General features: G+C 41.2%; 5 protein-coding genes, 8 long non-coding RNA genes and 1 pseudogene across 32 annotated transcripts; 8 read left to right on the top strand and 6 right to left on the bottom strand.

Moving 5' to 3' along the window:
* Nucleotides 1-138091: 138091 nt before the first annotated feature.
* ANXA2 (annexin A2) lies at nucleotides 138092-186273 on the bottom strand. Of its 3 annotated transcripts, none has more exons than XM_055278297.2 (13): nucleotides 186151-186273; nucleotides 173131-173189; nucleotides 169459-169558; nucleotides 154673-154767; nucleotides 151054-151167; nucleotides 147241-147331; nucleotides 146037-146116; nucleotides 144292-144351; nucleotides 143245-143338; nucleotides 142588-142683; nucleotides 142057-142115; nucleotides 139834-139956; nucleotides 138092-138449 (listed from the first exon to the last, which is right to left on the bottom strand). In XM_055278297.2, the coding sequence occupies exons 2-13, from the start codon at nucleotides 173176-173178 to the stop codon at nucleotides 138390-138392; spliced, it is 1020 nt and encodes a 339-aa protein (XP_055134272.1). In that variant the 5' UTR covers nucleotides 173179-173189; nucleotides 186151-186273; the 3' UTR covers nucleotides 138092-138389. The 3 variants fall into 3 exon arrangements, with proteins under 3 accessions (XP_055134272.1, XP_055134273.1, XP_055134274.1); XM_055278298.2 differs by lacking the exon at nucleotides 186151-186273 and adding an exon at nucleotides 185492-185576; XM_055278299.2 differs by lacking the exon at nucleotides 186151-186273 and adding an exon at nucleotides 180025-180184.
* On the bottom strand, nucleotides 175823-176446 carry LOC129482441 (large ribosomal subunit protein uL22-like). The gene has a single exon (XM_055278301.2). The coding sequence runs from the start codon at nucleotides 176391-176393 to the stop codon at nucleotides 175839-175841; it is 555 nt and encodes a 184-aa protein (XP_055134276.1). The 5' UTR covers nucleotides 176394-176446; the 3' UTR covers nucleotides 175823-175838.
* On the top strand, nucleotides 178315-178625 carry LOC134736620 (large ribosomal subunit protein eL42-like; annotated as a pseudogene).
* LOC134736624 (uncharacterized) lies at nucleotides 185206-210704 on the top strand. Of its 2 annotated transcripts, XR_010120732.1 has the most exons (4): nucleotides 185206-185534; nucleotides 198273-198352; nucleotides 202718-202818; nucleotides 210597-210704. It is a non-coding gene; the product is annotated as an uncharacterized lncRNA (long non-coding RNA). The 2 variants fall into 2 exon arrangements; XR_010120733.1 differs by lacking the exons at nucleotides 198273-198352; nucleotides 202718-202818; nucleotides 210597-210704 and adding exons at nucleotides 188005-188149; nucleotides 190217-190259.
* Nucleotides 210705-213763: 3059 nt separating this feature from the next.
* ICE2 (interactor of little elongation complex ELL subunit 2) lies at nucleotides 213764-276543 on the bottom strand. 6 transcript variants are annotated; one of them, XM_055278284.2, is made up of 16 exons: nucleotides 276397-276543; nucleotides 275328-275462; nucleotides 273464-273568; nucleotides 259006-259267; nucleotides 257550-257669; nucleotides 247514-247651; nucleotides 246210-246326; nucleotides 245887-246046; nucleotides 244483-244664; nucleotides 239722-240715; nucleotides 238842-239017; nucleotides 233280-233409; nucleotides 226910-226994; nucleotides 222691-222741; nucleotides 219135-219393; nucleotides 213764-214461 (listed from the first exon to the last, which is right to left on the bottom strand). In XM_055278284.2, the coding sequence occupies exons 2-16, from the start codon at nucleotides 275366-275368 to the stop codon at nucleotides 214333-214335; spliced, it is 2949 nt and encodes a 982-aa protein (XP_055134259.1). In that variant the 5' UTR covers nucleotides 275369-275462; nucleotides 276397-276543; the 3' UTR covers nucleotides 213764-214332. The 6 variants fall into 6 exon arrangements, with proteins under 6 accessions (XP_055134259.1, XP_055134260.1, XP_055134263.1 ...); XM_055278285.2 differs by having other exon boundaries at nucleotides 276469-276542; XM_055278288.2 differs by lacking the exon at nucleotides 276397-276543 and adding an exon at nucleotides 275964-276393.
* A 9137-nt stretch (nucleotides 276544-285680) lies between these two features.
* RORA (RAR related orphan receptor A) lies at nucleotides 285681-1025938 on the bottom strand. Of its 9 annotated transcripts, none has more exons than XM_063639003.1 (12): nucleotides 1025681-1025938; nucleotides 476277-476306; nucleotides 328620-328705; nucleotides 311909-312050; nucleotides 308565-308960; nucleotides 302838-302959; nucleotides 300961-301093; nucleotides 300171-300278; nucleotides 298371-298481; nucleotides 297305-297417; nucleotides 294810-294970; nucleotides 285681-294587 (listed from the first exon to the last, which is right to left on the bottom strand). In XM_063639003.1, the coding sequence occupies exons 1-12, from the start codon at nucleotides 1025844-1025846 to the stop codon at nucleotides 294416-294418; spliced, it is 1740 nt and encodes a 579-aa protein (XP_063495073.1). In that variant the 5' UTR covers nucleotides 1025847-1025938; the 3' UTR covers nucleotides 285681-294415. The 9 variants fall into 9 exon arrangements, with proteins under 9 accessions (XP_063495073.1, XP_055134270.2, XP_063495075.1 ...); XM_055278295.2 differs by lacking the exon at nucleotides 1025681-1025938 and adding an exon at nucleotides 639509-641088; XM_063639005.1 differs by lacking the exon at nucleotides 1025681-1025938 and adding an exon at nucleotides 491972-492074.
* LOC129482443 (uncharacterized) lies at nucleotides 285891-381245 on the top strand. Of its 4 annotated transcripts, none has more exons than XR_008657703.2 (5): nucleotides 285891-285990; nucleotides 307741-307866; nucleotides 345590-345773; nucleotides 348491-348856; nucleotides 380853-381245. It is a non-coding gene; the product is annotated as an uncharacterized lncRNA (long non-coding RNA). The 4 variants fall into 4 exon arrangements; XR_008657704.2 differs by lacking the exon at nucleotides 380853-381245 and adding an exon at nucleotides 359758-360846; XR_010120727.1 differs by lacking the exon at nucleotides 380853-381245 and adding an exon at nucleotides 350149-351318.
* On the top strand, nucleotides 426206-434982 carry LOC134736623 (uncharacterized). Its single transcript, XR_010120731.1, has 4 exons — nucleotides 426206-429432; nucleotides 429610-429730; nucleotides 432324-432398; nucleotides 433078-434982. It is a non-coding gene; the product is annotated as an uncharacterized lncRNA (long non-coding RNA).
* Nucleotides 446550-473862, bottom strand: LOC134736622 (uncharacterized). Its single transcript, XR_010120730.1, has 3 exons — nucleotides 471542-473862; nucleotides 447549-450630; nucleotides 446550-447027 (listed from the first exon to the last, which is right to left on the bottom strand). It is a non-coding gene; the product is annotated as an uncharacterized lncRNA (long non-coding RNA).
* Nucleotides 479100-484875, top strand: LOC134736621 (uncharacterized). Its single transcript, XR_010120729.1, has 2 exons — nucleotides 479100-479598; nucleotides 484354-484875. It is a non-coding gene; the product is annotated as an uncharacterized lncRNA (long non-coding RNA).
* LOC129482444 (uncharacterized) lies at nucleotides 560947-563472 on the top strand. Its single transcript, XR_008657705.2, has 3 exons — nucleotides 560947-561924; nucleotides 562583-562802; nucleotides 563022-563472. It is a non-coding gene; the product is annotated as an uncharacterized lncRNA (long non-coding RNA).
* Nucleotides 741233-774257, bottom strand: LOC129482445 (uncharacterized). The gene is made up of 2 exons (XR_008657706.2): nucleotides 766214-774257; nucleotides 741233-766173 (listed from the first exon to the last, which is right to left on the bottom strand). It is a non-coding gene; the product is annotated as an uncharacterized lncRNA (long non-coding RNA).
* On the top strand, nucleotides 790491-794835 carry LOC129482446 (uncharacterized). Its single transcript, XR_008657707.2, has 2 exons — nucleotides 790491-791513; nucleotides 792484-794835. It is a non-coding gene; the product is annotated as an uncharacterized lncRNA (long non-coding RNA).
* Nucleotides 1020895-1027195, top strand: LOC134736619 (serine/arginine repetitive matrix protein 1-like). Its single transcript, XM_063639008.1, has 2 exons — nucleotides 1020895-1025240; nucleotides 1025864-1027195. Exons 1-2 carry the CDS (start codon nucleotides 1024868-1024870, stop codon nucleotides 1026109-1026111), a joined length of 621 nt encoding a protein of 206 aa, XP_063495078.1. The 5' UTR covers nucleotides 1020895-1024867; the 3' UTR covers nucleotides 1026112-1027195.
* Nucleotides 1027196-1118929: the final 91734 nt, after the last annotated feature.

Here is a 1118929-nt window from a genome sequence, read left to right as displayed (position 1 = left end):
AGGGCCAAGCATGGTTCTGAATGTTTTACATGTGTTTCATAAGAATCTCATGATATAGGTATTATGGCTACGCCTTCCCCTCTTTTCATTGTGTAAACTGAGACTTAAGAGGAGCTAAGTAGCTTAACCAAGCTCCACCCAAACAGCTACATTGTGGAGCTGGGATTTGAACCAAGGCAAATCTGACCCCAAAGCTCACAAGCTTAACCTCTACACCCTGCAAGAACCCAGAAAAGTCCTACTATCCAGAAAGAAGCAGTAGAGTTTGATCACCAAAGACCTGATTCTCCAATTATTATATGAGCTTCTCATCTCTGCTCTATATTGTTCATGAGCCAAGAAGAAAAAAACAAAATGAAACAAGGGACAGAGTTGAGGAATTGGAGCAAAGGGTATGGCTAAGCTACTTCCACTGCAAAAGACAAGATATGCCAAGAATTCAGATTAGTTCATGAAAAGATCAAAACATGATTTTTTTTTTTTTTGAGAAGATGAAGATGAACTGTGTTGGCTAGCCACGAGGCTGAAGAATAATTAGAAACACCCCTCCACGGCTCATTGATGAGTCCAGGGGGCGCTGGCTTCATGCTAGATTCAGTGCAGCGCCAGGAGTCTCTTGGCGAGCCAGCCCCAAGCCGACACACAAAAGGCCTGTTGCTCCCAAGCAAGGAGTGTTGTCAGCAATGTGACAACCACAGCAGTGACATCATTGACCAAGGATCTAGAGAATTCTTTAGAATTCCAAAAGCTCCACTATAAAGACACGCACACAGGTATGTTTACTGCAGCACTATTTACAATAATAAAGACTTGGAACCAACCCAAATGCTCATCAATGATAGACTGGATAAAGAAAATGTGGCACATATACAACATGGAATACTATGCAACCATAAAAAGAACGAGTTCCTGTCCTTTGCAGGAACATGGATGAAGCTAGAAGCTGTCATTCTCAGCAAACTAACACAGGAACAGAAAACCAAACACCACGTGTTCTTACTCATAAGAGGGAGTTGAGCAATGAGAACACATGGACACAGGGAGGGGAACATCAAACACCGGGGCCTGTCGGGGGTGGAGGGCAAGGGGAGGGAGAGCATTAAGACAAATACCTAATGCAAGTGGGGCTTAAAACCTAGATGACGGGTTGATAGGTACAATAAACCACCATGGCACATGTATACCTGTGTAACAAACCTGCAGGTTCTGTATATTTATCCTAGAACTTAAAGTAAAATTAAAAGAAAAAAGAATTCCAAAAGCTCCTAGCCACTGTAGAATTTAATCTTTACAACCAGCTATGTAGCACACATTAGCACCTGTGTCACAGAGGAGTAAATTGAGATGCAGAGAAGCTGAGTGACTACTCAAAGCTTCTCGGCTAATTAGGAGCAGAGTTGAGACACAGGTCTTCTGATGCCCAGGCACTCTCCTCCCCTTGGCACAGACATAACTCATTCACTAGACTGACCATAGAGCCTCAGGGTTAGAGTGAGCAGGCTCCGATCTGAGCTCATGTCCTGGCTCCAATTTTGAATGGCTGCCAGAGGACTCTTACTTACCCTTTCTAAGCCTCTGTTTTCCAAGCTGTAAAATGGGAATCAAAATAGCATATGCCTCATAGGGCTTTTGTGGTGATTAACTGAAATGAGATGAGTTAATGTATAGAAAGAGTAATAGCAAGCATTCACAAATGGTAGTTTTTATTATTAATCATTCACTCACTGAACAAACTTTGATTAGACAGTTATTCCATGCCAAGCCTGTGGGTTTGGACCTGATGATATTAACAAACCCTGCCCTGAGGTTACTCAAAGTCCTTCTTGGGCGACCAATACAAAGAGAGACTTATAAGGCAAGGGGGGGGGGAGTATAATGATATGGTAAGTTAAGATGCAGGATAGTATAACAGGCACATAGAATGGCTTTCTCTAGAGCAGCAGCCCCCAAACTTTTTGGCACTGGGGACTAATTTCATGGAAGACAATTTTCCCACGGACCCGCGGGCTGGGGGATGGTTTTGGGATGATTCAAGCACATTACATTTATTGTGCACTTTATTTCTATTATTACGTTGTAATATGTAATGAAATAATTATAAAACTCGCCATAATGTAGAATCAGTGGGAGCCCTGAGCTTGTTTTCCTCAACTAGATGGTCCCATCTGGGGGTGATGGGAGACAATGATAGATCATCAGGCGCTAGATTATCATAAGGAAGCACAACCTAGATCCTTCACATGCGCAGTTCATGATAGGGTTCACACTCCTATGAGAATCTGATGCTTCCACTGATCTGACAGGAGGTGGAGCTAAGGTGCTCATGCTCACTCACCTCCTGCTGTGCAGCCCAGTTCCTAACAGGCCATGGACTGGTACTGGTCTGTGGCCTGGGGGTTGGGGACCCCTGATCTAGAGCAGCGGATGCTCTAAGAGAGTTTATAAAACAAAATCTTTTAGTAACAAAGAAGATACTACAAATGTAAACATTGTTCCAAATTCAGTTTCAATGTCACAAAACTTTATTAAAAAAAAAACAAAACCCTGAGATTTAGAGTTGAAGACCCTTCGTTGAAATCTCAATTCCATAAACTACCAACTACATGACTTTGAATTAAATAACCTAACTTCTGTGGACCTCAATGTACTCATCTCTAAAACCGGGATACAGTAGCAACACACCTCATGTACTTGTCAGGAAGATGAAATGATGTAACATATGTGAAAGGGCTTTGTAAATGAGGAGAAATTTCATTAGAATTATTACTAATTACAAGGAAAGGGGAGAATGATGAAGAAATAGAGGAAAAGTAAGAGAAGGAGGAAGGAGAAAGAGGAGCAAGTGCCCAGCATCTGCTGAGAGGACTGGGCAGCCATGCAGGCAGAAGTTCTGTCTCTCTCCCACAGTCTCAGGTGTACACAAGGAGGATGTTTGTAGCTGAATAAGGCAGACAAGGATTTTGCCAAAATTTTACATTTACCCGATTAGCCCCCTCCCATGTGGTCAGCTTGCTCTTGATTCTCAGGCTCTATGGCTCTTCTGAGACTTGGGCATCTTTACTTGGGGAAAGCACGCTACCTGTCTGTGAGCGTGGGACTAGAGGCTGCCATCTGCCTCCAGCTTGGAGTCTTTGTGTCCCCCTGTGATTCACTCCCTAGTTGCAGAGAATGCCACTACAAGACTTCGGGTCGTTGGTGGGCAATCCTTCCCAGCTATGTGCAGAAATGTTTCCCTTTACCGCAATCTCTCAGAGGCCCAGCCAACACTGAATTGGGCCTCCAGGGGGGACTCTCAGTTTGCCAGTGGACAAGGACAGTGCATTGCATCTGCAGGCGGCTTGGCATGGAGAAAAATGCAGTATCATAACAGAGCCTGTAGGGGGCGAGTGGGAGAGTAACAAGCAGGGCACAGGGTGTGCAGAGGAGGTGGAGGTGGAAAATGAAGGACCCCAGGTGTCAACCAAGGAACTTCTAGTCTTTATCATGGGGAGTGTGGAGACCCAAGGGGGTGTAAACAGAGGAGACATGTGGTGCGTCTAAAGAGGTCACCCTCGCCATAGAGTAGTAGAGAACAGAGCAGAAACTGGGGGCACGCATGGCAGAGAGGTCATTATCTAAAAGGCTCATATGGAGGGCATGGACTCCATCCCAGTGTGCCTGATGAAAAAGGCGGATTCAAGAGCTACTTAAAGGCAAAATCAACGAGACTCGAAGACTGATTTGACACAGGGGAGTGAAGCAAAGAGCGAAAGCAACAGTGATTCTACTGTGGGTGGCTGGATTAATGAACTATGGTTTTACTAAACAATAGTCCATTTCAGTAAAAATAATATCTCTTTAGATTGAAAATGAGGCTTATTTTTATTATATAAATCTCATTTTATATGCATTTGAATTTGGTCTAGCTCATGGGTTAGGTAATACCTCTTAACAGATGATGGTCGAGGCTCAGAGAGACTAATGCCTGCCTAAGTTCACACAGACAGCTACAACAGAGAAGAGTTAGTGTTAGTCCATTAACCCAGCCTTGACAAACAGGTCCCAAATTGTATGCCAACTCTGATGAATCGGTAATAACCACCTGAAGCACAAAGTTTAGACTCTGGTATTGAGTCTGGCCTTGGAAAGCTACAAACTGTAACAAATTGGCAATATCTGCCCTGACACCTGGAAAGAAGAATGGCAATACAACAGCTTTTTGCCAGCCCTGCACCAGAAATAGTGATTCATTAGAAATTGATAGAACAAGAAGACAGATTTGATTGGATCTAGCATATGGCTCCTAAAAATATCACTGGATGAAACTTTGTGTCAATTAACAAAATAAATAGCAAGATCGTGAAGTGACCAAAACATGCCTAAGTGCCCTTGACCTCAGTCTTCATTTCACTACTTCCAAATGGGAGGTTCCATTTCTTCCAGATGACTACAGTCCTGTTGCAGTTCTTCAAGTGTCAAAGTGCCCCACCCACCACCATGCCTTCCCTAAATTTTCAGGTAATGCAACATTATATTTTTGCCCCATTGGAAACCCTTTTCCTGGAAAGCAGTAAAGAAGAGAAAAAAGAACAAGACTGGGTTTGAGAACTTCTATTCTTTATCTATAAAAGAGAGACTAATACCCCAATCTCAGTTGTCATGTAGCAAGCATTCTATAAATACTTTAAATATTTTATTTTTATTTATACAATAAACTGAAGAATCGAAGGGAGGGGATATTTTAGACAAGATTTGGACAGGATCTTAAAGTCCTGCCTCTTCCTGCCTCAAATGACAAATATTTCCATAATCTGATTTCTGCATGATTTATTTAAGACAAAAAGAATCCACATCTATTTTTACTGATATTTAATATTCAATGTCAAAGATAAAAATAAAAATTGCTCATAAGTTCAACTGTCATACCCTAAGGCAACTCAATCAACTCAACAAAATTGATGATAAAAGTTCTTCTAAGCTGAAATTTGTGAGTTTACGAGCTGGAATTTTTGTTCTCTCAAAGAAGCAAATCCTTCTCTTGAGCAACGTGCAGAAGTAGGAGACTGAGTCTAACAATGGCTTAGAGTGCACACTTTGGAATCAAACAGGCGTGAGTTTGAATTCCAGCTCTGCCATTTACTAGCTATGTGGACTTGAGAAAGAGACTTATTTGCTCCCAGCCTCAGTTGTGTGTAAATTGAGCACACTAATACCTAATTCAGAGGGTTTGATCAAGCTAAAATGAAATAATGTGTATAAAACCCTTAGCAAAGTGCCTGGCACATAGTAAATGTACTTCTTATTATGTAGATAGATTACAAGTTGCACTTCTTATTATGTAGACAAAGCAATATGAAAATAACATTGAAACGTTTGAACACATTGTCTATATGGTCTTGCCTCCCCAAAGCGGTTGCCTAATTATAACAGTCTGTCTTCCCAGGATGGAGAATATCAACTACAGACTTCTCAGGAATAAATTCCATCTAGCCAATCTATATGTTTCATAATACATATAATAAACCTTAAAGTGTTGGGCAGAAATTTGGACTGTGTTGGTGCAAACATCTTGGTATCATGTAATCAGCATTAAGGGTGCTTCATAATTATTTTAAAAATTGCTTTATAGGACCCACATTTTCTGTATAACACAGTAAATTTAAGTTCTCATTTGACACTGAAAAACCCACTCAGTCACAGGGTTAAGAAACTAATGAAATTACTATTTTTCAAGTCCTTAGTACATATTTAGCATGATTCTAGGCATGGCATGGGCAGAAGAAAAGTATAAAATATGGCTCCTACATATAACTTATGGTTTTACTAAGGAGATGATTGGGTAAAGACAGTCCATTCAAATGCCATAATCAACAGTGCATAGTCAATGGCCAGCCACCAAGCAGCTGGGAGAGAGAACACTGAGCTAATATTTGGAAAAAACCAGGTTTGCCAGTCAATTATCAGAAGTACCCAGTTGGTAAGGAGTCCTGCAGAGAAGAGAAGTTGTTTTCTGACAGCCTTGAGCAGTTGATCATGCCTAAAGAGAACATTATCAATGTCCGCTAGGCTCTTTATCTTTACTGGCGCCATTTTTACAGACTTTTTTTTTTAATGGGAGGAAATATTTATTCTCATATAGAACCCCATTATAAAAACTTTCAGAAACCCCTTTCCTCCCACTACTGCAGTCACCACACAAAAAAAGAAAAAAATTGCAGACCTGGGATTCCTTTTAATTAATGTTGATTTTTACTGCTCAGTAGTACCATATGTGGAATTCTTGTTACAACTTGGACCAACTTTTTCTTGAGAGTCTATTGCTCAACTCCTAAGTAGGCAGCGTTTTCCCTTACCCTACTCCATTCAGCTCTCACAAAATCCATGACACAACTTTCTCCCTCAGAACAAAAGGGCTTCCAGAATGTTTCACACGCTCTTCTTTGTGGGTTTGAAATTACACACAGCAGTGCCAAAGGTAAGGCATTTCTAGAGTTGTTTTTTGTTTTTTTTTTTTTACCTTTTCTATTTTTTTATTACAGTTCTGGGTGTTTTGTTGTTTTCGTTGTTTTTCTCTTTTTACCCCCGCACCCCCCCCCAGCTCCCTCTGCCTCTTGTGGTATATATTTGTGGCCTACAGCAATTACTTTAGACTTTTTAGACACGTCCAGATAGAGATAGATGACACAAGTGATCTACTTATCTTCCTTTCCCATCACCAATAAAAGTGACAGCCCGCCTAATTAGGCCTAATAAAGCAGCCACAGAAAGAGTGGCGCAGCAGCGATCTAAAGCGAGATGGCATTGACCCGAAGATACAGGTGCTGCCTTAAGGCGTTGCTGCTATTACTTTCTCTCCAATACATTACATCTCTGCTCATGCCATATTCAAATGCAAGTAGCATGTTTTTCTCCTCAATTCTTAGATCAAGAACAAAAAAAAAATCCCATCTAATCAAAAAAGGCACTGACAATTTTTCAGCCCCACATTAAAAGCAAAGAGTCATTCAGAACAGTGCACTCCATATTCTATTTTATAATATCACTTTAAGCTATTGCTTTGAATCTCAGACATTTCTTTGTTAAGAAGGAAAATCAAAAATTCATCAGAAGAAGTTCTTTCTTCCCCCCTCTCTTTTTTTTTTCTTCCAGGGCTAGCATGGGGTTTGGAGCTGGAACCAACATTTGTAGAAGTTAGGGGTCCTTAAGCAATTATTAGCGATGAGAGCTTGACACGCTTGAGAGTTGTCAACAACTGACTTTAAACAAAGTGGAAGGAAAGAGAAATAAATGGTGCTCTCAGCAAAATTAATATACAGCCCTGCAAATTAATGATGTCATGTATTTTTTAAACAAGAGAAAAAAATCTGAACTTTGCATGAAATAGCATTTTAAGTACATCTTTGCAAAAATTATCAGATTGTCAAAGGGCATGAAAGCGAATTGAGTCCGCAACTATTCATAGTATTTCCACATATGCTAAATACAAAATTTATCTTACTTTATTTGCCTGTTCTGTAGCAATTATTTAAAGCTATTAGAAAGGGGGACATGTCCTTGATCTGAAGTGCCAGTGACTGCTCCACAGCATTTATTATAAGAAACATAACCTTCCCAGCCTTGCCTGCATACACACACACACACACACACACACACACACACACAAATATGCATTCTTCCCTCCTTACTACTGGCCAAATACTACTTAGCCCTGTGCATCCTATCTCACATTTTTAAAACTTATTTCTGCAAATAATCCCTCCATTCACATTGTTTTAATTGCTACCTGTATCCAATTAAGTTTCTAAAATATTACTTTTAACCCTCTTCTTCTGTGTCCAAAATGAAACCTATTATCTTCTTCTCACCCTTGCCCAATCTGGACCCTCTTAAAACATTCCTCCTCTGCAATGTTACCCCATGACCAACAGTAGTTACAGTTCCCTTACTGAGAACCATTAATCCATCCCAACTTCCTCTCTCTCTCTCTGCTGGTCTTTCCAGGATGAGAATAATTTGCATAATAGTCATAGCTATCATCTATGGAAAACCTCCCTGGTGCTACACATGATGATACGTATGTCACATACAGTAGTTAAGTGCCATAACAATATGGAATAGGCCATTTTTGGGTCCACATGTTTTAACCAGTAAGGGAACTTTAAGATTTGTGCAAGGCTACACAGCCAGTAAGTAGCAGAATTGGAAATCTGTGCTGACTATTCTAACAAATCTGTAAATAATAAAAATTTTAAAAGAGCAGGGCTTTGGAATTAGCAAACAAGTTGTCTTATTTCATCATGTGCATCCTCACAATTATAATTATGTCCCCTAATCACTTCTCCTTGAATAATGGAATAAGTCGTTCGCTGAGTTTTCCCTCTCTGGTACCCACCCTAATCCATTATGTCACAAGAGCAATCCCCATTTCCTTCCACACAAAATTTCCAGCTCTGCCCTCTATCATCTAGGTCGTACTGGGAGACTTACCTACCTTCCCTGAGTCACAGTTTCTTCTTACTGCCACTTACTGTCTGACTTCACTTTTCTGAGTCTCAGGGTTGCCCTTGGAAAAATGGAGGTGATGACACCTGCCTCTTAAAAGGCTATTGAGAAGATTCAGTGAGATAATGTTTCTGAAATTCATAGCAGTGCCTGTCACATAGTAAGTGTTCAACAATATAAACTACTGTTATTAACAGCTGAATAACAGTTCGAGATAAAGGAGCCAGCACACAATGGGGATGGACTTCAGTTTCACATAAAATAGAAATGGCAACAACATTGGGGTTATCACTCCCATTGCTTTATTTGTGCCGTCTTACGTAAGACCGATAGGAAAATTTCCATTTCTTATCGTGAGAGCTGGTTTATCTCACGTTCTAACTGTAGGAAATTCTATCTACGATATTTCCAAATTTACCAGAATTCGTATCCATAATGATAGCTTCGTGCCTTAGAAAATTCTCATGTGCCTGATTCCAAATAGAATTTCCTACAGTATATCTTGTTGTAATCTTATTATTATTTGTGAATTGGCCATACATTTTGGTATAAAAATAATGAGAACCCCATTCCCTGATCATTCAACATAACTCAGTTCACCACCTTATGGAGCAAACACAAGCCCAAATGGTTTAAACTTTCAGCGTTAGTTGATAACTATTCTAATATGAATTGGTTCTTCATCAGCTCTCATTTCTTTCTACTAAAAGATTCTGAGGAAGATGGAAAGCGAAGATTGGGTATACAGAATACAATAACTTTGTTTTACTTGGGGTGATGTTGTTTCAGGTGGTCCATTCCCAAAATATATCCATGAACCCCAGATTAGACACTGGTGGCCACTCAGTCCTTCTTAATAGCAATGAATGGAAATGGGTTTTACCAAGAGATTTCAACATTTTCTTGCTTCCACATAAAGACCTTTTGGTGTATTTTCTAACATTTCACAACTAGATTAAAACATAACAAGTAAGGGGTCTGTTGTCTCTCCTAAGTCCTTCTCCATTAAAAAACAATATATGTATAAAAAAAAAAAAGAAATGTCAGGCTACACAACAAAGGGACCCCTTACATGAATGCACAAAGCTGTGCATGTTGCCTTCTCTCATACACTCATGGTAGCTAATGCTCTGCACACAAGAGGGGCTCTATAAAAGTGATCCGGTGGACCAGGCATGGTGGCTCATGCCTGTAATCCCAGCACTTTGGAAAGCTGAGGTAGGAGGATCACCTGAGGTCAGAAGTTTGAGACCAGCCTGGTCAACATGGCAATTACCCTGTCTCTACTAAAAATACAAAAATTAGCTAGGTGTAGTGGCACATGCCTGTAATCCCAGCTACTCAGGAAGCTGAGACAGGAGAGAATTGCTTGAATCCGGGAAGCAGAAGTTGCAGTAAGCCAAGATTGTGCCACTGCACTCCAACCTGGGCAACAGAGTGAGACTCTGTTTCAAAAAAAACAAAAAGTGGTCAAATGACAAAAATAGTAGATTGTATAACAAAAGCAGCACACACTAAAATGATAATTCTCATATTCACAAAAGCAGAGGCAGGCCTTCTCTTGTGACTATTAGAAGTCCTGTATGGATAGATGCTAGGTCAATATCAGAACTGTTTTCCCATCTGTTTTGCCACCCACTCCCTGCTATTGGTTTAGCGTGTTTTCAATACCTCAGTGATTCAAAGGTCCAATGTTTCCTTCCCAGGTACATTTCCAGCCTCCATAGTAAAGTTTTTAAGCTCACATGTCTCATGAGGAGTTTAATAAATTCATTGTTTTGTTTAGTCTGATGATGTTAGCCAGAAGCAACTAGGGAGCTGTATTAGTATTTGCTTTATTTCAAAATTAGTGGGCATGCTTTGCATATTGAAAATCCCTATGTGATAATTCTTAGGAAGAGCCCTTCTGGCCACTCAGAGGCTTATCTGTAAATGGGTGGGTGTCCTCCTATACCCTTGGCTACTAGAGCAATGGCCTGACCCACAGTTATGTTAAATACATGACCGATCTTTTTGAAAGACTGTGTACAGTAAATAGTACTGCCTTTCTTTTCTCCATCATTCACTGTAATCTGTTGTAATTGGCAACTGGCTTTTGCATTTCCCGCCCTTGGCTTTCTGCTGTCTTTTGAATGCATCTATTTAAGTAACTGATCAGCAAACTAAATGCAAAGAAATACTCTTGCTCAAAACACTTATGGACATTGCTGACTCAGCACGGCCCAGTATTAACTGGTAATAAACTAAAGCTCTTAACCCTCAACAAAATTAAATACAGTTAATGTGCTTTTCTCTATAGGCCTGTATCTGTACTTCCAAGGAAGGAACACCTAAACACACACACACACACACACACACACACAGAGAGAGAGAGAGAGAGAGAAAGAGAGAGAGAAATTACATTTATCATCATCCTTTTTCAGTTAAAGAGAGAAATTACATTTATCATCATCCCTTTTCAGTTAAAGAGAAATAATGAAAGCTATTAGATGAAAACAAAACAAAAACAACCTCACCTGTAAAGCAGCACAAGATATTCCATGGTAAGGCTGAGTCTTTCCCATTGATGAAGGCCACGTGTTCAGAAATCCCAAGTTCCAGAGCTGTCAGTGAGCTCCAGAGCAAAATCAGAAATAGGCAGTCGTGGGGTTTAATCACGAAACCATCGAGGGGTTTCACATTGAGAACATCTCACATATCACAAAAGCAGGTTCCATCCAGCCTGTCCTGCCTCCCTCCTTCCAACACTGACATCACTTCTTGCCAGAGGGGAAAAAAATTGCTTTTTAAATATTGACTTTCTCAGTCACTGCCAAGGCCAACCAGTCGGCCGTGAACCACATTTGTTGCTGCCATCTTATACAGATCTTGAGCACTGCTGCTTGCCAAGAAGCATCTCCAGGGCAATGGCAAAGCCGCAATAACTATCCCAAGCTGAGATTCCAGCCATCGAGCCAGGAATGCGAGGGATAATTCCCGTACTTCAGTTTAGGAGTCACCATTCAACCTCCTAGTGACACCCCTAATGACCCTCTACCCTCTGCATTCTGGGTCCTTTTCACTGCAAGGCTCCTAATCTAACCTTCCTATCGAGCTAATAATAATCACTAGCGTTTATTTAACAGTTACTACAGTATGTGCCAAGCACTGTTCTAAATTATTTTAAATGCATTACTACTACCACCACTACTAATAGTAATAGCTAACACTTGTAGAGTATGTAGTATTTGTCAGGCACTGTTTCAAGAATTTTACATATTCAACCCTCACAACACCCCTAGGAGGTAGGTACCATTATTATACCTGTTTTATAGAAGAGGAAACTGCAGCAGAGTGCTTACCTGAGGATACATCTAGTATGTGGAGGAGTTGAACTTCCAACACAAGCTGCCCGACTCTAGAGGCTGCTGTCTACACATCCTCTCTATAGGAGAGGCACGCCTGTAACAAGCAATCATAATTCCAGGTTCCTTTAGAGAGGGATCTCAGAAGAAGTTTCTGAGGTCTGGGCCAGATCTGGTCTCCACTTCCGGGAGAAAGTGACTATTAAGTTTTGAAGAACCAGGAGGAATAAGCAAGGGAGCAAAGAAAAAGTTTCCTAACACGTCTGTGCAGACACAGACCCAGTGGGGAGATGGGTGAGGGTGTGTACAGAAGGGTTTACTCAGAAGATTCCAGGGAGTTCTATAAAGTTAGAGCAAAGGATGCAGAGGGAAAGGACTGAGAGAAAACAGTGAAGGGATCCTGAAGCCAGTCCACGAGGGGCCTTGATTGTTCTAAAGAGTTAGATTGTGCCCTGAGAGTAAAGGCGAGCCTTTAAAGGACATGAAGCCAAGAGACTATCTGTCATACATGCATTTCCTTTCCAGAAGTACCCCTCAGCAGCCCTGTAATCATCCCACTACACACAAAAAAAAGTGAGGAAGCTATGAGCATAATCTAGATGGCAAATTATGACAGTCTAAACTAACACAATGGCAATCATTATAAGCATAGGAGAAAATACCCAGCGCTGATCATTTTGATATTAATAAAGAATGCTTGTCTAGAAATGGGATCCTCAAAATTATTTCCCCTAGAGGACTTGACTATAGCCAACCTATTCTCCACAGACATCCTAGGTGTAGCACCATACCTTGTAATCAAACATGAATGAACTCACCCTTTCAAGTTGAATTCAAGTATACTAGAACTCATTTTCATTGCATAATAAACGATTTAATTAGTCAAAATATTAAAAGCCCGGGTCTAATTAAAAAAAAATCTTTCCCTTCATCATCCTCCTCCTTTTTTATATTAAGCCATTTTACCATAGTAACTTAAAGAATATCTCTACTATGTCTCCTCTTGGGCCATGGTGCCTAAAGTAATGTCCGTAACCCACCAGGAACCCACAGGTTAGCTGGCCTCTTGTAACATATGTGCAGATAAGTGACACCACATCTGGCTCACAATAGATGCTCAAAAAGCTTTATGTTAAAAAAACTCAATGAGTCTGTGAAACCTATGATTTGAACTTGGGCACAAACAATTTTCATTTAATATTTCACAAATGTATGTCTTATCACATTCTCATGAAACTCTCTGCCATTTTGCTTTTTTTCTCTGGCAAGGTCTTTTATGGGATATCTTGCTATAAAAGCAGCGGTGTAGGTGATTCTATGGATTGTCATCCATTGACCAAAACAGTTTGAGAATCACTGCCAAGGGGCTTATGGAGATTTCACAGAAACCAATCCTAGTTAGCTTTATAATCACAAGGAGCGGAACTGGGAGTCATCTAAAACAGTAGCTAACTAAAAATATTCTATGGCTCACTAGGATTTTAGAGCTGGAGGGAACCAGCACCCAAAAGAGAAGTGATTACCTGAAAGTCACATAACCAATCAGTGCCAAGTTCAGACCAGGACGTATGACTCTTAATTCCTAGATCTGTATTCTTTTCACTATCCCATGCTGCTGCTTGCTCATTTAGTTTTCAAATATTACAAAAATATACTTGAAGTTTAATGGTCTACAAGCCAACCATGAGCATGTAATGTTAAGATGGAAAACAAGCTTCAGAAATCCTAGTGTTTAGTCCTAATGTGCCACTTGCTAGCTGGGCAGTTGCTTAATTTCTTTGAATCTCAGCTTTCTTGTTGGTCAATGGCAGTAAACTCACCAGTCCTCCTTCTCAATGTCCATGAAGATCAGTAGTTCCTTCTCCACGATTGCTCCCCCTCTTCTTAGAAGCCTATTTATGGCACCTTGGTCTCAAGGGCCTGTTTCCACCTCAACCTACTACCTGGTTTCCTCTTCTTTTATAACCAAAAAGAATCACACTCACAGCCACCACACACTCTGGATCAGAAGTGGCCCCACCAGTTGTTAGCTGTGTGACTTGTGTCAAGTCACTGAACCCCTCCAAGCCTTGATTTCCTCATGTGTAAAATGGAGCTATTATTAGTTCCCATTTCCAGATTGCTGCAAGACTTAAACGAGATATTTGAAGTAAAGCACCATAAGTATTCATTCAACAAATATTTATTCAGCACCTGTTATTCACCAGTGAACCCAAAGCAATTCAAGCTCTCGTTCTCCACAAGGCCTGGGTATTTCACCTCTGAGAGTTTTCCTGCATCTCCTTAATTCACTTTGGAGGCTCACAATAAAGCCTGTTACTTTGAGGTCAACAGGGATGTCTCTTTCCCTTAAAACTTGCAGAAGCAAAGCATGATAACATTGGTGAAACTACTACAAAAACTTTAAAAACACAATTAGAACGGGATTTTTATGAGTACTTCCAAGCATAAGGAAAGATTTGGCAAGTGAAGCCCAACATTGCCTTTCCTTCCTAGAGAAGTTGTAAACTGAAGAATTGGAATCTTCCTCAGGTGTCTCACTAAGAAACCCAGGTGCTATCCCAGTCAATTATTTGTACTTCCTTGAGAACAAATTTGAATTTTCATTCTGTTGGGAATGAAGTCTGTCTCAGTGGAATTTCCTTAACACTCTTTCGATCTGTCTTTTCACACTTACCTTTCCCCATTCTGTGCTGTTTTTATACATATCTCATCACTCCCGGGAGGCTAAAAGCCCCTGGAAGGCAAGATTAGTGGGTGGTTACCCATGCCATCATATTTCTCGCCCAGAAACCCAGCCTTGTGCCTGACAGAGTAGACCCTCAATAAGGTTTATTGCAAACTGTTGAAATAGACACTGGGAGCAACCCAAGGGGCTAAGCCCTCCAGAGAGTGGTGCATTTTGGTGGCCATTCCTTCCGCAATACTCCCTACATTTTTCTTTTAAGTCCACCAGTGTGCTTTATAAATAAATAGAAAATGCTAACCTTAGCATATTCAAAAGAACGTTTAAGCATGCAGCAATTAGGTTATCTCTTGGTTATTTATTTCTTCGGCTTGTTATTAGCTGTGTGCGGAATATTATTCTAATTATGTCAGCCCAATCAGCAGTATTGCATGTCCAGGCTCATTTCCATTAGTTTGAGCTTTGTCTTTCACACTGTGATACTAATTCAATGAGACATCAAACATTTAAATCGACCCGGGATGCCGAGGTCAGGCAGTTTTGCCCTTCCACTCTATTAGCACTCGGGTGTAATTGTGTTTGTCACTCCCCACATGACGAATAGTATCAGGGTGACTATTGAAGCACAAATGAGCAATGCACTAATATATTATTTTGTTCTATAATATCAATATGTGTTTATTCAGTGCTCATGTTAGCCAACTTGAAACAGTCATTTTAATACAGTCGTATAAAGTGCTCTATTCTCACCGAAGCATTTCTTTAGAACATTTGCTGGACTTGCAATGCAATTGGGCCAAAGGGAGGAAAATAAAAATGGTTGCTGGAGGTAAAAGGAACCATGAAGTTCTTAAAAATCAGAGCTTCCAGTCACACCAGCAACAACTTAGAAACCACAAAAACAAAAGGTAGAATGCAACTAACAGCTTGTCTGTGTGCTTTGCAAAACTCTTCAACTCTCTGGTGAACAGTTTAAAAATCAAGGTGCAACCTATATTATTTAAACAAATATAAATCTACCTTGCAGTTAGCTGAAGTTTCTCCTTCTGACTGTTTTTGACAGCAAATAAATTGGTAAGCAGAGACAATAAAAGACTTTGGGTGTTTTTCCCTTAGTTTGTTTGCTTGATTTTGTTTCCACAATAGCGTAGATACACGACAATAAATTTTACCCGAGATTTCAACAAACCCCATCTCTGCTACTGTCATATGATTTACCCTTGTTATAAGACTTAAATTTGAATATTAGTATAATAGAGTGTTACCCGTAGTCTTTTAGTTTCTTATTTCACATTTTAACATCTAAAAAATCACTCCAAGAACTGATTCAGTGAGAAGCCTAAGCTAAGATGGTTTACTCTGTTAAGTAGGCGCTGTCGGTTCTAATAGGAGTTCTATTTCTAGGTCTCATTGCCTTCTCACAATTTCCATAGCACAGGCTTTGTGATTCCCATGGTGCAAATGAAAAACTCACCCTGGAGAAGTGGATGTCCTAGCTCAAGATCCCACAGCTCATCAGTAATAAAGCCAGAATCAGAGTCTGGGTTTCTAGATTCCTGCATGGTCATGACCTGCTCCAAAACCTCAAACTACCTGCCCACATCTTTAAACCGCTGGCCTGGAGTTTGGGTCACTCCTATTGTGGTATCATCCCTTATCCAGTCTCTACTTCAATCTTGGCTCCCAGAACATTCCATATAGCCTGTGCTTGGCAATCTGCCCAGGTTGTCTTATCTATCTTCTCCAAATCATAAACTCAACTAATGCTTGCATGTGCAAAGATATGCATTGGAAGAAAGTAGGAGGATAAATCATCCCTAACCGCTGCCGACAGGTTCAACGAATTAAACCAATGTATGTTAATTGAAAAATCATTCTTTATAAATATAGATAAACTTAAAAAGACACGATTAAGTACTTTTTAATAGCTTTTTAAAAAATCGCCTTTACTTTAAGTGACATTTAGATGTATTTTTTGTTCTATTGATTTTACTATTTTAACTGCAGATACATCTTTTAATTTACTCCAAGGGAATTAACTGAGAATCTTCCATTTTCTGTTTGGGTCTCATTTTAAATGCCAGAACTACCCCTAATGTAGGTATCATCAAAACTTAAAACTCCACAGTTTAAGAAACAAAGTTCTGACAACTGGTTCCACTGTGGGGGGATATGGAACTCTTTATTCTGATATTATGATTAGACCAAGAAACTGGAAGCACACTCCAAAATAAGAATTTGCTGCTGTGACTAGTCAATGGCATTTATGTTCAGGGAAGAGAAAGAGATATAATATACTTTGGCAATTTATTTGCAACATTTTATATTTAACATTATTATATCTGCATTTTGAAAGCAGCACATCAGACTTTTGTTCTCAGAGATCCAAGCTAAGCAGAATTGCAAGTAGAAATAAGCGACCAACTCCAAGGCTGAGGACCAGCCCCTGTGATGTGGATGTAACCCTTTGAGGGCACAGCATTCTGGAAAGGTGACAGGCATGATGTAGGGAAGCCAGAGATCACCTCCAATCCTCCTTTTAGCTCTTGGTGGGATATTCAGCTGGATCTGAATATTGACACTAGGAAGATGAATGAACAAGAGAGAAGTACACACATTTCATTCATGTTGCATGTCCATGGGGATCTGGATAAGAGAGTAGAGTCTGAATAAGTGGCCAAAGCAAGATGGTTCTATACTTTTAGACAAAGAGCAATAAATTTGAGAAAAAAGATGACAAGACAAAAAAAAACCTGGCTAAGGATAGTAAATTTTCTAGGGGGATCACTAGGAGATATAGCGGGGGTGAAATAGGTGGAAGATAGGGTTGCGTCAGGTAGTATGTTAATTCAGGTCCGTTGCAGCCTCCAATTACCAGTCTGTGGGTGATAGGAGTATTTTCTCACCCTGGTATAGTGAGGACTCCCCTCCTAGAGGGATCTTTATCCCTTGCTGCATGCAGGAAGAGACAGCTCAGCTCACCCTTTCTGAAACAACAATTTCTCCAATGTTTTCAACTTGAAATAATCAATATACTAATCTGGCATATTTGGGATGGCATGTCCTTCACTCCTTCAGTGGTAAATAAACCACTGGATGAAATCAGGGCTGGCAACCTTCTGAAAGGGGTGTACTGAAGAGCCGACTCCTCTCCTCTCCTTCCGGCATGCTGTTCCCTTTCCGACCACATCTTTGCGAAGCAGAAGAGGCCTATATCCACCTGCCAATTGTCACGTGGGAAGGGCCACTGACCCTCATGGGCACGGTGGCCCAGCCACCCAAGTGTGTGTTGAAGAGCCATGGCTTATGCACCACCTCAGGCAGTGACCAGACAGGCTCACTCTCACCAACTCTGCAACCATCGATCAAAGAAGTGGGATTCATCAGGTATCCTCCAAGATAATTCTGATGACATAGAAAGTATTGATAGAGTAAAATAATGAGACCAAAAGAAAGAGAAAAGTCTAACAGACCAGAAACCAGAGAAATTAATGATTATGTCTTTCCCTTTCTTCCCCTCCTATTAGGAAAAAAAAAAATTTAAAAACCAGACAGGGGAAATAGTGAGCAAATTTTCTAATTGGGAGTGGAGGTGAGGAGGTGGGGGAGACATGGAATCATCATAGCAGACTAGGAAAGAAAGGGAAGAAAAAGAGAAACCACACTTAATGTAATGTGCAGAAGTAGCCATTTATTTACACACCCTTTCCATGTATAAAAGATGTGTTTCGGCCTCTGGCTGAATGTACATAATAATTAGCGCTAATGAATATAAATGATACTCACAACTCAACCTGTTTACAAAGTCCCCCCATGTCATTCAGGGAAGAATTGAGTTTGGAAATGAGATGTATGTTGTGTTCTTGGGCTTGACGATGACCTAGAGGTTACTGAAGCTAAGGACAATGAATCAATTAGCAATTAACAAGGCAAGAAAGAGTCAAACCCACAGAATTCAGTACCTCCAGCGGTAGGCACTGTTACAGAGGAAGACACTCTTCCCATAGAGTAACATGTTTAGCTCGGCACAACCAGCAGCTGTTGAGGATGGGAGTTCAGGGAACAAATTTAAAATCATGAGAGGTCTACCGAAAGAAAAAAAAAAAAAAAAAAGAAAGTAAAGTAAGATGAAAAGAATTATGCTTTCTTAGCTTAGGGGGACATTACCCTATAGGAAAAGGAATAAACTACAAGGCTGTTTGGTGTTCATATGCCAAGCTGAAGAAGTATCACCCATATTGAGGTCATATCCCTCTTCAGAGAGGGCGTGGAAGCTCTGCACCCTGCCGCCCCAGCCCCCATGCATCTCTTCCATTTGGCTGCCCCTGAGTTGTTGCCTTTATAAGAAACTAGCAATAGTAAGTAAAGTGCATTTCTGGAGTTTTCTGAATTGTTCTAGTGAGTTATCAAACTTGAGAAGGGGGACCTGAGAAGTCTCAAAAGTGCAGTGGCTCGGCAGAAGTGTGGTAGCCTGGACACCTCATTTTCAGCTGACATCTGACATGGGGCAGCCTTCTGGGACTAAGCCCTTAACCTGTGGGGTCTGCATTAACTCCAGGAGTTAGTGTCAAAAATGAACTGAATTCCTGAACACCCAGTTGGTGTCAGACAGTTGGAGAAATATCAAGGGGCCATGTAGTACAAAGGAAAGCATCTTTATATAAGCTCAATAAATGTACCGAGAATTTTACAAGACAAAAATGAGCTGCATTAGAAATGAAAAGATGATAACTGGTATGCTCTGTTTAATAAGATAAGAAAGAAAAAGTGCAACATGTTAGTAAGATCTCTGTTTTTAGTTCTATGAAATAAAATGTGAGGGTTTCAAAAGGCAAGCCTCAGATATTTGGAAAATTCACTTACAGGATACCTCATTATCCTATGGGCCCAGGATCCGATGCCTGGTGTTCTGACATTCTTGGAAAACATTATTCCCTTACCATTAGATACAGCTCCTGCCTTTGAAGATACTGCAGTCTAGTATATTTTACAAGCACCAGAGTTCTAAAAGAGCAGCGACTTTCTCCATCTGCAGAGGCAAAAACTGAGCCGAGGCAAGGAAAGTGACCTTCTCAAGGTCTCACAATAATCGGGGGCAGAGATAGGCTCCACCGACAGCCCCTGATTCTAGGCCTCCTGTTGTTTCTGGGGAATTAACCCCAGTCCCAGAGAAGAATAATAAATTTGGCCCCTGCAAACTGCCTGCCTGCCTAGGTCATCCTGAATAGAGGAGAAAAGCCAAGTTCCTTGGCAATAAGGACCTAGGGAATTTGGGAGTGTGCCTAATAAGAGGAAGCTGAACTTACTTTGCTTGCTAGATCCCACAGCCTTCTTCTCTTTCACTAAAACCATGCTTGCCTCATCCAGGAAGCCCACCAGGCTAGTTTCACCTACTTCTGACCACTCACAGCATCCCAATTCTTCCATTGACTAGCCAGGTGATATTTCCCTGATAACTCTAGCCTCAGTCTCCTCATCGGAAAAAATCGAGATACTAAGACCTACTTCCTTGGATAGTAGTGAACATTCAATGAGATCATGTGTATAAAGGGGCCACCCACAACATCTGGCAAATAATAAGTACTTAAAGGAAGGTCTTAGCACATTATTACAACAGTAACCTTGAGGCCTTGAGCAAATAAATCTCAGCGAGCCAAGTTGCTGGGTGCCTCTCTGTGGTCACTTTAGTATATATTATATTTAATTTTGTGACATTGGTGCCGCTGCAGCCTTACCCACCATGAGCTCCTGGAGTTCAGGGCTTATGCATACACATGCATACATGTGCTCCCTTCTTTTGCCTCCCTTCTCTTGCTAGATTGGAATCTTCTTCAGAACAGGGACATCTATGGTCTCTCAGGAGTGTGGTTGGCACAGACCAGCTCCCCTGCAGCTGACTATGTCTGAGCTGATAAATAGTAACTAACACTTTGAAGGTTGTTAGAATCGTTTAAAGGCAATTTCACATGTAGAATTTCATTTGATCCCTGCAATTACCCTGGAAGGTGAGCAGGACACTTATTTTTATCCCCATCTTAGAGGAGAAAACAGTGGCTCAGGGAGGTAAAATGACTTGCCTCTCACCTCAAGTGGAGCTGATCCATTTTTGGAATCAACAGCATCCTTGTCTGGTTCATCAGCTTTCAACAGAGGATATCAACCCTTCCCCCAGATGACCATTAAAACATGAACATTGCTGTACGGTGTCCACTCAATGAAGACTCACTAAACATATTTTTCTATGATTTTAGCATCTACGGCTTTTGTGTCTCCCTAAAGCAACTTGTTTTAAACTTATTGAAAGTGAACATCTATCCAACACAGGTCAGTAAGCTATGGTCAAATCTGGCCCATAACTTGTTTTTGTATGGTCCACAAGCTAAGAATTTTAAAGAGCTGTGAAAAACAAAATAAAGCAAAACAAGCAAAAAAGAAAATGCAGTGGAGATGGATATGGCCTGCAAAGCCTAAGTTATCTATGGGCTGGGTGCAGTGGCTCATGCCTATAATCCTAGCACTTTGGGAGGCTAAGGCGGGTGGATTGCCTGAGCTAAGGAGTTCGAGACAAGCCTGGGCAACATGGTGAAACCCCATCTCTATTATACAAAAGAAATTAGCCAGGTGTGGTAGCAGGCACCTGTAATCCCAGCTACTGGGGAGGCTGAGGCAGGAGAATTGCTTGAACTCCAGAGGCAGAGCTGAGATCGCACCACTGCACTCCAGCACTCTAGCCAGGGCGACAGAGCAAGACTCCATCTCTACAAAAAAAAAAAAAATTATCTATGATCTGGTCTATTAAAGAAAAGGTTTACTGGTGCCCAAATTAGATTGTGGTTTCCTTTTGCATCGTCAGCTCAGAAGCTGACAGCCCAATATGTGACCCTTCTTCAGCAACTGGATAGGACTTCATGCAATATATTTCAGGAACCCCACTCTGAGCTCCATTTTGCTTTCAAAATAAATATTTGGCTGGGTGCAGTGGCTCACGCCTGTAATCCCAACACTTTGTGAGGCTGAAGCAGGTGGATCATTTGAGGTCAGCAGTTCCAGACTAGCTTGGCCTACATGGTGAGACCCCATCTCTACTAAAAATGCAAAAATTTGCTGGGCTTGGTGGTGTATGCCTGTAATCCCAGCTACTTAGGAAGCTGAGGTAGGAGAATCGCTTGAACCTGGGAGGCAGAGGTTGCAATGAGCTGAGATCGTACCATCGCACTCCTGCCTGGGCAACAGAGGGACACTGTCTCAGAAAAAAAAAAATAAAAAAGAAAGAAATATTTGATGTGACTCTTTTGATGCTGAAGAAATTGGGACTACCACTGATGACCCTAAAATACAAACCATTAAATACTTTGGTTCCTTTATTACCAAGCAGTATGTGTAACTGACATCCACACTTTATCCTTTACCCAAAAGTCCTTGAACCTTTCCCTTTCATGATTCTTTCTTAAGGTTGCCTCAAAATGTCCTAACTAACGTTTTCTTTAATTTTTAAACTTATTTTTAGTGTTTTGTCTTGCATGGCAATAGTTTATCTTTCACCATAATAATCATTTTTGAAAATTATTGAACCTTTTTGGGAACAAGAATTTGTGAACCATGCATTAAATAACTTCCTTAATGTTATCTAGGTACACAAAGCTGGCTTGAAGCCAGTTCACCTTATTCCACATCCAAGGCTTTCCCCCTCTACTATGCCTAAAAGTCAAAATTCATGTTTCTAAATGGAAACAGTTGTAGGTGAAACCCTGTGACTTTGCAACACTCCCCAGCTGTATCTCATTCTCCCAGAAGAACCATCCTGAGGCAGCCACCAGGGCTGTCTCTCGTATTACCATAGGAGGCACACACACAGATCAGGAATATTCGTGATTGTTTTGAATCCAGCTACCTACCATTCCAAAGGAAGAGGTGTGGGCCAAAAATCCTGTCCCAATAATATAGAAGGAATCACTGGGAATCATGTGGGACCAAATGGCAGGGTTTGGGTCCTGCCCTCCCCAACCACTAGCTATGTAACTTTGAACCAGTTGTCTAGTCTCTCTGAATCTGTTTCTGCATCTGTAGAAGGGGGCCCATACCTGACTTAACATCCTCCTGGGGTTGTCAGGAACTGCACAGGCAAGAGTGAATGATAAAGCACCTAGCGACTTCTGGAAGCCGTGTACAACTCTATGATGATTATAGTGGCAGCTCTTCTACAAACCGGGCTAAGAGGCTCTGAGTTGGAGTCATCAGTCCCCTCCCCACCCCCACCATCAACTCAGCAGCTCTAAGAATTTGGGCAAATGGATTTTTGGAGGAAAGCGATTGAGTTTTGCTTTTTCCGTCACTTAATCCCATAAGCTACGTGGCCCTCCAGAGGCTAGAAGGACCCCTTATTTACAGAGGAAACAAGACAATGCATGCACCCCCAACACGCTTTAAACGACACTCTACACTTCCATGGAGAATCTTCAACTTATAAAATAAATGGCAAAAGAACCCTAACCCATGCTGCCAATTAGACGAGACAGAGGAGTCTGGAATACAAAGTGATAGTGACCCCAGTCTGGCTCCAGGGAATGGCTAGGCTAACCTTACACATTACCCATTTCAAATTTTCATGATTCTGTCATGCATATATTATACAACCCCACACAGAATAAACATATTATTTTCGTGTTTTATTTTCCCTCCCCAAGCTGAGTAATTAAGCCCCTGTGTATTGCGTCTATTCACTTGAGAACATGCTTTTCATTTGACAGATCAAAAGATTAAGCATATATTTTTCCTCTTGTTTCAAACCAGCCACTGCCCCTGAGAAACACTGGATTCCTTCCTTCCTTGAAAATACTGTTCTTTCAAGTGGTTTTCACCTTGAGACTAAGGAACACCTTTCACCCTCAGTCTTGATCATAGCATAGGCTGGTCCAGGAGAGATGTGGATTGAAACCAGCAGGGCCAACATTTTTTGCAAGTAGAAGAGGCCACACGAATCCATTTCAAGACTGCTCATGAGATTAGAGGGAAACCTTCTAGTTACCAGCAAAGGCTTTTCCAAGACCTCTACCGGCTCCATGCACTCTTGCGTTTTTTGGAAGCCTTACCTTACCCACATTATATCAAATATCCTACATCCCACTTTACAGGAGATGCATATAAAATCATATGAGTTGAAATGAGTTGCAGGTGGTTGGTAAACATGTTTTATTTTGTAAAAGCTTAAACATTTATTAATATGAATTTTATAATTTCAGATTTTTCATTAGTAATTTCCTTCCAGGATCCCGACATTTTATTAAGCTCTTGCAAATTCCAAGCCCCAGGCTCTGTGTTTATGGATCCAGTGGTTAAATGGCCCTGTTGCCAACTATCGCCCCTTAGACTCTAAGAGAAAAGTTACACTGAGAGTGTCTGGCATTCTTACCTGGGGCAGTTCCTGTCCCTTCCACACCACAGTTCTGTGAGCAGTAAGGTATTACCAGGGCCGAGTTAGCCACGAGAACCAGCAGATTGCTGTCAGCAGGTGGGGTTTAGAGGTTCAGGAAGTAGCTGGATTTGAAAAGGAAGTAGAAAATCTACTCAAGGCAGTGAGACAGAGCACGGACCTCCTCTTAGGGCCTGTGGGGCCCCCTGCAAGCCTGGAAATAAAGGAAAATCTTGAGTTCCTGCAAGGGAAATTCTAGAAACAAAGCTATCTCCGAGAAGTAGATTCTCAACTTGCTAATCAAGAAGATAATAGCCTCAAACAACAGCCAAGGAAACTGGAATCACCGGATGTTTACTTCTATAGAAACTAAAGATAATATCTTAACAGATGTCTCTGAGTTGTTTTCAGGAACCTGGATTCCAACTCAACAGACTCACCATAGGCCTCAGAGAAGGGGGAACTGGAGACTGACCTCTGACCACGGTTCTTTATTTTAAATATTTTCCTGAGGGGCCTGGAGAAAGTCATACCCATCAGCCAAAGCTAACACTATTTCCTGCTAACCCCAGTTAAGGAAGCTTCTCTTCCTTAATCAACTGCAAATCAGAAAATCTTTGAATTTGCCTATGTTCTGTAAGCCCCAACTTACAGAACATCCTGCCCTCTTAGGCCAAAATCAATGTGTAATCTCTATGTATTGATTTACAATTTTGCCTGTAACTTCTGCTTTTCCAAAATTTACTTCTGTCTTTAAAAACCATTACCTGTAAGCCATCAGGGAGGTCAGGATTTCAGTGTTAGCCACCTGTTTCTCCTTGCTTGGTAGTCTGAAAAATTAACAACTTCCTTTCTCCTGCAGCACGCTTGGTATAGACATCTGGTCTCACTGCACCAGGCAAGCAGACTCCAGTTCGATTCGATAGCAGCAGTGAATGGGGAATGCTAGCATCTCTCATAGTCTGAGGTTATGGTCCCATTTGGAGAAAGCAGCAAACTACAGGAAGGGACAGAAATGTAACAGAGAGATCCTTGATAAGCTTCCCACACAGCCTAGGCTGGCTGACTGGCTGTGCTCCATGCAAGGAAGCCCACATGAGGCCTGAAAAAGAGTGAACACTGGGGCAGCTTCCAAGATGGACGAATAGGAAGAACTCCGGTCTGCAGCTCCCCTCAAGATTTACACAGAAGACGGGTGATTTCTGCATTTCCAACTGAGGTACCTGGTTCATCTCACTGGAACTGGTTGGACAGTGGGTATAGCTCATGGAGGTTGAGCCGAAGCAGGGCAGGGCGTCTCCTCACCCAGGAAGCAGAAGGGGTTGGGGGATTTCCCTTTCCTAGCCAAGGGAAGCCATGACAGACTATCTGGAGAAATGGTACACTCCTGACCAAACACTGCACTATTCCCACAGTCTTAGCAACCGGCAGACCAGGAGATACCCTCCCGTGACTGGCTCGGCGGGTCCCACACCCACGGAGCCTTGCTCACTGCTAGCTCAGCAGTGTGAGATCGACCTGTGATGCTGCAGCTGGATGGGGGATGGGATGTCCACCATTGCTGAGGCTCGAGTAGCTCACAGTATAAACAAAGAGGCCTGGAAGCATGAAATGGGCGGAGCCCACCGCAGCTCAGCAAGGCCTACTGCCTCTATAGATTACACCTCTTCCGGCAGGGCATAGTAGAACAAAAGGCAGCAGACAGCTTCTGCAGACTTAAACGTCCCTGTCTGACAGCTCTGAAGAGAGCAGTGGTTCTCTCAGCATGGCATTCAAACTCCAAGAACAGACTGCCTCCTGAAGTGGGTCCCTGACCCTCATGTAGAGGGACTGGGAAACACCTCCCAGTAGGGGCCAACAGACACATCAAACAGGTGGATGCTTCTCTGGGAGGAAGCTTCCAGTAGAAGGATCAGGTAGCAATATTTGCTGTTCTGCAGCCTCTGCTGCTGATACCCAGGCAAACAGGGTCTGGGCTGGACCTCTAGCAAACTCCAACAGACCTGCAGCTGAGGGGTCTGACTGTTAGAAGGAAAACTAACCAACAGAAAGGAATAGCATCAACATCAACAAAAAGGACATCCACACAAAAACCCCATCTGTAAGTCACAAACATCAAAGACCAAAGATAGATAAAACCACAAAATGGGGAGAAACCAGAGCAGAAAAGCTGAAGATTCCAAAAAACACAGAACCTCTTCTCCTCCAAAGGATTGCAGCTCCTCGCCAGCAAGGAACAAAACTGGATGGAGAATGAGTTCGACGAGTTGACAGAAGTAGGCTTCAGAAGGTCGGTAATAGCAAACTTCTCCAAGCTAATGGAGCATGTTCTGACCTATCACAAGGAAGCTAAAAACCTTGAAAAAAGATTAGACAAATGGCTAACTAGGATAAATAGTGTAGAAAAGACCTTAAAAGACCTGATGGAGCTGAAAACCATGGCACAAGAACTTTGTGACCTATGCACAAGCTTCAATAACTGATTTGATCAAGTGGAAGAAAGGATATCAGTGATTGAAGATCAAACAAATGAAATAAAGTGAGAAGACAAGATTAGAGAAGAAAGAGTGAAAGGAAATGAACAAAGCCTCCAAGAAACATGGGACTATGTGAAAAGACCAAATATACATTTGATTGGTGTACCTGAAAGTGACGGACAGAATGCAACCAAGTTAGGAAACACTCTTCAGGATATTATCCAGGAGAACGTCCCCAACCTACCAAGGCAGCCCAACATTCAAATTCAGGAAATACAGAGAACACCACAAAGACCCTCCTCAAGAAGAGCAACCCCAAGACACATAATTGTCAGATTCACCAAGGTTAAAATGAAGGAAAAAAATATTAAGGGCAGCCAGAGAGAAAGATCAGGTTACCCACAAAGGGAAGCCCGTCAGACTAACAGCAGATCTCTCAGCAGAAACCCTACAAGCCAGAAGAGAGTGGGGACCAATATTCAACATTCTTAAAGAATTTTCAACCCAGAATATCATATCCAGCCAAATTAAGCTTCGTAAGTGAAGAAGAAATGAAATCCTTTACAGACAAGAAAATGCTGAGAGATTTTGTCATCACCAGGCCTGCCTTACAAGAGTTCCTGAAGGAAGCACTGAACATGGAAAGGAACAACCGGTACCAGCTATGGCAAAAATATGCCAAATGGTAAAGACCGTCAATGCTATGAAGAAACTGCATCAATTAACGGGCAAAATAACCAGCTAACATCATAATGACAGGATCAAATTCACACATAACAATATTAACCTTAAATGTAAATGGGCTAAATATCCCAATTAAAAGACACAGACTGGCATATTGGATAGAGTCAAGACCCATCTGTGTGGTGTATTCAGGAGATCCATTTCACACGCAAAGACACACATAGGCTCAAAATAAAGGGATGGAGAAAGACCTACCAAGCAAATGGAAAGCAAAAATAAAAGCAGGGGTTGCAATCCTAGTCTCTGATAAAACAGACTTTAAACCAACAAAGATCAAAAGAGAAAAAGAAGCCCACTACATAATGGTAAAGGGATCAATTCAACAAGAGCTAACTATCCAAAATATACATGCACCCAATACAGGAGCACCCAGATTTATAAAGCAAGTCCTTAGAAACCTACAAAGAGACTTAGACTCCCAAACAATAATAATGGGAGACTTTAACACCCCACTGTCACTATTAAACAGATAAATGAGACAGAAGGTTAGCAAGGATATCCAGGACTTGAACTCAGCTCTGGACCAAGTGGACCTAATAGACATCTACAGAACTCTCCACCCCAAATCAACAGAATATACATTCTCTCAGCACCACATCGTATTTATTCTAAAATAGACCACATAATTGGCAGTAAAACACTCCTCAGCAAAAGAACAGAAATCACAACAAACTGTCTCTCAGACCACAGCACAATCAAATTAGAACTCAGGATTAAGAAACTCACTCAAAACTGCACAACTACATGGAAACCGAATGACTTGCTCCTGAATGACTGCTGGGTAAATAACAAAATGAAGGCAGAAATAAAGATGTTCTTTGAAACCAATGAGAACAAAGACACAGCGTACCAGAATCTCTGGGACACATTTAAAGCAGTGTGTAGAGATAAATTTATAGCACTAAATACCCAAAGAGAGAGGCAGGAAAGATCTAAAATTGACACCCTAACATCACAATTAAAAGAAGTAGAGAAGAGCAAACAAATTCAAAAGCTAGCAGAAGCCAAGAAATAACTAAGATCAGAGCAGAACTAAAGGAGATAGAGACACAAAACACCCTTCAAAAAAAAAAAAAAAATCAATGAATCCAGAAGCTGTTTTTTTTTTTTAAAAGATCAACAAAATAGACTAGCAAGACTAATAAGTTAGAAAAGAGAAGAATCAAATAGACGCAATACAAAATGATAAAGGGGGTATCACCACCAATCCCACAGAATACAAACTACCATCAGAGAATACAATAAACATCTCTATGCAAATAAACTAGAAAAACATAGAAAAAATGGATAAATTCCTGGACACATACACCCTCCCAAGACTAAACCGGGAAGAAGTTGAATCTCTGAATAGACCAAAAACAGGTTCTGAAATTGAGGCAATAATTAATAGCCTAACAACCAAAAAAAAGTCCAGGACCAGATGGATTCACAGCTGAATTCTACCAGAGGTAGAAAGAGAAGCTGGTATCATTCCTTCTGAAATTATTTCAATCAATAGAAAAAGAGGGAATCCTTCCTAACTCATTTTATGAGGCTAGCATCATCCTGATACCAAAGCCTGGTCAAGACACAACAAAAAAAGAATTTTAGACCAATATCCCTGATGAACATCAATGCAAAAATCCTCAATAAAATACTGGCAGACCAAATCTAGCAGCACATCAGAAAGCTTATCTACCACGATCAAGTTGGCTTCACCTCTGGGATGCAAGGCTTGTTCAACATATGTAAACCAGCAAACATAATCCATCACATAAACAGAACCAATGACAAAAACCACATGATTATCTCAATAGATGCAGAAAAGGCCTTCAACAAAATTCAACAGCCCTTCATGCTAAAAACTCTCAATAAACTAGATATTGATGGAATGTATCTCAAAATAATAAGAACTATTTATGACAAACCCACAGCCACCATCATACTGAATGGGCAAAAACTGGATGCATTCCCTTTGAAAACCAGCACAAGACAGGGATGCCCTCCCTCACCACTCCTATTCAACATAGTGTTGGAAGTTCTGGCCAGGGCAATCAGGCAAGAGAAAGAAATAAAGGGTATTCAAGTAGGAAAAGAGGAAGTCAAATTGTCTGTTTGCAGATGACATGATTGTATGTTTAGAAAACCCCATCGTCTCAGCCCAAAATCTCCTGAAGCTGATAAGCAACTTCAGCTAAGTCTCAGGATACAAAATCAATGTGCAAAAATCACAAGTATTCCTATACACCAATAATAGACAGAGAGCCAAATCATGAGTTAACTCCCATTCACAATTACTACAAAGAAAATAAAATACCTAGGAATCCAACTTACAAGGGATGTGAAGGACCTCTTCAAGCAGAACTACAAACCACTGCTCAATGAAATAAAAGAGGACAAAAACAAATAGAAGAACATTCCATGCTCATGGATAGGAAGAATCAATATCATGAAAATGGCCATACTGCCCAAAGTAATTTATAGATTCAATGCTATCCCCTTCAAGCCACCAATGACTTTCTTCACAGAATTGGAAAAAACTACTTTAAAGTTCATATGGGACCCAAAAAGAGCCTGCATGGCCAAGACAATCCTAAGCAAAAAGAGCAAACCTGGAGGTATCACACTACTTGACTTCAAACTATACTACAAGGCTACAGTAACCAAAACAGAATGGTACTAATACCAAAACAGATATATAGACCAATGGAATAGAACAGAAGCCTCAGAAATAACACCACACATCTACAACCATCTGATCTTTGACAAACCTGACAAAAACAAGCAATACGGAAAGGATTCCCTATTTAATAAATGGTGCTGGGAAAACTGGCTAACCATATGTAGAAAGCTGAAACTGGATCCCTTCCTTACACCTTACACAAAAATTAACTCAAGATGGATTAAAGACTTATGTGTTAGACCTAACACCATAAAAACCCTAGAAGAAAACCTAGGCAATACCATTCAGGACATAGACATGGGCAAAGACTTCATGACTAAAACACCAAAAGCAATGGCAACAAAAGCCAAAATTGACAAATGGAACCTAATTAAACTAAAGAGCCTCAGTACAGCAAAAGAAACTATCATCAGAGTGAACAGGCAACCTACAGAATGAGAGAAAATTTTTGTAATCTACCCATCTGAAAAAGGGCTAATATCCAGAACCTACAAAGAACTTAAACAAATTTACGAGAAAAAAAAAAACCCATGAAAAAGTGGGGAAAAGATATGAACAGACACTTCTCAAAAGAAGACATTTATGCAGCCAATGGACACATGAAAAAATGCTCATCATCACTGGTCAGAGAAATGCAAATCAAAACCACAATAAGATACCATCTCACACCAGTTAGAATGGCAATCATTAAAAAGTTTGCAAACACCAGATGCTGGTGAGGAGATGGAGAAATAGGAACACTTTTACACTGTTGGTGGGAGTGTAAATTAGTTCAACCATTGTGGAAGACAGTGTGGTAATTCCTCAAGGATCTAGAACTAGAAATACCATTTAACCCAGCAATCCCATTACTGGGCGTATACCCAAAGGATTATAAATCATTCTACAATAAAGACACATGCACACATATGTTTATTGTGGCACTATTTACAATAGCAAAGACTTGGAACCAACCCAAATGTCCATCAGTGATAGACTGGATTCAGAAAATGTGGAACATATACACCATGGAATACTATGCAGCCATAAAAGAGGATGAGTTCATGTCTTTTGCAGGGACATGGATGAAGCTGGAAACCATCATTCTATGCAAACTATCACAAGGACAGAAAACCAAATGCTGCATGTTCTTACTCACAGGTGGGAGTTGAACAGTGAGAACACATGGACACAGGGTGGGGAACATCACACACCAGGGCTAGTTGTGGGGTGGGGGGCTGGGGGAGGGATAGCATTAAGAGAAATACCTAATGTAAATGACAAGTTGATGGGTGCAGGAAGCCAACATGGCACATGTATACCTATGTAACAAACCTGCACTTTGTGCACATGTACCCTAGAACTTAAAGTATAGAAAAAAAAAAGAGTGAACACTGAGGCCAACCTGGAAACAGCATTAACATTGAATATGCTCCCCAACCCACACATGGATCAACTGGCAGGGAGAGGAAGCCTAGGTTTTGCACAAATTTTCTGACCAATCACTGGTTAGTCATATACAGACCCATAGGCACCCTCTAGGAGGCCAGACTTAAAAATAAAAAGGATTGAAAGAAATCAAAGCATAGGTATCACTGGCAGCATGCACACCACAAGGAGAGAGATTCCACAGAATAAGTCCAGGAAAGGTGGTTTCTGGTTTTTTGTTTTTTGGGTTTTGTTGTTGTTGCTGTTTTCTCTAAAGACAGTTTTCCACTCCAACATATAAAGAGCACAGAAACCACCACTCCGTCCTCACAAGAGAAAAGCCAGACACTCTGAATATCAAAACTCTTTTGATCCATCACAGAATTGAGCAAATAGGGCAAACCACCATCCCCAAATACAGGGAACCACAGATGACCAGAAACAGAGGTCACAGGAAATAGTAACTGGGAAGAACACTTGGATGGTAACAGATGGTAACAGACGAATTGCTGGAGGTGGAGCAAGGTCTGGCTTGAGAGTTAAAAACTCCTGGGGGCCCACTCATAGGGAGACTCCAACACTTTCATGAGTTTCACCTCCAGAAGTCCTATCAGATTCTCACACTGAAGATGGGAGAACAATGTCTGGCATCCAGCAGGGAGATAAGGAAAGTAACCATTTTGAAATAAACCTGGGGTTGGAGGAGTAACCATTATAATATGTTAACTGAGCATTCCATTCTCTGTAATAAAGTCCTGCCCTCAAGAGAAATTTCTTTACAAGACTCTTATCTGACCTAGGAGAATGGCAATTAGACAACTTGAGCCCTTTCTGTCCTGTTTCACATCAGGGGACCAAAAAAAAGACTAAGACACTCTCCTGAAGAGACTCAGACCCACTTTAAAAAACCCTGAAGTTTAATCATATTATAGAATGCTTCAACTCCCCAATACTTATCGCCACATCAACAGGGCTCTAGTATAGTGACAGTGGATTACAACTGAGAGAGCTGCAAGATACAGACTCCATCTAAGAAAGAGTAGATAAACGTAAAACCTCGCCTTAATAGCCTATTTACCTCAGTTCCCATTAACTGATACGTCATTTCTGGCTTTCAACAAAAAAATTATAAGGCATGCTAATGACTGGAAAAAACAGTCTGAAAAGACAAAGCAAGTGTCAGAACCATAGTCAGGTACGACAGGTATTAGAATTATCAGATGGGAATTTAAAATAATTGATTAATACACCAAGAGCTCTAATGAAAAAAGCAGACAACATGCAAGAACAGATGGGTAATAATAAGCAGAGAGATGGGAACACTAAGAAAGAATCAAAAGAAGTACTAGAAATCAAAAACACTAAACCAGAAATGAAGGATGCCTTTGATGGACTCATCCTTGCTTGGTGCCCGGACCCATAGACTGGGTCAGGCTGAGAAAGAAGCAGTAAGCTTAAAGATATTTCCATAGAAATTTCCCAAACTGAAAACCAAAGAGAAAAAAGAATAGGGGGAGAAATGAACAGAACACCCAAGAACTGTGGAAAAATTGAAAAAGGTGTAAATATGCATAATGAGAATGCTAGAAGGAAAAGGAAGACAGAAAAGGATTTGATATATTTGAATAATAATGGCTGAGACTATTCTGAAATTAATGACAGACATGAAACCACAGATCCAAGAAGCCCAAAGAATGCCAATGATATTTAATATCAAAAAATTTACAAACCACATATAACCAAACACAAACAGAAAATCTTGAAAGCCAGAGGAAAAGCATTACCTTACCTATAGAGGAACAAGGAGAATAATTACAATGAACTTTAGAAACCATGTAAACAAGAAAAGAGTGAAATATTTAAACTGTTGGAAAAAACCCCACCAATCTAGAATTCCATACCCAGTGAAATAATCCATTGAAGCTGAAGAAGAAATCAAGACTTTCTCAGAACAAAAACAGAGGGAATTTGTTGCCAGTAGACCTGCAAGAAGTGTTAAAAGGAATTATTTAGAAAGAAGGCAAATTAGATAGATCAGAAGTTTGAATCTACATAAAGCAAGAGAAAGAACATTAGAAAAGGAAAAAATGAAGGTAAAATAGAATGTGTTTTTCTTATTCTTAACTGGCCTGTCTGTTCAAATAATAGCAACAATGTATTTAATGATTATAGGCTATGGATAAGTAAAATGAATGACATTAATGGTATAAGAGATGGGAGGAAGAAATTGGGAATATTTTGTTATATGGCACTTACACTACTTGTGAAATGGTATAGTATTATTTGAAAGCAGAGTTAGATTATGTAAATATACATCACAAACGCTAGAGCAACCACTAAGAAATGTTAAGACTTATAATCAATATGCTAAAAAAGGAGAGCAATGGAATAATAAAATGCTCAATTAAAACCAAGGCAATAAGATAAAAAAGCAAAGAACAAATATAAAGCAATTACAAAAATGGTAGATACTAACCCAACCATATCAATAATTTTAAACATGAATGGTCTAAATAAACCAGTTAAAAGACAGAGACTGTCAATGTGGCTGAAAAACAAGACCCAACTATATGCTATCTATGAGAAATCCACTGTAAATATAAAGACACAGATAGGGTAAAAGTAAAGAGTAAAAGTAAAGGGATGGAAAGAGATATGCCATGCTAGCACTAATCAAAAGAAGCTATAGTAGCTATATTAATTTCAGACAAAGCAGACTTCAGAGCAAGAAAATTATCAGGATGAAGGGTATTTCATAATGTCAAAGGAATCAATTCTGCAACAAGATATAAGATGCTTATATGCACCTAACAAGAAAATGTCAAAATAGTCGAGACAAAAACTGATTAAACTGCAGGGAAAAATAGGCAAACCCATTATTATAATTGAAGACTTCATCACACCTGTCTCAATAATTGACAGATCCAGCACGTAGAAAATTAGTAAAGACAGAGTGAACAGAATAGCACCATCAATATGAATTGACATTTAGAGGATAGTTTATCTAACAACAGAATATATAGTCTCAAGTTAACCTAGAGCATACAAAAAGATGACCACATTTTGGATCATAAAATACACCTGTTTCAAAGCTGGCCTTTGGGATTGGATCCACTCTAGGACAAGACCAAGGATCACATCCTTCTCAGGCAGCCAGTGTGACAATTCTACAGAGCATTTTAAACAAAGCAAACTAAATTCATCATTAAATAAGGTATAGGAAAACTCCAATTAAACAAAGTGCTTCAGAAATAGGTTGTCCTTAGATGTCCAAGACTACAGGATTAAATAAATGATGGGACATCCACATAGTGCAATACACATGAGTTATTAAAAATCATGTTCAAGAATGTAATTAACATTAGAAATGCTGTTATGTAAAATCTTATATGAAAAACAGATCACAAAAAGATCAATTTTTTAACATATAATACAGACTAGAAAAAGACATCAAAAGGCTATCAAAGATTATTTTTGTATAATTTTTTCTTCTTTTCTAAATTTTCTCAACTTTGTACAATAAACATTTATTACTTTGATGTGGGAAAAATATTGTGATTGGAAATTGATTAACCTGTTTAATTATATTTTTTAATGAATGAAAAAGTAAGTAAAATACTTTTGGATGGTTTCAGTATTTTAGTGCATACTACGAACTAAAACACAACACAAACCCAGTGGTCTGATTACATTTAGTGAAATCAGTCAACCAATCAACAAATCCAGAATAGCACCCCTGGCATATTTAAGCCTATTAAAAAAAAAAAAAAAAAAAAAAAAAACACGATGTAAACTCAAGAGAAATGAAAAAAATTGCATCTTTTCTTCTTACATAAGCATCTCATGGGGCCTACAGCTTATAAAGCAAAATACCATTATCATCACCGTAGAACCACGAATGCAGGTATAGGGGGTTTAAAATCCACTGATTCAGGTGTCATAGCTTGGAACAGAATTTAGTGACTAAACTCCTGGATTACATATCTTGCATATATGGTATTTTTTTCAAAAGTTAAGTGCAACACAAATTCCAAAGAGCTGAGCTCTTTGGATTCCTGTTATAATCCTGTTGTAGTAATTTTTGGAGGGCCATTTCAAACATGCAAGTTTTACTTAAGTTCTTACACTGATTTTTAGATTTTAAAGATTATTCATTTATTGGTTTTAGTAGGTAAAATACTCAGGTGGTTCAAACATCAAAAAGCACTAAAATGCATACTCCGAAAAGCCTCCCTGCCATCCATATACCCATCTACACAGTTCCCATCCTTCTCCAACAAACAACCACTATTGTTAGTTTCTGGTTTATCCTTCCAGAGACTTTAAAAATATATACACAAGCACAGTATATGATTTTCTTCCTCTATTTTATCCAAAATATTATGCTATTATTCACCTTCCTTTTATTACTTAACAATATAACATACCTTAGAGATCTTTTAAAATCCTAATATAAACGACATTCTCATTCTTTTTTACAGTTGCACAGTATTCTTTTGTAGGAACGTATCATAATTAAGCAGTACCCTATGGATAGATGTCCAAGTTTTCCAATCTTCCTACAGACAACTCTGCAATAAGTTATCTATTACATAAATTATACAAATGCATAGGTATATCTTTAAGGTAAATTGCTAGATGTTGAAGTGCTGAGTAAAAGGGAATATTTATAACTGTCATTCCATTGCCAAATTGCCCTCCAGAGGATTTTCACCAATTTATACTCCCACCAGCAATTTATGAAAGTGATCATTTCTCTACATCCTTTCCCAGGACGTGTTAGCAAACTTTTAGCCTTTGCCAAACTGGTAAAAAAATGATTACGACAGTGTAGTTTTAATTTAACTGTCTCTTCTATTATGTGCAAGGTGGAGCATGTTTGCATGTATTTAAGGTTTATTTGTGACTCCTTTTGGTCAACTTTCTAATAAGTATTTTCTTATTGAAATTTAGGATCTCTTTATATTCTAAAGAAGTTATTGGCAATAGGAGCTTAAAATATTTTTCCCAATTTATCAACTTTCTTTTGATATTGCCTTTTTTTAGGGGGGAGTGGGAGGAGACAGAGTCTTGCTCTGTGACCTAGGCTGGAGTACAATGGCACAATCTCGGCTCACTGTAACTTCTGCCTCCCAGATTCAAGCGATTATTGTGCCTCAGCCTCTTAAGTAGCTGGGACTGTAGGTGCATGCTACCACACCTGGCTAATTTTTGTATTTTTAATAAAGGCAGGGTTTCACCATGTTGGCCAGGCTGGTCTTGAACTCCTGACTTCAGGTAATCTGCCCATGTCAGCCTCCCAAAGTGCCAGAATCACATACCTGGCTGTGTTTGATGATTTTTACTATGTAGAAAAAACATACAGATATGCATATAATATAAACACACATACTTGAATCTATTCATCTTTTAAGACTTCTAGATTTTAAGTCATAGTTTACAAACCCTTTCTTATTTTGAGATTTAAAAGTATTCTTTCATGCTTTCTTCTTTAACTCAATGTATTCATTTATTTATATTAAAATTTTTCTCCATTTGGATTTTTCTTTGTATACAGTGTGAAGTATGGATTCAACTTAATTTTTTCCAGGCTGCCCTTTGTCTCACATCACCAGTTTTTAAATAGTTTGTTTTTCCCACTGATTTGCACTGCCACCCTTTCATATATCAAAATTGTGCGTATTTTAGATTTCTAGACTTTTTGTTCTTTCATTGCTCTGACCACATGTACTAACAATATACCAACTTAATAACTAATGCTGTATAACATACAATAGCTGCAACATCTATTTCTCCTAATTTTTGTTCTTCTTCAAAGATCTTTCTAGCTCTTAGAGAAAAAATTGTTCCTATATGTTGCATGTAACTACATACAACTAATTTTGCCTGGTTTTGAAGAGAAATAAAAAATCTTTCTGGTATATTTGAGGTCCTGTCTTAAATGTATAAATTAACTTAGAGAAGACTGACATCTTTACGATGTTGATCATTTTTGTCAAGAACAGGATAGGCCTTTTCCCATTTTTTTCAATTATTTTAAGTTATTCAGGAATGTTTTCAAGTTTTCTTTATATATGGACTTTAACATTTATTAAATTTATTCCCATGTATTTTATCTTTTGGTTGCTACTGCAGATAGTTTTTCCTTTCTTTTATCTTCTGTTTTCCTTTTACCCTTTTATCTGATTCCAGATCAGTGGGAAAAATGAACTGTTCAAAAACTGGTGATGAGAAAACAGGGCAGCCTGGAAAAAATTAAGTTGAATCTATACTTCACATTGTACCAAAGAAAAATCCAAATGGAGAAAAAAAAATTTTTTTTTTTTTTTTTTTTTTTTTTTGAGACAGTCTCGTTCTGTTACCAGGCTGGAGTGCAGTGGCGTGATCTCGGCTCAACGCAACCTCCGCCTCCCAGGTTCGAGTGATTCTCCTGCCTCAGCTCCCCAAGTAGCTGGGGCTACAGGCACACGCCACCACACCTGGCTAATTTTTGTATTTTTAGTAGAGATGGGGTTTCACCATGTTGGCCAGGATGGTCTCAATCTCTTGACCTTGTGATCCGCCCACCTCAGCCTCCCAAAGTGCTGGGATTACAGGCGTGAGCCACCATGCCTGGCCCTAAATGGAGAAAATTTTAAAGGCTGTTTAAGTAGTAATTAGACTCCCAGATCCAGGATGGCACAACCCCTACTCCAACACAGAATTGAAAGGTTTGTTTGTTTTTTTGTCTCATGAAGGTAAAGCAAAGAGTATGTCAACTAAAAACTACTAGGTACAGATGACGGTGGAGGTACCATTAACAAATAGGGAGAACATGTGAAACTGGGTCTCTTCCCCTAGCCTTGCCCCACTTAGCTTAGAGAACTCTAGCAGCCAGGCAGTCTTACCTACGCAGAAAACTGAAAGATTCTTTCATGGAGGTCTTATCAGTCCAAGAGCAAAAACCAATGCACACTGTATTGAGGGGTTCCTCACTGAAGTCTCAGCCTAATTACTCTAAAATAAAACACTCAACAAGTCCCATTCATGTGCTCCCATATTCCAAACAGATTTTTAGTCTCTTAGTCTGCTCAAGTTGTCATAACAAAATACTACAGATTGGGTGGCTTAAACAGAGATTTATTTTCTCACAGCTCTGGAAGCTGGGAAGTTCATGATCAAAGTGCCAGGAAATTCAGTTTCTGGCTTGCAGATGGTCGCCATCTCACCATGGGTACACATGGCCTTTCCTTGGTGCTTGTGGGTAGTGAGGGGGAGAGAGAGTGACAGCATGCATGAGCTCTGATATCTCTTCTTATAAGGATGATCCCCCTCCCCTTGACCTTATTTAACCTTAACTACTTCCTTTTAGGCTCCAACTCCAAACACAGTCACATTATGGGGTTAGGGCTTCAACATGTGAATTTGGGGTTGATAGCAGCTTTCAGTCCCTCTGACATTGTCAAACCAAACTGTTGTCTACAGGATTTCAACATATGGACAGTGATTAACAAGCATCAGCTCTCCCCTTCTTATTTGACTGTTGCGCCTCTGGGTGTGCCCACTGACTTTCCATGCCAAGGTATAACTAAATGGGAAAGTACTTCCTGTTTCAGAATCAAGATATTTAGATCCATTGGATCTACAGTAGATAGGATCTGGTGTTACCTTCTGTGGACACTACTACACCTTTCTAAGTCTGTTAGAGTCTTGTAAAACTGGTAGAGATGGAGAACTGAAGAATCCTGACTTTTTCTTTTCATTGACTTTAAATATGTTCCATTATAAGGCCATGTTTGAAAATATCTATTGACTGGCATATGAAAATGTACATATCTGTAATAATTGTGCTTTTTTGACATATAAACTCTTCACCCCCTAATAATCCTTAAGCAAACACAGGTGGGATTTGCATCACCAGCAGAGGCTGATAGCAGCTTCTTATTGGAATGGGTGACCATTGCAAATGAGCATTGCAAAACAGCCCAGACTGGGACATCCACATACCACTCTGTCACCAAGATATCCCTTCCAAGCACCGTCACCTCTACTTCTGTGACCTCTTTGCCTCCCTCCCATCTGCCTATAGGGCCTTGAAGGAAACTCTTATCCGTCATCAAACCCAGCTCTGAACAGTGAGTTTATGTGAGATATGTTGTCCCTTTGTTTGCTCCTGACAAGCGTAAAGAAACACTTTCACTGCTGATAATAATGGTTAATTTATCACATCCAGCCGAGGCTGACCTCTGGGCGTCCCAGCCCCTCCATCACCTTCACACCTGCTCAAGCTAATTGTTAGAGCCAAGTGTAAATGAAAATCAACTGGGCTAATAATGAATGGAGCCCATTACTTCCAACAGCACATTGCTTTACGAAGGTTTATCAAGAAACATTATAACCAGTTCCCCCCACCCCCCATGCCCCACGCTCTCCCATCCCCCGTCACAGTTCCCTGTTTTATAGATGAGAAAAAAGTGAGCAAACAAGCAGGGACCAGCCTATGAAAACAGGCACAAGCACAGAGACTGGAAACACATTTGACTTTAGCTTCCTGAGCTCTACACAACAGCTATTCCTGTGTGTTACCAAAATTCACTCAACGTATCAGAAGAGTGAGGTTTACAATATTTATCCCAATGTTGTTGTCATCTGTTTATATAAGTAAATGAGATCATTACTGGATGTGAAGACCGTAATTAATATGCTAATCTCATTCCTCCACCAAAACCATTTTTTAAGGTGGCCATCTTCATGTCTTCCCCAGTCACTGTCACCTACCCTAGAACTGCCTTGCCATTCTCATCTGAAAGCACAGACCCAGTTCCCAAATGACTGATATGACATAACCAGAACTCCTGTTAAAGACAACTGAGTGTCTTCAAGGGGCAGCTATTAGATTGTCAGGAATTATCAGCTGTAGTTAGAAGATACAGCCCTAAGGGGGTTTGAGAAATCCCTTCCCATCACCAAACTGGGGGTTTAATATGTTTGGGAACATTTTTAAATTTTTGTATTGTAATATATTTGTTCATTTTTAATGTATTTACAGTATAAGCAGTTCACATCCCCATCTCAAGCCATAAATCAAAAGGATTATTGATCCCCCAGCACATTCAGTGATAACAGGAAATACCAGCAACTCCATGCATCTGAGCATACAATTTATATGGACTTACAGCAAGTGATCCCCTGGACTTAAAAACATGTAAGACCTCCAGATCACCAGTTTGAACTTAATTTGGACCAAATATTGAGTCATTCTGTGTTAGATTTGAATCAATTGTTCATAGGATGCAAATAACCAGTTTACAATATGAACAAGCGCGACTGATTACCCCAAATTTTGACTTCCTTGCCTGACTATCCAGAAAATTACTCTCAAACCCAGTAGAGGATTCTATAGCCTTGCATTGACAAGGCCTTTCTTAACTACCTTAATCTGGGCATCTTGCTTACCCAGGTTTTCTAATACTTCCTAGAGACACACACTAATCGGTGACTTCTGCAGTATCTGCCGAAAAGCCTTAGATTTTGAGGGCACCAATCCAAACGTACGCTGCACAGCATCTGCTTGTAATGTGGAAAGGCCAGTTAGGTGAGCACAAAGCCTCTGAATAGCAGTATCAACTTGCTTCAGAGGAACAACATATGAATTAGTATTCTACAAGAAAGGGGGTTAGGATTTATGGTTGCAGTAGTCCTTTTTCATACTGCTGTAAAGAACTTCCCAAGGTTGAGTAATTTATAAAGGAGAGGTTTAAGTGACTCACAGTTCAGCAGGGCTGGGGAAGTCCTCAGAAAACTTACAATCATGGAGGGAGGCGAAGGGGAAGCAAAGCACCTTCTTCAAAAGCTGGCAGGAAGAAGTGCCGAGTGAAGAGGGGAAGAGCTCCTTATAAAACCATCAGATCTCGTGAGAACTCACTGTCACGAGAACAGCATGGGGAAACTGTCTCCATGATTCAATTACCTCCACCTGGTCTCTCCCTTGACAAGTGGGGATTATGGGGGTTGTGGGTATTACAACTCAAGATGTGATTTCGGTGGGGACACGAAGCCTAACCATATCAATGGTCAAATAAGACTGGAAAAAATATTGGGTTTAATTACATTCAATAGAAGCCCTTTCTTTCAAGGCAGGGATTCTTAGAACTAATACATATGTCAGTCTACTTTTCATTGACATGAATATAAAATCCTCATTTCACAGAACACCTGTGAATATATTGAATAACATTAGTATTCAATAGAACAGGATCAGGAAACTTCCTCTAGAAGGCGCTTTCCAAATAAAGACCAAATACACTGCTGCAGGAGAGAAGAATAAATTCATTTACATATACTTCTGTGGTAAGAGATAAAATCTTAAATCTTTGCTGGCTTCACTTCTATGAAAGAATTCAATGATTTGGGATTTTGTGTTAGTTAGCTCTTGTTGCAATAAGTCTACATAACAAACAATTTCCATATCTCAGACATTTATAACATTAACTACTCATTCACAGGTCTGAAGCCTGGCTGGGACAGTTTGGCTTTAAGTAGTAGGTCAAATTCAGGTGTGTTCCATGTGTTTTTCATTCAGGAATCCAGGCTAAAAAGCTGTGGCTACCTCAGTGTGCTTTTCTCGTGGTGTAGAACAGGTGCACAAAATTGCTGGCAGACATTTACCAAACCTCCTAAGCCTCAGCCTAGAACTGATCACCTATCACTTTACCACATTCCATTGGTCAAAGAAAGTCATATGGCCACACCCAAAACTAGTGGGGCAGGGTGGTATATTCTACCCTCAGAGAAGACAGGCAAGGGCAGGGAAAGAAGGAAGAATGGTAAGTAAATAATAATATTCACCACATTGACCATGAATTCAAGATTTAACCATGTGTGGGAATTCAATCGTATTTTTATTTCCTTTAAACACAAATCTCCTGGTCAATAATTCAAACGTGCACATTATTAGACTTAACAATAGGAATATAGAGTCCACTTCTTTTCTTTCTTTTTGTTCTTCCTTGCTTTGAAAAAGTCAGCATTCAATGTGTATGCGTGCTAATCCAGGGAAGTCAGAAGACTATGGCATCTTCCATCCAGATTCCTGGGTGGATGTCCTGAACACCAACACCACAGTCAAATATTTATTTTATACCAGTGTATGCTTTTTTAATACAGTGTAACAAGTTACCACAAATTTAGCATCTTAGAACAATACACATTTATTGTCTCCTGGTTTCTGTGAGTCAGGAATCCAGACACAGCTTTGGCTGAGTCCTGTGCAAGGCTGCAGTCAAGATCAGCCAGGACTGACTTCTCATCTGAAAGCTCATCTGGGGAAAGATTCACTTCCAGGCTCACTGGGGTGTTGGCAAAATTCATCTTCTTGCAGGCATAGGACTCATGGCATCTTGTGTCTTCAAAGCCAGCAAGGAGAGAAAAACTGTAGAGCAATTCTGCTAGCAAGGCAGAGTCTTCTAAAATGAAATATAATCACAAGAGTAGTATTGCATCACTGTCTCCATACTCTGTGGCCTAGAAATAAGTCAGAGGTCCTGCCCACACCCAAGGGGAGTGAATATACAAAAGCATAAACATCAAGGGGCAGGGATCATGGAGACCACCTTAAAGTTTGTCCACCACAACTAGAAACCTAAAAATTATGTTTATGTCTATTAAGAACACATGGGCACAGGGAGGGGACATCACACACCAGGGCCTGTCAGGGGGTTGGGGGGCAAGGGGTGGGATAGCATTAGGAGAAGTACCTAACATAGATGACACGTTGATAGGTACAGCAAACCACCATGGCACATGTATACCTGTGTAACAAACCTGCACATTCTGCACATGTATCCCAGAACTTAAAGTATAATTTATATATATATATATATATATATATATATATAAATATTCACATTCTAGAATTGCATTCACACTTACGAGAACTCACATTTACTGGCTAATTCTATATTCCATGCTATTTTAAGATCTTTTCAGGAAGGAAACTTCTCCCATCAGTTGGCCAGTGCTGTTCCATCAGTGAGTATTCAGTGTCACTAACCAACAGAATGGCCAAGAAATCATTCCGGTCAGAAAAGGCCCAAGTACCAATTATTGGACAGTCGTGATTTATATTTGTGCCTGATGTGACCAACATAAGTCACACTGGTTATGCATGGAAATGCAACCATCAGCTGACAAGAACTGAAACTTATGACTCATGCTGTGTCAACTCTGAGCCAAAGCAGTCAGTCAACGCAAAGGGAGTAAACATCAGTCAAACAGATGATTTGGCAGCCTAACTATTTAACAACTGATGATGACTGGAATTTTCACTTTTCAATCAGTCACATAGACATGGTCTCAGGAAGAGAAATAACTGAAGTTTAGAGTAGTTTTCTTTTGCTTTTTCATAAAAGTCATTCATCCCAAAACATTTGCTGAATGCCTGCTGTGTTCTAGGTACTCAGTTAGTGCTTGGAATACAGAGATGAAAGACTGAAGTAGTGTTGGAAATGAAAAATCATTGTTTAAATTCTTTCTCTTTTAATACGATTATCTATGCTGCTAAGCAATTTTCTCAGTGATCATCAGCCATCAGCCATCAAAACCCGGGATCTTCCCCACAGCTCCTCTTTTAACTCTAATATTTTACCAAAAATTGCTCTGCTGTGGCAAAACCTCAATACATATACATTGCCTCGGTTCCAAAGAGTAATTGGAATGGGCTTACTGCTTTCTAGTGGATTTATAGAAAAAGCCATCTGATAAAAATGTATTTACTATGATGCCCATTATAACATCTGAGGTTAAGAATACTTTGTATTCTACAAACATTTGAAAGCCAGAAGTCACTTAAAACAAACGCAGGTTTAATACAAATTCACAAAGTTACACGTAAACAGAGAATGCCACAGAGAGAGAGATAACCTTGGATAACTTGGCTCTTTCCTTCCCTATTCTCTTTCTGGAGGTAATCATATACATTCCCATGGCTTTTATATACTAAAGCTTTTAGACAGCAAGTAGATGACAAACCCACTTTAATAATCATTTATCATAAGCTTAGTATTGGGGTTAAAAATAAACTCTTGACAAATACCAAGGACTCCTTTATTCTTAAGTCTCTTTTATTGTCAAGGACTCCTTTATTCTAATGCAGTGGCTCCTGAAAAACTTTCCTTTTCAAGGGTACTTTTTCAAACACAATCAATAATCTACAATCAACTTTGTAATCTCTTTAGAAGCCAGGACCTTCTCAGCTTTGGAGTTTTGATGATAAAATGCACAGCTGGATTTCTACAAGCCCAAGATTTTAAAATTGTATTTGTTGATTATTAATCAGATTATTAATAATCTGGTGTTTGAGACATACTGTGAAGTCAACAGTTATAAAAATTATTAATTTTAGAAATTCAGAGTTATAATGGGTCTAAAAATATAGTTAGAATGAATGAATAAGGCCTAGCATTTGATGGCATAAAAGGGTGACTGTAGTCAATAACAATTCAATTGTACATTTTAAAATAACTGGAAGAGTATAGCTGGATTGTTTGTAACACAAAGGATAAATGCTTGACAGGATGGATACTTTGTCTTCCATGATGCGATTATTACACACTGCAGAACGTCTCATGTAACCCATAAATACGTACACCTACTATGTACCCACAAAAATTAAAAATTAAAAAAAGAAATTCAGAGTTGAAATGAGGTTTTGTTTTGTTTTGTTTTGTTTTGTTTTGGTTTTGTTTTGTTTTGTTTTGTTTTGTTTTGGCTGAGACAGAATCTCACTCTGTTGTCCAGGCTGGAGTGCAGTGGCATTATCTTGGCTCACTGCAACCTCCGCCTCCTGGGCTCAAGGGATTCTCCTTCCTTAGCCTCCCTAGTAGTTGGGATTATGTGTGTACATCACAATGCCCAGCTAATTTTTGTATTTGTAGTAGAGATGGAGTTTCACCAGGTTGGCCAGGATGGTCTCAAACTCCTGACCTCAAGTGATCTTCCAGCCTCAGCCTCCCAAAGTGCTGGGATTACAGGCATGGGCCACTGCACCTGGCCTGAATTGAGTTGTGGCCTGAAAACCAGACGTGTTTCACATCTGGTCTAGCCCCTCTCCAGAGCTCAATTCTCCACAGCAACATCTGTAGCAATAGTTTGTCCAGCTCTTACTCAAACAGCCCCAGCCAAATTACCCCAGCTTTCCAGTGGGGAGCTCACACCTTCCGAGAGTTTATTTCATCTTCTGACATCACCTTAGCATATATTCCTTATTTTAGTCAGTGTTTTTGTCATGTAGCTTTAATCCACGATCTTGGCTATGCCCTTTGGAAACAAATCTTTGAAAAAAACTAATGCCGGCCGGGCGCGGTGGCTCACGCTTGTAATCCCAGCACTTTGGGAGGCCGAGGCGGGCCGATCACGAGGTCAGGAGATCGAGAACACGATGAAACCCTGTCTCTACTAAAAATACAAAAAATTAGCCGGGTGTGGTGGCGGGCGCCTGTAGTCCCAGCTACTCAGAGAGGCTGAGGCAGGAGAATGGCGTGAACCCGGGAGGCGGAGCTTGCGGTGAGCTGAGATTGCGCCACTGCACTCCAGCCTGGGCGACAGAGTGAGACTCCGTCTCAAAAAAAAAAAAAAAAGACAAAAACTAATGCCTTCATACAATGGTTCTCCAAATATTGGAAATCCTCTGCCATGTCCTGAATACTCTCTTCCAAAAATGCCTTGAGTCATTCCTCATTGAACATTGTAAAATCAAATTTAGCCCAAAGCTGCCTTCTTACGTATTTTAAGTTCAGCCTAAAGGTTTCTCTGTACATAGTGAACTATAACCTAAATGGGGGTGTAAACAGACTGTAACCTACTCTTTTGCAATCACCAAGTTTAAGCCAATCAGGGAGGCCAACTGTTCACAAAAACAAACTCCGAGCTGTCACCAATCTAGCTGTTTCTCTACCTCACTTCCATTTTACGTACATCACTTTTCCTTCTTTCTTTTTTTCTTTTTTTTTTTTGAGACAGTTTTGTCCTGTCACCCAGGCTGGAGTGCGGTGGTGTGATCTCAGCTCATTGCAACCTCTACCTCCTGTGTAAAGCGATTCTCCTGCCTCAGCCTCCCTGAGTACCTGAGTAGCTGGGACTACAGGCATATGCCACCACGCCCAGCTAATTTTTTGTATTTTAGTAGAGATGGGATTTTACCATGTTGCCCAGGCCAGTCTCGAGCTCCCTAGGCAATCCACCCACCTCAGCCTCCCAAAGTGTTAGGATTACAGGCGTGAGCCACCACCCCTAGCCTTTCTTTTCCTGTCTATAAATCTTCTTCCACAACATGGTTGTGCTGGAGTCTCTGAGCCTACTCTGGCTAGGAGGCTGCCTGATTCACGAATCGTTCTTTGCTCAATTAAACTCTGTTAAATTTAATTCGACTAAGGTTTTTCTTTTTTAACAACATGATTTTGGTTTTACTATCATGCTGGTTTCTAATCTCGTATCTGTAGATTTTATCCATGATTTTGTAACACAATCATTCTTTTGATCGACAAAGGGTAAATTACTACAGCAACTGCACCTAGAATTAAGGATAACTTACTTTCTGCATTATTTTATGCCATACTCTGAAAAGCAATACAAAGTTCCCAGGTGAATACATTGCTCTGGAAATGTAATCAATCACAGGATTTGGTGGATTAAAGGCTGAGAACCATTGCTTTAAATAATCCCCAGTTTGTTTATATTCGTTGAAAAGTATAATAGCCAGAATTGAATGCAAAAACCAAGAGGTGGGTTAGCCAAGGCAATCCAGACTTGTTTACTAAGTCAAAACTTTCTTCTCTTCCCACTCCTACCTGCCCTTCAGGGTTCAGCTAAAGCTTTGCCTCATATATGAAACCCTTCAACTGGAAGAACAAAATTTTTAATTCCCAAAGTGTTCCCATTGGATGCAGACCTAGGGTGGACTCTGAGATCCTCCACTTCCAGCCATGTGTCCTTGGGCAGCCTTCCTGATCCTCCCTGAACTCAGCTTCCTGAGGTGTAAAATAGGCGTTGTTTGACCTCACCAGATAGCTTGGAATTTCTAGCACCATACTTTGTGATGTTATTTCATTGCCTTTCTTCTATTCCACTCTAAACTGTGCTCAGAACATTGAGCTGCTAAGCTTCAAATACAGGGCATACCCAGAATTATCAGACCAGGAAAGAAGATAGAGTGCTAAGAAATTGAAATTAATAAAAGTCAACACAGAATCATTGCATTGGCCATCAATGGAAATCATCCTAGAATGCTACCCACAATTAGAGATGACTTGTAACATAAGATTAAGGTGCCACTCAAAAAATGTTCTCTGCAATGGGTCAATCTAAACAAGAACTCTTGCCAGATGATCTATAAACTAACCACAACAAATTGCCTTACATAAATGTAACAACACTTCTGCTAATCTGCACAAGTCTAGAAAAAGAGGAGTTTACAGTAATTTGATTGTCCATAAGACTGTTACTCTAGGTCTAGGTAATCAGTGCTGACTCCTACCACAGACACTAAAGAAGGGGGATTCATCAAGTTATCACTCAATAATATTAAACTCCTCCACTGGAACGTGGGACTCACTGGGAACCTTTGAACCTATGACATAATCTCCTGAGTGTACAAACATAAAGGAGAGTGTGTCTGGTGTGGAGAATTGACACCAGTCACATTCTCCCATTGCCAATTAATACATCATCACTCCAGCTTATGCACTGCTCCCTTGGGGGATTTCTGCATGTCAGTTGATTTCTCAGCCTAATCCCCCCTGGGGAAATAAACTGAGTTCTCTTCTTAAGCTGAGCAATACAAGCTGCACTATGAAGAAGATTCTCATGCTGGTGCTGACTCTAACATGACCTGGGTTCCTCTAACAGCAACACATACATATTCGTGCCTCGTCAAACATGTGAGGGTTAGAGACTCTACAGCCCCTTTTCCCTCATAAGATCTTCCTCTGCCCGACTTACCAGCCCTGCTCCCTCCAAGAAAGAAGGAGTTGCAGCTCTGGTCAGATTGAAAGACATTCATAAGGCCACAAACAGGAAAGCACAGGATAGCTGTTGTTAGAGGCCCAATCGATGCTGTCTTTCCTCCATGGTCTGGATCTCAGCTGTGGCCTTCTCCTCTTCACCTCTTCTGAGATAGGAATATAGCTGGGACTACAGGCACAGTTGCCTTCCTCTCTTCTCCCACAGGCTCAGCTGAACATACTGTTTTCAATATTCAATTTGGTGGTAAGATAGAAGGTTTCCAGTGGAATAAGATGTACCATTGGACCCCAAGCCTAAGCCACATTCTTCTTTCTAATTTTTGCCATAGAGCTCTAGCAAAAGCCCCACCCACTTAAGCTCTACAAATGCCAACTGGTTTTCTTTATTAGTCTAATTTTCTCAAATAGAATGCAAGCACCCGGAAAGTATGATTGATATTCTAGATTCTTCCTGTACCGTTTTCTCCCCTAGCACCTAGTACTAAATATTTGCGAAGTGAGGTTATTTGCCCTTCACTTGGTATGGATTTACTATTTACATCTTAAGCCTCTGAGCTTTTCTTATTAACCCAAACCAATCAACATAGTTGTATTCTTTGTGCCGACACAATTATAAATATTAAGATCTTCTAAGATTTTCTTAAAATCAAAATAAATGAGAAATTTAAATTTCTGGAGAAAGGGCATAGCTCCCCTAAAATTTATTTGAAAATTCTAGTCTGAAAAACATTGACTACTACACAGAGTAACTCGCAGAGACAATGAGTAGTACAGACAATGGAAAAGGGGTGTCAGATGTCCACACGCTCAAAACACATGCACTATTTGACCTTGAAGGACCAAAGTGTGTTAACTTTAATGATGTAGAGATAGCCAGCTTGGGGAGGGGGCCAGAAGAGGCAAGAAAGGAGCCCTGAGTCAGACTTCTTGCCGTAGCTTCCTGAAGCTTCCTAGTTCTCACCTCAGTCACTAGCCTTGCCTCCCTGATGCAGCAGAGGGTGTGGGTGAGAGAGCAGGTGCTGCAGCGTGGCTTTCTGTGTTCGAATCCCAGCCCTGTCACTGCCAGCTGTGGCTTTGGGAAACTTACTTGGCATCTTTAAGCCTCCCTTTCCTCATCTGCAGTATCAGGATTGCAACATTTTGTCTATGTACCTGAATAGCCATGCCTGGCACCTACTTAGCACACAGCGAATCATCCTGGGGTCTTGATTCTTGCTTCCCATCCTGTTCTTGAGCCATTCTTCAGTCTTCCCTCCCAGCCAAAAGGGAAGAAGATTCATCCTCTTACTTCGGCTGATCCTTTCATCTCTGCCCTGGACTATGCCACTCCTGCCTTGCCTTAGAGACTTGCTCAGCTGAATGCTGCCTCCCTTTCTAGTGGACACACCCAATCAGCATCCTAATGCCCTCTTAAACCTTAAAACCTCCTCCCTCAACCCCAAGTCCCTATCCAACTACTTCTCTACATCCATCCTCTTCTTCAGAAAAAGTCAGCTATTTTTCAAAGGCCAGCTCCTAAAAGGTGATCTATACCTCTTACCCTTTCATTCACTTCATGACCCCTGCAGTTGAGAGTCTGACCACACCCTAACAAGGCTGATAATGCTTCCTCCATGCTAAATCCAATAGACAAGCATCACTGAAACTTATATGCTTAACAGCAACATTAGACCACATTGTGCTCTCTTTCCTTCTTGAAATATTCTGCTCCCTAGGGTTTCAGGACACCACATTCCCCTTATTTTTCCCCTGCCTCTTTGGCGAGTCTTTTTTAGGTTGTTTGTGTGTTTTTTTTAGACAGTCTCTCTCTGTCGCCCAGATTGAAATATAATGGCATGATCTCAGCTCACTGCACCTCTGCCTCCCAGGTTCAAGAGATCCTCATGCCTCAGCCTCCTGAATAGCTGGTATTATAGGCGTGCGCCACCACACCTGGCTAATTTTTGTGTTTTTAGTAGAGACGGGGTTTCACCATGTTGTTCAGGCTAGTCTTGAACTCCTAGACTCAAGCAATCCACCTACCACAGCCTCCCAAAATGCTGGGATTACAGGCGTGAACCACCATCCTGGGCTCTGAGTCTTTTTTGAGAATGACTTCTTTCTGCTGGTCACCCAAGTATTGGTATTTTTCAGGGCTCAAATTTTGGCCCTCATCTCTTCTATCACTTTACATGCTGCCTTCACTCTCCTGGATGCTGATGATTCCAGCCCAGGCTTCTCTCCCAAACTCCAGACCACCAGCACCCCACCCCACTCTAGCCAAATGCCTACTATATATTTCCATTCCAACTTCCTGTAAACATCTCAATTCAATAACACAAAACTAAATGTGTAAGAGCCCTCCTCAAATCTCCTACTCCCGCTGTCTTCCCTATGCTCACATCTGGTACAACAGAAGTGTGTTTTTGCACAAAATTGGATAATATGGACTTTTGAACCCTAAGCACACACAAATACACATTCATCAAAGTCTTTGGCAGGCTTACTCAAAAGTATTTGAAGTGTTTTTTCAAGGGCCTAGAAAAGGAAAAAAAATCTCTTTCTCCCTTTCCCTTTGCCCAAAAGCAGGCATTCAGCTCCTTGTCAGTGAGACCCACCTTTTTTTGTTGTTTTGTTTTGGTTTTTTGAGACAGGGTCTCCCTCGCCCAGGCTGGAGTGCTCACTGTACCTTGACCTCCCAGACTCAGCTGATTCTCCCACCTCAGCCTCCTGAGTACTAGGACTACAGCCACATGCCACCATACCCAGCTAAACTTTTTTTATTATTTGTAGAGATAAGGTCTCACTATGTTGCCGAGGCTGGCCTCAAACTCTTAGACTCAAACAATTCTTTTGCCTCAGCCTCTCAAAGTGCTAGGATTACAGGTGTGAGTCACCATACAGAGACCCACTTTTTCCATCATGGCTAACTCAAGGTTCATCCCCTCATATCACTTCTTCCCAGAAGCTTTCTTCATATTACTTCTTCCCAGAAGCCTTCCCTAAGTCCTTGAAAGCAAGTTAAATGTCTCTTCTCCATGCCCTCAAAGTTTCCTGTTTCAACCCTTGCACTGAATACTTAATACCACCACCATCAGGGCTGGGTTGAAAGCAGGGCTTTCTCCTCTACCAGGATCTGAGCTCCTTAGAACTCTGCTTTAGTTACCTTGGTAATCTCAGTGTATGACACAAAATAAATGCTCAATAATGTTGGTGGAATGAAAATGGCAAATATTGCTAATAAACATCAACCAGGTGGGAGAGTAAATGGCTTGAATTAGAAACCCACCATTTTAGCCCAGATTCTAACCCTGACTTCATCATGTGACCCTGGGCAAGTTCCTTCACTTCTTGAGTCTAGATTTTTGTATCTTTCAAGGAAATCAGAGCAGCAATATCATCTTCTTCATAAGACTATTGAGACATTTAAATGAGATGAGGTTCATCAAATGTCTTAGCATGTAAAAGGTTTTATAACACTATTCTGCAAATCTATTGGGAATGGATAGAAGATAATGGAGCTGGGGAGAGGGAAGGCAGAGGAAATTTGCAAAGTTTTACTCAAGTGCTATAAATTCAAGTTTGGATGTATCCCCATTTTGAAAATGGAAATAGTGTCAAGACAACATAAATAATCTAAAGAGGACAGTTTGCTAATAATATGACCAGGGATTAGTGGGATGCAGGTGGGGTCAGCTGTGTCATTAGCAGACGTATGGAATACTGGTATCTTTTCAAACGTGTGGAGACTGGGCTCTCTCACAGGTTGGGAAGAAGGGTACTATCATTTGCTTTCCCCTTGAAAAACATCATGATGCTATAAGTAATCCAAATGGAACTAAAATGGTTAAAGTCACAAAGCAGCTCAGCATTCATTAGCAATTCAGGCTAAGGCAACGCACAAGCACTAATATTAACTATGGATCTTAGCCTTTGGAGTTGGAGAGCTGAACCCAGCTTCCTACAGACCAAACACTTATGCTAATAGAAGAGAAACTTTCTGAAAAAAAGGCAGCCAAATCTAAGAGACCTGTCAACACCAGGGTCATCAGCGTAGAGCTAACCTGGAAAGAGCTGAAATCAAAGGCTGTCTCTGCCTCCTCTACACACCCTGTTCAGTGGGAGCCCATGGTGGCCACAGCTCCTTTAACAATATTTATAATGAAGGAACAACGCTGGAGATGTCAACCCTGATTATTCATAAAGCTTCCTCCTGCTCAGATCCACCCTGGGGCTAACAGTAAAAGTACCTGATTCCTAATTCTCAAACACAAAATCATACAGAGCTTGAAAGAGGAGCTGACTAATAAAGTTTGCATATCCCTAAGAAAAAGAGCATACACGGAAGAAGAAAAGGAATGGCAAGATTAAACAAAAACAGTAAGCTTGGATGGGAAATGATAAAAATTTTAAAAAGGCAAGAATGTAAATCTATTTTTTTTCTTTTTTTTTTTTTAAATGTCCTTGTTCATTTACATTTCAGTATAAGCCATTCGGAGGGAACAGCTGTTTTATCTCCTGACTAGAACACAGAGGTGCTTTGAACATTTACTGTGGGAGCGTAATGTTGCTAAACTCTGTTCTGGAGAGTGCTCTAGTGGCTTTAAACTGTGAGGAGAGGCAGAGGGAGGGCTTCATCTCTGGTTCTATTAGACAAAAAGGTCACCAAAGCTAAGGCTTTGAGAACTCACTGAGGCAGGTTGTGTGGGAGTAATGGTTCCAACCAGCTCCAAAGTCGAAGCCTGGGCTCTGTGACCCCCTTATTCCATGGCCAATTTATTCATTGGAGCTTTTCTTCTTAGTTTTCTCACTTGGGAAACAAGAATTATACTACTACTTTCCTTCTAGGATTGCTGAGAAGATTTAATTAAGTAAGGAAAATAAAGTCCAGGGCCTGGATTAAGTGAGCACTTACAAATGTCACTTATTTGGTGTTATTGTCAACACTGACAAAATTTGTCAAATAGAAATCAAACTTTTTTTAATTTGGTGATTGTAATCGAAGAATGGCTTGAAATTATGGTGTTTACTAATGTTGTTTGTCAAATATCCCAACTCTTCTTTCCTCCCTGGCAATGCTAGGCTAGGACGATACTTCCTAATCCCTTGTGTTTGGGTGGAGTCGTGTGACTAGCTCTGGCCAACAGTTGTGAGAGAAAGTACCCCTGTGTCCCTCCTAGGCCAGAGCATTTAATTGTCAGTGCAAGACCCTCCCAGGGCTCTCTTCCCATTGCCATGATACCTGCAAATGTTCAAAATGGTGACTGTTCCCAACCTGGGCTCTGAGGTTAAGAGAAAGAGAACAAAGAACCTCCTTCCCCCCTGCAATGGACTTGAAGAATTGGAGAGAAATAAGCCATTGTTGTTTTAAGTCACCGAGGTATGATATGGGAGTTTGTTGCTGGAGTATAGCCTCGCCGATGCTGACTGGAGCAGTGCTGTTCTAATTTTGGTTGTTTTAGAATTAAAGAAATGTTGACAAGCATGTACCATAAACTAATCCCTATGCTACATGTTTTCATATGTATTATCTACTTTAGTTTTTTACAAAAAAAAAATGTTTTAAAGGCCCTGAGATGGAAATCATCTCCATTTTACAGACACATATAAAGGAGACAAGAATGATTAATGAGTGCGTGTTTGTCTGCCTCCCTCCTCCTAATCTCCTTTTCTTACTCTCCTAGATGTTCTGGCTTTGCCAGCGTATTCTCCCATCTTCTAATTCAGAATCGTGCACACACACTCACTCACACAAATGATGTTTAAGAATAGGTGGTGGCCGTAATCTCAGCACTTTGGGAGACAGACGCAGTTGGATCACCTGAGGTCAGGAGTTCGAGACCAGCCTGGACAACATGGTGAAACCCCATGTGTACTAAAAATACAAAAAAGTAGCCAAGCTTGGTGGTGGGTGCATGTAATTCAAAAATACAAAAAAGTAGCCAAGTTTATAGTGGTGGGTGCATGTAATTCCAGCTACGCAGGAAGCTGAGGCAGGAGAATTGCTTGAACCCAGGAGGCGGAGGTTGCAGTGAGCCAAGATCATGCCACCGAACTCCAGCCTGGGTAACAGAGTAAGACTCCATCTCAAAACAAACAAACAAACAACAAAAAAAACAGAATGGGTGAAGATGCTTGTACAACAATGTGCAATGCCATTTCACGTATTTAATATACTTAATGCTAGTAAATTGCATACTTAAAAATTGTTAAAATGGTAAATTTTTATATATATATTTTGCCATAATAAAAAATATAAGATGAATGGGTAGACAGAGAGATGGACGGATGAGTAAATATGTGACAAGGATACACGGCAATATGTTAATTATAAAAAAACCAGATAGTGGACATCTGGGTGTTCACTGCACAATTTTTTCAATTTGTTCTATTTTTGAAACTACTTATAATAACATATTAGAAAAAAAGGAATGGGTAGAGAAGAGCAAGACTAGAGGGGCAAAATTAAATGTGGAAGAATATAGATGCTGAAAGCTAGATCCATCTACATAATAAAATGCAGGGAGAAAACGAGGGGACACTGTAAACTGGTTGTGAGGGGAGTTGGGTGCTGGGGTGAAGGTTGGGGGGTGAAGGTTAAGGAGTGAGATGCTCCAGAGCAGCTTCAATGTGGAGAAGACAGAAAAGAGGGAGACAGGAGTTAAGGAAGTGCTAGGGGCTTTGAATTGTATCCCTTTTAATATTCACTGAGTCGTGCAAGCAAATACTGGAGTCCTTTTTAGTTACTTTTGGATCCTGGACTATTCTTTATATGTAACTCCATAGTGGAGCCAAAACCATAGAGAGTACTGATTTTCTGAGGGTTTCACAGTGAAACTAATATAGAAAGATTGGATAGTGTGCCAAAAAGAATTCCCAGCCAGGTGAGGTGGCTCCTGCCTGTAAGCCCAGCACTTTGGGAAGCTGAGGCAGGAGGATCACTTGAGCCAAGGAGTTTGAGAAAGCCCAGGCAACACAGTGAGATCTCTTCAAAAAAAAATTTTTAATTAGCCAGGTGTGGTCATTCACACCTGTGGTCCTAGCTACTCAGGAGGCTGAGGCAAGAGGAATGGTTGAGCCCAGGAGTTCTTGCAGCACTGCACTCCAGCCTAAGAGACAGAGCAAGACCCTGCCTGAAAAAAAAAAAAAAGAAGAAGAAGAAGAAGAAGAAGAAGAAGAAGAAGAAGAAGAAGAAGAAGAAGAAGAAGAAGAAGAAGAAGAAGAAGAAGAAGAAGAAGAAGAAGAAGGGGAAGGGGAAGGGGAAGGGTGGAAAGCGGGGAAGGCGAAGAAGAATGGGAAGGGGAAAAGAAGAAAGGAGGGAGGAGGAAAAAGGAAGAAGGAAGAAGAAGAAGAAGAAATTCCCACTATGAAACAACAGATGTCTCATCTCTGGGTTGGCTGCCCTGCAATCTTCCCCATACTTGCTGCCCTGCAATCTTCCCCATACTCCCTCATTAATATTTTTTTCTTTTAGAATCCCACAATATCTGAGCAGTGCTTTCCAGAGCACACAGCAGTCAATTGGATTGTATCCTAATTTCTGAAATGAAGAAAGTACAGCTCAGTGAATATAAGCAACTTGCACAAGGGCCTGCAGTAAGTGGCAGAGCTAAAGCCTATGGTCTTTTCACCACCCCATGCTACTTCGTCTGTCAATCCCTCTCTCCCAGGAAAACTGTTGGCTATCATATAAGGCCTGAATGAAGTCAAAATCTTTCACAAAACCTTCATGGAGTACCTTAGCCTTAAACAAATCTTTTTCTCCCTTCCCAAATTATATAGGTCTGTACAGACAGTACAATGTCATTTATATTGTCCTAGATATTTCACTATTATTTTGTTGGTTCAAATTTTACTCTCTGAGAAGATTACAGGCTCATTACATAGAAATTCGTGTTTTTTCTTTATTGCTGCAAAATCCACTTAAGCTCCAAGCATAGATGAGGTACTCAACAAAGGCTGGACAATTGATTCTAATTTCTTCTGGGTTGTCACCAAAGTCAAGCATCTAAAAAGTTTGACTCATGAGGACTGTTGCTTTGAGATCAGCCTTAGGACAAGTCTTAACTTGTGGCTTTGATATTTAGTGCTCCAGAAAATCATAATAGGGAGTTAACCAAAAAGAGGAAGACAGTACAGACTATAGCTTATGTACTTCATTGATCAAAACTTACCAAAGCTATTTCCATTACTGATTCACCAACTTTCAGACATCCGCTAAATAGAGCTGATTCTTGTCTGTAAGTAAAGAGTTGTGAAAAAATATGAACAATCAAATATTTAAAAGAATTGGGTAGACACATTACCCTAAACTTATTGAGGAAAGTATGTTTATGAGACTAAAGAAAGTTAAAGGAATATTGGTCATTGATGAATATCAAATTACATTTCATAACTAAACTACTCTTATTTTTTAAACATGTAAACATTGTTAAGTTCACATAACTGAGCAAAATATGAAATTTGAGTGTTTGAGTTTGTTTTTTCGAGGCAACATGTCACTCACTTAGAAACAAACATTCAATTTGTGGTTTCTCATTAGGTTGCTAATCAATTGCCTTGGTAAAGATCTTTTAAAATTATCCCTTTCATAATGTTTCATATGCATCTGTTTTATTAGCCAATTCATCTGAAGGAACAATAATAACAAATGTTTATAGAGCATTCAGTAAGTGGTTCATATTGAAGATCCTTCAAGCTCAAATAATCCTAAAAACACCACTGTGAAGTACACACTATCATTGTCCTCTTTTTACAAGGACAAACTTGAGGTACCTTGCCAAGGTCACACGGCTAATAAGTAGTGGAGGCAGGAGTTGAACTTGGGCATTATAACCCCAGAGCCCAGTTTCGGAATCATTATATGTGCTTTACTCCCACCCATGGATGGGAAGAATTTAACTTGCTGGCATTATTTTCTTTTTCTACTGATTATAAAAAGTTTTTTCCAACTTTCAAAGCAGAGTCCAACTTAGAACTTACATCTGAACTTCATCACCTTTCATTCACTGCCCTCGCCTCTCACGTTCACTGGACTTATTTAATACATTCCAAACAAAATCATGGTGCTAGCCTTAGTGATCCAGGTTCTAAAATCAATTAAGAGTAGCATGAATTCTATAAGAAGATGACTGCAAGTTCATGAAATGTGTTCATTATTTTTCAATGTTATTTGTGGTAGCAAATAAATGGGGAGAAAGAAGATTCCTAAATGACCAGCAATAAAAGAAAAGTTAACTAAAATATTACGCCTCTATATGCTGAAATATTACATAGATATTAAAAGCTATGTTTGCCAACAATATGTCAAAATATGAAAAAATGTTTGTTATAGTAGCTAATTTGAAAACCAGAATGCAAAATCACATAATCTCAGCTATTTAAAAGGAATCCTTTTGGAAGAAATGGGAGAAAGTACACCAAGATATTGAGTTAACCATGTACCATGGAACATAGTTTAGAAAACTATGTTTTCTAACTTATATACTATGATTTCATATATATATAACTAACATACTATGATTCAGATATGCAAAATGATTAAATTGTCTTTATTTTCCATAAAGGGATCTCATAAGTCATTTCCATTAATAACTGGGGCAGCAAAAGGGGCAACTTTCCATGTAAAAGTAATTTGGCCCTTTTATTTTTTAAGCAAATATTTTTATTTTTATCCTTTTATTTCAATAGGTTTTTAGGGAACAGGTGGTGTTTGGTTACAGGGATAGGTTTTTTAGTGGTGATTTCTGAGATTTTGGTGCCCCATCACCCAGACAGTATACATTGTACCCAATGTGTTGTCTTTTATCCTTCACCCTGCTCCCACCCTTCCCTTTGAGTCCCCAAAGTCCATTGTATCATTCTTATGCCTTTAAGTCCTCATAGCTTAGCTCGCACCTATAAGTGAGAACATATGATGTTTGGTTTTCCATTCCTAAGTTACTTCACTTAGTATAATGGTCTCCAATTCCATCCAGGTTGCTGTGAATGCATTATTTCATTCCCTTTCATGGCTGAGTAGTATTTCATGGTATATATACAACACATTTTCTTTATCCACTCACTGACTGATGGCATTTGGGCTGGTTCCATATTTTTGCAATTGTGAACTGTGCTGCTATAAACATGCACGTGCAAGTGTCTTTCTCATATAATGACTCCTTTTCCTCTGGGTAGATACACAAGAGTAGGATTGCTGGATCAAATGGTAGACCTACTTATAGTTATTTAAGGAATCTCCACACTGTTTGTAATAGTGGTTGCACTAATTTACATTTACACCAGCAGTGTAAAACTGTTCCCTTTTTACTGCATCCATGCCAACATCTATTTTTTTTTATTATTTTTTGATTATGGCCTTTCTTGCAGGAGTAAGGTGCTATTGCATTGTGGTTTTGATTTGCATTTCCCTGATCATTAGTGACGTTGAGCATTTTTTTCATACGTTTGTTGGCAATTTTGTGTATCTTCTTTTGATAATTGTCTATTCATGTCCTTAGCCCACTTTTTGATGGAATTGTTTTTTTCTTGCTGATTTGTTTGAGTTCCTTGTAGATTCTGGATATTAGACGTTTGCCAGTTGCATAGTTTGCAAAGATTTTCTCCCATTCTGTGGGTTGTCTGTTTGCTCTGCTGGTTATTTATTTTGCTGTGCAGAAGCTTTTTAGTTTAAGTCCCATCTATTTATCTTTGTTTTTGTTGCATTTGCTTTTGGGTTCTTGGTCATGAAATCTTTGCCTAAGCCAATATTTAGAAGGGTTTTCTGGTGTTATCTTCTAGAATTTTTATGATTTCAGGTCTTAAATTTAAGTCTTTGATCCATCTTGAATTGATTTTTGTATAAGGTAAGAGATGAAGATCCAGTTTCATTCTCCAATATGTGGCTTGCCAATTATTCCAGCACCATTTGTTGAATAGGGTATACTTTCCCCTCCCCACTTTATGTTTTTGTTTGCTTTTTCGACGATCACTTGGCTATAAGTATTTGGCTTTACTGCTAGGTTCTGTAGTCTGTTCTCTTGGTCTATGTGCCTAGTTTTAGGCCAGTACCATGCTGTTTTGGTGACTACGACCTTATAGTATAGCTTGAAGTCAGGAAATGTGATGCCTCCAGATTTATTTTTTTGTTGTTTTGCTTGTTTTGGTTTTTTTTTTTTTTTTTTTTTTGGCTTAGTCTTGCTTTGGCTATGTGGGCTCTTTTTTTGTTCTATATGAATTTTAGGATTTTTTTTCTAGTTCTATTAAGAATGATGATGGTATTTTGACGGGAATTGCATGGAATTTGCAGATTGCTTTTGGCAGTATGGTGTTTTTCACAATATTGATTCTACCCATCCATGAGCATGGGATGTGTTTCCATTTGTTTGTGTCATCTATGGTTTCTTTAGCAGTGTTTTGTAGTTTTCCTTGTAAAGGTCTTTCACCTCCTTGATTAGGTATATTCCGAAGTATTTTATTTTTTGCAGCTTGGCTGGGCATGGCGGCTCAGCTGCTGTTGTAAAAGGGGTTGAGTTCTTGATCTGATTCTCAGCTCGGTTGCTGTTGGTGTATAGCAGTGCTACCGATTTGTCTACATTGATTTTGTACCCTGAAACTTTACTGAATTCATTTATCAGTTTTAGTAGCTTTTTGGATGAATCTTTAGGGTTTTCTAGGTAAACAATCAATCAGTGAACAGCAAAAGTTTGACTTCCTCTTTACTGATTTGGATGCTGTTTATTTCTGTCTCTTGTCTGATTGCTCTGGCTAGGACTTCCTGTACCAAATTGAATAGAAGTGGTGAAAGTGGGCCTCCTTGTCCTAGTCCAGTTCTCAGGGGGAATGCTTTCAACTTTTTCCCATTCAGTATAATGTTGGCTATGAGTTTGTTATATATGGCTTTTATTACCTTAAGGTATGTTTCTTCTGTGCCAATTTTGCTGAGGGTTTTAATCATAGAGGGATGCTGGATTTTGTCAAATGCATTTTCTGCGTCTATTGAGATGATCATATGATGTTTGCTTTTAATTCTGTTTATGTGGTCTATCATATTTATTGACTCGCAAATGTTAAACCATCTCTGCATCCCTGGTATGAAACCATCTCTCCATCCCTGGTATGAGCATGGTGGATTATCTTTTTGATATGCTGTTGGATTCATTTAGCTAGTATTTTGTTAAGGATTTTTGCAGCTATGATCATCAGGGATATTGGTCTATAGTTTTCCTTTTTTGTTATGCCCATTCCTGGTTTTGGTATTAGGGTAATACTGGCTTCATAGAATGATTTAGGGAGGATTCCCTCTTTCTCTATCTTTTGGAATAGTGCCAACGGGATTGGTACCAATCCTTCTTTGAATGTCTGATAGAATTCAGCTGTGAATCCATCTGGTCCTGGACATTTTTGGAGGCAATTTTTTAATTACCATTTCAATTTCGCTGCTTGTTGTTTGTTCAGGGTTTCTATTTCTTCCTGCTTTAATTTAGGATGGTTGTGTATTTCCAGGAGTTTATCCATCTCCTCTAGGTTTTCAAGCTTGTGCACATAAAGTTGTTCATAGTAGCCTTGAATAATCTTTCATGTTCCTGTGGTATCAGTTGTAATAGCTCCTGCTTCGCTTCTAATTAAGCTTATTTGGATCTCCTCTCTTCTTTTCTTGATTAATCTCGCTAATGGTCTATCAATTTTATCTTTTCAAAGAACCAGCTTTTACTTCATCTTTTATAAATTTTTTTGTTTCAATTTCATTTAAATATGCTCTGATCTTTGTTATTTTTTTTTCTTCTGCTGGGCTTGGGTTTGGTTTCTTCTCATTTCTCTAGTTCCTTGAAGTGTGACCTTAGATTGTCTATTTGTGCTCTCTCTCAGACTTTTTGACGTAGGCATTTAATGCTATGAACTTTCCTCTTGGCACCACTTTTGCTGAATCCAAGAGGTTTTGATAGGTTGTGTCACTATTATAGTTCAGTTCAAAACTTTTTAAAATTTCCATCTTGATTTCATTGTTGACCCAATAATAACCCAGGAGCAGATTATTTAATTTCCATGAATTTTCATGGTTTTGAGGGTTACTTTTGGAGTTGATTTCCAATTTTATTCCACTGTGGTCTGAGAGAGTACTTCATATAATTTTGGTTTTCTTTTTCTTTCACATTTATTTCACATTTCAATAAATTATGAAATTTATTGAGACTTGTTTTGTGGCCTATCATATGGTCTATCTTGGAGAATGTTTCATGTGCTGATTAATAGAATGTATATTGTACAGTTGTTGGGTAGAACGTTCTGTAAATATCTGTTAAGTCCATTTGCTCTAGGATGTAGTTTAAGTCCATTTTTTCTTTGTTGACTTTCTGTCTTGATGACCTAATGCTATCAGTGGAGTATTGAAGTCCCTCACTATTATTATGCTGCCATCTATCTCATTTCTTAGGTCTAGTAATAATTGTTTTATAAATTTGGGACCTCCAGTATTAAGTGCATATATATTTAAGATTGTGATATTTTCCTGTTTGACTAGTCCTTTCAACATTATATAATGTCCCTCTTTGTCTTTTTTAACTGTTGTTGCTTTAAAGTCTGTTTCGTCTGATATAAGAATAGCTATTCCTACTCGCTTTTGGTGTTCGTTTGCATGGGATATTTTTTCTACCCCTTTGCCATAAGTTTATATGAGTCCTTATGCGTTGGGTGAGTCTCTTGAACACAGCACTTACTTGGTTGGTGAATTCTTATCCATTCTGCCATTCTGTACCTTCTAAGTGGAGCACTTAGGCCATTAACATTAAGCATTAGTTTTGAGATGTAAGGTACTATTCTATTCATCATGCTAGTTGTTGCCTGAATACCTTGGTGTTTTTTTTTTCCCCACTGTGTTATTGTTTTATAGGTCCTGTGAGAGTTATGCTTTAAGGAGGTTCTGTTTTGGTGTATTTTGAAGTTTTGTTTCATGATTCCTGCTCCTTTTAGCAGTTCTGGTAGTGCTGACTTAGTAGTGGCAAATTCTCTCAGCATTTGTTTGTCTGAAAAATGCTATATCTCTCCCTCATTTATAAAGCTCAGTTTTGCTGGATACAAAATTCTTGGCTGATAATTGTTTTGTTTAAGGAGGCTAAAGATATGACCTCAATTCCTTCTAGTTTGTAGGATTTCTTCTGAGAAACCTGCTGTTAATCTGATAGCTTTTCCTTTATAGGTTACTTGATACTGCCTCATGACTCTTCAGATTGTTTCCTTTGTCTTTCCTTTAGATAACCTAATGACTCTGTGCCTAAGCGAAGATCTTTTTCCAATGTATGTCCCGGGTATTCTTTGAGCTTCTTCGATTTGGATGTCTAGATCTCTAGAGAGGCCAGGGAAGTTTTCCTCAATTATTCCTTCAAATAAGTTTTCCAAACTTTTAGATTTCCCTTCTTTCTCAGGAACACCAATTATTCTTATGTTTGGTCATTTAATATGATCCCAAATTTCTTGGAGGCTTTGTTCTTTTTTTTTTTTTGAGATGGAGTTTCACTTTTGTTGCCCAGGCTGGAGTGCAATGGTGTGATCTCAGCTCACCACAACCTCCACCTACTGGGTTCAAGTGATTCTCCTGCCTCAGCCTACAAAGTAGCTGGGATTACAGGCATGCACTGCCACTCCCAGCTAATTTTGTATTTTCAGTAGAGACGGGGTTTCTCCATGTTGGTCAGGCTGGTCTTAAACTCCCGACTTCAGGTAATCTGCCCACCTCAGCCTCCCAAAGTGCTGGGATTACAGGTGTGAGCCACTGTGCCCAGCCTTCATTTTTTTTTTTTTTTTTTTTTTTTGAGACGGAGTCTGGCTGTGTCACCCAGGCTGGAGTGCAATGGCATGGTCTCTGCTTACTGCAACCTCCGCCTCCCAGGTCCAGGTGATTCTCCTGCCTCAGCCCCCTGAGTAGCTGAGATTACAGGCGCGTGCCACCATGCCTGGCTAATTTTTGTATTTTTAGTAGAGACAGGGTTTCACCATGTTGGTCAGGCTGGTCTCGAATTCCTGACATCGTGATCCACCTGCCTCAGCCTCCCAAAGTGGTGGCACTACAGGCGTGAGCCACTGCGCCCAGCCCTGGCCTTCATTTTTAAATTCTTTTTTCTTTGTCTGTCAGATTGGTTAATTTGAAAGCCTTGTCTTAGAGCTCTGAAGTTCTTTGTTCTGCTTGCTTGATTCTATTGTTGGAATTTGCCAGTGTATTTTGCATTTCCCCAACAGAGTCCTTCATCTCCAAAAGTTGTGATTGTTTTTTATTTATACTCTCTATTTCTCCGGAGATTTTTCCATCCATATCCTGTATCATTTTTAAATTTCTTTAAGTTGATATTTACCTTTCTCTGGTGCCTCCTTGAGTAGCTTAATAATCGACCTTATGAATTCTTTTTCTGGCAATTCAGAGATTTCTTCTTTGGTTGTATCCATTGCTGGTGAACTAGTCTGATCTTCTGGGGATGTTAATGCACCTTGTTTTATCATATTATCAGAATTGTTTTTCTGGTTTCTTTCATTTGGGTAGACTATGTCAGAGGAAAGATCTGGGGCTCAAGGCTGCTGTTCAGATTCTTTTCTCCCACAGAGTGCTCCCTTGATGTGGTGCTCTCTCTCTTCCCCTAGGGATGGGGCTTTCTGAGAGCCGGACTGCAGTGATTATTATTTCTTTTCTGGGTCTAGCTTCCCAGTGGAGCTACCAGGCTCTGGGATGGTACTGGGGAGTATCTGCAAGGAGCCCAGTGATGTGATCCATCTTCAAGTCTCTCAGTCATGGATACTAGCACCTGCTCCAGCTCCAGTGGAGGTAGCAGAATAGTGAAGTGGACTCTGTGAGGGTCCTTGGTTGAAGTTTTGTTTAGCGTGCTAGTTTTCTTGGATGCTGGTTGTGTTGGTAGTAAAGGTGTCACATAGACAGAATTAGGACCTCTGGTGATAGCCAGGATGTTACAGGTGGTGGAGTTAGCTGCTGCTTTCTCCTTTCTTGGGACACGGTTGTTCTTTTATGGGTTGCTGTAATGGTTTGTGTTAGCTGGCCTCCAGCTAGGAGGTGGCACTTTCAAGAGAGCATCAGCTGTGGTAGTATAGGGAGGATACAAGCTTGCTCTAGGGTCACCTGGATATGTATTCATGTTTCCCAGGCAGTGGGCAGGGTCATAGAGCTTTCAAGAGATTATGTCTTTTTTCTTCAGCTACCAAGGCAATAGAGAAAGATCATCAGGTGGGGATAGGGTTACGGGGATCTGAGCTCAGGCTTTTCTTGGGCAGGGCTTGCAGTGGCCACTGTGGGGATGGGGGTGTGGTTCTCAGGCCAATGGAGTTATGCTCCCATGGGGATTATGGCTGCCTCTGCTGCATCATACAGGTTGCCAGGGAAGCGATGGAAAGCCAGCAGTGACAGGCCTCACTCAACTCCTACACAGACAGAAAGGCCAGTCTCACTCCCACTGTGTTCTCCAACAGCACTGAGTTTATATCCAGGCAGCTGGTGTGCAGGGCTGAGATCTTGACCCAGGCTTCAAGCCTCCTCATTGAGAAAGCAAGCACGGCTTTCAAGCTTCGCCCCTCCCCAGCACTGCTTCTGCGCTTGTATCTGCACTTCCCATTCACCCCCCAACTTCCAGATTCTGCCCTGGAAAATTCACACTCGGTCAAAATTATTACAAAGTTCGGCTAGGAGTTTCCTTCTCCCTGTGGTCTTTCCCCAGTTCCACTGACCACCCTCCCCAAGGGTCCCAGTGAGACAAAGTCAGAAATGGATTCCCTGGGCTTCCTTAGGGATTGGGAGTGCCAAAGGCCTGAGAGCCCCTAGCAAACCACTGGTCTAAGTCCAAGAGTCCAAAAGCTGAAGAATTTGGAGTCTGATGTTCAAGGTCAGGGAGCATTCACCATAGGAGAAAAATGAAGGCCAGAAGACTCAACAAGTCTGCTCTTTCCATCTTCTTCTGCCTGCTTTATTCCAGCTGTGCTGGCAGCTGATTAAATGGTACCCACCCAGATTGAGAGTAGGTCTGCATCGCCCAGTCCATGGACTCAACTGTTAATCTCCTTTGGCAACACCCTCAAAGACACACCCAGGAACAATACTTTGCATCCTTCAATCCAATCAAGTTGACACTCAATACTAACCATCACAAAAATCAAAGACTTTCCTAGATACTGCATGCTCCCCTGTGAAGAAGTAAATGCCATTAATTAGATGGATGGGAAATCACAAGACAATTAAGATCTTAGCAACAATACTGATTTAACATTTTAAAAACACCATTCCCATTACATGTTTATTATTTCATACAATTCTCACACTGAAGAACATTTTCCCATCTTGGTGGGGAAGAATTGGCTTTAAGAGGCACCTTGCCAATAATCACATGGCTAATAATTAATGGCAAAGACAGGATTACAACCCCTGTTCTAACTCCAAAGCTGGAACCCTTCAACACTGATAGAACTCTGTTTTGATTAACCATGGTATTAGTAAAATAGAACCAGAAAAAGAATATTAAAATTCAGACTTAAGACTCAGTCCAGGCCAGGCACAGTGGCTCACACCTGTATTCCCAGCACTTTGGGAGGCTGAGGCGGGCAGATCACTTGATGTCAGAGTTCGAGACCAGCCTGGCCAACATGGTGAAACCCCGTCTCAACTAAAAATACACAAATTAGCCAGGCATGGTGGCAGGCATCTGTAATCCCAGCTACTTGGGAGGCTAGGGCAGGAGAATTGCTTGAGCCCAGGAGGCAGAGGTTACAGTCAGCCAAGATCACACCACCACACTCCAGCCTGGGCGACAGAGCGAGACTCCATCCTCAACCCTCGATGTACAGGCCCCACTGCAGACCAATCAAATAAAATTCTCTGGGAGTGGAACCCAGGTACTGGTGCAGCCTAAAAGTTCTGCAAGTGATTCTAACTAATGTCCACCCAAGGTTAAGAGCCATACCAGTGCTTTATTTTCTCCTCAGCCTTTTCCAGCACTTCTGACAAAAAGCACAACTATCTGGTTTTGCAAGCTTGTGCTCTATTTATGTGTCACTGCCAGTGTGAAAAAGGTAAAACAGTTAAAGACAGGCAGTTTGCAGAGGAGATAAAAGCCAAAGGCCCTAAAATTCAGAGTTAAATCGAGGTGATAAATTATGCAATACTATAAAGGCGCCTTAAATTGCTAGTGTTCAAATTCATTAAGCTTTCTGAAGATTACATGGACTCTTTTAGAAAATACCAACTGGTAATCTGTTGTACCTGACCATATCAATAAATAGGTGCCTTTTGGATTATATCTCTACACACAAATCATTTGAGGTAGAAGACAACAAATTACTTCAAATTGCACGATATTTTTAATGTAACAAACCACTTAACCCATTTTTTGCCTGATTTTAATGCATCCCATTCCTACCCCTCCAAAATTGGTACATGTATGCAGATACGATCAGAGTCATTTTAATAAATGTCTGGCATTGATCAAAGGAAATATCTGGTGACTTTTTTTAATTAACTAAAGTCTGTAGCTTAAGATTCACAACTTGTGTTGTATAGTTTTATGTGTTTTGACAAACGCATAATATCATGTAACCACCATTACAGTATCACATAGAATAGTTGCACCCCTCTAAAATTCCTCGCTGTTTTACCTATGTATCCCCGCTCCTCTGACATTTTCCCCTCAAACCCTTTGGCAAAACTGATATTTTTACTGTCTCTGCAATTTTATCTTTGCTAGAATGTCATGTAGTTGGAATCATACAGTTTGTTGCCTTTCCACACTGTTTTGCTTCACTTAGGAATATGCACTTAAGATTATTCCATGTCTTTTCATAGCTTGATAGCTCATTTCTTCTCTTGTTCCTCAACATATAATTCCGGAATGCTCCTATTTCCTTTCAGTACTTTAAAGACCTCATTCCATTAACTCCTGACTTCCATTATTCATGCTGAAAAGTTAGCTGTATGTCTTATTGTTGTTTGTTGAAAGAATTTCTTTCTGTAGTTGCTTTTAAGATTTTTCTCTTTGCATGTGGTTTCTACAGTTGTATTAAGAGGGGCCTAGATGTAATTTCATTTAAATTTATTCTATTTGGGGATTCATAAACCTTTTTAATTTTAGCTGATTTCATATCTTTTCTCATTTTTGGAACCTTGGTTGGTAGCTCTTCAAACATTGGTTCTACCCCATTGTCTCCCTCTTTTCATTCATAAGCTTTAATATATTTCACTTTGTTCCATATGTCTCTTACATTTATGCTTTATTTTATACATTTTTTCTCCATGTTTTTGTCTGAATATTTTCTATTGACCTGTCTTCCAGTTCATTGCTCATCTCTTTCACAGTCTAATGTGCTGTTAAATCCATATATGAAGCTTTTAATTTCACTTATTATATTTTTATTTTTATTTTTATAATTTCCACTTAATTACGTTTTATAAATACTCATTTTCTGGTAAAATTTTCCATTTTTACATCTGTTATTTAACATACTAATCACAGTAATTTTTAAATAAACTTTTTAATTTTAAAAGTTTTAGATTTACAGAAAAATTACAAAGATAGTACAAAAAGCCTCCATATACCTCACACTATAATTAACTTCCAACATGGCCTTGGGGTATAGAAACATTTCTTAAACAAGATTCAACAAGCAGAAATTATTAAGAAAAAGTGATCCATAAATTTGACTACACTAAAATTTAAATTTTGCACAGCAAAAAAATACCAGGAGATAAAAACATAAGATAAACATAAGGAGAAAACATTTTCAAATATAACTAAGAAGGAATTAATAAATTATCTTTCTTTAAAACTTCCTCAAGAATGCTTATACACTATACTGCTCAGGTGATGGGTGCACAAAAATCTCAGCAATCACCACGAAAGAACTTGTTTATGTGACCAGACACCACTTGTTCCCAAAAACCTACGGAAATAAAAAATTCAAAACATAATAAAAAAATACTTATACACTTTTGGTAGGAATGTAAATTAGTTCAACCACTGTAGAAAACAGTTTGAAGAATTCTCAGAGAACTTAAAACAGAACTACCATTCAACCCATCAATCTCATTACTAGGTATATACCCAAAAGAAAAGCCATTCTACCAAAAACACGTATGTGTGTGTATGTTTATGATAGCACTATTCACAACAGCAAAGACATGGAACCAACCTAGGTACCCATCAATGATGGACTGGATAAAGAAAATGTGGTATATATACAGCATGGAATACTAAACAGTCACAAAAAAGAAAAAATCATATCCTTTACAACAACACGGATGCAGGTTAGAGGCCACTGTCCTAAGTGAATTAATGCAGGAAAAGAAAATAAAATATCATATGTTCTCACTTCTAAGTGAGAGCTAAACACTGGATGCTCATGGACATAAAGATGGCAACAAGAGACACTTGGGACTACTAGGTGGGAAAGGATGGGAGAGGGGCAAGAGTTGCAAAACTAACTATTGGTACTATACTCACTACTTGGGTGACAGGATTAATCATACCCCAAATATCAGCATCATGCAACATACCCATGTAACAAATGTACACATGTACCCCCAAATCTAAAATAAAAGTGACAATTATAAATTAAATTAAATAAATCTCCCTTAAATTAATAATAAAAATTAATTCAGTTCACAGTTGAGGGGAATAGAATGGTCAAGAAACAAAACGATGCTTAACTTCAGTAGTAATCAAAAAATGTAAATTTTTAAAACTTATCAAATAGACAAAAATTTAAAGCCCAGCAATATCACACATTGGCAGAGATGTAGAACAATAGGAGCTCTGATATAATGCTCATTTTTATCTTTTAACAAAAAGGCTTTGGAGAGTAATTTAGCAAAATTCTATAAAATTGGAGCTGTGTATATTCTAAGGCCCAAGAATCTCTAGGTGTCTGCTCTACTGAAAATCTTGCATGTAAGCACAAGAGACATGTACAAGAGTGTTTTATAGCAATTATTTATAATAGTTAAATATTAGAAACAACCTCAAGATGCCTCAATAGGAGGATCACTGAATCCTGTTATTTAAGTGGAATATTGATCCCACCATATGTAAATCAACAGACAAATCTCAAAAACCAAATAGTGACTGGAAAAAAGCATGCTGTTTTTTGTGTTTAAAACACACAAAAATGTTACAAATATAACATGTTATTTCTTTTAAAAAAGTGAAAAGAAATGGAGAAGAAAAATATATGAAGTACATATCACAAAAAGTATCCAAATCGTGTGTGCTTGAAATGCTTCATTATTTTTTAACATATGTGTTTAGGTACAGTCTTTGCAGAGATCTGAAACTACTATGGGTCAGACAAGGAAGCCTTCCTTCCAGGTTCACAGTCAATGGGCTGGTGCCCAGGCTAGTGGGGTAGTTCTGCCATGTGCAACTCAGTGTTTCCATCTCTAACACCCACCACTACATCTACAGAATATGCAATGTAGAGCAGGAAAATGTCTAGGAGGGAGGGCATTATGCCTTTTAAGGGCACAACCTGAAATTGCCACACATTTCTTCCTCTCACTTCCCATTGGCCAGAACTTTGCCATTTGACCATATCTTGTAAGAGAATGTGAGAGATGTTGTCTCTGGCTGGGAAACCACATGCCCAGCTAAACTCTCCAGTTCAATTATTAAAGGAAGAAGAGAAGAATGAATACAGCTGGACCACTAGCTTCCTCCACCACAGGGTGGAACCACGGAATAGGTGCAGCACTGGCATTTATAGAGAGGTAACTTGTCCTTTTGCCTTAATCTCAGGATGCAGCCCCACAGCGTCCTTACTTGTCTTTCTTCTCATAGCTTGCTTGTCCTTAGTCTTCTTACTCAGCTCTCCCTCATTCCAAAAGCACCTTTCACAACCAAGACACTCTGAGGGACTGGCGGTTGAAAGATGGCATGACATGGACCCCGGTATCAAGAGAAAATCACTATTATGATAACCATGTTCAGGACAAAAATGGCAGCATAAGTGGCTTAATCTAAGCATTGGGACGTCCCGTGAGCCAGCCATGGGAGTCTGTGAAGGCTGCCCTGTGATGTCCTTCCAGGCTTCACAGAGAAAGTGGCCCCGGAACTGAGGCTAGGAAACTGAATAGGGGGCTGTCAGGGAGATGAATGAGGTTCTGACCAAAAGGAATAAAATATGAAAAGGTAAGAGAATGAGAAGCGTAACACGTTCAGAAAAACAAAGAAGTTCAATGTGGATGTAAATTAACAAGGCAGTGAACTGGAGACAAAGCTAGCCAAGTTAGGTGGAGGTCAGATCATGGAGAGTTTTTCATTCATGCAGAGGAGCTCAGACTTTCTCCTGCATATGTGGAGGAAACCATTAACAAATTTAGAACGAGGAAGGGACAAAATTAGATTTGTTGGAAAGATCACTCTCATTGCAATGTGGAGAATGAAGCAGAATAGAGACAAAGGCAGAGGAGACCATTCTAGGGATGCAGAAAGACAAGTTCAATTTGTGACTTGTCTGGTTTGAGGTCCCTATGGGACACCCAGTGGGGATAGCAGTAAATACGGTATTGGACATCCAGGCCTGGAGCTCGGGAAATAAGTTCTGGCTTCCACAGTGTGCCATTCCTTCAGTTCGTAGTTTCTGGCACAGATAAAGTGTTTTTAAGCCCTAACACTCTCTGCTTCCTCAGTTCATGGTGGCTGGTCTGCCACTCCATGACAGTCAGAATCCTGGTATTGGGGCCTGTCTACCACTCTAGTTAACCGGACCTACATTATACAGCATTGATGACAGCATAGTGCTGGGAATTCAAATCTAGTTAAACACCTTACTAATGGAGCAAAGTTAGCCAAAGGGAGACCTCTGGAGTGCATACCAATCTCTGCATTTGGCCCTGTCATGTTTAGCAATTTTATTAGACAACATGAAGACAGACGAGCCATCTTTAACCAATTTCCTGGTGATGCAAAGATAGAAGAAGCAAGTTTGTGGATGCCAGAATAAGAACTCAGAGAGAACTAACTATGCTAAAATCAACAAGATAAAATATAATGGGAAAACATGAAAACGCCTGTCAAATTTATTCAAATAAATGAATTGCAAAGTAAACTCATGAGGAAATCCAACTAAAGATATTTGGTGCCCAGAAAACCTAATTCTTATAAAAGTCCCTGGAAAACTTTATCGTGAGCATGAGGACCACCATTTCCAAGAGGTTGATAAGCAAAACAGACCTGAATTCATTTTCCAGTGTGATGGCTACCACATTAAATAAAGTAGGTGGCATAATCTTCCCTCCAAGTTACTATTCTGTTCTTCAGGGACTTCCACATGCACTCACCCTGTATTCTCTGGACACCCAGCTACATTTCCCTCTGCAAATATATTTCTAGACATGGCATTTCAAAGTACATGTTGATCTATCTATTTTTATAGCTACTAAACAAGACTAAATGCAGCTTCCTTATTTCCGATCATCCTTATTCTTAATAGTTCTCCCCTGAGTAATGTTCACACAGCACCACTGTGCTTATCCCTCAGATTTCTATCACCATTGTAATTGATTATTTTAATAATTTTCAATGGTTGTAAGCTCCATGTCTGATGGCTTCACCACTCCATCTCCAGTGCCTCATACAGAGCTGGCCCTTAGTGCAGACAGAATAAATATTTATAGAAGGAGTAAACAAATGAATGAAAAAATAAACCATAGACACCCAGCAAGAATGATAACCCATTTTAGTAATGCAAGATCATTTCAAAGATCTTTCTTGTGCAACTGTTACATGATGGGAAAGTAGATTCTTTTAGCCACTGTTTCACTAATGAATCATAATAATTGCTAGTGTCCTTATCATTAGTTGTTTCTAGTCAGATAACCTATATACCTGTAGTCATCTGCAGCAAAGGGCTTGCCTGGTAGAGAAAAGTAGCAAAAAAAAAATGAAATAATATTGTCACATTTATTCCTACATCATCAAGTTTCCTAGTACCAAATAGATATTCTAGGTGAGAAAACATTTAGTCTTTTCTCTCCTTTACCTTCTCTCACATCCATTTTCATTTTTTAGCTGGAAACAAATTATATTATTAAAATCCCAAGCAAAGTCTCGATGCATAAGACATGAAAAAATGACGATTTGCTATAAAAGGACTGATTTGGCTATGAATAGGAGAAAGATGGAAAGAGAGAGGGTTAGGAGGTAATTCAGAGAATGCCAACAGAATATGGGTGAAGCTAATTGCGTCAATTCTCTTTGAAGCAGCACCTGCCCATTTTATTACAATTCCACAGGCAGCTAGTGATTTGGCTCTGCCCTTACACTCAACTACAGCAAATCAAAAATTCTCTCTGCTGAAGTTTCGTTGAGGATTCCATATCATGTAAGTGCAGGCCATTTCATTTTTGCAGTGGCCTAATTAAGGTGTTTCAGTTCACATTTGTACTGTAAACCATACCATAAAAAGCTACCATTAAAAAATTTTGCAAGCAATCAATTCCACTGCTTTAATAGGGGAAAAAAATGTCATTTTGAAATTACTGTCATGCAGGATTATTGAACTAGTTGTCAGCAACCCACTTCAAAATTCATTTAGGAGAGACCAATCTAGACGTTTGCCCATGTAAGAACTTGCTGAATTTCTTAATTTTCAAAATGCCAAAAATTTAGCCCTCACCCCTAATCAACAGATCAAACAAATGGTTTCAGAAGATAACCAATTCCACTACTACCAACAGATGTAGGCAGTGGGAAAGGAATCATCCCACCCTTAAGAGGATGCTCCTGCTAATTGAACATTCAAAGCTTCGTGTCACAAAGGGAGAGCTTCTTTGCTCTCACTGTACAATTAGCTTAGCATACCTTTAATGTTTTGTTGCTTAACACATCTGGAAGGTAAGATCACCCTATTCCACAAAGTTTCTAAAAAATGCATCTCACTTCCAGATAATTCTAATTCTTAATTTGTGGGAAAAGAGAACTTTCAATGTAGTTGCAATAAACAATTTATTTCTGATTTCAAAAACTCTCCCTCCTCCACTCCCTTTGAACTTGTCTAAAATAAGGTTTGGTTTTTTTGTTTGTTTGTTTGTTTTTCTTTGTTGTTGTTGTTGTTGTTGTTTTTAAACTTTCTGGCCAGGCATGGTGGCTGACACCTGTAATCCCAGCACTTTAGGAAGCTGAGGCAAGAGGATCACTTGAGGCTAGGAGTTTGAGACCAGTTGGGCAACAAAGCGAGACCCCCATCTCTACAACAAATATTTTAAAATTGCGTAAAACTTTTCTTATGTTGTGAAGTAGGAACAGTGTTCCAGAACTGACATCAGGTAAAGCAAGTACATCTTCCTCCACTGTGTGAGGGCTGTGGGGCAAAATTTTCAACTGCTTCACTGGAACCATAGATTTGTATAATCAAAGCCACTCAAGAGATACAAAGAAGAGCCTGATTTTCCTACAAAAACATCTCAGGCAGTAATGCAAAATTAGGAAATTCTGCTAAGATCCCAGTGACAGCTCAGAAATAAAGTACCACATTCACAACCCAAAATGGGAGACTTGTTTCCTTAAGGAAACACATCACATGAACATTGTAAATAGTCTAACAAATATTTCAGATGAGCTTTCCAGAACTTTGACCTGCTGATTAAGAGGTTCGCACAGTTATATTTAAGTTTTATGTCCACTCTACGTAAACGACCATTCTGAAGGCAAAAAACAACAGCAACAAAAAAAACATGGTGGCAAACACAAAATTAGTTGGTTGCTAGCTTTAAAAATTGTTTTTTTGGCCAGGGCATGGCTGGCTCACGCCTGTAATCCCAACACTTTGGGAGGCCAAGGCAGATGGATCACCTGAGGTCAGGAGTTTGAGACTGGCCTGGCCAACACAGTGAAACCCTGTCTCTCTAAAAATACAAAAATTAGCTGGGCCAGAATGCTTGAACCTGGGAGGCAGAGCTTTCAGTAAGTCAAGATCGCACACTGCACTCCAGCCCGGGCGACAGAGCAAGACTCCATCTCAAAAAAAAAAAAAAACATTAATTTTCCCAGTTGGGAGGCTGAGGTAGGAGGATAGCTTAAGCCCGGAAGCTCAAGGCTGCAGTGAGCCATGATCAAGCCACTGTACTTTAGCCTGGACAACAGAGATAGACCCTGGTTCAAAAAAACAACAAAAAAATGCTTATTGTGCCTTGTGAAAGGCATATGTACACTTAAGGGACTTTCTCAACTGTTCCTCACCTCCTCTGATTCCCTAACGTCAACAACCCACGAAATAAAATGCTTAAGTTATCACATATTAGAATCCTTCCAATTCATTCTTCAACCCTTTATTGATCATAAGGTGCTTGTTACTACTGAAGATTGCATACATCTTCATAACTATAGTTTCCAATCTGTAACTGCATCTAAATGGAACATAAAATATATGGGGATTGAAGAGAACAGTACAAATTTAGATTTCTTTTGATATGCATTATGGCCAAGATATGTGAACGATATCCTTTGACATTTTAAATCCCAGTTTTCTAGAAGCCAAATGTGTACTTATAGCTGGAACAAAGAAAGCGAATAAAAAGAATCATTTCACACCACAACTATTATTATAAACGATAAACTGACTAGTCAGGAGGCAATCCACACTTTAACCACTTTTGGAAACAGATGATTCTAAATGTGACTAATTTTCCTCAACATTTAACAGCAACATCAGATATTAAACATGTTACAGAAACCATTAGGTTCAGTCCGACCCCTGTTCCTATCAGTGTTGTCTATTGGGGAAATCATATCCTGTTAACATACTTACATTAATTGAGGAAGGAAGCTTGAAGGAAAGAAAAGAACTGGCTATCACTAAACACTGGTATCTACTTGCTGGCCCCATTGCCCTTTTGACCAAGAAAGTTGGTGGATCAAGTTGAGGTTTTTTAAAATAAGTTCTCTTAGCTAGAATCCTTGATCCATTCCCAGAAGCTGTAGTACATTTCTACTTCAAAGGAAAAATCCTACTTGTAAATGTCTTAGACTATTGAATAATAAGAAAGCTTGGAGCAGCTATCCAACTCCCAATCCGGGTGTTGTCTGAACCCACAACAAATAGCCAAGGAAGAACACAGAATTACACAAAGAACTTCTCCTGATGGCTTGCTCAGGCAAGGTTCAAGGTACAAGACTAGACAAGTACTGACTTTATCAACATTCTCACCTAGACAGTTGGGTGAAAATCCTTTCCCCAAAGCCCTTTGTTCTGATGTGTGACTTAGATGCTACAAGAATGTGAAGTGTTTACAAATGCTTTTTCTGAAACCTTTGCTCCAAAGACATGATGATCATTAATATGTCCTGTCCTGTCTTCTTGAAAAATGCATCACCAGTGCTTAAATATGAATATTGTGCTTGTACCTCAAAATGACAACTCAAGAAATGCAACGGGACTATGGTGTCACCTGCCAATCCCAACAAGTCATCCTTCTATAACTGGCAGCAAATCTGAAGTTGTATGGGTCTGCAGCAACCTCAAGTCTTGCCTCCTCAGAAGAAAGAATTTATCTGAGGGGCATAAGGCAGAAGGAGAGACCGAAGCAAGTTTTAGAGCAGGAATGAAAGTTTATTAAAGAGAGTTAGAGGAGCAGGAACAAAAGGAAATAAAGTACACCTAGAAGAGGGCCAAACAAGTGCATGCTTTAACATTTTGACTTGGGGTTTTATTATGTTGGCGTACTTCTGAGGTCTTACATCTATGTCTTTTCCGCTGATTGTTCCCTTGGTGTAGGCCGTCCGCATGCGCAGTGGCCTACCAGCACTTGGGAGGTGAGCACGTACAGTGTGTCTACTGGAGTTGTACGAATGCTCACTTAAGGCGTTCTTCCCTTACCGGTTGAATGTCCCTGGGAGGTCATATACCAGTTAAACTCTGCCATTTTGCCTCTGAATGTGCATGCTTGAGCCCCCTAGCCCAGCTCCTGAGATCTTATCAGCAGGCTACTGATCACCAGATTCAGATGTTTCTATCTATCGGGAGACTGCCGTTCCCTGGCACCAGCTGCGACCAATTATTATTTTAGAGAGACAGTATGACAACTGCCTGACCATCACTTGATGGTTTCTTGACATTCCTGGTGGGGTGGAGAGGAGCCCTTTCCTGCCCTGCTCATGCCTGACTAGTGACCTACTATAACACTTCAAGATAGGCAGAAAGCTGGGCAAAGTTCTAAAAAGGTTGATTAGAGTAAGGGAGAAGATGGGGAGCCTGATACACTAAAAATCTTAGGACCCTTTAGTCTGAGAAGATGGAGAATGAAAGGAGAAACAACCAAAGAAAGACTTTTTAAAATCATAAGAGTAGAGGTAACATAAACATAAGTTTGTTCACAAAATGCTAGAATAGGGAGCGTGTAGAGACATGAATAGAGGGGCAATTTCAACATTACAAATGAATATATTTAGAATAAGAAACTGCTTTCCATTGTAAATTGATGCAACCAATTTACTCAATCTCCCCATTGCATGTCTCTGTCACTTTAGGTGTAACCCCTTCTTCTCTCGAAACGTGGCTAAAATTACAAGCACAGTCATAGGAACTAAAACCATGTCAAGGATTGTTGTGGTATTTTTCTGTTGTTCTTGCCAACAAAATGACTCAAACTCTGTAAAATATTTGAAGAGATTTATCTGAGCCATATATAAGTTACCAATGGCCCGTGACACAGCCCTCAGGAGATCCTTAGAACATTGCCCAAGGTGGTAAGGCTACAAGTTGGTTTTATACAATTTAAGGGGACATAAAACATCAATCAATACATGTAAAATGTACATTGGTCTGGAAAGGTGGGACAACTGGAAGTGGTGGATGGGGGCAGTGGGGGGAGGCTTCCAGGTCTTAGGTGGATTCAAAGATTTTCTGATTAGCAATTGGTCGAGTTATTGTCTAAAGACTTAGAATCAATACAAAGGAATCTCTGGGTTAAGATAAGGGGTTGTGGAGGCCAAGGTTTTACCATGCAGATCAGCTTCCAGGTAGCAGGCTTTAGAGAATAGATTGTAAATGTTTCTTATCAGACGTAAAAAGTCGGTTCTATCTGTCTTAAGACCTCTGTGCTGATGTCAATGCTGGTCAACTGTGAGACATGTCTGACACCCACCCCCTTCCTATCATGGCCTGAACTAATTTTTCAGGTTAACTTTGGAATGCCCTTGGCTGAAAGAGGGGTCCATTCAGATAGTTGAGACACTTAGAATGTTATTCTTGGTTTATATTCTTTAATTTGAATGTCTCCTGAGTCACAAGCACTCATTCTGCTACCTAGAGCATGCTGTCTCTTTCAGTCCTTCCTGGTGAATATCTTTCCTCATGAAACAAGGAGGCAAGTTCTGCAAAGAACTCAGTTTGCAAGTTTCGGTGACTACAGGCATATTATTATAAAACATGTTGAGAAGGAAGAGCAGGCATTGGAAGGCTCCTCTCAAAACTTGGGAGGACTTGTAAGATATTCAGCAGATGATATCAGGGGCAATTATCTTAGAATTGTGGCAAGCCCTTTGAGCACCATAGATATGTACCATCCACTCCCTTAGTATGAAGTACTCCAAGTAAATCACATACATTTGTACCCACATTTTCTCCCTGTTGCAACTTGGGAAGGAACCTAAGGAATTTCCAGGATCCGGAAATGATTAAACACATTCTCTGGTGATTTTTGTGATTTGGTATAGGTTATAAGCAATTACAGATTGGACTACATATCCCTACTGCAACATGGAAACTGATGCACCCAAAGTGGTAAAGATAGGTAACAAAAGGGACACCAAAATGCCACTTATTTTAAATCAAGAGTCTTACAAAGACTAGGAACGCACCTACTACATATTGTATATTGTTCAGTGGTAAGAACAATAGAAGAGAAGAAATCACAACATTTAATCACAGAAAATCCACTCATTTATTAATTCAGTCATTTATTTGAATTATAAATTCAAGCACCCACTGGAGGCTTAGCACCCAGAAAGTGAATCATTAGTATTTCTTACCTAAGGTAAAAAAGTGTCGAGGACAGTGTAGCCTTAAGGTGGTGCTGAAGTCAAATCTAGGAAAGTCAGGTAGTCCAGCTAGGACACCATCAATCAGGACACCCACAGAACCAAGCTGGAGGAGGTGGGGGCGGCACCGAGGAATCAGGAAAGCCAAGTGCCAGGTGAGACAGGAGCAGATGAACCTGAGGTTGTCTGGATCTACTCCCCAAGACCGACCAGGCAGAGGGATGGAAGAGACATTCAGTGTTTGAACCAGGTGGTTTTCAAAACTTTTCAGTCTGAGTCCCTGTTGTTTAGCAAAAGAACAAATTACCTGCCTCAACTCCTCCTGATTGCTATGGCTAGGAAGAAACCCCACAAATACATAAATAAATGAGAAATCTGGTTTTTTAAAAATATTTTTTAACATATTATTAATTATACCTGAACCAAAATTATGGACACTAGCATTTTTAGGGTACAACCCATGAAGCATAAAGAGACACCATGAATGTTCACGGCAATGAATATTTATTGAAAACCCAGATTGACCAGAAACTGCCAGGTATTAAAATGACAATGAGGCCGGGCACGGTGGCTCATGCCTGTAATCCCAGCACTTTGGGAGGCCGAGGCGGGCGCATCACAAGGTCAGGAGGTTGAGACCATCCTGGCTAACACGGTGAAACCCCGTCTCTACTAAAAATACAAAAAAAAATTAGCCAGGCATGGTGGCAGGTGCCTGTAGTCCCAGCTACTCAGGAGGCTGAGGCAGGAGAATGGCGTGAACCAGAGAGGCGGAGCTTGCAGTGATCCTAGGTCGCACCACCGCACTCCAGCCTGGGAGACAGAGGAGACTCCGTCTCAAAAAAAAAAAAAAAAAAAAAAAAAATGACAATGAAAAATGAGACAAACATGGTTTCTACCTCCAGGGAATTTAGATTCTAACAATTTACAGAACACACTGGATAGCAGCCCCTCTAACCAATACAGACTATCAAGGCACATCGGACAACAGTGTGCACTAGACCTCCATTGATGAGCGTACCTGTGGCACCAAAGGATTCCTTGAGCCTGCAGGAATTTATAAATCCAGCTACCTTGCATGAGATTCACTGGCTTTGAGCTGTAATCAGGTTGTTAGAATATATAATAAGGACAATGAGATCATCTCCACCAGCCATTTGAAGAAATGCCCTTTAAACACTTCAGAGCTGAAAAAAATCAACCAGATTTCATAAAATTGAGTGCTGTAGTATTATCACATTGATATGGACTGAAATACATCTGAATTTTTGATCATTGTTATACAGTCTGGACTAGTTTACCTCAGCTTAATTGACCTGTTGAAAAGACACCAAATAGAGCTTAGATGCCTTAGCCTGACATTCAGCCCCTCACAACATGGTGAAACCCCACCTCTACTAAAAATACAAAAATTAGCCAGGCCTGGGGGCAGATGCCTGTAATCCTAGCTACTTGGGTGGCTGAGCCAGGCAAATCCCTTGAACCCGGGAGGCAGAGGTTGCAGTGAGCCAGGATCACGCCATTACACTCCAGCCTGGGTGACAAGAATGAAACTCAGTCTCAAAAAAAAAAAAAAAATAGAGAGAATTATAGGCCCCCACCTAATAGGGTTTTTTGTAATGATCAAGCAAGCTAACACCTGTAAAGTTCTAACAGAGTAAGTGATCATAGGTACTCATCATTATTATTATCCCCATCATCATCATCATCATTAATTCCTGCTACCAAATTATAAGATCCCTAAAGACCAGAATGTATCCCACTCACATGTTAATTTCCCTACAGTGCCTAGCTCAGTAACCTTCTGCTTAGATGTGTATGTCCTGGCAAATCTTTAACAACCAGCTCTCTGGGGATGGAGAAAACCCTGATTTATAGTGATTGCTGGTTTCTATGGTGTAAATACTCCCATCACGGCCACTGTCAAGCACTCAAGCTGATATTACTGAAAGTGGCATTAGGAAGAGATGCATATAATCAGTTCTTGGGAGTTGTAAAAACCACTTCCGCCCACACTGGATGCACTTGGTAAATAATGATGGAATTGAAAATGGGACCAAACCTTAAGTAATTTTTTACCATGGCCAGCAAAGAGCCAGGTGCATGGCCACTATGAGTAGTAGGATCTGTTCCCCATCACCTGCACTATGAGTAAAATAATCAGGCTTCTCTCCCAACAAAGAATTTTACCTCGTCATCTCTCAGATTTCACTATTGCCAAAAAAATTCTAAGTGTAGCTTTAACAGAAAACTTTGTCACTTCAGGATACATGTAAACTATGTATCAATTAAAAAAAAATGAGAGTCAGCCAGGTGCCATGGTTCATGCCTGTAATCCCAGCATTTTGGGAGACAGAGGTGGGTGGATCGCTTGAGCGTAGGAATCCAGGAAGAGCCTGGGCAATGTGGCAAAACCCAATCTCTACCAAAATAATAATAATAATACAAAAATTTGCCAGGCATGGTGGTGCATAACTGTAGCCCAGCTACTCAGGAGGCAAAGGTGGAAGGATCGCTTGAGCCTGGAAGGTTGAAGCTGCAGTGAGTCATGATTGTGCCACTGTCCTCTGGCCTGGGCAACAGAACAAGACCCTATCTCAAAAAAAGAAAGAAAAAAGAGTCACAGTATTTATCATTACCAATAAAATGTATACTGTCGATTTATAAGCCAATAATACTAAGAAACTAATAAATGAAATAAATGTTAATCACTTAAGAGAAGAAATCGCAAAGCATTAGAACACTTACTGCATTCTCAATTAGCGTAACCTGTTATCTTGAAGAAGCATTTCTTTCACATAGGCCCATAGCCTGGTCGGCCCTGATTGGTCCAGCACTGACTACCTCCTCAGCCAAGTCCTGCTTCAGGCCCCTCCCAAGATGAGCTGCCCTCAGCCATTTCAGCCACCCAAGGCAAGAGATAGCTGGGGTGGTTCTCTCCCCTGCCTCTCTCACTGAGCTCTTCCTGTCCCTTTCCGTCAGTATCCAGAAGCAGAACTTATATACTTCTAAACTCTTTTCAACTGAGTGAAATTAAGCCTCTCAACTAAAATCTTTATTTTATCTTTCTTTTCTCTCAAAATCAGCCTCAACTCTAGATGCCTTCATCTGAGAGGGTGTTTTTTCTCATCTCCATTTCAAACTGCTGCCTTTCATTGTACATGTCTCTCAGCCTTCAATCCCTCCATGTCTCTCAAATCTGTGAGTGTGGAATGAGTGTATCTTCTTAATAAAAATGTCTCTTTTGACATGAGCTGTACTTGTCACAAAAAACTTCTCTCAGTGAATGCCTAATTTACTCAACTCTTTCCTCCTAAAAAAAAATCTCCATACTTTGGGGAGAAATAGTCACTGCATGCCATATGTCTCTCATAGCTCTAACCATAACCTCTAGACACCTCTGTCTGAACACCTATCCCGTCTCAGTAGCAGTCAGAATGGCCATACCTCTGTTAAGAAAACACATAGCTTTTCTAGATATCATAAACAAACAACTAAGACTGCAAAAAACAAATCTGCCAACTTAAGCAAGTACAATACAATGTTCACATAGCTGGGTTTGGATCAGAAGCATTCAATGAGTGTTGTCTTCAGTGTCCTTATTATTCTAACACCAGGTGCTAATCATCAGTAGACCAGTCTACAAATCACTAAATCTCATCAAGGAAACTTCTACACTTACTTTCCTTGGCAGAAGTGAATCCATTCTTTAATATATGTGTGGACACAAATTAATTCTTCTCCTTCTAGATAATTCCTACCTGGGAGAGCTCTATCATAACATACATCATACAGATGGTCTAAAAATAATGTCTTCTATTTAGCAGTTATTAAGAGCATTATTTAAATTGATTAATCCTGAAGTCTGCACCAAAATAGGAAGAATCATGGAACAATCTGATGAAGAGGGTTTGACGAGGGAAAACCCAGGCTTTACCATATAATTTGGGAGGCCCTATTTATGAAAACACAACAACAATGAATACAAAATTAACTACAAAAGGGCATGGTTTTTTAAAAAGAGATGTGTGCAAGAGAGGAGTCCTGAAATTTAAGTTTCATACATTTCACAGTAAATCTGCCTTCCACCTTGGAGGTTTTCCAAAGAAGTGCTTTCTACATGGGCAGCCCACTTAATCCTCACACTGGTCTTCTAAGAAAGGTACGAGTTCCAGCTTCATTTTGTGATTGAGAAGACTGAGACTGAGAAAGGTTGAGCAACTTGCCCAAGGTCACACCACCTTGAAGAGTAAAGCCAGGACCCAACTCCTGCACCCCCTGTATTGTGTATTGGCCAATACACACTGCTGCCTGCTGAGATCAAGAGAATATTTATGTCTTACTTCTATCATTTCTCTCCTAAATTTCCTAAGAAAAAGAGGCAAAAGTAAGTGTGTTTATTTTAAAGTGAACATAAATTTGGGCCTTGAAGTTGCACAGAGAATACTCCATCATTAGGTCTTATGTTTTCATCCCCAATTGCTCACATCCAATCCTCCCAAACAAAATGAGCTTCTTCATCAGTCATGACCAAATGGGTTTTGACTGGATGAAAGTTATTGCTGCTGGTTGATTTTGGGTTCTCCAAATCACAAAGTTCAGATCATTTCGAATGTCAAATTGGCACTTAACAAGCAACAGCTGAGAATCTGACTTGATTTTTATTTTGGAGTAAAATCCTTTCCAAGCTTAAGTATTATTCTATAATTCCTCACATTACCTAGAAGTGTCATCAAATAGAAAATAAAGATATTTTTCACATCCTTAAGTAACTCAAAAAAATTGGGGATGATCCTTCTAATATGGAAGGCTCAGGAATAAAGTTGCTCATTTTCAAAGAAGGCATTAACTTCCATAGGACCCAAAGGCCATTAGGTGTAGTGAAATAGGTAATTTGACAAATAAATCCCTAAGAGGCACAAAGAGTTAATGTACCTAACAAATTCACCACCAATGTCATTCAAAACTTTGAAATTAAAGCCACAAAGGACTGCATAAACATGAATTAAGCTAATCAAGAGTATTAATCAAATAAACACACAGTACTTCACTTACACACACGCACACACACACACACACACACATACATGGACTACAATGGTAGTACTGCTGTATACCAACTAAGAAGAGATAGCTCCAAGACTAGTTTGTTGACTAACACCCATAGTTTCAAAGCAGTTTGAAAACAGCTAATTTGTTTAACAAATTAAGATCCATTTGTTAGCAGTCAGTAATTAGGAAACATAGAAATTGAAAGACAGAAGCCTTGTCTTGCTATGGGCTGGCTGGCACTTACACTTGGAAAAATTGTCCAGGAAAATCAAGAACTCTACTACCTTAGCCACTTCTTTTCTATACACACTTTTCTAGCTCTGGTCTAGACACTAGCTCCATGGAACACTAGCACACCAAGAAGTTTGAAGGGACTAATGAGGGACGAACCCAAAGTCAAGCTCGTGTAAGATTGTTTGAACTGGATAGGCCCCAAATGCAATAGAATCTCAGAGCTATGTCACTCATCAAGGAGCTGGATCAGGTATGGAGTTGGGTGTATTTGGGGACCCATACAAAGGTATTATTTATTTCTACAATCCAGAAGACCTTCTTGGAGGTCACTGAAACTCTGAGCATCACTTTTTTCCCTTGAAATGTTTATTGAACACCTACTTTGTGCCAGGCACTGAGATAGGAGTTCTACGTAGACTGTCTCTAATCTATGACTGATTTGTTCATCTTTTTGTTCTCAGGACCTAGTACAGGACCTGGCACATAGTAGGTGGCTCAGTAATAGAAGTCATTATCATCATCATCATCATCATCATCATCACTTTTGTTACCGGTATATAGGTTCATTGGTGACACAGAGATGAACATTTTCAGAGATGTGATCCTGTAAGATTTGTGGAACCCATAAGTCCTGGTCTTGGAAGCCGTCAGCCACCAAAGTGACGGTTTGCAGGGGAGTAGGAGAGAATGCTGCTTCAACAGGGCTTCCTCTCGCACAATTCACCACACACATGATAAGTTCTCATGAGGCTAGAAGGGGTTAACCCATTAGCGGTTAGGAAAATCATTTTTGTATTCGTCATCAGAAATCTACGGGGTGAACTTTTCAAAGAGGCTTGCGTATTTCGCACAAATTGCTTCTAAATCAAACTACAAAAAGAGACTTAATGAGATTGTTTTAACCATGACATCTTTGAGCGACTCTGTGCAAGGTAATACTTTAGGCAACTCATATTCATCAACATGCTTAAAGCTGATCTAGTCCTTTTGTGGCATTATTGACTTCATGTCCCATTTTAGACATCAAGAAACTAAGTCTCAGACACCCAGGAGGACAGGGAGCCTAGGGTGACACCTGCCAAGCCTTACAAGAAGTCTTCCTTCAAGAAAAGCAGAGAGCTAGGAAAAGTCTAGAGAAGGGCATTGGAGAGAGGGAGGAGACAGGGAGTTTTCTGGCCTAAATCTTAGGACCTTCAGTCTGGGAAGATGGAGAATAAAAGGCAGAACTATCAAAGGCTGTGAAATCATGATGAGTAGGGAGAGCATAAGAGAGCATAAACATGAAATCATGATGAGTAGGGAGAGCACAAGAGAGCATAAATCATGATGAGTAGGGAGAGCATAAAAGAGCATAAACATGAGTTTGTTCACAAAACAATAGATTAGACATGAGAAATGTGAGAAGTGAAGAGGACTAAAGGACTGGATGCAGTTGCCTAAGAGAATAAAAAGAAAAAGATGAAATAATAAAAAGAAAAAGATGAAACCCAAAGTCGAGATATAGAGATAGGCCAAGAAGAAGGCATTCCTACTGATTCCCTACTAAGTTTCTAGCTTCATGCTAAGATCTTTCTCATATATGATTTCACTTGATCTTATAACAGCCCCTTGGGGAGGGTATTAAGTTTTACATAACTGCTCTAATGCTTGGCAATTTAAATTCAGTGATTGTGACTGTGTTCTATGTGTTGAATAGCTAGATTGTTTTCAAGTTTTCATGACGTCTTCAAATTCATAGTCACAGTTGCTCAGTTGTTGTGTTTACCTGTTTCTCTATTCCCATTTCACTCCGTTGTTAAATTGGGAGTAACTGTGCCATTTGAACAAGTGTGTTCACTCAGTCTCTTTCTTCTCCTTTCTAATGAACCCTCCATTAGTCTCCTCATCTTGCAGAAATCTAGGATTTCCCTCACAAAAAAAGCTCAAACCATTAAACAAAGAAAGTCATTTCCATGGGCCCAACAACAAAGCACAATATGGATGAAACCAAAAGGGGACTTTGAAAGCTAGAATAATAAGCTGCAGGTATTAAATAAGATGTAAATTAGCCATGATAAACATAAACGTCTTTACTTTGTGTATTAGTCCATGTTCACGCTGCTGATAAAGACATACCCAAGACTGGGAAGAAAAAGAGGGTTAATTGGACTTACAGTTCCACACAGCTGGGGAGACCTCAGAATCATGGCAGGAGGTGAAAGGCACTTCTTACATGGTGGCAGCAAGAGAAAATGAGAGTGAAACAAAGGCAGAAAGCCCTGATAAACCCATCAGATCTCATGAGACTTATTCACTGTCACAAGAATAGCACTGGAAAGACTGGCCCCCATGATTCAATTACCTCCCCCTAGGTCCTTCCCACAACACGTGGGAATTCTGGGAAATACAATTCAGTTGAGATTTGAATGAGGACACAGCCAAGCCATATCATTTTCCCCTGGCCCCTCCAAATCTCATGTCTTCACATTTCAAAACCAATCATGCCTTCCCAACCATCCCCCAAAGTCTTAACTCATTTCAAAATTAAGCCAAGAGTTCACAGTCCAAAGTCTCATCTGAGACAAGGCAAGTCCCTTCTGCCTATGAGCCTGTAAAATCAAAAACAAGCTAGTTACTTCCTAGATACAATAGGGGTACAGGTATTGGGTAAATGTAGCCATTCAAAATGGGGGAAATTGCCCAAAACAAAGGGGTTATCTGGCCTACACAAGTCTGAAATCCAGCGGGGCAGTCAAATTTCAAAGCTCCAAAATGATCTCCTTTGACTGCAAGTCTCATATCCAGGTCACGCTGATGCAAGAGATGGGTTCCCATGGTCTTAGGCAGCTCTGCCCCTGTGTCTTTGCAGGTATAGCCTCCCTCCTGGCTGCTTTCATGGGCTGGTGTTGAGTGTCTGTGACTTTTCCAGGTGCATAGTGCAAGCTGTTGATGGATCTACCATTCCAGGGTCTGGAGGATGGTGGCCCTCTTCTCACAGCTTCACTAGGCAGTGCCCCAGCAGGGGCACTGTGTGGGGGCTCCGACCCCACATTCCCCTTCCACACTGCCCTAGCAGAGGTTCTCTATGAGGGCCCCACCCTTGCAGCAAACTTTTGCCTGGGCATCCAGGCGTTTCCATACATCTTCTGAAATCTAGACAGAGGTTCCCAAACCTCAGTTCTTGACTTCTGTGCACCCACAGGCTCAACACCACATGGAAGCTGCCAAGGCTTGGGGCTTCCACCCACTGAAGCCACAGCCAGAGCTGTACGTTAGCCCCTTTCAGCCAAGGCTGGAGCAACTGGGACATAGGGCACCAAGTCCATAGGCTTCACACAGCATGGGTACCCTGGGCCCAGCCCACGGAACCACTTTTTCCTCCTGGGACTCTGGGCCTGTGATGGGAGGGGCTGCAGTGAAGGTCTCTCACAGGAACTGGAGACATTTTCCCCATGGTCTTGGGGATTAACATTAGTAGTTCCTTGCTACTTATGCAAACTTCTGCAGCTGCCTTGAATTCCTCCGTTAAAAATGGGTTTTTCTTTTCTACTGCATCATCAGGTTCCAATTTTCTGAACTTTTATGCTCTGTTTCCCTTTTAAAATTGGAATGCTTTTAACAGTACCCAAGTCAGCTCTTGAATGCTTTGCTGCTTAGAAATTTCTTCCACTAGATACCCTAAACTATCTCTCTCAAGTTCAAAGTACCACAAATCTCTAGGGAAGGGGCAAAACACCACCAGCCTCTGCTAAAACATAACAAGAGTCACCTTTGCTCCAGTTCCCAACGAGTTCCTCATCTCCATCTGAGACCACCTCAGCCTGGACCTTATTGTTCATATCACTATCAGCATTCTTGTCAAAGCCATTCAACAAATCTCTAGGAGGTTCCAAACTTTCCCACATTTTCCTGTCTTCTTCTGAGTCCTCCAAACTCTTCCAACCTCTGCCTGTTACCAGTTCCAAAGTTGCTCCACATTTTCGGGTATCTTTTCAGCAACATCCTACTGCTGGCACCAATGTACTGTATTAGTCCAGTTTCACACTGCTGATAAAGACATACCCGAGACTGGGCAGAAAAAGAGGTTTAATTGGACTTACAGTTCCACAGTCCTCCCTAGGGAGGACTCAGAACCATGGCGGGAGGTGAAAGGCACTTCTTACAGGTGGTGGCAAGAGAAAATGAGAGCGAAGCAAAAGCAGAAACCCCTGATAAACCCATCAGATCTCATGAGACTTATTCACTACCAAGAGAATAGCACTGGAAAGACTGGCCCGCATGATTTGATTACCTCCCTCTAGGCCCCTCCCACAACCTGTGGGAATTCTGGGAGATACAATTCAGTTGAGATTTGAATGGCAACACAGCCAAACCATATTGCTTTGGTAGAAAACAATTATAGAAGTATACATTTATCCTATTAAAAAAGAAACAGAGGACTGGGCGCAGTGGCTCATGCCTGTAATCCCAGCACTTTGGTAGGCTGAGGGGGGCAGATCACCTGATGTTGGGAGTTTGAGACTAGCCTAGCCAATGTGGTGTAACCCCATCTCCACTAAAAATACAAAAATTAGCCAAGGTTAGTGGCACGTGCCTGTAGTCCCAGCTATTTGGAAGGCTAAGCCAGGAGAAGTGCTTGAACCTGGGAGACAGAGGTTGCAGTGAGCCAAGATCATGCCACTGCACTCCGGTCTGGGTGACAGAGGGAGACTCCTTCTCAAAATAAATAAATAAAATAAAAAATTGGCAGAAATTGGCCGGGCACAGTGGCTCACGCCTGTAACCTCAGCACTTTGGGAGGCCAAGGCAGGCAGATCTTGAGGTCAGGAGATCAAGGCCATCCTGGCCAGCATGGTGAAACCCCATCTCTACTAAAAATACAAAAATTAGCTGGGCATGGTGGTGAGTGCTTGTTATCCCATCTACTTGGGAGGTGGAGGCAGGAGAATCACTGGAACCTGGGAGGCAGAGGTTGCAGTGAACCAAGGTTGCGTCACTGCACTCCAGCCTGGCAACAGAGCGAGACTCCGCCTCAACGAAAAAAGAGATTTAGTCAACAATAAACCCAGTATTACTCACCAGTGCAATGTAGATAATGTGACTTAGATCTCAATAACAGCTACTATGCTTTACACAAATCAGAACCCACTCCACACTCACTGTTACTTTCACTTCTAGGAGCTGTGGCTAGAAGAACAAGCTATAACTTGTTTGAAGCAAGTGACCACAATAGTGAAGAGACTCAAGCCCTGTCATGTGAGGAATGATTCAAGTTAATGAGAATATTTAGCTTAAAACATTGGGAGAGGTACTGAAGGCCAAGGAGAGACAATAGTAGTATGCAATCACGCAAAAGACTTCCATGTGGAAGACACCTTCAACGGCAGACCAAATTCTCATCTTTATGGAATAATTTACTTATTTACTTTATATTTTTTCAGACAGGGTCTTACTCTGTTATCCAGGCCAAGTGCAGTGGTGTGATCACGGCTCACTATAGCCTCAACCTCCCTGGCTCAAGTGATCCTCCCACCTCAGCCTCCCAAGTAGCTGAGCTACAGGTGAGTACCACCACACCCAGCTGATTTTTTATTTTTAGTAGAGACGAGGTCTTGCTACTTTGCCCAGGCTGGTCTCAAACTCCCAGACTCAAGGAATCTTCCCATCGCAGCCTCCCAAACTGCTAGGATTGCAGGTGTGAGCCATCAAACCCAGTCAATTTCTTTCTTGGTCCCTCATAATGGAAAAAGTGATGAGCCCTTGTGGCCAAGTGCATTCTCCCAGTTTTGTGGAAAAACTTCAGGTGAGGTGCTGACTTCCCTGGATTCTCTCAAAACTTGATACCTGACAAATTCTAGAACTCAGCAAAAGGGAAGCCTCCGGATCCCCGTGGGTTCTAACTACTTCAAGCTGCTATTTCTCTCATCATTGTAATTACTAAAAATGCGTGTATGTCAAAAAGGCCTCCAATAATTTGCTAGTAAACAGCCTCATGTACTCTAAAAGGACTTAGTCCAAAAAATCCTACCAGCAGCAAGAAGAGCTTAGGGAAAGTGAATAAACTGAAACTCTTAAAAACAGTAGTCGAATATTTTGAATATTTATGGCAAGATCTGTAATCATATCAAGCTTTCAAAAACCACTTCCAGTGCCTATCTTTGTGCTTCTTCCTCTTTTTCTGTGCTCTTTGGTTCAAGGTAGCAATTGGATATATTCTCAAGGATGTATTTTCTATAGGAAAGGAGGAAGAAGGAAAGGAGAAGGAAATAGGGAATGGGAAGGCAGGAGAAGATGAGGAAGTAGAGTGGAATATGGAGGGGAAGGAGGGAGAAAAGAGAAGAAAGATACAATCACAGACAGATACAACAAGCATGGGGTTGCACTTCCTTAAACACAATAAGGGGCTAATGGAATGATTACAGTTAAGCAGCTGGAATGTGGGAGTCAGTTCTACATGAAGCAGCTCAGAAGGCAAGCGAAGGGCAAATGTCAATCATCACCAAACACTGCTTCCTAATTCTTTCCTCAAAAAAATACAAAGAGAGTAAGAGAAATTAACATCAAAAGTTAACATCAGGCCAGGCGCAGTGGCTCACACCTTGTAGTCTCAGCACTTTGGGAGGTCAAGGTGGGAGGATCACTTGAGTCCAGGGAGACCAGCCTGGGCAACACGGCGAAACCTCGTCTCTACAAAAAAATAGAAAAAATTAGCCAGGTGTGATGGGGCATGCCTATAATCCCAGCTACTTGGGAGGCTGAGGTGGGAGGATCACTTGAACCCGGGAGGCAGAGGTTGCAGTGAGCTGAGACAGTGCCACTGCACTCTAGCCTGAGTGATAGACCGAGACCCTGTCTCAGAAAAAAAAAAAAGTTAACATCAAAAAGCCTCCTAGACCAACTTGTTCCCATTCGACTACTCCAGCATGTCAGCATGTCAGCTACCATTTGTGCACAGGGAAATGAGCCAGCCTGGCCTGTAGATTTGTCCTAGGAGGGCCGGATTCCCATTTGCTAAATGATGTTTCTAGAAGAAACCCTGGCTCTTGAGCAGCAGCAAAGGGTACATGGAAATTCAGTACAAGCACCGATCCTCTCAAAGCAGTTTTTCCAAGTTCCCTTACATAAAGCAGGTTTTTTTCTCCACTTAAACAACAACAATTTGTTTTACTTTGATAGGTCCTCTTGAATAATGGTTTCATCATTAAACATCTGGCTGCTTCTTAGCAGATTAGGCCTCCAATGAGGAAAGTGTGTTTATAATTCTAATTTGAAACACAGCACATTAATATGCTGATTCTCAAAATGTTTGCCTTAACCTGTTTGGAGAAATTATGACTACAAATATCTTGTATACAACACCTCTAACTACCAGCTTGTACAAACAACATAAGAGCTGGAGCCGCCTCATCCAGACGATTGGAACCACTTCAGAGGCGATCATGATTAGTGCTTTGGCTGGAAGCCATATTTTACACATAAACTCAGCATCTGCCTCCGAGATGCCGTCCCAGGCTAACAGACCCACCTTCACTGTTACTAATAAGCACATTCACGAGAGCCAGATGGTCTGACGGGAAGAGCTCTGCCTTTTCCTGAGCTAGGCACACTGGAGGGAGGGAGCCTGAGCCGGCTCCAAGTCATATTTCCTCGGGCTCTAGGTTCCTGCAATACTGCGTGCAAACAGGCGCCACTAAAAAAGAATGTAAATGAGGGTGCTATTCATTATTTACGGCTGGCACCTTGCCATCCCCTCCTCCTCTGGGCGATGCCTGCCTGTAGGAACAGGAAAAGCATCTGATGAGAGCAGGGCCATCCTGGAGGAGTCAAGCCATTGCGAAGCAGTTTCTTACAATTCGCCGAGGATCCTGCAGGCTCAGCATTTCTGGCCCACGGAAGAGCTGAGCTTTTCACTTTCTTCCTAACAAAGCACTAGAGTTCCTTGGCCTCATGTCTGTACCAAAGGTGTTCATTTACAATCTAACCTGAAAAAGCTGGCTAGCTGCTCTAATCCCATTCATTGCTGAGGTCCTTGGCCCCATGCCTGGGTTTGAGCAGAGGCAAAGAAGAAAGAAAAAGAGGGGTTGGGGGGAATGATGGTCTATATGGAGGAGACTTACAAGAAAGTTCTAGACTAAACTGGCCAGAAGTTGCACCCAAAGAATAGCTCACTTCTTTGGGTGAGTGCCAACAGATCTTATGCTATATAATGATATGTTTCACAAGTTTATATCATCTCTCCCTAACTGATCTTAAGCTACACAAGGGCATAAACCATACATCATACTTACTCTGAATTTCTCCAAGTGCCAATCTAACACAGTGTCCAGAAGATCATCACTAAACCCTAAACATGGTTTTTAAGTCTTTAAGTATAATTTTTTATTAACTCTAAAATGCGTAACTTAGCATTTTGAATTGAATCCAAGTTAGCTGAGCACAAATAGCAAAAACTAACCATTCTTACTTCTGGGGTTGACGCAGTGCAGCTCTGTGTCCAGCGTCAAAACATCAGGCTCCTTTTCAGTCTCATCTGAGAGACATTTCCTTTCAATATTGTAATCCCTATTGTTTAAAAAAACTTAAGATTTGATCATTAGATATTGTATTTATGTATCAAATAACACATGTACCCCATAGATATAATTATATCTCTATGCCATCTTCTCAAATATGGAAAACTTTTTCTTGCCTAATACAAAACATGCTGGCCACTAGGATTGGTTTGAACCCTTTGATTGCAAGTGACAAAACTCCAACTCCAGCTTTGTCAGAAAAGGGGGAATGGATTTGTTGGTTTCTGAATTCAAACTATGAAAAGGACAGAGATGAAGCTAGACTCAGGGTGAGCTGAGGCCATTCTCCCTGCAATCCTCTTTCTCTTCTTTGTATCTGTCTAAATATTTGCTTCAACTTCTCTGAACAATTGACCTCACACGCTGGAAATATGGCTACAGGTGGTCTAGGCTTATATCTTTCTAGCCACATGGACAAGAGTTCATAACAAAACAAAACAAAACAAAAACCCTGCTCTTCTCCAGCAGTTTCAGTAAGGAGGGATCCTAATTGGCCTTATGTGAGTCATGTGCCCAGTCCTGGGCTAGTCATGTGACCAGGGGAGAATAAATGATGATTGGCTCAGACTCAGTCATGTGTCTATCTCTGTGGCCCAGGAAAGAGAACCATGAAGCATGCTTCAGTATTGGCTGAAATCTAAATAAAGCTATTTCCAAAAGATAAGATGTGCTGTTACCAGGAGAAGGCAAGAAGGGGGCCTGGGTAAATTAAACATATATTCTCCACATTACTTTTGGGGGAAAAAAAGCTATGCAAGGCCATAGGAATTTTTATTATTTCAGATATTCACAGCAACAAACTAGTTTACTTCTACCAGCTCGGAAGAGTGAAGGCGAAAATTTGTCTTCTGAAAGTAATATCTTATTTTTTTTTTTTTTTTTTTTTGAGACGGAGTCTCGCTCTGTCACCCAGGCTGGAGTGCAGTGGCGCGATCTCCGCTCACTGCAAGCTCCGCCACCTCCCCGGTTCACGCCATTCTCCTGCCTCAGCCTCCCGAGTAGCTGGCACTACAAGCGCCCGCCACCACACCTGGCAAATTTTTTGTATTTTTAGTAGAGACAGGGTTTCACCGTGTTAGCCAGGATGGTCACGATCTCCTGACCTCGTGATCTGCCCGCTTTGGCCTCCCAAAGTGTTGGGATTACAGGTGTGAGCTACCGTGCTTGACCCTGAAAGTATTTGTAATCTTTCCCCAAACAACTTTTTGGAAGTTGAGAAAGTTTGCCGTCCCAGTTAATGATATCTCATTTCTATTGTATTTTGATTGTTGTGTTTGTTTTTACCTTAACTGAAATTATATATGCAAACAGTTTAAAAAGCCATATAGTTCCACAAGGGCTATTTATAATGGAAAACGGTTGTTCTCCCGTAACCTTCCCTCCACTCCAGTAAAGACTTTTAGCTATTTATTTTGGTATTTACCTCTTGTAGTGAATTCTTACAATTTTATGTTGCCTCAGCATTCATTTTGCTTTCTATTTTTTTGGGGGGGTTGTTTTTATATTTCTATTTTTTATTTTTGAGATGGAGTCTCACTCTGTCACCCAGGTGGGAGTGCAATGGCACGATCTTGGCTCACTGCAACCTCTGCCTCCCGGGTTCAAGTGATTCTCCTGCCTCAGCCTCCCAAGTAGATGGGATTACAGGTGTGAGCCACCATGCCCAACTTTCAGCATCCTTTTGAATATAAGTTGGACATTCTCACACCAGAGGCAGGGCTTAGACACCTTTGACACAGTTTCCTGTTCTCTACCTCTTCCCAGTTCCTCAATGTGGTTGATCCAAATACCTCCCTTATACCACCACCTCCTGGTGACCAGCTCCCTATGGGACAGCCAAATACAACATACTTGACTTGCTCCACTGACCCTCCCACCCCACATGACTGCAAAAATATGCCACAGTGACCAGTTTTCAGTCATAATGTGACCCCAGGGAATTTGTGCTGGTTGCTCTGAACACACCAATTAGAACTCCCCAAGAGAAACCAACCCGGGTAACACCTTGAACCCCGGTAACAGCTTTGGCCCACAGATCTCTTGCTCTTTCTCTTTTGCTCCCCACCTGCTAGTTGAGCTTGAGTGTCCTGGATGCCTCCCCACTTTTCCCACTACCCATTGGCCCCACTAGGCATGCTTCCATCTTCTCTCTGGGATCTGCAAGTAATGAACTGCCTGTTATTTCATGTGTTTTGTTCTGCTCCCTATTCTGTGTCTCATGTAACTGACACACCTGAGCTTCCCTCCCAGTTAGGGCTCTTCTAGAGAATGGCTATCTTGGTAGGAATAAACTGGACATAGGTCAAAAAGCCACCAGGTTGTTTACACTGGTGTCTGCCAGTGTAAAGAAATTTTCTATGAGAGGGACATCTGGTCATGGGTCAGACACTTGGGCATTAGGTCATTGCCAGGATAAAGAAGTATCCCTTAAAAGGAACATTGCAATCATCCATGACCAAATCCCTAGAGCCCCATCAGGACAGGGCTAGAGTTTATTCCCACTCTCATGAGAGAGACCTCAGGACCAAATTAGAAAAAATAATAAAAATACAACACCTTCATATTTCTAATAGCAAGTAAAAATTGCTCTTTTGAGTTTTCATTTTTAGGCATTACCTATTGGTTTCCCTACTGAAAATATGCATTTAGCTCTCTCACTGCCCCTATTTCCCAACACACACACACAGACCATACATGGGCATACATCCCATGCCTCTATTCCCCCAACATTTTTATCATAATTTTGGCTTTATCATTATTCAATGTTTACATTATGATTATATGAATGATATATTTGGATTAGCAATGCAATATATCAGAATAATTTTTTATTTCTCGTGTTTTTGTTTTCTCTAGAGTTCATACTTATCTGGTTTTCTTGTTTTGCTTTTTTTCTGGTTTGCTTTGTTTTTTATGAACTCTTGCTATATCATCTTCAGACTCTTTCCTGATTTCCTAATTTTCCTTTCAATATACTCAGATATTACCAGTTCTCTATTTTGGAATTATCTCTTTCTGAACTCTCTGACCTGCTCCAAACTTCTGGCTGCTCTCTTGGTCTATTACACAGATTCATCTAGAAGTCTCCCTTTACCATCATCCTGAAAATTGTCTTCACATCCCTATTATAATAAATTCCCTTTTTCTGAGATGCTATGTCTTCATAATTGTGTTGGTCAGCATTCTCTAGAGGAAAAGAACTAATAGGATATATATGTATATCCTATAATATAGGGGAGTTTATTAAGTATTAACTCACATGATTGCAAGGTCCCACAATAGGCTGTCTGTAAGCTGAGAAGCAAAGGAAGCCAGTCTGAGTCCCAAAACTGAAGAACTTGGAGTCTGATGTTGGAGGGCAGGAAGGGTTCAGCACAGGAGAAAGATATAGGCTGGGAGGCTAGGCCAGTCTAGTCTTTTCACATTTTTCTGCCTGCTTTGTATTCTAGCTGTGCTGGCAGCTAATCAGATGGTACCCACTCAGATTAAGGGTGGATCTGCCTTTCCCAGCCCACTGACTCAAATGTTAATCCCCTTTGGCAACACCCTCACAGACACACCCAGGATTAATACTTTGCATCCTTCAATCCAATCAAGTTGACACTCAGTATTAACTATCACAATAACCATTTATTTGCTTCTTTGTTTTGATAGAACACTTCTTTCGATTTTTTATGAGAAAAAGCTATATGAGAGGTAAAATATTTGAGGCCATACATGTCTGAAAAAGGTTATTCAACCCTTACACTTAGTTGATATTTTGGCTGGGTATCAAATTCTAGGTTGGAGAGCACATACAATGTCCAAAGTGACTCAGATTTCTGATTCTTTGAATACAACCTTCCCTTTGGCTCTCTGGAAGCTTCTAGGACCTCTCCTTTGTCCTCACTGTTCATAAATATTATCATCAGGTGAAGTATTAGTCTATTCTCACATCGCTATAAAGAAATACCTGAGACTGGGTAATTTATAAAGAAAAGAGGTTTAATTGGCTCATGGTTCCACAGGCTGTACAGAAGTATGGCAACATCTGTTTCTGGGGAGGCCTCAGGAAACTTACAGTCATGGCAGAAGGCAAAGGGGAAGCAGGCCCATCTTACATGGTGAGAGCAGGAGAAACAGAAGGGGGAGGTACCACACACTTTTAAACAACCAGATCTCATGATAATTCTATCACAAGAACAGAACCAGGGGGATGGTGCTAAATCATGAGAAAATGCCCCCACGATTCAGTTATCTCCCACTAGGTTATGCCTCCAACATTGGAGATTACATTTCCACATGATATTTGGGTAAGGACACAGATCCAAACCATATCAGGTAAGTTGATATGGATCTATTTTCATCCATTTTGCTAGGCACTTGGTGGTTGTTTTCATTCTGAAAACTCATGTCCTTCAAGTCTAAGAAATGTTCTTGAATTATTTATCTGATAATTTTCTCAATTCTCTATTTCAGGAATTTGTGTTATTCAGGTGTTAGACTTTTTAATCTGACCTAATTTTCTTGTATTTTTATCCTAGTTTACATTTCTTTGCCATCTGATTCTATCTAGTTTCTAGAAGATTCCCTCAATCTTATTTTCCAAATTTTATATGGAGCTTCTGATTTGTGTCACTTTTTCCCAAGACCCTTCTAGTTTTTGTTCTTCTGATTTTTTTTTTTTTTGAGACGGAGTCTCGCTCTGTTGCCCAGGCTGGAGTGCAGTGGCGTGATCTTGGCTCACTGCAAGCTCCACCTCCTGGGTTCATGCCATTCTCCTGCCTCAGCCTCCTGAGTCACTGGAACTACAGGCGCCTGCCACCATGCCTGGCTAATTTTTTAGTATTTTTAGTAGAGACGGGGTTTCACCATGTTAGCCAGGATGGTCTCGATCTCCTGACCTCATGATCTGCCTGCCTCAGCCTCCCAAAGTGCGGGATTACAGGTGTGAGCCTCCGCGCCCAGCCTTCTGATTATTTCTTTATTATAGCATTCTATTCTTGCTTTGTGGATGCAAAATCATCTCTTATCTTACTTTAATTTTTTTCTTCTCTCTGAATTGTCTTTATTTTCTCAAATTTATTTTTTTTGTTTCTTTTCTTAGGTGTTTGTATTTCCTTTCAGAGTGAAGATATCCTCAAATGTCTAGTGATCCTTAACTGTCTGTTCACATTTAAGACTACAGCACTAAAAATCTGATTGGAAGTTCTGATATATGAGTTGGGTTGCCAACTCTGGGTCTCACCCAAGGTAATCTGGCTGGATTGTTTCATAGGACAACCCCCAGTGTTAACACAGGGTCTTTTCTTCTGGACTATCAGATTTATCAGATACTAAATTCTTAATCTCATACCTGGGAAGTAGAAACTGGCTGCCAGCATTTTGGAAGTCAATTGGGAGAAGAGCACATTCTCAAATTCAGGTAATGCCCCTCTTTTCAATATGATATCCCCATCCTCTTACCTTCATGGGGCCCCTTAGTTCAGAGAATAAACCGCAAAATTCTGTTACACTGAGGGAGGGGTACTTATCCAGCCATTGCAAGTGGGGGAAGGAACAGAGGATATAACTCTATGCTCTCCAATACAGTAACCACTAGCCACTGTAGCTATGTACTTTACATAAATTTACATAAATTAAGTAAAACTTAAAATTCAGTTCCTCAGTTGCACTAAGGAAATAGTCACATTTCAAGTGCTCAAAACCACATGTGGCTGGTAGCTATTGTATTGGACAGTGCAGAAATAGAGTGTCTTCGTCATTGCCAAAAGTTCTATTCAACAATGCAGGTCGAATTACTTCTCAAACAGTCTTTTCAACCAATGCTTATGTTTCAGTCCTACATTCACTGCCACTTCCAGAAATATCTGGTATCACCAATTCATGAGCCCACTGGAGGTTTTGAGGTGCAAGTCTGGATGATGTATTCGCTTTTCCTGCCAGAATGGAAACTCCACAAAAACAGTGATCTTGGTTTTGTTCATTGATGAAATCCAAGGACTTAGAAGAGCGCCTGGCACAGAGTAGGTACTCCATAAATGTTTGCGGAATGTTGAATGAATGGCTTATTTGAGAACCAAATGAAATCTACAGCTTAAGGGATTCCATCCATAAGGGGTCTGTAGTGAATATCTGTCATTCATGTCAGCTGCCCATATCTGAACCCTTTTACTATTCCTGGGGAGCTCCACGCCTGGGGAGTCAGAGCCTTCTCCACCATAGGAGGAGATACTCACTTTCTCAGCTTCCCTTGCAGCCAGGGTGCAGGAACAGGTCAAGCTTTATACCTGGCCTAGATCCAGAATTAGAAGCTAGTGACCCAAAGAACTAGGGATGGCCCAGGATCCATCTGGCTGAAGCATCAGCATTGCTGTGTTTTCATTGATCAGTTCTGCAGCCAAACTGGAGGAACCATTTCTGGCTGCATAGATGGCTCCAAGTCCATTCTCTAATCCTACCCAATATCCTTTTAACTGATTCCTTTTTGGGGTTCAAAGAAGCAAAGTTAGTTTCTGTGACTAGCAAATAAGAACTCAGATTGATAAGGAATTCAGACAACCCATGTTAGGAACCTCTGATTTAGACACAGAATAGTATAAGAAACATATAACCCAACATTTTAAACAAAGAAAACTAATTTTCTAAAATTTACCTAATGGTTTTCTAGGAAATTTTGGCAAAAGTTCTATAAGATTATTTTAACAGAACTTTTCCTCAACATTAATGCTGGGAGTTAGTATAGACTCACAAGCTAATAGTGTAAAGGCTTTTTTTATGCCAGGAAACCCTTAAAAGAGTTTGCCTTGTAAGTTGGAGGTATTCTTGGCCATTTTCTTCATTTAGAAAAAACATGGACAAATTTCAATGTCCCAAATTAGAAAAATAAAATTGTGAATAGATATCATCAATGCTTATTAAATAAGAGAAGGAAACCATCACTGGAAGTTATCCACAGAACTTGGTTATGAGGGAAGCTTACTTTATCTACATGTGGGTTTCAACTGCTCAACTTCTGAGCCAAGAGAACGGCCTGAAAATAAACAGTAATCACTTTATTACTATAATAATGTTATTCCCTTCAGTAAAAAATAAAATAAACTACTTTTATCAAAAATTTATTTTGACTAATTTCTGTTCTTGGGGTTCTGAATGTTCTATCTTCTCTCTTATATTTAAAAAAACAACTTGGAGAAAAGGGACATATGCATAGCCTGAAAATATCTCCCCTAAATATTTACTAGTTACTATAGTGATTTTAATATATGTCCACAAATTCTCTGATACTCCTCACTTCAGGAAGTGGAGTTTAATTCCCTTCTGCTTGAGTGTAGGCTGGTCTTAGAGACTCAAATCTAATGAATAAAGTACAGAGAGGGAAAAAATGTAATTTTATAGTGGAGGTATCAGGCAGACACCATCTTAACCAAGTGATCAAGGGTAACGTCACAGCGATCAGTCGTTTTATTTTGTATCCCCTCGCATGATATTATAAGGGAACTTCACATCTGTGGTCTTCTTTCCAAACCAGTATAATTATGGGAAAACACCAGACAAACCCAAATTGAGAGACATTCTACAAAATACCCAAACAATATCCTTTAAAGGGACTAAGGTCATGAAAAACAATGAGACTGAGAAACTGTCACCAATTGGAGGAGCCTACAGAGACAAAAGAACTATGTCTACGCAGCATGGTATTCTGGTTTGAATTCTGGAAAGAAAAAGGACGTTGGTATAAAAATTGGTGAAATCAGAATAAAGTCTATAGTTAAAATAGTGTTGCACCAATGGGAATTGCTTAGTTTTGGTAAGTGTACCATGGTTATGTAAGATGTTGTTAACGTTAGTGAAAGGTGGCCGGGCATGGTGGCTCACGCCTGTAATCCCAGCACTTTGGGAGGCGAAGGTGGGAGGATCACCTGAGGTCGGGAGTTCGAGACCAGCCTGACCAACATGGAGAAACCCCGTCTCTACTAAAAATACAAAATTAGCCAGGCATGGTGGTACATGTTTGTAATCCCAGCTACTCAGTAGGCTGAGGCAAGAAAATCACTTGAACCCAGGAGGCAGAAGTTGCAGTGAGCCGAGATTGCACCATTGCACTCCAGCCTGGGCATCAAGAGCGAAACCCTGTCTCAAAAAAAAAATAAATAGTGAAAGTTGAGTGAAGGGTATACAGAAATTCCCCATAATATCTTTGCAACTCTTCTGTGAGTATAAAATTATTTCAAAATAAATAGGTATTCTAAAGAACCAGTTTATTAAATAAGGCTTGGATAATAGAGGGAATACCTAAAATACTGGTTTATGGAGAGGTATTTCAAAGAACATGATTAAATTCATGTCTTATTTAAATTTATAACCTGCATTTGAACAGGGCTTAGCAGTGCTAGGCTACTCAGAAGGTCCATCTCTGTCTCTCTCATTGTAGCATCGTAAACTTGTGATCTTTCACAACCATTCCAGCAGCATTAGGCTTTCTGCTGTTAAAGACCTATATACTCCAAGCTCCAGAAGAAGATTGACAAAGAACTCACATTCGAAGGCAGCTTAGCTCCCCAAGATCTAGCCTCACAGCAATCTATAATTACAACTCAATGGCTCCTTTGGGATCAGAATATCAATTTCTTTTTTTTGTTTGGTTTTTTTTTTTTTTTTTTTTTTTTTTTGAGACGGAGTCTCGCTCTCTCACCCAGGCTGGAGTGCAGTGGCGCGATCTCGGCTCGCTGCAAGCTCCGCCTCCCAGGTTCACACCATTCTCCTGCCTGAGCCTCTCCGAGTAGCTGGGACTACAGGTGCCCGCCACCACACCCGGCTAATTTTTTTGTACTTTTAGTAGAGACGGGGTTTCACCGTGGTCTCGATCTCCTGACCTCGTGATCCACCTGCCTCGGCCTCCCAAAGTGCTGGGATTACAAGCGTGAGCCACCGCGCCTGGCCCAGAATATCAATTTCTAAAGGATAGTTGGGACCCACTTTGCTCTGCAGGTTCTACCTGCTTCAGCCATAATTCTAACTGGGTCTTCCAAGAATCCTTAAGTGGTATAAGACATTACCATTGTATCACTCCTGTCATTATTATTATTAAAATACATCTTTTGATGCAAAGCCTACAGGCCCATTCTACAGGCTACAGTTGGGGTGGAAAGAGTGCTTTCTTTGGCTTTATTGCCCAGAACAATTTATAGACAAAGGCTGTCACAACATGCTGTTTGTGGTTCTACCTTCATTCAATAAGTATCTATGGAGCAACTGTGCTTGGCCATTCATTGTCCTAGGTGCTAGTGATACCAAGATAACAAAAAAGATACAACCCCTGGTACAACTACTTTGGGAAACATTTAGAAATGCCTCATAAAGGGGAATCTGCTGATACATTCCACCTGGATGTCTCACTTCCAGCTTTATCTGTTCTACTGCCAATCTTGCATGTGTGGCAGAAGTTATGGGTAAGAATGTTCATAGGAGCCTTGTTTATAATTGCAAAACCTAGAAACAAGTCATCAACAATAGATTCAGTAAATAAAATATAATGTATTCACAAAATGGGATTTATACAACCATGAAAAAATGAATGAACCATAGCAACACATATCAACAGATCTCATAAACATAATAATGACAAGAAGGAAGCAAGTCAGAAATGAATACAAACAGAACAATTCCATTTATATAAAGTTCAGAACCAGACCAAATTAAACAATTTATTGCCATGGGATATACACTTAGGTGGCATTTTTTAAACTATAAAGAAAAGCAGGTTAATAATTAACATGAAATTCAGGATAATAGTTATTACCTATAGGAGGTAGAGAGGCAGAAGAGATCAGAAAAGAACACAGGGAATATCTGGGGAATTAACAAAGTCCTATGTCTAAGACCTGGCTATTGAACACATATGCGCTTGATTTTGAGGTCATGGTTTTTTAAACTGCACACATACATTTAAACAATCTCTTGTATATGTCTATATTCATTAAAATATGTTTAACATAGGTTTAAAGTGTGCTAAAGTGAAAATCAAAATACAAATATTGCAATAATAATAATGGAATGTGGGAGCCTTTCCTCCAAGCACTTGTTAAAAATAGGTGCAATACATATACACCATGGAATACCATGCAGCCATAAAAAAGGATGAGTTCATGTCCTTTGCAGGGACATGGATGAAGCTGGAAACCATCATTCTAGGCAAACTATCCCAAGAACGGAAAACCAAACACCGCATGTTCTCACTCATAGGTGGGAGATGAACAATGAGAACACATGGACGCAGGGCAGGGAACATCACACACCGGGGCCTATCAGGCAGAGGGGGGCTGGGGGAGGGATAGCATTAGGAGAAATACCTAATGTAAATGATGAGTTGATGGGTGCAGAAACCAACATGGCACATGTATACCTATGTAACAAACCTGTACATTGTGCACATGTACCCTAGAACTTAATAAAAATAGGTTCAATAAGGCTGGGTGCAGTGGCTCACACCTGTAATCACAGCACTTTGAGAGGCCAAGGCGGGCAGATCACCTGAGGTCGGGAGTTCGAGACCAGCCTGACCAACATGGAGAAACTCCATCGCTACTAAATACACAAAATTAGCCGGGCATGGTGGCACATGCCTGTATCCCAGCTACTTAGGATGCTGAGGCAGGAGAATCACTTGAACCCGGGAGGCAGAGATTGTGGTGAGCCGAGATCGCCCCATTGCACTCCAGCCTGGGCAAGAAGAGCGAAACTCTGTCTCAAAAAAAAAAAAAAAAAAATAGGTGCAATATAGTGTCGCCAGTGCTATAACATTTTTATATACAAAGTCAAAAGGAGGGAGCAGTCAGGGAAGAATCCAAAAAGGAGGTGACCCTTAAGCTGAGAATAGTTATCCAGACAAAGCACAGTAAAAAGAAAATGAGGAAATGGTTTGCACAAAGGCCCAGAAAGTTAAGGGAATATATCAAATTTGGAGAAATTAAAATAATGTTTTCTAACTTGTTTCCAGCTAGAGGTAGGCAAGGGAAGATTAGTAAAAATATTGTATTCCTTCCTAAAAGAAGACTTTGGACTTGATTCTGGGAAGGGATAAAGTTGATCCATCATAGCAATGTTTGATCTATTCTAGGAGTTTGGGGCAGGACTGATGATCCAGAGTGAGACCAGAGACAGACAGAACTGACAAGAGACCACTGCAATCCACATAAGAAATGCGGTAGCTTGAACAAGGGCAGAGACTGTGGGGACAAGGAAGGAAAAGAGTCTAGAGAGACTTGAGGTACAATCAACAATATTTAGTGAGTGGTTGGATGTGGAGGTGAGGAGGAGGAAGGGGTCAAGGATGATTTTCAAGAATCTGGTTTGGATCAATAGTCTTCATTCAGAGGGAGGAGCAGGGATGTTGGTTAAGAGGGTTTTTCCTCCATCCTGAAGAAGTAGGAGAGAGATAATGAGTCCAAGTTCATATCTAATGACTCAGTTGGCATTGAAGCTGTACAGATGTTTCTAGCTTTCTGATGCTCATTGGCCTATACCCAGAGTGGAGAGAAGGAAAATTAAAGGAGAAAACACTAGCTGGTTTGGCTCTGTATGTACACTGTGGAAAGAGACAGAATCCCACAGCAACAGTGCAGTTCTTAGGTTGTTTCTGGTGTTAGGTATTGATGTCATCCTTGATCACTGGGGTCAACCAGAGCATGGGGCAGCAAACCACAGAAGAGATAGCACAAGCCTCATCTTTACCAGGAGAGAAGTGCTGCTCTCACTGGATACAACAAAGCAATTGCTTTTCTCATGAAGTTGTCAAATTATATTGACCAAATTATGGTCTTGATTTCAGGTTTGGTTGGTTTGTTTGTTTTTTTGAGACAGAGTTTCGCTCTGTCCCCCAGGCTGGAGTGCAGTGGCACGATCTCGGCTCACTGCAAGCTCCGCCTCCCGAGTTCATGCCATTCTCCTGCCTCAGCCTCCGGAGTAGCTGGGACTACAGGAGCCCACCCCCACACCCAGGTAATTTTTTGTATTTTTTAGTAGAGACGGGGTTTCACCGTGTTAGCCAGGATGGTCTCGATCTCCTGACCTCATGATCTGCCCACCTCGGCCTCCCAAAGTGCTGGGATTACAGGCTTGAGCCACCACACCCAGCCTCAGGTATCTTTAATAAATGCAAAAGTATGGAGAATTCATAGGCATTTGGAGCGAGTAAATCCTTCAGTTAATCTTTGATGGATGATTTCAATTTGGGACTTGCAATGTAGCTATTATCATTCAACCTCACCCCCCTTCAAAAAGTAAAGCATCTCATCCCTATTATAAGGACTCAGAATGGTTTCCATGCCCTGTGGGTTGTTTTCTGGTGGGAAGATGGGCAGGGAGGGGGAGGGCTACAGCACCGGCTGCATGGGGACAGCAAGGTCAGAAGGGAGGGAGCAAGCAGGTGCTAACATGGTACCTAAGGCTCAAGGATCCTGAGCCAGCATTTCCCCCGCTAGCATCAGGACAAAGCAGCTGGAATTAGACACGCCTATCTTCCTGTCACTTTTTGATGTTTAACATATTAGCTATATGAAAATAATTTGGGGGTTAATAGAGTTTAGATGTATGTCCTGTTCAAATCACATATTAAAATGTAATCCTCAGTGTGGGAGGTGGGGCCTGGTGGGAGGTGATTGGATCATGGGGGCGGATTTCTCATGAATGGCTTAACACCATGAATTGGTTTAGCACTGTCCTTGTAATAGTGACTGAGTTCTCATGAGATTTGGTCATTTAAATCCATGTGGCACCTCGCCCCTCCCTCTCTTTTGCTCCTGCTTTCACCATGTGTATTAGTCCATTCTTGCATTACTATAAAGAACTGCCTGAGACTAGGTAATGTATAAAGAAAAGAGGTTTAATTGGCTCACGGTTCTGCAGGCTGTACAGGAGGCATGGCTAGGGAGGTCTTAGGAAACTTACAATCACGGCAGAAGGTGAAGAGGAAAGAGGCATGTCGTACATGGCCAGAGCAGGAGGAAAAGAGAGATGGGAGAGGTACTACACAATTTTAAACAACCAGATCTCATGAGAACTCACTCACTGGCATGAGAACAGCAAGGGGGAAGTCCGTCCCCATGATCTAATCACCTCCCACCAGGCCCCTGCTCCAACACTGGGGCCTACAATTTGACACGAAATTTGTGCAGGGACACAAATCCAAACCATAACACCATGTGAGATGTATCTGCTCCTGCTTTGCCTTCCACCTTGAGTAAAAGCTCCCTGAGGCCTCCCAGAAGCAGATGTCACCATGCTTTCTGTATAGCCTGCACAACTGTGAGCCAATTAAACCTCTTTTCTTATAGATTACCCAGTCTCAGGTATTTCTTTATAGCAATATGGGAATGGACTAATACAGGGTGTGAAAAAAAAGATATTGAGTCCTTGGGTAAAGAAACGTTTGCATTTACTCTAAATATTGGGAACTAATAAAAGAAACTGAGAAGTTAAGAAGCTATAGTGAGCAGATCAAAGTAAAATGATTTTCCCCGATCCCCATCCAACCATAGATTCAATAAAATCTTTGAAGAATAGGGGTGCAGAAAGATTGAGGATGTTGGGGAGGAAGGAGGTTCTAACGATAAGGCCCATGACTTCTTTACACACTTGCATACACACACAGTTGCACACATATTCATTTCCCCTCGTTATCAGGACACGTGGCCATCTATCTACAAGAGAATTTTCTTTTTACCAGGCACCCCACTCCCTCAAAAAAAACCTGCATCGAAACATCTCCCACTTCTGCCAGTTGTGGAAAGACTATTTTTTTGTTGTTGTTTGTTTGAGTTCTTGAATGTACTACAGTGCAGGTGTACTTCAGGAGAAAGGAACATGTCAGCATTTATGGGGCAGGGGGAGGAGAGGGTATTAAACAAGCATGGAACAATAAACCAGATAAATTTCACCCACCACCTAGTTGTGCCTGGGGCCAGCCCAGAACACAGTAATGCTGTTACCAAAGAACTCTGCATAAGTCATGTCCTTTAATGATTGCAGTAAACCACTGTTAACTGCATTATTCCTATTTTACAGACCAGGAAACAAGCTCAAGTGTGGTTAAGTCCAGAACTTGGCCATGATCAGCAAGTAAGAGGAAGAAGCAGGACCCAAACCCAGATAGCCTGTCAACTGGCCACCAAGCATAATTATCGTGCCTGCTTGGTTTCACACCCTCAGAGGTCAAGATGTTCATACCCACAGAGAACAGGAGAGAGAACACCAGGTGCATCCAGATAAATCAAGACAATGGGGAACAGAAGATACTTCCAGTGCTCTAGGAAATAAATATTTTCACCTAACCTAAACACTGAGTCGCAATGCAGAAGAATGTTGGGAGTGGGGGATTAACTCAGAGGAAAACTTCCAAGCCATCAGTAGTCAAATTTTAGGAGCCAGACTCTCCTGGAAACAGGGCATATTTGAGAAGCCATCTGTTCTCAGAACTAAAGAGCATACAGGGACAGAAATAGGTCAAGAGTCAACTAGATTTACTGGAATCAATACTAAGCTTTGGAGCTGAAAGATATCAGTCAATAGAATCAATGACCTTCCCTGTCATTAGTCCATTTTTTACACTGCTGATAAAGACATACCAGAGACTGGGCATCACAAAAGAGAGAGGTTTATTGGATTTACAGTTCCACGTGACTGGGGAGGCCCCACAATCATGGTGGAAGGTGAAAGGCACATCTCACATGGTGGCAGACAAGAGAAGAGAATGAGAGCCAAGCAAAATGGGTTTCCCCTGATAGAACCATTTGATCTCATGAGACTTATTCATTACCATGAGAACAGTATGGGGGAAACCCCCCCCATGATTCAATTTTCTCCCACCAGGTCCCTCCCACAATACATGGGAATTATGGGCATACAATTCAAGATGAGATTTGGGTGGGGACACAGCTAAACTATATCATTCCCCAAACCTGCTTTCTTCCATGATTGGGAGTAGAAAGAATGTTCAGCTAGGATCTAGAAGATTGGGTTCAATTCTTGTTCAATTGTTTTCTGGCTGTGTGTTTTTAAGCCTGTAGCTAAACCTCTCTGAGACACAAATGTGGCAATTAAAAATCAAAAGTTTTTTAAAGTACTAGACATCAGAACACTGGTCCAAATCACTATAGTCAAGTCACAGCTAAGCCTTTTGCCAAATGGGAATCACAATGGTCACCTTCCAGGGATGCTGCAAATGGGCAAACACATGCAGAGGTGCCAGGTTAACTATGAAGGCTACTTAAAATGATCACACTTGCCTCCACCAAAAAGAGAGGGAATCTAACCAGGAGGTCCTTCAAAATTCCTCTTGGTTAAGCTTTGGTCAATGATCCTTTGGTGAAAAGAGCTAATAAACTGCTTGCTAGGTGACAAGAAGGGCCAGCTGCATGGGGCACAATCTCTGTGGTCACAGAGGGCCCTGCTCTCTCTATCTTCAGATTCATACTAATGTTTGAGCAAGGAGTCCCACATTTTTCATCTTGCACTGAGTCCTGCAAATCATGTAGCAGGACCCGGTGCATGGCACTGTGCTTAGCATCTAGAACACAGCAATAAAACAGACTGGCATCCTTGAGGAGCTCCAAGCAAGTAGATTACTTTGGGAGCAAATCCTACAAAGCAAACAGGACACTTACAGAAATAAATTAACTTGCATATTTTATTCCTCAGTCCAATCTTACACTGAAAGCTCCAAAGACTAAAGCAGTTACTTATCCTTAGGACAATCCCTGGCTTGTTTGCACATGAAACACGTCTGAATACCTACAGACTCACCCAGCCCCACCCTTCTGAGCTGAGAAGACATTTTCCAGGACTCCTGCATCACCCTGGGGCACATCCACCCACCTACGACGTAGGTAAATGAGTACCTAGAGCAGTGGTCCTCAAAGCACAGTCTCTAGACCAGCAGCACAGCATCACCTGGGAGCTTGTTAGAACTGCAAACTCGGGGCCGGGCACGGTGGCTCACGCCTGTAATCCCAGCACTTTGGGAGGCCAAGCAGAAGGATCACTTGAGGCCAGGAGTTTGAAACCAGCCTGGGCAAGAGTGAGACCCCATCTTTTCAAAAAATACAGAAAATTTAGTCAGGCCTGGTGGCTCGCGTCTGTAGTTTTAGCTGCTTGGGAGGCTGAAGCAGGAGACATCACTTGAGCTCAGGAGCTCTAGGTTGCAGAGAGACATGATCGCACCACTACACTCCAGCCTGGATGACAGAGCGAGACCCTGTCTTAAAACAAATGCAAACTGTATTAGTTCGTTTTCACACTGCTGATAAAGACATACCCAAAACTGGGAACAAAAAGAGGTTTAATTGGTCTTACGTTCCCCATGGCTGGGGAGGCCTCAGAATCATGGCAGGAGATGAAAGGCACGTCTTACATGGCAGCGGCAAGCAAAAATGAGGATGAAGCAAAAGCAGAAACCCCTAATAAACCCATCAGATCTCATGAAACTTATTCACTATCAGAAGAATAGCATGGGAAAGACCGGCCCCATGATCCAATTACCTCCCCTTAGGTCCCTCCCATAACACATGAGAATTCTGGGAGATATGATTCAAGTTGAGATTTCAGTGGGGACACAGCCAAACCATATCACAAACTCTCAAGCCCCACCCAAGACCTGCCGAATCAGAAATCCTGGAAATGGGCCCAGCAATCCAGGTTTTAAGCAGTGCTCCAAGGGGCTTCCTCTGCATGCTAAGGTTTGAGAACCACAGGCCTAGGTTATCAAATCTAATCACTTTGAAATTTATTATCTTTTCTTCCTTTTTTTTTTAAATGCTATGAAGGGTGTGTTGAGGGGAAATTAGCAAGGCTGGGCCTTCCCAACAACGTCCTCCACAACACAGTCACTGGCAATTCCCAAAGACCAGCGTCTCTTTGTGTGTTTCCTGCAAAATTCAGTATAACTCACACACTTTGTTTTTGCCTGTCCATTCAAGACACAATGTAACCCCACAGTCCCTTGTGAACACACATCCCATTTGCACATGTCAAGTATCTGATTCATTTAGACTTATCCCAATTGCTTAATGTGCGCAACAGAAGCCTCCTGGTATTCTTGCTCTAAACAGCTGAGTTAATACCCTCGGACAAAGGGGGCCTGGTGTTTGGGTGAGCTCCCATGGGTCTGACAGCCACAAAGAGAAGCTTGTTGAATGCACACATAAAAAGAGAAGAGATAGGAGGCAGATACTCTGATCTTTATGACCCTCTGATTATTCTATCAGTTAGTTAAAACATAAATCCATCCCCTGACCTAACAAAATACTATTTTACTTCCTTTTACCCCATATTTTATCTTTTATAGGCAATAAAACATAAAAACCTTACAAAGGTTATGTTCTCATCAATTTTTGCACTAAATGACAATAAATTAAGCGTAGGTTACTGCAGCAGCAACATAGATGTCAGCTCAGAACTTCCTTGAAAGACAACCTCCCACCATTAGAGTTGAAAGCTACTAATCAAAGATTTCTTGATTAAAATTAACACCCGATTTTAAAATGGCAATGCTGTTCTATTTCTTTAAGTAGTTAGGGATTCTCTAGCCCTTTCTCTTGTTTCTTAAAATCTGTTTTAGAAGTCCACAAATAAAAAAGAATGTAAAAGAGTGAAAAATTTATTTGTTGGGCGCACATAAGAAATACTTTGTGGAATCACTTTGAGTTTAACGTCTTTCAGCTTTTATTATAATAAACAGCCTCCCAAACCTTCACAGCACTAAACAGGTACCAGATGTATAAACTCAAAATTTATTTTTTATTTATATGAAAGTCATTCAACCAATATTTGTCAAGAGGTTACACTAAATTAAGGTTAATTAAACAAGTTGGTAAACATAAAGCATCTAGAACAATACCTGGCAAATAGCAAAATCCCAGCAAGTATTAGTTATCCCTTGTGCATTATTATTGTCATTGCTGTTATTATGATATGTGCTATTATGTGCTATGTATTAGAAATACAATGACAAGCAAAACACATATGGCTCTCCCACTCTCCTGAAGTTCAAGTGCAAGTGGCAAAGACAGACATCAATCAAATAATCACACAAATAAATGTAAGTTACAAATTGTTACAATGAAGACATAACCCATTTCAGGGAGGGGGCACTAAAAACTCAGAGTAGTTTCATATCGTTTTGATTTTGAAACCTCTTGGATATTAGGGAGGCTGAGGTGGGAGGATCCCTTGAGCCCAGGAATTTGAGGCTGCACTGAGCTATGATCATCCCACTGCAGTACTGCCCAGGTGACAGAGCAAGGCCCTGTCTGGAAAGAAGAAAGGAAGGAAAGGAGGGGAGGGGAGGGGAGGGGAGGGAGAAAGAAAGAAAGAGAGAAATCTCTTAGATAGTAATTTGGACCAAATCATGACTCTTCCTCCATTGCTTTTCAAGATCTTTCTATATTACTATGAAAATTCCAAATGGAAAACAGCCAAAAAGATATGCAAATGAATATTCATATTTCATTACTTTATCACTCAACACCAGAAATGTTTTCCACAAATTTGTAGATTAAAACTTACATTTTTTATACTGTTAACATTTTCAAATACAGAAACTGGGGTATCCCAAGAAACAAGCCTGTAGTCAGATAGATATATTCAATGAAACTTTCATGAATTTTTCAGAACTTTATGAATAAATCCCAAATTAAAGCTAGGGTTTACCTCTTAGTTTGCAATCCACTTGCTTGAATCTTATGACTATTTCCAGATTGTAAGTTACTTTGTTAAAAAATATTTTTTATTCCCTTCGCTTGTTTTTTAAGTGACAAGATAGGTTTTCTGGTGATTTCACTTAGAGTCAAAAGCAGGAAAGAAAATACGTGATCACAGAATGTGGAGGGCCTATTTTTTAATAGACCCTATTTGACAAGAGAACTGGGAAGATTCAGAAAGGCCCAGGGATATGTTGACTGGCAGAGTCACACCACAGATGGTAGAGCCGGAAGGAAACCCTCAGACCATCCCCTCAACTTCTGTAGCACATGGTGGAAGGGCCAGGATCGGGGTCCAGGGGTCTGCTTCTGGATCCCAGCTCCACTGAATCGTGTCTGAACTTGGGGCAGGTAGCTTTACCTTTTTCAGGCTCCTGCTCTATGAAGTGGGTAGCCACCTCATTAGGCAGCAGTGAGGATGAGGTGACAGAATGCATGCCAGTGCTTCTCAGCAGAAACTGAAACAGCGAGCACTAGTTAGCATCAGTGCAAGCCTTTCAAAACCCTGCCTCCTGATGAGATAAGATCCAAAATGACAACTACAAAAACACAAACAAACTGAGACCTGGAATGCCAGTTTCCACTGTCCATGAACTGAGGCAGAAGAACAGACCTCCTCTGTGCTTCCCATGAGCTGACCATTACCTGTTCCAGCCGGGCTGATTTCTCTCCCCTAGGGTCACCTGGAGAAGTCAGCCCTACTGGAACAGGTAGTGGTCAGCTCATGGGAAGCGCATTTCCTCTGAGCCTTTAGAGGCCTCTATGCCCTGACCTCTCAACTCATTCTACCCTGACCCACACCTCATAGGGTTATTTATTACTAGACTAGAAATTGTAGCTAAACCAATAGCTCAATTACAACTTTGCAATCAATTTCTGTGTGCCTAGGAGTTTAATTCCATAGGCTAGTCATACGAAGGAAAAAAGACAGTCATCCAAAACTCTTTCATTCATCCATTTAAAACATTTATTAAGAACATGCTGTGTGCCAAGCTCCAGGCTAAACCTTAAATATAAGGGTGCATAAGATAGTCTTTGTCGTTAAGGTGTTCACCATCCTGGGGGAGGAAAGCACTTAATAGATAATGATAACATAGTATAATGACAAAGTTATACACAAAATGTTAAAATGTTTTTACTTTTAGGAATTTGGTCTGGAAAGTAAAATATTGAGAACTTAAAGAAAAACATACCATTCATCAATAATAACTATTTTCTCTTCTTTATTAGCTAATTAATACATCAGTTGTAATAGAACCATAAAATGAAGATAAGCAAAAAGAAAAATATTATCTATATTATTTAATTTATATTATAAATAGCTACTGTTAACACTTGGCTGCATGGCCTTCTGCACCTTTAAATATATATCTGTTTCTAAACAAGATATAAGACCATTTTATGCATAGTATGATAACATGAGTTTTTCACTTATCATTTGATATGGTTTTTCTGTGTCCCAACCCATTATCCTAGGTGAAGTAACTCAGAAACAGAAAGTCAAACACCAGGGTCTTACTTATAAATGGGAGCTAACAGCAGGTACACATGGACACACAGAGTGGAATAAGAGACATTGGAGATTACAAAAGGTGGGAGGATAGGAGCAGGGGAACGGTTGAAAATTACCTCTTGGGTACAACACTCATCATTTGGGTGATGCGTACAGTAAAAGCCCAGACTTTATTACTGTGTAATATATGCATGTAAGAAATCCACACTTGTACCCTCTAAATATATAAAAAATTGAAAAAAATAATTTGTCTGTATGGGGAAAGTGATATGGAGAGGGTCTCTCTCTGTTGCCCTGTTGCCCAGGCTACAGTGCAGTGATACGATCGTAGCTCACAGCAGTCTCAACCTCCTGGACTCAAGCAATCCTCCCATCTCAGCCTCCAGAATAGGTAGGACTACAGGCACCAGCCACCATGCCCAGCTAATTTTAATTTTTCTTTTCTTTTTTTGAAACAGGGTCTCACTATGCTTCCCAGACTGGTCTTGAATTCCCGGCCTGAAGCGATCCACCTGCCTTGTCTTCCAAAAGTGCTGGAAGGACTTCGGGCAGAGCAAGGTGGCAGAGAGAAGGCTCCACTGACCAACCATCCACTCAGCAAGCCCACCAATTTAACATCTACACCAGCAGCATTGGCATGAGTCACTGCACCTGGCTGGGATTACAAGTGTGAGTCACTGCACCTGGCCAATTTATCATTTTAAATGATTGCACGGTATTCTATTGTTACCAGAATTTCTTTAGCTACTCTCTACTGTTGGATATTTTGACTGCTTCCAATCTTTTGGCTATCATAAATATTATAATATTCTTTTCACAAAGCTCTTCAACCTAGTCCATTTATTTTTCCAGAATAATTTCCTAGACGTGGAATTGTTGGATCAAAGGGTGTGCATCTTTAAGACTTTGATATCTATTACAAAATTGCCCTCCAGAAAGGGTGTACCATTAAATACCACCATTTCTCCATATAATCACCCTCACTGCATAGCAGCACTCTTTTTCCTCTTTGCATTTAGTATTTTTACATTTCAATGGGCCTACTGTAGCTAAAAATATCGTTTATGATAGCATCTTTTTTAGAAGTAATGACACTTGCTGAAATTAGGCAGTTTTGAGCTGTGCCATAATCCTAGTTTGGGTGTGGGGCATCAGTGCTTCTCAGACTCTACCATGCATTGAGGATCTTGTTAAATTGCAGATTGATTCATAAGGTCTGGGTTAGAGATTTAGTTGCCGCATTTCTAACAAGCTCCAGGGAACACCAATGCTGCTGGTCCAAGAACTACACTTTGGGGAGCTTGAGCAATTCACTGAACTGCAAAGGGCCTCTGTTTACCCATCTGTGAAATGAAAAGCTTGGAGTAGCCGGTCTTTAAGTGCCTTCTTTTTCCACCCCACCCCCCGCCCCCGCGACAGAGTCTCTCTGTCGCCCAGGCTGGAGTGCAATGGCGTGATCTCGGCTCACTGCAACTTCCACCCCGCTGGCTTCAAGAAATTCTCCTGCCTCAGCCTTCGGAGTAGCTGGGGATTACAGGCCACCACGCCCGGCTAATTTTTGTATTTTTTAGTAGAGATGGGGTTTCTCCACATTGGTCAAGCTGGTCTTGAACTCCTGACCTTGGGTGATCCACCCGCTTCAGCCTCCCAAAGTGCTGGGATTACAGGCATGAGCCACTGCGCCCAATCTAAGTTCCTTATCCTCAACAGTGAAAGAAGTTGTCCCTTCAGCAAATATAACTAGGTGTATCCTGAATTTCTTTTCACTAGGACAATTGTGAATACCTTCTTCCCTTCACCCCGCAGGACTGCATGCAGGTCCACAATGAGGAAACAAAGTGTGAGGCCAACCAAGCAGCCGACATTCAAGCAGCCACATCTCAAGGAAAAAAACACCCCTGAAAGAGAGCACTCTGCTCCAACTGCCATTTCTCCTGGTAGTGCATGATTATAACGATGTACATCATTTTCTCTTCCCAAAAGGAATAGATTTAACAAGGACCTAAGGCTAATTCGCCCATTAAGGGAACAAAGAGTGAAATGAGGGAGGAGAATTGACAGAAATATTGCATCTGTAAATACCTTGCCAAAGAGCCTGCAGAAGTCAACTCTCGGCACAGGGAGTTTCAGTGTCCTCGACAGAATTTGACTTGTCCTGGCTTCTGTTCGTTTCTCCCGCATGCTTTTCTGCAACACTGAAAGGTAGGCAGAAGGACAATATTAAAAGATGAGCAGAAGCAGCTCAGAATGCCTGAGCTGACTCCAGTGGCCGCCTAAAATAATGGGGAATCTATAGACATCTTCTCTTGTTTACCAGTGGTGTGCAAATGCTGCCATGCTAGTTCTGTAAGAACATGAAACATGCATTATTCACCCTGATAGAAGAAAAACTGTAAATGCTCTCTAGTTCAGTTAGGGTATCAGATAAGACCATGAGTGGCTGTTGGATTCAATTCTCTATTTTTGCAAGACTGTGCTGGAATTATTTATTTTTAGTAACAATGCATTCTCCCCACCTTCAAACATTTTTCTCCTCTTTCTTTCCTTTTACTGGAAGAGAGTTTCATTTGTTCACAAAACTCTTTTTCTCACTTTAATTTCCTTTAAATTCAGTCTGTTTTGACTCCTAAGGAAACTTTTATTTTTAAAAAAGGACCAAGCTCCTTTGCTTTTCTCTTAGATGGATGATACCCTGCCCTGCTCTCCAGCGGCCCCCACAAAAGTTAGGAGGTTTTGTTTCTTCCATTAGGCCAGAATTAGTCATTCTGATCAACTCCAACTTCAATCAAGGACATTGGCCAATCTGTCAGAACCTGAAATAAAATAAAAATAAATCCGCTAGCAGTGTCTTCCACTTCTAATGTTTATCCTGCTGGGTGCCCCCCTTCCTTTCTGCAATGGAAGAACCCCCTTCCATTTTGCAAGCCCGTGTGTGCCCCCTCGTTTGGAGCCATTTGCAATCTCTTGCACTACTGTTTCAAGGTGGAGCCCCAGCCAGGATGCGTTTCTCTAAAGAGCTTCTACCCTAATTCCTCCCCCTCATTTCGAAGCTTGTCAGGGGGACCCAAGCAATAAGAAGGTCAATAGGAAAACAAATCCCACCTTATTAAGTCTTGTTTGATCTTAAAACCACATCATCCGAGATTTCAGCGACATTCTGCTGGCTCCGCACAAAGAGGAACGGAGTTTTCTTATGAAAATAAATTAGACAAGCACACAGAAGAAAAAGAAAATGGATGTGCAACTGTTAAAATATTTGAGAGCCTTACATGTGGCCAGCGAGCTCAGCAAAGGACGCTGGTTTCTTTTTCTCTCTTCTTTAGTCTTTTATTCCCTACTCTCTATTCTCCTTGCAGCAAAACAAATATTTTTCCTTCAACAAATATTTTTAAGGTGCTACTTTTCAATTAAAGATGTTTTATTTCTTTTGTGTGATGGGGTTTTAGTTTTTCGCACTGAAATGATAACAACACTGAAGATGGCAAAGGGAAGCCCTAGGAATAGCCTTGCTGCAATCCATCAGCTGCGATAATATCAAGATGAATATATTGTCAGGAATCTGTATGTAGCATTTCATTTATCCTACCCGCTCTCCTAAGAGCGGCTCCCCCGGGGATTACATTATTATTCAAGCTTCCTGGACTCACTCCAAATGCATATTGCAACTACAATTCAAAGGGAAACTTATAAAAGGTGATAGGAAATAGACCTTCTACAGAACATTTTTTTTAAATTAACCTTTTCAGAGTTTAATTCCATCCTATATACCTATAAATAGACCAGCTTTCAGGAACTAAAAACTAATCCTATAGTAATAACACAAAGCTCGATTTCTCATTCCATACAATCATTAATATTGCTTTAAAAATAACGAGAAATCTCTTCAACTTCTTAAGCTTTGTAATTCATTTCTGTACACCAATTCAAGAAACCTCATTAGTTTAGGTGGCCTTTTTGCAATACCATCCAAGGCATGCAAATATTTGGAATTTTTACCTTAGGTCAGGGTTTAAGAAAAAAAAAAAATGATTTCTCATTTCCAGAAAGGATTTATGAATGTAGAAAAATGCTTTTGTGACAGTGACATGTTTGTGTTACCTCATTCACAAATAAAATAAGTTATATAGAATATATGAAGTAAAAATCAAAAGGAAAAAAGAGAAAGGATTTTATATAAATGGTGGAAAATTTTTAAGTAAAAAAAAATCTCATTACATCCTTAACATTTCTAAATCTTGTTACATCCTTAACATTTTTTTCTATAACCCAGTTTCAATACTCCAATCAAATGTAAGATGGAAGAGCTTTGATTTGAGAGAAAAAAAATCCTTTGAACACTGATCGACATGTGATTTGTGCAATTATTTAACCTGGATTTAACTCCCTCTACTCTATGCTCAAATCACTTGACTGACTGAGATGCTGTTTCCATTGAGCTGGGTTTACAATTATCTTTAAACAAGCGAAACTTCAAAAGCTGCTCAATGGGTATTTTCCGTTCTTCATTAGAACTCGTAAATGTATAACCTGCATATAAACAAGTCACTCTACCTAATTAAATGGAATCTCTTCCTCTCTATTAAAAATTTAGAAGTGCTGCCTGGGTATAAACATGTCATCTCAGAAGGTAGGAGGCGAGACCCTCTTAATGTCCGTGAATAACCAGCTGAATCTCCTTTAAGCAAAGCCACGTTAATAATAGCACAGACACACATAAATTATTCTAATGATTTTATTATCAGTAAAGATTGGTTAAACGGAAAGGGTGTTCATTGTTGGCAATTATGCCCTCAAGTTTCATCTGACTACTAGAGAAATGCAGTCCAGAGCTTTAATTTACTTCAGAGACCATCACATAGCTTCTTGCCCACTTTCTTTTTCAAACATCTGATCCTAGAAGAGGTAATGGAGCATTTTCTCTGATGGCCGTGTCTAGATCGGAAAATGTTTTTTGTTTTTCTTTTTTATCACATTTCTAGACTTAGAACTCTTAGGAAAATGATCCATAAAAGCTCCAGTTTGGAAATTGAAATATTCTTAAAGCGTTTTGAGTTAGTGGTTGTTTCGTTTGGTTATTAAAGGAAGAAAAGCTTCTTAAAGTCCTTGTCCCTTTTTTGAAAACTGATGGAGAAATTATAAAGCACCTCCAGCTAATCAAAATAGTTTACCTAGAGCTCAGGATTCACTGCTATAGCTCCCAACCTTCCTTTTTTAAAAAAGACAAACTCTTTTCATAAAGTTTGAAACAATATTTGTGGCATTAAGCTTTATATCATAAGACCAGGCAGAAATTGCAGCATATAAATGTTTGAAAAGGAGATGTAGACTTTTGAGCTGTGAGGTGCTTTGTTGGAGCGTCCTCTTGTGGTCAAATGTCATCAATACAACTGTACAGTCATTTTTTTTTTTTTTTAAAGGGCACGTTTGACAAACCCACAGTGGTGCAATTTTGACACAAGTTGCAATTCAGGATTGAAAGTTTGGTATCTTGTTGGATTTTGTATCCTCTCCTATTCTCCAGAAACACCTTAAAATGCATTCACTCAAGCAAACAGGAATTAATGAGAGCCCTTAAATATACGAGAACTCTTAAAATACCCAAAAATTATGCACAAATGCAAGGCAATGCTCCTTACTGATTTGGGAACAGAGAAAGTCTACCTCATGAGGTGGCACCTCTCCCCAGGTGTCTTTCAACTGGCCATGGGAGGGACAGTTTTTTCCCTGGCATCAGCACCACTCTCAGAGGCCAACAGCATGAGATGTAGTGGCTGCAGGCTGGGTGGATCATGTCACCCATCACTGCCCCTGTGATGTTGAGTGCACCCATCTGCCAGGAGAAGGTATATCTCCAGTGGAGCAAGACTCCCAGAGGCCTCAGTTCTTGGATGGAAGTGAGTATGGCTTTTCTCTGATACCTACTCCAATAGGGAATTCAAAGTGAGGGGAAAATATTAAAGGGAGTTATTCAAGTATTTCCATAATTTGTTAACTGTAAAGTATATATCATATTTATGGCTTCAAAATAATCTACTTAGAAGCCTCACTAAAGATAAAGATCTTTGTGAAAATTCCTACCTTTGATCAGAAATCTGGGTTAAAACGGATTGAGAAATGAGGGCTTCTCTTTGATACCTCAAATTTTTAGGTCTTGAAGGGACTCTGTGCATTACAGATTTCAAACTTCTCATTTTACAGATTAGAAAGAAAACAAAGGGGCTGGGCGCAGTGGCTTATGCCTGTAATCCCAGCACTTTGGGAGGTCAAGGTGAGCAGATCACTTGAGGCCAGGAGTTCAAGACCAACCTGGCCAACATGGTGAAACCCCTACTCTACTAAAAATACAAAAATTAGCCAGGTTTGGTGGTGGGTGCCTGCAATCCCAGCTACTCAGGAGGCTGAGGCAGGAGAGTTGCTTGGACCCAGGAGGTGGAGGTGGCAGTGAGCCAAGATCACACCACTGCACTCCAGCCTGGCTGACAGAGTGAGAGAAAGAAGGAAAGGAAAGAAAGGAAGGAAAGGAAGAAAAGGAAGGGAAGGAAGGGAAGGAAGGGAAGGAAGGAAGGAAGGAAGGAAGGAAGGAAGGAAGGAAGGAAGGAAGAAAGGAGGGAGGGAGGGAAGGAGGGGGAAGGAAGAGGGGGGAGGGAGGGATGGGGGATGGGGGGGAGAGAGAGAGAGGAAAAGAAAAGAGAAAGAAAGAAAAGAAGGCACAATGAGGGATAGGAACCTGCCCAAGTTCTCCTGGTAGAAAGCAGCAAACTTGGGGTGGGAAGGCAGTGTCTCAGCTGTAGTTAACATGGCCCACCCTCCTTGAATCCATCTTGCCAAAGAGCTTTCTGGCATCCAATTCCTCACACTAGCCTGAAGTTCCCAATTTGCCTCAATTGCCCCTACACTTCACCTAAAACTTCTGTCCTGTCACTGATTTGTCCATCCTGGCTCTTTCCTTATAATGATAAATAAACGATCACCATGTTCTTTAAGATAAGACTAACTGCATTTGAAAATCACATAATATAAAGCATCCTCTCTGGAAATTTCTGGAATTCTCATTCCTTGTTTGTTTATGTACCTGGATTTAATTCCCTCTACTCTATGCTCAAATCACTTGATTGACTGAGATGCTGTCACTCTTGTCACTCAAGAGTCTTAATACAAAATAGAGTATGGAAAGAAACTAATAATGTGCATTTTTATTATAAATGCTAATTTTAGCACATCTCAATTACTGATTTTATAGATCATCAGGAAGTAGCTTTTAGTCATTTATGAAAATAAAAGCCCATAGAATTATTCATCGTAGGTAAAAAAAAAAAAAAAAACTGAAGAAAGGTCTTTGATCAGCTGCCCTAAGGTTTTCAGCTAATATATGACACAGAAATGTGTAAGGGTTCTGGGAGATTAATGGACCGCCAAGATCTGAGATGGTTATGGTTGTCGCAGACATCCCCACAAGATGGCGCTCTTCTCTATTTTCCATTCATCTTAATTTTAAAAAGTGATTTTTACAGTCTCAGAATAAAATAGAATCACGAAATATGTAGATGGTTTCATATATTATCCTGTTTAATGTTGCAACATAGATGGCAGTTATAAAAATCAGGGCCTCTCTCCCCCATCCTGTCAGGAGGGGATCCCTGCCTGGATCCCCAAGGGTAGGGTAAGGGGTGTTGATGGTGCTCTTAGGAAATGCCAGGACTTGGGAGAAAGGGAGTGTGTGGGGTGGGGATGTGTGTTGCAAGATTCTGTTTTTCCTAAAAGGTGAATTTAGTCTTAAAAGTATGTTAATAAGATTTCTCATATATTAAGAGTTTTCTATCATCAAGGCTAAAGCAGAGGCTTCCCAATCATAGCCCTTCCTCCACAAATTCCCCTCCTGAAGGGACTTTGCTGTCTATATCCCTTTCCTCCCACAGCAGTTCCTCTCCTGGGCTATTGAAATAACAATGGTTTCATAATTCTCCTTAAAAGGCAGCAGACAGCAACTGATTTGGCAGGAAAATGGGTAAAAAGAAAATAATATATTGAAGTTATTTTAAAACCTCATGGATTTGGGCTAGAGTTCTCAATGCTTGCCTCCACCATACTCTGGTTCCAAAAGCTAGACTGAAATATTTTGCTAATAAAGAAATTGATGCTGGCTTTTCAACAAATGAGGCTGGAACAATTGGATGTCCATATGCAAAAAGAGTAGCCTAGAGACAGACCTTATACCTTACATAAAATTAATTCAGAATGGGCCAGGTGCAGAGGCTCATGCCTGTAATCCCAGCACTTTCGGAGGCCAAGGCAGGCGGATAACTTGAGGTCAGGAGTTTGAGACCAGCCTGGCCAACAGCGTCTCTACCAAAAAATACAAAAATTGGCCAGGCGTGGTGGTCCACGCCTGTAACCCCAGCTACTTGATTGAGACAGGAGCTGACACAGGAGAATTGCTTGAACCCAGGAGGTAGAAGTTGCAGTGAGCCAAGACTGCGCCACTGCAGTCCAGCCTGGGTGACAGAGTGAAACCCTACCTCGAAAAAGAAAAAAAAAAAAAAAGTCAATTCAGAATGAATGGCCTAAACGTAAACTGCAAAACCATGAAAACTTCTTGAAGACAATGTAGGAGAAAATCTACATGACCTTAGGTTTGGTGATGAGTTTTAAAATACAATACCAGTAGCAATCTCCATGAAAGAAAAAATTGGTAAGCTGGACTTTACTGAAATTTAAAACTTCTGCTCTGTGAAAGCCACCATTAGGAGAATGAAAGGACAAGCCACAGGCTGGAAGAAAATATTTGCAGAACACGTATCTGACAAAGGACTCGTATTTAAAATCTGAAAGAATCCTTAAAACTCAACAATTGAAAAACAAATAACAGAATAAAGAAGGTGCAAAAGATCTGAAAAGACACCTCAATAAAGAAGATATATATGGCACAGAAGTATACAAAAAGGCGTTCAACATCATTTGTCATTAGAAAATTGCAAATGAAAATAATGAAACACTACTGGGGCCGGGCGTGGTGGCTCATGCCTATAATCCCAAAACTTTGGGAGGCCAAGGCGTGTGGATCACCTGAGGTCAGGAGTTCGAGACCAGCCTGGCCAACAGGGGAAACCCTGTCTCTACAAAGAATACAAAAATTAGCTGGGTGTGGGGGTGCATGCCTGTAATCCCAGCTACTCCAGAGGCTGAGGCAGGAGAATCGCTTGAACCCAGGAGGCGGAGGTTACAGTGAGCTGAGATCGCACCATTGTACTCCAGCCTGGGTGACAGAGCGAGACCCTGTCTCAAAAAACAAAAGAAAAGAAACACTACTACACAACTATTAGATCCTACACAACTATTAGAGTGGCCACACCCAAAAAATCTGACAATACCAACTGCCGGGAAGGATGTAGAGTAACAGAAACTCCCATTCTTTGCCAGTGGGAATGCAAAATGGTATAGCCACTTTGGAAGACAGTTTGACACTTTCTTACAAAACAAAACAGTCTTTTATCATGTGACCCAGCAATTGTGCTCCTAGGTATTTGTCCAAATGAGCTAAAACTTATGTCCCCACAAAAATTTGCACAGCAATGTTTATAACAGCTTTATTCATAATCATCAAAAACTGAAAGCAGCCAACATGTCCTTTAATAGGTGAATGGAATAGCAAACTGTAGTGCATTTATACAATGAAATATCATCTAGCAACAAAAAAAATAAGATACCAAATCACTAAAAGACACAGATGGCCAGGTGTGGTGGCTCACGCCTGTAATCCCAACACATTGAACGACCAAGGCAGGAGGATCACTTGAGGTCAGGAGTATGAGACCAGCCTCGCCAACATGGTGAAACCCCGAATCTACTAAAAATACAAAAATTAGCTGGGCGTGGTGGCGCGCACCTGTAATCCCAGCTACTCTGGAGGCTGAGGCAAGAGAATCACTTGAACCAGGAAGGTGGAGGTTGCAGTGAGTCAAGATCTCACCATTGCACTCCAGCTTGAGTGACAGAGTGAGACTCTACCTCACCAATATTCAACATTCTTAAACAAAAGAATTTTCAACCCAGAATCTCATATCCAACCAAACTAAGCTTCATAAGTGAAGGAGAAATAAAATCCTTTACAGATAAGAAAATGCTGAGAGATTTTGTCACCACCAGGCCTGCCTTACAAGAGCTCCTGAAGGAAGCACTAAACACAGAAAGGAAATACTGGTACCAGCCACTGCAAAAACATGCCAAATCATAAAGACCATCAACACTATGAAGAAACTGCATCAATTAACAGGCAAAATAACCAGCTAACATCGTAATGACAGGATCAAATTCAAACATAACATATTAACCTTAAATGTAAATGGGCTAAATGCTCCAATTAAAAGACACAGACTGGCAAATTGGATAAAGAGTCAAGACCCATCTGTGTGCTGTATTCAGGAGACCCATCTCACAATGCAAAGACACACATAGGCTCAAAATAAAGGGATGGAGGAAGATCTACCAAGCAAATGGAAAGCAACAAAAAAGCAGGAGTTGCAATCCTAGGCTCTGATAAAACAGACTTTAAACAAACAAGGATCAAAAGAGACAAAGAAGGCCACTACACAGTGGTAAAGGGATCAATTCAACAAGAAGAGCTAACTATCCTAAATATATATGCACCCAATACAGGAGCACCTAGATTTATAAAGCAAGTACTTAGAGACCTACAAAGAGACTTAGACTCCCACACAATGATAGGAGACTTTAACACCCCACTGTCAATATTAGACAGATAAACGAGACAGAAGGTTAACAAGGATATCCAAGACTTGAACTCAGCTCTGCACCAAGCAGACCTAATAGACATCTACAGAACTCTCCACCCCAAATCAACAAAATATACATTATTCTCAGCACCACATCGCACTTATTCCAAAACTGACCACATAGTTGGAAGTAAAGCACTCCTCAGCAAATGTAAAAGAACAGAATTATAACAAACTTTCTCTCAGACCACAGTGCAATCAAACTAGAACTCAGGATGAAGAAACTCATTCAAAACTGCTCAACTACCTGGAAACTGAACAACCTGCTCCTGAATGACTGCTGGGTACATAATGAAATGAAAGCAGAAATAAAGATGTTCTTTGAAACCAATGAGAACAAAGACACAACGTACCAGAATCTCGGGGACACATTTAAAGCAGTGTGTAGAGGGAAATTTATAGCACTAAATGCCCACAAGAGAAAGCAGGAAAGATCTAAAATTGACACCCTAACATAACGATTAAAAGAACTGGAGAAGTAAGAGCAAACACATTCAAAAGCTAGCAGAAGGCAAGAAATAACTAAGATCAGAGCAGAACTGAAGGAGATAGAGACACAAAAAAACACTTCAAAAAATCAGTGAATCTGAGAGCTGGTTTTTGGAAAAGATCAACAAAATTGACAGACTGCTAGCAAGACTAATAAAGAAGAAAAGAGAGAAGAATCAAATAGATGCAATAAAAAACGAAAAAGGGGATATCACCACCGATCCCACAGAAATACAAACTACCATCAGAGAATACTATAAACAACTCTATGCAAATAAACTAGAAAATCTAGAAGAAATGGATAAATTTCTAGATACATACACCCTCCCAAGACTAAACCAGGAAGAAGCTGAATCTCTGAATAGACCAACAACAGGCTCTGAAATTGAGGCAATAATTAATAGCCTAACAACCAAAAAAAAAGTCCAGGACCAGATGGATTCACAGCCAAATTCTACCAGAGGTAAAAAGAGGAGCTGGTACCATTCCTTCTGAAACTATTCCAATCATCATTTTATGAGGCCAGCATCATCCTGATCCCAAAGCCTGGCAGACAAAAAAAGAGAATTTTAGACCAATATCCCTGATAAACATTCATGCAAAAGTCATCAATAAAATACTGGCAAACCAAATCCAACAGCACATCAAAACGCTTATCCACCACGATTAAGTTGGCTTCATCCCTGGGATGCAAGGCTGGCTTAACATACGCAAATCAATAAACGTAATCCATCACATAAACAGACCCAAAGACAAAAACTACACAATTATCTCAATAGATGCAGGAAAGGCCTTCGACAAAAGTGAACAGCCCTTCATGCTGAAAACTCTCAATAAACTAGGAATTGATGGAACGTATCTCAAAATAATAAGAGCTATTTATGACAAACCCATAGCCAATATCATACTGCATGGGCAAAAACTGGAAGCATTTACTTTGAAAACTGGCACAAGACAGGGATGCCCTCTCTCACCACTCCTATTCAACATAGTGTTGGAAGTTCTGGCCAGGGCAATCAGGCAAGAGAAAGAAATAAAGGGTATTCAAGTAAGAAAAGAGGAAGTCAAATTGTCCCTGTTTGCAGATGACATGATTGTATATTTAGAAAACCCCATCGTCTCAGCCCAAAATCTCCTGAAGCTGATAAGCAACTTCAGCAAAGTCTCAGGATACTAAATCAATATGCAAAAGTCACAAGCATTCCTATACACCAATAACAGACAAACAGAGACCCAAATCATGAGTGAACTCCCACTCACAATTGCTACAAAGAGAATAAAATACCTAGCAACCCAACTTACAAGGGATGTGAAGGACCTCTTCAAGGAAAAACTACAAACTGCTGCTCAACGAAATAAAAGAGGACACAAACAAATGGAAGAACATTCCATGCTCATCGATAGGAAGAATCAATATTCTAAGAATGGCCATACTGCCCAAGGTAATTTATAGATTCAATGCCATGCCCATCAAGCTACCAATGACTTTCTTCACAGAATTGGAAAAAACTACTTTAAAGTTCATATTGAACCAAAAAAGAGCCCGCATTGCCAAGACAATCCCAAACAAAAAGAACAAGGCTGGAGGCATCACACTACCTGACTTCAAACTATACTACAAGGCTACAGTAAGCAAAACAGCATGGTACTGGTACCAAAACAGAGATATAGACCAATGGAACAGAACAGAGGCCTCAGAAATAGCACCACACATCTACAACCATCTGATGTTTGACAAACCTGACAAAAACAAGCAATGGAGAAAGGATTCCCTATTTAATAAATGGTGCTGGGAAAACTGGCTAGCCATATGTAGAAAGCTGAAACTGGATCCCTTCCTTATACCTTATACAAAAATCAATTCAAGATGGATTAAAGACTTAAATTTTAGACCTAATACCATAAAAGCCCTAGAAGAAAACCTAGGCAATACCATTCAGGACATAAGCATGGGCAAGGACTTCATGACTGAAACACCAAAAGTAATGGCAACAAAAGCCAAAATTGACAGATGAGATATAATTAAACTAAAGAGCTCCTGCACAGCAAAAGAAACTACACCAGAGTGAACAGGCAACCCACAGAATGGGAGAAGATTTTTGAAATCTACTCATCTGACAAAGGGCTAATGTCCAGAATCTACAGAGAACTTAAACAAATTTACAAGAAAAAAAAACAAACAAACCCATTAAAAAGTGGGCAAAGGATATGAACAGACACTTCTCAAAAGAAGCCATTTATGCAGCCAGCAGACACATGAAAAAAAGCTCATCATCACTGGTCATCAGAGAGATGCAAATCAAAACCACAATGAGATACCATCTCACACCAGTTAGAATGGTGATCATTAAAAAGTCAGAAAACAACAGATGCTGGAGAGGATGTGGAGAAATAGAAATGCTTTTACACTGTTGGTGGGAGTGTAAACTTGTTCCACCATTGTGGAAGACAGTGTGGTGATTCTTCAAAGGATCTAGAACTAGAAATACCATTTGACCCAGTGATCCCATTACTGGGTATATATCCAAAGGATTATAAATCGTGCTACTATAAAGACACATGCACACATATATTTATTGCAGCACTATTCACAATAGCAAAGACTTGGAACCAACTCAAATGTCCATCAGTGATAGACTGGATTAAGAAAATATGGCACATATACACCATATACTATGCAGCCAATACTATGCAGCCATAAAAAAGGATGAGTTCATGTCCTTTGCAGGGAAATGGGTGCAGCTGGAAACCATCATTCTGAGCAAAACTATCACAAGGACAGAAAACCAAACACTGCATGTTCTCACTCATAGGTGGGAATTGAACAATGAGAACACTTGGACACAGGGCGGGGAACATCACACCCTGGAGCCTGTCATGGAGTTGGGGGCAGGGGGAGGGTTAGAATTAGGAGAAATACCTAACGTAAATGACGAGTTAATGGCTGCAGCAAACCAACATGGCACATGTATACCTATGTAACAAACCTGCATGTTGTGCACATGTACCCTAGAACTTAAAAAAAAAAAAAAAAGAAAAAGAAAGAAAGAAAGAAATATGCAAGATAAGCCTGGGGCATCTTGCAGTGTCAGGAAAGTATAGAAGTTCTCATTCTCTCTCTCTCTCTCTCTCTCTCTCTGCCTCTCTCTCTCTCTAAGCCTGGGGCACTTTGCAGTGTTGGGAAAGTAAGGAAGTTCTCATTCTCTTTATTTCTCCCTCTCTGGCTCTCTCTTTCTCTCTCACACACACACACACACACACACACTCCTAAATTGATGTGTCAAAGAGACACAGGAACCAGCTTAAAGAACTCCCAATGGCCAAAGCTGGAACAATTTGAGCAGCAAAAAAAAGTAGTATTGGATCATAACCCAAAGTATAAAATAAATATCCAAAGTATCCAAAGTCCATAATGACATAATAAATAACTGAATAAATAAATAAGAAAAAGAGAAATCTCTTGCTCAGAATTCCAATAATTTGTGTAGCTACTTCACCTCCAAAGAGGTGGATCAGAACCCCCTTCTCCTTAAGTGTGGGCCGTACAGTGGCTTCCTTCCAAAAGGTACAGCATGGAAGAGGGGCAGGGTTCCCCTGCAGTGGAGACACCTGACAAACACTGCCTCAGCCAGATGACCAATATTAACTTCACTAATGACAAGTCATGTCAATAGGATGCCCCTTGATATAAGAGGATGAAAATGGCATTTTACCTCCGTGGTTTTCTTCCAAAAAACATATTACCCCAAGCTAATCATGAGATAAATGTCAGACAATTTTCAATTGAGAGAAATTCTACAAAACACATCAGTAATCTTCAAAATGTCAATGTCATTACAAACAAGGCAAGCCTGAGAAACTGTCACAGACACAAGGAGCCTAAAAGACGTGACATCTAAATGTAGTGTGATGTCCTGGATATGATCCTGGATCAGGAGAAGGACACAAGGGAAAAACCAAGGACATTAGAATAAACTACGGGCTTCAGTTAATAATAATGCATCAATGCTGGGGTATTAATTGTGACAACTGTATTGTACTAATATACCATGTTAACAGGGGAAACTAGGTATAGGGAATATAGGCATTCTGTGCTATCTTCACAATAATTTCGTAAATCTGAAACTTTTCTAAAATTCAAAGTTTAGTTTAAAAGATGATGCCGGGCATGGTGGTTCTTACCTGTAATGCCAAGACTCTAGGATGCTGAGACAGGAGGATCGCTCTAGCCCAGGGGTTTGAGGTCGCAATGACATGTGATTGCGTTGTTGCACTCCAGCCTAGGTAACAGAGCGAGACCCTGTCTCTAACATTTTCCAATTTGTGCACACACAAACCTAATGGGTAAATTTTCTTCCATTTTTATTAAAATCCTGGTGCATCCACTCTTGCAGAGATGTTGAAGTAGGTTTGGATCCCGCCTCTTGCTAGCCATGTGACCCTGGGAAAGTCACTGAGCCTCAGGCCTCACACTAGTCAAATGGGAATTCAACATCATAATATATCAAGCACCAGTGCCTGGCGCCTCAGAACATGTAACCTCAGAACGTTGCTTTTATTAGCTAGCTCATGTGGATTGAACAATAAAACAAATGTCTGGGTAGTAAATCAATTTAAATAGAAAAACTCAGAATGTACAAAATTCCTACACTGAGTCCTTCATCGTGGATGAGAGAATAAAAAATTCTTACTCTTAACCCATCAAGCTCCAACATCAGCTCCAGAAAAATATTCAAACCATTATTTACTCCAATTCCAAACAATATCTTTCAATGAACAGAAAATCCTTCTAGTGGAAGACATTTGGAAGTTTCTTCTCAATCTGCTCAATCTGACTTCTTGGCTTTCCACACAATTGGGGTCTTTAGAGCCTGGCTCTAAGTTTGCCCTGAGGCCAGCCCTTGGAGAAGGCACTTCTCTTACCTTCTCTCCATCCTTGCCCTTGTGCCTTTTTTTTTTCTTTGAGACACAGCCTCTCTCTGTCACCCAGGCTGGAGTGCAGTGGCATGATCTTGGCTCACTGCAACCTCCACCTCCCAGGTTCAAGGGATTCTCATGCCTCAGCCTCCTAAGTAGCTGGAATTAGAGGCACCCGCCACCATGCCCAGCTGATTTTTGTATTTTTAGTAGAGACATGTTTCACCATGTTGGCCAGGCTGGTCTTGAACTTTTGACCTCAAGTGATCCACCAGCCTAGGCTTCCCAAAGTGCTGGGATTACAGGCGTGAGCCACTGTGCCCAGCCTCTTCTGCCTTTTTCACTCTGGCTTTTTTTTTTTTTTTTTTTTTTTTGAGACAGAGTCTTGCTCTGTCACCCAGGCTGAAGTGCAATGGCGCCATCTTGGCTCACTGCATCCGCTTCCTAGGTTCAAACAATCCTCTTGCCTCAGCCTCCCGAGTAGCTAGGATTACAGGCACGCACCACCACACTCAGCTAATTTTTGTATTCTTTTAGTAGAGACAGGGTTTCACTATGTTGGCCAGACTGGTCTCAAACTCCTGACCTCGTGACCCACCTGCCTTGGCCTCGCAAAGTGCTGGGATTACAGGCATGAGCCACCACTCCCGGCCTCACTCTGCCTTTCCTATGGCTCCTTCACACCTCCTCTTCCCGAATCCCCTCTATATCTCTCTCTTCTGATACAGATGGATCAGGCATTCCCTGTTTCATCTCTGCTCCAGATTCAGGTTCTGAGGAGGAGAAAATGAAGAGGACTTAATCACAATCAAACTCTATCCCCTGAGAAGATTAATGTCCACTAGCAAGCCTTCTTCTTCTTACATGTTGTTAAGCTAAGAGGGTGTGTGTGCCCATCTGTGCCTTGAGGCCAGATTCCAGGAAAAGAGGAAAGCAGAGGTACAAGGAGGGAGAAAAACCCATCACTGTACATGTCACATCCTAAAAATATTTTATGCATAAATTGAGGCATAATACCTGCACACCTATGATTAAAATTTCCCATTAGCAAAACTGCTGGTTTATATAATAAATGTAAAATGGATCATTATTCTGTAATGTCCCCAGAAGTGACTGGCAGGGACTGTCACAGAAACAAGTGTGAGAAGAACTGCCTGGACCTGTTGGGTGAACATGTCCACGTGGAAGAAAAACTATACAGCCCAGGCTTCCTGACCTTCCTGGTATCTTCTAATATTGTGGGGCCAAAACTCCCCTGAATGTAGTTGGCTCATTGTTTCCTACAGTTTTTGCTACCATTATTTAATTAGAGTCATAGTTACATGGTTCCAGGAAGTGAACTTTTATCCTCTCCCTCAAGGAACTGGCCTGTGTTAGGTAACCAAATTAATTGACTTTCAGGAACAAGAGGCATTGGACATCGTGAATATTATTTCTCAACCATCATCAGACTACATACAGTCATCAACTTGATAAGGTCCAAAATTGATGGAAACAAAAAAACCTGCCTCACTGCCAAGAAAATAAATGATGTTGCTGTATAGAGAACTCATTAACACTTCCCTTCACATCGCCTAAGGTCTAAACACTCTGTACACTTCCCCGAGGGCTCGCAGAGTCAGGTCTTGCTGTTCACTGACAGAGAGAAAGGCGGCAGGAGGCACATCTGAGGCTATTAGACAAGAGAATCAAGGAGGTCGAATCCCCAAATGGAAATAGGCCCGAGAAGGAGATGAGCCGCACAGCATCCCTGGAATGAGTGTCCAGTGTCCTGCGGGATTCTGCCAAGGCCAAGCAGCGCGTAGCAGGAAGAGTCTTTCCTAGGTCCACGGGGCCCAGTCTCTAATCATACACTACAATATGACATATATTATAGATCTGGTAATATATTACACGTATTTATTTGATTTAGTAAATGCTTCCTTTATACTAAGAACTATACCAGTGACATTACATGTATTGCCTCATTTAATCCTCACAACAACCCTATAGGGTACATACTATTATTCCCAGGGGAGCAAAGCCATAAGGAACACTAAGTGGGGAGACCCTAGGGAAAAGATTCAGCTTAAGAGAACTCCCAGGCTTCCACTGGGGTTCAAGGGTAACAGCCTTTGTTGCAGGTGAATCCAACCCAGAGACAATCATCCCGACTGTCCTATGGCCTCTCACTGGGGACTTATAGCCCCACAGCTGGTCCCAGACACCTTCGACCCAGCAGGCTAACCACTGAGCACCTTTAACCCTGTAGACTTTATTTGGTGGAGATAGGAATTGATCGATTTATTTATCTCTGAGGGAGAGTCTCTCAAAACTTCTAGTATCGAACCCAGAATTGCATTGTAAAATACGTCAAAAGTACATTAATGACCCACCTTATCTGGCTCTTCCAGTTAAACGCTTACTTATATTCAGCCTCTGGTTATGCTACACACTCTCATACCCTGTTCAACAGTCCCTGCCCCACGTTCCCTTCTTTAAGAGCCATAGTCTCTGTTGAAGAAATGATAAATGACTACAAAATCAAGTATGCTAAAGGATTGACGGATCACCCCTTCTAATTATTTTTTTTTTTTCCTGAAGACAAATCTTAATGCCAAGACCAATGTCAAGGGTGGAGTTTCTGAGTTTCTGGCAGAGAGATGGTTGGATGGGGGAAGAGAGGACAAGGTTGTTATCTGGTCTTTGGACTTACGTAGCACATTCTTTGTGCCAAACGAACAACTTGTGTCATCATCTCTGAATTCATCAGTGGCAGGCAGGTTATTTACAATAAGGTGAGGCAGGCAAGGGGTGGCAGCAAATGTTCTAAGTAGGAGCAAAGAGTCACCAGCAATGATGGAAAGACAGCAGAGGTCCTTGGATAAAGTGATGGGATAGTCCAAGCACCGGGGCAGGGCCCACCCTTTAAGAAGTTGCTGCCCCTATTGTACAAACACTCCTCCAGGAGGGAAGTGAGTGGAGCAGGACAGGGAATGGCAGGAGGGGTTCTGGGGTATGGGGAGAAGGGTGATGCAAGAACAGGAATTCCAAGTAGCTGGGAGATTAGGTCAGCTTCCGGGGCATAGCAGTCTCAGCCCCTACATGGCCAGGGTTATGAGAGGGGGAAAAAGCACGAGCCCCAGGCACAGCGCACCCCTTCCCTGAGGGGTAAGGAGGCCAACAGAGTCTCGGGAGCAGCAGGAGGCACAGGTGAGTCAACATTCCATGCCCAGGCCGGGATGAAACGAGGGAGGGCCACGACTGAATTTCTACGTGGAGATTTGGAGGCCTTGGCCAAAGGAAGAAATAACACACAGGCTAGGAAGAAGGCTAACATACCTTACCTTACTCTGTATCTGTCACTATGAGAAGCCAGGTGTCAATTACATGGAAACCTCATATTACAACAGAAATGGCTGCCCCTCCTCCCATGATAGTGCACACCTGTAGTCCCAGAGACTCAGGAGGCTGAGTGGGGAGGATCATTTGGGACCAGGAGTTTGAGGCTGTAGTGCCCTGTGATCATGCCTGTGAATAGCCACTGCACTCCCTCCTGGGCAATACAGCACGACTGTGTCTCTAAGGAAGAAGAAAAACAGAACTGGCAATTATGTCACTGAAGAGCTGAAAAGTTTTGATTCTACTATCTTTTTCTTTGCTTCATCTTTGCTCTGAAATCATTTTGTGATTTCTTTGTTTTCACAGCAGCTCAAAATACAATATCTGGGTGCAAACTTCATTTTCCTTTCGTTGTTTATGACTCTGATGGGAACCTGTGTTCCCTACTGATACATAAAATTTCGTTAACTTAGGCTCTTCAAAGCACAAAGTTAGCTCTAAATTATGGGGCCCTGAGGTGTCTGAAATACTTACTATGATTTGTCTGGGAAAGATATTGTAGATATAAAAAGTCAAAAAGAAAACAAAGTCAGGGGGTACACATAAAAAAATTCCCTTCCAGCTTCCCATCATGGGATGTGGGCTGTTCTGGTAATTGGAGAAGAAATGGTATCAAATCAGACTGAGATTGGAAAATAGGCTTTGACATTGAGCAGGACCTCATTCCCCATTCCCATGCCCAGTCAAGAAGACTTTTCCAGGGGTACCCAATACTGCTGTGGTCAGTTTTTGATCTCCTGCAAACACTCCTGCGGTCAGACACTCCAGGTGATATGTGGGGGCTGGGCACCATTTCTCATCACCTGGGAACTTCCTCTTTCCATCTCTGGAAACCCAGCTCTCCCAGGGAAAGGCTGTTTGCTTCTCCCTTTCACCCCAGAGCCCACTCCTTTGAGATAATCCAGGTATACACCCTGGATTGAACTAGACATTGAAAAACCAAAAGCCACCTTAACTCTCCAATGGGTCGAGGAAGTCCTGACTGTGGCTGCCTAAAGCCCAACTCCTCTTTGAGAAGGGGGAGGAAAAACTGCCTCTTGTTCTTTCTGATGAGCTTTCTGTCAAGGAAACAAGAGCTGATAATCAAATGGGCATTCTGGCCAATTATATTAATAGCAATCCGTTCCAACTGGGGTTTCAGGTAATTTCTGTTTTCTTCTTCGCACTTTTCTGGATTTTCCAACTTCTGCAATGATTATATAATCCTCTTGTAAGAAAACCATACCAAAAAAACAACAAAAACAAAATCCAGCTTTATGGATTGCCTCCTCATGCCTGTAATCCCAGCACTTTGGGAGGCCAAGGTGGGTGGATCACTTGAACTCTGGAGTTCCACACCAGTCTGGGCAACATGGCAAAACTCCATCTCTACAAAGAAATACAAAAATTATTTAGGTGTGGTGGCATGCACCTGTAGTCCCAGCTACTCAGGGGACTGAGGCAGGGACAGCTTGAGCCTAGGAGGTCAAGGCTACAGTGAGCCATGTCCACACCACTGCACTCCAGCTTGGGTGACAAGGCAGGGATTTGTCAAAAAAAAAAAAAAGAAAAAATAAGAACAAAACAAAAAAGGATTGCTGCCCCTAGAAACCTTCCAGGTGCTTCTCTTGGATGCAATCAGCTACTCTCAACCCCCAAGTGCCTGTGGTTTTCCCAATCACAGCCCTTGTCATTGTGCTTGGCTGGCTTTGCCTTGTTCTTACTCTCTCTTATCTCCCTATCCCTAGTGCTTTGTTCAGGGACCAGCACATAGGAGGTAAGTCTATTGAATAAATGAAGTCAATGAATGAATACATGGATGACTGAGGACCAATATTACCTGCAGAACTCTAGACTTTAACAAATCTTCATAATCATATATCAGCTCATGTCTATTTAGACAAAGGCAATTCATTGAGACCAAGATGGTTCTCCAAAATCCAAGACTCCATGGTAAAATTTGAAATCTGGCAATCTCAGAGTAACAAAGACTTGTTTCAAACATTTCTCTGTTCCTAATCCAAACTCCTTATTATTTCTTGGATTAATCTTTAGACATTTACTTGAAAGCATAATTGCCTTGGGCTATATATTAGTTCATTCTCACACTGCTATAAAGATACTACCCGAGACTGGGTAATTTATAAAGAAAAGAGGTTTAATTAACTCACTGTTCTACATGGCTGCGTAGGCCTCAGGAAACTACAATCATGGCAGAAGGTGAAGGGAAAGCATGGACCCTCTTCACGTGGCGGTAGGCGAGAGACGTGCAAGCAGGGGAAATGCCAGACAGTTGTAAAACCATCAGATCTCATGAGAACTCACTATCACAGGAACGGCATGGGGGAAACCCACCCTTGTGATCCAATCACCTCCCTCCCTCCACACGTGGCGATTACAATTGGAGATGAGACCTGGCTGAGGACACAGAGCCAAACTGTATCAGGCTGTAATGGATTACAGCTGAGAAAGTTCCAACGTGTCCTCACCTGCTGTTTAAAAACATCAGCCACCCTCACAGCCAGGTTCCGCTGGCATTACATGTTTTTTCTGGCTTGTTTCTTATTAGTAGACCCCTGATGGTTCAACTACAGGTCAGCAAGGGGGTCAGGGGTGCGTTGGAGGAGGGCCATGATCATCCCTAAATATTTAGCTCATTTCCTTCACTGATTTTAGGGGCACAAGAAAGCCCTCTTGTACCCCAACCATTCATTTCCTAACTCTTCTCATTCCTGTAACAGGAGGACAAAACTTCCATTCCAAGATAGAAGATAGGGTGGGTCCTACAGACTCATCCCAGGGAAAAGGACATGGGCAAACAGCCATACCAAGGGGTAGCTGGGAGATGCCCTTCCCAGAGCAGTAAGGCCACCAGAGTCCTAGGAGCAGCAGGAGGCACAGCTGTCCTACAGACCCTGTAAGGAGACCAGGAAGACTTAAGTCTACCTTTGACTCCCTCCCAATTTTGCCCAGAGCTTGCTTAGCTTTTGCACCGAATGCAGGCTATTTAAAGCTGGAATTGTTGAGTTTGGATTTCTATCAGGGATTTCTATCTGGTTGCCTCTCCTCTAACACTCTACTGCGAGGAACAAGACCAAGAGGCCTGATTAGGGACACAGAGCTGGGAACAGCACAAACGCAAAAGAGGACTGGCAAAGGGGGAAAGTGTTTTTGTTTCAGGAAACCTGCTGACATAGGGAATGCTTCTGTTTTTCTGCAGAAATGCTGCCTTCAGTGGACAAAATTCAGCCACAATCAAGCTAATTGAGTGCACAAATGTAATATTTTTCCAGGGCACCTCCAATTTAATGCTTGATGAAATTGTGTCTTTCGCATATATTTACAAAAGCTTTTCTTCATCCAGAAATGTCTGTTAAAATTGCTTATAGATGCTGAGATAGCAAATCACTCTTCTAATGTAATGAGATAAGTCATCTCTATAAACTTTGCTTGCTCAAATGTACTCGCATAAAAGAAATCAGGCTACAAGCTTTTTTCAATAAATAGAATGAACAACTAGAACTTGATGGCTGTAGCATGTTCTGCCTCATTGCTAAGGGATGTTTAAAATTGCTTGCACTCTCTCTCCTCACTCTCGCAGCAGAGTTTTCATTTTGGTAGTTGATGGAAAAAGGAGGTCAAATAAACCGATGTGGGTAAGAAGCCAGAGCCGTTTGTCAAAACACAGGGAAAGGACTGGAGACGGGAGTCATTTAAAAACTAAAAATTGATTTAAAAGATTTCTGTCCTCAAATCATTTGTCTTGCTAAATGTAGCCATTTTGTGAGCCTGGTTTTCCCTGCCGTAGCTATCTTTACTAATAGTTTATACCATGGGAACTTCACATACTGGGGAAGATTCATATATACAGCCATTTGTGCATAGCCCAGTAAAACTGGTCTGAAGATCAAGAGTCCATGAAGAAGTCAAGACCTTTCGGGGTTCACCCATTTGTTTCTAAATAAGATTTGCCTTCTAACTTTTTAATTGGAAAAGCAACTCTGTAGCAAAAGGCGGAAAAGACGATCTCACACACACCTAGGTCACAATACAGGGCTGTCATGTATGGCTGCACAGGTTGTGCACTGCACAACACCAAGGGAGATAACATTCACATAGACTACAACAGGATGAGTGTTCTCGGGGGTTGTGCAACATGATGGCCCTGCCCAGCCCCACCAAAGCAGGGAGAAAAAAAATCACGTTCTTGATCACAGTGTTATAATACAATAAGTTTTCATAGCTACATTGCATCAATTACCTTTTATTCCTCAAAGAATAAAATCAAAGTTCTTGTTACCAACTCACAGCGTGCCAGGTACCCTTTTCCTTCTCTTTGCGAAGTAAAATTTCTGGGGAGAATAGTAAAACCTCCAGATGGTTCTCTTTATTCATGAAACAGTTTGGACAGCTTGACTGAGGAGGACAGGCTGAAATCCAGAAGAAAATGGGACCAAATTTCAAGTGCCCTGGCTGTGAGTTTTGGAAAACACTGGACTGCCATTGCTTTGTATAGAGGAAAGACAGTAGACAGTGTTTGAAACAGTTCTCCAAGCGCCTTTCCTATGTTGGCCTGCCCTTTGGACTTTCCCACATACCTGCTGGCCACACCAGTGGCCAGATTGTCCTGGGCACAGGGGAAGCATAAGTTTCCCCACATTCACCCGTGGCCTTGTCTTCTCCACACCACTGCTCCCTTTGCAGCCTGAAACACATGTATGATTGACAGGTAACAATGCCTAAATGTTCACTGATCTGAAACATTGCTCCTGACAGCCTCTGCCCAGCCCTATCAATTCTGAGTTCAATATAATTTGGGGTTAATGAGAAAGGTCCTGCTTCTTAGGCAGTTCCTTGAACTCTGCCCCAAGCACACAGAACAGTATATTCTGTGATTTGGGGCATCCACTTTAATATGTATAGGCAGGACGCATTTGATAAAATACCTGATTTTTGCATAACCTGCTTTTTAAGGACTATCTCAGGGGCCTTTCAGGTACGTTATGGGCCACTAGTGACCCAAGAGCCATGCTCCATCCAAATTTCCATCCAAAGTTTGCCAAAGGGCCAAAATAGCAGCCAATCAGCTCACAGATGTATTTGGTTTGGTCAATGCCATGTTGTTGCGACTGTTGTTTGAATTGAATTTGAATGCCTCAAGCAACGCAGGCATTCCCCATTTTCCCCAGATTCCCCACTTCTGTCCAACCTGCCCATTTCATACATTCATTTCCATTACCTACCTAGTCCCTGCAGATGACTGAGTGGGCCCTGCATCAGCCAGGTGCCAAAAATGAGTAGTTGACACACCCTCCACTAAGGAGAAGGGTTAGGGGGAGTAGTCAACTTCCCCTCACTCCCAGCCCTCCACCCTGCTTAGGGGGAGCACTTGCATAAAAAGGAATCTGCAGAACCCAGTACTGGCAGCCTGGGGACAGCACCTTCACATTTATGAACACAGATAGGTACATACATATATATACATGTGTATGCAGTCTATCCATGACAATGTACTGGAAACCAGGCGACTCCAGGGAAGGCCACTGGCTAGTGAGAGACATAACTTTGACTGTGCAGAAAAAACTCTCTCAACTTTTTGACATGTGTACCATTGTATCAGCGACCTGTCATTCATTCCCAGACCCCTAAGAACCTGCATGGAGTGCTTTCTCCCAGCTGTAAAACCTCACCTTAGATTTTAGGATGCAGCTCAAATGGTTCCTTTTCTCTATCATCTTTCTCAATCCTCCCAGTCAAAAGAAATCCCTTCTCCGTGCTCCCCGTCGGCTTGTGTTGGATCTCCTTTGCCAGAATGCTGTAGCCTGCCCCACTCTGCCCCACTGCTCTCCCCAGTTTGTGGCTGCCCCTGATGCTTATTTTCACCTAACTAACCTGTAGAAAGATAAGCAGATGAGGGGTCCCTCTGGGATCCTTTTTCTCCCCGATAGGTCCTCTCATGCCCTGGGCAGGTACTGCTGCCCAACAGAACTTTCTGTCATAATGGAAAAGTTCCCTACCTGCGCTGTCCAGATATACTAGCTGCTGACCACATGTGAACGCTGAGCATTCGAAATGTGGATTGTGTGACTCAGGAACTGATTTTTTTTTGTTTTATTTCATTTAAATTTAACTTAAATAGCGACACCTGGATAGGGGCAACCATGCTGCACAGCTCAGTCCCAGAGCTTTCTTCCTAGAGGGACAGCCTCACCAGCTGAACCCCAAGCACGTTTAATTTTCAAACAATTCAATTGAAAGCAGGGCCACAAAGTACGTGTTTCTAAAGTACAAATTCAGTTTATTCATCTGTTTATGACACAATACACAGGAGGCAAAGTGTTTCACATCATAGACTTCACTTCCAACTCCTTGGAATGTTCATTTCTTTGGCTTACAGGAGAGACTAGACAGGAAGGCCAGGCAATGCTTAGGCAACTAAAATGAGGTTGGGGGCAATGCTAACGTCACCCTCACAGGGACGGCCACAGGGACTGTTATTCGCAAGCTGGTTTTCTAGACCTGTTAGCTGGAAGCATGGCGAGCACCATTTCTGGACGCTCAGGCCGTGTCGGGCTTCAGTCGTCTCCACCACACAGGTACAGCAGCGCTTTCTGGTAGTCGCCCTTAGTGTCTTGCTACAAATGGCCCAGGAGAAAAAAGAAACACGGTATCAGAAAAAAGCCCAGACTCCTCAATAACACAGAAGTAGCCTCAACGCACAACAAAGCCTCTCCCAAGACAAAGAGAAGACTCTGCAGGAGACCTGCCCTGACACAAAGGCCTGGAAGGCCACACCCAAACCATTGCCAGGGAAGCCTCGGGAGTGTGGTCGGAGGAGGTGCTGGGGAAGACATTCAAGTCTCCTTAGGACTGTGGGGTGGAGGGAGTGCAAGGTGCTGAGGATTGACACAGGTTAGTGACCAGGGCTGTTCTTACTGCAGCAAGGTCCTACAAGCACCCCAACTTTCCTCTCTCATCCTCGCCTTTCCACAGAGAACAGGGTACTTTCCTAGCTCACTCTGCTATTTCCTGCATTATTAAGGTCAAGTGGAAATAAGCTGGCGAGGTGAGGAACAAGTACTAAGAGTCTAACTGGTCCTTTGACTTTAAACATGTGCCCTAATAAACCTGGCTACAAAAGACCCAGCTCTAGCTTCATCCTTGGTAACCATGGGTATGCCTTTGGACATCTGAGGAACTTTTAGAAAGGGGAATTGAAAGGGCTGTCTGAAATCTACACAGTGGTACCACTGTGAATGCGATCACTTCCTTACATGCAAATGCGACATCATGCCAAAACAGAGGCTAAACTGATTGGAGAGACGGGAGTTCTGAGTAACTGAAAGTTGTCAGGCCTATCCCAGAGGATCTTTCAAGGAATAAATGCATAATAAAAGTAAAATGTGGCCGGGCGCGGTGGCTCACGCCTGTAATCCCAGCACTTTGGGAGGCCGAGACGGGCGGATCATGAGGTCAGGAGATCGAGACCATCCTGGCTAACACAGTGAAACCCCGTCTCTACTAAAAATACAAAAAAATTAGCCGGGCATGGTGGTGGGCGACTGTAGTCCCAGTTACTCGGGAGGCTGAGGCAGGAGAATGGCATGAACCCAGAAGTCTGCCGTTGCAGTGAGCCGAGACTGTGGCCACTGCACTCCAGCCTGGGCAAGAGAGCAAGACTCCATCTCAAAAAAAAAAAAAAAAAAAAGTAAAATGTAACTGATCTTCCAAGTCTCTTCGGGATGTCAGCAAGCCTTGCAGGATCATTGTCATGAACACCGATGATCATTGTAGAGTAACAGATGTGAAAAATATAAAACATCTGCCTGATTCTACAAAGTCCAGGACAAATCACAAATGGTGCTTTCAAAATAAATCCCTGACAGTTGATGACTAGCATCTCTTCCCCAGAGTTAGAAAACAGAAAATCACCATTGTGTCATCATTGTGCCAGGCCACCTGCCGGCGCCCGGGGTGCTCTGGACGGCAGGGCAGGCTGACGCTGCACCTCGGGCTTACCTGGATGTAATAGTACAGGGACTTGCCGTACTTTCTCTTGAATTCAGACCTAATTTTCAACATGTCCACTTCACTGCGGGAGACCATGATTCTGATCAGGACCTTATCTCGAGTCCCCTTGCCCTGAAAATCAAGTTGATATTTGTTACATTCGCTGAGAATGTTATCACTAAAGAAAGAGTCTACAGGTTGAGCATCCCTGATCTGAAAATCTGAAATCTAAAATGCTCCAAAATCCAAAACTTTTTCAGTGCCGATGATGCCGACAATGAAAAATTCCACACATAGCACTTAACACAAACTGTTTCATGCATAAAATTACCAAAAAGCGTTGTATAAAATTACCTTTAGGCTATGTGTATAAGGTCTATATAAAACATAAATGAATCTCAAGTTTAGACTTGGGTCCCATCCCTAAAATATTTCATTATATATATGCAAATATTCCAAAATCAAAAATAAATCTGAAATGTAAAACATTACTGGTCCCAAGCATTTTGGATAAGGGATATTAGGGCACAGTGTACACTGCCTGAGTGATAAGTACACCAAAATCTCAAAAATCACCACGAAAGAACTTATTCATGTAACCGAACACTACTTGTTCTCCAAAAACCTGTAAGAAAGGAAAGGCAGAGAGAGAGAAAGAAAGAGAGAAAGAAAGAAAGAAAAAGGGAAGGAAGGAAGGAAGGAAGGAGAGAGAAAGAGAGAGAAAGAGAGACAGAAGGAAGGGAAAGGGAAAGGAAGGAAAGGGAGGGAGGCGAAGGCAGGGAGGGAGGGGAAGGCAGGGAGGGAGGGGAAGGCAGGGAGGGAGGGGAAGGCAGGGAGGCAGGGGAAGGCAAGGAGGGAGGGGAAGGCAAGGAGGGAGGGGAAGGCAAGGAGGGGAAGGCAGGGCGGGAGGGGAAGGCAGGGAGGCAGGGGAAGGCAGGGAGGGAGGGGAAGGCAGGGAGGGAGGGGAAGGCAGGGAGGGAGGGGAAGGCAGGGAGGCAGGGGAAGGCAGGGAGGGAGGGGAAGGCAGGGAGGGAGGGGAAGGCAGGGAGGGAGGGGAAGGCAGGGAGGGAGGGGAAGGCAGGGAGGCAGGGGAAGGCAGGGAGGCAGGGGAAGGCAGGGAGGGAGGGGAAGGCAGGGAGGGAGGGGAAGGCAGGGAGGGAGGGGAAGGCAGGGAGGGAGGGGAAGGCAGGGAGGGAGAGGAAGGCAGGGAGGAAGGGAGAGAAAAAGAAAGAAAAAAAAACAAAAGACAAGAAAAGAAAAGAAAGAAGAGCATCTGGGAATTCCAAACACACCAGGTTGTAGTCAGCACAGACTCCCACTCTATGCCATCATTCAATAAATATATACTGAGCACCTCCTACTGCAAGGCTCCGTTCAAGCCGTCTGAGTCTCCATATGTAACAAGAGATTCCTGACTCTTGCAGGCTTAGAGGGGACATGCCAACACATTTCTATCATCGCTCTGTGCCATTTCTAATGATATGTGCAATAAAGACCACTGAGTTTACTTCCAGAGCATCAGACCAAAGGTCCCAAGGGGTGCTATTTCATATGGAACTCAAAGACAGATGGCAGAGGCAGCGCAGACAAGGGAGATGTTCCAGAAGAAAATGCAAAAGCCTAGATGCCAGAAAACACATGGCATATTTGAGGTGTAGAAAATGGGATGGATCTACGGGAAGAGGTGGTTCGTTTAGGGGAGAGTTGTGGGGCTGTCTTTGGGGTCTGATAGACCCAGGTTCAAATCTGTCTGTGTAACTTCAAGCAGGCTGAGGTATTCTGAGCTCCATCTCTGCATTTATAAAGAAGATAATCATATAAGCCTCAGAGGTTGTTTTGCAATGATTTAAGGTAAGATAGTAGCACATGTCTACTGTATAGTGGGTGCTTAATAATCGCTCTTTCCTCGCTTGTCTTGACTCTGGCAGTAACAGGAAGAAATCACTGAGAAACCTGAGCAGGGATCAGACATGACTACCATGTCACATTTTCTCTCTCCCATGGCACTTTACTTTCTGCCTGTACGCAAATACATGTTCAAGCAGCTGAGAGAGAGAAGACAGATTTATGGTTCTCTCAGCTGTCAAATACAACCACAACTGACTAGTGTGTTCCTGCATCCAGACAGTGGGGTCCCCTTCCTCCATCCATGAGTCAGGGAGACTCAATTTGGGGCCCAAAAGAAGAAAAGCTGAGTGTGGAAACACAGCTCTCTCAGCCAGCTGCCCTTACCTTCATAGAGTCGTACAGCCGATCAGCAAAATACAGGGGCTTGTTCTGAATGCACTGGACTGTGGAGAGAAGAAAGGGAGTCAGGGCTGCAGCTGCTCTGGTCTCTCCTCTACCAGTGAGAGAGGATGCCCTGGCCCTGGGCCACAAACCAGAAGTGACCTAATGCAAGGGAAAAGGGCTGCAAAATAGGACAGGCTAAGGGAAATGTAGAAATCCTCTGCAATACTAAGTTCCACCACGGTTTTAAACCAGGGGTCTCTGAGACCTGCAGAACCCAAGTGCATATGTGAGTTTCCACAACACACCCCTCTCTCCTCCTGTTCTCTTACTCCTCCCTGGCAACAATCTCTTACCAAGTTAGGCCTTTCTTCAGTTTTATATTCTTAAATCTATACAATTAAGACTATAAAACTATCCAAAGCATGCATAGAAGTCACACCTCCCAAACACATTTGGATTAAGAGGATGGCCATTTGTCACTTCTGCTCTGGTAGCTGATGTCTACCAGGAATGAGGGCCACATTCACTTACCCAGGTTCAGGAAAGCGTTTTCCAGGTCTCCTTTAACCTCTTTCCTGATGCTCTCCAGCATGTCATAAGGGCTGTAACTCTTGTACCTATCAAATACTGAGGAAAAACAACAAAGAGTTATCAGATCAGAGCCACTAGTCAAAGTTGTCAATGATCACCCACCTAGTTTTACGCACCATAATTTTTTTAAAAATTGAGGATGATCATAGCATTCTAGGATCTTAGAGGTTGCCATGGTGACCAGAGCCAACATTGGCCAAGTTTGTCATGGAGCAGCCATACCACCTGTCCTGAATGGCACTGCCCAGGCCACATATTTGGACCATCCCTATCTCCCCTGAGTGGAACCCATTCCATCTGAAAACCACAGGAAACAGTACAAACCATGCACCAAAGTCCACTACTTCAACAAATAATGGCGAGACAAAATGATCATCAAATAAGAAGGAGCTGCAGAATAAAGCACCAAATGCAGAAACTATTTGCAAGGGAAAAGAATCCAGAATGGGAGAGAAAGGTGAGGAAAAATGGGTGAGCCTATGAGAGTGCCAAGCGGAGACAGAACCTCATTCTGGCAGACTCCATCCCAACATGGACATCCACCCAGCCGCCCCAGCCAGAGCCCCAAGGCTGAGACTCCCTCAGCACAGTGCCCACCTTTCTGCAGGTGGGGCACACTCCGCTCGGTCATGATGCTGATCCACTTGGGAACATCAGTTCCTTTCCTCTTCACTCCAGCGTCATAGAGATCCTACAAGTACAACCAACCAGGAAAAGTTAACTACACAATCCAGTGTAAGGTCATAAAAAATGTCATGCAAAAAAAAAAAACAAAAAAAGCTACATATTCAAAATGCCAAACGAGGAAAGATGATTATACTGCAGACATGGGCAGAGACCTACTATTTAGGTCAAAAGTCTTAATCACAAGCAGTCTTCCTTAGGCACAGATGGATACCATATGAGACTGCAGATAATTCGTGAGGTCTGCTGTACAATCTCCTTCCTTGAATAAGAAAGGAGGGACCAAGAGATTGTATTCATATAAAGAAGGACAAGTAAATGTTCATTTACACATCTGGCCCTCCTCCCTTTGGGCACATTTAGGGGCAGTTAAGCTAGCAGATGTTTACTGGACAGCTACAGACCAGGCTCTCATTCCCAAGCTTCTCAGAGACTCATGGATTGATGGAGCTGGAAAAGGAGCCCATCTCGTCTCATTTTCAGTTTCTGGAAAATTTAGGGGCTACAAGTAGCCCTAACAATGGCAGGGAGGGCAAGAGGAAGAAAGGCTTATGCAAGGGTAGATATTTATTCCGTGATCTTCCACCATCTAGGAATTGCAAAACCTAACTTCTATTACTTTATTTAAAACCCTTCTCTACTACCTGCTAGAAGTGCCATGTGGAATATATTGAATTTTAAAACTAACATTAATTTAATTAATTTTTTTCTGCAGCTTTTATGACTTACTTTGAGATAATCATTGACCCTCTGAGTAAGGAATATAGTTCACTGCAGTCTGAATAAGCTTAACAAATAGTTCTCAGAGACAATGCAGCTAGAACTGGCAAAAGTCTTATTCAGCCAGAAAAGGACAGGTCTCTGCTGGCCTCCCTTTCTCACACAGAGTTAAATTACTATACAGACTATCCGGAGACTTACCAGAAAACAAAAACTCAAACCAAAAAGCTCAGCACTTACCCGGGCATCTTGGTCAATCAGTTCATAATCAATGACAGAGCCATCCTCTGCTCTTCTACCCTATGGGGGAAAAAAAAGAACTTCAAATCCATTTCTTTGTGTATTTTAAAACTGAAAATGTTTTCTCCCCAGTCCATGTAAGCCATTATTTAATTTCCTAAATAAGTATCCACCTAAGATTTTTCTTACTTTGAAACCTAGATGGGGCCAGGCGCGGTGGCTCACGCCTGTAATCCTAGCACTTTGGGAGGCCAAGACGGGCACATCACGAGGTCAGGAGATCGAGACCATCCTGGCTAACAAGGTGAAACCCCGTCTCTACTAAATTAGCCAGGCATGGTGGCACATGCCTGTAGTCCCAGCTACTCGGGAGGCTGAGGCAGGAGAATCACTTGAACCAAGTTGCTGTGATCTGAGATCACGCCACTGCACTCCAGCCCTGGTGACAGAGTGAGACTCTATCTCAAAAAAAAAAAAAAAAAAAAGAAAAAGAAAAAGAAACCTAGACCAGCCAAGACATGGTAAAATCATTGAGCAAGGAAGTGGGGGCTGTGCCTTGCCATCAACAACCCCTCCTTGGTACCCAGTCCTGGCCTACACACCTTATAGAATCCCTGTCCCCATCCCCCACAAAAAGCTATTTAGCTCTTTCCCACAGACAGCTTGCGATGCAGATGGAGGAATATATGGAAAAAAATGTAAAGCAGCCTGGGAACCTACGACACTAGGAAGATACAAAATGCGGGAGGAGGAAGAACTCTCAGACGGCAGAGTCAGCAAAGAGTGTGAACGATGGGCCTGGGCTTAAGCTGAAACTTCAAGGGTCAGTCAGATGCAGCTAGCCAAGCAGAGAGGGAGAGCCAGCTGGCACACGAGGGATGGCACAGCACACTCCCAGGTAAGTAAGAAGCTGCCCTGTCAGAGCAGAGCTGAGCAGGAAAGATGAGCAAAGAAGATGCAGGGAGGATTTAGAGGACCTTTCACAGCAGTTAGGAGTTTAAATTTGATGCAGCAGAAATGGGGTTTGAACAGGGGAGTAAAATGGTGAAAGTGTATTTCACAGAGATCCGTGGATGGCAGTACACGGGGCAGGTGGTAGCGAAGAGAGGAGAGCCAGGGAGAATGGCATAGGAGTTGTTGCAGTAATGGAGATGTGAGTGGGCTGGATGCACTATCTGTCATTTGTCATCAGGGTTCCCAGGGTCTCTCATCCCTCCCCTGGCACATAAGCATTAAGCTGCACACTGGCCAGAACTAGGGATTCACAGGGGAGGTGCCCCTTCCTCCATGTTAATGTGTTAATATTAGCAATCAGCTCCACAAAGACAACTCCACTCCAGACAAAAGACTATATGGGCAAATTCTTCCATGAGAAGTGAACGCAGGAAAAAGAAACCAGAAGGTCACTTCCCACTGGGTCCTGCATGACCACAGATAGAGGCAAAGTGACCTTCCCTAAGTCACGCGGCCAACGCTCTGGCACATAAATCCAGGCCAGGACTTGAGAGCTGCCCATCCCTCCTCTGGCTCCCAAAGTCCACTTGTCCATGAGGTTTTGCAGGATAAGAAATCCTATTATACAAAATTGACAACTCTGCAGTGACAGTGCAAACCCACTTTCGAAAATGCAGCTGAATTTCTGATGCAGGCACAGGGGATTTAGTTAATTCACTCCAAGTATAAAATGAGGTATGTGACTTGCCTTGGGAGGAAGCAAGGGCAAAGAAAGAAACTGGGAAACCAACCTTTGCCAGGGCAACCATCAGCTTGCGGAAGTCACCAGATGTGTCCGAAATAATGTCCTTCTCCAGATCAGTCTTGTACACTTGGAGGAAAATACATCTGGTTTTATGCTTTCTGCCTGTGTAGCCAACCACCCACCCCAATCTCCCCATTTCCCACTAAGACTCTGAAAAGCAGAACAGCTATGTTAGCTGGACACATCCATTCTCCTTAACCCCAAACAGAGGAAGAATTCACTAGAATGATTTTCACCCTCATAAAATCAGAGCCGGGGGGCAGCAGGGCTAGATCAAATCAGGGATCCTCAGGCTCACCTTTGATCGGTGACCTCTTGTGTAGTTTAAATACTGGCTCCCAGCCCTCCTGACTGTGAATACTCATTCCGAACATCAAAAAAAATTGGAGGTCTACACAGGCACACACACACACAATTGTGCTTTACTGTCCACTGAGAAAATGCACAATGGCAAAAACTACTAAGAATTAAATAATGCTTTTGAATGAAATTATATTTCAATATTCAAAATAGCATCTATATTGAAATACAGTAGCTAGAGAATAACTGTAATGTTCCTAATACAAAAAAAAGATAAATGTGTGAGGTGATGGATACTCCAATTACCCTGGCTTGATAATTACATATTATATATAATACATGTACCAAAATATCACATGTACCCCCAAAATATGTGCAACTATATCAACTTTAAAAAGTGAAAGAAAAAAGAAATGCAGTAGCGATGTAAGTTGCATTGTTTATTCCCCTCATAGCCTTCTATACTGCTTAATGTGCGCCAGTTCACAGGGGTTTCTTGCTGTAATTCTTAAACTATCCACAGTCCAGAGTTGGCAACCTCTTGAGCAAAGACTGAACAGCACCCAATAAATGGAATCCATACATAATACTTGCTACTTCTCCTCATCTGATCTTTTTTAAAAATGAGTTTTGTTTTCTCTCCTTTCCCCCCTGTCTACCCTTCTTCTAACACAGAAGTTCTAGGGGAATGTAATAATCAAAATGCAGGCAATGAGGAGGTGAAGGAGAGAAACTTGGACCACAGCCAACCTCGCCTGCATGGTCAAAGTGGCAGGCGCTTCTGCACGTCACTAATCCAGGCATCTTAGCCTGAACACTAACCCCAGTGGCCATGACAGAGTCACATAAATTGGGCTGAGAGGATGAATCACAGAAATCAAGCTACTCACTTTCCTTGTAGACTCTGTTAATTTCCTGCAGCTCCTGGTTGGTTCTGGAGCAGATGATCTCAATGAGAGAGTCCTCGTCGGTTCCCAGCCCCTGTGAACCAGGAAGCACGAACATCAGCAGGGAAAGGCTTCCCCGCCATTAGCCTACTTCTCTGATCTCCATCAGGTAAATTGCAAACATGGATTGGGTCTGTTAGCATCCTGCTTCCTACATTCCTACTGAAGAATCTATACTCTATCCCTTAGCACAAAGTAATGGTATTTTCTATTCCTTTAAAAAATGCTTCACCAGAGCACAAGATGGTGGGATTGCCATGTTTGAGTTCAACTGTTAATATGTTTTTTTAAAAAAGTGGTGAATAGGGGCCGGGCACAGTGGCTCACGCCTGTAATCCCAGCACTTTGGGAGGCCGAGGCAGGCGGATCAAGAGGTCAGGAGATCAAGACCATCCTGGCTAACACAGTGAAACCCCGTCTCTACTAAAAATACAAAAAATTAGCTGGGTGTGGTAGCAGGCACCTGTAGTCCCAGCTACACTGGGAGGCTGAGGCAGGAGAATGGCGTGAACCCGGGAGGTGGAGCTTGCAGTGAGCCGAGATCACGCCACTGCACTCCAGACTGGACGACAGAGTAAGACTTCATCTCAAAAAAAAAAAAAAAAGTAGTGAATAGGAAGAGGCAGCAATAGAATATGCCAAAATGTTAAAAAGTGGCAATTGCCTTTTGCTGTGGGTATATAAAGTAACTTTTTCTTATTATTATTTTTCACTTTCTACAATAACCACCTACTATTTTGACAGATGAGAATTTTCTTTGTTAAACAATTCTTCTCACTAAAATAAAGGAACACAGAAATTTTATGTTGTCACTTGCGGCCAGCATTGTTAGAGTAAGTCTTTTTACCAGGCAAAGGTATAGTTAAGAAAAAATTTTTAGCTTCACCTCTTTGAAATGCAAAATTGGGTTAATGTTAAAAATTTCATTCTTGTCCTTCCATTTTTGCTTGGCAATTATGCACTCTTCAGGCACTTTAGGGAAGCAAAAAGAAATAATGAAGTGCCAAATAAACCTAGACACCAACACTTTATTAAGGAATAAGAAATTGATGGGTGATGTATTCAAATTTAATATATACACTTTTGAGCATGTCAGATAGCTTGAAAGGACTCAATGAAACATGTATTTCAAAGCTGGCTTCATGATCAAAGTCAAGATTTAATAATCAGGATTCTTTAATACTTGTCTTTCCGAATATGGAAATACCACTTTGAACTAAGTAGAATTACAACTGTTTAAAATGTGAATCAATTATAAGGTGTTAATACAATAAGAAACTTACTTACCCACATGAAAAGTGTGTCAGCTATTAATTAAACTTATTAGAGGTTATATGCCCCTGAAAAAGTAGTTTGTATAATATAAGCTAAGTAAGCCTCGGGTTAATGGTTAATTTTGAATTTTATTCTTCATCTAATCTTTGAGCCAATGGCTCTTCTTTCTGAGTTTTTAATCATGATTTGTAGAGGTTCCAGCAAAGCCAAAAATTCTCCCCTTGTTAGCAAAAGGTCCATACAGCATTCTACACAAATGTTATTAAATGACTACCGAGTATCTTTGAATATTTTGAGAGGCAGTTGTTCAATCTCAAGGATGACAGAAATATAGTCTAAAAATAACACACATTGGGAGAAATGTTATATCTTGACACTGTAGAATTGCAAGACAGGCAGAATAATATAAGGTGTGTTTCCTTCCATCACTGATATACCAGTGGTAATATCTGAGAATTCCAATAGTGTTTTTATGTCTACATTCAAAGGTGACCTTGGCAATTTCCAAAGCCCGGCCCAAACTCTCCAGACTGTCCACAATTCCTATCACAAGGGCAAATTCTACTGTAACATATGGCAGATACTGCCACTGGCACTGCCAGAAGTCAAAACAGATTTTTTTTTTTTAAGCATAGTTCAGTTAATGTCACTTCAAGCTTTATGGATTTTGGAAGGGTACTCAACTGTGATAGCTAATGGAAGAGCTGGCACAGGGTCAAAGCTTCAGCAGTTAAAGCACCTTCCATTGGTCCCAATTACATAGATTATGACAGTGACTGACAGCTCAAAAAGGTCTGTTTCAAGTCACTAATACCTAGTAATAGATACCAGTAAAGCCACACGAATCACAACTAAATAGATTCTTGATGAAAACAAGATAAACTGATCTGAAGTGTTGATGGTCAGAAGAAACCTAGAAGAGGCTGACTCATCCCTGCCTCCAAAGGTCCACAGACTCGGTTTTCAGGAGCGCTATTTTTATCAACCAGGATCATGAAATGTTGTTGACATTTTATCATTCTTAATGACGTCTTTTCTGCAGGACAGCCTACTTAGGAAACTCAGGCAAGTCCGCTAAAATACACTGAGCACAGCTTGGGCTAAGCTGAAGAACTGAAGGAAGAAAGAGACTTAACAACAAATCTTAGAGCAGCCCTGAGCTATCAAGTTCCAGGCTTTGGAGATGCCCAGTGTCCGAAGCAGCCTCACTCTTGTGTTCTCTGGGGAAAGGATGACAACTGAACTGTGACATTAACTCTGGTGACAGGCTTACAGCTCAGACTGTTCATAATTCAGGAACAATGGCATCAGAGAAAACACAGTCAGACTCAGAATAAAAAATCAGACATATGGCTTCCCCAACTACAGCGCAGACTTTACCCATGTATGTCAGCAGAGGGCAGTGTCGGACTGTTCAAATGCTGCAGACCCACACTACAAAAAGGGTCCAAACGTGTTGCAGTAACATACATTTATGTGTGTGCATCTATTGCATTTATATAAAACTTGATGTTGGCCAGGCGCGGTGGCTCACGCCTGTAATCCCAGCACTTTGGAAGGCCAAGGTGGGCAGATCACCTGAGGTCGGGAGTTTGAGACCAGCCTGACCAACATAGAGAAATCCCGTCTCTACTAAAAATACAAAATTAGCTGGGCGTGGTGGCGCATGCCTGTAATCCCAGCTACTCGGGATGCTGAGGCAGGAGAATCGCTTGAACCCGGGAGGCAGAGGTTGCAGTGAGCCGAGATCACGCCATTGCACTCCAGCCTGGGCAACAAGAGCGAAACTCCGTCTCAAAAAACAAAACAGAAGAAAACAAAAAACTTGATGTTTTAGGTATGCACAAAGTTCAGGAGGTTTCCAATCTAGAATTTTTACTTAATTTAACCTAAAATTCCAGGTTCAAAAGAACTTTACAAAAGAAAAACATAAAAGATAACGTGCAATGAGACTTCACAGTTACCTTCTCACAGGTACGAATCAGGTACGATTCATCATCCGAAATTACCCCTTATATGCACTATGATGTTCTGATACTGCCCGAATTTGAAACAAATGGTACTGACAGAGAGAATATGGGAGGAAGAAACACCCACGAAACGATGGGCAGAATTTGCAAGCTTCACTTAACAAAAGCTATGAGTTTTTTTTTCTTGCCTTAATATCACAACATATCTTTTTAAAGGAGGAAGTGTAATCAAGGAAGTAGTTTTCCCAAATGGTATTCCAATTGTCCAGGTGCTGAGTAGTAGCAGCTGGTAACTGACTTCTCAGCATCATGAAATTTCTTTACAGTCTTAAAACAAGTAATTGAAATATTTTTGGTACAAATCCTGAGACGTATAACTTCAGTTCATTTTTAAAAAATGGTTCCAAATGAGAATTCAACAAAACTGAAAATCACCAAATTACACTCAGAAAGCTGTAATTCACAAAATTAATAGCAGATTTGACAGAGATGACATCTCACACGCATTTACCTTCATGGAAGCTTTTAGCTCAGAAGCGTCATACTGAGCAGGTGTCTTCAATAGGCCCAAAATCACCGTCTCCAGGTGGCCAGATAAGGCTGACTTCAGTGCTGATGCAAGTTCCTTCAAGAAAACAGGCAATCATAAGGAAAATATTTATTTTACTTTAAAACTGGTGAGTAAAACAAAAGTAAAAGGGATCTTTTTGTGAAGCAGGTTGTGAGTCTTTGACCACTCCAGAGTCTTGGGTCAAACGCCGTCCATTGCATTCCCTTCAACAGACCCAGATCTCAGAAACATAAACATCAGGCTTTGATTCAATGAAATTCCTTAAAATCCAAGCTAATTTTGCCGTCTTCCCTGGTCAATAAAAGGAAACTGGAGTCATACGTGATTCCTCAGAAAGCTGTGAGAGTGCAGGCCCTTTGCAATATGCTTGAAAGTGGTAACACCCCGTGGAAGGCAGGACGCTTTCCGAGATCAAGGCCCCCGCTAAGAAGCAGGTGTTTGAGCAGAAAGTCTCCTGGCAAGGAGATCTTGTGGCCTGCTGATATACTGTAAAAGACGTGGGGGCAGCCATTACGGGGGCAGCCATTCCAGCGGCAGCTCCTCAAAGTCACCAGAAGGAGCCAGACGCCCCAACACAGTTGGAAGTGAGGTCATGAAACTTTCCTATGCAAAACACTTCATCTAATACTGAGAAAACATCTCTTTGTCCACACCGAACTGGGACGGTGTTTAATGGAAATGATAGGAAACTAACACCCCCGAATTGGCCCCCTTGAATTCTCTACTGCATATAATTTCTTAAGGGTTCCACTGTCACCATGAACACAAAACCTTAAGTCAGAGGTCTGGTCAGCACCCATGTATGTAGACAGACACCCCAACTCAATGTGGCTTTTAGCGATGCTTCCTCGGGCTAAACTTCCTACAAATCATGGCTGATGACTGAAGCCTCCTACTGAAATAATGTTCTTTTCGCTTTTTCCTTTCTCTTCTCTCTCTTCTTTCTTTCTTTCCTTGCTTTCTAAGAGCACCCATGGCATCTACAAAGCTGAGCCCCCAGAGGTACTTGTAGGCTACGAGAGGTGATTTGCAGCCTGCTTCAGAGACAACCATCTTGAATCATTCGCAGATGTCAAAAGTGTTAGAACTGACATGGATCTTAGAAGCCACCTGGCCCGAGCCTTTTGCCACCCATTTTCTCCTGCTTCCCAATGTCCTGGGAACACACGGCACTTAGGAGGGGACTGTAAAAGCAATAGCTCCCAATTGTAACACCAGTCTCCCAGTTTGGAACTTTGAGGTTAGGTAACTCCAAACTTAGCCTACCCTTGACACTCCCCTCTACCCATTCTCTATTCAAACCTCAAATAGCATTTGGGCACCTACTGACTTCTTCCACTTCTATTCTAAACTCCTTATGGGCGTTCAACTTCCTGTTTCTCACAATGTACAGCACAGAGCTTTGCATTTAACAAAAACTAAACAAAAACTCCAGAAATGTATGATAAATAAAACATAACCATTCCCTGTAAGGAGAAGCCTCGCATCTGGTGTCTGCTAGAACATGAAAGAATCGTAAAAGCAGCTGTCTCTCCCAGCTCCTCTCCACTCTGCTGGCCAGGCCCAGGTTCTTCAAGCTCATCACCTGGGCAGCCGCAGCCCGTATCCCTAAAGAACTCTGCAGCACAAATCTTCCTTATTTCACAAACTTTCTTCTTTATTTCACAAACAGCCAATTGTTTCACTTGAAACTATCTCAAGTAGTTTACATATCTTTTATAAAAGATACATAATTCTCTTTGGCCTAAGGCTGAGAGTCAAGAATTAGTAGGATGGTGAGCTGTCCCCAGCACACAGCAAAACCTGTGAGATCTTGGGACCTCATCATAATTCTGGTAATATCTTCCCTCCAAGAGGGTACTTGGGAGCTTTGTTCTCCATATATCTAATCTAAAACCAAGATCTAGGTTTTGGGTGTGGTGGCTTATGACTGTAATCCCAGCAGTTTGGGAGGCTGAGGTGAATCATTTGAGTCCACGTGGCAGAAGTTGCAGTAAGCCGAATCACACCACTGCAATCAAGCCTGGGTGACAGAGCAAGACCCTGTCTCAAAAAAAAAAAAAAAAAAAGATCCAGGCTTCTATGTTTGGTGTACACATCCAAATGTATTCCAAGAGCATACTCTGTAAGTGACAGCTGAAAGATCAAATTTTTTGCATGCTGTCCAGAGATGAGCCTTCTGCTCCAATGGGAACTTGGCTCTACCAGCTCACAGACCCCTTTGAGAAGCTGGAGAAATAAAACACTCCCCTCTATGCCTCACTACAGAAGATTAATATATGTCTAGTGAAAGAAGAATTTTAATGCACATGAGATGAAAGAAGCCAAATGCTTTCCTATTTATGTCCTTTCCAACTGTTTAGAGTGCGGGGGATGGAAGTGTAGCAAGGCTTGACCTGCAACTCCCAGGACCCTGCTGGTCATGTCAATCCCAAGGGCAGAAATGTCTCTTCTAGAATCCTTCCAGCTCACCTCCACTGTGGCTACGAGTGAAAGCCATAAGTCAAATGGGAGCTGCAGGAAGCCACACTTACTGCACTGTCCAAGAATAAATCAAAAGCTTTTAATAGCAAGAAGTTAAAAATAAAGCAGCACATCCTTAAAAATAAAATTTCCTAAAACTGACAAAATAAAGGACGAACACGCATTGGTTGTTTCTTAACCACTAGTGGACAAGCAAAGGGAAAAAGCACACAAAGACCCTTTAAATAGTAGGAGCATAGCACGTTGAAGATAGCTTTGCAGACCAAATGAACTACCAACTAAGCCCACTCGTTGCAAAACGCTTAAGAATTCAAGTGTATATTTTTAAAATGAGAGGAGCTTGTTAGGATCAATATTCAGTGGCAGCTAGTGTCCTAAAATTAAATTAGAAACATCTTATCAAGAACCAGCAGAAGTCATAAAGATGAAATGAGTTGCTACATGTACAAAACTGAGCACAGTGCCTGGCCCAAAGTGAGCACTCAATAAATGGTGCCTGTTGTTGTTATTGTTGTTGTTCCCTCTTCCTAACTTTCTGTTCCCAGAAGTTCTCCCTCCAGGTAGCCTGGGTTGGAGGAGGGTACTGTCCTTATACAGGAGCTCCCAAGCACTCTAAGGCGAGCATGACCATTGGCGCTCTGCCTCCTCTCAGATCAACGGTGGCATTAGATTCTCATAGAGGTGCGAACTCTACTGTGAACTGCACATGCGAGGGATCTATGTTGTACACTCCTTATGAGAACCTAATGCCTGATGACCTGAGGTGGAACAGTTTCATCCCAAAACCATCCCTCCTAACCCCATCCATGGAAAAATTGTCTTCCACGAAACCGGTCCCTGGTGCCAAAAAGGTTGGGGACAGCCGCTCTAAAGGCCACGTGTGTTTGTGTGCACACACACATGCACACAGACATGTGCAGTGACTCTTACAAGGATTTAAGAAGAAAATCTTAGATATCCAAGGGTCCCAGCAGTCATTTGCTCATGAGAGCCACAATTCATGAAAAGAAAAAGCAATGTCTGAGGAAATAAAAATTCAACAAGAAATGCCCTCCATCCCTGGAATTGCCTGTACCTTTTTGGTCCTTCTCTGGTAGGCGAAGGCAATATCCTGTCTCTGTGCATTGCTGCGGTTGGTCAAAATGTTGACAATGGTGACCTCATCCACACCTATGGAAATACAAGTTGTTAATCATTACTCAACCATATACTCTAGTATTTTGGGCTCACGTAGGAGGTGTCAAGCAGAGTTTTTCAAACTGAAATTTATATACTGTTTTCCAAACTGAAATACCAAGACACCAAGATTTGTTCTATCCGTTTTGTCAGCATCCTCTACCTAATGTGTACACTCTCTTTCCTTTTTTTCTTGAGAGCCTCAAACCTCAAGTTTAAATGGACCTTTTAAATATTTGTAGTTTAAAAACTATTTTATTCATAAATTGGTTTCTGGAATCAACAGTAGGAGGTGCATATGTGGGGCTTTGGCAGTCAGATGGAACAACAGAGATTTAGTAGGATTTTAAATGAAGGTCCCCAAATTGCCATTTAACTCAGGATTTAATAGACAGTAACTGCAAACTGAATTAATAGAGGTAATTATTTATATTTATTGCAGGATTATGGCTATATAAGCAGCTATGTATAATTTCTATAATTATAAAAACTGTCATGACAAATGAGTCAGATTTAATATGGCACTTGTATTTTAATAGCATAATTGATTAATACAATCATACTTATTGAAGACAAAATTGTTTTGTAAGGAAAATAAACGTTCCACTGCCTTTAATCTTCAATAGGCAATTTTAATAATCAATTTTATAACTTTATTAAAAAGAGTAAGTGTTTTAATCTAAATTAAATCTAAATTGGGAGTTTTGAAGTGCCACCAAAATATTTTAGTACCTATTTTAATTGGAACATGTGTATTTACAAAGATAAGCAATGCCTTCTGGTGTCTGAAAGTTTCCAATTTTATATCAGAAATACTCCTAACAGGCCATTTAACTCAAGAAAGCACAGTTTGTAAATTCAGAATGTGAAAAGTCTCTCTCCTGACTGACTATTAACTTTGTTTAATAAAAGAAACAGTCTTTACCATAACTGGATAGGTAATTCTTGGGTGAGAGAGTAGAGTTGCTAAACCTACAAGGTCACTTGCAAACTACAAATGGCTTGGCCTGAAGAAAATCAGAGGAGTCCTGAAGAAACAGAAAGGTCAAAACTGTAATGCTTGAGACAGACAAACAGCAGATTGACAGAGGAAATATTCTGAATTCTCAAGTGTGTTAGATCGAAAAGTATAAAGTTAGAATTTCTGGGTATAAAAATAAATAACTTTTTAAAATGTATATGCTCATTTCAAAGCAAGTCCATACCAATACGCTTGCTATCTTAACTGTAGCATCTATAACTTTAGCTCTGATTTTTAGAGTAGCCAAGGTAAACACAGAAATCCAATTGCTGGATATGAGATTCAGCTTCAAAGATGCTTATTTCAGCATTGTATACAATATTGAAAAGTAAAGTAGGAAAAACACCTATGTCCAATAAGAGGCTGATTAAATGTTCTTTTTTCCATATAATGGGATACTATGCAGTCATTTAAAATGATGGCATAGAAGTATTAATTAATGTTGGAAAATATCCACAATATAGGTACTGTTAAGTTGAAAAAAAAAAAGTTGCAAAGCAGTATGCTCTGTATACTCTCATTTTTGTCAAATGTGTATGCATGTATAAGAAAATACCTAGAAGTCTCTATATCAAAATTTTAATAGTGATCATCTGAGTGATGGGATTATGTATAATTTAAAATTTTCTTTCTTTTGATTATCTGTACTTTCAAAGTTCACCATAATGACCATAAATGGGTTTTTTTAAACACCCAGTGAGTGGCAGGCAGTCATTGCTCTAGAATCAACTAGTGACTTCACTTCAAGAGAGTCCCTGTATAGCTCTAAATACTTCAGTTAGAAGAAAATACAGTATGCATAGTAATTAGGAATTACATCTATGTAATTCTCTTCAGTTTCCAAACATCGCAAGACAAGCTATCTTATTTAATCCTCATAACAACCAAGTGGAGATAGCTATTTCTTTTTCTGTTTCGTAAGTGGAGGCTCTAAAGCTCAGAGGGACTGCAGTCCATCCCTGTATGTGTTATGTGTGTAAACATTTGTCCTCCTGGGGTCTCAGCTTCTATATCTGCACAAGTAAGGGGGCTTGAACAATGACCCCCCACTTCTGCTTCCACAAAACACTAATGGATATAATTAAGCTTTAACTTATATTTTGTTTCAATTAGGAAGGGGTAGAAGAGATTGATTCAAAGACTCTAAAATATCCACAAAGTGGACGTGTGCCTGGGCTGCTGTGCATGCATGCCTACCCACACACGTGCGTTCGCTTGCTCATTTGCTCTCTTGCTCTGTCTCTCAAAATTCTATGGCTCTAGCTTTATATCAGGAAAACCACTTGTTTATTAATGTGTTTTGCCTTGTACTTAATTTTATTACCCACAACTGAAAATGCTGAAGAACCACCACAAAATACAATTCTATCCTCTAATCTCAGTTCTAATACTTCCAGAAGTCAACCTAGGGGCCGCTGGTCTGAATGCATACCAAGAACACTGACCCATAAAAAAGTATTCTCTCTTAAAAACAAATTGCAAAGTCTGTGTTTGGGTCAGAATGTGGTTCTTGGCCTACCTACATTAAAATCACATGAAGCACTTATTAAAACACGGTTCCTTGGGCCCCACCTGAGAACTACTAAGTAAGCTCTCTAGAACTTGGGACCCAGGAAACGGCACTTCAACAAGCTCTCTAGTAATTCCTTATTTGAGAATCACCAACAGAAATGGATGACCACGGGTGGGACATGGAAACGTCTTTAGAAATCTACCGATCTAAGAGACTTCTATGTCACTTCTACCAACTGCTTTTGTGAAGTACAGGGTCGACTACAATTTTAGGGAAAGAAGTGCTTACTTTTGTCGAAACAACCCAGGTAAGAAGTAATATCCACAAACTGCGAAGCAGTCCCTCACTCTTAGTCAACGACACAGCTTTTTGCCCTTCTTTCCATAGCAGCTAAGTGTCCAGCCAGCAGAGATAGAATTTAATCCAATTATTGGAAATCCCCATAAAAAGCCTGGGTGGTTAACCTGAATCTTACCTAGGAGGCAGCAACAACCATAGTCTGAAGGAATCGAAATGTATTTTACCTAAATTATTTACCAAGCAAACGGCCAGCTGAGATGCAGTATCTAACGTGCTGGGACTTTACAAGTGAACAGCCATAATGCACTGCACAAGTACTAATGCCACTAACTACAAAGAAATAAAATGGAGGCTATTTCTGCAAGTAGAAGACTCCCCTCCCACCGCCCTTGCCCAAGAACCTCACCTGCATCAGCTATTTCTCCCATACCATTGTCTGCATGTTTCAAATTGAACTGGAAAGACGAAAAAATCATGGAGCCAGGATCAACTGCCTAGTCAAAGCCACTTAAGTCATGTCCTATATTGTAATACCAAATACACGCATCTGCAAATGGGATTGAACCATCTTATCTTTAGAACACTGCTGCTTCCTCTTGCCCTGCTATTGTAATTGGTGAGGCCATTTATTCCTGTGAAAAATTGTTCAGTATAGGTTGAGGCTGCAAGGGTCATCCGGTTACTCACCATTTCTACCCAGGATGCAACTGAAGGACTCGGACGGAACCTCAAATACCTATGTCAGCACAATCATCATCAACAATGCACAACCAGTGCCAGGACACCAGAAAAGCTCTAAATTGAATATAGTGCCAGAGGCCCAGGAGATGGGGCTCTGCCTCCCTTGATTTATACTCTCTGACCTCTCGTGTTCCAGTGCTTAAGGAAATGTTTGCTGGGCGGAAGGGCCCAGAGTCTAAAGAAACTGTGTGGGTGGGGCGAGGGCATAAAGAAGAAACAGAAAACCTGAATAACACTTTCTTTTCCATCCTCTTCCTCGTGTGTCTGATATGAGTGATCACAAAGTCATCTAAGCAAAGGTTCTCCCCAAGGAAGAGTGATGTGGATAGGGTGATCCCACAGAATGTGGGTGAGAACATGAATTCTGTGATCCAGGCAGATTTTTTACAATTTTTTTTCAAAACTAACAGAAGTTACAGTTTTCCAACATTGGTGAGGAACCAAGACACAAATGTATGTGGCTCCTGATGAGAAACAGCACAAGGAAATCTTTAAGCATTTACTCGTTGAACGAAAATAGCCAACTAATCTAATTAGCTAACTACAACAATATTTTCAACACTCGGATCATGGGCACCCCAGAGGTCAGTCACTGTTCCAAATGCCAGTCAATTCGAAGCAACAGCTTTGCCAAGGGAATGCCTCAGAGAGGCGCTGCTGACAGCAAGGTGCCAGTAGAAACCTGGGGGTCCTGGGTCCCATAAATCATTCACCGTATTTTTCAAGCATAGAGAACATTTGCAGTTTAAAATGATGGCTGGATCCAAAACCACAAAATCAGCCTCCTGGAGTTTCCTCCTCCTCTCTGTGGGTGGAAACCCCAAGTCAGCTCCAGCGCCTGGCATTCCATGGAAAATGTGTCTTTATTGTCCATGGCAAGGCACCAACAGCCGTTCTGAACAGGATGCTGACTCACATCTGCCAAGACACACTGACTGCACAAAGAAAATGGATTTCATTTGTGTTTGATGAAGGTCGCAGGAGAGTGGGGACTGACTTGGAAAACAAAGGAAAACTGTCCAGATCCTCTCCTTACCTAGATTATGGGGAAGACCACGACTTGACTAAGATTACTGAGCATACCAGTATCAAAGCTGAGAAGAAATCATCTTTACAAAAAGAAGGTCAGACGCATGCCACAAAGAGAGGACAATGCCACACAGCTATGGGTGTGTACACGTGGACGCAGTTCATTTATTATAATAATAGTAACCTTTTACCGGGCACGGTGGCTCATGCCTATAATCCCAGCCCTTTGGGAGGCCAAGGTGGGTGGACCACGAGGTCAGGAGTTTGAGATCAGCCTGACTAACATGGAGAAACCCCGTCTCTACTAAAAATACAAAATTAGCCAGGCTTGGTGGCACATGCCTGTAATCCCAGCTACTTGGGAGGCTGAGGCTGGAGAATCACTTGAAACTGGGAGGTGGAGGTTGAGGTGAGCCAAGATCGAGCCATTGCACTCCAGCCTGGGCAACAAGAGCGAAACTCCATCTCAAAATAATAATAATAATAATAATAATAGTAAGTTTTTACTGAGTATCTACTATGTGCCACGCATTTTTATCAGATGCCCATATTCTATCACGTACTTCTCACCACACCTATCTGAGGTGGGTGCCATTGTCATCCGGGTTGTACTAATGAGGAAACCAATGCTCATAGAAGGCAGGGACTCACTCAAGGTCACACAAGCAAGACACTTGCAGGGCTGAGATTCAAACCAGGACTAAAGACCCTGGCTCACTGCACTGGGCAACTCTGCCTCCTGTGATAGAAAATTGTGCAAAACTTGAAAATATAGCAAGAGGAAGACGGCATATCCTCCAGGTATGTGCTGGAGCACTATCTCACAGGCCCAAAGACTCTTGCTCAAGGGACCTGCTCTTACCTGACGTGCCTCTTACTACTGAGTTGGGCATACACTCTGTGGGGTTACATCTTAACTTGTAGATTTTGGTCCAGTAGAAAGGATAACCCCAAAGGTTGTGGCTTCACTGCCCTATAGGACATTAATGGTCTTGTATCCAGTTCAACAATCTTTCTTTTTTTTTTTTTAAACAGGGTCTTACTCTGTTGACCAGGCTGGAGTACAGTTGTACAACCATGGCTCACTGTAGCCTCGACCTCCTGGGCCCAAATGATCCTCCTGCCTCAGCCTCTTGAGTAGCTGCAAGCACAGGCACTCACCACCAACGCCCAGCTAATTTTTAAGAATGTTTTTTAGAGATAAGGTCTCCCTTTGTTGCCCAGGCCCTCACAAAATGCTGGGATTACAGACAAGAGCCACCACACCCAGCCTGGCCCAACAATCTTATTCCAACATTCTTTTCTCAACACTTACCAACATCCAGTATCTCAAATTCCTCTGAACCAGCCTTACCTCAATGCGTTAAATGTTTAATATGTTTATCCTATGAGTCAAGTTTGTACCTTTTTAAAATTATACTTTGATACTTTTTCATACCACACTCCACCATCTAGCTCCTACAAAGGATATGGGACAATAATGTGTCAATATGTGTAGATAACTGGGCTGGATTTTTACATACAAATGCACTTATATTTGGTAATCTGTAGGTAATGATTTGCCACCTGGTAATAATGCATGGCCACTAAAGGGATAACCCAGCTGAGGTTTTTTTCAACAGAAAGAGCTAGAAGACTCCCTTCTGAGGAGAGACATGAATAACTCAGCAGAAGGAAGAAGTCCTTCCCAACAAGCCTATTAGGCCAGCCAGTCATCCATCTACTGAAGAGATTTTAGGGAGAGAAAAGCTCCCCTCTAGCCATAGGACTACCCAAAAGCACCTTTAGCCACGGTGCTGGCTGGCCCGGAACCCCTGTTGTCAAAGTTGCCCCTCTGGGTCATCCAGCACAAGTGAGCACTGTGTCTCCAGAGCATCTCTCATCAAGACAGGACACCCAGCTGGCTGACAGATGCCAGGGGAGGCCTCCGGATAAGTAGCAGCCACAATGTAGTGCTCTGGAAACTCCATGGGACTCAGACCTGTGAGATCCTGGGGCACATTACTTCCCTTCCCAGGCCTAGGTATCTCACCCCTATAGAACAGAGATCATGATAATACTTATTTTACCAGGATGCAGAAAAGACTGGCTGAGTTAATGACTAGAAACACATATACTGCCTTCATTCAGCTTCTCTGTCACAAGCCTGGCCCCTGCCTGCATTTGAATTTCTGCCTGTGAAATATGGGGCAAAGAAAGATAGAGAACATTTTTGCCATTGGCACACATGTATGAGTAGTCCAGTTACATGACAAACTCTGGCAGCTGCCAAGAGATGGGAGAGAAAGTAGGCATTGCACAGGGTGAAAGGAGGCAGGGGAGTTTGGTGCCTCTCCCAAGTCTGGCACAGCTGGGGCACACAGTCTCAACTCGGGGAAAGAGTAGTTTAGCTAAGTGCCTAAGAAGTGGTTTTGGTCCAAAAGTCAAATTTCTTCTATTTCCATTCTGCTTTGATCTCACTTCAGCTGAGTTCCTTAGAAAGGATTTAAGGTGGCCGGGCGCGGTGGCTCACGCTTGTAATCCCAGCACTTTGGGAGGCTGAGGCGGGCAGATCACGAGGTCAGGAGATCGAGACCATGGTGAAACCCCATCTCTACTAAAAATAGAAAAAAAAAAAAAAATTAGCCGGGCGTGGTGGCGGGCGCCTGTAGTCCCAGCTCCTCGGAGAGGCTGAGGCAGGAGGATGGCATGAACGCGGGAGGCGGAGCTTGCAGTGAGCCGAGATTGTGCCACTGCACTCCAGCCTGGGTGACAGAGCGAGACTCCGTCTCACAAAAAAAAAAAAAAAAGAAAAGAAAGGATTTAAGGTATCATCGACTTGGTAATCTCACCAGCTGCTTTAATAATCTAGAACCTTGTCTGCCTTCCATGTAGAATTATATTTCTGAAATAAGCTACAAGACCAGCAGGAAAACACAAAGTACACCACTGCTCAAGATTCAAATCAAATCAAATTGTCAGTGAAGGAACATGCATAAAATGCAAACACTGTATTGTGCCCCGCTACTCTGTCAGCCTCATGGGACAGAAAATTAAAAAATGTGAACAGATGCGAGAGAAACCAACGCAGCCACCCTTAACTCACTTGATAGTAAAGAACTTTCTTGGCGTTGGTGACACCAGATTAGAATCTGGTTACTGCCATTGTCCCTGGGTGAAACTGGTATTTGGATTTCCTCAGGGAAAAGAAGTAACTGTTTTTTAAAAAAAGAAAGAGCTGAAGAGAGGCAGGTGATGAAAGCTGATGCCTACAATTAGAAAAGCACCAGGGACTCCTTTTCCAGCGTTTGATAGCTATGTGGCTCAGGTCTGGCACCTACATAGCTACATAGACAAATATCACTACAAAGAAAATCTGTGCTGGCGGAGTCACAGGGTGGCTGTGACTCAGCACTGGCCTCTTTGTTCCCAGCACTGCTGTAAGATGAGAAGTCAGTCTAAAGTAAACTTGAACACAGAGAGAAAGGCCTCAGCAACTGGGAAGGGTCCGTTCCCTCCCGTTCCCTTCCAGGAGGGTGAGAAGGCCCTGGGCTACATGAGTCACAGAAGAGCTCACACTCAGACCTGCTCTTGTTGGTTTAGCTCCTCACTTGCAGCCCTCTGTTAGAGGAGAGAGGCTACTTTTCCCAGCCTGTCTGCCTCCTGGCACCCTCAAGAGAATATATTTCTGATTGTTCTGCTCAGCCAAATGAATATACCTGGTCTGCAGGTGAAATCAAAAATATCCATCCTGGCTTGTTCTGCAGTGGCATGGGATGTTAGTCTTTTGGCCACAGAAATCTCAAGCAGTTCTATTTTAAAAGTATAAGAAAAAAATAAGTGCAAAACTTCGTGCAGTTATGCTTCTATACTTGAGCTTCTGAGAAAGGGGGAAAAAATCACCCACTTTTGCATCCCTTCCGGAGAACACAAATACTGCTAAAATCAAAACTGGCAATAATAATAGGGTAATTCATTACCCTCCCCTTCCAGAGAGAGACCAAAGCTGTACCAGTTTATTGGCACTTACACTAACTCTAGGGTTGTGCTGCTGCTAATTACAATCTATTTTCTGGAGTCTAGATTCATCCTTTTCTAATTTAGCTGACTTCCCTTTCTAGTTATTTGGACCCATATGGTAAACCATTCACAGCTGTGTTGTACACGCCATAGTATATATTTAACCCAAGGCCAATCTAAACCAAGAGACTCCTACAGATTAAGTCTCAGCAACCTCTTGTTAATTAAGCAGTATTACTACTTTTGCATGACTTTACTCAGTTTCTAACTAGACATAAATTAAGGTAAGTCGTTGCATAGTCTACCTCAAGCCGGAGCATACATAAAACAATCCTGCATTTGGTTTAGGCAGCACAGGCAAAAAATACTGAGATCCCTTCAAACTAGAAACAAAGCAGACTTATTTTGATTTTAGCAGTATTGTGCTTCTCCCCCCTTCTCATAAGCACAATAAACGAGTATGTAGAGTATGATGAGAACACAGACCAAGAAATAACTGGTTCTGCCTTCTCAGAGAAAGCTTGTTGATGCTGTGCACTGGCCCAGGCTGAGAGGTGAGTGGGAACTGTGCGGATGTTTGAGGTGGGGAGGAAGGAGGCTACACGCTCCTCAAAGAACAAAGGCAGAGGCATGCTCTGTAGAGGGCCGTGGACAGAGCCAGAGATGAGGCTAGAAAGATACTCTGTAAAGGCTGAAGCAGGGAGGTCCCTTAGAAGACAGATGCCATAGGCCAGGCGCAGTGGCTCACACCTGTAATCCCAGCACTTTGGGAGGCCGAGGCAAGTGGATCACCTGAGGTCAGGAGCTCAAGACCAGCCTGACCAACATGGAGAAACCCCATCTCTACTAAAAATGCAAAAAAAAATTAGCCGGGCATGGTGGCACATGCCTGTAATCCCAGCTACTCGGGAGGCTGAGGTTGCAGTGAGCCGACATTGTACACTGCACTCCAGCCTGGGCAAGAAGAGCAAAACTCAGTCTCAAAAAAAAAAAAAAAAAAAAAAAAAAAAAAGAAGATGACGACAGATGCCATAACAGCTCACAGGAGAGGGGTGACAAGAGTTAGGGGAAGGGGTGAATAAGAGCTGCCTCCCAAGCACTGGAAAGTGAGCCAGGACAGGTATTTTCGGTTTTGTCTGCACACCTGGAGGTATATTCATTCAGTTGAGCATAGCAATTAGGAATATATTCTCTCGAGGGTGCCAGGAGGCAGACTGGCTGGGAAAAGTAGCCTCTCTCCTCTAACAGAGGGCTGCAGGTGAGGAGCTAAACCAAGAAGAGCAGGTGTGACTGACAGTTCATCTGTGAAAACAGCCTTTGTGACTCCTGCAGCCATGACCTGGCCATGGCAGGCAGTGCCCCTGAACAGGTCTCTGACCAGCTCTACCCTCCTCACCATCATCCCACTCCAGGCCTGCTCCTATGCACCATCCGTGTACTCAACAGCAGCTGATTAAGCCTCCTCCAAGGTGGCCTGCTCCCAGCTCTTCTTCCTGAGAGCACACAGGCCACAGGGAAATCAATGGAACATTACATGGAGTGGGTAACGTCCCGGCACACTCACACACACGTGTGTACACATGGCTACTCCTGTCTAGGAGAGAAAGAGGCCCAGACAGTCATCGTCACGTGGTCCTTTGGCTTTCATTTCTATCAATACTTGAGGTTTATACCATGTCCTTTGATGTCAAGGAAACACCAACTACTCAGTATTGTGTCTTCCCGATGAAGGGTTTGAGGTAGGAGTGGGGCCAAGGTGTGGTGTAAGCTTCTTAATTACACTTAAGGTAAAAGGCATTCTATAAAAAGGTAAGATCTTAATTAGCTCACTTTTAAGTGGTTTTAGTTATCCAGTATCTAATAATATCAAGGAGAAGGAGAAAGGCACAAAAGGGTTGTTATCCTTTCCAACTAATGACTTCATTTTTGTTTTTAATTAAGTTTACTGCCTTCTACTATGAAAGTAATACAGGTCATCATAGAAAATTTGCAAAATACAGAAATACAGAATATACTGAAAGCCCAAGAAAGGAAAAGGATCAATTGCCCACAATTCCATCTACAGGCATACCTCAGAGATACTACTGGTTCGGTTCCTGACCATGAGAATAAAGCAAATACAGCAATAATGCAAGTCACACGATTTGGTTTCCCAATGCATATAAAAGTGTGATTATATTATATTAAGTGTGTAATAGCATTATGTCCAAAAAATACATATCTAAATTTTAAAAATACTTTTATTTCTAAAAAATGCTGGCACAGAGACAAAGTGAATAGCATTGCCACAAACCTTCAATTTGTAAAAACCACAATATCTACAAAGTGCAGTAAAGGAAGGACCATGAAGTGAAGTACATCTGTTTCCATTGCTAATGCCTTTTTTCTTTTTTGATTAAAAGAAATCATAGGCCAGCCCTATGATTTCACACCTGTAATCCCAGCACTTTGGGAGGCCAAGACAGGTGGGTCACATGAGGCCAGGGGTTTGAGACGAGCCTGGCCAACATGGTGAAACCCTGTCTCTACTAAAAATACAAAAATTAGCCAGTTGTGGTGGTGCATGCCTGTGGTCCCAGCTAGTCAAGAGGCCGAAACAGGAAAATTGCTTGAACCCAGGAGGGTTCTGCCAGGAGGCAGAGGTTGCAGTGAGTCAAGATCATGCCACTGCACTCCAGCCTGGTGACACAGCAAGACTCTGTCTTAAAATATATATATATAAATAAGTAAATAAATAAGTAGGCCAGGCGCAGTGGCTCACACCTGTAATCCCAGCACTTTGGGAGGCCAAGGCGGGTGGATCACGAGGTCAGGAGTTCAAGACCAGCCTGCCCAAGATGGTGAAACCCCGTCTCTACTAAAAATACAAAAATTATCCAGGCATGGTGGCACACACCTGTAATTCCAGCTACTCGGGAGGCTGAGGCAGAGAACTGCTTGAACCCAGGAGGCAGAGGTTGCAGTGAGCCAAGATCACACCACTGCACTCTAGCCTGGGTGACAGAGCGAAACTCGATCTCAAAAAAATAAATGAATAAAAATAAAATAAATAAAAAGTGGACCTAAGTGAAACTCACTGAACATTAAGTCTGGGGAAAAATAAAACGAGATGGAGAATCTAAAGCTAGACCACAAATATGAGACTTAGCAGAAGTCAGTAAGACCACAGATGAACAATGTTTTTCATATCTGAAAATAATTCAAGGCAATGAGAAAAATCCTTTCCTCACAGGTGGGTGCTACAACATCATGGCGCCTAAGAACACAGGCCTAGAGGTGGACAGAGCTGTGTTCAAATCCCAGTTTGATCCAAGGCCAAAAGACCTCAGGCATACTAATCCTGACTTGTATCACCCAAAACCTGGGGATGACGGAACACTTACATCAGAGGTTACTTTGAAGTTCATCTAAGATTAATATTCCTGAAGTGCTTGGTGCAATATCTGCCCACAATGAGCATTTCATAAATAGTTGCAATGATGATAATGTCAGCTGCTTTTGATCAAACTGGAATGTCGGAATCTAAATCTTAGCCCTCCAGACGTTTCTGTCTAAAAACTACAGTATTTTTCTACTAACTCCAAAAGGGCCTGAGGTATTTTTATTACCATGAGAGTTTCAGCTGTGACCAGAGTTCATTTGCGCAATCTTTACATTCCAGTGCACTAAGTGCTTTCTCATGCAGGGACAAAAGAAGTCTTTGTCCCATGCTTGTGAAAAGCACCATCTTTGCTGGATGAGTTAACTGCTAAACTTAGGGTTGCTGCAATGACATGTTGGGAAACCACATGAATCTAGGCACATCCAAATCGTGAAATAGGATGGGTTTTAGGAAAGCAAACCACATGGATGTGTATGTGCATGTCTGTATACGTGTGTGTGTGTGTTTTAAGGTAACATATTTTGAGCACCATCTATATGCCAGGCATCGTGCTAAATGCTTCATACTTTACAACAATCCCATGAGGTGGGAACTTTGAATAGCGCCCCTTTATAGGCAAGGAAACTCAGTCTTAGCAAAGTTCCGTGTTTTCCCCAAGTCGGGTGGCTAATGAGTGAGTTGTGGAGCCAGCATTTGAACCTGGGCTCACACACGCTCTCATCCACTGTGCTCCACTGACTGGAACTGGCTGTAGTGAAATAAGCCCTGCAGATTGTAGTTTAATTTTCTGATTAGTAACTTTTGGCAAGAATGGTCATTTAAAAGCACCACAAAAAAAAAAAAAAGATTGGGCCAGGAGCGGTGGCTCACACCTGTAATCCCAGCACTTTGGGAGGCCAAGGTGGGCAGATCACCTGGGGTGAGGGAATTCGAGACCAGGCTGACCAACATGGAGAAACCCTGTCTCTACTAAAAACACAAAATTAGCTGGGCATGGTGGTGTGTGCCTGTAATCCCAGCTACTAGGGAGGCTGAGGCAGGAGAATCGCTTGAAGCCGGGAGGTGGAGGTTGCAGTGAGCCGAGATGATGCCCTTGCACTCCAGCCTGGGCAACAAGAGTGAAACTCCATCTCAAAAAAAAAAAAAAGATTTTTTTTAAAGGTCTAATTTGGATGCTTCATTATTCTGCCCTCAGTTGTGCAGACAGTCATCTGGGGGGTGGTCCACAGCAACTGCAGAACATAAGGCTTCCCTGAGGCAGATGATGCAAATAAATCCTCACATCTTGTTAGAACCATAGAACGTTAAGTGGATTTTTCTACTCTCCTTCCTGTCTCTGGAAGCAACGTCACCAGATTCTACACGGTTTTAGGAAAGGTGACCATGTAATGTATCCTCCAAAATAAGACAGTTCTGAGAGTGAAAGGTGCATTATTAGTAAATATGTAGGCATAAACCAGGACATCATCCTAGTTATAGGTTCCCAGGTCATCCTGGTTGAGGTTTCTCAGTCTTTCAACGAACCGTATGTGAACTATGTAAGTGCGTCAGTAAGTTAAAACGCTGTACTTAGAAGAGAAAAATGTGACATGGCTCTTCACCAGGGGCACAAACCAGCAGCTGCTTTAATTATGCTGGGTCATGTCTGCATCCCAATCTGGCCTCAGGGTGAAAGGAAGTGCTTTATCCAAGGGGGGAAAAGTGGAGAATCACAAAAGTCACCACAAGAACTGCAATATTTTTCAGGGATTCAGAGGATGGGACAACCCCAAGGATTGCTTAATTAATATAAGCCCAGAAAGTCTGAAAATCCTATTTTGTAGACCCAGAAAACAATATAATGACCATAAGAAGCTCTTGCTCAACCCTAACCAATTAGCACTTTATTTGCTTTATTTCAAGAGGAAGGCTTTTATGCCTCCTGGTCTTCTCTTACTCATCCTAGAACTTGAGGAAATACATTCATTCTGAAAACTCTTCTAATTCCAGCTCCAGGCCTAAGGAGCAGCAGAACTTGCAGGGGTTTAAAAAAAAAAAAAAAAAAAAAAGTCTGAATTTTTCACTCTCTAGATCAATCTAAGAGCAATGCTGTAAGATTTTCCCAGCATTTTTCCAGCAAATGTAATTAAATTAAAGGGGATTTGGAACAAGAAATGCCCTTACGGACCACCATGACCAACTTCTTCCTTGCAGAAGAGGGACTGAAGCCTCAAAGTTAAGAGCTGCACCCAAAAGCATACCCCTAGGACCAAATCTGGCTCCCAGACTGATTCCTTTTAACCACTACTTGGTTAAAATACTATCTCATGTTGTAGATCTCTCCAAAGAGAAGAAAGGGGGGGTGGGGGAGGAAAGAAAGGAAGGGAGGGAGGAAAGGAAAGAAAGAAGCGAAGGGAGGGAGGAGGGAGGGAGGGAGGGAGGGAGGAAGGAAGGAAGGAAGAGCAGGAAGGAGGGAGAAGAGAAAGAGGGAGAGAAGGAAGAAAGGGAGAAGGGAGGGAAGGAGAAAAGGAAAAAGAAAGAAAGAAAGGAGGGAGGGAAGGAAGGAAAGGAGGCATGGGTTAAGCTAGGTCTGGATCCACTCCATTAAAGCTCGATGACAATTTCAAATCGCCAATGTATGGAGATTTGAGTGAGAATAAAGAGACAACCAAAAATGTCTCAGTAAGACCCTGACAAGAAGAGGGCAAATGTATCACCTACCTTTGGTCTTGATGGCTGTTTCAATGTTCAAAGCATCCCGCTCAGCATCAAAGTTAGTGTAGGCTTTGACTGACCCATATGCACTTGGGGGTGTAGAGTGCTGAGGTTAAAAGACAAACATACTCAAATGACACACATTTAAAATCCTCTTCTTATATTTCAAGAAAAATATGTTTTCCTACTGTTTCTTTTAACAATTCAAATCATTCTCATACTAGGTAACTAGGTAAGTATTAACACGCCATCACACTTCACGCAAGCAATTTCATTTTTTCTAATAAGAATTCTTCAAAGGCTCAGCTAGTTTAGAATATGCTGTCTCAATTTCAACTTTTCATCTTACTTTTAGTGAGAGCTCAAAAGTAGACAATGCAAAGCTGGAGACCTGGAGCCAGCATTTATTCAGGAAGGCTCTGAAGACCATTAAACTGGGCTGGCAACAATTCGAAATAAGCTGAAAATGTGGAAATGCCTCAATGACAAGGGTGTTTAGCCAAGTTTCTGGTACAGGCACATGAATTTCTACTGGGCCGGTGTTGCTGAGCTTCCAATTCAGATAAATGAGGGAAGCAGCTTCTCCCACCTCTTTACTTTGGTCACCACTGTGGCACCAAGGTGGTCTGGCCAGACGGCCCACATCCTCCTTGTGTTTCCTCCCCTCTCTCCTCTGTATCCTTCCCTCTGCCTTTGTTAACACCATCCCTTCTGCCTACCACCCTCCACTCTTCCTAAGATTTCTTATTGCCTTTTAAACCACACCCTCTTCCTTTCCCAATGCTTTTCTTTTCTTTTCTTTTTCTTTTCTTAGGTAGGGTCTCACTCTGTTGCCCATGCTGGAGTGCAGTCGTGTGATCACGGCTCAGTGCAACCTCAACCTCCTGGGCTCAGGTGATCCTCCCACATCAGCCTCCTGAGTATCTGGGATTACAGGCACCTGCCACCACACCGGGCTAATTTTTTCATATTTTTTGTAGAGACGGGATTTCGCCATGTTGCCCAGGCTGCTCTTGAACTCCTGGGCTCTAGTGATCCTCCCATCTTGGCCTCCCAAAGTGCTGGGATTACAGGCATGAGCCACCATGCCCGGCCTTTCAGTGCTTTTCAAAGCTCATTATCCTTCCCGATCTGACAGATGGGAATCTCCCATTCCAGATTGAGGTAAGGAAAATGGTGTGCTTCTACATCAGTTCTCCTTTCAAGGTATTAACTTCCCTCCTTCTTTGAAATGCTCTTATAGTTTTCCCTCTCCCTGCTACCCAGTCCCAAAGCTAAGGGCAGACAAAGAGGATGGACATTGTGGTTGTGGTTGCCTGATGGCTGGTGGAGGCAGCATCACTGCCCACCCTCAACATCAAGGCTCCCATCCTGCAACCCACCCCAACCACCCCAGCACATAATGCCCATATAATGTGATGACTTGGCCTTGGCGCAGTTTCTGTGAAGAGTGAAAAGGCCAAGATCCCTGAGCTACTTCTCCACCCGCAGGCATCACATTATAAACCACCCAGCACCCACGCCACTCCATTTTATTAGCACTGAGACTGTATAGGTGAGCAACTAAGATGCCTTCCTCCTAGATGACTCCCAGGACAGGCCAGAAATCTGAGTTCAGTATTTGACAAATGTTTCCAAATGCACTTGTGAGGACTATCTTGGCCAAATATTAAATACAGTTCATATTTATAACCTGACATGCAATGCATTATCAAAGTATGTTCCACCTAATTTCACCACTTAAACTTTCCAGTAAGATGAACTTGATGACACAGAGCACACATTCAGGCAAAAGGCAAAGTGCTATTTTGAAATACTCAGTGTATTTGCTATGGAAGCTATAAAATGTGGATGAAATCTAAGGAAAAACATTTTCCCATTTATTAAGAGTGCCATCAGTTATTTACAAGGCAGGCAGTCCAGGCATTGAGCCATATCACGTATGACTGCATTTACCAGGAGATATGTCGTCTTGTTCCAAAAACAACAGTGAGTGAGGAAAAGTTTTGTGTCATTTTATAGTGTCTCTAGAAATGAAATTAAATACAGAATTGAACCTATTACCTATAAAATCCACTTGTCTGAAATGAAATTAGTGAGGCAAAGTTGAGTTATCTTTTCTTCCCTTAAAATACTGGGGAACATGTGACATTTTCTATTTCTGCCCCACCTCTCCACACATAGAAATATACTAAAGTAGAGTAACTTCAGAGGCTACACGAAAAGCCCTCTTATAAAACCTGATAGCAAAAACAATCTAAGTCCATTAGAGAAACAAATTATTTAGCACCTGAATTTGTCTGACCTCAACATGTAGTTTGTACTGTTGCCAAAAACAGCATGCACAAGTTTCAAGAAGAAAAAAGATTTTTTAAAAACTCTAAAGGCTTTATACTCCACACAACCTGCGCTTTCACAGGCTCCATTAATTTGAACATTTTGATGGCAAGTGCCATGAACAATACAGAGGATCTTGTACCATGTGACCCAAGTCACTGTCAACCCTCTGTTGAGTGATTCATTACATTTTAATTTCAATCAAAGCATATTTTGAAAGATCTGTAGGATATGGCTACAAACCAGTATCAGTGCTGAGTTTGTGTAAAAGCCATTTCTGCCAAGATGACCTGGAAGATGTATAGTATCATTAGTTATTTTACATATTCATAATTTATATTCCACTTGATTCTAAAAGTATTTGAAATAATTTTAATTTCACATACAGCTTAAATTTTTTAATTGTAAAAAAAAAAAGAAACAAACGCAACAGAATTTCTAGGTTCACATATTTCCTACGAAAGAAAATTCAATTTAGTTCTGAACTCCCTAATAGCCAAAGCAAAAAAGGAAACAGATGAATTATAATAATTTCATTATATTCTTGGTTTTTTAAAAGAAATATCCTAGCTTTTTTAGAGAAAATATTTTCCAGGTGTGAAATTTTTTAAAGTATAGGTCCTCGAGCCTACACGGTGGCTCATGCCTGTAATCCCAGCACTTTGGGAGGCCAAGGCAGGCAGATCACGAAGTCAAGAGATCAAAACCAACCTGGCCAACATGGTGAAACCCGGTCTCAACTAAAAATACAAAAATTAGCTGGGTGTGGTAGTGTGCGCCTGTAGTACCAGCTACTCAGGAGGCTGAGGCAGGAGAATCTCTTGAACCCAGGAGGCAGAGGTTGCAGTGAGCCAAGATCACAGCCTGGCAACAGAGTGAGACTCCGTCTCAAAAAATAAATAAATGAATAAATAAAATAGAAGTATAAGTCTTCATCTGGAATAACTTCCTGGACACTGTAAGAAATCCAAAAGATGCAGAATTATTTTTGATATGGCTGTGGCTTATGCCAACCAGTGATAAAATCCCAGGACATGACATTAAAAGTCATGTATCATCATAACAATTATTACCAGTGACATGCTAAGTATGGCAGAATAAAATTCCAGCCATTCCAGTGTCACTAATTCTGTCCAATTTTAATGTGAGGCCAAGAAAAGTTTCCAGTGCCATGATATTTCCTTCAAATTGAACTACTAGGAACAGCTGAAGTATTGAGGAAGAGGAGAACCAAATGATGACTGTCTGAATTGTCCCCATCTTCCTTAGAGGTACAAGGATAGAGAGTAACATGGTTATCCAGAGAGATGTCCAACTTGCAAGTGAAAGTGATATACTTACATCACCCTCCAAGCTGAGCTTGCACAGGATTTCGTGAACAGTGGACATTTTGAAGGAAGCTGGAAAAAAAGTACAACAAAAAGGCTTTACGAAGAGGCTTTCCTTTACTCTGAAGCACAGCGATTCATTATGCTAATTTCTACTCCTTGGACCATTTCATCTAAGGATATTAGAGTAATTTTTGCAAATAGATTCAATTCCCATCTTATGACTGAAAAAACTAAAGCTCAGACATGGTCTGTCTTGGGTTGGGATGGACTACTAAACTAGCCAGTCTTTCTCTTACTCTATGTAAATAGAACCTGGGGAGACTGATTTGTGAATGCAAAAACAAAATGTTCCCCATGGCTAATGCAACCTGTTCAGACAGGATAAAACTGAGCCTTCAACTTCTCATAAAAGGTGATGGGCTTGCCAAACCAGCCACTACTTCTGTATTTCTCACAAGTAATTAAACATACTGAGAAGGACCTGAAAGCTATGATGTGAATTGAAATTAGTAGCATTTTCATGTTGCCCTAATTCTTAATTGGAACCTTTATTATTACCCATAATTACTTTCTTAGTCTAATGAAACTTGGAAGATATTAAAGTATTTATGAGAAAGACGATGGACAGATTTTCTGACCTTAACTCATTCCATAAAGGACTGAATCTGTTGTATTTAAGATTCTAAATGGCTGAAATGAAGTCATCTTCCAGTTAATATACTTAATGGGGCAGCAAAACAATAGCCTGATGAATTAGCTTTCCAGCTTTGCAATCATACAGTTCTCGGAATTGATACACCCAATCCCTGCCAATAAGGAGTGCTCAGTTGGTGGTAAATTTATCTCAACAGAGACAAGACAGGTCATCAACATAATCACCCCAAAAATAAAGAAAATAGAGTAGAGCTGCATCCTGAAATAGACAGGAACGACATTTAAATTGCAGTGACACCTGCTTTGGTCTCTTTTTGCTTAATATTCTTTGATCAAAGAAACTGCACACACGCAAATTCAGCTTTCTATTCTCTTCAGTTTGCTTAGTCTAAATATTTTCATAAAACTGGTTTGGTGAGAGTATTTGACATAGATATTTGCTAACTTATAGGAACATTTTGGACTAAGCAGATCCCAGGCCTGGTGTGTGGAGAAAGTGGGGAAATGTAAGAGGAGAGGATTCGCCTTTAGTTTTGGTGAAGGATGTATTTTTGCAAGATTCTCACCCTGGGCTCTCCCCCAGACCACTACTCTCTTCTTGATACTCACAGAAGCTTTTTATGCACAGCGAAAAGTCAGTCAAAGACCTTCCACTTCCCCCACACTCACAACTCTCAGACAGCCTCCCCACCCCAATTTGTCCCACCGATGGGGTATAATTCTGGTTTGTAAAAAGTATTGCTCTAGGAATAAACTGTGGTACATTCAGACATGGAATATTATTCAGCACTGAAAAGAAATGAGCCATCAAGCCATGAAAAGACACAGAGGAACCTAAATCGCACATTGCTAAGTGAAAGAAGCCAACTGAAAAGGTAACATAGTGTATAGTTCCAACTGCATACCATTCTGGAAAAGGCAAAATTATGGGGACAGCAAAAAGATCAGGGATTCACGGGAGGAGGAAATGAATAGGTAGAGCAAAGAGGATTATTAAGGCAGTGAAATGATTCTATATGATACTGTAATGGTGGATGCATGCCATGTATTTGTCAAAATCCATGTACAACACTAACAGTGAATGCTAATGTAAACTACGGACTGAGTGATAATGATGTGTCAATGTAGGTTTATCAGTTCTAACAAATGTACCACCCTGATACAGGATGTCAACAGTGGAGGCTATGCATATGTGGCAACAGGGGAACATGAGCATTCTTTGTATTTTCCATTCAACTTTGCCATGAACCTAAAACTTTCCTAAAAATGAAGACAATCGGCTGGGTGCAGTGGCTCACATCTGTAATCCTAGCACTTTGGGAGGCTAAGGCAGGCGGATCACGAGGTCAGGATACAGAGACCAGCCTGGCCAAGATGGTGAAACCCCATCTCTACTAAAAGTACAAAAATTAGCTGGGCGTGGTGGCGGGCGCCTGTAATCCCAGCTACTTGGGAGGCTGAGACAGGAGAATAGCTTGAAACCAGAAGGCAGAGGTTGCAGTGAGCTGAGATCACACCACTGCACTCCAGCCTGGGCAACAAGAACAAAACTCCATCTCAAAAAAAAAAAAAAAAAAAAAAAAAAAAACAATTTTAAAAAGTCTTGCTCTGTAGCAGAACCATCCAAAACAGTAGCCACTAGCCTCATGTGGCTACAAAGCATCTGAAATGTGGTCAGTGCAAACTGAGATGTGCTGTAAGTATAACGGACATACTGAATTTTGAAGACATAGTATGAAAAAAATATATAAAATCTCTCATTTATAATTTCTTTCTTGGTAAAGGCAGGGTCTTGCTATGTTGCCCAGGCTGGTCTCGAACTCCTAGGCTCAAGTGATTCAAGTGCTGAGATTACGGGCATAAACCACTGTGTTCAGCCCAATAATTTAAGTATTGATCATATATTGCAACTATGATATGTTTAATATAGCTTATTTCCATTTAATTTCACCCATTTATTTTGCCTTTCTTAATGTGGCTACTAGAAAATTTTCAATATATGCAGCTCATATTCTATTTCTTTTTTTTTTTTTCCTTTTTATTACATTTATTTTAATGCTGAATTTACTCCCATGCCATAAGTTTTTGTTTCTTCAGTTTCTTCTGGGATATCTTTTTCTTCTGGGCAACCTCCTCTTCTGGTTTAGGAACAATGTGTTCCTTTTCCGTAAGGATCATCTCAATGTGGCAGGGAGAGCTCATGTATGGGTTAATCCGACCATGAGCTCTGTAGGTCCGGCGGCGCATCTTAGGTGCTTTGTTCACTTGGATATGCTCAATGACCAGAGAATCTACGTCTAAACCCTTAAGTTCAGCATTACTCTCTGCGTTTTTAAGCATGTGCAGCAAAAATTCAGCACTCTTTTTGGGCCACTGACCTTGTGTCCAGCCCCACTGCTTGGCCTGCGCACACCTGCCAACTCCACCATTGTAACGTCGGAATGGTACGCACTGTTTCTGTAAAGTGACATCTTTCAGATACTTCGTGGCTTTTCGTATATGCATACCCTTGATGGCCTGAGCAGTTTCACGAGTGTTCTTAAAGTGAACACGAAGATTGGAACCTCTTGATTTGCATGATTTCGTGGGGTTCTCCGGGTCAAGTGAATAGCGAACCATTTTCACAGATTACCTCAGGCTGCTTAGGGAAAGAGTCTCATATTCTATTTCTATTGAGCAGTACTGGTCTAGGGGATCCCAGAGAGCCATAACCCAATCTTAATCCCAAAACCTTTGTAACAGCCACAAGTTTGAATCTTCTTGATTTTTTTTTCTTTTTTTTTTTAATGTTTCAGTAGAGACAGGGTCCCACTATGTTGCCCAGGCTAGTCTTGAATTCCTGGGCTCAAGCAATCCCTCCGCCTTAGCCTACCAAAGCACTGGGATTACAGGGGTGACCCACCACGCCTAGCCCTTTTTTTTTTTTTTTTTTTCCTCAGACAGAGTTTCTCTCTCTGTTACCCAGGCTGGAGTGCAGTGGTGCAATCATAGCTCACTGCAGCCTTGATCTCCAGGGCTCAAGAGATCCTCCTGCCTCAGCATCCCAAGTAGCTGGGCCTACAGGCGTGTGCCACTACACCTGGCTTTTTTTTTTTTTCAGTAGAGATAATGTCGCATTATGTTGCCCAGGCTAATAGTCTTCTTGACAGAGCAAGAGATCTCCAGCCTCAACATGTACCAAGAAACACTAGAGGGTCTCATCAGTATCCCTCAGCCAGAGAATTACCGAAGCAGAGGTGAAATTCCTAGGACGGACATCAGACCACCCAAGCCCCGGCCTCAACTACCGCCCCTGGACTCAGTCAGAACTGGACCAGGTCTGCAGCAGGGGATAAACTGTTGTCATCTGCCGTGCAGAATTCTAGTCTCTATCATAAACAGGCAAGAAATAAAAAATGCCAAAAGTAAAACAAAAGCAAAAACAGGGGACCAGCAAGTCAGAGTTGCAAACAGAGTTGTTTCCACTTAGAGAGTATAGATTTAAATTCCACTCGTTTATTAAATCAGGTACCTCACATCGGTTCTGATGTTTAGAAAATCTCAACTAGAGGCACGGTAACTTTTCACTGTGTTGTTCTTTCAAGTTGTCGTTCAAGCTCTGAGCTTTGTAGACTGCTGCCTACCCGTGTCCCACATGGGACTCCCCAGTACTGTGCAGATCAAAGACAATCTGATAGGCTTCTTTACACTCTCCATTCATGTTAATTCTTCTCCCACAGCCACAACACCTTGAGGAGACTGTTAAAAGCCCCACAAATCTTCCTTTCGGTTTCACCATTCATAACTGTGCTGCTCTTTCATCAAATCAGTCCTGCATGCCACCACCAACTAAATCTCTCTATTTAATCTTGTCAAAATCATTCGACATCATTCAAAATCATCCTCTAGCAGAGCCCAGCCTTCAAAGATGAGCATCAGAATCCAGCCTCAGTTCCCTCTGTTTACTCCCCAGCTAAAGTAGACTAGGGCCAAAGTGTGACTTGCCTCTCCACAGTCACCACTACTTCAGTATCTGCTCCAACAGGGTCACCACGACCCCTACTCCACAGAACTCTATCTTGCCTTTCACTGCCAGGGCACTTTTTGATACCACTTCATTCATCCATTCGGCAGAATGTTTTAAGTGCCCTACACGTGCCAAGTATTCAAATGGTGAATGCATAGGTACAGGTCAAAGCAGTAGAGAGTATATGGTTGACCTCATCTTCCCTACATAGTCCCAGTCCCCCTACAGATTTAAGATTATCTTTACATAATGTAGGTGCTAAATCAACTTGAAAACAATGAGTTGCTATTTTGCATAACATTTATATTATTTATAACCATTCTGCAGGAAAACAAAAAAACCACAAACATCACAATAACCACAAAGTCACACTTACCACAAAGCAGTATCTACGAAATTTAACATTATCCCATGCAGGTGCCTTTTGTATCCATATAAATATTTCCTACTTCATGTGAGTTTAATGGTAAACATTTTCACCCTAGAAATAAAATATGGCCTCTTTCCTCCCATGCCGATAGCATGCCAGAAAACATGGTGAACATCCCTAAAACCCACTGGGCTTTCTGTAAGAAGTGTGGCAAGCACCAACCCCACAAAATGGCACAATACCAGGGCTCCCTGTATGCCCAGGGAGAGCGGCGTTAGACAAGAAGCAGAGTGACTATGGTGGGCAGACCAAGCCAATTTCCTGGAAAATGGCTCAAACTCCAAAGGAGGTTGTGCTGAGGCTTGAGTGTGCTGATCCCATCTGCAGATCTAAGAAAATGCTGGCTGTTAAGATACACAAACATTTTCCACTGGGAGGAGATAACAAAAGAAAGGGCCAAGTGATCCAGTTCTAGGCGCCATCTTTTGTTTTATTATGAGGACAATAAAATCTTGAAGTTATGTCCAAAAAACAAAACAAAATAAAAAGAAATAAAATACAGTGCTTGCTTCTTCACTCCATCAAATCCCCTAGCAATGCAAAGTCACTTTGCATATGATCTATTATTCGCTAGAAGGAACAGTTGGCTTTGCGATTCACTGTTTGTTAAAACATTACTTTAATATAGCATCTTTGACTAATGAGAATGTGTCAGTGTGCTGCTATCCTTGAAAGCAGGAAAAGGAAGTCTTGGCAGTGCTACTGTAGGTTACAAACACTGGTAATACGCAAGGAATTAATCAACGAAAACCCATACCAAGCATACGCTGAGCTTGCACTATATTAAAGGATACAAAAGACACTTATAAAACTGTGAAATGCAGACTTCCACCCTGCAGGACCTTTGAGCTCTCTTCCCTTCGTGCCTCTGTGACACACTGAGAGTCTAGTCCAGGGTCACCCAGTGAATTAAGTGGCTGAGGCAGGGCTGAAACCCAGATCCCCAGACTCCTGGGCCAATGCCCTTTCAACCTCACCACAATGGTTCTTTATTCTAAGTGATTAAGACACAGAGAGAAAGATCATAGTCATCAGAGTGGGATTAGTTAAGGGCTTAACAGGGAGGCGCTGACTGCCTAGGCTGAGAAGGGTGAATCACCACTGGAGGTTCCAGCCGAGAAGCAAGGGGGAAGGCCTGGGGAGAGGGGAAGAGGAATAATGCCCCAGGGTGGCAGAAGAACAAGAGTACAGGCTGGAAAATGAGCCATGTCCAGTGGGGTGCCCTGTGGGGAACCTAAAATGTAAGTCTCTGAATGGTGCAAAGTTAACCTTGCCTATGGAAATATTGGGGAACCCATGAGCCAAAATGATTGGGACTCAGTACTCACATTTATCTATTCACCAAAACATTTGCTCTAGAGGCAGAATTTTCTTACTGAAAACAACTACTCTGACTTTAGTGTACTTATTGTTTTGAATGAAAATAAAAAATGAAGCCCACATGCTATATGAGACAATTTCAACTCTACTCACTCCTCATCACCGTGTAAAATTCATAAATCCATTAAAAACAGAACCACTACTCCTTTTCTGGCAGACTTCTCAAAATAACATGAAAATGGCAGTTTGCACCACTCTTTCCAACACTTCAACCTCACCCAGCTGGTTGGTTTCAACTCGCCAACGAGAAAAAAAAAAAAATCAGCAAATGCAATCTGTTGATGAGTACATCTACACATCAGTGCCTTCCATTCCCAGGGAGGGCAGGGTCACTAGACAACATCATTAAAATGACCCTTTATCAGAGAACGTTTTTCTGTTTCAGGAAATAAACTAGAGGTACAGGGAGACTTACCGATAAGAGCCATACCCACCTCAAACTGGTTTAAAATCATTCACCACTTGGGTAGGAAAACAGGTCACTTGGCCCCACCCTAATGAAAAGAACAGTTTCTTCTGCCTTGAAAAGGCTGATAAATGAGACTGTGAATGCCTGGCTAAAAAAGCTCCCAGTGCAAGGCTGATCATTAATGAAATCCGTGCAGTTATTGAGAAACAAGTCATTTACATTTTACATAAGGACTGTATTATTTAGCTTGGTGCAAAAATAACTGCCATTACTTTCAATGGCAAAAACCACAATTAACTTTTGTACCCACCTAATAATTTAAGGGTTTGTCCTTTAAAAAAAAACTATATAGATTTCATTTTATTTTATTGTCTTACTACAAAAGTGTAGTTACAAACAAAAAAAGGACAAGTGAAGCAGTTTTAACTTCACTCTCAAAAAGAAAAGTAAAAGTTTACAAAAGGTTAAAACAAACAAACAAAAGAAAACTTACAAGTCAACACTTCAAATAGTAAAAACACATTCTACTGAACTGAATTAAGAACCAGTTCCAAAAAGCCCAAATGTTAATCTGAACAAACAAAAACATACTGCAATAGGGCTGGTCTGCACAGGCAAATCTAAGTCTAATCCAGAAGTTTTGTGGACACACCCACTTCACAGTTTAAACGTAGAGTGTTGATGCGTTACCACAAAACAGATTCTTAGCAACCATGATGAATCAGTCAGGGACTGGATGATTCAAATGAAAATTTTAAAGCAAAAATGGGTAGGGGTGGGAGTGTGGAGAGTTGGGTTTCTCCATCGAAGTTCTTACTGTACACAGTCCTGGACACACAGTCTACAGGCCACACTGGAATTTTAAACTTAAAAAAAAAAAAAAAGCATGTACTGGGTGAGGAGAGGGCTTCCCACTGTACTCCATCCTCCACCCACCTACTGCATCTTTATTTAAAAGAACCCTTTTGAAAGCAGACACTCTTCTCCTTGGTTTCGCGGTCTTGATTAATGACTGAGTCACAGGGCCAACTGGAATTCGGCCCAGTGGCCTTGATCAAACTGGGCAGGAGGGACACACAGCACTTGCTCCAGCTTGTCTCTTCTGTGATCTGATCTGAATCAATATTTGTTTGCTCCCTACTGACTTGTTGCAGCTTCATGCTCTCACAGCCTCTCTCTGCTGGTCTCCTGATCTGGGGTTGGAGTGGGAGGAAAGAGACCGGCAGGAAGAATGATGTCACTTGGCATGAAGCACTTTCAGGGTTGGGAAATTCAGGCCTTCAAGTCTACAACTCAATTTCAGTGTTTTATGGCCCACATATTTTCAACAGGGCCTGGCCGCCTACAGAAAAAAGGCTAACACCAGCATTCAAGATCTTCCACACTGTGGACTTACCTACCTTTCCTTAAATACCTTCTAGACACACACACATGCATACACGCATCCTGCACAGAAGAGTTAACTGGGCTTTTAACTCTTCTCCAAACATGCTCAGCACTTTCTAAGTTCTCTCTACCAGGAACCTCAATCTTAATTAGCTGACATCTGAATGAGTCTTTAGGATACAGGAAATCATAAATGCCGCCTTTCTCACACACCCCTCCTTGCCCTGTGCTTCTGCAGCTTTTTATGTGTCTGTGCAACATTAGAGTTGCATGTGTAAAGTCTGTCTTCCATATTATCCACCCACAGGGTTTCCAACCTACTCCTTCCTGTTTCCTCATAGGTCTGAGCACAGTGCCTGGCACACGATAGGCATTCAATTTCATCTTGGGATGGTTTATACACACTGGGTCTTTCTATATTAGAAAGTCTTTTTTTCTTCCTTTCCAACACACTGTCCTTCCTCAATTTTCTCTCTCCTTCAGACTGGACATTTCAAATGCAGTTCCAGTTCCGTGCATTCAGAGCTGGAGGCTTAAATCACCAACTTCTGCGAATCTTAGCAAAGCCCAGCAGGTCGCTTCGGGGCAGCCTCTTACCAACATACAGCCATGCCCCCCACCTCTGTACTGTCAGGGATACTTGAGTCTTAGCTCTGTCCATAGGACCACATGGGAATGTAACCTACAACTCCTGGCAAGAAGGCAGCAAAGAGGCAGGATGTATGATCGGCCTTAGGACTCTGATTTCCTCTGAGCTGTAAGTGTACAGCCTGGGTGTGGCAGGGAGACAAAGGACATGGACAAAGGGCTCCATATCACAGTCACTCCCTAGAATAAGAAATTTCTGGGCCGGGCGCGGTGGCTCACACCTGTAATCCCAGCACTTTGGGAGGCCAAGGTGGGCGGATCACCTGAGGTCAGGAGTTCGAGACCAGCCTCAACATGGAGAAACCCCGTCTCTACTAAAAATACAGAAAATTAGCGGGGCGTGGTGCTGCATGCCTGTAATCCCAGCTACTCGGGAGGCTGAGGCAGGAGAATTGCTTGAACCTGGGAGGCGGAGGTTGCGGTGAGCCGAGATCATGCCATTACACTCCAGCCTGGGCAACAAGAGCGAAACTCCATCTCAAAAAAAAACAAAAAAAGAAATTTCTACACCACACCTGGGGTAAAACTCAGGCCACTTGGGTGCTACCGACTTGTCTTCTAACAAGGTTGAGCTCAGCTGGATTAAAGCTGCAGGGTGGGCCAGGCACAGTGGCTCAAGCCTGTAATCCCAGCAGTTCGGGAAGCCGAAAGACGGGAGGATCACTTGAGCTCAACAGTTCCAGACCAGCCTGGCCAACATGATGAAACCCTGTCTCTACTAAAAATACAAAAATTAGCCCAGCATGGTGGTAGGCGCCTGTAATCCCAGCTACTCAGGAGGGTGAGGCTGGAGAATCACTTGAACCTGGGAGGCGGAGGCGGAGGCTACAGTGAGGAGAGATCATGCGACTACACTCCAGGCTGGGTGACAGAGTCAGGCTCCATCTCAAAAAAAAAAAGAAAAAGAAACAAAGCTTCAGGGTGTACCCTAGAAGGGAGATTTGGAAGTAATCTGGTGAAACCACCCAGAAGGACAAATATGGGCATCTCCTGACCCCTACTGCTGACCTGTCCCTCGAGAAAGTAGATGAGGACTGCCTCTGGCAACAGCAGAAGAAAAAAGATACCAAGCAGTGAATGGGTGGAAAGAATTTTTTTAAAGGACTGGAATTTCCTCTGGTATGGCCTACAACTAGAATAGGGTGTGGCACCAAGGAAAGTGAAGAGGGTTCTCATGTGAAAAAAAGGGGAACATTCCGTTTCTATTTAATTCTCATAATCGAATCCGGAAGGCAGCTTAAGACACCACAACTTTAAGCAAAACTTCCCCGAGGTAGGTAAAATATGAAGTTTAGGTCTGTGGAACAGCTGGATTAAAGGGGAAATGAACCCCCGCCAAGTTTAGAAACTAGTATTAATTTGGGAAAATATGAAGTTTAAAATCCAACAATTCACTTATTTTGTCTCTTTTCTTTCTCTCTCCACCCGATTTAAGGTCTAAGGAGCAGGGATTTTCTTCCTGGGGCGGGGGGGGGGGGTCTGTTTTGTTCACTGCTGTATCCCTAGTGCCCATAACTATGAGTGGAACACAGTAGGTGATTAATATTTTGTGGAATAAATGGTTGTTTAAAGCAGCCCACTAGAGCCTGAGACTCCTTTTGTGACAATCCCGCTCTCCTTTAATGAAAAATGTCTCCGCAGGCTCCAGGCTCTGCACAAGCAAAGAGTGAGAACAAAAGCTCCAGACAATGCATTAGTGCCAGATTCTAGGCCCAATGGTGTAGGAAGAGCCTACAGCCCTCAAAATCAATAGCAATTATAGAAGCATATCTAGTTTGCCAGGAAAACTACTTAAATCAGAAATTAGCCAGGAAACTAACGGCCATGACTGCAAGCCTAATGTCAATCAATACCATAGTTTAATAGCTCAAAGACACAAGATGTTAAATATTGAGACTCCAGTGCAAGACTGAGCTCCTAATCAAAGTCAGTGAGTCAGCAATATTTCCTGGGCATTTACCACAGGCAGTCTACTTGGCACTGCGGGAAATTACAAAATCTAGACGGTCTCCAAATCACAAATCTCCAATTGTAAAAATGCACATAGATGGTCACATCCTTCCACTGCAGATGCAATGGACACTTTTGGAGAAACCCTTGACCTTTAGATAATCGACAGACTTGGAAGAAGGGAAGAAATTACTAAGCAGGACTGTGTTAACACTCTTGGCCCTTGCCCATCAAGGGCACCTCTGCTGCCCCAGTCTTACCAAAACTCTTCCTTCATATTGCCTGAATATTACCGCTTTGAGTTCTATAAATTATAGATCTGTTTAGGTGAACGAGGTTTTTTTAATTATTATTATTTTACGTATTTATTTTTTGAGACTGGGTCTTGCTATGTTGCTCACATTGGCCTTGGACTCAAGAGATCCACTAGCTTGAGCAGCTGGGACTACAGGCCCACGACCACGCCCAGCATTGTTGTTTTTTAAATAACAGGACTCCTCTGGGTTGCTGAGGCTCTTAGGACCACCAACCATTCCTAACTTAATGAATATCGATTCAATCTGCTAGTCTCTAGCTGGATGCAGGTCCGCTGAAACGGGAAGGAGGAAGGAATGCAGCGTAACTGGACAGGCCTGGATGTCTGTTGTAATGCGTCACAGAAGAGCCAGAAGAGCGTCTCTAAGGAGGTGGAAGGTGGAAAAAAGAAAGTGGAACAGGAGCAAAGACATAATTTTCCAATTAAAATAATTTACTCAGTGTCAACCTTAAAGCTAAAAAAAGTTCCAGAAAAATATTTCAGTGATTTAGTCTTCCTACACACACATTGCCCCTCACTACCCTCCACCTCCTCACCACCAACCCTTAATTTAGGCAGTGCATGTTAAATAGGTCTTTCAGGGCTAGCCTGGGAATGTCAGCACCTTCTGCAACACTGTTTCAGTGGGAAAGTGCATTCTGCATTCCAAGTCACCAAGTTCCAGACAGGCACAGTAGCACACACGTGTGAACAGAAACCATCAGTACAGTCTGGGGCCCAGGCCTTTGCACACCAACAGCTTAAGTTTCGTGGTAATGGCCCAGTGTGCACCCATGAGGCCACTGCTCTTTTACACACGCACTCAGAACACCCACAGCTTTAAAACGGCAATCTTACTACAAAAATGACACTTTGCATTTGCACAGCACTTTGTTTTTTGTGTACTTTACACATTTATTACCTAATGACTGTGTTTTTTGAAATCTCCAATAACTCTGGGTGGTGGTAAGAATAGGCATCCTTAATTAAGCCACTTTCCCAGATAAGGAAACTGGTGTTCCCCTCCTTCTTCTCAACAGCCAGCTGATGGAACCCAAGCCCTCCACACCAGCACTGGGGCCAGCTGCACAGAGCGGCCAAAAGGGAGCGGCCCGGGGACCACGCCCTTCTCTGTACCCTCAGTTCCTGACTCATTGTCACATCATGGCGAGTAACAGGACAACCCTCCCCACAGAATCATGGGGGACACTACCTTCCTGATGCCAGTGTGTTCAACCAAGCGGGAAACTCTCCAGGTAGAGTGAAATCCGAAGTTGCTATGCTACAAGATAACCTAGACCAAGCGGAATAACTGACGTTTTTATGTTTTCTTTTATGGGGCCTGGGGGGTGCCTACTCCACTCCCCCCTCTCATCTTCCCCCGCTACTTCCCTCGTGCTGGTCGGTTCAACTCCACAAGCGCGCGTTTGTTTCGAGTACAGTAACTTAGAGCAGATGAGGGCACTTTCTAGAGGGCGGTGGAAAGCCCACTTGCTACTGCTGCGCCGGGGACCTGCGGCTCCCTGGGCGGCCACGCCCTGCCTCGGCGGCGCCCGGCGCTTCTGGAATGCAGGGCCTCCCTCCGCCCCCCTCCCCACGCCGCCTCGCCCCGCTCCCGCGAGGGCTTCTTCAGGAAGCCCGACCCCCCACCACCTCTGCCCTGCACCCTCCCGGCCCGAGCGCCGGCGGCCCCTCACCCCTGCCCCAAACACCTTGTCCCTGAGCCCCCTCCCCAAAGACTCTCCAGTGCGGGCTGTCCCTTCAGCCCCCTGCCCCCGACGGCCTCCGGGGCCAGTTGCCGGGGCCTCCCTGCCAGGCCGCACCCCGCTAGCTGGCGGCCCATAGCGGACGGGCAGGGCGCGCCCCGCTTACCTGGGCCGTTCGCCGAGAGCTGAGAGCGTCCCCAAATGCTGAGCAGAGCCGGCTGGCCTGGGTGGGGCTTTTATACCCTCCACATCCTCCCTCGGCGAGGCGAGGCCCGCCCCGCCCCGCCCCGCCTCCTCCTTACACGGCCCGCTCCCACCCCGAGTCAGGGGTGACTCACCCCGGCCCGCCGGCCCGCAGGGACCGCGCCCTGGAACGCTCCCGAGCCGCGCCACGCGGGAACGACCCCCGCGCCCCTGGCCCTGCCCTCCGAGAAAGCCCGGCCGAGGCTGCCCCGAGGCCCATAGGGACCCCGTTTCTTCCTCCTTTCCTCATTTTACTTCTTAAATGCCACGTCGAGCTCTCAGCCTCGGCTTGGGTTAATAAATTAACAAGACTTTAGTAGTAGACTCTGGGCTTGGTTAAGTGGTTTTTTTTTTTTTTTGGCTTTAATGCAATGGAGGAAAGAATTGTTCCAAGAAACATAAATCTGGACTCCCCTGAGCTAGGGCTGTTGGCATCCAGCGCCCCATTACCGTCTGCAAACATGTCAGCTTAACCTCTGGCCGCCAGTTCCCGAGGGGCGCGCGGGGAGGGAGGGAGATTCGCCCTGTGCTGCAAAGCCTGGCCCGCCCCGGCCTCCGAGCGCCGGGAAGCCCCAGGCCTGGGCTGGGAGGCCAAAGCCGGGAGCCAGGATCCCACCTCAGTCCCGCCCAGGGAGGCGCCCCTGTCCCTAGCACGGCTGTGCTCGGCTTCTCTCCGCGCCTGGGGCATCTCTGCGCGGCCTCGTGGCAGGCAGTCCTGAGCCGGGTGGGGCCCCTAGCTTTGAACCCGGAGTTTCAACAAAGAACTTTCCTCTCGTCCTTCGTTCACGTGTGTGTGTGTGTGTGTGTGTGTGTGTGTTTCTTGCAGCATAGCTTTGAACCCGGAGTTTCAACAAAGAACTTTCGTCTCGTCCTTCTTTCATGACTGCTGGGATGTGTGTGTGTGTGTGTGTGTGTGTGTGTGTGTGTGTGTTTCTTGCAGCCGTTTAGCCAACTCCCTTGCTCGATGTTGCTGTTACTCGCTTTTCTTGAGAGAGAGAGAGAGAGTTTCTTGCAGCCGTTTAGCCAATTGTCTTGCTCGGTTTTGCTGTTTCTCGCTTTTCTTCCGTGTGTGTGTGTGTGTGTGTGTGTGTGTGTGTGTGTTTCTTGCAGCCGTTTAGCCAACTCCCTTGCTCGGTTTTGCTGTTTCTCGCTTTTCTAACGTGTGTGTGTGTGTGTGTGTGTGTGTGTGTGTGTGTGTGTGTGTGTGTTTCTTGCAGCCGTTTAGCCAACTCCCTTGCTCGGTTTTGCTGCTTCTCGCTTTTCTTCCAAGAGTCACGTTGGCAACGTGCAGGCAAAACCTATTTGTTGTATGTGAGACGACGCAAATACTGTATTCGAACCTCAAACTAACAGGAAAGCGATGCTGAGAATCCCGAGGACCTCTTGCTGCGTTTTTTAAATCCCTCCTTGCACACTACTTCCTGCAGCTCGTTTTCCTGGTTTTGATGATTCTGTGTTTCAATCTCCCATTTATCTTAACATCCATTTTTACTTTCCAGTTGAGCCTCAATTCACTCCCGGGAATCAGAGAATGATAGCAAGGCCAACAGACACTCAGTGCTCTGCTCACTCGCATAGAGTGAGACTGGCAAAGTCGGCCACAACTGGAGTCTCTTAACCCGCCCAAAGCTTTCTGTTACCCAGCGCTTTCACGAGGAATTATACACGATGCTTTCACGAGGAATTATACATGATTGGCCCCACCACAGGGCCAAATAGAAAATAAAGCAACACTTTGGGTACAATTGCTGATTTACATTTATACTCTTCAATTTAGCCTGAAAGCTTCAAAGTCAGAAACAATGTTTATCTGCCTACTTGGTGTGAACGTTTTGGAAGGTTAGAGGAACATTTTGGAAGGTTAGAAGGAAGGCAGACAGTAATATTGGGCACGATTCAGCCTCCCTTCTGTATATCTCAAGGTAGGTTCCACAGTCTCTTACTCCTAATTGTGCTGTGATGGGCCCTTCACAGAAGATAAAATTTAATTCAAATCATATGGAATATATAAAAGCCATCAAATGTCCAAAAGAATTTTCTGCTCATCTTGGGCATGCCACAAATTCTAACTTCCATAGATTTGTACAATCACCAGGCTTTGCTTCATGCTAAAGAAATGTACACTGTCGTTATCATAAAAATGAAGCTATTAGAAGTCATAGTTTGCTATTTCTGAGGAATGTGAGGCCAGTTCTTCCAGTATAAAAGATCTTTTATTAGTCAGAAGACTCTATTTCCCCCCCTGGTTGAGGAGAATGTTTACATCAGCCCTCAGATTGTTTGCTGTTGTCCATATTGTTCTCTAAGTGCTTGACTTTGTTCTGTTCACACTTCATCTGCTGCACTCAACATCTCTGCTAGCACCTAGCTAGCAGTGATAGGCACTCACTAAATGTGATAGAATGATAGAATACAATTATTCACTGAATAATAGAATGTTAAAGCAGGGAGGGGCCCTAGAGATTAAATTGCCCTATCCTTGACTTTTACTATTATTATTCTTATATCTTTTAGTTGAGCTCTCACACTGTCACCCAGGCTGGAATGCACTGCATGACTAGGGCTCACTGCAGCCTTGACTGCGGAGACTCAAGAAATCCTCTCCTCTCAGCCTCTTGAGTAGCTGGGACCACAGGCCCACGCCACCAAGCCTGGCTAATTTTTCTATTATTGTAGAGACGACAAGGTCTTGCTATGCTGCTCAGGCTGGTCCCCAACTTCTGGGCTCAAGTGATCCTCCTACCTTACCCTCCCAAAGTTCTAGGATTACAGGCGCGAATTACTATACCCGGCTGTTGATTTTTATATATGAAGAAATTGGAGTCCAAATAAAATCTCCTGCCCAGTCCAGGGATTAAATAATGCACCCAAGGCCCTCGTATCAGTTACTTTTGCAGTATAATAAATTATCCCCATAAACTTAGTGGTTAAACATAATCATTTACTTGCTTGTGATTCTGCAATTTAAGCAAGACCCAGTGGGGACAGCTTGGTGCCCCTCCACAGCATGTTGGGTTGGGTAGTTTAGTTGGGGTTGGAAGATTGAAAGCAGCTTTATTCATTTGTCTGGCACCTGAGCTGGGATTGCTAGAATGACAAAGAGCAGCCTGGGCCTTTCTCTTCCTTGGTCTTACATCCTCCTGGTTCTCCTCTTTTGCTACACCACGGTAGTCATGGCAGGCAGCCTTCTAGAAGCAAAAGCTGAAGCTGCCAGGCCTCTTGGCTCACAGGCTGTGCAAAAACAAGCAACAGGCTGGATTTGCCCTGTGGGCTGTAGTTTGCTGATCCTTGTTTTAATCCATTGCCCTACTCAAGTTTTTGGTTTTGCCCTCTGATATCTAGGCTCATACCTTTGAGATGTATTTCCTTTTCTTAAGAATAGCCCAGGCCAGGCGTGGTGGCTCATGCCTGTAATCCCAGCACTTTGGGAGGCCGAGGAGGGCGGGTCACTATGTCAGGAGATCGAGACCAGCCTGACCAACATGGTGAAACCCCGTCTCTACTAAAAATACAAAAAATCAAGCCAGGCGTGGTGGCGGGCGCCTGTAGTCCCAGCTACTCAGGAGGCTGAGGCAGGAGAATGGCTTGAACCCAGGAGGTGGAGGTTGCAGTGAGCCGAGATCGCGCCACTGCACTCCAGCCTGGGTGACAGAGCGAGACTCAGTCTCAAAAAAAACAAACAAACAAACAAACAAAAGAATGGCCCATATTTGTAGCTGAGCAGCTCTCTCAGTCTGCTTCATTCATGCCAGGAGAAACTGAAAGGTCTAGAAACCTCTTTTCATTTTGGACTTTTTCTGGTTTAAGCTGGCAGTTCTTTCATTAATACAAGTATCTTAAAGACCATGTGGATTTTCTCTATCTTATTAAGGTTCACACCATGCTCCAAGATTTATATACAATTTTCTCAAAAACTTTATTTATGTAAATCTTGCTGAGGTTTAATTCTATGTTCCAAGATTCACATTCATTTTTTTTATTTTAAACAGATCTCTCTCTACTTTACATGTCAGGCTGCAGTGGGACAATGCACTTAAGATTCTTAGAAGCCCTGAGATGGTTTTCGAAGTACCACATTAAATCTTTCTTGGAGTCTTTAAAAAGAAGTTTTTGCTGGGCGTGGTGGCTCACACTTGTAATACCAGCACTTCGGGAGGTCAAGGCGGGTGGATCACAAGGTCAAGAGATCGAGACCATCCTGGCCAACATGGTGAAGCCCCGTCTCTACTAAAAATACAAAAATTAGTCGGGGGTGGTAGAGCGTGCCTATAATCTCAGCTACTCAGGAGGCTAAGGCAGGAGAATCGCTTGAACCTGGGAGTCAGAGGTTGCAGTGAGCCAGTATTATGCCACTGCATTCCAGCCTGGCAACAGAGTGAGACTCCGTCTCAAAAAAAAAAAAAAAAAAAAAAAAAGATTAAAAAATGTATACAGAATGTCTGGTATATTGTAGGTGCTGAAAAAATCCATGGTTATTTCTTTGGCTTTTTTAGTCTTTGCAGCAGCTGGCCTTGCTGAACTCATAGTAAAACCTCAATAAATCCTTGTTAAATTCACGTGTCGTGACCCAAACCACACAGAGTACTCTTGGTATGGACAAACCACAATGCCTATTTTGTTTGGAGGCATTGCCAGGGAAAAATCTGCAGTGACTTCAATGTCTCTTTCTCAGCTGTAACAGACATTTTTGGCCTCAGTTCATTCTCTGTGAGACAGCCAGAATTCTCTTTCTGAGACATAATTCTGATTATATGACCCCTCTCCATAAACTCTTCCCAGCAGGGCTCTGACCTACCTGGGCAGCCTCATTCCCCCACATCTTCACTCTTCACCGCTCCACGTGCCACTGCTGGACAGGCCAGGCTCATTCATGCTCTGTACCTTCCTGCATCCTGTTTTCCTGCTGGAATGCCCTTTCCTGCTTTCCTCAGTGGTGAACTTTGCCTCATGCATCAAGCCTCCGAGTAAATATTATTTTCCACTGCAGAGCAAAGGCTTTCCCAAGCCCTTCAGGCAGATTTGGCTACTTCTCTTGGCATTTTAAAAATATACCTCTCCTCTTGCAATTGTCACCTCGCATTGTTATTTTTTAATTTGTTGGTCTCAGCAACTAGGCAGGAGCTTCTTGGGGACAGGCATTTGGTTGTTTCCTCTTTGCACTGACATTATCTTACCCAGTACCTGTTACTATCAGATTTTTCTCCATAAATGCATTACCTTGCCTTTGTTCATACTTAAACTCACCTGGCAAAAATTAAAATGTATAGTATTCAGTGTGGTGAAAATGGGCAAAATGGGAATTCTCAGACATCATCGGTGGGAGGGCAATTTGTCAGTATTTATCAATATTTAAAATACTCATGCCCTTTGATGCAATGATGTTGCTTCAAGAAAGCTATCTTGAAGAGAGAGCTCTACATGACCATAACAATATATGTATAAGGACATTTATATCAGCATTTTAAGATTGAAACACCCTAAGTGGCCATCAATGAGGCTAAATTAAATTAATTTTAGAGTATCCATTCAGTGGAATGAAACTGCTGAAAGGAATGGAGTAGATCAATATGTTCTGAAATGGGCAGATTTCCAAAATATAGTGCTAAATGAAAGAACAAGCAGAATGTAAGTGCAAAACTGTGTCTTGCTGGAATGCTAAGTTACAATACGATATATAAAACATTATGAAAACTGATTTGGCTACATATGCCCACTCTGTCAAGATCATTCCTATGTTAACCCACTGGAATATTGGGATGCTTCCTGGGGTGTAAGCATGTTATTCTTAATTCAGCACATTTTACTGCATTTATACATTGGCATGTCAGAGAATGAATATTTTAAACCCTATCAGCCTCTGTTGTTTCTTCCAGCAGCATTTTTCCATCTAATTTTGTAGAAAATACAAATATTTAGCTGCTAAGTGCCTGTTATCAATAGAAAAAAAAAACCCTAATTCTGCAATACAATATGTATTTCTTAGCCATAGAGTCTATTCAAAATAGGACAATATTTTTCATGAAATAAAATATTTTGAGTGAACATGAAAACACACAAAAACATGGCGTCATTTTGAATGTTTTTATCTTCATTACGTGTCTGTTGAATGTATTTTGGGTGTTTTGAATTTTTTTAACTTTGAATTAGTCTTCAAAGTTAAAAAATCAAATTAGTCTTCAAAGTTAAAAAATTCAAAACACTCAAAATACATTCAATAGACAATAAAGATAAAAACATTCAAAACGCAGCTATGTTTTTGTGTGTTTTCATATTCACTCAAAATATTTTATTTCATGAAAAACACTGTCCTAACTGCTTGGGAGACTGAGGCATGAGAATCGCTTGAACCCGGGAGGCGGAGGTTGCAGTGAGCCGAGATTGTGCCACTACACTCCAGCCTGGGCAACAAGAGCGAAAAACTCCATCTCAAAAAAAAAAAAATAAATAAAGTCTCCTTTTTTTCCAGCCCTGGCCCCGGACCCTACAGCCGCCAAAATGTTGATGCCTAAGAAGAACTGGATTGCCATTTATGAACTCCTTTTTAAGGTGGGAGTCATGGTGGCCAAGAAGGATGTCCACATGCCTAAGCAGCCAGAGTTGGCAGACAAGAATGTGCATAACCTTCATGTCATGAAGGCCATGCAGTCTCTCAAGTCCCGAGGCTACGTGAAGGAACAGTTTGCCTGGAGACATTTCTACTGGTACCTTACCAGTGAGGGTATCCACCATCTCCATGATTACCTTTATCTGCCCCCGGAGATTACGCCTGCCACCCTATGCCACAGCCATCCAGAGACTGGCAGGCCTCGGCCTAAAGGTCTGGAGGGTGAGTGACCTGCAAGACTCACAAGAGGGGAAACCAACAGAGATACCTACAGATGGAATGCTGTGCTCCCTGGTGCTGACAAGAAAGCTGAGACTGGTGAGCAGCTGAATTCCAGGCTGGGTGAGCAGCCGAATTCCAGTTTAGAGGCAGATTTGGTCGTGGACGTGGTCAGCCACCTCAGTAAAATTGGAGAGGATTATTTTGCATTGAATAAACTTACAGCCAAAAAAAAAAAAGTCAAATAGAATAATATGACTAAATTGATTCTATTTACATTAATACTTACGTGTATTCACACATTTATGTGTATATTCATATATGTCTGCATAGGTAGGTGCATGTAAGCACATATGTAAATATATGGAAGTATGTACACCAAAGTGAAATTGGTCAGCTTTGGGAAAAGTATTTGTTCAGGAGAGTGTTCACCTTTACTACATATGCTTGTTTGCATTGTTTGATTTTTGTTAACAGTTAATACAGACACCTTCTATAGTTTTAAAAAGGGTTGAAAAAAAAAAAGACATAGGCTGAGCGCGGTGGCTCATGCTTGTAATCCCAGCACTTTGGGAGGCCGAGGTGGGCGGATCACGAGGTCAGGAGATCGAGACCACGGTGAAACCCCGTCTCTACTAAAAATACAAAAAATTAGCCGGGCATGGTGGCGGGCACCTGTAGTCCCAGCTACTCAAGAGGCTGAGGCAGGAGAATGGTGTGAACCCGGGAGGTGGAGGTTGCAGTGAGCCAAGATTGTGCCACTGCACTCCAGCCTGGGCGACAGAGCGAGACTCCGTCTCAAAAAAAAAGAAAAAAAAAAAGACATATAGCCAGTGAAAAGAAGGGCTGCCTTCTTACACTTAAGATTATGACAGGTCATGCCAGGCTTTGGGGAAAACTTGAATCTTTTTTATGATATTTTTCATGTATATTTAAGAAAACAATAATTTAAAAATAATTTTTCATGTATATTTAAGAAACAATAAAAAAAAAGAGGAAAAGATGGACATCATAGCGCTCTCTGCTGACAAAGAAAACACTCACTATTGTAACATCTCATGTGATTTTTTTTTTTTTTTTTTTTTTTTTTTTTGAGACGGAGTCTTGCTCTATCACCCAGGCTGGAGTGCAGTGGCCCGATCTCGGCTCACTGCAAGCTCCGCCTCCCGGGTTCACGCCATTCTCCTGCCTCAGCCTCTCCGAGTAGCTGGGACTACAGGCGCCCGCCACCACGCCCGGCTAATTTTTTTTGTATTTTTAGTAGAGACGGGGTTTCACTGTGGTCTCGATCTCCTGACCTCGTGATCCACCCGCCTCGGCCTCCCAAAGTGCTGGGATTACAAGCGTGAGCCACCACGCCCGGCACATCTCATGTGATTTTGTTTCTTCTAGTTATAATCTATGGGAATGCAACTTAGCCAGAGCCAATGCTTATATATTTCATACAATGCATGAAGATAAAAAGCTTGCTAAGCAAATTAATATAATAAATAAGACAACTTGTGGCATGAAGTTTATGGGAAGGGTAGAGCACATTTCTTTGTTCATATAACCTTTGTATTGTTTGTATTACATCTTTTATCTCTTGGTACTATGACTGTTTATGTTTCAGGTTGCACCATCAAACTAGGAGCTCCTTGTTCATCTTTGTAACCCCAGCATGGGGCTCATAACATGCTTTCCATGTTGAGAGACCTGACATTGTTGGGGTGGACTCTATTACTGGGTACTCTGATAATCATCATAGAACTCAGGAGGCATGGGCTCTGGTCCTAGCTCCTACATAAATTGGGTGTACTTGCACATGTCACTTAAGCTCTCTGGTCCTGTTCCTCACCTGGAAAATAAGGGTCTTTGGCTAAAAAATTATCAAATTCTGTTTTAGCTCAAAAACTTGATCCTTAATATGCAAATGTAATAATTTAAGCACATTAATGATATACATGCACATCTATATTGCTAAACAGAGACAAGATTTATCTGTTCACTGAAAAGCCCCAATAGGATTTCTAAATGGAAGTACTTTGAATAATAAAATTATACCTTTTTACAAGTAGATCAATAGATCATTTTTACCAAATATGATTGGCCTTCTTTCTCTGAATTCCTTTTTTGTTCAAATTAGGAGGGGTATCCCTATGTAATTGAATACTTGCATATAAAGTTGTTGCTTTCATTCAGACTCTTTGGATTGTGGGGCCCCAGCATGTATTTAGCTCCTAAATTATTTAAATATATAGCTGCAATTGAGAAATATCACTTTAAAGTAAAACAAAGCTGTGTCGAATATCATTAAGATAATGATAACAGGCAACTGTTAAATGTCCGTGTGTTGCAAAGGAACTTAGGTTTCTAATAAAGTGAACCTGTGATAACATACTTAGGTAACTAAATATGGGTATATACACTAAGGACACACTTAAAGCTATCACTAGCAATAGAGTACAAATATTCCTCCCCACTCTTCAGGGAGTGTTGGCAAGCAGCAAGCAGAATGGAACCCAGTTTTGTAACCCAAGAGGCCAGAGCTGGTACAGGGATGCTTTGGGAGAACATGAGAAGTTGGAGTACAGCTAAGCTAGATACCAAGGGAGAAGCCAAGGGCACTATGATCCGTTAAAAAGTCTAAAATACAAGAGCAGAATTTAAGCAGAGGGGGAAGCCAAGCTCTGTGGCTGGAAGAACACAAATGCAAGTAGGAGGGAAGCAAGGAGGGAGGCGACAGGCTGCGGCTGGGGTGGCATCCATTGCCTCTGTGACCGTGATGCTGGGAGATAGGGTGAGGTTGGAATGAATCGCTGGCATGGATACTAAATCATCTCTGCCATTTCTTCAAATAATGCAAAAAAAGAGAAGAATAGGAAGGAAAAGGAGGAAAGGAAGAAGACAGTGAAAGAGAACATTGTGAGGGAGGATACTGTGACACTGTGATACAGAGAGAAGTGAAGGGAGAGGTTTATACTCCTGACTACAGCATAATGACAATTTCTTTCACATCTAAATTTTAGTTTTTACCTTCTGAGCCAGTTAATATAAAAATACATACATAAATAAATTTTAGTTTCTTAGCATCTGGAGAACAGAATATTTTGTCCCAGATCATCTGTAAGTTCCTTGCTAGCTCTTACATTTTTAAGACCCTGCTAAAACAGTCTCAAATTCTCTAAGACTCAGTTAAAACAATCACTGAGAGATTCATAAACCAACTTTATTACTCAGGTAGTAGAATTTTAGTTCAACTACTTAACACTTTGGCATCTGGTTTTCCTGGGGTTTTTGGTAAGAAGGCCTGATTGCTTTCTAATAGGGTGGGTCTCAGAATTGTGTTAGAAGCAAAAGGCAAACAGATGGGTAAGCTGCTCTAATCAGCTCAAGTTGGGAAAACAAACAAACAAAAAGCCAAAAAAAACTCTTTTCTCTTAAAGTGAGAGGTTGGTCTTCCCCAAATTCCAATGCTCCACTCCCTGATTTGGAGATGAATCAGATGACTTCACTGGTCTTCCCCTTCTCTGATTTCTATGATTCATCAGCTAAAGCAACTAGGGTGGGGGAAAAGAACCCTTCTAGTATTCAGGTTATGTTGCAGCTTAAAAGGAAGGAATCTAAGGAAAAGCTGTTAGAATTGTAAAATAATGAAGAAAGCAAATTTATAATACTCCTAACTCAGACATATTTTTAAAGAAGACTCCCTATTCTGGTAATTATCAATTACATGGACTTTGCTGTTTATCAATTGTTTTATAAATATTTTTGTATGAAATCAGTAAAAAAGAAAAAAGAATGCATCGTACAGACAAAAACCTAGTTTCAGGCTGGACGTGGTGGCTCACGCCTGTAATCCCAACACTTTGGAAGGCCAAGGTGGAAGTCCAAGGAGAATTGCTTGAGGCCAGGAATTTGAGCCCAGCCTGGGAAAAAAGGCAAGATCCCATTGTTACCAAAAAAAAAAAAAAAATTAGTTGGGTATGGTGGTGCACATCTGTAGTCCCAGCTACTCAGGAGGCTGAAGCAGGAGGATAGCTTGAGCCTATGAGTTTGAGGCTGCAGTGAACTATGATTCCCACCACTGCACTCCCCCATGGGTGACAGAGAAAGACCCTGTCTCTAAGAAAAAAAAAAAAGATAAAAAGAAATCTAATTGGTTTTGACCATCTGAAAAAGCTGCAAGTATCTACCTGATTATAATAATCAAGGAACCCCCAAGAGTCATTCCGTTTAACAAACATTGAGTATCCACTAAATGCCAAGCCAGGCAGGGCTGCACAGCACATACATAACAGGAAGAAACATCAAACTCCTCCTTAAGGACTAGTGGAAGTTAATATGTAATGATAATTTGACAAATGTATCTGATATGAAATCTAAGTGCTGGGAGAATACAATAAGAGAATGACTAAGTCTGTCAAGGAACGGTTAACCATTAGAGAAAGGAAGTAAGCCATTCCATCTTGGCCAGTGCATTAAAGTTGCTCATAGTTAGTTGAAGCCATTACACAAACATGAAAGAGGAAATGTAACATAAACCAATGTATTCTCTATCAGCAGGAAGTGGCAATGTAGAGAGGTGTGACTGTTTATTTTTAAACAAACCATCCAGTATAAAAACAGATGAAGAGAATTAGTCATTAGAGAAGGTATATATTTGATTAATGCCACCATTGTGAAGATAGTTTTGGAAACCCTCTGCTTAAGTATTTCCCTCAAAGCTGAAGGCAAACTCTGGTCACTTGAGAGGAGTTTTGAGGAAGAGCTAGCAGTCATTCTGGACCAGGGCTGGTGATTAAGAGAGGAAAAGATAGTAGCAGAAGAGGATACTGATTTGATCAGGCCCTCATTTGATAACATTGTTCAGTGAACTCAGCAAGATTTATTTTCTGGTTGTAAAAATATTTAATCATTCTGATATGAGGGCTGAAGTGGATATCTATCAGTCCAATCAAGCTTTTAGACTTCCTGAGATACTAAATATTGAAAATCATGTAATATTATTTAAAAGTAATAATTTGGTGTGGGTAAAAATGTTGAAAAACATAGTGAACTGAAATGGAATATTCAATGATAACATGAATAATGTACTTATACAGCAAAAAAGAGTTTAAAAATCCAGTATTCCCACGAGCAAGGGAATAGCTAAGTGTGATGTGGTTTCCAATGAATGACATCAGCCCTACGTAACTCTCCACAGAAATAGGCTAATATCTGACATCCCCTTCCTCTTCCAGAACCTGTGGTATTCTTGTGGGCATTCTGGATACCCGGAACAAGCTGAAACATGAACCCAGACAATGAAAGAGTTAAGAAGGTACAGAGTTAGTGGCTGCAGGGTTGGACCTGAGAGACCTGCCACCCACCCAAGCCAGTCCTCAAAGATGTTGACCTCTCTCCTAGGGCTGAAGTTACTCTTCCTTCATAAACAGAAATCATATCTTGGAATAGTTAACACTGCTTCTGTTAGTCTACTGATAAATTATGTATATTATAAAATTATCTGCCCTGTTTTGTTAAAAAAAATGAAGCCCTTATACTCTTAATATCTAACAGAAAAGGAATGGCAGAGAGGTAGGGGAGAATGGCCTGGGACCCACATGGGCTGACAGTACAGGTCTCCATATTACCATTGTGTTTTAACTGTTTTTTTTTTGGTGTTTTTGGTTTGAGATGGAGTCTCGCTCCGTTGCCCAGGTTGGAGTGCAGTGGCGTGATCTCAGCTCACTGCAAACTCCGCCTCCCTGGTTCAAGCAATTCTCCTGCCTCAGCCTCCCAAGTTGCTGGGATTACAAGTGCCCCCCACCATGCCTGGCTAATTTTTGTATTTTTAGTAGAGATGAGGTTTCACCATGTTGGCTATGGCTGGTCTCAAACTCCTAACCTTAAGTGATCCATCTGCCTCGGCCTCCCAAGGTGTTGGGATAACAGGTGTGAGCCACTGCGCTGGGTTTGTTTTAACTGTTTAAGCCCAATTATCTCTTTCAAGGCTGTGGCATCTTTTTTTTTTTTTTTTTTTTTTTTTTTTAAGACAGAGTTTCGCTCTTGTTGCCCAGGCTGGGGTACAATGGCGTGATCTCAGCTCACCACAACCTCCGCTTCCTGGATTCAAGCGATTCTCCTGCCTCATCCTCCTAAGTAGCCCACCACCATGCCCAGCTAATTTTGTATTTTTAGTAGAGACGGAGTTTCTCCATGTTGGTCAAGCTGGTCTCGAACTCCCAACCTCAGGTGATCTGCCCACCTCAGCCTCCCAAAGTGCTGGGATTACAGGTGTGAGCCACCAAGCCTGGCCTTTTATTTTTTTATTTTTTGAGACACAGTCGCACTCTGTCGCCCAGGCTGGAGTGCAGTGGCACCATCTTAGCTCACTGCAACCTCTGTCTCCCGGATTCAAGCAATTCTCCTGCCTCAGCCTCCTGAGTAGCTGGGATTACAGGCACGTGCCACCATGCCCAGCTAATTTTTTGTATTTTTTGTAGAGATGGGTTTCACCTTCTCTACAGGCTGGTCTTGAACTCCTGGCCTTAAGTGATCTGCCCACCTCGGCCTCCCAAAGTGCTGGGATTACAGGCATGAGCCACCAACCCCGACCCAACATCTCTTTTTTTTTAATTTTAATTTTTATTAGAGATGGGGGTCTCAATATGTTGCCTAAACTGGTCTCGAACTTCTGGGCTCAAATGATCCTTCAGGAATAATTAAAATTTTTTTGTGTGTGTGAAGCCAGGGTCTCCCTGTTGCTCAGGCTGGTCTTGAACTTTTGCTCAAGTGATCCTCCTGCCTCAGTCTCCCAACACGTTGGGATTATAAGCGTGAACCACTCCTGGCCAGAGCCACTGTACCTGGTTCAACTTTTAAAAGGTTAGAAGAAAGACCAGCTAGGTAAAAAGTAGCATTTAAAGAGTTATCTGGCCGGGCATGGTGGCTCATACCTATAATCTCAGCACTTTGGGAGGGCTAGGCAGGCGGATCACGAGGTCAGGAGATCAAGACCATCCTGGTTAACACAGTGAAACCCTGTCTTTACCAAAAAAATACAAATAAATCAGCCGGTCGTGGTGACAGGTGCCTGTAGTCCCAGCTACTCGGGAGGCTGAAGCAGGAGAGTGGTGTGAACCTGGGAGGCAGCGCTTGCAGTGAGCCGAGATCGTGCCACTGCACTCCAGCCTGGGCGACAGAGCGAGATTCTGTCTCAAAAACAAATAAAGAAAGGGTTAACCATTATTTTTTAAGTGACTTTCTTGGAAGGTTACCAAACTTTTTTCCACATTCAAGGTTCACTTCCAAATGACGTAATTCAAATGTAATTCTCCAAAGAAAATTTTTGAAAGGAACCCCTAACCCATTTAGCTTTGGAGCCTAGAAGAAGGAGAGGCAGCTGCCCCACTGTGTGTGAGGGTCTGTAGTTCTTACCCCCTTATTACTTATTTGTTCAACTCCAGTAGATTTAAAATCTGCACCTTCCGTCTCCTTGGCTTGGCTGCATTCTCACCATATGGCAGGCATATTCAGTACCCAGAAACAAGAGTGAACAGCTTGCCAAGTAGGACTGATCACTGTAAACTTAGGGGTGTTTTTGTTTTTGTTTTTTGGAGACAGGGTCTCATGCTGTCACCCAGACTGGAGTGCAGTGGTGCAGTCATGGCTTACCTCCGACTCGACATCCTGGGCTCAAGTGATCCTCCCACGTCAGCCTCCTGAGTAGCCAGGATGACAGGCACATGTCACCATACCCGGATAACTTTTTAAAATTTTTTGCAGAGACGAGGTATTTTCATGTTGTCTAGGCTGCTCTCGAATTCCTAGGGTCAAGCAATTCTACTGTCTTGGCGTCCCAAAGTGCTGGGATTACAGATGTGAGCCATTGCACCTGGCCAACCTTAGGCTTAGATTCAAAAACAGGGTCTCCTGACCTCCATGTCCTCAGACTTCCCTAGTTTCCATCCTGCCCCCACAATCTATCCTATCTATTGTAGTCACACTTCCCATTCTAGAAGTTTAACCATGTTGCCTATCCCAACACCCACCCCCCCATTAAAAAGCTTTTGATTATTTCCCATCTCAAGATAACTTACACAGTTCCACAGTCTTTTTTTTTTGAGATGGAGTCTCACTCTGTCCCCCAGGCTGGAGGGCAGCGGCAATCTTGGCTCACTGCAACCTCTGCCTCCCAGGTTGAACTGATTCTCCTGCCTCAGCCTCCTGAGTAGTTGAGATTACAGGCGTGTGCCACTACAATACTTCACGTTTATACAGTGGCTTGCATTTTTAAAAGAACTTTTATGTTCATTATTTATTAGATGGGTACTACAGCCAGTAGGATATGCTAGAAAGGCATTAATATCCAGGTTTTTTTTTTTTTTTTTGAGACGGAGTCTTTGTCACCCAAGCTGGAGTGCAGTGGCACGATTTCTGCTCACTGCAAGCTCCGCCTCCTGGATTCACGCCATTCTCCTGCCTCAGCTTCCCCAGCAGCTGGGACTACAGGCGTCCACCACCACGCCTGGCTAATTTTTTTGTATTTTTAGTAGAGATGGGGTTTCACCGTGTTAGCCAGGATGGTCTCAATCTTCTGATCTCGTGATCCGCCCGCCTCAGCCTCCCAAAGTGCTGGGATTACAGGCATGAGCCACCGCGCCTGGCCAATATCCAGGTTTGACCGATGAAAATACCAGGACTTGAAGAGGGAAGAGATAGCGCCTTAGCAAATGGCAGAGTTGAAACTCTGTTTCAGTGCTCTTTCCACTTTCTTCCCCCAACTGCTTCTTCCAACAAACTCCAACCCTGAGCTGGCTACTTCTAAGACTCAACCTCTCATACTTTTCTTCCTCTGAAAGTTGCAGCTGACAGTCTTAACATTCTGAAGACTTCTTCACTGCTGGATGTGAATTAACTCTAGCACTGGGCTCCTGGGAGGAAGAAGCCTTGGCTGACAGCCTTGTATGCAAAATGACATTTAGGCCTTAGGCACTTAGTCAGTTACAGAGTCGTGCTCCTTAAGAGTAAAAGTTTTCAGACACTAGAGTGTAATATCAAAAAAGCCAAACTGAATTAGGAACAGACCTGCCACTTTATTAGCCTCCCAACATGAACACATAGACAGAGGTATGCAAGCCTGCTGCACTGTTACTTCACACGCTCCCCCACCCCCCTTTCTGAACTCAGAAGAAACTCATTGCGCAATTCTGTGAGACTACAGATTGGTGCTGGACAGAAACTATTTCCAGCTGCCCATTGTGGCACTTGGGAGTTATAATTTGCATCACTTTTGATGGGGCAGAGGGGAGACATTATACTTGCAAAAAGTGTTCAATTATTTATTTTTCACAATAGTAAAACTGTTGTTTGGGTATTGTTGGGACCCATGACTAGATATTGGTTAAAAATAAGACACCAATTCCCTAAAATACAGACCAGACATAAAATACATTCTATTTCTTAGTTGAATAGAGATGTTAACTCTCTCATTCAATTAAACAGATGGATCTTAATCACTTGATCATTTATTCTGGATCCCTTTCTGACTTTCAGCTGAAAACTTCAGGGACAAATGTAAATAATGTCTCATGAAGGATTATGTTGTCAGTGAGACTGCTCCCAGACATGATATTCTCATTATTTATTTGGAGTTCCATCTAAGAGGTTAAACCAAAAAAGCTTTAATTTTTTTTTTTTTCAGTTTCAGCGGCTTAAGTTGGACAGATGTCTGCTGAAAAACCAGTTTGCAAAACTATGTATGACTCATGTTTACCTGGCGTTGGAGAACATTATCTATGGATGGTGAGGCATAGGAAAGATGAGGCGTAGGAAAGAGTGGGCATATTTTCAGCACACCAGTGATTGGGCACAGGTCTCTCCCTGTGAGGAGAGATAAGCTTTTTGTTGTTGTTGTTGCTGCAGGAAGAAGAACAGACTACATACTCAGGTGGAGACAAGTTTTGGCTGAAAGATAGAATGGTTTTGTTTGTTTTTTGAGACAGGGCCTTGTTCTATTGCCCAGGTTAGAGTACAATAGCGCGATCACAGCTCACTGCAGCCTTGACCTCCCTGGCTCAAGCAATCCTCTCACCTCAGCCTCCCCAATAGCTGAGACTACAGGTGTGTGCCACCATGTCCAGCTAATTTTTTAATTTTTATTTTTGTAGAGACAGGGTCTCACTGTGTTGCCCTGACTGTCGTCAAACTCCTGGGCTCAAGCAATTCTCCTGCCTCGGCCTCCCAAAGTGTTGAGATTACAGTCATGAGCCACGCTTGGCAAGATAGAATATTTTTCGGAAGTTTCTTTTTTTTTTTTTTTTTTTGAGATGGAATCTCGCTCTGTTGCCAGGCTGGAGTGCAGTGGCGTAATCCCGGCTCACTGCAACCTCTGCCTCCTGGGTTCAAGTGATTCTCCTGCCTCAGCCTCCTGAGTAGCTGAGATTACAGGCAGACGCCACCACGCCCGGCTAATTTTTGTAGTTTTAGTAGAGACGGGGTTTCACCATGTTGGCCAGGATTGTCTCGATCTCTTGACCTTGTCATCCACTAGCCTTGGCCTCCCAAAGTGCTGGGATTACAGGTGTGAGCCACCACGCCTGGCCAGAGGTTTCAAGATATGATATATTCCAAATTGTTTCATCTAACGTGAATTTTTACTTCTTTTATTGCCCTTAAATGCAATAGAGTAGTATTAAATGAGTTAGTTTGCATACATCGTAAGAATGTATCCAAAATATGGAGATTTAGTCTTTAAGGGAAATATACCTATAAACTGATATAATACAAAGATACAAATCAAAGGTATAATAGTAACTGGTGTGGCTTTTGATAAACACATGTTTCTTTGATTTGTTTATTTCCTTGTGCAAGGCTACCCATAGCATTGTCCTTGTGATGGGGGGGTTCTAAAATTGAGGTGGGGACAACCTAGCTACATGTTGGTTTTGGGGGAACGCTTAGGTAATAGCACAATACATCTTCATTGAGCTTCTAGGATTTTCCTAGCCATATGTTCAGTCTTAGGTCAGGTACACAGTTGTAGAAAGAAACAAGCAGTCCCTGTGAGGAGCTTACAATCTGTTTAGGTATGCATACAAAATGCATAGAGAATAATGTGAGATACATTTCACAGTCAGAATTTGTGGTATTTTAATAAGTACCGTTGGAATTTGGAGGAGATAAGACTTTTGGGGGATTGCATTCTAAGAGCAGTTTCACGCCCTAGACCTGAAAAACAGGAATCCTTGATTTTCCCCCTACTGCAACACTGTCTTTATGCCTCTCTGAACCATTTGTTAGAGGACAACTCTCTCATCCTTTATTAGTTAGGATGTTTCTGGTCACAAGTAACAAAAAGCCTACTCAAGCTGAGCAAATAATAAAAGAGGTGTATTGGCTAAAAGTCCAGGGGTAGGGTGAGCTTTAGGTATGGCTCCATCAGGACTCAGACTCTGATTCCCTGTGTAAATTTATTGCTTCTTCCTTCAGAGTACAGATCTCATCTTCAGGGTGGCATCCATCCTTTTTATTATATGGTGAGCAGCAGTACCCGCGCTATGGTGCATTTTCATTCTCGCCCAGAGAGAGAGTGCTTCATCTCCTAAACATCTAATGAGTCCTGAGATTTGTGCTGATTGGACACAAACCTTAAATCATTCCCTAGGTCTAAGATATTTACCATGTACTGACTGGTTTAGATATGGGTTACTATACAAATCACAAAACTAGGGGAGATTAGACCTACTGGGGTTCACTCCTGGAGCTGAAAGTGGGGTCAATTTCATCTAAATTTCACAGTAGCTACATGACAGGGGATGGAATAATGAAATAATGGGCCTTTTGCTGGAGTGGTGGTGAGGGACTGGGAGATTCTCTCCAAGTTGTACCTTTATACCTAGAATCTTGATCTTATTCTCCATCTCCTTTCCCCCAGGGCCCCTGGTTGGTTCCCCATCAATTATTATTCTTTCAATTTGTACCTCTGTATTGCAGCAACAGGTACACTTCCTTTAATCTGCAAACATAAACAAGTTCTCATCATTCTGAAAACAAAACTCCTTCTCCTGGATTTTCCTACCGGTTATTGCCCTACCTTCATTCTTCCATTCAACAGACTTCTCAACATGGCTTTTCCTCCGCACCTTTCCTTGTGTCTCATTCAATTCTCAGCCTGCAGTGATTGCTTCTCTCACACCATGAAATGTTCTGGTCAGTGTTGAATCCAATAGCCTTCTTTCCTTAGTCTTCATCCTCCTTAACCTCCTTATAGTACCTGACATTGTGGACAATACCATTTTTTAAAACTTTTCAATCTGATGTAATCTTGAGTTTATATAATTGTTGCAGAAATATGACATATAGCTCCTCTATGCCTTTCATCAAGACTCCTGTTAACATTTCACTGCCCAGATCCTCCAATTGGAGAATAAGCTGCAGAAATAATGCCCCATTACCAATTTATACTTTGGTTTTTATTTCCTAAGTATGGGACATGCACTGATATAACTGCATCACAATCAGGAAATTAACACTAACACATCACTACCAACTAATCCACAAACTGCATTCAAGTTTTGCTAGTTGTTCCAATAATGTCCTTTATTGGACCAGGATCCAAACCAGGATCATGAGTCACATTCAGTTAGTTTTCTTTAATCTTCAGTAGTGCTACAGTGTGAAAGAAGGGGAATTTTTTGCAGATAACTGACCATTTACTTTACAGACTGTCACTCAGTTTAGATTTCTATAATATTTCCTCACGATTTATGTGTATTTGGAAGGAGTATACCACAGAAGTGATGCTGTGCTCTTCTTGGTGCATACCAGGAAACACACTGTTGATTTGTTTCATTACTGGTGACATTAATTTGTATCACTTGATTAAGATGGTTTCAGCCAGGTTTCTTTCTGGCATTAATTAACAGGTATTTTATACATGTTAAATAAGTAATTTGTGGGGAGATTCTTTGAGGCTGTGTAGCTGTTCCTATTTATCATCAAATTTTCACTCACCATATTGAGCATCCATTGATGATTCCTAATTAAATAATTATTACTCTAATGACTTCAAATTGGTGATTTTTCTAATTCCATCATTCCATTTATTGGTTGGCATTCTATCATAGAACAGAATGTTTCCTTCTTCCCTGTTTATTCATTTGTATCAGTATGGGATCATAGATTCTTATTTCTCTCAAAGGATTACAATGTTGCTATAATCATTTGATGCTCAAATTTTCCTGAATCTGGGAGCTCCTTTAAGCTACAGCCAATGTATTTCTGATATGGCTCCTCATTTTGTGAGCACTTTCTTTTATTCCTTATTTATTTATTTATAAAAATAAAAATAAAATAAAATTAAAAATGTATGCATATGTACCCACACAGCGGTAACTGTTTCTTCATCTCTCTCACTGTGTATATTAAATACCATGAGTTCACTCTGATACTTCCAATTCCAATCGAATATCACAGGGTTTATTCTTGCCTTCCCCTTTCCCATTATCTGTTTTTTTTTTTTTTTTTTTTGACAAGGATTCTCATTCTGTAGCCCAGGCTGGAGTGCAATGGCTGAACTCAACTCACCGCAACCTCCACCTCCTGGGTTCAAGTGATTCTCCTGCCTCAGACTCCCGAGTAGCTGGGATTACAGGCGCCTGCCACCATGCCCAGATAATTTTTGTATTTTTAGTAGAGACAGGTTTTCACCAGGTTAGCCAGGCTGGTCTCGAACTCCTGACCTCAGGTGATCCACCCGCCTCGGCCTCCCAAAGTGCTGGGATTACAGGCGTGAGCCACCACGACTGGCCCCCATTATTCATAATGTATTTCTTTATTTGCTTAATGAACCTGATATGTAACCTAAGTCCAGGCCCTTGGCACTAACAAAGGGGAAGAGGAGTGTCTTAGTCTATTTTGTGCTGCTATAACAGAATACCACAGACAGGGTGATTTATAAATAACAGAAATGTAATTCTCACAGTTCAGAAGCCCAGGAAGTACAAGATCCAGGCACTTGCGTCTCGTATGTGCCTTACTGTGTCCTCACATGGTGGAAGTCAGAAGGGCAAGAGCGGATGAATGTTAAATCCTCACATGACAGTAGATCAGAAGAGGGTGAACCCACTCCCATACACCCTTTTCATAATGGCCTAATCCATCTATGACCTAGCCACCTTCCCAAAAGCCACACCTCCCAACACTGTTGCATTGGAGATTAAGTTTCCAACACATGAATTTTGAAAGGGAACACATTAAAACCACAGCAAGGAGAAAATAAAAAAAGAAGGCCAGGTTGGTCTCAGACAGGCAAGCCCCACCTTTCCTGGAGTCTCAGCACAAAGATGAGCCCTCAACATAACATGCCTATCTATTCCTCTCCCCTAAGTTGCAGACCCACATTTTCAGTGTTCTGTAGGACATCCCCTTAATTGTTCTGCTGACGTTTGGTTGAAAACACAATTTGTCTTTTCACCCCCTCCCTATTCTAATATTTTCATTTAAGTCAGTGGCAACACTTAGCAAAAACCTCAGTTGTCTTTGAAACATCTTACTGCATAATTCTGTACATACATGCTATTTCATGGGCCATATTTTCGCTTACTCAGCTATCACACCCCTACCTCCAACGTTACCAGCTGGAGAACATGCACACATCAATAATCCAGATGCTCATTAACTTTTGATGGAATTATATTCAGATTAAGTCATCGTGAGTTTAGGCTGAGCACAGTGGCACATGCTAATAATTGCATCACTTTGGGAGGCTGAGGTGGATCACTTGAGGTCAGGAGTTCAAGACCAGCCTGAGTAACATACCAGGTCCTCATGTCAACAAAAATAATAAACAAACAAACAATAAGTTGAAAATGTATTTTTTTTTTTTGAGACGGAGTCTCGCTCTGTCGCCCAGGCTGGAGTGCAGTGGCGTGATCTCGGCTCACTGCGAGCTCTGCCTCCCGGGTTCACGCCATTCTCCTGCCTCAGCCTCCCGAGTAGCTGGGACTACAGGCGCCTGCCACCACGCCCGGCTAATTTTTTGTATTTTTAGTAGAGATGGGGTTTCACCGTGGTCTCGATCTCCTGGCCTCGTGATCCGCCCGCCTCGGCCTCCCAAAGTGCTGGGATTACAAGCGTGAGCCACCGTGCCCGGCCTGAAAATGCATTTAACATACCTAACCTACCAATAAAAAAACAGAATGGCTGTATTTCTACTTGAAGTATGATTTCTACTGAATGCATATTGCTTTGGCATCATTGTAAAGCCCAAAAATCGTAAGTTGAACCATTGTAAGTCAAGACCATCTTTACATATTGATTAAATGTTTGCTGCTTGCCAAGCTTGATTCTAGATACAGGGGAAAAATAAGATATGGTTTTTAAGTCAAGTTTTAGCTCATTTATGAGATCTTTTTTGATGCCCACAGGTAGAACAACTCCTATCTCTTCATGTAACTCTTATCCGTTACAGAAACTAATCACAATATTTACATTTTTGTACCCATTTAGATGTCTGTCTCCTTCTGTGAAACTGTAAACACTGAAAAATGTGTTTTAATTTACCTTTGTATTCCCAACACCTAGCACAATGTCTGTTACCCAGTTGTGACTCAATGTTACAAGTAAACATTTATTTTGAGGATAGGGTAAAATCAGATATCTGCTGCCTCTTAAATAGCTTTCCAATCTATACCTTTTTAATCCACCTGCTATATGTACAGTTAACACCTCCTTGCCATTGGTCTTTCTCCTCTCTAAACAATTCTGTATATTGTAATTCATCATTTTGCTTAAAAGCCTTTAATGCCTCTTCAGTGCTTTCCGAATCAAGCTAGGCATAACATTCAAATCTCCTACTATTGAGCTCCAACATACCTCCTCAACTTCATCTCCCATTTATCATATTTCACCCCCATGCTTTTCACATGACCAACTTTGCTATTTCCTAAATCCAGCCCCTCTCATGATTTTCCCTCATGCTGCAATGCTCCGCTTCCTTTTTGTCCACATTTTTACTTGTCTTTCAAACAGCTTAAAGGTCATTCCTACTAAACCTTTCTCTGATTTCCAAGTGTCCCTTTTCCTTACTCCTTTGCCCTATTGTGTCAGTTGAACATTTTCACTTATATTATAGCTAATTATGCATATCTACCTCCCCAACTAGATTAGGAAATACTCTTAAGGCAGAAACCAATCTTAAATTTATCTTTTAAATCCCAAGAGATTAGTACAATGCATTACTTCCAATAGATACTAAAAAAATGCATTACCAATTCAACAGAGGACAGGCTAGGTTTTGATAGGTGATAATAAATCCAAGTAGACACAGAATCATGTACAACAGCATGCAGGCAGGGACAAGAATAGCTAATTTATGCAATGTTAAAGCCTGGCTAGAGCAGATGTTGCATTAATGGCAGTGCTTGGAAGAGACCGGATACTCATGTTATCAATGTGGCTTTGCCCTACTGGCGTATGTCTCTTAGGATTATGTGTATATACTCTCCAGTGCTGTATATTATTATTATTTTCTGAGATGGAGTCTTGCTCTGTCGCCCAGGCTGGAGTGCAGTGGCACTATCTCGGCTCACTGCAAGCTCCGCTTCCCAGGTTCACGCCATTCTCCTGCCTCAGCCTCCCGAGTAGCTGGGACTACAGGCGCCCACCACCACACCCGGCTAAGTTTCTGTATTTTCAGGAGAGACGGGGTTTCACTGTGTTAGCCAGGATGGTCTCGATCTCCTGATGTCGTGATCCACCCACCTCGGCCTCCCAAAGTGCTGGGATTACAGGTGTGAGCCACCGCACCTGGCCTCCAGTGCTGTATATTTTTAAATAGCAAAATCTAGGATAGGGAGAATAGAAAATATTCCTTCTCCCCACACCCACAAGAAACAGATTTTGAAGAAAAGGGAAGAAAGTCAACCCACTAATCACAGAATCTTTATAAGGGTTCTTCACTTTCAAAACAGCAATAAATTTATACTCAGGCTTTCCTCCTACTTTCTTAAAGAATCAACCAGGCTATAGCTCATATACTGAAAGCAAACACATCTGCCAAGGCAAACTCTTGACTGTTTAAATCTGTTTGATGAAGTAATCTAGAGATCCACCATCTTAGAAACACAGGTCTGGTTCTTGACTTTCAGTAATTTTTGTGTGGCAGGGCAGATCCAAATCCCAGATAGATGCCTTGTAAATGTCTCTGCCATTATATACCTTGATGAGTAGTCTGGACATGAGTGAAGGGGACATGGCAATAGTAGATGGATAAATGAAATGGATCCCCTTTATTTCTACATCTCAACAAGAAATTCAGTAAATCTTAATATCAAACACGTTAAGGTTTGATTAAAAACTACTACATACCAAAAAACAAAACAAAACAAAAAACTACTATATACCTATAATGCACAGAAAACATCTTAACATCTTTACAACCTGTTCATTAGGAACTACAGATGCAGTATGTTACTGAAAAGTTAAAAAGTGTTCTTTCCTCTCCCCCCCCAAACCTGTTCATAGCATATGTGATTTAAAAATATGTGTTCACAAATTCTTTCCAAACTTCTCCCTTCAAGGGTGGAGCTTAAGTGTGGGCTTAGCAACTTACTAATCCTTCAGATGACTGCAGCCCTAGCCAAGAGCCTGACTGCAACTTCATGAGAGACCCGGACTTTTGACTTACAAACTGTGAGATAATGTTGTTTTAAGTAGCTAAGTTTTGGGATAATTCATTATTCAGCAAATTGGTTATAACCAATATAGCACACAAACCTAGAATCCGAAAGTAGAAATGACTAAAAAAAAATGAACATTTTAAATTAACTTTCTTCCCACTCTAACCACACTATTTTCTCAATGGGTTAACACCATCATTTACTCAGTATCTCAAATGAGAAACCCAGAAGCCATACTTTACTCTCCTTACCAACAACAAAACTGAGTTGTCATTTTTTTTTTTCTCTATACATCACTTGAGTCTACTATTCCTGCTGCTTTAATTCTGGGCCACTGCCATTTTTCAGTTCCTATAACACAGGCTCCCAACATTTCTTCTTTCACTTCCCAGCTCTATCACATTCTCTAGACTAATGCCAACAAGAGCCCTTTTCAAATACATATCTGATCATGTCAGTTAATTAACCTTCACTACTGGTTCCCACATTGCACAGGACAAAGTTCAAATGTCGTAGCAGTGTTTCTGTCCTTATCCTGTAGTTTTCTCTCTCATCTCCCATGTTCACAGCCTACAGTCTCTCCAACTTTCACCTTTTCATAGGCTGCTTCGTTTCACTTAGTTTCTTTGTGGAAGACCTTTAATTTTTCCCTTATAAATCCTACTATTTTTAAAAGACTCAGCTCAAGTTCTATCTCATAAAACCTTAACTACCAAGATCTGTTTGGATGACTTTCTTTGTCAAAGCACTTACCACATGAAGCAGTATAGTGTCTTCCACTAGAATGTGATCTCCTGAAAAAAAAAAACAAAAAACAAACTATCTTTGATACCTACACATTCATGCATCTAACTAGTATCTGCCAAGCAACTACATGACAGGCACTGTGTTAGGTGTTTATTACTTAATGCTGAACAAAACAAATATGCCCCTGTCCTTGCAGAGCTTGTAATCTGTAAGAAAAGAGAGTAAGTCAAAGAAACAAATAAATATGGTGAGATCTGAAGAAACAATGCTATGAGAGTAACTGTGGGGACCTACTTTGGAGTGCATGGCACATAGTTGCACTCACTTACTGAATTAAACTGTTTTCAAAGAGATGTATATAAATTACACCTTCACTGCTGAGGTGTAAGTGGGCCAGGGTGATCACATCCTTGCTAGCCCTAAGTCTGATTTAAAAAAAAAAAACTTGCTCATTTTTTGAGATAGGGTCTTGATCTCTCACCCAGGATGGAGTGCAGTGGCACCATCATAACTCATTGCAGCCTCGAACTCCTAGACTCAAGTGATCCTCCCACCTCAGCTTCCCAAGTAGCTGGGATTACATCCTGCTAAACATATTGTCAGTTACTTCTTGGCTTATAAATTCTCAGTACTAAAAATCAAGAAAAAGAACATAAAGCATATCAAATGTATGTTAAAAAAGGAGGCTTCACTAAGCACAAGCACAAAACTAGCTTTATATATGATCAGTGTTATTCAAATATATGGGTAAGATAACACATTTTACGATGTAAAAAGTAGTATTTAAAAATTAAAAGGCAAGTCTTTCTGGTATTCAGAAGTCTGAAGCAACCACTGTCCAGCTCTTTAAAAAGAGCACATTCCATTCTGGTGCACACAAATGTGCATTAAAAATAAAATAAAAAAGTATAAGAGTACATTTCAAGGGAATCCCTGCCTCTCCCTTGGCTCGCTGCCAAATGATTCACAACCAAAACATTTCTGGGATATGTGACTTAAGGAATAAAAAAACTCAGTGTTTTAAAAAAGGGAATGGCAGGATGAGGAAACGATTTATCAAGATACAATTTTACTAATAATTACTTCTTAAATAACTTGATGTTTTATAACAAAAAAATCAAAATGAAACAAAACTTGGTAGTTGAAGATAAGTATTTTCAACTGTTACAATATTTGAGGAGATTTTTTCAGTCTAATTTCTCAGAAATTAGGCCAAAAGAATAGCTATTCTTTAACACAGAATAGTTAAAAAAATTTCAATGTGAAGCAATTATCTAGGATTACAAAACTTGTATTTTACAAATGACATACATAATTTCTGAAAATTTTAGTGTAAGGGTTCTAAAGATTAAACAAGCCTGTCCTTTTTTTTTTTTTTTGAGACAGGGTCACACTCTGATACTTAAGCTGAGTACTGTGGTGCGATCACGACCCACTGTAGCCTCAACTTCTTGGGCTCAAGCAATTCTTCTGCCTCAGCCTTTTGAGTAGCTGGGACTACAGGCACACACCACCACACCCGGCTTTTTTATTTGTAGAGATGAGGTCTATGTTGCCCAGGCTGCTCTCGAACCCCTGGACTCAAGAGATTCTCCCGCCTCGGGCTCACAATGTGCTGGGATTACAGGTGTGAGCCACCGCGCCCAGCCCTGTCTGTAGTTTCTTAAGTCCAAATTTGCTACAGCAACATCAGTTGATTATGCCCTTTTCCAAATTCATCATCTGTAGGCCCGGAAAATTTAAATCAATCAGTATAGATGAGGATAAAAATAGCTTATGCTGGCCAGGCACGCTGGCTTACCCCTGTAATCCCAGCACTTTGGGAGGCCGAGGCAGGCGGATCACAAGGTCAGGAGTTTGAGACCAGCCTGGCCAATATGGTAAAACTCTGTCTCTACTAAAAATACAAAAAAATATTAGCCAAGCGTGGTGGCAGGCGCCTGTAGTCCCAGCTACTTAGGAGGATGAGGCAGGAGAATCACTTTAATCCAGGAGATGGAGGTTGTGGTGAGCTGAGATCATGCCACTGCACTCCAGCCTGGGCAACAAAGCGAGACTCCATCTCAAAAAAAAAAAAAAAAAAAAAAAAAAAAAAAAAAAAAAAAAAATTCATGCTTTACCACATTAACCTTGTCATTTGGAGCAACGACACTGACTTTTTTTCTGGAAAACATACCTATCTCTTTGCTTTCAGCAGTGTATTTCAACACTCAGCTCGAATCTAGAGATAGAGGCATCTGTCATCAAACATGTTATACCACCAAATTTTTTCTTTTATTAAACAAACTGATGGTTGCCAAACAAGAAGATAGTAATCTGACTTTTCAGAGGCAGGGAGTTTTTATTTTTGGCTTCTGTAATGGAATTTCACCAAGTTTTTAAAGGTATTAACTTTATTAACCTATAACATTCATCATTTTAAAGGAGTATATAAAAACTGTCAAAAGGGGTCAGAAACAAGGTTTGCGATGCTCATAATCATCTTCAGCAGTGGCAATATTTAACTTTTTGAGTCAGTCTCAACAGACTGGCAATATAACTAACACAATACATAATGATAAGTGTTGTTCTTGATAAAAAAGCAAACTATTTTTCTATTTACAATTTTTAGAAAAGGTTTAATGTAAAAATATTTTTCTTCTTTATATATTTCCCTGCCATGATAATGTTAAAACATATCAAGATCCTCCTCAAACTTTAAGGGTGAAAAGCATACCATTCCATTTTAGTTGAAATATTCCTTCACATAGCCAACACATTTTTTCAAGGCACTCTAGCTACTACAGGAAAAATGTTCCTCTTGCCTACTGATTATTTCCCCTCAAACTTTTCTAAATTAAACATTGTTATAACTGTTTTTTTTTTAATTTAATTTTCCATGGTACAGTTCTCAAGTTATTTTTCTTTTATGTGGAGCCACTCCTTCAGTTTCAACTTGCTGAGCAGGCAAGCAGCTGCTTTTGGTTTCCATGGAAACTGGATTCCTGTGGCTGCGTGTAGGCATTCTCGTTCCACCAATCTAACAGATGAAGCAGAGAACAGAATAGCTTAATGTATCTACAACATACCTATATACAGTCAACTCTGTAGTACTTATACATGTATTAACCACCTTGCAAATGAGCTCTTATATATTTTTAATCTCCAGCTAGCTGGCTGTTTCTAAACAAGTTTTAATCTGACACATTTTTAAGTACTAAACTTTCAAATAACCATCAGAGAAGTTGATAGATCTGAGTAGATGGGGAACAAAGTGAATGGGGAAACTATTCTCTGTGTTAAATTTATTAGAGGTTGAAAAGATAAATTAGAAATCAAGGGAATGACAGGCCTTATGTGTGATATGTTTGAAATAATTAAACTGAAGGACAAGAAAAAGGAAGAAGTGAGTAATAGGGAGGGAGGGAAACAAAATACAAGAAGGTCAGAGGTGGTAAACAGAGAAGAAATTACATGGACAAACAAGAAAGACAATAAGAAGGGTAGGGAAGATAAGGACAGAAAATGAGGAAAGTGATGAAGATTAAGAAAGAGGGAAGTAAAAAAAAAAAGAATAAAAGTGTAAAGAAGTTTCAAGACAAGAACTCAAGTACCAGGGATATCCTGAAGGGCTGAAAGAGGACAGCAAGAAAGAAATAAGAAAAAGGGAAGAAAAAACTGGAAGGGGGAATACAGAGGATGGGCAAAGGGGAAGAGGGGGATTAGAGTGGGGGAAGAAACTGCTGTGGTTCTACCTTCAAGTCTACCCTTCCTTACCCTCACTTTCTAGCTCACACAGTCAAAGAGAGGTGGTCTTTTTTTTTCTTTTGAGACAGACTCTCGCTCTGTCGCCCAGGCTGGAGGACAGTTGGCACGATCTCTGCTCACTGCAACCTCCATCTCCTGGGTTCAAGCGATTCTCCTGACTCAGACTCCCGAGCAGGTGGGATTACAGGTGTGTGTCACCATGCCTGGCTAACTTTTGTATTGTTAGTAGAGATGGGGTTTCACCATGTTTAGGCTGGTCTAGAATTCCTGACCTCAAGTGATCTGCCCGCCTCAGCCTCCCGAAGTGCTGGGATTATGGGCATGAGCCACTGCGCCCAGCCAAGGTGGTCTATTCTTAAGACACAATCCCTTGCTATGTAGTCATGTTAAAGATGTGATCTATAAAAAGAGTAACGGAAAAGGCGAATCTCACAGAGAAGGACCAAAGCTGTATAGCCCGAAACTATTTCCACAGAACCTGCCCATATCTGCCTTTATTTTCCCTGGCCACCTTGTTCTCTTCTATTTCTTCATACCCCGTCCAGTGAATTTCAGGCCTGGGACTGAAGGGTGATAGTGTAACTCCAAGCACTCTCTCTCATAATGCTAGCCCAACAGTATTTCTATACTATTGGCATTTGCTCCAAGGGGTTACAGACTCACTGAAAAGGCTCAGACTCTGGCTTCCTTTATTTACTATCTACTGTCCCTTTACAAAGCATTTTTTTAAATTTACATTTACATGACCAGAAAGGACAAATTGAGTACAGATTTGTCTGTGTGAATCTGATAAACTTTTGTAATATACTGGTTAGAAAAGTGCTGCGACTTTTGGATGATCTATACCACTCCTCACTCAGCTGGTATTTCCTATAAAGGTATACTGACCACACTAATTCTATCTGTTAAAATCTTTGAGAAAAGCAAGCATTTTGAAAACCTCCACTGCAAGACTGTGTGTGTTTGAATGTGTAAAATAAATGTTTATTACAGAAGATGTAGAAAGAAAAAAGCTATAAGTGTGAAGCTGTTGCAAGAAGACTGGAAGCAGAAGTCAAAAGTAGCCCAGGAAGCAAATGGGACCCTTAAATATAATCTCTACTTGATGCAGTAGGGAGGCAGATGCAGGCTTTACTGGCATGTCTCTCAGGGTTAGTACCAAAGGCACTATACAAGGATGAGATCGGAGTTCAAGTGGACTTGTGACTATGGGATCACATTAGAGGCAAAAACGTTTGAACAAATTTTTACACCATGAAAATATGCAGATGATTTCTATTTCATATAGGTCTTACTTCCCTGGTTTCCTGAAAGCTGTCATCTTACCATTGCTGCTAAAACTAGAATCCATATTTGCACTTAGATTGGTTGGGACTAGAAGGCCCATTCCCATGGCCCAGCTAGGAGGTAGGGAGGAAGATGGGGTAATTCCTATCAAATACAGGGCTAGATTGTGGGGAGGTGAGTAGATCACCAAAAACTTTCCACTGGCTTTCAAAAATATATCAAACCAAGTATTAGTTATCTAAATGTCCACTGTACCTAATGCCGGGCTCTACAACAACCTGGGCCTGGATAATCTCGTTAAGTATTTGTTCCTGGACTGAACGCATGAAGCACACTCCGTGATACACATGTAATTGAACTGTTGTAATTATGCGGCCAAATTGTGAACATACGGAATTTCTCCCTTTCCAAATACAGTCACATTTTGGTCAAAATGAACTACATATACAACAGTGGTCCCAAAAGATTATAATGGAGCTGAAAAATTTCTATCATTTAGTGATGTCGCAGCTGTTAGAACATAACAGTGCAATGTATTACCTTGTCTACGTTTAGATATGCAAATACCAGTGTATTACAACTGCATACAGTATTCAGTACAGCAACATGCTGTACAGGTCTGTAGACTACCTAACAGCAATAGGCTATACCATACGGCCTACGTGTGTAGTAGACTATACCCTCTAGGTTTGTGTAAGTAAGCTTATGATATTTAAACAAAGACAAAATTGCCTAGTGCTGCATTTCTCAGAATGTATCCCTGTCGTTAAGTGATACATGACTACAAATTGTGTTATTGTACTAAAGCACATTTTAGACATTATTTAAAAAAAAATCAAATCATTAAAGTATTTCTAAAGCATAAAGCATTCAACACTATTTTAGTGTCAGTCTATATCAATAAGGAAAGTATATTACTCATTTTTTTAGAAACACCTTGCACACACATAATACATTTTTCCTTTCTCCAAGGTATTAAACTGTTCATTTTCACTAAAAAGGAATAAACCACCCCCACACAGAATTACATGTTATAGGTGAGAGACTATAATCAGTGTTTCTAAATTAAAAGGAAATCATTCTCCTAGAAAAACACAGATCCTTCAAAAATAGTTCTTCAATTATTTTTAAGTTACTTAAGAAAATTTTCCCTTAGGTTATAAAAGTCACTACTTCTAGTAAACTGGAAACAGACAACCAAAACTTAAGATAAAATAGTTTAAAATGCTAACAAGTAACTTTCTCCATTCTTTCACTTGTCCCAACTTAACATTTATATTTTCTTGGCCAAAGCTAAGTAGGAATGTACAAGGAGTTCTCATTTCTAAAAGGATACTCCCAAACAGTAACTTAGGGTGGAGAACTGAAAGACATAAATAAACAACCCTGTTTACTTTAAATTATTTAAAAATCCTCAGTATTTGCATTCCAGCTGTTTCTCATAAGGATTTGAGGACATTTACAGATTAATTCAGTATAATACAGACAGTGAAAAGGAAGAATACACAAGTGATAGATGCTCTGGGGCAACCATAATGAGAAGATAATGACTCAGACAATAATTCTGACTCAAAGACTTTTGGCAGTAAGTAAGGAAAATATACTGGATTGCATCCTGAACACATTCAGAATCATTTGTAGACAGCAAAACTTTTTTCTTTTCTTTTCTTTTTTTGAGACAGAGTCTCGTTCTGTCGCCCAGGCTGTAGTGCAGTAGAGTGATCTTGGGTCACTGCAACCTCTGCCTCCCAGGTTCAAGCGATTCTCCTGCCTCAGCCTCTCCAGTAGCTGGAATTGATTACAGGTGTGCACCATGATGCCCAGCTAATTTTTGGTAGAGATGGGGTTTCACCATGTTGGCCAGGCTGGTCTCAAACTGCTGATCTCAAATGATCCACCTGCCTTGGCCTCCCAAAGTCCTGGGATTATAGGTGTGAGCCACCGCGCCCAGCCGAGTGCAAAACTTTTCTAACAACTAAACTCGAATTGGAATTTCCTACACAATATACAGAATGAGTGACATAGCAGAGAATATCTCTAGCTACGGGTTTATAAGCTTCAGATAATGTCATTCAACTGTTACTTTTGGCAAGGATTCTATAAAGAGAGTAATATTAATTGTAATTCAGTAAATATTGAGTTACATAATACTTAGAAAATCACAATTTAGTCCTTAATACTTTAGTTATATTTTAAATTAGGCACTCTGTTCACAAATTACTATTACTTCTTTTTCCTCATCCTAATTAACAATGTATAATTATATCATAATTTTATTACATGTACTCTTCTGCAAATTGCCTAAAATACTTAATGAAATGAAACCCAGTATATATAAATAAAAATTACATAACCCCCACAACTTTGCTTTTCATAGGAATGTAAGGATTTAACTACGTGGATGCCTTACCCATACATCCACTGTGCAAGCTAAGAGAGTTTTCTTTAGTTGACTTATAAATCTTGCAAAAATAAAAAGTTCCACTACCACGAAGACTGGACTCACTATGGCATACAACTTTATCCTTCCTATGGATATGCTTTTAGAATGGTGCTGTGATTAATATGACAATGAGAACATCAGGTTGAAATATGGTAAAGTCAGTGAAATAGACAAATAATAACCTAATGAACCTTTAATTTCAAAAAAGATCTTACCTTTTGTTGTGTTGTGGTATCCAGTGATTTAGGTGGAAAAGTACAAGGTATTCTTCCATGATGGATATGATATGGTAATAACAGGCTGGGATCTAATGGGACCCAGGGAACTGAGAGACTGGAAGGTACACCAGGAAGGCCGCAATGTGTTTTATACAAATTGTATGCTGTCCTAGTAACTTTTCCATCAGACGCCTTATAAATCAGGAGTGAAGAATCTTCTGCTGCATGAGATAACAAGTAGGAACCCTCCTGCAAGCTAAATCCACACAATGAAACTCAACCCACTGGCTCACTGTGTCAATTTCAACATCACTTTCTTAATCATAATCTATTAGTAAAATTGAAAATTATGAGAAGATCACACCACCTTTAAAAATACTTTTATGACAAAATAAGATTTAAGAAATCTTTAAAGCTATTTTTATGCTTTTTAGGCAACTAATTTTAATTCTTATTCCAAAGTTCAGAAGTTGATCATTTTATTTTTATAGGAATTTGAAGTTTTCATTTAATGGGAAACAAACAGTATGCCTAATTCTCTAATCCATAGATTAGATATTTATAGGTATCTATACTGAAAAGCATTCCAACAGCATTTTCATTCATTTAACACTGCAACTATTTTGTACCTAATAATAGGTGCTTAGATACAAAAGTAAAGGTGATGTTTGCTACATTGAGTAGTTTAAAATAAAGTGGAAGAAACAGTCAATGGAACAATCATAGTACAACATGAGGTGCTATGAGGATAATAGAAACAATAGCAGCTAGCAGGTATTAAATGTTTATTATGAGCTAACTACTGTATTATGGCTTCAAATCTATTTTCTATTAGATCTTCCACAATAAACCTTCAAGGCATATTAATTTAGGGTGATAAATAAACAAATTAGAGATGCTAAGCAATATGCCCCAAAGTTCTGAGTGTAGGCTTAGATATAAACCTAGGCATTTGAACTCCACAGGCCATACCCTTAATTACGATCCTCTACTGTAGCAATAACCAACTATGCCGAACATCAAATCCACATTTTTCCTTTCTCTTTAGAAAGTTTTAAAAAATTCAATGTATCATCATAAAGAACTAAAGGGATATGAATAAATATATTGTGCTTTCTTGGGATTACACAGTCCTCTGGATCAAAGATGTTAAGGAGAACATCCGTTCTTTACAATATATTATTAAAAAATAAAGATTTATCATACTTTAGCTATACAGATTTGCCTATAAACCTAGTAAGTTACATTTTCATCAATTTTTAAACTGAAAATAGGTGTTGACAATTGCTCTTATCCTCTGGAAATTTTTTTTCCCAATCACTTTCATATTTCCATATAAAGAAATGAATAATTATTTGATAGTAGGAATAAATAACATTTCAAAGATTGAGCTTTAATCAATAAAAATCATTTATCTTAACTACCTCCACTAAAAATGAAGAAAGCTTTGATTTACAGAAGAATGCATTAATATTTAATTCATGGAGAATGAGAGATACTCTAAGGAGGAGTATCTTACAAGTGCTGTATATGTCCAATGCACATAGATGAATATAAACTATGGTAGGCGGAATAATGGCCTCCTAGAAATGTTTATGTTCCAAATCTGGAACCTATGAATATGCTACACAGCCAAAGGGAATTAAGGTAGCAGATGGAATTAAGGTTGCTAATCAACTGATTTTAAAATGGTCAAATTTTACTAATCACCAGAGCCCTCAAATACGGAAGAAGAAGGCAGAAGAGACTCAGGGAGATGCGACTGTAGAAGTCCAGAGAGATGTGACTTAACTTGGCTTTGCAACTTTGAAGATGGAGGAAGGCAGCTACAAGCCAAGGGATGCAGGTGGCCTCTAGAAGCTACAAAAGGCAAGGACTAGATCCTTCCCAGAGCCTACAGAAAGGAATGTAGCTTTGCCAATGCCCTGATTTTAACTCAGTGAACCCTGTTAGACCTCTGACTTGAGAACTGTAAAATAATAAATTTGTGTTGTTTTATAATATTAATTTTGTGGTAATTTGTTACAGCCACAATATAAAGCTAACACACAAACTAAATAAAATATTGATAATAAAATTTCAAAAAACATCTGGCAAATTTCATGCATAAGCTTTGTATATAACATGAAGAACAGAATATATATAAAATAAAAATCCTGTCACATAATCACAGAATATCAGAAGTGAAAAGTACCTAGGAAGTTAGTGCACTTGACACCATCATTTTACAAATAAGGAAAATGACATCAAGTTGGATAACAGAATTCTGCAGAACTAGAGCTTTGAGATTTTGACTGTAAGTTCAGATTCAAGTTGTTTTCAAGTTTAACATTTGGTAAGGGCATAAGAGAAGGAATGCAAACATTCACATAACAAAACAGTTTGGCAAATCATCAGGGGGAAAATCCATATCCTAAGACTTGCCATGGACCTAAATGACTGTTCATTTAGCTCTATGTTTTTTTTTTTTTTTTTTTTTGAGAGGAAGTCTCACTCTGTCGCCCAGGCTGGAGTGCAGTGGCACATCTCGGCTCTGCAATCTCTGCCTCCTGGGTTCAAGCAATTCTCCTGCCTCAGCCTCCTGAGTAGCTGGGATTACAGGTGTAGGCCACAAAACCCAGCTAATTTTTTTGTATTTTTAGTAGAGACAGGGTTTCACCATGCTGGCTAGGATGGTCTCCATCTCCTGACCTCATGAGCCAGGATGGTCTCCATCTCCTGACCTCATGATCCGCCTGCCTCGGCCTCCCAAAGTGCTGGGATTACAGGCGTGAGCCACTGCGCCCGGCCTCTATGTTCTTTTTTTTTTTTTTTTTATCTTGAAAGTTAAAATAATATAGCTACGGTGGGCTGAATAATGGTCCCCCACCATGATGTCCTTATGCTAATCACCAGAACCTGTGACTGTATTACATTTAATGGTTTTGCAGGTGTGATTAAATTAAGGATTTTGAGATGAGGGGATTATTCCAAATTATGTGAGGAGGCCCAAAGTAATCAACAGGAACCTTATAAAAGGGAGGCAGAGGAAGACATTACCACAAAAGGGGAGAAGGCAATGTGATGTGGACGCAGAGATCCAAGTGACATGCCCTGAGAATGGAGGAAAGAACCACAAGTCAAGGAATACAGGTGGTCGCTAGAAACTGACAAAGGTAAAGAAATGATTCTTTCCTCAGTCTCCAGAAAGGACCAGCCCTGCTGACACCTTGACTTTTACCCAGTGAAACTGATTTTGGATTTCTGAACTCCAGAACTAAAAAGAGAATCTATCTTTTTGTTTTAAGCCATCAAGTTAGTGGCAATGTGTTACAGCTGCAATAGAGAAATAATGTAATAATAGACTTACAGGAAAATGTAATTGCAAGCTCATTAAAGCCAGACCCTAAATTATTTTATATTTTTACAATATAAATTTTTACATTTGACATAATAATTTTTGCATTTCTAGGTTATTTTGTCTCTATTCCTAACAGTACATTTTCAAAGTTTCTAAGAATTTTCATCTAAGAAAATCAAATGTATCAAAGCAAAATGCCTAAAAAATACTTACCTACTTAATTTCTTCAGAATGTGTTGGAGGATGTTAAATAAATTGGAAATCCTAATAAACAAAAGAAATTCATGTAAAATTAAACTGCAAACAACTTATTTTTAGCAATTATAGCTCCTCAGGCAGAGAAATGCCCTCAATAACAACAACAAAAACAGTAGATGAGATAATGTAATACAAAAAATACTGAAACTTATTTCTATTTGGATTAAATTATGATATTTACTTAATGTTTGGCATTTCTTTTTTTCTTTTTCTTTTTTTTTTTTTTTTGAGATGGAGCCCTGCTCTGTTGCCTGGGCTGGAGTGAGTGCAGTGGCACAATCTCTGCTCGCTGCAACCTCCACCTCCCAGATTCAAGTAATTCTCTTGCCTCAGCCTCTTAAATAGCTGGGACTATAGGCATGCGCCACCACACCCAGCTGACTTTTTTGTATTTTTAGTAGAGACGAGGTTTCACCATGTTGGCCAGGCTGGTCTTGAATTCCTGACCTGAGGTGATCCACCCGCCTTGGCCTCCCAAAGTGCTGGGATTACAGGCATGAGCCATGGCGTTGGGCCAATTTTTGCCATTTCATGATTTCCTTTCATTATCATAATGTATTTAGCTTTTTGTGAGAGCAGTTGTAAAGAGATCACTATTTTATGTTCAAATTATATACTCAAACAAAACAAAACAAAACAAAACAAAACAAAAAAAAACGCTGGCCGGGTGCGGTGGCTCACGCCTGTAATCCCAGCACTCTGGGAGGCCGAGGCAGTTAGATCACAAGGTCAGGAGATCGAGACCATCCTGGCTAGCACGGTGAAACCCCATCTCTACTAAAAATACAAAAAATTAGCCAGGCGTGGTGGCAGGCGCCTGTAGTCCCAGCTACTCGGGAGGCTGAGGCAGGAGAATGGCGTGAGCCTGGGAGGCGGAGCAGTAAGCCGAGATGGCGCTACTGCACTCCGGCCTGGGCAACAGACCAAGAATCTGCCTCAGAAAACCAAAACCAAAACCAAAACCAAAAACAAACAAACAAAATGCTATGAGGTCTTTCGTAAAGCTAATATGCCGAAGAGTTTGTCTTTTAGAGATGGTGGTGAATTAGCTTCCAAAAAAATTGATAGGTACGTTAAACCTGTAATGACAGAGAGGCCACTCACTCGGGACAGGACAGCTAAAAGGAAATAAAACACAGGTTTTTTTTTTTTTTATTTTTTTTGAGACAGAGTCTCGCTCTGTCACCCAGGCTGGAGTGCAGTGGCGCGATCTTGGCTCACTGCAATCTCTGCCTCCCGGGTTCAAGCCATTCTCCTGCCTCAGCCTGAAGAGCAGCTGGGACTACAGGTGCCTGCCACCACGCCCGGCTAAGTTTTTGTATTTTTAGTAGAGATGGGGTTTCACCATGTTAGCCAGGATGGTCTCATCTCCTGACCTCGTGATCCGCCCACCATGGCCTCCCAAAGTGCTGGGATTACAGGCGTGAGCCACCGTGCCCGGCCAAATACAGGTATTTTGAAAATTTCTTTAGTAGTTCTTCTAGACATAAAGTCCGTCTGTGCATCCTTCCTTTCTTCCTTTTCTTCTTTCTTTTTTTCTCTCTCCCTCCCTCCCTCTCTTTATTTTTATTTTTTTGAGACGAGTCTTGCTCTTTTTGCCCAGGTTGGAGTGCAGTGGCGTGATCTCGGCTCACTGCAACCTCCGCCTCCTGGGTTCAAGCAATTCTCCTGCCTCAGCCACCCGAGTAGCTGGAATTGCAGGTGCCCACCACCACACCTGGCTAATTTTTGTATTTTTAGTAGAGATGGGGTTTCACCATGTTGGCCAGGCTGGTCTCGAACTCCTGACCTCAAGTGATCCGCCTGCCACAGCCTCCCAAAGTGCAGGGATTACAGGCATGAGCCACTGTGCCTGATCTCCTCCTTTTTTTAAAAAAATGTTTTTCATTGAGAAAAGCGAGGAAGGTGGAGAGTATGGTGTGGAAAAGCTTTTCTATTTACACACGTAAAAAAAAAGTTACTGTTCAAGAGAAGCAGTCCTTGTAACAGTAGACATACTGAAGTACAAGCAGAGAGTTCAAATTTGGATCTGGGACCCTTAAAAAACTATGTCAAGCCTGTGAAAGCTGGAACTATGCAGCTAGTAGAAGTCAGAACCATTTCTTATCCTAAGTAGGAATCAAACATATTAACTACCAAGGCTGCAACTAGCTTAGCTGTGTGCTCTAGGGCACACCACTCTAATATTTCCTTATATAAAAAATGGAGATAATACCACCACCAGCCTTTCCTAGAAAGTTGTGAGAAGAAAATGGGATAATGATATTCATAAGTTATTTTGCTTTGCATTTAGACATTTAGAGTTCTGAGTACGATAAATTCATTTCAGTCACATGTATAATGATGCTTGCTAGAAGGGCAAACTTTGAGAAGTTAGACTGTCAAGAGTTTTTGACTGTACTATCCTTTCCCTTTCCTGTAATGGAGTAAAAGGTTTGCTTCCCATGCATGTTGGCCCCTTTGGCTCTAGCCTCCCTTAAGTAGAAAGGCTGGTACCACTGGCATTAGATTTAATTTGGAGATGGAGATAATATAAACGGATCATAAATTGGGTCTGGGCTCCACCAATGGATGAATGAATAAAATGTGATTACACACACACACACACGAGGGAATATATTCGGCCACAAAAGAAATGAAATTGTTATTTGCATCGTGGATAGAACTGGAAGTCATTATGTTAAATATACCAGGCACAGAAAGACAAATATTGCATGCTCTCAATCATACGTAGAAGCTAAAAAAGTGGATCTCATGGAGATACAGAATAGCGGTTACAAGAGGCTGGGAAGGAAATGGATGGGAGAAATGAGAAGCTGTTTAAGGGGTTAGACAGAAGGAATAACTTCTAGTATTCAATACCATCGTAGGGAAATTACAGTTCATAATGATTTACTGTATATGTCCAAATAGCTAGAAGGGAAGAATTATAATGTTCCTAACACAAAGATAAATGTTTGAGGTGAAGGATATTCCATTTATCTTGATTTGGTCATTACACATTGTATATGGATATTAAAATATCACATGTAGGAGCCAGGTGCGGTGGCTCATGCCTGTAATCTCAGCACTTGAGAGTCTGAGGCGGGTGGATCACAAGGTCAGGAGATGAGACCATCCTGGCTAACATGGTGAAACCCCATCTCTACTAAAAATACAAAAACTCAGCTAGGCGTGGTGGTGGGCGCCTGTAGTCCCAGCTACTCGGGAGGCCAAGGCAGGAGAATGGCATGAACCCGAGAGGCAGAGCTTGCAGTGAGCCGAGATCGCGCCACTGCATTCCAGCCTGGGCGACAGAGCGAGACTCCACCTCAAAAAACAAAACAAAACAAAACAAAAATCACATGTAGGGCCGGGCGCAGTGGCTCACGCCTGTAATCCCAGCACTTTGGGAGGCCGAGGCAGGTGGATCACCTGAGGTCGGGAGTTTGAGACCAGCCTAACCAATATGGAGAAGCCCCGTCTCTATTAAAAATACAAAATTAGCCAGGCGTGGTGACGCATGCCTGTAATCCCAGCTACTCAGGAGGCTGAGGCAGGAGAATCGCTTGAACCCAGGAGGTGGAGGCTGCAGTGAGCTGAGATCACACCACTGCACTCTAGCCTTGGCAAAAAGAGCGAAACTCTGTCTCAAAAAAAAAAAAAAAAATCACATGTACCCCAAAATATGTATAACTGTCATCTACCAATAAACAAACAAAAACAAAACAAAACAGTACATACTGCTGGCCAGGCATGGTGGTTCATGCCTGTAATCCCAGCATTTTGGGAGGCTGAGGCAGGCAGATTGCTTGAGTCCAGGAGTTTGAGATCAGCCCAGGCAACACAGTGAAACCCCGTCTCCACAAAAAACACAAAAATGAGCTGGGCATGCTGGTGCACGCCTGTAGTCCCTACTGGAGAGGCTGAGGTGGGAGGATCCCTTGAACCAGGGAGGCAGAGGTTGCAGTGAGCCGAGATCACACCACTGCACTCCAGCCTGGGTGACAGAACAAGACTCTGTCTCAAAAACACAAAGAACAAAAAACAAGACAAAACAAAACTGAGTCCAGTGAGACCTCTATACATAAAGAGACTAAAAGTCTTGAAAATAATTTAAGCTTAAACAATAAAGAAAAATTAATGATCACATTAACAAATTTTTCAATTCTCGCCACAAAGTAAACTTTCTTACTTGAGTGCTGAAAGCTTTTCTTTTAATTCTTCTGAGGTAATTTCTTCCAGCAGAAAAAGCTTTGAAGTAAATGCATCGACATGCCCTAAAATGAAATATCAAACTTAAACAAGCAATTGCAGTATTTAGAAAACAAAAAACCAAGTTATCCTGTCTCCTTAAAGATTACAAATTTTAATAACTGTGAAGAAATTTTACATTTTAAAAGGAGAAATACACATTTTATTATGTCTTAAGTAAAGCTATATTTTAAAATGACATAATTCAGATTATAAAACATTTAGATTCATTCTAAAATATTTGCTGAATATGTTTACACATGTCCACACATATGAAATCATTTCAAAGCCTACAATTTATGAACAACAACTATTAAAACACTGGTGTTTCTAATTCCTATTAAAGCTACATTTAATTAGCTGGGCGTAGTGGCAGGCTCCTGTAGTCCCAGCTACTCGGAAGGCTGAGACAGGAGAATGGCGTGAACCTGGGAGGCGGAGCTTGCAGCAGTGAGCTGAGACTGCACCATTGTACTCCAGCCTGGGCCACAGAGCCAGAATCCGTCTCAAAAAAAAAAAAAAAAAAAAAAAGTTACATTTGTATGGCGTTTATGAGGAGAATTACCTATGTATTATCAAAATAAGCAGATAAAATCAAATGTACAGGGGCTTTCTAAGACACACTTGGTTCTTAAGATAAAAATTAGATTATGAAAATCTGGCTTAATATTTTTTAATCAGACTGGGTGCGGTGGCTCACGACTGAAATCCCAGCACTTTGGGAGGCCAAGGTGGGCAGATCACCTGAGGTCAGGAGTTCGAGACCAGCCTGGCCAACATGGTGAAACCTCGTCTCTACTAAAAATATAAAAAAATTAGCCAGGCATGGTGGTGGGCGCCTGTAATCCCGGCTACTTGGGAGGCTGAGGCAGGACAATTGTTTGAACCCAGGAGATGGAGGTTGCAGTGAGCCGATACAGTGCTACAGCACTCCAGCCTGGGTGACAGAGTAAGACTCCATCTCAAAAAAAAGAAAGGTTATTAAAGCACACCGTAAGTTTTCCCACAGTTAAAAAAAAAAAAATCAAAGCAGTCAGTTCCAAGTTTTACTTTTTTTTTTTGAGACAAAGTTTCGCTCTTGCTGCCCAGGCGGGAGTGCAGTGGCATGATCTTGGCTCCCTGCAACTTCTGCCTCCTTGGTTCAAGCGATTATCCTGCCTCAGCCTGCTGAATAGATGGGATTACAGGTTCCCTCCACCAGGCCTGGCTAATTTTTTGTATTTTTAGTAGAGACTGGGGTTCATCATGTTGGCGAGGCTGGTTTCGAACTCCTGACGTCAGGTGATCCACCTGCCTCAGCCTCCCAAAGTGCTGAGATTACAGGCGTGAGCCACTGAGCCCGGCTGAAGTCTTACCATTTTTTTTTTTTTTTTTTTTTTTAAAGACAGAGTCTTGCTCTGTCTCCTGGGCTGGAGTGCAGCAGCGAGATCCTGGCTCACTGTAACCTCCACCTCCGGGGTTCAAGCTATTCTTGTGCCTTAGCCTTCTGAGTAGCTAGGACTACAGTTGTGCGCCACCACTCCCAGCTATCTTTTTTTTTTTGGCATTTTTGGTAGAGATGGAGTTTCATCATGTTGGCCAGGCTGGTCTCGAACTACTGGCCTCAAGCAATCCACCTGCCTTGGACTCCCAAAGTGCTAAGATTACAGGTGTGAGTAACGGCGCCCAGACCTGACTCTCACTTTTTTTTTTACAAACACGTTATGAATCTAGAATTCCAAAAAACAAAACAGCAAATTCTCAATATGATGCTTTTGTTTTAAAAAGTAATGCATATGTTCTAAAACAAAACAGGTTGAGAGCTAACACCAAGGTCCTGAAATATACCAAGGAAGAGTGACATAAAAGATAGTCCCGGGTTAAATGTTATATAAGCAAGTCAACACAAAAATCATATGTATTGTACCATAGTTAAAAACATCAAATAGCGTGATGAGAATATAACACGTATCAATGTTGAAGACAAATTGTTTTTATTTTTTTAACTCCTAATATTTAAGTATCAAAACAAATTACCTGGAAAGCTGATGTCAATCACTGGGACAATTAAAAATGCACATAATTTAATGTTTCATTTTCTTACCAGGCCCCCTTTCACTTCATTTGCTTTATGCTCATACAAATAATTAGAAACATTTTTACCAGATGGCTTCCTTGTAAGACACCAAATTCATTTGTTCCCATACCTACTTATTATATGTAACACTCATTACACAGTGGCATTTCTAATAACAAAGACACATTGTAATGATTTAAAAACCACAGAAAGGAAATACTAAGCATAATAACTTTTAGATGTTTACTAATTATGTCTTTGAGAAGACTAATAGTTCTTACCTTTTGAAAGAAACTCATTTAAAAAAGTATTATAGTATATGTCAAATATGGTCTGTCAAAAATAACTATACAGAGAATACCATACTAAGTGCTCTGAGGATCTACTTCCTCAAGGAGTTCACAATTCTCAACATTGGAGCTTTCTAACCTGTGGGCCTCAAATAAGATATATATGTGCTTAAGATACGCATCACCTCAGCCCTTCAGGCAGCTAAGCAATGCTTGGGATGGCAAAAGCTTCCTGGCTATTGCCCTTCAGCCACAAGCAATCTCTCTTATATATCACAGCGTGCTGTACAAATATTTATGTGCATCAAGGTTGGAAAGCACTGATTTATAGAGGACAAATAAAATCTATACATAATAAAAATAAAGCTTATATATACAAGCATTCATTCATATATATATGCACATAAACATATACATGCATACATGCATTCATATGTGTATAGGTACTCCTTGCTTTCCATGCAGTGTGAGGACCATAAAAATGCCCATCCGGGGACTGTTGTGGGGTGGGGGGAGGGGGGAGGGACAGCATTAGGAGATACACCTAATGCTAAATGACGAGTTAATGGGTGCAGGAAATCAACATGGCACATGGATACATATGTAACAAACCTGCACATTGTGCACATGTACCCTAAAACCTAAAGTATAAAAAAAAAAACAAAAAAAAACGCCCATATGGGCTGAAACCCTACAATTGTAACAATCAATAGGGAAAATTACAACTGTTTAGTTACCTTTAAAATTTTTATCAAAACACTATAAATTCTCTGTCAATGAACAGAACAGTAAAATATTTTAGTACACTGTAATTCAAAAAATTAAAGTGTTTTCTTTATGAAACGTTAATGAAGAGTAGTTTGAACAGTGCTTGTTACCTTCTTGCACAACTTGTGATAGGAAGGATGCATCTTTTCTTTTTCTTTTTTTTCTTTTTTTTGGACACAGGGTCTCTGGCCAGGCTGGAGTGCAGTGGTGCAATCTTGGCTCACTGCAACCTCTGCCTCCCAGGCTCATGCGATTCTCCTGCCTCAGTCTCCTGAGTAGCTGGGACTACAGACGCATGCGACTACTGCCCAGCTAATTTTTTACATTTTAAGTAGAGACAGGGTTTCACCATGTTGGCCAGGCTGGTCTTGAACTCCTGACCTCAAATGATCCACCCACCTCGGCCTCCCAAAGTGCTGGGATTACAAGCTTGAGGCACTGCACCTGGCTGGATGCATCTTTTCTATGCCATGGTGAACTGTCATATTCCTAAGGATCAGCTTCCGACACTGCATCCTTGATGCCTTCAATGTCATGAAATTATCTTCAGGATTTGTTTAGTGTAAAATCTTATGCCAGTGTCACTTGTTCATCCTTTATGTGTCACAACGCTTTCACTAAGTTTGTCTGGCAGCAAATCTAGAGTCACTGGAACAATAGCAGTGCCAACATTCCCACTCTCTGTTATTTCCTCTGTAATTCCATTTATGTTCCATGCAAATTTCACTTCTGGCAGTATCACCTTTTGTTTATTTGCTTTGCTTTAATATTTGTTGGCCAATTCTTTTAATTATCTACTTTGGTAAAATATCACATGGGTTTATCACTGGGAGACAAAGAGTCAACACAACTGCATATTCTGCTTTCTGTGCATGAACTCAATGGGTACACAATAACCAATTATAAACAGACTTTGAAAGAAGTGACATGACTGGTCACTGATCATGATGTGCCTGTTACTTATGTAGTGATCTGTGGACTGAAGAGCCAGCAGTGAAGCTTATACTTTATACAATTACTCACTGTTAATACACGGTCATAACTAAAACTTGTGCTTATTGAAACTGTGTGCTAAGTGAAGACTGCTTATATATCAACTATACAGAATTGATAAATATTATACGGTTGGAGGGTGGATACAGAAGTTGCGATGAGACTATGTGGGAAACTGCTTTAAAGGAGTAAATCTTGAAGTTTTTATGGGAAAAGATAAAAAGAGTACCGCAACTAGGGAAAGTGGGGAACATGTTTATAGCAAAGCAGAGCAAACAAACAAATCACAAGTGTGTTGATTCTACTGGAAAAAGAGACTATAAGCTATAGAATTGATTCTCAAAGTGTGGTCCTTAAACTAGCAGCATCAGTACCACCTGAGAAAGTCTTAGGTCCCAATACAGACCTAGTGAATCAGACACTCCAGGGTGGGGCCAGCAATCTCCACTTTTAAAAGCACTTCAAGTGATTTTCTTGAACATCTTCCTTAAATTAAAAGAGTATTATAACATTTTTAAAAACTCAAAAACTCAGATGTTATCTCCCCCACACCTACACCCACCAAAAAACCCCAAACAAACCAAAATCCCACAATCATACAATTAATATATGCTTTTCACCAAACACTTGTCACAGAAGCCAAAAATACTATCCCAGTACATTGAAATGAAAGGCTCACAAGAGGATAGGATTCACAGAGAATAATCAGCAGTTAGGATTACTTAGGATTTTACAAAATAATTAAAATGAAGTAATCCATACAGTTGATGTTAAACTGTACATTTAAAAACTGAAACCTTAATTTTTTTTTTTGTCATGAATCTCCCTTCTCTGTCAGTACTTTAAACAAAATTTCACTCATAAGTTCTTAACTGGGCCTTTCCTAAAATGGATGTGGCTGGCAAACTGCATCCAAGTAGCTAACGTTGAGATAGTTGGTGTGAGGTCTTTGGAGGAACATTGAAATTTTGGTTACAGAATGAAAATTACTACAAAAACTTCGAGTATGTGTATGAAGGAGGAGGAGGGAGGCAGTACATCACCAATTAGTGCATTTAGCTACTTCCTTTTTTGAGTTAAGCAGAAAGAATCAATTATCTACTTCATACTCTCATAAAACATGAAAACAAAATACTGATTAACCAAAACAGGAAAAACATTTTAAGTGAATAACCCTTCTTTGATTAAGAAACACACCCTCATAGGATTTATTACATACAAGCAATCAAGCTACACACTATAACACAAAATTTTATTAGACTCAACACAGAATTTTATCAGACTCTGACCTTAAGCTGTTTATTGTCTAACAGGAAGAAGGGATAGGTGTTAAGAGAGAACAATAAAGTACAAAGTAACAAGTCACAGAGAAGTAAAAGACTGCACTGAGAGATCAACGAAAGCAAAAGACTACACAGAGGAGCAGTCTGAGATGATTAGGAGGGATTGAGATTTATGGGATGCATTGAGATGTTCGATATTGGACATTCTAGTGGGAGGAAATACTACCAATAATGACTAGCAAGTAATCTATTATGTGAGGATGTTAACTGTACATGAACTGAGCCAATGCAAATTGAACTTCAGCCTAATCCCCATACCCCAGCAAAACAAAACAAAACAAAGGAAAAAGTCATTTCATCAAAATATTTGAGGTTTTAAAAGTAGTGTCATTATAAGAAAATTTCAAAATAAATGTATAGATCAATAAATAGTTAACCAATTAACAGTACTCTTATAAGAACCTAGAAAACAAATGTGTATTTTTGATTATACTATTAAATGTTTCTAAAATAGCTCAGCGTGGTAGGTCATCCCTGTAATACCAGAGCTTTTGGAGGCTAAGGTAGGAGGATTGCTTGAGGCCAGAAGTTCAAGACCAGTCTGGGCAATATAATGAGACCCCATCTCAAGAAAAAACAAAAAAATTAGCTGGGCATGGTAGCACATGCCTGCAGCCCCAGCTACTTGGAAGGCTGCAGTGGGAGGATCACTTGAGGCCAGGAGTTTGAGGTTACAGTGAGCTATGATCACATGACTACACTCCAGCCTGGGCAACAGAATGAGACCCTGTCTAAAAATAATAAATACATAAATAAAAACTAAAGTAAAAAAGTGCAGAATAGAAGTATTCACAATTGAATTTACAAGCATGTAATTACAAGGAAATTAAAAAGGAGAATAAAGACTTTTGTATAACTTACCAACATAAAATGAGCTGTTGGAATGCAATAAACTTTCAGTCCATAAGCGACAAAGTTCACTTTCAGTCAGAGCTTCAACTCCATAACAAGCTTGATACTCTACTTTTGGTAGTACATAAACTGGAAATTGCTGCAATGCAAGATTATACTTTTTCAAAGCTCTATTAATTTACTATTAATAGTAAATACATTTGCCTATACAGCTTTGCCACTTTCAAAATGCCTTCAGGTAATCATATTTCATCCTTTCAATTACAGCAGGATTCACACTGTAAGATGGATACATTCAGGCCTGATGAATAGAAGAATGTTTGGTGCTAAAAGGTGGATGGATAAAAGAGATCTCTCCTCACCATTCCCATTTGTGACCAAAATCAACATACCTCCCCACATAGGCAAGGTTTGATTTCGGTCAGGGAATGTGACTGACAGCAGAATCCTTGCAACAAAGCCTATCATACATAGTTGCCCAAAGGCTCAAAGCCAGATGCTGGGAAGCACTGACTTTTTTATATACTAGTCATTCTCAAGAGGATAAAAAAGGTAGAAATTTTTTGCTCCTTTAAAGCATGAGTCGCATTGTCTTAGGCTCAAATACTCTGAGCAGCTTGTTTCATTCTACAAATGAAAGAGCACTAATGCCTACATTAACACCTGTTTGTCATTATCTTCAATTTAATGGCTTTATTTCAGACATGAAGTATCTGACAAATTATCCATCCAAATTCACTGGTCAGGACACTACATAAGTAAAATGACTGTACCTATTACTGGCCTAAGGGAGCATAAGCAAAGAAATACATGTTGTTCACTGTGCTTATGCTATCTCACATCTTCAAAGAAAACTCTACTCTTAACAGGAGTCTATTTCCAGTTGCAGAAAGAGAAACACATGATTTAAGGTACTTAACTTGCACAGATAAGGCTAATTAGTACTTCTGAAATTATACTAATGTGTCACCATTTATAGATTTGAAAATATTTCATCAGTATTTCTTAATTCTTGATTTTTACAAAGTGGCAAAGAGTGGGCTTGGTACAATGGTGGTGGTAAGAACAATTCAAATCCACTAATATTTTTGCTATCCACAGTAAGTGCTGTTTCATGTGACTGCCCTTGAACTACGTGCATGTGAGAAATCTGGTGATCTTGTTAAAATGTAGAATCTGGGGTGGAGCCCAAGGTTTTGCATTAATAACAAGCTATTGTTCCAGGGACCATACTTTCAGTAGGTAAGGCTTCCAGTGTGTCTTCTCAATTAAAAACAAAATTAAATGTGATTAGGATAATTTTACCATTAAAAGCATTTTACTATATAATTTTGCAAATGGTTATCTGCATATGATTTAGTGTCTCATAACTTTAGAGCAAAGAGGAGGTTGAGATAAAGAAATTTGCTCAGGCTGGGTGCAGTGGCTCATGCCTATAATCCCAGCATTTTGGGAGGCTGAGGTGGGAAGATTACTTAAGGCCACGGGTTCAGGATTAGCCTGGACAAAATAGCAAGACCCTGCCTCTACAAAAAATTTAAAAAAAAAATTAGCTGGGCATGTGGCACATGCTTACAGTTCTAGTTATGAGGCTGAGGTGGGAGGATCATTTGAGCCCATAAGTTCAAGGAAGCAGTAAGCTATGATCGTGCTACTGCACTCCTGCCTGGGCAACACAGCAAGAGTCTTGTCTCTTTTAAAAAAAGAACGAATGAAATTTGCTCAAGGACACATAGGTAGTTTACAGCAGAACTGAAAAAAGTTGACTGAGAAAAAGGATCACATTTCTGGATCAGAAATGGGTAACAGAGTTAATTCCATATATTAAAAAAAATTTTAAATATGTATTATTTCTAAAAAGCAAATACTTTGGGAGATTTTCTTTGATAAAACTACTCTATCTATAAAACCAAGTCCTAAAACCAGTTTAATTTCTGTATGTATTCTACTGCCATCTCCAGGAAGCCAAGGGAAAAAAAGGCCTGAACATTTCATCTTTCCTTAGTATCCCAAAATTGAAGTAAAAATTTAAGGATAATCAAAATTTTCATAGTATAAAGTTTACTATTTTTTTCCTTTGATAAGTGGCTCCGCAAGTAAAAGCTTTTCTTGGTTCTGTTCCAATTTTTCACATAAAGCACTTAGGATACTTGGTTAATTGAGACAGACAGTAATAGATATTATGAAATCATCCAAAGTTCCTGGGTGTGGATTTCATAATCATGTATTGAACTCAGTAAATTCTGTTTTATATCTTGTGGTCCAAATTAGCCTCTTTATTATTATTGTTTTTTTGAGATGGAGTTTCACTCTTGTTGTCTAGGCTGGAGTACAATGACGCAATCTCAGCTCACTGCAACTTCCGCCTCCTGGGTTCAAGCAATTCTCCTGCCTCAGCCTCCCGAGCAGCCGGGTTTATAGGTGCACCACCAAACCCAGCTAAGTTTTTAATTTTTTTAGTAGAGATGGGGTTTCGCCACGTGGGCCAGGCTGGTCTCGAACTCCTGACCTCAGGTGATCTACCTGCCTCGGCCTCCAAAAGAGTTGGGATTACAGGCGTGAGCCACCGTGCCTGGCCTAGCCTCTTTATTTTGTCCCATCACTTGAGACTGGCTGATGTCTTATGTTCTCCTTTAAAGTGCAACTCTTATTAAGCAGAGTTTTGGTAAGGAAACATAAATGATACTGGAAACTAAAATGACAACTAAAATAATTAAGAACTGAGGAAAAATGAAGAGATGAGGTTCTTGGACAGCAGAGGTTGAAGACACTTCTAAGTATTTCAAAGCCCTATCTAAGCAAGTTGGTTTTTAGGTAGGAAATACTAATGGGGGATGTACTTTTAGTGAATTAGTTTAAATGTACCACTTACAACATTTTCAAACTGGTGCCTCAACCTCCCTAAAGTTCCCTTACTCAACAATACCACCCCCTCGCCATTTTCCTCATTTACTCAGTGCCTATTTACTGAATTTCCATAGGATAAAATATTTTGGAGAAACAGAGATGAATAGGACATGATTCCAAGGGGCATACATTTTACTAAGAGATTTAAACCATAAACTACTACATATAATAATGGGGGCAATATAAGCATTCACTGAAAATTTTAAAATTTTATTCTGAGTTTGACACAATCAGAGATATAAGGCTTCTATTTAGACAGTCTTTAGGGTGTAACTATTTTGACATATTTTGATGAAGAATGAATTTTCTCCTATAAGGTTATGTCTTGAAATTTACAAATTTCACCTTAGTCAAGTGAATTACAATGTCCTTACCAAGCTGTCTTGTTCAAGAATTAAACTGGTATCCAAAATTTCCCTAGGCTATTCTTACTTAAGAGATACCGGCCATCAACAATTTCTAAGTGCTGTAAGCTGAAAAAGAAATACAAAGTGGTATGGGTTCACATAATAGGAAGTGAAAGAAATGAGGTTAGCCTCAAAATAAATCAGAGAGATAGCAAGAATTAAAGAAATAAAACCTTGAAAATACAATCTATAGGACTGATACTATATGTATTCAAGATGTTCAAGCTTATGGCTATTAAGTTTATTAGTTAACACAGATGAGGCAGGAAAAATTAGCAAATAAAGTCAAATCTTTTAATTCACAGGATGTTATAGCATTTATCTAGGAGGAGACTATCAAACCTATAGAATTTTGTCATTCCTTGAGCTTCTCTTGTAAAGAGCACTAAAACCAAACAGTTTTCAATTAAAACCATTTGGTTTCTAAAATTTCAAGTTTGAATCAATGATAAAAACTAAATTATGTGAATTAGAAGTTTAATAATTTAGGAATTTACAATCTTCCTTCTATTTAACAAAAGATAAAAACATTATCAAGCACAAGTTCCACCAAGTCCACTGGATTTGGGTGGACAAAGTGTACATCCTGGATCTGGATGGGTTGGCCTTAGAGTTTATCATAGTAATCAAACCCTCATGCTGCTGTCATTAGCAGTGTGGAAAAGTTGGCACTTTTTTATTTATTTATTTATTTTTGAGACAGAGTCTCACTCTGTTGCCCAGGCTGGAGTGCAGTGGTGCAATCTAGGCTCACTGCAAGCTCCGCCTCCCAGGTTCACGCCATTCTCCAGCCTCAGCCTCCCGAGTAGCTGGGACTACAGGCGCCTGCCACCATGCCCGGCTAATTTTTTGTATTCTTAGTAGAGACGAGGTTTCATGATGTTAGCCAGGATGGTCTTGATCTCCTGACCTCGTGATCTGCCCACCTCGGCCTCCCAAAGTGCTGGAATTACAGGCATGAGGCACCACACCAGGCCCAGTTATTCTTTAGTATGATACAGTAGTCAGGAAGTAATCCATAAGGATCAATAGTAGAACATCACTAGTCTGGATTCACCTGATCCCTACCTCAAAACACACTGACATTTGAAGTGGTCAGTGATGATTCTTATTGGGCAGTGGGTTAGATAACAACAGACAGAGACACCAAAACTTGTTTTTTTTAAATGTGTACTGTGACAAATATAAACAACAGAAAAAGTCCTCAAGAAAAATGAAACACACTTCAATATTACATACTCCATGATAATATAGAAGATTCCCTTTATTTACCAGAATTCAGTAGTCATACACACAAAAAAATGTAAACTAATCTGAAAGAGAATTTCAAATATGAAAAATTATTAAAAGAATTATTCAAATTGCAGCAATACATTTTTTTCCCTGAGGAAAATATTTATATCAAACCCAAAAGAAACAGGGAGAAAAAGAAAGGAAGAGATTTGGTCTTCTAACAATCCTGAAAAGACCTTACATATGTGTGAAAGGCCATCTTTCAAAAGTTCTGCTTGGACTTCCAAAGTAAGTCAAGAAGAGCCCCAAAGTAAGACAGAAAAGAGTTCGAGTTCACATGTAATAATGGAAATCCAAATTTCCAGAGAAAACAGGAATATGTGTGCCAATCTAGATGTAATCTATGATGATGCAGTTTTTTATAAAGTTTATACAGATGGAGTATCCCTTATCTGAAATGCTTGGAACCAGAAGTGTTTCAGATTTTGGATTTTTTTTCTGGATTTTCGAATATTTACATATACATAATGAGATATCTTGGGGACAGGACTCAAGTCTAAACACAAAACTCTTTTATGTTTCATATCCACCATATACATAGAGCCTGAGGGTAATTTTATACAGTATTTTATATACTTTTACACATGAAACAAAGTTTTGACTGGAGTTTGGACTGTGACCCATCATACGAGGTCACGTGTGGAATTTTCCACTTGTGATACCATGCCGGAGCTCAAAAGCTTTCGAACTTTGGAGCATTTTGAATTTTGGATTAGGGCTGCTCAATCTGTATATTCCAAGCATGAATGTTACTGGCATTTATGGCTACTATATACAAACACTTTTCCCTTATTAAAATCGATCTCAGCATTTTAGTAAAAAAAAACAAACAAAAAAACAAAACAAAACTGAACTTGAAGATACTACTATGAGTGCTCAACAATTTAAACTTCATAGTAATGGCACGTTAAGTATCTGTTGATTATTCTGTGATCACATTCTAACTCCGCAAATAACAACTTACTCTTCTGATTTTCTTCCGTTTTTTAGAACGTGGTCTCGTCTCTATCCTCTGGACACTGCAGCGTACGAGTAACAACAGGTCTTGCAGGCTAAATAACTTATAAACAAAATTTCCTTCCTGAGGAGCTAGGTATTCCGATGTATCTTCAACATAGTCCTGAAGTTCATATGGCAATCCTTTAAAAATAGTATTTCTCATTTTAAAAATACATTAGCTCTTTACCCATCATAAGCAAGGATACAACAATTCAATTAACTATTTTTAAACTTCTATCATCTTTAATTTTCTACTTCTCTGCCTAATGGACCCTCACCCTATTACCATTTCTGTTTACTTTTACTGGAACTGCAGTTAAGAGCTGAAATCCTAGCTTTAAGGTTCTTCTCCTTTTAACCCTCACTAACTCTAGGCAAAGTATAAATTTGTGAGACAGCATACCATGTGAGAAAAATAAAAAGTTTAAAAAGTAATATTATTCCTAATCTAGGCAGAGCTGAGGAGCAGATTTATTTCACAAAAACAAAAAGTATAAAACTGCAGTCCAACACCAAGTATAAATACATTTTAAAATCAATCAATGTTTATGATTATTCTGGATGCACTTACCCTTCATCAATTTGACAAATCACATTACCTATAGCTTAGCAGTCACTGTACATGTTAGATAAACACAAGTTGCAAGACCCATACGCCTTTGTATACATATCTAGAGAGGATTATTTTGGAAGCTGAAATACTGATCAATAGTTGAAAAAATGAAATATCAGTGACTATATGACACTTACAAAACAGGTTATAACAAAGTAAAGGAACGAGAGAGAAAAACCTAAGGAAAAAGAACAAGCAAAACAATGTAAGCTCTTTGTAAATATTTACTTACGTCCTTTTGGCTTCTGAAATGCAGAAGGCCATCCAGATTTCGGCCAACTACAGGAGTCTGAAGGACCAGACAATTGCTCAGAAACAGAAGGCTGTTTAGAATTTTCTAAATTCATTAAGGGCAATTCGGGTACTTTTCTGGAAATTGGCTTTAAGAGCTCATCCTGCATTTTTAAAATCTCTCCAACTGGATCAAATTTTTTATATACTCGTTTGATAGGTTTTTTTAAAACACATGACTCTTCAGGACTACAGGCATTATTAGTCTGGTTTCCTACAGAAGCCTGTCCTGAGGAAAAATTTGGACTAGCTGGTCTAGAACTTAAGTTAGAATCCACAACAGCTGTCTTTCCATCACTATTATTTTTACACTCTGTATCAATGATTAAACACTCCTCATCCGTATCACTGCTGCAGAGAACTGTATCTTCAGTTTTTGCTGCTTCCGATCCAATAGTCTTTTCCTTTGAGTTGTCTAGGTTTTCCAGAACATTAGGTCTTTCACCATCAGCATGTACCATATCTATAGTCATATCATTTTTATTAGAAGTTTCAATTTCCTGAGAATTTTCTAACTGTAAGGCATCAGATGTTTTCAAGTCACTATCTTGTATCAAAGGCTTGTCAGAATTTGATACCTTTTCACATGATTCAAATCCCTGATCATCTTTATTTTTGTGCTCCTCAGGGCCACCATCCATACCAGTGACCAGCTGTTTCTCTTTCTGCAATTGTTCCATCAGAATCTGAGATAAACTTCTAGAATTAGCAGAAATGTCTGGTGCACTTGGTGCCACAGTTGTAGTTCCTGCTTTGGGGGCTGTAGGAACATCTGTCATGTTAGGTACTGTGGAAGTACTTGCTGGACTTGGTGACTTTGATGCTTTGGTGGTGGTTACTCCAAAAGTTTCAAGTTCTGTGACATCATCATCAAAATCCAGATACAAGTTTTCAAGACTCTCAATTTTTCGGCACTCATTGACTTCACAGGACATCTTAAGTAAATAAGTTGGTAAAGTATTAGTAAAAATTTCAAGCCACCCTACCTATCTCTTAATGTCCCTATCCCTGTCATACATACTTCCTGCTCTTTTAAAGTAGAAAGAAAAGTCTAATGGTTGTAAAGGTTCTTGTTTAAGATGACAACAAACTACTACCAGCTATTATTAACCTTATTTTCCCACTGAAATGTTCATGATAACAGGCAAATTTGCCAAGTTATAATAGCACAAGAAATGGAATATTTACGGACTACCACATCTCAAGAGGAATTTCAACGAATCAAAAAACAGACAAGACCACAAAGAAGAAATGTAGGGCCAAACGGGAGGCAGATTTTCATTTATGTCTACTCCATAGACTCCTGCAGAGACACTTGGTCTTAGCTGACCAGGAGGAAAGTCCCTCTGCCACTGTGAGGACACTGCTTCTAATGCATCCAGAGAAGTGTCGCCAGCTTCTGGTGCACCCTTAATATCAACCAGTGACTTTCTTTCCACAACTACCCAGGGAAAACAACTCTCAGCAATAAAAGATGGGGCAGAAACTGACAGAAGGTGGTTTATTCTATTCTGAGACATGAAGTCATAAATGTTGTTTTTCATGTACTGTTTTGGTAATGGAAAAACTACACACAGCTTTAACTTATTCAGGACTACACTGTCCCCTCTACAAGGAGACAAGCACCAGAAGGTCTCTCTTCAATCTGACAGAGCACTTTAAATACCATAGAAATTTGGTAACGGGTTATGTACATCCACTTGCCTTACAGTGCAGGATTTAAGAGAAAGGTTCTAACAGTCACCAGTAGTGAGTAAGAAAGATCAACTCATGTAAGTTACTTAACCTCTCTGAACCTCAACGGCCTCATCTCTAAAACAGGTACAGCAGGGGCATCTTCTTGGATTTGTTCTAAAGATTAAGTGAGAAATTATATATAGAAAATCTCTTGGCATAGTGCCTGTCACATAATAAGTAGCCTCTCAGTAAATGGTAGCTAGTGAATGGTAATTCCTACTAGAAGACTACCAAATTTAGTAAAAAAGTAAAATTAAACTATATGCTGCTTATGTGAGGCATTCCTACACAAAAAGGTTAAAAACAAAACAACTACAGATGCCATCAAGACATAAAAAGAAGAATAGCAATGAAAGTGTTAGACAAAGCAGAATTCAAAGCAAAAAGCGTTATATAGAAAAGGGAGAAATGCTAGTTTGAAAAAAGAGAAAATCCATGATAGATAGATAGTGGTCATAAATTTTTATTACACAAACTGAAAAATAAAAGAAAAATTTGACACAAACACAATTATACTAGGTCAATGAGATACTGTCTCTATGTAAAAAATAAAAAGGAATACAGAAGGTATGAATAATATTAAACAATGAAAATGTATATGAAAGATTGAAAATACATATGTAAACAGACTACAAAGATATACTTTTTCCCTTCCCAAGAATCCAAAGGGCATTTCAAAAAATGAACTATAATATACAAAGAAAATCTCAATATAGACCAAAGCAGAATCTGATAAAGTCTTATTCTATGTTCAGAAAGAAATAAAATTAGATATCATTAAGAAAAATGTAAACAAACAATAAACTCAAGCACTTGAAAATTTAAAAACATTCCAAATTGTTGGGACTACAGAAATCAAAATAATTCCAGAATACTTAGCAACATAAATTAGACTAATAGACATTAAGAAGTAAAATAATTTGAGGCAAAAAAAGCATTATCATCCTCTCATTTTTATTTACTTTTGCTAGGTGTTTGGAGACACCTGCACAATCCAGAAAAAGCATTTTACTCCAAGTTCAGGGCCTGAAAACGCAGGCTGTAATTTCAGAGAAAGCTCATTTACTTCTGGTTCACCGACTCCTGAGGTGCAGCCCCTTTGGGGTCCAGGCCCTTGGCGGAAAACTGAAGTTTTTCTTTTATCCCCCTAGTCCTATAATGCTGCCAAAAGCACAGTTCATTTTCTTAGTTGCCTCTTCAGAACTGGCAAATATAATCCACGGCAAAAATGACCCTAAGTAATAGGCTTACCTTCTGGGAATCCTGTCTTCTTCAGTATCTCAGCCCTGTAATTCCTCACTATTTTGTTAGCTTTTTGATGCTTCTAAGAAAGACATTTTAATATTTGTCCAGCTTATTTAGATGTCATCAATAAAAGGAGGGTCCAAATTACCTGGTCTACCATTACTGAAAGAAGCCACCATCAATTTTCATCCCTCTTAACCTACCTCATGTTTCTTCTTGTTTCTGCCTGACCTTCACCTCAATATAAGTTTTAGGCAGATTTTTAAAAGTAAAATGTGTAAGAAGAAAACATAAGTTAAAAATGCTTTATGACATGTGTATCATAAAAATATTAAAAGGCAAATGGCAAAGAGACAAACATAAATATAAAAACCAAAAGGCCAATATCCTTAAAATCGTATGAGCTCTTAAGTACAAGAAAAACATTTTTATATTTTATTTTAAAATTTTGTTTGCTTCCTCATTTTACTCAAGTCTCTTGTTCACATTTCCTATCCTCAGAAAAGCCTTCTTAATCGTGAATATAAAATGACCCCTTCCCCACTCATCTCTCTATTTCCCCTTAACCTACTTTATTTTTCTCCGTAGCATTTACCACTACCTGCTATTTTACTGTATCTGAGCCCTCTGCTGCTTATTTAAGGTCTGAGGGAAAACAGGTTTTGTTTTTATTCACTGCTGCTTCCTCCCTGCATAGAATAGTATCTGCTCAATAAAAACTTATGGAATGAATGAATCAAGTTCTCTATAAACAATGTATTTAAAAATCATGGAAAAAATATTTTAAAATACAGAAAAATAAAAGCTAATATTTACAGAGTGCCAAGTGTTACTCTAAATGCTTTATATGTACAAATTCATCTAAACCTAAACAATCCCATGAGTTAGGTAATATCATGACGCCCATTTTACAGATAAGCAAACTAGACACAGAGATATTATGTAATCTGCCCGAGGTCACATAGCTACTAAGTATACTGAAGATTAACAATCTGGCCAAATACTTTCCGTACCAATCAAATTAAGCTCATCTGTTCCTTTTCACACTTAAAAACTCTTAGATATGGGTCAGGTAGAGTGGCTCACGCCTGTAATCCCAGCACTTTGGGTGGCTGAGACAGGTGGATCACCTGAAGTCAGGAGTTTGAGACCAGCCAGGCCAACATGGCGAAATCTCGTCTCTACTAAAAATACAAAAAATTAGCTGGGTATGGTGATGCACACCTGTAATCTCAGCTACTTGGGAGTCTGAGGCAGGAGCATCGCTTGAACCCAGGAGGCGGAGGTTGCAGTGAGCAGAGATCGCACCACTGCACTCCAGCCTGGGTGACAGAGCGAGGTTCCATGTCAAAAAAATAAAACTCTTGAATATGAATGAGACCAATTAAACAAAACCTCATATTAACCACCACCATCAAGGAGTTTTCACTACATACATAACTAAAAACTGTGCTCAGCCTTTAACATAAAATATCAAACTTAACCCTCATAATAACCTTGTCAAGTAGGTACTACTTCCTTTCATGTATGAAAAGAGAAAACTTAGGCTGAGGGAGGTTAAGTTAGTTGCCTAAAGTCTAGCTAGACTCGAAATTCAGTTTAAGTTTGAATCTAAAGCCTGTATTTTTAACCACTAGGTTTAGGGATTTGGAATAAAACTTTATGCTTCAAAAGGATAAACAAGTACATTCCCCTTAGGGGAAAAAAAAGCATTACATACGTCCATTTCAGATATAAACTCTTCAGGTTTGTCCATAAAGACTGCAGAGACTGGAACAGATGTGTTTTTGGACATCATAAATTTTAATGGAACTTCATGAAAGATTTGATTTCTCTCTCTCATGGTCATTTTCTTTTGGGGAAGTGGTGAATTAATATATATTACTTTAACCGGTTTTGAACCTTAAAACAGAAACCAAAGAAAAGAGGTGATTAGTATCTAATAGTGATATATTTTTTAAAAACAGGATGTATGACATAAGGATCACCAAACAAAGAGACACAGGAGAATGGCAGCACATGTCCCATATATTTGCTACCCTTAGACTAGCAGATATTGAAGTCCTTTAGAAATCTAAGGGCAAGAAAATCCAACTGGCAGGAGAAAAATGTCTTCCTAGCAATGTTTAAAGAGGATTTTCTGGTTTTTACTATTATATTCTTACTGTCATTATTACTCAGTTTCTTATAGGAACTTGCAAAAAGTGATGAAATATTTACCACATAGAATATATTACATTTAACTCTAATTTGTAGTTTTGTTTCAGCAGACATAGTCTTTCATTTATTATATTTATGCTGTGATATATATTAATTCTGAAAGATATTTAAAAAATTAAATATCAAAACAGTATGGACATAATTTCTTATATACAGGAATTAATATGCAAATATTAATTTTATTGTCAAAACAAAGACTACCCTATTGCTTATATGTATAGACTTACTATTATTCCAAATTCCAGTAACGAACAAGTAAATAAGTCATAAAAACTCACCCATTTGAGATTGTCTACTAAAGTACAACGTTCCTTTCATTTCAGTGAAAGACAGAACAACTTGAACATTTTATGTATCTCTTGGCCACCCTATGCCATCATTTTGTCTCTAACTCTCACCCTTAAACACGACTACAGGTGCTATAGACCTAATTAATCCATTTAGTAGTGCTGAGCCTATAGTAGCTTTATACATAAAAAAGTTTTACTGCATGTGTCAAACTTATATCCTCCTTAAATCAGTACTTTGATATCTGACAACTGACCACCTATATTTAGACAGCTGAAATGAAATGGTTCCAACCTCTTTTTTCTTTTTTTTAAAATTTACTTTAAGTTTGGGGATACATGTGGAGAATGTGCAGGTTTGTTACATAGCTATACATGTGCCATGGTTGTCTGCTGCACCTATCAACCTGTCATCTAGGTTTTAAGCCCTGCACGAATTAGGTATTTGTCCTAATGCTCTCTCTCGCCTTGCCCCCCACCCCACGACAGGCCCCGGTGTGTGTTGTTTCACTCTCTGGGTCCATGTGTTCTCATTGTTCAACTCCTATTTATGAGTGAGAACATGCGGTCCAACCTCTCTTTTTTGAGAGCATTACTTGACATAGCAAATCACAAACCTGCAACAGGTATTACTTGAATACACACTGGAATTTCCCACTGTTCCTTGTACGCTGGTCCATGATTATTTAATAAGGTAAATAATGATTGACTAGTTAGAGCTATCTGAGGGTGATATCTGGAAACAAGCTTCTCTGCATTTGGATCTTTACTAATATCCTGAAAAACAACAAGTAATTTGTTACTTGGTTATACTTATTGAAAATTTCTTCAATAAAGAACAAAAAAAGTCAGAAAGGGGACTTTAGGACAATCAGGTTAGATATATTTTGTGAGATATAAAAGATTATTTAGGAAGATCCAATGTTGCCTTGGTACTTACATAATGCATAGCTTCAGCTGTTTGTTCCGACGTTTCGATGGTAGCTATGTCGTCTTTTGAGAGCTGCAACTTTATAGGCATTGAGGGAAATACTGTTTTCACATATTTTACACTGCCCTAAATATGAAAAAAAAAATCATTTTATTGCAAAAATCGCAATGTATTTTTTTCTAAGAAAAGTATCTTTCATCATATGAAACTCTTAACTTGAACTTTATCATTCTACTAAATGTAAACATCAGATTTAGAAACTTTATGCCAAGATATTGATGTTTTTGCTTAACAACCGCTACCTGTGCTTTTTTTTTTGAGACTAAGTCTCACTCTGTTGCCCAGGCTGGAGTGCAGTTGTATGATCTCAGATCACTGCAACCTCTGCCTCCTGGGTTCAAGCAATTCTCTCACCTCAGCCTCACGAATAGCTGGGATAACAGGTGTGTGCCAGCACGCCCAGCTAATTTTTGTATTTTTAGTAGAAACGGGGTTTCGTCATGTTGGCCAGGCTGGTCTCAAACTCCTGACCTCAAGTGATCCGCCTGCCTCGGCCTCCCAAAGTGCTGGGATTATAGGCGTGAGCCATCATACCAGACCAGTTTCATAGAATTTTTCCTGCCACTTTAAAGTCTATCCTCTCCTTTTAGGAGATACAAATCATAACGGGATGGTAGAAACTCCAAAATATCCTCTCCACACACTCGTTTCCAATATGTTTGTGAATAAAATCCCATTAAAAAAAGGGGCTTTCTGCCTGTATTCAGGGGCATTCAGATGGGTGGTAAGAAAAGAAAATCAAGGAACAAAGTAGTGACATTTTTAAAAACATCAAGTGTTAGTATCCATAGAATAAAAAGAAAGGGAAACAGATTGGTATTACATATTTTAAAAGTTATCTAATTATTGCTTAAAATTTAAATATAATGTCTATATAAAATATACATGAGCCAGGTGCAGTGGCTCACTCCTGTAATCCCAGCACTTTGGGAGGCTGAGGCACGTGGATCACCTGAGGTCAGGAGTTCGAGACCAGCCTGGCCAACATGGTGAAATCCCCATTTCTACTAAATATACAAAAATTAGCCGGGCTTGGTGGCAGGCGCCTGTAATTCCAGCTACTCGGGAGGCTAAGGCAGGAGAATCACTTGAAACTGGGAGGTGGAGGCTGCAGTGAGCCGAGATCATGCCATTACACGCCAGGCGACAAGAGAGAGACTCTGTCTCAAAAAAAAAAAATATATATATACACACACACACACACAATATTTCAGACAAAAAAAAAGCTTATATCCTCTGATAATAAACCTTACCAATGCAAGAAGAGTTTTTTCTAACTTTAGTCCCATCTCTACTCTGAATGGGAAGAATCCCATTAAGCTGGTGACCTCATGGAGAGTATAGAATTCTGAATACTTTTTCACTTGTTCAATGCAAGCTCTTAAAATTTTCTGAGAAATAGAAATTAAGAAAAATTCATTTGTATTGTATTTCTCTAATAATGCAAAAAGAAAATTTTTAGTTACATGTGACTGTAATTATTCATTGCAAAAATGAGCCCGATTTCATTAATCAAGCTACTAATACACACATTGTATATTCTTTATTTTCATATTTTTAACCCAGTTACTTAAAATATTGACGTTTAATACTAAAATTAGCAGTGTCATTAAAATTTAAAATTAGAGAAGACACATAATATCATATTTTCCATGTTAAGAAACTGTTAAAGGCACATGAAAATTTCAACACACTTTTCTGCAATAAAAGCAGTTACATGAATAATTAGAAATTAAGTAGTATACTCTAAAAACATTCCCAAGCACAATGAATTAATGAAGTAGTTATCTTACAGGTCATTCTAATCTATAATCTAAAAAAATCAATGAGAAATGTTATAACTAATCCAAATGATGGAGTACTTAGTATTTTCTTTCCTCCAAACTGTTTTCAAAATATTAATGACTTATCAAGAAATGTAATCAGTAAGTAAATAAAATTCACAGCTTTTTGTGAGAATAATATGTGCCACTTCTGATAATATAGAAACAATTTAGAGATGCACAGCTGTTGGGGGTGGGGAGAGTTGTTTGATTAAAACACACACACACATTATCTTCTAAGATACATATTTTTTCTTCTTCTGTCAACGAACCTTATCTGAAATGTCTTAGAAAATATTTTAGGTCACAAAAGCTCTTGACATCTTTATATATTATCTTTATCATATATATCTACAACCCCTCTCCCTTCACATATTTGTAAAATGTGTCACCTTACAAATCAATAACTTTACCCCAGTATATCTTTTCATCTGCAGTTTCAGAACCTCTTCCCCCTTTTTCTAATCCCTACTGCCTGCTATCTTTCACATTTTCTCTCTTCATCTATGCTTTTCATGGAAGATCTTTATATTTAATTCATGGTATCATTTGTAACTAACACAGATGTGGACTAATATGGAAAAGTTTTAAAAAATCTGAGTCAACTGCAAACTCATATCTGCAAAATATCTTTGCTCCTTATTTGTACTATTAGTTAACTTTCACTTGTAACATTCCCTTCCTATGGTAGTTATTACAAGAATTTGAATATGCAAAGGAAGGCGATAAATAAGAACTATGTGAAATAGAGACTATTCTTGTTAGATATTCATTGGCATATCATTTCTGGTAAAACTGTGGTGGATGTTATGGTGTTTTAACTGAATTTACTTAATTCAGTAACTACAGCAAGAGAGTCAAAGGAAAATCTAAGACAGTTTTACACCTGTACTCTGATACATTATACAATTATCGAAAGTATTTTACAACTGGTAGGTATTCAATTAACTAAAGGATTATTTAGCTTATGTAGTAAAAAAAATGTTTTATACTAATAATTTATCTTTCTTTGAAAAATAACTAACTGAACACAGGAGATTAAAAGATTCAGGCTGTTCCCCATCTCTTACCCACTGAGTGCTATTAGTGTTTAATACTCAAAATATCTTGAGAATTAAATACACCAAAAGCACATGCATTTATACAATACAGATCTATCATTATAAAAAATGCTCCCTAAATTTTATTTTGGGCTGGAAAGGAAAAATATTTCTGGGCTTGGTGAAAAGCAAGGAAAATATGCAAAAACCATAAATCAACACATAGAGGAGAAACTAGAGCAGTGAGCAGTAAGAAAACCTATGAAAGGTGAGGTGGCTTGAGGGCAAATTCTTCAACCAGTTCTAAGATCAGGTGGGAAGCCAAACATAAGACTTCTACATTTAAGCAGGGATTTGAACAGATATATGTACACTTATGTGCAAAACAGCATTATTCATAACAGCCAAAAGGTGGAAGCAACTCCAGTGTTCATCAATGGATGAACAGATATACTAAATGTAATATACACACGTGCACACACACAAACACACAATGGGATATTAATCAGCCTTAAAAAGGAAAGAAATTTTGACACATGCTACTACTTGGACAAATCTTGAGGACATTATGCTAAGTGAAATAAGCCAGTCACAAAAAGACAGATACTGTATGCTTCCTCTCATATGGGGAACCTAGAATAGTGAAACTCATACGGACAGAAACAGAATGTGGTTGCCAGGAACTGAGGGGAAGCGGAAACAGGGAGCTACTGTTTAATGGGTACTCAGTTTCAGTTTGGGAAGATGAAAAGTTCTGGAGATGGATGGTGGTGATACTTGTGTAACAATGCAAATGTATTTAACGTTATTGAACTGTACACTTAAATGGTGAAAACGGTAAATTTTGTTATGTATACTTTAGCAAAATTTAATAGAGAGAGAGAGAGAAATGGAGGATAGACTGAGGTCTAGCCTTAGAAAAATTTGGAAATCCTAGGAAGAGAAACGAGAAAATGAAGGAGAAGCAATCATTGAAAATGGTTGAGAATTCTCCAGAACTGATGAAGGCTATAAATCCACAGACACAATAAACACAATCAGCCAGCAGGATTTTATTAAAAAGCATATTTTTATGAAACTCTAAAACACCAAAATTAAAGTACAGTAAGAAAAGACAGAAGCCCTAAAAGAAATGACAATTAGACAATGCATTTTTCAACAATAACATGAAAAAGTAGGATTGTATCTTTAAATGTTGTGGAAAAAAGGTAACTGCCAACTTTGAATTGTGTACGAAATAAAATGATCTTACTAAAATGAGAACAAGAGAGATAAAAGATTTCCAAATAAACAAAAATGGAGATTGTTCACCATTAAGAGACCCTCATCAAAGGCACATCTAGATAGAATACACAGGATTTCAAGAAGAATGAAAGAATCTCAGAAGGTAGGTTTGAGAAGAAGAAACGGTGGGCCAAAATCTAGCAAACCTGTAGATAAATTAAAACAAACATAGTCCATATAAAATAATAATGTGGGTAGGTTTAAAAAAGAAACAGCATTACAACAAAAATAGCATACAAGTCAGAAGGGATGTAATGAGAGTCAAAATGCTCTATGATTTATGTATTATTTGGGAGGCTAGTTGATATTGAATAATGGAAGTATTGACTATAAAAATTCAAGAGTAACCACTAAGAGAACAGAAAGTAGACATGTAAATTCCAAAACAACAGAGAAAGGGAAACTAGGAAAAATGTCAATCTCCTCAAGAGGAGTTTAAAAAAAAAAAACAACAGAAAAAGTAAAAGAAGCACAAACAAATCAATATATACTGTCATCACAATGGGTGTAAATCACTAAACTTTCTAATTAAAAGAGATTATCAGATTTTATTTTTAAAAGAAAGGAAAGCAATCTAGCTGAACAGTGTTTTAATCCCACCTAGATTTTTGTAGAAATGGGCAAGCTGATTCCAAAATTTACTAAGAATGTAAAGAACCCATGATCTCAGGACTATAAAACTACAGTTATCAAAACATATGGTTTTGGCATCAAGACAGACATACAGATTAATGGAACAAAATAGTCAAAAAATTGATCCAGGCTGGGTGCGGTGGCTCACACCTGTAATCCCAGCACTTTGAGAGGCCAAGGAGGCAGGTGGATCACCTGAGGTCAGGAGTTCCAGGACAGCCTGGCCAACATGGTGAACTCCATCTCCGCTAAAAATACAAAAAAATTAGCTGGGTGTGGTGGCAGGCACCTGTAATCTCAGCTACTCGGGAGGCCGAGGCAGGAGAGTCACTGGAACCTGCGAGGGAGAGGTTGCAGTGAGCAGAGATCACGCCATTGTACTGCAGCCTATGTGACAGAGGGAGACTCCGTCTCCAAAAAAAAATTGATCCACATGACGGTGACGAGGTAATTCAGTAAGGGAAAAAAATACCCCTCTCAACCAAACTCTGCTAAAGCAGAGTTTCTCAACATTGGCATTACTGACATTTTGGACCACATAATTCTTTGTAGTGTCAGGCTGTCCAGTACACTGTAGGATATTTAGTAGCACCTCTGGCTCTACCCACTAGATGCCATCAGCACTGCTACCAAGCTCTAGACATTGCTAAATTTCCATTAGGAGGCAAAGTCACTCTCAGTTGAAAATGACTATGCTAGAACAACTAGATATTCATACGGAAAAAAATGAACTTTGATCCTTGCCTTGTATCTTACACAAAAATTAACTTGAAATCAACATAGACTTATTTTCATGTGATAAGTTAAAACTATAAGCCCTTTAGATTAGGGTTTCTCAATGCAAGCACCCCTGACACTTCCAGCTGGATAATTCCTTGTTGTGGGGGACGTCACTCACATGCATTTAGTATGTTTAGCAGCATCCTTGGCCTCTACACAGTAGATACTAGTAGCATTCCACCAGTTGTAACAACCAAAAATGTCTCACCGTTAAAGTCCTAGGGATGGGTGGGGTGGGGAGCCGGGTCAGGAAGGAGTAAAACTGACCCCAGTCTGAGAATCACTTGGGATAGGCAAGTATTTCTGTGCTAGAACATATGAAATCACTAACCACAAAAATTTTTGATAGATTAGACCATTAAAATTCTGTTCTTTGAAACACTATTTAAAAAATTTAAAAATACATCATAAACTGGAAGAAAACTATATATAATGTAGTTGTATTCAGACTATATAAAGAAACTTTATGGCTTAATAAAAATAAAAGCAAATAAAAAATAAGCAGAATACTTCAACAGACATTTCACAAAAGAAATGCTCTTAAAATGAGTAATTTCTATATATAAATTATACCTTAATAAAATTGTTTTAAAAATTAAATGTGGATTTAAAAGGGAGGCTTTAGTATTTAATGGCTATATGATGCTCTAACAATAAAAACACAGTACAATCTTTTAAAAAGTGTGGGGAAGAATGAGAAAAGCATAAGAAAAATACTTTCAATTGTTTTCAGTAATCGTATTGATCACTAGTATTAATATTGTTATTTTGAGGCTGTTGCGAGTGTAATGTGGGATAAAGCAAATGAGACATATGAGGTATTTTCCTTTAAATATCTATTTCCTAGTTCTATCCACTGAATTATTCTCAAAACAATGATCAACCCAGGAGCATCCGTAGTTCCCAGATTGTAGTCTTGAAATATCATTTCACACTAAAAGAAACAAGGGCTCTAGAAAATGGCTGATTCCAGGGCCAGGGCAGGAAATGAACAAAATGAGCCTCAAAGACTACCAGACTGACTGAAAAGCCAGTAGGAAGAGCCTCTCAGTGAGTTAATACTATTTGAGGCTTACAAAGGATAATAATCGTAGTGGACAGAAACACATATATATTTAACTCCATGAATTAATAATAACATTTTAAAAAAAGAAAACACACCAACATTGGAGAATAAGAAGGAACTAATTTTTTTAAAAGTGGTATTTAAAAGGAAAGAATCTAGTATTTATTCTGCTACATGGTAAGCTACATGAACTGGGAAACCAAATAGTAAGTAAGGGAAAGCATATCTTTTAAAAAGTATTCCAACGAATAAATGATGCAATCAGAATACTACCACTGTGCAAACCACAGTGAATGAATCCATCTAAGCAGTGAGTATTAATAGCTGGGGTGGTGAGGAAAAAGTTAGAGGACACAAAATTTCAGTCAGGAGGAAAAAGTTCAAGAGATCAATTGTAAAACATGGTGATGATAGTTAATTACAGTGTATTGTGTTCTTGAAAACTGCTAAGAGTAGATTTTAAGTGTTCTCACAACAAAAAAATAGGTTTGTGAGGTAATGCATATGTCAATTAGCCCAGTTTGGCCTTTCCACAATGTATACATATTTTAAAAACATATAGTACAAAATAAATACAATTTTAACTTGTCAATATAAAAAGATAAAATTCAAAACAGAAAAAGAAGAAAAACTGCAACATACATAGCCCATAAAGTTTTTGCATTTGGAATATACAAAGAAATCTTACATATCAATTAGAAAAAATGAACAGTCATTCTGCAAGAAAAAGTGAGCAGGAAGCATATGAAAACATGTGCTCTCTCTTGCCCCCCCATATATCTATATCTCTCTATATATCTATATAGAGAGATATATATATCTGAGATGTGGAGCAACAGAACTCTTAAACACTGCTGGTTAGAATGTAAATTGATATAACCTGGTATAGCCACTTTGGAAAACCATTTGCAAATCTACTCAAGTTGAAGATATGCATACTCTATGACCCAATAATTCCACTTCTAGGTATACAAACAGTCCCCAACTTATGAAGGTTCCACTAAATGATTTTTCAACTTTACGATGGTGCCAAACCATTGCAATTTTGTTGCAACGTACAGCATTCAATAAATTACAAGACACTCAATACTTTATTGTAAAATAGGCTTTGTGTTAGATGATTATGCCTAATTGTAGGTAAATATAAGTATTGTGAGCATATTTAGAGTAGGCTAAAATACACTACGATATTTGGTAGGTTAGGTGTATGCATCTTTAATTCACTACAGGTTTACTGAGATGTAACTCTATCGTGAGTCAAGAAGCATCTGTATATCCAACAGAAACGTGTGCATATGTGTACCAAAATAAATGTATGAGAATTTTCTTAAGAGTACTGCTTAGAATAGCTCCAAACTGGAAACAACCCAAGTTCTGATCAACAGGATAAATTGTAGTTTATTCATATAATGGAAAAATGGACAGAAATGAAAGTGAATGAACTACAACTCACACAACCTAAGAATCTAAAAAGCACAATACTGAATGAAAGAAGGAAGGCCCAAAAGGATTCTGTTCACATAAAATTCAAAATCAGGCAAAAAGGGCCAAGCACGGTGGCTCACGCCTGTAATTCAGCACTTTGGGAGGCCGAGGCAGGTAGATCGCCTGAGGTCAGGAGCTCGAGACCAGCCTGGCCAACACGGTGAAACCCTGTTTCTACTAAAAATACAAAAATTAGCTGGGCGTGGTGGCAGGAGCCTGTAATCCCAGCTACTTGGAAGGCGGAAGCAGAACAGCTTGAACCCTGGAGGCAGAGGTTGCGGTGGGCTGAGATCGTGCCATTGCACTCTAGCCTAGGTGACAAGAGCGAAGCTCCATCTCTTAAAAAAAGAAAAAAAAATCCCCAAAAAATCAGGCAAAAGAGAAGTAGAACTGCCACCCTCCATACACATATAAAAGGCACAGAACTTATCACCACCAAAGCTGGGACACTGATTATTTATTCAAGTAAGGAGAATGTTATTTATTACACAGGAGGACTACACAGGGGGCTTCTGAATTACTGGCATTGTTTTATTTCTTGACCCGGGTAAGAGTTACATAGATGTTTACTATATAATTATCTGTCAAGCTGCACCTACTTTTTCTTTTGTTCTATATACTTTTCCATATGTACGTGACATTGCATATATAAAATTTTAAAACTAAAAGATCTCAGAAAAACATTAGTGAATCTTTGGGATGGGGATGTAAAATACAACTTAGAGAAAATGTGCTGCCACATCAATATGGAAAAAAACATGACAATGTTTATCATTTATCATTAGCTACCAAGTAATGTACTTTGTTAATAAAGTACAGTTTTTTATTCACCTAAGAAATATTTACATTGAGCACCTGAGCACTTAAGCGTGCCAGACACTATTCTAGTCATTGGAAGACATGAGTGAACAAAACAGCACTTACAAAAAGGCACTGTTTTACAAAAACAGTGAGGGGAAGGACAATAAGCAAAAATAAAACGTGGTAAAGGGAAAAGTGAGGGTCATACTACATTCCATAGGGTAATCAGGGACATCCTCATTGATAGGTGACATCTGAACAGACAGAGACCTAAAAGAATCAAGACACTACTACACGCAGAAATTCGGGGAACAGACTGAGAGAAAAATAGAAACCCCAAATGCCAAAGGACTTAAGGCAGGACTATGCTTGAAGTATTGAAGAAATGTAAAGGCCAGTCCACAGGTGGGAGCAGAATAACTGATAGGGCAATTTGTAGAAAGTGAGGATGGGGGATGGGAGGGAGGGGAGAGATCATGCAGGCCACTGTAGAACTTTGTAAAGACTCTTCCTAAGAAAGATGGGCTGTAATCCCAGCACTCTGAGAGGCTGACGCAGGAGAACTGTTTGAGGTCAGGAGTTTGAGACTAGCCTGGTTAACATAGTAGGCCCTGTATCTAAAAAAAATTAGGTGCAGTGGCATATGCCCATGTCCTTGCTATTCAGGAGGCTGAGGTGGGGAAGATCACTTGAACCCAGGAATTCAAGGCTGCAGTGAGCTAGGATTGTGCCACTGCACTCCAGCCTGGACTATGACTTATGTATTAAAAACATCATTCTGGACTTTTAAAAGGCACTATTAAAACAAGAATAGCTGCCAGCTCCTTTTCCACATAGAAAATTATGACATTCCCTTTGGATATATTTAGGTTCACAGAAAATAAAAATCAAATTTGTTTATTTAGAAGAACCATTCTTCTGGTTCATATTAACAACAAAATTCTTCCTTACAGTGTTTTTTTTTTTCCTTCCTTTTTCTGAGACAGGGTCACGTTCTGTCATCCAAGCTGGAGTGCAGCGGCACAATCAAGGCTCACTGCAGCCTCCACCTCCTGGGCTTAAGTGATCTTCCCACCTAAGCCTCCCAAGTAGCTGTGACTAGGACTACAGGCACATGCCACCATGCCAGCTAATTCTTTTTGTATAGATGGGATTTTATTATGTTGCCCAGGTTAGTTTAAAATTACTGGGCTCAATCTTTCTGCCTTGGCCTCCCAAAGTGCTGAAAAAATAGGTGTGAGCCACCATGCCCAGCCTTTTTTTTTTTTAAAATAGTGAAAGTGTAATACTCCTGCTGTCCTTCAACTTAGAGTGCCTAGTTTTGTTTTTTTAAACTATGGTAAAATTTACCATCTTATCCCTTTTTAAGTGTAGAGTTCAATAGTGTTAAATATATTAACACTATTGTTTACAGTGACCAGATTTAACGGCTTAAATTTAGACTGATATTTAAAAACTCTACTACAAATATATGTGTGTGTATATATATATAGTTATTATTTAAGTAGTATACTTTATTTATTCTTTTTTTTTTTTTTGAGACAGGGTCTCGCTCTGTCACCTAGGCTGGAGTGCAATGGCATAATCTTAGCTCACTGCAAACCTCCACCTCCCGGGTTCAAGCGATTTTCCTGCCTCAGCCTCCTGAGTAGCTGGGATTACAAGCGCCCACCACCACGACTGGCTAATTTTGTTATTTTTAGTAGAGATAGGGTTTCACTATGCTGACCAGGCTGGTCTCAAACTCCTGACAGGTGATCCACCCACCTCGGACTCCCAAAGTGCTGGTATTAGAGGAGTGAGCCACCACACCTGGCCTGTTTAAGTAGTATACTTTAATTTTCTGGTAGGCTCAATGAATGATGGTAGGGTACAAGCTGGGATGATACACAGGTCTTACTAATAAATTTGCATGAATGAGTGAAGTATCCAAACATGAACTCAGAGTTGAAATTTATCATTTTGTGGCTGGTTACCACAAACATAATGAGCACAAGTTCATTTGACTGAGTTTTAAAGGGCCATTCAGACTTTTAGGGACCAGGATAACTCCTTAAACACTATTCTCTCACAAGCGAAATCAGTGGGTCAGTTCAAACTATTATGTGAGTAAAATGTAATGATACAATACGGTAGTTGGATCGTTAAAGAATATAAATATACATAAAAATATACCATAATACACAATTTTGAGATGTTAGTTTTTCTACTATTTTAGTTTTTCTACTATTTTAATGCATGATGAAGAAAAGACCTGTGGTTTTTAAATTGGTAACACTGACAGTTCCGAATGCTTTTGGTGGAATCATCACACATTTCAGAATGCTGCTATTGCCTATCACTTGGCAGTTTACACAAATGTTAGTTGTTCTTTTACCTCTGTGAAGAGACGGGCATCATCAGAAAGCATATTATAATCCTGCGCACATTTCTTTGCAGAATTCTGCAAAAACTTTAGGAACTCAGTAACTTCTTCGTTCACATGTTTTTTCATATCCTGATTTTTAAAAAAGTAGACATGTCTTGGGATAAAAAGTTTCATTAAAAAACAATCACATTCTTAATCATTGCTATAATAATTTGGACTTAAAGAATAATTAAAGTATCAAATCCAAAGCAGAAATCAAAGAAGTCAGTAAAAATTATTATACAGTAACGATAAACTGCTATTAAAAACTCCACAAAATAGAAAAGCAAGTGACTAAGACTATACAATACATGCTCAGGAATTGAGAAGTTGATTTTATAAAATGCCGTAAAAAAAATTTTTTTTTTATTTTTTGAGAGAGTCTCACTTTGTTGCCCAGGCTGGAGTGCAGTGGCACGATTTCGGCTCACTGCAACCTCTGCCTCCCGAGTAGCTGGGGCTGGCTCTATATAGGCGCCCGCCACCTCACCTGCCTAATTTTTTGTATTTTTAGTAGAGATGGGGTTTCGCCATGTTGGCCAGGCTGGTCTTGAACTCCTGATCTCAGGTGATCTACCTGCCTCAGCTTCCCAAAGTGTTGGGATTTACAGGCATGAGCCACCGCGCCTGGCCTCAATTTTTTTTAAAAAGACATACATCCGAATAGAAAAATGAGCAAATAATATAAATAGGCAAGTTACCAAAGAAAAAATAAAAATGGCTTATACACATATGGAAAATGCTTATTGTCATTAGTAATCATAAATTAAATTAATGTAAAGCAAGAGATCATTTTTCCCATTTTAAATTAAAGGCAAAAAAGGTAATGTCCAATATTAGTGAAGATAGTTTTTTCTTTTTTTAAATTTGATTTTGATTTTCTTTTACCTTACCCCTGTAGGATTAGAGAAGACAGTTTTTTCAAAACCTGTCATACAACAGAGGTACAAACAAACTGGTTTAAACTTTTTGCAGAACAATGTATGCATGTGTAACTGCAGATCAAAGCTTTGAAAACATGCATAGGTTTTGATCTGGCAGTTTTATTTTTAAGAATTTATCTTATGGAAACTATCATTGATATGAACAAAGATTTTGCTACAAAGATGTTCAGCACAGCATCATTTATATAATTGAGAATTTGGAAATGTCTTCATTGAAGTAATTAAGCAATAATTTAAAATCGGTATGATCTACCTAAAATTCTACTGCTAGTACTTAAGATGAACTGGAGCGAGACATGCTCAGAAGTAGAGCAAAATGCTTTAACTATAATGGAACCAACAAAAGAATTAAAGCACCATGGCTCTGTCAATCGATCTCCTTAAATTTTCCATTTTAAAAAAGATGATGGGACCTAAAAACATAAACGTAAAATATTTCCTAATTTTTATTTTTTCCTGAAACTGAAGAACAGAATACATACCAAGTACTGCAAGTAGTCATTTTTATTTATTCCAACAGCTTTGGAATTTGCAGGAATCTTTGCGTATTTAACCAACAAGTCCACATAACTCCTCTGCTCTCTCTGTGAGAAACGAGAGAAACGAGGATAAGGAACTCTTGGTTTTGGAAGAAGAACCATTCCAATTGTGGTTTTAACTTTTTCCTTTGCTTGAGTTGCTGAACTAACTGCCGGCTCATTTTCTACAGAACTTGCTGAGGCATTCAAATTTTCTCCTATACGTCTGGAAAACAAAATATAATTTACAAATATGTGCTTTTCACATGAAGATTACTATCATGGAACTTCATGATTCTCAATCACCAGGGAGAATATAGCATGATTAACAGAGTAAACTCTGGATTATTATCTAACTCTGCCACCTGCATTTTGATGTTTAGCCATTTAATGTAGATTAAGTATTCTGTGGGATAGGATCACAATGCAAACTTACCTTCAATTATGTGATGGAGAGGAAGAGGCATACTTATTCAATTTAGAAGTTTTTTTCCCATTAATAAAGAGGGGAAAATCATTCTTGCCAATTACATATGCAGGTACTTTATGTTTACATTTTACTACAATTTGAGTTTTTAATACTTAAATTCATTACGAAGATTTATCAGTTATTATGGTGAATAAAAGCTACTAAGAACAGAATGTAAAGGAATCACAAATTTGAGATTAACAAAATTCATTGAGATTCTAAATGTTCTGATTTCCTCTGCTTATCTCAAAAATTAAGAAAATTCTAACATTATGCACCATATTTTTTGAAAGCAGTATTGGTTTTGGAAAAGTTGTACAATCCTCTATCACTCTGGTACATGGCTGAGTTCATGGAAATGACTTTATGCTTTTCATGGATGCCAAAGAAAAATCCTGGGGTATCTTTAATGAAATGTACCAGAAGAGAAAGTAGTGAGTAGCTTCAGAACCTGTTACCATATTTGTTTATGGAATGTGTGAAGGTTGTTAGAATCACAATGGGGTCACCAATGTTTAAAAATCCCTAATATTATGGAATACTATGCAGCCATAAAAAGGAATTAGATCATGTCCTTTGCAGGGGCACGAATGGAGCTGGAGGCCATTATCCTCAGCAAACTAACGCATGAACAGAAAACCAAACACCACATGTTCTCACTTATAAGTGGCAGCTGAGAAATGAGAACACATGGACACAGGGAAGGGAATACTCATGGGCGTGTTGTGGGGTGGGGTTGGGGTAGGAGGACATTAGGAAAAATAGCTAATGCATGCTGGGCTTAATACCTAGGTGATGGGTTGGTAAGTACAGCAAACAACCATGGCACACGTTTACCTACGTAACAAACCTGCGCATCCTGCACATGCACCCTGGAACTTAAAAAAAACAAAAAACAAAAAACACAAAAACCCTGATAATTAGAGCTAGTGAAGGCCATGAAGACAGAGTTCTCATGTTTGAATTCCTGCTAACAAAATACTTCTGCAAGGGTATTTGTTCAGGAACTGCTGGTCCTTGGATTGGTGTCACCTTGGTTATTCATCTTTCAGAGATCAAGTATAACTATTTCAAAACAATCAGACAATCCTGATTTTTTCCTTTAAAAATCTTTGTCCTCCTTTACCTCCCTGAATACGCACATAGTTTACTATGGCATACACACTCCCACTGCAATGCTTTACTCCCAAATAAATTTCTTTTATTTTAGAGAGTTTCTCTGTTACTTAGATTCACAAATGCTACCCCTGCTTTTAAGAAGTCACCTTATCCAAATTAAGGTATATGAACACAACTTCCTTATCTTATTCATAATCCATCTCTATTTTTGCTATTCAGTTATTGTAATCTACATTTTAAATAAGAGGCTTTAGAAGTGCATCAAAAACTGTACTTCCTTGGCCTGTACAACTGTAACTTCTACACCGTAACTGTTCCTATAACCTGGCTCCAAATTACACAATAATCCACAGAGGAAGGGAAACTAGAGAAAGATGGACATCTGCTGACTCATTCTTCATTCCTCCATTTGTTAATATTTATTAACTACCATGTGCCAGCCTATGCCAGGTACTGGAAATACAACACTAAGTACAGTACCATCTCCAATCTCCAGGACATTATAACCAAGTGCATTAGACAAGTCAAAGAAGAAGAAAGAAAAGTAGATATGTACATCAACACAATTGGACTATGGAGAACTTGGGTTTCCAAAGTGAACATACCAAATAGGTGACTAAAGAGAATCCTAAGAACATAATGATCAGGGATTAAGGGAAAGAAAGAGAAGAGAAAATATCCATAGCAGTGGTTCTCAATCATGACAGTTTTAATGTCCCCAGGGCACTCTGGAAGCCTGTAGGTGTATTTGGATTGTCACAAAAGAGGGGGGATTAAAGGCATTCAGAAGGGGGGGAATACCAAATGCCTGCAATATGCAGTACTATCCTGCACATTTTAACAGTCCCCTTCAGGCTTTCTCTTACCAGGTACAAATAGGTCTAGTCTGTTATTATCTCTTACCAGGTATAAATAAGTCTAGTCTGTTATTATTTATCCTAATGGTACATTTTATTTTTCCTATGATTATTTTATGGTATGCTTTATTTTCTCTTAAATACTTTAAATGAACTAAAATAAATGAACTATTCATTTTAACTGATGCATCTCACTACCTCATTATATCTCATAATGCAGTAGTCTCTATGAATTTAAATATTAAAAAATAAATTATTTCACACTTATAGGTATAGGATATACTTGTTTTTAAAAATTATATCTATTAATTTCATTTTAAGCTAGTAAAGGAGGTATCTTATTTCTTATAAATACCTGTCATAAAAAGTGGGTGGGTATCAGTCTGATACGGCTGAGAACTACTAATTTAGATCTGCGTCTGGACAAAGGGTGAGTTACATTCCATCCAAAACTACTACTGATTAGTTTTAAATTAGCTTTATAATACTAGAATAAATATGGCAAAAATTCCAAAAGATGACAACAGTATTTTAGAAAATACGTAGGTCCCCAAATAAAGCAAAAATATTTAAGACCACTCTCTCAGAGCTAAACAATGGATAAAAAACTACTCAAAGAGCTGATAAGGGAATGGGAGGAGAATTTTGGAAATTAAAATTAGGATGCTTAGGTTGGCTCTGAAAATAACACAGGTAAAAAAAGACATAGCTACTAAAGTTTCTCCAATAATTGTATAAAAATAAGCATATTTTAGGTTAACAAAATGAACATTAACTGCTGATCTTGGGAGAAATGTTTTACAGCAAACTGACTTCTCACTAGAAAACGTCTTGAGAGCTATTCAAACCTAACAGTATTGTGTCTGCACTCTTAACAATACTGCTTCACAGCTGTCTCTCTGAATATGAGAACATGTCTGTCCTTGTGCCACAAACTGGCAAATTTAATTAAGCTGCTGCAGCAACAAGATGCTGACTCAGATATGCCAGACTAGGAATGTCAAGACATTCTAGCAGTTTAAATTGGCTACATTCAGCAAAGAATGAAATGGTAGCACATCAAGATCATTTCCTTGTGCAGTGCTGTCAAAATCTTCATCAGGGTGTAAACCAAAAGCATCTGACAGGGTTTCTCTATTCACGTATACAGCATTATATTTTATTTTGGTTGATGGTTTGAAGTTTTGCCCCTGCATTTTGTCAACTACCCATTCTCCTTTCTCAAAGTTGTTAAGGAAAAAAAAAAAAAAACAAACAGGGCAGAATCCAAAACTTTAAGTTTCCTATACTTTAAATACTGGTTTGGTAGCTTGTTTAAAAGTAGCATTTGGAAATGGTGGTTCTAGTCTCCATTTCAAGTCTACTACTATCTTCTGAGTTTGATTTATTTTCCTAAATTAAATGTGTTAAAGCTTTATATATATATATATTTCCATTTAAAGCTATTCCCCCCTTGTTTGCTTAAAACTCAGTTATGAATATCTGCAAACAGAAACTTTAATTTAAAAAAAAAGGTAATTGTTTACAGTGGCTATTTATACATGAATGGCTCATGGTGCATTTTAATATCTTTTATTTTCTTGGGGGACTTTCCAAATATTCTATAATTTTTTTCATGCTTCAAAGAAAAGTAACACAATATTAACTTTTTATATAATTCATTTGTAAAAACACTATTCAAGTTGTTCTTTCATTTTACAAACACTTGTGGAGCACAGAGAGCAAAAGGAAAATTTTTTTTATCTTGAAATTAATAGAATAAAAGGCCTTGTTTTTCAACAGGAAAATAGTTGTAAACAATAAAGCCTGAAATAATTGTAATAATTATTACAGTAATTAAGATTTATTACAGTAATTACTATAACAATGACTGTAATAATTCTTAATAAAACAAGGTTAGGAAAAAAGACTAGAAACATCATATCAATAACTTGTGTATTTTTTCTATAGTACAAGGTAAATTATACTAATAGATTATTTTGTGCTCTATAGAAATCTAAAGAAAATAAGGATATTCTAAGAAAAAAATATTTTAGGAGTTAGGTATGCCCAACTTCCAGCAAAATGCCTTTTTCCTTGTACAAAGCCAGGCTATAACACACACCTGGGATATGCTGAACAGAAGCGGACCTGAAAAGAACCGTAAAAATAAACTGGGCACACTGGTGTGCACCTATACTCCCATCTATTCAGGTGGCTGAGGCAGGAGGATCACCTGAGCCCAGGAATTTGAGTCTAGCCTGGGCAACATGGCAAGACACTAAAGTTAAAAATAAAATGAGAAGCAGTGGCAAGACGAAGATTAATACTAGAAATTTTTAGTGTAAAAAGAGAAAGGCTGAGACAAAAGTTCAAATAAGTTGTTTTTTTTTTTTTTTTTAATTTGCGATAAGGTCTCAAATTTTGAGATGGGGTCTTGCTCTGTTGTCCAGAAGTGCAGTGGTGTGTTCATGGCTCACTGTAGCCTTGACCTCCCAGGGTCAACTGGTCCCCCTACCTCAGTTTCCCAAGCATCTGGGACCACACGTGCATGCCACCACACCAGCTAATTTTTAAATTATGTGTAGAGACAAGGTCTTGCTATGTTGCCTGGGCTGGTCTTGAACTCCTGGGCTCAAGTGATCCTCTCACCCCTAGACTCCCAAAGTGTTGTTATTATAGGCATGAGCTACTGTGCCCAGCCGAGATTATTTGAGTGTGTATGTAGTGTGTAAGAGAGAGAGAGAGACAGAGACAGACAGGGTCTCACTCTGTTGCCCAGGTTGGAGTGCAGTGGCATGATCCTGGCTCACTGCAGCCTCAACCTCCCTGGACTCAGGTGATCCTCACCTCAGCCTCCCCAGTAGCTGAGACTGCAGGCACACAACCACCACACCTGGCTATTTTTTGTATTTTTGTAGAGACAGGGTCTCACCATGTTGCTCAGGTTTGTCTTCAACTCCTGGGCTCAAGTGATCCAGCTGCTCTGGCCTCCTAAAGGGCTGGTATTACAGGTGTGAGCCACCTACGCCTGAACTGAGATGATCCTTTTTTTTAAAGATAGACATATGTTCTCTAAATCCCAGGACAATACGATTTATAAGCATTTTTTGATCCAAAAAAACAATGGCAATTCTTTAATTGGTAGTAAGTTTTAACAAATTAGTTATCCTCAAAAAACTGTACAAGTTGAATAACAAATAGTTTTTAAAAATATCCATAGATGTACATACATAAGGGAGTCTATTGCTTTAACTTTGTACATTTGACATCAGCACAGACATTATAATTATGCACTTTGGCAAGAGGAAAGTTGCTTCTAAAACTGCCTCTTTAAAACGTTTATTTTGAAAAATTTGTCTCTTTTTTTTGTAGACAGGATCTCACTCTGATGCCCAGGCAGGAATATAGTGGCACAATCACAACTCACTGGTCTCAAACTCCTGGGCTCAAGTGATCCTCGTGCCTCAGCCTCCTAAGTAAGACAATAGGTATGTGCCACTACACACAACAAATTATTTTTGGAGAGACGGGGTCTCAATTTGTTTCTCAGGCTGGTCTCAAACTCAGGCCTCAAGTCATCTTCCTGCCTTACCCTTGCAAAATGCTGGGATTACAGGTGTGAGCCACTGAGCCTGGACTAAAATTGTCTCTTTAATACAACTTCTGCTTGTTTTTATGTAAACTTATGCATTCATTTGATGGAATCAAAAAAGCACTTTTTTCTTTAATGCTTTTTAATCGCAATCTGGCAATATCTATCAAAATAAATATATATATGTACCCTCCACCGACAGGAGTTTATCCTACTTATACAAGCACATGTAAAAAGGATGCTGTTTTTTTTTTTTTTTTTTTGAGACGGAGTCTCGCTCTGTCGCCCAGGCTGGAGTGCAGTGGCGCGATCTCGGCTCACTGCAAGCTCCGCCTCCCGGGTTCACGCCATTCTCCTGCCTCAGCCTCTCCGAGTAGCTGGGACTACAGGCGCCCGCCACTATGCCCAGCTAATTTTTTTGTATTTTTAGTAGAGACGGGGTTTCACCGTGGTCTCGATCTCCTGACCTCGTGATCTGCCCGCCTTGGCCTCCCAAAGTGCTGGGATTACAAGCGTGAGCCACCGCACCTGGCCAATGCTCACTGCTTCTAACAGTAAAGGAATGGAAACAAGCTAAATATCAACAGAGGTCAATTTAAAAATTATATACACCCAACTATAGAATACAATACAGCTATAGGCTGTGCTTGGTGGCTCATGCCTGTAATCCCAGCAAGTGGAGTAGGATGTGCAGTAAATGGAAAGTTTTTAGTCCTGTTTTTAAATCCATTCTGCCAATCCATCCTTTGATTGGGGAGTTTAATTAATTTACATTTAAGTTGATAGGGAAGGACTTACTATTACTATGTTTTCTGTATGTCTTACAGCTTTTTTGTTCCTCATTTCTTCCCAGTGAGCATATACAAGTCTTTAAAGAAGTCTAAGTATAAATGAGAGAAGAGGTAAGAAAGTAATCAGGAGAGAGTGGAGCCAAGATGGCCGAGTAAGAACAGCTCTGGTCTACAGCTCCCTGCCTGAGCGACACAGAAGACGGGTGATTTCTGCATTTCTGTTTGAGGTACCCGTTTCATCTCACTAGGGAGTGCCAAACAGTGGGTGCAGGACAGTCGGTGAAGCGCACTGTGCGCGAGCCGAAGCAGGGCGAGGCATTGCCTCACTCGGGAAGCACAAGGGGTCAGGGAGTTCCCTTTCCTAGTCAAAGAAAGGGGTAACAGACGGCACCTGGAAAATCGGGTCAGTCCCACCCTCATACTGCGCTTTTCCAACGGGCCTGGAAAACGGCACACTAGGAGATTGTGTCCCGCACCTGGCTCGGAGGGTCCTATGCCCACGGAGTCTCGCTGATTGCCAGCACAGCAGTCTGAGATCAAGCTGCAAGGCGGCAGCGAGGCTGGGGGAGGGGCGCCCGCCATTGCCCAGGCTTGCTTAGGTAAACAAAGCAGCCAGGAAGCTCGAACTGGATGGAGCCCACCACAGCTCAAGAAGGCCTGCCTGCCTCTGTAGGCTCCACTTCTGGGGGCAGGGCACAGACAAACAAAAATTCAGCAGGAATCTCTGCAGACTTAAATGTCCCTGTCTGACTGACAGCTTTGAAGAGAGTAGTGGTTCTCCCAGCACGCAGCTGGAGATCTGAGAACGGACAGACTGCCTCCTAAAGTGGGTCCCTCACCCCCGAGCAGCCTAACTGCGAGGCACCCCCCAGTAGGGACAGACTGACACCTCACTCGGCCGGGTACTCCTCTGAGACAAAACTTCCAGAGGAACTATCAGACAGCTGAATTTGTGGTCTCACGAAAATCCGCTGTTCTGCAGCCACTGCTGCTGACACCCAGCCAAACAGGGTTTGGAGTGGACCTCTAGTAAACTCCAACAGACCTGCAGCTGAGGGTCTTGTCTGGTAGAAGGAAAACTAACAAACAGAAAGGACATCCACACCAAAAACCCATCTGTACATCACCATCATCAAAGACCAAAAGTAGATAAAACCACAAAGATGGGGAAAAAACAGAGCAGAAAAACTGGAAACTCTAAAAAGCAGAGCACCTCTCCTCCTCCAAAGGAACACAGTTCCTCACCAGCAACAGAACAAAGCTGGATGGAGGATGACTTTGATGAGTTGAAAGAAGAAGGATTCAGACGATCAAACTACTCTGAGCTACGGGAGGAAATTCAAAACAATAGCAAAGAAGTTAAAAACTTTGAAAAAAAATTAGAAGAATGGATAACTAGAACAACCAATGGAGAGAAGGGCTTAAAGGAGCTGATGGAGCTGAAAGCGAAGTATCAAGAACTACGCGAAGATTGCAGAAGCCTCGGTAGCAGATGCGATCAACTGGAAGAAAGGGTATCGCTGATGGAAGACGAAATGAATGAAATGAAGCGAGAAGGGAAGTTTAGAGAAAAAAGAATAAAAAGAAATGAACAAAGCCTCCAAGAAATTTGGGACTATGTGAAAAGACCAAACCTACGTCTGACTGGTGTACCTGAAAATGACGGGGAGAATGGAACCAGGTTGGAAAACACTCTGCAAGATATTATCCAAGAGAACTTCCCCAATCTAGCAAGGCAGGCCAACATTCAGATTCGGGAAATACAGAGAACACCACAAAGATACTCCTCGAGAAGAGCAACTCCAAGACACATAATTGTCAGATTCACCAAAGTTGAAATGAAGGAAAAAATGTTAAGGGCAGCCAGAGAGAAAGGTCGGGTTACCCACAAAGGGAAGCCCATCAGACTAACAGCTGATCTCTCAGCAGAAACTCTACAAGCCAGAAGAGAGTGGGGGCCGATATTCAACATTCTTAAAGAAAAGAATTTTCAACCCAGAATTTCATATCCAGCCAAACTAAGCTTCATAAGTGAAAGAGAAATAAAATACTTTACAGACAAGCAAACGCTGAGTGATTTCATCACCACCAGGCCTGCCCTAAAAGAGCTCCTGAAGGAAGCACTAAACATGAAAAGGAACAACCGGTACCAGCCCCTGCAAAAACATGCCAAATTGTAAAGACCATTGAAGCTAGGAAGAAACTGCATCAACTAATGAGCAAAATAACCAACTAACATCATAATGACAGGATCAGATTCACACATAACAATATTAACTTTAAATGTAAATGGGCTAAATGCTCCAATCAAAAGACACAGACTGGCAAACTGGATAAGGAGTCAGGACCCATCAGTGTGCTGTATTCAGGAAACCCATCTCACGTGCAGAGACACACATAGACTCAAAATAAAGGGATGGAGGAAGATCTATCAAGCAAATGGAAAATAAAAAAAGGCAGGGGTTGCAATCCTAGTCTCTGATAAAATAGACTTTAAACCAACAAAGATCAAAAGAGACAAAGAAGGCCATTACATAATGGTAAAGGGATCAATTCAACAAGAAGAGCTAACTATCCTAAATATATATGCACCCAACACAGGAGCACCCAGATTCATAAAGCAAGTCCTGAGTGACCTACAAAGGGACACAATATCCCACACAATAATAATGGGAGATTTTAACACCCCACTGTCAACATTAGACAGATCAATGAGACAGAAAGTTAACAAGGATATCCAGGAATTGAATTCAGCTCTGCACAAAGTGGACCTAATAGATATCTACAGAACTCTCCAGCCCAAATCAACAGAATATACATTTTTTTCAGCACCACACCACACCTATTCCAAAATTGACCACATAGTTGGAAGTAAAGCTCTCCTCAGCAAATGGAAAAGAACAGAAATTATAACAAACTGTCTCTCAGACCACAGTGCAATCAAACTAGAACTCAGGATCAAGAAACTCACTCAACACCGCTCAACTACATGGAAACTGAACAACCTGCTCCTGAATGACTATTGGGTACATAATGAAATGAAGGCAGAAATAAAGATGTTCTTTGAAACCAACGAGAACAAAGACACAACATACCAGAATCTCTGGGACACGTTCAAAGCAGTGTGTAGAGGGAAATTTATAGCACTAAATGCCCATAAGAGAAAGCAGGAAGGATCCAAAATTGACACCCTAACATCACAATTAAAAGAACTAGAAAAGCAAGAGCAAACACATTCAAAAGCTAGAAGAAGGCTAGAAATAACTAAAATCAGAGCAGAACTGAAGGAAATAGAGACACAAAAAAACCCTTCAAAAAATTAATGAATCCACGAGCTGGTTTTTTGAAAAGATCAACAAAATTGATAGACTGCTAGCAAGACTAATAAAGAAGAAAAGAGAGAAGAATCAAATAGATGCAATAAAAAATGAAAAAGGGGATATCACCACCGATCCCACAGAAATACAATCTACCATCAGAGAATACTACAAACACCTCTATGCAAATAAACTAGAAAATCTAGAAGAAATGGATAAATTCCTCGACAAATACACCCTCCCAAGACTAAACCAGGAAGAAGTTGAATCTCTGAATAGACCAATAACAGGTTCTGAAATTGTGGCAATAATCAATAGCTTACCAACCAAAAAGAGTCCAGGACCTGATGGATTCACAGCTGAATTCTACCAGAGGTACAAGGAGGAACTGGTACCATTCCTTCTGAAACTATTCCAATCAATAGAAAAAGAGGGAATCCTCCCTAACACATTTTATGAAGCCAGCATCGTCCTGATACCAAAGCCTGGCAGAGACATAACCAAAAAAGAGAATTTCAGACCAATATCCTTGATAAACATTAATGCAAAAATCCTCAATAAAATACTGGCAAACCGAATCCCGCAGCACATCAAAAAGCTTATACACCATGATCAAGTGGGCTTCATCCCTGGGATGCAAGGCTGGTTCAACATACACAAATCAATAAATGTAATCCAGCATATAAACAGAACCAAAGACAAAAACCACATGATCATCTCAATAGATGCAGAAAAGGCCTTTGACAAAATTCAACAACCCTTCATGCTAAAAACTCTCAATAAATTAGTTATTGATGGGACGTATCTCAAAATAATAAGAGCTATCTATGACAAACCCACAGCCAATATCATACTGAATGGGCAAAAACTGGAAGCATTCCCTTTGAAAACTGGCACAAGACAGGGATGCCCTCTCTCACCACTCCTATTCAACATAGTGCTGGAAGTCCTGGCCAGGGCAATGAGGCAGGAGAAGGAAATAAAGGGTATTCAATTAGGAAAAGAGGAAGTCAAATTGTCCCTGTTTGCAGATGACATGATTGTATATCTAGAAAACCCCATTGTCTCAGCCCAAAATCTCCTTAAGCTGATTAGCAACTTCAGCAAAGTCTCAGGATACAAAATCAACGTACAACAATCACAAGCATTCTTGTACACCAATAACAGACAAACAGAGAGACAAATCATGAGTGAACTCCCATTCACAATTGCTTCAAAGAGAATAAAATACCTAGGAATCCAACTTACAAGGGATGTGAAGGACCTCTTCAAGGAGAACTACAAACCACTGCTCAATGAAATAAAAGAGGATACAAACAAATGGAAGAACATTCCATGCTCACGGGTTGGAAGAATCAATATTGTGAAAATGGCCATACTGCCCAAGGTAATTTATAGATTCAATGCCATCCCCATCAAGCTACCAATGACTTTCTTCACAGAATTGGAAAAAACTACTTTAAAGTTCATATGGAACCAAAAAAGAGCCCGCATCGCCAAGTCAATCCTAAGCCAAAAGAACAAAGCTGGAGGCATCACGCTACCTGACTTCAAACTATACTACAAGGCTACAGTAACCAAAACAGCATGGTACTGGTACCACAACAGAGACATAGATCAATGGAACAGAACAGAGTCCTCAGAAATGATGCCACATATCTACAACTATATGATCTTTGACAAACCTGACAAAAACAAGCAATGGGGAAAGGATTCCCTATTTAATAAATGGTGCTGGGAAAACTGGCTAGCCATATGTAGAAAGCTGAAACTGGATCCCTTCCTTACACCTTATACAAAAATTAATTCAAGATGGATTAAAGACTTAAATGTTAGACCTAAAACCATTAAAATCCTACAAGAAAACCTAGGCAATACCATTCAGGACACAGGCGTGGGCAAGGACTTCATGTCTAAAACACCAAAAGCAATGGCAACAAAAGCCAAAATTGACAAATGGGATCTAATTAAACTAAAGAGCTTCTGCACAGCAAAAGAAACTACCATCAGAGTGAACAGGCAACCTACAGAGTGGGAGAAAATTTTGCAACCTACTCATCTGACAAAGGGCTAATATCCAGAATCTACAATGAACTCAAACAAATTTACAAGAAAAAAATAAACAACCCCATCAAAAAGTGGGCAAAGGACATGAACAGACACTTCTCAAAAGAAGACATTTATGCAGCCAAAAAACACATGAAAAAATGCTCATCATTACTGGCCATCAGAGAAATGCAAATCAAAACCACAGTGAGATACCATCTCACACCAGTTAGAATGGCCATCATTAAAAAGTCAGGAAACAACAGGTGCTGGAGAGGATGTGGAGAAATAGGAACACTTTTACACTGTTGGTGGGACTGTAAACTAGTTCAACCATTGTGGAAGTCAGTGTGGCGATTCCTCAGGGATCTAGAACTAGAAATACCATTTGACCCAGCCATCCCATTACTGGGTATATACCCAAAGGACTATAAATCATGCTGCTATAAAGACACATGCACACGTATGTTATTGCGGCACTGTTCACAATAGTAAAGAATTGGAACCAACCCAAATGTCCAACAATGATAGACTGGATTAAGAAAATGTGGCACATATACACCATGGAATACTATGCAGCCATAAAAAATGATGAGTTCATATCCTTTGTAGGGACATGGATGAAACTGGAAAACATCATTCTCAGTAAACTATCGCAAGGACAAAAAACCAAACACCACATGTTCTCAGTCATAGGTGGGAATTGAACAATGAGAACTCATAGACACAGGAAGGGGAACATCACACACTGGGGACTGTTGTGGGGTGGGGGGAGGGGGAGGGACAGCATTAGGAGATATACCTAATGCTAAATGACGAGTTAATGGGTGCAGCAAAACAACATGGCACATGGATACATATGTAACAAACCTGCACATTGTGCACATGTACCCTAAAACCTAAAGTATAATAATAAAAAATAAAAACTAAAAAAAAAAAAAAAAAAAAGAAAGTAATCAGGAGAAAATGTGGAGTCCACGGATTATTTAAAACAGGAAAACTTAAGCATGTTCAAATACTGATTAAGTTGGCCAGGCAGAGTGGCTCCTGGCTGTAACCCCAGCACTTTGGGAGGCCAAGTTGGAGAATCACTTGAAGCCAGGAGTTCAAGATCAGCCTGGGCAACATAGCAAGACCATGTCTCTCAAAAAACAAAAGAAAAACCAAAAAGTAATCAAGATGACTGAAAATGGGAGAGAACAAAGATAGAGGAGTAAGAGGGGACAATGGACAGAAAAGATAACTGAGAAAGCAGGAAAAGATGGGGGAGATACACTTCCTCCACTGTAAAAGGAGAAATGAAGAAAGTAAATGTTGAGCTTCCCTGGGGGAGTTTCCTAATTCCTCATTTGGTGTATTTATACATTTTTCTAGTAAACTCAATTACTTGGTTTCCGGATTCATCAACAACAGAGTAGAAATATTCGATCAAAAAGGAAAGAAGAGCTACTACAGGCAAGTTGGCAGTTAAGAAGTAAAAAGTATCACTTAATAGTCATTAAGTATCAGAGAGGAAAAAAACCTTTAGCAATTTGGCAATATCTATTAAAATACAAACTGTACATATTGTCTGACCAAACAATTCAATTTCCGTGAGTATATCTTACAGAAATAACTATAAAAATTCACCAATATCTTGTTTTTAATTACCAAAAAAAAAAAGAAAAAAGGAAACAATGTTTTGCAACACAGGACTAGCTAAATGAATTAAAAGTACATCTATAAGCTATATAGTGAAGTAATATGCAACCATTAAGATTGAACTAAATGTTGGGGCATGAAAAGATACTCAAAATATCACTTTAAATGATAGATAACTGCAAAACAGTTTTATAGTATATTTTTAGCATAATCCCATTTTGTATTATATACCTGTATATGTATGTGTGTGTGTACATGTTATAAATAGTATACTATTTAGTACTATACTAAACAATTATTAGTATAATATTGGTACTATACTAAAACATTTATTGGTATAAATGTTTCTATAGTATTATACTATATTGGTATAGTATTATAAAAATATTGGGATAGTTTAGCATAGTATTATAAACTATAAAATTGTTTTGCAGTTCATGTGTGGGGAAAGGACTGAAGGTCTGAAAAGATAATACCAGTGTTAAAAGTTGTTTTATTTTAAACATTTCTATAATTTGAATGTTTAATACTAGAGATACACATAAAACTTCAACTATCAGAAAAACGACAATCAAATATGGAAATAAATAACCAAATAAACATATTACCTGTTGGATAAAACACATAGTTCTTTTAAACTTGGAGCAATGGAATGATCTTTATAATTTTCTCGAGAGAAAAATGTCTTCAGGCCATTTTTTGGGGAAATATCCCTGTGAAACAAAGTAATGTATTTACATTTGACAATTCAAAATCTCATGCTAGACTAAGACACATAATGGCACAATTGTAACTTATAATTTCATACCTTCTTACCCCCTCATCCCCAATCTCTTCTTACTATGTTTAATTTCATATACCAGATCTGTGGGCTTAGAAGTGTTACTTCTTGGATAGCTTTAAACCCAGGCCCATTATGAAATTCTCCAGCCCCAATAATCAGCTTTGCATTTTCTTTAGTACACAATTAAATAAATGTCACAGAGACTGGAGAATTAAAGATAGAAAAGAATGAAGTATAATCAAGCGTCTGTCAAAGGCTGGCCTCACTTCTGGCTCTAGGACATAACATTAAGATATTTGGTTGCTGAAAATACTTCTCAACTTATTTTTGTTTCATGCACTACTGTGCTGAGCCAAAAGACACTACAAAGACTAAATATTCTACCTATTTTGTTTACTTTGGCAAATGGGATAACTGGTTTGCTAAAACCACCTCAAAGGTGATATGATTTTTCATAACACTATAATTAATTTAGAGACTAACATATTATATTCAATGCTTTCCGTATAGTTAGGCATCCAAAAATGCTGTTTGAACGAGGGAATTAAAAATTTGAAAACACTGAATCCATTAATCTAGGGAGGACAAAGGTCAGTAAAATTCTGTGGAAAAGGGTAATTCCAAGGGCTACAATATTATGCAAAGGTTCTAAAACCACAACTAGTTTCACAATGCCGGTGGTATATAAAAGCATCTGTGCTATATCTGAATGCATACTTTATAGCACTGGCAAGGAATGCAAATGTGCAAACCTCTTATCTAATCAAATGGCAACTTCTGGGTGTCCTAGTGCCCAGATAAGAAATTCTAGCATATTTGCTCCATACTCTTTTCCTTTTTTAACTGTTCTTAAAGGCATTTATCCAAAAAACTATATTAAGGTATTAATGGTAAAATTAGAATGTCTTATTTGCTATGTACCAGTATAGTTTCTTATCACCTTGTCGTGGTATTGTATCTGTGACATCTCAATAAATTCTTAAGTTTCTGCACATCATATAAAAACAAAGTCAAGGGTCTCAGGGATTGTGAGCTCCCTGGGGATGGGAGTGTTGTAAGCAATAAACAAATACTCACTGAACATACTGACTTAATATTCTGAGTCAGGTACTATTTTAATACTCTGTAACCATTTATAATATTTGATCCTCCTTGGCTGGCTTAGTAAATGTGTGTTAAAACGAACTAAAGCAGCACATGTATTAACTAGATGTCTACAAAACTACTATATTATTTAACCAGGCTCTCTATTTGCAAAGTTCTCATATACTTTTAAAATACAGTCTATGCATTTATATCATTTGATATAGATTTCAATATAACAAAAAGCATGTCTATTCTTAAAGAGGGTCTTTTTTATTACTTGTATGGAAATGGGCAAGGTTCTTGGACTCAAGAAAATTCCGGTATCTCTCCTTCACAGGAGACCAACAATAAGTACCTGACCGAATTATACCTAAAAATAATTTGAGTGCTGAACTGTGTTGTTCCACTACAGGAGTGGAAGTGCAGTCAGCCATAACTCTAGCGTTCAGTATGTGAAGATGAGGATAGGGTAAATTCTGAGACCCTAAACTTGTATTTTCTGTTTCCTTCAAATCTCTCTATGCCAGAAATCTATTTTCTTATGTCAACCATCAGCCCCACCACACTCCTCTTCAGTGGATTACAAAGTGGCTACAACTCACCAATTCAGTCCTGATTCACTTATGACCATCTTGGAGCTCATCTTCCTAGATTTCTGCTTCACTCTAGCTCACAGTTCACAGCTGCCTGGCTGCGAAGGTTCCAATAGAGGCAGGATCCCTCCAGAACTTACTCAGCTGAGGAAAAACAAAAGGCCAAGATCAAAAGCAAGTGATTGGCTAGGCCACGTGCTGTTAGGTGAGGAAGAATCTCTCCCTAAACAGCTACCGTCAACAGACTGTGGCACCTAAAACAGAATACAGCAGACCCAAGGTTCTTCGTAGCAGAGCAGCAATGACGATACAGGACGAGCCCTTTTCCATTTAATCTACGCCGGGAGTGTTACTCTTAGGACACTCACTATGGAAATAAGAGCTGAAACAGAATGGTGTTCTCATTGCTTACATACTAGGCCACCTGATGGCATGGAACGGTAAGTCAACTCAGTTTTCCATTCCCTTACTGCCAAAATAAATCTTGCTTTTGTTTTCCCGACCATGCTTTGTTATGGGGCAGATTCTGGCAGGCACTGCATGACAAAAGCTACCTCGGTATCAGGAATCTTAGGCCTTTCACAGAGAACCTCACATTTGAGGAGACTGAGGTCAACTTAAGTGACATTTCACAAGATCACTTACAGACATCATCAGGACTACAAATCAGGCTTGATCTCTCATGTTCAGTACTTCTCCTGTGACCCCAGGCAGACTGATAAAGTGACATGCGAGAACCTAATCAAATTTAGGAGTCGGTCTCTTGGCACCGGACGGGCCCGACCGGCTCCCACTTAATCTACTTGTCACACTTCGAACGAGTGTGGAGCTGGGGGGAAGAGTCGATGAAGGCAAAAGAAACGGCTGAGGGAAAGGGGACGCAAGGAGAGGGGAAACAAGGTTCTAGAAATGCAGTAAAAGGGCAAGCAAAGCAGGAGTAGGAGCCGCACAGAGCCAAGAGCAAAGGGTCCTGGCCCGGCCGCCATGTTCCCTCCTCCCGCCCCTGCATGAGCACGCCCGCTGGCCCGGCAGCGCCCTCCCGTCCGCGTCTCGGCTGCAACACAGCCTTTCCGCCCACCTCATGGTCCGCGGCGGCTCTTGCCCAGGCCGCAGCCACACACCACACACCACGCTCCACCCCACTCCTCACATTGTCGCGCGCGCCCGGGAAAGACCATATTTAAAGGATGTGGCCGCGCCGACTCGGCCCTGCGTGATGACGTCACAAACGACATAGTGGGTGGGGTCTTGCGTCTTGACGGCTGCTCCCATTCTTTCCTCCCGCCACGCGCGCTCCCTGTGGTTCTGGCAGCGAAGGGCGAGACTGGGCTCGCCAGGCGGAGGTGGTTGGAGACTGCGTGTTTTCCTAGAAAGTCCTCGACCTTCGTCGGGGAGTGGAGGGGAGTGATAAATTGGAAGGAGGACAAGCGACAAGTGCAGTACTGGAAAGACCCAAACATACTTGGTTGTGACCTCAGGCAAGTTTCCTGACTTCCCTAACCCAAACTCCTCATATGTAAAATGGAGATGAGATTGTTACTGCTGCTTCATACAGTTTTTTGGAAAGGATTAAATGAAACAAAGGAAGAAGCTGTGCTCTGCACAGTACCTGGCACATAGTAGGGCCTCATTAAGTGCTCCTTCACCTCCGCTCCACTCCCCATCCAGTTTTAGCTGTGAGTTTCCACCAGAGGCCGTTCTGGTTCAAACACTAGTTTTGTTCTCATCCATTACGGAAAGATTTATTGACCATAAACAGAGTACTTTGTGCTTGGTGCTGGGTACACATGGACTAAGACTGAATACTGATTTTTGCAGTGCTTTGGATCTCTGGCAATCTAAGACATTTACATTAAATACGATAGAAAGTAATAAGCTACATAAGAAAGGTGTATAGAAAAGATTGAGGTTAGAGGGAGAGGAATAGCTAGTGTGAGGGGCAAAACGCAGCTTTGAATAGTTTTGAGTACTTATATGTCGGTTACTGCACCGAGCACCTGCCATGTGGGCTCATTTGAAGAATGTGGGTATGTGGAATGAAGAGAAAGGGCGTTCTAGGCAGACCAGCACAAGTGTCAAAAGACAAAAATTTGACACATCTAAAGATCTCAGTTGGCCTTATTGCGATTCTAGAATCAGGCAACACTTCCTTCCATAAAATGGAATGAGTGTCCCAATGAGTGGAACAGAGGAGGTTGGCTTTACAGACAGAAAAAAGGGCTGTAGAAAGCAGAAACAAAGAACAAAAAGCAGATTGATCATTTCAAAGTTACTTTCCTGGTAAGGTGGAGACAGACAGAACAATAGAAAGATAACTGGTTAACATCAGGTTACTTCAAGTTACTTTTTGCCGTAGGGACTAAAACAGAGGAAATTCATTATCTTGTTGATTGAAAATTGAAACTGGCCTGTTATCTCTGTCTCCTGATTTCTTGGAGGGCCAGATAACTCAGTTTCGGTGTGGTGAGCATGAGTGATTCCATTTTTATTTTAGTCTGGTCTCTTGGGGTCTAGTGCAGAAGTTCAAAACAATGGCCTCCTGTAATTTTTGTTTAATACAAGGAACTGCATAAACCCATTGCATAAACAGAATCTAGTGTGTGCTATTAGGGAAGCATGTTCTACATTTTATTTTAAGACAGAGTCTTCCAGACTGGAGTGCAGTGGTGCGATCTCAGCTCACTGCAACTTCTGCCTCCCGGGTTCAAGCGATTCTCCTGCGTCAGTCTCCCTAGCAGCTGGGACTACAAGTGCACGCCACCACACTTGGCTAATTTTTGTATATTTTTTTTAGTAGAGATGGGGTTTGCCAGGGTGGTCTTTAACTCCTGACCTCAAGTGATCTGCCCACCTTGGCCTCCCTAAGTGCTGGGATTACAGGTGTGAGCCACTACACCTGGCTGACATTTTAGAATGATTTAGAGTATTGTTAGAAATTATGTTAATATAAAAAATATGCTACAGGAAACCGTAGGTAGTTTATTTTGCCTGGAATGCAAGGTCTCTGAAGAGTAGTAGAGGAAAAGGGGTTGGAAAAACTGGTTGAAGCTAGAACACAGAAGATTTTATAAGTCAGACTAAGGAAGTTTGACTTTATTGTATAGGAAATAAAATGCTAGGAAACAAGCAAAAAAGCTTACATAATGACACAATCAGAACTGGCTGGCTGTGCTTCAGGAAAGTTCACCTGGCAACCTATGGAATTAATTGAAGGGAGGAGGCCAGTTGGGAGACAGTGTTTGTGAATGCTTAAAAAAATGAACCAGTACAATGCCTGGCACTGTGCAGATAGCATTTCTTTTTTTCTTTTTCTTTTTCTTTTTTATTTTTTTTGAGGTGAAGTCTCCCTCTGTCGCCCAGGCTGGAGTGTAGTGCTGCGATCTCGGCTCACTGCAACCTCTGCCTCTCGGGTTCAAGCGATTCTCCTGCCTCAGCCTCCTGAGTAGCTGGGATAACAGGTGCCCGCCACCACGCCCGGCTAATTTTTGTATTTTTAGTAGAGACAGGGTTTCACCATGTTGGTTAGGCTGGTCTCGAACTCCTGATCTCGTGATCCGCCCACCTCGGCCTCCCAAAGTGCTGGGATTACAGGCGTGAGCCACCATGCCTGGCTGCAGATAGTATTTCTTATTAGGTAAGTGATGTGGATGGCTTGTGTAGGACAAAGGCGGTGTAAAAGTTCATGTGTTGGGTACTGTCTTGCAAAGCATGCAGTCAGGGACAGTTGGGGACACCTGACCTGGCCTGAAGGAACTGCTCTAATTGTTCAAGAGCTTATGCTGCTGGGAGGTACTTGCCCATGGTAGTGTGATATGGTAGCATCACCATACAGCTCTGTGTTGAGATTTCAGATCATCACCAAACACTATGCTCTGAACTGGTATATCTGAGTTTCTGTGGTTGCAAGATAGCACACAGAATCAGAATTTTTAGAATCAGAACACCATTTGGAGATTATCTAGTCCAACCCTCTTGTTTTCCTTACAAGGAAATGGGCTCGTTTCAAGATTGTCAAGTGACTTTTTCTACATCACATGATCAGTGATAAAACTGATACTAAAACTCAGGTCTCATAATTCTTGCCAAGGTATGCATTGTGCATCTTCCCAAAATTCCTGTGTTATATGAATATGTAATTCATATGTCATAGGAGCCTAATGGCGTCCTATAATTTTTGTTTACTACAAGGAATCCTAATGGTATTTGGAGGTGGCATCTTTAGGAGGTAAGCAGGTTTAGATTAAGACACAAGGGTGCAGCCCCAATGATGGAGTTCATGCCCTTGTCAGAAAAAGAGAAACCACAGCTCACTCTCTCCCCCAAGTGAAGACACAGCAAAAAGGTAGCCATCTGCAAGCTAGAAACAGAGTTCTCACCAGGAATCAAACTGCGCTGGATCTGGACTTCCAAGCCTCCAGAACTGTAAGAAAATAAATGTCTGTTGTTTAAGCCTCCCAGGCTATGGAATTGTCATAGCAGCCCCAGCGGAGTAACATAAAATACAATAAGTGTATGCATCCTTTCTTTTCTGTTTTGTAAACCACAAGAAGCTTAGTGGCAAGAACACGGACTTCTGGATTCCAATAGATATCTATCTCAGGTTTGCGTCTCAGTTTTTCTGTCTACTGGCAGTGTGATCCTAGGCATGTCGTGTGTCCTCTGAGTCTCAGTTTCTTCATCTGGTTAATGGAGGCAGTGATACCTCACCTACAGAATTGTGAGCACTAGAAGTAATATGTATAAAAAGTGCATTGCAAAGAGCAAATGTTCAACAAATACTAGCTATTAGTATATAATTTTTCTGAAAGAAAAATCAAAGATGAACAAAACACAGTGGAGATGGCACTGTACAACCACTTACAATGCAAAGAAGAAATGGTGGGCTGGGCACAGTACCTCACACCTGTAATCCAAGCACTTTGGGAGGCCGAGGTGGGTGGATCACCTGAGGTTGGATGTTCGAGACCAGCCTGACCAACATGGAGAAACCCCGTCTCTACTAAAAATACAAAATTAGTCTGACGTGGTGGCGCATGCCTGTAATCCTAGCTACTTTGGAGGCTGAGGCAGGAGAATTGCTTGAACCCGGGAGGTGTAGGTTGCACTGAGCCGAGATCGTGCCATTGCGCTCCAGCCTGGACAACAAGAGCGAAATCAGTCACAAAAAAAAAAAAAAAAGGAAATGATATACATATATATATATAGAAGATTCCATGGGACCACAAATGAGTAAGAAATTCATTCTGATGGAGATAATTTAGAGATTACTTCAGAGGAGTTTAATTTATTTTGGGTCTTGAAGGATGAGTAGGAGTTCACTAGGTAGAAAAGGGGCTGTGGGTTTTAAGGTATGGGAAAAAAAAAGCACAGAAGTGTGAACAGCTCCACGTATTCTGGGGAAGAGGAAAAGCTGTTGTATCGCTGTGTTGGGGAAATGAAGGTTGTTGGACCGGAAATGGTGAAGCAGACTAGAGATGGTCTTCATTGCCGTGCTAGAGATTTTGGACTTTATTCTCTGCATTATGGGGAATCTGTGTGTGTATATGTTTGTGTATGTGTGTTTTAAATAGCTTGAGTTATAAGCTACATACCACAAAATTCATTCATTTTAATTGTACCATTAGGTGACTTTCAGTAAATGTGTGAAGTTTCACAACCATCAACATGATAAAGTTTTGGAACATTTCCATTAACCCCCAAATCCTGTGTGCCCATTTGTAATCAGTCCCTCTTTCCAGCCCCAGGCAACCATTAATCTACTTTCTGTCTCTATAGGTTTGCCTTTTCTGGACATTTCATTTAATGAAATCATACAATACGTTGTCTTTTGTGTCTGGATTCTTAGCATAATGTTTTAAGGATCATCCATGTTGTAGCATGTATTAGTATTCCTTTCTGTTGTGCAATAGTAACTCATTTATGGATATGCCCATTTTGTTTATCCCTTCAACATTTGATGAACATTTAGATGGTTTCTACTTTTTGGCTTTTCTGAATAATGTTGCTGAGGGCAACATTTATGTGTACAACATTTATGTGAACATTTTATATGTACAAGTCTTTGTGTGAACTTTGCACTTTTATTTCCCTGGAGTAGATAACTAGGAGTGGAATTGTTGTATGGTAAATTTATGTTTTACTTTTTTTTCTATGTTGCTGACGCTGGTTTCAAACTCCTGGCCTCAGGTGATCCTCCCCTTGGCCTCCCAAAGTGCTGGGATTACAGGTGTGATCATCATGCCCAGCCTATGTTTAACTTTTAGAAAACTGTCAGATTGTTTCCCACAGCAATTGCACCATTTTATTCTGTGGATTTTTAAGCAGAAGAAAGATGTGGTTTTCCATTTCTGGTAAACTGGGGAACAAACAAACCCAGAAGTTGAATGAGAAGCCAATTTAATTTTGAAAGAGTTTATAACAGTATGTACTTCTTTGAGTTTACAAAATGTTTAATTGGACCAGAATTTCAAAAAGAACTGTAAAAACTGCAAACATTGACTAAGCAAAGTTATCATAGTTGTTACTAGGTTACTAGGTGTTCATTTCTTCTTGGGGACCAAGTCAAGACAGAAATGTGCAAGATCATCTTTTTTTTTTTTTTTTAATCAGTAATAAGTCATTTTTCTACCCCTCAGCTTATGAGCTTCCTTTGCTTGATTTGGGGTGAACTTTGCCTTGGAATACTTTACAGCTTGGTAACTGCTTCACTCAGGGAATTGCCTCATGAATTTACAATCATCCATAAGGTATTTTCAAAATGAGAATCCAGAAATAGCCCTCTAGCAAAAAGGTTTCAATCTAGTAATTGATTCAGAAACTTTTGGGGAAAATATTGTTGCTAATCGCAGTTTGTTCAAATCAGGCCTTTCAGCAATAAATGGTGTTTCAAGTGGAGAGGGAATCATCATTAATGCCAAAAACCAGCAAAGTACTCTGGCCCAGGATATGCTATGTAAGAACAGAATGGCTAAAGTGTTCGATTTTTTTCTACTTAGAAGATAATATTTTCTAAAATATATTTAGATATGTTCTGTATTATGTGGCCCTTGGGCTGAAAAAAACCCCAGAAATCATTGTTCACTTGAAAGATGGTCTTTTATAGTGTGTAAGTGTTCTACAGAGAGAAGTTGGTAACAGAGATAATTCCAAGTAGAATAATTTAAAAATTGTATTTGTCTTTAGAATGCAGTGTGTGTTTTATCAGAGGGTAGAGAGAGAATGGTAGAAGGGGTGGATATGGGGCTTGTTAGGAAGTCATTATAATAGATTTTGGGCGAGGCTAATATTAAAGTTAATTTTTGTCCTTCAAGCAAAGAACAATTGATAGATGATATAGCTGCTTCTCCACAAAAGGGAAGTTATCCTGGAATTAAAAATATTGTTTGAGAAGTCTATCAAGTGGGTAAATAACAAATGGATTACTGAGAGATGACTATATTATACTGGAGTAGACATTTCCCCTCCCAAGGAGAAAAAAATCTAGAATCAAATTAAATACAGGAAGACTGGTTTCTCTCTTTCCAACATGAGAGATAAATGACATTAGAAAAAAGCCAAGAGTTTTCTTTAGCTCACCACTGGTGGCACAGTGAAAGGAGACAGCTCCTGTTAATCTCCTAGAGTGAGGCTTCTGCCACCAGTGGGAGTCCAGGCTTGCTTCAAAAGCTGGGGGCGGGGAGTAGAAGCAGTAGGGGAGCGATCAGTGTGATTCTGCTGGAATCTAGGGGGGTTCTCTTGACCAAACATTCCCTTCTTATCCTCAAGTTCCCGAAATCCCTTAAGCATGGAAATATCATTTTTCTTCCTGTCTCTGATGACTTACATGACATTAATAACCTCTTTTAGACCATGGTTTTGAACACCACTGGGCCCTATCTTCAATTTCTTGCAAAAGAGGAAGCCAAGGTGCTTAACTGCATCTCAGCACAGCAGCAGCTATCTTTCCTACCACCATGCATGGGGCTCGGTGTTTTCACAGACCTGTTAGGAGAAACTGAGGCCTCTGCACCTGCCCATTTGGTACAAATGCACGTTAGATGTGAAGTCTGCTTTTGAGGGGCTAGACTTGCCCCTTACTTCCTCTTGCCTCTCATGAAGAAAAGTTTAGTAGTAATAGTAGCAACTAAGACATTCTTGAGGTCATGTCTTACTGACCATTCTATGGTTATTACTTTTGCTTTCTTTCCTAGACTTTTTAATAACCTGACATTTGTTATCCTTTCTGCTTTTCCTGTGAGATCATCAGGAACAGAATTTTAAGAAGTCTCTTCTATATTCCCGTTTACCCTTTTTGAAACTGAGCAAGCTAATCCAGGATAAAGAGGTGGCTGTAAATCATTATTTTTAGCAAAAGGAGTTTAGGCATGAGTTTGGGCAGAGATCTAGAGGTGACAGATTTCATATTTTAAACTCTGTTTTCATTAACTCTCAATTTCTGCAGACACTGGAAAGTGTAGTGTTTATAATTATGTAGAACTTGATGGTCTACAAAGATTTCACATGCATAATATTATTTTTTTCTGAGGTAGTTGAAAATAAAAGCAGGATTAGGGATTGTTTACTACTTGCAGCAACTTTGGGGAATAATTCAGATATTTATTGAATGCTACTGAGTGCAGGGGATGCTTAGGCATTATGGTATGTGGAGGAAAATGCCAGCTCAGTTGCCTTTATTCTGACTTCAGAGTATTTTATAATTTGAATGTCCTTGATATTACGTTGAAAATAATTGATGACAAGGTTTTTGCACCATTAAAATGGTGTAATACTTAGCTGATGCTAAATTTATGGTTCACCCGTAAGTAATTTACCCAAAAGAAAGGGTGGGAGTGGGGCCATGACACTGCAGGTAGTCAGAGACTCTAGTAAAAGTCTTTGGCAACATTTCTACAATTCAATTTTAATGATTTCTAAAGCAAAAATGACAAAATCTATGCATTCAGGATTTCTCTCCTTCTGCACTCAGGGAAGATAGGACTAATCAGTCATGGCACCCTTTTCCTTTGAGACAGGAAGCAACTTCAGAATTCTCAGTTCTGCATTTCCAAGAGTGTCAATCAGTGGGTGTTATCTCACAAGTTAATACCTTTTTCTTTGCCTTCTCTGATCAAAAGGGTTGCTTGATCCTTTTAAACATTATTTTCCCTGCAAAATGGCAGCAAATAATTTTTTTTTTTTTTTTGAGGCAGAGTCTTGCTTTGTCACCAGGCTGGAGTACAGTGGCGCAATCTTGGCTCACTGCAACCTCTGCCTCCCAGGTCCAAGCGATTCTCCTGTCTCAGCCTCCTGAGTAGCTGGGACTACAGGTGCGTGCCACCAGCCTGGCTAAATTTTGTATTTTTAGTAGAGACAGGGTTTCACCATGTTGGTCAGGCTGGTCTCGAACTCTCGACCTCGTGATTTGCCCATCTTGGCCTCCCAAAGTGCTGGGATTACAGGTGTGAGCCACTACGCCCAGCCAATAATTTTTTAAAAAGTGCCTGGCCAGTAATTTTTTAAAAAGTGCTACACTGGCCAGGCGCAGTGGCTCATGCCTGTAATCCCAGCACTTTTGGAAGGCCGAGGTGGGCGGATCATGAAGTCAGGAGTTTGAGACCAGCCTGACCAACATGTTGAAACCCCGTCTCTACTAAAAGTACAAAACTTAGCCGGGTGTGGTGGCACGTGTCTGTAGTCCCAGCTACTCGGGAGGCTGAGGCAGGAGAATCGCTTGGACCTGGGAGGCAGGGGTTGCAGTGAGCCAAGATCGCACCACTGCACTCCAGCCCGGTAACAGGGTGAGACTCCATCTCCAAAAAAAAAAAAAAAAAGCCGGGCGCGGTGGCTCACGCCTGTAATCCCAGCACTTTGGAAGGCTGAGGCTGGTGGATCACCTGAGGTCAGGAGTTCAAGACCAGCCTCAACATGGAGAAACCCCGTCTCTACTAAAAATACAAAATTAGCCGGGCGTGGTGGTGCATGTCTGTAATCCCAGCTACTTGGGAGGCTGAGGCAGGAGAATTGCTTGAACCTGGGAGGGGGAGGTTGCGGTGAGCGGAGATCTCGCGCCATTGGGCTCCAGCCTGTGCAACAAGAGCGAAACTCCGTCTCAAAAAAAAAAAAGTGCTGTAGTATACACCAGTGCTTCTCACACTTTAATGTGCATACGGATCACCTGGGATCCTATAAAAATGGAGATTGATTTAGTAGGTCTGGATGGTGCTGGGATTCTGCAGTTCCAACAAAGTCGCAGGAGATGCCGTGCTGCTAGTCTGGACCACACTTACCGAGTCTCTCCTAGACCCTTCACTAGAGACAAGATGTAAGCTAGGAAACTATGTACAGTCCAATTCAATAACCCAGAAAAAAGAAAAACAAGGCAAGTTTTCCATTAGAAGCTGAAGTTTTATTATAGGATAACAGTACATAAAGCACATCTAAAATTGATGTGTTCAATGCACTTTTAATAAAGGTAATGTAATATTAAAGGTACAGTTTCTAAGTACAATATAACAACATTCATATTAGAATGAAAATTGGAGTATTTAAAAGACAACATTAAATCTCTCTTTTTTGTACAGCTTGTATTTACAAAATGAATCAAAATATTTTTTTTTTAAATTCAGGACTTGATAAAATAAACAGCTGGAAATAAGCAGACTACTGTAAGAGTGAATTGAAAAGAAAACCCAAGGTAAGTGAAAAGTTGGATGATCCTCTAATAAAGATCATTAGCAAAGTTTTAGTTCAATACTAGTTTTAGGATTCCCATAAATGGCTTGCATTTTTAGTGTGGCAGAAAAGGAGTTTTTACATACTGTACACAAAACAGACAGCATATATTTATAGGTACAGTATTACTGTTTCCAAACTTGCATGTATATTTACAGAAGGCTGAGTTTGTTTACTCAAACAGAGGTTTGTGAAATTTGTGTGCTTAATCCTCAAGACCTACACACAATTAGAATCAGCATTTCATGTGGTCTTTTTAAATGTGGCTTTAATACTTGGTTGTGGAGGAGAATGTTAACCGTAAGGCTTGGCTTACTTTATAAATTTAACAAAACAACCCAGGAAAAATGTTTTAATTGGGGCACACTTGTTATCATTTAACAATTGTCAAATGCTGACATGTGCTAGCCATTGTGCAGACGCAAAGAGATACAATCTCTACCCTCAGGAAGCTTAGGATGCTAAATGGTGCTTTAAAAAAAAGGTTTCAATCTCTTTACAAGCAAGGCAGTTAAGGAATGATGTGATTTATATTAAAAGAGATATCTCCCTCAACTGTAGCCAATCCACTTTAAAAGGTTAACTACTAGCATTAGCTCTCATTAACCACACAATTGCATTTATAATTAAGGTAACAGCAACTCTTCCACAAAAATGGAAAATGTCTAGAATTGTGGGTAAATATTGCAGTGCATGGAAGCCAATAATCATGGCTTGAGAATTTATCACCTTCAATTACAAAAAGTGCAGTAAACAGAAACATTTGCTCTACATTTATAAATTGCTCAAAAATCTTTGCTAAAGATCTTACAAATTCAGTAATATTACAGAACAATTCTAATCAATATTTAATAAGGTTAACTACATCCTTAGTTAGATATTTGATAAACTTTGCTTTTCAATAATGCCAATAGATCTTGGGAGAATGGGTAGAAAGGCTTAATTAAGCTACTTATTAAATAACTTTAAAAATGAAGGTCCTTCACTCAGTTCATGGAACTGGTTGAGGTCGTACTGAAACAGAACATCCCGTGTCGAATTTGCTTTATGGCCCATGTTATGGCAGAGGACGTCTCCATCCTTCTCATGACTCAGGTAGGAGGGGAAAGGTTTATTCTGCCATCAAGCCATCTAGGATATTTTATATCAATGCCTATTATCTATAATAGGAGCTAAGAATACAACTGTGTTAGATGCCAATAATATAATTCCTTAATAAGAAAAAAAAGTATATTACTCCATTAAACAAGTTTCTTTAGGATCTTGAAGGCCTGGCAAATTATTTTTCAGCTTAGGAGATATGCTATAAAGCCAAGTAGCAAACATAAAGTAAATGCTAATAAGTTTCCATATAGCCATATTTATAAACAAATTCACCCTATAGATGTCAAATATCCATACTAAGGAAGTAATTTTATCCTAATTAAATACACTCTAGAATAATTTATATAATGATATTATGGATTTAAAGAGAAAAGCATGTCCCAAATCCAGCACTCTGATACAGCTGCCAGTTGGGCATAGGTAGATATATATATATATGTATATATATACAAATATATAGTTATACTCAGTGAAATTAACAAGACCCAAAGGTGGTATTGTCTAGGAATAAAAGGGATAATTTTTGTTGTTCACAAAAGTAACTTGTCTAGCACCACACATCAGAAAAACACAAAAATAGCACACTCTAGTTCTAAACAGCTATGTCTAAAATAGATTATATAGTAAAACCGGTATTATACAGCATATTGTGGATTTGATAAACAGATAAATATTTGCACTGAGTAGGCTGTTTATAATATAACATTTTCTTATCTATACAGAATGAAAGCCAAAAAGTTAACTGTATAGAGATGTGCAGAACAACATTAAATATTATGACTCAAAAGCAGGGACAGGTAAATTTGAAAGAAGAGTAAGAGAGAAAATGTTTACAGGCCATTACAAGTTCTTAAGTTAATAGTAAATAAGGAATCAATTGCTCAAGTTGAAGAAAGCAGTAAACAAGAGATTGCATTTACATGCAGATGTCTAAAATTTGTATTTTTTAAGTCTATGCACAAAAGTCATTTGTTTTATTGCTTGACATTCAGTTATGGCTAGATTATTTAACCTATTTTTTTTGTACTTTGGAAACAAGAATATTGTTAAAGGTGCCATAAAAATGGACAACATTGAAAACGGTTTGCAAATAAACCACCTAACACTGCAGTTCTTTATACATATTAAAAGCCTTGTCTGGGGTTTGTCATATGTTAAATATTATTTAAACTGGGAAAATATGTTGTAGCTTGAAGCCTCCCATTGGCCCAAACATCCAATACAAAAACACATCTCCACAAAAGGAGCAGGCAGACAATACAGGTACATTTATAGAAGCAGCCAGCTAATGTCCTAATGTTTAAAAATTTACCACTGTTTAATATGAGATTTCAAACTGTGTGGATAACAAGAGAATTTTGGATTCAGGAAGATGTATACAGTACATATGGATTTTTTTTTGTGAAAGCATTTTCACTATATTGCTCAAGAATTATCTGCATTTACATATGCAATCTGTTCAATGATAATCAAGTTCCTAGAAATAGTATTCATCCACATTAAAGTAATAATGATGAAAAAGGAATCACGTGAACACTGGAGAGAATTTAGTTGTTCTTAGAGAACAACATAATGGCATGTGCAGCATGTCAAAGCTAATAGCAAGCTATCTTTCATTAGTTCTTAGAAGGATGCAAGTAAAAGTGTGGTACTGCTAATGTGGCAAAGTACACTAAATGTAAACAGCAAACACAGATTTCCTAGGCATCTATTTAAAATATTCATACTCACTTTCTCAATATAAGACTCCATGTTATGTTGCATCACTGAAAAAAGGTTGTTTCTATTTGGATTGAATATTCTGTCATTCATTTATAAATAAATGACTGAATGTATTTATTGCTCTAAGTTCTGAGGGTTTGGTTGAACATGGAGATCCCCTCCTGCCCATCTAGGATGGCTACTTGGTATGAAGTCAGGCTTCTGGATTCTTTTAAAAATTATTCTGAGAGCCTGACAACACTGATCTCACCTACACAAACAGACAGACAGACCCAGAAGTGAAAGCAACTGCACTGTGGAGACATTGCTAGTCAGTCTTCTCATCTCTTAAAAATAAATAGCAATAGGAAGTTCTCTATAATAAAATCTGATGGAATGTCTTTACTAACATTATGTTTAGGGATAGAATGAAGACCTGTATCATAGACTATTACCAATAGATCAAGATTTGCTGTTGCAATTGCATTTCTGGGCACATTATTTGATCTATAATATAAAGTTGTTTTCATGGGGTTCTATATCATAACTTTATAAGAAGTGGCAATCACATGTTATGTAAAAATGTCAACGTGTGTGTGTATACACACATATACGAATACACACAGGAGAGATTTCTACCATTTTCCATATTCTTTATTATCCAAAACAACATGGTAAAGGTATCCTTTTCATCTTATAGACATGGGAAGTTTTCCCAGATTATGTTCCTCTATCATAGTAAGAAAATATATAAATCTTCTTGTGAATGTATATCCCAAGGTGGAAGAATCAGAGCCAACAATTCAACTTCTCTGACTTTATGGAAAGTAATATGTGGAATATGATAACAAAACTGTATTTCAAAAATATAACATGTAACACTAAATGTTGGCTCGAGTTGCTGCTGTCTATATAGGCAGGTTTTGTTTTGTCTTTAAACATTAGCTCTTGTAATGCATCAGATATAAACTACACATGTAGAAGTAAGAATTGTTTTCCATGAAGGAATTTTTGGTTTGCTTCTAGAGGAGAGCACATGAAAACAATAGTTAATTGCTGGTATTTTAAAAACATATTTTATCTTTTACCTATATCACTGTACTGATAGGCAGGTCTCTCCTCTTATTACTGGTTTTTAAAATTTTCATCCTTAATATGTAGAATTTGAAATAGTTTTTAACATATGATGCTATATATATATATATTTATCATGAATATTTTAATTATTAGAGAAATGGTAACTGGAATATGCAAGGACTATACTTTGATGCTCTTTGCTGGTACATTATTAATTTATCTTTTGAACACACTGGCATAACTTTGCTTTGGAAGTTATTCAGTGTTTTGAAACACAAGACTGAAGAGCACGTCAAGTTCTGAACTCAACAAAATGAGACGAGAGTAAAGAGTTTACACACACGCAGTTCTATATAGTTCACTTGTGCCTTGGAGGGATAGTATTATTATCATTATTATTAATAATAAAAAACAATTTGTCCCAGTAGTACTGGCCACCCTGTTTTAAGAGTTTTAGGAGATCCCTGAGCACATTGTTTCTGACTCTTAACCCCAACTCCAAAATGATAGGGCTTCTATCGTTGATACCAAGATGGATTGTCATTCACAGTAAGTCAATTATAAGGTGCTTATTTACCCTTGTTTTTCACCAATCAGCACAAAGAACTGTCAGAAAATAACTTTTTATTATTATCTTAAAATAATAGCATTGGAAGGACATATGATTTAAACAATCAATGTTTGAAACAGTGGCTTTAGGATTATTATCTGGCTGCCCCTCAACAATAACAAGTGATTCGATCGACATTCCTTAGCCAAAAACAAAAGGCAAAACAAAAAAACCAAAAAACAAAAAAACCCCAAAAAACTGTACAAATATGTATTTTTCCCTGAGGGATCAAGGTACACCCGCAAGTGCTCTATGTACATATTGCACTAGAGAGGAATGAAGAACATGTGCAAAAAAGCAACAATGAGAGAAGCTTACATACTACTTAAACCTTTTCATGAAAGATACTACTAGGTTGTTTTGCATTTTGGAATGTCGGAACACAACAACTAGCTATTCCTTAGTCTAAAACTAAAAACACACATTTCTACTATGGCACATTCAATGAAATAAAAAGTTTTCCAAAGACAGATAGACAAATTCCATCAAGAAAATAATACAAAGTTTGTTTGTTTGTATTTTTTTTTTTAGAAAATTACATTACTTTCTTTCTTTGTTTCACATTACAAAATCTTTTTTTCTTTACACAAATCACATTTTATTGCAGGAATATTTCAAGTGCCATCAAATATTTATAGAAGGGTTAAAAAAATAGAAGTCTCTCTAAAGTGGTCCAGACAAGGCTTTGTATAGAATAAATCTTTTTTTCCCCATCTTCTAGTTTTGATTTAAGTATTTTGAATACATTTTCTTTTCCATTGACACTTAGTAGCCTAGAAGCGGTCCGACGCACACACATCATACACATGCAAATCACACACACACACACACACACACTCCTTCCTCACCTGACCCTCAGCCCACCCCCATACGCTCACAGATAACTGGGTATCCACACTATAAAGAACAACCAAACTTAGAAACAGTGTCTTAAGTCATGTTTTTCTTAAGTTAGAAAGGGTGAATTAGGATGCTGAAGACTTTTAAAAAAATCCATAGCTTTAATACACGTTAAGATGCTGAACACTTTAAAAAAAATCCATAGCTTTAACACATTTGCAAACTGTCCAAAAAGCACTTTCATCTATACTTTTGTTTGCACTGTGACCAAGGCCAGGTTTTTCACAATATAATAACCATTTGGACACCATTGGAACAGAAGGTATTCAGGCTTTGTACAAAAGCCTTATTTGCCTTATGTAAAAAAAATTGTATAAAGGCATTGTAGCAGCGGGGCTGACAGTGATGTGGTTCCAATCCTTAAAAGACTATTGGAGATTGAAGTTTAGGAAACTTTAATTATAAGAACTATTAAGGATAATTGTTCTGATATCACCCAAGTATTTTATGTCATCACATAGGTGTTTTTATAATAATGAAGAAAGGAAAATGCAAAGTTTTTCGCATTCTTTTCTGAGCCCCATATGTTTTTTTAAACTGAATTTATTGTTTAACATCAGATCCCAACTTAGATCCAAATAGTAGTCAGTTGTTTCCTTGTTTCACGGAGCATGTCTCTGTCCACAATTCCATTCTCCTATGTCAATCAGTGGACTTGGCTCTTAAGCTCCACCCCTGCTTTTCTTTCAGAAACACCTGGGAAGAAGCATCATATTACCTATCTTGGTTTACTGTAAAAGCAATGTCACCATGGCATGACTATTACTGTGGTTAGAGCATGATTGTTTGTAGGTACATGCAGAATCCTTTCTGGGAAAAGGAATTTCTTTTTAAGTTCATCATTATGTTCTCTCTCACCCTTAGAGAAATTCAATTAGCTTTTATTATTTCACAGATCGACACTGGAATTAGGTTTAGTTGCTCTTTAATGCGCTAGCACCTGAGGCTGGTCATATTCAGAAAGCTTTGGTTAAAAAGAAGTTAATATACTTTAATAAAACCATCCCCAAATTTAGTGAATCTGAATGACAAAAAAAAAAAACCAAAACCAAAAAACCAAAACACAAAACTCAAACAAAAACAAAACACCATTTCCCCATAGAGGAGAAACAATAGGAAAAAAATGGATGAATAAATAACTGAACTAAGCTTGGTACTCTTTTCAGAGTATAAATACTATTGATCTTTAAAGGAACTATGCTTACTTAAAGATTTGATTTAACCCTTCTTGCCCCAATATAAATACTATCTGCTGACAGCATCTCTCTATAAACACATAAAATTTTACATGCCTGTAAGAAATTTAAAGGAATATTACTCTTCTATTTATGGTTAAACCCTTACTATGTTTTTGGAAAAAAAATTGGATGTTATTTAGGCTTCATACACACATCTATGTGAATAATACCTTCCCCTTTTCCAAGTCCCTCAGGAAACAAGTCAGAAAAGTCAGTGGAGTTAGAAACAGAGTGAAGTGCTCTGGGAAGCCCATGCTGGTAACCCAGCATGACGTGAAGAGCTGCAATTCCTGTAGAAGATTCCGCAGGGACCCCAATGGCAGAGGAGACTATTTCTCGGACATAAAGGGCTGCGTGGAAACTCCTACATTAACACCCATCAGAGATGTTCCCTTTTCTGTACAAAATGGTCTTTGACCAGTAGTTTGAATCCCACCCCTAGTGCGACTAAAATCATCGTCTAAATGCCTACATTCCCAAAAGGTCACTTGTTTTTAAAATATGCACACCTGTTTAACAGACTATTCCTTTCCCCTTCCCTCACTAGGGATTATTAAAATAACCATGAAATTAAACAAAAACAACTCAGTGTTTCTCACCTGAACACACAAGCCAAATAATCTTCTAAATATTTAATAAAATAAATTACAGTCTACAGTTTCCTAGTGAAGATAAATACAAGAGTAAATGTTTGCAGCTAGCATCAACTTCACTTTAAAGGCTTAAAGTATTTAATATCTAAATAAGAGAAACTGGTTCAACATTGTATGCTTCCCTCACCCTCCTATCCATCGTTTTTCAAATATGGAGAGCAACATTCTTGAATTATAGCATCTATTGACAACAAATCTAGAATTAGTTCACTCTGAGATAAACTCATAGGGTTCCTAGATTATATCAAGAACATAAACATTCACAAAGTAAATGCTTCATATCCTCACATGGGGAGTGTGCATTTGCTCAAGATATAATCTTTGGGTCCTTCTTATAATAAAGGCTAGATTCCAATAAATATTCTGGTTATTGATTTGTTCTCAAAACATAAGAATTCCAAGTTGAGACCAAGTCCATATTTAACTACTGAATTGTGTAAAATGAGCTTCTCCTCCCTCTCACCTCCATGAGGTGGCATTTTAAAAAGCTTTAAAAAAAAATGATCATAATGGTATACGTCCACCGCGCCAATCAATCATTCAACTTTGTATGAAGCATAAACACATCTATCATTAAACTTAACCAAAAAGGAAAGTATAATTTAGGGAGAGTTCCGTTTCTAATTCTAAATTCACATGTTAAAAAAAAAAAAAATCCAACGTGGTGGTTTCTAGATATGACCAGCCAGTCTTTTAAAAGTAATTTTGTAAACAGCAGCATAAATACCTCCCAACGTACCTTCCAAGCCTTCTCAGTTAAACTTGTGTTTCTGGTGCACATGCGACACGACAGTGAACACGCTAGCATTTAATTTAAAGAAAAAGGTGCAAAATGAAAGTGCCTTATCAATTCAACAGGAAAAGCTACACCAGTAACTACATTTTATATTACTTAAAACAATATATAAACAATATCTCTTTTAGCTATATATAGTCTTCATGCCCATTTACCCTGTAATATATTATAATGCTATTGTTGCTACTGCTATGGACCCTTTTCATGCCATCCTGCGGACTGGCAATAATCGGTGAAAAAATAAAAACTTCCTTCATGAAACAAAGAGCTAGTTGTGCAAAATAATGCCGCAACCTCCGCTATGCACATCAGTCACCGATTATTGCTGGACTCGCTGTTGTTACTGACAGATTGGTGACTCTGTAGAAAGTCTGTGGGCAGTGAGCTACAAGAAAAGGAAATCCTCCGACTTTAGTACCCTCCTTCTGTTGTAAACAGAGGTCAACGATCAAGAAGTCAAGACAGAAAAAGGGTCCATATCTGTAGGCATAATGGAAATCATATGCATGAGAAAAACAAGTTCAACTTTTATTTGTTTTCATTGTTTCCCCTCCTTTGCCTGACCCCGATCACCAAAAGATGTGCAGTGTGTGGCGCTCCAGGTCTGTGCAGGGCCATATAAAGTGTCTCGGTTAATTTTTTTGTTTGTTTTTCATGTTTGTACTTCAGACATTCTAGAAGTGCTTAGGTGATAACATTTACCCATCAATTTGCATTGCTGGCTCAAATTCTGAAGTGAACAACTCCTTGTATAATGGAGGAAAATGAAGTCGCACAATGTCTGGGTATATTGCTTTAAATGCCATTAGCTTTTCTGTATGTCGTCCACATAAGGCTCTTAATGTAGACACCTTGCATATTAACTGTAAGTGAAAGAAAGGACACACCATCAGGCAAGAACAGGCATAAGCATCAAAGATCAGGGAATCTGAATGATCTCTATGACATTGTTTACAATGGTGAAACACACTTAAAGCAACTTAAACATCCAGTAGCAGAGGATTGGTAAAAATAAATGATGGCTGGGCGCGGTGGCTCACGCCTGTAATTCTAGCACTTTGGGAGGCTGAGGCGATTGGATTGCCTGAGCTCAGGAGTTCGAGACCAGCCTGGGCAACACGGTGAAACCCTGTCTCTACTAAAAAAAAAAAAAAAAAAAAAAATTAGCCAGGCATGGCGGTGTGCGCCTGTAATCCCAGCTACTGGGGAGGCTGAGGCAGGAGAATTGCTAGAACCCAGGAGGTAGAAGTTTCAGTGAGCTGTGATTGCACCACTGCGCTCCAGCTTGGGTGACAGAGTGAGACTCTGTCTCTTAAAAAAATAAATAAATAAATGATGATATAGTCATGTCATAGAATGCCAAGTATACATTAAATATGATTTTCAAGATGAATAATAACTAGAAAAGCTGTTCATAAGCAAAAGTTGTCACAGCTTGTCAGCAGCAGACTCATACAGAACCCAAGGCTCTTGATTTCTCCTTCTACTCCAAGATGCCCTCTGCTCTACTTCCTGGAATCCTGCCTTCTACCACTGTGCAAAAAGATGTCTGGTGATAGAGAAGCGGGTGAGGGCAGTGGTGGGTGGGTAGTGAAGGCACTGCAACTGGAGGTGATGGCATCCTCTACACATTTTATGCAGAACTGGCACTAGTCAACTCCGATAACTACATGTTTCTTTTCGATAAGGAGTTTTGCCTGTAATAAAGCAATGCTGGGTCTAAGCAAAATAATAGAGGCAGAAGGCCTGGATGGAGGTCCCAGCATTGACCATTTACCAGCTGAGGGTAATGACACAATTTGCAAAATTATTTTTAGATTCCAAAGCACCTCACAAAGGCAAACTGCTTATTATTTTAACCCAGAATAACCTTCTCTAGGAAATGTTTTCACTAGATCTTGTCCACATGTTAAGTGCTGTTTATAATCAGAGATCCTAATGGTACTCTTGCATTTGGGCAAAGAGATGGAGAGTGAAGCTCCCGACAGGGCTCCTCCTTTCTACTTCCCATTCCTGCCCCGTTTGCTCATTTAACAGGTGCAAAATCAAAAAGCAAAACAGCAATTAACCCCCAGTTACCCCTTTCTGACCTAACAGGTGCGAAATCAAAAGCAAAAACAGCAATTAACCCCCAGTTACCCCTTTCTGATCTAACATCGCTATAAAGGAGAAAAAAAACAAGCAAACAAATAAACAAGAAAACAAAACCAAAAACTTCTCACATCATCTCACACAATAAAATACATAAAATAAGAAAGAACACGGCTGATTGTTCTAAGACCAAATATATATTACTAGCAATAGCACTGAAGGATATTAGCACATTTAAAAAATTGGCATTATAATCATTTTTATGGTGAAAGATAATGATTGGTAAAAATGAAACCTTATGCTTTGAATACAGAGTAGTGATGGGAAATTAACAAAAATGCAAAAGTCATTTACTGTTGATGACTAATGAATTTAATGGAAGTAGAAATAATATTAGTATATATGGTCATCCTGATTAAGTCTTTTAGTCCTTTATAACTTCTTCCTAAATTCAAAGATTATAGGCTGGGCACGGTGGCTTACTCCTATAATCTCAGCTCTATGGGAGGTGGAGGAGGGAGGATTGCTTGAGGCCAGAAGTTCGAGACCAGCCTGGGCAACATAGCGAGATACCCATCTCTACAAAAAAATAATAAATAAATTAGCCAAGTGTGGTAGCACATATACCTGTAGTCTCAGCTATTCAGGAGGCTGAGACAGGAGGATCTTTTGAGCCCAGAAGTTCAGGGTTGCATAGAGCTATGATTGTGCCACTTCACTCCAGCCTGGGAGACAGAGTGAGACCCTGTCTCTAAAAAATACATAAATTCAAAGATTATTTTTCCAGTTTACATCAGTGCAGAATATTAACTCTGCTTTATGCCCAACTTTGATGGAAGAGAATTTCTAGAATGTAACTTTTTTTCCTACATTGCCTTATTGTTGCAGGACACTTTGTAATCAACTATAGTAAGTATAATTTAGACTGAATAATGAGTTGTGGCTCAACAGAATTTTTTTGAAATGGAAATTTATTTCTTTTTAGTAGCCTGTTGCTTTCTCATACTTTTGGGAATTGGTCATATGACTTACATGACCATACTGGCAGCATGATTTGTGCCAGGGGATAGTTCAGGCCATGCCAACTAGAAGCCTTTGGCACTCACCTTTGTTAGTATTCCATCTTCTCGGTGATTCTTCTGTAGGACGTGTTGAAGAGCTAGCTGAATTTTCTGTTGCAATTTTTCAATTTTTACCTTTTCTTGCAGCCATGAGCGATCTAAATAAAAAAAAATGATATTCTTTAGCATTCCTCTGACATGGTGTCAGGATCCTCCTTCTCTGGATTCTTTTGTTACAGATAATTATATCACAATGAATATTTAGAGACTCAGAGGCCAGTTTCACTCCTCTTTCAAAATTTCTCCTAATGGAGTGAAAAGTGATCTAAGGAAGTTATAAAACAGGGTGTTAAACCTTTCCATTTTTACCAATACTTAAAGGAAGGATCCTCCCCTTCCAAAGGATAAACAATTAAATATGAGGCCATACTCATATGAGTGCAAATGAAACCACCATGGCCCCTCGAGACGTTCTAATAATTATACTTTGGAATGAAATGTTCATTATCAATCCTGCTAGCTTTTGTGAAAAATATGAAAGTTTTCTTGTAATCTTTGTCAACTAAAATTGTCAGTAGAATTCCAAGTGACTTAAGGGTTGTTAATTTAGGATAAAGTCTTTATGTCTAAGTCTTCCAAATAGAAGGTAGTAACTTAGCAAAAGTGATTATCTCCAAACATGCAGTACTGGTTGAAAACACAGATTAAATTCAGATAATCTAGTGGATGACATCTAAATGGATTTTAACTAAAAATAGGATGTCTTAAAAATCACGTTATCCTGGAGACTGGTGTTAAGAAAGGCAACCCTATTCTACCACAGCATTTCTCTTGGTATCAGGAGGTTAATTCTGGACTGGATTTTGTTCAATTCTCATTTCTTTACATTTTATCTGAAAGGCATGAGGTTTTCTCAAAAGAACATATGTTTGTGTTGGATGGATGGAGAAGAGAGGGTGTTATTTGAAGACTTAAAATCCAATTTAATAAGGGTAGAGACCTCTCTTAGTAGCTCCCAAATATTTTATAGCTATTAAACGTATGGGCCTCATAAAAATTCTTTATCTTAGACAATTCTAAAACCATTTGTATTTTTATTTGGTTGTCTTACCTGCTGACATCAGTACGAATGCAGAAAATAATGCAATTTCATCTTCAGTCAGGTGCATAGAACATAAACTCTTCCCAAATTCAAACACAAAGCTAATAAAATCTTCACAACCTGCCAAAATGAAAATAAAGACAGTTTAGAATTTTGGTTATTGTCTTAGGAGAACAACCTAGGTCTTAGGTTTTCCTAAGGTTCTCCTAAGTTCAATAGGAGGTCTTAGGAGAAAAACACGGGGAAGGTGAAGAGAGATCTAGTGGTTGAAGATCAGAAGGAATAATAGTAACATTTCTACAGTATAATAGTTTAAAATCTTAAAAGAAAAATCTGTTTAGCCATCACCACCACTTCCATCACATCACCATTGCCACCATCATCCTCATTCAAAATAATGAGACTGAACTTGTGTTGTGTGATTACTGTGGCAAGTATTGCTCTAAGATATTTCTTTGCCTTTCTTCTTATTTTAAAACAGCTCTATGAAGGAGGGATTATTATTATCCCAATTTTAGAGGTAAGGAAACTGAGACTTGGAGAGGAAAGTAATGCACCTATGGTCACACAGGTAGAAAGTACAGCCTAAGAAGAAGCAAAGCTAGGCTGTCTGATTTCAGAGCCTATACTTTTAACCTATACAGTCTAATAGCCATATTCTAACTGATATGTTAAATTAACTCATTTTTGTTTTCAACTCTATTTCATCTGAAACATCCTTAAAAATGTTAACAAATGACACATTCTGGTGGTAAAACTATTGTAACTATTTACCAACCTGAAAACACAGAATATGAAAGTCCCCTAAAATAATAATCCATTTTCTAAAAGACTGGTTAAGCTTGGTGTCTATTCCTTCAGATTTGCATGTTTTACATATAAATGTATATATTTAAATGGCAATGTGCTACATGACAGTTCATTATATGTATCTTCTGTCATATAACTTTTTAAAAAAATCACTCATTTTAGATACTTATCCATTCTTCTTAATAACTATGTTCATTTTATTTATAGAAATCCAAAATTTATTATTAATTATTTTGAGACAGAGTCTCAATCTGTCACCCAGGCTGGGGCGCAGTGGCACGATCTCAGCTCACTTAAACCTCCACCTCCTGGTTTCAAGTGATTCTGCTGCCTCAGCCTCCTGAGTAGCTGGGACTACAGGCGTGCGCCACCATGCCCAGCTAATTTTTGTATTTTTAGTAGAGATGGGGCTTTGCCATGTTGGCCAGACTGGTCTCAAACTCCTGACCTCAGGTGATCCTCCTGCCTCGGCCTCCCAAAGTGCTGGGATTACAGGCATGAGTCACTGCGCCTGGCCCAAAATTATTTATTATAAATTATATGTCATGGTTTCACTTAACTATAACTTTTATTTCTTTGATATCTGCATTTCAGTCTCATTAATGGTTACTGTTTGAGGGGGATGGAAGGGCAAAGCTTTTGCCCTTTGCTTAATTTTATGTATCAACTCACATCCTAAAGGTTATCTGAATAATACATCACCAGCAAATCTGGTTTCTTAAAATCTGGAAGGGAACTGGAAGGACAGGTCATATAAATCCCTTTGATTACCAACTAGATAAAATGAAACTCTACATCTTTACATGTAATGTAGACAAAAAACTTTTGAGCTATATGACTTTTCTACAGTGACTAACTAGAAAGTAAAATAGGTATAAAACCCCTTAATGTTTGTTTCTAAATAAACAGTTTTCATTTTGTCCAAGCAGAGCTTTCACTCAACCCGCATCTTTTCCTATAGCCCCGATTTGAATAAAAGGCACCTTGATATCCCCTTACCTAAGGATTTGAAGACGTCAGGGCTGGCATACTTCCCATCAAAGTACACGGTGTTGTTCTGAGAGTCAAAGGCACGGCACATTCTGATAAACACCACCTCTAGAGAACCTAAGCAGAGGCAGAAATGGTTTGGGTCATTTGGGTCATCGGATGTTAGTGAGTTTGTTTCTGAGGTGCTCATGTAGAGACTCCTGAGACAGCATGGTGGGTGTCATGTGCAGTTTAGCTAGCGGGTTCTCAGTTAGCTAGCTCAGTTTTGGATAGACATCAGCTGTCTATCCAAAAGGGCAGAGTTTTCTATGTAATTAAAAGACTGTTGTGCTGAATCTAAGCCCTGTTTAACGGAAGTGAGGGTTGATTTATAAATTACTTCCTTAGCACTCTTCTACCTCGCAATGCAGAGTCTCAGAGTTGCTAGGAAAACATTGATTCATATGTACTAAAACCAAGAATCAAAAACAAGTATATCTTTCTGAGTTCTACTTCCTTCTTCCTAACATCATAAACTTGGAGGACTTGGAGTGTAGAAACAAAACACAGGTGATGGGAAAATTTGGGAATGCAGGTGACCTTCAGATTAATCTTTTCACCCAGAAGAGATGCAAAGTGGGGGGAATGTTTCCTGAATATACCTCAAAACCTTTGAAAAGAACTCCATTTCTGCTAAGAAAAACCTGAGCTATTGTCATTGGAGAAAAACTGTTCCCGACACCTTCCTTACCAAGCATTTCTTTAATAAGTGGGTGAAAGGTTAGGAAGAGATCTCAAAATTCACTTGTAAAGCACATACCTGCTTTTAGAAGCACAATTTGATCATTTTGACACAGTTCCATAAATCCATCAATGCGTTTGGCAAACTCCACCACATACTGTATAGCTTCTGTAATTTTGATGGCACACAATTGCCACATCACCTCCCGCTGCTGTTAAAGAGGGAAACACATTAACATCCTCCAGGAAGATGTTAGGTTTTGTAGCAGAAGCTGCAGAGTTATGAAAGCAAAGCATGCCACTGCTTTAGCCCTGGGCCACGAAGAGTGGCAAAGTAGGATCTTCTTTTTTTTTTTTTTTTTTGAGATGGAGTCTCGCTCTGTCACCCAGGCTGGAGTGCAGTGAAACGATCTCAGCTCACTGCAACCTCTTCCTCCTGGGTTCAAGTGATTCTCCTGCCTCAGCCTCCTGAGTAGCTGGGATTAGAGGCACCTGCTACCACACCCAGCTAATTTCTGTATTTTTAATAGAGACAGAGTTTCACCATGTTGGCCAGGCTGGTCTTGAACTCCTGACCTCAAGTGATCTGTCTGCCTGGGCCTCCCAAAGTGCTGGGATTACAGGCATGAGCCACCATGCCCGGCCTGGATCTTTTAAGTAATTATTTTGCCTTGGGAAATTTAACACCACTTTACTTGGGGGAAGGGAGAAAGGAGGAATCAACTGAATTTATTGTGCACCTACTATGAGCTAGGTGCTTTATGACATCCTTGTTTTAATTCACTTTCATAAGAATATTTTTTCTGGCTGGGCACGGTGGCTCACGCCTGTAAACCCAGCACTTTGGGAGGCCGAGGCAGGGGGATCACTTGAGGTCAGGAGTTCAAGACCAGCCTGGCTAACATGGTGAAACCCTGTTCCTACCAAAAACACAAAAATTAGCCAGGCGTGGTGGTACACACCGGTAGTCCCAGAGTTAGACTCTGTCTCAAAACAAAACAAAACAAAAAACTAGTGGATATGGGACCTAGGATTCAAATCCAAGCATCTCTGACTCTAAAATCCCATTTCATATACTTTGTTGCTTCTTACTGTTTTCTTGCTTCTTCTTTGTAGCTTTGGCTGCTGGCATTACCTGCTACCTCGAAGGCAAACAAAGCAATGTGTTGCTATTCCCCAACATGTCCTGTTAAATTCCTTTTATATTCACACTCTCCAATTCAGTTACAGAATGATGTGGATCTGTTTTGTTGCTAACTTGTTTCTCCAATCTTAGTTTCAGACTGTTTCTGATATGATAGGGTGGAAGAACACTGAATTAGGAGCCAGGAGTCAAGATCTGGTCCTGATGTTTCACTCTCCAGACATGCCAACGGATGTTAGTTTTCCTCAAATGTAAAATGGATTCACCTAGATAATCTTGTTGATCTGGGTGTTTTATAGAAAAAGGCAAGTAGGGTACTATTTGTCAGCCTCATATTGCTATGTTCAGACTGGAGTTATGATGACAGCTTCTAAACTTTTTTTGTATATACTCCCTAATACAACCTCCAGAAACATGAGGCTTCGTTGTCGACTTCCAGAAACATGAGGCTGAGATTATTTTACATGAACTTCCAGACCTTAAAATCTTCGATTGTGATATTGAGACAATTCTCAATTCATTTAGGCTTTTGGAAGCTGCTTAATCTATTCTCCTGTTGACAAATGGAAGGAGGTATGTGTATACCTAGAAAGCACAATAGAAATTATTTGCTATTGCTGAAATTTTGCATGCAGGCATCTCAGTAAAATGGCAAAGCTTCAATACATTAGCAGCTTCGGAAAAAAGATATTTAAACAGAAACCTGATGACATTCATTCTTTGGTCTGTGTGAACTCTTGACCAACTTTCCTATACCAACACCCTTCCCAATATTGCCTCAATCCTAGGAGGAGAAATTCCTCAGATCATACCTTGTTTTGATAGTTCTCAATTTCTTCCTGCAAAAAGGTCTGCCACGTTATCTGCTGGAGCTCTTCTCTCAAGTATTGGCATGTTTCCAGATGCGATTTAGATATATTCTGTGCAAGGTGTTCTAAGGAGAAAATGGGAGATCACAAACATGAAAAGCCAAGTTCTTTGAATAATTAGTGATTTAATATTTGCTTTAAGAAATAACAAGTAGAAAACAATGTGCTGTGCGGGTTTTGACTGTCTGTACACATTTAAACAAGTAATTTGGAACTGTTTTGTATTTGGGAATGTGAAGGAGGATAGGGACTTTGCAAAGCCAACATTTGAAGATAACACTTGGTGACTTCAAAGACCCTCCTGACTTTGCCCTTGTTCTGTGCCTTTATACCACTGTCTAGGAATGAAAAAATATTGACCTAGATAGACATAGGAAATGATTGACGTGGTATTTCTTCTTGGCATTTTTATGAAGACACATCTGCCACACAACATTGACCTGGGAAGGATTATTCTTATTCTTGAAAAACTAGAAAATGATATTCTTTTATGGTGACAACTAGGTATTTCTTTTGTTTTTCCTGCAAATTGCAGAACAAGCATTACTGAGGGCGTACCATGTGGCTATGCATAGTGTAGTTGTGAAGCCACAGACTCTGGAGCTAGACCATTGGAGTCTGTATCTCAGCTCTGCTACTTACTAGCTGTGTGATCTTGGTCGGGTATGTTATTTAACCTCTTTGTGCTTGGTTTCCTCATTTGTAAAATGAGGGAAATGGTACCTATTTCATAGGGCTGCTATGAGAATTAAAAGAGTTGAGCCCTTAGAATGGGGAGGATTACTTTGAATGTGCTACAGAATATTAGTTATTATTATACTTGAGCGTAAGGAGTTTGAAGTTATTAAAGACCTAGAGGCCAAAGAAGTTTTCTCTAGGAACTTGTAACCTGGTGAACACGTATGAACACACTGGAAGGACAATTCAAGTCTAGATAATAAGGTATGAAGTTGAATTACAGAAGAAGAGAAAGAAAAAAGTAATTGAAGCTGTCAGAAAAGGAAGAGATTGGCTGGGTGTGGTGGCTCACGCCTGTAATCCCAGCACTTAGGGAGGATGAGCTGGGCAGACCACTTGAGGTTAGGAGTTCAAGACCAGCCTGGCCAACATGGTGAAACCCTGTCTCTATTAAAAATACAAAAAAATTTGGCGTGGTGTTGGCTGCCTGTGATCCCAGCTACTTGAGAGGCTGAGGCAGGTGGATCACCTGAGGTCAAGAGTTCGAGACCAGCCTGGCCAACATGATGAAACCCTGTCTCTACTGAAAATACAAAAATTAGCTGGGCGTGGTGGCGGGTGCTTGTAATCCCAGCTACTTGGGAGGCTGAAGCAGGAGAATCGCTTGAAACTGAAAGCTAGAGGTTGCAGTGAACCGAGATCACACCACTGCACTCCAGCCTGGGCAACAGAGTGAGACTCCCTCTTAAAAAAAAAAAAAAGAAAATTATATCTGGGGAAATGGAACAAGCAGTTTTGGGGTTGGTGGATTGAAGCACAGAGAAGCTCAGGCAGGAGGACCACATAGAAGGCTGCTAGAATCTAGATGCCAGGAACTAACAATTTGGAGCAGCTTGGTAATAATTGTTCTGGAAGGGAAGGATGATTAAAGAATTATTTTTTAAAAGAATTGACAAAATCCCATGAATATAAAACCATATCAAAAAATGATCCCTCTCCCTAGGGTTTTGAGTATAGAATAGGCAAGTCATTTTAAAAGAACGGTGCTGAATGCAAACTTGGCAACACTAGGGAGAGTATCTATTTGTTTGGAAATTTGTTACTGCTTTTGTCAAACAGAAGCAGACTTGTTTGTGTGAAAACAGAGCAGGTTCACCTAAATGGAGCTGGAAACCAGAATCTCCTTAGAGACACTGAAACATAATAAACCTGAATGGCCCTACTTGGCAACACATAGACACTAAAACAGCATGAATAAATAACATAAAAAATAAAACACAAATACAAGAACAAATGTAAAGGAAAGAATGAGAAACTGAGAGTGAGAGGGAGAAGCCAGTAAATTACGTGTCTTAGAATCAGTGACACTGGAGAATAGGTGAGTAAAGACAAAAATAATGGGGAGTAAGAAACAAGAAAATACATAAATAAGGTAGTGAACTACCTCTTTTGGAAAGAACTCTCACTATATAAGATCGTTTCTAGAATGTAAACCAATTTTTGCTGATAAAAAAATGATGAAGATGAAGAGTCTTCACAGGGAAGTAGGGGGGGATGCTGTGGAGTGAAGGATGAGAAGAGGCTCATAGCATTTCCTTCCAGGTTATGTTTCATTTCTAGTTAATAAGATACTTAGCATCTTGTGGTTTCACTTTGTCTTAAGAAACTGTGGCCACTTATCCCTATTTAAAACAGCCAATAAAAAGTGAGACAACAAATCATGCAATGTACATGACATACCAGTAGAGGGCAGTGGTTGCATTCACACCATCTGCTCACCAACAGCCTTTCATTCCAATTCATAGTCGATTTGGCAAGTGTAAGATTTTAGACACTTTGCTATTTTTAAATCTCCATTTCAGCACAGGCGAGTATGGTCAGGCTGAATAAAATTCGAGAATTTAAGCGTGGTCTCTCAGATAAAGTTTGGAATAGTGAAATACCTTGGGCTAGGAGTTAGGAGACCTGGTTTCTGTCTGAGCTCAGCAGATAATCTATAGTCTACCTCACTTTGTGACTGGGGCAAGTCATGTGATTGCTTCAGCAATACAGCCAGTGCCTTGATACTTCAGATGGGAAGTCCTCGCTTCTGAGTTAGTCACAGATTTTCATAGTGGGAAGGAACTTTAGACAGCATCTGGTCCAAACTGTCCTTGTTTAACAAATAATAATGACATTAATAATTATGATAGCAGTTAACATATATAGCACTTACTATATGCCAGTCCCACATAATTTGTGTCTATCCTGAATATGTATGTTTTCTCAATCCTTATAACAACCCCAAGAGAAAGGTACTAGTATTATCTCCATTTTACAGATGAGGAAACTGAACCACAGTGAAGTGACTTCTTCAAGGTGTCACAGCTGGCAAGTGGCAGAGCTATGATTCAGACACAGACCTTTATATTCTAGGAGTACAGAAACTACAGCTCGCAGATGTTACGTGATGTATATTGGGTTGTATAACTTATATTAATGCTAGGACCACAACCCATATAAGCGGATTTCTTGTCTCATGCTTTGCCCAATATATCAGTTGTCTCTCCTGCGCAAAGCTTTAGATATCAATTATAGTAACAGACATAATTTGCACTTAAAACCTAGGTTGTTTATCTGAAATGTATAATTCAGGTACTAATTGTACACCAAGGGCAAAATTTCCTAGCCAAGGATGAAGACATATTTTTCACTAAAAGTAATAGGTTGTGCATACTACACTTGAAAGAGAGAATTAGACTTAGGATGTGTTGGTTTATAATTTATTTTCCTATTATACAATTGGTTTCATTTGTTTAAAATCTGATGACAAAGTTTAGCCTGAAATGAAGTCAAGAATCTTAGTTAAAGAGATAGCAGGCTTTAAGCCCCAAAAGAAATACCAGGGAAAATTTAAGTAGCTTTGGAGAAGCAGCAACAAGATTTGGGCCACTTTCATGATACCCTTAGCTCCCTGGAACACTTTGCATGTATAAATGGAATAAGAGAATTAGAACCCAATTATATACTTTCCAGGTAAATGCTAGTTTAGTTTTGGGTTTGAGAATTCTCCTAGTGATTTATCTCATTTAATTTATCCTGGAAAATGCCACAACACCTGTGAAAAATCCCTAATTTAAAAGCACATAGAGCAAGCATGAGGGGGCAGTGCTCCCAGACTGCACTGGAAAGTGAGACCATGGAAGAGGAAGCTGACTTGTCCGGGAGCCTCAGGGAATCGGCTCAGCCATTTCTGGCCCCACTTCGGTATCAGTGCATTTTTTAGCCAAAGTGCCATGTTCAAGGGCAACGCTTTGCCTAAGGCCTATGGATTTATTTCAGGATTGAACATTTGACAAGCAAACAGGACAGAGTCACTAGTATTTATGGTAAGGTGGAGGCAAACCTAAAATGAATCAGGTCATTTTTCATGGTATCATGTCAGCTTTCAATCAAATCCTTATTCATATCTGAAAATTGTACTCTCATTACAGTTCTGCTTAAGGCTCAACCAACCAAGATTTCATGACCAAAATGGAAGGTTTTTGTTCTAGTTCAAGAAAAAAAAAAAAAAAAAAAAAAAAAAACCAAACCTACCTCTGCTCAGCTTGGCTTCTAGTTCAGAGGTTTCTCTGTTAATCAAAAGAGCTGCAATACACCTTTTAATGCTGTTCAGTGGTTAAAGACCAGGCTTAAAATGTCCCTGCTCTTGAGGATTTAAATTTAGACCCATAAAGAGATGCTTGTGTAAAAACCGTAAAGAACATTCAATTTGTTCTATTTGGAGAAAGATTTTACTGGAAATATAAATTTTCACTCACTTAAAAGATGTTTTATGGGGTACAGAGGTAGAGAGACCATCTAAAGAACACAGCCATTATTTCTGTGAACTGAGGATCTCTGTGCTCAAGTCTGAACCTGCTGTTTCTTTTCCATCTGAAGTCTTCATTCTCTCCTCGTATTAACTTAGTCATCTCCACAGCAACTAATTGAAATATCCCAAAGGATTATAACCTTGTGTGAGGAACCACCAGGAGGAGCAGATCAAATTCAAAAACTACAAAGGTTCTTATCAAAGTTTTCTAATAATAGTGCTGTACTTAAAAATCGATTAAATAGAACAGCCGATGTTAACACAACTTCCTTGAAATGGAAAATTGCCCATTGTCTGTGTTATCAACATTTCTAGGTCACATCTCCCAAGAAGCAGTAATGTTCCAGCAATAAGAAAAGGACAGTTTTTTGTCTTTTGCATGGTGAGCCTTATGTGAATTACATCAATTTTGTCACCAATATCCATCATCAGAACATTTTGGTAAGTAAAGAAGCTAATTTCTGTTGAACGTTTATACCGTATATTAGAGTTGCAAAACTTAGATGCCTACAGGGGCTGTGCATATGATATAAATGGCAGGAGTGGGGTAGGCCCATTGAAAGGTGTAAGCCCCTGGCTGTTGCCAGTTGGCTGTTGACATTCACAAATGTTGGCCCAGTGTAAATAGATCATTTTTTCCCCTCCCACAAGAAGCTAAAAAAGCTGAACTTTTGGGTATAATTATCCAAATTTAAATATTAGCAACTGATTCAAAAATTTTAAAACTCTGCACTGGTCAAAAAAATATGTCTGTGGGCCAAGTTCAGTTTGTGGACTGCCATTTTTTTTTTTTTTTGTCACCTTAGGTATAAAGCAATCCTTGGAATATAACTAAAGTAAATCACTAATGAAGTTAATGTAGCCATTTCCTGAGCTTACAGTTTTCTGCACAATTCAAAGACTGCTTCTGTTGGTTTTTGTCCCATTTCTAATGCTGAGAGGTCAATGCATGTATTGGATAAACCATGGGAAACAGCAGAGGGTCAAAAGCAAGGGGGCAGGGCAGAAAATTAAGTGGCCCAAATGGTAGAGGTGAATTGCATCATTTAGCAGAACTCATTAGAGGAAAGTCAGACATACCCCTTTTTACTTCAAAGGGCATGAATAGAGCATCCCAGGAGAAGCATGCATGCCATTACCTAATTCTGCCATGGATACAGTTGGGGACGTCTCACCATTGGTGAACGAACAGTAGGGAAAGAAGCCTGATGCTGGTGTGTAGTCACATATTGGTTCTGGTTTGATTCCATTGATATCAAGACCTGACTGGTCTGGGGAAGGCTGTATGTCCAGGTAGAAGCTGCTGACAGCGGAGTCTGCCTTACTCCCCTCAGGGGTGTGCCCGTCAATGTAGTTACTGAGGTCGTCGTGAAGTTCCGTCAGCCCGTTGGCCGAGATGTTGTAGGTGGGCGTCAGCGGCTCAGCCTCTCCAGGCTGCTGCTGGTGGTCACGCTGCTGCTGCTGCATCCGGTGTTTCTGCACTTCTGCATACAAGCTGTCTCTCTGCTTTTTTGACATTCGGCCAAATTTTACAGCTGGAAGAAAAAAGCCAAACCGTACTATATACAATGCGCTTTTCTTCAATATTCTCTCCTGCGAGCTTTTGGGATTTCCTTTGAAGTCTCAGACAATCTCAATCCAAAACTGCATGACCACAAAATAAGGACATATTCAGAGGTGAAAACAGTTCCAACCCATACAGACTCACTCCAGCTCCCCAACAGCAAACACACATCCCAGAGAAACTCATGTTTCAGAAAGAGGCCTGGTGCAGGTAGGAGAGGCCCAGACAGGTGCCACTTGTGTTTCCCTGCTGTCACATCCCCCCTATTTCCACTGGGCCCCACTGATAACTTAATGGGCTTGTTCACTCTTCCCCCATGCAGATGGCTTAGGCTACCTCTTTCCCACGTTCAGACCAAGGCACAGGTAAGCAAAGACTCAAGGGTTCATCAAGGAATAAGCAGTCAAACCTCAGCATTCATTCAGTTCACTGTCCTGTACGCTCCGACAGTTCCCCCTGATCAAATGGCCAGTTCTGCAGCTTCACTGTGAGGTCTGAATGAACTGGACGAGGCCTCTGTAATTCTTTGAATTACATCAGAGTACCTGACCTAAGAAGCCCCCTCCTCCACTCATGGATCACGGCAGCCCCTGTGGAACCCTGAGACCCATCTTTATTTTTATTTATTTAGTTAGTTATTTTGAGACAGAGTCTTGCTCTCTGTCACCCAGGCTGAAGTGCAGTGATGTGAACATGGCTCACTGTAGCCTCAACCTCCTAAGGTTCAAGTGATCCTCCCGCCTCGGTCTCCTAAGTAGCTGGGACTACGTTTGCACACCACCACACCCAGCTAATTTTTTCACTTTATGTAGAGATGGAGTTTCGCTATGTTGCCCTGGCTTAAGGTCTGGAACTCCAGGGCTCAAGCAATCCTCCAGCCTCATCCTCCCAAACTGCTGAGCCACCACACCCAGTCGGACCCATCTTTAAACACTTTCTGCTGTTCCCATTTAGCCTCAAGTAATCACAGCATCAGGATTTGGAAAGGACAAATATGGCATTATAATATAAGATCCTTATATAATCCTTGTTGGGCAGATTTCTGTTTGTAATGCTTCTCTTTAGGATGTGTCCCCATATTTAAAGTGGAGCAATCACTATAGTAACTTTCCAGTTCATTCAGAATATCAAATGAATTCTTGTAAAACACCAAGATAACTGAAAACAAAAACAAACAACCCTATGATTTCCTGGTCTGAATTCTTCCGTGAACTCATTTATTTTTCAGCTAGACTCAGCCTTTGCTGGAGGGACTTAGTTCTCCTAATTTATTGTGGTTAAATTTATAGCTGATGGGGTGGATGCACTCATCCACTTGACTATGATCGTAGTTATAAGAGTCTAGGGCAGGAGGCAGGATAGATGGACATGAAGTTGGGAACCAAGGCCCCCACAGTGGCCAGGTGGTGAATTCTTTTATTGCCAAAGAGGACGCCCTGTCCTTGTTCACAGAGGAAACAAGTGAGCTGGAATACTGGTCACTTTCCAGTTTCCACAACTCAGATAACAAAGTTGGGTGGGGCTTCTCACGCAGCAACCAGGCTGATGTGGGCTCTGAATTTCAGAACCATAATTTCATAATCTCCAGACTTCTTTCTATGCCTACAACAACTTGTGCTATTTCTTATTTGCAAAATTTTCAGAAGGCATACTGAAGGTGCTTAAATGTTTTGAAAAAAATTTTCTAGGACACCCAAGGGGCCTAATACCCACAGGTGAAACTTTCTGCTGTGACTCCGCAATTATGATTTAACTTTTGTATTAACAGCAGTAATTATATCCTGTAAGTGAAATAAAGGGACCAGCTCTTGAGAAAATGCACACACAACTTGTGATTTAAACTTACAAATTGATGAGATATACCTAACTTTGTCAGTTTAGTACCATCGGAAGATGAAATCTGCAGATTTGCATGTCACAGGAATTTCTGAGAATATGGTGGAAGTTCTGTGATTTGTATCTTCCAATGTCAAAAGCTTCACTTTTGTAGTGGTGCATAGAGTGCCTCTTAGAATACGCAGGAACAAAAGTGAACTCGTGCCTATGTAGATCTACAGGCGCTAAGAACATCAGATTATGGGGAAGGCAGGCTGTTGGAAAGCCTGCTCCACATTCTGAAGTATTTTTCCACAGGCTGAATTCCATTGGAGGAGACATTTTCCTTCAAAGGGATCTCTTAAGAGAGCCAGCTGGTATATTTGGAAAAATCCTTAAAATGGACCCGCTGTGCTTTCTGCCCAGTTTCCACGTATCAGCATAACTGTCTTGAAATCTGGTGTTGATTATTCAGTGCACTTACGATAAGTTTTCCAGGAAGATCTTGAAATGTTTTGTACTTGAATGGTAGACAGTCTCTATTCCTTAAAGTAGCTTCATTTAATGAAAAGAACACTTGTCATTGAGCCATGCTTTGCACTATTTTCACACATTCTGTATGTACAAATATTTGGCTTTGGCATGTGATTCAAAATATCCAGTTAGCATAAAAGCAGCTTCATCCCAACCTCCAATAGACTTACTAGTGTAAAGCAAGTAACAGTTGTGGTTCATGTTTCCTGCGGGGGAAAATGCCTAGAGGAGGCATCTTTATTAAGGCCTTCAGGTAACACTTACCGTCAATCAATTGACCTACCTATAATGGCTGAAATATCAAAAATCTGAAGGTGTTCTGACCACAAGACACTTCTCCTCCACACCACCCCCACCCATCAGCCAGCCGGCTGACTCTGAGGACGAGGAAGAGGAGGAAACAGCTGCTGTGAGTTCCATGTAGCTGCCAGAGGAGCATGGGGGGCGGGGCATAAGGTGGAATAATGAGGAGGGGGCAGGCGGGGCAGATATTGGCAGATCTGAGTCCAGGTTTCAGAAGGCACTTTCACAACCCCGTGCAACTGTACAACTCAAGCTGTGAGAGCTCACCATCTCGAGACATCCCTACGGCAAGGCATTTCTGTAATCGACAGTGTTGGCAGCGGTTTCTACTGGTTCGATCAATCAAACAGTTCTTCTGACGAGGACAGGAGTAGGTGGCATTGCTTTGCTGACTTCTCCTGAAAAATCCCTGTGATACGGTTAAAAAATATAAAACAGGTTAGTGTCAGAATGAGTGGTATGATACTAAAGGCAAGATGCTAAGCACTGAGCGGCATTAATATTTAATGGAGAATTAAACTTGTAGCAGAATCATGCAGGAGACCATTAATGAAATTAAAGTCACTTCTTTTTCCTTGAGTAAAATTGATCCCCAGGGCCTAATCCTCCATCCCTTATACCTGCAAAACTTTCTTCAACTTCAACAGACAGTTGCCCATGTAAAAGGCACAGGACCAGGTCCTTGTTCTTGGCTTCTGATGATCAAAAGCAATGTGCCTGATGGAATGATACAACGGGACTTACCTTTAGCCTTTATCTCCAACAGATTTTTTTTGTACAATAAATACAAAACACTTCCCTGGAATATCCAAGTTAAGGAAAACGCAGCCACACCATAACCTAGGGCACTGCGAACCTGGTGAACCATGGTAATCTTCACTAGCCGACTTCAACACGTGGCCCTTTAGGCGTTTCTCACTGCCGAAGTCCGAATCTACTATTGCAAGCATTAGATAACACTTGGATGGATTATTTCAGCAGATCAATCAGATGGGGAATATTCCCTCATCCCTGACAGTTTAGAAATACATGTTCAGAACCATGGCCTTTAAAGATTGAACAAATCCAGTCCGATGCTCATCAAGTTCCTCTGGTGTCAAGTGCTATTTGGGAAATGAGAGGGGATACAAAGATCTATAAGGAGCTACTGACCTCAGTAACTTTATTTTTGTTTGTTTTTGCTAACTTCCTGAGCTGTATTCTTAGCTGATTAATTTTCAATGTTTATTCTTAGAGTGTCAAGTTTTCCTTTTAGTGATGTTTTAACAGCAACCCAAAAGCTTTACTATGTAGTATTTTCATTCTCATTCAGTGAAAAACATGTTCTCATTTTCAATAGATTTCTTCTTTAATCCAGATATGATTTAGAGGCATATTTCTTAATTTCCAAACACATGGGGGCTTTTTTTCGGGGGAGGGGGCAGCATCTTGCTCTGTCACCCAGGCCAGACTCCTGGGCTCAAGCCATCCTCCTGCCTCAGCCTCCTGAATAACTGGGACTATAGGTGCACACCACCATGCCTGGCTAATTATATATACATAAATATATATATATAGATATAATTTTTTTTGTCGAGATGGGGGTCTCACTGTGTTGTCCAGGCCTGTCTTGAACTCCTGGCCTTAAGTAATTCTCCCGCCTTGGAGTCCCAAAGTGTTGGGATTACAGGCATGAGCCACCTTATTATCTTTTTATTGCTGATTTATCTTTCAGTGGTTTTGCAAGCTAGGGATGTATGCAGAAAAAAAATAAGGTAAGTAGAGTCATTTCCATGAAGCAAAGCCATGAAGGGTACAAAAGAGAATTATTACCTTCAAAGCTTTAGTTGTGAATATAGATGACCCCAATGAGGGTGACACTAGTGGGGAGAGGTAAAATCCTAAAGAATTAACAGAGTGGTAGGTAAACTGATAAGGGTGCTCTCTCACCAAATGATTTTTCTGGAGGTCAATTTGGCAGTTGTATCAAAAATTTTTAAAAAGCCTACCCACTGAGCTAGCCTTTTAAGGAATATACGTTAAAGAAATATGAAGAATGGTTATATTAAGAACACAAGGGTGTTCTTCACAGTACTATCTATAATATATAGAATGTAGAAAGATCCTAACTGTCCAACATTACTGAATTAAAAGAGTCATATTGTATACTCATACAATGGAATTCACCCACTACAAATGGTATTTCAGAAATATAATTACTGATATAAAAGGTGATAAAAATATACCATTGAATGTTTAAAAAAGGAACTAAAGAGCTAAACATAGTATAATCCAAGTTTTGGGGAAAAAAAGGACACCCATATATTTACTATAAAAGAAGATTTGGAAAATTATGCCCCAAATTGTTGGCAATAGTTGATGGGGCCAATCAGATTTTAATTTTCTTTTTGTTTATCTGTGCTTTTTTTTTTTTTTTTCCTACAATAGGCAGATGGGAAGGTATGTGGGCAGCTTGAGAAGAAGTGCACCTGCCTTCCTTTGTAATGGCTGGGGGCCTTTGTCGACTAAGTTGATGTATATGACCTCAGTTTCCAGTTCTTTGGAAAATCCAACCTGGGATGGGACAGGGCAGGACCCTGACTTCTCACTCCTCTTGCTTTCAGCCAAGCTGCTTGCTAACCTTGACATGGGCAAGGCTGGGGGCCTCATGTCTCAGACTGTCTCTCTGTTGTACTTTAACTCTACCCTCGATCAAGTGCCGCCTCCTCTGTAAAGCAATCTCTCTCTTCTGAAAAATATCTAAAGCTATGTTTTTTATTTTATTTTATTGTTTGTGTGTGTGTGTTTCCCCTGTGAAAAGGAAGTGAGAAGAAGTAAAGCTTTCTTTGGGGCTTACTAGAGAGAATTCAAGAAAATATAAATGGTCACAGAGGCAGATAATCCTTAGAGATACCAAGAGGTCAGCTGTCTAGGTATTCATTTTCCTCTGAGACACATAATCTCTGTCCAAGCTGAAAGGTGTTTATCTCTTCCTTGAGACTCTCCCACCGTTCATACCCTTGTGTAAAGGCATCACTGTGGATGCTTAAAATCAGGAATGTATTTGCTTTTCCTTTAGCTGAAGTTGAGTTTTGTTTGCTTCACATTAAGCCTGTTACAGTTTCTTGTATGATCACCGAATATCGGGAATGTCTGATCTCTTTTTTTTTTTTCTTTAAGTGGCGCTAGTACTTGAGGGCTGCCATGCTATTTCCTAGATATCTCTTCTGAAAACCAAATCCCAGCATCTGTCACCTTTCTTTCTAGGCTCTTTTCCACCTTGCATATTTCTTCTCAGAATCCTCCCCAACTTCTTCACTACTTCTTTTTTTCTTTTTTAAAACTGAGGCAGGGTTTCGCTATGTTGCCCAGGCTGGTCTCGAACTCCTGGGCTCAAGTGGTCCTCCCACCTTGGCCCCCCAAGTAGCTGGGATTCCAAGTGCGAGCCCATGTATCTGGCATTATCTCTTCATTTCTTTCAAAAGTCTGAAATCCCTAACTAGACACAGCTCTTGAATAATGGTTGGGTCATTAGTGAAAAGGATGCCACTTTTTAGTTTGCACACACACACACATTAAGTTAACTTCCACCCACCATTAATAAAGTCCAAGACTGTTAACATAGAAGCCATATATTAATCATCAGTTAGCTCTGCTTTAAGGGCATGAGGATGATGATGGCAGATTATCAGTCTTACTGAGTACTTGTATTAACCATATCTTTTTATTCTGTATTTTGGATGCAGACATCTTAGGGCTTTGCAGACACTGGAGGGACTGCCCTTGCAGGGCTGGATAACTCCTACATACAGCAAACAACCTGCTGTCAGCCACCTCTCACACAAAACCAAGCAGGGTAGAGCCCACACCCAGGACACTTTCATCAGGCCCTTACGCTTCTCGCCATGATTTCCCTGCGCTGGTCACCCTAGGGCTAGGTACCAGACAATTAGGGACAGCCCCTACTTCCTAGCGCTGTCTATAATGATTCAGACTAGCCACTTATCCTAATCCTGCTCATCCTGCTGCGCCTTCCTTCCTGTGGAAAACACCGTGGAGGCTTTTGGCAGTGTTTCCCCACATCCCTCTCCCCTTCACTGACCCTGGTGCTTCCCTGTGTGTCCCCTGTATGGCGTGGCATGGGCCCTGTCTCTAGGGATTTGTGAGTCCAGCACTCCCTCCTTAATCGCCGTTTTGCTTTCCTTGTTTCAGTTACTTTTGTCAACTGCAGTAAAAGCATATTAAGGTATTTTGAGAGAGATAAAGAAGCGAAGCAAAGAGAGAGAGAGACCACATTCACATAACTATTTATTACAGTATATTTTAATAATTGTTCTATATTATTATTGTTGTTAATCTCTCATTGTGCCTAATTTATAAGTTCAACTTTATCACAGGTCTGGATGTATGGGAGAAAACAGTATCTAAGCACATGGCATTCCCATGAGGCTAAGGGGGGACTACTGTGTAACAAACTTCTTCCTGCATGGCAGTCATTTCCAGATCTGTGTGTCATATGGTACCTGATTAAAACAAATCCCAAATACCATTAAAACAGCACTGACTTCGTACTAGGCACTCTATGCTTTATGCGGATTGTGACATTTACTTCTGACAAGGGCAATATTGGGCAAATCCTATCATTTCCCTGGTTTTAAGGCTGAAAAAACGGAGGCTTAGAGAGGTGTAGTGACTTGCTCAGAGTCCCAGCTCTAGCATGGGGTAAAGCCAGGATATGACTTCACATAGTTTAACCCAGAACTTACACCGTCATCTTGTTTTGTTTTTCTGCTTCTCTTGTGTGTCAAAAGAATTCCTCCTTAGTTGTTCTCATACAGGGCAACCATTAAATTAGGCAGTGTAAAAAACAAGTTACGCAGAATAAAGTAGCAAGAGCAGTCTACTGTGAAATTAGTGTTTTCCCTCACTTTAGCACCTTTAGCTGACCCAGCTTCCTACCACCCAGACATTTTACAAAATCTCTCTCTGCAGTTGCCTCCTGATCTGGATTAAGAGTCACATAAGAAAATCAGTCTCATGAGTCCATCATTTTTCCTCATTTCTGACCAGAAGTATTCTGCCCCATTTGCTTCACCTTATTTCTAAATCACTCTAGCTCATTTAAACAAACAAACTTACTGCAAGGGTACAGAATAACTATCATTAAAGATGTCTGCGTAATTATGCCATAAGTTGCAAGGCAAACTCATGAAGCATTCCATATGTTCTTTGAGCAGTGGCACTGTGGCTCGAACCAATGTCCAGCTTCCACACTATCTGCTTGGAAGAGGATTACCCTTATTTGGAAGTCACAGTTTTGAGGATTTGGGGAAAGCAGGCACGCAAGCAGACACACCTTATTCTTTACAGCATCATTTATACCTCAACTAAGTCAGCTGAGCAAATGCCTGCTGAAAAGTTCTGGGAGTGGCATAGCTAAGAACCAGAAAGGCGATCTTTTGGATTAAGTCAACAGAGTCATACCCACAAGGAGAACTATCAAATATCAGATGCGAGAGGTGAAGTGGGGTTATAAGGTGAGAGCTGAGAAGGGAGAAACGGTAAGTAAACCTCCATGACTCAGACGAATACTGAACTTTGCATTTCAGGAAGAATGAGGGTTTGGGTTGCTTCTTTTTCTTTTTAAAAACCTCTTCAGTATTCCTTGGGGGGCGGGGTTCTCGAGGATTAAGGGTTTGGAAAATTAAACAGATAAAATACTAAGAGTTAAATAACACATAAGAGGAAGAAGGATTAGAAAGAGGAAGAAGAAGAAAAGTAGAAAGTGTGGTAGGTACCTTCCTACCTCAAGGTAGAAGTAGTGTGTTTCTAAGTACAGAGATAGATTTTGTCTGATTGGGGAGAAATCCTGCAAGACGATTAAGAAGTGAGTGAGCTGAGAGATGAATTCCAGGGACTGGAGGTCATACAGAGAGCAGGGGAAGCACAAAGCTAGGGCATGGAGTTTTGGGTGGAACTGAGGAGGCATAAAAAAGTGCTGAAGTTGTGAGCTGCGAAAGGTATCAAGTACATAATTAGGCAATTTTGTTATTTCTAAAAGATGAGCTAACAAATTACTTGGCCGTCATAAAAGTTCACTTTTTATGGATGTTAAAATACATGGAGATGTTCATTTACAAACATGGTGGGCTTGAGCCAGAGAGCCACCATGATACATTTCAGGTAGTGTTATGTTTAGTGTGACTGTGGCGCACTACCACCACCTAGTGGCAGCAGATTACCATGCAGCTATGGCAAGTAGAAAATTAGAATAAAACAAACAGGCCTTTGGCGCTGAAAGACTTTGAAGAGATTATCGGGTACAGCAGTTCATATACAGGTGATGCATCAGAAACACCCAAAGAGCTTTTAAAAGATACACCTTAGATATATCAAACCAGAACTTTTGGTGATGTGGTCCAGGCATACATAGTAGTTTGAACAATAAGAAACTGCGATTTTTATAGGTCAAAAAAGAAAAAAAATTGTCTTTTTTTTTTTTTTTTTTTTTTGAGATGATGGAGTCTCGCTCTGTCACCCAGGCTGGAGTGCAGTGGCGCGATCTCGGCTCACTGTAAGCTCTGCCTCCCGGGTTCACACCATTCTCCTGCCTCAGCCTCCCGAGTAGCTGGGACTACAGGCGTGCGTGCGCCACCATGCCGAGCTAATTTTTGTATTTTTAGTAGAGACAGGGTTTCACCATGTTGGCTAGGATGGTCTAGATCTCTTGACCCCGTGATTCGCCTGCCTCAGACTCCCAGAGTGCTGGGATTTACAGGCGTGAGTCACCGCTCCTGGCCAAAATTGTCATTTTTATAGTAAATATTTTTTAAAAGCTCCCCGAAGACTTTGACCGCCTCTTGTTAAGAACCAGAGACTGATTCTAGTTTTCTGATTTGCCAAAAACAAAAATGAAGCTTAGAATGTTAAATGACTTGTCCAAGGTCCCATGGCTGGGACTCAATCTCTTGTCCTGATTTTAAGTCCAGTGCCCTCTCACTTATGTGTATCTTCCTCATTGTGGGACAAACAAAAAAAGTCACACATTCTTGATTTCCTGACGCAGAGTGCCTGCATATCTACCTTTTGTTTCAATTCCTACTGTCTCAAAGACATCTCTCCAGTGTTTCCTCCCTTATTTCACCTAGCTTTTCAAAATGCCTTGCGCTGACTTTTATTTCTGATATGTGTCTTACCTTCTCTGGAAATTCTATTCCCTAATACTTTTTCTTAAAAAAAAATATGACTGCACACTATGAATTTTTCACTGACCCCATTAGATGGGAGCTCGGCAAACTGGGACAGAGGCCATGGTGTTCAGGAGAAGGCTCATACCAGGTTGCAAGAGCTGAGTGCTAAAATTTCAGGAATTTTGTTGTTAAGGCTAGTTATTAAATCTGTTATTACACATTGACGCATTCCTGACATTAAAAATTAACTACTTTTTAATGATTATTTTACTATTATCAATGTTCTTCAGGTTATCTACATCAATTATCCTTATATCTGAAGGTGGAAATACTATACCATGCTGTGCTGCTGTGCATCCCTTCCCTACTCTGCATTCTGTGAAAGAGCTGGTCGGGTGGCTTGAAAATGTCCATTGGTGGGATTATTTACACCACAGAAATTGGCAAATGTTACAGATCAGGGTTTGATTTATTATTTTGCTTTATTGTCTAGATTTAAAAAGTGATGGCCCAATGCAGTGGCTCATGCCTGTAATCCCAATACTTTGAGAGGCTGAGACAGGAGGATCACTTGAGGCCAGGTGTTTGAGACCAGCCTGGGCAACATAGACCCTGTTTCTACAGGAAATAAAACAATTAGCCAGGTGGAATGGCATGTGCTTGTAGTCCCCTCACTTGGAAAGGTGAGGTGGGAAGATTGTTGGAGCCCAGGAGTTTGAGGGTGCAGTGAGCTGATTGTACCACTGCATTCCGGCCTGGGCAACAGAGTGAGACCCTGTGTCTTAAAAAAAAAAAAAAAAAAAAAAAAGACCAGGTGTGGTGGCTCACACCTGTAATCCCAGCACTTTGGGAGGCCGAGGTGGGCAGATCATGAGGTCAGGAGTTCGAGACCAGCCTGACCAATATGGTGAAACCCTGTCTCTACTAAAAACACAAAAATTAGCCCGGCTTGGTGGCAGGTGCCTGTAATCCCAGCTACTCAGGAGGCTGAGGCAGGAGAATTGCTTGAACCCAGGAGGCGGAGGTTGCAGTGAGCTGAGATCGCACCACTGCACTCCAGCCTAGGCAACAGGGCGAGACTCTGTCTCAAAAAAACAAACAAACAAAAAAAAAAAAACAAAAAAAAACTGATGAAAATTATAATAATGCAGATTAAACTTAACAGTACTTCATATCCAGTGATCCCATTGTGAATAACATAAAAAGTGGAAGAAATGTTCTTCTAGTATTTAAAAACTATTAACTGAGTCAGCAAGGAAGTTGTTCATGTCATCGTTGGCGAATGAATGAAGTTCCAAAATGTCTTTGTTGTTTCACTCTCTTCTTATTCATTAATGTAAACAAAATATCAACCAACATTCATGTTGGAACTAGTCTTTCCTCAATTGTAACCGTGGGGATAGATGTAGGAGTTCAGCAAAAATCATGAGAGCATTCAGTGAGAATCATTTGTCTATATGAAACTTAAAGAATATTGTATATTGTTTGAAAATTATGTAAAATTATATCAATGAGATAGATACCAAAGTTATCTACGTACAGATAAACACTTTTTGCTTTCCAGAGAGCCATTTGTTCACAGCTTACCAGCATGTGGCTGGCCTGAGCCTCATTCTTGCTGTGTTACCAGCTCTCCATCACTTTGTTTCAATGCATCCCCCTGACTTTGGATAGGCATTCACCCAAAGTTGTGGTTTGGCCTTCTAGAGCCCCCATTGACTTTCTGGAACAGAATATATATATTTAGAGACAGGGTCTCTGTCACTCAGGCTGGAGTGCAATGGCGCGATCATGGCTCACTGCAGCCTCGACTTCCTGGACTCAAGTGATACTCCCACTTCAGGCTTCTCAGTAGCTGGGACCACAGGTGTATGTCATCATGCCTGGCTAATTTTCAAATTTTTTGTAGAGGAGACAGGGTCTCGCTTTGTTGCCCAGACTGGTCTTGAACTCTTGGCTTTAAGTGATCCTTCTACCTAGGCCTCCCACAGTGCCGGGATTACAGGCATGAGCCATTGCACCTGACCTAGAAGAGAATATATATCTTGACCCACAGCCTGTCTCCCAGCTGTCTTCTCCAGTGTTTTCTTGCTCAGTGACAGGCATCATCTTTCTCTCAGTTACTCAAGGCAGAAAGATGGGCTTCACTTAATCTCTGCCTCCTTCCCACCCATATCCAGGCATCACCAACTTAGGCTGCTTCTTGGCACCTTCCTATTTCTCAGATCCATCTACTCGTCTCCATCTTTACTGCAGTTTTCTTAAGTTTCCATGTCTTTCACTTCTTGAGTTTGTTATTATTATACAACCTCCCAATTGGGACCCCTGCTTCCATTCTCATTCTCTCCAATCCATTTCACACAGTTACTAAAGATATCTTTCTAAAACATCAAACTGATCAAGTAACTTCTCTGCTTATAAGCCCTTAATGGCTCCCTGCTGATGACCAGGCAATGACCACATGTCTGGGCAGCTCTTCTCAAAGTCATACAAGGACCAAGCCTAAACTGCTATGTTCACGGTTCCCCAAAGAAACTCTCTCCTTCCCTTCAGGAATCACTGAGAAGACATTCAGTTGCTCTGGGAACCTTCTCTGACCTTGGTCCTCTCAAAGCTGGTTGAGGGGCCCCTCCCATGTGTACCTTTAAGAGTCCTGTATTTGTCCCCCTCCTGGCCCTTGTTGTATTATTAATGTCTACCTTTTCCAGGGCCTGACTGCCTTGTTTCTTTATTTCCAGTAGCTAACCCAATACTTAGAGAAGTCAACAAATACTTGCTGAATGAACAACCAGAGGAAGAAATGGTGGCAGTGATAAAAACAGTGGTGACGATATGCTGAGCAGCTACTCCCTACTAGGCACCATGTTGGACACTTTGCCATCATTATTTGCAATCCACAACAACCTACAATTGGCAAAGTAGGGATATGTATATCTGCTTTACAAATGAGAAAGTTAAAGTTAAGAGAGGTTAAGCCGTGTGCCCAAAGTCACAGAGCAGGTAAGGGGAGGGCCCAGGATTTGAATTCCTGAATCCTAGGTGTATCTTATTCCAAAGGCCATAGACTTCTTAATACACCACCTAAAAAGCACCAAGACAAACATGTAGGGCCGCCTGAATAACAACAACAACAACAAAAGATGAACAAACAACAAAACAAACACGCAAAAAAACACGTTTCATTTCTGTAGTCCGAGTTCCCTACAATGGTTCAGATGAGGGAGATGGCATTTTATAGGGTATCAAATACCAGGTTTCCATACAGGTAGGAAAGCACTCATTTGTCAGATATATTTTAAAAGCCTGGAAATATGCCTGGCACTTCCTACTGGAGTTTTTAATAGTTTTGCCTAAGTTCATGGGCTGGCTGGACGCTGCACTGTGGGTGTGGCTGGGAAGGTGAACGGGGGTCTGATTCTGAGTTGTCCCCTCCTGCATGGGGCTCCTTCTCAGTGAAACACAGGCTGAAATGCTGATCTGATGTTTGGTCTTTTGACAATTTTCACTTAATGAATTGATTCCTACAGTTCATTAACATACCCACTTCCACTTCTGTATACACATATGTCTTAATTAGCTGCTCATTGGCTGTTTAATTACAAGAAAACAGCTGACAGCTGCCTTGCTGAATTCTAATGGCAGACGCTTTGGAACGGCTACACACTTGCTTTTGACAACGAAGATTTATTCATAACTCTGTGATTTATTGTGAATGCTCATATGCCTGCCCAAATTATTGTATTTTCCAGTACAACTAAAAATTTGGAATTTGGGGGACTGCTGAAGTGGGTGTATGTCTACCTTTCATTTTATGTCTGAGACTAAGAAAAGCGGAGAATCTTCTATGTAAAAGCATGTACTGTGTTGCAATTTTATTTATCTTGGCAACTTTCTGTTGAGAATGCTCAGAAGCATGGGGGTGAGAAGGAAGAAATATCTTTGGATCAGTGTGGGCCAAAAGTTAACTATCTGGCTAGAGGGGGAAAAAAAGGATAACTTCATTTTATTGAGGGGGTAAACATAAAGAGCATGCATGGATTAAAATCAAGCAGATGAAATTATAAAATTAAAGTTGGGTGCGGGGCAGAAATAAGACTCCTCAAAGAAGCATATGAGGAAAAAAAGTTGTTCTTTCGAAAGGGCAGGCAGCCTCATTCATGAAAGTTAGCTGGTCCAGCCCTATACTCATACATCTTGCAGCAGTAAATCACAGAAATTGAGATTTCCTGAGCTACGTTTTTGTTCAATAGTGACTGGCCTCGCTGTGGAATTGTAGGCGCAAGTGGTCTCTGATTAAAGCTGCCCACGTGTCATATTTGATAAGTGTCGATATCTGCTTTTGACCGTGCTTTGCCATACTCAGATCAATCCAAGTGAAGACATTCAGCAATGGTTATTCCCAAGCACGCATGAGGGACCTGCCCCAAGCCAGGTGCTGTGTCCCGGCATTTTCTGTGCGCTGAGGAAGGGCAGCAGTTACTGAGATGTGATTAAGATCTCAACAAACAAATAAACAATGTGAATCATCTTGATGCAAATTGGGTTTTAACACAGCCCTACCACTTGCGCATTTCATCACAGGACTGGAAGATTTAGCTAAACAAAAATTTTCGCTTACCGCCTGTGTGTAACAGAACCAAAACTCAGGCATCGTAAGGATGTAATAACAGCTTGTCCTCCCCCAAGTGGAATTTTCATTTTAAATGTCCAGCTCTAATACTGGGGCCACGTATTAAAAAGCGTTAAAATAAAAATGTTGAGCATGAATGTATCAATGGTGAAAAGTGGACAGAATTAGTTCACGACTAGCGACATTTCACAACTGAGATAAAAATATTAGAATCCTCTAAAAGACAATTTGGGCCTAAAAGGAACATTCATAAAAGCTTCTTTTTACCTAAACATAAAAAGCTCCAGAAATGGCTTTAACTACTTCAGTGGGGGAAGGTATCACTTATACACTCTAGATATTTTTGAAAAGGCTTTTTTATTGTTTAAGAAAATATGTTTGTTAACGCAGAGACATTATCTCAAATTATCTTTAGTGGGTAGAAGAGGAAGCTTTGAATAAGACATCATCTTAAATGTATTGATTGATGAGTGTATATTGGACAAATGAATGCCACTTTGTTCTTAGTCTTATCAAGAGGAAAAGGTTTTAAATGTAATCAGAAACCAATTCACTAACCCCAATACTGGATCGTGCATTATCATTAAAAAACTTGCAGTTAAAATTGTATAGCCAAAATATCTAAAAGGATATGGGTTAAAAAATGTATGTGTATGTGTGTCTTGAGATCACATGTTCATCCTCATCATCTGAGCAGCCACTGTATCTCATGATGAAATTAATTAGGAACAGAAGTTGAATGGCAAACAAGATGATTTCTCAAAAGTAAACTTAACCAATGATTATTTTCCTCCTAACACTTCATATTTTTATTCACTTTGAAGATTGAACTTTAACATCTACAGCCTCTAGTGTTACCATGGCCTTTTCCTCTGCTGGCATGGGGCACGACCTGCCCCTCCTCCCTGGCAGGCCTGCCCCAGCTCACGTTATGCCCCCTCATCATGCTCACCCAAGGCTGAAACTAAATTCTTTTCCAAGAGCTCAGAAATGTCTGTATGAACAGAACTAAAAACTTTGCAGGCCTGGATTCTGACATATGTTCTTCTGAAATGCAATATTCAGGCTGAAGCAGTGCCAATACATTGTTCCCTGATTCTTTCAAGAGAACAAGTAAAATACATTTATAATAAAAACCTTGGCATAATGGAGTCTTTAAAATTTTGAGGATGGTGTGCCTGTCTACCCTTATCTATCTTCCACTAGCCACAGAAAGTGACCCTTTGCTTCAGTCAAACTGAGTTATGTGCTGTCCCCTAAATACAACCAAGACTGCCCTATTTCTGGGCTTTTGCCTCTGCCATTCCTTGTTCTCCTTCTTCCTCAGCACAGAATGCCCTCCCAGCCACCTTGACTGGGAAAATCCTTCCTCAGCTCCAGCCCACGGTTGGTTCCTCCTCAGTGAAACCTTGCTAGGCCAACTGTCCTCTAGACCACCTAGGTATGCTGTCTAGTGGAGATGTGCTTCTTTTTTCTTTTTTTGAGACAGGGGTCTTGCTCTATTGCCAGGCTGGAATGCAGTGGCGCCATCATAGCTCACCAGGAGCCTTGAACTCCTGGGCTCAAGCAATCCTCCTGCTTCAGCCTTCCGAGTAGTTGGGACTTCAGGCAAACACCACCATGCCTGGCCAGTATTTTTTAATTTTTTTGTAGAGACGGAGTCTTGCTGTGTTGCTCAGGCTGGTCTTGAACTCTTGTGCTCACATCTTCCTCTCACCTCAGCCTCCCAAACTGCTGGGACTACAGGTGTGAGCCACTGTGCCCAGCCTATATGTGCTTCTTATGTATATCATAGATTGTGGCCTTACTCTATATTAGTTCTTGCATTGCTATTTAGCTTTCCCTACACAGGCCTCATCTCTACAACTAGACCATAAACTGCTTGAGGGAAAGATGTGGTCTTCTATGTCTTTGGATCCCTTACAGTGCTTACATAGTGTTTGGTCCCAAGGGAGTGCTCATAGTATTCTTTTCTATTGGCGGATTCTACATAACACATTGCAAATGGTCACAACAATCAAGACTATATCCATAGATGTCCCAGAAATAATAATATCTGACTATACAGAGCAGCATTACCAAGCCACCAAGAAGTCTGCCTAGTAATGACAATGATAACAACAGCTAACACTTAGTAAGTGCTTGTGATGCATCTGGCATTCTTCCAGGTACTTTCCTTAAATGCATGTGACAACCCTATGAAGTTATTACAATTACAGTCCTCATTTTACAGATGGGGGAACTGAGGCACAGAGCAGTGGTATAGGTGCTCAAGCTGGTAAACAAACAGCAGAGCTGGGATTTCAACTCAGGCAGTGTGGTTCCAGAGTCAGAGCAGAAGCATGGCACCTGCTGTCTCTCTACAGACAGCAAAGGGGTTGGGGAGAGGATGAGCTAGGAATGGCCAGAAATGACAGGAAGTGCTACTAAAGCTTCTATCATTTTTGCTGTTCATGTGCAATGCTTAGCAACTATGTGCCAAAATAATTATTTCAGCAATTAAACAGGTCCTCTAGTTTCTTATGGTGTCAGCTTGTTAATTTAAAAATGCAATTTAAAATACATTCATAAAATGATTAGCTCAGATGATGACTGATCACCTTTTTTCTCTCATTAGATATGTATTTGATATGTCTAATGTGAAATTTTTCTTATGTTTAATTACACTATCACAGCAAAGTTATTTACAATTGATCATGATAGAACCACCTTTACCTGGTTAGAACATGATAAATAATTAACATAAAATGGCAAAAATAGAAGTCTTTTGACTTCTATTTTTCTAACTAGGAATAAAAGTGTTAGTTATAGCAGAGAGAAATTATAATGGAAAACAAAGAAAGAGTATATGTATCAAATATAAGCATATAACATTGTTCAAGTCCCTGGGTAGGCATAGGCCCAATCTGTTAATAAAATTATGTTTTATTTATTTTGTGGTTTTCATTGGATAAAGTCAACAGAGAAGGGGAACAGAGCCACAGATAACTGAGAACCACTTTGGCACTGAGGAGGTATGCAGACAAGATCTGGAAGGGAATCTAGAAAAATGACAACTTTGGAATAATAGATACCTTTTGTTTTCTTATTGCTTTTATTTTTGTCATGATAAATATTAAGAGTAAAAAGAAAATTCACATTGTTTGTGCCGTGGTACTCAATCAACTTAGGTTTTACTCAATAGCATGTTGTTAATTAATCTTCCAAATTGTTGGGGTATTTCACAGAAAGTAGCCCCTACCCCCACCTTGTCCTTTCCCCAGACTCCATTCCTAGATAATCACTTCTGTCAATTCCTAGATAATCACTTGCCTTACTGACAGATTCAGAGGAAGCCATCAGTTTTTTGGGCAGAATGAAGGGACAAATAGTGAACTGGCATCCGGGATGCTGCCTAGAACCCTGTCCATTTAAGAAGACACCCAGGTGATATGCAATGCACAAAAAGCACTGGAACTCCCAGCAGGCAAGCACTGCAGTCTATAAACCCTCTATTGAGAAAGGCCATGGCATGTCTACTAGGGACACAGATTTGGGAGGCAGAACACAAGACAGGGTGAGGGTGAAAGGCAATGGCTACCTGGCCACGTCAGCCAAACCAGCTCCAAAAATCAATGCGATGACAGTGGCCACAGGCAGATCACTTTCACCTTATAACCTGGGATGGCATAGACCAGACAGATTATTTCATTTTGTTTTGTTTTTCATTATTTTTATTTACTTTTTTGGAGAGAGGGTCTCACTCCATTGCCCAGGCTGGAGTCCAGTGGTGTGATCATAGCTCACTGTAACCTTGAACTCCTGGACTCAAGTGATAAACCTGCATCAGTCTTCCCTGAGTAGCTGGGACTACAGGTACACACCACTATACCCGGCCTCTCATTTTGCTTAATTAATTTATTTAATTAGTCAACTAATTTTGAGGGAGGGCAGATTTTGGAAGTAAGGGGCATAGATGGTTCTGTAGTATGCAGAAATCTCAAGCTTTGCTAAGATGGGATCAACATGAAGCATCTGTACATGTACAAATTAGCAAATGTTACCATGACTAACAGTAAAATGAAGAATTAGGGAAATTATGAGGTTAATTTCCTTGAAGTCTCTTAGTAGTCATTTGTGTCTGTAGGTGATTTTGTATTTTACAACATTGTATTTTCTAATTTCACGAGAGGAAAGGTAACCAAATTCGTGGATTTTATTTTTTGCCTCAGCCTCAAAAAGCCTTAGGGCTGATTCAGGCCTGGTTGTAGCAATCGGCTGTCTCAGAGGCCTCCTGCATGTTTAAATAGCTTCTCTCCTGTTTATTTTGCACTGTTTTATCCTGTAAGCTGTCTCGAGGCCCTTCCAATATAAGCACGAGGATTTAGATCTTAATAAATTGAGATTTGAATAATAGAGGTAATCTGGGCTTGGGGGGTCTTGAATTATTGGGATAAACATCTCTATTTCCCATCTGCACATTATGCATGTGCTGTATACATTGCCCCATGATCAAGGTCAGAAATAATAAAATAGTCATAGCAGAAATAATACTGATAATATTTAGAGTTAAATAGCACTTTTCCGTTTGTAAGGACTTTTTTATGTACAGATTCTCCTTCTATTCTTGGAATAGTCCTAAACAGGAAGATCAGGTGTCATACCCGCTTTAAAAATGAAGCAACTGAGTGACAAAGAGATTAAGACACATTCAAAACAATATGGACGAGTGGAGGCAGTAGGACTGGAACTCAGGTCTTCCTGATAGCTTTCCCACAATTTTGCCAGATGTGTTAACATATGTGTGCTAAAAATAAGACTCAATGACATTCCAATTAAACTTACTGGAGATATCTTTTTACAAGCTTATGACAAGGACATTGTAGAAGTCTGGAGTTAGTTAGCTCTTTTTTAAAAAAGATTGCCACAGAGATTGCTCATGAGTTCAACTCTGGGGTTGAAAGTGATAAACAAGCAATGCTCAAATACCTTTTTGTAGTCTCCTATTATTTTGAAGGAAGGAGTAAAAATATATATAACTTCCTTAATTTTAATTTAACACCAAAATATTTCTTCTATCCTGTCATTTCTTATCATTCAAAATTCTAAGGAGTTGAATTTTAAGACATAAGTGGAGACATAAAAATCACGAAGATACATTCTAACATTAATAGAAACAACAACAATTAAAAAGGCTTACCTTGCAGCCTTCACATGTAATGACACCATAATGGATTCCTGATGATTTGTCTCCACAGATCTTGCATGGAATAATTTCAATTTGAGCTGCAACAGAAGCACGCAACCAGTTAATTACATTTTCTTTTAAACACCTTATAAAAGCGTTCCCTGATCAGCATTTGTATAGTGAAAACTAATAACCTGCTAAACATTATACTGCATTAACTATTCATTGCTGAACTGTGAGGGTCCCCCTAGAGCCCTGGACTAAATTATGGCTGCTTGTTATATAATAGCTTTCGGGTTATTAAAATGGGTCATTTGAGAAGGTGTTTAAGAACCCACAAGAAGACTGGAATCAGCATTTCAATGAAAGCTTTCAAGAACTGGAGAGTTCCGCAGTTTAGGCCTCAGAGCAAAGCAGATACTGAAATGTTTCCTCCAATCTCATTTTCTATCATTATTTTTAAAAGATCATAAATCTGTCTTGGCTGAGCATTATAGCTTGACTGCTAGAGAAAAATACACTCTAAAAAGTCAGGTCTAGTTAGGAAAATGATTCAATTCAAAATATTAATAAGTTACATATGATGGTAAGAATTCCTTATCTTTTTAAAAATTAACGCAGTTGCCATGTGTTAAAAATTAGTCCATTTGTGTACAATCAGAACCTTTCAACCATAGAGTTAATATCCTGTTTGAATTTAATAATGATGAACCCTGACAAATAGGATGTGTTGCTTCTGAGTTCTTTACATTGGAAATTTAGTTCCTGGTACAGAGGGCATGTGTTTCTACCCAACTGATTACTTAAAGATGCCTCATGCTGGAAGACCCGCAAATAACATGTATCACACCAAAGTTCTCAAATAAGGCAAAGCACATTTCTAAGCAAATACATATATATCTCAAAGTTAAAAAGAGCATAATTAAGGATAAAAAATAAGGAATAATTAGGCAAAAGAAAATCCTTAGATCAATTAATTATTAAATAGAATTTGTATGTGAAATAAAGACCAATGTTGAGCTGTATAGACAGGATGGGAACAGTCACCAAGTTTACCTGGAATGTGTCATTACGCTAAATTCATTTTCCATGGTTTTCGCTACTGGGTATCATATTAGATTACCTACTGAGTTACACACACAAACACAACTGCAAGTGCCCAAGTCTATTTCATTTCTGTATAGCCCTTACCTAGCCCCAGACCTTACACAGAGTAATTTCTTTGTCCAAAGAATATGTCACATAGTGTAAGTACCACACATAGACACACAGCCCACTCTTTCTTCTAATGTAATCCCATATCCTGGGATGATTTCACAACCACTTACTTTGGATTTAAGGTGATGTTGCATTCAATATTTAGAGCACACATGAAACTATTGGATTTAACCTCATTATAAACCATGTGTACTGCTAACTCCCTTTCTCAGGGCCTAAAACAAGTTAGATGGTGACTTTTAGGGAGTGCAAGCTATTCTAAAAGCTATCCATCATTTTTTTCGTGCTTGCACACTGAGTTTCTTTGCTGTCCAAATTTAGAGATTGTTCCAAATCTCACATCCAGTGTATCTTCTATACTCTGGAGGCTTTCTAATACCTCAATAATGGTGACTTTGGACACTAATAGGTATAGTTTGAGTTAAGCAACTTAAGCAAGTTAATATGTTTAAGGTTGCATTCAACAAAAGTTGTCATTTGCAAGTCTGCCTCATGTTAACACTTGGCTTGATTTCTTCAAGAAAAATTCTTTATGAAATATGAAGTCTAATAATGTCTCCTACTGCACAGTCCTTCCAACATGTTTGTTTAATATAGTCAAGGCAAAGGTTTGTGCCACAGATCTGCAACTCTAGAGAAAGCAAGTTACGCCTAACATTTTTCAGAGACGTGCAAAAGCCAAGTGGAAGTAGAGAAATGCTGAAAGGTGCTATCAGCTGAGAGTTATTGCCTGCTTTTCCCTACATGAATTGAGTAGGCTAGAATGAGAACCAGCCTCCCTACCCTGATTCCTAGGAATATAATAATTAGGCAACATAAAGTCCTTGAACCACCTATTAAACAGAATTTATACATGAAATGAAGAAGACCTACTTGGAGCTGCTTCTGTCCGTGTCTCACCTCAACGTGTAATGACAGAAATTAGGGATGAACAGACCTCTTTAGGTCCTAGCATTTAAGTCAGCATCAAAACTACCTGACGCTAAACTTGGGCCTTTCAAGAGTTATCTTCATTCCATCTTAACAATGAGGGAGATCAAGCATGTCTATTTAGTCCTTTACAAGAATTTATGAAGGCCCTGGGCAGGGCCTATTGAGAACACTGAGTAGAACTGCATCTGGACAAACTGAAAATGATATGCAGTATTCCTGTCCAGTTGGCCTGGACTCACAGTGGATTACTAATTAGAAGTGAAGTAACGATGTTTAAGGCTGTGACCAAGATGCCTGCCTGGCATGGAGGTCTGCTCATGATGGGGGTGGCCTTGGGAGTACCATACTGGCCCCAGCACTTCCACCCTTGGAATGGCTCATGTCCTGGTAGGGGTGAGGGTAGGAGTGCGGGTGGGGAGCAGTTGTAGTACAGACCCCAGAGTTTGGTGCCACTGTGACACAGGACTGATGGCCTGAGTCAGGCTTCAGCTCGCAGGGGTTTTCAGATCTGGAGGATATTTGAGCGGAGACAGTCACGAGATCTGTGGAGGCCAAGACACTTAGGATAAATGGACTCAGTGTAGATTCACTTGTATTTCCAAACAGGGGGGCCATTCACTTAGATCTTTGTCCCCATGGTGTCTGTGCTTAGTTCCAGTGGGCTAAAGAAAGAATCAGATTTAATTGAAACAGGCTTCACCGGGAATCTCACGGTAAGGTGGTAGAAGGGTTTCTGGATAGCAAGTTGAGGTATTCTGATTGGCTAAACTATTCTCCTAGGCTCCCTCCTGCTTGGTTCTCTTATCTCAGATGACAATTTCAGTTGCAAAGGCACTTTAGGAAATGGCTAAAATCCTCCTACTCCAAAAGCAAACCCTCTGAATGTGATCTGATCACACGTGTTGATATTCCCAGAACGCGGGCATTTGCAGATTAGAGCAGGGCACTTGCTCAGCCCTTCATTTAACCCAGCGATGCACAAAAGCCCTCCCCATCCCCCATTTTACTCAATTTCCAGAATTTAAATGAATCCATGAGAAAAAACCGCAGTCAATGCCTTGCAAAATTTTCAAAAGGAGGCAGTTTAGTTTTGTGAATTTGAGTTTTCAGTCCAACAAGGAGGAGGAAGACAAAAATCCCTTTGCCCTTTGCCTTTCATCATGTAGGCTTTTCAGTTTCCCACCAGGTAGTGTGGTTATCTTCTCAAAACAATCTCCTTTTAACACAAATTATGAATCTTGGCCCATATATATATACTGCACACATTAACTCAGCCAGCATTTCAAAGGATGAGTTCTGTCAGACAGCACTACTGTCAACGTTCACAAGTATATTGATTAAATTAGCCCACATACATATTCATCCCAGCAAAGAAGTTTATTGTGTAGTGGAATATCTGGAGCAAGATGCGCACATATAATCATGAATTGGCTTCACAATGAACAATCTTGCTATGAAAAATTCTAATTTGCCCACATTTTCAGCTCTATTGCCTAAATAATTTGCTCTCTCATGCACCCTGTGTAATTCAAGCAGGCTCTCCACACCTGCAGAGGCAAATGCCGTTTCAAGGAGCTGACAACAAGTGGCAGCGGGCATCAGGAAATCCTGAATGCAAGGGTGCTAATTAACCAAGTGGTCCTTGGGGCTAGGCTGTCATTTAGCACTGCACTTCTAGAAGAAGTTTGCTTTGAATTTTTAATTAGGAAAAGGAAAAAGAACTTGGGCACTAGCATTCTTAAGATGACATTTATTCCTCAGGACCTATCTTAGGAGATATCATTGTCCAGAGAACAATGCCCATTCTCCCAAAGAATTAAAAAAAATTATATGACAGGCACCCAGTACTTCATTCTGTGGGTGGGTAGTGATCTCTCAATAATAATCTAATCTATAATGTCTACCTGTATTTGTGCTAATAATGTGTCATGCATTATATCTCACTCACTTATCCAATACCCTATGCGGTAGGCATCACTACTTAATTGTTACTGTCATCATTGTCATCGTCATCATTGCACTCTTGTTAAGCAATCAATCACTAACCGGGGCTCAAAAGACATCCCCTAAGTCGTTTGTTTAAACTTAACACAGTACTCAGGAATTGATGTCAACATCTCTTGCTGGGAGTTATCCGCTTAGTTTATAACTAAAAATAACCATCAACCTTCTAGGCCATTGATCTCAGTTTCACAAAATTCTGGTTAGAATTTTAACCCTAAAATGACCAATGCCAACGTTTGACAGTTCTTAAGGCCGGGCAGATTACTTAACCTCTCTGAGCCTCAAGTTTCATACTTGAAGATTCAAGGATGTGATACATAAATCACGTACCATATATATGATATCTGTATAAGCATTTTATATATGTATTCTCTATATATGCCCATCACATAGTTTGTAGAAATAGTTGGCACTCAATAAATAGTAGTTATTATTATTGTTGTTGTTGATAAGAAATCCTGCCTTATAGTGAAATGAAATTCTTTCCTCCAGACTTTAAGCTCTTTCCGAGGTGGGGATAGAGAAAAGCTGCTTATCCTCCAAATAATATGACAGGCAGTTCCTACCAGCTACCACAGCAATCCTTCACAACATTGCTGCTTAACTGTTTGCCACAACACAGTGGTATGTTGCAATAAGTTGCAGGAGTGTCACAGGGAATTGGTTACTAATACAAGTTTTACAAAATTAAAGTTTTTTGTTGGTTCACATAAAAACTAAACTAATATAGACCCAAGGTTACCCCAATAATATCGTTCATGCTAGCTCAATTGCACAACCAAATATTTTCTTGAATTGGACTGAATGGGGTGGGGTTACTGCTGGCTTGCCAGGAAACGGCCAATGGCCGAACCTTGGGTACACCTATGAGAACATGTCTGTCATGCTTATGAATGTCAACCAATTTTGTGTGTCTTGCAAAAATGGTCAAAAACTAGTGCTTTAAAAAGCCTATCTTTTACACAGATCTGTTGATGGTGTTCTTTTCTGGAGTGCAGAGAATATGGAGGACTTTTCACTTGCTATGTTACATATTTCTCTAATGTTTGAATTTTTTACAACCAGCATGTATTACTTTTCTAAGCAGAAAAACCAATAAAGATTAAAAAGAAAAACCCTAAGGCATTTGATTTTATTTTCAGTAAAATGGCTTGAGTCCTTTATGGATTAGTCACTTTATTTTATCCCCTGTTTAAAACTGCCAGGGTATTAAAGGCTTCTGCAGCTGCCTGAATGGCGGCCTGGCTTGTGTGTCAAGGTTAGCCGGGGGAGAGCTGCAGAGTCTTCACCTTATTCCCTGGAGGGACTTCAGGAGCGCCAGGCTTCTAGAATTTTGTGGCCCCCTTGTTTCAGGGCTTCTAAAGATGGTCATGCAGGTTGTGCTCTGCCCAGTGCGGCCTAGCTGAGGGGTCAAAAGTAGAGGCTGAAATGCACCTGGCTGTGAGCCTTGCTGCAGAGCGACTGCAACAGCCTGGAGAGAGGAAACCTTTCTTCAATCTGTCTACCCAGACAAGCTCCCTTTTTTCAAACCCTCCTTCCAGGGGTAGTGCCCCTTCTTTATAGTGCTAGGAGTGGACAGTTCAGCGAGCAACATGCTTTCTCCCCACTGCCATGGGAGGCCCCAGGACACCATAAGGGTTTGCAGAGAGCTCTCATTACATCTCCAGGTGGAAGGGGAACAGACCATCGACCTGGACCTGTGGCTTGGAATAGAGTATGGGTGTGTTCCATAGCACAGGCATGTTCAATGGCCATCAGGGATGAGGAGAGCCGAGTTATAGCTGCATCCTATGCAAACTAACGATGAACTTGTTTGGCCACCTGGTCCGCTAAGTATATTTGAAATATAACACTAATATGTTTCCCTAGTATATTATTTTCTTCTCTTGATTTTGGATTCTTTCACGACAGTATTTCGTCCTTGCTGAACATCACCAAAACAATTAGATCTCCAATTAGAAAGCTCTACTCCTTCAGTAAGCAGTCTCGCAGTCATTTTTGGCAACAATAGTAATGCCTGAGTTTTTGCAGAATTCTATATAGTTTTCAAAGTTTTTATCCTTGTTAGCTTGCTTTGATTTTGGTGCTTTCAACATCCCTAAAGGAGGCAGATAGGTATTATCATCCCCATTTTACAGATACAGAAAATGAGCCTCAAGAGGGTTAAATGGCTTCTTCTCTATGTCCAGATTTCCCAGGGTTTTGATGTAGAAATAGCCACAAAAAAGATAGACTTGGTGTCTCTTTCCTATTCAGGATTATTTGATGTGTTTAGATTTATGCCATCACTGATCTGGGGCTCTTAGGAGGACATGACACCAAAAAGAAAGCACTGGGAGTGAATTCAGCTAAGAGGTGGAGTTGGCCCTTCCAGGTCTCCCTCTGAGACTGAATTCCCTGGGTGGCCTCAAGCAAGTCACTTACTTACACCTCCACTTCCTCCATCCATAAAATGGGAATAATTCTTACCTCCCAGGCAGGTGGTGGTAAATGAGTGCTCACAAAACTCTTTGAAGATGAAAAACCTATATAAATGAGAAGCTTCAGGAAGCTTGCCATATCATTCTTGGCAAAGATTGCGACGCTGTGTCCTATTACCCATATCCAGCTATGCCACAAGGAGAATAAAAATTACACAGTACCATAATTCTCATCTGCTAGCTAGACTTACTTAAATTTTTTTTAATCACTGGTTTCCAAGATGCTTTCCCGAGGGACTGATGGGTCCAGATGTTACTATCTTATTCACAACTTAGAAGAAAAAGAGCACTTAGATGGAGAAGTCGCCTCTCTATGCAAAGTCCTTGAACTAGCTTTATCTAGGGCTTGTACAGTCTTGCCGGGGCATCATGGAAATGGCACGATTCCCACTTATTAACATAATAAACATATATGTCACCCTCTGACATCCCAGCCTTATTAAGTTGACATCTGACTCAAATGACTCTATCAAATTATAGCCATTAAAAAAAATGTTCTGCACCTTACTAAATAAGCCACTTCTCAAAAACTTCAACTGGATTGTAATTTCTCCGGAAAACTTAATGGCTTTAAAAAAACCATTTTTCAATAAAAAGTGTTAAGTATACCTACCAAATGCACACACACACACACACACACACACACCTCAAACCATCAAGAGATCAAACATTTGTGAACTAAATTTAAAATAAGACAAAATTGAAGTTTTGGAACTTTGACGATTTTTCTTCAGTCTTTCAAAGACTTAGGTGTGTAAGAGTTAAAATACTGGGCCAGAATGCCCTCCATCTGAATTCAGAGAAAGCTGAGCTGTGTGTGCAGGAAATCTCTGAAGAATAAGGAAGCCAGGCACATCTTCTCATATGGCTTTCTGTGAATATGCAGGTGGTTCTGACAATGGGAACTGAATATTAATCCTTTGTAATATGTTTCCATCCCTACTAGATTAAGCTTTCTAGAGAAACTGACTCACATTCCCTGATGCATATGTATCTCTGCTAAAAGCCAAATCCAAATGAGCACTTTTATCCCTAGACAGGGAAATTCTGTCAAATCAGAGAGGAAACAGATTTTTCATATAGAAGAACAGTGGGTGGCTTTGATTTTTAGATCCAGTTCTCTCTAGAATTCTCCTATCACATAGTAATGCACAAACTGTTTAACTTTAAGGCAACTGACTCTTTACCTTTTTTGGTATCTACCTGGTAACTAATTTAAACCTTGAGTGAAAGACCTGAACAGCAAGAGAATAAGCTTCCTAATACTTCATCCTACTCATCTAGTGGGTCATATACTAAGTAAGTTCTCACCCAATAAATGATGCCACCATGATCAGCAATACAATCCTTTTTTTTCTTTTTGTTTTTCCTCTCTTTTGCCTTTGTAAACAACAGAACGTATTTGTTGTTAAGGATTTGTGGGGTTATGTGATATCAAGGGCTAAGATAAAGGTAACTGGCTATTTAACCAATGGTTCTCAGTTGGCATAAGGTCCCTCTAAGATTCTAGAATTAACTACATTTTAAAATATAAAGTCCTTGAAGATTTTCTAGGACCCTGGGATCAGTAACATTTAACAAAAGTCCTCTTTCTCTAGAGAATCTCTCGGGGTCGATTAAATGTCATTTCTTATCAGCAGGAAAGAGAACCCATTTATTTTGCTAAGTGATTAGACAGTGCTCAAGGGAAATTCCTAATAACGTTGTTTCCAACAATGGTGTCCCTTACATAATTCTGGATAATACTAGACAAAAAAAGTCATCTGACTCACAGAACTGCATACATCTTTTCTTGCGATCAACCTCACTCTAGATACCAATTCCTTTTTTTCTCCTTAACAGGAACAATTACGCTACATTTAGGTGAAATCTTCCTTACAGCTGAGAGCACTGGGGTCAACTCTTTGCTTTCATTGCTCAAGGTCTGTTTTTCACAACAGAAAAGAACATCTTTAAAACCAAACCAAATCTGGTGATCTAGTTTCTGCTCAACCAAAAACATCAGAATTACACTTACTGCGTTTTATGAAACAATCTTACTTTACCCAATTACCCCCAACATTCTCACACCTAAGCCTATGAGAAAACCACTCCACTTTCCAGCTGTCTTAACTTCACACCAAATTTCACATAACCCCACAAATTCTTAACAACCATTGATTACTAATTCCACCTGCACAATTTCCATGACCCCCCCCATAACTGTGCGGTCACAAAACCCAGCTGCATGAAGTAAGATGTGCAGAAATGGGTCAAAATAACAATCCAGATTAAGTCATAAAGGCTTACCAGGCAAAGGAACCCATCATTTCTTTCCATGAGCTCTGATGGCATTCTGAAGATCTGCTACTGCTCATTGCATAGATGTCACTCAAGAAATATTCCCCAACTAAATAAACTGGATTCATAGTAAAAGATTGGAAATAACTTATTAACCACTTTAACATTGTAAGATCTTGAAGAATTAGTGACCAACTCCTAGAAATTCAACTAGTTCCTTCACCTCCAATTTCCAGGACATGGTCATTAACATCTAAACAAAAAATATGGCAAGTTCTAAGCCTTTCAAATACATCACAAATGTATTTCTGAATTGTGGCTCAATGGTATGTCAAAAAATTCTCTTTTGTAATGTTTTTCTAAGACAACCAGTTCAGCCAGGCATACTAATGACCAAACAACCCGAGGACTTGTTTCTGACTTTCTCTAAATGCATGGTCTTTAAACTTGCTGATTAAAGAAACCTTTCCATTCTTAATTACAACATATAAGCTCAACCTGGATATGGAGAATGGATAGCAATATTTGTGGATAGCTGAAGCACAGTTATTTCTGTGCCTATTCCCAAAGGGGAAGCAGCAGGAGCTGGTGGCTATTTCTTAGTAGGAAAGGGAAATACAGAAAGAGGCAGCAGAGCCTTGGGGATTTAAGTAGTTGTGAGACATAAGGAGAAGAAATGCTCTGGACCAAGCTAAGAGATGGTCAGATTTATTTTAAGAAGGCCTGACATCTGAGCATCAATGCACACACTATAACACCTCATAAATGTCATTTTTTTCCCAAGAAAACGAAATGTATAGCCTGTGTGTTTATCTTGAAGCCACTTATTCTTATGTAAGTCATGCACTAGAGGCAAAGTAAGAACACAACAGCCATGTAAAGTTATCAAAATGAGGCCCGCACCACTGTCCTTCCTATTCCATTTTCAGTTTCTGCTCCTCTAGTCCAAGGTGCTTCTTTTGCCTGCAGAAACAAACATTTCAGATGACATTCTATGACTGTCCTGAAAATACTGCTATCAGTTATCCACTGTTTGGCAGTGTGTGTTTCTGTCATTTAAGATAGCTTGAGTGAGTGAGTGTGACATTATCACTGCAGTAAGTGAATCTTTCTAATTTGCAGTAAAAGTATACCATTCACACACTTTGGTACTTCAATACGGCAAGGTTTTGAAATCCATTTCACAAGTGGTGGCAGCACATTTCACATCGGATGGAAACGCACTCTGATTGCTAACAGCTGCTGTGGGCACAGCTTACTGTCACAGCCAGAGCTCAGAATAGCAGGTCCTTTTTAATGCCAATAGCTGCTACCATCTTAAATGGTAACACAGGCACACACACACCACACATACACACATACATATACCACACGTGCACACCGTATGCTCACATGTACCACACATACGTACACTACACTCACATATACCATGCTCACACACACCACAGATGCACACCTCACACCAGGGCACACATGCACACCTCATACACACACAGCACAAGGCACACCTCACACACACACGGCACACATGCACACCTCACACACACACACGACACACATGCACATCTTATACATGGCACACAGGCACACCTCACACACGGCACACATGCACACCAACACATACACACGGCACACATGCACACCTCACACACGGCACACAGGCACACCTCACACACATGGCACACAGGCACACCTCACACACGGCACACATGCATACCTCACACATGGCACACCTGCACACCTCACACATGGCACACAGGCACACCTCACACACACACACGGCATGCAGGCGCACCTCACACACACGGCACACAGGCACATCTCACCCACAGCACACATGCACACCTCACACACGGCACACAGGCACACCTCACACACACACGGCACACAGGCACATCTCACGGCACACATGCACGCCTCACACACACGGCACACATGCACACCTCACACACACACGGCACACATGCACGCCTCACACACACACGGCACACATGCACACCTCACACACGGCACACAAGCACACCTCACACACGGCACACAGGCACACCTCACACACACACGACACGCAGGCACACCTCACACACACACGGCACACAGGCACACCTCACACACACGGCACACAGGCACACCTCACACACGGCACACACGCACACCTCACACACGGCACACACGCACACCCCACACACACGGCACACATGCACACCTCACACACACGGCACACATGCACACCTCACATACGGCGCACATGCACACCTCACACACATGGCACACAGGCACACCTCACACACACGGCACACATGCACACCTCACACACGGCACACACGCACACCCCACACACACGGCACACATGCACACCTCACACACACGGCACACATGCACACCTCACACACACGGCACACAGGCACACCTCACACACGGCACACACGCACACCCCACACACACGGCACACATGCACACCTCACACACACGGCACACATGCACACCCCACACACACGGCACACAGGCACACCTCACACACACGGCACACATGCACACCTCACACACGGCACACACGCACACCCCACACACGGCACACATGCACACCTCACACACACGGCACACATGCACACCTCACATACGGCGCACATGCACACCTCACACACATGGCACACAGGCACACCTCACACACACGGCACACATGCACACCTCACACATGGCACACACGCACACCCCACACACAGGGCACACATGCACACCTCACACACACACGGCACACATGCACACCTCACATACGGCGCACATGCACACCCCACACACACGGCACACAGGCACACCTCACACACACGGCACACAGGCACACCTCACACACAAGTCTATTCAGCTGCAAGTCCTACCTCCACTTGCTGAGAACCTGCGTGACTAGGCACCAAGGACACAGCACACACACACCCCCACCCCACATACATACAGTCCACACACACACACAACACATATACACCACACGCACCACAGATGCACACCATACATGCCACACACACACTGCACGCGCACCCTACACACACACCCCACATGCTTACACATACACTGCACCCCCCACCCCCAACATATGGGCCTACGCATGAGTCCATCCAGCTGCAAGTCCTGCCACCACTTGCTGAGAACCTGCGTGACAGGGCACCAAGGACACAAAAAGGATGCATAGAACCCACCAGCGCACCTCATCTTGTTACATTAGCTTCACTGCATAGGAATTAAGGATGAAAGTGAAAATTTTTTTTTTTTTTTTTTAAGGAGAAAGAGAGTTGATTATGACCTTGAAGACAAAGTGTAGAGATTTGATTTGCAAAATTTAGAGTCTGGGGTTGAATCTCTACCCTGACATTTGTTAGCTATGAGAACTTGGACACTTTCTTAATCTCTCTGTGCCTCAGTTTCCTCACCTTTAAAACGAGCCCTATCTCATTATTACAGGGTACACAAGTAAAGTGCCTGTAGCATCAGTGCCCACCACATAGTAAGTGCTCCATAAATGTTAGCTATAATCATCATCACTGTCTTTTTTTTTTTCTTTAGACAGGGTCTCACTCTGTCACCCAGGCTGGAGTGCAGTGGTGCGATCACAGCTCACTGCAACCTCCACTTCCTGGCCTGAAGCAATCCTACCACCTCAGCCTCCTGAGTAGCTGGGACTACAGGCACACAGCGCCCGCCACACCTGGCTTTTTTTTTTTTTTTTTCCAGTAGAGATGGGGTTTCACTATGTCGCCCAGGCTGGTCTTGAACTCCTGGACTCAAGTGATCTACCTGCCTTGGCCTCCCACAGTGCTGGGATCACTGTCTATCTTTTAAGGATGATGGTATTTGGCAGGGGCTGCAGCTGGAGTTGAGGGACCTATCAGAAGAATGAAGGATAGGTCACTGTATTCCTTTTGTATAACGACATGGAGTTTAGCAGCTTTATTTCTAACACAGAGGCCTAATGTGAGAACACTAACTAGGGCACGATAGAAAGAAACCAGTGTTTCTTTCTAGGGAAAGCCCACAGTGAGGCTGGCATCTTGGAGAGGTGATAAGTGGAGGAAGTGGGAGAGAGGCCTCACACACTGGTAAAGTGGGGAAAAGACTGAACTACAGGGTTTGGAGGCTCTCAAAACAGCCCGTGCAGTGAGCAGAATTCACCACATGCCTGTAACACTTTGTGACCCTCTTTCTCCAGAGCTCAGCTTCCTCATCTGTTCTTAGGCATAGTGCTGCACTACGTAATCTTCCAGAGCCAGTCCTGCCGTATTACACCATGATGTGAAGAGTGAGCTGAATTCTCATTTCCCCAACAGGGACCTCTTTTTATGGCAAAACCCAGCAGGTTTCATCTCGTCAGGGAAAAGGGATAGAAAGTGGAAGAGAATTCTACCTGGTAACTAATTTTTCATTTTCATTGGTTTAGGAAAGGAAATACAATGAACTGTTCTCTTCGAGATCCAAAATAAAAGTTCTGGCAGCTAGAACACCGTTTTTATACACCGAACCCCTCGCGCTCTCCCTGCTTTTTTTTTGTTGTTGTGCTTAATGTTAGAAAATAACATTACTACTATGAAACGAAGAGAATTTTTTTTTCAAAACCATGTCTTGCCATTACAGATGAGACAAGGCAACACTATGCTAATATGCTGTTGATGTAAAAATAAAAGTTTTTTTCCCTTGAATGTAAACGTGCTAGGACAGTTAGATTGTTATTTTTTTTCCCCTGTCTTTGAAGGCCACTAATTGTGCCCTTTTGCTTTAAATCAATAGAGGCAAAGCCCACAGCAGATAGTGTCAGTAATGCAAATCCATTTCCTATTGTAATTCACTTTTCAGAACAAAACCTTTTCCATCAGCAAAGCATTTTAGAACCTCAAGCTACACTGCTCCCACCTGCAACTGTCTAAGGTATTGGAGGTCAAGGACAAAGTCCAAGGCCAAGTCAAGGACCCTCAGGACACAGAGGAGTAATTTCTGAGGCAGCCCCCGGTGGTAACATAAAAGCGTAATATTCATCAGACAAGTGCCTTCGCTGTGAGATGTTGGGGAACCAAGCCCAGTGGGGTGGCTGGCGTCAGCTCAGTGTTCCAGAAAAGCCAAACTGTTCACCACGACTTGCCCTGATTTTGCCTTCACTGATATTCAAAGAGGCCTGAAGCAGTTATTGAAAGCAATTCCAAGAAATCGAGTTAAAAAAAAGAAAATTAAAGTTTAGAAAAAAATCATTTGAATAAGTGTGTAGACTTACAAATAAATTCTGAATGGAACAGAATTTTTGGGGGGTTCATAACCCTTGGTATATTTGTTTTAAAAAATCAGCCGCACCTCAAACACACCCACCAACGATGAGACGAATGGCTAGCACTTATGAGGAATTATTATTCATTTAAAATACCCTTTAAACTATGTCACAAAGATAAATTTGTTTAGTCCTTAACTGTCCCCACCCTTCAAAATAAACCATCATATTTCTATTGAAGCCAGTTTCTTGTTCTTGGAATCAGCTTTTTGAGCTGTCAGTTAGGCTAGATGAGCTAATTAGTATGGAACTTAACACTGTCAGTAGCAAAACAGGTGCTCTATCAGAGAAATATCAGTCCATTTTAGGAATGTTTTTGAGAGTGAATTGTGGTATCTATGAGAGAAAAATCCAGCCTTTTCCCTCTTCTGGTCTGCTACAGTAAATGGTGTGACACAAGGATGTTTCACTGCCCAATTAGCACGGTCCATTTTAAAGTGAATCTATTATTTTCCTTTCCTTCCTCATTCTTAACTTTTAGACACTGCAAATTAACCTCAAAGAATGTCTTCTTTGGGCATAATTTTACAAATATTCTTTAAGATCCTTTATCACATTTCAAAGCAGTTTGCAAAAACAAAATGTCCTCAGTGGGGCAGGTGCGATCTCAGGAATAGTGATAGAATTCATTTTAAAGAAGTCTGTGTGATTTTTCTACTGTATCATTTCAGGGTCTTTCCTTAAAGAGGCTTTAAGGAAGAACTTAAAATGGAGAAAGCCAACTTTTGAACGTCGTGATCACGTTGCCTTCAGTCTCTTCTACGTCAGGGAGTCAAGGGGCTGTGGAACCATCCGTTCCATCTGCTACATGGTTTCTCACCCTTCTCCTAACCTGACAAATACTATGTGGCATCTCCATCATGGTTGACATTGCTAGGCCCTACCTTATTCAACTCTAACTGAAAAATGGGGAGCAAGAAAGGATTATGTAAGAAAAAATGAAAAACTTTGAGGGCCAACTAACAGATTTCCTAAACTAATGATGTATTTTAATATTCCAGGGATTTGCTTTAGGACAAATTGTTATTTGGATGGATGCTTGTCTATTGAGAGAGTAATTGTAAAACTAAAGGAAATTGGTCACAAATACTTTAGCAATGGCTATAAATGACCAGTGGGCCAAGGATTTTGAGATCGTGAGAGACTTCTCCAGGAATGTTGTCATTCATTTCACTCCAGTGTGGCTCTTTTCCTCCATCTGCAGTAAGCCAAAACAGATCCCAGGAGAAAATATAGAGACAGGAAAATAGGTAGCAGTTCTGTATAGTCTTCAGTAACAGCTCATAAACCTTAAAAAAAATGGGATTTTGGGGCCGGGCGCGGTGGCTCACGCCTGTAATCCTAGCACTTTGGGAGGCCGAGGCGGGCGGATCACGAGGTCAGGAGATCGAGACCATCCTGGCTAACACAGTGAAACCCCGTCTCTACTAAAAATACAAAAAATTAGCCGGGCGAGGTGGCGGGCGCCTGTAGTCCCAGCTACTCAGGAGGCTGAGGCAGGAGAATGGCGTGAACCCGGGGGGCGGAGCCTGCAGTGAGCTGAGATCACGCCACTGCACTCCAGCCTGGGCGACAGCGAGACTCCGTATCAAAAAAAAAAAAAAAAGGGATTTTAATAAAGCCCATTTTTATATTTTTAAACATAAAATGGAATAAAACGATGATAGTTCCAAAGGACTTCCTGTGGGGAAAGCTTCAATGTCACAACTAAAATTTACATCAAATTTCCCAGCGCACCCTTGTCTTCAACCCGAGGTTGTGTAACGGAGGTTTGCTGAGCCTGGAAACAGGGAATTCTGTGTGACTGCAGTAAAAGCACCAAGCGGCCTCGTGACCAAACTGTCCTGCCTCTTACTGATTTCTGAACTGGTGGCTGAAGTCAGAATTGTCCGTGATTACTATGAGATTATGACAATGAAAGTCACCATTCTGTGTTCTTTTGAGCAGGATTTTCCCTTGTGTTGTCCCTCCATTCAGCTTCCCACAGTCACTGCTTGCGCAGAATTTTGTTAGTCAGGGGAGTAGCAATTCTGACACAACCGAAAGTGTGTACGATCAACAGTGGGGTAATCTGGATATCTGACACATACTGTGGGTGTGGAGATGCTCCTATGTTGTGGTGGATGATAGCCTTCGAATGTTCTTTGTTGTCTTCATTGTCATCCACTCTATTAATTTTCTAGAAGAAAGCTAGTGGCCAATATTTTCTTCCAACAAATTCACTGGCTCCAGCCTTGACACCAAAATGAGGATTGAGCGTCAAAGTTCTTATGTTGTCATTGCCTCAAACTACTTGGAGCAACTTCTTATGCAGCTGCTCTTAGTGCCAATGAGATAAGACACAGTTGTACTTTATAGTCCCTCTCCTCCTTTTTTTTTTTTTTTAAGATAGGGTCTCTCTCTGTCACCCAGGCTGGAGTGCAGTGGTGTGATCTCGGCTCACTGCAACCTCCACCTCCCCCAGTGTTCAAAGGATTCTCCTCCCTCAGCCTCCCGAGTAGCTGGGATTACAGGCGCCCACCACCATGCCTGGGTAATTTTTGTATTTTTAGTAGAGACGGGTTTCTCCATGTTGGCCAGGCTGATCTTGATCTCTTGACCTCAGGTGATCCACCCACTTTGGCCTCCCAAAGTGCTGGGATTACAGGTGTATGCCACCATGACTGGCCCGTTTTTTTTTTTTTTTTTTTTTAAGGAAAATGGCCTGGTTTGGTTGCTTCACTTACCTTTTTCAGCATATTAACTATTGTTTGTTTTCAAATATCAAGCTCACTTTTCTAGGAGAACTATGGCCACTATGGAGAATATGAAAACATTGCTAAAGGAGGTGAAAGCGATTTCAGAAGAGTCATATATTAGCTTTTGGCAGTGACAGCGTTATGGGCACGGACATTCAGCCTTTCCAGTTGACTGCTTTGAAGGGGCAATGTTCACGTGGAAGTATACCTCCTAGTACGTTTGCTAAAATAAAATCAGTTTCATTACCTAATAACATAAATGACTTTGGGAGAAAACTCTGAGTCTCATGTTTTATTTCTCCTGATAATGCTGTTCAATTAGGGCAGACTTTGTTGAAATTCTGATTTCATTACCCATCACTGCTGCATGAAAATACGCGTTCTGAAGTCACGCTCTGAAAGAAACTAAGTTGTTTGCTACAAGTACCCCTACACAGAAATTAGAAAATTATATGACAAGAAGTTTACTTCAGCCTGCAGTTGGGACATAGGTTATTACTGAAAGTAGTCGTCGGCATGGTTTCTGGTTTCACAGTAAAAGAAGACGACTTGAAAGGACTCAGTGGTTTTGATGCTCTTCTGAAATGAAAACACTCAGTGAGTGCATAGCACTGGGTTGTCATTAATGTCAGCCAAGCGAAAACACTGTCTCCACGAACACTGCAGTCATTTCCCCGCCGAGACCATGACTTTCCACTCCCTGGCATTTTGGGCACTGTGCTAGTACTTTTCCAAAAGAGACTCTTAAGGCAATTCATTCTAGATAATCAAACACACACAACAGTCTTAAATGAATAGGTGGGCTGAATTTGCTAAAGTCAGCCAACAATTTCCAGGGGAGAATGTGTTATTTTCTGAGAAATACTGTAAGGCAATGATGAAACCCTCAAGTGCTGGGAGGCAGTAAGTATAACTACTACACTTCACGGTAAATAGCATTAGTTTATTTATTTATTTATTTGAGACAGAGTCTCACTCTGTCCCCCAGGCTGGAGTGCAGTGGCGCAATCTCGGCTCACTGCAACCTCCACCTCCCGGGTTCACGCCATTCTCCTGCCTCAGCCTCTGGAGTAGCTGGGACTACAGGCGCCCGCCACCATGCCTGGTTAATTTTTTGTATTTTTAGTAGAGACAGGGTTTCACCGTGGTCTCGATCTCCTGACCTCATGATCTGCCCGCCTCGGCCTCCCAAAGTGCTGGGATTACAGGCATGAACCACTGCGCCTGGCCAATAGCATTAGTTTAAAATCATGTTGTGGATAAAAATGTAATCAAGTAGCTTTACATTGCTCCTATTAAACTTGATACACACAGTTTAACATGGTCTTGTGGAAGAAAACAGGAAAAATCTCTGGCATTCTCGATATGTTCTATGATATGTAGCAGCTCTTATGTTCTGTGTCTGTTGCCTATTTTGTAAACAGGCAGCAAAACACCATACTTTATCCCAAAGTTACGAGAAACAAGGAATTAAGCATGTTGTGTTGGATGGAGTTAATGATATAATGTTAAAAAAACCCCCACAGTTTCCATCTACTCTCTTGCTCTCTGCAATCAAGCTGGGCACGAGAGAAGAAAATAAAGCGATTTTCTTAGGTAGCGAGCGAGTGTTGGAAAGTGGCATTTACTATATCACCAGGGCATATTTGTTGTTGTTATTTTTCCTCCCCCATTCATTGCCCATGAATTAATTTAAGAAACAAGGCATCAGGGAATAGGCTAAATATAAAACAGTATTTGCTATGTTTTTTGGTGTCAAGCACTATAAAACCAAGGTACTAAACTTTGAATGAGAAAATATTCTGCAGTTTCTCAGGATCTCATATGTTTGTCATACTTCCTACAGTGGTAGTATACTATTTTTAATATCACTTTTATATTGCCGTGATTTTTAAACACCAAGGTAAATTCCCACAGAAAGATTGCCTGGGGATAGGTATGTGTGTGTGGGAGGGAGGATCTGGCGATACTCATATGGTAATCTTTTTACTTCATCCATTTTCTCCGCTTTCAAATTACAAATTCAAACTGTAATGTCACTCTCCACGCCCTCCCATCTCCTTCCCAATCAACAAAAAAAATAAAATTCATATTTTACTATGTGTATTGTGAAACAGCCTACAGTAGGACACCAGTGTTTTTTAAAGTCCTACTTTTTATAAAGTGTCTGATTTCCTTCTGGGCATCAACTGAATTGTAAGGACAACATAGCTCATTTTATGAAACAAAAGTGATACTCGAAAACTAAGTGGCTGAAGATGTAATTGTCTATATGTGAGCTGCTTCTGACCTTGAAAAAAGTGTAGAAGAGGGGCCGGGCGCGGTGGCTCACGCCTGTAATCCCAGCACTTTGAAAGACCGTGGTGGGTGGATCATGAGGTCAGGAGTTCAAGACCAGCCTGGCCAAGATGGTGAAACCCCATCTCTACTAAAAATACAAAAATTAGCCGGGTGTGATGGCACACGCCTATAATCCCAGCTACTTGGGAGGCTGAGGCAGAGAATTTCTTGAACCTGGGGGATGGAGTTTGCAGTAAACTGACATCGTGCCACTGCACTCCAGCCTGGGCAGCAGAGCGAGACTCCGTCTCAAAAAAAAAAAGGAACATTTAAGACTTGAAATTTAGATGGAAATTTTAAAGTTTTAAGTTGTTCATATTCTACCCCAAACACATTCATCTCAAAAAATAATATTTAAAGCCACAGAATTTATAATTTATGCATCAATAGTTTCTCCTTTAAGTGGTCACCAAAAAGATATCAAACTTTTTTTGCTATAAGATCATATTTAAAAAATATCAATGAAAGTGTTACCAGTTTTCAATCCTCCTCACTTGGATATTAAAGGGATTAAAGTTATTGTCAGTACACACGGATCAGCTTTCAATGGAAAAAAATTAATGTTTTTTGACGTTGTTTCTTTTCCTTAAGGCTCAAGGACACTAGGAAAAAGACGTAAATAGAAGTATATATTATCATCTAGATGGTGACTCTCCAAGGGGATGATGAGGGAACAGAAGTAATGCTACCCTAATTCTGAAATAATAAAAGCTCAAGCAATGAATGGCTGAATTCACACCTCAAAATTTCATGGAAGACAGGCATACAAAAATAAGCTTTCAAAATTGAATGAACTCATTACCACAATTAAAGAAAACAAAAAGAAACATTTTGCATAACTGCTGGTTTTGCTGCTCCTTCTGCTAATTGAGTTTGTCTGGAAGAATCACTGTGTGGACCACTGATGCTTCAGTGCACTTAACCAACACCTTTAGAAGAAAACAGGATAGCTACAAAGTAAGTGGTATCTTTTTATGTTTCAGATTTCCATAAGGCGATTTCACAGCATTCCAGAGTGAAATCAATTAAGAAATAACTATAGCTATATAGGGAATATGCAACACATTAATATATTTATGGAGACTATATCTAGGCACATTTATTTTCAGCATTTGAAAATTACTGGTGAGAGTGAGTAACGTCCCTTCCCTGTTGTTTTGATAATCTCATGTCTTTTAAGCAAAAGGAAATGTATACTGCATAATAGCTTTACCACTCTGACCTCAATATGGAGTAAAATGACAGATAACAAGCAGAAGCCGGTCAGTTTCACAAGTAAGTGATTCTGATGCTTTGGCTTATCCTGGTCCCTGCTCAGTTCCCACATCTGGCTGACTTAGTTAAAACCTGCCATTTCTAAAGTTTAAGAAATTAAACATAGTTTGGGAGTACAAAGAGCCATCTTTGCTCTGATCTCATTAACAACCTCATCAGAGTTCATTTCCCTCACTAACTGTCCTCAGGAACGAAAGTTAAAAGACCTTGAATAATTTTTCCTACCGCCCCACAATGATACTGTACTACTGTCTTCTTTCCTGGTCTGAAACTCCTCTGGAAAGAGATGCACAGCCTCTAGTAAATCATAGTTTTTGTTTTGTTTAGTGTACTCTAAAGAGCTACATGGAATCTTTTAAATCATTCAATGCCAGGTCCATAAAGACCTCTGTGATTAACAAATCAAACCCCTTTCTTTTCAGTCAAGGCACCTGAGGCTGAGAGGTAAAGTGACTGTCCCAAGGTTACCAAGCTGGGGCAAGACCAAGGTGATACTGCCACCATCTGTTCATTCTCCTGCCACCTTTTCAACTAGGGTTTATCCCAACCTCCTCATTTCACAGAGAAAAACAGAACCAGCGTGAACAGAAACAATTCACTTGGGAAGAGTGAGCCGAGGCTCTTTTATCAGCGTAGCTGGTTGCACTTCGGTAGCCACAGGGGACCTGACTTTGAGGACACAAAACACAGGATCCTTCGTGGTTCACAGTGGTGGCGTTAGGGAGAGGCAATGAGCCTTGCACCATAGGTAGAACACGATGCAGCTGCAGGTGCAGAGAGTTATCAGGGACAGAAGGGCCCAGAAGACTGGGAAAATGATAGTGGTGTCAAACAGGAAAATTACACTGAAATTACACCATGTCTATTTTACATTTTCCTCAGTCTCCGTCCGAGCCACAAGTGCACTGCAGTCATTTCAGAGATACAGAAGCTTATCTTGCTTTTTGAAAAGTTTTTCTTAATATTTGTCCTAGGGTTCACAAGAAATGAAAAACCCAAGGCATCCCTCGCCCTCTCCCTGCAAGTCACCTGCTATGAATACCTGCATTCATTCTTCAAAGCATTTATCACTCCCTGGAATGCCACATATTTATTACCTGTCTCCACACATTACGAATAAGATGTATAGAGCAGGAACCTGTCATTCTTCTCCATCCTATCTTCCCAGTGCCTGCCTCAGTGCCTGACACACAGCAGGTGCTCCAAAGGAATAAATAAATTAGGAAATCCTACCACCTCCTTCTACCATGTAATATCTACTACCCTGGAGTGGAATGAAAGGGTTAAAATACCCAATGACAGCCTCAGGTCTTTCCTTCTTTCCTGTAGGGTGTGGAAACTCTACAGGAAGAACCAACACAAATTAAAGTGTCTGTCTAAAAAATCAATTGGGGCAGGCATCTTCTTCTGAACTACATTTACTAGAGCCTGCCACCCACAGATGTCAAAGGAATTCACAGGATTAAAAGAAAAGGCTGGTGGTGAGAAAGTTAATAACTACTCTTGTGACATCTAGGGCTGGGCTACAAGTGGTCAGCACATGGACCTCTCCATATATGTTGTTAGATGTCAAGGAGTGGCTTTACAGATAGACAGCCTTGGACCCCAATGCTAAATCTTCCACTTATTAGCATGGTCATGGGCAAGTTATTTAACCTCTCCAAACCTCTATTTCCTAATCTCTACCACAGAGATAACAGTACCTACTTCACAGGGCTGTTACGAGGCTCAAATGCAAGAATATATGTAAGCAACTAGCTCAAGCCTGGCATACAATGGTAACTGCTATTACTATTGTTATATGAGCTATTGATATTTTTATCTGATCCCAGATAATACTCAATAATCAAAGTTAATCTCCATCTGCTTTTCTGAACCAGGAATTACTGCTTTATCCTGGGATTACTATAAGGTCAAGATGGCAAGTGAGTTTCAGCTCATATTCTGAGTCACATGGATTTCAAGTGAATGCTTGGGGGCTGGTTGAGATGCACTGTGCTGTGATTGATTGTGACATGTGCCAAGGGTGTGGAGCCAGGCTCGTTGGTTGGTTCTAATATTAGAATTGGTAAGCCTCTTGTAGTAGTATCACAGAGACTAACAGCTATTTTAATATTATATAATAAAGCATAGAGAAATCAAAAGAATGGGCTAAGAGTCAGATGGTCTAAGTTCTAATTTTAGCTCTGCAACTAACTGGTGAGAAGATCAGAATACGCCACCCCAAATTATGATGCTTTGGCATGAAGATTATTTTGAGCTGAAAGCAACTGAGAAACAGCAGAAAAAGCTCTCTACCCTACCCCTATCTGCCTATAGGCAAGGCATACATTTCCCCTTGTAAAGGTGCCCTCTGCCCCAACCCCATACCAGGAAGAGGAGACAACCCTTATCACTACAGATGGGCACTGACTTAAACCTGCTAAAACAAACCTTATTGAAGTAACCCTCGTCTTCCATTAGTTCCCACATATATTTACCTTCCCACAATTTATGGCCCCTAGAAGCCTCAAACCATTTTCCTTTATCTTGTCACTTCTCCATAAGTTTATTGCCCTTTGTTAAAATGGTATACAACCCTCCAGATCTGATGACCTTCTTGGGGGTATTCACTTAATTTCCGTGAGGCCCCCTCATATACATATAAAATAATCCCTTTTCTCCTGTTAACCTGTGTTTTGTAAGTTTATTTGGTGGGGCCCCAGACACTGAATATAAGCGGGTAGAGGAAGAAGTTGGGTTTTTTCCTCTCTAACACTGAGTAAGTGATTTTAATCCAGTCACTTCTCTTTCTCTGTAAAGTTATTTCCAATTGAAGTACTGTGATTTGCTGATAATTGATTTTTTTAAATGTAAGTAAAGTAAAATACATATAGCTATGACAGGGCCTGGGGTACAGGATGGGTATTTGTTGTGATTATTTGAAAGAAAAATAAAAGCACAAGGCTATTAGATGGAAGTGTAACAGTTAAATATTTTCTGTCCTCATTCAAAAAGATTGACTCTTTCTATCAATGAGAAATATATTCACAATGAGATAAAATTGCAATATTTTTGGCACTAAAAAAAAAATCAGCAAATGCTTAGTAATTCTCCAAGAAAGACAAGACTGTTGTGAATATGGGGGCTCTTTAATAACCAAGGCACCATTTAAAAATAGCTAGAATCAATTACAGGGCTAATGACCCATTGAAAGGCTTATTTAAATACCAAAGCCAGCACTGAACAATCATGGAAAATATGACTTAAAAGGGCTTTAGAGAGCAGAAACCAGGAACTGCAGTTGAAACAAAAAAACACATTATCCTAGAACTCTAGCTACTTTGGTGAGAAACATTCAGGATGTGAAAAATCTCAGGGGAGTTCTCAGGCTGGGTAAGAGAAGCCACTAGGATCAACAGAAAGACAAGAAGATGACACATACGGTCACCTGTTTGGAAAAGAAGGACTGCTATTTAGCATTCACCCAAAGAGAAGAGAGAAGAGCCCTTCAAAAACCATTCTCCCCCAATCATCAAGGCTTTCTTTCCCCCTGCTTTTCTGATGTACTCACCCATTTTTAATGTACCATAGGATAAAATTAAAATTTCCACAGAGAGGAAAAAATATATTTTAATAAGTCTCTGTGGCCACTTTAGAGCTGCATTATCTCCAAGAGCTTGCTGTGTCTTGGTCCTCTGTGCCCTGCATCCATGCCATCATAAGCCAAAGAAGAGGTGATAATCTTCAGCGTGCCCTACTTGCCAGGCAAAAGTGATGCCACTGCAGTTCTTAGCTTCTCTCTGTACCAAAATGGCCTTTCTGTACGTCAGTATCCTGGGAGCACACCAGGTGGCCAGAGCTGAAACAGTGTCATTACTTCATTCATGCCCATTTATTAAATGCATTACTCTTACCCTTATTTACTATGGCCTAGACATGCCTTGTAGTTGCCTTGCTAAGTTAAAAGTGTCATAAAATCAAAAGGTTCCAAAGCCCTTGAGAGCTCAAGGTGGGGAGGTAGGAGAGGGAGTGAGGCACTCTCGACATATATTGGTTTCAAGGAGCAAATATAAATTTTAGTATAAATTGCTGTTCACAATAACGCTTTTTAAACCAGCAATTATTTATACTGTACTACTCGAGAAACCCTATAATTATTCTGAAAGCACTTGCCAACGTCTACCCTGTTTCATAATTGCCAACACAGCCTTGTTCAAAAGAATTAGTGGCGATGTTAAAATTCTGTTTGGTACTAGGTTACTGTTTGAAACAATTAGTGATTGCACGATGTTGGGATATTCAAGCAGAATGGGGCCAATAAAGTACCTTAGGAATGAAATGGTCTTGTATTCATATTCACAGGTGGGAAGAAAAGGAAGGTGGTGGCTGAAAGGAAAAAAAAATTGCTTGAATTTTTGTTTTCCTTTTTTTTTTTACTACTTTCCCAAGAAATACTGTCATCTGTTGAGCAAAATGATTTTAAGAAAATGTTCTTTCAAATGCTGGAAATGGTAGTGATTTGAAGGAAAAAAGATAACCCACTTCTCCCACTTCCCCACTCCTTCTTGCCTGGAAAATATGTTTCTATTTCCGGCCTTTACTCCTGATATTTGTAAGTGAATCTGGGTAGTGATTGTGGAATCTCGGCTTACACATCTCAAAACACCCATCTGTGCAGGTCACTTGACTTTGCTGACCTATTTTCTGCTGTTTCTTTCTGTTACACAAACCTCCCCCACTTGAAAGAGCAATAGTCCCTCTACTTTCCAATGAAGCACAGACAGCAGAGAGATTTCTCACTCTCTGTAAATGCAAAAGCTTTTGGAATGTCTGGCATTTCAGGTGAGTGTTTTAGGAAAAAAAGGATCTCATCCTGGGTGTCTCTCTCATCTTTATTTCATGCTTTCTCTTCTTATAAAACCACAACTGTGGACAAGGGGATCTGTGTTCCCCATAGCCAAGTGAAAATACATTCTAAATCTACCCTCAAAATTGAGGGTGCTGTGCAAAGTTTCATAAATAGAAACAGGGAGGAGAAAAATCTGGCATGATAACTTCTGAATTTAAGCCATTTATTCTCACCTCCACCCCATTTCTATCCCGCCTCTTCTCTTTTATGAACACGTGCTGTAAAAGCAGAGAACTAAGGCAGTTACCTAAATAAATTTTGTATTACTTGTCTAAATATTTTAGGGAAGTGTTTTTCCTATTCTGAGTGTCCAGGCTATTTTCTTAGTTCTCATGTTCACTCTGCAGGTGAAGATATTGTCACTGACTGGGGAATGTGCTTGTGGACCATAACCCAAAGGTGGCATCTTTTGTGATAAAACAGGTATAACCCTGTTTCATGAGTCTATTGGCCACGAAAGAGATCCTCTATGCCTGGAAGTTCATGGCTTCCCCTTTCTCTTCATCATTTCTGGTTCTGCGGGAGGCTCCATCTTTGATTCAAACCTCACTTCTTCCTAAAAGCCTTTGTAAATGAAGAAACCTTCCAAATTACAATGGATGTTTCCCTTCACCATTCATGTATCCACTTTCTACTTCCTTATCTGCGTTTTGTGAATATGGTGGCTTGCCATTTTGCCTCCAGGAACACTTGTTTGTTCACCCCAATCCAATGATAAAGGACAAAGAAAAGATTTATCAGAGCATGTATTTATGCATAGCACATCCCCAAATGCTTGAACAGCAATAAGTACCCAAAAAAGTACTGTTTAGGTAGCCAACTCCTGCTGTCTAATTTAATCCCACTGAAACTGGATGTGTCTTTTTCTCCTTTTGTTCTAAAGAAACTTGTTCTACTACTATTTGCTGGCAGAAATAATTTCCTGCCACCTGTAGTACTCTCTGCTTCTGTGAAGGCTGAACTTCAAGTTGCTGTGAAAGAATTTGCATTATCCCTCTATAGTCATACCTAAAATTAACCCACTGTCTTAAGTTAAATAAGATATAGAATGCTCACAACTGTTATGGTTATCGGAGAACTAGAGAGTGAGGCTTTCTGGCACTACAAGAGGATGTAGAAGATGACACATGTGGTTTGGCCTTTATTTGGAAGCAGCAAAAATCACAGAGGTGGTGGTTACAAGACAAAAAAGGCCAGGGGAGTGAACACAAAGTTTTGGCTGAGTTACTTTGTACCATTATGTAATGAGATACAAGCTCGGCCTTGCTTGAGTTCAAATAGCCATAATGAACTGTTATAAACTCTGGGATGGAAGGCATTATAAACATAGGAAATTCTGTACTTTCTGTACTTGGTCCTCCAGTTGGTCAAGTCTACTTGTATTCATAAGGAACACATTCCCTTGGGCTACAAGAGAATCATTCTGCAAACTGGAAACAGAAGTTACTTTCTGGATAGTTCTCTCGAAGAACATAATGAAGTAAACCCGAACTTCAGAAATCTCTGTGATCATGTATTTTAGAACATCACCAGAGCAAACCGCAATGAATCTCAGCTGATTAGAGCTTTAGTAAGTAATTGGGATAGCTGAATATCCAAATAGCTGGAGTTTTATCCAAGTAAACACATGAAAACAAAGAGGGCAGTTATCATAAATATTTTTAAAGGAATATTTCCAAATTATGATCTATTTCTTTTCTTTTTAGAGAATTTTGAATAGAATTTACTTTCTTGATGATAAACAGTCATCAGAAATTTTATTTTAAAATTTATTAGAAATTTGGAGAGCAGGATGTTTGGCCTCTGAATGGGAACCTTAGTAGTGCCAATGATGAAAGAGAGAATTAAATATGGGTGATGTTGAGAAAAGCAAGATTTTTGTCTAGAAGTATGCCCAGTGCCACACCGTGGGAAACGGAGGCAAACACAAGGGTGGGCCACATCTCCATGGTCTCTGGATGGAGGACAGGTCAGGCCTTTGGATTCACTTACACAGACGCCAGTAAGAACAAAAGCATCACCTGAGGACAGGATACACTGATGGAGTATTTGGAGAATCCCGAAAAGTTCATCCCTGGAACGAAAATGATAGCCTATCTCAAAAAAGCTACTAATGAGCATTAGTTAGTTGGCCACTGCCTTGTTTATTACAAAACAGGAACATCTCATGACTTTTTTATGTGTACCATTAATTTAATAGATCTCATACACCAGAATTCAGATCATTAATGCCTGACAGAATATTTTTGTTGGGCATCCTGTTAACTAAGACTGGATTGTGGTTAAATGTGTATGTTCGATGTTTCTTTGAATTTTAATAGTAATTTCGATTCAGTAAATGCTATCACTGTTTCTCCCTTCTAAAGATGTGGTTGGACTTCATCGGTAATGTTCAACTTTTCATAAAGATGGTGAATACCACCTTAAAACCTATTTGAGATTGGTTTTATGTTTAGATTTATATAACTGGTTATGTGAATATATTTACATACTGGGGAATTTCCTTCACTGTCTCAGAACCAAGCAAGAGTCACCTGTGTTTTGTGTTCTGTTGCCTCTTAAAGGCAAGGTCTGAAGATAAGGTAGCAATGTCTACTTTATATTTTTGGCTTTGACTGTGCCAATCTAATTAGAATTCCCTATATCTAAAACGGTTCCCTTTACTTATAGAAAGGCATTTTAGTGTAGGCTTTAGAAAAGTGTGCAATATTTGGCCGGGCGCGGTGGCTCACGCCTGTAATCCCAGCACTTTGGGAGGCCGAGACGGGCGGATCACGAGGTCAGGAGATAGAGACCATCCTGGCTAACATGGTGAAACCCCGTCTCTACTAAAAAAATAAAAAAAATTAGCCGGGCGCCGTGGCAGGCGCCTGTAGTCCCAGCTACTCAGGAGGCTGAGGCAGGAGAACGGCGTGAACCCGGGAGGCGGGGCTTGCAGTGAGCCGAGGTCGCGCCACTGCACTCCAGCCTGGGCGACAGAGCGAGACTCCGTTTCAAAAAAAAAAAAAAGAAAAGTGTGCAATATTTAGAGTGATATTATACACTAAAGTGTAATAGTTGAGAAGAGTTAAATATTTTTTATTTGATATTACACTTTGGCTTGTAGTGTAATATCAAATATACTTTATAAATAGTAAAATCTTATAAATAACAAAATCTAATAAAAATCAAATAAAGAATATTTACTATTAAACACCAAAGTGTAATACCAAAAAAGAGTATTTTACTCTTCTCAAAAAAATTTATTAGACACTTATGAAAAAAGTATAAAATTATTGTATATGCTGTAATGCTCTGAAGGCCAAGATTTATATGACATTTTGCCCCAACACTAAATCGCCCTGGTTGTTATCCTTTTTATGTTTTTTCTTCCTCCTTCATCCGTTGTTTTCCTTCCTTCTGTAGTCATATGCTAGATCTTATGAGGCCCTCCCTCTACTTGTAATTAATATTTTGTCTTAGAATTAGCTATGTCTTGGAACCCAACCAGATAACTAAGCTTGTGTAAAAATTATAAATAGGATGTACTGGGTCTAAAGAGATTTCCTCTGAAATCAAGTGCATTCACTGTAGTGCTTGAACTTTGGGACTCTGTTTTGGCAACCTAAAGGCCTATTTGCTTACTTCCTAACTTCTCAGATGGTTTGTGACAGAGAAGGTTGCCAGAGGGCAGATTCATCACAGGTGAGGTATTGCTGTAGTAGGAAGGCAAAAAAGGTAATTGAAAGACCCTGTTCTTCAAATTACCAAGAGAAAGATGTCGTGCAAGGAAAAGGACAATGACCTTTCTGTTATTTGCATTACGGCTTGATAATTATCACAAGTACATTCAGTTTGAGAGTTTCTCGATCTCTTCTCAATGCCTTCAAATAGATATGTTGTTAAGACATGGCAAATTGATTCTTTACCTAAGCAAGGACAATTTCACGTTCCAAAAATATTTCAAAGCCAAATACACATAACTTTATAAATTTGGCCACTGTTTTTTTTCCCCTTGACTGTTTTATTCTTGACTGCAATAGCCAAGAGTTAATATAGTTGCGTTTTCTTAAGGAAGCAACGTTAAGTTCTAACAATAAATCTGTGAAAATGAATTTGTGATTTTAGTTCATTTTTGGATGATTTCAACCTATCATTGTAGCCCATACCTGGCAAAGCAAAAAGTTTATCACAGCAACTCCTTATTTTGCTCCCTATGAGATTGTATTAAATTTAGATCTCTCCAGAACATTTGACTCCCTTCTTAAGGAGATTTATGTTGAAAATTATCATATAGCCACAAAACGCGGCCCATTTTATATTAAAATGTGAGTGTATTTCTAAAATTTTTTCTTTTGTTTTGTTTGTGTTCTCAAGAGTGCTTTCTAAAACAAATTCATGTGACACAAACAGGGCCACCTTGCCCTAGTTACACCCTTACTATTTCATTAACACAGGAACTGGGCTACCATTCTGTTTTTGTTATGCTTATGCTGAATAACTGTACACAGCCAGCTGCCATGACTTGTCTGTAATTCCAGCACTTTGGGAAGCCAAGGTGAGAGGATCACTTGAGCTCAGGAGTTCAAGACCAGCCTGGACAACATAGTGAGACCTTGCCTCAAAAAAAAAAAAAAAAAAAATTAGCTGAGTGTGGTGTGCCAGTCTGTGCCTGCCTGTAGTCTCGGCTACTGGTGGGGAAGAGGGGCCTGAGGTGGGAGGATCACTTCAGCCTGGGTCACGGCTGCAGTAAGCTGTGGCAACAGAGCAAAACCCTGGGTGACACAGCAAGATGTGTCTCAATAAAAATAAGTATATAACTGTATTCAAATGGCTTTCTTCTTCTAATGTGGCTGCCTGGGCAATTTGTCCATTTTTCCCCAGCAGCAGCTGCTAATGTTTAAGTGTAATTTTAGGCTAAATTTTTTTTTAATTAAAAAAATTAAAAGTTACACCAGCTTATTGAAGCAAATATAGAAAATACAGAAAAGTATATGGAATAAAAAATAAAACATATTGTCTTCACTGCAGAGACAATCAAGTCTTTAAAAATGTACATGTCTGTATATACACATCTGTTCTCACACATGAGCACACTCACATGTTGGCAGTGATGTTTTAAAATGTAAGTGTTTTTATACATGGGAAGTTTTAACTTGTGTTTTTTTAAATATAGAGAATGCAAAATAATAATAAATAACGAGGCGTAATTGTAATTGTGATGACAAGAAAGTAATAAAAAAATGTTAAACGCTTTAACTCTGAAACTAACGTAAGAAGTTTATCCTGTGTTGTAGATCCAGGAACACTTGAGGAAGATGTTTTAACCACAACATGGCTCTCAAGGTTTTTGGACCCGCTTCCATAATGTAATAGATTCTGAATTGCAAAATACCAATACATTTTTTTAAAAGGTCAAGAAATACAGAAGGAAAGTACATCTCAATCTAAAACTATATCCATTGAGAAAAGAAAAATAGCTCAGAACCATTTGAGCTATATGAGTGATGCAAAATTTATCATGCCCTGAGAGACATAATATGGGACTTCAGTCACACTCCCCCCATGCCGGGGTGGTGGGGGGGTACTATTTAAAGCCATTTTGTTCCTGACTAGATGCTGCCTCCATTATCTTCATGTTACTGGAATCTGTGATACAAAGAAACAATAGCTTATGGGTTTAACAAAAAAATATTTTTTTCTTTTTTTTGAGATGGAGTTTTGCTCTTGATGCCCAGGCTGGAGTACAGTGGCGTGATCTCGGCTCACAGCAACCTCTGCCTCCCAGGTTCAAGCGATTCACCTGCCTCAGCCTCCTGAGTAGCTGGGATTACAGGCCTGCACCACCATGTCTGGCTAATTTTGTATTTTTAGTTTCACCATGTTGGTCAGGCTGGTCTCGAACTCCCAACCTCAGATGATCTGCCTGCCTTGGCCTCCCAAAGTGCTGGGATTATAGCCATGAGCCACTGCGCCCTGCCAGTTTACAAAAATTTTGTTGAGACAGAGTCTCACTCTGTCACCCAGGCTGGAGTGCAATGGCACGATCATAGCTAACTGCAGCCTCGACCTCCTGGGCTCACACAATCCTCTTGCCTCAGCTTCCTGAGTAACTGGGATGACAGGCATGTGCCAATATGCCCAGCTAGTTTTTACATTTTTTTTTTGAGGCGGGAAGAGGGGGAGTTGTTTTTGTTTTGAGACAGAGTCTTGCTCTGTCGCCCAGGCTGGAGTGCAGTGGCTCTATCTCGGCTCACTGCAACCTCTGCCTCCCGGGTTCAGGCGATTCTCCTGCCTCAGCGTCCCAAGTAGCTGGGACTATAGGCCCATGCTACCATGCCCGGCTAACTTTTTGTATTTTTTTTTTTTTTTTAGTAGAGATGGGGTTTCACCGTGTTAGCCAGGATGGTCTCGATCTCCTGACCTCGTGATCCACCCACCTTGGCCTCCCAAAGTGCTGGGATTACAGGTGTGAGCCACCGTGCCTGGCTTTAAATTTTTTGTAGACATGGGGGTCTTGCTATGTTGCCCAGGCTGCTCTCAAACTCCTGGGCTTAAGTAATTGTCCTGCCTCAGACTCCCAAAGTGCTGAGATTATAGGTATGAGCCACCATGCCTGGTCAATAGCTTATGTTATTTAAATATAAATTCTTGGTAAACAATTTAGAAACTGCCTCTTATTTCTTCCTTTAAAAATTCACTTGTAACTGCTGTTAATCCAAGTGTACAAGGCAACTTGAATCTATACTCCCAGGTGGCTATCCTCAAGTTTGGGCTCAAATAAATGCTATACTTAATCACATTTTCTGAATCTTGTTATTTAAGGCTGACAACGTATAAGTTGAAATTCTCCCCAAAGTGAACATGGAGTCAGTCTACCAAAGTAAAACCAAACTAAGGTGAATATTTAAATATTCAGACAAACATCCCTGCTGTTGAAACAAATCACAAATATTTGCTTAGCATCCACTAAGTGCAAGATGCTGATGGTGCAAATACCAGGTGTGCCAGACAACTGCTCAGCCTTTTATACCTCTTGGCCTAACTAGACACACCTGCAGTTTTCCACATGGAATTCCTCTTCTTGCACTTTGGCTTAAGTGTGCATCTATTCTAATGGTAGAAAATATTAAACAGACTTTTGATTTAGAAGGTATCTCACTTCACTTCAAAGCAAAGTCTACCTTGTGAATTTAATTAGGGAACCTTCATGAGATTTTAGCCCTTATGCATATTTCCAACTATTTTAGTCATCAAGAACACTTACTGTTCCAATTCTGCCACTGATGTGGTCAATCTTAGGGAAATTTCTTTGAGCCTCAGTTTCTTCATTTGTAGCATGGGGACCTTACCCACCTAAAACCAAACTGAGATAGCACAGTGCTTGGGGGACAGGAGACTCTCAGTAAACAGCAGCTTTTATTGTTGGGCCCCAGAGAGTCTCTTAGGAAACGGGCTCCCCAGAGGTTCAAACCATGGCTTTTCCTGTGTGGCTACATCACAGACATTGTTTATCAGAGGACACATCTTCTAGTTCACTGTGGTTCATTCTTGGTGGTCACTGGAAGTTTGCTCCATTACAGCAAGTACACACACAGGTAGCGATGGCCTACATATTTATTTTCAAGCAATGTTTTCCAGCAGACATGGCATTCAGTATTGTATGAAACATCCCCATTCTATTCCACAGACCTGCCTGCGGCTTTCACTTTGCCCTCTATTGTACAGCCTTTCATGGGCTGCTTGACTTGAGCACACTTCTCACTACATGCTTCTTTTTATTAGGATATGAGTTTTATATCCAGATAATGAATCCAAAGTCTGAGAAAGATGCATGCTTACAACTGGTATACAGCACGGCTGTGGAGACACGGTTGAGAAGCTCTGGGATGAGACACCTAAATTCAAATCCCAGCTCACATTTCTGTGTGAACTTATGTAAAAATTTTAACCTTTTTGATTCTCAGTTCCCCTCATCTGTAGAATGGTTATCCCCATTCTGGGTTATCCCCAGAGTTGTTGAAAGTTAAAAGTGATCATGCTTGTTCAGTGTTTAGCCCAGTGTTTGGCATAGAGAAAACATGCAATAAATGGCATCTTATGATGCAATTGTTACTGATTTTATCTTAACATAATGCTCTTTACATTTGGCCCACCAAATAAGATCATCTTTTGGAACGATTTTTTACTGCCAGTGATAGCAATTTGGTGAGAATGATCCACCCTCTCATTTAGTTGCTTTTACCTTCACTTAAGAGAGAGCTGGCTAGGGATAGGGGTAAATTGAGGGTGACAAAAGACTATTTTCTTGTGTTCTAAGTCTGCTGGGCTGTATTAAATCTGATGTTTTGGTCTCATCAGGACAATCCTCTAACCAGGAAAGGTGGGGGCCTGGGAAGACTACAGCTTGCTAGAGCAAGTCATCCTTGACATGTTGAACTTTCAACAAGTTTATCACTCAAATATATTTGGGGGATAGGGAATCTGAGAAAATCCTAGATTAAAAGTATTTTATCAGCGCAAAACAGTGATTATTCTAAGATAATTATATGACAGCATAAAAGTATTGATATTTAAATAACTTAATACCCCAATGACACCCAAACTAAAACCCTGCAACCAGTACAATAATAGCATTATTATACATTTTTACTTCACTTTGTGGGACTTTAAATTTAATGCCAGAACCAACAGCTTACAAACTGCTGTGGACAAGCAGTGACCCCCTTGTGAGCTTGGTAAATGTTATCTATTGTATTCTACCAATATCTCAGCAAAAAGACAGAGTGTTCCTGAAACAGTCTCTAAAGTCGTCCATCAGAGCCTTGAAGAACAACACTGTCTTCTTTTCATGTGGGCTGATTTTAAGGGACAATAGAGGTTTAACAGAGGACAACACAATTGGATTGAGATAAAACTGCTATATTCCCAAGAATTCTCCTATAAAGGTAAATTCCACAGATAAGACATTTACTTTTCTTCTTTTTACATTTTTTGGTTTTAATTTTTAAAGTTGCTTTTTCTTGCAACTAGAAGTGCAAGTACTATTGCTATTCAGTGTTGGTTTCAGATAGTGCTAGAGGTGGCAAAAATAATTCTGCAAATGCGACTCACAGTGTGCACATTATATGTAATCTATTTTCATGTATTCATTAGCAGAGACATTTGGAATGCCTTGTTGCTGAATAATGAAATAAATTGCATTTGTCCAATATCTTCCCATCTATATCACATTTATATCCGGACTTGAGCCTACACCAATGTTATTCAACAGCCAACTCTGTCTCATTCATAATGGATTTTTCTCCAAATGCATCTGTTTCGTGTTAAAATTAATGATAAAGGTAGTTTTTAATGGAATAGGCAGCAGGCAACAGCAGCTTCTGAAAGTATAACCTAATGGGGATAACTTAATTATTAGCCATATCACCCTCAGAGAACCAGGATTAAAATAAAACTCAATTCGGTACAAACATATATAGATACCACCCCTGTTTTTTTTTTAAATTAGCTAATTATGATGTGGCCTGAATTGATAAAGTCAACACATCCTCTCAAAGAACCACTTAAACACTTAAGGAAAATGAATAGTCCTTGGATTCAAGGCCAGGTATTTGACAGATTTTTAAATGTCACTCACCTCCTGGCTTGAACAGAAGTGAATTCTGATACAAGTTTCTTGCCCACCTACACTCTTGATGCTAGTAAACTGTTAAGTAAGCATTTGGGTAATATAATGCAAAGTTAATAACAGAGGCCTATAATTAACATACACTCATATGTGCATTCTAAAAATAGGGTATCAAGGAAAGTCTTCCTATTAGGTGATGTGATCAAGGATTAATTGGTTAATGTCTATGTAGCCCACCTATATATAAATAAGCTTATGATTATTATAATTATGGACAGCAGAGTTCAAAATCCACTTCAAGTTCAAAGAATAGTAATTTATACATCTAAGTATAGACGCAAATATTTAACTCTGTAAAAATACTTATTTTAATGCTATTCCAAATGTTTAATAAGTATTACTCATCACTCAAGTTTTACTTTTTCTCTCTTAGTAAAAAATCATAGATGATGCAAAAAATCATTCCCGTTTGCCATTAATAACATTTTAATGTTATTTTAATTTTTTTTGAAAACTTGGTCATAGGAAGGGAAGAGGGAAAGTTTGGTGTTAATGCAGAAACTGCCTTGTTAATCACAGTGCATATTGATGGATGGATAAGCAGAAGGTGATTTAAATTTATTGAAAGCTAGGTTTATATGAAAGATAGAGCAATAAAGTTGGCTTCCCAATAAAGTTGGGTTCCTAGTCTTCAAGTCTTATATATTACTTGAGGTTGGGGAGATGACTAGATGAATACATGGTAGCAACTTATAAAGATCATAATAACAGAATATACCAAACCAGATTTTTTTAAGGGAATTCGGGAAGATTATTTGACATTTGATTTGGGCCACAGAGAATGAATATCACCCTTCCCTAGGCAGTGAAAGTTGCAATGGGAGTGAAGAAAAGCCAAGGAGAGGTCCCAGCATGAACATGCGTGATGTGTTCAAAGAGAGGCTCACTGTGTCTCAAGGGCAGGGTGGAGTGCAGCAAATGGCTCAATATAAGCATGGAAAATGGGTAGCGAGGTTGGCGGGACCTAATCCTAAAGGGGCTTGAATACTCTGTTAAGGAGTTTGGACTTATTTTCTAGGTGACTTAAGCCTTCAGAACAGAAAGGAGTCTGTTTAGATTACGTGTGAGAGCTCATCTGTCCAATGTTCAACCACACAATCTCAATAATGATAAAGATACTAAGAAAGATGAACTAGCCACAACCATTAATCTGCTTCCAGACGAGCTAGCCTATGAGTTTAAAAAATATGTTTCTAGCCATTAATAACCAGGGAATTTCACATTAAAGTTCAGATTTATAGATTCTCTTAAGAAAAAAAAAAAAAGACCTGGTGATGACAGACATTCCAAATGGCGACAGAGCCAAGGGAGGTGCTCCCTTTCCAAAGCATATGTGCCGTCCAGCGGCCCAAGTGCCTCCTCTACCTGCCACACTCACACCGCCTGCCTAGGGGCCCTAAAATGTTTGGGTTTGCACCTTTTCTTTTAGAGAGATACCCTCTTATTATTATTATTATTTATTTTTTTTTTTTCTGAGACTGAGTCTTGGTCTGTTACCCAGGCTGGCGTGCAGTGGTGTGATCTCAGCTCACTGCAACCTCCATCTCCCAGGTTCAAGTGATTCTCCTGCCTCAGCCTCCCGAATAGCTGGGACTACAGGCATGCACCACCACACCCAACTAATTTTTGTATTTTTAGTGGAGACAGGGTTTCACCATGTTGGCCAGGCTGGTCTCGAACCCTTGGCCTTAAGTGATCCGCCTGCCTTGGCCTCTTAAATTGCAGGGATTACAGGTGTGAGCCACCAGGCCCAGCCGATACACTCTTTTATTGGCAAGAATAATTCTACCATTGCATGAGTTCATACATACTGATTATCTCCAGCTTCTTTTGGTAATGCATTACTTTCCCTTTTTTTCTTTCTCATGCCAATGAAGTTTTCCATTTATTCCTTCCCTTGAAATTGAAGTTATATGGTGTTAAATAAAATGTGTTTGGGTTGAAAATGAAAACGAAGATGTCATATGTAAGGGGCCTTTGATGAACAGAAGGTAGAAAGCATGCTCTGTGGCAGGGTTTCTCAGCCTTGGCACTACTGACATTTTGTGTGAGATAATTCTTTGTTGTGGGGTCTGTCATGGGCACTGTAGAATGTTTAGCAGCATCCCTGGCCTCTACCCACTAGATGCTAATAGCACTCTCGAATTGTATTAATCAAAAAATCTCTCTAGACACTGATAAATGTTCCCTGGGGGTAAAATTGCCCCCAGTTGAGAACCACTGTTTTATGGAGAGAATGGTTTCCAGGAAAATAAGCTCTGGATAGGACAGTGGTGCTCTGCTGGAAAATGGATAGGACAATGCTTATGTCTCCTGCTGTTACCTCTGCCCCTCTGCACCTTTCTGTTCTGCCAGAGACAAGGGTTGCCCCACCCACAGAAAGGTGGAACAGCCAGGCATCCTGAGGGTAGTGATGCCAAAAGAAGCCCAAGGTCCTCTCCTACCTGGGAGAACCTTCAGCACCTCCCTGAGGCAGCATGGCAGTGAAGGCTTTCTCTGCTCTCTACTGCTGGTGTAGTTAAGGGAAAGAAGAAAGAAATTTGCATGATCTACTCTCAAGACCCAAACCTCCCTGTTTGCATACCCCGGCCCAGTGTGGTGTCAGAATGCTTCTGAGGAAGGAAGAAGCCTCTTTTCTCTGACAAGGCACTGGGGAAGTCTAGTCTAGATCTCACTGGGGAAAGCAGGACTTGCTGCTGCTAACACCTGGGAGGCAGGAAGCAGGCCAGGCACAGATCCTGGAACACATCAGACCCAAGGTCCAGGACCTCCTGTCCTTCGGCTCGAAAGGCCTGAGAGCTTCTTTCACTGTTCCTGTAATATACATTTATCTTGAATCTAAGCATTGTTGTTGTATTATCAAACTGTCAGGATGGTTTTATATGTTTTCCTCGTACTGGTAAAAAAGATTAGTTGCTTTGTAAGGAAGGAACAGGGAGTTGTTGAATGACAAAGTGAAGTAGGTAAAAGTGGACTGAGTAGTGTTGATATTTTTCATATGGATTTCAGTTTAGATGGTTTTGCACTAAAAAAAAAAAAAAAAAAAAATCTCAAGATTATGGCATTTCCTGGAGTGTAAAATAGGCTGACAATACAATTTACAAAAGGCCTTTTTGTGGTTAGTGTCTTTTCACACCTCTATCTTCTGGCATTTAGAATCTAATCATTTCTTTGTGGTAAGAGGTATTATATATAGAAAATTGGTTGAATTAAATTAATCAACGAAAGTGGCTTGTTCATTTTGCACTCCTTCTCAAAAGAAACCACTGAGGTGGGAGGACTGCTTGAACCTAAGAGTTCGAGACTAGCCTAGGCCACATGGAGAGACTCCATCTCTTTAAAAAATTAAAAAAAAAAAAAAAAATTGGCCACGTGTGGTGTCACATGCCTGTAGCCCCAGCTACTGGCGAGGCTGAGGCAGAAGGATCACTTGAGCCTAGGAGTTCCAGGTTACAGTGAGCTATGATGGCAACACTGCATTCCAGCCTGTGAGACCCTGTCTCTTTAAAAAGAAAAAGAAAAGAAAAAACCCAAAGGATTCATTTTTACAAAATTCAAGTCTTCTGAATGATGCTTAGTAAATATGTAGTAGATGCTCAATACAGGCTAGCTAATGACAACAGTGATTTTGGTCCTCACCATAATGTGGCGGAAGGGTGGTGGTTAAAAGGGGAAAGAGGGCAACAGCAAAGAAAAATGACAATTAGTCTCCTCATTCAGTAAATAATGAGTAAATGAAATAGCAGTCACTCCCTTACAGTAACAACAGCTCAAAAGGGTGAATGGCTTGAACAGGGGAGGATGAACAATACACGGGTAAAAGAGGGATGCAGACAAGGAAGGTTTTCAGTAAGTTAAACCTACTGGTGACAAAGAACGTACAGAGAGCAGGGCCAGGCAGCTGAAGCATTCTTTTATTCACAAATCAATGGAAGCTATTCAAGCCAATATGGTTTGATTTAGCAGATATTAACTGCAGCTAAAGTGATGCAAATACGTCAGCAAAAGGAGAGCAAGATAAACATGAGAAACCCACACTCGTTAAAAAGGGAGATGAGAACAGAGACTGACATTTAAAGATCAGATTAAAAGGATAGGAAAAAAGAGAGAAAAGTAAGACAATGTGAGCATGAGATCCTTCAACAGAAGGGAGGTGAAGGGGACAGATCCAACAATCCCCCTGCTTACTTGACTCAAAGACAAGAGAGAAGATAGCCAATCACAGGCCGTCAGTAACACAAACACAGCCCGGGCACTTCATAAATATTTGTTGAGTAACTAAACGTGCATGAAAAATGCCTTCCTTTCTGGATGTGAAGATAAACTGAGATTTTATACGGTACCATATTAACAAGTTTTTGTCTTCAGGAGAATGCTTAAAACCATGGACAGTATTAATTTTGTTTGGTGCGGGTGTGTGTGTTTGTTTTTGAGACGAGGTCTTGCTCTGTCACCCAGGCTGGAGGGTAGTGGTATGATCATAGCTCACGGCAGACTTGACTTCCCCAGGCTCAGGTTATCTTCCTACCTCAGTCTCCTGAGTAGCTGGGACTATAATGCGTGCCACCATACACAGTTAATTATTATTATTATTTTGCGTTTTTTGTAGAGACAGTGTTTCACCATGTTGCCCATGATGGTCTTGAACTCCTGGGCTCAGGAAATCTGCCCACCTTGGCCTCCCAAAGTGCTGCGATTACAAGCGTGAGCTACCGCACCTGGCCCATGGACAGTTTTAATGATGATTTTAAAACAGCTATTCATTTGGATAAATTTCCATGAGCCTCATCTTGTACCCCTGACACAGGTGCCGTCATAGATTCAATTAGAGGGTCACGGTACGGTAGTTGGAGCACTAGACTGAGAGTCAAGAGACTAAGGTTCCAAAATTGGCTTTGCTGCTAAGTGTGTGATGCTGGGCCAGGCACTTAACCTTTCCAAGTTTCTGTTTTCTCTGGGGTAACAGGAGTGGCTTGGACCAGATAACTCTCAGGCCTCTCTCATGATCCTACATGTGCAATGAAGTACATTACCGTATTAATCAGCTTTTTCGCCCTGTCTGTATCCTGCCTTGTATGCCCAGTGTTGAATGGCAGATAAAAGTTCTTTTTTTTTTCCTCTCCTCATTTTGCCTGCTAGTGGCTTGTCAACAGTAGTTTCTATAATCAATTCTGGAAATGTTTACCCATCTGTATTATCTGAAGGCTGTTATTTACTGTTCTTGCTATTTTTTTTTCCCGGGGGGTGTAGTAATTTCGATGTGCCTCCCACAGGAGACCACAGCAAACAACAAGGATACATTTTCACAATACTCAGCATGAAGGGACACTGTTTTGTTGATGTCCCTGACACAGTTTGAATTCATCGTAATGGTATATTTGAAGTGGTTTCCTGTGTTTTTTTTTTTTGTGTGTGTGTGCCTGTAAAGATTAAATTAAAGCTCCAGTGCATATGAGTCCTACTGTGTGCTGTTAGTCTTAACTAGAATTAGTTTTTTCTCTTTTCTGTGAAAACACAAATAATTGTGCAGGCCAATTAAACCTTTTGATAGAAATGAATAGCCTAGTTTTTAAAAGAGTTAAAGAGGCCTAAGACATCACTTCCAGCACTTTTTGGTATGATAATGTTACATCTGAGCTCTCTGTGGCACTCTTAGATGAAGCATGAACTATGTAAAGATCATGAAGAGGCATGAGGGGTCCCTGATTTTAGTCCCTGCCACTAACTTATCCTGGCATGGTGTTTAATCGCCCAACTACCCGATTACAAAGTTAGCAGATTGGACTAGATGACTGCTAAGGTCTCTTGCAGGTCTAATAGTCTATAAAATGCCCAGCTAGCTATGGGACTGTTGTATTTAGCTATGTCACCTTCTACGATGAAAATTTTCTTCCCTGCTGGGAAGTTATCAAAATTCACTTTTTAGAATGTTATGCCAACATATAAATTGACCTCACTGCATTTCTGTTACCTCATTAAAAAAGTAATAATCCATGAAAAAGTACAAGGTGTGAGGGTGATTTATGTAAACAGAATAATACCTTACCTTAAACATACCAGAACATACTGCAGAGCACATAGGAGTAGCTCATGAATCCCAGCACTCCCAGATGAGGAGAGGGAGCCCTGATATTTAAATTCCATGCATGAGATTCCATAAGTCTATGGAAAAAATACTAGGTATACCCTCATCCATTGCTCACTAGCCATGCTTTGAATTTGGGAGCCTTACAATTACATAGCAAAGTTGAGTAGCTTTAAATGTAGAAAGCAGGTCAGTGAGTGGCTTTAATGTGGATTCATCTGTTGGAGAAGATGTGGTCCTGCATTTCACATGGCCAGCAAAGGGCAAAGAGGGGAGAATCACTCAGAAATGTGTATGTTGGGGTTAAGAACCCCATAAGAAACCTACCAGAAAATGGGCATCATCCCTCATATTTGCAAAGCCTTTCACAACTTTACTAAACACTTGAATGCTCTGGGCATAGTGAACCATAAGAAACAGAGGGGTTATAATCCACAGGGTTTAATAAGTGCATGGCTATTATAGACAACTGGATCATCCTGCTTTTACCATTGGTAGCAAGAAAAAAAAGAGTGGCTTTTTAGCAAGAAAAAAAAAAGAGTGGCTTTTACCATTGGTAGCAAGAAAAAAAAAAGAGTGGCTTTTTACTCCCTCCTACCATTTAAAAACAAATCTATACATAATATAGATAACAAAACTATATTTATGAAGAAGCACTTATTGATGGGCCAACCACCTGAAATGTATTACCTCATTTAACAACCTCAAAATAATCCAATGTGGTTGATGCTGTTTTCATCCTCGGTAGGAGATGAGAGCTGAGTGAGTTAAGCCACTGGTTCTGCGGCAAGGAAGTCAGATCACCACTATTCTGGATCAATTTGTCAAGTTTCAAGTGTTTACCTTGAATACAAAAACAACCTGAGAGGCAGCTGGCAACGAATACTTCTTCACAGTTTGGGCATGAGTCCTGACTAACGTGTACTAAATTACCAAGCATATCTTTAAATAAACGTGTACCACAGCAACTCTAATTCAAACAACAATCTTTAATGTAATAATTACACTGGCTGTGACACGAGCTCAGCCGAGAGTGTATTTTTATTTTAACAAGCCTGAGTTAAGTACATGAGTGTGGGCTGAGCTTTTTGCTCGATAGTCAATACTTGAAAGCTGGCTCCAACCTTTAATTTAAGCATTCGCTTGTAGCACCAACAGGGCTGCAGGGTTTCTGGTATCAAAGACACAATCCTCCGTCCTTTCATGGCCCTACTTCTGTAAGCAGCATGATTGAACTGCGGCACCACAGAAACTTGTTTTCCCTCCTTCTGGCAGCGTTAAGCCAAAACACTACTGCCCCATTCATCTTAGCGACATCATAATGAAGTCCCTGAATGAATTTATATCAAGCAAAGTGCAGAAATCCATTGAAGACTTGTGGCAAATGCCTTTCATACATCTCTCAACACCATACAAGAGGCAGAGCGGTCGCACAGAAACCCAAATCATACCACAGAAGAGACCTTTGCCGCATCCAAAAAGCTTTTTTATCCCTTGAAATAATTAAGGGAAAGGAAGATACTGAGAATATCTGATTGTTTCTCGTGTTTCTTCATGTGCCTTAAAAATATCTGGCAGCCTCCCTCTGTGGCCTCCCGGCATCTTCAGTAGAAAGAACAACTCCCGTAGAATGAGGGTGAGAGCCTGTCATAGTTCAGACCCCACCGGTCTCTACATGCCTTGTCTCCTGCAGTCCCCGACTTGCCTTGCTCACTGTCTAGCTTTCAAGGATTTTCACAAACTACCATTTGTTGGCAATAACCTTCCTTTGCTTCAAAGCTCAGCTAAGCCTTCACTTCTTCCAAAAAGCTGTTCCTAACCCCTCGGTCTGATTTGTGCTCCTCCTCTGTGCTCCTATCATCTCCTGCATTCCTCTACTCTGGCATTTACACTATGTCATGATTTTATTTCCACCTTGGGCCCTCCCTGGCCTGTGAGCTCCTTGAAGGCAGGGACCACTTCTTTTCATCTTTCTGGTTCCAGCACTTTTTATAGTGCCTGGCACACATCAGATGCTCAATCCATTTCTACGTGTATTTTGTCTACTTCCATTCTACTGCAGTGTTCAGAAAAAGCCCCTAACCTCAATTTGCATGATGACCTAATCTCGGAATCTGGAGCAATGTGTGTTTCTGAGACTCCGGTGGTGCTGGGGCTGTTGGGTCAGAACAAAGCAGGGTTAGCCCAGCCCTGCGAGTCTGGCAGACTCAGCCCCCATTTGGAGCTATGTGCTAGCCCTGTGATCCTAGACAGGTTGCTCTGCGTCTCTGAGTCTCCGCTTCCTCCTCTGTAAAAAGGAGGATGAAAGGCTAATGTAAGTATTAAATGTGGTAATCCATTTCACGGTGCTTGGCACACAGGAAGCGCTTTATAAATGATAGGCTTAGAACATACATTACTGGTTACAAATAGCAGGGCTTGGATGATGCAGAATTAGAAGCCTCTTATGTTATATGATGAGAAATTTCATGCAAGTTCTCTTCCATCAGCCCCCATCTCACCAGGCCACATAACTCATATGCTTGGGCACTGGCAAAGGCCCCTGTTAAAATGCAATGTGTACCAGATAAGGCTGGATCAACTCATTACCCTAACTTCAAACTTGGAATACGTGATGTGTACCATTTACCACGTGTACAAGAGGATGAGAGGATGGGGATGTTAATAACAACACTTCTTCAGTGCCTGCCATATGCTAAGTGCTTGTCACATGTGAGACATTGCATTAAGTACCTTCCATGTGTTACTTCCTTCTTTCCAAAAATCCCTATGACATAGATATTATTATCATCTTTATTTGATAGATGATAAAACTGAAGTTTAGTGAGGTTACATGACTTGCCCAAGATCCATCAACTAACACGTGGCATTTCTGGGACTTAAGCCTTATATTTGGAAAAATTTCCAGATCCATGCTTGCTCTTATGCCTGTGCCAACTTTCTGAGAGTCTTTCTTATTTCTGTATCTTGTGTCACCCGGAAGAGCCAGGAGAGAATGGGACACAAGATCAAAATACTGAGTCAGGGGCAGGAGAAGAGGAGGAGGTCTGAAGATTGTACTACTCGATTTTTTATGTGGTGATTAGGCAACTCTGCCCTCAGCTAAACCAGAAGGCCACTGAGAGCCCTAAGAGAGGAGATGATAAAGTTTGAAAACATAACTCCGTTTGTCTAATGCCAGCCTTAACCTAGGGCCAGAACCTTCAGCAAAGAGCTAGAATGTACACAGACAGCATTAACTCTTAGAAGACCTTCCTATTCCTATAGCAACGCCACCACATCTTCTGATTCACTTTTTCCTTCTCACTTGACTAGCAGGTCATTCAAAAGCCAATGGCTATAAAGCAAGAAAACAATCCTGTGAAGGTTGATACTTGGCCTTCATGATATGGAGTTACGGCTTTGTACATGTACTTGAAGTATAAATGCCTTCGGTTTCTCTACTGTAAGGTCGTAGGTCCAGTTTACCTTTGTGAAGTGGTGGTACAAAGGAACGGAGAATAAACAAAATGTTTGGTAAATGACAGAGTGAAAAATTCCAAAGTCGAGTCTAGAGAATATTTTCAGTACTGAGAGTATATTATTTACAAAAAAAAAATTCTAGAATCCTCCTGCCCTTTGGTAAGCTTTTTATTGAAGTGCAACATGCAAACAGAAACAGACACAAATAATAAATGTAAGCTCTAAGAATTTTCACAGGCAATACTCCCAGATCAAGAAAAAAAAATGTCCCTTTGGTTTTTTAAAATAGTTTTCCACGCCTGGGTCAAAATCACCAAATAATGCAAAACTTAGCTTATAAAATTTATTGTTTAAAGTTCAGTTAGCCAGAAAATGCTAAAAATTTAATGAAATACAGTGCCTAAACATGAGCCATTTTACTTCAAAGAGAATAATTATTTTACACTTGTATTTCCCAAATTGGAAAGTTAGAAGTTTTGTTTTCTTTTTAACCATGAATGGGCATGTAGTTATTTCTCTCACCCTTTAAACAGCCAGGGTTTCCTCAGCTGCACCTTCCCAACACCCGCTCCAAGAATAGAGGGTGGCTTGCCTTGCTTTCCTTCCTCTTCACTCCCATCCTTCCCCCACATCACCACTGTGAGTTGTTCTGAAATAGGGCCATCTCATTCTCCTCAGCCCTCCTAATTTTGGGCAGATCCACAGAAGACAGGAGGTGCTTTTTCTCATGGGCAGGGTGGCTGCGGGTCATTGCACAACCTCTGTTTATACAGGGAGTATGCTTCAGCCTATCCCTTTAACTGGCTAATAAAACTATGCTGGGAGCAATGTATCCCAATATTCTGAGACTGATTTGGCTCTGGGGGCACCAACTTCTCTCTTAGTTATAACAGTCAGAAGCAAGACCCTGGAAATGCAGAATGTGCCAAAACACATTTGCTCCCCCTCAATTGACAGCCTTTTCATAGGAAACCAAATGGAATGCAAGACCTGCATGCCCCCTATTTGATAATAACAAAGAGGCAGATGGCCCAGCCACAAAGGGCAATGTGAATGTCTATATGTTAGATGCCAACAAAGTGATTATAAAATTAAGGACAAGTATTTGGGCATTGCTTTCTAACTGCATGTTATTTTTCACAAGAAATTTCAGGGAAGGTTGGGCTTTCACATATTTAATTAGTATAATGGAACTGATTCTGCCAAGTGTATCTGTTAGTCGAGGGCTTAGCCTCCTTGTCACACTCAGGTGCTGACAGCTATCTGGGCAGAACTCTTACCCCTTGGAGAAGGTCTGAGGGGGAGTGAATGGTGTATGTATTAAGGTGCCCGTCACTTGCATGGTGGCAGGGCCTGCAAGGGCTTTCCATCTCTACACACAGTAATAAAATTCTCCAAGGTGCCTACATTCATGACAAAAGTTTCACATCTTTCAGGGGCTGGGATAGCTCTGGAAGCGGTACTAATTGTATAAAAGCTTTTTCCTCCACACCAGACCAAACCAAAAAGAAAAACAGCCATTATTTACTAGTACTATTTTTGCTAATATAGGTTGCAGATGATTAAAGATAAACTGTAAAGCCTCTGTAAACCACAAATTTTATGCCCAGATCTTTGCTATATTAATAAAAAAACAACAAAATCTCTGAAAATAGAATATCAGCAAAGATTCTGTTCTTCCACTGTTATGAAAGATGAAGACATTATAAAGAAAACGAGGATTAGAAAATTTGCTCTTGAATTCATGTTTGAAAGTGCTTTGTTTAATATAATTTATGGCTCACCTGATTAATCCATCTGAATTTAAAGCCCCTTCTATTGTTACCCTGTGCTTTGTCATACAATTTTCAGACTCTGTCTCCTACAGTAAATTGTAGAACAAGAGCTTTCAAACTTTTTGGTCTCTGTATACTTTTATGCTTCTAAAAACTGCAGAGAGGCCCAGTGTGGTGGCTCACGCCTGTAATCCCAGTACTTTGGGAGGCTGAGACAGGCGGATCACCTGAGGTCAGGAGTTCGAGACCAGCCTGGCCAACATGGTGAAACCCTGTTTCTACTAAAAATACAAAAATTAGCTGGGTGTGGTAGTGCGTGTCTGTAATGTCAGTTACTCAGGAGGCTGAGGCAGGAGACTCGCTTGAACCCGGGAGGTGGAGGTTGCAGCAAGCCAAGATCGCGCCATTGCACTCCAGCCTGGGTGACAGAGTAAGACTCTGTTTCCAAAAAAAAAAAAAAAAAAAAAGAGCTGCAAACTGCTTTTGTTTTCGTAGGTTATACATCAGTCATGACCATATTAGAAGTTAAAACTGGGAACATTTACACTATTTACTTATAATTCAACTTAAAATAATAGTAATAAACACATTACATATTAACATATAAAAATAAGTATATTTTATAAGACAACAAGTTAGCATGAAGAATACCATTATTTTACATTTTTGCAAATCTTTTTATATCTGGCTATTAAAAGAAGACAAGTAGATTTTCATAGCTGCTTCTGCATTCAATCTGTTGTGTTATGCTCTTATGGTTGATGTATGTGAAGAAAATCTGGCCTCACAAAGATATGTAGCTAGAAAAAGGAGAGGTATTATAATAGCCTTTTCAGATAATTTTGGATATTCTTCTGTGGTACTACACTAAAACTCAACAAGTGGTAGTTTCTTAAAGATTAGTTAGAATATGGAACCTGAAGCCACATCACTGACTTTTTGTACTTTGTTAAATTAAAATACACTGGTATATTTTGCACTTTGAGTGGATCATTTACCTACGTATATTTTTATAATATCATCCATGGGTCACTTGGAAACTACTGGTTCACTGGGTTTTGTATATCTTCCAGATTTTGACACATTATTAGATGTGGTTATATCAAGGAATTATGTTGATTAATATCACTACCCATATCATCAGAAAAGTTGTTAAGTATTGGAAAGCTGTCAGATTCATGGGGTTGGATACAAGTTTTCCAAAATTCAGATTTTTGCCTGAATGGGTAGTAAATACTGTGAAATGTTTTTCAGGAGTTAACAGACTCAAAGTTCATTTTTGAGAAAATAGATGAAACATATCCACATCTGAATAATTATAGTCTGTTATTCTATTAAGTAAAGTGGCCTTCCATTCAAAAAACAGCTAGTTCAGCTCTTAACTCAAACAATGACACAAGTACTTTTACCCGGAGACAGACATGGTACTTAGTAGTATAAAGTAGACGTGCTTTATGCAAACTTCCAATTTTGTCATAAAGAACATTAAAAAGGTGTGGACTCAAGGGTCAAAATTTAATAAAGTTAATAAATTTTTCTGCTTCATCAAGGACATTCTTAAATGAAACTTTTTTTTTTTTTGAGATGGAGTCTCGCTCTGTCGCCCAGGCTGGAGTGCAGTGGCACAATCTCGGCTCACTGCAAGCTCCACCTCCCAGGTTCACGCCATTCTCCTGCCTCAGCCTCCCAAGTAGCTGGGACTACAGGCGCCCGTGACCACACCCGGCTAATTTTTTGTATTTTCAGTAGAGATGGGGTTTCACCATGTTAGTCAGGATGGTCTCGATCTCCTGACCTTGTGATCGATCCACCCGCCTCGGCCTCCCAAAGTGCTGGGATTACAGGCGTGAGCCACTGCGCCCAGCTTTTTTTTTTTTTTTTTTTTTTTTTTTAACAGCAACTGCACAGTAATGAAGAATACCATGACTGCTGGTACAGCTTGGCATTACTGTCCTGCTTCCTGCTAAGGTGCCGGCAGTTTTACCCACCAATGCTTTGCACCATTAATACAAATGGTCACCGTAGTAAAAAGGGGAAACAATGCCTCAGTATTGTTATGGAACTGGTTTTTATCTCTTGGAGCCTCTGAGAGGGCCTTGGGGCCCTGCAGGGGGTCCCTGGATCACACATTGAAGACCACTACTATAGAGGATAGTATCTATAAATCCAAACACTCTCTAATCTGCTAAATGCTTATGTCCTTGTGGGATTCACGTAAAGAAGATTTAAAAGGTTTATTTCTGTCTCCACTCTCCTGCCCTTCCTGCTTAAAAAAAAATTCCATTGTGGTAGTTCAACATAAATTGTGTGTATAGAACAAAGAAATTACAGTACTCTTGATTTCATCAGCATTTTCTCCTAACAAAGAAAGCTAGCTATTCTAACATGCTATTGAGAAAACTATTGAACCACCATGAGTTATAGGAAATATGACATGCTCAGTCCCCCCTCCATCTCACCTAAGTCCCAACTCTCTCCCAAACCTTTCACTTTGGGGGTATTTTGGATGAGCTCTTAGTAGTGTCCTCCGAAATAATTGGTTGTCCTAATTCAGCCCCATGCAAATTAATGCTCCCCTAAAGAGGCCTTATTATAATTTTCAACCCTCGATGTCTACATAATCCCCTATAGTTCTTTAACTTCTTGCTTCCTAACTTCTGTTTACCGATGCACTACTTTTGTCAGCTCAGTATAGCATCAATTAGTAACACAGTTGTGTTTATTAGGTCTCCCTAGAGCCTTGAGAAAGCTGCTTTGTATTTATTAATGACTACACACAGCACTATTTTTCAATAGCATTTAAAAATGAGTAAATTACTGAAGATGAACTGTAAAAGAACTTTAAATTTCAAAGGCAAGCAAAAAAAGCACATTATTTAAAACCACTCATAATACTTGCATGGTTAATTTTATTTTCAATGTAATATCAAGAGAGAGGGAAGAAAGTCAAACCCAGACTCTTCTTCCTGTTCTACTTTTGGCATTTTGGAGTACACATGATTTGAGCTGGAGAACTGAAGCATAGATCTGGTGATTAATTAAGAGCTGGTTTAACAGGTCTAAATTTCATTATCACACACACCTGTTAAGTAATGCACACCTGATTCAGCAGAAATCCACCCACAAGGTTAATCTCAAAAAATTAAGCAATCAACAGGAAAGAAAAAAGAGGCATACTGCACTAACTTAGGTCCAGTTTTATGTTCTCAAGCATAATTCCAATCCACCAACTTGAAATGTATCCACTTTGTTTTCTCTTATTTTGTGAATAATTCCCTGTACTATATTAGGTGAAGTTAGAGTTGCCCACACTGGTATAGAATTCACCACTCAAGGAAACCAGAGAGACCAGTCACTCCTGTGATGAATCTTTCTGAACCAAACTTAAAGTGATGGGAGCAATTATGGCGTTCATTTGCCCTGCCTTTATATTCCTGGTCATTTATGAAATGAAGACGCTGATCTGCAAAAATCACTATGCATTCATGAAAGGAGCTCTGGGAGCTCCCCCTGAGGATCTGGCTATGAGGCAGAAACATACCTCAGTGCACTTCCTTTGTCTTGTGCTTCCTCTTTGATGTGCAAGTCACTGGTGGAGTAAGCTGTGATCACTTTGATGTTGAACTTCTAGACTTTATTGTTACTAGCATGCCTACAAGGAGAGCTGTCAGTCATTTCTTACATCTGAACAACCATGTTTCTTTACAGCACCTCTTTTACAAGCATCAATCCTTAAATACATGTTTTCACATTCCTGCTTATTACCACACTATCTTTGTTGGGGGAGGGCTGTGCTCAAATATAACTACAGCACCCACATTTTCTGTAAACACCCTGAGGCATCATCAGATGGCTGGTAACCAACCTTCTTCAACAAGAGAAGCCCGAGTGCAAAACATATTTCTAGCAAACGAAAACATTCTGAAAACGCTCGATCCATCTTAACAGTCGAAATGAGTAGTTTAGCCAATATTTCCCCTAAGCAGCCACTGAAATTGCATAGAAACTTCCAAGCCACTTCAAAAGGGATTCTGAACGCAACAGCAGCAGGGGGCTTAGAAAGACTGCCAAAACTCTGAGACATCTTAGCTCATCTTAAACAACTTTGTTTCTCTGCAATGGTGGAAACAAAAGGCTTCTGTTTTACAAGATTTTGCTTGTGGTAGAAACATTGCTTTTGAAATGGATTTCTATCAAATCAATTGTTTTGTTAAACAATATCATTTTCAAAAGTTGCTTGCTATTATGGATGCAACTTAAGTTAGAGGAGGATGATTTTTCATAATCTTGTGTCTAGGGCAAACGTGGCTGTGAATGCACTGTATGTACAATTTCTTAGATATATACAAAATAAGCAGTATGCAAATCTTTAAAGATCTCTGTTGAAAAAGATATGGCTCTAATTTCATTTACCAGCTCCCATCAGATTTTCTTTTCAAACTCCTTTATCACTTCTGAAACTGCTGAATATTATCAAACCCCACTGGGAAATTCCACACAAGGAAATAAACTTAAGGTGCTTACATCACACCATGCTGGTTTACAATGAACTGCTGTCTTTTTGAATAAATGTTTCAATGAAATCCAAGTTCTTAAAGATGCCAGGTCTCAAATCAGGAAGTTAAATGATATTTTTTCATGCTGGAGCTTAGTTCTGTTTTTCTTTTTTATAAAATAAGATGGCATCACAAGAGATACATTGTTTCTGCTTGCTAATAAACTGCAGATGATACATTGGGAGAGACTCAGTTTCTTTGGGTTCCTGGCCTGGAATATTTGGTAAAGAATAAAATTACTGTGGTATGCAATGGTTAAGGCTATTCCATGGTTTCCATTTTTAAACAACTGCCCCCGCCCCTTGGTTTTAAATCAACCATCAAAAACGGAAAAAGCTTTGGGCTATAATTTGATAAATAAGGTATGACTGTAATTTACTAGAACTAAGTCTGGGCATATTTATTATTAATATTAATGAAAACTTGCTTGTTCTTAAATTTATTTAAATAGCATAAAGTAATTACCTCTTTCTACCTTAAATTTTCACTTCCAAAAGGAACTGATTAGCTGATGGAAGGACGTATAGCAATTAAGGGTAGAGACAGGGAATAAGGAAATTAGGAGGCATTTGTTTGCCTCTCCCAAGTCTCAAACAAGAAACTAGACCATGTTTCTGTTTTAACAGAAACACTTTCATAGAACGGTAGAGATGGAAAAGATCTTGGTGGCTACCAAGTCCAACCCTTTAACTTTAAAAACAGGGAAAGTGAACAATTGAGGTTTAACCTGACAATTATTGCATCGCAGATCTGGGACAATAACCCATATCTTCATCTTCCCCCACCCTATGTAGGGGGGTTTCCACTACTCAACATTGTTTCGCTACACTGCGGACAGGGTGACTCATGTACAAAGTGAGGGTGTTGGGCTTCAGAGGTTTCTCAACCAGAATTATCTGAGTATCTTTAAAAATGTAGCAATACTTGAGCTCCACACCGTGGGACCAATAAAGTCAGAAATCTGTAAGAGCACAGCCTAGGCTTATATATCTTTTAAAAACTCTCTAGATAGATTAATATGCAGACCAGGTTGGAAGCAGATGGCCTATGAGGTCTATTACAAAATGTTCACCATCAGTTGGGAAAATTTTTTGATTCAGTTCCCTGATGTTGACCCATGAGGCCATAAGCATTTCTAAACCATTATACTGTTTTTACATTGGCCTAGCTGTTGTCATTACCTACATTTATCTAGTTCATTGATATGTTTACTTAAGTATTACCTACCTCTCCCACCAGAACGTACACTCACAGAGACCAGAGACTGACATGATCACTGCTGTCCCCTTGGCCACCAGCATCACATCTGCCACAATAATGAGATATTACGCCACCATTTTCAAAAGAAAAAGGGGGCTGGTGTCGCAGTGTGGAAGCAGGCAGGTGGTCCTTCTCCACACCAGCCAGAGGAAGTCTACTTTGATCTATCCTACCAGACTAGAATCTAAGCTGCACGAAGGCAGCATTTGGTCTCCCCTGTTTGGACGTCACCTCCAGAGCCTGGACACTCGCAGATACACACCAGATGCTCAGTGCCTGAGAAAGGCCATGTGCTAAACAGGAAGCACTGATCAGCTTCCAGGGCACTGAAACCTTTACTTTGTGGCTAAATAAAGCAACCTTGAAAAGACATCACTGTTTCCACTGAGTTGGCCTTGACTTCTGCAGTAAGACTCATAGCCTGCTCCTGCTAAGTGGTCACAGTATTGGCAAGACCCCGCCCAGGCACACACTGAAGGCTAAAATGCACTGTGTCTATGTCACATGCAGAGGCTGGGGCTTCTGGACAAGGCTTTATGCCGAAAAGGAGTATAGTATTTGAAAAGTCTCACAGCAGCCTCCAGCACCAAAACAGCCTCAGGGTTCTCTCCTGTTTGGGCCACTTGGGGTAAGAGATTTGAGGGAACAGTCTGCCCACTTTCTTCTGCATGCTGGTTGATAGCATGGCCAAAGTTAACAGAAAAATATTTCAGGTGTGTTAATAACAATGCCAGAAATTGCTCACATCTGGCACCTCTTCCATGCTGAAGGGAGTGAACTAAAGAGAAGTGAATGGTTACCTTAATATAATTTACCTTTCTGAGATTCCCTTTCCTATGAGTAAGAGGAAAGGGTTAGCCCCGAGCAGTGGTTCCCAAACCCGTCTTATCCTCACGAGAGGATCTTTTACAAAAGAAGATTCCTTGGCCTCCCCCTAGGCTTTTGGAAGCAGGATCTGTGCAGGTGTTGCTGGAGAACGGCATTCATTTTTTAAATGCTTCCCAGATGACTGTGAAGATCAATGACATTTGGGAACCACCAAAGGACTGGAGGACTCTGCGGTCCACCCGGCTCTGACAGGCTAGAACAGAGCTTCACAAAGTGAGGCCTAAGGACCAGCTGCATCAGAAACATCTGGGATGCTGTGTAAATACAAACCTTCGTAGGCCTCACCCCAGACTGACAGAATCAAACTCTGTGAGACCCAGGGATCTGCCTTCTTAAGACTCTCTGGAGTATGGGTTGTACTCTACAGTTTCAGAACCACTGTTTCAGGCAGGATTTTAGAACTTATGGCTTATGTGGAAGCAAATCATGTTCATCCGTAAGTATAGGGTTTGATTTTATCCAGTTACATTAACATTTCACTGCATTGTTTGGCATGTCACAAAAATCTCCTTTGTTTTAAATGGCATGTAGCTTATAGCAAATGCAAATGTGTAAGTCCAACAGTCATAAAGCAGCCTTCTCTGACTAAGTGTGGCTGCCAACTTCTCAGTGCATTTTTTAAACGCTGATTCATGGCTTAAGACACTTGATTGGGAGGAAGGTGTCTCAGCTCCTATTATAAAAGCACAAAGGTGGTACCTGAATTACCTGGCACACAATAGGCACTTAAGTATTTGATGAAACAAATTTATTTACTTATTTTCACCCAGTGTTCTACAGAAGATTTGAAGTGAGATAAACAAATAAAAAGAAGGAGAAAAAAACCTTTCCAACAACTGAAAAATGAAAATAACATTCTGTGAAAAAGAGAATACTTCTCATGTGGTGAAAGAATCACACTTCTGGGTGGCGCAGTTTGTAAAACGGTTGGCTTCCATAACTGATCTGAAACTTAACCACAAGTCTTCACTTCTGAACCACTACCTTATTTCTATATAGAAAGGTTTAAACAGCAGGTTTTCCTTGCTTTTTATTTTTTCTTCTTTTTCATGAAATGCTGCAATTTCATCTTTCTAATAGGAACACATAAGCACTGTTATCCTTTACAAGCCTGATGATTATTTGTCATTATTATTACCCTGGTTATTCTAGCTCAGATCAGCTTTGACTTCTTCAGCAATGCAAAATTCATATAAATGTGCATTCTTATACCTCTGTGTAGCACCAGGAATAAATAACATTTAAGCAAATAGGAAGATCTATATTCATTCCTCAGATTCCAACACAGAAATAAGATTGTTTTGCCATTGTTTAACACTTGTTGTAACACCAAAATCCAAATCCACAATCCACTTGTATTATCTATTTATCCTAAAAATTATGCAAATGAATGCTTGTCGCTACCTCATGCAGAGTTTCTGACATATCCTCTATCTTATTTTTTAGGCAAACTGTATATACTTAAGTGAACCACATGATCTAACCATAAATCTTCAGAAACCAAGGGGTTAATAGTTTCTCATCCATGTTTAAAATTGTTTTATTACCACCCACGAGCTACTGTAGTTTACTTTATTTCTAAATGTTTATCATTTTTGAAAAAGAAAAGCTCTAGATTTAAAAAGGGGAAATGCTGAATTTAGCTCATCAAATGACAACCTCTTTTTAAAAAATATTCAAGGGTTGGGAAATAGAATGGAGTTTGAAACTTAAAAAAATACAAGGATTACTAAAAATGTCATAACAATTGTTTACTCACAAACCAAATTTCACTTAAATTTAATATTGGGCCAAATAGCAAATAAATCAGCTTTAAGTTAAAAATTTTTTTTCCTTTACTTCCTGCCAAGCAAACTTTTAAAATTCAGTATCTCTTCCAGTTACATTTCTGATAACCATGAAAAACAACGAGTTAAACTTTTGAATCTGGTGTAGAATGTCTCATTCCAATTAAGAAAATAACTACAACCTTTGACCTTCCCACTAGCCTGATGGGAAATTCACTGGCACCATTATGGGTTTAGCCTTCCATGGGCAAGTAACCACTAGAGGGCAGCCTTATCTCATATCTGACATGCGGCAGAAAAATACCTCAAATGCTTCTAATGTTCCTTTAATTATTTTTGTAGTATCTTTGACTTTCCCGGATACTTAATAATCAGCTTCAAATGGAACTAAAAGTGTTCCTACACAGTTCAAAAGTCCACTTTCACAAACAATGATATCACAAAGACTGGTGGTGAGAAGTGCTAGAGATACAGCTAGCTGATGTTATCTTTAAAATTTTAAAACAAAAGTTTTTCATCTTTAAGTCATGGCTGCCTCCTTACTATGTGCTGGGTTAAGTGCCAAGTCAATTATATCACAACTGGCACTTGGGGTCCATTTTTGGCATCAAAATTTCAAGTGGTTCTAGGCAAACTGAAGTGTGTTTGAGAAAGAAACTGACCAAGGAAGGCAGAACCACACTTACAGCAAAAAGGACTGGAGAGGGACAGCAGAGATTACGTATTAGAGGGGTGTGTGTGTGTGTGCGTGCGCGTGCGTGTGTGTATGTTACACTACTAGTCTTCAAATGACTGACAGTCTTTCATTTGAAAGATGTATTAAATGTGTTCTGCACAGCCCCAAATGAAAGGATCAGAATTAAGGGATTAAAAGTACAAAGGAGAGAGTTATGCTTGATATAAGAAGACTTTTCTAATTCAAGATGGAATAACCTACCTTTAAAGATAGTGAGTTCCCCATCGGTTGGAGGTGTTCAAGCATAACCAGATAACTAGTTGGCAGAAATATTGTGGGCAGGGTCCAAATCCCAGTGGGACATTCATCTGAGTGACTTTAAAGGTTTTGTCTGAGACTGAAATAATCCGTATTTGCTTGCAGACAAACACACCTTAATCCAGCAGTCATTAAGGCTATTCCCCACTAAGTGAGAAATGAGCTTTTTCAGATCTACTTGTAAACTTTTAGACTTCACGTGAGTTTCTAAAAGACAAACGATTTCTCAAGAATAGATCTATAATCATGCCCCTAAGCTGTCATGAAAACAAACAGGACAGCACTCACAAGCACGAGAATTCGTAAGCTTTATACTACACAAAGTCATATTAAAATTAGAAGACGCATTTGTGAATGTTCCCTTTGCCTAAGGATAAGTGGAACATATAGATATATCTCTCAATTCTATCATAATGGCGATTGGTTATACAGGTTAGCTGTACTTCATGGTATTCTGTATTCTTGAGGAAATTAATGCTTACATTTCACTCATATCCTCTTACAACAAGCAGACTTAATGAAAATCATGGATGAAGAGAGCTAATGATAAGCAAATAAGAATAACCCCATTTGTACCAAATTGATTTTATTAAATAGTAATTTAAAGATATTAGGCTCAGCAAAGCATTACATAATTGGATCTATTTTTTTCCCATATAAATGCCAGAGTTATAATTTCCACTAACTAGAGACAAAGTTATATCCAGGACGTTTTTCACAGCTTCCTCCAGGGGAGGCATGAAGATAGAAATTAGGAGTTGTAGTTCTTGTTTCACCACATTATCAGATGGAAAAGCTAGGCTATAACGCAACCTCTGTGGGCCTCAGTTTCTTCAGCTAAAAAATATGGGACTATCAGTGACTCTCTATGGAGGATTAAATGATGTAAGAGTGTTTGTAAACCATAAAGCACAAAATAAATATAGATTAGCACCATCTCCCTATTTGTTTATGAAATGCCTAGTAAACTTCAGAAGCAGTAACATTTTAAAAAATGAAATAACTGGAAAACCTAGGGAAGAAACTTGACATTATTGTTTATTGACAATAATAATCCTTGACAGGAGCAAAGATTTTTAAAGTTACCATATTATTTCCTGAAAATATGATGAGGGCTAACAAATTTCATTCCAAAAAGAAAATCCAGAAACAAAAGATTTCAGCTGCTTCCTTGCATTTTGCCCATTGGATGGTGTATGCTATTATCCATCTATTTAGACCTCCTATCTCTTGACATAGCACTCTTGACAATTAACAGAAAAATCATGTTCTATCATGTCACACAAAATACTGACGGATAGTAAAAGCTCTGACTACGACTCTCTCGGTTCATGAGTCAAAAGGTTGGGATGGAAGGGAGTTATCTTCAGTAGAATAGCTAGATGGGGGAGACAGAACTTGTAAATCATTCCTCAGAGGGTCTGTATGTGGTCTTTGAGATACTATCAAATGTCAGTTCACACCTGACTTGTCACTGGTGGATGGCTCCAAAAAAACTATTTTTTAAGTAGAGAAACATAAAAATGGTGTAGCTGCTGACTCTGAATGTCTAATTATGGTTTTAAAATTATTAAATATGAAATATATAAAGGCAGCCTTGATTTCTTACTAATAAATGCTGTAAATAGTAAAAATGTATGCAGAAAACATTTCCATGACAGAGTATTCTTAGGAAATTTGTTCCACATAAGGGGTTTTGTTGATCCCTATAATAATTTAAGAGATTTTTAAAACTGAACCCTACATCTACCTCTGCAAATCTATGCATCCATCCGTCCACCCATCCATCCATCTATCCATCCAGTAACTTCTTTTCCTCAGTAAATGGCCATTTATGAATATTATTTTCCTAGGTACCCCAGAGCAAATAACAAAGTGGCTGGGTGCTATTGCAGGTGGTTTGCAATTATCACCTTGCTGATCTCATCCATTTTTATTGTGTTTCACTTGAGTGGGAGGGAAAGATAGGAGGAAAAGGACACTAATGAGAATTATTAATATATTTACAAGTATATCTACTACATATTAAAGAGCTAAGGTTTAGATGACATATATTTTTAGATGACATGTATATTTTTAAATGACTATTTCTGTTTAGAAATTATATTATTTCATGACTGGGCAGCACTAAATAAATTATATGGTTCTCAATTCAAATCGTGGGCAAAACGGTTTACTTGTGCATGATGTTGCTTTGTATCTCAAGTAATGTGATTGAAATATATAAAATCAAGAGGCTGCCCATGAAAATCGTGCTTTTAAAATACTCTCTACTTCATGGAGGGTCCAGGCTTCTCCCTCCTCCCATGGATAAATGGATTCAGAAATCCTCTTTGTCTTTAAAAGAAGTGATCCTTTCTTGCCAGATAAGCACTCTGCTCAGTAGTGGCAACCATTTGGGTTTTCTCTTTTCAAGCTCCAGCCATCACCTTCTCCCAATCCTTCCCATCACAGGTAACAAAAACGGTACAAAAATCCCAGTGAAGGGATACCAGGCAATGGGTCCTTACAATGAGATCAGAGATCGAATTCCAATTTCATTTGGTAAAAAGAAAGGCCAAGTTCTTCAAAACTACTGAATCGTATTTATTAGAGTTGGACATACTACCAACACATACAGTATTTTCAAAGTGGTGAGGAGTCTTGCATCTGCACATGAATCAGGTCGGAGGAAGAATCTATGGGCCAGAAATTCCCTTTGAGCCTCCCTGTGCTCTTATAACTCCATTTACATGAACACAGGCTGAGCACTCATATGAAGCAAAGGGGTATATAATCTACTGAAACTGATGAACGTCTTACATTTCCTTTCAGTACTCCGCTGCCGCGTGACATTTGGCCAATGCACTTTTACGATGAGCAGAACAAGTGCTGGCCCGATTATAAATGTTATGGCTGGCTCTCTCCCTTTGCCCAAGAAGCAATCCAAATGGTATTGGAATTTTGTTGTTAATTAAACAAAAGCAAAATTGAAGGATGGGACTAGAGTTGCTCAAATGAAGATTTATTACATTTGAGCATGAAACTAAGCCTAAACTTATTTGACAACTAATGCAGAGGAAGGATTTTCTTCTCTGGTGAGTTCAAAAGGCCTGATTTACTGATGTTTAAAAAACATCAGTAAATCAGCCAACAAAGGGAATCTTTCTTTTATGGTGGCTTGTTCTCTCCTCCCTTGTCCACACGCATCCACATATCAAAAAGCTATATTGTAAATAGTATTTCTGTTTTGCACGAAAAATCTAGTTATACAAACCCTCTTACACATGGAACCAATTTAACTATTAAAACTGAGAGACAATAGGGAAGTATTTAATAAGATTCTAAGCCAGTTTTTCTCTCTTAAATCTGATATGGAAACATTTACAGCATTCCTCACTTTCCCACAAACTATTTTCTTTTTCAGCTTAAGTTTGCACCAAAGCAAGATAATCCCATTAAAATTCAGGATATTATGATATTGGGAGTGAAATATTCTAATTGTCCAGATGGATTCTCTCTCCCTCTTCCTCTACCTCTCTCTCTCTCTCTCTCTCTCAGGCAGCTGAGTTTATAGAAAAATTGCATTGCCAGTACTTCTGAGACACTTTTTTCAAAGCACAATACTATGAATCTATTATTTTGTGGCAGACAGAGGTCACTCCAAGACAAATGTGTGGGGGTAGCATGTGTGATTCTCATTATTCTATTAGCAAGGGATAGTATGGAACTTCACTTTGTAGAATTACAAAAGCAAAAGCCTATGTACTAGGAAACATCAACTTTAAATCAAAATATTAAAACGTACTTTCCTTATTGTTTGGTGGGTGGTTACTGTTCATTAGGGGAGAAAGCAGTTTAAAATGTCTCAGCCTCTCACCTTTCCTCCAATCAACACAAATTACATTAGACAAAGTGGATAAAGACTGGCATTGACATCTTCCAGATGGCAAAATCTATTTTATAATTTAAAGACAAAAAATGCTTTAACTGCAGAGGGCATTTAAGACGTTTCACACTTACAGGGCTAATGAAATGCAGGAATAGCATAGAAGTTTTTTTGGGGGTGGGGGAGAATAGATTTTTTAACATAAGAAGTCAGTAAGAAATCTTAATAATTTTTCCTCCCAAATAATTTTAAGTGCTTAAGAGCGCGGATCACGGGAGGCTTCCTCTCTTTTACTTACATGAATTGCATATTCTAAAAATGATTAAATCCCATTTCCCTCAAGCCACAGGGGAAAAGAGAAAATTTGCTGTGGGCACATTATATAGAAAGATTTCATCTCACGCAGCTCATCTTAACGTCCAGTACGTTTCGGTCTGTTAATAATTAATAAAAGAGATGCCACCCAATCTCTAGTGAAGAAAGGCAAAGCTCGGTGATCCGAAAGTAAACCCAGCGCAGATACCGAACTGGTGTCCTTCATTCCAGATTGCAACAAAACCCCAAACTAGCAAACGTTTAACGAGCGCTTGGCGCCCGCACGGGTGGGTAGGACCCGCAGGACAGTCTCGGTCTGCACAATTGCTGCGCATTAGGGAAGCCGCGTCCTCCGCAAACAGATGGGGCTCTAAATCCCCAAGCCTGGCGGCCGGGCCTGCGAAGCCGCTCGGGCAGATTATCCACGGCGAGGAACCTGCGGGCGCACAAGCGGGCGGCGTGCTGCGGGCTGAGTTTCTCCAGAGCTGTTTACAACCGTCCCAAGAGCGAGTCTCGGTTTCTCCGGCAGCACGGGCGACTTCCTGCACACCTCCAAACTTTAGCTTTCCAATCAGAAAGTTCCCTGGCTTGCCACGGTTTCTCTCCTCCTCACCTGAGAGGACCTAGAGCCAGTCCTCCCTCCAACCAGATCCCCCTCCCCTCCCGCCCCCGGCCCGGCTACCGAGTCTTGCTGAGGGCGGAAGGCCGGGCCGGCAGGATTGGCTGCGACTAACCCGCGCCCGTCGGCCCTCACCACGGTCTAACCTCCGCCCCTGCCCGAGGATCCCGTGGGCTGCCGAGTTCCTCCCCACCTCCATCCACCAGCCAAAGTGTCAAGCGGGGGTGCGCCGCGGCTCCCTGGGCCGCCGAGAGCCTCTTGGCACGCTCGAGGCGCCCGTCTCGCTCCGGCCCGCGCGCTTTCGGAAGTGGCCGCGGCGGGACACAGCGCGGGACACGGCGCGGGACACGGCGCTGACCTGCGGCACTTGCCCGGCCGGCGGCCGCTGAGGCGCTCGGGGCCGCAGGGGGAGGGCGCAAGGCCTGGGGCACTGACCAGTCCCCGGGGATGACATCGCGACAACGCGCACGCACGGCCCTGCCCCGCCGCGGCGCCTCCCCGACCTAGGCCGGAGCTGTCCCGGGTGCGGGCCCTGGGGACCGGCCGCGGGCGTCCCCGGCTTCCTCTGAACTCCGCAGACCCTCCCCTTCCTTCCCGAAGCGCGGCGACTCCCAGCAAACTTTGTTTTGGGAGACCCGCCGGGTGCCAAGCGGACCCAGGAGACTGACAGGAGCCGGAGGGGGCAGCAGAGGGGTATCCACCCCCTGCGCCTTTGCCCCCCAATCGGAGGCAGGCCGATCCCGTGGCCGGGCTCAGGTGGCGCCGCGGCGGTGGCCCAGAAGGCCCTGGCGGGGCCCCCGCGCCGAGTCCCGGGCAGTACGTGCGTTCGGGCAGGCGCGCCCACCCCTCCCCCTGCGCGCCCTCCTCCCCGCCCCCCGGAGCCGCCAGCCCACCCGGCCCCGGCGGGGCGCCCGGGCTCACCTTTCATCGCTGCGATCACAAAATACATCATTTAAGCCGCGGTGCGGAGAGCGCAGGGAGAGCGGATGGTCCGACCCCGGAGCCCCCTCTGCCGCCGCCGCGCCGCCGCCGCCCGAGCCACAGCAGCAGCTGCCGCAGCTGCCCGCCCGCCGAGAGCCATCCCGAGCCATAAGAGGCTCCATGTGACCGGCTGACATCACGGCCGCCGCTCTGTTTACACCGCGCCCCTCCGCTTCCTCCCGGGGCGGGAGGCGGGAGGCGGGAGGCAGGCGCGCCCCAGCGCCGCGCCCCGCCCCGCCCCCGCGGGCAGGTGAGCAGCAGCGGCGGCTCTGTTGGCCCACCCCGGCCGGGCCTGCCCTCCCGCGCCCCAGGCCCTCGCCCGGGCGCCCGCCTTCCCCTCGCCTTCGGGATCACCTGTGGCCGCCGGTCGCTTTTCTGCACGCAGCGCCCCGCGGAACGCGCCTCTGACCACTTTCTCCCCCCAGTCGGTGGGGCAAGAAGAGCGCAACCCGACGCCACTCTCCCGCTGGCTTCCCGGAGCCCTCGGGGGCGATACATGCGCCAGCTCGTTGGTTGAAAAGACAGGTTTGGTCTGGGGAGCTACGGTCACCCTCATTTCCTAGAGCGCCCCAGCTCTAATCGGAAGGTACGGCCCCCTTCTGGACCGTGGAGAACGAAGCCACTGGGACCGTCCGGGGAGTGCAGTAAGCTCCTCCGAAGTCTTTCTGGAGAGACTCGGCCTGGGCGGGGGAACTCCGCCCACCCAACCCTTGGCAACCCTTGGATATTGGCAGTTATACCAATAACCAAGGTCCTGGTCTACACCTGTCCCCCCGACCCCCTTCCCCGCGTCCAAGACCACTGATACCTGCAAGGAAAGCCGGAAACTGTATGTGAATCACCTAAATGAACTCCAGTTGCCAGCTGATTTGAGCCGCTAAATTCCCAGGCTCTTCCATCTCTCTCCAGAGAACCCATCTACAAGTAGGAAAAGCTATCGTTTTCATACCCTAAAAATGAAACACTGTGGTATTTCTGACAGAAAATAAAGACCTCTAAAGGTGAACTTTGTACATTTTAATATGCAACTAAGACTTAATTCCCTCTAAACTTTGAAGCTTAATTCTTTTTACTGTCTTTATGGAACTGTAAATCATGACGTTATTATTTTACAGATCAATCTCTTTACGATGAATTTCAGATGCTACATACCCAGAGTCTGCATTGTTTAAAACTTTGGTCAGGGTGTCTGTAGTGCCGAGCGTAACAGAAAAAAATTCTGAAAAGCCAAGTTTGCGTACCTATTGCGGTTCCTTCACGAAATTTCATGCTGCTTGCTTTTCTGCTGGTCTGTTGCCACGCACAACTTAAAATATCAGATGGCTATTAGCTGTTGCATTCATGATGATTAAGCAAGGATAATTCTAGCATATTTTTTTCTCCATGTAAGTGAGTTGCTCTTGCCCCTGAGTTGGGCCACAATTTAAAACACAAGCAAATAATCAGCACTGTAGAAAACAAGGATTCATATATTCCCTCCCCAGCCCCCTTTCAAGGCAAAATTGAGTCTTCCAAACATTTATACAGCGCTCTGATTTAGAAGGTCAATAAAGTTCGTTGTCCTTCAGTCAAACAATGGCTTTATAAAAGTTTGATTTCAGATAAATTCATTCTAATACAGTTTATTTTTCTTAAAGATTTTTCCCCCCCAAAAAAAACTACAAGGAAAAGAAATTATAAAAATGTGAACCCAAGACCTACCCATGTTAACTCAGCTGTCCAGCCATAGCGAAGTGGAAAAGAGTTTCAGATGAATCAACCATACCCACTGTAATGTTTACAATTATGAAATTAAGTCGCACCATGTTCCTATGATGCAACTATATCTCCCAATGAGGCAACGCCCCTCAGTTACACTGACACCATCATTCAAATGTGGTTCTTGATTTCCCTTGTGCTAACGACTAATGCCAAGCTATCCTATAAGCAGGTCCCAGGTACAATTTTCTTTCTTTTGTATCGTTAAAGGATGCAAAACCATCGGAGACTGCATCCTCCTAAGTATGTTCTTCCCTCCTCAATGCAAGTGAACCCAGATATACAACTCGGAGAATTCACAGTGCTACTTTAAAACAGTATCCTGCTTTAGAAAACAATGTTTTCAAAATAACCAAATCTATTAGCTCTAGCGTGCCTGTCAGACATCTGACTCCAAGGTGAATAATCTGACATCACTAGTAATCAGTATTTATTTCCAGATCATTTCAAATGAAATCAGTCATTGGGAACAACATGTAACATGACATCTGCTCCTGCAGTTGTAAGTAGAATCATTCATTCTATAGATATGTCCCCAATAGAAATATAATCTTAAGTACTTATCTGAAATATTTACACATTTATTCAACAAAGACATTTCCAGAATAATGTAATACTGACCTTGCCCTTTAGAGATGTATTTCATTCACTTCCTACAACTAATGAGCAACAGAATTTCAGATATGAAGTCCTAACCTTCCAACGTAGCTAGATGCTATTTGTAATACATGCCTCTATTAAATGTCTTCAGCTTTTAACCCAGGTTATATTACTGTTCTTTATATTAACACAAAGCTCTTTGAGAGTAAAAACTAGAGGCTGTTTTTTTTAACCAGTCAAAATGCACATTTTCTATGACACTATAAGGCCCCAACCAAACAAATCAGTCAGGAGTAAAAGGGAACATCTCCCATATTGAAGGGACATCTCCCTTCAATAATACCAAATTGGAGCCATAAATGATACATTTTAGCACAAACTTTTACCCACTGTATATTAAAATACAATCATGTAAAAGCCGGGCATGGTGGCTCATGCCTGTAATCCCAGCACTTTGAGAGGTCAAGGCGGGTGGATCACTTGAGGTCAGGAGTTCAAGACCAGCCTGGGCAACATGGTGAAACCCCATCTCTACAAAAATACAAAAATTAGCCAGGCGTGGTGGTGCATGCCTGTAATCCCAGCCACTACTCGTGAGGCTGAGGCATGAGAATTGCTTGAACCCAGGAAGTTGAGGTTGCAGTGAGCCGAGATTACACCACTGCACTCCAGCCTGGGTGACAGAGCAATAATCTGTCTCAAGGAAAAAAAAAAATACAATCATGTAGAAATACAATAAAATATTAAAATGCAATAAATATGTAGGATTAATCGTTTGGATTTTATTAAATGATTATGAGTGCCGACTGTGAGGGAGAACACAGTGCTAAGAAACATATTCTTTCTTTTTCTTTTTACCAAGTGTTCTGAAAAAAAAAAAAAAGTAAAGTAATATTGCTTACATGAAGATAATTAAACAGAATGGGACTTCTTTACCAGGAATAGGAGTTTGTTATATATTAATTTGCAGCTCAAAGGTTTCTGTTGGCTAATCTCAGAAAAAGAAGGCACACAACATACTTATAAACACATGTAACTCATCTCAGAGTCTCCCAGGATGGTCACAGCCCTACGTGGTGTTCCTGTGTGCTGGGTTCCACACTGAATCTGTCACTTAGCAAGAAAGTAGAGAGACACTTCTAATGCCAGGTTGTTCCCAAAAACACCTAGGGGAAAAGACGGGTGCATTTTTGCAGGAGTCTAGACTGTAGTATCATTAGTAAATTGATGCCAATCTTCCTATGTTACAGTTTAAATAAATGATACTTGACTTTATGAGAGTATATTTTGTTTTTCACCACACAAGTTCTGATATCATAATTTGCCACCCCAAATCACAGATATAATGCTACTGGGGAGAATGACAAACCAGTGGACTGGCAAATTTATCCCGAATCTGCAAGTGGCTCCTAGGACAAAGGTGATTTCAAAGTTTGCGGATGCATGTGAGGCACAGCATTTTGGTTTTGTCTCACCCAGGCCCTGCGTCTCTCTCTCCAGTGTGTGTCTGCTTGCTAATTCAATTAATTTTGTTATAGCTGAACAAGAAAGGGATCAGTGAAAGGTTAATGTGGTCCTAGGCAGCTTGATTCAATGGAATCCTTAGCCACCACTGCACTGTGACCTTTAGGAGTTGAGCCATTCTGGTTGACATAGAGCCAGGGGACCAAGTTTCCTATAAATACAATAGGGTCAGACCCAGAGAATTCTAAAGCAAGGATACTTGGGAAGCTATGGACATGTCACAAACTAACCTAGAAGAGATCACAGCCTTGCTTAAATTTGAGTCCAGAAGGAGCCAGTTTCTCATAAAGGAACACTTACAAATGGAGTAATACTGGTGAGACCCAGAAGCCAACAGCAAGACAAGGAGCTCTGCTATTTATGAGTATAAAGGGGGACGGGACAAGTGGATTAATGTGGTTTATCAGCCTTATTCATGATTTTAAAACAAATATAGATGTAGATTGAAATATGCATGTATGTATACATATGCATAGTCCATGAAATATGGTGAAATAGACTACATTTGGGTGGCAAGAGACACCTACAATTTTACACACTCACACACACACACACACACACATATTTCTCATAATCAGCCACACTTACTGAGTAGGTATTATACTGACACTGTGATGGATAATCAAACAAGAATAAGACAGTAGCCCTGATTTTGAGAAGGTCACAAATCAGCTGACCTGTGCTCTGAAAACTGTAGAGTTCCATGAGTCGGTCCAAACGTTCCTAAAGGTGTACCATGTCTGGTTGCCCATTGAAAAGATGTTTGCGCAGCACTCTGCCACTCACTAACAGTTGATAGATGACTGCAAATCATGAGTGTGGCTATTAGTGTAATGGGATGTTGGAGGTGAAAGATTTGACTGAATGGAGACAATGGTGCAGGGCTTCTGGGATTTCTGGAACCATATATTTCATACACCTATTAGGAAATTCAGAGGACTGGCTTATGTTTTGTAATCATCACAATAAGGAAAAGGGTAAAGTTCATAGACATACAGAGCTGAGCAACCTCCACAGAATAGGTAGGTGGCAGGTGCCTCACTACACACACACCAGTCAAGGCAGGAAGGGAAGAAATGCAAACCAAGGCCAAGAGGGACCTCCATTCCTTTATGTCCCCATGCTGTGTCCTCACCCCATTCCTATACCTGGCAGTGGTACAGGATATATATATATATCACACACACACACACACACATACATATTACATATATATATATATATATATGCGTAAGTGAACACAAGAAATACAAGTGAACTCAGAATCTGGAATCCTGGGTCCAGGATAGTTTCACACTTGTCATTAGCTTTCTACATCACATTGGGCAAGCCATTTTACCTTTCAGGACACCAGGCCCCTCAACTGTAGCCTGATGGAGTAGGAACTGACTGCAGCGGGCCCCTACTACTCGAACATCCTGTGACTGCTTTCAGAATCATTCCCCATCCACTTTTCAGGAACACTTTCTTCCCTTTCTCTGTGCTGTGCCGTGTCTGCTTACTTCTCCAAGAAGCCTTCTTTGTTTGCTTGAACTCCATGGTATGGTGGAATGGGCTTTGGCATTAGATAAAGTTGGGCTCAAAACCAACCTTTATTTTTAAGATTTTATCTTTAAGCAAGATGAATAAACTCTAGAGATCTGGCCGGACATGATGGCTCACACCTGTAATCCCAGCACTTTGGGAGGCCAAGGTGGGCAGATCACCTGAGGTCAGGGGATTGAGACCAGCCTGGCCAACATGGCGAAACCCCATCTCTACTAAAAATACAAAAATTAGCCGGCTGTAGTGGCAGGTGCCTGTAATCTCAGCTACTCAGGAGGCCGAGGTAGAATCACTTGAATCTGGGAGGCGGAGGCTGTAGTGAGCTGAGATCGTGCCACTGCACTCCAGCCTGGGCGACAGAGCAAGACTCTGTCTTAAAAAAGTAAAGAAAATAAAAGATCACAGTTGTGAAAGTACAGAGATGGAAAATGCATTTCTCACTCAAGGAAACTAATAATGAGCATTTACCATAGATAAAATACACACAAGAAGGGGAGAAAGCCCAAAATGTAGGTTGTAGCTATTTCTTCTGCCTTCCCTCACAGCGCCTAGGACAAAGCTCTGCAAACTATACATTTTCAGAGAATGATTTTTGAAAAAATAATTGGAGGTAGAAGAAGGGAATTGTGCTTCAGAAAATAAATATCTTTGCAGCTTGCCTATTTCATAGTCTTATTGTAAGGATTAATCGTTGGTTTGATAGTCATAAAGTTAAATTACACTTAATAAAACACAGAGAGCAAAAGAGTTCCACATCACAGCACACCAAGGAAGAATAAAACTGGAAATGGATGTTATTTCATCAGAGTGAAAAGCTAAGCAGAGCATTTTAGGATGAACAAGATAAATGGAATGTTATTTGATTTTGTATCTCATCCATTTCAGTTCTGAAAATTATCTGAGACAGTTCTATTAATATAGATGCTTCATATATAGGCCATATTTTATTTTTTAAAGAACTATCTTAAAAATGTATTTTCAAATAATGGAGAAAAGATAACTGGTTACAGATGGTTTTCCCTATTTTTGTCATGCATGATCAAGGACTGCAGAGTAACGTGGGCTTCATTGGGAAATCCAAATCTCGCAGCTAGGAGCGTTCCAGGAGCAAATGCTGGCATTATTTTGCTTTCACAGGGAAAATATGTTCCTGTTCAGTCAAGCAAAGTAATCAATTATTCTGCATTATGAAATACTCATTTTATAACTATTGACATTTCAGACAGTTGTGCCACATGTCAATAGTGGTTTTGATGCTCACATTTAAGCTCCAGCTTATAGGATGGGATTCATCTGGGCTGACAGTGTCCGATCAGAAGTCTATTCTCTGCTCTCAGAAGTCCATCTATTATTTATGTCCAGTCCTACACCGTGGAAGTCTGTTGTGAGCGCTAAAACAAGAATAGATTTGGGTGTTTTTTGTTTTAATAAAAAAGGTTAAAATTTTCTCAGTATGTTAGATCCACATTTTAAAAAATCACTCTTCTCTTAAAATCTCTTCCTACATTTTGTAAGATGGAGGTAGATTAAATTAGGCATTCCAGTCAGAAGTTCCAAAATTCCTGTTAGATTTTTAGTATCTAGTGAAGCCCTGTGTCCTCAAAAATAATTTTGTGAAATCAAAATGGCTTTCCAATCATTATATAATACTGTTACTGTTGCTGCTACTACCTCCTCTACTGGTTAACCATTCCCTGGAACTTCCTGTGTGGCAAGCATTGATTTTATGCTCTTTTTAAAAATCATTTCATTTATCAAAAAACATTCTGTACTTTTATTACATTCATTTTACAGATGAGGAAACTAGAGCACAGAGAAATTAAGTGACTTGTCCAGGAGGACAGGGCCAATAACTGGTGGAACCATAAGAAAAAATCCATGTACGCTGCTTCTAGCATGTGCACTCCTAAACATTATGCTGCAACTCTCAAAAATTGAATTAATTTGTCCTTCAATTCAGCACTACTTAGTATTTCGAAAATAGCAAGCTGACTTCTCCAGAAATCAAGAAGTACTACCCTAATAACATCCAGGCATGTATGCAAGAAATTCTTTTATCACTGGCTTCTATAATTGAGCAAGGTTAGCATGTGTCATTATGAATTATTGCACAATTTAGTAAATTATTTAATTACTACTAATGAGGAAACATACTGTACATGGTTGTAATTATCCTGTTGGAAAACAATGTTGCCATTTGTACATTTAAGAAACACTTGCTACATACCAAATTAACTCTTGAGGGAAGTTTATTTTGTATTTTGGAATAATCAAACAACTCTAAATGTTGTTAATGGATGTTAGATAGGATTACAAGGAAACTAAAAAATACACAAATCAAAGCTGACATTCTTAAAAGACTCCAAACCAAAAACATCTGTTAAAAAGGTAAAAAATAATGATTTCATAGTTCATGATATTCTACAGAAAAAGCACAAGATATATTTACGTTTTTACTTTTCCAAATTGTTTCACTGCTGCTCTTTTCATAGTTTTTGCAACATATATAATATAGCAATTTGTTCACCTACTTTAATCACCCAACAAATGGCTTTGATAGCACAATAATCTTAAGCGGAGCCATTTATTTTCAATGTACTTTGAGTAAACTGTTGTCTACGTTTATTAAGTGACTGCAGTGATACATAGTCTTGTTATTTATAAAAGAACACAGTACATACATAGCCTTGGGATGTTTTGACAACACATCTTAAATAAAATATAGGTAAAATAATTTTCAAAATATAATACAAGTGAGAAAGAATGACTTGTTTGTGTTAGCTACAGTATACATTATTGAGAAACTACTGATATGCATTACTGAATTTGTTGTAAAGCCTTAAGTACTTAATAGTCTTGGAAAGCCAAACTCGCCCATTATTTCAAAGGTTAGGTACATGTTATGTGGTGAAACTGACTTTCATAAACCAGAATGTAACGATGATTTGATTTACAACATCTTTGCTCCTTGAAATATAACAGAGGTAATGTAGCAAAGCCATTATAAACAAAGAAGAATAAAAAAGGGAAATATCAGAGTTCAAGACACTCAAAAAGGGCATATGGTAAGTCTCTCTGCTTCCAAGGACACGAACAGTTAACTGTCTGTTTCTGACAGTTGCCTATCATTAAATAATCATATACGAGCAAGATAAGTGATATTATCATATTTGCTCTGTTGTCTTGTTTGTTATATTATCCCAAGGTCAACTGCCATTAAACTGGGTAATCCAAATCAAACAAAAGTTTTGTCCTCGTATGAATAATGCATATACTGGAATCATATTATGATTTGCAGATTTCAGCACTTGTCAAAAAACCAGTAAGAAACTGTTTTCTGTCACCATGTTAGATTTAGGCAAAACAAAACAAGAGAAAAGAAAACATGTTTTATATGTTCAGAGAGATCACTGCTCAATTCGTAGTATAACATAAATTACTACATAGTGGTTATTTTACACTAACAGTATTTTATCAACTAGAACTACTGTAAAACATAGAGGGTGCTCTCTATTTTAATGGTATTTTCTGATGTCACCGTGTCAAACTAGAAGAATTGCACTTTGATTCGTCTTTCAGATCTCAATTTTTTAATCTTATTAAAATACAATTTACATATTGGAAAACTCACCCTTTTTAGGATACACTTCTTTGAGTTTTGACTAAGGCATTTAATTGTGTAACCACAATTAAATTAAAAGACACAGAACAGTTCTATCCCCTCTCCCCCAATATTCCTCTGTGCCCCTTTATAGCCAACCCTCCACCCCAAATCCTGGCAACCAGAGATGTTTTCTGTCCCTACAGCTTTGCCTTTGAAGAATATTATTTCAGTGGAATAGTATATTATGCAGCCTGTTGACTGGTTTCTTCCACTTAGCATAAAGCATTTGAGATTCATCCCATGTTGTTGAGTACAATAATTTGCTCTGTTTTATTGTTGAGTAATATTCCATTCCACAGTTTGTTTATTCATTCCTCAATTGAAGGACAGTTGGGTTGTTTCCATTTTATGGCAATCAAAAATAAAGCTGGTATAAATATTCATGGTATGAACCTAAATTTACATTTGTGGTGTGAACCTAAATTTACATTTATATTGGTAAATACCTAGGAATGGGACTGTTAGATCATATGGGATGGATATATACATTTAATTATAAGAAATGCTTGATGGTTTCCAGAGTAGCTGTGCCATTTTGCATTCCTGTCAGCAATGTATGAGAGTTCCAGTTGCTCCATATCCTCTCCAGCACATGGTGTTGTTGAATATTTATCCATTCATTGTTGATTTTAGTTCTTCAAAGTAGTTAAGTTCTATAAAGTTCCTAGGAACACTGAATTTTAAAAGACAAAATTATTCATCCTAGAGGAAATACAGGGTTAAGTTTCTGTGAGTCTGTGCTCATAACTTTTTTGTCAACTGATCAATACATAACTTTGTTTTATGTGTGTTTCTGTTTAAAGACATCTTATTTGGTATGTATTGTTGATTCAGTAACATTGCACTGGCAGCCAACAGCAGTATAACTCATGGCTAGAGACAGCTTATGTAACACATTGTATTTTCTCCATTAAGACGTATCACAATCTTCTCGCGCTTGAACACTAGACAGCACTTCAGCAAGCACTGTGATTGGGGACCATTTTAAACAGTGAGACTTACCAACAAAAAGCACAAACAGGGCGGGGCATGGTGGCTCATGCCTGTAATCCCAGCACTTTGGGAGGCTGAGGTGGGTGGATCACCTGAGGTCGGGAGTTTGAGACCAGCCTGGCCAACATGGTGAAAACCCCGTCTCTACTGAAAATACAAAAACAATTAGCCGGGCATTGTGGTGCGTGCCTGTAATCTACTCAGGAGGCTGAGGCAGGAGAATCGCTCGACCCTGGGAGGCGTAGGTTGGAGAGAGCCGAGATCGCACCACTGCACTCCAGCCTGGGTGACAGAGCGAGACTGTCTCAGAAAAAAAAAAAAAAAAAAAAGCACGAACATTAGAAAAATATGGCATTGAATAGACTTTAAAAAGGACACCTGTTTATAATATGACAGCTGAAACAAGAGGGCAGAACATCACCTCAATGGACCTCAGTGGGGAACCTGTTCTAGGACGCTGTGTGCACATACTTGTCTGCCAATGACCGCATACCCAGTGTTGATTTTGGGGTTATAAATAAATTTTAGTGAGTATGCAAATTTGTAAACACAAAATCCTCCAGTAATGCAAATGGACTGACCTTGTTTATCTGCTTATTTTTGCCATTCTATGGTCTAAGTTTAAATGTCACTGCCCTACAGAGATCTTGTTCTTCTCTTTTTGTAAACCTGATTCGTCACCCTCTTTTCAAATCATTTATTATCTTTTCTGCCTTCTTTAGACTCTACACACTAGAGTCAGGAAACATATCTGTCTTATTCACCATTGTATTCCTTATATCATTAAGGCTTACCATAGTGCCTGGCATACATAGATGTTGAGTAAATATTTGTTGAATCAGTGAATACTTCTTTGAAAGTAGCATGTATGGAAGAAAAAGCACTGGAATTGGAGTTGGAAAATCTGGTTTTCCATTCTAGTTCCAACAGTGGCTTTGTGATTGGTGACAAGTTACTTATATTCTTTGAGCTTCAATTTCCTCACCTGTACAACTGAAAAACTAACACCTATCTTTAGAGATGTTTTTAAGATCTTAAAAGTCAGGCAATAAACATGAAAACCATTAGTATCTGGCACACTGTTGATACCCAATAATCACTGGATTGGAGTGGTTTATGACCTACCACTAGGCATTTATAACTGTATGAGCAATATAAAATATACTAGCAAACAGTGGGAACAGTAAGTTTATTTGGACATACAGATAGTGCTAACTCTCCATGTATTTGGCATTATATACTCAGAGCACCCAAATAATTAAGAGAATTTTTCACTTTGGAAGTGGATCTTCTGTTATTCTGTCAACCTAGCTATGCTCTTCAGACTCAAAGGTTCTACACATGATATACTATGTACATGTCACTATAAAAACTGATAATTTGTCTATTCCATTTCAAAAAAAATTCCTGAATGTTTAAAAGCAATTCTTCAGTAATGTAGTTAGAGCTTGTACTCTCTGGAAACAAGATTTTTTTTTTTCTTTCAAACACTCCTAGACAAACAAGGACATTTAGTTAAGAAGCTTATTATGATTCTGTCTGAAATGCTTTCTTACAAAAACCTATTGTATCCCTTAAGATTTCAAGGCAATAAAAACCAATAATTTTAATAAAATTATGTCAATCTTCCCGCATATAACTAAGGCTAACAACATAATCTAAATGTTAAAATATAGTGGAAAAGAAACTACATAAACAATGCATAAGGTTACTTCACTCAAAATTTATACAAATGATTTTCTTACAAAATTACGATGATCAGATATGATTAATGATATAAGATTATTGGTCTTTAATAGAGGCAAAACATGATGACTCACTGACAAAGCAAGCTAATAGCACGGAGGGAGAGAAGGTAAGTTTGTATACGTGATTACAAAGCAAAACAGATAAGTAAAACCACAGAATCAATAATGATTATATTATATGGAAACTTTCATTGTTTCCTAACTTACATTTATATTAACTTTTCTGGAGATGACATTTTTTAAACATATAAATCGTCATTAGGAACCTGACAACAGTTCTAAATCAAACCTAGGGTTTAAAACATCATTTGCCGACAGGCATCCTCCAAGTGTTTTCCGCAGAGGCACATCACTTCTGATTATTCCCAGGCTATTTTAAATGATCTTGGACAGGGCTACTGAATGACTTGTCAGCGAACAGGAAAACATTATGACACCACTTCTCCAGATTTCTTCCCAGAACATGAAATATTTGGGATCATTCTAATTGAATCAAGGCTAGCTTGAAAAAACAAGTTAAGCTTCGCTTTAAAGCTTTCAGTTTTAACTGGAGGAATGCTTCTAACATATGGCAGCTGGGCTCTGACTCACAGCAACCTTCAAATTCTGGCCAAAATGTCTGTTTCCTGAGATTGTGTCTGATATGCCTGTGCATCCCTGGTGGGGCCCAGCAAGCATTCAGTAAATGCTATTGTTGGAACGAATGAATGAATTAAAGGGCTCCTAATTATGAGCTACAAATTCTTCCAGCAACAAAATAATCCCATAGGAAAGCTGCAATGTACTTGGAATTGATATCTATGAAGAGTTCTATTTTCAGCTCCTTTACAAATTATTTTTATCATTTATGCTCAACTTGGTCTTTCTTGTTTTTTTTTTTTTTTTTTTTTTTTTAAACCAAGATGTGAAAAGCACAGAAGCATTTTCTAGAACATGAAAGACCAGTATACTTTGTAGAAAGTTTCATTTGTATGTAGCTTGTGTGTGGTAATTATTTTTAAATCTCAGTTAATCATCATATATTTTCTTGGAGCAGACTTTGGGTGAGGCACTACGTGAAATGTTTGAAAAAGATAGTTAAAAGGAAAAAGTCCTATTCTTGACTATGCACCAAAAATTGTAACTAACACTAGTAGAAGGTATGCAGTTTCCAGTAAGGCAAGTGGTTATCTAAAGAAATACTAAATCAGAACTGCTATCAGAGGAGTATAAACAATTGCTATAATACTTTTCGATCAGACATCTCTCACATGAAATCCTCGTGAAATGGAAGATAGAAGCCGAAAAAACAGAAAAGAAAAAAGAAAAGAATGAAACAAAGATCAGCAAAGATACCACTAAAACTCCAAGAACCAAAGTTTGTATATGTGCTTTAAAAAGCATCCCTTTGATATTTACTCCGAGGCTTTTTTCTCTTATGTCAGACATAATTCTGACAACCTTGATATCTGAACTTCCAGTATACAGGAGATATTTTAGAAGCACAACAGAGACTTGTGCTCATAGGCACAAAGAGAAACAATAAATATTGAAGGAAGAGATTTAAAAAATGATAAAAAGTTAGACATAAGAACTCAAAAAGTACGGCAGCATGGAGCCATTTAGCATAGGGGCAAAGAGCCAACCACACCTGCCGAGTTTCTGAGCGCATCCTGTATTACAGCATACTGTACACACCATAATAATTAATGGTTATAATGACTTTGACTCACTAAGGACGTATTAACCCACGAACTCTAAGAAGATAGGGACTTACATAATATATTTTGAAAGCTCCCCTTCCCCCTATAAAGTGATTTAGTTTAGGCACTTATAGAAACATGCTGCAGAAAATTAATTTTTTATGATGTAGCTCATTTTCTGATAATGCCTTGAATGTGACGTGGTATACATACCTAAAATAATAACCCTAACTATTTAAGACCTTACACACTCAAGGACTTAGGTGTTCCTGTTTCAGTAAGCTATGTTCTGAAGCATACTGGAAAAATAAAGCGTGCTCCATAGGAAGCTACCTGCATTATACACAGGTATTTTATTTAATTATAATATTAGTCAAATATCAATAAAGTAAAAACTCTTTAAACACAACCCTTTCCCCCTATTTAAAGCTAGAATGTTTTTGTAAATATTTACTGGAGTGATGAGTGTTCGGGGCTCAAGTTTAAATATATATCATTCTGTGAACATATTTGTTGCAATTGCTATTTATAGAATAATGTTTAACCTGCCAGAATTCTGGAGAAAGAAAGATTAGCAGTTAAAGCAAGGTCGATGGGAAAAAAAGAAGAAAGCCACAGACACAACTTGGCGTTGTTTCCGTTCAGTGCAGGTGAAGTGACAGGTTTTTAAAGGTACGCTTTATCCATGCACACACATGATACCGATACCTTTTTCTTGGCTGCAACAATTCTTTTTCAGAACTGCTAGCTTGTTTCCAAGGCAGCTGCAAAACATCCGTGAAAACTAGTTAATTTGTTAGAGGCATGGAAACTGCTGCCTCTCCACCTGCCAGGCTAGATCCACATCGTACAGACTCTACAATGGCAGGAGCTGAGGGTCCTGAGATAAATTTTCTCGGCTCCTGCATAGACGGAGGAAAGGGAAGTTACTGCTGAGAATGTCCTAGACATGGATGTGGAGCTCAGATGCTTTTGGGTGTTCTGTCTCTTTCACTCCACATATTGTCCTGGATGCAGAATAATACTTTTTGTATTAAAGTCACCATGGCCACCTCCAAGTTGCTTTTACATTTTATTGTTATTATCATTATGTTGTTGTTAATGAGAATGCAGCTGAAAGGCTAAGTTTGACACTTAAAAACAGCCAAAAATCCAGCAGGCAGGAATCATCCCCACTCACAAATGGGGTAAGTGAAGCTCAGAGAGGCCTCTGGCTCAGCAGATCACACCGCTGATGGTAGAGCTGGGACCTGAACGGGGGTTTCTGACTCCCACTCTATTGCTCACTACATGTTGCAAGATGCTAAGTATTGAAAACTGATTTCCTGTTCCTGAAGAGTTTATATTTTGAGAAACACAGGTTGGCAAGTGTAACGAAAGTTTTCCATGGTAGGACTTTGAAAAGTAAACAGGAGGCTGTTTTTTATTTCTTCTTCAGAAGATTTTTTGTCACCACGTCTATCTTTCTTTCTGTTCATACATTTTTATATTATCTAATCATTCCTGCCACAAGAGATAATTTACACGGCTCTTCAACAACATGCCACCAATAAATCACCAAACATATTTTAATAAATCAGGCCTCATAACAATCTACAGTAAACCGGATCATATGATGTTGAGCATATACCAAGCCTGGTCATCTGATGGGGGTTTTATAGTCTCTGGTCCTTTCTGCGTGACTGAGAAACACACGTAGTTTATGAAGGGCCCCGGTGTCTATCATGACATTGGCCTTAGAAGTTAAGAATATACTTGCAGTTATGTCTCTTCATTTTCATGGCCCTGTATTTCATTAATTTCATTAAGCCTTCCTCGTACATTTTAATATTTCATCCATGCACATGGTGGGGAGGTCTAGGCAGGCTGATTCATATTTGCTTACCAATAGCAGAAAGGAAGGGTTCCCATGATTAAGTCTAAAACTGACCTCCTTCCACATTTAAGGGATTATCATTTGGCATCTCTGCTCCACAGACCTTTGCTCTTAACACCATTTGCTTGGTATGAAATAGTGAATTAATTTAGGAAAGAAGCATGATTAGGTACTAGGGCTTTTGAATTAAAACATGAAATACTTAATTAGGCAAAATAACGTGGAACATTAATGGCAGGGATTTTAGAGGAAACAAAAATGTGGCAGCCTTAGGGTTAAATGACTTTTAAAAGTCTCAGGTATCGAGAATGACAGACCCAGGAATAAAATCCTCAACATCTCATACCTGCTCAATGTTCTGATCATTTGGTCACACTCTAGGAAGAGACAATAAATATATATCTGTGGAAAGTCCATAAGATGGAAATGAGGTGGCCTACCTTTCATCATTTGCAATGATCACAGACAAAGCCATTTATAAAAATACCTGCCACAACAGAAGCCGCCGCATCTCAACCCAAAACGGGAAGACACAGAAGAGGTTGATAAAAATGAAATCATGATACACGAATCCTCATCCTATCACCAAAGTGGTTGCCCAAAGAGGGGTCTCCACGGTTGCCTGATGAAAAGCACAAATCATGGACTACCCACTGGGACAGTGGGGACAGAGAAGTGAGGGAATGGCCTCTTCTTCAGAGGGCTGAATGGCTGGACTCTGTCGAATGAATAGATAACACCATTGCAGAACAGACAGTGGAGATGAAAGTAGGAGCCAGTGAAAACAGAAGCAGGGAGGAAAACCATTAAAGGCGTGAAAAAATAACAAAAGTCCAGGGACTGATGTGATCAGCACCCACATGCTAAAATTGCAGCTCGAGAGAGCCGTTTGAAGCTGCTAAAGAGATTTAATACAATCTGGAATGAACAGAAATTGCCATCAAATAGAACAGAAGGGCCACCAAGAGACCTTAAGGAAGGGCAACCTAATGGAATGTAAGCCCTGCAAAGAGCTCACGTGGCAATGTCCTTTTGAACATCTCAATCATTCTAAAGTGTCGTGTAAGTCACACACACACACACATACACACACACAGTCCAGGGTCTGTGGGGAATTTTGATGGGAGGTGCTCATCAAAAGTCTTAAATAATGCAAGGCAATGGCAATCCATCCGATCTTCCACTCTGAGGACCAGGAGCAAAGAACAGACGCAGGTTTCATCAAAGCAGCCTCTAATCTTTCTAGCACATCTGCAATGTCCATCTCACCAGGGGTGACCTTCTGAGTGAACTTTGGGAGAGATGTGCTCTTTGGTTTTGTCTGGGTTGCAGTTTAATTCAGCAGGAAGCGGGCTGTGGCTGGGAACCACAGCACAAAGAAAATCACGGTAAGGAGGTGAAAAATGCGGGACTGATCGACAATAAGTGAGATGAAATAAATGACTGGTAGTTTTTTATGAGACCAGCAGAAGAAAAATATATATGTATATATGATAGGTGATCACTTTTAAAGCTTGTTCCCCATTGCTGTTACTAAGTAGGCAGTGATAGAAACAGCACAATTGAGCAATAACACTGAGATCAGAGAGAGAGAGAGAAGGAAAAAAAAAAAAAAACAACGAAAGGATCAGAGAGGCTCTTTAGGACTGTGTCCAATCCAGGGCGACCATCCAAATAAAAACTTTGAATTTTATTCAAGTGCCATGTGGATAAATTGCATTGTGGAGATAAAATATAGAGACTTTAGAAAATGATTCTGTTTTCATGCAGATCATTGTCGATGAGTGAGAGTGTTTTGGTTTGTGCAAGGTAGAAAAATCAGAAGATAATAAAAAGTTTGTCGTAGATAAAGCTAAGAAGTCATGTCACCTAAAGTGTATGGGCCAGTGGTCTTTCCTAATTTCAAACAAAGGGAGAAAGAACGTATTCTAAGCAGGGACAAGTTAAAGGGAATTTGCATTTGGAGGTAAATAAAATTTCTATTGCCACTCAATTATCTTCACTCTGCCAGGCTGGGTATTATTACACAGACAGTAGGGAATGGAAAATTCTTTCCTCTTGAATGGGTTCAATCTCTCAGACCTGAGAAGATCTCCAAGGGAATCTCCATAGCAGGAGTGGCTAGACCCTTGTTTCAATATCTTCTGTCTCTAACCCTTGGTTGTTCATTTCATACCCTACCATGTTTCCAGCACTGAATCAGCCCCAGAATAGGACATGAGTAGAATGAAAAAGGGATTCGATTTGCCATAGCTTTAACCTTCCTTAAAGTCTTCTGTGTTTATGCACTATGAATTTTCTAGCGATATGAAAATGCATCTTTTTAATAATTCTATTCTGCATTTTCTTTGTCTTGGTAGAAAACAAAATCAACATCTATCTTTACCTCAAACAATCTTGAGTTTTGCAAAAAAAAAAAAAAAAAGGTGGAGTCTTCTTTGCACGAGGAGTCTAGAGAACTCTTAGCACCTAGTAGGTGCTCAATAAATACCAGCCAATAGGCAGGGCTCCTTTCCTCTGACAGCTGGCCATAGACACAAGCTGCTTTGGGAAACCTGATGGAGAGACCCGCCTTTCTGGCAGAGCCATCCTCACTCTTTCATCACTGCACTCAAAGATATTACTGATGTTGGTCCTCTGGTTTTGCTGCTTTTTTCCTCTGACTGGACTAACTGAGTCTACTCTGCTCACTAGCTGCCACTTCAGAATCCTGTCACGCAGCGGAAGGCCAAAGGACATTTTCCCCTAAGTCCTTTTAACTTCCTGGCATTCCGTTTTTCAACCCCACATTAAAGGTGCTGATGTTTCATCCTAGTCCTACCAGCCAATGGGTGGCCTCAAGTTAGACTAGGCAGGGCTTCTATCGGCTCTTTCCCTGTTGGGCACAGGGAGAAGGAACCCAGAGAAATGTTTCCTCAAGCTCATTTTCTAATTTTTCCTTGGATGCTATCACTGAAGTTCTGAGATCATGTATTAAGAAACAGACACATTTGAAACTAACATACAACAGATGTCAACCTAGGGCCAGGATTGGCCAGCAAGACTGATTTTTTGCAAGTTCTCAAAAATAATTTTTTTCTCTTTGCTTGCCTTTTTTGCCCTGTGCCCTTGTCCAATGCCCAGTCATCTTATAATCCATTAAAGCTGGTATACCAATTCTGTTTCCTTTCCAAGACAAGACCTGCCAACTTGAAAAACAAAAATGAACCTCCCCTCATTTTGGCATGTTCCTCCAAGCCTCAACTAACCCCGGGCAGAAACTAGTGGATGTATGCCCAATTGAAGCCTGAGGTTAGAGTCATAATTTTTACCTCCTTTAGCGAACAATTCCCTGGTATGTTCCTGAATTGTCATTCTTGGTATATTGCTAGACCAGGCATTAGCAAACCCAGCAGACTGGCATTCTCTGCAGTATGGTAGAACAAGCCTGCTGTTGTACGGAAGCTGAAATCTGAGACCCCTCTGTACCTAGAAGAATCTCTCTCTCTCTCTTTCTCTTTTTCTCTCTCTCTCTCTCTGTTTTACTCTGTCCCCAGGGGTAAAGTATTTTCTGCAAACATGAAATTAGTTTATATTTTAAGGGCTTTGGAATTACTAATTTTGACTAAGTTAAAAAGGGCAGAGCAGTCTCCTAGTACTCTCCCGAGTGACTCAATCTGTGATTCTTGGGAAGGGTTTAATGGACATATTTTATTTTCGTTCAGGGTGACCTCACTGATCATTGTGCAAAATGCCTTTTCTTTTTTTTCCTCCTTAAAACAAAATAACTGCAATTTTCTAGGCATTTCCTAGAGAAGAAAACTGTATTTTGTTTTTTTACTTATCTTTAAGGCCACTGTTCAGGAATTGTTTTTTTTTTTTTAATTCTATTTAAAGTGTAGGTGAAGGTGATTATATCTTTCCAAAGTCAGTAAAACAAATGTGTTGCATAAGTCATTTCAATTCAATTAAGAGAAACAGGTCAGATGCTAAAATATTAGTAAAATCAATTATGAGTAATAGGTCTCCTGTTAACATGTATCACTACAACCGCCTCTCTCATAATATTTGAATAAATTTACATTTGTTTCGTATCTCTGTGTGCCTGTAATATACAGGGGTGTCACTTGACCGTAAAACCTTCTCTATTTCCTTCTCTTTGTTACATTTTCTCTGGTGTGCCTTGGAAATGACATGTAGACTAACCCTTTAGAGTGAAGGTTTTTCTAAAGAGAGAAAGCCCGGTGACAAATTAAAAAGAGCTTTGGAGTCAGATCCAGCTTTGAATCTTGTCCTGTCACTTGTCAGTTGGACAGGGAGCTTCATCCTTGGGAGCCTCGGTTTCCTCACCTGTGAGGGTAATAGTACCTTTCCAAGGGGTTGTTCTACGATTTAAATACAACAACTTGCTGTAAAATGCCCACCAGGTTGCCAGGCACGTCTGGCATTCATTAAATGAATGTCTGTTTGTGAACTCTTTTGAAAATCCTAAAAATTACTAATATATAAGAGAAAATAATAATCACAAAATCTCAATTTGATATCTGTTTTGTGTGTGTGTGTGTGTGTGTGTGTGTGTGTGTTAGGATTACAGCCACAAAGTCACCTGAAAAAAAAAAAGGTGTCAAAGAGAAACACTTTCTTCTTATTTGGTAAAAGGGCACCCTCAAAATCTCAGGTAGATAGTTCATGGGAAGGTCTTATGGGACAATAAATTTACTGCTGCAACCTCAGTAGCCTTTTTTTCAGACAAACAACTGATATCTGATATGGGGAAATTATGTGAAAAAAAAGAATACAACATTGAGTCTATGCCATAATTGGAAAAACATGAAAATGGCATACATATATGATAAAAAGTTAAAAAGGAAAACTGGAAAATTTTGGTAGATTAGTAAAAAAAATGATCATTTTTTTCCTTTGTAAAATCCTTTATTCTTATAGGACATTTGAACATTTAAGTGGAAAATAGAGAATTGTGTGATTAGAAATTCATCCTTTTAGGCTGATAGGCTACAATGCCTATCAGTTGAAAAAGATAATATCTCAGGAAGTACAGTTTGGCTTAATGGAGTACTTGCCTCCTAATCGCACAGAGGAAATGCAAGCAGTGGCATTGACTGCTGGGGAGGAGGAAGGAAGGACAATTTTGGAGCATGGGCCATCAGCTGAGGGGAGCAGACCTGGAGATAGTAGACCCTAAATGGAAATAAAAAAATTGGAGCAGCCAGGCAAATCAGTACAAATGCAACCTCTGGAAGGTTCTAGTTGTGTAGGAAAGAACATTAAGGTTGATTCTTTTGGAGTGTTTCTGTGTATTTTTGAGGAAAAGAGGCATTCACAGGGCACATTGATGAGAAGGTCCCAAGAAAAGCATTCAAGAGTTTGGAATGCAGTTTACGGACAATCTGGCTTATAAAGACATGGCTTCTGCATTGGTTCTATGAACCTTTGTGGGGAGGGGGCAGCATGGCACAGGAGAAAGAACAAGGTCTTCAGGGCTTGACAGAATAAGGTTCAAGCCCGTGTCTGCCACCCACTAGCCATGTGTGCTGGGCAAATGGCTTAACATCTAAAACTCAGTTTTCTCAAGAAATAGGATACTTAATATTTATAGTTATCATAAGGTTTAAATGAGATTATACACATGCACATGCAGACAGACACTGACATGCTTACATACATATAAACCGCCTGGAGCATAGCAAGCTCTCAAATAACGCACCTTTTCTCAATGCAGGGAGCAGAAAAGAGAAGAACTCCCTTAAATTAATAAAGTTCTTGGCTGTGGCTCCATCCCAGTTTATGTGCTCAAGTCGAGACCAGAACAGCCTGCTCAGGGAGCTATAGGTTAAAGAGTGGTCAGGGAAAACAGAACAGCGCCACCCCACACACAGCCCCCCCGCCCCCCCCCCCCACACACACACACACAGCCCCCTTTCTGCTTCCTAGAACCTGGTGGTGGATCAGCTGCCACTATCCACAGCCACCCAAGTCCTAATGCTCTCTCGTGTTTCTTCATCTTAGTGCTGGTGCACTTGGCAGAGCTGATGGCTCTGATTCCTGTATTTCGAATCCTGTAATAGCCCATGCTGACCACACTTGGGGTCAGGGGATATAGATAAAGGGGCACTGGGTGGCTTCTGTTCTCCACTGAGCCCTGAGATCGACTGCTTCTAAGTCCTGAAGGTTTGCCTATCTTATCTGGGAAACCAGTAATAGGAAAGAATAACACCCCAGCCGGTATCTCTAACCCTCACCTTGCAACAAGTGTAAAATGAGAAGGGGAGGGAAGATTCGCCCCAAAGTCTCATGAGATGGGGCCTCCGAGGACTTATCGGGAGCTTGCTAAGCAGGTAACTCTGTACCGGGAGCTCCAGCAGCAGCCAGGGAGGAGAAGGCTGATAATGGGATTTGAGTTTACCCAGCAAAACCAACAGGGAGCAATCTTCAGTGGGCGGAGGAAGAATGTGAGCTCACGATAGCCCAGGTCCGGGGAAGCTGCTCCCTGCCAGCCCAGCTCATAAGGAAGTTGTTTATGTTTTCTGTTCGCCAAAAAACCTTTGCGCGCTGCTGAAACCTGTTTGTCCTGAACTCCTAACAATCAACACATGGCAACCAGTTCTTCAGATGACAAGTCCTTTTGTTAACGAGCAAGGAATGACTGACGAGGCCCTGCCGCCTGAAACCCCTTAGCTGCATGGAGTTCTGTGGATGGAGGTTGAGAGGGCTGCTTCGAAAATAACTCTGTTTTCTCACTCTCCATTCACCCATGTGTCCCAGCTCTTCACATGTGAGCAACCTATAAGCATTATTGTTATGAGCATGTCTCATTTGGGGGGTGCTGAATTTAGTTCCTCTAAAAAGTGCCATTGCTCCAGGAGAAGCAAATGCACCTCTATTGGACTCTTACAAAACTCAGTGTGAAGAGCATTATAAAATAACTCAAATTGGCCGGGCGCGGTGGCTCACGCTTGTAATCCCAGCACTTTGGGAGGCCGAGGCGGGCGGATCACGAGGTCAGGAGATCGAGACCACGATGAAACCCCGTCTCTACTAAAAATACAAAAAAATTAGCCGGGCGTGGTGGCGGGCGCCTGTAGTCCCAGCTACTCGGAGAGGCTGAGGCAGGAGAATGGCGTGAACCCGGGAGGCAGAGCTTGCAGTGAGCCGAGATTGGGCCACTGCACTCCAGCCTGGGCGACAGAGTGAGACTCCGTCTCAAAAAAAAAAAACCCTCAAATTTTGTCCACATATATACACTCACACGCATAAAACACTTTATGTCCTGTTTAATGTATGCATGCACAAACTTAGGCACACATATGTATTTGTGGTTTGGGGATCAACCGAGAGCAAGGTAAATTAGGGGACATGTGAATTGGCAGTGTTAAACAATTTGATAAAAGTGTTGATCAAATCCCATAAGGGTGTGTGTGCTCAGGGTGGTGCTATGACGCGTCTTCAGTGTGTATGAGACTAATGCCAGCGCATGCGTCTGCCCTCTCATCTCTCACCTTGTTGTCTATTAAAATCTCGTCTCCCACACCTGCCAGGCAACCTCCCAGTTGCACGAGGGCTGTCGTTGGTTGGTGAGGATTGAGAAATTTTGATTTGTTTGTTGTTTTACTGGTATCTGTTGTGAACCAAAAGTTAGAAAATATTCCTTGAGTCCTTGTGAAGGCTCAGAAAGAAACAAGAGCTGGGAAGAGCAGCAGAGGGGTGTTTGGGGGAAGTTGTGAAGAATTCCAGGGGTCACGGGGTTTAAGAAATTCTGATCTTGGAACCGAAACAGACCCCAAACATGTCAGAACTGCATTTTAGGAAAAGCGCTTAGGAAAGAAAGTTTCTCAGGTACAAATGAACTGATTTCCCCTGAGTAATCTTGTGCGTCGCACAAATAAGACTGATCATACCTGCGTTCTGTGGTTAAGGTACATCCAGGTTCAGCTCAACTAGCTGCAAGGTTTCCTGAGTCAGGGGAAAGGCTGTAGGAAACCCCCTGGTCCTCAAAACCCCCCTTGTTCTCAGACCAGCCCCACACCTACCTCTGTAAGTAACAGGTTGAGTTCTCAGACAAAATACATTGAAGAAGACTTGATGTACATGCTTTTACTGTGACGGGCAAGATTCATATAAAAGACAGTGCATTTGGGGGAAGACTTGCACAATATAGAATTGCTTCTGAAATCAATGAAACAAAAAAAGCCCACAACAACACAGTAGCCCCAAGCTTTCTCTCCTGTCTATCCTAGCACAACTTATCAGAGGCAGGGGTGACATGATGATATGTATTCTTTACTAGTGAGCACAGTAGGACAGGGAGTGTATCTGTCTGGCTCAGTGTTATCGTCAGAGAACCCATCACGGTGCCTGGTATACAGTAGGTGCCATTTTATTGCTCATATTTGTTGAATCAATCAATCATCTGTACAAGGGAGAGAACCCAGCCCCAGTCTTCAATAAGTGCTTGTCCACTAATTGAGGCAAAGAAATCATACCTGGTCCATTGAAATTTGGGGGCCCTATTTTTACCACAGAAACACAGGACCAAAGGGTGAACTCTGTACTGAGTTTTGAAGGCAGCAAGGTCTGAGGAAGCAAATGCGCAAGAGGCAGAACGTGACAGTGAGAATTCCTCTTGGAGAACAACCTATCCATAGACTCCCCCGGAGGGACTGCCTGCAGAACTGTCATTGGTCAATTTCAATGCGTGTTACAGATTCATAGCACAGTGGATGATGAGCTATATTAATCAGGAAGAAAGAAAGAGTAAAGAAAAAATACACACACACACACACACACACACACACACAGAGAGAGAGAGAGAGAGAGAGAGAGAGAGAGAGAAACCTAAAACTGTGAGCTTCTTCACAGCCTGGTCTTCATTAAGAACTTCAAACCTGGTGACGGGCAGATTTGCCCTATGGTAGGAAGGAAGCCTCAGTTCATCCAGTTCTTGAAAGCAGTTGCTAAGTCCAAGTTTGGGCAGGACTGTTCCAGAGGCTGGGCCTGGCTATGTCAGGGTGTTGCTGTGGGTATGGGGGAAAGATAGAGAGGCAGCCAGGGATAAGAAGTGCTCTAGAAGTTTGCTGTACTCTTGGCAAGCCAAACTCCAGTTCTTAAAACTAAGAAGTCATAGAGAAGTGAATGGGGCTTGTAACCGAGGGCAATTTTTAATTATCAGATAGGAATAGACTACTACAGGCCACAGGTAAGGTGTTAAACAGATGTTCTTTTAATAGTTACCCGTATCTTTCTTTTCTTGGCCAGTAACACTTAGCTTGGCTCGTTTTCTCCTCTTGTGTTCCTGGAGGTGGGGCAGAGGTGACTGGGGACTCTAAGAATCTGACAGTAACACCATCCTCAGAAACAGTGACGGAGTAATGTTTGGGTACCAGCATTCAAGACTCAATCAACTTTGGCCAAGCCAAGGGCAACCTCCGCTACATTGCTCTCCGCTCTGACCCCTGCCTACCCACACAGCCCCTACAGATACATGTAGCAGGTGGTGACACAGATCCCTTACACGCACATCTTGAAGCCTGTCCTTTGTGTTCAGTATTGCACCCCAGGCACCTGGCACACAGCAGTGCCCCAAAAATGTGTCAAATGTTGGATGACTGGATTAAAATATTAGGAGGCAGGATACCTACTTCACGTTATAGTTGCCCCTACCAAATTTCAACTCACTATAAATTATGTGAACACAACTTAAAAAAACAGTATTTATTCTCCAGGAGCTTTATAAGAGGCAGGATACATAGGTCACATGTTCTTTATACTTTGATGACAAAAAGAAAAATGAATGTATTTTCTCATTTCAGGATAGGAGAAAGTCATCTTTCTTTTGAGTTTTACCTCTTAAAGATAATCCCCTTCTCACTCTCCGAATGTCACTTTCCAACATTTCTATGTTACGGGAATAGGCGATTTCTTTGTAACTTTTCCTGCCTTGCCATTTCTCCAAATCTTGCTAATCTGCTGGGTTTGAAGCGCATGCATTTGTTTTTCCCATCTGCCTTAACACCTCCTGCTGACACATGCCCAAAGGTGCTCAGCTTAAAAAGGGAGTGGTCTTCAAAAACATAAACTAGGTGTTCCCTGTTCAAATGCAAACTTGACAGGTATTCTCACAGGGAATACTGGCACCTTTCCCTCAACAGCTGTACAAAAGGTTAAAACTTGTTCCTGGCAAACACAGTTACACGAATGCATCCTACATGGATTGTCCCTTCTTGTGCTTCACTAAGCTCTAATTGCAATCATGTTGGACATAAACTGCTTACTGTAATGTTTCATAATGTAAAGTGCACTCCAGGATTCAGTGGTGCTTTCTTCGAGTTAAAGCATGATCGTGGTAACAAAATGACTACAAAAATTGACACACATTCTTCAATAGATCATCTTTCTTTGGAGACAAAGACAAGTTCTGACTCCTCCTATTATTGAGGATTCAATTTAGTTTTATGCACTGTTAGCAGCCATCTCAGCTGCATTTGAACAATTTAGGGACAAACTATCTCGGGGCTACAAATATGGCAACCCATATTCACAGATGATGTATCATGATGATGCCTTTTACGTCAGTTCACAATCATCAGGGCTAAGGAAATTTTGTTTTGCTTTGTTTCCTAAAATCTTCTAAAATTTTATTGCATGAGAATATCATAACATGTAAGTCAACTGAGAAATTTAGTAGTAATCCTGTAACACTAAACACATTAGCTGCTTCCCTCCTTCCCCTCATCTCATAGCATTGAAATCTGTCTGCATACAAGCGGGAATTCTGCCTACAAGTTGGTCCCCACATTTTCCATATCGCCACTTTATCATAATGAGTCATAATGTATTATCGCACAAGGATCATCCATCCTGACCACTTCACTGTGGCTCAGGAGCTGTCAGGTCCACCAAACCACTCAAGATTTCAGGGCTTTATGCTTTTAAGATCCAGAGCCACGGGCATTGTTGGAGGCACTTTCTGCAGAAGGTATACCGTATCTTTGCCTGCTTTTGCAGGCCTCAGTGGACAGACAGCCGTAGTCTACGAGGCTGATTCTCTCTGTTCATTTATTCAATTTTCCAAGAGCTCCATCCACCTTCTCTGATGCCTTCCCCAATCATTCCTGCCCCTAAGATTCTTCCTGTCCCTTCAACTCCTGAAGGTCCCGTGGTCAGCATCTCTCGCTATCTCCTTTTGTAGCTAAAGTATAGATGCTTCGTTACCCTAACCAAACTCTGTTGTTTTTAGAATGAGGATTCTACTTTAGACTTCTTTGGGGTCCCAGGATATCTGGTGCGTAGGAAGTATTAATGCATATTTATAGATGGATCTGAATAATAGTTTTGAGATAACCATCAAATGGAAAGTAAGTGAAAATAACATAGAAAATGTGAAAGGGAAAAAGACATCATGGTATTAGCTTAAATAAGGACAGGGACCCCATCTCATCCCTTAAGTGACTTAATCTCTCTGTGCTTCAGTTTCCACATCCAAAAAATTGAAATCATATTAGAACCTACTTCATAGGCCATCATGAGGATCAAATGAGTTCTCATGTGTAAAGTGGTTAGAACAGTGTCTGGCATGCAGCAAATGCTATATATTTTTAAATGAAAATAAAAATTAAGTGACATGGTAATGTCTAAATCTAGCATAGTACCTGCCACAGAGTAGCTGCTCAATAAAGGCTGAACTCAACTACTGTCTGTTTTGTGACACTTGCACCAGCATGGACCCGGGAGGGAGGGAGCAGCGGCTGGGACCAAGGGACTGGCTGGTGACGGTACCTTCCAGGAGAAGTGTTTGGGAAAGCAGTAAGCTCCACACTCCAGTTCAAAGGCTCTGGAAGTTACCAGGTTCTGCCACAAACTCGTTTAGCTGGAGTGCTCCCAGGTCTGGGATGTGTGGCTTTTCTGGTTAGTCCAAGGCACAGTTGCCCGGCACCCTGGCGCTGGTGGCTGCTGGGGAGAGGGGAACAGCCTGGAGCTCCACCTCCCACTAGCAGCTCAGAGCCGCACGGAAAGTTACTGCGTGCGAACGTGGCAGGAATGATGGAAAGCCCAGGGCTGCCAAGTGCTGCAATCCCGGGCTGCGTTTCTTATGCTCACAGGCACCGGCTCTTCGGGGAGTCTAGTCTATACATGCTTCCTGCGCATAACTGTATTCTTTCAGCAGTTACTATGCTTTGGCGTGGAGGGAGGAGACAAAAGTTTGAGGGAGTGGCAGTGAGGCATGAGCCAATATCCCATACACAATGTCTTCCTTGCCCTAAGATGTTCCTAAGAAGAACTTATAATTTCACCCACTGTATTGTATATCTCTGAACTTTCATCGAATAGATTTTTTTTTTTTAAGAAAAAACCTCTTTATCAAGTTCAACCCACCAGAGGTTTCCATTTGTCTATTTGCCCATCCATTTTTTAACAAACATCTCCTAAGCACCAATTATCTGTCAGCTACCCAACTAGGCCCTGGAAACCCAGAGAAGCTCATAGTCCACTGCGGAGCCAGAGAGTAAATTGTTGCTATATGACATGAAGGGCTATAACCGGGGCACACACAGAGAGCTGCCTGGCAGAGAATTATTTCTGCCAGGTGGGGACAGCAGCCTGCACAGGCTTGCAGGGGTGCCTTGTTAGAGCTGGGCTTTGAAGAATGACTCCAGTGGGGAGGTCACCAGGTGAACAAGTGGCCTAATTAGGCTGTGATGTACATTTATCATCTTTGTCCCACACCTGCTTTTTAAGCGAGGCTTTAAAAATACAAAAACAGATTGTGGGGTTGGAGAACAGTATTGTATCAATGTTACATTCCCTGATTATGATCACTGTACTGTGGTCATGGAAGAGAAAGACCATGTTCCTAGGAAATCTACACTGAAAAAGAGTAAAGGGTGGGGGCCGGGCTCGGTAACTCACACCTGTAATCCCAGCACTTTGGGAGGCCGAGGCAAGCCGATCACCTGAGGTCAGGAGTTCGAGACCAGCCTGGCCAATACGGTGAAACCTCATCTCTACTAAAAATACGAAAATTAGCCGGGTGTGGTGGCGGGCACCTGTAATCCCAGCTACTCGGGAGGCTGAAGCAGGAGAATTGCTTGAATCCGGGAGTCGGAGGTCGTGGTGAGCCGAGGTTGCACCATTGCACTCCAGCCGGGGCAACAGGAGTGAAACTGTGACTCAAAAAACAAAAAACAAAAGAAAGTGGAATGTTCCCTCCATGTAGTACCCATAGTATGTGTATACTCCCTCTATAATAGTATATATAACAGTATTTATAAATGGGGATGAGAATGATAAAGCAAGTAGAACGCAATGTTAATAATTAGTGAATCTGGATAAAGGGTGTGTGGGAGTTAGTTATGCTACACTTGCAACTTTTCTGTAAGTTTGAAATTATACTAACACAAAATGTTAACAAAAAATGTATAAAATACAAAAGATACTAAATCAGTTTCTAAAATACCAAGATGCAGGCTGGGCATGGTGGCTCACACCTGTAATCCCAGCACTTTGGGAGGCTGAGGTGGGCGGATCGCTTGAGCTCAGGAATTTGAGACCAGTCTGGGGAACGTGTGAAACCCCATCTTTACTAAAAATACAAAAATTAGCTGGGCATGGTGGTGTGTGCCTGTGGTCCCAGCTACTCAGGAGGCTGAGATGGGAGAATCACCTGAGCCTGGGAGGTGGAGGTTGCAGTGAGGCAGAGGTTGAGGGGAGACAAGACTGCATCACTGAACTCCAGCCTGGGTGATGAACCAGACCCTGTCTCAAACAAATGAAAAGAAATAAAATACCAGGATGCCAATGCCTTTTATTACCATCATTCTGAAAAGGATCGGCAATACTCAGGACATAATTTTAAAACAATTATTTTTTGAGATGGAGTCTCGCTCTATCACCCAGGCTAGGGTGCAGTGGCAAAATCTCGGCTAACCGCAACCTCCACCTCCTGGGCTCAGGTGATTCTCCCATCTCAGCCTCCTGAGTAGCTGGGACTACAGGCATGCACCACCACACCTGGCTAATTTTTGTATTTTTTAGTAGAGATGGGGTTTCACCATATTGGCCAGGCTGGTCTCGAACTCCTGACCTCAGGTGATCCACCTGCCTCAGTCTCCCAAAGTGCTGGGATTACAGGCATGAGCCACTACGCCCAGCCAGGACATAATCTTTGATTGCTGCAAGGTTGCAGCTGCCCAGTGAGACCCTGGAAGCCCTGAGGAATGCCGTGTCTTCCGTGTGTCCCGCCTCACTTATTCACTCCCTTCTTTTTTCCCTGAAACCTTGAAATTTACAGTGTAAAAGAGCCAGGATAGCAGTGAAGCCCACCACAGGTGTGCTCTGCAAAGTCCCCGAAAGAGGAGGGCCCAAAAGATGTTGCTTGCCTCTCTGCAGTGTAGGGACCCCCAGGAATGTAGAGAGGGGTCAGTCTAAAATATTCAAAATTCTTTAGTAATGCCCAGGAGGGGGCAGTCAGCTTAGCAAGGATTTGGGATCTATCAGCAACAACAATTCTATTGCACTTGCTTATGATACATTTTTAAAAGCAGAAAGCAAAAATTAAAAATAATAACAGCAGCAGCTAATATTTACCAAGGGCTGACTATACCCTAGGCACTTGGCTAACTACTTAACATGAACATCTCATTGATTCCCCCATGAAAGCACCATGAGGTAGGCTCTGCTAATGTTCCCATTTAACAGACAAGGGAACTAAGGCCCAGCTAGTCAATGGGGGAATTGGATATAAGCACAAGTGGCCTGGCTCCAGAGCCAGGCTCTTGGCCATAACATTATATTGCTGTAGGCTCTGGTTACCACTTTATGTGAATATGGACAAAGGATACAGAGGGGGATGAAAGCAGTCTGATTAGTTGGGGTGGCAGGACCACAGTAACGTTTACTTTTATTTTGATGTTCAGTGTTATTTATGTATTAAATAATTTTTTAAAATCAAAACTATTGGTTGATCATTTTTGACCCAGGAGATGCAGTTTGAGATACGTGTGCCTAACATAGAATCTTTATCACTAAATAAGTTATAGCTTCTCTGTGACTTGCTTTCTGTATCTGAAATATGAGATAATATTTGCCAACATTTTCCCACTAAAATTCTTGCTCGAAGGTTGAAATTCTGTGTATGGTATGTGTAGGATATGGAGCGGGTGGAGAGAAGGGGGTGGGAAAGGGTGGGGAGGCCTATGGTGGGGTGACTACAGAAATACTCTATAGGACAATTACTCACTGGTGGAATCAAACAAACGTTATGCATGAGGCCAGGCTGCGCTTTCTTTTTTTTTTTTTTTTTCTTTTTTTGAGACGGAGTCTCGCTCTATCGCCCAGGCTGGAGTGCAATGGCGCAATCTCGGCTCACTGCAAGCTCCGCCTCCCGGGTTCACGCCATTCTCCTGCCTCAGCCTCTCCGAGTAGCTGGGACTACAGGCGCCCGCCACCACGCCCGGCTAATTTTTTGTATTTTTAGTAGAGACGGGGTTTCACTGTGGTCTCGATCTCCTGACCTCGTGATCCGCCCGCCTCGGCCTCCCAAAGTGCTGGGATTACAAGCGTGAGCCACCGCGCCCGGCCTGCGCTTTCTATTTATAAGGTACTGTTCAACACTGGAAAGAAACATCAGATCTGAATTAAGGTTTTTATTTTTTCCCCCTTTCCTTCTTTCTTTTTTTCTGTACATCCCTCTCTTCTTCCTGTCCTTTCTTCCTCCTTTCTTTTCCTGGGCCACTGGAAGCAATGTTTGGTTATAGTTATACATTTTACCTGATAGAAAAGACTAGCAGAGACTTAGACCATAGAGAGTCAAGAGGCCTAAAGACCTTAGCATATCTTCCTTTGAATCCAGGGACACGACCTCCTGATATAATTGAACCTCATTACCACATGTATGGAAGAGGTCCTCTTCCATTTGCTGCATATATATATTTGCCGTATACACACACACACACACACACACACACACACACACAATTATTCATTGGAAATGTATCTACAAAAGGTAAATTGTTTGAGGTAAATAAAGGGACATGCTACTGTGGCTAGAAACTATGTTGATCAGTTGGTATTTTCTTCCTGGTCACCTTTCAGGCAATCTAGATAGAAAGCACAGCTTTCATTTCTGTGTAACATCCATCTGTGTTCAAAGATGCTTTTGAGAGGGCCAAGGGAACAATGATTTAATGCTGTCAAGTGCTTTGAGATCTCAGACAAAGAAGCTCTGTAAATACTGAGCATTAGCAAACCCAGTATCATTCCCCTCAGTATTATCAAGGCTTTGGAAAAATTAACCAAGAAATGGGCCCTGGCATATTGAGAGCAGCAATCGCTTCTGGAAAGCTTTAAAGACCCTCTACATTGGGAAATGTAGGGCTTAGTGAAAACACTTGCCCAAGAACTACTTTTCTTCGTTTGCAAATTAAAACCACCAAACACTAAAACCTGCTACAATGTGGAAAAGAAATAATTACATTAAAGCTTTTCAACCAAGCTCCAATGCAGAGAGGGCAAGGGATTGTGGGTGTGCATGTACTTAAGAGAGAGAGACATACAGAAAGACACAGACTGGGCTTCAGAAAAAAAAAACAAACAAAAAAAAAACAGAAAAAAAGGCTTTTGTCCATGTTTATATTTGCCACAAAAACAAATCTTTTTTGTTTTCTTTTGTTAAGTAAAAAACTTATTCATTATGTTTGGTGAGGTTGTAGGGCAACAGGCACTCACATACATTATTGGTGGCCACACAAACTGGCAAAGTCTCCATGAAGGACCACTTTGCAATGTCCAATAATATTATAAATGCATTTACCATTGTCCTACTATTCCGCATCTAAGAATTTATCCTGTACCTCTATTTGCATATGTACAAAATGGTTCATGTTTGAGGATATTCATTGTAGCTTTGTTTGTATTTGCAAAGCCTGAAAACAAATTAAAAATTTATTAGTAAGGGATTAAATAACGTCTGGTGTATCATTAAAATGGAATATCATACAGTTGCTAAAAAGAACAAGGAAATTCTGTACAAAATTGCAATGGAATTATCTCTAAAGATGTGGTGTGAATTGAAAAAATCAAGATGCAGAACAGTGTGTACAAACAGATATATTTGAATATGTATGTTTGAATTCATCATGCTAACATATTCATAGAATGGATTTTCGGAAGGCTGCATAAGAAATTGGTAACTGTGGCTAAGGCATAGAGCTTACACCTCTAACTTTATATCCTTTCGTACCTTTTGAATATTGTATCATGTACCTATGTGTCCTATTCAGAAAACAAATTAATGCTGATGGTGTATGAAACCATTGATTAAACAACAAAGTGAAAATATGAGCTTTGTAACATTTTCTAGGGATGGGGGTTGACAAGTTAGCTGTGTCTTCAGAGCTCCCATGTTCTTCCTTCCTCAGCAGGGACAGGCTTCTCAGCACCCTGCTGCCTCAGGGAGCCCAAAGGGACACCAGGAATGCTCAGCCTGTGTTAGCTCACGACTATTTCCCTGCCTCTGACTTCTCTAGTTCCCCACAGTTCAACCCAGGGTGGGTAGCCTGGTGTCTGTTTGAGCTCAACCTCCCCAAACCAGGAAGCCCGCAAGCTGTACCAGTCACTGTCAAACATCTATCTGAGCATACAGGGAATTCCCCTCTTGGGACTGACAGGGAAAATGATCCCTAGGGATTAGGGCCTCCACTGGGCTGTGTCAAACATATTTCATAGTTCCTGCAACTCTGACCAGGGATCATTTTGAAATTCGGGTTTTGTTGTTGCAAGGAATGAAGACTCACCAAACTAAAGGATGATTCTTGCAAGAATGCACATGGAGTAATACGAGTAGCCATGTTCTCATGGAATTTAATAAGAATTATAAAACAACAGCCTCAAAAATATCATTGATGAACTACTTAGCTGCCCAGCATGGTGCTCAGTGCTTTGCATGGATTATCTCCTTTCAACCCCATCATAAACCCATGAGGCTGTCGCTGTAATTACCCCCACTTTATAGGACATTTAGGCTTGTAGAGGTCACTGTCACCATAGAGTGGGTGAGCCCCACAGAAACAGGATCAGGAAAATCTGCTGCTCTCTTGCTGTCCCTCTCGTGGGCAGAACAGTTTCTCTGTCTTAAGGTTACTGCCTTTCCCTGGATGTTCGCCTCTCAGTTCGGATACTGACTGACTGACTCACTCACCACCATTGGGCTCATTCATAGACTTTGCTTCCTTATAACAGCAGCTTCTACAGAGGGATTCATGACCTTCTCCACCTAAAATCTCTGTGCTTCAGCTGCTGCCTACCTGCCTCCTCCTGTTCAGATTTCCCCAAGAGAGGACAGGAGAGATCATCCTTCTGCTGGAGGCCAGCCACTTCACTGGTCACCTCCTGACCTTTGGCTTGGGCATCCCACCTCGGGTTCCCATTTTGATTCATTCCTCTGGGGCTGAAGGGTAACAGTCCTCATGGACTTCGTCTTTTCCTTCACTCGTCAGATATTCTTGGAGAACTGACTTTAAGCCAGACATTGGGTTGTGGGTGGTGGGGGGAGGGTACACAGTGATCAGCAGAGCAAAGAACTTGCTCTCAGTGGCTCTTACCTTCTGGCTCCTTCACCTGCAGGTGTGGGTGTGGCAGACATTCTGGCCTGTCCAGTTCAAAGACAATGACCCGTGACCGACCACGGCACTGTTGCCTCAGTCTCTAAGTCACTGTCTCCTGGGGTCCCCTCATTCATGCCTTTTCCTGGTTATCCATCTGCCTCCAGAAACTGGGGCTGTGCCTTGCCCCAGTGTACTATGGAGTCCAAGGTGATCAAACAGATGGCTCCAACAGCTGGGTGGAGAATGATGGGGAGGAGTCTGGGGGATAATGCTCAGAGGCCCTGTGAATCTGCTGCCATGGGCAGTGGAATCCCAGCCACAAAGAATGAGGTTACTTACAATTCTCCCATAATTGTTGACTAAATTCCAAAGCTGGGCTCCTCTCTTTTCTTTTCTTTCTTCTCTTCTTTCAATACCAAATAGTTTGAAAAAATTCCATGCTTTGTCAAATGCCCTTCCCTAGGCTCAAATTAACCTTTTCCAAGTGTCTTTCACATTCTTCAAACACTTATTAATCCCTCAAAACCCAGCTCCAGGCATTGCCCTCCTCAGTGGTTTCTTCTCTAAATTTGAGATAATCATGCCTTCATATGGACTACTTTTGTACTTGGCATACATTTCTATTGTTACCCTTATCATACTGAGTTGCAAATATTTGTTTAGATGTGTGTTTCCTCTCCTGGAGTATAAGCTTACAGAGAGCAGGGAACATGTCTTAATTATTTATTTATTTCTTAATTTAAATAAACTATTTTAGGATAGTTTTAGAGTTACAGAAAGTTGTAAAAATAGTACAGACAGTTCCTGTATACTTTATTATCTGGTTAACATATTGCTTTACTATGGTATGTTTGTTACAACTAAGGAATCAACATTGGTATGTTAGTGTTTATTTCGCAGTTGATTTCACTAGTTTTTACCCGGTGTCCTGTTCCTGTTGCAGGATCCCATCCGATCTCACATTATGTTTAGCTGTCATGTCTCCTTTGCCTCCTCTGGTCTGTGACAGTTTCTCGAACTTTCCTTGTTTTTGACGATCTTGCCAGTTTTGAGGAGTACTGGTCAGCAGTGTTGTAGAATATCTGGGTTTGTGTGATGTTTTTCTCATGGTTAGACTGGGGTTTGTTTATTTTATTTATTTATTCTTTTGGAGATGGGGTCTTGCTTTGTCACCCAGGCTGCAGTGCTGTGGCACCGTCATAAATCGCTGCTGCCTCAAACTTCCTGGGCTCAAGGGATCCTCCTGCCTCAGCCTCCGAAGTAGCTAGGACCACAGGTATGTTTACTGCACCCAGCTAATTTTTACATTTTTAAAACACAGACAGGGTCTTGTCATCTTGCCAGGCTTGGTTATTTTTAAACACCAGCACTGAATTAAATACCCAGCATGTACCACCAAGCACAGATCAGGCATTTAATTAATGTTTAGTGGACTGAATAGAATTCAATATTTCTTCAGCATCTTCTATATAAATAGAAGCCTGACTGATGCCCTTGGAGAGGTGAAGAAAGGAACTCAAGTCCTGTAAAGATCTTCCACACAGCTGAATAATAAAAGACAGTATGCACCCAAATGTCAAGTAAGGAGAACCCAGAGAATGACCTATTGCAGCTCAGGAGATGAATTAATCAGAATGAGCAGGTGAAGTCAGCATCTGTGTGAAAGAGGTGTCTGGAAAGGGGGTGGGTTTAGAGAGGCCCTTTTTAGTTCTCAAGCACAAGGAGCTTTTCCCTGAGCTAGGTCTGCTCACATGCTGAGCCTGAAGCCCAGAGGTATTTCTACCCCTCTTCTCTCATGGCTGGCAGGCTTCTTATTCTTGAGGCCTTGGCTTAAATGTGACCTCTGCAGACCTACACTATCCAAGATAGGCTCGACCTGTCACTCTGTCTCACAGCACCCCGATTGTTTTCTTCATAGCTTTCTAAATGTTTATAAGGATTGATTGTTTATTCTTTTTTTTTTTTGAAACAGAGTCTTGCTCTGTTGCCAGGCTGGAGTGCAGTGCTGTGATCCCAGCTCACTGCAATCTCCGCCTCCCGGGTTCAAGCGATTCTCCTGCCTCAGCCTCCCAAGTAGCTGGGACTACAGGCATGCACCACCATGCCCAGCTAATTTTTGTATTTTTAGTAGGTACGGGGTTTTGCCATGTTGGCCAGAATGATCTCCATCTCTGGACCTCATGATCTGCCCACCTCGGCCTCCCAAAGTGCTGGAATTACAGGTGTGAGCCACCGCTCCTGGCTGACTGTTTATTCTTTATTGTCCGTCTTTCTCATTAGAGTCTAAGCTCCTTGAGGGCAAGTACTGCATTTTGTTATTCACTCTGGCAGAGCACATAGTGGTTCTCAAATTATCTTGCTGAATCAATGAATGGGCTGATGTTGGCTGAGACTGAGAATGCATGAGACAGTGACAAGAAGATACGTGAGGAGTTGCTGTAAGAGGCACTGAAATGGAGCAAGAGTGAACTGGGTAGGCAGATGGGATGCTGCCAGGTCATCAGACTGATCACAATGGTGTCAGGTCATACCAAATGGGGTGGCATAATTTGGGCAAAGGCCAGAAATGTACTAGGTGTGGGCTGCACAGATGTACGGGTCATCCAGTGATTTTCCGTCTTGGAAAGGCCAGCCAGCATTCACAGGACAAAGATGGGGGGAATAGGAATAACTGAGGTCAAGGGAGGGTCAAGGGCTATAGGAGTGTCTACATAAGTCAACACTGAGAATGTATTCCATGAATGAAAGTAACACAAAAGCTGTTGGCAGGCAAGGGTGGAACCCAGCTTAACTTCCATGGTGTTGTCACAAGCCCAAGAAGAAAAAGGGAACTCTGGTGAATACTCCTGAATGACAAAGATAAAATGGAAGACCTATGATTTGGCTATTGGGTTATAAAAAAAAGGACAGCCATCACATGAGGAAACCTAGAAAAATGAGATAACGAGCTTCAGGGCTCAGGATGGAAAGAACCCCATAGAAATCTTCGATCTTTTCCACCATGAGTTCTACACTGATGCAAAGGACAGAATCAGGATATACATTCCCTGATTTGGAAAGTATATATTTTCCCATCCAAGTTCATTGTGAACTGCTGACCAAAAGGGCAGTCTTTTACACAGATTCTGTCTAGAACCAGCACAGTGGGAAAAGCCTCGGAAAGCATACGGCAAAGAAACTCTGAGACTCCAGAGTACGATTTAGTAACAAAAAGAATGGAGTGTCTTGTCTTTGTATGCCCGTATAAATAATCACGATGGCTGAACTCTGCTGTTTTTCATCCAACCTAAGTAACAGCGTTGAAAAAGAAAGACAACAATGACTTGTGTGTACAGCGTCCAAGGGAACCATTAGCAATGGAGCTCCCCAGGCTCCTGGGAGGACCAAGCACATGGTCCAACCAACCATCTTCTGACAAGGTGGGGGTGGGCAGTGGAAGGCAAAAAGAATGGCTGCACTTGTGTTTCTGAAGGTCAGACCAAGAAACCAAGGACTGTGTCTTTGTTATTTCAAATATATAGCCTTTGAAGTCCCAGCAGGTAAGTGGGTGAGTCTCACATACAGCTCAGGAACTCCTTTCTCCTCTGTACCTCCTTAGAGATATAGGGCTAAGAGAGCCCAGGTGTTAGCCTGTGCAAGCCCTTCATTTGCAAAGGAGGAAACTGATGGGCAGAGGACAACACAAACTGCCCAAAGTCACACTGCTAGATGGCACTTGGGCCAGGATGAGACTTTCTTTTTTTTTTTTTTTTTTTGAGACGGAGTCTCGCTCTGTTACTAAGCTGGAGTACAGTGGCACAATCTCGGCTCACTGCAACCTCCTCCGCTCCTGGGTTCAAGCGACTCTCCTGCCTCAGCCTCCCGAGCAGCTGGGATTACAGGCGCCCACCACCACACCCAGCTAATTTTTGTATTTTTAGTAGAGATGGGGTCTTACCATGTTGGCCAGGATGGTCTCTATCTCCTGACCTCAGGTGATCCACCCGCCTCGGCCTCCCAAAGTGTGGGATTACAGGCGTGAGCCACCGCACCTGGCCAGCAGCATGAGACTTTCTAACCCAGCTTCTTTTCCCAATCCTAAGCAGCCCATCTGGGGCTATGTGACTGACTGACCACTAAAACTGCCTCTGATTCCACATTTTGATTTTTGCTCCCATAAGCACTGTTCGCAGTTTTCCCCCTCATATTACTTCTATAACAACCTTTAGGTGGTCAAGGAAAAGAAAAAACACCATCCACATTCCTAGGCATTTTAATGAAATGCACACCAGGTATCTGACCCAGACTCCTACTTCCCTGCTAATCTCCAGCTCATATCAATTCATTTCCCTAACAGAAAATAGGTGTCAACTTTGTAGATGGAAAGTAATTTCCCTGCAAATATTACCAGAGAGGTTATTGGCACTACTTGACAGTTTTATTATTACTTTTGTTTTGCAGTAAGGTGGGGGAACTCTACCTTTGCCAGGTAGAATACTGAAAATAAAAGTAGAACTTTTAACTTTGTATTAGTTTTAACATCGGAGGGGAAAACAAGAAGCAAAGAATATGTGTGCTGGCCACATGCCCAGTACGGCTAAGGGCAACCTCACAGGATCCTGGCTTTCCTCACTTCTCACCCACAAACTTTCAGATCCTGGAGCTTCAGTGTGGGTTAGAGGGAATTACTCTGCAGCATCTGAAAAGCCAGCTCACAGGTGGGCTGCTGCGGCGATTTGTCAGGGCCTGCTTGTAAACACTGGCTATCAACTCCTTTACAAGGTAAGCCAACCGGGGGCAAGTTAACTCGCTTTACTCTTCTCCGGGTTTAATAGAAGGTGGGTATACTTTTTTTTTTTTTTTTTTTTGAGACGGAGTCTCGCCCTGTCGCCCAGGCTGGAGTGCAGTGGCGCAATCTCGGCTCACTGCAAGCTCCGCCTCCCGGGTTCACGCCATTCTCCTGCCTCAGCCTCTCCGAGTAGCTGGGACTACAGGCGCCCGCCACCACGCCCGGCTAATTTTTTTGTATTTTAGTAGAGACGGGGTTTCACCGTGGTCTCGATCTCCTGACCTCGTGATCCGCCCGCCTCGGCCTCCCAAAGTGCTGGGATTACAAGCATAAGCCACCGCACCCAGCCGAAGGTGGGTATAGTTTTATAAGAACCCAATAATCTAAATATTTCACATGTAGACAAGAAAACTAGAAAGCCCCAAGAGAACCAAAAGAGTATTTTATTAATAACTGTTTATGTGTAGTAGCTACTTAAATTCATGTTTCACTGCCTTTTTTTTTTTTTTTTTTTTTTTTTTTTTTTTTAGATGGAGTCTCAGTCTGTCGTCCAGGCTGGAGTGCAGTGGCACATCTCGGCTCACTGCAAGCTCTGCCTCCTGGGTTCATGCCATTCTCCTCCCTCAGCCTCCCAAGTAGCTGGGACTACAGGTACCTGCCACCACACCCGGCTAAGTTTTTCTATTTTTAGTAGAGACGGGGTTTCACCATGTTAGCCAGGATGGTCTCGATCTCCTGACCTCGTGCTCTGCCCGCCTTGGCCTCCCAAAGTGCTGGGATTACAGGCATGAGCCACTGCGCCCGGCCTCACTACCTATGTATTTTCTAAAGGGTCAGATAGACTTAGGTGTAGGTTGGCCAGAAAAAATGCAGAGTTCCCAGTTAAATTTGAATTTCAAATACACAATGAATAATTTTTTAGTATATTCCAAATAACGATAGGACATACTTTTATTCATTGTTCATCGACACTGAGTCCATTAACCAGCTGGTTTATTTATTTATTATTATTTTTCCCCTTGCTTCATTCTTTTCTGACCTTCTGTGGCTTAATTTTAGGACTCCTATTAGAGGGTGGAGGGAGAAATACAACTCACACGCATCGGGTGTCCTACTTATCATTAGCTGAGGCACAAGTTTTGGGAGGGGAGGGATTTGCTACTTTGAGCTAAAAATGGTGATTATCTGCATTCTCTCTATTACCATATGGACAGAATTAGCCATAGACTGATGTTTTCCAGAAACTGGATTTTGCAGGCCAGTAAAATCCAAAAAGAAAAAGGAAATTGGGAAATTGTGAGAAGATCAATATACTGTTGCCAAGTTTAAATTTGATCAAAAAAGGGTGTTTAAAAAAACCCCACAGCTACCATCTTCAATTACCGTTAATTCATAAAAGAAAGCAACATTTCAATACCCCAAGAGTAGGAAGGACGCACTCTTCTTTATTTCTTAAATTAAGTTGGCAACTTTACAATGGATTGCCCTCATTTTTGTGGAAACTTCATCACAATCTGGTGCTGGCTCTGAGATCTGAGAACATGCAGACCAGGTCATGCCACAGCAGCACCTATAAAGTGACAGCAGCAATGCTGCACTTTACACAGGTTTGTGCTGGTAGCAGATAACCGCAGAGCACCTTGCAGTAAAGGAAGGAGAAGGTGAACATGTGCCAGTTCGAATTTTGATGGTCTTAAATTAATATTTAATTTAAGCATTTTATTTCTGAGATGTATGTTATTTGTGTGGAAGTATAGTGTGATTTTTCTCAAACCACAAAGCATTTCTTTAACTTATATAGAAAACGTTTTTCCAAACTTCCTTTGGAGCACAGCTCAATCTCTGAACTTGTCCTCCCTACCTCTATAAAATGAATGCTTCAGCAACTGGATAATGTGACGCTGAACTTTAATAGCCCCCTTCCTAAGAGAGTTCAGAGGTCTTTGAAAATACAGGTAATTAAGCCTCCTGGTTCCTGAGAGCTGGCAGAATGTGTGACCTCAGCTGAGAAGAGTTGGGTATTTGCCAAAAGGCAGGTGTAGTTGGTAGCAGTGCTCAGAGACCAAGTCCCCAAGTTCAGATTTTCTATCCCTCTTCCCATTGTATACAAGGGAAAACTATAGTGTGAAAGTGGATGACTGCCTGAAATTGCTGAGTAATTAAAAGGAACCATGATTAAAATAAACTGCCCAGCCCAAATCTCATATGTAGTTTCTTTTATCTTCCTCCAACCTGAGAAATGTATATAAAGGTATTTTTACCTTTAAATAGGGTTCTTCTTTAAATAGAGTTGAAACTCAATTTCATATGCTGCAGACAGATGCAAGGTATTATGTACCAATGATCCCTAAATAATTCTTTTCTTCTTCACATGGCTGTGAAGTTGCAAACTAAGTATCCTTTTTGAAGGCTTGTTGAAGCAAAGAATTAAATATACATATACAGACTAAAATATATGTTAGTATATTCTTTAGAAACACGAAGAATACCCCCAGCTTTTCACAGTGATAATCTCTGGGTTAGGGAATGGGTGGGGTCTTTTTAATATTATGTTTTTCTGTAATGATGGGGTTTTAAAATAATTGTAATTGTCTATTACTTTCAGAATACGTAAAAAAGATACAAAGCATGCCCATTCTCATTAAAAATCATTTCAACCTGGACTTTTGGGATGTCCTTTAAAAGTACTTGCACTTTCCCACAGTCCTCTGTCCAGCCTCTCTCAGTGACCTGAGACATTCAGTGCCACTTGGGTATTCCAGACACTTGTCTTTCTGAGAGAAGCAGTGCTACCACTTTTCTTTTTCTTTTTTTTTGAGCCGGAGTCTCGCTCTGTTGCCAGGCTGGAGTGCAGGGGCGCAATCTCGGCTCACTGCAACCTCCCCCCTTCCGGGTTCAAGCGATTCTCCTGCCTCAGCCTCCTGAGTAGCTGGGACTACAGGCACCCGCCACCACGCCAGGCTAATTTTTCTATTTTTAGTAGAGACGGGGTTTCACCATGTTGGCCAGGCTGGTCTCAATCTCTTGAGCTCGTGATCCGCCCGCCTTGGTGTTCCAAAGTGCTCGGATTACAGGCGTGAGCCACCGCGCCTGGCCCACTATTTTACCTTCTCAAAACTTCAACTCTTCTGTAATTACTGAAGCCCAGGTAATTTTCCCCCCAGCCCTATTGAATACCGGCTTGTTTTCATTTCTTTCTCTTTGTCTTTTGCCTTACTAATTCTGACGTGATTGTTTTTTTCAGCCTCAACTGAATAGCAGAGAGATTTTGGCTTTCATTCCAGAATGATGTTTCACAGAAAGTCAACTCTTGTTCCAGGTATGTGATAAACATCTCACTAGTGAACTTCTTGCTGTTTCTAAGCGATTAACGGTTTGGTTAGCAAGCCCAGAGCCCTGCAGATACCTTTTGCCTCCTACACAAGGAGTAAGCTAATGAAACCCACGGGGCATGGCCTGCCCCTCTGCTTCCCTTTAATGGTTTCTGTCACCCAGGCCAGGCTGCCGCCACCATGACTCTGCACATTGATGTGCCGCCTCAGGGCAAGCAGAATGCAAATGACGGTGGCCCTCAAATTGCAATTTAAGGATAGCTGTTATATCTTCCCATATATTTCTCTTCCTAACCTCCAAATTTGAGGATAATGTGCTGTTTTAACTTATTCTTGGCAGAAAGAATGTTAAACCTTAGGGTGATGGTAGTATATTGCTGAATTCTGTGTTTTGGAATAAATTAGATTTTTTTGGTGTGGAGAAGGGAGAAAGGGGGGAGCACTGAATGCAAAGACAATTTGATTTTAAAAGCTAGAGTTTCCTCGTTCCTGGGTTCTAGATATTTAAAAAATAGCCACTATTAATTATGTAATAAACTGTAGGAGGTTGTCAAGTTGTCATCTTTATTAAGGTGTTTCTTGCCAGACATATTCAAAATCTGTGTACTCAGATGTTAATTGCATTTGCCTCTATTGATTAAAATATACTTTCTGCCATTAAAATAGAACTCCAAGATGTAAAGGGAAAGAACACTTTAAAAGGCGTTTCCAAAGTCGTCTTGGATAGAGGAGCTTTCATCCAAGGGTGCTATGTGGCATTCCGGAAATGAATCAGAGACTTGGGCCCTCCATTTCCTTAGAAACAGAGACATGCTGAAGATCGTTAGGGTAAATTAGTGGGACAAAGTACACTCTGCATTTTGTTTTTAATTTCAACTAAAAAAAATGCTGCACTCTTGTCTTGGCTGGAGAAATATCCTCAACCTGTTCATCTCCTATCCTCTGCCCAAATCAACTCCAAATTTGACTGACTGAATTTTCAGTTCCTGTATTTTCAGATCAGTTCCTGTATTTTCAGATCTGGCTCTCTCTGTGGTTGTGATGGTAGCAGTGGTAGTGGTTATGGAGTCTGTAAGACTTACCGTTTTAAAAAGCCAAAAGCTCTCTTCAGGTTAAATAGTCTCTCTGTCTGATTCTCAAATGAACTCCTTGAGGAAGAATGTTCCATGCGTATCTAGAAACCTTACTTCTACAAGAATGAGAGCTAAAGAAGTTCACCCATATCCCACAGAAACCACTTCTTCCCTTTCCTGAACAAGAAACCCATATTCTTCATCTTCTGTCTGTCCACCCAGGCTTGGAAGACAGGTGAAAACAATCCCATCTTTCTATTCTTAGAAAGAGGTAGGGATGTGATGCTTACATTCCCCTGGCCTTTACTTGCATCAAATGTGGGAGGAAGGAATAAAAGAGAAGAGGAAACTAAAACCCGAGAAAGGGGAAGAAGAGAAAGTATTAGGTTGATGCACAAGTAATTGTGGTTTTTGCAATTACTTTTAATAGCGAACCCCCGCCCCCAAAATCGTCTAGGAATCTGCCCTCTGGAGTGAACTTGACTAAAAGTAGGTAATAGTACCACTCTCGGCTTAGAAGTATCTGATTATCCCTACTAACCAGTACAAGACATAGATTTCTGAAGGAAAAGGATGCCTACCATTGGCTGTTTTTTGTTTTTGCAGTTTGATTTTTCTTATTTTTTAAAAGGTTCTAAAAATAATACATATATACCTGGTATAAAATTTGAAAGTTAGAAAGAAGTTAAAAGAAGCATACAAAATATCACCACATCATATTATCTTATTAGCCAAATGCAACCACCACTAACATCCAGGGAGGGCTCTTGCCAGTATTTTTTCTATTTTTTCCTATGCTTTTAAAAATCTTCACAACTAAAATCATTCCGTGCACAGAATTTCACATACTACTTTTTGTTCAATCAAAAACATTTTCTCATGTGTTTATTAATTATTTAAATATTATTTTAATGGCAGTATAATTTGCCATCATATAACTATATTATAATTTATTAATAATTTTCCTAATAAAGGACATTCAGAGTGTTTAGAATTTTAGCCATTATAAATAGTATTAAATAAACATGGTTTTTGTGTGCATTAATCTTTACTTTTTAAATTATTTCCTTAGAATAATCTACTGGAAGTAGGATTACCAAATCAAAGAGTACCTATCACCAAGAAAGCTGTATCAATTTATATTAACAGTATATTAATGTCTTTCTGAAACTGACTGAATTGATTAATGTCATTTAAAAATCATGCTATCTTGTTAGGCCTCTGATACTTTGTATTTACTGGTAAAGCTGAAAATTGTTTACAGGCTAATTAAACACATTATACATTAAGGTTATTAATTTTGTGCCTTAATATTTGAAAAAATGCATCTTATCAGTTTGCTTTTTGTCCTTTTTGCTGGTTGTTTATGATCATTTTTGACATATAAAAATTTTATTTTTCTCTATATTTCAATGTATTGACCTTTGTATTCTGTAATTTCTTCTATTACTGTAAAGTACAGAAAATCTGCCTGTATCTAGATAAATATGCAGAAATATGTTCTCGTTATTTAATTAATTTTTCAAAAATATTTCTTTAATTTATCTAGGATTTAATTTGTTACACGGCGTGAAAAAAATTTATTTTTCTCTGATAGGCTAAAAATCATCACGCACAATTTACTGAGTACTTTTTCCCCACAGCTTATATATGTATTCTATTGACACATATGCAAGACTCTTTTTACATATGCGAGATTATGTTTTGGGGTTTTCTTTCAGCACTTTACTGATCTCTTTGCCTATTCATTTATCAGTAGTTTCTCCATCCCTAGTCCTTTTCTTTCTTTTTTCTTTCTTTTTTTTCTAAAGTTCTTTTAACTATTCTTATTTCTTTCAACTTAAAAGGTGGCCAAGATGACATACCAGAAGGCTGTCTAAAATTATTGGAGAAAGAGAATCTTTGCCTTTAAAGTTTTAGGTCTTAGGTGAAAACGATGCAGTGTTAGCTCTTGTGTCTATAAAGGGTGGGGTTCATGCTATGACACAGAAAATCAGAAAGGACTTTCTTGACATTTGTAGAAACAGTAATATAAAGAAGAATTAGGTACCTTTTGGTTCATCTTAAGAAAAGAAAATCTCCAGTGAAGAGAGTGAGACATTTAATGTTAAAAAGATCTCCTCTCTTCTAGGGCACGAGTAAAGATATCAACCCATCTATCTGTAGAAAATTGCCAGAAACTGTCACAAAATAAAAAATGAGAGAACCCCTGAATTATGACAGCCCTGGTGGGGTTTTACAAGTTGTGTGCCAAATAATTTTGTTTTCTTTTTAAGGCTTGTTAACAGTGGATAGCTTAAGGTGATGGGGTTATAGGTGAATTTTTTCTTGTTCTTATTTAACTGTATTTTTTTTTTGTCAAATTGTATACAAGCTTTTTTTCTTAATAATGGCCTGTTAATTAACATCTAGAACCCAGTACTGGAAGCATTAGTCCCAAGAAGTGCAAAGTTACAAAAAGTGGATTTTCTATTTCTTCACCTCTTACCTTAATAGACACAGAAACACTAAAACTCATCTCATTAGAAGAGGTCTTGTGAAAATGAGACAGGACATATCTAAACCAAGTGCTTTTCCTCTGAATAAGATTTAACCCAAAATGAGGTTGGTGACTGGATGAAGTTATGAAAAAACTACTCCTTAAAACTGCTATTTCTAAAGCTAATAGGAATTCTTTTGCAGTGGGCTTTTTTCCCTTGACAACCAACGATTGATACATCTTGCATGTTAAAAAGCAGAGGGCTGTTAAGTAAGTTTTCAATGGAAATAATTTTTTTTTCCCTGCACCTTCCCTTTTTATGACACAGTTGGCACTATTTTACTGTCTTAAAGATTCCCATTTTACTTTAATGGTCTCTACTTTCCCCTTTTCTTAGCTCTTCTTAATTTTTATGCTTTTCATTAGTAGATAATTCTCTCTGGCTCACCAATGGGGATGAGGGTCAGAGTCACGGGCAATATACTATATCTGCGTTAGTCTGGCTTGAGAACAGCGAAACCGTGCCTCCTTCTCGAATTAGTCACTTTAAGTATAAGTGATGGGCAGTCTCTGTGACAATGGTTTTGTCATAGTAAGCACTTGAACTACCTGCTGCAATTTTTTCGCCGCCCTCCCCCCCGTTTCAATCAGGCAAGTTTATCTTTGTTCTTTAAACCCTAAGCAGATTTTTGTATTTTTTTTTTGCATGCCACATTGAAAAGAAATAAAATCCAAGCGCCATACACGTCAATTAAAGGCATAAACAGTTAAGTAATAGTCCATTTCCCCCTTGAATCTTTCATGCTTATTTTCCCTTCTTAGAATAACACTTAAAAGCCATTGAAGCTTCAACGGGACCAGCGTCTCCCCGTTTCGCGGGGTGTAGAGCAAGGTGTGGGAGGAGCGTTCGGCATGTCAAGTCTCCGCTCTATGGTGGATCTCCACCTCCCGGCTTCCAGTGGACAGCCCTGTGAGATGGGGAAAATTTCCTTCCGCTCAGATACTGTCAAGGCCAATGTGCCTTTCAGGAGATTGTCTGAGAGACTTCGAACATTGAAACTGCAAAAAAAATTGAGCTGGACAGATCCTTGCCGCCACTTTTTCTGCTAAATATAGAAAAGTTGTCATCGGGTTGCACAAGCAATTTCCAGCTACAGCACCTCAGGAGGGGAGGCGGGCTCCTGTCTCTGGTAGTTAAAGTGCATAGAGCTGAGCCGACTCTGACTCATGGGTTGTGAGGAACAAGGGAAGGTGGTAGAAGAGTAATGAGAGAAAGGTGTCCTTGTTTTGGTTAAATATAATGACATGGGAAGATGTGCAGTTGATGATGGTATTTGCTTACAATGTCATAAAGCATCAATAATTTGCAAGAAAAGGGTAGAAGGAGCCCTACCCCAGGAGTCTGTGCTCAGAGTTTCTCCTCTATCATTGCTTTGGAAAACACTGTTGTATAGTGGAGGAAGACTGTAAGATATGGAGCCAAACAGGCATGGGTTGGCATCCCAGTTTTCTCTCTCACCCTTTGTTTGATTTGGAGTTAATTACTTTACTTCTCTGAGCCTGAGAGTCCTCATATAGAAGATGTGGGTAAAATAATATTCCTCTTGCAGCATCATTAGGATTCACGTTAGGAGGAAAGTACGTGGCACTACTAGGTGCTCAGCATTTGTTGGCGCCCTTCTCCTTCTCCCCTTTTAGGCAAATCATTTAAGCCCCCTGGACATCAGTTGCGTCTCTCTTAGCAAGTCCTATTGTTTCTACCTCTGGAATATATTTAGAATTTATCCACTTCTCTCTATTGTCATTGCTGCCATGTCAGTCCAATGTGTAGGCCATTGCGATGCCTTCCTAACTGGTTTCCCTCCTTCTACTTTTAAACCCAGTGCAATCTGTCTCCACATAGCAGGCAGAGAGGGCATTTTAAAAATGTAAATCACATCATGCCCCTACCCTGCCTAAAACCCTCCCGTGGCTGAACTTAGAGTAAAATCCAAGCTCCTCACCACAGCCTTCAAAGGCCCATGTGATCAAGCCCCTGCCTACTGCTTTCCTTTTAGACTCCACTTGCTACTGCTTTTTTCTTTTTTTTTTTTTTTTTTTTTTGAGACGGAGGCTTGCTCTGTCGCCCAGGCTGGAGTGCAGTGGCACAATCTCGGCTCACTGCAAGCTCCACCTCCCGGGTTCACGCCATTCTCCTGCCTCAGCCTCTCTGAGTAGCTGAGACTACAGGCGCCCGCCACCATGCCCGGCTAATTGTTTTTTTTGTATTTTTAGTACAGACGGGGTTTCACCGTGGTCTCAATCTCCTGACCTCGTGATCCGCCCGCCTCAGCCTCCCAAAGTGCAGGGATTGCAAGCGTGAGCCACCGCTCCCGGCCTGCTTTTTTCTTCTGTTAATTTTTTTTTCCAGTTGTACTGGCCCTTTTCAGTTTCCAGAACACTCCAAGTTTATTTCTACCGCAGGGCCTTTTAATTTGGTGTTTCCATGGCTTGGGAGAGGCTTCTTCTAGATTCTCCTGTGGTTGAAACCTTCTCCTAGGTCAAATGTTTCCTCCTAAAATTTGTCATCCTTGACCTAGTCACTCTCTATCACAGCCCTAATTTATTTTCTTCATAGCACCTGTCACTATGTGAAAGTATCTTAAATACTGTTTATCTGTTTATTTTCTGTTTTCCCCCATGAGAATGTGAGCTCCATGAAAAAAGGGGACTATGCTTTTCTCTTCTTTTAATTTTTTTTTGAGACAGAATTGCACTCTATTGCCCAGGCAGTAGTGCAGTGGTGTGATCTCAGCTCACTGTAGCCTTGACCTCCTGGGCTCAAGCCATCCTCCCACCTTAACCTCCTGAGTAGCTGGGACTAAAGGTGTGTACAACATGCCCAGCTAATTTTTTGTATTTTTGTAGAGATGGGGTCTCACCACATTGACCAGGATGGTCTCGAACTCCTGGCCTCAAGTGATTCGTCTGCCTCGGCCTCCCAAAGTGCTGGGATTACAGGCATGAGCCACCATGCCTGGTGTGGGACTAGGCTTTTCATTGCTGAATAAACCTAGAACAATGCCTGTACCTAGGAGGCCCTTGGGAAGCATGTGAAGAATGGATTCTGAATAAATACGCAAAATGGGATAAAAATATCGTCCTGAAAGTTGGTGACTGGATTTGGAAAATCTATGTCCTTTCTATTTATTTATTTTTTTTTGAGATGGAGTCTTGCTCTGTTGCCCAGGCTGGAGTACAATGGCACAATCTCAGCTCCCTGCAACCTCCGCCTCCTGGGTTCAAGAGATTCTCCTGCCTCAGCCTCTTGAGTAGCTGGGATTACAGGCATGTGCCACCATGCCTGGCTAATTTTTTGTATTTTTAGTAGAGACGGAGTTTCACCATGTTGGCCAGGCTGGTCTCGAACACCTGACCTCAGGTGATCCACCCGCCTCAGCCTCCCAAAGTGCTGGGATTACAGGCGTGAGCCACCATGCCCAGCTTCCTTTCATTTCTAAAGATTCTATGATTTCTTGGACAGAAAGACTAAATCCTGGGATAATGCTAAAGAAACGCAATTAGAAAATTTTCAAACACTCAACATATAGTAACTCATATTAAGTTTACCAAGTAGAGGCACTTCGGGTATCTGCTTTAATAAAAAAAAAAAATAAGGACTTACATTTTGCATGTCAAGTATTTGTATGTCAAAGGATCCTTCTAACCCATTTAAAAATTTTGTACCTTTAAGTAGCATTGCGATTCTCTGAGCAAACCTATTTAGAGTTTGCTTAGCATGCCCTTTCTTCACAGATCTTGAAAAGGAAAGTGACCCCACAATATAACACATCTGCTGAAAGAAGTGGCTCAGGTGAGCTCAGGCTGTGTGAATAGTATGTCCTTTAGCTCAGGGCGTCATTCTTTCCACTGTGCTCTGTGCACGTGAGACCACTTCTGGGGCCGTGCTTTAAGAGGGACACGGTAAAGTGGATCACATCCCAGGGAAGGAAGTAGAAACCATGTGAGAAGAAAAAAAAAAAAGAAGAAAATAGGAATGCCTAATTTAAAAAGGAGGGGATGGTGGAGACCTGATAGTTGTCAATTACAGGAAGCTTTCTCATGAAAAGACAGATTTGGTGCCATTCCATGGGACAAATTTGGAACTGGTGAGTAGAAGCTACTGAAAGGCAGAGTTGGTCCAGTCAGTGTGGGACATTTCCAACAGTCTGGCCTCATACCTAAGTAAAGCCCTGTTTGGAAATATAATGAGCAGCTGCCTTTTCTGGATGTTAAAATTTCAGGCAAGTAAACCGCTAGTCAGCAATGTCCTTCCTACAAGGATTCCTCTTCTTGTAGGTAGGTAACATGCACACTTCCGGGAAGCTCTCAGTGAAATCTCTTCACACTGCTCGGCATAGTGGTTCACACCTGTAGTCCCAGTGCTTTGGGAGGCTGAGGTAGGAGGATCACTTGAGCCCGGGAGTTCAAGACCAGCCTGGGCAACAAAGAAAGACCCCATCTCTACAAAAAAAAATTTAAAAATTAGCCAAGTGTGGTAGTGGCATGCCAGTAGTCCTTGCTACTCTAGGTGCTGAGGTGAGAGGATTGCTTAAGCCTGGGCGTTCAAGGCTGCGGTGAGCTATGATCATGCCATTGCACTCCAGCCTGGGCAACAGAGTGAGACACTGTCTTTAAAAACTAAATACAGGCTGGGCCCGGTGGCAGCCATTTGGGAGGTTGAGGTCAGTGGATTGCTTGAGCCCAGGAGTTTGAGACCAGCCTGGGCAACACGGCGAAACCCTACCTCTATTACAAATGCAAAAATTAGTCGGGCCTGGTGAAGTGCACCTGTAGTCCCAGCTACTCGGGAGGCTGAGGCATGAGAATTGCTTGAATCTGGGAGGCGAAGGTTGCAGTGAGCCGAGATTGCGCCACTGCACTCCATCAGCCTGGGCGGCAGAGCGAAACTTGGTCTCAACACAAATAAATACATACATACATGCACACATTAAGTTAAATTAAAAAGAAATCTTTTTACATATTCTATGTTGGCTAATATTCTTTGATTTGCATCAATAGTGTTCTTTCTACTCTGTCATGTGTGGAATATGATAAGTCTGCTATTGCTAATGACCTAGGCCCAGAGAACTCTGAATTTCAAAAGTTAACCCAGAATCTCAGAGATCCATGGTTTTATATTCTGACTTGGAAGCAAGTCACTGGCTATTTCCTATTCAAGAGATTTCTAATCTGGAGGGCTAAAGGAGGCTACCACTCTTCTTGGTGAACAATAGTTTGTGTTCCAAGAATAACCCTGGGTTTGAGGATAGAAGATAAGAAGATAAGGCTGGAGAGTTTAAGAGTTGTATTAGATCTCCTTTTAATCTGTAGCCTAGGTACTATGTTATTTTCTACCTATGCCTTCCAGCAGGGGTGGCGTATAACTCCAGGCAGAAGCTGAACCTCCTTGGCGACACCCCCTAGCCTGACCCCTCTTTTCTCCTTCTTTCCTTCCTTTGCCTTTCATTAGAATTCCTATGAGCCTTTGAATGCTTAGCATGAAAATGAGCCCATTTTATTTTTGGAACCCACAGAGGCAGCCCTGAGGGGAGTTATTGTGTTGCTTTTAGCAGCTAAACAAAAAGGTGTGAAATCATTTGCTGGCTGTTCTAGAATGGGAAAAAATAAATAAAAAAACTGAGAAGGAAGGTTCAGGACAGTGTGTGGCAGCTTGGACAGAACCTCGTGATGAGGGCTTCTCTGAGACTTATTAGTAACCAAAGTGACTTTGGGAATGTCTGTGCATTTCTCTCACCTTCCCAGGAAGTTACTAGAATAGCACAGGAAGCCACTGGGATTAAAAAAAAAATGATTGATTTTGCAATACTATTTCCGTGTTGCCTTGAAAAAGACTTGAGGAGGGGACTAATTTGAGAAAATTCCTTAAAGCTCTTTGTAACATTTCTTATACGGGCAGCATGAGGGAGAGGAGAGAGGACTATTTTACCAAGCTTTTAAGACTTCAAACAACCAGGGAAGGCTTCTGTGGACAGGTATGTGAGTCTTTGACACAGGCCCCTAATTATTGAAACACATAACAGTGGTAAGAGACAAAGGCCTCAAAGAACTCAAGCAACAAGAACTTCTTGTGAAACTTGAGGTTTTTGCCCCATGCTAATAACATTCATTGAAAGTCATCTCCTGTTTTGGGGGGCTGACGGCCCCAGATACATCTCTTCTTAGAAGATTGTATTTTGAAATGTCTCTTCATTAGAAGGGCAACTTCATTTTCAATTGGAATCTTTGATATGGGATTTCTTTTTTTTACAATTATGGAATATTTTTTAAATGACAAAGTATTAACATATAAACATGCAGAGACATGGTAAACTCATGCCCTTATTCCCAAATTTTCACAGCTGTTTTACATTTAGACAAATCTATTTGAGCTCATTTCAAAAGAAATGAAAGGTTACCCTTCACATTTCCATGCCTCCTTCTTTCTCTTCCCAAAGAGACAAACCGTGTTCTGTGGCTGGTGCGTGTCCTCCTTCCTGGACCTTTAGGCAGGCCTGACCAAGTAGCCACTTGGCCTAATGAACATGACCTTTGGAGTATTTACATAGCCTGACTTCTGTGGCTGGAGGATCTCTCCTTGCGGGGGCCAATCACTGGGCCCATCTTATGAAGGTGGCTAAGCCTTCTTTTTTTCAGTATTCAAGGCCAGAATTACAGTATAGTAAAACAACAGGAAAAGGCAATCCTCCTCAAAGTACTATTTCGTTAATTGAGTCATCTATAGAATAAATAATATTGATTTTCCCCTTATTGCCAGGAAGTATGCCATGTGCTGAGATATAATGAGTCACAGTTAAACAAGTAGAAATTAAAAACACTGTAATTCCAAAATCTCTCTTAGGGAAGGAACTGTCCTGTTTTACAAAAATTCCATGATAAGCTATGACCTTGAGGATATGAGTGGCAGGAATCAAGAGACTGTTGGGTGAGGAGGATCATGGCATGAGGGAGGGGGAAGGAGAGAAGGAAGGAGGAGAGGAGGAAGTAGGAATCTCAGGGTGGGAGAGAGAGAAGATGGATGAGAGTGGCAAAAAGGACAAAGGAGGGAGATGAAAGGGCATGTGGCAAAATGGCTATGATGCAGAAAAAATCTACAGTGGCTCAGCTGCTAGAGGACTCTAACAACAAGGTCCTGACAGATAAATTTTTTTTTTTTTTTTTGAGACAGAGTCTCACTCTGTTGGCTCACTGCAACCTCTGCCTCCTGAGTTCAAGCAATTCTCCTGCTTCTGCCTCCTGAATAGCTGGGACTACAGGCATGCGCCATCACGCTTGGCTAATTTTTGTATTTTTTGGTAAAGACGGGGTTTCACCGTGTTGCCCAGGCTGTTCTCAAACTCCTGGCCTCAAGTGATCCACCCGCCTCAGCCTCCCAAAGTGCTGGGATTACAGGCATCAGCCAAGGTGACCAATTGCCCTATAGATCAATTAGAAGTCATTTGTGTTAATGTGAAGGAAGCCCATTATTTACTAGCCATCCTCTTCTTCCCACTGCAGTAAACTGTTCAGTGAAATAGAGTTTTTTTTTTTTAATTAAGAGGCCGATTTCATTATATGTTACATACATATATACAGCATATACATATATGTGCCATGTACACACAGATGCATATACACACTTCTCTATGTAAAAGATATCTGGATAAACTGAAACAAATCAGTAAAAAGCAGAAATTCCGCACCATAGGTGAGCATGAAAACACAACTTCGGGGCCTCTCCCATATGCTCTCAAAGCTAGGAATTCTCAGACACCCTGGCAAGGTCATGATCTTCATTTGGCATTGGGAAAGTACATTGAGGGACATCTCAAAGGACAGGGAGAGTTTATTTGTCACCAGAGTTGAGGGCGGAGCTTATTGTTTCATAGTTTTACACTGTAAAGGGAACATGATTTGAATATGGGGGTGGACTCTGAAGTCATAATTTATTAAACCTCTACCGTAGCTGCCCAAATGCTCTTTTTCCTTGCTTCCAACTCGCAAACTCTTAACTCATCTTTTCAGATTCTATTTAAATGTCACCTTATCTATGGAGCCTTCCCTGATCCCCCAGGGAGAGTAATTTTCCTCTCCTGAACTTCTGTATTTCTCCAGATATCTCTCTATTACAGTCTGTATCACATGGGATCACATGACTTTGAACCTTAATACAAGGTGGACCTCATGGTATCACTTTTGAATTCCCATTGCCTAGTGAGACACGTGTCACTTTTGCTGAATAAAACCTGGGTATGTCAGCAATAAAGAGAAACTTATAAGTGAATGCACTGCTTCAGAAAGACCAGACTTCCAAGCCCCCGAACGGTGGCACCACTGTCCCCCAATAATTTTGTTACTACTTGCCATTTGTTTTGCCCCTTGTTCCTATTTTGAATAAGAACCCATTGCTCTCCAGAAGTAAAAGCAATGTGATCATTTGTTTGTTTATTTACTCCCTGCACCAAGACCCAGGGTGACGAGGCTGGATTGCACATGGGGCGTGGGCATCAGAAACTGGAAAGTCTCACCCTGCCCAGCCTGTCTGGCTCGTATGCTTGGGCAAGTCACATAGCTCCTATGGGACTCCATTTCCTCACCCAGTGATAATGACTGGCTTCACAGGGTGGCTGCGGAGCTTAATTAAGGATTGAGAAGGAGGCAGAAAATACAAAGTGCAGCATACACGCAAATTTCCCATATTTATTTTTGGGCTCAGTAACCTGTTGGTAGGAGGTGTTTATGACCTGGAAGAGAAGTCTAGCAAGAGATGTAACTAGCTATTCTCATTCCAAAATGGTTCACTTGGTATTGACTGGGAAATGGGCCATGTCATTCTTGCTTTTGTTCGAGTACATTCTGTGGCCCTTCCTCCTAACTTTCTGGGCATAGCTTGCCAACTCTAGGCCTCAGTTTTCTTGCACAAGGACTTTATCTCTCTTTCCTTTATGCTCAGATATGCTGTGATGGCTTAAGCTTTTTCCTTAGCGCCTGTACCCTTAAGCCGCTCTCAGATAGAAGACAGAGGGAAGGCACACACGTTTGTGAGTGACCCCATGGGGTGGTTTCCTGAGCCAGAAAAGACAGAGACTTATGAAGCCCTGCATAGGCGACACCCTAAATCTGCCTGGCTTTGCGGATCCTGGCCTTTCTTCTAAGTGCTTGGAAGACCTTGGCAGATTCAGCCAGTGTTTTGATCACTGCCAGAGCCTGCAGTTTTGTTGCTAATTGTTTGCTGAATGAATTGAGCAAAAGCACAATTGGTCCCAAGGCAGGAGTGAGGAGGTGAGGGAAAGACAGAAAAACAAACCAGAAGAGAGGACTGGGTGACTGCCTTGGAAAATCTTATTATTACTGGTACATTTTTTTGTCTTTTAATCACAAAGGCTGTCTCTGCACCAGGACTAAAGAACCAAAACTGTTCAGAAAGAGAGAAGAGCCCAGCGCCTTATACTCAGGAGATACTGAAAAACATCATATAAAGTGTTTACTTTTGAGAGAAAAGTACACATCAGAGGATGCCCATTATTGATATAGAGGGTGACCAGGAAGTCACCCTCAGCCTGCTGCAGCTGTTTCCAGAATCTGTGGGATCACACCCCAGAGGCAGTTGGGTCAGTCACAGGCATCAGGTGAGGAGGAGGAAGAGTGAGACAGCTATTACAGGCTGCCGGACCAGGTGGCCGTGAAGAGGTGTGGGGCCACCAAGGCTTATATAAGGAGGATGGAGAACACAGGCCAAAGGGGAGGCTGTAATGCTGACTTCGATTGGCTAACTTAATATGAGGCAGACTGAAGGAGGAGGAGGAGGGCAGGAGAGAACACGCTTTAGAAAGCATGACGGTGTCTCATTCTGTTTGCAAGTGAGCACGTAGGTGCCTTCCAAATATGATCCTGAAGAAGGTGCAGATAAATGAAAAATTGGATATACAATAAACCATGTACCTCTTTATGTTTATATATGAACATATTAAAGAAGGTTGGCTTTAGTAGAATATGATGCCTATTCTAATTATATCAATATTGGATGCATTGTTAGTACCATTTCTCAACTTCATTTAAAAATCACTTTCAGAAAATAGAAAAAATAATTCTGAAGATTTTAACCTTAGGTGCCCGTGGATCATTTTCTTAGGAAACTGCAGCTTTTATAAATGCTGGACATACTTTATCCAAAGCATTATAACTGGTCTCCCACAAGCCTAGGATAAAGTTTTCCACATAAACACTACTACAGAAAAATGCCACATGCCATGGATTAAACACTGAAACCAGCTAATCACAACACATGAGAGCAAATGTAGTATGTTCAGAGAAGTACAAATATGTTGAAACATGTCTGTCATGAAATCTGATCTTAACAATCCTCTGAAGACTAGCCTTTTTGCAAAGAGAACTTATCACTAATATACCTCACGGAGGGGGTCTCAGTTTCTAATAGAGTTAATTTTATCTGCTTTGATGATGGAAACAAAAGACACCCTGGAAACATCCTCTTAATTCTAAGCACCACCCACCCTTTTTGAGGGGGGAGAGGGAAGCTTTCAGTAATTCCCAGTGTGTCTTATATTGAATATATAGAAGATGGTAAAGCAGGGCCAGGTAATTCCAACACTTAAACTGCTACTTAATCATCCACATATTAAAGGAGTTTACATAGATTGTCAGCTACGAAAGAGGTTTCTCAACCTATATGCCACTCCACAGTCAACTCTCCTCACAGGTGCACTTGGCTGTGGGGCACTCATAATCTCAGAAGCCGATAAGGCTGCCAAGTTCAAGTTGCCATGACTCTGAACATAGTATAATATTCCCATTCCAAGCCAGAGCCCGTCACTTTTGCGGCTGTTCAGATGAGGGCCCTTCTTGGTACCACTCTGACTCACATACACTGGCTGCAGTCATGTAGCAGGTGAAGGACTTAAGTGTCACTAAGTTGGTTTCCAGTTGCTTCCAGGAAAAAAAAACAATCCCCGGCATATAAGATTCTTGCTCCTGACACCTGGCACTTTCCCCTTGTGTTCATGGCTGCAGAGAGAAGATCCGGCAATTACTGTCTTGGCTTCAAGTGCTGCCTCCCACACACATATTGAGGGGCTCTGCAACAAACAGAAACCTAGGGACACTGACATTTTGGAGGCAGGGTGTAGAAAAAAACACTGTATGTGTATCTGAAAACTCTGCCATGCACGTCAGCCCTGACATGCCACTTCCTAGCTCTTCTAACGTCAGAACATTCTGTGTTAGGAGTTGCTAATCAGTCCAATATCATATGTAGCTTAACGGTGTTGAAACACATCTGCCAGAAAGGAGGCCAAAAGGAAGGACCCCTCTACTGCTATCTTCTGCAAAACATCTGATCACTTGTGACTGCAGCCCCTCACTTTGCCCCCAGGTGTTTTCTCCCTGTGTTGTTCTTGGGTGTGTTTAATTTGGATTGAGCATCCATGGAGCCGTGTAAACACTGAGGTCCCATGAATATTACAATATTAAACAGCAGTGCTAATTACCAATAGACCCCTCAAAAAGCAATTGAATAGCAAACTCACCTTAACTTGGCCTTTGTATCTCTGGCAACCGAAAGCTCAAAATGCAGTTCTGTCATTTTTGCACAGTCATTTACCTTGACACCCTCCCTCTGCCGTGGAATCAAATCTCCATGTATAAAAATAAACTAGAAACTTTCTGTTCACACGTTTTGAGGTATGTGCACCAAATGACACACTTTGGGAGGTAAGCACGAGTCATGGTAACTGACCACATCCTTTATCTGTTCATCCTAAGACTTGGCAGAACTTTATCTTTACTATAAAATGGCCTTTAGAAGTGGGTATCACCAACTTCAGAATGTGAACATCGTTACTGAGAAAAAGCATTTTCCTTTTACACAGAGAAACCAACAGCCATGCACTAAAAGGCCTGAGAAAAAAAAAAAAAAGTTGAGCTACCACAAAACAAACAAATATTCAGCTTGGTTTCAGGAAGCTTAGAGAGGATCAAACAAGGCTTTCTCTATTGAAGTTGTTCGAGAACATTTATGGTTATTTCAGCTTCAGTTTCTATTTACGCTGCTGGCTTTTATGCCTCAACCTCAGGAGGGCATTCCAACTTCAGGTTAACTCACAAGCAGCTTCAGAAAAGTTGGCCTGAAAATCCCACCCCCAGAGTGGGGGAGGGGAAAGCACGCTGGTTCACATTGGTTTCCAAACACCTTTCAAACCACTGCTTTGGCCTTGAGTCGAGGATATCTCAAAAACTGGGGAGAGACATTCCACGGAGAGAGGGTGAGAAAGGTTTCTCATGGTGTGAACATTCATATAGGGAGACTATCTCTTCCTGTGGGATGAAACCAGGAGAAGAGAGCACCAATTTGCGGAGCCCTCAGGAAGGTTTCCAATCAGAAGGAGTTTGCAATTTTCTGTTGGTCCCTAGGGAGGAAGATTTAGTACATGGTTGAATTTTCAAGCAAATTAACTTCCAGAATAAAGGAGGAACTATGCCAACCCCTTGCAAACAATATTTTTGTTTTATAAATCTATTTACTTTTCAATTCTTCATGCCATTTATCCTCATAACCATGTTTTGGTTGGTATTTTTCATCCGCTTTTGATGGATTAGGAAATTGAGGTTTAGAGATTAAGAAACAAGCCCAAAGTTATACAATAAATACATAGAAAAGCTAAGATTCAAACCCTGGTCCTTTTGCCTCTAATGTCTGAGTCCCTTCCAATATGGCACACAGCCCCTGACCACTCCCTTCCGTTAACAATGCATATTGTCAGTGGTGGAAAGAGAAAGAAACTTTTGGAGTAGAATACTGAAGGGTTTTGATTAGGGAGCGGATACGAGGCAGAGGAAATATTATCACTTTGGTGGTTGTTACTATGTCCCCATCCTTTCATGGAAAACATATTAAGAGGTTTTCTCTTAAACGTACATGTCAGAACTTGCCGGTGAAATTTATGGTGCAAAAGCCGCTGTTTCCAGATGTGTCAAATCTCATATAAATACCACACATTGCTTGCCTCTGGAGAAGGTCTCAGTAAGGTTTGTCCAGATTTCAACATAGAGTATTCCTATTTACATATGTCCTGCTACATACATGCTTAGCTGTGTCAATATCCACTTGGCATACTCTGAAGCTTAGAAAAAGTTTCCTGCGGAAGCTGAACAGCTTCCCTTGATTGCTCCTTTGCAAACCTTCATGGTTTTTTCATTATAACAGATTTTTGATTACACAAAACATGCCACTATTCTACGGTACAAAATCAATCTACATCCCTTTACCCAACTGCCCTTCCCCCATAACATCAATACCAAAAAGGCTTCCGCTCCAGGGGGCTTCTGGGAGCATTCCCACAAACCACACAGCTTTCTGCACCCTCCTTCAGCCCCAATCTTTTTAAAAGTTAGTACAACATGTCCATAAAGTCGACTCTCCCTTGCAGAGTTTTGAACAGCCACTTTAGCCACCTAAATCTGAGAGAGATAAATTTACAATCCACTTTAGGTTTATGTGGGGAACCATAAATATCAGGTTTGAGCCCTGAGGGCTAGAATTTCATGGGCCGTTAAGCATGTCACCAGGTGGAAAGCTGTCAATAGCTGGATGTGAGTTACACTGAGATAACCACAGCGGCCTGGCTTACGAAAGTGTAGCCCTGATCAGAGAGGGGTGTCCTTTTACCTTGTTCCATCACTCCACTCACCAATTCTCCCTTCCCGCCTCTGATCTCAACCTCTCCTTCACTTCCTGTTAGGTGTCCTCTGTGCTAGGTAGCAGACTGCCCCCTTTTTTTTTCCCTCTAGAGTGAAAGGTTGGGTGACATATGGAAAGAACAAGAGACGTGCAGTTCTAGCAGACCTTGATTTAAATCCTCGCCCTGCTATTTAGTAGCTATGAAATAACGCACAAGTTACTTAACCCAACTTAGCTCGTTTTTCCAACTGTGAAATTATTAAAGATAATTAAAAGCATAAGAAAGGCATGAATAGGGCCAATGGGTAGAGACTGTAAAAAGACAGATTGCCTACTTAGTAGACAGAAGAACTTTCTAAAAGCCAGATTGGCTCAAAAATAGAATGGGCTGCCTTGAAAAGAAATGAAGAAGTGAATATTCTCTGTGACAGGTTTTGCGCATAAGCCGGATGCAGGGTGGTAGATCCCGAGAATAGATAGGAGTTTAGACTGGCCACTGCAAAGGATTTCTAATCTTGAAATTCCATGGTTCTATGATTTGCATATGTGTCCTTCCAGAAAAGCTAAGATAAATCTTCTCAAATCCCCTATGCGGAAGAAAAGTAAATTGGCATCATATTTTTTTCATTTTCATTTTCCTTCTAGAAAACTAATCCCTTCCATGTTTTCCCCCTTCCCTCAATTAGTTGGTAGAGAATCCCATTTCCATCAAGTGCACAGAACACATTTAACCATTTTGAAACACTTAACATTTAACACAAACCACATGGCCATAAGTTTTAATTAGTTCTCGCTATACAAATAGGTCCATTTTTAGAAAAATCAAAATGCTCGATGCTGCCGCTTGCTCTCTTCCTCTCCATTGTTTCTCTGTTTGACTAGCTCAGTGGCACTTTCCCATCCTGCCCTCTTGCTGTCTGAGCCCATGGCACCTGCCAATAAAAGTGATGACAGACTTTGATGCTCACACAGGTTTGCAACAACAGAGTTCACTTCATAATCACCAGACTTCAGCCTGTAAGCCTGATCTGAGTGACACTGGATTTTTTACCTGAGATGTTACGCTGTGGGCTTTCGTTTCTACAGGTTATGAACCACTTTGAAAGTGATTTTTTTAGCTTGCTAGGGGGAATGACCTATGAGCCTGCAGACAAATCTCAACTGATTGGGCAAAGCCCAAACCCTTATTAGAGTGCTTGAGTTTGCTGGGAAAACTGGCTGCCACATATGAGCCATAGATACAAGGTCGTCCTTTGGCGTAATATGTACAGGTGCGTGCGTGTGTGTGTGTATGTGTGTGTGTGTGTGTATTTGAACATGTTCAGGTCATGAAGCAAATCAGAAGTACAAACCAGTGTCTTCTGTTGGGCCAAAGTGAATATCAAGGGAAACCGCAGAAGATAAAGTGGGCTCGTGTAACAAGGAGTGATGGGAGGGCTAAGCCTAGGGCTCCTGTCCTCACCCTCATCACAAAGTGACTGCTATGAACGACTGCGTGTTGATCGGCCAGGCATGGAGGAAGCACATACTTATACCAACATGTTATTTATTTGGCCAGGTATTATTGTCTTACTTTTACAGATAAGATTCAAGAAGATTAAATAACCTGCCCACAGCCACATTAGTCGTAGGTGGTTGTGATGGAAGTTGAGTCCATGGTAATGGACTTTTCATGGCACTGTCCACTTTCAGAGGCTTTCTCAGCTCAGAGTCTGACTGTATCTGCCTCTCAAGCCCTGTTTCAGCCACCTTGTCTCACTTTTTTTTTTTTACTCTGATATCATATTTCCTACAAATAGTGGCCAAATTCTTCTTTCTCCATGTTGGCTGTCTTATTTGCCTAATGTTATGATTTGTGTTTCAGATTCCCTAGGGTATCATGTTTTTCATCTTTTGAGTGTCCAAAACTACAGACAGCTTTAGGGACAATTAAAATCTCAACAGGAGCAAGGATTCTATCAGGAGACCCTGACCTTTGTAGCCAACACTTCACATGAAGAAGTAGCTTTTCTTCTTCTCCCGTGAAGGCCGCCTCTTTAGGTAGCTGGGATTTAGCATGTCTGTCATTTTAGTCAAAGGAGCTGCTGAATAAAGACTTGTTGACCAAAGTTCCTCACCGGCTAAGGATAGAGAAGTCTTATTTCTTCTCTTTGCAAATAAAGATTCCAATCTTCTCATCCTGAGACAGGGGTAATGCAACTGTTTTGATTTTTACCCTAAAATGTTCCATGGTACACTGAACTGTTTTCAAGGTAGAGTTTTAGAAGAGGCAGATTTATTTTTAACCTTGACACAATTTGAATTTAACAAACATTTTTTCCATATTTCACTTTACACATTTGTTTGCACTGAAACTGCATGACTAGAATAAAGCATTCAAAACAAAGCAGGCAAGCAAGCAAGCAAACAGAAACCCATCCCACTTCTCTCTTGCTATGCAACCAGGCAAGTAGACCCAAGGCTCTTTTAGATTTGAAATACTGTGTTCCTTAATGCAGTAAACTGAGTAATGTGTCCCCACCCCCACTCCCCAATGTCCACATCTTAATTCCCGGAACCTACAAATATGTTATTTTAGGCAAAAGGGACTTTGCAGCTGTGATTAAATTAAGGATCTGGAGATGGGGAGATTATTCTAGATTATCTGGGTGGGCTCAGTGTAATCACAGGGTCCTTATAAGAAGTAGACAAGAGGGTGAAACACAGAAGGTGATGTGACTATGGAAGCAGAGAGACAGAAGGAGACTGGACGACGCTACGTTGCTGGCTTTGGAGACAGAGGAAGAAGCCATGAGACAACGAATACAGGTAGCCTCTAAAACTGGAAGTCGAGAAGCAGATTTTCCCCTAGAGCCTCCTGGAGGAACTGGCCAAGTGTTAGCCCAATAAAACTAGGTTTGTACTTCTGACCTCTGGAACTTTAAGAGAATAGTTTTCCATTGTTTTAAGTCCTGAGTTTGTGGTACTTTGTTATAAAAGTGATAGGAAACAAATACACTTGTTTACCACTTACTGTATCTCTTGTGTCTAGTATTGGGCTTGGTATATGACATGGACTCGTAAAGTAATATTTATTGGAGGCACTGAAAATATGAGGGGAAGATGTCATGAGAATGGAATGTACCAAATTCATGGCAACTTTTTAAATTTCTATTTATTTATTTATTTATTTATTTATTTTTGAGATGGAGTCTCACTCTGTCGCCCTCATGGCAACTTTTCTGATTTAAAAAATTCTCTCTTTCTTAGGATGAAAGGAACATTCCTTTAAGGCTCAGAAGGGTGTACAGTTACCCAGATATCCATGGCAAGGCCCCAGCGGTTACATAGTTGTGTTTTAGCCCTTCGGGCCTAGCAAGCTCTTTCCTGGGAGCAAGTAAAGGAGACCATAGGCCATGATAAACAGCACTTAGTGGCCAACTGCTTTAAGAATACCTGTTTAGTGTTTCCAGGGACTCAAAGCTCCAGGGAGACAAGCAGGAAGGAGAGGCAGTGTCAAATACTGTACAATACAATTAGCAAATACCAGCACCTTGAGAAATGTTTGGTATATAGTAGGCAGTCAGGAAGTAAATGCTAGAATGAATGACATTCAGAGTGTGTGACCCCTTTCTCCTAAAGCTTCCTACAGTAGAAGTCGGTCTCCTACTACTTCTACCTTCTCTGTCTCTTTGGATATTCATTTTCATCGGATTTTACTCATATCTGCTGAAGAAGAGCAAAGGGGAGTATCTTTCAACCTCAGACACAGATACGTGTATTTGTCAACAGGCCACACATATTCTGGGCACAGGGACTGCAGACCATAGCAACGTACCTCACCTTTTCTGAGACCCTCTCCCTTGTTCAGTATTTGTAAGCCTTTTAATTTAAAGAAAAATAAATTAAGCCATGCTAGCTGATTAAAGAATAATTCCAAGGAATTTAACACTTAGTGATTATATTAGTGATGTACAATAACTTCTCACTTTGGATTCTTTTAGATGTATTATAGAGGTAAAAATCAATATTTTCTACCAAACTGGAGAAATTTAGATGATCTATTTTTGAGATATAGGTTCAGAGAAAAATTAATGATAAAGACTGGAATAACTCGTTCCCCCAAGTCAACATCTGATTGGCCCTTAGAATCAGAATTTAGGAAGAGAGAGGTTTGGGGGACCATGCAGTCCTGCTTCCTCACTTCGCAGATAGGGAAACCAGGCCTAGCTGGAATTTCCCCAGATCGCACAGCCAGGCAACAGCAGGCTCAAAACTAGGGCCTTCTGAGTTCCCAATGCAGCATGCATATGTGTCTGCCTTGTTTCATTATGTAATGGTACAGCGAGTTTGGAGGCATACAAAACCAGACAGACACCAATCTTGCCTTCAAGGCGTTTACAATTTAGCAGGGGAGATAACACACGTATATAAAAAAATTACTAGACAAAGTAAACAGCAGTATGCTCTACAAGTCAGGTATGGATTAAAAAGGAATCTTTAAGTCATTGAACCCTGAGATTCTTTTTTTCATTTTTTGAAACAATGGTAATCAAACTTGTGAAATAGTGAACTTCCTCCATTTTGCAAGATTCCTCGAAACTAAGTACTTGGAATATAACTTAGTTAAGGATTGCACAACACACACTATTTGAGTATCTGATTTGGAAAACTAAGCCACAGAGCCAGACCACACAATGCACACTGGTTGGAATCCGCTGGGCAGGTATCTCCCCGTCTGTCCAGGCAAGCCAAATCAAATAAGGCCCTGAGTTAAAAAGGAAGGAAAAGTAAAGGATAAATCTGTTGACCACCACTCCAGGAGGCCAAGGCCTCTTTCCTCCCCATTAGTGGTGGCTTGCTCTAAAATAAAAATACCACACTTAAGCTGTGATAGAGGAAAGCCCTTGGTTTGGGACCCAACTACAAAGTAACAGCAAAAGAGAGATTATTACTCCCTAGTGACTCTCTTCTTGGTATAATTAGAAGAATAGAAAGACCATTGAAGAGTGGGATTTGTGAGAAATATGGGTCATGTGTCTGCAGCACTAGTTGCTTGCAGAATTGGCTATGTGGGTTGGCACACAGCACCGTGAATATTAGAAACCGCAAATCTCCAGGGTTTCTTGAACAAAGTAAAAGGCCTTGTCTTCAGATTGCCAGGTTGGAGGCTGGCTTGTGAAAGAAGCCCCTGGGTGAGCTCCAAAGCTACCTATGCATTTCTGCCTTCTCTGTCTCTTTCTTCTCCTCCTCCTCTCCCCCTCCCCATCCCTCTCCTCTTATTTCGGATATTGCATCTTGGTGGGTCTAACTGTAGCTTTGCTTCTGCCAATACTCCCCTGCCCCACCCCCTGGGGAAGCAGGCCCTCTCCATGACAACTGCTGATGCTCTGGACAATGGGACAAACCACATTTCTATGAACAAAACCAAGGTAAGTGGATTCTTTTGCCGCTGGAGGACTAAAGGAGTTACTCCCCAGTCAGATTATGCTGTATCTGAGGGTCCAGAAAAGGAATGAACTTCCCTGTATAGACAACAGAGCCAGTTCTTAAAAAGCTATGCCAGCATGCAGACCCTTTAGAATCTCCTCCTTGGGAGCCTGAAATGGAAATGAAGTACTTCCCTGTGTTCACCTGTCCAGTCGTTGACTCCTCTGCAGAAATATTATCTTGGGTTGTAAGTAAGCTAAGTCTTTTATAAGGCATACTTTAAGAAAAAAGGGAAAAGATGAAATGAGTTTATAAAATCCTAAGAATTAACCATACCTTGGACACAGATAAATAGCCACGTTTTTTACACTGCACTTCCCTTTATCTCCTCCTGAGATGCTCTCTCGGTTCCTCCTTCACTGCTCTTCAGGCTCTAGAATATTTCTTAGCCAACACTTCATCCACGGTGACTTTCAGGAGCCCCAGTGAGGGCTGGGGTTTCCTATGCTGTCTCTTTTCTTGGCCTCTCCATCCAAAATATTTAGATGGTGCATTCGTGGCCTTTCTTTCTCTCTACCCCTGCCTCCTCCAAAAAAAGGAAAGGGGGGGAGTGGTGGGTGGAAGGAGATTACATTTTTTCTTTCTTCTTTTCTTTTTTTTTTTTGGAGATGGAGTCTTGCTCTGTTGCCCAGGCTGGAGTGCAGTGGCATGATCTCAGCTCACTGCAGCCTCCGCCTCCTGGGTTCCAGTGATTCTCCTGCCTCAGCCTCCCGAGTAGGTGGGATTACAGGTGTGCACCATCACGCCCAGCTAGTTTTCATAGAAATGGGGTTTCATCATGTTGGCCAGGCTAGTCTCAAACTCCTGACCTCAAGTGATCCGCCCACCTCAGCCTCTGAAAGTGCTGGGATTACAGGCATGAGCCACTGTGCCTGGCCCATTTTTTCTATCTTATCCTTGGTGCTTTCCATATAGTAGGAGGCCAGTGAGATCAAGGGGATTCCTGGATGAATAAATAAAATCTGCATTTCTTAGGAATCTGATGGACAAGAGAATCCAGAATCTGTGCAATGGGCAGAAGAGAGGACCAAACTTTATGGTTGATCTCCCCAGAGACCATACCAACAGGGCAAAGCCCTTCTGTATGTGTTTCTATTTTCACATGTATCTGCACAACCACATGTTTAGAAATCAGAGGGTTGCTATTTGTAAAACTCTTGAAAAACCCTGTTTTAAATTGTAAAAATTATTTTATAAATGCCAACCCAATCTACTTTATCTCAGTGAACTGCTATTAAGTGCAAAGAAGATAACATGTTACAGGTAAGTCTGTGCTTAAAGAGCTTCGGCCACAAAGACTAAACAGGGTCCATTCTCCCAGGTGAAGAAAAATGTTTCTATTTCAATTGTGATGTTTGGAATTTCACCTTAAAGTACAAAAAAGGCACTGTTTCTATAGTGCCTTTTTGAAAGGCACTGTAGAAGTGGCTGATGGTCCTTGTGGAATCAGCTGGCCCAGTGTTTCCTCCTTTCTACCTAGACTGTCATTTGAGTATATTGACCCATCCCTGACAGAAAGTCTGTGTAAGCCCGAGGAGGAGGAATATGCCGCAAACCTGCTGCAGAGCATTAACAAGAACAGAATTAAAAAGGATCACTTCTGGGACTCATCATACAACTTGGAAATCGTGTTCAATAAAAGAAAAGATAATTTGGGGCCACACTACCTGGAATGAACATCTGACACTCAGTCACTGGTCTGGATTTAGAAAACTGCTTTGATCCCCGGAGGGAAGATTGTTAATGAGTATTTTAAAGGACAAGATTGACGAAGCATGATAGAGTTGAAAAGGGTACTGGTTTTGAAGGGTCCCAGTCTTGCTTCCACTTCTGTAAGCAAGTAGAACTGACTTTGAACAACACACATCACACTGCCCTGAGAAAACGTCCTCATCTCTAACATGGGAGGTGAAGTTAACCCTCTAGTCCATCCAACAATCAAATCTAGGCCTTAATGACTATGAAAACATGGAAAAAAAATTTAAAACAAGAACAGGTAATGCTTGCACCTTTTCGCTACCTGAAAGGAAGGTCAGACAACCTTATTATAAAAGGTAACTTTTCTTACTTGCATGCCAACAATCAATGCGTAATTTACATAGCAATGCATACACTTTATATAGTTGAAGAGATCATTATTGACTGCCTGAACTTGATATGCTCATCCTTGTTATGTCCTTCTCACTACATACTAATTACCCAAAGTGATCAAACCCCAGACGTAAAAATAATCATCTTATAAATCACAGATAACAAGGAGGTGAAAAAAAGAACTCAGTCAAACATTTTTGAGTTCGTAAAAAAATTGAATAGCATAATCTACCACTATGTTCCCATCCCCCTGCTAAAACAATATTTTATCACTCTGGCTTTATTTATTCCCAGTCCTCCCCAACATACTTACTTTCTGGAGCATTTTAAAGTAAATCTTGGATATCTTGTCATTTCATCCATAACTACTTCAGTCTTCTTCTCAGCTAACAAGGATTTTTAAAAAACTACTACCACGACAGTATTACACCGGATAATATTAAAAAATTATTTACTATCATCTAAAGAACCAATCAGTATTCAGATTTCATCAATCATCTAAAAACTTTTTTTCTTTCAGTTTTTGGCTTGAATCAGCATCTAAACAAGCTAAGAGGTGAAACTGATTTCACCCAATTCACAATCCTTTGACTTTTAAATATTTCTTTTAGATGCTAACATTACTTAGACACAATGTATCTGGAACATAGATAATGTGCAGGTCAGCTTCACTGCAATATTATTTGAAGTGTCTTATTCTATCAATCAGATATAAATGTAGTTAAAGACTCAGAACTGGAAAAATCTCAAGTAATTCTCAGTTTTCCCAAATGCATAAATGATTTAGGCAACCTTAATGGAATGCTTTAAAGATATTTCGCTAAATCTTACACCATTCCTAGGAAGAATACCTCTGACAGACTCTAGCAGCTTTTATTTTGCCCATATAAAAGCTGGATTTCTTAGACTGTGGAGCAGCCTAACAGCACAGATAGCATTTTCAGTTGTAGTTTCACCTGCACCTTAAAAAGAAATCTACCTGCACATGGCGGCAATGAGACCATCTTTGAAAACAGAGCTAGGAGCCTCAAACTGTCAACTCTGACTTTTGGGAAGAAGGGAGGTGAACAGTTTCTCCATTCAGCTTCCATGAGGCCTCTCTGGTAACACACAGGCACTGCCGTGACTCATAACCAGAAATACTGTTTTATAACACGAGTCTGTGTTTTGTAACACACACTGAAAGAAAAAAAACTATTTAGAAACCAAAACCAAGCCCTACATCTGGGCATTGGTATCAAGATCTCAAGATGTCAGAGTGGCTATTTAATTCAGATAAAGTAGGCAAGAGGCCTTATCCCTTTCCTTGGCAAGAAAGTGGAGGCTTCCTGCCTGCTGCACATGCCCACAGGAGGAGCAACCATGAATTTAATTTTCTTAAAACAGAAGCATTTTCAGACTTGTGTTTTCCTGGACAGCTGCCTAGTGGCTGTAATCCATAATAAGGGCGTGTAATTGACAGTAATGTGAATCACTCACTGAAATTCTGGCAAAAAAAAAAAAAATAGAGGAGTTATTTTTTTTTCAGGAAAAAATTGAAGAGCAGATTCATCCTGTCCATTGAAAATAGCAATTACCTTACATTTCAGCTCATTAGCTACCTTTATATAAAAAAATCACTGTAATTTGTACTATCAGCAAGTGTTATAAAGAAGTGGTGCAGTTGCACAAGGCATGCAATCGGATGGGCTGGGCCAGGCACAATCTGTAAAATGGCAAATGTAGATGAGTTACTTGATATAGCATACATGGGATTCCTGGCCCAAGAGTGAGTTACAGGACACTGTCCTACCAGTGATTTTGCCGCTTAAAAAGCTGCTATCTGCCTGGGACCTTGTAATTATTATGGTAATACCCAGGGCAGATTGATCAAGCTGCCATTGATGTCTATGGGTAGTTTCAGAATTCCTTTCACTCGGACACAGGGATCTCCAAAAGAATGGTTGGGGATTTTCCCAGGTAGAAGCTGTTGGAACCATGGAAACTTTGAGACCAGGTAAAGGGTTTCTCCCATCTATTAATTCTCTTCGAATAAGGAGAAGAACAATCTCAATTAACTTCACTATCAACCTGAAAGGGCCCCCTCTTTTCCAAGGCAGAGGCATGGGAACTAAACACTGGAAAGCTATGGAAGATTTAATTCCATTTAGATAAACCCTGACTCCATCTGAACCCGAGAGGTTCTGAAACTTCAGCACCTGTGAAACTAGAAGCCCTTGTCCAGAACTACCTGGTTTCTCGAGCTTCTGGTCCCAGAGGGAACAGGGGTATTTTGAACTGTGAAAATCCCATGAATGCATGAACAAAAACTTGGGACTTTAGAATGCTGAGGTCTGTGTTAGGGAGATGTATATTGAACCAAAGAGTGGAAACACTTAACCTCTTTCCCTCAGTCGACCACACTCTATGAAGATGGCTTGGATTTATTTTCTCCTATTGGGATCTCCCATTCTTAGAAGTAAAATGGAAGTCAGAGGTAATGTTGGGATTTTGATGAATGAAACTAAAATTCATTTTATGCTTTATCATTAAATTTCTGAGAAGCTTTTTCTCATATGACAACAGTTGGGGGATGGTATTATTAGCTTATGATGGTTCCCATCTTTGACAGCCACCACTAATCTCCTACTTAATTCTGGCTTAATTTGCAAGTAGTTGCTAACAGGCAAAATGAGGGTGGAGTCTGATAAACCACTAAAAAGAGAGACTTGCTATGCATATAAATAGGCCGTGCAAAAATATTTCAGATACTGTATCTCAATTATTAGACAGTAGCAAACTGTCAAAATCTAAAAAGTAACATGGAATATGTATAACTAGTTCTTTGCAGGCATTCTTTTTGTTCCTATGTGAATACATTTCATGTGAGCCCAAATGGTTGGAAATGTGTTATTCATTTTTATAATTGAGAAAAATGTGTTAACGCTCTGGAATGTCCATGTGTGGAAAAATGAAACATTATATGGAATTGCACACACATATGATTTATAATGCATGCTTCCAGGACCAGAAATCCTAACGAAGAACCTTATTCAACAGAAAAAAAAATTTTTTTCTTCAGTATTTGCAATTCTGGTATACTGTAATGCTGAGGCCAAGCATATATTTTATTAGTTTAAATCCTAGCTAAGCAATAAAATATGTGTCATTTTACATAAAAGAAAACATGTTTTTCATAAAAGCTAAATTTCTTGTCCATTTTTGTCCCCCTGTAGTAGATGCTGTGGTGTGCTGCACAGGTCCCTCCCTTTAGGATGGAGGCCCTCATTCCCCTGGGGCCCTGAGTGTTGACTGCTAGTGGCTCATAGCTGAATTGCTTCCTGAGATTTGTCCTTAGGTAAAGTGAAGCTGCTTTGCCCAAGGTTATGCCCTGTCTTAGGTGCAGCTGGCACCCAATGGCTGCTTGGTGCAGAGTAAAAGATGCAGCCCCCTTGCTTCAATTTGGTACATCACCGAGGGGCCACCCCCACTCTGATCTCCCTGTGGCATCTGCTGAAGCCTATACTGCAACTGTTCAAGTTTTCCTTCTGCGCAGTCCAGCTTCCCTCACTCCCTACAGGCGTTGTCCCTATAAGCACACTCCCATAAACTTTCTGTATGCCAATTTCCGAATCTGAGCATCTATTCTCTGGGGAATTCAATCTAAGATACCTTCATTTATTTAAAGATACTTTAGTGGAGTGATTAGCTGGGCATAATGATGAATTTTAGATCAGAATATGGTAGAACTTCACTTTCTTCAATGTGAGATAGACCCAACTTAGCCTTTATGCCAAGCGGGTTAGTTCCAGAAGTTTTTAAAAAACTCTAGCATTGCAAGGTGAGCTAAATTAATGGTAAGGGTACAATATGAGAAATTTTTTTTTTTTTTTTTTTTTTTTTTTTTTTTTTTATACGGAGTTTCACTCTTGTTGCCCAGGCTGGAGTGCAATGACGCGATCTTGGCTCCCTGCAACCTCCGCCTCCCAGGTTCGAGTGATTATCTTGCCTCAGCCCCCCAAGTAGTTGGGATCACAGGCATACGCCACCATACCTGGCTAATTTTGTGTTTTTAGTAGAGATGGGGTTTCACCATGTTGGCCAGGCTGATCTTGACCTCCTGAGCTCAGGTGATTCACCCACCTCAGCCTCCCAAAGTGCTGGGATTACAGACATGAGCCACCGCACCTGGCCACAATATGAGAAATTTTATGATGAGGCTTTGCCATTGAAAACAATAGAAGAATCATGTACGATATGTAGATGATTGGTCATACACAGAATGTGAGAAGTTGGCTCTTCTAAATTTCAGTGGCATAATTAACCCAACTCTCCAGAATTCTTGTAAGTAAGACTCTGGGATAGAATGAGGAAGAACTCACTGACCACTAAAGAGTAGGTAAAGCACTAGGAAAATCTGTGAGAATGAGACCCATATTGGTCATTTTGTTCGTTAGAAATCTAACCTAAGAGAAACGTTTATCAACAGAATCTCAGGTGAAGCAATTTAGGGCAATAAAAACATATTCTCCTAAATGATACTGTCCCTGAGTGGCTCCCCTAGTGAAAATGAGAACATCTTCCTGTCTCTCAAATCACCCCAATTATCCACAGGATTAGGTAACTTCCACAAATCAGGCCATGGAAAGTTCTTTGATTTAGAGATACCAGGCAGGACTCTTTTTTGAGGGGTGTGGGAGCAGGAGGAGAGGAGGATGGTGGTGAGGATGTGTGTGTGATAGTAACAGTTTTTCCTTTTCCAACATCAAAACCATAGGCCTTCTAGGACAGCTTCTACTTTGATTGCACTTGGCTGTGTGAAAGAGCAGCACAAAATGAAGATAGCTCCTCTCACTGTGCTATTAAAGACTCCCATCTGAGAAAGAAAATGGGTGAAGGAGGCTATAAGAGATGGCCTTTCTATCAAAAAATCAACTTCAGAAGCCTAAAAGATCTTCTTCCTTCATCCTGTTCTCATTTAGCTTGCTAATAGATGCCTCATGAGAAAAGAATTATTGTGAAGCTGAGAAAGTAAGATTTAAATTTCCTAAGAAGAGATGGACTTTACGTTACAGGCAAGGGACACTTTTTTCTCTTCTTACGATAATTCCAAAGTGCTTTTTGACCTTGGAAGAAGAAAATCAGTGTTAAGATAGAATTGGTTAGGTCATCGCCTAAGGAGGCATAAAAGGCCACCAGGAAATAAATTAAAATTAAAATAGATTCTTTTATTGGGTCACATCTCATCCTCTCATTTATGAGCAAGGCTTCCACTCAAGCAATTGATACTGCAGGGGATAATTTTGCTCCTCTTGTTTTGACTCAAGAAAAAGTTACAAACAAAAGTAGGGAGGAAGCTGCATATGAAGCCTAAAGGACATTTTTAAAAGAATTCCAAGGAAAAGAGCACAGAAACTGTGGTTGTGTGCAGCCACTCATGAGGTGGACAATAGTTTTGTAATTATTGGTTCCTGCTAAATTAAGGAAACATACTTACATGCTGGACCAGACAAACATAGCAAGTCACGTGTTCTGACCTTGAACAAATAAATGTCATTTCTTTCCAGAATTTACCTTAAAATTCAATAAGTAATCTGGGATTATCAGGACATCTACTTCAGAAACTATTAAACATTTTAGGATTACTTTTTCTTCTCTAGACTGGACAAATACAGGATATTTCCCTTGACAAGATGTACCCTTCATTCTTGGAAAGGTCAGCCAATTCTCTTTTCTAGTAGGTAGTTTCCTACTTTGCATAAATGTAGATGCCAATGGTAACTGAAAGTGGTCCCTTTACCTTTTACTCTATAGATTCGATCATCTGATTTACATGGATAATGCAAAGAAATGGTGTTCAAGAGGTCACTCAGAAAATTAACACATTCTTCATATTTAGAAAGATAGGCAAGTATTTTTAAACCTCTGGATAAGATTCTGACTTAAATCTTACAAACTGCAGAAAGAAACTTTAAACCTATCAGCCCTAAAATTTAGCCCTAATACTGAGACTCAAAATGCATATGGTAAATTGCCGGATGTCAAGAAGCCCTTTGAATTATAGTATCAGTTTCCAAACTATTATAATGCAAATCTCACAATATAATTTCAAGTAATAAATACCTATTCTTTCTTTCTTTTCTTTTTTTTTTTAAGACTGAGTCTCACTGTGCAGTGGTGTGATCTCAGCTCACTGCAACCTCCATCTCCTGGGTTCAAGCAATTCTCGTGCCTCAGCCTCCCTAGTAGCTGAGATTACAGGCGCCTGCCACCATGCCCGGCTAATTTTTGTATTTTTAGTAAAGACGGGGTTTCCCCATGTTGGCCAGGCTGGTCTGGAATTCCTGACCTCCGGTGATCTGTCTGCCTTGGCCTCCCCAAGTGCTAGGATTACAGATGTGAGCCACTGTACCCGGCCTATTCTTTCTTATAGCTGTTAACAATGAAAAGATCATTAGTTTTGGCCAAACTGAAATGAGCGATAAGAGTTTCTGGTCATAAAATTGTGTATGTATACACACACATACAGACACATTTATTTAAAATCTACAGGTATTAATTGAGCACATAGTAGATACTGATCACTCTGTTAAGCTCAAGGATACAAAGATAATTTTTTTTTTTTTTTTGAAACAGGGTCTTGCTCTGTAGTCTAGTCTAGAGTGCAGTGGTGCATTCTCTGCTAACCGCAGTCTTGACTTCCTGGGCTCAAGCAATCCTCCCAGCTCAGTCTCCCAAGTAGCTGGAACTATAGATGTGTGCCAGCATGCATGGCTACTTAATTTTTTTTTTTTTTTTTTTTTTGTAGATACCTGGTCTCCCTGTGTTTTCCAGGCTGTTCTTGAACTCCTGGACTCAGCAATCCTCCCTCCTCAGCCTCCCAAAATGCTGGGACTACAGGCATGAGCCACCACACCCGGCCAAAAAAATTAAAGAATATCTAGTAGGACAAAGCTACATAAACAGCAACTATTCTGCAATACATTTTATACTGTTACCTTAATAATGTACTGTGGGGGCTGCAGCAATTAAGGTGGAATTGGAGAAGGTTTTGCATGGCAGATGCTACTTGTGTTGGCCTTTGATGGAGCAGTAAGACTTTATAGGTGCAGAAGATGATGAAGGACATTCCAGGACAAACAAGATACTACAGATACAAAGGTACCGAGGTATGCCCATGCATGGAATCTCCTGGGAACAGATCATTGAGGATGGCAAACACTGCCTGCATGGGAGAAGTCATGAAAAGAGTAGTGGAAAGATTAAGACCAGATTGTAAAAGACCTTGAATGCCATACTTAGAATTTAGACTCCTCAAGTGACAGAGAACCTTACAGGAGGTTGAATAAGAAGATTCCACCTTGTTTCTAAGGAGGTAGAATCAGAAGATTCTAGAGAAGGCCACAGTCAAATTCTACAGAAAGCCACAGTTTTTCTTTTTCCTTACTTTTCTTTTTTATTGTGCAGGGAGCAGGAATTACTGAATGTAAGGCTGGTGTTTTCTAATATACCTCATCTCAGAGAATAGAATTTAGCCAAGACAGATTTTTATCACAATCTTAGCACATAATGAGTCTTGGTACCACTAGACAAGACTGGGCTGTCTTCCCTAAAAGATTCACAGTCATCCCTCGTTTATTGTTGGTGTTCTGTTGTATTCACACTGCAAAGCAAAAGGAGTGCCAAGCCACACCTTGAGTTCTCTGCTCTGCAGGTTTATTGCCTGACAAGCCTTAAAGTTAGAAAAATATTTCAAGCTGAATCTGTCACTAACAACTTTATATGGTTTGTTGTTTCCTGTGTTGCTTGTTGAGAATGCCTGGCCACTGAGAAACGAAATCGGAGGCAGATATTTCTGACAGCGAGCCTCCCTGCCGGGTGCTTTATCATTCTTTATGTTAAATACATCACCACACCTAAGCCCCTGCGAGCCAAGAAGTTAAGCTTATGGTGTGGACAACAAAAAACTGATTTTTCTCCTAATTGCCTACATTTATTAGAAGTTTTTGAATTTATACAGGCCATGGGTAGCAGAGAGTATAATTTGTTTTTTGTTTCTTTTTGTTTTTGTTTTTGAGACGGAGTCTCACTCTGTCACCCAGGCTGGAGTGCAGTGGTGTGATCATAGCTCCCGGCAGCTCTAAACTCCTGGGCTCAAGCAATCTTTCCACCTCAGCATCCTGAGTAGCTGGGACTATAGGCGTGCACCCCCATACCAGGCTAATTTTCTTTTGATTTTTTGGTAGAGATGGGATTTTGCCACGTGCCCAGGCTGGTTTCGAACTCTGTGGCTCAAGTGCTCTACCTGCCTCAGCCTCCCAAAGTGCTGGGTTTACAGGAGTGAGCCACTGCACCCAGCCCAAAGAGTATGATTCTATTTTTTTTTTTTTTAATTTAATTCCTCTTCATGACAGTCTCTTGTGGCAGGAAAGTGGTTAGTTTACAGATAGAAGAAATCTAGGACCACAGAGATAAAATAATTGGAAATCATTGTTTTGATAGAGTCAGGGGCAGAGTTTGCGACAGCATTCCTTGGCTGCTGCTCTCAGGGGGAAGCCCGACAGCCTGTTCCCGCTGCAGACTTAACTGTCCTCACTCCACGTAGATCAGTTCGATTCCTGACCCCGAATGACAAGTTGAACTACCAATAATGCCTTGCACAGTGTTTGAAGCGACATAATCAGCCAGAGAGGGACTTGTGTCAGTTAGACTTTGTCTCCTTAAAAATCAAGAGCAAGAGTGGTAAGAGAGAAGTTTTTAACAAGGAGGAAAACCCTAGACAGTTGTCTCTAAGATTCTTCACCACAGCTTCAAGGACAACCAGGAAAAGAGCTGCTATTTGAGGCAACTTCATTATAAAATCATTTTTAATAAGCAATCTTAACAAAGAGAGGGAATACTCTTGTGGAGAAACCCTCCAGGGACCCAGAGGCTGCCCAGTTAAGTTATTAGGAAGTTTCACACAAGGGACCAAACAGCTATTTCATTGGCCTCAGGGGACAGAGTTTAGTTTTCACCTGTTCTCTAGAGGCACTGGTGTTATCCTGTCTACTAACAGCAGAGCCTGGTAACAATCAATTATCCCGACGCCCCAACTTGGTGAGGGAAAGTGAATTTTCAGTTTTGTCGACACAAAAAGACATGGTGTAAGAGAAAGAGAGATAAATTAACTCAATATGGTTCATTATACTGGAGACTAAGAACGCGCAGCCAATGAAAATGCCTCATCTGGACCTTGGTATTCTTTAAGTAAAACGACAGAAACGTATTCTAAGGAAATTAAGAAATATCCACAATGAGAAAAGGATGCTTAGTTGTCCTCTTACCGTAATTGTCCAGCTACATGAGGGAAATAATTCTTTGTGCTGATGAAAAAGTAATAGTCACTGCAGTTGACTTTGCCTACCTAAGGAGTGAGCAAGGTTTGGAATTTGGGGTTTAAATTTTTATAAAGCTATTTGTAGCTGAGTTTAAAAGGGTTGGAAAGACAGAGGCTCCCAGGGTAGCAGAGTAGCCTGCAGCCAATTAGCAGCTCGAATGAAAGAAAGCAAGGAGAACCATTAGCCACAAAATTCAAAGTGCTTATGTATTTTTCAAGTTTCACTGCACATTCCATGCCTCTGATTTTAATGAAATGGCAAGAACGGGTCTTACAATTAGACCTTAACACCGTGGAGTTAGAGAAAAAGTGAACATCCTTTTTCTTTAATAATCGGAAGAGCCTTCTCTTTTCGGACCAGATCTCTCCTTCTCAATAAGTTTTTTTTTTTTTTTTTTTTTTTTTTACGTAGTTGGTTACAGGAGCACACACAGAAGAAGTTCTATCTGAGGATAAAAATGTCACCTGGGTTCAGAGAAGGGACTGGAGCAGGGAACATCTGATTCACATAACCCTAACTAAATGACTGTGGCAGAAAAACGTTGTTTATAGGTCACTGCTTTTTTTCACACACATTTGTGGCTCCACATTGGTTATGAGAGAAAGCCAAAACCTGCTCTCTGTTCTTAATGGTCTCCCTTTTCCTTGTTAATACTCTATTCCAGTCAGACTGATCTACACAATCATCCCTGATGACACCTAATTCTTGCTACCCTTCCAGAGCAAGCTCAGCTCACCACACATGTTCCCAACTCATACAGCATTTAAACACATACTCTATTAGGTTGGTGCAAAAGTAATTGCGGTTTTTGCCATTGAAATGGCAAAATTTCATAGCCCTGCATTTTCCTGCAATTCTTTCATTACTGAAAGTTCCTCAAATGTGTGTGTCCTTTCTCCTAGATACAGACTAAACTATTAGACAGGGAGGAATATAAGTTAGATTACCTATACTGCAATGTGCCTTACACAATGTTAGGCACAGAGCAGGGGTTAAAAAATATTAAGCTAAGAAAATCTGCCTGGCTCCCTGCCCTATCCTTCTGTAGGTATGAGCTGCAGTCTGCTTTCCAGCCTCTGTTCCTCAGACCCCGATATTACAGGTGTCTGGATTGCCCACCATATAATTTCCTTCCCCTTTCCTCTAAGAAGAAAATGTAAAATAAAAGATTTATGGATTAAGGTGTTTCCACTGAATCCAAACCTTAATCTAGCATATCCTACCTCCTTTTTTTTTTTTTTTTTTTTGAGATGGAGTCCCACTACATTGCCCAGGCTGGAGTGCAGTGCTGCGATCTCAGCTCACTGCAACTTCGGCATCCCAGGCCCAAGCGATTATCCTGCCTCAGCCTCCCTAGTAGCTGGAATTACAGGTGCACACTACCACACGCAGCTACTTTTTGTATTTTTAGTTAAGATGGGGTTTCACCATGTTGGCCAGGCTAGTCCCAAACTCTTGACCTTCAGTAATCCGCCCGTCTCAGCCTCCCAAAATGCTGAGATTACAGGCGTGAGCCACCATGCCCGGCCACTCCTCAATATGCCTTCTAATCAGTATCCTTGGCTATTAACTATTTAAGACATTAAGAGCTGGAATTGATGCCTAGGAGATATACAAAATCAAGAAGGGAAAGAGCTATCACTCCTACATAGAAAAACACGTTTTCCCAGAAGTGGAAGTGGACTGGGTGGAGAACATTCCATTGCGAGGGATTTTGGCAGTCAAAGGAAAACATTTAATTGAATAGCTTAAAAATCTTCGTCATTATAATGTATAGATGTGGATGTCAATTATAATCCAAAGGGCCACGTGACTACAAATACACTAACTTCCTGGCCACAGAATTGATAAAGAAATCAGTGTAAAAAATTTAGTGTCATCCATGAAAGTTAATGTAGAGTGATCACTCTCTTCTTGTTTTAAACACATTGACATCTCTGTTTCTTCTACGTTTTTATTCTTTTGCACACAGATTGCAATAAAGAAAGAAGCTGATATAAGTGTGAATCCAGTCCTAAGTTCAGATATGCTTAAACATCCTCAAAATCTAGATGTTAATTTTCTTATCTATCCCATTGATATATATATGTATATATATATATCTGTTTCCTGAGCATTCTGTTAGCTTCCAGGGTTTTTTTGGGTTTGGGTAGGTTTCAAAGAAACCACTGTGTCCTGAATCATAGTACTGCTTTGTGGTAATGAAAGTTATAAATGAATTACTAAGTTGGTCTAACAAAAAAGTATAAATTTATTATAAATGTCATTAATGTCCATTAAAGGCTTTGCTTCAGAGGAAGATGGGTGTGTGCTGTACGAAATATATATTATTACTAGTGTGGGGTACATAGCTGTCCTAGAAGCAGAAGTAACCACTTTGAATAATTGTTTTATTATGGAATCAGTTGTGTTGTATGACATTAAGTAGACATCAGTTCTTTGATGAACTAAGTTAAATTGTTAAAAAGATAAGTAATGGTCATTTAAAGTAAGAAGGTTGGCTAGGAGCAGTGTCTCACGCCTGTAATCCCAGCACTTTAGGAGGCTGAGGCAGGAGGACCTCTTGAGCTAAAGAGTTCAGAGACCAGCCTGGGCAACATGGCAAGACTCTGTCTCTCTCTTTTTTTTTTTTTTTTTTTGAGACAGACTCTCACTCCATCGCCCAGGCTGGAGTGCAGTGGCGTGATCTCAGTGCACTGCAACCTCTGCCTCCCGGGTTCAAGTGATTCTTATGCCTCAGCCTCCCAAGTAGCTGAGATTACAGGTGTGTGCCACCACAACTGACTGATCTTTGTATTTTTAGTAGCGATGGAGTTTCACCATGTTGGCCAGGCTGGTCTCAAACTCCTGACCTCAGGTGATCTGCCTGCCCTGGCCTCCCAAAGTGCTGGGATTACAGGGGTGGGCCACCATGCCCAGGCAGCAAGACCCTGTCTCTACAAAAAACTAAAAATAAAAAACAAATTAGCTGAGCATGTCCCAGCTACTTGGGAAGCTGAGGCAGGAGGATCTCCTGAGACCAAGAGGTTGAGGCTGCAGTGAGCCACGCGCATGCCACTACACTCCAGCTTGGCCAACAGACCGAGTCCCTTTCTAAAAAAATAATAAAGTAAGAAGGCTGTATAGTTTCCAGTAGACTACTTCGATTAAATAGTTTTTTTCACATAGTAGGAATAACATTCCCCTTTCTTATAATCAGTTTGTTCTTCAAGCTTAGAAGCCTATAGAGGTAGCATAGCTGTAAGGTAAAAGGAAACCTGGGTCAATTGTAAGAATGACTATGTTGCACTTGGCTTTCCTCCTATACTTTAGAGTGGAAGAACCACTCTGAAAAATGAAGCTCTTCATTTTAAAAGCATTTAAACTGGGGATTGCCTTTACATCCTGGCTCCACCACATACTAGCTAGTTGTAGGACCCTGGACCTCGGTTTTCATCTGTAAAGTGGGGATAGTAGCAACACCTACCTCACAAAGTTGCAGTAAAGATAAATAAATGAACACTTAGAAAGTGCTTAGAGAAGTGCCTAGCACTGAGTGCCCCACAAGTATTAGTTAATGTTGATACTGCAGATAACAGTGTGGTTCTTATATGCGCACAAGGGGGCAATCTACTCTGTTTTGACTCCAGGCTCTGCCCAGCTGGGTGAGTTAACAAGGATTTTCACTTCTCTAAGTTACTTGTCTCTCATGTACATTTTCTTATTTAAAATGCGGGTGCAAGCAGCACAAAGCTCATAAAGCTGACGAGCAGATTAAATGAGATAATGCACATAAAGCATTAAACATAATGCTTCGAATATTCAAATTGCTTGGTAGATGGTGTTCCTGCTATTGCTGCTGCTGCTACTACAAGTAATGGTACTACTGCTATTACTTCTGCCATTATTATTGTCAATATTAAACTAAGCATAATGCAAACTTATGTCACAGACATCTAGCGCCTTTTTAAAAATCAATCTAATCATGTCTAACTAAGCATTTATCAAGTATGTAATAAGTCTATCAAGTCCACACCAATCCCTGGTAGGCTTGGCATTTTTGTTTTCTCCCTGGTAGTGATTACGGATTTTAAAGAGCCAATCACCACCTCAACACACCCTTTGGAACCTATGTTATGAAGTGGAAATACAAATACTTTTTGTCCAAATGCAATTCATGAACCTCAAGTCTACTAACTGGGCAAACTTGAATCAACTGGATGTTGGGATGGAAATGCTCAGGTGACTATTCAGTTTTTCTATGGAGTTCACAGGCCCTCACCATGAACTGTGGGCTTTAAGACTATGCAAATCTTCTACTTTGGAAGAACTGACTGGCAGGGCCAAGTGCAGTCCATTTATTTTTAATATGATGAGACAGAGAAATCCTGTTAAGCTTAGGAGGGCTTGGCTCTAGCTGAGCGGGCTGACTCTAAACAAGGCAAATGATTCCAGACAGTACAGAGGGATTTTTACTTTCTCAGACTGGCTGATCTTGAAGAAACTAAATAGATGTTGCTCTGTAAGAATGGGTGGAGATGAGCAGTGGGGATAGGTTTTAGCACCCAGGGTTACATTTTTGCCTTTCGCTTTATTGCTATTTTATGCTTGGATCACAATATGAGAATCCTGGATGTTTTCTCCAGTTTTCTTTTCCTCTCCCATACTTCCAGCTTAGTTTGTTTTCCAGTTATGAGCTGACTTATGGAACTGGTACACCTGGCATTTGCGTTTTCAGATTGTTTTATGTGATTATGTACCTCTATCCCATCCTATCCCCTATCTTGTCTCCCTCTAGTCTTTACTTACAACTAGTCTGTAAACGCCTGGAAGGTAAAAAGCCTGTCAGTGCAGAGTAGGTCCTCAATGAATAGTTGTCCCTTAATTAGCCCTTTAAGAGGCCAGCACCTGTATTTTAGTCATGACCCACTGCCAGCAAGCTTACTGTCTGAGATAGCTGGTAGCCTTGGTAAGCTAAGCGATGAATCTTCCAGTTACTTTGTGAGTACTAGGTTATCCCTTTTCCTATTTGTCAATGGGCAGACAGGATCTGGATGAAGGCCTACCAAAAGGACTTCGGCGTGGCTTCTTCTCACATCTGTCCTAATGGAACACCCTGCCAGCAACTGAAATTATAACTGCCCTGAGTCACACTGTGAGTCACATGGGTTGCCATGGAAACCTACTAACTATATCACCAAAGCACCTTCCATTAGCTTTGCCAAGAATGGTTCCTGAGTTTTCCTGGACTGTGAAGACAATGTGGGTGAGCCCCAAGTTTGGGGTTGCTAAGAGTCTACAATAAAAAAGTATGGCCTCAAGGAAAGGAAAAAACAATGAGAAAATAAGGTTATTCTAGTTTTTGGATCTCCTGAGTAAATGGCAACAATTGTGACAACTTGTTGGGTTCAATTTGTGATATCAACAAATGCCTGTGGAGAGGAGGTTGAGGCCTCAAAGCTAATTTTTCTCTAAGTCAAATTCAAAGCCAAGTCTCTGGCGTGAAAAGTGAATACATTAACCTATTCCATTTTAAATGATTGCAATAAACACTTTTTAAAATGGATGCAAAAGATTAGTTCTCAAAGAAATATTTTGATTTGTGCTTAAATATTTTACTATTGAGAACTAAATCTTTTTATAAATAACACAGTGCTTTAATTTTATATTGTAGGTATTAGCCTGATGCAATCAAACATTTGAAAATGTACTAGATTACCTTTTAATGGCTATTCATGTTAAACAAAAATATTTCAGAAGGTTCAGAAGCATATCTTGTTTGGGTTTTTATTGGGGAAAATTAACAACTCAAGTTGGGAGTAAACTGACACATTTTCCTAACTGAGTAACCTGCACTTTTCAGAAGCTTGTATCTGTCCCCCAGTGTGGGAGAAAGCAGGCAGGTCAGGCTAGGACAAGAGGTACAAGGACTGTAAACAAGATGAGAACAGAAGGAAGTAGCAATGGTCTGATGCCTCTGGAAATGGTTCAGGGGCCTACCAGATATCTTTTGGGTCTGTGTTGTGGTGGCTGTCTGATATATGTCCTCTAAGGTTAGGACTCCATGATGCTAAACTTTCCAGTAGCTGGAAAGAGCTAGGATGATTTGTTGCATCTTTTCACCTCCATATTTATCCTCTTGTAACACTGTAGTGAACGCAGAACTATCCAAGAAGAATTAGATTAAGAATTCAGGAGTGAATGACTCGTTGTCCTTGGCAAATAATAAAAACCAAGACAGCAGCTGATTCCAGGAAAATGATACTTATCTGCATGGTGGCTATTTCAGCAGGAAAGAGACCAGAACAAACTTGTGAAATACCAAAGCAAAGCAATCTTGAAGGGGTCCAACCAAATGCATGTGCTATATAATCCCCATGAAAATTAAATTGAAATTCCACACCACAGTGTAAAATTGATCTAATATTAAAAACTCTCTTTTATGTTTGCACACCAAAAACCAACAGCAACATTTCCTATCAACAATTGAAGAACATCACAAATATAAGAATTCCTTGAACAATTTGGGCATGAGAAGCACTAGAAGTCCCAAAGCTTTGTCTTCTCCCACTGGCCAACTAAAGAGAAAACAAACACTTAAGGTACCCTTCTCAGGAACTTAGGAGAAACTGAGTTCTCCAAAGACTATGTCCATGGACTCCTCTGAAGCTTAACAATCAAATTTCCTTTCATGGGAATGTCTGGCTCAAGTCACCCAAAACATTTATTTTTTTAAAGAAACAATACCTGTGCTTTCCAGATAACAAGGTGGACTAAAATACTATCTGGTGTCACAACTATTCAGGCTCATTTTGCAGTATGTGCACCTCTGTCTTGTGTACCTGTGAGCTGACACTCTGGTCTGATAATATATTCTGCAGCTGCACATATTAATTTGTAAGTTGAACAATCTCTCCGTGAGGGCAGTTAGGAAACCAAGATTGAAATTGCTAATGTCGGGTGACTTCAGCTGTCGATGATTATGTAGTCAAGTCTTGACTAAGGTTTCCAGAACCCTGGCTAAAAATGGAAGTTTTGAGATGGTACAAAAATGAATTCATACACTTCACTGACAGTGAAACTTTTTGAAGAACAGATGTCAAGATGATTTAAGAGGAGCTGGAATTTAACATCTTAAAAAAAAACGTATAGGCAAGTTAGGACAGTTCAGTTTTCAAGAAAAATTCAACAAATGCTACAGAAGAAGTCATTTGGGTGACTGTTATTAGAGAAAAAACTGATTGATTGTCTTTCTCCTCACAAGCCGTGGGCCCCTGTGGAGATGCTAAGATCAGAAATACGATGGGCTGTCTGCTGAGCTGGGTGACAAAAACAATCTCCATGTTCAAGTGGCATGGAGGACTTCCACTAACATGTAACTTGGACAATTCAGTTTCTCCTTGGCGTGTGTAAAGTTTTGTGTCAACTGTGTTTTCAGGTGCCATTCTTTCCAATTTTGTCATTTGGCCATTTTTATTCTGGGCCCTCTCCCCCAAATCATGAAAGTAAACATCAACCAAAACAATATCATTTCTGATCCAAATCTTTCTGTCCATTATATAAAAGGAGCTTTAAGTCTTTCTACACTGACTTCAAGCTTAATGCCTAGGAATTTTCTTGCCGATTTTCACAGTTAGAAAGGCACTCAAAGTCCACCGTGTGTGGCTATATCTTGATTTTGCATTAAAGCCAGTATAGCTGATGAAATTCTTTAAGCCTTTGTGGAAAGACCCACCTGGTTCAAGTGTCTGTTATTAGAACACCAATTTTTCCTCTCTAGCCACCACTCTCATGCTGTCATCTAAGTCCCTCCATGAATTTAAACTCGACCACAGGTTATTGTTTCTGCAATAGCCCAAGAAAATTATTCTCGGGGATGACAGTTCCTCGAATGTCTCTCTTTATATGGACTGTCTGTATACTAGGTAACATCTAGATCTCTGTCTATGTTATCTTATTAGTTGAGATGTACTCTTCATGTCCAGTGGAGCTGAAGTAGTGGTTTTGTCCATTTATCTAAGAGCCAAGTCATAATGCAAACAGTCAGTAGCTTTCTGTACATTGCCAGGTGGCCAGGAGTCCATACCCCAAACCACCATAAACAGTAGGCACAATCATCAGCCCCTGTTGGGGAGAGGCCCAGGACTGAGCTAGCAGAAAGACTGAATTACTTACCACCTCTAGAGTGGGTCCCTCCGGGCCAGGGACGAGCTCATGGGCAAGGCTGTGCAAGGAAGCGCTCTGTACCATGCCTGCCCTGCGGATATACAGAGGACTTCAGTCTCCTGCACTGTCAATCTCTCAGTCATCATGAGCTCAATTATGCACCGACAACAGCAAGAACAAGAACAACAACAACGACAAAACAACCCCCAAAAAGCTAAGGGTCACAGACTACCCTGATGGAGGGACAGCCAACTGGAACTGTGCATTGAGAGATGGAGGTGCCATCCGGATCATGTGTCTGGTACGGGCCTGACCTTTTCATTGTTCCTCAAGCAAACATTCCATTGAAGGCCATGAGAGAGCCACGTGGAGAGACTGCAGGACAGGGCCCTCAGAGTCAGGCAACTTCTCATCCAATTTGACGTTTTTTGTTTTTTTTGTTTTTTTTTTTTTCATTTTTGTTTTCTACAAATACAGATAGACAGACAGACAAACCCAAGAGCAGATTTCAAGAATCAACTGAGGCACAAGATAAACTACTTTGATGTAATACAGATGTTTTCCCCCAAACGTTCCACATGAAATAAAAAAATTTAAAGTGTAATTACGAAAAACTGGGGGATACATCCTTGTTGTCCCTGTATTGTGCCATAAATATCTCCACTGCTTGCCTTAGAAGAATGCCCAAACGTATCTCATAGGTAGCACGTATCCGTGGTCTAAAATAGTCATCAAATTCTAATGACACCATTAATTCAAAGCCTAAATAATATGCTGGTCAATTACAGTGAAAATTGACTGCCTGCATCAATGATGTCTTGTTTCATCCTGAGGTTCAAGGCACAGTCAAACATCATTGCTCAGATTGCAAATCACAACACCTTACATTGACGTGAGTTTGTAACTTATGGTGTAGTTCAAATGAAGGCAATTGATGAAAGCAGTTGAACCTGAGAAGTGGGATGAATACAGAGCATAAATCCAGCACACGTTTCCACATCAAACTACCGATGCCATTTATCAGGGCCCTCGCAGGCCATGCCCGTGGTCGAGCGACAGCGCCTCTATTCCCAGTCAGCATCTCTGCTCCACAGACATGAGTACGAAACGGCCTAATTTGTGAACTAGTGGTGAGGAAAAGGAGACCAAAGTTTAAAAGAAATCAAGGTGATGTTTCCTAGAAACATACCAGCTCTTCTAAGAAGGATCTAGAATAAGGGTGATCAGTAAGTAATTGATCCTCCTAGCTAGATTCCATGATTTTTCTAAAGCTTCATGGCTTGAAACACTGGAATTCATCAGAATATGTCTCTAGCCTCTCTCTTCAACACACACTCAGTACAAACAGGTGGAGATGTGCCACTTCCGACCACTACAGATTGAAAAAAAATGACCTCTGTTGACCATGGATCACAGCTGAAACATTAGTTTATACTTGAAGGGTCACAGCAGCCAGACATATGCGAATTCCAACTCTTCAGAAAACTTTGGACAGAAAAAAATGCATTACTTACATGTATGTGTCTTCTTCGTTACTGAGATACCTGGAAGAGAAGAAACAATAACATAGGTTAGAAAGTGCCCTATGTGTGTTGCTTTGAATGTCCGTCATTCCCAGTGTGCTCAGGAAGGCGTTTAGTTCAGATGGGGATGTGGAAGCAAGACCAGTTTTAATATTGCACAGGAGTGTCACTAGACCTACCCCAAAGGCATGCAACCGTGAATGATGTGGCAGCGACCATAACCTCCTGGTTTAAGAGGTTCTGTGGTAAAAGTGGGGAGCATGGACAATAACTAAACAGGGTTAAAAAGGACACGAGGAGACTCTTATTTTTTATTTTAAGTAGGGGAGACAATCATGTTTATAGGCAGAGTGGGAAAGATTTAAGGCACAAGAGAGCAATGCCAGCCTGCTCAGACGAGGGTAAGATGAGCAACACAGCAATTGATTTGCTATGGCCATTGGTTCTGTGTTTACTCTTTAATGAAAACGACCCTTCCTCCTCCCATGAAGCACAACTTTTAATGGTGAAGGGGAAATACATCCACCAAATGTACCTATGTGTCTGTACTCATTAAGGTCAGAAAGGGAATCACTGCTACTTCTCTATAAATGGCCCCCAAATGTTTCATACAGTTGAAACACAACTGAATGAAATGTATGAACACAAACTATGAAAACATGAGCGATTCATGAGTCAGCACCCTTGATATTTCAGGATGATTTATAGGTAGCAGGTGACAAATAGAACTAAGCAACATTTGGCACAGAAGTCCTGAATGAACGTATGCTTTGATGCAAACAACACTATCTCCATTTCAGAATTACTACATTTTGAATCCTTTATGCTGCATTCTTCTTGGGAGACGTTCTTGAAACTAAGTAGGCTCAAAGTCGTAAAACTGTTGAAAACATTCAGCCTGTGACTAAGAACTGTGGTAAACCTTGAAATTTTTTTTTCTTTCAAGTTATTAAGGGAGCCATTTAACCCTCCTTTGGAAAGTAAAGGTTGTTGCAAAATTTGGCAGCCACCTCAGACCTATTACTTAGCTAGGGAACATGTCGTACGGGGAAGAAATCTGTTATGAAAATCCACGGCAGACATTTTTTAAAAAGTTGGTTCCGAAGTTGTGAGCTAAGACCAAAATCACACACTTGCTCCCCCCAACGCTTTCCAAAGGACTTATTTGGGGAAGCTGAAATTACACAGCCCAACTCAAATTCTTCTCCCCCACCCCGCAACTTTTATTGAGGAAAACTATTGTTTTGTTTGTTTTTGTTTTTTTTTTTTAAATCATGTTTGAGTTGGCTTCACAAAGTGAAGTTAGAACCTTCTAAAAAAATCCTTGAAGACTGTCTCACGTGAAAACTACAAAAGCGTTCTAGAATTTTTTGAAATAACCTTTATCGTGGGAAGAGAACTTCCCCCAGCAGCAGCAGGGAGTAAAGTTTAAAATCTGAATACAATTTGCAACTCCAGCTCATGACACCAGCACCAATGAATTGATACATTAGTGCACTTTCAGCATTATGAGAGCTATACGTGTATTTTCCTTAGGAAATAGTGCTTTCTGTAAAATCACTTTGAAGAGAAAGTGCTTAGGCTGTCTCTCCTGATTATTCAAAACCTCCACACAATTGGATTTAATACAGCCCAAAACAGACCTATCTATATTCGCTGAGTGTGGAACTATTTTCTCTTGACATCCAAAGGCCTGATGAAAATACCACTGCTTTGACTTTTCTACTTAAATTTATTATACAGCGTGATGCAGTGTTCTCATCAAATATTTTCATGACGATTACATTGATAATAGATTTTGAAAATCTTCCCAAGAAAGCTGCTTGATCTTGGAGGTCGCAGTAGCTGGCATGGAACTAAAACTTTTCATTATCTGTCTCCAGGAGGAAAGCATGACTTTGGCAACAACACAATCTTTCCGTCCCTCAGTTTTGTTTAACTGTCAATTAATAATCAATATAAATAACTGGGAGCTACACTTATATTGGAGTTGCCAGATTTAGTATATAAAATACAGGCTACCCAGTAAAATTTGAATTTCTGATACTAATTTGTAGTTTATCTCACATTCAAATTTAACTGTGCATTCTGTATTTTATATGGCAGCCTTAACCTATACAAGAAGAATGTAAATTATATTTATTATAGCCAATGAAGATATACCAATCAATTAAACACATTTTTATGGAGAAAAGCTTAGAAGACACACTCCTGACACAAGAGCAATATTTTTAAAAATTGCATTACAACTGCTTAATTATGGAGATATGACTGTGCATGATATTTATTTTTTTTTAACTTAGCCATTCTCAAGACAGAAGTCTACTTCCCTAGAGAAAGTGAACAAACAAAAACAATACAAACACACAAAAGGCAAATTTAATGAAAAAAATCAGAAAATGTATTGGAATTCTCTTTGTTCCTCTGAAACCTAATTTCTCCATAGAAGCTCTAGTACTTCATAGTAAATGATTCCACAGAAGTACCAAAAAAAGCAGAAAACATCCTTTTCATTTCACAGATGGGGAAACTGAGGCTCAGGGAAGTTTAATTGGCATAATAAAACATTTCTCTGTGGAAAGTTATATTAAACTGGAAGTACACTCATGGCAAATCTTTAAAAACGCTAGGATAGATGTACCCTCAAAAGAGTAAATACTCAAAAAAGTTTTACTCCTTGGAGCATACCACTCAGCAGTCAGCTCTGCAAATAATTTAAACCTATGGGAGTGCCCTCAGCCATATTTAAACCAGTAAGACTCATCCTGAGGTTGGGTGAAAGATGTACTCAGATGCTGATGCAAGCACATAGAAACCACAGTCCCTACTACTGGAAGAGCATTTTGAATTGAATCTAGAATGTTCCGGAATATTCTAAAACATAGTATTCTGCCAGGAATCCAGCTGTCCAAATTACCCACACTTGCCCGCCTTAGGCCTTCATTCGCAGCAGGCATGTGTGCCTGGGTTTGTTACCAGCAGCCAATTTCTCATGCTTAAATGAGGGATGGGTCTCCCCTTTTCTTTTTCTCATTTTCCTAGAGGTTACAAGATTCCTGTTTTTCTCACCAGGAAGAGAGTTCATCCTCAGTGAGCTCATAGCAGTCATACATTGCCAGTGTTTTTCCTCAAGTGGAAGGAGAAAGGCCTTCAGAAAAAAACTCGTATGTAAACCTAGTGCTACCTCCAGCAGTAGCTCTGAATCAAGATTTTTGGGAGAATCAGGCTTACTAAAGATAAACTACAATAAGTCTCAAGGAGGCAAATAATTCTAATTCTAATGAGGAATCCAAGAATAAAGGCAGCTCTTAAGGTAACTAGATCTGGAGTCAAGCTGACCTGAGCTTGCGTTTATAGCCCATTTTCCTGCTTCTAGGTTGAGAGACCTTGAGAAAGTTACTTAACTTTTCTAGTCCTGAATTTCTTGGTTTTTAAAATTGTATATAATCATGATGACACTTAAAAGACTGTTGTGAAAATTAAAGGAAATAAGGATGTATGAAGAGCTTTACAAATTGGGAAGTGTGACACAAATGACTTTGGTAAGGGGTGAGAAACTCACATAGTTTAACCAAACTGAATTGCCACGTGCTACCGAAAGCTATGCCATTGCTACTCATGATGTCCCTCAGTTTCATACTGACTCATGGCCTAGGACTCTGGTTTTCAGATCAAGTACTCTGACTAGAAAATATCCTCACATTTGATGGAAGAGAGCACGAGACAGAGAACCAAGTTCCTTAAAGTAAGTGTACTCTATTCTAGATCCCAAGCTCCATTCTCTTCACTCTCTAAAGTCTAGGGAAAGAGCCTGGTATGGTGGTGGGTACCCGTAATCCCAGCTACTCGGGTGACTGAGGCAGGAGGATAGCTTGAGCCCAGGAGTTCAAGTCCAGCCTGGGCAACATAGTGACACCCAGTCTTAAATTTAAAAAAATAAACAAAAGGAAGCGACCTACTCACTAGCAAGTGGCTGCGTTATCCAAGTGGGCTGCTGATCAGCACAGGCAAGGACTTTGGTCCCCACTACCGAAGGGCATCGAACCAAGTCCAGCTGTTGTGCAGGTTTTGATTCACTTCCAAATGACTGGGAAGAACACCAAGATCCTTCCTCAGAGATTCACAAACAGACCACGAGCAGGGTAATGCTCTCTAGAGAGATAGGGACTTGATAGGGTTGTGGTGAATGACGGGGTGGGACCAAGTTTCTAAATCTAAAATACACATACACCCTGAGCCCAAAGTGAACACGGTGGATGACTTGGGCAAATAATTTAGCTTCTCTGGGTCTTAGTTTTCTCATATGCAGAATGAGGTAGTCAGTGACATTTTTTTTCTTCGAGACAGGTTCTCAGTGTGTTGCCTGAACTGGAGTGCAGTGGCACCATCATAGCTCCCTGCAGCCTTGACCTCTCAGGCTCAAGCCATCCTCTCACCTCAGCCTCCCTAGTAGCTGGAACTACAGGCATGTGGCACCATGCCCAGAGAATTTTTACTTTTTTTGTAGAGATAGGGGTCTTGCCATGTCGTTCAGGCTGATCTTGAATGCCTGGCCTCAAGCAATCCTCCCGCATCAGCCTCTCAAAGTGCTGGATTAAAGGCGTGAGCCACCTTGCCCAGCCATCATGATTTCTTAATTTCCCTTCCAGCTCATCAACCAGTGGCTCCTTGCCCTGCTTCCAAGCTATCAGACCAAACCACATCTTTCCAAGCAACAGGCTGTCAGATCTATTTCTCACCGTAAGAAATCCAGTGTAGCTCATAATCAAAGGTAACCCCCTGAAACTTTTTTTCTTCTTGCCTTTAACAACCAAAGAAGAAAAAAGGCAGTGCCCACAAAAGGTTATATAAGTAAAAGATGCACTTTTCTTCGGTGATCTTTAAAAATTATCCAGGCTAGAGAAAAACGGCACCTTTTGATAAAGATGTAAGACTCCTTCTATTTTACCCAGATACACACACACACACACACACACACACACACACACACACACATGGCAGGTGTATTTCCAGATTTCCAGGTAATGCTTGAGCACAATTTCTAACTTAACAATATGACAGAAGTTTTAAATTGCCAATTAAACCCCTAAAACCAGGAGGGCTAAGAGGCCCCATAAATATTTGGTCCAAAGCAAAGTTGGGCTTCTAATACAGCAAGAATGCTTGACTCTCTTTAACTGGCCATGCTTCAAAGTAAAGCAGAGGAAATGTCATGAAAATATCACAGATTTAGCCCTGCCATGGTTATCGGTAGGGAAGTTTCATTATAGTCACCCAGAACAGAGCACTTCAGGAATGTAAGCTGGTATTTCCCATCAGTGCCAAATCTTGGACCAGTGAACTTTCTTGACGGACTTCTAATTGTCTCTTGGTTTTTAGGAAATTGTCTGGGTATCCAGTTAATTTTACTTTTTTTTTCTTTTTTTTTAGTAAGAGGTGGCATTTTTCCTCTCCCCAAATTTGGCAATTACCAAACTAGCATTTCCAGAGGCCTTGCATCCTGGACAAGGCTCTAGACTTGACAAAGATGTCACTCTGCCACTTTGCCAGTATTCAGCCTGTGTGTCTTCTTTTGTCCTCTTTGCAACGAGAAAAGAACTTTTGAGATAGATGTTATAAACATGAAAAAATTCTGTGTTAGTATTAAAAAACAAACAGGCTGGTCATGGTGGCTCACGCCTGTAATCCCAGCACTTTGAGAGGCCAAGGTGGGTGGATCATGACGTCAGGCATTTGAGACCAGCCTGGCCAACACAGTGAAACCCATAGTCTCTACTAAAAATACCAAAAATTAGCCAGGTGTGGTGGTAGGTGCCTGTAATCCCAGCTACTCGGGAGACTGAGGCAGGAGAATCACTTGAACCTGGGAGGTGGAGGTTGCAGTGAGTTGAGATCACGCCACTGCACTCCAGCCTGGGTGAGTGTGCGAGACTCCATCTCAAACAAACAAACAAACCACTCAAAACCATGCCATGTAGTTTTCCTTTTATTTTAAATATATGTCAATATTTTTACATTGCAAGTGAATGTGGCAGGGAAGAAGCGATGTGTTGAGTGATGATGAACAAAGTCTTGAATTGGCCCAACTCATGTCTCTGCACCAGGCTTGCACATTGACTCCTCCTTTAATTCTTAGAAAAGGAGGACTCCAAATCTGAAGGCTTTCACAAGATTTATTCTCCCTCCCTGCAAGATGTCTGAGTTAAAGAAGACACCTATTATTTAAGCTATGAGAGCTTGGGCAAATAGCTTAACTTCTCTGAGCCTTTCTTTTCTTATTCTATAAAATGGGAATAAAATTCTTAGGACTAGGTTTATAGTAAAATGTAAGATAATTCACGTGGGGCACAGGATATAGTACCTCTTCCCTACTAAAGTATGTTTCTTATTGCATACACCTTGTGAATACACTTTATATTAGATAAACAGAGAGACAACCGTTGATTGGACATAGGCAAAACCCATTAATCCTGTTATTAAACGGGATAATCCAGGAAGGCAGCATTGGAGAGCTAAGGAAAGAATTTTCCAAATAAAACCCAAACACTTAACCCACTCCCTGCCACATTCTCAACAAGCATGCTGCAAAGGCTGTAGTCTCCTGGATCCACTGTGCTCTCCTGGATCCACTGTGCTCTCCTTACTTCTTTTTGACTTCCTCATTGTGAGGAGCTAGCAGTTAAAATGGCAAATTTATATGCAGTGCATGAACACTAGCTAAGAAACGAGGCCTAGAATTTAGGCTTCTTTTTTTGAATAGCTAATAATTGTTTTCTAAAGAAAAAATATCACTTTGTGCTGGCCTTATGTCCCCCTCCTCTTCAATCCTGAGTTGTCCCAGGAGACTGCTCCATTCGACACATAGTCAAAAAGAAAATCTATGCACGAGGCGGATCCGGAACACAGCCCGAGTAGGGCCTCGCCAAACAAAACGATGTTACAAAACAATGTCCTTGTCTAGGACAAAAGAACTATTAATGATAATCAGTACATATTACTGAAAGTGCTCCAAGTAATCTTTGGACTTTGTTTCAAAAATTCTTAATGGACACTAATGCTTAGAGTTCACTCAAAAGAGAAATAAATTATGTGCCAGGGTTGCAGGGACCAAGGACAACACGTGGAACGCATCAAAGCATTAGCAATGTTACGACAATCAAACATTTTGTAATTGCATAAAAAGCCTTTAAAAATCATTTAGATATACTAATTATGAACATTAATAATACTGTAATGGGAGGTTTCTTTTATGTTCGATTTGAGCGTAGGTTGAGCTGTTTCGGCAATAATATTTCAGCTCTTTTACCAACCAAGGTGCTTTTGACGCCATGAAAAATATTCCATTTTAGTTTGAAAAATGGTTATGGGAATGGATAAGAGGAATTTTTCCCGTTTTTTGAATTCGAAAAAAAAATCTGTGATTGCTCTCCATCTCTAGGTCATATTTCCTGACATTAGTGCCCAGAAATATCTTTTAATTTTGGACAGGCAGACCAGAAGTATGCCCTCTTTCAAGTCCTGCCTTTATCTTTAACAAAACAGTTCCAAGGACAAAGCCTCATTCCGGGTTCCCCAGCAAAGGCAACATAAAGAGACCGTCAGTCTATCTGAGAAAGAAATCTTCAGACAAAACTTGTTTAGGAAACATCCCTCTTCTCAGAGATTACTATTCAATGCACTACGAAAAGTCCATACGTAAGGAGGGTAATTTCTCTTGTTATTTACTGGTCCCAATGTATGATTAGTACTTATGTATAGTAAGAATCATAAGAAGCCTTATTTTTTCAAATTGATTTCCTTTTATTGAGTGTCTGTATGGAAGATGATGCTATCCATTAGATATTACCTGGTTGATTTAAATTTGATCTTGGAGCTCTGAGGGCAGAGGTGTGAACTGATATCAACACTTTCAGCTTAGCCTTCTAGAATTGAGCAGTTTTATCTTCTAAGTGAATAATTCAACTCAGGTAAACATCAGCAGCTTTCACCATGCTTTTCCAGAAATGCTTTACTTTATGTGCCTCTGCAGTCTGTTAAATCTGTTTATCTTTGTCACTCATATGGGCAGGTATGGACGTGAACTGTCTGTGGGTGACTTGCCTGGATGCCGGCTATAGCTGCAGCCCCCAAAGTCGAAGCTACCAGAACAGGTTGGATGAGGATGGCCCAAAGATTATGGAGTTACTGGCCCTAAAGCGAGTCAGACACTATCGGAAGTTTGCATGTATTATGCCCTTGGATAGACAACCTAAATCATACCTCATCGAGCATGGATCCTGGTCAGCATACGAAGTCAAGGCAAGTAAAGACTGAAGAAATATCACCTGGTCTGCAGCTCCCCCCAAAACAAAGTCTGCTACTGATGGCAGAAGCATAGATAGACCAAGGGTATCACTATGTTATGATGAGGAAGGAACAACCCCATGCATTCACTCATGTCTTGAATCACCTAGAGAAGAGAGGGAATCTGCCAAAGTGGAGACGAGAGAAATTCAGTTCTAAATTTGGAGGAAATGAGACCCACTCTCAGATAAGATGAAAAGTAAGAGCCCTAGGATCCAATGGGGTATTAAACAAATATTTAAAAGTAGAGAGGTGGTGACCAGTTATTTCCTAATATATAGAATACCATGGGTCCATAAAGAATTTTTTAGAGTATGAATATTATTAACACTTTGAAGAAGACATATGAAAAACTGATTAAATTATAAATTAGGAAATCATAGATCATTACTATTTGTAGCCTCTCTACTCCCCTCTGATTACAGAACTTTAGGCAGTTTGTCTGGATTGGTGATTGCTCTGATAAAAACTCAAGAAAAGAAAGTAGCCATCAAGATACTTCTCTTGGGAGGCCGAGGCGGGCAGATCACTTAAGGTCAGGAGTTTGAGACCAGCCTGGCCAACATGGTGAAACCCCATTTCTGCCAAAAAAATACCAAAAAAATTAGCTGGGTATGGTGGCGCATGCCTGAAGTCCCAGCTGCTCAGGAGGCTGAGGCACAAGAATCACTTGAACCCAGGAAGTAGAGGTTGCAGTGAGCAGAGATTGTGCCACTGAACTCCAGCCTGTGTGACAGAATGAGACTCTGTCTCCAAAACAACAACAACAAAATACTTACCTTGCATTCACAGATTTTATGAAGAAAAGTTTGGTATTGTTAGATTAGATGTATAAGCTATGCTCCCATATGGAATTTTAGAGTCAGGAAATCTGGATTATATTCCCAGCTCTGCCACTTACCAGCTACATAATTTGGGGCAAGATACTCTCTCCGATCCTCAGTTTCCTCATCACTAAAAGGAGAGGAAAAAGATTTCTTCTTTCATTCTAAAATTCCACCACTAGAAATTTTAGGAATTAATCATGAATATACACAAGAGTTATCATAATATTATTTATATCAGCAAAACATTCAAGGGAACACCCAAATATTAGTAGTAGAGGATGGCAAATAAAGCATGATATGTTTACCAAGTGGAAGACTCTACCATCATTAAAATAAAGAAAAATAAATCAGAGACAATGATGTTCCAGCTGCATTATGAGAAAAAAAAAATTCAAAGTCCCAAAGCATAGTATATCATTTTGTCAAAAAAGAAAAAAAATGTATAGAAAAAAGACAAAAAATACGTACACCAAATTAATGAGAGGGATTATCTTTGGGTGGAGGAATTATGACTGATTTTTCTTTGTCTATGTTTTCTAAAATTTCTATAAAACACCCTTACAAATAAAATTATAATAATAAGAAAGAAAAGTTAATATTAAATAACTATTCCACAAGGTTACTGTGAAGATAAAATGAAATAAAGCAAGGCAGTGTTGACCTAATATTAGTTTTTAATATTGCAAACATCTCTCTGTGACTGTTAGGAGACCCAGTTTCCTATGGCAAGTACTAATTGCATTATCCTTTCTAGAGAACCCTATGTGAAGTCTGAAGTGAAAGTGTGATAGCATAGCTGGCTACTTTCAGGAGCACCCTATGGTGATGGATAATCTGATAATACTTGCCAAAATGGTAATCATAACCAATATACTGATAAAGGTCTGAAAAATAAGGCTTGCTTAGTGCCATGTATTTTACGCAGTGCTCGAGAATGCAGTGAGACACCTAGGGGCTGACGTGGGACAACTTTTGACTCCTAGGAAAACCACCATGCTTTAGCTACCACACAGGTGTTTGCCAAAACCAATGACTATAGGGCATATGACTACAGTGTCCCCACATACCAGCAACCAAAGTACTGGAGACCTCTGCAGTACAGGTGTTACCTCAGAGACTGATCACAAAATCCTCAAGGCAGGAGTAAGCCCTTTCATCAGGACCCCCTGAGAAATCTCCAGGAGTTAATGCCCTGTAATATAAAGAGGAGGACCTCTGGAGTCAGAAAGACCCAGGTTGCAAGCCCAGTTTCACCTACCAACTAGTCGTTTCACTTGAGGCAAGCTACTTAGCTTGAGTCTCAGTTTCAATATCTGTAGGATGGAAGTAAGGATACCTTTTTCATGAGGCTGTTGTGATTATCAAAAGGTATAGGCAGTGCAAAGCTGAAAGCGGTCAGCTGTCAGTGAATTCTATTATCCAAGCAATGTTAGCTGATGGCAATGCATCTTACAGGAATGCGTTGGAATGTTCCATAGAGAAGGGAAGGAAAAGAGGCCCATATGTCCTTGGGATGTGACACTAAGGTGGCCCTGAACTTCAGAATAAACTATGGGTTCTTTTTGAGATTGACATACCTTGTTATATTTTGATTGATTTCAACTAGCACAGTTCTTCTCTTTTAAATTATTCTTTTTCTATTTTTCTTTTTTTAAATTTTACTTTTAAAAAGGTTGTAACGGGTTGAGTTGCATCCCCCAAAAAGACACATTCAAGTCCTAACTCCTGATACCTGCGAATGTGACCTTATTTGGAAATCATATCTTTATAGATGTAATTAAGATGAAGCAATACTGGTCCAGGGGCCAGTCATCTGAATACTTAGACTAAGTATTTAGATTTAGTCTAAATTTAATGACTACTATCTCTGTAAGTGGAAGGAGAGGGAGATGTGCATTCAGGGACACAGACAACACATATAGAAAAAGGCCACATGCAGATGGAGGAGGGATTGGAGTGACATAGCTATAAGCTCAAGAATGCCAAGGATTTCTAGCAACTACCAGAAGCTAGGAGAGAGGCTTCAGGAACTTCTTCCCTAGAGCCTTCAGAGGGAGCAAGGCTCTGCTGCCACCTTGATTTTGGGACTTCTAGCATCCAGAACTGTGAGAGAACACCACCATCCTTTAGCTACCACACAGGTGTTTGCCTACGCCAATGACAATTGGCGTAAAACAATTTCTGTTGTTTTAAGCCACCCAGGTTGTGGCACTTTGTTACCACAGTCTCATGAAATTAATACAAAGGTCCAGGAAATGTTATGAGTGTAAGGTGTCTGGCAATAATACTCTGGGATCCTCCAAAAACAGAGTGCAGCTGTTTTCTTGCTGCCCCACCAAATCCATTCTCCCATTCCTCCAGGGCAGTCAAGTTTTAGATGGACACGTAGCCATCCAGTTAGAGGCTGTAATTCCCAGAGTCCCTTGCAGCTGGGTATGGCCATAAGACTAGACTCTTACCAAGACATGTGACCAGGAGGGTCGTGTGTAACTTCCATGTCACTTAAAAGGAAGCTGTTCACTCTGGCTATCCTTTCTCTCTCTCTTCCCATGGACTGGAACTTGCACAAGACCATGACCCAGCTCCAGCCATGTGGGCAAGGCCACCTTTGGAGACAGGAGAGAGCACCCAGACAGGAACTGTGAGCAGAGCTTCCTTGGCAGCCTCCACTGGCTCCAATACCACAGGAGAGAGAAGCCAGCTTCCACCTCATGTAAGTCACTGCGTTCTTGAGTCTCTTTGCTACAATAGTTTTCAACCTTTACCCTAACAAATACACGGGGTTCGGAAATAACTAGTTTATAGATTAAAATCCCCAAATGTTAGATCTGGAATAGACTAAAGAAATTGTACCTCTCCCTGAAAAAGGACAGCAAACTGGGACTCAGAGGGATTAGGCAACTGTTTCCAAGTCAGCCAGCCAATTAGGAGCAGAGCAAAAAGTAGCATCCTACACAGGAGTGGCTCTGTGGGCTCTGAGGCCTGGACGCGTTGAAGTCTTCCTGTTACCATACGGTACACCTCAACTGGACCCAGGAACAATCTCACTAGCCTCACTTAGAAGCTCCATGTAAGCCAGAGTGACTTTTTGAACTATAAATCCGATCACATCAGTCCCCTGCTCAGACTCCTTCCACAGTTAAGAGGGTCCTACATGATCCAGCCTGCCTGGTTCTCCAACCTAGTGTCTCCCTCTCTCTGTCTCACCCATCTCATTCTTCCACACTAGCCATCTTAAATTTTCTCTAAAGCTCTAAGCTTGCTCCAGATTCACGTCCTTTCTGTTTGTAGTTCCCTCTGCCTGTCTCACTTTCCCTTCACTTCTCTGCAGGTCTTCTTCACATCCATTCAGATCTTTGCTCAGCTCTCATCTCCTGCTAGAATGCTTCCCAGCCAGCTTATCCACATTCGCTCTCCCTGCCCCATTCTCCACTTTGCTTTACTTTGTATCTTCACAATAGATCCCTCCTCCTGACATTCTATGATATAGTTGTATGTCTTCCCAACAATTTCAATTCTTGAAGCAGGGACTTCCCATCCTTGGTATACCACTGTATTTTTGATGCCTAGAATGGTGCCTGGCACATAGATACTCACAAAAAATTGTTAACTGAAGATCAGAAAAACTTGTTAAGTGAATGAAGTTGACTCCCCAAAGCCACACATCTAGTTTACCAATAGTGACTCCAAAGCTCCTGGAAGTATGTAGAGAAGACAAGAGGAGCATAGAGGGTGAGACAAGTGCTGACTGAGAAGGTCGGGGGACATCTAAAGAGAGGTTTGCACAGCTGAAGAGAAACTGGAAGGCTATGTACAAAGAGTGAGAGGGGAGAGAACACACGCTAACCCCAGGACCCAAAGCAAAGGTCAGGCAATCAACAGAAAAGTTAAAATGGCACTTTTAAACACTTGGGATAAAATTGATTTGGTCATTACCAGAGCTGAACACAGGGCATGCATGCCTCATCTGTTAGAAAGATCTTTATGAACTTGTTAGCAGATCCCCAACCCAGAAGCTGTAAAGGTTATAACCCAACTTGTAAAACTAATCTCATATTGGCTCTGGGATAATAAAGAATCTACAGAAAACTTTTTAGTTAACCATATGCTACATACAGCAAGAAGCCAGGCTTGTGTGGCTGGCTTCTCCTACATGGCAATTCAGGATAACTCTCTCATTTCTGAGATTGAGAAAGCTATTTTGGAAACAGTGATTTCAATATGCATAGTTCTTAGATACAACAGCTTAGAGGTTAATTTGAGTTTAACAATTTCTCTCCTATTCAAAGTGATTTTATAATAAAATGTCAGCATGCCATTCCCATTGAATTAAGCTGGGATCAGTTGGAATAGTAGTTTGGCGAAACTGTTTTTGCCAGATTTTTAAAAAAATATACTTTATTTTTAAAGATAGCTCTGTTTTATATTTGCATAATCCCAATTGTAAATACTTAGTTTATTATTATTATTACTTAATCTGTGAATTTTGGGTCATACGTCCTAAATAAAACAATGCAGCATCATTTCTTGACTAATACTCTTTTGGACCACATGGCAGGTCTATGGGGTAGTACAGAAAGGAAAAATGAGTTCATGCTACATAGCAGGTCCAGAAAACAACACAGGAACAATCACGAAACATTTCTAAGCAGTCTTGTAAAGGAAACAAGGGAGAATGTGAGAGCGCTGGGCATTTACTTTTGGGCGGGATGCATGCTAAAATACATAAAGATGAAATGATATGATGTCTGGGGTTTGCTTTAAAATGCTTTAGCAAAGGGAAACAGGGATAGATAAAGCAAGTGTGACAAAATGTTGGTAAGGCTGAATCTGGGTGTTGGGTATAGGGCAGTTCATTCCACTGTTGCCCCTCTTTGCATTCATGTTTGAAATTTTCATAATAAAAAATTCAAGCCAGTAAGGGCTAGCTGGAAAACTTTAAAAAGAGGTTCAATCTCTCTTAAACCGTGTGAGTGATCCCAACCAAAAGAAAGCCCAGGACCAGACGGATTTATAGCTGAATTCTACCAGAGCTACAAAGAGGAGCTGGTACTATTTCTTCTGAAACTATTTTGAACAATTGAAAAAGAGGGACTCCTCCCTAACACATTCTATGAGGCCAGCATCATCCTGATACCGAAACCTGGCAAAGATACAACAAAAAAAGAAAACTTCAGGCCAATATCCCTGATGAACACTGATGCAAAAATCCTCAATTAAATACCAGCAAACTGAATCTAGCAGCACATCAAAAAACATATCCACCATGATCAAATTGGCTTCATCGCTGGGATGCAAGGCTGGTTCAACAAGTGCAAATCAATAAATGTAATTCATCACATAAACAGAACTAAAGACAAAACCACATGATTATCTCAGTAGATGCAGAAAAGGCCTTGAATAAAAGTCAACATCCCTTCGTGTTAAAAACTCTCCATTAACTAGGTATTGATGGGACATACCTCAAAATAATAAGAGCCATTTATGACAAACCCACAGCCAATATCATGCTGAATGGGCAAAAGCTGGAAGCATTCCCCTTGAAAACTGGCACAAGACAAGGATGCCCTCTCTCGCCACTCCTATTCAACATAGTATTGGAAATTCTGGCCAGGGCAGTCAGGCAAGAGAAAGAAAGAAATATTCTTTCAAATAGGAAGAGAGGAAGTCAAACTGTTTGCAGGTGACATGATCCTATATCTAGAAAACCCCATTGTGTTAGCCCAAAAGCTTCTTAAGCTGATAAGCAACCTCAGCAGTCTCAGGATACAAAATCAATGTGCAAAAATCACAAGTGTTCCTATTCACCAACAGTAGACAAGCAGAGAGCCAAATCATGAATGAACTTCCATGCGGAAGCGCTAGAAAGAGAATGAAATACCTAGGAATACATCTAAGAAGGGGAGTGAAGGACCTCTTCAAGGAGAACTACAAACCACTGCCCAAGGAAATAAGAGAGGACACAAACAAATGGAGAAACATTCCATCCACATGGATAGGAAGAATCAATATCATGAAAATGGCCATACTACCCAAAGTAATTTATAGATTCAATGCTACTCCCATTAAACTACCATTGATTTTTTTTCACAGAATTAGAAAAAACTACTTTGAAATTCATATGGAACCTAAAAAGAGCCCGTATAGCCAAGACAATCCTAAGCAAAAAGAACAAAGCAGGAAGCATCATGCTGCCTGACTTCAAATTATACTACAAGGCTACAGTAACCAAAACAGGTGGCAGCACATTTTCAATCTACTTTCTGATGTCCTCATCTCCCTCTGTGAAGTAAGTAGTGAAGATACTGTTGGATCCATTTTGCAGTGAGGAAATTGAGCGTCAGAAAGGTGGAAGGGCATGTTTAAGGTCAAATGGTCCCTGTAAGGCAGAGCTGGGCCAGAGCTCAGTCAAAGGTTTTTGTTTCAGTGGCCATTAAACTTATTTCCTCCTCCTCCTTGACACTGGCCCAGTGATTTAAATGCTCCTCCCATGCCCACATCAAAAGCCAAAGGTACCTGGCAAAAAGCATGGAAGACGAGCATCTGAATTCTGGCTCAAAGAGCTCCCTGTGGTCTCCATGCCTTGCAGCGTTAACTCTTTCATCAGTAGGCTCTCCTAGCTTTACATCCTGGTTGTCTCTTCTCATTTTGTACAGTCTGGATTTGACTGACAAATGAGAGTTTCGATGGTGTATTGTTGTGTACATAACTGTCCCTCAGCTCTACCCACCTTGTATTTGTGAGCAAGAGATATATCCAGGACTGGAGGGGCCTCGCCCAAACCTCGAGGACACTCCTCACTGCCAGGGTGAGAGACTGGACCCTTATTATATTGTATTATCCAAATACATGTGGATCAACCCTGCCACACACAGCTAAGTGTTCCCTTGTCTTTGCTTTTCCCCACATAATGCAAAACTAGCACTCTCAAGGCCTTTACAAATTGGGAAATCAACCCATATGCAGTGAGGTCGCTTTAGTTACCTCTAATTTCAGAGCTGTCACTAATTGGTCCCAGAATCTCTTTAAATTCAGGTCTACAGGGCCAAAAGCAAGCTTGAAATTATTTGAATACCTCATTAATGGACAATGTATGAACAATTTGATCTTTCAGTGCAAAGTGGGATTTATTTGTCTATGAAATCTTGAGGCTTGCCATCTACCCCTGGTTGACTGCATAATTGTTCTCGCCCTGCCCCGTGTTAGTCAGGCACTATGTTAGGTGACAGGGAAACAATGGCAGACAAGATGGTAATGATCCCTGCGCTCATGGTGCTTAGGAGGAAAGGCCTATGTATTCTAGTACCAGCCAAAGCCTCTGCTAGTGACCCAAATTCCACTCTGCCCATACATGTTGCATCAGCCCTACCCACGTTCCTAGAAGCCATCTCTTCTCCCTAGGGAAGCCCCAACACTGCTCTTCATATCCACAACTCTCAGGAACAAAAAGTATTCTAGGGACACTGAAAAAATTCAGGCTATACTAACTTAGCCTAACCCTTAGCATGCTCTCTTTTCATCTTTGTCACTTGAGACCCTGTTGACTTTTTTTTTGAGGGTGCCAATATCCATCCGAGTATGTACATGACAGGGACCTCTTCTTGCTTATACATTTCCTCCTACAAACATCTTGAGTTTTTTTTTTCACTTGCATTTCACCAGATCCTGTTGCAGTATCTAAATATTCCAAATAATTCTTACAATTGCTATATGATGAAGAGGACGGATCCTGTTACTCTTTATTTACATACATAAAACCCGTGCCTCAGTTTCCAAGGTAACAGAACAAAGAAAACAAGTCATCACCCTGATGCCAATACCAGTGAAGGTCAGACGGCTTTGATCTCAGACACCAGGCACTTTTGAGCCAGCGCAACATTCTCATTTTTCATGATTCCTGCCCCGCGCCCCCACGTCCCCACAGCTATGCTTCCTGTGGCTTACTGAAGGGTGCTTTAAATATGGCTCGAGAAAGTACACGGAGGAAGCAAGTAAACTTTCAGGATTTTAGTTCCAGCAAATGAAGGCAAAAGTGACTAATCAGAGTGAACAGGACTCAGTCAGGAGCATCAATCGCAGAATGAATCAGCCTCAGCCAGCAAGTATGGCACAAAGCACTGTTCCTGCGACCACCAAGCCACAGATAAACCACCGGGCTGCAAAGAACTCCTACATCACTTATAAGCTGACAGAAGTCTTATTATTATTATATATTATGCTGAAACTCTGAGCCTTACTGTAAGTCATCATTTTATATAGTTTTCACAATGACAGTAAAATCCTGCCACAAGTGGCACTGTCAACTTTTCTATGAGCGCTTTCTTTTCCTCACGGTGACATTCAAAGTTCAGAGTCTCCTTCATCTAAAGGAGCTGTCCTATCAGCTCGCTAATGGGAACAATTCATTTAACCTGCACTCCAAGTACAGCCACGGAGCCGAGTAAAATATGTATAGGATCCAGGGGGAATCGGTCCTCCCAGCTGGCCCCTCCTGCCATTTGATTCATTGACGAGAGTCCCACTTTCTTTCCACCTAGGCTGATTTACAGAAAAAAAAAAAGACATTCCAGAAAAATTAAGTTAACTATTAGCCAAATTCCCTCTAGCTGCTGGCTTGGATTATATAACAACTCCCTAATTCCAGAAGCTAAGGAACAGAAGGCCAGCATTTTCTCTGATTTCCTATAGTTTTAATGCCTTTCCACTCTACCCTCCTTTTCTCCCGGCCCACCGCACCACCACATCACCACATATGCCTTTGACAGTCTACATGGCTCATATTCCTCATTTATTTTAATTATGTTGGGTGCTTCTGCTTACACTGCAATGTATTCTGGCTTCATAAAATACTCACTTTATATGACCCTTGCTTGCTGCCTTTGACCCACTCACCGTGAAACACTTGCGGAGCCAAAATTCTAGGAAAAGCACCTGCAATTATTAATGCATTAAACCAGTGTTCTGAAATGACTAAATGCATTATTTCTGCTGTAGAAGAAAATGCTGAGGTGAAGCCAGAGCAAAGGTAAAAGACCTGGTTTTCCTAAAATGGATATAGCCTTAGAGGCATTTATATTCTCGGAGGACACAGTCCTGATTCTTCTGATCATTTTTCAAATCAACTTAATGAGTATGAGATGGCCTGCTCATTAAACTGATATAATAGGTAAATATCACCTGCATTTAGGGTGGGCAACAGAAAGAGGGCAACTGGTTTCTGGGATTGTAAAGGATTTGTAAAGGGAGAAAAAATGCGGGCCTGGTTTCTGAACGAGGTTTATGTTCTGCTCTCACTTTTGACTGGCTGCCACAATAAACAGGGCGAGAGATTTTTAAGCTTTCATGAACTAAAAGCAACACCAATTGCTATGGATTGCTTTTTATAGAATTTCGAGTAATTTCACACTACAAACGTTTCCTCTGCTTATGACTTCCTTAAAAGACAACCAAATGCCAAGCCCATTGGAATAAACACCTAGAGCAAAGAGCTACATATACCCCAACAAACTATTTTTTCAAAAGCCACAAGCGTAGGTTAGAGGCTTTGTCTACCACACTGCTGCTCAAGTGAAGCCTCCCTTCTTCCATCCTCCAAGTACAGCCAAAATCCTAAATACAACCTTTTTAAGGATCCTTTACAAAGTGGATGTTAAAGGTGAACAAAACCTCATTGAACCATCTATTCTTCTTGCTTTAACCTGCAGAGTCATCTACATTTGCTATTTCCTTCAAGTCTACTTTTTTTTTTTTTTTTTCCAAACACTGGAAACTTCAGAGCCACTCACCCATTGCAGTAATTCTGCCTGCTCTACATAAAATAAGGCCTGCTCTTGTGTTCACAAAATCAGGCCGGTTACTCAGTAGAATCTGTGGTCTAGGGTAACTCTGAAGAGATGTAAATTTCTAATTTTTATACTTTCCTCAAATTTCGTACATTGTTTTTGTTATTTCAAAATCCAGTGCTTTATAATAAATTTATAGGGTGCCTAAGGGGATCTCCATTCATATTATATGGTATCTCATTCACGGCTCCTCCGGGAGAGAAACACAGAGTTATACCTCTCAGTCAGCCAACAACACTTCCGCTTGTGAAGTTCCTATATAATAATGAGAAACGAGGCTCCTGTGGGTATCCCACACATGTGTATAAAATAAACGCCTACAAAGTGAAAATGATGCCATGCTACACTTAAAGCAGGATCATGTGGGTAAGCTGGAAAAAACACTTCCGTGTCTGTAGTCGTGAAGTGATTCTGTATTTTATTGTAGAAATTGTATCAAGTATCAGTTTCAAGTGATTTTTATATATACTCCATGCTTCAGCTGAGATGTTTTCTGTTCCTCCTTCTTTCCAGGAGCATCAGCAGCTATAGTCAAGTTTCAAGAATGGGGAATGCTGTGGGAGTGTGCAGGCAATGGCCTAAAAACAATAAAAAAAAGCCCCAATAAAAGCTGGTTTGCTTTTGATTATTACCCTGTGCTGACAATTCTTAGTAATGTCAGTGATAAAATAAATTACTGAGCCGACCACTCCCATGCCTGCCCCTTGTTGACATGGCACTGTGAAAGCACTCCAATATCTTTCTTAAGAAGGATACATCATCATTTAAACACTGAAAATACTATATATTCACTGTAGGACATCTAGAAAAAAATTTTTAATGTTTTTAGCAGAGAATTAAAATTCACATTAACTCTACCACTTATTGATAATCATAGCCCTTTATGTCATAATTACTTTTTTGGTTATTAAAAGTAATTCTACTATAAATATCCTTGTTACATAGATTTCTTTTGGCATTTGTGTGTTTTTTTTTTTTTGGAAGTACATTCTTCAAAGTTTAACTTTTAAAAAGCATTGAATAGATATCATGGTGTCCTATAAAAAGTGTTTACCAATTTATAATTCCTAGATTAGTGTACACCTGTCCCAACGCAGAACTTTATCATGAAAAATAAATCCTGATAATTTAATTGGCTAAAAAGAAATCCCTTTAAAATTGACATTTCTTTCTTTATTTATGATGTTGTTTTGTCTGCATTTTTAAACAATTTTGTTTTTGTTGTCTAAGTTTCTTGACTTTTGTATTTCCTCTTTTGTTAATGGCCTGTTCATAATCTTTGCTCATTTTTGTATTGTGGTATTAGTCCTTTACTACTTACTAATTTATAAGCCTTCTCTATAGTTAATCCTATGTTGCTTTTCTCCCCAGTTTTTCCTTTAAATTTTGTTTAGTTTGTTTCTTGTGTATGTAAACTAGCTCTACCACTTATTGATAATCATAGCCCTTTATGTAATTGCTACCTTTTTGGTTATTAAAAATAATTCTACTATAAATATCCTCTTTAAAATATCCAACCTAGTAATCTTTTATTTATGGTTTCTGCCTTTCCTTGCATGCCTATAAGGACTTTATTTATTGCAAAAATATATTCACCTATACTTAAAATATTTTTATGATTTTACTTTTTATATTTAATTTAAAAATTCAAATAAAATTATCTAAATATACTTTTTTCTTGCTCTAGTTTAGCTTGCACATAAATTATTTCACTCCACTTCTCAAGATTTGAATCTAAACAACACACCAACTATCTTATGTCTTTCTTTGTTCTCCCAAGAGGTATGTCACTGTGTCTGTTGTGTCAGAAAAAAAATCAGGATATCAAAAAGGCTTAGAGCCAAATTCTAGCCCCAAAAATTTACATGTAGAATCTGAGTTGGCTCACCTCTTCTTTAGAAAATGAGGCCAACCATTGAGATTTGGGGCATCTATTTCTTAAATTTGTTTTTACTGAGTAAACCTGGGCAAGTTTCCTGACTTCTTTGTAAAATGGGGATTCTAATAAGAGAAGCACAGTACTGTAGCATCTATATTTAACACTTTCTGTAACAGATTACTGGTATAACAGGAAGTTTCACTTTTATCTTTATTGTATTTAGTTTTTGCCTGTCACAACAACTACTTACGATATTTTAATATTTACCAAGAGTTTTCCAAATAGGGCTGATTCTATTAAAAAAAAAAAAAGACCCCTTGTGCTATTTATACAAGTTTGTTTAGATTAGGATTATATTCCAGAAGCTAAAAGGGCTTCATTTGCTGACTTCAGACAAAGTACACATATAGAACATGAAGTGACACTGCTGAGACTGTTCCCCTAATTTTCTGTTTTTTATCCAGAAGGAAAGCCAGGGAGGTCAGAGAGACAGAAAGTTCTTTGCAGAGAGGTCCACCCTGCCCAGATATGGGAACTGTGCTCATCAGGAGAAGTAGCGGGGGAGAGGAGACACATATTTTCTGAAAAAACTGGAGCATGGGAAGAATAATGTGCACACTGGCCATCAAATGAGATTTGAATAACAATTTATCACTCTATTCAAAAGTGTCTAAAATATAACAACCCCTCTTTATTACTCCCTCTTGCCAGGACATTTGCCATCCCAGAGGTACTACGGGACACAATTTTCAGTAGCAGTGCATTCCTTAAAGAGAAGAACAGCAGGGTAGTTGACCTTTGATCCTGTCCGACCATACCCCAAATCCTTGACATCCTTAGCTTTGCAGAAACTGGAGGAAGCACAGCCAATGTGATGATGCTTACGGGAAATCTTTCATGCCACTGATAGGAAACAGGAATCCAAAGGACATTTTAAACTCATTCCTCAAAGATATGGGGATGAGTATAATTTATATTCATCCTCTACTTCATGACGGGGAAAGAACAGCCCAGTAGTCAAAGCAAGAAAAAAGTCAGGAATCTTTTCACTGGTGTATTTCATCAGCAATAAACATTTCCCCAACATAATGCTGTATTCAAGGCATCAAGGAAGTTACTTAATGAAGAAAGGCACCTGGCTTCTCGGCCTTTATAGTTCTCCAAATGTTCCATGTTTTTAAAGACCTCCAAGCTTTTTTCTGCTCCTTCTTCTAGGGATGCTCTTTCCTTTTTCTTGACTGGGCTAATTCCCATTTATCCTTCAAGACCCAAAGCAGGGCTTCACTTTGTCATGACACCCAGAGTATATTGGTTGTCTCTCCCCAGCGCATCCTTAATCCAGCCTGCTGTGGTCTGTTGTGCAGCTTGGTCACAGTCCAAGGTCATGGGTGAAGGGATGGGTGGCGACATGTTTCATTAGACAATTGCCAAGCCATGTGCCCTGGTTTGGGTTTGCCTCCATCCCGAGGAAGGAGGCACCTTTTAAAAATCACCCAAAGGTGGCCTACTCTTCTCTGCACTTACCATTCTCTTGTTTACTTGTCTGTCTGTTCACTACTCCCACCACATACCTTTATCCCCTACTATCTTCCCTCCCAAAGAATATAGAACATCACTCCTTCCAATTAAGTACACGGACAATATCTTTTATCTCTTGATCCTAAGTCCCTGCCATTGTGTCTGGCACGTAATAGCTTCTTGGAAAATATCTCTTGAATATTTGCTGAATGAATCAAATATGCCTTCAGGAAATGTACAGCTTTATGCAAACGCCTTAGCTTCCTAGAAGTACTGTAACAAAAGCTTCACATGGGCAAGAACCACCACGGATCAAAGGGGACTGAAGAAGTTAGGAGAAGTTTACGGAGGAAGTGAGTCAGTATCTCACAGGATCTCACAGAGAAACTTCTAACTGGGGATTCAGTTTCTCTCAATTTAATGTCCAGTGAGCAAAGGACTTGGAACTCAGCGACGTACTGCCTCTGATCTCCCCTATAACTGTGAGAATGCATTCACTATCTCAATCACTCACCGCAATATTTATCCATCACCTATCACATGCAGAACTCTGACAATGCCCAGGCCCTCCACCTGCAGCACAGGCTCCGGGGAGGGCCCTGTCCCTGACTCGGTCTGCTGTGATTTTTCCTGCTCTTGTCCTTGAGTGCCTATGCTGTTTCTATAGGAGAGAGAGGAACGGTGCCCCTCTCCTATATTGCAAACATGCTCACCAGTGACCTCAGAAGTCTGGAGGGAAGAGTGATGAGGCAGTGTTTTAAAAGCGCTGTGAGGTTATCAGGGACTGCTACGTTAGTCTTTGACTCTTCAAAGGCCTGGAATACTGTAAGACAACAGCAACTTCTCATAAAGGTCACATTTCTGTAATTCCCTCTGAGACCCTCCCGAGGAACACGTAATTGATCAACTAACATGCAGGAAATGCTCTAAAAGGCAGTTTTCACAAGCTGGTGGAGGATAAAGACAAGATCTTTCTGAGAGAGGTAGTTTAGGATTATAGCTGAAAGCACAGGCAGATGATGGAGTTTGAGGCTGGGATCAGTGCTTACCAGCGGTGGAACATTGGGCAAGTCACTTACCCTCTCAAAGCCTCAGCTTTCTCTTCTGTGAAGCTGAAATAATGATGGTACTCTTCTCATAGGGTTGTAATTCAGCTTCAATGATCTTTTTTTTTTTTTGAGACAGAGTCTCGCTCTGTCACCCAGGCTGGAGTGCGGTGGTGCGATCTAGGCTCTCTGCAACCTCAACCTCTGCCTCCTGGGTTGATGTGATTCTCCTGCCTCAGCCTCCCGAGTAGCTGGGATTACAGGCATATACCACCATGCCTGGGTAGTTTTTGTATTTTCAGTAGAGATGGGGTTTTGCCATGTTGGCCAGGCTGGTCTCAAACTCCTGACCTCAAGTGATCCGCCCGCCTCGGCCTCCCAAAGTGCTCGGATTACAGGTGTGAGCCACCGCGCCTGGCCAGCTTCAAGGATCGTATGTCTACAAACTATCAAGCAATGACCAGTGTGGAATGAACTCCTTTAAGGGTATGTGAATAACCTTAGGAAGTCACATCACTTATAAGCCAGTATTAATATTAATGTTACCTAGCTTGGAAAAGTTTACAAGGATTAACTGAAACAATGCATGTGCAAGTGGTTGTCACATGGTAGGTCCTAAAAACGGTAGTTCCTTAAGATTATTGGCATGAGATTTTTCTATGATGCTATGTTTGAAACTTCATTCTTGAAGGCTGACTTTAACTTGGTTTGTTTGGGAGGAAGCCCTCTCCTTCCATGGTCACCTTGTGTGGAATGGGCCTTTTCTCTCTTGCCATTTTCATTCAAAATATCTGTGGCAGTGCTGTGGAATATTCCAATACGTCCTCTTGACCTCTATCCATAAACAGCCTTTCTCACAATGAGATGTTCCGAGTTTAGGAGCCTTGCTATTTTCAACAAAGAATTAATTGCAAAGTAATTAAGTTTAGAGCAAGGGAATAGATGAACCCTGTCTATCATAAAGGAACAGTGTGGATGGTGAGATAATGGAGCAAGGAGACGATGCTTCAGATTAACACACACACACACACACACACACACACGCACAATCTCTTTTCTAAAGCACACAAAGAAACCTCCCATCACATATATTGACAAGATAAATCTAAGCTGCTTAAAGAAGCACTTAATTTTGTTCTCATTAAGTCGCAGGGTTAAGGGCTTTACCCTCAAGGCCCATGGAAGCAATGTTAGGTTTTCACCTTGGAAAGTTCTCTGAGGCCCTAAGTCCATTGACAAATATAGCACTAAGATGTGTTACAGAAAATTGCATCTGAAAGCCAGTTGCTTTGCTGGCCTCATTCCCACTTGGCTCTGTGTTCCTCAGTGAACATAGAATGCACAGAGAGCACCAGAGGGGCACACGTGTTCATCCCTCTGCCTTAATGTACACAAATTCACGACTAATCAACAGTGGATCTAAAGTGGGGGGGTGTGCAGCTTAGATGGGGACAGTCACAAGCCGGTTTTACTACTAGAGCTAGGAGGCTTAATCTTCTTAATAGCGATTAGGTTGATGCCACCCTAACATTTTCTCTGGTTATTTCAGGGACTGAGAAGGTGCCAGCTCACATCACACATCCTTTCTGATGATATGAATGGAGAAGTCTATGGCATAATTTAAGGTGCATTCTTACACATCCTTGTGTTCTGATTAGAGCAGTATATTGTCAGATACCTCGTCTTTGCACCTGAAAACACAGTACCTGGGACTTAAGAAATATTTGAGCACTTGAAAGGAAGAAAGAAAAAAAAAAGGGAAAGAAGGGAAGGAAGAAGGTCTAGAAGGACACATACTAAAATTTTAACTGTGACTGTATCTAGTAATTTTCTTCCTTTCTACTTTTGTGTCTTTTCCATAATTGTTATAGTGAGTATTGTTTTACTTTTATGATGGGTACAATAAAATGAACTTGATTTTGATCATTTACTAAAACTGCTTTCAAAAAACATCAATTCTAATACAAGGTGCTTTAAAAGTCTTCATTACCCTCAAGGAATTTTACCTCTGACTCTAGGCAACACAGCCGTGACAAAAATGTGCCACTCCAAGCTTCAACAGACAACGTCTAAAGTTAAGGTTTTTCCCGAAGTGTTTACATCTCGGCTCTTCTCTGGTGCTTTTTCATGGTTTGGTTTGGAGGTGAGTTGTAGGAGGGGCCACACCAGCGTGCGGTTGCAAGGAGAGAAGGGCGTTGCTGTCCTCCCGGCATCACACCCATCCTAAGAGCAAACACAACCCACAAACCTGGGTGTCATACTGCCTGGGTGGCTCCCCAAGGGTGCTGGAGGCACACTCCTAGAGGGTGGAGCCGAGGAAGCTGAGATGCACAAAAATAAAAACAATGGCCAGGGCTCTGTTAGGGCAAGGTTTTCTGTTGTCTTCTTTCTTCTTGCCTCTACTGTTCACAGTATTTGGCTGGGTTTTGCTTAAATCTTTCAGAGAGGAGTGTTAACCTTCTCCCAAAATGAAATAAAATATAAAAGGAAATAAAATAAAAGCTTGAAAAAGATGATCAGGAATGCCATAGAAAGAACGTAGAGATAGAACTAAAGTTTAGGGTACTTCAAATGCGTAATCTAGGTCGGACGGGCACTGATTCACAGAATACTATATTAGAGACCCTCACAGCAAGCCTTGTTGGTTATTGATTCAGTTGCAGACCGTGGTTACCTTTCGGTATTGTACAATATTGGCTTGAAGTGCTCCACGTTTGCACTCCTGACTCATATTGCTCTGAATGGTGAATGAGCTTGCACACGACATCACATTGCTCCCCACTCTGACCTACATTATGTTTTACTGTGAATGAGTTTAACGGATTAAGATCTGATTGGCATGAGCTTCCACGTGTGACCGCCGAGGGTTGGCAATGCTTTTCGTGAGCCCACAGAGGCACTGCAGACGTTTGCTCTGAGTTTTCTTCTCGAAAATTTTGCTTTGTGTTTTGTTTTGCTTTCCTCCTAGTAAGAGTCTCGTTCTCATTATGACATTTTTGTGCCAGAAAAAAAAAAAAGAAAGAAAGAAAAAGACAGCAGTTCCCTACCTACACAGTGAAAAAACCTAGGTGGTTTTTACTGTTATCCAAAACACAGGGCATGCTAAATTGGTTTCATTTGAAGGCCGGGCTTGTATTAAAGGCCAAATAAGGAATTTTTACACAATGTGGAAAATGAGGCAAATACAAAATGAATATTGGGTTGAGTTTTCCCTGAAATTTCTGTGGACTGGAGTTTGGATTTAAAATTTTCCACTCATAACTTACATTATCAATTCGTAGACTATCACCACAAGTATGTGCATAATGATGACCCTGTGATTTCTGAACAGTTACTTAACTACAATGGGATTTAATCAAAGGATTCAACAATTGTAGGGGCAAAAGGCCGTAAAATGAACAAACTTAGAACTGTAGAGCTGTCTTTACTATGTAATTATGATAAAGGAGACAAGGGCATTTTCTAAAAGCAGAGAGGTGATTGTAGTGTCTATTTTCTTTGGTAACTAAGACCTTAAAAACAAGCTTCTGAAGTTACGGTTAGAATTAGAAATCTACCCCATTCCCTTCACCAACCAACCAACTGACATTTTTTTATTATTAAAAATTTTTTAAACATATATTCTGTTCTATAGACAGTAAGAATTAGGAAAACTGGGAGATAATTTCTCTAAAGGGAAGTATAATCTATTTGCTTAATGATCCTAGAAGGAGCTAATAAGTATCATCTCTCTTAGAAATAATAATACTTTGCTTTTATATAGAATCTTTCTCCAAGGAGTGCAAAGTATAGTACAGATAATATCTAATTAATCCTCTTAGGGTCCCCAGGTGGAAGGGAAGTGGCAGGTATTATGAAGGTTCGTTGGCACCATCAACATGTCTCAGGTGAGGAAATGGAGCTATAGAAAGCATGGTAAAACGGGCACACGCATATTTATTTAGGCTAGACCTGCGGGACCTCAAAGCACCGAATCCACTCATTGACAAGAAGAATCAATCGAGTTTGAGCAAAAGAACAGGATCGTTTGACTGAATGCTTTGCCTTTTCCACCATCTGGGCTCATTTAGCGTGAGTTTTAGTAGATTTGCCAGTGAAAGAACCCACGTTACCTGACTTCCAGCCTGGTGGCTTCTTCAGAAGGACAGCATGAGTAGTACGGATTGCTTCAATTTCCCATTTGCTGCTTGACACAGCACCCTCAAGCAGCACATCAGCCATGTGGCTGTGGTTTTGTTTCTCATTGTCCTTTTAAGTTTGGTTGCCTGGAGTCTGTCCATTGTTCTCTGCAAAGTGGGTTTGTATGGGGTATTTTGGGGGTGGGGCATGAAGGAAGGTTGTATGGTAAGAAAGGGGCAGGGGATTGAATAATCTGTTTTGGTAATTTCTATCTGTTGAAGCAATAGGAGATACATTACAAGTCTACATCTTTTGTATCAAGATAAATCACAACCCGAGTCTTGAGAGAGGGAAGTATTTGCCCTGCTGCAAGTGCTGCTCCATTTCACTTTTAAACATTCCATGGGCCGAATTCAGCTTCCCATTGTCACAAATCCTCTCTGGAGACAAGCCTATACCAGCGTCTTGATCGATACCTAATGAACAGGAGGAGAGTGCTTCTGCAAAGGGGGAGCAAACCTTAAAAAAAAAGCCGAAGTAGCACTTTCTAAGCTTGAAACTCTCTCACTGACAAGCTCTCTGCGGAGTTGGGGCTCAGCTAAAATCACCTCCCAAAAAGGAAAAAGCCTCCAAGAGAAAATTCAGTCAAATTAACAAACTAGTTGCCTCTGATGTGAACTACGTTTTTGACAGGTTGAGATAATAAATAGTTTCTGATTCTTACTTACCTAGCTCAGGAGAAGTTGATAGTGGTTTTACAAGAGAAAGACACTAATAATGTCACTTGTTTTGCAAATGGAGGCATACAACATGCTCTGAGGGAAGATACCACTTTTTTCAATGTTGGAACTCAACAAGTCCATCTGATGGCCCACAATTGGCCACTGGAATCTGTAGCCGTTGGTTTGCCACTAGAAAGGTGAGTATCTACTGACGCTTCTCAGAATGGAAGAGCTTCCATTCTGGCTGTTGCGAAGAGAAGAAATCTCACCCAGTCCCCTGAATTCACTCTAGCCTGCTCTCTGACTCTAGCTTGCCCCTCATACAAGTACGAATATTTACCTTTAAGCATCCATGATTATTTATTTATTTATTTATTTATTTATTTATTTATTTATTTGAGATGGAGTCTTGCTCTGTCGCCCAGGCTGGAGTGCAGTGGCGTGATCTCGGCTCACTGCAAGCTCCACCTCCCGGGTTCATGCCATTCTCCTGCCTCAGCCTCCCGAGTAGCTGGGTCTACAGGCGCCCACCACCATGCCCGGCTAATTTTTTGTATTTTTAGTAGAGACGGAGTTTCACCGTGTTAGCCAGGATGGTCTCGATCTCCTGACCTCGTGATCTGCCCCCCTCGGCCTCCCAAAGTGCTGGGATTACAGGCGTGAGCCACCGCGCCCGGCCCATGGTCATCTATTTCTTGAAGTCACTCAACTGGTCCTTAAATCCACCCACTGACATAAATCCTCTTTTAATAACCTCGTTGACCTCTTCCTCTCCCGCAGCTCTTCTCTGTTTCCATGAAGTTCCTATTTGTGTCCAGTTCTTGGCTGGTACACTGGCCATCCTCCAGCCTGGAATATCACCCTAATCTCTAAGTTTAGCCTCTCCCCTTATTTAATACTGGGGCACATACTAAGTTCTTCCAGAACTGCTTCTCATCCTGTTCCTCTCAGTCACCCTGTAGGATTTGTATAGAACACATCGTATACATACTTGAGTTCATGTTTACCACCCATTTGCAGGTCTTTTTTGTGGATGTGTGCTCAGCCTCTCCTTCCAAACTGTCACCTCCTTGGACTGAGGCTTAGAGTTTAGGGTTTTCAGGATAGAAAGCTTATCTGTTAGGTCCTTTGAACCACTCCCTAGCATTCTGGCAATAGAGGAGCCCTCTGTATTATTCGTGTTGATAGACCAACTAGGACTTTCCTAGGTACCTATCTTCTTTTTTAAAACAAAATGTAGCCTGACCAACATGGTGAAACCCTGTCTCTATTAAAAATACAAAAATTAGCTGGGCATGGTGGTGTGTGCCTATAGTCCCACCTACTTGGGAGGTTGAGACAGAAGAATTGCTTGAACCGAGGAGGCGGAGGTTGCAATGAGCAGAGATGGCACCACCGCACTCCAGTGTGGGTGACAGAGTGAGACTCCGTCTCAAAAAAAAAAAAAAAAAAAGGAAAAAAAATGTCACCAACATCACATCCAAGTGGCATTCAACCCTGGCTTGCATTAGAAGTTGAGTTCTTTGTCATTTTATGCCTGTGTGTGTCCCAGGGTGGGTGGGAGAAACCCTTACAAACAGCTTCTATTGAATAAAGGGCTATGAAGGAATTGTCCGTAACACTTGCACCAAAATTATTGCACTTAACTCCCCAGGCTCTTCACAGAAATCCTAGCATCTTCCTCTCCCTCCCAAACCTTTTCAGTTCCCTACACTTTCCCCCCAACCCTGTTCCCAGGGTATAGTGGCAACAGAGCAGCGAAGTCTGTTTGGTATTCAGTTAGAATTATTTATATATCAGAGCTCAGGCTTGTTTATGCAGTAGAATGCTGAAAAGGAAGTGAATCAGATCTATTCCCTAACAGGGCATCCAGGGGTCAGGGTGAAAACAAATACTGATGATAAGGTAAAATCCACGTTCTACAGTCAGCTTTACTATGCACCTCAAATACCACAGCCACGCAGGGCCAAGGCCTTGATGTAGTGACTGCATAGCTAGCAAAGAATACGTGAGCAGCTAGTCATTCCTATCCTAGGGAAGCTCCTGAGCCCATGGGCATGGGGAAAATCCCAGAGGCCTTCAGGAAACCATTGATTTTCCACCCTTCCTCCAGGCCTACACATCCCAAAACTTATATCAGAAAGACCCGTGGTGGGATTCTACAATATAACATACCCTAGCTTGATTAACTTTTTGTAAACCTATCTTTGAACTAACTACATTTAAGTTTTTCAGCAGCAGTAATTAACAGCTACTACCATTCACTGAGTTTCTACTATGTGCCTGGTATTATTATACAGCTCTCATTTAATTCTACAAGAACTCTGAGAAACCGTTAGCATTACTCTCATTTTATTGATTAAGAAACTCAAAGATGCAAAATCTGGTATCTATGAAGTAACAGACTGAGGATTAACACTCGGGCTCCTTTGATTCTAAAGCCCATTGTTTTCCTTTAGATCAGGGGTCCTTAACCCCTGGTACCGGTCCGGTTAGGAACTGGACCGCACAGCAGGAGGTGAGCCAAGGGTGAACCAGCATTACCACCGGAGCTCCAGAGTCTGTCAGATCAGCAGCAGCATGAGATTCTCACAGAAGCATGAACCCTGTTGTGAAGTGCACACGTGAGGGACCTAGGTTGTGCGCTCCTTATAAGAATCTAATGCTTGATGATCTGTCACTGTCTCCCATCACCCCCATATGGGACCATCTAGTTGCAGGAAAACAAGCTCAGGGCTCTCACTGAGTCTACAATATGGTGAGTTGTATAATTATTTCATTATATATCACAATGTAATAATAATAGCAATAAAGTACACAATAAATGTAACGTGCTTGAATTGTCCTGAAACCATCCCCCAACACTCCTGCCCCAGTCTGTGGAAAAATTATCTTCCATGAAACTGGTCTCTGGTGCCAAAAAGGTTGGGGACCATTGCTTTAGACCACCCTGCCTCTGTGTATGCCACATGTGAGGCAGTGGCTGCATTTAGAAGGTGGGGGCTGAAAGTTCTGCTGAGGAGGGAAGAAGTAACTTGAATATCATGTGTCTGGTCTGTCAGGAGTTTTTACCTTGGTTTCACCGTCTCAGAAACACTCAGGGCTGGAGGCCCGATAGGAGAGAGACTGGATTCTTATCCAGTTTATGCCACTCTGGACAAAGCCCTATCTTGCCTTGCACTTAGACTTGGGAAGACAGGTTTCTCCTTATGTTAAAAATTAGTTGGCCAGGCGCAGTGGCTCACGCTTGTAATCCCAGCACTTTGGGAGGCCGAGGTGGGTGGATCAGCTGAGGTCAGGAGTTCGAGACCAGCCTGGCCAACATGGAGAAACCCCATCTCTATTAAAAATACAAAATTAGCTGGGCCTGGTGGTGCATGCCTGTAATCTCAGCTACTCGGGCGGCTGAGGCAGGAGAATCGCTTGAACCCGAGAGGCAGAGGTTGCGGTGAGCCGAGATCGCACCATTGCACTCCAGCCTGGGCAACAAGAGCGAAACTCCATCTCAAAAAAAAAAAAAAAAAAAGAATTAATTACGTCAAAAAATAGAACAGACAATGCTGCCACTGTAAGTCTTCAATCAGAGTGCAGATAAGTAACCCATCTAAGATGTGGTGCAGGATATGTTCAAGTCTCAACCCAGGCAAGAGCTCTGTGATGAGTTGACTATTAATGGCTGGGTGGCCTTCACCTGGCATGCATTTACTCACATTCTCATGGTTGCAACCCAATTTCCTTCCTGAGCAGTGGGATGATGTTGGTGGGCTTTCTGGACAGCTCCTGTGGTGCCTCTGAAAAGCAGAGCTCTGCTTACTACACTGGTCCCAGGGCACAGAAGAGGGAGGGAGGGCCCCGCATGAAGAATCCCAGGCAAACCTCCAATCCTCTACGCTCCAGGGCACACAAACAGTCAGGACCTGTAGGCCTTTCAGCAGAAGGGGCCTCAGAGATGATCCCTCCAACTCCAGCACTTACAGGTGGGCAGCCAAGGCAATGAGAAAGGAAGCTCCATGCTTAACACTGCTGGGAAGTGGTGTGCTGAGACTAGAATTCTGGGCTTTTTAAACTCCACATCATCAGAGCTTCTCCAGCCTTGCTCTGCTCCTGCAGCCCAATTTGGGCACATTTATCACAAAAGAGGTCTTGCCTCTGTACGGCCTCATAAGGATGGGTCACTCCTGTCCCTGCTTTGAGTAGCTCCCAACACAGTTTCCATGCCCTCAAGGCTATGTGTATTTCTCACTTTCCCTGGAACTAGTCACTCATGGACACTCCACACTCCTACTTCTAAACTGCATACTTCTGCAGGCCCAGGTCTACATATCTTTCTTTCTTAGCTGCCAACTTCTTTTTGTCCAAGTAGCTGCCGGGTAATCAATACATATTTATTAAATAAATAAACGTATAATGAATAAATGTTAAAAAGTTGCCTATAGTACTCAAGAAGATGGACAGTTTCAGGCAGCAGTTAATTAGAAGACAACTTCAATAAGGGGTAATATAAGGTGGCTCTTTTTCCTCATTTTTTTTCTTTTTTTTTTTTTTTGAGACAGAGTCTCGCTCTGTCGCCCAGGCTGGAGTGCAGTGGCGCAATCTCGGCTCACTGCAAGCTCCGCCTCCCGGGTTCACGCCATTCTCCTGCCTCAGCCTCTCCGAGTAGCTGGGACTACAGACGCCCGCCACCACGCCCGGCTAACTTTTTTGTATTTTTAGTAGAGACGGGGTTTCACCGTGGTCTCAATCTCCTGACCTCGTGATCCACCCGCCTCGGCCTCCCAAAGTGCTGGGATTACAAGCGTGAGCCACTGAGCCCGGCCTCTTCCCCATTTTTGCGTCCTTCCTTCCTTGCACTCACACCGTGAACCAGAAGGGTTTACCTTTAGAGAGCTATTCGGTGGTTGAAGAGGAGGCTAGGCTGAGGGTCTCCTTCCTGTGTCTTGTGAGGAGCACCCCTAATGGTGGCTAATAAACTCAATTGCATCTATCCTTCGGTTTTCTGACTTTCTGTCTCTTTTGGTCCTCCCTTCAGCTCAAGGGCTTAAGGCAGATGATACTTTGTTTGGGGAAGATGATTTAACCTTTGATTGGACCTCCAGGTTTCTCAAACCCGGTCAGCAACCCACCTTTGCATCCGAGACTTACTAGGAAGATCCAACATTTAAAACACCACCACTGAAACAAATTATATGAAAATAAAACAGCAAATTCCTCAGCCTTCCCACAGTCACCCTTAAGATGTTATAAATTATAATAGAAGTAGTTTCAATTCTTTTTTTTCTGCAACAGTACAATAAAACTATTTTGTGATATGTAGTCTAATAATACATAGATTTTTTAAAGAAATGAAATCTGAAATGTCAATGACAGTGTATTTTTCTTCTATGAATATTAGAAATCTTAGCAAGTGTGGCTGATACTTTCAAATGGGACTCATATCCTACATAGGACATGTTGAAAATATCATTGCATTAATTTGGGGATGATGAAGACTTATTCCAGAGGTGGTATACCAGTTGTTCCCTAAATATTCTATTTGGATTATAAGTGATTGTCTAACATTTAAAAAAAATTGAAGTATATTCCAACATTTAAACATCTAGAGGTTTTCTTTAAAAAGGTGTGTTTTGTTGAATATAGAAAATAGGCAATACAAGGTCTTTGTTCCTGCATTATACAATTTAATTTGGTCTAAATGAGTGACTGCCATCTTTAGCCAGGACACAAACTCTCTGGTCAACACAATCCACAGCACTCTCTATTGTCTAGTGGAACTGAGGTCATGTGTCAGTTGCCATTTATCATTGGGTTTGCATGATGGTTTGGATTTATTTTGGCTTATCCTTTTAATATGTACCCAGACAGCTTAAGGTATCCACCTAACATCTGCAGTCATCTGCGATAGGGTATTGCAAGGCATTATATGACGGACTGGACTCAATTCAAGCTCTGGTACTTGTTCCCGAGGCCAGAAGGCAAGCCTTTCTCGCAAACTGCACAAGACTCAACACACTCCTACTGCTTCCAGGGAGCCTTTTGTGACTGCTGGTGCTCAGCTTTTCTTTATTTCCCTGACACAGGGTTCCCCAGCGGCCAGAACCAATGACACCACTTGGTGAGAATTCACATTGTCGTTCAGTTGCTTGACTTAGAACAGATTTGTCTTTCTATGAGAGAAAAACCCTGAAGATGAAAATACTATCTCTTGGACTAGAAAGCCTGACCTCTCTCTGCTCACGGCTATTGGACATATATCCTATTCAATAGAGCGAATACTTTGAACCTGGGTTAAGCAGGGAAAAAAAAACAACAATTTAGGTTACCTTAATCAGCAAGGGAAACAGACGTTTCATTTCCTTTACTTTTTTTCAGACTGCGGCCAGGGCTTCCCTGGCAATAAAAGATCATACCAAATTGTTCTAAATTATGTAGATGATAGTTATTAATATAATCATCTTCCATAAGAAAACAAATGTCATAAAGCCAGCAATCCATGCCAGAGGAGCCCAGGAATGTTCTCCCTTAGTAGGGTGTCCGGCTAACCCGGGCACTTGCAAGTCATTCTTCCCTTCACAGCCTGAGGCTGAAGAGGTCACTTGGTTTGAGGAAATGGCTCCTCAGCTCCTCCTACCCCCACTTTACCCACTAAGAAAACCAATGGCGCCTTTTATCAGTTTGGCAAAAAGAAAAAGGGAATGTTTAATTCTGTACTTAAAATTCTTGGTTCCTACTGTCAGCATTCCCAGTTCTCAGAGAACACTGAATGGATATTTGAAGAGTTTTGTGAAACTGAGACTGAACAGTGGCAACGAGGAGGAAAAGATCCAAAATTAAAAGAACATTTAAAAATACACGCCCCCGTACATTCCACTCTCCTCACTTTTCTCTCCTCCTCAACCAAGTCATATTCAGCCCTTAGGAATATTCCCACAGGAGGGAGGTGATGTAATATCCTTAGACTGTCTGTGTTCCAGTCCCAATTCACCCTACCTAGCCATGAGGACTTGGGTAAGGAAGTGAACGGCTCCATGTCACAGTCCCCACAACAGTAAAGTGAAGTTAACAACAGTGCCAAGTTCTGGAACCTGTCATCTATGAAGGGCTCAATACATATAAACTACTATTATCATTTTAATTTTCTAAGGAAAGCACCTAATTACAACAGGATTTGCAATACAGAGTAACAGCTGCCAACTGGCAGACTGCTGACCCTAGACTTTCAAGCTAAGACTTTGCAGGGTGATAAAGTGAAGCTCTTCAGTAATTTCAAATGAGTGAAGTGTTCTCACTTGGCAAAACCGGGGCCTCTAGAAATCCAGAAGAAATTGAATTAGCACCTTCTTCATTAGCTCTCTCTCTTTTTTTCTTTTTGAGACAGAGTCTCACTCCATCACCCAGGCTGGAGTGCAATGGCGTGGTCTCAGCTCACTGCAACCTCCGCCTCCCGGATTCAAGCAATTCTCCTGCCTCAGCCTCCCAAGTAGCTGGGATTACAGGCGCATGCCACCATGCCCAGCAAATTTCTTTTTTGTATTTTTAGTAGAGATGGGGTTTCGCCATGTTGACCAGCCTGGTCTCAAACTCCTGACCCCAGGTGATCCACCCACCTCGGCCTCCCAAAGTGCTGGGATTACAGGCGTGAGCCACTGCATCTAGCCAATTCTATTTATTTATTTATTTATTTACTTTTTGAGATGGAGTCTTGCTCTGTCCCCCAGGCTAGAGTGCAATGGTGCAGTCTTGGCTCACTGCAACCTCAGCCCCCTGGGCTCAAGCGATTCTCCTGCCTCAGCCTCCCGAGTAGCTGGGATTACAGGCACCTGCCAACACACGTAGCTAATTTTTATATTTTTAGTTGAGATGGGGCTTCACCATATTGGCCAGGCTGGTCTCGAACTCCTGACCTCAGGTGATGCACCCGCCTCGGCCTCCCAGAGTGCTGGGATTACAGTTGTGAGCCACCGCGCCTGACCAATTATCTCTTTTAAAGAAGGATTTTTCTTCCTACATAGAAAATTTGTGTTTAAGGGGGATCTTGGGATGTCAAAATAGGCTCTGCCTTTTCAGTCTGAAAATATACTGCTGTGATGTGTGACCATCTAAGAACATTGCTGCACTTGAAATGTGGTCTATAAATTATTTTATAGACTGGATAATGTAATCATCCTCAGATTAGAAGCCCAGAAGAGGCTGTATGAGGCCCTCTTTTCACAGAAGAGCCATCCAACTCCTGAGAGTTGAGAGACTATGACCAAAATCAAGTGAGGGGTAAAGATGGGGCTGGAATTCAAGTCTTTTGGCTTCCCATCAAATGAATTTTTCATCTCACCAAGCTAACTCTGATAGCTAGGTTGGATGACTATGCTGTTGGAAAGTGCTGGGCCTTGCAAGACTTTCTGATTCTAGCTCTTTCTGTGAGAGAGGATGAGCTTTAATAACTACACAAACACCCTATTTATTCTCGAGCAGCCTGTGATGCAGGGCCTTGGCCATACCTCCCGATGTGTCATCATTTCCACGGGAAGACCTACAAGGAGCAGGAATCCAACGTACAAGGACACAGTGAGGAGCAAAGAGGCATGAAAGTGGGTAAGAATTTCAGTGGTGGAAGTTCGAAAACACTGAATAACGAGAAACTTCTTTGAACACAATGATGTGGCACAGTCAGCTGTAAAACATCTTCTTCCTTTGTTAGCTTTCTTCCAAAGTGTCCCAGCAACAGGCTGGTGGTCAACTTTCATGGGGTTTCTCCAAAGACCTTCACGGGGTGTCTCATGGCAGACTGGGAAGAGATTCCTTGGAGATTGTCTAAGGAGAATAGAAGAAGCCTGGGCCAACAAAGCTATGAAAACCACAACTTCATTCATTCCTGAAGGTTTGCATTCACAAAAATTGCACAAATTGTTCTGCACATTGAAAAACAACACCAAAATTTTATCTTTAGAAAGGGAATATAATGACACAATTGGGGTTCCTTTAGCTTTCCAAAGAGTGCCTAACAGTAGTTTCCAAGAAAGTCATGAGCTAGCTTTTTTCTAATTGTGTACACAGTTGTGTTTGTGTAAATGTACACAACTGTATGCATGTACACAAACACACTCACCATTTAATAGTCAAAAGCCCTCTAAAATGTTAGGGGAAGGAAAGATCCATTTTCTAGTTCAAGTCATCAGTCTTACAATTCACAGTTGGGAGACATTCTGCTACAATGAATTATGTAAAAAAATTATGATTCTTCCTCTCAACCTAATGTAGGAGAATTGCCTTCACCCACAAATGATCTTATGCTGCACTAGAACTACTCAGTCAGCATCTTTAATTATCATTTCCCACCAGCCTCTAGGCCAGTGCTTCTCAAAGTTTAATGTGCATACGAATTGCCTGGAGATCTTATTAAATATGCTAATTCTGATTCAGGAGGTCTGGGGTGGGCCCTGAGATTCTACACTTCTTACAGTTGCCGAGTGATGCCACAACTCCCAGCCCATGGACTAAACTTTGAGTAGCAAGATTCTAGACCAAGCTCACTTAACACTGTTCTCTCACTAGGGCAAGAAGTGGGCTACAGCCAACTCTATGGCTGGGATGGTAGGCTTCTGTGAGGTGCCACATTCCCTGTGAATCTTCCCCTCATTCAGAGATACCTCCTTCTGTATCACCTTTCTTCCCTCTCTTCTGAATGCACTTGCAGTTGCAAACCTAAAGGAGACAGCCTGTTGCACTGGCCCAGGGAGAAAAGTATGCAAACTTGGGATTGAATTTCATCAATACCACTTACAAGCCAGGTAATTCTCTCTGAGCCACATCTGTAATATGGAGCTAAGATACTGTGGTGTGATGATATATATTGGTTTTCAACCACAGTCTCTGGCTCATAACTCCCATATCCTTTGTTACAGTCTTTTGTTATAATGTTGATTGTGTGAGGCCTCAGGGACAGGTCTCTGATCTTCTCCTGCCCTACAGTCACCTGCTCCAAAGCAGGACTCTACTCTTTCCCCACCTTTCTGATTGTAAGTCTTAAGACCCTCCTCAGAGAGAGTCCCATCCTATACTCTGAAGGGAGAGAATGCTGATATCATGACGCTTCCATAAAAACCCAAGAAGGCTGGGTTCAGAGCTGAATATGCAGAGGTTCCTGGAGAATGGTGCCCCAGGGAGGGCATGGAAGCTCCGTTCCCCTTCCTCCACACTTAACCCTAAACATCTCCTCATTTGTTTCCTTTGCAATATCCTCTATAATAAACTGGTAAACATGTTTTCCTGAGTTCTTTGGACTACTTCAGCAAATTAATTGAACCCAAAGAGAGGTTGGTGGGACCTTCAACTTGAAGCTGGTTGGCCAGACGTTCTGGAGGCCTGGACTTGCAACTGGTGTCTGAAAGCACGGGGGGCAGTCGTGGGGACTGGGCCTTCAACCTGTGGGATCTGACAATATCTCCAGGTAAACAGTATCAGAATTGAATGGAAGGGTACCCAGATGGTGTCTGCTGCTTGGTGTGTGGGAAAAACTCCCACGCATGTGGTCACAGAAGTCTTCTGTGTTGATTATTGTTGTGGTGGTATGTATGCAGAGGGAAAACTCAGTTTGTGAGAATTTTTCCCAAAGTAGAAACCCACCCCTGAGCTCGTTATGGTAGATAAATGAGAGAATGTACAGCACCCAGAACAGTGCCTTGTACGCAACCGTTCAACAAACAGCAGCACCCTCTTCGCTTTCTTTTCAAGTATCATGCCCCAAGTCAGTTCTTCATCCATGGTCCCAGCAAGACAGACTTGAGGGCATAGCTTATAATACCTATAGTATGTAGTAAAAGTCCTATGGCACTGGCAGTTAGAAGGCAAGGTACAATCTTCCTTTCTTGGCAGTAAGTTATAAAACCTTTACCATGTTTTGTTGTCTTCTGTCATCACTCCTAAATTGGTATTATTTGGCATTGTCAGTTAATTAACTAATACATTTTACTGAGCCCCTATTATGTGCCAGACAATGAATCAAAAATACAGATGAAATCTCCAAATGCAACCAGCTCCCAGATTAGCTGGAGTTTAGGTAGAAAAACTCTGGATAATTGATTAAAAGATCGCATTTTCTTCTTTCCTTTTTTTTCGTTGTTCTTTTTTTTTGAGACATTGTCTTGTTCTGTCACCCAGGCTGGAATGCAATGGTGTGAACTCTGCTCACTGCAACCTCCACCTCCCGGGTTCAAGAAATTCTCCTGCCTCAGCCTCCTGAGTAGCTGGAATTACAGGCATGTAGCGCCACGCTGGCTAATTTTTGTATTTTTAGTAGAGACGAGGTTTCACCATGTTGGCCAGGCTGGTCTCAAACTCCTTACCTCAAGTGATCCACCCACCTTGGCCTCGTGCTGGGATTGTAGGCATGTTGCATTTTCATTCTAAGATTTGGTGTTCTACAGATAGGACCTTCGTAACAGCAAAGTTATGGCAATATGGTAGAGTTGGCATAATAAAATTAGTTCGACATACAGGCAAAAGAAATGATGGTCTGGACATCACTGGGCAGAGTTTTTATTCTTCTAAGTTCGTCAGTTACTGGTAGAAGGATCGTGCTAGAATGCTCAAGTTTCTCATCTCATCCCTGATGCTGCATTCAGAAGCAAACATCACAACTGCCAACATTCTAAAGGTGGTTTTCTTGTTGGAGAATTCAAAGTGAAGGTGACAGCAGAGAAGTAAAGACATTCACCTAGAAAATGGTCACTCCTCACTTTTAAAAATGAGTCCAGTAAATGAAAAAATATTAGATTTACAAATTGAATAGAAAAAACACTGTATAAGAAGGTTTTCTGGCTAAATGAAAGAAAGGTATCCGTCTGTGGCTTAATCACATTCAATTGAATAACGGTTGTTAGCTAAATTTGATTTTCCTGTCAAAATTGTAACCATGTTGCAAACTGACTTTAAAAGAATAACTAGAGCCAGAGTGGAGTAGTGAGAACTTAATACACAAAGCTCGGGTAACAAGGAATTCATTTAACCATCCATGTCTTGACCTCTTTCTAACCCAAAGTACAAAACTTGGCAGGAAGCAGATGAGGAAGTCATTAATATGTGGAAAAGGATCTCTCAAAGGCACACCAAGACCCTGTGCCTTTCACTGATGAAAATCAAAAGGAATTGTACAAATATTTACCACAAGAAAATAATTCTAAAAGCTGAAGGATTTCCACAATTGACACAGAGCTCTGTATTACTACCTAGGCAAAGTTTCTGGTTAGTACAGGCTCCCGTTCTGTTCTGAAAGTGAGGTGTAGAGGTCAGAGTTCAAGGACTGACCGTGAGCTTTTTAAAAAGATAATCAATCAGCTTTTTGTGTGTGGGTGTGTGTGTGTGTGTGTGTGTGTGGCATTTCTAGTTAAAGATGCAAAAAGACCTGATGAGAACTGTTTGGTTATGATTCAATGTTTTTTCTTCCTTATTTGGGTCTCGATCAAATCAACTGTAAATTTGAATATGGACTTAATATTATATAACATTAAAGAATTATTAATTTTCTTTTGGTTTGGTCATGGCATTATAGTTATATAAACATATTTAAAAATATGTACATTGAAGTATTTAGTGTGGAGACGATATGATGTCTGAGATTTTCATTAAAATACTTCGGCAAAATAAAAAAATGTGTGTGTGTGTGTTAGCAGGAGGGGTAGGTGAAACAACGATGGTAAAATGTTGATGGTCATTGAAGCTGAATGATGGGTTCACTGGAGCACTGCACTTTCTCTCAACTCAAGTATTTTTGGAAATTTTCACAATAAAAGATTAAAAATCCAAAACCACAAAAAATAGGGTTTCTTAAAAAGCACTAAAAATAGTTTACACAACAATACTGACTCTTGCCGTGAAATGCAGAGAATAGGTGCAAAAACCCAAGAGCAGTAATTAATGGCCAATCTTATGTGCATTCCTTTAAGCACAAGCAACTGTCATAAACATCTTAATTTAAAGAGTTGGGGTTTGGGGAATCATGGCACTGCAAAAAGCTACGTCCTGCTGCTGCTCCACAGAACTGGTACATATCAGACCCTTAAATTTTTAAACACAGCTTTCATGTTTTTGAGAGCTGAAAAACCTTTGAAAAGTCAGCTTGTTAGGAAATTCACCTTGTAGACTCCTACTTCAAGGGTTGGTGGAGGTGCTTGTGTACCGGAAAAATTGATGTGGGGGTGTGGGTGGAGGTTCACAGGTAAAATAAACGTGTTGTATGCTTCAGAAGAAGCTAGCTTGCTCTAAATATACGGGGCGTAGCTACATTGCAGTGGTGCCTTTCAGCAATGCAAAATATACCACCTGGCTAGAGAGGTATTTCAAGTCTACAAAGCCCCACCTCCCAGCCTTTATTGTTCCTTTTCCAGTCTTTGTCATAAAACAGAAAGAGGCAGCATTCTGAAGACGGAAGAAGCACTAAACAGGAAGCAGGAGCCTAAAATTGAGTTTCTCATACTGTTGGGTGTTACTGTAAACACTAGGCCATGACCTGCCCTAGGTGCTTCTTCTGTGACATAGGATCAGCATCTCACACCCATGAAGGTCTCTTGAATCCCTTAGGGCCTAACACACCTGAATACATGGGCTGTGATATGGGAGCTAGTCTGATGCCTCTATCACCCCACAAGCTGTAGTCCTCTCCCTGACGGCAAGACAGCATGCAAGAGTCCTATTTGTGTTGTAAAGTTTAATGCGAGCAGAAAGAGGCAGATGATAGCTAACACGATCTAAGTTAACCATTGAAAAACCCAAACTCTCCAATAAAAATACTGGAATGGACCCAGTCACCTTTTATCAAGGGTACATTTAACCGTCCTCATTGGTGGCTACTTCCATTCATGGTCACGCCCTTCCCTCTTCCCTCAGGAACTCCGTATTTGTGTGTAAACAAGGACCTGTTGTGGTATTCTGGCTGCTGATGGTTGCCCAGGAACTTAGGGACACCTGTGTATGGGGCTGCACTTGACAAGAAACAAAGTTGCCGGCAGCACAGGACAAGGCCTCCTATTAATTTCTCGATTCGATCCTGGCAGTGATTATCTGGTCCAGGAAAGAACAGGTCTTTGTTCATAGCACCAGATTTGAATTTTTTAAAACAACACTCTCTATTGCCCGTAAGAATGACTAATAACGGGCGGCTGTAATTTCCCAGAGTTTGTGGGTATGACTTCTTCAGCTTTCCTTGCATTTGAATTTGCCATATTTCGTCTGGGGGCTTCCTAGGGCTTTCAAGCACAATGTAACCAAAACCCCCAGCCAGCTCTCGGTTCAGCCTGGAGAACTTTGTGGTACTCTCGAACTTACTGCTTCCTGCCCCCACACCTGAGAGTCTCCCCGCGCACTGTTTTCCCTGCATCATCCACCATCAATCAAACAAACAGAGAAACACAGAAACCTCAGTTCTCAACTGCAATCAATACAACCTCCTTTCCTGGGGTAGCGCTGCCTTCGTTTTAAAGGTCATGGAATGAGTCAGGGGCAGAAGAGAGAAACAGAGGCCGTGGGTTCTTTGACTCCACATCTCGCGGAGAGATCGGTGGATCCAGAAAAATGACCTCATTAAGCTGCACCAATTGCCGGGAGGGGAGAGCAGTCCAAATTAACAAAAAATCAGAGTGATCAGAAAACAGTTTTGTTATTTTACACATGGTCTCAAGAGCTAGACAAATAAATTTGCATAGTGTATGTTCTAAGTCACAAATAGATAAGAGGAAATTGAAACCACAACAGCCAAGCACCTCCCTGAGGAGACCAAGGCTGGGCTTCCATTACAATAATATTCTTATTTATGCTTTCTCATGCACATTATTTAAGTATATATTTATTTACTCATACAGACCAGATTTGTTGAGTGCTGCTATGTGGAATTCTCAGTATGAAGTGCTGTGGGGCAGGCAGACCTGGGGACCCTCAAAGAGCTTGGTAAATAGCTATTTCTTAACTGCTAGTAAACAAGTTGCTCTTCTAGTAAGAAAAAATAATGGCTGAAAACTTATTTACACCTTCAATACACAAGGCTATTTTGCACAAACCAGATATAGGAAACATTTATATATGGAGCTTTTCTAAAACAGATAAAATCAGGGCTCAGTCTTCTTTATGAAAACAAAAAGCAAAACACTTTGCAATTTGAGCAGAGATTATTTCTGCAGAGGGTCGTCTCTAGTAAGAGATACCTGCTCCTCAGACCAAGTCTGTCTCTTTCAGGGCCATTCCTTACTGGATGGTGATTCATTTTACTCAAGGACTCACCCTAGACAGCGTGCAACCAACCCTTTAGAAACACATCAATTGTTTAAACAAACTATGCCTGTATTCATTTGCTTAGCAAATCATTTTGTCACAGATTTAGCCCAGCCAGAGTCTAAATGATCACAATTACTGAAACTATACCAATACCTTTTCTACTGAAAACCTATCAAAGAAATAACATCAGTTCACATTATCATTATTGATTCTTGCCCTTTTCTCCCTTAATTCCATTCTCTTCCCTTTCAGTTTGTTATTTATTTTCTTATGTTCTGAATTTCAAGAAGACTTCCATGTGTTATCAACATATGGTACATCATTCACATAAGTACATAAAATTCTCTACATGTCATTAAAGAACTGAGCTTGTGTTCCAGTGAGCAAAACTGAAGAGGAAATAAAATCACAAAGATAACCCCACAAATTAAGGTGCAGCTAAAATGGCAGTACCCTTCCCCCATCACTCACTGCACTATTTCTTAGAACTTTTATCTTTACGTATGTACCAATAAACAGAGTGTTTCTGTTCTGCCTTATTTGTGTAGAGGACTTACATGCGGCTCTCTGACCTTCCTCTGGCTCTGATTAGCCCCTGAGGGATGTGGATCACCCACATGCAACAGGCTGCTGACACCAGCAGAAAGCTGTCTTTCAGAAGAATCAAGAGACCCACCTAAGGACATCATGTCCACCTGCTCTTCCCTGGTTCAGCTGACTTCCCTGGACTTGCTTTCTTGTTGCCCTGACCTGTGCTCCATGCCAGATCTCACAAACAAGGCTGGACTCTGCTTATTCCTGGCCAGTCTTGTCCTGTAGTCATCCAAGAAAAATGCTGGAAAGGAGGACCGCAACCTTAGCCATTGGAGACCCTGTCATTCTGATGAACATTTCCAACACAAGATGTGAAGACCCTCCTTCCCATTTCTCATCCTTCCCTCTCCATGTCTCACAGACACCGAGTCTATTTCCCAGAGAAGTGGTCAGGGTGCAGTGAGTCGGGCAGCCAAAGTAATCCTGCAGGTGAGCATGTTGCCACTGACCCTTGAGTTTAACTTCTTACCAGATCTCTGCAAAGATAGAAAAAAACTAGCTTGCAAGAAACCCCAGCTCTCTGGATGATCTGTCCTGAAGCTGCTGAGATTTTCAAGGGTGTGCGGATAGTTGAACTTCACTTATTTTCAATAATTATAATAATACATAAGAATTTTATGTATTATTTAAATAATAAATAGGGACTCCTTATCCAAGAAATATATTGTCAAAACTAGATTTTACAAAAAGGCTAACCGTTATACATAAATAAATGGCTTAACATATACAGTTTATTTTAGCAATAGCAGCTACCCTTAGTTTCGATGCACATGTAGGTTGAAAAAGGTTTGCTGAAAGAGAAAAATAGACTGTTTATTATCTCAAAACTGGTTGAGATTGACAAATGTGATCCTATCAAAACCATTCCCCCCCACTCACATAAAATGGCCATGTTCTTTGAAAATTTGTGGAAAATAACTTTTTTTTTTTTTTTTTTGAAAATTATTCCCCTCAGGGCACATCAGGCGCAAGGAAAAAGCAAAGGAGAAACTAAGTTAAACTAGTTGAGTACTTTCTTAGTGAAATGATTTAAAAGATCAAATCCCCCTAAATAAAATAAACAATAGATTATCTGCAAATAATCCTTCCTGGAGGTTTTCACACCAAAACAAATATGGAATAAACTCATGAGACTTATCAGGGTCAGAGTTATGACTCTAGCCAGGAGTACACACAACTCCATCCATCCATCCTGCCATCCACACATCCATTTATTCATCTATTCAAATAACAAATCAAGAAGTATTTATTGAGCGCTTACTACGTGCAAGATCTTGCTTTTGGGGCTTGGAGGCTACAAGAAGGACCAAGGCAAGCTCTCAATCCACAAGGAGGGTGAGAGAAAGGAAAAAGTTTGGAGTATGTGCAGTTGTGTAGAGGTTTCTTCAGCTCACCAGAGACCAGATGGATCTGCGTGGCACGGTCAACTCTGTAGCCCTTGACCTTGTCTTAGAGAAACTAAGTGCTTGAGGTAAAGATGTTAATTCCCTTAAGGCTTAGCAAATGTACCAAATCTGATAGCGTGCACTCTGTATACTGACTTTACCTCTGGCTTCATGTTATGATTTTTCCTACATTTGTTTTCTTTCCACCCTGATTTATTCATGAATTTTTATCTTGGATACTCTATGTGGTATTATAAGCCACCTCCAATCCTCTTGGGAAATAAAGGGGTCTAAATTCTTAAAGGATAAATACAATTACCCTACTAGATCACTAACAATGATAACAAGGATGGTAATTCTTACTATCACAGGTAACTTTCGTTGAGGGCTCCTATGTGTTGAGTACTGTTCCAAGCACTTTACATGTATTTTCTTGTTTATTCTTTACAATAATCTTTTGAGATTGTTACAATTATTATCCCTATCATAGTAAAGGAAAACGAAGCACAGAGAGGTTATGTAATATGCTAGTATGTGGTGGAACCAAGATTTGAACCCATACACTTTGAGTGTGGAGCGGCTCCTTGTGTTTTATCCAGGTGTTCGGGCTCTCCAGGTCTCCTGATGGGACAGAAGCCCATTGCTTCCTGGTCGGACTCAGTAGCTTTCCCTACTGTTTGACTTTAGGACTGCGATGCTGTGTCCTACCTAGTCTTAGGGAACTCCTTGAATATTAGCCCCATCTTCTCTGATGCTGTGGCTGGTATAATAGGAGCTCCTGTATCTGAGTACTGTGTCTCTGGAGAGCGAGCTCCTTAAGAAAAGAGTGTGTCTTGCTCACTTTCTAATTTTGAGTGCCTGGAGGCCTACACGAGCCATAGCAGGTGTTTAAGAAAGGCTGGTGTGGGTTGACTGAATGAATGAGGGCCCCACCACTTTCCGGTGAATACTGTGCCTGAGATCCTCTGGCCACCCTCCCAGAGAGGCACTCCCAGGTCCTGGCTCCCTCCTCCCCGCTCCTCACACTGGGCCCTTCATGATAGCTCTGTAGCTTCATCTGCCTGTGTTTGGCGAGTTCTACCTGTCTAGGTGATGCTTCTAAAATTAAACAACTATTAATCTGTGAATGGTAAACCATATACATTCAGATTTTATCAAAGCAGAAAGAAAGCACATTTTACAAGGAAAAAGGTCTTTCCGATTAGTGATTATAAAATTGACTTAATTTCAATCTAATTTACCATATTCAGGAGTGCCACATTCAGAATTGGAACGGGCACTTTTAATTATCTTACGAGTTCAGGCATTTCAATGTCTTCTTTTCCCCCGATTCAGCTTAGCACAATGCCAGCACCCCTCTCTTTCCCACTCTCACATGAGTCTTTCTCCGTATTTTCTGTGCTCTTATTACCCGGACTATTTACTTGCTGATTAATCATGTGTAACTTAGTGATATGCATCATGGTGCTCAATTGTTATTTAATTCCTGCTTTGCTAGTTCATGGCACCCATGTTTCTATCTCCCATGGAAATTTTTTTTTAATTTTTATGAGTACATAGTAGGTGTTTATATTTAGGGGGTAGATGAGATGCTTTGATACAGGCATGCAATAAGTAATAATCACATCATGGAAAATGGGGTGTCCACCCCCTCAAGCATTTATCCTTTGTGTTACAAACAATCCAATTATAATCTTAGTTCTTTTAAAATATACAATTAAGTTATTTTGATCTTAGTCACCCTGTTGTGCTATGAAATACTGTTTTATTCTTTCTATTCTTTTTTGTACCCCCTCCCATGGAAATTTCCTGACAAGAGATCATTGTGACTTGTGCCTCTTGGGATCTAGTCACTTCAGAACTGGTCCATGGTGCTTCAGTAAAGGCCGTGAAATTTCATCAAAGACTATGTCCCTCAAATAAACCTAATTAAATGTCCTCCACTGGGTCATTCATACAAGTGAAGTGGAGGAGTGGCCATATAGAGCAGTCTCCAGGCAGAATTCTGGTCAGAATTGTAGAAATTCTGGTCACAAGGTAAAGGCAAGAAAGGCAAGGGGTGAATGGTAGTGGTGGTGGTTTGGGGGGCACACATTTTTTGAATCACCACATCAACTAGGCACTAGGCTAAATGATTTACACATCTGATTTCACTTAATCATCTGCATAACCCTCAGATGTTGACGTAATGCTGCCTCCCCTTCTACCCATAATTAAGGCCATATAGCTATTAGGTGATGGGGTTGGGGTGTGACTCCAGGTTTACCTGACTCTAAAATGATACTGTTTCCCCTATATTGCTTCCAGAGTCACCTTCACTTTTCACTGCATGCACTGTCCAGAATCCCCCTTCAAGTTCAGAATGAAGGAAATGAAGGTTAATGAGAGGTCATGCTGGCAAGTCTAGGAAACGAATGGGGTCAGGACCAATGGAGAAGGAAAGCGGAAATGTCTACGTTCTTTGTTGTCTCGGGATTGCAAAAACAAAGGAGGCAAATGGTTCTAAGCAGGTCAGTAAAGGCCAGTGTTGAGCACCTACTGTGTGCAAGGCAGTTTGCCACGGCACAGGGCACAAACAGAATTGGGACAAGGTCATATTACCCAGGCTCCAGCTTATGTGAAAGCCAGCTGGGCCAGCAGGACTCGTTTCCCTTTCGTTGCTGCTGGAAAGTCAGCAGCCAATCATCTCTTGAAAGACCAAACCAAGGTAGTTCCTCAGCCTTGCTTTGCGTAGGCCCCGCCTACAGCCTCGTCTGCACGTGTCTCCCGTGGGACTGCAGACGCGCCACTGTGTCTAGGGGCCGGCGGGTATGCGGGGAGACGAAATCAGACTTCAGGCAAGCAGGGGGTTAATAGCTCATAAAATAAAACCCTCTAACACAAAAATGTTATTTTAATTGTATTACATTGAGGAGCCCTGAGGGTCGTGGGGTAGATAATCAAAAAGGACAAGGAGGAAATTAAAAAAGGGAAGAAGGCAATCAAAAAGGCCATTTAGGAGAGGCCCTTAATCCTCAATAGAAAGAACACTAATTATACTACAGAATCTCCTTATAATTAACCCTGATATAAAGTGTTTTTTGAGCAGTAATAACTTTCACATTCACAATCATTTTGGTCGCAAACTCCTCTGAACGCCTCACAAACAGCAGCTCACACAGGTTTGCTGGTTTTTGTCCCCAGCAAGCCCGGGGATTACACTGCTGTTCATAACCAAAAAGACAAATATTTCTGCCCTCAGCTAAGTCCACTGCTTCACTGAACTCACCCATTGCTTTCATTTTTTTTTTGTTTTGTTTTGTTTTTTGGCAAGAATAGCTCAAAAGTCAACCGTACTTGTGCTTCCTTCCCCTTATTTGCAATTACTTCCCTGTGCTCGTTTTTAACTTTTAATATGACTTGGAATATCCCATGGTTGCAAAACCCACTGAATTCCCAACATACCTTCCTTAGTGAACAGACCCCTGCTTAGATTTACCTACACTCCTAGGGCACACATTGCTGTAATAGTTCTTAATGTTTCCAGACAAAAGCAAGGATTCAGATGGACTCTGCTCAAATCCCATCCAAAATAAGAGCCTCACATTCCTCTCTCTGACAGCTGATCCCTTATGAACCAAAGCTCCAAATTGTCAACTAGAAAATTTTAGGCACAGAACAGAACAAGGAAAGAATGCAGACAGTTACAGATTTCCGGGGTCCCAGGGTATCTGGAGGCAAAGGAACTGGGACCAGTGCACGAAGGGAGAACGGCCTGGAACAGGTTGTTTGGGATTTAAAAAAATGGCATGAAAGTGAAAAGAATCTGTCCCTGTCCTTACATGAACCGGCCATCGCTCTTATCCCACCTAGTAAGAGAAGGAGCAGGATCTCAGATCCCATGAGATACCTGGGGAGATAGTTTCAATGGGGCACCTGCCTGCCAAGTGAAACTCTAGGAGAGGTTCACCGGCACTCACTCCTGACATTCACAGCGCTCTGAAGGTATTCGTCTCCTCTGAATGCACTCCTGGACCTGGCTTCACCTCCTCCTGGCAAATACACGGCGGACTTATCTGAAAGGTCTGCCTGCTCACAATGGGCTACATCCCCACTTTAACTCGGAGACTGGGACACCAGGGTTTGTGAAACATTCAGCCTAGTATTTTTCCTCTGTATCAAAAGAACAAATGCCAAAGGAATTTTTCCATTTTTCCTTGCATGTTATTGGAACTAAAAACCTTACTTCTACTTCCCATCCGGGTGACTAGTCTTCATGTAGAATTTAACAAGATAAGAAGATGCTTCCTTTTTTGCTTTTTATTTATTTATCTTTTTAGAATCAGGTCTCATTGTGTCACCCAGGCTAAAATACTTTTTTGCTTTGTAAACAGAATCCATAACCAAGAGACAAATATTCTCTTACCATTCAACAATATTAAGTATCTGCAATATACCCACCCTCCCAACTCCCCCTTGGACCTAGGCAAAACAGGACAGGAATTATGTTGACCCTGCTTGTGTAGGGACTAGGTTGCTCCTCTTCAGTTATCTATTCAGTTGAATAGCAAGTTACAGCTCTTTAACACAGAAAAACATAGGACATTAGTTCATTTCCACTTAAAAATATCCCTACTAAATAAATCATCATTTGTTTCATCCAAAATACCTATAGAGACACACAATTCACTTATAAAGGTGAATGAGCGGATTAAAAATGAAGAAAAGGTTATAAGTTTCCCATTTAAAAAAATATTATAAGAAAAATACATTTACCAGTAAAACACACTAAAAGGATCTGAAGGAACATCCCTGCTCCCTTCATTAATGCAACGAGTATATGCCAAGTGCTATTCATTTCTCAACACCTAAAGGTGAGCCAGGCACAGATCCTGCCCTAAAAAAACTTAAAGTGTAGTAGGGGAGGTAACTCACATTTACATATAATTCAACTGCAAGTCAGAGTGCGAAAAGTACTATAAGAAAGGTGCAGATTTTTAAAAACTTTACACAATAATAAAATTATAATATAAATGTAAGATATTATTAATTGAATCCGGTAGAGGTCTCCCCTTGAGTTATCCCATCTGAACACAGAGCTAATACTTTGTTATATCCATAGCCGGGATATTTACAACTCCCTTTGTTGGGGTTTTATTCTAGGTGTAATTACCACTAGCAGGACAGCAGCTGGAAGCCAATAGGAAAGGCTGAAGCTGATGCTGATCTTTACCTCCCAGTTTTTGGTGTCCCTTGCTTTGAGAAGGCGGGCCCCAACACTGGGCTCCCTCTCACATCCCCCCACCCCACCCCATATTCTGAGTTCCTCCCACCTCTTTCATGACTCCGTTCTGCTCCATCAAAACTTCATTGCCAAAGACCCTCATGGATGCCACTAAAGAGGACAACACATTAACTGGAAATGCTCAATCTCTTGATCACTTTCTTTACTCCAACCTCCAATGATACATATTTTAACAGAGTGTCCTGGAGATGAGTCTTTAGCCAAAAGAAGCTCCATCTTAGCAGAAGTGGAGACAACAGAGTCAGGAGTCCTGGATTCTGGTCCCAGATTAGTCACTCAATATAGTACCCTTGGACAAATCCATTTATGTACCTCAGCCTCCATTTTCTCCATTGTTAGAATTCACCAATAGCAGACTCCCAATGTTCTGAGTATGTAATATGCAATATAAAGCTCTCATGAATTATGCAAATACATTTAAATACAATCATGAGAGGGAATTTTAGTGAGGTGCAAGGGATCTTTTTGACAGGAACCCTGTCTGTACTACCTTGGGTAGGGTAGGTTTGTCCTGAGGCAAGACCTGTGCCAACAAATGGCATTGAATCCAACCCACCTGGATTGTAATCATTTATACAGTTGTTAGTTGATTTCTTCTTCTGTGCATTAAATCTAAAATATGAAGTCTAATCCAACTTATACTTTATGTAGTCAGGGTTAGGGATGGTATTTTCTATGTAATATCTTATTACTTCTCTGCTTTAAGACTAGTTGTGGACAATAGATTTAGTTTTTTTAAAAATTGCTAGATTCCTTCTTTTCTGGTTCCATTTCTGGAAATAGCAACACTAGCAGCATTGAATCAAAGTGGTCCTTGTCACGACTTGTCCCTTGTCCCTTTTTACATTCATCTCCTGTTACTCTAGCACAAATAAAACCATGAATAAGAGTAAACAGCGCATGTTGGGGAAGCAATTTTTAAAAGTAGACCTTGGTATCACTTTTAAATAGCCCACAGCTCCAAATGAGGCTGCAAGCATCTTGTCTTCCTTCAGTTGACTGCAGGAGAAGATCTGTACTAGATAATGCTGGAAGGTCTTCCTCTATACAGGAAGACGGCTTTCCTCCCACATGGTTTCAGGTGTGCACACATGACCCTCGGACGTGACTGTTAGCAGCTGGAAACTTTGAGGTTACCAAGGACCGTAGGAAATGCCATTCTTCTCATTCTGGAGAACTGAATTTGGCCAAATGGTCTTAACCTTTTATAGCCTGATTTCTTTTGTGGTTGTCGTATTGTCCAATTAATTTAAACCAACCATTCCTTCTTTAAAATATAGAAATAATACATGCTGGCTGGAAAAATCTTAAAAAATACAGTAGTATGTAGAATACAAATCAAAGGAGCTTTTCACTTCCCCTGCATTCCTTAATCCCTCTCTTCTCTTTTGAGGTCAAACTTTTAACTGTAACATTTCCTAGGCTACCTTCTGTGCTTTAAATATATGCTTAAATACAGATGCATGTATGTGTGTGCTCACTTGTATTTCTCTTTGCATGTTTTCCTGTGATCATTTCATTTTACTTAATACTATATCATGGATTCATTTCCAAGTCAATATATCTATATTTGGTTACTTTCTAACACTGTTTAGTATTTACAAGGAATAAATAGAAAGGTATATTACAATATGAAAACTTTATGTCTCAACAAAATCTCAGTGAGCTATTCATATAGGAAAAGAATGTTTTTTTTTTTTTTTTTTTTTTTTGACAGACAGGACAGTATTTTCATTGCTTCTTTTTAAAAATACTTTTATTTTAAGTCCAGGGATACACCTGGTTTGTTACATACGTAAACATGTGTCAAGGGGGTTGTTGTACAGAATATTTCATCACTCAGGTATTAAGCCTGATACCCCTTAGTTATTCTTCCTAATCATCTCCTTCCTCCCACCTTCATTGCTTCTTAATAATAATCTGTCATATATTGAAGCTAACCCAGTAAGCAGGAAAGCAGCTCAGCATCTTTAACTCAAGAAACTTGTGAACTCTGGTGAGCCATATGGAGAAAACAACTATCAGTGATGGTGGATAAGGTCACTTAAGCAGGCGTGTCTAGAAAAGAATGATGCCCCAAACCCCCAAACAATACACTTGAATTTCACCAATAAAAATTCATTCTTTTGGTCTAAACATGGCCAATACTAAGCATTCTCTTTAAACATGCACATGTGTTTGGGACAAGCAACAATTCAGTTTGTGGGATGCTTTCCTTTCCAGAAACCATGATTCAATCTGAAAACACTGAATGTTTCTGGTGAAAGAAGATTCTAACACTGGGGAGAGGGAGACACAAAATAGAGAAGAGGTACTGAAAGAAGAAAACAGAAAAAAGTCAAAACAGCAAGGATTCCAAATTAGCTGAAGAATCAGTCCCCTGCCTAGAGATGGCCCCAAATGCTAAGAGGAAAAGTTAACTTCAGGTGAATAACAGTAGATTTTTTTAGAAAGGTAAGTGGTTTCTTTGGTGAACTAGAACAGAGGAGGCAAGTAGAGCAAGCACACCAACACTCCCACTCCTTGTTTACAGCAGACATCGCTAATCTATTGTGGCATTCTTGGTACTCCAGGCAGCCACTACCAATTGACTGCTGTTAGTGCCCAAAATGAAATACAGTTTGTCATTTAGTCATGGGAGTCATCATCTCCATTATTAGCAACCATGAGTTTGAATTTCACAAGTAGACATGAATTGCATAAGCTTAAAGTTGCTGTCAGGGTTCTTTTTCAGCCAAGTATCTGCAGAGGAGGACACGTCCCAGGGAAAATAGGAGGTCTCTATTAGCTAATGAATTAGGATCCTGCCATACCAGACTAGAAGCTCCGAATAGGCAAAGGGAGAGCATTGAGTATCCAACCTCTTAGAGGCTGAGATGAATGGTCATCTAAATCAACTGTGCTGTGGAATAGGATGCTTCTCTAGCAGATGCTGGGTACACAGAGTTTTTAAGAATATAAAAAAGACGTTGCCTTAAAATGTCTTGTTTGGATAGGGCCATTTCTGCATATACACCCCCAAATTAGATTATTTTTAAAAGGTTCTATTATCTAAAAATACTATGTAACATTTTAAAATATAGTAACCATCAAGGAAAACAGAGACTGAATCTAACAGGAAGAGGATGTGAGTGTCAAATTGTTGGATTATATAAGATGGAAAGGTAGGTGCGGGTGAGCCAGCACCTTCCAGATTCCTGAGAGGCAGCAAAGTCAGGGTGCCTGTGCAGAAGTCAGGCCAAAGCTTTTCTCTCTGTGGGAAATCTTCAGCAAACAGCCAGTTCCCCGAGCTCAGGACACACCACATCTACCACCACATTTCAGGAGGCTTACTTGGAGTTTCAGTGTAGAAGTTGTCATCAAAAAAATTAAGCAAATTAATCTAGAAAGCCTTAACCTGATTTGGCCAGCTTAGTTCAACTGTGTCAGAGGGAGGCTGAGCAAGCCCTTCCAGCTTGTCTGAGATGTGATAATCATTCTCATTCTCTCTCTCTCTTAATCACTTGTACATATCCACCCATGGACACACACACGTGTACATAACCAACACATGAACACTTACACAACCCTACATACCCTGACACATGAACAGTTAAACACACTTACAATCACACATACTCACACCCACATACACTCACATACTTACAGCTACACACACACACGTGTGACTATCCTGTTATCACCCCTCAGAGATGCAGATTCAAATATTGCCCCATCCCCCATCATAGTATTTTCTTTCGAAACAAAAACTACTTTCTTTTGACAGAAATCTCCATCTTCGAAAGGGACACTCTCATAAACACTAGGCCTTGGGGACTGTGTAGAAAATAAGCACACACCTGCTCTGCGGCCGGCCCCTTTATTGCCAAGATGACATTAGCCTGCTCCTCTGGAGGAATTCTGGCTCAGAACTTTTATAAGTTGGAGACTGAATTATGCTTCTTAGGAGTTCCCTAAATTTGGAAATGGAGCTAAATAAGGAAATGCATTAGTCAATGTCCTTCTCAAACTCCTCCCCTACTCATATTTCAATCTTTTTCCCCTGCTTTCTTGGGGTGATTTCTTTGAATTAGTAAAAACTACCAACTGTAGAGGCCAAAAATGAGGCACAATATTGAGAAGGGAATAAGGACAGTGGAGGACACAAATGTCAATCTTACATATGAGTATGACCAGTCTGTGTGGGTAAATCCCCAGGGCACGCAGTTTTTGCATGGGCCGAGCCAACTCATGTCATGGCAGACTCCTCTGAAGAGTGAGCAGTGTTACTGTGAGATACCAAGGAAATAACACACTTTGACGTGAGATCTTTAGATTTTAATTAAAATGCAAATATTAATGTTGTCAATATTGGGGGATTAGAGAGGATATTCCCCATGAATAAGTACTGAGGAAGAAAAAAGACCAGATCTGAAAGTTAAACTGTATGACCTCCCATAAAAGGGGATGGCAGAGACATGCAAACTCACTTTATGGAGCTTCTGGAAGGCAAAATTTGACTGGAAGCTGCCTGAATTTACAAATCCATCAGAAGGAGGTATGATAATCAAGCATGGCCATGGAAGCAGTGAGAAAGGAGAGTTATGGAAACAAACATGGGCAATGGCCTGCTAGGATTTTTCAGGCCTAAGGACCCAATCAGTTGTTTCCAGTGGCTGGGAAGTTGAGTTGCCCAACTTATGTGTATCCAACTATCTGCACACAGGTGAGCAGTTAGAATGGGGCAGAGAGAGAGAGAGAGAGAGAGAGAGAAAGAGAGAGGACTGAGATGGGAATGAGGAAGGGAATAAGAAATGAAAGAGGGCAACAGAGTGGGAGCAGAGAGACTTGAGAGTGAGATGGAGATGAGAGAGGTGACTCTTAATCCTTCAACAGCCTCTTGAGCTTCTCAGAAGATGAACATCTCTCTGTGCTCAGCAGGATTTTTAGTGTTTAATTGCAGCTGCTGTTCATTCAATGTGACCCCTAAATCAGTGTTGTCCAACTGAGATCTTTGAGCCAACAGCATCAGCATCACCTGGAAATTTATTAAAAATACAAACTTGAGTCTCGCCCCAGTCCTACTGAATCAGAAACTCTGGAGGTGGGGTCTCTCAGTGATTCTGATGCACGATGAAGTTTGGGGACCACTACCCTAAACACAAGCCAACTACCACATCTGGAGCTCCACTGAAAAACCAGCTGGAGAAATCTCTTTTTAAATAAACACTATAATATTCTGATTTTAACATAGGAATGATTATTTTATATATCAGTTTTGGGAGCTTGAGAGATTTGAGTCTGCTCTCTCATCTCTGAACATTGCAAAGACAAGTTTTTGAGTCTGTGGAGCTGAAAGTTTGTCTTTGTAAATGGGAGACAGTCACCAACGTAATGGCCCACCGTTAGATTTCTTGGGACCCCTGACCTCTCCATGTCCTGGGTGGGTACTTCTCTGTTTTCACACACTTACAGAAAAGTAGGTTTCCCTGATTTGAGAGAGATCCACACCTTGATAACATGCTGCAGAAAGACACAGTATACTCTTTCAAAAGACTATTCAGCATGGTGTATAATGTGATGGCAATCATGTAGAGACTTTGAAGTGACAGATGGGGCTAGAAATCTCTGTGATACTTTTGGCAATGGCTAACTAAACTGTTTTCCTGCATTTCTAATACATCAATCTGGTATTTGTTTCTAGCCTGCTTTTATTGTTTCATTTTATCTGCTATTTGCGCTAAGACTTGACTTGCAGACAACCATGGGCAGCACAGTTGGGTATAAAAGAGAGTTATTTAATGGTGTTATTTAAGGTGTGCACCTTAGCCATGCAGTTTACAAAAGCAAATCTCTGTGAAGTACAAAGCATCAGAGAGCAAAACAACAGTCACTGACATCTCTTCAGAGGAGAGAAAGAAGCTGAGTCACTGAGCCTGCAATTCAAGAGAAGGCAAATATATCACAGAACAAAGAGTAAACCTCCACCCTGGGTCACAGGACATCTGCCTCAGAGATGTTCACCAACACAGAAAGATTTGTTGCTTATGATAAAAGACATCTGTGACAAGACATACTGAACAAAGCATTATTTGACCCCTAACTAAACATAGCTGCTTTATAAAAGGTTGTTTTTTTATATAATATTGCCAAACACTATTTCTGTAACTCTTTTAAGAAGAGGGAGAACAGCAAGTGTTATTAAATCTGTGGTAGACATCATTCTAATCTGTACCCAGGAAAGCATATGACACCTCCATCGTAACTGCCTAATTTGCTACTTAGGGATAGAAACTAATGCTACTTAATTGAAATAAAACCAGATGCACTGCTGAGAGCCTACCACCTTTAGAATTATGCTAAGCATCACAGGGAAAAAAGGAAAAAAAAAACAACAAGTTGCACTTTGGCCTCCAGAAGAGACAAGGTAAACAGAAGGTGAGTTAAAAAATGTTTGTATTTAGAGAACTCCATGTGAATTGGAATGTGACAGGAGAAGCTTTCATAGAAGAGATGAACTTTGCTCAGTGGGTAAAATTTCACAAGGCAGTTTGGCAGGAAACACAAGCAAAGCAGCACAATGGATTCAAGGCTCAGTGGTTTTGAAGATAAAATTCAATCCCTCACTTCCATTTGGGATGAAATATTGGGAAGTAGCAAAAGTGTCACCAGCAGGAAGGTCAACTCACCATTGGAGACAGACTTACTGACTTGAGTGGCCAAGCCCAATTTAATCCTCCATCCCCAATTCTAAACACACAGTAGATTAGATGTACCCATGCCCTTCACAACACACATTTCAGCTGTCACCTCTCCCAATTATCTTGCTTACCTGTCAATTTTAAGGAGTCATCTAGGGATCAAGCAGATGCCTTCAGAAGCCAGGACTGAGTCTAAGGGAGGGGCTGAACAGGTTACAGGGCTGGGGGATTCTCACTAGGGATGTCAGCTCACTGCTGGCTAAGAGTGGGGCCCAGATTCAGTCTTCTCCTTTTTTTCCCCTGGTCCCAAAGTATCCTGGAACAGTGTTTTCTGGTTGGGCTATGAGTTTTCATGGTGGCAATCTCAGTTGGTACAGGAACCTAAGGCAGATGGCAGAGGTGCTAGCAGCATGGCGGAAAGTCGGAGTTATTAAGGAAAATATCCGAAATACGACCCATTCTGTCTCCCTCTTCCAACTAGTAATAATCAGGAAGGCCCCTCAGCTTCAGTAATATTTGAGAAAGGACTCCTGCACCCAAAGGAAAACCTTTGCATAGGCCAGCATTCGGTTTAAGACTTTTGGCCTTGGTTTCTCAGTTCATGAACTCTGATTTGATATTCTGTGACCTGAACAAAGTCTGATCTGATATATTTTTTTTCTTCCTGAAAAAGAAGTGCATTGGAGGTATGGTGATTTCCAGAGCATCTCTGAGGAAGTGTAAGTCTGTCTGTGTGGCCCCCGTCTACCATGTATTATAATGATTTATGGGTCTGCCTCGCTGTCCCCTACTAGATAATCAGCCTCAACATTCTCTACCTTGCTCAGTCTAAAAACTTATACTGGAGAAACATTCAATAAACAATTATAGGCATCTACGGCCATACCTCCCTGAATGTGCCCGACCTTGTCTGATCTCAGAAGCTAAGCAGAGCCGGGCCTGGTTAGTACTTGGATAGGAGAATAAATAGATACACCTTGGCTAAAGGAACATAGCAGTGAAAATTCAAGTTCTTGCCACCTTCCCACTGCCTCAAAGAGAGAAGACTGAGGTCTTGCTAGACCTTTATTTACCACCACTTCTTACCACCATGTCCTTTCCTAGAGCTCACCTGTGCAGCTCTTCCTAAATGCCTCAGCATTCAAGTGTACCTTCAGACCTGAACCCCTGCAGCGACTTTATCCTGGACCATCCTTCTACAACCATTTCATAGCTGTGCATCACTAGAGGGGATGCCAGTGGGTGGGTAGGGAAGGTATCAAATTGCATGGAACAGGAGAGGGTACACAATCAGGTGGATCATGTTGTCACTGCTGCTGGATGGTCTCGTGGTCCAACTGCACACAGCCCTTCTGGAAAAGTGATGGTGTCTACTTCTACCTATTTCCAGGAAAGGAAGTTCTATAACTTCAGGCAGACAATTCCTATGTCTAAAATTCATTACATCCCCTAGTAATTGCAGGATGGTGCTCTCGGAAGAGCACCAGTTATTGGCAAAAAGACCAATGGAAGGTTAACATCTAGACTAGTGGTTCTCAGGGTGTGGCCTCTGGACCAGCGGCAAGGGCAGTACCTGGGAACTAGGTTAGAAATGCCAGTTCTTGGGTCCCATCCCAGACTGACTGAATCAGAAACTCTGGGCATGGGCCCAGCAATCTGCTTTTAACAAGTCCTCCAAGTGATTCTGATGCTCACTCGTTTGAGAACCCCTGGTCTATAGAATGGGGGCTATGAGCGTCATGTGTATATATCAGTTGCCAATTTAGAATTACCTGTTTGTTTGGCTTAGGTTTCTTCTATTTATTGCTGCTTGTTAGGAGGAGATATCCCCTGCATTCCATAGATTGTGTGAACGGTCAACTGGAGAGGATGGGATACAATTTTCACAGGCCACTGGGCTCCTGGAAGCTCAGGCTATTTGAGTTCGAAGAACTACACACAAGATCCTGATTAATAAATTTGTCAAGAGCTGCTCCTTTTTGTGACAATTCTAGCAGAGACTTCGGTGACAGCCGTCCACTTTTATGGATTTTAACTGAGTAATTAATAGGATAACAGTTACAAGTGCGAGAGTTAAGTGTGTATTATTTCCACTGGATTGGGTCATAAATAAGTAATATAGCTTTTGAAAGTGAATGGGAAGAGACGCTTGAAAAGAAAGACCTATTGGGAGCTGAATGAGGGAGCCCAGACTTAATCTGAAGCTTTACCTTCTCATTTTAGTGAAGCAAGCAGTTCCACAAGGGATAAGCCGAGACCGTAGCAGCTTCTGTTTCACTTTGTGCTTCAGCTATAGCCAAACATCGACAATGTACAAATGGAGACATTTTTGAAACTGTCCTCCTCTCACAGATACTAAAAGCAAAAACAACTCTTCAATATGCCAGAGGTGAGGAGAAAGGAGGAGCATCAGCAAAGATTGAGGAATATTTTACAACACAGTTACACAGACTATTACACTTTTATCTTTTCCCAGGTCCTGGGCTAACTCCTGCCCCAACCACAAATTCCTGGGCTGCTCTAGGATGTAGGGGCCACTCACCTGTTCCAAATCAATTCAGGGCCTCTGGGCCATATCACATCTTTTGTGGGCCCTGGGCACTTTTGCCTTCACAAGCCCCTTTCTCCATAATCAAAAAATAAATAAAAACTACATTTTATGATTTCGTTGGTATTAAGACAAATATAATCCAGGCTGGATTTCGTCATTATGTATTCATTATTCTTACATTCATTTTGTCCTTCTGATTTGAAAAGAAATGAAAATTAAAAGAGTTTTGTTGGTCCCTAAAAGTGCTGTGGGCCTGTGGTCATTTCCTATGACTGCTGGAACAAAGTCCCACTCACTGGTGACTTACACAGAGGAAGCGCATTGTCTCACAGAGCTGGAGGCTGGAAGGCCAAGATCAGGTTGCTAGCAGGGCCATGCTTCCTTTGAAGGTGCTGGGAGAAAATCCATTCCAGTCCTCTGTCCTAGCTTCTCAAAGTCCTCTGTCTTGTGGCAGCATAACTCTGATCTTCACAAAGCATTCTCCCTGTGTGCATCTGGCTTCAAATTTCCCCCTTTTATAAGGACACCAGTCACGTCTGATTAGGGGCCCACCCTACTCCATGATGACCTCATTTTAACTTAACTAATTGCTCTGAACAGCCTTATTTTTCAAATAAGGTCACATTCCAAGGTACTGGGGATTATGATTTCAAAATACAAGTTTTGAGGAGGGGGACACAGTCCAACCCATAACACAGGGCTGTGGCCTTGTATCTAATGAAAAAGTCACTTCTTTCAAGGACCTTCTCTGAGATTCTGAAGGCAACATAGAAACCCGGGGTCTTCAGTAGTATCAGAAATGTGATAAACACCCAGGGGTGGGGGGAGATACATTTTTGGTTTGGGGCTGGGTGCAGTGGCTCACATCTGTAATCCCAGCACTTTGGGAGGCCCAGGCAGGTGGATCACTTGAACTCAGGCTTGAGACCAGCCTGGGCAACATGGCAAAATCCCATCTCTACAAGAAAACACAAAAATTAGCCAGGCGTGGTGGTGTACACATATGGTCCCGCTGCTCGAGGGGCTGAGTGGGGAAGATCACTTGATCCCAGGAGGCAGAGGCTATGATGAGCCCTGATCGCGCCACTGCAGTCCAGGCTGGGTAACACAGCAAGACCTTGTCTCAAAAAAAATTTTTTTTTTTTAAAGGAAATACTTCACCACACTTCCAGGAAGATTTTGTGTGGACCAACTCAGTCTGGGGGAAGGTGAACTTCTCTCAATGCCCCACTTCATACAAGTGCCCTGCCTCGGGGGTCTCCCAGTCTCTGATTTAGGAGCAAACCTTCCTCCACCTCGAGCTTTTCATCCTGCACATTTACCACTTTTCTCTGGGAGCTGAGCCCCACTAGGTATTGAGGAAGGAAACGATTTCTTTTTTTAAAGAAATCTGATTTCCATGGAGGCCATGTACTTCTCGTGCTCTTTTTCCCATGTTAACTTTAGCTTTTTTCCTCTCCTGAAAGAAACATTCAGCTTGCCCCTGGGTCTTAACTGACAATCCAAAATAGAGGAGGAAGAAAGAGAGGTTCCATCCAAAGAAAGAGATTTGTCCATCTCCCCTGGACACCAACCTCTCTTCTCCTCACCTGACTCCTGTCTTCTATTAGAAAGGAGAGAAAGGGAGCGGGGGAAACTGGAAAGGGGACTTGAGATTATCACTCCTTTTTTTTTTGGCTTCGGTTTTTTTAAAGTTACTATCAGTCCATGGCAACAAAGCCCTCTGAATTCTTTCTGTCTGTGGCTCAATGGTTTAATTATCAAAGGATTCTATAAACCCCAACAATGTGTGGGCTACCCAGCTCGTTACCCCCCCGACTTCAGAAGAAAAATCACCTCACACAAAAACAGCCAAATAAAGCCGCACAGTCCGAGAAGGCCCATCAAGCGAGAACTGAAACAGTACATGAACTTGGCCTGTCCATTTAAATTGCAAAAGCTCCAGCTCATTCGCAGACACACAATTCGGTCTGGCAAAACCATTCATAGTCCTGGATGTGAACTGGAGCCTACGACATTAAAGGCACCAAGGACAATGCCAGTGAGGCTGTGTCCAAAGCTGGACTATCTCTATGAAATGGTTCTCTCTGAGTAGGCAGAGGTAAATAACAGTAATTCCTTTGAGAGTGCGCATGCCAAAAATGAAGAGCTTGAAGTTTATGTGGAGGAGCTATTGAAACCACCCCAGAAAGGCTTTTTTCTCTCAGCACAAATTATAATAAAAAAATCTCAGTGGCACTCTGAGCCGTAAATCTCTTAGGTTAACTTTTAAAAAAATGTGACATTGCGAGGTACATACGCAGGACCAAATGATGTTATTTCTTTTAACTGTTCTGCTCTTCGTAGAGCCTCTCTCTCTCCCACAGCTTTGGTGGTTTTATGACCATATTGAAGGAGCTAGCAGAATCCTGTTGCTACCAATAGACGGTGGGTTGGTTAACCTAACAGACTGACCCGAAAGGTTGGGCAAACCCCAGTGAGAAAGCAGCTGTGGCACTTTTTGAGGCTGCGCAATTGGTTCACCTGTATTTCCTGCGTGGTGTTGAACAATTGCAAAATATAAGCCTAGGCATTCTTCTTGGGCAGTGGCAATGGTGTGGTTTAGAGTGAATGGACAACCCATGCTCCAGGTCAGTGATAAACTGCTTGAGTTATCCCCAAATCCTCTCCAAATGCTTCAAGTGACTAATCTTACAACACTGACCATTAACAAATAATGTGGGACAGGAAGAGAAAGTTCAGTGAACCAATGACTCAAATTCAATTCCCAGCCAGAAACTTCATGGTGCACAGAGGACAGTGTCCAAAGGAACAGTGGCTCTCGCTTAATACGACCTTGAGGCTTTCTTTACCTTGGAGGGGCTTCTCCCTCCCTCAAAGGAGAAAGACTGTTTACTCTGTTCATATGATCTCTGATGATATGAGACTCAACAGGCCATGGGCTTCAGGGGTTCTTTCTTGATGCTATGAAAACCAAGATCAGGGGAAAGTGAGATGGGTCTATGCCTTCTTGGGTGAGAGCTTCTAGAGAATGGAATAAAGAGGAGGATAGGGTCAGACGGACTGAAAATCCTCAGAGGGTTGTGTTCCAGGACAGAGACTGCTGTTGGTTCCTCCCTGTCTGGCCCTGGGAATGTAGAGGTTTACACCTGGGCCATTAGTAAATGCCCCATAATTCCCGATAGCAGATCTAGTTCCCCAACCTTACTGCAGAGGCATAGGAGCCGCGCCTCATAGGCCTAATGGACTCCAGGGAGTTGGTCAAGGAGGTGCAGCCCTCTCCCTGGAAATTTAGAGTCTCAGGGACCTTCTCATTGTCTTCATCTCTTCATTATTCAAGTGGGGGGCCTCAACAACCTTGTCTTCTTTCCACACTTCCCGCATGGCCGCATGGCCACAGCTGATCCCCTCACTCGCCTCAGACCAACTGTGCAAATCTCCTTGGGAAGCAACATGCCACTCCCTGCCAAGCCTCCTCAGGACAGCGCCTGCGAGTTCCTTCCCTCTCCACTGGACAAAAGTTTCTCTTGTAGCATTTCTGTAACTTCTGAAACCCAACCTCCTCCAAGAAGCCATTCTAGACTGATTAGAGAGAAATGCAAATAATTCTTGTGACTACAACTGGAGATGTATCTATATCCATCTATATGTATAGATAGATATATATGTGTATGTATTAGGAGTTATTATCTTCAACAGCCACCAAGTTTCTTGGTGTCTCCTCACTGTCATCCACATTGAATGCTGTTATTCTTTTAAAAAGTGAAAATAACTTCAATGTTTGAGTGATTATAAAAACGTTATATGCTCATGTAAACAGGTAGATATGTAAGTGCAGAAATCTATTCAGAAGAATGTGAAAATCACACAGACCCCACTACACACAGAGTGAACTTTTCTTTTTATCTGGCAGGTAAAAATGGTATATATCTATGGTGTACAACATATTTTGATATATGTATACACAGTCGAATGGCAAAATCAAAGCAAGTTGTTTAATATGCATTACCTCATAGACATCATTTTTGTGATGAGAATTCTTAAAATTTCTGATGGCAATTTGTAAGTATTTATTATTATTAATTGTAGTCACTATGATGTTGAATAGATCCCTTGAACTTATTCCTCCCGTCTAACTGAAATTCTGTGTCCTTTGATCAACGTCTCCTTGATCCCCCCAATCCTCAGTCTTTGCTAACACTATTCTCCTCTTTGCTTCTATGAGTTTGACTTTTTAAGATTCCACATATAAGTGAGATCATGTAGTATTTGTCTTTCTGTGCCTGGCTCATTATTTCATTAATGTAATGTCCTCTAGGTCCATCCATGTTGTTGCAGATGACCAGTACTTCCTTCTTTTTAATGTGGAATAGATAGCATTCCACTGTGTATTGTGTATATATACCATGTTATCTTTCTCCAGTCATTATTTGATGGACACTTAGGTTGATTTCATATCTTGACTATTGTGAATAATTCTGCAATGAACATGGGGATGCAGACACACAGAAACAAGTTATATGATATCCCTATTTATGTAAATGCATTTATTCTATTTTTTATTTATTTATTTTTTTTTTAGTCTCACTTTGTCACCCAGGCTGGAGTACAGTGGCGCAATCTCAGCTCACTGCAACCTCCGCCTCCTGGGTTCAAGTGGTTCTTGTGCCTCAGCCTCCTGAGTAGCTGGGACTACAGATATGCACCACCATGCCCAGCTAATTTTTGTATTTTTAGTAGAGATAGGGTTTTGCCATGTTGACCAGGCTGGTCTTGAACTCCTGACCTCAAGTGATCCAACCGCCTCGGCCTCCTAAAGTGCTGGGATTACAGGCATGAGCCACCGCACCCGGCTGTAAATGCATTTACTCATGACTGATATTGGTTCTATGATGCTAGCAAAAATTAAACTTAGGCTAATTTCCATAGCAAAGGTTAAGTAGCTACTTATTAATTGGTCCTGTTTACATGCCTACCATGAAAGAATTATTTTTAGGCTTAAGTGGAAAACTTAAGCTTGACTAAGACCATCATAAGAAAACAGTGAATAGCATATCTATTTAAAGTGGAAGATGAGTGAGCTTCGATCCCATTGTCACTCTGCTATAGACACCGATAAGTCTTATAAAGGCAGGAAACATTAGTTTGAGTAAAAGAATGACCGAGGTTGACAAAAGAAGTATCCACAAGGCATGGTGAGTGGATCTGCCAAACTCTCCGCCCATCTCCAGACAGTATAACTCTGATTCTAAGCCCAAATTTAGCGGGAGGCTCTGCTGCCACATCTTATGTGCTGCCGGGCTTGGTTAAGGTTAGCAGTCACTGTCTCTGTTACATGCATATGTGACAAGGAAGAAGTGATTTGCAGCTTCTCTTTCGCTCTTGTCCTCTAGGGAGAAGAGAACCTCCGTCCAATTTTATCCTGGGCCTTGTTTTTGCAATCAGAGTCATGGAATGGGGATGAAGGAGAAGAATAAAAAGAAGCCAAGACCATTTGGTTGGTTTCCATTGGAGAAACCAGACTCACAGGAGGGCAAGTGCTAGATCTGTAAGGTAAGGGGTGGGTGAGAAACATATAAGAATCAGAAAGCACTAGGTTTGAAAAAAAAAGGTCTGGGAAACTTCCTCTTTTTTTGAGAAGGAGGAGTGATTAAGGCAGCTGTCATATTGTGATAGGTGGAATTTTGAGGAGACAGATGGATAAAGAGATTTTCAGAAAATCTGCCGTAAGCTGTGGATGGGACTCTTCCTTTAGCATTTTCTGAAAGACTGTAATGAAGATGTACGTTGCTTTTAAATTATTTTTGAAAACCATGTGTGCTTCTTTGGGAATGACACTGTGCTGACACGGGGGACACGAGGCAGCTCCATTTCATACAAATTAGGTACAAACAGCTGTGTCGTTTGCTTAGGACTCTCAGTTTCTAGAGGACAGACACCCATACCCATGTAGCTGATTCGGTTCTATCCAGGGAGGCATCTTGCCATAGTTACAAAAGCTCTGAAGTAGGAACCTGAAGACCTGCATTTGAGTCCTGGTTCTCCCTCTTACCAGCTGTGTGGCCCAGGACATGTCACTTACGATCCCTAAGTTCAGTGTCCTCACCAGTAAACTGGGGGGCAAGAATGGTGCTATCTGCCTGCACCCTGGACTTCTATGAGAATCAAGTAAGATAAGGGTACGCCAGCTTGCTCTGAGGACTGTGAAGAGCCACCCAAATCACCACTGAGTAAGGCCCCGTGGACAGCACGATATTCAGCAACTTACTGTCCTGGTGATAACAATGGCGGCTGCGATGGTTCTGAGACTGATTCCGCCCAGGGCCATTAGCAATTCTTCTCTCCTCCTTCCTGGTATCTTCTCTGAGTCGGGAGCCAGGGAGGAATAAACTCAGTCTTAGGAAACCTACTGGGAACTGGACAATTTCCCCACCTCATTTCACCCGGGGCCTCCACCACTGATTAAATGGAAATGCTGGAGGGCATGATGGGCCCAGGCCAGGATTCTTTTGAATCCAGCCTATGCCTGGCCACCGCGCCCTGTGCTGATGGTGACTTCACCCGCTGGCTCTCATCTCAATGGACGGCTCTTTCTGAAAGGCCATTTTGTGACTTGTCTTGGGAGTGCTTCATTCATGCTGGCTGAAGTTCTTTGCTCAAAATTAACTCTACTCAGCCCAAAGCAGCCAAAAAGAAACCGAACGAGACAGCAGGGAGTGAAGACCTCGCACACTCCAAATTTGCTTCCAGGGGAGTTTTCTCTGCTTTCCAGGATTCCAACAGAATCTCATCCAACCTCAGAGGCAACTGCTAAGCTGGAGCCAAGAGCCCACCTTCTGTGGAGGCCTCTCCCCATACGTTCCCGTCACTCCCAGGATCTGCACCTCCCTGTGCAAAAGTAGACACATGTCCGGGTAGCTACCTGCTGCCTCAGAAGCAGATCTTTTCTTTTTGTTTTTAGTTGCTGACACCAAAAACTTGGCCGATTCTGTCTCTGGTCTGAGGCAAGAGTCCTTGCATCTGATTTTCCTAAGAGGCAGCCCAGAGGCTGGTCAATAAGGAGCTGGCCTGCTTTCCTTGGCCTCGGCATGGCCAGAGAGGCCAGGGCCCAAAGCAGCACCAGGATCTTGAATTAAGACACAGGCAACTCATTTCACTTTCCTGGCCGCCTCAACACATCTGTCTTGTCGGCCTGTGTCTAAACCTCTTGAGCAATTCCAGCTGCTGAGCCATGCCTGTAGACATGGCGACATTTGGTTTCTGTTAAAACAGAACAGGTCAGTGTGTTCACCTGCTTCATTTTTTCCCTCCTGCACAAGGACGGGGACAGAGGCAGCCAAAAACTGATGCTGCTGATTTGGAGATCTCCCATTCTGTTTCAGTGACTTCATGCCTTGGACTGGCCGCTGCTGGGTCTTTTAAAGCCACTTTATTTCCTGTGTATTTCCAGCACTCAGCCAAAAAGAATGTACACTATGAAAAAAATGTCTACTACCCTCAATTGCAGACCCTCTTGGAAAAAAATATCTGGAAGGCTTTTAAATAAAAGAAATAATTACAACCTGCTGAGTGCCTTACAGAATCCATGAAACTCGACCTTTTCCAAAATATCATAGTATTTCCTGTGGCTTCTGTAGGCTAAGCCTTCATGGATTTATAAGTATGTGTCCAACGCAGTCTCTGGGCTCCATTTTTTAAAATCCAAAAGTCAGAGTTGAAAAGCACAAATCCATACTCTTGGAAGACAGCATCCCAAAAGGTGTTAAGTTAAAGCCCAGCTGTAAAAATATAGGCTGCCAGCTGTCAGGGGTGGTGGGCCATGTGCATTTTTTTTTTAATTTAATGAATGGATGTTTGATCTTCCAGCTTGCTGCCCAGTTGCAGCTTTTCAGATGCTGAACATGTCAGGTATGCCCTGCAGATGTGTATAGTTACCACTTACAAATACATGGTGGGTGCAGAGTGGTTTATGAGCCTTGAGATTCATAAATTCTAGTCTTTAGAACTCGCAATATAAGGATGGTTAAAAATTGGAAAGGGAGAGAAAAAAAAACATTCTGATCTTAAACTACCTGTGATCAATGATGCAGACTCCTGGTAGCCGGTCCCAAGAGAAAACTGAAACCTTTGAAAGACAAACCCAAGGAGACAGAAGTTTCTACTGACTTTCCAGAAGAGGTAAAGATTCTAAGCCTGGGTTCACTGTACATGACTGTGTCTTGCTATGACTATGTGTGGACAGACAAGATGAACTAGAGGGTGTACAATTACATGGATACTTAGTCTTGTGTAGACCATCTCAAATATGCGGTCATAAAAAATATCTTTCCCTAGCTGTTTTTGAAAAATAATTCAGATTATTATTTCAACTTCATGCTGTAGGTTGCCTGCCTTAGTTAAACCCGAGGAACTAGGGACTTCATTTCCAGTGGGGAAGAGTCGAATTCCATATCAAATTACTCTGAATAAAATAGTGAGTAGAAACTCACTGATCAACTCTAGTTAGTGTCAGCCTCAGGCTGAATTGGGAACTGATTACCATTTGTGTTCACAGTCTTCTGCCCTCCCCTCTTGTTCCTCTTAACCCCCAATGTTAGAGACCCTCTATTAAAGCTTGGCAGCACCCCAGGCTGGGGAATATCCCCCTGCTCAATCTCTCCTCTAAGAAACCAATAAAGTGATTTTGGTTAAGGTGAGAACAGCTAAGTATGGCCCACCTCCCAGATAACAGCAATGTTTTAATCCTTAAGGGAGAGTTCAAAAAAAGTCAAAATTCTTAGAAACAAGGCAAGCTGGTGAGGAAGATCTTTTTAACTGGGAGATGGGCATGTTCAATGCTTCTTATCCACCAGCTTCAAGGGAGTATGAGAACACTGCCTGAGAGATGGGCGTGTACAGATGAACTTGATTTACTCTGTAAATCAAGGGTAGGGTTCGAGTGACTGGAAGTAGAACAAAGATATTGAAACAGACTTTTTTAAAATTGGCATCTCTTTACTTAGCCTCGATCTATTAAATAGAAGAATACATACAAATATTTTTATACAGAAATAAAAATTCTAACATGCTCCAATCACCTGCCAGAGACACTTTATAAACTTCCTACCATTTGGACTTGCTTCCACCATTTCAGAATTTCAGAATAGGTGAGGCTTTCCCATGTGGACCACAAGAAATGACTACGGTGCACAAGGAGAGGCGGTTTTGAGATGCACAGTATGTGATTGCTGGAGGACACAAGCAAGGCAAAGAGTAGAATATGCAAACAGGCCATGGTAAGCTCTCAGATGAATTGTTTTGGGCTCCCAGTTAGGCTACAAATCTAGTAGGTAGAACCTTTCTTGTTTCTACGCCTCTCCTTTAGGGATCTAATTCTTAGTAAAGCAACTCAGAAAGAAAAAAAATAATAATGCTTCTTTGTTTCTAGGACTTGGCCTTTTGTTTTATAATTAATATAGTTTCCCACCCAATGCATAAATGTTTAAAGCATCATTTATATTGCATTGCCCACTTGTTAAAGTTTAAAATGTTGCAAATAGCCAAGAGTCTGTGCTTTAGTTACAAGCAAACTTGCTCACCCCATGGTCTTAATCTCCAGCAAACAGTGGCATAAATGAACCTCTGGGTCAACTTTGTATTTGCTGCACATCCTTTGCCATTATAAAATAAGATGAAAAGATTTGCTTTTAAGTCAAAGCCTAATTTAAAATATTTTAACTATGGACATATATGCGCTGGCCTAAAATGTGTGTGTTTGCACGTGTGTGCACATCTATATCATATAGTTTATATAGAAATGGATGAAAAAAGTAGTCCTAAGCCAATACTGATATAATTAGCAAAAAAAAAAAAAAAAAAAAACACACATAAGGAGACATAAATTAGTGCCTTCAGACATAGGGATTATTTTGTTAACAAGGGAATGGGTCCAGAGACTGAACCATCTGCATTCAAATAAAGTAAGAGGTTCCTCCTCACGTGGTTCTTAGAAATGTTAATGTTTCATACTTCTTTGACTTATACGTCAGCTCATGGGTGGATTGTGCAGTGGCTTCAAATTAAGGCAGCCTCTTAGTCGACTTGTCCTGAGCTGGGTTCTTAACTAGGTTCCTGACCTTACGACCTTACGACCAACCCAGCTCCTGGTTCAGTAATTGAGTCCTTGTTCAGTTCTATCCTGGTTCTCCTAGGCCTCCCAGGCCTCAGCCTGCTTTCTTTGAATCCCACTCTTACCACCCTAATTTTTAGGCAGTATGTATTTCCATTACAGGGTTATAATGCAGGAAGCATGCCATTGATAACGGGAAGTTGGTGTATGTTTCAGCAACACCTCCCTGTTTAAGGGGGAGATCAGTCTGCACTAGTGGGAGTGTCTGTATTCTAGAATATTTTAAAAAGAGGAAGCTTGAGTGTTTTCCAGTACACAGAGGAACTCTAGATAGCTGTGAAGGAGTTTCCTGGTTACCTTAATCAATGTGTAAGTGATTGTCAATATTTTGTATAATAGATAATCATAAATTTTAGTAAACATAAGAATCACCCCGGGAGCTTGTTAAAATGCACATTCCTAGAGTCCATCCCCAGGGATCCTGATTCAGAAGTTGTGGGGTATAGTTTATGAGCTGTGGTCTTTCCCCCTATTCTCTCTTGGATGGAATTTTGAGAAACATGGCTCTATGCCTTCATTGAACAACATCCATCTATAAATTACAAATTTTAATTTCATACAGACTATTATTGCTATAAAAATATTTACTGTCTTTAAAAGTTTAGTACATCCCTTACAATCTCACTTGCACCATTAATTCTTCCAGTAAATTATTTCTATAAAACATAGATGTAAAAGTTAACGTAGCCTGATCCAGATTGAATTACCGCAAATTGCCCTAAGCAGGGATGAAATGTAAATTAATGAGATTTCTGTAAATGCTTATTTTTTTCTAACTAATATTCTATGGTGGTGAGTTATGATATGTAGTCAAATATTGAACTGCTTTAGCTATTTTAGGAGATTAATTTAAAGGCTATTTTTACACTAGCTAAGAGAGGGAGAATAAGTTGATGATCACTTTAAGTAACCCTTACATTAATGGACTAAACTTTGTGGGAAAAAGTAAATGCAAACCAGAATTGCACAGGTAAATGTCGCAGGCTGTCTGTTAGCACGCTTAGACACTGTCTCCTTTTACCAGGGGATATGACGGAGAGAAAATCTGTTCCCTGATTTTAGGCACCTAAAGATCTAAATCTAAATAACAAAAACAATAACGGTAATAGCTAATATTAGGGCTGGGTGCGGTGGCTCATACCTGTAATCCCAACATTTTGGGAAGCCGAGGCAGGAGGATTGCTTGAGCCCAGGAGTTCGAGATCAGCCTGGGCAACATAGTGAGACCCCGTCTCTACTAAAAATTAAAAAAAATTAGTCTAACGTGGTAGTGTGTGCCTGTAGTCCCAGCTACTCAGGAGGCTGAGGTGGAAAAATCGCTTGAGTCTGGAATGTCGAGGCTGCAGTGAGCCATGAGTACACCAGTGCACGCCAGCCTGGGAAACAGAGCAAGACTCTGTCTTAAAAACAATATAGCTAATATTAATCAAAGCCTTTCTATGTACCAAGTATTTTTCATTTATTATTTCATATTATCTTCACTACCTCGCTACAGATGGATACTATTATCAGCTCCAATTTACAGTTGAGGAAATGGAGGTTCAAAAAGGTTAAGTAATTTGCCCAAAGCCATACAGCCAGAAAGTGGCACAGCCAAGTCTGACTCCAAAGCCTAGGAGACCCCGGTCATGTCTACAGCTGAGAAAGGACTCACTCTCCACAATGCCACTGGTCTCCTCAATCAGTATTTCCATTGTTTTAGGCATAAACTAGCTAGCTAAAACCTGCAGTTTGAAAAGTTCATGTCGAAAGAAGTGACATACAGAGAACAATTGTGCAGCTAATTTTCTTTAGAAAACAGAAGCAGAGAAAGACTCCCTTCTAAAATTTCAGTTTCAATATATTTTTGCAAGCATATTTTTGTCCCAGTTGCTACCACATTCAACCTTGTCTGAGTCTGGTGACCAAACCTCAGTGAGCGTTCTGTCCAGGTATAGCAGCTGTTTTGGGCAGCCTAATAATTAGACTCTCCATGTATATAATCTTTCAAGGAGAGAGGACATCAAACTGAGATTAGATTAGAGGAAAAAGAGTGAAAGAGGACCATGGATAGTAATCTATTCCCTTTTCTGATCAGCATGTAGAAAACAGTTTCAGAAATGTATTTTCATTTTTCACTTAAAAAATATTTGTATTTTACCTTCAGGGAAGGTATTCAGTATTCTAGTAGTTGCTTCAGAAAGAGGGAATTGGCTGGCACTGTGCCGTGCATGCTTCATAGACAAAGCCACCTAGGTCCATAAACAGAGTCATCTGAGGGGCGAAGGGCAGGGAAGGATTCAAGCACCTTAGTTCCAACTCCAGGTTGGATGTCCCTCTCGTTACCCCACGATAAAGGGATTATTTCACTCCACTGTGAGGACTTGGCTGGCAGAAGGCATTTTCAGGCAGGCAGTGAGGAGAGCAGGGAAGGAAGGCAGGTGGGGAGCAGAATCCAAGACAGTGCAGAGGGCCTGGGAGACCAGGAGAACAGGTAGAGCCCACAGTCAGAGGCCCTAAGGAGTATGTCTCCTAAGAGCCTTCAGCTGAATGTCCTTTCCCTCCCCATGGCCGGGGCATCTCTCTCCACAACCTGTCCATGGTTCACCTTGTTCTGCCTCCTTCAACAGTGATTCCAACCCTGTTGTCATGTATTGATTACTTATGGCAAATAACATCAGGAGGAATTGGCAGTTGCGTGAAGATCAGTGGTGGGAATAAGAAGTGGGACTAGCAGGAAACGGATCACCATCATTAGTATCATTATTATTTAATTAAGCTTTGCTATTACAACAATAAATAATAACAATGAGAATAATAATGATGACGATAAGCTAGCATTTAGTAGACCAGGCGCTATGCCAATCATTGAAAATATGCATGCTTATTTAACCCTTAGGCTATTTTGGTCAGTATTTTCATTATCCCACTTTACAAATGATGTTGAGGTGTAAAGAGATAAGTACCTTGACCAAGGTCCTGGGCAGGTGAGTGGTAGTGCTGGGGCCCAGATCCCAAATTCTGACTTCAGACTCTGACTCAAGCTCCTGCTTTCTTGACTACCGCGGGCCTGGCTTTCACAGGTGTTACCTTCCTGCATCCTCACGGCACCAGGTTGAGCTGGGCGTCGCTATCCCTTCTTATAGATGAAGAAACTGAGGCTCAGAAACAGTAAACAATCTGCCCAGGGAGGAGGAACAGAGCTGAGGAACAAAAACAGGCCTCTATACTCCTCTACCAAAACTGCATAGACCACTCTGTGAAACACTCCAAGTAAGGATGGGGCTTTATTTCTCACCGCTGCGACTCCATGTCTAGGTAGAAGCAGAAGAGTTTGGGAAGAGATCTGACAACATGTGTGAGGAGATAGGGAAGCTGTATGCATTTAACCTATCTCCAAGGTCCCCATCACTTAATAAGGAGGCGGAGAAGGGTCATCCGAGCTAGGCTGAGTCGTCTTTGACTTGCTAAAAAAAAATGGGGAGGGAGATGGCAATGGGCCAGTATGGGAAAGAGTAAAGAAGAGAGAGGGCAGACATCAGGAAAGAACATCAGGCAGAGAGAAGCCCCTTAGAGCAGCAATCACAACCAAAATTTTGGGCACCAACAAAAGCCCATTGACGCTCAGACACCTCTGACTTTCCCCATTTCCTTCCCGATGGCACAACTGGAAGCTCTGATTTCCTCTTTCCTTTTCCTTCTGGCTGATGCATCCTGACAAATACAGTACGTAAAGCGCAGGGACGTGTGAAAGGAAAGTGTGGCGAGGGTTGTTTTCCATCTCCCAATAATAGCGGTTCAATTTGGTACCTAAATAAACAATCTATTTTAGTGGCTCCCCTTTGATATCTCCAATGTTCCCTTCTGTTATTTCTGGCAGTTCCCAATCCTGTGATGTGATTAGAGAGGATGATTACACTTACATAACAGCATCAAATTAATTTGCCGCCGAGAACAACAGCGGTAGGAAATCATTGGAGTTCTCAAATTGCTCCCCCCACCCCCACCCGCCTCGAGTTTATTTAAGTGACATCAAGGGATTAGAGCGAAGTCGGTCAGTAGAGCACTGCTGGGAAAACAACCAAAACATCGACTCTGCCCTTGTAAACGAAAGAGGAACAGAGCAAATAATGAATAGCGCTGGTCCCAGGCCTGGTGCAGGGGCCACTGGATGAATCAGCCTCCCAAACACACATTTCCGTCTGTCTGCGGGAGAAAGAAACAAACTGTACCTTTCAGTGCAGATTAGATCCATTTTCCTGGGGCTATGTCCAGCCAACCAGGGACTGTCAAAACCAAAGATATTTGAGATTTTGCTTATGTTTCTTTGCTTTGCTTTTTGGCCCCTTTTCAAAACAACAAAAAGAATGTAAAAATTGACTTGAATTTTTTTTTACTCTGTGAGCCCTGAACAAAAATCCAGAAAAATAAAGCAGAAGCAAATATTATTGCTTCTGGTTTTCTAAAAGATATGACAATAACAGCTCAGAAAACTGTAGCCCGTGATCCCACCAAAGGTTAGAGGTTCAGAATAGGCAGCAGCATGTGGATGGCGTAGAAAAGGGACCCCTTTAAGTCCTACTCGCAGTTTAGTTCTGACACGAACCTTCAGCAGTTATTTCAACTCTCTGAGCCTTGGTTTTCTTACCCAAGAAAGCAGATATTACCGTCTTGTCTTTCATCTCTGTTACAGGGTTGGTGTTCACCCACCCGTTCATTCTGTTAATCCATCCATTCAGCAAGTATTTATTGAACACCAATTCTGTCTCAGGAACTCTGCTGGTAACTGGGAATACCAGTGGACGTGGTCTCAGCCCCAGGAGCAGCTTATGTCCTAGCGGATCAGGGAAATAAAAACAGCCACTGTGCTCTGAGGGCCTGCGTGGGCAGGCACTGACCTCTCCACCCTTCATCCATTATCACATGTGAATTTCACAACCACCATGCAAGCGTAGGTATCTCTATGTCTATTTTACAGATGAGGAAATTGAGCCCAGATGTGTTAAATAACACTATGCCAAATCACACTAGCAAGTAACGAGATTGAAATCCAAACCTAGGTTTTCAGAATTTAAAGCCATGCTATATCCCTTTATATTTTTTGGAACCTGACAAGCTCTGAAGCACTCTGCAAATACAAGGAACTACTTTAAGTGTGTTTGCACAAGCTGTTCATATACTAGACAGACATCACAAATGCATGAATTTCTATTGCTTTATTCCAGTGATTACAGCACTTGATTCTTTTTAAAGCAAATCCACTTCCATTATCCCATTCGATCCTTGTAACAGCATCATGATACACGTGGAGCAAGTATTATTACTCCCACTGGGCAGATGAAGAGACCAACATTAAGCAACTGGCCAAGGCCCTTGACCCAGACCTGGAACACTGGTCCGTGGCTACTCACTTGCTCTTCTTCCTCAACCTCCTCTCAATGAGTCTGAATAAGGAAGACGTTTTCAATTTTGGCCTCAATAGAATTATGGATACTTCCTATATTGTGTTAGTCTTCTGGGTCCTAATGGCATCCCTTTTTGGGTAGAAATCCATATTTACAATATAGCATGAGGTATTTTTATATTTGTCTGCTTTGAAAATCATTGGCTGCTTTTCCACCTTATGAGAACGTGTCACATTTTCCCATCATCTTTTGTTTACATCATTGTTTCACTACCATGGAGGTTTCGTTGTGCATTCCTCTCACTTAGCTCCTTTAGAAGACTGCTCTTAACACCAATATATGGGGTTTCCAAAGTTGGGATTACTCCAGTTAGATGAATTTGACCCTTTGTTCCAAATAAACTCTTGCTAATTGCAGCTGTACTGTAGAATCCATATCGTCTGACTCTGCTTGTTCATACTTCTCTTACTTCATAAAATGGACATCAAAAAATTAATAGGACCGTTTTAGTCTCTTGGCTTAGTTCCTAGCTAGTTCTTCTACCTAAAATGCTTGACCCCCAACTTTGACACCCTTCCCTCATTCTTCAGGGACAACTCAACTTCCACATCCTTGAGGATACATGTCCACAATACCTCTGCCAACACTGACATCCACCTCCTCTGAATTTCCAAACCCCATAGACTGTCAGAGGTTTGCTGCACAGGCACATTGGAGGAGCTCTGGTCCTAGTCCTTTCTTATACAGATGAGGAAACTAGGACCCAGAGAGGGCAAATGACTTTCCAGTTGGTGGCAAAGCTGGAACTAGGGCTCCATTCTCTTGCTTCTTGAAGCTAGCACTTCCCTTAGACTCCTTTTCCTTTCCTTCTAATGTCTGTGGAATGTGGGTTGTGTATGCTCAGTCTGGAATGGATATCTCTCTTATTATCCCCATAAACTCAGTGCACTTCTTGAAGATGAGAGCTGAGTCTTTTTTTTTTAAATTATTATTATATGTTAAGTTTTAGGGTACATGTGCACAACGTGCAGGTTTGTTACATATGTATCCATGTGCCATGTTGGTTTGCTGCACCCATTAACTCGTCATTTAGCATTAGGTATATCTCCTAATGCTGTCCCTCCCCCCTCCCCGCACCCCACAACAGTCCCCGGAGTGTGATGTTCCCCTTCCTGTGTCCATGTGTTCTCATTGTTCAATTCCCACCTATGAGTGAGAACATGCGGTGTTTGGCTTTTTGTCCTTGCGATAGTTTGCTGAGAATGATGGTTTCCAGCTTCATCCATGTCCCTACAAAGGACATGAACTCATCATTTTTTATGGCTGCATAGTATTCCATGGTGTATATGTGCCACATTTTCTTAATCCAGTCTATCGTTGTTGGACATTTGGGTTGGTTCCAAGTCTTTGCTACTGTGAATAGTGCTGCAATAAACATATGTGTGCATGTGTCTTTATAGAAGCATGATTTATAATCCTTTGGGTATGTGCCCAGTAATGGGATGGCTGGGTCAAATGGTAGTTCTAGTTCTAGATCCCTGAGGAATCGCCACTCCGACTTCCACAGTGGTTGAACTAGTTTACAGTCCCACCAACAGTGTAAAAGTGTTCCTATTTCTCCACATCCTCTCCAGCAGAGAGCTGAGTCTTTTTCATCTCTGAATCCCACAGCATTTTTCACAAATCCAACATATAGAAGCTGTTCAAGAAATGGTTTTGGGATAAATGATTGTTCTTCATGGAAATGATCTGCCTTTTCACCCACAAGGTTGTTTGCTAACTCATCTCCTGCTGGTTCCCTCTCTTGTTCTTGCAGCAGTTTCTCTCCTCCATGCAAATCATGTCCACTCTATTCCATACCTCTGCAGAAAACTCTGACTTCAGCTTAACCTGCATTCATTCATTCACTCATTCATTTATTCACTGAATATCTGCAAAGTGTCTGTGCTGTGCCAGGCACCATCCTGGTATAGGGGATGTAGCAGTGAACAAAACGAAATCCTTGCCTTTGTGGGGCTTATCATCCCTCAGTATCTCCACCTTCTCCTAAGTGACAGCTCCCAAACTGAGGGAAACCCAGGGTTTCACAGAAAAGTTTCTGCAGTGTTCATATCATTAAAGGTGATAAAAGCAGATATTTTAATTTCTACTTAAATAACTGGATGAATGTAATGAATACTTACATATGGTTTTCATTTAAAAGAGCAGAGTTTGGCATCAGCTACCTGTGCTCATGACTTCATCACCCTCCACCATTGGGTGAGGAGCTGAATGTTACCAGTATTGTGGCAACTGAACCACGAGGCAATTTAAAATGTTTATTTTTGGTTGTTTAATTCATTAAGTTGTCTAATTCTTACCCACAGCGGGTTTTTGGTAAAGACAAATAGTAGAAGAATTCTGAAGTAAAAATTTGAAAAGTTTATGAAGACTGCGCATCTGATGATGGTAACTTTATAAATACATGTCAAGGTATTCTTCACTGGACTTCAGAATTGCATTTACCTGTCACATAACCCATTAAGATCTCTCCGTAAGTTCAAAAATCAATGTTAATAGTGGAAAATTTGGTGTTGCTTATATCCAGTTTGGCTTTTAATTTTTTGTATAGATGTGTTTACTAATAGCAGCCAGAAATCCTCTTTTATTTCACTAGAATAAAAATAAATCACATTTTTTTACCCAAAATGTAAGCTTTTCTACCATTAGTTGTAAAGGCAGATTTTGTCTGGTTTTGACTACTTTTGATACTATGAGACACAGTTAAATTTTAACCCACAGTTCAATATTTATTTAGTTGCCAAACTGAGCACACTAACAGATGTCATTTTAATGTATGTTTCATAAGTTGTCATTTCTTACCTAATTAAAGTAAATTAAACCATGGGCATCACTTTTTAGATGGAGCTCATTCAGAATTTATTATTATAATCCATGAATGTTAGTAAATACCATATTCAATTAATTTTGTAATAAAATCTTTAATATATACTTATCTAAAATGACACATACATTTTAAAACATTAACTCACTTCATTTTGCATTACATGCAAAACGATTAGATGTTTAAAAAAATGTTCAAATAATATATATTACTATGAAATGAGTGCATAAGTTTAGATATGGTTGGGGAATGCTGTTCTAGACTCTTTATATCTGCCCTTGCCCTTACCATCTTTGCACCTTCTCTAAGACAACTGTCCCTCTCAGCACCGTTGATCATCTTTTCTCTCCCTTGCATCATCAGTCTTTCCTTTTCTACTTTCTTCTTTTCCTCAAATCCATAAACATTATCAGGTCTCTCTATTCTACACAGCCAGCCAACCAACTATACACAGGATCAGGAAACCTCCTTCCCAGTCCTGTCTTCCCCTCAAACTGCCACCTTACACAGTCAAACTTCTGGAAGGAGTATTTTTCTGCCATTTTCTCTGCCCCAGGGCCTTTGCACTAGCTGTTCTTCTGCCTAGAATGTTCTTCTCACAATTCTTAGCATCACTGGCTAAGTCCTGCCATACAGGTTTTAGCTCCTGTAAGAGCTGACCAACCATGCTACAGTGCCCAAACAATCCCTCTTCTGATTCTGAGTATTTATTACTATCTGACACTTTCCTTGTTGTTCCAAAAACAGAGCACATCCCTGGATGTGACTCCAGGGTGTAAAATAGTGCCTGGCACATAGAAAGTGCCCATGCTTACTTGTTGACTAAAGGAACAGACAAGTAAATGATGAACCCTTTCAGCCTCCCTTGCTGGTTTCTTCCCTCTCTCCCTACCCCCAAATGCTTGCTTTGTGCAGGGGTCTGCCTTTTAACCTCTTCCCTTCTTTTCACACTCTCACTGGGCTATCACAGCCACCCGTCACCCTCAGAATTCCAACATTCACCCACATGGAGATGGCAAACACAGCGCACGGTACAGCCCAGCAATGCAGACATTGCTAGCAGATCTTCACTCTCTTTTCAGGATAGTCTAGTGTGCATGGTGCTCCAAGACAGGATCTTCCAATCGATGGGACCGGCACCTCTAGGTGAAGGCTATTTGCTTTCTTTGACCTATATGTCAATGACTTCCCAAATCTATGTTTGCAGCACTGGAGTTTTCAGACCCCTTTGTCAAACAGCCTTCTGGACACTTTCATTTGTTCACCTCTACCATCCAGCACAATGCCTGGCACAGGGTGAATGCTCAGTAATTCTCCATGCTACAATAAACATGTATTCAGTGACATTACCCACTCAGATAGTCTCTACCAGCTTGCTAGGTATAAAAGGGAGACTCACCTATTTGTGCTTCTCTTCTTTCAGAGTTGTGGGGCAATTTGCCAGGTCTTGAGCACAGTACCCATTTGTAACAAGTTAACACGTTTTGGCCAGTAGTTCCACAATTTCACCCTTGAGTTCCTTCAGAACTCTTGGGTGGCTGCCATCAGTTCCGGTGATTTATTTGCACCTAGGGTGTCATTCTAGGACATCCTGTCCATTTGCCACAACTTGTTCCAAGGCTGGAGACCTCTCTGTTTTCAAATACAATTGGGGAGTGGGGATTTTCCTCTTCACCTCCATGGTAACAGCTAATGCCAAGGATTCGCTATGACTCTCTCAACTAGTTTTTGCTCATCTTTAAAGTGGTGATGAACAAGCGAGTCCAACTGATATAATGGTCTCTCTCATTTTTTCACTGCCATCGATACATAAGAAAAGAATACTTTCTGATTGGCATAGAAATTCCCTGAAAAGTCATCCTCAAATTATCTCCTGAAGCACTGTGCCAACTAACTCTATAAAGTTCCAGCTGATAACTCAGATAGATTCAAAAGCTTTCACATTCACCAGATCATTTAATCTGAATTAGCAATTCTGAAAGGTTGATAAGAGAGGCCAGGCGGTTACCACTTTACAGACAAAGAAACTGAAGTCCAGAGTGATCCAGAGATCTGAATGCCACATAGCAAGTTAGCACCTGAGCTGAGGCTCAAACCATTCTCTAGATTTACAATCCAGTGGGTTTTCTTCTTGCTACACCTTGATTCAGTTGAACTGCATCAACCTATTCTAATCCAATCAAATGCTGAATGAATAGTCATTAGGACAACTGGAAAGAACTAACTGACGTCAAAATGGTTGATTCAGTAGCCACATGCATCTATGGCCTCATGTAACAAAAATGCACTCTGCTAAGAGATATTCCCCAAGGAGAGCCTGAGAGAACACACTGAGAGTCCTGCCTTACAGAGGCCAGCCTGGACTATGTTTCAGGGTGGACAACACAACACACATAAATACATACATAGCTTTGTGCATTTCAAGGCTTAAAAGTTCTTGTTGCTGGATTTTATCTTAAGATTAATTGAATTCTCACTGTAGGATCCTCAACTGGAATCCAGGTTGAGGCGGACATGGGGCCCAACTCTAGCAATGAATACATCATCAAACGGGGGGCAACTTTGAGTCAGTAGCAACCACAATTCCCACAAGAGAATAATGAGGAAGCTGAGTAGTTGGAAGGATTAAATACTGGCATTTCATTTTTAGGATCACATTTTGCATGCAACCACAGCTCCAGACCTGAAAGACTGGCCGTCTCAGATTTGCCCATAAACATAGAGAAATCTGCCTCTAATTTAATCTGACATCGTCCCTACTCTCTGATTAACCACTTTTGGGTAGGCCTCAAAGAAGTGCGTGCCAAATGATGCCCTGTGGATCTCAGGAGCTGCCAGTTTCATTTTCCCTTCTACCTACTCTTTTCCCAAGTATTATCTTGCCAGTTGAGACAATCTGATGGAACAGAAAGAAATATTTAACCATCTTTGATACAAAGATGGGGGGGGAAAAACAATTTGCTATCCTATTTTCCCCCATTGAGGAGATAAAAAATACTTTGTTAGATTTAATTTCTTTGGTACAAATATTAGTCTGAGAGTATTTTGCACTTGTCAGTCATTCAACTGAGAACCCAGTATTTTAAATTTTTTAAAAGCATAACCTTGAAGTATATGTGGGTTTTTTTTAATAGTTTTAAATTTGAAGCCCCTGAATATTTTATAAAAAGTTCAATTTGTAAGTGTGTTTTTTAAAAAGGTTTTAATTTACTTCATTACAAGCTCTCTGAGCTTTAAAAAAAATTTTTTTCCTAATGTTTCTGAGCCTTCCTTTGGAAGAATAAAATGCTCTTCTAACAAATGTCAATTGATCATTGGGGTCAAGGAACTGTGCAGAGGATGAATGTGGGCTAAACATTCTCTGGCACCTAGTTGATCTCTCTTCCACATTAAGCGTATTTGCTAATGAAGGGAGCACTGGTATGGGACTGAAGAAAGGATTCCCTTAGTCTGTTAATTTACTTGGAATAATTCATTAGCTGACACTTTTAGCTGTGAATTTAGCTGGTAAATCCCAGATCACCCCAATATTATGTGTAAAGAGGATAGTTCAGTTTTTTTGTGAGAACTTTGGGAGGATGGATTAAAGCCCTTTCTCCCATAGTTACCCTGACATAAGGGAGCTTGTTAATAAAGAGCTCTTTGGATCCTTTCCTTTGTACAGGCACTGTATGAATATTTATGGAATATTTCATCTGTAAACAGCATTAAAATATAAACAGAGCATACCAAGAAATAGGAAGGCCATTTTCACCTAATACATAGCAGTGCTGTGAAAATGCTAGGGTTCCATTCCTGGTTATCAGCTAAGGAAGAGCAAAGAAGGAAAAAGTTATTTGTTTAACAAACCAGGGGGCAGCAAGTCATGTGATCCAGTGGAGCTTTGGTATTCTTGTTAATCAAGTCTTCTGGGTAAATTGAATGAGGTATGCATGTCTATACACGCAGACAGACACACACACACACAGACACACACACAGGTACCTGATATTTGTAACCACTGTGACTGGTCATATGAGATTGTTGCTTTTGTAGATAAAAAGTGGTCAAATATCAGAGTTTTTGTATGACGCTGCCTAATAAGTGCCACCCTAAGTTTCTGGCCCTTCTCCTTTTGGGCACAGGGAGGGGTGGGAATATGGAATTGCTGTTTACACGTGGGCTCCTACTAGCAAGCTGAGCAGGAAAGGGAGGAGAGGGAGGAGTTGAATGAAACCTTCACAGAGACCAATTTCTGCAGATTCCATGGGCGACATTGCCTCTTCGAAGCAGCAGGATGGAGGATGTGGGGGTGCCACCCAGCCTGTATACCAAAGACACTTCCCACTCACCAGTTGTGGCTGTGTGCTCTTGATTGCAAACCTCTGGTACCCATCACAGATGTATTATCAATTTTCAAAGGGATTCATATACAATAAAATACACTCAACAAGAAAACCACCCAGAACGCAATGAATCATTCTTTGATGATTCAGAAGGCACTTTAGGATCCTGTAGTGCCTTAGGGGCAGCATTACAAACATCAATTATCTTATGGTAAATGTGTAGAACAGCTAGTTCACAAGTTAAGAAAGAGCTGGGCAACTCTCTTTTATGATATGTTTTTTAAAAAATAATGTTTTATCCCAGGTCTTTTCTACTTTCAAGCACTTGCCCAGAATGTTGCTTCTATTTTTGCAAAAATGGCTCACTTACCAACTTGGAGAAGTACCTCTCCTATGGTGTGCCTGAGTAAGTAAAATTGAAATTGTCTCATTTTCCTATGAGCCATTTCTGGGGGTAGACTTCTGTCTTTCTCCCCTAACCATTTATGTATGCCTCTAATTAAATTCAAAACACTATATGAGAAGTTTGGTCTGACAAAGATGACAAATATTTGTTTAGAAAGCTCAGTCAGGTGGCACACTTATGCATGGTTCAGTTTCAGATGTTCCTTAAAACCAGGAGGGTGTGTGATTCTATTGAATTCAGGTCAATTGCAAGCTAAGTTTCTCCCTCTTTGCAAACTACAGTAGTTGGTAATGAAAAAAAAGAAAGTCTAGTCCTTGGAAATCAAGTTCTTGAGCACTTTTGAAAACAGATTAATCCAAAACATCTGCAAGAATTTTATCTTTAAAAACCCAAATGTCTAAAACATAAGGGGAAAAATATACAAATGAGAATTTGTCAACCAAGTTTTTGAAAAACAGGTTTCTAGCAGAAAAAAAAGCATCTAGAATAAAATGCAGTTGGCTTTATGAATCTTTATTTTCCATGGTGATTCTTCCTTTTTGGTCTTCAACAAAGAATGGAATTTCTAGGTGAGTCTTGTCAGATTTTCCAAAAGTACTATTAAACTAAAACGAGGGGATTCCAGGCAAGATAACATCTCTGGGATGCTCAACTCTGGCTTGAATTTATTAAAAACTTCTGGTTCTTAATTTAAATTTTAATGGTGGTAGACCCAAAGCAGCCAGACACGAAGGTTATGGTATCAGATGTGAATAACTGAAGACAGATGTGCTGTATTTCTATCAAACCAGAGGCCTGGGCCTTGCCCAATCTGTGGTGAAAGGTCACCAGAATTCAGAGAAAGGAGGACATATTACAGCCGACTGTGTGCCTTTAAAGAAGTGCATGAAACACACACACTACACACACACACACCACACACACAGGGAATAAAGGAGCATCTCCAAGTTGCTTATACACATATTTACTCCTACTATCACAAGGTGAGCCTACACATGATCTAAAGAAATGTCATTTTACTTGAAGCTACTGTGGCTTTGTAGCTACATTTTGTTACAAGTTCAATATCGTCTAACCGCTACCCTAAAATTATGTCTCCAAGGGGGACACTATTGGTATTTTGTAAACTGCTGCTGCTTCTCCTCTTTTTCTGTTAGACATGGTCTAATGGGTTTAGAAAATGACATTCAAGATGCTGCTTTGCCAATTAGAACTTCCGCTACCTGATTCTTGAAGGACATAAGCATGCCTAATTGTGTGCTCAGACATTTTATTAAGTTGTTTTGAGTGCTGAAAGTCTTTTAACCTTCATATAGACCCATATTCATAAACAAAAATGTTTTCAGGGAAAAAATAACAGGGAAAAAGGCATTTAATTACAAATAAAAGTACTGTTTCCAATATGCACAGATTTTTTTTTTTTTTTTTTTTTTTTTTTTTTTTACCAACCTACCAAAGCAAATGCAGGTTGCAGATGGTGAAAACTGAGTTGGGAAAACTGCACAGATATTTTCCCAAAACGTTCTCAACAATGCTGCAAATGCCATTCTGGGTAGCTGAGAGGGAAAGACAGCAAGCGTCATCTTGCCAGGGGCAGAACCTATTCTCAAGCCACTTTGAGAGCAGGAGCTGAACAAATACGATTTAGACGTTTCCCCCGCCCTGGAAACGTGGTCATGGGTTAACCGGTCCTTGGACAAATTTAAGAACAGTGTCTCCTACCAGGGAAATTATCTCATGCAAGAAAAAAAGTTCCCTTAAGCATCAAATTATTTTTCCTTAACTTTTTTTAGAAAGTTTCCTTTTCAAAGTTTAGGAGGTTACACAGCATGTGAAACTCTTGACGAGATCTAAGGCAGAGGAGCGAGGAGGTTCGCTGCTGCCAGCCTTCCAAGAGAACCCAGTCATTAAGGAGCCCCAACTGTCACCAATCATACGGATCCCCACGTGGGACACACTTTAGCATGAACACAACCTTGCCTCGGAAAGCATACCCAGGAAAATATGCCGGGGGGTAGCTCCCTAATTCTCCTGCCCAAAGATGTTTGCCATAGACTACGCTGACTCGCCCATTCAGGAGCCCCTCGGGTTCCCGCTGGACCTACCCTTCTGATTTGAGATCATCCACGTGTGTTTTCCCACCTCTGGAGGCTTTTATTTTCTGCTCCCTCCCTTCTTAGTACAGTGCCAATCACTGCTCTCCCCCGCCGCCCCCCTCCCCAAAGGCTCTCTGAGGCTGCTCCCTTTGTGATTGGCATCTCATTAATGAAGAAGGGCTGGTGTCTCTCATTACAGTTAGAGTGAGTGAGAGGACCTCAGAACTAATTTACTTGCTCTCACTAGGGAAGACACTTGCCTCCATCAAGAACTTCACTTTCCTGCTGCCTGTGGCAATAAAAGAACCCGTTTTGTTTTAACATTAATAAGGTGAGAGAATAGAGAATTTCCAAAAGAAATTAAGAAAGGCAAGAGGGTAGGTGTTGGCCCATGGAAGTTTCCCTAAGGCAGGTCCGATGGTGCAGTTCAGTGAGAGGCCTTTGATGCGGCAACATCTGGACCACATAAAAAAAAGCATAGCAGGCAAGTAAGAGACTGGCCAGGCAGAGAGGCTGGGGTGGGAAGAGGGAGGCGTAGGTTCTAATCCTAGGTCCCAAGTCCCTGAGTGACCTTGGGCGAGTCTTTGATTTTTCTCTGGTCCTCAATTTTATTATCGGTGAAATAAAGGAATGGAATAAAATGGTCTCTTAGGGTTCTCTCACCTTGAAAATTTTAATATTCTATAAATGGGGCTCTGGACTATTTAAAACTTTTTTCATGTTTGGAGTGAGTTTTTTTTATCTCTGACAACAAATTAGAAATTCCTCCAGAATTAAAGAGCATGGAATGGAAATCATTTGGCTTCTCCAGCTGAAAAGGTCAACTAGATTCAGAAATGTACTCCAAGGCTGCACTGTCTGCATGGAAACCTAATTAGAGATCATACTTCATTGGCTAAAAGGGATCAAACTTATCTGAGCTTTCATCTGGATATGTATTTTTAAAAAATCACTCTGAGTTACTAATTCATTTATCTTTCTACTTACAGGAAATTCCACTCATTGATAAAGCTCGGCTTCGACACCCCTGCTCACAGTGAAATACCTTCCTTGCCAACCACATTGCTTTATGATCGTGCCCCTTTACCACATTGTACTTGAAATGCCTTGTCATTTAAGAAACCATAAAAAGGACGTCTTAAAAAACGGGTTCATCATTTAGCTGGAGATGGCTTCTGCGCCTGGAACCAGAAGCCTGTCCTCTCGGTGGTATGTCTCCACAAAAGGAAGCGAGCTACCACAAAGGACAACATCATGTGTTGCCTTGACTGCTATTGAATGGGAAAGTTGGTGCTCAGTTTCAATATGGATGACAAAGTAGTGGGAATCTGAAATGCCTACATTAGAAGTAAGGATGTCTTTATATTGGGAATATCCTCGAACCCAGGGCCCATTTCTAATTCCCCCTTCTCTCTTTCCCTGATACAGGCTATTTTTGAACGAGAAGGACTTTGGCCCACATCAACAGTTTGGTTTCTTACTGTTTGCATCTATGAGTCAAAGTAGCTTGCTCCCAGGATCCCCCACCAAACCGAATGAAAATAAATTCAATGTGTGCCCACTGAGCCTGGCCTGGGAGTTCTTGAGATCAACTCAGAATCATGGTCTTTCTGTCACTCCCAAAACAATCCTACCTAATTCTACCTGTTCCTAAGTATTGCCTTAGGATACTGACAGTCTTTTCTCTTACTTACAGCTTTTGAATGAAATTAAAGCTAATCCTCTCTGGCTTGGTTGGGTCTTGTGTAAGATTCCCACACCCCACAATCAAGGCCTTGCAATGTAGTGTTAGAAGAGATAGCCAAGTTACCACACCTGCATCACGATTCGGATGAGGATAGTATTTTTTGCCTTCCATGAGACAGCTTTGAAAACCTGAGTCACAGAAGCTGCCTCATGCAAATCCTTCCACTCTCCTCCTCACTGCCAGTACATTGGCACCTCCTTTTTAAAATGAGCAGAGAAGCATGAACAAGACCTCTGTGGACCTCAGAATAAAAATGTAAGATCTTCAGATTTCCATCGCATGATTTCACCGGGCCAAGGCAGCCCAGCTTCATTTTTACATGCACTGTGGTTCTAAGTATTTACAGTGGTGTAACCCGCTCCCCCACCCAACCCCCCAATATCGGTACTTTACTCACTTAGCTTCTAGTAAGAAGAATAAACAAAAAGAATCAAAGAGAAGAAGGCAAGAAACTGGGGACCAATTTTCAGGTCATCCTTTCCTTCTTAAAAGAAGCAATTTGCCTGCAGTGTCTGTAATTTAGAAGGTTTTAATGAATGGCTTCTAAATTATTTATTACGCATAGAAAGCTGTAAACATCCCTCTCTAAACCATTATGATAGTATCTGGGCAGGAGTCAAAAGGTTCAAACATTTGGCACTTTTCACCGGACTGTTGTTGAAAATAGTTCTGCTCTGTGAATGTAACTTCTCTCCTTCCTTGTTATATGGAATTGTATGTGAGCCTGTGAGCCTGTGAGCCCGCGAGCCTGTGTCTGTATCATTCACTTGAGATCATCAAAAGGCATCCTGGCTTTGTAATTTGCTCTTTTGCAGACTTTCGACTTAATAAGCGATTCCAAAATTAGTAAAAAAAAAAATATAATAAAGTAAAATAAAGCCAATTTAAAAAGCCATCGACAGAATATACAAACTGGATATTCAAGGAGAAGTGTTTGAAATGCCTCAGCCTCATTTCAAAGAGCTTCCTGCTGTCAAGCCCAAACACCCAGACAGGTAGACTGCTGTGAAATATGTAGGCGATGCCTGCTGCCTGATTTTCAGATGGCGAGGAGGCATTTGAAAGCATCAAAGTTCCCTGTATAGATGTGTGTACATTAATCCCTGCTTCTGTGATCTCTGCACTCGCCTATTGTAACTTGCTGTTTAATAGATTGCCAAACTTTGCCCTTCACAGACTGCACATTTTTTTTTTCCCAAGGATCTGCTCCTCTCCCAGGAGCTTCTTGCTGGGGCCGAGTTTTAAAAGTTTTCATTCCTGGGCTTGTGCTATGGCATTGGGTCACTCTTTGAATTCTGCACTTTTGAACACCTCACTTGTTGGCTTGCTTTTCCTCGCCCCTGGTGTCGATGTCTGTATGTGGCTAAAGTCAGTGCCCTCCAACCACGAAGCATCTGCCATGAGCCAGCCCTGATACGAATCATTAACAACCACAGCACTAGCCCTGTAAGAGCCTGTAATGTAGTGGGAGAGAAGATAGAGATCAAAGGCTGTCAACTGGCAGCCCGCAGGTTGTGTATGGCCCAAAGACATGCACTGTTTTGCCTACACTGTGTTTTAAATTCAGATTAGTAACTAACACAGAAAAGATGGGAAATTTCACTTAGAAATCTGTGCTTCAAGCTTCTCTTGGAAAATTGGAAGGTGTGATTAAACAGGGCTTCCTGCCTGCATGGGTCCTGTTTTAGTTGGGATATATATATTTTTTCTAAACTGAGGTGGTGGAACATTTACCATTAAGCATCTCGGCATGGGCTTTCTTGATATCTTGATGTTACCTGCTGGGACATTGGCCTTTGGAGTCTGTGGTCCATGATAAGGACACACACAAAGGCAAATAATACTAACTGGAAAATTTGGGGGACACCAGCATGTACTCTAAATACGTCATCTCAATTGATCTTCCAAACACATCTACAAATCTGCCATTATAATATCCACTTTACAGATGAAAAGTTGAGGCTTTATGTTTTTAAGTACCTTGCCCTATTTCACACAGCTGACGATAGAGGAGTTGGGTGTTGGAACTAGAGCTACTAGCTTTGAAGCATCCTTCTTTTCAATTAGAAAGGCAAGAAAGTCCCCAGGAAGGGTGCAATATGGGCTGCGAGATCTCACATTGTCTTCTCCCACTGAAACTCAACTCTCCTCTAGTCTAACCACACCGCACTTCTCACTGTACCCGAGATATTCTTGGTCATTTGATCACTTCTTGTGTTTGTGTATTCTATTCCCTGTCCTCACCTTCTCTTTCGTACCTGCAAACTCCCTCTTGCTTTGCAAGACCAAGAATAATTGTTAGTTCCTTTATGAAGATTTTCATGACCCCTGGGTCAGTTTGTCTAACACTGGGGCTCCTAGAGCCTCCATTTTTACTCAAGTGTCGTGGTAAAAGGTCCATATACTGGTGGCTTTTCACTGGATTGTCAGTTTCTTAAGGGCAGGGCCATATCTCGTTCATCACTCTACACCACCATGCCCAGCACAGATGCCTGATATGCAGGAAGTACTACTCCACGCAGGGTGGCCTATGGGTGGAGTTTTCCAGGCTGAATCACACACTTATCAAGGTCTCCTTGGGGGAAGTGATATTGAGTTGGAAGGGTCAACAGTAAATTCCATCCGGGTTTTCATTTGTTTTCTCATCCCCCATCATGACACCCTCGCTTATCCTCCAACCTTTCTGCTTAACAAGACTTTGCGCTGCTTCCTCTTTTGCCAGATGGCAAGGCACTCACTACTTCCAATACCCAGATACATCCATCAAGCAACTTCAAATTTGAAACACATCAGAAACTTGCTGGGCATGGAACAGGTAATGAGGAAATGGCATATGTGCACTGTGGGATCGTGATGGGGCTGTAAAGTTAATCAAGAAAGAAACAATTCCACCAAGAGCTTGTGAACATACCTGAAAGGATGGGCAGGTTTGCCCAGGTGTGAGCCGTAGGCTGGCTGAATGTCTCTTTCTCATATGGGTTATGGGAAACCGATATGCCTCCAAATCACTGGCTGGACCTCAACTGAACTTTCAGTTTTTATTTTCCACTCCCATACTATTTTTGAAAGCGTTAAATAATTGCCTCTACAGCTAACCACTAAAGGCCTCATTTAACAAAAAATCAATACGGAGCAGCAGTACAAGAATGGAATAAACCAAACCAGAGGCCAAAGCTTAAAATCCATCTCACAACTGAATCATAAGTGGTAAAATTAAGAGCAGGTGCACTGACAGACAGAGGTGAAGGCTGGCCTGATAAAATGGATTTTTGTTATTTCTAATGAACTCATCACATGCAGACAATGAGAAAGGACTGACCAGGTGGGAGGGAGGAGCTGACTTTGGCAATGATGTGTCTTCTCCACAAAATGATTATTTCAAGAAAGGATGCCGAGTAGAGGCTGTAGTACATTTAGGGGAGTTTCAATCGGCATTATTTCATTTCTCCTCCCTAACAAATCTTCACTGAATGTGCACTGCATGTGTGGTTATTTTTAAAATGTGCACAGTGAACACAGCTTGTGAAACTTCGGTCATCATCCTAATCAGGCAACTAATGCCCTATTCAAGATTGGTGTATGCTAGCGACCACATTTGAGAATGATTTTACCTGGTGTGAACAGAGAGTAAAGGAGGGCCACCCCTTTCCCTTGATAACAGGTTCTTAACTGTTAGTCCCAGGAAGTAAAGCAAAGGCAAAGGAACTTCCATGATAAATATTTAAGAAAAATAATCTTTAATTGAGTTAGAATGAAAGTAAATGTGCAAACTGCTATTTGAGATAACTGTCTCGATAAGCCTCTTGCAAATATAATATGAAGCAGAAAACCTGTTAACTCTTTTTGTCTCGTCTTTATTCACCAGGGTTAGGTGCTCTTACATGGTAGCGGGAATCTGGACTAGTAATACCTTGATGAAGTTGCAAAAAGAACAACAACAAAAAACCCATTTGGTTGAGCACTGTGAGCTGACATATGCACCTGTAAGCCAAGACAATTACAGAGCTGCTCTGCAAATTTGGTTAGGGTTTAGGGGATAATCTTACACTAATAAAATAAACCATCCTTGCATGTTCTAGTCACCAGGTAGCAAAAGCCTGCTTAGGTCTCAGTGGATTCCTTCTTTCTGGTCTCATCAGGAGTTAGATATTGGTGTTATAAACTCTTATGCCACGAGTGTGCCTCTCTGATGTCTGATATCCATTTGGAATCACCTCGGAAAACTCACTATTCCCAGCAGTTTCTTCAAGCAGGCCACCCTCTATGCTCCTGAATGTTCTCTGACCAGGCTGGGCCTTACTTTTCCTCCAATAATTAGCCACCCATTGTCCCCCTCCAATTTCGTCCAACCCTGTTTCCTACCCCTTGCATTTTTCTTGTTTCTTTCATTTTTCCTGTGTATGCTGACTGCCTAGTTCCTCTTCTACTGAATTATGCTCTATTATTTCCACAGCCTGAAGAACTCACAGCTGAAGCATTATTTCTAACCTTATTTTGTATTCCTAGCATGTGCTATAACCTGTTTTGGGTTTTATTTGCAGCCAAGATGCTGACACAGCTCCAATTTTGTTTTCATATTTTGATTGGGTAGGAGTGTTCATTACTGTGGGTACTAGAGTAGGGAAGAAAAGTCATTTTAAAAAGGCACAATTTACACCTTCGTTAAAGGGCTTTTTGTTTCTGAATGCTGCCCATTTAAATTCTAAAAACTACAAATGTTCAAAAAATACATTCCTTTTTTTTTTCTTGGAGAAAAGAGATTTTAATGAAAATTATAGAAGTCCAATGTAATTTTCCTATTATGTTTTTAATGTCGTGCCTATTATGTCTGATCTCCTTTTGTGTTTCTTAACTGACCAGCACGTACAGGCAGGTGTGGAAAGCCTAGAAGTCAGGGGTTTGTAAGAAATTATGTTTTCAAAGCCCAATTCAGCTCTACACTAACCAGCCTTCCCAGGGACAACTGCCTCATTTGTGACATTATTGAATTCATGGTTCATATTAAGCTTATATCTCATAACCAGGTAATTCATGAGTTTCAGCTACAGGGAACCCCTTAGATGGGGCATAAAATTTCCAATGAACTTTCCCACAAAGGAAAGTGTAGAATGAGTGAGGTTTCATGCTCCTTTATGTTTGTTTGTTTTTTAGAGACCCAGTCTCATTATGTTGCCCAGGCTGAAGCTTAGAGGCTACTCACAGGCCCAATCATAGTGCACTGCAGCCTCAAAATCCTGGGCACAAGAGATCCTCCTGCCTCAGCCTCCTGAGCAGCTGAGACTACAGGAGTGCTTCACCATGCCTGGCTGGTTTTCACAGTTCTTGATGTATGATTCTCAGCCTCCTTTTTGGAAGAGATTTAATTTCATGGGGCTCCTCTACTCCAAAATCTTCAAGAACTCCACAGTTAAGGTTGTCAGGTAAAATGCTAGATGCCCAGTTACATTTGAATTTCAGATAAGCACCAAATAATATTTTTGTACAAGTATGTCACATGCAATATTTGGGACATAATTATATCAAAAATTATTCTTTGTTTATCTGAAATTCAAACCTCTCTGGGCATGTTGTACTTTTATTTGCTAAATCTGGCAACCTTATCCACAGCACATAAGGGAACAAGCTTTAACTCTTAAGGTAGGACTTCTGAGTCCCCCATAGACTGACTCTCTTTTCTTTCTGCCTTATTTTCTGCTATATCCAACTCCCCCTATCCTCCCACCCTCCATTCCACTGAGTTTGAGTTACTTTCCCATCTGGAATGCCTCCTTTCCTTCTCTCACCCTGTATTATTCAAGACTGCCTCCTCAGGGAAGCCATCCCTGAACACTCAGCCAAAAGCAATCTCTTGGTCCTTTTAGACCAGAGAGCTCGTTCTATGTGGCCCATTCATTGGTACATCTCACACACGTGCCTGGGAGCTTAGCTATCATTTCATCTCTATACTGTATTCCTTCCAAGAGGACACAAGCTCTTGGGTAGCAGTGACCTTGCCTTATGTTTCTTTGTGCACTTTGCAGTGTCCAGCACTAGGCCTTTCACATAGTTGGTGCTCAAGGGATACCTACTGATAGAAAAGGCCACTATTGATTGTCACCGAGCTGCTCTCTTTTGCAGCTTCATGTTTCTCACACTTCTTTCCCTGCATTGAGGGAAGGCTCAACCCGTCCTCCAGAATGTGAGCATGAACCCCATACATGAACTTCATCATATACCTCATTAAAAACTTGATAGCCAGATTCATTTCTCATGGACAAGTGAATAATAAGTAATGCAAAACTCAGTCTTATGTGGGCAAGCCACTTGTTCTGTCTGTAGATCAGTTGTCTCATCTGGGAGAAGGGCCTGCTTCCTCCCCTACCTCTCAGGACCATGAGGATACATGACATCTCGGAAAAACATAGGTAGCACGGTGCTGCAGTGCATTTAGTGATGAGGCCAAGAACGTGGAATAAACTTCTCTAAGTATATTCTGTTTAAACCGGATGCTTGAGCTGCTCATGAGAATTTCAGGGTACATGCCAGCATCAAATTTTCAAATCATGGCTGACAAGGTGGGATTTTTATTTTATTTTATTATTTATTTTTATTTTTATCTATTTATTTTCATCATACTTTAAGTTCTAGGGTACAAGTGCACAACGTGCAGGTTTGATATATGGGTATACATGTGCCATGTTGGTTTGCTGTACCCATCAACTCGTCATTTACATTAGATATTTCTCCTAACGCTATCCCTCCCCCAGCCCCCAGCCCCCTGACAGGCCCCAGTGTGTGATGTTCCCCGCTTTGTGTCCAAGTGTTCTCATTGTTCAATTCAAGGTGGGATTTTTAAAATGACACAGTTGGAGACAAAAGTAGCTGGCAAGCAGGTGGGAGGGTTCTCTTGCTAACCTAGGGTACTAAGTCTTGGCCACTGGAAATTTATACTTACAAGCTACCTCATATGATTGCCTGGATTTTAGAAATATGCAAAAAATAAATTTCTAGGAAAAATACAATAGAGTGATAACGTCAGCTTTAACTTTCTTCAAAAACTGTTTTAAATGTTTCTCTTTTAAAAAACTATTTTGCTCTTCCTCATATGGGTCCCCACACCTACCTTGTGTGAGTCATCATCTCATGCACCAGGGCTTTCAAAACATGATAAGCAAAGCAAGACGTCTACTGTATATCTTGTCAGGAACTTGCTTTTCCTTTTTGCGCCTGTTGCTCTACAGGAAAGATGGTGGAGCGTTCATGAACGGCAAGGTGAGCCACACGTAGGGGCCGTCCTAGCCCAGACTGCGCAACACTCAGGCAAAACCTCATTTCACTGCTGGATCTACAGGCAACCCATACACTGCGATTCCTCCTCCTCACACTCACATTCCAGGCTCAATTAGTGGAATCCTAGTCTTATATCCACACCACGGCAGCACATTAAAATGTCTCCGATTAAGCCCTGGATTAGCATGTGCCCAGACTTTATCTTAATTGCCGATTAAGATTAATCCCGCCAGGGAGTATTCCAGGGCTGCTTTATTACCATGGGGTGAATCATTACATATTTTGAGTTGCAAGTTCCATTTAGCTTTCTTTGACTAAAATGGGAGACCCAGACTCTCTTGGCCTCTAAGGAAGGGGCTGTTTATTGCTTTCTGAAAACCTCCCTTGACAGCTCATTTGCACCTGAAGGTTGTGGGGATGAAGCCTTGATCCATCTTGACAAGTCTATGAAAACTGGAACACAGGGAGTCACAGGCTTTCCAGCGGGCTCTTGGCTTTAAATATCTACAGTGAACTTTGACTTGAAGAATGATCTTTATATACTCGGTGCTGGCTTTATCATTCATAGTGATTTACTTAAAACCTTTTTTTTCTCTCTTTCTCTTGCTCTACATGGATGTACATATTTGTTTTCTGAACTGTTTGAGGATATAGTATATACATGGTCCTTTAGCTCTACATACTTCGGTGTGTGTTTCCCGAGAATGGGAATAATTTCTTACATAACCACAGCTGAGTTATGAACTTCAAAAATTTACATTGGTACTTTTTACCAATCCTGCTTTTACCAATACTTTTACTAATATTGATTTACTCCAAAATCTACTTCACTAAGTGATACCCCAATAACTGTTAAGTCTGGTTACAAAAGAGAGAATTGAGAGCAAGAGAACTCTCCATGTTAGAGGTAAAGTGATGAGACCTAGAAAAGAGAAGTAACTTAGTGAAGGTCACACAGTGGCAGAAGAGTCCAGACAAACTCAAGAACTCAGGGGCAACTTCTAGCCATTGAACTGATACACACATAAAGACTCAAGAAAGGTCAGGTCAGTATCGACTCTGGAAACATCCAGAGCTACCGGGCCAAGCAGACTTGACACTACCCTACCTAGATATGGAAATTTCCCAAGGGCAGAGGCCAAGAACTCTGTTTTTGAAAAGGTGTGCTTCACATTTATGTAATACATAAGAAAGACTTGAGGATAGCTATACCTGTTTCACTGAAATACTTCTTTTCTCCCAGCTTTAAGATGCTAATTGTTCATGGAATTCTGTTTCGCCGTCTGGGGAGGCATAAGTCAGGAGCATTCAGCAGCAGTGTAGAGATCACTAACGTGGCACAGCTGTGAGACCCTTTGATAATAGTACGTGCCTTTGGTCTGACTCAGACTGGAGGACCTGGTGGACACCCACAGCCGTGGCTTCTGGGGATTCCTAATAGGGCAGTTCCCTGCTTTCTACCTCAGGGAACCTGATCATGTTATCGCTCTGAATGGGTTGGCTTTTGTCAGAGCATCTGGGTCAGGTGAGTCTGCGTAGTACTTTTCAATGTCAAGGCCAGTCATGATATTCTTCGTCAAATGTGTGGCGCCGTTCTGTGATGTCTCCATCTCAGAATCTGTCCTGATCCAAGAGCCAACAATGGAAATGGCTTCATCCTGAGAGGCCATCAACAGAGACTTCAGAAGGATCACAGAGGCCCAATCTCCTTCAGAGACCCTCCACCAGACATCCCTTCCTAAGGACTCTTCCTCACATGGCTGTGGGTAGTCCCGCTTCTGCTAGTAGAGGGTATGCCAAGAAAAGAGAAAGCCCCTCTCTGGTCTCCCTCCCCTGCTTACTGCCCTGGGTGGCTACCAGTCTTAGTGGTATTTGGGAGTCCTAACGGATGCACCCATATCTAGGTAACACAAATACCCAGTCTTTATCTTCCTTTACACTAAAGTCCTGAGATACACCACATTGGCCACTAGGATTTCTGAATGGACAGAAGTCATTTGCTGGTCTCTTTCTAAAGGCTGTAGTCTGCCACTTTCATGGTAATTTCACCTTAAAGCAGAGCCTAAGAATTGAGGACGAAAGCTTTCTCTTTTGTTGAACCCACAGTATAACCATGTTCCTTAGATTCTATTACAAAACAACCATTGGCTTTAACTGGAAACTTGAAAATTTAGGGTAATTATAGTATCAATTCATGATTACTCAACACATTTCCTCAACTTCCTTTGTGACTGATATTTTGAGTATGTTACTGTAACATTCGTTGAAGAAAGTGTGTTGTCCTGAAACAAGTGAGGCCTAAGACACCCCACACGTCTAAGATTTCTTACCTATGATTCATGTGGCTGCCAGCATATCTTTTACCTTCTTTCTTCTTTCAGTCCTTCTCTCTTAAGTTCCGTAAACTTGTGTCGGGCTTCCTGAATTTGCCTTCAGCACTAGTAGTAACATGACCCTAAATGGATGGGTTTTCCATGTTATTCTGGTCCAAGCTGCAAAAGATTAGATTCCCTATCGAGCCCTGATGGCGGTATTACTAGGCTTTAACTTGATGGGACGGACTTCGTTAATAGAATTCTCTCTTCAGTTGTTTGACTATGTTAATGTTGCCAGAAGGAAAAAAACCCCTGATTTTCCTATATGTAAGCTGTTTTCAAATTTGCGTGGGGGTTCTCTTGAACAGATCTGCAGTTTTCTTCCTATGGAGAGACACTACAATTACACATTCCTTTTCCTCTTTATAAAAACTAATATCTTGCTAGGCACTCCGCCAGGAGTACTGAAATTTAGTTCTGATAAAAATCCTTCTTGGATATTTCTGGTCTAAGCTTTAAGATCTCTTTTCCTTCTTTCCTTCTTTGCTCTTTTCCCCTCCCTGATTACCCCCTACTCAAGGCACGTGCACACACACGCACAATTCGTTTATGCCTACCTTGGAACAGATCTGAGCCAACGTATTCCCTGGGGGGAAACAACGGTCTCTTTTCCTATTAATGAACAGTATGTTGTTGCAGATTCATGGAGGGCTTAATTTAATAAACATGGAAAGATGAATATGCTTATGGGACATCAAACCTCTTTAGGTTTAAAATTACTGACATAGAAGAATTGTCTCGTGAAGCACCCCGTCCTTTCATGGCTGGGTCGTTATGGAATACAATGCGGCAGGGGAAAAATATCCCTTACCTGGGACTTCGACTCCTTCTACCCTTTGACTCCATCTCCTCCATCCCTAAGTGCCAGAGGAGACGTCAGATGTGCAGAAGTCAGCAATACCTGTGTGTGAACTAGTTCAACCTCCAATTCTGTGGCTTAGTCCTTATCGGTAATTCGATGGGAACATGAAACTTTGTTGAAGGCGAAGGTATTTTGCTGGCTCGGCTAGAAGTGAGTTTAGAGAGCACCCACGATATTGCGATAACCAACCAGCTTGATATGAAGGCACTCATGACCAGCTCGCAGGAGCAGGCCTCGTCCCAACTCCTACTCCCTTTCTCTCCCCGCCACTCTTATTAGACACACTTCAGACTGAATCTTCTGTGGTCCCCACCTCACTCTCCCCACTCTTGAGCCCCTTCCCCTTCATCTTGGATTAGTCTGTCAGATGGCTAGGTAATCTGGCAAGGTCTTCAGGAGAGGAGGGAAATAAAACAGGGGGAACTCTGTCCAGGCATTTAACGATGCAAAAGGCTGCCTGGTGGGGAGCAAAGGGCTGGGAAGCTAGTGAGCACCTACAGAGAGCTGGGTGCTGGGGAGAAAGAAAGGAAGGAGCATCAAAGACTTCACAACCAGGCTTTATTTAAGTACATGTGCTCTTCTGCTCCTTTTAAATTATGCAAACCAAACTGAGATAGGCACAGCAGAGTGTAGATCCTCCACTAAAAGGGTAAGAAGCTTGCAACTGAGCCATGGCTGTAAAGGGTAAAGACAAGGTATGGGGTCCCCAGGGTTTGGGGTCCAGGTCTGGTTAGGGGAGTGGAGTTCTTGTAAAGAGCCCTTAAATCTTTTTCTGTACCAAGGACTGTCTAGACACGGCATCAGTAACAGTGCAATTACCGTCTTTGGATTTATGCAGTCCTATCCTTACCATTCTGTTGAAACCTGCAACCTGCCTCCCTTTTTCCTTGCCCTATTTTTCCTTCTTTCCTTAGCACTTATCACCTTGTACCACTATACAATTTATTTCTTGTATTTACTGCCAATTGTCTGTCTTCTCTCTGCAGAAATATATGCTCCTCAAAGACATGAGTATTTGTCTGTTCATCTTCATTGATCTATCTCTAGTACCTGGAGAAGTGCCTAGTTAGTAATAGGTGCTGAATAAATATTTACTAAATAAATGAATGAATGTTATTACTCCTTACGAGCAGTCCCATACTCTAAAACATCAGGAGCCCTTTAAGACGAGCAAAAACAAAGCCAGAATAACTACGCAGAAACAAAGCATAAGAATGTTCACCCTTTAGTCCTCTCTAACCAAGTATATTCCAATTAGTTAAGTGAAAAGCTGAACACAAAACAAAATAAGACCCAGAACATTAGCTCAGGAAGAAACACAGATACGGAGAAATCACAAGGAGCAGCCTCATGGCATCATGGAAAATTGATGGCCTAGATATCACGAGACCCTGGTTACAGTCCCAGCTTTGCATAAATCTGTGTGACCTTAGGCAAATCACTTTGCCTCTCTGGGCCTCAGTTTTTCCACTTAAGTTTGATTCAATTCAAATATTTAATGTGCACTTATTTCATCACTTCTATCTCTAAAACGGCATAATCTTACCTAGTCCCACCTGATATTAAGATGCTAAAATAGCCTGCTACCTAAATGTGATCATTTCTGCGAGAGAAATTAAAATTGCATGCCCTGTCCCCTATCACTGTGGGCTGCAGTCCCCAGATGGATTACACCTTCATTTTAACATCCTTACTCAGCATGGTAGGCATTTACTCTAAGAGGTGAAGTCGAAAGAGTCCCCTCATGCGGCAGAGTACAGATGCTCACCTCTAGTAACCACTTTGGAGAACCGAATCAAACTGCAATCTCGGCAGCACAGGGAATGAGTAAAACACCGATAGTCGAGGAGTGTATTGAACTGCTGAGCAAGGGGTGTGCAAATACTATTTCAAATGGCTTAAAAAGCATCACAGCAATGTAAGTGGGTTACGGTTGCCTCACAAAAGCACATCTGGAGGATCTCTTTGCTCTCTTGCATCCTTGAATATTGAACCCAGAAAAATAAATTGACTTGCTGTTTAATCCAATAGTCAATATGAGCTTCTAGTGTATAGACTCAATTGACTTAAAACTCAAGCTATAGCCTCCGGCAAGAAAAATGTAACACAACTGCGCAGGCCTGGTATTGATACATATCACAAGTAGCTGTTTCTTCAGCAAGAAACAATTATCGAATGGTCAGTGCTGAGGGATCAATGTGCTTCATAATTTCTGATGTGGCTTACTGTTGTTGTTGTTGTTTGTTTGTTTGTTTTTTTATCTTTACGGGTCTCATGGCTCTCTAAAGGGATTAGGTTATTGGGATTTTTTTTTTCCCATGCAAAAGGACCTGCCTTTCTTTCCCTGTTCTAATGAAAGGGCACCCCCCACTGAGTTCCAAAGAGCCATTGCCCCTTAATGTGCCCTCTGCCATGCATTACCTTAGGTTATGTGGCAAACCTAACCCTATACTACAGCCCAGTTACCTCGGTGCAGACAACTGGCTGTATTTGATTGTTTTGCTGTTGACAACAGGATGGATTAGCAGGGCTAGAAATTAAATTATATTGAGTATTCTTTAATGCCTTATGTACAAATTTTTCTGGCTGTCAGATTCTCTGTTTGGCTTCCTCAGGGACTTGAAGGCAGGGGGTCAGGAACTAAATGTTTTGAGAACTGACAGCTCCCTTTAGTGAAAAACAGAATCCTCCCACCCTTAGCCCTTCTCAGTTCAAAGAACTGCTTCCTGCTTCTTTGCATGGAAGATAGTTACTATTTTTTTCTTTCTCTTTTGAGTCGGGATCCCTGGAGAGCCTTACAAGAGCACAGTGTCTACTGGTTAAAGGGTAACCATTTTCAGGGAATTTGCATTAATCTTATTACACTTTATCTTCCTTCAGGGTGAGGGAGTGGGACGCACAGTGAGGTTTCCTTGGAGTTTCAGGTTTAGACACACCCCAGAACTCAAAGTAAAAATGATATAGGCTTAATAACAACTTCCCAAGAAGCCTTTTCAAGTTCAAAGTGGATTGTAAACATTAATTAATCAATTCCTCCTCCCAACACTGTGTGAGGTATGAATTACTCCCATTTTATAGATGAGAATGTTTAGGTAGAGAGCATAAATAACTCGTTTCAAGCCTAGATTGGACTTCTAGTCAGTGAGGGAGAAGCAATTTGGATTCCTGTGCACAGTGAAGGCTCATCAGACTTTTCTCATTCACAAAAATTAATGAAAACCCGTCCTAGGAACCCAAGCCTCGTTGTCTCCCTGGAGTGATCTGAGTGGTCTCTCCCAGCTTGGCCCAACTCTTATCTTTTTGCATCCTCAGTTTCCTGGCCAGAAAGAATTGCCTTCCTCCAACACAACCACAAGGAGTTCAGATCAAAGGCTCACCAATGGTCCATTTAAATGCCCAAGCCTGTCTAATGCATCTCTCCATAAGACTCCCTGAATGGAGGCTTGGGTTTTACCAGCCCAGCTCTGCCATCGAAGTCATTTGCAATCCAGGCTGCTCACTGCACCTGCTGCTGTGGAAGATGTAACAGGAGCGGGAAGCACCATAGAAGGGGAAATGCTGTTTGGCACAAGTATGTAAATAGATAGGTTAACAGGCCAACACATCTTGCAACCTTTCCCTATATGAACCTGTTGGCTAATGTTGGTAATCCACACTTCTTTTACAAAAGTCAAGCTGGTGGTCACTTTGCAGGAAACTCTACAAGGTTTTTCTCAAGACAATCCTAGCAATGAAGCTTCCAACAACCTTAACATAGTTCTACATTTCCCCAGGAATTGCTGTAAACTGATAAGCACTGATATTCTTTCCATTGACTAAAACATCATGATCAGTCAACTGAGGCCTGGGAGGAATGATCTTTGTGGCTCATATGCACCAAGGAGGTTTGCCTCAACTCGAAGGGTGGAGACACTCAGATTTCAGCCTTCCCTCATCAGAAACACATTTCCTCATTTGGGTATGTGTTTTCCAAAGCACTAGGGGGTTTTCAGCAAATCTTTATACATCTCATGGAAGTAAGAAAAGAAAATACTCATACTTCACAGAATACATGTGAAATGTGTCTGTTAGGTGGGGAGAGGGTGGGGAGGAGGAGTTTTAGCTGAGCCGCAATGAATATGAGAAATTAAAGATAAATAGAGGAAGAGAATTTTCTTTCTTTTTTGCCACGCTGGGAGTGGAAAAGTTTGGCCTAGTGGATCTCTACCCTGGCTGCTTATCAAAACCATCTGGAGAACTTTTGGAAACTCTTATGTCCAATTCAGTTCTACTGAATTTGCTTCTCTGGAACTAGGGCCTATGCGCGAGTATTTTTTTAAAAAGTTCCACATGGACTGGTGATGTGCAGACAGGCCTGGGAACCACTGGGCTGGTCTAGGGAGCCCAGTGTAGACAGTGAACATCCGCACGTAAGATACATGACCTGTCAGAGAACATTCAAGAGGGAAGTTCCTTTAAAAAGAATCAGGCGAGCATCTCCTCGCCTAATAGCTTCCAACTAGCATCAGTGTTCAATTAATAATGTAGTTTTATTTGATGTTTCATGTGAGAAACTATTTAAAAACAAAGAACTCTTTCATTCTTTTTTTCATTTAAATGGACTCAAAAGAAACAATTTGCTTGATAGATGAGCAGAATGAGGGATTCTATGACCGTAAAATAACTGAAAATCAAAAACGATTATAACAACAAAACAAAAACCACACTTCTCCATCTGCAATCCACATCCGTGTAGCCATGTAGTCGGAAAACTTATTGAGGGTCTATTGTGTTTCAGGAACTATGCATGAATCTAGCAGTGCCAGGGTGATACAGACACAGTCCCTACATGCTAGTGTCACCCAATGTAGCAAGGGAAGGGACAACCAAAGAGAAAAAGCACTCTGTTAAAAGCTGATTTTTACTTGCCTCTTACCAGGGGTCATGCAATCTTCCAAGTACTTTTTGTTCCATATCTCATTTTATCTTCACAGCAACCTTAGTAGGTGGATTCTATTGTTATCCCCATTTCACAGATGGGGAACTAAGACTTAGAGGACTTCAGTAACTTCTTGAAGGTAACAAAACCTGTAAAAAGGAGAGCTACATCTTTTGGACTCAGTAGATCAAACATATACATCTGCCTCCTTCTGCATCTTAAGTGCATAGAAGGTATGCTGAGGCTGGCTGGTCGTGCTGGGGTGGAGTGGGGACGACTGAGCATATCCTTGTCTCTTGTTAAGTCACTGCTGCTCCAGGTGAGAACAAACTCATCTCTGGTGCCTGCAGCTTTCAAGGTTGGTGTTGAGGAATGCCCTTCCCCTTGAACTTGCATGCTTTATGGTTAGCAGTGCCTTTGAGGCCACACACTTAAGCGAGGAAGGAAAACATAACCAGCCCAGAGTCCTCGTGCTGGGGCTTAATTTGGTACCTGAGAGTCATTCATTCCAGTTCCCGGGGCAGGACTCTGCCTGGCCTGCTTACCAGTGTTTCAGCAGCACGGAGGGGACCCAGCCAGCCCACAGAGTTAAGTGCAGCTGATCTGTAACTCCAAGTCATCTATTTATCCCCTAACCATGCTGCTCCACGGGCAAGTGCAGGGACGGAGAACGCACTCTTTGCCACAGTTCAGTGAGCCGAGTGCAAGCTCCCTTAACTTGGCTGTGGTGTCAAGTCACAGTTATATAACCCCTGGGCTGAGTGCCTCCCTGGGGTGGGGGGTGGGGGGCGGGCAACGGGGGAGCAGGAAAGGCATTATTAGTATAATGTTAAGAAAACAGACTCTGAAATCCTCCAGAGTTTGAGAGTCTGGAGCTGTTTGTTTCCCGTTTAGTTTGTTTCCCATTTTGTTCTACAATCTTCAAATCCCAGATTTTGGAGTCTGGGCAGCTGTGGGTGGAGAGGCCAGCAGCGTGAACAGGGCTCAGCCCCTTTCAGGCAGTGAGCTTATTTAGCTTTAAGAAATGTCCCAGGCCGGGTACGGTGGTTCACGCCTGTAATCCCAGCACTTTGGGAGGCCGACGAGGGCGGTTCACGAGGTCAAGAGATCGAGACCGTCGTGGCCAACATGGTGAAACCCCGTCTCTACTAAAAATACAAAAATTAGTCAGGCATGGTGGCAGGCACCTGTAGTCCCAGCTACTTGGGAGGCTGAGGCAGAAGAACTGCTTGAACCTGGAAGGCGGAGGTTGCGGTGAGCTGATATTGCACCACTGCACTCCAGCCTGGCGACAGAGTGAGACTCCAACTCAAAAAAAAAAAAAAAAAAAAAAAAAAAAAAGAAATGCCCGTTGCATGACTGTTTTCAGAAGACTAATTAAGAGCACGTGAAAATTAATGCACAACTACAGCTAAGGAAGTGTACCATATACCTTTTGCAACCACTCTTTTGCTTTGGAAATGTTAAAGTACACAACCAGAAAGATGGAAAGACCTGAGAGTGACGGCCTTGTAGATACTTCTGGAAATCTTTCAATAAGGACAGCAGAGTAAACAAATGCGTTCTCCTTTCACATTCTTTATTTTGGTAAGTCCGTTTCTTTTGGCCACAAGAATTACAACCATCTTCTCATTTTTTTTAACTGCAAAGGCGGTCATAGGATATGAAGTCACTCCATATCACAGAAATCAACTCAAGTTTTATTCATGGAGACTCTTCCACAGCTGCCATCTGCCCCTCCGACTATGAGAAGCAAAGTTTCCCGAAGACAACCCCTCTCTCAAATGTGGCCCTAAAACATTTTTAATGAGTAGTACGAGATAAGTGAACATGTGGGAAATTGTTCATCCCTGCTAGTAATAAAAAATGCAAATTAAAGCAACTTTGAAAAGGTAACATTTCAGTTTTCGGAAATAATACCCTAATGCTGGCCAAGCTGCACGGAAACTGATAGACTCCAATGCTATAGGCATTGAGTTAAACCAGCATAATTGTTCTTGAAAGAAATATGGCAATTGGTAACCATAATTATAAAGATGTGCATATCCCGACTCAGCAGCCTTCTCTGGGACTATACACTAAGGAAATAATCTGACAGAAGCAAAATGCTACACAAATTGTACTACTGCCTTTAATGATCAAATCTAATCACAGACATACTCAAACAAAATTCCAGAAGGAGCCTAATGTTCAATAATGGGGGATGGCTTAGCAAATTCTGGTATATTGATAATGGAATAGTAAAAAAAAAATGAAACTGCAAATACAAAGGGGGTACATGTAAGATCTAATGTTACTGGAATCATAGGATTTACTTGAATGTTTTTTATCTTTTTTTAATCTGCCAAAGAAATAAAGGCTTTTGTACAGACTGTACTAGGAGGCCCTTAAAACAACTGTTTTCTTGTCCACGGCATCTGTGCAAAGGGGTGTTTATTTCTTTTCTATTTAAAAATTAATTAAATTTTACTGACAAAAATTATATATATTTATTGTGTGCTATACAATGTTTTACAATATGTAAACACTATGAAATGGCTAAATTGAACTAATTCACATATGCATTACCTCCCAAACAGTATTTTTTGTGGTGAGAACACTTAAAACACAAAGGGGCTTTTATTAAGGATTTTGAAAATGAAAATAATGAAATACAGAGGGTCACCAAGGTCATGCTGGATACAGGAAGAGGGCTTAAAACATTGCGTCCTTGAGTCTCTGGTCTAAGTCACGTCCTTGGCTTTTGAGTCTCACCTTTGCAGAGGACCTCTTCCATTTTCCCATATGGGATGACTTTGAAAGGCGCTAAAATGGGGCCCCACTCTCCTCATACCAGCCATATGAGCTCACATCCATTCGGGTCCTGGAAGTACCTCCAGTAAGGGCCTGAGAAAACTTTAAATGCCAGGGTTTCAGAACCTTTCAGATCAACAACCTGTGTGTTAGCCATCCTGAAATGAAGGAAACCCAGATCCGTGTGTCTAATCATCTTTTCAAGACTAGCAAAGAAGGGAATTTCTATGCATGATAATAAACCATTCCCACAATTAGTTTAACACAATGATTTCTGGTCAAACCTAGGGGAGCCATCCCTCCTTTATGGCTTCCACATGCTGGTCAGTAAACAGTATGGGCAGGCCCATGCTTTGGTTCTCACTGGTCTGTTATCTAATTAGGGAAAATAAGGATAACATGATAAGTTTTCATGAAGCTAAATACATTCAAAGGAGAGAATTATTCCTTACTCTAAGATAATGTCCTTTCTATTTTTTCAGTCCCCAAAGTCCAATTTTTTGGGGAAAGATGACAAAACATAGATAAGTTATTTTGTTGTTGTTGTTCATGTTATTCCTTTGCAGTAAAATATAGGGACCCTGTATTGGCCTCCCCAAATGTTACTGAAATCATACTGCTTCATTAAGCACATTAACCTTGGATCTTCCATTCAATGGGGGAGATGGAGATTCTGGACATTCCAGCTGGGTCACTCCAAACAGTTTGGCAAAAAGTTCTGGTCCTGTTGGCATTTCAAACTGTGCTGTACAACCATTATAGAGCTTTGATTCCATCACTGTGTCTGTCTGTCTACCCCACCTGGCTGTGAGCATCTTTGCCCAGGAACCACTGCCTGATTCACCCTTCTGTTTCTGGTGACTAGCACAGCACTGAGTATACTGTTGTTAGACTGAATCCATAGTTGAATGTACAATATGGGTGAAATGCAAAGAACAGCTGTAAAATTGAAGAGAAAGCTTTCAGTATTGGTTCAGAAGACCTAATTAGCATCCTGGTTCTGCTATTTAACAGCTGTATGACTTGAAGAGTGACTCTCTCTCATATTAATTTCTTTTCTATAAAGTAGAAATCCAACCTAACCTCTATAAAGTAGAAACGTCGCCTGTGCCCTTCATCAGTATCCTAGCTGTGTCCTTGTGTGAAGGGTCATGTGAAAGTGCCTATACGTGTATGTTAATTTCATTCATTTCTCTCCATTTTATTCCCTGACCAGATGCTTCTCATATCTACCTGTCACCCCTGTCCCAGCCCTGGCGAGAGGAAATCACAAAGCAAAAAGCCAGATCCCCCAACCCAAGGAGGTGGAAGTCCAGAGGCAGCTGTCAGCATGCTTCAATTAAAGACAAAATCAAATACAAGCAGCATCCGTTTGCATTTACTCATGATTATTGTGTTTGACAAGATAACCTGTACCCACTTGTACATTCATTACAGAGCTTCTGAAATGATTTTTCTTTGTCTGTGAACATAGGAATTTTTAATGAACAGTTTCAGTGTCTGGTTTCATGCACTCGAAAAGTAAACATCAGTGAGCATCTTTCTAACAGGCTTGAACCATGCCCTCAGATGGTCTACCAGGAGGCAGACTTGTGTGGGTTTGAAACTTTCTTCCTGAGGTCACTGACGGAAACAAAGAAGGAGAAACTTTCAGCCTCCCCTTTCCAGTGATAAACATTTTAAATAAATGAATAGGTAAACAGAGAAGGGATCTGAATTTTAATTGCTAGTAAGTGAGGCATAAAAAGCAAAAGAGAGAGTTGTAACTGCCAGGACAATTTCATGCATTCTTTTGAACAGATTCATCTGCAAATGAATGTGGCACAAGGAAATGTCAGGTGTTCTCATGCAGTAGCCCAGGAAGCTCAAGTCAGGTCTCTCGTCTGTCCCTCCAGCTAGCTATATCTCACATCACGCTTCCTCATGTTTCAGGGCTGCAGCTTCGGTAGCCTTCACCCAGTTCCTCAAATACATAATCCTTCCTCTATCCACAGGGCCTTTGCACATCACACTCCCTTTGTCTGGTTCAGTCCTATTCATGTTTCTGATCATCTCTTCCTCGGGGAAGCATTCCTCCCCTCCATACTGAGGCTAAAGTATTTCCAGGGGACAAGTCCTTCATTGCATTTGTCACTGTTGTTGTTCTACATTGATTTGGTGGCAATCTGACAAGCTCTGTCTCCTGCGGAAGACTGTATGCTCTGCACAACAGGGCCTGTGTCTCTGTTCTCCATCTCATCTCTGGCATCTCACATGGCTGGTACTCAGTAACTATTTGTTAGGCACTAAATGAATGGAATGAATGGATCCCTGACAAATAACTTCACCAAAATCTTTTATTAAAGACTTGCCTTTGCAAGGAACCCTGTGGAATAAGCCAAAAGACATGGTTCCAGGCCTCTGGGGGCTTCATCAGCTGTAGATGTCATGTTCATACATACACAACATCACTACGGTTGAGAGTTGGGCTGTATCAGTGTACAGGAGTGCTCTGGATAGCATGTTCTACCTTGGACAAGCCACCAAATACATCTGTCCCTCCATTTCCCCATTGGTCAAATGGTGAAAATATCAGTGTGCTCCTTGTTGAAAGGTCAGGGGATAAAACAAGATAACAGAAACAAAAATGCCTCAAAAAGATAAATATAACTAATACCTTTTACCTAAAAGTATCCACCTCCTTAACCAACCCTACAAACAATCTTGAGCCTCGCTAGAGAAACATGATGGAAGCTACTCTCTTTGTGAGATGCAGCTTGCACAGCAGGAGTGGGCTGGGCCAAGTTGGGGGCACAGTCCAGGCAGGCGGGAAGACAGAGATGGGGCCACTCTAGAGAGCTAAAGGACACCAACCTTCTGCCACCAGGGCCAGCCAGGATGGACAGTGGGTCAGGTGGCCTCCCTGAAATAGGGCTACTGAGCAGCTTCGTGATGCACAGAGAACCAGGGGAAAGGAGCAAAGCGCAAGATCCTGCTGCAAAACACACTGCCCATCTGCCCTGAGGTCTGTCATTCCTCCAGTGGTCCTTGGGCCCTGTCTTGCCTGGGACTGGCAAACAAACAGGAGGCCTCCTCCCTCCCTGATGCTCACCTGACTGGATCCACACCTCACTCAGCAACAGCTGTGCCAGTGCAGGTAAAGTCTTCTTGGAGTCTCAGCTCGTGATAACCATTTAGCAACCTTCCCAGCGGAGGTGTGGAGCAGATGAATGATCACAGAGTGAGAACCATGGCTTTTCTCAGGGTCAGTGTCTCAGGAACCATGGGGTGGTGTGTGAGTGGCATCTTGTCAGTGTTTTGTGAAGATACCTAAGACTTTCAGTCTATAGCTCTGAGAATGTCGTCCCATTTTACAAATGAGAAACAGAGAGGTTAATAAGCAAATCTACAGCAAGTCATTTAATGCTGCAAAGGTGTAGTCCATGGAAAGAGACCTAACAGGAAAACTCGGGAGAAATGCTGGGAACGCCATGGGGCCATCAGAATAGAAGGCCCTATTACTGCTCAAGCAGCTGCCACCAAGCCTGCGAGCTCAAGGATGCTGGGCTGGCTGAGAGACAGATGTGGCAGGCATGCATGCGATTCAACAACGCAACAGTCCCTTTCTTGTTTGTTTGGAAAGGTTATAACCACCTCGAATGCTAACAGCAATCAGGAAGGAGCCACTAACTGTGGCATTTCTTCACAACATTTCCCCTGCAACTGCGGTCAAGGCGGAGGGATGGCCACAACCAGTCATCTTTTCTGAGTGTTCCTCTGCAAGGGGTGGAGTGGCGACAGCATACATTAGTGGGCTAAGAATTTGCTTATCTAACAGAAATACAGCTTAACTAACCAAGGGATACGTACAATTGTTCTTACAAGTTCTGCAACCCATACTGAGCACTTATAAAGGCCAGGCCCTGTGAGAAATACTGAAAATGCAAAACTGAATAAGGCACCTTGACTGCTTTCAAGGAGTTCTTTCCTAAATGGCTAGGAGAGGATATAACCCCAAATTTACAGCTGCCTTTTGGCAAGCCTATCACTGCAATCTACAAGGTGCTATGGGAACTTCAGGGAAGGAGAAACTCTGTGGGAAGAGCCTCGGAAACCTTCCCCAAACAACGCATTGATGAAAGAGTGGAAGTTCATCAGGCATCAGAAAAACCATTCATTCATTTATTAACATTCAACAAATACTTAAGAAGCACTGATTGTGCTGGGCACCCTTGTGGCTGCTGGGGATACTGCAGTGGGTGAAACAGCCCAGTTCCTACCCTCATGGGGCTAAGTCTGGTGGGAGTGATAGGCACACAAATAGTGAATCACAAACTTGGAGAGGTCTATGAAGGAGAAGTACAAGGTGTCTCAAGAGTATCTATCTGGGGAGCTGACCGTGTCTGAGAGGCAGAAGGAGCTTCGGTGGGGATGTGACATTTGAGCTGAGACAGGAAGGATGCTGAAAGCAAGAGTAGGCTGAAATTTTCAGGCTGAGCGAGCATCATGTGCATTCATCCACTCCACTGACATTTATGAAGAACATGTTGTCGCACCAGTGTCCCTGATGATGCACAAGACACATCTCTGACCTCAAGGAGCACACAGTCGAGTGGGGGAGACAGATGATTGTAATAGGATGTGCTAAGTTCATGGCTGGTGGGGTGGGGAATGCTTTCCCATTAGAGGGAACAGTGTGTGCAAAGGCCGGGAAGGCAGAGCTCAAGACATTTTAGTGGGAAGTTAAGGGTTCCAAACTCCCCTTGATTGACTGCTATGTGAGGTGTGCTTGACCTATCATCTTTCTTTTCCTTGCTTAAGAATGAAACTCCTTTCTCTACTAATCGCGGTATTGCTGCACCAAGAAGAAGCCGCCTCAGCAAATGCTGACGCATGCATTTTGCAGTGAGCTGGAAGTGCCTGGCCTGGCTTGGCCTGTGCCTCCCTCCTTTCCTCCCCAGGCAGGATCCACACAGTCATCAGCACCACGGGGCTGATTGCTTAAAGAAGGCACCCTCCCTGCCTCATTGCTCCAAGCTGGCCTCAGCCCAGGTACATCGGCCACACCCACGGCCCATCCAAACCTGCTGTCTGAGGGTCAGAGCCCCCTTCCATGAGAAAGCCCCTGTCCCGCTTAATAATATTTTCTCTCTGCCTGTCTAATTAACTCCGTCACTGTATCTGCAGTCAGATAAAATGCTCATTTCACACCACATTAATTTTTATCAGCTGAACATTAAGCAACACAAAGCTATCTACGCTTGGTTTAATTTACATACTGACAGACCTACAAAGCGTTACCCACAGTGGCTGCGAAGCAAATAAGCAGAACTGGCATCAAACAAGGCTCTTCAAAACGAAATATTGATTTGCAAGGCTGACAGTAAAGAAGGGTTGGAGGGCTATGGGAGAAGAAGCAAGGAATAGAAGAGTGATTTTTCCTTGAAGGACAATTATTGATGTTGTCACCAGCAGGCCTCCCAAAGGCCAAGCAGAGGAGCCAGCTGAGGCCAGGATCCCAAGGATCAGGTGTTCCCAAGGAACACAGCCCCACAGTCCATACTGCTCCCTGGAAAAGGACTCTCTTCATCCTGGCATCAGAGGCCATCCCAGCCTGAAAGAAAATGCCCTCAAACAGCAAAGTATTTTTTTCTTTCTTTTTTTTTTTTTTTTTTTTTGAGGCGGAGTCTCGCTCTGTTGCCCAGGCTGGAGTGCAGTGGCATGATCTCAGCTCACTGCAAGCTCCGCCTCCCGGGTTCACTCCATTCTCCTGCCTCAGCCTCCCCAGTAGCTGGGACTACAGACGCCGGCTGCCATGCCTGGCTAATTTTTTTTGTGTGTTTTTAGTAGAGATGGGGTTTCACTGTGTTAGCCAGTATGGTCTCGATCTCCTGACCTCGTGATCTGCCTGCCTCGGCCTCCCAAAGTGCTGGGATTACAGACGTGAGCCACCGCGCCCGGCCAACAGCAAAGTATTTTAATCACATACACAAACACATGATATATCTTGCTTCTGTAACTTTGCTCAAGCTGTTTCTCTAGAAGAGTCTTCCTTGTATTCCACGGCCAAGCTCAAGCATCACCTCCTCCAGGAAGACTTCCCTGAACACCCTGCTTCCTTACAAATGTGTTGCCAGAATTCCCAGCACTGGGTCTGCATTGCACTGACTATCCACACCATTTCTTGATAATCTATATGTATGTTTCTTTATCCCACTGGTTGTGAGCTCTTTCAGGGACAGATCTAGGTTTGGGGCAGCTGAAGCTTAAACAAGTTAGGGGATTTTCTTTAAGAAGAAAGAATTTTAAAATATCTAACTTTTGCAAATATTACAGAAACTTATAACCATGAAAATAAATTACTAGGGGCATTCTCAGGGCTTTAGGAGAGGCCGGTGCAAATGAAGGGTCCTGAAGTTTAAGTTTTATCAGCTTTGAAGTGGGTCTACTTCTGGTCTCCTGAGTGCAATTCCTTGCTTGTAACAAGCATTCAATAATTATAGGCAGCATGAATTAAATGAATAAAGAAAAAGGAACTATTCTGGGGTGCCCAGTGTGTGATAGGCACAGCCAAAGAACTTTGGGAAGGATATTCTCCTTTAAGCAGCACAGCAGCCTATAGATGATAAAACCAATAAGTGTTGAAGCCAGAACTGATTTCCAAGAACCACCTTCCTCCGTCTGAGAACCTATGACCCAAGAGAAAAAGAAGCAATATCCCCAGTGAAAAGACAAGTGGCTCACACAGGTAAGTCTTTAGACTTTAGAGGTCTTAGCACTCATAATTTCACCCAGACCAGTGGTTCTTCCACTTTTGTGAGCATCTAAATCACCTGACTCACTTGCTCCATGGCAGATTCTCTGACCTGCGAACCAGAGAGTCGAATTTCTCATGTCTGTATAACTGGAGTGGAGCCTGAGAATTTGTATTTTAAATGTGTCCACTCACAATCTTGGTGCAGGTTTTCGAAGATGACACTTTGAGAAACCTTGACTCAACTACAAATGTTGATGTTGAAGGGAAGTGCACCAGGAGAATTAATTGGGTGAGAGCTGATGGAGAGGCTAGTGGAAAGCTGTATTTCCTTCAAGAAGCTGGGATGTGACTTTAACATGATGTGGCACCATGGCCTAAGGAAGACTGGGGACTGACAGAGAATGAAAACCGCAAGTCTAGAACCTGATGAGTAAGAAGGCTGTAGACATATTTTAAAGTGCCTAGGCAAGCCACCAGTTTGAGAACATCCCTTGTCTTTGTGTGAATTTCAACCTGCAGACGTTTTCAACTGAGTCCCCCATGAAGGAGAGGAGCCGAAGACCTTCTCCAACCACAGGGGCCAATGCTGGCTGAGTATTCTGCCTTGCTATATTAAGAATTTCAAGAGGTAGCTCCTGGATATGTAATGCACAGCACTCTTGTCCTGGTTATATATGGCTTCTCATGAAGGAAACTTCTGGCTTAGCTTCAATTTCACAATTATGCATGCTGGGGCTTGTAGGTACCAGATGGTTCCAGGGTTACCACAGGTATTTTCCTTTCAACACCATCATGGTAACGTTTTTCTCTTCAGAAAAGTTTATGACCTTCAGAGGCCCTAGACACTCCCTGTGCCCCGCTGCCCCCACCAAAAAAGCTTCAAAATGCAGGACTGTCTATTGTTTCATTGTCTTTTGCTTGTTTGGTGATGTTTATTGGGAAGAAAATGCAATAGATGCTTTGGTATAGAAAATTCTGGCTCTTTTTGAATCAAATGTACATAAAACTGATTGCAGAATGAGCCCACACTGATGTCATGGGCTCTGAGTTCAGGCCTGATTCAGTTACTACTTGGGCAAGTCGCTTAATTTCCCTAAGTCATCTCATCTGTGTTATAGACTTGATAATATTAGTTCTGCCTCCCAGAGCTGTGATATGGAGACAAAGTGTTTTGAAATATCTAAATATAAATGTAAGGGGTATTGGCTTTTGGTCATAATCTACTAACCCTGTACAGATAACAATTAAGTTATCTACACACAATAATTTTTAAAGGCCATTTTCAAGGCAATGGAATGCAGTTAAAAGTCCAACAGGAACTGGAAGGGAGTCTGTCCCCTGAAACAGGAACCTTCACCAAGTAAAATTTATGAATTTGTGGGGTTTTGTCTGGGAGCACTCCCAAGTCAGCTTTCAGCTCTGGATAGCTTGAACTGTCAGAGAAATAAGTCAGGAAAGGAACAAGAACATAAGGGGAGAAATTCTGGAAAGGTGGGAACTGCAGAGGCGGCGAGCTGCAAAATCTATGTACAAAATCTGCCCAATCCTTGGCTGGCTGCAAAAATATATGTGCATGAGGGAGACTCCAAGGGACCCAATACAAAGAAGCAGCTGGAAGCTAAAAGAATAGAAAAGTGACTTTATCTGCTGTCGACCGCAGGAACAACAGAGCTGGAATTTGAGTCCAGGCAACTCAAGTGGTTGCTAAAGCAAAAATTATTTTCAGAGAAACAAACAGAATCTACGGTCTCTGCAACAATCATTTGTTTTGTCTATTAGCCAATCCAAAGTCACCATACATGCAAATAAAGAGTAAAATGTAACACATACTCAAGAAAAAAATAAGCAGTAATTAAAAAACCAACCCCAAGAATACTCAGATAATGCCCTTAGCCAGTAAGTACTTTAAAGAAGCCATTATAAATATGTTCAACCAATTGAAGGAAATATATACATAATAAATAAACAGATATGGGACTTCAGTGAGAAACAGAAACTATAAAAATGAACCAGATAGAAATCCTAGAGTTGAAAAATAGAATGAATATAATGAAAAAAAATATTACTGTATGGGCTTAACAGCAGACTGGAGATGGCAGGAAAGAGTCAATGGACTTGAAGATGAATTAATAGAAAGTATTCAATCTTAAGAACAAAGAGAAAACAATGAAGAAGAGTGAACAGAGCCTCAGTGACTTGAGCATTATAAACCATCAAACAGTATACATATATGCAATAGCAAGTCCCAGAAGAACAGTAGAGACAGAATGAAGCAGAAAAAGTATATGTGAAGGAACGGCTGAAAATTTAACAAGTATGGTTAAAGACACCAATTTACAGATTCAAGAAACTCGGCATATCCTAAGCAAGACAAATACAAAGAAAACAATATCTAGACAAACCACAGTCAATTTTCTGAAGTCAAAAGGTAAAGAGAACATCAAAAAAGCAGCCAGAGACCTACAGCAGAAACAATAATATGAATGATAGCTATTTCTCTCACAAATAGCAAAGGCCAGAAGACAATGGAATAACATCTTTAAGGTACACACTGAAAAACCTTGTCAACCCAGAATTTTATCTTCAGGAATAAAGAGAAAATAAAGTCCTTTTTGGATAAACTGAGAGATTCATTGCCAAGAGATCTGTACTAAAAGAACTGGAAAAGAAAGTTCTGCAGTCTTAAGGGAAATGACACCAAATGGTAACTCAGGTCTACAGGGAGGAGTGAGGATCACTGGAAATGTTTTTTCAAAGATGTAAGAAGTTATTAATTTTTCCACTGGGTAGCAAATTTATACCATACAATCATACTTTGCCCTATAGTAAATGACACATTGCCTCTTTGTCACAAACCCCTAAATTCTACAAATTCTGTTTTTCCTGCTTCCTTCCTCCCCATCCCCACCACTCCCTCAAAAGAGAGAAAGAAAAAAAAAAAAAAGAAAACTTGATTTTATTTTCTAGCTGTGTGACCTTGGGCAAAAAGTTAACTTCTTGGTGTTTTAGTTGCTTCATTTATAACAAGAAAAAGTGGAGTAAATGATCTCAAAACTTCCTTTTGGCCTGAACATACTGTGATTCAGACTAAACTGGTGCAGTATGTTAGGAGTAGTCTTCATTTAATTTTTACTATTATTATGGTTACAGTAACTAAGTCAGTCTTCATGAACAGACAAACTCATAAAATTCATGCAAGAACTAATAAGGCTTAGAAGTGTCTTACACACCAACATCCTTTGGAGTCTCACCACTTAAAAATAACAAAAAAATATGCTGCCATGGCTGAAGTAATCAAATGAGGTAAGCCACAATACATGTGCTCTGCAAACTGCAAAGCCCAATGCAGACAGAGGTAAGGTGGTTTGATTATCCCAACTGTCAGATTCCCTTTCACATTTTCCATATATTGATGCTGGATGCCAGTTTCTTAAGTCATCTTAAACACCAAGGAACTACATTAAACCATATCAGAATGTGCTTAGTCAAGTGCAAAAGTTCACTGCACAAGTTTTGCCTGTGTGAGAAGCAGAGAGTAAGGAAGCCTTGAGCCCCCAAGGACTGGGAACAGTTAATTAAATATTCACTGTGTCCATGTTTCACTTGGGAGAGAATTTATGAAACCTTCAAAGAGCTTTCTGGTGATTTGCCACAGAGATGGACTTAAGCCAGGCTAGACTCCAAGGCTTACTGGCCACCAAATCCTGGGAGGCTGCCCTGGGGTAGCCTTCCTCAGTCCTGATGCTCTGTGACATTTGAGCCGTGCAGGCTTTCTCTCCCGCCTCAGTGCCTCTGTGATTCTGCTGGATTAAGCAAGGAGTGGGAAGTTCCTGACTTAGACAGTGCACTCTAGAACGGGTTCTTTGAGGACCTGGGTCCCAGCTGGCTCTCCAAGGTGACAGGGAAAAGGTAGAAAAATACAGTCCCTTCTTTGGCAGCCTTTTTACAATTCTGCTGAGTGCCGTGTGTTCAACTGTTTCTTTTCTTCCCCAGAAAACAGTCACTGCGAATAATGTGCTGTTTGGAAACAGGTCTACTTAAAATGCCACATTCATATAATTATTTACAAATACTGGCATAAATGAAATAAAGGCCGGACTAAAACAGAAAATCTCAAAGCCCAACACTATTGCTTTAATGAAGAGAGTGGAGAAAGGCTGAATAATCTTCTGCTATTTCACTGCATACTTGAGAAACCTTTTCTCCCTCCTGCATACACATTCCATGTTTAATCTTCCTTTTTTAATTTGCTCCCACTACCCAACTTATAGCACATAATGAAGTATACATATCACTTGTGTTTTCAAATGGCTTTTAGATAGATTTGAACATGGTCACTGGAGGACCATTACACCTGTGTGTATGCTGCCCTTTGGAAGAAAAACGACTATGAAGTCCTAGGGAAAAGTACTGGGTGCATACCGCTGAGCCAAAGCTTGCTTTTAGATATCCAAAGCTTGCTTTCAGATATCCAAAGCTTTCAGATATCCAAACCTACACTGATATCACCAGCTAACTGAGTCCCCAATATCCCTATGAGCTGCCTGCAGGTTTCCGACAGCAAAATCCAATACATGTTCAAAATGGCAATCATTAATTTCTAAATGATTGGGCACTGTTTGTTGAATAACAGTACTTCTATTCTGACAGTGTGGAGTTGTCATTCAATTAGAGGCAGAGAAAAAGCACCTGGCTTCCTTCCCTGCTTTCTGTTTAGAAGGGTGCTGTGCCTCATGGGCCAATATCCCAGGGCTCACTGCTCATAAGCACCATAGGCCTGGAGTTCTGCCTGTCCACTTTCTGTCCTTCAACCACACAAATGTGGAAAATGGGTGGTGCTGAGATTCCGCTCTCAGAGGGGTTCATTTAAAAACAAATCCTGGACCTTAGTTGCTAAAATGTGACACCCCTTCCCACTACTTGTCAACTACATAAAAACCTCAAGAAAACACTACCATAAGCACTGGCATTTATAATCTATCACCATTTTGCTATGCATATAGGGTGATATCAGCTATCCAAAATCCCCACATACTAGATGTATGCCACCTCAGGAACCAGGAAAAAGAGTCCTTACCTCTGAAGAACCAACCTGAATTTTGTGGTTGGTGGTGGAGACAGCCATAGAGAGAATTCAAAATGGCAACCCGAAGTCAATGTTTCAAATGGGCTATTCACCTTCTGTAGGCTGGCAGGAGCTCTTCACCTTTACTCCTGTGCTCACCACGAAACAACAAGAGCAGCAGCAGCAAATAAAGCCCCAACTCAAAATGGGCTGCTTGAGACATAGAATTTGCTTTTATATTCTTCTTCTCTGAACTGTGTTGGAGAGGGCAGCCAAACCCCAGGAGAGTATTTTTGAGCTAAGAATTTGACAACTGTTTAGACTGGAAGCTCCCTGAGGGAAGGCTCAGTCTTTAAACTATATTTCGCTGAGGCACAGTTTGACACCATGGTGGTATATGGTAGCTAATATGGTGCAATGATGAAGGAGGGATCTGGAACAGCCACTGATCTCCTAAGATCACAACTTCAAAGAGCTTCCTGCCCTCCCTCCCTCCATGGTGAGTAAGGCAGAAACAATAGGTTGATTTGTCAACCGCAGACAATCAGAGGAGGCCTTCCTTATGGCGCCTCCCTGTATATGGCAACTCCCCTCACCTAGCCCACCATTCTCCTTTCACCTCCATCCCTACCAGATGTGACATGCCTTGTAGACTGTAAGGCACTGCATCACCATAAATCATTACATAAGACAAAGTAATGTAACGGAGATAACTCTGGGAAATTACCCCAAAGGCCTCATGCCTCAGTTTCTTCAGCTTTCAAATGGGGATCGTACTACCTGATGTCTTGCCTACATTACAGGATCATTGTGGGTATCAAAATGCATAAAGCCCATGCAAATATAACCATCAACATTATAACATTTTCTTAACCTTTGCATCCTCAAAAGAGGGAAGTGCAAAGTGAATATGTGGTTCCTGACAGAACTGAAAGAAGCCTGGAGTAGGAGTGAGCCAGGCCTTAGCTGCGGTTCTGCCACGTCTCCTCCTGTGTGCGGGAACCAGGCTCTCTGCTCTCAGTGCCTCTCTGTATCACAGTGAGGGTGGTGTTCTAGTTCTGCTGGGAGACTCAGAATGTAAGCTGGAACAGGCTTGAGCTCAAGAGCTTCCCCATGCACAGGACTCTCCAGGCACTCAACCTTTTGACTTCCCCACATGGAGGAACCTGATTCTAAACTTGGAGAGGTAATGAGACCTAGCAGGTCAGGCTGGGCCAGCCCATGGCAGTGACCAGGTCGCTATAAGATTTTCACCTCTGAAAACCTTTAAACTATTTGGGAAAACAAATTACTCTGAAAGAAAGTCAGACAGATACCACTTTATACCCACTAGGATGGCTATTCCAAAAAAAAAAGAAATAAAATAACAAGCGTTGGTGAGGGAACTGGAACCCTTTGTGTACATGCTGGTTGGAATATAATGTTGTCACTATGTAAAGCAATTTGGTAGCCCCTCAATAAATCAAGCATAGAACTATCATATAATCCAGCAATTTCACTCCTAGGTATGTACCCAAAAGAACTGAAAGAAAGTGTTCAAACAAAAACTTGTACGCAAATCTTCACAACAGCACTTGTCAGAATTGGAAAAAGGTAGAAACAACCTCAATTGCTCATCAATTGATGAGTCGATAGACAAAATGTGGTACATTCATACAAAAGAACATTATTCAGCCACAAAAGAAAGAATAAAGGACCCATACAGGGTACATCCTGGATGATCCTTGAAAATATTATGCTCAGTGAAAGAAGCCAGTCACAGAAGGCCACATAATATATTATTCCATTTATACAAATACCATGAGTAGGTTTATTATTATTTATTATTTTATTTATGTCTAAATATATTTTATTTGTATATTTATATAATATATAATTATATTATCTATATATTTATTAATTATATTTATTATTATTATTATTTCTGCACAGAGGCAGAAAGCAGATTAGTGGTTGCCGGTGGCAGATGGGAATGGGAAATGGGATTTCCTTTTGGGATAATTAAAATGTCCTGGAACTAGACAGTGTCATGGTTGCATAACTTTGTGATTGTCCTAAATGCTACTGAATTGCACACTGAAAAATGATTAAAATGGTAAGTTGTACATTATGTGTATTATACCATTAAAAAAAAGATAGCCAGACAAAGGTGGGAATGAGGTGGCTGGGAGAAGGGACAGTTCTGGAGCTCCTGTCGAGGAGAGCCTTCCAAAGCCATCTTTGCTGCACTGTGTGTGCCTTTCCAAGGGCCTGGGTTGCGCATTAATTGAGAAATGATTCCTAATAAGTCCCAAGAAGCCACAGGTCTTTTCCTTACAAACGGGAAACAATCACATCTCATGGCAGTTCATTACACATTCTTTGGGTACCATGAGTTGTTTTAAAACTGTGAAATTAGTTCTGGCAGAGTTTACAGAAAAACACCCATGAGATGAGACTGAATGAGTTATGTAAGACTTCTCGCACTCTGCGTATGAGATATTAACTCCTTACTGGCCCAGCCAAGGATGCTGGTGTCATTTATAAAGTAGTGAGCACACCCTGGTTCCCACCAAGACAAGCACACGGTTGACAAGGAGCAGCAGTGGAGCCGTAGATCTGGATGGGCTCATCGAGCAATTGCCATCTTCAGCAGCTAGGTACCTCCTTCTCCACAAGAGGCTGGTGAGGCTGCTAGCCAGGTGAAGGGACTTGCTCACACAAACTGACTCAACTAAAAGTTCCAGTCTTTTCCCAGGAGTTAGGTTGACCTTTTCGTGTGGTATACGGAAAGCTTTAAAATCAACCAGATGTGTAGAAGATTAATATGATCATCACTGGCCTATAGCTATGCCACAAGACTAGCCCCACCCCACCAAGAAGATAAGTAATCTGATCCATTGAGCTTGAACTCTGGCATTAAGGAGACACGTATTTCAAAAGTTTCCATCTGGCAATAGTCACTAAACTAATTATTATACATGAGAAAAAAAACCATATTTAATGTGTGAGCCCCAATGAACTGAGCTCAAGAGCTTTCCTCCACCCCTTCCCCTTCATTTCCCCCACAGACACACACACACACACACACACACACACACACACACACACCACCTGTAGTGTACTTACAAAATATGTATGGAATATTTTACCTATAAAATATACTTCATAATTTATTTAGAAAGTAGCAAAGCATTCAAAAATGAGTTTAAAAAGCTTGTTCAAGCTTTGTCTCAGGAATCAAGTACTGAACTTGGAGAAACCTTAGGACTCTACTTAGAATCCATGGACTCTTATTTTAGAAATAACATGCTTAGTTGTCTGGTTCCTGAGCACTAGCTCATTGGAAGGGGAGACAGGGAGCACTGCAGCAAGGTACCCTAAGCAACAAGTGAGTAGTGACCACCAGAGTGGGAAGAACAGAGAGGACTAAAGGCAAGCAGAAGTCACCAAAAAAATGGCACCATCCCAAGCCTGGAGCCACGGGAAGTGCCAGCAAACCCTCTCACCCTAACAGGCAGCATGGTAGCGGGGAGGGGACACAGGCTTAAGAATCAGACAGATCCAGGTCTGAAAGCCAGACCTTGATACTTATTAGCTGTGCAATATTGGGTAAGTTACTTCCCCTCTCTGATCCCTAATTTCCTTCTAAAAAGGAATGATATATCCCCACTCTAAAGTGGAGATAAGTATATGTACCTTACAGGGCCTTTGTGAAAATGGGATAAGTTATATAATGAGCTAATAAAGGCATCTAGTTATTGCTCAATAAAGGACTTTTTTTTTTTTTTTTAGGACTCCAGGACAGTGTATTATGGCGTGGGCTGATTATTCATGCTCACAATGAGAACCTTGAGTCATGCCGAGAGGGCTGACATATAGCTGTGTCCTCAGTGAGAGGGCAGGGACCTTCCCTTTAACCTACCCCAGGACCCCAATACCTCAGGCCTCCGTGCCCTCATGCTGGTCTCTGGAACTATACTCAGACTCTCTCTCTACCTCTCTTTGAAAGCTACTTGCAGCTAACTATTCTTCTGTAAGTTATCCAATAAACTAATTTATCTTAAGGTGTCAGTGTTCGATAATAGCAAAGATCTCACGGGAATCAGTTAGCCAGGGGGAACCGCTACAAACCAACAGTGATGTTTCAGCAAAGGTGACAGACCGATGAGGAATTCACTTGGGGTCTGGGGGCCTTCTTGGCATCCTCTCAATTAGACTTTGTAAGCAGTTTCCTTTTTATGGCTAGCCTGAAACATTACAATGTGGAGTCGAGACACTTCATGGGGCCCAAGCACTGGCTGCTGCTGTCTGGCACGTCTTTATAAGAGTTAGATGTTGATATACATCCACTCAAAACATAATAGCTCCTCTTCTGATCGATTCATATTTATTTATTTAATTTATTTATAAACTGCATTGGTCCAAAAACATTGCGGGGGAGGGGAGTCACTAAGGTAAACAAGTTGAGATGCCAAAAAATCCCACCACCAAAATACTAAGTATATCATATGCTTCATGCCAAGATGCACTGAAAAATCAAAATCATTTATTTTTCTTTGTCTTACTTTCCCCTGCAATCTGATGTTCTTCTAAACACCCATGTCCCGGAGACTGCAATAGCAGAGAGGTAGATAAGGAGGGAGGGGCACAGGAAGAGACAAATGGCTGAAGCATTTCAGAATTTATCAAGATATGTAGATAGGAATGGATCAGTCTTTGTCTTGCTCTGTTTCTGTCTCTCAGTGCCTCTATCTCTTCAAAATAATAACAGAAATATTGCTAAGATCAAATGAAAAAAAAATTGTCTCTGGCTCTATTTCCTATAAAGGGCTGCAGCCAGGGCTGTATTATTCACTTGTCTATCTCCTGGGCCTGCAGCGATGTGCTACACCAAGTCTGCCTCTCCTCCCAACCTCGTATTCAGCCACCCTCATGTTGGTTGCCCAAAATTGGCTACAGTGAGAGTATTTACACCACAGAAATTGGCAAACATTAGACATCAGGGCTTTTTTTTTCCTTCTTTGCTCAGTAGAACAACTTCTATAGAGTTAAACATTTCCCAGCACACCACTGATACAAATATTTGTTAAATAAACAAAAGAAAAATGACACGCTGTTCCATTTAATTCAATCATTTCCAACACCTCTCTGGCCCTAATCATGGCAAACCCCTCTGTAAGTTCTTCTCCACAACAGGATGACAAGCCCTGGGATTCAGTTATGAAGCAGAGAAGGAAATGCCAGGAAGACTAATTTAAAACAAAATTTCGTTTTGGTAACAGTGTCTCTGACTCAGCTCTGGTGGAAAGTATCAACCTTATAAACCCACAAGGAAGAGGTGAAGATTTCACATCGTTTCTTCTTTTGATGTTAAAAACAGAACCTTCTTGAAGGCTGGGACAGCACTGTGAGAGGAGGGACGCCAGGCTTGCAGAGAGCAGTCCCTTATAGCAGCCTCCTCTTGGTGAACTCAGGGGGTGAGAGACTCCCTGAGCCCGAGTGTCCTGGCTATAGACCAGTAACTATTATAGCACCTCCTCTGTCTACCCCACAGAGCATCTACCTCCCAGCCCCCCAAACTCCTATTTATCCTCCAGGACCCAGTTCATATGCCGCCCCCACCTCTTTGGGAAGAGGCCTGCTCCCTCAGCATGCAGGTCTTTCCCCAGGTCCTTCCTGTCTCAACTCCAGCATTTACTATGTTGCGCTGTAGTTAGTGCTTATCGATTTGGTCACTCCTCTGTCCCTCTGTGACCCTCTCAAGGGCAGGGGCCAAGTTGAGCCTGCATTCCCAGTACTTTCTGCAGTGCTTGGCACACAGCAATTGATTGCTGCATGCCTATTAAAGTGAACTACTGAAAAACTAGACGTGAAGGGACTTTTAAACTGGAAATGTAATCTATAAAGTGTAAAGAGTTATTACCAAAGGCAGACCACAAAATAGAGTGGCACACTACTGCCAACCCTTAGGAACAGCCCTTACCTGGCGCAGACCCTATTAAAGCATTTAATCACCTCACCACTGGGTAAAACTTGTGAAAACACCTGGTGAACTTGGGTGGAAAGGCTCAATTAGGAATTACAGAAAACATTCTCTAAGTAGTGGCCTCCACCTCCCCACTCGTCCGACAGCTTTATCCCAGGTTTCCACACCCTCCCTGCCCACAGGGCTTAGAGTAAGAATATTATATAAGGAACGAATGCTGCCTTCATTTGTTTTAATAAAGAAACAGCCCATTTAAAGAAACACAGACTTTAGTGGCTTAGATATTTCTGAATGTGAATATGACCCAGAGGCTCAGGAATACAGAATGGCTGTCTTGAGAATGAGCGTTTTTTTCCTATTTAAAACATTCTGGAAAATTGCTCTGTATCCCCGTGCCAAGATGAAAAAATAAAAAACATAAGGGCTATTTGGAATGTCTCTGCATTTTACAGATGACTTTAATGCATAATGTTATAATGACATGAAGCTCTCTGGCCTCAAATGCCCCCAGTGCAGCCGCCTGAAAGCCCGGGAGAGGCACGCCACAGTGTGGAATCTGTGAGCAGACCCCACAAAGAAAACTCAGGGTTTCAGATGAGCTTTGTGGTTGTTCGTGGGATTTTTAGCTTACAGAAGTCTCCTAATAGGATGCAAGCAGGCTTGTGTGGAATAATCCCTTAAGTGTATGGTATAAAATTTGTTAATATAAAATGATAATGATGATGATGGTGGTGTACCCCAGTGTAAGAAGCTGTTTTCGCACATATTTCATCTTGTTTTATTTGATATTGCAACCACGTTAGTTAGGTAGGAAATGAATTACTGATGTTATAGATGTGGAAAATGATGGCTGAGAGAGGATTGTGGCTGGCTCCAGGTCTAATTGCTAGGCAATGAATGGTCTGGCACCAGAGCCCAGAGCTACTGTACAATGCTTGGTGGGAATGGGAAGTTGAGTAAAAACAGGCACCACTGTTAAGTAGGGAAGATTTGAAAGAACACAAGTGCTGGATCCTTACAGACCCAATTCTGCACCTGGGCGCTGACAAGGACAGGCTACGTGATCATGGGTCAACTATTACAACCTTCTGGTCAATTTCCTCATCTGCCTTATGTGAATAGCAATTCCCAACTCATGGGTTAATATGCAGACCAAGTGTTTGGGTTCCATTACAGCACAGGTAGGAACCAAAGAGGTGGTAGCTGTTAGTATTTTGTCATTATTTCTAGCTTTACAGAGGGCTATTGGTCCTGTAAAGGGGCTCATTCCATTTGTTCACTGTGACTGTGTCTGGGTGGGAATTCTCCTAAATATTTCATGAGGCCCATCTCTCTCTTCCCCTGTAGAAGCTTTGCCAAGGACAAATAGCTCAAGTATCTGGCTTCCATGTTCAGAAGGAAGAACCTTGCCTTTTAAGGCATAATGTGTGTGTTTATGTGTGTGTATGTGGCATGTGTATGTGTACGTGTATACATGGGGTGTATGTGTGTGTGTGCATGTCACGAGCCTGGTGGCTTATGTCTTTTACTCCTCTTTTGAAATCATATTCACCTGTTGTTGTCTTTTTCAAATATTTCTGTGTCTACAGAGATGAAAATCTTTGCCCAGATTCAATAAGGCAAGAAATCAATTAAGGTTTTCATTTACTGCTCAGCCTCAAAAGATAAGACACTGAGAGAAGACCTAAGAAAGTATGTACAGTTTCCTGGAGGTTTCATTCTGGGTTCTGTGTTCTAGAAAAAACAAAACAGGAAGGAAAACCCTTACACGTCCTATTTAAAACCTAAATGTTTTGTTTCTTTTTTTTTTTAAAAATTTAAAGCCATACCACTTTATTTTGATTAATATGGACAACTCCAACAAAAGAAAGATGCCTCAATTTTTTGAAGACAGTCCTAAACCTAACAGCTTGGTTTTTAAATGGTTACATTTAAATATTTCTTTCTCTGTTCATTTCCAAACCTGGGCCATAAATCACCCTTATGAACACAATGGCCTGTGCCTATAGCAATTTATCATTTGGATAATGTCACTTGTTCAGGTGTGCACTAATTTATGCCTCAAATTAGAACTCCTGTTGGCCAAAACCTTGCCTTTCATGTGCACATCCTAAGCTTCGGCCCCTTCGGACCAACTGGGAATGGTCCAGGCAAGGAAGAACCTATGCAATTCTTCACTCAGGGGAGGGGGATGGAGGTGATGAAAAGAGAGCTGGGGCTTAACAGTTCTCTTGAGTTCACTTGTTTAGACTCTTAACGTTTGCGGCCCAAGGATGCAACCTATTAGGAAATACTCAACAAGTCCAGACTAAAGAGGAGGTCCCTGCATGCAAAGTGCCTGTCAGCTTTTGCTGCTCCAAGAAAAGGCAAGGAATTGAACAGCAGTGGGTTCAGAGCCCACAAGGCAGCATTTCAGAGCAGGAGGGATGCCAGAGTGGCTGTCCCAAGTTGGAGGACTAGCGTTGCTGCTAATTCCCTGTCAAATCACCTTTCTGGGCCTCAGTTTCTCTAGCAGTAAAAGAATTCTAAGATCTTCTTCCTTCTCTGGCATTCTGTGACTCTGTCTCAGGACGAAGTAGTTGTTTATTACTATAGCCAGCTGTTATTACTACCTACAACCCCCATGATGTCCCTGTTTTCTCCAGTTACCCAAAAAGAGACGGCACAGGAACAACTCTTAAGTTTCTGACCCACGATATGGAGAATCGGTACTTACACATTCGGCGGGGAAATCTCTATTTGGAATTCTCCCCTTCTATTTCCACTCTATATTTTCTCTCTTTCACTGTCTCTCTCTTCCAAATATGTCAGGAAGAGACAAAGCACTTTCTAGCACCAGCATTAAAATGAACTACCAGGGCCAGGTGCTGTGGCTCATGCCTGTAATCCCAACACTTTGAGAGGCCAAGGTGGCGGATCACCTGAGGTCGGGAGTTCGAGACCAGCCTGACCAATATGGAGAAACCTTGTCTCTACTAAAAATACAAAATTACCCAGGCGTGGTGGCGGGTGCCTCTAATCCCAGCTACTTGGGAGGCGGAGGCAGGAGAATCGCTTGAACCCCGGAGGCGGAGGTTGCAGTTAGCCGAGATCACACCATTGGACTCCAGCCTGGGCAACAAGAGCAAACTCCATCTCAAAAAAAAAAAAAGAACTACCAGTTAACACATGTTTGCTCTGTGTTAGCTGTTATGTCACAATTCTTTAATAAAATAAATTCACTTAATGCTCCCAACAACTTCTGGAGGCCCACACGAATCCTCTTCATTTGACAAATTAGGAAACTGAGGCTCAGGGAGGTAACTTGTCTGAGATTGCACAGGGAATGGCAGAATCTGAATCTGAAGCCAGGGCCGTCTGAATCCCAAATGAGTACTATTTCCACAGTGTTGAAATGAGCAACTTCATGAATCAGGGCCATTTAAAATGTGGCTAAGTGAGTTTGATTACTTAAGCTCCATTGGTGATTAAGATCAATGGTAGCCAAGAAGGACTGCAGATATTTTTGAGTTTCCACAAACGAGGGGTGTGACTATAGAATTACATATGTATGAGATTAAACAACCGATTTCAAGAGCCACACACAAAAATTAGTCTCATTGCATTTTAGCCAGGGTTTATATATTTGAATTGTAAATTCAGAGATCCTTTCTCAGTTCATATCTCTTTACAACTCTGTGATAATAGCTCTTAAATTAAAATAGGCTCTCTCTTTCAATAGAAGAAACCAGAAACCTAAAATTCACATTTGTTCATTGTTCTTTTGTAATGCAGTCATTGACTTTCTTATATGTGTAGCTTTAAACACAATTTCCTCATCGCCCAAGTAAATCAAGAGAAAATGGCTTCCCAGACACAGTTTTTAAATGCACCAGTTTTGTTTAAGGCGTGAAAATTGTGAGAATCCCATGGATCCAGGGTGATGAATCACTGCTTCCGCCAGTCACTTCCCCAACCTGCAGCTGGAGTTGTCCCAAGCTCCTCTCTCCTGCACCCCATAGGCAGCCATCCCCTCTCACCATGACGCCACTCTCCTCTGACACGCAAGGGAACACCTGCCAAAGGGTGACTTCACCATATCCAGTCACTCTGACAACAGCCCAAATAAAACCATGTCAGTCATTTAAACCAGAAACAACAGTCCAACAGGGCTGGGGAATTCAAAGTCATAGGAAAGACAGAGAGAAACAGGGAAGAGAACTGTCGCCACAAACAATTAAAACCCAGGCACAAATACCTTAATGTAGGAAATGCAGGGAGAAGGAGGCAGCAAGAAGGGAGGAGTCAGGAGTCAGAAGGGACTGGGTTTGAGCCCAGTACTTACCAGATGTGCAACCTTGGGAAACTTACCTACCTTCTCTGATCTTGTTGTCCGATATGTAGGATAGAATAACAGGACCCAACACATAGAGTAGTTGTGATTCTGAGTATTTATGTAAAACACTTAACACCTAGTTAGCACTCAATCCACGTCAGCTGATAATATATTGTATCATTGATATAGGATTACATGGTAGGTCTATGAACATTCTAGAGCCCAGTAAGCTCCTCTCTCTGGCAAACTGAGCAGAAAGAGCCTTGGATTCCAGTCCTGGTTTTGCCACTGGCCAGATGAGGCAAATCACATTACTTGGTGTCAGTTTCCAATTCTGCCAACTAACAGCGTCATTTCAATGCCTTCCAAAGACCCTTTTATAGCTCTATAATATGGTATCTTTTCCTTTACACAATGTTCAATACCAAATTGGCAACATAAGTCACAGAAGTTTAAATCTCAGGTGTTCAGGAGCCTCTTCGGAGGACCAATTCTTTTCTCTGTCCCAGGAATCTGTAGAGGGTAGACTGGGCAGGTTTCGGGGCCTGGCAATGGTTTGTAAAGCCTCCCTCTTGAGTGCTCTGGCCAAACTGACTGCATCTCTCATAAACATTTTAGGCAGTGACATGCTGCCTTGAAATTCTTCCTTTCAGTAGAAAAGTCAGATCTGTCAGGAGGAGTATAACTCCCTGCTTTTGATTTCTTGTTAAGAACCCAAGATGGGAAAACAATGCAAGGAGATTAAAAAAACAAAAACAAAAACAAAAACTTTGGGGCAAAGGAAAATACATACTCTAGCAGCTGGCTGGCCAAGGTGCCTAAGTGAAAAGCACCCACAATGCTGCACACTCTGACTATAAGTTTATCTCTGTATTAAGGTGTCTATAGCTCCACTCATGAACAGCAGCCACATGCAGACTAAATCAGGCCAGACCAGAATGGAATAGTTTTTTTTTTTTTTTTTCTTTTTTTTTTTGAGACGGAGTCTCACTGTGTCGCCCAGGCTGGAGTGCAGTGGCGCGATCTCGGCTCACTGCAAGCTCCGCCTCCCGGGTTCACGCCATTCTCCTGCCTCAGCCTCTCCGAGTAGCTGGGACTACAGGTGCCCACCACCGCGCCCGGCTAATTTTTTGTATTTTTAGTAGAGACGGGGTTTCACTGTGGTCTCGATCTCCTGACCTCGTGATCTGCCCGCCTCGGCCTCCCAAAGTGCTGGGACTACAAGCGTGAGCCACCGCGCCCGGCCTCAGAATGGAATAGTTAAAACATCTCTTGCCATGCCTTCTGGAATGCCACTCTTTTAATATCGCAGAACTCTCATCAGTATTACTAATGGAAACTTTTAGATTGCCTGTACTGATTTCTCTCCCAGGGAGTTGCAGTAGTAATGAGAAAAATGGCAATGCCTGGGATCTATAAGACTTGATAGTTTCATAAAGGACCTTATCTATATACTCTCTTTTGATTACCCACAACAATGCTACAAAGTAGGCACTGTGGGTATTATTATTCCCATTTTATAGATGGAGAAACAACCAACATGCTGAGTGAAGTTAAGGACCAGTAGGTTAGGAGTAGAGTTAGGACTGGAGTCATGGCTTTCTTGCTTCCCATCACGTGCCCTCTCCCTTTTTGGAGCACCTTTTATGGACAAAAAGGAGAAAAAGGCGGGCTTGAAAGTGTCAAAGGAAGAAAATTGGGCCAGTTTTCTTTGTAGTGAGGCTCCTGTCTATTTAGAAAAAGTCATTCAACATACCTTAAGGTAAGAAAAACCATCTATGACAAACCCACAGCCAACATTATACTGAATGGGGGAAAAATTTAAAGCATTCCCACTGAGAACTGAAACAAGACAAGGATGCCCACTTTCATCACTTCTATTCAACATAGTACTGGAAGTCCTAGTCAGAGCAATCAGAAAAAAGAAAGAAAGGGCATCCGAATCGGTAAAGAGGAAGTCAAACTGTTGCTGTTTGCTGATGATATGATCCTGTACCTAGAAAAACCTAAAGGTTCATCCAACAAGCTTCTAGGTCTGATACATGAATTCACCAAAGTTTCAGGGTACAAAATTAATGTACACATATCAGTAGCTCTGCTATACACCAACAACGACCAAGCTGAGAATCAAATCAAGAACTCAACTCCTTTCACAATAGCTGCAAAAAAACAACAAAAAAACTTAGGAACATACCTAACCAAGAAGGTGAAAGACCTCTACAAGAAAACTACAAAACACTGCTGAAAGAAATCATAGATGACACAAACAAATGAAAACATATCCCATGCTCATGGGTGGGTAGAATCAATATTGTGAAAATGACCATACTGCCAAAAGCAAGCTACAAATTCAATGCAATTCTCATCAAAATATCACCACCATTCTTTACAGAACTAGAAAAAAAATCTTAAAATTCATATGGAGCCAAAAAAGAGCCCACAGAGCCAAAGCAAGCCTAAGCAAAGAGAACAAATCTGGAGACATCACATTATCTGACTTCAAACTATACTGTAAGGCCACAGTCACCAAAACAGCATGATCTTGGTATAAAAATAGGCACATAGACCAATGGAATAGAGTAGAGAACCCAGAAATAAAGCCAAATACTTACAGCCAACTGATCTTCAACAAAGCAAACAAAAGCAGAAAGGGGAGAAAGCACACCCTGTTCAACAAATGGTGCTGGGAATAATTGGCAAGCCACATGTAGGAGAATGAAAACTGGATCCTCGTCTCTCACCTTATACAAAAATCAACGCAAGATGGATCAAAGACTTAAATCTAAGACCCGAAACCTAAAGATTCTAGAAGATAACATCAGAAAAACCCTTCTAGACATTGGCTTAGGCAAAGACTTCATGACCAAGAACACAAAAGCAAATGCCAACAAAAACAAAGATACATAGACGGGACTTAATAAAATCAAAAAGCTTCTGCACAGCAAAATAAATAATCAGCAGAATTAACAGACAATCTACAGAGTGGGAGAAAATCTTCACAATGTATACTTCTGACAAAGGACTAATATCCAGAATCTCAAACAAATGAGCAAGAAAAAAACAATCCCATCAAAAAGTGGGCTAAGGACATGAATAGACAATTCTCAAAAGAAGATATACAAATGGCCAACAAGCATATGGTCCCTGGAAAAATGCTCATCATCACTAATTATCAGGAAAATGCAAATCAAAACCACAATGCAACACCACTTCACTCCTGCAAGAATGGCCATAATAAAAATAATTAAAAAAATAGTTGTTGGTGTTGATGTGGTGAAACGGGAACACTTTTACAGTGCTGGCGGGAATGTAAACTAGCACAACCACTATGGAAAACTGGGTGGAGTTTTCTTAAAGAACTAAAAGTAGATCTACCATTTGATCCAGCAATCCTACTACTAGGTATCTACGCAGAGGAAAATAAGTCATTATATGAAAAAGATACTTGCACACACACGTTTATAGCAGCACAATTTGCAATTGCAAAAATATGGAACCAGCCCAAATGCCCATCAATATATAAACGTATATATGTTATATATACGTTTATAATATATAAAACATAATTTATATATGTTTATAAAATACATTATAAACATATATACAAATTTATGTGTATATACACACATACACCATGGAATACTACTCAGCCATAAAAGGAATGAAATAATGGCGTTTGCAGCAACCTGGAAGGAACTGGAGATCACCATTCTAAGTGAAGTAACTCAGGAATGGAAAACCAAACGTTGTATGTTCTCATTCACATGTGGCAGCTAAGCTATGAGGACACAAAGGCATAAGAATGATACACTGGACTTTGGAGACTCAGAGGAAATGTTGGGGTGTGGCAACGGATAAAAGACTACACACAGGGTACACTGCTCGGGTGATGGGTGCACCAAAATCTCAGAAATCACCACTAAAGAACTTACTCATGTAACCAAACACCACTTGTTCCCCCAAAACCCATGAAAAAGTAAATTAAAAAATGTAAAAAGTACTTCAGCTCTAAATTCTGTAAATAAATATTCCATACATCCTAAAAATCACCAGGTGGATATCAAACTTGAATTGGTAAATTGTGTGGTAACAGTGGCCTGAACTGCAACAATTGATAGCAATCTGCACAGTTAATCCCAATTCCATGTTTTTCAAAATTCATTTATTTAAAGTTGTACCTGCACATTAAAGAGACAAATAATTCTACAAAGCTTTATAGAAAAACCAACAGTCCCTGCCCATATTTCTTATGGCCAAGGGCAACCACTTTCAACTTCTTTAGCTGATTCTTTTGATATTTACCTCCATATCTCAAAATAACAGGTTTATGTAACTACTTTTTGATGTTTCTGTTTTAGGCTTTATCTATTGAACTTCCACGACGGAAGATGAGGTTTTTGCTTTCTTTCAAGAACTCCCACCCCCACCACACACATGCACATTTCCTGTTCCCCATCCTGCCAATTGCAATTTATCACAGTTTTGGTTGGATCAATATTCTGTACTTCTGGTTTTATGACCATGTAAATGCTATTCACCAATGGGTCATGTTATATACAATGAATACTCTCCCTTTTCTGTATAACATTATGTTTTTTTTTTCTGGCATTAATAATTAACTTTTTTGCTTGCTTAATTTTCTCTCTACTTATTTCTTATTCAACTCCAAACTCTCCAAATGTAAGTTTCAATGCATTCAGACAAATCAGGTGTTCTATCAGTTTCACCTTCTTGAAGCTATTTCCCCAGGATCCTGCTGACCTGCTCCAGTCTGGATTGTTTTGTTCCTGGGCTGTTGCAAGGCTGTTGAGTTGTGATTTCTCTTTCCCATGATCCTGAGGACTCTCTTCACTCTCTACTTTGTTGGCTTCCTTGTTTTTTAGAGCCTCCTGTCTTTCTTGGTTTATGCCCTCAGGTTTGATGGTGCATCTTTCAGTAGTCTCCTGAAAGAGTGTGTGTAAGCTAAGATTTTGGAGACCACACATATCTAAAAATGTTTTTGTTCTAACCTCACATTAATTAATAGTTTGGTTAGATAGAGAATTCTACACTGGAAACAATTTTCCTTTGGGACTCTGAAAACCTTGCTTCATCACCCTCTGGTTTCCATGTTGCTGTTGAGACATCTAACATGGGTCTAATTCTTGATCTTTTATACAAAAGCTGCTATTTTTCTTTGGAAACCAAGGGTCTTCTTGTGTTTGGTGTTCTGAAATCTCATGATCCTGTCTTAGCGTAGATCTAACCTCACCCCTTATACTGGGCATTTAAGAGATTCAAGGAGAAACTTCAGTGATGGGAAATTTTCCTGAATCAACTTTTGCATTATTTTACCCTTCCCATCCCCTGCTTTTTTTTCTCTCGTTTTTTGCTTCTACTCCTCAATTTTTAATTTATTACAGCTCATTATTATTTTTGAGTATTCCGTTTTTTAGAATATTGTTCTTTGCTCATGAATGCAATATCTCTACTTATCTTTCTGTGTTTTTTAAAGTCAAGGGTATTCCACTCTTTCCCTCCAGTTTTTTTTTCCTCCCTTCGTAGTTTCTGTTTCCTCTAACTTGCTGCTTTCTCTGTATCTCACACTATATGCTTTCCTCAAATGACTGGTAATTCTTGTTTATCTGCTCCAATTTAAGAGTGGGGCATTAAAAAGCTGAGTGTGATTTCTGGGTACACGAAAGGGGTTCATCCACTGTTAGAATAATGGATTAGGCCATTTCCTTGGGGAGCCACAATGCCAGCTTCTTTGGTCTTTTATTCCTCTTAGACTAGTCAGATACCATAGAGAAAATTCCAGTTGCTGCTTAGAGATAAACATCTGGCTGCTATTGTGTGGGAGACAAGTCCGAAAGAGAAAGCAGGGAGTCTTCAATTAAATACATGAACCTATGCCTTAACCCCATTGTTTGCACACTGTCCTGAGTCCAGAGACACTCAGTTTCACACTACCCAAAGGATAATTGTCTAGCTCAGGGGAGGGATGGTACCATTTCCTAGAGTGAATCTAGGATAAAATTGCTATTTCAACAGACTTTTCATCCACCTTATTTTTAGCCCATCGATTTCATTTTCAGAGATACCTGGTGCCATCAGTTCTTAAACCTGCCTGGCACTGGATTCTGTGATAATCTGGGTTTTCCCTCTTGCTGGCTTGGGATTCAGCTTTCCTGTATCTGATAAGTCAGTTACCTCTATTCCATCTGCTTTCCAGCTCCCAAAATATTGTTGCCAATCTATTCTCCACTATTCTTTTTGGTCTGTGGGTTATTCTTGAAAAAGACTCTTTACAAATCATTTTAGTGGATTTTGAGGAGAGAACAGAATTACACAGGTGTATTTAATCTGCTATCTCTAACCATTCTGTCTAAGCTCCTTCATTCTGTGTTTCACATAGTAAAACAGTCAAATATACTTTGGACCAATGATATAATACAGAAACATTGTCTGAAAAGAAATCTTAATCCACTGGAAAACTGACAGTTTCTTTATGGCATTTATTATTACCCACATCTCAATTCTCATTTCTGACTAGTCCATCTCTGCCGAACTGGTCCTGCCCAATGGATTTATAATCTGCACCTTTCAAATACCTATTTGATCATTAATCCACAGTAAGCAATGTGGGTGCAAGGCCAGCCAAGGACCAAGGTGTGTTAATTTCACTTACTGTCTCTTGGGTGGCTAACAACTTTCCATCTCAGGTTATTTATGAAAGTTGAATGATTTTCATATTCATTATTTTAATGGTGAAATGGCAAAGCTTTCTAATTACTAAAAATCCCAAAGTTGAATCAAGCAGTAGCATTCTTTAGTTTTTAAGAATTGTGCACATTGTGGGGAAGCATCACGTGTTTCTAAGCATGGCATCTCTGATCACACTACCTAGATTTGAATCTCTGCTTCCCTTTGTTTGATCCCAGAAAATCTGCTTAACCAGTCTGTGCCTTAATTTCTCCATCTATAAAATGGAAACAACAATAATACTTAACCTGTAAGTTTATTGTGAAAATTAAATGAAAGCAAGGTGCGGTGCCTCACACCTATAATCCCATTAATTTGGGAGGATGAGGCGGGAGGAATGCTTGGGCCTAGGAGTTTGAGACCAGCCTGAGCAACACAGTGAGACCTCCATCTCTACAAATATATATATTTTTAAAATTAGACAGGCACAGTGGCATGTATCTGTAGTCCTAGCTACTCAGGAGGCTGAGGCGGAAGAATTGCTATAGCCTAGGAGTTCAAGGCTGCAGTCAGCCATGATCATGCCACTGCACTCCAGCCTGGGCAACAGAGTGAGACCCTGTCTCTAAAAATAAATCAATCAATAAATAAAGAAGAGTAAATGAAATAATATGTGGAGAAAGCAAATTCCCCAGTGACTGACACAAAGAAACAGCTCAGTAGATGTTGTCATCTCATATTTTTAAGGACTTAGGAATAACATCAATAAATATGTAGTAAGTGGCTTAAGGAGACCACAGACACTCCCTCCTTGTTCACTGTGATAGAAGAGAAGTAGCAGTGTTGTCTGAGAGTTAAACTGTAAATTCAGCACCTAGTAGGTTTGAGCAGAAATACACAAAGTCAGGTTGAAGGAGGTATTAGGTCAGAGAGCTGTAATGCACTGTAAGTGATGGAATCTGGACACTGGATGGGTGAACATCATCCAGAAGGGGCATGTCCTACCATTGTAATAAAAAAGGATACTGCCAGTTTCTGAACTATAGTGACACCGCCAAGGCAACGGGACTGTGCTGGTCAGAAGAGGCTGTGCCCTATGATAACAAATCTCTACCTCTCAGTAGCTTAACAGAAAAAGCGTTATTTCTTAATTCCATCAGGTCTGATGCAGATCAGTGGTCTTTCTCTATCTTGTTTCTCTGCCATCTGCAACATCCTGCCTCCAAAGGCACCATAGGAGAGAAAGAGAGACAGAAGAACTAGAACTTGTATCCTGTCCATTTACATCCCATTTGCCAGGACTCAGCCTCACGGCCCCAACCCAAGCATGAGAGGACTGGGAAATACCATATCCTCTGTGCCCAGGAAGAGCAGACAGGTTGGTGAGGGCAGAGACCCTTGCAGGCTACTTGCTTTGTGGAGTTCTATCTGGACGGCCAGCTGCTTTCTCCGGGGAACACCTTTCTGTATGTTCATTGAGTGCTCACGGTTGTGCATGACGGGCTGTGTTTGCTCACATCCCATGAAGCGTATGGGTGGCAAAGTCTGGAAATCTGTGTGCTTAGCTCTCTTAGGCTTCAAAATAGTGAGAATCTAGGCAGGTAACGTGTTAGGAGCTCCACCCCAGTGCTGAATGGGGTCTGGAATCTGTTGACTAAAATCTAGTCTTCAAAATGAGCCCCACTTAATTGTAACCTTTGCCCATTTTCCCATCAGCCTGCCATTGAAATCTTAGCATATGTTGTGTGGCTGAACTTAGAGAGTCTAACTGGCCACATTTGAGGGAGTAAAAACTACTACAGAATATTATATCTTTATTATAATTACTTATCAGATCAAATGTAATAAGAGCAATATTACCTATAATACAGTATAGTTTACAAAGTACTTTTACCTATGTTGCCTTATTTTATCTTTGAAATAATCCTGAGAAATAGCATAATTATCATAATTTTATATAATAGAAAATCAAGGCTCAGAGAACTGAAGCATCACATTTAAGATCAAAAGTTGTGTTAATTTCACCTTTTTCTTTATGTCTTTTAGGTAAATGTCGGATACTCAGTCCTGCTTAGTTCCATGTTATGGGGGAGAACAAGGTCTTAGAACTTGAATAACATATAATCTATTTGGATAAAAAGGCATACTACATGTCATAAAACAATCTATGAAGATTATGAGAGAATATATTATTAGGGACTAATTTAACTCTTCTAGTCCAAAGGAACAATGTCACATAATGAAGGCTTAACTTTTTATATGGTTTCCAAGCCTCCTACAGTGTCATGTCTCCATGCCCTTACTCAGGCTGTTCCTTTTGCCCAGAAGGACTTTCTCTTAGTTCTCAGACCAACCTTGGCTCCTCCCCAAAACTTTCTCCAACTCCCCAGGTAGAATTAGCCAGCGTTCTTCAAGGCGTCCTGCATGTGACTCTCCTGTACTGAAGCATGAATCATATGCTAAGAATGCTGATTTTGGGTGGAAGTGGGTGAGGTGAAGGGGATCTATGGTATCTTCTTCTCCTTCCAGACGGAGCTTCCTAAGGGTAGGAATTAAGCCTTATTCTGCTGTATCTCCAGTGTCTACTGCAGTTCCTAATATGAGTTAAATATTCATGGAATAAAATAATAAATGAAGAGAGAGCACAGCTTCCTAAGATGCCCAACATAGCCCCAGAGATGTCTCTTCCAAGCTTGAATCCTGGAATTTTGGAGGCAGGAGGCCAGAGCCGAAGAAAATGGATGGAGGAGAGGAAAGGGCCTGCACCAGTGGATGCTGAGGAATTGCTGGGCTTCAAACTCCTGCCATCAGAAGAGGAAGCTCCTGAAAATAGTGGCCTCTCTGTCCTTCCATTTCCCTCCCCACATTGCCTGGCTTTGTTTGCCATTTTCAACCGGTGCTGTGATTTTCCTCCAAAGCACTGTCCTTGGCATCATTACGAATCAGCTTCTCTCTGTGTATAAAGGCCCATGAGAGTATGGAGAAATAAAGGGCACATGTATTAGGATTGCTTCTGGGTGCTTCTCCTCTCCAGCCCGTCCTCAACCCTGGGGTGAGGAAGGTAGGACCAGGGTCTCTAGGGTTTCTCAACCCTGTAGGTTTATTCTTTGCCTAGGCACTAGGTGAATCTGAATCCACATTCACAAGTAGGACACATGAGGCGAAAGGGTTGATCAAACAAAAATCCCCAGGTTTTTTTTTTTTCCCACGGTTTGACCTTAAGGAAGTCAACTAATCCAACTGTGTTTCAGTTTGACTCCTCTATAAAAACGAGTCTAATGATGCTTCACCCAACTCGTGGAGGAGTGGCCAGGCTTAATTAACCAATGCTCATTTCTCTCAGCACTTTGGATGTCCTCCATGGGCACAAAATTATGTTATTACTTGGAATAATAATAATAGTTTCCCCTAATAATTCTGTGTTATTACTGCATTTAAGGAACTGTATTAGAGGCCTTCTGGAACTGGTTTAATACCTATAAATGTCCCTCCCTGGCAAAACAAGGGAGCATTGCCTGGTGATTATGGTTTGTCTTACATTTCAAAACTAGTCCGTTTAAACCCTCAGCAGAGTCCTTAAAACAGCGCCTGGCCAAGGGGGACCTCTTTTAATCTCAATTTGCTGGACCACTGACAGCACTGAACTTGAACAAAGTGGCTTGTTTTCAAAGCCGAGGACCTGGCAACTCTAAGGGCCCAACTTACAGACGTGGAAAGATAGGCACAGAGAAAAGATAAGCAGACCCAGCTTCCCCCACTGCAGCCAGAGCGAGGTACCAAAATCACAGATCTGATCACCGTTGCCCACCCTCCCTGCCCCGCCACCATTTACTTCCACCGGCTTCCCTTGGCTCTTCATTAGAGTCCAGTCAACACTCCCCGAGGCGTGCAAAGCCCTCTAGCTCATCTTTAGATGCCCCCTCCCTTGCACTCTGTTCCTCCATTCTGATCTTTTTAAAAAAATTTTGTATTTCACTGACAATAACAGTATATATTTATACTATTTATATACTATAAACTATATAAACTATATTTATACTATTTATATCCTATAAAATATTATATATTTTATATGTTAAATGATGAGTTAATGGGTGCAGCACACCAACATGGCACATGTATACATATGTAACAAACCTGCACATTGTGCACATGTACCCTAAAACTTAAAGTATAATAAAAAATAAATAAATAAATAAAATAAAATAAAGTGTAGTGTTGAAATCTCCAACTATCTTCCGGCATTTCGAAGCTCTGTTATTAGGTGCTATATGTTTATAATTGTTATGTTTTTCTAATGGATTAACATTTTTATTGTTTTAAAATGTCTCCTTTTATATGTAGTCACATTTTCTGTTTTAAATGATACTTTTTTCTGTTAGTGGTGTATGCATTCTAGCGTTGTTATGATTGCTGTTTGCAAAATTTATTATTTTCCACCCTTAAAAAAATTTTATATTTCATTGACAAATAATAATAGTATATATTTATGGTGTACAATGTGGTGGTTATGAAACATGTATGCATTGTGAAATGAACATATCATCACCTCACAGACTTTTCATTTCTTTGCAGTGAGAACATTTAAAATCTAATTTTTTAGCAATTTTGAAGTACAGGCAAATGTCGGAGAGATTGTGGGTTCGGTCTCTAGACCACGGCAATAAAGCAAATATCGCCATCAAGTCACACAATTTTTTTGGTTTCTCAGTGCATCGAAAAGTTTTGTTTAGCTGGGCGCGGTGGCTCACGCTTGTAATCCCAGCACTTTGGGAGGCCGAGGTGGGCGGATCACGGGGTCAGGAGATCGAGGCCACGGTGAAACCCCGTCTCTACTAAAAATACAAAAAATTAGCTGGGCGCAGTGGTGGGCGACCGTAGTCCCAGCTACTCGGAGAGGCTGAGGCAGGAGAATGGAGTGAACCCGGGAGGCAGAGCTTGCAGTGAGCCGAGATCGCGCCACTGCACTCCAGCCTGGGTGACAGAGCGAGACTCCATCTCAAAAAAAAAAAAAAAAAAAAAAAGAAAAGTTATGTTTAGACTGTATTGCATTCCATTAAGTGTGCAATAATAGCATTATGTCTAAAATACTTTATTGTTAAAAAGCTGACACAGAAACATGAAGTGAACACACGCTGTTGGAAAAATGGTGCTGACAGACTTCATCGAGGCAGGCTTGCCACAAACCTTCAATGGGTAAAAAAAACGCAGTATCTGCAAAGCGGTACAATAAAATGATGTATGTCTGTATATAATACATTATGATTAACTATAGTCCCCAGGCTGTGCACCTGTGCAATACAACACCAGAACTTATTCCTCCCGTCTCCATCCTGGTCTTTTGTTTCTTCAGTAACACCAGGTCCAATCTCTCCTTGGTGCCCTGACACACCTTGCTTCTAGCCTGGCCAGCCCTTTCTCCTGCGTCTTTACCTCTAGTTCCCAGGTAGACGTTACTGCCTTCCCATGTGTGGGCTGAGGCCCCTCTAGGGTGCACCCACAATACCCTTGGTTTGTCCCCTGTGCCAAATCACTTGGTAGAGAGACTCGTACCTACCTGTTTACTTCCAGGTTTGCCCATATACTCTGTGGGGGCATGAAATGTGTCAGTCTTAGGCCCTGGGTCTGCACACAGTAGGTGCTTCATCAATATTCATCGAATGAATAAAACAATACAGTTTCCTTTTCCCTTTTATATACTATTTTCTTACATTCTATGCCCTGATTCTAATGCTAATCCTTGCCAGTCACAGGTTGAGTAATATGGATGAAGAAATGAAAAAGAAAAGGAAGTAGATTCTTTGAAAGGAGAGAGAGAAATACTGTGAGTGAGAGGGATTAGGAACAAGGCAAAGTGAGACAGAAGGAGGGATATTTGGATGGGGAGAGTCTAAAATGAAATCAAGGAACAAGTATGGGATTCTATTTAGGTTGGTGCAAAAGTTATTGCAGTTTTTGCTATTACCTTTAATGGCAAAAACTGTAATTACTTTTGCATCAACCTAATAATAATACGTTAAAATGCAAAAAATAAAATCATCCTTAAATTTTATTTTTCAGGAATTTTCCATGTAAGTGCAGAGGGAAGGAGAAACCCGTTAGAATTCTTTACATATATGATCTCCTTTTATTCCTCATACCCTATTAGAGAGGAATTCAAGCCGCATTTAACAGAGCAAGACAAAGAAGCTCAGAGAAGTGGAGTACCTTGCTCAAAGTCACACAGCAAAGTGGCAAAGCCCAATGCAGAACCAGCATGTGTTCGAATCCCACCTTGCCCATTTATAACCAGGATGAAATGTTCTTCCTTTGGGACTCTAGAGCCTTCAAAGGTCCCTTCTCTTTGTGATGCAGAAGAGAAAGGGAGTAATTAATAACTAAGAAGAAAAAGAAACTTAGCACACAGCTAAATGCTGCACTTTGAAGAGTGGATTCTTGCTTTTGCATGAAAGATTTTAAAAAAAGGATTTCTATCTTTCATCAGTAGGACATTGAATTGAACTGATTTTCTTTGGCTCTCGGTTTGTCTTTCCTATGATTAGGTACATGTTTCTGAGCCCTGTGTACGTAAGCCCAGCAGGAAACTTGCTATTTCCTTGTCACAGCAACATTTGCCACGATGGTTTGGGGCAGGCAGAGAGAATAGTGCTGCTGGACTTTTGCAAAACCAGCCAAAGGAAGGCCAACAGGCATGTTGAAGAACAAACTCTACACCACTGTTTGCCTATCTTAAAGGCTCCCTGATGACAATGAATAGATTCCAGCAGCCCAGATCATTACTGACAGCTAAATAACTTGGTCTCACTCTCTGGTTTTCTACATGTAAATTTCCCCTCCCTCTGGGGCATGAGATTAAAAACAAAAATCTCGAGCAGAGCAAGCAACAGTCTTGTCTTTGATTTATGCTATTACTGGAACTGTAGTCCTTGGAAGAAATTCCTTCACCACCATAATGAGGATGAAGATTCTGTTAACTAATAAATCCTTCAGGAGAGTGCTCTGATGCTGTTGAACTTTTCATGAAACCATGATGTACAAGAAAAGAAGAAAGATTTTTAAATAACACTATACAGACACACATCCACTATGGAATTAGTCAAGGCTTTGAAACAGCACGTGTAAGAGAACCAGGTTGACAATCAGTGATAATACATCTCTCCTGAAAATACTAAGTAACTTAGCCTTTTCTACACTCCTGGGCCTGCCTTTGTAAAGGGAAGGGAGAGAACTAAAAACCAATCAGTGATTCAATCAGAAAATGCAAATGAGGTCAAGTTTCTTACAGGCTTCTGTGAGATTTCCCTAGAGAAATTTCCACAGCATCTCTGCTGCTGGTGCCCTTCGGAGGCTGGGGCTCATCTGTGGGGTGGGAGGAATGCAGTACGAGCTTTCTCCTTTTCCCTCGGACCTGAATGGACGGTTGAATTCCAGTAAGGGGCTCCCTAGTGCTTTGGGATTATCACTCCTGGACTGAAGTCAACCCCCCCTCGCCCCCCTCACTCACACGGGTTGCTTTTTCATGGGTGGAACTCATGGCCCGTCCCTCTGCCCTGTCTCAGAGTGAGGACTTTGCATCCCAGTCAGGCAAGAGGGAGGCTCCTTAAGCGAATCCCAGTGGTCTGAACGGATCCTGTCTGCTTCCCTGCCTGCTTCCGGGGCCAGCATCTCCACCCCTGCAGATGCCCCAGGGCAGTCTGGAAGGAACTGTCTCTCACACAACCACGCCTCTCCCTAACATCCCAAACTAAAAGTGTTCGTGCGTGTGCACGCGGTCCTCCCCTGGGCCACAGAAGTTTGAAAAGCCTTCCCTGCTATCTTTGATTGGGAAACTAGTCGATTGGGACAGGCTGACAAGTGAGGCTGCAAGTCAGGACGCTGCACTCCACCTCCCATCACGTGAGGGTGGTTCAGGGAATTTACAGGGTTTCTCTTTGTTCAGCACAGGTTCTAGCATGTGTTTTGAAAGTTGCCTATTTTTTTTTAACCCAAAGGTAGGTAAACACCACCAAGCAAAGCTCTAAGCCAGTTCCCTTAAGTTTTAAGATTGGACAGTATCAGGTGTTGTCTTTCAAGGGGTTGAAAGGAAGAGACAGGAAAATCCCCCTCACCCTAGCTTTCAGGGTGTTGGAGGTCTTGAAGAAATGGACAGACCCTTGATTAAAACTTCTATATTTTTATGTAAAACATATGAAAAGGGCTGGCGAAAATGAGGCCTGCATTGTGTGAAGAAGGTTTAAGATTTGAGGGAAAAAAGGTGCATTCTCTTTTCTGTAAAATTTTTAAACATTTTAAAGCCAAATGCTACCCTCTTGGCCTATAGCTTTCACACTGGGAGTAAAGGCGGAGGGGTGGGGGTGGGGGTGGAGGTGGCAGGTGAATGGGTCCTCCAGGTAACTTTGAGGATAACAACGCAGGTTTCCCCTAAACTGTAAAAATGGCAAATCTGGAGGTCCCGACTTCTAATTTTCAATCCGTTGGCCTAGTCTTGGTTTTTCATTACCGAGGTTCCCTTGACTATATAGCATCTCACAACGTCTCTCAAAGTGCAGTCGCGGACTACAGATGAGAGAACTATGAGTGAAGCTGCTTAAAATGCAGATTCCAAAGTCCTTCCCTGAAGGATTCTGGGTGTGGTACAGGGATCTGTAAATGGGGTGGTTGATCTCTAATCCCCACCCCCCACCCCAGCTCTGCGATTCTGTGCTTCTAGACTCTCTAGAAGGGAACACCACCAGCAACTGTGGCTGTCCCACTGCCAGAGTATACCTCACCTATGACAGGTGTCACCAATTACCTATTTCCAGCTGTAGGGCCTAGGACCTCGGCCAACACTGGCTCCTTCCACCAGCTAACAGGGACAGTTGGCTGTACAAGGGATCCATCTTCCACTGGAGATGCCTCCAATGCCTCCAGGTTCACTGATCATTGGCTGCAGTGTGTGCTCTACTTAGCCAACTCCCCCTTGCCATAGCCTCTTTCTGTCTCCCTGCTGTCTGCTGTTCCCTTTCAGCACTGACTCTTGTCCCCTTGGCTGTTTGGATCCGGGGCTCCTAGCCCCTACGCTCTGCACTGGGTCCGCTCCATCTGCTGCCCATGTCCTGGTGCCTGTGGTCCCCTTAAACCCTCCAGAAGGTAGGGCTCGCATTAAGAGCCTGCTCCTTCTTCCTCTCACCACCCAAAGTGGCTCAAAGGCTTCCTTCCATGTGACTAGTAACTCACCACTTTTATCCCCTATCTCTCCTCTGTATTCCTCAAAGGCTGGGAACACACTTTTGTCATTTCACATCATATTCTAGTGATTTGTATGTCTTTCTCCTCCCTGCCTGGGTTGTAAGCTCTATGATGCCAAGGACTGTGTCTTACTCATCTTTGTATCACCAGCAACTAGTGTGGGGCCTGATGGTACTGATAAAAATGTTTACTGAGTGCTTACTATGTGGCAGGCATTGCACTAGGTGCAAGATACTCCTTTGTGCAATACTTGCTATGCCACTCTATCCTCACAATAACTCTACAAGAGCCACAGTTTTATTAATCCCATGTGAATAAGTGAGAGCAATGAGGCCAAAGAGTTTAGGTAATTTGATCAAAGTCACGCAGCTAGCATGTGGTCAGCTGAGGATTGGAATCCAGGCAGTCTGACTCCTGAGCCTCATACTAAAAGCTCAAAGTTTGCTGAATAAATAAAGGAAATCTGAATAAAGCAATAAGTAGCAGTGTTCATAGAAACATTGAATTTAGAACTAAAAAAAATATAGACACTGTGTAGTCCAAACCCTGATTGTATTGCCAGAGAAACTGAGGGTGAGAGCAATGAAACAAGGTGTGGTGGTAAATGGTGTGGTGGGTGGGAACCCAGGATGGAAGAGATGGCCTGAGTCAGAATACCACTCATCACCCACTATCTGTGTGAGCCTGTGTAAGCCACTAAACCTCTTTGTTCTTCAGTTTTTTCATCTATAAAATGAGGATAATAATAGAATTTATCTTATTGTTTTATTGTTAGTATTAAATGAGATAATGTAAATCTCTTAGAATCATGCCTGGTATATAACAAATGCTCTTTAAATGTTAGCTACTGTTATTGTTGGTACAGTCATAGCATGTGGGGCTGACAATAGTCTTAGAAATCACAAATCCAACTCTTATTTTATCAAAGGGAAAATTGGGGTTCAATTTCACACTTACTTCCACAACTGAAATTGCCAGAATCTGATCTTTTAAAAGAAGCACGGTTATCTCCTAGTTCAAGAGCCTCATTTTGCAAAGGAAGAAGTTGTAGCCCCAGGAGTGCTATGACTTGCCAAGGTCTCTACTTCATCAGAGCAGAACTGGAAATGAACCTGGCTCTCCTAACTCCAGCTACACTAACACAGACCCATGAGCCAGCCCATTCCCCACCACTCTCCCGTCCCAGCTTCCCAGGTCAGGTACAGACAGTCCAACTGTCCATGATTTAACCTCAGTGGAAACGCTCCACACTGGAGCTCAAATGCAAGGCAAGCAGGTCCATCCAGATCCAGTTCTTTCATATGACAGGTGGGTAGAGTTACAGGCTCACATTGCAACTGAGGATTTGTGAGATCCACCTCGGAAGAAAGCAATGCTCCCCACAACGAGGCTGTTCAGTGTGTGAATCAGCATCTGGGTGGTGAAGCACCCCAGGATGTATACACTAGCCAGTGCTCAGCAATCAGCACCATGCTTTCTGGCACCATCTAGCATGCGCATTAGCTGCCTTTAAAAATGCTGATGCCCAGGCTCAGGACCAGACAAATGCTAACAGAATCTCTGGGAGTGGGGTCAGGCAGCAGTATTTTGTTTAAAGGCACCACCCCCTGGCTCCAGGTGATTCTAATATATGCTAAGCTAATTCATAAGGCAAGTGAAATGTCTTCCATCCAAATTAGCAGTGTCACCTGGAAACGTGTTAGAATCCAAATTCTACATTAGGTACCCTTCATTATTTTCTTTCTTTCTTTCCCATCTTCCCTTCCTTTCTTCTTTCCTTCCATCCTTTCTTCCCTCCCCCTTTCCTTCCTTCCTTCCTTCCTTCCTTCCTTCCTTCCTTCCCTCTCTTTCTCTCTCTCTCCCTCCCCTCCCCTCCCTTCCTTCCTTTTCTCTTTCTTTCTCTTTCTTTCTCTTTTCTTTCTTTTTCTTTCTTTTTTTCTTTCTTTCTTTCTTTTTCTTTCTTTCTCTTTCTTTCGCTTTCTTTCTTTCTCTTTCTTTCTTTCTTTCTTTCTTTTCTTTCTTTTTCTTCTTTCTTTCTCTTTCTTTTTTCTTTCTTTCTTCTTTCTTTCTTTCTTTCTTTCTTTCTTTCTTTCTTTCTTTCTCTTTCTTTCTTTTTTTCTCCCTTCCTTTCTTTCATTTTCTCCCTTCCTTTCCACCTCTTCCTTCCTTCCTCCCTTCCTTTATGAGACAGGATCTCAAACTGTCACCAAGGCTGGAGTGCAATGGCGCAGTCATAGCTCACTGCAATCTCAAACTCCTGGGCTCAAGCAATCCTCCTACCTCAGCCACCTGAAGTGCTGGGACTACCGGTGTAAGTCACCACAGGCCTTCCCTGTTATTTTCTCTCATAGCACTCTAGTGTTGGTTTTCATAACACTTAGCAGGATGTGAAATTATACATTTGTTTATTTTATATCCTTTGCCTCCTCCCAACCTCAGATGGTAGGCTTCATGGATAGAGGCCATACATGTTGTGTTACTCAGCGCACCTCATGCCTGGCACACAGTGGGCACTCAATACATACAATCAACAAATGGATGGATAGACATTAGGTGCATATAGGCAAGACAGATGTCTGAATTTTTCATTTTTTGGAATTCATTGCTGTAGCCTTATAGAGACAGAACACAAGCATATGTAACAGGCACATTATCTTCCCCAGAAATAAGGAAGTTTAGCTTACTGGAGTAGGTAACTAGGAATTTTTTTTTTAGACGAGTTACCAGAAAAAAGAAAACATCAAAAATAAATAAATAAAAACAGCAGGTGCTGATAAGAAATAAAAAAAAAATCAATGTAACAACTTTGGCCATTAAGTGTGGCTTCACCTAAAACACTACTGCTTCTTTAGGGCAAGTCCCTAAATATTTATTAAATACATCTTGGCGGTGACCTGCATATTAATACATTTTTTTGAGAAATAATAAAGTTTAAAACATGGTTTATGGCCTTCAAGTTTGTTGGGAAAGTGGAGCTTATTGAAGTAGAATTATAAGAAGGATAACATAAGTTAATAAGTAGTGAAGTATTATTCCCAACACACAGGCCAGTGGAATGCATACATATATGTGAGCTGGCAGATCCCCTCTCCTAATTTAGGTTCAGGGGAGCTCCAAGGAAGAGATCTGCATGAGGAGAGCACACTCGGGGCTGCCATAATCAGGAGGATCTTTGTGAATGAGGAAGAGGTTTGGGACTTGGAAACATTCTTGATTCAACCAGGCTCTTGGAAGTTAATGTAGTCAACATTTTCCCCTAGTCCTTCTGTGGAGAAGGGGTCTAATCTATGAAGTCAAAACAAACTTGGTTCTTGGATATGATTTGGGGGTTCAAATGAGGAGACACAATTGTCTCTTTGAGCTTTAAATATCGTTTTACTGACAGAGGACAACTGGCTCTTTTCATAGACATCTTCCCTTATTAAAAACAAAAACTCCTAAAGTGCCAGGAACTGGGGTGTTACATTCAGTAATAAAATCCATGTTTCAAAACTTGGTGTGCTCATGGCCATATGCTGTAGTGATTAAATCAGACTAGCTGGATTCAAATCTCATCTTCTGCCATTTAACAGCTGTGTGACTATGGATAAATTATATAAACTTCCTTTGTCTCAGTTTCCCCATCTATAAAATGGGGCTAATAATAATTCCTCACTCATACGATTGTTGCTGTGAAGATTAAGTGAGGGGATTTTTGTAAAGTTTCATAAGAAATGCTATAGAAGAGTTAGCTCTCATTGGAAACCAAACCTAATCTCAACTCACACCCATGCAATCTCCCATTAAGATCATTTACTTATCCAAAAGACCACCTAAAATGAACTGCAAATCTGCTAAAGGACAGAATAACAGCTGGCCAAGGACAAAATAACCTAATGGTTTTGGAAAAAGTCACCGCAGTGACTTCATAATGGAATATAAAATATAATAAAGACAGTCCAAATGGGCTAACATAGGACTGTATGGCTAGGAACTTCTAGATCTGCCTACTGCTGATACCTGGGACCTAGCTCAAGTGATTACAGCATTGTTTGTAGGAGAAAAGTATAGGGTTCATCCTAATTTGAATCAGTTGCTATCTCTCCTGTGCCATGGCGTCAGAGGTATCTGTTGTCAACCAGGGCGCCTTCTAAATTCTTGTGCCACTGTTACTGAGCAGAACCAGAAGAAAGTGTAGTGGAGATGGCTTGCCACAATCCATCACTGCTTCTAGAACCACACCTCAGAGCACATGCTAAGTACTTCTATGTTCACACCACCCAAGCACAGAGAAAGCATTAATGCAATTATCATATAGGAAAGTCAGGTTTGATAGGCAGAGCAGCAAAAATGATGTAGTGATTCTGTGGAAGTCACTGTGACATTAATAACTATGTTCACTATTCATCAGAGACCGGAATTTGAACTATGGCAAAGCTATCTTAGAGTCTCATTCAGGAGGTTGGTTTGAATCACTGAAGTTTCATAGGGGGTTTGATTCAAGATGGGCTCATTTATAAGTCCCAAGGTCAAGAACCAGAGGCATTATAGTGAAATCCTAGCATATACATGGTCAGCACCAAGTAGGCCTGCTTCCCCATCTTCCATCTCCATCCTTCACGTGCTGTGATGCTGTTGTCTACTTCACACAAAGCATGGCCCCGAAGAACAGCGAACTCGTACCCCAGCAGCCTGACTCTCCCAGAACCTCCTCTTCTGTGACATACAGGAATTGGATTAGCTAATTTCTAACATCTTTCCACTTCTAACATTTGAATCTAAGATTATCTTTAGTAGGTATAGTTTAGATGTACCTTGTCTGATTATTGGGCAGAACAAGCAGCGGCCATCCAGAATAACATGAAGAGTATCCTTACTGAAGAACTCTCTCCCCTTCTTCCTATCACAGTTCCTGAAATTTTAGCATTATAAATATATTCCTTTGGGCTTCAAAGCCCTTTTAAATTCTTAAAAGGCTTTAAATTCTATGAAAAGGCAGGTAACTGAAAACAATTTAAGGCTTCACTAGTTCTCACCTTAGGCAGGGCCAATTGGTCAGACCGCTTTCCAAATATGAGGAAGCCACAGGCCCTATGGGAAAGGAACACTGGATGGGGATGGAGTGGATCCCAGTCTACCCAACAGTAGGAAGTATGTCTCATTCATGGCCATAAATCATGTCCTAGTACTGGCACATGCTTGGCACTTTTTACATTTTCTTTTCTTTTAGAAGGAAGGAAAGAAAAAAGGAAAAAAGAAGAAAGGCAGGATTCATGAATGAACAAACCAGAAATTACTCTTGAGAGTATTTGCCACACCTGACCTGGTCAGCATATCCCCAAGGGCACCTTTTCAACTTGGATCCCGGGTGCTAAAAACAACCCCTGTTCTCAAGGGGCAATTTCCAGCCTGGCTGCTGACTTCCCTTAGCTCAGAGAGGGCCCTTGCTATCACTGAGGACTATTCAGGGACTGAGGCAGCCCAGGCCGCTGCAACGCTGAGCCCTGCACCAGTTCTAGGCGCTACACTTTTTTTAAGCACTTGATTTAAATGAAGAAAGAAATTGGCTTATATTTTTAGCAGCTCCTGCTACTAAAACTCATTTGACAAAAGTGCCAAAGGGACAGTTAAGTCTGAGCATGATTTTTTTTTTTTCCCATGGAGGAGGAGGAGGGTATAATTTATCTGAAAATGACTGGTACTTTCCTGGCCTGGGGACATTATTCTACCTGCTCTCTCTCTCTCTCCCTCTTTCTCTCTCTCTCTTTTTTTTAAAGACATACCTGTTCTTTTCCTTCCCATCAAATTCCAAGCTTAAGATATTTACTGTCTTTAGGTTTAGTTCCCAACCCTAAGACAACCTCAGAAAGGGAAAGGTATATAATTGGAGTTTGGAAACTCCACAACTTTCAGTAACATTTTAGAATTAGCAGCATCTAAGTGGGTATACCAAAGCCCCCCATGATGTGAGTATAATATCAAGTTCTTGTAGGAGTATAACATTAAGCCCAGTTGAAAAACAATATTAACGCCATTTCTACATGTACTGGGTATCAGATTCAAAGTGTATGACTTCAGAGTGCCCCAAGCCCCTCTTCCCAATGTTTCTATTACTGCCTTGCTTAATATCTACCTGAGGTCCCCTCCATTACAGCTATGGGGAGAAGTTCTTTTTTTCTTTTTCAGGGCTAAGGCACTGTTCTGTTAGAAGGCTCTGCTAAAATACACATATATTACCTTTGAAAGTCACATATTAACCCAATGCTTTCTAAACATAAATGACCTCAAACAATGTGTTAGCTCATGGAAATTGAGTCTCGAAAGAACAGGAGTTTTAGGGCTGCTAAGAAAATGTCTGGCATGTAAAAATATCCAAAATGAACTCATTTGTTTATATGTTATTTGGAAACTTTTCCCCAGAAACACAAAGTTATGAAGAGTGGTTATGTTCCCAGAGGACAGTCTGAAAAAATATGTTTTATAACCATAATGTAATTGAAGTGTACTCCTAAAGGGTATCCCTGAACCATGCTGCACGGCCAGGCTTCCAAGGGAAACTGTGTTCAGACAACCAGCTTGGAAGGCCAGGACCCCAGATTCCTGCTGCTGGGACATGGGGGATGTTGGAGCTGCCTCCTGGGAGACAGGCGGCTCCTGAGGAATCTGGGTTGGGTGAGCAGCTGCCTGTGCGGGTCCCTGGGAGGAGGCCAGCTGCATGTATGGATGTTTGCTCCCCATAAGCCTGGGACTGCTGATTATTGCTGCTTCCAGCTGGGATTCTTGAAGACTCCTTTATAGCAGTCAGGACCATTATGGCCATCAAAAAACGATGACAGCTATTGTTTAAGATGTTTTATAGACAGCCAGATATAACCGCTCATTCATGTTAGTAACCCCTGGTATAGTGGTTGGCATGTATTTGGTGCTCAATTAGTACTGGATGAAGTAAGACAGATTCGTGTACATATCAGAGAAAAACTAGTACCAACTATGTTGGACATTTCATTGAAGAGGGTCACTAGGGTGAAGAACAGGCAATGCCAGGAGTGGTGGGCACTGCACCTGGAAAAGGTATAAGGCAGGAGGTGGGCGGGGAGCCGAGACTTGAGGAGACAGCTATGAGGGAGTGGCGGTAGCTGTGAGGAGCAGGAGGGAGTGCTGCTGGTGGGAAAGTCAGGGTCAGGAGAGGCAGCACCCTTCCCTATCCTTTTAGCCTTGACTCAGTGTCTCAGCCTGGCGCAGGCAAGTAAAAAGACATGGTAGGTGAAGAAAGTGGCCCTGCCAATCTAGTAATCAGTTCCAGGTAGAGAAAGTCTTGGGTTGGGCCCAAAGTACTTCAAAGGCCTCCAGAAGGAAAGAGAATCTATGAGAAGGACAAGGGAAGGGAAGGGGAGGTGAAGACACTCTGGTGCATGTAAAGTCTGGATTTAGCCACAGTGTGGGGGTCTGTTCATTTCCAGCGTCTCTGGGCGGCTAGTGACTTAGGCCGCTGAGTGTGGAGAGGACACACCCTCTGAAAGCCCCCACATAGGGGAAAGTGCACCACTCTTCCTGGTCCAGGCTCATGGGGGCTCTGTGACCCTCAAAGAGAAAGCTCCTGGGAGGCACTGGGGCAGAAACCATACGGGATATTTCTTTATAACCTTAGGAAGAAATTAATAAAAGCCAAGTCTTGGTTAATAGCTTCTCTAAGGACCACCACTTTACATTTTCCTTCTCTCTCTTCTTCCTGATTCCCATTGATTTTGATTCTCTCTCATGATCAGACAACGGCTCTCCACCAGTAGTTCTCTAGTCTCTCTCAAACCTGTGTAAAGGTGCAGAATTCATTTGCATTCATTATGGTCTCAGGGCAACTCATTTACTTTCATCTTGCAATATCCAAAGAGTTGCTCATTTACTTAGATCATTTAAGGGTTTCCAGAAATCCTGCAAAGAAGACATTAGGTGTCCCTCTCCCCCTAAAACTTTCAGAAGAAGTTTTGCACACCCCACAGGTCGGGGGAAGCGGTGCCTTGGAGCGAGGGAGAGAACCAGTCAGACAGAGCATTCAGTAAGAACCTATCAGGGAGCAGATGCCTTTCTTCTGGCTCACTCTGGTTCAAGCCTCACCTTCGCTTACCTGGATTACTGCCAGCCTGGAGACAGGAGATGCCTCCGGGAGTTTTGCAGCAGGAAGTCTTCATCCCCCCAGCATTTATTTATACCTTAGGGCTAATGGAATTCAGCAGGTCACTGCTGTCCGGAGCACTGGCCTGTTCAACTCTACGTCTTACTGGGGTGGAAGATGCCCTCCTCAGTTCCTGTATCAGTGAGCAGGGGGCAGTGAGGGTGACAGAGGGCGTTTTCAGGACCTTTAAGGTCACATCTTGGAGGTTTTAACTTCCACCTCCACATGGGCCTGATTCTGCCAAAAATAGTTGTTTGGCCACATCTCTAGCTTGAGTTCTAGTCCCACAGGATCCCCGCATTCACTAGGAAGAAACTTCACACATCTGGAGGCCTCCACCAGTGACTCCTTCCAGAGTCATCCGTTCCTCACATGGTACAAGCTCGCCAGGACAGCACATGGAAAGAGTTTGTCAGTTCTTCCATGAGCCATTGTCATTTTATGAAGTAATCCGCTGAAAGGGTAGGGCCCAGACACTGGAGATTCCTACCAGGAGATGCAAGAAATCTCACAGAGCACCAGAAAACTCCGGAATAAAAGGCCAGTGCTGGCGATGAACCCTTGCTTCCGTTCATTGGTAAATTCACACATTTATTAATGTCTTCAGCGAACACATACTTTATTCACAACACCAGAAGACAATTAACATACTGTCTTAGCAGTAGTTAATGTCACCCTACTGTACTGTAGTCTTCTCATGGTGACCTAGGCTTTACTTAGTTTAGCACTGTGCTTGGCATACAGTGGGAACGCAACAAATAGCTCTGAGTAACGAATGAATCAACAGATAAATGAACAAACAACTTTAAAGATATCCCACTGAGCACATGACTTTGTGTTAGAACTCACTCAAAGGTGACGAGTCATACCATTTGTCTTGGATTTTTGTAGAAAATATCTACTTCCATCCATACCTTCACCCATTTGTTAAATAGTAGCTTTGTGCTTATTCTTTTTAAAAATAAAAAACTTTATTTATAAATGTAATATGTATTGGCATTCAAATAGAAGAATTATTTATTTAGAAAATGTGGGAAAATACAGATCAGTTTAAGGAATAAACCAAAACTTGTCCACGATCCCACGAACTCTGGTAACATTTTGGATAATTTTCTTCCACTCTTTTTTTCTGTATATCAAAATTTACAAAATCGGGATCATGCTGCATATGCAGTTTTAGATATTGATCTTTCCACTTAGCATTATATCATGAGCATTTTACCACATCATTAAATATTCTTTGAAAATGTCACACTTAATGGCTGCACAATATTATATTATAGCTCTTCAATTCTTAACTAAGGCAGATTTATTGTCCTTAATAAATCCCTAAATCACTACACAATTGAAATTGTTCCCAGGCTTCTGTAACTGTCTTAGTGGCTGATGCAGATTGAAAACTTTTACAACATGACAAATACTTCCAGGCAAGAAAAGCTGTTTCAAGTGTGGCTGGATCTCATCTTCAGCTTTTTCCTCCTCAAAGCTACTAATTCATACAAGCATACTAATGCCTTTGGAATGTTTATTCTCTTAAAATTGGAGGCTCTAGGGTACACAAGAAAACAGGCACAGAATGTGATGAGAAACACATGGCAAGTGTCTAGCTGATTCACAAAACACTCAAGATTTTCTTGGGCATGAGGGACCACACCTCAATTTAATGGAACAGAAATATTTTAGTTCTCTACAGTAAAGTGATGTTGCTAAAAATATACATGTGTGCATGCACGTATGCGTGTGTATGTGTGTGGATCCATCAAAAAGAGAAACCCCAATTCAACATAGACACACAGCTATGCACTTGTACGGTCAGCGAGGAGACTGAGAATACCTGGAGAGGCGATAGTGAAAGAGGAGCAGATGAAGGGCCTTTACGGTTTGGGGAACATTAAATACGCTGTGTCTTGGGCTCTCTTCTAATGAACAACTGGTTTCCAAATGTTACTGTATTCTCTTTCACTCCCTGGGTCTCATCCTTTTCCAATCCAGTCTTCTTTGCCTTGAAGCTGGAGCATTTGACAGGGTCTATTGAAACTTCTAATAAGGGGAGGTTACATGGAGAGCTCACTCCAGCACAGCCAGGACAAAGATGGGATGGTATGCCTGGCAGGGCAGAACTAGTCACCCTCACGACTCAGTGGTTACACCTGTGTCCTCTGGCTCATTCTCTCCTGACATCCCAGCTTGAGAGTGGATACTACCTCCTAATAGCAAAGGACACACAACAGACATCTCTCCTAGAAAGCTGTTTCTGGGCTGCTCATTGGCTACTTAAATGGAAAATCTTCCCTGGAGGTCAGGTCTGAGGCAGGTCCTTACATTTGCTATAGGTGAGTCTCCTAGAAGCTCACAGTTATATATCTCTGATAATATTTTAATACGAAACACCATATCCATGCATTTGTCCCCACCTCATTTGGGTATTTTGAGTTGAAGGAGAGAGACACCACACTCTCCAGATGAATCTTTCTCAAGTACTTTTTCATCACGTCATTTCACGACTCTTGAACTCAAAACCATTCCGGTGACCTACTGGAATGCACCTCAGTGTCTGTGTCTGGCCATAATGGTATGTTGCAATCAATTTTGAGGATGTCAGAAGAAATACTTGTGGCTGATTAATACTTTTAGAAACAAGCGAGTAAGGTTCAAGGTTGCCCCTATAAAACGTCACTCTCAGCTATGCCTCCTAAATTGAGAAAAAGGTGAAGTGGCAGCTAATATGGTAGGAGGTACACGAAGCCTACAACCTGACCTTCTGGGACAGTGTCTGCTGAGCTGCATTTACGGATACAGCACCATCAGCCATACGAATGCCTGCTAACTATTCTCTTGACCAACAAAAAAATTTGTATGTTATCACAAAGACAGCTAGCTGTGGCTCAATAACTATTATCCACTTCTTCCATAGCCAGAATAAAGACCATATTTTCCATCCTTTCTTGCAGATTAGTGCGACTCGGCGACTAAGTTCTAGAAAATGAGATGTAACTACAAATGAAGCACACAACTTTCAGGTGGGGCCCTAGAATGAGGCTGACAATCTACACTCCCAAGCCTATCCCACACCACCCCTCCAATTTTCCAGGAATTTTCCTGGTTTTAGCATTAAGAGTCCTGTGTCCTGGGAAATCCTGTAGTCTGGGCAAAACTGGGATATTAGTCACCTACCTTTTCCCATATTAGTCACCCCATTTCCCTCTTTCCTCAGCCTATTTCCTGGAGTATGGACTTGGTGGTGAGCCACCTTGAACATGCAGATAAAGGCAGACCCCAGGAAAGACAGGAGAAGGCTGGGACCCTGCCAGCTTCATGGAGCACAACTGTTACTCCAGCTCAGACTTCGAAGTAAAGGACAAATCAATTTCCATGTTGTTTAAATTACTAATTTTTGAGGTTTGTAGCTTACTCTTAGACATCTATACTCAAACTAATGTATCTAATTTCATAGTTTACCTTGCTGATAAAAAAAAATGGAGGTGGGGTGGAGAGTTGATTCATCAAAATTTAAATATGTCAGAGGAAAAGTGTCATTCCCAAAAACATCATCTGTCACATTTTGTTGAGGAAAAAGTGCTGGGCAACTTTTACAGGACTGAAGTCCGAGTCTTTACCTGGCATTTCTCTCCTGTTGTTATCATGCCTACACTGTGTCTCCCACCATCCAGCCTTCTCTTCGTCCCATCTAGCCTTCTGTTCCATCCCAACTGAGTCTTTTTTTTTTTTTTTTTTTTTGAGACGGAGTCTCACTCTGTTGCCCAGGCTGGAGTGCAGTGGCACGATCTCGGCTCACTGCAAGCTCCGCCTCCCGGGTTCACGCCATTCTCCTGCCACCATGCCCGGCGAATTTTTTGTATATTTAGTAGAGATGGGGTTTCACCGTGTTAGCCAGGATGGTCTCGATCTCCTGACCTCGTGATCCGCCCGCCTCGGCCTCCCAAAGTGCTGGGATTACAGGCGTGAGCCACCGTGCCCGGCCGAGTCTTCTTTTTTTATTTGTATTTTTTATTAAGACGGAGTCTCACTCTGCTGCCCAGGCTGGAGTGCAGTGGTGCTATCTTCACTTACTGCAACCTCCACCTCCCAGGTTCAAGCGATTCTCCTGCCTCAGCCTCCTCAGTAGCTGGGATTACAGGCACGCACTACCATGCCTGGCTAATTTTTGTATTTTTAGTAGGGATGGAGTTTCACCGTGTTGACCAGGCTGATCTCAAACTCCTGACCCCAAGTGATCCACCTGCCTTGGCCTCCCAAAGTGCTGGGATTACAGATGTGAGATATCCCACCCCACCCCAAATGAGTCTTCTTCCTGGGTCCTTCCTTTCTATGTCCCTTTCTCGTTTGCTACTCTCCAGTTAAAAAACTCTTCTCTTTTCCCTTAAGTTCACCAAACCCACCAAGCCCAATCTCCTTTACCATTTTTCGTTACCATGGTTTCATCCTTTTCTGGAATCTGGCAACACCTCTATGAATTTGGCATATAATTACTAATATCTTTGTACTGTCTTTGTCATGTATTTAAGTCTTGTATCTCTGGAAAGGTTCTAAGATCCAGGGAGGAAGAGTGGTTGAGAGAACATAGCTTAGGAGTTAGAAGATCTAGATTGAAGTCTGGGTTCCAAGACTTGCCTCTTGGGTGGCCTTGGATGTCAGTTTCCTCATTTACAGTGTGACGGTGATTATAACTCCTCTGCCTTTGCACCATGAGGTTGTGAGAACTGGACACTATGGGAATACATCATCAACCAGTAAGCACCTTAGCCATGCTAATTGTTCTTCAGAAGCTATCCTTTCTCTAATGTCCCACTGGACAGCCCTAGCATGCTTACCACAGTGCTGGGGATGTAGTGAATGACAGCTCCATAAATCTTTGTACAATGAATGAGGAAAAAAGGTAAAAATAACAGTTCCTCAAATATTATAAAACTGCATAGAAAAGTCGCTGCCTGGACATCTCCTTCAAATGCAAAGAAGGCACAAAATAGTGGTACATGTCAAACTGAGGTCTCAAACCCCAGTTCAGGGGCAACCTTGAATCTTACTCTCATGTTTTCGTTTCTGAGTGGTTTTAAACGCTAAATGACTCCTTAATTCATGGTAATAAAGTCTAAGTCAATAATGCTACAGATCCAAAGTTAGTTCCTGTGAACAGCGGCACCACCCTTCTCAGCCTCAACTCCGTGTGCTCCATACCTTGACATGAACATGAGTAAAAATCAAAATGGCCCCAGATATGTCCTAGGATGCCAAGAAAGAAGTGGCTTCTACTCAGCAAGCTGCAAAGAGAGTTGCTATTTTCAGGTGCTCTCTAGTTTAGCAGATTACCAAGGTGATGATATTAAGCTTAAGACTGCCTGTTAATGGAATGATAAATGTGAGAAATTCAGTGAGGCCACTTAAGCAAACACCAACTGAAGGATAAAAAGCATCATAAAGCCCATGGGGGAAGAATTCAGATGTAGATTTGCCCAGCAGCCCAATGGACCTACTTCCATCCCCAGATGAGGGGCTGCGCATTTGTTGAGGGGAAGTCATTTTGTTCGCATCTGAGATTGACACAGCGACCCCTCGACAATGCTGTGACCCAGGCCCAATGCCTCGAGTTCTCCTTGCTTGTTCCCCATTTCCCCTCTCACACTGCAATAATATATTCTCCTTCAGGACCCTCATCTTCGCAGGATTTTTTTTTCACTCCAAAAAAAACTATCCTTGTTTTAAGAATAGGAGTCAACAAGCTCGGCATCACTGAACTATAAATGACTAGTAGTTATGTTTCCTAGATATATTTAGAGCTTTAAAGGGACTGGAGGTTCTTAAACACAGAAAGAGGACTTGTAATTCTGGAGCTCAAGGGTCTACAAGACTGGGTGGGAGTGGTATTGTAAGGGAAAGTGGTTTTGAAGGGAGAGACATCCCAGTCACTTCAGAATAACATCATTTGGCTGCTGTCTTGGCTGCATCTGCACAAAGTGGGACCAGAACACTGCACACAAATTGCTCTGATCAAATCAAGGGGCCCTAAAGGAGATCAGGCTTGGCTTAAAAGCTCTTGGGCTATGAGTTAATAAGAATTTTAATAAAAATGGAAAGTATAGCCTGGGGCCATGGTACAGTATCTCTCTGGGTTGCTGGTGTTCTATCAGTCAATCATATAATCTTTCCAACATTACTAAAGTGAAGAGGGTAAGCAAAAACTGTGTGGACCAAAGATTTCAAAAACAGAACCTACAGAAACACCATCAGCTCTCTGATTGGCCTTCCAGAGCCAGGAGATATAACTAAAAGTGAAGTCTTCCCCTGAATATGAGATACCAATGAAAACAACCTGTGCCCAACCCACTTCGCATCACAAAGTGGTTTCCATACACATATAACTCTCATGGCAACCGTGATTTCAGGTTATGACCATCTCTATTTTACAGGTGAGGAGTCTGAGGATGGGGTGTGGGAGCCTTGATCCAGGTCTTTGACTCTTACTTTCCTCTCCAAACTCCTCAGTAGCTTATTTGTACATTTGAACTCAAGCTATTAAATCATTACGATCCTCTGCTTTGGTTTACTATTCTGATATGCAACCAAGTAGATGACTGGCCTCTCATTTGATTCAACTCTAAAGCCAGAAAATATTATTAATTCACTTTACTTCCAAGAATTGGCATTGATATGAAAACTTACTACTGATTTAAAAACAAATAGCTTCCCTGGTATTTGTTTTTGTCTGAAAAACTCAAGTTCTGTGATACTCAAGGCATACATGAATACCTAGAGTGTTGCCCAATCACTTACTTACTTCATTACACTGACCTCTTTTAGGGTGTCCACCAGTGACAGGCATATTTCTGATGGTTAAGCATTGGTCACAACAGTTTACATGCAAACTTGGTTTGTTTTTGAAATAGATGGCATTTAGCCGAAAGTCTAGTCTACGTGCTGTACCGTTAGTCAGCATGTGCTGGCGTAAGTGTCATTCCATGGGAAAAGAGCACCCCCAGGCAGGACTATGATGTGGCTTGAAATATCCCTCAAAGATCTGGGCTGGCCACATTGCTTTATGTGCAGATGGAGAGAGGAGACAAAAAAGAGGAACTTCCTTCTTGCTCTGGATTTTTAAAAACATGTACAATGACAGACGGAGAAGAGATGTAAATTCAAGGACACTGGTTGTCCTTGAATTTCTCGGACCATTCTTCATCCTTGTCACAGGCTCCTCCCTGTCTGCCTGTCCCAGAAGTGAAGGTCCCACAGGCTTCCTTGAGCAGTAGGTTGGTCATCCCATGCTCCACACTTGCCCTGGACACTAAGAAAATCTCCAGCATCAATCTCTAAGCAGAGCTCTCCCTGGGTCTAGGCTCCCTCCCCTATGGCTCCCTGAACACTTCCACCCACACGTTCAGCGGGGACTCCAGACATAGCATTGTCAGAATCAAACTCAGCCTTCTTGCCTAACCTGCTGTTTCCCAGGTTTTCCGTCTTAGCTGAAGACGCCTCCATTTAACCCCTGCAGGAAAGCTGAGAATCTCTACCATCAGCCCTCTTCATCATAGCTCATGTCCATTAGTCACTGAATCCTCCATGAGTTCTCTCCTAAAATATCCTCCAATCAGCTCTCTCTTCTGCCCTCCCACCTTTACTCTCCTAGCTCAGGCTGTCCATGTCTCGTGTCTTACTCTAAGGCACCAGTCCACATTCTTGTGTACATTGCAGCCAGCAATGCTTCTACATAGCAAATCTGACCAGGGCCTTTCCCTGTAGAAAAATCCTTCAGTGGCTCCCTAAACTCATGCTCACATACAAAATCCATACCTTGACCTTTTTTTTTTTTTTTTTTTTTTTTTAGATACGGGGTCTTGCTAAGTTGCCCAGGCTGATCTCAAACTCCTGGGATCAAGAGATCCACCCACCTCAGCCTCTCAAAGTGCTGGGATTATAGGCATGAGCCATCATGCCACACCCCCCGTTGACTTTTAAGGCCCTCTTGAACTTTGTCTTTGGCCCTTCCTTCCTGTCACTGAAACTCTTTCTTTCTTATTCATTTTCTTTCCCATATTTCCTATGTTTGTGTCAATATATCAAATTAGAAAAAGCAACTAACTAGGAAAAAAATGAAGCCTATTTGATTGAGGTGATTCCAGATGTGGAATGAAGCTTGGCGAATGCAAGCTCCTCTACAGGTGGGGCTTTAATAATTACGAAGCAATGAGGATGCACATATATCAATCAATGCTCATGAGGCACACTGCCAACCTCGCCCCTCCTTGCACACGTCAATACAGGCTCAGGCTTGGTAGCAGGTACTACAAGTTTCACATGTGAAAAACACAAAGCAAGAAAATCGCCACCTCCTGCCCTGCCTTCCACGGGGAGCCTGTTTGGAGTGTAGGGGTGCACCCACTCTAAGTCATGTCTCACACTGGCCTGTAGCCTTGCCCTTGGTTTCCCATTGAACACAGCCTTGTGCACCATTTACCCTTCTAAAGAGCTCACCGGGGACACAGTCCTTACTGTCTTCATCCTCTGTGAAATCATAAAGGGCTCCATTAAACAAGTTAGCATCTGATTGTTTCTTCTCTGGTTGCCAAAAAAAACCTGGATATTTGGACACCTCTGGGAGCAACTGAGTTGTCTGCTTTGCATGCAGGCATTTGGCATGTGAAGGTACAGCCTGAAGGACAAGAGCTGCCTCCTTCATGTCTGTGTCCTTGTTGCCTAGCATGGGAGCTGGCAGAGAAAACGTCTGAAAATACTTGAGAAGGGGCTTTTAGAAATGAACAACCCGGCTCTATCCCATGAAGAGGAGTGTAGTGGACCATCAGATCCTTCAAGGTTTGGCTTCCAAGTCCTTCTCTGAATAGAGACTGTTCTTACTGCCTCTGAGATCCACTCCAGCCATCCCAAGTGGTGGGATGAGCTGTGTTCCCTACCCTCCTATCCTATTGTTTCTGCCACCCCTACTCTCCAGCATGCCGTTCCATACCAGACCTTAGAGTCCACTTTATCTACCAACAACCCTAAAAAACAGGTGTAATTTGTTGACCCAGACATGGCCTGGGCTGGGGATTTTACTCTATGACCGCATAGCACCAAACATCTGGAACAGAAAGGGAGAAAGCTATCCAGCTGTTTCCAGACATCCAGATGTCTGGCATGGAGAAGAGGAACATCCCGCCACCTGCCCTATTGAGGGTGTGCTGTCCAAGCAGACAGGCAGCAGGTCACAGGGCCATGGGGCCAGCCTCTGTGGTGCAGGGCTGCCACTCTGTCTCTGGGCTAGATGAAACTTGACCTGAAACCTCCAGACTGAAAGACCCCTCTTTCTGGAAGTTTGCTTTAGAAAAAAAAGTGGCAGAAGCAGCAGTAGATTCATGGGGAACCCCACTCACACCAGATGTAATGGTGTCTTTTATTTGTAGGTGTCAAAAAGCGTGGCCAGTTCAAGATTTCCCTTCCTGCTTTCAGTTTCCAGGGCACATGGTTTAACCAAAATCATGTTAAAAACTTCAGTGTCTTCTGGCTTTAACTCAGTTCCCCCAGACAATTTTCTTCTTTTCCTTTCAAGGGAGCATTTGGCTTTCCACCTGGTCATCCTTCAAAACATTCATTCAACACACACACACACACATATATACTTTTTTTTTTTTTCAGAGGGTGTCTCTCTCTGTCACTCAGGCTGGAGTGCAGTGGCGCGATCTCGCCTCACTGCAAGCTCTGCCTCCTGGGTTCATGCCATTCTCCTGCCTCAGCCTCCTGAGTAGCTGGGACTACAGGCGCCTGCCACCACACCTGGCTAAATTTTTTTTGTATTTTTTAGTAGAGACGGGGTTTCACCGTGTTAGCCAAGATAGTCTCGATCTCCTGACCTCGTGATCCACCCGCCTCGGCCTCCCAAAGTGCTGGGATTACAGGTGTGAGCCACCGCGCCTGCCTCAACCTATATTTTTTTAAGTGCTTACGTGTCAGGCCTTGTAGGAATAGTATTAATATATTGTACCCTTAATGAATATAATGACAATTTTGACTAAACAATAATCACATTAAAGATGATGATAATAATTGAAATTACATATTGACCATTTATGTACCTCACTGAATAATCTCATTTGTATTTCTTTACTTAATGTATCAAACCACCCAAAAAATAAATGCATTACTTTTAATGGCAAAAAACGAAATTACTTTTACACCAACCTAATATCTCCTAGGAAGCTCAGAGAGATTAAATACCTCACAGAAAGCCACACAGCCTACTGATAGTCTAGCTCGAACTTGAATGCAAGTCTGCCTGGAGTTCAGCAATCACACCCTTACTCACTGCATTGTATCAATGCACATCTGCACAGTGCATGTGGCAGAGAGGACCCAGGGTAGGTAGAATGAGTTTGTAACTCCAGAGAGCACCATTGTATTCCATGAGACTGGCACTGGCTAGAGCACAGTGTACAGCCTACACGGTGAATGACTCCCCATGGAGTTGTGAGACACAGCGGCCCTGTCCTGTGTTCACTTACGGGCACCAGAAGCATGGGAGGAAATAAAATCCCATGCCTATGTATATGTGCATATATCATATATGTCTATGTGCAGGTATGGAGTGTCTAGTATGAAGGCTGGCATCTAGTAGGTGCTCTTAGATCTTTGCTGTTTGCCTATTTAAATAAAAACATTTTAAAATGTAAACAGAGAAGGCAGATGCCCAGACTGGAAGAGGAAGTAAGAGTTATGTCCTGTTGTGGGTAGCAGGCAGGGGCTGGGGGGAGAGTCTTGGAACAGCCAAGGGATAAGAGCTGTGATGATGGGCGGGGTCCGAGTGTGTAGAATTGGGCCTAAGATGGCTCTCAGAGGGAGGAAGAGACCTGGGTCTGCAGCAGCAATTAGAACTGTTTCTGGGGTTCACCTCACTTTCTGCCTTAGTATGAGAATCTAGGTTTCCTTTGACAGCCTGTTTCTCGGGTGGTCCACTTTTGACTTGAAGGGCTCATCAGAGGGAAAGGAAGGATGCCTATTCCTCTGGCGCCTGGTCCTCTCAGCCAGTGTCCTCTGCACCTGCCCCAGAGGGCTCTGACACAAGCCTGGTGGAGATTGAGAGCTCAACACGGGGCCGGATGAAGGCGAAATTCCCCAGGTTCTTAGGCAAGATTTGATTCAGATCTGTGGCTGTGAAGCCAGGCCTTTTGCCCTTAACCAGAAGTCTCCAGACAATGGATTTGCAGCCATGACTCATAGAACCCTGTCCCCACTCTCACCAGCAGAGGCTTGGCTCTGGGAAAGTTAGTTCAGGACTCTGGACCTCAGGAGTCCCATTTAGAAAATGATGATCAAGAGAGTGAGATGTTTGCTCAGCTGCCTTTTCCCTCCAGAGAGGGACCCTGCATGTGCCCCGCCACTGCTAGGCTGGAGGAGGAGAAGAGCGAACGAGCTCTGTGTTCACAGCACATCTTCCTACCCAGCCTCTCTGGACATCCCAGGAATGGGGGGCTTAGCTTCTGGTTTGTGACAAGGGGAGGATGCCTTCATTATCCCCTAATCCTGTCTCCATGGCCCAGAAGCCTGCCTGACAAAGCATTCCGCCTGGCACTGTGGCAACTGCCATCGAATCCTGACCAGCTGGAGCCCAGGCGATGGTTTTTTGAAAGCTGTTACCCAAAAAAAGCAACACTGAGTTGGGTGTAGAGATAACTATCTCTGCTGTCACACCACACGGGGAGGGATGGTAGCGACAATACCACCTCCTTCCTCGACAACGATACCTTACGGAAGCCAGAGAAATTTAGGCATTGAAAGTAAAAACATTCAGCGTACTTACCAAATGTTGACTGACTCCCCGTGAGCATTTTTTCAGCAGAGAGCTGAGGGAAACAACTTTTTCTTGTTTTCTCTCCACGCCATCCCACAGCTGACCCAGCTTACACACCCATAGACTGCAAACACTTCTCAGGTGGCTGTGAACCCTCTCGGGGCCTCAGGCACTACAAGGTGCCCTCCCTGACCTCCTAGGTATGAAACACAGAGGAATCTAGGGCTGAGTGATTGTGTGCTACCAAAGAGAAAGAGAGAGGAAGCAAAGCCACAATTTGGATCATCCTGTGGCTGCCGCGGCTGCAGCCATCCAACCAGCAGCTCGCCTGGCAGTGCCTACTGGCAATGGGCTCTCTCTGTCTCTCTCTCCCTTTCTGTGGCTCTTTCTTGCTTTCTCTCTCCCTCTCTCTCTCTCTCCCTTCTTGGGGGTTGTATTGGCTCTGGAGAAGGAGGCCCCTGCCATTGCTTCTGACATTGCACAGGAAAGGAAGAGTAAAATTGCTGTTGAGAAAGACCTGGTTTTTCTGTTTTTCCTGGGAGGGATTCCTCTCTTGCAAAGGGAATGGATTAGAAATGATGGAATAATTCGAAGGCCACGAGTGGACAGGTGGAGCCAGCACCCCTCCACACACCTGGTCAGTCCATTTTCTGCCCTCATTCTCTCCTCCCCCTCATGTTGTGCTCCGCCCTTTATCTCCTTTTTTTTTGGTTGTCACGGTTTCAGTTCATTGTCACTTGTGAGGAAAGTAGAAACCATCCACTGTATCTGGTGTAAAACCGCTTCAAACCTTTTTGAGAAAAGCAGGATACAAATGAATCAATGTGTCAAGTAGTGCCCTTGGGGGTGTGGGACCTGGGTCCAGTGATCCCAGATGGTGGCCCTCCCCCAGGAGAGAGAACAGCACTGTCTCTCCTCCCCTCGCACTGCAGTTTGGGTCACTGCCATCACAGATGCCTTCTCAAAACGTATCTTTGACCCCTCCTTCCTTCTCTGTGGTTGCCAAGCTGACCCATCCCTTGCTCCTCAGCCATCTTCCTTTCTAAAGTTCACAAATTTGTGTTTTCCACCCCCTTCCCTTCTCCACCACCCCAGGGCCCTTCTCCACTTTGCTTGGATACTGACAGAGCCTCCTTGCCAACATTCCTCCTTTCTCCCCAAACTGATGACAGGTGAAGATTTCCCCAAAAAGTAATTGATTTAATATCATCCCTGCAGGAATATCTTCCTTGGCTGCCCATGGGCTGCAGGATAAAGTCCAAATACCTAGTGTCGGCAAACAGAAACTTCCACGTCTTGACTCTAACTTACTTTTCAATGCATTAAGCATAACAGATATTTTTAAAGGTACCATTTATGATTTATGGGCCACTTAGTACACATCAGATACAGCGTTAAGCATTGTTTCTGAATTAGTTCTCACAAGAGTCCTACATGAAGTTTCATTACTTGCACTTTCCATTTTGGGGCCTGTAGAGATGAAGCAGCTTCGGAAGGCTGTACAGTGAGTCAGTGGTCAGTGGTGAGCATTGGACTGCAGATCTTATGATGTCAAAACCCATGCTCTTGACCCCTTCACTGCCCCTTCTGTCTGAACGGACGCCCTGTGCTGCTGTCAGACCCCTCCCCCCACCCTCCACACAGGTCCTGGGCTGTCATGGTCACCCCCTCCCAAACCCAAACTGGTGCATGGGGCAGAGGAGCTCTAAGAAGTCCTCAATCCATATGAGCTGAAAGTTCTCAGCCTTCAAAGTAGAAGATCGGGTGGATAAAGAAGACATGCAGCCCGGGAAGCTTCAAGTGGATGGGCAGTGAGTGCCGGCCTGCCACATCTGCTGAGTGAGAGTGGGTGGTGGAAGAGCTGGGGCTGGCTGTATTCATTTGAAACGTGGGTTCTTTCTCTGCATCTTGCAGCACACTCTCTCTTTCCACCCTTCTTGTTCACCCACCACACCCCTCACGAAACTCCATTCCTAAGGTAATTCTCCAAATGTCTGAACCCAAGATCTACTCAGCCAGGAAGCTGGGTTCTGCCTCTCTCTCTCCCCCTGCTGTTCTGCTGCAAGGCAATGGAAGAAGGAACAACCTCACTGGGCCACTTGGTGATTTGTTTTTTCCTTGCTCAAAGCACAAACATGCACAAATCTCGGAGTCCCCATGCTAAGAAGAGACGCTCCCTGGTCAGTCTCCTCCACTCTAACTTCCTAAAAATTAAAGTCAAGGCAGAATCAGACAGGGTAGAAGGGAGAAAAGGCCTCTTAGTAGCCATAAAGTCCAGGTCCTTCATTTTACAGGTGAGGACATTGGAGCCTGGAGAGAAATAACTTGTCCAAGGTCATTCAGTATGAGAGTGGTAGAGCCCACACGGTCCCCAAGGCCCTTTCTCCCAGGCGTAGAGCTCTTTCTCTCTCCCTGTGATGTGGCTGCTGAAGCCACACAAACCAACTATTCCTGTTACACATGTCATGGTCAAATGTCCGCTAGCTGCCCAAAGGCCAGATGAGATACAAGAGCAATTCTTCCCACGACTTTACAGTTGTCAAGAGGGGTCAAGGACGCTTTCAAGATTCACACTCTGACCGTGGCAAGCCGGGTTCTCGGAGGGTTAAATGACTGATGAAAAGAAAGCCAAAGGCCGAGTCAGAACCAGGGACAGAACGGCTGGCACAGCCCTGTCTTGCTGGGGAAGGCAAAGTTCTCCATTTTGGCAAGGTCCATGAATGTCTCTTTTTGCTTTTCCTGGGTCTCTGGTGCACTTGTTGGATTGAATCTTAAAGCATACCCTGAATGCTAAACATCTCAGGATAATGCACAAAGTCCTTCCTCAGCTGGGCTGACCCATCTTTCTACAGCCTCACCCTGATATACCTACTCTGCTCAGGGCACAGGAAACATAGCCCACACTTTCACATCTTCATTTACTTTTTTTTGGTATTCTCTCCACCAGGAATATCTTCCCCTCTTCAACTGGCAAACCTGCACTTGACTTTGAGGATGGAGTTGAAATGCCTGCTCCTTTTCATAGCCTCCTCTGGCCCTTCTCTCCTAGTCCCCTCACTTGTCTTCCCAGAGAACTCTGTTCCTGGCACCTCTCTGCCCTTCCTGAGTTGAATTCCAGCTATTTGTTAACATGTTTTCTCCTATGGCTGTCCTGAGGCTCTCTCAAGGACAGTGACTCAGTCATATTCATCTTTGTACTCTGGGTTGTCAGCTCAGTTACTGGGACATAGAGGGAACAAAAGAATTACTACTTTAAACTACACAGAAATGCATCTACTTAAGGAAAACTTTGCTCCAAGTTCCCAAACGGAAAAGCCAATGAAGGAGTTATTGTTGTTGTTGTTGTTGTTTTTTGCCCCTAAGAGTATAGCAAAGGCCCCCGACCAGCCAGTTTTCATTCTGAATCGTAAAGTGTCATTTTACAAGCTGCTGCCATGAGCAAACCTCCACGCATGTCGAATGCACACTTGTGTGCATGCATGCACACACAGGAGCTAGAAGGAGCTGGTTGCTCTACGGCAAGAAGCAGCAAAGAAGATAAGATCACCATAATGCAAAGGAAGGTAAGCCACGTGATGATGTGGGTAACCCCAGGCACAGATGACACCCTCAGCGAGGCCCAGCTTAAATCTAACCACATCATCTTTTCATGAAATAGACATGAAAAAGTAAGACTAAGACAATTTAAAAAAAGGTGGTTTAATGCCTTCTTGCCTCGATGGTATCAAAGCTATTGGCTCCAGGGCTACACTTGGGGAAATAATTCTCTGAGATAAGGAGATGAACTATCTGCTCAAAAGAATGTGCAGGAAGCCAAGGTAACTGGGCAACACATAATGAAACGGTTTGTGGCCAATGAGCCATCTAAACAAAAGTATCCCTGGGAGGCATCAGTTGTGTAAGCGAAGGAAACCAAACCCACCCTTCTTTCAAAGTGAAGACTTTGTGGGTGCCAGTGTGTGTGTGTGTGTGTGTCCTCACTAAATATTATAGTTAAAGTGAAATTCACAGCTCCTCCAGCTGTGGCTGACACTGGTATAAAATGAAAAGGTTGAGAATGTGAGACAAGTTGTCATACAGCAAGCTTGAAGTGCCTTTCCGGGTGGCACTGCCTGCTATGTGAAGGCTCATTTGCTGAATGACCATCACTACATTAACACAAATTGAGATCTCAGCATTGATTTGTCGGTGTGTGTCCCAGAAAGAGACATTGCATTTCAGCATCACGGTGTTCTGAAGTAGTTAGGTTCTGAATTCTCTGAGCCACAGACGATGGTATGTTTCTCCTCTCTGAAGCTCTGCTAATGCCTCATCCCTATTTCCCTGAAATATGGTTTCCCCCATCAGTTTTCAACCTTTCGTTTCCCCAAGCAATCTTCTGATGATTCTTTAAGGTCCCCAGATCCACAGAATGTGACAGCTGGGATGAGCTTCCGGGGATGTCGACTGCAAGCTTTATAGGCTCTAAAACTTGCTACTGAATCTCAGCTCTGGCATTAGTCGGTGTTCTTTGATTTCAGGTAAGTCACACAACCTAAATCTCAGCTTTCTCATCTATAAATTGGGACTAACAGAACCCATCTTCTAGTTGAGTTTGCTTTAGAAATATATGAGTTAATTCACATAAAGTACTTAGCACAATTATACACCTCAGTATGTGAAGCTATTTTTTTGTTTGTTTATTTGAGACGGAATCTCGCTCTGTCGCCCAGGCTGGAGTGCAGTGGTGCGATCTGGGCTCACTGCAAGCTCCGCCTCCCGGGTTCACACCATTCTCCTGCCTCAGCTTCCCGAGTAGCTGGGACTACAGGTGCCTGCCACCACACCCAGCTAATTTTTGTATTTTTAGTAGAGACGGGGTTTCACTGTGTTAGCCAGGATGGTCTCAATCTCCTGACCTCATGATCCGCTCCCCTCGGGCTTCCAAAGTGCTGGGATTACAGGCGTGAGCCACAGCGCCCAGCTGAGAAGCTATTTTTATTACCACCACCAGCATGATCCCTTCAGACCCTCTTAATCTTGAGGTCCAGAGAGATAAAGTAACTTGTCCTAGGGAAATGAATCTTGGTTGAGACAATAGCTATTGTCTCCGCTATACAATGATTAAACCAAAGATAGCAGCAATCATAAGTGGCTGGCAGGGCTCAGGTCTACTCGCTTCCAGGTCAGAACCACATTGATGCCCATACTGTGATTTATCATTGCATACTTATTTTTTTCAGAGTGTAGCACTTGATAGGTACTGTATAAATATTTATTAATCAGCTGATTGCAAAGATCACTGCTGATTTTCAAAGCAACAGGTTTCTCTATCATAACTGCCTCTCCTCCACACTATCACGTCCTTATAATTTCAGAAAACTCATCTAGGAAGGACTCATACTAATGTGTTATCAGAGGGAAACATCCACCCCTTTTTGGAATGCAGACATAGATTGCTCCAGATTTCAGGAACACTAATTAGAGCCGCTGGTAATTTGACTGAAGCGCTAAAGCCCCAGAGCACTCACAGAAGGCACCTTTGTACTCATACATTAGAGCTTTTGTCACTACATATCAAAAATGGTCAAGCTGCCTTTTGATGGTACCCACAGGCTGGATGACAGGGTGAAGGTGCCAGCCTACCAAATCCATCATTGGAAAGAAACTCGGGGCCAGCCCAACTCCTAAAAGCTAAGTATGTTGCACAGATTGCTGGTTCTAAATAGGATATTCTAATAAACATTGCTATTATTTTTATTGTCTTGTGCAGTATTGAATACGCTTCTCATACACTAGACTTTATGCAAAACCACCATGACCTAAATGTTTAATTCAGATCTTTATTTTCTGTTTCATAACCCCTTTTAATTCACTGTAAAAATCTAAATGGATATACTTGATGTTCTTTTGGTACTAAGCTTTTTGGGCTATACTTTTATGGTTAATATCAGGATCACAGCAAGAGCTCAAGAGAGCATGGGTATAACTTAAAAGTGCTTGGAATATACTTCTTGTCCTAGCAATTAATACCCTCTCATTGCTTCATTGAATTTTTCCTCTTCTTAACCTCTGCCCTTGTTTTCAGTAATACTGGTATAATGAGTTGAATAAATGTCCCTATCTATAAAGAAACGGGAAAAAAAATCTGGCTTTGGCTGAAACTCCCTTGAGGATAAAAGGTATAAGGGTGAATGCAGAGGTGAACTTAGATATCTATGAAATAAACAGAGACGGTGTTTCTCTGAGGTTGCAGCCAGGCAAGAGTCTAATCAGAGTCTGTGGCTGAACCTCATCAGCTTCACCAGAGGACACATCCTTTCTAGAATTTCCTGTTCCATTCCCTATTTCCTGTGGCCTACTCAGAACCTCTGGACTTGGGGATGGCTGATGGGAGTGACAGGTGGCCCATATGTTCTGTGACATTGCACTGTTCATTGCTTTTCTGAACACCGCCTGAGTAGACTTTGCACAGGATTCTGAGAACAGTGCCTAGACATGTACTATCCAAAAGTAGCCACCAACCATATGTGGCTGTCGAGCACTTGAAATATGGCCAGTCCAAATTGAGGTATGCTTTATGCATAAAACCCACACTAGATATTGAAGATGTGGTACAAAAATGAATATAAAATATCTTATTAATAAGTTTTCTATATTGATGCCACGTTGAAATGATAATACTTTGGATATATTGAGTTAAGAGAAAATCTTTTATTAAGATTAATTTCAGCTGTTTCATTTTACTTCTTAACACGTGGCTACTAGAACATCTAAACTGACAAATTTGATTACATTGTATTTCTACCAGACAGCACTGCTCTAGACAACTGCCAGAGAAACTGTCTTCATCCATGTACAAGTTAGCCCAGTGAGAACACAACTCCCTAGCCCTCTGCCCACGTTCCGCTGCACTCAGAATGAAATCTGTGCTCCTCCTCTGGCTCCCGCAATGGGGAGGGACCTGGGCCCTGCCTCCCCCTCCAGCCTCCCCTTGCTGCTCACTTCGATCATGCTGGCATTTTCCTCAGAATCTGCAGGCTTGTGCCAGGTCCAGGATCTTTGCAGCCTGTCCCCCTCATCTGTTTTTGTCGTGTGGGTCTCCTCTCAAGTGCCACCTCCTGGGAGAAACCTTCCCTCACCTCCTGTGGTAGGAAGAATAATGCTCCCAAAGATGTCACCTCCTAATCCCTGGAACCTGTGAATATGCTACCTTACACGGCGAAAGAGACTCAAATGAGGAAGAATTTTGAGATGGAGAGATGATCCTGGGTTATCCATGTGGGCCCCATATGATCACAAGAGTCCCCATAAGGGAAAAAGAGGGAGGAAGGGAAGTCAGAGTCAGAGAGGGAGGTGTGATGACAGAAGCAGAAATTGGAGAGATGCAGGGCCATGAGCCAAGGAATGCAGGCAGCTTCCAGGAGCTAGAAAAGCCCAAGATACGATTCTTCCCCGAAGCCTTCAGAAGGAATGCAGGCCTCCAACTTGTGTTAGTCCATTCTCACATTGCTACAAAGAACTACCTGAGACTGGGTAATTTACAAAGAAAGGAGGTTTAATTGGCTCATGGTTCCATAAGCTGTACATGAAGCATGGCTGGGGAGGCCTCAGGAAACTTACGATCATGGCAACAGGTGAAGGGGAAGCAGGTATGTCTTACATGGTGGAGCATGAGAGAGAGAGAGCGAAGGGGGAGATGCCACACACTTTTAAACAACCAGATCTCATGAGAACTCACTCACTATCATGAGAATAGCAAGGGGGAAATCCACTCATAATCTATTCACCTCCCACAAGGCCCCTCCTTCAACACTGGGGGTTATCATTCAGCATGAGATTTGGACCGGGACATAAATCCAAACCATATCACAACCCATTTTAGATTTGTTACCTCTAGGACCATGACAGAATACATTCATATTGTTTTAAGCCAAAACATTTGTGGTTATTTGGGTTATTTGTTACAGCAGCAATAGGAAATCAATATCCTTCCCAATCTGAGACTGCGCCCCACCCATGCCCCAGCTCCTCTGTTCCATCCTTCTAGGTTCTTCTTTTTGTATCCTTTGCTGCTATCAGACAGTTTCTAATTTCTTTGTGGATTCGTTTACTTGTTTATTTTCTGTCTCTTCTGACTAGAATGTGAGCTCCCCTAGGGCAGAGACTTCCTATGTTATGATTACCTCTGAGTACTCTTGCCTTTGAACTAATGCCTGACACATAGCAAATGCTCACTGGTATAAATAAATGGTTGAATGAAGAAAGGAATGACAGACAATTAGCTATTTGAAACATTCACTTATAGCCAATTGGATATCATCTGAAAACTTTTAGGGAAAAAGTACACCCCAAATATTAATAGATGAAATGGACAACATTGACAGATACAGATACCGGACAATACTCGCTATTTACGAGGTACCATGATGATGCTGTGGAGATACAAATAATTTGGTGATCCTCCTACAGTCTCATTCTGCCTGTTCACATGTTTAGGGTCGATATAACATGCAGCTCCTCCAGCCCAAAGATGAGCCAGCAAGGGAACTTAGAACAACCCTCTTTGGAACAGTTCTCAAAGTATCCCTCCCTGAAATTCCCCTCCTCATCCATGACTCATCCCCTCTAATTTGCAGGCATGGGAGGTTTGATTCTGAGGATCTTAAGGTAGTGTTTAAGATGCTGGTGTGATGTTTAAGCGGGGGGTCGGATGGTATCCGATTCCAATCCTGACTCCACATGACTCCTGGGGAGGTTACTTGACCTCTCTAGACTTTGGGTTCCTCATCTCTAAAATGGGGATAATAATGATATCCTCCTGAGAGGGTTTGGAGTGGATTATATGATGCCTAAGAGACACCCTCTCCTGTGCCTGGTGCATTGTAAGTGCCCAATTCGTGTGCACAATGATGGTGATGATCATGTTTTCCCCTTCTTAAGGTGTGGCCAGACAGAGCAGAGCTGGTTTCCAGCAAGCCCCTTTCCCATCCATAGTCACCTGCCCATCAACTTGCTCTGAGCAGGGAGCCCTGTAGACACCTGGTCCAGCATCCTCCCAGCCCATGTCTTCCCTGCTGATCACTTTAAGAGCTTGCATTCTTCTGTGTTCAGGGTGAGATGTTTTCCTTGCTTTGGGCATGTTTCAATGAAAGACAAGGATAAGGCCATTATGTGAACACAGGGACAACAATGAAAACAAGACTGCTTTCTGAAAATCACCAAAAAGCCTTATTTTGCCTGAATGGCCATTATTTTCATTCTTTTTCCCCCACAGAAAGCACCGGAGCACATTTCATTCAGTCTGTTGCTGAGTGAGTGGGTGTGAAGATGCAGTACAAACAAAAGTGGTAACATATTGCTGTTGTCAGGACTCTTGTTAAGCACTTTGTGAGGTGGACCAAGCTTCCCTGCTAGCACCACTGCTTGAGTCATCAGGAGCAACAATGTACGTATACACACATAAATAGAAAAACCCTCCATAATCCTTGACATGGCTACACGGCAATTTACGAGGAGGAGCTGGATTTCAAAAGTCTGCAGAACATAAAAGCACAATTTTCTTCTAAGATGACAGCACCTTGTCGGCCCCTTCCACAATCTTATGTGTGGATCCTGCCGCCTTGGAGATGCAGTTCCTCCTGTGCAAGAAGGCAAAACTGCTCCATTCCTCTGACACATTAGAGCCCCTGGGTGTGAGCGTGAAAGGCCTCAACGGGGTTGCGTGTGTTGGCAGCCAGGTGCCTGGAGAGTGGGGAGGACATGTGAGGTCCCAGGGTGCTGGGGTGTTCTAGATCCCAGGCTATCCAAATCATACCACTCAAAGTAGGAGAAAACCTGCTATCTCCTACTCTGAGTTTGCTGAAAATAAAAAAGCAATTTTGAATAGGGGAAGGAGGTAAATCTTGGCACTTGCTTCCTTTTGCCATGTAAATCTTGGCATTTACCATAAACTGTCCTTTCTTAAAGACAATTCTGTGGCTTTGGTTTATGGCAATATATGTGTGTGTGTGTGTGTGTGTGTGTGTGTGTGTGTGAGTGGGTGGGTGAGAGAGAGATTTTTTTTTTTCCCCACAATAGTTTTCTTCCTCCAGCCTTTGTCAAAAAGCTTATTCTACCAATGATGTTAAGTTCTGAGAACTTTTATTCTGGATCACTGGATGGTTCTGAGGAAGTAGGAAGTGTGTGCTGATAATGTCTCAGCTCCCTGAAGGGCAGGATTCCCTGGCCATGTTCCCCATCAAGTCTCCCAGGTACCCATGTGTGCCCACATTGTAAAGTATTTACTGAGTGAGCTGGGGAACAAGCAACACTATTGTGACTTTTTCCAATTTCACAATCCCTGACAGGCCCTGTCAGAGGGATCCCTGCCCCGATGGCACACCAGCTCTTGAACCTCAGTGGAGGGCCTGTCCCTATGTGATTCAGCCAGAAGAGCATCATGTTTAAGGACACCATCATGGGTGTTCTTACTGAATACCAACAATGTGTCTGGCGTGGTGGGGTGGGTGATACAAGGGTAAGGTAGTCCATGTTTGGAGGCTTAAAGGAGCTAACATCATACATGCTTTGAGCCTCTTCCCACCTTTCCCCAACCCATGTCCAGTAGTTGGCATCCTGCCTTGGTATGTGCCAGCTGCACAGCTGTGTGTGATGCTTGGCAAGTTTGTAATATTCACAGTGCATACAAGCTACAGTGCCGTGTCTATAAAGTGAGGATAACAACTCCTAAGTTGCAGGTTTGTTGTAAGGAGTAAATGAAACTATATACATAAAATACCTACCATAGGTCCTGGAACACAGTAGGTGCTTATGAAATTTTCATAGTCAGCTTCACTTTGATAAGTAGTGAAAAAAAGCTCTCTGAGGAAAGAAGATGAACACACAGAAAGCAACTTGGGAATATTTTATAGTTAGCAAATAATAAAGAAGTAAGTAGAATAAATAATGAGACCTTTAGAATAGGCTCAAGCTGTCTGCAGCCTGGAAGGGAAATGAAGGATGCGGGGTGAGTCTGCAGCAAACAATATCATCAAGGACAAAGACTGGAGATGGAGCTTGAAGAGATGGCCTAAATGGCTGTGGTTCCTCTTGGATGACAAGATTTCTGGTGCAATAAATAATGTCATTTGAAAAAAACAATTCAAGCGCTTGATTCATCTCATGGGATCATGGGAGTAAAGTGAATATGAGAAGGAAACATGGACTGGTCCAGGTGGGACAAAGGCCCTCTTCTGCTGACATTATCTCCCCCTGAAAGATTGACGGTAATATCCTTTGTGTCTGTTGTTGTAGCAATTAGTAATGACCCCCAGCTTGGCATTGAGAGCATTCCTTTATAACGAGAGCCAGCCAGACACAATCTCTCTGCTCAGAGTTCAGGGTAGAGGGGGAGAACCAGGCAGATCCACACGGTACATGCTTCCAATTAAAAATACAAACAGAGGCAAAGCAAAATGAATGTCACAGAAAAGAAAGTGCTGCCACCCACTCTTGGCCTAAAGGTCACTGTGCCACAGCCTTGGCCATTATCTGCAGCTGCAAAGGTCAGGGGTGCTGTCTGCATTGCTGGGGAGTATGTAGGCTTTCATAAGGCCTCAAAATGACTGTTGCTCTGACACCAAAATTAGTGATAAGCTCTCAGCAGAAGACGATAATAGAGAAATGGAGTGACTGTAACCTTTTCCGCCATCTCTCTTGTCGGTTCCATGAAGCAGAGTCACAAGGCATAAAACGAGAAGTTTCCACATTCTACAAAAGACTACAAGATTGCTGACTTAATTGGGTGCGTAACAAATGGCTATACCATTGCCAACAAGAAGACATCAAAGAGGAAGGAGAAAATAGCAATTAAAACATCTCACGACATCCCTTTGAATTTGGAAACTGGCTCCAGATATACCTGGACAGGTCTTGATACAAGTGCAGGGAGCTAGCCATGTGGTTCCATTAATATTCCTATCATTGTGGCCCAGCAGGGGCAACCATGCCACTAACTAATTTGCTGAATTTCAGGAGAATTTAAACATAGGAAGGACTGGAAGAACACTGGACTTGGAGTCAGATAGACCTGCACTCAAATCTCAATTGTTGTCCACATTTGATGGACAATATTATATAATCTTTTACCATCCTTATACCGTAATTCCACAATGTTTTCATCTGGAAATGGAATGACTTTAATACGTACTGCACAAGGTCCCAGTAAAGATTAAATGTGAGGGAAAAAACCAGAAAAGTTCTTAGTAAATGATCAGGTACAGCCGGATGTGGTGGCTTACTCCTGTAATCCCAGCACTCTGGGAGGCCAAGGCAGGTGGATCATGAGGTCAAGAGATCGAGACCATCCTGGCCAACATGGTGAAACCCCATCTCCACTAAAAATACAAAAATTAGCTGGGCATGGTGGTGCACATCTGTAGGCCCAGCTACTCTGGAGACTGAGACAGGAGAATCGCTTGAACCTAGGAGGCAGACATTGCAGTAAGCCAAGATTGCACCACTGCACTCCAGCCTGGCGACAGCGAGACTCCATCTCAAAAAATAATAATAATAAATAAAAATAAATGATCAGGTACAATACAAATACAAACACAGGTCGAATTCAAATACAAAAATAACTTGAATCATTATTATTATTAGCTAGTAATATTGTCCACTATGCCTGAGAAAATCTTTATTCCTGTCCACTCTGAGGTAATCTTGTTTTTCTGTATTTAGGCCATCCAGGGAGAAAAATTCTTGCTGTTGATGATAAATAGAATCTGCAAAATGCTACACGCAGAACTATTTCATTGGGTTGATACATAAAACACTAAAGGAAATAAACCAAGGCACACAGCACACACATGAACATATGGCTGAATGTGGCCTTTAGTAGGTATCAGTAACAAAATTAGCAACTTGTAGCACTTCAGCTAAGCTTCTTAGCAACAGAAATACATAAATAACAAATACTTATGATGATTATCCCTAAAAGTCACTGTAATATTAGCATGTGATATCGGTCCCTCCAAGTGTTCTCCAGCTCAAGGCAATTGGCATTTTTCAATTACTTAGGTAATAAAGCATTTGATGTTTAAACCTGCCAAATATTGAGCACGAGGCATGAATGATACTTTGGCAGTTTAAAGTATTGGCCTCCTTCCTTTCTAGAAGGAAATCAATCATTGAATCAGCACTACTCCAAAACTCAGAATCACCCAACATAGCAACGAGGGTTTTCCTTCTAAAGTTCTGCGCTGTCCCTGTTAAACAGGTCTGGAGAAGATGCTGGTAGTAATTTTGAGCATCGCACAGTAACTGAAAGGAGCTGACAGGCTCAGAGGCTGGGCAGAGCTTACGATCATGCTTGTCTGTGTGGCTGACCACATGGGGGATGCTCTTGGCACTGCTTGCTTTATTAGCCTGCATATAACTTCTTGGGAGACACAGCCAATTTGGTAAGATGTGGGAGAAATCTGTGCTTTAAAGTTTCCTGGAACACTGGATATCAAAGGAATGAGATGTCTCCTGGCCTTTCATGTTGCAAACTAGAGGGAGAGGCACAGCTTAGCAGAACAGCTAAAGCTTAGGATCAACTTTTACAGTAATATGGAAACCACATGACAGATTGTATAGGCGCCTGCATAACTTCTGACTCATTCCTCAGGTGCTTCTGTTCTCTATAGTTACACGGAGCCATGTTGGGGAGACAGGACCAGAGCAGTATTATTCCACTTGGTGAAACTGGTCATATTTAGTCATATACTTATGAGGGAGGACAATAGCAGAAGCAGAGGCAGTGTCTGACTTTGCTCTGCCTTTGTGCAGGTAAAATGTGACTCAGATCCCAGAGGGTGAATGTGTGGATCCTTACACTTTATTATTTATTCTCTTGCAATGTTTGCTTTTATTTATTTATTTATTTACTGAAACTAAGTCTCGCTCTGTCACCCAGGCTGGATTTTGCAGTGGCGCAATCTCAGCTCACTGCAGCCTCTGCCTCCCGGATTTAAGCAATTCTCCTGCCTCAGCCTCCTGAGTAGCTGCGATCACAGGCGCCCACCACCATGCCCGGCTAATTTTTGTATTTTTAGTAGAGATGGGGTTTCACCATGTTAGCCAGGCTGGTCTCGAACTCCTGACAATGTGATCCACCCACCCCGGCCTCCCAAAGTGCTGGGATTACAGGTGTGAGCCATCGCGCCCAGCCCTGTTTGCTTATTTTTTTAAAAAGCATTTATGCATTAAATTGAACTAACATTAAGTACAGTGTAGATTTCCAGGCTAACCTCATATAGTCTGAATCAGGAATTGTGATGGAAGGCCTGGGAATCTAAACTTTGAACAATCTCCAGGGATCCTTAAACCCACTCAAGTTAAATATGGTGGCCCTGCTGATCCATCCTCAACAACCACATCCCTGAACAGATCTGAAGATTATCCGTACCAACTGGGGAAACTGATGAAGTGGAGAAGGAAAAGTTAAAAGACAATGAAAAGAGCTCAGGTAAAACTATCTTCTTGGCATATTTGAGGCCACTATTAAGTGGCATAGTACATTTTGCTTCTAAAGGAGGAAACCATTCAGATGCCTTCCACAACTCAATATTTTCTTTTCCTCTCAACCCTCCCCCCAGTAATAACACTGAATAGAGTTCACCTTTCCAGGTCTCTTCCTGTCCAATCACTCACCTGTTAAGATTTAAAGTATGGTAGCGGATCTCCTGTTAAGATTTAAAGTACGGTAGAATCTCTTGGGGTGAAGAAATGAGATCCATCACTGATTTTAAAGAATCACTGACCTTTTTTTTTTTTCTTAGAACTAGAAGAGTCCTTAGATATTATCAAAATATTTACAAGACTGACCCAGCCATCCCATTACTGGGTATATACCCAAAGGACTATAAATCATGCTGCTATAAAGACACATGCACACGTATGTTTATTGCGGCACTATTCACAGTAGCAAAGACTTGGAACCAACCCAAATGTCCAACAACGATAGACTGGGTAAAGAAAATGTGGCACATATACACCATGGAATACTATGCAGCCATAAAAAATGATGAGTTCATGTCCTTTGTAGGGACATGGATGAAACTGGAAAACATCATTCTCAGTAAACTATCGCAAGGACAAAAAACCAAACACTGCATGTTCTCACTCATAGGTGGGAATTGAACAATGAGAACTCACGGACACAGGAAGGGGAACACCACACTCCGGGGACTGTTGTGGGGTGGGGGGAGGGGGGAGGGACAGCATTAGGAGATATACCTAATGCTAAATGACGAGTTAATGGGTGCAGCAAACCAACATGGCACATGGATACATATGTAACAAACCTGCACATTGTGCACACGTACCCTAAAACCTAAAGTATAATAATAAAATAAAATAATAAAAAAAGAAATTATAAATTATTCAAAAAGCTATTTGCAGCACTATATGTGAACACTGTGACATTACATACATTTTAAAATACATTTACAAAACATGTCTGTTTTTAAATGATTGTTGAATATAGTTTCACTAACCTCTTTTTTTTTTTTGAGACGGAGTCTCGCTCTGTCACCCAGGCTGGAGTGCAGTGGCGCGATCTCGGCTCACTGCAAGCTCCGCCTCCCGGGTTCACGCCATTCTCCTGCCTCAGCCTCTCCGAGTAGCTGGGACTACAGGCGCCCGCCACCACGCCCGGCTAATTTTTTGTATTTTTAGTGGAGATGGGGTTTCACCGTGGTCTCGATCTCCTGACCTCGCGATCCACCCACCTCGGCCTCCCAAAGTGCTGGGATTACAAGCGTGAGCCACCGCGCCCGGCCACTAACCTCATTTTTAAAAAAGAAACTTGAGAATGCAAAATAGTTAAATTACTTGCAGGAAATGTGAACTGTTTAGTCCTGCATATAGCAGCAATATACTTTATGTATAAAAGTACTTTCGTTATAGTGTACTAATTATATTTTGGTAGAAGGCAACAATAAAAAAGGAAGCCAATTAAAAAAAATACAAGACAAAGATAAGTCATCGATGCAAATGAATTAATACTTTTACAACTTGAAAAAAAAAGTATAACATTTTACATCATGCTTGTATCAAGGGGGAACAAGGAGTATTCTGTAGAGTGTGAATTCAGGTGACTCCTGGCAACTGCATGTTTAATTCAAATAGAGCAAGAGAGAAAGTGCTGCCTCTTTTCTGGACAGGGAACACTGCCTGAATGAGAAGAGTTTTAGCTGACATTTCAGAGGTGGAACCTGGACCGTCAGAAGCATGTGTTGGTAAGGACAGACAGGGAGAAGGAGTGCTATTCTGTGGACAAATTAATTAGGAGAAGGCTCAGAACAGACATTCACCAACTGGGTAAACCTTGAGTCTATCAAAAGAGGAAGGATGAGGAATAATGGGAGAATGTCTGAAAGACAAAGAAAACTCTTGTTCCTCATCTGTGCGTAGAACACTGGAAGGATAAGCACAGTGAAAGCCATCATTGCTTCATTCATTCCTCCACTCTTCATTCAATAAACGTCTAGTGGGAGAGCATCCAGGGATGAATGATATATAGTTGGCGCCTAAAAGGACCTTGCAGGCTTCTGGGCCAGGCAGAAAAATAATGAGACATTTTCATTATGTTGGGACAAGGGCTATGATGGATAGTTGAGGGGCACATGGGTGAAGTATAAATGCAGACAGAACATGTTAGGGAAAGCTTGCTAGATAACATGGCACTTCCCAGGGCTTGAAGAGAAACAATGAACAGAGATCTGAGCCCCAGGGGGAGCTACCCGGCAAGTCAAGTTCCCACGAAGAAGCCCGAGACTGAAATGATCTTTGCTCACGCACCCCAAATGGAAGTAAATGTATCAGATGTGAGTCTTTGCCCTCTCCACCTTGAACACCCTATCCACACAACACAACATGCCAGGCTTTGGAACGAAACCAGCAGTGCACACTCAGCCAAAGTGACTGATGTTGCTTTCCCGGTATTTGTAGCTGAAGGTATGCCTACTCGTTTCCAATACAAATAGAGGACCTCAGCTGGCATCAAGACGCAGCCTCAAAGCATCCAGCCAAGTAGAAGGCCTACCTGGCTGCCGCACACGCCCTGCAAAATGGCACACAGGTGCTATCACCCAGCTAGCAGCTTCAGTCGCGTAACCAACTGCAGAGTGTTGACAGCTGCAGTAAAACTCACTTGGAGTTCAACATAATTAAGCAAAATGACTAGCACTGAAGAGAAGCTGGCAACAAAGAACTTTGGTTTCTGAGGCAAAATTATAGGATCCCAGGATATTAGAGCTGGAAGGAGGTCTTACAGATCATAGCCAGCCACCTCCATTTCACAGACGAGAAAGTCAGGCCAAGAGAGGTGAACTGAAGGGCTGAGGATGATAGAAGAAGCTACATAGTATCAGGGTAAGAGTGAGGACTCTGTGATTGGTCACACTGGGATTTGCAACCCAAGTTTGGAACTCACTGACTTCAGGACAGCACCTTGGTATCTCTAAGCCTCAGTTTCCTTTTTGACGTTTGTGTTGCTATGAGGATTAATTGAAGGTTATTGCAGGGCCTGCTGCCCATGGCCAGTATATAATGTTGCTATGGAGAGTCAGAACACTGGGTCCATGGCCTTGCTTAACCACATATGAGCTGTGCTTCCCTGGGTCTCAGTTCTTGCACCTATGAAATGGAAATAAAGATGCTAGTACCTGCCCTAATTACTTGCCAGGATAGATGGAAGGCTTGTGGGTGAGAGCTGTGTACACTTCTAAGCAAGTTGTTGTTATTACTGTTCCTATTACGGCAAAAACATGTTCCGGGTCTTTCTATTGGTAAGTGGCAGGGCACATGCAGTGAAAAAAAAGGACCAGGGACATTTTCTCCCGGGCAACTGAGGGACTGCAATGTTTGGACTCACCCAGTATGGTTCAGAAGGTCTGATGGGTCAGCGAGGAGCTCAGGCGGGAGAAGAAATCTGCAGTGTATTCAATGCCACAGGGTCTCATTTCTGGGTGGGAGGGGCAGTGGGGATGGGGTGAAGCAGGGGTGGGCAGCAGGAAGGAGAGGAAAGAACCTGGGGAAATCAAACCACCTGCCTGGGTTTCACTCTGAGTTTTCAGATTCATTAAAAAGAAAGAAAATACACCAAAAAAAAAAAAAAAAGCACAAAGCAAAACCTCAGTTTGGTCAATCCACAAAAAATGAAAGACAGGGCTGCAAAAAGTGCTGAGAATGGGATTGCTCGACTTTTCACAGCTTCAGCTGGCTTACAATACCCTCAGCTTGGTGCTTCTCCCGAGTCCACATCTCAAACGCTCTAATTAGATTGTGCAGCCGAAAGAAGGCCTGGTGCCCTTGGAAATAAGTGATTGCTTACTTGCCACAGGAATGTTCTGTGCTTTCATAGCCTTCATCTTTTTTTTTTTTTTTTTTTTTTTTTCTTCCTGGGGCTTGGGAATGAACTGGGCAATTTCTTAGGTGTCTGCTCCACAGAAAGATCTTGAGCTTATGTTTGGTTTCTCTTTTTACCTAGGTTCTTGCCTCTGCCTGAAATACTCTTCGTCTGGCCTCCTTACTTGCTCACCTGCTCACCTCTAACACCCAGTTCAGGGCTCCCACAGGATCCATCCACCTAAATCCTAACCAGGGGTGCCTGTGGAATGGTTACTGTTTACCTGTCTTCCCACCAAGAGATGATCCCCTAAGGACAATGGCTTCATCGTCTTCATCTGTTCACCTTTGTGTTCCCTATATTTGGCATGGCGCTTTGCACCTGGGGCCTTGCAACTCAAAGTGTGGCTTATGGCTTAACAGCATCAGCCCCATCTGGGACCTTGGGACCTTGTGAGAAGTGCAGAGATCTCGCGATCCACCCCAGACTTACTGAATCTGAATTTTCTTTGCCTTTTTTTTTTTGAGACACGGTCTTGCTCTGTCATCCAGGCTGGAGTCCAGTGGCGCAATCATAGCTCATTGCAGTCTCTTGGTGGGACTGCCCAAGAGATTGTCCCATCTCAGCCTGGTGAGACTATAGCAACACCACACCCGGGTTTTTCTTTCTTTCTTTCTTTCTTTCTTTCTTTCTTTCTTTCTTTCTTTCTTTCTTTCTTTCTTTCTTTCCTTCTTTCTTTCTTTCTTTTCTTTTCTTTCCTTTCTTTCTTTTCTTTCTTTCCTTTCTTTCTTTCTCTTTCTTTCCTTTCTTTCTTTTCTTTCTGTCTTTCTTTCTTTCCTTTCTTTCTTTCTCTTTCTTTCTTTCCTTTCTTTCCTTTCTTTTTTTTTTTTTAGAGATGGGGGTCTCACTTTCTTGTCTAGGTTGTAAATTTTCAGTTTAACAAGTTTCCTATGTGATTTGTGGCCACACTGAAGACTCACCAGAACAGGGTGGGGTGGGGGATACTTAATCAATATTTGTGGAATTTACCCGATGAAATCCAGTTATTCTTGCTGAATTTCTCTCTCCTCCAGGAGGACGTAGCAAACGAGCTGAGGAAGGTGAATGCTGCAACCCTCTCTCCTCAGCCCTGCAGCCGATCCCTGACAGAAACTCCTTGAAGTTCAGTGGCCTCTTTCCATGCACCTACCAACTACACCTCCTACTTTCAAAGAAACCACAACCTGGACCTGGAACAGAACTGGACGTGCCAAAATGCCTGAGGACACTTCATCGAATGTGGCTGGCTTGATGGGAAGCTGGCATGACTAGAAATGTCAGGAGTCTTCCCTCTCGAGGTTTCAAGCTTTGTGTTTCTGATTCAATGGTCCGGATTGAGATCAGATGAGTCAAGTTCAGATAACCATCCAAACCTTTAGATGGGGCCTAAAACCAAATCTGTGTCCTCAAACCATTCCAAATGTGTTCATCACCGTTTTAGTTTACCATACCACCCAATCCAAGAGAGTGCAGTCATTTCTCTAATAGTAGATGCATAATTTTCTCATCAATGGAAAATCTAAGTGTATATCACAAGGTCAAAAGTTGCGAGAAACTTGACACCTTTGAGATTGTGCCAAACCTCAAGCTTTCAGTAATAAGGGCTCTCAGTCAAACCTTCTGAGGAGAATGAAGTGTATTTGACCCAACGTTTAGCATAAGCAAGCACGTACTATGCTGTCCCTTTACGATGGCTGAATTCTTGGCTAGACTATGAAGGAACACAACAGCCTAAGCAAAGCCTATATAAAACATCAACCCACGGTCATGGCCCAATGAGGTATAGAGATATTGTTGAAATCCAAGAAAGTGAAACAAAAGTCCTGAGCCTTATTGGTGAAATTCCCTTAATTGTGACACACTAAACAAGTAACAGTCATTAGTTCTAGTATCATGTAAGTACAACATTCTAAAATGTCTACTACAGATATCAAAAGCATTAATTCAATGTACACTTATTGAGCACCCACTGTGTGCTAGGGGAAGTGTTGGGTAATGGAGATTCACCATGGAACTTTCTTTTATTTTCCCTCACTGCCTTTCTCTTTTCAAATATTTAATGACCATCCACTGTGTCCCAGAAGTTGCCAGGCCTGGGGCAGGAGATTCTCTCTCCTTAAGCTCCCTGTGTCCCAGCTGGGAGTGATACATACATCAACCAATAAATAACATGGTGGTAAAAGTCCATTAATAATGATGTGCACACAGTCCTTAGGGGTATCCTTAACCATCATGCTCCAGCTTAGATCTCTGAAAATGACCTTTTGGCTATTACTGAGGATGTCAGCAATAAAACTGGATCCTAAAGAAACCATTCATGATGATATATCCTTATTGGAATTGAAAATGCATGAGGAAATCACATGTAGGTCCCAACTGATAAAGCATTATCCATCCATTAAGTCAGACAGGAGAGGTGGCTTAATGTCAATAACATATCTCAGAAAAAAAATGTGCTTATCTCTTCATTTTTGTAGATCAAATCCCACTAGAGGAGTTGGTTATGTTTGTAGACCCAACCACTTATGTTGATAAGGCAGTTTTCAAAGTGCTTTTATAAGTATTTGCTCTTTGGCTTCTCAGAGTAACCCTGGGGGTAGGTGGTGGCTCACCACAGTGTGGCATGGTTGTGATGAGGACTGCTATACCATGCTCTTCGTCAAGCAAACGGCAGACATTCACTCTCCACCTTTTTATAGATAGATTGATTGATTGATTGAGATGAGTCTCACTATGTTGCCCAGGCTGGTCTTGAACTCCTGGGCTTAAGTGATCTCCCTGCCTTAGCCTCACGAGTAGCTGAGACTACAGGTGTGAGCCACCATGCCTGGCTCATTCTTCATTTTAAAAGCATAATAAATACTCTTTAAAAATTCCAAGGAACTAGATGTCCCTTTAAACTGCCTTCCTTTTCATGTAATTTGACATTAAGTGTCCTGGTGTGTTAAGCTTGCCTCTATTTAAATGGCCCTGCAGAAGGCCACACCACTCAGGCTTAAGGGGACAGAAGGTACTCTGTCCTTGAAGCATCATGACACTAAAAGTTCATTAAGATCTCTATCCCAGCTATTACACTCCTAAGGTCACTGGGCTCTCCTCAGTAGGTATACTAAGCAGCAGCCTCAAAAAAGGTCCTCAGTTTTAGGATGCAAGGAAAATATTTCATGAAGGTGATCAACTTTAAGTTCAAATTATATTCACTCTAGATTTTATCATGGCTCCTGCCCATGAATATACCATCTTCCATTCACATCTAAGGCAACTAGTTCAGGGTGAGAGGAAATGGGCACTTTATGAACATCTGCTACATACAAATCTTTACCCACCTTTTTACTCCATTAGAATTTTTCTAACTCAGCGGACTCCCCATGATTCAAAGGAAGTCCTTGATTTTCACTCCTTCTCACAAGGTTGCCTCTTACAGGTAACAGTACCCTCTTGACTGCAAAGGTCAGGACAAAAGGATAAAGGAAAAAGCTAAGAGAATCTCAGAACTGTTTATGTGCTAAAATTCTTAGCTTAGATGTATAGATGGACAAGGAAAAGTGGGCAAGAGAAAGTAAAACTAAAATTTAGGCAAGGAAGCCAATTACCCAATAAGGAGGGAGCCTAGCATGAGAATATCAGACCAGCCTATCTCAGACCCATTGTCTTGTGGATCAAGGCACTGATGGAGGGCATTGTAGAAAAATGTTGAAAGCAATATGGCAGACACTACTGGATTGGCAAATTGCATCTGCTCCTACCAAAGGATCACACTCCCAGAAGCTAAAGGAAAGAAACGGAGAGTGGGAGGTGTATTTTGGGTAAAAAAGAAAAAGCGCTTGCATGAGTTTTCATGTTATTTCAGTGAAGTCATAATAGAACAGCTTCCCTTCCCAGAGCTTGCCCAGAACAGCTATTTAAAGGGGGAGTGAGAACTGCACAAGCTTTGACTAGATTCTGAGGTTAGAGCCTTAATTAGAGTCACAATTGTATTGTACATCTATTTGTGTAAGTGTTCAATTAGGAGTGTAATAGCTGGGACAGCGATCTTAATGAGCTTCTAGTGTCATGACGCTTCAAGACTGCCCTTTTTTGGTTGTTGTTATTATTAAGCTTTCATATAGGGACTTTTCCTCTCTGCTGTCCAACCGTGTGGTTCTCCCTTCAGGCAGGTTGAAATGCAAGACTGAGTCTTTGTATATCTAAACTTGGGCATTAAAAATGGGCTGTCTTCCCCTTATCATCTTCATGATTAGCTTGTAAACAGTTTCTTGGATCTATCCTGTCATCAACATAACCTCTAGGAATATTGGAATATGAGGGCCAATCTTTTACAATTGAGATAACTGAGATTCAGAAAGATGAAGTGAACTGCTGGACACAGCACAGATAGTGACAGAGCCTGGGCTTGCACATTAGTGTTCTCATCTTTCAGCAACAGAACAATCACAATGCCTGTACATGTCATAATAAGGTCATTCTAACACTACAATGTACACCAGTAGCCAAACTGGATCATTCATTTAAAAAAAAATTCATTCCCAAAGACATAGTTTTTGTGGTCTTAATAGGTATTTTACTTAATTTTTCTCTGCCTTTCACTACTTAGACTTGGGTACAATTAAAGATGATATTTATATTTTGTGTTATATAGAATGAACAGCACTCAAACACATTCTTAGTTAAGCAAACCTGGCCTATGAAAAGCTGTATTCATGAACCCTCACTGAATAAATGATGAGGATGGCTTTTTGTTTTGGCTTTAGAAAATGATTCTCTGCCTTAATTCCCTCACACGTAAAATAGGCATAATACTGCCATCTACCTTACAGGATTGTTGGGAAGATTAAATGAAGTAATGCAGTTAAATTGTTTAGTAGACTATTTGGCAGAGCTTCAAACTCAATCAATACTAGCTGCTTTTGTTCTTATTCTTTTCATTATCACAAAAGGGTGGCCAGGAGATTATGCATGCCAACTGTCAGAATCATTTTTTTTTTTTTTTGAGACAGAGTCTCGCTCTGTTGCCCAGGCTGGAGTGCAGTGGCACCATCTCAGCTCACTGCAACCTCTGCCTCCCAGGTTCAAGCAATTCTTCTTCCTCAGCTTCCCAAGGAGCTGAGACTACAGGCATGCGCCACCATGCCCAGCTAGTTTTTGTATTTTTAGTAGAGATGGAATTTCACCATATTGGCCAGGCTGGTCTTGAACTCCTGACCTCGTGATCTGCCTGCCACAGCCTCCCAAAGTGCTGGGATTATAGGCATGAGCCACCATGCCCAGCCCTCAGAATCATTCTTTATATTTTGTAGGAGGAGGCGGACAACTTGGGTGGCATGGTGGGGGTGGTTTAAGTGTTAATATTTTGAGATGATTAAAAAGGAGGAGAAAATGAATGTCAGAGCTTGTGAAAATGACTGTTGAAACAATTACTCTGTTATAAATTAATAATGCAATTAACTTATGATATGTTATTGAGTGCTTGAAGAGTGGATAGCCCTCAAACATTCTTTTTAAAACCCATTTATTGCCCAAGATAGACTTAAGGGTAGTGTCACATTTTGAAAAATGTTATTTTATTGGCCATAATTTTTCACAGTTCCGATGGGGACTTAGTGACAGCCCAACACAGCAAATGTCCTTCATGTTACCATCCTTTTTTTTTTTTCCTCTAAAGCTAAATTGTCCTGGGACCACTCCAAATGTGATTTATTTGTCCCAAGGCCAGTAGAAGGTTCCACGTAGGTGAAAATGGATGCTTGGCTAGTTGAAGAGAAATGGAAATGAGTTCTGCAAGCTGACTTACTCAGTGGAAATGGGTAAGTAACTCAGGAACATTATATCACTGTACATTCTGACTATAAGGAATTCTGGATAATTCATGTCCCTTATAGATACATATGAATTTACACATGATCTATCAGGAAGGAAGAAGACAGCAGCCCCATGAAGAGGGTGGGCATCTCAGCGCCAGGCCTTTGTGCTATGTGCTTTATTTACTCACTTAGTAATTGCAGTGGTCTAGTGAAGCTTTAGGTTCCAAAGTCACAGAGCACCAAGTAACACCACCACTGGGATTTGTTCCACATTTGATATTGCTAGTATTGTGGAGACTTTGTTTTACCTTGCTTCTTCGTTTGGGGAACAGTAGTAGCCACCCACTTTTATAAGAAAGTTGATGCTGTGAAGAGGAAATAAGACGCCAGAGAAATTCAAGGTAAAATTAATGAAGATATGTTTAGATCCTGGTTCTTCCATTGCCTGGTCCGACGTTCTTTCCACCACATTCCAGTCCCTAGGGATGAGGTAGAAAGAGAAAGATGTTTGATAGACCTGATAAACCCTGAACAGGGCTCCTTGACAGAGAACTTGGGTTCCAGTCTAGTCTGTGAATTTCACGACCTGAAACCTGGCTCTTTACTTCCTCACATCTGTTTCCTCATCTATCAAATGGAGAAGTTGGTCTAGAAGATCTCCAAGGTCCATTTCAGATCTAACATTCTATTATTCTATTATCTTTGTGCTCTGATAAGTAGAAGCATATAGCCCCGGGCTTATTAATATTAACTGGGGCAAACAAGTGAAATTAGTTTATGAAAATAGAGCTGTGGTTTTTGCTTGGAGTCAAATCTGCCTTATGAGACTCACTTTAAGCATTGGTAATGGGATTGCTGACGACTCCTTGGCCAGAACCTGAATGCCCTGCTGTTACACTTTCCAGGTGGTGCCAAGAGTGAGCATCCTCTGTAGACACATGAAACTGAGGCACCACACAGTTTAAGTGAAAGGAATAAATCAAATCAGTGACATTCAGCCTGACTCATCTTTCGTCTATCTTTTCTCAATGCTTGTTCAGTCCAGCTCAGTATGAAGGCCAACGCTTCCTGGAAACAGCCCCTTCCAGTCCCAGCCTGCAGTGAATGGGTTGCTTCACCCAACCACAGAGAGTTCCTACTCTCTACACTCATACCATTTATATTCTGGGACTCAGGCCTGTCCATATGTCTCAATATCTGAGAGCTATAATGAAGATCGTTGTGTCAGGGGCAATGCTTTATGCCTTTGTTCAGGGGTGAGATGGGATATTAAAATTTTTTGGCCTAGACAACTTATCTTCATTTATTTATATATTTTTACATGTGATATTTTGATACAAACATACAATATATAGTGGTCAAAGGGCAAAATGCATCACCCCAAGCATTTACCATTTTTCTGTGTTAGGAACATTCCATTTCTCTTTTAGTTATTTTGAAATAGACAATAAATTATTATTAACTATAGTTATCCTATTGTGCCAGTGATCATTAGATCCTATTCCTTCTATCTAACTGTATTTTTGTACTCGCTAACCATCTCCTCTTTATATCCACCTCCCCACTATTCTTCCCAGCCTCTGGTAGCCATTATTCTATTCTCCATCTGCGTGAGTTCAAGATTTGTTTTAGCTCCCACATATTAAATATTTGTCTTTCTGTGACTGGCTTAGTTCACTCAACCTAATGTCCTCCAGTTCCAAGTGATTTTGTGATTTATAATAAGAAATATATATTTGGTCTTCATCCATTTCTGGTACTGAGTTCCTAAAACCCTTGGAATTCCCGAAGGGATAAGAGAATGAAGGCAAAATAATCATCTTTTATTGTTCATAACATACCCTTTTCAATCACACCTGCGTTTATATTTATGACTGCCCTTTAGAAGCTCCTAAGGATGGGGGGCTGGTTGCCAGAGGAACAAACTGTGTGATTGGGAATCTCAGCCCCACTCTCCAGACCTCTAGGGAGGAGAGAGGGGCTGGAGTTTAAATTAGTCACCAGTGGCCAATCATGCCTACGTGACAAAGCTGCCATAAAACCCAAAAGGACAGGGTTCAGGGAGATGCTGAAGACATAGAGGTGCTGGGGGGGTGGCATGCCCATCCCCTATACTTGTCTTATGCATCTTTTCCATCTGGGTGTTCCTGAGTTGTATCTTTATCTATCTGTCTGTCTGTCTATCTATCTATCTATCTATCTATCTATCTATCTATCTATCTATCTATCGAATCTATATCTATCTATCGAATCTATATCTATCTATCGAATCTGTCTATCTATCTATCTATCTATCTATCTATCTATCTATCTATCTATCTATCATCTACCTACCTACCTACCTACCTATCTACCTATCTAGTTTTGAGTCAGCATCTTGCTCTGTCATCCAGGCTGGACTGCAGTGGTGCGATCTCGGCTCACTGTAACCACTGCCTCCAGGGCTCAAGCGATTCTCATGCCTCAGCCTCCCGAGTAGCTGGGACTACAGCTGTGAGCCACCATGCCCGGCTAATTTTTGTATTTTTAGTAGAGATGGGGTTTCGCCATGTTGCCCAGGCTGGTCTTGAACTCCTGGGCGCAAGTGATCTGCCTGCCTAGACCTCCCAAAGTGCTACCACACTCAGCCTTCTTGTATAAAGCTTTTTGTATCTACCTTTTAATATAAACCAGCAATTTAGTAAGAAAACTGTTGTCCTGAGTTCTTTGATCTGTTCTAGCAAGTGATTGAGCCTGAGGAGGGGTACTGGCAACTTTGAAATTATAGCTGATGGGTCAGAAATCACAGGTGACAACCTGTAGATTGACATCTTAATTGGGGGCAGTATTGTGGGACTGAGCCCTTAACCTGTGGGATCTGACACTATTTCCAGGTAGATAGTGTCAGAATTGAGTTTAATTGTAGAACACCCAGTTCGTGTGTGCCACAGAACTGAATTGTTATAGGAAAACAAGCCCACACATCAGGTGTCATATGTGAAGTACTGAGAGCAACAGTAGAGAATCTTTCCTCTTAGGGTATATAGACAGGAGGTCATAGGCTATATATTTGACCTACATTGCCCTTTTTGCCAAGTTGATTTTAATGTTCTGCTCTTGGGTTCTAACAAAAGATGCATTAGAGCCGAAGTATATCAATGTGCTAAGTAATTAATGTGTACTCTATAGAAATTTTGTTGAGGCTACAGCTACCAAGATCTCTTGATATTCTCTATTTATGATCCTATGAGAGAGTTTTCTCACAATTTAATTTCAAGAAAATGGCTACCCTGTTTTAATGATCATTTGATTAATAAGAACTGTGAATTGACAATGTCTCCCATTTTATTTTGGTTGTCAGGAAGTCCAGGTGAAATGCAAAATAAATTGATGCACTCTTCCTTGTTCTATATAATAGGTACAGTATATTTTTAATTTGGTCATGATAGTTTTCAATTTTACTTACACGTTCCCTGATCCTGCTTCTCTAATCTTATTTATATTTTGCCATTGTTATATATCAGAAGTTTCCTTCTATTTTCCCCAAATAGTTCTTAAAATAAGGTGAAATATATATAAATATACAAATAACACCCATAATTTGTTTAAATCTAAAATGCCTAGCATGGTGCCAGAATTTTAGCAGTTAATAACTACTGCTTGATTTATAGGGAGACACATTGCAACTCATAGAGAAGCAGTCTCTGAGAGTCAGAGCTGGCTGCAGAAGAACTGCATGGTCCCTGTCACTGGAGGTATCTGTGAATAAACTAGATAAGCACTTTCGCTCACTTACTTAAGCCTTGGTTTCTTTAACTGGAAAATGATAGTAATAGTATCTCCCTTGGAGGTCACTGAGAATAGTATAAGTTGGTACATGTCAAGCTCTCAAGCTCTTAGCACAGGGATGCACATTTGAAAAAAAGTAGCCTTTATTATTAATGAGGACTTGTGCATTGAAAGCTGTTTTATTAGCTTAAGTACACTTCCAAACCTGATGGTTCTGTTGGGTTAGCAAGCCCTCAGTCATCAGAGGAATCATAGACTTAGAGTCTTGGACCAACCCTGCTTGTGTGGCTACTGTGAGAGGGATTTAAACAGCAAATGAAGGACTGGATGGAGTGGCCTTTAGGCTTCCTTCCACCCCAAAGTGTGTGGTACTTCGGTTTCAAATCCATTCAATCAGAGATGGCATAAGGGTGTCTGGGAGAAAAAAAGGATTCTAATGTCATTTTATTAGAAGTTCTCCCTTCTTTCATGTGTAAATTTCACTTGGGACCTTATCAATTGGATATTAAAGCATTTTCCAGGGGGAAAAACACTCAGTAAGAGGAAAATTGAGAAAATGTCTGAGAGCACTTCATGCCTTCCTGTCTATCTGTACATGAAGAGCTGCTTTCTTCACAGCTTTCCGAACACAGGTTGGCAAACTGATTATTTCCACTAGGCACAGACAGCACACTTCAAACAAGGAAGCTGACCAGAACCCATGCCAAACATGATGGATGTTCCAGTTTTATTACCATCAACCTCGGACCAATTCACTCCATTATGCACCCCCCATTATTTTACAGTATTTTGATGGTGGTATCCTTCAGAAAATGGGCCACATCTTGAAAAAAAGAACACATCAGTTCCTTATATTTTGGCTGAAATGACCATAAAATTGCAGGTCCTCAATGCAGCCAAGGTAACTGTTTTTTCCCACTGACCTTTGTGTAAGGAGTTGTCAGGCATCGGAATGTGGCTGAATTAATAGGTAGGACCTTTCCCAGAGATATAGAGGGCACAGGCTGATTTCATGATTTTATAAATAGATTTTTCTTTTCCATGAAAATCCCAGGAGAGGCATCTATTACAGAGGCTGGGACTATAGGTGTCACCCAGGATAGGCCACAATATAGATTATCCAGGTGCACCTAACAGGAGAAGGCAAGGCGGTCTCAATAATGCAGGGCATGTTTCAGCTTAATACTCCTGAGTTCAGCCAATACTTTGGTTAGAATCATGACTGGAAATCTCCTGTTGATAGAGTCTCTCCAAATAGACTCTATGAACAGGAGATTGCCCGTGGGGAGGTCTGACGGCACGCAACGTCCAGCATGTGGCTGATCACATAACAGGTATTATAAATATTTGTTAAAAGTTTCAATTTGCCCCAGCTGCTCTCAAGTAATGGCTTTTACAAGTCCCAGACTTCTAGGAGCGAAAAATGCATAAGCAAGTGACCACTCCTCCCTCTCCCCTTGGAAAACCATAAAATGGACAAGAAAGTGCATAAGCGATGCTAGCCCTAAGGGGAACCCTGGCCCTGACACGTTGTGCCATCCTCCTCTTGTTCCCTCTGGCTTGGTAGTGCATCACTGTTCTTCTTTCCTCCACACTTATGTCCCAGAGGAGGCAACTTGACTAGGATACATTGCACCACTCAGAATTCATAATAAGGTCAAGAAGAAGTGACGTGAGGACTCTTTGTGTTCCTTGGTTGCCTGCTTATCTTTTCTCATTGTGGTTGATTGGGCCAAGGAAAAGATCTCCATGAAGTAGTCTTTGCAACAATGGTATAAGAATTCAATCAGACATGTGACTAGGCCTTCCTATTATTCATGATTTCAGTCATAAGGTAATGAGCAAAGCAAAGGTTATTCTGTTACTAGCTGCAACTGGCTACAGAAACCTGGTGCTATTTATTGAGTGAGTTATTGAACTGCTGGTATGTACCAAGTAGCATGCTAAGCACTGTGGGGCTAAATAAAGGTAAATTAAACAAACATCCTATACACAAATTAATTATCCTATGAGGGGGAATTAGACACCTACTTATATGACCAGAGAGTGAAAAGTGCACCTAAGAGCTACAGAGATTTTTGTGGATTTTAGAGGAGAAATAATGTCTTCTGTTTACGGTATCTACCAGGTTGTACGGAAGAAGTAGTTCATATGCTGGTCCTTAATGGATAAAAGGCATCTGGACCTGAGGAGGTGGTGGAAGTGTAGTGAGAGTGGCAACAACCATAGAGCAGAGGGGTGTCTTTAGCCAGCAAATCTCTGTGGGAGGATACATTAGACTAAGAAGGCACTTGGCCATTAGATTACGTAGTCAGTTTATAACTGTATATGTGTGGTGATGCTCAAACACTTTTGCACAGAAACCTACTTGGTGTCATAAAACCATAAGACCTCCTGGACAATGGCCTGCATTTTCCCCTCCCCACTCGGCATTCTGGTTGTCAGTGGTCACAGGCATTTTATGCTAGCCCAATCCTTACACTCACTAGTCACACACGGGTCACTTGTAGAGTTGTTTAACTGTCCCTGTAACATAAACATATGCTTGCCTTTGGCAATTGTACAAGACAAGTCCTAATCCTATTGTTCTTTTCCAAGACAATCAGTGTGATCTCTTGCCAAGAAGTATTTTTTAAACAACTTCTTAGCTCTCTCAGTTACTCTACTAGTCCTGTTAGGAAGACACATCTGGTTTGCAAGACAATCAATGCAAGTTGGAGACGTTTGATACTCATGCAAACACAGCCAGATCCTCTTTTCTCTAAAGTGAGAACTTTTAGAAATGCCTTCTTGAGCACATTGGAACAAGCATAGGAAACAGTAATTAGAATGGACTTCAATGCATAATAGATCAAGTCTACAAAAGGAGATGGGTTGGAGATATCCAGGCAACAGAAGCTTTGCACGTTTCCCCAAATTACATTCCTGTTGCAGATCAAAGGTTTGTTTTTTTTTTTTCAAACCATACCAAAGCACACATTTGGAAGCCAAACTCCTCAAGGGCACTTAAGAATTATTTGGTAACCTTCCTGTTAAATTTGGAGATCAGCTTACAAGCTTAAGGTACACCAAATAATGGCCTTCATTGAATCGCTGCCGTAGCAAACAAAGCATTGTTTATGGGATTGGAGAATGACATCTACATGAGGTTTGAAGTATTTTATGTGCATCATGTGTTTCAAGGGCCATGGCCAGCCAGACTACCTGTAATGCCATTCATCAAATAAATATTAATATCACCAACTCAGATTTTGACTCTGTTCTTCCTTGTGGGAGCCATTCAACCTAGGAGAGTTGATGAGGGAAATATTGCCCCTATATTCCAAAGCTGAATGGTTTTTCCACTTAAGAAAGGAAGACTTTTCCCTTTTACAGAACTGGCTTTCTCTTGTCCAGTCCAGCCAGTTCAAAGCCTCTTATGTGAAGTAGTCAGCTTCCATATACCACAACCATGTATAATTAAAAACTTTAAGGATGTTAAATGCAATGCAGTATCCTGGATTGGATCCTGGAAACAGAAAAAGGACATTAGTGGAAAAAACTGGTAAAATCCAAATAAAGTCTGGACTTCAGTTAATAGTAATGTGCCAATGTTAATTTCTGAGTTTTGGCAAATGAATCATAGTTATGTAAGATGTTAACATTGGGAGACACTGGGTAAAAGGTATGCAGAAACTCGCTGCACTATCTTTACAACTCTATGCAAACCTAAAAGTATTCCAAAGTAAACAGTTTATTGAAAGCTTTGTGGATGAACTTATGCTTTGGAGAATAACTCACTGGTAGCACCATGAGGGAATCTCTATCATAAAGCAAGTGTGCCATAGCAGAGTAAGCACTAGTCTAAGAGGTAGGAGCTCCATGTCCGAGGCCCAGGTCTGTACATACTTTAAGCTGTGATCTTGCATTGGCCATTTAACCTCCTATAGAATGAATACCTGCATCTGTGAGATGCTCTGTATCTCTCACAGGGGTATTAGGAAGATCATATGCAAAGATGCTCTGGAGAATGCAATGAAAACCTAAAAGGATAACAAATTCAAAAGGTGGTCTGAGCAAGACGTTGGGTATCTTGAGAAGGTACTGAGCCATGATCTGCAGGCAAACACAAAGGCAGCTATTGTTTGGTCTTAACTCTGGAGGTGGGACAGCAAGAGAAACTTTTCGAATGGTACCTGAGAGACCACACCAGGGTCTCTCAGGGTGCACAGAATTTAGCAACCAAGTACAAAGTAGGGCAGTGAGAACAGCAAAGGTTTTGCTTGGCATCTCCTGGAATCTCTGAAACTGCAGAGTGGAATCACTTCTCTATTTAGTGACTGAAGAGGTGGTTCATACACAAGTAGAGGAATCTTGTGGTCCCAAATGCTAGCACCACTACTTGTTGATTTGTCATTCCAATTAATTAGTTCTTTCCTATGGCAGTACATCTGGTCTTTCTTACACAATTCCCCAGCACCAACAATATCAAAGTCAACTCCTTAGCATGGTGCACAAGCTCCTTCACATCTGTGCCCCCCAGCTCATCTCCTGACCTCTCCTCCTTACCTCCAGCCATGCGCCCCTATGTGCTGTTCCCCAAGTGCACATATTGTTTAGTGCTATGTGCTCTTCACCTGCTCTTCCTCGTCTCTGGGGTGCCCTTCCATATCTTCCTCACCAGCGCAATCCCTACTCATCTTTTCTTTTCCTAATTCTTTTATTTATGGGCTCCCTCTCTTTCCTCTTTTCCTTCTTCTTAGTTTTCATTTTTCACATCAAGTGCCAAGTCTTTAAAGATTCTTCCTTGATCTTTTGTCTCTCCCAGTCTCAGCTGGTGCCCAGAGCCTCTTGTGCCCAGAATTTCCTCTCACGCATGATTAAAGTGTTCATCTCAGATTCTGACTCTCTCCCTAACACATCCTCCACACCAGATTGTGGTCTTCTATGGATAAAGGTCGTGTGTGTGTATGTGTGTGTGTGTGTGTGTGTGTGCGTGCAAGTTATCTTAATCATTTAGCCAAATATTCAGTACAAAGTAGGTTTTTGGAATAAATGAATGAATGAAGAAATGGTCACGCCCCTTAGATCTATTCCAGAAGTATGCAGGTACTTCTAAAAGGCCAGGAAAACTTGGTATTACATGTTAAAATTACTTCTATTAGAATAATTTCCAAATAAATTCATATAACTTGTGGTGAGCTCACACAGTTCGGTATTATTAACAATATGTACAGAGGATTTTGCAGAATGACATAATGAGAAAGACAACATTTTATGACTAAGTACCAGATAATGGAAGAAAATTAATTAATTTGCTGCTAAGATAAATGACTATACAAACTTAGTGGGGAAAGCTGCCATAGCTATTATGTTTCTAAGTTTGTTCTGGAATATAAAGTACCTTCCACTGAACAACTCCCACCTCCAATTAGCTGTATTAGCTCTATTAAGTTGAAATGCAGCTAGAGATATCCAGCTGCTGTTTTAAACATCCCCAAATAATACATTCTGGAGCAAAAAGCAAATTTTGTAGGTAATAGGTATAAAATATCAGGGAATTTATCTTTCACATAGTAATTCACAAAAGAAAGGGCAAATACAGAATGCAAAGCAGTCTGTCTATCCTTCTATAAATATTCGCCAATTAGCTTACAGGGAAGTCACTTAAAACAAATAACCTATTTTTTTCAATGTTAATATTAATTTTACCAAGCTAAGGCATGAAATCCTCAAAAGGGAAAAAGAAAAACCTACAACAGCTGTTTACCTTAAATCTGGCATCCCTTCTTTGGCTCAAGAAAATTGATAAAAATCTCATTTTATAAGTTCACTGCTACATAAAATTTATACATTTGAACATTAAATTTTATAAGTTTTGTTTTTTTAGGGGGGTAGATTATACTAAAATTCTGCTTATTTGCAGACAAAGCTGTGTCCTTGAGGGCATAGTTGAAGTTACAAACAAAATGTTTTACCTTACTTTTTTTCAAAAATATGCATTAAGCATCAACTATGTACCAGGCAGTGTTCTAGGTGCTGGGAATACAGCAGTAAACAGAATAAACTTTCCAACTTTGTAGGATTACATTCCAGCTTAGGGGTCAGTAAACTTCCAGAAAGCATCAGCAGAGTAAATACTTTTAGTTTTATGTCAAGACTGTCTTTTGTAAGACTCAGCTCCGCCATTGTGGTACAAAAGCAGCCACAGACAATACATGAAGGAATGAGTGTGGCTGTGTTCCAATTCAACTTTATTAATATAGACAGGCATGGGGACTGATTTAGCATGTAGGCCATTGTTTGCTAACTCCTATTCCAGTGTATAAAATTTCTTCTTAATCGCCAAAACTAAGTAGGGGTATTACCGAATTTATGGAATGATTTACAGAATTATGGAAATTTAGAATTGAAAAAGGACATCCACTTATTTTAACCTTATTTTGCCCTGAGGAAGTAGGATCATGGTTAAAAGTGTGGCCTCTGGGGTCAGCCTGCCAGTGTACAAATTCTGCTTTTTCACTAATTATAGGTGATTTGGGGCAAGTTATTTAATCTTTCACTTTTTCTCATTGATAAAGGGAAGTGAATAATACTATCTACACCTCAGGAGACTCTTAAGATAATCCAGGTAAACATTTATCGGGGCATATGGCTCACAGGAAACTCACAACAAAATTCTAGCTATTCATCAGAACAACAACATCATGAATAACAACAATAATGGTAACAACAAAAACATTGAGACTCAGAGAGGTGACAGGACTTGCAGAGGGTCCCACAGCTAGACAGTGTCCAAGTCAGGATAGGAACTCAGGCTCTGTGCCTCCAAACTCAGGATCTCATCTGATCACCTGCTGTCCTTCCCGGACCTCGGTAAATCATGTGATCCATGAATAATAAATGCTGGGTATGTCTACAAATGGTAGCAGGACTCACTCAGTTCAATTACCCAGAGAATTCTAGAGCTGGGCTGTGCTGTATGGCGAGGCACTTCAGGGCAACAGACCTTTGAGAGTTAACCAAATCCTTCTGTTAGAAATGCGTCTGCTGTTGTCTCATCTGTATGTCCAACGGTGAGGATACCAGTGGAAATCACCCAGGAGAAGAATATGGTCATTCTAGGAATAAATTCTGCAGCCACGGTGGATGAGAGAACCCAATCCCTCTAGGTATGAATGAAGCCAGGCCTTCAGTAGTAGATTCACTGTGAACCAGAACGCCTGCAGGAGGTTAAACGTTTTGGCTTTTTTCACCTGATGGCAGGCTCCAGTGGACCACCCAAGGAGCCCTTTGAAATACTACTTTTCATGGTAATTATTTTCAAACTTTTGCTTGTTTCACTTAAGGATCAGGTTCTCTAAAAACTTCTTTGAAGACCACAGTTGTTCAGCGTATTTAATGTAAGTTATCCTCAGGGAAAGAGAAAAACCAGTTGTGAAAGCCCAGGGTTTTATACCACCACACCCTTCTGAAGTCCCACAGATTTCTACTATTTCAAGCAAATCAAGCCACAATAGCATAAATGTTCTTTCAAGGAACTTTAAGCTAATTAATTGTGAATGTGACAGCTAGAGTACAGAGAATTAATTTCCTGAGGTTGGTCTTCCCCTACCAAAAAATGTGTTTTTTCTGAAGTTGGCTTTCTGGGATCTGTCATTTGTGGGCTCTGACAGGAAGTGAGAGGGCTAGGAGACCACCACACTTGTTGGAGTCACTCGGAATTCTTTTGACAAATGGTTTTGCTGACTTGAGACATCTGGGCCATATTGGGCTTAAATTTGACTTTAAAATCTTTCTTCTTAGGCCAAAGATAATGTTCTCTTTGGAAATCCTGGACATTACTGCAGTGATGCCCATCCACATCAACCTTTACGCATTTTTAAAAAACCTTCGTTATCACATCAAGGGAATGTGATAAGAGTCACACAACTTCAGTCTGCTTGTGACACCATGGATCACACTTGTTGGGATTTTTGCTGATTTTCTTTTCTGAAATCATTTTTGCATAGTACCATTTCCAGGTAATTTTCAAAGAGAAACTTCATCTAGTGTTTGTGCTTCAATTATTCATGTGTTTAATACAGATGCATGGGATATCTTCTATGCCTGAGAGTTACCAGGTATCTGATATCATGAAAACATGGCTCTTCCCTCAAGGATTAATGAGACAGACACTTAGTCACAATTCAACATGCTAAGTGCTATTAAATTTTGTGGATATTGGACATGTTTTCACTTGAGAGTGGGAGCTAAATGATGAGAACACATGGACACATAGACGGGAACAACACACACTGGGGCCTTTCAAACGGTGGAGGGTGGGAGCAGGGAGACGATCAGGAAAAATAACTAATGGGTACTACCAGGCTTAACACTTGGGTGATGAAATAATCTGTACATCAAACCCTACGACTTATGTAACAAACCTATACTTGTACCCCTGAACTTAAAATAAAAGTTAAAAAAATACTTTGCAGATATTGGGGAAGACTTTTTAAAAGAAAGGACATCTCAACACAAGGCTGAGAAGTAGTTCACCAAGGCAAGTAAATGAGAAGCACACACCAGGCTGAGCATGTATAAAATCCAAATGCAGATTCAAGGACCTCTTAAGACCTAAAGTAGTATTACTGAACATCGAGAGCCTGCGTTTCTTTCACCTGCTTGGTGTGGTACACTCTGATCCTTCTCATCTACCTCTCTCTCCCCAGGACTTAGCATAGTGCCCGCTATTTTATAAGAATACAGTAATAATGTCAAATGAATGAATGAATGTTCTTATGACTTTTTTTGGACACAAATGTTCTTCCCCTGAGATAGTAAGTTCTCTTAAGATAGGGTCTGAGGTTGTTTTGATGTAATCCAAAGATAACTTAATTGATTTAGTCTGTGAGTAAAAATGGCTGTTATTATTTTTAAAATCCAGGTAGATGTTATCACTCTCATTGTTGTTATAACACTGTTATCATATCCAAGCATTTTTAAGGAAAACACCAAAGTTTATCTTATAAATAACAAACCCATTCCAAATCTAAGACTCTGTTAACAATCAAGATTCATATTCATGGAGTTCCTGACACTTTGCTACTTCAGAAACACTAGTAAAATAAATTAATAAAATAAAGCAGTCAAAGCAATAAAAGAAAGATTTCACTTTCATGCTACGGAATTATGTCTGAATATACCCATAATTTCTTCCCTTTGCAGATAATGGTAAAATTGCCTAAATCATACATCAGTGGTGCTCTAATGAGACCCGATTTGGATTCACTTCTATTCAAGGCAAACTAACTGTATATAAATGCCTTGCTTTAAACATTCACAATATTATACAAACTATCCCACTGAAGTGAATTTGGGCTGGTGAAGAATAAGGTGTGGAGCCTAAATTAAGAATTTTCCAGTGTTGGCCAGGTGCGGTGGCTCACACCTGTAATCACTTTGGGAGGCCGAGGTGGGTGGATCACGAGGTCAGGAGATCGATACCATCCTGGCTAACAAGGTGAAACCCTGCCTCTACTAAAAATAAAAAAATTAGCCCGGCGTAGTGGCGGGCGCCCGTAGTTTCAGCTACTCAGGAGGCTGAGGCAAGAGAATGGTGTGAATCTGGCAGGCGGAGCTTGCAGTGGGCCGAGATCGTGCCACTGCACTCCAGCCTGGGCGACAGAGTGAGACTCTTGTCTCAAAAAAAAAAAAAAAAAAAAAGAATTTTCCAGGGTTAAAGAGGACAGACTGACTTTCTCCTCACCAGCCTCACCCTCTGGGGACACAGAGAGAGCTGCAAATTTGGCATTACCCGGTTGGTGGCTGGTGTGACTCAGAAGGAGGGAAAATCATGGCTCAGAAACTGAAGATGTGTTGAAACCACCTTGATCTTCTGAGGCTCTGCCTGCTCGCCCTGCAGTGGCTGAGTCCTGACCATCCTCGGAGGTCACTCCTGCTCACTGAAAGCTCTGTTCCTCTGCTAGTACTGTTTAGCCTTCTTAGCTAAATCTTTACTTATTATTATCGCTCAGACCTCTGTCTGAAAACCTGGGCCGTGCAGAAACAGCGGCTATTGGAAGCAATACTCCTATAATGACCTACTGTGCTTATTTTTCTAGATGAAGTAAATTATGTCTGAGGTAATGTCTTGCAGTGCGTTGGTTAAGGAAAATTTCCCATTAGGTAGGCCTCCCTATAGGTATCCAGAATTGGTGTCTTATCCTACAATGTTTAATTTTCTTAATTTAAGCTCCTTGGATTCCAGACCTCCAGACCAATGGTGGATCTGCTCATCAAGCCCCAACTCAGCCACTCATCTGTCAGCTTGTGCAGGTTTTGGGACAGGATCTGAAGACCTCCAATGACCTTTCTAGTTCTTGGAGTCATGATTTCTAAAATCTGGCTGACCTTGGTCTTCTCGGCTACCAAGGTCCTCTACTACCCAAGTTCCTGTGTCACAAAATCAACTGTTTCCATGTGTTAGAAGCATACACTTCATCTCCACTAGCAGCAGCAAAGAACGATCATCTGTCTTTGTAGGGGAGCAGGGGTTTACTGCAATAGAGAACCAGGGTAGTGGGGCCCACAGTGCTGATTTTGAATCTGTTGCTAGTTGCTAACCAGGTGACCTTGGAGAAGTTTTTTTTTCTTTTTTAAACCTTTCCCAACCTCAGTTTGTTCATCAGCAACATGAGAATAATTATGGTACCCATACATCATGGGACTGTTGGGTAGAGTATATGAGATAATATATTTAAAGCCTTTAACAGAGCCAGGCACACAATCAATGCTAGAAATATTAGCTGTTCATGTTAGTGTTACTTAGAGAAGGGAAAGCAAGTAACTATCAAAAGTCAATAAAATGATACTCTAAACATCTAAATGCAACTTGATAATCATATAACTGTATATTTATATGATTTGAAGCATTTTTTCCTAAAAAGAACAGTTAGTTTCTATGATTAATTATTTAGATTACAGAAACAAATTTGAGGACTCACTTTAAGAGGACATGAAGTGGCACCAGTGGAGATCAGACATCAGAGGATATCAATGAAATTTATGTCTAACAGGCTAATAGCACTGAGGGTTAGGGTCAGGGTTCTGGAAATTCCTCTATATTAAAAGGAAATGCTTTTAAATGTTACTTAGCAGAAACAAATAATTCCCTTTTTCACCACTTGTAAAATAAGTCACAAACATAAACCTTCCACCTCTATGTGCCATTTTAGAATGCTATTTCCTTTAAAAGGAGACATACTAGCCATCCCCATGAATGCGGGATTGTCACTGGGTCACTAGATAAAGGAGATTTATAAAATCTGTGACTGCATTTCCTGTAAGGATGCTTTGAAGAAGTAATCTACTCCTTCACCCATGGGTTCTAGAATATGGCCTGCACACAGACAAATGTGTAAGGTCTAAGGAGCAGTTCTGCCTCCCTCAGAGGCTGAAATTCTTTCTTCTGACCAATTACATCTCACTCTACTCTTTGGTTTCCAGGAACACTTAAGGATCAACTACTGGAAATCCTGTAGTTCTATAAGCCTATGTATTTCTATTCCCTCACCCACTCCTCACCCTGACATTGGTTTGGCATCCACCTCTTCACTCTATCTTACTTTTGGTCCTAATTTCTAAACAATGATTTCCATTAGGTCAACCCTACTGTCATTTATGCAGGTCAAAAACCTTTGAATTTCCCCAGGCACGGTGGCTTGTGCCTGTAATCCCAGCACTTTGGGAGGCTGAGGCAGGCAGATCACGAGGTCAGGAGATCGAGACCATCCTGGCCAACATGGTGAAACCCCATCTCTACTAAAAATACAAAAATTAGCTGGGCGTGGTGGTGGGCACCTGTAATCCTAGCTACTCGGGAGGCTGAGGCAGGAGAATGGCTTGAACCCAGGAGGCGGAGGTTGCAGTGAGCCAAGATCACGCCACTGCACTCCAGCCCGGTGACAGAGCAAGACTCTGTCAAAAAAAAAAAACAAAAAAAAAAACCATTGAATTTCAACAACATCATTTGATTCAACCTATTTTTCCCATTGTTAGTTTATGGATTTGTTGTAGGCCAGCTCATAGCCTCCGGAAAAGGAGAAAATATATGCAATAGTAATAATCAGCAATAGACTAGTTTTTATAGATATTCAACAGAACACAAAGAAATTAAATTTAATACATGTCTGACTTGAGAAAGCCAGAAATAAAAAAATCCGCCGATGCATTTAACTTTTTTTTCTTAGGGTATGCCTTGCTTTAAAGGTGAAGCAGGTACTAATCTACAAAACAAATCCTGCCACCTGACACCTCAGCATCTATCTCTCACCCCTATTTTAACCTCAAGGCCTCTTCTGTAGACACCATTATGGGCTCCTCAATGGTTAGACAAATGCTGATCTAAACAAGGATTAATTAGAAGTGAGTTGAAAACAATGCTCTGTGCTCTGCCTTTCCCACACTGAGTCTTATGACTCCAAACTTCATTATGATCTTTGGACCCTTGCTGCACCTTTCTTATCATCAGCCTCTGCTTTTGGACTGCACTTGTCTTTCTTCCCACTGCCACACCACACCCCTATGGCCTCCTAAGCTGCATGGCTCCTGCCATTCCCACATCTGGACACACTCAGCATGACTGTCTCTGCTGGGGGCTGGAAACAGCCCCACTAGAGAGAGACCCTCATCAGGCCAGGAGGCCCCAGACAGGCACCTCTGACCAGCCCTGCTGGGACCCAGTGCTGCCCCACCGTTTCTCCCAAAGGGTTTTCTCAATATATTCAACTGTCCTGAAGTCTCTACTCTACATTGGATGAAACAACATTTTACCATGACTTAGAAAATCAGGATATGGCTTAAACTACGAGGCTGGCCGTTAGAGCTGAGGCTCAAAGCACATTTCAAAACCCAAAATGGCCACTCTGTCACTGTCATTTCATTTTTAGTAAACCTCTAGCCTTTCTTTTACCACCAAAAAACAAGAAGAGAGTGAGAGAGAGAGAGACAGAGAGAAAAGAGAGTGGGAATAAAAGGGAAAGTGTTAGAAAACAGGGTGACTTTTCTTGAACAATGGTTGCATTAAAAAGTGTCCTTGAGGCAGAGAGACCACTCAAGAAGGAAATAACACCTCAAACCAGGGGGCCATTCACCAAAAAAGAGTTCACATTTGAAGCTCTTTGCAAAATGTTTCCTGTGTCTGCTTTTCCTTGTTCACTACAAAACTGATGAAAAATAAAGATGATAAATACGTTTATACAAAAAGAACTCATTCAATAATTCATCACCTTGTTGGCTTACAATATAACTACTCCAAAAGAAATGTGTTTTCCTACCCACCGACCATGAATGGACACCTGAGACTTAAATGTGGCTCAGAGCATTGTCTTCCTGTGCACATGTTGTGGAACTGTCCCCAGTATGCTGCCTGTGCTAGTTAACCCGGGTGGGGCTTCATCCTTGATTTGCCCCGCTGTTCTGTATCTTCCATCTCTTATGTCTCCCATTACAAAGCATGCTGGCGAACACCCAAAGTTTTGTTTCGTTGCAACCACTAAAATTCACTAGACATGGAATTATAGTATTTTTCAGCCTAGAACAGCATTCTCAATTAGGGGCAATTTTGTCCCCTAGGGTATATTTGGCAATATTTGAAGACATTTTTGATTACGACAACTAGGAGGGTGGTATGCGCTGACCTCTAATGGGCAGAGGTCAGGGATGCTGCTAAAAACATCCTGCAATGCACCAGACAACCAATTTTCTAGACCAAAATGTCAGTAGTGCTGAGATTGAGAAACTCTGGCCTAAGTGGAACACAGTAATAAGCATCTGCTAGGCCAAAGCCTAGGGAGGGAAGGGATGACAGGATTTGCCTAGAACTACCCAGTTTGGAAGTGGTAGAGCTATATGTGGCACTCAGGTTAGGTAGTGCTATATATTTCCTCGACAGCATGTTTATTCTAAAAGGACTTATCCTTCAGATGGAGCTTAACTACACACACACACACACACACACACGGTCTAGAAGGATACACACCTAGACGTAATTGGTGATTACTGCTGGACACAGGATTGTACTGATTTTCCCTCCTTGTTCTGATATGTTCAGCCAAGATTTGGTTTGTTACTTTTGTTTTGCTTTACAATAAGTACTTACTGCCTTTATAAGCAGAAAGAATAAGAAACTATTTTTATTTTGAAAAACTATATAGGGAGGCCGAGGTGGGAGAATCACCTGAGGGTATGGGTTAGGAGTTCGAGACCAGCCTGGCCAACATGGTGAAAGCCCATCTCCACTAAAAATACAAAAATTAGCTGGGCTTGGTGGCAGGCGCCTGTAATCCCAGTTGCTCGGGAGGCTGAGGCAGGGGAATCACTTGAACCTGGGAGGTGGAAGCTGCAGTGAGCCGAGATCAAGCCATTGTACTCCCACCTGGGCGACAGAGAGAGCCATCATCTCAAAAAAAAAGAAAGAAAGAAAGAAAGAAAACCTATATAAAATGCAGTTGAATTTAGCTTGATTAATATTTATTGCTGGTGTGAGCACAGCAAGAACACCATTACAGAGTCATAGGAAAAGGATGGATACGTGGTACAAATAGGGACTCTTGGAAAACTGACAACATGGATTCAGAGTATTAAAAAATATCCTGTTGTTGACTTAGCAATTACTCTACAAGAGGTTTGTCCCAAAGAAAAAAAGGATGTCAAAGATGTATATAAAGAAAGCTAAGTGAAGTATTATTTTATAATAACAAAGCAAAATAAATAATCTAAATATCTAAAATATGGCTTAATAAATTATAGTTTGACTGAACAAAATATATAAATTATATTAAAAAGTGTTGGTTTAACCCCAAATATATGCAAATGATGGAATGGTATGCAGCTGTTAAAGATCATGTTTTCCATTATTTCAGTGTTGATCTCCCCATTAAACTGAAGTCCATGAGGCCAGAGATCTTGCCTTTGCAATTCCTTCTGCATCCCTGGTATCCAAAGCAGTTCACACAGTAGGTATGTAATAATCATTGTTGAATGATTAAAATGAATAAATGAATATAGTTATCAGTGACAGTATTACAGATAATTAGAATCTTTTTATTTTTCTGTTAATATGTTTCCAAGATTCTCTAATAAGCATGTGTTACTTTTATAAATAGAAGATAGTGTTGTTTGTACAAAAAGTAAAGGAACAGAGAACTTAAGTAAAAAAAAAAAAAAGGAGTACAAAAGAGTATACGAAAGGGTGTTGAGTACTTGGGAAGCCCATTTCATGACGCAGCTGTGGGATACAATGATGTGGCCACCATGGATTCCAAGTGTGGGTGTTATATTTAGCCAATTGACGGCCAGCACTGCTTTGTCAAACTGGTTTTCTCTTCCAGCATTCTTCCCTGATTTGAGCTTTTCTCCCACTGGTAATACCAAGAGCTAAAACAATGGAGAAGCTACAAATTAGATTCGTTGGTTATAGCCTCCAGTGGCCCCCCACAGTATTGGAGGCACTGTGGCAGCCGTAGAGGCTGAGGGTGCTTTTCAACTGGATTGCGTCCGTGGCTGACAAATGGAATAAAAGAGCTAGGCTGTGGTGCTCAAAATAGAACAGAAAAAAAAAGGATCCCAAAGAGAGAGAGAGAGAGAGAGAGAGAGAGAGAGAGAGAGAGAGAAAGACAAGAAGAAGAAGAAAATGGCACAGACATGAGAGGCTAGCTTCTGGAACAACCTAAAAAGACCAATGTTAACCCAGACCCACGAATATGATTCTCACATCCTTTGTAGAATTTTTTTTTTTTTCAAAAGTGCCTCTTTGGGACTGCAACCCTGAAAAATGTCATCTGCCCCTTTACTGGAATGACTAGATACTTATGTCACCTAGTAGAAAAAAATGCCTGGTGATTTTATGTATATTTGACTACTTGTGGTCATTTGGGTGAGGTGATTGAAGAAACAAACAAATCTAAAAATATAAATCCACATTTGTGTATAGAGAGAGAGCAAAAGAATCTGAGTGAAAAAAATGAAAGAGGGATACAGGGAGAGAGACAGGGAGATGTGGACAGCCTGTAAAACAGGGTGGGCCCCGCAGTAACTGTCATGGGGTAGAGTTAGCAGTTCCTGAAGTGGTCTGGAGTTTATTGGCTCTACTAAGTTCCTATGTCAAATCCCATTCTCTCTTGCCTTCTTCATCCCCACAAAATTTTGAGACAATATGTCTTTACCAAGAGAAAAATCCTTTCCTCCTTCAATTAGAGCTATAGCTCAAGATTAAAACAGCCCCCAAAAGAGCATGGGAGTCATGAGTGTCTCGTTTTTGAGCATAGGTTTTAGGGACATAGAGCAAGGATGACTGGGAATCCAGGGGTGAGAGGAAGGTGGGAGTCACTGAAGGAATAACAGGCCGCCAAAACAAATGTTGTTTTCCTTATAGTTTGGACCACAGCAAGCCCTGTCTTTAAAAGCAGACTTTTCATTTCATTCTATGAAAACAGCATATATGACTGTAGTAGATTAAAGATGGCTATATATTTTTAACGATCCCTTCAGTGAGAAGTGGGTTTGATTTCCACTGGCCTTGAATCTGGGCTGGTCTATAATACTTTGACAAATAGAGTACAGTGGAAGTGATGCCATGCCCATTTGGGGCTCAGCCTATAAGATGACTGGTAGCTTCCATCATGCTCTCTTGTAGCCCTGATCTTCCACATAAGAAGTCCAAGTACTCTGTAGTAGAACCATGTAGAGATAACCTGAGAAAACATGGAGTGTGCAGTTGAACCCCAGACTTCCAGCTATCCCTGCCAGGTTACCAGATACACAAGTATTGCCATCTTGGACCCTTCAGTCCAGCCTGGCTGCAATTGAATACCAACAAGTGACTAACTGATGCTAGGCAGAACAGAAGAATTGCCCAGCCTAGCCCTGTCTGAATTCCTGACCCATGAAACATTGTGAGATATAACAAAATGGTTGTGGCTTTGGCTACAGAATTCTGGAGTAGTGTGTTATACAGTGATAGATAGTCTGGTCCAGGCAAGAGGATGACAATGTCTGTCTACTTTCAATGTTGGCTTTGAATCAAAAATATAGATATATTTCAGATAGATCGACAGATAGAACACAATTTGTACTCTTTATGGAATGCAGTACAATGCAAATGCTATCTGTTTGTCTCAGCTCAAATCTTAGCCTTGCCATTTGCTCCCCAGTATATAACTTTGGCAAACTACCAACTTCTTTGAGCCTCAACTTCCTCATGTGTAAAACAAGGATAACAACATTGCCTTGATGGAATGGTTGGAATTGTTATATGAGAAAGCAAATGTGAAGCACGGAGCTCAGGAAGAGGCGTGCACAGCCTGTGTTCCCTGAGCCATCTTGTCTGTGTTAGCCTCCAATTTTCAAATCTCAGGCAGCTTCTCTGCTGCCTCATTTCCTGGTCACTCTGACTTTTCCTAGGGAATCACTTCCCCACCGTTTGTCTTGTTGACATTTCCACCTGACTGACTGTTAGGCCTTTAGCAAATAGAGGGAATCTTTAAAAGAACCATATCTGGTATCCAAAAAGTCCTTCAGTAGCTGAGAAATTGTTATATGTGGAGATTACATTTCCCCAAAAAAATCAAAGAACATGGTTTGTTGTAAGGCAGATGATCTAAACATCCATAATACGAACATTAAAAAGAGATCAAAAAGGAGTTCTAAGAATTGAGATGGTAAGAAGAAGAAGAAGAAGGTTCTAACTTGGGATTTCATTGAAGTGACTGGACAAAGGTGAGCAGGTGGGGGCCCCTGGATATGTTTCCCATCTCTCTGTCCTACAGCTCACGAGGGCTGAGGCAGTAACTAGGTCTCAAAGGCTATACACTGAAACGTCTTTTGCCTACAACCAAGTGCAGAAATATCCCACATGAAAGGCCCGAATTCCATGCCTGGGTGGTTCCTGTGGAACCTTTCCTCGCACTTGCTTATGTTAAACTCCTTATAGAGTCAGCCTGCCAAGGGCCACCCAGTGACAACCATGGATTTCAATTCCTCCTGCAAAATATGTCAACCCATTTGCTTAGTCAATATAGACAGCTTTGATCTCCATCTGAGGTGGGTCTAACAGTAATGAAAAAAGCAACTTTTCTTGCATAAACAATTGTAAGGATGATGAAAGAATCAAAACTCTGAAAGAACAACTTAAGACATTACTAAAAGGACTGTGTCCTCATCCAGGTTTTGCAATGGGGATATTTTATAGTTACAACTTCTTCCTAGACAACCAAGTCTCTTTCTGAAATGGTCTGGCACACCTGCTAAGAGTTTGTGGCATAGACTTGGAAGACGACTGAGAATTTTGAAATCCCTACCCTTTGCAAGGACCAGAGGAGATTCACAGTTGCCACATTTAAACCTAACAGCCCACTAGAACAACATCATCTTTGACTATCTCTCTTGTGCTCCTTGGCTACAAGATCGTCTTCCTTGACAGTTTTTATTGCTTCTGGAAGTAATTTGCTGTTCATCAGGTTATCACAAATCAAAACCAAGACAGGTCAGAAGAAAGCTGGCTTCTTTGTCAGCAAGATACTTCCCTTTGCCAGAGCTGAGAGAGAGAGAGAGAAAGAGAGATAGTTGGAATTAGAAAAAAAAGGTTTCAAGTCCCTTTCTGACGTCTGTGATCTTTTAACAGAGATGTAAAGCATATGAGATTTGCAACCTTTCGTGGCCTGAAGGGATCCAGTTATTTGGCCAGTTGTGAAGACATACTCTTGTTCCTACTCGCACTGTCACGCTGTCATGGGGGGTGCATGCCTGTTTCATGATAAAAGGAGGCCAAACTGGGTTTTTACAGGAATTTCAGAAGTCTCAGAATTATTGAAGACTCATACCAGGATGAAACCCAAGTTCCTCAAACCAAAGTGAAGCAAATGTGACATATTATAGACAAGAGCAGAGGAGCAGGAAAAAAGAGAAAGGAATGACAAAGAAGCAGGAGGACAAAATGAATAGGAAAAAAAGCATCTTTTCATGCATGTTGGATGTAACTCCTGGGACATCAATTCCTTTCTACGTGGTTATACGTTTGTGGTTGTCTGGCATTTGGAAGGGCAGAATGGAGGGAAGGGGTTTTTAAAAATAACACTCTCTTTGGCACAGGACAGTACTAGCATGAAAGGTTGGTTGTTTCAAAGGACTAATCCAGGCTGTGGGGCTGTCCTGCAAACACTGAATCATGACCTTGCCGGCACCTTGCTGTGGGCATCAGCAGGAGACGATGTGGAGGTTCCAGCAATGGTATTTTGTTCCACGTAAGACCAACCACATTTCCTCACATCTTACTTCACATAGTCTAGCACTCCGTGTAGTCCAATATGGGCATCTAAGAAGCAGCAGGCTAATAAGAACCCAAAATGAAGAAAATCTAAAAATTAGCCCGACTTAGCCAATAAAAAGCAGCTCCAGCTAACCCAGCCAGACCTTTAGGAAAGAGCCCAGGAATGTCTATCCCCATCCTTGCCCTGCTCCTCAACCTCCCCTTTGTTCACCAGGCTCCCAACCTCTCTTCTTGCCTCGTACATACCCGGCCACAGATGCTGTCTCATCGGCTGGATGCACAACACTTCAACGGAGCAAGGGCTTTCTGTTGTTGTTGTTGTACCTGCCCTCTTGCTCCATCAACTCCAGGTGAGTATTTCAGGGTCCCAGCTGGGTGGTCCCAAACCTGTCAGGTCTGATCACCCCACCTCAGGGGGCACTGGCCTGACCCGAAGCAAGGGCAGCAGGCCAGTGGGCCTGGTCACCAGTCCCTGGAGAAGGTGTTTCTACCACGTTCTTTCAGTGTGGTGAAAAGGACATGTGTGACTGCTAAGGAAGAGTTACACGGGGTGAACAGGGAGAGGAAGATTACGTGTGCACATGCACACACACACATGCACACACACACATGCATACACACTCACACCGGCAATCTTCTCAGGGAAAGCAGCTGATGATTATGTTTCTGCAACTGAATAAAATCAAACCCAAACCACAAGGTAACAGCAGCTGTCTGGCCCGCCCTACAAATGGCATTTCTGGGCACAGTGTGGCCGATTATATCCTTCACCCCACGGCTCTTTCAGCCCTGCTGTTTCTGGCTCTCCTCAAGATTCTCTTTCCCTTTAAGACATCAGGCGGGTGCTTGTCAATTAGAGTGAGCCACAGAGCAAGGCCGTCTGTGCCCTGGGAGAGGTGAACCTGCTTCTTGATGAGCCCTTCCTGAGCCAGCAGCAGGCCTCCTGCCCAGAGAGGACGGGGCAGAGAGATCCGACGAGCGGATGGGCAGAGGGAACCTCACATTCCTGCTCCGAGGAGTGGGAGGGTGGGTGGGGGCAGAGAAGGAGCCTTCACCACAGAAAAACAATGCATCTTCAACTGTACAGAAAGCCACTGGGATCAGAAGCTGCTCACGCTGTTTAAGAGATGCTTAAGGAAAATGGGGCCACCTCAGAGGCACCTCTCCTGACCCTTCTCTGCCTCCCCTAGCCCCGTGCTCAGGGTCAGGGTTGCCTCCCATGTCACACACTTTTCCTGTGTTTACCCCACCATTATCCTGGCTGCAGCTGACTACTTCCCACTTGATGAACTCCTCGAGGCAGGAACTAGATTCTCTGGTGCTGTGCTTCCAGCACCACGCCCAGCACAGAGACGGGGTTCACTCAATGCTTGTGCAGGGACTGACATCTAGGCAAGCTTCCTTTTGCAGAAGAGGAAACTGGTGCTTAGAGAGAAAGACGGGGAAGGGAATGGGGCGGGGGGAAGAAATCCCCCCTTCTGGAATACCAGGAAGCATGTTAGGCATCAGGCACTCATTTGTTCATTTTCCTCTCAGAACCCTGGTGAATTAGGCTTCACTGCCTTGCAGACTTCCTAGTGAGTGCTGGGACATCCATTTATTTGGGAGAGAACAAAATGCACAGTTGTACGAAGGCAAAGGCTGAACAGTTGGGGAGAGCGACAGTTGGAGAGAAGAGCATCAGAGGCCTCATGGTAAACTGAAATGAGAGCTGCGCTGTGAGGGAGGATGCCTGGGAGGCACCAGCGCCCCTGGAACTTAGATCTGGCCTGCCTTGCAGGCAAAGATACACAATCCCCCAAATTAAAATGTTGAAGGGCAACAGACCAAACCAGAACAACACAGTTTCCACCTCCTCCCCTTCACCTTTGCCCATTAGCAGAGTTAAATTTATACCAGAGTTAAATTTCTATGTATGAACTCACACACAGAAACCAATATACACTACTACTGGAAACGTAAATCGTAACAACTCTTTTGGATGGCAACAGACGTAAAAATAACTTAAAAATATAAAATTACTGCTGACACACAAAAAATAAGAGATTATTAAAGAGCATCAAGTAATTTACCAATTTTGAAAATAGAGGAAAATGTATCATACATGTATTCATGTACTCTGGAAGGTTCCCTACTGAAGGCAGGCCCTATTAGGATTCTCGGAGTCTATCTTTCCCCAGTAAGTCCCTGAGAGGTCAGTCTTATTTTCCAATTGTCTGTGCTATGCATATACGCATCCCTGCATTATATCAGTACTTGTTTAAAGTCACCTGATGTTAGAGCTGAAGGCACCTTCATGATCATTTATTCTAACCCCCTTATTTTACATTTGGGAAAATTGAGAGCTCAACGAGTTTTCTCAAAGTTAATAGTGGAGGTGGGCCTGGAACACTGCATGTTTCTAAAATGTCCCATTTAATGCCACTCTTTAACTACAGACCACACCAACTCCTCTCAGAAGAATGCAGGGTACACAAATTTTAAATAAGGAAGAAATTACATGCTTGCCATCAAGAGGTGTACCGCTTGTCCACACCATCTCCGCTTTTCTCTTGCCCTGGAGGCCCCAGCAGCAGAATGGTGAGCACATAAGCCATGGAGGATGACGCTGCAGAGGAGAACATGTGTTCCTGTGGTCAGGGCATCAGCCACCATCGCCCTGCTTGGGGCCCCTTCACAGGGACCACAGAGAGCAGTGGTGATAAAGTGTGGCCGAGGGCTGTTCTTTTTGTGCCATTTTAGTGATGCTGGGATGTTATGCAAGGAAATCTTTGGCATTGCAGTAATCCTGGATTATAAATAATTTAGCATATTTCTTTGTAAACTACAGGCCAGAATCCTTGCAAATAAGAAAGGATTAACTTTTTTAGAAGTACTTGCTCTTGAGACTTTAAGTTCAAGGCAGAACAATGCTTGCCGTGGTAATTCCATCTATTTTAAGATCACAAAACCATACCAAGTTGAAACCAGAGCAGAAGATATTAATGCAGTGCTCTCTCTGAAGTGCCCAATAGTGGGACGAGAAAGCTTTCAAAGGGAATTAAGTAGACAGAGAAAGCTCCCTGTTCATGTCCAAATCACAAGGAGGCGGCTGAATAGGATTCACAGTTCTCTGTGGGAAGGACCCACACCACAGCTAATGTTCAAAACAGGGGGGAGATGTCTCGGGAAGATCAAGGACCCAGAATTCTGCTGTCAGAATCAGCTGCCTGCCCATTAGAGCCTCAAAAGGACCCTCTACCATGTGTGAGCCAATATGATCCTGCAAATGAGCCCATTTTTCTTTTTGTAACTGGCCCAAACTTTATCTGAAGGAAGCTATCATTATGTAATATTTCCAAAGCACCCTTGATGTAAACTTCAGATCTGATATGTGGGTGTATGTATGTGCATGTGTGTGTGCACATTGTGTGCGTGCATGTGTGCAGTGGGAGAGGGTGAAAGGACAGTGAAGAGTCAGATGTACATACAAAGTAGAAAACCTGATGGGCAGCTGCTGTGAACATGCAGGAACAGAGAAGCATCCAGGGAGACCCTCAGGTCAAGGCTCAGCACCTGGTACATCACACAGACAACAGACATGAGAGGAACAATATTAGCTCCACAGAAAGTCAGAGCCAGGAACAGCGGAAGAGTCAAATGGGCAGCAAGAGGCGGAGACTCAGAAAACATCAGCCAGTAAGTAGGTGGCAAGGCAGGGGCATGAAGGACTAGGACAGTCAGTGAACTGCACCTCCAAAGCCTGTCCTCCAGTGCCCACTCTGCTCTGGCCTCTGCCTGTCTTTCCAGCCTCATTTCCTGCTATTCTGCACGTGACTCCTTTACTCCACCAAATTATAAATGCAGCCTACTCTGCATGCTGTCTTCTAGCTTCTTGCCTTTGGTTTCTCTGTTCTTTGTGCTAAGAAAATCCTTTCTCCCTTCTCCTAAAACTGTATCTCATTTTCCAAGATTTAGCTTTATGGTCACCACCGTCTGGATGCCTTCGTGGCTTCCCAAACCTTCAGGGTGGGTTTAGTACCACTCCTACATGCTCTGATGATAACCTGCCAATTTCCAAGCTTCCTCCAGAGGAAGATGGCAAAGAAGTTTCATCTTTGAAAAAGGCTCTAAAAGAATTATGGCTGTTTGGGGCAGGCACTGTGTTGAGAATGATTCCAAGGCCTCATCCAGAATCCATGGAAAGACTGCTGTAGTCAGTTAAGGATGCCTGCCATTTAAGGGTGTGGGCTGAAGTTCAGCCATTCCTGATGAGGCCAACATCTTCATTAGGCAGATGAGGAACCTGAGGCTGAAAGATAGGAAATGTCTTGCCCAGTGTTACAAGGCTGGTTAACAGCACACTCAGATAGGAATTCCAGGTCTTGGGATTCCTAAGCAAGTACTCCTTTTAAATAAGATTCCCAAAGATACTAAATCTGGAATATTGAAACTCTTAACATATTTTTAACTTTTTTCCAGGGGAGGAGGGTAATTATATAGTGATGGAGCCAGTGAAGAAAAACTTGAAGCTTTTGCAATTTTGCTTGGACACCCACTCACCTGAACCCGTGTCTTATGATGTTTTCTCCTGCCCAATCTTCCAAAAGTCCCTGCCTTTATGCTTTTTTTAAGTGAGCACTGTTGGTATCACCAGTGTCTATTACCCAGGTTAAAATGAAGACTTCTGAGCTGACTCTCCTGGTATCACCAATATACAATCAAAATGGATGCATACACCTCTGTGTCGGGGAGGAAAGGTAGAGGAAGTTGCAGCCACATTTTCCAACTTCATCCTTCACTCCTCTCACTCTAGAAGCTGAAACTTTCCTGACAAAGAAATATACTTAGAATAGTTTCATTAGATAAACTCTTTCCCTATCTTACTGTGAAGGAAATTTTCCAGTGAGTTCCAGTTTCAGGAGGTTACAAGGTAAAAGGGAAGGAAAGTTGCCATGCTCCCAGCCTGACAAGAAGTTGTCGCATTACCATCAACGTCATATAAATTTAGCTGGAACACTGTATCGGATTCTATAATGCACTTACCTGAGCCATTAAATGGTGAGAAACACGTAACATTTGCCTGCCCACCCCCTCTCCCATTGCCCTCTGCTTCCGTGAGAGTTTGGGATTCCAGATGAATTCTCCCAGCGTAGCCTCAGCTTGCAAAGGGTCATATAACCTTTAAACTTCAGTCCAGCAAAGCAGGCTGAAAAGAATCACCAGGGTGTCTCCTGATATGTGCTTCAACATCAAATGACCTGCTTCACCAGGTTACCCAAGGACACAGCTTTAACCAAAGACGTGAGAATTCCCAGAACTGGAAGCAAATGCGAGCTGATGATAGGACATTCCCTAAACCCCCTATCCCAGGATGCTCGACAGCAATTAGCAGCCATGTCCTTTGTCTCACCTCCGCTGTGTTTTTAGCAGCTCAGTTTCTTCAGAGGACAAGGCAAGAGGGAATGGGATTAGGCTGGGAGCCCTGATTTTCTGAGGGAAGAGGGTATTAAACATTTTCATTTGGAGTTTCTCTGAAGGGTTTCTGGACAACCAAACCCCTCACCCCGTGCCCCCGCGAAACTCCTCCCTGCACTGCCCCTGACTCTCTATTTCTTTAGGTGCCCACCTTACCCCTCCACAAGAAATCAAAGCAGCCAATATGCAGTTGAATTTCCAAGTGGCTGAAGAGATTCCCTTGTATCCGTTTGTCTGGGTGTGTGTGTGTGTGTGTGTGTGTGTGTGTGTGTGTGTGTGTGTGTGTTTGAAATTTTAAATTTTGGATAAGCCCTCTAAGAAAGAGGCTCCTAAGGGAAGCAGGGGCTGAAGGAAGGAAGAAGTGGGTGACAAAGCCTCTAGGGGATCAATAAATTCAGCTGCTCATGTGTACAAGGGGAAGGACAGTGCAGGGAGTCAGATGGGAGAAGAAATCTCAGAATCATAAATTTTAGAGCTCAAAGGATCTTTAGAGGTCACCTGGCATAACCTCCTCTATTTTATAAACGAGGAAACTAAAAGTCAGACATGCTAATGGACCTGCCCAAGGTTATGCAACTTGCGATGAGAAAACGAGGACCCAAACCCAGATCTCTCAAGTCCCCCGTCTGGGTCCCTTCATCTTCTTCACAGCCCACAGCAGCTCCCACCTCGGCCACGCAGCCATTTTGATGGCTGAAGTGACTGCGGGAGGACCCCGTGGCCACCCCCAGACACTTGCCATGATGCTCCTCTCCTCAGAAGCCATGTCATGGCTCCCCACTCTCTCCGAAGACTCCCTCCACCAGCCACGCGGCCCGCAGCCAGAGTTCTTCCTGTGAAGAGCCCTCACCGCTTCACTTTTTATGTGAAGCTGGCAAAGCCGCTTCAGCGATCATTTTTTAACACGGCAGCTCCCTGACAAGAGGATTAAAGCAGGCGGCTTTCAAAAAAGTATCAAGAATAATTTAAAACGCAATATGTTAATGCTTGTCTAGAGTTTTGTACACTTTCGTGAAAAGTCATAAATCTCTCCCGCCACACCCTAACGACACTCCTGTAACTGGCACGGTTTTCTGACATTAAGAAAAAAAAATTAGTGAACACAGTCATAAATTAGGACCAGAAATCTAACTGCAGATGAGGCTTCCGAAGTCACAAAGCAAAATTGGGCGTGGAGTCACAAACTGAGGATTTTTGAGGGAGTAGGTGGTGGTTATTTTGGAGGATGGTTCCTTTGCAGTCTTCCTGGAGGATGAGCAAGGGGACTAGAAAACTGCCGCTCAAACGCTAGTATGCCTCAGAATCACCTGGAGAGTTTGTGAAAACAGATTGTTGGGCCCCCTCCCTAGACTTTCGGATTCTGCAGATCTGGGGCAAGGCCTGAGAATCTGCATTTCTAGCACGTTCCCAGGAGCTGATGCTGCTGGCCTAGGGAACCATGCTTTGGGAACCTCTGGGCTGAGAAGACACTTTCAGGCCTCTGCTAGTGTTAGGACTTCATTAAAATATGGAAGCAAGAATGTGAGGTGCAACTTAAACATCCCTGCGTAGGCACAGCAGGCAGGGCGGGAAATAAAATCGCACAGACACGAGGGCTCATCATCACAGCATCAAGCAGTGCCTTAAACAGGGAGGTAAGCAGTGTCCTCCAGCTGCTACAGTCACCTCTAAAAAGATAATGCCTGTCTGAGCAAAAGCAAACAACAGAAGGCTTAAAAACCTGGGGTCCCCATGCTCATTCCTCAAGCAGTTGAAAATGTCTTTATGTAGAGAAAGTACAGCGTAAATAGAAAGTAGGGCTCGATTTCCACAAGCTCAAGTCAAAGAATCTGCTGAGAAGGCCACATAACACACGAAATGAAATCCAGGTCCTTGATACCCGCAGGCAAGAAAGTGAACGGAAGATCCAAGAAAATCCAAAGGTTCCTGAATTTTTACAGTAAACAGTTCTGATCGGATTCACTTGCTATTTTGGAACATACATGAAGTTCATTAACTGGCACATATTAAAAAAGAAAAAAAATTAGAAAAAGAAGGAGCTGGAGGACAAATCAGTAACTGCTCCTTTAGAGCAAACCAAAGTTACTGAGAAAATCTCCTATAAAGGCTCTGTCAAAACAAGTCACTTAAGGATTAGTGAGAGCTAAATCCTCTGTCAGAGAGATTTTTCTCAACAGTCGTAAATGGGTTTTAGTATCGGAAAATCTTAGAAAATATACTTCTCCTGCTTCCACCCCCCTCTCAGAATGGCTCTTTCAATAGCTCGGCATCTTGTGGGAGCACAGTATTTCCTTAGGCCGAGGCTTTTTATTTAAAAAATGAACTCTGTCGTTCATGGCAAAGTCAGTGGCTGGAAATAACTCTTTACAGGCACCAAGTGCATGTTTCAGAGGCTTGCCCATACAACGCACATGGTCAAGTACAGCCTCAGCAATCTCCCTCCTAACAATTAGTATAAGCTAGGGCTCTTCAACTTTTTACCGTGTTCCATTTTTGGTCTCTTTTTCTTAAGGTTTCACTGCTCGATTTGTTCATTTTGTGAGGCAAGAGCTTAAAGTTCATCCTTAAAAATGCGTAGGTGATTCAGTTTTTTAATTAGAAAAAAAGCAAACACTGCTAATCCCAAACCTTTTCAATGGCAGCCTTCTAGGGGCACACATTTTAATTCCACCAGTAAATGGTCATCTCATTCATTCTCTTATAATCATCGTGGGGTCCCATGCTGTATTTCTGGGCAGTCTCTGGAGTCTATGACACTGGATTACAGAGGTCTGTCTCTGTTCATTAAGTGAGTGTTCAGAGAAGACCCACTCGTCCTGTAAGCACTTAGAGACACTCTGGAGTTTGATCCTCATGAGAGGGTGACCTGGCAAGGCCATTTTCCTGTCTGCTTCCCAGATGGTCACACTCTTCTTTGTCTGCCCAAGCCTTTTTTGTCTTATCAGTACTCAAAGCTAACGCATCTTAGACATCATTGGTACCAATCAATGGAAGGCTAACACACTTGCACAACAGTCTATATGTGAATAAGCATTGATTTTACCCCCCTTGGATATAGACTGCGTTTCTAAACTTTCCATTTCCTCCATTAGACCCTTTAAAAACACCCATTTGTCAGACATAAATATTTCTCCTGATACCCACACAGCAAGTCTTAGTTACAGGCCTGGTTTTAGGCATTACTATACTAGACCATTCCTTGGCATGCATGACATGAGTGAGTAATCAGAAATCCCAACCCCAAAATATTTCCCTTCCCAATCTACCTTATGTCCAAAATTTCACCACTGCAAAATCCTTAAGACACGTTTAAGTCCAGAAATACCTTTTTAATATTAAATTATTCTGAGAGGCAACCCATTAAGTCTATTTAATTAGCAAGACTCTGGAGAATTTAGCTTTTTTTTTTGGCTGCATAGCCAAGGGAATTTAGGGTTGGAATGACACAGGCCTGAGTGGAAATTCAAGTGCTGTCATTTCCTAGCACCATGAAGTTGGGCAAGTCACTTAACCTCTAAGAGGCTCAGCTCTATCACTTTATCTAAGTGGGGCCTGATACTTGGGTAGTACTCAATAAGCAAATCTCCTTTCTCATGAGCTGGCTGGTCAGGGAGAGGAGGTCAGGACAGAATATCTACCCAAGGTTGAGAAGACAGAGGAGAAACCAGGGCACATCCTGGAGACAGCAGCTTCAGGAGTGGGTCCTGGGGTCTGGGGTGGGGTGGGAGATGTTTTCAATGTCATTTAATGGGCGGTAGTGGGACCAAGGAGAGTTGCGGTCACTTGGAAAAGAGGACTACAGAGTGGAACCAAGAACCACAGAACAGAGAGAAAGCCCTAGAAGGGGCTAGGAGGGCCATCTTCTGCCTGCTTCACTCATCTGTGGATCACCAGGTCTACCCACAGTTTTACAAATTTCACTCCAGTTCTGCCCTAACTTGATTACATATCAGGGCCTTTCACTCATTATCTCAAAAATGACATATAGAGATCTTTGCCTGTGGGGTTAATGAGTAATCAGGAGGTATCACATTAATCTCCATTTGACTACAGAATAAGTTTAACAGTTGCCTCAAGTCCTTTTCCTGTAGAGGAAGAGGGGTATGAATACTAGGTAAATATGTAAAGAAAAGCATGAACCAATGACCTCGGTAATGGTTCCAGAGACCAAAAGTCCCTATTCTGGGGGTGAGGATAAAAGTTTCCATGTCTGATTTATCCTTGCTCAGGGATGAACCCATGTTTCTGTATTCCACATCCACTGGATAGATGCCCTACAGCTAAAGACATCTTTTTGAGCCCTCAAATTGAAGCCTTTGGATTTCCCTATGACATGTGAATTGTATTTATGTAGGTATTCTGATGAAATTGCACTATCCTCAAAAAGATGAAACTTAAATGAAAGAGGATGAACCTGGAACATGTACAGTGTGAAAATTTACACAGCGAAGGAGCTAAGTCTCAGCCATGATCAGTCTATATTGAGCTTCCTGTTAAGCACCAAAGTGATGGAATAGGACAAAGAAAAATTGTACCCACAATAAATAGAGGATGACCCCTGTGAAAAGTAAAGAGAGAGCCCATATTAGATTACAAAAAGACTTGATATTTCCCTCCACCTTTACCTCCTTCTATTCTATCCAGGAGTAACCCAAATGATGAACATGGGATCTTAAGTAGTCAAAAAACTGTAAGATTAGGAAAGGAAGCTGTAATTGTTTAGAATCTACTATGTGCTAGGGATTTTATGTGTACTGACTCATGTAATAGATGAGATGAGAGCACAATGAAGCAGAATCCTTTTCTCCACTTTACAGGCCAAAGAATCAGAGGCTCAACTTGGCTCAACTCCATATCACTAAGTGACAGGAATAAGATTCAAACTGAGTTCTGATGACTCCAAAGAATGTGTGTGGCAGGGTCGGGATGGTCTTTAGGCTTTGGAGGCCTTCTCTTTAAGGGAGGCACAGGCTTTGTTCTAGGCAGTAGGAAGAGAAGTAAATAAACTGGTAAATCTTTCCGTATAATTCTCCCAGGGTTGAAATGGTGGCAGGAGAGCTGGCCCCAGTGGCTCACAAATGCAATCCCAGAAACTCAGAAGGCTAAGGCAGGAAGATCGCTTTGAGACCAGCCTAGGCAACACAGTGAGACACTGTCTCTAAAAAAAAAAAAAAAAAAAAAAAAACTTTTTAAATTAGTCAGGACTGGTGGTACACACCTATAGTCCCAGCTACCCTGGAGGCTGAGGCAGGAAGATCACTTGAGCCCAGGTAGTGAGCTATGATCATGCCACTGTACTCAGCCTGGGTGACAGAGTGATACTCTAACTCTTAAAAAAAAAAAAAAAAAGAGAGAGAGAGAGAAATGGAGGCAGGAAAGGCAGAACTCTTCAGAAAACAAGGCAATGCATTCTGGCTTTTTTGGTTTTTGTTTTTGAGAAACATCACATGGGTTGGATGGTGAAGTGCTCTAAGAATATCTATTCAAAATGACTATGAAAAGGTTCTGTCTAGCATACAGTTTTCAGGGAGCGGATATGAGGGCACAGGGGATGGGTTTGGGGACAATTAATGCATGTTCTCAGGCTTACTAATAGATGAGACCATGGTAGATATTCCCTTGAGATTCCAGAAAGCACCCAGCAAGTTAATGCATTCATGCCACTGTAAACTAGCATTTGAGTAAGGGGTGGTCCACACCTACTTATGGAGGCAAAGAGAAGTAGCTCATCTGCAGACCACTAGGGGTTGTTTGCAATGCAACAGAAACCACGTCTTATCCTTGACAGGGCAGCCAATATGTAATCATGTTTTACACATGTCATTTTCCAACTTCATCTTCTTCCATCCTTCTGTAGTATCTCCTAGGGCAGATCTCAGAGAAGTAACTGTATATACCAGTTTCAAACACCCTCAATATGAAGAGCATGGAACTCTGATTCAGCTACCTGGGCATGTCAAAAGCACATCATGCAATAAGCTAATGTTTAGTATATGGCCCAACATGGACATGGTACCTTCACAGCTCTTATCTGATTGAAATGCATAGATGTGGATAGGAAATGACACGATTACTAATTTTCTGAGAGGAAAAAGGGGAAATCCAGTATAGTGACTGAGTGAAAAGTTAGTAATAAAAGGTAAGTGACCCAGACAGGGAGTTTCCTGAGCAAGTATAACCCGGCAGATTTTAGCCACACTTCTTTCATGGCATTCTCTTCAAGTTAGGTTGACAGATATCTGATCCAATGCTTGGCCATCTACTGAAACCACCTCTTACCATTCCACCAGGTAAGGACGTCAGCAAAAAACCTTTTCACCACAAGTAGCAACCTACTTTCCAAAACAACTCCCCGCACTTCAAACTAAACCAACGACTAAGTAAACCCAGATTAAATAGAGCTTTATCAGGATGGAGTTTGAGTAATCTCTAAATCAACAAATTCTAGGGAATGTGTGTACAGAATATCCATTATACAAATGTCAGACCACAAAGTCAAACTCTTTGTTGAGATGCTGTTAAGGCCCTCCCTAATCCAGCCAATATAGGAGAGTGAGAGAAGCAGGGTCATGCTAGCTTCTACTCCAGAGCCTGTTTTTCCTTATGCGAAGGCCAGTAAAGCAAATTTTCGGCAGAATTATTTCAGTTGTTCCTAAAAAGAACAAGGTAGCCTTTTCTCATTAGTCTGAATAGAGAGCTCCTTTTCTGAGTTGCTTTAATTGCTGTGGATTAAGCTTCACTATCACACATCCTCACAACCACAATACAACTGGCATCATTTGGCGCTTTTTGACTTGGTTAAATACAAACTACAAAGTCCAAGATGGGAAAGGTCATTTATTGTCTGCCAGATGGGATGTTTCAAAATGAAATGATTTAGTCACATCATTAGGAGAAAAGGGAAGAATTAAAATGTATGCTCACATACAGATTTCGGTATGCACACAAAATGATCAGCACAGGAAAACATAAACAGTAGCCCAACAGCACACAAGTTACTTGGATTGCCACAGACTTCCTTAAATGGTATTTTCTACATTGATGTTGAAACATGTGGATTGCTATTTTAATATGGCTGTCATAATAGTCTAGTACAACTGGTAGCATGAGGCTGAATATGCCTCAGAGTCAGATAGAGCTGGCTCCAATACAAGACTCTTCACTTACTACTCATGTGTGTTTGGGGCATATATCTTATTTCGAAAACTGCCTTATAATCTATAAAATGAGGACCATATGGGCCGGGTGCAGTTGCTCACCCCTGTAATCCCAGCACTCTGGGAGGCCAAGGTGGGCGGATCACGAGGTCAAGAGATCGAGACCATCCTGGCCAACACGGTGAAACCCCATCTCTACTAAAAATACAAAAATTAGCCGGGAGTGGTGGTGTGTGCCTGTAGTCCCAGCTACTCGGGAGGCTGAGGCAGGAGAACTGCTTGAACCAGGGAGACAGAAGTTGCAGTGAGCTGAGATCGTGCCACTGCACTCCAGCTTGGGCGACAGAAGAAGACCCCGGCTCAAAAAAAAAAAAAAATAGGACCTTATGGCCTTCCTCCTAGGTTTTTGCATAGATATAATAAGGTTATATGTAAAGTATCTGCCCCTGACACATACTACTTCCTGAATATTATTCCTTTTTGCCTCTCCTTAGGCATGTGTGCATGTGTGTTTAGTATTGAAATTATGCCTATATGTAGAAGGCACACAATAAATACTGCTTGTCATTTACTCAATAATGGACGTTGATCATTTACCTTTTACACTGCCTAAGTGAGAAAGTCTTAAACGATCTTGATTCATGATTTTTTTTTTTTTTGAAATGGAGTCCCATTCTTGTCGCCCAGGATGTAGTACAGTGGTGCGATCTCAGTTCACTGCAATCACTGCCTCCCGGGTTCAAGCAATTCTCCTGCCTCAACCTCCTGAGTAGCTGGGATTACAAGCGCCAGCCACCACACCCAGCTAATTTTTGTACTTTTAGTAGAGACGGGGTTTCGCCATGTTGGCCAGGCCAGTCTTGAACTCCTGACCTCAGGTGATCCGCCCACCTCGGCCTCCCAAAGTGTTGGGATTACAGGTGTGAGCCACCACGCCCGGCAATTCATGATGTTCCTAATGGTTCTGTCCATTTTTACAGCCCACCTCAGCTGAAAGAAATATCTAACAGTTCTGTTTATTTGTAAATTACACCCAAATAACTTAACAAGTATTTATGTCCTAACAACTTGATTTCTGAAAAAAGAATACACATAAACTAAAAGAAAAATGAGTCCCATTCATGTTAAATAATCATAAGTGCTTAACAGTGAGATGCATGCACCTATTGGGCACTACGCAACTTCTCAAACTCTGGCATCAGGTTGGATGCCCTCACCCTTGTTTCCTGCTCCACATTGATTTTCACATGGTCCTGTTTTATATTACAGCAACTGACAAGAATTTAGCTTCTCAAAGGTATGACATCACTGAAAGAAAGTTATGCATTCCAGTAGTGAAACTGTGAACTACCTTGAGCTAGTAGTTCACACGGTGTCTGACAGATGTCAAGAATTGCTGTATTTTCCTCAACTATTTAAAATATTTCCTGGCACCACTTTGAGGCCACTGCAATGTCCAGGGTGCCTCAGCTCACACCTTGGGAACCTGGAGGCTAATTAACCATATTGAATCAGATTCATTTTCTATGCTACTACCGAAATATGGATTAGATAATATTATAGATAAAGCTGAATAATAACATGACTTGTTTTAACACAGTTCTAACTCGATTTTCTATTTCGATTCCATTCTTCAGCCATTGATATTTGGCTTTTTAAAAGCTGTCCTTGTAGTGTCATATGGTCACCAGATAAATTCTGCAGTGAAGGCTCTTTAGATTCAAATCTATGTTGAACTATTTCAATTTCATGATTTTTTATTTTTTTAAAAAAACACAGAGTAACCCAAAGCTTACCAGGTGATCCTTCTTAGTAAAAGGGATTTGTGGGCTATGGATCAGCTTCCCACTGATTCATTTGAGATGAAGACAGGACCCTCCACCCTGCCAAAATGGGTTTGAAAAAAGAAAGGAACTCTCCTTTTACACATGAGAATGGCTCAACCCTAAGAATGCTGCTTGCAGGTTCACTGTTCTGCTTTTAGAATCCAGGCCTAGAGAAGGAGCAGGGCTTGCCTCTGCTGTGAATCAGACTCTATCTTGTGTTGTTTTAGAGTCATGTCTACATAGCTGAAAGATGATTTAGAACTTTTTCAAGAAGAGAGTGGTAAGGAGAGGTACAGTGAGGCAGAAGACAATGCTGGTCAATGCTTTAAAATGACTCTCTGAGAGGAAAACCCTTGGTTTCTACTGTCTGCTGATTTCTGTGTTAAAAATACTCCCACCGTGGTTGAACAAGGTCACTGAATTCAGAGTTAGGGAAAGAGGCATACAATCAGCTCTCACGAGCTGGCTCCAGCCCTTCACTGGGCAGAAGGCTTTTTTCTTCTTCTATAGCTGCCCGCGGAATGCTCTGAATCTAGGGGCATACTCTGCTGAAAGGAAGATTTATAAATGCTCACGTTTATTAGCTCCTAATTGAGGATATCTGCCAGATACAATAAATAAAGTTGAAAAAAAGAGTGCTTTGGAGAGAAAGTAGGCTAATCCGAAGCTTTTTATTCAGGGGATGAATTCTGGTCTTCCTCTCTGTATATGGGACACTATCTTGACCTTTCTGGCTGAGCCTATTAGCTCAGAGGTGGCACTCCAGTGGTCAAGTCAACTGGCATTCATCAAGCACCAACCACAGGCTTGAAATTTATATTAGTTGTTTTGGAAGGTTCCAGGAGAAGACAATGTAGACTCCTGAGGAGGGGATGATGTAGGCGAGGAGAGAGGCTAATGGCACACGAAGCCTGCGAAACTGGGCTCTAGACTCTTCTCATTGAAACTCCAGAGTAAATCAAGTAACACTGTCTTCCCAGAGGTACCCTTGGCAGAGACCAGCAGGATCTGTTGTTTCTACTGTTGGACGCGTTTATGGGCCCTACTGGCCAATTTGGCAAGCAGCTTTATATAAAATGTCTTCCGGAACCATCCTTTCCCCTGTGAGTCAGTCATCCTCAGGGTCCTAATTCTGTCCAGTTTGCATCAGGCTTCCTCAGTCTCTGCAGCCCAAAGCACACAATAGGGTACCGATGTTCAAGGCTCTGCTTTATTTTGAAATTCAACTGGCAAAGCTATTATATTCTACCTACTATTTCTCCAAGTAGTATGCAACGCAAAGTGTCAATTTTACACCGTGCTAGCCCAACATAAATTCACAGATGAGTGCACATGTTATTTGGAATAAAGAGAAACACAATAGTTATTAAAGGGGTGATTACCTTCCCAGGGACCATGAATTTAAAATTATGCAAAATTGGAGGTCGGTCTCTACAAGTTCACGTAGTGATTTAAATGGGGGTAACAATGAATATAATATTTTCTAACATGTTAAAACTTCCACAGCAAACCTCTTATGTAATGCTTTGTTGCTTCATTGATTTGATAAGCTTGTGGGGGTACATTTTGCATTCATATACAACGTATAAAGTATCTTGTTTGCTTTACAAAAATGAAACGTCAATAACAACAATCCTCACATTGCTATGATTTCTCTATCATTCATACTGAGTGCTCAGTGTCGGCAACAGCATTTGTTTTGCCCCTGAGGAATTTGCAGATCAGTTAGTAGGTATCGGTGTCCTTTGTAGTGGTTCAAATAACATATAACTATCATAACATATTTGAAACAAGCCAATTATTATGCCACTTGAACATTTATCCTCCTTAAGATATATCCTGGGTTTTACTGAAGGCCTTCTCTCTTAATAACGTTTTTCTCTATGATATGAGGGTCTTGGCTGGAAGAGAGCTCAGCTTCAGACACATGGTGTTGGAGTAAGGAGAGAGTCTTTTCCCTCAATGGTTATTTGCATGGGGGTTAAGGAGCCTCCTAGTTGGGGAGGTGAACTTGAACTGTAGCAATAATCAAGATTCAGACATGTATAGACAAGTATGATGGCTTGCGGAGACTGCAGGCAGAAGTCAGGAGACAGGGATGGAAAAGAAGGGTCACTGTGAGAGAATCCAACAGGGCCAACAGACTCAGCCACAAGTCAGCAAGTAAATGGGGAGACGTCGACATGGGTGAGATGTTCTCCTTCAGTATGGTGGCTGGTGTTTGAACTCATTTTGCCCTCTCTTCCAGGGGCTGTGCACACCTTAGGTAGAAAGCGCTATACATGTGAACTGAAAGAACTCTCTCACCAAATTCTAGGACACTTTGGGGCTCAAACTACTCTATTCAAACTACCCATCTAAATGAGCACAGAGACAGAAAACTTTTTCCTCACTTCAACACGGGCTGCTATCCTGTCACGGTAATGAATGACGGAAGAAGGTTGGTGGCTGGGGCCTTCTCATAACCATGAGAAGGAACAATAAAGAAAAATAGGGATGGTGTGGTTTGGGGTGGTCAAGGCCAATGTTGAAGACATTGGTAGATTTCAGAATAGCAGGCAGCATCCAATGGTGAGTGGAAGCCCAGATTAATTCCAAAACACACATAAAACATGTCTACCTCTTTGGGAACTCAAAAAATGTGAGGTTGGGATGAGCTGCATGAAGGACTGCATTACCTGAACAAACGGGTGAGGGCTTGAGGCTCTGGGGGTGCTCATCTTTAATGTTAATAAGACTCATTCATACCATGGGCTGGGAAGGCTTGGAAATATTTTAGTTCCATAAACTGACATCAACCTCTCTTCTTCTTTTAATTGATATGCAGTCTTAGCCCTGTTATCATCTCTGATCTTGACCATTTCCCTGAGTCACTGGGCAACCAATGTCTCTTTCTGAACAGTTGGGAGAAATGTAAATTCACTGGTTTTTCTCCAGAGCAGCCAGAGGTTCCTTAATTTGCATCGTTATATGAGTGCAAAGCACGATGATAAAAAATGCAATTCTTAAGAAATGTCAAAGACAGCTCATTAGATCAACTTTTTTTTTTCCTGTGTATGTGTTTTTTTTTTTTTAAACAGGGACCACTGTGCTTCCTTTCAAGTGACAAGAGTTGTGACAGCTGCTCTATAAGGTATTCAATGGTTAATTAAGACACGAGTGTCATCGCTGAGCTCTTTTGTGTTTCATAGAAAGCAGTTGCTAAACAGATGAAAGTAGGTCTGAGGCAAGGGGTAGCATAACTATTATTTCAATTAATAAATAGCTCTAAAAGTGAAGGAAGTGATAAAGGCCTCAAGAGCGTCTGTATCTGCCCCGGTTCTGTCAGGAAAATTAAACAGAGCACTTGTGATTGCCATTGCTTCTGTTTAAGAGATCCAAGCAAGTAGGGTCACCTGTGCTGAGCAGGTTAGAGCCTGCCTGGTTCTTGGGGCACCCCCTAGTGACATGTTCCTATACCCTAGCATATCCCTTTCCTTGCTACTGAAAGAAATGGTGCTGAATTCACCTTGTTCTTCCACCCGCATCATCCTCTATTCTCCCCCTCTCTTCCACCAAAGAAGCCCTAAAATGTATTTTCAGATAAATATCAGGAAAGCATTTATAAATATTTCAGGGGTGTTTCATAAATAAATCAGCAAATCTACAAAAAGACTTCTCTCTTTTAATGAGATCTTGGCTGTGGTATATGCCTTTTATTTGAGCATCATTAAAACCAGTTGGGAAGATTTTTATACTGGACTCTCTTTTGGGGGGCTTCATAATATATGAACAAGACTGCTATGCGTCTCTGAAACGTGTAGCCTCTTCTTCTGACAGATTAGGCAGCCCTGGCGCGAGGGAATAGCTTTTACTCTTTTTAAAGTAAATACTAATCAATAGCAACTGTACCGACAAAAACCTTCTTGCTGCCTAATTGCACCACAGCTACTCATAGACCCCAACAGAATTTTCCCCTAGATGTAACAAAATTAACTACCAGGGGCTGAGCTAGTGAATTATCACCATCTCTCTATTCAAATGTAATTAACACAACCCCCCAACTACCACATGTACCATTAAAGTATCATTTGTATGTGTAATTTTCAAACAGGGTCTAAAGGTCGTGCCCACATCAATCTTTTCAACACACACATCTGCACAGGAAATCAAACTGGCAGGGAGGTGGTCCCAGCCATTCTAGGAAATCTCTCCCTCTCTGAAATATTGTTTGTAGTTTCTCTTCTGCAGCTTAATGCCCTCTGTGGTCTCTTCGGCCGTGTCAGAAATAGCCAGGCTGTATCAGAGGCAAACAAATGATTTAAGGAATTTTAGCAAGCAAATCTAGTACCCAGCTCTGGCCAATCCAGGGGCTAGCTATGCAGGAATCTTACCGATAGCTTGGGATAGATACTATGGCTACGTTGGTTAATAATAACTAATATTTTTATTGTACATTCGGATTATAAAAAAACTTGTACCTGCATTTTTAGAACTCATTATTATTATTGGCAATTATAGCAATACCAGGGGCTATATATTGAGCATTTGAGCTAAGAGCTTTACATATATATAGTTTGTCAATTAATCCTCATAACAACTTTATGAGTTAGGAATTATTTCCTCTATTTTAAAATCAAGGAAACTGAGGCTCAGAGTGAGTATGTGACTCAAAATGCTCCAAGCAGCTAGAAGGAGGGAGCACCGGGGTTTGAACCCAATTTTCTGACTCTTAGGCTCATTATGACACATAATCACTTTGGGAGGGAGGTATCATCATCATCCTCAGCCCTCCACCAACATTATCATCATCACCACCATCATCAACATCATCTGCCTTTCATACATGAGGTAAACAAGGTACAGAGAGGTGAAGCAACTTGTTCAGGGCTACGCAGCACGGAAGAGTTTGGAAGAAGAGGCTTGGAGGCAAGATAAAGGGAAGGGGCAGTCATGGGGGATTCACGGAATAGATGTCTCTCTAAATGTCTCCCACGTCCTGGTGGCCATTCCATCTGTCACTTTCAAAAGTCAGTGGAAAGAGCAATGGAAGAGGAGTCAGGAGACAGGGGCCATCCACTCAGACCAGACACCAGCTGGGTGACCTTGACCTTGACATTCCCTCTCTGGGCTCAGTGCCCTTGATTACATAACCAGCTAGATTAGAAGATCTCTCAAGTCACTTCCAGATGTAACATTTTAGGCTCTTAATTTGTGAATTCTTCGTGCTAGAAGAGGCCATATGTGGAAATTTAACATAGCAATACTTTCTCAAAACTTGACCTGTAATGTGCCTGTTAGGACTCAGACACCCATGTTGTCACAAAGCCATCTCTTGATAAAAGGAGGAGCCCTGGGCTGAGGATGCCCACATTTAGTTTTTTTTTTTTTTTTTTTTTTTTCTTCAGAAATACTTCGCCACTCCCAGAGCCAACATGTACAAATAGCATTTACTGCACACCCTCCACTTCCCTTGTGTCATTTGGCAAGGCCGCCCCGCTTGTCAAGAGGGCTATGCAAAGTCACCAAGGTCTGTAACTCCAGTTAGAACTCAAACATTGTAATTTTTCAGCAGCAGAGTCTGTTGTGAGAAACCTTGCTCCCAGGTGCACCGTGAACACAGAGGGTCCTTCTCTAATGGGAGTCCCTTGTCTGCTTCCATTCAAAGACGCCTGGTTCCAGCCTGTGAGGCTGTGCACAGGGTCAGCTCCACTGCTTGGAACACCCCGCCTCCACCCAGATACACACTGGCCACATGTGTCTGGGGCTCCTGAGTTTTTTCTCCTGCCCACAGCTCACCCAGGGCGTGAGTGCCTTCTGCAGTTTAGTTTCTAGTTGATCCATGCTGGTGAGGCCTGCCTCTGAGTCAGGGCCACCATTAGCCTGGCCTTGAGGGGACATGCACCTTCATGCCTGAGCTGACCGTGGGGTGTGTGTGGAGCGGGGGGGCTTTTGGTGTCCAGAGGCACTTGGCATCACATTATATCTATTTAAATATGTTTTCCCTTGATTCAGAATGAACTGAGAGAAACAAAAAAATACGAATCAAAATGGAATGCAAATATCCAAGGCTCCTTTCTCTCAGAAAATGCCCTATTTTCCCCCCTCCATGGTACTAATGTTTTAGAAATAGAAGGCACCTCTGGAGAGACAGGATAATACCAAATTTTCAAATCTGTAGAAAATGAGTACAGGGGTAGGCGGCACTATTAGTGCTACTAAAAATAAGCTTTGGGAAGCTACAATAAATGGAAAAACCAGAAGAGGCATTCCTTTTTTAAACTGTACTGAAAATCCTGTATGTTCAGGAGCCATTTTCTCCAGAGATTCCAACAATAATACTTTGAATTCAATATCCATGTCTACAGCGGTCTCTCTCCCATTTTGTCCCCCTCCCTTCACCACTGCCCCAGTAATGCAGGCTAAATATTAAGCTTGTTACCCCCACAGAAAGCGTGGTTCTGCCAACTGAACATTGTGCCAGATACCAAGAATTGAGGCGATTATGTCCTGCATGCTGCTTGGTATACTGAAGATGGGGATTCTTTTACTTTATTTTTATTTCATTTTATTTTATATTTTTTACAGAGAGTTCTAAGGTTACTGTAGACAAACAACCCAGGGATTGTTTGAAGAAAAGGGATGTCCCCTCAGACTTGGGGATTCATTTCTCCCTCAGTGGCTAAACCTCTTTGTCATTATTACCTCCAGAGACAGCCACCCAGGGATCTGCTCACGCCACCCATCTCCACGCAAGTTGGAGCCTGTCCTGGAAAGCCACCTGAACCCTGGACAGCTCCACCTGACTAGAGAAATGGTGGCAAAGGAATTCTTGCTGTGGTCTCAGCGGTGAGCATAACAGAGTTACCTCTCTCCACCCCAAATATTCGGACTGCAAGGACACTGGCCCCCAAGCTTCGACCTGCTTGGAGTTCCATTCCAGATACTCTGCTGATGTCTCGGCCAGCCTCTGCCACAGACTCCCAGCTGAGCTGAGCTGTTCTGAGGAGTCAGGAAATTTAGGGGATTTTAACAGAAAAACAAAGCCTGGCACCCCATGTGTTGAAGCTCTGGAGACTGGCTCCTTAGAACCTAGGTGGGCTAACGGGAAAAGTCAAAGTTAGCAGTAAACTCAAGACCAAAACTTATTCCTGCCTTTCCATCTTCTCTCAAACACAGCCTTTATCAAATGATTGAACCCTCACACGCATAAATAAATGGAGAAAGATGTACTCTGAAAAAAATCTACAGAAAATAGAGTCACAAGTTATTTATGAAGGGGGGATTTGTTAAAGTAGCCAATCTACTTCCCTCATTTTATAGGCAGAGAAACAGAGGAACAGCAGGTTGAAGGTTCTGAACAGGATCCCCACTAAGCGTGTGTCACATTAGGGGACAGAACGCTTGCATGGGCTTTTGCCTCCTAATTCAGCGTTCTCACCACCTTGTTGTTCCATAGAGCCTCTGGAAAGAGAGTGGCCTCAAGTGGGACAGGAGTGAAAGGCCAAGATTGAGAACGCCGCCCTATTTTTTACAAGGCGATCTGGAATGTATTATTTTCTTTTCCTTCTTTATTTCAGTCTGGGCATTTTTGCCTCTTAAAAGCAGCTAACCCTTTACCACGGAGGTGATGCAGAAATCTACTCATCAAGTAAGCCTGAAAGCCCTTTGCTTCCTGCAGAAAAATCTATATGTGCCCTTCAGCCTCATAATTGAGTTGCAAAGGGGAAAAATAAAATTGTTTCCTAGCTGTGTGGAGCCATTCTACCCAACATGCCAATAAAAAGCAAGTGGTGTTTTTGTCCATAGGATGTCCAGGTTCAGAGTCAGATCCATGAGGCTAAACAAGGGCTAGTCTTATTACCAACAAATGATTACACTCCAGGTTGTATTGAACAGAGCGAGATATTTGAACTCTTGAGACTAATTGGAAGGGGAAATGTCAATGTTGACATCCCCTGTCTGGATTCCCTAAACCGCAGTGGAAACTAACCCAGAATCTTAAAAATGCTGGCTTCCAGAAAGCCCTATTCTTATCAGGAAATGTGAATATTAATCCTAGGCAAGTCACTTAGCCACTACTGTGTTTCTTTGTCATCAGATAGTAGTAGCCATCTGCGGTATCTTTTTTCAGAAAATTATTTGGAAGATCAAGTAAATAGGGTAGAGCATTTTAACTTGTGAAATACTCCTCTTATTCAATCACAATTATTCTCTGCAGTATGTGGAAGCAGGTGAACACCATCTACCTCACAACAACCTTGTGAAGTTGGGGGCCCTGTTTTAGACATGGGAGGACTGAGACTCAGAGAGTTTAGGTGGCTCATCTAAATTCACAAAGAACTTAGAGAGCAACAGACAAGGTACAAATCCAGATTGGCTAGTTCCATCTCATTTTCTCCATGGAATCACATGGCTTCTCTCTTGATACATGCAAATGCTTTTAAAGGTTAAAAGAGTGATACTGTAACAACTAATTAAATTCATCCCCACACTGTCAGTCATGTCAATATTTAGGAGTTCACACTTCTCTCCATGGACATAAATCATCTTTATGAGGCTCTGGCTGATTTTTTTTTTTTTTTTTTTTGAGATGGAGTTTTGCTATTGTTGCCCAAGCTAGAGTGCAATGGCGTGATCCTGGCTCACTGCAACCTCCCCCTTACAGGTTCAAGCTATTCTCCTGCTTTAGCTTCCTGAGTAGCTGGGATTACAGGCGCCCGCCACCATGCCCAGCTAATTTTTTTTTTTTTTGTATTTTTAGTAGAAACAGGGTTTTACCATGTTGGCCAGGCTGGTCTCAAATTCCTGACCTCAAGGTGATTAACCTGCCTCAGCCTCCCAAAGTGCTCGGATTACAGGCGTGAGCCACCGTGCCCGGCTGACTCTGGCTGTTTTTGTAACTACAGTAAGCTCCTCTGTGATGGAAGCTCCTGGTTGTACCTGATTCACTGGTGGACTGATGAAATGCCTGGACTAGTCTTCAACATACCCTCTGCTCTCAAGGCCATTTCCATGGCCATGTGTGAGAACATCAGATCAACCCAATTTTCCATCATACTCAGTCAGTTGACTTTACTGGCAGACAAAATAGATAGTTGCCTTCCTGTTGTGATTTCTAGGATCTTAGGGGAAAGCCCTTCTTCTTCACTACCCTTCTATCCCTTCCCTTAAAGTTTTAAATCTTTTGAATGAAGATTTTAAAAATCATTCTAGAATGAGAGACAGGTTTAAAGTGCAAATATATTAAAAAGCCAAGGACGCATTCATTAATGAGTAAGTAAAACACTAAGCAAATCTTTTTGGGAGAAAGAGGGGCTAAAAGAGAAAAGTGTCAGGTAACGGATTTTTGATTTTTTTTTTGAAACAGTCTCGCACTGTCCCCCAGGCTGGAGTGCGATGGTGCAATCTCAGTTTACTGCAATCTCCAACTCCTGTGTCCAAGTGATTCTCGTGCCTCAGCCTCCCAAATAGCTGGGATTACAGGAGTGCATCTGGCTAAGTTTTTTTTTTTTTTTTTTTGTATTTTTACAAAATACAAAAAAGACAGGGTTTTGCCATGTTGGCCAGGCTGATCTCGAACTCCTGACCTTAAGTGATCTGCCCCCCTTGGCCTCCCAAAGTGCTGAGATTACAGACATTAGCCACCACAACCTGCCCAGTAACTGATTTGAGGGAAGGTCACAGAGGTGGAGAAAGGGCACAACAGGCATATTAGAAACCCCTCAGTTTGTCCAATATTTTGCTTAAGACAATGCCTGTTAAACCCTCTGAACCAGACCAGGTGCAGTGGCTCACGCCTGTAATCCCAGTACTTTGGGAGACCCACGTGGGAGGATTGCTTGAGGCCAGGAGTTTCAGACCAGTCTGGGCAACACGGCAAAACCCTGTCTCTACAAAAAAAGAAAGAAAAAGAAAAAAATAGCCAGATGTGGTGGGCTGCATCTGTCGTTCTAGCTACTTGGGAGGCTGAGATGAGAGGATTGCTTGAGCCCAGCAGTTCAAGGCTATAGTGAGCTATGATCGCACCACTCTATTCCATCCAGCCTGGGCGATAGAGGGAGACCATGCCTCAAAAAACAAAACAAAACAAAACAAAAACAAAAAAATCACCACCTCGCCGGGCATGGTGGCTCACGCCTGTAATCCCAGCACTTTGGGAGGCCGAGGCATGTGGATCACGAGGTCAGGAGATTGACACCATCTTGGCTAACACGGTGAAACCCCGTCTCTACTAAAAATACAAAAAATTAGCCCGGAATGGTGGCGGGCGCCTGTAGTCCCAGCTCCTCGGGAGGCTGAGGCAGGAGAATGGCGTGAACCCGGGAGGCAGAGCTTGCAGTGAGCAGCGATCGTGCCACTGCACTCCAGCCTGGGTGACAGAGCAAGACTCCATCTCAAAAACAAAACAAAACAAAACACAAAAATTCACCACCTCTAGGTGCTAGAGAAACAGTGTTTGGGGAATCCATTAACAGGTGTGATTTAAAAATTTTTTAGAACTGCTTTACTGAGGCATAGTTTATATACCACAAAATCCACACATTATAAGCATCCAATTTAATGATATTTAATGATTTTTGGTAAATGTATAGAGTAGTACAACCATTACCATAATTTAGTTTTAGAAACAAGTTCAATTTGGAAAAAATAGTGCTTTGAAAAGGTATCACTGCTTGCCCATTATAGCACTATAGGGTTTATTCTTACTGATAATCTGCCTAAAGTAGGCTCCACAAAACACTGGGTAAGGGCAGCCATGCTTTGGAGGACTTCCTCTTTCCCTGGCTTCTAAGTGATTATGTGCTGGGATTCAGGAGTGAGCTCAGAGCTCACCACCTCATGCTCAGGCTCAGGGAGTGGCCCTTGGTGTGGACATGGAAATCCCTGCCATGTCCACGGCCTCCATGCTCACCACCTGGAAAGTTACAGAGAGCTCCCGGTTACACCTCTGGTTTCTAGAGCCAGTAGAGCAAGCCTGTGATCAGCCCCTCCACCCCAGCCTCCTACATCCACCTCTCCTAGGAAAGCCTAGAGGAAATTGGCCAACGTCTTGGTATTCCATTCTGGTTGCCAAGTCCCCTTATTGTTTTTGCATTTCTAAGAGACTGTCAGTACAACTTCCCCCGTGACTGCCACGTGACAGGCTGTGCTGTCCTTTATCTCAGGACGCCAAATGACTTACTTCATTCCGGGTCTTTCTGTTTCACTGTGAGTCAGGTGGAAAACAGAAAGGTGGCCCTATTTTAAGGCAAATGTTAAAACAAAGACAATGCTGTGCTTTGCTGGCATTTGTTAGCAGCAGACACGGTTAAAGAATGGCTACGGGCAAATATTTGGATGACTATAGAATCTGCTTAAATACTATGGATTTACTGTATAGGGTGTCAAAGTAACAGCTGTGGAGTTAGAGTCTATTAAAGGGGGTCTCAACAAAAAATATTTATTCCTTTATATGCATGCTGTTTTGTCTTTTGAAAATTATCTTTCCCCTTTTTTCCATCTCATAGTTCCCTCCAAACAATTGACCACTCCTTTTGCCATGTCACTGCTTCCTCTGGAACTCAGTCCAGTGGATTAAGTGTTTCTGTTAATGTCTGTCTCCCTTTCACACTGTGAGTTTTGTAGGAAAGGGACCATGCCTATTCACCTCTGTAACCCTAGTGTATACCATGGTGTCTGGCAATAGATGATCTGCACTCCATTGACTGGGAAGAGGCTGTGAAAACAAAGAGGGGTGCACATTCAGAGCAAATATTTCCTGCTTTGGCTGTGCTAATTTGCTGTACTTTACACGGCCAGGGAATGATGTGTGATCATTTGTTGAATTAAGAAATTGTTTTGGACTCAAGAAGCACCAAATGTAAACTGCAATGTCAGACTGCGAGAGAAAGGGCGGGAGGCTTTGGGGAAAGGGCTTTCCCAAAGTGCTTGCCCATGGGGAGGTGAGGGGGAATGCAGGCTCCTAGCCACAGAGAATGAATTCACTAAGTCCACCGCCATGCTTTGTGAGAACCAGGCAGCCACTCCTCCTTACATACATCCCCAGTCAGATCTATAGCCATGACAAGAAATACAAAGGTGTGCTTTCTATTTGTGGTTCATGGAATTGCCTTCAGGATTTGAATTTTATCTACCATGTCCACTGTTCTGTCTCCAAGACTTATCACAGTACCTGGCACACAGAACGCAGTAAATATTTGTGATGCAAATGAATATTTCATAGTCCAGCTGGCTTCTTTCCCATGTTTTTTTTTCTTTAATTGTGCACTAAAACCACGGTGTCCTGGAATAAATTTTCTATTGAACATCTCACTTGACTGGGAAGTAATCTGTGAATGTGATTAAGAAACGAGAGCAAAGCCACGGAAACCAAGGCTTGGGAGTTCCATCATTTAGAAAACAAAAGCAGTCAAGTCTAAAAATCTCAGACATCGTAAAGTGATTACTCACCTTCTGGGTGACCCCAGAAATATCAGAGGAAGCCGGGGGTCAGTGGGCCATCCAGGAAGAAGCTTTGGTGAAGGGGAGGGCACTAATGTTTCTTTGGCACTTGCTCTGAATCAGGTGTTGGGCCAAATGCTTCCACCTTTCATTTTGGTACTCACAACAGACCCTACCAGATGGTTATGGTGATCATGACTTTCCAAATGAGGAGGGGAGATCAGAGAAACTATCTGTCATACCCAAGATTGCCCAGCTAGAAAGTAGCCACACCAGAACTTGAACACTAGCCTACCTAATTCTAAAATTCAGCTTTTTCCAGCCCAATAAGTTCCTCTGGATTTTAAGTCCCAGCAGGGCAGAAACAAGGCTCTGGTAAGTTACATCTGTAGCCTGCTCTCCCCAGCATGGGCCAGAAGAAGCATCAAAACATGCTTTCTGAGCTGCATTTCAGATCATGAGCATTGGGACCTCTTCCCCCAATAAGTGGTCTGACTGAATCCTGGCCACTGCCTCCACAGGCACACACCTCCAGAGTGCTGGCCCTGGAGGAAGTTCTCAGGCAGCACTGATTCCACTGTGGGGGCACAGGCCCAGTGCAGAGGAGAGGCTCATTCTTAGGCACATCACTTCTCCTCTCTGGACCTTGGTTCCTCATCTAAATTGAGAAGATTTGCCAGATCGTTTCTCGGCATTGTCAAAGTTTCTATGATGGCGCGAATACTCTATTTCTGCACAGTCCAGTACATTCACCAGTAGCCACATATGCCTACTGAGTACTTGAAATAGGGTCTGACTTAAGAACTGAATTTTTAATTTTATATCACTTTAATTAATTTAGATTTACCTTTAAATAGCCATATATGTGGTTATTGGCTCCATTATTGGGCAGTGAAATGAGGAAGCTTCGGCTTGAAGAAGTGGAAAAGGAAGCAGCATAAGATCAGAATTCTAGCTCACTTGAATGTGGGTTCAAATCCCAACAGGCTATGGGGCCAAGAACAACATATTTACACTCTCCAAGTTTCAGTTTCTTCTTCTATAAAATGGAGATAATAATGGCTTCCGCATGACTTTGCCGGGAAAATTAAATGAGATAAAGCACTTCCTGCATTGCACATCACATAATAAGGGCTCCTACAGGAAGGCTATTAGAAAAAGTTCATAAAACAGCAGAGACGTGGGGGTATTTCTTTCCCTGATTAACCCATTATTTCACTCACCAACATGTCGCATCTCAAACTGAATAGAAGGAAAGAAAGGTTTAAAATCCACTGGGTGGGGCACTGGAGGGGGAGGTGAGGAGTGATGGAGACACGGCAGTTCTGCCGACTTTACACTTTTCCCAGGGCTGTTCCTGTATGTGTCGTTTGACTGATTGGGTCAAATTACACAAGATCTAGCTAGATATTCAGATTCCCTCCAATGCGTCTGTGTTGTGTAATCCTCCCAGTCTTGTAAAGGAACAGATCTGATTGGCCAGGGATTGTACAGGAGGCATCTTCACTGAGATTCACAATGCATTGGAAACAAGGGAAGAGACCCTGGTATTCTATGACAAACGTGCAGACAGTCTAAAACATCAGGACAACATTTTCTACGCGATTTAGCTGGTATTTCTGAGCTGGAATAATTAAACAGAGATCTACCACTTGACTAAAAGAGGAAGCAGTCGATGAGGAAGTCAGTCCCCAGCTCTCTTTGGCCCGAAATATGCCAATTCTGAATATTTCGCATCAGCTTCCTCTTAATAAATAGCTTCCTACTCATCTATCCCTTGAAAATATCGTTAGAATTGCCTGGATATATATTTTTGTCAATGGCAGTGCCCAGGCCACATCACATTCAATTAGATCAGAAAAGGTGATAGGTGAGTGTGACACTCAGGCCATCAGGCATCAGTATTTTTTAAAGCCCCCCACATCCCCAGGTGATTCTGACATGCAGCCAAGTTTAAGGCCAAGTGTTAGAGATCAGGGTAGAAACTCAGGAGTTAACTGCACGGTGAGCCCTGATCTGTATCATATACTCAAGGCCTAATCAGAACATGCTGATGTTTCGCTTAGCATACATTGCTTATTGCAACTAGAATATTTCTCAACCAACATCCTTCTTAATAAAGGCTAATTTGGGCCAGTTCTACACTTTTAGTGTTGACAGGGAAATTCCCCATCGCACTGGCGATGGGAGGGGGTGGTGCTTTCAAATCAAGCCTTGAAGAAGTATCCGGCTTCCAGAGCCCAAAACCCTCAACAGAGGAGCTGCTTCAACAACTTCTGCATACTGCCACCTGGTGGGGCCTGGACCCAACTTCATCACAGCTCTTCAGCCTTGGGCACCTACCCGCCTCCCCAAACGGATATAATTTAGGAAAATGTCATGCATTTTCAATCCAATTTACTGGTGCCTTCCACATTGATCAGACTTCCTTCTCCTTTTTCCTCCCATCTGGTTAATATAATTATTGCTTTTACGTGGCAAAGCCATTTTATGTAATAGCTTTGTTTGTTACTATGGTTACAAGTTTAGTAGCCCTTTGGAATATAAATCTATCATCCCTGAAAGTAGCTTTCTATTTGTCAAGGTGCAGACCTTATGTAAGGAGAGTAACGGCATTAGTTTTCTGTTGTAAGGAAAGTGGCCTTTCTTGGTCTTATTTTTGAAAGTTCTACGAGCCTAGCCTAGACACTCCTGGGAAATTGCTGGGTGCTGTCCCACTTTTTCCCTCTGGAATTTTCCTAACTGATGAGGCACCCACAAGCAGCTCTATCTGGGAGAAAGTAGGGAAACGTCGGCCGAGGGGCAGCTGTGTTTGCTGGGCCAGAGCCCTTGCATTGCATAACTGGTGTTTTTCCTGGTCAGTTTACTCTTGGCTGATTTATTTACCAGTTAAAGGCAAGGGCTGAGAATATAATCTCTCAGGAGTTAAGTTTCTTTGAGTGTAATCCCTTTCCCTCACGCATCTGAAGTATTGGCCCTTATTTCCTGATGGAAGTGGAGTTATAATTTCCCTTTGGAAAGTGGTAAGAGCTCAGTGCTGGGTTCAATCTGCCACCCTCAAGTGACAAAGCGTGACAGCGTCTCTGCTATAGTGCTTCACACCCAACTGAATCAGACCCAGCCCTCTGAGCACAAAAGTGGGATGGCCTGTGAAGCTGGGCTTTCTTCCCATTCTCAGCCAGTAACAGCGAACCTTGGAAAGTTTATAGCATGCGTCCATGTACGTAACCTCATCTAATCCTTATGACAACCCCAGGAGGTATGCATTGCCATCAAGCTGGCATCACTCCCATTTTACAGAGAAGGAATTTGAGGCTCAGAAAGATTAAGCGCCGTCCCCAAGTCATATAACTAGTGTGTGGGACTTGACGTCTTTGGAAAGTCCTGGTTGCTAACTTAACAGAGCCTCACTTTCCAGATTCAAGGAACCAAGAGAAAAGAAGCAGGCAGTATCAATGCCTTCACTAAAGGCTTGATTAAGCCAAACTGAACAAACATCAACAATCTTCTTCCCTCTTCAGGAGAAAGTTATTGGTTTGGTAGCCCATTGGTGAATTTCCAGTGGCTACTAATTAACTAACCATGTCATTCACGTTTATTATCACAGAACAGGTGTGTATTTATTTACACCATTCACACGGCAGGATAATTTGCAGTTATATAATTTCATGGTAATTATGACTGGAATTGCCATGTAGAAACTGGGCACTTTGGAGGTGCATGATTACCAACAACTAGCTACCTTGGAACTACCCGTTAATGACATGATTAGTTGTGGCTTTGTAAGAAAATGTTGTTATGAAAGGGACTTTATCTTTTCATTCCCAATTGACAGAAAAGCAGGAACCTTGGAGATACCAGAAATATTTTTTTCTTCTTCTGGCAGGTGAAGAATGTAGTTGTGCAGGTTTGTCCTGTTTCTGGGCATGTCTGGGGTGCCTTGGTGACAGGGAGGGAGCAGAAAGAGATGTGTGAGCTTGAGCAAACGGTGCAGGCCCTGAGCTGTACCAGGCTAGTCTTCAGGTCTGTTGAGCCAGGGTACAGCCAGGAATTACCAACTTGTTAGGCAGGGAGTAAGGAAGCTCAGAAAGCCTGTGCTTGGGCTAAGGGGTACGAAACCCAGGAGACTGAATGACTGCCTGCCATCTGCTCTGTGAGAACCAAGAGAATATAAGGAAGGCAGAAGCAGAGGAGATGGTAGGTTCCATCTACTTATGATGCTATGAAAAGACACGCGGCTTATATAATATGCACTAGGCATGAACCACCCTGCCCCCAAATACAAAACTGGTCTCCAGACTGTATTTCTTGGCAACAGTGGCCTCCTCGGCTTTTCCTCCACATCCCCTTGAGTTGAGCTGTCCTCCTCTGAGGTTGCTCTTGCTGTTGATTCTCACTGGATATCACTGGGCACGGGGAGGAGAAACCCACACAATGGGGTGCCTGGCATATAGAGAATAAAATAATCTTTAGCTCTTAGAACTGCAGGAAATCCCTCATTTAATAGAGGGAAGCCCAGGGCCCAGAAGGGGTGAAGGAAGGTATGGTCCAATGTCACAAAGCAGATAAACGGCAGAGCCAGACCTGGAGCCCACACAGGCCACCTCCGAGTGATTTTCCATAATGCAATTCCTTCATGAGGGAGGAGTTGTTGATGCTTCAAAACTGAGACTAGGCTAATACAGATAATACCTATATAGGGAGTGCCTCTGCATCCATTATAGAAGCTACTCTGGGATATTTTAATACATTTTTTTTTTACCTGATTATGGCACCTATACAAAGATTCCTGTATCAAATTCCTTTCACTGGTCAAGAGCAGGCAGACATTTGCACCTCCTGACCTGCAATGCCCCCCTACTAATAGATAATGAGAAATTTGAAGTCCACACTGATTCCCTTTTCCTCTAGCTGCTAGGAAGCTGAAAATCCATCTTTTCCTTAGGCAGGAGTTTTCATTACGGTTTTCTTTTCCTCTCTTTTGCCTGATATCTGCTTTTGTTTTATATATTGTTTTGATCTTTTTGTACCTGTGTTTTTAGTATAAAATTTCTGGACGCAGGTAGGGCTGCCAACCAATCAATAACAAATAAACAAATAATAATCTTCATGCTTGGTGTTCAACCATGCAGGAAATAAAATCTTATAGAATGTACAGAAGAGCCAGGAAGGATCACACATTTTCCCGTGCTAACTACATACGAAGGACAAGGGGAAGAAGGCCCAGTTTTAGTGGAAAGGAATAGGAAACAGAAGAGGCCTCTTCCTTTATCAGCTCCACCACAGCTTCAGCAGCACTATCTCACCCCACTAACCAAACATCCAAAGGACTTGGAGGCAGAAAAGAAAGCTTCTGGAGGCCTTGGAATTATGTGTGCATCTATCTATGTATCTATCTATAAATCTAAGTATCTATGTTTCTATCTATGAATCAATCATTTTATCTTCCACCTCTATCATCTAAGTTAACCTTTCTCTAATATTTCTCTGAGGCTAATCTCATCATCTTTGTCTTAAAGAAGCAGACTCAGAATTAAGTAATATTTTCAACATCAAAGAATAGGTAGATCTGGGATTTGAACCTATGCCCATTTGTATCTGAAGCCCACATTTTTTCCTATCATATCACCCACATCCTCAGACAATCGCTGTCACCTGGAACTGTCAGTAGGCCACCCATTTTAGGTCTCTCTTAGGCCTAAAGTCACCAAGCTTTACCAGTACCCAAACTGGGTGCTAGGAACAACAGGTTGGGCACTAAGATGTGACAGATGTGGATTACCACTTACCCCAGGGAGAAGCCTACATACCATGGGTTCATAGTTAACAGCGAGCTATTACAATAGATATTGTTCATCCTCAAAGATGAAACTGTGATGAGACCATTGCTATAATATTAACAAATCTTCAGGTACACCAAATGTCAAGATGAATTTTATTGAAATCTTCATAACATTTTTCCGTTTGCTGATGGTTTAAACAATTATGTTCATGTTTCTCTCTGTGAGATGACTTTCGGTGTCCTGAAATGGCATGCTATTATGTAAAACTACAGATGCAGGACACCTCAATGGAGTTCTTTTCTTGCATTAAACTTACTTCAAGGAAGATTTATGAAGCCTTGAAGGTCCGGATTGGGCCTTGGGGCTCATCATCAACCCAGGACCAGAATATTAAGGCCTAAATTGCAATCTTGGTTCTACCTCATAGCCTTCTAAGACCCTGTGTTATTCTCCGGTCTTATAGAACTAATCACATAAAGTGGTTAATTTCTTAACCTATTTGTAGAGACAAATGGGTGATAGAAAGAAAACTGGAGCTCCTGGTTCACATATGCCTACCCATGCCCCTGCAATTCCACTCCTAGGATATATCCAACAGAAATCCATACTTATATCCACCTGAGGACATGTATAGGAATATTCACAGAGCCACTATTCATAAAAACACCAAAGTGGAAATACCACTAATTCCATCCATAACAGAATGGATCAATCATGGCATATTTCTACCATGGAATACTACACAGCAATGAAAAAGGAAAGACCCATTACAGGCATCAACATGGATGAATTCTACCCACAGAACATTAGGCAGAAGAAGCCATCCATAAAAAAGTACATACCGTATGATTCAATTTAAATAAAGTTCAAAACATATGTAAAACTCATATAAGGTGCTAGAAGTCAAGACAGTGGTTACTTCTGATGAAGGGTAGTGACTGGCAAGGTCATGAGGTGGTTTTGGAGATGCTGATCCTATTCCATTTCTTTATGTGGGTATAGGTGATGTGCTCACCTACAAATTCATTGAGCTGCACAAATATGATCTGTGCACATTTCTTTGTATGTGTTATGCTCCAATACAATTAAAGAAAAAACAGGGTTCAATTCCCATCTCTACCACTCACCATGTGGCTTTTGGAATTCACTTTACCATTACGGTACATCTTCCTCATCTGAGAAACCAGCATAATACAATTCACTAACAGGGCTGCTGTGAGGATCTAATAAGAAGCTGTGCATAAAACACCTAGTACTGAACCTCACACATGGTAGGTGCTCAATATATGGTCATTCATTATTAAAATTTTAAAAATGTGATGGACAATATTGAATATATACAAAACTAAATAGAATAGTATAACAGACCCCCATGGACCCCATCACTGAGCTTCAATAATTATCAGGCCAATTTTGTTTTATCTGTATCTGTCTCCCCAACCATTAAAAAAATATATGCACAGTCTACAGATATATGCTTGTTTTTGCATATATATATCAGTTTGCATCTCTAAGAAATAACTCTTTTAGAAAACACAATAAAAAAGATCAGTGGTTGCTAGGGCTTAGAGGGAGGGAGGGAGGGATGAATAGGTGGAGCATGGAGAATTTTGAGGGCAGTGAAACTGTTCTGTATAATACTATCATGGTAGATACATGTATTTATCAATTTGTCCAAACCTGTAGAAGGCACAACACCAAGAGTGAACCCTAACATAAACTATAGAATTTGGGTGACAATGATGTTGGTTCATTGATTGTAACAAATGTGCCACTCTGGTAGGGGATATTCATAGTGGGAGAGTAGGGGGAAGGGGTATGTGGAAGCTCTTTGTACTTTCTTTCAATCTTTCTGTGAACCTAAAACTGCTCTAAAAATAAAGTCTATTTAAGAAAATACTCACGTCCATGATCATTAAATACTACTACTATCCTACTTCTTGTCCAGTTTTCCTAACTCATAAATATATTTTCACAACTGTTTTGCTCAAATCAAGATCCAAACAAGGTATACTTAGTACGCATTTCTTCATTCTTAATTAATTCAATGTCTTAACAAATCACAATGGCAATAGATAGGAAAGCTGTTTATGACTTTGGCCACCAATCACAGAATACTTTGTGGGGAGGGAAAAAAGGGTATTGTCATGAAGCCTCCTAAAAACATCCAGAGTTTCTGTCTGTAACACTCTTCTGAATTCTTTAGAACCATGGATGGTTGCTGTCACTGTCAAAACTACATCTAATACCATAAAGGAAAGACCCTTTAACACAAGACTGTGAATACAAATGGCAGGGCAGATACTGTTGTCACACATCTATGCAGAAGAAATTCTGTAAGGGGTATTTCCGGGAAGACAGACAAGGTGTGATATCTGGTGTCAACTGTTTGTATGAAACAAGCATTTTAAGATCCTCAAATAAACATACCGCCCAAATTAAGGTGAAAGTAAAGCAGACAGGACCCACTTTTTGCACTTTGTATCTTTTCTCTCTGCTCTTTCAGCATTGCCCAAAGAAGCTGTCGTTTTCATCTTGCACACTGGATGCCGTCCTCTGAAGTCTGAACAAAGGCCGGATCACATGCCTAAGCAGTATTTTACCTTGTGCTGATTCCTTAAAAAAGCAGATTGTCTCCTGGATTGCATGCATCTAAAAGTTCTTACCATGTTTTATTAAATAACCAGCTAATGTTTCTGCTTCCTCTAAGGAGATCATGAGTCCCCCGCTCCCGAACAAAAGGCCTTCATTTTACTCATCTGTGTATTCCACATCCCAGCACAGCACCTGGCACATAGTGGGCCCTCAAACAAATGTATGTGGGATAAATGAACAGACGAGAGTGAAAAGAGGCTGTGAGGAAAGCACTGGACGGGAAGCTGGAGGCCTGCGGTCATCTCGGCCCCTGACATTCAGAGTGACTTGAGTCAAGGCACCAACTTCCGTGGGCTTCCAATGATTTCTAGGGTCTCTCCCAAGTCTTTTTAAAAAAGGTACATAATCCTAAAATGTGTTTACTTACTGCTTTGCTGTGTTGATCCACCTGGTGACTTATATCTAACTAATTGCTAAGCAAATTACTGAGGCCTTTCCGAACGCTCCACAGCAAGAAAACTTTGTTTTTCCAGTTGCCCCATACCTTCTGTGTCAATTAGGTTCCCACTACAGATCACAGTAGCAACAACCCCACCCAGAAAAGCCAGGAAAAAACCCTCCCCTCTAACTCACCATAGGGCTTGCCATGTGCTAGATGTGGTTCTGCTAAGTTGTGCTGGAAGCCGGAGTGGGCAAGGGCTCAGAAGCCTTCTCTTTCCCCCTTAGTCCATGTCTGGCCCTGCTGTGGGCAGAGCTATGATGACTGACCACGATCATGTGTGAGCATGGGGCAGTGTGTTTCAAGGGCTGAGCACTGGCAGAGGTTGGTCCAGAGAGGGCCAGCCCACTGAAAACTTCCCAAGTGGGTGAAACTCACCTTGGCACTTGCTCTCCTCTCTCCTGCCCTCTATCCCATACCCCACGTGTAGCATTCCACTCCAGAAAAGAACTCTGACTTTTAGCTCGTTGACAACTTATCTCCCGAAGGTGTTAGCAGACAACTTTTCTGAGGCTGAAGATGTGACCAATATAGGTGCTGGGAGAATGGAAGGAAGGGGTTGAGTTACATTTATTCAGTACTTTTTCACTCATTTAAAACTAAGCACACAACTGAGAGGAGTACTCTTCTACTTTTAAGAAATGTTCTTATTGTATCACTGCCGCTAACATACGTTTATAGTCTAAAAATACAAAAACAAAGATTTGAACAAGAAGAAAACTAAAGTTACACATACTATAGTCCTTTAAAATTTTAGAGCCTTCTAGATCTTTTCACATGTTTATAAGTGAATATATTTCTTATGTGCCCGTAATCATACTTTTGCTCATCTGATTTAATGGCATTCTATTGTATCTGTAATGGAATAGAAATTCTTGTCCTTGGATAAGTCACTGGCCCTTTCTATCCTCAGATTCCTCATTAATCAGTAAAGCACGAATACACTGGAAAATTAAGTCATGAAGCACTAAACCACAGGGCGGTGCATGGAGGCAGTCAGGCCATGTGGTGGAAATACTGTGAACTATAACAACCACAGAGATGTGAGGAGTGATTATTGATAGGACACGTTACCATTTTCAAGGATTTAAAGGTAATCTGGCCAGGCACAGTGGCTCATGCCTGTAATCCCAGCACTTTGGGAGGCCGTGGTGGGAAGATCACTTGAGGTCAGGAGTTCGAGACCAGCCTGGCCAACGTGGTCAAACCCCGTCACTACTAAAAATACAAAAATTAGCTGGGCATGGTGGCACATGCCTGTAGTTCCAGCTACTTGGGAGGCTGAAGCAAGAGAATCCCTTGAACCTGAGAGGCAGAGGTTGCAGTGAGCTGAGATTGGGTCACTGCATTCCAGCCTGGGTGACAGAGCAAGTTTCTGTCTCAAAAATAAATAAATTAATAAAATAAAATAAAGGTACTTTAACAATTGAGGAAGTGCCTCCTTATCATATCCTGACAGGTGGACCCTTGCTGCAGCCACAGGTATAGACTGCTCTCTCAATGGCATGTTTTGAAAGTTGTCAGTTTCTTGGTGCTGGAACCTCTCCCAGCTCAGAAGTTGTCACTTTCAGACTATCTATCTTCTCTAAATGGGATTGGCTTCGAAGAGAATATTTGAAATGTCCCCATATTCAAACTGAAAGGAGACAGGCTTGACCAGTAAGACCAGCCAAGAGATGTTGAGTTACACACATTGTTTGGGGCCACAGAGCCCTACTCTTTCTCCTCCACCTGTCCGATCCCACAGTACTAACAATACATTGTCTGTAGGCCCAGTTGAAAAGACTCTCGCCCCTGTGGACTGGCTGTCCTCAGAGGGGAGTCAGGGAATCCCCAGTGGGGCTGTCATGGAGCTTTGGCCCAGCAGCCCCACAGCTCACTCAGAAATGCACTGCATGCCTGATACAGTGAATGATCATCAGACCGGCCATCGGCGGCTGAGCACTTTGCCTTTCTGGGCTTCTGTTTCTTCACTGGAAGCATGAGGGTGTGGAACCCAAGGACTGTCCGAATTCCTTCTTGCTCAAATGCCACGAACCTGTACGTTTCTGTTCATTTTTGTGTTCTGCTGGTACTCAGGACAGTGCCTGTAATAATGCAGGTACTTTGAAGTATCTGTCAAAGGAATGGATGATGAATAAGTGGGTGGAAATTCTGTGCTTACCATGAGTGGAAACACAATGGTTGGTGGGAATTAAACTCTAACACATCACATAGTGACCAAAAATGCTGAGGCCATATCTGGCCTGCATGGTCTGACATGATTGGAGGCACCCCTGAAGGTGGGAGGATAGAATAGATTGAATGAGAACTGCTCTTGAACACCTAGGATACAAGGCTGCTATATCAGGGGCCAGAAAACATTGCATGAGGGCCTGGAGATGGTAACTTTCATGACAGGTATACATCTATGGTTTTGGAGGCATCTCCATATCTGCATTTCTTATAAGCTTGTGCATATAGTGACACACAGCTATTCAAAAGCCAAATGTCCCTCAATCCAGCGACATTTGGAACAGAACCTGGAGCATAACCTGGAAGGCACCTGCAGCAGAACCTGGAAGGCACCCTATCTGACCTGGCATCAGCTGACACCTGGCTGTCTACAGCTTTCCATAAACGCTTGCCAAAGTCTCACACTCCCCAACAGGCCCATGGACTCAGCAGTACTTGGAGACCGAGTCACTGGGTAGATTACAGAGTTACCCCAGCCTCCATCTTGCCCAACCCCAACCTTGGGTGCATTGACTTCCCAGTGAAACAGAACATCGAATGACATTTTAAGTACAGTGGTACATCTTCTCAGAGAGGGTATTTGGCTATAATATGCTGCAAACTTTAAAATGTGCATATATTTTGCCTCTGCAGTTTCATTTCTAGGAGATCATTTGAGAAATGCACAAATATATATGCACATGGATGCTCCTTAGTCTCGTTTATAAGAGAAAATTTGGGAACAAACTAAATGCCTATTACTACATATCAGCTGAATACATTATGATTTATTGATGAATGAAATATCCTGCATCATAAACATGATGCACAAAAATATCACAAAAGATGTCCACAAGCTACTATATCATTGACTAAATAAAACTGTCTATATGATGTAATCCATATATGTAAGTACATCCAGATAGACTGTACAGAGAGAGATGACTGGAAGGATCCTTATGGAAGTTTTAATTTACTACCCAGCTCTTGAGATTTGGGGTAAATTTTCCTCTGTACTTCCTAATTTTTACAGTTGGAACACTTCACAATAAGTGTGTTGTTAATATCAGGAAAAAATTATCATTTTGAAATAAAAAATAATTTTATTGGAAGCCTTGGAAGGGAAAAAGAGTGGAGATCTCTCTAAACAGTTGAAATGAATTTCTAAGCGGGTGCGCACTAGTCACACACATCCTTCCCACCTCTCTGACCAGATAGGAAGTGCTCAACATGTGTGGACGAGTTCCCTGCTAGCTGCCAGGTAACCAATACCTGAAGCAAAATGGGGATTCTACAAAGTGAGATTCCTAAGGAAGCTCTATCCTACATGATATGGAATGGAGGCAAAGGATCTGTCCTACTGCCATCTGTAATGTTCACTTCCCAGGACCCATCCATATACTCGACAGTAAGTTGCTGATGAACATTCCAACCATTATTAAATAAAACTTCTTTCGATTTCAAATATAGTCTTTGCAGCTTCCTCTTCCTTCCTACTTCTAACTACAGGAGAACATAAAAACCTGAAAGCCGTCTGAGTGTGGTGGCTCATGCCTGTAGTCCCAGCACGTTGGGAGGTAGAGGTGGGTGGATCACTTGAGGTCAGGAGTTCAAGTCCAGCCTAGCCAACTTGGTGAAACCCCATCTCTACTAAAAATACAAAAAATTAGCTGGGTGTGGTGGTGCACACCTGTAATCCCAGCTACTGGGAAGGCTGAGGCATGAGAATCGCTTGAACCTGAGAGGTGGAAGTTGCAATGAGCCAAGATCACACCACTGCACTCCAGCCTGGGTGACAGGGCAAGACTCTGTCTCAAAACAAACAAACAAAAAACACTGAAAGACCTAACCCCTGCAGAATGCAAGAGTCAGATTTTGAGACCATTCAGTCTGATATTCTCATTTTATAGAGCAGGATACTCATTCTGGAGAAAATAATTCAAGTTGGCTATTGACAGTGTCTGGACTAGAACCACAGTCTTCCAGCCCTGTTTTCTCCTCACCTTCCTCACAGCCATGCCCTTGTTTGGGGCCCATGCTTTCCCTTGTTTGGAGTACTGCAACAGTCATCAAGCAAGATTTTCCTCCCATCCTCCCATCTTCTCCAGGTCACATTCCCTGGCACTACAGAATCTCTCTAAAACACTGAACTGCCCTGCCCATATTTCTTCACTGAATAAATCTCTTTAAATGTTCCTCATAGACTCCAGGACAAAAATCAGACTCCCCTGCATCTCACATGAGCCTTTTGCAACATATTCATGGACCACAGTGGCACCCTGAAGAAATAATCTTTCACACACAACAGCTGGACATACTTCATGTTCCTTTATTGTCAAGTAAATGAGGGTTTCTTCCAAGGGACTACCCTGTAACTACTTAATTTAAGGATTAACTAAATCCAGAAGTGCTAATCAGCTCCTGAAAACACAACCAACATTCTAGACAGGAAGCTCATGGAAGCCAACAACAAAAGCATTCATGCTCAGTATGCCTGCCTTCCCCTTGGAACCTAATACACGGTAGGACCTCAGTAAACACTACTTGCCAAATAAATAGACTAAGTAATAACCAGATGTGGAGAGGTTAAACTAATACAATGGGCAGTGAAAAGAAAAGCTGTTTTTTGTTTTCTTAGACCCCTTAGAACTGAAAAAGACTCTGAGTTTGTCCAATCCAACTCCCTCATTTCACAAGGAAGACATGTGAAGCTCAGAGAGACCAAGTGACCGCCCTGAAGTCCCACAGCATGTTCATGGGAGAGTTAGGACTGTGCTGGGAGCTTCTGATGGTTTCCACTGTGCCATGCTGACTCTCCAGGCAAGTCTAAAGTGATGCTGGCAATAATGCACAGAGCTCTAGGCACAGGCTCCTCTGGAAGGTGCCAGACAGCACACAAGCTGGGGCACCAGGTGTTCAGCTAATCATCCCCAGAGAGGTTTACCTGAGCTTCCAAAGGGTTTTTTTCTTTTCTTTCTTTTTTTTTTAAATCTTGAATTGTTTGGTGAAGAGTGTCTCAAGCCAAGGAGCAGACACACTTGTGTGCCCCCCTCCCCCTCTTCCCTCCTTTGTTCTTTTCTTTGAGCTGGGTCCATTGGAGGAGCATTGTATGGTGCCCCTGCTGGGTCTACAAGGCCCCTTTTTGGTTCAATTAATGAGCCATAAATAACCCAATGAAGGTGTCAACAAAGAGGGTAATTTATCATACCCTGTCAAGACGGCAAGCCTTGTGAGGCAAGCGCTCATTCACAGTCTGGTGCAACATGTTAAGATTTATTCCTGGCCAGGTCCCTCCTCCTCCAGCCCTCCCTCCCCCCACCAAAATTTATCTTCCACAGGAATCCTCACAGGTGTGCTGCTTTGACAAATAAGCTATGAAGTGTGGTATTCATCACTGGCTGGTCTTTGTTGAGAGGAAGGCAGCGGGAAATAAATTTATTTTAGAGGGAAGGTATTTGTGATTCAAACACACTCAAGGGGAGCAACGAGGTTATTTCCATCCTCCTGGTTCTGCAAAAGGAGAGAAGGAGATAATGCTAGGACAGCCACTTTCTTCAGTTTTTACTACTTGATGGAAGAACAGCCAGGACTTTACTGAGATGTGCCCTTACTTAGCTGCCAGTCTGGAGGCTCCGGTCGCATTCTCTTGAAAATGTTGGGTTGGGAAATCTTACAGTGGAGTAGAAAGTGCTACAAGACATCTGATATGCCCAGAATTGCCCTACCAGGAGGCTTTCCCGCTTCGCTCTTCAACTTCCGGCTTCCCTTGGAGTGCTGATCCTGAAGTGTGAGTTTGCATAATAGCCATCTGGGAGTGCTTGCTAAAATACCGATTCCCAGGCCTCCCCATCCAGCCCCCAGAGATACGGACCCGGGAAGTCTAGGGAGGAGCCCAGGAATGTGTATTTTGACAAGCTCGCCTCTGTTCTTGCCTTCAGATGCATATGGTTTATGGAGCACATTTTGGACAAACACATGCTGCTTAGAGTCTCTGGTGCATGCATTTGAACTTTCTGCAATGATAGAAATGCTCTCTATTTGTGTTGCTTAATACTGCAGCCACTAGTCTCTTGTGGCTATTGGGCCCTTGAAATGTGGCTAGTGTGAGAGAGGAATGGAATTTCTTAATAGTATTTAATTTTAATTTATTGAAATGTATGTAGCCATGTGGCTAGTGGCTGCCATTTTACATGGTAGAGCTCTAGCCCATCATTCTGCATTCTGCATTCTGCACAGTAGATACAGACGAAAAAGCTCAACATAAGACCTCATATGCCAGTCTCCTCCTACTCTCCCCTATTTTCCAGCTAAGAAATACTCCAAGTCCCTGGGGTGTGCCCTATTTAGTCATTTCTAAACAGGAAGAGGGAGGAGCATATCCTCCCACCTCCATTCCCAAGGTGTATATAAGCCGAGAGACAGAAAGATCCAATTTCTTAAGTGCCTTCCATGGGGGACGGTGGGAGGCATCTTTGAGAATTACATATGGTCTCTCAGTACAGGGAGGGAAGACAAATATACAAGTGACCCAACACCAGGTGGCCCACTATGAAGCTGTAAAGAAAACACCTATAGATGCAAACTGCCAGGAGTCCTCAGCCTCCCCAGCAGATGTGAACACTTCCAGACACCAGCCATTCCCTCCCCACTTTGGAATTAATGCGACGGCCTTGTAGTTCATTGTGCCCAATTCACTGAAGGAAGTTAGACTTCTGAATTCCTTCCTTGAAGTGTCCAAGGTAGGTTTCCCACTGTCTGCCCTGTTGAGATGGGACCCACCTCTGTGGTTCAACTTTGTATGTGGTGACTGTCATCACCTGCTCATCTGCTCACCTGTAGACTTTGAGGTCCATGAGCAGAGATTCCCATTTATCTCTGAGTCCAGAGACCAACCCCGGTGGGGCAAAACCAGTATGTTCTAAAATGAAATGGCCTCACATCTGCCTATATGAGGCCTCTTACATCTTGCTTAAGGATGAAAGTGGCCCTTGAAAACAGAAAGTGGCCTGTCCTCTGAGAGTAAAAGGGTGTAGGTATTCCCTTTCTACAGTGTTATGAGAGGGACTTACCCCTTAAATGTGTATTTTAAATGGCAGGGGGAAGAGGGGGAGGACCACATGGAAGGGTGACTGGTCCAGGGTCTGGGGAAGAACTCCCTGTCTGTGAGAAAATTCCACCTGGGAAAGAGAAGGTGAGTCTGCAGCAGCAGATAGGCTCCAGGTCCATAAATGGGGCCAGGCAGGCTTACAGGAGTAGGAGGCATGGAGGCACATTGGGAGGTAGGCTGTTCACTGCTCAGAGGCACAAAGCCCCTGTCCCAGAAGTGAAGGGCAGCCTACAGGCCTCCGCTGGATGCCCTGCCACCCGCGGACAGCCCCTCCCTGCCCAAGCACTCCTCCTTACTCACTCCTCTGGCTCCATGAGGAAGCAGAATCCCAACTCATAGCTGCAGGAGGAATAGCTGAAGAGAGAAGAGGCCTGGCTTCAGCTTCCAGAGCTAAGCCCTGCCAATCTCCCAGACTCCTGCAGTCTTTCAAGTCTCCAACATTTGATTCCTCCTTTCTTCTCATGAAGTGTCCTTATTTTGCCTCTAGAAAATAGGCACTGGTATCAAGTGTTGTGTGGCTGATGCCAAGACTTAATGCTCCAGAGTCTTGCATAGGGCCAAAGCTGCCTCTTCTGGCACACAGAGAGTTCTACAGAAGGGCCCCCTTACAGGCCACCAGCCACTGTGAGGACCTCATAAGCAAACGTAACGGCAGGAAGAGACGGGACATGGTCTGGCAAAAACCTCAGCCTTCTCCCTAAGCTCTTCTGCCTTATGATGCTAATAGCTCAGACTCAAAACAGTTGGCTGAGTTCTCCAACTAAACATTCATTTCTCCAGCTAAACATGCATTACTTCAATATTAACGCCATGTTAGGGAGCCATGTTAAACCATTGCCTCAACTTGGCACTGCAGCTAAACATAATGAAATGCCAGAAATTAGGGTCTAGAATTTATTATGGTACCAATTCTAATCCTGAATTCTCAAAGCAATATCTAGAAAAATATTGAATCAAGAGTTTTTTTTTAAATGAAGATCCTATACTGGAGGGAGATGGGCAACTTCTATTTGGAATAACAAGCAGTATCAATGTCTTTGAATTCACCTTGAAAACCAAACTGTGGTATCCTTTGGAGTAGAAAGAATTCATGGTATTTGAAATTTCCAGGATTACTAATGAGGGGAAAATCTGAGGGACCTGAGAAGGTGGGGTTGCTTGAGAAGCAGTAAAGCTTCTCATTGAAGAAATGGAGATGCCATGAGCAGCTGCCTTGGACCAGATTCCAAGGTAGTGTCTTGTAAACTCAGCCACGATTGGGCTGGGTCATTCTGGACCGTCCTAAACAGAAACCATTAAAAACCATTAATTCCTTCAGATATCACAGCTGCTTACTCATAGTCGTTCATTCATAGGTGAGGAAACTGAGATCTCCCTAAGATCAAATAACCAACAGGTATGTTAAAAAGTTTCATTTGTTTATGTGTTACTACCAAGTGCCAAGTTTCTCCACGTAGTGCAAGGAAACAATTTCCGTGCAACAGCTCAAGATATGCAACTCGATTTTGCCTGAAGCCCTGGCACTGTGAATCGCGGCTCCTTCAGATCTTGCAAGCTACCAGCGAATTGGCGGGGTGGGTAACTGGTTGGGAAACCTCCCAGGAAACCACAGCTCCTGCAAATGACTCAGTAGGTGGTTCCGACTTCTCTGAGTCAGAACCAAGCCCATGGCCCAGCCCCATGCCAAGACTCCCTGGCATTGTTGAGATGCTCTGAGCTTGGCTGGCATGTGGTACTGAGGACCTCTGGTGTTTGTCTGCAAAGGGATGAATGCTCTTTCTGATAAGGTACCAAGGAGTGTGGAACAGAAAAGCAGCTGAATTCTCTCGGTGGATTGGCTCTCTCTTGCCACCTCAATCCCTGAAGAGTGTTGATGGCTTTCTACATCAGACAACCTTTCACTTAAAAGCTTACTCCTCTTCCTTACCCAGGAGTTTCCAGGTTGTCTCCCACAGTCATGAACTTGCAGACACAGAATGCTTAGTTCTAGTATTGATTCTGCTGCTTCCCAGGGCTGTGACCTTGAGCAAGTCTCCTACTGTGGGCCTCAAGTATTACCCATCCCAATTTCATCATCAGCCCAATTGTCCTCTAGTGCCATGATGATCATACAAATCTTCCAACCCAAATTCTCCACTGGCTCCCACTGCCTATGGAATCATGTCCAGACTTCTTAGCCTGGTATTCAAATCCCAATCAATCTTTTAAGCCTCAGCTTCCTCTATTATTCTCCCTGTAGCCTACGTTCTCAGCAAATTGGACCACTCACTCTCCCTAAATGCCCTGTGCATTTCCCATTCCCTGTGCTCTTGCAGTGCCCTTTTCTTGAGATGCCCTCTCCTTGCCTCTGGAAATTTTGCCTATGCTTCCATGCTCAGATCAAACGTGACCTCCTCCTCCAAGCAGCTTCCGCAGCTCATCTCTTGTGAAGCCCCCTTGATCTCTCACATCACAGTTTGTTGGTACCTTCCTATTGACATAGAACACATTGTTCTGAATTGCAGGCATTTGTGTGGATGACTTCTCTCTCCTCCTGGATGGCATACTCCTAAAGGAAGAGGGGTGAGGGAGGATGTCTTATTCCCCTTTCAATTTCCCATCATGCCAGGGTATACAAATCTGTACTAATGAACAAATGAATGAATTTAGAAAATCTAGATGGATGTTCTAAAATTATCTACAGCTGTGGTATTTCATACCAGAGGTGGCTGCACATCAGTAATAAAAACCAGCCCAGACACAAGCTTTTCATATGGGAAAAAGCAGAGGCACTGGTGCGATCCATTCTGTTGGCCATGAAATGTCTTTGGGTGTGTGCACACAGACTCCCACAAACCAGATGCAACATCTGCTTTTGAAGGTTCCAGAGAGGCTGGGCTGCCTCATTTCTCAATGTGATGAGAAGTGCATTGGAGTTTTGCAGCTGACAGTCGTTTGGTAAAGAAACACCTACTTAGCATAGCCCCAGCTCCAGCTCCACGCCATATGCATCAATAGGGGTGGGTCACAGTGCCCTCTTGGCAGTTAGCCAGGAGGAGATTTGAGGTTTGGTGTTGCTGTGCTCAACAGGCAGTCCTGATCTATATTAACAAGTCTCCTGATTCCGTGTGACTAGCTAACAAGGAGATGCTGCCTGCCTCACGCAGGGAGACCTTTCCCAAAGCTTGGCACCTGCCCTATGCTGGTTCAGTGGAGGCCAAATGGGGGAGCAGAAAGGAAGACATTGCTAAAATTCTCTTTTCCACTTTCCTTCAAGAGACTAGACAAGTATTCTCAAACTTTAGCAAGGGTCAGAGTCCTCTGGAGGGCTTGTAAAAAGAAAAAAAATAAAAACACAGATTGCGGGGCCATAACTCCAGAGTATGTGACTTAGTAGCTCTGGGATAAGGCCCAAGAGTTTGCTTGTTTTTTTTTTTTTTTTTTTTTTTTGTTTTGTTTTGTTTTTGAGATGAGGGCTCACTGTGTGACCCAGGCGGGTCTTGAACTACTGGCCTCAAGCAGTCCTCTTGTTTCAGCCTCCTGAGTTGCTGGGATTACAGGTGTGAGTCATCACACTGGCTCAAGAATTTGCATTTCTAACAAATTTCCAGGTGATGGTGATGTTGCCTGTCTGGGAGGCACACTTTGAGAACCACTGTATTGGCTACCCCAAAGAAAGGCAAATGAAAGCCCTCAAGCCATCACTGGCTGGACAAGAGGTGTGACTGTTTCCCTGCCTCTAGGCTCTGCTCCATTACAATCTGTCCTCTACTTTGCCACAGAAAGCACCTTTCTAAAGCACACATCCACCTATGCCATTGGCTGCACTGCCTGTTCCTTGCCTATAAAATACAAACTCCACAGCCAAGCTTATGTTGTCTAAGCCGTTAACTGTGTGCCAAGCACTGTTCTAAAACCTCTACACATTATTAGCTCATTTAATCCACATAATTCTATGCAGTAGGTACTATTATTATCCCCATTTTAGAAATAATGAATCCCACAGGGGGCCCTCAGGAAATATTTTCTGAATGAATGAATAAAAAGATGCTCACAAGCATTTACACTGTGTACTACAGAGGACTATTTCCACGCCAAAGGAAACCATCAAAAAGTGAAGAATTGGCTTGCCAACCAGTCATTTGTTTCTGCACTACACCAAATAACCCGTTTGCCTGTAATTGGCTGGATATTCTGGCTTTGTGTAGACATCTCCTCGCTGGGAGAAAAGCCAGAGTTAATCCTTCACAAAGAGTTGTTTAATAATAACCAGAAACTGGAGGAGAGCAGAAAAGAACACAATGATCCCACACAAGCTGAGGAAAATGGACTGTTCAAACTCAGCGTCCATATGCTGCCAGTAAGGGCCCTTGGTGTGGCCTGAGGTTTCTTAATTTTTATTATAAAAATAGAACATGAATATGTCTCTCCTGATTATCACCACCAAATGCACCAGTGAAAACATCTATGGCTACATATTACTCTAATGCAACACTAATGCTTACATTGGAACAGAAAATCAGGTCACCGTCGAGAGTCTATAAATGGACAGCCCTCTCCATCCATTACTTATTTATGTTTCCCGCCTTTTGCTTAACCAGCCTCGAGGCCCAAACAGAGAAACACACCATACATAAAGTTACCAGTCCAGATAAATAAAACATAAGACTCAAATTGGTAGCTTCATCCTTCATTGCTTTGGAGGAGGTGGACTTCAACAGCCAGATGCTGCACAAATGATCGGCAAAGTGTGACCCTTTGAGACCGCAGCAGGCAAGTCATTCCTAAAATGTGTATCTTCCCAAAAGTTAGCTTTGCCCTTTTTAGAGAACATTCTTGTTTACTGCAGACAGAAGACGATGATCACAAAATAAGTTTGAGCCCAAATCTCTTTGAGTTGGGCAAACTGAGACTGACATTGTTGAATTCATCACCAGTTGAAGTCAAGGGTTTTCCTATGTGGCCAGCCCTACAGTTACTCAGCCTCAAGGCTCATCATGGTAATATTAGCCATGGGAAGGTCTGCACATTAATGAAACCACCAGAGTCCCTGTGCAAAGTTCCAGCAGAAAAACAATGAGTCTAGGACCCAATCCTATCTGATGGCCCAGAGGTATCTATGGCCCTGGGGGAAGAAGCCCTTCTCAGTAAAAGGAAGACCCATCTCCAGGAACAAAATGACTTGCCTTGCTCCTTACAGTCTTCTGTCTGTCTACTCACAGCAGCCATCACTTAGATTGAACAAAGTAGGATGCATTTACCTAGTTTTCAGCTTAGCCTTGTGCTAGGCAATCTGTGAAGTGGCTCTGATGGAGAGGGCTGGTGTAATTAGCAGCACAGGGCACATTTCCAGAAACAGCCTGGATGGAGAAACAGAGGGCAGCCTTGCACACCTGTCAGACCTTCAGCCTCTGCTCAAAAGTGTCCACCTTCTTTGTCCACAGTAGCTACAGAAATGAAAATGTTTGCCTCGGCATCCTCTCCATCACCGTCACCATCACCTAGCCCCCAAACGGGGATCACAGTCCCCTATCCACCCCGAGAGCAACTGTGCGCAGTCACCAGCAAGGACGGTTCTGCCAGAGTGACGGGCACTGCCTGTGACCATACAGTGGCAACGGTCAAGAAACAAGCCCTTATCCTCAATACTTCATCTTTTCCTTTGTGCTGAGAATTAAGTACCTCTTAGCTAGTTAGAAAAATAAGCAGTTATTATTGATGAAATGTGTAAGACAGACATTTTGTTAGGGGCAGAGGAGAAGATGGTAGAAATCTCCAGTCACTGAGGACTGTCTCCAAAACCATTCAAATCAAACCACTTCAACAAGTATAAAGCACTATGCTGATGTAAGGGATGGTCATTAGATAAGAGGATTCAACCATTCAAATCAAACCATTTCAACAAGTATAAAGCTCTATGCTGATGTAAGGGATGGTCATTAGCTAAGAGGAATATTACATCTTATGCTCTGTGAAGGAAAGGGTATATAGGTCTTATATACTTTTTTTAATCCAATGATAACAACTGCAAACATTTACTTAATGTGTGCTAGGCACTGTATGGAGTGCTCTATGTTGGATTATCTCATTTCATCCTCACAACTTTATGAGGAATATATCATTATTATCAATCCATTTAATGGATGAGGAAACCGAGGCATACAGCTGGCAAGTGGCAAAGCCAAAGTTAGAGCCCAAAAGTCAAACTGACACCAAAACTCAAACTGCCCCCTCTGCCACAGAACCTTTCATGGAGCTCAGTGAGAACTCTAGGACCAGTGTAGACACTCTCTGAATTCTCCTAGATAGCACTGAGCTTGAGTACGGTTGTTGTTCAAGAGTATTTACTGTCTGGGTGATTATTCTGGCTCATTTCATAAGGCTTTTATCTTGGTGAGGAAGCACTCACCCTCTTCCAGTTGGAAAGCTAAGGTCTTCCAACCTTGGGAAAATCCTGCCTCATTATGCCATGAGTTACCAAACAGCACAGGGAAATATTACCACAGATTTCCTGAAACTGGGTGAGATCATTCAGTTCAAAGCCTGGATAATTCTGTTTTATATGCACTGGGGGCAGAAAAATGTATGATTGGTCTTTAGAGCTCATTCTCAGGGGTGATTCCACCAATTTCCCAGACTCCAACTTGGGTCTTCCCAGTAGTGTCTGGTATCACCAAAGACAGTAAGGTGCAGTGGAGGGAGTTCTGAACCAGAACACCTGGTTCAAGTTTCAGCTCCAACTACTGTTACAGTTTGTGTGACCTTGAGCAAATCACCCAGCCACTCTGGACATCTGTAATACTATCAGTCAAATGGGGATGCTGATATTTGTGATAATGTTACATAAACTTGCCTACCTCAGAGGCTCACAGTTAGGACCAATGAAGATTCTATATGTGAAAACACAGGTTAATATAGATCACAATAACAGTGATAATAGCTAATATTTCTTTTCTTTTTTTGCTTATGATGTGCCAGGAACCTCATAAGGTGGATCATATTATCTGCATTTGCTGGTGAGGAAGAGGAAGGAGAGACTCAGAGACGAAAATTAGCAGAAGTAGAATTTGAACCTAGGTTTCTAGGTTCAAGATAGGTTTTTCTGGCTTGTGTACATGAGCTAATGTTGCTTTCAAGAGAGTGAAAATTGATTTCTGAGGGCAAAAAAGTTACTGTTTTTATATATAAGGTACAGATCTACACAAGGTCCATAAACAAACACATAGTGTATCTGTATCTGTGGTATTACACTCTCATGGGGAGAGTGATTAGAAAAAACAATGTCTAAAACAGGTCTGTAGGAGGCAATAATGAAGAAAAATTTGAGAAATATTGGTCTATCTTCACTTTATCATTCCATTTCCCATAATTAATAAAGATGATCATTATTACCATGACAATTAAGTTTCTGCAGTGGAAGGTTGCATGCTGCATTCAAATATAGTACCTGTGAAGGTGGTGGCCAGTTTAGTTGCCACTGTAGATGATCTAGCTTAGAGGTTGTGTGCAAAGAATTCAAATATCTTCACATTTAAACTCTAAAGGGTAAAACTTCTGCCAATCAAAATTAAAAGGTAATGTCATTAATGCTACTCACTCTACACCCCGGATACAGGTACAAGTTTAGATCAGTTTACACAAACTAGAGGAGGGAAACACTCACTTAAACATTTTAAATAAGAAGGAGGTAAGGAGGATTGCTTGAGGTCAGGAGTATGAGACCAGCCTAGGCAACACAGTGAGATCCCATCTCAAAAAAAAATTTTGTTAATACTGGGAAAAATAAAAATGATAATTGGTGCATTTAGAACATTAATGCAAATCTGCCTAGATCTGCCACTGGGGATACAGATTGCTTCTTTTCTTTTGGCTACTGAAAAAACTGGAGATTCATGTGTAAATTCCAAGTAATATCTGCAAATTAAATAAAAAGGTACTGGCCCACGCCCTGCTTCTTAAACTAATCAGGCTTATTCATGCAACACGCTTCCAGAAACGTGTTAAAGTCCTGTCACCAGCAATAGCTCCATCAAAGTTATTTGCTCAGGCCATTGCTCGTTGGTCCATTTCAACTTGCTACGTCCTGCAGCCATCTTCTTCTCTCGGACCTCTTCCCTCAGCATCGCAGCTCCTGACCTCCACCTTGGCCTTCTCACTCCCACTTTCCACTTTGCCCTTAGCGCTCCCTCGGAGACTTCTTGTCATTCCAATCACGGATTCATTCACTCCCTCCCTCCCTCACTCATTCATTCATTCCATTCATTGTATTATATTCAACAAACTGTGACCTTGTTCCCACCATGAACCAGGCATTCTTTCAGCATGGTAGCCCTGCCTCTCAGGTCTGAGAGGTCCAATTCTCTGGGCCAGCCTTGTCCAGATTCTCTACTGGACAAAGGGGGCTGGAGAGGAGGGGCTCACAGTCATCAGAGGCTTCATTTTGTACAAATTGCCTTTGAGGTATTCCTCTGACTGGAGCACGGCAGGGACGCACGTGCTCACTTGCAACTCTGGGCCAGGCTGGTCCTGAGGTACCTGTGATAATCAATCCAGTTGCCATAGCGGCCGTAAGTGTTCATTTACCACTATGCGACCTGGAGCAATAATATATTATGCCTTTCGCCAGAGGGAGCCGTGCCAGCCTCAGCACAGGGCGGCCGTGTCGGCCATCAGTCACCACTCCCCTTCACAACCTTTTGTTCCCCGCTCATTATGGTGAATTATAACAGGGGGACAGCACATTTTTCAGGAGAGTTTCTCCTGTTAAGTCTGAGAGCTAACTCTTCCCAGGTTGTTCCAAGTCGGCTGGCTGTGCTAGCCCCGTACCCCTGCAATGTTTAAGCACGGGACAGTGCCGTTCACTGGACTTCCCTCTTTTCCCTCCTCTTGCACTTAGAATGGCTGAAAAGCAGTGTGTGTACACATTTCTACAAGGCAAGATAAAAAACCACTCCAGTGTATTTACTATAAATTTTGGATACTGCATTTTGTTGCACTCTGTCGTGTCCCCGAAGGCCTGTCCTGGTGGTAAATTACATCATAGCACACTAAATAGGCCATCATGTCAGCTTTGAGCCTTAACATTGCTACTTCAAGATGAGTAGAAGATCACTTCCAAAGTCACACATGGGAGGATCGGGGCCAACACCTCCAACCCTATCAGCATTTTTTGAAAATGTTTCACTCTAATAGTGATGGTGAACATTCTAAGATCCTAAAAATTAGAGGCTGGGTCACAAGATTAGATCACTAAAAGAAATTAAAGATAAAATTGTTGGCTAAGATGATTTCTAATAGCCCCAAACCAGAAACAACCCCAAAGGCCATCAATTGGTGATGAATAAACAAACTGTACATCCATATGATGAAATACTATTCCAGTAATTAAAAGAAATTATAATACAACAACATGGATGAATCTCAATCTCACCGCTAGGTGAAAGACGTTGAACAAAAAAGAATATGTATTATAGTATTGTATTCAGATAAAACTCTAGAAAAGGCAAAATACAGAGACAGAAAGCCGATCTGTGGAAGCCAGAGGCCAGGTTGCAGGGGGACGGGATTGAGAGCCAAGAGGCCCAAGGGAGCATTTTAGGGTGAGGGAACTGTTCTATGTATTGTTTCTGACGGTGGTTATGGTTGTAAACAATGACCAAAATTCATCTAACTGTATGCTTATAACTGGATTATATTGTATGTAAATAATATCGTAGTCGGCCTGTAATCCCAGCACTTCGGGAGTCCGAGGCAGGTGGATCACGAGGTCAGAAGATTGAGACCATCCTGGCCAACATGGTGAAACCCCATCTCTACTAAAATACGAAAAAATTAGCTGGGCATGGTGGTGCGTGCCTGTAGTCCCAGCTACTCGGGAGGCTGAGGCAGGGGAATTGCTTGAACTCGGGAGGCAGAGCTTACAGTGAGCCAAGATCGCGCCACTGCACTCCAGCCTGGCAACAGAGCGAGACTCTGTCTCTAAATAAATAAATAAATAATCATAATATTTTAGTCAGTGGAAGAAAAGGAAAACAAATGTTGACCAAGGCAAATGGCCATGATTTTTCTCCTATGTGATACTAGACCTGCAAGACAGAAGTGGTATTGTATAGAAAAACAAGTTATACTCATTAGATAAAATCAAATGAGTCAACTTTGTGAACCTAAGCTTGGAGACACCAAACACTTCATAATTTTTATAGCATGGTGATAAGCTATTACATATACCACCCCTGGGATGGAAAAGCCTTGTGAGTTTCAATTCAACCTCTGGTTAATTCCAGCTGGGTCTAAAAGGCACTAAACTGAGTGTGGTTTCACTTCCTTGGACTTCAGGTTCCTTGTCCTTGAAGTGGAAGGGTTGGACGAAATGGTTGTTAAAGCTTCAAAATGATACAACTGTGCCAGTCTTTGCTCAACTCCAAGCTGTTTAATGTGTTGGCATCTTTTGATTCCATTTAGCTATTAGGATCCCAGGGCCAAATCTGGCTTGTCCCAATGTCATTGTTCTACAGAATGGGGTGAAGGGGCCTAAGATACTTGGAGGAAAGTCTACCAGTGCCATGGTCAACAGTGGGCCCTCCCAATGAGACAGCCTCGGGCTGAGTCCCCTGTCTGGACACAGCAGCCAGTTTCTATGATGCTTTCACCCAGAGGTGTTCTTGGAAGATCTCCCATGTACCTTATTTTTAGTTCCTTGGTGAGTGCTCACTTTGTATTCGAAGAAAACTTTTAGATCTCAAGACAAGGAATTTTTGATCTCACTTTTTTATGCAATTATGAGTCATTCCACATGTTAGCATTAGCAACCCAAGACCTCCCTCTCCTCACTGATCTATCTTTTTCATCTCTTCAAAGATCCTGGAGGTAAGGAAGGGTTTTAAATGTTTGCCCTTGAAAAGAAAAGACGTGCAAACCGGAAACTGGTGACTAGCACTGCTGTTGTTACCAAGAAATAGTTTTTAAAAGCAGACCTTTTACAAAGATAATTGTTGATCTTTGCATTACCCACCAGTCCAGTGAGCAGGCAAATCTCCTAGGCATAAAATCTGCTAAGTCTTCAAGCAAACTCACCTTTCCTAAAGGATTGAATTAAAACTTAATCCCTAATATCTTGGGAAGATTCCTCCTAATTTTTTGAAAACATGGAATTTTTTTTTTCATGTGATAGATCTGGCTGAAAACTAAAATATCAGCAAAAGCCATAGCTTATCATAAACGTAACTATTTATGAAACCCTTACATAATGGTCAGCTACTGTGCACGCAGTAGATCTTTCAGACCTCACAACTAGATGTGGAAACTGAGTCTTAGTGAGTTTATGTCTCAAGGCCAAGGCTGCCTCGCCTGTAAACAGCAGAGCTGGGATATACACCCTTATCAGACCAAATCCCAAATCAGTGCTCTTCCCCCTAGTGCTTATTGTCAAACTCCAGAACCAGGTTTCTGTTTTACATTTCTATTCATAAGGTGAATTATGTGTGTTAAGCAAGATGTTCGGCAATTATTTGTCCATGGATGAAAAGGTGTATGTTTAGGTTTCTTGTATCTTATACTTTGCTTCACATTAGGGATGTAGCCTCAGGCATACATTCACGTGAGCAGTGACCTGTAATCAGTTTATAAGATTATCACTTAAAAGAATTTTCCTGTTACTGATGATACTTAGAGATTGGCTGTTAGAATGCCCTGTGAATGTTATGTGCATATACATACAAACATGTTTTCTCTTTATCCTTGATCTTCCTATCCTCCTTCAAAACAAACACTGTCTTTAATCTTTAGGTTTATGTGCAAAAGTGATAATACAGACATACCCTGGGAAGGGGGTGGGAAGGACACAGGAAACTGCGCATAAGGAGAGATAATAAGACACAATTCCAAGGCTGGCCTTTGCTGGCCTTATACATTCTGGAACAAATAAAGCTAACAATATTATCAAGCCCACGAAGCCCTGTTAGAGTTGAAATTGCAGCTCATTGAAGGTCAAATTTATTAGATTTTCTTTTCTGCCTTCGTAGAATGGTTGAATAACAACTTCCTATTTTTAGCGTGAACTCTCCTTTGTAATTGCTTCACCCAAATCAAGAAAGCTGGAGTCAGGGTACCTGTATCCATCTTTGCTGGCATCATGTTCTAAATCAAGTCCAAGTAGCTATGCACAGCAGCATCTTCTTATTTTGAGACTTGGCCCTTCAACTAGTAGTTTAGAAAGAAAGGTGACTTTGCTAGGGTGTTGGGGCAAAAACCAGGGTGCTGAGGAAGACTGCCAGGTTCTGCAGGACATTTTAAAAGTACACTGTCAGGTTTGGGGTTTAACCTCTCACATGTCTTTCTTAATTTTTTTTTTTTTCACTTTTAAAGTTAGCTTAGGAACGTCAATTCTGATTCTATTCAATCTTGTTCTGGCTCTTGTAGTCATTCTTCTGAGGCACTCTTGTTCTTTGCTGTAATCAAGGTCATACTTAAAAAGAGATGTTATTTCTTGATCAGGGTTTCGAGAGGATTACATTTGCAATGTGAAACTTCAGCCACTGTTTTAGAGGACTGTACTAATGAGAATAAGACAGAAGGTCTTGGCCCAATGTGGACCTGCATTCAGTTCTATTCTCCAAGGATGACATCTTTAACCTCAGCCAGCTATTTCGCAAAAGTGAGTTATGGGTTGGCTAGGCACGGTGGCTCATGCCTGTAATCCCAGCAGTTTGGGAGGCCGAGGTGGGGGGGATTGCCTGAGCTCAGGAGTTCAAGACCAGCCTGGGCAACACGGTGAAACCCCGTCTCTACTAAAATACAAAAAATGAGCTGGGCGTGGTAGCGTGTGCCTGTAATCCCAGCTACTCGGGAGGCTGAGGCAGGAGAATTGCTTGAACCCGGGAGGCAGAGGTTGCAGTCAGCCGAGATCACGCCACTGCACTCCAGCATGGGCAACAGAGCCAGACTCCATCTCCAAAAAAAAAACAAAATAAAAGTGAGTAATGGGATGGGTCAAAGGGGACCAGATGAGAGCATAAATGAGCATAAATATATCACTTCTATTAACTAAACAAACCATAAAATGGAGGCCTTTTGCCATAGTCAGTCAGTCGTCCATTACCATGACAGGAAAAATCACACATATGCTCTCATATGAGGTGTCCATCTGTCAGAGAATTTATATAAACCGAAGAACAGTAACATGCACTGAACAGGAAAAGCACCTGGGGAGCTTTAAAAATTCCTGAGGCCCGGGCCACCCTGGTCCCACCCGGCAAGTCTGATGTAACTGGTCTGAGATGGATCATGGGCATCAGTATAATTTAAAAGCCCCGGAAGATCCTCCCTTGCAACTAGAGCTAGAACCACTGGTCTAGACCCAGTCGGCCACAGTGAACACTGTACTAAGGGCCAGGGACTCTGCACAAACTGCCTTAATGGGTGGAGTTACAGGTGGTAAAAAACAGAAAACTGTATACAATAAGCAGCACGGAGCGAGGTGCGGTGGCTCAAGCCTGTAATCCCAGCACTTTGGGAGGCTAAGGCAAGTGGATCACCTGAGCTCAGGAGTTCAAGACCAGCTTGGGCAACATGGTGAAACTCCATCTCTACCAAAAATACAAGAAAGAAAAAAATGGCCAGGTGTGGTGGCAAGCATCTGTGATCTCAGCTACTTGGGAGGCTGAGGTGAGAGGACTGCTTGAGCCCGAGGGGCAGAGGTTGCAGTGAGCTGAGATCATACCACTGTACTCCAAAAAAAAAAAAAAAAAAAAAAAAAAAAAAAAAAAAAGCAGCATGGCCCAGAATTCCTGTCTGATGCTGCTTCCCATATTCCCAGAGGGCAATAAACCATTTCCGATAATCGTCTCTGCAGAAGGATAGAAAAATGTCAGCAACAAGAGTGACACTTAAAACTGCACACCAGACCCCTGTGGTTGAGATGCTGCATGCCCCGCATGGTCTGACTTCCCACTGACTGACCTAGGCGTAGCACCAGGTGGAGCATGCAGACATATCAAGGTTTCCATAGGGTCCACAGCTCAGAGATATTAACAGATGCCCGATAGGAGCAAAATGAAAGATTGCAACAAAAACAAACAGCCCACTTTGGTTTTAGAGCAGAAAAAGCTAGGAGCTGTTTGGCTTAAGAGCAGAGAGGAGGAAGGCTATAGTTTAACATACCCAGCAAATCCAGCAATATGGGGCTGGACCACCCTATATAGCTAATCTATAAAATATAATTTCCCTCCCCACCCTCTCTGAAAATCCAAAATCATGATCATATAAACTGCACAAATCATGAGATAGAATAGGAACTCTCATCTCTCTTTTTAAAGGAAAATATGTATTCCAAGGTTCCTGTTGGCACGAGCTGGGCATTACAGGGCTGATATCTCTGGGGACGAGGCACAGTGCTGGCTTCTTGCATGGAGGCAGGTGGTGCCAACTGGCCAGCATGCCAGGTTGGCTCTCTTCCAGGACACAGTGGCTTGCCTGAGCTCCTGTCAGGGGAAACGTTGTTATATCGTGGCTGCTGCAGACAAGAAGATGATGGAAAGGATAAGGCTCTCTAGGCTACAACTACCGAGAACAGTGCTTGTTAGAAAAAATACTTTTCACCATTAGGGGAGGAAAATGGCTCTTTCTCCAAATTCCTCCCATTTGCTCCCCATCCCTGCCATGCATAACAATATGTTCCATTCAGAAGTAGTGTTAGAAATAAAGGATTGCAGACAAAACTGTATTTTGGAAAAGGGAAAATAATTGGTTCAGTCAAGGGGCACTTTTTTGGCAAAGCCAAGGCAACTCACATTGGTACATATGCTTGTCTGTCACAGTGCACATGATGAGACCTGAAATCGCGAGGTCACTTCTGTTTGTGGGAAAGCCAGGATCACCTAATTGGCCAGAAGAGCCAGAAGCAAGCCAACGTACCAACCTAGTTTTTAATCTGTGAGGCAGAATCTATTCCCTGACTTTTTCACACAGGTGATGATGCTCATAAGTTCTCCAGCAGGTGGGCAGACTGACCAGTCAGGAATGTAGCAGGTTCCCCACCCTGAGTTCAGGCTGGGCTCACTCTAGGACTCAGGCGGGTTATATGCAGGAGAAACCAAGGAACCTCCAGGAAGAAGATGCATTCCGAGGGGAGAGTGAAGCCAAGTGTACCTTTCTGAATCAAAGATAATGAGCCAGGATCAGCGGGTGTGCTGAGGGTGATTCTGCACAGCATCCCCACCCCGACTGTCCTATGTCCCATGGGAGAGCAGCTGCAATTGCATGGATGAATAAAACCAAAATGAAACAAAAAAGGGCCATTTTCCAGAAGTAATGGGTAGCACCTGGCTAGTGCAAAGTGCAGTCTTGGGTGCTGTGCTGCCGGCAGCCTCAGCAGTGGGAGCTGGTACCTAAACAAGGTATTGGGAAGAGTTGCAGCAGTAATGGCATCATTAACAGGCAGCGCATGGGGCCTTGGGGCCTCAGGGGCAGCTATTTGTGGGCATCAGAAGTGGCATTAGTGCTATCCACAGACAGCAACACCACCCCTATGGCCACCTGTGGGCACCTATAGTGGTGGATGATGCCTTGATGATTTCCTTGGATGTCATGGCTAAGCCATTGTTTTTTGGCATCTGCAGCTTCTGAAAATGTTACTGAGAGCCACAGAGAATGCGAAGACAGTTAAGATAACCAGGTCATGCGAGACATGCCCAAGACGCCCAGATTGCTTAAAAGGCATTTGGGAAAGGGAGCATTTAAAGTTCTTTCCAGAGGATGGATGGCGACAAAACTACCTGGAGAGCCTATTTTTTATTCCCAAACAAAAAAAAATCACAGGTGTGAAAGAAGAAAAATAAAATTGGAGGAAAAAATGTCTCTGCTTTTTCTGGTGATGCAAATACATGGCATCATCCATTTAGAAGAAATAAATCCATTTTTTCTTTCCACTCCAAAATGCCAACATTTACAAATGAGTTATAGAAGTCACTTCTGGAAGGCAAAATACTCTCCATGGTTCATTTCCTCAGTCACTCAACAAATAGTAACCAAAAATAGATGAAGTTCCCAGTTAGTGCAAATGTCTGTCAGGGATAAATAACAACAGAAACAACAATATATAATTTATGCCAGACTTTTTTACGTGAGCAACCTCATCTAACGCTTATGACCCTACTGTGACAAGTACTATTTTCTCCTATTTTAAAGATGAGAAAACTGAGGCTTAGACAAGTTATGTGACTTGGTGAAGATAATAGAAATATTAAGGGAAGGAACCAGGTCACACATTTGGATCTTCCAATTCTAGCCCTAGATTCTTCCCATCCCCCACAACAAATATAAGACAAGGTCCTATTCTCTGCTTTCAAGAAACAGACACAAACCCATTAAAGAACTAGAGACTAGAATCTGTTTCTATTCTCTCCTGGTTCTAAAGGATGGATGCAGAAGAGACTGATAGTTCAGGCAGGAGAGGAATCAGTGGCAGCTGGAATTGTCAAGGAGTTGTTCCAGAGCAGGAGAGATATAAGGATCTGAATAGGCAAACAGGAAACAGGCAGAGTTGAGTAGAAGTATATTCTGAGCAGTGGACAAGATGAAGAAATATGAGCTTTCTTCCTAAGGTGCGCTGGAGTGATGAGATACAGCATAGTAGTGGTGTCCAGTCCTGCATTCTTTCCTTCCCCAACGTCTCTGAAGCACCTAGCATGCACCAGGCACCTTGCTACACCCAGGAGCACACACCCCCTATGACATGGTCCCTTCCCCATGAGGCTCACAGCCTAATGTGTTGAGGCAGCTGAACCCCACGTGATTCCCATGCCAGCCAAACTGTCTCCTACTATCCATGATGAAAACATCAGAAGTTGCCAGCCCAAATCTTGCTTGGCTTCTCAAATCAGGCTGTTTATCAGCACTGCTTCACAGAGATAAAACCTCTCAATATGGAGCTAAAGGGGAAAAAAACTCAGCACGTAAAAATAAACTGCCCAAATCGTGTTCCCTCCCCACTCCATTCAGTGCCCAGTATCACTACACACGTGAGAATGCCATGCCGCCCTGGACCTGAGCAGCAGAGCAGCTGCTGTGTGTGGATACAAAGCACAACTCAGAGCCCTCTCCACTTCTGCTCCAATTGTCGTAGCCTCGTCTGAACTCTGAGCTGGACGCTCCACTGTAGGATACAGAACATGGATTGAGAGAAAGCTTTCTAACCTTCATATTGTCAACTGGTGTCTCGCTGCATTTGCCACAGATCCCATAGTGTGGTGTTAGAAATGGTGTTGACACACTCCCACAAATCTTTAGCATTACATTTCCCATGTTTCTCCTCCTTATATCTTTATCTGCACTTGGTTTATAAGTGAAATCAACTGATAAGGCTTCCATTTCATACCATCTGTTATGTGTCACCAACGCTGGTTTTGTAAAAGAGATGAGAAGGATCTAAGACTATTGAAACTTTCACAATCATTTCCAGCTCAGTAGGCTAGAAACTGAATCTTAAAGAGTCACTGGACATGCTCAAAGAACTTTCCATAAATGTGAGGTGGGAGTCAAATCTTTACAAGTGGATGGTGAAAGCAATTGTCGTATGGAGGTCTATCTTATGGAGGAGTGCCCTGTTTGGGCCCCAGTGGATTTGGTATTCATCACCTCTTGACCTATGTGGGGTTTCTATTGGATTTAACAAAAGTGAAAGAAGCCTGTTGCCAAAAACTTCAAGGGCGAAATGCCAAATCTTCTTGAACTATTAGGTTGTTGCAAAAGTAATTATGGTTTTTGCCATTAAAACTAATGATTCCATAGACTCCAAGACCAGTTATTTCTACTGAGCTCTCCAAGCACTTGAAGGGCCTCATTCAGCTCTCATTACATTCTGAGCTGATGGTGAGCTTCTTGAGGGCATGGACTTGCTTTATTCCTCTTTGCAGTCATCCAGTAATGACAGACTCTAACTCAATACATACTTACTGAGGAAAACTGGGCATTTTCCTCCAGTGATCTGTTGCTTTGACTTACCATATTAACATGGGTTTTATATCTTTCTAAAAAACCATCTTAAGGCTGGGAGTGGTGACTCACGCCTGTAATCCCAGCACTTTGGGAGGCCGAGGTGGGTGGATCATGAGGTCAGGAGTTCGAGACCAGCCTGGCCAACATGGTGAAACCTCGTCTCTACTAAAAATACGAAAATTAGCTGGGTGTGGTGGTGCATGCCTGTAATCCTAGCTACTGGGGAGGCTGAGGCAGGAGAATGGCTTGAACCCAGGAGGTGGAGTTTGCAGTGAGCCGAGATTGTGCCACTGCATTCCAGCCTGGGTGACAGAGCAAGACTCCATCTCAAAAACAAACAAAATTGTAATGTATATGTGTTATTCAAGATTGCTGGCATTCTCTCATTTTAAAGTACTCATGAACATTAGGAAATATGATAATACATATAAAACATATAGTATATTTCATTATATAGTAAGTACTCAATAAATGTCAGACAGACCTCCAATTGTTGTCATACATAAGGTTACCCTGGCATTGACTTCATGCCTTTAAAAATTCCTGGTTCTAAATGCAATACAAATATTTTTCAAAAGACGTTAAACATTCTTGGGAATTCAACATAATAAGAACTCACATTTATACAGTGCAAAAGATTTTATGAGTCGATTTTTACAAAGTTACAACTGCTGTCTTTTGCTGGAGAAGAAATGGAGACTTGGCCCCCATATATGCTCTATTCAAGGTCACAGAGCCAGGGTGGAGCAGGAGGAGTCAGGCCCAAACAAGAATGCTGACTTCCAATCCTGACAGTCCCAATGCCTCTCTAGTTCTTCCTTGCCACTTTCCAACACTTTTTTAGTTTCTCCATTTTGTGTATTCCACTGAGAAAAGGACAGTTTATAGATGTATATTCTGCAAAGAGGTCAGATGACGTCTGAAATGGCAATAACGGTAGACAAAGCTTTTGAGCAGGATGGTATATTATTGAAAACAGTTAGAAAATAATGAACAACATTGTAATCGCTGGCACAATTTTAAAAAAGATTGCTTTAGCTGGTTTTGTTTCCTTTCTGGTTAGATAATTTCACCAGCAGGTTTGTAATAAAAAGAAGCAGGGCAAGCAGATTCTCTTGCTGGAAATTTAATAGCATGAAGTTCAGTGATGAATAGAATTATTTCTCTTATTTTGATCATGCTTTGCCCACAGTATGAACTCAATAAACACTTGTTCAATCAAATTATTATTACAATGGCTTATTGTTTTTTTTTTTCCACTGGGCAGTAATAACTTTAATTTGTATAATGCTTTATAGTTTACAAAACATATTCTTCATGTATTACCATTTAATTCTCACAGCAATTCCAAAAGGTAGACACTAATTTCTTCATTTTACAAATCAGGAAGCAGAGGCCCAGGTAAGACAGGTAATTTGTCCAAGGTCAAAATTGCTCACAAAGCATGACCTGCTAGAAAACAATGACAATTTAACAGGAAACTGGTCTTTTAGGGGAGGAAGTATAGCAGAATGGGAAAGTATAGGAGCTTCGAACCAAACCACCCAGGTTCAAATCATGTTTCTATGATGCACTAGTTCTGTGATGATGCACAGGTTTCATAAATATTCTGTGTCTTGGTTTCCTCATGTATGAAATGCAAGTAACAATAATAGCTGCTTAGCAGTATATTAGTTTGTTAGGGTGACTTATATAAAGTGTTTGGCATTTATTGAGTACTCACCTTAAGGACTCAATAAATAGCTATTATTGTTACAATGATTACTCTTTCTGTCCTCAGAAAAGTATCTTAGTAGGCACCCTCATCCTTTCAATTATCGGTACATACCAGTCTATTATAAATTGTAGAGGAAGCTATGAGCTAGGGACATGGCTCAAGCATTGGAGGTCCTCCATGTGAGTCCTGGTCCCACCTTTATCAGCTGTGAGATCATGAGCAAGTTTTCAAATCTTTCTGATGGCCAGATTCTGCATCTATGAAATGGTATCACTCTTGTCCTATCAGCCTTACAGCGCTGCTGTATGAGTTAAGTCAGGTGAGATCTGAAGGGAAGGCACTAGGTAGTCCATTCATTCACTCATTCATTCATAGCCTGTTGGCAGTGTGCCTCCTAAGTGCCAGGCACCGTGCTAAACAGTGGTGATTCAAAAATGAGTCAAGACAGTGGAGGAGACAGATGGGTAGAATGATAAGTAACTGTATTAGAATATGCGTTCAAGTAAGGTATTATTACAATGCACTTATACTGAAATAGACACGTTGGGGGCTATAAGAGTGCTTTAAAAATGTGAATTCAGCCCACATTCTCACTGCAGAGAAAAGACTAAAATCCTCTCAGCAACCACATTCAGGAACTTTGCCAAGAAAGGCAGGTGAGGACTCCATTGTGCCTGTCATCCTTCAGCATGGAAGAACTAGTAACTGCAAGGGCTATGATTTTAGCTGTGGTTCCAACAGTTCTGTGACAACACGTACCTCCTCAAACACAATGCAACAGTGAGGCCTAATGTCCCAGGATTTATTTTCATTAAGTCGATGCTTATGGAAGACCTAATATGTGACAATCATTGTGCCTGGTAAATAATGTTGGAAAGAACACTTTGCTCAGTCCCTGAGGGGGCTATAGTTCAGTGAGGCAGTGATGCACACATACTAATTATTCTGAAATAGCCTGACCGGAGGTCAGGAAGGCTTCCTGGAGGAAGTTACACCTAATCTTAAAGGGTAAGAGCTACTTAGCTAGAGAAAGGGGAGACGGTATGACAGAAAAGAGAAGAACATAAAGAAGATAGAGACTGTTCCCAAAGAGTTAATTATCCTAGTGAACTGCTACATTTTCCTCTCAAATATAAATACTTGGTCCCCAAATATAATCATATTATGTCCTATACTTTTCATGATTTATCCTATAAGGAGCTTTGTAAACATAACTAATACTCAAAATGACCTATGAGGCATGTTTGATTTCAGAGTCTTTTTTTTCCCCCTAATCCAGGATACCTTGAAATGAGAATAATTAGCCATCTGCTTTGATTCAATGTCTCCTTTGAAATTGTTCGTCTACTTTATTTCTTCAATTGGATAAATAAATTATTCAGAAACCTGACTATGGGAGCACACAAATCTAAAATCTGAGCTAGAATTTTGGTGTGCAAAAGTTCATATCTCATTACAGAAGATGTTTGATATAAATATTAATTTTCCTAAAGTGGTGATGGCAGAGATTTCATACAAAGGATGTTCATATTGGATTAAACACCAGATTCAAATTACCTGAGCCTTTGCATGCATGGAGCATCAAATTCCATTTCATCTTGATAAGAAGCTGCCCTGGAGAGTCATTAGGGATTTAGCAGGCTAACGTGGTCCACTGCCCCCTTACCAAAACATACGACTGTCTAAAATATTATTTATGCCTTAATTGCCTGGGCTAGAGGTAGAGAGGAAAGTGGGATTTTATAATATCCCATACAATATAAATTTTGCCCCTGAAAGTGAATAACTATATATTAATTGCCTAGTGTAGATGCTTATTCAATTATACCCAATCTTCCCAACCACTCTGCGAGGCTGGAATTTTATCCCTATTTTAAAGATGAGAAAACTGAAGCACAGAGAAATTAAGTATCTTATTCAAGGTCAAATACTGAAGACTTAGCAATCGTTGTTGTGAATAAAAAGGAGATAAAACATATGGAAAATGCCTAATCTGGTGACTGACAGCTAAGAAATAATGGCAGCCATGGCTGTCATTAAGAAAACCTACCATCCACAAAAATGTATGGAAAGTACATTTGGAATGTGTCCTGTGGGAAGATGATTCTTGATTGTGGGTCAGGATATGGCACAAGCTGAGACGTCCACTCAGTAGGTTTGCACAGCAACTTGGCTCAGGCACATTCTTAGGTGGCTGGCAAGGAAGAGCTCAGAGAGGCAGCGGCCCATACCCTCTGCACCAGATGGACAAGAGTCCCAGCAACCAACTCTCTGCCAACAAGCCAGACATCAGAACTCTTCAAACACCACCCAAGTCTGAAAATTGCACACCTATTAAAGTTGTACCTGCAAAGAGATCCTTACGGACACATTCCAAGGCTGTAGAATTTTGGAAACTTCAAAAGCTAGAACTACCAGCTTGCTTGATACAGCCATTGCCATTAGGTACTTTTGTGCGTGAGGAATAGAAATTGTTTCTTTTCCTTCCTTTTATGTCTACTGGACAGAGGACTATATTAGATATTCTATGGCTGCTTGACTCAGCGTAACAGAGTGATAAGTAGGAAACTGACCCAAAGAGATCTAACAAAATATACATTAAAAAATCATTTTCCTGAAACATTCAAATAATTTCAAGTATGTGGCATCTTAGCCTGACTAATCTCAATTCTAGCACTCTGAAGGAAGGGCTTACTGGAGTCCTAGTTCAACCACGTACCTGATAGTGACTTTGTTTCAATGTCTTTATCTTTAAACTAAGGTATTACGCAAAATCAGTGTGTTCTGAAACACACAAATGTTGAAAGATGTTTCCAGGAGCCTTAAAATAAAAGGGTTCTTTATAAAAATAAACAACAACAAGAAATCCTATAGATATGGCTCATGTTTGTATCCTTTCTTGGAGAGTCACCGTGCTAATGGGAGCATATTAAAGAGCCTGAAACTCCAGATGCAGACATATTAGTGTCCTTCAAGTCATCATTTCCACATTTAGTGGACCATGAAGTGTGACACCTTTAAACACCCTGGGAAACTAGTAGAACACATCTGAAAAAACACTGGATTAAATGGTCCTGAAGGATCCCCTGCTGCTGCATCCTATGATCCTCCAGAGAAGGCTTTTTTTTTTTTTTTTTTGCCATAAAGGTTTATGGTAGAGACATATATGTGAAAATCTCTCAATTCCTCTCCCATCCAGCACTTGCGGCCTCCTTCTCATCTCTCTTTCCTGGCCTTGGGGTAAGGGTGTGGGCTTGCCATGCAAGTGGAGGTGTCCTCTATACTTTCCTATAGCCAGAGTAGAGATTGTAAAACTTTCCTTTGAAACCCTCTAAATAAATGAAAACAGGATTTTTTTTTTTTTTTTTGTGGAACGAGGAAAAAATTGCCTGAAACTAGGATATGAGGTTCTCCACACTTCCTGGTTTACAGAACCACCTGGCTTTACCTCCCTCTCATTGTTACAAAGACTAGATTGATTTTGTGGTCCCTTCCCACTCCAAAATTACATGATCCCATAGAGACATGTTAAAGAAGAATCTTTATCATAAAATCATTAGCTTATAGCTGGCACATTTAACAAGCATGGTGCTCTCATGCAATTCCTGTAGCAAAGACAACCTCTACAAGCAAATAAGCCAGCCATTTTTACTTGCCCTCCTGAAACCAGCCTCAAAGCTGGGGGATCCCTCTTAGGAAGTAGCAGCTGAGATGGCACTTGAGATAGACACAGATTTAGGTAATACAATTATCCATCTGATTAAAAAGAAAATACCTGCTCAAAAAATAGTCGTGTTGATGATCTGGCCTACTGGAATGGCTAATTAGGAGTCTGTGCAGCTGATCTACTGAATGGGGCAGTGACTAGAGAGTTACATGATCAGGAGAGATGAATTGCAGACACATCAGTTACCTCTTAAAATCCATTTTCATCCTGTTATACTTCGGCACACAAATCTTTTTTTTTTTTTTTCTAAAAATAGTTTTCCCTCTTTCCTACTGCACGAAGTCCAAATTCCTCCAAATGACTTCTATGGGCCTCCAAACGCTGGCTTCACTTGATCGCCTCTGGATTTTAACACATTCGCTTCACTCTAGACTGTTCCGCTCTTTGGTCTCCCTGCATCATCACCACCATCATTCCTATTTTTTAGCTGTGTGCTTTGCAGGTATTATTTCAAATAACCTCAAAGCAACCCAAGAGACACACACCATTGTTATCATTCCCATGTTATAACTGGGAAACTGTGGTTAAGTAACTTGCCCAAGGTCACACAGCTAGCAAGCAGTAGAACTGCGATTTAAGCCAAAGCCATCTGTCTCCAGAGTCTTCACTCTTAACTCCCAGTTTATACTCCCCAAGTCTGACCACTCCATCAAGGTCAAGGGCAAATCTCACCTCCTTCAGGACATTCTTAGATCTCTCTGGCCTCTCCCCTGGCCATTCCATTTGCTACACTTCCCCACATAACCATTTCTTTTCTCATGCTGTGTCATGCTGATCTCTGTGTGCATGGATTCTGATTGGACTGTTAGTCACCTGATGTTGGGGACCAAATAAAGCATAACTCCTATATCTGCTACAATGCCCTGCATGATGTAAAAGGTACATCATGCACAAGAGAAATCTGTTCACAGAAGAGTTCTCTGATGGTCCTATAAAGGCATTGTTCCAGCCTCAATCTTCCCACCTGAGATACAGGTACCCATGGTCCTTGAAGCCAAGATTCACAAAGAAAAAAAAAGTTAACAAGAAGAAAATGTTTATCACCCATTGATATACGTGACAGAGACTTAAAAGTCAAGTGCCGATAATATGAAGTAACCACACTTGTGTTGCCATAAAGCGTCTCAGCTGCTACTTTAAATTTGGCCTAAGATATGAATGGGCAGGAGCCTCTTTCCTTTGAAAGAGTTTCCTGGCTCTGAATGGGCCAAAGGAAAGGAGGAGGGAGGAAGAGGGGAAAGAAGCCATTATAGCTTTAATGGTTTAATCCACCGATATATGTTGTCGACCTGGCCAGCCTCCAGGAGCACTGAGAAACGCCAGCTCAAGCCAACACAAGCACATGCTAACTTGATGGGCAGTGTAATGAGACACAGATTGTATAGCTGAATGTAGGCACAAAGCCCTCATCAGGTTTATGGTCCCTGGGGTCCCAGCCTGAAAACAGTAACCGACACAGGCACCACGTGTGCCGGGTTTAGACATATAAACACGGAAGGCCTGCAAATACATATGTGAAAGGTGCTGGGGTTTGTATTTGTTTGACCCAGCGCATGAGCTGCGGATGGGCAGATTCTGTTGGAACATTGAAAGGTGCCCCGGTCCTGACCGAGTGCTGTTTTCTTCTTACTGTGACCACGAGGCGAGAGAGTGAGAGTGAGCTGCTTTGAATTCTGAGTATCTTTGCTTTTCTGGAAGTTTTTAAGTTGGGCTTTCTCCTTCAATGCCTTCAATTATCACAGTGCAAATGATTATATTCCCAGCACCTCCACCCAATAGCTGTAGAAATCTGGCATTTCCTGTCCTGACTAGAAAATGACCTGGCATGGACCAAGCGTAAGCCTGGCTCTTCATCTTTTTTCCTAATGCAGCCTTTAATTCATTTCCCCTCCCCACTTTCTAACCGCTAGAGAAACAAGAGATTAGTGCAGATGGATGGAAATATTTTTTCCGCTTCAGCACTTGCTGTCAGAACCAAGTACTAAGAAGGTTCTCAGACAGTGTCTCAGGCAACCTGGAAATTCCCAGACTCATCTTAAACAATAATTACCTGGTCCCAAAAGGAATGCACAGACCAAAGAAGCTGTTTTCTTCTGAGAGCAGCCCCTCGACATGCCACTTAGAGTTCTAGTTGAGGCTGGACTGCTCCCCCCTCTCCTCCACTTTACCCTAGCTGTTTCAGAGCTGTCCTTGACACATAAGCACACCATTTTAGACACCATAAAATGAACACTTGGCAGCCTGAACACGTCCACCTGCCCAAACATGAATGTTGCTCTTCCCTGATAATCATGGTCCCCAGGAGCCAAGGGTTGTAACACTCTGTTGAGAGTGGTGGCATGGTCCTTGTCTGAAAGGGCTGACAATCAAACTGGGAAAAGACAAGCCTTGCTCAGAAGAACTGGTAGCAAGAGATAAAGGCCAAGGAAGTCATAGAAAATAGGTGCGCCTTATGTTCAAAGTAAGTGGTTGCAGGGAATTGGGAAGACAACATGGAGGTGGTATCATTTGTGGTCATGAAAAATAGGTAGTGTTTTAAAAGGTAGGAAGAGAGTATTCCTATCAAGGGAAATAGCTTAAGTAAATGTATCTAATCACCTCTATGTTCCTACTACCATGATGCCTATAAGCAGCAATATACTATGTACCAGACACTCAGATGATCTACATGCATATGCATGGTACATAGAGTAATTCTCAAGCTTATGAGGCAGCTATGACTATCCCCATTTACGCTTCGAAGAAATTGAACTTTTCAGAGGGTAAATGACTTGCCCCCAAGCTGAACAGCCAATGGGTAAGATCAGCTCTGATTCTAAAGTGTGTGCTCTTAACTGCTCAAAGGCATAGAAGTTAGAATGTGCGGATGGTGCAGGGGAGCCCCTGTTGCAGAGCACAGGCCTGAGGCATGGGTCATAAGGCACTGTTGACTAAGCAGAGGTCTTAGGCCTGAATAGCAGAGACGAGCAATGATGGAGGTGGATGATGGGAGCAATGGTTGAAAAGGGCCAAGTCTGGAGGGAACCTACAGAGGTTTATGTTAATTTCTCTTGGGCCTAGAGCAATTATCGGGGTGGTGGTGGAAAGGATGCTCGCATTATCTAGGTTGTGGCCCCTTGGCCTCTTGGAGGGGGTAAGCCAATAAAGAAATTGCACTTATTTGTGAGGTTTCCCTTGCATTCCTCTGCTCCTGTGCAGCTGACTGCTGAAGGCATCCCCCTCAGCTTCATCTGAAGCCCTTTCTGAGCACTATGTGTTGATGAAAGTGTTCTACTAAATGCTATAGAACTCAGCGGGAATGGCCCAGTTAGCTCTGCTAGCACATTCCAGGAGACTCTGGCAGACAGGTGTGGATTTCAGCTCTGGCTAACATGAACAAGCTCAGGTTCCTCTGCAGTATCCTAGCCACAGTAGGAACCCTTCACAAGCTTTCTGGCTGGGATATTCAAGGGGAGGTTCATCAGTGGGTGGTTTAAAGCTGAAGATTTATATCAAATTATTCCTTACGTCTAACTTAAGGGAATGGAGAGACATGAGAAGCAAGGTGGATTTAGCACCTCTTATTTGCAGGCAGCAGTGTACCTTCATTTCACATTTTCTCTCACATAAAACCCCTGTTGTCCTGTAAGATAGGAATCATCTCATTTAATAGACTGGGAAACCATAGCTCAGAAAGTCTTAATAATTTGACCATGGTCACATAGCTGGTAAGTGGTATAGTCTGGTTTCAAGTAGAAGTCCATCTGATTCCTACTCCGGAATGGTTTTCCCATTCTGTTGAAGCCATTTTGGGGCTCTATGGAATATTTCTGGTGCCCGAGACATTAATATACCTACCTGCATAAGATGAGGTGTGGTGTCCAGCTGAGGAGGATACCCCTGCGTAACCCACTTCTTTATGAAGCAGAGGTCCCAGTTTGAGCCTTACTGCTACGCACCCTAGGATTCAGGTATGGCTGGTGGAAGGTGGGGGAAGCTCTAGGGAGCTTCCTGGGAAAGCCCTCCTCTGAAAAGAATGAGTCTTGAGAGGAATAGTGTGAGGGTGGGGATGGAGCAGAGGGGAGAGGGTCATGCTAAGATTTCATTCTGCTCCTTTCCTTGTAGCCGTATAGCTGAGTCCTGGGGAGAGATAGCATAACATGGCTAGTAAAGACTCCAGGGCCCTGGGGAGTGTAGGGAGGGCAGTGCTGCCTTGTGGCAAACGCAGGTGAGTACAGCCAGCAAGAGCTGGCGTGAGGTGTCCTGCTGGCACAGCACACCGTGGCCTGAGCAGTTGCCAGGAGAGCTTATGAATGCACTGGGAGGAACTAGTTGAGAACACTGCTGTCTGTCTTCAATCACTGCAGCCCTTTGGCAAACAGCGCCACAGTTGCTGATGTGGGAGGAAAGGGAAATGGTGGCTGGAGTGGCCGCTGAGAGGATGGCTTCAGAAGCACATGCAAGTGACCCTTCTGGGAGAAGCAGTGGTGCAGGGGCAGTAAGGACAGCTCTTGTTTGAGACCCTTGGGAACCACAAGTACATAAATTGCACTGAATTACGCCATACTAATTATGCTATAGGGATGTTCCTTGGACCAAAGAGAAGCTTCTCTTCCTCTCTCCCTCCCTGTAGCAAACATTTATTGAGTGCCAACAATGAACCAGGCATAGATTAGGTTCTAGAGATTCTGAGATAACTATAGGATGAAGTTATCCCTCAATGAAGATACCTTCTTAGGCCAACAGGACTAGGGTATTATGGGCCTTGGGTACTGCGGTGATCTTTAAGCCTATTAGCACCAGTGGAAGCCCCATGTCCCGCCACCAGTTTTTGACATCTTGGAGCTCATGGTCCACCCTTCCTTCCCAACATCATTGTTCAATACCCTGTCATAGAGCATCCCAGCAATAGAACACAGATGGCAAAATATCACCCTCTTTTCAGTCCTATTGCTTCTCTCACCACCTAGTTAGTGTCCTGGCGTTGTCCCAAGGACCATCAGTAGTCAGGGCCCAAATCCAAATGTAGAATTAGCAATGGTCTCTGTACACTGGGCTTAAAACTAAATCCCAGCATTAAGGAAATGCCTAACTGTATAATTACATGAGACACAGAGAGTCTCACATTGGAAGAACTTGATATTTCTTAGCAGAAGAAGAAACTAGCCCAACACAAAGCCATTTTACGTCTTTGTAAAACAAGACAATTCAATAAAGATGACATCAAGGGGAATGAGTCCTCTGGAGAGGGCAGAAGCCTCTTTCACATTGATGAAGCTATTAAAATGCAAAGAAGGTTGCAACTTGATTTCTCTGTTTGCAAGCGCTATTTTTCTCCCCAAGCACTGGTTTCTTTGCTTTTCTTTTTTCCCTGAAACACTAATTATGCCAACCTCTTTCTCTACTCAAAACCAGACCAAACCTTCACCCTGTCTCACACTTATGACCCTACTACGAACCCTCCCCAATCAAGCCAGTCCATTCCCTGTCCATGTGTTAGAATTTTAATATATATGTATTAGTTTGCTAAGGCTACCATAACAGAGTATGGCAGCCATAACAAAGTAACCACCCAGTCTGAGTGGTTAACATGACAGAGATTTACTGCCTCACAAGCTACAAGTCTGATATCAAGATGTCCACAGAGCTGGTTCCTTCTGAGGATGGTGAGGGAAGGGTCTGTTCCAAGCCTTTCCCCTTGGCCACTCAATGGTCATCTTCTCCCTCTTTCTTCATATCACGTTCTCTCTGTATCCACATTTCCTCTTCTTATAAGGATATCAGTCCTGCTGGATTAGGGCCTACCCTAGTCACTTCTTTTCACTTAATTACCTCTTTAAAGACCCTATCTATAATATGGTCACATGCTGAGTATGGGGATTCGGACTTCAACATATGAATTTTGTGGCGAGGGGACAAAATTCAACTCATAATAATATTCTCTAGACATGGCTTTCTGATTGGTTTCTGGAAGACGAGTCTTATTTCCCAGCTGGTTTGCACATTCCACCAATGTGATTCATTTCTGTTTTCACAAAACTTAATGGTTAGTTGACTTAATAATTAAAATTTGTAAGCTCCAAGAAAGAAGGGACTGTACCTTTCTTGGGAGCCAGTGCTAATCCTAGAACAATATCTGGCACATGGTAGGAATGTATTAGATGAATGAATAAGTAACCAGAATGTTACACATTGGGATTACATCCCTCTGACCTTCCAGAGACTGGCCTTGTTTCTAGGGAACAACCTGATCTTGGCTTTCACTGTAAGAGAGAATGCTTCTACATTTCTGATAAACCTGGTATGTTGTAAATATGTTGCATCAGCCACAGAAGTAAACACATGCTAGCAACAACAGGCAGTCAAAATACTCTTTAAGTGTGATTGAATAGAATTCTGATTATACAGTTTAGCCAAGGAAGTCGGTCCAGCTCAGCACCAATTTTCACAGTCAAAGCCAATTTGAGCAACTTGGGATTGAGGTTTAAACTCTCAACTGCCATGATGTTTCTGCAGGGCCATGAATTGGTGTCATAGCTTTAGGATATTCCGCTCTTCTGCCACCTCAGCAGAATGATCCTGGAAATACCCTAAAGCAGTGCATTACACAAAATGATTATCCATGACTCCAAGTGGGACCAACTCCCTATCTTCTACAGGGCATGGAGATAGATTCTAATTAGTAGCAGAACCTGAAGTTAAGAGTTGCTCAAGACACATCATGACTTTAAGTCCTTGCTATTTGTGTATGTATATAGATATTTAAATATTTTTTGTAGATTTTTTTAAAGCATATGACATATAATTTTTATTATACATCGGCATATATATTTATGCATCGACAGATGTACCATATTTATATGCATGTTTATAAATACATGTTTTCATGTATTATGTGTTCTTTTTAGCCTCTACTTCATTACCCCTACCCCCAAATATTACCAATTAACAGAGAAATTGAATTGGGAATCAGCATCAACAAAATGTGACACTGTTGAATGGAGCTAGGAGGGACAGAGGCAGTTAAAGCAAAGAAGTGCCTATGTCCCTGGTTATGTCTATCATTATGACATGCTCCTCTCCATCCAAAATGACTGACGGGTCTGTAATTTGTTGTTGCTGTTGTTTTGGCACATATTTGCAGAAACAAACTTGTTCACAGTCCCCCTGCTGATAGCTCAACCATGCAAGTGCCACAGGAAACAGACTTTGGCATTTTAGCTGCTCACAGTCTGGGTCATTCATAAAAGTTTAATTTTCTAAAAATATTCAGTGAGGTGCTTTTCCTGAATGAGATGGCTTCTGGTTCATCAACGTATTTATGTGAGTAAATAGAAGGAAGATCAGTAAGTCAGGAATCTAATCAGCTATCATCCAGTCCATCTGGTTTAATTAGAAAGCCCAGCAGCTCACAGGCACCTTTTAGTAAAAGGCTTCAGTACTGGTCCAGAAAGGCGGGGGTGCTTCTGAATGTGGTTACAAGTGCTTGCCATCTCCCCTGCCTCCACAGAGCCCCTTATCAAACTCCCAACACAGAACACACTTGAAACATATCAGTGCATGCCTCTTAAGGGCATGCAAATGAAGCTAAAATGTGGCACAGGGGAAACACCACTGAACATCATGGCCAGTCCCTCAATTCATTCAATAAGCATCAACTTAAGCATCAACAATAAATATGTACTGGTGCTTATGCTATTCCAGAGACTGTGTGAATGAGCCTTGGACTAACCCTTGTTGGGGAGATCAGGATGTAAACAGATAATTCCCAAACTCTGAGATGCACTCTAAGGTATTGAGGGAGCCCCAGGACTGGAAACCTGCTGAGCTGACTCTGGAAGGGCACTTGGGAGCATGTATGGATAGAAGGGGAGCAAGGAAGGTTATAGCCAACAGTTCTTAAACATATGCATGCACCAAAACCTCGGTACGTTACAAATTGTTGGGTCCCACCCTCAGAGTTTCTGATTCAGGCAATCTGGGGGTGGGGCCAGAAAATTTTCATTTCTAACAAGTTTCCCACTGATTCTAATTCTGCTGGTTTGGGCACCACACTTTGAAAGTGGGCTAATAGGGCCAACCTAGGCTCACACTGGAATCAACTGGGAGCTCCAACAGCTACTCAAGCCTGGGTCTCCTCTCTGGAGTTTGTGATTTAATTGGTTTTGTATACAAACTGGATATCAGGGTTTTTGTCTGTGTGCTTGTATTTTAAAAATCTCAAACTTACAGAAAGGTTGCAAGCACAGCATAAATCTTTTTTTTTTAACTGAGCCATTTGAGAGTAATTTGTTGTCTTGATGTCCCATCTTTCTTTGTAGTGTATTTTCTTACAAATAAGAACATTCTCCTATATAACTAAAACATAAACATCAAAATCAGTAAATTCGCATCAGTACATTACAACCACTCAAGTTTTGGCAAATGTACCGATCATGTTTTTGATAGCAAAATGATCTAGTTCAGTATCACAAGCTGCCTTTAGTTGTCATGTCTCTTCTTCCTCAATCTGAAACAGTTTATCAGGCCTCCCTTGACGTTCATAACCTTAACACTTTTGAAGATTATAGGACTGTTATTTTAAAATATGTCCCTCAATTTGGATTTGTCTAATGTTCCCCTCGTGATTAGATGCAGCTGTACATCTTTGGCAGGACTATCTCAGTAGTAACTTCTTACTGTACCCTATGAAGCGGCCCATGGTTTCTCTGTGTCCCATTACTAATGATGTTCACTTGGGTCACTTGATCAAAGTGGAGACTGCCAAGCTCCTTCACTGTAAATGTACTCATTTTCCTTTTGTAATTAATAAGTCCTTTTTGCAGAGTTCTTTGAAATTATGTAAATACTTTGTCATCAAACTATCAATTCATTAGGTAATAATCTACATCAGATGAAATCATGGTTTCTTACTTTGTACATTAGGTTATAATCTGTTACTATCATTATTTCTTTGAGACCAGTGTGGGCCCTTCAACCTGGTTCTGACTTCTGGGTTTTTAAAAGCTTTTTGCGTGATTCTAATGTGCAGCCACGCTTAAGAACCACTTCTCTAGGTAGATCAAAGCACCTATATTCAAAGGATAGTCAAAGGATTGCAGGCAACATGCAGCAGCCTCAGGGAACTGCAAGGTTTTCAGTGTGGCTGGTGGACAGGATGGAGATGGAGATGAAGACAGGGAGAGATTCAGTCTTTAGATTCATCTGAGCCCAGACAGCCTCATCATCATCATCTCCGATGACCGCATCCTATCCCTCTCTACACACCAAGCTATCACTCCATACACCATGGTGGTACTGCCTCACAGTAAGGTACATGGTTTTCAGCATAAGGGAGGGGGTTTGAGTTCCTGCTCCAACACTTCTTAGCTCTGCAACCTTGCACTAGTTTCCTGTTATGGGCTGAATGTTTGTGTTCCCTTCCAAATTTATATTTGGAAGCCCCATTGTGGCTGTATTTAGTCATGGGGCCTTGAAGGAAGTAATTAAGGTTGAATGTGGTCCTGTGGGTGACGCCTGAATCTGATAGGATTCGTGTTTTTGTAAGATACCAGAGAGCTCATGTATGTGCACTCTTGCACACGCACTCTCTTTCTTTCTCTCTCTCTCTCCAAAAAGAAGTGGGGAAAGAAGAGGTCCTGTGAGCACACAGCCCCACGGCAGCTGTCTACCAGCCAAAAGAGGCCTCAGAATGAAACCTACCTTGCTAGCACCTTGATCTTGGACTTCTCAGCCTCCAGAACTGTAAGAAATACATGGCTGTTGTTTAAGCCACTCAGTCTATGGTATTTCCCATCTGTAAAATGGATACTAATGGTCCTATCTCATGGAGGTCTTGTGAGGTTTAAATGAGAAGGAAACAAAGTACTCAGCATGCTATCTGGTTCTCAGTAAAGGCTTAACAAGTGTCAGCTATTGCTTCACTTGTCCTCAAACACACCCTGTGCATTCCCACTTCTCTGCCTTTGTTCATCATCAGTTCAATCCTGCAAACATTATTTGAGCAAGTCCCCACTGCGTGCCAGGCATTGTATGAGGTCCTGGTGATACAGAATGCAACAAGGCCTCGCTTCAAGTCCAAAGCCTAGAGTGAAGATGCTCCCCACTGCTGGCCTTGGTGAAGCTGTTTCAGATTCCTTTTGGAATAAAGGGACTGATTCACAAGAGGAAATAGGAACTTGGTTTGAAACCTGTATCACAGCATTAGGCTGCTGAGAAAATGAGTAAATCATAGGATTAGATCCAACAATTTCTCAAAGTCTCCCTTGGTTTTGTGATATTCATATGGTAATAAAGTCCTCTCCCCAGCTTACCAGTAATTATCTGAGGCCCTCCAAACTAACACGGATGTGTATTTTTTCCTTGAGGATCACAGAGATTTTTTTCCCTTTGTGTTGGTCTCAGGTATAAGAAAATCACACTCTAAAATGAAAAGAACTGTGAAGCAATTAAGCAAAAATGGAAGGGCCTTCCTATGCTCCAATGAAATTCAGACAGGAGAGAGACAGAAACATTCCTGAGCCACGCGCAATCATCACTTAAGCAGGGGTTCAACTGACTCATGTTGGAAGACAGCATAGTCATAATTTTATACTTCCTTTGGGGGTATAAACGGAGAAGTACTTTTTTCGTTTTTGGATGAGAACTAAGTTAGGATGAGGGAGTCAAAATGAGTTTGAGAAGATAAAATATGAAGAGTCCAAAATGTCACCCAAAGTCCATACTGAAGCATGGAAAGGGACATCATGCCATGTGTTAGAGGAAACTCAGCTTTGGCTTGGACACTTTTACAGAAGCCGCCCTCCACTGGACTCCCCTAACGCTCCATTTGTATCTCCATTACTGCCTTTCCCGATTTCCTCTTTGCTTTAGAGTGTTTCAGTATGTTCCCTCTTAGACAGTGGGTTCCTTAAGGGAGAAATTCCTCTCTCATGGGTCCTTGCTGGTGTCTCCCATGGCCAAGCACAAAGCAGGTGCACACTCCCCACTCCCAGGCCCGCACGTCCCTAACTGCAGTGGGCGGCTGGGCACACGGAGGACGCAGATGTCCAACATTTGGCCTCAGATCCAGACATATCGTGCTTTTCCCTGCTGCTGGAAATTCCCACTCTGTATGGTTTTTCTTAATATCTGTGTGATTCTTCTCCTCATTGCATTGCAATCCTTAAATTTTTTTCCTCTTCCCCTGTATCATTCTTGACCTCAGAACTAACCTTTCTGTTTATAGCCACCAAGCTCCCTTTTCTTCCTTTCTTGAAGCATTTCTGCAAACCTCTTAAAAGCTCTTTTACAGACATGAATGGTGGATGAAAGACCCTGCGGAGGTGTTCACTAAAGAGTCACATTCTCCTTCCTTTTGGCCAGTAAGAATGTTTAGGAGAGATGTGGATGTTCCTTCAGTTCACAGGCAGAACTTGCTCACATTGGGCCAGAGAGAGGGTGTGGAGCTCCTGACACTGGCCCTCCCACCACTGGGCTGTCTGGGCCAGGGCAGTGGTTCCCAAGCTGCTTTCCCTGAAACCCGAAGTCTCCTTGGCCCTCCAGGCCTAAGGAGAGAACAAGAATGGGAGAGAAGAGTGGATGGGGTCATGCCTCCCGAATTCATGCTTCAAACACAGCCACTCTGCCTTCATCTGTCGTAAAGATTAGGCTTCCCTAAGAGATCCGGGAAGAAAATAAAAATGGTGCCACTGCTCAAATATTTTGTAAGCCACTGGAGTAGTGGGAAAAAACAGCCAGTCAGATCAATTGAATGTTGGCAAATCCTTCCTTTAAGGGTAGATTGGATTTGCATATTGGAAACCATCAAAAGCCACTTGGAGTCAAGCCTGGCAAAAAAATAATGTGAGCACAAGGAATAATAATACCACTGGAAGGCAAAACAACAAGAACAACAACAGCATAAAGAGCAGGCTGCAGCTATGATATAAAAATACGCATGTGTATGTGTGTAGCTCATGAAGCACTCCCAGGAGAAACTCCCCAACCAAGCATCTGTGATATTGTTGGAACAAGCACATAAACTGACCTTACAAGGTGATGACTCTGAAGCTTGGAACTCACTTGTATGCATAAATTCTCCTGTTCGTTATGAGTATGGCTGAGTGTGTGTATGCATGTCTCACTGCATGTTTCACTGCTTTAAAATACAGTCCAAAATTTCTCTAGTCTTTGGAGAAAAAAAATGCCTCGTGGTGTTTAGTCTGGATTTAAATGCTGCTCCAATGCTTACTGGCTGTGTGATCCCAGGAAAATCATTTCAACTTTTCTAAGCTCAGTTTCATCATCTATCAATTGGGAATAATAATATTACTCACTACATAGGGATTTTGAGAAGTTTAAATGTGGTAAAGCATGTTAATTCCTCAGCATAAGGACTGGCAAAGAATAAGTTCTCTTAATAGTTGTGGCTCTTAGTATTATAATTGCTATTATCATTATCCTCTGACCTGAGTATACCTGACTCCAGCACACCTGGCCAGCATGCATTCAAGATCCCCTTCTCTCTTCAGTTAATAGATGAGGTCTTTAATTGACTGAGAAGCATTTGGGAGAAAAAAAAAAACAGCGAGGGGCAACTTTGCTAACTCATCCGATGACTCATGGGAAATCCAGAATTAGAACAAAAAGTAGAGGCAGTTTGGTCAGCAGGGCATGGGGAGGAAACACATTAAAGCCCCATGCATTTTGGTGTGTGGACACATTGAAGAAAGAGGCAGGGAGGGTCCTGGAAAGGAACACGACAGATGCTGAAATCTGAAGGCATCTTAAAATCACAGGTTCACTGAATGTCAGAGTGAGATCTGGGAGAACCCTCATTCTAGTCTACACAGTGAGGCCCAGAGAGGTGAAGTTTCCTGCCCAAGGTGGCCCAGCTCTTGGGTGGATGAGGAGTATTTAAGCACTTGCTTATCTCCTGATTCAGGAGCCACTGACTTTTTCCTGCCACCTACCCAATTTCCCTGCCACCTACCCAATTTCCCTGCCACCTACCCAATTTCCCTGCCACCCAGAGGGCTCTGTCTGAGCTAAAAGGGTTTATGAGGGTCGGGCAGGGTGGCTGAGCAGCCTTCACCCAGTGCTCTGAAAATACTCTGGTTTTTCAAGTCTGCAGCCTCAAAGCGTAGCCTGCAGTAGTTCTCCTGTCTCACCTTCTACTAAAAATGTTCACTCTGAAACTTGTAACAGTGGTGACCTCTGACAAACGGCACGTCCCAGCTGTTAACATTATTCGGCTTACAACAGAAGTTGCCCTCACGACCCTTGTAGCCAGGCCCAGGGAGGAGGTGACACTGCCAGGGCCAGGCCTGAAGAAGAACAAAGAGAAAAGTCACCTTGGCACTGAAGGTCTGGGAACGGCTGGTGGCTCGATCAGGCTCCCTGCAATCACTCCCTTCTGTAACCGTGGGTCGGAGACATGAATGCTGCCTCTGGACTCGCCAATTAGGCCCAGCCACGGGGCTGCGGAGCCCCACACAAGGAATCCCTATTAGCAATTAGCTGATGGAGGATCACTTTATACCAGAGCTTATTTTTAGCACACTGTCACCTTTTCACTGGGGCCAAACCTTTTGTATCCAATCCATACCTGAGTTGCAGGGCATTGCATTTCAAACCTCCGTTAATTGACTTCATTAGTTAATGTGCTGCTCCTTGAATCCCGGGGGTAAATGAGCAGATGAAGAAGACTAATTTAAAGAAAGTCTGCAGACATCAGTGGAGGAGGGATGCCCCTGCCCCCACCCTGGCCCCCATGGGGCCCACGTCGAGGAGCATCAAATTCTCCCCAGGCTTAATTCCATTAGTCATCCCTGAATCCTCTAATGAGCTTAGGTTGTTTCCTGTTTTTCCAGGTTTTGATGAAGGGAGGTGTCGTAGGAAGTACGAAGACTGTGTCTGTATCTGAACCCCAAAGCAGCTCTCTTCACCTGCACCCCCTTGCCAGCTCATTTCACTTCAGCTGTTTCACCTCTCAGGTTCCTTGTCTATACGTTGGGAAAAATTGCTGCCTCACTCATTTCTCCCCTTTACACAGCCAGCCAGGTAGTTCTGAGGAGCAAAGCCCTGCTAAGGAGAGTGTGATTAGCTCTCTGGGGTGATAATGCAAGTCATTCACTCTGCTTTTTCTTTGTGGCTCCTGAGTTACCAGGACCCTTAAGAGCCAAAATATATGAAAAATTTGTTCTGGGGCTTTAGTCCTCTAAAGGCCTCGTTCATTCAGCGTGCACTGAGTCTGTGCCAGGTTCCTTGTAAGCGGACAGGTATACAGAAATTCCAAACAAGGCCCCCCAAAGCCACAGATGAGTGGCTGCATCATACAACTTGAATGCCAGGGCCTGGCCTCATCCTAGAACAGCCTCCACCCCAGCCTGGGGCAAGGGGACCACCGTATCAGGTACCTTTTCCTGAAGGAGGGGCCCTCACAGCTCACAGAACCTTTGGAAACAAAGATTCAGCCAGTGAAGAAAGGGAGGTGGCTTTCCTAGGCGTTGAAAAGAGGATGGGGAAAGGCTGGCACACCTGAAGAAGGGCAAGCAACACTGTTCCGCTGGACATGGTGAACGAGTGTGGACCTGCAGAGGTGGGATCTGGGCAGGTGGCCCAAGGCCAGACTGCAGAGAGCCCGGAATCTTTCCTGAATGGGAGGGGAGGTGAGAGGGTACTGGGATTTCAACAAGGGAAGAAGCATGACGAGGCACACGTCTTAGAAAGATAACTGTGGAGAGAGTCAAGGGCAGAAGGGGCCTGGGCAGGGTGAGCACAGATGCCCTTGGAAGCTGCTGCACCTAGCAGGGCTTGGGGAGCAAGTCGTCTGGGCAGGGAGTAATGGGGGCCTAAACAATTTCAATCCATCATCACAGACAGTGTGAAGATATGCAAAGCTTCAGAAGTGAGATCTGAAAAGAGAAAGCAGGCAAACCGAGTACTGGGTGCCTGATTCCAGGAAGGTGTCCCGGTCTGCCAAGTTCCTTCCCAGGCTGAGTCCTGTCACTGTCATGGCATCTTCCTGGATTTGTCACGTAAGGCTTGAGCTCTGACAGACCTTCTGGAAGAAGTCCATTTTCAGTTTGCCAGACTTAAAAAAACAATAAGAAAATTGGATCCTAGAACTCACTCTGGAGAGCACTGAAATGAACATGTGGGATCCTATTCAGAACATGTTTGCCTTGAGTGTATGGAATCTGGGTCACCTTCACTGAAAGCCCCTCTCCCTTACAGGCTAAGCTGGATTCCGGGGCCCTCCACTTCTCTCCAGGAAGTGAAGGTAATCACGAGTATGTGTGAGGAGTCAGAGGGTGAAGAGTGAATGAATGGAAAATAACTGATAGTGTTAGTCTGGGCACAGGAAACGGGAGACCCCTAACAGAGTTCCCTGATTCTTACATGCTTGACATGTGTCCCCTCTTACTTCACAGCCACCAACACTAAACACATGCACACATGCATACATACATGTGCATACACCCATATCTCAGTTCCAACTCTCAGCTAAGAGTTGGCATTTGCATTTTGTGAGGTTTTCTTGGGAGGGGACCTTTCCAGAGAGCCACAGATCCCCCTACACTCATCTCTTCTCCTCACCTACCAGCAGGGACTGGCTTGGGCCATATAAGCTGGAGGACTCATGTAACTTCTCTTGCTTTAAGGTACTTTCTGGAGGTGGAGCAATTAATCCACAACTCAGCCCAGGGAAGCAGACAGCAGATCGTCATTTCACTAATGAGATTGCTGAGCTGTGGCTCGGAGTGCGTGGGCCTGGCCAGGTGGAGACCTGATGCTGGCAGGAGGGGCATTAGAATCCTCAGCTACCTAAGCCTGTGGCGGAGCAAACAGCCCTGCAGGACTCAATGCCTTTAACCCTTGGATTTTCACCCAACACTTCTGCAAATCTCTTTCCTCAAATAAACCGTCCCCCACCTGCATAATATGGAAGCTAAGTAGATTGCCCACAAAGAAAAGAGAACAATCCTGTATAAAATGAGGCAGTCAGATTAAATAATTCCAAAGTGTCTTTAGGCAAATGCAGATCAGAATACAGCATACTGAAGATGGATCCTTTTAGACCCACTCCTTCTGCTTGTCTGGAAAGCCCAGGCCTGCCAGCATCAGCAGCGGCATTTCAATTCTGCCAATTTGATCAGACCACGTGGATTTTCTCTCTCCAATACACCAGTTGATAATGAAGAGACAAATGTTAGCAAGGCAGCCCTGGTCAATCCCAAAGTCCTTAGATGCAAAACACAGGGAAGGTGGTAATCATCTCAGGAGGAGAACCCAGACGGGCTCATTAAAACCATTATAAGAAATCCCCATCTCCCCCACCGCACCTCCACGGAAACCCTGACCCTGGTGAGTGAGTAGGGATTGCAGTGGCTTCCCTTGCATCGGTTCTTTCGGCTTAGGAGGGAAGACATGGCCCAGCTCACTACCACCACCTGCAGCAGCAACAGCAGCAGCAATTACCTTTGAAATAATCCTCGCTTGCACAACAAGTATTTGGTATGAGTCTGTGCCTGGAAGTAAATATCACTTCTGTTTAGGTGACCATGTATCCTGGGTTTCCCAGGACAGTCTGGTTTATGCCTGTTGTGCTGACACACATATGATTAGTACCTACTGCCATGCTGAAAAGCGTCTTGTTTGGGCAATAATGTATGTGGTTACCTAAGCTCTACCAAGTTGTTTCAAAATTGATTGGAGGGAAAAAAAAAAAAACCTATAGCGCCACCAACAATTAACTTATAAGATTATTTTTCCAAGATCACAATGACTCAAAGTTTTCCCTCATAGATGTTATATATTTAGTTTGAGGTGCTGGTGGGGAGGAGGTCGTAAATGCAATTTAGCGTTATAAGATTAGACAAGCAAGAATGGTATTCTGTAGCCTTATGAAATCACAAACACATGTCAGTTGTCAGTTTAACAAAGCATCCTCTGTTTAAAAATAAAATATTATGCTAAAAACAAATTATATTTAAATAAGTATATAATTATACTTATTTTTAAATGCTTTCCTATGAAAAGAAAGGTTTTCCTGTTTTTAATGAGATAAAATTCGATAATATAAAATTAACCATTATAAAGAATACAATTCAATAGTTTTTAGTGTATTCACAGTTGTGTATGACCATCAAGACTATCTAATTCCAGAACATGACCCCAAAAAGAAACCCCATAGCTGTTACCAGACAATCCAATTCCCTCTCCTTCATCCCCTGGCAACCACTAATATATTTTCTATCTTGATGACTTTGCCTATTTTGAATATTTCCTATGAATGGAAGCACATTGTATGTGTCATTTCATGTCTAGCTTCTTTCTTTTAGCATAATGCTTTGAAGGTTAATCCATGAGGTAGCATGTATCAGTATTCCACTCCTTTTTATTGTTGAATAATATTCCTCTGCATGGAGATACCAGATTTTGCATGCCCATTGATCAGCTAATGGACATGTGGTTTGTTTTCACTTTTTTGCTACTACAAATAATACTGCTATAAATATTCAATGTACAAGTTTTCATGTGAACGTATGTTTTCAATTCTTGGATATATACCTAGGAATGGAACTGCTAGGTCAAACGGTAACTCTGTGTTTAATTTTTTGAGGTACTGCCAAACCGTTTTCCACAGAGGCTGGATCATTTTGCATGCCCACAAGCAATGATTACGAGTTCTAATTACTTCACATCTTCTTCAGTCTCTTATTTTCTTCACCATCATCGTCATCATGATCATCATCATTGCCAGCCTAGCAGCTATAAAGTAGTACCTTACAGTTATTTTGATTTGCATTTTCCTAATGAATAATTTTCATGTGTTCTTTCACGAACATCTTTTTGCAGTGGCCTTTTGTATATCTTCTTTGAAGAAATGTCTATTCACACCCTTTGCCTATTCTATTTTATTTTAATGATTCAGTTGTCTTTTTGTAGTTGAGCTTCAAGAGTTCTTACATATTTTGGATACTAATCTCTTATGAAATATCCTATATACAACTACTTTGTTATCCTATTCTGTGGGTTGATTTTCACTTTCTTGGTAGTGTCCATTGATTCACGAAAATTTTTAGTTTTGTTGAAATCCAATTTACCAATTTTTTTCTTTTATTGCTTATGTTTTTGGTGTGACAGTTAAGAAAACTATTGCCTAATCCAAAGTCCTGAAGATTTATACCTACGTTTCTTTCTAAGAGTTTTATAACTTTAGATTTTACATTTAAATCTTTCATCTACTTTGAATTCCTTTTTTGTACATAGTATGAGGTCAGGGTCCAACATTATTCTTTTGCAGTGGCTATCCAATTGTCCTGGCAACATTTATTGAGAAATTATTCTTTCCCATTTGACACCCTTGTTGAAAATCAATTGACCATACATGAATGTATTTCTGTGTGGACTCTCAATTCTATTCCATCCATCCATATGTCTATCCTTATGTCAGCATTACACTGTATTGATAACTGTGGCTTTGTAATAAGTTTTGAAATCAGGAAGCGTGAGTCCTCCAACTTTGCGATTTTTTTTTTTTTTTTTTTTGAGACGGAGTCTTGCTCAGTTGCCCAGGCTGGAGCGCAGTGGTGCGATCTCGGCTCACTGCAAGCTCCGTCTCCCAGGTTCATGCCATTCTCCTGCCTCAGCCTCCCGAGTAGCTGGGACTACAGGCGCCCACCACCACGCCCAGCTAATTTTTTTTTGTATTTTTAGTAGAGACGGGGTTTCACCATGTTAGCCAGGATGGTCTCGATCTCCTGACCTCATGATGCACCCGCCTCAGCCTCCCAAAGTGCTGGGATTACAGGCGTAAGCCACTGCGCTTGGCCCTTGCTCTTTTTTTTTTCAAGAATATTTTGGCTATCCAATGTCCCTTTCATTTTCATGTGAATTTTAGGATCAGCTTGAATTTTGGGATCAACTGCAAAAAAGCAGCTGGAATTTGACAGGGATTGCACTGAATCTGTATATCAATCAGGGGAGTATTGCTATTTTAATAATATTAAGTCTTCCAATCCATAAACACAGAAGATGATTTTTTTCAAAACTCTTTTGTAGTTTTCAATGTATAGGACTTTCACTTCCTTGGTTAAATTTATTCATAACTATTTTATAATTTTTGATGTTATTTTAAGTGGCATCACTTTCTTAATTTCATATTTGGATTTTTCGTTGTAAGTGTATAGAAATACAACTGATTTTTGGATATTGATCTTATATCCTACAACTTTGTTGAACTCATTAACTCTAATGTGTGTGTGTGTGTGTGTGTTTCTTTAGGATTTTTTAGAAAATCATGTCATCCACCAATAGAGGTAGTTTTAACTTCCTTCTTCTAATCTAGATTCTCTCTTTCTCTCTTCCACTTCTCTCATTTTTCACTCTCTTTCTCACCTAATTGCCCTGGCTAAAATTTCTAGTAAAATGTTGAATAGAAGTGGTGAGAGAAAACATCCATGTCATGTTTCTGATATTACAGGGAAAGCTTCCAGTCTTTCACAGTTAAGTATGATGTTAGCTGTGGGTTTTTCATAGATGCCTTTTATTAGGTTGAGGAAGTTCCCTTCTATTTCTAGTTTGTTGAATGTTTTTATCACGAAAGGATGTGAGATTTGGTTAAATGCTTTTTCTATATCTATTGAGATGATCACATGGGTTTTCCCCTCTTCATTCTATTAGTATGGTATATTGCATTGATTGACTTTCATATGTTGAACCAACTTTGCATTCCTGGGATAAATTCCCATTAGCTATAATGTCCAGCCCTTCTAATATGCTGTTGGATTCTGTTTGCTAGTATTTTCTTTATAATTTTTGCATTTATATTCATAAGAGATATTAACCTGTAGCTTTCCTTTCTTGTGATACCTTTTTCTGGTTTAGATGTCAGGATAATACTGACCTCACAGAATGAGTTAGAAAGCGTTCCCTCTGCTATTTTTTGGAAAGATTTTGAGAAGGATTGGTGCTAATTTTTCTTTAAATGTTTGGTAGAATCCATTGATGGAGTCATCTGGTCCTGAACTTTTCTTTGTTAGAAGTTTTTTATTGCTGACTCAATATATTACTTGTTATAAGTCTGTTCATGTATTCTATTTTATCTTGAGTGTCAGTTTTGGTAGTTTTTATATTTCTAGGACTTTGTCCATTTTATGTAGGTTATCCAGTTTGCTAGTATATAGTTGCTCATTATATTCTCTTAAAATCCTTTTGTATTTCTGTAAAATTGGTGGTAATGCCCTTCTCTCATTTTTTAATAACTTTACTACTGTCTTTTATTTCTCTTCATCAGACTAGCTAAAGGTTTGTCAATTTTGTTAATCTTTTCAAATAACCAACTTTAGGATTTGCTGATTTTTTCTCTATTATCTATTCCATTGATCACAATTCTAATCTTTATTATTCTTTTCTTCTGCTTGCTTTAGGCTTAGTTTGCGCCTCTTTTTCTAGTAACTTAAGGTGGAGGTTAGGTTATTGAGTTCAGATTTTTTTTTATGTAGGTCAGGTGTCATAGTGACAAACTATCTCAATTTTTATTTATTTGGAGGTGTATTAATTTCTCATTCACTTTTGAAGGATAATTCTGCAAGATACAAAATTATTGGCTTACAGTATTTTTTTTTTTTTCAGCACTTTGTCATCCCACTGCCTTTGGCCTCCATGGTTTGTGATGAGAAATCAGCTGATAATTTTACTGAGGATTTCTTCTGTATAATGAGTTGCTTCTCTCTTACTGTTTTTGAGATTCCGTATTTGTCTTTGGTTTTCAACAGTTTGATTATGATGTATTTCAGTGTGGATCTATTTTAGTTTATCTTACTTGGAGTTCATTGAACTTTTTGTATGTATAGACTGATATTTTTATCAAATTTGCATAGTTTAACCATTATTTTTTCAAATCATGATTCTTTTTTTTTCTTTTTTTTATTATTATACTTTAGGTTTTAGGGTACACGTGCACAACGTGCAGGTTTGTTACATATGTATCCATGTGCCACGTTGTTTTGCTGCACCCATTAACTCGTCATTTAGCATTAGGTATATCTCCTAATGCTGTCCCTCCCCCCTCCCCCCACCCCACAACAGTCCCCGGAGTGTGATGTTCCCCTTCCTGTGTCCATGAGTTCTCACTGTTCAATTCCCACCTATGAGTGAGAACATGCAGTGTTTGGTTTTTTGTCCTTGCGATAGTTTACTGAGAATGATGGTTTCCAGTTTCATCCATGTCCCTACAAAGGACATGAACTCATCATTTTTATGGCTGCATAGTATTCCATGGTGTATACGTGCCACATTTTCTTAATCCAGTCTATCGTTGTTGGACATTTGGGTTGGTTCCAAGTCTTTGCTATTGTGAATAGTGCCGCAATAAACATACGTGTGCATGTGTCTTTATAGCAGCATGATTTATAGTCCTTTGGGTATATACCCAGTAATGGGATGGCTGGGTCAAATGGTATTTCTAGTTCTAGATCCCTGAGGAATCGCCACACTGACTTCCACAATGGTTGAACTAGTTTACAGTCCCACCAACAGTGTAAAAGTGTTCCTATTTCTCCACATCCTCTCCAGCACCTGCTGTTTCCTGACTTTCTAATGATGGCCATTCTAACTGGTGTGAGATGGTATCTCACTGTGGTTTTCAAATCATGATTCTACTCCTCTCTCTCTCTCCTCTCTTATGAGACTCTCTTTATGGGTGTGTTGATAGGTTTAATGTCCTCTGGTCTCCTAGGCTCTGTTAATTTTTCTTCATTCTTTTTCTTTCTTGTTCCTCTGACTGGATACTCTCAATTTTCCTGTTTCAAGTCTTCTCATTCTTTCTTTGGTCTGTTCAAATCTTCTGTTAAGCCCCTCTAGTAATTTTTTCTTTCAGTTACTCTACTTTTCAATTCCAAAATTTCTATTTGGTCCCATTTTATAATTTATATATCTTTATTGATATTCACTATTTGGTGAGGTATTGCTCTCATAATTTACCTTAACTCTTTAGACATAATTTTAGCTTTTTGAATATATTTACGATAGCTGATTTAAAGTGTTTGTCTAGTAACGAACTCATTTTCACTTTCTCACTTTTTCAAAGACAGTTACTGTTGATTGCATTTTTTTTTTTCCTGGTATCAGCCACTGATGTTTCTTTGCATGCCTTATAATTTTTTAATTGAAAATTGAAGATTTTGAATATCATAATGTGGCAACCCTGGGAATCAGATTCTCCCTCCTCTCCACTGTTTGCTATTACTGCTGTTATTTCATTTGTTGTTTATTGGCTTTTCTGAATTACTTCCACAAAATCTGTATTCTGTGTCATGTGTAGCCACTGAATGCTTAGTTAGCTTAGTGGCAAATTAATATTTGAATAGAAATATCCTTCAACACTTGGAACTAATAAACATCCACTCCTAGTCAAGGGGCTCTGTGTCCATTGTGTGTGGGAGTGGGAGGATACCTTCAACACTCAGCCAGGCAGTTTACTACTCAGCCTTTGCCTTCGCTTCCTGATTATGCATAGCCTAATGGCCAGCCAGAGCTAAGAGATTGGGGCCTTCCTGCATTTTTCCCGAGTGTGTGCACAGCCCTGGGCATGTGAATGTTCTTCTAAAATCTTAAGAACATGTAGGACCTTTTCAAAGACCTTATTCCCTACAGCATGTCATTCCCCAGACTTTCCTTCCAAGTTTTTTGGCTAGTCTATTGTTTCCCCCAATTGTTATCCATTGCCTTAGACAGTAGAGAAGAATGTTTAGACCATGCTCCCTTGGGAGCAGCTTAGTATAAAGCAAGTTCCCAGTCAGGAGAGATAAAAACATGTGTCTAGTAGCATGTCTTCAAGGCAGCCACCAGACAGATCAAATTAGAATTTTCTGTAAATAAGGCCCATTCTGCTCCCTCATATGCCTGCACCGGGAATGTGGGTTGTTATTTCAAGGCTGCTGCTGAGCTGGGGAGTGGAGTATGGGATTAAGGTAAGTTAAGACACCACAGTTTTGCTCTTTTTATTAAGAATTGACTAAGGTTTTTTGTTTTTGTTTTTAAATAAATGCTTCCCAGAGTACTTCAAGTATTTGGTTACATTCCAGAGTTCTGAAAAAGCAGATTCTGATGGTTATTGCCATTTTTTTTCTTTACAGAAGGGTGAACTTTTGGGATTCCTTATTCCACCATTTTCTCTGACATTACTTGTTGTTTTGTTTTGTATTTTCACAAAGGCGAGGCACCTCCTGTTTCTCCTGGATGTCACGGGAAGCCAGCTACCTTTATGGTCCTTGAAGAAGACTGAAGGCTGGGGAGTGGGGGTTGGGGGTTTCTAGGTGTAAACCAAAAATAAAATTCTTAGTGCCACCCCCTCTACAACCAACTGAATGGCCCCCCCTCTCAGCCAAAGGGATTTCAAAGAAACCTGCAAAACTAGTTCAGGCCATGATAGGAAGGAACCAGGAAAGAGTGGTTGGACATGTTTCATTATACTCTGTTCCCTTTGGCATCCAGGCACAACTGACCAGCATTAACAATAAAACAGAGATCTTAAGACTAACAAAATAGACTCTTTGTAGCAGTAAGATACCAAATTCCAGCCTGATTCTAGTATAGCATCACATGACATAGCAGGTGCTGAAAGTATCAAAGTGTTTTACCCCAAAATATATTTCTTTGTCACATTTTGAAATAGCCCTGCAAAGCTGTCTCTGGTGGGGAAAATTTACATTCTATAGAGAATCCTCTTCCCTTTCTAGTTTTTTCCTGATCTGGGAGAGATTTTAACTAAGAGTCTGGCACCTTTTAAGGTCTGATGAGAGACATATACCCTCTATTCTGTCTGAAGCCTGCTACCCAGAGGCTTCATCTGCATAATAAGAACCTTGGTCTCCATAAACCTTTATCTTAACCCAGACACTCCTTTCTATTGATTCCAGGTCTTTAGATAAGAACTCTTTCAACCAATTTCCAGTCAGAAAATCTTTGAATCCACCCATGACCCATAAGCTCCCACTTTGAGTTGTCCCGCCTTTCCAGACTAAATAAACGAACGAATACATACCTCAAATGTACTGATTGATGTCTTATGTCTCCCTAAAGTGTATAAAACCGAGCTGCAACCCAACCACCTTGAGCACATGTTCTCAAGACCTCTTGAGACTGTAACTTGGGCCATGGTCATTCATATTTGGCTCCGAATAAATCTCTTCAAATATTTAACAGAATTTGGCACTTTTTGTCAACACAGAGAAGAGGCAGAATTTATAATTTTTGATTTGTATATTTCATAGCAAAATTATAACTGCTGTGTTTTTAACTCCTAAATACTTCTGGATCGGTAATGTACTGGGGATAATAACAAAAACCATTTCTGAGAATATGTTAGTAGGATAAGAACTAAGATGTGAAGAACAACTACAGAGTTTCTCATATATAATTATTTTCTGATTCACTTTATAAGAACACATATAGCACCCCAACTGAGTAATGATAATTAACGAGATGCTTTTGTTCCTTTAGGTTTTAAAAATTACACTTTCCTTATGAAACTAGATTTAAGCAATGGAATATCTTCAGGATAATACTAATAAAGAGAGGTTGGAGAAGGGTGCATTCTAGGTATATTTTTGTTGTTTTTAAAAAAGAATCGTGACAATAGTAATAGCAATTAATTGCTTTTACCAATAATGCTGATTATTTTAATTATTTAATATTAGTATAATAATAATAGTTATTATTATAATTACTACTGACATTTACCTACTTACAAGTCTTATTAGAGAGAGTGGGGGAATGTGGACACATAAATACACACTATCTAATGTCTGTCCACAAACAATTTACACAATGTAGGAGGTAACGTACACAAATAATAAGGCACTGTCTGTAATAACGAGTGCTACTCAAAGTTCGTTTGGAGCAGAGCTGATTTGCAAGCTTGTTGTTATTGGTTTGAGACAAGATAAATACAGAAATTAAGAGTAGTGTTTAGAAACTTACAGCACTTTGACAATGGGGCACATCCCCTCCAAAGTGAAATGTGTTATCTGTGACATTTAATAATAATAAGCCTGGGCTTGTACTATGTATGTCTTTTTTTTTTTTTCCCCCTGTTTCATTCTTCTGGTAACTCATTTTGATTGTTTCCTTCTTTAACAAAAGTATTGGTCTGCAATAAATTGGGAGGGAGAGGGGAGGAACTAGTTATTCACTATAGATAAATGTCAGTTTAGAAGATCTATGCTGTCTGGTTTGGGAAATGAAAGGTTTGGGCTACATTTATTGTTTGAATTTGGAGGGACAGAGAGATTACTAGGGACTAGAGTGGTTTGAGCACGATTTATGGAAAAAGTGTGACTTCACATTGTTACAAATTGTAGGTGAAGAATGAAGGAAAATTCCAGGATCAAGTTTCCTAAAATTTGGAAATAAACTGTGGAAATTCTCCTAAGGTTTGTATCTTTCTTGTCTGAATATAAGAATCTTTTTCTATTATGATGAGTGAGATCAGGAAGTGAATTAAAATATTTTAATTTCCTCCTTGGTTTTGAAGTTCTTTAAAGAAGGGATTTAGAATTTAAATAGTATGGTTATTAGTATCTTTGAGTGAAGGAGAAAGCATAAATTAAATGTCTTCTCATTTTTTAAATTAGGTAGAAAAGCTTACTCCCACCTAAGAAAAAGAAGAACTAAATTAAAATTCGTTTCACCCTGAGAGCAATCAGTATATCTAATCCAAATTGAGAAAAATGAAATCCTTTTTAAATTTTAGTACCTGTATGTTCAAAAGCCATAATTCTCTTTGGAAATCTATGAAGGTACATTTTTCTCATGGATGAAAAATTAATCTTGTGCTAGGTAAGAAACTCATCCTGACTTTTTTTTTTTTTTTTTTTTTGAGATGGAGTTTCACTCTTGTCACGTGGCTGGAGTGCAGTGGCACGATCTTGGTTCTCTGCAAGCTCTGCCTCCCGGGTTCAAGCAATTCTCCTGCCTCAGCCTCCTGAGTAGCTGAGACTACAGGTGCACGCCACCATGCCCAGCTAATTTTTGTAATTTTAGTAGAGACGGTGTTTCACCATGTTGGCCAGGCTGGTCTCAATCTCTTGACCTCATCCGCCCGTCTCGGCCTTCCAAAATGCTGGGATTACAGGTGTGAGCCAAAGTGCCCAGCCGACCTGTTTCATTTAAATCAAGGAGTTCTCAAAAATTAAGAGTTTATCTGAAGATTTAAATTAAAACTTCCACAGTATTTGAAGGCTGTGGGAACCATGACTGATCTAAATCAAGTTACTTAAAACTTAGCAGTGAAAAGTCCCCACGCCCTAAGAAGCTAAGACCTCCTGGTGGTCCCACAGCAAGACATAAGTAGGTGGGACTAGAATATAGGACCCTGGATCGAGAGTAAAGGAAGTACAGTCAACTGATTTCTTCTTCTTTTTTTTTCCCCGGAGACGGAGTCTTGCTCTGTCACCCAGGCTGGAGTGCAGTGGTGAGATCTCGGCTCACTGCAACCTCCGCCTTCCAGGTTCAAGCGATTCTCCTGCCTCAGCCTCCCGAGTAGCTGGGAGTACAGGTGCACACAACTACACCCAGCTAATTTTTGTATGTTTAGTACAGACGGAGTTTTACCATGTTGGCCAGGCTGGTCTTGATCTCCTCATGATTGGCTGACTTCTAATCCAACATCCTTACTTTTATAGTTTCCTATCACTACAATTAGCCCCTTCAGACATGTGCTTTTCAAGTTCCTGAACAATTTGAGGCCACCTCTTCATTAATTGGCCAAAGTTGTCAGTGATCATACCAAGTTAGACAGAGGTGACCAGCTAGGTTAAGCTGGTAACTGTCTTTGGCCATGGGAGCTTTAGACATGGGCTCATCTGAGGACAACACAAGGTTATCAGGGACAGGGTGAAGGCTTCCATTCAAGCTCACAGTGCCCAGACACATAGACCCTGAGTTTTTGAAAGGCTATGAAAGTGCTTAGATCATAAAGCACACATCACATGCTGTAGTTGTTGTCATTGACCTGTGTTTGTCTCTAACTGCATGATAACTCTCAAAGCTGTCACACGGGGGTCAGGTTGAGCCAGCAGGATTGCAGAAGTACAGACCAACTTCCAGGTTTTCCTGAAATATCTGCTCTGTCTCAGTTTAGGGGGAGACAGAACCACTTAGAATCACTGACACCTTGATTCAACACAATCCTCAGACTGGGTGATTAAATAGAGCACTTTGGTTTTTTCATATGTTTGTCTGTTCATTTTCTTTGCCTGTCCTCCACTCAAAGCACTTTGGATTCAGCTACTTCAGATGTCCAGTAATGCCAAACATTCCTGTAATAAGGCTAAACTTGCCTCTCCATGGAAAGACTGGTAATCACATAACAAGGGATATGGTGATATTGGTAGCATGCTGAGGTCAGCTGGGTAGACTGATGCTCAGAACAGATTTCAAGACTAAAGACATGGGGTTATGATGTCTCATTATTTCTTCCCATGCCACATGGATGGTATCTCCTTATTGTTGGGCACGTCATTCTCACCTCCGTGCGTTGGTCCCAGCTGTTCCTTCTTTCCTGGAGGATGGTCTGTCCAATCATGATTATCCAAGACAGACTCCAGATTATCCAAGTCTGCTTATTCTTCAAAGCTCAACTCAGATCCTACCAAAACAGTACTGCATGATGGAAAAACCACGGACTTCGAGGTTGACCAGATCTGAGATGGGCAAACAACTTCTCTAAGTCACAGATTCTTTATCATAAAATTCTGGGTCACAGTGAGGATTAGGGGTGCTCAAAAATGGTAAGTGTTACAACTTTCATTATTCCAGCCATCTACTGATGCCCTTCTCTCATTAGTACCAAAAACCTGAGACTTATAACCACATCCTTCAGGATGTGTATGATTTGTACAATATTTTGGGGATTTCAGCGTTGTCTCCCCAGACATTCTTGAGGGCAGTGAAGGCACCTCACTTCTTTGAAACAGAGATTCAGTTACACTGAGTATCCACTTAGGGAGCACTTGCTTTGTGATAAGTACTGGGCTGCCTTCATTTAACTCTCCAGAGTCCTGAGGAAGCAATTTTTATCCCAGTTACAGACAGGAAAGCTGAGGCTCAGATCTATTGGTTGCGTGTCCAAAGCTGCACAGCTAGCAACTGGCACTCTGATCTTGAAGGCAAGTCCTCTTTACCTACAAGTGCTCTCCACACAGAAGGGGCTCAAGTGCAAATACTGATTGATGGGCTGGATTCCACTCATATCGCTGGTCTGATTGCATCCTTTTCTTCATGGCAGCTTGGCCTGCTGTCCCCTGGCTGCCAAGATGTGCTTACTCACACTGCTCTGCCTTCACTCTTGCCATTGTGCTGAGGATCCATCAATACAAAGCTGTACAATTCTAAGTACCCAGGAAGTGAGCAGACCATATCGCACAGGGCAACTAAGTGGTTAAGAGTGAAAACAGCGTAGCAGACGGAAGCCCTAGGTAGGTCCTCCAGGCCAGAAGGACGGTTGGGAGAGGGAAGATACTAGGAGCAAGTGACAGATTACCTAATTCTAGAAACAGGTAGAAATATTAATTCCCTTTGGGGTAGAAAGTCAGAAGCAAATGTAGCTACAATCAGTCATAGCGTGCTAATAGCCAGGGAGTCACATTTGATGCTTCTGGAAATGGACTGCTCACCTCGTAGGTCAGAAGGCAATTACCTCCATTCAGCTCAGGAAATGCCAATTTTTCAACCAGTGAGCATACTGTTTGGGGATTTTTGTTCATCTGTTGTTCCGCTTCCATTGGAAAGAATATATAAAAATCATAGCCAAAGGCAAAACACTTGCCCCGCTGACAAATAGCCCATTGACCATAGCAAATCCTCTGCTGCTCAACTATTAGAATTATGACTCGCTGCTTCCTTGGCAAATACCTGCCCTAGATGAAGTGCTCCAAACGCTGCAGCTGTCTCTGTCTATTTCCACCCCTCCAAAGACTCTATGATGTTTAAAGGCCACCTGAAACATTCTCAACAAGGTACACAATGCAGTTTAACAGACACTAACATCTTAAAGGGCTGACCTAGATTTATCTACTCCAGGTGCACAGATATTGGTATGTGCACCCCACTCTCCATTTCCACTCACTTTTCAGTTGAAACTACTATGATCTCACTGTCTTTTCTTTTACATCGAAGGAAAGAAGGAATCATCCAGAAAGGGTGCGGGTTGGGGGGTTGGCACAGTGATAAAGGCAGAATAAAGAAAGAAAAGGGTATTTTTTGAATGTCCACCATGTATACATCATCCTGATTTAAACCCAATCACCTTCAGGGAAAAGTATTCTTATTTTATTTCTATTCAGGTGAAAGGTCCATCAGATGCAATTAGCCATTTTAAAGTGCACAATTCAGTGGTATTTGGTGTATTCACAATAATCTGCAACCACTACCTCTTTCTAGTTTCAAAACAGTCTCATCGCCCCTGAAAAACAACCCATACTTATTAAGTAATTGCTCCCCATCCCCTTCTCCTCTTATCTCCTCTTAACCACTAATCTGCTTTTTGTCTCTATGGATTTGCCTATTACGGATATACCATATAAAAGAAATCATGTAATATCTGAACTTTTGTGTATGGTCTTTCTTTTAGCTTAATATTCTCAAACTTCATCTAAGTTGTAGCATATATCAGTACTTCATTCCCTTTTATGGCTGAATAATATTCCATTGTATGTAAAAACCACTATTTATGTATCTATTAATCAGTCGATGGATATTTGGATGGTTTCTGCTTTTTGTCTATTATGAATAATGCTGCTCTAAATATTCAAATTTCTGTGTGAACATATGTTTTTCTTGGGTATATACTCAAGAGTGGAATTGCTGCTTTACGTCTGCTTTAAGATGGGGAAACTGAGACAGGAACTCTGCCCGAGGTGATTTATCTTGTTCGTGGTAGAGTCAAGATTGGAATCTAGTCCAGATCACTCCAAAACCACTTTTTTTACTTTTGTTTTTATAAGAAAAGTAGTCCATTCACAGGTCCATCGACTATACTTAGAACTTCTTTGGCTAAAAATTCAGTGAATAATTATTTTTGTCAGAGATTACTTTTACTCTCCACTCAAACACCCTGAGGTCAAGTCAGGATTGGAATCTAGTCCAGACCACTCCAAAACTACTTTTTTTACTTTTGCTTTAAAAGAAAAGTAGTCCATTCACAGGTCCACCCACTATACTTAGAACTTCTTTGGCTAAAAATTCAGTGAATAATTATTTTTGTCAGAGATTACTAACTTTCACTCTCCACTCAAACACCCCTAGGTCATATGATTAAAACCACTAATTTGAACTCATGGATCCAATAGTTTCACTTGGTTCACGTTGAGATCTGAGCTTTTTGTTTCCCGGGAAAATCAATAGCAACAGACTTTATCTTGTTAGATCAAATATAACTTTTATTTTTAAAAGCTCCAATTATGCCCTAATGCACTGTTTATGTACTCAGAGGGCTTAATGAGATAATAAATGAAATTTTAACTTGACAATTAATAGTGTAAAAGTGTTAGGATACTTTGGAATTAGGAAGGCTTGTGTGTGATTTTCTTTTCCTATTAGCCCTTGTTTTAGGATATAATTATACTTGTCTCACATTATGATTGGGCAGCAACTCAATTATTAAGAAGTAGAAAAATGAGTAAATTTCTACTCCTGTGCCTTTTGTAGCAAGTTATGAAAATAAAATAAAAAGTAAAATGTAATCAGGAGTCCTAAGCATTGCTAAGAAGTGGTGTAATTCTTTCATTTCCAATCATTCCCAGTTAAGAAATGGGCTGATCAAACAGCCAATATCTTTATCATGAATATTCTTCAGGAGTGTAAACTGATAAGACAGCAGATTCTGGAAGAACCTGGGTTCTCGGAATGAGGCAATGGAAAATTTAAAATGTGTGAAATATGTTACATATACAATTACAAAGTTATTTCCTCACACACCTGTGTATGCACACACACACATCCAAGCCCAAACACCCACACCCACAGCATGAGTTTTCCAGGGTTCCAAAAAAGCAAAAATACTTGGATCATTATTTAATACACATTTACTCAATACTTGAGGGTGCCAAGCATGAAACATTATAAAGGAGTTAAAGTAAATGGAATCTCAAAATACAAGGCAAGCAAAAATCAAATTATAAACCTTAGGTTTAGCTAAAGTGAGTTACTGACAGCTAAGTAAAACGTTCTTCATGTCATCAAATCCCAAGTAATCTTTATCTATATGTCATGTTTATTAAAAAAGCAAACAACTGTTTTTCAAATTAGCAAGAGCCAAATCTCTTTCATTTTTCATTTATTCAATAATTACTGGATGCTCACTACAAAAGTAAAGTTTTTAAAAATGAATAGAAAACTCAGTCCCTGTTGAGAAGACATGGACTATACCCAGGAAATAATACAACCTCACTCTTCTCAGAACCACGTGGCAAGAGAACAGAACTTCCTGTATCAAGCTGACTTCTAGCCAAAGACCAAAGAACAAATACCAGTAAAGCGAGTAGAAACTGTTTGTTGAGTGACTGAATGAATTAATGAATTAATGAATGAATTAAATACCGCAGACAGAATAAAGACCATAGGATTTACTTGGAAACTACAGACGGGGTAAGGGGAGACTCAAATGTGGGTTTTCAAGGAGGTAATAGGCTTCAGTTAGAGAGGTCAGTAGAGGATATTTCTGGACCGCTTTAGACATGCAAAAATTAACTTGACAGGCAATACATATCAAAAGTCCTAAAAGCTTTTAGAGTGTTTGTGTCTTAATAACAATAATTCTAAGAGTTTTTGTTAAAAAAAATGGTTCAAAAGATAAAAAAAGTTTAAAAGTAGTAAAGTTTTAAAAAATATAAAATGGTATTTAAAAGTTAAGACTGAGTGTGGCAGCTCGCACCTGTAATCCCAGCACTTTCGGAGACTGAGGCGAGAGGATTGCTTGAGCCCAGCAGTTCAAGGCTAGCTTGGGCAACGTAGGAAAACCCCAGCTCAGCCAAAAAACAAAAAACAGAAAACAACAACAAAAGACAAACATTATCTGGGCTTGATGCTGCAAGCACCTGTGCTACTCAGGAGCCTGATGAGGAGGGAGGATTGCTTGATCCCAGGAGGTCAAGGCTATAGCAAACCATGATGGCTTCACTGTACTCCAGCCTGGGTGACAGAGCGAGACCGTGCCTCAAAAATAAAATAAAATAAAATAAAATAAAATAAAATAAAATAAAATAAAGTAAAATAAAATAAAATGGTAAAAAGTTAGAAACAACCTCAATGTCTAACAATAAGAAATAAGAACATTATGGTAAATGAATAAATAAAATCAAGTCTTTGGATTTAAGGAGAAGCAGATGGGAAATAGTGTTAAGTAAAAAAGATCCATATGAAAATGTTGTTAGTACTATAATGTATGCTTTTACACACTATTGTATTAATAAACACCAGAGTTTCAAACAAGGAAGAAAAATGGATTCCTGCTGGAGGAAATGGCACAGAGAAGGCCCATGAGTTTGGAATGATGGAGAGAAGAGGAAAAAATGGAAGACTTGATTAAAACAACTTCAACCAGATGCCAGGATTTAGGCCATATTCATTTCTGGTTAGGTACTGAGCTATGATGAAGTTAACCTAAGATTTTAAGAAACACTGGCACTTATGGAGGGAAATCTAGGTACTTGTATTTCCTAAGCTTGCCATAGGATACAGGGCCTGCACAACCCATACGTTACAAATTTGCCATTACGACCCATGTTGGGTAGGTCCTACAGACACAACATATATAAGAATGGGAACAAAGAATAGTCAAGACTAGATCTTCCTATCCCCCATGAGTGGGTAACCAGGCCTAGACATAGATGGCAAGCTACCATGGGATCACTTCCTTCACCTCATTGCCATCACAGTTCTGAGAGGGAAGCTTTACCTCCACGATCATCTACTCATCTGTCATCATCCCTTGTCCCACAGTCAGAGCCTCTGACACCATGGATGTTTTCAGAGAGCCATTCACACAGGTTGCAAAGATACAAGAGAAGGATGCATATCTGGAAGTCAGAATGCACCTGTAGACATTAAGTAAGTCAAAAGTCAATCTGTGCTTTAAAAATAAAGTCTACTTTGGTCTGGTTTGAGTACTTAATAATTTTAAGTACGCTGATACTTAAAAGAGAAAGCCATATAGAAAAAAGGCTTTCCTGGATCTGCACACCAAAAAATTTTAAGTGCTTCAGCATGAAACTACTGATCCATAAATTGCAGAGGTCCCACCACCCACACTCTCTCCCAAGGTGCTGGACTATTTTGAAATGGAAAGCATAAGCTTCTGATCAAGCTCTTCTGCCATACTTACTTGTCCTTGGCATTGGTTACTTAACAATTTAGGTAATAGCTGTCTATTTACAATATTCTCATTATGTTAAGCTCAGCTCTTTCTTGGATAGTGGTAACATTTCCAAGTTGAAAAAGTACCCTGCAGGTCTCTGAGAAATGGCTAAATCTGTGCATTCTTCTAGCATGTATCATGTCCCGAGTATTCTTCCTCAGGCACTTCATCTATGGGATCTCATTGGCCTTCATAACATTATTGTGGGGAAGGTATTAAGTCCCCCTTTGATAGACTGGCTAAGTAACTTACAAAGCAAGTTAAAGACCTGGGGTCTGCTGGGCGCAGCAGCTCACTCCTGTAATCCCAGCACTTTGAGAGGCTAAGGTCGGTGGATTACCTGAGGTCAGGAGTTCAAGACCAGCCTGGCCGACATGGTGAAACCCCATCTCTACTAAGAATACAAAAATTAGCCAGGCATGGTGGCAGATGCCTGTAATCCTGGCTACTCTGGAGGCTGAGGCAGGAGAATTGCTTGAACCCAGGGGGCGGAGGTTGCAGTGAGCTAAGATAGCGCCATTGCACTCCAACCTGGGTGACAGAGCAAGACTCTTCATCTCAAAAAAAAAAAAAAAAAAAAAAAAGACCTGAGATCTACCTTAAATGTTGTAGATATGTCATTACCATCAGTACCACATTTAATCCTCATTCAACCAGTCCAACTCCTTTTTCTAAGGAATCTAACTTCAATCTTTTAAACCATCAGAAAAAGCATTTGGTACTCTTAGACACCCACAAATAGTGCTACTAGTAGCTTGGATAAAGACAATTTAGGGGGTGGATCCCTGTACACCAAAGGTAAATTGATAAAACATTTTCCCTACAATATTTACCTAGATACATAATTTTCAAAGGAAAATAAAATATAATCTCTATCTAAAAATTCTAAGACCTATAAAAGGGGCAAAAAAACCTGTGTTACTCTCATCTGGTATAAATGCACTAAGTAACTTGGTAAAACTTTGGGTTCATCATGAAATCAATCTAGGTATATTAAAAATTCAATATTTTGTCCAAGTTTGAACTGGACAAACAGGTTTATCTCTAAAAGCTACCTCAGATAAACAGACGTCACTAAGAGTGGTTATCTAAGCCGTGTGGCATTTATTTATTTTTGCATTACAGATTTCAAAACAAAGAGAACAGAAGTGAATGGCACTAATCCTGATGGGAAAAGCCTAAAGCCCCTCATAATTTCTTCTTTATATTCCAAAAACTTCAGTGATTACAACACTTACAGGCTTCCAAGGCGAATCTCCTCAAATGTGGTAGCTATAACTGTAAATACTCTGCTACCGAATTTCTTTAAAAGAAACTGAATGGAATGTAACCAATTGTTTGTGTAAATAACCAGACCTACATCTCCATTCTCAAGCCTATTCAAAATCCTTCCCTTCTCCTTTGACTGCCATTTCATGAGCCCCAGGAGAAAGGGGTCTAGGCCCATTAGCCTGGCTTCTTGTTGCCATCTCTGCCTTTCCCTGCTTCTTTGGGTACCAGATCTTTCTGTCCTTACGGGAGGATCTGAGAAGGAGAAATCCTATCTTCCTGCCCTGAAGCCTACATGATTATAGCCCAGGAATGGCGGAATGCAAAAACTGTGACCAGAAATCAAGTGGTCCAAGAGCGGGGAACAAGATGCTTGGAGAGCACTGTAGGTGAGACTGTAACCAGAATGAAGACATCTCAACATACGTCTTCTTTCAGGTCCTTCCATGCCCTAGTCCATTGTAATCACAGGCCTGAATGAACTCACAGGCCTCCTTGAGAAAGCCAACTTTATCACCCTTTTGAAGACCCTTCGTTTTAACAAGTGTGGATATTCCATTGGGGCACTGGGGTGTCAAGGGCCAGAAACTTTAAAAGGGAAAGAAAGAGAAGAAAATCAGGAAGTGGTATAACAAAGGCCTAATTACAAGGGAGGAGTGTTTCTCTACAGACAGGTCACTGGAAGGATGCCAATGGCTCTCGCCGCATAAAGGAAAAGATTGTTATAAAAAGATTTTTAAAAAAAGAAGAAGAAGAAAGAGGCATGGCAGTGGAGACTGGGAGGGTGGGGCAGAGAATAGGGAAATGAATAAGAATAATGACTTAAAAGCTTTCTTTTTTTTCTGGTTCTCTTCTTTCCTTTCCACAGATGCTCAGCTGAGCCAGTGCAGCTGGCTCCCTGACAAATGTGGAAAAATCAGCCAATTTGAGCTGGTTGTTAGCAGTCCGGGTACAGAGGCTCAGATAAATGAGGGCCTGCCTCAGGTGTGGCAGCTGATCTTCCCGAGTGTTCTCAAATGATTCTCGGCCAGTGCGAGGCCTCCCGGCCTTCAGGGTCCCACCGGTACGCCCTTCTATTTCCTGACTCTATATTCTGATAGGGGTGACCTTGGAAAAAGCATCTTCCTCCATTTGTTCTTCCTCCCCTCCCCTTCCTCCCCCTGACCAGGTCTCCTTCCTTCAAACTGGTGGGGCTTCCTCCCGCTCACTTAGTAAAAAGCCTATAGCACAAGGTCTCTTGTCCCCAGATGTCTGAGCACAGATCTGATGGCCCAACTCAAGACCCCCTCGGCACAAGGTCTCTTGTCCCCAGATGTCTGAGCACAGATCTGATGGCCCAACTCAAGACCCCCTCGAAAATGCCTGATGTGTATTCCTTTTCAAATCACTGCATCGGTCCACAGAGTCTGTTGATACGCTGGCAGAATACCCTGGGGTTTCCCTACAAGACAGTGAAGGCTTCTTTGTAAATGTTCACTAACACCAAATAGTATGCCCCACATATTTATGTGCTCATTGTTATGTCCACACACAGAGTATGAATATGAAAAAAGAATGCACATCTGACCATTCTGTTCAAGAAAAGCAGTCAATATTTTGAGTCAAGTTCAAGGGGAAAATCGTTTTCTTGCAAGTAGCTGTGAAAGTTCCTTGCTTATCAAATTGTCCCCTTTCCAGTGATTCTTGTTTATGCATTGATAAATAAAAAGAACAAAAATGAGGAACTAAGATATTTAAGGGCTTATGTAAGGGAAGTTTCTAGAGGGATGGAAATGATCTAGATCTTGTTTTTTTTTTTTTTTTTTTTGAGATGGAATCTCGCTCTGTTGCCCAGGCTGGAGTGCAGTGGCAGGATCTCAGCTCACTGCAACCTCCGCCTCCCAGGTTCAAGTGATTCTCCAGCCTCAGCCTCCCAAGCAGCTGGGATTACAGGCATGTGCCACCATGCCCAGCTAATTTTTGTATTTTTAGTAGGGACGGGGTTTGCACCATGTTGGCCAGGCTGGAATTGAACTCCTGACCTCAAGTGTTCCACCTGCCTCGGCCTCCCAAAGTTCTGGGATTACAGGCATGAGCCACCACGCCCAGCCCTACATCTTGTTTTAACTGGTGGTTACATGGGGGTATACGATTGTCAAAACTCACTGAACTGAACACAAGATCTGTATACTTTGTTGTATGTCTATTATATCTGATTCAAAGTTAAAGAATTTTAGGTCTTTTGTTTCAGTAACACATTGAGGTCTACATGAGCACAATGAAGTGGCAGCTACAGTAAAAATGCACAGGAAATACATACATTGTGTCATATCATCAGTTACCCTTTAAATACAATAGAATATCCACACCTGTAATCCCAGCACTTTGGGAGGCTGAGGCGGGCGGATCACGAGGTCAGGAGATTGAGACCATCCTGGATAACACGGTGAAACCCCGTCTCTACTAAAAATACAAAAAATTAGACGGGCATAGTGGCGGGCGCCTGTAGTCCCAGCTACTTGGCAGGCTGAGACAGGAGAATGGCGTGAACCCGGGAGGCGGAGTTTGCAGTGAGCGGAGATCGCGCCACTGCACTCCAGCCTGGGAGACAGGGAGACTACGTCTCAAAAAAAAAAAAAGAATATCTTCAAAAGAATCTAACGTAATTTTTATACCATCTTCAAATACATTTAGGAGCCTATAAAGTCCACAGTGGGTCAAAAAGTTTTTTATGGAAGAAGAGATGATATTGGTGTGTGTGTGTGTGTGTGTGTGTGTGTGTGTGTGTGTGTGTTTGATTACTGCTATTCTTATAAACTGAAAATAAAATATGTTAGGTGCTTGAATTAGTTGTTCTCAGACGTTTTCATGTGGGAAGTACTAGCTGGGAGCTTAGAGGGGAGGGTCAACATAATTGGTTTGTTTGAATGATACTGATTTGCAGATTAAGTAAGAATGTTTGTGTGATTTAGGAAGAGAATGACAGCACTTCAGAGATGAAAAGGTATTGGATTTATAGGGTCTATTCTCTCATTAAATCATTATAAAAATAGAGGCTCAGAGAAGGAAAACAATTTTTCTATGAACATAACAGCTGTCTCGTGCCAAACATGAATCTTCCGAGAGTCAAGTCTGTTCTCCTTCCAGTTTTTCATTAGTTTTATTTTACATGACATTCTCTACAATATTTTAAAGAAAAGATATATTTATATGTCATCGACTTTCTAGAAAGTAATATTTTTATTAATATTAAAAACATCTTCAAAAATTGTTTTTCCCCTGAGAATGGCTGCTTCTCAAATAGTGTGTTTTTAAAAATTAAGATAGTCTAGTGGTATACTCAAATACTCACATTTATCTTCTTAGAAAGCACCCATGTGTATCTTCCACGTGACAGTTATGGCTTAAAAAAAATTCAAATTTATGTTGCTGCTGTCCCATCCACCCATCTCTACAATAGAAGATTCTTTTTTTTTTTTTTTTTTTTTGAGACGGAGTCTCGCTCTGTCGCCCAGGCTGGAGTGCAGTGGCGCGATCTCGGCTCACTGCAAGCTCCGCCTCCCGGGTTCCCGCCATTCTCCCGCCTCAGCCTTTCTGAGTAGCTGGGACTACAGGCGCCCGCCACCACACCCGGCTAATTTTTTTTGTACTTTTAGTAGAGACAGGGTTTCACCATGGTCTCAATCTCCTGACCTCGTGATCCGCCCGCCTCAGCCTCCCAAAGTGCTGGGATTACAAGCGTGAGCCACCGCGCCCGGCTTACAATAGAAGATTCTAAAAAGTGATTTTGTCACCAGAAACCCACATTTTCTCCCATCTGGACCTTGAAGTTTCCTTTAACTTTGCCTTAGTGATTGGGCAAGTCATCTCTCTTCTGTGGCTTTAAGAATTGCCCATGATAAAGTAAAAGAGCCATAATCTCAAGGAAACCATTTATTAGGCTTAATCAAAACATAATACTCTTGTTTATGTCTTCAACACATTGTTTATGGAGAGAGTGAGCCACAATGCACAGACACTATCACGACGCTCGGGTGAAGATGGTAATTTCATGCCCAAGAGCAGAACTGAATCCACTCTAGAGACCAATAGGTGTGGCTCAACCATAGCTTCAAAATTTCAGAGGGAAGTTCAGAAACCCCATATGGGTTTGCTTTGCTTTATCTGTTCCTTTTAACCAAAGCTGCCTTCATCATGTATATTTCTTTCTTTTTTTCTGAGACAGGTTCTTGCTATGCCACCCAGGCTGGAGTACAGTGGCAGGATCACAGCTCACTGTAGCCTCAAACTCCTGGACTCAGGTGATCCACCCACCTTAGCACCCTGAGTAGGTGGGACTACAGGCATGTAATACCACACCTGGCTGACTTTAAAAAAAAAAAATTATAGAGATGGGGGTTTCACTATGTTGCCCAGGCTTCATTCACCATGTGTATTTCTTTCTTTCTTTCTTTTTTTTTGAGACAGAGTCTGGCTCCATTGCCCAGGTTGGAGTGCAGTGGCGTGATCTCAGCTCAGTGCAACTTCTGCATCCCAGGTTCAAGCAATTCTTGTGCCTCAGCCTCCCAAGTAGCTGGCATTACAGTCACACGCCACCACACTCGGCTAATTTTTTTGTATTTTAGTAGAGATACAGTTTCACCATGTTAGCTAGGCTGGTCTTGAACTCCTGACCTCAGATGATCTGCTGGCCTCAGTCTCCCAAAGTGCTGGGATTACAGGTGTGAGCCACCGCACCCACCCCACCATGTATATTTCTGACAGCCTCTTCAGAAGGCTGATAACTTTGTGATATTCTTCACAGGTCCCCAGTGTCTCTCTCAGCTTGGCCAGGGCCCACCCACCTACCCCTTTGTAGAATCTCAAAGCAACACCTCAGCATCCTGGGAGATTGGCATGATAATATTCGTTTTTCAGAACAAGAACCAAACTGACAAGGAACAGCCATAGGAGGCTCAGATCAGGGCTATCTCCCCTCAGTGACAGGGAGGTCTGTCTCTTTGGGAAAGGTTGAAGACAGCTAAACTGGAGTGGTTGCCAGGGGGAGAGGGGGATCCAGAACCCAATAAACAACCACACTGGATTCTTCTACAGTCACAGCATCCCAGAGCCAGAAGAGAGCCTGAAAATCATCAAGCGTGGTGGTCATCAAGCAGTTGTTGCTGATGTGTTCAGGCAGTGGAATTCTTTTTGAAATTAAATCTTCTGTAGATCCCTGGCATAGAAAACAATTAAAATTGAGGAAGAGGTTGCTGAGCAGTGAAAACACCCTCACCGTTTGATAGAAAGATTCCTCTCATGGCATACGGAGGCCTGCAACACTGCTGTGGGAAGTTTCCCAGGCTCCATTTGAACATGGGATTCTCAAAAGAACACTGACAGGGAGCTCACTCCCACTAAAGCTCACTCCACCATAGGTAGCCCAGACTAGTAGAGGGTATCTTCCTGGCAAAGACCTGGAATCTGAGTCCTGCTAGCTTATATTCATGGATGTTAGCTTACCTTTGAGGCCAAATAAATTAACTTGTATCCCCATTTCACATGGGAAAATCTTCATATATTCAAAACTAGCAGGTATGTTTTCTTTTAGACATGCCCTTCACTACCTGGCAGGCTGTCTATGCCCCATCTCTCCCACACATGTGCCCAAGCTCACCCCACCTCTGCCCCTGCCGCGGCCTTATCGAGACTTTCTGTACATCTGTCTGTGTGTGCTAGGGGCACAGCCTTCACGAGGACCCAGGGGCTCCTCAGGGAAATCCACAGGCCCTTGTGCATGTGAACAGTAAGGAAAGGAAAGGATTTTTCTGCTGGGTTCTTTATCCCCTCCTCCCACCCCCTTCAAAGATGACCCCACCCCTTCTGAACTGAGGGCCATGAAAACTGGCTTGTGGCCATTTAGAAGAGCATCAGATTCTGGGGGCAAATTCTCAACAGACTTTGCATGTGAAAAGAAAATAAAAACAGCTGAATTACAGACAAGAAATTAATCTGCCCCCTTCCCCCTCAAGAAAAGGCATCCTAACAGAACTACTTCAAGATTGCAAGGGAGACTTCCTGCACAGTAACATTAAATGTTTCCAGCAGATCAACAGCTGGAAAAGCAAAGTTTTTTTTTTTTTTTTTAAGTGTTAACATTTCACAGTTCAGATCGCTTAACAGATGTAAAATTATAGGATATACTTAGCATTTAGGTTTTAAAAACTTATTAGCTAAATATCTTTTTGGAAAATACAGTTGATGGTTAGTTCTTCTTGAGGATGATGGCAAGAATTTTTTAAATGTTCATTATACTAAATCATACTTTAATCAGCTTAACATGTGGCTTACGCAGGTTTACCTAAGATTAACTGGACATTTTAAGGCCTAGGAACAGATTGTTCTACTGACCAGCCAACTAATGTAAACGATGAGAAGAACCAGGACTAGGAATGATATCAGACGCAAAGTGAACATCCCATAATCGAAACGGATAATGACTCACGCTGGTGAGTGAAGGGACATCAGGATCACAGGTTCAAAGGCAAGGAGACCCTTATCCAGGCAGCATGCCTGGGACAGCAGGGAGAGGTGGTGTCCAGCCACTGCCCTTCAAGTAGGGGAAAAGTGAGTGCAGAGGATTGAACCAGAGAACGGAAGCCGCTAACTTGACAGAAATAGACCTGGTGAGGGAAGGTTAGTGGAATTGGGGTGGTTTTGACCTCAGAAGAAAAGAAAAAGGGCAATTTGATTACTATTGTCAAGCACATGATTGACTCTTATAAAGAGGCTTTAGGGAAATTAAATGAAAGCAGGAGAAATTCAGGTGGCCATTTCCAGAGGGAGGCCAGGCAAGCCAAGCGGGAAGTGATCAGCCAGGGATTTAGAGGACCTGGGTGGACCCAGCTTGTCACTATCATGTGGGGACACCTGAGATAAGCATCTTACCCTCTTGGGCCTCAGTTTCTTCATCTTTAAGATAAGAAGACTGTAGCAAATGACTATGAAGATTCCTCCAGCTCGTGATGATCTTTTAATTAAAAATAAATGGAAAAAAAAGACCTCTCTTAACTGAGGTTAGTAAAAGTATCAAGCAGGTTTCTGAGGACACTCCATTTTAAATTACCTTATTATTGGGCAAATGTCTAACCCACTGGTTTCTTGCAAGTCCTTCCAACATTCTGGCCCTGGCCTGCTTTGTCTCATCCCAAGTTGCAGTCCCATCACTCTGTCCCTCACCACTGCGATAAACACAATAGTTACCAATCCATGGTCTGCTGGAGGAAACAACGCTTTTGAAAAATGAATTATAAATCCCTGTGAGACTGCAAGAGTGTGCTATAAAAAGGTCATTAAAAACTCAGCTTAGTGCTCAGATTCCCATTGGAACTATCAACCACAAAACAATCTGCTTCCTGGCTGAGGAAGGTAAGGGCTCCAAGAGGAACACAAAGCCTTTGAAGCTGGAATTTTGGAGTCAAGGGAAGAAAACTAACATGATGTGCTGCGCTAGTTTCCTTGCAATAGATTTAAGCTTTACAGTGCCGCTGGGAGATGGGCATTTATTATATCTACCACTACAGGCAAGCAATCAAAAGTTCAGAGAACTCAAGAAGCCTGCCCAAGGCCACATGGGTGGATTGTGGAGTCACTCTTTCAACAAGTATCTACTGAGTGCCTGCTCTGTTCTAGACGCTAGGGATACAGTAGGGGAAGCCAACATGGTAACTGCGCTGGCGGAGTTCACTTTCAAGTGGCAAGAGTGAACAGCTGTAAAAGCATAAGCTAATAGGAAAGAAATATTTGGTAGTGTGAAATACGACAAAAATTAAATCAAGGAATAGGACAGAGAGTGACTGAGGGGTTACTTCTATGTGGCCAAGGAAAAAAGAACTCTCTGAGGAAGGGGCATTTAAACCAAGAACAGAATGACAAGAAAGGCACAGTCATACAAAGATCCAGGCAAGAGTCAGCTGAGGTGGGCAGGAGGAAAGAAGACAGTCCTAGAATGGAGATGGCCAACTTCAAACAGAGCGTGGCCCATGGGGGCAGCCATGAACAGGCGGGGCAGCTGGGGAGCTGGTGGCCACCAAATGAGCTCCTTTCTCTGCCGGGCTGTTGAGGCGGGCTGACTGGTTTCATGTCTGTCTTTCAATAGAATGAAGGGAGGGAAACAGAAACCATGTCCACAGGACATTAGTACCTGCATCTAGGAAGGAGGAGTTAGTCCCAGGAAGGCTGGCCCTCCCATCTGGCCACCCTGAGAGGTTTCAGTTCCCTTCTGGTTCATGTGCCAAGCTGACCTGTCAGCTTTCACTTCCCAAGGGACGCAGTGTCAGTGTGTTGAAGCTGCAGCATCTGAACCAATAAAGCTACCTCTGAGTAACATGGAAGCAAGGTAGGAAGGCAAAAACCACATCCCACTGTGATATCAGCCATATTTCTTCCACATGGCAAGTTTCGTTTTGTTTAATTTAACAATAAAGTCATTATATTAACTCGATTCAATAGAAGCAGCAGGGGGATTTCTCCTAATTTAATCTTGGGCTTTGGGGCATCTTGCTCAGTGTTAAAACAATACCATATAAAAAGATTAAAGGGACTGTATTATATTGAAAAAAATATGTTAGCGTCTCAGAATGCAGCCTACCTTTAATTTAGAAACTAGTCAGCCTACTTCTTACTTTATCCAAAGTGTCATCTAGTCAAGAGGGCCAATCTCTGCAAGCAAATCCTGCTGCTTTAGGGTTTAAACTCTGCAAAGTGGGCATTTCATCCAAGGAGCTGATGCTCCAATTTGAAGAGTTATTAGATACACCCAGCCAGGGAATATAAATAACTTGAGCTTACCAGCGTCACAGAACTGGTTTTCTATAAGTCACTTGAAAATACAAGGACATAGGGCCAGGCATGGTGGCTCACGCCTGTAATCCCAGCACTTTGGGAGGCTGAGGCGGGCAGATCACGAGGTCAGGAATTCGAGACCATCTTGCCTAACACAGTGAAACCCCGTCTCTACTAAAAATACAAAAAAAAAAAAAAAAAAAAAAAAAATTAGCTGGGCGTGGTGGCGGGCGCCTATAGTCCCAGCTACTCGGGAGGCTGAGGCAGGAGAATGGTGTCAACCTGGGAGGCGGAGGTTGCAGTGAGCCGAGATGGTGCCACTGCACTCCAGCCTGGGTGACAGAATGAGACTCTGTCTCAAAAAAAAAAAAAAAAAAAAAAAAAGAAAAGAAAATACAAAGACATAACCAACAATCTGTATCAATCTATGTATCCATTATATCGGCTATATAGTACGCAGCTTAAAACGAAACGTTGTTCCTAACAATTAACCGTTATAAGAAATAATCTCCAAGCCTTTTAGAAGTCTTGAAGGATTGAAGAAACTATATAATCTGCTGATTTAGTGATTTGAAATCTGGGGATTCCAAATTCACACACACATACACACACACACACAATGGCTAGAGACCAAACAATGTTTTTTGTTCTCAGCTGGCAAAAAGAATTAACAAATTCATTAATTAGGATGCTGTTTATGCTTGTACTGAATATATATGAATGCAGGCCCACTCAAGGATTCCAGCTGGGAGATGCCAACTTTTGAAATTCAAAGACAAACTAGATTTATCTTTGGTGCCTTCATATGCTTATTGCAGTCACACTGACCATGTGGGTTTGTGTGTCTAAGTGAGGCCTGCGAATATTTATTTCACCAAGCAAGTTTTAAAGTCTATTTCATGTCCTTTCAACTACAAAATGCAAAACAAAGCTAGCCTTGGGTGGTGGGAAGACAGAAGAAATTATCTTTATTCAGGACTGCTTTTAGAAGAAGAAAGAAGTGGCTGAAATCTGGGGAAAGGTACAGATAATAGCTGTGATTCACTCCAGCCGTAGCTAACAAGGCCGTGTGCTTTTCCTGGTGGGAAGCAGATGGGAAGGATCTGGAACAGGGAGAATGAGTAGGGAAAGGAATAAGCCTTGGAGACACTGCTGTTTCCCTGTCTCTCTCTCACATAGTCTTTCTCTCTCTCTCCCTCTCTATGAGAAATCTTTTTTCATGGCCAAAAAAAAAAATGTTTGAGGAACAAAACAAGATCTCATTGTGGAGGGACTAAAGACACGCCACAGGGAGCTTCTGTCACACGGTTCAGATCCCAGAGTGAAGGGGAGTCAGACAAGAGGAGGTTTCAACTCTTGAAATCTTTGTCATGCATTTGCTTTCTTTATTGACAGTACTTCCTTCTTGTCATGGAAAAGTGTAATTTGCCAAAAAGGGGGCAGTGGGGAGAGGGGAGTAGAAAGAAATGGGGAGAGAGAGGAGAGAGAAGAGAGAGGGGGAGAGAGAAGAGAGAGGGAGAGAGAAAGAGAGAGAGACTAATACGTACAATATAAATAATACAGCAAGAGGAAGCATCCTATTATAGAATTCTTTATGCTTAAAATGGAGTCTTGTTTTTTTTTCATCTAAAAATAAGCCTGCGACCTTTTGCATTTTTCAGGCCATAAGTATTTCTGCAAGGTCCAGAGTCCCAAGGCACACGGGGGCAGAGTGAGGGCTGTCTGGTCCAGGTCCCCAGAGCTAAGAAGTATACCTGTCAGAGAAGCAGCAGCCAAGTTGAAAGAGAGGGAATCCACAGAGGCCTGGGAGGGTACTGTGAACCCCCACTTCCTCTGTCAGTTATTGATTAAACCTCTTATACATACATACCCGTTCTAGGAAAGCTGAACTTTAATTTTATGCCTCCTGCAGAAAAGAGAGATGGATACAGACATGGGTCTGGGAGTAAATAACACTCGGCAACATAAGAAGAACACACACCTGCAAACGTTCTCAAGGTTAGATTTTTTAAAGTGCAAAGAAATGAAAAAAATGTCGAACCTCACTTATAATCAAAGCTATGCAAACTAAAATGTGTTACACTTTTTAAAACTTATCCAATTAGCAAAGATGAAAAAGAAAGATAATACCAATGTTGATGAAGGTTTATGCAGACAGGCGCTCTTACGTCTATTCAAAGTTGGAATAGAAATGAGTAGTCTTTCTGGAGTTAAATTAGGCAACATGTTGCAGATGACTTAAATGTGCAGATTCTAGTGCAGCAATTCCACTTTTAGCAGCGTATTGTATCAGACATATGCAGTAGGATGTTCATCGCAGCATTGTTTAGCAAACTGATGGAAACAATCTGAGGGTTCAACAATAGGATGATTGGTTAAGTCAATTGTGTTACATTCATACAATAGATGTGATTAAAAGTTATGCTTAGCCGGGCGTGGTGGCTCACGTCTGTAATCCCAGCACTTTGGGAGGCCGAGATAGGGGGATCATTTGAGGTCAGGAGATCGAGATCAGCCTGGCCAACATGGTGAAACACTGCCTTTACTAAAAATACAAAAAATAGCCAGGCGTGGTGGCAGGCGCCTGTAATCCCAGCTACTCAGGAGGCTGAGGCAGGAGAATTGCTTGAACCTGGAAGGCGGAGGCTGCGGTGAGCCGAGACCATGCCACTGTACTCCAGCCTGGGCAACAGAGTGAGACTCTGTCTCAAAAAATAAAAAAAGTTGTGCTTACAACAAATACATAACTAATGAAATGCTGAGGAAATGTTGCTAACCTAAAAATGAAATCTGAAAGCTCTCTCTCTCTCTATGTATATATACATACACACACACATATGTATTATCCATATCCATACAACGCTTGTGTTCTAAGTGTATAGCTAAATGTACTCACACTATTTAACACTCACAACAACACAATAAAGTAAACACTATTATTGTGGCCTTCTCACAAATGAAGAAACTGGAAAATGAGAGAATGAAAACCTAAACTCAGGTGTAGTCCGGTCTAAATTATATAAACTTCCTCTCTCGGCCATGAGTAGGAGTGTGCGTACGTCTGTGTATGTGTGTACATGTGCCTTCCTCATGAATACAGATACTCTGAAATGTTCCTAGTCACCTCTTAGTGGTAGGCCTAGCCATATATATATATATTTTTTTTGTTTTGTTTTGTTTTTGAGAAGGAGTCTCGCTCTGTCACCAGGCTGGAGTGCAGTGGTACGATCTTGGCTTACCGCAACTTCCACCTCCTGAGTTCAAGCGGTTCCCCTGCCTCAGCTTCCCGAGTAGCTGGGATTACAGGCAGACGCCACCATGCCCAGTTAATTTTTGTATTTTTAGTAGAGATGGGATTTCACCGTGTTGGCCAGGATGGTCTCAATCTCTTAACTTCGTGACCTGCCCGCCTCGGCCTCCCAAAGTGCTGGGATTACAGGTGTGAGCCACCATGCCCGGCCGTAATTTTTTTTCTTTTTTTATTGCTTTGTGCTGTGTGTTTCATGATTTCTACAATGACCATGTATTTCTTTTGCAACTAAGAAAAAACTGCAAGTAGCTCCTCTTTTGAGATGTTATTCTGATTATGATTACCTTCTGACTCGTTGGAACTCAGAAGGTGTCAAGAAGAGGGAGAAAGTAACTAACAGATAATTTTCCCCTGGGTGTACTCTGAAGCCCAGGAACAGCCACTGGGAAAAGACCGCCCATGTGCCCTGGGAAAGGTCACTTGACTCCATGAAGTGAGAAATAAAAGCGATAATGCATGTGTTAATAAAAACACCTGCCGCACACAATCCACGCTGTTGCTCCTTCCTCTGCCAGCCTCTGAAACACACCAATTCCAGCAGTGGTATTCTCCAGACTCCCCATCAGACACAGTTGGAATTTTCTCAGGAAAGACCATGAACTTAAAATCAAAGGGAAATACATTCTGCCTGAAGAATGCCTTATCAGTGCTCACTAGATACAACTGACTGTCCCTACTCTCCTAAGTTCTAACTCCCTTTGAATTATTGTCCTTGGTTTTTGGAGCTTATTTCTAACTCTATTACAGTGGTTTTCAAACTAGAAAATGTATCCTCTTGAAGTGTCACAAAAATCCTTCCTAGAAGTATATGGACATAGACAATTCTAAGGAAATTAAATTCCAGAATCTCAATTTCCCGGAGGCTTTCCTAAATGTGTCTGATAATGCATTCGTGGTTAAGAGGTCATGCCAGTTTACTCACCTCTCCACTTACAAGCTTGCTTCTCTTACCTTCGAGCAGAAAGACATAACTTTCACCTATGGCAAATCTATTATAACTCCCTGTCCAGGGCTATGAACACCATTGGAGTTCCTGCCCCAGAAGGAACCAATTTGATATAGGGGTTAAAAGTAAGCCTTCTATAATCAGGAGATTATAAATCCAAGGTAGGTGGCTGGTTGTTTTGGGTGTATAATTCAGAGGTTCAAAATGGAAATGACATTGCTCTAATGAAACTCTGTTCCCATCACAAAATTGATAGGCAATGTTTCTCACCATTTATATGATACGGACTAAAACAAGGAATGGAATTGATATTGAACCCTTGGCAAAAATAACATTCATCCATAGGTAAATAAACTAATTGGAAATAAAGAACCATCCATCTCATTAAGAAATATATTTCTAATACACATTTACTTCTATATTTAATAATTGTTTATTGAAATGTTCAATACATTTGTGTTGTTTTGATCAAATTTGTTCTAAAAATCATTGTAATGATAAATCCATCTAGAAGATTTAAAAAATTACCTATACCTTTACGGTCATAGGATTTTAAAAATTTATTTACACATATTTTTATTACAAAGGATTATGATAGCATAATCAATAAGAGATTTTTAAGCATAAAAATATATAACATTAGGCTAATGTTATATAGGCTAATGTTATATATTTTATATATAACATTAGCCTAATGTTATATATTTTATATATAACATTAGCCTAATGTTATATATTTTATATATAACATTATGTTATATATTTTATATATAACATATATAATAATGTTATATATTTTATATATAACATTATGTTATATATTTTATATATAACATTATGTTATATATTTTATATATAACATAATGTTATATATTTTATATATAACATAATGTTATATATTTTATATATAACATTATGTTATATATTTTATATATAACATAATGTTATATATTTTATATATAACATTATGTTATATATTTTATATATAACATAATGTTATATATTTTATATATAACATTATGTTATATATTTTATATATAACATTATGTTATATATTTTATATATAACATTATGTTATATATTTTATATATAACATTAGCCTAATGTTATATATTTTATGAATGTTATATATATATGAAATATATAATATTTCATATCTGTGTAACAGCCTAATGTTAAATATATAACAGCCTAATGTTATATATAATATATAACATTAGCCTAATGTTATATATAATATATAACATTAGCCTAATGTTATATATAATGTTATATATATAATATATAACATTAGCCTAATGTTATATATAATGTTATATATATAATATATATTATATATTATATATTATACATTATATATTATATATATATTATATTATATATATTATATATATAACATATATAACATTAGGCTAATGTTATATATTACATATAACATTAGGCTGTTATATATTTAACATTAGGCTGTTACACAGATATGAAATATTATATATTTTATATATACAACATTAGCCTAATGTTATATAAAATATATAACATTAGGATAAAATTAGGATAATAGAAATAGAAGAAAAAAGATGTAGAAGTTTTGGGTATCAAAAAAGAGCTTGTTCGTGTATTTCCTTAAAAAATGAATGACAGCAAATATTTACACCAAAATAGTATTTAGATTTCACTAGATACACTTCAAAAGTGACAAGTTTTATTTTTAAATGTAAATATTTATAAAATGCCAGAAATTAAATCCTCTGCTATTGAACGATTTAAACTTATGATAAAAAAATTTAAGTGTCAAATTTTAGATAAACGTGGAGATATAAAGAATTTCAAAATTCTCTGTGTGTGTATGTGTGTGTGTGTGTGTGTGTAGTAAATGAACGACAAAAAATGAAACCCACTGTCTAATGCATCTCATGACTATTCTTTTTCCTCCATGGGACCCAAGAATTTACTTTATTGGGTTTAAGGGGGCTAATGAAAATATTTGATTTAGTTCTCTCAAGAGATCTGGCCACATTCCAGCTGCACCCACAAGCCAGGTATATCAGCTGGGTCTTTCGAGCAGGTGATCAAGAACGCATGAACAGGAATGAGCACAGGTCAGCCCTGAGGAAGAGGGTCATGTCTGACACTGGGCTGTTCCCTGATGGGTGGAATCAATTTGACTCGCAGAAGGAAAGGAAAACTAAACTTTCCACCTGTGACTTATAGCTACAATCAGGTCACTTATGCTATCATTTCCAAGAATGGAAGAAATCCTATGAAAAAAATGCGCATGTAGACGGAATTCTTTTCCTTTGTACACATTTGACTTACCCCTTTTTAATGCCTTTTACTTGATTCCATTAGAAAAAAAATCCACAACTGAGTACACTATGCTTTTGAAAAGCTGCATACATATGCCCACTCTCAAACAATGAAAATGACTTGGAAATAAATGATGTTGATGTAGAAAAATTACAGGAACGGGCATATTGCTTTTCTTCCTCTCTGCTGACTCTGACCAAGGGCAACTCCAAGGATAGAAAGTTATCCATTCGATGAAATTAGAAAGACACGGGGCACAGAAAGGATCAGGTCCTGCCACTTACCAGCTCTGATAGGATAAACATCCTATCAGAGTCTCGGTTTCCTTACCTTTAAGGTGGTAAACTTTAAAAGAGACACCTTGCCTACTGCTTCGCAAGACTGCTGTGAGTAGCAAATATGAATGTGAATCTGAAAGAATGTTATATGCCATTAGTGATTAATCACTTTGAGTATTAACAGCTCTTCAATGCCATCGCTGTTAGAGGAAGAAACCTGGTGTTCTCCATCCCCTTCTCAGTCCTGATGCTGCCTTTCTTTCCCTATAAAAGTAGCCCATTCTGGGGGAGGGATGGGTAGGAAAGTTGTCATTGATTTCATTAAGATAGAGTAAAAATTTATTACAGGAAGGATGCACATTTCGACAAAAGCTTAGGGCTTGCAGCCCTGGTTTCACTCTAATGAAAGAAACTGCCACAACTCTGGGCATAGTCCTATGCTTAAACAACTGTGTTTGGCTTGGTGAAAATACACCAAGATGAAAGATGTCCACCTTGATTCATCTGTATGATACAGGAAAGAAAATCTGGCAAATTAGAAAGACACGGGGCATAGATAGTCTATTTACACCTATAAGGTCAAGACTAATCTTTAATTTTAATTCAGATAGATTGTCTTAATGAAGCTGTTAACAACAGTGAGAAGTGGAAACATCTGATTTGTCTTGACTATGCTTAGACCTCACAAATCTTGAACTACAATCCACAGAACCAAGATCACTTAACACTTACTTAAACTGATTTCTGTAAGTAATGTGAAAGGTCTCTCCTGAGGTAAACTATTATTAGTCCCGACATGATTAACCTGGGCAATTGACACATAAAAAGGATCTTAATCCATTAATTTGCTAATTGGTGTTCATTACTTTGGACATGGGCTTCGACATGTCAGCCTAGTGTTCATCTGTAGGAAATAAAGACCCAAACAGGGTATGCAACTGTGCAGATCTGGCTGTAGCTTGGAAAAAAAAATTGGAGTCTTAAAATTCTCTGAACATGAAAATGAAAAACACAACTAATAAACAGTTGCGTTGCCTTTTCGTCTTTGCCCCCAACTGTACTGCTTCATTTTTAACATATGTTTAACTGCTATTTTTTATTAAACTCATATTTAGGCAGGGAGGAACAAGCTCACCACATATGCTTTGGGTTATATGCTAACTATTCCTTGTCAGATGGTGAGTTAAAAAGAAAGACACTGGAAGAGTAGAATTAAATGTAAATCTGGCTTATGAAAATCCCTAGCTTTTGAGAGGAAACACTTCCATTTGAGAGAATTTGGGACAGCTAATTTTTCAGGGCCTCCTGGGGCTTGAATCTAATACTATCATACAGAGGTTCTGTTTCAGGTAGAGTCATCTTGAGTCCCATCTGAGATGTCCCTGAAGTGCTAAAATCATCCCTTTAAGAATCCATATCTAAGATGGTCCATATCCTAGACCCTATTCTTGGCTTATAAAGTTGTAGTGAAAATTAGTGACCTTGGTCATACTAGGACTTAGCTGCAAGTACCCTCTAGCAAAGAAACAAAGGGCTGAGAGATCACCTGATCTGGCCAATTGCATGAAATGCACAGGCATGCAATCCAAACATCCCAGGGGTGTGGAGCTTCCATTCACCAGAACCGACCAGGAAGGGGAGTGTTCACTAGCAGATTATAGAAAACATGATTTTGATGTGCCCTCTCTTCAATATTTATTGTGAGCCCTTGTGCCTCAGTTTTCCTACCTCTGAAATGGAAATAAAAACATCACCTAAGTCATATTAGGACTTAGTTGCAAGGGGGTGCTGTGTAATGCCCAGTGGACGATAAGAACATTTCATGACTTTAGAACCTGGAGATGAGGACTGTTGGCTGGGAGTACTCAAATAAATTTACTCCCTCAGGTTCTTCCCTCCTATTTCTACCTACATCAATGAGCCTGGTTCCTTGGTTCTGTTCTGCTGTTATTCCAAAACTCTCAGATTCCATGCATACATATTGATTAAGCCAAGCACATTTCAACTACATCATGTCACCTAAACATCGTGTAAGGCTTATATGATTATTACTTCATGATATAAAAAAATTATGATGAAGTCAAGTGCGAAGGCAAAGGTCATTTAGGCAAAGGCAGAGGTAGGAACTGAACCCCTATCTTCTGATTCCAAATCCAGCTTTCCTCCCATCCCCCTCATTCAACTGCACACACTTCTGGCTTCTTGTCATTTCCTTCCTCTCTCCATTTTGTATTTCTTTCCTTTTCCTCCACCATCTGTATCTTCTGCATTCTCTTCCTTGATCCATTCTCTCATGAGATCCATTATCTCATCACTCAGTTTCTCTCTTTTTTTTTTTTTTTTTTTGAGACGGAGTCTTGCTCTGTCCCCCAGGCTGGAGTGCAGTGGCGCGACCTCGGCTCACTGCATGCTCCGTCTCCTGCCTCAGCCTCCTGAGTAGCTGGGACTACAGGCGCCTGCCACCACGCCCGGATAAATTTTTGTATTTTTAGTAGAGACGGGGTTTCACCATGTCAGCCAGGACAGTCTCGATCTCCTGACCTTGTGATCCGCCCGCCGAGGCCTCCCAAACTCTGGGATTACAGGTGTGAGCCACCGTGCCCAGCCAATCTGTTTCTCTTCTATAGAACTGTTATTAAAGTTCCTGAATTCTAAGAGAAGGATAGAAATGTGGGAAGGAACTCTAATAATGATATCCTAAAACTAATGATGTTAAGACTAATAAAATGACAAAAGTTTTGCTTTCGTTGTTTGATTTTAAATATATAAATCTTACTTTAAGTATCTGTGAGCACAGTGGCTTGAAAAAAATAAAAAAAAAAAACCTGTAATCTAAAGAGGAAACACAGTGCCGTTTCCTTTGATTTTCTCAAGGGAGATATTGGGAAAATACTATCACTGAAAGAGTATCTGCAAAAGCTTTCCTACACATTAAAAAAGAAGGAACATAAAAAATATTAGCTATTTGACACTCATAAAGCAGACTGAATTACTCTAGGCATTTCTGGATACCTGGCATTTACTACAGTCACTTGAGCTATTTTGATTTATGAGGGTTTAAGCCCTCAAGCAGGTTAGGTTTAACTAAACTTGCTACCAAGTGCCCACTTAAGGATTCTTTCAGCAAACAAGAAGAAATATTCTTCACTTAGAGTTCATGCCACCAAGCCTCAAGCTTCCCTAGGAACGAGGCATTCATTTCCAGAGAGCTTGCCCTCTGTTTTCTCCACAGCTTCCCTCAATTTACGTCTCTATCAAACAAACAAAGAGCTGAGAGATCACCTGGTCTGGCCAACTGCATGAAATCCAAACATCCCAGGCGTGTGGAGCTTCCATTCACCAGAACTGACCAGGAAGGGGAGTGTTCACTAGCAGATTATAGAAAACATGATTTTGATGTGCCCTCTCTTCAATATTTACTGTGAGCCTTTGTGCCTCAGTTTTCCTACCTCTGAAATGGAAATAAAAACATCACCTATCTCATAAGATTGTTTGGAGGATTAAATGAATGAATTCAAGCATAGCATGTAAAACATGTGCTAGAAGATGATATGAAGTATGCAGTAAATTTAGCTGATACTATCAACGCTTTCCCAATTTGTTCCTATAGGGCACCCAAATTGGTACAGTAATCTTTGCTGACAACCTTCCTCCCCATCACAAGTCTCACAAACACTAACTTGTTCCTCTTGCCTTATTCTCTCTCAATCCTACCCTTTGCTAGTTAAAATTAAGTTCTAACAAGATAACTGGACAGATGAATTTGTAAGCCACCTAATGTGTTTTCTCTCCCAGGGAAAGGAAAACTATAATTCAAACAAAATTCATGTCTCAGAAAGATTCTTAAGCAATCACTTTAATAATAGACATTGCAGGCTAGCAGATAAATGTTTTTTTGATCAAATATCCTTTCTCCAGTGCCTGGCAAACACTGTTTCTCTAAACCAAGTTATCTTTTTTTTTTTTTTTTTTTGAGACAGGGTCTCATTCTGTCACCAAGGCTAGAGTACAGTGGTGTGATCTCAGCTTACTGCAGCCCAGACCTCCAGGGCTCAAGAAATCCTTCCACCTCAGCCTCCTGAGTATCTGGGATTATAGGCACACACCACCACACCTGTCTAATTTTTGTAGAGATGGGGTTTCACCATGTTGCCCAGGCTGGTCTTGAACTCCTCAGCTCAAGTGTATCACCTGCCTTGGCCTCCCAAAGTGCTGGGATTACAGGTGTGAGCCACCGCGCTCCCAGACTCATCTAACTTCTTGATTCGTCTGCTCCCAATTTTAATTACAATCACAGACAAATAGTATCTTGGGATGACAAACTTCCCTGAAATCTTTCTGGGTACATGTCTTCAATTTAGTTCATGGAGCACCAAACTATAACCACAGAAAGTGAATTCTAGTTCCAGACACATTGTTTATTCATTCAGTTGCATGGGATAAGTCACTTTACTTTTCTGAGCCTCAATTTGCTCATCTGAATAATGGAAACAATAATATGTATTCACATAACCACAGCTTGAGAACCAAATCCAGCTCGTCACATCTTTTTGTAAATAGAGTTTTATTGGATCACAGTCATACCCATTTGTTTATGAACTGCCTCTGGCTGCTTTTGTTGCGGAGTTGTGACAGAGACCGTGTGGCCCATAAGGCCAAACATATTTATCTAGCCCTTTACAGAAAAGTTTGCCGACTTCTGCTCCAGATGACTGCTGTGGGAAACCAGTAAGATAATTGACATCGAAGTGCTTTGTTACCTGCAAATACTGACGTAAAATGTGAATCCTTATTATTGCCTTTTAGATGTCCACAGGCTTAGTGTGTGGCTCACCCGGTAGCTGCATTCTTCCTAGCTAAGCAAATCCCAAACACCTTGAGCCTATTACCTATTAGGTCAATTTAAAAAATTTCTCTTGTTGCCTTTGTTGCTGGGTGGGGTATTTTTGGACTTGTTCCAGTTTCTCCTATTCATTTTTCTTTTAAATTTTAATTAATGTATAGTATACTGGAAAGGTTATTATCTGGTTCTCAGGTAAAATCTCAGTTAATATAGCCAAGAACTGGGTTGGCTTTTTTTTTGGCGGGGAGGGGGGGGAGGCGGGGACGGAGTCTCGCTCTGTCGCCCAGGCTGGAGTGCAGTGGTGCGATCTCCACTCACTGCAAGCTCCGCCTCCCAGGTTCACGCCGTTCTCCTGCCTCAGCCTCCCGAGTAGCTGGGACTACAGGCACCCGCCACAACGTCTGGCTAATTTTTTGTATTTTTAGTAGAGACGGGGCTTCACCGTATTAGCCAGGATGGTCTCCATCTCCTGACCTCGTGATCCGCCCGCCTCGGCCTCCCAAAGTGCTGGGATTACAGGCGTGAGCCACCGCGCCCGGCCGGGTTGGCTTTTTAAATAACAGCTCTGTAATGAAGTACTCTTGGTCAAGTAGATACAGCAGGATCCAAAACCAGTTAAATCACTAACTGTGAACATTTGAGCAAATTATTTAACCTCTCTCGGCCTCAGCTTCCACATCTATAAAACGAGAGCACAAATTATATAGAGCTTTGAGAGTTACTGTTGAGATTATAACAGCGTATTTGTGAGCAAGCTGACTTATGCAAAATGCCTGGCACATAGTAGGTACTTAGACAAGGCTGCGGATGTGGCTTCCTCATGTCATTGACAGAGAGACACTTTTCTATCACAATCATGCCCAGATGATTTTAAAATTGTGAGTCCATTTATTGGGCATAAGTATCCTACCTTACATTTGTCCCTATTGAACTTCAACTTGCTTTTGATTTATTCAGGTCACTTTGACTTCTATTCCTGTCTTCTAAGGAGTTAGAATTTATACTCTTCTGAATTTGTATTCTGTGAACCTCATTTCCAAAGGATGAAAGAACAAGAGAAAATACAGGTTAACTAGGGTCGTAAGGCTAGCTGTCTGAGGCAAAATTAAGTGTAGATTTGGCACAATTATTCAAAACCCAATATGACAAAATGTTTTGGCTGTAACTATCTAAGCCTTAAGAAAAGAAATACATTTTCCTATCAATTTTTCACTTCACACTGCTAACACAGACGAAGCCAAAGGGGTAGAAAGACAAATGGGTGGTCAAAATTAACAGCATGCTTAGGGAACAAGGAATAGGGAACCTGTGACTTTCCTCTCCGGCAAGCTCTCCCTGATTTTTAAATGCTTCTGCCTTACCAAGGTTTGTTTTGAGAGTGTTTTTAATCTGAGATATTTTATCTGCTAAAACCTTATTTTTTCTGCTCTATTTTCTGCATTTTCCTCCAGCATCTTTGATTCTCAGCATTTACAGCAAGCACCGGATCTCTCCTATAGCCCGAAGCTCGTTAAACTACCGCAAAATAAGATATGAGCACCTCATTAATTGCCATCATCAAGAGAATTAGTGTGCCTATCAATAAATATTAAAGTTGCACATTCTGTCTCTAAAGAATGAACTTGCCATGCACAGGTACTGGATGCCTTCCCACCCGAGACAGATCTCAATCACAGAAGACAAGGAAAGCCCTGGCGGCAGACTCTATTTTAATCCAAGGATTTGGGGAGGGACTTTCCTGCCAACTAAGGATTAGTTTTTTTCCTTAGAGCCTTGTGACTTTGAAAACCAGCTAAAAACGCATATCAAATGTAAAATGCCTAAATCAGCATTGTGGGAATCATTTAAAATGTACTGACAAAGCTGCTCTTATAAGTTGAGATATTAATTCAAAATTTTTAAGTAAAAAAAATTAATTACATTGAAATACACAAAAAAATGTTTGGAAGAAAGGCTTTTTGCTCACCTGCAATTTCTAATTTTCCAATAACACAATAATCATACTAGTTCAGATTTATTGAAGTTATTATGTAGAAGACGCTGTATTGAGAAGTGTAGGTGCTCGTCTGTTCACCACCACAATGCCATGAAGTCTGCGCTATTATTATTTTACTCACCAAAAATGTGGGGCTTAAAGAGATTGAGCAACTTGCCATAGATAACAGATCTGTTTTTAAAGATCAGCTGCATACATGGGGGAAAGAATACCAAACAATTCTAAGAATATGCTCCTAATGATACAAAATTGTATACCTGTAAAAGAGCTTATTGCAGTCTTAGGTTGCATTAATTGAAGAAGATGGTCCAGGAAAAAGGAGGTAATGACCTTGCCCAAATCCTTGGACCTCAGAATTCCTCCAGGGGTCTGTTTTCAGTATGATGAACACAGTTTACATGGAATATGGATAAACCAGGGGGAACGTGGCCAAGACGACAGGAGGGCTTCAGTCATGATATCGGAGAGATGACTGCAGGAACTAGCAGTGGCAGCCTGGAAACAGAAGAGTATCAGGCTTTGTGAGAGACTGCAGACGGTGTAAAAACAAGAGCATTAGCTGGGCTCCAGTTTCTCCTTTTTCTCTTATTAGTACCACAACGTAGAGTGAGTTAACCTCTCTACATCTCAGTCTTCTCATCTCTAAGACGGTGCTAATAATGGCACTCTACTTCATACAGTTCTTGAGGGAATTTAGATGAGATAATACAAATAAAGCACTGACCATTGCACCTGGCATTCGAGAAGCTCCTAGCAAATGCTAGCCACTAATATCATGGTTGCTGTCATCATTGCTTCTGTGGTTCTTAAAATAGAATGGTGATTTCCAAAATCACTGCAGAAAATGGTCTCCCAGGATAAACAGGTGGCATGCCAACAAAGACTTCATGGTTCCAAAGGTTTGGGAAACACCAACTTAGAGAAAGTTAAGCAAGATTTTTACTCTGTGCATGTGGCTCTCCAAGAAGAGGTAAAAGTATATAACAATTCCCAGCTGTGTTTGGTTAGGATCATTTTTAAACAACAATCCTTGGAAGGAGTGTGTTCTATGAGCTTTGGGTCCCATGACCACAGAAGAGTCTACATCATAATAAGCTATGCCCATCAGCTGATGTCGATGAAGCACACCCCAGAGAATCTGCCTGGAGGTTTCGGGACCCATAAGGAGTAAAGAATAGCTGAATGTGGTGAAATGGGGAGGCAGGTCACTGGGCAATTAGAAGTGTGAAAATGTGCCTGGTTGGACACAGGGTATGAGGCAAGCAGCAGCTCATTTGAGAAAACTGGTGGAGTAGTCCCCCTGGTAAAAGCTTACTTTTAAAGTAAAATGGCCCAGATGAACCTGATTTCATTAAATGAGACCTGGAAATAAGGTTGCCCCATATACACTCAGCTGAAGACGTATGAATGAAGAAAGAAATGAATGAATATTTTTATTCCAAAGTTACCCTCTTTCCTATAAAACATATAAAAGTCACACCATTATTATATCATTGATTACCATTATAGTGAAATTATAGACAACATCCAAATGAGTATCACCTGAGCCTTTCTTTTCCAAGTTGAGTATGTCACACAAAGCAGGCTCTTTTGATTCCTACATTTTTGTTTATTGGCTTAACCTCCAGGGCTCCATCGGAATAAGTAACACTACACGAAAACAAGTTCCAAATGTGAGAGATTCAACAGAATCCAGGACAGGCTTTGTGTAGACATGGATTTTCACATGCTTATTCAAAATATTTGCTGTCAATGGTACTTGGTGAAAGTGATTGTTACATACAGCATGGCTAACTTTTTTATGTAAATGAAATGCAAATGTATGCAATGTTATCTTTAATGCAGATGTAGCAGAAAGTATTAAGATATGCTGAGAGCCTAATTAGGTCCTACATCAAAAACTATATATAAACTTGACTCCAATGTCTCAAGAACACAAATTGAGTCTAGAAATCCCAGTTTGCAAGCTTAAAAAAAAGATGTACATATATATTTTAAATCACAGTTCTTTTTCTTCTCCCTTCTCTAAGTCTGAACACTTGAAAGGATGATCTTGGGCAGATATTTCAGTGTGGGGGAGGGGGTGTGGAGTGGGTGGGAAACGAACAAGTTTCTTTCTAACAAAAACCAAGAAGCGAGAAAAGAAAATCAGCCACAAGCCCCCCAAAAAGGCAAAACAAAGCTGTCTTGTGTTTTCCATTTTCATATTAAAAATGATGACGTGCCACAAAGCATATTTTTGCATTTATTTCCATTTCTAACCTTCCTGGAGACGAACACATGTGCATTCCTTCCTAATCTCTGTTACTGTAAAACCTTATGAACTCCAGTTCCACCAATTCCCCATGTTGATCCTTCTGACAGGGGTGAGTGGAAGTTTACCTTTATTTAAGGAGTGAAAGGGTTGACAAAACAAATAAATATCATAAAAAGCACTGCAGCATACCTGCTCAACCTACATGATATAAGCTCTTCTTAAGCACTTAGAAGCATTGTTCATATAGAAAACTATTCAACTGTCTTTTCTGTTTACTACAATAGATCCTCCAAAAGAACGCCCCTATGTGATACTTTGTTAGCCCCTTATAATTTACTATGCATAGTAGAAAAGCGATAACATTGAACATCTTCGTAACTGTCCATAATCCAGGCTCCTTACTAATTCTGAGGAGTCTTGCCTTCTGATTCCTCAGCAAAGTGTAGCAGGATTCGAGTGGCAAGTACCTGGGGCCTCTCTTGGCTCTACCTGTGACTTGCTCTGTGTCCTTGGACAGCTCAGTGGCTTCTTTCCTGCTGGTTTTATGGGGCTTTTCTTTCCCCATTCACATTCTAAAATTGCTTTGGGAATCAAAATAGAAAAAAAAGGATGCAGAAACAGTCAGAAAAGTATGGAAAGCACTTTATAAATGTAAGGTGTCACTGGTCTCTAAATTGTGAGGGTGTGTGGGAGTGTCTATGTGTAGTGTGTAGCATAGTGAAATACTCCACATGCACATGCATATATATATTTGGATTCATAAAAATTTACAGGTGTATATACATCTGCATGCATGTATATACGAAGCATGCATGTATATACTGCATGCATGTATATATTGTACTGCACTCATATATAACATGTGCATAGGTACTCATGGATAAGTACAGATGTATATATGAATATACTGACCTCAGAGCAATCATACATATAACACATGAGTATGTATGTATATGATGATATACTCATCTATACAGACATATATTGACACATAACAGACACACACATCCTCATAAATGGTAAGGATGTATATGTCTATCTCTGCCAATGCACACATTAAATGTGCGTGTATCTGAGCTAATTACCCTGTGCACCTTGCCACAGAGAGTACCTGAAATGGCCCAAGACAAAATCTAGACCTATGTATCCAGGCTGAAGGGCTTAAAGCAAACAGAGCTTATCCAGCTCTATTCCCCTCTGAGTTTTCTTCCATCTTATCTAATACACCCTCTGAAAAGAAGGATCTTTTTTAGTTCTGCTAAGATCCCCAAATGCTCTTAACATCTCCAAAGCTCTCTAATACAAAAGGACCCAGTTGCTGCAAGGCACAAGAATTGTACTGGCTTCACAGCACCACAGAACATGCCCAGCGGAATACATTACACACTGCTCCACGCAGCTCCTCTGAAATTGATATTGCTGGCATCACTCGCCCCAAATTTCTAACATTGTCATGATAACCCCATTTGTTCTCAGGAGCTGCTTCCCACATTTTAAAGTAACAGAATTTTCCCCATGTCTGTCCTTCATCATGCCCTTTCTTTAAAGAAAAAAAAGAAGTCTTCCCTTGGGTTCTTCCTCCATTTTGTGTAGTAATTCCTAGTGTTGTCAGTCGATTATCAAGTATATAGCAAACATTATTTCCTGCTAATATACAATCTGTGCAATTTTAACCAGGCTTGCACCCCAAGCTGAGGACAATGGAAGGTTTTGTCTTTGTGCTAAATAGTTTGGTTCAGAGGATCATCGTTAGAGATGCTCAAAAGAGGTGGGGTTGTTTCGGTCTGGAAAAGTCAGTGAAGTGGGGGAAACCCGTCCTGCCCCACTCTGACCTTTTCCAGCACACCCCTCAAAAGAGGAAACCACAGGTGCTGGAGAGGATGTGGAGAAATAGGAACACTTTTACACTGTTGGTGGGACTGTAAACTAGTTCAACCATTGTGGAAGTCAGTGTGGCGATTCCTCAGGGATCTCGAACTAGAAATACCATTTGACCCAGCCATCCCATTACTGGGTATATACCCAAAGGACTATAAATCATGCTGCTATAAAGACACATGCACACGTATGTTTATTGCGGCACTATTCACAATAGCAAAGAGTTGGAACCAACCCAAATGTCCAACAACGATAGACTGGATTAAGAAAATGTGGCACATATACACCATGGAATACTATGCAGCCATAAAAAATGATGAGTTCGTGTCCTTTGTAGGGACATGGATGAAACTGGAAAACATCATTCTCAGTAAACTATCGCAAGGACAAAAAACCAAACACCGCACGTTCTCACTCATAGGTGGGAATTGAACAATGAGAACTCATGGACACAGGAAGGGGAACATCACGCTCCGGGGACTGTTGTGGGGTGGGGGGAGGGGGGAGGGACAGCATTAGGAGATACACCTAATGCTAAATGACGAATTAATGGGTGCAGGAAATCAACATGGCACATGGATACATATGTAACAAACCTGCACATTGTGCACATGTACCCTAAAACCCTAAAGTATAATAAAAAAAAAAAAAAAAAAAAGAGGAAACCATTCAGCTACTTCAAGTCTCTCACATCTGTACTTATCCATGGGTACCGTACCTTCATGCACCTTGCTTCTCCTCTGTGCCACTCTCCTAATGACCATCTACCCTCCTGATGGGGTTCCTGATGTTGGCCTGACCACCTCTCCAATGGCTGGTCACTGACGGGGCCTGCCTGCCCCAGAATTCACCTCCAAAGCATATCATGCTCCTGGTTCCTTTGCCACTTCTCAAAAAGCTTCTTCTGATTTCTGCTCTGACACCAACTTCCTGTCCTCTGACCTCCGCTATTCTCTCTCTGTATCCTTCACCACCACCCTTCAGCATTAACCACTGAAGGAATCGCGAACCTCTCTCAGAGGCTCCAGATTCACATTTGCAAGTGTCTGCTGGACATCACCACAGAATGTCCCTTTGTAGAGAATGAAACCAGCTCTGAATGCTGCATTTTCCTTCCAAATCCTAATGGGGCTGACGCTGTCCGAATTTTGCAAGTTTGAAATGCTTCATATATGTCTTTCTGTTCCCTTCTCTTTAGGACTCCACATTAACTCAGCATCTCAGTATCACCTCCACTTAGCTTCCCACCTCTGTCACTTACATTCCATCCTCTCTCCTGCTACTCAACTTCAGACCATCCCACCTGCAGCCCAGGATGAAAGCACTCTCTTTGCCCCAGAAGTAGCTAGCATCTTACCATGGAAAGCATGCACACACTGGGGAAAGAAGAGCCAGGATTCTAGTTCGGAATTGCTGCTTCTTCACAAATAGACTTTGGGCAGTGACTCAATACTTTTCAGGCCCAATATTCACATCTCTGAAATGTGAATGAGGCTCTTTTCTTATTGTTTATTGAAGATAATAATGTCTGGCTATTGTTACAACCACCAAGGCCTCCCTCCTCCAATCCAGATGCTTCCAAAACCTTCACCCTCAGAAAGACTGATCAAGGAATATCAACAAAAGGCCCTTCACATCTTTATTTTGAAAAGCTTTCAGGCAATCTTGGTGCACAATTAGATTTTGTAGTCTCTGCCCTAATCCATCATTGAACTTGAAGCTGGAACTCCCTTCCTAAAGCATAACTCAAATCACATTATTCCCAAACTGAGAAATCTTCAAGAGCCCCATATAATTTCCTGAGGACATTTTAGGCCCCTCATCTATCTTTTCTCCTTCCCAAATGGTAACAGACCTTTGTGCTAAATTAGGCTATTTCTTGCTGCCTCTCAGTTATGACGAATTCAGTTGTATCAGAAACTCAACTGACAGTGGCCTAAACAACTAAGCATTTATTTTTTTCCACATAACGTGAATTCTGGGGGCAGATGGCTTTGTGCTTTGCTTCACTGGTTGTACAAGGTCAGGGATCCGGGCCACAGTTGGTAATTCTCTTGGTCCTCCCCTCAAGGTGGGGAGATGACAGTAGCAGCTGCGGCAAGCACCAAGTCCACACCTGTGTTCCAACGCTGGGGACGGGAGAGGCCTGCACAGAGAGGTCCTCCTCAACACCCCCTCTCTAGTCTATTGGCCATAACTGGGTCACATGGCTACAAGGGAGGCTGGAAAAAGTGACTGCGATGTTTCAGCCTCTATAGTGGGAGACTAGAAAGGCAGAGGCTCTGTGAATGACTATGAGTAAGCAATTATTAGAAACCCCTAAATACACCCTCAGTATCACTGCCTAAACTTAGAATTGTCCTCCTTTTCCAAACCTGTGTCTGTTTAAATGATTATAGCTAACATTCAGTAAGTGCTTGCTATAGGCCAGGCAGTGCTTCAAATGCTTTATGGGTATTAGTTCTTAATATTTACAATAACTCTGAGGCAAGATAATTATTCGAGCAATCGTACAATTGAGGACATTGAGGCTGATCAAGGTTCAAACACAGGCAACCTGACCCTGGATCCCACACTCCCAGCCACAGCACAACACTGCCTCTCAAGGAACAGCTTAAGCATAATCTTCTCCATGAAGAGGATCTTGCATGCAATCCCCCGACCAGATGCACAATTTTCTTCCTTAAAATCCTCTGATGTACTTCTCCTATGGTGAGGGCAATGATATAATCCAAAGTAGGGCATGTCTGAGATGCACGGAAGCACTATCAATAATTACAACAGGAAAACATACTGTCGTATGCAAACCGGGATGTATGAACATCCTACCTGTGGTTCCAGCCTCCGGGAGAGTGCTTGTGTACACATCCCATTTCTTCTTACTGGTGCACTGGGATTTTGAGGGCGGGCACTATACATGAATGGTATATCACCTGGATAGGCTTCACATGGTGCTCTGCTCGGAGTAAGTGCCCTTGGTCAATTAGCTATGTGCTGACCCGAGGGAGCCTTGAAAGGCTGATAGGATGTACTTACTTACACAAGGGACTACAGGGTGGCATCTGTAAAGAGTGGGAAAGGTGAAGGCTCTAAATCAGATTTTGCCTGAATTCAAATGCTAGGTCAACCTTTGCAGGCTCTATGATTTGGGACATTTTACTTCACTACTATGTTGACTGAGTGCTCCTGTCTGTAAAATCATGATAACAAAATAAATTTCCCTACAGGGTGTTTGGGACCACTGAGTGAGCTAACTGCATGTAAAATGCTTGACACAGAAAGACTCCAAATTTAGGCAGCTATTAATTAATACAAACATATTCATTAATTTGTGGGAAAAATGTATATGAGCAGAATGGGGCACGGCAATTGTGTCACATGCTAAGGTACCACAGGAAGGTAAGTTTGGATTGTGTGTGTGGCTGCTGGGCTTGACCTGAGAGGTACCATCTTTTTCCCAATGCTTTTAAGAACACAGCTCAAAGTTCAGAGTGCCATCTTTGTTTTCATGCCAGTATTTTCAATGGTGCACACACAGACACACATTCTGTTGATGCAAAATCTGCTATAGACTGGGATGGGGTCATATTCAGAGCCCTGCCATGATAAATAAGACTCCTCTCTGTACTTTTGTGCTTTCTTATTTCAAAACTGGGTAAAAATGTGACCCCCTAGATACATCGTGGCAAAGATTGTACAGATTTAAGTAAAATGGTTAACTGAGAGTTAACTGGTTAATTCTATTCTAAAATACGTTTGTGGTTTTGCTGTCTGGAGGTAGAAGAAAATGGTAGGTTGAACATAAATGCAGGTTTGCATCTTGTCTTTGGCTCCTCAGGTAAGAGATGCAAGGAGGCGGCAGTATCCCTAGTGGTAACCAACACTGAAGAACTGACAGGCAGGGCACGGTGGCCCATACCTGCAATCCCAGCAATTTGGGAGGCCAAGGCAGGCAGATCACTTGAGGTCAAGAGTTCATGACCAGCCTGGCCAACAAGGTGAAACCCCGCCTCTACTAAAAATACAAAACAAATTAGCCGGGTGTGGTGGCGGGCCCCTGTAATCCCATCTACTCAGGAGGCTGAGGGAGGAGAATCGCTTGAACCCGGGAGGCAAAGGTTGCAGCAAGCTGAAATCGTGCCACTGCACTCCAGCCTGGGCAACTTTTTGAGACTCCGTCTCAAAAAAAAAAAAAAAAAGAACTGACAAAACTTGTATTAGTCCGTTTTCACACTCCTGATAAAGACATACCTGAGACTGGGGAAAAAAAGAAGTTTAATTAGACTTACAGTTCCACATGGCTGGGAGGCCTCAGAATCATGGTGGGAGGTGAAAGGCACTTCTTACACAGTGAGAGTAAGAGAAAAATGAGGAAGATGCCAAAGCAGAAAGTCCTGATAAACCCATCAGATCTCATGAGACTTATTCACTACCATGGCAATGGTATGAGGGAAACCACCCCCATGATTCAAATGATCTCCTACTGGGTCCTCAGGTAAGAGGACCACAACACGTGAGAATTATGGGAGTACAGTTCCAGATGAGATCTGGGTGGGGACACAGAGCCAAACTCTGTCACTCAGCCTTTGCCGGGATACGGAAAGGCGGGACAAACTCAGGATCAGTTAGAAACCTTTAAGACAGCAAACCTGTTGCTGGTGTTCCTACAGTGTTCCAGGTAAGAGCTTTGGATATTTTTGTCTAAGCATATTTGGGTTTCCTCTCATGGGAGTGGACACTGAAACAAATGAACTAGCTATGAAAGATGCACCTTTATTCATTGTAATCTCAACCCTAACTTCTTCCTTTTCATTATTTCACATGGGATGAGCGAACTTATCACACTGTCTTCATCAGTAGATAACTCCCACTAACTCAAGAATAATCAGAAGTATCCACTTTGTAAACACTGATATATAAAACCATGGTATTCTCCTACTTGCTTTGATTAACCCCAATTTGGCATGTCCAGTTACTGCCCTGGGGACCCATTAAGAGTCTATGGGAACAAAAAATGCATAAACGAGTGTTGGGAGTTGATTACAAGTCCAACCCTCTATAAGGGTCATGGCATACTTCTGTTTATTTAATATGCACAACTCCAAGAGAGGTAGTAATCCTGTCTGTTGGGTTTCTCCACAAAACCCACCCTAAGGACACCAGCATAACAGGGGAACAAGTCAAACTGGGGTGGAAATCAGTTGGTATTTAAAAAAATTATACAAGTAGCATTCATCCTAGGAAAAAGCAGAACTTTCTTGGATCTCTCTCTTTTTTTTTTTTTTTGAGACAGAATCTTGCTCTGTTGCCAAGCGCCCATGCTGGAGTGCAGTGGCTCAATCATAGTTCGGTGAGGCTTTGACTTCCTACTCTCAGGTCATCCTCTCACCTCAGTCTCCCAAGTAGCTGGGACTACAGGTGCAAGCTACCATGCCCGGTAATTTTTTTTTTTTTTTTGAGATGGAGTCTCCCTCTGTCACCCAGGCTGGAGGGGGCAGTGGCATGATCTCGGTTCATTGCAACCTCCACCTCCCGAGTTCAAGTGATTCTCCTGCCTCAGCCTCCCGAGTAGCTGGGACCACAGGCACGTACCACCACGCCCAGCTAATTTTTGTATTTTTTGTGGAGACAGGGTTTCACCATGTTGGCCAGGCTGGTCTTGAACTCCTGACATCACACGACCTGTCCATCTCAGCCTCCAAAGTGCTGGGATCGCAGGCATGAGCCACTGCACCGGGCCCCGGCTACTTTTTTGTATTTTTTGTAGAGATGGGAGTCTCCCAGTGTTGCTCAGGCTGGTCTTGAACTCTTGAGCTCAAGCAATCTGCCTGCCTTAGCCTCCCAAAGCACTGGGATTAAAGGCGTGAGCCACGGCACCCAGCTGGAAATTTGTTAGATCTCTTTCTGCACGTGATGTTAGCCAACAGACCAATAAGCAATTTTATATCTTTTGGCTTACTTTTTGTTTTGCTTTGGTTTTTGTATTTCATGGTTGGGAGCAAGGCAAAAGTGCCCCAAGGTTTTTGGTGTTTAAGATCTCCGAAGTTTTAGGCCCAGATCACACATCTAATGAATCAAACAGCCAGGATGCAAACCCACGCTTCTGTGACCCAAAGCCCCTTCATGTATAAAATGATGAGCCCGGGTCAAGCTCCAGGATGCCCTGGAAAGTTCTAGCCATTCTTATGGCATAGCACTGTACACTGGGACATGACTTAACTTCTCCACAGGCTTCTCAAATCCTAAAACACGTCTCTGTCCACGCCTGAGGCTGGGTATCACAAAGTCTTGCGAAAACGCCTCACCTGAGAGAACTTTCAGCCCCCAGATAGCCGCTCATTCCCTTCAAGGGCTGTGGTCCCAGGTCCCGGGCCCCAGCTGTGCTTCAGTGACATGATTCAGGAGCACCTCCTCCAAAGCAGCAGGGCAAACCCTGTTCTTTTCTGGGAGCTGTTGTCCTTGAGTCATTACCTCACACTCTTAGAACTTTTTCCAGTTTCTAGAGATGAAAATGCGACTCAGACAGTCTTTGTGACTAAGGATAGAAGAGAATATAAGGGTGAACACAGGACACCTTGTGGACTGAGGACGTAAGTTTGTAAAAGGTCCCTGGGCTGATGATTTTAATACAAAAGAGCCACCAAACATGGTTCTGAGCTTAAAAGTGGGAGAAATCTGGTCCAGTGTAAATCAAGCTTATTAAGGTAAAGAACTAGCGCAGAAAAATTAAATGAGTGGATGAAGAAAAAAGTTTGGAAGGAAAAAATAATCCTCCTCGCTACCTTTTACCAAATGAGTGTTGGCAACACGGGTTGGAGTTGCCTTTGTGCACATAATTTGCCATGCCTACATTCTTTCAGGGCCTACAGTAATGTTCCTAGCCGTGTATTTGAATTAACCAGGCCCAGAGGATAAAACTTTCAAATTAAACACATTCCTAAAGGATTTCAGGCTCATTGTGTATGCACCAAGGAAACATAACATCCTAAAAATAATACATACACAGAGAGAAGCACATTTTCCATGAACATTAAAGTGGAATATGAATTATGACCCAGCTCATGGGAATAGACATCTGATTACATGCAAAATGGAGCTTTTGTAAATAACATCAGTCTTTGTGAGCTACCACAATTATTATCAACCATTTAATTTTATTCCCTAGCAACTCATCCATCATTGTTAAAACTGTCCACTTTTCTTTTTTACCTTCTGATGCATGAGGCTCCAAATTTTATAAAGTTCACCGTTAAAGCTATGTAGATTACCAACCTAACAGCGAACGAGTTCACGAGATTATGAGATTCACCAAAGTATATGCTGCATTGTGTATCTGCTATTTTGGGATGTATTTTGCTGGTGAATTGCTAGAAGCAGCAAAATTACAAAGGTAGCCATTCTGTTCACTTTTTATACAAAGGAATCATGAAAATGTGTTTAAACTTTTGGTATTTGGGTATTTAAGTGCAAAGTGACTCTCAAGAAAATCAAGTATACTTCTTTCTATCTCCCTGGCCTGCAATCTTTGACACTATTCTATAAAATACCATCCATAATTCCAGTTGGTCTATGTCATATATAACACGCCTGCCTCATAAGTAGTAAAATAAGCCACTTTGTGCCTTCACCAATTCTATTTCACAACAAAGTCAAGAGACATGTTTATTAATAGAACTAAACTTTTATCGATAGAAGTTTAAATAGGAATAGATGAAGGATGCTGCCAAATGCATCCTTCGCCTGTTCCTATTTTAAACTCAAAAACCAGACACAAGAAGTACCTATGGCTAATCTTTTGTTCTGGGAGAAGTTGCTAGGTGGCACCTCTGAACAATGCCTTTAACACCTTATGGGAGACCTGACCTCATAAAATACGTTGTATTTTCTTTCCCTTGAAATTCCATTTCAGTCAGAGGTGAGGATTTTCATTGGCTTCCAGAACCTTTGAGTTTTTAACTGCATCAGGAGTAAGCTTAGAAAGCCTCCTGGCCTGCAAAAAAAAAAATTGTTAAATTTCCCCATGCAGCTTCAACAGCATTTATCATTGTAACTGAGCTGTATTTGGTTGAATTATAAAAGCCTGTTTGTTTATGTCTCTTCTAATGGAATATGAGCCCAGTGTGGGCGAGGGTCCATTACTATCATATTCATTTGTATGCGCCAATAGTATTAGTTGAATTGGTATTCACTGAAATGAAGAGAGGACTATTTAAGGTGGGAATGCAAGTTTATATTTCTAGTAAACATTTTAACATTTTAGTACCCAATTTCTTTTTAGTCTTGGCCTGAAAACATATTAACTGGGAGGGCTAGCCATAACTTTCTATTGGAGCCATTCATTTGCCCATTAACACAGAAGATGTAGAAGAAATGAAAGGGCAGAGGTGGCTTATTTTGTTTTTAGCATCTACTTTGTGTCAGACGTTGGCTTGGCGTTTTGTTTATTTTGTGTCATTTGATCCATAACTATACTACTGAGATTGACTGAATTATCCCCATCTTTAAAATTAGGAAACTGGGACTCAAGGAAAGTAAATAATATGCTCAACTAATAAATGGTGGACTCCAGATCCATCCAGCTCCCAAGCTTGGGCCACGTCCTCTGCTGTTACAACAAGTATGCTTTTTACGCAGGTATCATCTCTAACTGTCTTCTTTAATTCTCTACTTTAAATCTTGCAATTAATAGGAGATCCTAGATCTGCCAAAATGGATAGATAGTACCTAAAACTATGGTGGTTAACATGTGATTTGAAGTTAGAAAAACTATGAGATAAAGGCCAAATTACATTTTCTCTCAAAGTCTCAGTTTACTAATCTGCAAAATGGTAACAGGCAATGTCTATCTCCCAAGGTGGCTAGGAGACATAAATGACCTTACAAACCTAAAGCCCATCGCACTGTGAGTACCTAACCCACAGTAAGTGTTCCAGGAAGGGTAGCTACTGCCATTATAGCTAACCACTTGTTCAAACAAAAATATTTCTACCATAAGTTATTTCCTATACTTTAACAACAAAGAGAAAGTTTGCTTAAAAATATTTTTCTTCCCCAAATATTGACAAAAGCTTGCCCTGGGAATCCCATTCCTTTCCACATCTGACAGTAACCTCGATTTTGACAGTTCTGCTACTGGCTCACGATGTATTCACATCAGAGCCTGATCTGCTTTTGCCCATCATAGTTACTTCTACATTTTTGCAACTTAATTCCAATAAATATATAAAACAAATGCTGAATTCTATTAAGAAATACAAATGGGTAAAGGCATGATAGGGGCATGAGGAGTTGAGTGGTTTATGGAGGGCCCTTCCTATCTCCAGCATAATAGAGCCATGCCAAGGAAATTCATACAAACGGTCTAGAGAAGTAGACTGCCAGAAACAAGCTGGTTTTAATGAAGTAAATTAGATTCACTCATTCAACTAGTATCTAATGAGCTCCTACTACGTGCGGAGCCCTTTGTTAGGTGTTAGAATACCACGGTGAGTCAAAGCAGATATAGTCCCTGCCCACTCTAGTTTACAGTCTGTTAGAAAAGACCAGTGTTAAATTAGGCCAAGAATCAAGCAAACAAAAGTAGAATTGCAACCATGAAAAATGCTAGCAAGGTGACAGACATAGTACAGTAAAACCCTATCTAGCCGGATCTGGCCTAGTCATGCAGGTCAGGAAAGTTCACCGAGGAAGTGATGTTGAATTCAATATTTAAAGGCTGGCCCAAATGTCTATCAACTGATGCACGAGCAAATAAAATACAGTCTGTCCATACAATGAAATATATTCCACCATAAAAAGAAACGAAGTACTGATTCATGCTAAAATGTAGAGGAACCTCAATAACATTATGTTAAGGGAAAGATGCCACAAACAAAAAGCCACAGTACTGTATGATTCCACTTACATAAAATGTCCAGAACAGGAGGGATGGTGGTGGTGAGGGTGGTAGTGGCTAAAGAGTGACTGCTAGTGGGTATGATGGTGAGTGAGTGCTAGAGGATACAGGTTTCTTTTTGGGGTGATGAATATATTCTGAAATAACATAGTAGTGATGGTCTGAAGTAAGATAGTGACGATGGTTGCACAACTCTGTGAATATATTAAAAACACTGAATTATACACTGTAGATGGGTGAATTGTGAGGTCTGTGAATTAAAAAAAAAAAAAAAATCCAAACACCAACCCGAACCAGATGGTCTGAATTATATCCCAATAAATCTATGTGAAAATACTGCAAGGCTAGGGAAATGACAAGCTGAGGAGCAAAGCTCCTGTGGTTGGAGGACACATGATGAGCACCATTGGAAAGACAGAAAAAAAAAGGCCAGGGAGGATCAGTTCTGAGATGAGACTGAGGAGGGAGGCAGCAGCAAATCCACACAGGGCCCTGCCAGCCATGTTGATGCTCTGTTTATCCCAAATGCAATGGGTGGCATTGGAAGGCTTTAAGCAGGAAAGAGGTGGAGGGAAGAGGATAGCACACAATGGAATTTACATTGTGAAAAGATTATTCTGGCTAAAGTAAGGAGTACAGACGGGAGGGAGTTGGAAAGCTTATGCGTAGGCCAGTTGAGAGGCTGCAAAAGTCCAAGGCAAAGGTGGAGGTAGCATGGATGGGCCGAAGTGAAGAGATCAGAAAGATGTGTAAGATGTTAAATCAACAGGACAGGGTGACAGACTGGATCTGAGGGTAAAGAAGAGGAAAGAATTCTTGTTTTCAGGTTTTATAACAAGATGGATAGTGGTGGCATCCATGGGAGATAGGACACTGTAAGAGGCCCAAGATGTCAGAGGGAGAGAATGAGTCTGGTTTCAGACACGGAGATCAAAGCCTTTGGTATCCAAAAGCGGCCACGAGGAAGACAGTGGGTGCAATGATTCCAGAGCTCACTGGAGAGGCCTCGGCTTGAGATGGGGATCTGTGGCTCACCTAAAGAGAGACAAGTAGAGGCATAAGTACACATGATCCTGCCCCAGTGAGATGACAGGAAGGCTTGAGACTGAGCTCTGAGGAGCCCTGACACTTCATAGCCTGAAACTGCATAATTGGAATCTCGTCATAAGACAAACCCAAAGTGATGGTCATTCCATGAAGTAACTGACCTAGAGTCATCATCTGTGTCAAGGTCATGGAAGTCAAGGAAATGCTGAGGAAGTGTTCACATTAAAGGAAACTAAAGAGACCTGACAACTAGATGTAATACGTGATTCTGAACTAGTACCTTTTGCTATAAAGGACATGATTGAGACAATGGGTGAAATTTGAACGGGGTCAAAGGATTTGAAGGTTATAATGTATCAGTGCTAATTTGCTGATTTTGATGGTTGTATTATGTATATGCAGGAGAATATCCTTGTATACAGGGATTACACACTAAAGTATTCCAGATTTTGGGGCATGAGGTTGGCAACTTATTCTCAGATGACTGAGAAGAAAATTAAGTTTATCTGTACTAGTCTTGTTACTTTTCTGTAAGCCAGTGGGCATGACCCATGTGAGAGGTAGAGTGGGTTTTAGAAGAGAAGGAATAATCCATGGTGCACAGGTCCTGAGAAGGAAGAGTTGAAGCAAAGGAAGTTTGAGAAGAAATTTAAAATCATTGTCGTGTTGTGTGAGAAAATGAGTCAATCAGAGAATTAGAAGATTGCCAAGCATATTTGGGGCCCATAACAGGATGGTGATTATGAACAAAACAATGCCATGACTTTTAAGCACATTCAAGAACTGAAAAAAATGTAGCATCTAAAACAGATTTTTAAGGTTGCGTGTATATCCAACTTACTAAGCAAGTTTATTTCTAATAACAGATAAGCTATACTTTATAGTATCTCTTCCCCAATAATTTTGAGAAAAACTCGAATGCTTGTGAAGGATATTAGAAAAATATAGTTTAAAACTCACAAAACTATGAAAGTCAGTTTATGTATATGTATATGTGTGTATAAATACATATGCATATGCACACATACACATGTATATTTCATTTTAATTAAAAACCCAGGTTATTTAAAATATCATTATTCAAGTACTTCAAGACCAAAACAGTTGGCATTAGTAACTGTTATAACTGAACTAAACTGAATTTATTTACAAATTGTCACTCTCTTGACAAGATTTGAGCACTGGAAAGGGGTAAGAGAAACAACTGCACAAAAATATCAAATCCAAAAGTATTATTGGCTAGCTGAAACTCAATTATGATATAAAGAAAAATTCCTTTTGAATACCAAATTACATGAAACAATGGGATACTTATAAAAGTGTAATTTATATATTTTTTTCTTTTCAGATCTCTAGGTGAAGGATGCCTTTATTTCACACAACTTCATCTGGGATCTATAATGCTCAAAAGAGATTATGCCTCCAGTTTATTTATTTGCATTATTTCTTTTCTATTATATACCAAGTGGTAACACTCTTGGTCTGGTTTTCCTGGGATGCATATTTGAACTAGGACTTGACTTAGCTCAGCAAGCAACTAACTTCCTGGGATATTGTCGCTGAAGTTTTGTACTATGTGGTTGTGTGTATGTTCTAGGCATACGTGTATGAAGTAGTTAAAGTTCTTCTTGGCAAATTGGTCGTTGGGGGAGGATAGGGGTTACAACTATATCTACTGACTTTTAGAGGTATGCCAGATGTACTGTTCAGTGGAAAAAAAATATGCATAGTATGATTCTATTTCCATACCAAAAAGAGAGGAACTCCCTATATATGTGTATCCATGCATATGTACATCTGTATTAGCAAAGGGAAAGACGTGGAAGGATAAATCTGCTATTACTTGTTCCACGACGATGGGCAAATTGAGAGGATGACAGAAGAACCACAGGAATGGTTAGAGACTCTTCTTGTGCAAAAGACTACATACAGAAGTTCATGTGTAATATGTAAAACTGTTCATAATTTTGTTCTCATTATCACTTACTTCTCTTCTGAAGAGTTGGAAGATATTTGTTCCTCCTACTTAATCTGCCAAGGATGGTCATTTGATCGCTGATTACCTGATAGGGTATTTTTGTGTCACAAGGGAAGTACACTGTGAAAGGGACTTACTGCACGTAAGCATGTATGTCAAATTCAGCACATGCTCTACCCATGAAGAACACTTCAGTTAATTGACTGGCTAGCAAAATTACATGCAGAGTACTTGAAATTATGTAGGATTCCAAAGAAAACCCTTCCAAGTAGCTTACATCACATTTTACCAATTGTGGTTAACATTTGTACAGATCCCTTAAAAAGCTATAAAATGTGACCCAGATGTAATTTAAAGCCAGAAGTGTTGAATTGAATAAGAATTGTGTATCTCCAAAAAAAAAAAAAAAAAAAAAAGAATTGTGTATCTCCCCCAATACACAAATCAAGTAGAATCCTGCAAATAGTGCCCTTCTGGGCATGAGACTGAGTCATACGAAATTTGGCTAAACTCACAACCTTGAAAGTGAATTACGGAAGAGAAAAAATTAAAAGTTGGTTTTCAAACTATAAGCCCCTAAAAGGTAAAAACAAAGAACTTCTATATTTGATCAACTGAGTAGACCAAACTTGCCCACTTCACCTTTTCACATGACAATCATACGGAGTGTAATCACACACCCAGGTTGGACCAAGGGTAGATATTAGAAACATTTTACATTCACAACTAAAGTCACTTTGAAAACAATGAAAAGAGGCCAAAGTTAAGTCTAACAAATGCTTAAGAGTTTTCTAACACAGCCCAGACATCTACCTATTCCTGCCCTAGCTTCAGCAAGAATTATCTTCATACAAGATCATAAACTAGGAAACTAGTTTTCATTTATGGATCAAAGAGCAGTACAGGGGATCCTTCTGCATAAGGCCACAGCAGCAATTTGGAACAATAATAAAATAAGGAATCCTTTCTTATTATTTATGTCTATATAAATATTACATCCATATACATTTATATTATGATAATAGCTATAATTTGTTGACTGCCTACTATGTGTCAGGCACTTTGCCAGGTGCTTTAAATACTTTATGATACTTACTTCTCAAACAACTCTGCGAGGTAGGCATTGCCTTTCCTGTTTTACAGAGCAGGGAACAGATTCAGATCTGCAATTTGCTCCAAGTCCCCCAGCTGTTCAAACCAAAGGCTATCAGATTATGAAAGTCCACGCTCTCTTGGCTATACCCCAAGGAGTTTGTGTATGTTGATCACTGAGCTTGGAACGAATTTAGGCTCCAGTCTATGGCTACAAAACAAACAGGAGAGGCAAGGCGGGTCTTACAAGAGGCAAGAGCTGCCTCAGGCAATCAGGGGAGAGTGGTGCTGAGTTTTCCTTTAGTCCAAATGTTCCTTCTGTTCTCAGATTGTTCAGAGAGGACTAATTCTTCCCAACAATGCTTCCAGTTCAGTCCTCACTTGCAAGCAAAACTCAAGAGCCCCAAATTTATAGCTTTATTCTGAAAAAAAAAAAAAAACAAAAAAAAACAAAAAAAAAACCAAAACAGTTTTGCTCTCAGTGGGACCCTTCAAATTTGTTAAGACCTCCTGCCATTTTCTTTCTCCAAATCCATCACCAACTCAATGAGAGACAGAGGGTGATTCATTCTTTATCTCCAAATTGACCTAGATAGTAGCTCCATATAAATAAGACACTGAAGCCTACAGATTTTATTAACTTAATAGTGGGTCTTATTCAAGTATTATTTACTTGCTATGGCGTCCAATTTGGTCACGACCAACCCACATGGCTTTTGCACATATGAAATGTGGCCAGTCTGAATTGAGATGTGCTGTAAGTGCATACATACATCAGATTTTCAAGAATTAGTATGAAAAAAGGGATGTAAAATATCTTATCAACAAGCCAGGCATGGTGGTGCATGCCTATAGTCCTGACTACTTGGGAGGTCGAGGCGGGAAGATCCCTTGAGCCCAGAACTTTGAGACCAGCCTGGGCAACGTAGTGAGACCATGTCTCAAAAAAAATCTTATTAACTATTATTTTATATTGGTTACATGTTGAAATTAAAATATTTTGGATATGTTATGTTGAATAAGTTGCATTATCAAACTTAATTTCACCTATTTATTTTTATTCTTTTTAAGGTAGTTACTAGGAAATTTAAAATTACATATGCCACTTCCATTATAGTTCAACTGGACAGTGCTGGTCTAGAATGAAGGCTTGCCAAAGCTATTTAAAGACTGTTAAAGTTCTGTATCATACACAGGCTCTTTTTGTTTCAGTTTAATCCTAGAAGGAAGAAATGTGTTAAAATTGCAGCTATATAAAATCCTTGATGGACTGAAACTAAGCGGGAAAAAGAGGAAGCAGGTGGGTTTGAAAGAAGGAAAAAAGGAGTATCTAGCATTTTATTTTAAAAACGTGATTCTTGATTTGTTTGGTGGCACAAAGTGATTTTCTTATGTTTCTCAGACTGCCTGAGTCAAGTAGTCTATATAGAGGCTATTCCCGGATCTTAGTTGAAAGCTGTTGCCTTTCCAATTGTTTAACTGATCACTTCTGAACGACAATTATAGCTCATTGTCATTCCCTCTTAAAAAACCACTGACATCCATCCAAAAGTTATAGCTTACAGGTCAGAGAATATTTATGTGATATTTATAGTCTGTGAAGAAAACCCTGGGGAACTGCCAGTAGGAAGGATTATTTACCAATTTCTTTCTCTTCAAGTTTGAATTTATTTGAGCTTTATATCCAAAAGACATTTTGTAATCCTGTGTAACTCTAATGTGGGACTATAATTGCGCATGTTGGTCAAGTTCAAGGAAAAAAAAAATCTTTTTTCTTTTTAATAGTGGGGGCCGGGAACCCTGGTTGATTCCACTAAAAACATCACAGACCAAAAAAAAAAAAAAAAAAAAAAAAATCAACTCAAGGAAGTAGTGTTACATACTTGAGGAATTTTCTGAAGTTAGCCAAGAAAAATAAGCTATGATCAAGGAGGAAAAGCTGGAGTTTCAGTTTTCTGGAGATTGTACTTCCTGGTAACATAAAAACAAAAGTTAAATTCAGAAAAATTCAACTATGAAGTTAGCATCACATAAAAAACAATGGAAAATATTTAACTATGCACATATGTTTGTACACAAACAGAAATAGATATAAACAGACCTTAATTAGCATTGTAGACTTTAATTATCTTTGTACAGTAATTGGGAATGGTTTTGTTCTGATTTATTCCATAACGCTTACTGTGTTCTGTTAACAACTCATTTTTTTCCCCTTCCAGCCCGTAATAGAAGGCTTTTACTGCATACTTTATTACATCTGCTTCTCATTTAATGACCATTGTTCTGGTCTGTCAGAGCAAGTGGCTATACAACTTCCCAAATCTGCAAGATTAAGCAAATATTTTGACAATGCCTAGTTTCTTTTTTCCCTTTTCTTTTTTTTAACATACCAGATAAAAATAAAAAGGATTTTACTTACCCACACAATGTTAGGAGAGTTCTTAATCTAATGACAATAAAGAACTAAGCGGCAGCGAAATGTACTTCATGTGGCAAAATACATCAAGCAATTTTCTGTCCCATTTCACTTAAAAAGTCCTAAGAATCCGGCCTGAACCACACAGCTGGGGTTAATGGGAGCACTCCTGGACTGCAGGGAGGTTGTGGGCCCCTGGACAAACCACCCGGAGACCTTCAAGCTTCTAGAATGAGACAGAGGCCTTCTGCTCATTTTGGAGGGCCCCGGCAGGTAAGCTGAATGATAGGTGTCTGAATCACTCACTAGGAAATGTCATTTTTAAAAATGGTCATGCTACATACAAAATTGCAATACCACTGATGGCATAAGGACCAGGGTCATGACTCTCCCCAGAGAAGGTGGATACAAATACACAAACAGAAGCATTTCTAAGCAACTGGGCAGAGAGATACAGAGAAAACAGGATACAGAGAAAAATCTATTAACCCATAGACATTCATTAATTCTACAAACGATCTAATGGGGGGAAGCAGAAAATACACAAATAAACCAACAAAAGCATGACATGGACATAAATGCTAAGAGGGAATGGTATGTGGAAGATGCTGCAGTCAGTGGAATGAGGGAAAGGGGTCAAGAACAGATGAGCTTTCAAGAGACAGTCTCTGCCTTTCAGAGTAGTTTAGGAAAAAAGTTACAGAACGATAACTAGGAACAGAAAGCAAGGTGACAGAAAGGACCGCATTAACCCCAGAAGCGTAAGCCTCTTAAAACTTTCTGGTGGGGAGCCTCTCCTCGGAGGCAGCAACCAGGGAAAATTCCCGCAAGAAGGTCCCACGGGAGCAGCCAGAATTCTGCTAGAAAGACAGGAAAGACATGACAGGGATGGGTCTGTAGGAGAGCATGGGCAAAGACAGCAAGAGGATGCAATCATCTTTGGAGGAAGTAGAGGTTTGCGTTGTTGCTATTAGATCGCTTCACATCTCCACTGGTTTGTGTTTACTATGGGGAGCAAAGTACAAAGCAGGATATGTATGTGCTTCAGGAAGCTTAAGTGCGAGGCCATGGGGTTCATTTGTGAGCTACTGGCAAACCACTTGTATTTGGGGTGGGCGGCCTGTGCAGCATGCCTCTGGAACAGTCGCTTCACTGTTAACACCACTGACTGGGCCCTTAATTGGAGCAGGTCTGTGCGTTTTAATAAACATCTTTGATGAGTTCTCCGGACTGTTCCATTAAACACTCATTCTACCAAAAATGCCTGGTAATTCTCTCTAAAAATGTTTTCATGTTACCGCTTCCAGTTCTTTCTAAAGTTAGGCAGTACAAAGAAACAAAAATCCAAAAGACTCGACTTTAATTTAGAAGTCTCAAAGAGAGTGTTTACCCTAGAGCAGAGATTTCTAAAGTTGTAGTATTGGAGTCGCTTGCCTCCATCCCCACCCCCGCCCTTCTCTCAAAACAAGAAAACAAAGCAGCATCAAAGCTTGAGGTACAGAATAGAATAAAACATGTTGGTGCAGATTTGCCGGCCTCGGTGAAAAGAACCTGAATCAGTAGGTCTTGGGGTATCTTCACTTTTAACAAACAGTACAGGGGATTTTGATGCAGTCAGTTCAGGAATTAAATTTTGAAATACACTTTTGTCAAGAGGCAACAGGGTAGATAGCTTAAGAATGGGGTAGGAAGCTAGACTATAGGAGTTTAAATCCCAGCTCTTCTACTTCCTAGCTGTGTGACCTTAGGAAATAAATACTCTGTGCTTCAGTCTCCTTATCTTCAAAATAGGATCATGGGAGCAATGTGTAGGAATTGAAAAATATGTAAAGTACTTAGTACGGTGCCAGACATGTCGTAAGTGCATGAAAAATGTTAGCCACTATTAACAGTGGATTCATCCCAAAGTGATTTCAGCTAATGAGCCAAATTTGGGTAGAGGAAGTACGCTGAGGCAGATTCCAACCAAACCAGTGAATGAATACAGCCAAGCATAAAATAGAATCCTTATTAGGTATCCTCCCACCATCATTTCAGTATGGTCAGCACCAGTCTATAAGCTGTACAGACATCCTATACAATATCAATCTCCTGTAGCACAATATATCCTAACAATCCTCTTGGGCACAGATGCAGCCACAGGGCAGGAGACAAAGCAACAGAACCAGCAAGCACACACTCTGCTGCCTCACTTCATGGGAATCCCATTCAACACCAGTCTGGGAAGAGATGACCTTGCAATGCAGATCCAGTTAATTCAATTCAACGAGCATTTATTGAACCCTTGTGATGTATCAGAGATTCACCTAGATGCTGAGGATAATACAAAGTGCAACAAGAAAATCACCCTGTCCTCAAGGAGTCATAATCTAGTGGGAAAAAGAGATATAAGTAATTTTAAGGCAAGGTGGCCTGAGATGAATGCTATAATAGAAGATGGAAGAACGCCATGTGAACACAGAGTAAGTAGTAATTAACTCTGATGGGGGCAGTCAGGAAAGGCTTCCCTGAAGAACAGACATAGCATGCCATCGTGAGAGATCAATAAGGCAAGCCTATGAAATTGTTTAATGACTTTATCATTCATGGAAACAACCCAGAAAAAGCCTGAGGGACCATGTCTGTCTCTGCATTAACATGGGTGTGCTTAAGATTTGATTAAATGTTTGTTGTTTCTGTAACATCGCATTTTTAAAAAAACCAAGTATGAACATTCGTCTACTATTCTGATCTTCTTCAAAGAGAAAAAGAGTCCTACAATACTTTTCTTTTTTCCAAAGCAAACCCTCTGCATTAATAGCAAAATAAGAATGGCAGGTTATTGAACGTATTATGAACTAGTTAGGCAAAGCGCAAGTCTGGGAAGGCCCACATTTGTTTTATGTAGCAATAAGACAAAATATGAGAGTTTTTTTCTTCTTATATATGGTTGCCTCTTTCTACTTGACTATAATCATTAATAATTTCTTTGGACCAGCACAGGAAACAGGTATTGATCACAATAAAACATTGCGTCCACAAACACTTGCTATAGCAGGTTATGGTCTCCATGGAAACCCTCCAATAGAACCAATCTGAATTCAATTTCAGAAGTAATGAGAGCAGATAATTTTACACTCAATCAATCACTGTCAGCTGCCGTTATCAGCCAATCAGTCATTATGTCAGTCAGTCACACTCTCAACAAACTTCTTCTGTGGCATGGTCAGATGAGAATGTTTTGACATCCAGAAGCAACATGAGAAAATTGGCTCATCTTTCCTGGCAAGATGCCAAAGACACAGCAATGCATTGTGTTTGCTAAGGCAATAAACAGTCCAATCAAAATACACTGTGGTAGCGGAAGATTCTAGGCAGCAATTTCAATAATTGTTATGATACTGATGGCAGAGACGTACTTTCGACCCAAAAGTCATATAGTTTAATCCTCTCATTTAAACATGAAGAAACAGAGCACCAGAGAAGTTCAAGTATCTGCCCAAAGCTGCACAGCTAATTGGTGGAAAGCCCACGACTAAAACATGAGCATTCTCCCCTTCCAGTGCTCATCCAGGATGCCTTGCTGCTGCTATTCAGTGCCTTCCTTTCTGAGGCAAGAGGGTAAAGGGATATTTGAAGATTAGGTTCTAATTCTAAACAGAGAGCCCCAAGCCTATGGGAGACTCACGGGATATTTGTGAGGCTTGTGCTTTGGAGCCAACTCAAACCTCTTGCTGTTTGGGGTTAGCTCGTCCTTGGCCAAGTACAACTTCTGGTTTCTAAGGAGGAACAAAAGATTTTGAAATACTACAGGGCAACCAAATCACTGTTACAAAATGACATTTCTGATAAGCTTAGTGCAGGACTATCAAGAACACATGGATTGAATTCCCTAAAAAAGGCTGGGAGAGGGAGGTAAAATTTGAGGGGAAAAATCTGCTTTTGGCAAAATACAGTTGGGCTCTTCTCAACCTCAAACATTAGAAATGTTGGCATTTGGGAATTGTGAAGAATCTGAAAGGTGTCTGGTTTCTTTCTTTTTTCTTTTTACTGCATTATTGCTTTGTCCATTTCTCAGAGACAGTTCTCTGAGGCTGAGGTTCACATTCTTCCTTGGTAAAACAGACAGTTGGGAGGCCGAGGCAGGTAGATCATGAGGTCAGCAGTTCGAGACCAGCCTGACCAATATGGTGAAACCTGTCTCTACTAAAAAAAATACAAAAATTAGCTGGGCGTGGTGGTGCACACCTGTAATCCCAGCTACTCGGGAAGCTGAGGCAGGCGAATCACTTGAACCTGGGAGGTGGACATTACAGTGAGCCAAGATTGCACCACTGTACTCCAGCCTGGGTGACAGAGTGAGACTCTGTCTCAAAAAAAAAAAAAAAAAAAAAAAAAAAATAGATGGACCAGCTTGATAGTTTGCAAACTTCAATGTGCATGAGAACCTACAAAATCTGTTAAAAGTGCAAATCCCCAGACCCCACCTCCAGAAATTTTCATTCAGCAGGTGAGGCTGGGCCCAGGAATCTGCCTTTTTAACAAGGGGCCCAGGTAATTCTGATGCACTTTCTCTGCCAATCAGTGTTAGAAAACATTGGTTAACTAATGTTATTTGGTAAAGAATTTGGGTCATTTTGTTGATGGTAGTTTTCCAATTACATTCCTCCCCAAACATTCCAACTTCATAAGTTGTGTGTATCACCTATATTACAAGAACATAATTCTAATGGCTATGATCACAAGCTTTCATATATATATATGAAATATACATTTCATACATATGTATATATATAGCGCCATTTTCTATTAGCTGTAAGTAGGCTTTATCTTAAATAGGTAGGTGGTATATGGGACACTAATACATCCCATCAGAATTTGTCTAAGGCAAATGAGGTGAAAAAGCAAAGTAAGAATATGGGTTCAGGCTTGAGCTAAAACTAGTAATTGCAAAAAGAACAGTTTGGAAGCTTTCACATGAAATGCTTGCTTCATTTCTCTAGTCTGCTTGCCTGACCTCAGCTCACGACACCTATTTTATCTTCTCGCAAAACACTGATATAAAACTTTTTGCCTGTTTCTACATGTAATACTGATCTTTTCCCTCCATTTCCTTCCTGGCTTTATTTTTTTTTCTTTTTCTGATGCATTTCAGGACATTTGATGAGTCTTGGAGTGTGTTTAAATGAAGATAAGCATATGATGTGTACACTAGGTAGGCCATACACCCTATGAGGACAGATACAGTTCTTTTTTTGCCATTTCATCCCCTGAACATGTCACAGTACCTGGCACAAAGCACTTAAAAATATTCATCCAATAAATAAAATGAATGAAAGGATGGATGGATGGATGACAGACAAGTAAAAACTCACCCATCTGGAGGCTGAATGAATGCAGATACTTCAAAAGATCTATAGTTTATAGTCATAATCGACAATCACTCATTTTTTCAAAGGTTGTTTTTATTGATAAAACTCTTGGTTAGGTGTTGTTTATCCCACAGAAACCAAAAAGCAACTACAGTATTTTATAATTATGCCTTCCTTTGTAAAACCAGCTATCATACAGATTTTTCTTTGCAGTCTTCAGCTTATTTCATTTTTGTTATGACTGAAATGGAAATATTACTGGAAGCTAAAATAACTCATAGACATTGGGTGAACCATCGGGGAGACAGTCAGGAATGGGGAGATGGAAAAAAAACCCAAACCTCACCAGTGCAATCAGAACAGATCCTCTAGAAGCCTGTAAAAATTAAGACAACTTTTAAAACTCTCTTTGCTTGTCATCACTGCATACATTCTAGGCTCACAGCCTTTCTGCATCATGCAGATGACAGAGGTAACTCTTAGGAAGTTTAACTTATCTCACTGGTAGGTTTCACAGCCTCATGCCAGTGATGTCACAGAAAACAACTTTAAATCTTCCATGAAACAAGCAAACTGGAGGAGAGATGAATTCAATGAGCTATCAGAGGTGCTTTCCATCCTATTAGAAAAAAGGAGGAAAGCAGGAAGGAAGGCAGTAAGAAAAGGAGGAGAAGTTAACACTTGTTGAGCATCCATTGACAACCAGGTGCCACACTAAACTCTTTGTATTTTATCTCATTTGAAGCTTATTACATTTCCAGGGGGTGGAAATTCATAGGTTCATTTTATTTTATTCATTTATTTACTTTATATATTTTAGACAGAGCATCTCACTTTGTCATCCAGGCTGGAGTGCAGTGGCACAATCATAGCTCACTGCAGCCTTGAACTCCTGGGCTTAAGGGATCTTCCTGCCTCACATTCCCAAAGTGCTGGAATTACAGGCGCGAGCCACCATGCTCAGCTAATACGTTCATTTTATAGATGAGGGAAATAGGGCTCAGAGAGGTTCATCCCCATGCCCAAACAGCTAACGAACAATAAAGCTGGGACTAAAGTAATAGCAAATATTTACTAAGGACTTAACATCAGTCAGTTTCATGTGTGTTAACTATGAATTCATTGAATCCTCCTTTCAATCTTACGAGTTAGGTACCTCTATGCCCTTTTCAGAGGTCACAGAACAAACACAGACAGGTTAAATAACTTGCCCAAGGAGTCACAGCTGATATATAGCAGAGCTGGGGCTGGAACCCGTGTGGTCAGCGTCGGACCTTTGTCTCTTAACTACCACGCTCAGCCATTCTCTACAATAGGGTCTAGGTTGGCCTTTTTTCAAAGGCTAAGTCCTTTCCGGAATACAACTTTGATTTTATGTTTCTAGAGAAAACAAAAAAGGCATACCTCAACAATAGCCTATTAGACTTTTCCAAGCATGACAAATCATGTGTTTTTGTTATATATACAGATATGCTATGTGGTCATAATTAAGGTGACCATATAATTTATTGTCCAAACCACGAAGGAAGGTGCTATCAATAATTATCCAGGGACAACAGTGGTAACCTGGAATTGTTCCAGGATGGCAAGGGTGCCTGGTCACCCTAGTCCTAATGAATATGTACACACACACACACACACACACACACACAATTAGATATCGTTACTTTCAGACACATTCTGATACTATCGGCTGGAGTATGGATGTGGAGTTAAATGCTTTCTAACACTGTGTGAGCCCATCCTCCTCCCACCTCAAGAGCTGCTAGCCCTTTCTTTACCTAATGCATTTCTTTTAACTTGTTTTCTCACAAAAGACTGTATGTAATTGGTCAGCCACGAGAGATTAATTTGTGCTTAGCTGGCTGAGCGGACACAAGATAACTCAATAGCGGACGATGCCAGTGCATGAACCAGCAGCTTCTCTCTGTAAGCCTTCCTACCTACACAGGACCTCGTCCCTCCCCAGCCTGCTTCTTTGGGAATTGCTAGCCAAGCCCTTTACTTTATTTACCTCATTTTTGCCTGCCTGGAGAAAATCAAACTTGCAGTTTTTAAGTTTCTTCATGGGCCATTTTTCTTACGGAAATGGAAACAGTAGCAAAGACACCCAGACTCTCCCCTTCTAAAGCAATGCATGAAAGAGTGCACTGGGGTATGTGGATAGCAGCGAAACTGAGCAAGGGCAAGGGTATGCATATCCTTCATCCTGCTCACATTGTTTATAACTGCAGTCAGACACAGACAGCAGGCTTAGAGTGATGGACATGGCGATGACAGTGGCGATGATGGTGATGGGAAGACTTCTAAGAACTTACAAAGTGCTTTACACAGATGAGCTCATCTAATGCTATCTCAGCCCTAGGTGGTGGGTGCAATTATCATTCCCATTTTAGAGATGGAAAAACAGATGTTTACAGAGGGCAAACATTCTGCCCCATGTCCAATCCAGGTAACTTAACCTCAGAGCTAACACTCTAACCCACAGGGCCTGGACATTCAAATGCACAAGTCAACCACAGATGACCGCGTACAGGACAAACTGGACTGGAGAGATCCATGCCTCCCAACTCCTCATCTCACAGATGAGGACTCCAGTTCAGTTCTTTTGCCTCCTCCAGAAAATACTTACCTGTCAAGAACTTTGTAAAAATGAAATGAGAGAAGGTCGAAAACATAACAAAGAAGTGCTACATAAAAGTTTTCTGCTATCACTAGACCAGCCCTTAAACGCTATTTCGGAATGTATTACTCTAATAGAGTAATTTTTACATACTTGGACATCAGAGCTAATTGGACATCAGACACTGGAGCTAATTCCACCTAACCACAGAAATGCACTGTGGCCTGGGTTTATGCCTGTCATACAGTTCCCTCCCAGGGCAGGTACATTGGCCACATCCCAATACACTGCCAGTAAAGATAAAGTACCTTCTAATATACTTATAAAAGCACAGAGTGCAGGGGCTAGGGACCATAGAAGAAGGCAGGAGGCAAGGAAGCAAAGGGTTTTATTTTTTTTTAATGTCCCCAACTCCTCTAACCTGGTCCCTTTGCTTTGTTTGGCTGGTACGACAGGTGGTGACTCTTAAGCACTGTGTAGCCTGCTCTTGTGTCCAGATTATCCCAAGCAGCCTGAAACTTCAAGAGAATTTGCAGTAATGCACAAGTCAGGATTTGGTTCCCAGAGCAAAGCTGTGCTCAAAGGATTGGACATCAGAAACAAACCTAAAAAGAGCCACAAACACGGACCCCAGGCTCCTCCCACCCCCTCCCTAACTCACCTGTAGGGTTTAAAGAGATTCCATTTTAATGAAGCAGGATGGGGATAACACTTGGGAAGGAAAGGAAATCTGGCCTACCCCAAAGCAATTAGCTTCCTCTGCTAGGAAGAGACTGTGCTTGTGTCCTGAGGTTTTTATTTCATTTTTCCTCAAGGGGGTGGGATGTTCGCTGGTCTAAGATTCATGCCTTTGAGGCTGCTCCTCAAGTGAGGAGACCACGTGGCCCTGTAACCCAAATGCCAGGCCCTTGGCATCACCTTCTGCCCCTCTCAGAGACACCTTGATGTCACCTTCCGCTCCTCTCAGAGTCACTCTGCTGAGTCACCCCGTGATGAGGACATTATCTGGACCTGTGCTAATACAGTGGCTACCAGCCACCTGTGGCCACCGAGCACTTGAACCTGGCCAGTCCCAACTGAAATGTGCTGATAATGCAAAATCCACACCTTAGTTGGAAGTGAATATAAATATCTCAATTTTTTTTTACATGAATTACATACACATTAAAATTATACTATTTTGGATATATTGAGTTAAAAAACGTATCTCCAAAATTAATTCCACCTTTTTCTTTTCAATTCTTAAAAAACATGGCCACACAAATATTTAACACTGCATCTGTGGTTATCATATGCATGCTATATTTCCACTGGACAGCACTGTTCTAGACGCTCATTAGGTATGATGTTCTCTATTTACCAGCAGCATGTGTATCAACCAGGAGCCTGCTAGAAATGCAGAATCTAGGCCCCATCCCAGACCTACTGAAACATAATCTGCATTTTCAGAGATCACCAGGTAATTTGCATGCACATTGCTGTCTATGAAGCACTGCCCTGGGGCCTAAAACATTACTTGGCACACAAGAGGCACTTGAGAAATATTTGTTGAATGAATAAATGAGTTAGGTCTAGGAAGCTGCTGTACTTCGGGCACTTGGGAAAATGTTAAGGGCTGTCCCTGGCTTTCTCCTTAGCTCAACTAATATTGATATACTTATCAGATTAATCACCTTTCATTTTAGTAGCTGATACGGTTTGGCTGTGTCTCCACCCACATCTCATCTTGAATTGCAGCTCCCATAATTCCCACATGTCATGGGAGGGGCCAGGTGGGAGGTAATTGAATCATGGGGGCGGGTCTTTCCCATGCTGTTCTCACGATAGTGAATAAGTCTCACAAGATCTGATGGCTTTCTAAAGGGGAGTTCCCCTGCATATGCTTGCCTGCCGCCATGTAAGATGTGACTTTGCTCCTCATTCACCTTCCGCCATGGTTGTGAGTCCTCCCCAGCCATGTGGAACTGTGAGTCAATTAAACCTCTTTCCTTTATAAATTACTCAGTCTCGGGTATACCTGGGTTATAAACAGACCTCCAGCTGAATGTTAAGCACTTTAATGACTGAGAAGCTGGGGAGTATGGGGCAGCGTCTTTGAATTGCTGCACTGAAGTAAAAAGGCTGAGACAAGGACAGAAGGTGGGGCAGGTGAGTACTCTGAGGCACCCAAGCTGCATAGCACTGCTTGTGCTGGGATCACAAGGTGCCCAGATCATCCAAGGAGGGTACCAGGTATAGAGGGGAGAAGAAGACTCTAGAACAGGTCAGACAGTGCAGAGAATGAGGGCAGGACCTGGCCAGGGGTCAGGGAGAGGCTGGGCCTCAAGGCATACTGCAGTGTCCAGCAAATCAAAAATCTGACAAGGGACTGGCCTACATCCCTACTCCCCATTCCATTCCTTTCTAGACCTAAAATCCTCAACACAAACGGAATGTCTGATCACTTTAGCTATAAAAACATATAAAGCCATGTTTTTCCCCCTTAAATCAGAAGCAAATGCTAAGGGAAAAGGACTTCGTGGCATGCAGAGAACAACAGGCACAACTATTGTCTCTGTCTCCTGGCAGTCTCCCCCAGACATCTGCAACCCCCACCGGAACAACCTCAGACCAGAACAAGAGAGGGCTGGAAGGTCGATGGGGAAGAGAGAGAAAAGAAAGCAAGGACTGAGAAATCCAGGGACAGGGTAGATCAATGGAGAAAAGGGGAGGAAGTGAGAGGAAGCAGTTAGGTCTCAGAAGTTCCACCAGAAGCTGCATGTGTGCATGGGAGAGGGAAAGGAGGGCAGGGGAGGAGGGGAGAGAATATGAAGGTGTGTTTTAAATAAATTTCCCTTTTAATTAGCATGAGGAAACAGAGGAATCTACGTCTGGCTAGAGGGCACTGTATGTTAGGTGACGCAAGGCGCCAAAAGATGGCGCTGGTTCCGGGTTCTTCTTCACCCAGCACTACATCGGCCGGCCAAATGAGACCCAGTAAAAGAAGGCACCTCCTACTCCTCCCTTCAGGCCCGCCCTCCATCCAATCATCAGTGCCCACATAGCCCTGGGGGCTATAAATTACTCCACCCAACAGCTCTCTCTCCTGCGCGACCTGACCTCAACCTCTCCAATAAAGATCTCTTGGCCGTACTCGGTGTGGTTTGAGTTTGCCGGCATCCCTTTCACTGTACAAACAGGATGGCCCTTGTGCAAACTCAACTTCCTCCACCCCATTCTGGCAAAATATGGTCAGCTCTTTCTTAGCTTTGACAATTGTCCTAGGGAATAGTCTTCCCCAGGAGAGGTGGTGGGGAGAAAGCCAGCAGGTTTCTATTAGCCAGTAAGCCTCTCACAAAGGGGAAGGTGGGCTTGGGCACATGGAACTGAATGTCACAATCATCCCGCTGCCACCACGCTGGAGCAGCTTAGAGATCCACCTAAGTGAGCCAGAGGTGAGCCGCAAGAAGGGTACTGCAGAGATGTTCACGCAAATGGAGGGTGATCCCCAGGTCCCTATACCAAGCAGCAGGGTGCCTTTGACAAATGTTGCTTAATATTTTTTAAGCAAATCAACAAACCCCAGCCGGACTGGGTGGGATATTACACAGCAGGATCCAGGACTGAACTGAGGAAAGGGAGCTAGAATTGATAACAGATGCCAACAGGCCTTCAACAGAGAGGGAAAAAGCAGCCTTCCACAGAGAGGGAGGAAACAGCCTCCTCTGGTGTCAACTTGAAGTAAGGTTCTTTTGACTTCGAGGCTGCTCTGATGAAAAACGAGGACTCTTGGAGGTATTCAGAGCCAGCCTCCTGCCAAACAGCATACTTTGTCAAAGTGGAATTGGTATTTGCAAGCTCAAAGCCCTTCTTGGAGAGCATCTTTTGCTTGAAACGGCTGCCTCGGAGTTCTCAACCGCTGAGGCAGCTCTACCTAGTCCTTCATTTCTTACCTTGACTGGGGCAACCAGCCATTCCATAGCCACCTCTGGTGTGAAACCTAGAAGGATTCTCTCTTTTTATTCTAGAAGGGGTTGGGTCTCTGGCATGCTGAGCGGCCTTCAAAACCACAGAGGGCCTTCTTTGATGCCATGGATGAGTGGGTTCTGACCGTCCTTATGCCCAGCATCCAGGGATTTGCACTAGCTCTCTTCAGGTCACCTGGCACATGGCCTGGCTCCCCTGCAGAAGCCCTTGCCACACAGGATTAGGAAATAAGACAGACTGACAAGGGGACTGATTTGTGTTCCCATACTTTCAAAGGATTTCAAAAGGAAGACCAGTTTTCTCATTCTATACTCACATTTTTCCTGAAGAGGAAAGCAACAGGGCTTGGGTTTTTGCAGGTGGAAGGGCATAAAATGCATTAATACCATAGAAGTGCCTCTAGAGGGCTTGGTAATTGCAGCCTCAATGTGTTCTGTACCTTCTTAAAAGGGCAAATGGAACTTCTCCTTGGAGTGTCTCTTACCTTGTTCTTGAGACATAAATCAGGATAAAGGTGTCGAGAATGGTAAAAAAAAAAAAAAAAAAAAAAAAAGAAAAAAGAAAAATAAATTCAATGAAAAATCTGACGCATCACTCATTTTGCAGTATTGTTCCATTTTTAAAATGACTGTTTAACATTTTCCCCCTTTTTTTGCATCTGATAGTACACATAAAATTCCAATCCTTTATTGCCCCCAAATTATTTATATTTGCGATAGACCCAGAAAGAGAAGCAGAGGAAATGAAGCGTGGTCCTCTGGCCATGACTTTTTGCCTTGGTTTTCCGAGCTATTAAAAGGGAGACATCATGATTCATCCAACAAGCATTTCTTGTGGACCCATTTTCCAGGACAGAACCATCCAAACCAAGACACTTCTTCCTATTGTGCAAAAATGAGCAACGTTAAAAACTCCCCAGAATGCAGAGGTGACTCACATGTTTAAGTAAGCATTTAGATACGGCTTTGGAAAAGAAAATACACACCTAAAAGAGGCTACTGGCATTTGAATAAAGTGTGTAACCTGGGTGTTCAAAACTGTGCAACAGTTTCTGTGTACTTTAAGTTACTATCCGTCATACTTCTTCCCTTTAAATTCTATTTGAAACTAAATAATATCAACAATACTTTCAGTAAGATTATGCTGGTATTACCGATGAAATTATATGCAGGTCTGCTTGGCCTGTTCTCATGCATAAGCCTTTGATAACTTGTTCCTAGGTTATCCAATTCCACTTACCCGAGTGCCCACTTTATCCCAGGAAATGAGAGCTGAACATTGTGTCCTGGTTTCGTCTTTCCAGTGAGCCAGGCCTTCTGAGGCATTAGCAGCTCAGGAAGACCATGGAGGTAAGAGAGGCACAGACACACCCCAGATGCAGGGTCTCTGCCCTCTGTCAAGAGTCACACAGAAGAGAGGACAAGACTCCTGTCCCGGGGGAACTGTTTTTCCTTTTGCCCCACACCCCAGATGTCTTCGTGGCAGCCCCTGCCCTGAAAGCCCCGTGAGCGTCATGGCAGAGGAGCCAGCCTGTTTCCGATTATTCTGCCTGACAGGGACTATCTGCTGGTGTGTGCAGTTGTAGAAATGTCATAAGCTCAGGACTCAGGAGACTTTGACGTCGATTCCAACAGGACCCATAGAGTCCCCCCTTGAACAATTCTCATCTGTGTGGGAAGCCTAAGGCATGGTTTTAAGTAGGGGCTGGCAGGAGAGTGAGGTCTGGGCTGCTTCTTTACGGCTCTTCAAGCGCCAGCCATTTCCTGGAGTTTCATGGGAGTTAAGACCTACTTCTGGCCTCAGACACAGTCAAGGATCATCCTGATGCAAAAAACAAAATCACCTTTGAACCTCTTGCTCCACACCATCTTCCACTTTGGTTTTCCACTATGCCTTTGTATTGGGGACAAAGATTATCCACGAATCCTTACTTTCAAAAAAAAATGCCACTGAGGTAGTGGCTCTGAATCATTCCCCCTTGGACACCCCCTACACATCTGAACACCCTCATGTCCCAACACCACATCTGCTGAAGTTGACTGGACCTGAAATGCTGGCGGCTCAGTGTTTTCGGAAACTGCGGAGAGTTCTCCTGCCACAATTCTCTTGTTGTCGTCAAAAGCAATTACATGTTTCAGATGATGAAAAGCACTGTCATGAAAAGCTGGCACAGCAGCCAAGGAGACAGATGTATTAAACCACACGGCTTCTCAGAACTCCCACTTACGTTGGAGCTCAGCATAGAGATGAGCATGGTGATATCCCCTCCTCTAACATCCTCCCATTTGGATTTAATGCATGAGGCTCGTTTTTGATGAGGTGCTAAATTCTTTCAGTGGACAAACACAAAGTTGCAGAAGTCAGTGATCATACAAGTCCATGTCCTCAAACAAAAATAATAATACTATAAATGCAAAGATGCTACCATAAAAAAGTACAGTAGGTGGACTTTTGTGAGTCAACATTAAAAAATCCAGCATTTCTAACTGGTAGCATGAGGAGTACCAGTCTGCAGGATGTTAATGCACTGATAGGCTATGGACGATATATTCCACGCTTACGGAAGTGGGGAAACTATAGGTCAGACAAAGCTACAAGTATTTCTTTCTTTTTTTTTTTTTCTTTCTGAGATGGAGTCTCCCTCTGTCGCCCAGGCTGGAGTGCAATGGCATGATCTCAGCTCACTGCAACCTCCGCCTCTCGGGTTCAAGTGATTCTCCTGCCTCAGCCTCCTGAGTCGCTGGGATTATAAGTGCTCACCACCACATCTGGCTACTTTTTCATATTTTTAGTAGAAACAGGGTTTCACCGTGTTAGCCAGACTGGTCTCGAACTCCTGACCTCGTGATCTGCCCGCCTTAGCCTCCCAAAGTGCTGGGATTACAGGCATGAGCCACGGCGCTCGGCCCAAGTACTTCTTAACTGCAGGACTTCTCAGAGGCTTTTAATATGGTAATAAGTGCTGTGCAGTGAGATGACTCAAATCAATATATAGCCAACACATTTGATTTGACCACAGAACCCATTTCCCTGAACAACACTTTTTATCGCCTCCTAGAGCAGGGGTCAGAAAACTACTGCCCATGTGGTCTGATCTGGCCACTGCTTGTTTTCGTAAATTTTCACTGCCCACAGCCAAGCTCATTTGTGTACATGCCGTCCATGGCTGCTTTCACATTGCAGCCGCAGCGATGAGTCATGAGACACGCACCCGTGGCTCACAAAGCCTAAAATATTTACTCTTTGGCCCTTTAGGGAAAACGTGTACAAACTTTGTCCTCTGAAATATAGTTTGGGAACCTACTTCATTCATGATATCAATAATTCTAACAAATTTCAAACAATTTTTAAAGTCAACATTGAGAAGCTTTCCATGATTAGAATTTAATAATTACAGTCAGTAACTCTCTTAAAGCATCGTGTCAATAAAGTAGAAGGACACTGTGCGATAGAATATGGTCTCTGTCTTCAGGGAGCTCCCAAGCTAGTTTGTGAAAAAGAGAACTCAAGGCACAAACAACTGGGGGGCAAGAGATGTTCTAAACACTAAGAGGAGGCAATATGGCATAGTAGAAAGAATCCAAGCATGTATAAGAGTAAAACATACACAGGGCACAGAGTCACAAGAGTCAGGGGTTAGTCTTGGCTGTGATACCTTCTCCTGCGGTAAGAGTAAGACCTGCTTTATTGAGCACTTACTATGTGCCAGGCACCATCCCAGTTGCTTTCCATGAAGGATTACTCTTTAACTCTTATCATAATGAATAGGTGCTATTATTATCCCAGTTTATGGGTGACGAAACCAAGTCTTAGGTTGACTAACTTATTAAAATAAAGCACATACCTAGTAGGTGGTGAACAAGAGCCAAAACAAGTCTGTTGGTCAGGTAACCACCACGTTATAGTGGCTGCTGCTAAGGGGCAGCATGCATCCTCTGCATTTCCCCAGAGGTGACAGAAGTAGTGGAGAGGGTAGTGCTCTCTAGGCTCTGACACACAGCCCATGTTTGCTGACTGAACAACCACACAATGTAATGCTATGGCACCTCAGGTGGCAGGGAGGGTATCGTGGGCTGGACCGATCTTCAGAAGGCTGCATCTGACGAGGGTGTGGAAGGATGGCAGAAGGAAGAGGGGAGTGAGGCACTCAGGGTAGACAGAAGGTGATACTGCCACATCCTCCACTCGGAAGGAATCTGGAAGGTTTTGACAAATATGTACATTTTGGAGTGGGAACAGCAGAAAGTAGGGGCTGGCTACCTACCTTCCACTACCCCTATCCCCACTCCCCTTAGGGGGCGAGGCAGAGATAAGCACGCTTTGTGGGGCACACTGATCCACAAACTTGAAAGCCTCAGCAGCAGCCTGGGCAGGATGAATGGTGGTGTGCAGGTGTTTGCGGCATGCACAGCTTCTCTTTCTCCTAGAGTCAATCCAGTGATCCCCTGCGAAAAGAATCCTCCACTTGACCTGAATGCTCTGTATTGGCACCTTCTGGACAGGAATCCTATCGGGTATTTCATCAAAGCATCCCACGGCAGTTGTAAGTGTGGCTCCATGAGAGTAAGACACCAGGACAGCTGTGCCACCTAGTGATGCTTGCCTGTACTGACTGCATCCCAGAGAGTGGGAGAGGCTTCAGGAAGGACTGGTATTTGCTATTTTTGGCCAACACTTCTACATGCAAAGGAATCTGAAGTCTCCGCCTGGGCTTCAAAACATTTCTTGTGGCCTCACTGACCATTCCCGTGAGCCTCAGGGGACATGAGTGTCTTCAAGCTAAGAGGGAGCAGTCCAACTCTGCAGAACGAATTACCAAGGAACATACAACAGACACTTCCCCTCCTTCATTTCTGCCTTTCAGCAGAAAGGGAGGGTGCACCTCCTCTTACATCCTATTGTGGCTGCAATAACCTGCTTGCTTTCTTGTGCAGCCTGGAAGTCTTATGCACACAGCACCTGCTGCTTTCTAAACTAAATAGAAACGCTATCGTCTGCAGTCAGAAACAGAAAAGACAGAGGATGCCTGGTGAGGATCTGTCCTACATCCCAGAGTGCAAGAGATAAAGGTGCTAACTATTAGTGTTATGTGGGTGCAGCTTATGCACACAGAGAATGTTCAGTGTTTTCATTTAATAGGAACTCTCTTCCACTCCCAACATGGCAGTGGAGGGAAAGGCCTTTGAAGCCTTATTAAGGTTAAGGAAAAACTCTGGTGAAATTACACTACATATTTTTGTTTCTTTCTCTATTTCAGATTCCTTGCAAGAGATCCACTGGAAAGCTAGAATTCTAGAAATCAGGATGCGAAAGCCTCATACGTAATGCTTTTGCTCCTTTGAATTACAGTTAACTCCAGTGGTGCCACTGACACTGCTTTCATGTAGTGGTTCTAGTATCGTATGATGCTAATATAAGTGAGCTATGGCTATGTGTTTTCCGTAAGAAAGGAAAACATCAGTCCAGGAGAGAAATGGAGGATGAATGATATTTATCAGATTGTAGCTTCTGAAAATGGATTTGCTTTACCAGATCAAAGACAGCCTGCTTCTACACATCACCAATTCTGTGGGAAACATTCCAGATATTGTGAGAGTGCATTTTGAGACTGAGCAGTTGGTTCCCTCGCTGACTGTTTCTACTGTAATAGTATATTTCCATGCACTCTTGATTGGTATTATACAGTTCATCAGTAAGACAAAAGCAGAAAAGATGTACAAAGAGACCAACAGGGAAGAAAGACACGAAGATGAAAACTTCAGCAGCGTGCCACGTACAGTTGGTTTGGATGTGCCCTGCACAGACGTGTCCAGCCTGTACCTCGCTTACCTAGCTGTTCACCGGGACAAGATTAAGGAAGTGACAGCTTTTCCTAATTCACTGAAAGTGCTTTGGGACTAAATTGTAACACAGTATAAGTAAAGTATCCTAAGGGGAAAAGAAAACTCCATATTCATGATCCTTAATCTATTTTATTGATTAAAGATTTAGCCAAATACATCACTCCTGCTTTTGTCCCTGTAACAACCAATGCTGTGTTATCAGGAAGAGATAAAACCAGACCTGATTGGAGCGACTCAATCACTTGGTCCTGAATCACTCGCTTTTCACCCAAAGTCAACAGTCTTGATTCCTCATATTTTAAGATGCTCATTGTAATGTACTGTTACTGTTTGCACACAGCTGTCAGCTGCAAAAACATTTTTTTTGAACACAAAAATCTGGCTTTTGCCCCCCAACCCCCACCCCCTTCCCGGGAGACTCCATGGTAGCCTACTGACTCACACTGACAAAAAGGACAAAGGCCCTGGGTTGTCTCTGCTGCCTGCCTGTCCAGATATAATTAGGCCTCACACAGGTAACCCCTCGGGCAGCAGAGAAAGCTCAGCGAGAAGACACGGGGTTGTGAACATAGTTTCATGATGATTTCCATGGCCGCCATGAAGGCTCTGATCAGTTACAAATGGGCAGATGCCAGGATGACCCTCCTGATTTCCTGGTCCCTGCTGGACCTGGACCTGGATCTGGATCTGGTGTCCAGGGAAGAGCAAAGACCAGGAGAAAGAGGCAGAATCCCAGCAACAAAGCTTGGGAATGCAGTCTTTGAGAATGCCTCAAGAAAACAAATTCTTGCTTCTTCCTTTTCAAGGGGCTACAGGGAGACGACACAGCTGATGGTTATTTTTGTAGCCAGATAACAAGTAGTGTTAAAGTTGGGCATAGGTTCAAACAAATGTGCTCCGTTAAGAATCTACACAGCATGACGAGTGTTTAGACTTCATGTATTCCTTTAGCACTCCCAAAGCATTAGCTATATATGTATTGTATATATGTGTATTATATGTTCATATATATATATATATATATATATATATATAAACATTCTTCAGGGAGGGTTTCCTTCAGAAAATTCAATACTCAAGGAAAACGAGTTAGGGACAGTTTATTTTGGTTATTTTCTTTGTTTTCTCCAAAGCTATTTCTTGAAAAAGGAATCCTTTCAAAGTAAATAAAGGAATCCTTTCAAAGTAAAATAAACTACATTACATTTTTATCCCAAAGCTGCTGGGTGGTAGGTGTGACTTGGAAAACTGTAGTTTGTTTCAAGCAAATCCACTTGGATTGAGCAGGAAGGAAAATAAAATTAAAGGATGATGACGAATAAATGGAAATGTTTAAGGATCACTTTAGCCATCGTCTTCATACTTAATTGTTGCTTTTACATGTATGTAGTTTTTCCTGAACACAAGAGGAAACATATGGTAATGTGGGGAACAGAAAGAATAAGATGGGAAACTAAACATTTGAAAAGAACTTTCATTGTCTGGAAAAAAAAATGTTCTCCCATAGATGCAACAGAATTAATCTTCATTACTTAGCACAGCTATACTCTTCTTCTTAAATGTCTCAAATGATACTGTGGGTTCCCTTAGAGAGGAGGAAATCAGAGGACAGCAGGAATAATTAAGACAGTAGGGCTAGGGGCATAGCAACAGGATTGGAACCCAAAGCCCCTGGATTTCTCATCCTCACTGAGGCATAAGAAACATCAGGCCTTTTGATTTAGGCTCCAAGCAATAATTAACATCTAATAAGGTCCCTTCAATGAGGATTTTTATGTATATTTCCTATCACTAGTATATTATTTTAGATACTCTAATTACTTTTGAGGTGCTGGCGGTATATGAATAATATAGGTAAATGACACTATGAGACAAGGCACTGTTTGTAAATGGCCAAATTCTTTGGGCTGTACTAATCAAACAATGGTTGACTCTCCCTTTAACTTTCATCATGCATTTAAAACAGTCTTTTTTTTTTTTTTTGGTGGGGGACCAGTGAAACAGGGTCTCGCTCTGTTGCCCAGGCTGGAGTGCAGGGGTCAGATCACAGCTCAGTGCCGCTTCCACCTCCTGAGCTCAATCAATCCTCCTATCTCAGCTTCCTGAATAGCTGGGACTACAAGTGCACACCACCACGTCTGGCTAATTTTTGTATTTTTAGTAGAGACAGGGTTTCACTATGTTGCCCAGGCTGGTCTCGAACTCCTGGGCTCAAGGGATCCACCTGCCTTGGCTTCCCAAAGTGCTGGGATTACAGGTGTGAGCCACCGTGCCCGGCCTAAAACACAGTCTTGAACTTATCTGGATAAGCGTAAGGTGCTAAAGATGCCACCTTGACCATCCTAAGCCTCCTCTTCTTTTCCCCATTTCTCACTTTTTAAAAATTCGAATTTATTTTTTGGTGTAAAGCTTAATAGCATGGGTTTTAACGTGTTTTGAGGGCTGCTTTTCATTCAGACTTTTCACCATTCTTCATCACAGCAGTTTCCGGAGTAAGCATGGCTTCACTAAGGGACCGTGGCCACAATGAGAATTAATATTTATTTTTTGGCTAATGTTTACAGAGTGCCTTAAGCTGTTCAGCAAAAATCACTTATTTTCCCAAAGAAAACACACTCGTCTCACTTCTCTACCATCTCTCCCACCCCTACAATGCCTTGCAGGTGTGTCAGGTTCATCAGGTGTTTTAGATGTTCAGGTCCTGTGCCAGGCCATTATTAGGCCCACCCTACAAAATGACTTTAGAGAAAAGGAGGCTGCTTCAAAAATTCCAGCTGGTTTTTGAAAGTAATACTAAGCAAAAGTACACAGGCAGAAAAATGTGATCATCTTGAACTTTCATCACGCATCAAAATTTCCCTCCTATATTTTTAGAACCATTTCAGTGAAAAGCGTAGAATGGCATCGTTAATGTTTACAGGCAAAGAACAGAATCATTAGGATTTGAGACATGTTTTCAGAAAAGTGCCTTTAAATAATTAACATCATGACACTCTTCCTCAATTCTTCATCCAGCAAAGTAAATGTCTCTTGACAGGTAATAGTCCTTTATGTGAAGCAGCAACTCCAGTTTGGTCAAGGTAACTAGTGTTATTGAAAAGCATGCTTTAATTAAATGCAATGTCTTAGAAAACCATGCTGTTTATAAGTAATAAACAACTCTTAAATATTCAATTAATCAGCTATCAACCCAAATTCATGAAAGACCCACATACTACTTCTATGCTTTAAAAAGGAAAAGAGACATATTATGAGTGAAAGCAGGTTAAAGAAAAGAACTAATCAAAAAATAAGAAACCAGCAAATGACATTGTCAATAGTGAGCCCCTGTTTTGGAGTGTGCACTGTGAATTTGCTGGCTCCGACAGTAAGTATTCTTACACGGGCTTTCTCATTTAGCACTACCCTAAATCCTGTGAGGTGGTTATTAGCATCCTTCCATCAGATGAAGAAGCTGAGGTTCAGAGAAGTTAAGCATCTTGTCCAAAGGCAGTCGCTCTTAAAAGGAAAAACTAAAATTCCTATCTGGAACTCTCTGAATCCCATGCTCCTTCCACTATTCACAGTGCCTCTCAAATAGAAGAAAGTAAAAAGGGGATAAACTGAAGAAGTCAAAACCCAGGATTATTCAGAAGCACGGAATTAACCATATTTTGGGTAAATATGTGCTTTCCAGCCATTGGATCAACCATGATGTGATTCAAACTGGCTTTTATGAAAGCCAAAGATACCAGATGGACCATCCTTCAATCTGGTGTTTTTGTCATCTAAACATGGTTCTAGAAATCAAAACAAATAGAAACATAAAAAAATTTTTTTTTAAATATGGGCAGTCTCTATTCTAGAATAAAGGCAAAGAATGAAAAAATAATTATCAAAACCATTCCTAGAATAGACAGGGCCTATTTTAACATTTAAAAAGGCAGACACCCGTCCAGTTTCCTTCTGCAAATAGTCACCAATCACTACTTCTGCTGAGTACAGATAAAAATACCTGATGTGGTTTTCCAAAGGGCTTCTCACAGTATTTGGCCTATTCAACCTTTGCATCTGCCTTCCCTCTCGGCCCCTGACTTTTTTCAGGTGTACCATGAAAAGGCAATGCCTTTAATGATCTACATTTGACAAGACTGGAAATTAACCTTTTAGTGAATCTTTCACATTCAATGTGAAACAACAGAACCGGTGGTGATGTGACATTTTTGGTAGGTGAGCACATCAAAGGCACCTGCCTTCAAGATCTCCCTGAACACCCAAGGGTATCTCAGGCTGCCAGGTCTCCTTAGACTCGACAGGCGAAGGGAGAGAGAGGAAGCCTGGGCAAGCTCTTAGAACGTCTACATAAAATGAAGGTATTCAAAGCTGCTTCTATTTAGGTCTTATGCACTTCATTACGCCTGGCTTTTTAATATTCTAGTATAAAAGAGAAATACAGGAAAGAGTCAGAATATTGTTTCTTATTGTCAAGCCCCCCAGTGCAGAAATACACAAACATTTTACTTCTATGCCCCACACTCACACGTGATCTTTCTGCCAGCATTTCTGGGAATGATCATGTTTAGAATTTCTGTTGGGAAGGCAAGTGCCTTCAGCATTTCTTTAGATGTCACGAAGCATTTTTAAACTGAAAGCACATGAAATTTGGAGTCAGCTCATAACACTGACATGTCATAGTGAAAGTAACAACAAATACTTACTCGTCTCTAAGGTACCATCTTTCTTGCACCCCCATACTCAGTGTGTAATGACCACCTCTGAGACACAGACATCTATAGAAACTTCTTGTTTCTTTGTCTCTTTCATTTCTCCTTAACACAGGGAAGCAAGGGGAGGAGAAATCATGGAAAAGTACTAGCCTTTGTACAGGGCCATCATCAAGATCCAGCACTTAACCCTGAGCACCCCACCCATACTTACTGGAGAGCAATGATAAATCTAAGTAGACGGCTTGAAACTCTAGAACTTCTAAAATCTCTCTCTTCATTCAGGAATCCATCCTCCTGGAAAAAGACCATTATGGATGGGGAAGCTTGAAGGACAGGCATTTAGATCTGAAAGGCATTTAAGAGGAGATTCAGCAAAAGATCCTGTGGGACTAAGGATTTTGCGAGTCATTCTTACATGAGTGTGGCTTGCTGCTGACTGAGTAGGATGTTTTCTGCTGCTCAGTCCTCGCCCCTTACAGGCTGGAGTAGTCAGGGAGGCCTCCTGAAGGAGGAAGGACTCTAATCAGACTGTGATGAGGGCAGCGGGTCCCCTGGTAGGGAGGGAAGCAAGAGCAAAGGAGGAGATAAGAATCCGCAAGGTGTTGTGAGATTGTGAGGAAAAAGCACTAGTAGAAAGGTGACTTTTAGATGAGGGAAATATAGATCAGAAAGGCAGGGTGTCGCCAGGCAGAAGAAAGCTAGAGTTTTGGAGTTCTTCCATGGGGAGCTTCTGAGCCACTCTTGGCACCCTTAACCATTGGATGAGTGAATGTGCAGGCGGTGCCAGTTCAGGAGGAAGAAGGAAATCTTTTAGGGAACATTAATCTTACTACAGGGTCCTGGATAACTTTGAAGGAAGTCAGCTCAGGGGTGAAGAAATCAGCTTAGAAAGCAAGGAACTTAGTCCAAGTAGGAGGTATTAAGGCCCTGGGTTCAGGTCTATGATAGAAGTAAGCAAAAGGGGTAATCTGAAGAATGTCAGGAAAGTTATAGACTAATTGAATATCAAAGGGTGAGTTGGGGAAGACAGAACAAAATTGCTGATAACTAAGCCTTTGTGCTGGAATGAGAAGAAGAATGATGCCAGTGTTCACAGAGCCAGGGGATTCAGGAGACCCTCTGCCTAGGGCCTAGCACTTTGTATCTTAACCAGATAGAACACCCTGTATCATAATGTGCCAGTGCTGCTCATTCCACTGTAAACTAGGCAAGGACAACGTCTCTATGTTATCGGCCTATGTTTAAGCATCTGAAGCCCAATGCCTAACACAAAAGGGGTGGTCAGTAAATACCTGTTGTACAAGGCAGGTTTCATTTTGGAGGAAGATGAGGTAGTCATCTGGAAAATATGGTGAACTTATGGTGATAAAGCATTTCCACAGGCATGATAAATGTTGAAATTTTGAAGAGTGAGGTCATCTTTGATTTCTTCCTTAATTACTAACTACCTCTGCCATTCCTCTAATAGTGCACAATTTCTCCTGCATCTTCCTCCTAATGTCTATCAGTCATAGCCTTTCCTTTCCAATGGGCAGAGGGAGGTTACAGCTCTATAGACAGATTATAATCTCCTAGAGAGAGTGCAGAGAGAAGATAAGAAAGCCAGTGACTGAACCTCAGGAAGATGCCCCTATGTAGGCAGAGGAGGAAAAAGAGGAATGTCATTCCCAGTTGCTGTAATAGAGTCAGAACAACCAAGATCCTTGACTACTGAGAGAAACATAAGATATAGGCCAATGGGGCCATGGGCAGATGAGCTCAGGTATCAGATGTTCACTGCACACCTTAGAGTGATGTTTACTCAACTGTACATAATGATATTTAATTGTCACTCTTTGAAAGATAGTTCACTTTAAGTTCCCTGGGTAGCAAAGAGTTATTCGAATGTACCTATTTATTACAAGACCATTGTATATGCAATTATGAATGTTTCCAGAAGAATAGGGATTTGTAGAAATCTTCCTTGCTCCATACAAAATCTGCTTTGAGATACGCTATTGCGATTTGTATCAACAGAATCATTCCTCCCACTAGGAAATTAGAGCCCAGGATTTCCTGCTATTTATGAGTTATAATAAAAAATTCTTCTTCTCAATTTTTTTTTACGTGTCCTGTCCCTAAATAGGGCTCAGCCTGAAAGCTGGCATAAGGACAGATGGTATCAAGGAGAAAAATGACAGTGAATTCAAAGTTCCCATTTTGGCAGCCAATCACTCTAATCAAGAAAAAGGGATTTGGTTACTTTCAATAATAAAATAATTCTTAAAATGTAAAGGATGAAAAAAACGTAAGGGATGAATTAAAACAGTTCCACAAAGAAGAAAAGAGAGAAGAAGAAGAAAAGAAGAAGAAGAAGAAGAGGAGGAAGAAGAGGAAGAAGAAGAGGAAGAAGAAGAAGAAGAAGGAGAAGGAGAAGGAGAAGGAGAAGGAGAAGGAGAAGGAGAAGGAGAAGGAAGAAGGAAGAAGAAGAAGAAGGAAGAAGAAGAAAAAGCCTTTCTGACAAGCACCACTCAACTACTAGTTCCACGGAGGTGGACGGATTTCTGTATTATCCGATTTATCTTCATTGCCTAGAGCACGATGTGGTTCCAGATCTCAGTCAAACCCAAGAAATGAATAGATTGTAAACTGACTCCTTTCAGGGACAGACAGAGTTCACATTTCTCAGGATCTCCACCACACCTAGTATCCTGCTGGGCCAAAGTGCGTGCCTGGTAAACATGTCCCTGGTACTTGGACATCTCTTTCCCGCATTCCTCTTGGCTCCCCTTCCTTCCTCTCTTCATTCTGCTCCTGGGAGAGTTAATGCATTGTAGGAACCCTTCTCCCAGGCCTGGTTTCAGGTGGCTGTTATGACAATACCCCGTGAGAGTAGGCACTTGCCATAGGTGCCTTTCAGGTACACCTCAGTGTAGGGGTTGGAAGCAAGGGTGACCCTGAGGTTCACAGCAGGGGATGAAGTGAGGAGACCCCATCCAGGTAAATAACATCTCTCCTGACTCCCAACCAATGTCCGCTGCTCAGGGAAACTGTAGACCCCCTCACTGGGGTGAGGTTCTAGCTTTCTCATGCCAAAAACACTTGCGGAAGGCAGTTTGGGATGCTTCAATGATCCAGCCACCTCACTCTTTCTAGTGAAAGGAGAAAAATGGCTGGAATCTTACATCAAGACAATGGAAAACAGGGGTGTCCAATCTTTCGGCTTCCCTGTGCGCCACTGGAAGAAGAACTGTCTTGGGCCACACATAAAATACACTACCGATAGCTGATGAGTCAAAAAAAACATTACAAAAATATCTGATAATGTTTTAAGAAAGTTTACGAATTTGCACTGGGCCATGTTCAAAGCCATCCTGGGCAGTGTGCGGCCAACGGGCCATGGGTTGGACAAGCTTGACATAAAATGTCAAGCCTGAATCTAAAAGCAAGTATCCTCAAAGTCCTCATGGCTGAAGAAGGAGCTGCCGTTCTTCCTCCCTGGAATTTGGCATTAACATTGCAGGGGCTGGGCGTGGTGGCTCATGCCTGTAATCCCAGCATTTTGCGAGGCCAAGGCGGGCAGATCACGAGATCAGGAGATCGAGACCATCCTGGCTAATGTGGTGAAACCCCGTCCCTACTAAAAACACAAAAAAATTAGCCGGGCATGGTGGCGGGCGCCTGTGGTCCTAGCTACTCGGGAGGCTGAGGCAGGAGAATGGCGTGAGCCCAGGAGGCAGAGCTTGCAGTGAGCTGAAATTGTGCCACTGCACTCCAGCCTGGGTGATAGAGCGAGACTCCATCTCAATAAATAAATAAATAAATAAATAAATAGGCATCGCAGGAAGTGCTGATGTCAAGGTAATGTGGCCTGGCATATCTGTTGTTGCTGACCTGAGGTATGCATGCTGTGTGCAGGGGCTCGGTAGGCCAGGATAGACAAACTTCTGACCTTGCCCCTCATTCTAAAGTGTAATTCCCAGATTTTCAGTAACTTATGTACCAACCTCTAAGCCCTTTTATGGTTTATTCATTCCTAGGTATATTAAAAATAATTCAGGTTTACATAATCTTTCTCTAATTGTAAGAGTTAAGAGGAAATTTAAACTATTGCTTTAGATGTTGGGCATACGGGTCTGTAGAGATATGGTGTTAAGCATCACTGTATCACCACTTTGCATATAGGAAGCACTCAATAAGTGTAATAAGGCCAGGCACAGTGGTTCACACCAGTAATCCCAGCACTTTGGGAGGCCAAGGCAGGTGGATCACTTGAGGTCAGGAGTTCGAGACCAGCCTGACCAACACGGTGAAACCCCATCTCAACTAAAAATACAAAAATTAGCCAGGTGTGGTGGTGTGCACCTGTAATCCCAGCTATTCGGGAGGCTGAGGCAAAAGAATCCCTTGAACCTAGGAGGCGGAGGTTGCAGTGAGCTGGGATTGTGCCACTGCACTCCAGCCTGGGTGACAGAGCAAGACTCTGTCTCAAAAAAAAAAAAAAAAAAAAAAAATGTTAATTAGCTGAATAGAAATACTATAGGTAAAGACAGTACCCCCACCCTACGGGGCACTGCCACCTCTTCACCAAGTCTTCTTGGCTCTGAAGGCCTGACAGTGCTTTCAATGCAGACACAGGCCTTGTCCCCAGAGTTTTGCTGTTCTGTTTGATCAAGCCACAGAACTGGGGAGACGGCTTTGGGTCCAGCTTCCCAAGTTTGTCTCTTTCTCAGTCCTTTCCCTGAGATGCAGCTCCTGTCTTGCTCCCCTGGCCCCCAGCATCGGCCACCCTCTACTCTCTGCAGTGCTGCATGGTTGATTCTGTATTTCATTTGCAGCCTGCCTCTCTGTGCTACTCTCCTTGGAGAGTGAGCAGAGCAGAGCTGGACGCCCGGCCTGGATGGAGTCAGGGAAGAGGTCTCAGAGGAGGGAACCTTTAGGGGAGTGTTGAGAGACAGGAGGAGCGAGCCAAGTAGAGAAGAGCAGGGCGAGTGATTCAGGCAGAGGAAAAAGCTTGGGTAAAAGCTTGGCACGTCTGTGACCCCTGCTTCTCAGATGGGAGGCCTTCAGGAATCTCTGGGAGCATTTGCATATCATGTGTATAGTAATTTATGAATTCAATGTATGCTCAGCATTCCTATCTGGAGTGATGAAAGTGATTACGCTCCCTCCTCTCCCAACTGCACACGGATGCAACAGGAGTGCCTTATCCAGTTGAAAAAGCAGTCTCCATCCCCGAGTGAGGGTATTTCCATGCTCACTACCAACGTTCAGGGACATGTTCCCCAGAAATAGTCTGTGATGAAGCACGTGGTAGAATAAGGCATTCCACTTCACGCGAACTCTGTTTTCTATACTTGTTTTTTTTTCCTAATTTATTATGATAATCTGAAAATGACAGAATTTACACAGTTGGAGTATATTACCTGAGATCCCACCACATAAAGAAAAGATCATAATATAAGGCATGAAGAGTGGGAACTCACAGACCCGGTGTATTCTCCACCCTGACCTGGAGAACACAACTGCAAGTGCCAGGCTGGCCCTGCGAAGCCCACAAATCACGCCACTTAATGGCACCACCAGCAACACAGCCTTTCCTTAGAGACTCAATAATATCTGATCCCTTCACGGCGTGGAGCTGCTGATGTTCCTAACTACAAATTCAGGCTCCAGAGAAAACATGGCTTCTCTTTATTTTAGATTATCTTATTTTATAAAAAGAATATATAAAAGAAATAGAGAAAAAAGGCAGACAGAAGCCACTGCCCAGTGAGAACCTGCTAGAATATAAAAATGTAACTTGATAAAGGAAAACAGTTACCTAGAACCTGGTATACAGTAAATGTATAAAACATTTTATCTTTCATTATCTAAATGTGAAAAGGAATTCAGTTAAGATCACTTGACCTTGCAACTGTACAAAATGAATTTTTGTACATTAGCATGATCAACCAACAGTGCAATAAAATGTAAAATAATATCTTAGAATCAGATTAGCCTGGTTGAAATCTTTGTCCTCCTAATTTGTATATCCTTGGAAACACCCTTGAAAGTTTCTAAAGGCTCAGTCTCTTCATCTTTGAAATGGAGATATCTGCCTGCTGAGGAGATTAGATGGTTCGTGGGTATAAAGTATTTAGAGTGCCGCCTGGCACATGTGTGTAGTCAATATTAACTATTGTTATTAGAAAGGAAAAAGAACACTAAATGACAGTTTTTCCACTTAAAATTCCCAAATCAGGTTTCCTGTGAAAATGGTAAAAAATGAGCCAGCATTGCAGAATAGAGAGCACGTTTGGCCTAGCTACTGAAACTGGGAAAATGCTGGGAAAGCCAAGTTCTTGTCCTGGTGCTGAACTGCCTTCCGTCTGGTGTGGGCACATCAGTTCACCTTGCCGGGGCTCTCTCTCGCTTCAGAATAAAGTGTGAATGGAGTTAGTGCTGGATAATGTATCAAGCCCATTCCAGCCACAACATTCCAGAGTCAACCACGAGGGCAGCTGTGATGGCAAAAGTCAACACAGTACATTTTATAAACCATAATTACAGGACAGAGTGATCAGGCCTATTGCCCACATTATGTAATTAGCCCTCTGCCTCCAGGGAGGGAGTGCCTGTGTGCAATTATGCAATCACATTTTGAAGGGAAAGACACCAACTCACATCACATCATCAAGAACAATTATGATTCACTTGAGTCACAGTTTCCATCCGCGAAGGTTGTCCAGGTAATTTTAGTCTGTACCTTTGTAGTGCCAAATATTTAAATAGTTCCTTATTTTTGCAATGCCTTGCAATACAAAGGCACATTTACATGACCCACTCTTACTGGCTTTATATATTAGACTGGTAAGTTACACCCCATTATACCTGGACCATAACCTGGTACTCCCACACATGCAAACTGCAGGGATCTCAAACTTTAGAACCGAGAGAGTCATCAGGGAGCTTGTTAAAAATGCAGACCCTCCTCCCTCTACATTGATTCTGCAGGTCTATTGTGGAGCCCAGGGATGTGCTCTTTTTAACAGCCTCTCCAAATTCCTCTGGTGTCAGTGGTCCACAACATGAAATAAAACTAAGATTTACCATGTATAGCTTTGGTGGAGACAATGCAGATGGTTGCAGGACCAGCATTACATGAATTGAGGCTTCTGTGCCTCCCCCAGTCATCAGGAAGCATGAAAAGCTACTGCCCAATACCCCCATCCCCTTTCCTGGCACAGAAGCAGAATTCTAGAATTTCTAGGCTATAAGCCAACTTGGGAGCAATAAACATTCCCCAAGTTCCCCACTCCACCCTGTCCCTTCACACATAATGAAGCTGCTTCATTACCTGCCCTGAGCTACTTAACTCACTCTTCCCCATCTCCCCGCAACAGAGACTAATAACAATCACTAAGTGTTCCCAGTACATCAAGCAAGGAGAATCCTGAGTCCAAAGCAATTGAGAAAGCAATGTATCTAAGGCTCCAGAATGTATCACAAATTAACAGTAATGTTATCATTTGAAACTCAGCTCAAATGTCACTTCTTCCAGGAAGCCTTCCTTAAAGGTAACCCCTCCCCACAGAATCTGTGTTAGATTTTCCTCCTAGGTAATAACATGAAATGCCCACGAAAATCTTCACCACAGGTAGCAAGTATCAAATGTACTATAACTGTTTATAACTGTTTTATTTAGACTACGTGCTCCTTGAAGGTGGGGGCCATATCTGTATCATCTTTACATCTGCAGCTCCCCTCTGTTTCACCTGGTTAACTCTTACTACTCTAAGCTAAACTGCCATTTTCCCATGAGATCCTTCCCTAATGTAAGTCAATCCTTTCTATAAATGCTCATTCCACCCTTTTCTTCTCTTTTGAAACACTTCGTGATGCTTCTGTTTTCCACATTGACTGGCTGAACCATGTCTCTACAATCCCACTAGCTCCATGAGGGCATCAAAGGGGAATAAAACAAAAAAAAAGGTATTCAAATAGTATCTCTTGAATAAATAAGTAGATTCAGATGACAATAATGCTAGCCTGGGAGAGGCTGGTCAGAGAATATGGGGCAGAGTGGGATACCTGGATGTTCTACCTTTAAGGTGCTGTTTGATCTTGGTTGCTTCCTACTCTTGCATTCAAGGAATCCAGTATAAAGCTCATGCTGGTACAAGTTTGACTGCAACACTGGGAGAGAAAGGACCTTTTAGAGCACAAAAATGATCTACCAAGACCTTGTTTCCATTGCATAACCCCTATCTTTCATGCAAGACTCTGAGCCCACTCCTTTAATCTGACTACGTTTCATATTCTCCAATAACTTCTCCATTCCACCCCCGAAGCAGGCAATTTCTCTTTCTACCATGGCCAGTGTTCCCTTCAAGGTTGGTTGCAACTCGGGGGAAATATCTCAGTGGAAAGCCAACAACTGAATCCCATGCTCAATGTTCCTCTTCTGGGCTGGGGTTTGGGCCTTTTACTTATGCCTACTTGTCTGAGAAATTTACTAATATGTCTGGTGGATTTTATGATTGTAAAGACCCAGTTTGCAAGAGTATATTGGCACTCATCTACATTCCACATGCATCAGGAGCTTCCCATTTTCACCCATCACTCATCAACTTTTAACAAACACGGCCTAATGATTCCATGGTGGTAGACAGGCACTGTGGAACCAGAAAGGAACATGACTCTGCTATGTGCTCATTAGCCCTAACAACACTTCAGAAAAGAAACTTGAGAATGTTATATGTGTACTATAAAATTTCTTTCACCTAGGAAACTTTTTTTTAGGACCAAAAGGATAAAGATGTGAGTAGTCTACAACTTCTACAATTGTGGGAAGAGGAGGCATATTCCTTTTTTTTTTTTTTTTTTTTTTTTCTTGAGACGGAGTTTCGCTCTTGTTGCCCAGGCCGGAATGCAATGGCACAATCTTGGCTCACTGCAACCTCCGCCTCCAAGGTTCAAGCAATTCTCCGGCCTCAGCCTCCCAAATAGCTGGGATTACAGGCATGTGCCACCATGCCTAGCTAATTTTTTTGTATTTTTGTAGAGACAGGGTTTCTGCATGTTGGTCAGGCTGGTCTCGAACTCCTGACCTCAGGTGATCCACCCACCTAGGCCTCCCAAAGTGCTGGGATTACAAGCATGAGCCACCGCGCCCGACTGGCATATTCCTTAAGAACACAGAACACCCTTTCAAGAAGTTCCAGCTCTTTTTGGAACCAAGCAGGTAAAAATGTCATTTCTCAAGTCCAAAGAGTCCAAATCTTCTTCCTTCTTCTAGATCCACATGCTATGAAAGCAAAGGGTTCATAAGACCAAAAAAAAAAAAAAAACCCAAAACGGTGGATAGCCTAGGCCTGGTCCACTGAGCACTGTCATTTTTGGCAGTTGCATTAAAGGTATGATTGTGGAAGAGAATGGCTGCAACCCTGATTGCAATGTCAAAGTTTAAAGATTTAGCCCAAGTGCCTCTAGCTCTCCCAAGTTAAACATTATTGACATATTATCTATGTATCATGCATTAGTCTAAACTTTTTTTTTTTTTCTTTCTTTTTTTGAGACAGAGTCTCACTCTGTCACCCAGACTGGAGTGCAGTGGTGTGATCTCGGCTCACTGCAACCTCTGCCTCCCGGGTTCAAGCCATTCTCCTGCCTCAGCCTCCTGAGTAGCTACGATTACAAGCCCACGTCACCATGCCCGGCTAATTTTTGTATTTTTAGTAGAGAAGGGGTTTTACTATGTTGGTCAGGCTTGTCTCCTGACCTTGTGATCCGCCCGCCTCGGCCTCCCAAATTGCTGGGATTACAGGTGTGAGCTACTGAGCCTGGCCTAAACTTTTAAACTCTCATTAATTTTTAACTTGCACAATTTTGACTTAAAACTGCCTCTAATGATGTTGATGACAACGAGGGTAATGGTAGCCATTTGTTAAATACTTTTATAACTTTCAAGAATTATGGTAGGTGGATATGCACCTCTCATTTGATGATTTTAAAAACAATTTTAAGATTGTTATTTCTTTCCTTTTCAGATAAGAAAATCAAGAATCAAAACTATTAGGTAAAATGCCCATGACCAGACAAATAAATGGTGGAGCAAGGATTTAAACACTGGTGTTCTCATCCAGTACACCATGCTGTCACCCTCAAAATATATACATATGTACGGCTGCCAGGTTCAAGGAACAAGTCCAAGTTCACGCAGTCCCACTCTATAATGTTCATCCCATCCATTCTCAGCTTCCTACATAAAAGATACTAAATATATTTGCTCTTCCAAGGTAATATCTGAAATCCCTTGGCTACTTTAATTACCCCCTCAGACCCTTCCTTGGTTTTGTTAGGTTGTTCTTGAGGAGTGTTGGTCTAGCTGTAGATGATATTATGAATGGCCATAGGGACAGAGATATGTTTTTGGTTTTTGATTCCAGCATCCTCCATGATTATACCCAGCACTAGGTCTCTGAACCAAAGCCATATTTTGGTCAAAATATTTGCAGAAATGTCTGAAATGATTTATAAACCCATTTTCTAGGTTATCACCTATAATTCTGGCTGCTCACCTCCAGTTGTAATTTGAGGTGCTTCTTTTTCCATAGGCTTGGTTCATATGGATGCTCTTCAGTCTTTTTTTAACACACTTGGCCCATGATGGCTTTGTATTTCACTGGTAGAAAGATTCAGAAGTTTCACTACACAAAAGGTTATAGAGAAGTGTTAAACTGGATTAGCTCTAACCAATGCTTAACGGTGTGTACTGTCTCTAGTTCTCCATTCAGAGAAATAACATTGTATATCTAACCATTGTTTCCTGTCTTGAAGATAGCCTCCACCCATGAGAGTGTTTCCTCTGATATTACGGTCATTAACAATTTTAATGGAAGGAAGTATCTGGAAAAATTCACTATGTCAATTGCATTTATTTGTCAGTCTCATGATAATGGTTCAATTGTTCCATTTTCCTTGACATCCCGGACTCAACTTCAGAATATTTCATTGCTCTGGGCATCTAAATGTATACAAGCAAAGCACAGTAGGTGGTTGCACAATTGTTCTATAAAGCTGAGCCACCCATTTAGTCAATATAAACCATTCTGGGAAGAACAGGATTTCTTTGCTCACATTAGGAGTCTCACGTACTGGAAATGACCGCATTCACCCATGTATAAGCTTTGGCTTAGCTCATTTAGCTCAAGACCTGCAACAAGTCACCCAATAAAATAGCAAAAATTTTCTTGGGCACACAAGCGGTTAAAACCATTTCTCCACTGAGTGAGATGCAGAAACAAGTACTCTTGAAAAAACAAAGAGAAATTAGTCTGATAATGGAAAACCACTGAAAGCAATTTATGAACCATCCCCCTGACAATATAGAAACTCTTAATATACTGTACATAATTCAGGGTCGGTCTTCTTTTGATCCCTTCCTTCTAATCATCCACCTTTCTAGCAGTAATACTGACATCTGAATCTCTTTTTCTCACTGTTTCAAAGCGATATACAATAGCAAAAATGGCTATGCAGTGGATGAAGCTAAAAGCTTGTATTGTTTATTCAATGGTACACCTCTGATAATTTAAAAAGATTAATCAACCAGCTGTGAAACCAAATATTTGCAGAATCTGAGCACTTACATAAAAATCTACATTTGTAGCTGTGTGCCCTTAAATAAATAAACTAGTTGATCACTGCAAATTAAAAGAACTTAAATGGTAAAAACTGCCATTTCTTTAAAAGCTATGATAGCGAAGAAAAAACTTTTGCAAATAAAATTGGGTGGAGAATCTAATAAACAGGGAGCTATGGCATCCCAAAGGAGAAAAAAACAAAAAGAAATTTCAGAAAAGATAACAAATTAGTTTAGCAAAGTCACAATAAGAGAGGGCAGACAAAAATAAAGGCATAGGATGCAGCGTCCAGGGAAAGAGGAAGGGGCGAGTGGAAACAGCTGGAATTGTTCAGCTGTGTCAACATTCGGCTGTTTCACAGATTGACTAGCAAAGTGTCATCTGAAACCAATTACATTCCCAAAACCCCACGGACCCAGTTCATAACATTGATTAATCCACATTGTGAAAAAGTCCCCAAGCAAAACTAGAACAGCTGTCAGCCCTTGGAGCTCAAAAAACAGCAATTGCTTGAGGAAAAAAGAAAAAAAAAAGAAAAAAGAAAAGAAAAGAAAATCTCCTCTTGAAATTTTAGGGATTTTCAGGAGGTATGTCTACTGAAACCAAAGATAGATTTAAAACTAACTCCTCCACCTCCTGTCTGTTTGAGCACAACTGGCTATAATTAGAAAAGCAGGGGTCATGTTAGAATAAACCCAAAGTCCATTCCCAAAGTCAGAACAGAACTGCCTCACAGTCTCTAATACCTTGTATCTTTTTGCTCCTTTCTGGAGAAAACACCATCGTTTGATGTTTTTAAAAGTATGTTTATTTTTTTCTTCTCATTATTTTAAATGCATTAATCTACTCCCTTTGGGCCCATAAAAATGTAGTTATATGTTATACGTTTTCTATTAAAAGCTGTTTTTATACTGTTTGTTCCATTTCACAGAGGTAGAAGAATACATAAAGTCCTCGATTTGCCAGCATCCAACTTGTGCATGACTCAAATACAAAAATGGCGACCACACCTCTCTGATGTGCAAAACTACTGGTATAGGAGCCTGTAAAGGTTTTCATACACACCCGTATGCCCCCACAGGATCCTATATACCTCGTACCTTCTAGCAAAGCCACTCATCCGAAGATGACTCACTCATGGCAAATGCCTTGGCCTTGACTCTGAAGCTACTGCAGCTAGAAATCCACCACCAGGTATGGTAGAAGAGACCCCAACACCATATAAGCAGCCACGAACATCTCCTTAAGACGTCTCAATTTCTGTACACTCTGGCCTAAACTCACCACTGTGAGGATGCAGAAGTTGTAGGCATCTGATCCTTTGGACGGATTTTTCCCACGGAAATAAAATACATGCTTATTCATTTGCTCATTCATTCAGCAAACATTTATTGAATGTCTATTCTATCTCAAACACTGGGTTGTACCCAAAAAAGCAATGTTAGCTTACAAAATGTTTGCACATGCTGAATTTTGTAGATGGGTAAACTGAAGCTCCAAAAGGTTTAGTGACCTGCCCAGGGCCATCTAACTAGTAGGTGTTGGAGTTTGTACTCAAACTGAAGGCTATCTGATACCTTTCATACTCTTTCCAAAAACCATATTACTATATTATGCTTGACACAGGTTTTCATAAGCTAGCAGGGGAGCCCAAAAGCACGCAAAATATAGTTTCTACCTGGAAATGCATTCCAAGTTACAAAAAACTGGGTATAAATTGGACTTTAAGAACATAAGCGGTTTACATATTCAGATTACATTCTACTTTTGCTCTCTCCTCTGTAAATACCCCATTAGTAATCTAATGGACTCCTCTGCTGAAAAGCCATAGTGTAATTGCAAGTTTTATGAATTGAAGTATGTCTTTGATACACTTATCCTTTTTCTTCCGCATGCTTATGCATATGTAGCACTAACCAATATTACCAATATGAGGTTGTTTCTAAGTCAAAGCATTCAGAGAAACACAAACCTTGACTTCACTGGTACATCCTTGGATTTGAAAAAGGGGAGGGGAGGGGAGGGCAAGGGAGGGGAGGGGAGGGGATGAGAAGGGAGAGGGGAGAGGGGAGGGGAGGTGAGAGGGGAGGGGAGATGAGAGGGGAGGGGTGAGGATGGAAGGGGAGGGGAAAGGGGAAGGGTATGGAGAGGAGAGGGGAGGGGTGGGGATGGAAGAGAAGGGGAGAGGGGAGGGGTGGGAGGGGAGAGGAGAGGGGATGGGAGAGGAGAGGGGATGGGAGAGGAGAGGGGAGGGGGGAGGGGGGAGGGGAGGGGAGGACCCACAATTCACTGAGCTATACAAAGGAACAGGCTTATTCTTTGGATTTCAGAACTGAGATGAAGGTTAGATGAAGGTTACCAAAAGCAACAAATTATTTTAGATGTAAAGACAAAATGTTACTAAATACTGTTCTCCAAATACTAATAACATTACCGGAGCTTTGTAGTAGGTACCCTCTCTACTGAGTTTTGAAGGTTGTGTTGGGTGGGACAGGCTATAGCAAATGAGTAGAGATGGGGTAGAGGGAGGATACTCAAAGACAGGACAATAAGAAACAACTACTAAAGTCTCTAGACAGATCCTCTGATTCTTTTTACTATTTTTTCACCCTGGAGGATATTTATAATTACTGTTTTTTAAATGCTCATGATGTCACAGATAAAGAACACCAATTGCTCCCAATAGAACTCTAACTACATATGTGTTTACAAGAGCAAATTACTGTTTATACACGGACAGGATTGTGAATGAGGCGAAGAACATTACAAATTGTATGTTACTAAAGGAAAGCCAAAACATTTCCTTTTTTTTTTTCCTTTTTATAAGAAGACATCATTACCTGTATATGCCCCCTCTTCTCAGTTCCCTCAATGGACATTGGCATTGATGAGCCCATAAGTACATGATAAGCCTACAAAGAGTACAACAGTGAGTTTATATTTTTATGTTATGATTTTAGAACATGGGATAATATCCAGAGTGATGGAGGTAAAACTATTCACATTTCCATATTCCAAACTACTTCAAGAATCACTAGAGTGCAGAAGTTATAACTCTAAATGCTGAATGGAGAAATCATCTGTCCCAGAAATCATCACCCATATGACTTTCAAATAAATCTATCTCAAAAGGCCTACCATTTAACAGCAACAATAAAACTTTAAAAGAACCCAAATGAAGTTTTATGTAAGTTGGTGTCTTTTTTTCTATACATTTTGAATGACAAAAAGTGGCTGTAAGCTACACTGTTTTTATTTTATTATAAACCACTCTTATTTTATAAAACATAGCCCTACTCCCAGAAAAAATATTTTTGTGAACTAATGGGGCTTAAGACATATATCTGAGGCTACCATATGACCCTAAGAAGAACCCAAGGAACGCAGTATTAGGCCTGCCTCATTGGTTGAAATATTGTTTTAAGGATTAAATGAGTAAAGCCCATGTACAGTGCTCAGAACAGGGCATGGCCCATAATAAAAGTGTTGGAAGCATGTTAGGTGTTCAAAATCAGTGTTTGCATTCCATTGGATTTCCAGGAAAAGTGAATTCCAGGAATTTATGTTTGGGTAGACCTAAGGTAGTTTCGCAGCAAAAGAAGACTTTGAAAACGGAGGGTTTTCTATCCACTTCTCACCACCATCAATTGCATCTTTTCTTAACTCTCTGTAGAAAAGAAGCTAAGAAAGAGCAGACGGTGCATGTCTGCTCTGAAGTACAACTGGCCAAGGGCCGGACATGGTCTCTCTTCTCTTGCTTCTGTGCTGTAAACGGCTCCTCTGAGCAGTTCCTTGAGATTCGTAAGCCAAAGGCTTTTGTTAGATTGTGAGGCAAGGTGGAGGGCACGGCGCAGGTATACCATTTGTCACAACAAGCTTCCTTACCACTCCTGTTTTATTTAAAACCCCGCTCCTGTTTAATTTAAAACCAAGACACTCAATTCACCATGTGGGATCCTTAGTAGCACATATCTCAAAAGCTTAAACTCATTCAGGGTTGGAATGGGCAGTGAAGCTTATCTAGGCACATTTCTTCACACTCTGTCATCAGGGTTCAAATTCTCAAATGGCATAAATTGCCTAGCAATAGCACCACTGTTTATACCGTAGGGCTGTGACTTGCCTCCGCCTAAGGGAGTTTCAATGATAGGGACTTAGGGAATACAGGGAAATAGACTCGTGTAGAGTTGAGAAAACCTCAGAATTCAAATTCGCATCTCAATTAATCAGGTATCTGACTTAAAGTAAGGTAACCATTAAATAGGAATGCATATCTTGCCTTCCCAAGCTACTCCCTACATCAATGCAATTATGCTTCGCCCATCTTTAGATGAGAGGCAGGCAATCCATGTTAGATCTACTTTAAAAGAAAAAAAGATGTTGGGGTTTTCTGGAGTTACTCAATTTCTCCACAATGTTTTGGCACCCTAAATGCCAAGCATTGCTGAATCAATTGCTAAATTTCAAAAGGCATGCCCTGGCGTCAGATACATTAATTTTCTGGAATAACAAGCAGTCCATTTTAATGAACATAAGATACTATTTCCTTCATCTTACCACTCATAACTGAGCGTAATCATAAAACGTGGAGTGGCTCAGAACCATTGGTGGGCTTCAGTGGTTTTCTACTCAAGAACAGCGTCAACTACAGAATGGGGGCTAGATACAAATCCACGGGGTGTGCTTGCTATTATTGTGAAGAGCAAAAAAACTCCTCCAGGCCCCCCACCATCATGCCAACACACTTTGATCTCACTTCCCCTTGTGAACGCTTGAGAGGATAAGCCTGTCCCTGTATATGAAGCCTTAGCTGCAGTGCTGGATATATTTATGCTACCCTTTGCAAGCCTAAAAGAAAAAGATCAAAGGAAAATAAGACTGGTGCCCATTAGAGAAGCCATTTGAGGACCCATAAGTCATCCATAAAGGAGTTATATAATTTAAAAACATACAAGCACCTACTCTGTCCCAGACCCTGCCCCACAGTAGCCAACAATCCACTCAGTGATACAGACACAGACATAGATACCAGATATGGCAATTATTCTGTTATTTCAGAAAGAAACCATTTCTTCTTAACTAAGCCACAGGCAGTATATCTACAAGTGGGTTTAGAGTTGGCTTGAAATTGATCCTGACTTTGAAATGCTGGTAAGGGAATAAGTCATATCTATCAATGCTTATCCTTCCTTCTCATAGGAATAATTTTTTAAAAATCATTATTCTACTGGACTATTCCAAGGGAAAGTATCATGAGGCTGGTAGACTCCTAGGAATATTTCTCAACGTTCTAGCTCCCATCTTTTGCCTCAGGTGAGGTACAGGCCAAACTGTGGACTGCAACTAACTCACAGGAAAGCCATGGGATGTTTTAAAGTTTCCTTGGAGAAGGCGGGTGTGGTGGCTAGCGCCTGTAATCCCAGCAATTTGGGAGGCTGAGGCAGGTGTATCACTTGGGGTCACAAGTTCGAGTCCAGCCTGGCCAACATGATGAAATCCGATCTCTACTAAAAATACAAAAATTAGCCAGGTGTGGTGGTGCACACCTGTAATACCAGCTACTCGGGAGGCTGAGGCATGAGAATCACTTGAACCCAGGAGGCGGAAATTGCAATGAGCAGGGATGGTGGCACCGCACTTCAGCCTGGGTGACAGAGTGAGACTCTGTCTCAAAAAAAAAAAAAAAGTTTCCAGAGAGAAACAATGGCACATTCAGATTCAGCATGGACTACTACTATTATCTGAAACTACTAACAAATGGAGCTAGTAGGTATTTCTCTTGTTACAGGGGCACTGTGAAAAAGTTCCCAGACACAAAAGCACCATGAATTGAGAAAGTCCGGGAGCTTTAGGAATCTGGAGGGAGGAGGCTCTCTCCATCAGACTTCAATGTCCTCAAGCAACAGGCAAAAGGGCATCCCTGCTCTCCAAGGTCACCTTGAAGGGAGTTGCCATGACTCAGCCTTGTGTTCGACCATGCCTTCCTAGGGAAGTCCTGCAGTGGGTGTGCATCTGTGCAGATGCATCAGCTTAATTAATCAGTAAAGAACTTTGCTCCCCCCATTAGTCTATGCTTCTCATTGGTAGGGCACCTTCAGTCAGGAATCTGTTTGAGTGGAGAAGTAAGGGTTTGGGTTGAGCAAAATCCCATCCCAACCCCTATCTCAACTGAGCAGAACATCCTATGAAAGAGACAGGGCAGGTACAATTATCCCAGTTTTTGAGATGAGAAAACTCAGGTCCATCTGCGCCTAATGAGGTTAATGGATTTTCCCAGAGTCTCAAAGCTACTAGAGCAGAGCTGTGCTTTGACCTAAGTCTTCCATGTCTAAACCTCCTCGCGTTACACCACAGCTGCTTAGATTTTGAGCAAGAATTAGTGCCCTTCCCTGCTTCAACACACACACGCAGTGGAGAAGCAAGGAGTCATTCCCCTCAAGGCAAGAATTGTCCTATATCACACCCTCCCCATACTGGCTTGTGGAATTACTTGGCTCCTGGAGCTGCCAGGCAGCCCTAAAGCATCCAAAGGAGAGAAGTTGCCACATTGTTACCCTGCTGAGGCAGGTGGGAGGCTGTCTCAAAGCCCGCCTTCACTTCCTGAAAGCTTAGTCCCCGCCCTCTAGCCCTGCTTCTACCTTAGGTCATCTCTCTCCTCTTTGCAGGAAAAATGTCTGTGGAGGGGCTCAGGGGCCTGCAAGGATGCAGACCCGTGATTCTCTGACAGGAGCATGCATCAGATGCGCCAGGGAAGGTGTGTTAAAGCAGAGGTCGCAGGGCCTGACCCCCAGAGTGGCCGAGGGTAGGGCCAAAGAATATGCATTTCTAACACATTCCCAGGTGATGCTGACGCTGCTGGTTCAGGGACCACATTCAGGGATCCACCAACATACAGTGACTTGTCTCTTCCCAGGATCTCATTTATTGCTCCACGCATAGCAGAGATACTTATTGAGCAAACATTAAGGAGGGTATCTCTTGATCATCTCAAAAAAAAAAACGTTTCAACAACTTCTATCATCAGCTCTGTTTTGGACCCAGTGGTAAAAGTTAAAGTCCCTGCCTTCCAGGAACATGCAAGCTAAAGATAGACTTAATTCATGTAGACATGCATAGAAAGATAAGACTACCATATTCAGATTATAATAAATCCCACTGAATAAAACAAAAGGCTTACAATAGAAACTGCAAAGTTCCTTGGGAAGTCTCCAAAGTTTGCACTTTTTAATTTTCAGTGATACCATCATCATGCCGTGGATCACTGTGCAGATGTTACAACTGTATTTAATCACAATTCTAAAGCCAGATTGGGCTGCTCCAACCTAATGGCATGTGAATCCTTGAACTGCCATCAACTGGATCTGACAGCAGGCATGGCTGCAGCAGGCAGTTACAGAAATGGGTTTAAATGTGGGTGACTCTTGGTATCAAAGAACTGTGAACTGTTCAGCTAAGCAGAGGAATCATCAGAATAATGATCATTTTTCACTCTACCCCCTCTCCCTTGCTTGTTCAAAAAAAAAGAAAAGCCCTTAATTGCTTCTTGAACTACACACAAGTGGACCGTTGACTGTGACTGTAATTCAGCATGGAGAAGCAAGGGAAACACTAAAACAGATTTTGTTGCGGTAATGCCTTAAATGGAGAAAACACTGCAGTGGGATCAGCAGGCACAGGACACTGTTAAGTAGAATGATACCTCCTTAAGGCACGGCTTGAGATACTGTCAGCTGTTGAAGGAATATTTAATTGTAGACGATACCAGGTGTGATCAAGGGGGAATATATTAATACAGGGGATATGGTGGGGACAAGGAAAGGGTAGTGAGGGGAGAAAAATTAGGAGACAGAACAAACAGAACTGATTTTAGAAGGACAGCACATTACGGTACCCTACTGGATTCAGGCTCCTAATGAAGAAGACATGTTTAGGGGAACTGAAGAATTGTGGATTCAGTCATTTGCCATTTATCTTGAAAGACACATCCAGATAAATGATTCCATCTTGAGAAACTTGAACCATTTCCTTCATTCTAGACTATGGGTACCTAGATAGGGTTATGAACGTGAAAGGCAGAAACTGTTTTGCCCATACTGCCCTTCCATCCAAAGCCATGACCCTCTGTCTAGGTGGCACTGGCTACAGGGAACAGAAAACAGATGTCTGCAACTGAGAAGCCTACTGCCAACTACAAGCCGTTTGTAAACACTTCTCTCCATGTTTACCTAAGAAAGATGCAGGCTTTCCAAGGAAAGCCTCCTTTTGAAAAATGTGCCTTTTTATTTCTCTGTGCTGTTAGGTCCCTAAAATAAAAACTAACGCCCACACTTCTTATAAGTCTCCCATCTCACTCCATCCAGAAGCATCTCTTCTTCCCTTAGATATTTTTAAACTACCTTACAAAGGTAGTGCTTCCATTTCTGTACCCTCACATGCAGGCCTGCCCTCTTGCCTGAATATTCTACTTCTTCTGTACCAGGAGAGAGTAGGGTGAAGGCCCGCCACTTTCGTCTTCTGTTCTCCACATAGTGGCTATGTTACATCCTCAAGAACACTGAACTGAGAATGATGTTTTCCAGTTTCACTATCGCAAGGACAAAAAACCAAACACCGCATGTTCTCACTCAAAGGTGGGAATTGAACAATGAGAACTCATGGACACAGGAAGGGGAACATCACACTCCGGGGACTGTTGTGGGGTGGGGGGAGGGGGGAGGGACAGCATTAGGAGATATACCTAATGCTAAATGACGAGTTAATGGGTGCAGCAAATCAACATGGCACATGGATACATACGTAACAAACCTGCACATTGTGCACATGTACCCTAAAACCTAAAGTATAATAAAAAATAATAAAAAAAGAAATAAATAGTTGCAAAGAATCCTGATTAAAAAAAAAAACAAAAAACACTGAACTGTAACCTTGTTTGCAAAACAAACCTCAGTGAAGAGAGCAAGCACTCTCATACTGGAAAAAGCCTGATACCTACTTCTTAGTGAAGTAACCACTGGATAATAAGAAAAAAGTAGCTGGTAGTAATTAACATCTATTAGTACTTACTATGTGCCAAGTCCATACCAAAGGCTTTATTTTTAAATTAAAAAAATTTTTTTTTTTAAGACAGAGTCTCGCTCTCCCCAGGCTGCAGTGCAGTGGTGCAATCTCGGTTCACTACAACATCTGCCTCTCAGGTTCAAGTGATTCTCCTGCCTCAGCCTCCTGAGTAGCTGAGATTACAGGCACACGCCACCACGCCTGGCTGTGTGTGTGTGTGTGTGTGTGTGTGTGTGTGTGTGTGTGTGTGTGTGTGTGTGTGTTTAGTTTTAATAGAGATGGGGTTTCACCATGTTGGCCAGGCTGGTCTCGAACTTCTGACCTCAAGTGATCCACCTGCCTCAGCCTCCCAAAGTGTTGGGATTACAGGCATGAGCTACTGTGCCTGGGCCAAACTAAAGGCTTTAAACAGATTCTGTCATTCAGGACCAACAGTAATTATTCTAGGCAGATACTATTATGATCCCCATTTCACAGAGAGGAAAACCAATGCTCAGAGAGGATAAGGAGATTGCAAAAGTCGTAGTGACGGTGGTAAAGTCATGCTTTGAATCCATATTTCTCTGACTTTGGTGTAAAAGCTCTTATACTCTATTAATGGCCAGAAACTGTACCACGACCAGGGCATAGCCTACACAGGGACAATTTGAAGGAGGGTATGCTTTATCTATCTATCTATCTATCTATCTATCTATCTATCTATCTATCCATCCATCCACCCACCTACCTACCTACCTACCTGCCTACCTATCTCATGGAATCAGGGGCTTAAATGTCTACCACATATTGGACAATGATCTGATTGTTCTAATATACTATTTCTAAACTTCATAACAATTCTACAAGGTAAACTCTTTAATCCTCATTTAAGAAATAAGAAAACCCAGAGTCCATATGAATGAATAACTTACCTACCTTTCCACAAGTGGTAGGTACAAGTGATTAAATGACTAAGTCCACATGCTTCCCACTCTGCCTTCTTAGCTTCACGTGCCCAAAACTCCCTTACTAACCAATTACAGACTTACTACCATCCTCCTCCTAATTTCCCAAAAGAAAAAAAAAAAGTACTAGCTCTAATCTAGGACTATTACAAGACCATCCTCTTGCATATCTTATCTTTGTGAGCATCAGAAATGATGCCACCAATTCATTTAGACAGTGCCTTCAAATTCTCATATAAAAGGTACTTACTATTAAAAAATTGAAATGTATAACGGTGATATTATTAATAGATCAATTAAGGAGATTTAAATCACTTATTTCATTGCCAGATCATAGATGCAGTACTATACTGTTCATCGAGTTTATAAAGCTTTCTCCATGACATAAGCCTGACTTTATTCCCCTGATGGCATGATATGCTCTCTCACTCTTAACCAATTACAGTCCCACTGCCATCACCAAGTATCGTGCAAAGATTTCAAGGGTCTCTTAATAGTAGCTACATCGACTAGTTCATCTCCTACTGATTTACCTACTCAGTTTCAGAGGAATTATGTAAAAAATGCATAACTCCATTGCCATTGTTGAATTTTTTTCTAAACTCTTGTGATAGGGATGGAAAAAAAGGACAGAGACAGAGCATCAGTTAGCAAATATGTACTGAGAAGGTATAATGTGCTCTGCTCTGAGGCACTGGATGCCCAGCAGAATAGCCCTTGCCCTTATCCACAAAGAGCTGGCTAGGGAGTTTTATACGAGCTTTACATTTGCTGGCCCGGGCACTTTTGGGTGGTGGTGGTGAAGAGCTCGTGTTTTGAATTAGACCTGGTTTGAAACCTGGTTTTGTGGCTTGATTTCCTGTGCGAACATGAGCAAGTTACTTAAGCTCTTAAGGGCTCAGTTTCTGTCTTTGTAATGGAGATCATAATACTCATAGTAGGATGGGAAGAAGTAGCAAATCCTGTATATAAAGAGGCCAGCATGTGCCCAGCACACAGTAAGGATTATGGGAGTCAAGGACCTAGGACACAGTTGAACAGAAGATAGCTGGTTCGTGGGAGCTGCTTCTCAGGCAGCTCAGGAAGCTGTGAGTTATTCAGAGCTTCTCTCTCTTATTTATTCAGGGCTTTGCACTCTTTTCTTTAGTGGCAGCTCCCCACTTTCCTACCTCCAAACCCCATGCAAATTTTACCTGGTTAACCTTTATTCATCCTTTAGTCTAATCTAGACCTCCATTCCCTTTTCGTCCTGAAATTCCCACCTGATCACAAGAGCACCTAAGCTTACCCATATCTTTGCACCTGTCACTGGCCTTTGAGAGTCCCTATTTTCTTGCCTATACCCCCTGCCAGAGTGAGAAACTAGAGGGCAAGACCATGTGTCAGCACTATGTCCCCAGCTCCTGGTAAAATAATGGACAGTAGCAGGTGTTCAATAATCATTTGTTTAGAAGGCGAATGGATGAATGCAAATAGATACCACGTCCAAACCTGCATAGATCTGCCCTTAATAAAAACGGCATGGCTCAAATGCGGCATCAAATTCTGCTGCCCCGTCTTGTGCCTGGTGTCATTAAATCTCCAGATAAGAGGCAGGAATGGCTGCAGTGGCACTTTGAGGCCCTTCTACCGTGACGTCAGCTGCTCGTCCTGCACACAGTGGGTATAGAGTACATTACATGGCTTAGCTGGCTCTTTCTTAATAAGATCATTGTTGCTAGATATGGGTGTGAATGTGGATGCAATTCAGATGTTTATACCAACGACTGGCATAAATAAACGAGGAAAGAATTCAGGTCGGTCCAATCATTAGCAACAATATCTTCTTGCTCTCCTGGGAGCTGTTTCAGATTTTGGCTTCATCCTCACCCCTACATAAAGAGACAAGGATGGGACTGCAGCTTCTAGAATTACAACCATTTTGTCAACTTGTCATTTGACTCACTGTCTGGCCGGTGCCTCTCCCTCTGGGTCCAGAGACATTTTGCACAGGAAGAAAGCAATAAAGTGAAGTCACAGGGCCGACGAATTCTCCAATCTTCAAAGCACCTCGTTCTGTCCCACAGTACATACATATTTCTGGTAAGCGCCATGGAGAGCTTCACATCTGTTACCTCCTGCACCGCTGGGAATCAAAGCATTTATCCCCATGAGATGTTTTCTAAAGGCCTGAGGGCACTGGGCCATTTTATCCTCACTCCCTTGGAGAGAGCTTCTCTGACTACATGAAAATACCTGAAAAGGCTAACTTTGTCTGTTCCTTATTGCCTTAAAAATAAGAGTACTCTTAACCTTTAGGGATTTATATTTGGAAGAGGGAAATGAACTAGATCCAGCTTACAAAAAGGCAGGAGAGTGAGTCATTTTTCAAATTGTTTACAAGCTTGGGACCAAAAAATATACATATTTGCAGATCTCTGAATATACACAGGTCTTATTTCCCCGGGTATATTATACCCTTTCTCTATTATCTTTATGCTTTTCAAAGAAAACTAAGTGGGGCCGGGCATGGTGGCTCACACCTGTAATCCCAGCACCTTGGGAGGCCGACGCGGGTGGATCACGGGGTCAGGAGATCGAGACCATCCTGGCTAACATAGTGAAACCCCATCTCTACTAAAAATTCAAAAAAAAATAGCCGGGTGTGGTGGTGGGCGCCTATAGTACCAGCTACTGGGGAGGCTGAGGCAGGAGGATGGCGTGAACCTGGGAGGTGAAGCTTGCAGTGAGCCAAGATCACGCCACTGCACTCCAGCCTAGGCAACAGAGCGAGACTCTGTCTCAAAAAAAAAAAAAAAAAAAAGAGAAGGAAAGAAAGCTAAGTGGAACCTATACAGCAAATGCTAGACACCTAGTTGAGTATTAGAATAACTAGGATTTACAACCATTAATTAGTAAAAATTAGCCCTGGGAATAAAAACTAGAATTCTAGAAAGCTGGGAAACAACCCATACTTAGGGTTTCGGCTTTACTACTTACTAATCATTTCCAAAACATAGGGATACTACACAGTCACCTCACAGGTTTACTGTGACAATCATGTAAAAATAATTCTGTAAAATGCTGTACTTCTTAGTAGTGACAGATCTTTCTACAGTTGCCCCTTAAATGACATAGGTTTGACTGCCAAGGTCCACTTACACACGGCAGTCAACCAAACGCAGATCAAAAATACGGTATTTGGCTGGGCGCAGTGGCTCACACCTGTAATCCCAGCACTTCGGGAGGCCACAGCTGGCGGATCACCTGAGGTCAGGAGTTCAAGATCAGCCTGGCCAACATGGTGAAACCCCGTCTCTACTAAAAATACAAAAATTAGCTGGGCGTGGTGGCGGGCGCCTGTAATCCCAGTGACTCAGGAGGCTGAGGCAGGAGAATTGCTTGAACCTGGGAGTTGGAGGTTGCAGTGAGCTGAGATCACCCCGTTGCACTCTAGCCTGGGTGACAAGAGCACAACTCCATCTCAAACAAACAAAAAAACCACATACACAATAATACAGTAATCGCAGGATGCAATACCTGCCCCTACAGAGGAGTGACTTTTTGTAAACGTGGGTTCTGCAGCACCAACTTCATCACTTGAGTATGTGCGGACAGGCAGTCGAAGCAATCCCTAAGAACACCGAAAGATGGCTGCAGTTCTTCATTGGGACTGAAGGAGAAACGCCAATGGGGTTGCTCTTTCACAGAACGAGTTATATCAACATGTTTTTCTAGATGCTAAATCATGTTTATAATTAAATTGGTTATTTCTTTATATTTCTTTTGTCTAGGACATTCTAGGATTCTAAGAGATAAAATACGAATAATTTATTTGATCCGTTTAATACTGAGAAAGAACTGGAGAGTGTTGTCCTCAGTAGAAGCTTAGAAAGCATCTAAAGAAGGAAAGGCTGGATGAATTCCCCAAGATGACATACTGAAAAATAGAACCAGGCTGGGATGGAAGGGCTCCTGACTCCTCCTTCAGTGCTCTATGCTAAACAAAACCTTCCTTTTTGCCTTTCCACATGAAGCCCACATCTGAGACCACAAAAGCGTCCCTCTCAAAAAGGTGTGGAATTGTTGTGAAAGCTGTGCCTGGAGGATGAGGGCTGCGCCTGACTGTTCGCTGCAGGATTCTTTCTCTTGTGCCTCCACAATAGGCAAGCAGGACTGATGTTCCGTTGTCCCGAGGCTGACACGGCTTCCCTCTCCCAGCCTGAAAGCATCCAAATGGGTCACACTGGCTTCACTAATAGTGACCATGTTATTAAAATTCCAGGCAGAATCAAAGTGCAAGATTAAGATTACAAAACGCCTAGTTCCAGTAGGGATCAGACAAAAGAGGAGACCCATTCCTTTAGATGATCTGGGCCAAGAGGTGGCAGTTCCTTCATACAAAGCCATCCATACCTATGGACTTTTTGGAATGGGGTAATTAATTTCTTAGTCCCTCTGAATGTGAGGCTGAAATCTCTCCATGTTCAGAAGCCTAACATATTTCACAAAATCCTCTGGTGCAGGAAAAGCCCAATTTAAACAGACCCAAATAACCCCAGAATACACTGTTGCCGACTCCACATCTGTTGCTGTGTTTGTTCATCTGGAAAGGATTCTGTATTTCTCAGGCGCTAAAGGGGAAAATTAGGAAAGGGAAAAAAAAAAGCCCCCTCAGCTCACACTTCCACCCCCTTCTCCAAGCACCTTCTCCCTTATGGAAAATTGCTCTTCCCAGAAAAAATCAAATAGAGTCAGCCTCCTCATGCAAAACAAACAGAAGATGGGAGTACGTAGGCTTCTCTTGTTTATCAAGTCTAAAAGCATGAGGAAAACGGAGGGAGAATATAAAAGGAGGGGATAAAAGGAGTCCTTTCTGATTGGCTTCAGAATAATATGAAGAAAGCACAAACAAACCCTAAGTCACTCATGCACAGAAAGCTCTGTCTCCACCCCTTTAGGGTTGAACCAACATTTAAGGCCCAAGAGTTAGCTGGGAAGGAGGTAGGTAAGGGGCTCCCTACCATGGAGATTATTCCCTTACAGGTAACGTGAAGTGAGAGACATCAGAGTATTGAAGGGAGCTCTCTCACTTCAGACTGGCCCCAAGAGGGGCTATCGATGCCAATCCCCTAACTCAAATTTTCTGTCAAGCCTCTCAGAGAAGGTGAACAAATCATTTCCTCTCTCTGCTTGAGAGTGCTCTCGTCCGTTTGGTTCTTTGGGAAAGCACAAGATTCTCCTGGATCCCATTAACCATGCTTCATGAGAAGTCCATCCGCCTGGACATTCACCCACCCATGTCAGGAAAATAAAAACCTAGGTAGCAACTGTACAGATTCTAAGTCAAAAAGACAGAGTAAATTGCATACCCTCTCTGGGAAAAGCAAACCACTAACTTTCTGAGGTCTTTTGTTTAAGCCCAAAGATAATTACAAGAGATGGATAATTTATTTGACCTTTTTCAGAGGTATCTAAATATAGGAAATAGTTAACACCTTCCTGTGGGACTTGCTATATCTTCTTAGAAGCAAAGGAATGTCTCTGTGTATGTCTCTGTCTCATTTCCTAAATTTCAACTATTCTATTGCCAGTTGGAGTTCTCTTGGCAGAATCTTCAAGTGTTCTCAGTAACAGATGCCTGGAGGAGAGGGATGCTATGAGTTCTGAAACAGAGCAATGCACAGAGCCGGGCAAGCAGCTGCTCTGCTCTAGTCACTGTGTATACAACTTCACCAAAAGTGTTTAGGAAACAGATCATTCTGGAACCTACACCACCTATTCAAAATTCAGGCCCTTTCAGTTCTACCCATCTTTTTTTTTTTTCCTATGCTGTTTGTTTTCTGCCATGAGCTTTAGCAATCTGTTTATGTTGTGAGGGAGTGAGTGTGTGTGTGTGTGTGTGTGTATTTGTGTGTGTTTCCCTCTCCAGCCTAGCTGAATTATCCCCAAGTGACTCTTAATCCTCAACCATAATTCCCAGTGATTGCACTGACATGATAACGGGGGAGCCCATTTTCCTCCCACCCCTCCTCATTCCCTCCCCCCTTGTTGCTAAGCTCAGCCAAGGATGCTCTAGGGAGCTGTTCATTTAAAAGAGGAAGTTCACAGCAGGGTCACCAGGCTTTTAAACAGAGAGAGAGGTTGCCCAGGGTAAGAAGAGAGCTCAAAGTTACAAACCCTTTCCTTTGTCCTGTGACCCCAGTATGTGGGGACACCAGTCCCAAGTCGTCACTCTTTTCGAGGCCCCTGACATCCCCACGGCGTACCTAGTTGGGCACTGTTGACTAGCAGAGGTCTGGACTGGGAATCAGAAGGCCAGCACCTACCCTGAGCTAGCTGTTTCATGATGGGAAAGTGACCTGCCCACTCTTGCCCTCAATTTCCACAATCACAAAAATGGGCTGGACAGATCTGGCTGGATGATGAATCAAGCGGTACTTCTCACACTTCACTATGCACAGTCATCATCCGAAGACCTTGTTATAACAGACTCATGGGCCTGCCTGAAAAGATTTTAATTCAGTAGGTTGGGGCTAGGGCCTGAGGATCTGCATTTCTAACATGCCCCTTGGTGATGCTGATGCTGCAGGTCTGAGGACCACACTTTGAGAACCACGGATCCATGGCCTCTTTCACTCCTGACATCCCACTGCTCTATTCCCAGGATGGCACAAGAGCAGTCAGAACTATTTGGCCCTGGTCATGTGAAAAATTCCACAAAGGACTACAAAAGTCACAGGCCTCTCCCACACTTAAATAGTTTTGTTTTTCCATGACCCCAACATCCACTCACTTATATGCAAAGACAAGCAGCAAAGATATGGAGTGAGGAGAACTACTGGCTTAACTTTAAGTTGCCAACAGTTGCTACCCCTGGGAGGCCATTTGCAATTATAAAACAGAAACAAGCTGAAATAGCAAAATAGGAATAAGAATGAATTATATAGGCTCCTCTTGCCTAGGTTGCTATGCTGGGTCATAGTTTGTCAACTGCATCAGTCACCTGGAACAGTGCAATGTAAATTTGGTAGTCTCACACACTGTGTAAGGAGGTATAAAAAATAACTCCAAAGCAATAGGAAGAGAAGTACTATCATGCAGACCTTCAGATATTTACCTTGTTCCTCGCTCTATAATCCTTTTCAAACTGCAAAACCAGAAACCGTTCTGCCATTTGGCAATCTGACTATCATCCATCAAATATTTACAAATTCCTGCATATGTCCATGATCACAGAGTTATCTGGCCTGGTGCGAAACGGCAAAAGCACTGGGCTGGGGATGCTGGGACTGTGTCTGAGAAGGAAGTCTGGTTCTAAGCTCCTGCTTTCAGATGCCGAAGTATTTTGACCGATCTGAAATTCTAATTATTTAACTGCGATAGTTTATGCTAAGGCATAGTTGTAAATGAGAACTTAATGAACTCAGAGTAATGTCACTAGGCCAGAGTTCTCAGCCCCTCTCCCTGTTTGAAAATCTTTGCTATATTGAGTCTCTGCTACTTAAGAATATTATATGCATCAGAGGAACTAAAATCAAATAAATATTAAGAGCCACTGCACTGGAACAAATAAAATTTTGAGTCAAAATTTTATTCTTTAACTTAAAATTTCATTTGGCCACTTTAGAGATTGCCAAATGGAATGGGAGCCAGATAAGGGGTCCTTTCCCAAAACTTCTAAAAAAGTTGTTTTTTTTTTTTTTTCTCTAAATTTCCCAATAGCTTTTAAAAAAATCTGTATTTGTTTGAATCGGAGGTTAGCAAACTATGGCCCACTGCCTATTTTTTTAAATAAAGTTTTACTGGAAAACAGCCAAACTCATTTGTTTACATATTATCTATGGCACTTCTATTGTACAACAGCAGAGCTGAGGAGTTGCTACAAAAAGCATATGGGCAGGGTGCAGTGGTTCACGCCTGGAATCTCAATGCTTTTATAGGCCAAGGCGGAAGGATGGCTTGAGGCCAGGAGTTTGAGACCAGCTTGGGCAACACAGCAAATCCCATCTCTACAAAAAAATTTAAAAATTGGCCAGCCATGGCAGTGTGGCCTGTAGTCCTAGCTACTCAAGAGACTGAGGTAGGAGGATTGCTTGAGCCCAGGATTTTGAGGTCACAGTGAGCTATGATTGCACCTGGGTGATAGAATAAGACCCTGTCTCCAAAACAAAATTAAAACAAAAAGTGAGCATATGACTTGCTTAAAATATTTACTATCTAGCCCTGCACAGAAAAAATACTGGTTTAAATAACAGAAAGGAAATAATGAGAACACTTAAACTTTAAGATGTGATGTATAACATGTATACTCCAACCAATTACCAGATAGATTAATTACAGACCTGTTGGATCAATCCGATCAAGCCAATGTCAGAACCCACTCCTTTTCCTGGCTCTCAGCAGTGTTTTCAAATGCAAAGTCATAATGCTTTGAAATTCACTCAGCTGTTTTAACAAACTTTTGAGAGCCTATTCTATTCAAAGTGCTAAAGTCAATTTAAGTACTGAAAATTTATACATACCCATATCCACCAAAAACTAAAAGCAGAGCCATACTAATCACGAATTTCTGCATGTGATTTCAGTCATATAAAAACAACGTATGAGGAAGGGGACAAATGAGGTCTTTAGAAGCCATAAGTCTGCAGTTGGCAGATAAAATGCCATCTCAGATAATCACATTCAGTTGTCACTAATGTTAATATATGTTGGTAACAGTCGAGCTTGCACACCAGAGGTTAGCTTTACTGCCCATATGCAGATGTTTGCAATACTGAATCTCTGCCATAACCCTGTGGGAATGGCATTTTTTATGTGTTCTGCAGTGAATTTATGGCCAGGGAGCCATAAATGTTATAGTTCTTTAAACCTTTTGCTTTTGGAGATTGTCACAGTGCTTGAAAAGTAGAGAGACACAGATGTCTTCTGTTAGCAAGCCATTTCTGGATGCGCTCAGGGATACGGCCTACGCCAGCTCCTAAAGTTCCAGTCATTTGTGTTATCAATGCCACGCAGTTTGAAACCCCACTCTCAGCTTGGTTCAGTTCAGATCTACAGAGGGTTATCAAGGCGTGAATGTGCCAGGCGCTGGGCTAGGCTCTGAGACAAGGCCCTTGACCTCAAGACCCTCACATGTTAGCCAGAGTGACAGGTCATCTATGAAATATGACATGGTTAGTGTCAAAATAGAGCTCGAGACCAGACCCATCAGAGAGGGCAAAACGACAGCCTGTGGAAGTCTGCTGGCAGGAGAGGCCATATGCCTGTACCAAGTCTTGAAGGGCCAGTGCAAGATATGTAAGCAACGAAAAGTGTGTGCATGCGTGTGTCTGTGTGTTTGTGTTTGCCTCTAAGTGTGTGTGCATGTGTTGTTCATGCAAGAAAAACTGCACAAAGCCACAGCTGCAAGAAACGGGATGATTTGTTCCAGAATGCACATGTAGTTTGGTACTAATGAAGCAAAAAGTGGTGGGGGATGGGGCAGCAGGAGACATACAGCTGTAGAGACTGGAAAGACTGTGGGCTTAGGAGAGAGGCAGGTAGATCTTGATTCAAATTCTGGCTCTATCACCTACAGGTAGTGTAACCTCAAGTAACTTGCCAAATCCCATAAATCTCATGTCCTCATTAGTAAACAGGACCTCAGAGGATTATTATGAAGGTGAAGGGAGGCATGGCTGGGTCTGACAGCAAAATGGGCTAGTAAACTAGTACACTAACAATGAAGCCACCAGGGAAGAAAAACCCTCATTCTGTATAGCAAGAAAAGGTCTGCCATTTTCTTTAAAGAATTCTATCTAAAGTCTCCTCCATCATCACTGAATAATGATGGAAGAAGTCATTTAAAAGAGGAACTGAAAAGCACAGCCAAACCTCTAAAATCTCCCAATCACCCGTGTCATCATCATGCAGGTGAGAAACACTGCTAGGGAGACTGTGAATCACAAACACGATTGACACTGTTCAAAACGGTAGCCTCCTAAACATCTTCCCCAATGTCTACACCCAACACCAGCTCTGTTTGCTACATGTGTCCCCAGAACCTTTGGGAGTGTGAAACAGACCCCTTGAAGTAACACAAAATCCACTTCTGACATACCAGGAGCCATACAACACATGCAAAGTTTCTTTCAAGATAAATGAATCAGCACCTCAAGCATAACAAAAAGAATGAATTTAGCATTTTCTGTTAACTGGGCTTTTCCAGTTTCTCTTAGAGATAATAAAAAGCTCCCAGTGAATATGAGTAAATCCCCCTACTGTACAAAAAAGTCCAAGATGAGTGGCCACCCTTCCTCAAAGCCTACCTTAGTTTTATGTGAGAGGGAATTCCACAGAAGAATAGAGACCTTGATAACTTGGGAAAACATCCTGTTTCTCACAGATGTGGCTTTGTTCATTGCTTTTTCTTGCATGAACAACACACATATACACATGTGCACACACATGCACACAAACATGCATATATATACACAGAAAATGGCTGAGACCTACATGGCTGAGACCTGCATCTTTCAGGAACTTGGCGCAAGGTGAAAAGGATGACTTTCACTTGTTTGAACATACAGGCCATCCTTGGAGATCACTTCTAAAAGGTCTCTAGACAGAAGATCCTGAACCCAGAAAGACAGTCCTGGTGTAGCCCCAGATGAAAAAGATCACCTTGATCAAGAAATTCTCCTTTAAAGGTTTCAGAGCCACATTTTTGTGTGTGTGGTGGAGAACGGACCTATCCAGCCGCAGCAAAAACCATCACCATAGGCTCTGAAGCCCTGGGATTGGTTTCCTGAGTTCCTCTGTAGCCCACCGAGCAGTGACCAGCAGCAGGCTCCAAGGATACTCTGACCTCATCAGGCTGTTGGCAAACACAGCTTTCCAAAGATGGAGGGTAGAACATGCCCAATTACCAGGCCAATGACGATTCTGAGGGTAGATAAAATTAAGCAAATGAATCATCCAAGGGCAACCTTTAACTATATGACCTGGGGGCTGCAATTCACTCTATCTCTAGCCCCCTCTTCAACTTTCAAAGCACCAAATGGGGCAAGCCCAGGGTTTTTGCCCAAATGACTTTTCCTTCAGAGAAGTTTCTCCATTCGTAATCTTCAGTAAGCAAAGAAAGATGCAAGAGTTTTTCTCTAGAGTGGGGTAAAGTGAGGATAGTGCCCATCTAGGAACCCTGGTCTGGGTTCTGAGGATCAACCATTTCACCAATTCCTGGGTCAGGCTGAGTGAATCACTTTCAAGACCTTGTATTTTTTATTCTGTTTACTAAGAGATTTGAATCAACGAGATGATCCCAAAGCTTTCTTCCAGTTCTCAGTTTTATGATTCTAAGTGAAAATAACCCAAACCAAGGTGTCCCTCTGTGAATATGAATGAGGCAGTTGCCAACACACTGTCATTTGAGGGTTCTAAAAAAAGAAATACCCCAGCCTCTATTGGAGATCCCTGAGAATCTTGCCACCTAGTGATTCTTGGATCAAGGATTAAGGCTGCTAAGATGTACTCATTGTGTGATTTGGGAATGTGTGCCCATTAACTCATTATCAGCCATTTAGTCACTCACGTAAAGTAAGCTATACAATAAAGTCAGCCAAAGGTTATGTAATTTTTGTTGAGGCAGAACAGGTCTTAAATCTCCAGCCCAGGAAGATGACAGCAGCCACAATCCATCTATACTGAAATATGGAGCTCTAGAGAAGATGAGACAAGAGACAAGCTGTTTAGTTAATGAGAATCCCAAATCTCTCCCGGTGAAACAGGAATCAGTGGTCTCCAGCTACCATGTCACACAGCCACACTCGTTGTGATCTGCCACTGTTATTCACCCCTGCTTGATAGCTTTTGTCACCCCCAAAATTCACCACCTCGACACAGGCAGTCATTTATGAGTCTCAGAAGAGCTGAAAACAGTGTCTGAAAACCTCATGATCTCACTCTGTCCCTGCTAATACCTAAAACGGTCCACTGTTCCATTTACACAGGCTTTTCTTCAGCAGATTTACAAGGTAACATCTGCTTCAGAAACAGATGTTTATGCCAGAATTCTCTTCTGCTCATTAATGCTTTTCCGGTTAACATCTAACTATCTCACTCATTAGTTCTTAATAATACTTTTTGTATCCGAGCCATGCCAAATACGCGCTCTTTAGAGCTCTGCATTATTGTTGCTTCTGTTGCTGTTGAATTACGCTGCTGAATAAAGGAAAAGTAAAAATAAGCCCCTCTAAGAAGGCTGCTATGTGTCAGAGCTCTATCTTTGTGAACTGAACAAGCTGAAATCAATTAAAAGTGTGTGTTTAGAGAATGCATCTCAGCTGTCTAATTGCACCACCTCTGCTTTAGGGCCAAAGTTTGACTCCCTGCCAAACTGCCATCAAAATGGGCGTCCGTTAGCGCTGCTGTACTCCCTCTGCCACTGCCTGGGCCTGATGCAGCGCTTGTGTAACGAAGGAAGCCCAGTGCACCCCAGGGCTTGGCACACACACTCCCACTTCCCAGGGGCAATCCTCAGCTGTGGGGCTCCAGCAGAAGATGCCATGAAGCCTCTGGGAGGAAGGTCCTGGGACTAGATAAATTATTCCACCCGACTTCCTCAGTTGGCCAGCCTTAATAGACGGACTACAGGAAGCATTCGCATGACGCTCTTTATTTATCCACAAGCAACTTCACATAACAAGAACTAATTCAGGAAAGGTAGACTCAACATACCTTTGCTGAGTGCCTAGTAGTGCCTTGGGCTGCTAAGTATTTTATACCCATCCATTATTAGAAATGTAAGTACTGCTTCTGTGTATTCACAGGCAAGGGAAAAGATAAAGTAAGGTTCATCTTTTCCTGATTTGTTCCTACAAGGGTATATGTTAAAGTGGTCTTTTAAACTTGTTTCTACAATGGCATATGTTAAAATGGTCTTTAAACACTTTGAAACACTTGATGGTGGCCCCCAAGACTAGCTTTTATGTTTCCAGAAGCCAACACTGTAGTCAAACAACTGAACAAACCAAGACATAAATAAAGCTAAAGTTGGTCTATGCAATAATGGAAAAGCCAATCCTCTAGGGAACTTGGGCCAACACAATGTATTGTTTGGGATCAGGAGAAAGGATGCTTAATAAATCATCAACAATAGTTTCCATGGTTACAATAAAACGTATGGTCACCTATATTGTTTAGTTGTATAACCATTCCTACAGGGAAGAAATAATGAAGGGTGTTGGTGATAAGCAAATATGAAACTCATTTAACTTAAAGGCTGGCAGTATGTTCAAAAAAATATGAAATAAAACTGAAACTAAGTCTAATCAAGTAAACTTTTAGTTTTTAGGCCTCTCAGTAGCCAACATTTCTAGGTCCCAATGAACGACATTGCAGTTCCATAATCCGCTCTGTTCTTTTTATAGTAGGTTCTTCCCTTTCTGCCTAAGTGGCTGTTTTTCAGCAGAATTACTTGGCAAACACTGCTTTATCAAGTATAAATCAGATATGCTACTCTGGAATCTAAACCCACAAAGAATATGCCCCATAACACTACATGAAAATGAAATGGAGAAACAGTGCATTCTTGCTGCCAAAAGAAATGTAAAAATATGAATGAAAATGATTGCTGGGTGTGCCTTCCATGAGATTCCATTTAAACAACATTCCCCATTTACTTACATCTCTACAATCTGATGGGCTTACATATTGCAAAATGAAATAAAGCACATTTTATGAGGAAATTAAAATGTTATGAACTGCCCTGGGTGGTGTTGGCATTATACACAGAATGGTGAGTCCTAACCACAGTCAAAAGCTTGTTCCCCTCCAGTCAACGGATATCATCTGAGGCTTTGAAGCAAGTGCTAAGGGAATTCAAGCTGGAGATTTAGGGGCTCTCCACAGCACCTCTCTCCAGATAAACTTCAGGGGATTCCAGGGTGACAGAGTAGGTGAATGCCAAAGTAGGTATAAATAAAGTATGACACTGCACCTCCCTGCCCTCTTGTTTAAACATTCCCCATTTCCAGACCTACTCTGCTGCTTCTTCCTGTATCTACTGTCAATACTGCTGCCTCATTCTCCTGGACTTCTGAAGTGTTTCCTTAGATCCTCTAGTTAGACTGATGGCTAATACCTATGTCATGTGACTACAGTCACAGTATTTACTCATTTATTCCACAAAGAGATAAACAAACAAAAAAAGGTAATATTCTTCCATCTTTAAGAGCTTTCTTAAATCCCAACTAGAAAGATAAACTTCCTTTCCTATTACTGTGTTCCTTTCAATATGAACGCATTGGGTGCCAAAAGAGACCACGCTAGACCCAAAGTTTCCCTAAGACAGAGCTCAAGGACTTGCACTAAGCAGCTGTCAGGTGTGGGTCTGCCAAGGGCACCAGCCAAACAAATGATATAGGCATGAGGCCACATGGTAGACTATCTGGGCATTATCCCAGATCCTATGCCTGGAGATACAGACCAACAATGCTGTGGCTACAGAGCTGGTGACTTTCTCATCCCTGTACTCAGAAGTTACTTTGGTCACAGGGGACATGCAGAAAACCACGCAGGAGAGTAATCTATACCCCGATATGGTAGTAACTAAAGATGATGGGTCAACAATAAGTAAGCACGCTCATCTGGACTTTTATAGAATTGCTCTTTGCTTGAGGAAAGCACCTTTCACATCAACCCTTTGGAAGTGGTGGTGTGGCAAAGCTGTTCTCATGACCCATAACTCGATGGCCATCTCTGAAGCTAATCAACTGAGAAGGTGAAAAAGGAGCAGGCACATTTTCTCTTGTTCCACAAGGTCTACAAGTAGTTGCTACCCACTGACAGAGTTTCCAGAACTCCATGAAATGGGGTTAGGGCAGGCACATACTGAATGAAAAGGAAACAATGTCTGCCACGTCAATGACCTAAAGAAGACAGAGATGACCTCAGGTGAGGATTACAAACTTCTCTGCTTCCACCACCAAGTCCTTCAAGGCACGTGATGGCCAGAGATATTTTCCAAGGTTCAACATGGCCTAGGGCTTTGTCTCAGTTGTAGGACTTAGGCACAGGAGAGAGCCTCGTGCTGGTGAACCTGGCAGGTCAAGGTGTTGATATTCATTAGAAAGACTTAGCCTTTTCTCCTAAGCATAGGACATCAGGAGGTATCCATTCCTGGGGTAACTACTCCTTTATGTGAGTAAACAAAAATACTGAGATTTCCATAGATTCCAAGGAGATAACAGAATAGTGAGAAGTCTTGCCCCCAGAAAGACCTATAGATTTAGGAGGCGGAGATTCACCCTCCAGTTTTAGGAAGGAAGATCTAGATCATTAAATTGACCCTGGAGTGATATTTTTCCTTACCCATTCTAAGTAATCAAATATGACCGCATGATCTAATCAAGCAGATCCAGGTAGTAGGTATATCAGCTGTTGCTGTCTGGTGTGCTTTAAGAGACACCAGTACAGAGCCCAGCCTTGCTCCAGCCGTAGGCGATGCCCATCCAGTGAATATAGAACAAACCATGGGACATCAGCATTGGTCCCACTTCTCTCAAACAAGATGTGGTAAGGTCCAAAAAATGCACCCAGCATTTCTTATGCTCATTGTTCTGTGGGGAAGACAAAGATGAGAAGGAATTAGTTATTTCCAGCATAGATAGGAAAGATCAGGAAGGAAATAGAAAACATTATTTGAGCCACTACTGGGTATCCAGGGCTGATCCAGATGCTGGAGATACAATGACAAAGAAGACCCAGTTACTGCCCTTCAGGGGCTTGGTGCACCCAGCAGACAACTACTTGCAGCAAACCTTAGGTAGAAGAACAACAGATACATGTGCATATGCCTCAGGAATGAGAAAGAGGTGTTCCTCTGCCTAAGGAAGAATTCAGAAAAGATGCTACTGGAGCTGGTTTCACCAGGCAGAGAAAAGGGGAAGAGGATTCCAGGAAAAAAGCACTGCATCTTCTTGAGAGCCCATAGTCTTTCTGCATCAACCTCGTTTCTTCAGCGTTCAGGACAGTGCCTGAAATATCGTGGGGACTCAATAAAGGTTACTGGATGAATCAGAGAATTCAGGGCATGGATGAACAAAATGTCCTTTGGGTGTAAAGGTGTAAAGCTGTAATCAGGGAAGGCCCTGGTCCGTCCTTGGTTTTGAAAGATTTTTTTGGTGTTCTGGAGGCTGAGCTGGCTTGCCCAGGGATAAGCTAGAATGCTCAGGTAGGAGGCTGCTGCAATGGCCTGAAGGGTATATGCCGAGATGATCATAGGGGGTAGTTTTCAGAAGTATTTTAGATACTTACAGTAGGAATTTATTTACCAAAAATATATTTTTTAAAATACCTATTTTTAAAAAAGACAATGCCTTTTAAAAGGCTTATTTCCTGGAAAGAAAGGGCTTTTAATAATAAGTACTAATAACTGTAAAGGAAGTTACATATAAAACCAATAATGAAAAGACTGCATTCAACTAAACAAGGTTAATGCCTACCCATCTGAGGAATCTTGGCTACTTTGTAAATATCAGCTCAGTCTGCGGGCTGGGCCCTGGTGACAAATGCATTCTCCAATCTTATGGAGAATGAGGTTGTGCAAGGACACAAAATCTAAAAGTACATAAACTAGAGGTTTTGAGCACTTTTTAAAAATCAGCAGAACCCTTTGCTTAAGCAAAATCTTATGCAGAATCCTATAGGCAAATCAGATTACAAATAAAGATGCTTGTCCGAGGTGGAGTGTTGGGGACTGGAGGACCCCAGGGTCCATGATTTTCCATCCCCTCCTGGCCTTTGGAGGCAGCCCATACAGGCCCTGAACAAACACCCACGGGCCCCTTGGGACACAAACTACTTTCTAAAAGTCAGGACAACTTCCAAACTGGCCCACCTTTTATACTAAAGGCCTGGTCCTCAGAATGATGAGATGGCCCTTGAAGGATCTGGACTGCTACTTCCTGCTGCTTATTTGATCACTGATAGGGGGTTTGGAATTACGAATCACAAGCCAAAGAGCAGACTCCAAAAGCTTGTCTGCAAGTGGAAGAAGTGAGAGGAGCAGGAGATTGGCTCTTCTTGGTGAATCCCAGAGCTGGGATTTTGCAGATGAGGAAGGCAAGACCCCATGCGGACAGCACCTTACCAGGCCCACACACACGGGGGCAGTGTGAGGCAGAGCCAGGTTCAAAGGCTCCTGAAGTTTCTAGGCGGCTTTGGGGAATGGCTGTGTACGCCAGTGTCCCTTATAGAGCTGCAGCCTTCTCGGGAATCGGGTACATGCTTTATCCGGTGTGCTCTGGTATTAGTTCACAAGCAGGGCAGCATGGGGCAAATCCAACGACATTTTATTCCTTCGCAGAGACTGATAAGCTCATTTAGTAGTGACAGTTCACAGTCCACAAGAAAATGCTGAATCTCACTTACAGACACAGTAAAATTCAGGCAAAGACAGCCAGATAACACTGGAAGCTATTTTAGACATGCATATTTTAATACCATAAATCTTCATTTTTCTTAACAAAATAGTCCACAAGATTATCTGTTACAACGAAGTCCCCGTGAGAGAGGTTATAATCCCCATTTCAGAGATGGGGAAACTGACTTGCCCAAGCTTCCAGGGATAAGACAAGAGCTGGATCTTCCTTGCACACAGCTGCCCGTGGAGCTCACATAAAGAGCTTCCACAGTCAGCAAAATATAGGCTCCTAGTGCCTAGGGAAGGCAGCTCAGAGTCATTAAAAATCGGTCCTATCCCATCCCAAAAGGACATCTGGATAAATACACACTGGGGAGCCATTTTGTGAGTGTTCATGATACATTTCCCATCATGCCCTCAGATCAGCTTCTCTCTGGTGCAGCGCTTTGGGAAACACTTCTCTGCTAGCCTGATATACAGATTTGAGTTATTTCAAGTCAATAAACATTTACTGAGCACTGCCCATGTAGAAGGCACATGTGCACAGCAATGGATACAAAAAATAAAAAACAGTGAGTAACACAAGGTCTTGGCATCGCAGAGGCTCTTATTCTACTAAGGGTGACCAACATGAAGAATTTTAAAACAAGGCAGAATGTGAGAAGTACTATAAAGAGGAAAAAGCAAACAAGAGGGGGAGTGTTTCCGATGGGGCAGACCGTGGAAGAGCTTGTGGAGGAAGCGGGATTTGAGCAGGGTCCAGAAAGTCAGGAAAGACTGACTCACAAATAAACAGGAGTGAAAGGAGGGAGGAGCCTGTCTTGTCTGGTCTGCTTTCCAGCACATTGGGCTGGCTAAATATCTAAATTGTAATACGCTTTCTGAATGCAAAATAAATAAAAGGAATTGCTACATACCTGGAATTTGCTACAAACCTTTCCCCAGGGTTTACCAAGGTCCCAGATTTTCTGGCCTTGCCTCTTTCTCTGACCTCAGTTCTGTCATCCCTCTCCTCCCTCCCTTCACAGTAGACACCCTGTTCTCCAAGGGGGCTCCAGGCTTTCTGCTTGTCATCTTCCCTCTGCCTGGAAGGTAAACTCCATCAGAGCAGGGACTTTTGTGTTACTTATAATTTTATCCTCAGTACCTGCCACAGAGTAGGAGCTCAATTAGTATCTTTGGAATAAATAAGTGGATAAAATAAAGTTCTCAAGTACAGCACAAAGGAGGTGACAAATGTAGAATTTCTTCTTGGATAATTTCTCTGGCTGTTTTTAATTTTTAAAATACATCTATCTGGGCTGTAAATTGTGACTTCACCTGCCCTAAACCACAGGGACTAACTAGTATTAATCAAGTCAGATACACCATTACTTTTCATTCCCAATGTACCATTGCAGCTTTTGGAGGATCATTTCAGTCTACACAAGAATGCTTGGCCTTTTAATTCCAACTTCACAGTTGAGAAAACTGATACTCAAGGCAAAGAATCTTCTCAGTAGTCAGAGTCAATAACTGCAGGAACTAAGACTGGAACCCGAGTTTTCTGCCTGGTATGTTGGGCCTAGAAGGGAACTGCTATTCCTAACTTTCCATCTTTCCATCTTTTCTTCCTTCCTTCCTTCCTTCCTTCCTTCCTTCCTTCCTTCCTTCTTTCCCTCCTTCTCCCCCTCCTTCCTCCTTCCCTCCCTCCCTCCTTCCTTCTCTCTCTCCCTCCTTCCTTCTCTCCCTCCTTCTCTCCCTCCCTTCCTCCTTCCTTCCTTTCCTCCTTCCCTCCTTCCCTGCCTCCCTCACTGCCTCCTTCCCTGTCTCCTTCCTTCCTTCTTCCCTCCCTCCTTCCTTCCCTCTCTCCCTTCTTTTCTCCCTCCCCCCTTCTTTCTCCCTCCCTCCTTCCCTTCCTCCTTCCCTGCCTCCCTCACTGCCTCCCTCCCTCCCTGTCTCCACCCTTCCTTTCTTCATTCCTTCTTTTCTACTTTTTTAAGAAACAAGGTCTGGCTTTGTCACCCAGGCTGGAGTGCAGTGGCGTGATCACAGCTCACTACAGCCTCAAAATCCTGAGCTCAAGTGACCTCCCACTCCTGCCTCCTGAGTAGCTAAGCCTACAGGCACATGCCATCATGCCCAGCTAATATTTTGTATTTTTTGTAGAGACAGGAGACTCACTATGTTGCCCAGGCTGGTCTCGAGCTCCTGGGTTCAAGCAGTCCTTCCGACTTGGCCTCCCCAAATGCTAGGGTTACAGGTGTGCATACCCAGCCCGCTACTCCTATTCTTAATATCAAGCTGTAAAGGGCTTCCATGTATCAACAAGGGAATGTGGTGTGATCTGAGGAAAATCTTACCCTACAAACAGGAAATATTAAGCAAGTTTTGACAGTTACTCCTCCTTTGCTTTGCTTTAAAGTGAACTTAACTCCTCTTGATTACTGTTATTGGAATGTCTAAACTTAAAAATAATAAGTACTACTTAGGAGCAATCGTTATTTTAACTGTGAATTAAGAGCATAAGTCTTTTGTTTAAAATGCGCTTGCGTGTTCTACTGAATACTTCCAAAGGTTCCGGGCTGTAATTCCCTTGCAGGCAACGTATGCTTCACTGAAATTTTTCATTTGCAAATTAGGTTCGTTTATGGCAGAAAATGAAAAGTCATCATCAGACAGACCAAGAAATGGGGCCAATCTTTACCTAGAAGGAGTAATTAGCTGAAATATCTGTGGGGAAATTTTTATCTTTCACATATTGTCAATTTTACAAAGGTATGAAAGAATCACTCTAAAAACCTCAAGAACATATCTAATTACGGTTTACCCCAGTGACTGTTCATATCTGTCTGTTTACTCAAATTGGAATGAGAATTGCACACATTCCTTGGATGAGACCACACTCCACAATATGGAATTCAGTAATGAAGTTCTGGTTCACAACCTCCCAGTGCAAAGTTTGGGCAAGATTTAGATGGCTCTGTAGATGTCAGTTCTAATTATCTCCTAAAGGACAGTCTATATTGTCCCCCACTAAATCCCCAGTGAGGGAAGGGAAACCTTTCCTTGGAACATTACCTCCCAATTTGTTTAATTTTCTAGATAAATCAGGAAAGATACAAGGAGAATGGAAAGGTAAGCTCACACATCACAGTCATCCTCGACAGTAGTGGGACATTAGACTGCTGATCAGACGCAGGTTGGTGGTTATCTATAAAACAATACTTATTACTCCAAAACTAACACAACTAACACACACAACGCATACCTCCTACCAAAAAAACAAGCTCTTTTCATCAAGATTGTGTACCATGTTCAGCTCTGGCCATTTTTATTTCCAGCAAGTTGGATTCATTCCATTTTTAATGGCAACTCTTTGAGGAAACACTCTTTTTAAACCTGTGTTTTGAGAAATGAAGTTAATGGACCAGAACTGGTTTATCATGAAATACTCATCAAGTCGGGAAATAAAGTTCAAATCCTTCTACCCTTAGGTGAATGAGATTCATTTGTAGGACACTCCTGGAGTAACTATCTAAAGGTCATCTCTCTAGTTACTGAAGACAGTTCTAAAATAGTAAACTTGGGTTCACTGCTATTACCTTTTGTCAAACTTAATTTAAAAAGAAGGAAACGAGTTTGATACTAAATCTAATAAGGCAGTCAATCCTCTTAAATTATAGGAATAGAATTCAAAAGAACCAGAAATTGTCTCCTTTCCTCTCCCCACCAACATCTGGGAATGAATGGTCAATTTTCTTTTCTTTCTTTTTTTTTTTCTTTTGAGATGGAGTCTCACTCTGTCACCCAGGCTGGAGTGCAGTGACACGATCTTGGCTCACTGCAGCCTCCACCTCCGGGTTCCAGCGATTCTCCTGCCTCAGCCTCCCGGGTAGCTGGGATTACAGGCATGTGTTACCATGTCCAGCTAATTTTTTGTATTTTTAGTAGAGATGGGGTTTTGCCATGTTGGCCAGGCTGGTCTTGAACTCCTGACCTCAAATGATCTACCCTCTTTGGCCTCCCAAAGTGCAAGGATTACAGGCATGACTGGTGGTGCCCGGCCTGAGTGGTCAATTTTTAAAGTGTTCTCCTAATTTATCAGAGCATTTTGCAAAGCTGGAAGAACAGGCTGTACATGGAAGAAGCAGAACAGTGTGCCCTTCTCCACTGCAGGGCTCCAGGGCTATCCGTGGCTAGAGAGGTCTCACTATGTTGTTCAGGGGTGTCTGTGGCTAGAAATCTTCAGGGCCACCTGTGGCTAGAGAGCTGGGACCATTCATTTGACATGGGGCTGCACTCCCCCTAATGGAAAGGGGCCATGACACATTCCCGTGGCTCTGGTTTTCAATATTCCTTATCAGCCATCACATTATCTATCACCAGCACATGCCCTCATGTTACAATTAACTAGAGCACGGCTTATCTTACACTCCTTACAGTTTAGGCTAGTGTCTTTCTGAGATTTGGGAATGGTTAATCACATCCCTGGTATGTTGATTCTTACCAGCTTTAATTTCAGAAAATTATACTACCTGGAATATTGGCATGAGAAACTCTGCACTCAGACCACCCTGTATATAACTCTGTTATAACACTTATTCTACTGTGTGGATTGATTGTTTATAAGACTGTCTCTTTCACCAGAATCTCCTTGAAGATAGATAATGTGCCTTAGCTTGCACATATTAACTACTCATCAAATGTTTGTAGAGAGAACAAATTAACAGTGACTAGTTGCTTAAATTCTTCTCCGTGAAAGTACAGAGTCACAGCAACCTGCTACAAATCACTCATTCATTCACTCTTCTAGTCAACCAATACTTAAAATATACGGAAGACATCCAGATGAACAAAACAGACATAGCCCCTCCTCTTAGGGTATGGATGGTTAATAGAGAAGACAGACACTGAACAAGTAATCACACAAATGAATATCCAATTGTAAATTGTAACAAAGTAAATGGAAGCAAAGTAGGGTCATGAGAGACTGAAAAAAAGGCTTATTTATTTTGAGACTGGAAGGATCAGTAGGGGTCAGCTGTGGAGAGAATAAGACAAAAATTTCAAGGCACTGGGAACAAGATGTGCAAGGGCCCCGAGGTAGGGAAGAGCATGATACATTCACGAACTGATAGATCAGTATGGCTAGAATTCAGCAACAGGAAGGGAAAACCAGAATGATCCTAGAAATTGAATCTCTCTGAAATCGAATCTCCCCTTCTTTTCTCTGAGTATCCTTCCTTTAAAATAAGAAAATAACGTTACGCAAGGCCTTGTAAACCTGGTAAAGGGCTTTTAATTTTGTCCTCAGGGGAAAAGAAAGCCTTTCAAGCAGGAGAGTGACAGAACCAGATGTGCACTTCTGAAAGGACATTCTCCCTGCTGTGTGTGGTGGAGGAAAAGGAGGTGGACAGCAGAGGGCAAAAGCGGGAGATGGTACAGAGGGCCACTGGGAGTCAGGGTCAGGACCTGGACCGGGTGGGGACAGCAGACAGGTTTGCTATGAATGCTGGAAGTAATTCTCAGGGTCTTGGTGATGGATTCCATATGAGACAGAGGTGCAATGTGTGCCTGGGTTTGCGTGTGCTGGGAGCTAACCTGGAATACCTAGCCTGCCCAGCTCCCAAACCATCTCCCAGGCACACAGGGAAGGCGGGGGCTTTGGTTAAGAACGCACCCTAACAAACCCCAGGTCATCCCCCGGATCCTAGTTCTGGCACAAGCTACACATACATTTCTCCCAGCCCTCAGCACAAGGTTCTGCACCCCGGCCCATGTCATTGCCCCACTGAGGAAAGTGGATGCTTGAGAGAATCTGTGCTTTCCTCCTTGTCAGCAGTTGTCAGCAGGGTGCAGACACCCACTCTTTGGGTCTCCATACGAGAAGCCCCTCCTCAACCCGACTGACTTGACAAGCTCAGGGGTGCCAATGAGTGGACTACAAAACGTCACACAGGCAGTGAAATCTAATGTCTCTGTCTCTTCCTTGAGTGGCCTATAAACATCCCTCCCTTAAAAGAACAAAAGAAAAGCCCTGCTTCCCATTGTGAGTTCTGGCCTTGGCTGCCCCAACTGTCAGAGCCACAGCTGAGGACCTCCGGCCTCCCAAGCCTTTCGTTTTTGCTCTGTATTCCCTCTGCTCCAGTCTCCTGACATCCAAAGCTCTTCTTAAAACATCCTTTGATATCCAATTTCCTTTTGATATGGCCCCTACTGTCAAAAGCACATTTTTGTTTTCTTGCTGGAGAAGTGATCCAAATTCCTCTCCTGTGTACCCACAACTTCCTGGTTCTGCTCATGGATCCCCGGGCTGGTGCGCTTAATCCTCACAATCACTCAACCTGCTCTTTTCCAGGGCTGCCTCCTACACTGAAGCATGCACCTACTTTTTCTTTCTTTAACATACAACATTCTAATCTAGCTTTTCTTGCTTGACCATTCTTTTCTTTACATGACAGCGTGTTACACACTCAGATTCCTCCCAGTTAATAGACTGGATGCTTTTTTAAAGAGGACCAACAGAGGCTTTTCAAAGCCCCAGCAAGAAACTCCAGTATTTTGTTTAAGAATCATTCTGTATTTTGAATATGAATGTCTCTTAATTTTGAATGCCCAGTGGGGTTAAAGCCAGATAAAAATTATTGAGTGCCTACTATATGCTTGGCAGAGAGATATCTGTTTAATAAATGTCTTTATTCAAACACCTTCCTATCTCCCTTGTTCCCTAACTCCATTCACTTATTTTAGGTGGGTAACTCAAGCGCAGTGTGCTCTGGAGTATGAGAGAAAGCAATGTGGTAAGCAACCATGGAGAAGGCATGGTGAGATGTGGGCTGCCCTCCTCTCCTGGGCGGGGCTGAGGAACTTGGCAGTGGAGGATGGGCTGTGAGCATCAGCAGGCTGCTTTGGGGCAGGCAGGAGGGAGCCTTCACCATGACTGCATGGTAACCAGTCCCCAGACAATTAAGAGTTAACTGGATAAGATTTGGGGTTATCCAGTACCTCATTTCTCCTACTACTCCCTTGATTCTGGTAAACTCAGTGTAATGAAGTCTACTTTCCAGAAATAATCCATGGGGTTAAGAACTTTCTCCAAGACCTCACAGGGAGGGTGGGGTGCCCCCTCCAGCAGAACCCTCCCCACATGGAGCTGACTTTGCAGCCCACCACCAACACACACACCATGACCTTGTCCCCGGCGCCCATAGAGTGTCTGGCCCCATTACCACTAAGGAGGCTCTGCCTGCCACTGCTAGGAGACCTCAATGACTCAAAGTCAGAGTGTGCACAGGTTTGGGGCTCCATTCTAATTCTCAGGGCATTCACACTGTCCTGGCAACTCACCTCCAGAACAAATCTCAGATATGGCAGCCAGCAGATAAAGACCTTTACGTGTGCGCAACACCAGGATCATTTGCATGTAGGAAAGAGGCCATCCCCCATCCCGTCCATTTACACAGGCAGAATGTGCCCTGCCGGTTGGACCTAAAAAGACCTCTGCAAGCACCACAAGTTTATGAAACCAAAGAGAACCAGCAACACACTCACTGAATCAGAGGGAAGTAGCAGGGGCTTCTTCCCCTCCCCTAATGTTCACACATGGCCAGTTTGTTTAATTTTCTTGGCAACTATGGACACGCTAAACTCACAGAAGTTAATTCTCTGAGAGAAGAAAGATGAATCTTAGATAAACAAGGCTGCATTTGGGGAGGTGGGAAAAGCCACATGATGCATGTTCTCATCTCCCTTTCCACCCAACTCACCTGTCATCTTCCTGTGCTTCCTCATTGCAAAACCAGCATTCCTCTCACGGTCAGCTATGCACAAAATATCCTTCTGTTCTCCTGGTCACATCAAAGCACCTTCACGCTATGCAGACAGGTCATTGAAGGAACGGAGAAAATTAACAAACGCACCTAGGTTATTTCTATTAAAATTAGCCCCTCAGCTTGTAGGCTCTGTCAGTTTCCATAGAACACAAACTCTGACAAGTCTGTTGAAAACTTTTAACCTTTCCAGGTTGTACCAACAGCTTGCAAACACAACAGGAGGATGGTGCCTCTGAGTTCTGCCTTTCCTTTTGGAACAGAGGAGGTATCAGGGTTTGCCACCAGCAGCTTTCATGTTTATCTTCACCGCTCTGCTCACTCCCCACTGCCACTTAAGGAGCACACAAACACCTTACTGGATAAAGACAAACATCTGTCAATTGTCTATAAGGTCCTGATGAGATCTAGCTTTTGCCTACTTCTCCCCTCATGTCTTAGCCCACTCTCCACTGAAGGCTACCTTCAGGAATTCTTCAAAAAAGCAGATAGAGTTCCACCTGCCACAGGGTCTTTGCATATCCTGTTCCTTAGCATGGAGCCCTCTTCTTACCTAGTGATATGGTTTGGCTGTGTCCCACCCAAATCTCATCTTGAATTATAGCTCCCATAATTCCCACATACTGTGGGAGGGACCCAGTGGGAGATAATTGAATCATGGAGGCAGTTTCCCCCATACTGAACCATCTGATGGTTTTATAAGGGGAAACCCCGTTCACTTGAGTCCTCACTCTCTCTTGTCTGCTGCCATGTAAGATGTGCCTTTCGTCTTCTGCCATGATTATGAGGCCCACCCCCCAGCCACGTGGAACTCTGAGTCCATTAAACCTCTTTTTCTTTATAAATTACCAGTCTTGGGTATGTCTTTACCAGCAGCATGAAAATGGACTAATACAGCTAGTTAACCCTTACTCATCTCTTGGGATCTCAACTCAAAAGTAACCTCAACTCAAAAGTAACTTTCTCAGGAGAGGGACGGTCTAAAATTTATACTCTCACAGCCCTTATACATTTATAATGAAGCATGTTCCATACTTGGGTATTATATATAGTATTTATGAGATTATTTATCTAAGGTCTGTTTGCCCACTAGAATAAAAGTTTCATGAGAGCAGGAACAATGTGTGATTTGCCCCAATATGGAACATGATACATACTCACTGTGTTTAATTATTAGATTAATTAATAAATTTACCACGTCATACCTCTAGTTAAACATTTTCCAGTGGTTCCCATGATATTTCATAAAGTCTGAAGTCTTCCAAAACCATCTGTAATGGAATCTCACCCAATCATAGGAATTCAAGATTATTTATTATTAATCCCCTCAAAGGTACTCTCCTCTTCTGCCAAGGTCATTGGCTGACTGTGCCTTAACCATTGCCCCTCATCTGAAGTAGCTTCTTTTATCTCCCCTCAGACTATTCAAATCTAGTAATGCATGAAAATGCAGGGGCATGTGGACACCATAACACAATGTAAGGAATGCAGCTCTAGCTCAGAGTCCTAGGTTCAAATTCATCTATCACGACATATTATATGACCTTGACCAAGCCACTTACATGCTCTGAGCTTCTCTCTTTTAAAAGGACAAAAGTGATATATATAAGGCTACTGTGGAAGTTAAAGCACATGGTAGATACTAGGTAACTATTAGCTCCACTTCCATTCTTCAGGTGAGACCATCAAAAGCCTGTATGGTGAAAAGCTGACATAATGGAGAAGCAGTATGGACCAAGTTCATCTACAAAATTAGTTGCCAGGATAACACAAGTTTATCTTCATATGCTGGCAAGGAGATTCTCAAAACTGGTATATGGGTTCATTCCCACTGGTGTCAGGCAGACCCTGGAGGTAGGTCTGCTCTTCCTGGTAGCAAAGCAATCTATGGTCACAATGATTTGTTTCTTAAAGGGCCCTAAAAAACACACTAGTTCTTATCAAAGCTTAGCATCCCGTGTCTTTCACCATCTTGTTCAATGAGAAACAGTTTAGGCAGCATCTGCTACATGTTCAACATTCTAGTTATTACTGGAGAGGATGCAAAAATATCACACATGGGCCTTTCCCACAAGGTATTAATAGTATAGCCAGAGAGGAAAGAATTGCCTTGATGAGGTGAGACCATACAGAATTGAGTTTTAATTGTGTGCTATAGACTAAGTTCAGAGGAGAAAAAAAAATCAAAATAATTACTCATTCATTTAATAAGCATCTATTAAGTATTTACCAAACACAGGACAATGAATTAAAAAACTAAAACATAACCAGCTTTTTAGGAGCTTGTAACTCTCTCCACCTGTGATCCCCTTTGTTCCACCCATCCAAATCCTACTCACCCATGAAGGCCTTGGTCAAATCACACAACCCCCACGAAGCCTTCCTTAACCATTCTGGACCAGCTCCCCCTCCTCCCATCTACACTTCTCAAACATTTTCTATTTTTCACACTGATTTTACCACTCACCTCACATTTGCATGGCCTGTGCTGTCAAATACAGTCATCTCTACTTGCATAACTCTCATTTCACTTTTTTTCTCAGTATATACATCTTTCCATCTATTTATAAACCCTGGGAGGCCAAGGGCCCTTGAATCTTCTGCCGCAGGTTTAAAACAAATGCATTTTTATTTGAATTAAAGTAGGTCTTCCTAAGAGCAGTTCAAAGTAGAAAGAGGGGATAAGGATGGAAAGTGACCTTTATGGAACATGTGCTATGTGCTGGGTCCTTCCCTCAGGCCTATTTAAATCCTTATAATCCTAGAAGAAGGTACTGAGTCTTCTTGGAATCCTTCCTCTCCTCCTACACACATCATCCTGAACATGGTCACTGAGCAGCCAGCATCTGCCCACCTTGGCCCTGGCTACATTCATTGCTGGAGTGGGAGTATATTTAACTGTTTCCAAAAGCAGGGAGGTAATTACTTGCTGTATCCAATGGGCTGGAATCACCCGTGCTCTGCTTGTTTCTAATACGCCCATCAACCAAAGCTAAACACACAGGAGACCACCATTAGAAAACGCAGGCTCTTTTTGCATGACTGCCTATTTGAACAAACTCACAAAGGTCTTAAATCCAAGTAAGACCATCTAAGAATGCAAAAGTTTAAAAATGATAGGTGGCAGTTTTGCCAGGGTGTACAAAACTGCAGTACTTTTTTTATTTTTAAAGGAAGTCCACTATTCTCCATTTCCCAAAAAGTTATTTGTTCTTTTGCTCCAAAAAAGTAAATTATTCCTCACCTTGGGGAAGTTGGTAGGAACGTGAGAAAATTACATTAAATCAGACATCCTTGAGATCAAAATAGATTGGAACAGGGGTTCTCTTTGTTTAAAATAGATCTTCAAAGAGAAAGCAAAAGAGCTTAAGGGAAGAAAAAGTTGTCAAACACCTTCAAGCACTTTGGAAGCACCTAAGATCTACAAACTATTGATATGTTAATTAAAATTTACTTTTATCTAGTATAGGTGTTTGCTGGTCATGGTCTCATTACCCTGTGGCTCTTTTGGCCTCTTGAATAAAATTTCATTTCTTGAAAAACATTAGAAAATGCTTCCTTTTCTCTCTTTCAGATGGTTTCCTCTCCCTTATTGCAATTTAACAAGACTTCACTCTGGCTTAAAGCTGGACACAGAATCCCAGAGAGAATACACTATCCATTCACTACATCCACCAGTAGCCTTCTGACCAGATCAAAAACAAGCCATATTGGACAAGATACAGAAAAAGTAGGAAATTTTAATCAGTGAGTAATTAATAACTCTGTATTGGCCAGTTGCCAGAGTAGGACTTCTCTGGAATTTAAAATGTCTAGAGAAAGAAAATCCTTTTCAGTGATAACCCTTCTATTTCAATTCTGCAAAGCCCTCACTGCTGAAAATTCCTTCGGGGCCCAATATAAATGTCCATGGGACAGTTTATCTCCTCTGGTTCTATTCCAGAGAAGATGTCCCTTCTAGGTTCTCGAAATTTCTTCCTTAAGTGATCCCTAGTACCGATACTGATCTTGAACCAGTCAGAAAATAAGGTCATGCAAAATAGTACACTTAAACCATCAGCAGTCAAATTCAGATTCTTAAGTGTCTAAGGAGTTTTGTGACTTTGCAGTGAGCCGATGATTTTTTTAATATTAGTTCATGTTTTCTTTTAAAAAGCTGATCCCCCGCACAATGTTATTGCTAACAGAATTTTTACTTTCTTCCAGAACAGAGGCTGGCAAACTGACCTGTGGGCTGAATGCCTGTTTATATAAATAAAACTTTATTGGAAACACAGCTATACCTATTTGTTGACATATTATCTATGGCTGCTTTCTTCTTACAGCAGCAGGCAGAGTTGAGTAGTTGTAAGAAAGACCACATTGCCTGCAAATCCTAAAACATTTACTGTATGGCCATTTACGGAAAAGTCAGTAGACCTTTGTTACTACTAAACCATTACTACTAAAATGCACAGTATCAAAATTACTACTCTAAGGTCTGAGGAAAACACGCTGGCTATCTTAAAACCTAAAGCCAACTTTTATTGTATGATTAATTCAACAGTGGTCATTCTGGAGACCTTCAAAGAACCATAATCACCTTTTATGATCTAATTTGCCATCACCATCTACAAACCCTGTTTTGCCATCTCATTTGACACACCCTACCAAAAAATTAGGAATTTGCCAATACTGTCTGTAAAAAGCACTAACCAGCAGCACCATGTGATCATAACAGGCTAGGCACGGTGGCTCACGCCTGTAATCCCAGTACTTTGGGAGGCCGAGGCAGGCAGATCACGAGGTCAGGAGATCGAGACTTCCCAGCCAACATGGTAAAACTGTCTCTACAAAAAGTGCAAAAATTAACTGGGTGTGGTGGCGCACGTCTGTAATCCCAGCTACTCAGGAGGCTGAGGCACGAGAATCGCTTGAACCCAGGAGGCGGAGGTTGCAGTGAGCCTAGATCACACCACTACACTCCAGCCTGGTGACAGAGTGAGACTTTGTCTCAAAAAAATAAATAATGTTAACCAGTACCATAAGCACTGTGCTAAGCATGTTACATGGATTGTTACATAACCAAGATGTAAGATACACAAGGGTAGGGGTTTGTCTGTTTGGTTTACTATTGAGTCCTTGGAACTTAGAACAGTGGCTAGCACATTGTAGCCACCCAATAAAAATTTGATAAATGAATGAAAGTTAGTTCTCCCATAAAGGCCACGGGATTTATCCTGGTATTGGCGAAGTGACACGCAGAGATTTGAAACCAGGTGGTTTCAGTCAACACCTCACTGCCTCTGTTATCACATGGTTCAGCCAGCACACCCTCCTCCAGCCCATCTTGTTTTCAATTAAATAAAGACCCTTTGGCAATGGAATAACTACATCTAACCTGATTAAATAGTAAGCATTTATTGGGAGTTGATTTACTTAGCACTGTGTTAGAAACTACAAACCTAAAAGGAAATCTAAGATGCTTTTGCCTGTGGCACACGCAGAATAGTATGCTCGTTAAAAGCATGAACTCTGAAAGACTGCCTAATGTTCACATCCTAACTCCATTATTTCCTTGCTATGCTACCTTGGCAAGTTATTTACCTTCCCAGTGCCTCAGTTTCCCCATCTGTAAATGGGTGTGATTATAGTATCTAAGAGCTTGATCCACAGTAACAGTGCCTGTGGCATTCTAACTAAGTACTAATATGTACCTGTGAGTGATTTGTTATTACAGTCATGTGTCCCATAAAGACATTTTGGTCAATGAGGGACCAAATATGACAGTGGTCCCACAGGATTACAATGAAACTAACAAATTCCTATTGCCTAGTGATGTAGCCATCAAAATGCCTTATGGCAATGAGTTAATCACATTTGTGGTAATGCTGGTGTAAACAAACCTACTGCACTGCCAGTTGTTTAAGAGTATACACAGACCAGCCAGGCGCAGGGGCTCACGCCTGTAATCCCACCACTTTGGGAGGCCAAGGCAGGCGGATCACGAGGTCAAAAGATCATGACCATCCTGGCCAACATGGTGAAACCCATCTCTACTAAAAATACAAAAATTAGCTGGGCGTGACAGTGCGCATCTGTAGTCCCAGCTACTCGGGAGGCTGAGGCAGAGAATCACTTGAACCCAGGAGACAGAGGTTGTAGTGAGCTGAGATCACACCTCTGTACTCCAGCCTGGCAGCAGAGTGAGACTCAGTCTCAAAAAAAAAAAAAAAGTACACATAGAATTATGTACAGCATATAATACATGATGATGATAATAAATGACCATGTTACTGGTTTGTGTATTTATTATAATACGCTTTATATTGTTATATTAGAGTGTACTCTTATTTTTTTTAAACATTAACTGTAAAACAGCCTCAGGCAGGTCTTTCCAGAGATATTCTAGAAGAAGGCATTGCTATCATAGGTGAGGACAGCTCAATGCCTGTTATTGCCCTTGAAGACCTGCCAGTGGGACAAGATGTGGATGTGGAAGAGAGTGATACTGATGATCCTGATGGTCACAGAGTCACCCCTAAGCCCTAGAACTCTCTTCCACTACTTCCCCTGGTAAACTTCTACTCATCCTTCTTGTTGGACCTTAAATGTCACTTCCCTGCACTAACCTTCCCTGAGCTCCTTGTCCTCCAACTGGATCAGTATTCACAACGCAATCCTCATACACCGCACGCCCTGCACTTCTCTCCCCATGGATGCAGCGCTCCTGGACTCATGCAATAACTGTCAGCTACATGTGTGGAGTTGTTTGTTTCCTTGTGTCTTGTTTTCTTCTGTATTCCTGCTCCACACATAGGAGACTTCCATAAATGTTCCTGGCCTGAATGACGGTGCAGTGTGGACCTCCCCAGAAAAAGGAGAGATTGTTGTGAGTTTAAAAGTCTGCAGAAAAGTGAGACCAGAGATAGTGAGACAGTAAAATGAAGAAGGCTGAATGGTTTGCAGGTCTCGATTTTATTTTATTTTCTCTTTTTAAGGTGAAGGAACAACAGCAGTGTGTGATTTCCAGAGAAGAATGTGTATAGCTTATCCTCGAATCTCAAAACCTCTGTTAAGTAGTTCTAGAGGAGGTAGGGCTGGGTTTTGTCTTCTGTTGCGACAGATGCAGTGATTATTAGAAGGCATGCTTACTGGTGCACTGGTTCCTTTGCCACAAGTCTGGGAATTACCACTGTATTCCCCAAGGAGGAAGAAAACCTTGGTAGGGAGATTTTCTTTTCAAATAACATTGATTTGGTGATTGATGGCAACACTACAAAATAAACTTTTACTTCTGTTAATTCAATACGGTTCTTGAGTGGTAACTGTTCAAGTTTATATAGATATAAGTATACAATATCTTTCTCCTGCTCTCTAATTTGCAATTATTCAATTCAGAAATCCTGATTCTTACTAAAGCATAAGGTATGGGTTCTCTTAAGACTCTCACCTATCTTATTTCTTAAGATATTACCAAGTATGCCCTTATTTTTGTGAAAGTATAAACCTTATCTCCATTTAGCTATCAGAGACGGAAAATAAAAAATGTTTTAAAAACTAAGGAAAAAGAATCGGTCTTAATATGCAATGCAAATGAGTGAATTTTATAAAAGGCAAAGATAAAAAAAATTATAATCCCTTTGGCATGCTATTCATTAAGAAAATTCTTCCTAAGGACTATGAGTTTTAAATATGCTCAGCAAGTCAATCATTTATTCATTCATTCAATATTTATTGTGCATTTATTTATTCATTCATTCATTCAATTCAACTAATTTATCGAGCAACCCTGTGTATAAGCCTCCTGCCAGGTGTGGGAGGTTGGGTTCACTGAATTAGACATGTACCTGAGTAACTGTGCCAATGCAGATGGGAATAACGTAACTCTGCACTATTCAAAGTGTGCTCCATGAACTGCTGCTGGTCCTCAAATTGGTCATTGCTTGTCTGGGGCAAGAGAAGTACAGAAACTGAGAGTAAGCCTTTTAAACCTTGCTCACATATGTGATTTTGTAATTTTGTCTCTGTTAACTCTAATAATAAAAAATGGAACTTGTATTTTTAACTGCCTTTTTCTTTTACATTGTACTTTATAAAAGTATTGATCCATCATGGACTGGGGGGCATAGGGCCGGTTCTTGACCACAGAAAGTCTGAGAAGCCTTGCTCTAGGAAAGGAAAGTAGCACAGTGCCAGGAAAGAGGGAGAGTAGGAGAGTGTGCACATTTCCAGCCTGTGAAAGGGAAGCGGGAAGCAATCTGAAAAGGCTCCCCCAGGGGGAGTGGCATTTGAGCAAAGCCTAACAGGATGGGGACGGTTTGGAGGCAAAGACAGGAGAATGGACGTTTTGAGGCAAAGAAAAAGGTTGAGGCCAGGAAGTAAAGGGTTTATGCAGGGTGCCATGCGTATTTAACGCTCTGTAAAGCACAGAGCAGGTGAGTAATAACGATAATAATAGCAGCTAACATTTATTGAACACTTACCGCAAGCCAGGCTCTGTGCTAAGAACATGGTGGGAATTATCTCATTTGTTCCTTCCAACTACCTGCAGGGACACTGATTTGTGAAAATCGTTCCCAGACAGACGAAGGATATTAAATAGGAGGTGAGAGTGCCCCCCGGGGCAATGGGCTTCAAGAGCACAGGCAGACGGGAGTCGGATGCCGTTCAGGGACAGCTGGGCACCAACTCTATTGTCTGTCTCCTCCTAGACGAGGATGTTGCCTTACTGGGCCTCAGTCAGGCTTCTCAATGTCCTCTTTAAGTGGTGGGCATAATACTGTCCAGCAAGTTCTTTTGGAATGGTGATGTGAGCCCAAGGACAAGAATGAATGGGCAGGTAAACAGAAAGCATTGGCTTGCCAGGTCTGGCACAACCCAGCCTTGCTGCAGGCCTTCTTCACAACCCTGGGGACAGTTCTGCCGGGCTGTGCTGCATCTGGCTCCTGCTACGAGTAGCCCCCTGGAATAGGTAAGATTTTGTGCCTCTGGCTCATTAAATGCAGGCCTTAATCTAACCATACAAGGTTAAGTGTTCTGCTCTTTCTAGTTAGTACAGAAATGCTGCATTTGCTTTTAAGTAAGTATGAAGTGATTTGTAAAGATGTTTCGAACTCAGGCCTAACTGCCTCCAGAGATGCAGGAAGTAAGACTAGAACAGTAGGTGGGGGCCAGGACATAGATGGAGGCCCTGACTCCCAGGCTTAGGACCTGAACTTTGATTCTGAGGACAGCAGGGAACATAAAAATCACATGGGAGGTTCTTTACCTCCACAAAGAACATTCTTTGGCTCAGCAGGACAATATGGTGGGAAGTGACAAAGTAACTCCTGTGGCCCTAGGTCAGGTCCTCTTGAGGAAAACAAAAAGGCTGGAATGATACAGCTGTTCGTAAACCAGGTGCCTCCCGTGCCTGCGGTTATTCCCAAGTCCACATTTTGCAGACATGGCCCTAAAATGTCTCGCTAGGAAGTTTCTGAGCCTGTTTTTTTAAAATTCTACACACACACACACACACACACACACACACACACGCGCGCGCGCGCGAGAGCGCGCACATGGATATATACATCCTCACCTTTTCCTGAGATTACTGCTCAGAAGAAGGCACATTTGGTTGGGTCTGCTTACCAGTTTGTGAAGCACTTCAGCACCTTTTAAGATGTCAAGTGCCATAAAATCAACGTCCCTGTTATTGTGGTAAATTGACCTTCGTTGCCAAAGCAAAGTCCGACAGAGTTAACCATGACAGCCACGAATAGCTGTTCTTTGAGGGCCAAAAGCATGATTTTCAATGTTTTTCCATCTGAAATAGGGGAACATTACTCACCAGAGCCTATAACTGTTTCCTGTCCCATGAAGCTAAATTCCTACGCCAGCAATATGGTCTCAACAGAAGCCCTGAAAACAGAAATGTCATTCCGCAAAGTTCTTATTTCAGCCAACAAAGCTTTAAGTTTAGACTTAACTGTGAAACTGAAAATTTGGCTCACCACAGAGGGAACTGGAGAGACTTTTTTTTAAACGCCAGGAGACTGATGTCACTGCTTTGCCTATCCAATGTCATCTCATCCCTCTCCCCCAAACCCAAGCAAACTCTGCAGTAAGTGACAAACGGCTGAAATTTCAGCTTTACCCCTCAGCTAGCAGGCACTTCCAAACTCATTTAATGCTCAGGTAAGTTTTAGCTTTAAAAAACTTGGTGGGGAAAAAGACCAGGTAATTTATCCCATTAGCATCTATTCCATGAAAAACGGGAGTGCGGAACTACGTTAATATGATCTTTAGCAGAAAAATGCAGTGTTGTTAGGCCTGGTTTCTCATACAGGTTTCTTTACTGTATCCATATTTACTAAAATGTTTGTTGCTGTGACTACAAGAAATCAGGGATTAATATTTACCTCTGTTACATGAAAGAACTTACTGTCCCTTTTCTGCAAGTATTTGGAGTCAGAGACTCCTTAAGTAAAAATGCTATAGGCGAATGCTACACCTGAAAAATGGCTTAGCAAGATGCTGAGTTCTAAGCCACTCTGATGAAATTGGTTATATAATTGGCCTTGCATCATGGATGGTTATCCCTATACTTTGTTCTTGTCATTTCAATCAGCCCAGGGAAGTATACCCCTTCTGATTTAGAGACCCAACCAATATTTGCCCACACAGACATGGTCAGGACAACCCCCAGGGCCTTCGTATGTTGGCTCTTGGCCCAGACGGTATAAGAGCCCATTTATGACGTCAAAATATTATGTAAACTCCCACATCATTAGAGTTATGCTTTTAACCTATTCATTTAAAACTCTGACTAGTTATTTAGCAGTGCTTTAAAAAATATTTCTAAATCCCAGAAGCATCTACATTTATGTGAAAGGTAGTGCAGAACATGTTGAGTATACAGTAGGCACTATTTGGTGGCAGGAGTCTGTGGCTTCCTCTACCCCCAGCGAAGCCTAGAGGACTGCAGGGATCCAGCACCCACGGGTTTAGAGTCTTGGGTCTGGTCCAATGAAGACACTGCTCTCTTTCATATCTCCAGAGTCCATGAAGGAGCTGGCTTTCGCATCCTTTAATTTGGCTGCCTTTACTGGGAGGTGCTTCATCATGAAGGCTTGGTAATGGATATTCCAAAAAAAAAAAAAAGTAAATAGGAGCCACGTTCAAGAGCACCATTTAAAATGAAAACCCACATGAGGTCTCCCAGCAAACCACTAACTTTAAAGGGAGCCTGGCTGACTAAGAAGACAGGACACTGGATCCTGGACATGCTGCACCACACAGCCTGCCGGCCACAGCCCTGCTGCTTCTGACCATGGAATTTCCAAAACAGACTCCCTTAAGGAAAGCCAAGAGCACATTTTTGTGGCATTAGAGTGAAGTGAGGTTTCTCTTTATTAGAGAGAGATGGCATTGTAAATAGGCTCATTTTCCCTCATAAGGTACCAGTCTCCAAAAGACTGCCTTCCCGGAGAAGTACCCTGGGAAGGAAAATGCCTCAATTAGGGTACCACATGGTTTAGGGGACTCAAGGTGCCTCCAAAATGCCTTGAGAAGGAAGGATCCATTTCGGCATCACAATTTTTCTGAACCAAGTGGGGCTCAACAACGTGGGCACCAGAACTAAATGATCCAGTAATTATTCTACAAGGAGGACCCAAAGGGCCCAAAAGCCATGATGTAATGAACAAGAGGAGGCTCAGCTCCAGAGGGCTTCCTTTAGGAAGTGAGTCATGAGCTGTGTTTCACACTGGCAGAGAGGAAAGCTACGTGGGTAGGGCAGAAAAAAAGTGAGCTGTGTCTACGGGACAAGATGAATTGGATAGGTGGCTCAGTGTCAAAGATCCACCATTAGTGAAACACTGTAGACCAGGCAATGTAAAGGTGTCCCATAGCAACCCACTGTTGATCCTTCAGCACTAAAAACAAACAAACAAACAAACAACAACAAAAAAACCCCCACTGTTCTTGATACAGGATGAACCATTTTAGCAATGAGGGGCAAGATGAATTGGGACGGCAGGGAGACTAGCTATGAAAATGGGGTAATCATACAGGTGTGGTATAGATGGCATTAGAATGAAGACGGTGAATATAGGAATGCAAATTAATAAATTAGGCACAACCAAGAGACAACTCCTGAGCAAATTATCAGACCTACTGCCCAACCGTGAGCCCAGTTTTAGGATTTTAGGGTTTTAGACAAAACAGTATAGGGCTTGGCTATGTATACCACTGGCCTACAGTACAACCTATTGCTACCCTACAAACAAGAGAACAGCAGTTAAAGGCCCCCCCATTTCCTCTTCCCCTAAGCACCTCACAACATATTCACCTATCACTGGATACTCCATTCCTGGACCAAGCAGCCATTCCTTTGAGGTGACTGATTCAACAAGGCAGTGAAATAAAGAACTTACCCAGATGATTACAAATGCCATTGAAAGGTGACACTTTCAAATTGGAGAGGGCATGAAGCTCAAATGATATTCTCATTTTATGGAGGAAGAAGCGAAGACTGAAAGCATTGATGAGGTTTCCTCAGGCTCTGAGAGAGCTGAACTGGGTGCTGGGTGAGTTCTGTTCCTGGCTCTACCCCTGAAATACTGGAAGAAGCTGAGAGAATTTTTTTTTCTTTTTTCTGAGCCTCAGATTCCACATTTGTAAATAGAAAAAATATAACTAAATGGCTCCTAGGTCCCTGCTAGCGCTAACTTCTTGTGTGATCAGTGCTTCTAAAATTGCAATGTGTCCAGGTGGGGAAGTTCATTTACCCCCTGTCTGGTTTACGCTCACTTAAGGGAGTGATTTCTTTCCTCTGAGGCTCTCATCTTGCCCATTATTCAGAGTGAGCTGCCTCCTGGTGTGCTGTCAAAATACATCAGCTTCAAAGACAAACACACACCTTTCAATCCCAGTCCAAGAGAGTTTACTGTATAATTTATGATAATGTTAAGTCTGTTTCTCATAAATGTTAATGGTGCTACATTTTTTTTTCATAGATGGATAATTCTCAGAAAAGCAGCTGGATGTTAAAAGTTACTTTTTTTTTTTTTTTTTAACATAAACTGCCTCAGCCAACAAATCTGATTAAAACAAAACTCTCCAGGATTGCAAGGCACAAAGATTTTGTTAATGGTAGTAAGTAAATCCAAACAAAAATCATTCAAAGATTCTGTTCTTATAATTGTTTATCTACCATGATTTGATTAAGTTCACATTCGCAGACTTTTCTCTATTTTAATGTGTAGATATTAAGAACTTTTTACCTTAATCCAATTCTTTCCACTCCTATAAATTGCTGAACTTGTACATTAGTATTAATATAACATGCCTCAGTACCTTCCAAAGTAAATTCTTTCCTGCTAAAAATATTCTGCTAGCAAATATTCGGCCTTTTCTCATTTATAGAAACTGTAACCTTTACTTCGAAGTGCCATGCCTTCATCTTTTATACTCTATAGAATTGTTTTGACTGCTAAATGTGTTTGAGGAATTCTCTCCCAGATATTAGGAAGTTGGATTTTGAAATCATTTGAATCTTTCAAAGTTATTCCCTGATGAAAGAAAATGCATTAATAATTTCAGATTAGTTACTGTACTGGAGCTTCTGAAATTCCAAATTTTCTATTTTGAAGCATCAATTTATAGAAGAATGTATTCTTAATTTTTGATGCTGTAAAATGCAATAACAATAGACATATTTTAACACAGAAAGATAAAGACTGCAAAAGTACATAAACAGCCAGAAAAACATACAAAAGAATTAGCTTAAACACCTTCAAATTGCTTGGGCTCAAGATACCTGGGTTCTAATCCCTCCTCTACTTGATAACTCTGCAACCTCGTTCATTGATTCATACATTTATTCAACAATGGCGTATTCGGTTTGACACCAAGGTACTGTGCTGGGTATTAGTTACAGAGAAATGCAAGATATGGTCTCTATTGTCAAAGAACCCATAGTGCAGGGGAAGAAACAGCCATGCAAACAGATATTCCTACAGTGTGGTGGGAACATTAATACAGATATACAGAGTATTGGAAAGGAAAGAGGGTAGGGGTGGGGGAATGCCAGGGTTTCAAGTTTTCTTGAGGAAGGTGATTCCTCAACTGAGCCTTCAGGCCTGCCCTGTCTCTCGGCTTCACAGGGCGCTTGCGAGGCTCTCGTAAGATAAAGCCCGGTAAAGGCCCTGTGAACTAAAGCACAAAAGAGCTGTACTGGGATTATTTTCCATGGTGAGAAATAGAAAAGCTACAGCATAATGAGTGAGTTCTTTTGCATCTCTGGCTATTAAGGAAAACAACCAAACATGATTTGGAAGAGGGTTTTAAAAAAATCCAGTTTCAGCAGATTTTCTCAATCTTATTTGTATGTATAGAGGACTTAAAATGAAAGGACTATATATCTCCATTTCACAGATCAGGTCATTTAGGCACAGGGCCCAGAGAGTTAAGGAAGACAGTAGGGGAAAGAGAGAAAAAGCCTCAGCCAGAGGTCAGAGAGAGCAGCTCAGGAACCTGGAGCTGGGATGGCAACGGCGGGGATCGCGTTTTCCTTCTGTGACACTCTCCTCAAGGGTGACGCTACCCCTGCCAAAATAGGGAGGAGGAACCATTTTTTTTTCCTTCATAAAAACAAGTCAGAAAGGAAATAAAATCCACATTTAAAACTCCCAAATGTTTTCTGAAACAAGTATTTTCTTCATTTCTTTTCCAAGGCAGACAGAGCAGGCGTTAAGGCTGAGTTCCTCTTGTCATGTGAAACAAAGATGGCCCTGACTGCCTTGTACTGGGCGACCTATAATACCGACATCAAGCGTAAAAGGAAACAAAAAGAAAATAAAAAAGGAATTTGTGAGGGTCAGAGTTTTTGGAAGATGAACATGGGATGACAGCATGAGCTGGGTGTTGAAGTCGGGAAGATTCAGTTAACAGAGGAGGAGGAGGAAGGGTGGCCGCCATGGAGCAGTCGTGTGAGCCAAGGTGCAGGAACAAGCACTCAGCTTACCCAGCGGGAGGACCGCTTCCCAGAGATGTTCTCAGAGGCAACTTTCATTTTTGGTTTGTTGCGTTTCTTGAGACAAGGTCTCGCTTTGTCACCCAGGCTGGAGTACTGTGGTGCAATCTTGGCTCACTGCAACCTCCACTTCTGGGCACAAGCAATCCTCCCATCTCAGCCTCCTGAGTAGCTGGGACCACAGGCATGTACCACTGTGCCTGGCTAAGTTATTTTTATTTTTTTTTTGTGTATACATATACACATACACACACACACAAATATATATATATATATACACACACATATATACATACACACAAATATATATACACACAAAAAATATATATATACACAAATATATACACACACACTATATATATATATATATATTTATATATATACATATATATATATATTTTTTTTTTTTTTTCCCCAGAGACAGGGTTTTGTCATGTTGCCTAGGCTGGTCTGGAACTCCTGTACTCAAGCCATCTGCCTGCCTTGGCCCCCCAAAATGCTGGGATTGCACGCCACCACACCCGGTCATCAGGGCAGCTTTCCTTCAGGGTTTCCTCCAGTAGGGTTCCCCAGGTTGGCCTTGAGGGCCATAATAAGAAATCTGACTTAGCTATACTCCTTCCCTGTCCCCAACCACACTTGTTCTTGTGGATGAAGCAAACGGCAGCAGGACAGCTGGAGTATACCACAGTTGACTCATTTATTTTATGCATGCTTAGTGTGGCAGCCCTGGGGACATGAAGCTCCAGTGAAATCCAGTCTTTGTGCTGGAGAAGCTCATAGATCTGTGGAGGAGGCAGATGCCCACCCACTCACTGTACAGTATAAGGGGTTAAGGGCAACAAAAGAGAGGTGTGCAAATGCTAGCGGCAGCAGGTGAGGCGGGGAGGAGTTTTGTGAAACAGAGATGACGGTAAAGGGGAACATGAATGCACAGGGATGAAAACACACAGTACGTTTTGAAGACAAAAGAAAAGCCAGTGTCAGATCTAATGTGGATGACCGTCTGCTTGGGCTGTGGTTCTCAGCCCTGGCTGCCCATTAGAATCATCTGGAGAGTAAATACAGATGCCACATGTCCTATACTTTGATATGGGTGGTGGCTAGACAGATGTATTTCTACGTAAAAATTTATTAGGCCATATACTTAAGATTTGCATCCTTTACTGGCTTAAATCACACCTCAACGAAATTAAAATACTAATCCTTACGCTCTAACTCAGACCAATCAAATCAGAATGATTCGCAAGCAGAGCTGAAGACCATTGTTCCAAAGGAGGAATTTTAAAAAAGTATACCCGGCCGGGTGCAGTGGCTCACGCCTGTAATCCCAGCACTCTGAGAGGCCGAGGCAGGCGGATCACAACATCAGGAGATCGAGACCACCCTGGCTAACACGGTGAAACCCCGTCTCTACTAAAAATACAAAAAAATTAGCCAGGTGTGGTGGCGGGTGCCTGTAGTCCCAGCTACTCGGGAGGCTGAGGCAGGAGAACGGCGTTAACCTGGGAGGCAGAGCTTGCAGTGAGCCCAGATCGCACCACTGCACTCCAGCCTGAGTGATAGAGTGAGCCTCCGTCTCAAAAAAAAAAAAAGAAAAAAAAAAATACCCTACTTTAAAGGCCACATATTTTTAAACATGAATCAAAGCCTTAGATTCCACTATCTACTACGGAGAAATTAACAAAAACAACTAAAATTTACTGAGGTATACCCAAAGGACTATAAATCATGCTGCTATAAAGACACATGCACACGTATGTTTATTGCGGCACTATTCACAATAGCAAAGAGTTGGAACCAACCCAAATGTCCAACAACGATAGACTGGATTAAGAAAATGTGGCACATATACACCATGGAATACTATGCAGCCATAAAAAATGATGAGTTCGTGTCCTTTGTAGGGACATGGATGAAACTGGAAAACATCATTCTCAGTAAACTATCGCAAGGACAAAAAACCAAACACCGCATGTTCTCACTCATAGGTGGGAATTGAACAATGAGAACTCATGGACACAGGAAGGGGAACATCACGCTCTGGGGACTGTTGTGGGGTGGGGGGAGGGGGGAGGGACAGCATTAGGAGATATACCTAATGCTAAATGACGAATTAATGGGTGCAGGAAATCAACATGGCACATGGATACATATGTAACAAACCTGCACATTGTGCACATGTACCCTAAAACCCTAAAGTATAATAAAAAAAAAAAAAAATCAAGTCTTATTTCTTTTTTTATTATTATTTTTTTTTGACACGGAGTCTCGCTCTGTCCCCCAGGATGGAGCACAGTGGTGTGATCTTGGCTCACTGCAACCTCTGCCTCCCAGGTTCAAGCGATTCTCCTGTCTCAGCTTCCCGACTAGCTGGGATTACAGGCGCCTGCACCACACTCGGCTAATTTTTTTTGTATTTTTAGTAGAGGTGGGGTTTCACCATGTTGGCCAGGCTGGTTTCAAACTCCTGGCCTCAGGTGATCCACCCGCCTCAGCCTCCCAAAGTGCTGGGATTACAGACGTGAGCCACCATGCCTGGTGAATTAAGCCTTACTTCTGATCCTTACCACCACTCCGTAACGTAGACTAAGTTATAGCCATACTATTTTACAGATGAGGACATTTAGGCTCAGAGAGGTCACTGTCTTGCTCAAGGGCACAGAGCTAGCAGGAAGTGGAACTGGGTGGCTGTGTGCAGTGGAGGGATGCATATGTCTCTGGAGAGATCCAAGTATGTTTCCTTAAGGGAATTACTAAATACCATCAAATGACTTTTGTAGCCCACCACCATATCTAACTCAAGTTCTAACAACTTCTTTAAAAAGGAACTTTTGCTGCTACAGAAAGAATTTCTGCAAAGCAGGAAGCCTGAAGTCAGCAATGATTAAACTGCCCCTTGAAATCCTTAGCTACTTGCATGTCTCTTTGTCTTTAGGGTCTCATCTCAGCAATTCGTTTCAGCTTCAGTCTGCACCAGGATCTCAAATCTGTCATGCCGAGGGCAAGAAGAAATGCCCTCCTAACAAGACTCTGGGCATCACTGGAGCTGCCTGCAATCCAGACTTCCAAAGACTCATATTCTTCATGAGCAGGTAACGAAGCTCATAGGAACAGGAGAAACTGCACAAAAGCAGAAAATGACAACTCAGAACACACACCCATCCAGTGACGGCATTAAGGAAATCCTCAAAGCCCTTAGCAATGTAACTGCCAAAAGAAAAAAAAATGACTTCTTATTAAAAAAAGGGGCCCAAGTAGAAGTTATAATAAGGATCCATATACATACTACAGGTTATGAAAATTACTGCAGTATTAAAAGTGATAGTAGAATAATGTCATCTAGTATATATGAAATCCTGGACAATATAAGACGGGTTGCTTAAGCATAAAGGCTAATACTGCTTAGAAGCACCAGGGAAATAAGAACTGTATGTAAGAGGAAAAATATTCACTAGGTATTTCTGGATCACCTCTCTGCTCTTTGCAGGAGAGTAAACAGCATTTCCGGATGGCATCTCAGCAGTTCTTTACATTGAGAGAACTTTTTTCTTTCTTAAGCCAGGCTCTGCTGTTTGAGCTGAAAAGTTCGGGAAGACATTATTCCACATTATTTCTTCACTCCCCGTTCTATTTCTAAAATCTCACAATGGATAACAGAGAGGGCTCTCTTCTGTTGTGGAGGAGACTGAGAACTAAGGGAAGCATTTGAAAAGGGGCATTTGGAAAACTGCACACCAACGGTCTTTTCTAAGAATCCAGACACAAGACCTATGGAGCTGGAATATATTTTAAAGTGTCTCCTCCAAATTCTCAATTTTAAAAATGAGGAAAAGAAGACTCAGGGCAGTGAAGTGACTTGCCTGAGGTTACACTGACTTCATGGCAGAACTGGGTCTAGTAAAGCCGTAATTTACATTTTATATATGGCTGTATAACTTTTAAAGCCCTTTCTCAGATATGATCTCATAAATACCCTATGGAGAGTATCCCTTTTCTTTCAGATGAAAAAATTGAGGCTAAGAGAATCAGTAATTTTTTTCCCCTAAGCTTACACAGCTAGTAAGGGGTGGATCTTTTTAAGCCAGGTGTCTGGAATCCCTCTCTGGTATCCAGAAATCGCGTGCCAAGTGTGTGGCTAGCATGCAAACGTCCACATCTGTACCAGGCTCCATTTGTCCTGATTTGCCCTAAATGTGAGCTACGCCATCCTCCCTGCCCACACCCCAGATAAGGCTTCTTGCCTGTGCATTACTGAGTAAAATATATTCGGGCAGCTTCAGGCACATGCTGTACTGAGAAAATTGAGACAAAAGGCTAAGGATGTTTGGGCACAGGCAAGAAGCTGGATTACAAAGGTACATCACTTTCATATTCATTTGTACATTCTTCCTCATAAGAAAATTAGGCTTTAATGTAACCTCAATTTCAACCTTGTTGCTTTATCACCCAGAGCCCATTAGAGAGCTATTTCCCAGGGCCAGGAACTTATGATTGGAGGTCAGGAGGCTGGGCTTTTAATCGACTCATGATGAAGCTGCTTTCCTGGGGTGTCACTCAGTCTTCTGTCTCAGCTCTGCCCTTTTCTCAGGGCGGTGGGTAGGGGGTGCACCCTACATGAGCAGTGAGGATTTTTCTTAATACACCAGAGGCTGAGTTAACTGCCAATGAAGCGAGCGGGGAGCAGGGAAGGGGATGGGAAACAGCTTTTTTCATTCACTCACAGACCAACATATATCAAAACTGAGCAGCTAAAGCTTGCAAATACACGCCCAAAATAACGTAAGGGTAGGATGTGTTCCCTGCCCTGGGCTAAACCAGGTGTCTAATCCATATTAGGGGGGCACATGAAGAGCCCCTGAAGAGTTTCACGTGTCCCAAAACAAACAATCCTCAAAAAATTCCTCATGTAAAACTATCTGCAAATTGGGAATGTTCTCACCCACTGGTTCTAGATCCACACTGGCAACACCGAGGTAGGCTTAAAAAATGTTGATGCTCAGGCTCCGCAGCCCTTTGGAGATTCTAATATAATTGGTCTGGGGTGTGGCATGGGCACTGGGATTTTTTAACTGTCCCTTCCCCATCTTCCACGAAATTCTAACATGCAGGCAAGTTTGAGAAGCACAGCTCTAGCAGAGGCCTAAGCCAGATTTCCCAGCCTGCCTCTGACCTGAAATGTCTCCCCAACCTCCATGTCCATACCTGGGAAATAAGAGGGAAGGGCATGACCCTACTGTCTACTTCCTACATGCTGGGGCCAACCATTCCAGGTACTTGACACCTCTGGGTAGGATGCTGGTGAGAACACAGGAGCAATTCACTTCAGCCTGCTGTAAAATCTTCAAAGTCTCTGCTTTTCCTGGTAAATAAAATGTTTATCAGGCCTCAGACTTCAATACGTACATGCGAACAGCCACTGGAGGCCTGTGCGAAGGTTCCTTACCCGCCAGCGTCCAGCACCACGCCAGCTCTGCTGATTCCCTTCAAAGCAGATTTCCCTTGCTGCTTCCTGAGGCCAGCCTCCCGCCTCTTAGCCCATTATGCAGCCTGGCACCCCTGCCACTTAGGTGTCGGCTGCTTTTCCTTTAAGCAATTCCCTTATCAGGGCTCAGGGATAATGCAAACACCAGGAAAATACTATTTTTGTATTCTAGTGGGTACAGCTTATAATAATTCATGCTGGTAGGTTTTGTTTCCTATATATTCGGATCCTGACTGCAGTCTACCTCCAGGCAGGAACAAAATGGATGCAGTTGGAGGCAGCAGGGGAGGCTCCCGACGCGTTTGATGCCGATTCAGCACCCTCTCTGCCCCCCTGAGAGCAGAGTGTGGAGTCTCACAAGTGTTGCTTCTCATCAGGAAGCTAAGGAGACCAACAGCAAAAGAGGGACGCACTGGAACATGGCTTTCTAGCCAGAGAATCCCAAGAGAAGTATAACCCTTTAGTTTCCGATGTAGGTCATTCTTTAAAAGCAATGCCTTGTCTATATTTATTTAACTATTTTTTAACCTTGTTTTATTTTTTTCCCAGCATAACTTTTCCTCGATTCCTTTGCTTTTCAAATCCTGCCTGGGAGCAATAAAACCTCTATCAATAAGACTTTAAAACCCAGGCTCTGCTACTAAGGAGCCTTGTAACTCTGAGTACTCAAAGACTGAACCCCTCTCTGAGCCTCAGTTTCTCCATCTGATAAGAAGATCACACTTCACTAGCTGATTGCTAACCTTCCACTCTGACCTCGCATGACTCTATCACTGTAATCCCCTTTTTATTCCATTATAATCTTTGGGTCTTATTTCTAGCATCTAATCCATGGCAGGCATTAACATGATCTTTCCTTATACAACCCATTCTTATTACACCCCTGCAAAAAAGCAGAAGAAAAAGTGTGTGTTTGGAAAGGGAGGGGATCAACTGGATTTTTTCAAATTTAAAAATTTTTATCATCAACCCTTCCTGTTATTGCAACATTGGTGGTGATGAAAATAAATTGGCTATGAAATATAAAACTGTACCTTTTTGGTCCACTAAATGTCATATTTTACATCTATTAACATTAGTATTCATACCAAAAGCCAACTATCATATTATTGTAAAAAGTGCATCTTGTGAGGGTAAAAGGGATAAGGATACTAAAAAACGTGACACTGAATACCCTATACACACTTATGGAATCTTATGGCATTTGGGTATTATCCTTGTTATCTCAGGTAGAAAGGTATTATCAAATTATAAACTTGGGGGCTGTTGCTATTAAGAGCAGTTAATTTCTTTATTGATACTATTAGATTACAAAATATGTCTATTCCACTATCTTGACAAAAAGGGCACAGTGGTGTTAAACAAGCGGGCACAAAGGGCCAACTAATTTCATGGAATTCATGCCTCTTTCAATTATACAGTATATCAGATTGTTTGTTAGATCACAATGAATATGTTATGATATTATTTGATCCCAAATATTCCTTTTTGCAAAAATTGGATTACAAAAGTAACTTTATCATACCATTTCAAGTATTTCTCTAGGAACTAATTCATTTTTAAAAATGGACAGTGCTTCTGATTCCTCTGTTTAGCAAGAATTTTCTTGTTCTGTCCTTCCTCTTTTCTCCTCTTGGTTCCAAATCAGAAGGGTCAACATGGATACACCTAAAATTCCTATTTTCCACCAAAGCCCTAATATCAAATGCTTTTGATTTGAATAAAATCAGTTCCATTTGCACATTTTAAAAAATCAATTGGCCAAAAGGTAGTGAAAAACCATCACATTTCCTGTGAGCAGGATTGTATTGCCACAGGAACGGTGGCACAGGATCCAGAAAAGCAAAATTTCATGTTGGGAAGCTGTGCTATGATACCAATTGACACAAGTATTAATGTTGTGATCTTTTTGAAATTTTATATTACATTAAATTATAGTTTTGCAGCTGTGTAAGGAGTAATGAGAAGAATTCTGGTCACTTTTCTTTAGAAAGCTCCTCCTCTGGGGCTACAAGGAACCAGGCTTGGCTAACATAAGCAGCCCTTCAGTCGACAGCCAGACGTAGAGTCTCTACACCCTAAAATCATCAAAGGCTCTCAGAGGTCTTTTCCCCTCCAGCTTTATTACAGTCTAACTGACACAAAAAAAATTGTACGTGTTTACAATATATGCACAATGTGTATACAACCTGATGTTTTGATATATGTATACATTGTGGAACGATTAAATCCAGCTAATCAACGTATCCTTTTTGTGTACTGAGAACATTTAAAATCTACTGTCTTAGCAATTTTCAAGTTTATAATAAATGATTATTTACTATAGTCACGTCATTGTATGATATCCAGAACTTATTCATCCTAACTGAAATTCTATACCCTTTGACCAACATCACTTCATTCCCCCTGTTTGCTTTTTAAAAAATGACTACTGTATAGGGACAGTGAAGAGTATAAAATAAGAAAATTATCCATTTTCAAAGAGTTGTAATTAACAAGTTACTAATTTTTTCACCTCCTATTGTAGACGCCAGATAGAATATTCACATCTTATCTTGTTTGATCATCAAAACACTCTCCCACACACACCTGATAAATATCACTATTTCCATTTTACAGAAGAGAAAATGGAAATTTAAAGTGTTCAAGTAACTTACACAGGACCTCCCTATTGGAACTCCATGAGCCTGCGATCAGCCCACGCTCTCTCCACCATTCCATGCCGCTGGAGTGCACCACAAAGCAAGATGAAACACCAAAGAGGAAAGTAACTTAGGTTGTCAAGTCAATAAACTAAGGCAAACAACACTGCACGTATTTTATTCTTCCAATATATTGTTGGCGGAGAACAAATTGCCCTGGGAGAGGTATTGTATAATTTCATTTGGAGCCTCATCCTTCTGGTAGCGGCAAACTGAAACATACACACACTAAAATCAGATTGCAATTAAAATCCAATTATAAATATATTACTATATTAGACACCTACCCAGGAAAGATCCAGCAGGGGACCTTCTCTGAAAGGCAGTGTGTCACAGTCTTCAAACTGCTTCCATGTGTACTTCTGACTGTGCCCCCTGACCTTGAGTGTGTGTTAAACAATGCTTGGCAGTTTTTCTCTGAGTGGAAAGGACTCAATTTATGTCTCATCATGGAGTAAGTTTAATAATACTATTACTAATTTGCTTTGGAGAATGACATGTGAGGAATATTAAGTCTTCCTCATGCAGATTATTAAACAAATTAAACACAGCATTTAAACAGGTGGGATTCAAGAGATGGAATCTGTGTGAGGTTAGGAAATGGAGTCACAAAAAAAGGTCCACATGTGACGTTCACACCTTTTCGGCTCTTTGTTCAAACTCTATGTTATTTCTCTGACTTGAAATGTCTGGCAAACAGATGTCCAAAGCAATGGGCAGTCACATCCCCTCTACCCAGAGCTTTTTCTTACAACACAATGCACAAAAGAAATGAATGGCAATCAACACCAAGTAGGCATCATGTCTCATGATTCTGGAATTTCCTTTCAGTTGCCTTCTAGAAGATTTGTGCTGCTGGCATTTAAGTTGATTTTCTTTAATTTGACAGAACATTTCAACAGCAGAACTCGGGCTTCCAATATTTTTCAATAGTTGTCCTTGAGCTCATTTGTCATCATTAACATGGACCATCCAGACAGATCACCCAGCACAACTCCATTCACCCGTCTAGCTCTCCGGTGAGGGCGCAGTACCGGGGCTGGCGCTCAATATTTTTAATTTATGAAAATGTCTAAGGGCCAGCCACTGGACCCCCACAGTTTCTTTTTAAGTGGTCTGGCATAGACTATGAGGCCACACTGTATGCATCAGCTTCTTACAGCTATAGGACAGGTGCTAATTAATCTACCTAATTATGCAGTCCAGTAGAAGAGGCTTACCCATAGGATTTTAAATCTGGAGGAAAAAAACAAGGGAAGGAGAAAGGGTGGGAAGATGCTTTTGGTTTCACACTGAAACATAATTTCAAGAGTCAGCTTATTTATCACTTCTACTTAAGTTGGAATGGTTTATTTCTCCTATATCATAATGGCTGTGTGTGTGTATGCACATGTGTGTGTGTGTCTGTGTGTGAGTGTGTTTCTGCAAGGGTATACTTTTAAAGCACTAGAAAAAAACAGCAAATTGACCTGAGAATTATTAGCTTACCTTTATTTTTTAAACTGCAAATACAGAAAGAAAAAAAAATCTAAACAGTATATAAACTTAAAATCAGTCACATGAAATGTGCAGGACCTCAAATGATGCTGTAATTCCAGCAGGCTCCTGTTTGCAGTTAACCACTTACAGGGCCGGTCACTGGAATTCTGTGGGCATCCATACAAATGAATATAATTACAGATACCATGAGCACAGACCTATGAGGCTGTTGATTATGTTAGATAACTCAGGGATACGGGGAGAGAGAAATCCTGGGGTGTGCAATCGATGTTGTCACATATATTCCCATGGTTTTTCCAGCTTTATGGAAGGGCTGAAATGTTCTTTCTCTGGTTCCAACTGCCAGGGACACATATGAATGCTGTGATATCTGTCAGGGTAGGGGAAATAACTCCTGAATTTCCTCCAGGAGAGTAAAAGCAGATCACAAGGGATCTAGTCTCTCAGAACACAACCAAATATTGGCAATGCATCCTGAGAGAAGAGTCAAGTGCTAAGCAAAGTCAGTCAGCACACGATGGCCCCAGGAATGAGAGCAATCAACCTGGTCCTGCACGCTCATTTACATGGCACCCAAGAAGAGACACTGGCTGTGGCACCACATGCCTGCCTTGGGCCCACTCCCTTCTACGAGTGCCCTTAACCCTTTACAAAATAATAACTTGGTGTCGTGAATTAAAATAGCTGAAAATAATTTTTAAAAATGAATAATTTAAGAATTCACATGTCTCGTTAACACTAAATGACTTTCCAGCTGGGCAGAAAATCAAACTCTGCATTTGGCAGTTTTACAAGTCATTATGGAAATATGTCTACTCTTCATTTGATCTCCTATTTCTAGATATCTTCCCCACTTCTAGATATTTTCCTTCTCTATATGTTACAGAAGGTATTTCAAGAGGCTAAAAAATTGGGTGCCATTTGTGATTTGAGAGGGAAAAAAAAAAAGAAATAGTAAAATACCTGGCGATTTAAAATGGCAATGTTTTCTTGAAAACATTGTGTTAAGTGAAAGAAGCCAGACATAAAAGGCCACATATTGTAATGATTCCATTTATATGGAATGTCTAGAAAAGGCAAATATACAGAGACAGAAAGTAGATTAGTGGTTTCCAGGGACTAAGGAGAGGAGGTTATGGGGGATGATCGCTTAATGGGTACAGGGTTTCTGCTCAGGGGGATGAAAAGGGTCTGGAACTAGATAGTGGTGATGGTTGCACACTGTGAATGTACTTAAAGCCAATGCCTGGTACCTTTTTAAATGGTAAATTTTATGTTATGTATAATTTGCAATAAAAAATGTGATAACGTTTTAAATGGTAGAGTTTAAAGCTTGGGTTCTAATGAATGACAGTTCAGTCAAAGGATCAGAAATTCCAGGCACTCTGCTAACCCTACCAGGGCTTCACAAGGAATTTAAAAAGAGAAGGACAATGCTTCCATCTCCCTGGTTTCCTGTCTTAATCTTCTCATCTTGAGATCTGCCTGCAACTGAAAGAGATGCAGAACTGGGAAAAGAGGAACAAGGAGGCGGATCCCCACTTTCCCCCACCTTTCTTAATCAAAAAGACCAACACACATTCAGTAAACAGGGTTTCCAATGTATTCCATTTCCTCAGAGTGTTTACAAACATCAAGGAATGAAAGGTGTATAAGATTACTGCTTATAAACTCCAAACTGCTCTGCATGGTTGCATCCTGATCATGTCTTCCGTCCTTATCAAAAAGGAAGAAGAAAAACAGGAAGAAAGCAGAAAGGGAATGGAGAGAAGGAGAGATGACAATATCACTAGACACCTCTTGGGTCCTGCGTGCCTAATGAATATCTTTCCATTGCTCTGAAGAGACATAATAATATTAGTTATAATATTAGCATAATAATTTACTGGTTATTTCATCTATAAAATGGACGCAACTCATACTTGTTTTGGAAGGGATGAGATAAATGTACACATCTGATTTCTGATGCTGGGAGGTGGCTCTACATGATCTCAGAGCCAAAGACTTCAAAATCTTCCACAACCCTCTCATTTCCCATGTGGAAAAAAACAGAGGTTCAGGAAAGAAAATATCTGAAAAGATGATATTTTATGGTGGGCTTTATAGGTTTTGATTCTATGAAAATGGAAGAACCAAGTGAATGCTTTGTGGACGCATTGCCTTTCGCAGTGTGAGATGTTTTGGCAGGAAGGTCTGCTTAGAATTCAGAATTTATAGACATGAGTTCAAACTGTGTTTTGCCACTTGATAGCTAAAGTATTGAGTAAGTAATTAATATATTTGGGGCTTAATTTCCTCATCCATAAAATGGAAATAAGTATATCTAGATATAAGGTCACTCAAAGGATTAAATGAGAAAAATAAAGGTAAAGGATTTAGCACAGTACTTGGAGCAGAAGGATTTAGCACAGTACTTGGAGCAGAAGGATTTAGCACAGTACTTGGAGCAGAAGTACCTGGTACATGGTAGTTGTTGGTAGCATTACTATTAAAATCCACTCTAGAATGGGTGTTCCCTGAACAGTTCTTTCAACTTTTCTGCACATTTCGAAATGTTCATAATAAAATGGGAATCACATTTAAAAAACATAGGGCTTCCAGAAGAAATAAAGAAGAGAAGGTGAGCATCTATCTTCACAAGTACTCCTGGTATCACTGAGACCCAGCCAAGTTTTAAAAACAACTCATCAACAGTGGTGAAGCCCAGGTCTCCTGACTCCAAATGTAAGTCTAACCAATATTATATGCATATAAATAACTTCTGTACACGTGTATAGTTCAGACGGTGCACCCACCACTCAGCCCTCTGTAACATCCAGTGAGGCAAAACCCAAGTCAGTGAAGAGTGGGAAGGATTAGCGTGCTATGCTTGGCCAACCAGGTCACACCACTTTTGAACACTGGGTGTAAACTTGATGGTCACTAACATCCTGACCATGTGCTTTTACCAGGGTCTATTTCACTAACTCTCTAGGTGGCCTCATCCCACTTGTGATTCAGCAAAATGCTTTCACTCTTTGTGTACTTATCTGTTAATAAATAAATCCATGTTTTAAAAGTTTTGAATTGTCTGTAGAAAATAAATCTAGACTCTTTCGTCAGAGACTTCTAGCAGATTTCAGTAGCACTTGCTGGAGCAAGGTGACTCCAGCATTTCTCTAGAAGACACAGCTGCAGTCTCTTTGGAGCTACTCCTGGGTTGGGTTGGGTGGGGACTGAGGACTTCCTGGGGAAAGACTGAGGGAAATTATAGGGGACTTTGGCCATCCACTGGAAAACTGGAGGAACTGGGATCTAGTTACTCATGCTATACAAGTAATAATGTTACTAATAGAACATGTGCTACACTACTGACTATCTGTTAGACAGTGATTTAAGCACTTTTAATGTATTCACTCATTCAATATGAAATGAAAGGCAATGTGGCAACATTGGAGCTCAATTTGGTACAGTGGAAAAACATACTGAGCAGAAATTCCAACGTGGGCAGGGCTGGGGGAGGAGTAGGGCAGGAGTGAGAAAAATGAAACTGGACTCCAGTTCTGCCACCAAACGGATGTGTAACTCTAAGCAAGTCATTTCTCCTTTTACTGGTAAAATTTCATACTTGGCAAATAGGAAGAACTTGACTTGGAAAAAACAGCACTGAATTGGAACTGGGGTAGATGCTGTAACCCTGATTACTAGTGGAGATGGAAATTATGGGTAGAATTCATGCCCCTTGGGCAATCTCTACTGCCTCCCTCACTTTCTCCTTCTCTCCCTCCCTCTCTCTTTTTAAAATAGAAATCAGATTTGCATTCAAGACTTTTAAAAAAGGAGGAATTTACTCACTAATCTATCTATTCTTGGTCTAAAATGGAAGTAGAAATTCATTGAAATGCATATAATCTAGTGACAGAAACGGTGTCATTCCGGAAAAATGAATTCAATTTGTTTTAATTTCCTCAAAGTTTAACCATATTAAATGCTAGCATATATACATGTCAACAGGAAAATTATTAGTTTTTTTTTTCATCTTAACGGATGTTTGAATGATTGATAAACCATGACCTCCATCACAGCAAAACAAAGACAATTCAACATAGTGTCTTACAGCTAGGTTGTTCTTGCTGTTTAAGAAGTTTTTTCATGGTAAAGTATAATTACCCTTGACCCGATTTTATAGGCGTTACATATCCCAGTTCCGGATAAAAGGATAAAAGACTTTTATCCTTCTTTTCAGTATTATTTTTACAGTAATCACAAGATACTTTAATAAGTAATGTCAAAAGATAAATAACGAAAATGTAGATTTCAATATGCAATAATTCCAGTTGTAAAAAAAAATGAAGTGCAATAATCTAGGGTTTGTTCTTTAGCAATTATAAACATAAATAGAATTTCCTTCAGCTTTTACATAGATTCTAAGTCTGCTGTAACAGTCCTGCTGTCAGAAATGCAAACAGCTGAAAGAACAAACACTGACTTTACCTACTGTTCTATAAATAAGGTTAAACTATACTGCTGGCAGGGGAAACGCAGCCCATAAATTTGGTACCACCATTTGCTTGGTACATTTATATGATTGACCTGTATAAATGTATGCTGTTTTCACTGTTGACACTTTTATAAATATAAAGAACTTGCTGAATAAATCCGGCTATGTATCTCTTTGTATCAAAATGGAACACTCGACTGTTGTGAAATCTGGCGGTTAATAAAAATAGCCTGCTTTTTTATTAGCTTCATCCAACTATGGGAACAGAATAGTTTAACAGTAACTAAGTATGCTTCAAAAGGTAAACTCTCTAAAAGTAAAATTGTAAATACTAGAAAATGTATCATACTAGAAAAGGTATAAAAGGAAACATTTTGTTCATTATCCCCTCCACCAAAAAAAAAAAAACTTGTCCTGTTTTTTAAGGAAATACTTTTCAAGTTATGTATATAAAGTAATCTATCAGATAATATATATAATGTTCTGCATGGTAACTGCTAATGCCCTCTGGGGGTGTAAAGAGAAAGCCATTCTTCTTTGCATCTTCCTGAGCCTTGTAACCATGGAATAGTCATAATGTGCATGGCAGAACTCTCAGAAGACTTAAGGTAATGATTGGAGTAACAGTAAAATAAATTACATTTACCCTTTCCGCAAGGTTACATAACCATCTTATTACGAAAACAAAACAAACGAAACCAAAAATGACCCAAAGTAAAAAGAATCTGGAGAAGCATCTATGAGGATAAAGAAACCCGGAGAGTTGAGGGCTGATGGCTGATCAGAGAATGAGGTCAGCTGACTCTAATGTCAGGCAAGCCCAGGGGAAAGGGTGAGTCACAAGTCAGGATGGCCAAGGAGGGCCCAGACAGACAAAAGTTTTGTTGGCTCGAGTGGAGGTACTCTGGGGCCACGACTACATTCACCCCATGAACTTACCTTCTCTGTTCTCCTCCAACCTGAGATAAACCAGTCCTTTCTTGAAATTGACTGGGTGCTGTGGCATTATATTTAAGGTTTCTTTTTAGTTCCAGGAATCTGCGAACATTTGCTTTGATGCCACCCCCTTACCTTTTCTAACGCCTACCCTTCTTCCTACTGCATCATCAAGCTCAATGAAAATAAACCTCTAACTGAAGCAAAATACACTTAAATTCTCCCACAGGAAGGCAAAGTCTCATGAACATCTTGCCAAAACACAACTGAAAGGAGAGGCCAAGTTTGTTTGTCGAAATCGCTGTCTGGTTTCTTTTACTATATGTCTGATTTCTTGCAGACTCAAGCAAGTAGGTCACTGATTCCTGGAGTCACAATTTACTATGTGAACAGCCCTGGGTTTCTTTCCCTTGGCATCAGAACTGTTATTTGGGACTCAGGATGAGCACCCCAATTTAGCCATTTATGGCTCAATGAAACTTTATGTCCCTCCCTCAGAGTCTAAGAATTGGCTTGGCCAAGCCAGCCTGAAAGTGCAGAATGATCTGCTGGCTTATTGATGATCTACAGTGTTCATACACTAAGGAAAGTTTCCTCATCAGTTTGACTTTAAAAAGACTCCATTTCCCACTTAAGAACATCTAGTCCAGTAACAACAAAGAGCACAGACTCTGCAGCCTGCTGCTGGGCTGTGAATACCAGCTCCCTATGTAAGGTTCTTTGCCTCAGTTCCTCATTGACAAGGCCAGAGGCTCTAACAGTATCTCATAAACTCTGCAAGGCAGGAGCAAAGGATCCCTGGAAAACACTGAGGAGGGTGCCAGGAACAGAGGAGGCACTCAGTAAGTATTAGCCTTTACTATTAACCCCTTAAAAGTGCATCAAGAATTCCTATTCTCAACCCCTTGCGTAGGAATAATAATAGAAAACTATGCAATGGCCCAACGTTGATTTATTCAAACACAAATGTGCTTATAAAATCACATTCTAAAGGATGAAATGCAAACCACAATGTTCAAACCTTAGACCTTGTTCTGGTTGTCCTTGGCGCAGTGCACATGACACAAGCAAGCGTCTGACAGGTGTGACCACACTTTGAGACTCTTCAGAGTTCTATGGGCCTTTGGAAGGGTGGGCGGTTTCCTTCTTCAGCGGGTCACTCATTCACTCCCCAATCTTCTACTTACTACTGCCTATAAAATCATAGACCCTGTCCAATATACCACTATCCTGAGATTTCAAGCAAAAAAAAAATAGCCTTCCAGGCCACTTCCATGCCACTATCCTGATTTCAAGCAAACCCCTGTCCAACATACCACTGTCCTGAGAGATTTCAAGCAAAAAAATAGCAGTGGCTCATGCCTGTAATCCCAGCACTCTGGGAGGCCAAGGCAGGCAGATTGCTTGAGGCCAGGAGTTCAAAACCAGCCTAGCCAACATGGCAAAACCCCATCTCTTACTAAAAAAAAAAAAAAGCCATAAAAACTAGCCAAGTGTGGTGGTACGTGCCTGTATTCCCAACTACCTGGGAGGTTGAGGCATGAGAAACACCTGAACACAGGAGGCGGAGGCTGCAGTGAGCCATGATTGTGCCACCACACTCCAGATCTGTTCCTATCATAACTTTGGAAGACTAATAATATCTATTCTACTTACAGCAAGTGCAGACACAAGCTACCAATAAAGCCTATTTTGTTCCCCAAAGTGTTAGAATAATATTTAAGTATGAGAGTTTTTCTCACACTTTGATGCTATTCTCACATTTATAACATCAGAAACTTGTATTTCCACATTAAAAAAAAAAACAACCCACAACTATCACCAAATCCTAAAACCATGTGGCTACAAAATTCCAATACATCCTTATCCCCCCTGCAGAGCTGCTTTTGCCGGGCGCCAGGGAAGCAGAGAGCAGGACTGCTAGAAGCAGGGGTGGTGAACTAGGAGACAGGTGGATATGATAAGCTAGCCCATTGGAAAATCTAACAGACACCGAGCATCACTGACAGCCAAACCACACATCGTCTCAGATTAAACAAGAGAAAGCCAAGTAAGTGCCTAACATCTTGACCCAACCGGCCATCTTGCTGCCACCTTTGAAACAGTAGTAAAACTAACCCATAGTTGTATATAGGCTGAGATGAAGAAGAGGAAAATGGAAAGCTGTGAGGGGAAATAAAAGCTTCCAGCTCATCAAATGTTCAAGAACAAATACCAAGATGTCCAGGTGGTATTTGTTTGAACATCTTTGTTCATCACTTGTCTTCCTTTTTAGGGATCAACCGTGGTTTAAATTTAGTGTGCTGCTTCCAGATTTATTTTCCACTATTCTTGAAAGGGGGTGGAATAGTTTCTGGCCATAGAAGCACAGAAGCTGGCCTTCCCTGCCCCACGCAAATATTACCACCCACCATCCCATCTGAAAGATTTGTCCACAAGACCATGTAAGAATTTCTTCTTATACTACGTAAACTATCCTCCTATATACCATTTCCCCCCATTTCGTTTCTTAAACAGTTATGTGATGCTGACAGGCACTGTTACCCAGTTGTTACGTGTGATGCTAGAGTTGGGTCCCTTTTAGTGGTGCTGAAGTTCATAGTTGAACAAATTTGTAGCCAGTATCAAATGTTTGGGGTCTCATCTACAGTTACTATCAACAATTCAAGTAAAATCATTTAAGTCCTTTTTTTTCTTTTAAAGGGTGGTTACTATTTTTTTCATTAAAGAAAGAAATGCAATAGACTACAATGAGACAAAACACATGAGCACATGTCACCACAAGACAGAACTGGGGAAGAAAAAGGATTTTATTTCTCGTAAAGAAACAAGAAGCGGACACACAGTCAAAAGAGCTGTCCTTCAGAATGAAGGGTTTCAATCAGTATAATTCAGAGTTACTGGGACTCATGAACCATCTCAAGGCTTGCAGTGAGGATGCTAATCATAACGATGGCAATTATTAACACATTCCACGGCAAAGCATTTAAAACTTTGTTCACAGTGCCTTCCTCTACAGGACACCATCTCTTCCTAACATTTATGCTCTTAAAATAAGGCTAATGAATATCACCTTTATTTTGAGTCCAAAGTCAAGATGGCCTCAGCTTTACATAAGATATTTTCTGGAATTTGCTCTTTTGGCATCCACTCATTCCAAGAAAAGAAGGTCCAGCATCCAATGACTGGAGACCAAAGCTGATAAGAGTCCCCTCAAAAAAATAAATAAATAAAAAGAAAGAAAGAAAGAAAGAAAGGAAGAAAGAAAGAAAAAAGCAAGGGTGTCCAGGGTGGCAGAGTTCTCTCTCCAGACCAAAATAAACATGACCAACATGTAAATGAAAAATAAGATCCTAACCAAATCTAGCTCTGTTTATTCTAAAGTTATCCTTTGAAGACTACAAACTCCCACATGTTTTATTTCTCTCCAGGCTCTTCATCATTCGCTCACTCTGTAGCTCATACAATACAGACAATATCAGCAACAGCAGTTATAGCTCTAACTTTCATTTTCTCTCTGGCGCCCAAAGCGGCCCAAACCTGGAGACTGTAGCTCAATTGCCTTTTGTGTTTTTGAACATTAACTTTCTTAAAGGAACAGACCTTAAGTTCTCCCTACAAAATTAGTATAATGCACACACTTATCCCCATTTGTAAAATGCCCTCTTTCCTGGCAGCATGTGCCCATGGCCTTGCTGAGCCTGCAGTTAAAAGTGGCATTAGCCTGCAGCAGCAAGTCACAGAGCTGTGCCACTGTGCTGGGCCATTCCTAACCCAGATGTTCTCCAGAGCCACAAACACACCTCCTCTTGGGCTCAGAACACAGCTAAAGTGCATTTAGAATTTTTGAAATTTAAAACATGTGCTTAGATGAGTGCCACTCTTGCTGAACAATCAATTTGCATTACATTAAATTAACACAGTAATGGACGGCTATAAAATTACACATTTTATGCATTAAATTTAATGACGAAATAATAGGTAATAACAGGTTACCAATGCTGACATAACTATCACACAATCAGTAAATTCACTCAATAATAATGAATAACTTCAAACATCCCATTTCCTGGGTAACAATCTTGAAAGAGAAACATATAAATTGGAAAGTTATTGTCCATCAGGAAAGCATCATTACCCTGGAAAGAGACATACAGGGGACCATTAACCTAAAGCATATGGTTACCAGAGACTTTTCCATGCTTTCTTTATATTAAGTCATTTGGGAAGAATAAATACAAAATCACCTCTACTTTGACATGCTGTTTCCATATCATTCATTTTCATGGTAAAAAACACTAACTCACATGCTTGGAATAGGATAAGAACAAAGGTGGTAGTTCTTGGTAATCCAAGAAAGTGAGAAACATATGTATTTGGTTCTTAAGATTCATTTGGGTTTTTAAATTAAACAACATGATTTATTTTTACTTGTTTTTTTCTCTAATTATCTATGAGCATGAGACACTTTTCAAAAGAGAAGTACTTAAAAAAAGTGACTCACACAGACGTGGGATGGAGCTAGATGGTTTCGTGTATGCTGAATGATGTATGAACAAAAATATTCGGAGAGCAGACTTCATACAATATAAAAACCTAAGTGCTTCAGGTTGGCCGTCATTACTCCCCCAGGGTTACGAAGACCACTCTGAAAATGCTCAGGTTGCAATGTTTGCCTGTTTTGAGCACCGATCTTTGAATGCCCTTTGACAAAAATGTGTGAGCCTTTATATGGCAAGAAATCCAAGTCCCTCCATGCCTCCAGATCAAACGGCTACCCCCAGCACAAAGCTTGTGCCCCATAGAAGAGAAGCTCCTAGAGATACAGGGAGGGCCTTTTCCTGCACAGTCTAGGCTGCATTCTGTGTAATGTTTGTGCCCCTCGGGACATCAAGAGGTGTTCTGAGGGGGTAAAAAAGCCATTCTAAGCAAAAACAAATGCAAATGCTGGCCTAAACAGAGATAAAGGCCATGACAGGGACACTGCATAAAATAAAAAACAAAAACAAAAAACCAGGCCAGGCGCAGTGGCTCAAGCCTGTAATCCCAGCACTTTGGGAGGCCGAGGCGGGCAGATCACAAGGTCAGGAGATTGAGACCATCCTGGCTAACAAGGTGAAACCCCGTCTCTACTAAAAATACAAAAATTAGTCAGGCATGGTGGCGGGTGCCTGTAGTCCCAGCTACTCGGGAGGCTGAGGCAGGAGAATGGCATGAACCCGGGAAGTGGAGCTTGCATTGAGCCAAGATCGCGCCACTGCACTCCAGCCTGGGCGACAGAGCGAGACTCCATCTCAAAAACAAAACAAACAACAAAAAAAAAACACAAAAAAAGTTAAAAACTTTTCTTTTTAAACTGCAAAACTCTCTATCTTTAATGCTAATATGCACTGAGAAGCAACAAGGGGGTGATAGAGCAGGCAGTGCTCCCCAAACTAAACTGACCACAGAAATATTTTCCACAGAACAACTACAGCTACCTCACCAATCACCATCGTTCCACGGAGCACAGTCTGGGAAACACTTGTCTAAATAGATTAGAAGAATCAGGACATTTTGCCCCAAAAGACCCAAAGTCTTGCTTACTTTCTTAGAAAACAAAAACAAACCAACAAAGTAATGAAAGAATAAAAAGTAATTCACAAAAAGAACGGGACATAAAAAAGGAGGGTGAGTCTTAATACATCAGCTTTTGGATTTGCAGGTGAGAAAATGTGACCAAGTTAAACCAGAGGCCACCTAAACTGGCAGTCCAACAGTACTTCTGTGGCTTTAAGGGACTTCGTTCTCACTGTGGGGAGCAGAGCACTTCAGAGAAGCTGATGAGCTCGATTCTGCAGGGAGAGCTTCAGCGGAACCCCTTGCTCACCAACCTCTTAATGAAATCGAGAGAGTCGACTACTCCTGCCTCCGTGGCTGGCACCAGGGCAGGAGAGACAGAGTGAGTTTAAGATCTGATAGGAGAAAAGAACCTAAAAATAAATCACAAGAAAAAATAAAAAGATGTCCACCCCTAAAAGCTCGTAGCTTCATTTTCTGAAGATTCTAGCCCCTTGTCCTAGGTTTTCTTTAAAAATATAGTTAAATAAATCGGATTGAAAGGAATTGTTACCCAATTGGAAGTTCCTCTCACAACAGAAAAGTTCTGTGAGATGCTGGAGGACACCATTTGGCACTTCCCAGACTTCATTTGCACATTCTCAGTTGTACTGCTATAAATGTAACCACTGGTGTGCATATACATTCACAGTACACTGAATGTACAATGTTGAACTTATTTTTTGAGAGAGAAAATTTTCTCTTCAACATGTCAATGGTCTCATTTTGCCAGTGTCTGCTCACTTCCAAAAATGCAAAGAAAGAGGAAGAAAAGTTCGTTCTGTCTTTACTCGCCTTATGTATACGCAGAAGGCCCATCACGGTACCTAAAATTTTCAGCAATATCATGATTCCATTAAGAGCTCTGGATGCAGGTGCTTTTAAAGTAGGTTAAGGAATTATGTTGCCTGGTAGGGATACTTAACATACCAGCACCTGTAGGTGTGCTTGATTAATAACCCCTGTCAAAATTCTACTCATCCTTAAAGACCCAGTTTAAATGCCAACTCCTTCAACATATATTCTATGATGTTGCCACCCGGATGTGACTTATTCCTCACTTTTTAATTGTTATCTGCTTGAACTCCAAAACAATGCCCTGATCCAGAGCAATGGAACCAGGGAAGATACGTTCCAATGGCAGACAGAAGTGATGAGGAATGATCTGATCCCTATGGGAGCCACTGGTGAACTAGAGATCTACAAGGGAACCCCAAAACATTAGCAAGGAATAGCAATGTGGAGACACAGATGGGAGAAAAAAAAACCTCATAGCAGAGGCGCAGAGCTGACCTTACAGCAGTTTTATCAGGGCTCAGCCCTTTGCCTAGGGTTTAACACTGGTACTCTGGGCAGTGGCGGGGGGTGGGGGGGAAAAGAAGAAACTACTGTATATTCCTATTCGGAGAATATTTTTAGTCTTGTGTTGACGTGTGAGCTGCCAGCACAAAATACACCAAACACCTTCCTAACTCCCTCAAACCAAATAAATAAATGAAAAGAGAGACTGTTGAAAACCTTGACAAGCAGCTTGTCAAGAAAAGCTGTTTTTCACACAAGAAACCTCCTTTCAGAACCCTAAATCCTACCAACTTCCATTCTATTTGCAGTACCCTTATCTGTTAGTATCACAACGGAAAAGTGTAAATTGGACCCAAAAAAATCCTCTTTATTTTTAAAGCCAAAAACTGATCAAGGAGTTCTGTCTACATTTCAAAACACTGTATTCATATTTCAGAGATATATTTATAGACCATACAAAGAGGTGCAATATTGACTTCTGGGGTTAATGCAATATCCATAGATTTATCTCATACATTATGTTCTTAAACCTATGTTACTGGGAATAAATTTTTCATGATCAGTTAAGCTGGTAATCAATGTAGAATTTGGAATGAAGTATTTATCGGAACAATTTGTGACTGGAATGATTTAAAGCCAATACACACGTTATGTAATCTTCTGCCCTGTTATAAAATCCAACACAATTGCTTAGCACTAGCGAGAGATACCCAGAGAGCAAAAGAAAATCTAGAAAAGTGGCAAAATGATCCATTTTAATCCCACTGACCAGCATGAGACAGGAAAAAAGAAACCAGAAAAATGCATTTTAAAAAAAAATTTTAGAAATCTATTGGAGAAGAAACTTCAGAAAGACTTTAGAAAAGGCGTCAACAGCTTCAGAGATACAAGACTGCTGAGGCTCAATCAAATAGTACTACGGCTTGATTTCATAAGGACAAGATTGACCCTACCCAGAGCAGCCAGAATGAGAAATGGGGAGTGTGGCTCTATCAGGCACACAGCAAGGTCCTGCAAGCCTGCCTGGCAGGCCCCTACCTACTGCTTTGGGTTTAAATATCCTCAAATCGTCCTGCAAAATACGAACAGGTCGACTGCAGGAGGCACAGAGACAAACCTTCACGTGAGCTTGGATTGGACTAACACCTCATTAGCAAAGAGCTGCCTCACTCAGGGTAGGTTCAGGAGGGGGAAAGAGAGCCTGATGCATGAGCAGGTGAGTGCTTCCAGGTGGATCCTGGGCTAAGGGGAAAAGGGGAGGGACAGGAGGGTAAATATGGGGAAAGCCTCTGAACAAAGTACAAAGAAGGGAACAGAAGGAACTAAGACAGCAGTTACCCCTTTCACATTTTGTCTGAGGATCACTCTGTGAATATAACAGAAACAATCTTAATTTCAAACTACATGCAATATAGACCGTTTATAAAGTTTTTTTTTATTGTTGTTACCCTGAATATCTCCAGGATTTTTCTATGGATTCCCAGCGTGTTTCAGCTGAATTCTCTAGCTCCCCGCCTCCTCTGAGCACTTGCTGGCATATTTCCAAGCTCCTCCGGCATCTCTCAATTCCTTAGGAAGATACCTATTAGCCCCTTCATCTTCCTTTTCCATTTTGAATAAGACAGTCCAACCTTGACAATTATTAACTATAACTCGTCAAATATGTTCCTCTAAAAAGACATATTTAGGGAAGCACTGACAAAGACACTAACAGATAAGCTGCTTCATGCTGATTCCCATTAAAATATTTAAATATGTTTTCAGGAAAGAAAACTTTTAAGTTATTTTTCCAAAACAGCTATAACACTGATTTCAAACCTGACAAAAATAACCCAAAAAGAAAAGTCAGATCACTCTAATTTATAAATAATGATGTAAAAATATGAACTCAAACATGAGCAGACAGAATCCACCAGTGCAATAATAGAATAAGATACCACCACCAAATAGAGCTTGTTAAAGGGACACCAGGATCATTCAAGAACAGAACTTTTACCTCTGTCATTCGTAATATCAACACATTACAGCAGAAAGATCCTATGATCATCTTCACGGGTGCTAAAAAAGCATTTGACAAAATCAAAATCCATTCTGATTTAATAGGCCCTTAATAAAATAGAAATCCATGAATATTTTTGATATGGGAAAGAAAGATATAGATATAAATGCATCAGCTCAAAAGCCTAAATCATACTAAATGATACCCTAAGAGGCATTCCTATTAAGACAAGAATGGTCATTGCCAATACCCTATAATTTTACACTTTCTAATTAGTACTAGTGCAATCAGGAGAAAGTCATGAATAATAAAAATTAGAAAGAGACAAAATTATTATTTTTGCAGATGATACATGTATGTACCTAGAACACCAAAGAGGATCAACTGAAAATGGATGGATACATTAAGAGAAAAGGTAGATGCTTATAAAGCTAGTACACATAAATAGCTTATATAAAAAAAAGCCAATTAAATATGCAGAAGAAAGGTACCATTTTTAAGAGCAAAATGGGCATACATTAAAAAAAATAAATTTAGAAAAGTATAGAATTCACGAGAAAAAAATTTTAAATCCTACAGAGAGATGTAAAAGCTGGCAAATTAATGGAAAGACAGACTTTGTACTTAGATGGAAAGACTCATTGTAAAGATGTATTGTCCCCTAAATTTAATGTGAATCCAATAAAAATGTCAATAAGAGTATTTTGAAACTTGGAATGTTAATTCTAAATTGCACCTGATAAATTAACCTGTGAGCACTGCCAGTAAAGTTCTGAAATATAAGGTTATTAACTCTACTGGCTATTAAGACATACAGTAAAGCTAAGGAATTAGAACAACTTGTTATTAGCAAACCAACAATCTTCTGAGGGAAAAAATAGTTCAGAAATAAACATAATGCACATAGAAACATTTGTTATATAATAAAGTTGATATTTCAGATGTGGGAAAATGGTGGATTGTCTAATAAATATGTTGGTACAATTGGCCAGTTAGTAGGGAGAAAATAATGCTGGTTCCATTCTCACGTCTTACATAAAAATAAATCCCAGGTGGCGCAAATATTTAAATGCAAAAAATAAAGATATTAGGGGAAAAAAGGAACATTAGAAAAACAATAATCTTAGCATAAGGGAGGCTCTATTAGGCAAGGGACAAAAACCAAATGCTATCAATCGAAAGAGAAAGAAAAAAATGATAAATTTACATTGCATTCGAAACTTCTGAAAGGCAAAGAAAACCAACAACAAAGTGAAAAGCAAATGACAAAGAGGCAAAAGTATCTGCAACTAATATGTTAGATAAAAGGCTAATTTCTCCTAAACAGAATCCCTTCAAGTCACCAAGGAAAGAAGAAGAACCGGTGTAAAAATGGGTATGGTTATTGTCCTCTATTGGGCTCCCTGGGAAGCAGATTTAGGAGGTGGAGAGTCATGTGCAGGTTTATTGGGCAGTATTCTCAGGATCAACACCCATAGAGGAAGGAAAGCAGCCAGGACTGGTCAGAGACATTAGGCAGTGATGAAATCACAACAGAGACCTCAGCTGATTCCACAGGCAGCTCGAGCTGGGATGGCCATTCAGAGATGTCCCAAACCAGTAAAAAAGGAGCTGAGCCTTTTAGTTTTTGGATGTAGGGTATTCCAAGGAAAGGGGCGTGACTTGGCCAGGGGAGTGTGTTCAGCGAAGGCTGAGTTCCTTCTGCTACCCACATGCGCACAGCAGCTGAGGACTGAGAACTTGGGTCCTGCAGAGGGATCTAGGCAGCTCAGCACAGCTGCCACGACTGTTAGTAGGAGGCAGTTCATAGAAACAGAAAAGCAAATAATGGCTAGTCAATATACAAAAAGATGCTCACTCCATTCATAACAAAATGTAAATCAAAACAAGTATCATCTCTCTTATCAGATAAGCAAAGATAACATGGTTGGCAACAGAGTTGTTAATACTGATATTCTTAATGCCGTTGAGTGTAATGTGAAACTCTAGGATCTCTTGGAGGAAAATTTGGCAGATCTTTCTAAATTTGAAATACACCCTTTGACCCAGCACTACATTTCTAGGAATTGTTCCTATAGATAGAGTCACATGTATATCCAAAGTATGCACTAAAGCTATTAACATTGGCTACTTTGGGGGAGTATGTCTGGAAGCGAAAGAAGGATAGGAAACTTTAAGTTTCGCTGTATATCCTTTTACAGTATATTGAATTTTTTATTCTGTATGTGTTATTTTTTAAAATGTTAATGGTCAAAAAGGAAATCTGAACATGAAATTGAGATACCTATCTATAAAGATATCTTGATGGTATAAGCCTCTATCTAAAAGAAGCCTTTTTTTTGTTTCCATACTACTATAGCTAAAATATCTTCTAGATTCTCTTACGCTCAATGTCATAAACTGACTTCTCTATACAGAATATCTGTACAAAGATTTTAAAAATCTAGATGTATTTATCTTATGCATAGCAAACTACACCAATTCAACTCAAATCCTGGCAGTTCTTAACACTTTTGGAAAGGGCACTGAGCTATTAATATACTACTATGTGCCTACTATACCAATAGGCACTTTAATACATTATCTAATGTAATCCCAACAATCCTGCAAGTTACGTCTTATCATTCCCAATTTACAGATATGGACACAGAATGCACACAGGTTAAGTATCCAGTGCTCTGTCATGCAACCGAATGTGGGGGAGTCCAGGCTACATTTAGATGCGTAGCTCTTCCTTCGACAACATGCTCCTACCTCCCAGGGTATTTTCCTTTTGGCTTCCAAAACATTTTGTAAGCAACCACTGGTAACCTCAAATAAGTGGTATGATTTCCATTATAAAGAAAAGACTGAGAAACAGCAATAGGAAAATGTCTTTCTCTAGCTCAGAAAGCTACAATTTCACATAGTCCTAAAATGCCTGTCTTCATCTTTCTGTTATCTCCTTTTGAATACACTTTAATCCACTCATAACCCTTTTCCTAAAAGAGAATTCAAAAGACTGAGGTGGAATCTCTGCCTCAGTCTTCCCCTTTGAATTGCCATCAGAAAAAGGATCAGGAGAAATATGTTCAGCCAAGAGAAGGGAGCAGTATCCCAGCACCATCGTTTTCCTTTTAAACACTAAACTCCAGGCTATATACTGGAAACCTATCTTAGGGCCCATTATATGAATCCCACAGAAAGAGACCCACAAAATTCAGAGACAAAAAAGCAATAGGGAGACAAAGCGAAGGATGCTTCTCTCAAACGTCAGGACAATTTATTTAACTAATGAGTTATGAGATAGCAGGTACCTTGAGTTTCCCAATATCCAATGGAATTGTTTCCCAAATGAAAACAGCCAATGCCACCAAAAATTAGACTTGAGCCAATGGCAGAAATCCTTTTTACAATATTTTAATTGTAAGTAATCAGAATGCATGATGGGTTGGTTTAAAAATACGTTCAGGATTTTTCCCCTAGATAGTGTTGCTGTTATCCAAAGGAAAGATGCTATTGCTTCTGCTCCACTGACACTGTTTATCACTTCGCCCAGACCCTTCAATAGAAATTGCTGTTTCTCACTGCCAACCATCTGTTGTCATCTACATGAAGGATCTACATAAATCCCTACTAGTTGCTGTATTTCAGAAATGCCCCCCCTCAAAGAAAATCACAGATTAATTGTTGCTGCTTTAAAACTCTAAGGGAAATGAATCTAAATATACCTTCCTCCCCCCAACACACATACACGTAAACACACACACACACACACACGCACACACACAGCAACTTTCATCTATAATTTAGAAAATGGATGCAGTTCAGCAACAGTTAAAGACTAATTTCTTATGCTTTTTGTGCATTTACATAATTGATTCGCTAGATAATGCACTCTGCTTCCTTATTTAATAAACATGTTAATGATTTCAGACAATTACTCAAAGCTGCCTACAAGTGTCTGCCTAAGAAAAGCAACAAAAAATAATTAAAATGAAAATACACACCAAAAGGCACATCCTTCATATCACATTACACAAGATATTAAGTCAATATGTCACCCTGTCACCAGTCACTTGCTACCTGCTGTTATACATTTATTCAAATTCTAATGTATTAGCTGAGGCTGATACATTGGTTAGACACCCAAGCGGGCAGACACACAGAGCGAGAGAATAAACCTGGTGCTTTGTCAGGGTAGAGGCAGTAAAATAGCAGCCGCAAAGGAGGGGAGACAATAAAGCACGGGATAGAAACAGAAGGTTGAAGCAGACGCTTTCACAAGAAAACCCTCTTCGGGCTATTCATGATGGGGGGCAGTCACAGGGGAACTAAATGGATTCCATTTCCTCTGCCACCCCTGAGCGCTTGGAGAGCACCAAGCGGGCCAGACATCACAATAGGTTAGATTTTGGCAGATGCCTCATGCATTCTGGCCATTTTCAGGCTTATTTTATTCCCCAGAACCTTTGTATGCATCAACCACTAGTCATGCCTTGAACCACAGAGCACCATGGTCGTTTCCACCACCCAAGGGAACTGTAAAGGTGGAAAGGGGCATTAAAGGAGCTCAGATGCCAGACAGCCGTGACTTTGGCCCTCTGTGGTGCCTGGCCAGTCCCACTAGGCTTGGCTCTTCGAGTTCCTGCTGGAAGCCATGTTGCTTGGGCACCGTGAGGCTTACCCTCCCTCCCCAGCCCTCTAGGAAGAGAGAGGTGGGTAACCCGGCAGGTGCAATAGGACTCTGAAGAAGGAATATGAGAGCTTCCAGCCCTTGCTAGAAGCTAGCTGATTCTGGCTGGGGAAGTCCTGGTTCCAAACCTCATAGAAGATAGGTTGGAAGCAGGAAAAAAGGATGAAATTATTTGAGGAGAAAGTGAGCTGTCCATCAGTAACTTCTTCCACTAGAAAAGAAGTGTAGGAAGAAGAGTAAGTAAACAAAAGGCTTGCTTGACCAGATGACACTCTTCACATTTCTAAGCCCAAGTGTCCTAGCTGGAGTTAAACCATGACTTCAGTCCTAAAACAAAGGTTAATGGTCAGTAAGCATGCGCGCGCGCGCGTGTGTGTGTGTGTGTGTGTGTGTGTGTGTGTGAAATCTTTAGGTTTTTTTTACCTGCCTCCTTCACTGTATAAGCCCAACCTGTTCACTGTGTATCATGCAGAGGAAATGGGCAGAAACTTGGCAGGGCAGGAACAAGGATAGTTCATACAGAATCACCTTAAGAAATAGACATTTTATCAGGAAGGTTATGGAGAGCCACTAGGGGACTTGAAACAAAGGGTGACAGAAGCTGTTTTGCTTCCAGAAGGATCATTCCGGCAGTAAGGTGGAAAATGGCATGAAGGGAACAGAGACCAGTGAGGAGGCTGTCACATCAATCCATCGATGCCGAAGACGTGAGCCAAGGGACTGGCAGTGGAATCTGAGTGACATCAGCAGCAACATGGGGCTAAAAGAGGAGCCACTGAGGTTTTGAGGATCAGGCCACAGCAGTGATGTGGAAGGAGATGCTGGTCTCAGAGCGGAAGGGAAACAGGAAGTGGGCAGGAGGTAGGTGGGTATCAGGGTGGAAGAGGAGGTATGGTCCTTAGCACAGCTTTGTGTCAGTTGGATGCTGGGATTCAGGTGCCTACGGTACAACCAAATGAAGTATTCAGAAGATGGCGCCAGAATTCTGGCCTGTAGTTTCACTCTCCCAAATATTAAATGGTCCACTAGACTACAAAGGCAGGAAAAGGGATCTTTTACCTGGGTTATGGCATCACCCTGCTCACCATCAGAAAGTCTCTCTCTAGTCTCTGAAAACAACCAAGGCATAAAACAGTAGATCCACTCCTATCAAGTAGCAATAAAATACCTAATCGATAAATTAATTTAAACCACCCCTCCCTTGAAAAATAAAGAACAACATAAATAGAATGGGAAGGAATTGCATAATGACATTAACTGTACTCCTGCAATTTCATGGCCAATTCATTCAGGTTAGAAAGTGGAGCAGATAATTCTCTAACCAAATGTCCAATATTATTACGAAATTCTTATAAATCTACTTAGCAGTTAATTTAAAATTAGATTAGAATGGGATCATGAGGCCTGACTAGGCCGAGGGCAAAGGTAACCTAGGTGACCTTTTATAGAGGCAAAAATCTACCCAGGTATGAAAGTTGATTAACCAAAGGGAGTGCACACACCCCACCTAAAAAGTATGTGGACTGCAGAAGGGTGAGGCAGCTGCATCTACGGATAGACCCATGATGGGGGCTCCCTCTGCAGCTCTGTTAGGGCTTTCACATCAATGTGCTGGGTCTTCTTGATGATGCCTTCTACAAATGAACAAAAGCTACATTCCAGGATTCCAAATGCTGAGGTGTGGCTTACATAATCAAATGTGAGCCAGGTGTTAGAGACTTCATCCATTCAGCTGACTCTGTTCCTGTGCTATCTCCTACAGAAAAGGCAGCCTCCTCGCCAGCTTCCACCAGAAATCCAACAACCCCAGACCTATTGTGATTGTTCGTGTTACTGAATGTCTGCAGAGCCATGGTGGGGGAGTCCCCATCAGTCTCTTTCCATGTCTCTGTGCTTAGCAGCTCCATCTCTGGTCTTTCTTGTCCCTCTTCATCTACAGAGAAACCTCATCTTGAAATCTGGATACCCAAGGACTTCCCTCTATCCTACAACGAACTCATCAGACAAACTTCTCATCAAAAGAACCCCACCACCACTACTAGAAGTTACTTCAGCTGCTAAGGAGACATTATTCTCTCTAAATCATTTCCTTATTTATTTATTTATTTATTTATTTATTGCCTTTCCTATCTCACTCCAGAAAGGATCTGAAGAAACTTACAGCAAAGGAGTGATGTGCCATAACTCAGCTATGAGGAAGGGAGGGAGAAAATACCCTGACCCCATGATGATTAGAACTGTTGAGATTCCATATGAACTCCAGCCAGGAGCTCCAGGTAGCCACAACAGAAGGGAAAGCACTATTCTGGAATAGCTTTTTATTTCATATTGTCATAATGCTAAAACATCCTGACACCCCAGAGGAGAAAACTTCAAGGCAGCTTTCAAAGCATCAACTTGGAAGGCCAAATTATTGGATAAGAAGTCCCACTTTGTCTCGTTCGTAGCCATGTGACTTCAGACAGTTTTCCATTGTCTTCATTATTGACTTAAGGAAAGAACAGATATTGGACTGGGAGTCAAGAATTACTGGTGTGATGATGAACTCTGAGTTCACTGGCAAACAACTTCACCTTTCCAGTGAAACAGGAGGCAAGAACCAAACACAGAGCTTTCCATCTCCAATGTCATATGGTTTTCAAGATAAATATCATTGGTTTTCAAAGAGTACTACACATGGTTAAACTCCTTTCTATGTGGAGAGACAGAACTAACACCCTCTTATAAATTAACTCCCAAGCTTATATAGTATTTTCAACAGCCTATGGTTCTTTGTAACAATAAGCCACACATGACAAGGGGTGTTCCACACTTCTTAGAAGTAGAAGAAATACACAATCAGAAAACCATACATGAAGCATTTATTGGCCTCCTTCAGTTAATCCTCTTTGGGCTTATAAAGCTCTACATCAATTGCCATTCTTTAAAATATGGTGTACAATTTAAAAATAAGGACTGTAGAGCCATCATTTGCACACACATGAACATTCACAAATAATATGTACATACAAACAGACAATCTCATACATTTGGTCTATAATGACCTTGTTCAGCCCTCCCTATGCCAACACTAGTATGTATAACAATCTTAATTTAAACCCATAGTCAAAAGAAAACATTCCTAATGAAACACAATTTCAAATTAGAGTTAAATCTGTCTCCTAGACCAAAATATACAAAAAGGCTCTTGCTTATATTTTTAAACTTCATGTGACTTATTTAAAGATTCAAGGTTTTCGCTGAAATGAGGCATAGATGACTAAACTCATTTTGGCTAAATAGTAACTCAGGCAGAATTCTACCTGTGGATTTGGATTAATACTCCTCATCAAAACATATGGAAAGCAGTTTCACCAGGGCAAACTATACTTTTCTCTTGTTCTGTTTAAGGCAATGGTCTGGAAAAAAAAAAAAATGTGCTGGGAGGAAAACTGCCATTTCTCTACTTATAAGTGGGCATTTGTAATCACTACATTGTGTCAGCTGCCCTTTGGTGCTTTCATTTTTTAAATTAATTTAAATAGAACTATGTGTAACTGCAGAGCTTTTAAATTATTAGAAGGCAAAGACTCACCTTACCAAGCAAGAGAATATGGGTATTGGAACTTCATGGATTACCTGACCCAGGATAACAAGTAAGTTGCACACATGCTGTAACTTCCTACCCATCATCCAAAGCAGGCATCACCAATAGATCACGAATAGCATTCTTTTACTCTAGAGTTCAATGTAGCCTTAGATTTCTTTTCATTGATACCAATTGACAGTACATGAGATGAAAGCTTTTTGTATTCTGTGATGTCATCCAAGCCTGATGTTATGAGAAAGACACCAAACAAACTCCAAGTTGGGTAAGATACACAGTAGTTAGGCAATAGAGCCAGGACTACACCCTGAACTCTAAGCTCTGAATACAGTGCTCTTCCACTAGACATTAAGCACAATGTTGTACACTTAATATGTAATCCTAAATAGGCTGAGTCAATAGATGAAACTTTCCCCTTTGTTCTTTAGTACCTTCTCCTTTTCTTTTGGGAAGATATGTCTAGAACAAAGCTCCTAATCATTATCAAGTCATAATTTTTGGGTACCAAATGAAGCTAACTAGGCAAATAAGAAATATTGCAACCCATCCATATGTTCAAAATACTGGAGTGTCCCATTACAAATCATCTCATGATATCAATCTAAATATCCTGCATGTTAAATCCAACAGGATAAGAACTGCACACCTCTGATTTTGCAACTATTGATCTGTGACACCTTGAACTGAATATTCCCTTCTCTGGCCACCATTGTCTTTATCTGTAAAATGAAAAGTTTCAAAGATCTGACTTCTAACATACTTTTTGAATATGAAGCTTATCAAGCATGTACTTTAAATTCGGCAGCTACTTATTAAATGTCTCCTGGAAGCAGAGCAGTATAACAAATGCAAGGCAAAGCCAATGGAAAAAAAAACCTAAATTCTGGATTCTGCCCTCCCTCTAGTTCCTGCATTCACTATTAGCACATGGTTTGTCTTGCCACTCGCCAGGCCCATATCACAAAGAGGGCCCACTGTGCTCTAGAGTTCTGGAAAATCGTTGTTCCCCTTTCTCCATGAAGCTGTCAGAGTAGTTTGGGAAAAATTCCAGTGCGATTTCATTCTCCGCAGCTCAACCGCTTCTCTATATGCAAACTAAAAACAAAAAACAAACAAATACAAATTCCACCAAATATCCTGGTGGAGAATGATAAACCCGGAAAGGCAGTGGCAGGAAAGCAAATGTTATAAACACATATTTTAAATGAACATTTTTCTGAAGTCAACACCTAAAACTCACATTCTCCTAAAGCTTCCCCAACTCCTAAACTGGAGAAACAGTTGAGTTCCTGCCCAGCTAGCAATGAAAAGAAGCTACTAGAAGGAAGTGGAATAAGCAAGCAGTCCCAAGGAATATGAAAAAACATGCCCATTCACTGTGAGGAAAAGAGTCATTACAGATCTAATAGATGTTTCCTTCCAAATCAAACATGTTTATGAGCAAAAGTAATATTTATAGTTAAATATCATATATTTATATTTAAATGTTATATAATCATATATATATAAAATATTACATGTAAATCTTATATTATTAAATATAGTTAAAATCTAGAAAAAATATTCTATTGTGTTTCACTTATTCATTGAACAAATATGTACTGAATCCTTTTGTGTGCTAAGTACCATTCTAGGTGCCGGGGCATTTAGTGAAGAAGAGATCTTTCTGCCCTTATAGAGCTCACATTTATATAAAAATGAAGCCTGGAAAGCAGCTTTTTAGGACATCTCTCTAAGCATACATACATCCACAGACTCAAAGATATTTATTAGGTAACTACATCATGCCAGGCTTCAGGTTAAGCTGGGAGAAAATCAAGAACCTAAGATGCAAGCACTTGTAGATAAATAAGCAACTCCCTACAGAATAATGGAGGTCTGGACAAAGCACTGTGGACAGGCTGCTACTCCTTTAAATGTAGCTCACTAAAGAGCTACTTTAATGGAGGTACGGACAAAGCATTGTGGACAGAGGGGTGATCAATGTTCTTCACATTTTAGAGGAAGACAAGTACAATTGAACTGGCCTTTGAAGGGTGGGTAGGTGTGTACCAGGTCAACTAAGGGGGAAAAGGTGTCCTGATAGATAATCCTATCAGAAAAAAAGTCATGAGAGTACACAGAGGGTTGGACATCCACAAGAAGCCCTGGAGCCTGCAGCACTAGGTTGGGATTGGAAGGAGAGGATTCCGGAAAGGCAGGTTGGAGCCCCAAGGAGCTGGTCTCAATGTCATGTCCAGGAGTTCGCCCTTAACCTGGAGGAATGGCTAGATGAACCCATTTTTAGTAAACATCTGATTCAATTAAGGCTACACCATGTACACCTAAGTGGGGTGGGATGGTTTATCCCTCAATGTTTTGATTCTCCTCCAACTCCAAAACCAGTGAGGGAAATTTTACTAATTATTACTAAGAAAGGACATGGGGGTGTGACTCGCACAGGCTGGACAGAGCCCAACACATTCAGAGAGAGAATTTTCTTCCTTTCAACAGCTGCATCCAGTGAGCAGCTGCTAACCCACTCATAGTGCCAGAGAGACTCAGTGGGTCTGATGGCTGTTAATGGGCTTTATTACCTTGTTGAGTACCTCAAACTCCAGTTACTAATTACAGGGCATCAACTTGAATGTTTGGCCATATAATTTTTGTTAATTGATTTGCATGAGGGGATCTGGGCATGATCAGCTGTAAATTTTCTTCCGGCTCTAAAACTCCATGACTCTTCTCTATTGCTACATGCATCAATAATGACCTTGTGTATTCTGGATTGTGGGTTTCATGCATGGGCTCCTCCTTCAATTGCTAAGAACCCTCAGGAGTAAAGTTGTTATGCAAGGGCACACAATGACATGGAGGCCCAGGCTGGAACAGGACACAGCCATTATCATTCATGCTAGCTAGCATTTATTGATCTCCTATCAAGAAACAGATTTTGTAAGGCCAAGCCACTTCTAGCCATTTAGACACCTTGCCTGCAGTGGGCTCACACAGCTTACAGACACGAAGCAGGTGGTTCTGCTTGATTAGTGAATCTCAAACCCTTATATCCCACACTTCCTAGCCAAATCCTTTCTATATTTCTCCTTCACTTTCCAATACCAGGTCTTTAACTTACCCCTTTTCTCATGCCCAATTCACCCTTTCGCCTCCCCAAATCCACAGCTCATTTTGAAGGCATTCCTCCCTACCAACAACATTACTCTTTGGGGTCTTTGACTGACATTCGTTTTCTTGGCATATCGTATTTGTGAGACAAAAAGGGGTACAAAAGTAAAGGCCAAGATAGGAAGGACCCACAAGTAGGCTGATTCAATATTTACATACCAGACTTCCCTGAGACCATCAGCCAACTGCTGATAGACCAGGCAGTTCACACTAACTCTCAGACCCATAAGCATTTCTAATGCCCTGGCTTTCAAGGTGAAAAATATAATTACTAAGAACTGTGAGCCACAGCACTCCATTACCAACTGAGCTTCTGGGCAAGAGAACCTTGGAAAAATCTCTGTACTGGAAACAAGTGATTCTCAGTCACAGACAGGTCACAGATCTACGTGACCTGTCATCCAGAAGGGTCATGAGCCATTTGACGCTAAGAGTAGTAGAAATTTTAAAGTTTCAAAATAATTAAACTTTACTTCATGAATTACAGGAGATTCAAGGTTATCATACAGTAAAGTCCCTCTCCCAACCCTGCATTCTGGTATGTTTCATCAAGTGAGAAGGAAAATGGTGGCCTTAGAACTAGGGTACCCATTGTGTCTTTGCCTCAGTGTGAGTGTGTGTTCCACACGGAAATGTTATTATGGCAGTTGTGGCAGAAAATACACATTGACACCCTCGGCTGGCTCAAGAACAGAGAGTGGGCTGAGAAATGGGAAAAACAGTGGTTCTGCCTCTCGCATTGTGAAAGGGAGGTCACCCAGGCAAGGAGTATTTCTCTGGGCACAGATGCAGAGATTATCATGTTCCTGGATCCAGATGTTCAAAGAAAGTTACAGTTAGGACAAATACACTGTGGAGTTCTATATACGGTATGGTGACTGTAGTGAATAACAATGTGAGTGGCACTTGGTATATTTCGAGACAGCAAGAAGATTTTAAATGTTGTCACCACAAAGAAATGACAAATGTTTAAGGTGATGGACATGGTAATTATCCCAGCTTGATCATTATACAATGTATACATGCATTAAATTATCACAGTGTATCCCATAAATACGTACATTGTGTCACCTATTAAAAATTAATTTAAAAAGATGAATATCAGCATGTTACTTCAAAAATAATTAAAAATAAAATTCCATTAGCCTTCAAATAAATACTAAATAAATAAAATTAAGGTGATTTTCTTTTTTTTTTTTTTTTATTATACTTTAGGGTTTTAGGGTACATGTGCACAATGTGCAGGTTTGTTACATATGTATCCATGTGCCATGTTGATTTCCTGCACCCATTAACTCGTCATTTAGCATTAGGTGTATCTCCTAATGCTGTCCCTCCCCCCTCCCCCCACCCCACAACAGTCCCCGGAGCGTGATGTTCCCCTTCCTGTGTCCATGAGTTCTCATTGTTCAATTCCCACCTATGAGTGAGAACATGCGGTGTTTGGTTTTTTGTCCTTGCGAAAGTTTACTGAGAATGATGTTTTCCAGTTTCATCCATGTCCCTACAAAGGACACGAACTCATCATTTTTTATGGCTGCATAGTATTCCATGGTGTATATGTGCCACATTCTATAGTTAAAGAAAAGATAGAAGAAATACATCTTCAGGCATATAAATCTTAAATCTTGAAACTAGCCAAATCCAACTCAAGAGAAGGGACCAAAGGGGTTTACATTTTGAGAAGGAAAAAACAGTGTGAGAAAAAGAGAAGGTTAATGAACAAAGCTAGAAGAGTTGCCCAGTTTTCCCTTTTTAAATACACCCTAGCTGTTTGGGGAGTTGTGGCCACAGGCATGGGAAGATCTTTGGAAGACTCCTTAGGCTATTAGGCAACAAAGACCAATCAAATGGGAAAGATTAAGCAAAATAATACACTTGTGTATGATGCCTGACAAATTCTGTCTCATCTTCAGCTGTGAGGGGAAAAAAAAATAATTATTTCCTCCAATAACATTAATTATCCAACCACAGAAGAAACCTGACAAAGGCTGATGATATGTTTACAAACAGCAAAGGTGGTGAATCACCAGGCCCAGATCCAAGGATTCAGACACCTCAGAACCACAGCTTTCTCCTTGCCACACTCCAGGTGGAAGGAGACCCCATGTTTCAACCCAGGCAAGGCAGGAATGCACACATGGGCACTCTGGGCTTTGTGTTCTGGAAAACAAAAACGGGATTATACAGAGAAGACACCATTGACGTCTCAGAACCCAACAGGCTGGGTGTTAATCCAGCTGTAACCATTCACTCTCCGTGCGCATGACTTTTCTGGAAGATATTCCCTGAAATTTTGCAGAAGAAAAAAAAAAATCTCATGATCTGCTCAAAAGCCAAAGGACTGTTCCTACTCTTTATTGGGTAAGAAGCCAGTTCCTTGTCACTTCTCTTTTTTTTTTTTTTTTAAGAGCATAAAGCAGAGGAAAAGAGGGGAAAACAAGGGGGGAAAAGTTTGAAGACATGTACTAAGATATTTTAAAATCTGTTCCTGTTACCATTTTAGTACGATTCTAGATTTTTTGTTTGTGTTATAATTTTTGCAAATGGTCCACTAGTGTGGAAAAGGAGGCTGCCTGAGATAGTCGGTTCCTTGAGTTGTTTCTTTTAATCAGAAAAGAAGAAACAAGCAGTTTCCTTTCTGCCCCCACAGGCCAGCACCCCTACAGTACATGAGTCATAAAATAGCTCCTGGAAGAGCCAGTTCCATCAAGTCTTCTCAGCAGCTCTCCATTACCTTCCCCAGAGACCTGGAGAGATGGCGCCAGAGAACAGCCCAGCAGGAATCTGTGGGAGTGAAAAGCAAACAGGAACCCTGAGACCCTAGGAGGTAGAAGTACTGCGAGAAGGAGGAAAGTTCTGGAAGCTACATCATTATAAGAGCCATCGTTTAGGGTATAAAGATGAAATACAGCAAAGGCTTGGAAATAGAAAGACCCTTAAAACTTGACGTCTTCTCCAGACTGCCCCATGTTATAGGTGATGTTAAATCTGAGGTAAAAAGAGGTTAATAAATTTGTCAAAGTCACACTTTTATGACTTAGTACTGGCCCATATCAAGGATTTGCGTTTTCAAAGGATCTTCCAGGTTGTAAAATACAGCCAGTGCAGATTCAGCCCAATACCATCTATCTTCTGTAATCAATGATGAGAAGGATGTTCATCTTGAAGAACCTGGGTACTGCCAGAGCCTCCAGTTCCTTCTAAATCAACCAAACAATAGTATGATCAGTATATTTTCAAGGTAGAGTATAATTTATCCTTTTCCAGGCTTCAGAAAACCAAACAACCCTGCATGGCACATGTTGCAAATCTGAAACAGAATATTTAATTAAGGTAGCACCTGGCACATGGTAGGTACTTAGTAAATGTTTGTGGGATGAAAAAAAAAATGACCAAAACCAAGTATTTTGGCCAAGTGAGAATAGATCATATCCTCTGAAAAATTAAGTTTTGACACCTCTTAGGGAAATAAAAATAGCCCTTTTGGCATAAATGTAGGCAACGTCATGAATATTGAAAGGAACTTTCAATCCAGAGACCTCTGTGTTGGGCATGACACCCAACTAGCTATGTGATGGTAGGGAGGTAGGTTAACTCTTCTGTGTTTCAGCTACAAATAAAATTTTAAAAATTACCTTTTAAGGTTAATGGGTTATTTGTGTAAACTAGGTGATATAGTGAATATGAAGCTACAGTTATAAGGTTTAAAATACTGGACTCAGCTAGGTATTTGCACCACACAGATACAATACATTTGATCCTCACCGCCCTTTGTAGCCAGCTTACTTACCCCATTGTTCTCCAGGAGCCAAGATTTAAGGGACAGCCCTCCTCACCATGTGCTGGCACAATGAAAGGCACTAGGCACACACAGATAAGACAACGAAAAAAATCTTTGCGATTGATTTTAAGCACCTCTCTCCCATCAGTGTATATGTTTTAAAGGAATCTGATTCTCTTTACATCGAGCCTAGTGACTGGCCCTAGTTTCGTGACTGCCACACAGTAGGCTGTTATTAACTGACTGTTAAATAAATTGATAAATAAATGTGTCATGGTGGAAGGAATGAAAACAAACCCAGCACTGGGATAATCGCCCCATCTCTCGGACCCAGATTAGTAAAATTCCATAATATACAAAGCTGAAGAGAGCAACAGAGTTGGGCCTCTGAGGTATGTGTATGTTCCTCAGCTGGGGCCAAATCCCAGACCCTGGAGAGCATGGAAAGCCACAGTTCAATTCATGAGAGGACGTGCCAAAGCCCAACCCCAGCTGCACACTGACTTGTCGGAAAACTTACCAAATTCCCTTTCAGAAGGGTTTCCTGTGACCACTATCCCAAATGGAGTGTTGGTCACATGTCAGACTTGGATGCCAAGTCCTTGTCCACAGAGTGTGGGATGAGCAATTCCATCCTGACAGATGTGATCCCTGGAGTGCTCGAAGTGACAGTGTGGAGTTTTCCACTCCTCCAGACAGCGGGCAAATATGTGCTGATCTGACTTGGCTTAAATGAAGACCTGACAGCCTCCTCCTCTCTGGAAGTGTCACCTCAACTGGAGATCAGCCAGGATGTCTTTGCAAGTTGTAGGTTCTCAACTTTCTAGAACTGGTGGGGGCTGGAAAATCTGCAGCATTAATTGGGTATTAACTTTTCATTCCTCCTCCATGCTGGCTAATGTTGGTCAAAGGCATATTATTTTTAACCTACTTTACGTCTAAATGGCTACATAGCTCATTACTTCCTAGGTGGCTGCCAATCTTTGCCTTTATTGAATAAACAATTTTTGAGCACGTGCTATATGCCAACCACTCTTCTAGATTCTTTGCAAGTGTCCACTTATTTACTACTCATCCACTCCTCTGAGGTAAGTATTATTATTTCCCTCAGTTTGCAGATGTGGTAATAGAGACCCAAAGAGGCTCAGAAACTGTTCATGGTCTAGATTGTTGCGGGAGCTGTCGTGTCAGCTGAAACAATATTTGATGAAAGACCGTGCACTTTGGAGAATAAAATGGCTCTGTTTCTCTTCAGGAGTGAGTCATTCTGAAGTACGTCCTATGGCATTTAAAGGATGAAGGCAAGGATGGAGTGGGGAGGTCCACAAGGAAAAGTGCATGAGGAATATTGCATTCACATCTGCACCTTTAACCAAGGACAGAGGATATCATGGGAAGTACACATTCATGGTGTGGTAGGATCTTTTCTCAGATTCAATCTTAGTCATTTTACGACTAGACCTCAATAAATCACAAGCATGGTATAACATATATAAATATACAGCTAGACATAGGTAGATATAAATAGACAAATCAGACTCTGATTTAAGAACAACTTCCTACCCTTTGTTAACTGGAAAATAATCAGCTCTCATAGATCCTCCTACACAGAATGAAAGGGGGTTACTTAGCCTACATCAAGAGTCCCATTTATCAGCCTTTTTGAAGGAAATGCCACACCCCTTCGAGACACGTCTCTCCCTATAAAGAAGTAGCTTTGCCTTTCCTATTTACCCATCTACCCTTGCTGAACATCATTAAAACATTAAGCCATCATTTAACCTGAGAGACAAAATTTAACCCTGAAAATGTACTTCCAGTTTTTTTTACTTACCAGTTTGTCACCTAAAGCTAATCCCTTTCTTCCATCAGAAACCCTTGTCAAAAACTGATGGTTATTGCATGCTAATTTCACCACAAATACCTGATCTGAATTCTAAGTAATTAGCAAATCAGGTAACCTGTGAGATGCTGATCTTTTTTTATAACTACAAAAAAGCTTGTCACGGAGGATATTTTAGTTCAAGAACATTTCCAATCAGGAAACCTAACATCGTGTTCCAAAATACCACACTGTATTGCATTCATACATTCAGGTGACATATTGACTGAGGATAATAATGTACCTTCACAGCAATCACACTGCATTTTGAATGTGCAGTGGCAACGAGGTGTGCATTATGTGTGTTTTACCAGTTTGGGCAGCTGCCCATAAATAGGGATTAGCTATTACCAAATTCATTTTGTGAGGTTCAGTTTCCTATTGTGAATGAAAAGCATTTGTTTGCTCAACTAGAAATATGTATGTGTACTAAGAATTTTCATTTTGTGAGGATCTGAAGATGGGTACATTCCGATGATAAAAGATAAAATTCCTACAAAATTCTGAAAATCAAACGATTGGGTAGTGGAGCCTGAGATAGAAGATGACTCATTCCAGTCCCTTCTCTGCGATCACCAGCTGCGTGACCTCGATTTCCTTACCTATAAATTGGGAATGCAAGTAAACACCTACATCAAAAGGTTGTTGAGAAGAATAAAAGAAATGAGATGATGTGACAATGTTATACAAACTTAAATCAATACTCCACATAAGCTCTCATGTTCCTGGCATGGAGCACTAATCCAAGAACTGACAGGACCTACTTCAAACAAACAAAAAATAATAGCAAAGTTGCATAAACCTGCTTCCATTCCTGATGCTCATAAAGCGGTTCCCTGTTTACAGATATTAGCTTATTAGGTCTATAGCCTACAGTAGTATACGTAAAGTAACTACAAGGTGAGAAAGATAACTTTTTTATAATTTACAAGTTCATATTACATTACACATTTTCACAGCCTTGCTGTTTTAACGTTGAACCACATTTCACACTATAGCTATCTTATTGAGCTTTAATATTCAGTAAATATGTTTATTCTTATTAGAATTTCAAACAAATATAAAAATCTCTTGAAAAACAGAATTCTGCAAATGTTAAGCATGAAACAAGGGCAAAGAAGGGGACTTTGCTGAGAATGCCATGAGAACCTGATGCTTGCCCGTAACTGGTGCTCAGTGCCTGCTTGATGAAGAAATGGATGAGTGAATAAACTATAGAGGTGATAAGAAACATGGTGGCAAGTGGAGAATTTCAGAACTGCATGCTATTTTAGAGCTATAATAATTGATCATAGAAAAGATGGAGAATTCTCTGGGAAATATTAGGGGGTTATGAAGAGAGCTGTCTTCACAAATGAAGACATAAAAGTCACAACACAGAGTGAACACAAAGAAAATTATTTTTATTTCTTCACTGAGACCCAACCAATCATTTGCCCAATGAATGAAGGTTTCCCATGGAAATCTGGGAAGCATGTTTCTGGGGCAAGTACCAATCTAACAGACCCACTTTGCACTGGGGCAAGCACGGATGTTTGGAGACAAGCTCCCACTGAAAGCCAATTGTATTTCACTGAAGCAAAAGGACAGGGGATTGGGCGCATTTGGGAGGCGGAGGGGGTCTGACAAAATAGGGGGCATCTTCTTACTCAGAAGCCCAATATGTAAAACAGGAAAAGGCTGAGTTGCTCTGATTGAAGCAATGAGAGGAGAGATGGTGCTGGAGCCAGGAGGATTGTGGGTCCCATATGAAGTCTCAATTCCATGGTGCCCCAAGCAGTGGGAACACTGCTCTTGTGGACTATCTTTCTGAATCTTTTTTGAGAGCTTTACAGTAATATAGAGCAGAAAAGCAGGCAGTAGTCACCTTGATCCAGGGTTTGATTGTATTTAGGCAGCATGATACAAAATTGTAAGAATTTGTGTTTTGGATTTGAGAGACCTGGGTTCAAATGCTGGCTCTGCCATTTTCCAGCTACCTGGGCGAGTGATGAACCTCTCTGAGCTCAGTTTTGTCTTCTGCGAAACAAGACTAAGTAACATCTATCTCAGACTGGCTGGGAGGACGTAATGAAATAATGTATGCGCATTCACATAGCATGTGCTCCATAAATGTCAGTTTTCTTCTCTTCCCATCTTTTCTTAATGTTTTATTGTTTTGACTGTTCTTATCTCTACTATCGGGCTTGGGTGCACATAACTACAAAAATAGAATCTCAAAAAAAAGTCTTTATCTAGTATTTGAATCTTTAAACAGTAAGCAACTTAGATTGTAGATAATTTGAAGATGCTAATTACAGGCAATTTCTTCGCATAGCCGATATGAAGTGCAGATCTATTAGTCTAAAGACATATTTATCTTCCCCCCATGAAGGCCACTTAAAAACAGAAACTCATGGGGTCCAAATAAAAATACAATGATACACTGTGGCAACAGTTCAATAAATTATGGTATAATCACTATGAACTGTATATGCAGCTACCGAAAATCATGTTTTTGAACCATTTTTAATCACGTGGCAAATGCATAAGATATTTGATGCAAAAGGAAGAATGCAAATATCCAAAAATAGAAATGTAGATATACACACATATATGTTAAAAGTAGTCCTAAAAGTGAATATTTTATTGTTATTGTTTTCTATTCCAAAATAAGCATCTACTTTTGCCTATAGTCAGAAAAAAATGAAAAATGGCCTTAAAAATATTTCACAGTAAAGAAATGGTATAGCTGCTATGAACTGTAACGAATGTTCTTTGCAGTGTAATGTGTAACTTTCCCCTGCTGTAGGCATCCATATAAAAGTGCCTTGGATCATCATTATTCCCAGAGAAAGATGTGTCTGGTAACCACATGGTCTGGTCCTCAGTCCTGGGTCATTACAGCGGTCATGGTTTCAAATGAACTAAAACATTTTAAAAAGCAAACGAAGAAATATCTTAGTCCATATTTTAATAGACTTTAGCCTTGACAAAAGGCCACACACGAAAGCACCCACAAGGGCTCCTGTTCATGGAGGAGATGCTGCCAGTAGGGGCATTTCTGGTGCTAACAGTGGTCTTGGTGAGGGACTCTACCAACGGTAACATAAGGGGGAAAGGTGACAGCCGTCCATGGCCCTCTCTTTTAGCCCTGACATTTAAAAATAATTTTTATAAATTAATAGAATTCTAGATCTGGCTCAACACAAACCAGCGGCCTCTTATTATGGCTAAAGAAACCAAGGAAGGAAAAGGTTAAGTGTTTTATTAGATATCTATGGACCCACAGTTAGTAAAAGAGCCGAGACCATAAATGAAGTTTCCCAACACACAATCCAGTCCTCCTTCACTTACCTAACAACTACTTTGGCCAGCCCAATAAATGGGCTGTCTGTGACCAGTTTCCAGCTACTTATAAGTCTTCAACATAAAACTGGAAACAAGGCCACTATTACTGGCGAATCTGGCAGAACACAGAATTGTTGTATGCTCTATTTAATAGGGTCAGAGCAGGTCTCGCCACCTATGCGTCACTCACTGCACTGAGCAGAACGATTCATAAGGTGCAAGGACCTGATTTATGTTGGGTGATAAGTCAATGAATGAATCAATCAATGCCAATGGCTCCAAGTAGCAAGAGAAACACACTTAACCTAGTAACACACCATGATTTCCTTCCATCTATTTTAGTGGGGTTTTTAAACATTCTACTTGCTGTTTTCCAATTAACTATCTATTTCTCTGTTTATCTGCGTGTGGATATGTTTGCATCCATCAGTTGCTTTAGTATCAATACACCAAATCATGGAAGGCCACATAGAAATTAAATGGACAAGGGGTCTGGGTCCCAGAGCAGAGCCTAAGAGGATCCGTGTTCCAGGAGACACCAGTTGGTCAGGGCAAATAGAACACTAGAGATCAGCGTCATGATGAGACAGGGCACCTAGCAATATCTATTCAGAGGCAAGTCAGTTTTCGAGAAGCCATAAATTCTGCCAGGTAAAGGCCTCCTCTAGAGGGCAGGACATGTAGAAGGTTCTGGAATCTGACAAATTAGACAAAGAAAGAAAACACCACCAGCAGCCAACACATAGACCTGAGTCTAATTGTCAGATAAAAGCAATTCAAGATTTGTACTTCCTACTAAAGAAGGGGAGGCGATGAGGGAAGAGATGAAATTGAGACCAGATGTGTGTCGAGCAGGGCACACAGGTGACATCGAAGCAGTGGTAGCCGGTCAGAGAGGAGTCACGGCTGCTGATCTGCTCAGGGGCAATGACAACTTCCACAGAGTTTGTCACAGGAAATCTGGTGTCATCTTCTCATCTCAAAACCATCACACAGCTCACACACAATCACACACCATTCATTGAGAGCCTTTTACACACAAAGGACCACACTGAGCTCTTAACATGTCATTTATTTCTCCAAAAAGAGATTGTTGCCCACATGATTCACATAGAGAAACTTAAGCTTGGCTTAGATGAAACCACTTACCCAAGGTAACACAGCAAGTGATATAGAGGGATTTAATCCAAATTGGTCAGATCACTGAGTCTGGGCTCAATAAACTGTTAGATAGTTTAAACACCTATGCAACCAAAAAACCCCAAAGCATACACAAGATCTTACAACTGGAGGTTTCATCTCTCAAGAGAGCGTAGGTGTCTCTGCATCAATGGTACAGCCAGTAGGTGAGCCCAGGTGGCTCAGTGGCCTGTATCAAATCAAAAACATGTGGAGCCTGTAGTCTTAACTACATATTAATAGGTACTTTTTCTGACTTTGAGTATAAGGTTTCATCAGCACTTTAGAGATATTTTCCACATTTGCTGTCTCTCTGTAGTGTCCAAACCCATAAATTACCAGCAGTGGCTGGCAGGCTGAAAATTTTCATATGTGGTAAGACCACTCTACTCCAGGCTGATTAGAAAGATTGGGAGTGAAGGATCAGTGGAATTTTTAAAAAGTAAAAAGCTTGTTTTCCCTGAACAATCAGGTGTCATTGCTTTTTTATCAAGAACAGTAACACAAACCTAAGCAATGCAACCATTGCCATATACGGGTCCTGCTTGTACGAAAAGGCTAGAACGGTTTGCAATTAGGACAGCAGTTGTATGCTCTTAAATACCTACAAGCCCTTTGTTCCTGTTGGGTAGACCATATGAGCTCTGGATGAACTTGCTCCAGCAAAGCCCTTTCCTCCTGAGCAATGCTAGTTACATTTTTTTTTCTCAACCTCTGACAGTTATCACAAATTCTGAATCAGTAAGGCCTAAATTAACACTATGTTCTGTACCAGATCTGCAGATTATATAGAAGGCTACTGTTAAGGGCTAAAGAGATCTGGAAGCTGAAAGACTGATTTTTGAAAAATTAAGAGAGGTATGGAGGGATAACAGAAAAAATATAAATGTTCCAGGTAATTAGAGAGCACTTTCCAAGAAGCACCACAAAATTGCAAGTGCCCATCAATACTAAAGAATACCATGCTGTTGACAGTACAGCAGAGAACCTTTTCAAAGACAGATCGGCAGCTTTAACCAAGGCACTGTGCACCCTGCACCACCTACCCCTCTCCTGTGGCTCCATCACACCCTCCGAAGCTCCTACTGAGAAGAAGGCATCCTGCTTCTCTCTGTAGGTTCCCCTAGCAAACCCCAAAGAATAAACTGCTGTAATTGTGAAATACAGAATTTGTGTGTGAAAAAACACTTGTTTCATTCTTTCACCTTCCTGCTGCCTCAACATAGGGAGTATCTTCCCCATGTCAACACCACACCAGGCATCTGGGGGCATAGGCCAGTTTTCCACGAGATTTCGGCTAGAAATATTTACTGTGGCTGCAACTCCAACTGTCATCCATTGGGATTATCTCTTGCAGGAATTATAGCCCCATCTTCTCAACAGTTCAAAAGTGGCTGTGTGTATCCAGCTCCCCTCTTTATTTCCAGAGCATTTCTGTGATTTTAGAGCTGCTAAGCCTCACCAAAGTCAAGTCCTTTATCTAATCCCTTCTTTTGATCCAGTGTCTTTATCCTAGACCGTGGCCAGTGGTTGATGGGTTTCAAAACTCTTTGTCTTTTTTCTGTAGAACTTTTACCCTAAAGAAATTCCATTCTAAATGCCAATATGTAAAATAGATCAAAGGCTTGATGAGAAGAGAGTTGGAGACCTGAGGTCCCACCAATCCCCAAGACTGGGGAACCTGAGGGTTCTGTGGATCACTTGAATGTGGAAACACAAGAACATGACTAGGAAGAGGAGGGGTTCACAGAAATGAAAGAGGGGCAAACAACATCCCACTTTAAACATGAAAGCTGAAAATCTTCAACCCATTCTTAGTTGCACAGGGCATGTGGAAATCTCAAACTCAGAAGCCTGCCTTACAAACACTAATAATATCTACCCCTTACTCCAGACACTTGCAGAGTCCTCATTAAATCCCTACAACTACTATCTGTGGTTTATAGATTTTCAGCTTACAGATGCAAAATGTGAAGCCCAGGATGATGAAGTAACTTGTCCAAGGCCACACAGACCTAAGTGGCGGAAGTGTGACCTGAGCTCGATGTGGGACTCTGAAACCTTTACTCTTAATGCATGCAGGGCTGCCATCAGGTGCAAGTTTTTCAAACTCTTCTGAGTGGGGCGCGTCAGCCCAAAGAAAGGATACTCCAATATGTGGAAGAGAAATGTAGCAAACGTAAAGACCGATGCCATCTTTCTTTCATTTTTTTTTAAAGACTGAAACATTTCAAGAACTCTTTCTTTAAGAGGTTACTGAGGACCTCCATGAAGATGCAAGAAAGACACTGACAGTATTCACGATCTATTAAACTGACCAGTTTCTACTAAATACCGACTACATGCCCAAGCACCAGAGACACAGATGAACGTGTCTCATGGAATACCAGAATAATTTCCCCATGTCAGCCTTGTGAATGTGATTAGAGAGGAGGGCCCAGGGACAGGAATAGGAATAAAAACATGAACAGATACAGAACAGGAGCAGGCAGAAGAACAGAAGAAAAGGGATGAGGCAGGAGAGGAGTAGTTAATCTTACACAACATTTGGACTTTTCAAACGTAATTGCACATCCATTGACAACTATTATATCACCTTATATTTACCCAGTGCGTTTTGTTTTAATCTCACAGCATCATGATATTATAGGAAGGGGAAATATAAAACCAAGTTTTACAGCTAAAGAATATGTGGCCTCAGAGAGGTCATCTTTCCAAAAGTCACAGAGGGAGAGCCAGAGCTAGGATCTGGACCTCAGGACTCCTAGCACAGTGCTCATCCCACCACACAGAGTGCTACTTGTGAAGCAGAACATACCCTTTACATGTTACCCACAGCTACAATGCTTGCCAGTGGCCAGCATGGTAATAAAGACTCCATTCTCATTTACATCTCCATAATTAGATTTATTTTCCCCACCCTCATCCCCACAACCTCCTCACCAACAATTATCTGAGCCCAGCTATGCTCACCCCTTCTTAAGACCTGCCCTCTCTGGAATTACAATAGACAATGACAAAGAAGTTGTTGTTGCCAGACGTCTCAAACTGCAGGGACACACATACACAAAATCACAGAATCGGCTGCACCCCCAATGCTTCTCTGTTCAAAATCCAGTTCTTCTTGTAATGACATCTAATCAGGCCCTGGAATCAGCTGAAACGAGAGCTTCTGTAAAAATCACTCTTCACTTGGTACTCAGCAGTTAAGTCTCTTAAATGTCAACCTGCTAGGAATTACTTTAAAAGATTTTTTTTCCTTCACTACAAATCTCAAAGCTATTGAGTCTTTTCAACTTCCAGCTGGATACTGATATTCACATAGTCCAGAAAATAACAATGTTCTTTGTCTGCTAGGTTTGAACAATTTTGAGTTACTTAATGGGTCCACATTATTAGAGACACTCAGGTTAATAATAAACATTGAGTTCCTTATCCAGGTATTTGTAAGCTTTTAGAATTCTTTAAAGGATGCAGATAATTTGACCAGGATTTTTTTTGTTTGTTTTTTTTGTTTGTTTTTTTTGTTTTTTTTGTTTTATGAAGAAGTTTCTCTACAACCAGGACACTGGCTAAATCCATTAGCCCTACAATTTGGCTATGTGACCACCAGGTGGTGACAGTGTGCCACAATCCAGGGCCAGCAAGGTTGGCATCAGGGAGCTTTCCTCACACTTTTTATGTCGAAAACCAACCTTTCAAATTTAGATCTCACTTAATCCCCTGCCACATTTGAGGTGTTACTTTTAATACAGCATCTCAACCACCACCTCTGGGTTAGGTCCTTCATAATCTGTGGAACTGAAATCTTTTAACGTGGCATTCAGGACCCTCCAAGGTGGTCCCACCCTACCCACCACTCTCCTACACAGTCCCTATATTACAGCCACACTTCAATGCATGTTTCCTGCACATTCACACAGATGCAAAAATGGTTCTAACGTTTCTTGCTTCTGTATATTTGCTCTTGTGGATATCCCCTGATGTTCACTCACCTTTTCAGGCACCTATAAAATATTTGGAAACTGTTGCTCAGACAAAACTCCACCAAACAGTTGTAAAAGCCCAGAGTTCTACTAGTATTTAGGAATATGTTGAGTGTTGTTTCCTGTAGAAAACTTGTAATGTATATATATAAAAACATACATATATACACATATATACATACATATACATATATGTAATTCATTACATATATACACATATATACATGCATGTGTATGTGTTTGTGTGTGTGTGTATGTGTGTGTATATATATATGTATTTTGAGATGGAGTCCAGGCTGGAGTGTCGTGGTGTGATCTTGGATCACTACAACCTCCACCTCCTGGGTTCAAGCAATTCTCCTGCCTCACCCTCCCTACTAGCTGAGACTACAGGTACGCACCACCATGCCCAACTCATTTTTGTATTTTTAGTAGAGACAGGGTTTCGCCATGTTAGCCAGGCTGGTCCCGAACTCCTGAGCTCAAGTGATCTGCCCACCTTGGCCTCCCAAAGTGCTGGGATTACAGGTGTGAGCCACTGTGCCCGGCCCTTGTATTATATATTAATCTTGATATTTTTAGGATAAATAAAAATGTCTTAATGAGAGCTATATCACATAACCTGCCTTATCTACTTAGCTATTTCTCTTGAACATCTTTCCATGTCATCAAATGATACATGAAGCATTTTATGGTTCCCCTCACCAGGAGTCTGCTCAGTCTGGTGGACAGTATGCTGGGCTTGAAATCAGAACACCGAGATTCATCCTAGTTCTAGCAGGTGCTAGCTCTGTTTGGGCAAGTTATTTAACCTCTCTGAGCCCCAAGCTGCACGGGTGTAATGCTTACCTCCCAAAGTCTCTGACAGCCTAAATGAGATCACTCATCTGATCATTTCCAGCTTGGAACCTGCCTTGGAGTAACCTCTCAATTATTACTCATTTCTATCCACTCAGTTGATGTGATTTCTTTCTCCCTCCAAGCCACCCACTCTTTGTACCTTCCTGTGCCTCCATCCTGCTGGATCTCACCTTAAAGGAGCTTGGGAACTTGCTGTATTCCCCCTGCCAGGGCATAAGAACACTCCTGAAGGCAGGGCTGGCCTGACTTCTCTGACTGGCCCTAGGGATCTCCTAGCATATGCCAAGTCCCCTGCAGATGCCAGGCATCTGCGGAACTGAATGGGGAATCCAGCCTCCCTTCGCCTTAACCCTTGCCATTCTGGGCCTTGCACTCTTGCAGCCCCATACACAGCTTGAAAAAAAAAAAAAAAAAAAAAAAGTTTGGCCTCTTTTAAGGCCCTGGCTTGATGCTGATGCTAAAAAATACTTTCAATCTGGAGCTTGGCTCTTTGGGGTCCCAATGATACCTCTCTGCCTGGTATCCTCTGCCTACAGCTTGTCTCATGGTGGCCAGCTCTGCCTCCTCTTCTGCAGGTTCCTCTTCTGCGGCAGCAGAGGATAACCTTGCTAAGTGAGAGGAAGAGCGGTATCCCCTCTCTGCCTCTTCCTCACACGGGACGTGAACACCACGGCTTTGCCAGGGAGCTAGTCCATTATGAGGCCTTCTCCAGCCTTTCCAGCCTTGATGTTTCTTTATTGTTGTCTGTGGCTTGGTTTTGTTTTTCCATTTTCATGAAAAAAAAAAAAAAAAAAAAAAAGCTTTCTTTTTTTGGCTCTTCTTCCAGCAGTTGATTGATTTGCATTGGATGCTGAAGCCACTTCCTGTTTTTCCTTCAAACCCCCCAGCAACTGTCTTCCTTACAAACGGCCTCAGAAAAAAAGAAACAGCTCACATTAATGGTACAGGGCACCTGGGAAGAAAAATTCATTGGATTTCATCAGGAAGTATGATGTTCCTTGGGCAGCATCCCAGGGTAGACCTTTCTGTTGACCCTATCAGGATGGTAAAATTGAAAAGAACCCCCAGAAGGCAACCCTCACTCTGCAGGACACCTACTCCCAGAGGCACAGTGTCCATCACAATAGTTCTAAGTGTGTGTACTAGAATTGGATGTGGGTGTGTTTACCTCTGCACTGCCTCCTAGCTGTGTGACCCAAGGTGAGCTGCTGTGCCTTGCTGATCCCCAGTTTCCTCATTTGTCAAATGGGTTGAGTCATAAGACTTCCTGTATTAGTTTCCTGTGGCTGCAGTGATCAATTACCATAAATGCAGTGGCTTAAATCAACACAAATCTATTAACTGTTCTGGAAGTCAGAAGTCTTCAAATCAAAGAGTTGGCAGGCTTGTATTTCTTCCGAAAGCTGTAGGGAGAAACCTGTTTTCTTGTGTTTTCTACTTTCTGCAGGCCACCTGCATTCTCTTTGCCCTTTCTTCCACTTTCAAAGCCAGCAGTGTAGCGTCTTCAAATCTCTCTCTTCCTGTGTGTCCTGTGCTTTTGTCATTAAATCTCCTTCTTTCACTCTGACTCTCCTGCCCGCCTGTTATAAGGACCTGTAATTACACTGGGCTCACCTAGTTAATCCAGGATCATCTCCCATCTCAAGGTCCTAATTGAATCGCATGTGCAAGGTCGCTTTCCATGCAAGGTAACAGATTGCCAGGTTCTAGGGATTGGGGTATGGACATCGCTATTTTGCCTACCATACTTCTCTCATAAAATCATTATGAAAATATAAAAAGAGCATATATGTGTATTTTTCAGCACAATCCTGGCACATTGTAAGTGCTCCAAATATATAGCCATGATTGTATCAATATACCAATACCAGCACTAGCAGTCAAAAGAGAAGTGGTTGTTAATGCTTAGTTAGGTAAAGCAGAGCCATTTGGATCAACCTTGAATGAAAGCAAAAGGAAGCGTAACGGGAGCTGGATAGTCCACAGAGACATCGTTTTACAGTTTCATATCCTCACTCTTCATTTTAAAAACAAATGTTTACTGGGCACCCTCTAGATACCATACTTTCCATTCCTCATAGTAGTCGTTTCTGGTAGATGTTACCGCCTTATTTTACAGGTGACGACAGTAAGACTTAGGTTACACAATTTGGTCAGATTGTTCAGCTAGTGACCAGCAAAGGCAGGATTTGAATTTGCTATTGTCTGATTTAAGCCCGCCCTCTTTCCAGGCTCCAGGACTTGGCGACATGCTGGCTCATACTCACTCTGATCATCAAAACTACACCAGACCTGCCCAACGCGCAGCTGGCACACTTGGCTTTCAGGGCAGAAATCAAGTTCTTGCGTCTCCGGTGTCCTCCACAGCCCTACACCCGTCCAGAGGCACATGGTGGGTGGGCTATGCCATCCTTGTGATCTTGCTAGGAACAGGAGAGCCCAATGAGAGGCCTAAGTGCTTCTGGGGCAATGGTTCTCAGCCCTGGCATGCGTCAGAATGACCTGGAGAGCCTGCTAAGCCAGACTGTTGGCCCCACCCCCAGAGTTCAGTAGGTCTGTATTTGCATTTCAAATAAGAACCCAGGTGATGCTGATTCTGCTAATCCAGGCCCACACCCTAACAACCACCCCTCTGCAGGGATCTGGAAGTAAATTTATTAAAGCAGAATACACTGCTCAGATGTGGGGTATTAACACTCACTGGTCCCCACCCACTCCACTTCTGGACTTCTGCAGAGCTGCTAGCCCTACTTGACTAATACTTCCCAGCAGAGGGGCAGTCTCCCCATAACCTATGACACATCGCTTACTTTCCTCCACTGCTCCTCAAGGTGGCCCCCATTGGGAATCTTAGCTTTACTGGCCACATCTTTAGCAGAGAGGCCTGGGTCATCTGTCCTCCCTCTCTCTTCAGCTCAGCCAAACAATAAAATACAACACAAGACACAAAACGTTGCCTTTGGAAATGAGGCAGCCGGGGAGAGGAACAATGCCTTAAAAGGGCAAAGGTTCTTTGGGACACCGATCCTCAACATCTCACCCTGCAGCTCAAAGCCAAGGCTTGCCAGGGTTCAAGTTCTCAAGTGTGCTTCAGTGGTGTTATTTAGATGTGACCCTATAGGCTGAAGGGCATGTACATTAGCATATTTTGTAACAGCTGTTGATGAAGATTTTAAGTCTTGCTCAGGGGACCAGTTGCAGTGAGAAGCATTTTATGAGAACAATACATATTGTAGACATCTGAATATATTTCCATGAGAAAATAAGGATGAAGAAACAAACAAACAAAAAAAACGGTATAGTGTTCTTACACAGCAGATGAATATTTAATACACTGGAGCTTATCTTTAAGAGAAAAAAATACCCTTTGCAATTTTACATGCTTCCTACAATAGCAATCCATATACAAAATGACAAACACTATAGCCACCCATATAAATACCACGTATTTCATTATTCCTTTCTTACAGTGGCACAAAGACCAGCTGCTACATGAAGTATCATGAAAACATAAATTAGTGGTTATAAATAGCATATTTAAAGGATGAGGCCATCTAAAATCGGTTGGTTTAACAGAAGCCAAGAACAAGTCTGAGGAACTGATAAGACAGGAGGGAAACTCAGCTAGTATATGCAGATCCCAGGACAGCAGCCCACAGATGCTCCACGAGGGGCTCTCAAAACAGAGTTCAAGGGGGTAAGTCTCAGGGCCCCGGAGGAATGATCCTACTTTCAGCTGACCCTTGCCATCTCAGGAGGGACCAATTCACAGACTGCTTATCACCACTATTTTTAACTTCTTGGCAATATAACCAGTACAATGGGAAAATCGCCCAAAGTAAATATATACTCTCCTTTGATTCTTCTCCTGGAAAGCAGTTTTCTACTATTTTCCCTTAGAATCATTTCCAGGATAAATCACACTTCAGACGCAGAGCTTAAGTCTAAGGGTCCTCTAAGGAGCATGTATCCTGGGCTGGGAGGAGCTAAAAGAAGTGCTCTCTGCTGTAGATGCTGTGTCCAAGCAAGTCCTTGGAGAAGCCCCTGCAAGTTTTTCACCTTCAAGCCTCCTTATTATTATTTCCTGAGTTTTGCTACCAAACAAAATTACCTGTAGTCATATATAATTATTTTTCCATGAGACGGCTTAACATTGATGACATTTTTGTGGTTTTTAAATTTTATTTTATTTTTCCTTTTCCATCTCTCTTTCCTGGTATTAGTAACATTTTTGAACATTTTCTTTATGCTAGGCACTTTACAAGGATCCTCTCATGTAATCCTCATCTCAATCGTACGAGCTGGGTATCACTATTACCCCCATTTTATATATAGGAAAACAGGATCACAGCAGTGGAGTAACTTGCTCAAGATCTTGCAGCTTGAAAGCAGTGGTACGAATCTAAAATCCAGAGCTGTCTTCAAAGTCCATGCTTTTAACCACTGCACTGTGCAGCCTGAATTCATCCATTCACCATATTATGTTAACACAGTTCCATATTAAAGAGAAAACTGTTTAAACTATTTTAAAACTTAGGAAGGATAAACACATAACTTGTGTTGGAATTTTTTAAGCACATAAAATAGTTTCAGGCATCCCATTCAGGTCTTCATGGACCCCTCGCTGTCATGGACCTCACATTAGAAATCACTGACCTAGACCCACCTGAAGGTCATTTGCCATGTGAATCTTCTAGGTCTGTACAAAATACCTAGTTAAAAATATTGTCTGATGCTCTGGAATAACAAGTCAAATAAAACCAAATATGGAATGACATTCAAGGCTCTTTTTTTGAGTGTGTGAGATGGGGTCCTGCTCTGCCACCCAGGCTGGAGTGCAGTGGCGTGACCACGGCTCACTGCAACCTCAACCTCCCAGATTCAAGAGATCCTCACACCTCAGCCTCCCGAGTAGGTGGGACTATAGGCATGTGGGGCCTGTGCCACCGGGCCTGGATGATTTTTTGTAGAAAGGTCTACGTTGCCCATGCTGGTCTCCATCAAGGCTCTTATTAAACTGGTCCTTCCTATCTTTTCAGATCCATCTTCCAGATCTGTGGTATGCACACTGGGTCTGAATCAGCAGGTGAGGGGCCTGGGAATCTGTGCTTTTGGCAAGCTCCCTAGGAGACCTTTATTGGCAGAAATTTTGGAAAACATTTCCATCCTGTTCATGGCCATTCACAAACATGGTAACTCTCACCTCCTGGGGCAACTCACCATTTACAAGGCACATTACCTACCCTCTCAGCTTTCTGCCAGGGCTCATGCCCATTCTCCAGCCTGAAATGTATGTCTCATGCTTTCCTCCCAGGCCTGGCTCAAAGGTCTCCTCTGGAAAGCCTTCTCTGCTGGCTTCTGTTAGAATTTGTCATGTTCCCCCTGCCCCCACACCACCCAGCTTACATTCTGCCTTCTTCCATAGGGAGCCATTTCCTAGTTTCACCCAGTAAGCTCTTTAAGAGTTAGGCTGGTTCTTACTAACCTTGGCTTCCCCAGCTCTTAGCCAACCACTGGCCATAGAAAATTCTTAATAAGGATCAGCAGATTTAATTCATCACTGGCAACCACAAGTAGCCACTGTTCTGGAAAAAGACTTCTCCCTTCTCACGCAGCTTATGCCACTGGCAAAAGAGGGGCGGGAAATGTGATCCAGGATTAATAATGCACAAATGTTTCTCAGGAACTAGTATATCACTGTGTCAAAACTTCCTGTCATAAATTCTGACTAAATATTTTAGTATTTGCATTTGTCATCCTTATCAACCACTCTCATACATGAAATGGAGCAAATGACTCCTGAACCTGACTACACCTTCCCAGGCTCCAGTGTAAACCTCAGCCATACAACCCTACATTTTTATCCTGCAACTGTTCCATAGGGAAAGAGAATTTTACTGATTGCTTCCTAATGTTTATTGCATACTTACTATGTTCCAGAGACTAAAGCCTCCACTCTTATGCATATCTGACCCACATAATAGCTCTCTAAGGTGGTATTACCATCATTTTCTCCATGAGAGCACTGAGCCCAGAGAGGTTAAATAACTTGCCCACAGTTGTACAGCTAGTGAATCTGGGGTTTGAACCCAAATCTGCTTGACTGCAAAGCCTATGTTCTTAACTACTCTACTAGTTTTTAAATAACAAGAGCCTCATGATTTCACAGGGTATAAACAATGACATCAAAATATAAGTGGAAGAAGGAAAGTCTCTGGGTCTATACTATGGCTAGCTGGAAAACACTATTTCAGCGGTCATGGCTTTGCATCACATAAGCTCACTCTGTCTAGAGCGCAGGGATCATCAGGCAAAAGTCCTGGTGGGCAAGGACAGCACTTCAAGATGCCACGAGGGCTGTGTCCGTGGTCCTGAAAATTTAGGAAAATTTAGGATTCAAATTTAGGAAATAGTACAAGGCTGCCCAGCCCAGTCCTCAATGAGCACAAATGCCAAGCTGCCTCGGGCACAGTCTCACGAGATTTTACAAAACACAAGGGTCAAGGAGACTAGGGAGTCCCCTCATCTCATTTTCTCATTTTAAAGATAGGGGCCAGGCACGGTAGCTCATACCTATAATCCCAGCACTCTGAGTGGCTGAGGTAGAAGAATTGCTTGAGTCCATGAGTTCAAGACCAGCCTGAGCAACATAGTGAGATCCCGTTTCTAAAAAAAAAAAAAAAAAAAAAAAAAAAAAAATTGCCAAGCTTGGCGGGATGTGCCTGTGGTCCCAGCTACTTCGAAGGGCTGACGTGGGGGGATTGCTTGAGCCCGGGAGGTTGAGGCTGCAGTGAGCCATAATTGTGTCACTGCACTCCAACCTGGGACACAGAGCAAAACCCAGTCTCGAATAAAATAGAAAGGAAGATGTGGAAACTGAGGCTCACCAAAGTTATGTGTTTGCCTAGGCCACAGAGCTAATGAGCCACAAAGCTAAGTCTCAAACCCATATTTCTTGCTCTGAGTTGGGCTTGTCTTCTTTCCTTAAGTTTTATTTTTTAATCTCATAAGAAAATGTCACAAGTTATTGTAGCGGTGAAACGACGAGGGCATACACAATGAAGAAAACCTCCCCTATCTCACGCCAACCACAGGCTTCTGCCCTGCAAAGATCACCAATGTCAATGGTTCGGTAATACACCATCATACAGGTTCCTAAATTCATCTATATATCTACAAACACACACATACATTCTTTCTTTAACAATTTGGAGTACACAAACATTTATTTACTTTGAATCTTTTAGCACTTAACATGTGTTGAATATATTCCCAGATCAAGCAGATCTAACTCTTTCTTATTAAATGCTGCCCCACACACCACAGTCAAGAGGTTTCACATGTGTTCAAACACTCTCTTCTTGATAGATAGTCAGACTATTTGGTGTTCCTTCTGCGGACCACCCTACTGCCATTTAAGTAACAAACTCTGTTGATACAGGAGTGGCCTCTAACTCATTTAGTTTCCTGTGGATCAAAATAAAATCCTGGTCTCCTAAATGGGTGCGGCTGGGAGATCACTTGCTTTTCAGGGAGTAGTTTCCATTTCCTGTACATCAGATGGTCAGCCCTTTAAGCAAGCCAATCTGCAAAAAGAAAATATTTCTTTTTACTTTCATGTTTCAGAGATGGGATCTTGCCATGCTGCCCAGATTGATCTTGAACTCCTGGGCTCAAGTAATCCTCCTACCTCAGTCTCCCAAAATGCTTGGGGATTACAAGCATGAGCCACCATGCCTGGCTAAAAACGAATTATTCTTATGGACTGCTTAAAAACACGCTTACTAAGCCATATGAACATGGGCAAGCTGCAGTTTCTTCATCTGTAAAACGGGAAAATAATAACACTTACAGAGTTGTGTAATTCATAGTTCAATGAGATGACACATATAATGTGCCTAATATGATGTCAGGAACACAGTAGGCATTTAGTAAAAATGACCAGTATTATTATTGTTGTAAAATTATGACATTTATACACTAACAAAAGAGGTACACACGTTTTAACATAAATGTTCATGCTTTATATGTCCTGACCTCAAATTAACATGTAACTGGCCTCTGGAACATTCACTGCCCTACATTTATCGAATGCCTGCTCTCATAGGTGTGGGGAAGGGGATGGCAAAGAGGAAGCAAACAGGATTGGTTGGCCTTAAATGGATATTGATGGTTGAAGATTTAAAAGACATTGAAGACATAATCCCTACACAGCCATTCAGTGTTTATAACGCACCTTCTATGAAATGATGGAAGGAGTTCTGATGTTTAATTCTAGAACTTTTCAGCATCCACAAATAATGCTACTTCCAGTAGAGAAGAGGAAGATTTGCTGCTCTGGGTTAAAGCTAGAGAATCCAAGTGAGCGCAAAGGCACTTCAAGGAAAATGCAATTGGAACAACAGGTGAGTGGGGACTTGGGTTTCCAGAAATGCGTGCTTAGAAATACTGACAGGCTTGGGCTTTTCACCCGAGACGTTTTACATCTTTGAATATGTTTGTAATTTGAGTGGCCTGCACACTCCAGATTTTGAAACTTTATAAATCACTGTATTATTATTACAAATAATTGGACTAAAGACTAAGATGTGGTTGCACACATGTTTACAACGATGTGAAAAATACGGCTGTCAGCACCAGAGCCCAGCTTCCATCACATAACTGTTTGTGCATTTTAATGGACATTTGAGTGTTACAAATCTGGCCAGGGTGGGAGTCAAAGAGAGGCATAAAATTATAAAATAAGAATAAAAATAAAAATAAAAAAACAAGAAAGGAACCGGAGCCCAGTGCAGTTGCTCATGCCTATAATCCCGTATAACCCGAGCCCTTTGGGAGGCTGAGGCAGGCAGATGTCTTGAGGTCAGAAGTTTGAGACCAGCCTGATCAAGATGGTGAAACCTCGTCTCTACTAAAAATACAAAAAATTAGCCAAGTGTGGTGGCATGTGCCTGTAATCTCAGCTGCTTGGGAGGCTGAGCCAGGAGAATCCCTTGAACTCAGGAAGCGGAGGCTGCAGTGAGCCGAGACTGCACCACTGCACTGCACCCTGGGCAACAGAGCAAGACTCCATCTCAAAAAAAAAAAAAAAAAAAAAAAGAAAAGAAAAAAGAAAGGAGAAAATGAAGGAAAGAAGGCCAAAAGGGAAGAAATGAGGAAGGGAGGCAGATAAAAACCTTCCTTCCATTTTCTTATTCTTAGCATTAAAAAAGACTCCAAGTGTTACACTGGAAAGTGTGTTTAAAATACTCGGATTCTAAAAAAGAGCAATGAACCTAATGTGTGTTTTTCAAAATCTTTTGATTCTAAATCCATTCAACTATAAATCTGAGTTATTACTTTGAAAGCTAGCTACATCCTGACTTTCCTAAAGTGATACAAAATATTCAATCCCAGGCCAAGAAAAGTCCCAAACCAACCAACAGAAGGCAAGGAAAATTGAATACAGAAGCTTGCAACTTGAATTATTCGGATCCAAGGAAATTAAAACTCTTTCATCCTTTTTCCCCAGTTAACTTTTAAAACATTTTAAATACATTGCCCTAAATATTTGAAAATATAATCTGAAAGTGCTCAAATTCTATTTTATGAGCAGAAAATTATGGATAAATATATCAATTTTATCTAGAATGCTCACAGCCATTTCTTTCAAGGATATTGGAAAACACTGGTAGTGCTGTGTCTACTAAAACACTTCCAAGGCATCAGAGGAAAAGCTTTTTGATATTTTGATTGATTTAACTCTAAAATAAACCATCACCCTAAGATTCTTTTTAAAAATAAAAGATACTCTATGTGAAGAAACAAAAAATCATGCAATTCTTTCAATATACACACAAATACTAAAAAGGAATAAACAGGTTGTGAGTTAGTTACAAAAAAGAAAATGAGCTTACATATAAATGACAAACAACAACCTAGCAAGAGACAACTGTTAGATAGAAACATAACACCCATGGCAAGTCCTTGAATAGCTAACCATATAGACTATACACGCTTTTGAAAATATCTTTTGATGGGGTAAAATGTATTGCTATATCTAACCCATTATTTAATGTTTTAACATGACCCATCTACATACTTTTTCCTTTGGTACAAAGAAAATCTAAACACATGCATTCTTTTTTCTTTTGTGGATTCAAACCAAAATAAACACGGTCACATGAACGATTCATGATCTCCTCTGCTGGGATGTAATATGGACCCGAGGCCTCAGCCCACAGCTCTGCCTCCTCAGGTTCTTTTCGAGGCACCTCCAGGCTTCAGTATCTCCACTCCACAGAGGGCAGGAGCATGATTTAGCACAGCAGTTCCCACAAGTGTGGTCCGTGGTCCCTTGCAGGGGTCGACTCTTCCAAGGAAACTCATGAGGTCAAAACAATTTTCATAATACTTTGACAAATAGTAGAGTTTTCCAGGGGTTACATGATGTGTGATACCACCACACACTGAATGCAGAAGCAGAGCTGGGAACCCAGCTGTTTTCTATTAAGCCAGACATAAAAGAGATATGCAAAAATAAAAAAAGGATGCCACTCTTCTAACCGGTTTTTGTTTTGGAAGATTTTTTTTAATTACAATATGTGATTTATGTTAGGATGCAATGGGTTTATAATATTTTAAAATACACGTATTTTAAATTATTTCTCTATTTTCAGTTCTTGGATGGTGAATATCAATAAATATAATTCACATAAACAAAAGCTCTTTAAGATCCTCAATAATTTTTAAGAGTATAAAGGGGTCATGAGACCAAAAAGTTTGCCAACCAGTGATTTAGCATAATGCCTGACATACAGTAAATGTGTGGCAAATGAACAAACTGATGGATTAAAGGGTTTTAATGATTGCTTTCAAATGTTCAGAGCTCAATAAAAGAACATGGCCAGTAAAGATCTTTGGATAACCATCTTCAGGTCCTCCACACCTGCTTACACATGATTTAAAAGCAAACGATGGTAAGAAGACAAAACTGTAGGCTGGGCGTGGAGGCTCAGGCCTGTAATCCCAGCACTTTGGGAGGCCGAGGCGGGCAGATCACTTGAGGTCAGGAATTCGAGACCAGCCTAGTCAACCCAGTGAATCCCGTTTCTACCAAAAAAACACACAAAAAATAGCTGGGTGTGGTGGTGCATGCCTGTAGTCCCAGCTACTGAGGAGGTTGTGGCACGAGAATCACTTGAACCCAGGAGGCAGAGGCTGCAGTGAGCCAAGATCGCGCCACTGCACTCGAGCCTGGACAACAGAGCAAGACTCCATCTCAAAAGAAAAAAAAAAAAAAACTGTAGAGCAACAATTACTACACTAAAGATACCAGGTAAGTATGGCTTAAAGACAAGTAAAGGGAGGATCCAGGTAGGTAGTAGTACAAATAAGTTTTCATCATCAATGGCTTCATATATCCTTCCTATCACTACTTATTTCTCATTTCAGAGAAATAATATCTTCTACAAATTTGGAGAGGATGTTCTAAAGGGTTGTATGAGATTTAATACAATTAAACTATGCAACACCTTACATGGTTCAGTGCTTATAACCCTACAAGGTTATAGGGTCATTTGTGTGGACCAATTAGTTACCTAGCTGTGTTCTGTGGCCACAGTGTTCACAACTTTCTACCAATTTTCTTCCTGGCAATATCTTATTCATCTTGCAAAATCCAGTTTGGACAACACCTCTTCCAAAAAGCTTTCCCTGAATTCTTCTTTTAAAGACACAGTTAAAAATTCCTTCCTCTCTTACCTCTGTATGTTGTGCCTATGTCTATGGTAGCACATTCTATTGAAATTCTGTATTTTTGCTCTCTTCCTTATTAGACCATGAGCACCTTGAAGGCAGGGCCTGTGGGTTGCCCACTTTTGAGTTCCAGCACCTAGCACACTGCCAAGCATGGCAGACACTTTAAAAATCCACAAAAAGAAAGGCCAGGCATGGCGGCTCACACCTGTAATCCCAGAACTTTGAGAGGCCGAAGCAGGTCTCCTGGATCACCTGAGGTCAGGAGTTTGAGACCAGTCTGGCTAATATGGCGAAACCTCATCTCTACTAAAAATTAAAAAATTAGCTGGGTGTGGTGGTGTGCACCTATAATCGCAGCTACTCGGGAGGCTAAGGTAGGAGAATCGTTTGAACCTGGGAGGTGGAGCTTGCAGTGAGCCGAGATCATGCCACTGCATTCCAGCCAGGGAGACAGAGCAAGATTCCATCTCAAAAAAAAAAAAAAAAAAAAAAAAAAAAAAAAAAAAATCTAGTCAGTTACCTTATAGGCCAATAGGACTAGTATCAGAATTAAGTAAAATGCTAAGGAATACTAAGACAGTAGTAACATTCCATATGTTTCCGGCCCAGTCAGAAATCCAGCATGTGTGTCTTAGTGAGTTGGTCTTAACATGTTTGAGAATGAAGGGTAGCCGTTCTACCATTACAGAGCCATTAAAGGCAGCCCTTTCCTAAAAACATTACCTCCTGGAAGAACATTCAGCTCTTTTCATCCTTCTGAAAGGATACAAATTGCAAATGGTAAGGCAAGAATTTCAAATGATAAATTAAACCAAGGTAAAAACTCACAAAGCAAAAAGCAGTACTAAAGTGAAAAAGGGTCAATTAGCAGAAAATGACCAGAAAGGAGGAAAATGTGACAATATGGAATGCTTATGCGACGTCAAAGAGGGTTCAAAATTCATGCTCTGAAATCAATCAGACTTTGTTGCCACCTTTTCAGTGACGTGCCCATCAGCAAAGAACAAGCATTTTCATTAGCAGAACAAAGAAAAAAAAAAAAGTGTATGCCCAGGATTAGCTTTGGCAAAAAAAAAAAAAAAAAAAAAAAAAAAAAAAAAAAAAAGGATAAAGTAGGTCATTTCCATGTTCAGCTTTAAGAATACGGCCATATGGTAAGAATTAAGATGTTGCCCAGAATCTAATATGGGAGAGATGTCTGCATACTCCAAAAGAAGAGAGAAATACCAAATACCAGTAGCACTAGAGTGGAAATCTGAGATTGGGTAACTAAAGGCAATCTAATCTTGTGAAAAGCTACAGAGAGGAAAGGGCTTGAACATGAAGAGCTTGTCCTTTCTTACAGCCATCCGCTATAATTGGATGTATACCCTTTTGTGAGACTTTGAAAATAGCAATTTATTTCTCATTCATTAGTCTGATTTCAAAATACCCTTATTAGATGTCTCAATTACAGAGACTCCAAGGTCATATAACACCCAGACACCCTTCATATCTGTTTTCTTTACTGTATTGTAACTCAGTTTTCCTTATTAGAGGTAGAGTTTTAGCCAAGAAGGAAACCTCACCATGGAACTACAGAATGTTACCAGTGAAAGTCTCTCTAGGAATTGACTAATCTAACCTCAGCCACTTTAGGAAAACTGAAGCCCAGAGAACTCAAGGTCCTTGCCTGAGGTCACACAGCTCAATATCATCAGGAACAGACCAGTCCTCAGGGTTTCCTTCCTCCACTTCAGTGTTGTTTCCATGATAGCAAAACAAAGTCGTGCAGATACTCATTTGGAAATGTGTGTTTGGACAAATTGCTAGCCCTGAGCACCATTTCCTCTCCACATAAATAATAGCAATGCTTTACACTTGCTACCATCACCCTGGGAACATCCATGGTGTGTGAGTTTATTCCCTGGAGCCAACTGCAGGAAGATGGAAGACAGAGCGTCGCATGAAGCCACAGCGCTGTTTCTGGCAGGAGAAAGGTTAGAATGAACCATGATAAAGGCTTGAAAAGGAGCTCGTGGTAAGTTTAAGGAGAAAAATATTTCCTAGCCCCAAAGTATTTGTTGGTTACAAAGGGAAACATAGTGACTTTATAGTGGAGATGCCTGGCAGACACCACCTCAACTAGGGAATCAGATCGAGGTTCACATCACCAGAAATGGGACAGCTCGATGTCATGACACAATATACCGATGATATGATATATTATGGAGCGCCCTTCACCTCTGTGGGGTGCTCTTCCCCTAAATCCACAGGCTCCCTTTAACCAGGAGAAAATGCCAGAGAACCCAAATTGGGGGGCCTTCTATAAGGTTCCTAACCAATGCTCTTCACAGGGATCAAGATCAAGATCATAAACAACAAGGAAAACCAAGGAATCGTCACAGGTTGGGGGAGACTAAGTAGACAACACAACTCAATTCAATGTGGAATCTTGGAACAGAGAAAGGACGCTGGCAGAAGAATGAGTCAATCCAATAACGTCTGTAGGTGGTGGCATTGTGCCAATACTAAGTTCTTAGTTGATAACTTGTACCATGGTTACAGAGGTTAACTTTGGGGCAAGCTGGGTGAGGAGTGTGCAGGAGTTGCCTGTACTATCTTTACAACTGTTCTGCAAGTCTAAAAGTTATCTCAAATTTTTAAAAAACATGGCCGGGTGTGGTGGCTCACGCTTGTAATCCAGCACTTTGGGAGGGCAAGGTGGGCAGATCACCTGAGGTCAGGCATTCCAGGCCAGCCTGGCCAACATGGTGAAACCCCATCTCTACTAAAAATACAAAAATTAGCCGGGTGTGGTGGCAGACACCTGTAATCCCAGCTACTCGGGAGGCTGAGGCAGGAGAATCGCTTGAACCCTGGAGGGAGAAGTTGCAGTGAGCCTTGGATCATACCACTGCACTCCAGCCTGGGCAACAAGAGTGAGACCCTGTCTCAAAAAAAAAAAAAAAAAAAAAAAAAAGGAAAAAAACTGGCTCATGGAGGGACAAAGAACAGAGCTGAAGCTTTTCCCTCCTCTCAAACCCTTGTTAGAATCATTCATATATCACTCTTTCTTTCAAAAGCAGTTTGCACTAGTCCTTCTTATCCTCATTTATTCTGATTTTTTGTGTACCCATCTTTTAAAAACAGTAATGTTTTAATAGCAAAGACCAGGGAAGAATCTTCATCACTGCTAAGAGCACCTCGTCCTGTGTTTTTCCACAAAGTAAATGCTCAATAAACAACTCTGCTACATGAATGAATGAGTTACAATAAATAGTCTCATGTCCTCCCTTCATACCTCTCTTCCCAGCAATTTTGTCAGGCAGGTACGCCTTGTCTAACCTTGCCCATCCTTGGAATGGGAAGGCAAAGTTTCCCGGATGCTCCCACACACCTCTGCCCTAACCCAATGATCCTCTCCTCATCTGTCAGTTCAGAGGGCTGAACTGACACAGAGCCATCTCCTGTCAAAGCCCAGTTCCCATGTCCACAGAACTCAAAAACACACCTCTGAACAGCTGATGTGAGAATGTACTTACTTCCCACAGATTAGTTCCATGCATTGTGCTGCATTTCACGATTTTGCCCCATCTTCCCATTTCATAAGTTAAAACATAAAATTTGCATTTGCAACCATGTGTCTATCCCTTCACAGCACACTGCCCTTACACACTGAACACTGAGAAGCAATAACGATTCACGTTTTCCTGTGCTCTTTGCCTAGACTGCTCTTTACCTCCTTTTCAGTACAGAAGAATGGCCAGTTATCTTCCCAAACTTCACACATTGCATCGTCTCTGCCAGGAAGCCCTCCCCAGATACCCCTCAATTTCCCCCCTAAGTTTCTTTCTCCTTAGAATTAAGGAGAGTCTCTTTTTCCTTAGAATTAATCACTTCCTGCTCTGTGGTACCTATGTACCTGGTATGAAATTCTGTTTCAGTAGTTGTAACACTCAATCTTAATTATCTATACGCATCCATCTCCTCAACTATCACAGGAGCTCCTTGAGAGAAGTAACTTTGCTTTATTTATTGTATATACTTTGCCCCTAGGGGAGTACTTGGCATAGAATCAGCCATACAGTAAAGGTTTGCTGAATCAAAGAACTGTTAGGGGACTGTTAGGTTGAGAGTGATGGCTCAAACCTGTAATTACAGTGCTTTGGAAAGCCAAGGTGGGAGGATTACTTGAGGCCAGATTGTTCAAGACCAGCCTGGGCAACAGAACGAGACCCCTGTCCCTACAAAAAATAAAAATAAAAATTGGCTGGGCATGGTGGCATGTGCCTGTAGTTGTTGCTACTTGGAAGGCTGAGGTGGGAAGATACCTTGAGCTCAGCAGTTCGAGGCTGCAGTGAGCTACGATTATCCCACTGCACTCTGGCTTGGGAAACAGAGTGAGACCCTGTCTCTAAAAAAAAAAAAAAGGAGAAGAAGAAGGACTGTTACTTCTATTCTTTGGCTCCTACCAGCCAGGAACTTATCAAGGTGGCAGACACGTGGAACATGCAGGCGTCACCTGGAACAAATGAACACAGGCTACAGAGCTGTTTTGCAGGTCCTTTTGCTTGTTGCAGAGAGCTCGTGGTTTGGATGTGTCCCTCTGTAAATGAGGTTTCAGCACACTGATGAAGCATGAAGTGATTATCTGCTGACACTCTGATTTCTCTGAGCCTCTGCAGCAAACTAAATGATATTTAGCCTCCAGACCTGTTGATCCCATCTTTTTTTTCCTGTGAGCATTAATGTTCAATAAGAGGACAAGAAATGAATTTAGGCAACCAGATTGGCAGGATCTCTAGTGACACCATGGTTACTCAAGTATAAAGAAAAAGTGAAATCTTCCCAGAATGTTCTCATCAGAAACTTCATCTCTGCCAACTCTGTAATCTGAGTGGTTTTCCTTGATTGCCCCGACGTTGGCAAAACCTTAGGATAGCTCCTAAACTTCTGGTCAGCTACACTGCTATCTCACCGGTCCCCCAAACTAGAAATCTTAGATTTGTCAGTCATTGAATTTTCTGTCTTTTGGCTCCCACATTCAAGTGAAAATGTCATGCCATCGATCATGCAACAACTGAAATAACCTAAACTACCACTCTGCTCCATTCTGTGGCAGGACTCAAGTTCCAGCCTTTGGTCCCTTAATTCTAGAACATCCCTATCTGCACCTCAGGCCCAGCCTAATCTCACCTCTTCCCCATGGCTCTGACGGTCTCCTCAGGCAGGAGAAGGTGGTCTGCAGTCACGCCCTTCTCTCTGATCTCTTATCACACAGGCACCATGAAATGCCCAGACCAAGACCTGCATTGCTGCCACTCTTTTTCCCTGGAATGCCCCACCTTGTTTCTCTACTGGATAAACTCCTATACACCCTTCACCACCCAGCTCTAAAGCCACGGTGGTTAACCTTCACTCTAAGAAAACACATCTGATTATTCACTACTCAATACTAAAGTTCTCTCTGTGGCTGGCTCCTCCTAAAACATGAAAAATTGAACATTTATGATTTGTCTGAAAAATACAATCTGTTTGTAGAATTTAACTATTTAACTGCTATCATTTAAGTCTTCACATGCATCTGTCATGTCTTTGATTAGACTACAATTTCTTCCTTGCTCAGCACACTGCATCCTTGGGTCATCTAAAAAGACATGCTGGTTAAGTGACTAAAAAGCAAACATCCTGTATCAGCCCCAGGATTATCCCTGTAATTCTCAGACCCTGATGTGCATCAGAAGCACCTGAAAAGCTTGTTAAGAATCCAGATGCCCTGGCCAGGCACGGTGGCTCATGCCTGTAATCCCAGCACTTTGGGAGGCCGAGGTGGGCAGATCACTTGAGGTCAGGAGTTCGAGACCAGCCTGGCTAACATGGTGGAACCCTGTCTCTACTAAAAATACAAAAATTAGCCTAGCGTGGTGGTCCATGCTTGTAATCCCAGCTACTCAGGAGGCTGAGGCAGGAGAATTGCCTGAACCCAGGAGGTGGAGGTTACAGTTAGCCAAGATCATGCCACTGCACTCCAGCCTGGGCAACGGTGTGAGACCCTGACTCAAAAGAAAATGAAAAAAGAAAAAGAATCCAGACGCCATGGCACTGTCCCCTGGGAGGGTCTACCAAAATCTGCATTTTCCAAGAGGTCCCTCTCTCCTGCCAGTTAACTGTGCTGCTCCCCAAACATGAAAACCACTCCTTCCTCCTGTGGGTTTGGTGAGCTCCGGTGCCCTGCTTGCCCTTCGCGCTCCCTCTGTCTCGGGCCAGAGGCCAGAGGTAAAATCAGGAGGAGTCACTAAAGAAGAAAAAGTTCGGAGCCCTCTGTGCTGGCTTCTCTTGGGAACTGGCTCCCAATCTTGGAGGCAGCTGAGAGGTGATTGTATCTGGAGAGCACACGGACTACTTATCTGCTCTCTCTGAAATGCCAGTGAGTTTGAAAGGCACTTTGTCCAATTAGAAGTGTGGAGAAATATTCATCCTGTCCATGACAAAGATGAAGTGCTTCTTTCAAAAGCGGCGGTGGCAGGCTGCCAGGTTTAAGAAGTCCAACTATTCCACATCGAGCCAGCAGTTATTAATTAGTTTTATTAGTGGCAGGTCCTTAATGCAAAATGACAGAGGGAGACAGAGAATATCCCCGTCACTACTAAAATACAAATTGTCCAGATTTAGGTTGTGTTGTTCCCCAACATGTACAGGCGGCCCGCCAGGCCCAAGTGGGGAACGGAGAAGGCAGCCAGATGCCTTTCTGCAGAGTTCCGGACTATTAATGGCATGACAAAGAGACTCGGATCCTTACCTCAGGTAGCTCTCGAGAGGAAAATCCACCGATTTTAATTATCAAGGAAGAAGAGCCTCCAGGGGGAGGATGGGGAGATCTGAGGGAAAAACCAAGAGGAGCAGGAGGGGTGGTGGTAGGGATGGGAAGTGGGCCCGTGTTATTCACGCTGTTCAACAAGGCCTCTCTTCCACAGGGAACAGCGCAGGGCTACTTTGCTGAGAATTAGTCTTACACTGTCAACCAGTGTTTTATGACCATTAATCACATTTGTATTTATAAGCGTTAAGACAGGAAAATCAAATCTCATGCTTCAAAGCATATGTTTATCACCACAGGCATAAAAGGGAAGGAAAAAGTTTACAAGCCCGCACTGTTGGCAAGAGCTGCTGCGTATCTGGTGGCTTCCGCAGAAGCACCCTGGGGGCTCTGAAGAACGTTTTGTAAGGGAGAAGGCAGAACTGCCCAGTGCCTCACTTTCTTAATGTTTCTCCTTCTTTCTGCACCAGAAATTTAAAGAAGTGCCCCAATATCCTCTCCCTCAACCCTCCCCTAACACACCCCTGAACTCCCTGCCTCAGGCCTGCCAGGCCTTCTTCCTCTGCCCCACAAGACAGAAGATCCCAACAGGCTTTGAGTGATGTTGTTCTCACCACAGCTTTTCTTTTAGCAGCTGGCATATTCCCTGTCGTTCCCCCCAAATACCCAATGACCCAACCCCAAGCCGCCTGGGCTTCAAAGAGGTTTCCCCACCCCACACACCTCAGGGCCACCTTCCTCTAGATGGGAGCGGGGATGGGGAAACTCTGCAAAAGGTCAGAAAGTGAATTGTCTTTGCGGGCCAAAAGGTCTCTGTGGCAACTACTCAACTCTGCCATTGTGGCCCCAAGGCAGACCCAGGCTATGTGTCAACAAGTTGGTGTGGCTGTGTTCGAATAAAATTTTATTTACAAAACCAGGCTGTGGGTGGGCCGGGTTTTACCCACCAACGGGGCCTAGTTTGCTGACCCTTATCCTGGAGCAGCAGTGCCCAATCCAAGAACCCAGGTATCAGTGAGTTCTGGAAAACTGGACGGAATATTTTAAAAATTCTAATGGAAAACGTGCAACTGTCTTCATCACAACAGCACAGGCTACCCCGGATCTCTTGGCTGGAACCATACGGGCAACCTGTTTTGAGAGTACCTACCTCACATTGTCTGAGTAACAACTAGGAAATAATCATTAATGATTTACAAATAAAAATTTAAATAAATAATTAAAACATCAAAATACAGCTGGATGATCAGTCTTTCAAAACACGGGTCCACATGGAGAGAAGGCAGGTGATAAAAGTGGCCCCACTGGTCCTCTTCTCCCTTTAGCAAACAGGGATCTCAAAAACGTCTAACGTCGCATGTTTCCTAAGAGATTCCCTCAAGGAGCTCAACACACTTTTAATGAAGTAGAACACCATCTCCTAACCTATGAGTGACCAAGGTCAAGGTGAAAAAGCCTTACTCCCACTTTCAATATTAAGAACTAATATTGCAAGTACTCACCGAGGAAGAAAAAATTGTATAAGCTCATCAGACCCAAAGGCATTACCAATCCACTCTCAGATTTTCTAGAACAGTATGAAAAAATACACAGCTCTGGGGAAAGAAAATAAGAGCAAGGGGGATGCAAGAGCAAAGAGCCCCTGCTTCTCTTGCTGAGTTGCCGGGTGAGAAACAGCAACCCACAAGCCTAAAAGCCATGTCTTCTTCATCTTTCACTCCTTAGTGTTTAACATAGTCCTTAAATGTCCCTTGAATAAACGCATTTTTACTTTCATGCTAGATATTATAAAAGATTTAAAAATGAACATGAGATGATCTTTGCCTTCTTAAGGTTAATGGTAAAATAATGGAGAACGTCAAAGGAGAAAGACATAAATAACATCCAGTGTCTGTATCCAGGCACTCTATTTGCCGGCTCCCACTCGGCAGCTATGGGCTCTTGTTTTTGAGAGGATCTTCTCCAACCTGCGTATCTGGTTTCCCACCTCCTAGCCGCTCTGCAGTAGATGATTCCAAGGATGGCTGGAGAAGGAGCCCTGTGGGGCCAGCACAATGTCAATATCCCAGCAAGGAGGGCTGCAGCCTCCACAGGGCCCCAGGTGCTGAAGACAGAACAGATATCCGGCCAGGTGCGGTGGCTCATGCCTGTAATCCCAGCGCTTTGGGAGGCCGAGGTGGGGGGAATCACGAGGTCAGGAGATCAAGACCATCCTGGCTAACACGGTGAAACCCCGTCTCTACTAAAAATACAAAAAATTAGCCGGGAATGGTGGCAGGCACCTGTAGTCCCAGCTACTCAGGAGGCTAAGGCAGGAGAATGGCGTGAACCCGGGAAGCAGAGCTTGCAGTGAGCCGAGATTTCACCACTGCACTCCAGCCTGGGGGACAGAGCGAGACTCTGTCTCAAAAAAAAAAAAAAAAAAAAAGAACAGATATCCATCATTATTCCAGCATTATTTATCATGGAAAAAAACAACACCAAACTGCAAACAACCTACATGTTTGTCAATAGGGATGAATAAATTAACTCATGTCTACACCAGGGGAAATTTTGCAATTCTTAATAAAAAGAATAAATGAGATTTATATCTATTGGCCTGAAGTGAAGCTCATTATATCTTTTAAAGTTTATCTGTTCCTCAAACTCCAAAAGCCTGGTGAGGCTAATTCTCATGCTTATCGATAAAAATTATTTTTCTCCATCAATTAGTATTTGGTCCAGAAAAAAAAAAAAAATCAGTGTGTCTTGCTTTAAGAACATCAGCGTGCTCAGAACTAAAATTAGGAAACACACACAAAAATAAAACCTAACTTTACAAGGGGCATTTTCCTATTAACAAAAGGGACACCAATAAGTTCTATAAAATTGATTGTTTTACACGGTGCATGGAAAGCATGATGTTGCATATAAACTAAAGTGATATATGTCCTGCATAAAGTGAGGCCTACCTTTAAATATCAGAAGATGCTTTCCTAAAAAATAAAATCATTAGATAGATTACATAAAGAGTTGAAAGGACGCTAGGCATGGTGGGTGGCTCACGCCTATAACTCCAGCACTTTGGGAGGGCAAGGTGGGCAAACTGCTTGAGCCCAGGAGTTTGAGACCAGCCTGGGCAACACTGCGAAACCCATCTCTACAAAAAATACAATGGGAGGCTAAGGGAGGCTATGGGAGGCTAAGGGAGGCTCAGGTAGGGAGGATCTCTCGAGCCTGGGAGGCAGAGGTTGCAGTGAGCCAATATGGCACCACTGCAGTCCAGCCTGGGTAACAGAGTAAGACTCTGTCTCAAAAAAGAAAAGAAAAAAAGAATTCAAAGGAGAACTGACATATCACCCAATGGGTATATTACAGAATGCTTGCATGTGTGTGTGTGTATGGTTTTATATATATTTATATAAAGTATAAATGCTTTTGCTTACATATATGAATCTCATTTTCCCACTGGCTTTCCTTAAAAACTAAACAAAACACAAACACCTTATTGATCTTTAGTAGCTCGTAAGCTGATTCTTAGCCTTTCAGCTGAGAGGAAATGGTCCCCCCCAAAAAACTAAATCCATCAGGGAGATTTTTCATACATTCGCATTTCCACGTGGGAAGCAGCATCATACAGTGGAAACAACATAGTCTTTAAAATAGAAGAGATTTTATTGAAAGGCTGGCTCCACAGTTATGGATTTGGGCAAAGCTCTGAACCTCTGTTTCCTCATCTAAAGATAGGAATAGCTGCACTTTCCTTGAACCATCATCACGCGGAATGGAAACACTACACATGAAGCCTCTGGTACAACTCTTGGCAGAGTACACACTCAGGAATTGTCATCTGTATTATTATTTCACAAGCTGACATTTTTTAAAGGAAAGCACATCTAGGCTGCCATCTCTCTCCTCGTAGCAAAAAAAAAAAGAAAAGAAAAAAGAAATCACTTCTGATCAAGGGCACATCTAATAGTTGAGAGTGAAATGTGAAATGGGAAGATGACACCATCACACAACCAGCCCCTTCCTCATTCATTTAGATGTGTCCCAGGACACCACAAGGCTGGCTATTGTACTTCTTAGGCTGTGTCAAAACCATTTTAGTCAAGCCCAGTGCTTTGCAGATAAACACATTGCCAACCTTTAAAAGATTCATCTTCCCCTCTATCGTTCCTTCCAATGGAATTGAGACAGTGACTGCTTATCAGTTTTCCCTTTTCCAAACAATAAGAACAGTAAAGTGGTACTCATGCAGACGCAGCACACATAGTAATCCAAGGACAACTCTGTCCATCAAGGAAGCTTCAGCAAGACCCAAGGTACCAATGGGCTCATTTATGATTCTGTGTCCTCACATTCTGTAGTCTCGCACCTGTTCTGAAAATCTGATGGTTTATAAAATAACAGGAATATTTCAAAATTAGGTCTGTAGAGTGGGATAGGTCTGAATGCCAAATACTACTGCCATTCAAGCTTCGCTTCTCTCAGAAAAGGCTGCCTAGAATGAAGATACAACTGCTGTCCAGGCTTAATCTAAACCTTGCTTAATGGTGCACAAGGTACTTGGGTTGATAGAGCTACGTGCAGGTTTTAGGCGGTAGCTCTCCATAGAGCATGTTGCATGCAAACAGAGGTCGTGTCAGCACATGTCACCCTTAACCAACACGGTGCTATTTAAGTAAGTGCCAACCTGCAGTTTCAGCAATTGTGATTTATTGAGAAGGGTGGTGTGAATAATGCGGAGGACTTGACCATTGGCCTTTAATTCCTCTTATTTAGACAGGCTGCTCTTCGCTATAAAATAGTCATTGTGTAAATTAATGTGTTTTATTTTAAAAGTGACATGTTGTACTGGCTTGTGCTTAAAGGCAAATTACTCTGGACTGCCAGTTTCCTAACCAGGCTACAAGGGATCCAGCATATTCTACCCAGAGTAGAGGAAAAATCTTTATGATCAGTAAAAGACGACAATATCTACCATCCCCACCCAAGACCCAGGTACCCCATTCATCAACAAGGACATACCTGCTACAAAATAAGGGGTACAGTGCTCAGTAACTGAGGACCTCTCTACAGCTCACCACTGGGCTCTGCCTCATCTACCTAGAAGCACCCCAACGACAGTGCCTGCCACAATTCACTGTGGTCTACAACGCCCTGAGACCCAAAGCCAGTCAGGCAGTAAGTGAGTCTATTGCTTTCCCTTGGTTAGCACTGAATAATGATTTATGGAATAAATTATAATGCACACTGCTACCAGTACACATCCCAACCTACCACGCTCCTCACTGAGTATGTGATTTGTTTCCTAGAGACTTGAGTTCACCTCCCAGCTCTGAGCCTCTGATTGTCAGAGAGTTCCAATGAGTCCCTTAACATCTCAGAGTCCACATTTTCTAATCTGTGAAATGGAGCTAACACTTGCCTTACACGGCTGTTGTGAGGTCAAACAGACAAGGTACCTGTGTCAGTGACTGGTCAACAGAACAGCGTTTGCAAATACTAGTTGTTGCTATTCCTATTATCTTACAACTCCTTGGCACGAAACCTTCAACAACTCTCTATTATCAAGTGAATAACAATGAAACTTTAGCCCAACAATCAAGGCCCTTGCCAGCCCCATTCTCTCTTCTACCTCATATCTTTCAAACTCCCAATATGAACCATCTATTCCAAACATACGTCATTTTACTTATCCCTGAACACATGATGCCAATTCCTACCCCTTACACTTTGTTCCTACTATCCTGAAATACTTGTATTTCTGTCTTCAGCCAAGCTTAGCCTATCTAAATTCTATACATTCATAAAACGATAATATATTTTTAGAACTTATACGTGTTCCACAAGAATAGGCACAAGACCCAGTCCTACCACTGGGTGTACTACATCCCAGCCCTGCACACAGTTATTGCTGCAGGGTGGAGAATGGGCGTCACATGAACCAGCCTAAGCTAATGAGTATTTTTTTAAGGATTCATTATAGAAAAAGTTAGACTTTTTCCCTTAGGTCTCTTGCTGTAGAGGAACTGCCTGTGAATAGAGAAAAGCCAACACAGGAACACTTTGACTCCCTGGATCCAGCCCTTCCTGAAGTTGTCTTCCTCCTTAAACTTTCTAGTATACGAGCCCATTAATTCTCATCTTTACTTAAGATAGTTTGAGTCTGTTTTTTCTCATTTGAACTCAAAAGAGCTATGACCAATACCAATAATAATAATAGCAGCTCCATTTGCTTATGAAAAAACATTATGTTAATTGCTTTACATATGCAATATCCTATAATTCTGTAATTTTACAGTTGTGGAAACTGAGACCCAGAGAGGCTCAATCATTTTCCCAAGGTCACATAAATACTGACAGTGTCAAGTGTCACCAGTCCCAGTTTAATGCTTCATTTCCACCATATGCCACCTTGAGACACTAACCTTAGCGGATGGCTCCAGGGGCACGTAGGAAGGGTTGTTGCTCTTAACATGGCCCCTTTTTCAAGAACTGCTGTAGTTGGAAGCAGCTCCACAGTAATTTCCTATAGCCTTGGGGAGTGTGCTTTTACCAATGGCACCTCTAGCTGCCCTTCACTCTCTCTTGCACCAGGGCCAAGACTGATAATGAATGGCCCGTGGGAAGCGCACGAAGTCCAACGTGAATCAACAACAGCACTAATGAAATTGCTTCAAGTTCTAGAGCAGAAGGTAAACTGAATGCATTTCAGAGACATTTGACCTTGTGCCCTTCCAATTTCCCAGAGAAGAAAGAAAATGCACATGGGGTGCAAGCCAAGTGTGGGAGCAAGCCGTCATATATTTCTTATTTTGACTTAAAATCTGTAACACAGGCCGGGTGCGGTGGCTCATGCCTGTAATCCCAGCACTTTGGGAGGCAGGGGCAGGCGGATCATGAGGTCAGGAGTTTGAGACCAGCCTGGCCAATTTGTTGAAACCCTGTCTCTACTAAAAATACAAAAAATTAGCCGGGCTAGTGGCGGGTGCCTGTAATCCCAGCTACTCGGGAGGCTGAGGCAGGAGAATCACTTGAACCCAGGAGGTGGAGGTCGCAGTGAGCTAAGACTGCACCACTACTCCAGCCTAGGAAAAAAAAAAAAGAAAAAACTGTAACACTTCCTCACTTAGACCATATTGGTGGAGAAGGCAGCATTCCACATACATGATTTCATAGACAGTGGACATTTGTTTTTTTTTCATGGTTCGTATTTTTGAATGCAACATTGTACATTTCAGTGTGGCAGTAAAAGGGCTTCCTGCACCTTATTTCATCATCGCCCCAGGCTTGGAGGTTATTAGGTGGTATAGAGTATTTCTAAAGCACAGGTAGAGCCACACGGCCTGGGTTTGTATTCCAGTCATATAATTTTCCCACCGTGTGACCTTGGGCAAGTTAGTTAACCTTTCTAAGCTAGCGTTTTCACCTTGTAATATAGAGATAATTGCAGTACCATTCTCACTGAAGTGCTGTGAGAATTAAGTCAATGCATGTAAAATGATTAACATAGCACCAGCACAAAAAAAAGCCCTTTAGTTGTTGTTGTTGTTAATAATATTGTTAATGTTGTTATTTCAACATCGCCAATTATGATTTTTTTGTGACACAGTGATGTTTTTAGGATCTAAAGAGGTATACAGGTGGATTTACCTTATCCCAAAATAGCCCCTCTTTTTTAAAAAATGCATTCTGTAGTTCTTTTGGCTCTGTAAGATTTTAGGTTGTCAGCTATTACTGCTGTCAGCCTGGATGTTACTTACATTCAGCTTCCAATGTATAATACAGTGTAGCCACCACGCTTGTGAAAGTTACGCATTAAACAAGATTCATACCATTAAGGGTTGCAGTAACTCTCTCAGCCACTAGAGGTCTACTTCAGCATTCATGGGTTTGCTGCTGTTCTGGGCTTCCCAGAGGTCTGCAGGTCTAGCCAGAGCTCCATGCTTTAACAAACCAAACCACACTAGATATGGCAAGGATTTCCTTAACCTGGCATTCACAATTCTCCACAGAGGGGTTCCGATCTACAGTTCTAATCTATCCCACTATGTATTACACACAAACCACGACTCCCAAAACAAATGCATATTCTCATTGTTTTCCATATGGACCTTGGCCTCTTCATCTCTGTGCTTTGACCCTACTATTGACCCCACTGATAAGCAGTTGCCGGCCTTCTCCACACACAACCCCCAACAGTCTTTCCACCTATCCAAATTTTCATCCTTCCAAAACTGGTCAGATCCACATCCATATAAGAAGCTTACCTAGTGATGTGTCTTCTCCTTTGAACTCACTGAATTTTAGGTCTATACCACTCACTAGTCAATGAGTCACAGCCTATTTGTGACATTTCTCGTATTACTCTGTGCCTTTATTTAACTCAGGGCCTACTGACACTTTGCCTCTTCATCTAAATGGTAACCTCCTGAGGCCACATCCCACATGAGTGTCAAAAGGGACGAAAGGTCTGACCACTTATTGAGCACCTAATATGTATGTGCCAAGCACAATGTTGGTCATTTTATAATCTTGATCAATAAGCCTACTTGACAGATATGTCTATTTCCTTTGCAGAAATTGAGACTTAAAGAGACAAAATGACTTGACCCCTAAGGCCTCACTGCTATTTTAGTGGCAAAACCCACAATTGCTTTTGCACCAACCTAATAGTAAACCAAGGGTCACAATTCAAGTCCAGATCTCACCCCAAAAGTTATGTAATTTTGCCCCATTATATCACATCTGTATCACATCTATCCAATACTGCAGTCAGTAACTACTCAATAAGTATTTAGGGGTAACTTGAAGAGCTGGGTAGCAGCTTATGCTGAATATCTGCAATATCAGACTATCATCAACCAGTAGCTTGCATCAACAATCCTCAGACCCCCTGAGTCCGTGTGACAACTTAGCAGCTCAGCAGTTTACCCGATAAGCCAGGACTATTTAGGGATGGAAAAGCCTCCTTCTCCAGCATTCCAGAAGTTCTGAAGGTCCTGTGCCTGGCCTCACCAGCCCATTACAGGTTGCAAGGATCTAATGATCTTCTCAGATGGAAACTGAGGAGACAGGAGTCACTGAGAAACTGCACAAGCAGCACTTGCGTGATTCTCAGAGAGTACACGAGGCTAACGCACACGCTTTCCCTGCTAGCAGCTTTGTAATTCCAGTAGCACTACGACTCAGTTAGCCATAATATTATGAAATATGTCGCAAACAACTGGATTTCATTTCAAACAGCATAAATTAACAAATTGCACATGTGCACAGAGCATCTGCTAACCTAATAATTAAGATATTTAAAAAGTCACCTAATGGAACCAAAGTCAGAATAATGGAATAATTGTTACAGTGTTTTAAAAAAATTTAAAGACACATAATCCAGTCACCCGTGCAGCGCACCAAACGGAGGGCTGCTTTTTCCTGGTCTCTTTGAGCACCGTGTTTGGATTAGCATGATGTGAAAAGCAGCAACTGCTGTTATGTAACTAAACCCTGCATATACAGTTGTCAGTCTGGGTAAATTTAACTCTGCAGGTTTAAGGCAGAGCTTGCTTGCCAGAGCAGAACTTAGGAAACAACAAAAATTTAAAGACATATTGCCCCGTGGACCACAGGGGAAAGCCGATGAGGGAGCTGTTCAGGCACCAAGGTGCAGAAGGCCAGCGTGACTTCCCAGTGCCGCACCGGGGCCTTAGCCCCCTGTATGTAATAGCTGGTTTGAAAACAATGAATACTGACAAGAGCATGGTTGTTCAATTACAACGCTGTCTGCATTTTCCCTCTCCCTACATGGCAATAAAGGCACTTAGGGGGCCTAATGTAGTTTGGAAAGAAAGGCACTGAAACCTAGAATCAGGGGGAGACTTTAATAACAGGTTGCCTTACAGGGAGAACAAAGTGGATCCCGTCTCCAGGCAAGGGCTCCCCTGTTCCCACGGTGTGGAGAAGCCTGCCAAGAGCCGAACCGCGGCCTGAGTTCTAAGCACTGCCGGTCATGTGGCTCACGAGGAGCCCATCCACCTTCCTGCACCTCAGGTTTGCCAAATGGAAAATAAGGGATGAGGGCTAACTCTCCGGTGGTGCCTTCCAAATCTATCATTTCTCCCTCTGGTTTCACTGGCAGATCTGTATTCACTACAGACAAAGAATAACTCTTTAGGTAACCTCTCATTCTAAAACGGGCTCTGTCAGGTGAGGCTGAAAGAAGGACATTCACGTGGAACTGTCAAGATGTCAAAAAATATCAATCCCGTGGACCATGTTTCCAATCCTCCTCGCCACCCAGCTCAACTCATTACGAAACAGGTTTGTCCTGGATCCTATCCAAAAAGACCTGGTGAAGTCAAGCACAACGAGGAGGTTCCCACTTCTCAGGTGTCTCTCCATGCACATCTCAATGCCTTAGAGAGAGGGGTATAACCAGGGAAGAGCCCACCACCACACGCGGAAGGGAAGATCCCTCCCAGGGGGTTCAAGGGAGGCTGGAGAGTGGTACTGCTTTGGTTGCTGCTTGTTTTGTGTAGTATCAGGGACATATTCCATAAGGATGTGAGTAGACTCGAAGAGATGCTCAAATGACTCAGAGCATTTGAAAGATTTTCCACTCTGTTTTATAAACGCAACAGGGCCAGACCAGAGGAAGCAAGTGAGACGCTCATCTCAGGAGCAGGATCTAAGGGGATCCCAAACAACTCAGCCATCGAGATACATAACATTTTAGTGCAAATTTAAAAAAATTGATATGGATGCAAACAATCCATGATGAGCAAAATACCAAAATGTTAAATAAAGAGAGCAGCAGTCTAGGAATAAGCAGACAGCCAGGTTCTTTTAAAAGAGTGGGTCTGGCTCGTGTAAAATAAACCATTGTAACATCTTCCAATCCCGCTTTAAATTTAGATCTAGGAAGATAACCTAGATCTAGGAGACATGGGTGCTGATGATTTACCCCACATTCTCATCTTTGTCATATCCACATCTGCATTTGCTAAACATTCTCATCATGGATGTTCGGGAATGAGCAATACCAGCCGCAGAATTGTACTAGGAGGATATGCCGACAAAAGGTACACAGCTTCCATCCTTTGAAACTAGACTGAACAGAAATTTTCAAGGATGACTGTAGGAAAATTCATGTCCTGGAAAGAAGTATTATCCAAAACTTTTCAATTCTAAAATGATATTTCTTTGAAATAATTATTATTTGAGTAGAGATAAAGCTTTGGCCTGCATTATATTCTCTCAAAAAAAAAAAAAAAAAAAAAAAGACAACTACTATATATACTGATACCTATTTATTTTCTGGAAGTGCGATTCGGCTGATGCCACCCCCAACTCAAAAACCTCAGAGGGCTCCCGACTGCCTGTAAACTTAAAGAGCCCAGCAATCAAGAGCCTTACTCCCATACCAATTCCTACGATTTCCCTTAACTCCTCCTTCTTTCACTCACCCGCCAGCAGCCCTGTCCATTCTCCCGACCCGACCCGGGCTTTCCAGCCTTCCTGCCTTTGCTGACGCTCTTCCCTCCTAGGAGCAGGAAGGCCCTTCTCTCACCACCTGCTAGCCCATCTCTCCTTTTCTAAATCTTATTCATTCTTCCCATCTCAATTCCAAAACTGCCTTCTCTGCGAAGCCTTAGAACTCTGTTAGGTGCTGAATTATCAGACAAAGAAAAGTTAGCAAGTGATGGCCCCAAGTAGCTTTTGCATTTTAATTTAACCCTAAATTAACCCAAATGCTTAATTTACCAAAAATGCTTCATTTTCAAAGCATACTGATTATTCCCTCTCTGCCCTCGGGAGCAGTGCCAATAGGGGAAGGAAAGAAAGGAAAAAAATGAGAAAAAATAAAGCTTCTTTTCCTCACGGACTCCTGGAACAAAGCAGATATTCAATAAATGAAAAAACAAACAAATCCAATTTCTTATGGACAAGAAGTTAGTCCAGTGGCCCCAGGAATCGGATACAGATATACAAGATAAATATTCTGTGTATCCCAAAAAAACCACACATGGAAACACACACGACTCTCTGCCCAAGCAGGGAAAGAAAGAAAAATCCCGTTTTGACTCCCGAGGCTTAACTGGGATTCCCAGCTCTCCCAGACCTGTGCCGCCTGCCCTGGGTGATTTGTTTCCGAAACTAAGGGCCTGGTGCTCAAAGCCTGATTTGCTCCGTGCAGAGCAATTCAAAACCATCTTAGTCACTCAGATAGAAGGTGAAAGTATTTTGCAAGCAAACTACTGGACTGAGGTCGAGTTTATCAAACCAATTACACCGAGATGTTATGGGAAGGGGGGGAAATGTAATCACATATGACAAGGATTATCAAAACTGCTTACACAGTAAATCAGGAAACTGATAACAAGCTGACAACGGCATATACCTGACTGAGGAATTTCAGGCTCAGATTCCCCAGGCTTGTAAAACAGAAATAACAACACAGAACGAGTTGTGCCGTGCTGCCGGGCACCGGGGCACACCTGGTCGAAGGGTGGAGGGTGAGAAAGGCCTGGGACAGGTGAAGCAAGAGTCCGTCTCAAGGACCCTTCTCCAAGACCTTGTTTTGCAGGCTGCCCTTTCTTGTTACACTATTTAGAAACATCTTAATGGGTCCTGACTTTGGTCAACACAGAATCAGAGCAGTAAGTCAGGCGTGACATGAGGAAACTCCTTGGGGAACAGAAAGAGACACAGAGAAATCAAAGTTGTGGTAAGGACTGGGGTCTATCAGAGCTTCACCTTGACAGGAGAGTCGGGAAGAGTCACTCTGCTTCATTTCTGGCATCAACTGACTTTCTGAGGAATGGCCTAGAAAGCTACATGGGGCTTCGCGAGTAGGGACGTGCAGGCACACCGAGAAGCTCTCGTTCTTTTTGGACCCTGCCTTTCAGGGCGTTGAGAGGCCATCCAGGGTAGGCAAAGGCATGCAGAGTGGTGTCATGTTGTACCCCAAATAAAAGGACAATAAATTAACTTTCTGGAATGTAGAGTCACCGCAGGATCCATCGGGGCCCAGAGCAAAAGCAAACTGCAGGAGATACCAAATGAATCACTGACAGACAAGACACCAAAATAGAGGCCCTAAATAAAGCAACTGACCTGGAAAAGGAAATAAATACCTACATTTTAAAGGAGGGCCCTCCTAGTCTTCCCTGTGCCTCACTAGGTTTGGGGTTTTGTTCACAATTGTGGCGCCTTGAAACACTCTAAGAAGTTTGGCTGACTCAGGAGGGCACAGGCTTAAACTTTATCAACCTCGGCGACGGCCGTGATTTGCATCAAGTTCAATGCTGTCCTTTTGGCAGTTGTTGCACTTAATTGAGTGAAAAAAACTGTCAGTCTAAAGCCCCAATCCCAAGGTAGATTCACTCTGAACTAACCATCTGCCAGGGCTTCTCCCAGGGTAGTCAACACTTATCATCCAGAGAACTGGATTCACTTTCTCATAATTAGATCATTCCTGAATTAAATTGACGGTCCCAGGGAAAAAAAAAATGCAAAGTGTGTTTTGAGACCAGAAAGCGGAAGCCGACTTGTTTTAACAAATGCAGAAGACTACATATTTTTTCACAGCGACCCAGTGGCAAAATAAATGATTTTTCTAAATTAGGCTGCACAACAATTATTATCTTTCATGCCACCCTTGTGAATTACATTCAGGTTTTTATTTGGAAAGTTAAGGCATTTCTTGGAAGCTCCACACACAAACCCAAAGAATGGGTAGCTAGCTGTTCATAGTCCCAGGTACCCAAGCAAAGTCAGGCCAGGTTGACCAATCTTATCAAATGCTGTGAATGTCAAAGTCTCTGTGCATTTGTTGGCACACCCATGAACCTGCTCCTCATTCGAAATAAAGGGAAAGAAATACAGGCAGTTTCTTGTATCCCAACGTAGCCATTTGTTGGAAAGGCCTGTGTTAGGGGAGTCAGGTCAAACAAACCACTAAGAGATAAACCCGGAACTAGGTCCCAAAAGCGACGCAAAAACAGGTGAAGATATGAAATGGGAGGAGAGTCTGAAGGTTTCTCTGTAAACATGATTTCATTCCCTGCCAGTAATTGGGTGATTTGCCTCGAGTCAGATTCAGTCTCGTGGGCACTTAACTGCACAAGGTTTTTCAAACATTACACATTAACTCAAAATTTTCCAGGAAATATTTCTGAATTAACTAAAGTGTTTAGTCATTTTTTTCTATTGTTCTTCAGAAGTTTTCACACCACTTGTTTATCACTATTTTTCTGATGAAACACAGAGACAGAAACCAGTGAAACACTGTCTCATAGGGCCTTCTCCAACCATGGGTTAGGAAAGATTAATTTAACTCAAAATAGAATGAGACCAACACATTTTTTCCTGAATATCCAGATTAGACATTTCCATGCTTACTTTTGCAAGGGTATGATACTAGAGGTAAGATAATGGAAGACACAAAGAACAATTAGTTCCTCATAACATTACAAGCCAAATCGAACTGACTATTAGATTCGATGTGATATCTATGTATTTAATATAATATTTCTATTTCTCAAAATTTTAATATTTATCAACCTTGCTTGATTTTTTTTTTTTTTTTTTTTTTTTTTGAGACAGTCTCACTCTATTGCCCAGGCTGGAGCACAGAGGTGTGATCTCAGCTCACTGCAACCTCCGCCTCCCAGGTTCAAGCAATTCTCCTGCCTCAGCCTCCCGAGTTGCTGGGATTACAGGTGCGCACCACCATGCCCAGCTAATTTTTTTTTTTTGTATTTTTAGTAGAGACGGGGTTTCACCATGTTGATCAGGCTGGTCTCGAACTCCTGGCCTCGTGATCCACCTGCCTCGGCCTCCTAGAGTGCTGGGATTACAGGCATGAGCCACCGCTCCCGGCCCATCCCTGCTTGATCTTAATAGTCACCTGCAGCATTTCTTAAAAACATAAGGTTTTTGGGTCCTTCTTCCAGAGGTTTAAATTCAGTAGGTCTGGGCCTCAATAACCTTTTACACAAACTTACCAGATGCAAAAACTTAAGAGTGGAACACAGAGGCTAGAATCAAAGCAAAAAGAATAAGAAGAAACGTACAGATGATGCAATGCTGGCCTGGGCCAGGGGCACTCACCTTCATCTATACATACCCTAGGAGGGTAGGGCCTGGGGTGCTAACAACCTCATAGGAGCAGGAGGTGAGACCTTGCAGCCTCGCTTGGCCAGAAGCTAGAATTCAGATGCCTATTTTAAGAGCATCCTTGAAAAACAAACCCCTTCATGAAAGAACGACTGGAAAAACTCTACCCCTTGCCCAAGGAAGTAAAAAAGGAACTTGCCATCTACCTGGAATTCCAAGTAGAAAAAACAAAAACAAACAAACAAACTAACAAAATAGGCCCATATGAGAAGCTGAAATCCTAAACCTATGGAATATGCAAACGTATTTAGGCTCTGAATTTCTACTACCCTGTGTTGCAGGATAGAGACACTTCTATGACCCAAGAAACACAGTACTCAGTGAGAAAAATAATTTCTGATGAAGATGATTTTAGTCAAAAATTACAATCATTTAAGGAACAAGTCCACTATATGTAAGATACATATAACAGAAATTAGTATACCTTAAGTACTTGACATAATTGACTAGTATTAATATAAAACAAGCAAGTCTGGAAATTTTTAAGAAGTTTTAAAGAGGAAGAAATAGAAAACATAACGAAGTAACAGAATACTATGACCAAAAAATAGGCAAGTTTAAAAAAATTCTAGAAAGGACGGACAAACATAGTCACTTAAAATTACACAAAGGACATGACACAAAAGAACGCATTTGGCATGTTTCCATTTATGTGAAATTCAATAAGAGGCAAAACTAATCTATGATGATGGAAGTCAGAAGAGCATTTAGCTTTGGGAGGATATTGCCGCAGAGGGGCTTTTAGGGGAGCTAGAAATGTTCTCTGTCTTGATCTGGGTGATGGTTTCATGAGTGTTTTCCCATGTAAAACCATCATCACTTCATGTATATTAAACTACCATTTAGGAATTTCAATAGGCAGTTTAAACAGCAGAGTAGACAGAATGAGTGAACCATTCTGAAAGAACCAAGGAAACTGCCTGAAACATGAGACAGAAAAGGAGATAAAAGATACAAAAGAAGTGAAACGGGATAAAATGAGTAGATCACTCATATGTCCAACAGAAGCTTCAGAAAAAAAAGATTAAGAAAAGGGAAAGGTGTCCATGAACATTCTAGAATTAAAGGAAAACATGAGTCTTCACAATGAATAAGCACGAGTCTTGAGCAGAATAAATAAATAGATCCATGCTTAAACATATCATAGTGACTCTGCAGAACACCAAAGAAAGACAAAATCTTAAAAGCAACCAGGAAGACAAATTACCTGCAAAGGAACAACAATATGACTGACAGCAAACTTATCATCCGCAACATCAGATGCCTCCTACTGGTCAAAGGCCACTGCCAAGCCGTTGACAATGTAGAGAATGAGTTTGTTCAAAATGTTTGCAGAGAGTACATATTTTTTCACTGAGGCTGTTTAGTGTTAAATGCATCCTTCCTTCATTCCTTCAACAGATTGAGTAACCACTATGTGCTTGCCTGGGCAAGGAACTTTTCTGCTTTCAAGGAGTTCAACACTCTGAATTCAGGTGAGTTGTAAGTGCTGTAATGCAGAAAATACAGGTGCTCTAGAGGGCAAAGGAATGATGTCGAATCCAGAGGAGAGAAGTCAAGGATAGCTTCTTGGAAGAGGGAGATCCAAGCTGAGACTCACCAGATGGGTGGGAATTAGCAAGTGAGGACTGTGAACTCCATCAGAGCAGGAGCCTTGTCTGTCTTCACATGAATGTATCCCCAGGATTCAGAACAGTACCTGGCACTTAGGAGGTGCTGCTTAAATGCTTACTGAATGAATGAATGAATGAGTAGATAAATTGATTGCAGTGGCAACCAATGAGTGGATAAATCAGAGCAGATAAATCAACACAGGTGTAAGGGAAGGCACATGGAGGTGAGAAAGCAGGGCATGTCGGAGGACCAAAGTTCAGTATGGCTACAAAGACGAGCACGTATGTGAGCAGGGGAACCACAGATGAAAGATGAGTCTGGAAGGCTAGACAGAGGACGCTTGAGGCCACGTTAGAGGGTTTGAATTATATTCTACGAGCAACAGGAATCCAACGTAGGGTTTTAGGCAAGAACATGAGTCATGAGATTTGCATTTCCCAAAATCCACTTTGGTCCCAGTGTCCATGTCAGAAGTGAGCACTGTTCCATAAGGGAAAAGAGCACTTCCTCACTGGTATTACGACATGCAGCTTTCAGACTTCCACCCAAAAAGTGTGTGCAAGAAAGAGAGAGCGAGTGAGAGAAATTGAGACTGACTGTGCGTGAACAGGTCTAAGAAATAAACATAAAATCCTGGCTATCCAAATCCTGCAGTGGGTGTATTTTCCAATCAGCCCTGAGGCTTATGGAAGAGATAAAATAGGAAAGGAATATGTCCCCAGCTCCAGCCGAACATTCTGTTCAGGCTTTTCAATCTAAAAACTTCAATGTGCTGGTCGGCACCATTGCTGTTCTCGTGTTTGGCCTACGCTGGGCCAAATCCTGCCCCAAAATATCAACGTGTCATATGTGGGCCCAGACAAGGCTTTCTAACTTTTCTGAAGTTTGAGTTTTTTCCCCTTCTTATAAAAGCAGTGAGCCAGAGAAGAGCCCATGGTAATAATTATGGCTTTTCTTGTGTGGACAGCATCCAGAAAGGGGCAGCAAGCCCACAGAGCCCGGCTGAATAAAGCCATTCCTCAGCCAGTGCCAGCTTCAGCAACTTCTCTGTTAGCAGCTCTTCTCAGAGCTGCAAAGCACTGGTAGAGCTGGCGGGGGTGGGGGGGGGCAATTCTGAGGATGTGTCCACCTTGCGTTCAAGGGTCCTGCCATGTCATAAACTCTGCATCTTTCGTATTCATAGTCCACAGCACACGCCTCTGCCAAGCCACAGTTGCAGGTTGTTCTCAACAATTGGTTGAAGTTACTTGTCAGAATTGCACGCAGGAATTCCTCCAGCAAGATCAGGGTTTCGCTTTGTCTAGTCAGCCGGAAGTCAGCTAAGACAGTGAGGAAGAGAGTAAAATCTCAAGGAGTTCTCTAGCACAGCCATCTCAGGCCTAGGAAGGGCAATGGGATACCTAAGGAATGAAAGGAAAACCTGCAACCGGAAGAGTGAAGGAGCTGGCACAGGAACAGCCACAGGGCAAGAGAAAGTAGAAAAACAATCTCTAGGGGCGGCTGTGGTCAGCTGACTTGGCTGAACACTGCACAACTCCAAGGAGCTCCATTTGCTTAGGCTGCTTGCTACCTCCCACCTCCACACATGGAGAAGGGCACACACACAGATGAAACGGGAAGCCAGGGTGCTGGGGCTGTTACGGAGACACATTTAACGCAGTTAGGGGAAGGGGATGGGGATCTGGGGTTGGTGGTATGGTAGGAGGCACGAGCCATGGTCGAGAGCAACCTTCTGGACTCAGACTAAGCAACTCCTCTAGGCCTCGGTCTTCTCATCTGCAACAAGGGGATCATAATTCTTGCTTCCTAAAGACGCAGTGAGAATTTTAAGGACTGAGCCCAGTGTGTTCAGTACCTAGAGCAGATTAAGCTATCAATAAGAGCTCCTAACTATTGTGAACCACTATCAAATCACACACCAAACTCTAGGATAACATTCTTATTAACTCATTGAGGATGCAGATAATATTTTATTTCCTCTTTGTAACCTCAGCCCCTGGTGCAGTGCCCGGTGAATATAAGAACTGATTATTGCAGAAGGAAGGCAGGGAGGGAGGAAAGAAGAAATTCTTATTTCTATATCATGGCCACCCAGCAAGCGTCAGGCATTATTGTGAACACTAGCATATTCACAAATACTGTTTGTTGAATGGAAAGTATTTATTCATCAGCTACTTACAAAACAATAGCTGAGGACTCGCTGTATGCAAAGCACTGTGTTAAAAACCCTGGGAAACACATGGACAACCCCATGACATCCCTGTTCTCCAGGATCTCATAACTTAGCCAGAGACTCCTACACAAATCATCCTAGCAATGATCAACTTTGATAATACTATAATATAGGCCCAAATAAAAGAGGATGCTGACCATCCCGCCCTTCACCCGCACCATCAAACAAAAGATATGGCATTTTTTTCCTATTTCCTTCCTGATGGAGAGAAGAAAAATTTCACCACGTTAAAGCTGTGGGAGAAAAGGATAAGAATGTGATCACACCTGGATGCAGTTTGCTCATCCTCCAGCCTGGCAGCACATGGCCCTCAGCAGCCCTCTCAGCCCAGTTGCCAGATCTCAGGCTCAGCACACGGGAGGGTCTGATGTTTACTGAACAATGGCCTGGCTTATCTTTCTCTACAAGAATCCTACCATATGGATTCAACAAAGGCAAAGCTTTCGCAGGACCCAAGAGGCAGGGTGTGATGCTCTAAAGGATCACTTCCACCAGTGGGAACAGTCTAACGCCTAAATTCCAAAAGATATTACTGATACTGTTTATAATTAGCATGCTAAATAAAATTGAGGCAAGCTGCTGGCTTTCGTAGGCCTCATCCCATTATGCAGTTAGAAGAATACGTGTCTGTGTATACGTGTGTGTATATATGTATACATATGTGCGTATATGTATACATATACATGTGCATATATACACACATGCACACACACACATACTACTTGTTGGACCCAACCTTTCTGAAATTTATAATAGAGAAAGCCTACAAAACATATCTACCACACATACGAAGATGAGAAAGGCAAATGGAACAGACTTTCTCCTTCATCCTATAGGATGCGCTAGCCAAGGACGGATTCCAGGAAGTTAAATGGACCTAAGAAGAGCTGAGGCTCAAAACATACTACAGATTAACCACATTTCCAGATCTGGGTTTTAAACGAGAGAATCATTTGAGGAGCATCCAGAATACTGAGTTGCTACCCTCCATTAGCTAGAAGCTTAGCAAATGGAAGTGCACATCGTGGCTTCACTCACAACATGAAAAGAACAACACACATTAATACATTAGAGGTGTCTTCTCTGTGGTTTCTCTTTAAAGAAATCAACAGCCTGAAGACTTAGCTCAGTCCTCTTCTCATCACATTTACCTTTTCATCACAATTATATTTGGCAGTCTTTGTGATTCCGAGCTGAAAAGCAAAGTATGAGGCTGTTTCCCTCTGTGGGTTTGTTATTGTTCATGATAGTTCTGATGACTTCCAGAGAAAAATCCTGAAAGTGACATTACTAAGTTAGATTAACAGCCAGTGTCCTTAACTCTTGCTTCCAAATACTTCATCCAGTGTGTAAAACAAATGCAAAACAACAAACAGGCTGTCATTGGGAAAGCTTTTGAGTCAAGTTCCCTAATGCAGAAACCTCACATTCATGTTAATCACATAGCAAAGAAAAGTACCTACAGCTAATGCTTTCACATTTACTGATAGTTACTACATAGCTGCTTAATCACATTTTCAATGACCCAGCCAGCTCAATCTACTGACTTGGAAGGGTTTAAAACACAAAGCTCTGGCCTCTTCTGCAAGGGAAGGCCTGAAATAAAGACCTTGCATTTCTCTAAGAGAGACCTGTTTTTTCCCAGTATGGGGTAGGCAACAGGAGGGGAAGTGCTCCAAGGGTAGGAAAGGAAGAGAAAGGAGTCTGTCAACTGATGAATGAATAAACAAAATGTGATACATCCACATAATGGAAGATCATTCAGCAATATAAAGGACCAAGGTACTGATCCATTTTATGGCACAGATAAACCCCCAAAACACAATGCTAAGTGAACGGAGCCAGACACAAAAGAAAACATAGCATATGATTCCACTTAAATGAAATGTCCAGAAAAGGAAAATCTATATATAGAGAAAACAGATTAATGGCTGTCTTAGACTAGGGCTAGGAAGGAGGAGTAACAGCAAATGTGCATGTGGATCTTCTGGGGCTGATGGAAATGTTCAACTAGACTGCGGTGGTGGTTGTACAACTCTATAAATTTACTATAAATTATTGAATTGTATACTTAAGATGGGTGAATTTAATGGTAAGTAAATTATGCTTCAATAATAATTTTTTTAAAGTTGGAATGAATAAAGAAGTATATTCTTTGGTGGCTCCTTTAAAAATCACAGGATTATGGAACATCAGAGCTGGCAGGAAGTTGTAGTTCAGTGCCTCTGTGTACTAAGGAGAAGGTGAGGTCTCAGGGTGAAAGCCATTTGCCCAGAGCCACTTACATAATTAATGGTGGGCTGGGATCAGAACCGAGGCCTCCTGGTTACTTGTCCAGTGTATTCTTCACAATTTGTCTTCATTATTTTGCTTCACATAAACACTCAGGGCATTAACCATACAGATAATAAAATATCCTCACAAACAGATGTGCCTGAATCAATGACCAGAATGTTTTTGTGGTATATATCACACTGGATAACCCATGATTTGGTTATTCTCTGCTTGCGTTAGTACTTATATTTTTCGTTTTCTTGTCTTCTCAGTATTTGTTTTTAGGTGAAATCCATGGCTGTTTATAAGCTTTAAATTTTAGTTTCTTTCCTTACCCTAAAGATTCACAGATGAGTTTTTCAGAAGCTGAATCGGCTCTAAAAGCCTCACTGCTTCAGTACTTCTAATGGCAAACATCCTAATTCAGAGCTCGCCACAGGGGCTTGTCTTTCTAATAGAAATGTAAAATAGATCTTTATTTGCCACAAAATTAAAATGTGATCCAATTATGCAGAATATGAAGGAACTTCTTGTTGAATTACAAAAAAAAAAATCACACACTCTAATTTAAAACAATGATACCCTAGCTTTAATTACCTTGGGTTTTACTACTGTGATTTCAAACAGCACAGGAATAGGAAGAGAGGCGACCATGCCTAAGATAAAATACACATAGGAAAATACGACTCCGTTGAAACAAACAAATGACAAAGCTAAACAATTTTAACTTTTTAGAGACAAATCATGCTTTAGGTATCAACCTATGTTACGAAACGACGTTTGTGTCTCCCTAAAATTTACATGTTAAAATGCTAATCCCTCAATGTGATTGTATTAGAAGGTGGAGCCCCTGGAAATGTGAGAAAATAAATGTCTGTTGTTTAAGCCACCCAGTTGACAGTGTTTTGTTATAGCAGCCTGAGCTAACTAAGACAGCCAAATACTTTACTTTTGTACAGTTGTGTAGACCTCTGTATAACTCATTACAGTGATCAAGGTCAAATGGTTACACAACATCCCTTTCTCAGGAACTCGATCAGGGGTTATTCATGTGCATTAAAGTATGTGAGAAAATATTTAGCCTCCCTAAATCTGCATTTTGCAAGGGGCTATTCTTGCACTGACTTACTTATACATTTATAGTCTATCTCCCAATGCTTTTGCCTTGGCATAAAGTGAAAATTAAAATAGAACTGCATATTTAGCTCAACTTCCCCGCCACAGAACCAGTCCCTAACTTTCTAAAATGTACTTCAGCCTTAAAGTGATGCCTGTCTCGAAACTGCTTCACTTTTCAGGTCTCTGAGTGTACAGGGGCCAGTTGGACAGATGGTCCCGGGATGCTGAGGGTTCCCCCAAGAGGCAGGTGTCTCCTCTAGAAACATAGATGTTAAAATGTGCAGTTAACAAGGAAGGGCAGAGCTTCACTAATCAGCATGTGCAGAAGCTCAGAATTTAAGTATACAGATGATCTTATACTTAAGAAGCCTCCAAACTGCCCACAGGGATCAGAACTTTCCTAGCCAGTCTTTCTCTGACAATGCCCAGTACTGTCTCCTATTCCACCTAAATGACCCAGCTGATACCTAAAATGGAAAGAAAAATTCCAAAACTGAAGGCTGTACTCATAGGCAATAAGGCGAGTCTAGGACCTAAACTAGATAATTTGAGGATAGGGAACAAAGATTCCATTTCAATTCCTGAAGGTTACCCCCGTACCTATTATAACAGAATAAAATAAAATAATTCAAAACTGCACAACCTCTAAATTATCAAATCCTATATATGCCTCATTTTCTCAAATGACTCCTAATTTGTGTAAAGAAAAAGGCAGAAAGAGAAATGACGGAAGTATATCAAGGTGGGCTAAAGCTATGAATACCTTTTTATTTAAAATAAGAAAAAAATAGATACACATGCATTTTTTAAAAGGGAACTTTTTGAAACCTTGAGCCGCAGAAAGGAAAAATTCTTGGCTAAACTGCACCTCTCAAAGACAACTAGACTTACGGTCATAAATTTCTTCTCCAACCCATTTCTTTCAGGATTCTTACAGATCCATGGCATTTTGCAAGCTGACATAGGACCCTTTCAAACAATGCAACCTAACCTTCACCAACAGCTACGACTCTCTTCCTACTCTTCTGCACAAAGAGGCCCTGACCCTCAGCTGTCGCTGGAGCTCGGGACGGTGGCCAAGGCGAAAGCAGTCAAGCCGGAGAACTCCCGAAGGTGGTTCTCAGGTAACCAGCTGGTTAGATTTCATCTTGTGTGAGTTTAGCTTTGCCCTCGCTAGGCCAAGGAGGCACTTGGCCTGGGTTTAGAATGATTTCTGTTTTTCTTCAGGGCTCAATTATAAACAGCCCTAAGAAAGGCTCTGCTGTCCTGAAGGGCACCTTTCAAGAGAAACAAAAATGGGACGCTCGCTTAACAAAAGGGGACTGTTTGGCCACCAACGTCCTGAACAGGGTCTGAGTGTATAACTGGAAGGGCTTTCTGCAAAGTTAAAAAGACAGAGAAGAAAACAACAGCAAAAAAAAAAAAGGATCATCACAGAATCTCCCACTCCAAACCTTCCTTCCGCTCAGAAGTGCCAACAGATAAAATATAAACCCCTTTGAAGAAAACTGCAGCTGGAGCTCAGCTTTCAGGTTTTAGAAGACACTGGCATCCCAAGGCCTTCCCACTGTCAGATCAAACACACAGAAAATATTTCCCTGATATTTTCCCAGTTTCACCCACACCATAAAAAACAGGCTTTCCTTTTAATCTACTTACCACACTGTGGGTGACGGCCTCTAATTTCACAGCACAGAGATAACACAAATAATTCATATGACACATTAGTGAAATATTGGCAGGGAAAACATTTAGTCAGAGCTCACCGAAAACAACAGGGAGCTCAGTGATGGCCTCAGAGGGCAGAGGGATGCCTTGCCAACAGGGCAGAGCCCCCTCCCGCCACACTACTTGAGTTGAAGATAAAGTCAGCCTATTTGGATCCGAATTGTTTTAAGGCACAGGTCTTCATAATTACACAACATTTTTCTAGTCCCTCGATGGGTTGCAACATTATCAACCTCCCTCCAGGACTTCCAGGGGCTGCTGCGTATGTGAAAGTCCCCAGAAAACTGTTAAGTGCCATCAACATGCAGCAATGGCAATCCCACTCAGTCATAACCAAGGTCAGCATCCGCCTGGCCAAACACTTGTGCATTTCTTTTTCTCTTCCTGGTCAACTTTAAAAAAAAAATTCTTTCACTTAGTTTCCCATGGCTAGACCCAGCCTTTGAAGATCTCACCCCCTTTCTCAAGACCCTCTTTCAACTTTCTCTCCCGCAAAGTCTTCCTCCCAGGGCAATAAGGAGACCTATCCACAGCTACTATTCATTCCATTTCTCCCACCCTTGAGGTTCTGCCAAGTGTGGGGCAGATTGCCTTTAGAGACAGGACAACTCGATGCTGTCTGTGTAGAAAGGTTTTTTTTTTTTTTTTTTAAAAAAAAGGCTGCAACACTTCAATCATCAGTTAGGCATGTTGGGAGAGCACCATCAAAGCAGAGAAAACTGAAACGCAACCCGAAACAGCAAAGGGTCTAAAACCTGACTCTGGGCTTACAAACTTTCTTACTTTATTTTTACTTATTTATTTTTTGAGATAGAGTTTCGCTCTGTCACCCAGGCTGGAGTGCAATAGCGCAATCTCAGCTCACTGCAACCTCCACCTCCCAGGTTCGAGCGATTCTCCTGCCTCAGCCTCCCAAGTAACTGGGATTACAGGTGCACACCTGGCTAATTTTTGTACTTTTAGTAGAGAAAAGGTTTCACCATATTGGCCAGGGTGGTCTTGAACTCCTGACCTCAGGTGATCCACCCACCTCGGCCTCCCAAAGTTCTGGGATTACAGGCATGAGCCACCATGCCAGGCCCATTCTTACTTTTTACACCTTATGTAGATGTAGTCTCTCCAGGTCCCAATCCACTTTTGTGAGACACTTTTCTTTGTCATCGTACCAATCCAACCTCTTCAATTTCCCAACCACACCGACTTGGACCTTAGATTTATTTTCTGCTGATATCATCTCAAAATCCATGAAGATTACCTCATAGATGTAAAAATTCACCTTCTAATCCTCTATCAAGAGTGCTGCTCAGAGATAGGACTCCAGGTCTCTAGCCTGGCCCTCCTAAGTGCTAGGTACTTGCTATTGCTATTTCTTTGTTTTCTTGCCTAATGCCACATGTAACATATTGTCACCTGCTCCCTGCTAGACCCGCATTCCCAGCTGCCCATCAGATATGTCCCTGGAACTTCCAACTCAGCCCATCCCAAACTGAACCCATGCCTTCTCTCCTCTTCACACTCTACCCCACTACACTGTCCCAGCCAATGATCCCGCCCCACACTCTGCACTTCACTCCTGCCATTCTCTTCATCATGTTCTTCCAATTCCACTTCCTGGGGAATCCTGCTGCAGAGTCAACTCTTCTTCACCTTCCACTCCCAACCCTCACCCCAGTCTTGGCCTTCAATATCAGTCACCAGAATTATCACAGAAATCTCCTAACTTGGTTCCTTGTCTACACCATCCATTCTCCCTCCCTAACCCCACATAAGTATATTTAAGTAACTTACCAAAAAGAAATCAGGTATTTTTCATTTGTTCAAAATTTTGCTGTAAGACAAGGTCCAAAATGCTTAGGCTGGCGCCTGCCTACTTTCTCCAACCTCATCTCCTACTCCTCACCAACATACTCTCAGGCCAAGCTACATCTCACTTATGTTACCTGAATGTGCCATGAACTCTCCCCTTGGGTGCCTCAGCCTGGAATGCCCTGTCACTTTTTGCCAGAAGAATCTCCCCGTTTTTCTAAAACCCAGGCAGACACAACTACCTCAGTGAGCTTTCCCTAACTCCTCTTGGGGCATTTTCTCCTTCCCTATGTTATAGGTTTCCTAAGTATCTCTACTATAGCATGCTACACCTTTTTAAAGTAATGTCTTTCTTGCCCATCAATTCCCTTAATTCAGCTTTGTCCCTCCATTGACTAACATGGGACCTGACGCATAGTAAGTACACAAGAATAGTTGATGGATCAATGCAAGGAGGTGATGTATTCTATTATACTGCCTTTAAACATTTGAAACTTTCGAAGAATAGATTTTCTTGCTTCATCCCAGTCCTCCCTCAGCTGGCTCATCTTTCACATATTGATTCTAAACTGCACGTCACTAGCATCCTGAGGGCATTCACCGAATGCTCAAGTAAAAGGCAGAGAGATATGGGACAGAACACTGAAGACAATCTATAACCCTGCTCCCAAGGAACTCAGACCAATGAGAAGATAAACACAGCTGAAGCCGCAAAATGTGAATCCAATGAGGACTATAACTAATGAGAGCTAAAATCAGAGTGTTTTTGCTACTAAGAAAGTAATAATGGAAAAGACCAATTAATAAAGGGATGTTGTCAAACACCATGACAATTTTCATTAAAACATTTTATTAGCCTGAATATGATATTGATGCTTTTTCATTGAGGTTTGTAATAAAACTTCTCCACTAAATATATTCTTAATTCAGATGCCAGGCATTGATACTGGCTACTATCTCCTTAAATCCTTGTGGGGTTTAAAACTTACGTTGTTGATTTCAAAGACAGGGAGTGGACAGTGGTTTATTAAGCAAATTTGCTTTCAATATTTTGATCATCAGAGCAAGCATTATATATATGAAAGTTAAAGGTATCCTAAACTACATACAATCTCATCGCTATGGACAAGTCTTTCTGAGGTTCTAGATTACCAGATGGTGGTGTTGACAATGCCACAGAAGCAAAATCCACAAGTGGGGGCAGGTGAGAGATAGGAGGCCATCAGTATAATCCCTTCTAGATGCTATGGTGGCAGAATGCAGAGAGGGGGCCTTGGAGGCAGCAATCCAGACTGGAGACGGACCAGGTAAGTTTTCAGGATCTCCCTGGCCATACCACCCTAACGGTTGAACACTCCTGGACAATTACTGCCAAACTATCCCCGGAAGCTGGTCCTCTTGTGGGTGAAGGGATAATGCCACTGGAACATCATCAAAGTGTAACACCTTCTTGGACTTTTTGATCTACCTGTCCCACAGGGAGCAGCCATGTTGGACGCCGCCTTCTCAGGTCCTATTTCTGCTCTTAGGTTGAGTTGTGACTTAAGGCATAGAAATGTGCCTCTATCTTTCTGCTGTGGAAAGAAAATTGTTTGACAAATGTCCTTCCTTAGGAGATAAATGACAAAATAAAATGATCATTCCTGGGCCCTTAATACTTCTTTCCAAAACTTGAGAAATACCAGTTAATAGAGGTTCTCAGGCATGGTAGTAAGGATGAAGAGGTTGAAACAAACGTAGAAAGCCTTGTTTTCAAAGCCTGGCGTTGATGCCATCATTGACTTGACTTGTCATAATTAATATGTGTCCCCATTCATTGTCAACTTGTTAAAAGGCAACATAAGCCAAGCATTTTTTTATGCCAAAGTCATGTATCTTCTTGATCTGCCTGACACAATATGTATGTGTGTATGTGTGTGTATATTTATATATGTGCCTGTGTATATATATATATGTATAAATTAATTCACTTTGCACAGAACCAATCATTTTTGTTCACTGACTGTTCAATATTATATTATAAGACTGGGGTTTCTCTTCTCAGCTAGAGTCTACTTCTTAAAGACCAGCTCCTCTACGTCTGTATGTGTGTGTATCACTCACACTATCACAATACAAATTAGACAATAGATGCTTAATGATGTAATTCACTTTACAATGGCACTATTATTACAGCATTACTCTATTTTCATTACTACCCCATATTAGAATCGGCTTCCAACATGTTTGAGTGAAGAAATAAAACAACCTAATCACAGTGCCAATTAATTCTGTAAAAGTCATGCAGTATATCAAAACTAAAACATTTCACAGCCATCTCAGAAAGACAGGATTTCATTCTTGCTTCACTCTTTTTAGCCAGCTATGCCTCTACTCCTTGAATACTTTGACCTATCCTAGTCCAGTTATAAGCCAAAATCGATAAAAGACCCTTAGCAAGTTTAATTGATTCTCTAAGAAAGGATATTATAATCCATCAGCGCACCCTCACCTTGTGCTGACATTATTTTCCTGGGTTTACCCAATACCACTGTGGTACCAAAAACTACTCTTTCTCACGCTGTTCTCTCATCAGCTCAAATACTGTAACAGCAGAGCAATTTCAAACAGGTTGTGAGTCTTTGACAGTATTGCTTGCAAAGTGCATGTAAATTATTAGATTACATTACAAGTGAAAGACTCAGCAGTGGGTCACCATAGTGGAGCATTAATGTAGAGCAAGTTGAATGGAACCCTTGCAGACAAGCTTCTCCAATGTGATTTTTTTAGCAGAAAGGAGAAAGTGAGTAAAGGGAAGGGAGGGCAAGGAATGATGGGTTGGTGAAAAGTGAAGTCTCTGAGAGCACCAGGGCAAGGTGGGAATAAGGTAGCAACCCCAGCCTCAGTGCCTGGATGGGGCAGCCAGAGGGCACTACAAGAATAGTGGGAGCAGGGAGACAGGGAAGAGGGAAGGAAGAAGCCAGACAGGTATGGGAGGTAATGTCAGGAAAGCTCAACAAGTGGCTGATGGGGCTGAATTTCAGTGATTTGTCCTCTTTTAATTGGATCCAGCCCACGGTAGCTGAGCTGAGGGATTAATGAACTTACCTAAGATCACAGGGCTAGCACAGCACACACCTGGGTCTTGGCCCAGGTCTGTCTCACTCCTCCAAGCAGGCTTGTAAAAACCACATACACATATTGTCTCCCAACACGTCCAGCTTTGGTCTGAGTTGCTCACGACTAGAGTAGGCCTGATCGTGCAATTGAGGGGATCAGTGGATTCAAGAGAGGCAGAAGTCAGACAAACAAGGGCAGCTGAGTCCAAACCGAAGGCCCCATTGGAAATATAAGCCAGCAGGAGATGTGCCTGCAGAGTTGGGAAGTGCTGAGCTGGTGTATTGAGAAGGCAAACACCTCTGCAGGACAATGTGGAAGAGAATATCTGCATAGTTAATGGGCACCTGTTTTATGCAAGGTATCATGAAGGGAGTAAAAACATAAACTGTGGTCTTGATCTCCTTAAGACTAGGCTCATACCCAGAAAATAACTATCAGACAGCATAAAAGAGGCCTGGCAGAGGAAGAGGTTACATGTTCACTAAATGAGCAAGGCCCATATGACTGACTGCTGTAACAAACAGGAGTCTGGGAGCTTCAAGAGGGAGAAGGTGGATCTTATCTGGAGTGAAAATGATGGTAAGATTTCAATGAGTGAAGAGAGAGATGGGGACTAGGTGAGGCAGAGGAGGAGGGGAAAGGTGAAGGCACATACAAGGTAGAGAGATGAAAAGGCCAAGTTCAAAACACGTTTAGAAGAGAACCACCATAAATGTCTGGTCCGAGGTGACCCAGGAATTTCAGCGAGCTTCTTAGAGAAATGCCACCACTCAAATAAAAGATCCAGAAAGGCAGGGAGCTCATCTCACTTGTTTGCTGCTTTATCCCCAGGCCCTAGCACATAGAAAGTACTCAGTAAATATATGTTGAATGAAAGAATGCCACCCTTGGGCTCTTACACACTGATGTCAGCTCCAAGCAAAAGAGGGATCCCAGAATTTATATTCTAAGCCAGTCTAGGCAGATGTGCCTCTAAATGTACTAGCATATTAATGAGCATGTGCTAAAAGTGGCATAAAGATACTGTTTTATAAATAATAAGTATTTACATTATTTTCCCTCCCCCACCTCCTCCCTGAAGTCATAATGAGTAACACCTGGAGCTTAACATCGGTTACTGTGGAAACACTTCCTTCCTCCCCCACTGACGGGCCATGGCCCCCAGAAAGGCTGCTTCTACTTCATGCCCAGGACAAGGTTTTCAAATAGTGAGGAGTGGCTCATAAATAGATCATGGAACCAATGTGATAGCTCATAACCTGTATTTTAAATAATAGAGCAAACATAATCATGCATCACAAGTGAAGGGTAAACATTTTACACGAAAAGTTTGTGTGTGTGTGCGTGTGTGTACTAGTTCACAATGTAATATGTTTTTCTCATTGTGGATCATGGTATTAATGTCTCAAAGATATCGCCCTGAGAGGCAAGCAGTTCCAGTGTTAGGACCTGTAATATTCAAGCTGAATGACCTTTGTTTTACTGGCTAAATGTGACTGTCAAATGGTATTTCTCTTTGGACCGGTAAACTTGACCCATGCTGAAACACTGAGAAGTTCTGTGTAACATCTGAAGTTCAGAATTAGTTCCTTCAAAGGATCCCCAGTTTCACAACACACAGCTTTTGTGGAAGAAAATATGATTTATTTTTTCTAATTACAAAAGTAACATATACATAATGCAAGAACTTCAAAAAATACAGAAAAGCACAAAGAAAAAGAAACTCACAGATAATCCCAGCATCCACAGATGACCACTTTATCATTTCATCATTTTGGTATTCATGGGTACTAGTTAATTTACTAATATAACTCACACACACACACACGCACTATAATTTCCTCTTACAAAAAAGATGGCATTCCATGCACACTGCTATGAAAGCTGTTACTTTTCACTTAGCAATGGCTGATAAACATTTTTTCTTGATAAGAAATACTTTTCTAGTGCAACATGATTTTTAATGGCTACATAGTATTCCATTCACAGACTTGATCCTGAGCATCTCTAGACAAGGCACAGCCTTAAATCCTCTGCTTCGAGAAAACAAGCTTGCTGCGGAGACACACATCTTTGCTGTGGGCCCCCTGGCTTTGTCTAGCTCTGGTGAGCACTAAGCATGAGATGCTCAACTCCATACCTATTAATAGAAAGCAAAAATAGTTTTACTTTCTATTAAATCAGAGCATGAGACTTGGACACTATTTTCACTATGTTTTAGAATGGCTTTACCGACATAGCCACAAGCTCACTGGTGGATTTTTAATTAATAATAAAAATGCCCAGTGGGGTTAAAAAATAACAATTACTGACAATGTTCCACTAATAATGCATAGCCAAAATAACCCATGCTTACTTTTGTACGTATCTACTGCCTAATGCTAGATCAACTTGCACACATCTTAATAGCCTCGTTAGGTTGGGCGCGGTGGCTCATGCCTGTAATCCCAGCACTTTGGGAGGCCGAGGCAGGCGGATCGCGAGGTCAGGAGATCGAGACCATCCTGGCGAACACGGTGAAACCCCGTCTCTACTAAAAATACAAAAAAATTAGCCGGGCGTGGTGGTGGGCACCTGTAGTTCCAGCTATTCGGGAGGCTGAGGCAGGAGAATGGCGTGAACCCGGGAGGCGGAGCTTGCAGTGAGCGGACATCACGCTACTGCACTCCAGCCTGGGCAACAGAGCAAGACTCCGTCTCAAAATAAAAAATAATATATCCTCGTTATTCGAACTTTGGAAGATCCTGGCACAGCACACAAGTGACAGGAACATGAGGTAAGAAAGTACAAGACCTGGGTTCTAGTCACAGCCTTGCTGCTTACTAGGAATGTGATCTCGAACACATTACCTTTGTCAGCATCAGTTCAAACAGGGTGGGCTAGGCTCACTGATTCATAAAGCCCTTTCTGGCTTTAACACACTTTAGTCTAATAAAATATGACCAAGTGGTAGTATCATGAGTGAGTATCACATATTTAACATACAACCCCAAGTTCAAGACTAAAAAGTCAGCTTTAGAGGGTTCAAGAGCCCTTTCAGTATAGCTTCAGCTCTTCTTCTGATTCCCTGTGAGCCCTCAAGAATGCTAGGGAACCTCACCAATCCTTGACTGTCATCCTTCACACTGTGAAATTTTACTGCTTCCAGGTTAACAGCCTAGTCTATAGAAATTGCCCGGGTTCCCACTTTCCGCACACATGTGCTCATCCAAAGCGCGTGATGAGTGCCAGAAATGGTAAAATACAACTCTGGCAATTTCACACTTGTCATCATCAGTCGACTAATACGAGCACTAAAAGAGGAATCATTTTTTGATGATCAGGTTATTTCATTTGCCTTTGCTTTCCCAATGCTTCATTACCTGGACAATTGAGAGTTACGAGCAGTTCACCCTCCCAGTTGCCCTGTCCTTTCAGATATAATATCCCTGTCACACAAACGTTCCTGACAGTACATGCTGTATTGTCACATGGCCTTTTCATCATCCACTGGTTTTATAACTGGAAAGTGAAAATGAAAAGCAACGCAGTTTATTTAAGAGGTTTTAGACTTGCTAAATATACATGTGTGTCCTCTGTGATTGGATGTTGAAAATCCATCAATTTCCACACAGCCACTCCCCCCCATGACTGGCATCGATCATATGGGATGAGATAAGCCTCTTTGCTTCTGGAAGGGCGGAATCACATCTGGTTGCCTTTTCTCTGTCTTTGTCCATTTCTTCAGGTTTCTTTAAAATTAATTGGAAGAGTCAATTAACACGCCTGCCAATTCCCTTTACACCCTAGGAAAGCAGCTCACCGTGCCCTTCAGACCTATTCTTGCTGTTTTTCCAAGTATTCCCTTACCTGCCTTTGTCAATTGGCATTCTCGACAAGTTCGTCATAACTTCTCAAAGTGTCAACTTTTCCTCTTTTCATTGCCCTTGTTAAAGATAATTTAAAATTAGAAAGTCACATTCCCAGCCATTTCAGAGTCAATGCTAATGTCATTTTCCTTTGCACAGAAGTCTCTTTTCCCTCTAGAGGCTCCCTGCCTTCATCCACAGCCCCCACTCCCCAGCCCCAAACAGGCATTGTTAATCTCTGCAGGCACTAGTCCATTCCCCTATTTCATCCTTCTTCTCTTTCCCCCGAAATCTTCACCCACTGAAACATACTTTAGCTTGTGGTTCTCCTTCCTTCACTCCACTTCAGAGAGAAATGTCTGGGTCTAGAGACTGTAAAGTCACCTTCAGGAAAGAAGTATACAGTTGGCTGTCAATTAATCAGGATAAGACAGAAAAAAATTACACCATGTGCAGCTCGGCTTCTCAGTACATGCATTTATGTTTTGGGATCAAGAGGATTTCTTCCGTACAACCTAAAATTCATATTTACGGCTTTTGTTTGGCTATAACTAATTCCCTACCTAACTGCACAGTAGTTAATAGTCTGGAATTCTTAAAACAGTGATTACCATACTTCATAGTAGATTTAAACGATGGTCCCTCATTTCCCCCTCATTCTATTTCACCTCTATTCTTGCCTGTTTATTCTTGGTAGCATTCTTTGCTTATAAAAAAAGTCAGACGATTTTATATTCTATAATTTTTATTCTTGTCGCTAGTTTGACATAGATTTTAAGCCCGTTTATTTTCCCCCATTAAGCACAGACCCAAACATCACCATTCTTATCACGTGTACAATCCCATCAAGTTTCAGAGTGTCATTTATATACAATTTTATTTCTTCTTACTTCTTTCACACACGCCTACCACTTACGTACAGCAACTTCACTACATTCATATTTCATAAACTTCATCAGTATTCAGCCAAACCCTCCCCCGAAGTAAGCTAAGTATTTTTAACACTGCGCTGCCTCTTCCAGTGGCTTGAGGATCCTATACTAAGTGGCACCCTTCCTTGCATCCCAGAAGAGTTTATCTATTATGGTCTGTGCATGGATGCAGAAACTTCCTAATTGTTTCAGGAAACTTTAAGATGTTCATAATCAAGCCAGGTGCAGTAGTACATGCGTGTAGTCTCAGCTACTAAGAAGCCTGAGGCAGGAGGATCCCTTGAGCCCATCTCTTTAAGAAAAAAAAAAAAAAAAAAACACTAAAAAAATAGTTCATAATCAAAATTAAAACACCCAGTAACATTTTTAAGATGATTCTAGGCTAGGAGATTATAAATCCTCTATACCATAATATTTCCTACTCATTTCCATTCTCTGACACAGAGTTTCAGAGAAAACATCTATGGTATAGAAGCTCTACCTGGGGCAGCCTGGAGTCCTCCACCACCTACAAGGGTGTGTGAAACTTGTACTCTCAGCTGTCAGTGGGTGCTGTACAGGGCTCCCTGGCTGACCACCAGGGCCCCAGTTCTGTGGACAAAACCATCACCAGGAAACCACAGCTCCATGCCATTGTTAATGGGCCATACTATGTAATGTGATAAGACAGTCTGTAATAATGACATGTCAGTTAAGGCCATAACAATGTTAGGAAAAAAAAAATTGTTCTTGCACCAACACAAGGAAATTGTTACCTATAATTCCTTTTAGCATTAGCATGTAAGAGCTGGAGCAAAAAGCCGGCCTGACTAAACTGTGAGCTATGGTACATTTATTCCTCATCATGCCCCATTCCTCTCTTCTAAGGATTTCTTTAGACAATCTCCTTGACGTCTTTGCTCCAAAATCAAAAAATAAATAATAATAACTGGGCTGTCACAAAAGAACACCAAGACTCCCAGGCTGAATTTCCAACACTACAATATCAAAGATAATCACAAGACAACTGCAGACTATATCATTAAGTCAAGTGGGACATCCCTGAGAAAGTCAGCTTCTGATGGTGTGGTTCCAGGGATGCTTTCCATATTCGTCCAGTGAAAATAGCCTGTGCTTGGAAAGTGGGTTTCCTTTGGGGCAATCAAAATGTTCTTTGTTGACATTCTTGGAATTATTCCTTCTAACCCTAGAGTTTCCTAACTTTCAGGATTTAAGAGCCTCATGCCAAAGATACCCCTTCAATATATCTATGGAAGAGTTAGGACTACCTGGAGTTTCTGTCTACCATTAGATGGGAGAAAACTTATATTATGTTATCATAATACAGTAAATAACTTATTTGAAAATATAATATCCTTCCTGAATATTTAAGAATGACTTTACCGCCAGGCATGGTGGTTCACACCTGTAATCCTAGCACATTGGGAGGCCGAAGCGGGTGGATTGCCTAAGCTCAGGAGTTTGAAACCAGCCTGGGCAACATGGTGAAACCCCATCTCTACTAAAACACAAAAAATTAGCTGGGCGTGGTGGTGCGCACCTGTAGTCCCAGCTACCCGGGAGGCTGAGGCACAAGAATTGCTTGAACCCGGGAGGCAGAGGTTGCAGTGAGCTGAGATTGTGCCACTGCACTCCAGCCTGGGAGACACAGCGAGACTCTGTCTCAAAAAAAAGAATGACTTTACATCCTCTTTAACTCCAAAGAAAGAATTAAGAATAGCCTAAGCTCTGGATGAAATTTTCCTATAAAGTAAAAATCTCAATTAACTAGAATCAACTAATTGAATTTCTATTGTGCTACTTGCAACTTAGACAACCAGGGAGGCAAATAACAAAACATACTGATATTGAGGATTTAACAAAAAAAGAAAGAAACAATTTCCAAGCGGAGATCAAGATAGATTTAGTCCAATCTCTGACACTGTGTCCATTTACAGTTCTATAATGTACAACTGGAATTCATACTCAGAACAGTGACCTTGTGGCACCATAAGATCCTCAAACCTCAACGAAAGATTCAATTACATTCTCAATGTTCTGTCTAGAGTAGGAAAGGGGACTAGTACATTTAGCAAACGTATTCAACAAGGAAAGGACAAAAAATACTCTGGGTTAATCTACTGTTAGAAAAACCAATTCATCGGTAACGTCCTGACACCCTTAGAGAAAAATCACGGTTTACTGTGTTATTAATCAACACTTAAACACTGATTATCAGTTTTTTTAAAAAGCATTAATTTAAAAAAGATACAATTTTATTTTAACATACAGCCTAAAAAGATGGGTGAAAAATTTAACAGCTCATTTCTAAACCAACACTTTCTGTGTGAATTAGATATCAAAAAACAATAAACACTAAAAAATGATAGAAGAGAAAATGAGAGACAGAGTATTATTCCTAAATATTGAGCAAGGAAGATAATCTGAATATTCAGAAAAGTATTCCAAATTCTGGATGAGTATTCACTCCAACAGTTGAAGGCCTTTCAAAAATACTCTCCTTGTTTCTGCACAATTTATCACTAATCTGGGATGAATGGGACAGGAATCTGTGAGCGAACAGATGAGGTCTACCTCAGAGTCCCTGTATGTTGGCTCATGGGAGACAATGAATGTGAACAGCCAGATATGTCATAATAGGAGAGGTGCGTTTCCTATAAATTTTTTTTTTTATATATATATATATTTTTTTTTTTATTATACTTTAGGGTTTTAGGGTACATGTGCACAATGTGCAGGTTTGTTACATATGTATCCATGTGCCATGTTGATTTCCTGCACCCATTAACTCGTCATTTAGCATTAGGTGTATCTCCTAATGCTGTCCCTCCCCCCTCCCCCCTCCCCCCACCCCACAACAGTTCGTGTCCTTTGTAGGGACATGGATGAAACTGGAAAACATCATTCTCAGTAAACTATCGCAAGGACAAATTTTTTTTATTTTTTATTTGTTTTTGCACACATGGCAATCACATTACACCTCTTTCCCCAGATATCTGGGAAATGTAGTTATGCATTTGTCTTCCACAGAAGCATAAGCTAAGAAGCTCAATTCATCAAGTAGCCTGGAAAGATGAAAGGGGAAAGGAAGAGTAAACTCAGAACATGTGGCATATGCTTAAGACACCATACTACATGAACCTCTAATAACCTCCAACTCCATCTGTCCTGTCAACATGGTACCGCAAGCTCCTAAACACAAAAATGGGAGAAGCTGGATCTTAATTCAGAAGTGACACGTCCAAGGAAAAGAACCCATGGGCTTGTCTCACTCGAATTCCAAAGGTTAGCTCTGGACAGAGGGCAGTTTGCTTCCAGAAGTGATTCAGCTGTCACTAAAAATCCTCAGAACATTTTTATCCGGAGGCACCACTATTACAATTAACATTCTCACACCTCCCTGTGTCCCACTTCAGGAGTCTAATGTGGAACCAGGAGTGTGTGCTACAGCCCCCACCTCTGCTACCTCGAAAACAAGCTGAAGGGTCTCATCGTTAGGAGCTTCAATGCAAGCTCCATACTTCAGTTTCAGACATAGAGGCATTTTCTAAAGCCAAGGGCTCTTCACAATGCCAGTAGGTATTGGAAAATTCCAGCAGGTGACTAACATTAGAAGAGTCTCCTATAGATGTTTTGAGCCACTCAGGACTTGAATTCTAGATTAATAATTCAATTCTTTTTTAAGAAATAAGGGGGAAGCAACAGAAAAAGTTATCATAACTATCATCAAATGCCTTTTCTAAAATTATTATATTACGTTTTTAAAGGGTATTATTATAAATGTTTTTATGAGCAATTTACCGGAAAATTAAAGTCCTTTAGTTTAAAAAATAATTATTTTATCCCTCTAGCAAAGGATCTTCTCCCAGCCAGTAGCTCTTTCAAACTATGGGGCATCATTTGTTCACCGTGGCGAGCCGGGTCCATGCGAGGAAAGTTGATCTGAGAATCAATCTCTAGAAAGGGCGCTAAATTGCTAGGTAAGAGCACCTACTAGAAAGTGAATCAGCCAAAACTGAAGGGGGCAAGAGAGGCCACGCACTTTCAAAGTCAAAGACGTATGTGGTTCTAGAAGTCCTCAGGGCTACACATCAACTACAGGCCCTGTTAACTGATTTTAAGTCAATCTAAGCTGAGCTTCCAGGGGGTTCGATCTCAACCCAACTGAGCTTTTCACTGTTAATCCCATCTTTTGGTTTCGATTTTTCCCTTAGGTCTGCCGGCCCTAAAAGCCTTCAACCTTCAGCACTGGTGTTCCAAACCAACCGTGTGGTACACAGCCCTGTGTGGATAACTTTAGTGAAGTAAAATATGTAAGCTTCCGGCATGCACATATAATAACGAGATTCTGAAAAAGGGTTTTTAACAACAGTTATGTCAGGATGCTCATGGCTCCCTGAAGTCCCTGAAAGCCTTGTTAAATTAAAGATTCGCTGTGGTTTTTTTTCCGCTTCATTCCTACTTCCCATGTTGCTTCTTGCCTTTCTTTTTTCTCTTTCATTGTGTTGTAAAGATGGAACTGAATGACACCAGCCATCATTAATATCACCTAGAATATGGAAGAGTTTCATTAAAACTGCTAACATTCCCAGCAGTTTTATGGACAGGGGAAGGTCGTCTTTCAGATTATAAAGTCACACATCTGATTTTGTAAGCTCAGGCAATAAAGGTACACAGTGCATTCACACTTGGATTCCCAAGAGGGAGGAATTCAACAGTAGCCTCAAGTCTACCTGGGTAATGTCTCATGAGGTCACTGCAATGTCATGAGAATCCAGACCACAATTTCTGTGGACTTCAAACACTGACTGGCTAGAAGCTAAACCTGCTACCCTTTGGAAAGTATCTCCCAAATCAGAAAGCTTCCCATTTCACCCAATGCCAAGAACTCCACTCTACCCTCCTGGAGGTTGAAAATGCTAATTATAAGGTGATGATGTTTGCTTTTCCTTTCTAGTTGTGTGCCTTTATGTTTTAAGTATTTAAAAGGCATAATCACCTAGTGTGTAGGTTAATTTCTTTCCGATATTGTAATTTATGCAACATTAATACTGGATGCCAGCTCCAATTTTCTTACTGCTTACACTCTGGGAGCCGACTTGCATATTCTGCCAACTCCATTACATCATCTGAAAACCCAAACATTTCCCATTTTCAAATCACTCTCAACTACCAGGCATACTTACACATTCTCTCTTTTTCTCCCTAGCTCACACACATAAAGACTGGTACCCCTGAGGAGCAGATGCTACATCTGAGGTTAAAGTCTGCAAATGCACATAATTTCTGGAAGCTATTACTACTGCTGTGTTAGCTAAAGGATGCCTCCATCTCTGACCTTCCTTTTTCCATTCAGACTGTTATATAACCTAGTGCCTGCGTGCAGGATGTGAGTTGAGTGTTTGGGCCTTACCACCCCCCTCCCATTAAATCTTCCAGGAGGGATAGACAGGGGCTGGTTCAAAGAATGAGTTGCGGTGGGGGCAGAGGGTGGGCGGAAGGGGATATGGGTCAGCAGGTCAGCTGTGCAAGATGTATCCCACTCCTACTATGGCCCTCTCCCCTTTTTGCTGAGCCTAAGGGGGCTGGTGGCACTGAATGCTCCAGCGTTACATAATTTGCAAGAACAGCAAGTTACGGATTTGCTAGTCGGTTCTGCAGCCTGCCACCCTGATCGCTCGCAAGAACACCTTCTGGCAAGAATGACACCTGAAGATGTTAATAACACACGGTGTGGGGGGCGGGGGTCAAGAAGGAGAAGGGTGGCAGCACAAACCAAAAATTAGTGCAGCTTCCTAAATACTATGTCCCCCGTTCCAAAAAAAAAAAAGAAAAAAAGCCCCAGAAACACATGAAGGGGATTTTCTCCAGTGTTTCTGATTAACCCTGTTACATAACCCGCTCGCATTCCAAATCCACCGTCTCAGGGTCTAAATATACTCTTTGCAGCCAAAAGCTCCCCGCACACAAACTCACCGAGCTAGCGGCAGGTCCGGTCCCCCAGCCCTCATCCCCTTCCCTTTTGTCCCAGCCCTCGATGCCCCCCTCCCGCTGAAACCGCGGTTCGGCGCAGTCACCCTTTGGAAATCGCCTTTAATTAAATGTTTTTCGCGTGTGTCATCCTGATGGCTTTTACTGTACTCGAATTCCGTGAATGGGAAAGCGCCTGGACAGGGGGTGTGGCTAAGGTGGTGGTGGGGGGGGGGATACTGTAAAACAGCCAGCACATGATCAGCCATATTCCTACCTCCAACTATAACATCGAGAGGAAGGGAGCAGTTCCTGGGGCCCCCATTCGCCTCTACCCAGCCCTCCCCAACCGCCGCCAGAAGCCCAGTGCAAGAGGAGGGGGCGCGCTGGGCCGGTGCCCAAGCCGGGGCTGGAGAAACCCTCTCCGTCCCCAGCTCCGGGCGGCTCGCTCGAGCCCGCTTCCTCCGGAGTGACAGGCGTGATTTATACATTATTTACAACAGTAATTAAAGCTGTAGCTTCCTCCTGTTCTTTGCAAACTCCAGGCGCATTCAAATAAATAATCCCCCACTCTCGAGAAAAACCCACATCAGGTTCCAATACCTTTAAGAAAGAGTGAGCTTTCCTCAACAGCTTACTTTAGGAAAGGAGGGAGCAACTGAGTCCCCCCCATCCCCCCCACCACACGCACACACAGACCAAACACCAAAATGAAGAGTAAAAATCGCCAGGGGAGGAGAAAACATCTCTTGCACTATCCAACCAGCATGCAACTTGCACTGACCATCCCCAGGTTCCTGCAGAAACGCTTGGAACCTCCGAGAGGGAAGGATTCCCAGAGCAGAAATAAGTTTGGGTGCTTGCTTTTGTAGACGCTCCCTCCGAATGCGCGTGGAGCGCCCCACAGGACCGCCGCCCTCTGCGCGTTGGCGCGCACACGCCCCCCGCCAGCCTGGGCGCCGGGCTCCGAACCCCCGGTCTGCAAACTTGCGCATCTCCCCTCGCCGCGCCCGCCAGACAACTTGGCGAACAGCTCGCTCGCCCGCACCCCGCTTCCTTCGGCCCTTCCTTCAAATCCCAAACGCACCGCCGTGCTCCAGAGGTGTCCACGTCGCCCCCAGACCCCGGAGCGCCCCCTCTCCACCCCCGGGGCTTCCCAGGTCGCTCACTCCTCCCGCCCCCCGCCCAGATCTGAGAGGGACCGAAAACACACCCCCGACTCGGGCAGCCAGGGCCGAAACTGTCAAGAGGAGAAAAGGTAAAGCGGAAGGAGGGTGGCCATAAACAGATTTTTTTGCCCCTTCTTAAAAGGACACTGCCGCTTTAAAAGTTTCTTTCCCGGGCCCCCACTCCCCGCATCTCCGTATTTTGGGGGAGCGTATTTAATTGAGGCAACGCAGCTTTCCTCCTGTGTTTGCAGAAAAATCAAAGCCAGGGGGGTGAGCCCGCCGGCTGTCAACCTTCCCGCCGCCTCCCCCGCCCCCCTCTGCTCCCGCAAGCCGAGAACGGGCTGCAAAAGTTTGCAACATTTCTGGGGGGCGGAGGGGGGAGGGGAGGGGGGTCCTCCGGGCTCGGGGCGCCGCCGCAGGCTCGCGCGCGGCCGCCGGACCCCGCGCCCCGGGCGCCGGCTCCCGGCCGCCCCCCGCTCCGCGCCCGGGCTCCCGCCGCCCCCTCCCCAGCCCCTCTCCAGCCTCCTACCTCTGCTGGTGCTGGAATAGCTCTGTCTGCGCACCGGGGCAGGCGGCTCGCTCTTGCGGGCGGATTCCTGGTTCAGCGGGGTCTCCCTGGAGCCGGCGGCCGCGTCCGCGCCGCTGCTGCCTGGCTCGCTGGCGGCGGGGTCGGGGGCTGCCGGAGCTGACTCCATGTTTTTTCCCAATGTAGAGATCGCTGGAGATGGCGAGCTCCGAGACTCCCTCTATCTTCTGTTTTCAGAGCAACTCTATGGTACCAAAAAAAAAAAAAAAAAAAAAAAAAAAAAAGGAGAAGGCGACCGGCGAGAGCAGGAGGGAGAGAGCAGGCGGCGGCGGGCGGGCGAGCGAGAGCGCGAGGGAGCGCGCGGAGTGTCTGGGTGGACGTGTGTGTGCGCCCGAGAGGGGACAAGAGGCGGGTCTGGCCACAGGCAGCGCTAGCGAGAGCTTCTCCAGCCGGCCCCCACACCCACATTCCCCACCCTCCAGACCCCAGACCGAGAGCCACAGACTGGCTGCCAATTTTGGGAGGTGGGGAAAAGAGGGGAGGAGGAGAGCAGAGCCTCCTGCGCCCCAATCCTCCCCTCTCCCCAGCCCAGGGACAGAAATTAAAATCGGTGAGATGATTCCATGCCTACTTCTGAGACTCTCCCGGGAACAGAACTCGTCCCCATCCGCTGCCAGCTTGGGAAGAGACAAATCCGATTGTCCACGTTGGGAAATCGCAGGTAGCCCCCTGCCAGCCCTGCCCAGGGCTGAGGAGAAACTAAAAAGGAATTAGAACGGGGCTGACATCCCAAGGAAGGCGGAGGATGGGAGGACGTGGCACTTTTTACTTTTGGATGGGACGGCCAGTGGGTTTCCAATCTTGGTTAAAGACATCTGTGTCTAAAACAGATTTTGTGAATCTAGAAGCGCCATGGACAGTTTCTGGCATGGTTGAAAGAGGTCGCTTTCAGCTCCTTTGCTGTTTGTCCGCGAAGGGTCCAGAAACCATTTGGCAGGGCATTTTCTACTGAAGAAAACTTTGGCCTGTTTGGTCGATGACTATCTAAGCTGGATAAAACATGCCACGCTGCATCTAGCTCAAGCGTGGCTGCTAATTGTCAATTCCCACTGGTACTTTTCCTATTAAATGTACAGCCTCATCCATAAAAGGTAGATATACTGGAGAGGCATTACTAATGCCCGGATAACATTCAGATAATTAACAGCTCCTAATAATTCGTATTATTATAGGCATCATTCTACACCCTCCTCCCATTGAAATACATTCATCCCCTAGTAGGTACCTAAAACTCCAGGAAAGCAGATAATTGCATCATTGTTACCTTGACCCCAAATTCCAAGATGAAGGAATTGAAAGAATACAAGTTGAAAGAATGGAAAATATTTCAATGGTAGTAGCCTGATTTCTCTGCCTTCATACTCAATCTACCACTTTCTTTTGCCTGCGAAGACACTGTGGAAATACGCCCCACCTTCCTTTCAAAAGGATCCAAAATTTTGACAATAAATAATATTATTATAGGCCAGAAGGTGGCATAAATATGTGTGCTTCAGAGCGTGGGGTAGGCGAAGGGAATTGGGGGACATTTTTCTTTTGCTAACTTCCTGGTTTGGAAAAATGCTTTAAAAAATAGTAAGTAGGGGAAACCCAGTTAGCTAATCCTTCAGAGGAACCTCCATATGCCAAATTTCACACATAGTTTCTGTTACTGTTACTGATCTTGATCTTATTTCAAATACACAATGCCCTTTGCCATAGTCTGTGTACTAATCAGCAAAACCTGTGGTCCACTCTTCGGGGTGATGTAAATGAGATGTGAACAGTCCTGATACCTTAATCCTGTCTCTGCAAGGATCCTTGGCTTTAGCCTGTCTGCTGGCACCTACAAATAATGCACTATTGTCTCCTCCATCCCAAATCAGATGTGTGGGTTTCCCCACACATCAAAGCACAGATTTCCAGAGCAGCCTTCACACCATTTACCATTGGTTAGCCTGTTAGTAATGTTCTTGATGCAATTGACCTGGCTTGTTATACTTGACTTTTCTAAGGAAACAAATTTATCAAAGTGTACAGTGTAAGAAACAACTTCCTCTGGGACAGTGAACATCTCAGAATACATCGGCTGCCTCATGTTTATTTTAGAATACTTTAAAAAATACTCGTCACATTAAATTTCACCAATAATTCTATTTGGGATGCAAATGACTTAAAAAGTATCCCTGGTTTCCTTTTACGTACCAGTAGCAACTTGTTAACATTTTTTATTAAGTCTGTTCCCCTTGGACCTTTAATGAGTTTCTTACTGTTCTCCTTTAACTAAGGTGATATTTAGTCACCCCGAAAAGACCATCTAGAAAATGGTCGTGATATTTAGTCACCCCGAAAAGACCATCTAGAAAATGGTCGTAATGACCTGAATCAATTAAAATAGACTCTATATTCCCTTCAGAAAAAGATCGCAGCTCCAAAAAGCCATTTCTCCTAACTCTCTAAGACAATTACTGCTTCTGCAATTTAAGACAATTGGGAACGCAAGTTCTTTCCCCAAGGGAAAAAATAAAAGTGAGTTAGATACATTCCTTGACTGTCAATCACTGACTAAAGTGTAAATTACCTGGATTGGGGAAGCATTTGAAACCTGAAAAGCACAGTGATTAGGTTTATATTTCTTTCCTTCCGTCATGCTCCCTTTCGGATTACTAATTAAGGCTTTCCAATTTTCCAAATATTTGGAGAGATGGGCGCCTTCCTTAGACTCTGCTCATTGACAAAGGGCAACAGTGTTTGCTTAAAAATGGTTATTTTACTTTGCACCACTGAGTTCTCTGAAAATGGCTTAGAAAAGCTATGCTTGTGGAAGAGATCAGCCTAAATTCAGTTTTTTTGTAACTCCTCTTTGCAACACCACAGCGATCCCCCCCACCTCCTTGCCAATCCCAGGCTCCTCTCCTGATGGTAACATTACTTTTCTCCTACTCTAAGGTATAATTACTGGGAACCTCAAAGTTAACTTTGACTCCTCTCTTTTGCTCCTGCCCCTAGTTCTCCACATCCTAACATGCTTGCCAAGTGCTATAAATTCTACCTACATGACATATGCCCCTCCTTTCTGCAGCCATCCATGCAGTTCCAGACATTATTGCTTACCTAAACCATCTCAGTAACCTCTTAAATAACTGGCCTTCAGTCTTATAACCATTCTAATCCATTCCAGATAGTACTGCCAAGTTAATTACCCTGAACTACAGCTCTCATTTCCCACCATGTCACTCCCCTACTTACAAGACTTTAATGGCTCCCCATTGCCCATGCAATTAACAACTAACTAGTCAACACGGTATTGAAGGCTCTATCTCCCTATCTCTGCACTCCTATACCAAGGATGGCAAGTCGATCTCGTCATGTGGAAAGATGTGGGCTGTGATTGATTTATGTTATCTCCCATGGGTGGAGGATAGGGAGTGTGACACTCCTGGCAGGAGTTTGTCAAACTGTCTTACATCCTTATGTAATCTCCACAATCCATGTGCAGTACTCAGGCCAGGCCACATGCTGCTGCCTGCTCCGCCTCCTACTTCTAGTCCATGATACACAGATAGTTGCCTCTGCCTCTTCTCCCTAAAGGCCCTCCCTGCCTTCTCTGTTTACTGAAATCTACCTTCCTTTCAAAGTTAATTCTAAATGACAGCTCCTCTGTGCAGCCTTCCCTGATTTACCCCAAACCAAATATTTTAACTATCTTAGTGCTTTGCACCCCTCCTAAGGCATTTGGTCTGCTTCATCTACCTTGTATTGTGGTTGTTTGAACATTTGCTTTATCCTCCCTGGTGGAAGACATGCTCCTTAAAAACAGGGACTGTGCCTTTGCACATAGTAGGCATTCATTAGAATTACTGGATTTGGGGAATGCAGTTGATGAAGTCATCATAAATAGCATGTCCACATGGTAATTCCATTACCCAACAAGAATGAAAACCTAAGCATTTCAACTTTCAATCACTTGAAATAAGCCTTTCCTTCTTGGATAAAAGATTCATCAGCATGTATGTGCTGTTAAAATTTATATATGCAAAAAAAGTTGACAGTTATTTTCTTGCATTTCTTGAGAGGGAGAGAAGGGAAATGATGGAAATACATAGTAGAATTTCCTTGGGAGTATGGAGCTTTCTACAACATGCACAAGAACAAAGAAGACAGAAAATTAAAACTGAGTGCCCAGACAACAAGTTTTCCTTCTTTCAAGAAAGCATCCAGAAGCTGAAGCTGGGCTATGTGCTGAAAATAGAAGACACACCAATGAAAATGCAGCACTGCTCTTGGGCATGGGAGGGGCTCCATCTCACTGCTTGTGATTAAGTTGTCCCCCAGCTGGTAAAGTCCAGGGTAAGAAGGAGCCAGAGAATCAATGATGTAAACCTGATGTCCTCCTGGGTGGTAACAGGAGAGCCAGACTTGCCAGACATGAGGAAATAAAGACGAAGATTGAAACATGCAGAGTCCACCCTGGATGATCCACTCCACCCATGCCCATTTTATAGGTGAGGAAATGAAAACATAGAGAAGAAAAGTGACTCGCCCAAGGCCACACAACTAATCAGTGGCATGATGTGACAGTGTCAGACTGCCTGATGTCAACGCCCAACTCTGCCACGTGCTGGCAATGTGGTAAAGGGAAAGTCACTAACCATTTCCATGCCTCTATTTCTTCATCCATAGATGAGTAATTGTTGGGGTTAGATGAGATGATCCTTCTGAAATCTTGGCACTCAAAATTCTGCTGTTATCATTATGCATCTTACAAGATGTTATAAAATTCTGTACAGCACTGTCCAATACTAGTCATTAGCCAAATGTGTCTATTGATTTCTTAAAATGTGGTGAGTTCAAATTGAGATGTGTGATAACTGTTAAAATCCACATTGAATTTCAAAGACTTAGTACAAAAATGTAACGTGTCTCATTAATACTTTTTATTGATTGCATGTCAAAATGATCAGAGTTTGGATATATTGGGTTAAGTGAAATATTTAAATTAATTTCATCTCTTTTAACTTTTTAAAATCTGACTACTAGAAAACTTAAAATTACTGTGTGGTTGACGGTATTGTCTATTGGAAAGTGCCGGTATGGACCATCTCCAGCTCATAGTAGGTATTATAAAAATTTAATAAGAGTAACTTCTGGGGCTCAAAAGGTAGCATCCAGCCAGGCACTGTGCCTCACACCTATAATCCCAGCACTTTGGGAGGCCAAGGCAAGCAGATCACTTGAACCCAGGAGTTTGAGACCAGCCTGGGCAACATGGTAAAACCACTTCTCTACCAAAAAATACAAAAATTTAGCCAGGTGTGGTGGCACACACCTGTAGTCCCAGTTACTAGGAAGGCTAAGGTGGGAGGATCACTAGAGCCTGAGAAGTCAAGGTTGCAGTAAGCCATGATGATTGTGCCACTATATTTCAGCCTGCCCAACAAAGTGAGACCTGTCTCAAAAAAAAAAAGAGTTGGCATCTGTCTTGTCACTTCTCAAAATTTTAATTGTGCTGCTGCTATTTGCAGAGCATTATGCTGGATGCTAAGGAAAACAGAGACAAAGGTATTGTGTCTTGTAGGAAAGGTAAGCTGTGCACATCAAAACTAAGTGTAACTGTATGCCTCTGTTAAAATCGTTTAGGGATGAGGCTTACACTGCCCTAGAGACCTCCATAAAGCAGCTAATAATCTTTCAAGGACATGAAGCAAGGAAGACCCTGTCTTGGGCAGCAAATGTTCCTTTTGATAACTTCTAGAACTAGGGCTGAGGAATTGGAGAAGAGAAAGGCATTTGACAAGCGGCAAATGCCAGGGGACATGAGGAACAGTTCTTCTGTAGCCCAGTGTTTCCAGCAGCTTCACCTGAACTTCACCTGGGTGAGATGAAGGAATGTTGTATTGGCCTTAGTATCCTTCATAGACCCATTATGACCCCACTGAGATTGAGTTCACTAATATCTCTGGCTGGCTTTGGAACACACGAGGGTAAAGAAGGCTGGATTGTAAGCTCCTTGAGGGCAGGGACCTTGTCTCACTTGTTCACCTGTGCATCCCCAGTGCCAAACACTGTATCTAATACATGATAAATGCAATATGTGTTGACAAATGGATTGAATAATGAGGTAGGGTCAAAATAAAAAAGAAAACTTAATAAATCAACAAATAATGGAGTACGATTGATTGAATACCCATTAAGTTCTAGAAACTTTCTCGTGTCTGATACGTATTTTATAGATTACGTTCTTCCACTTTGCCATAAAGCAATTTATTTTCTCTAAGATTGCATTTTTTCCAGCTATAAAATGGACATGATGACTTTTTAAACCACTTATATCACAGTGGTGTTGGTGAGGGGCAGATAACATAGATGAAAGTGATTTGGACATTCTAGAGTAGTCCACCCAATAGAACCATGTATGTGTTCAATGTGATTATCACACCAACGTGGCTATTGAGTACTTGAGACACAACTAGTATGAGTGAGGAACTGGAATTTTTCCCCTTTAAATAGACTATTTTTAGAGCAGAAAAAGTGAGCACAAAGTAGAGAAATATCCCATATATTTCCTATCCCAACACAGGCACAGGCCCTGTCACTGTCAACATCTGGCATCAAAGGGTACATTTATTACAATAGATGAACCTACATTGACACATCATAATCACTCAAAGTCCATAGTTTACACTGGGGTTCACTCTTGGTGTTGTTCATTCTCTGGATTTTGACAAATGTAAAATGACATGCATCCACCATGATAGTATCACATAAGGTAGTTTCACTGCCCTGAAAGTCCTCTGTGCTCTTCCTATTCATCTCTCCCTTCCCCCAACCCTGGGCAACCATTGATCTTTTTACTGTCTCCAAAGTTTTGCCTTTTCTGAAATGGCATGTAGTTGGACTCATACAGTGTACAGCCTTTTCAGATTGGCGTCTTCACTTAGTAATGTGCATTTAAGTTTTCTCCATGTCTTTTCGTGGCTTGGTAGCTCATTTCCTTTTAGCACTAAGTAATATTCCATTATGTGGATGTACCGTGGTTTATACATTCACCTACTGAAGGACATCTTGGTTGCTTCCAAGTCTTGGCAATAATAAATGAGGCTGCTATAAACATGCATGTGCAGGTTTTTGTTTGAACATAAGTTTTCAACTCCTTTGGGTCATTACCAAGGGGCACAATTGCTGGACTGTATGTAAGGGTATGTTTAGTTTTGCAGGAAACAGCCAAACTGTCCTACAAGGTGGCTGTACCATTCTGCAGTCCCACTAGCAGTGAATGAGATTTCCTGTTGCTCCATATCCTCACCAGCATTTAGTGTTGTCAATGTTCTGGACTTTCGCCATTCTAATATTCATGTGACTGGTATCTCATTTTTGTTTTAATTTGCTTTTCCCTAATGACATAAGATGTGCAGCATCTTTTCATATGCTTATTTGCCATCTGTATATCTTCTTTGGGAGGTGTCTGTTCAAATCTTTGGCCTTTTATTCATGGGTTTTTTGTTGTTGTTGTTGTTGAGTTTTAAGAGTTCTTTGGCTATTTTGGAGAGCAGTCTTTATTAGATGTATCTTTCCAAATATTTTCTCCCAGTCAGTGCTTGGCTTCTCACTCTCTTGACACTCTTTCACAGAAGAGAAGTTTTTTAATTTTAATGAAGACCAGCTTGTCAACTATTCCTTTCATCAATTGTGCCTTTGGTGTATGTATGTGAAGGCATCTAGATTTTCTCCTATGCTGTCTTTTTTTTTTTTGAGACAGAGTTTTGTTCTTGTTGCCCAGTCTGGAGTGCAATGGCTTGATCTCAGCTCACCTCAACTTCTGCCTCCCGGGTTCAAGCAATTCTCCTGCCTCAGCCTCCTGAGTAGCTGGGATTACAGGTGCCGGCCACCACACCTGGCTAATTTTGTATTTTTACTAGAGACAGGGTTTCTCCATGTTGGTCAGGCTGGTCTCAAACTCCCAACCTCAGGTGATCTGCTTGCCTCGACCTCCCAAAGTGCTGGGATTATAGGTGTGAGCCACCGCGCCCGGCCTCCTATGCTGTCTTTTTAGAGTTTTATAGTTTTACATTTTAAAGTATACAATTCATTTTGAGTTAATTTGTGTGAAAGGTATAAGGTCTGTGTCTAGATGCACTACTTTGCATTGGGATGTCCAGTTGTTCCAGCATCATTTGTTGAAATGAGTATATTTTCACCAATGTATTGCCTTTGCTCTTTTGTCAAAGATCTGTTGACTACATTTATGGGTATCCATTTTAGAGCTGTCTATTCTGTTCCATCGATCTATTTGTCTATTCTTTTAGAAATACCATACTGTCTTGATTAGTATAGCTTGGAACTGGATTTTTAATTTCATTTAACTTCAGTTAACTTAACATTAAATAGCCACATGTGGCCACTGGTCACTGCATTTGACAATGCAGATTGTTAATGTTAAATTTTACTCTTTTGACTTCCTAAGCCCATCCTCACATGGTTACTCATTCGTAGATTTTAGGATCTGTAAATATTTATTTTGTATCTGCCATGTCAAAGACCTGTAGGAAATTCTAAGATGAATCAGATAGATTGTACATCCTTTATGAAAAGCTAAGACAAGTTCATAAGCACCTGTACTTTTCCATAGAATGGGTTCAGGGTCTCAGAAGAAGAAGCCAATATTTCTTTTTGGAGAAATCAGAGAAGGCTTCCTTGCAAAGGAGGCATTTCATGAGTTGTTTTTGCTGGACTCAGGACTACTGATACAAATTTGGGAAGTGGTTATGGGAGTAGATGAACTTTTTGCAAAGGAAGTTGAGGTTGCTGACTACATTTGTATTCTCCAGGTGGACCTATTCTTAGTGTTGCACACAAAGACGTTTTCATTAAGGAAATGCATAAGAATCTTCTCTGTCAAGGCAATGTGCCACATGGAATCGATCTCACACATACATAATTTTTCACCTTATATTTGTGGTTTTCAAAGTGTGGTCTGCAGACCAGCAGCATCAGCGTCACCTGATGGACTTAATAGAGATGCAGATTCTCAGGCCTCAGCCAGACTTAGCTGAGTTACAAACTCTGGGGGTGGGGTCCAGCAATCTGTGCTGTCACGAGTCATCCTGATGATTCTGATGCACACTCAAGTTTGAGAATAACTGTCTTATATTCAAGACCACCTGATTAATAAATGCACTTGTATGAATGCCATAAATCCGAAAAGAGGGCTTTTCTGGGAGATGAGACCTATTCTTCTGTGGGCCTAACTATCGTTTGACTTATTATTGCAGCACAATCACAAAATTCCCAGCACCATGTAAGAAACCCTATCATAGCTAAGGCTATGTATGTCTGATCATTTTGGTAGTAGTTATATAGAGAGGGCTTTTTCTCTGTTTTTCCACAAAAACTTGGAGAGGGCTTAAATTTGAAAATTAAAAAAAAAAAGGAAAGGAAAAGGAAAAAAAAAGCTGTCAAATTAGCCTGGGGCATTGATGATTCAGAATGCTAGTTCTGCCCTGGTGAAGATAGATATTTAGATGGCAGCCCTGTGTGAAACTGAGTAAGAAATCAGCAGGGAATATTTTCTGCTTAACAGATCAGAAGGGTGACAAAGACAGTAGCACTGTTCTAAAAAGCTACATCATTGCAGGCATGATGGGTCAAACCTTCCTTTAGAAAAAGTTATAAGTTGTCTTTTTCTCTCATGCAGGAAGAAATGTTCAATTATCCAAAATGTTGGCCATCTCACTAAATAATCTTTTTCTTATTTTAGGTATGTCAATTACCTCTTACACAAAAATGCTGCCTAGCAAACCACCCCCAAACTCAGTGGCTTACAGCAATAACACTTCCTTCTCATTCTTATATCTATGGGCAGGCTAGGGTTCAGCTACATTTGACTCCAGGCTGGTAATTGGGTTTGGTTCTGCTGTATGTGTCTCTTCGTAGGACAGTGGTTGACTGAAGCACGCTCTTCTCCTGGCAAGAAAACTTGTGCACATAAGAGCAAGCCCATCTGCCAAGCAGCTGTCAAATCTTAGCACACATCACATTTATGAACACTCCATTGGCCAAAACAAACCACATGGCCAAATCCACAGTCAAAAGGTGGGGAAATATCTTCTGCCCACCAAGAGATTATAGCAAGGGTGTCACTGCATAGCCCTACTACAGGGGAGTGAACGACTGAGGACAATCATTCAGTCACCCAGGATGGCTTATCGCTAAATCAGAAGTTCTCAAGCTTGGCTGCACATTGTAATCACTGGGGGAGCTTTACAAAGTTCTGATGCCTGGGTCCCACCCCCAGAGATTGTGGCTTAATTGGTTTGGGGTACAGCCCAGGCTGAGAGTAGTAAAAGCTCCCCAGGTAATTTGAATGAGCAGCCAAGTCTGAGAACCATTGGTGTTAAACCAAATGCTATTGATTAAACAAATGTAATTTTGACTACTGCTTTGGGGAGGACCTTTTCCCATTCATTTTGGGAACTCCCCATCTTTTAAAACCTTTTACAATTAAAGCACATTACTGTGTCAGATGCAATTTCAGTTCCCTCCAGTAAGCAGCCTTGGGTCAGGTTCATAAAAAGGTATCATCAGAGATTTTCTTAGTGTTGAATTCTAATGAATTGCTGGTGATTCTGTGTGTTACTTATCTATCGTTAAAGTTAAAACACTGGTGTGGGTGCTAATTGCTGTCTACATTTCCAAAGAAGCCTTGTATGGGAGTGGAGATCTTGCTGTATCATTAGAAGTTAGGATCTGTCTTCTCTCAAGGCATAGGACACTTGCTCAGATAATGTACATTTTATTTTGCTTTTCATTTATTTTTGTATTTTCTATATGTAAATACATTGAGAAAGATTTCCTTTTTTGGGTGACTTCTGGCACTCAAAATTCTATAAATACATGGAAGTTGTAAAGGAGCTTATAAAGGTTTTGAGGACCTTATAAAGCTATCTTCTAAGGTTTTGTTTATTTTATTTTATTTTTGCCATACATTTTGGAAAGCGATGCATGGAGCTGATTACAATTGGCACCCTCATCATTTATAAGCCATGTTTCTTCCCATAGGAGATTTTGCCACTTAAGGGTCTCTGTATATTTTTAGTCTTAAAAAGTTTCATGTTATTTATTCCATCACTAATTTTATTTCACAGTTTTCAGTTTGGGGTATTTTTAAACTTGTTTATGACACTGTAAAAATAAAAATATTGCATCATACCCCCTTTTCTGACTTTTTTTTTCTGTGTGTAAGGAAAACAATATTTTAAGGATGAATCTATGTTTTAGAAAATCCTTCATATCTTTCATGGATCTTCTAGACATAGTGATCAAGCAAAACATCCTCCCACAATTTCCCAATATGATGTCTGGCTCATAGAGAGCTCATTTTTTGGAAAAAGAAGAAGATAAATAATCAGTCTGCATATTATTTCACCCCTCAATTGATTGCTGGCTGTCAGGATGCTTGAGATTTTGAATAACCAATCAAATTATTAATTTTTGGATGAAATTCCATAATGCTTTGGCTAATTATTGATGCATATGCAGATTAGGGGGAGCTCTGTGTAGAGCAACAAAAATGTCAGTGTCTAAGAAGAAGAAAAAAAGATACATCTGCTCTGCACATGAGTCACTGGGAACATATTGGATACATTTATCAGAGTAGGAAGCACTATAGAGTCAATAACATTTCACTTTGACACTTCACATCCAAAAGTTAGATCCACAAATATTTTCTTCCTGGGGACATGTTGTCAAAATAAAGCAAATAAAGCTTTGGGACTACACAGCTGTTACCCTTCATATTTATTCCTTGATGACATGCCCCACCAAAAAATGCATCATCAGGCACCAACCACCTCTTTATTGCAGGGGGCTGAAGGCAGGTGTCCTAGACCTGCTGCCAAAAAGCTGTGTGACTTTGGAGAAGTTGCTAAACATCTCCGAGTTTCAGTTTTTCTTTTTTTTCATCTGATAGATTAAATGGTTTCCAAACCACCCCCTGCAATTCGTTTTATTGCCTAGAGAATACTTGGCACTACAAAAGACACAGTGTTGGAGGGAGCTGTGTTTCAAGAGATGGATAAAAGCAGATGTTCAATATGGAAGATGTTATGGGTGGAATGTTCTGGTGCTGAAGACATTCACTAAACTGATACATAACACTAGACACTTGGAAAATAGACAGGGTCCTTAAGTGACAGGAGGAAACCAGTGAGGTCAGTGAAGAATTGGCCAAAGTCACTCACAGAATTGGTAACTGAATGAAAGAAGGACCTGGAACTCAAAACTCCCCATTAGTGCCCTTTCCTCTGCCCCAGGCTGCTTCTTTGGCCCAAGTTCAGCAGCCTTGAGATTTACTGGCAGCTCTCACTGTTTGGCTGCCGAAAGGGCACTTTAACTTACCCTTTGTTTTAGTGTGAAAAAAGGGACCTTTGAGGGCAGGCACAGCCTACCAGATTGGAGAATGTGGACCAAAGTATGGCCAGTCTTTCAAGTTCACTGTGAACTGCACTATAACCAAATGATCGTACAAGGTCAGCAATCAGTCCTGGTCTTAACCAAGTGTTCAGGCTGGATTTGAGTTAATTTGACTGTACTTCCTTGATCCATTTGGGCAAATGGTGCCACTTTTCAATCTCAGGGGTGCCCCAACACTGCCTCCAGAGGAGATGTGGTTAAGACTCGGAACCCCTGCCTTCACACTTGGGCTTGGGCCTCAGGGGGAAATATCAGCATGCCTTGAAACATACTAGGGTTGTTACTTGCATTATCACGTGGAATCCTCAGTGCTAGGAACTGAGTGGTGGAATCCTTGCTTGGCAAAGAAACAGCCCAGATGTATTAAGGGGTTTGACCAAAGCTCTGTGGTTAATATTCAACAAACATAGGCTGTCAACCTAGGTCTGTCTAGTTCCAGTGCCCACGTTCTTTCCACAACATATTTTCTCTCTAATGCAAAAATAATAAAATGAAAATAAAAGATTAGGCTGAAATCTCAGGCCAGGGAAAAGAAAAGGGGGGGGGGGAAGATGAGTTACTGAAAATAAAAAGAATTTTAAAACCAGGGTCCAAATTCCAGGTCCTTCTTCTTGATCATCATCCCATCCTCTTCAGCACACACTAGATATTGCTATACAACTAATGACTATTGACCACTCACCCTTCAAGTGCTTTATTTTCATTTCCTGTACTTTACAAATATTTCCCACATGGCAATGCAATGAGGCAGCTACTGTTACCACTCGTGATGCGGTCGAGGAAACTGGAACACAGGGAGAAGATAAATAGCATGACCAAAATTATGTAACTCATGGTGTCAGAGCTGACATGTGCCATCACCCCCTCCCCATTTCAGACTGACACCAGGTTTGCCCTTGACCACTCGATGTACCTGCCAAATTGTTTAAAGTTCCCAGATAAATCACTTTCCTATCGGGGGAACCTGCCCCCGATAGTCACGTAGGTTCTTTTCTGTTTTCCCTAAGTGTCGGCCGGTCTGAGAAATAAAGCGACAGAGTACAAAAGAGAGAAATTTTTTTTTTTTTTGAGACGGAGTCTCGCTCTGTCACCCAGGCTGGAGTGCAGTGGCGCAATCTCGGCTCACTGCAAGCTCCGCTTCCCGGGTTCACGCCATTCTCCTGCCTCAGCCTCTCTGAGTAGCTGGGACTACAGGCGCCTGCCACCACGCCCGGCTAATTTTTTGTATTTTTAGTAGAGACGGGGTTTCACCATGGTCTCGATCTCCTGACCTCGTGATCCGCCCGCCTTGGCCTCCCAAAGTGCTGGAATTACAAGCGTGAGCCACCACGCCCGGCCCAAAAGAGAGAAATTTTAAAGCTGGGTGTCCGGGGGAGATATCACTTGTTGGCAGGTTCCGTGATGCCCCCCAAGCCACAAAACCAGCAAGTTTTTATTGGTTATTTTCAAAAGGAGGGGGAGTGTATGAATAGGGTGTGGGTCACAGAGATCACGTGCTTCACAAGGTAATAGAATATCACAAGGCAAATTGAGGCAGGGTGAGACCACAGGACTGGGCGAAATTAAAATTGCTAATGAAATTTTGGGCATGCATTGTCATTGATAAAGTCTTACCAGGAGACAGGGTTTGAGAGCAGACAACCAGTCTGACCAAAATTTATTAGGTGGGAATTTCCTTTTCCTAATAAGCCTGGGAGCGCTACAGGAGACCGGGGCTTATTTCATCCCACTGCTGCGACCGTAAAAGACAGACGCCCCCAAAGTGGCCATTTCAGAGGCCTACCCTCAGGGACACATTCTCTTTCTCAGGGATGTTCCTTGCTGAGAAAAAGAATTCAGCGATATTTCTCCCATTTGCTTTTGAAAGAAGAGAAATATGGCTCTGTTCTGCCCGGCTCACTGGTAGTCAGAGTTTAAGGTTATCGCTCTTGTTCCCTAAACATTGCTGTTATCCTGTTCTTTTTTCAAGGTACCCAGATTTCATATTGTTCAAACATACATGCTCTACAAACAATTTGTGCAGTTAACGCAGTCATCACAGGGTCCTGAGGCAACATACATCCTACCCAGCTTACGAAGATTACGGGATTAAGAGATTAAAGACAGGCATAGGAAATCACAAGGGTATTGATTGGGGAAGTAATAAGTGTCCATGAAATCTTCACAATTTATGTTTAGAGATTGCAGTAAAGACAGGCGTAAGAAATTATAAAAGTATTAATTTGGGGAACTAATAAATGTCCATGAAATCTTCACAATTTATATTCTTCTGCCATGGCTTCAGCCAGTCCCTCCAATCGGGGTCCCTGACTTCCCACAATGCTTTCCCTCCTGGACATCAGCTTCCTTGTCAATCAAACAAGGAGGCTAGACTAGATTCGTAAGATCCTTTGCAAACCTATCATTTGTTAAATCTGTGTAGGACAAAAAGACTAAGAAAGATATACGATTGAAAAGAAACTAGAGTAAGAAGAGAAGGAGTAGGAAAAGCAGTGGACCAGGGCAGTGGGGGTGTGCCTCTTTCCCCACAATGCCTATTTTATCGCTACCCTAAAGGGATCCTTCCACATCCTGGTCAGCAGAATTTTCTTAAGGCAAAGGGCCCTGGCTTTTCAGGTTTTGAGAGATCTTAAAGAGCCAGAAATTCAAGTCCTGTGTTCTAGGGACAGAAAAACCTGGATTCAAGTTCAGGTTTTGCTCCGATCAGCTCTGTGACATCAGGTGAGTCATTGCTTCTCCTGGGCCTTAGATCCCTCATTATTAAGATGATGGCCTCAGTAACGACAAAGTCCTTTTCTGTTTTTATGGATAGTGATTCTGTGGAAAGTATGAGTACTTCCCCCACAGAACTCTGAAGTGTTTACAGTATGGGCTTCTCTGGGTTAAGGCACAGAAGACTATCACTAAACTGTGACTTCTATGCAAAAGGAAGTACATTAAATCTATATATACCATTAACCCCTCACTAGTCATTTGTTTTGCTTATTCATATGATTACATCATCATTCCCTCCACTGACAAATTAGTTACCATTTATTGTGGGGCACATAAGTGTGAGGCATTTTACCAGGTAATGAGGATGAAGCTATGACAGCCTAGAGTCTCATCTCAAGATGCTAGTTGAGGGGGCAGTGGTGGGCATGATGTGGGAATGTGATAAGAGGTATGCATGAGAATTCGTGTATTTGTTTGACCCCATTCATCAGAGATCAGAGTCATCATCATCCATCATCCATTAGCAAGTTTTGCTATGCAAAGAGCAGGGGTTTAGAATCTCAGGACATGTGTTCAGATGGCAAGCTCTTTTACCCTGATAAGTCTTTCTCCATGCTGGACTGTATCAAATTATGTTCCATTTCAAGGAACAAAAAACTCAACTAAAAATGTCATAAGCAAAAGGAAAATATGTCATAATGTAAGAGGTACTCTGTTAAGATGGATCTGGGCTGGGCTAATTTTGTAGCTCAGTGATATCAACAAGGGTTTTTCCATCTCTGTTCTCTGCATCCTCTGAATGTCACCTGAATCCCTCATGCTGACAAAATAGCTGCCACTGTTCTAGGTATTACGTCCAGCAGAAGAAGAGGGCTATCTTGTCCTTGTGCCTTTTTTTTTTTTTTTTTTTTTTTTTTGAGACAGAGTTTTGCTCTTCCCTCTTGTTGCCCAGGCTGGAGTACAATGGCATGATCTCAGATCACCACAACCTCTGCCTCCTGGGTTCAACTGATTCTTCTGCCTCAGCCTCCCGAGTAGCTGGGATTATAGGCCTGCACCACCACACCCAACTAATTTTGTATTTTTAGTAGAAACAGGGTTTCTTCTCCATGTTGGTCAGGCTGGTCTTGAACTTCCAACCTCATTTTTTTTTTAAGAGAAAAGACAATTCCAAGAAGCCCCTCAACAGACTTTCAGTCTTATCTGCTAGCAAGAACTTATTCACAAGCCTACTTGTAAACCAGCCACTTAAAAAGGAACTGGGAGTACCAGAATTGGCTTAGGCTAATTGAGACTTTATTCCTGAATTGTTGGAAGGTCACCTTTGCTGGAGGAGTGGGTGCCTGAACACAAGTTCAGTCCTACTAGTAAGCCAGGACCTTCAGCTCCTCAGTTGAAAGGGAAATAACCATTCCTCTTTTGCAAGACTGTTGTGAGTATTAAAATCATGTAGCAACATTTTGAACATTTTAAAGCACTCACAGATATAAGGCACTATTATCCCTCTACTATAAAGCAGAGATTCTTAAATCGAGTGAGGATCAGAGTCCCTTAGATGGCTTGTTAAAACAGATTTCTGGGCCCCAGAGTTTCTCATTCACTATGTCTGGGTGAAGTCAGAGAATTCCTTTGTCCAGAAAGGTCCCAGGTGCTGCTGCTGATGGTGGCTCAGGATCATGCTTTGAGAATCCGTGTTCCAGACTATGAGTTTATTGTGCATAAGGACCATGTCTTACTTCTATTTACATCTCTAGCACTTCAGTGCCTGGTGCACACAGTAGATAGTGAATAATAATAGCTAATATTTATTCTATACTGAGCACATTATTAATTCTTTTACATGGATTTAATGTGGGGAAAGAAGCACACCCCCACTGCCCTGGTCCACTGCTTTTCCTTTTCTTCCTCCTCCTTCTCTTCTTACTCTAGTTTCTTCCTAATTATGTATCTTTCCTAGTCTTTTTGTCCTACACAAATTTAACAAAGTGAGGACCTTTAATCCTTGCTGTAACATCATGAAGGACGTACCATTATTACCCCTATTTTACAGATGGATAAAGTGAGGCATAGATGCAGAAGACTAGTAAATGTGAAGCCAAGATTCGAACTCAGATTTATGTCATTCAAGAACCTGTGCAATGAACTAAAACTTTATTCTGAATGTAAGTGGTTGCTGATTGTTTGTTGAATGAATGCATGTAAGATTCTGAAGGAAGGACAAATAACACAGTTGTATGCCGATGAGTTAAAAAAGACAAGGCAGAGCTAAAGCATGGGCCAACTCCTTGGGAATGTAGTCCAGGAAAAGCCTTTGACACTGGGGATCCTGGGCAGAAAAGTAGCAGGCAGCACAGTGGGCCCCCTAGGGAGGGAAGATCCCCAGGGAGGTTACTCTAACCAAGGGGAAACAGCTTGCACGCAGGAGCTCCAGTTCACCTCCCTTACTCATTGGCCTTGGCTTATCTTTCACTGACACAGCAGCCCTGCATGAGATGTGATGAAAACATAAGAGCACCAAGGGGCCTCATTCTCCCCATTTTCCACCCTCGGCTGTCCATGCATTGCAGGGAGAATTCTGAGCATGCATCCCTTGATGTGAAGGAAGCCTCTTTACAGATGTGCATTCACTCTCTAAGTCACTAGGGTACCATTTGGTAAATTGCTGCTGCAAAGCAGTGAATGGTACCCTGGTGGCCTCACAGACTGATTGTATCCCTAAAAGTGTTTAATTTATCTCTGGGGGGAATTTACACCCTGGGAAAATCTGCTTAAATGTATAAATGAATCTTCTAACCAGCCAAGATTGAAGATATCATAAAATAATAAAGCCAGAAGGCACTCCCTGAAAGCAACAGGTTCATCCCTCTCCTGGCACACACTCACTACACAGTCTCAGGCAGGTGGATGTCCCTGCTGATTTCAGAAGAGCAGAGGAAGGAGGTTCCAGGATGTCATTCCACCTCTCTGATCCTCAGAATATTTTTGCTCACCTCACTTAAATCCCTTCAGCAGTAGCTTCGGCTCATTTCAGTCTTCTCCGCCCCTGGTGAAGATGGAGGACAGATGATCAGCAGCACCCTCTGAGTAAGATCTTAAGGATGATGACAGCCAGTAAACTTCTAGTGGGTCTAAACCTTTTAGGGTTAAGCCCCAGTTTAATGACTTTTCATTCCATTCCTTGATGTAAAGTTAAAATGCCAAGAATCACTCTCTCATTGGACAATTTCAATAGCGTCTCAATCAGGATAGACTACGTCACACGGTCGTAGTCACCAACCACCAACTCTTAATAGCTTATAGCAACCCAGGTTTGGGTCTTACTCACACCAGTGTTTGCTGCAGGTCAGTAGTGTGGGCTCTGCTCTTCACAGTCATATTTCAAACTCTATTGGTCACTGGACCAGTGGGAAATCATGCATGGACTCTTGCAGCTTTCACCTGGAGGTGATAGTTGTCACTTCTATTCACATTGCATTACCCAAAGCAAGTCACGTGGGCTCACCTAACTCAAGAAGGCAGGAAAGGGAAATCCTAACATGTTGCCAGAAGGGAGCATGGGAAATACTTGGTAAATCAGCACTAATGACAACCACAAGGAACATTCCTGTGTGGGAACTTCTTTGAAAAGGTATTTTACATCACATACCTGGAAATACCTGGAAAATAGTTCAGTGAAGTTGTGAGCGTGTATATGCAACAGGAAGATGAATCTCCAGTTTTGTGTTTTTGCTAGCACATGCACTTTTGGGGGGCGCTATGTCTATTTCAAAAAATTAATATTTCCATCTCGTGAAATAGGATCACATTCAAGGGGCAGTAGAGGAGGAGAGAGATGTAAATTCAAACGAGCTAGTGTCTGAATCTATACTACAGGCTGAGAGTAAAAACTGAGTTAAGAAACTGTCCCTAGTCTTAAAGAACATAGAGTCCATAAAGGAGATAGTCAAATTAATACTTAAATTCACTATAATGCATTATACCATAATGGGTAAATATACAAGTTTTGGGATCAAAAAACCTGAATAGGCATCCCAGGTTCTATCTACTCAAGTGTCCTCCTCACAGATTGTCCATAATCAGAGTGGCCTTCTTCAGAGGGCTTCTGAGAATTAAAGTAGGCAATCTATGTAAAACATTTATAGCACATACTAGATGAAATGCTCAAAAGAACATTTTATTGGAATGAGGGTTCAGTCCATTACAGGAGCACAAAGGGGCCTTAGTCTAGGGCACTGGGGATGGTTTCATGAAGAAAGTGACTCCTGCATTGTGTTTTGAAAGGTGAATAGGGTTTAGTTCAGGAAAAAAGGAAGTTAGAGGCCGTCATAGCAGTAAAGATAATACAGCCATGGTCCGGGACCTAAATCAGAACCAAGACCTAGCTGGGTTCAAACCTTTGTTTTGCTATTTGTTAGCTGTGTGACCATGGGTAAGTAACGTCAACTCTCCAAGGCTCCATTTTCTGATATATTCCTCATGGGGTTGTTATGAGTATTACAGTTCCAGCTAGTATTTGATTAACTGTCTATGCAATAAAGGCTTGAACTTGTGCAAGAATGGAAAAATTAGATGCCAGTGCTTTTGCCTACGCTACATTTTTACCAGTGCCTTGGTTTTATAACAAAGAGCATGAGCTCACTGCCATTATTCCATGCACAGAAAATGTAAGAGAAAGGCAGTTTCATTGGCCAGGGTTGAGGGCAAGAGTGAGGAATAGAGCTTTGTGTTTGTTTTTTGTTACAAGTGGTAGGGTTCTTGTTAGCAAAGGAAGATAACTGACTTATAGTTTCCACTAAACTTAAGACGCTTCAGTTTGTGCCAGATGAAAATTAAATAATTAGCAAGGAATGCTCAATTCCAACATCCTCGGCCAACTGCCTGTTTCTCTATAAAGATGGGCCCCCAGGGAATGGAGATGGATGTAACTGCAATTAAATAGGTGCATAAACCTTGCAGACAGCTGTCACCGCAGTGCCAGAGCTTGGCTGGGATCTATTCTAGAGCATTCATCACCCCCATTCATGGTTTGTTCCAAGGGAAAGTGCATCAAAATAGTGGTGAGCATTCCCAGATCTGCCCATTCTTAAAAAAATAAAAGTCCAATAAAAATGTCATTCTAAAATGTTGTCCATGAAAGACGATTGTTTCAGAAAATATAGTCGAGAGGGTCTGATGTTTCTTTTAAGGTTACAAAGTCATAGGCCCCAACCAAAGATGTGAAAAGATATGTATTTTATCACCTTACCTGAAATTCTCACAGTCACTACTATCTTTCCTGTAAATAGAAATGTATGCCTCCTATGCACACTTATTGAGTATTTACTGTGTTCTATACCCAGTGTCAAGTTCCGTGCATGTAATACTGAGTAAAATATAAGCCCTCCCTGTGGTTTTACATAATTCAAGATTAGGTTCAGCTCTATATAAAAGAAATCTAATTCAAAACAATGTTTTAAACTACCTAGAAGTTAATTCTGTTTCTTGGATAAAAGAAGAGGAGCATGAAGTTGAGGACTGACATCCCAGTTCCATGAAGTCAGGGGCCCTGACTACTCCTGTCTCGTTGCTCTGGCCTCTTTTACATGATACCATACAGTACAACATGGCTGCTTTAGCTCCAGCCATCACATTCACATCTCAGTAATCAAAAAAGAAGTAAAGGCAAGAATATTAATGCTTCTTCCCTTTAAAGACATTTCACAAAACCCAGATACTTCCGAGTTTCAAGGAAAGCTAATAATTATATAGTTTTTATTCTGGGTTGTCATGTACTCAGCTAATAATTGGGAGTTCTGTTACTAAGGAAGAAGGCAAAAACTGATACTGAAGGACAATTAACAGCTTTGCCACAGGATTAAAAATCTTGCTTTCTTTCTTTTCTGCATTGTCTTATTTATAACCAAATCACTGAAGTAGCACCATTCTCCTCCAAGAGGAAGAAAAAGCCCTAGGCACAAGTGTATTACAGGAAGAAAATTGTCTTGATTTTTACTATCTTTCAGATTAATAACAGCTGAAAGTTTTGTATGAAAACCAGAATGGGAAAATATAAAAATATCAGATATTTTAAGGATGTCCCTCCGGGAGATCATTGTTTAACCTCTTGGGGAAAAATAACTGTAGATGTTTACTTCATGCTGTAAATAAAAACAAAATCCCTAAAGATAAAAAATTCAAATATGAAAAACATGAAGTATTCCACAATTAAATTTAGGGTGTTATATATTTAATCTCGTGGTGAGTAGGGTCATAAACAGATCACACACACATATATCACACACACACACACATATACACACAAATATATACATACAACACCATGCACAGAGATGACATATTAGGTAACATATTTGAAATGGTAATATAATAATAGCCTTAATGTAAGAAAATGATGAAAACTCCAAGTGTAAAAACGACAAAGGCAATTTACAAAATCATTATATTTAATTTACATGAGTTTAAACATAATTTTGCCAAAAACAAATAAAAGAGGAGATAAAAATCCCAATGACAATAATTGGAGTTTTTCTACCCACTATTCCACTCAATAAACCTAAACTCTAGATTGCACTTGTAATAACAGATGAGGACCTATCTCTTGTCTCTGTACTTCATGGACAATGTAAGGGATCTTTGAGAGTCATTTGAACTGTATCTGATCTTTTGCTTTAAGGGCTGTCTTTAAGATCTAAACATCATGTGGAATGCAACATCTCTTTACCCAGAGCTGGTGAGGAATGGGGGAGATGGACTTTCTCACTCACAGCTGGTGGGAAATAGAAGCTGATAGAAGCTTTCTTGATGATAATTTGGCAATGCAATGCGTGAAGTTCAACAGCCTGGGAGGTGTTTGAGAACTGTTGCTTGTTCAACAGGCATGGGGACAGACTGTTGGCAGAGCTGAATAACAACTTAGTGAAGCATTTCAAGAAATTAGTCTTGCTAGTTGGCCACATTTAACCATTTTTTTTATTATGCATCTCAATAGAGATATAAGTCTATAAGCCAGCGTTTCTTCAGGGAGTCTTGAGAATCTGGGTGGTCTTTGGTAATCTTTAAAGGGTTCTCCAGGTCTTTTCATGGTTTCAGAGGAGAAAAGGCTTAAAGAAATTCTGTTTATATATGTTTGAAATGTGAACTTCATTATGATCTTCTAGAAATCTAGTTATAGTGCTAATGAGCATTACATTCTTAAATATTGGTTATGCACTAGTAAAATTGCATTTGTTACTCTGTCTTGACTAATTTCAGATAGTCAGTGTACTTAACATTGGTTAAAACCTTTTTCTGTCTCTTTTGGGTTATTATTTTATTTGTTAAATTTGAATGTATTGTTGTTACTATACGGTTGTATCATATTCTCAATGAACTGAAAGGATCAATAATTCAGAAGTCACTGACTGAAGTATGTGAGTAGTGATAACACATTCAAAATAATGTGTAAAACATGAATTGTGGGCTGCTCCAGGGGACTGCTCCAGTGCAAATTGTGGGCTGCTCTGTGAATTCACATTCAAAAAGATGTGAATCTCTTGTGTGCTGGGACACCTGTATTTGCAAGTGTGATGGCTTTTCATACACAGTCAAGAAAGAAAAAAGGGAGTAGGAAGAACTGCGATGAATCTGAAAATTAGATTTTATTGAGCCAGCCAGCTATTCATTCTCAATTCTAAGTGTTTTGTCTTATATGAAACTGCCAAATCGTGGCATGAAACCGCCACATTAAAAAAAAATTCTTTCTAAACACAGCCACTTCTCTAGCAAATAAATTTGTATTTTCCATAATAAGCACAAAATAATGTTTTCTAGCATGAAATTGATGAACATTGTTGCTAAAGGCAAACAAGAGACCAAAACTACAGAAGCATCATTCAAAGTCACACTCCTTATAGCATAAAAAGGAAAGAGTGTTACTCCTGAGAAGCTTGGGAAATGATACTCAATATAACATATATTACACTTAGAGAAAGAAGACAAGCTATTGGTGAAATTCCTTTATCAAATGAGACAGATGGACATAGCCTAACAACAGTGGCTTACAATGTGGGAGAGCAATTACTCTCCCATATACAGGCTCACGATTGGAAAAAACCAATGATACAGAGTGCATAAATCAGGTCCTGGAATATTATGGTGCTTGTATGAGGCAGAAATGATGATTAGCTTTTGTTTTGTTGATCACAGAAAAAAATTCATGACGCATGTACAGAAATTTAGGTAATGGCCTTTTGTGAACTAAGATAAAACTGAAAAAGGCATATTTTGATACATACTGATGAAACACCTGGCAGGTATTCAACAAGAAAAGGAATTTCCACATACACACTAAGAAGTCTTATCTGAACACCAATCTACAGACTGATTTATTCAAAAAGGGCAATTGGGAGTGAGCAATGTTCCTTCTGGTCATGACTTACTGCTGAAGAAAATATGGACCTCTGTGAATATAAGCAAATTACACCATGTATGTATTTTTTCACTTTGGTATGCTAATGAGGCAGTAAGGTACAAGAATGCTTTAATACATTGGTGTATGCTTCCTGTGAAAAAGAAATTATGCACCAAAGTTTTTGAAGGCCAGGGGTATAACTTAAAATATTTAAAGCTGTGTTAAAAAAGAAGAGTGCAGCCATAAGACTTATTCTACCTTACTTTGACGCTTACAATAAAGCTTCGGTAATCAAGACAGTGTGGTGCTGGTATAAGAAATAAATAGATCAGTGGGACAGACTAGAAAGCTCAGAAATAGATCCAAACTTATGCCATCAATTAATTGTTTAACTTAATTGTATTGTAATAAAAAGTCTCATTACATAAAGTCACCATTGTAAAGTGTGCAATTTTACAAAGCATATGGTTTTTGTAGTATACTGGCAATGTTGTGCCATCATCACCATTACCTAATTCCAGTACATTGAGAACACTCCAAAATGAAACCCATAACTGTTAGCAGTCACTCCCCTACTCCTTACTCCCCATCCCCTGGCAACCACTAATCTAGTTCTTAATCTCTATGGATTTGCCTATTCTGCATACTTCATATCAACCGAATCATATAATATGTAGACTTTTGTGTCTGGCTTCTTTTATTAGTGTAATGTTTACAAGGTTCATTCATGTTGTACATGTATCAGTATTTCTTCTTTCCCTTTTCAAGGCTGAATACTATTCCATTGAATGGGTATATTACACTATATTTTGTTAATCCATTCATCTAGTGATGAACATTTGGGTGGCTTCCATTGTTGCAATATTATGAATAATGATGCTATGAACATTTGTGTACAAGTTCTATGTCAACATATGTTTTCAATTATCTTGGGTATATAACTAGGAGAGGAATTTCCAGGTCATATGGTAACTCAATGTTTAACTTTTTGAGGAACTGCCAAACTGTTTTCCACAGCAGCTGCACCATTTTACATTCCCAGTGGCAATGTATGAGCGTTCCAATTTCTCCAGATCCTTGCCCATAATTATTATTGGCAATTCCTCAAAGATCTAGAGGCAGAAATACCATTTGACCCAGCGATTCTATTACTGGGTATATACCCAAAGAAATGTAAACAATTCTATTACAAAGATACCTGCACTCATATGTTCATTGAAGCATTATTCACAACAGCATAGACATGGAATCAACCCAAATGCCCACCAATGATAGACTGGATAAAGAAAATGTGATACAGGTACACCAAAGAATACTGTGCAACCATAAAAAGGAATGAAATCATGTTCTTTGCAGGGACATGGATGGAGCTGGAAGCTGTTATCCTCAGCAAACTAATTCAGGAACAGATAACCAAACACCTTGTGTTCTCACTTATAAGTGGGAGCTGAACAATGAGAACACATGGATACATGGGGGCGAACAACACACACTGGGGCCTGTTGGGGGCTGGGGTGGGGGTAGCGGTGGAGAGAGGGAGAGCATTAAGAACAGCTAAGGAATGCTGTGCTTAATACCTAGGTGTTGGATTGATCCGTGCAGCAAACCACCAAGGCACATGTTTACCTATGTAACAAACCTGCACATCTGCCCATGTACCCCAGAACTTAAAATAAGATTTGAAGGAAAAAAAAAACTCAAGGAAAAAAAAAACTCAAGGAAGAAAAAGATTATTGCTATAGCAATCGTAGTGGGTGTGAAGTAGTAGTATGGTTTTAATATGCATGTCCCTAATGGCTAATGATGTTGAGCATCTTTTCATCTGCGTATTGGCAATGTTTGTTGATCTATTCAGAGAACCAACTTTTGGTTTTATTGATTTTCTCTACTGTTTTTCTATTCTCTATTTTGTTTACCTTTAATCTTTCATTTCTTTCTCTTGCTTTGGGTTTAGCTTGCTCTTCTTTTTCTATTTCCTTAAGACAGAAGATTGGATTACTGATTTGAGATTTTTCTAATTTCAACGTAGGTTTTCATAGCTACAAATTTCCCTCTAAGCACTGTTTTCACTGTGTCCTGTATGTTTTGGTATGTTGTGATTTTGTTTTCATTTATCCCAAAGTGTTATCTAACTTTTCTCGTGGTTTCTTTTCTGATCCATTAGTTATTTAGAACAATGTTGTTTAATTTCTGCATTTGTGAATTCTCTAATTTTTCTAACTTTATTCCATTATAATTGGAGAGCATACTTTGTATGATTTCAACGATTTAAATCTATTGAGACTAGTTTTGTGGCCTAACATATGTTCTACTCTGGAAAATGATTCTCGCGCACTAGAGAAAAATGTGTGTTCTGCTCTTGTAGGATAAAGTGTTCTATAGATGTTCAGTTGATTTTTGATCCAATAGAGAGAGCAAAGTCTTTTCAACAAATGGTTGTGGAACAACTATATATATCCATATGAGAAAAACATGAACTTTTACTTCTCCCTTATACTATGCACAAAAATTAATTCTAGGTGGATCATAACCTTAATATAAAAACTAAGACATCCAGATATGTAGTGGATAATGTTTTTGCAAATCGGAGGTAGAAAAATTTTTCTAAGGTAAGACAGTATGCAATGAACACGAAAGAAAATGATATATTAGAATTCATTGCAATCAGGAACTTTTGCACATCAATAGACACTGATAAGAAAATGAACAGACAAGACATGGACTAGGAGGAAATATTTATAAAATATATATCTAACAGAAAATGCATATTCAAGATACATAAACAATTCCTATGACCCAATACTAAAAGGACAAATAACTCAGTATAAATCAAGTAAAATATTTGCCAAATATTCTTCATAAGACATATACAAATAGCTATTGAGCACATGCAAATGTGCTCAATATCAACAGGTAAATGCAGATTAGAGCCATAATGACATTCTCATAGAACACTACATACCCACTACAATGGCTAAAATTTTTTTAAAAAAATAGACAACAAATGTTAGCAAAGATGTGAAGCCATTGAAACTCTCATATTGCTGATGATCTTTAAAGTGCTTCAATCATTTGGGGGAAAAGGTCTAGCAGTTTCTTATAAAAGTAAACATACGCTGACCTTATGACTCAGAAATTCCAATCATAGGTATTTAACCAGGAAAAAAAACATATCCACAAAAATACTTACACAAGAATGTTCATAACAGGATTATTTATAGTAGCTACAAACAGGAAATGGCTCAGATATCCACCAACAGGAGAGTAATTAAGTAAACTATGGTATATCTATACAAAGTAATACAGAACAGAAACGTTAAAGAATGGACTACTGACACACCCAATGGGTTGGGCAAATCTTTAAAATGTTATGCTAGGTGAAAAAGGCCTTACAAAAAATAATGCATACTGCATACTCTATGATTTCACTTATATGAAGTTCTAGAACAGGCAAAATTAATCTATGGTAAAAAAAAAAAAGTCAGAACCTGATTGTCTCTGGGAGACAGATGTTGTGGAGATTGCCTGGGAAAAATATGAGAGATCTTCCTGGAATGATGGTACTTCTCTCTATATTAGTAGGAGTTTGGGTAACATAAGCGTTTGTTTAGATCTGTCAAAACTCATAGAACAAATTTATGCATTCATTGTGTGTACCTTCTATTTTTCACAAGGAACTATAAAAAATTTTGAGCTCTAGTTAATGCATGCTTCAATTTACTTTAAAATGTATCAAAATAAAATGAATTGGTGGGTGGATAGGAGTATGGAAAAAGTGATAAATGTATAAGGCAAATGTAGTAAATATTAACTGTAGAATCTAGGTAGTTATGAGTGTTCACACTACAATTCTGTCAACTTTTCTGTGTGTTAGAAAATTTCATAAAAACATGTTAAAAAAGGGTCTGATAAAAATAATAAAATCATAGCTCTCATAATTCTTGTGAAGACCATTTCCATGATTTTAGGAGTCTAACCATCTGTTGTTTCTTAGTGTAAGTGTTTTAAATAATATAAGCCTATTATTTCAGTTTTTTTAAATTTTTTTTAGTGTTGAGGATAAAGTGTTAGGATCCCTTACAAAGACCAAAGTGTGGTGCAAATAACATAACTACCAAGAATATTATGTTTTCCATCACTTGATTTTATACATTCATCAGAAAATGAGAACTATAAGGACATGCATAAATACTTTCCAAAATCAAATGCAATAATGTAATAAGAGCAAAATTGAGAATCCATTTGCTGCTATCTCTCAAGTGGAAATATTCAACCTTCTGGCTTTTGAATACGATATGCTCATTGATTTAGCATCTGACGGAATGATGAAAGTAGTCTCCACTGGAAAATCCCTTCATAATTTCTATGTCCACGTTCAATCTAGAACCATTTGTCAGAGTCATCAAAAACTTGCTGCCATTCCTGACAAGCTGTGACTGTAAATTTGTATTTTCTAATATGGTGACTATAAAGAGTAAAGAGAGAAATTGACTGGATACAGAACATGGCCTGTGGCTCAACTTATCTGTCAGATAGTAAAACACTCTTAGCCCAGGTTCCCTAGAAGACAGAGCCTAAGGCAAAGATTTTCTGTTAACACTTTATCGGCAGGTGCAATCTCAGGGAAGGAAGAGTTAGGGAAAAGGAGACTTGATTAAGGGAAGGAGGGAGATCAAATGCAAGACAGTGCATTATTGAGGTGGTCAAATTCCATACCAAATACAGCTCAGTCACTTATTCTTACAGAGATGTCATCATTGAGACCATACGTTACGTGTTGCAGAATAACTCTTGGGAAGGGGTGAGTCGGGGAGAGGGATGGAAGTGGGACACAGGTTGACACATTTATCTTCTGGTTCCCTTTGCCTCTCCTCTTCCAGTATTTGAAGTCCAGCTGAGACCCTGCTCTCTGTTCATCACCCGGCCCTTCCCAGCACCCGTGGAGTCCAGAATACCCAAGGGTCTACTCCAGCCAGTGCACAGGTGTGGAGTCCTCTCCTTGTCAGCTGACACCACAGACAGGTGCTGCTTAATGTAGACTTTGTGGTATTAGCTAACTTTTAGAATCTTGAGAACAAAGCGAGCTGTGGTTACAGCAGCTTTGGCCAGGGGGTAAGACATATGGCCATGATGAGAGGGACTGGGTAGAGCTGGAGAAATTTCACAGTGGGCCTAGTATGGGTAAGTTGATGATAGATTGCAAACAATAAAAACTTGACATAAAGTTGACATATGAAATTAATATTTTAGTTTAAATTTTAAATATTTTACTATAAATTTTTTATAAATCTTTAAAATTTAACCTAAAATTGTTGTCTTTATTTTTTTTTTTTTTTTTTTTTTTGAGACGGAGTCTCGCTCTGTCGCCCAGGCTGGAGTGCAGTGGCGCGATCTCGGCTCACTGCAAGCTCCGTCTCCCGGGTTCACGCCATTCTCCTGCCTCAGCCTCTCCGAGTAGCTGGGACTACAGGCGCCCGCCACCACGCCCGGCTAATTTTTTGTATTTTTAGTAGAGACGGGGTTTCACCGTGGTCTCGATCTCCTGACCTTGTGATCCGCCCGCCTCGGCCTCCCAAAGTGCTGGGATTACAAGCGTGAGCCACCGCGCCCAGCCAAATTGTTGTCTTTATGTATGAAGAATAGCATTTAAGTGGTACTTGGTGGCCAAAAATTGGAGAAATGTAGGTATATATTGAAGTCCTTGTAGGTTCAGGTGAAAAAATTCATTAAGTCATATAATTTATTATATTGTGAGCAAGGCAAGGCACTGTTCCATTATTTAGCCATATGTATTTTAGAACTGTATCAAGAAGGACAAAGCCAATAATAGTGACCAAAGTATTAAAACAAAGCTTGTAATCTTGTCAATATGCCGTAATAGGAATCTTCGTTATCCATCAGTTTCACTCTGATACGTCCAGGAGTTAATTTTTACTTATCCTGAGTGCAATTCAGGGGTTGTTTTTGGTTTGTTTGTTTGTTTGTTTCTATTTGGTAAATGAAGTCTTTTTTTAGTTAACATCTCAGCTAACATCTTTTCAACACTGCCTTTCTGCCATTCCAACTCTTATTTCTTGAGCTTTACACCTATATTTCGCAATCTCTTAGCTGTGACTTCTAAATTCCTCCGTCATATTTTCCTTCTTTTTATGTCTTATCCTGCAATTTGTGTGCATTTTTTAGTATTATCTTTCTAGCCATTAATTCTCTTTTTGTGTCAACCTGGTGTCTATTCTGCCTTGTGTGTTCTTCCATTCTTGAAAAGAATATATTTGTCATTTTCAGGATTTCTAGCTGGTTGCTTTACTAGTCCTCCAGAACTTCTTTACTATGTTTATAGTTGTTCTCGCATCCTTTATCTATTTAAAGATGATTAATGTATTTAGTCTGAAATGTTTTTCAGAATCCTTTATCATATCTATTTCCTCAAAGTTAAACTCTTTTGGACAGGAAGGCATCTCTCATATCTCAGTTTTCCTCATGAACTTCAACATTTTCCATGCAAGCTCATCCTGTGTGGGAGTTTTGTTATGTTTTTCTCTTTGCATTCAACCTTCTCTATCTAGATGTCATTTGGTTGACTTCATCAGGGCCCCCATGTTTGGGTCCCTAGTTCAGAAATGGGTCTTGTATTTGGAGTCCCTGAGCTCTTGTTCCATGGGACTGTATCTTTAATTGCCCAACCATTCAGCTTGATGCCATCCACAGACTCAGGAGTAATTAAAACTTTTTTCAGCCTCTGTTCACTGAAAAAGCTTTATCCCAGAATGTTTCCCACAGTATGAATCATGAGTAGGTATGTCTGATCCCTTTTTCTTGGGAATGAACCCTAGGCCGCCTTTGCTTCTATTCTGGAAGTGCAGTAGGACCAAAGTTTTAGGTCCCATTTGTCCTTGGATGTTTCTGGTCTACAGAAATATTTGCCATACCTTCAGTGATAAATGTTTTAAAAATATTTTAATAGGAATATATTATTAATCTTTTTTTGCATTTAAAATATGAGTGTGTATATTTGCATAGAGTTAGTTCTGTGACCAAACATCTCAATATATGGAGTGAAGTTCAAAAATATAATGAAGTGACATTATTCTGATCAGAAATATGCTAGATTAATAGAAATGTAATTTTTGTTAACTCTTTTATTTTATTTTATTTTATTTTCAGATGGAGTCTCACTCTGTCGCCTAGGCTGGAGTGCAGTGGCACGATCTCAGCTCACTGCAATCTCTGCCTCCTGGGTTGAAGCAATTCTCCTGCCTCAGCCTCCTGAGTAGCTGGGGTTACAGGCACCCACCACCACACCCAGCTAATTTTTGTATTTTTAGTAGAGACAGGATTTCACCATGTTGGCCAGGCTGGTCTTGAACTCCTGATCTCAAGTGATCTGCCTGCCTCGGTCTCCCAAAGTGCTGTTATTATAGGCATGAGCCACCGTTCCAGGCTGTTAACTCTTTTAAAATATGCATCTTTTAAAAATAAGACGTTAACTTTTAAAATTAAACCCAAAGGCAGTTATTAAGGCATATGAAAAAAATATTGGCCTTTGGGAAATTCATCATAGCATTACTTATAAACAAACAAACAAAAAAGAAACAACTAAATGATCAAAAATAGAGGATTAATTAAATAGATTGTGCTACATGCACACAAGGAATCTTCATAGTCATTAAATATAATTACATGGACATATTTTTTGACAAGAAAATATTTTTACCATATATTAAGTGAAAAAACAGTTTATAAAACAATTTATTCAGCATAATCTCATGTGTATTTACTGAAAGGGGATAGAATAAAATATTGACAGTAGTAACCACAAGATCGTGGATATGTAGGTGATTTAAAATTTTTCTTTTCTTAATTTGCCTGTATTGCTTTCTTGTTATTTTCTGTTTAGCTAACTTTGAAGTTTCCCTTGTTAGATATTTTATTCTCTAAATTTCGATTTTCTTATCTTGTAAATGGGAATAACCACAGTAAGTTCCCCATAAGATTATTATGGGAATTAAATTAGATAATTTATACACATCAAGCCTTCTAGCACATCATCCAACCAAAAGATAAATGAGAAAGCTTTGCAAAAGGACTGATGATAAATACTTCATATGTTTAACTATAGATATAAGACAAGAATAGAGTATATAAGGGGTTAAAACTATTACATATTCTGATACAGTAAAAAGAATGCAACTAAAAAGTGACAGAAGGGAAGAAAAAGGGAGACTGTAGAATAAGATCACTGACTGTTCTATAGGTAATAGATGGGAATGAAATGGTTCCTTTAAACTGAGGGAAAGATTAAGCAAGTAAAGAAGGAATTAAGGATGCTATAAAAATATTAATATAAATGTAACCACTAAAACAAAAAAAGAAACTTCTAAAATACTAAATTTTGTGAAAAGCAAAGAGGACACCCCAAACTGAGAAACAAAATCAGTAAATACAACATAATACACCCAATAATTACAAATAAGTTGATATGACAGAACTCAGACTAAGGATTATATTTATGTTAGTAAATATGAATCCCAGCATTTGGGAAGCAAAGGCAGGTGGATCACTTGAGCTCAGGAGTTCAAGACCTGCCTGGGCAACATGGTGAAACCCCATTTCTTAAAAAAAAAAAAAAAAATTAGTTGGGCATGGTGGCACGCACCTGTAGTCCCGGCTATTAAGGGGCTGAGGCTGGAGGATCACTTGAGCCTGGAGGTCGAGGCTGCAGTGAGCCATGATTGTACCACTGCACTCCAGCCTGGGCAACAGAGTGAGACCCTGTCTATTTAATAAAACAGTTTTCAAATTTGCCTATAAGGTAAAATTCAATTCCATGCAGTGTAAAGGACACACTCAAAATTAGGAGATTTAACAAGGTGTACATAAAGGGATGGACAGAGACTAACAGGCAAATGGAAACAATAAGAAATCAAGTGATGCAATCTCAATACCAAAGTAGGCTTCAAGGTAAACAGCAGTAAATGGGGTAAAGGCTGTATATTAAAGCCACATTAGACAATGAAGATATAATGGGTTTGAATATCTATTTTGTTATAAAACAAAAAGTACAGGAATGTGAGGAGAAATAGAGAGAAACACACCAATAATTGAAAAACTTCCTAGCAGTACTTTCAGTATAAGCTAGGTCAAGTTGACAAAATATCGGTAATGACACAAAATACCTAAACTACATGATCAATAGCATAGATCTTTTGGAGATATACGTAATATTGTACCCTGATCAGGATATGCTTTCTTCTCAAGTGTGGATGGAAATTTCAGTACAGGTAATTGTATACTAGGGCACAAAGTAGATTCCACAAAATAGAAATATTGCAAACAACACTTACTAATCATAATGCAATTAGTATGAAATTAAAAAACACTCCTTTGGCTACAAGCATAAATTACAGAAATACTAAAAAAAAATTGAAAACACTACATATCATAATATCATATACATTTAAAGCAGTGATCAGAGGAAAATTCACAGCCCTAAACATGTATGTCAATGAAAATGTAAAAAAGTAAATATTAAATTCCCAGTTCTAAAAATCAGAAACAACAACAAAAGCAAGCACAAGAAAGGAGATCATAATGATAAAAGCAGAGCAGAACATCAGAGCAGAAAATCAGTAGGTCAAATTAAGAACTCAAAACCCTGATTCTTTGAAAAAAATCAACAAAATAGCAAAACAAATAGACAATCAGCTCAAGGGAAAAGGGAGAAAATGAAAATATATAAAGAAACGACAAGACGACTTGACCACTGAGATAGAGGCCATTTAAAAAAATCATGAGACTGCTTTGCACACCTTTAGGCAAGTAAATGTGAAAAACTAGAGGAAACATATACTAGGCAAGTAGAATTTAGCAAACTGACCTCCAGTGATCACAGAAAGCTTAAAAAGACCAATTTCTACAGAAGCAAGAAAGAAAAAGTTATCAAGGAACTACCCCCAAAAGAAGCACAAGCCCAGATATTTTTTGTAGGTAATTCTCCCAAACTTTTAGAAACTGGAGAGCCTCAAAGCCCCATAGATTGTTTCAGATTGTAGAAAATGAAGAATACTTTCAAATGGTTTTTGTGAAGCAAGTACAATATTGATAGCTAAATATGATAAAGATAGCACAAATAAATTACAGACAGTATCACTTGTAAATATTGATTAAAAACTTTAGAACAAAATATGCAAAAGACTCCTAGACTTCATTAAGAAAATAATATATCATAACTTACTGGAGTTTATACCAGGAATGCAAGGATGGTTCAATACTAGAAAACTTATTAATATAATTCACCATATTAATAGCTCTAAAAAGTAAAACCATATAATTATCTCCATAGATTTTTTTTTTAATTTTAGAGACAGAGTCTTACTGTGTTGCCCAAGCTGGAGTGCAGTGGCTATTCACAGGCATGATCACTGTACATTACAACCTTAAACTCTTGGCCTTAAGTGATACTCCTGCCTCAGCCTTCTGAGTAGCTGGGATTACAGGCATGTACCACTGCACCTTCCATAGATTTTGAAAAACATTTGATATAATTAAACACTTGTTTCCAATAAAAAATCTTGAGAAAATAAGAATGAGTAGATAGTTCCTCAACATGTGTGTGTATATGTGTGTGTGTGTGTGTGTGTGTGTATGTATGTACTTAGACTATTCGCACATCTCACTACTGAAATATCAATGGGGTTGATTATGCGGTGTTGCTTCAGACATTGCTGAGAGTTTTGCATGACAAATAGCATACTTATCATATGACTTTTCTAAGATCAAAATTCCAAGATATAATTGGCCCAAGGGTTCTGGATAATGGATTGTGGATTTCTTCTGTTGCTGCTATCAGCATTACTACTAGTTCTACCATGTAACTCCGCAAATAGGGCCATGCAGAGAAAGGGAGAATAACACACTGCAACATATTTAATAATAAAGAATTGGAGACAACTAAAATTTGCAATAAAAAATTGATGGAATAAATGAAATATTTGTCATCATTTGTGATGGCTCTGCAGCAACATGAAAAAAATTACTTCTACCATACTGTTAAACAGAAGAAAAAAATAGAATATAAAAATTTTAATTAGGTTAGAATTTAAAACATGGTACTATTTTTAGTAATACGAATGATATGGACTGAGGTGGCATACAGAAAAGTAAAAATGAGTGACTTGTGGAAATGGTAAAATTTTAGGTAATTATTTTCCTAATTCAATTTTCTGCATGTTATAAAACTGTTTAGGAATTATTTAGAATGATACTGAATTCAAGTTTGTCTAAGTATCACCAAGGACATTGTCCTTGATTGGTTCTTTACACATGATATGAATGTATCCAATTATTACATGCACCCCCAAAACATGTACATCTATTATGTATCAATAAAAATAATACATTTTTTTAGTTATATATAATTTAATAATCTGAGAACCTTGTCCATTTGATACATAGAAGACAGATTCTATGTAAAATTGTAAAAGAAGAGATTACCATGTCAAAACCTCCCTGTCTTCCAGGTCAGTCTTACACTTGCCCTCTCAGAAAAATGGGTTCAAGCACCAGGATTAGGCCCACCCCCACCTTTGTTGGACCTGGGGCAAGAATGTAAATAGAAGTCCATATATAACACATCTAAATATTTAAAGAGATTAATTATTTCACAAGCAGTTACATATATTTTGACAGATAATGATAGAGCTTAGAAACATGGAAATTCATGGTTTTTACATGACTGATAACAAGAAAATTATTAAAGACACCTGAATTCAATTATTTCACATGTCTGGGTGATCTGTTGATGGGCTTTCAGTGCTTGGAAGAGTAACAAAATACTGACACACATATATGTTTTACAAATTTTTATATATCAATTCCACAAAATTTATTTTTCTGGCTTGTATTTACCCCAAATCATTAATTACGGGTTACAATCAAGATTTTGATTTAAATTGTGTTCTATGACAGTGATGATCTAAATGATTAAACAATAAACTTATGTTCAATCATACAAAATGTGAAAACGTTTTATCAAAACAAAAATGAAATTGACATAAAAATGGAAGAAACTAGCATCCAAACAAATCCTTCCCTAAAGTAGACCTCAGAATGGCAGTGCCTGTGGTGGTGGGCATCCTGATCTGCAGTGACTGGATAACATGTGCTTGCTCCTCTCAGTCTGTCAGAGGCACTGGGAGCCCAGTAATGTGGGCTGTAGACTTTCCTACTTAGTTTACATCAGCTGTCTTTGAAATGTTTCTTACCAGCCCAAGAAAAGCATGAAATCAGTTTAGCAGAGAGAAATAAACAGATGGACAGAGTCATTTATTTTGAGGGGAACTCTGTGCTGTTTGAATTAAAGTAATGAGCACTTTAAGATGCAGTGAAGCTGTTTTTACATTTCATTTGAGTAATTCAAGATGTAAACAGAGCCTCATGGCGGATGAGCAATACCACACTTCTTCAGCTTCTGAATATTCTAATAAAGGATTGGAAAAGGAAACATCCTTCCTCTGAGAGGAGGTAATAATAATAATGATGGTGATGCTGTCACCAACAGCATCTTCTTTTAGAGCACTATCACGTGCAGGCCCTATGCAAGGCACTTTTATATACATCATCTTTAATCCTCACTACTATTCTACAAATCCCTGCTTAAAGATGAGGAAACTGAGTCTGAGAAGTTAAGGAACTTACTAAGGGTACAGAGCCTGTAAGTGATGGAACTGGGATCTGAACCCACTCCCCTATTATTCTAAAACTTTCTTACTCTTTCTGCCACTCCATGGACTGAGGAAGGTCTGCTGTCTTCCATTCATCCACCGAAGCATGGTTGCTTTGCTTGTATTTGAATTTAATTGCTTTCTTACTGATGCTCTGTAGCTAAAGTAAGAAGCATAGCAGTGGTCTGCATTCCGGCCCAGACTCCCACAGCTGTTAGTTTGGGATATTCAGCAGGTTACTTGATGTCTCTGAGTTTCACTTTCTCCATACTTAAAAGGGGGATAATGATACGTTACCTACCAAGGGTGGAGAATGAAGAGGCATTTTTGAGGGGTAGGCTGGTTGCTAGGACAAAAGTATAGCAACTATGTAACAAGCTATTCACATATTGGTAATTATAGCATAGCATAGTTTAGAATAGTACAATATAGTATACCATAGAATACAGTAGTACAGTTTTTTATTGAATAGACTAGTATAGTATAGTATAGTATAGTATAGTATAGTATAGTATAGTATAAATAATAGCAAGGTAACCTCTGTGCAATGCTCTTTGATTGTTAACATTACATTGCTGGGAAGGAAGTTGTTTTAAAATGTATATTTTTAAAAACAGATTCATATATCAAATAACAATTGTCATTCAATCTCTAAGAATTTGTATACATAATATGCATCAGACTCTATAGTAAGAACAGGATCAGAAGGCAAGAGGAGAGGAGATATGAGAAAGTATCATATTCTCTAAAAACCAATTCTAAACATCTCCTTGCTTTAAGTAACTGTATCCTTGGACTACCATCACAGCATTTTGGGTGCTAGCTATCGCCCCTGCTACATAGGCCTAAGAGTTCAACCTTCAGAACCTTGACTGGTGCCATGATACAACTCCATGAGGTTATATCACTGGGCCGCTGATTGCCTTATTCACCTCTGTGTCCCTGGTACCTCGGGGCAAAGCAGTCACTCAATAAATGTTTGCTAAATGAATTGAATGCATAATAAAATGCTCTGCATCCATCAAACAGGCTACCAAAGTGCATTTCTTGACATGAGAATATATTTGTTATTTATAATTGAACAATTATTAAACAAAATGTGATACTATCTTTTTTTGGTAAGATAATTATGCTTAAGTACAGAGAAACACACATACCTGTATGTTATCTATAGAAAAATACCTAGGAAGAGAGACAAAATATTGCCAGCGATTATCTCTGGATGGTGAGATTTTAGATGTCTTTACATTTTATTTCATTATCCTCATTTTCTTATTTTAGACAATAACCATGTCTGACTTCTAATAAAATGTATGGTATTAGAAGGAAAAAACCTCTTCTTTCCCTTATCAATGTCACGCATTTCAATAGCCTCGGGTGCCTGGCAATGGGAGAGTCTGCACTGTTACAAACTGGTGAAGTGTTGCTGCTGCTGTCCCCAGTATTCAGTAATGAGGGGAAAGAGGGTGACTCTGTTCAGTAGCAAGAAAATGGTACTCAGGCTTTGAGTCTGTTAGTTGGATTTTCAAATCTGCAAAAGAGTGTGTATAGGGGATTCATAGTTTTAGATTCTTGCTCAGGGTGAGGCTCCAATAAAGAATAACTGGGTTTCAAGACTCAAATTTGCTTGGCTCCCCAGTTACCATTGGCTTAATAAGAGAATCCAGTTAGCAGACTGGTGTGGAGAATAGAATGCAGATTAGGTTTAAGGCTAACTGTTTATGTGAACTTGAGCATGGTTTTTAACTTCTCTGAGCCTGTTTCTTCACTGGCATAATGAGGGGATTGGAGCACGTGATCGAACATTTTCTGGGAGTGTATGTTTTGGGATTCTCTTTCCACCACAATATCCTGTTGGGGCCTGATGGCTTAAAACAAGAAAGTCAAAAGTGATTGTTTTTGAGGACATGTGACTGTTTTCACCCAAAGTCATTGGCTTTCTAGGATCAAAAAGTTGCTCCTGCCTTGGGAACAGGCTTCTCTACCTCTAGCCTGGGCTCAGCCAGAGGCCCAGCATCTTCACATGAAAATTCCTGATATGAAAAGATGCTCAATGTAAACTGTCATAAAGGAAAAGAAAGATACAAAGCAAATGGTAACAGAGATCCACTTTGGGAGGTGGGATGATAAAGATACCCACAGCAAGGGGCTGTTGAAAGTTGATTTCTTAAGACTCAAAGACCTCTACTCTGTTAATAGCTGCTAATGTAGACCTCAGGGACAGTGGGGCAAAATGGGCATTATGCAACTTCTCCAAATACTTTGTGTGTATGTGTGAGTACTAAATCAGCTAACACATATAAAGTGCTTAGCATAGGGGCTGGTAGCTAAAAGGTACCATTTAATGGTGGCGATGATTATTGTAACTTGTAAATGTGGTCTGCACTCTTCTTTTTTCCCTCATCACATTGACCATTTCATTTCTGCTTCCTGTGTTGCTGCGCAGACTTTCAAGCTTTTCCCCTATTATTTTCCTATATCAAATACCTTACCTTCATCTTTGTATGTAGTTTTTGTTCCAGAGGCAGCATTATACTTGCAGGCCAGTGGGCTCTAACTGGTTAAGCTGGAGCAGAAAGTATACAGTGTCAATATTTAGAGTGGCACTATTTGACTGACGGTGGTTTTCCCTTCTCAGAGTAATTACTCTTTGTTTGGATTCTCGGTTTTCATAAAAGAAACTTGGCTTGCTAGCTATTACATATACCAAATGAAGCCTAAGCTTGTGTAAATGTTGAATAATGAATTAAAATAAAATTGCTGCTAGTGACAGGCCTTCCATGACTCAGTGTGGTTTTGGAGGCAAAAAGTCCCCTATGTCAGCTTCCATGAAGGAGAATGTTAGAGTGGCCACACAGCAACAACCTCATCGGAGTTTCATTTGGCTGAATGATAGAGACAGCTTTAGAGATAAGCAGGGGCTTTTGAGTCCTCCCTTCCTGAAAACACAAGCGGTCCAAATATTGACTTGGGTATCAGTAACTTTCATGAAGACAGAGGTCTTGGAGTTATACTCCACCCTGTGAAGCTTAACTGCTGAATGTTGAAATCACATTTGGAAATGGTTACATCTTTCAGGACACAATCAAAGACTCTTTAGTATTTAGCAAAGAAGCAATCAAACATACATTTGTGGAGGGATTGGTGAAAGCCACTTTGGCCAACATCCATCAGGAGGCATTTTAAGACCCCATATCCTTAAATTTAGTTCTATTCTGTAAGACCCACCGAATCTCCATTGCAGATCACTAAGGAAGAAAAAGTAAGTGTCCCATGATGTTAATCCAAGTGAACGTGATTTTAGTCCTCAGGCAAGTAAAGAGAAAGGTAGGAGATGAACCTTTAGAAGAAAAGTCATATGGAGAGGTGGGGCAATTTATTTTGGGCATGGTAGAGTATGTACTTATTCTAGTTGAAATTAAGAGAGAGTTTGATGCTAATATGTAGACAAATATCCCTTGATTGGATTAATTAGTTTTTTTAAAGAACAAAGATCTTTGCTAAAAAGATTAACATGTTTCTTTTTGACCCCAGACCTACCCCTGTTTCCAAAGCCTCAAGGTCCTTCAACCTCTGCCAAAGCCATTTTCTACCATCAACCAAAGCAGCCGAATCAGGATCTGAGCTAATTCAGCTCAGTTCAACTTGGCAAATATTTACTGTGCATATTTTACTCTGCTAGAAACAGGGGAGACACAGGTGAAGATGTAGTCCTTACTCTCAAGTAGCTCACAGTCCAATAGGAAAAAGACCTGTCATCGACAATGAGCTTATCTCTGTGAAGTTACTGAAAAGTTAGAAGTAGCCCCAGGTTACCACAGTGACATAAACAAGGGCCTCTGAGGCAGTGCCTGCCCTGGAATTTCTGGTTAAAAGAGGTTAAGGGACAGCAATCTAATTGTATGTGCTAGGATTGGGGCAGGATGGGTGGGTAGCAGGTAGGGTTGCCAGACTTAGCAAATAAAATTACAGAACACCAAGGTAAATTTGCAGTTCAGATAAACAACAGATAGAGTTTTAGCATAAGTATAACCCATGCAATAGTCTAAGATTTTTTTTTTTTTTTTCTGAAACTCAAATTTAACTGGGAATCTTGAATTTTATACAGTGGGCCTAGGAGTTGCCTTGCAGTTTTAATTGCTTAGCATTTTTACCAAAGACTGAGACCGTGTCAAGGTTAGGAAAGGCTTCCTAGAGGGAAGAACCCAGGGGCTGGGTTTTGAAGACTGAAAATGAGAATCTAGGCCCTTTGAATCAAAGTGTGATCTACAGACAAGCAATACCAGCATCACCTGAGAGCTTGCTGGAAACACAGATTCTCTGGCACCACCCCAGACCTGCAGACCCAGAATCTGCATTTTAACAAGATGTCCAGATGATTCATATGCACATTAGTGTTTGAGAAGCCCTGGCCTAGGTGAAAAAGAACGAGGAGTAAATAAAAGAAATGGCATGCCCATATGTACACATACCCAAAACAGCACAGTCGTCTCGTGAAAAATCAGTCACTTATTTTATCCTCTATCACACACAGCACAGCCAGCACTATCTTGCACTTTGTTATTATTATTTCTTGCATAGATATTCTTCTTCTTTCCATTATAGGAAGCAAGAAGGCCAATATTAGTCTTATTTAGCAGGAGTTATAACCTGGTGAATGGTCAGAAATTTAAAGACATAAAACTTAGTTACAACCTACTAGGTTATTTTCATTCATGTTCAATTAAGGGTTTAGTGTACAGTGGGCTACACTTTTCATGTATGTAATTCTGGCATGCATTAGTGATTCCTCCACATTTTTCTGGTTCCTCTTCATGTGCATAATTCTACCATGCATTAATGCTTCCTCTGCATTCTACAAATGGGGAAATGAATGCCTTGAGGGTTGAGTGACTTGTAAGTTTCAAAGGCAGAATTCTAACCCACAAATGTCTGACTCAAACTCTACATTTTTTGCCCATTGCCTTTAAGAGGTGACTGTGAACAAAGTGAGAAATGTTTAACGTTTTAAACAGCTTTTAGAAAATTCAGGTTAAACAAACATTGCTACAGATTTCTAGACATTTCAGGAAGCATTTTTTTGTTTTGTTTTGGTTTTATAGGTGGGGCAGCATTAACTTGCTAATTGCCTCAATTGTACATTCTTGCATGTATATAAAATGGTGGGCTTTATTATTGGCCTACCATTTTTCTCTTCTCTTCATTTATCCAACCTCAAGGCTCACCTGATACTGTTTCTCTTTGTTGTTCCTTAAAATGGTTTCCCATAGTACCTTAACTCACAGGGATCCCATTCCAGGCCCTTCTTCCAATTCTTTGTTCTTATTGATTCTGCTTGTGGTTTTCAACTTTCCCCCGAGAAGTGGGCTCTTAAACGAACAAACAAAAAACTGAAATCATGCATAAGCCAAATTTGAAAAGAGAAGTAGAGTTCTGGAATGCCCTATCTACCCCAGACTCACCTCCTGCCTCCTCCAGTGTTCCCCATGTGCCTCCCAAAGGTCCCTTAGGCACGTGGAGAACACTGGGAGGAGACTGATGTGTGCCACTTGTATTGCCGTCTCAAGTTGTTCTTGTACCTGTGTCTATTTTCCTAAATAAATGAAAGCACCTTGAGGATGGAGAATATTGATTATCATGGCTGCCACCTCATCCAGATCCTAAAATGGGGCTCCGGTACTTCTATGCATAGGAGGGCAGAATATTTGAAGGCTAACCCTGAAAAACCTAGAATTATGGTCATTTTCTACTTTTGTGTCTCTCCTCATGATTCCTAGCACAGTGCCTTCCACGTAAAATATGTTTAATCAATTCCGTACATGCTGATTAATTGACTGCTCTTGGAGTTAAGTGTATCATTTTAATTGTGTTGGCTGAAATATATTTATTTAAATTGTATAAATTGACTGCACTCTTTATAATAGCAAGTTAGTGAATAGTGTTTTTAAAATTTAGAAATAGTGGAAATAAGAACAACGTACATGCAGACAGCAAAATAGCTAAATAGCTACCATCTGATTTACAGGTTGTCGTGCTTCTTTGGAAATAAAAATATGTAGTCAGATAAAATGTATTATAAAGATTTAAACTCTAGGAGGAACGTTTTGTTTGGATATTCTCTTTCCTTAAGCATTCAAAAGTTTCTTCTACTACCTTAAGGATTAAATCCATAAAGCAGGTAATCATTTAAATTAAAACATTGTTGAAAATTCAGATGGGCATATGGAATGGTTTCTTTGTTGCAAATGGAGTCTCTGTCACATAAAAAATTGTAGCTTCTTCAAAGTCTAAGTGAGATGACTAGAATGCTCATTCCATGATTCATCTATTCATTCATTCACCAAATATCTATTGAGCAACTTATACATGCCAGGCACTCTGCTAAATACAAGTGGTTATACACTAAAATACTGTATGCACTCCTCCAAAACCGCATGTTCCGCACATTCATGCACTTAAAAAATAACAGGACTTGGAAGGAAAATAAGGTTGGAACAGACCACTCAAAACCTAGGCCGTTTTGGAACCAGAGCACTAACATGAGTAACAAAAAACAATAACAGTTCTAAAATTTTTTTTTTTTTTTAATTATACTTTAGGTTTTAGGGTACATGTGCACAATGTGCAGGTTTGTTACATATGTATCCATGTGCCATGTTGATTTCCTGCACCCATTAACTCCTCATTTAGCATTAGGTATATCTCCTAATGCTGTCCCTCCCCGCTCCCCCCACCCCACAACAGTCCCCGGAGTGTGATGTTCCCCTTCCTGTGTCCATGTGTTCTCATTGTTCAATTCCCACCTATGAGTGAGAACATGCGGTGTTTGGTTTTTTGTCCTTGCGATAGTTTACTGAGAATGATGGTTTCCAGTTTCATCCATGTCCCTACAAAGGACATGAACTCATCATTTTTTATGGCTGCATAGTATTCCATGGTGTATATGTGCCACATTTTCTTAATCCAGTCTATCGTTGTTGGACATTTGGGTTGGTTCCAAGTCTTTGCTATTGTGAATAGTGCCGCAGTAAACATACGTGTGCATGTGTCTTTACAGCAGCATGATTTATAGTCCTTTGGGTATATACCCAGTAATGGGATGGCTGGGTCAAATGGTATTTCTAGTTCTAGATCCCTGAGGAATCGCCACACTGACTTCCACAATGGTTGAACTAGTTTACAGTCCCACCAACAGTGTAAAATTTTTAACATAGTTAAAAAGACACGTTAAATTTCTAAATGATAAATACTGTGGTAAATATTTACCAACTACTGTAAATATTTATTAAATAAGTAGTTGTGAAAAGGTGATTTGTTGCTTGGTAGAAGTGGGTGTGAGGTGTAAGGGAGGGTGGAGGCCAGAGGTCACTGACATATGGAAGTGGGGCCATGGACGGGGAGGACCCTGTTCCAGCACTTCCAAGACAGCGTGGAGATGCAGTCAAGAGGAAGAGTGAGGTGTATCAGCTTAGATTTCCCTCAAATCAACCTTAAGAGCAGGATTTTGGTGCAAGTAGTTTATTGGGAGGTGATCTAGAGGAAGCACAGTGAGAGAGTGGAATAATGAGCAGGCCAGGGAGGAAAGTCTCTTCACTTTTATTACACGACACCAGTGAACAGATTACTACTGTGGGCAACTGGGACTCAGCCCAAGTGGGACGTGTCTGGCTGCAGATCACCCCTGGGTCATTAATTCCTTAGCAGTTCTTGCCCTATGTACAGCCCAGGCAATCTCTCCTGGCTGTCAAGGAAACGTACTCAGAGAGATGCAGACAGTGACTTGCAGGTCCTAGAACCTTCTGCAAGTGACCTTGGAGAAGTATGTAGGCTGGGAGGATCCAGGAGGGAAACTTAGAAGTTCTGCTAATGGGCAAATGAGGATGTATACAGTGAGGCAAATGGGCACTGGCTTCAGTATTGTATTCATTAGTGGCTTGCTGGGATCAGCTTTGTTTGATTGCATCAGTTACTGTTTGGTGGAACAAAACTGTGGAGTGTTAGCACATATTACCTAGGAATCAGGGAAACTTCCAAGTTATGCTTATATCATATCCCTATTTATGAATTGTGTATGGGAATATCATCTTTTTTTCTCTTTTTCCTTTTCTTTTAGAGATAGGGTTTCATTCTGTCATCCAGACTAAAGTGCAGTGGCACACTCACGGCTCACTGCAGTCTTGAAATCTTAGGCTCAAGCAATCCTCCTGCTTTAGCCTCCAGAGAAGCTGGAACTACAGGCATGCACCACCATGCCCAGCCATTTTTTTTTTTAATTATTTGTAGAGACAAGGTCTCACTCTGTTGCCCAGGTGGGTCTCGAACTCCTGGCCTCAAGCGATCCTTCTTACTTGGCCTCCCAAAGTGCTAGGATTATAGATGTGAGCCACCATGCCCAGCAGGGATACTACCCTTGAATAAACTACTGAACTGCCCCGATTGCAAGAAACTCCCAGGCTAGTGGGAGAAACAGGAGTTTAGATTTCAGTGAGGCGCTATGGCAGAATATGTTACAAAATTCAACACATACCCTAGTTCCCCCCTCCAGTCCTGGGGCATCAGGGAAGAGACACTGAAATCCTGAAGGATGAGCAAAAGGTAGGTGGGTAGGCGAGAGGAGAAGCCTAGGGAAATAAACGTGTAATAATACAGGGTGAACTTCTGGTGGTGAAGTCATTGCCCACTCCCTACAAATCGGCAAAGACCCCTGGATTCCAAGAGTTTAGTGTAAGAAAAGGGGGAACATGAGGACTCAAATTTGGGTCCTCGAAGAAAAAATTTAAGCCCTAAGGTAGGTGCTCAAATTGATCCCTGCCTCATGCAGAGCCTGGCTGGCTGCAAGCATTGGATAAATAATAAATACCAGCCCCTTCTGTCTCTAGGATCAGCGTCCTGCCTTGACCTTGCTTATCAGATCAGGTAGGAAACCGAGGACCTCCTTACCACATGTGGTCATTACATTTCCCATGGCATTTTTCACAAGAGGCTCGGGCTGCTTCCCTGGCTGTTCTCCAGGTAGGTAATTATCTTGCCTCCTGTTCTAACTCCCTTGTGGTTTCAGTTGTAGGAGAGAGCCTTCTTCATTCCCACGTGATTGGCTGCTGGTACTGAAAGGCTTCATTCCGGAAATCTGTTACCTTCTGCCCTGGAGCTTGGCTGGCATTCAGGGGTGGGAGAGGATGTTTGAGGACAACTTGGCTGGGTCTATCCTTACTAAGAGAAGTAGAGAATTGGGACTAATTTCCTAATACATTGAGCACCAAATGTAATTATTTATCGTATGACCTCATTTTCAAAAATATGAAAACCTGGAGTGTTCAGGGAAATGAAAAAGTTTCTTATTCAAGATTAGCAACATAAAATGCATATTCTTTAGCCTCACCACAAGAGTATGCTGTTTTGGCAAAGTGGCGGGTAATCATGATGGTCAAATTTGCTGAAGATGACACAGCTGAGGACAGAATATCTGCACTAAGACTGTACCAGAAAATCTGTCTATCTGAATCTGTCTGTCTGTCTGTCTGTCTGTGTCTGTCTCTCTGTCTATCTATCTGTGACCTATCTATCTATCATAATCATTTCCTTCCTTCTTCATGCATTATTAGTGAATAGCCGTTAGCATGCAAACCTTGGTGATGATGTTCCAGGCAGTTTCATAGGCAACCAGTAGTTTCTGAGTCGGTTTTGCAGTTGCATGGCCCTGACACAGGAGATATACACGATGACAGTCCCTCCCCTCTGCCCTCGGTTCACTTCCAAGCTGTAACGCAGCTTAAGAGGACCAGTTCTTAAAACAGGCCTGACTTTAAATTCTGGCACCACTACTGCTGCATTCCTGAGCAAGCTAAACTTGCGAACCCACAGTTTCTTCATGTATAAAATGGGGGTAATAATATTGGTACCTAACTATTACTAATTTAATAGAATAATAGATTCCATGAGATATTGAAATCAAAGTGCACAGTGTCTGATGACTAACAGGTTCAATATGGTTCAATACGTGTTTGTAATCATTAATAAAACACCAAAAACAGATACAAAACATGACTGCACTGCTAAGTGAAGAAATGCCGAGTCCTCCTGTTCTGTTCTCCCCAGCAGCTCAGAGAAGAGCCAGTGCTCTGTAGAAATATAAGATGGTTGTTAAGAACATCGGCTTTGTGGTTAGCCAAACCCAGTTAGAATCTCAAGTTTGTTACTTATCAGCTCTGTGACACCAGGTAAGTTAAATGACCTCTCCAAGCCTTGTTTCCTCATGGTAAAATAGGATAGTTGTAGGATAAAATGCAGTCACTATAGGGTCATATGGAACTTGCCACACAGAAAGCACCAAACAAAGAATAGTCATTACTATAAGAGATAATGAAGAGGAAGCATTTGATGATTTGACCATAGGAGCCACTCAAAATGCAGTTATTTTTAATTATTATCACTTGAAAATGTCTGTTACTCAATATTTATCAAAGTCCCAGTTGAAAGATACTGTCCATGGAGGTCTCATGAAGGGTAATAGTCCCCCCCTCTCAGCCATGGAAGAAGCCCGTTCATCTTAATGCAGAAGTAGGCTTTTACTGACTTTGTCTTTGGCCCTCTGCTCCTGGTGATTGGAGCAAGTTATCACATGCATGAAAGTCACTGTAGTTTTGTAGTTTTTTTTTTTTTCTGAGACGGAGTTCACTTGTTGCCCAGGCTGCTGCTGGAGTGCAATGGTGCAATCTTGGCTCACTGCAACCCCCATCTCTCAGGTTCAAACGATTCTCCTGCCTCAGCCTTCTAAGTAGCTGGGATTATAGGTGCATGCCACCATGCCTGGCTAATTCTTTTATTTTTAGTAGAGATGGGGGTTTCACCATGTTGGACCAGGCTGGTCTTGAACTCCTGGCCTCGGGTGATCCACCTACCTCGGCCTCCCAAAGTGCTGAGATTACAGGCGTGAGCCACCGCACCCGGCTTACTATTGGGTATAAGCAGGGAAATTGTTGAAATCAAGACCACTCCTTCAAACAGTATTACTGTTTGAGGAACTGCAGACAGAAAATCCCTCATACTTCAGTTCCTTGAAAGCCCAGACCACTTCAAGTTCAACTTGTAATGTAAAAACTTTTAATTTTGAAATAATTATAGATTCACAGTAAGTTGCAAAGACTGAACAGAGAGGTCCCATGTACCCGTCACCATTTCCCCCAGTGGTTATACCTTAGATAACTATAGCACAATATCAGAACCAGAAAATTTAAATTATCTTTAGTGGCTTTAATGAAATGTATAGCATACCTAACTGATATTAACCCTGAGTTTTTTTTACTATCTTCTCTTCATTTTTCTCTTTATTTTGTTTTCCCCTTCTGTTTATTTTATTATATTTTTACATCAAATCCTTTTAGGAACCAGATTGGGAATAAATTAATAAATTTAATGAAATATCCTGGTATACTAACACTATGCTTTATAGAGTCTGGAATATTGTTCAAGTTAGGTGAATCCATAACCAGAAAGAAGTATAAATTCATAATGTCTTCTCTCTGTACTGTAGACTCTTATCAGAGCATTTCGGCATAAAGAAATTGGGTAGCCCAAGGACAGTTACTTAATTGACTAAAACTTGTTTTTTTTTAATGATCAAATTAGAATACTACTATGACTGTACTATGATAATAATAGGTAACAGCTTTTGAACATCTATCACCTGCCAGACACTATGCAGAGCAATTCATATGCATATTTAATTCAATCTCTTACAATTTAATCCTATCATTAAATACTTTCCAAGAATATTTAAGTTACAGATGAGGAGACTGAGGCTCAGAGAGGCTACGTGCCCAGAACTTACACAGTTAATAGATGACAGGTTGGCCAGGAGACCTCCACTGTGACACTTGGAACCATATTCACATTTATATCGGTGATTTAGTTTAAATGACATCATCTGTCATAATTAATTTCAGTAAAATGACACTATCTGTGACATGCTGTGAACTTGATTTTGGTTATGAGGATTTATTTAATCTATAACTTTTATATGAAATAAAACTGCTAAGGATCTGTACTTTATTTTATGTTTGTATATTTTAGGCATCATTCTGAAAATAGTTGAAGTTAATATTAGGGAGAATTTTTTTTCCACTGGCAAGGTTGATATGTTTCTCAGATTTGGGAAATATTGATACAGGGAAGTTTCATCTTTTATCTGTTTTATCTTTTAAATCTTAAGTCTACAAGATTTATAGCCACTGAGAGGAAAAAGAGATCCCATTGGGATGGGCTAGAAAAAGTGGGATTTGAACTAGCTTTGAAAGAAGTATGAAATTCAGAACGACATCCAGCTGCAACACCCACCACCCAGGTAATTTTTGATAGGTGTGTCTCACATGGATGGCTAGAAGGATATTCTTCTTTCCTCAAGATTCCAAGTGGAGCCCTTCAAAAGCTGAGAACTTGGTTAAAAGAGGACAGCTTTCCAAATAAAGGGGGATCTGTCTTCAGTCAGAAAACAAATTTCAGATAAGTGGAGATGAGAGAGAAACCCCTTTTGCTAGAAGAGTCCCAGGCATGCAAGGGGAAATGAGTAGAACACATCGAGGTCCTACATAAACCGGGCTGATGGAGCCAGGGACAACAGTGAAAGTTAATTAAGATGAATTAGAATCAGAACCAAAACCAGAACCACACAGTGGAAGGCTCTGAACATGGAATACGGAGTAAAAAGCTAAAGAGTGGGGAGTCATTGTATATCTTTGAGTAGGAGATTGGTATGAAATGCAAATTCAGAGAATGACTAGAAGAAGGGAAAGCTTGCTGGACTAAAAAGAAAAAGGGTTGTATTCACCAGAGTGGGTCTTAAACAAGTGGAATAAGACATGTGGGAACAACCCTCCTTCATTCCCAGGGAATGGGGACTGTGACATCAAGGAGTAACTGAAGGTCACTAGTGAACTCAGACCAGTTATGGCTAGAGTCTCAACGTCCCTGACGGCTTCCTATATTTTGGCTAGATCTACACACTTAATGGAGAAACCTTAATATTTTCCCCTTGTCCTGCTGGCAAAGCTTGTGCCTACGCTATCCCACTGGGACCAAAAACCACATTGAGATTCCACAAGTACATTTTTTACAATACTGGGCAATAGCACATTCAGAAAGACTCTTCCCAGGATAGCTACTGCAATCAACTTTTTCACTTTGGGTTTCTATAGTAAAGAACTTGTCTAAAGGTTTCATGCAGAGAATTCAATTTATATCATCCAAATAGGTGACACATGAAGTGTACCTCCCTAGCTCCTGGGGTTGGTAGCAGTCTCCATGTTTACCTTCACTATTTTCTGGTTTCTGGCAGCAAATGAATTGAAATTCATGTTATAATTAAAAACCATTAACAAACATCAGAAATAAGAAGCAACTAGTTAATGTATTATTTAAGGCTTTACTATACTTCAGCTATCAAGGGCAATCATTCATTTGCAGTAAAATTTGTTTTACCCATTATTACATGCTTAAGTGTCTACTGATAACTGAAAATATGTTTGGATTTGCTTGAATTCTACTCTAGGGAACAATACCTTGACAATATCTCCTGACCAAATACCTAAAATTATGGCATGGGGTCTAAAACTAAATATATTAACTTTCCAACCCCCCAAATGCTAGTTTATACATTTTGCTATAGATTCTTTATGTTAATCCACCCATAATTTTTAAATATCTGTTCTGTTCAGGGCACTATGTTCCAAGCTACAGGGTAGTTGAAATGTAGTTATTATCCTCCATAAGCTTCACTTCTTCTCAATGGATGTAGTTAACCAGACATTAATAATGACAACAATATGGCTGGACATTTATCCCAGCACCATTTATTACATAGGGAATCCTTTCCCCATTATTTGTTTTTGTGAGGATTGTCAAAGATCAGAGTGTTGTAGGTGTGCAGCTTTATTTCTGGATTCTCTATTCTTTTCTGTTGGCCTATGTGTCTGTTTTTGTACCAGTGCCATGCTGTTTTGGTTACTGTAGCCCTGTAGTATAGTTTGAAGTCAAGTATTGTGATGCTTCCAGTTTTGTTCTTTTTGCTTAGTATTGCCTTGGCTATTTGGGCTATTTTTTGGTTCCATATAAATTTTAAAAAAGTTTTATCTAGTTCTGTGAAGAATATCAGTGGTAGTTTAATAGGAATAACATTGACTCTATAAATTGCTTTGGGCAGTATAGCCATTTTAATGATATTGATTCCCCCTATCCATGAGCGTGGAATGTTTTTCTAATTGTTTGTGTCATCTTTGATTTCTTTGAGTAGTGGTTTGTAGTTCTCCTTGTAGAAATCTTTCACCTCCCTAGTTAGCTGTATTCCTAGGTATTTTATTCTTTTTGTGGCAGTTGTGAATGGGAGTTCATTCCTGACCTGACTCTCAGCTTGACTGTTGTCCTTCGCAGGGACATAGATTGAGTTGAAGGCCATGAACCTTAGCAAACTGACACAGGAACAGAAAAGCAAATACCATATGCTCTCACTTATAAGTGGGATCTAAATGATAAGATCACATGGACATATAGAGGGAACAACACATACTGGGGCATTTCGAAGGGTGGACAGTGGGAGGACGGAGAGGATCAGGAAAAATAACTAACGGGTACTAGGCTTAATACCTGGGTGATGAAATAATCTGTACAACAAATTCTCATGACACGAGTTTACTTATACAACAAACCTGCACTTGTACCCCTAAACTTGAAATAAAAGTTAAAAAAATGACAATAGTAAAAATAACTGTGTATAGATACTTTTTTAAAAAAAATTAAGAGCTAGCTGGGTGTGATGGCTCATGCCTGTAATCCTAGCACTTTGGGAGGCTGAAGAGGGTGGATTGCCTGAGCTCAGGAGTTCGAGACCAGCCTGGACAACGTAGTGAAACCCCGTCTCTACCAAAATACAAAAGAAATTAGACGAGTGTGGTAGCGTGTGCCTGTAATCCCAGTTACTCAGGAGGCTGAGGCAGAAGAATTGCTTCAACCTGGGAAGCAGAGGCTGCGGTGAGCTGAGATCACAACACTGCACTCCAGCCTGGGTAACAGAGCGAGACTCCATCTCTACAAACAAAACAAAACAAAACAAAACAAAACAAAAACAAAAAAACAAAATTAAGAGTTTTCATTCATAAAATTTTATCTTTTAATTTTCCATTTAATATTCAAGGGGATTCTTTGAAATAAGAGGTAGGTAGAGGCATGACTAGCTACATTAAATAAGAAAAAAGAGTTTAGCTAGAGACATTTAATAACTTACTCAAAGTCACAAAGTTGGTGATGGGAATAGAACTAATATTGAATTTCCAGACATGTGATGAAGTACTCCATTTACCTACTGACTGAAGTTTTAGTTATGTGACACTAACATGTCTCCCATATACTATGGAATAAGTACTCTGTAATGGTAAGGCAATTTGGATATAGGGATCTTCAAAGCAGAAATAGCAAATTTCTGTTTTAGAAAATTTCTGGCTTTATACCCAATTCAGAGGGGTAAATTGAGCTAACCCTGGATACTACCTTTCCATTCCAAACAAGATAAATTATGGATAGACTGTTTAAAACTTTAAACAATATGTACCTAACCATGAAAGCAAGAAATGAAAATGCCCAGATGCCAGAAATGAAGAGGAAACTAAAAACTAAAATCATGAAAAGTTGAAGATAGAGAGGCATGAGATCTCAGGAACTGCTAGGTGCCCTGGGACAGGGAGAAAAACACCTGATGAGGAAGGAGTCTGGAACTCAGGCAGCTGGCACTGGGCAACTGGTTCCTGGCCTGAGAAACTCAGCTCTGTGGCCTGAGAACCGGCATGGTGGCACACAGTCATCCCAGACTGCGAATGAGAAGCATTTGCTCCAGAAAGAAACTGGAATCCCATGCTCAGTACTGTGTGCCGTAAGGTGGTGGGGGCCAAATTCATATTTCCTGAGAGGCACAAGGGCTTAATTTCAAAACTACCTGATGATATCTCTTCTAAGAAACCATAATTAAGATGTTCCGTTGCTATAATTTTAAAAAAATCATGAGAAGAATAAAGAACATAATATTTTCCAACCAGTAGAGGGAAAAGTGGGAGAGAAAAAACCTTTCAAAACCTAAAAATTAAAATTAAAAAAAATCTTAAAAGGAGACAAAAGACCTTAAAAGTTAACTAGAAAACATACAATAGTATAAATAAGTCTAAATATATAAGTTATAAGTGGCCTAAATACAGTGGTTAAACATACAGATTGTCAAATTAGTTAAAAAATAAAAATGGAGTACATCTAAAATCTAAGAGCACTAAAAGATTGAAAATAAAAGAATAAATGAACAAATATGAATACCTAATTATATGTCACATATATCATGCATACATATATGTATATATCTCAAGAAAATACTAACTCAATAAAAGCTAGATAGCTTTATTAAAAACTGACAGAAGAGATTTGAAGACCATAGGCAATATTAGTGATAAATATGTTATCCATATAATGATAAAATATAATTTACTAGACAGCTATAACAATTTAATTTAAACACCAAAAATAACAAAGTAAAAATTAACATGAGTACATGAAGAAATTGAAATTTTCATAGTTTAATAGGAGATTTCAATATGTAACTTACTATAATGATACCTCTAGAACTTAGAATTTAGTAAGAATATAGAATATTTGAATAATACTCAACATGCTTGATATAATGGATAGAAATAGAATGTTATACCCAACAATTGAAGAAGATACATTCTTCTAATAAATTCCAGTAAATTCCTAACACATTCCAATAAATTCCTAATAAATTCCAAAGAAATGATATTATACAGATCACATTTCTGAACAAAGTGAAAATAACTTAAAAATCATTAAGAAAAAGAAAAATTAATCCCAATAATTTAGAAATGAAAATTTCATTTCTAAATAACTCATAAGTCAAGGAATAAATCATAGTAAGCAATTGAAAATATTTAGAACCCAATACTAATGGAACCATAATATATAAAAACTCATGGGATGCAGCTACAGGGGTGTATGTACAAGATATCTTAAATATCTTAAATGCTTTTATTAAAAAAATTGAAAATCAATAAGCCAAGACTCACCCTCAAAACAATTAGAATATAGAATGAAATAAAATAATGTGTAACATGATTTCCATTCTTGTCTATGATAGAAAAGATTATATAACGTTACCCCTACCGCTAAGAATAACTAAGCAATTGGGGTAAAATTTAAAAATGAAGTGTTTGAGGGCAGTAGAGATCAACCAAGGTTGACAGGACTTGAGAGTCTAAGATCCTGAAGAGAAGGGAAGCACATTGGGGGGGAACCTCACATTTGTCCCCATTTGTTCCTCTGAGGGGATTTGCTGATTTGTGGAATAAGGGAAAGAAGTAGAAATCATCAGCGTAAGGCTTATGACAGTCTCATTGAGGTGAAGAGACAGAAGTTAAAGAGTTTGGATCGCCAACATGGGCAGAACTTGAGAAGCCCAGATCTCAAAGAGGTAGGAACTGCAGAGGAGTCAGCGTGAAATTCTACATGCAATTTTTGCTGTAGCTGTTTGTCAAGTTTTCAGCTGCATGTGCACAGGGCAAGGTGTCAAGAAACTAAGCAGAAAGAAGCTACCGCAAAGCGAAAGAACTTGAATAGAGTCTTTGGTTGGAGAAAAAGAGGTTGGAGCCGGGCAGCTACCAAAGTGGAGAAGCCCCAGTAAACACCCCAGGCTTTCAGTTGAGACACCTGAAGGGTACACTCTAGGAATCAGAGCTTGCCCTAGAAGCAAAAGCAAGTTGAAATTAAAGACTCCTTTCTGCCAAAAATATCTGAAAGCCAGCCTCACCTGGATCAAGGTGACCTCCCTATATGCTATTCACCTGCCAGAAAAAGAATTAAGTATTCTCTGTAGAAAGATAACATCATCTAGATCCTTCACGATTTTTATTATTATATACAATGTCTAACATTCAATTAAAAATCACCATGCAAGTATAGAAATAAGACCACATGACAATGTTAAAAATAAAACAGGAAATAGAAATAGTCCCACAGGTGGTTACAATATGATTTCATGCTCCAGAAAATAGAGGAAAAGACAAAAAGCATTTTATCAGAGAATGCATTGGAGTTTATAAAAAAAGGGATCAAATAGAAATTTTAGAAATAAAAGTATAATAACTGATATTAACAATTTAATATTGGCTTAATAGTGGGTTGGACACAGTAGAAGAAAGGATTAGTGAAGATCAGTAAAACAAATCTCATAGAAGTTCAATATACAAAAATCAACTGCATTCCTATATACTTGTAATACCTAGAGGATATAAAGTGTATCACTGATAATGGCAAAAAAGTATCTAGCAAGAAATCTAAAACAAATAAGTACATGACCTTTATGGAGATATTTATAAAGACTTAAATAATTGGAGAGATTTTCCATGATTAAGGATTACATCAGGGCTCCCCAAACTATAATATGCATATGAAACACATAACATCTTGTTCAAATGCAGATTTTAATTCAGTAGGTCTGGGGTGAAGCTCAAGATTTTAAATTTCTAACAAACTTTCAGCTGATGTCCATGTTGCTAGTCTATAAACCAACTTTGAGTATCAAGAATTTAGAATGCTCAATATCATAAAGATGTAGGTTCTGCATAATTTACACTAATATTTCAATGAGATTTGAATGAAAATTGACAAATTCTTTCACAGAATTTTACAAGCTGGTTTTAAAATTTGTATGGTAGAGGCTGGGTGCAGTGGCTCACGCCCGTAATCCCTGCACTTTGGGAGACTGAGGGAGGCAGATCACTTGAGGCCAGGAGTTCGAGACCAGCCTGGCCAACATGGTGAAACACCATCTCTACTAAAAATACAAAAACTAGCTTGGCATTGTAGCACATGCCTGAAATCCCAGCTACTTAGGAAGCTGAGGCATAATAACAATCGCCTGAACCCGGGAGCTGGAGGTTGCAGTGAACCAAGATGGCGCCACTGCACTCCAGCCTGGGCAACAGAGCAAGACTCTGTCTCCCCAAAAAACCAAATAATAAATAAGTAAATAAATAAATAATAATAAAATAAAATGTATATGGTAAAGTGTCACAAATAGCCAAGGCAATTTTGAAGCAGACATTTAATGGAGTTTATTTTCATCAAATAATAAATCTATTCATAAAGCTAGAGTAAATAAAATTGTGTGGAATTGGTACAGAAAAGACAGATAAACCAATGTAACAGAATAAAAGGAAGGAGCAGGCCTATACATGAATACAAACTTGATCTATGAAAGAGGTGGAACTGCAGAGCAGTTAGAAAAAAAATTTAATGTTATCGGTATGATTAATTATATGCAAAATAAAAATAAAATTGAAGCCCCATCTCATACCACACTCAAAATAAATTCCAGGTAGGTGTAAGTATTAAATTTCAATAATAGCACTTTTAAATTAAAAAAGAATAAGGTGAGGAGGGGTTCAAGATGGCTTACTAGAGGCATCTGGTACTTGCCTTCTCTAGAAGGAAGAACCAAAATAGTGAGTAGATAATCACACTTTGATTAGATTATTTAAAAAAGAACATTGGAATTAAACAGAGAAGTGACAAGAAACACCTAAATCAAGGAAGTAAAGAAAGCGAGGCTGCCTGCTCAGCTAGGATCAGCTGGAAGCCTGGAGAGGCTTCCCAGCATGGGGAAAGGATAAGTGAGAGACCCCCAGTGGTCCACATTTTCACTATGAACTCCTGCAATCCTAGCCATAGGAGAGCTCCTCAATGCTCACAGACCCTGAGACAAACACAGGGAGCTTCCTGGAGACCACGTGATGGCATTGCTCCAAAAACGGAGCTAACACTGAGTCTCACATATCCCCTGAATCCTAAGCAGCTATAGCAAGGTGCTACTTAGAAAGCCCAGCCCCTACCAGACTGTGTCCTGCCCTGAGATCCAGCAGCCCTGCACCTATCTCCACATCCCTCAAGCCCCACTGACATCATCCTCCCACAGCTACCACCATTGCAGGCCACTGCCACTGAAGCCAAAGTGCAATCCACTGGCAGCAACCCCACTGCCTTAAGCAGTGGAACTGCCACGTATTTATAAGGGTCCTGAGGATGGGCTACCCAACCCACAGTTGCCACCGAGAGTTGACCCCCCAGCCACTTGCCTCTCACTGCTGCAACTGAAAGCAGCTTCACCTTCTCTAGTAGCAGGGCCATAGTGCAGCCACTGCCACTTCCACCTGTACGTTCTTCCAGGAGCCTGGGGATAACTCACTTTTGCCTACCACAAACAGCACCTGCAGGCACCACTGGGGGCCTTGAGGACAGGCCCACCTGGCCAAGCTCTGCCCTCATCAGTGCCCAAGCACGCTGTCTGGGGGCCTGGGGATTGCCCAGTCCAGTCCACCACCATTGGCACCTGAATACTCCTCCTGAGGGACTAAGGCCAGGCCCTTCTAACCTACCACTACCACCACAGCTGGCACCCACCCCCACACACCAGCTGAGTGCCTGGAGACTGGCCCACCCAGCCTGTTGTAGTCATTGCCAATACAAGTGAAGACTGCTTGGGAACCAGAGGGTTGTCCCACTGCTGCTACTGCCATTACCCATGCCACATCCACTGCGCAGGGGCTTAATAACCCATCCACCTAGCTGGACCACCACTGCCACTATTGGCACCCAAGAAAGCTGCCTAGAGTTCCAATAATTGTCCTGCCCAAATCCACTAACACAGAGCCAACGTATGCCATGCTGGGGCTAAAGGACAGGCGTGCTCGGCCTACCACTGCATGACTGGAGCCTGAGGACTGGTCCATCTGGTGTCCCAGTCCCCAGAAAAACTTGACCACAGTCTCCACTAACAACTGCATCCTAAGCCACTGAGAAAATTATGGTCACCACTGACACCATTTACAGCTGAAGAAATCATATAGAGACTACACTACTGCACACACCAAGAATGAAAACCAAAGTGCTCTACCCAGCCAACACCGAAGATACATCTTCAGGAAAAAGTCCTCCTCTACAAAAGCAATTCCAAAAAGTATAAGAAGCATCTGTTACACCAAATATGCAGATACCAATGTAAGTACACAAAGAACATTGGCTGGATGTGGTGGCTCACGCCTGTAATCCCAGCACTTTGGGAGGCCAAGACAGGTGGATCACTTGAGGCCAGGAGTTCAAGATCAGCCTGGCTAACATGACAAAACCTGGTCACTACTGAAAATACAAAAAAAAAAAATTATATATATATATATATATATATATATATATATATATATATATATATATCAGCCAGGCACGGTGACTCATGCCTGTAATCCCAGCTACTTGGGAGGCTGAGGGACGAGAATCACTTGAACCTGGGAGGTGGAGGTTGCAGTGAACCAAAAATGCACCACTGCACTCCAGCCGGGGTGACAGAGGGAGACTGTGTCTCAAAAATTAACAAAAAAAGCAATATGAAAAAGCAGAGAAACATGACACCTCTAAAGGAACAGAATAATTCTCCAGCTCTAGATTTCAATGAAAAATAAATTTATGAAATCCTGGAAAAAGAAGTAAAAATAATGATATTAAAAAAGCTCAGTGAGATATAAGAGAACAAAGAAAAACAATACAAAGAAACCAGGAAAACAATTCAGATTACACATGAGAAATTTACTAAAGAAATAGATCTAATAAAAAAAACTAAACAGAAATTCTCATACTAAAGAATTCATTGAATAAATAACAAAATACATTCAAAAGCTTCAATAATAGATTAGATCAAGCAGAAGAAAAAGTTTCAAAATTTGAAGACAGGTCTTTTGAGATAACCCATTCAGACAAAAGTGAAATAAAATAAAATGAGCAAAGCTTACATGACATATGGGACATCATAAAGTGACCAAATACTTGAATTTTTAGTGTCCTAGAAGATGAAGTGAAAATGAAAAACATAGAAAATCTATTCAATGAAAAAATGGCTGAAATCTTCCTGAATCTAGCAAGAGATTTAGACATCCAGATATAGGAAGCTCAGAGATACCCAAAGATAAAGAGAGAATTCTAAAAACAGTAAGAGAAGAGTATCTTTTCCCTTATAGGGGAGTCCTCATCAGACTAACTGGATTTTTCAGCAGGCCAGGAGAAAATGAGATGATATATTCAGAGTGCTAAAACAACAACAACAAACCTGTCAGTCAAAGATACTATACCCAGCAAATTTACTCTTCACGAATGAAGAGGAAATGAAGTCTTTCTCAGACAAGCAAAAGTTGAGAAAATTGATCACAACTAAACCAGCTGTACAAGAAATGCTTAGGGGAGCACTACTTATAGAAACAAAAGGGTGATATCTACCTCATGAAAACACACTAAAATATAAAATACACTGGTAGAGAAGACACACAAATAAGGAAGAGAAAGGACTCATATGTTATCACTATAGAAAAACATCGAACCACAATGATAAACAGTGAGAGAGAATGAAAGGAACAAAGGATATACAAAACAACCAGAAATAAATGAATAAAATGAAAGGAAAAAGCCCTCATAAATCAATAACAACCTTTAATGTAGGTGTATTAAACTTTACACTTAAAAGATATAGCATGGCTAAGTGGATTTTAAAATATGACCCAACTATATGCTGTCTACAAGAAACTCATCTCACCTGTAGACAGAAACTATAGGGATGGAAACAGACATTCCATGCAATGGACTCCAAAGTAAGCAGAAGCAGCTCAGTCAAAAACAGTAAAAAGAGACAAAGAAGGTCATTATGTAATGATAAGGGGATCAATTCACCAAGAGGGTATAACAATTCTGAACATGTGTATGCATCCAACACTTGAGCACCCATATATATAAAGCAAATATTATTATATCATAGGGGAGAGATAGACTCCAATACATTAGTGAATGGGGACTTCAACACTCTACTCTTAGCATTAGACAGATCCTCTAGACAGAAAATTTACAGTGAACATTGGATTTAAACAGCACTTTAGTCCAAAAGGATTTAGCAGACACTTCCAGAACATTTCATCCAACAGCTACAGAATATAAATTCTTCTCATCACCACATGGAACATTTTCCAGGATAGATTATATGTGAGGACACAAAAAAGTCTCAAATTTTATTTATTTATTTTTAATTTTTGTGGGCACATAGTAGGTGTATGTATTTATGGGTTACATATGATATTTTGATACAGACGTGCAGTGCATAATAATCACATCAGGGTAAATGGGGTATCCATCACCTCAAGCATTTATCCTTTGTGTTAGAAACAATTCAATTATACATTTTAATTCTTTTAAAATGTATAATGTATAAAATGTATAACATTTTAATTATTTTAAAATGCATAATTAAATTGTTTTTTAGTATGGGCACTCCGTTGTGCCGGCAAATACTAGGTCTTATTCTAACTATTTTTTGTACCCATTAACCATCTTCGCTCTCACCTTCCCCACACTCCTTTTCCCAGCCGCTGGTAACCATCCTTCTACTCTCTGTCTCCAGTTCAATTATTTTAATCTTTAGCTCCTACAGATAAGTGAGAACATGTTGACATGGTTTGGCTCTGTCCCCACCCACATCTCATCTTGAATTGTAACTCTCACAATTCCCACATGTCATGGTAGGAACCCAGTGGGAGGTGATTGAATTATGGGGGCGGGTCTTTCCTGGGCTGTTCTCGTGACAGTGAATGAGCCTCACAAGAACTGATGATTTTAAAAATGGGAGTTTTTCTGCACAAGCTCTCTTTGCCTGCCACCATCCATGTAAGATGTGACTTGCTCCTCCTTGCCTTCTGCTATGATTGTGAAGCCTCCCCAGCCATGTGGAACTGTGAGTCCAATTAAACTTCTTTCTTTTGTAAATTGCACAGTCTCAGGTATGTCCTTATCAGCAGTGTGAAAACAGACTAATACACATGTGAAGTTTGTCTTTCTGTGCCTGGCTTATTTCTTTTAACATAATGACCTCCAGTTCCATCCACGTTGTTACGAATGACAGGATTTCATTCTTTTTTATGGACGAATAGTACTCCATTGTGTTTACGTACCACATCTTTTAAATCTAATTATCTGATGATGGACACTTAGGTTGCTTCCAAATATTAGCTATTGTGAATAGTGCTGCAATAAATGTGGGAATGCAGATATCTCTTCAATATACTGATTTCCTTTCTTTTAGGTATATACCTCCTAGGAGTTGTATTTCTGGATCAGAACCTCCAAACTGTTCTCCACAGTGGCTGTACTAATTTACATTCCCACCCACAGTGTACAAGGTCTCCCTTTTCTCCGCATCATCACCAGCATTTTTATTGCCTGTCTTTTGGATAAAAGCCATTTTAGCTGGAGTGAGATAATGTCTCATTGTAGTTTTGATTTGCAATTCTCTGATGATCAATGATGTTGAACACCTTTTCATATATCTGTTTGCCATTTGTATGTCTTCTTTTGAGAAAGGTCTATTTAGATCTTTTGCCCATTTTAAAATTGGATTGTTAGATTTTTTTTTCCTATAGTATTGTTTCAGCTCCTTACGTATTCTGGTTATTAATTTCCTGTCAAACAGGCAGTTTGCAAATATTTTCTCTCATTCTGTGGTTTGTGTCTTTACTTTGTTGACTGTTTCCTTTGCTATGCAGGAGCTTTTTCAACAAATTTTATAAACTAAAATCGTATCAAGTATATTCTCAGACTACAGTGGAATAAAACTAGAAATTAATAATGAAGAAGTTCAGAAACTATATAAATACATGGAAATTAAACAATATGCTCTAAAATGACCATTGGGTCAAGGAAGACATTAATCAATAATTATGATACATAACAAAGGACAAAAATTACATAATCATCTCAATAGATGCAGAAAAATCATTTACTAAAATTCAACAACCCTTCATGATAAAAACTCTCAACAAAATAGGCATAGAAGGAAATATCTCAACACAATAAAGGTCATATATGATAAACCCACAGTTAACATCATACTGAATGGGGAAAATCTAAAAGCCTTTTTTTCAAGAACTGGAACAAGACAAAGATATCCACTGTCATCACTTCTATTCAACATAGTACTGAATGTCTTAGCCAGAGTAATCAGGTAACAGAAAGAAATAAAAGACATCTAAATTGGAAAAAGGGAAGTCAAATTGTCCCTCTTTTCAAACTATATAATATTATATCTAGAAAAATATACAGATCCTACCAAGAAACTCTGAGGTCTGATAAATAAATTCAGTAAAGTTGCAGGATACCAAAGCAACATATAAAATTTAGTAGCATTTCTATAATGAAAGAGCTGAGAAAGAAATCAAGAAGGCAATCTCATTTAAAATAGCTACAAAATACATAGGAATAAATTCAACAAAGGAGAAAGACCTCTATAAGGAAACAACCATACTACCCAGAGCAATCTACAGATTCAATATAATTCCTATCAAAACACCAAGTCATTTTTTACAGAAATAGAAAAAGAAAATCCTAATTTTTTTGTGGAACCAAAAAAGAGCTTGGATAGCCAAAGCAATCCTGAGCAAAAAGAACAAAGTTGGAGGCATCACACTACCCGACTTCAAAATATACTACATGGCTATAGTAACCAAAACAGCATGGTATTGGTATTAAAAATAGACACATAAACCAATGGAATAGAATACAGAAACTGAAAATAAATTCATGCATTGACAACCAACTGAATTTTTACAAAGAAGTCAAGAAAATACATTAGGGAAAGGACACCCTCTTCAATAAATTGTGCTGGGAAATTGGATATCTATATGCAGAAAAATGAAACTGAACCTCTATCTCTCACCATATATGAAAATCAACTCAAGATGATTTAAGACTTAAATGTGAGACCTGGAACTATAAAACTACTAAAAGAAAACAGGGGAAATGCTTCTGGACATTGACAAGGATTTTATGGCTAAGACCTTCAAAGCACAAGCAACAAAATTAAAAATAAACAAATGAGACTATATTTAAAAGGCTTCTGCACAGCAAAGGAACCAGTCAATAGGGTGAAGAGAAAATCTGTTGACTGGAAGAGTACGTTTGCAAACTGGTCATCGGATAAAGAACTAATTTCCAGATTATACAAGGAATTCAAACAACAGAAAAAAATACAAATAATCCCATTAAAAGTGGACAAAGGACATTAATAGACATTTCTCATTCAGAGCACCAACAAGTATATGAAAAAATGCTCAATATCACTAATCATCAGAGAAATGCAAATCAAAACCACAACAAGATATCATCTTACCCCAGTTAGAATGGCTATTATCAAAAAGACAAAAAATAACATATGCTGACGAGGTTGTAGAGAAAAGGGACTCATATATGGCTAGTGGGATTATTAATTAGTATAGCCACTATGGAAAAAGTGTGAAGTTTTCTCAAAAACCTAAAAATGGAACTACCACATGATCTAGGAATCTCATTACTATTTATTCAAAGGAAAAGAAATCTGTACATCAAAGGGATACCTGCAGTCCCATGTTTATTGCAGCACTATTCACAATAGCAAAGATATGGAATCGACCTGAGCGTCCATCAGCAGATGAGTGGGTAAAAAACATGTGGTACATATACATGATGGAATAATATTTGGCCATGAAAAATAATGAAATTGTGTCATTTGCAGTAACATGAATGGAACTAGAGGTCCTAATGTTAAGTGAAATAAGCCCGGCACAGAAAGACAAATTTTGCATGTTCTTACTAATATGTGGGAGCTACAGCATTTTATCTCATGGAGGTAGAGAGTTAAATGAGAGATACCGAAGGGTGGGAAGAATGTGTGGGTGTTGGGGGAGGGATGAAGAAAGGTTGATTAATGGTACCAAACATACAGTTAGATAGAAGGAATATGTTCGAATGTTTGATGGCAGAGGAGGGTTACTATAATTAACAACAATGCATTGTTTTTTAAAAATATTGTATGTTTTGGGCGGGCGTGGTGGCTCACGCTTGTAATCCCAGTACTTTGGGAGGCTGAGGCGGGCGGATCATGAGGTCAGGAGATGGAGACCATCCTGGCTAACATGGTGAAACCCCGTCTCTACTAAAAATACAAAAAAAATTAGCCGGGCGTGGTGGCGGGCGCCTGTAGTCCCAGCTACTGGGAAGGCTGAGGAAGGAGAATGGCATGAACCCAGGAGGCGGAGCTTGCAGTGAGTGGAGATCGCGCCACTGTACTCCAGCCTGGGAACACAGCGAGACTCCAACTCAAAAAAAAAAAAAAAAAAAATTGTATGTTTTAAAATAGCCAGAAGAGTATAGAATTAGTACAGGTAATCATCTGTGAAAAACGTGAACATACATCTACCATGGTTCTTATTGTATGTTGTTCAGCCTGAGTCGGCAACTGTAGCACTGCTGTCTTTTTCTTTCATTTTCACACTTTATGTCCTGCTTTTTACACTTACGAATATGTTATGTTTATCACTTCATGTTGCCAATGTAAGAGCTACCTCAAAATTTTGAGTGGCTGCAGAATACTGTGCTTATATTCAAAGTTTGGGTTGCTTAAGATTTTTTACAAATGCAGACAACGCTGCCATAGGTATCCTTTTATACCTTTATTCGCATGCTTATCTGGTTTTTTTTTTAGAAGAAATTCCTAGACACAGTATTGCCAGGTCCAAAGTTGTGTGAGAGAGTGTGTGTGTGTGTGTGTGTGTGTGTGTGTGTGTGTGTGTAGTTTTTCTTTGCTTGCTTCTGATTTTGTGGGGTTTTCTTTAGTTCTTTTAGTTTTTTTCCATGCTGGTAGGTATAAAATTCTACGCTGTTTTAATTAACATTTCTTTAATTATAAAGAACATTAAATATTGTTTACTTCTCCATTGGCCATTGTATTTTTTTCAACTGCCAAAAAAATACTACTTGAAGTATTCTCAACACATAGAAATGATAAATACTCAAGGCGATGTATACCCCAAATACCCTGACTTGATCATTACGCATTCCATGCATGCAATAAAATATCATACGTACTCCATTAAATATGTACAAATATAACATGCCAATAAAAACTTTTAAAAATCTGCAAAAAAGAAATATGACAGTGTTTTTATGACTCAATGTATGGAGGGATTTCTTAACAATGCGAATAAGCATAAATGTTAAATTAATAGATTGAGAGCTTTGACTAAATTAAGGTAAAAATTTCTGTAAACTGAAAGTCACCAATAAAAAATGTAAACGATAAGTCTCAGACTGGGAGAAGACATTTTCAGTGCTAGAATACTACTAGAAATTAATTAGCATCCTGCTAATTGTGAAGCATCCTATAATCAAGAAGAGAAGGAATTTAAAAAATAACAGGAATAACAAGCAGAAACTCAAATGGCAAAAGTAAAAGAATAAAAAGATGCTACATCTTGCTGGGGACTAGAGAAGTACAACACAAATGAAAATCACAAGGAGATATGATGTCCAGCCCACCAGAGTGGCAAATATTAACATGCTGATAATTCCTGGAATTGACAATGAGGAGCAAGGTGAAGTGATCTTGTAACAGGTGGGAGGATAAATTATTTTTAACTTTGGAGAGCAGTTTGACAAAATCTGTTAAATTGACAATAACAAGTTCCTGTTATTCAACAATTCCTTTCCTAGGTATTTGAACTAAAAGTTTTTATGTACATGTGTGCAAGTTGGTATGTACTGGAAAGTTGATAGCATAATTTTGGTAATTGCAAAAAGTTAGGAGAAACCAGAATATACATAAACAGTAGATTGAATAACTGTATGACGGAATATTATACCATGGAATATAATATAGAATTAAAACTAGATAAAGTAGAAATCTATGTATCAACATGACAAATTAAATTTTTGACTAAAAAATGAAAGTAGCAACCATGTAATACCATTTTATAAAGTTTAAAAATATATTAAGCAAAACTGAATATTATTTGGAGGAATATATGCCCACGTAAGGGTCCAAAAACTACACAATTCAGCAGTTCTTATCTCTGGAGGTGAGGCGGAGAGGTGATTGCAATTGAAAAGAACTACATGGGGGCTTCAAAAGTATTTGTAATATTTTATTTCTTAAGCTGGCTAATGGCTACACAGGTTTACATTAACTATTTTTATACCTTTTCATATGTCTGAAGTATTTTATTACACAACAGTTTTTTTAAATGGTCCAGAAATGTTAAATCTGCAGGACCTTGTTAGAAGCAAATGCTAAACTGCTAGATGAGATCATTTCCACAATCCAGGCACTACTGAGAAAGTGGAAGACAACTGTTGAAAATAAGCTAACAGTAAAAAAGATATGAAGTACATCAAAAAATCCGCCCCCATAAGAGAGACCCAGCAGACACAACAAATGAAAGAATTCACAGTTGAGAAACTAAAGAAAATAGAGCAGTTTCTAAAGGACTTCAAAATAAGTATGTTTAAAAATGTTCAAAGAGATAAAAGAACCAACTGATCTCATAATGTTAGAAGATGTTATGGAAACAGAATAAGCAGACTTGAAAATAAACACATATTCTAGAAATGGAAAATATTGCCATCAGAATTGTGAGACTCCACAGAACATGTCACAGCAGACCAAAGCAAAAATTAATAAGTTGGAAGATGAATCTAAGAATGCAACTTAAAGACTCTAAAGATTTATGATAAGAAGGAAGCAATGAGAGACGTGAAGAATAGACTACAAAACTCCAGTACATGCATCCACAAGAGTTCCAGAAGGGGAGTGAAGTAATGGGGAATATTAACACACAAGTATAGTTACGTAGAGAATTTCCTAGTAAGACATGAGTTCTCAGATGGAAAAGTCACACACCAGGTTCCAAACTGAAGAAAATTGAGAGAGAGAAAGCTGGAGAGAGAGAGAAACAGAGTGAAAGTCAGAGAGTCAGAAACTGCAGTACATCAAAAATAAAGAAGAAACCTTTAAAACTACCAGAAGAGATAAAACAGATAACCTGTGAGGAACAACATCCAGGTTGACAGAAGATTTTTCATGAGCCACAAGGTAATCTGGAAGAAAATGGAATAGTGCCTTCAAAGTGCTTAAGCAATAATATAGCAGCCAATCTAGAATCCTGCACTTACCTAAACTATAACTCAAGAATGAATGTGAAATAAGGATATTTTAACACATGCTAAGAGAATTTATTCATCATTGAAATAACTTTTTGAGGACAGAAATAGAATTTAGAAGAAAGGAGTAGAATGGAAGTGGTAATGGTGATTAAAAACATTAGTAGGCATGCACATAAAAATAAAGGCTGGTCGTAAAAAATAATGAATGTAAGAATTTAAAAATAAAACTTTATAAAATATGAAATATTTTTTGAGGGAAGTTCAGGTGGATTAAAATGTTCTCTTTTGCATCTTTATTCAAGATGTTCATTAACTTTAGACTTTGATAGAAAAATACAAAGTTAGACATACACCTTAAAAAATTCAAGAGCAATCACATGGGAATAAAGCAGAAATTTACATCTTGCAAACTAGTACATAGCAAAAAGGTAATTGAAAATCTCTCTGTTTAACAGAACGCAGGAAATTAAGAAAGTAGGGGAGGATGAGGGGAAGGAGAGGAGAGTCAGGAGGAAGGGAAGGGGAAGGGGAGAAGGAGCAGCACTAAAAAATGTGGTAAATAAAAATCCAAATAAGATAACAGGAATTAGTCCAAATACAGATGCTCCTTAACTTATGATGGACTTACGTCTCAATAAACCCATAATAATTTGAAAATGCATTTAATACACCTAACCTGCCAAATATCATAGCTTAGCCTAGCCTACCTTAAATATGCTTAGAACACTTACATTAGCCACAGCTGGGCAAAATCCTCTAATACAAAGCCTATTTTATAATAAAGTGTTGAAAATCTCATGTAATTTATTAAATGCTATACTGAAAGTGAAAACCAGAATGATTGTATGAGCACTTGAAGTATAGTTTCCACTGAATGCATATCCCTTGCATACCATCCTAAAATGGAAAGATCATAGGTAGAACCATTGTAAGTCAGGGACCAACTGTATATTAATGTAACAATATACTACTTGTGATAGTTTTACTTATTAAATTCATTAACCTAGAGTCCTCATTTATTCAAACACTAATCTAGATATTGCTGTAGAGGTATTTTGGAGATGTAATTAAAGTCCGTAATCAGTTGACTTTAACTCAGTTGACTTTAAGCCTGGAAGGCCTTGGTTTATCAATTGAAAGGCCTTAAGAGCAGAGTTAAGGCTTCCTTGAAGGAGAAGATATTTAGTTTGTGCGCTGCAGCTTCAGCCTATTCCTGAGAGTCCAGCCAGCCCTTTCTGACAGCCTGCTCTACAATTTCAGACTTGCCTAACCAGCCCCACAACTGTATGATCCAATCCCTTGCAATAAATTTCCTACTGGTTTTGTTTCTCTAGTTGAACCCTGACTGATACACTCTGTATATTAATAAAACTCACATCTTTACATGCAAAGATTCTCACATTGCACTAAAAATAAATAAAAATGTTCTTGAAGAGAAACACACCTAAAGCATAAAGAAGGTCAAAAATTAAGGATCAAGAGAATGTGTACAGTAGGCCAATTCATACTAAAAGCAAGTAGTGACAGGGTAAAGAGTGAGATTACATGAGGACAAGAGTGCCTCTGATGAGCAGTGACATTAGGACCAACAAAAGAGTCTCCCAGAAGTCACCCGTACTTCCAGTGAAATCCCAGCCCTCTCGAGTTTCTGGGGTACTTGATCATTCCCTTCAACATCTCATACAAGCCCAAACCACTTCCTAAGTTAAACCTGTACATTTTAAAACTTTTAATTTTGAAATAATTATAGATTCACCTCAAGTTGCAGAGATTGTACACAGAGGTCTTGTGTTCCTGACACCCAGTTTCCCCCGATGGTTACACCTTAGGTCACTGTAGCACAATATCAAAATCAGAATGTTGATGTTACTGTATGTGTGTGTGTAGTTCTGTAATTTTATCATGTATGTAGATTCCTGTGACCACTGCCAAAATCAAGATCCAGAACTAGTCCATCATCATAAAGATCTCTCCTGGACTATCCCTTTACAGTCATACATATTCTTCTTCCCTCAACATCTTTAGCTCCTGGCAACCACGAATCTCTTCCTCATCTCTATAAATTTGGGAATGTTATATAAATGGAATCACAGCATGCCACCTTTTGAGATTGGCTTTTTCACACAGCATAATGCCTTTGACAGCCATTCATGTTGCTGCGTGTATCATTAGTTCATGTCTCTGTACTACTCAGTAGTATTCCATAAACCTGTACCTGTTTTTAAATTCTAATAAAAGCTAGGAATTTTGTTAAATGCTGCAGTGAGCTGAGATCATACCACTGTACTCCAGCCTGGGTGAAAAGAAAAGAAAAAAACTAGGATTAAGAAGGAGCATGTAGGTATTGTAGATATTAGACATGGGAAAACTGGTAACATCCGTGCAGGTAAGAACTAAGAGGGCAACTGTGAGAATGAAGATGATGGGGTCGTTGAGAGATGGCATGAAGACGGACAATTTAGGACCTGGCACCTGGTGGAAATGACTGGGGGTTGTTGGTGAACAGGGAGGGAAGCATTCAAGGTGGCTTAGATGTTTCTTGTCTGCATACCTGCTTAGATAACAGTGGAATTGGAGAAGGAGGAATATGTTTCAAGGGGAAAAAGAAACTTCAGCTTCAGATATTTTGGATGAGGGATTCCAGGAGCACTTTTAGGTTGCAGGTAAAAACGTGGAAAGACTGAAACTCTGCAGAGAGTCTGGAGGGGCTGCAAAATTAGCCCTGAGAATGGATGAGCTTACTTCATACAATATTTTCTAAATACTCAGTTTTTAAAGTATTTCTAACTAGTAAAGAGACCTCACACTGAATAAACCAAGTTGGTCTTTAATCATGAAGTTCACATACCACTGAACCAAGATTTTGCTCAGTGTGTTACTTGCTTATTTATTTATTCATTTTGAAGGGATTAACATTTAAGAGTTACATAAAAAAAAGAAAAAAGAAATGTTTAAATTCAAGGCTTAAAGGAATGGCTGTGGGAATTTATACCTGTTGTGGGAAAAAAACATAACTATAGTGCATTCTAAACTTGTCATGATTTCAATTTACAAACATGAGAATAAACTATTCGTGTTAGCAGTTGATAATCTTTTAAATTACAAGCTAATACTTCCCTGAGCAAAAAGTTTTGAAAATTTCAATATTTTGCATTCAGATTTCCTATCTGCCATTACTTAGGTAAAATCTTAAGTGTGGGGAGAAGGAGTGACTAAAATTGCAGAAATAGTAGTAATAAGAAAAATAATAATAGTAATGGCAGCAGCAAGTCCTAAAATCAATAACCTACGGGGTCTATTTGAATCTTTAAAAAAATTGTCTCTGTATCTTTAAAGTTTTGGCAGTTTTGGAAGAGGCTGCTTAGATTAGCGTCTACTTTTATTCTCCTGTTTCCGTACTCAGTTCCTTTTTGAAGCATGAGTTAGTTGAGGATTATTTGTGGAGGCAAAAACCAAAATGACTCCATTATGTATCGGCTATCCCCTAAACAGTCAGTAATATTTTGCCTGTTTGTTTAGAATGCACCTCTAAGTATATGCTAGGAGAGAGATTCTTAACCCCCAATCAATAAATTGGTTTGAAGCAGGCCCTTGAACTTGTATACATAATTGTGAGTGAGGTGTATGCATTTTTCTGGAAGCTGGTCTTAGATTTCCAAGTTGTCTATGAAGACTCAAGAAGCTCAGACCTCGTCAGACTATGGTCCTACAGTATACTCACTCTTGCTTGATTCTGAGCAGTGTGTGCTGCATTGGAAAATGCTTTAGGCTAGTATTTAGGAGACATTTATATTAGAGCTGTCTGTACTCTGAGCTTGCGTTAACTTCCAACAAGTCACTTTTTCTCTTTTGACCTCAGTTTGTTCATCATTCAAATGGGAACAGAATGTCTATCCTACTCAGATAGACTAGACCAACTATTGTGAGACTAAAATAAGGGAGTAAATATACTCTGAATAATGCAAAGTATCCTAATGAAGCCAGATATTACCTGCTGCTTGGAGGCTTTGCTTTGTACCCATGCTTCCTTCATATTCTTTCTCTGCTTCTTTCTTTTCCTGAAGGCTGTTGGTCCCCTCAATTCTGCATTCTCTACATTTTTACCCATGTTTTTTAGGTGCTGCAGTAGAGACAGACAAAAGGAAAAGATGTTGATTGGGCAAGGGGTCACTTTAAGAACTTGCTACTGGCCGGGCGCGGTGGCTCACGCCTATAATCCCAGCACTTTGGGAGGCCAAGGCGGGCAGATCACCTGAGGTAAGGAGTTTGAGACCAGCCTGGCCAACATGGTGAAACCCCATCTCTACTAAAAATACAAAAATTAGCTGGGCGTGGTGGTGCGTGACTGTAATACCAGCTACTCGGTAGGATGAGGTAGGAGAATTGCTTGAACTCGGGAGGCGGAGATTGCAGTGAGCAGAGATCACACCACCGCACTCCAACTTGGAGACAGAATGGACTCCATCTCAAAAAAAAAAAAAAAAGAACTTGCTTCTAAGAGGAAAATATTAATACTTTGCTCTCATAGAGTGTTTCCGCTTTTCAAGGCATTTCATATTAGCTGCCATGCTTCTTCACCATAGCAGACCAGGAAGAAGTTTTCACCACACTCATTTAATTTGGAAACTGAGGCAGAGATCAGGAGTCCAAGGTCACTCAAATTATCAAGGGTGGTGCTAGGGCTGGAAACTGAGCTCTGTGATGCTGGGTGCCAGGGTTTTGCCACCATTTCCTTGAGACTGATCCTGGGTGGCAGACACAGAATCAATCATAAGAGTATTTTGTAGTCAAACAGCGAGCAGATATGCATCAGCAATCCCTGTCTTGACCCACCCCTTTTCTTTATACAGTGATCCAGGAGGAGCTGTCTGTCTTCCATCGTGTCTGTTTTCAGATGGATTTTGACCTTGCAGCTAAGTCTTTCTCTCACTGCTGACTCTGCTCACTCTCCTTCAACTTGATTCATTTGGGCCCCAATGGTTCCTGCTTGGGAAAGGCCCATCTGGGAGTGCTCAATACATTCCCCTGTCAAGCAGAGGAAAGAGCTGCACTTGCAAAATGAGGAAACTTCTAAGAGGGCTCTGGCCAGAAGTCAATTTGTAATTTTGAGAGCAGCACTTGATCTGGAAACTGACATAACATGCCTGTTGCTTATTACTTCAGAATGCTGCTACATAGCTTTTTACTCTTGCCGATAGCAATGAATGATCTAAACCAGTATACTGCTTAAGTTTTCAGCCAGTCTTTTAATGTGAAGGCATCTCACATACATTCTTTGAGCATCTACCAATGCCAAGTTCTCTGCGTAATAAGAAAATGAAAGTTGAATGGGCCCACTCCAGTGCCTCCAGCATTCAGGAGATAGCAGTGGTGTATAGTGACTCACAGGTGCTTCTGGAGAAAGCTGCGCTCAGTGGCTTAGGGTTGCAGAGACAGAAGAGACTAAATTGCCAGGCTTAAAACATTAGCTTCAATAAAAAGATGTTCCACATTGTATGTCATCAGGCAAATGCAAATTAAAACAACAATGAGATAACACCGCACATTTATTACAATGGTCAAAATCCAGAACACTGACACCACCAAATGCTGGTGAGGATATAGAGCAATAGGAACTCTTATTCCTTACTGGTGAGAAAGCAAAATGCTAATGCCGCTTTGGAGAACATTTGGCTATTTGTTACAAAACTACACATACTCTTACCATATGATCCAGCAACCACACTCCTTGGAGCTACCCTAAGGAGTTGAAAACTATATTCACAGAAAAACCTGCACACATCTTTCTATAGCAATTTTATTCATAATTGCCCAAAACTCAGAGGCAACTAAGATGTCCTGATATCCTTCAGTAGGTAAATGGGTAAATAAACTGTGGCACATCAGACAATGGAATATTATTCAGTGATAAAAAGAAATGAATTATCAAGCCAAAAGACATGGAGGAAACAAATGCATATAAGTAAGTGAAAGAAACTCATCTAAAAGGGCAACATATAGTATGATTCCAATTCTATGACATTCTGGAAAGGCAACACTGTGGATATAGTAAAAAGATCAGTGGTTGGCCGGGCATGGTGGCTCACGCCTGTAATCCCAGCACTTTGGGACGCCGAGGCGGGTGGATCATGAGGTCAGGAAATCGAGACCATCCTGGCCAACATGGTGAAAACTTGTCTCTACTAAAAATACAAAAAATTAGCCGGGCGTGGTGGCGGGTGCCTGTAATCCCAGCTACTCGGGAGGCTGAGGCAGGAGAATCGCTTGAACCTGGGAGGTAAACGTTGCAGTGAGCCGAGATCATGCCACTGCACTCCAGCCTGGGTGACAAAGCGAGACTCCACCTAAAAAAAAAAAAGAAAAAAGATCAGTGGTCACCAGGGGTTAGGGGATAGAGAGGGATGAATAGGTAGGGCAAAGAAAACTTTTAGGGCCGTAAAACTACTCTGTATGATACCATCACGGTGGATACATGTCATTATACATTTGCCTACACCCATAGAATGTGCAGCACCGAGAGTGAACCCTAATGTAAACTATGAACTTTGTGGGATTATGATAATGTCAATGTAGGTTCATCAGTTGCAATAAATATACCTCCCCGGTAGGGGATGTTACTAATGGAGGAGGCTATGCATGTGTGGGAGAGGGTACACATAGTGAATCTCTGTACCTTCTGCTAAATTTTGCTGTGAACCCAAAACTGCTCCAAAAAATAAAGTCTATTTTAAAAAATTTAAAAGCTCCACAAGAGCAAGGATCTTGTCTATCTTGTTCACTGCTAAATTCCCAGCTCCTAGCCTAGTGTGCTACTCAATAAATATTTCTTGATTGAATGACTAAATAACCTCTGTCTGAATTAAGGAGAAGGTTTCCTGGAGAATGTGAGATTTGAGTAAGCTTGATGATGAGTTGTGCCTCCCTGGGCATGGAAGTACAGGCACAGTGTGAAAATTACAGGCAAGGAGAATAATTCAATAAAAGCACAAAAGCACGGAAATGAATGAACTGCTTGGGGAACTTCAAATGATCCACTGTCGCTGGAGTTTCAGAAGAAAAGTGGAAGGAGATAAGGACAAAAACATTGACTGGTGTCAGGATATAAAGTCATCATTATGACCCTCACGTTACAGAGGAAGAACCTGAGGCTCAAAGATGATAGGCGACTTATCAAAGGTCATGCATTAATAGTATCTCTGTCCCTTCTATGTATGGGTATCATACTAAGCACTTTTTGTGCACTGTCTTATTTAAATCCATATAACAAGTTTATGAGATGGTTGTTTTTCTAATTTTATAAATAAAAATAATAAGACACAGGGAATTTAAATAACTTTTCCTGGGACTTACTGTCCAAGATGGCAGATTGAGGACACACTATGGCCTCCTCTTCCTGACCTAAATCCCTAGAAATGAATGAAAACAACTGTTTTTCAAAGAGAAAAAGAAATCACAGCAACAATGGAAAATAAGGAGAGAAATCCTGGTAGACTAGAAGAAATTTTAAGACAGTTCTGAAAATAAGCATCAGGATATAGACTGAAGAATAAGCCTCCTTTGGTAGAGTTCTTTGATGAAGGCTGGGAATAACACTAAGAGTGCTCCACTCTTGGGAGTGGTGGGTGCCCCAAGTAGGGGACCAGGGGTGATGATGGGCTGATGAGTGGGAGCGCCTGGGCTGCTGAGCCCCTGCACGTGCTTCCTCTCTCCTGGCAGGTGGCCATGGCTGAGGATGGGGGCAGGTGGGGTCTGCCTCCAGACTGGAGCATGGGCTTGGGGGGAATGCAATCAGAGACCCACAGGAAGGGACACCTCACGGCAGAGAGAAAACTCTTCACTCATCGATAGCTTCAGAGGTTCCATGCCCAGAGGTGTGCTGTCTCACTCCACCATGATTTCACCAAAAAAATCTGGAATTTGACCCTCAGCAGCACATCCTAGCCCTCCCCTTGCCCAAGAGTCATGAACTCTATTTGTGCACACAGATAGAGCCAACAGGTAACAAGGGACCTGAGCACAGAGATGGGCCCCCGATTAAGAATTACCAGCCAGGGTGAAAGTTACTTGCCCTCAGTCATCCCTAATTTGTTTGAAAACCCTAGTTGGTAGCAAAGGCTTGGGTTCTCCATCTTAGGTATCCACAGCGACGTCTCTTTCCATTGTTCCCAACTATTTCCTAAATTGAACGTGTGTTATAGGAGGGGTCCCCAACCCCCAGGCCATGGACTGGTACCCATCCATGGCCTGTTAGGAACTGGGGCACACAGCAGGAGGTGAGTGGCAGTGAGCATTACTGCCTGAGCTCCGTCTCCTGTCAGATCAGCAGTGGCAACCTAGATCCCTCATATGTACAGTTCACAATAGGGTCTTTGCTCCTATGAGAAGCTAATTCCTGATGATCTATCACTGTCTCCCATCATCCCCAAATGGAACCATCCTGGTTGCAGGAAAACAAGTTCAGGGGTCCCACGGATTCTACATTGTGGTGAGTTGTTAGATGTAATGCTATTTATTTTTTTATTTTTATTTTTATTTTTATTTTTATTTTTTGAGATGGAGTCTCGCTCTGTCACCCAGGTTGGAGTGCAGTGGTGCGATCTCGGCTCACTGCAAACTCCACCTGCCAGGTTCATGCCATTTTCCTGCCTCAGCCTCCCAGGTAGCTGGGACTACAGGTGCCCGCCACCACGCCCAGCTAATTTTTTGTATTTTTAGTACAGACAGGGCTTCACCATATTAGCCAGGATGGTCTTGATCTCCTGACCTCGTGATCCGCCCGTCTCGGCCTCCCAAAGTGCTGGGATTACAAGCGTGAGCCACCCTGCCCGGCCAAATGTAATGCTCTTGAATCATCCCAAACACGCCCCCTATCCCCACTCCGAGCTCTGTCCATGGTAAAATTGTCTTCCATGAAACCAGTTCCTGGTGCCTAAAAGGTTGGGGACCGCTGTGTTATAGCATTGTTATAGCATTGTGTGGATCTGCATCCCTGCACTGGGGCAAGCCCTGGACACTACATGAAAAGCTGTACAATTTTTGTTGGGTTATTGATCCACCCGGCATGTAACACACACTCAACACAAATTCAGTGAGTGTCTCTTGTGGGTGCAGAGCCTTCCCCAGGGCTGGGGGAGCAGGTGGTATAAGGAGGAAAGGCAGGAGCATGGGCTTCAGAGGGAGTTCAAAGCTGACAGTCATGGGCCCAAAGAATGGGTCTCCACAAATAATGGAGAAATGAAAGGACACCCAAAACTACTCAGTTTGAGCCTCATGAGAGTCGAGACCTTGAAGGAACTATGCTTCATGGAGGGTAAGGAAAACAGCAATGCCAAGAGTCTGAACCCGAGCCTGAAGATGGAAATATTCAGAGAAGGCACTTATGTGACTCAAGGGAGCATCTTTGTCTGGGGCAGTAGCAAGACAGCCTGGTTTTTCCCACTTGTGAAAATGGGTAGTGTGGTTGGTATACTACCTTCCCAGGGCTGCTGTCACAAATGATCAGAAACTCAGGAACTTAAAACAACAGAAGTTTATTGTCTCACACTTCTGGAGGCCAAAAGTCCAAGATCAAGGTGTCAGCAGGGCCATGCTCCCTCTGCAGGCTCTAGGGAAGAATCCCTCCTTGCCCCTGCCAGAAACCCTTGGTGTTCCGTGGTTGGTAGCTGTATCGCTCCAATCTCTGCCTCCATCATCACATGGCCTTCTTCTAAGGACATCAGTCATTGGATTTAGGGCCTATCCCGATCCAGTATGACCTCATTTTAACTCATTACATCTGCAAGGATCCCTTCCAAATAAGGTCACATGCTAAGGTTCCAGGTGGACATGAATTTTGAGGGGACATCATTCAGCCCCGTACAGGTGGTATCACCTAATCCTTCCTATAGGTGGTATGATTTATAAAGTGACTGCCAAGACTCTGCTTCTGGACACAGGTTCAGATTTTCCTGACTCAGAAACAGCTTGGCCACTCAAGGTGATGGAAACCCTTCCTGTAACTTCTGAATCTCTCCTAAACGATGGTTATCTACCATCCATTCTCCCAGGTCATTCTGAGATGCCCAACAGGGCAGCTATCCCCTCCCCTTATTTGTTAATTTCATATTTGTGGATAAATGTGAATGTTATTCTCCCTCAAGTAGTTTGCTTCTGCAGACAATGTACCGCTTTCCCATTTCTATTTTAAAGCTGCGCACGCATCTGTAAGAAGACGGGAGTGTTATGTAATACCTACCATTTTTGTCAAAACCTCATCTCACCCCATTGCCTGATACAGGAGGAAGCTACTGGTGTGAAATTTGCTGCTTTTTTTTTTCTTTAAGGTGAAGAGTATATTCAGATGGATTTCATACCTCACATTCATAAGCCGGTCCATTTTTAAAAGACTATAGGTACTGTGTTAATGAAAGATAAAATTTCACATCCGTCTGCTGTATAGCACGCCAGCAATGATGGTACAAATATAGCTGAATACTCTGCCTTTGCCTTTATAGGTATTTTAAAGAGGTGCCCTAAAGGGAAGCATGCAGCCTGATCAACAGAAAACATCTTAAAGAGAGGAAGACGACCAAGAATATTTTCCCTTCTGAAAAGTTATGATGTTGAAGTGTTAGTCCATTTGGAGCTTGTCATCTGGACTATTTCAGTTTATAAACGAGAGCTACAGCAGCCCCAGGGGGCCTCAGAAAGGGAAAAATTACTTCAGGAAAATGATATTTCTTTGTCAGAATCACGGCTTTGTGAGAGGTGAGATGGGCCAGCTCGGAGAGAGCCAGGATTTGGAATCCAGTCGGAGCTGCAGGCTTGGGCCAGGTGTCAGCACATAGGAGCCAAGGCAGGGCTTGGGAAGCACAGACACGGGGTGGGTGTGAGTCTGAAGTTGCTCTGAATGTGGGGGCCAATCTGTGAGAGGGACATCAGCAGGATGCAAAGTTCTATTAGACCAAAGTCCAGAGTCAGGCCACTCTAGTTTAGAGTATTAGCCATTGCAGGGAGTGGGAAGCTGACTGGGGTCCAGAGAAAGGGGGTCAATAACATCAAGGTCTGGCATTGGTATTATGATCCTGGTCACAGGAAAACCGGGTGTTCAAGGGGAAGACATCCAGTCCAGCTAAGTTCTCAGACATTCCAACCTGGGATTGGGAAGGAGGTAAAGAAGGCCTTGGTAGCCACTTTGTAAATTATACTATCAATAGAATGGATTGAGTGATACCCCTTCTTCTGGATTGAGTGGTATTTCTTCCAAATTCATGTCTGCTAGAACTTCAGAGCATGACTTTATTTGGAAATAGTGTTATTGCAGATGCAATTAATTAAGATGAGGGCACACTGGGTTAGGGTAGGCCCTAAATCCAATGACTGATGTCCTTATAAGAAGAAGGCCATGTGATGATGGAGGCAGAGACTTGAAAGACACAGCTACAAGCCAAGGAACACCAAGGCTAGCTGGAGTCCAAAAGAAGCCAGAAAGAGGCAAGGGAAGGATTCTTCTCTAGAGCCTTCAGTGGGAGTGGCGCTGCAAGGAACGCTGGAGCACTTCATGCAACACCATTTGGTGCTATTCTCTGCTAGTTCTGGGTCTGTGTGTCCCATGCCCATTGGGTCTGTGAGCACCATGAGCTCACAGCTTGGGGAAACTTGGGGAGCTTGCTATTTTTTGAGGGCTGGGAGCTTTGTATCCTGTGTTGTTCAGCTTAGGTATTGAAAAGAGAACTAGACTTACTTATATTTAAGAGCCCTGGGCTGTGTTTTATTACTTATTTAGGTATGCATTTATCCACTTAGCAAATATTTATGGATCGCCTAATGTAGATCAGGCACTGAGCTACATCCTGGGGAGATATAGATACATAACGGAGTCTCTGACATTGAGGAACCACTGACTGGTGACATGTCCAGTCAGTTACATTCCTGTGAAATAATGCATAAAGGTGATAAGAGAGGATTATAAAAGCCCTGGGGGAGGCACAGCAAAGGTAGCTGAGGGGAGATGGGAGATGGTGGAAGGCAGGAAAGGGTCCATGAAAGGAAACCTAAACAGAATTTGTAAAGAGTAAACAGGGGTGAGCTAGGTGAAGAGGGCGGGGAAGGCATTTTAGAGAGAAGAGACAGCATGGGCAAGTGAGTGGGTGGCATATGTAGCATTTGCAGAGACCCCCGATCAGATTGTGTGGCTGGAATTAAAACCTCTGAAGCAGGGAGGAGTGAAAAGAATAGTAGAGACATATACAAAGATGCAGATGATGAAGAGTCTTGAATACATGTTATAGAACTTGGACTTTATCTACTGGTAATTAGAAGCCACTGACGACTTTGAGCAGACAGTGGTAGGGTCAGATTTGTGAAGGATGGATTGGAACAAGGCTGGAGGTGGAGGCAGGAAGAGGAGGTTGTTGCAATAATTGAGGTGAGAGATGCTACTGAGCTGAACCGGGGAAGTGGGAGAAGAAGCGGAGAACAGTTTATCTTAAGAAATATTTAGGAGATCAATCAAGAATTACAGCCTTGTGAGCTTGTACAAATTAAGGCTCAGAAACTGAGCCTTGATTTTCTCATCAGTAGAATGGGAAAGAATGATATGCCAGTCCATAGAGTTGTGGAAAATGGCTTGCAACTTCTCTAATGCTTTGCAACTTCAACTCAGCCTCCAGGGTGTGGCAATTAGTAGATTTTCCATAATATTTGTGGAATGGCCCACCTTGTGCCTAAAAGATGGCCAACCTGGAGAAATACGTAAATACCGAATAGTTTCATAAGCTAACTTAGAAATTTAAAATGCGATTTTTAACACCCAGGTTTATAAGCACATACTTACTTCTATGCGCTTTCTAAAATATATAATTATGTTCTCTGCTCACATAATTTTATCCATTATAAAAACTGAGCATATCACTGTCACTTTTATTGCAGGATACTGGCAGAATTTGCTTTACCTAGCAGATGTGTTTCTGAAAATTTTACTTGTAAATCGATTTTAAAATGAGTCAAATCATACTTTATTTACACTAGGGAGATGCATTTCAAAGAACCCTCTGGTTGTGTCTCCTTTGGTAAAATTAATAATTATCTTGAGTTTTTGCAGGGACTAAATATGAGCCTCTACATACTTAAATTGGTGGTAGTGGTCTATACAAAATATATTTAATATACAGAAAATGGACAATATCTGTTCAAATATATGAAGCAGAGTTTCTCAGCCTGTTGCTGTGTGGTTGGACTTTTTAATACCCACCCATTGTAATTTAAGACATTCTCTCACCAAACATGTCAAATTAACATCTACATTAATCTTCTTCATACTTGACACAAACCCAGTCCCAACCTTTCCATTACTGACATGAGATCAATTCACTTTCACAATATGATCTTCTAAGAGACAATAAATTACACACTTTCTATTTAGTATCTAGTCAGCATCTAATTGCATTTTGATTTGTTTCTTGATGTGCGGCTGGAGTGCTGAGAATTGGACATAGAAAGTCGGATGAGTCATACGGCCTAATTATAACTTGTAATTGTTAAACATAACAGCATTAATATGATAAGTGTTGCAAATCAACACTAAAAATGTTCAGACAGGAAAGATTTATGGCAACACGGATTTATAATAATGGTCATTTACGAAGCACCTACTGTGCTCCAGGAACTGTACTTGTTACTTTATTTTTACCTCTCCCCTAACCCTAGCAGATATTATTATTTCTCATTTTGCAAATGAGAAAATGGAAGCCTAGCTATATGAAGTCATTCATACTAAGTGACCCAGCTAGGACCTTGTAGAGCTGAAGTGTAAACCCTCAACTAATATCCTGTCAGGTCCTCTCACTTGGAGACCTGGGTTCCGGCGCGGTGTGGGCTTCTAACTTACCTTTGTACCTGGGTTCCTCATCTGTCACAGAGGAGTTTGTTCATTTTTATCTCTGAGACCCCTTCTGCTTCCTGATATTTTCAATGAAGTTTCAAGAAGGCCTTGAGCTACCTTTAAACAGCCTGGCATTCCACCACACCTCCCCATAGTCAATGAATTCCAACTTGAAATTCAAGAATAGCTAAACCTCTACTTCAGTCCCAAGAGCCATTTCACTTACTGAAATACTTACCACACTACCATCCAATTACTATGTAAAACACCTTGGGATACCATTAATACAAAAGGTTATATATTCTAAAACCCAAATGTCATTTTGTATTAGACATTTTCTTAAGGGCTACTTATCTCAGGATGAATTCCAAGAATGAGTGCTTAATAATTATTTTGCATTTAAACAACCTACTTATGAATTCCAGGGATACATTGTGCCACAGTACGGCTTCTGCAGGATACAGCAATTATTATAAATGCTGGTGGATTAACTACTACAGTATTGCACCCTGACAAAATGACACATCTGTATTAGATCACTGGTAGGTCATCAGGCAAAATCCTTCCTTCTTCACCACCCCCAGTCCTCATTCCAGAAAACAGGGCTGTGAGGAATATTTCTCAATCCAGTAAGAAATAATATCAACCCTCAACAGCTTATACAATATATGTAGAACTCCAAATACTGGACCTGGTCATAGACATTTTTATTACTCAGTGAATTGCAGCACAAACACATCCCTCTTAAAAGACGCTGGGAAGAAGATTTTTAAAAGCCAAGGTATTTTTACATAGATTCCTCATGAATTTGACTTAAAAGCCAACTCAGCCACAGAAATCTGGGGTTTAGGTCTGTTTGGATTTATAAAATTTTTATTAAAAGAATACGATACAATTGGGGAGAAAACAGGGCTTGGATCAAAACATGCGGATTCATTCTTGTGTGCATGTATGTGTGAGTGTGTGTGGTGGAGGGGACGGCTGGCGTAGGGAAAAAAGTTCAGTTAACCTCTTATGAACTCAAACAGCCAAGCTCCATGCAGCTTTAATAAGTAATCACTTGGTGATGAACATTTAACAGTCTCATTAAATCATAATTTAAAAGATTGCTTTTTTTTTGCCCCAAACAAATAAAACTCTGTTAAATTCTAATAAGGATCTTTGGAACAGCTGTTTTGTGCTACAGAATGTGTAATGACCTTATAATTGTATTAGATGTGGCATGCAAATGTTTATGTTTCTCCTCTAGTATGAAATGTGCTAAATAACAAAAGCCAAAGAAAAGGGATTCGTTATGAATTCCAACGGCACAAGGGCTGCATTTCCAGAGATGGTGGGGCGATGGGGGATCCTCAGTCAATTTCTGACTTTGATGCTGGGCTGGGCTGGATCAGACTGAGGCAGGCTAGCTGGTTTCCATACAGTTGGATTCCCTTCTCTGCCTGCCGCCGCATCCTTCCCTTCACCTCAAACACCTACCACAACTCTTAGATCTTAGAAAAACCTACTCTCTGATCAGACTCTCAGGTTGCAAGGGCTCAAAATTTTCAGGGCCAGCTCCTGTTTTCTTTGGATATTTTTTACATTAGAAAAATAAATCTGATTGCATATGCTTGAGGTTTACAACATGATGTTATATTGTGAATTTCCCCTAGCATGGGCGTTGCATGACTGCTGTTGGTGCTGTAGATCTGCTGTCCAGCACTACCCTCCAGGCCTGGCAGGCTAACCTGTGTGAACTTGAACTCTATCTACTGGTTTCTTGGCCTTCTGCTCTCCTTGGCTGTGGCCACTGGGAACCCAGCAGGAGGGCCCAGAATGAAGTTCAGTAAATAGTTCCCTGGCTCATTCCCTGTGGGGTTACCATGGATTGTGTCTCTTTATATATATCTCCTTTTGTTCTAATTTTATTTTAGAATTGAGGGTACATGTGCAAGTTTATTACAAAGGTATATTACCTGATGTTGAAGTCTGGGGTATGACTGAACCCAGCACCTAGGTGGTAATCATAGTACCCAATAGGTAGTTTTCAGCCCTTGCTCCCTTTTCTCTCTCCTCGCTCTAGTAATCCCCAGTGTCTATTGTTTCCATCTTTACGTGCATGTGTACCCAACGTTTAGCCCCCACTGATAAGTGTGAACATTGAGTATTTGGTTTTCTGTTTCTGCATTTGTTTGCTTGGGATGATGGCCTCCAGCTGCATAGACATTGCTTGATAAATGTAAAGCATTCATGTAAAGACATGATTTCACTCTTTTTTTAATAGCTGCATGGTATTCTATGGTATATATGTACCACATTTTCTTTATCCAGTCCACTGCTGATAGGCGCCTGGGTTGACTCCATGTTTTTGCTATTGTGAATAGTGCCGTGATAAACATACAGGTGCACATGTCCTTTTGGTAGAATGATTTATTTTCCTTTGGGGTTATCCATATGCAGAAGAATGAAACTGGACCCCTACCTAGCACCATATACAAAAATTAATTTAAGATGGTTACAAGACAAAGTGTCTGTCTCTCTACCAGGGCCTCAGCTCCTATCAGGAGGCCTTGCTCCAAAGGCTCTTTGCCTGGAGGGTCTGGTAACTTGCTGCCTCCTTTAGCTCCTTCAAGCCTCATGTGGAAACAGATCCTACCTGGTAATAGCCCTGGGATGCTCCTTAAAGAGATGTCCTGGCAAACTAGTTCTCCAGAAACAAAAATGAAAATCAAAAAACAAAAATAAAAGCCAGATGTGTAGTGTTTGCTGATTTCCAGGATGTAAGTGTTCCCACCATGGCTGATTTCAGACTATCAACATGGCATCACTCAAGGCAGAGACGGGAAGGATCTCCCACAGTCGACTGTCACAGCCTTGGCGAGCTGGCTGCAGCACCCGGCCACTTCCCCAGAGCCTGCTCACACCTTTCTAGTCTCTTTATTAGGCTCTGCACATATTACCCATTTTGACCTCACCGTCTGTTACCCGAGGGACAAAACCTTCTTCTGAAATGCTGGGCCTCGTGTGCTCATACATATGTAGTGATGCAGAAACATCTCTGGAGCGGCACTATTTCTCTTGGGCCAGTTCCTACTGTTAGAAGTTCTTCCACCAGCGACAGGGGGATTTGCTCCCCCGGGTCCCCTACTCGGAGTATAATGATGCTCCCAGTCTGTTTCCACAGTGCAGGTACTGGAGCTCTTCTCTCTCCCATTAGGGGTCTACATACCAGTGACCGAGGGTGCTGTGGCTGGGTTCACACTGCTATTGAACCAGGGGTTGACAAATCCCATCCCACCACACGGAGGCAGCTGCCCTGAGAAACCTTGCTTGCCTGGGTCTGAGATGGTTCCTCTCAGGCAGCCACTGCTCGTTTTTGCGCGGGTCTCTCCAGCAACCTTGAATCCACCCTTTAGTTTCAGCATTTGCTGGGCCTCGTGCTGCTGATAGACTCCATGTCAGGGCAGGTGCTCCTGTCTGAGGCTTCCTACTCTGAGCTGTCCTTTCTTTTCCCTTCCGGATCAGCTCCCTCTTTTTTTCTAGCCCTTTCAAATCAAATAAGTGCTTCCAGCTAATTTGCTCCCACAAGAGATCTCAATGGTTCATCAGGCAGAGTGTAGTGCCCTGGGATGTCTCAGACAATGGAAATTAAAAAAAAGAGCTTATTTACTTCCCTTGGGGCTAATTCAACTGTTATTACCATTGCTAGTGCTGCTGTTGGTCATAATACTCTGTAACATTTATTGAGCACTTACTACGTGTCAGGTGCTGTCTAAGCACATTAACTTATTTACAAACTTGTATCAATCAGAGTTCCTGCCAGAAACAGATGGCACACTCATATAATTGAAGAGAGTTTAATGAAGGAGTTATTTATTCCTGTAAATGTATAGTCAGGGTTAAGAGAACCGACTAGGAATAGTGTAGTGCCATGGACTACCAACAATGGGAATCATTACTACTCATCGTGACTGGGAAGGAGCAAGGGGAGATAACGGTGTTCACAGAATTTAGAGGTGCAAGCTGTGAAGAGAAGCAGGTTCCCTACAGGAGCTGTGGTGACAGAAGATAGCACCTACCTCCAAAATTAAGAGCTCAGTGAGTATGGAGTGGATGGACGTATTGGGAGGTGATGAAGATCCTGACCCCTTTCTTTCCACCTGATGTTGGCTAAGCCCCATGGAAGTCAGAGGGCCCAAGAGCCAGGTAATGCAATCCATAAACCTTAGCCTCTTGGATATTGAGCACAGCAGAGAGGGCTGAAAATGGACCTTAGTGGGAATTGGTATATAGAGAACAAGCACTATCAACCCCAATAAGTAAGTATGACCATCCATCAACCTTAGTATGCAAAGCAGCTGGATTTGAACCCAGGGAATTCAGTGGCAGAGCTTTTCTACTGCATTCCAAGGCTCATGATGGAGGTTGCAGAAGAGAAAAGTGCTTCCATTTGCTCCAAATTAGTGTCCTCTTCCCCATTCCACTTCCAATGCCCAGAGATGTCATAGCCATGAAAACATGAAAGCAAACTGACTTTTCAGAAGGTCACCCAAGAGGTCCATCCTGGGCAGGATAACCGCTACGTATGTTGTGATAAAATCAGTCTGTCACTACTCATTTGGTACAAATGGTAGTTTCCATTTGTTCATCTTAGTTCTGTTTCTTGGGGCTACAGAAACCAAGCCTGTGCCTCTTCTACCTAAATCCATTTGAGTGCAGACGCACAGCCACTCTGCTTCCTTGCAAGCTCCTCTGCCTCATTGAACCGTACTTCCCTCAGTTGTCTCTCTGCTGATGTTTTGGTTGTCTTCACTGAACAGAGCCCTTTCCCTGGCACATGGTTTGCTATGCACCTCTCTTAAAGGAGGCGATCCTCTTGTAGAAGTCCTCCTTTATTTACATATAGGGAGGCAGAAGGAAGAATAGTTTTAGAGAAATTTTGGACCCATATTTTCAAAGGAAAAGGCTCTATATTTAAAATGCTTCCATGTTGCTGAGAGCAAATATAAACTTTTCCTCAAATAGATTTCATTTCTGTATTAAGGTAGCAGAAAGCTACATATACATTGACTGAATTATTTTAACATCAAAACACCTTCCTAAAAATGAAAATGAAGCTCTCAAATATTATTTATTGATTGAGACAGAGTCTCTCTCTGTCTTCCAGACTGGACAGCAGTGGAGCCATGATGGCTCACTGCAGCCTTGACCTCCTAGACTCAAGTGAGCCTCCCCGCTCAGTCTGTTAAGTAGCTAGGACCACAGGCATTCTTCACCAGGTCTGGCTAATTTTTTAAATTTTTGTAGAGATGGGGTCTTCCTATGTTGCCCAGGCTAGTTTTGAACTCTTGGGATCAAGCGATCCTCCTTCCTCGGCCTCCCAAAGTGCTGGGATTACAGGTGTGGGCCACCATGTGTGGCCTCTCTCAACTTTTATAAGAAAGATCACTCAAAAACTTTCTGCAAAATTTTGTGCAGCCACCACCATAGGGAACCTCTATGGTGTGATCTTTCTTGATAATGTGTAATTTCTCCTTTGATAAGCTATTGAGAGCTGTAAAGATACCTTCTCTTTTTGACTTGACTTATAGGAAGTTCCATGTTAATTTGTTCATGCAACAGTTGTAGTAACTTACTCTACCTTAGGCCTTCTGATACTAGTCTTGTTGCTGTATCCTCACTTTAATTGCTCTACAAAAAATGTGTCCTTCATTCTTTGATTAAGTAAGCTAGTGATAACAGTAATTAGTTCTACATCTAGTAAATTAACATCAACCCTATGAGGCCTACTGGACTACTGCCATTTTGATGTTTTTAGATGGCATTTGGGGAGGTGAAATAATTTGGCCCAAGTCACTCAGCTTGTAAGGAGAGGCCCCTGTAGAGAGAATAGCAAAGTGAGAAAAATGATTTTTGAGCTCTGCAGTCTGTGTGGTGCATGTATCGGTTCATGCCAAGTCCACCTGACCTTGGGCAAATCACTTACCTGAGCCTCCCCTATGTAAGCTTCACTGTTCTCATCTTTAAAGTGGGGATAATGCTTGTACCTACTTCATAGGACTATTTGAAAAATAGAAATGAGATAATCCATGAAAGCACTCAGCACACCTGATGCTTAATAAGAACCCAGTAAATGCTAATTATGATGACGATGATGATGAATAGTATTTAATTTAATTCCAGGCTGTCTTCATTTTGCCTAAGGCTAACCTTCTTTATACCACCATGCTACCTTTCAGAGGTTATAAACAAATGGTAAGCATACTGCATTCAAAAGTTTCATATATATATATATATATTCCTCCCCAGACCTGATGTCAACTTGCAATCCAGCAGACTCTTGAGTTACACAATATAATTGGAGAAAGCTGCTAGCCAGGAGCAAGTTTTAGTCATGGACTGAAGCCACAGAGGAATGGCCTGCATCAGCACCCAGGGGAGGGATGGGGCTGATGGTACTGCTGGGATAGGTGCTCTTGCCTCACACTAGCACCTCCTCAAAGAACAGTTCCCTCTGTCATTTTGGCAGGTGCTGCTCTCACAGTGCCTTCTGCAGGGCCCATTACTTTACTGGAAGACACCCCAGTTCAGAATTTACAAATAAAGAAATAGGCTACTTGGATGGGCCACTTCCCTTTCTGGGCTCTGTTTCCTGATAAGTAAAGAGGATGGGTGGTGGTGAGAATGGACACCAGGATTTCAAAGTGCCACTGTCTGACCCCAAAACCAATGTGACCTCTCTGTAGGGAAACTGGCTAAAAGGCCCCCAGGACTGAAACATCTCCTCCACCTACTGGCCTGTCCCAGCTCTCTCTAGCATGGTGTATGTAAGGACACGAGGTCACCTGGGAGGCATAAGAGAATACGAAGATTCATTGATAAGATTAACACCCATTGTCAATTGCTGACTCTAGAGAGAGGGGAAATTTGAAGGATCAAGTCACATATTTGTAGAGTTTGAAGGCTGAGCGTGGGGGAGTGGAATTAAAATAATAACATATCATGTTACATTTTATTCAGCATCGCCTCATGCATTATCTTTCATTCCTCTGACAAATTCAGGACATAGGTGCTGTTATGTGAGTTGCTTAAGACCACACAAGTAATAGTCTGAGAATTAAACCAGAATTTACAGCTCAAAAACCAGGAGATGCTCCATTACACCGCCCACATTTTTATAGCTCAGCCCAGAGTTCAGGTTTTTCTGAGCTATATATGTGTTACATATTTTAAAATTTGACAGATCTACTTCCCCCATTTTCCAAGACAGTCTATAGACATGACAAAACACAAAGTTCAGGGCAGACAACCGTGTTCGACAATAGATACCGCAGAGGTGGCCTGGGGGCGGGGTGATGTTGGAACCAGCTGGTTCAAGTTTCAATACTGTTGCCTTGACTTTCAAACTGGCTATCATCACATCTACTCGCTCCCCACCCATGGGATCCCATCAGTCCTTCTGAGGTTTGGGCTTATATCTCATTTCACAGCTGTGTGACTGAATTTTGTGTCTCTGCAGGTTTTGCTCATTCAGACACCTCAAGCTGTCAAGTGGCATGTCATCTCCCTGGCAATGAGTCACAGACCCATCAAACCTGAGTGCTGTGCGGGCTTTCTGAGAGGCGCCGTAGTGTCGATCAATGGTCCTCAAACTTTAGTGTGCATCAGAATCCTCCGGAAGGCCTATTAAAGCACAGATGCTGCCCCCCTCACCTCCCGGAGTTTCTGGCTCAGGTGGTCTGGAAGGGGACTGAGAGTTTGCGTCTCTAACAAGTTCCCAGGTGAGGCCGATGCTGCTGGCCCAAGAACCATTAATGCCAAGGTGGAGTAAGGTGGAGCTTTAGCATTGCCAAGATTTTGGTGCAATCTTGGTTCAGCTTCTTAGACAAATTGCCAGACCTCCTGGAGGTTCAGGCTTCTCATTTTGCAAGTGATGATAATAGCATCTACTCCACAAAATTACTGAAAATGTTAAATCAGATGGTCCATGTGTAACCCAGGGGACGATTGTTCCCTGAATCATCAGGCTGTGTCCATGCAAATGGCAGAACTCGGCACACCCAATAATAGAGGACACCCAATAATAATTCACTTGTAGAAAAGCATCCATAAGCACCTAGAGTCTGAAGAAGATTTGAAGAGGAAGTTTACATCACACCCCACAACCAACAACTGGAAGTCCCTCCTTCAACATTCTTGTTCTCCCAACCTCCTTCCTTGGCCTCGTAGCCATGACCTTTTATCCCTGACCCAGACTGATGGAGGTCCCCAGTGACATTGGATGTCTTCTCTCCATTGTTCACAACTTTAATTTCTCTCACATTGAAGGAGACAGAGTAATTTACCTCTCTGCTAGCCTTTCCCCTCCCACTCTTGCCGTGACATTTGTACAACAAGTGGCCTCCAGTTAGGAGCACACACCTTCCTGAAGGAAGCTCCTGGCCATCTTTTGTGACTTGAGTTTGCCTTTTTCTTAGTAGAGCATCTGCCCCTTCCTCATCTCCCCTACATTGGTCTCCGCCCAATTAAAAGAATAAAATATCTTCCCTGTCCCTGCAACTTATTATAGGGCTGTTTTCTCAAGGAAGCAATAGTTTAGGGAAGAGGCAAAACAAACAATACCTGGTGGCACTTGGGCCTCCTCAGACACAGTCCCAGCCTCCCGCATCTCCTCCTAAGGGGTCTGAAAGGACTTGCTTCTGACATGCCATTAGAAGATTCCTCCCTGAATCTGATGGCTCTTAGGGGAGGGGTTGTCCTCACCCTCTGTCTGCTGGCTGATGCTTTCAGCCCCTCCAAGCATTTGTCTGTCAGCAGGATCTCTCAGAGTGCACTGAAACAGTGTGGCATTACAGCTCCCTAGGCTGATTAAACCCACAGCCTGAGGCTGCCCTCTTCCTCCGCCATGGAGCCAGGGCCCACCCCTCGGCCTCTCACTCCCACAGCCAGATGATACTGGCACTTCTCTCTGGTGTCTCAGCCACCATCAAGAAAATGAGAGTCTCCTGTCTCCCGAGCCTTTCCCCTCCCTTTGAAAATCTCGCTCCGAATTCCTCTCATGTATTTCCGATAGGAAGCTCTGGTTCCAATACACCTGCTCTTGTCCTCCATGGGCTTTAATTATCACCCGCTCCCCCCGCCCATTTCTCTCTAATTTAAAACTAGCTTCATGAAAGCAAGACCTAGGAAATCCCAATCCCTGCCTCGCTGGGAAGTGAGCTATGTCCTCCAATCGTGATTGCCCTAAATGGCTCTCACTCTAACTTATTCCAGCAAGCCTCATTTTTCAAACCATATCCAAAATCTCCATGTCTCTTAGTTTGTTGCCACTGTCTCATAAATCCCAAAATGAAAGCAACAGTGTTTTTGTTTTTCCTCTTGGGGCACATTGGCCACTAAGGTCTAGAGGGTCCCCACATATCAAGTACCCCTATGAGCACTCAGCCACAGCAATTGAGGAGCTGTTAACTTTGGGGCCATGTTTGATGCCTGAGGTTGGATCCAGTGAGCTTTGCATTAATCTTCTTTGATTATACACCCATGTGTCCCTTTGCCTCTCCCAAAGAGGCAAATTGATGTAATTATCTTGCTCTTGTGGTTGGAGGAGCTTAGGATCTGATTTCAGAAAAATGTATGAGTTCACATGCAATAAGCTGCTAACCAGTTTGTTTTTGTTTTTGTTTTGAGACAGGATCTCCCTCTGTCGCCCAGGCTGGAGTGCAGTGGCATGATCTCGGCTCACTGCAACCTCCGCCTCCCGGGTTCAAGTGATTCTCATGCCTCAGCTTCCTGAGCAGCTGGGATTACAGGTGCCTGCCACGACACCCGGCTAATTTTTAAGTTTTTAGGAGAGATGGGGTTTCACCATATTGGTCAGGCTGGTCTCGAACTCCTGACCTCAAGTGATCAGCCCATCTCGGCTTCCCCAAAATCCTCAGATTACAGACATAAGCCACCGTGCCTGGCCGCTGCTAACCAGTTTGTTTGGAAAGACTGTTTCACCATTCAGCCTATGTCCTTGTCAAAAAGGGATCATAAAATAGGGCTCATGCTAACATCTGCTTTAGAAAAAGATGGAGAGAATTAAGGTATATGTGAGGCCTTTTGCAAATATTTGGTACTTTTAACAGGTGCTTTTTTACTTCTAGGTGCACTCTCCTATTCTTTCTTCTGAGGTTTCTTCTCTAGCCAATACATAACTGAGCATTTGGGCATATGAATAAAGTAGGATACTCTTTTGTCAATTTTACTGCAGGTGACTAGGCTGCCCTGCTCCCATGGAGGGAAACACGTCCAAGTTGTTGTCACGTTAATCACAAGCCAACTGGGAGCAGGCTATTTACACTGTGTCACTTCCTCCAAGATTCGATTACTGTAATTGCCTATTGACTATGTGGTCTGCCAGCCTCCACACCAGCTCCAGCTGTCAGGGTTGGGAGCAGGGGGCAGTTTGTATCATGGCAAAAGAGGACACTTCCACACCCTACACCAAACCAGCTTCTGAGCCTGCCTGTCTATCATTCCCAAGCCCTTGTTCAATATGCTGGTCCTCAAATTGCTCCTTTTCCCTTTGTTGGTCTGGTATAATGCATCCTTGGCCACGGATATCTCTCTGGATTTTGCCATGGATTCTGTGATCAAATCCTGCCCAACAGAATTATCCAAGGTAATACAGAATCTTGTTTAAAGATATTTCATTTGGAATTGTCTGATGCCCTCACTGTATTTTTTTTAATTTAAGATTTCTGCTTATCTCAGGCTGCTTAAATTGATTTTTATGAATCATTTGGCTTCTCTACTGATTTTTCCATTTTATTTCATTAGTGTTTTTTTTTTTTTTTTTGTGGGGAGGGTGCTAGTGACTGTTCAGTGTTTGCTTTTTCAACCAACCAAGTTATGGGCTGTCAGACTTCACCCTTAGCTGGGGAGCCAGGTGCAAACTTTCATTTTCTTCAACATATAAATTGGTTTGAAAGAGGATTCATGAATGAATTTAATTCCTGCCATTTCAGGCATGAGTGCACTGTTCAACCTCCCTGCTGATGCCTCAGCCTAACTTTACACAAGTTGTCCCATAGTTCAGTTGTCATCCAGAACAGAATTTAGCTTAAATCACTGCCATCTACTGCGATTGCCCCAGACAAATCTTTCCAGTCATCTAGCTCTCAAATGAAAAGTGATTCCTCACTGCCCATTTGATGGAGGGTAATGAGGTGCTGTTTCTACAAGATTACTTACCCGATGAGACAGGAGGGCTTATTTGGAAAGACCTAGACAGGACCCCAGATGGCTCTGGCTGAGCACTTCTGGAGAATCGAGCTAACATTTTGGCAGAGAAAAGTCAATGCTTTTTCTCCTCCCTTTTAGCCCCAATAAATTAATGCAGCTGTTTGTCTTTATAAAATCCTCTTCAGCATTTTCATTCTCCCCAGTGCCTACAGCAATGATTCTCTGACTTGAACACCCATCAGAATCACCAGTGCGTCTCACCAAAACACATATCCCTGGGTCCCACCCCCTGGGTTATTAATTCAATAGGTCTGCCTTAGAACCTGACGGTTTGCATTTCTAACAATTTCCCAGGTGCTGCTGCTGCTGCTACTGCTGCTGCTGGTCTAGATACCACACTTTAAGAACCATTGGCCTGGAGTATGTAAAGCCAGCAAGCCATTGTTGCAGCCCTCAATCATTTGGCTGCTTTCTCCTGTTCCAGTATTGTCTTCCATTGCTACCACACACTGACCATTCACTCGATCTTTCATTCATTCACTCACTTAGCATATATGTATCTGTGGATAATAAATCCCTTATAGTTCTTGAAAGCAGCAAAGTACCACCCATTTCTTGCCTTTGCTGGTTGTTGTCGACTATCCTTCATCCCCATCTCACCTGTCTGGCTCATCCCCACTCATCCAAGTTTTACGTCAAACACTAACTTCTCTGTGAATCAGTTCCTTTCCCAGTGAGTCAGCACTTTCATTTTGCCACTACTGGACTTTGCATGATTCCCCATCATAGCACTTGTTACATTGTATTTTGGCTGTTTCTTTATACGTTTTTGCCCTTGCTACACTGACTTTCTGAGGGCAGAGTTTGTAATTTAATTATCTTAACTCCAGACCTGATACAATGCCTACCCCATGTTTTCTGCTCTGTATATGTTTGTGGGTGTATTAGTTGGTTTTCATGCTGCTGATAAACATATACCCAAGACTGGGAAGAAAAAGAGGTTTAATGGACTTACAGTTCCACATGGCTGGAACACATACCCAAGACTGGGAAGAAAAAGAGGTTTAATGGACTTACAGTTCCACATGGCTGGGGAGGCCTCACAACCGTGGCGGAAGGCAAGGAGGAGCAAGTCATGTCTTACATGGATGGCAGCAAGCAAAGAGAGAGAGCTTGGGCAGGGGGAACTCCCCTTTTTAAAACCATCAGATCTTGTGAGACTTATTCACTATCACGAGAACAGCATGGGAAAGACCTGCCCCCATGATTTAATTACCTCCCACCAGGTCCCTCCCACAACTCATGGGAATTCCAGATGAGATTTGGGTGGGGACGCAGCCAAACCATATCAGTGGGCTTGATTGTTTCATGGCAGGGACATCCACTTGATTTAATTAACTAGGAACTTGGGATTGAATGTGATTCCCTTTGATAGACAGGCACACTGTTCTTTTGGTCAGTTGGAGTCCTGTGTAAGTGAAGCTCAAGGAAGGGTGCTTGTCCCCTCATAGATCTGGTTGCTTCACCTTATTCCATGATCTCAACCTACCTCTCTAATAATCAGTAAGGAGCTGAGCCAGAAAGCAGAGATGTTTGAGATTGTTGTATGTTTGAATAGTATTCTATAACATTAAAACATGTTCACATCCATTATCTTAGTAAATCCTGAAAAATGGTCCTATGATGTACTATGATGCTCAGGTAGACACAACTCATCATTTTGTTTGGAAAAATGACTCTATGCAAAGAGCCTT

The sequence above is a fragment of the Symphalangus syndactylus genome, chromosome 5 (genome assembly GCF_028878055.3).
Source record: "Symphalangus syndactylus isolate Jambi chromosome 5, NHGRI_mSymSyn1-v2.1_pri, whole genome shotgun sequence".
In the NCBI taxonomy this organism is placed as follows: Eukaryota; Metazoa; Chordata; class Mammalia; order Primates; family Hylobatidae; genus Symphalangus; species Symphalangus syndactylus.
Note: the sequence above shows the minus strand (reverse complement) of the source record. Positions and strands in the feature narration are given on the sequence as shown.

Excerpts from the sequence above, each read along its gene's own strand:
- ICE2 (XM_055278284.2), bottom strand. The coding sequence starts at position 275,368 with ATGAGCTCCAAGATGGTCATAAGTGAATCAGGACTGAATTG. Across the intron at positions 259,268-273,463 it reads CTATGTGTTTTATCCAACAG|ACGTATAGGAGAAAATTTGA; the intron begins GTAATATGTTTA and ends TTTGTTTTCCAG. Across the intron at positions 240,716-244,482 it reads AGTTTATATCTGAAATGGAC|ATGTCCTGTGAAGTCAATGA; the intron begins GTATGTAATGCT and ends TATTTACTTAAG.
- LOC134736619 (XM_063639008.1), top strand. The coding sequence starts at position 1,024,868 with ATGCGCGTGGAGCGCCCCACAGGACCGCCGCCCTCTGCGCGTTGGCGC. Across the intron at positions 1,025,241-1,025,863 it reads AACTGTCAAGAGGAGAAAAG|AGATCGCTGGAGATGGCGAG; the intron begins GTAAAGCGGAAG and ends TTCCCAATGTAG.
- RORA (XM_063639001.1), bottom strand. The coding sequence starts at position 390,881 with ATGAGGGTGACCGTAGCTCCCCAGACCAAACCTGTCTTTTCAACCAAC. Across the intron at positions 300,279-300,960 it reads AATTGTGCTTCTAAAAGCAG|GTTCTCTAGAGGTGGTGTTT; the intron begins GTATGTGCTTTA and ends GCCTCTGCTTAG. Across the intron at positions 297,418-298,370 it reads ATTCGTACTGATGTCAGCAG|ATCGCTCATGGCTGCAAGAA; the intron begins GTAAGACAACCA and ends TTTTTTATTTAG.
- ANXA2 (XM_055278297.2), bottom strand. The coding sequence starts at position 173,178 with ATGTCCACTGTTCACGAAATCCTGTGCAAGCTCAGCTTGGAGGGTGAT. Across the intron at positions 169,559-173,130 it reads AGCTCAGCTTGGAGGGTGAT|CACTCTACACCCCCAAGTGC; the intron begins GTAAGTATATCA and ends TTTTAACCTCAG. Across the intron at positions 142,684-143,244 it reads TGTGCCCCACCTGCAGAAAG|TATTTGATAGGTACAAGAGT; the intron begins GTGGGCACTGTG and ends GTTTTTCCTCAG.
- LOC129482441 (XM_055278301.2), bottom strand. The coding sequence starts at position 176,393 with ATGGTTCGCTATTCACTTGACCCGGAGAACCCCACGAAATCATGCAAA.